Genomic DNA, 1,151,649 nt, shown 5'->3' on the forward strand with positions numbered 1-1,151,649 from the left:
ATAAACCCGAGTCACTTGCCTGCTAAGATCCTTCAAAACAAACAAACATCTGTGTCCGAAGCATTTCTAAAGACTATTGTCTACCACGGCGGGACAAGGGAAAGTTAGTTTTCTCACGTGCGCTGCAACTTTCCTCCCACTAACCACTTTCTGTCGAGGGCATTTAAGACCCTTCGTTTAACCAATTAAAAACGAAGCCTATTCCCTCACTCTCCTAAATAACATCGGCCCCAACAAATCCGATGGTCCCGTGCGCTAGACACACCCATCCTTAGCTTTCCTCGGACACAGCATCGTCACTCAACTTCACTTCTTCTACATCGTTGGAAAAGTCAACTACTAAGTATACGCTAATGCCCAACGGGGCAGTCTAAGCATAACGCGAGAGTCGGTCTCGGTATTGTCGAGCATACATTTCCTCTCCTAAATCTCATAGTGCTACGTCCACTAATACACTAAATCTAATTATAAGAGCCCTGCTCTAACGCGCATATCTATCTTAGCTTCGTGCGACAAGTTGTTAATTACTTATTTCTCTACGTCAGTGTAATCTAAGTGCTGGAAACATATAATTTATAATTCTGTGAATCACAGGGTTATACAACCTCAATCACCCCTATTATCTCAACGGAAATCAGGGGATCGATCAATTCGTGGTGTCGATTGTTATAATCGTAACGGGGATTTACGACCCCCGTTGACGTCTCTCCTTGCGATTACGTCTCCCCGCGATTGGTCGAAATAACACTTTGGGTTAAATTTAGCTTTCCGAAAATATCATAAATAAAACTGGTTGAAGTCTTGATGCCGATAAAGTTCGATGAAATTCGAATCGTTTAAAATCATTCGACCTTCGTCCAAAGCGTGATTCAGCAAGAATCGTTTCGAACGATTCGAACGAATATCGTAACGGGATTTTAGAGCCGGGACCACAGTTGATTTTTCATCTATCGCTGGAGACACGACTGGTGGCGTTAGTGGTTGGAGAATTTTGGTGTATTCGATGAACCGTGAGCTCGAACCGCGATATTTTTTTATGCCCCGAGTCACGCGATTTTACGCGGGCCTTGCTGGATTTTGAACGAGTTTCGCCTGGAAAACGAAGCTTCGCTGTTGTTTGATCTGCTCGAAATTAGATGGAATATGGAATCCAGCAAAAATGACGCGTTTCGATTGCGATCATCGTCAAGAGATCAAAGGAATAAAAATCGCTGCATCTCTACGCTTTTTCCGCTATATTTTTTGACCAACGAAGTCGATTTGTAAAATTGAAATTCTTTTGCTCGTCGTGTTTACGAATAGGTTTAGTATGAATTTCGAATTTTTAAAATTGTTAGTTTTTCGAAATATTCGTAATAGAGCTTACTGTCTTTCTTCTCCAAAGAACTGGTAAATGAATTAATTTGTATATTTAATCGTTTTTATCCAATACCGACTACAAACAAATTTTTATTTCATCGGAAAGAATATTTCTTCGACGCTATCGAATTAAATATTTAACAAATTACTCGATAATTTCGACGATATCATTACGGATACGAATCATCGTCTCAAACAAAATGTATAACAACTAAAAACGGTACAACTAACGGCAAGATATAAAATACGAGGGTGCGTGGCATTTAAAACCGCGCAGAGGAAGCGCTTTTCAATGGCACTTACTGTTTTAACTTTTACGCTGTCGTTAAACCAATGGCCAAGGCTCTGGACGATCTTAGTACACGTTTAGTTACCGCTTGTTACAGCTCGGAATCTCCTCGTTTACATGGCAGTAGCGGCCAATAATAGAAATGACCTAACTTAAAGCAGCCTTCGCGTCGAGGAAAATAAAATCGTAACATCTGTTTGGGAGTATATAGAAGCGCGAAACTACAGTAACGCGAAAGTGATTTTTGCCGGGATTTGAACGTTATCGAGTCGCGCGACGAGTCTCTCATTTACATTTCAAATTTTAACGATTCCACCGGCCTAACTTGCAAAGCCGTTTTGCATGAACGTCTCGGGGTTCAATAATGGAAGACAAGCTACTTGGTTCGATAGTGGCCGGCGCGAAAATCCTTTCAACGCGTTCCAGACTCTTCTTTCTATTGCTATTGCCACGCTCTCGATACCGACGATCAGCCTCGCGTTCACGGGAATTGCTATTTTCCGCCGTTTCGTTTTATTTAGCTGTCCTTTTCAAATCTCTGTGTGCACTTCCGAGGGCGCACTTATCGTTAGCGATAAGCTGTCGTTGGGACAATGAATGGCAGCAAGGATTTTTGAGAAATATGGTCGTTAGAAATACTCGTTTCTGGAAAGTCGCTTCGATTACGTAAATAATAAGTGGAATGTGGATTTCTATACAATATAATATTTTGATGGATATAAATTAAAAGATAGAAATAATTCTGAATGGGCAATTGAGATATTCCTACAAAGAATTTTTAGTTTAATCAAGAAATATTTATGTTAGAAAGTATGTAGGAGGAGGAATATCTAAATAAGGTTCACAGATCATAGTGATTCATGTACGTATCTTCTGCCAAATCTAACAAAGAGAATATTTCAGAAATCATTGAATACATTCTATCGCGTAAGATGCAATAAATTTCATGTATCGAACTTTCAGAATATATTTATAATTGTTATTTGGAAGGATCAGCAGATTCTAATATCTGCAATCACACGACAAGTGTAATTGTTTTTTAATCGGTTTACGTTTAAACACATGGTACATTAGCTGATTAATAGAAACTCGATGGCTTTTAAACTTGATTCATTGATTCTAACGTGGTATCAAATGTCTGTCCCGGAGATATTTATTCTTTCATTGGTAAGTGAATATTCGTGAATAATTAACGAATCTCACTATTAGTTCTTATTCTTCTTAAAATTCACCTATTAAATAATTTCTATTTCGATGAATACACGACGCTTTTTCAAAAGATTCTGAAATACAGTAGGACATAGGCTATTCTAATTCATCACGGCTCGCGTTTTTCGGACAAACGAATAACTTTGTTTTCACACGAGGAAAGATCATTGTCACGCCACGAAGCTTACTATAGGCCGTATTTCTAACCGTCGCTCGCGGTCCTACAGTCTCGCAGAGAGATCGTCTTATCTGCCAGACGGAAAATATACAATGTATCGACGAGCGCATAGTTGTCACCAAGCAGCGAGTTCTAGAAACGTCGATTTCGGTCCGTTATTTTATACACATAAAGAAGGTGGCATACGTGATCATAGGTGCGAACGGTGGCATGATCCGAGCGTAGTGGGGGTCGTCTCCCAGAGAAGACAACGAAAAGGATCGAAGGACAATTAGTCCCTTCTGAAGAGTCAAACGTTATATGGTACATCAAGAGGTCTGACGATTAAAATTAAAGTCGCTTAGTCTAACGAGTTCATTGAGAGATATCGTAAAGTCGGGTCGAATTTCTGTAACATATTAACTGTATTCATCGCTAAATAATTTGTGGCGTTTTTATTATTACGTTCATTATTGTTAAATATACAAGCTATATTAACCTGTTAATTCAGTGTTAAACTCATTTGTATCACCTCTGTTATTTTAATCGAAAGAGGGGAACGACTATTTCGCGGCGTCGATTAGCAGAATCGTAGCGAGAATTTACGCCTCTCGCTGACGTGTTTTCCTCGCGACCGCGTCCCTCCGCGAACGGTTGCAACAATCATATATTTCGTATCGTTCTATCAAGCTTGTAAAAATTTTAGAAAGTTTATAAGACTTAGAAGTTAATTATAAGGATATCATCCCGACATTTTTCACTAATCGATGTTCCAACAATCGGTGTTGATAGTTGAGGTTCTACTGTATAAACTGCGGAATTTTTCGCATAATTATTCGGAGCCGTGTATAATCTGGTTGCGAGCCATCAGACATTCTTCTTGGCCAGGGTAGCCACGTCTGGCGAGTTCTTTTATCGCCTCCTAAAATATCGTCATCATTGAGCTTAATCGCGTAATAAAACGTTTTTGTTCCCCTGTTTGTCTAGCCGGTAGTCCCCGGAGGGTGAAGTTTGCACAGAGAAAAATAAATAAATCGCTATGGCGCATCGCCAAACCTTACTTTCCGCCATTGCCGTTACATTTCTTCGCCCCTCTGGCTTTCCACGACCTTTAGTTTCGACTGTTCTTTCGAAAATTTACCGGCGAAAGGCCAAGGATGACAGCGAAAACTTTTCCTTTCCTCTTATGCCAACGACTAACGCGTCTTTTATCGACGAGTAAAGTTCGAAACAAAACACACGCAACAGAAGATTCCAGAGGATCGTTCGATGAAATTTCATCTACCGAGAATTCAGCGGCATAGGAAGTCAGCTGCTCTGTAACTGGTCGTTATTTCGATTTCTTGTGCGATTGAACTAATACGATTGCTATGGTCACTTAGTATCGGCTTTGTTGTGTGTACGTATATGTCTGCAGAGAGGAGGTACGGATTTTGTAATGGTTCCGTGACTTCTTGTATCGGATAGCTTCCGAAGTACGTAGTCTTTTAACAATTGATACGTTTTACGATAGATTTTAGAGGAATTGAAATAGATTAATCTATTAGATACAAATTTAAACATTTAAACAAATTTAAAATTTAAACAATAAATTTTCTAAGACCCCCGAGCGAACATGTACTTATCTATATAGGTATGGCTATTACAAATGTGTTGCAATATTATTTCATAATACAGTAGTTTACATATACTTGTTTAATATTTATTTAATTTTTTGCATTCACCGCATGACAAGAACTAGTATAAACGAGTCTCCATTTGCAGTGAAAACTGGACAAAAGTTAAAAAATCAGAGAACAGGCAGCTATGGGAGTTGGAAGAGAGGATCATCGATTAGCCCCTCGATATCGAATCCGATGGGAGGAACATTTCAGGGCGAAAACCGTGAAATTTCGATTGGCGAAACAATAACATATCGGCGGCTCGAAGGATCGCTGACCAATAAATAATGCTTTTGTAATAAATAATCGTATTACGTAGCCACGTGGGGCGGTGGACTGCGTCCACGCAACCAGATCACCGACCTCGTGTACGTACGGTTACGATGGTATCGTGATAATCGACGTTCGATAATATCCTCCAATAAATTTGCCCCGATAACGGCTAGGATTTATATTATTGGAGCACCGTGGACTATAAACGCCGGTTACGACGTGCTACGGGGCCAATTTATTCTCCTCTGACGGGTATCATCTACCTCGTAACACGATAACGAATTTTCTTCGTTTTATCTTAAAGCCTGTACATCAATTTTACAAAACAGAAAATGATTTATTTTTCCATACCTTCGTTTGTATCGTATAAGTGGATATTTATTTTATAATGAAAGAAAGTTAACACTTTGACTGCCACGTTGGTCATATATGACCGGCCACGGTTTCTCCTGTGACGCCACGGTGGTCATTGGTGACCGGAGCGCTTGAACTTTTTACAATCGTAAAAATTCTATGAAAATTTATAGTTCGGGCATTTTGAATATAACCAATAAATAGAAGATACTTTGAAACAAAAAGTGCCCCATTGAACAATTAAACATTTTTATTGGAACATTAATAAAAAAAAAAGAGGACAAATCGTGCATCTAACGGTGCACTGTGTTTGCATCCATATCTTTGAGGGGTAATCTACGAATATTATTGTAAACACACCTTAGAAAATTATCGTAAATGCTGGTTTATGATCATATAATTGAAGTTAGAAGTGCGCACATACCTTACTTTTATATATAGAATGAGCGAGTACTGTTTACTAATATCTTCTACACGTTTCAACAATATATTCTGGACGTTTTGCTTACGACGAAATAACAAATGCGAATGGTTTGTTGAAATAAACGAAGACTTGTTATAATATGTCGCTATCAGCTGTCAGCAAGGCGCCACAGTGGTCACCCGTAACCACCAATAAGATAAACGGTCTATTGGGGAAGAATGTTGTCATCATCAATTTATTATTATTTTGCCGTTATATGCTTTGAATAATATAAATATTCCCGTGAAGTCCCGAGCGTAACATGTGATTTCGGCAGTCAAAGTGTTAACGTGGGAAGGGCTTATATTTGAAAATTTCAGAAATGAAGATGTGATCACAAGAAACGAAAGATTCTGGGCAATTTCATTAGAAAAATTTCCTGAAGACTTCAAATTCTATAATGTTATTACGCGTTACTATACGTGTAGTTTAAAGATTTCAGAAATCGAACTGATCGATGCAATCGTACGTTTCATTCATCGTAAGTCGGAAAGATCAAATCACGTGTCCCACAATTCCCATTAGAATGGACTGCACGCATGGGGTGGAAAGAAAGTGATCCGGTTGTAACGAGGCAGGGATCGAAGACGAAGGTGAAAACGAAGGAACTGGGCCACTCTTCTCTCATCCCGCGTTGTAATTGGAAACCTTCTCGAAGATCATCCTATGTATCAACAGTCCATTGGATAACGGAGCGTTCTCTTCCGCTTATCGGATAATTACGGGGATGAATCGTCTCGTTGCCACGAATCGAACAGAAAAACCCTGGCTCATCCAGGAACAGCCAGCGTTTAGCGATGGGATTAAGTTCAATATATACGTAGAAACCCGAATCAGATCCAATAATCAAACTCCGCTTCATAGGGCTGGAGTAAGTAGACTGCGGAGTTTTATGTACTTCGTGCGAATCAGATATTTCTATGCGAAATTTCAAAATGCAAAAACGCACGGAACATCCGGGAATCAGAGACGAATAATATTTGTTTGATCGCTGCATTAGTCTAATTTAATTAATAACAGACTATATAACTAACGTCATTAATGTTACTTAAGCGCAAACGAGCGCGACGCGAGATGCACAGACAGTTTCAACAATTTTAGAAATCGCTTGACAACGTGTCTATTGAATTTTAAAATCGCTTTTCGACAAATGACGAAAAATATGATTCATCGTATTTCTCATCCGTGGTCTTCGTACAGAGTATAAGAGCTTCGCATCTAATCTCACTGTTCGAATCTACTTGCGAAATACTTGATGCCATCGCTACCGGTGTTCCTGGAGGAAAACGAAGGCACGAAAGAAGAAAGGGGAGTGGGACTGTACCGAGGGAATGAGAAAGAGAAGTCGTTACAAAAAGTCAGGTCGGATCAAGTCGAGGGGCTGCACACTTGTGAAAGGGGATGTAGGCGTTAGATTAGCGTGATCTCCAGTGATAACGTTCTTTTTTCCCTCTCTTTTCTTCTTTCTATCCATCGAACCGTTTTCCACGTTGCAAGGAGCCGTCACGACTCTCTCGTAGAGTCTGCCTATCCTCGCAGGCGAGCAGCATCTTAGCACGTTTCTAGCGTGCAATTACTGACCCCTTAACGAGGAGGGTTGCGGATGCAACTTTTGAAAATCTCCTATTAGAAATAACGGCCCCTCCGGCGTACGTGTCCCGAGCCGCTCGGCAAATTGGAATCTGCGCGATGAGAAGGGTGCACTTACGTTTTTCTGCCCCTTCATTGCAACCCCCTGTCGAGCGGCAGGCCTCCTCGAAGGGAATCGATTTGTGTACCGGCAGTTTCGTTAAGACGCGATTAAGCCAGCCGCTGTGTTTTCGCAACGAATTGTTTCCCCGGAGAGTTTCCCCGTGGGATTTCGCGTTTTTCCATGCTAATTTACCGACGACTGAGCGCAGCTGTACTGACTAACGCGTGAAAATCATTGCAGTTCGTTCTGAGATTAAGAGATCCTTTTTGTGTTTGCTTTTGATCTGAAAGATGAAATGAAACGTCAAGATTTTCTTTTAAGGCATTTTTTCTCAAGTTTTAGAAGTGTTTTAAAGATAATAATAGGCGACAAGTGAAATTTTATCGAGGTAGTTTTACGGTGTTTGAAAGTCGTGGCGTTGGTGTCCTGTTCCAGTACGAAATTATCCTGGAAACTTTCTATTCTATTTTTTAAATATGCAACAAATATCGGAAAATTCCCTCTCATTCTGTATTTAACATATGTATAACATATTACGTCATTTACTAGAAGCTCATTTTCTAACGATTAAAAGCAACAAAACGCGAGTAATGCCATTAAACCGGCCATTGTGAAAGGTTAATGCTAGTCGTAATCACTTTCGGATTGTTACGCATCTCACTTTACCACCGTTTGGATGGCTGTCAATAAAGTTCATTTGTATTTGTCTAATTAACCGCAGCTGCATCGTCTATGACAATGCCGACTGTAATTACGACCGTGTGACTTTGCAACTGCGTCCACCTATGGCGATAGATAGATTTAGGAAATCGCGTATTGTCGCGACGAATACCCAATCGATTGTGTTTCGTCATGAAATCAGCGTTACTCTCGCTTATTTCATCGAAGTTTCATTGAAATACTCGAAGCAACACCTTTTAACCCTTAGAAGCTGTCACCATCTTACTCTAATATCAACTACTCTAATATTAATTATTATACTCTAAATAATATTAGGTTGATGTATTATTAAATAACGTTTCATACAATAAAACATTCATTGTACATAGTTTCTTCAAAATATCTTACATTTCATCAAAATAATTTTCACGTCATTCAATATATTTTTTCAATGACTATTTTTCTTTGATCATTTCAAATTTGTAAGAATTGTCAATTGTAGAAACTAAGAAGCTTCAGAACGGTTCTGTCGTAATTTCTTTGTTCATACATTTCTTTAATTTATTTATGCATTAAAAATTACTTAGATAGAACATGAAATATGCTGAACTTTTTCTAAATGCCACTTCTTTTTCAGAAACGAAAGAATTTGCTGGAAAATAGCGTTGCCCGTTATGAATTCCAACGTTTGTTACGGATGTATAAACGCTGTGATATGTTTATATTAAAAAGGAAAATAAAGAGCTCGAATAAAATAACGAACAGCGGATCTGTTTGTCAGAAGAAAGATATTTGTAATTAGTAAGCAAATCTCGTTACGCGGAAATAATTAAAGGGGATCGATGTAAATATTAAGGAAAGAGAAATTCTTTCAACTCGTTATTTACGTTATTCTCGGATTATATCTCGTTTTATAAAGATATTGAAATTTCTAACGAGTTAAAAAATTACAATTAATTATTAAAATTAAAGATTTTACTAAAATTCTTGACACTGTTCATGTGATATCATACTAATCCATCGTCAGTTCCTTAGAAGAGTAACACAATTATTATAGAAAAAATACATGAATTTTCCAAAAAGTTCGTTTGACATAGAAAATTATGTTTCCTTAATTACGAAGAAATATTATTTCTTTTACATTTAAACTAATAATTTTTAGTTGTCCAGAGTTTTTAATAAAATCTTGTTTATGTATATCGTGTGCTATAAGAAAAAAGATTAAAACAGGTTGTGAATTGTGAAAAACTTAGACTTAACTTAGACGATGCTATTGTACCTTCCCTCAACTCAAATCTCGACCATAAGATCACCAAAAACCGCATTAGATCCTCTCATAAAGCCTTTCATTTGATCGCATCCCATTCGCAGCCCATTTATAGAAAGAAAAATCGCTTTATCACGGCGTTTCGACGATAGTGGCCGACAATTTTCGAAAGTGAGTCTTTGACAATTGTGACGAGACGTGAAAACGGCGTTCAAGGTAAATGAAGAACATAGAAAATGCTGGAAGAAAAGAAGAGAATGGAAGATCTTAGTAATGGTCGTGGACCGAGGGTCAATTTAGACTTCAAAGGGTTCCCCGGTATAAAGGATATATAAAAAGGAGTCTCCGGTCTCGTATATCCAGAAGAGAATTCCATCTCGACGAGTTATTGGTGCCTATGATCTACGAACAAACTCGCTCCATTATTTCTCAATAAATTCTCAACACTTAAAAGACAGAGTTCTCTTGTTCCCAGAGGTCCCTTTCCTCGATCGTTTTGTCCAAGTCCAGCACGAAAGTTTCAAGTGGTTTTAAAGTGTCATCGCACACTCTCGCGCCATCGACTCGACTCGTTTCGTTCACCGTATCGATAAACTATAACGAGACAAATGGATGTGGGAGCGGTGCAAGCCTCCTCCTACACTTTCTCTCGGAGAAGATAGACTATACTCGTTTCTTCGCCCACTTTCTCCCTTATACGCTCGGCTAAATTCTTTTTTCTTCTTCCGACACGGTCGCTTTTGTCTCTACTTCTCCTATCGCGTGTCTTCTCATCGGTCTTTCCCAGAAAGAGAATCAAAGTTGCAACTGTATGTGGCCTCCATTTTCTCTTCATCCCTTATCCCCTGCCGTTTCATCCTTCGGCAACGCGTACTCTACGCGAGAAGTCACCTTGACTCCTCGATAGATATAAATGAATTCCTTATTTTCGAAGATAGCGCCTTTTCCTTCCGAGAATACGTTTCTTCTAGTTTGTAGTTTATCGTTAACGTGGTTTATGAGAATTACGTATCTCGCTATCACGAGGTCTATGGCCTGATTATTGGTTTCAATCTCGCTATGATTCTTCATTCTTTATATTTCGATCTTCCTAGGATTTTAACAAAACGAATATAATTTTTAATATTCGAAGAAAATTTTTAAAAAATTATTATAAAATCTATCATTCGGATTATATATAAATATATTATTGTTTCTTAGAATTGATGGTTTCTAATGTTTCGGAATCGTATTTTCTGATATATTGCATCAACAAAAGGAATATTAAACTACTACGTGAAAGATAAAAAATAGAATTACGTATATAATTTTGAAACTAATGTAGAGTTTACGGATCGGTTGGCGGAACGAGGAGATCGAATATGCGATATATGCAGGTGATCAAAAGGAGTACGGATCAAGATCAAGTCCACCATCAGTCTCGGTGTATTTGATGTCCGAGAGATGGCGGCGCCAGTACCTCGACGAAGAAAGCAATCCAATTTTGTACTTTAGTAAAAGTAGAGAGATCTTCGTATAAAAGCTCCTTTTATGTGAAATCTGATACGTTTCAAGCAACAAGCATCTACTCATAAGATATTTTATGTTTCAATCCAAATCAAATTATGCGTTATATTAAGCATCTTTCTCTTTAAGTTGATTTCGCAATTGAATTAAAATTACTGGATATTGCAATTGTTTATTCCATGATATAATAAAATTGCACTTAGCTTTATTGAAAATAAACTACATAATTAGCTTTAATTCAACGGAAGCTAATGATATGCATCTAAATTTCTACATGAAAGAAGAGACTTATCGCAGGTCGTGTAACATCTGTCGAAGCGGGACTCGAATTTGACTAAAACTCCAACGACTTCGCAAGTTCACAAGTGCACATAGATCTGCTCATATCGGACTACCGGACAGCATGTTCTTTTTCCTGATCCAAACGCATCTCGTGTCCAATCTCATCCCGTACGATCCCTTGAGATGCGAACTGTATCTCCGGACATCCACGCGCGGCCGACTTTATCTGAATTCGGGCATGCAGGCTTCGATATAACGCAACGTTACGTTCCACGCTCTATCGACTGTCATTGCAGGTTCGACTTTTCGTGTTTCTATCTCATTAAATAACCAATAAACGCAAGGCGTACATTTTTGAATTCGAAATACTAATTAAATACGTCCATTACAAACTTTACATTTAACTATTTTAAATTATTAGATTATTTAAACTACTGTTAATTTAATGGTGAGTTAAATACAATTCTATGTATAAAGTGTTTCGTTACCGTGTTACTACTCACTTGCTAAATCCTTACTTCATAAATCTATTAGAAACAAATTATCTTCGACGTTTTCTAAGAAAGAAAAACTCAATTATTTTTGTACATAATAGAATTCATACGAATTAAACACCTAGTAAATATTTTATTTCGATACTGAGATAGTCACATCTCACGATACTAAATCATCCACTGGGTGCAAACAAATTATAATTTTCCCTTGAATTTTGTATCCTATTATTATAAACTTCGTAATTTAACGTTACAACATATTATAGAACGTATGAAATTTCATATTCCGCTTTATATAAACAATTAAAATTCAAATTAGAAGTTCCATTGGTGCCCCAGGTTTCCCGGCAATGTTCACGGCCCTGAAACAATGGGCCTATATATCGTGCGGCACATGCGTGCGAAATCGTATTAATTTATCGCGGGGCAATTACAAGGAGCCATATATTAGGTGAAGTAAAAAGTTCTGAGCGCTTTTTCGCTTTATTTCGACGATGAAATTAACATAGTCAAGATTATTCGATTTAGATTAAATATGCGCCGTTTTGTTCGATTACTTTTGTCCATTTTGAAGGCAATTTCATAATTCCGCGGTTGAAGAAGTCCTCGTCCCTATTGGTAAAAAACTTGACCAGCTCATTTTCACAAGCCTCTCTTGAGGCCAGTTTTGTACCATCAAGAAAATTTTGCAAAAACTTAAAAAGGTGATAATCGCTTGGTGCCAGGTCTGGACTGTACGGCGGATGCGATAGAACCTCCCAGCCAAGCTCTCGGAGCTTCTGACGCGTCGTTAAAGATGTGTGCGGCCTGGCGTTGTCTTGATGGAACACAACACCTTTCCTATTGGCCAATTCTGGCCGCTTCTGGTCGATCGCCTGCTTCAGTCTGGTCAGTTGTTGACAATAGAGGTCCGAATTAAGTGTTTGCCCCGATGGGAGCAGCTCATAATGGATGATTCCCTTCCAATCCCACCAAACACACAATAAAACCTTCTTGGCCGTTAATCCACGCTTGGCGATCGTTTGGGCCGGCCCACCGCGATTGGACCACGATCTTTTTCGGCTGTTGTTCTCGTATGTGACCCATTTTTCATCGCCAGTCACCATCCGCTTCAAAAATGGGTCGATTTCGTTACGTCTCAACAAAGAATCGCAGGCATCAATTCGGTCCAAAAGGTTCTTTTGCGTCAATTCATGTGGCACCCATACGTCGAGCTTCTTCTTGAGACCAGCCTTATGCAAATGGTTCCAAACGGTTTTCTGGCTAATCTTCAGTTCCTGGGCAATGGAATAAGTGCTCACATGCCGGTCCGACTCGACGATTTCCATGATTTTATCCACATTTTCGACGATTGGCCTACCAGAGCGTGCCTCATCTTCGACGTCCATATTACCAGAACGGAATCGTTGGAACCACCGCTTTGCTGTTGCATTCGATACTGTACTGGGTCCATAAACAGCACAAATTTTTTTGGCCGCCTGCTCCGCCTTTTCACCTTGGTCGTAGTGGTACTGAAGAATGTATCGAATTTTCTCTTTTTTTATCTCCATTTTCGAACGCTGTAACACACAACTGGCTTCACCGAACACAAAACTGACAAAGAACCTTTTTGATGCGTAATATCACCTTGAAATCGGTGTATACTATGACTCGATGCGATGTGCACATCGTGAGATATGGCTCACTAAAGACATCTAGCGAAAAACGCTCAGAACTTTTTACTTAACCTATTAGGCAGCCAGCCTAGGAGCGTAGCCCTGGCAGACCTACGAGAGCCACGGAACCAGAGGAGAGGAACGTAACTATCCGACAGGGAGCGGTGGAAATTGGGGGGAGAAAGAGAAGGCAACGTGGGAGAGACGAGACGTAGACGCCAGGCGGAAGAAAGGGAAGGCGAGACCTGGGGACCAGAAAGAGACTCCGAGTTCATTTCGATTCGCGGGGTGCCTGCAGCGATAACGCATCTGTCGCCTTCTACCCCAACCTCTATTCCTACCATTGCCCCTAGAATACTGGATCCCTGATTTCTGTAACTGAAATGTACTGGTACCGTCTTTACTGTTCCACTTTGACTGAAAATTTTAAATTGGAGATTTTGTCTTCTCTTTGGCGTTCTTGCTTTTTTTCTTTTTTTTCAATTTATTAAGTATACAGCTTGCTCACGGATTAACATGTTCGAGATCGACGTAGTACGACAAGACTGCTTCTAATGGCTAAGTTATTTTTGCGATTGTAATTTCTTGTTCGATAAATCGGGACGATCGGTTACATACGAGACATATGTACGAGTCAATGCGAAATATTTAGCTTAAGAACAACTGGACACCGAAACATTTAGTCGGATCGAAGTAGTTTCAGAAATATGAAAAAGAACATACTTAGACTTAGGTATGAGAATATTTGATTAAAAATGTCATATGCTACAAGTCAAACAAGTGTCTATATGTCAAATAAGATAACATTATTCATTCGGATTTTAAGCATTTTACGCGTTCATTCGAATGGTATTATTTGAGATAAGGTAAGGAGTCAAGTCATGAATTCTGGACAGAAAAATATTTCTATCCTTAAAATGAACTTGAACTTTATATCTGCGTATTCCAACAACCAAGATTCTTCTTCATCGCTCTTCTTCTCCATTTTCTTCTTTTTCTCTTCTACTCACATCGATATCGAAAAGGAAGAGGAGAGAAACACCTGGCGGGCAGCCGCGAGCGGAATCCAGCGGCAGGCTGTTCGTTACGAGAACAATGAGAAAAGGCGTAATTTATGGTCGACCCGACGAGATTCGGTGACCTGGGGATGGGCTCGAGCAAACGTGAATTTAAATAGACTTTCTCGATTCGCGTGCAATTAACGGACTGAGAGTTCGACGGCGGGAATCGCGGATGCGAGGAAAGTGTCTGTAGAGTTTTATGGATTGGACCGTCGTGTAGTTTCGGGAGCCAAATGGTCTGCCCAGAGTGCATAATGGATCTAACGGATTATTTGTAAAGGTTACTAAATTTTCAGGTTAAAAGGTTCCAATGTGGAATCTTGAAAGCGGAGGATATACGCTCTCGTTCGTAAGCATTAGGGAACCTTTTTGTTTCGTACAAGACGTGATAACATATATATTTTACCTATATATATAGAGACAAAATGATTAATTCATCGCGATTTTACGTTCGTGCAAGGTGTTCGGAATTTTGAATGGTCGTCCGCTTATGGCACGGACAAGCCCATTCCCTTCTTTAGGAAATTCCGAATTGCATGTCCTCTCCGAGCTGTAAACCTAACGACTTCGAGGTCAGGTAAAAAACGCCTGGAAGAGACTAGCCGGAAGGGCACGATGGACAGACGAAACCCAACGGCTGGTAGGGAGAATCAGCAACGTAGAAGGACAGTTCATCATCAGACATTGTACCATACGGTTGAAAAACTTCACTCCCAACAAGATCTTACCACCGCCGTGCATCACATCGCACGTTACGTTTATATAACAACTTCAACACAGTGCTGGATTACTCTAACACTCGATATATCAAACCTCCTCCACCTTGAGCGTTAATTCATTGGAGGTACGCGATATCGACCGATCGGTTTGACTTGACCGGTTGCTGTTTAGTCGATAATTCGCAACACAAGGTAACCGGGGAAAAATTTGTCAAAATTATTTGTAAGAGTGATGAAAGTTTTATTTGCAAAGGATGATAGAACAGAATCACACATAAATTTTACACGAACAAATTTATATTGTACAAGCCAATATTTGGAAAAATTAGCTTCAATAACATAAAAAATTAAAATTCTGTACTTCTGTTAAATAAACTGATTAGATTATGGAGGTTTTATTTCAGCTTAACGAGGTATAAAATCATAAAACTTGATTGACAATGGTACGTTCTGGCCGCATGAACGCCTATGCTTTTTACCAATTTCATCATACGAGAGAGAATTCATTATTTAACGAAGAGATCGATGTTAATGTTTATGTAGGATGTAAATTTGCGTATGAATCCGATAATAGATACCGCATCCATAAGTTACATTCACATAGGCGTGTGTCACATATGGTAGCTACAACTAAACTATTATTTTTAATTTATGTTCTCAATTTACCGACTAACGAAGCTCAACGCCGGGGCACCGGAATAATTAATGCTAAACCGGCTGCTCTCGTAAAATTATCTGGCCGATAATTTTTGTTGAAACTCGCCATTAAAGCGTGTGTACGCAGATAATCACCCCTGTTTACGCACACGTGTCCCTCTCATTTTCTTTATCAAGCTTAATGATGTTAATTTCCGCGCAGCTTGGCCCAACATTTTTCTTTTCGCTAACCTGCCATGCGTTGCTCACTACCTTCCCGTATCGAATATGCCTTTTTCCTTTTCTATCACCGTTAAATGAAATATGGGATATATATGTGTAGTTTTATGTACTCAATCTCAACAATCTCTTGTTCCCTTTCGTCAACAATACGATTCACTCGATAGGATCCTGGTGGCGTACAATTTTATTCTCTATCTGTTTATCTCCGTTTCCGTGGAGATTCCGTAGGATGTTCCTGGAGCCGGTGGTATTCCAATTTCCAGGGACGATGTATCTTCCCAGTTGGCTGGTTGCACTCACGGGCAAGAACGTCGGCTTGCCAACTGGAAGTTCATTAACGAACTAAATTACCGTATCCGTTACTTTTATCGTGCCACCGCGAACGTATAGTACAGCCTCCAACCCGGGAAATCGTTTCTGACGATATTTGGCTCTGTACACGGTTTGCCGGGTTAACTGCTGCAAACAGAATTTCCGAATATCCCCCTCCCCCCATTCAACTGAAGCACAGAGGAGCACGACTCTGCAACAATAATTTTCTACTCTGCATAAGATGTTGCTCGCTCTATGCACATCCTATCATTCTAATTCATCAGTTTTAGAATATATAATAAGCCAAATGAATCGTTAAAACGTTTCAGATTTTTTCAATAGTATAAAATATCACGTGTTACTTATTTTATTTCCAGGCAATTTACCAGAATTGAAAGCTCAGGAGCGAAGCGTCCGCGTCAACGAAACATCAGCAAAAGTTTCCAATCTTTACGATCTCCCAATAATCTCGACAAATATCCCAAAACGATACCGTGATAGAGTATCCCGAAATTAACGACACGTGAACGTTCGAAAATATTCGCATAGCTGCCTGGCAGTCGGAAATGGTATTAAGATTCATTTATGTGCTCGGCTAATGAGATTAACAGCGAGGGGCAGGGCGTTAAAAAGTCGCAGATTAATGTGTTAATGAACCGGGTATCGTGTGTTTGCGCGGCTATTCTATTATCTCGTTGGAATTTCGCCGCTTTTAACGTTTTATCAATGACGATGACGCCACGTGCGTGGTCGCGCGCGCGCGCGCTCGCGTTTACGTTGTCCGCGCATATGTTCGCCGTTGGTCGGCCAATAAATAGCGATAATGCCGCGGCATTATAGCAATAAACGGAAAATATAAATACAAATTTAGCGAGAGGCCGAAAGTGAGCCGATATTGCGAGCAAGTAGTGGTGGATGGCCAATGAAGAGGGGATGGGGGTTGAACAGGAAACCGGCTTATTATAAATTGATCTAATCTATATGCATTAAAAGCGTGTTTCGATACGCACACCTAGCCACGCGGCTGCAACCGATATCGCATTTTGATAATGCGCCGGGATATTCAAATTAGGCGAGTTTATCAGATTTAGCGGAGTGTCGCCACGGGATCGAACCGATATACCCGCAGAGATTCCACAGCGTTTGCTATCTTATCCTGCGAGACTTTTCCGCGATTCCCCGAACAATTCTAATTACCAACGTTTACATGTTCGCCTGAAAGGCTCGAAGCGGTCAGTTATCGGTTTTAGTGTTGGGGCTATTGGCAGTTTCTGGTGTTTTATCGGAGATTGTTTCATTACAAAGAGCAGTAGTGGAAAATGATGGAAAATATTTATAAAACGTCATTCTATCGGATCCAAGGATATGCGATAGCGCAGCTATTTATTGCAAATTATTGTAAGTTGTAAAAAGAAGTAGTTGAAATGGAGAGTGTAGGAAGCGAAAAATTGGATATAGTTAACTTCGTAACAAATGTATGAAATGTAAAACTTCAAACGCTATTTTGTAAATCGCGGAGAAGAAAAAACTGATATTTGCGATTTTGATAGATTTGGTTTGCTGGATTCTACTGTTAACTTTCTCATTATATGCAAATATTGCCCATAGCAAAATACAATAAATAACAACAAATGTTACACCGTAAGTTTGAAAATATGGAAAATAAGTTTGTCTGTGATTTAAGGATTTTCGTCAGAATGTTACAAAATACATTTCACTACCTCGAATTCCAAACAATGGTGTAGTCAGACGCACATTAAGAGAAAGCCCGAAGGTAATTGACGAACTGCGTGTAATGTTCTACGGAAACGGGGGATGTCTGTGTAAATGACTCACAAATTGCTATCTGAAATGCAAATAAATTCATTCGTTTCTGCGTGTGGTTACAGGGGAACAATAAAGAGGCTGCAATAAAGTTGGAAGGGAAAGTGAACGAAAAGGGCGGAGGGGAAAGAAAGTAACGATATTTGCAATAAAAATGTAAATATACGATAGAAATAAAACCATCAACTAAATGTAACTCCTTACGACATTTAGATTATTTAAATTGCGCGTCATTTTGATAATTTGAAGTTTCATTCTTATCAAACTATAATAAATATTTCACGATGATAAGTGTAACAGACAAAAATAAATTAATTTATTCTTCCAATTACGTAAACAATCATTTCTGCCAAGCATTGCAACAAAATATTTAAAACACTTTTGTATATTTATGCTACCGCTCGGAAGTTTTAAGACGATTATTATATTTGCTTTAAAACTAGAAAAGGTTAAGTACCTAATTATTCAAATTCACGAAGGAATTTAGCTCGATATTTTATATTTCAAAAAGCCACCCAATGTTTAATGTGCTAACGTATTAAAATTTATATTATGAGATATATATAATACATTCAACTTTTAAAGTGTAATCGCGGGCCTCTCGTGTCTGATATATTTTTCACTGGATAATGTGTATACATATGTCATATATACAAAAAAAAAAAAACTAAATTTGCATAGATATCGGCAGTCAAAAGTAATCATGTAATTTAATTGAAACAGTAATCATCGATGTATTTAAAGGTATGTTGACTTTTTCGGAGACTGTAACTACAAGAAGGCGCGATTTTATGGGGACTTGCGGCGTGGCGCGCGCGTGCGCCACCCCTATATAGCGTTGGCGAGTAGAAAACAAGGGATAGCGCCGACAACCGACCGGCACAGAGGATTATCCGACAAGTCGTGGCCGGATAGGGCCATAAATTATGACGGGAATTTGTTCGTTCGCTCTATAATTCCCTAAGAGTGGAGTGCATGAAAAAAAGAGAGGGAGAACGATCAGCCTCCAAGTAATCGGACGATCAGTCTCCTCACGAAAATTTTAGTTGTTTCTCCTCTAATACCGACTCGCATTACGGTCATTGAATCCTGTTGTAACAACATAAAGACGTTATTAAAATGTTTAAAATGAGAGTAGCAGTTAAACCTATAATTTATAATATAATTTTGTGCTAAAATAATTAGTTCTAATTTGTACATATTGTAGTGTATATATCGTGGCATGCATTTAACAGATTGTCATTCAATTTTTCATCGTAGGCAAATAATAACGAAGATTGAAAGGATAGACGATACCGATTTGTTGGAATTTACAGAGGATTAAAATCTTCACTTGGACAGTGATACGGTTTCTCTTTGAGACTTTAAATCGATCGGTCTACCCCAAAGCCAACCTCGCAGATTGGAGGCTCACCGCGTAGACATTGTGCGGAGACGAATGAATCACCGGGGATTATCGCATTCAAAATTCGTTTACGCCACCTTTTCTCGGACGCGAGACGCCTCGTAGGTAATTTTATAAAGGGATTCAATTGGCTTTACATCCGACCGGTGAAATATGAGTCTGTGCCGCGTGAAATAAGACCCGATTGGATTGAAAGAGTATCTTACCACCACTAGCTGTCTACTTATATGTATGTATACACCACCGTCTCTTCCAACTTCCTGCCCTTGCTGTTAATATTGTATCGAAATCTCAGCTGTGTAATCTATGGGATGCCTCTTTGCAGTTATTACTGTGTTACGAACAAATTTCACTACATATCTCTTATTCGCTGCAACAATTACAGAACTGGAATTTAGTTCATCCAATATTCAACGAACTGAATAAATTTTCGGTAGAATTTGTTTAGATTGGTGACGGATTTAGTTGATTAAATTTGATAAACACAGTCCTTATTAATGTCCTATAGCGTTACAAACAAGTCTCGCTATATGTGCTGTTCAGAAGCCACATTGATCAACCTCATCGATTCAAAAGTACAGAAGAGCGATGTTACTAGAAATGATCCTTTTACGATAAATGAACTTATGGAGGTAAGAAAATTACCCTTTAAGAATTCCATTGAATGTGTATTTATATTATAAAATTACGGAATTTTTACAAAAAGTGATGTTGGTCGGTTTGACTTTCGTAATATACTGATCTTTATCGAGATACGGTAAATGAATCGAAAAATCATAGCTGGTCCATACAGAAAGCATATTGAAATAGTCATTCCTATTTAATTACAGCTGAATTCCCGATGGGTTGGTCAGATAGGGTTCGAAAAGAAAGGTACATCAAGAGGAACCATGTCGAAAGCGAATCGATACCTCGACGGGATTTTAATAGCTACAAAGGATGTACGAAGGCTCCCTTGGGAATCGGGACCCGCGTTCGACACAGAACGATATGTTTACCTCGGTAAAAAAGGTGCTTGTCATTCGTATTTCATTGAACGTTACAAAGTCGACGCCGGTTGTTTCATCGCGGACAGTCGTCGATGATTTACCTTTGTTATTAATTTTTAATTAACGAGTCTGTCACCGGCGATAGAAAGGGTACACGCACGATACGACGAGAAACACGTGGAACAAAACGACGCAGCGTACTTCTCAATGGAGTCGAGAAGAAAGGGGTTAGATTAGGTTGGGGCTCGACACAATGATTTCATGCACTGTCGTATTTGTGCAACGTGTTAATTATCGGACTGCTTTCGTGGAAGCGTTTCAAGTCGAATTTTTACCTCGCGGAGAAATTCTATGTTGCTTCTGGAGATGTCATATTTTATAAAAACCAAAATATCATAGAAACATTAACGTCTTCATATGTAAATATTAAATACAATATATGAATACACGTTACGATAAACGATTATTGAACTTGATTAATTAATTTATTATCACTGACTGTGACGATATTAAATGAAATATAAGATCAAATAAAATGTAAAAGGTATGAAATACATATGGTTAAACATATTCAACGATTGAACTATCGTTCTCTTGTTATACGACTCATAATGTGAAATTTATAAATGAAATCGACAAACGTAATAACGTAGAATTACGAAATAAAAAATGAATAGAATAACGGAACACGTTCCATTTTACATAAAATTATGTTAGTATAGGATTCGATGCGTCGTGTAACGATGTAAAACAAGGTAAACGGAATCAAGTGAATTCCATATCACCGATGGTGGTATTAATAATCAACCGTGATCGGCATCGAAATTTGCATAGAATTTAACGGCAACCATGTACGAAAAGAAAATGGCGACTATCCGTGTATAGAAGGAAACGAGGTAGTAACGAATAATCTCGATGCACACGGTCTCATACATATTTATTCGCGACTTGTGTACACGATGAAAGCACCAGCGATCCATATGCATGTGACGACCGAACCGCATATTCGAGGTGCAGGATAGCCTTGTAAAGGGCCTCGTTCACGGTCTAAAAGCGCAATCAGTTCCTTCTTCATCGATTAACTCTTGCATTATACGTAAGACGCAATTTGACCACTTCGAAATCAGTTCCAAATTATCAACGAAGATAATTCTCCGCGAATGTTTAATTCTTACACTATTTTATAACAGATTTCATTATGTATTGCTCTTTCTGTAAGTGCTGTAATGTTTATGAATGGGAATGTATGCAATATTCGGTATACTTTAACGACTTATTAAAACGCACTATTAAAAACATCAGGAAATATGAGTGTGTAATAATTACAGTTTACTGATAGTTAAAAATGTATTTGTTTTTCTGTTCTGAAAGTGTTAATTTGGAGTTTCTAAACGGATGAAGAATATACATCATTACACAGCCATGACAGTGGGAAAAAGTTTGGAAAATCAGATTCAACGGTTTCAAAGCATTGACAGATTAGCAGCGATCGAGGTGCATAATGTGTTCGTTAAAGCTTTCATTTACTATCGGCGAAACGTTTCGTTTCCGTAACTATTCGCCACACGTTCCGGACTGGCGGCAGTTTAAAACTCGAAACGGCACTTTAATCGGGCGTTCTTCTCGCGCAGACAGTTTCCTGCCGGTGCGCCATTCACCAGGCCAGAAAATCGTCGGATCGTTCTACGAACTTCACTCTTTTTCGTTCCCAGCGCCTTACGAATTCGTGGATAAGTCGCTGATATATCGACGATCGAACCGCAGATGGAAAACGTCTTACGAGTAATTTATTCCCGGCTAAGGAAACAGCCGGAAGGGAGAAAGCTCGCCAAATCCCGCCATTGTTTCGCTTTCCATTGATTTTTTAACCAACGGCTGTGTTATTTGAGCGTGAAATGATGATGGAAGTTCTGCAGGAACAGATGTTTAAACTCGTAAATGAAGAAATTTTATGTGAATTGTGAATGTGTGACAAGTGTGACGATTAAAAAGATTTCACGCATGAAATTGAATACAAAACAAAACTTGTCATACTGTTCGAAATACATAGAAAATATTGTTTTCTTTTTATTCCTATTACACATAACAAATACATTTTTTTGTAAGAAATTAATAAAAACATTTGAAAAATGAATAAAATCAAAACGTCTGCCACCAATACTATGAATTATCTCTGCAATGGACTAGAACTCGTAAAGTATTATATTCCTTGTATTATAAAATAAATGATAAATAAATAATGTGCTATAAGATGAAGGTTCTATTAAGATTAAAGAATTAATGCCTCGTAACGATTGCAAAATAAAATTTTACGTAACGATAGAATGACCTGATATTCCCTCTGGTTGGAATTAATTAAATTTCGTGAATGGTGTTAAGGAAACGCATACGCGGAGGAAATTATGTAATCTTAGGTGTCGAGGTAATTTCGTTCCTTCCATTGGTATTGGAAATCCAGTGATTTCAAAGGAAACAGGTACGTTCTGGCGTTGTCGGATCGAGCTTTCATCGGTGTTGATGTTTCTCGCTTTTACTTCGCGATTCGGACGATATGTAAATACCTTTTACGCAAATGAAAACTGCATACAGGCACGCGTGGTGGTGTAAGTCGCAGCGAGCAGCGCGCATATATCAAAAATACGAGGGTCATGAAGGACGAAAGGCTAATATGGAAAATTAAAAAGGAGCTTTCCCCGACTGGTTCGCCAAATTACTAGATTTTCCATTTCAGGATATCCATCGCAGAAATTGCCACCATGCAAATGTATAAGTTGGCACGATGCATCGTCTATAATAATTTTATCTACTTTTTAGAATTTTTTATATGATTTTACGTGATAAATATAATTTTGTGCCGTATTATTTAAAAAGAAGTTGTATTTATTAAAACAAAATTCTATTCGCGTTTCTTCAAATATCACAGAGACTATTTCATTAAAATTCATATGTTAGAAATATTTTTGTCGCTAAAAACGAAAGAGAGTTCGATTTGCTTTTATTCAGATGTTTCCGGAATTGTTTCATGAAGAAGCTATTGATTCGAATCAAATTTCAGGATTCACGTATTAGATAAATTTTTGTTATTTCCTAAAGAAAGAAACAAAAAGACAGAAAGAATTCGATCTCTTTCGTTGTAAATGGCTGAGTTTGTACAATATTCTCTAACGAGACACTTTCGTAAGTCAGTGAATCGAAAATAATCATTGCATTACACGTAACGATCTGCGTGCGACGGGTTTCACTCTCACCGTCTGCTCCCCGCTTTCTAGGCCACGAATCCTGGCGTCGTTACAATGTTATATGGAGGTAATGACCTCCAGGTCCGCTATTAACATGAAAATGCTTGTCATACACGGTGATAAATAATGCATCGGCGTCAAAGACCCTGCTACTTTTCTCCCCCTTCATATTTCGTCCCCATCTTTCCATTGCAGGGAACAACCGATAGCTCGTTGCTGCAACGCCTGCATACAATACCCGAAACCCTCCGAACCAGTCACATTTTTAGTCTAATGAAAACCTTTTCGGAATTTGATTCGCACTTTTAGAAAAGAGGCAAGACAATACCTTTCGTTTTACAAAAGAATATACATAGCCTGGCGGAAGTATTCGAACACTTGCAGATACCTTTTATCGATATATTATGTGCGTTATACTCCATTTTGAAATTTCATTTGCATCGTTACGAGACTCGACTCGTTTGAAACAAATCTCAAAATATATCTAAAAATTAAAATATCCACATAGTAGAAGCGTATATCTCGCAGAATTGACAAAAATATTTAAACAATCAATTACCTGTTGAATTAATAAACCCGATGTTCAGCATCACATTTGGCATATATTATACAGTTAAGACACCTATTTATGCTATATACTAATGCTTTACTAAATATAAATATCACATATAAAGCTGAATGTTCTTTTGTCTTTGTGAAACTGTTCTTTTGTCAAAACATGAAAAGGAGTTGAAGATAGCATTTAGCGAATGTTGTATTTTAACGTGTGTTACGAAACGATGGATATTCGTAGAACCTACGAAAGAAGGCTGAAAACCGATCTCGTGAGACGATCCTGTGCCATTTTCCAAGGGAACAATGCCAAAAGAGATGATTGATCCTGCGGCAATACCAACCGGTTTCACGGTGAATTCCTGTCCACGTGACGACGACCATGCACTCTTTGCTGCGTCCCATATGTCAGCCTGGAAGTCCGGGCCTTTGGCCATCAACGAGTACAAAATTCGAAGACCAGCATTTTTCCAAATAGTCCGTTTATTGGTCACTTTTTCCGGATGACGCGTCAAACGCGATCATCCGGCAATTGATCGATTCTCTGCCAGCATAACTGATCCTTTTGGTTCCTGTATATGTATATACGATTCCTGGATTGTTCGTAATTGGTTCCATTTCGAATATAATACACTTTGTATACTTTTACTTCGTATTTAATACATTTCTTACTTTGTTCTTCGTATTTGATATACCCTTGACGATTTTTCTTTATAACGTTCCCTAAAATCATAAGCTGTGATATATATACAAAGTACACATAAATAGAAGCATGATTGATATAGTTAAATGGTTTTGATAAAAAATAATCGAAGGTAACGAATATTGCAATTTATGAGGAAGATCATTAAATACAGAAATATGAAAATAGCCGACACTGGTACTAATTCTTGAAATATCTGTGTGGACGTTGTCAACGTTCAATGGGCCGTATGATCATTGGTAGAATTTGTATAGAGAGAGTATTTTGCGTCCAGTCGGTAGGAATTATTCGTTCGGGTTGGCCATTCGTCTTCGTTGGTTGAAACGAAGTTGCGGAAACTGCAGCACGCAGCTACTATTTTTCAGCGGATAAACAGGTAGAAATTTTGCGTGGACTCGCGAGTACGGTCTGGCCGGAGTTTAAAAATTCATAAGGGAGTTCGCGCGAAGATACGAAACAATGGGGCATCGTATGAATTTTAGAAGAGTGGCGAATTTGAGACACGCTGCTGGAACATTTTATCCAGTAGAAAAGCACAATCCGGTAACCGTGCTTTATCTCCTGGCGCTCGGTAAATTTTAAGGATTATCTTTTGAAATAAATAGTTCGTGGAAGCGAAGATGCACACGCTGTTGACGTAACCGGTCGACATATCGGTCGTGTATAGGGTGACAGAAAAAATCGTTATCCACCATCATTATAATTCCTCTATATATACCTTAAAAATGTTTATTAAGTAGTAATTATTAGAATTATAAATATATACAGTATAGTGTATATATAATTTATATCTATAACTATATTGTATATTGTAATAAATATGAAAATCCTATAATTTGATATTTGAGTCACTCAGAGACCATACTGATCAACTCCGTAAATTGAAAAGCAGGGAATAACGATTACAAATAATGCTTTTTAAAGTTTATCTTAGAATTTGCGGTTATTTATACTAATAAACTGCTGAAAATTACGTATCTTTATGAATTCTATCATGTAAAAGTGGAGTTAATCTGTTTGGCTTCTAAAGGAGCATTTAATTACCACATCCATTCAAATAAGTAGTTTCAGATTTTCTGTTTTATAATTATTAGAAGTATGCAAGTGCTTATATAGTTGTATACATGGATAAAATTACACGCGACTTATTTCGCGTTTTTCATTCGTTGGAGAAAAGAGATCAACATCGCCACGTTCCGGGTGAATCATTTTTCTCTCACCCCATATATATCTCGAAGGGACAAGCGTTCTCCGTGGCTGTGTATTTGCAGGTCCACCGCGTGTGCACGCGCGACAACGCCAGTAAAAATAACACGATAACCTCGCAGATGTCACCTGCCAGAACACTCGCGCGCTCCGACAACTGCATCTGGGCAATGAAAAAAAACACATATAAAAAAAAAATAAAAAATAAAAAATGGCCCACTTATGAAAAAATCCTCGACACGGTTGTCTCTCTGTCTTCCTCCTTCGGGCTTCATTGCGATTTTTAATTAGCGATTATCGAACTCCAGGTGTCACTGACATACCTCGTGACTTCGATCGAAATTCGATTGCATCTCGCTATCGAATATACCGCGCGATGACCTGTACGCATGAGTTATAACTTTAATTATATAATAAATCCTTCAATTTCGAGTGATAACGCGCATTGCACGGGCTTCGTTACGCAACAATCCGCGAAACTGATTGCCTCGATGGCAATTTCCACTTAATTCATGGAAACTGGACATTGTGGTTTCGCGAGAAACTTGCGAATCTCATTAATTCTTTTAGAGAAGTAAAATGTAGTAATTTGGAGCGTTACTATATTATATACGGTCGAACATTGTATTCTTAAGATTGATTAATTAATAACGCAATAAATGTACTATCTCTAATATCAATTATCGACTAGAAATCGAAATTATCAATAATTGCCAAAAAAAATTCCTTTATGCAGTCTAAGGAGTATTTATGCGTGTGGTCCTGAAAGACTCAATTCTTACTAGAACTTTTAATTATACTGTTAAATATCATAGTTGATAAATTCTTATTAAAACTTTTAATTAACTTTGCACGTATAATTATAAATTATATTTACTATGAACAAATTAACGAACCTAAACACTATAATAATAATAACAATAATCCTATGGTGACCTTTGTAAAAAAAAATTTATCATTAGAAAAGTAGCAACCGACGAAACATTAAATAAGAAGAAATCGAAATCTCAGTCAATCCAGCCTCCAACATTCCATTCTAAATGAACACTTTTCGAATCTCAGTGCACGAATCTGAAAATTGCCATCGCCCTAGAAAAAAAAACAAAGAAAAGAAACGAGTCAATAACGAGAGAAAGGATTAAAGAAACAGAAAAAGAAGGACGATGAGAAAAGAGACTTTGCCGCGATTTCCCAAGCGGTGTACGCGCACCTGCTCTGCCAGTCGCTCCATTTCTCGCGAACACACGATGCAGATCGTTCTCAAAGATTCTGCCGCCTTCAAACACGCTACTTACCTTCTCTACCTGCTGGAGAGCTTCGTACGAACACCTGATTGTTTCATGCATATGTCGCGAGCAGTATTCGTGTGGTTGTATTCGCGCGTATGATCGTGACCTGATCGTACCGTGTCTCGGATGACCAGGTGGTCTCCAGATGTCGGTAATTTTGATAAAGAGGATGATGAACGTGAATTATGATCGTCAAAGATGATGAAGGACGAGATTGTAAGAAGTTGCGTGAGGCACGTACCTTGTGACATGCTTTTGACATATTGTTCTGTTTTACGTATAACGTACAGGTCGAAAAATAGTGGCGTCCGGATTTATATGTATCACTGAGATTAAACGATGAAGAATTGTTCGGCTGCTGGAATTATAAATGATGGTAAAAAGTTATAAGATAGAAGAGTATGATAGACGAGATAGACATCTTTTAAAGTAAAGTCACTTGGTAATTAACAATAAAATGACCTTTCATATAATAATCGAGCCACGACTTTGTTTCCGAGCAATTATTAATTAGAAAAAGGAAGAAGTATGAACGATATAACAATATCATTGTAAACTCGCTCACGACGAGAATGTCGTAACTGCGGATTGACAGATGCAAATCCCTTCGCGCACTCGCGACAGCTATTACGTGATTTCACGATGTACGATCGCATTACTATGCAAGATCGAAGATGCGTCTAATCGATAATCACCGGTCACGTTCACCTGATGAAAGCACTGGAGCGCGATCGGTTGAAACGCACGTGACCAATTCACGCAGAGACGTGTGCCGATATAACACTCTAGCGCCGTAAATCAAGACAGTTCCACCGGATCTATTCACGTTGTTTTCTTTAATCTGTCTTCCACCTAACACCATGGGTGTTTAATACATTTATGTACATTTGAGACATTCACCGATCGGGCAATTATAGTACGTGCGTTCTTTCTTTGCAGACATATGAAAAACTTGTACATAACTGTATGCTTAAGAATCTAGGACGTTCTAAAAATTCGGGACATTTTAATTTATGGGACAAATTCTGCAACCAAAATTGTATTTATTAAATACCGCTATTAAGAACATAAAAATACAAGGTTCCATTTTAAAGAATTAACTTAACTTTGACATACCTCTCGTTACTACATTTAAGGAAAGATTATTTCTATCGTTTAATGTCCTACATATCAACCAACTTTTCTAAGAATATTTTTTCCGATAGCTTCAATTCACTGCAATGATAAATGGAATTAAATGAATATAGTATAGACCCAAAAATCTTGTTTTTCTCCTCCAAATATGTATCACTGCGCAAAAGCAGAAACACGACAAAAACAGGAACACGATTGATTCTTCTATTTGAGTATTCTTCTACATCTTTTTTCGATCGTTCCTGTGAATCGTTATTGCTGGTTACACCTGTAAATCAGGCCCTCGAGGCAGTTACCACCCACGGGATTCGTGGGCAGAACACGCGCGGTCAGATCTACAGATTATACGGACGACTGGTATCTTGTTGCTTTCCTTCCCTCTCCTCTCACGTGTTTCACCTACGCCGTACCCTTTGCCTCTGATTCCTCTTGCATATTGTGTTTATGTACACTTTCGTTCAGAAGTGTTGGCAGACTTGCAGAAAATAGACCTAAAAATTATTATAAAACTATTAAAACCTATAAGAATGATTAAATCTTGTTTCAAATCACATTATATTATGATAAATATCGAATACATTAAAAATATAATAGATAATGGTAACGCACATTAATAAAATCTTTAAAGCATATTAATAACGATTATGTATCGTTCCTTACAGGATTATTCTTTTAGTGTTAATAATAATTGATAAATTCGTCGATGATCTAGGTCAATCATCACGTTTCGTAATCAAATGTTCCTATACTTGTGAAAGGAACTGTACATACATGTACAGGACAGACGGTAACATTGGTTATTCTGACCAATCTGAAACAACCTTCCTGCCTAGCTTGCAATAAGCCAGCGTATAGGTAATTTAGAACTGCTTTCTGATTGATACGATTAATTTTCTACCTGAGAGTACCGTTCAGATTGCACACTTATGTTTGAGCAGCGATCGCCATTACTGCTTGATGAAGTTCTGGTTTTCGTAGCAGCATTGCTTGGCGAACTTCTATGTTTCGATAGAAACAAGGTTAAAGAAAACATAAGAACATTTATAATACTTTGTCATTTGTAATCATAAAATTCATACAAATTTATCCACTGAATCAATGAATTGAAAAATTATAAAATTCGAATTTTACTAACATATCAAATCTCTGAGTTGCTTTAATATACGCAAAGATCTACGAACGAATAAAAATTTTCATCGGTAGATGGGGGCATTAATTTTATTAGAAAGATTCGCAGAGTTGCATTAAGTAAGTGGTTAAATACATCGTTCCGCTGGTTATTGCACCGTCTTCCCTTATATCCGGCCTCGGTTCTGGTTATTATCGTGCTATTTTCGCGGCGAGCAATTACAGAGACCACACGAAATCTCTACTTTCTTTCCTGCCTCGCCGCGTTTAGGACAGGCATGCATAAAATTGCAGATTACGCAATAGCCGACGGCGCCATCGCTTACCCACTGCAACAGGGTTTAATGCAGTGACGTTCGTTATACGCGATAAAGCGAGCTTCGGATTCGCTACCTAGAACCCTCTCGGGGATTCGTACACTACACCGTCGTGTCCTTTTGCTCCTGCTGCGAATTTAACCCAGCGGAAAAGAAACTATTATTTATATCATGCGAATTCTACTACCAATTCGCGCTATTTGAACGAAGTACTCGATAACATGAAACGGAATACTCGATAACATAAAACGACAAAATCTACTCTTCATTTTTTCTTTAGTTCTTCTATTGCGTACGCAATATGTTACTTATAATTAGGCTGCAAATGTTTATGCAATTTTAGATTCTTGCGAACGTAACTAAAAGGGAGGAATTTAAATAGAGTTTCATCTACCGAATGTTGTAATAAGTTATGTTATATCTACTTTGGATATTTTTATACTTCATTTAAGTACTTGGAAATATGCACAAGGTAGAGAAAACATACGGAGAAAATCGAACTTTTAAAGTTTAAGTAATTTAGTAAAGTATAGAATGGAATTGTTTATAATAATTTGTAATAAATATATCAGTTACCAAAATTAATAAGCTTTCATACGTAATACTTTCAAAATTGAAGTTGTAAGAAAAGATCTTGATTCGGGAAGCTCGTTTCATACTTTTTATTGCCCCTCTCCCGGAATACCTTTCTCTACCATTTATACGTTATCGAGTCTCGTTAGGTCTCTTAACCAACACCGATACTACGAAGTTTATACGCGAAATGAATGGCGAATCGAACGAAAATACAAGGGACGATAAAGAGTAGTCAAGATCGAAATTCAGTTTAATTCTTCTAGCACAGCGCAGGTTAATTTCAATGATTAATAGCAAGAGAGGTTAAGTCATTACGCGGCTCGCGTGGTCATAAGGCAGAGCAACGAGACGGGGGAGTGAGAGAGTATGGAGAAGGGAGAACACAATACGAAGAAGGAAGAGGCAAAGCAGGATAAGGGCCATGGAGGTACTCTCGATGAGGGATCCTACCGTGGGGCACAAAGAGAAAGAGGAAGACGGGGTAGAGGGCCGTGGCATTGAATGCTGCACCGGCCTTCCTCTACTGGTCCCGCAGTCGAGCAGTTCCCTTTAGTTTATTTTTCCATGCGTAATGAACTCCTCCTCTCCCGACCATTCGTCGTTGCATCGATAGGGCCGACCACCCTGCTACTCGCCACAGACTAAACCCTGTTTCGGAATTCTATGCTATTTCACGTCCGACCGTTTCCCTCCATTTCCCTCCGTTCCTTTTGATACCGCACGACCAGCAAGCTCGCGGATATTTTTGTCTAAGTTCCGCTCAACTTTGTTCCTCGCGTATCGTAACCGGGAATCGGCCATCCGAAATGTTGAAGCGTTCCAATGCTAAACGGTCGACCATCGTTCAGAATACTGGTTTGAAAGTTTGATTTGATATAGTTGATCGTTCGTAATTATAGATATACTGCTTGTAGGTATTTAAAGAAAATAAAGTGAACCTCAAGAGATAGTTAGGAACTTGTCAAGGCTTCTTTTTGTAAATAATAGAAAGTTTAAATTGTAATATAAAATATAATATAAACTACAAGATAGTGTAGAAACCGAATCGAGCTTCAATCGAAGATTATCAATCTATACAAAAATGTCTTATACCTGTGCCTCGATGGACTTGCAAAATATAATTGTATTTTTTTTTTTATTATACAGGATTTGTTTACATAAAAATAGCTTTCTTATAAGATATACGAAGAATTTTGTTGTAGACTATAAGCATCTAAATGGATTTTCAGAATTCATTCGCATTTATTTCTCGTCGATTTGCTATCAATTAATTTTTCAAGATACTGTCCTCCTCCATAGTTGGTATTCTCACAGCCGAAATGAGAAAGGTAACTTACAGATAACACTAGAAATCTCGTGAGGGGAGCTTGATTTTTGGTAGTCCCATAATCAGAGATCCAAGTCCAGTTTGTTCTCAATCGGCTAATGTCATCGATTATTGACGCCGGACGTTATCAACGATTGATCAGGAGCAATTAACACGACATTACAGAGATAGTCTCGAATGGAAAATCCGTTGCATCGCGGCGGTGGTGCCGGTGTAAAACATGATAAACACGCTTCGTATCGACGTTATCGATCGAACATGTCAATTCGACATCGTAGGTATGGCCAGAAACGTAAGTGCGTCCCCTAGGGGCTAGAAATCGGTTATCGCGACAGTTCGAACTTTCCGATCAATCGTATGTAGACCGCTTTTCCCGGTGTCGAGCATGAATGTGGTTGATACGTGCACAATCGATACTCCAGGTACATTGGACCTTTGGTCGGAGATCGTGTTTTCGGGTTCGTCAGAGTGGACAGAGAGAACAGAGTGTGGTAAAGAAGGGACATAGAGAAAGGAAGGGAGAGGAATCGGACAATAATGATGCGTTTCATTGGATCCATTGTGTCCCGAATTCAAGTTCACAGGCACAATTGATGTGTATCTATTGCTGCTACTGTCCAGCGTCGCCATTCAATCGACTTTCAATCTCTGGATGGTGTCGGCTCGCGAGACTGGACCAAAGGAGACCCTCCTGTTTCCAGCATTAGGCGCATTGTAGCTATCGATTGTACTTGGAACCGTCGTATCATTTTCTTCCCCTTTTCCCCTTTTTCTTTTTTCTGCGTTTACAGCACTGAGCATGAAGTCTCGTACAGATTTAGGGTTAATAATATCATCTTTTGATGTAAATATAATCGACAGTGCAATAATCACCTACTTTGCGATTTGATCCCCCACTTAACCGATACAAGATTAAAAATAACGAACACACCTTGAACAGAATTACCCAATCGTTCATTAACTTTCAGATTCGTTCCAACGAAAGGGATACTGTTTTTCTTGTGCTTCTCTCGTCATAATCCGTTTCAGAATCAATTACACGATACTTTCACGAGCATGTAACCAGTTCAATCTCGGATTTAATGGAGATGCAGTGGAAAGTGTGTGAAAGCAACTGTACGCCAATTTCTTACATCGATCGGTATTTTATGGGCCAGGTGCACGTAAAATGTCGTTTGCACGAAATAATAACAGTACTGTTTCACAACCGATTATTCACCGTTATTATTGTAATCGGCGATACGTCGAGATTGAAGGTGGTCATTCAACCGCACAATTATGTTTTACATAATAACCTGTCATCATATAATCAGACGAACTTTCGCACGGAATTATTCCCAACAGCATTCTATGGAGATGTGACGTTTTTAGCCGGTGTAAAAGGGATATCATCCCACTGTGTAGGAGGGAATACTGCTTATTGTGCACGACGTCTCCACCTTTTTCCTGTAGTCATTACAGGAACGGAGAATATTGCTAAAAAAAAAGGAGGCAAGAAATGGGGAAGATTCAAACGTAATAGTGCCCCTCAGACTTAACAATATTGTGTAGTGCGTGTAATGTAATAAAAGCGTTAGAAGGAGATTAGAACGCGATGAATACTTGAAGTTACAAAGACAGACCAATCTTTTCTAAAAATTATGAGAATCGACCTAAATTCTCATCATGTTTAATCGTTATGCTTTCTCGTACAGTAACAATGTACATAACTATGCATTGTACACCGTATACAACAGCACACTGGGTACTGATAACAGTACAGAGCATAAAAATAATCGTATGTATTTTAATTTACGAAGTCAACCAGCATGTACATAGTTCGTATTATAACAAGAGATATGCTAAACTATGGAAGAAATTGACAAATATAGGACCCGATGACATATCTGCAGATAGTACAATGCACAAAAATAAGAATATGACAATAATACATATGACAATCAATAAAATATTAATTTCCAAGGAACAATCGACCCGTTTGTCCAATTAAATTAAAGAACAGAGAATACGACTGGAATTTAATCGTTCGTATTTGTCTTTCGCGTGGAACCACATCAGCCGGTGGTATGAATAACTTAAAGCGTTAATAACAGTCGCGGCGCAGAAAGCACCGTGGCACAATAGAAGGCTAGGTGGAACTTAAACGGAACGAGCGCTGGATTTCTCGATTGCGATTCCATTTGCATACGGTTCTATTCGGCGCGGCGCGGCGCGCGCGACAGAAAAGCGAAGTATTTGCGATTTACGTTTGCTCTCGTTGCAATGGTGGACAAGTGCATATATCCACGGGCACGTGTAACAAGAGGTTGCCTTATCAACCACCGGGTACATGTCCAATCAATTTTCAACGTGACGGCACACGCCGCTTTTGTGGTAATATCTATTATTCGATGTCCCGAGGCTGGCTGAGTCCCACTCTCGCGCATCACACACGTGATCTCCTCGTGACAATAGCTTCGTGAATGCCACGAGATCCCTGGCGTCGCCGACCCCTCCGCTTTTTAGATCGAAAACCACGGATCGCGAGTAATTTCGACGAATACGCAGCCACCGACGAATTTTCGCAGGGGTTACAACTCAGACTCCCATGCATTTTCTTAAAAGCCTCCACCGTACAGAGGTGACCCCTAGGATGTTAAAGAGAAACTAAACTTGGAAATTGAAAATGTTGAAGTTGTGAGAGCTTGAGGTGAAGTGAGTAGCTGTCATAATTTGTAAGCAAAGTGTCTTGACACACAAAATTGAATTAATATTATCAAAAAGATTTGACAAAATGTTTTATCTGTATAACTCGGCAATTTCTAAGTTAGCTCTAAGGGGTCGAACTTTGGAGGTTGGTTTTATCCGTTGAACTTGAATTATCGCAGTTAAAGAAGATAAGTAGCTACTATCTTTTTCTTTACTGTTCTACAAAGTTTCATCAAAATCGGACCCGGGCCGATCGCGGCCCTTCTTTACGAGCAACGGTACGATTTTTCCACCGGCGAATTATCAAACATATGGCCCCTCGTTACAGAATGGCGTCGTTCTTGCGGTATGGATGCTTCGTTTTCCTGTCCCCGTGTCTATGTGAATTCCCCCCGCTCGTCCAGAGAGTACGGATAATCTAATTATCCTGGACGACAAATCTCGTTAGCCGTGCTATGCCCATAGTCGACGACGCGGCACGACAACGAGGACAATGTCGTCCTTGACGATGTAAACGCAACGGCGTAACGCAGTGGCTCGTTGCAGTCCGAATAGAAGAAAAAGGAGAGCGACACCAGAGAGAGAAAGAGAGAGATCGATTCAGATGAGAAGAAGACGACGAATATTCGGAAGTAACAGAGAGGAGGATATCGTTAACGTAATCACGAATTTCTTCGTGAAAATTATTCGTCCGCTTCGCCTCTCTCTCGTTCCTCGGCCCAAGAGGAGCCAGGGTAGAAAAGAAAAACGTTTACGGGGGCTTATGCAAATGCAGGTAATTAATTTCGTGAATCCTATTAGCCCTGCCCAACGGTCGTAGGTGCACGAAGGCGGAAATTCTACTGGTAACCCCCCACTTTCTACCCCTAACACCACCCGCTATCACCCTTATCGCGATACTCGACTTTTCGAGATCCTCGACTTTCGAACGTAGCCCCGTGTCCTCCACCAAGGGTTCATTTCGAAGCGAACAACGATTATACATTTCGGAAGTATTCGCTTAATTGGATCGTTCTCTAAACTCGTACCAGTAACATGGGCCTATCGAACGCGCGATTTCGATGCGTTGGGTCGATTGTTCTACCTGAGGATCGTTTGGTTAAGGGCTTTATTTCCATGTGATGCGATAGCAGTTAGAAAGAGAAAGTTTTATCTATGTGTCTAGATTGGATGGTTGGTGATCGAAGTATTTCTTGCTGGGTAAATTAAGAATAAATAGTTGTGTTCTGCTATCAGATTTTCTGACAAGAGTGTAATTTTAATCTGCATATTGTTGAGATAAAGAATTTTCAAAAGTGAAAGATTATAAGTTCAGCGCAGTTCAGTTATACGTTTCCAAACAAAATCCAACCATTTCAAACATCCACCAAAGACAGATTTCCCTGTAAATCACGATTCACATTTTACAATTTCCCTATTCGCACGTGCAGAGAAACGCAGCATCAAGTTCGTAGCCAGGTAAAAAAAAAGAAATATATATATATATGTATATATATATGTATATATTAATATATATATATACATATATATATATATATATATATATGTATATATATATATACATATATATATACCCACGAAGCTATTCGATTGTATTTCTGTCATTCCGCGGGATCGTTCGCATCATTGTCATAAACGGTTCGACGCTTCTGCTGACCCAATCGGTAGCAGTTAATGTGCCTATCGTGAAAAATTCGTTAATTTCACAGTGACTGCGTCCGACCCGTTGCTCCTCGTTGTGTACAACCCGGTCCCTTCGTTCGTACGTGTTTTCGTGTGTGTACGTTCGCGTACAACTGAATCCGTATCGAGCAAACCAGGACGACACACGACTCTCGCAGCAGCTTTTCGGGTTCCCACCGGAGAGGGTTTCTACCGCCCTTCCGACGTCACGTATTATTGACGGCTTAAATTCATTAGATTCTCTCGCGGAACAATGAGAGAGGGTGAACACCATCAGAATGTAAGTTGGAAAAGGATGGATAGAATGAAGAAGAGACACGTGAAACGCGCGTGGTATTTACGCATCGAGATTGAGATCAATTATGGACAAAAAAAAGAGTTCAAGGAAAATTTAGTGTGTTGTAGCTTTAACAAGTTTTACTTCAGTTCACAAATTTTAGTTTGGGGTATTGACGTAAATGTTTTACTAAACAAACAATTTATTGTAACTTTTTACATTTTCTAGAATATCAATAAATTGTAACATTGGCTACAAAGAAGGGAAGTATCGCCGCCTCTCGAGAAGTCACATATAATGTCTAAAGTCTCTCTTTCTTGAAACCTCATACTACTTGCCGAAACTCTGCAATAACGATAATATGTCGAAAGAAATGCATAGCGATATCGATCGAAATAAAACACCCATAGCATAAACTTCCAATACTCTATATAATGCCGGAGAACATTACGAAGTTTCGATAAATTCCGATGCAGGCAGTATACGTATCCAGGCGAAATTGCTGAGACGTGTTTTGGAAGGAGACCGAAAGTTGTAACGACCACACGAGAGCTCGACTGTCGTTTCCAATCGTGAAACGTAATCCCGGACGTTATGCTTCGATAATACACAGGAAAAGTACGGAGTTACGGGAAATTCGTTGGTCCTCCTTTCATCAATCGATTCATTTACCAATCCCGATTGAAAGACCACGCGGCGAATCGATGACCTATCCTACTTTTAAATCAATTGCTCGCTACGTGGGAACGCGCATCCGATGAAAAGCCAGGCCCTAGCCAATAGACCGGCTCGATGAAATCAAACCTTGAGCTCTGCCAAATTCGTTTCAGAGAGCACCGGAGTGCAGTTTGTTCATCGCGCGAATAGGACGAAGAAGGATGCAATCTGAAGGGATTGAACGATCGCACCGGGAATCAATTAATTCTTTCGATCAACGATTCCGTTGAGTAAAAATATTTTACACCACCAGAGCAATGCATCAATCCAGTGCACAACCTGAAAAATTCTCCCTCATACTGGTTAGTTTATTCTACTTTATAGAATATAATTAAGTGTCTATAATGTATAATATTGTATGCAGAATATAGCATAGAGTATTGCGAATATAGCGAATTTTGCAGTTTGTATAGTATCTTTTATAGTTTCACGAAGACGTTAATGGCAATTTTATTCTTTTTATTTTTTTCTCTATACCAAATATATAGCTTACTCATAAATATTAAGTATATATAATATTATAATACATACTTATACTTATAAAGTATATAAATTGAGCGCATAGCTGCTTCAAAATATTCCTCTGAAATACTTATTAGCAATATGACGATCGATAATGTATATAAGCACAAATAATAAAAATATAAAGATACTAAGAATGATTTTCTTAAAATGTTATGTAACTTCAAATCAACTGTCAAAATCTTCAAAAATCAATATTTATCCAGAATTTATACGTAAAAGTATTATATATTAGAAATTCGTTCATGTGATACAAATCAAGTTACATACAGATGTAATCGAATTAGCATTGCCAAGGAAGAACGAAAGAAGTAAATTCGAGAGTCGAAAATGCGTATCAAAGATTCGATCAAAGTAGAAGGATGGAAATCAAAGCGGTTCTGGTAAAAAGATGCGGGTTGGAGATCGCGTCTTTCATGCGATCCTATGCAAAGAGAAAGCCGACGATAAGGTTTAATCCTGAACGGTGCACGGCGAATGCGGATAAAGGCGTGAAAACAGGTGAGCGTGGAAAAGAGAGGTTATACAGAGAGAGGACAAGACGGCGCTCTATCTATCTTTATTCCCAGTGTCTTGGTATTAATTTCACGATTATTAATTGTGAGGACATTATTAACTCGAGCCTCGACAGACTTTCATAGAAAGGGTAAGGTGAGATATAACCGGAGGATGAGACGGTTTAAAATGCGAAAGGAATGCACGAGAAACGCTTCATGGGACGAGGAAGAGACCGCCAACGCTGGATACGACGAAGGTCACGAATACTGCGTTAATGAAAGGGAAGTTAATCACTCCGACCAGACGATAAAGACTATGTCGTCGCATCCCCACACGTACACGTAGAGTATTGGTGGGGGCAACGCGCGCTTTTTGCTCCACAGTTTAAAGCCCTTTAAAGCACTATATAGCTATGTATTTGAAATTTTTGAATTATATCTTTTAATGGAATAACATTCATCTTTAATTTTTCGCGTTTGTACGTGCTTCGAATTTAATGGAAGTCGATGAAAGTAGTTTTAGCTGTTTTCGTTCAGCTGAGACATATGAATCTATATATATTAGGTTGTCCGAAAAGTTTCGTTTTTTAAGGAAATAATAGACGCACAATGTTTTTTGTTTTATATTAATTTATTAAATTATGCATGAACATAATAATAGAAATAGAACGAAATGGATCATACCTAATTGAATAAAATAATATAAAACAGAAATTGTTGTTCACCAATTATCACCTTATGAAACGAAAGAAACTTTTCGGTCAACCTAATACATTGATTCAAGAAAATATTCCATTTATAGAAATCTTTATGAATATATCATGTGTGTTACACGAAACATGTAAAGTTTCATTAGCATTGTAATGAGACACTACTATCAAAATTATATTGGTACAATTTGAGACCGACTTGAAAATGTATGTTTAGTATAACACATACTATATTCATGGAAAATTTTTATAAATGTTCAAATACTTCTGTGAATCAATGCAGATTCAGCGGGTTAATTCCACAGAAGTGCTCGATTGAACGAAATTTCTCGTAAATATAACAAATCGGGAGATGAAATGGTATCGTCGACGATGTTACCCCTCGAAGACTTTCACAGCATCGAACTAAAGAAATAACTTACGCCGCTCCCCGTTCTTAGTATCGGAAGAAAAATGCGTTTGCACCAGACCCGCGATTGGAGGGTACAAAATGGATGATAGAGATATAATTCTAAGAATGCAGACGGAATCTTAAATCACTCTTTTTATGGTGAATTGAAGAAGGCTCGTCTGTGCGAATTTCATACAATTTCTCGAAAAAGGAAGAAAAGGAGAATAAAGAGTAATTCCTGTGGGAGGTGAAACTTGTTTGCGAAATGAATTAAAGATCCCCGACGAACTTGAATTTATTCTTCCATCGAAATTTACGATTATACATCCTGTGCGTATTCTCTATCGTAATTCGCAGAAAATTGAAAAAAGATTGAAATCTAACTTTCTACATTGTGAAAGAAATTAACATTCGACAAAAGTTTTGTCGTAAAATTTATGATCAAATTTTCATTAGATAATTTAACGTGCATGTTACATGAATTCTCTGCATTTTTGTAAACTAAAGTTTTCCCTAAATGCATAAATATCTCGAATCTAGTAGTAATTAACCTCCTGACATTCTCATGAAAGCTAAACCTTGGCTGCTTCTCTAGAATCTCTTAAAAAGTCCCAGTTTCTATTGAACGGAAAGTCTGTAATACATTTTCTTGTGTAATTTCGCGATATAGATGAACGAGGACGAGCGTATCGTACGATTCCACGCATTCTGAGAATGAGAACTCGCTCATGGCATGAATAATCATACACACGCGGATTGTAGAGTGACAAGCCGCTCGCAATTATACAAAATGTAACCAGCACCGGTACGAGAACTAATTCGGAGATGCGCGAACACATCGTCAAAGGGGAAAATACGTTTCTTTATCGTTGCGCGAATCGCGAGCGGATAAAAAAATCTGCCAGATATTCAGCTTGAAGCTTCGAGCTTCAACGTTTTAACCCAGAATTTTCTTTGATAATGCAGCGGAACCTCTATATCCGCGAGAAATGCATCCCCTGAAATTACCGCCAAAGCGAAATTCGTATGCTGATACGAGGTTAAGCGGAGGAGTGGGGGAAACACGCGCGAAAATCGAGTTACGTATTGTCACATATGTATTTAAATACATGCAAACATTAAATCGTAGACCGTGATAAAATTTCGAATGAAAATCCCTCCGAATGAATCATACGTGTTACAGAAAAGAACATGCCTTCCTTTTTCGCTTTTGATAATTATTTCTTGTTGTAATGATCGATAGATTATAGATGTTTTGGCAAATACATATTTTTATGAATATGATTGGAAGATGAAACCTGAATATTGGTCTGAAATATTGCCCTCGTCGAATAAGATGATTATACAACTTGTAATTTTTAAAATTTGCTTGCTAAGTTTTTTATTTATATTATTAAAAAACTTCATTAACAAACATTGTATTGTTATGAAAATATAGGACTTATTTTATCTACTAAAAATTATGACGATTATTTTACTCTGGACACTTAATGTATGTTCCCACATTGTATGCATTTTCGCACCTTTAAATTTCATACTTGATTTTAAATTCTGTTCTCTTTATGCAAAATATAATGATTCATTAGGGAAATGATTAATAGGACCAAATTTTTTATTAATGTAAGATAACAATTCAAACTACATATACAGGAGTATTTGCAAAAGTTAGAAGAAACTAAATATATTAATATATCAACTAACTGACCATCATGTATTAATTACAACATTTTTATATAAATGATGATAAAAAATGCAATTAGAAATTTGAATACGTGGATATTTTTAGTATAAACTTCAAAATGAAATAATTTTCTAGTAACTTTTCAGGTTAATTTCATTTCACCATTGGTATTATTTATAATATCTTTATATGATCGAATGCATTAATTTACACTATTCAGTTCGAAAATCCATTCAAAAGATTTAATACATGGTTCATTACAGGTCAAGCTTCCCAGTGACTTTTTATGTTAACCTCGCTTTACCAGTGTCATAATAATTTACCAATATCCATGCACATAATTGTTTCACAACACTGAATGTTCCTGCGCACATACATAAAATTCCAATATCTAACCTAAAAAATTTTAATTGTCTACTAAAAACATACATACGTATCCCTCCTACGTCTAATTATGTACTATAAGTACATAAAATTTGCGCAATTTGAGGTTAAGCGTACTCGAAATAGTTTTCAGCTGTCATTTCTTACCTTCTTGTTGCAATGGCTGGTGCATCAGACATAATCAAAAGTCGCGACGAACGAAATTAGGAAGGCGGTAAAGTTTGAGGGAACAGTCTGCGGTGCGTAGAAAGTGGCGTTGCGGTGGTCAACTCTCTCTTCCGTCCCTTGTTTCGCCTTTTCCGCAAACGGAAAGTGCTCGTTGGTCGCGAGTGCAATTAACTGCGGCACAGGCAAGGGCGCGGAGAGAACTCTTGCTTGTAATTCGTAAGGTATTTCGCGCGGTTAGACGAAACTTGATAACTTTAGCGCGTGACACCTGCCGCGCGTAATCAACCTGCCCGAGTTAACTGGGTTTCTCGTACTAACCGTGCCCCCACGGCCCCAAAGCATTCCTTTTGCTACTGCTAGCAGCCGACGCGTATTGTCTCAATCTGGCGTTGTTGTCGAGGCTGCTGAGCGAATTCATGCTTGATCAGCCAATGAGAAAACGTGAACGCTATGTTATGTTGTACCTAAATTTCCTACAGGGGGCAGCAAGTTAATATGCGCCGTGGTTCTCGCGAATAGTTGATCGTTTCTTGTGTAGTTGAAATTTTGCGAGTGAATGGCCGTACGAATGTTGTATAATAATGTGCAACGTAGTCATATTGTGGTGTATATAGAATTGTTATTGGATATAATAAGTAGGATAAACCGTAGGTGAGCGTAGGACTGATATAATTTGAGAGACACGAATGTTGATTTGACATTGAAATCTGAAAAATCTTACAAGAATGTTGAACGTTGTTGAACGTTATATGCGTACGCGCCATGTAAAACGATGAAAATTGAATATCAGAGACAGATTTTCAGTAGTATATATATTTGTAGAGTGGTGAAGTGGCATGGTATTGGAATTCGTATAGATTTTGTCGTAAGATTCGTTTAATTTTGATTGCCTTGGTGAATGAAAGTGATATCTTTGTTTCATCGCAGAAGATGCAATTGGCGGGAAGCACGCATCGTACATTGTACATAGATAAAAATGGCGAGTATGGATCGACGATATCAAGTTTTGAATTAATCGAAATTGAGAGGTTTGATACGAATGGCTTAATTGTGACAGGTTATATGCTAGAACGTTAAAGATAAAATGTTAGATGTTCGTTAGTGAATATGATATTCAACAGTTTTATATGGATTTTCAATTCTTTACGAATGAAAGCAGTTGAATAAACGACATATTTGTTTTATCCGGGAAGATATAATTGGCGGGAAACGATTTATTACGCGTGTATTATACACCACAATGGCGAGTGTATGGAAATAAACAGCAAAGTTGTCTATGCAATAACGGTAAAATGTAATAATACAATGTATTCTGAAATTAGTTTATCCAGGTCACAATTCGTTCAAACTTCTAAAGGAAAATAAGTATTAAAAAGAAGAATATTACACTCAATAGTATACGAATGAAAAAAATTCATTCTTTAAATGTGTGAAATTATTAAAGCATAACATCCAATCGTCATTTTAGATTATTTATAAACATTAAAGGAACTATTCCTAAATATACTTTTTAATTGTGATGGTTGCAAATTATGACTAACTATGCAATATACTCGACGTCATAGAAGAAATTAGAATAATTTTTAAAAAATTTCATTACATATAAATTTTACTATATGTATATAAATTTCATTATACGTAATTTTCCCTACATCTGCAAATAATTATAAACTGATACTTAGCAAATATACTATATACTATATACGATGACACAATAATGAAATTAGACACGCTTCTGAGATTCGAAATTTACGCGGCTGAATCGTCGATGAATGAAGTCTGGTGTAAGTGAATGCGCTCTCTGATTGGAGCGACCGACGACGAATTTTATTTTATTTTATTTTGCTCGAATGTCTTGATTGGATTGCCCACTGCATCCTTCTTTTTTATCGATACTGTGCAAAAGTGAAATGACGTAGACTTCTATATATTAAAGGTATTTCTAACGAAATTTTAAAGTGGATGCAAATAGCCAAACTTGTAGAAAATTCCAGATAATTTACAAATGAAAACTTTGCTAACATCAATTCGCTAATTATTATAATATTTAATAAAAGTAGTATATTAAAAGGTTTTAAGAACAATGATTTTTAATATACATATATATGTGTAAGGCCCATACAACGCTCTAAAAAAGTTTGTCAATTACTTAAGAAAAATATTGCACTAGAAAAATTTAAGAATAGAAATCTCTGATGACGATCTTGACTCGCGCTAAACTTAATAATTATTTTTGAAAAATACCGGATATATATACAATAAAGTTTATATTTTAAAGATACTATACAAGAAAATGTTCGCATTATATAAAGATAAGGCACACATAATATCACCTACAAGACACTCGTCGAAATTAAATGAAATCTTCGACGCGGCAGCAATTACAGCGAGGCCGCCCTTTAACCATGTAACGCATCCGCAGAGAATACAAGCAGAAATGTAACAAGAGCAAGAGCAACAAGTGCTCAAGACGTAATTACCCCTCAACTTCGCTTCAGAGACCGTTAGCCGGCTAACAAATCCGCGTTCTGCAGAAACAGCAAAATAAATCGTCAAACTTCCACCAGGATTCATGTCGAAGGAACTCATTAAATTCCTCTTCCTAATCCTCGTTGGGAGAGGGAGAACGTTCAAAGACACGTCCTCATCCGGAAGTAAATTCAATTTCGACCTTTAAACGAATCGAAACGGTGAATCTTATCCTCTTGCTCCTCCAAACTAAAGAATCCCCTCCACCTGCTCCCGCGGAAAAAGAAATTTTTCATAAAAATATACTAATGAGCTACGTTTCATGATTATATTGACAAAATTTGAAACTACAGTCTGAAAACGTATATAGAAATTATAAGATAGTCACTGCAAAAAATTTAGTATAGTTTATGAATATTCCTTTTAACACGTACACATAATAAGTGTAGTGTCACTAAATATTTAGGCTTATTAATAAAGTAGAAAATTGGCTGTTGAAATAGTTCTGTGATGTCAATAAAATATATGCATAAATATCTTGTAGTTTCTATTTATATTTTCAGATTAATGGATGTGCTTTCGATGGATTTTTTCACCTTCAAATTTCCCACAAATACATACGATTACGACTACGTGTATTCCAAAATTTATTGTTATTAATGGATCACGAATGACTTATATTACCGATCTGCTTATACTCACCTGCTTGTCCCTCCACAGGTTAATATAAACGGAGTTCCACCGTATAACGAGGGTTAGGAGGAAAGAAGATGGGACGAGACAAAAGTTGGGAAAGACGAGAAAAGGAAAAACCGCCTGGCAACCACCCTCCCGTGGTGGATGCACCTCCGCGAGTAGCAGCCTCCCTCCAAAGCATGGAACGTGGCGCATGCTCATCCGGGAATCGAACCCGCGAAGGCACAACGTCACCGGCGAACCAGCCGCAGGGATCGTCAGTGCGTTTGGCGAACAGTTCGCGAACGGACGTGTTCCTCGTGGTCTCTTGGAGAACGATCTAAACCCAAACTATAAACACAGGAGAATCTGACAGAAACACGCGGCGGTTGCGTCCACTGGTGGTACCAACCAGCAGAGGACGCGTCATGCTGAAAACCTTTATGTCGTTTCTTCGTGCTTGATTCGTTTCTTCATGATCGATGATAACGCTGGAGTTTGCGTGTCCTCGTCGTAAAACGCTTCCTCCATAGGTCTTCAAAGGATTAAACCATTCAATTCGTGTCTTTGATCTTGGTAATAGGTGAATGACGTGCTGGTGATCTTCTCGGGGGAGCGTGCACCGAGACACCAAGGTCGTTCACGATCAATGTTCGCCGCCACGTGACGAGATTCGCCGTGCACTCTGCGTTCTGTTAAAATACTTCCGCGAAGAGGAATTCGACTGAAAATTTCGACATTTACATTTTATAATTTATCATTCTCGGGACCTTCGTTCGCCTTATTTCTTATTCGAAACATTGTATGAGAAAAAAGGACACCAGAAGAATTCTACTCGCAAGATATCGATAGCTCTCTTTTCTATATTTCGGAGTATTTCTCTTCTATGAGGAAAGAAGCCGTGAATTTGATGTAAATCCTCTATTTTGTCGCGTGATCATGTGGTGTGGTGAACTTTGTATTGTATAGAAATATATTGTACACTGTACATCGTTGAACTTTTGTTGAGTGGTTGGAGATAGAAACACGTGAGAATAAAGAAAAGGAAGAGAAAAGAAAGAGACATAGGAAGAGGGACACAGTGACGTGCAGTGCGATCTGTGGTAAGAAGACTCTAGGGACTACGAAAGCCCAGCTACGACGTGATATGGCGGGGAAATCATAAACGGAGAGGGTAAACGAGAACGAAGGGTGAAGAAATTGGAAAGAACGCGTGGTTTCGGTGAACGTGGCTCCTGAAGACTGGATTTTCGTCAACGTGGCTGGTGAGTCTCGTTTTATTTATTATTAAACGCTTGTCTTATCGTTCTACGAGGAATGTAGGGTGTCAAAATGATTTTCCAGCGATACATGAATGAATATAAGTCTCGTTGAATGAGAAATGGAAACATCAATCTTTTGTAAGAAGGAAAGAGCAACAAGTGTTGCTGCTGATATCTCACCGCGGAGACAATCTTTGATATAAATTTGTAAACACTGGCGCGCACGCGGTTTCCACGCCGATATCAATAAATTCGCGCATTTTGAACCAATTTTTGATTCTTGCGAAACTTGAAGCAAGGATTGTAGACAACGTTATATTAATTTTATCAGTGATGCTTTGGTTGATTAAAAATTGACACAATGTTCACGGTGGATTAAGATTTCAAAATATTTGGTAATTAATTTTAAATAGCGTCGCTATAAAGGAATCTTTGTTCTATTAAGAATGAAATGATTGTAGGTTTCAGACATGCATAATATTAACTCATTGCACCCTTTATTCATCCTTGAACGATGAAAACTAAATCAATTTTGTCTCACGTAGATATTTCACGTTTATTGCTTACAAATAGTTACATAAAAATGATATTTGAACATTATTTCCTATAGTCTCTTTTCATTATGACAGTTCACATGCACAAAATTGAAAATTTTTCCGTGTTATGATACTATTTTTATGTTTTCGAACGCTTGTTTTCTAGTCAGTAATAAAGGAAGAAGTAAATATTGGTAACTGTTAACATAAAGTTACAGCAAGGAAATCGGAAATTAAGAGGTAAATAGCTCCGTGGTACTTTATCGAAGGCAATTTCGTTCAATTATTAAGTTATCTCCTAAAGGTTCTTTTCCTGAACTAAGCAGCATAGAAGAGAGAGCGAGAAAGATTATTCGACTGAAAAAGTTTTAATAGCTTTTGAAATATTTTCTAAATGCTTTTTCTTTCACATCTGTTTTATAAGTTTCCTTTTATCGACACATTCCCTTGGTGCTGTTCGACTCGAACGTCTTTTGATCGTGAGATCGAGAATACTCGGTATCGATAGCCGATAGAAAAAATTAATATCTACACTTTTTAAACTCACTGTTGAAAAAAATTCTAGAGAAAGATTTTGAAAGAAAATGAAAGTATCTCTCTTCTTAAAGAACAGAAGTATTACGTACGTGTCAAGTATATTCTATACATATAAAGATATTATTAGAGTAGTTACAGAGTACATATTAGGATATTTACATCTCGCTTCATCGATTCATCATATTTGTAAAAGATTGAAAGAAAAAATTTTTTAAACGATATAGTCATCTTTTCCGTATCATTAAATGTAGCGATATAAGACTAGATTATACTCTCAATCATCATATTGTTGCGTTCGTTGTTGAATGAAAAATCTCCTTTACCATACCATACCAATTACCATAAAATTTCATATTTGACTTCAAAAGTACACTAATTATTTTCTAATTATAGTCAATCCAAATTCAAGGATATCATATTTTCAGCAACTCGTAACAATCAACCAAACGCGTGAACGACACACGATAACTATAACCTTCTAACCTTATCTTTTCACGTAACTTCATTAATTTAAAATATAATCAAAATTAAACGATCGGCCAAGTCCAGGGGTTAAGTTAGGTCGTCGAGGGGTGGATCAATGTGGCTGTATCACGCGAGTACCGTTCCGTATATCGTGGCTTATCGTCGGCTGGAATGAAGTCGAAAGAATTCAGAGTCTCCTCTGAAATGGCCCAGAAAATATTTGCGTGGGATTCCAGTCGCAACATCTTTCGTTTCCCTTCCGTTGGCGACGCGTGGCGTCGTTTTTGCGACACGACACTTGCCACAATGGCATGTCGTCCCGTTAGACATTACAAGTCCTATTACGCGGGAATTTTCGACGATAACGAAGTCCTGCTCCTTCCTTTTTCCCTCGACGTAGTTAATCGACCGAAGGATTGTTAGCTTTAGGTTATTGTGTTCAAATCGTATACTTAACGTTCTACAATATAACGTCTGTAGCCTTTTAATTTATGAAACAAATTCTGTAATCAAAATTGTATTTATCGGGTGTCTTCATGATGTGTATAAAATAAAATTCAAAGGCTCAAACATAATATTGAAACTATTACGATAAAACAAAGTATCTCGTGTTCCCAAGTTTGGCCCATAGGCTTGGTAAAATACTACACGATATCCCTTTTTATCTAAATTGACAAGTTTAATATTGAAAATCATCTAGTACATTATAGCACCTTAATATTTAAAAACGGGAGTATGTGTATGTTTGGAAGTAACAAGTATCGATATGTTCGAAAGATATCGAAAGAAGGGTTTGTCAGGAACATGATATTACTAGTCGGAAATTATTTTTTGCTCGTGGTGACTGTTACATTAGCGAGGAAGAATAAAAACGAGTAATATAGTCCGAAACGTTGGATGACAGCCGGTAAACCCCCATTCCGCCACGGCTTATACTCCATTGGACAAATTGCCGCCAATCATAAATAATTGACAGACAATCACGAGGGATTTAGATTTTCCAGCTCGGCTTGTCCATAAATTTGATACCGGTTTTCGTGACAATTCCGCCATTCTAATTTACAATGCGTTCCTCACATTTACGTCATATTTTTCATACTATCATCTGTCAGACCGAAAAGCAACTAATAACGTTCGTTTCATAATTTAATGAAGCATATCTGCTATGTTCATCTTATTATTGAAAATTCGAAGGATTGGAAGCTTGTAATTTGACAGATTATTAGTTGGTAATGTTAATAATTCATGAAATCTATGAATTATATATTTGATGAGAATTTTAATGCGATGGCTAATAGACTGTGGATGCTTACGCACCTATAGAAAATCAAAAAATGCAAAAGTGTTGGAATTTTTTTGGTTAAAAATTGATAAATTGCTGTTTCATAACTCTGTAAATTGTTCAAAATTCTTACGACGAACGTTGTATTATATAATTGTAAAAAATTTAATTTGTAAAAAATATTCCTTTTGATTTTTTGGGGATCACTGAGATATGGGATATAAGATCCTATTCTAGATGAGACTTTAAAATTGTTCATAACATATATTTTTTTTTAATTTTTCGTGCATCATTGCGTTTATTACAAATAGAAAAATTGTGTTGCCTTGAAAAATTTAAGTACACCTATCTTAAGCTTAATTACAAATTCCTGCTCTGCAACGAAAATATAAATACTGTAAAATTTGTCAAATTCTTATCTCTAATTCTTCGAAGATTGGGAAAGAGTATTTGCACCTTTCTATGTGCGAAGACTTGAAAACCAGAGTAAATTAATTATTCCTTTGTTCATGCAAATACGAATACCATCGTGTAGGAAACAAATGACAAATTTATTCGTAAAATTCAAAGGCTTCCCTTTTTTGAGAAAAAATCACTGAGGGATTGGCTCGCGTGTGTCTCGAGAATTTGTAGGGATCGCGCGTGGTTCGAGGAACAGCCGTCACGGACACACGTATACATCAAGATCGCGAATGCCTCGGAGTAGCATGCCTTCTGTAATCAGATAACGAGCCTCGCAAACGAAATCCCGCGATGATATTTTTGCCTTTATACGTTTAACAAAATGCCATTCGCGTACATTCAAACGGCACGTATCTTCATGTAAAGTAAGCGCTCAGATTGCGATCAATGAAATACCATTGTTTCTAATTTAAATTTATTTCTCTACCGTTGATTGTCTTCTCGTGTTTTGTCAATTACTATATACCATAGTTAACGTATACGATACGATTGGCACACATAGCGTCCACTCAGTAATTTAACTAATTCTTTTCTGTTTTAGCTTTTATGTGTTTCGATGGAATTATTTTACCACCACAATATACAGCATAAAAAGTCACAAAACATTGGATTGACCTTTGTTTTCGTATTTAACATGGTTTCGTAAATATTCACAGCAATATGAAAACTCGCAATTGTTTCAAGAGGTGGTTTCACTTCTGTAAATCGTTTGTTAGCTAAAATAAAAAATGTCGAATTGCCGGATTTCCGTCAGGGTTTTTTGCAAAGGCTGTTTATTCGAATATCATTAAAAAAGGAAACTACAAAAAATTAAACAACTCTGTACCGCCAATAGTGTCTTTTGAGTTATATCATTTCTTAAATGAGTGTGTGAAATGCATGATCTCTGCAACTTTGAATCTTTAAGTACCCCATACATGCATAAAAATCCGTAGTCTACTTGTAAAAACACATAGAACGTAACTAACACAACTAACGTCGCGAATGATATTCCTAATGACATATACCTAATTTGTCACAAAACCCAGTAACTTGTCTGAAACCTCCCTTAAACTCTAATACACATACATGGATCGAGTTCGAATCGTGCAAAGAACGACGGAAATGGCAATTCCCTTGGTACACAGAGCACATAGGAACTTCCGCCGAGCAGACAAGATACATTTCCGCGTATAATTGCGCGAGATAAGATATAAGGATTTCTGTTTCGAGATCGAGCGCTCGTTCAGGTTGGATGGAAAGTCGGATCCAGGGGTCGTGGAGGCAGGAGAACCGCGACATTCAGAAAGGGGTACGACGACCAAGTTTCCGGGGGGTTTTCGGTTGGAACTCGTTCGTAACCGGAGTCCGATCCGGGCCGTAATTACAATTCGAACAAAGTTATGCTGGCCTGGATCAGGCGGGGATGTGTCAAGTATTTAATCAGGGCCGAGTCGAGTCTACGAGAGACAATAGATGGCGACCAACCAACCCTCCTTCTCCTCAGCCTACCTAACCCCTTCTATGGCTCTATCTTTCTCTTACCATCGTTTGCCTCCTTCATCTATCCCCTCCTGCTCTGCCAACGCTATGACTAGGGGTGCAATTATGTCGACCTCATTTCAGGACAGCTTCACTCCTCCCTTTGAATTGTACCGTAACTCCTCGTATCTCCCTCTGCCCCTTTTCATCCACATTTCTTTCCCAGGAGATCAACCTTTGAGTTATTCCTCGATTACTGGTAGCTGTACGTTAGTGTAAATTATATTTTTTTAAATAACTTAGTTTCCTAATCCTTCGTTTCTTGTAGCGTTGGAAATTTGGTTTATTTCTAGATTGCGGATTTTGGCGTACCTATTTATAAGGAATTTAAAGGTATAAAGATGAACAAAATGCGTGAATTTCTAAGAATCGACATTTTACATACTACTATCTGTTTCACAGTTTTCTTTCTTTGCTTTTAGATTCCGCAAGATTTTCTTTGCCTTGGATTATGCTTGTTTTATTTCTCTTTATGTAGCTCCTTTTGGTGTTACGTTTACCTCGTTGATTTCTTCATGAGTCTTGTTTAGAGCAAAGCGTCTTGGTTGAGATTCTTCTTATATGCTCGAATAAATTATGCTGTTTTTCTTTCGCTTCTTGTTACATCGCAGTAGCATTGTAATCGTGTTAGCACAGAGAGTAATCGCACGGAAAGAAGGTTGTTGCTGTTTTGACAAGATATCATAAAGTTGCTTTTTCTTCAGTAGCATTTTTCATATTCAAAGTTGGGTTGACAGTTTCACGGAAATGTAATTGGCCGTGCGTCATAAAATATTAATTGGGTCAACGCGTTCACTTCTAAATTATGCAATAAAATTATAAATCGCGAAATTGTGGAATTGTGGAAAAATATTTTTCAAGTAATCTGTATCAAATGTATATGTAAAGTTTTACGATATACGAGGAAATTGTACGAAAATACAATTATATTCATTATAAAAATTATTTTTTAGCACGTAGCATTGCAGATATGGAAAATTGGATTCATAGTGAATAAATATAATTGGTATTTTAGGAAATTTTAAACGAACTAAGTTCTAGATAATTATGAGGATGCACCGTATGCGTTAATAATCAAGGGAATGTATTTCTATAATATAATTAGTAAATATACTAATATACTAGTTTACTAATCTACTAATGTACTAATGTAATATTCTTATGTTGCTCGGTCCTTTGAGCCTATAATGTAAACTCAGTAGGATTAAGGAGGATTTGCTTAATTGTGTAAAAATATGCGTTTGAGCGTGCTATTGTGAGAAAAAGATAAGAGGCTGGTGATAAGGCTAATTAAAAGAAAGAAAATAAAAAGAAAAGAAATTTAAGCTACGTTGTTCTGTCATTGTATGTAGCATTTTTGTAATTTGGTAATTATTTCAGGTCTATACTATCAAATATAAAAAATGAAAATTTCTGTGATTATATGAAAATTACAAAGCCGGTTTTGAAACATAACACTACAAATTATTTTCAAGTAAAGGATCTGCAAACTTGCTTCACCTTGAAAAATAATTTCAGTCAGGCAACAAATTTTGTTTAGCGTAGCAACAAAGTTCTTGATAATAGTTAGGCAAGCAACTCGTGTCATGATTAATTCAGACATTTATGTTCTTTCTCGCCATTTTGAATTAAATAGCTGGAAACGGAATGTGTTTTTGTTTGTTGCCCGGAGGATTGCTAGTACCACATAAAGATAACAAACGCTGCTACGTCTTTTTCCTTCATGAATTGCAAATTCTCGTCCTCATGCTTCTTCCGCTTTCTTCATCAGCTTTACCATGTGTGTATCTTTGAAACTTTAAATCCGCTTTGCCCGGTTGTGCCACGAGGTACATAAATTCAAACGCTTTTTGATACAGCATCTACCAATGTTCACACGTTTATATACGATGGTATTTGGTTGGTAATTTCATGAGAAGAAAAAGGAGATTATTAGAAGGCATTAATATTGGAACAGCTATTTAATAAACAACGGTTTATCGGTAATCGATTATTCCCAACAGCAAATCGGTTGTAATCAGCAGATACTGTATAAAAAAACGAATAGATTTTATTTTTAGATGTAAATATTTAAATAAAGCTTTATTAATATTTTCACGTGAATATCGTCTAAAAATGTAATAATTACACTACTGATGTTTCACAGCAATTAATTTGTGGAATTTTGCAAAACTTATTCTTAATACATTTCATATATTAAAACCTAAACTTCTATTTTATTAATAAATAAATAATGGTAATATTTTCGTTATGAAAGTATCTAATATATCTATTCCAGGGCGTAACAATCAAAACAGGGCGAATATTTGCGGAAACTAAAAAGGACTACTACATAAGGCACACTAAACTTTTATATTACCACTAAAAAGAAAATCGTGCATATTATTTATCAGAAAGTTGCTTAACTAACCTATTCCACTATATTATATGATTTTTTTCCATAAATCGAGGTCTGTAACAATATCCAAGTAAATACACGATCAGTTCTTGGAATTTCGTGGAAACAACGGTGGGCCAGTTAAGCCATTGGGTTTATTACCGAATGAATTTTCCGGCCACGGCCGCGTCGCCGGATTATGCAATTTAAAACGAGTTAATTGAAGTGCAATAAGTCGTTAAAACTCTTGAGCAAATTAATTAATATAAAAGCCGGTTAGAATAGCGCAGAGCTAAAGCGCACAGCTCTCCCAGTCCTGTTGCCTCCAACCCCTTGGTTCCCTTGCCCTAACCAACCCCCTCTGCAACCCTTTCTCTCTCTCTCTCTCCTCTCTTGCTCTCCTCGTTGGAGAGAGCAACGGCAGCGGTAGCGACGATGGCGCAAGCAACGGCGGGGTCAGAGAGGTAGAGACCAGGGAGGAAAAGTACGGTTAATGAAATAATGTACGCCCGAGGTAGTCCTCGAGCACGCAGCGCGCAGCGCGGGATTTAACTTTTCCACGAAAATACTTGCGCAAGCTAAAGAGGCGACACCCCATCCCTTGGCTAGCAGCTACCGGCTACCCTCTTGCTGCTTTGAGTTGCAATCGCGGCGAGGGTGGTACTCGGTGACTCGATCGTTGAGAAATCAAAGGAAACACGAGACGTAACCTGTTTAATTAAGAACTTCGTACGATAGAGTTGGTATGTAGCCACGTTAATGATTTAGCCCCGGTGCTACCGCTTTTCGCCGATGCCATTTGGCAATCGTTTCCTTTCGTTTGTTCGGATGTTGTACTGTACTGTTTGCTAGTAGATGATTTTATTTTGGTAACAGAAAAATTATTAGTGCCGGCATTGGATTATTTACATAAGACACCAAATTATCCAAATTCGCATTAAAATTATATGAATTTATTAAGTAAATTTGCATGGAATAAAGAAACCGGAGAGAAGATGAAAGCAATATGAATCCCGGCGGATGTTGCGTAATTTGTTATTTAATATTGTATTGTACATTCCTGATGGTGAATAGAAGGAACATACGAGATCGGGATTCCCGACCTTGGATTTCGCGCGACGGAGCCAACATCGTGAAGCACGGGGGAATATTAAATCCAATCTGACACGAAATTCAATATCGTATTATTCGAAAGAAATCGAAAATATAGCTCTTGATGCAGCGTATTACGTTCCGTGCACCGTATTACGTCCCTTTACATCTCTACCTATGGGCGCACAGTGGTCTTTACAATCGCACGAAAATATTCATAACTCGATTTTCAATTTGCGCGTTGGAATACCAGACGCGATATATCCCCGGTTTATCATGCTGTTTCTCCCCCGGGAAACTTTTATTTCATCGCACTACCAGATAATTAAATATATAAAAAAACGGTGCTGTTGACAAGCGAAATAATAAATCGCGTTAAATACACCGAAATTGAGAATACAGCGTCCAGTTGGAAAACATCGTTTATTAAATCAATCCTGGCCCCGATGTAATCAGAAAAAGTATGAAAGCTCCATCTGAAAATTTGACAAAAGCAGTTCTAAAAAGGGGACAAATTGCGACTAGGCTCGGGCCAAACGAAATAATTAGGACGCGAAAGACAACTGGAACGACGACGAATAATTTGCAAATTACTTTTTTCGTCTTCACAGCCTCTGTTTAAGATAATTAGCATTCATAAAGCGATGAGACAGCGTTACACCTGTCGCAAACTGGTTCCGGCAGCGAGATACAGCCGCGTCTTGCCACAGTCTCAATTAGCTCGGCTTCACAGTTCGTTAGGCCTTTTAAAACCGGTTTCCAGAACTGAATGTTCTCAGTGAGGACACGCGCATAACTGAACACGACTGATGAAAGGGTGAAACGATAAAGCATTCGAAGAAGGGACGCTTCTTGAGCCAATATCGATTTAGATTGCGTAACATCCACGTAGTTGAATAATTCGGTGATGTTTGACATGGTTTGACATGTTTGGTTCTTTAAATTAGCAAGCTCATTTTTCTTAGACGGTTTATCACTCTAAACATAATATTCTTACATTTGGAACTTTTTGTTCAAAAGTTTCCGAAACTTTTTTCTTTGACAAACAGGTTCAAGTATCGAAACTAAAGAATTTGTTATTGTACTTTTCAATTTTGCAGTAAATCTCACAAAATATTTATACCTGAAATGTCAAATATACAAGGGTTCAAAACATTTTTCCCCCATAAACACATCAAAATATCAAACTCAAAAAATTTTCTATCTAACAAAACATTTCTGCTCATAAATTATTTTATTGTATTCGCTGTATACCTCAATAAACAAAACAATGAACGTTTCAGAGCAATCGACAGTGGTTGTAAATCGGGTTCTCGCTGGAGCAAAGATCCGGCCCGGGTAATCTTCCCTTATCAGAATGGATCGTATAATGCCTCGTAACGAGGATGCAATGTCAGCTGAAATCCCTGCCACGTAGGGCGGCTCTGCGGAGGATTGTTGGATTCGCAGGAATGACGAAACGCATCCTCCGTATGTAACCGTGTACAGGTGCACACGTACACTCCCGTTCATAACTATTACGATACTTTTTGGTTTAGGATAAGTTTATAAAACACGGTAATTCGTTTAAATCATCAAGCAAACGATTAACCGATCGCGATTTTGCACCTGTACAAGATAAAAACTTGTAGAATCTATTTGTAAGAGTAGCAAGAGGAATGGGCGATGGTTATGAATTCAGAATCATACGTATCGTACATAAAATTCTCTAACTTTGTTGGAAAAGTTTTGTAACTTGCAACAGCTCGTTTAAAATCTCGATGGAAATTGAAAATTACGCTAAAAAATTGGATGACACAAGTGCCAGGATTGGTTAAAGAAACATTCGCGAGATACAGTTAAAATAAGTAAAGATACAGTAAAAATAAGAAGAAATTATACGCAAAGATAGGATTTTTATTCTGACGTTGAACATACGAATTCATCTTAAGATTTTATGATCTTTGTCTGCCTCTGTAATAGTTTGCGTAAGTTTCAAATCAAATGATAATTGTTAAAGGCTTTAGCAAGTTCCTAATTCTCAGATTAACTTTCTCCAAGTGTTCTAACACTTATGAACCTGAGTGTACATACTCGATTCTGGCTACTAGCAAGAAGCACATGATCCAGAGGCTAGTAGAGCAACAAAGAGGGTGAGTTTGGAGAGGGTAGGAGCGTAAACGGACGAGCATGCGAGGCAAAGGCAACCAAGCGGGGAATCGGCGGGAGCTAGAGCTGAATTAGCATGGCTATCTGGGTAATATATTGGACTGTATCGTTGGACACGACCAGCCAGAGCCACGTGATATACTGACACCCCGGCTTTTATTGGCAGTACGTAGTCCACCCTCTCCCTTTTCGGAATAGCCTCACCTCTGCCCGGCCCTTGACGCCCGGCTTATCCACTTTCCCTGTTAATCCGGCAACCGTAGTCCGGACCACCGACGCTAAAAAATGTATTCCCTTTCCATTACTTTTGCCATGCTTCCGGAGAGTCCTCCGCAACGACAGCGCCTAGCATTGGATCCCATGTCTAGCTATTTTCGAGGTTCGGCTGCAAGTGGAAAATAAATTTTGTCGTCAAACTGGAGAACTAGAGGTGGTTGTTCCTTGCGGTTTATTAGCATGTTGAAGCTGATTGATTGGCCGTGCTGTGGATCTTCGTCGAGGGAATAAATAAATGTGGTTTAAATTGGGTCCCCTAAAGTAGTGCGTTGATGGTGATTGCGTGAATCTTTATGATTGCTTCGCGAGGAAATATGTGAATGAACTACTTTCACTCTCGTCCATAACTCACGAAACACTTGTAAATTTTAAATACATATAGACGAACGATTACACGAAACGATTAAATGATCCTGGTTATTTTATGTAAAATCGTCGAATGAAGAGATTCTTAAATAGAGCCATTCAAATATTCGTAATACATTTCTATGTCATGATTGTCAATGAATATTTTAATCTGCTTTAAATCCTTATCAATCTATAGTATATAAAGAAAAGCAAATAGCTGAATAATCGACTGGAGAATTCATGGGAAGGTGTATTAAATAAACTGTTCACCTTTCTCACTGTGTGATTGATAGATACCAATAAAGCATACTCTGGTTTTGTCAAACTTGACATAGTGCGGCTGCGGTACTTTGTCTGTTCTGAAAAATGTTGTATGTTACAGATTTCGGACTCGTGAATCTGGTAAATTCAATGGAATTTCGAAAAAATGAAATTCTCTGGAGTATTCGAATAAATTGGAATAGTTTTTTTTTCCAAATTGAACGTGTAATTCTATTTTCTATTTTATTTGGTACTTACACCACGTTTATGGTTGTGAAAATAATTTGGTATAATATAAGAATATAAGCGTGGAAATAAGTCAGTGAAATGGCGTGAAAAGTTAACCAAGCACACGCATTGGCGTGATCGCGAAGCTCGTGACTTGGCTATCGATCGTCGACGGTAATTAACGCGCGGTACACCCGAGAAAAATCGAAAACGATCAAGCGTCGGTACACGCAGCTAACTAATTACCCGCCGTGGATCGTGATTGCACCGCTTTGTCAGTCTCTCTGACTAGCCCTCGTCTAACCTACATGGATTTGCATTCTGATATTTGTTTCGCGAAAACGTCGCTCTATTTTTAACCGATATCTCCCACGATCACGCGCATCAACGGTCTAATAGTTTACCGTGACACATTTGCTATCTGTCTATCTGATGCTTGTCGCGCGTTTATTTGTCATCGGTGAAATTAGCACTTGTCCCTTGTTTCATCATTAATTGGGCAACTCGCATTCTCTGTGACCACAAGGTATTGCTTCCTATATTGAATTTCGTTATCTTCTTTTTTATTGATTATTTATAATTGCATAAATTACTATAATAGTAATAAATAATAAGTGAATAGTATAATCAGAATTTAAACGAGTTTTATAATTTTTATATGTTCGATTAGAATTCCTTAAGTTATCTTTTACGATTTTATTGATTTTGAAATTTTCATTCTTCGGTATTTCAGTGACGGATAAAAATTTCTTAATGTTGAATGCGATATAACGAAAGGGATAAATATGAATAATTTTTGTAGTTTTCCAGTGAGAGTTGTTATTAAAAATTACTATAGAAAGACATTTAAAATGTGAGATTTCTTCTGTTTGATAATAACTGTTAGTTATTTCATTTTACATCGAATAATAATCCGCAATTCATGACATGATTCATACTATTCGAAAAGGACATAAACCAATTCCAAATAATTATATTATAATTTCAATAACGAATGATCTATGGCGCATGAAACGTGAAAAGACTAGGTAATCGACAGGTTAATTGAATAAATCGTTCCTCTTCATTCCCTTTCTTTCAGTTTTATGAATTCAATATTTTCTATTTTTACTGACGCGACGCTTCGAATATTATGTTACTAACAAAGAGCTTCGTGCGTTACTTTCCAACAAAAGGTTATTTATTTCGCACAATGGATGACGCGTTTTTAACAATTTGACACTTTTTGTATCACCGGTTTACTTTGCAATATTTTAGTTATTGATGATATAGAGGAAATATTGCATGTAAAATTTTACGCCATAGAAGTGAAAAATTATTTTTTGAAGTAATTATCGCTGCATTCTTTTTTTTAATGGAGTTTAATAACGCTAATGGACATTTAGTTTGACTACTTTAGGTGCCAATATCACCGATTGCTACTGTCCATCCTAACTCATTTTAAGGTTCAGTTTTTAATTGATCAATTCAGTCTTATGAATAGCAATTATTTTTATGTCAATTTCAATTTTTCGATTGAAACTTGTTCGAAGGAAAATTCTTTTTGAAACGTAAGATAGGATCAAGTGAAACAGAGGATGATGACACAATCTGGAACTTCAAGGTCGCCGATCGTCGCCAAACGTCGCCCCGTTCTGAAAGAAATCCGGAAAGCTTGGAGTGGCTCGTAAAGTTTTAACGTTTGTGGGCCGTACAAGCGTTCGAGTAAAATAATACGATCGGTGCGTTTCTGAAAAGTGGTTTTCCGAGGTTGGATCGCTCGCTTCGCGTGAATTCGTTCGGATTTTAACGAACAACGAAGGAACTTTGAATCGTAAAACTCGATCGAGAAAGCGAGAAAGAACGGGTCCGCGGCGTTGGCGGCGAGGCCGAGACGTTTCGGGGTCGTTTTAAAGCGAAGTAAATCTCGGGGATAAATCGGTCGCGTCGAAGACCAGATCGCAATAACGTAAAAGTTGTGTGACACTGAAGGCGGAGGCAAGAGACGCGCACCTGTGCCGAATAGCCCACCGGTATATATGTAACGCCTTATTTCGCTCGACTGGAATGTGTCGCACGAGTCTCCATTCTCTTCATCGATTTATTTTAGTCGAGGCCTAACCGTGCTTGTAGACGAAATTTGGATGTTAACTTTCTTGTAACGGTTCTACGAACGAGTTACACTTTGTTTGAAACTTTATCAATATGATTATGGTAGCCGTGTCTTGTTCTAGTACTAATGAAATTTCACTACTGTGTACATGTAGCACTATGGTATGAATAGTCGTCACCGATTTTTATATTTGAAATTTGTTATCTCTTTAAGAAACAAAAATAATTCGTAATGTTTTAAGATTTATAAGAAAAAATATGGTGTTATATTTATAGTTAAATTCAGTGATAAAAAAGTAGAATAATAATAATAAACAATCAAAGAAATATATACTTCTCATTTAGAAATATACGAATGGATTCCACGGTGCTTTACAGTAATTTTTACAACCATCACAATAATTTAAAAGCAATAAAATTGTAATGCATTCTGTGAAAAATCTGTTTTACTATACTTCCCTATCATAATACAATAAATTGGAAATAAAACGTCCTATATTGATTTCCATTGAAATTTAAATGACTTTAACCAGTACATTGAAATTTCCATTGCTTGTAGGTATTTTGCTATTGAAAATTTTACAAAAGGTAGCATGCATTCAAAGCTACTAAATGAGTTTTATTTGAATTTAGTAAATAAAAGCAGCCGTCCAAACACTGAATATTCTAGAGAAGAATATGATTGAATATCGATTTTATTGAAATACGTCAACGCATTATCAATACACTATCTTCTTCTTAATTAGCAATTAAAGAATCGTTGAGACGACTATCCATTATACTATCTTCTTCAATCCATAATTACAGCTTTTATTTAAATTTTGAATATTATTTTTCGAAGAAATCAAGTAATCGCTCACTTACACACGCCGTTTAAGTTTACGAATCAAATCTAATTTCCATTATCAATAGTCGTATTATAAAATTCCTTACATGCCTAAGACCATTAGAAAGATTTCTAGAAAGGAATAATATTTATGCATGCACGCTGTTTTCATTATGGATGCTTTCTTTTAGGTAATAATTTCTAATCTACCACTGTTTCGTTCGATTATTTAACAAATTTCGTTGAAATTCCTAAAAAATCCTACATAGTAACGCTACATACTTACATTCTTGAATAATTGCATTGCATAGCAAATGTATTAACTGAAAGAATTAAATCACACGGACGCGAACCTAAACTTTACAAAGAAGCTATATTTCTCGATAAGAGTATAATCGCAAAGAATCTTCGTATAATCCTTATTCCTCGGACAATATATCGCCCATCTTCCTATATCGCTCACAAACCTCTCAATAGAATTATGACAAAATTGAAGAAAGAAGAAAGGAAACAGAAATCGGTTATCCAGCCACGTGTACCAAGTAAAACGTTGAATGAAGAGATTGTGCGTGCACATGGTAAAAAGAAAAATATTAAAAAAAGAAAACAAAAAGAAACGAAAGAAGGGAGAGCCGATAGAGTCAGGTGGAAAGATTCAGTCTGTTCAGTGACTAGCAGCGGGTTTTACACGCGACCTGTTTACACGACAATACCTTTGACACACTCGACTCTTGTGGTATCACGACTTCAAGCGACATTTCTATCTAGCGTGCGTTCTCCTTCAAATTGTACGTCTTCTGCACCGTGCGCTATTGTATTCTTTAGCAGCGTACCTTGTAAGAGGGTGTTTTCAAACAGAGAGTCCACCGGTGAGGTAACGTTGAATCGTTCGTCGAGAACGTCTCTCGATTTTCAAGCTCCACGGAAGCACGGGGAATTGTTCTCGGGATGTGTACGAATCGACGCTCTGACGACTTGTTACTACTCTTTCGACCAAGTTTATTGTCGTCCCGACAATGCCACGCCTTTATGTTTGCATGAATCTCTCGTGGTCACGTGAGCCATAATCTGAAAATACGTTTTTCTGTAGGAAATTGAATTTTTAAATTATTTAGACCTTTGATGGCGTAATGAAGCACGATGAAGAATTTAAAATGAGGAATTTAAAAGGTATTAGGTTGGTGCGTATGAAACTTCTTTTTTTCCAATTATATCTAATAATTTATATACTTTGAGATTCCTTACAATATTTTAAAATACTTAATGATTTCTTATAAATCGTCTTATAATATCCTAACATTTTTATGTGATATTTCTTACGAATTGTACAAGTTTTTAAGCAATATACGATTTTATTTTATTTTATGAAAGATGGAATAAAAATGAATATTTTTAGCTGTATAGCTTCACGGGTTTACGTTTGTACAGGGAATAAAGTTCTTATGCGCATCTTGTTTACATGTAGAATATGTTTGATTCCGTACCAACAGGAGGTTAATAAACATTCGTACCCGTTTCCCGTTGCATTGTACGCTTTCTACATGCTACACCATTGTATTCTTTAGCATCGTGCTTGAAAACGGCATCGAATGTAAGTATCCGTGCTATCGCGTTGGTGTTAACCAGTTACATCAGCGTTTCTGTATGAAGATAACATGGTTGCTCTGCAAGTGAATAGCAATTTTATTCTTCGTTTATTGGTTTGTGGCATTATTGAGTTTTTTTTTTACTGTAAGAAAGTACAATACTACTAATACCTCTTTCTCATTGATATTTTATTAAAAAAAATATTCATCATAAACTTAATGAACGATATATAGAGGTAGAAAAATTATATATCATCACGAGATCTCAGGAAATAGAGAGATAAGAAAATAAGCATTACACCAAACATGTTATCTGAGCCGTGGGTCCTGTTATGAACTAACAATACAACATGGATCATTCCACAGTTATTTCACGGTCTTCGAAATGGTCGCAAATCACCACAGGCAAATAAGAATACGTTGTAAAGAATTCTGCATCGTGGGACATCCATATAACTATAACAATGGCTAAAAGCCAGTCTCAAGAACCATAGCCATAATGTCATAGTCGTATTAGTCGAAATCCCAGGATTCAGGGTGACTTGATCTGGTTTGATCATCTAAATGAAAAATTTACGTTTCATTCCATTAAACATAAATTGACCGCACCTTGGCTTCGATCTTAGGATATTATCGATTTGAATGTAACTGAAGACGAAATCTAATCGAATCATCGTATTATAAATTCAACTCGTTATCAAATAAACTACCATATCGTTACTTAAATATTTATATCGTAGATTTTTTACTCACTCTGTAAGCATGACAGATCTGTAATATATCCACGGTTAAACGAAATCTGTGAGCGTTCATCTGGGAGATCGATATCGAACAGTTTCGCTCGACTAAAACGATACACAAGCAAACGAGAAAGAGGAAGTGAGAGAGAGAGAGAGAGAGAGAGAGAGAGAGAGAGAGAGGGAGAAAGAGGAAGGGGGAAAGGGTTGGTCTGTGACATCGGAGCCAGCTTGTCGAGTTTGTTCCCGATGTTTGCCGAATGCAGTCAAAGTGCATGTGAATTACCGCACTAACCTGGTCTCAACCTCTACGCTGTCAGCGTGCTACGTAATTAAAACATTCTTGTCACTGAGCGAAACGTCACTGCAAACAGATACCGATCATTTCGATTTGAATTCATTTGGTGGCCAAATAAATTAGCATCAGGCGGCGTCGCATCAACGACTCAACAGGAGACGAAAGTATACGCAAAACGAACAACTGTTGAACGTTATATTCCCTATAAACATGCCATTCAAACATCACAATTGGAGGGATAGAAGGCATGAAAGAGGTGGTAATAAAATTCCACGTTTCTATTTGAAGATATCGAAGCTATAAAAATCTTAGTAATAAGATATTGCACAGTAGAATAAAGATAAAATGCTATTAGTATTTTCCAATAAAATATAGTAGAATTATAATAATACGAAAATATCTTTCGCACAAAAGAATAAGAATTCCAAAATTATTCCAATGAAATTCAGTATTATAATGGAGCAAATTAACATTTTTCACCGAAATAATGTATGAATATATAACGCATCTGGCAAAGAAATAAACTTTTAAAATAATTTCATTAAAATTCAGAACTGTAACAAAATATTTCACGGCAGAGTAAATTAAAATTACTCAATAAATAATTGGAAATACAGAATCTCTCAAAAGATAAGAATGTCCATTGAAATGCAGCATTGTAATAAAATCCCATGGTTCTACTTGAAAATATCGAAGGTATAAAAATCTTACGCGAATACAGTACGTAGGAGAGGATAAAAACAACCCTCGTTAATCCTTGGAACAGCCACAGCCGGACTATTCGCAACACATAAAACGCCCTCGAGACAGACTTGTCGCGCCAGGCTTTAAATGCGGTTCAACATTCCATAAAACATGGCACTCGTCATGGCTAGAGCACGCTCCTGAACCACCATGCACAGTCTGAGTACTCGACTGTCAGAGTCATGGGATTATTTATGCGGAACCTCTTTGCCCGATGGTCGTTTTCTCACTATTTATTGGCCCTGCGAAATGCGGCCTCTACGTTCGCGGACCAAATCCAGAATCGATTTCGACTGGGTCGAGCAGCTCCTTAACTTACAGTATCGTTACGAACAGGGAAACGACCCCAGAATACCAAACACATATTTCCTAAAGACAAATGACCTTCCTCTTATCGATCAAGAAGATTTCAATCTCTAGGAATGCTTTAAACCTTCCATTTCGAGAACCCTATGAATGATAATGGCGTTCTTCCGCTATTACGCATAGTATGTAGGTTAAACGAAATTGCTATCGGGACGAGCATTAACGACTACTAAAATAAAATATGTCACAGATAAGTATTCCAATGAAATGATATTAGTTGAGGGTTACTATGGAATCGAGTTTCGATTCTAACTGTTCAATATCATGGCTTTCTATATAGCCAATTATTATAATAAAAATTTAGTTAATACTAATATCTGAATCGGTATATATTTTTACCATCTGTTGATCAGGTTTAATCCAATTTTTCATAAGTTACAAGCAGGTGTTCATTCATTTTAAAATTTGTAATCCTCCATTGAGTAAATTAGGAATAGCAATATCATACTGGCTAAAGCATTTTGAAACAGTGTAGTAGGAGAAAAAGTTAGCCCATTTGAAAAATACAATTCATTATAGTGGCCATTGTATCGTGTTATCCGGCATTGTTTCACTTGGTCAATATTGGGCATCCACCAATAGGGTACAAGTATTCCATTGGTAATTTAATTAATGTCGGTGGCAGAAGATTCGTGCCGAATGAAAGACAGATCCACGAAACTCTTTTGCCCTGGGAGTTCGGTCTTTTCTATTTCCTCCTCAAAGGTCAAGCCGCTTCTATTCTTCGCGAGGTTTTCTCATCCACTATCGGCTCGTCCTTCTTATCTACGAAAGTCCGAAAGGCTTTTCGCTTCTTTGATTCGGGAAACAAAAGACCGTAGATTGAAATTCGCTTGTTGTATCTTGGCTACCCTTCTATCGGATTCAACGTTATACTCCGATAAACCCGGCGTACTCGATTCGTGATTTGGATGTTGCCTTTTACTCTTCGATTTTTCTGTAGTGGTTTCGGGTCCCTTGCAAGGATGTGATCGAAAATGCCGCACGTGATCCTACAGGAGCCACTATGAATTCTAATCTCGTATTTAAGATGGAAACCAATACGAAAGGTTTCGTAGATAATGATTCGACTTTTTTTATTATAGCGAAATGTAAAATTGTGAAATTTTTCTTTATATCGAAGCTTATTGACTAACGAATTTTTAAATCAATTTAATACAGGATCAAGAAGTCATGTTTAATGTGAAATGAATACAGAAGCCGGTGTATAGGATTCGTAAATGATGATACGATCTCTTTCATCGTATCATAATTTTGTTTAATATTAAATTTCTCTATTTATCGGATTTTTTAAATTTATTTAATGATAAATCAAAAATTAATGTTTAGCGTGAAATCCACTATTGAAGATCGCGTATAGAATTCGGAATAAATAGAAACAGAAATTAAATTCTTATTTACCAAAGTTTTATTCTATAGTATTTTGTCCTATGTTTAAAATAATAGTATCAAATAACTGACAATGTGTCAATTTTATTAGAAATCGATTGTCAATTAAGAAGATTACATGATGGAAAGAAGGTTATTGTGTAATTTTGTTGAAAAATTTCTCTTCTTCTAAAGTATGGAGAAAATGTTACAATAAACGTTACAATAGCGTTGATTGATGTGTCGGTCAAGACTTCAATTAACAGAAAAGTTTGGTTAGTCGAGAAACCACAAATTCGAATTGTAGTTAATTATATTCCGCTAATAAATTTCGACATTTGCGGGGCTTTGCAAAGTTAACTTCCAAGCGACTTTCCAAATTCTACCAACTAATATCGTACAATAGCAACGTATTAAATTTATGATATAGATTCTAACGTAATCTATATATGTATATGTAACATCTATTATTGTTAAATATTTAATCAATCATTTGAATATTCCGTCTTTTTATTACTTTCAAAAACACAGTTTCGTGCTTTTGTAATTTTGTAACGTGATGTAAATTTTTTAATTTTTATTTAAAAATACGACAATGTTAGACCAGAAGATATCAATGTTTCAATTGACATCGAAATCGTTACGATAGCCACAAAACTCAAGACACGGTGGTTTCAAAATATCAAAAACGTTTGTGACGGCGCTCGAAAATTTCATCGATGCAAAGATTGAGAGACAAGCGACGCGAAAGAAAGAGAACAATGGCCATATTGGAGAGTTGAATAAATAACGCCGATTCCGGATACTCGAGAAAATTCGGAACGGATAGCAAGGTTTGTCTATGCTAATTTATCGTACCATCACTCTCCTCTTGAACTCTGTATACGAATGTTCTTTATTCCTCTTTGCCTTCTTCGTCACTGACTCTCTTACCTTATTAGAATATTTTATGTTCGAAATGATGAAGGATAGGTTCGATTTAACCCTTTTGGATTAGCTTAAGGAAAGAAACTTTCGTCGGTTCTTGAATTTTTATCATTATAGAATGCCTTTGCAGTCAAGCAATCAGTCGGATAAACTTTCTAAAATTTTTCTAAAAGTCTCTTCCTTCGCGCGAACTTTCGTCTCGAATCTTAGAATGTTATTATTACGACTTTTTCTTCGATGAGTTATGGGACTAGGTAATCTTGAGTCGAATTAGTGAAAATTACGTTTTAGGAAAGTTGAACTGTTTCTTCTCCACGACGATGAACAAATTTATATAATTATAAAACATATATAACAGCAACTTAATTACTCGATAAATTTCTATATATAATACGCCATTATACAAAAATAGAACATGTATTCAATAACTTCAAAGACTTATAATAGGTATACAAATTTGGAACAGCTCACTATCGAATATTTTTTCAAAATAATTTTTACTAGGGTCAAAGATATTTATAGACTATAACAATAGCTGTATAGATCGATTCGAAATATCGTAAAACATCGATTTATCGGCAAACCAATCGGTCGGTAAAATTCTACGTCAAAGTTTCTACAATCAATCAGATCATCAGCGCTTCGCAGTAACAATCTCGCGCAATTCGTTGGCATTTCATTCACATTTCGTCAACATGGTGTCATAAAAGATGTTCGCACGGACCGTTTACAGAAGACAGTGGACAAGGGGCGATTCGAACGAATGGCTGCTATAAAGAATGTCATCGCGTATTCGAAGACATCGGGATTTTTCTTGTGTCCACAGGCTCGGACTCGGAAAATCGAGCTACCGGGATAAAACGTTGTTGCAAGCTATGCAGAGCTGCACAGCTTTGCTCTTCAGCCTTGGTTTCGATGTAAAGAGATCCCATACATTCGGAGACGTATTTCACTGTTGAGAAGATTTCACGTGTTGCCCGAAGCTTCTGATATGCGTTTACTTTTTGCATTAGCTGAGTTGAAGGAAATCCGGTATTTGCAAAAATATTAGATTTATGTCTGGAAAGAACGATGCATGCTATTATTCGATGAACATGGTTTGATGGCTCGTTAGCCAAACAGGAGAAAGAAAATTTCCGTGCATACGCGTATGAACGTATATAGTGGTTCACGATAGTATTTGTACAGTTACCATGCGAAACTTTTGTAAATATAATATGTATGTTAAAGGCAACTTTTTGAAATTTCATTAACAGTGTAAATTTACATGGAAGTTACAAAATATGTATTGTAAACATGCACTTAGTAAAACTGTTAAATGAACATGAACTGTGAATTTGAACAAACAATCAGTCCTAAAGATGTTCTTACTAAATATCGTAGCTTATTAACATATTCAATAATTGTCTGCTTGAATGGTGATCTTTGTAAAATGTATGCTTACGATAAATATCTTGTAGCTTATTAATATTTTTAGTTGAAAACTTCTGGATTTGAAATACACACTTCTTCATGAGAATCTCATGAGAGATAAAAAAATTAGACATAAAGTTTTCTTTGCAACAAGGACCGAGTATTAGAAGCTGACACGCTCCGTGGAAAGGGATTACATCAAATTTGAATAAACTAGCTGTTGCTCAGAGAGCGTGAAACTGGCGTGCATAGCCACAGCTCGAGTATGTTTGTTGCTCGTTTGCGGTGGCCTACGTTTTATGAAATACTGCTCGGCGAAAGTTCGCTGTTGGACCACCGAGTCGCTGACACCTGCAATCTGCGTTCTCAGCTGCATTCGAGATGCACGTCGGGTTGTCTTACGCTGCTAGGTGTATTTCACGATTACACCCGCCTGTTTGTTACGCTACGCAACCCACGCAAACCGAAAAACATTCTCTTTTGTTCTTCTTTCCGTTTGGGGTTTAGAGTATGTTATACGATGTTCCTTTGTGGTTTAGCATTTTAGCGATGAAGTTTGTCCAGTATCGTTCTGACAATATTAATACGTACTATGATTCTTTAGGATATTGAAATTTCTTTAAACAAGCTTAGTTTTATATCATTTAATATATGGGGTACAATGCGAATAAATGCCTAATTAAATGTTTCTCTAAATTGCGACGATCAGGTATGAAATTGTCTAACCTAATAGAATCTACTATTCGAGAAACGGATTAACTTCTTCATCCGTACGGTTTCTCCTTTGTATGTATATCTTGTTCGATCTATTTTTAAGAACAAATCGAATTGCACGAGCTTTTTTATGTCAGAGTTCCTGTACTGAAATAATATTCCTAATTTAATCGTAGTATCTCTGTATCAGGCTAATGAACTGTAGGAATTTGATATATCACTATTTTAAAATTACTAAGCAAATTCAAATAAAGATTCGAGTTACCTCGTCATTCAAATTTCTGAAAACATAATTCCTTTATTTAGGAATTCTCAATGAAATCGTGTCTTATTAATTAATTGTCGTGAAAGTTAATTATCGTTATAATGTTAATACTCGTTTCCTTTTAATATACTATAAATTAAGAAGTATAATATTGCTAATGCAAAGTTACATTCTATGATATAATACTATTACTTTATAGGTGCGTAATATCGTTCAGTTCCATCTGACCGATGAAACGAATCAAATTCTACGATATCAGCTTACTCATATCCGAAACATTAGAATTGCAGATAAATCACGGCGCGACCGAGCAGAAAATTATTTATGCTCCTGGTCTGTCTAGGGATTTGGAACTTTTAATAGTTCAGTGACGTTTGTTTTCCAACGGGGGCCGTGTATGACGCAACGCATATTGGGATTCTCGGTCGGAGCATCTTGCCACCTTATTTCCAGGAAAGTTTCACAATCGAACTTTCTTGAGTTGTTTATGACGTCGGTAGGTGCCTATGTGACTGTCCAACGTTGAGTTACGGTGCCTAACTTCAATATTTAAGAATGTCAGTTTCTTCAAGTGTACGCGACTATCTAGAATCTTTCAAAGTCTCTCAAATGTCTCGCTAAGTTTTGCATAAGATGAAAATCATGGTCAAAGGAAAATCAAATCGATTACTTAGATAGATGAAAAATGTGATTTTTCAGTATACAAAGTCACTGTCTTGTTTTTTTTTTTTTTTTTTTGGAGAAACTTTGTTTTTCGGTTATATAGAGAGTTAAACTATTTATTATGCGAATCAGTCACCACTGTGTATTTAAAAATAAAAACTTTAGAAAAGTAGTAATCATCTATCTTACAAAGTCAATTTGGTATCAGTGAATTGCTTGAACATGTTAAATTTAACAAATATTTGGTTTTACGATTTATACTTTCGAGTGAAAACTATGAAGAGAATTGTCCTTTTTACTTTCATAATTATTCACTCACGACGATTCCGGGTGGCAACTACGGAAGTGTAATGAGCATCGCTCGAGTATCCTCGGTCTCGTCCGCCATTTTCACAACATATTTCTCTCTTTCTCGTAGCCTCTTCTTCATCCATTCTTGTCCCAGGCGGCTTTTACTCGCAAGTCACAGCAGATTATTAATAGCTTGCTCTCGTGTGAATTATCGTGCACTCTGCGAGATATGATCGAGAGCACGCGCGACATTCACCAACTTCGCGCGTTCAAACGCCATCTAACATTCGAAAATTTTCCTCCACGATACTCCTTACATTCTGCAACGTATGTTTCTCATGATTTTCACGTCCACTGTGAAGAATTTATATTTTTTATTTCGATAAAAAAGGAAATTTCGCTCGTATCTTATAATTTACAAATTTCTCTTTACAAGAATACTCACGTTAAACGGTTGTGTTCTTAATGCGCGTTGTTATTTTTTAGTATAGTACGTTAATTTATATTCGCATTTCGTAAAAAAAAAAGGGAAACAAATATGCAAGATAATTTATATTAGCTATCGAAAATCATAACGAATACTCTGCTTTATATTATACCATACGCATTCTGTTTATTTTTGCACCTTTAAGTGCCGTATAAATGCATAAGAATACACTGTCCAACGATTAGCATATTCGTCTGTTGACCTGTGAAATGCTTCGAATCGTTACGCGAAGCACACGGTTTCTTCTTTCCCCGTCGAATCATCGATTCATCGAACAATAGCGATTGTTAAACGAAGGAAATCACGAAGGAGTTGTCGCGGCGTCCCTTTGACTTCGAATCGAATTCTCGAAATTCCGACGCCGACCTGCACAAAACGCCGGAAAAGAAAGGGACTGAATTATTTATCGGTGAATTTGACTCCGATATTTTCAGCGGCGCGGGACAGATTATTCCGTAAGCCAGGCGCACATGCGAGTAGAGACGCTGCATGATTTATAGCAGGTTCGTTGTTTCATGGATGGGTGAATGTGCTACCACTAGGATCATTCGCTGCCCCTTTGCTTCTCACGCACCATATTTACGAGAACTGACCAAGCGAAAACAATATGTATACTGGAGGACAGTCATAACTTTCCGGTAACAATTACTCACTTATAGATTCAATCTCTTCTTTAGTTTTCTTTTCTTTCGTTTTCATTATTATTAATGGCTGGACATTGTGATTTCTTTAACTGTTTCATTATGAACATAATTTGATCCTTTCTTATCAGAATGTACAGTATAATAAACAACTGAGTGATATTTTAATTTAGATAAAGAATAAGTTTCTGTATTTAGGAAACTTAATTAACATAATACGAGTGTATTTGGGACTAACAACCCAAAGTTTGTATAGTGTAGTAATAAGTATAATATAATATTTCTTATAAATACAATGCTTCCGAAATATCGCGGAAATTAAAGTAAAGCATCAATGAAATATATCTAGAAATATGAGTTATTCACTAAACCTAGCACATATGAAACATCATCCAATACGAAACCCGCAGACTAACAATATTCTATTCATTCCGTTACGAAACAATTTATCGGTAAGCGAAAGAATTTATGAACCAACGAGAATCGTCTGTTAAGTTGCATTAACGTATATCTACATCCATTCTATACTATAGTAACTACGAGGAGACACGAATTTGCGTAATCACTGGCTCTCGTTCTCGAAAGCTCCGGACGAAATAGGAAGCCCCTGAAAATCCTGCGGAGGATGAAGTTTCTGGTCCATCGAGTGCGACATTCTGTGGCGGTGGTCATTTAAACGGCGCACAGTAGCGCTCCCATCCCGCGGATATTCGTTCATTGTCAAAGCCCCGCAATCTCTCGTCCGCAGCCAGATATTTCGGCTGCTATGAATGGATTTTTCGAGGTCTTCGCCGGGCCCTTTTAACGAGCAGCAAAATGGAGAGTTCGGAACGCGCTGCGTGCAACTGATAAATCGTACGTAATACACGCGACAGGTTGCTACCAGCGACGAGTAATTTTCGCGAAAATGATACTACTCGTCGAAAACCTAGCAGAAATTCCTGGCTAATTTATACCAGAGACGTTATCTACTCGTTGCGTTTCAATCTGGAACGTGTACGATCGAGGGATCTGTTATGGAATGTTTCTCGATCGATGAATTTCAGAGAATACGTGGCTTCCTCTGTGACTAAAAAATCTGAGCAAAGTAGCGTATGTCCGTAGGGATCTATGGCCGTTCCATGAATTCAATGTATCCGGAAAAAGTTGTTGATAAAATATGTATTTGAATAGAATTAGAATAGAATTTTATAGAAATATTTAATTTCACTGAATTCACTGATACTAAAATCTGCAGAAATTTGTAGGAAATGAAGAAAAGATTCGATATCTCTATACGTGTAAAACTACATAGATATCGTCAGAATCATAGACATTTCCTCCAAATTTATAATCTGTACATCTCGTTTCTGTTTGATTTTCAATGTACATAATCAACAGAATATCGAATAAAATAAACCGACACAGCTCGATATTTACAGAGTACTCGAAAATAATACTTCACGCTGGGAATCGTTTTAAATCGATAGAATGTTTCGTTTAATTACTAATTCGAAAAAAATGAACGCTTATCGCGTTAAATTTTGTGTAATTTGTTGTCGAATAGCTTGTACACTGTACACCTTTCCGAATAAAGCTTGATTCATATTACGCAGCAAAGTGTCTCGTATTGTTTGTGCTTAATCAACCTTTAATCAACATCGGAAGTTAGTGAATTGTATCATTAGTTAACGTCTGAATATTCGATAACGAGCAATTTGATAGACAATTGCGATGCCCTTTTACGCTGTCAAATTAATGAGAACGCGTATTTGTGCACGATTTACAAGGAAATATCGTACCATGAATTTGTGAACATTGATTCCACGCTATTATTATTATATTAATTCGGGTCGATGTTAATTTTCTACAAACAAAGTAAAATATCACTTTATTAATTCTTTATCTTTTTCGTTAATATTAAATGATAACAATTTATATCGCTAATTTATGTGCTACGTTGAAATTCTAAATTCTATTTTCGTCGTCTATGTTCATTATGGAGGCATTTAATAAATATAATTTTAATTATAGACCGGGAATTTTAATAGAGTCTTAGACAGATTCTCTATACTTAGAGAGATACTAAAATTCTAACAATTTACTTAAATTCAGCTCACCTGTTATTATATATTTCTGCTCTAAAGAATATATTTCGTAATATTTGAAATATTCTGCAACCCACTATTTTCCACTTATTTCGGATAAATTTCATCGTAAGTATACATTATAGAATATCCCATTTTAATTTTATGATGCGTTTATTTTGAAAATCGGGGATTGTTCGGTGCGGATGAAAATTGCTTCACTCATATTTTATATCATTCAATTTGAACGAAGAAAACCGAAAGAAGCAGTTGATTTTTGTATTTTGTAAACGCCTATAAAACAAATTCATTTATAGAGAGAGCGTAAAATCCCATTCGCTGAATGTACGTACATTGTACATATGTATATGCAGTTTTTTTAGCAATCAATATATCCATTACGCGCGAAATAAAACGTTACGATCAAATTTACGACTTTATCTTGCTATTATGAGATATTATACCGAACGTTATAGAGTGATTAGATGATTTACTGGAATTTCACGTGTAATAGAAACATAATTTTATAATAAACATCATTTTTTATGTGATCATTTCTAGAGTTAACGAACCTATACTGCACTATCTAGCAGTATAATCTAAAAATTCCTATTTTCGCGATTTGAATAGAATTGGTCGCAGGCTTGGAACAAATATCACCGATCAAAGCTTGGATTTCTGGAACGATTCCATTAGTTAGACAGACGATGGGTATTAATTCAAGTCAATGATCTACAACGCGGACAGAAAGCAAAGTACGAAATCACGTTCGACGAACTTGAATTTGCATTCGATTTGGAAGGAGGCGAGCGATGAACGACGGATTACCATTGAAAAACGACATCCGTCGTAGTTATTAGACATTCCCGGATAGGAATACGCGCGCGTTCCAACCTTTTTTCTTGTTTTATTTCACTTTTTCCTTTTGGTCTCGATCGACGTGGAGAGTCTGGACACGTCGACGCGAGCGTCGATCACCAGAGAAATTTTGGGTAAATTTAATTTTCTTTTTCGCTTCGGCCCCTAGTCTAAATCGAGTCACTCGTTTCTGTCGATGATTCGTCGATATTTCTACAATGGAATATTCCCCACGGAATAATTGACTTTATGGGATTATCCCGGCTACGTCCTCCGATACGTGTGCGCGTATATAGGAGGCACACGATGAACAAAATAAATGCTCGCAGCCGCCACGAATTATTTCGTCGGCTGAATCTCGCATCTCTCCGTTACAAAAAAAAAAAAAAAAAATCGTTTATATTCCTTCCCGTGAAAACCGAAATGCTCCCTATGGTACCCGAAGGAACGCCGATTAAATTGTCAATATTAACACTGAAAATTCCTGTCAGTTTGGATCCACGGGTAGGAAAAATGGAAAGCGCTTAGAAAGGATTTGTTTCGTGTGTCTGTGTTATTTCGAGAAACGTTAACCTCTACGCGTAGAGAATGTAATAATTAAACCGGGGATTTTTATGCGAATATAATTAGGATACCAAAATTTTTAACGGAATTGAAAATATGTTTTAGCTATCAAGAATTCTAACAAGTTACTATACGCCATGGTGTTATCATTTTATTCAATAAATTGTATAATGTGTGTTGTCAATCAACCGAATCTCGACTTGAAACACACGATTACGACAGATCTGGTAAAATACCATATCTCAATTGAATCGCGAGACACGTAGTGGATGTAATTATTCGCAGAACGTGGAAGGAACATAGTTACGGCTCATTTTTGTGCAGACGTAGACTCGTGTGCGTGGTGGCACGTTAATCGAGATAAATCTCGATATTTATAGTCGACAATCGGCCGGATACATCGGCCATTGTACTTCTATAAATGCACCGACGTATCTGCAGCTGCAGCCCAGGGATCGGAGGGATATAACATTTGAGCTTATTATACACGATCGCGGTATGGCGAACGATCGGTCGTACCTCCATTTTTGTTTCCGCGTTTACGTGCCGTGAGTCGATACGGAAGGACCGTGCACGCGATTCGTGATTTATGGTGTCGTACTGATACAAAAATTTCCACCACTGTCATATTCGAGCGGAACAAAAATTTGTCGAAATTATCCGAGAATACGCTCGCGATTCACTGTTGCTCCATGGGAATTTCAATCGTACACATTGGTATTAAACACGATTTTATCAACTGGTATAAATTGATACTTTACACCGAACCATTGCTGGCTCGTTCTGCTGAAACTCGAATGTTTCTGATCAGTTTATAATTTTGAAGAAAGTTATTTTCGTTATATTATTACCTTGCTGCGTATCAAATGTCGTTTCATACAATAAAACTTAAATTCCACGAAATATCGTATATTTAATCAAAGTAATTTCTGTATCTTTCCATATTTTTACAGTAACTACTTTGTTTTGTTATCAAATCTGAAACGTTTCTATCTCAATATTATCACGAGCATACTTGAAAGCGCATTTAGAAAGGTCGGAAAATTTTTCATCTGGATGTTTCGCTTTACTATCCGAAAAAAAAACCGCGGAATAAAAACTGGGCGCGAGAAGCTAGAGAAACGGCTGAGAAAGAAGCACATACCTCGTAAGAAAAGTAATTGCCAGCAACAGATCATAGGGTCGGCTTCATGATGGCGTGCTGGCGGCATTTGACCAGAGCGAACGTAATAAAGTTTCGTTTCGCCACCACGGCCGAGAGAGATCTAATATAAAATGAAAATAAATCAAAGCTTCTCTCGTCAGGCTGGCCATTAACTTCTGTTTCTTTGTATCACTATCGTTTTCCTCCAGCAAAATTATTAGTCGCAGCAAAATAATTTACTTTATAGAAGTGTAACGATGCTACGAAGAGGAAGGAGCTCGCTGTTGCTCGTTATCGATTGCTCGGGAACAAGTAGAAAATTACGAGTTGGTGAAACTTGGTAACACGATTCATTTTAATTCGACCTGCATTCCTCTTCGACGAAGACAATTAAATTGTTCTGTAAATCGAGAGAATATTAAGTAGACGAATTAGAAAGAGTGAGTGCAAAAGTTTCATCGGTTTTACCTTTTTATTATTTTACTTATCTTCTCTCTATCTACGTATTGTTCATTTAATTTTTTTCTATTTACTTCACAATTGATTAATACCTGATTAATACTTAATGCTGCACAGAACTTAAAGTCATCCGTGACACGTTTGACTTGTTTCTCGATTGTAAATGCTGATAATTTAATTGTGTTTCGTATTCAAGCGATATACAAACCTCTAAAATATCGTTTCTTATTTGAAGGAAGAAGGATGAAGTTGGAATTCATTGAAAGAATCGTCGTGTACCATGCACTGGTGATAGCAATTAATTCCGGGCGCGTGTAAAATGTCGAGCGTTTCCGGCCACACTGCGCAGGGTCGACTAGGTGTCGCGATGAATTTTTAAGGTGTACGTATTTTCTGGCATGCTGGAAACGGACTCGTTGATGTCCATCGTGCCAGAAATTAAATTACCTTTCAGGTAGGCCACTGGCGTGACTTACCTTTTCTCTTGCACCTCTTTTTCCATGTTCACGGGTGCAATGTTAATATGCACTTTGACTGACGTCTCGCTTTCCCCCTGTTGACGAAGGAAAAGGAATGAATGTCGGAATAATTGTAAGAGGCACGGAATGGAGAGAGAAAAACACATTTAAAATGTATAAATAAGAATCAAAAACGTCGGAACGAGCGACTGCGACTGAATGTTGCGCGTCAGATGCTTACTTCTTTAATTCTTTAGTACACAACAAACTCAGCCGACTTTACCCTACTGTGCTCTTGTTTTTCTCTAACTTAACCAACCGTGTCTTCTAAATCTACCATTAAAACACAGGAGAATGTGTGTAAGCTATGCCATTGAAACGAAACTCCACGCGTACAATAAACCTTTGTCTCCAGCGCTGTACACATTCAATAGTGACCAACGTTTATGTGCTGAATATTCATTACATTAACGATCCGATGCGTTTCTGCTTGAAATAAAATCGAAATAAGAGACAAGATTGATCGTAAATGTAACGGGTATATGGGTATAGACGGATGAAAGAATTTTTACGAGCAAACATATCTAACAAATAATACATAGAATCTATAATAGTATCCGATCGATAGTATTTCATCGAAACAATATTTCTTTCGAATCACAGATAGCTTTCCTATCGCTGAATCGAACATAGATCTCGAAGAAAGTTACTTTAAAGAAAGCATGGGAGAAAGCAGATCATCTCGCTTTATCGGTTGTATACGTGTCCACCACCATAGGCTTGAAGTCGATATCACGCGATATATCGTATTGTTCTGGGTTATATATCACTCCGATACAATTCCATTGCTCTTCCCTTCTCCAGCTTAAGAAAAATCCACGACGTTTCTTTTGAAATTCCTTTGCCCTACAACGCTTCATATATAATCTTTGGTGTTGAGAATTCCATAAGAAATGTTTTTTCCGAAAAAAGGTGTTATAAATTCGATAAATTCAAAACTTCTATTTTTTATTAGTTGGTGATATACTTTATAAGTACTAGTAATAATATTTAAAAGATCAAATAAATTTATATTTAAATTCGAAGTTCTAAAACAAAAAGAATTTTCATAAACATTTGTGGTAATATTCGTGCGATATTTAAAATTATTTGTCACGGACAACTCAATTTCTCACTGTTTTACCCGCTTATGGTATTTTTATATTCCCGAGGAAATTTATGTTTAACATTTATTTCGTCTCTTAATTTATTTCCAGTATTCACCTGCGCAAGAGAATATTAACGCGAAGGAAAAGTACGCTGTTAGTGGAAATTAAGTAATAAATTTAACGAGCTAAGTTCATATAATATTTGCAAATAGAACGCCAGCTAAATTTCTTTCCTTTAAATGAAAATGCCAGAGATTATGCGTTCAGAGTTCAGATTTAAAATTTACTAGTTATTCGAGGAACACGCAGGGGCACTCTTAATTTACGCAAGTTTATTTTTTCGGAAATAATTTTTTTGTTCTTACAGTAGAAACGAGGATACACATATTTATATATGAAATTGTGATAGTGTTATATTTGTATGTACATATTTAAATTTGTATAATATAACATAGATATACATATTTTAATCAAGTTATCTTTATTTCTGTTGCAGGTATGTAAGATCAAAAAGTTATAGCGTGTCATTAATTATTGTTGAGTAGCGAATGGTAAGTCAAAATAAATTAATTAGTTATTGCAGCTTATTGCGGACACCAATTTAAAGTTTACGCGTTTCTTTACAACTTTCCCATCGGATAATTCCCCTCCCGGACAGATAATAATGATTCTCATACTCCTTAAAAAGTATTAAAAAAATATTATAAGAAACAGTAGAAGAAAGAAAAGACAAGAAACAAATAGGATATTTAAGATTGAAAACGTGAATGATCTAGCTGTCGATGCACCATAACCATAACCCGTTCCATCTTTTTCTCCCTACGTTCCGGTAGTCGCAGGCGAGCGACGAGACTTGTAATCAAAAAGTCATTATCCACCGTTATCTTGGAGCCCTCCAACTTTCCGAGTCCTGGACGAAGACCACAATTCCTCGCCGGTTCCCGGCATTGGGGCGACGCGAAACCAGAGACAATGACACTACTTCATATTAATTTCCCTCCCTGATGCTCTGGCCCCTTATTCTTTTTGCCGACAGGCATCCTCACTCGACTCGTTTCCTCTCATCCACCCCACTGTTGGCTCAGGAAACCGCATTGTTACCGCCTGCTTTCATCTTCCGTTTGCCTGACCAATTTTACAGCATCCTACCGTGTGTATCCGCGTTCTACATGGGAAACTAGAAGAAAGACAACCACAATAGCTCTGGATTTGCTATTATTGTTTGTCGAATTTGCCGTGCTTTGCAAAATTTCTTCTTGGACAGGGCGTTTCGCGGGTATCGTTGAGAGTTGATGATCTTAAAATTTGAGCGTCTTTGTCAGCTTTGAGTGGTGTAATATTCTTCAAGCAAGGTTCCCGGGAGTTTGGAGCCGTGTACTCCGCTTGAATGACACAAAAGTGTGTGTGACGTGTTTACTGAACGCGTTGGTTGGTTTATTAAAGAGATAAAATTGTAATAGTCAGTGTATATTAAAATCACTGTAAATACAAGTACAGAGATAGTATATACCGGTCGTAATCATCACTTGCTCAACGCTACTGTTCAACTATACCCTCGTTATTCGACTAACTGACTCGCTATAATGACTATCCTAGAAACTACGTTCGTCCATTTGTATCGACAGGTGTTATCATAAAAAGTTCCAATGTAACTGCGGTTGACGATTACAAATAACGGCGATAATATTTTATCGGGAGTTTGTTTACCTTTGAACCTAGCAAACCAAAACAACGTTGGTATTCCAAAGCACAATAATATGAGTCTCTCCCGATTCAAACTGTCCGCTGACTCGTATGCCGCTATATGTGTAATACAAATATATACACTCCTCGCCAAAATAGCCAGATGTGCTATCTTTAATTTCTCAATGACGCGTGTAGAGTTTTTCGTCTGTAACGTATATGCGGTTCGTTGAAAATAATTAAAAATATTATGAGGTTTAGCGTGTAACAAAAAAAAATTGTTTTATTTTAAGAACGAAATGATAGCACATGTACAATAAGAAAATAATAATCAACATAAATTGTAACTAACAATAATTACTTATCAAACGTATATATTTATTTTATAATGGGTACATTCCCCTTTATTTTCTATTACTTCTATTGTACGATTTGGTATCGATTTATATAGTTTCTGGATATAATTTTGACTTAACGTATCCCATTCGCATACTATATATATATATATATATAGTATATATATATTTACGCAATATATATATACTATATATATTGATATATATATATATATATATATATATATATATATACTATACATACTACTACTACTACATACTACATACTACTACATACTACATACATACTATATATATATATATATATATATATATATATATATATATATATATATATAGTATGCGAATGGGATACGTTAATATATACTATATATATATATATATATATATATATAGTATATATATATATATATAGTATATATTATACATATATATATATATAGTATATATATATATATATATATGTATAAACAAATGTATATGTACAAATGCCACATGGGAGATTTATAACGTGATGCTAATTTGTCTTGTTTATTAAAGTAACATTCTTTGATTGGTTCTAATTGATCGAAATATAACAAGTCGAATCTATCCATCTATATCTTTCATTTATTTAACTGCATTAACTTTTTCATTGAAAGAAGCTGCTGTTTTTGATGAATTTCATGAATGGTTAGTAACTGACCACGAAATAGTGAAGAACAATTACATGTTACTGGAAGCCCTTGGCCCGGTAGGTTCAGACAGGCTTGGATCGGTAATAAAAGAGAGGGACGACATCGCACCTCGCCAGGACACTGTTTGACGATACATTATTTAAATCAGCGCCACGCTTGTTTGCCGTCTCTGTGTGCAACATGTAAATACAGTAGCCGCCGCCGGTGTTCGACAGGGGAGACGAAAACACAAGCGGCGTGTGCACGCAGCCTCTATCACGACGACGATGATGGCGGACGCGGTTGGTGGCTGCTGTGCCATCCCGCAAACTCGATTCTGCCCGCTTTCTATCGGGCGCGTAACGTTCCGAAAATTCGTGAATGCCGACGTTGCTCGATGATCGAGTGCCCGACGCCATTGTGTGATTGGTGTTGCGATAAAAAATGTTGTCCGCGTTTGACGTGTTATTTATTCGCGGACCCTACATTTCACGCTCTCTGGTTCCACGTTTTACGCCTCTGTAGCGCGAATCCGAATTAGCCACCTCACGTCGGAAGCATTTACATAATTACGAGAAATGTAACGCGCGATATTACAATCGAGATTTTGAAGCGATCTAGTGAAAGCAAATAATTTAGGGTGCAGTTTTAAATTTAGTTTTTGAATATCTCAATTAATTTTTTGTTACTTCGATGGTTAACGTGTTGTCTGTTGGTTCGAAGTTGCGTAGCCTTCGTTGCGATTGAAATTTCGTTCCTTGATACTTGATAATCTTCCCGACGCTATTTGAGAACAATGTGTTAATATTATGCTAACATATATGGCATACTATAAGATATAACATAACGTAAAACGATATATCAATATTCTGAAACAGGAATATCGTGTAAAGCAATAAAATTCACATAGAACTGGTCACGTAGAGCGATAGAAAGACGTGTTACCGATCTTCGATACGAGAGCTCGAATGTTTAACGACTTCTCCTAACTTGCCTGGATATCTCGCTAATGGAGCCGATGTCTCGGCAAGCAATATCGAGCGAGCTTGTTCCGTCTTTGTCGTTCGCCACAGTGCATTTCGTGTTTCTTCCCGGAATCATCGGTATTCCTCGGTTTTTCCTACCGTTCTCCTCCCTTCGGCGGTTCGAGTGAGCCATTCCGCGAAACCGTTTTGCATAAACACGCGGCACCGCACAAGTGTCATGGATTTCCGATGCGGAAGATGACGCAAAGGTTTCAGGGGATTTCCTTTCTGCTAACATTAAGATAGAATCACGACAGGGACCAACATACATAATCACGTTCACGTACACGTAGTTTTATATTCCATGTACAATATTCCTACGTAGTTGTACTTTCGCGTAAATACGCGTTACCACGCGTTAACTCCTGTATCGATGCATTTATTTTTATTACATTGAAATATCGTTTCTTTGAGTTTCGAATTTGATGCGCCGACATCTGAATTAACGTAAACGAATTGTTCAAATCTTCGATCTTCGATGTTTAGAATCACATCCTATGAATACGGATCAAGTTTTCATTCTATATCAACTTATTGTATCTTATTTTATCATTTAGTTAAATCAAATGGATATAAACAACTGCACATAATACCAATACGATACTTCACCATTACGAAGAAGCGCGTTGTAACGTTAATTTAAGGGAGTTAATATAAAGAATTTAATTTAAAAAGATTGTGTAAAGAGTAAGGAAATAAATATAACCGAGCTAATATACAGATGTCGCCATGGAGAAATCAATGTAGAAAAATTAATGTGATGAAAAAGAGAGAGAAGATTTCTAAAAATTTTCAAAAATCAGGGTACAAAGCAACGTAGATTCCATTGAGTGTGTTCCCATCGAATCGGTGTCACTCATTGCGAACGTTCGACCGTGGCGCCGGAAACTCGCTCGTTATTCGCGCGCCGATACTCTTCGTGAAAGGTAAACACACCGCGAAGTTATTCTCGCGCTGGTGGATTCGCGAAATTTTAATCTTGAAAACGATGCCTTTCAACGGCGACGAGCGAGGGTTAGCGAGAAGTCGACACGGATTTCAAAACGGCATTCATTTGCTAGCGGATATGATCATATTAATGACATAAAGAGAGAGATATTCGTTGGAGAGAAATTTGATCAAGTTTTGAATCTTTTTCTCCCTTCTGTTTTTCTGTATACGCTTTATTCGAGAGATATTAATTGGCGATATAGAGACACTATAAAATCAAATATTTAAAAATAATGCAAGGACATGCAGGAATTCGTAGAAATAGACGATTGTACCGTAAAATGTGCACGAAAAATTATTCCCGAGAATAACAATTTTTTTTACATTTTGTTTGAAAAATACAATTGGGGTACGAAATGGCTGGAAGAACGTGAAAGAGTTAAATAATTAATTTAGATTTATAATTGATAATTTTATTAAAATTATATAAATTATATAAAAATGATGTATAATTAGGTGAAATGAAAAATATTAATAATTTTATTAATAAAGTTGTTCTATGAGAAAAGTGAATTTAACTTATATTTCGTTGCAGTAATCTTACGGATTGATATTTATTTATATCCGCATGTAATTCAATTCAAAGAAATTCCCCTTTCTATCGAAGAATGTAGATTGCTCCAAAAATAACGTGAATCAGAATATGTATTTGGAAAAGAAAAAATTGCAATGGAGGTAGTCTAACGATGCATTGGAAAGAAGTCGAGCATTCATGCAAAAAGCAGACAGCTGTAAAGGTGAAAATACACTTTTACGTTGTAAACTTCTGGCTGGAGCCAGATACCAAATGGACTGAAAAATTTAAAATGCCAATCAGCGGTGCGTTTCAAATATATATACGTATATATTTTCGATCGATCGTTGTCGTAAAATGCAATGGCCTGGTAATAACTGCGCCCAACCTAGCTAAAGGTAAAACTATTCGAAACCAGAACACATGTGTATCTATACCCGTTTCACTTTTACCCTTTCTTCTCTGCTTCACCTCCTGACTCATCTCCGATTATATCCATTCGATTCATTAAACTTTATCGTTCGTAAAATGTTGATAACGTTAATAACATTCTATTCAAAACAATTGTCGTGCTTCTCGATTGTTTCTTTATTAGTGGGTCCTTTGTTTTAAGTATTAGATCGATACGTATAAAATATTGTTTCTTTGAAGTGTAAAATAATCGTTGAGACAGTATATTATATAATATGGAAATTACTTCGATTAAGTTTACGATATTTTGTAGAAATTATGCACGATTAAAGTCTCAATGCAAAATATGTAAGATAACGGAGTCGACGCAGCATGTGCGTCAGTAGAGATGGACGTGTTAATCAGACATACCCAATAAGATTATTATTTAGTAGTTTCATTGGTTTGGCTGTTAATTTTTATGGACTTAACCTACTTAGCACTTACGAAAGTTTCGAAATAAATACAATTTCACAGCAATTATTCTTCATTGTTAATGATACGCAATACAGACAAAAGCGTACGAAATTACAATCTAAACGGATAAGAAAACCACTTGCAGCTGAAGATCGATGAATTTACTCGCACCATCGTCACAAATCTTGCTTTCTTTATTTTGATTTCAGTCAGAGTCGTAGATAGTGGTGGACAATACCGCCATTCACGTCGTGAGAGAACTAAAGAAGTAACAGAAGAAAAGTGAATCGAAACCTTGGCATAGCTTGAGAGACAAGGAGGCGAGACAAGAAATCTGCATGAAGCTTGGCAATAAATTAGTAACAGGCTGCCGTTTCGTATCGGTATTTATATCGAATCCGGCCATTTACTCTGTACACAGAACGATAACATTGTCGTTTGTTCGCCGTGGAATAACGTTAGCTCTTTGACAATGCCTACTTTAACATATCTGACCCGTGTATCTGTTGAATGTTCGGCTTCTTAACTGACCAAGTTTCCGCAAATTAATGAACGATAGCTTTGAACACGCCGCCTTATACTGGTTTCTTTCGAGTTCCGCCTTTATCTTAGGCCGAAGTTTCTTCGATTAAATTATTCATGGAGACCTTCCACCTTGACCCTTTGACTTTCCATCGACACACACTCAACAAACGTCCGGTCAGCAGTTTCCTCTATAAGGACGAACAATGAATTTTATTAACCACGGTTCGTATCGTTGGTGACTCCTTTGATTTTAATGCGTGAATCATCTTTAATGGTAATTTGTAGATTGCGGATGCTTATGCAAATTTATTCTTTTATGGACACAATGAAAGAAGTGAAATCCAAGTAGGTGCGTGTTTCACTCGCCAATCATTATAACGAGTACTGTATACAGAATTTGAATATTTTATATATTGATTTATATATATATATATATATATAACATAATTATAATATATGTATAGTTATAATATATATAATTATAATATAAATATATATAAATACATAATATATATAATATATATAATATAACATAATATATATAAATACAGTATGTGGATGGAGAATAATGAATAAAAACTAAAATAAAAGACTTTATATATTTTTATATATTATTTGAATTCTGTGAATGTTTACACCTCTAAATTTTTCATAAATGCAGAAACATCTACAGTCTTACAGCGATTTCCTTATTGAAATTTCTGGGAAATTGATTACAGAGTTATTATTATATGTACGATTATATGTACGACTACAGCTAAGACCTTTAATTGTCGATTTTCCTGTGGAAAAAAATCGTAAAAGGAATTTTCAAATCGTTGAAAAAGCAATACAAAGAGATTCAAGTTTAAGTTACAAAAACGGTGAACATCGTTTTACTAAATCCTAAGAAGAAACCTTCAAAGCGTTAAGGACATGAACTACCATCTTCTTTAGACGATTCGGAAAATGGGTATGTGCTTTTTAGGTTTCAATCTTGATCCAGGGTAAATACACGTGTGATAGGTAGAGATGTAAGCAGCCGGTGGTGACTGTGTGAGAAGCAGCTCGTCACGTCGTTGACACTACGAGTATATCTGTCAGCGTCGACAAGCGATGTTTGTACGGAGCTTTCTTTTCGAAACGTGACTGGCTTATAATCGAAAGCCACGCCGCCTTAAAGTACTCTTCGCTACAACTGCGTGACCGGATGTTCCGACAAGGGTGAAAACGATCGAGTTTATTATTCCAACGACCGACCCCGCTATCGACTTCTCTTTCTCTCTCTTTCTTCGTACTCTCGACAGAGGCAGTAGAGCGCAAAAACACTTGAGAACATGTGTCCTTATCCCTGAAGGGGTTACCACTGCAGTTTCTACTTCGAAATCGTATCCTTCTCGTGTAACTCGCCCCGCGAATAATATCGTGTTTCACTGGATTTCGTGGAACAGCGTTTCGTTTTACGTTTTTCGAACCCGTCACCGTGTTCAATCGCGTACAACGTTCTACGTGGTTTTAAATCGTTTGCGATAAAACAGAATTTTTACTTCTCCTTTGCTATCTTCCCTACTTAAAATAGCATTGCGAACGAATAGGCAATTGTAGGTCAGCAAGTGTTCCGTTACTATAGCTTCCTCTAAAAAATATTAGGACAGTCATTAAATCTGTTTCAAAATTTGAAGAAAATTATGTATAACATATCTAAGTAAATATTGGAGGTCGGTAATTCCAGCAATAAAATTTACGCTAATCGGTCTACGCCAAGTATGCCAATTTTATTGAAAAAATATAAAACGTTGCAGAACATTTGAGCAAGAGTGTATAATCTAATAATTAAAAAGAAGAAATTATATTTAGGACTCGGAAGATCGTGATTAGAAATGAATTGCTTTAATACATCATGATAGGTATCACAAACAGCGATAAGTATTATAGATCTGGGTCTCGTACTTATTCGAACTTGCACGTTCGCCATAATCGTCTATATCATAATGAAAAATGTATCTTGCTAGCACATCGTACGTGAATCAAACTCGGTCACATTTAATCATTTTATAATTATTTACGATTATCCTGTTTCTCCCGGGATACGTTAATAAATGTTAATGAGGGCGGACATAAATTTCCCTAATTCCCAGTGGGAAGTTTAAATGAAAAAGAAAGTAGCGTGTAATTAAACACGGTGATCGACACTCGAACTTGTGTAAATGAAGATTCTTTTAATTAAGGCCACGCCTCTACAAATTTCCCAACCTTGTCAACCGTTGTCGGACTTGTTTCCATGATGTTTGGTAACTCTCGGTCCTGACGCTATTAGAAAACTCCGATCAGATCCTTAGGAACGGTTTGCTTAAATTAAATTTCAACTACATCTCTTTTTTAAATTAAATTTCACTAAAAAATTGCGTCTTTTCTTTTGCTATAATGTTAACAGCAATCGTGAAGCATGAGTATACGATAGACTCGAGTATGGGTCAGAGAACCTTAGGAAAAGGATGTAAAACTCCTTATAAAACTGAAATTTCCTTTTTGAGGCAATTAGACCTTGAAACCATGAAACTCTGAGACCTTAAGACCTTGAAATCTTGAGAGCTTTAAAGGGACCTTGAAAAAGAGAAAATTTGCATTTCCTCAACAGAAAGTAGAAACACAGGACGAACGCGATTAATTTTTCTCGCGTCCTTAAACGATGTTTTCGGCGAACTTAACAAACCTTGTTAATTAAAGGTAATAAATCGCGTTAGCGCGAACGTGCATTGCTCGTAAATCGATATATCAGTCACATAGATGTTGACGGATCATTCGATCGGCCATCGTGGAAGCAGCTGCGAAGAAAAGGGTGCCCCGTGCTGTGATACCATCGTAGGGTGGATCGAGAAGCGCAATGTTTTCGTGCGAGGGTAGCTGTTTTGTTATTTATGGTTGCATTACCGAAAGCGGTGTAAGGACAGTAAATGCGTGAGAGATGCCGCGTGCAGGACTAAAGTATGTATAAAGTGGAGAAGCACATTTTTACGATGCCACGCTGAGTTTAATCCGCTCCCACGATCGATTTCATCCCCCCGCCCCTTTCTTCCTCTACTTCCCACGGGTGCGTTTCTTCGCGTCTCTTTCACGCGTTATATAGCGCGTGTTACCTGCCACGAAACTTGCCTGCTGCTGTTTCAGACATTGTTCGACCGAGAATTTATCTTTACGACGAAAGAACTCGTTCGCGCAACAAGACTTTACGGTGAGCCTTTAAAATTTATACGAATGAGCTCCAAATAAAGCAACCGGTTCGCTACGTGAAGAAAACTTCAACGCAAGGATTGCTCGATTTGTTGTTAGCGTAGGAATAAAATATGCTACGGAGCATTGCGTTTATATTACAGGATAACCAAGCTCTTGGGTATAATAATTCATTTTATTTAAAGATTTTATATCTCCTTTACACGTTATTCCATTTTTGTTACAAATAAATTACAATAGAACCTTGATTAGTGCAACTTCTGAGATAATCGAATAACCTTATCTTCGTATGAGAGAAAATCATGATATTTGATGAAAGTTATATATTAAAGAAGAAAAACTTTCCTTAAGTGACTTCAATGGTGGTACATATTATGGATGGACGTGGTTTATTTGTTTGATTTTTGTAAAAATCAATTGTTATTGTTTACGGACTTTCTGGTAATTTGAGTTTAAAGATGTCGCGAATATTTTGGGTTGGTTCGAGTATTGCTTTATTCGTCTCGCTTCTTCCATCATTGAGGCCATTAGAACGCGCCAGTTGGGTGGCCGATTTCGAGCGTCCATCGTCATCTTCATCGTTTTCGTCGGCATTTCTGCGTCGCGCAGTTTCGTCGTCCGAAAATAGTCGACATTTCTGTACCGACGCGACGTGCGTTACTACAGTTGGAAATCCTCTGAGATGCTGGCATTTCCGTTTCAAGCGCGCAGGGTGGTCCGTCACGTCGAAATTATCGGTATTGACAAATCCATGCTCGTCGCCCTGATTCACGAGCAACGATACACCAACTCCAATCTGTATTCCACTCTCGCGCGATTCACCAAACGATATCTCAGAATTATACCGTGTAAAATTGTGTACGTTTCGCGGCGTGAAAAGATTTCTTATTGCGGAAAGATTCTTCCACGAATTCTTTGTGTCCGTTAAATCTTTTTTTAGATAATACATATGTTTGTAAGAGAGAATTCTACAAGAGTATTCTACGACCTGTGATTTAGCTATTGTCAATTGACAACGAAATTAATATTATTACTAATATTGGTAATGAAAGTAGCAATTGATCAAAAATTAATAAACAGAGTTTAGTCAGTATTTTTTGCATAATTATTAAAAATTTTTTTATAATTTGTAATTATTTTGCATAATTTGTAAAATGTACTTGTGAAACTTTATTTGTTTTACTGATCGAACATGATGCTTAACGCAACAGTATGTAAAAGTTGACAACAAATGTGACTTATCATTTGTAGTTTTCAAATGGGAGAATATTCCAATTAAAATAAGCTTGAACAGATTGTTTACACTACTTAAATGGCACTATTATTTAAGTATAATTAATATTAATCCATTTGTGAATATCCTGTTGTGGTTTGTGTTGGCATTTAAACGTAATGTGATATTAAGGTGTAACCATGTTTCTCGCATGTTACTGTATTTGAATAACTAATTAGTTAATTTTATAACACACGGAGAAAATTCTATTCTACGAAATGTGGACTGTTTTAATGATAAAATGAACGTAGCTTTCCTTAGTAGAATGAGAAAAATTAGTAAGAAAACTAACTTCCAGAAAAGTTATTCCTATGTATGTATGTATATATTCTGCAATTATTCATTAATCAAGAATGATATCGATATTACTTACACGTGTTTTTATTTCCATGCAAATTTTCTACCCTTACACTTATTCGATCTCGATCTGAGATCGGTTTTCATGTCTGAAAAATGCGTGCGTGTGCGTGCGTGTGTGTGTGTGAGAGAGAGAGAGAGAGAGAGAGAGAAAATTTGAGCCTCTAATTCAAAGCCAATAATTCGATTGATTTCAAAGCACACGAGGTAAATAAAGTGGATACTTTTAATCTTTCGTAGCAATTTCAATGCGGCTTTTTAAAATAAACCGAAATGCGATGTACACGCTCATCCGCTTTCCGTGGGATTTTTTTCGATATTTATGGTTCAATGGCCGCGGGTTCCATTTCAAATACTAACTTTTCGGGAACAATGTATACAGAACGGTTAATTCGTTTCCATTAATCCTCTTATATTCCCTGAACCGTGCCGCTGCGTGTACTTTATCAAAATTTCATTTGTTTTATCAAGGATAAATCTTATTGCAGTTTGCTTTATCGGGAATTGTTTTTTGACTCTTCCATATTTCCGTAATATTTGTCCTTTACGAGTATGTTCATTGCTTCGCTCTTTAAAATAAATACGCGGAATCTAATTAATATGCAACTGTTTCAATTATCGAGCTACGTAATAAGTACAGTGGCTCGTGAAAGGATTTCGATACTTACAGTGGTTATACAAAATATTGCCACATACTCTTATTTCCCGATGAAGCGTTCCTTTTTTTCATTCTTTTTCATTCTCATAATATCCAATTTTTACAATCGCACGAAGATACTACTAAATGATACGAAATTTAGTATATTTAGTTCTAATTAATTAATATGTAAATATTACGATAAATAGAATGGTCTGCCGGTACTTGGCGCTGCCAATGTATTCTGTGTTATATTTTGAACAGAAATTACAGACGGACAAAGTTTATTTTTGTTATAAGATCTTCGATAATCGCATCTTACATGGAAGTAGATGTCTTATTACTTCTAAATAGGTGTATTTATTATTCACTTGTGAATATTTCAGCTTGGTTCGACAACATCTTTGAAATAGTCTTTGCTGTCTTTTAAAGCTCGTGCATGACTGATCTTTCGAGCGGCTGAAATATTTCGCGGACACGAAAGAAACGAGGCGAAATTGGACTCAATAAATTTCCAGCTGAGATACATCGGTGATGAATCACCGGTTATCGCTATGCGACTTCAAACGAAATTAAATGTCGTGACTCTTCTCGTGCGCGTTAAAAAATTTGTCACGACAACAATGTGATGAGGAACGTGCCGAGAGGCGGCGACTTTGTAACGCATACGTGCGTTTCTCGATCGATCGATTGGTGAACCTTAAAGATCGAATCGTTGAGGGAAGACACCACGAAGTTTCTGTGTTTTGTAAATTAAATTATGGAACAATAGTTTCTTAATCTTCGTTCGGATTATATAGTCAAGTTGTCTGAATTCACGAAATTCAGATTCAGTTTAAAATCTCTCTGCCAGGATCTGGAAATACGGAATTATTTAGTTAATATGAAATATTCTCTCGAGTTTTTACGCTTATCCTCATTAGCCGAGCCATTTAGCTTTAAAAGATGTGATATTTTTATATATATTAATGGGAATTTTGATTTAACGTTTAGCTGTTTTCAGGTTTCAAACGAAGTTGTTCGCTCAACTATTTCTTGCTTTGAAAGGAAGCCTATTATCGAAAACATTTCTATGTACAAAATCTATTTTATGTTTCGAGTTTTTCACTTCACAATAATTTTAACTTCGATAATTATGAATTAATTCCAATGGAGTTTATTTCGAAATACGATAAATTACTTAATTAAAAAAATTTCTTTTGAAAAAAGTATTATCTGCATGCAGTGAACCATTTTAACTTAATTTTCTAATTATATTACATCTTGTTTACTCGATATAACAAAACTTCCAGATTCATCCTGTTTCACTTCTCGGAAGCTATCCTCTTTTCCCTTCGCTTGTTGAAATACCATATCTTTACATGTACAAGCAGGAGAATATTATTTCCACTATTCTTATATAGAACATTGAAAAAGAAGGTTAGCGAGGATACGGCAGAAGGCAGTATGCAATAAAACGTCGGAAATACACGTTCAGTTGTATCTGTTACTACAAACACTTGGGATCATTTATTCATCATGTACGCGAGTGCATTCGAGTTGCGATACGGAGCATTTTGAACGTACTAAGGGAAATGGCGCGGTCTTAAACTTTCCTTCGCTTGAAACGCTCTACTTCTTCAATTTTGATGACAAAGAAGAAGCTTCTACTAAAATCTTGTTTATTAAGTTTGGTAAAACATCGAGAAGCATAGGAAAGTATACAAAATCGTGTACTTAAGATTCTAGGTTTCATGATTTTTTAATTTACGACACAAATTGTACAATGAAAATACTTTTGAGAATCGTCGAGAAACAAGAAACCTAATGATTCACTGCAGTGTGCGTGTTTTTTGACACGCCTGTATTAACAAATATTTCGATATAGTGAAAATTAGTTGCTTGTCTAATGGCCTTCGATTTCTTTACTTAGTTTTGCAAATAAGCACGGGACACACGGTTTCTTATGGGTTTAAATACCATTCTTTTTTAAATAAACAACGTACAAAATTCTTATCTTCGAAATTTTAATTTAATACAGAGTTGTGATGATGTCACGAATCTGGTATTTCGCGAGGATACCGTGCGCAGTACGCATCTCTAATAATTGGGGTTTGCACAGCTTGCAAACGCTTAAATGCGCACTGAAGTGGTTTGGCGCGGAACATAGCGATACGCAGTCTACATTACAAATTGGATATTATACAATTACTTAGTCATTAAATTAGGCGCCACTGAATCTGTAACAGCTACACCGATGCGAATGATAGCGAGCTGCTATACCAGCCCCTTGGAGCAGTCGAGCTTTGTGGAAGGCCTTCAACAAGTCTCTATTGTAATCAATACGACCAAAAACGATTCATTATCGCGCTATCTAATTCTATAATATCACTGATGTAAGCCGCCTAGAATCAAAGAGATCCAACACTTACTCTGCGTAGGTATTACCATTCCCATTAAAAATAAATCGAACGTTCTCTATTCGATTATTGAAAAATTAATTAGTTTAGAAATATTTCGTACATAAAGCACGACCTACTTTTTAAAAATCAAAGTAATTACACGTATTGCTCATCAGGAATAAAAACACCAATAGCTTCGGACGGCGCTCCTAACTTTACAAACGCAATAGATACGCTTGGCTTGTATTATTTTGCAACTGCTCCCAGGTAACAATTTCGCGAGTAATCCACGTTCAGAGTCGATGTTTCTGTCAGTGAAGATAACCTTTATTTTTCCGTGATACGGTAGAATGGCGAGAATCCATCGCGAAGTAGCGCCACGTCCACTAATCACCCGTCATAAATCCCAAACACCACGAGTGCAGTATGAGGAAATCCATGAAAGCTCTGTAGAGCTAAAGCTTCGTGTAATGTGTGACAACGTGACCAACAGGATCAATGGTAAAATTAATTACTGTTAATTAACCGAGCGAAATACTCGAGCTCTTCGACGAACACCTAGAACGGACCGAATGAAAATTAAAACGTCTCTCCGGATGTGTGTTGACAGTTTTGTGATTGGATCGAAAAATGCAGTGAGAATTAAGCCCTTCATGGTTCTAGATTATATCGTTGAAAAGCAGAATATGGATATATTATAATACATAACGAAAAATAGTGGCGATTCAATTTTATCCGTAATTAGTCGCCATATATTTATGACAATTCAACCTTACGCATTTGTTCAACCAAATATAAAAATAAAGAAACTCGTGGTATGGAATGATTTTCTATAAATATTCTCATAGGGCTTTCCTTATAACGTTTACGACATTTACTCCGTTCATTTCCATCTTTCGTTAAAAACAAAGGAAAAAGAATGGGAAGAGGAGGGATAAGCGCGGGGGTGGGAAAAACACGAAATGCGGGATTAAAGGAAGAAAAATGTACGACTCTCTGCGTGGATTTTATACTCCACGCGAACTACGTATCTTCTTAGAGCGGGATCGTAAAACTGCGTGCATATAGCGGCAAGTTATTTTTACATTTAAATGCATTATTTTCTGTTGGCAGTTTTTTGGAGGTAAGTAAGCGAGAACGAAGTTGAATGCACTCGTATTGATAAGTATGTCTGGATTCTGATGGATATGACTATCCAGTAAATTCTCCTAAAAATGTTTGTTTAAAAATGTTGAGCAAAGTATTTGGACAGTTTTCGGTTTCATATAAAATGTGACAACTCGTGTAAATTATCAGTAAAATTATTAATCAATCAAGCCTTCTCATTCTTTTGTAAGATTATCACTCAAAACTTTGTAAGAACTATCTATAAAATTCACAATTTTATTAAAACTTCTATATGGAATTACTTGCATGTTATTTTTATGACAATTCTAGAATTTTATTAATTTTAAAAAGTAACAAGTGATCAAAATAACACGAAGTATCGTTACGTTCAGTACATAGTTTTAGTATCGTATTGTACACATCATGTTTGCTATAGAAGTTGCAAGCCTGAAGTTACTGTAGAGCATATATCGTCGGTTGCATGTAAAAATAGCCGCGCATGATCACGATGGCGAAACAAAATTTCGTTGTGGGATAATGATCCTTGTATACAGCGACTCGAGTTTCGCATCGGCACGAACGGTAACGTGTTAAATGAGATAAATTATGCAAAGATAAATAGTCGGCAGACTTTCGCTCATTAGCGTAAGCTTTTCGTACTTGGAGGAAACAACGCAACAATATTTCCGCAGGCAAAAGTGCGTTGTACTGTGTGCAGTGAAAATCGTGTTGTAAAATAAGAAGAATATTAGGTACAAAACAGAACGGTTGCAGAGGTGCAAGTCCGTCAGTTTTTAAGGGGATGAATGTGAAAATATAGCTTTAATGACCATACGTATAATAAATTATAATATAACGTATCATTCGATGTCCGACAAATTGTTCTCATTTCTCATTATGCCATATTAAGATCTTTCTGTTTCAACATAAAGACAAATTAGAATCAGAAGATCATCAATGTATTTAGTGGCCATGTCTTTCTCTTGTGATCTTCGTATTTAGTTCATCGTACTATCATTTAGATTTCGTTATAATATAATACGATTTAGAAATGTTATATGTTCTATATCATTCGGTATCTTCGTCCGATTTTTCTACTTTCTATTTCTGTCAGTGACTGCTGCTCGATATCCCTCAACGTGAGTGGAATAGATTGAAAGAGAACAGTCCGATTTGTGCATTCTCCGTGTTACCGATTCACGCTTGACAAATGTCCCTCTAACTGTGTTATCTGCGCGGGACACGCCGAACAACCTGTTCTTTGCATTTCGCATAAGAGTGATTTACGTAGTGCGAACGCTATCTCGGGAAAGTTATGACCAAGGAAAAGAAGTTGCTCTGGATTATTTTCTATCCGCTCTTCAAACGTAGTAATCTGCGTTATTTATTTTCTTATAGTAATTTATAATTATTATTTTAATATAATTACTCTAATTATTTGATACTATAATTACTACAATATTAGTTTATTTCGATGACCCGTTTCGAATTATATAAACCGAGCGCTTTTCTCATAAGAAACATTATGGACAAATCTCTTTCAATTTTCTAATTTCCAATTTTACGTCCGAAAACGCTTCAACAGCGAAGCATAGTAACAATAACCACATTGAAACTAACCCTTCTTCCACGTCACTTTAGAGCACTTATATCAAGTCGCATCATTGGAACTTCTCCGTGTCCTCTCCATATTATTTCAATAGAAGAAAAATAACTGCAAAAGATCAAACGATAAAGCGCCTGATGTTTTTTCCAGTAGGAAAAAGGGTCGCAAAAACCTACTAAAAAAAAAAAGATCAGCAGAAGTTTTTTTGAATGTTTTCTCTATTCGGTCACGACGTTCATGAAACGCGGAGGTTCCCTGTGAAATAATGAAAATATTGACATTCGTGGCAGCCACGATGCATTATCTTGGCGTTTCCTAACTCGTAACGTCGCTCCCAATGTTTCGAGGAGTTGCGCGGCTTTTAGCGCCCAGTTTTTCGGCCGCATCCTAAGCAAACAGACTTTCCCAAGATGTCACCCTCCCTCCGACCAATTTCTCTTTTTTTTTTTTTTTGCCCACTCCTTTCTTTGGGAAAGGGCACGAACCTTTCTCAGGCCACGCAAACGTGTAACAACACGCGAAGGGCTGGCACGTTTTTCAGCGTGACGGCCCATCGACAAATATTCTTATAACTCTTCACGCTACTAGGACGTGTGCAAACAACCCACGGGCAGTGAAAGAAGTCAAAATGATGGAAGGATTGGTGACTGAACGCGATAAGTGCGTGCCTTGGAGGAAAATTCTTTAATATTGGGCTAACAAATAATTAACTTGTTACGACCTTGTGAAATACTAATTTCTATTAATACTAAATTCTAAATTCTAATGAAGAACAGACACTTATTTCTCGGTTATTATATAAGATGGCGTATGATCGATGAATCATGCTTGATACGGTTGTTATCTTTAAGTGGCTGTACAATTCGTTTCGTAGAACCGTTAACTGAAGAAACAGACGACGAATGATCTCTTCGGTGGAGGTCTTTCGTCCTCTTGTCCCTCAGACATCCTCTTCCGGTCCCTTGTCATTTATTACTTGCCAGATGACTTTCTTAGTTATACACCGGCAAAATTTTATGGGCCACTTAAGTATTACGATCTTATAATTTTTCCAGATACGGAGAACCAGCAGGTTAAATGTTCAAGTTATCAATTGCTTTCGAAGGCGAGTCACCATTTGATAATTTAATCTGTTGTTTTCGTAATTAGTAACTTGGCTACGTTGATATATTTCTATTAAATAAAGTCTTTATAGACAAGAATTTATCTTATATGTTAAAAGTAAAAATTTATTATTTCAAGCTTGCTTCGCCAGTTTCATTTTAAAAACATAATGGTGTCTCCGCAAACTCTGCCAGGCGTTGCCAAATCATTCACACAAATCGATCTCTACGAAAAAGCATGGACTAACTCGTAGCAAATCGAAAGGATCACGAAAGTGAATAATAATTTGCCTGAAAGCGTGTCTAAGCGTCAGCCAAACGAAAGAAACATATTTATTATATAAACGGGATAAAATAGCGGCAACGTTTCTCACTAATAGCCTGGTAAAAAAGATAAATTGCTGTGGTATAAATAACAGTGAGGGCTCCCTCGTCAGCTTGGCGCGGCTGAAAGACATTCGTCTGTTTCGACAGGTGCGTGCCGGACGCTTCCGCGGTTTCCAAACGAACAGACACGTTCCGCCATTTTAAACGTTTTCCGTGTAACATCCGTTATATACGCGGTGCCCAATCTTCTCACGCGTGCACAAGCGGAGATCCTTTCAATTCGGACGAAAAAATTGTTGCACGACTTTTTAATGAAAGACATCGATTACGGGAGAGAAATAAATACGAAGCGTTCGTCAAAAATCTGGCGATTCGGAAATTGTTAGGGAATATTCCAAATAACATATTCTCTGATACTAAGATATAGCTATCCCATATACAGATTTTTTCATCGAATGACGAAAATTCTGAACTGTATTAAATTTAAAAAATAGGAAAATTTCATAAATGTATGGCGGTATGGTCGTTTCTAAATGAAAAATTATATCGTGCCGTATCATGATTGTAAATTATATCGCAGAGTGCAACTGATTTAAACAAAATGCTACGTATGTAAGTAAAAGAAAAAAAGTTGTATGTCGGAATGTAAATTCGTAGAACGTACATCCTCTTGTTTAATTAAAAAAGGGAAGTTCGCTATTTTGCGCGATGAACCTGACGGAGCTTCTAATGCAAAATAGTTTAAATGTGTTTTTAAATGAACACGATTCTTTTTCAGTGTGGTAATATAATGTTGCATTCCTTACTTGGCATTTTTTAATCCAGAATTCGTTATTCCCGCCGAATGAAATAAAATTTAACATAACATCCCGGTTTTTAACAATTTCAATTCGCCTCGAAATTCAAAATTCGAAGTTTCACATTCGATTCGGAGTTTCATCAAAATAGAATTGGTAATTTCACAGAATATTGAAATATTTCACAGATTCAGTATCAAATATCCTTAAAATTCAACACGATTTTTAATACAATCAAATTCTCTATTTTATCTTTTGTATAATATAATTTTATGGCAAAAATCTTCTCAAAATATTATAGACGAAATTATTGCATAATCACACGCATATATGCATAATATAGCAGCAATAGTAGATTACACAGGTAGATTGCTCCTGTGCGATCGACTGCGCAACGCACACGTACTTTGTAGATAATGTACAAGGTGGATGGAACACGTATGATACAGCGTACATGGACTCGCAGCCAAACTAGGCTTTATATCAAATGCATAACAACGCTATTACTGCACTCAATTGGTATAAGCCGCAGATTGCGGATAATCTGTCCGCTGTCGTCACTCTCTATGGCTCTTACCAGAAACACTTACATTTTGACGTTATTATAACGTTAATGTATCAATAACCACGAATGTTAATTGATATTATCGATCGACTACTATCCAGAAACAGTGCAGGCCAATATTAACTTGTCAACAAGAGAGACATCTTCATTTTATAAAGTAATAGAATTAATTTGTTTGGAAAGAGCGTAAAGGGTTCAAGATTAATGTGATCAGGAATATTAATTAATTTTATCGGCTATCCAATTAGTCGCGGACAATGTTAAAGGATTTACCGATAAGAGGATATAATTTCATTTGCTTATTGCTCATGTATATGTATTTTCGAAACGATTGTGTAATTAATATTTATTAGCCGAAGGAAAAGTAATATAGAAAGGTAAATAACTTTTAGTCTATTCTACGAAGTTAATAATTATTTCATGATCGATAACCGATACAAATTTTGGACGTAGAAAATTTCTCGTTACATAGATATTGAAGTTACGATTCCATATATGAAATAAGGAATTGCACGCAATCAACAGAATAAGTGTTTCTCGTCTGGTTTGCTAACGCAAGAGAAACGTAACTGTAAGTTTCGATATTTATTATACTCCGGTAACAAGATGGAGCTAGAGTTAGATACACAGGAAACCTGAGAAACACTATTAGGGTAACGAACCATCAAGGATTCTATCTGCTTCTGTCCGCGCTGCACGTAAACAGATCCATATGGCAACACAAATAGTCGCTTACGTGATAGGCGTCCTATCAACTCAGGTTAGTTTTATAGTTTACCTGTATGCTCGTTTGCTCACGCATGAAAAGCATCGTTGCTTCTTCCTGAAATTATTTCTTTACGAGTGTCTTGTTATAGAAAATTTACGGATAAATTGTCGTGGGTGGACAGAATATTTCTACAGAATTTATTCAGGATAATAGAATGCACTGTAGTATGCTTGCAGTCTTTTATGGATCATTTCCGAGGTATATTATATTGTTTGATCGTTATTCAAGATGTTACAGAAAATGGTACTTATGGTACTCGACGAAAGGATCAAATTTCATTAATTAAAGGAAAAATTCATATTAAAAAAATATATAATAATTCTGAATTTTGCAGTAATCAAACGTTTCCACGTTCTAAAAGGATCTATTTACCATCTCATCGAGTTGTCGGAACTTTCACAGGAGAAGAAGCGATCAGAAAGTTTCACAGCTACTTGACAAGTATTGCTGATGATAGGTACGAACGCCGCAGACGTGGCTGAATAAAGGGAGGAAAAGAATGAAAGGAACAAAAAGGGAGGATAAAGCGTGAGCCGGGTGAGAGACCGTGATGTTAATTAATATCAGAGAGAGAGAGAGAGAGAGAGAGAGAGAGAGAAAGAGCAGAGGCCGAGTTTCTGACCAAAAACTTTTCACATTTTCCCGCCATCGTGAATCGCCCAACGAGCCTAAAGTTCACGAAACTCTTTCCTCGTTAAACTCTTAGCTGCATCCCGGGTATCGTCGAATTAACACGGTTTCGTGATTACATCAGAGTTCGTCGCATTATTATTAACTCTATAGAATACGAACAAACGAAGCCAACACCATGGCAAAAGATCGATTAACATATTGATGAATAGAGAATTCTACGATAGAACTAAGTTCAAACGATCTTCTGCAAGTATCTCTGATTGCTTAATTAAGTTAACAAAGCGTTAGTTATTTCGTCTCCGATGTTTAATAAGGTCTTTCTGATATAGAATTCTTTGTCTAATATGAATAATATTTTAAATAGAATTGTTATTTTTATTTTCCTACTCAGAACGAATTATTTTCTCTTAAGAGTTACACATAAGCCACACTTAAGAAATCACTTAAGAGTTTGTTAGTGAAAATTCCGAATATATTGGTAGAACAAAGGAATAGAAAAAAGTATCCAATACGTAAACAAATTCCCAATAGATCTCGTTCATCGAACTATTCTGTCATTCGAAAACTTCAAAAGAAAGGAATTACACGAGTTGAGACTTCCAAATCGAACCGAGCTCAGAGCTGCAAAAACTTCATCTCGCCAGATCTTCAAACTGGCTTTGTTCGATATTAATTAACATCGTAGGTACAGCAGCCCTTGTTGCAAAGGCAAAGTTCGACTTCCATCGTATTATCGATCCTCGTCGGAAAATTGGAGCAGAGGGCAGAGAGAATGTCTTTCGACGTCTTGGAGCAAACCTGGCGTAGCTAGAATCCGGGTCCATCCGTTTGTTCGATTACCGAAACTTCGGCTAGGATAGTCTGGGAAACGGCGGGATAATTAAAGCATCCTGCCGATAATTGTTATCGACGTGACGCGAAACTTTCAGGAATGCAGTTGTCAATTGGAAATCCAGCGACCCTATCGTTCGATGGGAGGAGGCGATTCTCAACATGCAGAAAGTCCAGCAGCGTTCCTGATCTTCGTTGTTTACGTCCACGGGGACACAGGGCGTAAGCTTTGAAGAAAGTACCCGATGAGAACTTTTAATTGAACGTTTTGAATCTTTCAACGGTACAGAAGCCCAAGTTTCTTTGGTTCGATTCGAATCGCCCCTGAGACTAATCCGTCCCTTTCTGTCCACCAATACACCCGTAAGGTCTATTTATCCACTTTAATTGCTTCGATTGTCTCGACATATCCTTTGGTCCTTGGATCTTCGATGACAGAGACGATGGATAGTTCCAATGTCTCGCTGGATTTGGCTATTGTTCGCTGTTGTTATTATGGAGACGTGGGGAATGTCACGCCGAGGAAAAGTTTCCACGTGTATACACTATCTGAACTCTCATCGATCCGGTAACAATAATATTATGTTAATTTTACTGAAGTATACAGATCGATAGCAAATTAATAATAATAACGAAATTAACTCATTAATGAAATGATAATATTGGTTTGAAATTTTCGCGATCACAACATCAGAAAATATATCGTTTTGTCATTCGTCATTGATAAAAGAAATTTGTCTTAAAGTCTAAAGTCGAAATAGACCTTTCTATTATCGATAATTGGCAAAAGAAATTCTTTTTAACATCTACAGGAAATTTATTCAGAAATCGTTTGTTCTTGTGTGCGTGAATCTAAAATCACTCTAACATTTGTAAATCTTATACAAACAATGCATCAGCAAAGATAATTGATTTTTAGGACAAACTGATTCGAACTTTTTAGCGATTACTGAATTCCCGATAAATCCTTGCCAGTTTTAAATTTACACAACCTCGCAGTTTAAACGCACGATATCGGATGACACTGGCCAATTATCTCATTAAATAATAATCAGTGATGGTTGATATAAATCTCCATAGACAAATAACAAATATTTACGTTAGTTCAATATTCACAGCGCTTCGATGTTAAAACATGAGTGACGAGCGACTTTCTAAAATCCAACGCGACGTATTTTCAATCCCCGACACGTAGGAGGCGCGATTCTTAGCCGCGTGATTGATGAGCCTAGTTTTTGTTTGAGAAGCCTAAGATCCACGTACGAGCGTGGACATTTTTAGTTCCTCGTCGGTATTTTCAAACGTCATGACAAATAGTCGGTTGTCGGCGCGTCGAATAAATTTCTGCTCGAAACGTCGTAATGAAGAAGGAACCACGCGTTTCCAACGAACAGATAATTATATTTCACGCGATACAAATTCAGCGTCTGCCCTTGTTTCTGAAATTTTGAAATTTACAACTTCTTTTATAGAGAAGAAATTATTTATCCAGGAGAGAATTAGCAAAGCGCTGTTTGTAAATCATCTCCATTCATCTTCATGCATAAAGTTTTCATCAAAGGAGAGAAAGAAGAAAAGGTTCTACGTGTAAAATTACGATGGGGATTGGCCATAAATAAGAAACCGAACGTTTCATATAATTCACTGGATTTCCATACGATGATAAAACGGATGCTTGGGCCAGTGAACCGATGATTTATAAGATCTCCACTCTTCTCCAACGTTTAAGAGACGTTTTTGTCTACCTACGATTCTCTGCAAACCGCCGAGAATGTTTGTTTGCGAAAACCAAACATTACTCTGCTCTCCTTAAATTAATTACAATTTCCTACCTATCATTCAGATCAAACTGGAGTATAGGTATTAACAATAAAATTCTGAATATTTCTGTCAAATAATTCTTCTCATTTATGCATTCTGTATTTTTATAGAGAACTTACGAGCGTAAAAATTTACAGAATTTACCTAATACAGAAAAATATTCAAATTAAAATACTTCTTACCATAATTAGACAGTGAAATAAATTTGTATTTGCAAATTGTTTTTTGTATAGACATTGTATAGACACAATCGAATTTGTATAGACACACGAGTCTAATGAAATCAATTAATGAGAAAATTTCTGCGAAATATTTCTCTGTCATGAACATCTTTCGTAAGAGAGACTAGGCGACGTTCGAGGTCAGATAGCGCGTTGTAAAAGTCTCAGAATTTATTTGTCGGATCAGAGAATTCACAGTTAATCCTGGAGATTAAATAAGACGCGATGAACCGCGTCTTTCGTTGCGTTAAAGAGCGACCGGATTTGCCTTCGTCAAGTTTCTAGTACTTTCGATGTGCGAGGCAAACTTGGTAAGCCTTAGGAGTTATGCGTTCCCAGGGAAACTTGGAGCCTACGAGGCAATGGAAACAACCGCGTTAGCCGTACCATCTACACGGGACGACTTGAATAATAGACATTGTTGTACGAATTAGGAAGGGAAAGGGCGCTAGCCACGAAACGTTGCGGAGACCTCACACTCGGACCATCGACTTTAATTAACGGTGTCTGAACAGTCAGTCAGCTCGAGGTATTATTAACTCGTCCCTTGTCGACGTCGACGTCCCTCCTCTGGAAAACGACCAGAGAATTCGACGATCTCGTCGATCGTGAGACCTCGTCCCTTTTCAAACTTCTTCGCGTCCTTTCGCAGACTGGCGGAGGAATCGAGAGAAAGAAAGAAACATGGATGGACGTTAATATCTTGTCAGTTCATGGATCGAGGATTTATTGATGATCGGATACATTATTAGATGGGAATCTCGGGTTTCAGTTTTTGCCCTTTTCTGGCTGATTCCTTTTATTTCTTTTGGCTGGCGCGTCATGGTTTTTAAACCGTGGATACATTGACTTTGTCTATAGCGTTGTTTAGAGAGTTTGTAAAACATATTTAATATAAATGAATATATCAAATCTTTTTGTTTATATTCGTTTTATCTTTCGATTACAATTTGGTCAATTTTGTTATTTGTATTATGTATTAAATTACGTTATTAAAACAATGAATACTGCTTCTATCGTATCATTAGGTGCAACTGTATTTACCTTAAATCTAAAGTATTCAAGTAACACGAGTAATGAAAATAGGAAAAGACAATAGCAGACAATAGCATCGGATGAATTCCATTTTTTTCATCGACGAGATTAAGATTTTAATTGTGCAGTACAGTAATTACGGGGTAAATTTCGTCTCGTGGAAATTTTCCTGCTCTTAAGGCCGCGTGTTTTCCACTTCTTCTTGTTCTTCTTCTTCTTCCTGTTCACTTCCGCTTCCACGGGACGTCGTCGGAGCAGAAGTTTCGTGCGGTCAACTCGCGCGATTCGACTGAGTTTTCCTCCGTGCAACAACACCGAGAGAACCGAGCTTCCGCCGATGAAAACAGGTGGAGGAATATCGCTTTCCTTCTCCACGGACAAGGCTGGAATAATATTTGTAGATTGCAAGCTGCGGAAGTTGGTCGTTCGTCGAATGGAACAAAGAGGATGAATTTCAGCTGGAAAATGAACGTCGATGAATCTTAGTCGCTTCAGGTACTGCTACGCGGCAAAATGTGTTAATTAGTTCGGGAAAAGGAAATGGTAAACAAACGCCGCTATGGCTTCTGGCGTAACGCGGAAGTTGTATAGAAACGATAGCAAACGAGTTGTTCTAAATTGCGAAGGAAGAAATATTATCGTTGCGGAATATATAAGGAGTATTTTCGTGCACAGAACATTTTTGTTATCCGATTTTATGAAATAAATCGTGACTTTATTTTAACGACCTTGAAAATGAAAAAACAATTATAGTGCAGTCGCTTGATTATTTATGAACCAGTTTCTGCTACTTTTCGTGAATTGAATAAGCTCACGCCTGTTCTTGCATGTATTTTCTTTAATTAAAAATATCAGAGATTATACAAAGTATAAGGAAACTATCGTCACGTTTGTGATGCCGATGAAGATGCTTTAATTATCCGCGTAATGAGTACGAAACTTCACGAAGGACTTTAAGAATTCGCTGTAACAGTGCCCCTCTCTCGCAACAGGGATTATTCAGGAAAGTCGAGAAATATTCCACAAAGTTCCCTGAACTTGCTGTATAATCCACAAATAATCCGCCTTCGATTAATTCGGAATCTACCGTGCAATTCTAACATAGCCTATAAATTTACCAAGTAAACCAACACACGAGACTATACATAGAACGTCATATTGTAACAATAATCACGAGCCAGTTTTAACGGAACAGATAAAAGGAAAAGAGTCTTCCGATTGTCAAATATTTGACACTACTTCCAAATAGTTTAAGATACGTATATATAACGTTAGTTATATTTCATATAGTTGTGCAAATATAGTGTAGAGTTTTTACTACAATTAGTTCATTTACAATAAATGGATTAAACAGATGTTGGTTAAACAGGAAACGATGATTGTTTAACATGAACTAATCACAATGACGTATTATAATTAAGACAACTAGATAGTTAATTTGCAATTCTCGTCACCACGGATTCAACGCTCTCTCTCAAGCGGACCACATTCCCTCGACAACGCTAGCAACACTATCTCCCTGACTTCTCCATTCACACTCTCTGACTTCTCAACTAACACTCTTTAACTTCTCAACTAACACTGACTGTTAATTCGTTTTTGTCCCTTAGCATCCCTTTGTCTTTTTTCTTAGCCCCACCACGCACGTGTTCCGCAACCGCTCATGGCTAGGGTCACGCAGGCCTTTTCCGCGAAACTACTCGATTAAAGGATAGACGATACATTATTGGGCCTGTCGGCATTTCGGCTTTCTCGCGACATTGTTTATAGTTCGCCCGATATCTCTTAAGCCTTTCATCCACGATGCTACAATAGTTATACAAATATAGTTATACAAATGCACGCTATAGTGTATTGTATTCGCTAGTATATTTACATACACTGTCTACTACCAATCTTATCTATAGTCACTCCTACTTATACAGCAGAATAAATAGAGCATCTCACCTATAAAATACAAGGGAATAAACCACTATGGTGTTTCTACTGCAGCTTGAAGAACACGGTGGTGCAGGATGAAACGGATAGGTAGTAAGAACGTTGCCAATTATCCCGAAGGATCGTAGTGAAAAATCGCATGAGTCTCGAAGATGCTGGGATGAGCGTGGGCCAGCGGCGTAATACGAGCTTAGTTGAAAAGCTGAATCGCACTCTTGGGGCAACGCCTAGCTCGTTGCCTCGCGGAACCCTTCTGACTTACGAGCAGATTAAGAAACTCCCAGCTTCTCGAAAACCAGCCTCCGAACTGCCTCGGGTCACTGCTCGTCCGTGAAACGATATCCCACCGGAATTCACCGTAGATATTATTTTCAGACCTCGCTCTCTCCGCCCGTGTTAATTACAGACAAGCTTTATGTTATTAAACCGCCGTGCGCCGCCCCGATTCAATGCCTCCATGAAATTTTACGATCGACCGAATTTGTCCGTTCTACAACGCGCTTCCGCTGCTTTGCCTCTTAAATACTACGCTTGATCGAGGGTAACGCCACTATCGATGCTTCTAACCTTTTTACTCCTGAATTATATCGTCGTAACGTTTTTACGTACAATTTTTCCTCTAAGTATTTGAAAGTTGATTAGACAACGTGTATTTTATGTGTATGTACCTTTCACATCCCTTAAAAGTTGAAAAGGTAATATATACTCTAACAATTATGAATCTTACAATCTTTAACATTAGAGCTACTTACTGATCTTTAATACGATGGATTAGAATTAAAGCAACATGGCAAAAATAAAAAACTATATAAAAATCATATAGGGAAGATGACAAGTCACATTTCAAGTGTTTGATAGAAGTGTTTTTCAAATGTATTCAAAATTATTGATGCAAATTGTTTCTAAATACGTGAGCACAACTTGTGGTTTACTTATGTTCGCTATAAGTAGAATAGGTCTTCTGGTTCAGTCAACCTGATCCACTCTGCGTCCCGTATGTCTGCGGTCCTCGTAATAAATTCTTATGTTACTGGCACTACAAAGTGCTATTCATGTTAAAATTCACGTAGACATTTGTAGATTGAAACGAATTTTCATGAAAATGAAACTCAAGATGAAAATTTTATTTAATTAAAGGATTTGGAATTATCAGGTATTTTATATTAGCTAGATATTGTTAATCGATAGTAATAGTCGTGTAGACTACTGGAAAATTACACTGGAGAATGACATGTAAAATTCACAAATTACGTAGAATTACCGTGTAGATTGCGCCTTGGAAACACCGCGTTTAATTGATTGTACCTGTTGATATTCTCATCTATTATTTAAGCTACCGTTTCTTAACATCCTATAGAGAATACAAGTCGTGTAGAATATCAATTTTATCTTTCTTTCTGGAGACTAAATTCCTGGTATTATACTTGAACACATCTATTCGAACTCGATTTTCGTAACTTATAATGTTAACAAATAATTTTTGTCGTATAATTTTCGTATTTCACATGGTTTCTATGCTTATTAATAATTATAAAACTACAAATTATTTCCATAAAAATCTATGAAACCTATAAAAAAATGAAATTTGACTTTATATATAATTGTTTCAATATAAAAAACCTAAGTTAGTATATCTATGTGTAATAGCTATGCCAGAACGGGTATAATAATTAGTTCGTTTAATAATGATTTACGATCGATTTGTTTGGAGGAGTCTTATCAGGTAAATGAAGCGCTTCCGGTAGTGGAACAATTATGTGATAAGTAAACGAAAGGGTTGCACGAGTTTCTTAATTTAAAGTGTTATCTGTACACACGAGCGAGATCCTCCGAGTCCGAAGGAAATATAGCTACAGAAGCTAATTTTGGATGTTTCCCTTCGAGGAAGATATTACTTGCCGCTAGTCATACCCGTTTATCTCCTTTATCCGCTTCAATTTTAATCTACCACGAAGCTGCTTCAGTGTTTCTTACTTACAATCTTCCTTCATGTCATCTTAGAATGCAAATATAATTCAGTCCTATGTGCAAAGGGTTGCAACGTAAGAAAAACACTCTTTGTTCTTCTGCAATTGATAGTCGAATCGTAATTATATATGCAATTTAAACGGAAAGCCTGTTTCCATCGAATTATCGATGGTATTTACAATTACACATGCACTTTTCGTCGGATATTAGGAGATGAACAAGGCGCGAAGTTTGAGAGGATGGCTTCGATGTAAATGGAACAGTATGCGTCGTCCGGCGAGCTCCTTTTAACCCTTTGTAAGCTAACGTTCAGGTAACTGCAGAACATTGAACGAGCGAGTCTGTTGTTCTGGCGGTGGTTGCTGGCTTGCTAACTGCTCGGTCGACCACCTCTCTCGCAAATTACCTGCAATTTACCACTAAAGTTGCATCAGAGTCTCGTTGTCCTCCTCTCTAGTCTTGGATATCCATTGCGTCCCCCCTTCTCCTCCATCGAATAATAGCGTCATCCTCTCCACCAACAAAATACTCGAACTTCATATAATTTATCTCTTTTTTTTATATCGTGTTATTCTTCTTTAATTCAGCCCGACTATGTAGCCTTATTCTACTTACAGCAAACAGAGGTAAATTATTAATTTTACTTTTGTATTTAAAAACAATTTAGGCCAATGGTTCAGAAAAATATTGCAGAAATGTCAAATGAATTTACCACGTTGATTTTCAAATTATTTCATAGGAATTTTAATATATTTACATATGCAAGCTTTATGTTGGCAATTAAATTACTCCAGTTATTCAGTAAACGTATATGTAAATATGTAAACGCGACGTTCTCACTGGAAAATAGAAAAATTGCTAAAAGTAGTAATAAACGTTAATTCATAGTCAAATATTACTATATCTACTTAAAGAATAAATAATTCGATATTCTCAAATCAACTGCTTCTCTATGAATCTCAAAAAATTAAATATGCAGCTAATTCGCAAATCAAACGTAACTATACCATCGTAACTATATCCACTTAAAGGGAGAGTAATTTCATATTCTGAAATTAACCACTTTCGCTTTAATTCCAAATGAATAATTGTCCAGTTAATTCATAGTCAAATCGTGTTGCAACAATGGATCTCATCGATAAACGGTATCTTACGTCGCTATTCCTCTAGCAATTTTAATATCGGGCCGGTGGTTTCTTTTCATTCGTTCACGGTTCGAAGTTGGCCGGTGCGCCCCTGTTTTCCTCGGAACGTCCCGATTTCATTATCGAAAGATATGCCTCTTAAAAGTCACGAGACTCGTTCGATGACGCGATGGCGGTTCTTCGTCTTCGTTGGGGTTCTGTGCGCGCACGAGAAGCGCCAAGGAGAAATAAGAGACGACGGTGGAGAAGTCGTCGTTGTGGAAGTGGCGGTATGCAAATGTCCAGTCTCGGCAATCTGCTTAACTTCTCGTCTCGAAATTTCCCGACTTTCCCCTGGAGCTTATGTAAAGTCAGCCGTCTATTAATAATGTATTAAGTAATTACGAATACGGAAAAAGAGATGTCGGGCCTGCAGTTTCAAATACGATTTGCACACTTATAGACGTTCAGGTATAAACGGTGGAACCAGATCGAAACCATTCGACTACTAATTTTTCTGAAACTTATGATCGATTAGCGTTTGAGAACTTTTGCGAAAGTTGTGTTTCCAGGAAGTATATCATATCATACTAATTTCGATTATAAGAATTAATTTGTATTGAGAATTGTGGATCTTAATTGCCGAAATAAAAGTAAAGGAACACTAAGGTTACACTTAGAATTCATTAGAGTTTTAGATTTATTTAATAAACGATTTCCAGGATCTTCGTCGATATACATTTGCACGCGTCTCAGCACTCTCTTTCTCTCACCATCTACCATACCACACTGCCAACGGAACATTACATTCATCTGTTTTTCGAGACGCCGCGCACACACATACTTCCATACACTCATATTCACATACGTGTGTCACTACTACGCGGCCAATCTAGTATAGCACACAAAGTTATACATATGTTAATAATATTGTTAAATGTAGAACTGTCTACCAAATAGAAATATCTTAACGGTTTTAATATCTTGTTATACGCAATGACTTATAAGGTTAGAATATTTCGTCTTCAAGTTAAAGTCAAAAGGAAAGAGCTACGTACATTTGTTGAAAATTGTAGTTATCTGTAATTCAATGTGACAAATTTTGGGAAGGGAAAAGAACATACGATTATTCGAAGACACATTTTGCTACGCATAGAGTAGAACTGAGAGAACCTTTGGAGAAAAAGAAGCACTTTCCACGGACTACGCGAAACTTTCGCGACAAACCGTCTTCGAGGATATCCCAGAGCTACTGTTCTTTACACCTGTTCGCCTGTACCTGAACGGAAATTTTGTAAAACCGCAGGCTTCGCGATTGTGGGAATTGTTGCAAATTATGCGAACAACTTCAGAATCTTGCAAAAATTTCGAATCTTTCTAGTTATCATCCATTTACTTATCCGAATTTTAAAATATTTGATAATATAACATCTGCATACATAATATCTACTTGAAAATCTTTTAAACAGATATTATAGACGCTAGAAAAGGAAAAAGGAAATATCGTAAATGTGAAAAGGAAAGAAAGTTTATACTGTAATATCATGGCATTCCCTCGAATAAAATAGCACAGAGAATTCTTTTCTTTGATATTAAAGGGAAAACGAATCTTGTGCAAAAAAAGTTACCATAATAATTTACTATAATAATAACTAGCTGCAGGATTTTCAATCGATGTTACCTCGTATTTAAAAAGGAAACAAATTTATCGCGTTATTTTTTTGTTGTAAACAATTGTATAGCCTACAATTAAATCATTTCTTTAATAAAATTTGTCGAATAATATAATTTAATTCGAATATCGAAATCAATTTATTAATATCAAAAAATTACTTTACTAATTGAAAAATCTGAGTCATCGAGTTCGGATTATTGTTTCTTTAAGCAATTCCTCGACGAATTCCCAAACAATCAATCAAACATTTATCTGATCGTTATTAGAAAAGAGAAACCTACGAAATCCGTGAAAGCCATTACGTCTGTCAATGAAATTATTTGCACCTGGTCGATAATCGAACTAGACGTCTCAGTCGAGACGCGATTTCGCGGACGAATTGGCATCGGTGAAAGTGTCCGTGGAATCGTGATATTGAAACAGAGACTGGGGGAATAGTTGGCCATTAATTACTGCGAGGAAACGTTCTACTTAGATGACAGAGTGAGAGAAAGAGAGAGGGAGAGAGAGAGAGAGATCTGTCTCGCGACAAAGTTTCCTCCACTTCCGGCCGCGAGAGATCCATGAACGACCGTCCCATATGGGAGTTAGTAAGGCGCGAACTCGTAACGGCATTAATATCGAATCACTCGTTCGTTGGGAAAGTTGGCCGTGCACTTTCCGAACGGAAGAACAGAGAAAGCTCGGCTCCGCCGAGTAAATCCGAGTCGGTAATTCTGGAAGGAGTTTCAAGCTTTGCCGAGGATTTGTTTTGAAGATCGTTTCGTCCAACCTTTCCCTCTCTTCTCTCTTGGTTTCCACCTCTTTATCCAAGAGAAGTCTAACGCTGAATCGACAGCGTTAACGTGTAATACCGATCACCGTAATTCCATTAAATATAACCATTTAGTTATCAAAGATACTATACCAGAGAAATGTTTGCCGTATAAACGCGATGTTATTTATCGGCAGTCTTCGAGAACAACGATATTGTTATTAATTTTATTTTACGCTTGACTTATTCCAGTTTCGATCCGATCGTTCCGTGTTATATTATGTGTAGATAGTACAAGGTACGCTCTACCACAGGGAATCCGTATGTTTAGTAAGATTTCTTTTTATTTGTGATTGGTGTACTGCGAATATTTATGCAAATTCCTATCGTTTGGAACACAACTAAAGCAGAGAAAGAAAGAGAGAGAGAGAGAGAGAAATTAGCTTGGCAAACGGTTACAATCGAAGTAATTACGGTACATCCGTACAGTTAATTTTTCCGCACAGCCAAGCCTCCAATATATTTCAAAGCTTCGCTCGACAGGAAAGTTTAATATCGCCATTCGGAGATTTATCGTCCTACCTAACGAACGTACACACATATACATATCGAATGTAAAGACATGGAAATTAATTAACAAACCATATTTGTTCAATTACGTGGAATTACCCGAGCGATTCGATTAATTTCTTTTCCAGCAACACTATGTACGAACGAATCGTAGTCTGGAACAAATTATAATCAGGATTGCTGTTGCGGTTACATTTAGAAAAATCATATTTAATTTAACTAAAAGGCACACATATTTCAATTCAAATATCAAATTATTCATTTCTGTAGGGATATTATTTAAAAAATGAAATCTAACAGAACGATCGTTTTACTTCTCAAATATTATAACGAGTAGTATATTTTCTACATTTTAGACATATTTGTGTATTACGTGTATTCCAAGCATTTCCCATAAACGCATAAGCGTGCAAATTGTATTTGAAGCCGCTACAAAAAAATCGACGGTATTAAAAGTCAAATTTAATTTAACACTTAACCGGATAAACGTATCGCGTAGCCAGTTACGCTCAACGTGTTTCCGCGAATACGTGCGACTGGATTTTAGCGTTCTAGAGGGTAGCACACTCGGAAGGCACGATCGAGTTATAGCCACACGTGACTGCGGTCCGGTACTTACGCAATTAGCGAAATGGCCTTTGCAAATTGAATCTCGACCACGGGCCACGGATATCGAGGAGAAAGAGAGAGAGGAGAAAAGAAGTTAACGTTCACGATATTACGACTGAAGTCGGTCTAAAAGAAACGACAGAAGAGAGATCGTTGCCGAAGACCGTATTCCCAGTAGTCTTCGGTTCCCAGATACCGGCCAAATTAATGCTTTCCGACTATCCTGTAGTCAAAGAATACGAGAAGTACTTTGGTATATGGACCATTGGATCGCTGACGAACCGCGAAACGTAGTTTCCTTACATAAAGTTAAGGTAATATCACGATGAGAGGGGAATTGTAATTAAGAAAGGAAGATTGTAATGAAGGGATTTTTGTTGGGATATATTAACTCGGTTACGCTCTTTGATAAATGAGAATACAGATAATGTCGAATTATCGAAAATCAAGACTACATCAGCTGCTTATTTATCAAATCGGTTCACTTCACGGAACAGAAGGTAGAGAAAATTAATGAAATTATGTAAGATAAGAAACAATCAAGTGCTTCCTTGTACTATCTAACAAATTGTAAAACGTTTATACAATACAAAAAAAGTAATTAATCATTTTGGTTTGTAGACAGTTCGTGTATTTTTAAAAAGTTTAAGAGGAACGAACAAGAACATGATCAAGTTATCCTTCTTTCGATACGGAAATGTAGCGAATAAGCGTTTATTCATGAAACATTCGCACGTATTCGCGAAGCCGCGCGCAAGTACCGAGACGATATATTCGACTCCCTCGTGACTACGTTCTTCGTATGCTCGGGGCTAGATTGCTCTAGTTAACGACAGGTATTTCAACGCTAACTACGCGGCTGCCTTGGCGTTGTGTTCGAAGTGTTTCCTGGGAGAAATTGTCCGTACGCTGCGTTATATCAACGCGCGGGTCTGATTCCGTACGTACGCGTCGTATAACAGTCATAATGCGATGCATCTTTCGCGGTAATACGAAAATTTCACGAGCCGCGGAATAATTGCCAAGTATACGGAACAATTTCGTTCGAACAGGATTATCGGCACGTCGTTGCTTATTGGTACGCGCGCGCGCGCGCGCTTTTCAAACGTTCGATATCTCGCAGTACAATACCGCGACCGGAAAATAAAATCGAGAGATCCAGCAGGAATATTTTATTAACTTTGTCGCTGAACTTTATTTCCGTTGGAAAATATTTCTCGCCTGGTGTTTGTTATTATTTTAGAAATTACGGGGATGCCTCGATTGTATATGGATTTTATTAGTGATGGTAATTGCGACGTTTCCTTCGAATCAATTACAATGATACCGTGAGTTTTGAGAGTATTAGATACGAATTATACGAACTATTTGATAGATTTACGTATTGCGCATTTATCGATTTACATTGTGAATCTTTGAAGCTCGAAAGGTACTTGTCCAGGTTCAACCATCTATTTATTATTTATTATTATCAAGGTCCAATTCGTTTTATTCGTGCGGTCATTTTCATCTTTACATAGGGTCTTACTTTGTTTAATTTTATTTTAATTTCCATTACATTGATTTCTTCCAACACTAAGTACAAAAATTTGGGACATACATTGAGCTTACAATTTGTATGTTTCATAAGGAATCTTATTATATACACACTTGTTTCATTTTGACTTTCTTCGTTTCATTTATTTCGGGCCAAGGAAAGGTCCAAATTCTGGAACAAAGAGAACTGCAAGACTCTTCGATACAAATGACGTATCGTAAACTTGGGAGAACGACAGATTTCAAATAGAGACCATAGAATTACAAGGCAGCTTCTTAAGTCAGAGGTATGAGCTGCGCTCTCCTGTATTACATTCCTGTATAGCCTGTGCAGCAAGTTTGTTCAGGTCACATGCAAAATTCAAGGAGCTACCCTAAGAATCTCCACCGGCCTTCTCGCGTAACCCTCTCGCTTTGCTCGTAATCCTTCAGGCATATCAAAGAAATCAGAGAAATTAGAATCTACGTAAGACTACAAATTAGTTGCTGCAATCATATAATCGTAACACTTTGGTTTAAAAAAATAAATAAACATATAGATTCAAAATATAAATACAGATGGGTATTTATATTCTATAATTCTAGTGTTAAATAATGCACAGGTTCAATTACCTAGACGTATTTGGTTATCCGAAAAGTTTCTTTCGTTGCATCAGGTGATAATAGATGAACAACAATTTCTGTTTTATATTATTTTATTGAATTAGGTATGATCCATTTCGTTATATTTCTATTATTATGTTCGTGCATAATTCAATAAACTAATATAAAACAAAAAACATTGTGCGTCTATTATTTCCTTATAAAGCGAAAGAAACTTTTCGGACAACCTAATATTTATTCAACATTCCTATTAATATTATTTCGATATTTAATTCGCAATCGTGGTTAAGGATTGTAAAGCGTCATCAATAGAGGCGCGAGCACGGCGAGATGAATAGATCGCGAATTACAGACTAAATAGGATGTCACGGTATAACCCTCTCGTCATTTTCCACCCCTTCTATGTCATCGTTTCTCCCCCTGTCTCTGTAACCGTCTCTTCTTTTCACTTGCTGTTTGCTTCTCCGACCCTTTCTGTTTATAGTTCGTCCGGTACATTCTACTCTCGTCGATATCTCTCCATCTCTCTCTCTCTCTCACACACACACGCACATACACTCTTTCAGTATTTCTCTCTGTCGTTTGTCACCCCTGATTCTCGTCTCTGTTCAACGACAACGTAACAAACGCAAGCACGGCCGCATCCATCATGCGAGCCACTTTGTCACGGCGGGATCAACAGCGCTTAAATTGTATTCGCGATTCGAGAACAGCCCATAAATTCTCATCGCCACGATGCGACGGGCCATCCTCCTTAACACGTTTCTCCTCGCGCGCAGTGATTCGGCTGCTACTCATCCCTCCTGCTCTTCCTTATTTTTCGTCCAGAGAGATTTACGACCGGGTCTTCTAATTCTCCGAGAGTACAACGTGTACTCTCTTTATCGCGCCTAATGATTTCTTCCTTTCGTACAGGAGGATTTATCGTGTAGTTCAGGTTTAGGGAATTCGCAGACTGTTTATAAACGAAAGCGTTTAGGAGATCTACGGTGCTAGTGAGATAGTTAAAGTTGGGTTTCAGGATTTGGGTAATTTTTAAATAACTTCGTAAATGTGTAGTCACAAAAACCTACATATACAGATACCTTAGATATTGTAATAAAAACGTTAGTCCTAAGAATTTTGTTAACACGTTAGAACGTATATTGTTAACATGTAACACAGTTTATCTACTTTTACATTTATTAAGAAAAAAAGGAGTAAACAAAATATAAAATACATGCCCACCCCCAACGTAAACGTCAGTAATATCCTGCTATCTTTTTGGCATTGAACGAATTTTAAGATTCTGTAATTTCCGATATAATTTTATACCAAATTAATAGAACAAATTAATTAATAGATTACTTCTTATCTTTGACTTTCATCTAGCTAATAGGTAGATATCGCGTACGGAGATGTTTGTTAAGCGATATTTCAGTGTACAATGCAAGTTTATTGGAAATAAGAAGAATCGAAGCTGTATTAAGTGATTTAATGAACGGGTCGATTAAGCAGAGCGAACTGTAGCTTTATCGGAAATATCAATTTTCCCTGGAGCTTGGTTAATTTAAAAGACGATGCCTTTTTAAAGGATCGTATCTGTTCATTTGTTCCTTTCGAAGCTTTCCACGTATCCGTTTCGTTTAAATACAGCGACCTGCTGAATTATTGGCCCCTGCCAGCCACTTGACACGGAAGCGTTGAATAGGAAATTGAAAAACGTGTTTCCAGATTTTTTTCGTTTAAAGTTGCGCGCTTCGTATGTCGAGAATAAAAGATCGAACGTACTAATTAGAATTGAGTCGATAACGTTCGATAAATAATTAATAATATAGAATTCTCTACACAGAAAATAACGAGGAATCTATTTTTAATATTTCCTGTGCGAATTCTACGTTTATTCTATTCGAATCAAAGTTCGTCTTTTTATTCATCATTTGTTTCTTTATTTATTAAAGCTTAGAATAAATTTTCCAATTAACGACATGAATTTTTATCATTCTTTATTTGAATGGAATCTGTTACGAGTAATAATTCCATAAAATAATTTGCCGAATAGTTTTTATATTACTTATTCGAATGATGTACTTCATTTCTTTATACGAATAAAATTTGTTATATCACAAGTGATATTTTCACAAAACAATTTTCCATGTTACGCACCATCGTATTAATCTCAACTCTGATTTTCAAGTTTCGTTTACCGTATAAACCATCGTGCTTTAAGAGGAATGCTTTCGATGTTGGAACAGCGTGCATGTTATACAAGGTTCAGAATGATGTCGTGCTAATGCATCAACTTTGTTGTGATTTGTGTACCCTGTCTCTATTCTCAGAACGCAATTAGTTCGAGAGTGGAGTATAATCAGAAACAAAATTCATAATCATCTACTAACTAAAAATTCTACCAACTACTTTTATCTTTCTGATGTTAGAAAATAGATATTATAGGCTCGAATAAAATATGAAAAGCTTATCATCGATATGAACGATTTTTCTTTTCGATTTTACGTGAAACATTTTCGTAGAAATTGCATAATTGGCATAAAAAAGAGAACTGTATTGTATTCACTGTATATCACAAAACAATAGACTCACAACAAGAACAACCTCAGACTCTCTGTACATATAATTATTTTTTAATAGCCCTTGACGAGCAAATGTTGTTTCTGTGGTTATATCGTAACCAATTATCGTAAATCGAATAAACACATTTGAATCCTTCGTTATCATAACAAGCAAACGAGTAAATAAAAAGATAATACCATGGCACGGAATTCATCTAAAATAACGTGAAATGAACAGTCGAGAGAAAAAATTCCAGATAAATATTTACACGAGCTGTGTTTATACCAAAGGTGCAAACAACGGTACAACGATAGCAACATGGTTCCATTGTTTCCGTGCTTTCTCCAAGTAGCGTTTGTAGCGGCCCTTTATCTCAGTTTCAGCATAAACATACCCTTACGATACTAGCTATGACTACTTGCAACAGAATCATTACATATATATATATATATACGGCACATTCAGACTTGAACACAAAATCATGAAAAAGAATAGAGTCACTGGTTATGAGTGCACGAGACAATCCGACAAGGGATAATTGATCATGATAAGTAATAACGTGACTATACATCTATACCATATAGTATTCGATGGACGAGATAGATAAAATTCGCCTCTTGCCAAAAGAAACCTGCTTTATAAACGAATTTCGATGTTTTTCCTAAATTCTCTTTAAACTAAGCTTAGACAAAAGTTCACGGTAGAAACGAATTTTCCAAATGACCTACTAAAGCGACGTATTAAAAAATAAAGTACTTATGCGATTTATGGACTATTGACCATCGGGCAGCAAATATAATCCATGAAACTGTTCTGTGATAAAGGTATAATTCTGTGTTCAAATACTTTGGCGAGCTACCGTACGTTTATCGTGCTACCGTATGTTTATCGTAAACGATTCACGCGAAATTTCATTGAAATTCGACGCATCGCTCGCGAGACAGAGATTGGTAAAAGACAGGAAGGTAGAAACTGCAGTGCATGAATATTCCATGGATAGGCGCTTGCGCAATGCAGGTATCACTTGGTCAGGTGATTACACCATATCGTACGTCACTGCCCTCTGTGCGAATGGTTTGGACGCCGGCAAAAGGGGGTGCAAAGTCGATGCAGGCGTCGGAGTCACGTTTCGAGTACTAAGGGAGATTCCGGAAGTCACCTGGACGTTTCCTATTTACGGCGCTTCCTAGCGAGCTAAATTAACCGAGAACGCCAGCGATTCTTATCCCCCCATGTCCTCGCATTTTGCCTCGTTCTGAAGAAGGATCGGAGGCCCGAGACGAAACGAGGAAAAGGAAGAAGGGGTGGGACACGAGACTGGTGACTGCACTAGCTAGAAAACGACGATCCTCTACTGCTCGAGGTCTACGTGACCAAGCAGATAAGAGGGCGAGGACGTCGTTAGTCTCTAGCCCAGGCGGAAGAACGTCCTCCTGCACGCGAAAACTATAGCTGCGTCGAGATTATCGGGCGTTACTTCGTTTACAAATTTCCTCCCACTGTTGCAGGCACACCGGTGCGCTTTTATCGTATTATTTACCAGCTTTCACGTATCTTTTTCCACGTTCGCCCATTCTCCACCGGTTTATTACCCCATCCACGCTGCGGATCCTGATGTACGAGCTCTTCGCCCTTTAGCGTTCACCGATCCTTTTACCTTGTTTTCTAAGGTCGTTCTTCGTCCTCGATTAATTACCATTGAACATCCTGTGAGAAGGATCTCAGGAGCAATAGTTGGTCTACAGTTGTTTCCAAAAGTTTGGGTAGCCTGTACAAAACTGCAGAGTGTCAAAGTTATTTGTAAAGCTACATTGAAATTCAAGGACGAATTCGTACGTTCTTTTTTTTTTTTTTATAAATGTTTACCGATTCAAAGGTATAGAATCTGGCTATGGCGGTTCCTATTGGAATTTTTATCGACGAACATTTGAATGTGATGAAAAGTAATTGTCGAAGGACCGTCAATTTTTTGTTTAATTAGTTAGGAGGATAAGGAGCGATATACAGATTTAAGTTTCGAACAGATTTTAAGAAGGTAACGTTTATTAAGTAAATAATGTGAGACCTATATTGGTTATGGTGGATGTTTTGGCCTCGAAGAAACTCTGCAAGACGTCGTTTTATAAATAACGCTTCCACGTAGTTGATATCCCCGGGGTCGTTTCAGGCTCGTCGATGAAACGTATATACGCTTGCTTTTTCACTTCTTTGTGTACACTTACGTCTAGTGCGAAATGAAACCAAGGAGATCGATCCAAACAAACTTTCAGAGAGCGGAATAACGGCGGCGCTGACAGAGAGACGCGCGGAAGAATTTAACCTTTTTTACCTACTTCAACTACCGCGATATTATTTCTTCCTACCCGTTTCGCCGCTGGAACTTTCCAAAATTGTTTGCATAATAATACGCAATCGACAAAGTTGAAGGAGTTTATGATGTTTGCCTCACTTTTCGCTGCGAACCATCGCTTTTTTCTGTGTCTCCTCTCCTTCATTTTTTTTTCCTTTTTTTGCAAAAACCAATACAACTTCTAATACCTCTATATTAAAAAAAAGGAAGTTCATTGATATCTAAGACGGAGCAGAAAATAGCACTTTTCTCAATTCTTCCTTGTTTGAGAGAGATTTTTATCGACAGAATTAATCAATAGAATGTCTATTATATTTTTGCCGATATTATTAACTTTTATCGACTTCCGTTGATTAAGAGAACTCGTACTTCTATTCTTCATTTGTATTTGAAATTTTTGCCATTTTCGAACGTTTTTCGAACACGCGCATTAACGTTTCTTTCGCAAAGTCAACGCAAACGTTAACACGACTGGCAAAAACGCGTTTGGTTAAACGTACTTTCTCTTCCCGGGATAATTAAAGCGATAAATCTCGACAATCAAAACTCGGTTAGCGCGGTATCGAAAAGTGCAAGTTGGAACTCAATTGTCTGCTAATTTCCATGACCTAATTTCCGGGGCAGCGGGGAGAAAAGGTTTTATTCGGTACTTAGAGGGAGCTGTTCGCGCGAACTCGATTATTACGACGTCGCAATTCGCATTTGCTTTGTAATATTTGATATGGTGGAACGAATTAAAGGGAATTCGAGATAAAAGATGACACTCTATCTTCGCAGTTGCGGGTGCGCAATTTCGATTCAACGTACGTAATTCGAAATGTTGAAATTCGTTTTCCTAAAATCGTCGTTTTCCGGCTTATGCCACTGTTGCGTTAAATGAACGTCGGAAGAACCGTATAAAGCTGTAGAAGGATACGGCAGAGCTAAGGTTGAGAAACACTGCCCCTACTGATTTAGGTGTTCTCCGGTGCGCTATAGGTGCACGGTAAATTCTACTAATGGAATTTATCGTGACGTTACGAGCCTAGATATAGAAACTCTCGCCTCGGAGTTACCTTTTTATTGGACACCGAGCGCACGCCTACCTACCTGTGGATGCCAATCTTGTCTTAAGGAGAATATTGCACCGGTCTTACGCGTCGACAGAGATATACGAACTTTTGGAAATTAATTCATCTTACACCGATTTCAGATGAACGTCGTTTAAAGTTTTTCGCGTAGTTTTTCCTGCTTTAATTCATATGAATTAATTATATCATATGTATTATGCTAACAATGACAATTTCAAAGTGCAACACATGACGTTTTACCAAAAGAGGGAATCAATACAATTCTTTCGCAATTAACGCGGATACGTCATCATACGTATAATCGAATTTTATTACTCTTCAAATAGGAGAAACTTGTAGAAAGCCGTATATCATGCTTGTCTCCATAACTAAACAGAAAGAACTGGCGGCCATTTATCAGTGAATTTTCACCATATTGAAGTGTTTGTCAATATAAATTTATTACACAACGCGTACATCGCACTGATTTATTAGAATTGTTGTGTTTTCAACATCTTATTTTCATCGATTCTAAGTAGTTTATCATAGCGTTTTGGTAATCGAAACGTTTTAAAATCGTACTCTTCCCTGGTATCGTGAATTTGAAACGTAGAAACGTAATAAAAAAGATCATTTAATGGGAGGATGTGTTATTCGATGTTCAAAGGAAGCTGCATTGAAGTTTCAGATACTATAATCCTGGGAAATAACGGTTTTTGGAATTGCCAGTACCTTAAACCTTTTTTCTATAATGCAGATAGGCTTGGAAACTGTTCCGTTTGCGACATAGTCGGTGTTGCACTCTTTAAATAAGTAAATGCCTAGACGTAGCGAGTGTATCGCCACTCATGTTAAACCGAGTTTCGTCGGAACTCTCTTTTTCCCGTCTGTGATTTAAATATTCAGCCTAGTGAATAATGCACGCCAGAGAGGCTAAAACTCTATGAACGGATTCAGTCGGTTCGCTCGGAGTCGTAGGCGCGGAAGTGCGGAGGAATTATTCAGAATATCATTCCGGCTTGCACGGTTTTGTTCTGCATTGTTTCGTTCAAACAGTGTGTCGCGTACTATCGCTCCTCTCTATGTAATTAACGATATTCCAACGAATCACGCGCTATCGTCATTAGTCGAGTGTCGCTTTACGGATAAAAAACATATTGATCGAATGACGAACGGTTCATTAATACATATGAACTGTTGCTTGAAGTTTGAATTTCAATAGAAGTTTAGTAAAAGCTCAAAACTGATAATTCTTACAAGTCTGGAATAACGAAACAAAGCAGTGTTGAAAAAGTAGTATAACGAATGATGTGGAAATTGCTTTGATTAAATATACAAAATGAAAACCATAAGGAACGCTTTGAAGTTCAGTTTCGTGGAAATGATTGTATACTGCTCACATTTCGTTGTATGTGGGTATATTTTACATTGTATCTAAAGTTCTATTGAGAAGATTTTGCTTTGTGATAAAAGATAGCTTGTTGAGTAAATTGCAAGAATATTGAGAACTTTTGAAAGTTGAGCATCTACCACATTAAAACAGAACGATGGGCTAGTATTTTAAGTAATAAAAAGTTCTCGAGCCGCGAGGATCTCGTAACAGACAACAAAAGATCACTTTATTGTGGTATTTTCCAAATGAAATCGTTTCATGCCCGCATGAAAAATCTCTCGTCAAATGAAACTTATCCAACAAACGATAACAACCTGGATAGATCTGAGTGTCATATTATATGACGCCAGTGAAAAAGTCTCGTGTCAGCAAAACTATAGTTTATTAAAAAAAACAGTTAATAGGAATACTCCATTCGGATAAATGAAAAACCTGAATATAATTATTACTAAAAGATTTATATCATATTTTGCCGAAAGAAAAATCTCGTATCTATGAAAACGTTATGTACGTGTATAAATGAAGTAATTTCTTGAAAACTTGAATTCAGACAGACGGAAGAAAAATTGAAACTTCCAGTTTACTAAGAATTGTTTTATTTAAAAACAAACATACACTGTGAAACATATGTTAATGTCTAATTTTCCATAAAAAATCAGTATAATTGAATATTTGATAACTTTACATAATATGAATCACAAATTTATTTGCAGCGCGATTCAGTTGAAATAATTTATACAATTTTTTAATGATTCATTTCTGCAGAAAAATAATTATAATTTAATAATTTATGTAATTCTGTATAAATGTCGTTCAGCAGTTTATTTATGGCGGGGGATCATTTAAATCAGACAAATGGAATCTTTGATAGCAAGTTATTATCTCGTTTTATGCAAACTTGCTAAAATATCATGCCGATATTTGCACACTTCACAAACAGCGTAGTTATTTTTTGGCAGCGTTATTTTCAAGAGCAGCGTTCCACTCGATTCAGAAAGCTTAAAAGCTTTCAAAAGGCGATTTACTCTCTTGCAAAAGCGGATGTGCAGCATGCAAACGCGCTTGGATAAACATGACGATTGAGTTAACCTTAATTGTGTTTAAGATTGATTTCCCAATGTCAATATACCATGTCAATACACTACATAGCAAATATTGCAATGTACGCTAATAATGAATAATAATTGACTTCTAATATTTTACCAAGAATAAACTTTCATTCAACATTTCATATTTAAAAAAATACTTATATATTTACAATTTTAAACACATACATTTTAGCGCTCTCAAATTAAAAATCTTTAACGCTTTTTTCTTTAAGGAATTACGAACGAATTTATTACACAACCTAACGTCAAAATAAAATTCGTATCAGTCGAAATGTCATCGATAATAGCCGCCCGCCCCCACTCCAAGAGTTAAAAGTGAAACAAAAATCTCCACTTCTACGGAAAATTCGCTGACTTCGTTCGAAAGTTACAGATTTATCGCGCCATTGTCGATGTTCGTTGCACGGAATACACGTTCAAATTGAACCCATCCTTGCCCCTCTCTGTCTCGCAGCAGGTCGTCCGGTTGGAATCGTCACGAACGCGGAGAACGTCGCTACGGACCGAATTGAATCTCCACGAAATCTCGGTAGGCGTCCCATGTTCACGTTGCAACGCTGCTCCAGTTGACGTTTCAGATTTTCAGCCGGGCATTAGCATGCACCGTGAATCGCGTTTCGTCGATGCGTGTCACGTCGACGCCATGGCGTTGCATTCTTGCGGAGGCGTCCTTAAAGGGCGACACGTTATGCCGTTTAGCCAGTCTCTCTGTTGGATATCCGTTAAAGAGAGACCTTTGGATCTCGATCTATTTTGCAAAGCTTGCCGGTTGACAAAGGCCAATCGACGTCGGATCGATAGCCGTTTTCAAAAATGTTGCTAAAAATATTTACGTGTCTTGCAGTTTCGTGACAAATGCTGCAATAAACGTTGCATACGTGGACAGACGACTGGAAGTTGTTTGACGAGAGGAAAAGTGTATCAAATAAAACTTGAATTGCACGCAATTTCTTTAAAATATCGTACGAGTGCAGATTGAAAAGTTTTCGCAATGACAACGACAGTGACAAATAAAGCAATTTCTGGCGACAGTTTCGAAAATTTGTCAATCTGTCCCATCTAATCGAAGCATTTTCCATATCATTTAATATATTTTTTCAATGATCATTTTATCTTATTTCTTCAGATCTGTAAGAGTTAACAGTTTTAGAATTCAAAAGGAACTGGAACGAAATTGGTGTAACTTCTTCATTTATGAATCCCTTTAAAATTATTTACGCATTTGAAAGATTGCTCGGATGGGATAGGAAATGTCTTTAACCTTCCGTAAATGCTGAATTTACATTTTATCAGGAACCATTGTGGAACTTAAAGTCGCAATAACGAAGTTTCATATTTTTGTTCTACATCTACTTAACCTCGAATTGATTTATAATAAATTCCTCTCTCTTTAATCTGTATTAATACGCATTAATAATTCATCGATAACAGCAGATAACAAATTGAACGTGTGGTATTTGACACGCTAAATTCCAACTTCAAAGAAAAGCGTTTCATATAGGCCAACGTAATATCATTTTAATTAACATAAGCGTATACTTTCTTTCCATTTTACCACTCTCAAATTGTCCGTAAATGCGTGAAAGCCCTCGTACCATCGCTGATCGACACGATGATGCCCATTCGAAAAGACAAATGGCTCACTTTTGCACCGCGACAACCACGAAAGAAGGAAAGTGTCGAGTAGCGAGTTCGAGAAAACATTTTGATTTGCTTCTGTGCGCTCGCGCAACCGTACAAGGAAACATAAATAAAAAGTTGCCGGGTGCGAGGATAGGGAGCGCGTGTGCTGATGCACGGAGCCTCGAATGCATCCAGCAGTCGTATTTCTCGGAAGCTCTCCTAGGTACCTAGGTACCTATCCTGCCTTGCCTTCGGTATCACCTAGGAAACCGGGCAGAGTGGCTTGTTCGTGACAGTTGGAAAATAAATATTTGCACGTATTTCAACGATTAGTCCGGTATAAGCGACGCGAGACGACGACGACTACGGAGACATTGCTCTGCACCATGGGGTTCTCCCGTACCCTCGGTTTCTCAGCATCCTCTTTTCACCCATTTTCAGGCAACCTTCGCTCCGTCATCCGTGCCTGACCAGTTATTCCAGCCGATATTGAAAGAGCCAAGGGCATAACTCGCGGCTACACATGTGCTCGTGCAACGTGGCTTTTCTTCTTTTTAAACCATTCCACCTCCTCGCGTAGCTATATCTCTCACACACCGTTGTTACACGACGAAAGCTTTGCTGTCGTTCCACGTTCAATTTGGAGATTTATTGCGCTGATTTAGGGATATGGAGTATTGGCTTTTCCGCCGCTCTCTGTCTCTCCTGGTCGCGCGTAATTTTCGTCGCTCTCCTCGAATGTTTCTTAGTAGACATCTAGTGCCATTGTTCGCTTGTGCGTGGTCTGTGCGTCGAGATTTTACATTATCTAGGTGGTAGGAATAACTTATGGGGTAATACATTTAACGCGTCTGTTATACGCGAGAATTGATTGCGAAATTAATTTTGATTTAATTCTAAGCTATGGAAGAAATGAATGTAATAAATGACTGACACGGAGGCAATATCAAACATGATTCTTGATTCAGTTTGATTCGAATCAAATGTGATTAGTTGCCATTATTGGATTGTGATATTTCTGTGCGATGCCGTATATGTTTGATATGAATTATTGTTAAAATCTTTTTCCGCAATTTCGTGATAATATCCTCCACACGCGCATCAAACACTGTTTCGTTGTCAGGCAATTTTCCAAATTTTCAATTTTGAGAATTCACCGCAACAGACTACTACGTCTCTTCAATCTACATTAATGCTAACCTAATCAACGCTGGCTACATACAAAAGTCGGCGCCGACTATAAAATATTCATCATTTCAAACTACACTCGTTAAGAGGATAAAACATTTACCAAAACGAAGTCACTTTACCAGAATTACGTGGCCGGGAAGGTTCGCAGAGGAAACAGAAAAACAGAAAACGCTGCAGACTAGGAAAAAACACGTAAGAATGTCATCACAGGGGGATAGGCCCGTGTCTGCACCTACACTTCGTTATCAGGTTGATGCACATCCCACCTAACTAAATTCAGACGAAATCGCGAAAATCCCTCTTTGCACCGGCGGCTGCGCCTCACTGAATCGAATTATGAGGGACCGAGGACCAACACCCTCCTCGACCGTGAATTTCACTTCCGTCCATGTAGGGCCACAATAAAACGGACATTTGATGGACTGTGGAATGGCGAGAGGACAGAGAATGAAAAAACGCCTACCTACGTGTACTGGGGGTTTCTCGGAGTTTCAAGTGAATTACCTAAGGGATGGTAAGAAATGAAAAAAGAAGAAGTTATTTGGAATTTCACTGCGTCTTTCGCTAGAATATCTTTAAAAGTGAAAGATTCCGATGATTATCAGTCGAAAAAATTCGACGCTAAGAATTTGAAGAAGTAAAGATAATTTTGAAGTTTTGAAAATGGCTCCATTTTTGAAGGAGACACGTGAATCATGTGATGAACCATTGGAAACTATTTAAATTCCCTCTAATGAAGTTTTATCTCTTGTTATAACGTTACGACCTGGCCAAATTGTGAGAAACACCCTGTATAAACGACTGATATCAGATTTTCTGTGCTAACAGTTAACTCATTGAAGCTGATCTTGTTTCTCTCTATTTGTTTCAGGTAAGTGGAAAATAAGTAGCGAATCCTTTCATCTTCGCCCTGTTTCCATTGTCGATGTAAGTAGAAAAAAGGAAATTACCATTATAATCCTATAGCATAATTTCTATGTAATTATCATCATCGTTTAAATTGTCGTATCCAATATCATCCGTTGCCAATTAGCTTCCAATGTTAAAACACTTTATACGCCCACATAAACGTACATGCACTTAAACAAAACGAAGAAAGAGTAAAAAAATAAACGAAAAAACATGTTAGTGGCCTCGTCACTAGAACCACGCAGACAAAACGCGCGCGAGCACAAAGGTAAAGGGGTGCGGAGGTGAGGAAGAGCGACTATGAAATTACGGGGTAGGTAAATGAAACTGTTGCAGAGTCTCATGCATGCAGCTGCCGCCGGTAGCAGTCTAACCTGACTGAACAGTGCAACACCAGCGCCAGTGAGAGGGCGATACTTTTATTTTTATTTGCCTTTCGCTTTATTTTCGCTTTAATTTCTCCCTTTTCGTCGCGGCACGGCGCTTGCTAATGGGGATGCCGGTGGGCGTGGGGTAGAACAAGGACGCTGCACGGAGCAGATAGGAACTGCAGAAGCAACCGGCCGTGCCTTCCTCTTTCTTCAAGCTAGCCGGCGACTCCTACTAAATCCTCAACGAAACTGCAATTCTTCTTCCGATGCCGATAAAATTAATTATCCTGTCCGCTCCGCTTCTATTCCACTTACCTCCCTTTCGTCGCGAGCAGAGGTGAATTCTCGGTTAGTTTTAGGGTAGAATCGTAAATTCTGAATGTTAGGATTCGAAAATTCTTGATTGGTAACTTGATTGTGTGTAAGGTGAGATGAAAGATGGAGAATTCTCTACGTGAATATTTCTTACATTTTAATTCATTGGAATGCTAATTCTTTCGCTAAACGTTCATGCGTGTTGTGTTTTTTCTCAACGCAAATTATTGTACCATTCTTCAACGGTATTTTTTCAAAGTTTGCAGTCCCCGTATCGTTCGTTTTGATTTCTTTGTTACAAACTCTACACTTTACTTATTGATAGTCCCAAGTTCAGATGTTAATAAAAGGTGACTACATTACCGCATTAATTTACAATAATTTCATAGTACTTTTTCTCGGGGCATATTCTTTTCTAATAAGTACAATAATCTTCTTCTTTATTGAATATTAACTAACCGGTCTTACTTCTACACCAAAGTGAAAAGAATGAACTTATGGGATCGAAAGAAGTTAAGGATGTCATTAGAATTTCACAAAGGAAGATCAAAAAGCAGCGATGTCAAAGAAGATGTCAATTTTCCCTTTTTCTTTCTTCAACATAGAACATTGTACCACGTGTACCTTTTATGTCAGGTGTAACCTAAATAATTATTATATGTGGTCATTGAAAATGTTGTGGCGTCATATTAAACAGGATGCTTGATGTATCTAAATTAAACTGTTGATTGTTAGTTCGATCGGTGAATTTGTACGGGTAAATCGCGTTCGCCTACATATCGATATCTCGACATGACCTATATCCAAAGCAAATATGCAGGAATATTACAGAAGTGGGTGCTGCTAGGAAGCTTTTATGTGCGCCAGCGTAATGCACCGTAATCTACGATCTGCTGTGTTAGCGTTCAAAATGTTCAATCGAAAATGAACCGACTGTGACGTATATTAATTACATTCACTGGTATATGAAGTCGATTATATGAATTATTACTTGGAAATCTATCAAAGATAAAGTTGTTCTTCTTATTCCTAATTAAAAAATACCTCTACTCTCTACATAAAATGTTACAGTGTACAATCTTATTAACGACTGAAGAGATTCGCGTATCTATAATCGTAATTCTTTAGTTTCATGGATGTCGGTAATGACGTCAGTTTTTCTTCTCGCGTCTGTAATATTGCGCGGTTATGCAAATATACAAGAAGATTAATTATTATATATAGTAAAACGTTGGAGATTAAGATTACACATTAATGATATAGTTAGCTTGGACTGTGTCTACGAATTAAAGAAATATTTATTTTAAGCGGAGCTAGATTGTGCCGTATATATTAGAAAAATTTTGAATGAATTAGATTCGTGATTTTCGAGTTCTGTCATTGTCGCATCAAATAAGCGATACTTACATATCCCGAGGCATACTATTGCAACGACGTTTCACGTTTCGAATCGAGATTTCATGTCATGGATATACGATTTAACGCGTAGACCAAGAAGAAATTTCGGGTATCGGTTCGATGCAGCGATGTTTGTTGGCCGGGAACCTACAACGATTTCCACTTACTTCTTTCGGGAACTTCGGGATAGAGATAGGGATGTCTTGTTTTTTCTTGGACCAAGAGTCTACTCCTCGGTGGAGCCGCGTGCCGCTTTCCCTTTGCATTCCACCTTCGTCTTGGCTCGGCCGAGTATCCCCGAATTGCGAGACTAGAAGGTATCGCGGAAACAGCGTCAAGGCGGCGGCGCGTCCGGCCGCTTCCGTCTCGCTCGCGCGCGCTCGCGACCTCGTTTTCTCTCGCGCTTTCTCTATCTCGGGGTGGTATCGCGCCCCCACCGACACCCCCTTTTGCACTCTCCGTCTCGGTAGCCCCGCTCGTGCCGTCAGTTGAGTCCAGAGGACTTCGCGATTCGCACTTCCGACCTTCGTTAAGCTTCCTCTGCCGCCAACGCGATCCATGCTCCATCGTGTTTATTCGTAACTTCGTAGCTTTCCATAATTTTATCCAATTCGTGATTTTATCGTTGATGGTACTTCGACATGATTTGTTGAATTATTAAATGAATAATAGAGCTACGAGAATTTTAATAAGGATCTTTTAAAAGTGGACTCTGTTGACATTGTTGTATCTGATCTATTCGTACAGATGAGTGATGCTTCGATATGGTTTGTTTAATTGTTGAATGAATAATAGCTAAATCGGTGGAGAAAAGCTTTGGTAAAGTTAAGCATTAAAAGTGGATATCGTTGACCTTGTCCTGCATGATTCATCTCGTATAAATGAGTGATGCTTACGGAATGAATATTTACAAGAAGAATTCAGTAATACTAACTTCAGAAAGTGAATCTTATTGACATTATTTCATTTGATGTCCTCGATACAAATGAGTGATTCACATTGAATAAATAGATGAGAGAAGAATTTTGATAAAAGTAACATTTAAAAGTGGATTTTATTTGTTTCTATTTTAATATTAATGATTGTTATAACGAGTATATAAGTATAAGATATATGTACGTGTTGATTTTGGATGAAATTTCGTAGGAGTTGAGGAAAATCTTCAAGGTCGATAACACGATACCAAGTAAACACTACGCATCAAGTGTATCGTCTCGCCGCCATATTGACAGGCGAACACGTGAGTTCTCTCCTGCTTTTCCATCGTCCTTCACTTGGTTTTCCAAGCACTTTGCTCAATGTTATCGGAGCTCTCTATAGCTGGATCCTCGATATACACGATTTCGAAATATTTTTGGATCATCGAATAACGTCAAATCATCAGGAAGATATGCAATAACATAATAGAATCGAAATTTGGAGATTAAATTAAAGAAAAATTCAGTAAAAATTGAACAAGGTTAAATTTAAAAGTTGGACAAATTCAATGGAAATTCAGTGAAATTTTAATTTAAAAGTTAAATACCAAAATTAATGTTTCGTAATATATAAACAAAATTTCCAATTGAGATGAACGAAGAGAAAATAATATTTAAAATAAATATTCCAGAGCTATAAAAATATAAATCAATTCGAAAATAAAATCTACAAAGTTATGAAGAATCAACAAGCAATTATTCTAAGATTTTGAACATCGTGTCACGTGATACGAACCTTGGCCTTGAAAGATTGCTCATTGGTTGACTGCAAGTTTCAAAGGTACAAAAGTTTAGCGAAACTAAGAGAAAGAGGGAGAGAGAGAGAGAGAGCGAGAGAGCGAGAGAGAGAGAGAGAGAGAGAGAGAGAGAGTTCAAAAACCCTATACATAAACTAGCATCTGTATGATTGTACGAGCGTCGTGGATATATTTCGAACTGTGTGTTGATCGTTCGATGGAAAGTGGTTCGTGATAAATGTGTCCTCGCTATCGAACGTAGACGGTGACCTTCGAAAAATCCGCCAAGATTTATGATTCGTCGAGTAAGAAAGTGACGGTGGAAATTTTGTTCCTTGAAAGCTTCCCTGCTCCGACGGAAAAAGCTTCTTTGTTACATTCCACATCTTCTATTTTCTGCATTAATGTGACGAAGTGTCTGCTGACAGTAATTTCCAGGTAAGAAAATTACGCTCCTGGCCGCCATTCTAACTGTAATTCTAGAAAATGAAATTCTGCGTTTTTCAATAATATTTCATATAATGATTTAATTGAAAACAGAAGAATTAGTGCCTGACAGTATTTTGATTCCATTCTTGTCTCTTAAGAAACGTTTAATTCAAAGAATTATCTCGAAACATGTCGATTAGATTCAAACAATTAAAATTTTACATTATAGCTATTTATAGATTGCTGCTAAATAATGTCGTAATTATTTCTGTCATTTTGTTTTCAATATTCATTTCCATTTTTTCCTTCCTTTTTCGTCTAGTACATTTTAAATAATCCGATAATAGTGCTGTATCATATTTAGACCAGTTTGTTCTATATTTGTAACAAATTGCAAAGTCGAAAAACAATAAATATGAAATATTACGAAGTCGATAGTATATGGAAACATTGTACCAACATATTTATAATTTTTATTATAGTAACATAGGTGATTTAAGAGATTAAGAGATTAGTATAGGCAAAATTAAAATATTATTTTAAATGAATTTGTAACTCTCACGGAGTGTATCTTCATAGTTTATAATAATATGTAATATATCCGTTTTAATGTCTATTTTATAATACATGTAATTTGAGAAAGGAGAAAAATAGAAATGGTTTCCCCGTGTGGAAATGTAATATGTGTGAAGCAGATGGTTCCCGCGTGCGCAAGGTGTAACACGTGAGAATAACCCGTTTAATATATCTTTTTTCTTATTCTCTTCCATTTCAATACCTCATTGACTCGACGTGATTCGACATTAATTATTTTAACGTTATTAATATATATCAAAAGATAACAAAAATAGAATTTGGAAGTTTAAATATAGATATTAAAGTAATAGTACCCAAATTAGTGATAAAACAAAATTACTTCAACTAAAGATAGAAACGAAAATGCTCGGTAAAAATTTTCGATATCAAACATGTCAATATATACTGTTAATATATCTCTTCGTGATCACCAAAATGTTATGACACGCTTTTTAAACCCGTCAGAAGTAAGATCGGAACGTTTGAACATACAAGAGACTTAATAATTCAGTGCAGCCTACGTATTTTATAATAAAATTCTATTCACGAACATTTCAATATGGTGATAAGTAACTATCATGTCATATTTTGTAAATAGTTATGGAGATAAGCACGATATACGATTCCGTATAGCTTCCCTTTAATTTTATTCGAATATTAAGTTTCATTTTTCGAAAGGGTTTATTTTTACTTTATTCCTCCGAGAGGAAATTTCTTTTCCCTAGAGGAAAATAATGCATAAGAAAGAGTCTTTATTGGCGTTATCATTGAAATATCGATAACAGAAGTCTTACGGGATTCATCGAATCTCGAGTTTGGCATTCTGCAACTGAAATTAATTGTCAAACTTCGTTTCTACGGTACTCTCCCCGGCATATTTTTTTTTTTTTTTTTTTTTTGGAAATGTACCGCTTTAATTCCGCATGATCATTTTTATTCAAAACAGAATGTTGAACGTATATGATAGTGAACTTTTAGTAGTAACGAATAGAACGAATCGCATTGATAGTTTCCTCTTGAAAATTGATCCGTTAACCATGCAATTCTCCAATATTTTTCGAATAGACAGTAATTTGAGCATAGTTATGGATTGAAACGTGTACGAAACGAATATATCTTTTTCGCAAATTTAATTTCGCACCATAGAGTGATTTACGGCGATACATTGGCGCATTAACCTAAATTGTACAAACATTGAGTACTCCTAAATTTGGTGTAATTTCGAACTGAAGAGCTGTCAGGATTTTAATAGGAATGCAAGATCCAATCGCATATTAGCGATAAAGAAAACTTTAATATATTTATGTTGATATCTTCAATCTTATTAATAGCAGGATTGATGTAATATAATTTAATTTTTTTCTATGAGCAGTATCTATTATACTTGAACACAAGTGAAACAAAAATATCTTGATGGAAATTAACGAATTAAGAGAAAACGTAACTGAAACTTTCATGAAAACAATGTTTTGAAAACAGTCAGTTTTTCCAGATCGTCAATTAAAATGGTAAACGACATCAGCCACAAAAATGTTCTCCTCGATTCTCTTAAAATAAATCGCAATTCGTTGTCTCCTAAAAGCGTATAGAACAATCCGGGGAAAATCGAACCGCAACTATCTATCGGAAACTAACTCACGAAAAATTAGTTGAGCTATGAAACAGTAGTTTATTGAGACGGAGTTGGTATAAACTCGGATCGGGTGTTACCCGAATATGAACGAAAAATCGTGATAGAATCACTATACGAACGACGTTTGTTCCCTTTTTAATTTTCCCAACCGGTGATTCTCTCTCTCTCTCTCTCTCGCTCGCTCGCTCTCTCTTTCCCATGTTCTACGTCCCGTTCTAGCTTTCCTGAAAGCTGCTGCGATCGACCAGTGGCCAATATTGGTGGACTGGGATGTAATAAACCCTCAGGCGTCACACAGATCATCTCTCTTGGCTAGCGTTATTGAGGCAATATTATATGACATAGCGTGTCTCTGCATACGCAACGTGTAAAATAGAAAGCAAACGTGTTATGAGAATCTTAACAGGTTACCTGTCGTTTGTTTCGATTACCAATTGGCAGCTTTAAGATCTGAGCAGTTTCTTAGGGAATGACCTATAAAACAAATTGGGCAGAGTAAATTGCGTCAGAGGTTTCAGTTCGAATCTTTCAATATATCATGAAATTAATAACATTCAATATCGTGGAAGAATAATTTTACGAAATACTAATTGTCGCTCGCGACTTCGTCCGGAGCTAAGTTTCCTCCTTTCTATCATCGATAATCCAAAATGATCGACTTCATTGTCCTTGTAATTAAAATTCGTGCCTCGTAACCAAAACATCAAACAGTCTGAAAAAGTTCTGACTAGGTTGATTTCTGGTGAGTTCACTGTTCAGTCATTCATCAGAGCGATCTCGTAAATTCGATAAGTCGTTGCACAAGCGGCGGCGGTACGTAATTCAGCGAGGAGGCCGGTACCAAAAATCAATCGAGACCGTCGTCTGAGGAGTTTCGAAGCGTACTGCTGCGTTCAGAGCTGCTGGAAGAGGGGGTTGATGGTGGAAGAGAGGAAGAGGGAAAGTCGAGTACTCTGTCGGTACGCCTCGTCCCTTTCCAACTCGCAGGATTCCCGATAAAGCCGTCGAGCATTTGCTTCGAAGCCTGCAGTGTACTCAGCTAGTCCGACTTCCGGAAGTTTCGTCCCTGAAGTTTACCCTTTCGCTCTGAGAACCGAGGAACGTCGGAGGAATCTCCGAGAGGTCAAAGCTGTGCACGCAAGAGTTTGAGAAGCTGAATAGGCCGAGTTGGGAAAAAAACGTAAAATACGGATAATTCGAACTGGACGTTGCTTTATAATCTCGATAATCTAAATTCTATGGTAACCCTAATTAAGGATGACTGTCGAGAAAATAGTTGTGAGGAGCGTGAGTCGTTAGATGGCTATTTTTGGCATTGTTATATTTTACAATATGTAGATTAATTTAATATCAAGCTTCAATCAGAATCGTTGATATGTAATAATTTCGATTACATTTTTCAAGTTTAATTTGATTATGTACGATATACATATAATCGTTATCTGTTCCCGATAGCACAGATTTCCGTGGAGATCTTCGATCTTAATCAATATACTACGCCACGACAATATCATTTACGATAAATTGAAGATTATCCTTAACGGTTCAGTAGTTTGCAGGAAGTTTACGTCGTGCTAATAAACTTCTCAGTGTATCGAACAAACTCATGGCGTTTACTGGGACACTAATCCGACGAGATTTATAGCTCAAAAGGTTGTTAAAAGTTTCTTCGAAGTTATAATGTGCTGAACGAAAGGCCTGTAATTACCCGAGTATGCCATGATTAGGCCTCGATTTCTTCTACTTTTTCCAAATAAAAGGAACATTTCGTTCTATTGTCAATCGTGTACTTCATTCAAATTCGCTTGTCTCACGCAATTCCTGCTAAAATTGACATATATAGTATAATAAATAACAAGTCTTGTCATTATACAAATATATATGTAAAACAAATTGCTTTTAATAAACATCTAATAATTTCCATACACATTTTTAGATTAACTTAAATCTCAATAAGAACAATATAATCATGACGATCGTGTCTCGTTACAATGCTAATGAAATTTTCAGATGTTTTATATGAGATATGGACATAAAAATTGAGTTCAAATATTTACATGAGCCAACGTAGGTATATACATATATAGGGCCAACCTGAATCCATTGTGACGAATTTTCGACAATCGATCGTGAGCCGCCGCGTAACTTGATAATCGGTCGTAAACATCGCCTTAACAACCGGTGGTAATGTCCAATACGTGTATCTGGTAGTTGACTTACGCGTTACAGGCCGTAACACGGTACGCGGCAATAATTCATCAGAATGAAATAGGCGTACGTGTTTAACGCGAGACGTTTATTACGCGGCATTTTTGCTTGACTCGCGTTCGTTTCACCCGGGAACGGATATTCGTCTCTTCAGCGGAAAGTAAATCATCGCAACAATGTTTTATCGAATCGTTCGTGCGTTCCAACGAATCATTTCCAGCATATCTTTTTCACTTTTATCGCTTTCGTTAACTTCCTTCAGTTCCAGTAGTTTCAATGCAAGAATGTTTATTTATTCTTAATTCTTATTCTAATTAATTCTAATTTAAGTTTTATCAGTCTGAGTCAAGTTTCACTTCAAATAGCTTGCTTTCAAGCGAATATCTAATGAAAAATGAAGCAAACTGGTCGTGCATGAATGCCAATGGAAAAGGTACTTCGATCTTTATATCACTCGGTGGCTATGAGAAGATATTTCAATGTGATTTAGTTGAAACGATCTGTTATACGCACATTGTAATTGTAAGAAGATTTGTTGTGGTGCAAGGAGAGAGCATAACATGAAAAAAGGAGAAGAAGAATGACAGATGTAGTTGGTACTGAGTGATTTCGTTCATCATCCTATTGGACGGAGACCTTTGACCCGCAGCGATCACGGAGAGAAATTACAAGCGGTGTAATTACTGGATGATGTATCGCCACGTTTAATAGGCATTCCCTTAGCTGTTTGATGATGTTCGTATCGCTGGACAGTTCTATCTGGCCTCTTCGAAACACGGGCCAATGTACTTGATTACGTCTAATCACATCGTTGTAATACCATCGTTGCCTTACCCTGTTTCGGGTAAGTTACGCATAGTCGACGCAATAACGCATGTGTGCAAGTAGGAGGATGTTTGCATAGCTAAATGAGTAACATAGATTACCTGGAATTTCTATGGAAAGCCGAATAGGCGCTGACAATGAGCGAATAACGGAGATTTACCTACATGTACGAGAAATTATTGTACATAATTTGCAGATTAATATTCGCGAATCTTGTTATTATCTTTTATATATATATTGTAACTGTATCGTTTGACGTATAGTCTCGCTCATAAGTATTATTATACAAATAGTTCATAAAATTTTTTACGCGGTTACCTTGTATCAGCGAAAAATCCTGATCGTTTGCTTGATCTGTTAAATTGCGTTTAATGCAACAAATATGCAACAAACCATTATCTTGGTGTTTATGAATATTTCTATGGAAATAGAACGTTAGTGATTTAACTGATTCGTTCAGCGTCAGTCATATAGAGCATGTACAATTATTATGATCGTTCAATTTCCCACGAACTATTATCCTACTTGGAATGGCCACGGGCTATTGTTACGAATGATACGTCATGATGGGAGAAATCCGTGGTATGATGCCTTGCTGACCATGTGTTATTTCGCGCAAATCAGTTTTGACGTAAACGCACTTTGTCACGTTTATCAACGCTTGAGCGTATGAAGATTTATGCCAAATACCTTCTTGCTTAGTTTTACTCGGCTCTGCTGTCTTTTTTTCTTCATACAGTTTTGCAAAGTATTTAACCATTTCGAAGTATATCGCAGATTCCCTAGTTAGAAAATTCTTATTGTTGTGATATAAGTTTCAAATGTTAATAGCATTCACTCGATTTTAATAATATTCTAAAAATATCTGATAAAGCTAATGACATAAATAATAACAAACAAAAAGATATTGCATAAAAATATCCATTTCGAATTTTTCAATTGCTAAGATTCTATATTTCCAATAATTAGGTTACGTATAATACGAAAGCTGGAGTTCTAATTAGAAATCACATAACGAAAAGTAGCGATCATTTATTCTCGGATATTGATCAGAAATTATATCCTTTATCGGACTCACGTATTGTCCGAATGCAAACGAGCATCGAGACTCGTCATTTTCGAGCAGAAATTTCTGCGGGTCGCTCGATAAGGAACAAAGAGACTGTCAGAATCGTACGTGTCCAATCACCATCACTTCCTGCTGGAATTGATTATTAATTGCCGGCACGTGTGCTGCGTGCATCCATTCGAATCCCAGACGATGCGATGGTGCGAGGACATCGCGCGCGTTTCGGCGGCTGATAAAGTTATGCCTGTCCATCGGCTACTAATTAGCGATTGATTGACTTCCCTCCTCTTTCCTTCCGCTAGGTATCGTCACTAAGACAATTCGAAGAACGATTATTCCCAACCCCTCTCGTTGACAAACGTCTCTATGGGTGATACCAGGCGAATTTTAATAACTGCTTTATTTAAGCGTGAAGTAGTTCCAGAATACTTTATGGAAAATTAAAAATAAATGGTAGAACAAGAAATAACTTTTATGAAATGAAAACGGATATAGCAAAACATAAGTTTAACTCTTAAATCGACACATAAATAGGAAGATATATATACAGTATAGAAACTTAAGGAAATAGAAACTTAAACACATTCTGATAATGTGTCTGTTTATTTAAAGCTACGTAATACTTCTCTGGAAGATGAAATTTCTTTATATCATGAAAAAATCACTTTCTTTATACTTAAAATAGATGAATCAACGAAATATAGTAATTACAAAATATGAAGTTCTTGCGAAGGATATTAATAATATGACAAATAATATTTAACTGAAACATTTGAGTTCCTTTGTTAATATGTTCGATTGAAAATATGGAACATTGCGAATTTGAAATACGCTTGTACATTTTATGTATGGGTATTTCTAGTGTTTCCGAAAGCGTATTAAATCAAATGAATGATATTGTAAATTCATTAAACTTCCGCGAATTTTTCGTTATGGCTTCTTTGGCATATCGTTTAAAATATTCTTTTATCATATTTGAAATAACTTTGATGTCGGGGCAAGTGGCACGTGTTGCCGACAGCGAGCGATGTCTTTGACACATCATCAAAAATATAATTATTTCGTTAATAGCTTTTCGAGAACGTGAAAAATTTATGCGTCTCAATGGACGGGTAACTCATCAATTTGTGCTCGTTTAATGCACACGGAATATAATAATTATTTTTACCTTCATCGTCGAACTCGACTCACTCTTTGAATAGCGTTAAATCTTCCTAATTTTTCCCTTGATAAAACAGTAGCTCTGGAGTAATGAAAGAGTTAAAAAGCTAGAAAATTGTTCAATAAATTCACGAATAAAATCACTTTCTATTAACATATTTCATAAACTTTTTATTAATTTTGTTTTATCATGAAGTAGGAATATACGTATTGAACGTAAATATATTAAAATGAAGATATTTTTGGAATATACACGAGTCGTAAATTTTTGTTCAGTTCTGCTAATTATCTAGAGAATTACATTAGTAAAGTGTACTTTACGTAATCTACTCTATGTAATAAATTACAGAATATTTTCCTGTTAAAGTAGGTAGGTACGTAAAGTGTGTAATTAGTAATTCAAAGTTTATTATCAACCTGCTTTTTATAATGAACTCATTAAGTTAAAATTATTATTATATTAATGCTGTTACATTATGATATACATAAATCACGGTTGATCGATAATTAGACCATAATTAGATTGGCTGCATGTTGATAATCAAAAATGCAAATAATAGACCCTGAAGAAAATTCATCTTGTTTATTTTACATAATATAATGCTATTTATTTAACAAGATACTGTGTTAAAGTATTTTATAATTGGAAGATATCACTAATTAAGAAAAGTACAATCTTTTGTAGTTTCGTTTTGTTCTAGTAAGCTGCATTCAGTTTTCTCTGCTTATATATATGTAATATATTTTATTTCCGATATTAATTTTCTACGTTCAAAATTTCTAATTTGTCATAATTGTCTTCGCTTCATTAATCAAAGGGTTCTAATACAATATTCTCGATACCCATTAATATCATGTTGGAAGTTTGACGTAATTAATTATCGTCATAATTTCGGAAACAATCAACAAGTCGTAATAATTGGTTGGGCGAGCGAGCAATTACTTCGCTCGGAGATTAGAAATCTGCGGTAAGAGATATCGAGCAGCAGTTAATAATTTATGTAGTCATGAAGGGTTGTGCTTCGCATTGCAACATAGGTCACCAGTAAATTATTCGACGGTGCCATGACACGAATACTGTTTAGTAGCCTGGAAATTCAGGTTACAGAAATTTCCTAGCCAAACAATACACTTACTTATCTCATTCAGTCAAAATAAAATATTTTTAATATTAATATGAATGAATATTTATATGAATAAAACTGTGTATGTAATTTTACATATTTCGTTCGAACTACATTAATTAGATTAATTATAATTATTAGATTGCGTATATCTATACATTCAGATTTTTGTGGAAGTGATTGGAAAAATGGATCTAGGTAGAAAATTGTTTTATCTACTAAACACAATGAATACTCTGCTATGGATGCCTTATATAATTTTCCATATTATATGCATTCTATGCACTTTGCATCTTCAAATTTCCCATAATTTTTTATTACATTTAAATTAGTTATTTAAGATTATAGATTACACCATACAATACAGTGAAAAACGATAAAAATAAAATCGATTACATTAGTCGATATCTGTGAGACAAAAGATCGAACACTATAAAAAGAGAAAAAGAAAACAGATAATGATTAACTTCTACCAGTCTGGCAGTAGTAAACTGAAGCCAGTAGTATTGATCAACGTCATAATCGTCATTCGTTGCGTAGACGTCCCTCCTTTATTATATTAAATCTTATTTTATAAGGAAGAAACGCGTCTTCGGGTAAGACGTATGGAAGATAAGACAAGCTGAGATCGTAGCATATTGGCTGGTTAATATAATAAACAATTGCCTTAACGAGGCAACAATGGAGTCGCAATATTGGTTCTGGTTCCTCGCTAACGATGACTGACAGCGGTTTTATGAACGCTCTTACGCACACCCCGAAGCTTTGACTCACCTACAGGAAGTAGTAGATATATATAAATAACCATTGACGCGTATAATATCGGTATTACCACTTCCTGATAATTTAAAAAATTAATTTTTTCAATTATTAGGTCGTCCGAAAAGTTTCTTTCGTTTCATAAAGAAATTTTTCGTTTTATATTAATTAATCGAACTACGTATGATCCATTTTGTTTTATCAAGATAAAGATCACAATGTTCGACAGATTAGGTCTGATGTTTGTATAAAGATGCGTCGTTATAAAAGAGGTGTCTGTAAAAGACACTTTTCGGACAACTTAATATTACAGGTGCTGATACAGTTTCTTTGTCGATTTTTCTTTTGCTCCAGAACTTGTATGTTCTTTATGTGCAAACGTTTCTTTCGGCATTATTTCCTTAAAAAGTATTTCACTTTCATTATTATTTTCCAAATGGCGTTGTACAGTGACAATTTTCTGTTAGCTACACGAGAATAGCTACTATATTTCATTTTCAGGCAGGGCGAAATTGACTAGAAACATAATTCGATGGTTGATTTATGAATTACGTTTCATCCGGCCCTTCGAAAAGAGGACCAATTAATATGTCAGGATAGACATCGATTTCGTGGTGGTCAGGATGAAAGACGACGCGTGTGGGCGACGTGCGTGGCCATTAAACTAAACTGCAGTTGCTTGCTATGGGCCAGCGTGCTTCCGCGACGAAAACAGCGTCGTTTCAAAGTCGCTGTTCGTAGATGGAAGTAGCAACGTAGAATTAACTCTCTCGCGACCAAATGACGCGTTTTATTCACACGGCAAGTGCGATCAGGCCCTAGCGTGCACGTGGGCGTGTACAGAAACGTTTTCTCATTGAACGTTACGCACATAATAATGAAGGTGGGTGAGGCGTCTCGTTTCTGCCGCCGGATGTCACGTGGCTTCATGTGACCGCACGCGGTGCTCCTCTGGCCACCAAGAAATCACCATACCCTTTATCCATTCTGTTTTATTCTTAGAATTATTTTCTGTTCGTTTCGTCGTGACATTTTAATAGAAGAAGAGATTGATATGGAAGTGATGAAGTTAGAAGTCATTAAAGTCTGGATATTTTATTTTCTTTTAACTGCTAGTGTTACGTCTAATAAATGAATGATTCATCGCGCATAATATGTACAGTGTGAAAGAAATAAACCAGTAGAAATTTCCTTATATTGCCCTCGAAATTAGAAAATTTATTGTAGGAAATGAAATCCTCGGATTATAAAACAATGAGTCAAATTATAAAAAGGATATACACGAGAAAAGCTAAAGGTGTAGGAAAATTGACATGGTTTTAATTGCTATACGACAGTACCATCATATTCTAAAAACGCATTACGCAGAGGATGGAGACTTTCATCGAGAAACGAGTTTACACGAGCAAAAGGAAAATGTTAGCGTTAGCATAATGCAAAGCACTCTGCGCGCTATAGTTTAGTCCGGCCCGAATGAGTCGCGAGAGTGGTGCGGTTGCGAAAAATAAATCCGCACTTTTCGTGTCATACAATGTGCAATTTTAAACGTTGCGCGACTGACAGAATAGTTGGAACTTCATCTGTGGAAATGTGTACGTAAACCTGCCCGTCGACCTAGTTTGTAACCGCAATTTGTGAACACATAGCTTTTTTTATTTTTCTTTACAGAAACTTCGTTGCGGAATACGCTTATGTAAAATATATCGAAATTCTACGTTCTATCATCGTATTTATTAAAAATATAAAATTTTCACAAGTACTAGCTTGATGCGTATGATATATTATTTCTTTGGAATTTGAATTTGGTACAATACCCGAATTATCAGTAGCAAAATATGAAAGAATTATTTTATATGAAAAAGATTATGCATTTCGTGAGGGTTTAACAGTTTAAAGAATAAAGCGAAAATGATAGGTACAAAAAATGTAATTATAAATCAAAGAATTAAATGCTAGTCTATTTTTCGTTGGTAAAGTAAAATGCGAAAATTCGTTGTTTTACACACGGTATGTGTTACGTTCAAAATAAGTAGAATAAATGTTCGCCGTAAAAAGAAGAATACGTTGGAATAAAAAAAGTCGCATGCAATGGCACACATTGTTTGTCGAGTAGGTATTTAATTTTCACGGTGCAAATGAGCACGTTCAATCTTCCTCTGGAGTACGATTATTTCTACCAATAAATTTCATTTATTAAGCACCGTCATATTTAAATGTCATATTACGAATTTTTTTAAATTATTGTGATTCAAATATTCTTAGTTAGATTTACACAGGCTAGAAAGGATTTGACACGAAATAGAAAAAATTCAATGAAATCTTCCATGGATCTTTATTTATTTGTTTATTTATTTATATGCGAATAAATTATCTTTTATCCATTTTTCAGGAATGAATAATATTTCAAATCTTTCTTTCATAAGGATACGTTTACGAAATTTTTACTTAAAGATATAAAATAATACATAATTCCGATTTTGTAATTTTCACGGAAGACGATCATTTCTAGGAAACTTAACGTAATTAATTTCTAATTGTAAAAATAGAGAGATAGCTGTATGAATAAAAGTCGTCATAATTTTTAATGATATACATAATTGCATGCAATGTTTACTCTAAATTAATAGCTAGCGTGAAAGAACTGTCAAATTGTAGTTTCTGTTTAAAATACAACATTCTGATATCACGATATTTTATCAAAGATGGATCGTAATGATATATGTGTATAAAGTATTAAACAGAGTAGCGATATTCTTAAAAGAGATGCATAAACGTAGGTAACATAACTCATACTAATGATAAGCAAATGTTATCTCAGGATGATTTTCGAGATGTATTTATTTAGAGCAAGATAAATAATCTTTTCATCGTGGTACTCGACATATCCCAATTTTAGTAGAATATTATAATTCAAAATTCTAATAGAACATTACAATGAACACAAAATCAGTCAATTTTTCTTGCCTTCTTCTCTAATGTGCGTAAGTAAAAAATTACGGTACTTACTCAAGAAATACTAACAAAGACACTAATATACAGTGTTCTTATAGTATTGTGAGTTTTTGAACGAGTTTTAGAGATATTGGCGCCAATATTTGAAAATTGCAAAAATTCAACAAGGAGCGATGGTAACGAGAAAATTTCGGAGGCACAAAATGCAATGATAAAACGTAATTTTATCGCGTCTTTTCCAACGAGGACAAGGTTCCAAACGACAAAATTGTATTCTATATCTCGTGAAAAGAATTTTCCAACAAGTGTAGACGTCAGAGCAAATTCCTCGTTTCGTAGATTCTCAGGAACGACTATGTCAACTACTGCATCTGCGTGTATTCCCATTGCAGTTAATTCCGGGGAATTTTCTGTGCTGCATAAACAGATCTCCGTATAATGGAAATTTCGAATAAGCTGCGCCCCGATAATCGGCATTCTACCATGCCAGCACTTTGTTCCGGCAACTAGCAACACAATTTTTCTATTAAAATTATGGAAAACCAGGCGGTTGAATTAACCAACTGTAATAAATCCTCTTTCCATCTTTTGTCTTTCCGATTTTCCCTGTAGTATATTCAGGGAAGTTGAGCGAAACCGTGTTAATAAATCAAATTGGACAGCGAACAAATTGGACAATCAGATTTTTCGTGGAAATATATAAACCAAATACCAAACCATTCTTATTTTATAATTTTATATGAAGAGTGTTATGATCGAAGAAGAAATATTAGAAAATATAATTTAATTTATTTACTAATTACCTTAAAATCATTATCTCTCATAAAAATCCACAGATCAGATATTAATAATTTCTTTTTCCTTTTTTAATCGCTACTCGATAAGTATTAATCAATCATGCATTTCCTTATCCTAAATTATTTTAAATTATCCAAAATACGTTACAATTCATGAGAAATACAGATTAAACGTCCCCTTCGATAATCATATATTTAAATTATTTTAAATTATCAAATAAGTACGTCACAGTAGGATATAAGAAGAAATTTCCCGGGAGGAAAGCTTCAATCGTTTTCCGTATCGAACATTCTTTCGCGACAAGTCATTAGAAAAGGGAATCTATACTTACGTTCGCGATCGTTTGTCCCTTAGACAGACAGACGAAAACGAGGCACATTCTCTCCATCTTTTTTTCCTCCTTTAATCCTCGGACTTTCTTAGTTTCGTCGTTCTCCCCTCCTACTTTACCCTCCTCGCTTTATTTTATTTGTTCTTGCCGCTCGAAAAGCTGTGTTCATTCTTCGGCTACGAAAGAAGAAGAATTGGAACAATGCTCCGGCGGTTATCGGAAGTTGTTTGTCGACCAATTAGGAAAATGGCTTGCCTTTGCTCCGTTCCATCTCCGAGTAGCACACCGATTAATACGACGGGAGAAAATAAAACGACTCTGTAATATCCTTTTGCACGATTCAGAAACAACGGTTGAAACGGATGAAAATAAATATATTTCACAAAGGCTTGCAGCCAGACGGGAGACTGAATTTTCAAGCATTTTAACGAGGTGCCAACGAATATTTAAATATTTCGATTCAATTGCAAGCGGTTCTCTCTTGTTTCGTCGCTTTCTTTCTCTTCTCTTTTTTTTTATTTGTCGTTTATAAATGTTTCGTCTTTGAGAAACATCTTTTAATCGTAATATTTCTGTATTTGCTTGCATTAATGTTCATCATTGAGAGTTTTTCGAGCTTCATGCGGAGTATCGTTTATTTGAAAAAAAAAGTAGTAAAAAGAACTCAGTTTGCTGGTAATCACTGAATGTAGTATTTCTTTTTTCTCTTGATATCATTAATATTGATCACTGCCAATGAAAGTTAAAAAAATTCACATAGAATAGGCATAAAGAACGAGGTTATTTTATTTTACAACAATTGTAAAAGGAATTGAGCTGCATTATTTAGTTTTGTTTTGAAAGCGGAGGCTTTCGTTTCCATTCATTTCACTCGCATCATTTTTACACGTATTCATTTCTTCTGTGTATCATATATTCGAAAATAAGATTACGAACGGCATGCAAACCTTATTGATAATTACAGAAATGAATTCGTTATCGCTATTTACGTTATTAATTTGTATGTATGAATATAATTCATAATACACGTGCACATTGTTGCCTCATAATTACTGTTTCAGTGAGGTTTTATCGTTCCCTTTGTTTCCGCGTGTCCCACGTTTTGTCTCAGCATATTGTGTGATTCTTTTATTGTACGAATGAAGACTGTTGCATGAATTTTATAATGAATGCAATTGCAGTTAAAATTTCCTAAATTTACATTCGTTAAGCGATCAAAGCTTATTATTACATGCTCGTGATATTTTACACCTAAAAAATGAATGCTTTCCTTATAAGTGTGACATAATGTAATTATGCATAATAAAGCATTTGTATAATTCTTCTTTAGTCTTTCAAATCGTTCCAGATACACCTAATAAATATAAAATTAATAGCGATAAAAGATATAATTCGCGCCTTTTTACGTTTTATAATTTGACCTCACTACCGCGAATGAATAAAATTTCAATCTTTCGTTAATCAAGCGTCCCAGTGTTGAGCGTCGAAGATTTCTCGATTAAATTCATTTACATAGTTCAATCATTGACGCTTCGATAACTTTCGTGGAACGTAATCGTGCACGCGACACGATTACCTTCGAAAGATTAATAATTACAAATGCAGCGATCTTTCAAGACGTATAGCGAATACGGTTATTCGGCTGCAAGTAGGTCGCTTTTAATTCGCTGCTAATTCGAGCTCGACCGACTAAATTTAGTCGGTCGTAAAGTTTTCAGATTATACACGCCGAGAGAAAAACATCAAAGAACGCATTACAGCTCCATTGATTAATTCCGCGCGGTTGAATACAGAGAAAAAGAACTGGCTGGCAGAGATCGTTTGATTTCTTTCTCCTCAAAGACATCGTCCCGCGTAACAGTGTCATTTCTACTCTTGACTAGCGATCGGGAAATGGGAATTCTTGAAACGAATGGCAAAAAATGCAGAAGGACCGATTGCACGTGAAAGAAACGGTATGAACAGAGGAAAAAGGTCAAGGATTACTTTAACCATGCATTTTCCGATGAAATAGAGTATTCTCGATTACAGGGAAAAAAGTTTGGAAAAAGGAATGAGTTGTACTTACTATACAGCTTGTTGAAAGTACGTGTCCATCGCAAAGTGAGATCCTATTTCAATAACGAAGAACACAGTCAGTCAGAAGATTTTACGTACAGCGAGTCACGAAAGAGAATTTGAACATTTGTAAAAACTTTTTATGAAGATAATATTATGTGTGTTAATAGTATTATGTGTAGTAAGATTCGATTATGATCTGAAAATGTACAATATATATTCAGACCTATTAACGGAAAATACTTCCATCACAGTATCGAAGTACGTGTATAAAGAACGAAACGTAAACTGATAGATTTGACTACCAAATCTTCCTTTGTAAGATTACCAGACAGTAATAAAGGAAATCAATATTTGTTCGAAATGAATAAAGAATCGTACGTCCAACATTCGCTACTTTTCATTACGAAAGGTATTCGACTGTTTAGCTTTGCTTTTCGAATTAACAAACCGCTTGAAAACAAAACAGTCACGAACGCTAATTAAAAACCTTCCCATCTTGCCGAGAATAAGTTCATGAAATAAATAAAAAAAGTATCAAAGATATCAAAACCTTTTCCCTCTAAAAATGAAATCCCTTTATGACTTCCTGTGTCAGTCGAATTCGAAGCTTCACCGGTTGAGAAACTTATACAAAAAAAAAAAGAGAAAAAAATGGAAGGGAGAGAAAGAGAAAATGTTCGTTCAGAGTTACGGTACGAATATTTTAGAAAAGTGGGAAAGTATAGCCGGTTGGAAGTGGAAGTAGGTCATCAATGGCCGAGGAAAATTGCCAGCCGTGTTGTTGGAATTTAAGGTAGCTCATAGTCGTTCAAAGGATCGTAGCTTTCTGCGAGCTACCAACCGACTATCGTAAAACCTTGGCGAACAGCGCGAGCACGTTGGAAATTCATGACAAAGGTGCAAGTGAATACGTACGAACGCTTCTTTGCTGGACACGAACGATAAAATACAAGTGGAATACAAAAGTAAGAATGGGTCAGGTTGAGGGCCGATATACACGAGGAGGAATGTGATGATGATAATCGCAGACGATTAATGTCACGCTTGGTTATCGTGTTCCGCTGTTTTAGTCTCTTACGTAGAACTTAATGGGCGTAGCACGTCAATGAGTAAATTACTCCCTCCTTCTAGAAAAGTATGAATAAATACAACAATTTTTTTTATGTTATGCATAGTATAGTTTGCATTGGTGGAGTATTGTATTAACGCTCGACGACATGAGCGCCACGTAAGTAACTGTACCGTATAATATAAAAAATATTCGAACACCTGTGGAAAATTTTATGAATATATTATGTGCGTTATATCTCCACGTTCTGTAATTTCGTTAATACTGGCCATAGATTCGGAGAACTTGGTCATTCTTTATTTAATAGCATTACGAAATTATCCTAATTGTTAAGGATAATATTATTTAACGTATATAATTGTAACTAATCGATGAGCTGGAAGAAGAAAAGACTTTATTTTAATAGTACTCTGTTTAAACTGTTGAGTTCTGTTTCTATTGTTTTATGTTAATTAGGAAAACATCTAATAAATACAGCTTTGGTTACCCGCTTTATCTGATAAATTAAGAAGTAACAGAACTGGAATCTGAAGTATACGGTTTGTTATGGATTTCCCATATGTTTCTTCTTCTTTCTGCGCGTTCTTTCTCACACTGTTATCTAGACGAACGTTCTTCATTAACACACGGTGGACAAATGTGATTCTATCCTAGTCTCTGTGAGTGCGTTACGATGTTCAGGATTTCGGGGTTGGGCATTTACTCCATTTACTGCTCGCGTCGATCTATTTCCTCCCTCTGAAAAATTCATCGAGGCGAGGTATCAGCACGCGGAAAAAGAGGGAACATTAGGTGGAAGATAAACACCGGGCCACGATCCTTTGAACTTGACAAATCGTGGGTAGAAAAGGTCACGGGGAAAAGGGTAAACGAACCCCCTCGCGCTGGTCCTTGAACCTTCCATCGTCGTATCCGTGCATTATTCGAGACGGCCAGCGCCACTGGTAATGGCTCCTTATGATTTAGCGAGAGTGTTTTCTTAGTTTCCGCGAAAGTGGCGCTCGCGTAATCGTTTGTCAAGCGGCCGACGAAATAATAGCCGGGCACCGCCTCCCTCTTGGCGAGGTCCCGTGGCCCAACCGTGAAATCCTGCCGCGATATTTTACCGTCATCGCTATTAAAGGCTATTCCCCAGATGAAGAGTAACGACGCGTCCTTCGCACGGTCGAACCGACGACGTCGCTCGCTCCTTTTTTTCCAAGCCATTTTCTTATCTCGTGCCCTTTAACTGCTCACGAGCAGGAATGGCGATTAATCTGAAATCGAAGGTTTGTTTCGTAGAGTCCAAATATTATTTGTATGTAGTAACCACTGATTTTTATGTAAATTCAAATGTTTTTGTAACCAAAGATTCTGTACTTTATTTTGAATGTTTTAGAGTATTTCTATATTTATATGCTTTCTGTGTATTTTTGCATATTACGTCTATTTTCATACGTTCAATACTCAAGATTTACTTGAAATTGTAGAATATGAACATGAAGCTTGAATCGCTTCGATCAGGTCACGTCAGGCACCGGTCAAAATCGCTTACACGTAAATCCAATGGAAGTATTTACAGTAGGCGGTTTGGTCAAGTCGAATGAAAATCTATTGACTATATGGCGTCGGTTTGCTAGATCGCGGTCGATAGTGGAAAAGGGCCATGGAGGACAAGCGGTTAATTGAGTTCGTACGAAATTCCAGCGAACTATATCATTTCAGTGTACTTGAAAAACGACGTTTTCCCCGAGTGAACGAATAAAAATGAAAGAGACTGCGACGAGATTTGATTGTTTCTGACCGTTTAATATAAATCCTAGATTTTGAGAGACTGTGATCTGAGCGAATCTTTGGCCGCTAGAATGGATCCGGTATAATATCATTTTCATAGATATCTACCTTTGCAAGACTTTTCAACTTTCCAACTATCCTGGTCACAAATTATAAATAAGAGGCATCAAAATCAAAACATTAACCGAAACACCATCGTCGTTTATAATATCTAATTTTTATTGCAAATTCAAAATATCTAAATCCACAAGATTTTTAAGAAGACGTCTTAACGTCTCGCTCTTGACGCCAATTTAAAGAAAAAGGAGAAGATTTCACGTCCAGTTAGCACATTTCGAGGCTTTGCAGGGTAGTTTATGTCAGTTTAACACGATTCACCGATAATGACGGGGTCGTGGCCCCATATCCACTTGGTCAGCTTGATGCTCGCGTCAAGTCACGCAATACAGCGTCACGCGACCGTCTCTCTCTCTCTCTCTTTCTCTCTCTCTCTTTCTCTCTCTCTCTCTCTTTCTCTTTCTATCAATTGTCACGGCATTCTAATGCTTAATTATTGTCTTCCATCGACTGTATACTGTCTCGGTCAGGATGTCGTGCGTAGCAATCGACAAAAATCTTAAACACAATGGTTACGTGCGTGTTTCGACGGTGATCGTTTGAAGAGATATCCGGTGTCTACGTGTAGCTTGTCCATGGCTATCGTTTGGTTTAAACGGAATGGCATCTTGAAGCAACGCTTGACGAAGGAGCTACCACGGAAGCAGCCGTAATCTCGACGATAACCCCGGGAATACGATTGATGTGACGGGACCGCTTTGCCTAACACCGGAACTGTTAATCTGCGTGGATCTCCCGAGTCTTTCGTTGCACGCATCTGTGCGTATGATTCGATGTCTACTTCAACGCTTCTCGATTGAATACAGCAGAGATATTCAATTTAAATCGAGGATTATGAAGAAGTAGGGTTAGATATAGTTGGATTGATAAAAATCGGTGTATTCGATGTAGCTTTTAACAAAAGTATACTTCTTATTCATCGAATGTCGTGTTAATCGAACTTGGACACATATTTTGAAAAATAATACAATTTATTACACTTGTTAAAAAATGTGACTATCTTGTCTTTGGTTTATACATTAAGATTGTATGTCTCCTATACAGCACTTAAATCTAAAATGTAAACTTTATCGCGGGCCATTTAAAAAATCCGCCTGGTTCTTTTCTAACAAATTTTTCATATTTTGGATTCGATACGTTATTCCCTTTTCCAGATACGTTATATTTAACCCTTTCTACACATCGAATAGCGTTAAAATTAGTGAGATCTACAAATTATTAATATAATTCAATACACATGAAATTATCAACACAATAAAAAATAACATTACTAATACAACTTTAAGGCAAGATTTTCGGTAAGTGTTTGCTAATAGAAGCGAATTCACAGTGCCAGGAAAATGGGCGACAAGACTAAATTCGTGATATGTACAAAGAATGCAATTTCCCGGCAATTTATCTGGTTGGCTCTCATTTTCTTTTCAGCAACGAGCAAGCAGTAGGTGAAAGAATTGCAGGCAAACGTCAGTCGCGACCGCTAAAACAGCAGTTGTGGCCGTGCGAATGTAAAACAAAGATCACTTCGCGATAGCGGACACATGCCTTGCACGGAGTGAAGCATAAAAACCTCGTAAAATCGTCCGCCCAGTTACGCTCTTCTGCCAGCTCCTCTATTTGCAACCACGAGGTACTCTTTTCCTCCACACTGTTCTCTATAGATTCTTCAACGAGTTCTTCTTTTCTGCCGCTTGTTTTGCAAATTATTTGCAAACGTATTCGTCTGCAGAAAAGAAGATGTGGAAATATATCTTGCGTAATAACTGTTTCTAGTGCAATGGCTGTTTGTTTCTTCCGTCTTCTTAATCTTTATAAAGTATAGAAGAAAGTTATATTAAATTAAATATGGAAAATTATTTATTGCATAGAATATTTTTGCATTAAGACCTTCGTGGTTGGCCCTTTGCTTAATTCAATAATTCCGCTTTTAGAAAATTCGAATTTCTAAATTCTAAAATTCTAAAATTAGTAGAACTTGTAACTTACAACTCATCATATTCTATCAGAAAATGGATAATAAATATTTCACAAGAGGCAGAAAAGAATATCGCACGTGAATCGAAGATTATAGATAAACCGGGTGGATCTTCTTAAAACGGTTAAGTATGGATTTTACGCTTAGAGGATCCTTTAGCTGGTGGCAAGGCACATCGCCGTGAAAAGACGCGTTACCATCTTGCCCTTTTTTTTCCGATAGAATTTGCGGGGTTTCTTCTTTTGACAGGCCCGGTGATTTCAAAGGAAGCGGTAAGTGGCTCCTCGCATAAAGACCGTACGTGACCCAACCTGGTTTACTCTTCACCGTGCGATCACGGTCAGAATTTTCCTCATCACACGCATCACACGAACCAAACATTATTCTTCACGCCTAACAACGGTGCCCGTGTAAGGCGCGCCTATCTCCCTGGGCTCGTTTCTATGAAAAATTTATGTTACAGATTCCCCATCGAGATCCCTTTTATTCCTTACTTTATTTTACGTGTATCGTCAGATTTGTGAAAGCTTTCTAAATGTGACTTACATTTACGTAGATTAAATACACGTGATAAGGTTTATCTTATTCAAATAAAATTCAAATCACTACATTTTAGGGTAATTATAACTAACTAATTGTTACAAATAAAACTAGCAGCTTTTTTGTGTACAATATCTTTGCAATCGTGTACATGGCATCGCAATGAGACAAAATCTAAAACTTACCTTACATAGTTCGAGTTATATTCATAATACGTGAACATAGTCTCAGAAAGTTTTCATTGCAAACGACTCGTCAAGCTCGAATTATCGAATTTGCTCGGTCATGTTCGACAATGTCCTTTTCGTTCGTAATTCACTATACTGGCATACTTACAGTTTCGAAACGAATGGAAAGCAACGAAAGGCAGGAAAAGTTTGAAGGAAAGGGAAAAAGAAGGAAGTAGCTCCGATCGAGGAAGAGGATCATTTGTTATGCGTGACTGGCGGCCAACTGAACTAAAATTGTGGTAGAAACAAGGGTTGTCTGGATAGTGAAAAGAAGGCGGAGAAAGTATAAACTTGCGAAGAAACTCGGTCCTGTGAGGAATAAAAAGGAAAAACTTCAACTTATCGCGCCTCTGGCGAAATCGCAGAACTTGTATCTACGAACGAACGCGACAAAACGTTACTCCGCTCGAATAATATTTTATTCTCTCCCTTTCTCACACTCTACAACCAGTTACTGGAAAATGCAGCTTGAATACGTAACTTCGTTTTGATTAGAATATCGAATATGTTCGTACGTAGAGCGTGACGCAGAGGAATGTACGATTTTATGTTTACAATGGAGAATATTAACGCTTAGGTTTACCAACCTTCAACATGTTACACATATATACCTAATAACAATGAAGACAATATGATAAAAATAACTAAGTACGTGTAACTGTATTTCTATCTCAATGAATAAGAAACACTTTGCAGAATCGTTATATTCTGTTGATTTCCAAAACAATAAACGTTCTGACTCGTATCCGATCGTACGATACCATTGAAAATGGCAGCCATTCGGTGTAACGGTCAACATCATAACTCACGGTTCTTTCAATCCGGAGATTAAAAAAGAGCTTGGAAGGCGCAAGGTCGCCGAAGCGACGATGTTACGAGGATGATATCAACTTATCTGTAACCTAGAGGCAAGGTGGCCCGAGACCTTCTATGGTCTACAAGAAGAGGTGGAGGCTCACCTTCTCATCTCAGTTGAGCCGATACCCGACCTTGATTGAAAAGCAGATGACGTGGAATAAGGAGTTTCCCGGAGGGGGGAGTGGTCCAGAGAAAATGTCTTCTACCCTTGGGGCTCTCCAATTTCTCAGAAACGCGGAATTTATTTCATTCCCCTAGCCATACCGGTGGGTGAGGCAAAGACGAAAGAAGGAAGAAGGATATAGAGAAGGAAGAAGGCCGAAAGACAAGCTTCGATGGTGAAACGTCTCTGGGCTAGAATGTCTGCGTTCGATTTTGCCGTTTCGTTATGATATGAAGCCCATCGATATTGTTAGTGGCTTCTCCCACGGATTTGGAAATAAGAATTTATTCCATTTACTTTGAATTTTTGTCTTGAAAATTGTCATTCGTAGTTTATATATGCAGTCATATGTAGTTAATATTTATTTCTCATTATTTTTGTTAATATCAACTAATATTTTACTTTCTCTTTCCGTAGACATATAATTCTGAACATAAGACGTTAAATTGAAATAGAAAGCAACAATAAAATTCTCCGCTTTTCTAAATCACGAACAACTCTTCCATCATCACGAAATTCTTCTATATAGAAATTCCCTAATACATCCAGAGAACGGCACCATCACTATTGGAAGTATTCCCTAAATAATCATATACCCTCGAAGCATCCAAAGAATCTAGAACGTGTTCACGATTACCATCATCCTATCGCTGCTTGAAAAAACATCCCTTAAAATAAAAAAAACATCGATCACGAACAATCAAAATACTCGGAAGAAACGATACTAGTTGAAATAAAGAAGTAGTAAGAATATATATATATATATACAGAGTGGTTGGTAACTGGTGGTAGAAGCGGAAAGGGGGTGATTCTACGCGAAAAAAGAAGTCGAAAATATAGAATAAAGATTTTTCGTTTGAGGCTATATTTTCGAGAAAATCGACTTTGAATTTTCGCTCGGTACGCGTGCACTTTATCACGTCTCGTTATAACGGATCTCACTGTAGATCGTTGTCTCGATGGAAAAATATAAAAAAGAATAAAAAAAATAAAAAAAATTTTTATTCTATATTTTCGACTTCTTTTTCTCGCATAGAATCGCCCCCTTTCCGCTTGTACCGCCAGTTACCAACCACCCTGTATATTACAACGTATCTGCTATATAAAATTAAAGAATAACTTATGAAATCCAAAAGCAAGCACGCATAAACTACGTCGAACTTGCAAACTATAAAGCGGAATACCCGATCACAGTTATGGTTAGGAGATAAAGAATCAACAGCAGAAAAGTATTCTCCTATCATAATTTTGAAAATATATCAATAATCAAATACATTTCGAACGAATTGTACCAGTCATCCAAATAATAGCATAAATCATTCATCGGTAGATAAAAAGAGGCATCAACGATCAAAGATCCAAAGCTTATCATAGGACCTCGCAGTAAAGTTTAACTTACGAGTACATTCTCCTGTATTAAGGAAGAGGTTTGAAATATTGTTCCAACAGCATGGTGAAACACGAGGGACCGTTGGTCAATCGAGCAACCTTGGAGATTTTCGAGTTGTCCGCGAAGAAGGGGTGGGAGTGTGGCGAGAAACAATTGAAGCTTCATCGTGCTTCAGGGTCTGGACGTTGGATTTCTATAGAAAAGGACGTGGTCCGAGACTGGGAGAACAAAAGCCTCGGTGGACCAACGGACGAAAAGAAGATGCTGGAACCAATATGTAGCTCGCTCTTTCGTCTCTCAGGCTCTTCCTTCTTTAGCCAGGGGCAAAACCTTTGTTACTTGTTAGTGACTTTTATCTGGTCGCCCCCGGTGCTCGATTTATCTCGCTATTCTCTCCCTCTTTCTCTCTTCGAGCTTTCGCTTCCCCTTTTCACGTTCGGCGCGCTATCACCTACCAACAGCCCGCAGCCTCGAACAGCCCGGAACTTCTTATTCCGGATTTTAGACCCGTAGGGGAAACTCTTTCTTATTCCTTTTTTTCTTCTTCTTTTTCTTCTTCTTCTTCTGCTTCTCCTTTCCCCTTCTCCACCTCTACATTCTTTCTTTTTTTTCAGTTTTGTTGAACGTTCCCAGGACCTAGCACCTGCTTCCCTTTATCAGTGACAGCTTAATCTCTCGTACGACTTTCGGTAACACAGACAACCGCGACAGTACGCGTTCGGAAACGACGACTTTCTTCCAGTAAACTGCCCTTCCTTATCTTCCCAAAGACCAAACTTTCTCCAGCCAACGTGGATCTTTGATTCCTCCCGCTAACCTCTAATCTAGTAACAATAATCCGCATCACACAAACCAATCATCATTCCCCGCTAGGGTGGAATGAAATATTCGTATTTTGCAGGGAAACATTTTAGGTCACATGCATCGTTAAATTTGAGGAAACTCTTCAAACGTGATGAACATTTTTCAGTGAATTAAATACGCGATCATGAAGTTTGGTAATAACATTAAGATTCGTTAGATTCGTAAGAAACTTTACAGTGGTGGATAGAAGAAAGTTAGAAATAACGGTATAATTTTATAAGGCGAAGAAACAAAATAAATTGTTTGTAATAGAAAGGCGGATGTATACCTCTAGCTATTTTTGCAAACTAATCAAAATAATTTACGAAGACAAATTTTATGCCAATGAAATTTCAAAACGTTTTGTATAGTATATGTAATATATTAGATTATATTAAAATGTATAGTTTCAGTAGTATAAATAATAGTGTATAGTGTCAGCGAGTATATCTGTACTTTTAAGTCTATGGAAATGATGACAGAAAGCGATGACTTTCTTCCGGCAAACCGGCCTCCTTCATCTCTGCAAACTCAAGTACCCGACGCTTCTTCCTTCGGATGGCGTGAATTCTTGATTCCTCGCGTTAGACGCTGATCTATATGTATAATGCCAATAATCCGCGGGGTTTCTTCGTTAAATCTCGGAATTACTTTATCGAGGAATGTCGGCACAGATAATTCCATAGCAATCGGACGTTTGAAGTTATTGCTGGGAAGAAGCTGAGGTTTCTTTTAATGGTGAGACTGGAAATGGATCGGTGTTCCCCGTGTTTGAACTTGTGGGGTCTCTGGGGTGATAAACATCTGTATTCAATCAAAAGGAGAAAGTTTTAAAGGCGCATGGTTGTCTAGATCGTTTATAATACATGAGAAATGTAAATAAGTTTAGATGTACAATAATTCTCTTTATTATGTATGAATCTTTATAAACGTTCATTGTATATTTTCGTTGTATTCATCTTTATCTTTACGCATGAAACCTTATGAATATATTATATGTATCATAAGGAAGTTTTTGCTAAGAATAGAGCTGTTAAAGGATGTTACTACGATTTCTACACGTAATATCGTAATCATAAAACAAAATCCAATACAAATCTAATTATGTGATTTAGTTTGATATTCGCAAGAAATTCGTATCTTTTATCAGAGGTAACTTTAAATCAGTTTTAAGTTGGGAATGGCGACAACGTGAATGTTATTTCTTACACCTGGAAGACACGTTCATTTCCCTATCGCGCTGATCGATCAGCAATCGACGCGTTTCCAATCTCGCGAAAACGCGACGGATTTCGCGATATAGCATAGCCAGGCTTGTCGAACTCGGGGAAAACGCTTTCGTATCGCCGGAAGGAACGTTTCGCTCGTCCTTTCCACGATGCCAGAGAGAAATGACAGATGTCTACGACGCACCTGTGTCGGCTGTCGCCTCTACCGCGTTTCCTGCTCGTCGCATCTGTGTCCTTAACGGGAACCGATTGTACCTCGTGCATTCCTACACTTTTCCATTCTTAATAAAAGAAAGATACGAAAAGGTACGAAAAATGTTTCATATGTTCTAACGTTTAACGTTAGAATGTTGGTATCTTGGAATTATTAACAAGGGGAGTCCTTATATTAAATTTCGCTCGATTTTATTTGTGATTATTGTTGTTTTATACAGTAAAATTTGAATAGCATGTAGTTTCTTCAAAATATCGTATGTTTAACTAAAGCAATTTCCACATCAGTCGATAGTATTTTTTCAATGACTATTTTGTTTCATTATTCCAGGTTTAAAAGAATTATCAGTTATAAACTATATGTTAAAATGAAGCATCGTAGTTTGAATCCATTAAAATCAACAGGTACAGGAATAGAACTGCCAAATGACAGACATATGAGTGTGTCTAATTAATACATCCATTTTTACTTGAGCATATGGTGCGTCGATTCCATCATTTTATACATTACCTGTATGACAGGATTTTAAAGGAAGTTATTACGAAAGAAAACAGTTAAAAAAGTATTTAGACAAATGGAATAAGGAATGTGGTTAACCTACCTTAAATACTTTATGATTAGACATTATCATATGCCGCGACAATAAAGTTTCATATTTTTATTATAAATCCTTTTAACTTGAATGTATAATTATTTTCATTGGTATCATCGTTGGTATCGTGGTAAGTAAAAATGGAATTACAATATTTGCACAACAGAATTTACAAGCTATACATTTATGAAACTTATATATTTCGATATACATTTTTATTTAGAACAGAAATGAAAATTAAAATTTATTTTAATGAACCACACGAATATTTGATTAACTTTATAACATCACTACAGTTTGTTAAACATATATTTAATATGGAATGAAAATGTATATAAATTTTATTTTTATGGAAAAGCCAACAAATTTATTTATTTATTAAGCTTGTTTCCTTTACGTTGGCAAACAGTCATATTATTGCAAACAACTATTTTATACTACATATTTTATAAAACATGAAACGTATGATGTCAGACTACTGTTATTGCATTAACATACCTCGGTAGTTATAGTTTTCCTAATATCTTGTTTAGTATCATTGTAAGCGTGAGGATTACACAGCTGTTTACATATTTTCGTGCTTCCATCTGCGTATTACGAGTCTGAGATATAAAATTACGAAACTTCCGTGATTCAGTTGCGTTTCATTTCCACTTACACTTTCTGTACACTTAAATGTAACTTCTCATTATTTATGCAAGTTGTTCTACTAGATGGTGATGCCCGATCTTCGTTTTCGTAAAAACTTTTGGAACATCAATCTCCGGTTTGTACGTACTGAATTTTTGTTCTTTAACTCACAAAATTATACTATTTAAATTTATAATATTATACATGTAAATATATACAATATCGTATTTGGTTAGTAATTCTAATTATTTAAATCAATTACGAATTGTATGAATCGTACATATATTATCAAAACTGTATAAAAATTTGCAGAAAAAGAATAATATATGTAATTACATACATGAAATATGAAGATAAATAAGATATTTTTATTAATTAAAAATTTGTAAAAAGTGTATAATGAACGTAATTACATAAAGTATAATGGTAACTGGAAACGTAATTATATACAAATTTGTAAAATGAAGATAATAAACTTTAAAAAGAAATATTATAAATTCAATACCTAACAACTTCAAAAATATAATACTTAGACAATTGTATTATGTTTTTCTGTACGAGAGATTCAACACGCGAGACAAGATTACACACGTCTTTCGCTTCTGTATATTTTCGTTATTAACATTACAATTAAGAAATTAAGGTTTACTATCCTATGCTAATGTTGATTAATATTTCTCTGTTGTTTCAACAGGATACAAATAACAATTTTTTTAATGGAACAGTAAGATTTATCCTTTCATTTTGTCTTAGAATGCCATGTCTTTTAAAGAACATTGGAAATTTGTTTAATCAACGTCAATATAAAAATCGTTTTTGCTACGAAGGAAATTACTAAATGTGAAAACGAATTAAAAAATATTTTCATTGACCTGATAAATACGAAAACCTCGGCTTGGCAAAGGTTTATTCACTGGAATATAATAGAAGACTAATCGGGCTGTCCCTGTTATCAGCACTCGCCATTGATCGATATTCATTCCATTTCTAGAATATCAACCATTTTGAAAGCTTATCATTACTTTGTGTGATGGTCCGCGACTCGATGATTGATAAAACTTAATTGAATGCGCGTTTTTCATTACGTAATTAGCGCGTGAAGTTTCGTCACTTGCGCTTTACAACAAAATTGTTATAATTACTACAATTATTTTTATTTATATACAAGAATAATTACAATAAAAAAGATAGAGAAAAATGTGAATTACGAATCACGTTATATAATTCCCAAAAAAAAGAACACGAAATATTCGAATCGCTTGTGATAGAGTTCACATTTCGACGATTTTCGAGCTTTTTGTTTTGAGCTCGGTTCAACGATATCCGAAGCTAACTTGGCAAAAACGAAATTAACCGACGCGACGTTCGTTATTGTACGTAGTGGTCATTCCTGTTTCGTATTCTCTGCAACACTGATTATAATTAGTACGACGAAGAGAGTTAGCCAAGTGGACTTTGCCGCAATGATGTTCCCGCTTCATTTGTTATCAGACTCATTATCATCGGACCCGCTTTTCCACCCACGTGAAAGGTCATATCGCAGGTGAAAGAGCTCTTTACCATTTTGTACCGTTGATTGCACAGTATGCGTATCTTTTATTCCCGTCTCTATCTTCTCTCGTTCGTTCATTGTATCATAAGCGCGGTTAACTCTTCCTACGACGATTGTTGTTATGGAAAGCACGTGACATCAAAAGTAAACGCTCAACGCTGAAAAAGAGTGCAATGATAAATGGTACTTCGAAGGAAGCTGTTTATTAAGTTTTTTGAGTAGTTTCAATCTTCTTTGGAACATTCACTTCAACCCTTAACGTTATGGATTTTTTCATGAAAATATGAAAGACTGTCGCGGTTCGATAAGTATAACATAATATAATATAGGTAACTAAATAAAGATACAGACATAAAAATGAAATCGAGAACATAGTGTAGCGGCACATAACTCAATGGATGATTTCAATTGGCAGAGGCTCATATTATTGTGCCTTGGAATACCAACGTTGTTCTGGTTTGCTAGGTTCAAAGGTAAACGAACTCCCGACAAAATGTTACCGCCGTTATTTGTAATTGTCAACCGGAGTTACATTTGAACTTTTTATAATAACACCAATGTCGATATAAATAGACGAACGTGCTCTCTAGGACAGTCATTATAGCGAGTCATATATAGTCGAATAGTTAGTCGAATAGGATCGTATAGTTAAATAAAACGACATACACTATCTCTGTACTTATACTTAAAATGATTTTAATATAAGTGACAATTACGAATTCCTCTGTATTAAACAAATCAACACATTTAATAAACCAGCTGAATAGAAATTAGAATGTAGAATAAGATATCATTCATGAAAATTCATTATTCTTATGAAGTAACAACAAATTCAATGACATATCTTAATTCAACTAAATTGAAAAAAAACGTTTACAAATGTTATCGAGCCACAGAAATTCCTCTTTATCCCTTCTAATACGAGATTAAATCGACGAGCAGCGGATGTACGAAAATAAGACAAAGCGGAAGATTGTGGTAACAGGCGATGTGTGAATCCGACTGGAACAATAGTTTGGACTTTGTTGATTAAATGTCAACAGAAGGCAGACGCTTGAGCCGCTTTTCGACCGGTTCACAGGATGAATCCGCGCATTGGTGTGTCCTGCACCTGACGTCGTAAGGGTTGGACGAAACGAGCCGGTGGGAAAGGTGTAGGAAAAAGATGAACAACGAAGGGGGAAGGTCAGACTAATTGGATGTCGGAGGCGCAATCTTGTGGTCTCCATTTGTCATTCGAGAACGCGAGAGGCGACTCATCCTTTTGTATTTCTACTCTCTCCTCCCCATTTCCATTTTTCTCGTCTTACATTCCGTGCACACGCGCGAGTATCTTCTCGTGAATTTGGTAATCGTTGCGATATTGCAAGAATTCAGCAATTCGATTCACGTATCGCTGAAAATGGCACCAACATTTCCGTGATTTTGCATCGTTCGTGCGAGATTGTTATTCGACGTAGAACGGGCTTGCTAGACCAAGTGGAAGTTTAATGGCGAAGATGGGAAGAAATTGAAGTAGCAAATAAAGATTTTTTTATCTGTAAAGTCACTTTCAAATTCTACCTTTAATAGCGAGTGTCTTTATGAATCAAATATGCGTAACGTTTTACGCTAGTTATCTTGTCGTCTAAATACTTAGAATGGAATAGTATTAGAAAGGATTAAGCAAATTTAGTAGAAAAATGTCTGTCGCAATATCTAAGGAAAATATATCGATGTATTTAATACAAATATTTCCTCTGCTAAAATATATACGTTCGGTGTAAACGTAACGGAGAGCGGAAGGGAAAAAGATTTAAGCTAAAATGTTAGAATGAAGTTGTAGAGAAGACTTTATGCGGGAATTGAATTTATCGTTCGATATTGAAATATCTTTGAATGTATTATTGAATCGCTGTTAAGAAGGCGTATACAAATATAACCTGACTGTAGATGCGACGAAGGCTTTTCCAGAGAAAAAGGAGACTATTACCGGCTGTCAGTTTATGAAAGGTTACCAGTTGCTTCGAGTGATATTGTTCCATGCGCTATTGAGCACGAAACATCCATCGCCTTCGGTTCTTCCGCCGATGCAGCGAAAAGAAAACCGGGTACACCCATCCAGAGTGTAGATAAAGCTTCGAGTAAAAGACATTTCTTGACTTCACGGCGTTCAGAGAACGGTTGTAGTTTTCGGTTACTAGAAGAAACATCGGTTGTCTTTTATGTAACGTACCTTCCAAATCGCTGAAAAATTCAATTTCTTCGTTCCTAGTTTTCTTTTAGCTCTCTATCAATGTACATGGTTTATTTCGAATACTCAAATTTATCGTCTGAAGTACTTATAATTATTATAGTTGAAATTTAATATTAAAATATACAATTTTAGAATTTATAATAAATTTTCATACGCTTTAGGATTCGTAAAAAGATCATTTGTATCATATTCCACTGTTTACAATTCTCATTTATCTATTATCGATGTTATAGAAATAAAAAATTTGAGTGTCATATAAATCCTTAAAATATCATGAATTTTCTGAATGGCAAACGCAAAATCATTAATATATATGAGTTTCTACGATATCCAAATCATCTATTAATTTGAAATTAAAATTAAATTAGTTATTAGTTTTGAAAATAGAAAACTCGCTGTTATTCAAATTCTAAATCTATTAAATCATATCACTAGGTATAATTTAATGTTGTTTACAAAGCATAGTTTCGAAAACGTTAAGTACACCAAGTTTAAAGAGTAACAAGCTCACAAACAAGGTAAAATTGTTACTTGCTGGCCAAATCTACCGCTATCGAATGCATAAATCTACGTGCTCGTGTATTCGTACGTAATTAGTGAAAAATTACCTACCAGGAGAGAAAGTAGTACAACGTACAAAGCAATTGTGCAAGTTTTCGACTGGTGAAACGTTTCAGAAAGTATTCTAAGGACGAAGAAGCAGTTAAACGGATAGGCAATTGTCTATTTCGAAAAGAAGACATCACGCGAGCGGAACACTTGTGTTGTTTCAGAAAGAACGCGTCGAATGCAAAGGCATGCTTCGCGGCAATAAATCCATATGTTAATCGCCGCGAGCGTCGTTATCCTAAATCACTGCATAAGTTAACTGGCGTTTAACCTAATAACGCGAAGGCGTTCGTGACACGTAAGGTGATCATAAAAAGCTTATTTAAGGTTGCTCCACTAACTCGCACGATTAACTTGATTACAAAGAAGCCGATTCAGTTGTCGAAAACGTGTTTAATTCTGCAAATAAATAGCTATTTAACAGATACGAGGATTTGAAAGAAAGAAAGTACATTGCTGGACATAATTGAAAATTTTGCACCTTTTTACTCATTAAAAGGGATGTGTGTATTTAGTTTAAGTAATGTCTATGAATTAAAGAAATAATTCATTTGCATTGAATTACGTAACATGCGTGAATTAGAAGAAAAAATTGTAATGTTTGTGTTATATTATTAATATACAGGGTGGTTGGTAACTGGTGGTACAAGCGGAAAGGGGGTGGATTCTACGCAAAAAAAGAAGTCGAAAATATAGAATAAACATTTTTTTTTAATTTTTCCATCGAGACAACGATCTACAGTGAGATCCGTTATAGCGTATCGCACACGCACCGAGCGAAAATTCAAAGTCGATTTTCTCGAAAACAAAGCCTCAAACGAAAAATTTTTATTCTATATTTTCGACTTCTTTTTTCGCGTAGAATCACCCCCTTTCCGCTTGCACCACCAGTTACCAATCACCCTGTATAATAAATGATGTACAACAACAGGCTAAAAATTCTGACAACATTAGATGCTTGCTGTAAAGTTGATTCACCGTAGATGGACGGAAACGTGCAAGCATTTGCCAACAGATAATTTGCAGGAAACTCAGGTGAAACGGTACGGTAAATCTCCGAAGGCAAGGAACCGGGACGCGTGATGCATGCGACGTCCATGTTTGTTACTGTTTCACGTACATGGTGAACAACTCCGTTACTAATTGCTCATTAGGTCGGATCAGAGACATTCCTAGTTGTGAGAACCGTCGTGCATTTCTGCTCGATTAAACGACAGTTCGAATTTCTGTTCTAATTCTGCCTGATTAATCGACCAATCGAAGTTGAGTCTTTATAAATTCGTGCTCATTGGCGATTCTCAATCGATATACGTTACATGTTAAAATAGAATTTCTATCATTAATTTTGTCATATCTGCATTTTCATGAAGTTTAGTTACATTTAAGAAATGTAAGTATTAAATTTCCAAATATAATTATTAAATTGCGAATGTTTAGGCATTTACAAGATAGATACCCGCAATATTCAAAAATATAAAAAATATCCGTAGGTTATAATATTTAAAGAGGAAATGAAATTATTTAAGATTCTATCCTTTGATATGCACCCAAAAAAGTATGCATTTTTGCATAAAAGTTAGCAATCTAGTAATTATATTATTAACATTTATTCACATTTATGTTCTGTTTAATTGCATAAACGTATGCGTTAAGAAATTTGTAAAAAAGAAATGGAAAGTTTGAAATATTCTGTACCGCACAAATTTGAAGAGACGAGTTGACAAACATGGAATAATTGATTTTTACGATTAATCAACGTGACTGACTTTATAATAAATGAATTTTTCTGTCCATCATGTTTTAATTTTTACCATCGAAATTTTGTTTGCCATTGCTTTCCAATTAACACATCAGTTTATACTTATGAATATTTGAATATCAAACCAATATTTAAAACTTATACGAACATTTTTTACGAATAGAATAACATTAAATCAGTGCAAATATGTGAATATCTATATGATGGCGTAAAAAGTTAGATAAATAAGTTACTAAATGAAAATTAAATACATATTTACTGTTAAACAACGAAGAAAAACGATGAATTATTCGCAAAATATTACCTCGAAGTAATAAAATTATCTCGTATTTGTTTGAACGCAACGAAATCGTATAATTTCCAAAATTCTTTGATCTTCACGTAACATAATGTCACATCAACATTTTCATATATCTTCTTATGTACGTACATTTCTCAGAGCTCCTGGAGACGAAAGAAAATACCAAACTTCCTTTCGACAGTGCCACTCGAGTGCCAGGGATATTTCTTCAACTATTTCTCAATCGTCGATGTTTTCTACAGGAGAATTCCTCGCGGCTTTGCAATTCAACAGCGTCGCCAGAAAGCCGCATCTTTCGTCACAATTACTAAATCGCTGGCAGGAAATAATCTCTCTCTTTGTCCACGTGGTGTCTCGAAACGGCCAGATATTAATTCACCGCGATTAATCACCTGAATCTAGAGGAGCAGCTGAGAATGGCGAACCTTCCAAGCAAAGAAACAAACATTAAAATAGCATATATCAGCCTTTTTTGAATCGCGACTCTCTTTTACAATAGCCTTTCTTATGAAAAAGAAACTTTTAACAAGATAAAAGATACATTAGAGGCGAATCGGATATTTTAGAACGTTCTGTTCAGATAAAAATGTTGATTTACGTTATTTTATATTGTAAACGAAACAGAAGTGTACGTAAGTTTCTAAAAATAGAAAATATGCATTGGGAAGTAAATGTCTTAGTTGTACACAGTTATCAAGTTTCAAATATTTATTTATATTTGTTAATAATTCTATGTTAAATTGTACTATTTACTCTCCATTAAGTTATTAAAAGTTTCTATCTTTTTCTAGTTTTTTTTCTTGCTTCGTTGTTGCGTTCGCTGGCAAATTTCATTTCTCCTATATCAGGAAGCATTAGGTCGAGACTTCTTCAAACTCTCCAATTTCAGCGAGATCCCTTTCGAGCATGTTAATTAATTACAAGATACCTCTCAAATACTTCAAACTCTCGTTATAACCGATCTCTTTCGTTTTGGTCCGTGAAAAATTCTTAAAACATGATACGAAGACTCATCGAAAACAAACCTGCGCCTGGATATAGATACGCTATGAATGAAATTAAAAAAAATGTCTTAATAAATAGAATAATTTTCAATAAATAAGCAAAGTTCTAGAATCATTTAGAATAAAAAACTAATTATAGGATTCTTTTATAGCGTTTGAATTTCTGTATAGGTTATAGAACAAAATCTTTTTATAATATTTGCGCTTTTCATTCTTAGAGCTTTAACACTAGAACTACCGATAGTTAACACGAAACTATTTCTACCAAAATCAGTCAAAATGACTGGTCTTTAAAAAATACCTAATAATAGAATATTTTTATATTTATTGATTTATTACTTTCATACAGAAGGAATTGCATGTTGTGTAGTACATTTTTGGTATTATTAATCTGTGGCGTACTCGACAACAAATACCGCCACTTGACACTAACACCCGGACAACGGTAGCGCAGTGGTTAGCGCCATAGGTTACGAACGTTTGGAACCCGGGTTTGAGTCCCGGCGCCCGTGTCTTATTTTTCTTCCATGCATCTAAATTAGAAGAAAAATAGCAGTACCCCAGCAGCGACATCTACAGCCAGTAGCTACAAGTATTTCGGACAATACTTACACCTCAAATCTATCTGCGACTATGATCGACCTAAACGAGAATTGACACATTTATAAAATTGTAGGACCAGTCATTTTGACTGGCGTGGCATTTCTAGTGTTAGCATTTAGCGATCTAGCGATCGATCCGGAATTTTCTTGATAACCGATATCATCATATCGAATGATACGCGGTAAAAGTTTAAAAAACGTGTGGAAAGTTGTACAAAACGAGGAATCTGGTTAATTGGGGTTCGATAAACAGATTGCAGGATGCTTTTACACTTTGACTGGTGTTGGTATAAGTAGCCTTGATACAAAATTATTTTGAATTTGAATATATAAAAAAACGAAATAAAATTCATTATATTATTCTTTTAGTTATCGTTGCGAAAGTCATTACATCATTGTGGACAAAAATATAACATGATATAAATATAATGTGCAAAAGTAATATGTATGATACATTGATTATGAAATAATTTGTATTCCTTCGTTATTCATTATATTGCTTTAAAATATTTACATTCTTTAAACGATTTTTAATCGAGGTATTAATAACGAACAGAAGGTTTTGAATATAATATACAATGAGTTTATGGATGAAAATATTTAACAAGAGGAGAAAGGCTAATTATTCAAGCTCGCGTGTACGGGTGTACTTTTTTTCTTCTGGCGAATTTTATCAAATTTATCCCGGGCGTTGGTAAGGAACCACGTCTGGTTATACCGTAAAACCCAAAAATACTGGCTGACGCGTTCGTACGGGCTCTGCCTACGTTGCAGTTTGCATAATTACCCAATAAAAAAAGAACCTATGATGCTATAAAATAAATAGAGCGATTCTAGCACAACCTCGAAGAAACGCGATCTAACAAATGCAACCCCATAACAGTAATGAATTCTTTAATCCTCTGGTGTTTCAACCTGTCAAATAAATTTTTTAAAAATCCGAGAATGTACTCGGAATTCTTTTAGATTTTCTTGATTTGAAATTCTTTTGAAAGATGGACTGAGTTATACTTAAATTTTTTAATAGGAACATTTCCATCAAAATATTCGCGAAATATTCAAGAATGAAGTAAAAGAAGGTAGTAGGCCTGTAATAAATTTGGAGGGTTATGCTTCCGCATGTAGCGATGATTTTTCGGATTGGCCTGGACGCATAAGCGGCCCGGGTGTAAAACATACTACCCCCGAGGGTAAAGCGTACCCCTCATTATCCGCGTGTTCCGCACTTGAGTTACATCCCGCGCGCACATACCCTTTATGTCAATTTGCATACTAAACTCGTTGAAACAACTAACAAGGATTCTGCTGGGGGTAGCATAAGCTACTAATATGCAAAATATTAAAAAGCCAATTTAGAATAAGTGAAAACGTACCCTACGATCCTGTGAGCAGAACAACTACGATGTCAAATAGAATGATAATTCGGGGAAATTTTATCATACGTTTTATCATACTGTGAAGAATGAAAAAATTAAAAAAAGAAAAAACAATAGATAGATAATTTGTATTTGGTGTTTCCATAGTAATTTTGTATTATAATTAACTCCATCTTCTTATATTTTTGTATTCGATTTTTCTTCTTTTTTTTTTATGAGAAATTTTTATATTTTGCAAGTAGTATACAATTATACAGATTTTTTTGATAGTGGAGTTTTTTATTATAATTGACATGTATATACATGTATCCATTTTTTGGAGATATAAAGTATGACTTCTTTTTATAGAAATTAACTTTGATGAAGATTTTTAACTTGGACCGATACTTATAGAGAGAGAATAACTTTAACATTTCTATTTGAAAATTGAATTTCTGACTTATAATAAGATTTCACCAGAACGAGTCTATAGATTTTCGAAGGGGTGTGCTCCGACAGCTGGCGCCACAGTTGGCAAACTTTCGTACTAAAAATCGTAGAAAAATGAATATATCTCGTATGAAAATTGTTCAAATCTTCGGTAATATCGTTAATTCGATCACTTATCCACCTTATTTTTCTTAAACATATTTCATTGATTTTTAGGTATAAAAGAACGTATACAAGAATTCCCCAGAAATATTGAATTTATTATAACACAAAATTACAGTAATAAATACAATATAATATGCAATATTTGTCGAACTTATATCAACTATGTTGCCAGCCATTTACTTCCAGCCATTTTCGACTAAAAATTTCTCAAGCTTGAAAGAAATATAAACGAATTATCATTAATATGTTTAGTTTCTTTTATCATTTTGTCATGAAATTCCTATCCAAAATGCCACAATAAACAAAGTTACGACTCCACTAATACTCTGTTACACTAATACAACTGTTACACTAACACAAAATAAACGAATTTCGAAAATTTGATTTTCTACTGTGAATGAAGAAATTTCAATAACAAATACACGTTAAGGTGTCATACAAGCATAGGAGAGATAGTTTCCGCAGTAATTCGTTAAATCCAGACCATTAAAAGTAGCATAAAGCTGAAGTGTAATATCGAGTCGAAGGATCGATTGTCGCAGGGTACTGTGAACCTCGTCGATGCAATAACCAACGCGCTCCACGCTGTAGATAATCGTCTCATAATTCACATATCCAGCGTCATTATTATTCATACTTCGAGTGAGACCACGGTATGCGAAGGCAAATTGCCAGCCAACGCTGGCAAATACCACGTTGTACTTCCATACGTAGCTACGTAGGAGTTTAGCTTTTCATTGAGCATTATGTAACGTTCCAGCTATGCGCAGAGTGTGCCACCCGTGAAAAGAGTTAGTTTACTTTAGAAGTTAATAACGTGTTAGACAACCGAACAGGCAAATGTAGTCTCTTGTTAAACCGACTGTACCCTCGAAATGCGTTTCAATATTTAAAACAGTTTTTACAAGTACCAACTTAGGGTATGTCAACTGTCGTTTCATGTAATACAATTTTTATCGCAACTGGAATTACATCTAATTTCAGCGACTATCTTCTTTCTTTATTCCAGATTTTAAAGAATTATCAGTTTCGGAATTTGGGAAGTTTTAGAACGGTGCTGTTACTATTTCTTCGTTCATGAATTTCTTTAAAATAATTCATGTATTAAAAAGTTGTTCAGGTGGAATACGAAACGTTTTTAACTTTTCTTAAATACTAAATTTACGTTTGCAGAAACCTTCGTGATACTTTCTCTAAATTGAAGTTCATCTAAGAAAATGTCTTTATTATAAAACTTCTTACTATTAAATAAACGTGATTTATTACACATTTTTTCTTCTTTAATATGGTTATCTAACGATCAATGATAAAACAAAATTAAAGGAATGGCATTGACACGCCAGAAATACCAAATTTCAAAGAAATGACATTTTATATATGCATCGGCATGATATCAATTTTCGATCGAAGAGAAACAGTGAAAAAAAATCTGCTATTCGTTCCATAATTCCATCGCGATCTTGTAAATGTCGAGCGTCAACATGATCGATAATAATCGAGTGAAGAGGTATTTTATTGTTTCAATTAAATGTGAATTATGCAACGGAATGCGGTGGCGGGCTGGTCGATCATTTTTACCACGCACCCCATACGTTTTCCTAGAGCGGTTGATGGCCAGAAAAAGAACAGAAGGGACTTGAGCGATCACGCGAGCACCGTAAACGGTTATCGCATCACTCAACCGGAAGTTCACCGCTGCTGCCCGGAAAAAATAGCCGGATACGCACGTCCCTGTAATTATGCTTCGTAAAATTCAGGAGTTTTCTCGCGTGCTAGCGCAGCCAGATTGGATCGTTCGTGGGATGAGACCAGACGTAAAATTTAAATCCCTTTTGAGTGGCGGGGAGCCCTTTCACCAGGTTACGAGTAATTTCCTCTTAACTAACTCTGCAATTTCGAGCGTTAACTTATCGATCCAAGATTTACACGCGCACGGATTATACGCTCCTGTCAATTACGATTCGAGTTTTCGATAGTTCCAACAACGATATTTTGTCCTTTTTCCCCACGTGATTTTTTATTATTTTTACCATTGACATATGTTTTCATTTTAGCAGAATCGTGTACTAATATCAATATTTTCTCCCCGTGTATTAATATCAATATATTTCGTTAAAAAAGGTTTTATCCAAAGGTATTCCAATGCAATTAATCCATAAATTTTTAAAGACAAACAGGACTCGTTGCTAATTAAATTACGAGGAAAATACTTCGACTCTCAATTCTCGCAAAGTAAGCTAACAGCGATCTGTTTCATTTGTAAAGAAAATATCTCTAAAATTCACGACGACTGCAGAATAATTTACTTAAAAAATAAATTACTTTCAATAAGAAGATTACGAGAAAAATATTTCCAGTAGCTTTTACGTATAATTCGCATAAACTACCACTAATTTTTGCAAGGCAAACTTTGCTATACTTTACCATCAGTCGCAAGCGCATCGAACCACACACGAATATGATGTCTCTCTGGATATTCAGACTCTCGGGACATCTTTTTCTTCGTGCCTTTCAATCATATCTTCTATATAGTATTTCCTGCTACGTTTCGATCGTGAGTATTTCGATCGATCGTGAACGTTCGCGAAGAACTGAATCTCAAGAAACAGGAATGGTGGATCTGTCCCCGTGTGGCAAATGAAAATATATCAGTGGCAGTCGGCGGTAGCCGAAATCAGGATGCGGTAGCGTTCTCATCAGCATGCGAAAACTTTGTTATTTGTTTGAACACGTTCAATTATGCATGCGCAATATGCTGACGGTTTTCAAGGGTGCAGAGGACGGGAAAAGGGGTGGTCAAGGGAGGCACGAGAGGGAGGTAACCGTGTGCCGTATTACGTCGCAAAAGAGGAAACGGCAATCCTATTGGAAGGGTGCGCTCTCGTTCGGACGTAATTGAAATGATAATAAAGCGCGAATGCGCAACAATGACTGCAACTTTTTGCATCTCGCGTTCCTTTTTTAAGGGTGGCGAATAATGTAGTGACAAAATGAAATTAGGGGAAATTTCTGGTGATTGATAAAAAAAAAAAACTCTTTTGTTTGTTGCTGAAACAGAGAAGATTTGGTCTCATTTATTCAATTAATTGTGGTTTCTTTACAAGTACATCGTATATTCTTTGTTACGAGACAGAAAAAAACGCGAATTAAAGATACGATTTTTGAAAGCCTTAACTGATATGGATCACAGCGTTTATTGCGTCGAATCAACTATCCTTGTTGTGACATGATTTCTGAGGTAGGTAAAAGTGACCAAGATATTGAGAATATCGTTTTAAGTCCTTCTTGTTTAGTTTAATGGAGGTGTTAATAAAATTCGTTCAATTTGTATTTCTTGTTAACATGACAGAAGAGATAATATATTTTAATAAAGAAGTAATATAAGTTTATAAGTAATATAAGAAGTTTCCGGAAATAAAGCTATCTTAAGAATTAAAAATTTGAGGTGATTTCTAGCGTAAAGACTTAATGATGGGAAAACAGATTTTTTAACGTTGAAAGTTTCATATAACAAAGCACGTTTAAGTCCAAAATTAATGCAAGAAATAAATTACGTACGTGCTTGTAAAGAGATAATATATTGCTTGCCGTATATCTGAGACCGCTATCTTCAGCACTACAACGTGGAACATAACAAATGAACAGCTGTACTATCGTTTACCTTACATTTTCTTCGCATCTTTCAACTAGAAATAATCGCTATGTACTTCTCCTATGTAAAACGATCGGTTCAAAACAGAATAAGATTATTAAATTATATTTCTATTTAATAAAACCCTATAGTAATAACATTTTAATCAAAAAGGTTGTAAAAAACAAATTTTGAAATAACAAGATCTTTTAAGGATGTAAACGATTTGCTACAGACTATGATTGCCTGAACTAATTAAATTCAGACAAATAAGAAATTTAATGTATAATTATACATAATTAACAAATTCATTGTAATATTAAATCTAGGACAAATTCCTTGTAGCGTAAATTAATTCTTCAAAGTTTGAACAATTTGCCAATGATAATTCATGTAATAACGTGGCAAATTCAAACTTTTCGCATGCATCAATCAAATACATTGAAACATTGAAGCTTCTCCACAAAATAAAAACAACTCTCGAGAAACCAAGCGTAAATAGACTTTTAACCGCTGCTAACAAGATTCCTATTGCCTCGTATATCTCAATTTCAGTTCTGTTTGCAGCTGCCTTGTTTCCAACACTCTATCAAACGCCATCAAACAGTCTTTACCTCCTCAAGCCACGTCACGTCACGAGATTACTATGCACTGGGCCAGCTTCGCGCATCGTTAGCCGACTGTTCACCCGAAAGCGTGAACTGGGTCATCGCGAAGGAAACGAGGGGACGGTGGATTCGCGAATCGGCCAAGTATTCGGAATTATTTCCTTAGCGAGAGAAAAACGGGCAGAGGTCGGCGGAAGGGAATGAGAAAGGGAACACGGAAGGTCGACTCGGTTCCCGGCATTCCACGGAGTCCAGCAAAGAATTCAATATGCCTCAGTTGACGACGATGAAGCGAAGGTAGGAATCTCGAAACTCGGTCACCCCGTTTCCAATTGACCGGCTCTAACCGCTCGTCTCGATTCCCTGCGGACCGGGATTGCATTATGCGAACTTCCTGCAGATTAGTTGTCGTCAAGTTTAATATTTTACCAGGTGATTCCGCGTCGACCTGGCTGTTCCGCCAACTACCACAACCTGCGAATTGTGTATAGAACAAAGCCATAGTTTCCTCCGAATATTGCATTCCTTAGAAGGAGCGCGCATAGATTCGATAGCGGTCGATATAGACTGAGATTTTACATTGATTAGGATTGTCTTTAAATGAATATTTTGAGTTCATTAAGCAGCAGATCGTTAAATTGCAATCACGTACACGGATATGATCAAATGATTACTATCGATTCGGCATTGGTAGAATCAAGACTATTGGTTCTGTGTAGATTGCAATGGAGAAATCCTTTCAGCTTTGATAGCAAAGGTAGAAAACGCGGATGCGCGGAATTAACGCGCGTACATTTACACCTGAATACCTGAGCTTGGAAATCGTATATAGGATACGCACGTGAATGGAGTGCTCAAGTGCAGACACGTGGCATGTCGAGACCTTAATAGCTCAGTCTCACGACTAAAAGGGATTCGTGGTTGAAAAGCACCGAGGGCGGTACTGGTCAGACTGTTAGCAGCTGCATTTTCAGTTGTTCCACACATTCAATTCACCCTTTGATAGCGCTGACCCAGATTCAGCTCCGAGCAGACACGTCGAAGAGCAATCGATAACCTCTTTCTACGCAATTAACTACTCCTAACACGCTGCCGGCGCTCTTGCCCAGAAAAATTACAAGCAGATGTGCTTCAGGAAATTAGCAGCTCTTATTGTGTTTAGTGGTTAGAGGAAGAATATATTTTTGTGTTTATATCGAGTTTATTGTCGTACAAATAGGGGGTATGATGGTATCTCTCATTCTCGTTACTTCGTTTTGTATTATGTTTGATTGATGGTTGTGTACCGTGCTTTATCGATCACAAGAGATAAACGTGATAAATCCATTTTTCTAGAGTTCTGATTTTAACGCCAGCGAGTAATTCGTTGAATCCAAAGAAAAGCAAAAGATATAAGAAATTAAAAAATAGTTGATAAGTTTTTCGAAATGTTGTAAATGACGATTTTGCTATTGATTCTTTTAAAATATTCAGGAGTTAAAAAAATCAAATTAAACGTGTCTCTTCCATCTTAACAACTACTGTTTTGAATTCAAAACTATCAATATTCCTATGAATAATTATAAAGATTAAAGGATATATTTGATTTCATTCGTTATAAACTTAAAACTCTAGGGACATTTTAGAAGGTAAAGGTGAAGGTTGTATTACGTATGCACAATTAGGAACGCAAGGTCGGCTGTGAATGAACCCATACTTTTCGACACCTTGAACCTCAAGCCAGGCGTTCGTGCCACAACCTTCCCCTAGGAACCTTCGAGAGACACATTCGCAGCCAGACCGCACCGTTATTACCAGCGATAAATCGCCACCTTTAATAAGAGTTCGCATGACGTTCCAGACGGAAGTCAGAGACGCCGGCGTCGCAGCTAACGTCAACCAACGGCCAAAGAGAGGTGCGATATCAACTTGACGCGAGAACAATGCGATATCAACCATCCACGATAGTTTGTTCCTACGATTGTAAGACCAGTTTTAGGAGCATTTTCTGTTGATTTACTTTATCATAGATAAAGGAAAGTACATAAAAAGGTGTTACTTCACTCTTAGAAGTTGACTTAGAAATTTGAATAGATAAATGGAATTAGTATTTCGTTCATAAAATTCTTAATAATATAATAAATTCCTATTACAAACGCTATCATTGAACCTAGTTCTCTTTGAAGTACGATATAAAAGCTTTCTTCCAAAAATGATTTATACACACACATTACGATAACAGCTTGTACGGATTTGTATTCAGTGGAAAAAATAATAAACAGCAATTCTGAATTACAGGAAGGTTTCGTTTGTCTCGTATAGTAAACGCAGCTGCGAATCCTCAACACAGGAAGCGTTATGCTGTGTGGAGCTGCGCTAGATTAACAATTCTTGGCGTTTCAGTGTCGCTTTGGATGCGTTGACGCTACTTCAGGCTAGCTTCAAGGCTCGACTGTAACGAGCTTCAGGATTGATTAACCGTGGCGTCGAGCGACGCGCGAGCAACTCTACTTCTGCCAAGTCTGGGCAAACGAGTCGACGTCTCGATCCCCTGGCGAAGGATCAGCGGAGCCTTAATTACGCTTGATTAATAGCTTCTTCGACGGATTGTCGGCTGACGGAGACGGCTGTTTAACGGAGGTCTACCATAATTTTTCGGTGAGACTGTTCCCTCGGCTAATTTTCGGTACACCGCTTAAAATAAAACGTCACGAAGTGGTTAGTCTACTCGATTGATGGGACAGAATCACAACGATACGTTTTCGTCCTTTAAAGTGTCCCTTTTGATTGATTGCCTGGTTTTTCCCTTTGTTACAGGAAGATTGCCTTTTATCTAACTTTGATTAAATTTTCTATACAATGCGCTGGAATTTTTTGATCGACAGATAAAATCTCGTTGTTATGCTGTTGATATCCGTTAACCTCGAGGTATTCTTAACCGAATTCCATCATTTTGTAGCGCTCATTATTATTTTATAGGAACAATAGAATAATCCTGATACGTCGTGCAAAATAATGTAGTTTCGGTAACTGGATAAATCCAACTAATAGTTGCGAATTTTGTATGTTTCAATCTCGTCAACGATCCACTGTTTATCAATATCGTATTGCATTGGAAAGATGTAAAGATCTCAGGCAGGTATTCGGCAACAAACGATGTTGTGGCAAGTTTAATCGACTGTGAGAGATGTTCTTTAACGTTTTTAGCGACTAAGAAACAGATTCATTCTGTGGATTCATTCTACGCCGTCTAGAAAATAAAACAGCTACTCGAACATCTAAGAAATCGAGCCATTATTATTCATAGACATTCTCTCTGTGTTTCTCTTCGTTAAGTGTTGTTAAAAGCGGATGTATTATTCTCATCTTTTATATTAATTTTACGCTAAAAATATTTTCAAGACCATAATAGTCTTGTTATTTATAAAACCAAATAGTATAGCATTACCTGCGAAGCATTTTCCGCTTATGTCTCGATGAACGAAGCGGTAATTGGCAACAGGCCACAAAGCAACCTGAAACTCGCGAATACAGCGATTCGTTCAATTTCCGCGACTCAAAATCTTCATGAAATTTCCAGGGACGAGACGACCGCACTCTTTTCTCGAGCGGCGGTCTTTGATATCTTGCTGGTACAGGAAACGTTTCAAAGGAGAGGGGAAATGACTTAGCTGTAATCTTCCGTTTTTCAACTGCGAAGCTCGTCGAAACGGCCGGCTATAGCACCGAAATAGATTACAAACGTAATATTTCAGCCGCCATAAATATTCTCCGTTAAAGTTGCCAGAGCTTTTCACTCTCGGTGCTCTTTCGTTGGATCTCTTGGATGTTTCTTTCTAAGCAAAGGGCAAGAGAGCGGAAGGGAGTCTTTCGCGGAGTGCTGGTCGCCAACGCCGCGATCTAATTGGGATAAGACGGATTTTTGTACCAGGTGGTCCTTAATTGGTCGGCCATCATTACGGGTGGTCTCGCGGTTCTAATTACTGTAGTCCACGTTACGCAGACCTTTATACGCTTCTGCACACCAACTCTCGAAAGATTTTCGCGAATATAGAATTATTTATAACGACCGTCACTACTTCGTTGATACTCTACTGCTTGTGTGCCATTGTTTCGAGTTACTTTATTTAAGCGTTTGGTATTTTAATTTTAGATTTTTTAACAATTCGGTGATTTTTGATTTATTATTGAGAGTATTAGAATATAATTTGAATGTTTAGATGCAGCATTTATTTTCTGGAATTATCAAACTATAAATTTACGTTACGTATTAAGAGACTCAGTAATAATAGTTCACAATAAAGGTCACGATTCGCTGTTATGTGTATCATTTTCATGTAGATCATCTTTTTATTATTTGAATAAAGTGGTTTCTATCTGACCTATAAGTTGCAAAGGAAAGAATCCCAGAATGTTATGGTAAAAATATTTGGATACTTCTAAAATACATTAGAGAAAGTTTCTTAAAATATCTTAAAACAATTTGCTTTTATTATATTTGAAGTACCTATTAACCACACACTTTTAATAGAATAAACATTTATTGTTATTATTTATATTTAAAAAACATGTATAAAAATTTGACAATAATCTACATAAAACATAAAAGTTCTAGTTTAATTCGTAATTTATAAATCTTGCAGATCTTTCTATTTACGAATAACAGGCCAAAGTTTAACAATAGTAATAACAGTGAAATATATTTCTGACTCGTCATCACCATTGCTATGGCGCTTGGTTCCATGGTTGAATCTCCGCCGATCCAAAGATCACGAATACAACAAACGCGGACGTTTGAGCAATAATATTAATCCAGAAGACATACCTCCACTTTACCATAGTGTGCTACATTATTAATATAATACGTGAGATCAATAAGAATAAGAAGAGAGAGTTCAAAAAATTCATGATGATTACACAGTGAACTTGAAAGAGAAAATAGTACAAAATTAATTGTTTTATTCGAGAAATAATGCTGCTAAATTAAATTTAACAAAGAAATTAGTCAGTGTGTTAAAAGATAATATTTATGTATAACGTACGTTCGAATGATTCTCGATTATATTTTAAATACTCTTTTCTTTTTCCTTCACTTATTACTAAGCTATGAATGTTTATGCTCCTATCGATGCATTTCTCATCATATTTAAACGTTTCTTTATTTTTTTACGATCAAATAACTTCTTCTATATAGAAAAGTTCTATGTTCATCTTACCCCAGTTTCCATAAGCGCGCCAACCAAAGCAGGCAGAATAAACGCAGAAATTGTCCCTGGAGTATTTGTAATGCCCATTAAGATTCCAGCATAGTTTGGTGCCAAATCATTGTGATTGGTGAGATGTCCAACAAAAATTACACCGCAGAATACTATGCTCAGTATTAATAATATTGTGGACCCTACGCGGTTGCAGCCGAGATAAGCGATTATAATAAGACATAAACTCGGTGGGATACAGCCTGTAACGTTAACGAAAACCCATAGGTTGACATATAGTATATATAACTTGACTTATTTATCATATTTAAAGTAAAAATGAAATCATTCGTGTTATTATGAATACTTTTCACCAAATTTGTAGATGAAAAGAATTTATAAGATTGAGATATATTATATCGAATATAAATTATATAGCGAAACTTACTTATAAATACTGCAACTTTTCGAGCACCTGTCTGTCTCCAATAATTCTTTTGTCTGCCCCAGTCCAGTAATTTACCAAGCAATGGGTTCACTATTGCATTTATCAGATATGGAGAGCAGCTCAGGGAAGCATTCTACGCAAATAAATAAATACGTTGACGACTGAATGATTCAAAACTGAACACATAATTTACTTTATCATTTATGTAACATCATTATATATTATTTCATAATTATTTATATCGCTTTTGTATTATGATTCGAAATTCGATGACGAATATAAAGTTTTACTCGTCGCTGTAAATTCTTGGCTCAAAAAATATGGAACCAAAAGTTCAAATGAATTTTATAAAACGAATTAGTAACTTAAAAGCTATTATACAAATTAAAGGAATGATAATGTAGCAATTATTCTGCTAACAATGAAAATAATATTTTAGCTGAGATATTTTAAATAATAATAAATAATAATAAATATATGTGTCTTATAGTACCTCCTGGCTATTTTAAGTAACTCTACCATTGGGTTATTCGAATCACTTCCTCGTTTTTGATATTTTTTACTTTCTGGATCTAAAGTATACACGATATTTTCTCATTCTTCTGTTATTGTATTAAGACTAATGGAGTATCAGGAAATATAATAAGTTTGATCATTCCATGTAAAAGTTCAAAATTGAGTTTCAAGTTTAGCTGACAAATAATCCTATCTTATTATACAGGGTGTCGCTACTTTTTTCCGCATAACTTTTCTAGCAGATCCTACTAGTGAAAATGAGAAAAATATTTCATATAGACATACATAAAAATGCTATGTCAAAGAAGTATAACAGAAATTCGAAATCATAATTGGTTATTTATTTGCATTAGCTCTATTTCAAAGTGCCGTCTGTTCTTATAAATACAGGCTTGATATTTTGTCAAAAATTGAATTTATTACATTGCGAATTTCACGTCAATTTCCTTTCATGTTGTTAAACGCATCATAAGTTCCTTGCGCTAATTCCTCGCATGTATCAACGACTTCAAGTTTGATCCAAACGTGGCTTGTGTAACCAGATCAGATAAATATTGCCAATCTGTTCTTATGCTATATCGAACGAAAATCAATATTTCGTTGTTACTTTGATTTTTTATTATAATTTTCTAACAAAGCATTTTTGATCCCACGTTGTTTTTCTTTTCTTCTTACTTTTACTCGTAGAATCTGCTGGCAAAGTTATACGGAGAAAAGAGGGACACCCTGTATATTATTATCAACTTACCGATTTTATATCGAACCTGAGTATCTTGTTCATATACAGAGGCAGTTGTGTGAGTAAAAAATACCAACAGAAGTTCCCAAAAGTATTCGTATAAATCAGTGCCCAAAAGGGTACCGACGTGAAGATGGCTTTCCACGGAACGTCCATGTGTGCAGATTCAAGGCTTCTGTGCCCATAAGAGGTCACAATGAGTTGCCTTTCCTTTTCAGAAATGTACTTTTGCGTTTCTGGATTGTCAGCGAAAAACCAATAGAACAGGGCACACCAGATCAGTGGCAGTGTACCGTGAATGTAGAAAACTGCCTCCCATCCGAACCAGTCGAGTATCAGACCAGAACTCAAGATGGAGATCACGGTACCAAGCGATGTTCCAGCGTAGATGATGGCGAACCACGTGCTTTTTTCTTCGTAAACAACCCATTTACCAACGAGGACGTTCACCACAGGTAGATGCGCTGCGCTCACTAGGCCGGTCAAGAATCTCACAATATAAAGGATCAGTAGCACGTTGGCTGCTACTGGCACCAACAACGTCAAAAAAGCGTTCCCTAACACGCATATCAGCAGCACGTTCTTCGTATTGAAGCTGAAATATGAACGATTAAAAATTTGAAAGTTTTGAGAATTCGAGAATTTATAAATTCGAAAGTTTGACAATGCATGAGTCTGAAGAACAGGTCATGAGGAATAGAAATCTAAAGTGATCTAAATCACTGTACTGATTATGACAGTAGCGGTACATACATATATAATACGTATAGACGTAGATTATGTTGAGGAGATACTTAGATATCGAATATCTTGATAGGAAGACATTTATCACATAAAATTTAAAAACACTGCTTTGATGTTACACCATTTGATAAAAGATAATTCTAGTTTCATGAACGATCATTACTATTATTATTACTGCTAGCTACAATATCTCCCTTATCTCATTAAATAATCTCAGTCGACAGATTTTTGATAAGGGGACATAAACTTATTTTCATACACAAAAGATATTCCATAGGAGACTTATATTTCTGAATTAAAAAATGTTTAATTTTAAGTTTCACTTACCGATCCGCGAAATATCCACAAGGAAACATACCCGTGAGGTAACCAGCGAAATAAATGCTAACGACCAAGCCCTGCTCAGTTGTCGTCCAGTCAAAAGGACCATCTATATCGACTCCCGCAACGTCTTCGTCGCCAAAATCACATTCATAAGTTACATCGCCTGGACTATTTGAATGCTTTTTAGATTTCACCATGCCAACGATAGCTGTCGCGATGTTGACCTTCAATCCATAGATGATCATGTTCGCAATGCAAAGCATTATAGCGAACAAAAACCTCACGATATCCGCTATCATAGTAAAATACAAAATTCATAAATATTTCTCGTCAAAATTCCTGAGAGATGTATGATAAAGATTCATGTCAAGTTAATTTTTGTGCGTTCGTCATTTCCAAGGAAATATTTATTTTTTGCTATGATATTTAAATTAAAATATTCTGCGCTACGAAGCATGTGCTACACGCCACTTAAAATAAAATTACAATATTACAATAGAATATATATATTTTTAAGTAACAAAATATTTCTGTTTTAAGTAACATTCCAACGCACTGTTCATAACATTTTTCTTTCTTCCTTCAAAATCATTTGGTTAAAGCGCACAGGGATAAAGACGCGACAGTTGCTTTAGCAACAACGAACGTGTTAAACAGAAAGTAAATGTACACTAACTATTATTCAAAAGTATTTATTTGGGCATTTTCTTATTCTTGATGCAATGATTCTTGGCAAAATTTACAATAGCAAAATTGATACTTATAAACGTTATGAATGTTTTGTTGTTTCACAAATCTTTCTTCATTCTATAAGCGTTTAGTTTCTAAGCTACGGATAAGATAAGAAATATAAACCTAAAACCATTGAGACTAAAAAATTCTGACTAATATAATGTGACTAGTTGTGATTAATAGGAAATTCGCATGTTAAAATAAGATCATGAAATAGTTAAAATAAAAATGATAGCTCACGCATGTTTGTGTCTCTGCTTCAAGCTTGGAGATTTCAAACTTTTCACTCTTTTTGCTTCGTTACGTTGACGATCATCACAGCTCGATTCTACGTACGTCTTCGTGCAGTGTCTCTTGTCAGTTCTTGTCTCTTTTCGCATCGATCCGATCGCGAAAGTCGTTCTTTCTCTGCATTCGACGGCTCGACGACGACTATCGAATTATCGTTAACGACGCAGTCGATCGAAGTATACTAGATTTCTCGTTCTCCGGATATCTTCTTCGACACGACGCGTCGAGACGAGATTACGCGTGACACCGTGTGGTTCTGAACCGCGTGTGTCGCTTGTTTCCGAAATCGATGTGGATTTCGAGTGTCGATTCCGTTATCGCACAATTACCACTCACTTTTCCTCTTAATTGCATTACATCATTCGTTGGTAATGCGCTTTTTCTCGGAGATGTATGTATAGCAATGGAACTTTAGAAGTCACAGTGGAAGTTTCATCGAAGAGAAGTAGAAAGTTTTATGGATAAATGATAATGTAGTCGTATACTTCTGACATTGTGAAGGAAAAGATTTTTTCACGTATGTATACAAGAAAAATCATCTCGTTTATCAGAAAAGGAATACATCATAGATTATTTTTAAAAATTGCCCAAGTTTTATATTAGTAAGCAAATTAAATGCACGATTTTTCCAAACGCATATAATAAAATACTTTGAAATTGCCAATTGATGGCAATAAATGTGTGACGAGATGGTAGAAACATAATATTAAGAAATTGTTTCTTTTTTATTTCATTTTTTTGCTCGAGGAGGAAGTTATAACGCATCTAAAAAAATTTAATTAGAACGACTTTGATTAGACTAATAAACGTATATCTTTTCTAAATTTGACGAATTACGAATAAAGCTGTTACTTCCCAAAATAGTATCCATTTCTCTTCATATTTAATCATAAAATACAGAAAATAATTCTATGAATTACAGTTATTAACACGACTAATCTGACATCATAAATCTGATTGCTTTCAGGAAGTTAAACGTGTCTGCAATTGAAATTCCCACGACACGTGCATGTTTATTCGATACTTATGACGAATTATCCGCTGATAGGAATCGCTAATGTCACTAGATTCATAGAGAATGCGGTGGAAATGTAACGTATATAGTAGAAACATTCAACAGGTTGATGTCGCACAATAAAAACTTTTAAGCGGTCGATACTTCTTTAAACATCGCAACCGACGTTAAATAAGAACGATGTTGCCACCAGCTAAAACAAGGTCAAAGCAATGAAATCCTCCGAACACATAATTTACCCACTAAGCAAAGATTTCACTCTTAACAAATGATATATATTGTACAATTTATAGATTATTGGTGTCCTTGAGTTTTATTATGTCCGCTTTCAAGATCGTAAATTTCATTCTTTTCGACGAAGAATGATTGTTTTTAGTCCTCTTTCGTGTAAACTAGGAAACATTGTGGGTCCCTGGATAGAAAATATTATTTTGTATTTTAATTGTTTCTCCTTGATACATAAAATATTGTTCTTTGCGAAAATCGGTGAAATTCTTTCAACGTTTTCTACTTCTTTCTCCTTTTAATTGTAGAGAAAACATTGATAATGCATTGACAATAGAGAAATAAAGAAACTCCCTGCTTTTTCTTATCAACTCACTAATATCATTAATTACTAAATTATTGCGTACATCTTTCCTAGTATGGTCTATGTGTTTCTAAATATATTAATATTTAACTTTTTCACTTCTTGTGTAAAAAAAAATTAATTTATTTGTGGTAAAAGACCAGTAGTTCGTGTCATTAAAATACACCTTGATATCTGCGAAACTTTATCACCTACTTTATCTATACGATATTTGCTAACTTCGTTTTATATCAGCTGAATTTCGGCTACCAGTCTGTTACATAATGGCAGCGAGTAGTATTTACTATCTAACGAGCCTCCTATGACTGTCTTCCTGAACAAAAGGCCATTGACACAAAGTACTGACAAATTAGTGCATAGCCTAGTAATACATAACCAATCTATTGAGATAATGCGCGAACATGCATTTTTGTACAACGTCACGGTTGTCAACGCTCTTACGTAACTTATTGACAAAGTTAAATTTGTATTACGTTTCATTTGTAATAAAAAAATCGGAAATTTTTACGCATAGTTTTAGACATTCCATTAAGGAAATAGAAATTAGGTGTTTGTTTTATCTATTAATTCGTTAAACGAATCATTCTTTAATTATTTTTAGAATTATGAAATTGGATATTAATAAAATCGAATCAATTTCAGATATGTTAATTTTTATTTTTCCAATTATAAATATAATATAATTTATTTTTAATACAAATCAGAAGACAGAATTAAAAAGTAGAGACTCCATAAATAGAGAAGTTATTATTTCAAAGCATTTTGAAATTATAATAAGTATGCGCACTCTATTTCGAATATTCTATATATTCTTCCATGTTATACAAGTATTGTATACGTCAATTCCGCGTGAATGCGCACAAATTTGTACTTTTGTGATAAATATTGGATTTTGCTTTTATTATTCCTTATATAAAATTCTTCATCATTTATATCTGAATGATACTTAATTAAATTCAAATCGTATTTGCTCGAATTATTGTAACGTGTCGTGAAAATATTGATCTTAATTTGATGCTAAAAACTGTTTCTCGATAGATTTACATAAAACATAGAGCATAAAATATTAAATATTTTTAATCCGAATTAATGCTAACCTCGATTTACAAATATTACTAAATCAATTATCTAATCAGCGGTAAATTGTTAATGTCGCTGTTCTGATACGGAAAGTTCAAATGGAACTCATTGGATTTTATATTTATCATGTTGCATTTGCACGCTATTTAATTATTTTATTCGGGAGAATAGAATTAGATTTGGAACATTTCATGGTTCGCATTCTACTATCACATAGCGATCATCTACAGTCAATCACAATAATGTACATATACTTATAGAATTATTATCTGCTTTATAAAAAAAAACTAAAACAATGTTTTATCATAAAACACATTTATGAACATAAAACAAAAAATTCGGAAAATTTTATTCCAAAAGAATTGCTGGAACCAATCTCATTGTTGTGCGGTTCCTAACGCATTTATCGGAAATTTGAAGACGCAAAGGTTCACAAAATATAGACAGAATGTAAAAATATGTAAAATATCCAAAGTATAATACTCGCAATAATATTTATCAGGTACAACAAGTATCTACTTAGATGTGTAAGCATTTCTCTTACTTTTTTAATTACGTCCATAAAAATACGAATTTGCAGAAATATCCTCAGCTTAATTACAATATCTCAAACGTATGATAGTCTATATATATCTTATCAATTACGTATCTCGTTCAAACATAGACGAAACTTCCTGCTGCGCCCTTCTACACACAAATCATTCTTCCCCGGCATCGATCCCAGGAAATTTTACCTGTTCCATTCATGCGTGCCGCTCGTCTACCGCTCGGCTTGACACATGTTTGACAAACGTGCACCTGTAACGACCAACAACAGGCCGATCGATACACCGGAGACTTCCTTTAAACGTCGGCTCCTTTCACGTCGCGATGCAAACGACAGCCGTAACGAAATGTTTCGTAGGAACGGGAACAGGAAGGATAGGGGTGATTACGACGACAGCTTACCGAGACGGATGGCGCACCCGAGGTCGCATAATATACATATGCTTCCGTTCATCAGTATTAGCAGACTTAGAGAAAGTGCGTTTAACCTCAGAAATGTTTAGAAACTTATTAAACCTTTTAACAATTATTATCAGATTTGAAACTTACGCAACGCAGAATTAGGATCATAGAATCGAGAAGAATTGAATAAAATTCACGTATTCAACGTTATAATCGTATGTTATATATGAGTAAAAAGTGTGCTAACATATGAACGATAGCGTAGTCACAAACTTACGTAAACCATTCCTAAGATTAAGAAAATTTAACAAACGTCTCTTGTACCTAGAAACAGTTTGACTTTGTATCGCCTTGCGTTACTTTCGCGGTAGGTGGTCCGAGAGTGTCGGCAAAGAACGTCAAGAGAGCATCACGCTTGTTAGCAGAACGAACTTCCAGCAGCTAATTGGTATTCCTCCGGCGGGAAGTGTCAGCCTTTGACTGATTCTATTTCGAGTAGGTTGCGGTCTTTTCAAGCTGCTCGGTGTGTTTACATTCTGGAGGGAATCGTAAGACAGCAAAGTGGCTGACCAACGTTGACCGAACACAATGCAGCATCTCGAGGGCCTTGAATCTTCTCAGACCGGTTCCATCCGAGGATTTTCAAGCGCTTCTCCTTCTAATCGGTCACCAGGCATCGTTGTCCTGACGCCTCTGAGAGTTCTTCGTGCCCGTGAGCTGTCGAGAAACGGGTTGCCTCTTCTTATAAAACGCACCATCTTCGTTCTTTCTTTCTTTCTTTCTTTATTTCTTTCTTTCGTCTGCTATACTGGCTAGTCTTCATTCTTCTCTCTGCCGCAGAAGCGTGATGGCACATTCATTTTTAACGTGTCGAGGCTTCGCATTTTCTCGAGTGGATTTCACGTTTCTCCGGCATATTCTGCGTACGGATATACGCGACCGTTCACCTCGTCTCCAATGCAACGCGTACGTGTCACTCGTGGGGACAAACACAAAGAGATACTATCTCTGGCTATCGAATTAAGAAAAGAAGAGAATCCACTTTTAAGAATGGAAATATATAGTATATATAAGTAGTGCGTTAGATGCGTCTTTGTTTGTGCAAATTATTAATCATTTGATAGGTGTATTGTGAAATGTCATTTCTTTGAAACTTAAATTTCCTCTATAACGGCTCCGATATCGAAATTATCACCAGCAAATTATTAAGATCTTCAAGAATTACTTTACACTAAAAGAAGGATTCGTAAACTGTAATAAAACTATAAAAAGATTTCGTATACACAACATTAAAATAAATCGTCAATTAATGTCGCCTTTGAATATTGACTATTCGAATTCTAAAATTGACGACTCTTATAAATCTGAAATACATTGATCAATAACAAAGAGTACATTGGTCGATGTAAAAATTGCTTCGATTAAATGTATAATATTTTAAATAAACTACCAGAAGTTAAAGTTTCATAGTATAGAACGTATGATATATACACGAACCTAATACTCGGATACTATCAATTCCACTGACAATCTGATAGATACACTTGATCCAAGCAATAAACCAATCCATTGGAAGAAGTTCGAGAAAGACAGAAAAGACGCCACACGTTCAGTCTATTACAGGAGCATCGGTGACTGTTTGTCATTCTAACACCGTTGATCCGCACCTTTCATCGGTTCCTGAAGGAATTTCCTCGAGTGGCTCGCATGAGCATGTGGATGACGCCGGTGGAATAGTATATGCTCTCGATGACACGGAAGGTGAATTTGGACACCGAGATCACGGTGCAAGAATGAAAAATGAAGGTACGAAGCGGAATCGCAGGGAAGTTGACGCATTGCGGCGGGGAAATATGGGTCGTTCCCGATTATGTTGGATATGTATGGTGCTACAGTGGCTCACGAAAGTATTTCAAAACTTTTATCTACATATATTACGTACGCCGTATAAAATACTTTGTAATTTCGTTTGCACTGCAACGAGATGTGATTGTCATGATTATGTATTAGGTCGTCCGAAAAGTTTCTTTCGTTTTATAAAGAAATAATGGATGCACAAGATTTTCCGTTTTATATTATCTCATCGAATTACGTATGATCCATTTTGTTCTATCAAGGTAAAGATCACAACGTTCGACAGATTCGGTTTCACGTTTGTATAAAGATGCATCGTTGTAAAAGACGTGTCTGTAAAAGAAAAGCACTTTTCGGACAACCTAATATATTGGACAAATTTGAAACAAAAGGCAAATATTGCATGAAAATTATTTGTTAACATAAAGTACTATGAAAAGAGAAAATCGAATGAACTCGTTGGAGGTGTATAACAATGTAAAATGACTGTGTTATTGACATTTTTCACAAACAATATTAAGAATAATCGACAGAATAATTTAACCTGTCGAATCAATTTCATCAATTTTACGTAGCAATCTTAAATAGACGTACACTTGTATGCATATATACGCGGGGCAGTGAAGACGATGGTGTTATTGGACGGGCATAAAACGGGTTTATTTGTTCACCTAGTTTACACAGCTCTCAAAGTCAGCGGCAACTTCCGCTCGACCGACTATCGTTGAACGAAATGCTAACGATGATGGATGGCCAGCTATCCTTTTCTTCCTCTGAGTAAACCGGAGCTAAAAGAAAATAATAGAAACCCACGTTTCAAACATGCTCATCATAAGATGGCCTGATATTTTAAAACCATTTCACAACATTTCATTTTTTTGGCTTGTAATTAACCTTAAAGGATGCTCGTTTGCATATTCAAATTAGCTATAGAGAAGAAAGTCAAACACCAAGTGGAAACATTCGTGGCTCTAATACGGTGATCCGGTTTCTTAGGGTGAGCTTAATTCATGCATGGGAATGTTCCTTTTTTTTTTAAGGAATTCTTTTCTAACCCTTCGTTCGTTCGATTGAGTCTATGAATTTTTGAACAGTGTTTTGCATGAGAAACGCTACAAGCGATGGAAATTGAATGGAACGGTAATTAGATATATTATATACAGGTGATATAGTAAAATTGAATAACTATATAAAATTCTGAAGCCTGTATATATACTCGAAATTGCATAGATTCTATTCTACCAATTATTATATCAATTAGTTACCCACCTAAAATAATTCTAAATAAGATAACATTATAAATAATTCCAAATATGACTAATAAAATTTTGTGCTAAAAAAACATAGATTATGCCATTGTACCGATTACCATTATATCGATTAACTTAAATCTAATTTAAAAGAATTCTAAATAAGATAAAACTACGAGTAATTCCAACTAAACTAAAGCTACAAATAATTCCAAGCAATCTAAAAGTAAAAGGAAACTCCAAATAAAGAAATAAATGAAGGCACGCGAAGGATTTTAATCGAGCAACTGTTAGCTAAAGATAGGCTGGAAATAGACGCGACACCTTTTATCGCATTACGAGCGACGAGCCGTCAGCTGGACAGCCGTATCGCCATTCTACTTACCTACACCCACTGTCAAGATTCTCCAGGTGAGACGAGCAACCTTCTCGCCTTTCGGATCAAACTGAAACGTCTTACGGGATCTTGGACACGAACGATATGATCCTCTTAATATGTCCCACGGCTTACGAGTATTATGATATTCCCTGCTCTGTTCCTAATTCTTATCGCTGGGAAGAAGAGGCTACCCTCTTGCTTTAAGCCGGACGACGAAGCCCCGACCAACGTCGGCTTACATACATATTGATGCTCCCTGAACGTAGACACTCGCATATTTATACGATAACGAGAACTGTGCTGGTTTTTAGACGATCTGTTCGATTCAAACGTGTATATATCTTAATAAGATCGATTTACAAGCGTATTATTAAGTGTATTATTTCTTTTACCGCGTCTCTTTCTATCGAGAGAACGATCTTGTTAGAAGATTTTTTGCGACTCAATAATTCAATAACAGATTAATTCATATTATTTCGAACGTGAGAGCTAATAATAATTTTAATTGATTACTAATAATTTAATTATTAATCACTTTATTGAGCCAAAGTACTGCATTTTATAGAAAAATTCCTTAAAGATCTCAAGGTGAGAAGTGGAAAGGTGAAGGGAGAAATACGCGTAGGGTGTTCAAGGGATCGAATTACCAGCATCGTATTGTCCCGTCAAGCACAACTACTCTTCTTTCCTTCAATGATACTTCGAAACTGATTTAAGGTCAAGTTTACAGACACTTGACCCGATCAACCCTTCCTGTTTCAACACTTCATAAGGCAAAATTTACACAGCACGGTTATATTGTAGAAATAGAATAAAATTATAGAATAAACTAATTGCATTATGATATATTTAAAGGCTCTGAAATAGAAATGAAAATCTAATGAAAAGATGAAATTTTCTATCTGTTATGAGACAGAATTAATCTAAATTGATCAAATAAAACAACGAAATTGAATTTAATCTTAATTTTCAATTTAATTTTCATTTTCATTGAACTAAGCTGAAGAATATATTAAGGTTTACAAGGCGATCTAATAATTACCCTCAAGATTTTTCAGACACTTTCGATAGACGGATAAAAGATGTTTCGAACAAAAGTTAATCAGCTTTCTATCTAAGGAAAACATAAAAGCAAAAAGTATTATGCATCTTTCTTCGTCTTTCACACCATAAGTTCTACAACATTAAAGCTAAAATATCTCTTAAACTAATCATCTTCCCACTCAAGTATCTTAATACCGCTTGTAGAAAATTAAAAAATATATTACACAAAAAAATGTATTATTCCATTTAAAGAGACAAAGGTGACCTTGACTTTTCATCGAAGTAAAGCTTTCTTTTTTTTTTAATTCATTGGACTGCAATTTGAACTCGATCGAAAGCTGATTAACTTTTGTTCGACTATCGGAAGTACTTGAAAAACCGTGGGATCTGATTTTTAAACCACCCTATATAGAACTGAAAAATGGTATTTTTCCCTTGTGCTCGTCCAATTACGCCACCCATTTGTTTCAAACTTCACATATTCTACCTACGTTCTGTCGATCTAGCTTTCAGATTGAACATTTATCGACAACTTTCCATATCAACCAGAAATCTCCTTTTCTTTCTTAAATTCAATCTTTCTGGAGTGTAATACGGGAAATTCGAACAGCTGTCAAATACAATATCGTAAAGTACAGGTCTTGCATTTTGTTGTTTATAACGTAATTACGCATGAAGATTGATTACATATCAGAGCATAGCTTTACCGTATTGTTGGTAATTACTTCATTTTCACGCTTAGTTATTTATTATTAACTGTAATTAAGTTTTACTTGCAATGATTTACATTTATAATATTTTAATACTACGTATATTACTAGATATTACATATGTTTTTTTCTCAAATTTCCATTCTGTGCATAGCATTTGCTTTTGAACAAACCTCGGATACGAATATCCATAGTCACGTCGTTAGTTCTGCAATTAAGAAACCCGAGTAGGAACACGCGAATTCCGCGAATGAGTATCGCGCATTCAAGAATGTCCAGGTCCTCGGCAAAGGCAAGAAAGAGAAACTTCGCTCTAACGAATCCGCGTGATTCTTTTCGCGTCAGCTTTATGATCTCTTCTGCGCCAGTTCTCTTTCTTATGTCTCATCAACGAAACGCTTCGGAATTCATGGCTGCATCGTCATCACCGTCAGTCGCGATAATGAGGACATCTTGCGCCGCTAATAAGACGAGTGTCACATCTCTGGTTCTTGTACATCGCCTTCCAGCCTAGAGTTCTCGCGAGCACAGGAATATCATAATGCGGTCGCTTTGCGAATTTGCTTAGTCAGAACAGCGTTGAACGAGAACCTTCGTACGATTTTGGGAAAACGAAACGCGTTGGATTACAATACGTATAGTAATAACTAAGGCAACGCGAAATCCGCGTTTCACCGTGATGACAACCATCAGACAGCTTCGAGTGCTTTCGCGGAAATCGGGATCGTGACACGTATTATACACTTTCGTTCGTAAGTATTAGGATATTTAGAGAAAGTGATGTTAACTTTCGAAACTTAAAGCTTTTTGTATAACTGACAGAAAATTTAAATTCACTATAACATCAGTTTCACATATTTTCTTTTTTATACTTTACATTCAATTCTATTTCCAGAAATAGTTTTTTGTTTAATCATAATTTTTTAACTCTCTTGCCCGTAACAAGTAGTTAATTACCTAAAAGACAAATGTATGTGTTTGCCGTAAAAATTGCTCTGAAGAATCATCCAAATGAGAACCTGTTCTTATTATCAATAATTAATAGAAGATAATTCTTTATCACAAATTTATTTCATTTTTCAGTTAACGAAAAACGTTATATCTAAATAAAAATTCAATTCTGAAGATATAAACTTGCTAAACATGTAAAGAATGATAAAGAAGAAATAAACACGGAAGAATTGCCAGTCTTACAAATGGCGAAGAACGATGATTGTATGACAAATGTAATTCCCGTCACGAACTTCAACGGGGCATGTTACATTAGATTGATGCTGACAACGAAATCATGCACGAAAGCACGACTGCCTGGAAATAATGCATCGCATTTGAAAGCCAGAACAATAGTGACAGTTACAATCATTGATCCTCTCCATTTGCTTTGCTTTAATGTCAGCCTGTTTCATTACCATACATCAATAAATTTCTTCTCATTGTTCAAACGAATTAATTACGAAATAATTAGTATCGATTGTAATAATATCTGATTTATTAATTTTCATACGTTCTTCGTTTTTCTCTATCTTTTTATTTTTATTTATATGTAGTTGGATCAAGATTTCAAAGACTTTTCAAAATTCAATAATATCAAAGAGATGCAAACTTACTCGGACACTTAAACATCACGAGCTGAATATTCAACCCACTTCGTTCTGAAGCTATTCGTGAAAGCAGAAATGAATACGCGTCCTTTGAACCTATCTCTCAAGATCAAAATACTGCAAAGAATCAATTTAAAAAGCGAGTCCCCGTCTATTCGAATATACAAGGAACAAATATAACTGCTCAACGAGTGGAAATTATTTGCAAAAAATGCAATATACGAAAAGCAAACAAAACGGTCGGGAAAAGAAAAATAATTCTTCCAGAAGATATAAACAATCAAATATTTATGTGTCGTTTCTTTAAGGTTTGAAGTTGGCGCATCAATAACCATTCATTTAATTTTGTACCATCGTTACTTAATAACCATATTAAAGAAGAAGAAATTCGCTACAAGTCACGTATATTCAATGCTGAGAAGATTTACATTGAAAATATGAAACTTCATTATCGCGCAACGTTAATGCATAACCAGATTCTTTAGAAAAAGTATCAGGTCGTCCAAAAAGTTTCTTTCGTTTTATAAGGAAATAATGGATGCACAAGATCTTCCGTTTTATATTATTTTATCGAATTACGTATGATCCATTTTGTTCTATCAAAATAAAGATAACAACGCTCGACAGATTAGGTTTCATGTTTGTATAAAGATGCATCGTTGTAAAAGACGTGTCTGTAAAAGAAAAACACTTTTCGGACAACCTAATATATTTCCCATTCCTCCAAGACGAATTTTTCATTCTCATGATTTTATGCGTTTGATTCCCACGTTGATATTAATTTAATCGTGACTGACTATTCAAACGGAAACATTTTCACAACGAGAAACTGAAGGTTGCCCGCGTGATGTTGAACCGCGTATCTGATGGCCGGCGTAACGAAATCAAAGACTCACGCGATACTCGCGCTTATATTCTTCAATCCAGGTCGTGAATCGCAGCGAGATAAGGAGCAGGAAGGGTATAGGTGGCGGCGAAGAGGGGGGGAAGGGCGATCGTTATCGGGCAAAGAGACAGAGAACCCTTTGACTTCGGAATGTTATCGCGGGAAACAAAGTTCCTCTGGAAAGCATAGTTCATTCGGTAAGGAAAGGGCAGAGCTGTGTTTCCCTGCGGGACGCCCAACAGTTCTGATTGAAGAGATACGAGGATATTAAAAGCGACATTTTCTTCGTCCTCGCGATAACTTCGATTTGCAGCCGGCTAGACGTGCACGTAGAAATCGTTGATCGGCTGATAAGACACGGGAATATTCGATATCGTGCAACTTTTAAGTTAGATCGCAACAATTACACCATTTTACGAAACAAACGTATTTACCTAATAGTCGTCCAATAAGCTCATCCACAACTATCGTTTACATTAAGTCGGTGTATATCAAAGTTTTAATTGTACCTAGATTCTTCAAAATATCGTACATCTAATTAAAGTAATATTCAACATCTTTTAATATACTTTTTCAACCACTCCTTTGTTACATTGTTCCAGATTTGAAAGAATCATCGATATCTAAAATAATAACATTGCCAAATGCCAGGCATACTTCTACTGACGCACATGGTGCGTCGATTTAGTTTCATATACAATTTAATTTCATATTCTTATTCTTACTTCTCTCAACACTGAATACATATGATTTATAATAAATCTCTTCTTCTCTAATGTGGTTAATAATTAACGATGCGGCAAAGTTAAATGGGTGGTATCGATACACTAAATTGTTAAAAAATTTCAAAGAAATGTCACTTTAAAATGAACTTTGTATATTTTTCGTGCACCGGTGAAAAGATTTCACAAGGTTGTTGTAAGTTTGTTGCGCATGAAGATTAATAATGGCATGGTGTGTAATGATTTGAAAGCCGAAATATCCGTTAGGACGATGAAATTAGAGGAAGCGAAAGTCCGTTAATGGATTATCGCGATCGAGTCAGTCATTGCCGAACTAGACAGGCGTACCGATGTGCTATCCTTCTAATGTTTCATATGCTGGTGAGTCCGAGGTTAAACACATGAGAAAGCTGTATTGAAGCACTGATTAACTGCAGCAATATCTAGAATTATTAGTATAATCTCTTAATTCATAATAATTTATTTGATACAAAACAAACGAGCAATCAAAAACATCTTGTAATTGATGCATATAATTTACATATGCTTCATTTGTATAATTGTATATTTTATCAGTAAAACATAAGATTCTTATTGACAAATTTTCTAATATATTCTAATTTTTTTTAATTGACAATTTTTTTAAATTTTCTGTCGTAGTAAAACTTTTCTAAGATATTCGTCATAATATCCTCTTTCTGTATCTTATGATACCTTATATAATACCTTAAATTACACGAATATTTTTTCAAGATTATGGCAATCTAAAACAACATACCTTCCGTAACATTTTCAAATTAATAATTACGTATTCTTTCGCTGCTAGAATCGAACTCGCTAAATTACACGACGAAAGAACCTGTATCACAGTTCAATTATTAAACCGCATTAGTGCTTACAGATCGATTTCTTGTATGACGTAAGAGCTGGAAGTTGATTCTTAAATCGATTTTCCTGTTCTCGAGCAGTTCCTTCCCTAGCTATGCATAAATGAAAGGATAAGGCGGAGGCACGATCGGAACGAATTAAAAAATAATAAGAACAGTCCTCGATTTTATCGCTTGTTGCCGGCACACAAACGTCGTAGAAACGATTCATAAGGAGGAATAACTGTTCGTCAGCGAAATAAATATCTGGCTTTAACGAACCGGCTCTTGGATACTATCGATCCATGGCGGTATCTCCTTCCCGCGTCATTAATCCTAAATAAGGTTTATAAAATAAAGTGGAACGAGCCCGTGGAGATCGATAACCTAAGGGAATAGTAAAGGTTATTCCGGGCTCACCTGAGATTCACCGATATGGTCAGAAGCAATACTTTCCTGCCATTGCACGTTCCTCATTCTTCCTGACGTTAGATTGCTTCCTTTTTTCTTTTTTTAACTGAATCTCGCTATAATTTATACCAACTGTTGATTATCCGGCTACCGTAATTCCTACGCTTCTCAAATTAAGCGTATAACTTTTATCGATGAGATTCCACCAAGTAATTCCTTTCCAAACGCCTCGGATCGTGATCGATGGCATCGTAATCGCAGAATCGCGCGAAACGATCGATGAATCGTTCCTTTTTCAATTATTAATTCCAATGAATTCAATTCCGCGAATTTATTGAATACATTATTGAATTATAATTTTTATTTCCTGTTTAATCAATGCGATTGTATGGATTCTTTTGTCAAATTAATTAGACTGTAGCGTATGGATGAAATGTCGTTTGTTTGAAGTTGCAATTTGACGTGGCAATACCTGAATTATTATTAGCGAATAATTAAAATCTTCACAAGAATTATTTCACATTGAAGTAAATATTAAGATTAATACGTAGGATATCTTAATATTTAGAAATGAACGTTTTTATGAAATCTGCGAATGAAGTAGTTTTTAAACGGATAAAAAAACCAAACTCTTAAAATTAAGAGATTAACTACGAAGTTTAAAAGGATAATTTGCGAATTGGTTATTTTCAGCAGCTTTTAAAAGAATTCATTTATTTAAAAAATATGGTGAAATATTATTTATGCTTTTGACAGTTCCATTCTCGAAATTTATTTATTGAATTCATTGTTTACAACAATAACATTTATCGTACGCGAGAGCAGCGCATTTTGAACGAAACAAGGAAATAGGTACATGAAAATGGAAATCCTTACAAAAAGAAATATACGAATAAAGAAATATTGCCACGTACGAGAATCGTGAATAAAAATGTAAAAATAAATGAATTTCTTCGCAACGTGGCGCGAGAGAGATTCAAGCAAGTTAAATTATATTACACGTAATATAATTATTAAAATTTATTCCATATGAGCAGTTGAAATTACGCGTTTTTTGTACTTGACGTCGGTTACGTAAAAAATGTTCACAATTTCTCATTTTATCGGAACGACGAAAAATTAAGAGCTAGTTATACCTATGTGCTTAGTCCGCTTTTACAAAGAATTTAAATTACTGCTATTATTAGAATATCAATTATCTCAATATGTGAAAAATTTGTTAATGATTCAAAGAACGTAGAAATACAATTTTTCAACAGAAGGTCAAAAGTTTTGTCGCGATGAAGTAAAAGATTAGCTTAATCCACTTAGATTAAATCCACTGCTTAATCCGCTAGAATAAAATGCATAAAACATACTCCGACATCGTCAACTGAATATAATTTCTCAATAAATAAATAAGAATTTAATTACAATAATTTGCATAAATAAATTTGATTTTTCTTTTTCGTGCTTCTCAAGAAATCCGAATGAACTCGTTACACAACCTAAAAATTCAGTTTATTCCATGGTTATACATCATTTCTAATGATGGTAGAATGCAAAGACGCATGTAATCGAGGGAGTGCAAGAGAAATACTACAGCCGTTGTTCGTGAAAGCCGGTGCTGAGTATTTCACGGTTGTACATGCTCATATTTTATTCGATACATTTCACAATATCCTAGTGTTTTCAGCAATTTCCCGTTTCAGCAACTAGGGCGGAAGAAAAAACAATCCGTTCCAGGTAGCAACGTGAAATTACCAACCATTCGATTCATTTCACGCTAGGCTAAATCACTAACGTATACAACCTTTTATATAGTTATCGTTTTTATGGATCGCGTTCACCGGCAGAATATCAGTGATGGCATCAACATTAATATATTCGCTTATGTTCGCAAGTAAAATTGTGATCGATTAATCAGTTGCTTGATGACTTAAACGAATTATCATATTTTGTATGGAATCGAAAAATGGACTAATACTTATGAACAAAAACGTATCTATCCAGATTGTTTCGAAATTTTACAAATACGATCACGACATTACAGCGGAAACGAAGCAAAAATTTTCATATAATACACATAATACGTTCATAAGAATTTTCTATGGTAAGTGCTCGAATAAATGTAGTTTAATCAGATAATGTTCAAATTAATACTGAATATTCAAAGGTGATTAGTTATTAAAATAAGGAGCATTAAAAATTTTGATGAATTTTTATGAATTTACGGGATATGATATCAACAAGATCCAAAATGATGAAAATTCAGTTCTTCTTGTACGACTTTTTCCGTGCGTGTCATTATTTTTTAGCAGCATCCGCGGTTCGTGAAATACAGCCGCATGACAGAAAATCTATGATTTGATTTGACGTGACAGCAAGATAATGGATTCGAATGTCGATCATCTTCCAATACTACGGTGAAGAGTGATCGCGAAGACAACAGGTGCTCTTAATTCTTTGTCCGACACGTTGAAAAGATTATTAAATTATATCAGCGTGAAATCTGATTTAATTTTAAAATGTAATTTGGTTTTGATTGGAAATCAATGGTAATCCATTGAAAGTTTATGGAAATGATATCTCGAGGACTATTTTTATTCATTATTAAAATTAAAGTTCATGACGGTATAATTATAATATCCAGATTGTAGATTTGTTTGAATTTATAAAAAATTTAAATGTGCAGAAATAAATAACATTTACCAATTAATTGGTTAAATTTAAAGTTTGTCGAAGGTAAATGTCTCGTTAGAATATTTATGGAGTGGAAGAGATTTCTATTCAGGTTTCATTACTTCAGGTCTATCCATAAAAATACGAATTTCCATAGAAATTCTCAATCCATTAATATCTGTGTATCAACAAGTTTACGATAGTCAACTTAGTTAGAAATTCAACCATTTTTCATCGTTTGCTTCGAAGAATTCATCACTTTATCACATCGTCAAAGGCTTCAAACGATCAAACCTTGACGACCAATCGTGACATCCCGATACAATACGTGTAACGTAGAAAAATGGAGCATCGTGTACTATCCCATCTACATTCAGACAAAAGACTGAAACCCCCAAGTCCCATAACCATTACTTTAACAGTGGTACCATCAGCCTGATCAGTATTTTATTCGGTGCAAGCGTTCGAACACCGCCGAGGAACCACAAAACGCATCCTCGATTGGTGTATAGATCTGATTGGCGAGATCTAACGAGAAGAAACCCGCAGCTCGGATAAGATTCATAGAGGTGATCTAGCACGAGGGAGAAAAGACGTAGGAGATGGCAGACGTCCTCCTTTTTTTTTCTTCTTCCTCGTCTCCTTCCTCTGGACGTGAGTAATGAGCGGCGTGAGAGGCAGGCGTGGCTCCATCAGACGATCCTCAGACCACGAAAATCTTATCGGCCCGAATACGCCTGATTCTAGATTGAAGAGCACGGTTTCGTCGATGTGGGAGTGGGAATTACCGATCAAGGACCGATTTCAACACGACGCGGAATCACGTAATCAAAGATAGTCGTCGAAAGTTCGAGGAAATTCGCTTTTTACGGTTTATTGATTTGTTTTTGTCGTTGCTCGTCGTTGAAATCAGTGATCTCGCGTTGCATGAATATACGCAGATATCTGTTGCAATTGATGGAATTAAAGTTGTTAGCGTGATCGGAAAAACCAGTTATAATTTTTTATTCGATCTCCGCAAATGACACAGGATACACTCTGTATTAATAATCTCATCAAACTGAAAATTAAAAAGGTACGAGAAAATACAAATTTGCATAAATATCCGCAAACTACTGTGTGTATATCCCAAAACTGCAACGTCTAAAGCAATACGTCAACTGTTCCAACGAAGCAAACCTCGCCTGACCTCAAACTCCAAAACGTTCCTTTCTATTCTCCATTCCCAAATCCCACTAATAACACAGACCGATCCATACACGGCCTATTTCCATGAAGGCTACTCGGTAGCGTGATTTAGTATACCAATCCTCCGTTTCTTGCCGAAGCTATAGCGCAAAGGATCGGCTGCGGTTGTCTAGATCCCTCGGGCTAGCTTCTCATTACCCCTTGCCGATGCTTCTCGTAGGATGGGTCCCGCGATGGCAATGGTTGGATGGTGGCGGTCGTAATCGTGGCTCGCGTCTCAACAAAGGAATCGTTATTAAATGGCGCGCTCGCTGGGAGACGGTTCGCGTGGACAGTTCCCGTGAGGAAAGATGGATACGTTCAATCCAATCCACAACGCCCGCCTCGCCACAGGCCTGAGGGTAATTTTTATAGAAGCCGCGATTCACTGTACCACCGTTACTCTGCCACCCCCTTTTCTCTCTTCTCTTCTGTCGTCTTTCGAGCGAGTAATTTCTTGTCTAGGATCCCCGTTTCTTCTGTATCAAGTACGGAAGAAGAGGAAGAAGAGAATAAGGAGATTCTCTTCTTCTTCTTCATCTCCTTCTTCCTCTTTCTGTTCCTTTGCTTCTTCTTTTTCGTTGTGTAGGTTGTACTTCACCTTCCATCTTAGTGGCGGTTACCGGCGCCAAGATTCCAGATAAGACCGGGAGAAAAATGCGACCGAGTATCTCTTCCCTTCTACGTACTTACCTAGACGTAAACGATTTCGTGGATTAAAGATGACGCGCCGGGGAATTCCGGCCACGCCAACGAAATTCGAGACGAGGCTTGTGTGTGGAATTGCTGCGTGTGCCCAGAAGAGCTTCTTGATCGCTAGCATTAATTACGTCCCGCCAGGTTTCGATATACGCTGCCGTTCGTAAGTATTAGGACACTTTAAGAAAGAGAGATTAATCTCAGAAATTGCCAGAAACTTATTAAAGTTTCTTTTTTCGTATGACAGAAATTTTAGATTCGTATCATCATACATCGTCGTATACAAAGTGAACCAAACTTTAATTGTAAATTAAAACATATAAGTTCCTCGTACCTATCTTAGATTTCTTACACCTAACTTTTTCTAAAAGAATCTAAAAAAATCTTTGTTCCTATTTAACAAATTTTGATGTCGAATCCTGAGTCTGAAGTATTTTCGTTTTAGCGTCGATCTTAACACAGAAACCTCCAATTAACAAACAAATGTATAATTAGTTGATGATGCATTATGAACGAAAGTGTCAAAGATTGAATCGCTCAGGAGCCACGATCAATTTTGTATCGTGTTTATATTCGAAGCGTCTCGCGATTTCGAAACTAGTTAGTCGTTCCACTGTGTTAAGATTAAGAAATAGGCAAAGAAAAGTAAAAATATCGATCGGTGTTTTACAGAACCTTCTATTCTGTGTTAAAGAGTACAGAAAGAGAAAAATATGCATGACTAAAGTTTGAAAAAAAGCTTAACCGATGGTATCATAGAGTTCTTATTTCGAGTCTCCAGGGCGGAAAGAAAGGAAGGAAGAAAAGGTTTCTCTGTTCACGATCCGCCATCAATTTCAGGCAGTTTGAACCGTGTTAAATTGCCGTTGGGCTTGATAAAAGGAAAGGCGAGGGCCTAGTTAGTTCCCATTACACGCTAATACCTGTGTAAATCGGTCCTTAAACAAGATCGGCTCCACAAAGGCAGCAGCTGTCGCGTCAGGTTCTTAGCTCAAGGGTTTGCGTTCCTTCCGTAGACGGTAGATGCAATTCTGTATTCGATTATAGTCCTCTCTGTGAATTCTTATTTTCTTGAACTCGATGCACTTCGATTATCCAATCTAATTGAAGAACGGAGAACTGCGTATAATCGATTCGTTTAGATTTAGATGATCGAACGACAGGTATTTAAATGGAAGATCGATTGCTTATTACCGGGCGGTGAATATTTATGCGAATTCATATATCACAGGCTGACGAACGATTTTTTAATTATTTCTATATACAGGATTCAATTACGAGTAATTAAAAATGGAAAATATTTATGTATATGTTATCGAAAATTTTTTAAAGTGCTATTTGTTACCAATGTTCTTTAGGACATTTTGTTAGAATATTAATACTAATGTCTTAAATAAAATTATATGTTGAATATTAGTACTAATTTTAACTTCTTTTTTTTTTGTTTCAGGTACGTACGTTGTTAACACTCTTTCCTATCTAGAAAAACACGGTGAGTGTTTCAATCTTTCGTTGCATCTAATCAAAAGCATTGTACACCATTAAGAATTTCAATTTTATCAAACTTTCATTGTCATTGAAATCAAATGTTTAATTTATCAAATTTCTAGAAGCTAAGGAAATTTATTTTCTAGCGAAAACTATGTTCTTAATGTAAAAAAATGAGAATCTTGGGAAATATTTCGTTCTAAAGACACTCGCTTCATCGCTATTCGCATCACCTTTTAACACAACAACGCAACTCGCTGTAGCAACAGCACACAGGTAACTGTGTACGTGATACTTAGCACAATATTTGCTTCCATCATGTCATGAAATATAAAGCAAGCACAGCAAACAACTTTGCATAAAGTGTAGTGAAAGTTAAAGATTAAGGGGAGAAAGATAAAAGGAGATCGACTACAGCACAAATCTCTAAAAAAACAGAGACTGAAGATGTTCTTTAACGAAACAAATGAAGTATATACTAAATCTAAATATTATAACGAGTCATTGATTTCAATATCTTGTATATGTTCCAATATCATGCACGACCTACTTGTCAGGAACTTGGAAAACAATAAATTCCTCCACTTTCAAACGACTAGTAACAATAAGCTTACACTCAAACCTAGAAAAGATGTGTCTTAATCCACTTTTGCTATCTATGCTTTAACTAAAATAAAAAGAAAAAAGAAGGAACTATCTTCGACATAGAATCTTATTTCATTTGCGCGATTAAACGTTCTCGTGCGCACGAGTGAATTCACCGTTCGAACGAGTGAAGTTTGTCGAACCTTAGCTGTCTCTCGCCTGCACGAATCCTAACACTTACCGGTACTAATGAGTCTTCTCTCGAAGAGTGGTACGTAAGAGCGACTTCGTAATGATCGTTTATCTAAGTACTCGGACGTAAGTTTCTGCAAATTGACGTGGAGCAGAGAGAAAAGAAGGGAAGGGAAGAGAGAAGATAGAAGGAAAAAGAAGAAACGGGCGAACGAACGAACGAAAGAATGCAATAATAGAAAAGGCGTGTACGTCTTTCAAATGTCAAAGCAGCCCGAGCCAGCACGAGTTCGCAATTATACTCGGATTCTCGTTAAGACGGAGGATAGATGTTTTATGTTAAAGCTAGCCAGCAGCGCCCTCTCATTAAGAGTTCTTAAAAACACCTAACCTGGATTCTTGTTCCAGCCATGATTATCGGCTCCTTTGAATTCAAACCCAGAATTATCGGGAAGATTCGGAAGCTTGCGTTTCTCTTTTTCTTCGCCTCCTTCGGTTCCTTCCTCGTTTCCTTTCCCCTCATTTTTTCTTCTCTCTTTTTTTAATGGCCGGTTCTTAACCAGGCAAGAGCAACGCGCAGTTTAGATCGATTTTATTATAGGAAACGAAGTTTCAACTGCTTGTTTGGGTTCGACAGCGCAGAATTTTACGGTGATTACCGTGTGCTGGAAAAATACAGTGGGAAAGGAAACAAGCCCCGCAATTACATCTTAATGAGAACGAACGGTCACAAATCTCCGGTTAACGAGTGTTCTGGCGAGAAATCTCGATTGCGGAGGACGAGATCGACAGGTGAATTCGTTACAAGGGTTACTTCCAAGATCATTCGATAACAAATTGTAGTTTTGCGAAGAGGAAACAGTAAACCCTGAACAATATAGCTCGTGACATTATGAAAAAATTCCAGGCTTGGGTTAACCCTTTCACGACATATTTCTTCGCCTCTTTAAACAAAATTTGTCTATTCAATCATTAATAGTAGAAATACATTCTTTTGAAGTTCCGTACAAGCGTAATTCACTACAATTAGGATAAGTTTCACTGAAAAGTAGATACACGCCCAACGTTTAATTAGTTGCTAATTTAAACCAACTACTTTCTAAAATATTCATGAAAATACTCAAACTTGAAGTAAGTTAGTTTACTAAAATATTTCTGAAAAATCGATTAATCGTTGGATCATTCTACGACTACTTCGTGTTGCAAGATAGATATCGTTTATTTCTATCAATTAACATTCGAACACGTGGCACAGCTGCAATGCGATACCACTATTAAAAACGTACCCCATCACCGGAAGTGCGTTGTTTCGCCTGAACGAGAGATGGCGAACGATATAAGTACACGATGATGCCGAAGGAAACCGGATTAAAACAGCATCAAACGTGGAATGGATATATAATTACGTTAGTCTCGTGCTATCGGTTGAAAATAATAGGTTAGACGCGCTCTCGCGCATGGCGAGCGATAATTAGGTTGTATCAGGTTCGTAAGCCGCGTTCTAAGCGGATGCGCAAACGTAGCTTCCTTCAAACACGTTACGCTCTAATGGCACCCTATTATCTTTCGTTATAGCTGCAAAGTGTTACAAACTTTTCAACCTTATTTTTGTCCCTTTACCACGTGTCCCGTTTGCTTTCTAACGGGAACGTGAGTTAGAAGCGTTGATTAAAAGTCGATTGTATGACGAGAAGTAGTAAATGAGAATGTCCTAACAATCTTTTTTACATTATCAGCTTGATACGTATGAAACGTCGTGGCTCTGGAGTTTGAATTTGGCACGTCGATACCGCTCGTTGAATTTTGTCATTTTGTTAATTATCAACCAACTAAAGTGGAAGAAATTTAATATAAATCGCGTATATTCGATGTCAGGAAAAGTTTTACTTATAACTGTCGAGAGGATAGGTAGATTTTTAAATAGAACTCGAAGGAATACACCACAAAAATCATAAATATGTTACACTACCTCTTCCTGAGTGACTGCATTCCACATGATGTTTATTCGAGGAAATTTCGAAGGACTGAACTTCGTCAACTGCAAAGGCTCTCTAAATTTCCATTAGTAGAAAATATCGTGTATCTTTCATAATTAGGCTCTTGGCCAGAGTAGTTTGGCGTAGTTAGTAGAACGTCGGTGGGCTTCCAACCCTATTTCAAAGCGAAAGAGATCGCGGAGAATTTTAATGTTGGAACGGAACAGGGAATACGGCACACGTTGGTTGATGCGAAGGTAGAAGCGTTGCGGATAGCCCGGTTGTGTTCTCATTTACCTGAAATTTCACGTAGACACCGTGGCAAGCTTGTATACGAGGCTTTGAGGGTAGTTAAGAAATATCCACGTTTCGAGAGGGATAAGATTGTTCGCTACGTCGGGAATTTTCGACAAACTTTCTTTTACGCAAGTTTTGCCACTTCCGCTATTTTATATTTCCGCCGATCCTGTAAGCTAACTTCTCGGAAACTGTACTTAAAACGTGATTTTGCAAGCCGTTGTATTTTTCCACCGGTGTAATCAAAAGTACGCAGTCTTGTAAACTAGGTTACGCTTTATCCTTTGGTACAACGAGTTTTCTGTCGTTATTGGTTCGTTGGAAATCAAGCTTAAGCGACTTCTGTACTCGCGAATTCATACTCGCACTTTTATTTCAGCGACTCGTCTACTCGTTTCTCTTTTTTCTAAATTGTAAATTTTTTAGTTATGTCATTAGTTATGAGAAGAGCGAAGGACGAAATTACGATCAATTTAATAAAACAAAGAAGGAGAGGATGGTAAAAGAAATAGCATATTTTTACATCGGCGTTTGGAGTAAAATGGCGCGTTGCACGAGACGAAATTATTTAAAGCAGACTGCCCTTTGAAACGATTCCCTGACGGGAAGCCGCGATGGGAAGCAAAAAGGGAGCATCTCCCTTAGTTCAGCGAAGTGAGAGTCGTAAGAAAAGAAACTCCTACCCCGTCGCTATAGGCAATTTGACTTTTCTGCCCTTTGAGTCGATGATCCTGGGTTGTAAAGAAAGAATCAGTTCCGAGTAAACCACTCCACTAGAAGGGCCGCCTCTGAATAAGGTAATGTTCCAAAAGAAATTTTTTCCCTCCTTTCCCCCTCGCGTAAAACCTTTAATCGGTTAAAAAATGCTTACCCATCCACGTCCCCTTCCATGAATATTTTCTTTTTTATTACAGCTATCGCAGTGGCCTCGAATCAATTCGATTGGAAATAGGGGAAAGTGTTTTACGATGGTTTTTTATAGATATTTTAAAAGTTTCGTTCGTGAAAAAATCATTCCCTTTTTTTCGTGAAAGATAGAGCATAAAGTAGTCAGGTGGATAGCTTTTTATTTAAATATTTAATATAAACCAGAATTTTCAAAGGAGAATGTTTTGTTCTTTGACGCTTCAAACTTAAAAGCGTTACTATTTCTTGAATTTTTGACATCTCTTTTAAATTCTGGTGGTTCCTTTTTTGGCTCATTTTTGTTATCGTTCAATAGAGGCTTTACGTAATGGTACATAATTCACGTAATTTCGTTTAAGAAAATTTTGAACGTTCTCTGAACATCGATAAACATGTGTGCAAAAATACTGATCCACAAAATTCAGAGAGAATAATTTTTTTTTAATAACTATTTCATATTCCGATAGATCAAGTAGATTTACAATAATTCGGAGCTTGTCGTATAAGTCGATGTAACACAAAGAGTGATACAATAATAGAGATAAGCGCAACAATCGCTCAAATATGAGGCGCGCATTATTTTTCCAATTAACGTGGTCGAAAAGTTTTAATTAAAATTTAACTGGCAACAGTTAGAGGGAAGGACATGTGTAGTCTTGCATCCCTCGGGTAAACCGCGGACATTGCCAACGAAAACGTACGAATTAAGCAAATAAAATCCTCTGTTTCGTGACAGTACAGTTTTCGAGCATTTATCGCCGTGCTACTCAAATTAAATATCAACTAAATCTACCTGCTACGAATTTGATTATCAGATAATGGAGAATGCGAGCGAATGAGATTCATAATGCGTTTTGTTTTCCATTAAGATGAATGGATTTTCGTTAAAAGCGATATGGCAAGTGTTTGATAATAAGGACTACAACAGTTGATAAATATATTTTTTACACCATCGCTACCTTCAAGTAAAATGAAGAAATAATGTACAAATGATGATTAAATTTATCGATATACAGAATATTAGATCTTAATATATATTAGGTTGTCCGAAAACCTTTCGGTTGTCTTTCTTTTACAGACACGTCTTTTACAACGACGCATCTTTATACAAACATGAAACCTAATCTGTCGAGCGTTGTTATCTTTATTTTGATAGAACAAAATGGATCATACGTAATTCGATAAGATAATATAAAATAGAAAATATTGTGCATTCATTATTTTCTGATAAAACGAAAGAAACTTTTCGGACGCCCTAATAAAATGTTCTACATAAAGAAAAAGAAGGAATTGTTCGTTTTGACCTGGCTAGTAATTCTAGAACTCAGAAAGGAATAAAGAACAAAGCAATTTAAAAATATCTGATTAATGTAATTAAGCTTTTATCGCGTAAAACATTTTATACGTATCAACAATTTTATCGTATTAATCGGTACAAGGTATGATACGATGTCTTTCATTTTAAATTAGTTATTAAAAAGAAGCGTTTCTCCTTAGCGTCATATCCTATCTAGAAAGATAAACGAACTCATCCAGAACTAGTTTCCGAGGCAAGGTGAAATTGGCATTCTCACCGACGTCTGAATGCCAAGATTCGACGTTAGATTTTGGACACAGGATATTAGCAGAGCGGTGGACGCTCTGGGAAACGTGCAGGAATTCAGCTTGGAAACATTCTCCTCTGGCTGTATTATCTGTTTCCCCGCTCGAATTCCCCCCTTGCAATCTTGTTGGCTGGAGATAAGACTAATTACCATTGTATCCATGGAGAATGGTTCATATACCATCATCTTAGAAATCTAACCCTTAATAATATCGCTGTCAGTCAACAAGCTACCTACAACGAATCGGTTAATCGCGTTTAACCAATAACACTACGGAATCCCATGCTTACCAAGCGTAATTGTAAATGTTTTGATATCGTAGCATGCTCTGGAATCAGTCACTTCAAACATGCTGGAATATTATACCTTGAAATAGGATTTGTTGGTTGAATGATTTTAGTCGTGAAATATTTGGTTATTGAAAAAGTTAGTAGAGCAATTAAAATTTAATTAATATGTTCACAGTGATAAATATATTATGATTTGTGTATAGATTGTTCTTTTCAGGTAGCTTTATGAACATTTTTTCGAAAATCTCGTTTCCGATAATGATTTTCTCTCTAATCTTTCTCATTAAAATACATAAAACGTGCTAGGAACTTATGGAAGAAAATTTTCAGGATTTGATAATCTTTGATTAAAAGTTAGATAATTTTTATACTATATATAACTTAAGAAGAAAATAAATGAAAGTTTTATTAAGATTGGCGCACATTTATACTAGTAATAAAATATTTTATGTGCTCGTGCCTATGACAGACAATTGAACAAGAAATTCATAGAATGAAGTTTGAAAGTTTACTAAAAACTATTAAAGCTAGTTTTACTACTAAAGTTGTGACGGATCGATTAACTAGAAAGATAATTAAAGTTTAACGACCAGCAATTTATTTTATAGGGTTTTAGTTCACGAGGTATATAATATTGTATTTATCTTCTGGTGTCATTTCTATTTATTTTCTTAACGATATCTTAAGCTTTAAATTATATTTTCTCTGTAATTTTTAATTACGCAAACACAATGCGATCGTTTCATCCATAATACAACTACAAAACTTAATTGCTTAGTGTTGTATTTATTATAACATTAACATACTAATTAATTAGATGAAAATATTATATTAAATTTCGTATCATTCGACCATGCTATCGTACAAGTATACAAATTTGATACTGTGAGAATAAAACGCGAAACCTGATGAAAACCTCTTCATTGAAAAATGAGGCTATGTGTAAATACCTTTTCTAACCACTGTATATCGAACACCGATACAAAAAACCGATAAAACACATTCCTACGCGCATACAATTTTCTCCATATTACAAAGTCGTGAATTCAGTACCGAAGCAGGTGAAACTTACCGCGGACGTTATGAAAATTTACGGATATTAAATGCCCGTGGACGGGCATGGGCATTAGAAGTTTTTGCCTCGTGCGAAACTTTGCCCTTCTTATCTGGCTTTATGGTCGAGTGCCGTTTCAGAAAGTGGGCTAACGTGAGTATCTTGAAGCAGACGCATCGATCTCTCGGGACACTCATAAAGACGCAAACACATCGGCCCGAGGAGAACGCGGAAAGAAACAAGAGCCAGGAACTAGAATACAATTCCGGAAATTGTAGTGGACAGTGTCTACATACATGGGAGAAGTAGTTCATCCCTCAGGGGGATAACTCGGTCCGACACTGTGCCAGTGACACATCGCTGATAACTTTTACACAGACGATCGACAACGGAAGCTGACGGAAACGAACGATTCTACCTTTCAGTGTAAAGCATTATGCGGAATTTTAAATCTTAGAATGGTCTAATTATATGCTGTAATCGAATCTTTGCTTTTCTTGTTTTGAAAAACGTAAGGAGAATTTAATAAATCGTGGATGTGGTTTGAAACATTTTACGGCTAGATAGTTTTCTGAAATTTCTGCTCCAATTATTTTGGTATTGATAAACTCTTTGCTTATTGATAAACGTTTCGCATCTCTTATTTGATGTGGAGTGTAACATGAGATCCCTTTGGATTAAATATTCAAAACTGAAGTTCCGTTTGTGTGGGCAAATAGATCAGGTTTGGTTTCGTTGTTTGTGGGTACATTTCGTCAGTTTCGATAGCAAGGGTCGTCGAGATAATTTATTTATGCAGCAAGTCCGAGGTCGAGACTCTTGTCTTCCATGCAACCTGCTGGGCCAACCAGTGACAAAGAGAGCTGGTGTCGGTAAAGTTGCTAACTTTATGCTCCGCTTGTTTAGATTAGGCAGGAAAGCGGTTCCCCGGTTCTCAGCATTGTTGGTAATTTGGCACCGACTTTGTTACGAACCAGCCGGTGCCTTAGCTGTAATCACGAAGCTGGACGAGTTTCCCCGAGTCTGAATCACAAGAACCTTCGAGCTGCTCGTATAGGTATTAGTCGAACCCTTGGTTCGAATCTGCAAGACTGAATATCAACGCCAACTGACTATGCTCGCTCAGCAGTTGACCTGGTTTCTACGTTTATCGCATGGAAACGCGCAAATGTTCCAGTGTTGGCGTAAGATTAATCGTTAATTATAGCTAGTGCTTGATATTTCATTGAATGGCGATCAGAGAATGCTCGCCTTATGATAATCATTTTTACGTGTTTCTAAAATCTACAGTACGCGTGATTATCGTTGCGTCGAGCTTTCAGTTTGAGATATAAACTTGCAATACGTTTAATTCATTTAGTAGTGGCGTTCAAAAATGCGAAATTAACTCGTACTAGGAACTATAAATAGTTTATCGTAATGTTACGAATACTTCGATTTCAAATGTAAATTATCGTTTTCGATATAGTGAATCATGCAAGTAGTCTGATTTGGCCATATTCATCGTTATAAATAGTTAACTGACTTTTCTCATCTTATTACTGAATACTCTCTTGTTATAAAATAATACTGAATTACTCGCCACTCGCAAATACCATTAACCCATCCATTCTTTTTACAAGCTTCAGCAAATACTGCTTTCTTCTTTCTGCCGGTAAATTCCAGGCGCGATCGCAAGTATAAAGTACCGGTTTCAAATGAACCCTGCGGAGCGTGAAAAAGTTAATCGACCCCTTTTTTCTTTTCGTGTCCCGTTACCTCCACCATTCTCTTGATTTCTCCTTATTAAGGAAGTCAGCTATGAAGCGACCCTGCGGAATGCGAAGAAGAATTCCGAAATTGGCATTACATTGGAACATCCACGGCGGATTGGCAAGTGGAGAAAGTAAGTTCGCGAGGCGGGATGGAGCGTGGAAATCGACGGGTGCGACAGTTGGCAACTGTTCTGCGGTTATTGGAACCGTATAAACAGTCCACTCGTTCGCTGGAACTCGTGACGTCACGACGATCGGAAAGTTATCGGAGAGTACATAGCGAGGAAGTGAAGCGAATGGTTGGCTAAACGGCTGCTAGATACTTCGTGAGGGTACGACCCTGTATTTCCTCTTTTTATTTTTTCCCTTTATGCTTCGTAAGTTCTTACTCGTTACAACGTGCTTCCACGCACCTGGCGATCGTGGAATTAAGAACGCACGATTATTTATAACGACTCGACCCTCGCGACTGAATTTCTATTAAGTTCCACCGCTGCGCTTTCTCCGGACAGTTTCTTGGGAAAATTATAAAGGACGAGTGTATTTAAGTGCATTTTTAATCGGCGGTTTTCGCGTGCGGATTTTTATTAACATCTTGAACCGTGTTGTTGCCTGAGGGTTATCTCGATGCTAACTCCGGAAGAAAAAACTAGTCGACTCCGTTTCTTATTAATTCGATCCATTTTCCTGACTAGTGTTATTTTTTGAGAAGAATAAGATAATTTAAAAATGAAATTGTGAATTGCAATTGTAAGATAATATTTTGAACTCCGTCGCTTTCTTGCACTACTTTCGAATATGGATACTTTTCTAGTGACTCATATGATATGTAAATTTCGCTATATATTGAATATCACGATATGCCAATAATTACGATGTTCTATTTTAGATGTATTATATTTCATACATGAACATTTTACAGAAATTTCATTTTACGTTGACTTTGGTGCGAATTAACGTTTTTCAAACATTTTTAGAATGATAGAAGAAAATTAAAATTAACTATCCTTCACACTATGACTAGGTGAAACGATCACGAAGCTTCGTGAGACACACGATGACGTTACACAAGAAAGTTAGCAGCTTAGCGTTAACACTTGACAAATTATGCTCTTCCTTCTCTTTCACCGGTGATGACGATCTCCATATTCAGAAGCAACAACAACCACGTTCCTCTTTCTCATACACTCATATTTAACACGCCCTAACAACTGACACAACCAAGTATACACACACACACACACAAATATATATGTACATTCTACTTCATAAGTATCTATATTAGGAAACTTTCTGCTTATATAACTACGAATAACTATGAATGATACAAAGGAGTAATCAATTCTGTATTATTGCAAGGTAATCGTGTACAAACTTATAAAAACTATTTGCAAGAATTATAACAGGAACATGATGAGTGCGAATTAAGTATCATACACACGATCGCCTAGGCTCGTTGGAAAAGTTTCGAACGAATTAAATACAAGGATCCAGAGATGTTTATTTAGAAGTCTGGAACGACGATAGAAAATAGAATTACACGAGTGGCAGGGTCGTTAAAGCTTTCAACAAGTTCCTAACAATTTCTGAGATTAAGTTCAGATACTGTAAATGTTCTAATATTTGTGAACGGGAGTGTACACCGTTGTTGTCGGACTCGGCGAGTCGTCTAGTTTGGCTGTAATTAATAAGAATAAAAGTAGACACAGCGTCGAGGTGGATCGAATGAGTTTGATTAATCGTCTAGTATAGCATTGATGGATGGTCGTGCTTGAAATCTCGAAGCTTTATTTTGACCTCGATTAATGCACAATCTCCATAATCCTTTCGTTGTGTAAATTAGTCTAAATCCAAGGGAACATCGTTAGCAAGCCTCCGACGCGAGTTAATGTAGATAAATTGAAAAGCTGATAACACGAGCTTATACTAGATCGTGCCAGTTTTTAAGGCTAACGAAATGCTACTTTTTCTTCCTTTTTTCCCCCGTTTCTTTCCAGGTTGATATGAATAGAAATTTATTATGCAATTCTTAAGGAAATAAGGAAGTTATCTTAAGATTCTTATAATCGGTTAATCGTGCCGTTCATTGTAATCGTTATTGACTATTCATGTTTTAGAAATTACAATTTTTGTTACGATAATAGTGCCAACAATTATTCATTTAAAATTACTTCTTATAATGAAGTAAAAAATATTGAATCGGAGGGAAAATATTTGAAAAATTGAGCTCATTAAATGTATCAGCAATACTAGCGTATTCACAATTCTCTGTAGCGACAGAAATGATCTCGACAGGCTTGAATTACGACGTGGCGCGACTCTCACGATTTGTCGAAGGATAAGGGCGAATGTAAAAAATCTTACAGGATACAGGATCATGATTTCAACGTTAATCGAGCATTTCACTGGTCGCGAACCACCCAAGTAGTATGACGGAATGGGCAACACATGTTTGCAGTCGCGAGCAGCAGACTGTTTCGCACGTCGCGATTAATCTTACATGCGTTCTGCGAATTTCGTCTCGGAACACACGCGCAACCAGAAGACCCAAGAGTTGTTGAAACGTGTGGAAACTGACAGCCATCGGTGGAACAGAATCGCCAAGAAAGATCATCATCGTGATAAAAGGCAGCCTCAGTTTCCCTAAGTACGATGCAAAAGGAATATTTTTCTCGTCTGAGATTCGCATCTTTGTGTCACGATTTTTGCATCATAACTCTCCATTTTGTACATAAAATGACGCTGGGGATGATTGAAATACATATAGCCCGCTATATTTTTGTGAAATGATAGCTTTCATTAGTTTACTTTCAAATTCTACCCCATAAATATTATTAAATAATGCAATTTGCGCTAGAAACGAAAAATAAATTACTGAAATCACGAAAAATTCTTGAAAGCGAGAAAAATAATTTTGCAATGACTTGTAGCGTCTCAAAGAATTTATCGATCAAAATCAAATTTTAATAACTTAAATACCACGTTTCTTTTTCGCTATTAAAATACGCGAATATCATAACAAAATGTTTATATTTCGCTGTTCCTCGTATTTTGTTGTCCCTTATATTTCGTTTCGTCCTACGCGTTCAATGATTCTGCAGATTTGCTTCATTTACATGGCTTTCCTTAAGTTTTACACGTTCATGAATTCTTTATCGTTGCCGGTTTCCGAAGCAGAGAATTAACCACGCATAGAAGAATTTATGCTCTGCCTCTGTACAATCTGAAATACCACTAACACGTACATTAGCATGTTGTTAAGTGCATGGCACGTACGTGTAGATACCACAAAAGATGAGGTTAAAATATTGCTCGCGCTGATAGTGCCGCATGTTCGCTATGCAATTAACGTTAACGCTACGATTTAACGCGAATATAACAATCTATTTCGCTGTTCATGCGCGTCAAACTTTCCAACGCGACAACACTAAAGTTCTAACGAATTGCGTGTATTAGTGAGGCACGTATTTCGACGATATTTACGACGATGGAGATTTCTTTCTGCACTTTTAGAATTTTTAAGCTCGACTGCGTGTGGCTGTTGAGAAAATATGTAAATTAGGTTGTTCCACTATAGAGAAAAATGTGTGAGTTAGGTTGTTCTCGGGGTAAGTGTATAAGACAAGACATTTATAACATATGAAACATAATATATAGAGTTGATACAGTTATTACTAAAAACATTATCAAGCCTAATGCAGTTCTATTTTGTTCCTCGAACTTTCCATGCGCGTTGCACGTTTCATTATAATTCCTATTGAGAATAGTATTTCAAGGAAAATATAATATTTAATTTATTAAATATAATATTTAGTTGTCATAAAAATAAAACAGGATTAGTTGTACAATTCGGATACACTAATAAACTATTTGATAAAGTATAACATATGATAAAAATGGGGTAGTACATATACTAAACTCGGGGTTGAAAAATGGTATGGCAGTATCACTACTTCCGTGATCATAACAAACGCTCTGTTTGATAGCGGTAGTGCACGGTACAAGTACATATTGTCAAATCAGAAAATTTAGAACACCACCAAACTTTCTCTAATATTTCTACCTATATTTTGATTAACCTTCGAATCATCATAACTGAAACTATTAATGCGATATAAAAATTTCTGTTAATTCTTGTGTATTTATTTTATCATAGAAATTGAAAGATTCACTAATAAATTAATAAAGCGATTACATTTAAAGTCTATTTATAATTTCAAATAACACGATAAACCAAAATAAAAAATTCCAATAAATCTTCTAAATCGACGGTACTGTTCGGGGCGAAAGAGGAGTAAACTCGAACGAATCGTAAAGGTATCATACGAATTTCATGGTGGAATTTATCGCGGCGGACGATTGCACATAACAGTGCTGAACGACGTTCCACCATGAAAATCCAGGATCGTCATGATTTCACGTCGGGTCATCGTAGGTAGCGCAAGGAGAAGGACAATTCTTGTGCATTTTTCACGGCCAGTTCGCAGAAGAAAGCTCGCGAAAACGTTCTGGCAGCGTGTGCGGTGTGAGATGCATTATTCGTAGATTGCAAGGGAAGAGAGAGGGCTTTTCGAGTACGTCCGTCGCTGTTTCAATAAACTCATGGGAATCGACAACGCGTACGATAGGTTGTGTGTCGCCAAAACCGGCTGGTGGTGCTGGCAGCGGCTCTGAAATATTAAACGATCCACCGCCGACTGCAGTACACGCGCGTTCTCGCTCACGCCCACGTGTGCACCTATCTCCCGTGCATAGTACACCCATGTTCATAAGTATTACGACACTTGCGAAGACTTAAGTTAGCTATTAGAAAATTATTAAAACGAGAATTACTTGGTTGTATGAAATGTATCATAATTTCTTTCAAGTTTGAAGTTGGCGTGTTAATACTTGGATCGTGGTGTTTGCAAAATATTAATATCTCCAACAATTATTTTATACTAAAATGTCATTTCGATATTCAATATTACAATAAATTCTCTAACCGTGTATAATGAAACTTGTGACTAAACTTGTTACTTAATAAAATTTAGGTAAATTTCACTTCGATAGTTACTAGAAAATTATTAATGTTTAGAATTATCTCAATGAAAAAAATCTTATTTTCATACATTTATTTATCATAAGAAGATAGTATAAATAATGTAAGTTCCAAGGAGAATGTCTTTGTGCGAGAAAATTCTTGCAAATAGATTCAACAAATATTTTCTTAGATACATCTATCCAGTTACAATCTTACATAAGTGCAACATTCCGATAGATTAATCGTTTCATTGATAATTTACATTAATTATCACGTTCCGAATGAGATCAGTAAGTGCTTGAATACTTGTGAAGGGGAATGTACACGGATGCTGGGTGCTGCACCGATCTACTGTTTTACCGGACCAGCATATACCAGCATATTAGCCAAGCTCTGATGTCCCTACGTGTATAATTAGGAAGATGTTCATAGGTTCAACGTACATACGATAAATATTATAATTAGCCGGATCAGTGTAGACCCTAAACATTTGCATGACGATTCTTGCTGTGCTCTTCGACGAGACCGCTTTGGGGAACCAGTAGTCGTTCATTATGGAACATGGAACGAGATAACATATTACAATAATTTTTATGTTACCTCGTTCTATGAATCCTATTCCTCTTATATCGTTTCATACACTTATTCTACTTCCTTTAATTATTCAATATAAACATACCAAAAATCATATTTTGTTCATACTTGACAGTCGAAATTAGCCAATAACCAATCGTCACAGTGTCAATCCTTATCTCTCCAATGCTGTCGCTTGAAATAGAACATTGGTTTGCGATCGGCAATATTGCTGGCGATTTCAATAATAAGGTTTAAAAACATTATACTTCACCTAAAGAATCACGTTCACTTTCAGTACAAAGCCATTCACACATACATAGCATGTACAAACATCAACCGTCCAGCCAGCTATTGGAATCTATCGGAAGACTAACGCGTCTCGAAACGCGTTTCAGATGAACAGTTTGCTCCCGGCGAAGCATCGAACGATTGGTCGATCGAGCATTGTTAATTCCTCAATTATCCCAGCAGCTAAATCGAATCCCCATTTATTAATTAACGCCGCGGTAGACGCATCAGGCGGCCTGGTCCCGCGTAACGACACGTATTTTCCGACGAAATTGGGCTGACGTGCCGTATGGAGTGCGTATTGGGAATCGGGAGTCACTCGATTCCGACCACTGGCTGGACGATTGCTCCGTAATGCCTGGACTATGTGTAATACGATGGCCCTGCCATTGTCATGGGACTGGATCCGCGTTGCATGGGATCCCAGTGTCGCGCCATGCTGTCTATTATGCCAGGCAGTGGCATCGAACTGGGGGAACCACCGCGTAAACGAGTTACATCGTTACCAAACGGGCTAATTGTAATATTTACTGAACTCTGCAGGTTACAGGGGACACTCCGCTGATATAGTGGCACCATGTAATCCGATTGGCTGCCGGAGACTGCGAAACATTTCATAATTAGTCACAGCCTGGAAAAATTTGGACGCTGTGTGATGGATTTTCGGGGGAATTCACACGGGACGATTATGCAAGCTGTAATGGACTATTCGTGTTCTTTGAGAATGTCGTTAAATTGGTTTTCATGTAGGAAGAAAGTAATGCAGTGGCTCGCGAAAACTTCAGCATACATCTATATAAAACATTTTCAAACTTTCATTAACAGTGCAACGAGACACGGCTAACGCGATTATTGTATTTTGTCAGGTTTGAAGTCAATCTGAGAATATATATTATATAAAAGTTACTAAATACTTATTGTAAATATATACTTAGTGAAAAATTAGTATGCAGTATGTATAACGTCAATGTTTATTAATATAATGAATAATTGACTATTTAAGTACTTCTGTGATCTCTGTCAGATATGATACATCTTATTATAATAATACATATACAATTTCATCTTTTATAGTCATTCATCTAACACTTTCAAATATTTTAAGCAATTTAGAAGGCGATGCTGTGCGAGGTTAGAAAACGCAATCACTGTAAACCTTCGGGAACAAGCTCTCGAGTAGAATCAATTTTCACGTAAATTATACTTGAAACGAGTTGCATTGTAACTCGGTGCAGAACGATCGTGAAGTTTCTGAATCGATATAACATCGTCGCGTCTTGATTTATGTCGCGTACAAAAGATAGCTGTGTACCGTGTACCATGCTACACGGAATCGCATGTATTCAACTCCGGCAAACATAGATTTACCGTTTATCTTGACCGTCTAATGGTCGAAGAATAAGTCCATTCCCCTCGTTTCATGTCGATGCATTGACTACATATTAATAGGAGTGATGGGATCGAGTTCAATATGGTCTTCTACACATATTCAATCTTTGCTACATTTATTTTCGAATGAAATCTCAAAGCGTTCGGTATAACCCACATATTCCATTCGTAAACAATTCCATTGATAAATGTTCAAATATTTTCAGAAATAACTGTAAGCTTCGTAGAAAGATTCTACAGAGAATTCTAATCCAGTGGATCAATATTCGAGCCAACTTGCGACGAGCTTGAGGCCATCGCTAGTTAATGGCGTTCAGGTTTCTCTTTCGCGATACACGGCCGACACGGTATAATGGAGTGATCTCGAACAGAACAAGCGAAAACAAAGAGAATCGCGAGTGTGAGTAAGCTCGCAAGGACTGGCACGCGCTGCTGTGTTAAATACCGCAGAGCATACGGTCCAGGCTGCGCTCTACACGCACCGTAAATGGCTGCAAGAAAGACTCAAACGGCCGGCGATTCGTGTACTGATGGAAATTGGACCGTTGAAAGCCCGTGTCTTAAGTGTTAAGTAAAGCGCAGCGCATTTGAAATTGCTTTGCCAGCCGCGATATTGCGCGAGGTTCTACACGAACATCGTATTTGTGTCTGTGCGAACGTTGGTTAAAGTCGAGTAAGAAAAGAGCCTCGTCGAAAGCATAATCAACGATATATACTAAATGTGATACAAGATATTGTGCTCTGTTTAATGGAATTGTTCTCTGATACACGTGCAACATGGTTCACTTGTCTGGATATTTATTTCGTAGAGTTGTGCACTTTTATTTTGAAAAACTTTACTTTGAAACGTAGTATAGTGAAACATAGTATTTTCTATAAACGTAAAAACCATGTTTTTTAGAGTATTTAATACGCACAGCCAAGTAGACTACTAAGAGAAACTTTATTTAAAAAAAATATAATCCTTGTACTATGTGTATAGAAAGATCTGACATACAAATTTACTATATTTCAAAACTCTAGAAAATAAATATATACGATATGTACCGAGTTAAATATATATGTAATACAATATAGAGAGCAGAAAGAACGTTCTCTTCAGCCAGTGTCGATCTACAAAGGAATTCAAGGGAATGGCAATTTCAGCGAGCCATATTTATTGCTACGTAGCAGGTACACGTTTCGAGAGCAATATGGCACACGTGGTTGGATGGTGTGTCACCGTCATTTATTACAGTTTTAACGACCAATGCGTTTCGCGTGGCCGGGTCATCACTTTTCCGTTTGAGAAGCTCGCAAAAGAGGTAAACGGCCGGTTGTCAGCGTGGTCGCGCGCGTGCACAATGACACACACACATACACACACAAAATTAAATGTCTCGTTAACCTGCGGCAACCACCGCCACGAGACTTTGTCTCGCGTCGAATAATGTCATTCGAATCTGGTCTTGCGTGGCTCGTTGCATGAAACGCTTCAAAGATGCTCAAATAAAAAACCGTAACGCGAGCTTTTGCTCAGAGCCAGAGAGCCGCGCTCGTATACGCTCCGGTCTACGTGTTGCATGCAAATTATACGCGGACAGGATCCCGCCGCGGTAACAAGATCTCATTTCGAGTCTCGAAACTGATTCGTTCATGCCGAGTTAAATTTCTTCGCGCGGACGTGGCGTTTTTAGATATTGTAATTTGTTTTGTGCAACAGAGAATTGTTCGACTAGATCTTTGATCATTCTGATGCATAATATTTTTGTTATGTATCAGTCAGATGGAATAAGGCTTTAATTAGGATATTTGTGGTAGAAATACCACTTTGCTTTTTTATTGAGTTGCACATCAAATGTTACTTTATCGTATTTTATCATACCTTTAATCGCATTTATATCGTATATTTAATTAGAAGTATTCTCCATGCCATTCGATATGCTTTTTCAACGGCCATTTTCTTTCGGTGTTGCAGATTTGTTACGCGCGTTTCAATAAAGTGGCGTAAAAAGACATTTGAAATAAAGACGTTTTATACGAAAAGAAATGCAACTCCAGCAAATAATCATTTCCTTATATTTATACTGGCAATACATTTTAAGGAAACCAAGAAACGTTGTATTTTTTAATATCTTTCTAGAAACACTTTGTACGTCACTTTTGTGCTCTAGGTGTCATTTCTTGTTGTCGAAATACCGTTTACGTTGCGTATTCTACGAAGACTGCGGTATAAAATAAAACGTAGGAGGAACGGTCTAATGCCTTATTTTCTTGCTGTTATATCGTATTGATATTTCACCTTTATACCTGTAACTTTATGCTCCTGTGTAGTGTACGTTTCACGAGCGCTGTTTTCTATCATCCGTTTTACGTTTCGACCCGATAGCCGTTGGCCATATATTAAGATCCTGTTAGTATAGCTTCTGCGTGCTCGTGTATACCTCTATCTAACAAAAATGGAGCTACTAGGTGGAGATATAGCAAAAAACTGACCTTAGATTATGCAAGATCCCCTAAGATTCTTGAAAATATTGTTAGACGCGAGTTGAAAATTTCTATCATTTTTTAAAAATAATATTGTACATTTATAATTTTAACAGAAAAAGACTTCTCTAGACGTTTCAAGATTTCTCTAAACGTCGTAATTAAAAAGCAGTCAAAGTTACTTATTAGCGACGTAAAATGCAAATTACAGAGGGGTATGGAACGCTATAAGAGACAAGCAATGTTACATTTCCCCCTTCCTTCCACTTACTTACGTTATCGAGCCGAGTCTCTTCCTTGTTACATTTCCTTACTATTCCTTCCTTTGCCTTCAGATATTGCGGTTGCTAAATGGATTCATCAGCATTACCACGTCAGTCTGAATGTGGCTCAACCGTAGAGGTGGTTCACCCTTTTGCTCCTTCCGTCAGACTTCTCTCATCTTTGTCAATATACTTCACCCAGTTTGTGGCACGCGTAGTACACAAGATATGGGAATTCATTGGCCCGCTTTAAATGATTACATCTGATTCTTAACATCGATCCAAAATACATCAATACAAAATTAGCAATGACAAAAATTTGATTAAATTAAAATGAAAAGGGAAATAGGTGTACTTCCGCTGCTATTTTTGAAGTTAGGATTTTCATTACGCTTTTTATATTATTTCGTCTACCTTTATAGTTCATAATATAACTATAACCCGCTTAGAATGTAAAAAGAAACAGTATTATCAATTTTATATAGTACAATATACATTAACTATTAAGTAAAGTACTTAAACAGTAAAAATTGTTTAAGAGATAAAGTCCATGCGAGTGTCGTTAATTTCGAAGCTGCGAAGCTCGAAGAAGCAGCTGGATACATAGTAGTCAGTAGAACTAGAAACACCGCAATCTGAGAGCTCGAAGAAACAAAGCTTCTGTAGTACGCAAATCGGAAATCTGCAATTCACACAAGTTCGGAATACATTGAAGAGATAGGGAACTATTGAAGAGTCAAACTGGTGACACAGAGTATATGCAGGGACTAAAGATTCAAAGGCTGACAATCACCAGGCACTGTAGACTCGGAACAATGCTTTAACAATCCAGAAATTCAGTATATCAGACGTAATACATTCCAGAAGGCCAGATACGCGACAATCAGCATATTTGGGTTACGTTCCATGGAACTCCGTTTGTACTAAACGTGTACGAGTGATTACAGGTATAATAGGAATGTCGCGTAAATACAGCATAATATTTGTTTATTTGCAGATACCAAACATATAATTTTTTAGAAAGCTGAGCACGATGTTTATATTCCTTTTGTGTTACAAATTAATTTAGTAGGCATTGACGATTTATCGGCATTATGTATGTACCAGAATGTAAACCAGTTTGATTCTTGATTAAACCATTTAAATCTTTTCTAGCTGCAAAATTTAAAAATCAATGAATGCATAAACTATATGTTAAACCTACAGACATGTAGAATTATCAAGAACGTCAAGATATTGAAACAAGGCAAGGCATTGAAAATCATCCAGAAACATTCCAGTAAAACTGCACTAATCTTCATTTGCTTAATACCAGTATGGTGGATATTGGAAGTTTATAAGAAAATAAGACATTTATTTACTTGAAATCTTCACGAAATCTCGAATTTGTAAATCGTCTGATTTAGAGTTTTTATGGTGTAAGCACTTAATCGTAGAGTGTATATCGAATGACGACAATAACATAGATTATCAGTTTTATTAACACGGAAAACACATTAGCATTGAATTTATGGTACAATAATTTATGATCTAATATTATACTTATATAGCACGTGTCGGGTGTCCTAATCCCAAAATCCGATTCAGTTCAAGTCCCTTGGTTCCAGAGTAATCCACTTTGGATCTCTAGTGAGACTCGTGTCCATAGTCTGCGAACATCCTCGTGTTGATCTCATTCGAATTTTTTTAAATATCTTTCACCCGAAATTATAATTGTTCATTTTCCGTGTTCTTAGTGTTCTTAGTATCGTACTATTCGAGTATATTTTGGAATCTGCAATGTTGCCAATATATATTTTGGTTTTTTCTTCCAATCTTTTCGTGAGAAACACTATATGACAAGTTTGAAACGTGAGTAACGAGTATACATATTTAGTTACTGAAACTCTACGTATTTCTCCTGTTCAATCATCAAAAAATGTACTAGCTCGATTGGAAAGTTCGATCCTTGCATATTTGCCACTTTATTTCGGAATTCTCGTAAATTGCGTGTAATTGGAATTTAACTACTAAAATACAAGCTGTAAAATCTACACTAAAATAAATTTCATCGACCACTTAGCAATAAATTTCCTTTCTTAAAAAAAAAAAAGAAATAAATGAGGAGCAAAAAAAAAAAAATAAAATTGATTTAACTTCGAAAATACTAACAGTAAGATTCCAGAAAAAATAAAAGCTCCTAATAAGGAATCGCTTTATCGGCACAAGCACAAGTTCTACGAATTCTACTTTGGATAAATTTTTGTCAGCGCTTTATACCATAGACGAACGACTTTGGTAGCGCGTGCTACTGCCAAGGTTGCGCGCCCCAACCCCCTTACACTGCAGTATCCGGGTTTCTCATGGTATCCCGGTATGGCAGGGGATTTAGTTGTATTTTATTCAACCACTTTATTCCGGGAGTTGTCACACCTTTACATTTCCATTGGCTGCAGTCAGCATCTGGCGCGTCGCTGTCTATTTTTGTACGTACACTCCCACTCATAAATAGCAGAACACCTTTTGATTTCACGTAAGATATGATAATTCGTTCAAATTATCAAGGAAATGATTATAAGCAGTCATGATTTTATATTCGTGCAAGGTAACCACGCAAGAAATTGTAAAAGCTCAAGAGGAACATGATAAATATAAGTTAAAGAACATTACGCATGATTTCCTAATCTCATTGGAAAAGTTTTGTTTTGATTAAATGCAAACCTCAGAAACGTTTATTTAAAATCTTAGTTGAAACTTAGAGTTACGATAGAAAAATTGAATAACAGAGTATCGAGATTGGTTAAAACAATGATCATGAGACATAGTGAATATAAACGAGGACGAATTTAACGTTATTGTATGCAAAAATAAGATTTTTATTGTAACGTTCGATATACGTAAATGTTTATTCATCTAAAGATCCTATAATCTTCATGTCTTTGCATAAGTTTCAAAGCAGATAATAATTGTTAAGGGCTTTAATAAATTGTTAACCACATCTGAAGTCAACCTTGTTTCCTGTAAGTGTCTTAATACTTACGAACAAGAGTGTATACTGTGTACACAACACTGAACGAGTATAGCTACCTCATCAGCAACTCTTCGCCACTTTTCCTGTTCGTTTCTTCTTCGCACATTCTGGTCGCCCACGGTGAACGACACACGGCTTTCCCTTCGATATATCGCCTTACCATTTTATTGTTTCGTCGTGTTCTCTTTTCACCACCACCGGTTCCGTATACTTTATCATCTCGTTATTGCCCTTCAGCCGTACCACTTCATTCCTGTAGCCGGTTTTTCAAACGGGAAACTAGTTTTCACGGATTTTATTGTGCGTTGCCGTTATCGTTGAAATACGCATACGAGAACACATTTATCGAAACACAAAGCTAAAGCGCAATATCGATCGTTCGCAAAAACTAATTTGCAAAGTGCAATCATATGTAACGAGTATCCCGTGTAATTCCCTTTTAAAAAATTCCCAAATATTCTCTTTCAATATATTTTTTAATCTCTTCGAAAATATAAAACGAACATTTACATTTCCGTCATTTCTACTAAAAATATTTTGAAAAGGATATATATATATCGTTTTGTCATACATACACCTATAATTAACAAAAGTACACAAAAATAATATTAATATGCTGCAGTATTATGCAAACTCAAATTTTGTTAAGCTCAATTGAAGAAATAGAACGAAATTGTTATAATTTCTTCATTCTAAGACATTTCGAATTCTAAAATTGATCATTCTTTCAACTCTAGAATAGCGAAAGAAAATAGTAGGGATAGTTGGGAAATTGTAGCGAATGACGTGCAAAGTACTTCGATTAAATACATATCTACATATATTTTGTAAAGACTGTACTTGTAATTTAATTTTTTCTACATAAAATAATTAACTTAATAGTAGGCAAAACGATTTTCTACCCGTGTCTCATTTTTCAATTATTTTCATAACAATTCAAATTTGCATAAATATCCTCAGTGTGTTCACGAAATTTCAAGCTCTATCCTTGCAAACATGTTCCACAAATTCGTCAGACTACTCTGTCTACCCTTTCCTCAGGATCGTTCGTTTTAAGCCCCAAAAAAGTGGGCGTAACTTAGTCGGAACAACGGTAACATTCGTTCACATTCCAGGAAATGTTGCAGCGTTTCCATTCCTCTTCCGCGGGCATACATACCTACCGTAGGGTACCTTGGATGACCGGATGCATTATCTCCCTGTTCGGACAACGTGTAAGTGTAATTAACACGCCGCCGCTCATAACGAGGACGATGTACGCAGTCACACTAACGAGAGCAAATTAGCTCGTTTGTGCCAGTTTAGCTTCGTCTCCTTGCTTCACCGTGCCGCCATCTCTGTGCTCTCTGGTCCCCTCTGCCGCTATTTGCGGTCAAGAATGCAAATTTGGTCGTTTCGTGCTCTCCTGTCTACACTATGGTGAACATGAATTTCTGTCGGGGGCTCTGGCTGACGAATTCAGTGGACTAGCGGCGGTTTGTGCCACGTAGTTTCAAAATTCATGGTCAACATGTTACCGGTTTGCCCCCACTTTGATAACACTCCGCCCGGGACAACATTGACATTATCTGTTGATCTAAATGATGAGACCTCGAGAGCTACGTTTTCTTATCGGTAATCGTTCGATGCCATCGTGATTGAAATATCACTGGTGGATGTACAGGTTTGACGGTACGTCGGGACGATAACCAAGCTAGAAGAATACTGATAGCAGACTTTACGATCGAAAGCTCAAATTTCACGTAGTTTTACTCTGGCGAAGAGCATGTAATGGTTAATTGCAAGGGATTTATGTATGAGGACGTCTCAAAGCTTGATGAAGTCAGATAAGACACACTCGAGGAATCTGATGTATGTAATTATCCGAACAGATTGCTTGATTGCATAAATTTTTAATAACTATTATTATAATTTACTAAGTAATGATATCAGCGAATTGATAAATTACAGGATGCCAATTATCCCAAAGTACGGTACTCAAATGACTTGTAATTTGAAGTGTTATATGAAATTTATATTTTTCTCGACATAACTAGTTGTAAGGAAGTGAAATAAAAAAGATTATCTTCTTAATATCTCAATGAATATCTTTTAGATATTTTGTATGTTTTTTACACATCTAAATTATATACAAATTGTAAATTTTATATTCGAAGTCAGGAGAAAGCTGAGAGGAAAATTAGAATTTGTAATATAGGTTTGACGTTTTTTTGTCCACTTTCTCTCATGTATCGATAGAAACGCTAGAAGAAATATTGTTCGCGAGAAGGAAATCGTTTGACTTGGATAGAATATACTTATCACCGCTTCAAAGCAGCTGCAATAGTTCAATTCCATGCAAATCTCTGGGGGTATCCCCGGCGCGCCAGCCCCGATATCGTTGAAACGTCTGTTATCGGGACGGGTCTATTTTACGATCAACTCGAACCGCTTCCTTGACTAGCCAAGTGAAGAAAATCGTGATATATTTAACGCTCGCGTCCCCAACACGCATTTAGGTTCATACAAAATAAAAATTTTCTATAAGTATCGAAATATTAAATATCATTGGTAGGTTCATTTGATACCATTTGTAAAAAATAATCGTTAATAGACTGCGGCTGTTTGTACGTTTGTGATAGTTCTTCTGCTTTTTGTAGTGATTTAGTTTCTGAAGAATCAAACACTGATTGTATTTTGCGTGCATTTTGCTGTTAAATATATTTCTGAAAGTAAAGAATATTTCTACAGTTTATTCATAAATGTAAGAAACATAAACTTTGTTAGGTGTTTTCAGCAAAAGATTTCTAATAATTAATAATAATGAACAATAATGAATGAATTATAAACTATAATGTTGTTATGTATATAGTATTCGATATACCAGAAACGTAACTATTTCCTTCCTTATATTTTTGTTGTTTAAAAACTTTGATAACAAACTTTTATTACATCGCGAATGCATTCAAAGTTTCGCAGGCCGAAACGGCGTTACAGAAACAATGTACTATCACACTTTCTTACTTCTCCTTCATTATTATCATTCTTTTTTCTCCTTTCTTGTTACCATTCTCACGCCACTCCATATAACAAAATTTTTAATACCGCATCGTAACTTCCCTACCAACTTATTTCGTTTCCTTTTCTTCTTCTTCCCTTTTTTCTTTTTTCAAAATCTCAGTGACAATGGCATCGACGACGGTTTTCTTTAGAATGAGCACAAGTATAAGCGACTACTTGGAATATTCATGAAATGCATACAGTTCGCTTTAATTTAAGTTTTTCCTTAAAGAATCTAACTGTGTGGTGTTTTAACTTTTTCTTTTAAAACTTATACCGTGTAAGTCGAAAGAAGAATTAAATGTACGATATTTCGAAGAAACTACGCAGTTAAAAAAGCTTTCTCTCTTTGAAAAAATGAATAATAATTCGAATAATTACAAGGCTTTTGTTATGATACGACGATAGAAGGTTCAAATTCCCGGTGGCCTTACTTTGCAACGTTTCAAAACGCGCTGGTTATTTTATGATAATAAATTTCTTCCTCTCTCCCCCCCCCCCTCTCTCTCTCTCTCTCTTTCTCTTCTCTTCTCGCGAACAAAACAGACGTTGAATTTTAATAATTCGCGTAAAAGTAAATGTTATACTTGAAATTAAAGTGTTACGAGGAATTCGTTTAATAATTCAGTTCGATGTGGTTAGCCTGCGTGTAAAATATGTTTGCCTGTGAAAAAAAGTGGAATAACAAATTTTCTATGCTGAATAATGGCTTAATAATTCTATTCTGGGGTGTTAAAAATTTCAATGCAAAAATCATGTTATAAAATAAATTCTTAACCGTTTGTATTTAAGTAGGTTAAACATTAATTCATTTTTAACTTTCAAAGAAGCATTTCTAATACGTTTGTTTGAAAAAAATTCGCGTGTCTTACTGCTGAATTAATCTGATATTTTATTTTGGGTTCTACTGAATAACTTGAAATGTTATAGAAAAGTGTGATCACTAACATACCTTAAATAGTTTTCATTCTCACGTCTTGTTTCCTGGAAACATTTTCCATAGGAAATATGTCAGAAAGGACATCGTGCTCGAAGTGACGAAACAAGATACCTCTGTACTAGGACTAAAGGTTGCTGGTTAAGTTTCCACGCAGGTTAACCACAGCGTCACGTTATAATTCTTGGCGGACAGACAGGCGAGCAAAGTGGCATGTGCCAACGTAGCTACCGAGAACCAGACGAAACGCATATACGCGAGATCATCCTACAAATCGATCAAGACATTAAAGCTCTTTATCCTTTCTCGCCTCACGTAGCTTTTACGACAACGTGATTTCACGTTTTTTGATTTACACTCCGGAAAACAAATTTATCTTCCAAATATTTGATGAGATTACTGATACGTTAGATGATACTTTAGATGAGAAGCTTTTAGTTTAAACATATTAGTAGTTTATAATGATGACATTTTGTCAAATATACATACATCTACGAAAACCATGAGCAACTTCAAATTTAATTTTATCAGAAATCTCATAATATTAGATGCATATTTAGTGGAGACTCGCAGGTTACAAAATTCCATAGATCTATCTATTTGTAGAAAGCATATATCTTTGTTATTAATTTTAGAATTCTTGCTCGCTAATCTGCATAAGCTCTACATATTATTGTACAAATTTGCTATTTCCACTCATTCAACAATTCAAAACATTGAAACTCGTTTCTCTAAAATCCTGATCTTTGAGTAATGTCATTGGTGCAACAAATAAAAAATTGAAAATTCTTTGGCGGTTTTATAGATATGAGACGCAGTGTATCGCGTACTAACAGTTAATTAACCGCACACACATGTGGCAGTAGTTTCACATCATCGGTTGTCACAGTATTAACACAATACTCTTCTAATGCAAAACTATACTATGCACGGCACAAGAGCAAAAGCACGAAAAAGTTCGTTCGATTGAACGAATAGTCTACTCGTGCGTATAACTACTCGATCCCAACTTCTGTTCGGCATAAATAATTCCGTCTCCGTTGGCTGCAACGGCGTTAGCCCGTTATGTGCAGTATACATTAACCAGACAATTGCCGATGCGTCAACTTTGCCCGATAATCGATCGAGGACATTTCATTATTCACAAAGTTACGCAAACTCGTTCGGTCCTGACCCAGAAAGTGCTCGTTACATCGGGAGAAGGAGGATGGTTCGCGTCTATGACTTTCATTCAATGAAAACGTTTCTGCGAGGCATCGCGTCCACTCGCTTTCTCCGCGAATAAAATGAGAAAAAGAATTGGCAAACGAGACGGTTTGTAGCCGAAGGCATAGCGGCATCTAGAAAGCAGCTTCTTCCAAGTGCGATAACGAGATCAATTAGTGTGTCTATGAATGTATAATATGAATCTTCTGCTTCTAAAAACCGTTGCGAAATTACTCTTGACGAACAGTTGCTTCGAAAAAAGATTTCCTATAAACGTGTACGTTTAAGCCATTAAAAAACAAATTATGTTTTACTTGTCATCTTCTTAATCAATTTACGTCATCGAATTCGAAATATTTTGTCTGATTATTAGTTCCTCCTCCATCTGGATTCTGCAATATTATTTTGGAGAAGTTGAGGAACTTTAAAATACACACTATGGTAAACCATTCTCTCAAATTATAGACATTTTTCTGTTTATAATAATATTTTATTCTTTTTATTTGTAACAAATTATGGAAATTCAATCATGTATCTGTTACTCTAATACATTTTTTCTAACTTGATGAAACTTAATAATTTATCTTATTTATGGTTTTCAATAATATCATCCTATGTAATAGCATCTGGTATATAAGTTTCTGAATTTTTTCATTTTATTTTATTTGGATTATTACAACGATGCATGAATAAACCGTAGGTATTAATAAAGCAAGTAGCTAAGCTCTGTTTAGGTAGGAAGTTACGTGAATGGGATAATTGACTTTGCATTTGTTGAAGCATAACGTTGCTAGGTGTTAAAATTAAATGGTATAGTTTAGAATATTGTTTGTAGAAATGAAGACAGAGTTACGGTGGGCGATAGTCCGTTATAATGTTGAGTGATATTTGATAAATGCAAGCGAGATAGCCACCGTCAATTGTTATAGGATTTCCAATTGCATTCGCTATTTGTTTAAGCAAGGCAAAATTATAAATTGTTTATTTATTCAGTATTTAATTTTCAATTTTTCATTAATTCAACTTGTTTTTCGATCCAGTTATATGGGCATTGCATTCTTGTGTAGTTTTACATTGATTATTTCCATTAATACGACACCAATTACATTGATTATTTTCATTAATAATACTTTGTTTTATGAGTCCAACATTTATTTTCAAATTCATATTTTCGCTGGACTTTGTATATGCACAATTTTCACTTTAATAAGTTATTAACTAACTGAACGACCTATTTTTTTCATAGGCCACAACGAATTCGCTTCTGAAAGGGTTAATTTACACTATCGTATAAAATATATAAAACACATATATACATACACATATATGCAATTTTCACGTAAAATAGCTAGAATTTATAATTCAAAGATTATAAAACGATTTTATCCTCTCTCAAATGCATAATAATTATAAATTATATACTGAATGAGACTCAATCTGAAAGTAAACAAAAAAAAATGAATAATAAATACCAATTTGTATAAAACCGAAAGAAAAGATGAAATATTTATTACGAATAGATTCCAAAACTTTCGACCAGCATTTTCATCGATTATCCCAACCTCTTTGAATTTATATAGCTTCTCAGACCCTAAACTTCTAGAAATCAGTAACAATTATCGTACTCGAATTTAGACACAGAAATCCATACACTTGTTTGTCACCAGTTTCACATTTATCCTGTTCGCTCTTTTTGTTTCAACTAAGCGAAACACGCGAGGCACCAAACAAAAACAAAATAACTACCCCATGCATCTCTCATCAGATAACATTGCGTTTCTCGTGACACACGACAATCGCAATTTTTCGGAAAGCTTCAGGACTGTTTCACGGACCACTGACCCAAGACAATTCTCCGCGTGGTCGAGAAATTTAATCGCGAGACGTTCTCCGTACGATTAAACGTCACGGACGCACGCGACAGACCAAAGGGACAGGAAGAGCGTAATAGAGCGAGACACAGAGGGTGCAAGAGTATATCGAAAGGCGAGGAGACAGAAGGACGAAGGGTAGATCAACGGGTCCCCAGATTTCCCCAGCGATTGTCTCACAAAGTCTCGCGGAGTCTCGTCAGGCCATTCATCGGCGACGTGCCGAGACTTAAAGTCTCGAAGGCTCGCCTCATCTCCGTTCAACCGTTTCTCGACCTCAAAGAAACCAACGGATAGAAACGACCAGGCTTATTCAGTTTTATACCGTGATCCTCTCTCTCTCTCTCTCTCTCTCTCTTTCTCTCTGTGTGTGCGTGTTACACATAGAGAATCGGTCTCTTCTTCGCCCTCCATGGACGTTGGTTCTCTCTACCTTGTTACTCGTTCCCCTGTTCGTCGACGATAGGGTTGCCAACTGGCCGATAACGCTGATTGAAAAAAGGCTCCCACGCAAAATCGAATTTCCAAGTTGGAGCTCCCCTGGTAACGGGACACGCCGCGGCTGTCACGAGTACCGATTGGTTCTGATCGCTACGCAATTCGGCCTTCAGCTATTGATCCTTGCCGGCCATGCCTCCAACGTTTGTCCACAGAGGTGGACGCGCGACTTACGTTGTTTGCTGATGCACTATGCCATAGGTCTAGCTTGATCATCGTTGTAGGGTGGTGCGTGACTGCGTTTGAGATTTGTTTGCACAGCTTCATAGATTCTGGAATTATTGTGCAGTGCTTTGAGTGATGATGATTCATGGGTTGTGTCATAGAAAAAATTTTATTATTTTCATTCATAAGCAAGGAAATTTGATTCCAAGCAAATGACTACTTGAGAGAAGTAGAAGAGGAGCTCATAAGAAAAGCTGTTTATAAAACACATCAAAGACATAAAGAATCTTCATACTTTAAAAAGAATTCATGGTTTATGATAATGTGTATTCGAGTATTTGTGACTATTCAAATTTCTCCAATCTTCATAAAACTATAGAATGTAAATGAAATTCAAGAATATAAATTAATTAAAGAAAAGCTAGAAACTAAGAATTTCAAAATTTGCATCGATGTATCGTTAGCCTTTAGTAAGTTAGTTAATAGAGGAAATAAGCTTTCCTAATCCTGCAAATACCAAAACGTTCTCCAAGCCTAAACTGAAAACTAAATTTTACTGCAACGAATTTCCCGTGAAATTTCCATTTTATTCAGTTCCAAGCACCAACATCTAATATCGTTCGACAATGTCGTCGGAGACGAAAGGCAGCCGACTGCAGCTGGAATTCTTCATCCTTTGATTGTTGAACCTTTAGCCGGGGTGGCGCACGTCGGCCCGCTTTGTATTAACGCAGCAAAATTTGCTGCGGACCTGACCATTCGCCCGTCGCTCCCAACGTATTAATTAGAAGCTCGCCCTTAAAGCACCTGCACGGTCTAGCCTTAAAGTACCGCACCGCGGTCTGGCGAATTCACTGCTCGGATTTCACGTAGCCAGACTGGAGTTTAGTACACCGTGGGGGTAATTATTCAAGCGGCATCTCCCGTGGCAAGGGAGAGAGAGTCACGCGAAAGTGGGGGTGCCAGAAGTGGGAACCCATTACAGGGAAGAAGAGAACCAGAGAGAAAGAGAGAAAGACAGAAGGAAAGAGAGAGAGAGAGACAGACAGAGAGTTTCTCAGAGCGTCATCCATCACTCCGTAACGTACGCATGTACGAAGCGAGTGGCCTGAAATAATTGAGCAAGCGCGCAGAAATCGCCTCCGCCAAGCTCAGTAACAAGGATTTTCAGGATATTTGTGCAGCCGCCCCGTAAATAATAAATGACGTCGTTGAGATGCAACTTTTCGCCGATTCGTTTTCCAGCAACTTGTATGCTCGCGGGATTCAAGCCTAGATGCTTACGTTTGGCGGTTTCTGAGGGAAAATCGCACCGTGAAATTTGGTATTCTTGAATGAGAGAGATTGGAGAGAGGAACTGGATTTTGGGGTTGACAGTTTGAAACGTTTGAGAAACGCAACTTGGCGATGATTAATTTCCTACTTGGAAGTGAGGATTTTTTGTGATATATTCATTGGGAGGTATCTCTCTTTCACATGATATTTAAACATAATAGGTTAGGTGTTAATGGTTGTTTGGCGAAACTATTTTTGGTAACGCGAGTCGAGGAATAATTTCTGAGTAGAAGGAAGTAATCTACCGAACCCTTCCAATTTAACAAGGTAACTTGATATTACCCGATCTCGACCTAACCTATACTGAACCTAGCCTGAACGAGATTGCGAAAGTTTTCATGGAAAGTAACGTCTATGCATAAATCGTTTGGCCGTGACTTTGCACGGTTTCCTATGTGCTCCTTTCTTTGTTACGGAACGAGTGAAATGAAAACATACGAGTAAGATATGCGAAGAATAAAATCCCTCTTTAATGATGTTTTACCTTTACAGAAAAATAATTTCAAAAATTCCCTCAAATACTTTTTCAGTTCCAATAAATTATTTCATTTTATTTTCTATAAAAATTTATAAATTTGGGAAACGATATATATATGTATATATATACATATATGAATTTATAACTGAGGAGCTTTTTGAAAAAAAACAATTTTTTTACATTTACAACAATAACAATTTTAAATTTCACTAAAAATTTATTTAAATATTTAATAGCCCTAGCTTCGTTTTTCAGAATTATCACCAATTAGTATAATTATAAAATCGTTGGTGAAAATACTTGAAAATATTACTAGAAAACAATTTCAGTTGACGAGAACGTACATAAAACGATTGTTCCTCTAAATCAACACATAATATCTGTGGACGGAAAACTCATTTAATCTGAGATGAGTTTATGTCCCATCAAGGTGATCTAAAACCTTTTCCACAGTACTCTACTTCCGCCAAGGGCTATAATATATTAAATATACCGCGACCTTTCAGCAACGAAGCACAGCACTCTGTCACCGCGCTCCGCAACGATCGTCGATATATTTCGCGCATATTATTCTCGTTGCGGATACTTTTTCCTCCTGCATTGAATCGTTGATCCTTCCAACTTCCAAAAATATCCCAGTTTAACTTTCGATGAAAAGGTAAAGTGAAATAGACTGAAAAAGGGAATTATATTTTACGTTTCTCAGCTAGATTTCACCCTCCCTTTTTCGCTAATTCACTCATTCCCTGCCATTGTCTCTTTTCTCCTTTCACATTGTGTCTCTTTTATGCACTCTCTAATTCTATCTCATTCTTTACCCCTTTCTCCACCAAGCAACCCTTTCTTCCGTCTCTCTGTTGCACCAAGTCATTCACTGCACCTCATTTACCTTTCCTTTCTTGCATTATATGGGGTGTTCCAGGATTTATTTCGAGACGAATCTTTCTTTTAATGAACGTCATATTAAAATACCAAATTTGTATAATAAAATGTCGAACTTGTACTGAAACGTTATAATATTCTCATTAGAGATGGATAAATTCACATTTACCATTAAACCTACTCGCTATTAGCACAAAATACGGCACTCTTCTGAAACTTTAGTAAAACTCACGCTCATGTTTGTAACGCAACTAACAACTGGAAAACTACAAATTTTAGGTTGTGTCGTTACTGCAATAAACGAATAAAAAAGCAATGAGTAAAAAGCAAAGACGAAGTTACGATCGATTTAGATACATAAAAAGAGGATTAAGAAAGCGGATGACGTATTTTTAGGTCTGCGCTTCGAATAATTATAATAATTTTAATATTTTTCCAGTAGAACATAAGAAGGACAAATTTTGTCTGTTAAAACATGGGACACCCTGTATATTTCAGTCGACCGTTGGCAATACGAATACTTCCCTTTATCCAGGCGCCGGGTGCACACCTTGGTCCCGTCGAAACGCCGATTTCCAGGAGCACGGAGACGCGACTGCTCGTCAGGCGGAATACTAATTCGGGATCGCAGATTTACAGGTTCTTAATTTCGTAGGCAGCTTTATAAATTGGAACGGCGTGGCGCGTTGCCGTGCTGAACGTAATGCAACGACTTCCCCTCGTCGCTTCTTTGTTCAGCCAGGCCTGTTCCTTCCCTCGTTTCACATCTTGTCCCGCATAGTCAAGAATACTAATGACACGGCAGTAGACTAATAAAAATTGTAGCGACGATCGTGAGCGAGGCACAGCCGGCCCGCGTCAACTATTTGTCTTTTTCCTTCGCTTGCAATTTCATATCTCTAGTTCCTACCGATGTAATTGAAATCTTTCTGCCTTTTGTTTCTTTGCAATTTCTTGGTTTCTTTAGGTTCTAATATGTTCTTATTTGAAATTCTTTCTCATTGGCTAAATGTTTTATTGCTTGATAAAAGGATTGTCTTAAGCTCTCTTCTTTCTCTACATTGGTTGTTTGCATAATTCGTTTTATCTTCTTTTCAATCGTCTACGTCTCTTGATTTGCTTTTCATCCCTTTCGAATAAATAACGCGCGGTAAACGTGTTTCCTACTAAATCTCAATATTTTCAGGGCTTCGTTTCCTTTCTTAATATTTCATTTCCTGGTAATTCTTTTCACCTTTGTTTAAGATGCTCATTATTTTTTCCGTATCTTACTGACAATCTTCATTAAACTCTGGTATTTTCGGAATCCTCTTCTCATGACTTCTATAATTCTTCCCTTATGTCAATTCGTTCTTCGCTGTTCGCTATTGGACGGATGAGATTAGGGGGTCAGCGAAGCGATGAATGAACACGACGATGAAATTGATTAGATTTCATTCGTCGTTTAATCAAACGGCGCTTTTAAGTGCCATTAAATCCACGATGGAAATTACCACGCCGCGAGCTCATGGTTTAACCTTGTTACAAGTCCCTCGTTACGATCCGTGATGCGACCCTTCTTATGCATGATGGTATATTTGTCGATGGTTTGCGACCGTTTTCTCGTAGATTTCCGATTGAATGTCTTATACGAGGTTATTTGCTTTCTGCTGAAAATAAAAGGTCAAGCGAATTGTCAATATTGATTTCTTAATTATCGGGAAACTGAAAATTCCTTTATGCAAAGTATACTTGAGGAAATATCAATCGAGCAGCTTCCAAAAAAGAAGAAAAGAATTGTAGATCTATCATATATCAAATATGTAGCATGGTTTAAATTAATTTTTTTCTAGATACAGAAATAACAAATGACGAACGCAGTTCTTAAGATTCACTATGATTATCAATATATTTAATAATTAATATAATTATCAAATACTTATCAATTTAAAAGAATAATTATCAATATAATTATCAAACGTAATTGATATTAAAAAATTAAAAACTCGGGACCATTTTGTGGGTCCTTTCTCCAGAAAATTTCTCTATCAAATTCGATTGAAGTTTTCTATCACTGCGAATATAATTGTGTTGATAATTACCGTTTAACATTATTATTATTACACGTTGCAAACAATATTTCATTAAATATCCTAGGAGCTAATGAAAGTAATCTCGGCAATTAGGTTGGGAATCTCAATCAACAATAATCTGCGCCATCAGCGAAAAGCTCAACCATCAAGCTTTTAATTCTTCTGAAAAGAATGCTCCAAAGACAATTCTTATAAAAATATATAAACTGCTTAAAATCCTGATTTCGTGGCATTAAATTTTAATTTGATGGACAGAGAGAGAGATGATAATTCGCACACATTATTCCCAGTATAGATAATATCAATTAGAAAGGACGATAATTGAACGTTAGCTTAACGAACTGCAAATATTACAGTGCGTCAAATAAGGATTTACCGTCCATTTTGCTTTTACTACAAACGCTATACATTGGCAACGTGCAACGCGATTCCCTAATTAATCGTAATTATTAATCGCACGCTGTTGGCATTACAAACTACGCCATTTATTGACTTCAATGTCGAATCGATTGATCCAATAATGTACCCCTGTCGGATACGTGTCCTGCCGATAGTTAATTGAACGATAATTCCAATTTGATCAAATGACTGGACATTAATTTCACCGGTTTGCTACATTTCGTTTGTTAAGAACATGTACAGCGATTCATAGTTAACGTTGCTTGTCTGCAACGAATGTACATAAGTACATATTTGGTTGTTTGGAGAATTCATATCGAAATATAAGAAGCAGTCAAAGGCAACATTCTATTGGATTATATAATGTAATACAACTTTGTGATTTTTTCTTTGAAAAATTTCCCATCTTTTCACGATCTTGTCTAATTCAGAAGCTTATGTTGATTGCTAAAAACGCTACGAAATTTCTGAACACTCCGATATTAATCGGTTTCGACGAAGGGGACTGTTCCGTGACTTAAATTTAATTTTGATTTCTTTTTCTTAACTTTTAGAAGCTTTATCGATGAAGTAGGTTTCTAAAGCTTTTTGTCTTCGCTTTATTTCCCATCTTATATCGGGACTTTCTGCTTGTAAATAACATTGATAAGAGTGGATAGAAATAGAACAGAAAATATAACTCTAATTGAAGTTGTGTTTTATTAAAATAGTTTTATAGTAGTTAAAATATTTTTAGAAAAAGTTTGCCTAGGTTTCGTTTTCTTCATTATGTTCCTAAAAATATGAATTGTCATAAATATTCGCAGTCTAATTATTGATTATGAAAATGTAAAAATTTATACAAAATTGTAATAGTAACTTATTAGTTATAATGAAATAATAAATATTCTAACCCTATTCAAAGTATACGTCTACTGCAGTAGAAGAACATATGCAGTATGTAATATGAAACAAATTTATACTCCAACCTTGATATCTGACGTATTCAAGCAAATGCTATAAGCGATTCATAATCAGCCGTATCCTATTACCTCGTACCGGTGCGTATAGTTTGCCACTGTCAACTCCCATTAAACCCAACAATTCAATAATCTTGAAATCACCACGAAGACCTCTGTATTAACTCTAAATATATTTGTTCAACAACAACTTTATTCCATTATTCCAAATTTGGAAGAAATAATTGTCAATTTTGGAATTCCGGAAGTTTTAAAATGGTGCTGTCACAATTTCTTCACTTATAAATCTGTTTAAAATAATTCAGAAAAATTGCATTAAAAATAACTGAGGATACAGTTTTAACCAACCTCGTATGTGCCACAAAATTTCTTTTTTGGATTCTAGAAATTTCCAAAAAAAAAATATATATATATATAGACCTCACATATATAAAATTTAACATCTTTCGTACAATTTCTGTGGCGCTCAATAAAGGGAACCTTATGGTGCAAGTTAAAATCATATTATATTGTATAGAATTATATATTTTTATTTTATATTATATTTATATTTATATTACAATTCTATAATATATATATTATATATATAATTCCACATAATGCTATAATTCTAATCTGCACCACAATGTTTCCTTTGTCGAGTATCACAGAAATTGTAGGAAAGGGTGTTAAAGTTTATACTATCTGCCACATAATTGTACTATTCGTAGCAGCAGACGTGAGCGAGAATAAAGACGTTATACCTCGAAATGATTGAATATGCGTCGCAGTGAATTAGTGGCGGCGTTGAATTAAATATAAGACGCTTGAGGGGTCGGATCTTGGACGGTAGTCGCTATTAATGTCACCAACCCTAACCATGGGTCATGGATATCGCGTGGCTGGGGTGCATTCTTAATCAGTTGCGCCTTTCGGTACAGCTGTACGCCCCTAACGCGATGAGATAATAAAACTGCATCCGCGGCAAGCCCCAATAATTTCCGAAAATCTATCTCGACTGAGTTAAGTTCGACCCTAAGTCCATCACGACGGTACAAATGTAATCTGCCGGAATAATTCTTTCTTATTCAGAGGCAAATGCGAGTAAGTAGATACGTGTTCGAATTGAATTATTATAGTGCGGAAATTGTGAAGAATGAATGCACGTTATCGAAAGTCAGCTGATTTAAATAGTTTAATATGTATCAGGCTATGAATGCTTCCGTAAAAACTCATGCATACGATTCATGCTGGTAATGAGGATACGGTGCACTGATTATCGAATGCCTGAAATTGATAATTTATTCATATTCTCTGTAGAAGGTTATGTTGTAAATGGATTATGGATTTTTCTGAGTTTATGGATAATTTAAAGATGAAACATACATGGAATGCATATAATATACAAAAATATATATATAGTGTCTAAAGTATAGTACCTATTTGCGATAATATTCGCTTGATAGTAGCATTTAATTGCATTCATTAAAATATGAATTTGTATTGAATTCTCACATACGAAGCAAAGAATCAAAGAAACTATAAGCATCGAATTCGAAAATTAAACGGAGGTCTTCGCGACAAGTGCGATTCATTAATAGCCAAATAAACTCATTTGAAATTACAATCGGATGTATTGTTGGTATGTAATAGAAGTGATGCTGTTGAAACCTTGCTGCAATCCGAATTTCTGAAGATTGTATAAGTAGAATTATATTTAGTATGGAAATAGATTCAGACAAAGCCATTTTGCTATTGTAGTGCATAGAAGTGTAAACCATTGGGATAAGAGATTTGATTTTCAACAAGATATGTTTCTGGATAGTTTCTACAATTCATTTCGTGTTTCTAACGCAGAATTGCATAAATTTCTGTATATAATTATATTCCCATGTATAATTTCAACAATATGTACAATTTAATTATGTGATCTTCATATCAAATAATTCAATTTAATTATTATTGTATTTATATTATCAATACACTTCACCTTGTATTCCATACGATCGAATTATTTATAAATAAAGTATATTTTCGTTTCAAAATTGAAGCCTCATCGTGTTAAATATTTATTAGACTCGAATGGATATGTTATACAATACACTATATGATACATAACAAACCCACAAAAAATACTTCATATAATACAAAATAACACAAAATAGATATAAATCTATATAATAGCATAAAACATATATAAAATTACATTTGAACGGATAATTTTTACAATTAAACAATGTCGCATATATTTCGGGATTACGAGAATTGGATATCCGATTTCATTTTTTTCCTCTTTCTCTTTCTCTATCCCACTGTTCGTAAGGCCATTTTAATTTACGATGGAATACTATTATTTCGCTGGTATTCCACGGATCCTCGGAGCCGCTTCTTGAGAATTTTTCATCCGTTCGACTCTCGAACGGCCGGGGCTCTCTCCGTTTCCTCAATATCTCTTTCCATTAGGATCGCTAATCGTTTTATCATCTCAAGATTAATGGGATCAACGGGGCGCTTTTAATTTCTGTCGTCAAGAACCCACCGCTTACGTCAGCTCCTTCGTCGGCCGAGGGAAATGAAATTCTCGTTTCATATTCCAGATTAGAGATCCTTTTTCTTCCGAATGCGCGGAAGAACGCTTATCTCGCTAAACGAAATATATATTGGAATATACGCGAGACGTACCTTTCTGAATGCTAGATAACTCCTATTTCTATGATTATAATGTAATGGAGATATCATTTCCAGAACATTGATTAATTGAACGTTTCCGTTTAGTGGAACATTAATCTGATGAATAGAAAGATGTATCGTGTCCTTCTTTTCAAATGTGATTAATTAAGTTGAAATTAGAGTTAACTAACTGAATTTTTTAGTAATTTTAGGACAATTCGTTCCTTTCTTAATTATTAAGGCTACTGAGCTAAATACGATATGTAATTGCTTTTTTAAAAGAAAGTATTCGAATGGAAGATGAATTATTTTGGAGAAATGGATGAAGTTTAGATATAAAAGAGACAGAACTCGACTAGTTTGGGATACATCGCGTATTATATAGAGACAGGCAAAGAAGTAAATCTCAATTCTCTCGTTATTCTGTTAAAATACACAAACCCTATCTATCACGCCTTTTTTCCTCACAATCAATCTCCTAATCAAGAAACAACTCTCAACAGATTAATTAATTCCTCATTCCAGCCGCGAGATCGGCTATGAATCTCCTTCAACGCCACTCTCTGACTCATCGCGACACGCTCGACATAAAATGTAACTATGGTACACCCTGGTGAATCGCACGCAATGCGTATACATATTCGCGGTGCTCGCAAAGGGTTTCCAGAGTCGCACGCACATTATTGCGTATTTATGACGTTCACTCTTCGTACAATCTCGTGGTTACTCAGGTTAATTACACATTACGATATTGCTGCAACATTGACATAACTAAAAAAATCACGATTTTAGAAAGAATGACTAAAAATTTTGATTCGTTACAATTTTACAAGAATATCGTATTAAGATGAAAAATTGGTATGATAAGATGAAAATCTTGTACAAAAATGTTATAATATTCTCATCTAGTTCGATGAATTCGCCTTTGAAGCCTAAGTCTATTCTAAATTCTTTTGATGACAATTTTACTTCGAGACTTGTTTAATATTACGTCGTCATTGTTAAAGAAATTTCAACAGGAGCAACGTTTATTCTTCCATCTACAAAATCGTAATTTGAAACGATACATTATTAACGATAGAAAAAGGAAAAGGAGTTAGAATTACCACTATAGCAATATCACGATAGCATAAGATATGACATTATTTTTGAAACATTAATGAACTTCATGCTTCTATTCTAATTGCAACGATTAAGATACGTCGTCGTTAAAGTAAATCAATAGGAGCAACTGTAAGAATGGAATGGGAACATAAGTGTTTGATAAACGACAAATTTTGCAACAAAAAATATAAATTGTTATATACGTTATTAAAAATTATTTGTTGAGCCCAGATAAATGAAATATACTGTATCTTAGTGTGAAACTAGCTTTGTCTAATAACGTGATCGTGCCGACAATGACACACAACTGCACATGGCTATGGGCGCCAATGGCTAATAAAACGACAGAAGACGAAACATAAAAGGAATTGCCAAAATGAAATTATAAATTACAAGCAGAGGACTGTCTAAAATACGATCGCGTCACGACATCAAATTTTACGAGGCATCCGTGGTTGGGGTTGAAGAGTTTCGGATAGGGAGGCTAGAACCTTTAAACCTTCTCCCCCGTTTCTTTCGCTCATGAGAAAGTCTCCGCCTGTGCTCTCGTCTTTTCGCGCATTCTCCTCTTTTTGCCGTAGGATACGACGCGTTTTCGGACTTGGACGAAAAGTTCCTGTGAAACTTTCGACACTCTTTGCGTTTCTACGGAAGACACGCGGCCCGTGAAAGGAAACGTACGTCCCTTTGACGAACGATCGGCGATGGCCGTGTAATTTTCGAAAAAGTTTCGTGCCGGGAGTTCGACGAAAGTTTTCGGGGGCTTCCGATGAAATGGCGCGATGTAATTGGAAAGTTAATTAGTTCTTTCAGGATACGGGTTCGGCGCTAAGTGTTCGATCGTGGTGATTTTGAATCTGACACGTTGCGATTATGTATAGATTTTTACACTTTTAGATTTTCTTCTGAATTTCTATACCCTATATTCTATATATTTTAATTTCTATATCTCTAGATGTTCCTCAACAATTTTTTTATTTATTATCAAATACTTCACAAAATTATTCTTAAATTATTATTAAATATTTTTACGCCAAGATTTATGCAAATGTTCTTGCGAGTAAAAAAAGGATAGGACAAAATAATGTACATGCTGTTCTAAACAAATACGGTGGAACCTATCACGTAGCCTGAAGGTTCAGTAACATTATCTAGACGATAGTTTTATGTCGAAAAACTTCATAATAGGAACTTTGCTCTCGAGACACCCTTAAACTCACGGATATCGCTAGATTCTATAGAGAACGCGTTAGACCGCCTAATATTCGTCTGTAAATTTTCTGGGCAATTCAGCGACACCTATGCGCCATTCGGATGCGCATATCGATATATCGCTTAATTTTAACGACGCTGCGAGGGTATATAATGTAAACTCAATACCTTGGAGCATGCATGTTGGTAAGCGCCATACGATCCGATCCTGGATACTGGCATCAAATCCCCGACATGGCCATTATACGCTCATTTCAGGTTAATACTTGGCCGATGTCGGTGCATTGACCTAACGACCGACACCGTCGGACATTAAAGTTGAGCACCGCTGAGCTCCATCGCGCGGGCCGCATTGTCTGCCCTTATTTGCGGAGTTGCCGAGCAAATTATCCTGAGGATTTTGCCGGGGATATTGACAATGTCGAGCATCCGTGGAAAGCGAGAAGAAATGTTTGCGAACCGCGAGATAATGTTCCACGATTCCAACCATTTTACCAGCCAGTACTCGCGAAAATTGTTCGAATTTTCCTCGTGTTTCGCCGTCAATCGGCGACTAATATGGCATTGTCTCGAATATCGTTGGTTACAGGTTCCAAGCAAAAATAAAATGTCTGCAAAAAGTATTTTCATATTGTTGTATTTATTATAGCGTATATTTAACGTAGAACATGATTAAAAAACGATTCATCGGAGAATAAAGATACATGCAAACATCATTTCTAACCACCGTATATAAAGGATTATACTGGTTAGAAAAAGATGATGGGACGCTCAGAATGAATTAGGTTAAATCGTATGAAATCGATCTCTACTATTTTGTTAGTAAGGTTACACCGTGCAAGGATTAAATTCACTTTTTCCTGTGCAAGGATTGCCTTTTGGCAAGAATATTAATTTCATTATAAAACTATAATACTATTAATACCTCGAACTGTTATACGCGTAAACTGCAAAGTATTATAAAATGTAAATTCGAGACTCGGAGGGTATTAGGAAAAGAGGATTAAAATTTTTACCATTATTTCACGGAAGAATACTTAACATCGTGAACCAGTTTTATTAAAGTATGTTTAAGGTCATAAAATACATATATATGTATATATATATTTGACGAAGTCAAAAGTTGAAGTAAACGTAACTTAGCGCGAACCAATTCGAGGAAAGGCTATAATTATGAAATATGTATATTTCTGGGAAAGAATTAAGATTATAACAATATTTAAAGATTAAAATCCAAGAGTTCCAACCAAGTCGCATAGCAAACGCGATTACAGAAACCGTTGAACTACACGTGACGAATAGACGAAGAGGGCTGACTACTCGCGGAGATAGGTGGTCAATCGGGACACGTGGGAAAAGGAAAACGATAATCTAACGAGGACACGCGACAATTGGATCACAGGTTGCCTTTTCAGCTTTCGCCTTTTTTTCGTCCTTGTTGGCGTCCATAAAGGGGCGATTCAAGGAGCAACTCGCATCGTCGAAAGGGTTCAAAAAGCAAGATTCCCGGCCGATTCTTCTTTTCTCTTTTCAATTTTCTTTAGAACGCTTACGCACGTACGAACCTACACACACGCGCGTTGCCTCTGCCTGGATCTAAGATAGTCTTGATTCTTAAAATTCCCGATGCAAGTCTCTGCCGCGGGCGATATTGGAAAACCTATCGATGCCTTCTCATCTACTCGTTGGCATTCAATAGAAACCGGACGGAATATTCGGACGCAATTTCTTTATGATAATTCAATTTTTCCCTCGATCCCGTCGTGGCCATCCTGGCTTTCGCGATTCCAAGAGCTGGCCAACGCGCAGCCTACATACCTGACGTACCGACCTTCTCCAACCTTTTATCCTGCAAATGGCCGGACCTTATTCGTCCATATTGCCGCGAACAGCCTCCTGACTAAAGAATCCTACTGGCTCTTTCGTGAATTCATTTTGAATACCCTAGCCAGCTCGAGAACCAGCGGCCTTCTCCCCCATGCTGCATGAAAATTGATCGATTCGTGCCTCAGGGCGTAAGAAAATTTATTGTATAACGTAGCCCGCTCTTCGATGTCGAACTACCTAGCTTTAGGTAAAGGTTGGATCGGTCGTGGAACGGTTGAACGAGATCGTTGGTGACCTATGGAACTGCAAACGTCAGATTGGTGAAGTTCTCACGAGGATCAATTGTATTCGAGTTTGTAAAATGATAATCGAGGTTAGTTCAAGTCATTTCCTTTTGTTAATATATTCCTAACCCATTGATGGTGGTAAATAGTCGATAGCCCGTGTGCTATCGACTATTAATATATATTAAATATATATACTTAAAAATTTTAAACAATAACGACATATGTTGATTGTTATCTATTTTTGATCTTGACGTTGAATTAATTGCACCTGTCAGTTACAAGTGGCCATTGATTACTTACATACATTTCATTTTTTGTGAATGGTGAAATTGTCTTGTTATAAACTGATATACTTGCTAAATCTCGAAAATCGACTTTCTTAAAACACCTACTTATCTGAACAATTTTCTTGCTTGTATTTTGTCAGTGTCATGATTTCATCCAAGATATTCCGTGTATACTTAATCCATTTCGTATCAATTTATCTGGCATATATCGTATCACATCCGTAAGTGTTCTTCCCTATCTTCATTTTTCCGCTTGCCGAAGTTTCCCATTATACCCTGCTGCCTTGGAAGGGCAGACGTTATCCGATTATTTCGTTCAACATTTACCGCCGCGACACAAATGCATTCTTCGGTTACCGCCCGCTCCGATTGTATTCTCTTAAGTGGTATTTGCTAAGATAACTTCGTCCACTTTCTCCTAATTCTCCTCCAATAGTTACTTTCCTTTGGCGAACAATTCTGATGAAGATGGACGTCGTACAAATGCTTATCAATCAAACATTCCATTAAATGAATGTAATTACTGATTACGTATACCATAAAATAAATAAATTAAATAAATTAATTAAATATATATATTTGACGCGCTTAAAAAGTATTCAATATATTTTAACACTAGAACTACCACACCAGTCAAATTGATTGGTTTTACAATTTTATTTTCAAATTCCTATTTCATGTTATATCTTTTTTCCGCAATGATGTAATGACTTTTGCAACGATAACTAAAAGAGTAATATAATAAATTTTATTTTGTTTTTTATATATTCAAATTCGAAATAATTTTGTATCAAGGCTACTACTTATACCAATACCAATCAAAATGACTGGTACTTGTCAAAGTGTAAAAGGGTCCTGCAATCTGTTTATCGAACCCCAATTAACCAGTTTCCTCGTTTTGTACAACTTCCCACACGTTTTTTAAACTTTTACTGCTTATCATTCAATATGATGATATCAGTTATCAGGAAAATTCTGGATGGATCGCTAGATCGCTAGATGCTAACACTAAAAATACCACAGCAGTCAAAATGACTGGTTCGACAATTTTATAAATGTGTCAATCTTGGTTTAGAGATCATGGTCCCAGATGGATTAATAATACCAAAAATATACTATATAACATGGAATTGCTTCTGTAAGAAAGTAATAAATCAATAAATATAAAAATATTCTATTATTACGTATTTTTTAAAGACCAGTCATTTTGACTGGTTTTGGTAAAAATAGCTTTGTGCTAATTATCGATAGTTCTAGTGTTAAAGAAACGCGCTATTGATGTTTCATTGTATTTACTCGTATTAAATGACATTTGATACGCATCAATCTGATAATAGGTAATACAAATACTTTATTTAATTTTTGGCAATAATTCAACTTAACATCGTTTTATCGACGGATAACGATATATATCGATAACACAGTTTAGCTTTATTTGGCTTTAGCAGTATCTTTAATACCTTACAGCGTTATCGATCAGCTGTTACTCGAGTTACGTTCCCTACTCGTCTTCTCTTCGTCCATCTTGCTCTCCTTTGGCCGTCAATGCCGATTGGAAAATCGAAGTACCCACGAGGGTGGTTACGCAGACCCGTTAAACCCCCTTAGTGGTGGCAATATACGAGAAGGACTTATTGGCTAACTAAGCCAATATCACCGCAAACGATGTGTCCATCTGGCAAGCTAATTAGCAACTTATGAAACGAATCGCGACGTATTAGCCCACTTTATTTGTTTCACGCTCCTGCAAGTGTTCGTGTACTGTGACGATAAAGTGCTTACCGGTTTTTATTGGTTACTGGTTTTTCAATGATTTTAGCTTGTTTGGTTATTCGTGAGAATGTAGGGTCAAAATTATTACACCTACGGATGTGTATCAATGAGCCTAACTTTCAGTTAGAATACTTAAAGATGCCGTGAAAAGTACAAGACTTAAAAAATCAAGATTCGCTGAATTAAAATAGTCGGAGAATGAAATAGAGGACTAATGTTAAGAGAAAATACTTCAATAATCGAAAATATTTTAATTTTTAGAAATTGAAGTGAAACTCAGAAAGAACGTTTTTTTTATTTGCAAAAAAAAAACACATACACAGAATCTAAATTTAGAAGCACAGAATCTTTTCGTACAAACAAACAATTATGCCTAATCGAGATCGCCGAATAATGAATTTTAAAATATCAAGGTAGCTATAATCATTTAATCTTCAAAAATTCACAATAATTAATACGAAAATGGAATTGTTACAGGTGTTAGCGTGTATCTGTGCGATCGCGACTCCGGCCAGGAGTAACCATCGAGGTACATGAAAGAAGGACATGAACTACTCTCAAGGTAAGCTGTGTCCGATCTCAATTCCAGAATCGCAATTCAACCAGTATACAATTTCCATTCAATCTTGCGGAACGCGACGTTGGTACATATGTATATAGACACGTACACAAATGTACGGAAACTATAGACGGTGTATATGTATGTGTGCGTGCGGAAAATTCGCCGAAGGTTTGTCGCCGTCCGATCTCGAGCTTCGCTCGAAGCCAACACGAGCGGTCTGAAACAGTTCGGAAATTCACTCAACTAATCAAATACCGCTAAAACCGCTAAACAAGTTAGGTTAGCAATCTACGTGCTCCGAATGGCAACTCCGAACTGCTCTGCGGCTGCGAAGCGCGAAAACGCTCGCGACTGCTTCCGCAATCCGCACGCCAGCTCCGACCTACCCTCCTCCACCTACGGAATCCCTTAACGAGGGGAAACGACTCGACGCAGACGTGTCCGATTCCTTCTGGCCGCAGATACAATTCACTATCAGCTCAAAGAAATTATTTCTTCTTCGACTTCCTCCAGTCTGCGTTTCTCTTAATCGACGTTTGTTGGAAAGACCGAGGTTTTTGTTTTATTGGGTTTGTTGTCGGGTGTTTAATCCTTTTGATAGTAGCCCTCATAACGTGGTATATATAAAAAATTCCACAGCTTTCTCTATGAATACGCACGTTATTTGGTATACGAAGTTATTTGGTATATTCAGAGATTTGTAATTTATAGAAAACATAGTACAAGAAAGTTTCCATACACGAATCTAAATAGGAAGACTTTCTTCTGCTTGAAAAAATTTGAAAAAATTCTACAAACAATGCTTTACATTACACGCGAAGCGTTTAATATTCACCGCTGTTACTAATATACAGTTGCAGAAGAATATTTCTAGCGTTATTCGCGCGATGATCATTCGAATGGTCTCTTTATGGTTGCTGAAGAATTTAATTTCGCTCGAAAAGCCATTATGTAAAAGACCCATCGCGTCCCTCGACCGCTATGTGCACGAGTAAAAAGTCACTCGAAAGCTTCTATGTAAACCGAACGAGTTTTTAATTGTAAAAGCATCACGTACTGCTCTGCCACGCTCGAACATCGGGGTCACTTCGTTCCGAGGGTTGAAAAGACACGTGCGGTTAGCCCGTCAAGATGTTTCCTCCTGACCCCCTTCTCTTCCCTTAATTGTTCTCATATTTGATGGTCGAGACGTTATCTTGCGTACGTGTCCTTTCTTAATTTGCATACATATACTTCTGTTTATAAGTATTGGGACATGTACGGAAAATGAAATTAACATACGATTCTTAATTCATTCCGCTTTGTCGTTTTCACGACTATAAAAAACATGAAATGTTTTTGGCAATTCGTATTACGAGACTAATAATAATAAGATGCTATAAATAGACGATAAATATTACTTTTATTTAGATAGAAACGTGACTACGTATTACCTACTTATCTTCGTCACATTGTTTAACTCTAATTCAGTATGCACAACATATTTAGATACGCATTATCATTTTTCGTAGTTAATTTCTAGTGTTAATTTTATCTGTTAATAACACAAAGTCTCTATAAAATCTCATTGTGACGGTATATAACAGTACGTGTTATTATAGTCTCTCAAAGAATTGGCATTTCATTCGATAGAAAAGAAGAGAGAGAAGATTCTAGTGTCGATATTGCATGATCAATAATACATCCCGATTTGGAATATTGAATTGAGCCACGTGCTATCACGACCCTTCGAGAGTAACCCCGCGATCGAAACTTCCTTTAGGAGGGTATAAAAAGGAAATTCAGAAAAACCGGCTGCACGCCAGCGTACCGAATAGAAGGCAAATAATGAATTTAGTCTCTTTTAAAGAGGTTATTGACGGAATCCATTGCTGTTCCTAAACGCATGGCCGACCGAGCGAGAGAGCCAGAATTTCCCCCGGTGCTTCACCCCCTCCCCTATAACGTAATTACGAAACTCGTCCTCGACCGTGCCAAAGGGGTTGTTTCTTTGTAAATTTTTTCCCCCCGGCCAGCCTCTGTGAAACCGATGTTTACTCGGATGACCACTTTCGCCACAAATCTCGATCGCAAAGTTCACGCCGACGATCGAAGCTAAAGGTTAACTCTCCTCTCCGCTTTTCCGTTATTTTTGGCAACGACGAAATTCAACCAATGTGTTTTGATGATATATTAAGTTATTGTGTTCTTTATTATAGTATCTTTATTGGTTTCGGTTGCATTTGAAATGTACGTATTTATTATCTCGTACAACTATTGTTGAAAACTACAAATCAATAACATAATATCGCATTAAAAATATCTGTACAACCATTATGTATGGAGAAAAGATCGGTGATTTAAATTATTTTTTATATATTCTATATCCTCAAAATGACATTGAGTAATTCATTATCGAAAAATTTTTTGTAAATGGAGTTGATCAATTTGCCTTCTAAGTAACTTAATTGTGCCTTTACTTCCTCCTTTGTTCAATAATTCGTATGAAATTCTATTACAAATATTATATATAACACTATAAGTGTTGCAGAATATTATATCATCATAAACAGTAAGCACGTCACGATGTTTTATGATATTATAATATTGATGCGAGATAAGTTGTGTAACAGAATATATTCTATTATTCATTTAGAGAATAGTGTTATAAGCTAGGGATAAATATTTGATATCTATCAAGTAGCTTAAAGGTAATTTAATTGTATCCACATGCCAAAACACGGGCATGTATCTCAACTAAATTTAAGTATCTAAAAACTAATTTCTCCTTCAAAGGCCAAACTCCGTGGCATATTGAAATCCAATATCCTCTGTTGTTCGAATTTCTTATTTCGTGGTTGATGTACTTTCAATTACTTTAATCCTTCCAAATATTCCAAATTCCTATTTTATTTTATTCTAATTGTGTTTAAACGAATGAATGATCCTTTGTGACTTTAAAGCAACGTTTAGCGGCGATAGAATAAAACCAAAGTAAGAGAGATAGGTCGATCCAAGCATCCTTGACAACCATCTGACTTATGTATTGTAAATACCATGTAATCCGATGACCTCTCGGCGACGGTCCCTTCATTACCGGCGCGGTTGCCATTGTTCCGTTGCTATAATTGAATTCCCAAGGCAGCCGCTGGCAACCAATCCTCATCCTCTCAGCATCAGCGATCCGAGAGCACCGCCGATTCCACGTCGAAACTCTACGAGATCCTGATTTACCCCATTCAGCCGGGAATAATGCGATATCCCGACCCCAAAAGCCACGTCGAACCTCACTTCGAAAGCGAAGTCATCTTAGCAAGGGTTAGTCTGATCTCGTGCAGAGTCGATTCTAAATGTCCGTTCGCTCGTGTCACCCGGTCGCTTTTCCGGCCGACAGCCGGACGTGATTTCCATCTTGAAAACGAACCGCGAGTCCGCGCCTGTTTTATACATACGACTGTCTGTATCTGATAAGCTGAAATCGAGGCTTCGTTCTAGATTCTCTGTGATTAAAATGCAGAATCAGTGTAGCTGAGAGATATAGAGGATGGCTGGTAGGATAGCACTTCGTTTAGAATGCTGGTGAACGATGCGATCTTTCTTTGGTGTTGGAGCGTCTTTGTTCTGCGAAAGGAGAAAGTTGGGGTTTAGGAATGAACGTGAAGTTAGGATCGGTTGGCTGGTTTTCGGATGTAGTTATTTGTGGTGGAAGATAAAAACGAATGATAGGTTTCAATATTAATTTTTTAATTTATTCTTTTTCGATATATAGCGTGTAAATATGCTAATTAATTGTAATTCATGTGGATGCTTCTTTTCGTCGATTTAACACCTTTGTAATATTAATCGTAAATAATAGAATGAAGCTTCGAATAGCAAGTAATAGCTTTTAATACCTTCGGTTACAGTCTTCGAATAGAAACGAAGGTATTTAAATTATATTTTAGGAAGAAATAAAGTTTCCCTCTTGTTAAATGCATTCCTCTGCTCTAGATACTGTCTATTGCATACTACAAACCTACAATTTAAATAGTCAGTGTATCGACGTACCATGTATGCAATATAGTTCGAAGTGATCTAGTTTCTCTTGAATCTAGTATATCCTAACTCACATTTTATTCATCGCATCACTTACATACGATTTCATTCCTTCAAGATTTAACGATGTACACTAACCTGAATATTTCTCCTACTGCAGCTCTCTTGAAATATAAATGCTTCTAAAGAATTTTCTACACCAACCTCAACCAAATCAATGCAACAAGCTGTCAAATAGATTTCCAAAATTGGCTAATCGGAATTCAAACTATAATTTAATAACGATATCGTCAGTTAAAACCTCAAAGAATACAAACATATCACCCTGCCAACTTAACCAGCTACCAGATAAATTCTCAAATTGCATAATCACAGTTCAAATCGTTCCAATCCTGAAAAATCTCTTCATCGTTGCACTTTCCACGAGAAATGGAAAAAGGCTTGCGTCGAAAAGGATAGAAACGAGACAGAAAAATACAACAACGTGCAATCATTGACGCGATCATAGATACAACGGGTATATGGAAAGCGGGGATCGACAATCGTTCGAAACGATCGACGTGTCGTTGCGGCTACTAATCAACGCGCAGATACCGCATATTAGCGAGAACAACGTTACGGGGGTTTCGTCGAATTCGCGTCAGTCTGTCGGCGGCAGATTTTTGGTGCGGATGCGTTATGGGTCAGTCCGGTGCTGGACAGTTACGTCGACGTGAACAATCGATGTTAGCCATCAGTTGCAGTTTGCGCGAGGCAGCTATACCCGGGACAATTGTTATTGACAAATCGTAATGCCGGTCATCAGTCATGGTGGAGACAGGACGCCTGTAGCGGCGCGGCCCGCGCATTTATACGCCTCCTGCGTGCACCCACATGTGGGCGCATCCACGCACAAAGACCCTTCGTACCATCTCTATCCTCGATCACTCCATCACTCGTCACTAACCTAGATTTGCATTTGATTGCTCAAGATATTAGTCATTTCATCTAAGACGCGAGTAATTTTGGGACTAAGTACTGAATGAAAGTTAATGAAAGTAGTTCGTTGCAGTTCATCCAACAATAATTCTAGCTTCGAGTGTGGATATCTAAATTATAAAGAAAACTACTTCTCCGTCACATAGAAAAAAAGGAAGCAAGAATAATTGCTCTTCATTCACGTCACCGCCATATTTTCCCATAAAAAGAAGAAAAAAGCAACTAAAACGATCTTTCACAGCTGGCACGCAAAATAAGAATACGAATATAAAAATCGTACAACGAGAGTTGAGCTCGAAAAAGATGGAAAAAGCAAATATTGATTGCAAATAAGAAGGCAATGCAGTCGTGTATTAGCTGGAACATTCATGTTATCGCTGATAACAACATTCACGAAGCAAGTTAGCTCCGTTCCATAAAAATGCAGACACGCGGATTATAACGCGGATGCCTTTCAACGACCAACTATTATACATTTCTCCAACAATACACGTAACATCGCAACATTCATTAGCGATCGTTATTCCCATTCATGCCCCTGAATCATCGAAGGGAAGGCAAAATCCCTCAACAACGAGCAGAAGAAGGAACACTATTTCCCATTTAAGATTAAACGCACGACGGTCGGTTATTCCTTCCAATTACACCTGATTTAGGCAGCGTTACGCTTAACTAAGCCCGCAAAAAGCGGGATTCGTGCGCGTCGTGAATGGACTTGCCTCACGAAGAAGCATCGGTATCTGTAGTAGGTTAACGTTCACCAGAAGCTGGCCCCGCCAAGAACCGGAGGCGTGCTCGAGGGCCTCTATTGAATTAACTCCATTCACCAAATTGCTCTCGCATTATGCTGGATCACGCCTGAGCTAAGTTCCACCCTCGGGCCGTGTGGTCTCTCTGTCACAAACGGAGGACAAAGTCTTCGTACGATTGAAATTCGTGGCCCGTTAGCGAGTCTACATGGATCGGGATATGCGAACGATCCCCTCTTCTCCTCTTGCTCCTCCTTTTTCACCCCCCCTCCTCTTTGTAATTCATCAAAGACCTACAGCTAGTCCAGAATTTCTTCGCCTGCTCCAATTTCCCTTCGTCGACGAAAATTTTACTCGCAGATAAGAACGAGTTCTTTCGACTAACGCTGAAAGGATTACGCTGTTACCCGAACCTTGTTCAAATTTAAATTCAACTCTATCTTTTCTCTTTGGAAGCCTCACTTTCTTTTTCTTTAGACCGTAATACGGTATAACGATTGTTTGATGATTCTGTTAATTCATTAGCGGTGATTTTAGGTTGATTGCCTGGCCTTTTGGTTGGCTCGGTTTTCTGGGAATAATAATGTGTAAGAAAGGATCTTCCGTTCTCTTAATGAAAAAGGATTTTTGAGGCACGTTTGATTATAAGATAAATTTGTTTTAGTTCCTGGAGGTCGAGCGTGGATTTATCTGCTCGAAAAAATGGGTAACCTTCGAATAAAGATAAAAAGTGAGAATTAAGTGTTTTTCGTTGTGATTCCTTGAATTAGGAAATACTGATAATAGAGAAAATTAATATCGTATAAAATATCAAGGCAAACGTTATTTCTTTATAGAATTAATTTCCTCTGATTTAAAAGCAAATATGAAACTGAATAAAGTACGAAAAAAAGAAATAATAAAATAAAATTTAATAAACTAAAGCTGAAATTTTTGAACGAGGATGTACCTAAATACGACGATGAAGAAAATCTGGGAATTTAGTCTTAAGCCGTCTTTTATATTTTCCTTTCATACCTCGTACGTTCTTATATTTGCCACACGTTGTTCCCCACATATAACATCCTGACCAGGAAAAGAGAAATACGGAACGGACAAGGATAGAAATCTTGAATTGTAGAAGAATAAAGGGGGAAGAAGAGAGAAGGAGAGAAGAAAAGCAAGAGGACATTCGCCAATTTCTCCCAAGGCTACCGCGTGCTACTGCAGCTGTGAGTAAACGAACGATAAATTTGCCCTGAAAAATAAAAATAAAAGGAAAGATCGAGCAGAACCGGAGAAACATCTCGCGCGATGCACAATACGAGTCTTCTCTCTTCCTTGCTTTTCCTCCGTTTCTTTTTCTATTTCCCCATTTCCTTCACGTGGAACTGTTCACCAATCGAGAATCGTGTCGGCGATCAAATTCAATTTCCGTTATCGATTCACTTTCGCGCTTCTTTATGGTATAAACAATCCAATAATGAAACGATAGAAAATCGTGTAATCGGTGTTCGAGAAACGGACATTAATTAATTTTATATTATAACGTTTTATTTCTGTTCAACATTTGACGAGTAAAATTTTCTAGGTGTTAACTTTTCTTTCCAAATTTTACTACTATAGAATCAGAGTTTAATTTGTTGAGAATTCATTATAAATTGTTCTTTATACGAGTAATACGAGAATTATGTAGTCAGTTTCATTTCCATGTAGCATACACGGAATATAGGTTATAAACACGCTCATTCAAGTTATGCCGTACATTCTACAACTTCGAGGTATTCTTCTCCTTCAAACTCTACTTCGAAAACCCTGCTGTGTATTTCCATATTGTTCCATAAAGTTAAATTTACACCTCCGCACTTTCTCCATTAAAGTTAAAAAATATACAAACACATTGTTTCCAAAACGCGTGTACATCTCTGAAAGAACGGAAACTGGGGCTCCTCAATATTGAATTACCTTTTCCTAAGATATGTGCATGTATCGTTTCTCATGCTATTAAAGATCATGCTAAAAATGTAGTATTTCATGTTAATTCCATACCACATGTAATATTCTTGCTTTTTTATACATTTAGCTATAATTTTACCAAAGTGTGTTATCCATGTAATAAAACATATTTATTATTATTATTATTATCTCTGATATAATAATCTAAACAATTTGTTCGCGTCACTCTTTCAAAAGGATACACGTACAATATTTCATATTAAAATTCGTCCGGAAAATGTCGTCATCGTCGACGTGATAATACAAAATTCGAAACAATCAGGTTTCGTGTCAATGCACAAGCGATCTACTGAAATTCGCGATTCGTATCTCGCTCGTCCGCGCTGACCCTCTTTCCGGAATACATTATATCGTAACGTCAGTCCTAATTATCGATTGCACACACATACACACCGTGTACAACTGCATCGTCCCACATTTCACAAGTGGTTTTCGCCCTGCAGAATTTCTTCTCCATTCCTGTTTCTTTCTTAGCCCCTTTAGCAAAGGCAGCGCGACAAGGTAAGCTTGATCTCGCGGGGTCTGCTATTTACTCATGGCACTTTGATTAAAAAAGAAGGCGTGAAATTTCTTGGTAACGAGCAACGAGGGCCCGAGGATTTTTTAATTAAAAACCGAGGCAACGGTTGCGAAAACATTCAACATCGACGTTCGCAATCGCGGGCGACGATCTTTCACAACGAAATCCAGGTCGAAAACACCGACAACGTTGTATTATTTCGAACGAAATTACAAGGCGAAACAGAAAGAACGTCGAGGAAACGACGGAAATCTCGTTAAGGCGCGCGACATTATCTTGTATTTGCTTGGCGCATATGAAATGTCAAATGTTTATTTGAAGTTTGAATTTGGCGCGCCAATACCACAATCGTCATTAGTAAATCAATAAAACGTACAAGAATTATTAAATATTTTAGTATACAATTTTTATACCAAAGAGAAATCGTACAGGCGACGTTATAATACACTCGTTAATCGATATAATTAATTGATAAATTATATGTATGGATATCAAATTAGAATCGTGGAATTCACAATCGCTCTTTTATATGCATAAAAACATTGAAAATTACAATTATTTTACAGATATACAAGTTTCAATGCTACCATTCTGTGTGGTACTTATCTCGTTCCAATTCAATCTACAGTTAAAAGCATAACAAAGTTTCTTCACGGAATAGCACAAGGAAACAGCTCTTAAAAGTAATCAATGTAAAGTGTGAATCTCCATGATGTTAATAGAAAGAAAGACGCTTCTTTTGTTTCCCTCACCGAGGTAATTCTCTCCATCGAAAACAGTTCTTCATAAAAGGAGCACGTTGAACAAGGAAATGTCGTTGTGAGGTTATTTCAAGGTAGTTTGACGAGAATTTAGTGTTATTACAGTCATTGGGGGCGTCCAGAAACGTATTTCAGGTACAGCCCTTAATTTAGCACGAGAAACCTAGCTAACAATCTTTTCAGAATTTAGATTTCTATCTTCAGATCGGTGTCCCGTGATATTCTATGTGACGTTTTTAAAACCATCTCTAGTCAGGGCACGTACTTCTAAATGAAGATTTATAGTGTGTGCTTCAGTAAACACGCTTTCAACAACGAATTTAACGCACTGAAATAGCAAAAAAGGTTTAATCTATTGGTAGAAATCACTAACGATAAAACTAATCACTGATTTCAAGTTTTTTTTATCCAAATTCCTTTCAAATTTTCATATTTGTAGATCTACTTATTAGTAATTTATTAAACTTTGGTATTTGTAGATTTAAGCTTGTTATATTTATAAATCCATTTTTATCAATCTTCATCCTTTACAAATGAATGTTTTTCACATTTTGCTATTTATAAATCAATTTCTTTCAAACTTTCATATCTACAAATCCATGTTGCCCATAATTCATGTACCGATAAATCCATCCAATTAATTTCAGAAATTTCAAAATAAGTTCTTTCATCGACTCACGATTATCACAGTATACCATTCATAAAAACACGAGGAATTATCCAATTCGCAGAAGAGCGAAATAACGAGTTCGGTGGATTTCTATTAAGTCATTGCAGCGGCTCGAAACGCGGCCGCCTTATCAGTTCGGTAATGCACCGCGGCGAGGGGTGTTTTTTTGTATAACCAGCCACCCTTCTTGCAAGTTATGCGCCGTTAAGGTGGTCGCAGTTTAGGTACGTAATGAAATTTAAATGGCAGCCAAGTCTAACGGCGACAGCAATTGCAGCAACGCTGGCTGACAGGTCACGTTACGAGACTTCTTATCGAACGAGTGTCGTGCACACTTGCTCCTAGCCCGTAGCTGACTATACAATCCATCCTTTCTACCTACTCATCGTCACGTGCGTTTTCAACGTTCCTCGAATTCATGCACACAGGTTTCGTTCAATTCACCGCGCGGGAGGGAAAAGCTTCACGCGTTTAATCACGCTTTACGGATGGTTCGATATAATCTTTGTTTTTTCATCAATTTGCTTTTTCGTGAGATATATATTTGCTAGCAATTATTTTATGTTATTTATAGTTGGTGATATACGCATATATAATATTAAAATATATATATTTATTTATTTACTTATTTATTTATTTGTACCTGTCACTACACTAATTTATATTTATTTATATAATATTTAATTTGAATTTTTATAATAGAACGTCATAATCTTAAAAAATTGAAAATCACACGAGATAAATACGATTCTTTTGGCAATTTTCTGATTTTCATGTTACTCTCTATCTAATAGAGTATATCTTAATATAAGAGGGAAGTAATCTGTTTTAAATTCAAAGAGATGAAGATATTAAGTCAGGAGATGTTCCAGTTAACAAGTTAAATAAATTCCTTTAGTATTACAAGCCAGATAGATAAAAAAGATACAGAAAAAAACCTAGGAGATAAAACATTTCGAACGAACTAAAAGAAAGATCCTATTTTATAACAAAAAATCACTCGATAATACGTTCAATCTGTAATGTTATTCTTTCGCTAACGATGGACCGGTTTTGCTGGAAATAGAAGTAATGGTGACTGGAAGACGGGCCATCCCGGATGGAAAAATCGATTTCTATAATTGAATTGCGAGCGACCGAAAAAAATGGGAGGTGAAACGAGCTTCATCGTCGCCGAGTATCCCGGCATAAAAATTTCAACTAGTTCTCTCTAGTCCCTCTGCAATTTTTTGCATGGAAAACAAGTCGTGCGCCCTTTCCTCGTTTCTGGGTGCTCTTTTTATTATTTTTCTATCTTTTTTCTTTTTATTTTATTCGCTCATTACCCTCCCGTTGGTTTACGCCTTAATTTCTCTTTGCCGTCCACCCCTCTTTCGCAGTGCCCGACCTTTCTGGCCGCTTGACCATTATTTACACCTACCCCTCGTTCATTCTCCCCCTCCTCCCACCGCCGCCCCTCCCCCTCCCGCCTTGTTCAAGCTCGATTGTATCCCAAGCGTAAATAAATGACCCCGTGATTTTTAATTGGACTCGGCCCGGGCTCTCGAGTTTTCAGAATAAACGAGCTGTCCGACGAATAAGATCGCGACAGAAGTTGAAGAGGGGGTTGCGCGTCGATTCACCGCTCAACTTTTCCCTACGAACAGCTTCCACCCTTAAAAAACGTTGCTACAATCACATTATGTAAGTTAACGGGAATCCATATCCGAGTTGGATGGATATCACCATTTTATGTTTTGATAGAGATACTTGAAGTGTTTTATGATTAAAACACAATACGCTACAAGTATCTGCATGCGTTTACAAATATTCTTATGTAGCGACAAGTTTGATAATGAAACGAATAAATCTTTTAAGCATCAAGTTCGATAATAAGACAGGTAAGTTTCACAAATGAAAAGTTAGCCGATTGTCCAATTTGACATAGGATTAACAAATCGTAAAAGAGAAGTCAACATCTTTAACCCTCCACGATATAAATCGTCATTTGTATCACTTATTTCTGCAATACCCGATATACTTGGTAATTTGATCAATCGCAAAATGGCCTGAAAACACGTATGTTTTCTAAAAACTCTGAACATCGCCTCCATGAAAGAAATACGAAATAAGAAATAACGTAGCAAGCTAAAAACAGAATACACGTCCAAACGATCACGCGAAACCTAGCCACGAACTAATAAATTTTTCAAAATTCTCAATTCCGGCTGAATCGCCCCGTAAATCCGGCGCCACAAAAATTCGCCGTAACACCAAATCGCCTGTCGGTTTCAGAACGTGAGTTGCTTGCATCGTGGTGCGAAACGATGGGGTTTGCGCTCGGTTATTCGTGGGAGGCGAGCAGGATCGGGTCAGCGAAGAATGTTAAACGTAAATCTGGCGCGGTGGTAGCGTTAGAAGCGAAGAAGTCTGATCCAGTTCGAATTCTGACCCAGTTTTTAGACGATACAACAAGAAATTGTTATCAGGTCGCGATATATACACTGGTTCTTTCGAATTAATACATACGTGTGTAAATTCGTTTATGAGTATTGGCGATGTAAGTTTGATAAATTATTAGGACGAGTATTGGTGCGCCAGATTCGAGCTTCAAAGAAACGTGTTTTTCGGATGTATTAACCTAATACTATCTAGAACCTTAAAAAATTTATTAAAATCTGTTTCTGTTACGAATCACAGATTTATTACGTTGGATACACAACAACAAGTTTATTAATGATTACGAATGTAAGAGTATATCGCCACGAGACAAGAAGTTCTGGCATTTACGATGCAAACGAAATCGGGTTCTCGCCATATTCCCCTCTCTCCGCGTCTCTTTCTCAGTCCTCCGGTTTCTCCACTTTGGAATACGTTAATTACTCAAAGGAATTTGCCTGGCCGGCCCTCCTTAAGCGTTATCAAGTTTCATGGATTTAGTAGCTACGCGTCACGGAATCGTCGCTGTGAAACGCTGATGGAAAAAAGGAACGTTAGCGCCCACGCGAGAGTAATTAAAACTTTAAGAGATTTCCGACCGGGCCCGCCGGGCAGATCAGTCTTATTATAAATCAGGAAAAGTGAAGAGCGCCGTAATCCGGAAAGATCTCGTTGCTTCTGAAACATTAACGTTGCCTGCTCCACGAGTAACAATGATGATTACAGGATTCCTTGTGTCTTTCTATCATGTAACGTTGGTGACGTGATTATATGCTTTCCAGGTATAGGGGAGACTTCAAAAGGGATTGCTTCATTGTCAATTTTTCTTTTCTTTTATTATAATTTCTCTCACTTGGTAGGAGGTTTTTGAGAATTGTAATTGTACTTCCAATTCTTAAACAGTCTTCAACTTTTGATTTCGCCCAAATTAATTTGCATTTCCTATGATTTTCACTACTTATATACTGTATCTTTATGCCAGGCACAAATCAAAATTTACAATTAAACTCTTCGATGCAAGATCAAATTCAACGTAATACCAAACGCATACACGTACCAGCATCTGGTAAACCGCTTGGTTTTCATTCGCATTCACCAACAATAAGGCGATTCAATTTCACGCCTACGTAACGCGCTCTGTTCTTACAGAATAGTCGACGTGGTATTGTTCGTCTTTTTGGTCGATCGATGGATCCGTGACAGAGAAGAAAAGAGAGATGCGCTTCCTACTGACCCAAATCCGCACGGGCCGCTGACGGCACACGAATAGAGAGAGATAGAAAGAGAGAGAGAGAGAGAGAAAGAGAGAGAGAAAAATAGAGAAAGGAACGTGTACGTAGGTACACTTTGTAATCTGCATATCGATTTCCCGAAGAAATGCGTTATTCATGGGGGACGGAGTCGTACATCGCAGAAGCAGAAGCTGATACGCGTGATCGCGATACTCTAAACCCATTTCGAGACTCAACGACGACACACTCTGACGCAGGGGGAAGAAAATGCGAGCAGACAACTGCTTCAGACGGACAGGTAAGCGAAACTGAAGAATCTTTCCGTGGAGTGGACGAGAAAGCGTGGAGAGACGTACGAAAGGTTTATGACATCAGCGATGTCTCGCCATGGTACTGATTTTGAACGATATTGCAATTACAGTGATTAAATGTATGATATTTTGAAGGAGCTACGTGCAATTAACATTTCATTGTATAAAACGACCAACCTGATATAACACGTAATATAATCTAATTAAGAACCAATGATATGTATGTACCATAAACCATAAACGTACAATATATAATTCTACAAGAGGATGAAACTCGTTAATTTTACAAAAGATTAATTTGGTAAAATCGCTCGAGCACAGTGAATAGATCACTGATGATAACGATTCGTCGATTTCACACTTTTCAACGGTAGTGTGTCAACGATCTTTGGATATTGATCAAGAGATCCGAATGTCGATGAGACCGCGGGATTTTCAGCGCGTTGCGATCGTAATTAAATGGCTACGATCGGCAACTAAACGCAACCCGGTTTGTAATAAAGCGAGAGAATGCGGAGGTGCACTCGTTCATGGTGACAATAGCCGAACGACCCGGGCACGAATCAATTAACTGAAGTTGACGCAGCGAAACCGAAGTGTCATTATCAGTGCAGGCTAATGCGTAATGCTTTTGGAGATTGATTTCGAACGGTTCGTTTCGAAAATCACGGAGCAAATAACAAACGAGAAACCGATCGACGAGTGCGATTTGTCTTTTTCAATCTGAAACAGAAAACCGTGTTTCTTCCACTCTTCTTTTGTTCCTGTTACAGTCACTTGATTGATTTGGTTTTTCTATGGCGTTCGACAAAGAAACGATACAAATGATAATAATAAAAACAATACTTAATAACGAAGGCTATATATAAATAATTGTGGTAAAAATAATGAGTCGTTGTCTCCTGTTAAAATTGTCAATTTACGTTATTAAGAGTAATAAAACATTCTTCTATATAATAGAAGAAGTTAGATACACTATGACACGTATTAATAAGTTTAATAATATTTTTATCTGAACTTGAATATTGCTCATTAAAGCCAGCTTTGTATGAATTATTATAAAAAAGTCATAATCATGTTTTCGTCTCAATGAAAGTAAACATTAATATCACGAAAAACGCTCGTATACTTTGATAGTTTCTGTAACAAAATTTTAAAAAATTACTCTTAATAAAATCCGTCATTTTGACTAATTTGATAGATTTGGTATTGACCCGTTATACAGTATCTGTTATCAAATCAATTTCAGTTTATATCTACCTAATTCTCAGAAGTCTTCCTTTAATACGTCTTAAGCATTATACTTTGTATTCGCTTTATTAAATTCGAGCGGCGAATCAAATGATGCTCCGGACCAATAAACAGAGTGTACAATAGTTGCAACCATTCATAAATTATCCGCATGAAAGGATAACGCTGTACCTCGCGTACGAACGGGCGAAACATCAAAGATGGAGGATCCTCTTTATCCGTGCGAGCTTGGTGTTCTTTCGCGAAAATAAAAAAGTCTCGAAACGTCTTGAGTGATTGTTGCACGAACGGGTTATGCGTTCTGAATGCGCTTTATTATAAGCATCATTTGTTATCTCTTTAAAAACGACAATGCTATGGGTTTAGCACGCGGCACAAGCGGATGAAAGCAGGCACGAGGAGCGATTTATCAGCTCGCACGATGACAGGATCAGTCATCTCCTTCTCGTTCGTCTTCTTCTCCGTCTCTGCTGTTGCACCTTGAATCTTTCTCCAGATATTCATCTCGAAAATAACATATTCCACGCTGTTTAACCGCATTAATGGAATTCGTGTTGTCACTGTCCTACCTGAACGACTCTCTTCTCCGTGTTAGAAATTAATTTATTCTAAAATGTTTTAACCTCTTGCCAAAATGAATTATTTTGTAATCTATACATATGGACAAAGAATTGTCTTCTTACAGGTCTGAAAATTTAGAATCAGAGTTAGCTCGTGATAGAAACCTTCCGTATACTTTACTTATTTTTGTATACTTAGGACACTTAAACTTTAAAAAGACCGACGTTTCATATGCACCAACCTGATATTCCTTTCTCTATATATAAACACGAACTTGAATAAAAATCCGCAATCCAATCACCACGAACCTAAAACTACGTGTAAATACAGTGCCAAAATACTTGGAAGATCGAAAAGACGAAGAGAAGCAGCGAAATGAACCTCGTACGCCCCAAATCTCAGAGTACAGGTAGCTTTGTTTCCCATTCGAAGAAAATGGGACATGGTGACAAAGTCGCATCAGTGTTGGATGAGCTAAAGAGGAAAGTACCAGGCGAGTTCGCATCACGGACAGGCAGCTGCAAGGGTAATCTGTCAATTTATCCGTCAACGGAACTCTCACTGGGTTAGCGAGGGTTTCAGAGATCGCGGATATATTCTTCTTTTCCCAAAGCTCCCTGTGCATTGCGTCGTGAGGTCACGTATACCTTCTGATCCTGTTCCACGACTATCGTCAGGGATCTCTATACGTTGGGACGACGACGACGACTACGACGACGATGACGACGACAACCCTCAGGAACAAGCGGGAATTTTGAGTTCTGACGTGAGAAGAGCTCGTTATCGGGTAGTTCGATGAGATTCGCTCGATCATCTCGCTTTTCTGTCGCTCAAAGAGCCTTGAAATTGAAAAGGATCCTTTTCTCCGTGTCACAGAAGCTGCCCCTTTAGTCCGACACGGAAAAATCAAGAGGTCTCCAGCCGTTTCGAAAGCAGTTTACATTAGAAGTGAATATACACATACGCTACAAAAACTAAAGAAACAGAAAATTTCTAGAAATTTTATTACTCTGTTTCAAAAATTCTATATTCTGACCGAAAATTGATAAATTCTTTTACTTGTAAATAATTTATATTCCAACCTAAAAGCTCCAAGTTCTTATGGGTAAACACTTATATCGCGGCTCGTGGAAACTATAGAATTATTAAAGATTAAAAAATATTCATACTAAGGCGATGAAACTACATCTCGTAGAGAAAATTGTTGCGAAGCGCGGATGAATGTACGAATTTACCTATACGCGAAAGTGGAAACGCCACTTCGTCATTGCTTTACGGTAACGGTTATGCTTCTTGAAAGTTTACTAGTTTGCTAGCATCCTCTGCTGTCTCTTTCGGTTCTGAACGTCCATGCAATCGTCGTATCTTTCTCCCTTTCGGCCTCTCTCTCTCTCTCTCTTTGCATCCCACACGTTACACCACTTTCGACCCCCTTCGAAGCGCTACATCTACTCCGCTAAGAGCTAAGTTGTACATATAACACCACGACGTTATAAAAAGTAGAAAAAGTATAGAAAAAGGGAAAAGAAATGTATGAGTGTGCAGGCTGTCGCGTAACTTGTACAACCGACAAGGGGTTGATTCTGTTAAGAAAGAATTCAATGTATATTATGGGAAAATATTGTTTACCCTATATAAAAATCATTCTATATAAGAGAAACTAATACAAAATATAGACAAACGCTTTATTCTACATAAAAATAATCCTATAACCTATTTACAATAATTAAGAATAATCAAGATAATATAGAAAATGACAAGGTTTGCCTTATAATACCTAAGTTTTATTCACAATTAGAAACAGAAGTTCCATTTCGTAGTTACGTACAGAAATAATTTTCACTTCAATTCATAGTATTTACCATTTAAGAAAAAATGAACTGGTTTAACAGAGATTTGAATTTCGAACTAAACCAACGTATCGATTTATTTCTACAACAACAAGAACATTTCTATGCAACAATAAAAATCATTCGTAAAATTAACGAGCGTGACAACAAAGTTCAAACGGTATTTTACATATCGCACATTTGTGTTGGCTTGATGATTGGCACGATTAGCGAATCGTTTTCTGATTCTATCTCTTTCGTAAAACGAAAAGCAGATGTCACATCGGGCCGAGTTTCTGGGCAAAATTTCCGAATTAACCGGACATTAAACGGGTGGGGGAGGGAGGAAGAGCGAGGTCTTTCGTTTGACGAAATCCGTAAACGCGTTAGTAACTTTCGGCGAATTACACGGTCCAGGAGAAAGTTCCTGGTTAACTCGCCTCCCTGTATCACCCCTTGGGAAAGTTAGTCGTACCACACGTAAGTCCCACCATGTCACGTAATCGTACAGTGATCATGTTAATCGGGCAACCGATAAACCAGCGTGAACTTGGCTTACCACGTTGAGGTTTAATCATCTGTCTTGGCTAACGATCAACTCCTAAACATCCTTTGCTGCTTTATCTTTTCCTTATCAAAAATACGAAGTAAATCAAACGTCTTGACAGTTGGTCTGTGAGTAACTGGACGATTCTATTTATGAGACACGAATATATCAGACACGAATTACGATTTCATATTTCGTTTGGTACAAGTTCCACTGATTCATAAGTTGACTACATGGATTATTTAGAAAGTATTTCCCTTGCTACGTAGTCTTTTCTCTAGAAATTATCAAATATTTAGACTCGCTGCATATTAAAAAAAGGATTCTAACGTTTAATTTCCTTTGGTACCAATATCTTTCCACAAGTCGTTTCCAAGCCACGAAATAGGGAATATTCTTCCCCGATTGCGCAGAATATTTAAATAGGCTCTCCGACGTTCGTTCTGATTTCAAAGTGGCAGCTTCTCAGTCTGTCTTTTTCGTGAATGAAAAATTTTATTTCAAACAGGAGCAGGATTCCGTGGCTGGTTGGTGAGATGGGAAAGAAGGAAATCTCACGGGACGTCAGCCAGGATTTTCCGGCTGTCCCTTCGTTTCGAAAGACCCCTTCGACCCGTCACTTAATAATCTTTATCCTCTAATTCCGTAGGATACGTAAAGTCGAGCGGTTAAGTCCGCTGGATTAGACCATGACCGACGAACAGAAAGACGAGGGTTCAACGGTTCCCATCATCCGTGCCTCAATCGTTAAGAAGAAGGAAAGAGTAAAAGGAAAGTGTTAGATAAGCGGAAATTAGGTTGGTGCATATGAAATGTCGTTTCTTTGAAGTTTGAATTTCGCGTGTCAGTGCCTGAATTATCATTAGCAAATTATTAATAACTCTTGAAGAATTATTTTACGCTAAAAATAATATTATTCGGTATTATTATAAACTTGTGAACTATGTACGATTAAGTTAAATTATTTAAATTTAATTAAATCTACCAATGCATCATTTATTTTAAAGAGGTTTATGGATCTTAATACGTAATTATCTTAGAGATTTATAACGTATGGACTTTTATTTGTAATTGGTTTGCAATATATTATGTATCAAAGAATTGTTGTTCTTGCATTATTTTTTTCTCTTGTTTAATGTTAAATGATTATATATAGACTTCAGTAACATAAGAAGAAGAAAGGAATAAAAAGAAAATAAGAGAGAAAAACGTTACTTAAGCAGGTAGAAATATGAATATTCATAGAAACTTCCCGAGCGAAAATAGTTCAATTTCGAAGACTTCTTTTCGATATTGAGCTTCTAACGGCGATACATTCTCCAATATTGACACGAACGATTGCACCATATTACAATCGACGTGCTCCAATTTCTTTCTCTCTTTCTTCTTTTGCTATTGCAATGATCCGCCACTGTATTATCCTCCGTGTTCTATATTCCACCGGATTTTTCTACGTATCTATTATATTGAACCTACACATACGAAATTACGATTCGAAGAACGTTTAATATGAATTTGAAGGTTTCGTTCGTTGTTATAGTTTTGCCTTTAAACCTAATCTTACGAAAGTTTTCCTACTACAAACGCCTCTAAACAATTATATTTTTAATACTAGAACTATCAACCTCTTATACGTGCATAATCTAAATATAAATTACAATTATATAATTACAATGAAATAATAAGTGTATAATCGTAAATATGTCGACTTCAATAAAAATTAATTCTTCCAAATATCTTACGAAAACTAAATTATTAACTGATATTAAAAGAAAAACGAATTTCACAGATTTACTGACGTTTCGAGTTTCATAAGAGCGTGTTGCAAGATCAACATGCCGAATAATTCGAGGTGCAAATCTGTTTAATACGCAGTTGTGGATCTCTTCCTTAGTCCTCTTCCTGTTGGCGCCACGTTTCCGTCGAATGTTCTTGCTTTTCAACGTGGTGCCCTTGTAAGATAGCTTTAGGCAAGGCACGCAATATCCGCGTAACGTGTCCTCTGCCCTATCGAAATCGGCACGGCTAATAATTACCACCCTCGAAAATTCTGTTGCTCGGGTGGCACCCTTCGCGCCATTTCACGCATCGCTAAGTTGACGCAACGATCTCGAAGGTGGGCCAGTGTACCAGGCTTGGTTGAGTGCCTTCACTCGCACCCGTTCAGATATCTTGCCTTCGGGGCTAAAATCTTGCGGGGGACGACTGCAATTCAGTGAAATTGAGGGGATGAAATCAGCTTTCGCGTCGCTCAGTCGTTACATTTTTCCCGTCATCCATTCCTCGATGGATACACGCTCGATCGGCGGCAATATTATTCGGGAAAATTAAGTGGAAAATACAACCGGTAATCGTGTGCCTTTTTTTCTTAGACGACACATTTTTGGACCTTTCTCGATGAATCTTGATATCTTCTGCTCGTTGCGATGAATAGGGATGTTGCGTTACGAAGATGATGATTAAACTATGAATTTTTATATTTTATGCTGAGTATAAAATATGACATGGATTTTAAAATTTATATCTTGACAATGTGATCCAATTCTGGACGTTTTCCAATTCTGACGTTCGATCGATTTTCTTCAAATGATTCAGGAGTACCAATATCGCACAATATCCGCGGGACTTGCTTGCCAAAAAGTACTGTATAATTCGCCATTTTTCTTTGTAAAGTATATTTAATCGAGAATATCGAGGAATTTTGCGAGCGAGTTTCCTATTGTCGACGTTCAGAGCCTGGAAAAATCGCGTGCTCGTATCAAATGTTGCGCAAATTTACATAACATACTTTCCAGCCGCGTAGCTGTAATGCTCATCAAGTTGTTTACAGACTGAAAAATTCATCACGGCCGACAACCGTTTGCACAGCACTGAACCCTGCATCGTCGTGCACGTAATCACGGAAATTATTTAAAATGCCTCGCTATCGTGTACTTCGATTTTCAACGGACTTCTTATAACGTACGAACCATAATCAAATACGAAAATGTAAATGATCGGCAACAATTGAAAGAAAACTACTTACGAAGATACGAATGATACACGCTTCTGTACAGATTTCCCTTACATATATGATTAGTAGTTAATTTTTCTGTCAGTTGTTCTAAAAATATCTTGAGTTTAAAATGACCCAACCATAGGATCGCGGAAGTTAATCTCAACAAAATGCCATGTTTGGCCATGGCGTGTATGCTAAGGTAATTCGAGTGTATATGAAGCAGCCCAGAGACGTTCGAACTGCCGAGTACCCTTGAATTAAACTACACAGGGAACCTAATACAGATACGAGCCGAGCCACGACGATGTGTTGAGCTATAAAAGATCGTTTCAGCGCCCCGCAGATTGGCTATTAAAACCTTCCATACGAAGTGCCTCAAGAGCGCGCGTTCACTCCTACGAAATCCCCTAACTTCACTGCCGACGAGAAGGGTTGTTTCCAATTTTCCTGAATTACGCCCGCCACGACGATGCGTATAGTTGATAAAATTCGTTTTCAATCCCTCTCCGTGCTCGAATGGATGGCTTAATATCGTTGTTACTCTCTCGCGCGCGTTAAATAGCGTCGTTTATGCTTGGAAAGTTCTCCGCTAAAATTTCGATACGAGATACACTTTGCTTCGCGTGTGATCGAGCCGGTGTGATTCGGCTGTGTTTAACGCGTGTAATCGTGTTCTTTAAGTCGTTTTCGAAAGTAGTTCGAGTTTATTCGTTTGTACCAAGTTTTTTAAATTTGACAAAAATATGACGTACCAATGTTGAAATTAGGACAGAAAAATTCGAGAGTTGTAACACGGTTGAAGTAACGAATTTAATCGCTTTATTTAGCGATGAAATGAAGTCAGTTAGGTGGATGAAAAGTGATTTACATTAGAGATATGACACGCTTTCGTAACATTAATTTTTAAAAAAGTCATTCGAAGGCAGAATAGATAACGTGCAGTTAAGAACTGACCTCGTGAGATATCGCTGCGTGAATAATAGCGATATATTGTCTATCGTTTCTGTTTGCATCGTGATTCTTATCTATTGTTCCATGGAAGAATGTAGAAATGGAGGTGAAATAATGATTGGCTATCACTTTCTTCGTTAAAAGCAGCGTGCCGAGGTAATGAATTATTTTCAAGCGTATCCTAAATTTACTGAAACCAGTTGATCTTCACGTTGAAAGGGTAAAAGTAGCTTTACAATTTCTGCTATTGCTTGAACTAAAGGATCATTATTGGTCAAATTACTTTAATACATTTTTCAATTCTTTCAAGATTAAATCACAAAACCTTCGCAATGTTCTTCTTTCTCGTGAGAAACTTTTTGTTAAATTCAAGACGAAAAGTAACTGTCACTTGAGAAATATCTTATCCCTAACATTAGCGTTAAGAAAGTGTTCTAATAAAATTAGAAATAATCCTAATAAAAAGCAAGTATCGAATAAAATTGGATATTGATCCGAATGAAATATTTAGAATATTTATTCCGAACTGTAATTACGGAAACCTGGATATCTGAATCCTCTAGGTTAATTCAGTTCTCGTGGACGTTTCCTTCAGTAATTCAAAACAATCGGGCCAATTTCACGGTCGATTTCTTCGATGACCCTTGCATAGTTAATCGATAGCCATCTTCTTGGGACATCTAATTGCGTTTTTGTATAGGCCCGGAGGATACGAGACGGAAAGAATAGAGTCTAGGGTATCTTGATGTTGGACATCCGATGAGAGAGGCAGCATGATAAGGTGGAGGCTCCTCATGAATACAATAATAGCACCGTGCCCTTCGAGCAACGAACCCCAACGTCGTGGCTTTTAATGAGGAATATTGTCAATGTAGACTACGTTTACCAAGAATCTGTATTCCCCGTGCTTCTTTATTAATTTCTCGAGGTAATGGAAAGCGAGCTGCCCGTTTCGATAGAACGGTTCATCATCGATTTATTGATCCACCAATGCCGTTTTATTAACAAGAAGAAATTATATTACAAACAATTTCTTTATTAGAACGAAAAATGGCAAAATTTGTACGAATTTTTGAGATTGGGACAAAATAAAACACATCAAAAAAATGGATGCCTTTTGTGGAATATTATATTAAGATAAAACAACGTCAACAAAGGTTATTAACTTTTGTATCTATACTTTTCTTTGGTTTGACCGAGAGAAGACAAGAATCATGTGAAATTTTCAAAGTTAATGCAGAATAAAACAGGTGGAGATATTTGAAGAATCTTGTACTAAATTCGTACTTTGTCCATTCAATTAAGAAATACAGTTGATTGATAAATATGTTATATATTGTTATTCGTACACATTGTATTAGAGCCTATGGAGTATAAAGGTTTACCATATCTATTTTTTCGCGAATTCTAGCGAAAAAGCCAACGGAACGTGGCTGTGAATCGTTCCCAACGGGTCGTGAATGAATGTTATATGAGGTATGAATTCTCCTGCCGTCTTTCCATTTCTCGAGGATCATTCGTCGCGTAGCGTTTCTTCGACGAGAGGAAAAAATGGGACGAGGGATGACAATGGATAATCGAGCCTACCATTTCTTCGCGTGTTTGTTTCGGTCACATCGAGGGGAACGCGATCGAAAAAATCTGCATACATCGCTCCCAGGACGCTCGTACACCCCCGCCCCCTCCGCCATTCGCTAACACTCACTCGTCTACCAGAAAGTGATCGTTGGGTTCAACGTTTGGGCGACGAGGGCTCACTTCGATGTCAGAGAGAAGCGTTAAAGGTAGTCAACGAAGTTTCATCTTGGTAGTCAAGAGTCCCTTGCTTGCGTTCCTATACCACAGGCTACGGAGTCATAATGAACAATTAATATGCAAACAGCGATTACTCGATTCCAAGTTAGGCGGTTGCTTTTAATAGGCTGCTCTCAGAAAGCTAGGTCAAAATCGAAGCTTGCCTTCATGCGTGCCTATCTCCTCTTCATTGTGTTTATCCGAATCGAAATTTTCTGTCTAACATTCCTTACTTCCCAGCCACTCTTTTGCGCGCTGTCTCGTGCCGTAGCGGGTGAAATTTTATGGCGTGATAAAGCAACAACGCTAATTAAAAAATTTCCCCTCTCTATAAATTTCTTATCTTACACTCGATTTGCTTTCTGGTGACGTAAATTGGATTATTACGGCCACGGTAAGAAGGACGAGTCTAGTTTTCAGACGGCCTGGCGCTCGAATAATGCTTTCATTAATAATTTGAGACAACAAACGACGGAGGAAGGGAAAGAGAGAAATGGAATCCGTAAGCCGGAGATATTAAGCGCGTATAATGAAATAGAGGCGGCATCGTCACTACCAGATAGTACTTGCAACTACTTTCCTGTAATTTTCATTTTACCATTTCTATTTTATAAAAGGAAGAAAGGCAGAAATTTTATTGCATGTTTCTGAAATAAGATAGCCAGTGTGACAGTTTGTCATTCTTTCGTAACTCGAAAATTTCTGCTATACATGGAATTATCTTGAAATTTTATATTGATATAAATAGGAATTTTAGTTATTGTTAAATTCAATAACATCAGATTATATATTTCTTTCTTTAATAGATCATTTAATTTTCACTGTGAATAATTTTCCATTAAAAATATTAAGATTATTCCGCGGATCAAAAAAATGAAAAGATCAAATGGATTACGCAGATCTAATTTAAATAATTTAAAATAGAAAAAATCTTACTTTATCCTTATCCTGTTACTTTCTTTTTGTTCCAGGTATGAGCAAAGTAATCGTTATTGCCCCCAATAAATACTGTAAGCAGTAAGACAAGTATGTATTATTATAACATGCATTACTGTTAGTTCAAAATGGACTTGATATAATAACTACACAAATCATCTATTATAATATACATTTAATACAGATATTCTCTATCTTATTCAATCTATCATCGATTTATTCCTCGAATTCAATATTATAAATCACAATTGTATTTCATAAAACATACCCACAAAATTAATTAGCATAGATAACGAAATCCCGATAAAACCTCAGCCTCTTTCTCTCATTTTTCTCATTATTCTACCGGTACACGCCCTCTCTTCCTTAAAATTTACAAACACCATCATTTTCGACATATCAACACGTGCACATTTTTACCTAGGAAAATAAAAATCGCGCCGGTACGAATAACTCGAGCGTAGAATAAGAACGAGCTCGGAAACCTCGAGTTCAGGGGTGGTGGTTACACAGCATACGCGGAGAACATTTTGACCCCGGAAGAAGATCGGGGACGCGTGAAGCCCGAGGCTCGATCCGCAAAAAGTTTCCGCTTTACGAGGCCGCGCGTCTTGATTCGCGCCTCGAGACGCGATACTGAAAATGTGCGACTGCATCGAATCGCCTGCAACTCTGCTTTTCCTCTGAATTTGGTAGCGGTGCATCGATGCACAGGTTCACGATGTGAAACTGGAAATATATGCGCGTCGGAGCACAGTAATATCAGATCTATTTTACGAGCGCGAGAACGCCAAGGCCTCGATGATTCACCGTAACTTTTAGCCCCCATAACGGGTGCCATTGCGCGTTCCCGGCGAATTTTTATTCGCACCAATGCTCAAGGTACAAGGTTCCTCTTCTATCTTCTATCTGCCCATCTTGTTGTTTTTCTGTCTTTGTTTCGTTCATCGTTTGCTCCGCTGCTTGTCTTTGATCCCCGCTGGTGCTGCAGTTTACGAGGTGCCCGTTGAAATAAATAAGCATTCGCGAGGAAGATTCGTTTTTCTGTCGTTGATGTGGGTTTCAAGTCAAGAGAAGAATGTTCGAGATATGAATAATTTGCACTAAGTCGTATTTTCATATCTCTTTTTGAACAAACTTAACTTGAAATTGATCCCACTTAATTTTTATTTAATCCCAACAGCTTAAAAATTTATTTCAGAATTCCAGCAACTCCGCTAAATTTTCGAAAATGATAATAGATGTAAAGTCGAAACTAGGATGCCTTTGAGAAATTCGAATTATTCCGACAGGTATAAGTAATTCGAGAAATTAACGCGCGAACATTATTTTATGTAAGTAGTAAACTCTGATTTCTCCTTGACACTGGTTTCGCTTAGGCACGCGGAAACTGGGTTGCGGATTATTAAGATGCGAGCTGTCGCGACGGTTAGGAGGTTTTTTACCTCGATTTTTCACTTTTTCTCACTCCACAGATACGTACGCTCTGGTGTGATGAAAAAAATTTTGCGGGGATACTGGACGATGTAGCACCCCAGCAGCAGAATATAAATTACGCAATTTGTATAAAGAACGGAAACTACTCCTGCTCCGCTCGGAACTGCCAGTCCTGTACAGGATGTCCCAAAACACATGGCGAACTGTTCAGACACACGATATTTTTTAAAATCGATAAAACGCGAGATTCGTTTCGCACGTTGGTTCGTAAATGATTCGTTTTGAAACAAAAAAAAACAAGTTGTGTAATCAATCGGTATTCAAACACCTATACAACAACATTTAAAAAAATTATGACGAAAGTATAAGGTATAAACTATTAAATAAAGATTAAAATCTTTTTCAATATAAACTACATGGAAAATCTATAAAATTCCATAATCGAACTCGACGTCTTATGCTCATTTACGCGTCTGCTTTCAACATCAACATTTCTGAAAACGAAGCTTCGAGAAAAAAAGAACCCTTCTAAAATATTGTTTCTTCAAAAAAATTAAAAAACGTCATTTAGTTTGTAGTTGAATATCACAAACCTGTACGGACACAAAGAGGCGTGCTGCGTAAATGCTTTTATGCTCAACAACGTCTGCATGATCAATTCGAAGTTCGGATCGCGAAAAGCATAAAAGGAATTGAAGAGAGGAACAAACAGAGAGAAAAAGGAAAGTGGCGATCGGTTTTACAGAGAAATACGTGTATATCCATAAAGCGTGAACGTTTCGAACGACAAGGGAAGATCCATTGAGAACGAATAGAATCGACGAGTTTCTTTAGTCATTTACAATTCAATTACTCTTGTAACATCGATCAGGGAGCAGATGCGAACGATTTTCACGACTTTCCGCGATTATGAAATATTTAACCTTAAGATATTATGCGGAATAACAAAGCGTCTGCTTTATTTACGTCTGTACAGTCTACAATATCGAGATAACGCGATTCGAATAAAACTGAGAATGAGAGTAAGTCTGAGAATGAGCGATGAGCGCTGGTAAAATTTGACATTCGTTCAAAATTCGCAATATATTGACCCATTACTACGATGTTTCGTATAAATAAATGTCGACTTCTGACGATTAATATATTTTGTATGCTTCGTGATGTAATATTTCTTTATTTATATGTTGTTAGTTGACGAAGCATTAGGTTCAGAAATAGCTTTCTGAATCCAAATTTTTATTATAATTACATTATTTCTTACTAGATAAATATTGTATTGTTGCGAAGATTGAAAGGTTCAATTTTCAATTTTCTTTTTCTTTTCTAATTTGGAACGTTCTTTTAAATCGATCAATGAACAGTAATTTGTATTTTTCGTTTTTGCTGGAATTTATGGAAGAGCAATAACGACACTCGATTGCGTGCAGCATAAAAGAAAAAAAAAATAAAGAGAAACAAAATATATTAATAGAAAAAAGAGTAAATGAAAATATTGTCAGCGCTATAATGAAACGGATGAAAAATTGCCTGTCAATTTATCTGGCGGCACAATGGAAGTAATTAGTGGCGGAATACAATGGTATTAAATTAAATGGTAACAGCGGCCGTTCAATGGGACGCCTGTAATTTGTTCAACGCTGTAGCGTATTCAAATGACAGCCGGTGAATTTGTATTCGTTAAACAATTTCCTCGAATTCTCGGAACACGACTGTACACGAAAGAAACGTAAGGGTTAACGTTTTAATCAAACAGCGCTCTTCAATATTCTCGTTAGATAATCCACACTGCGCGTTATTAAAACAACTATCTACTAACTTCATTTTACCCCAAAACTGTCGACGTCGTAGTTCTAAAGTTACGTAACGTCAGTTCTTGCGGATAAACAGCCACTTACACTGAGTTACGACCCTAAAATCTCTGCTTGCTCAAAATTACATGAAACTCACGAAAGGATTTGAATATTTCCCGCTTTTATGTATACAGGGCTACAAAAAATATTTTCATAGTATTCTTAGTTCAATTGCTTATAATCAAAACTTCCAAACGAAGCTTGACCATTCCCTAATAGTTTGTTGGCTTTTACCTCGTTTTCTTCTATTTTAATACTTATAAAGAACAGGTGTAAAGTTTAATACGAGCCAGTAGTCTGTAAGGGTTTATCCCGGCATCGAGTTAAACGCAGTCATTTTACTAGCCGTCGTTCTAGTTTCGTTGTGTCAAGTATTAACCCCTGTACGTTAACCTGGTCGACTAATTTGCATACACCCCGTCTATTACGTCCTAGGCTTTCTCTCTTACTCAGTCTCTCTCCCTTTCTCTGAACGACTTCTATGCGGGATCCTGTGCGCAGGGTTTCCAGAGTTCCACTTGCATAATGGACTGAACCATTTGGTATCCTTTGTACGCCCATCGTTCGACTAATTGATTAATATGACATTCCACCGTGCTCGATGCACTTGAACACTGGCTGAAACCACGCGGAAGGGTGTTATATGAAAACAAATCGACTCGGAAATGTGAGCGCCAATTTCAGCGATGCTGACGTGGAGAATAACGTTCATAAAGTATTTCGATGCTTATCATAGAAAAAAATATAGGTACTTAACATTATAGATATTTGTTGTATGGTATACGCATTAAAAGGTTAAAATCTATTTTCTATACGCTAAAAATCGTCTTAAAGGTTGTTACCTATCTACCATTATTGGGTTCTTAAATTTTCTTCTTATAAAAGAATAGCTGCTGCTTCAACCGTTTCCTCGCGTGTCAGAAGATTCTCGTTTCCCTTGGTCACTCAAAAACATCGTGCTACGATCTCGCAGCAGGTAATTAGCAGATGTTGGATTCTTTTTAATCGAACCATCGTTACGGTCGTATTCAACAGGGATTAGAAATTCGCGTTTGGCAATCGCGCCGTCTGTAAAACGGTACGTCGTTACCGATCAATCGATAAAAGAGGATCCGGATTTACGAAACAATGAAAAAACAACATCATCAATCACCTTTCTTCGTTTCACCACTGTTGCTGGTGAAAAATGACCTACCCGCAATTATGACGCCGTAGCCCAACCAGGCAAACAAAGAGATACAGATTCGATTAAACGAAACAACCGAGCCAGCGTTCGATTTGCGAAACTGCAAATCGAGACAGCAAGGGATTAAGCAAAAATTAATAGGACGTAGTTTTTTAAATTTAAATTTTTGCAATATGAAAAAATAATATTACCATAACATTTGTATCAATTGACAATGTAATACAAGAAATAGAACGGTAACGAAATTGCAGAAACATTTTATTATGACAACAGGGGATTCGTCTCGGTATTCGTAGCCGTAAACACGGTGCAATCAGTTCAAAGCGAAAACGGACAAAATGGAAGCATTCAATTTTCGCAAAGCACCCTCTGCAAAGCCCGTATCCTCTTACGGTAACAATGGAAGATCATTCGATGCCTCTGAGAGTGGAGTGACAATGATATTGTAATAGAATGACGCGAATCAATCCGAACTCGCGATTTACGTTTCGCCCCCTGCGTCCCGGTTACTCGATGAAATAGGATTTTCAGCGCGAACGAGACCCGGAAACAGGAGCAATAAAAATATTTGCCATTTCAATCGGCGAGCTATCGTTTTTCATCGATACGAATTGCAACTGCGATGCGATTCCCAACCAACTCCTGCGGTTCCAAAAGTCAGACGCGTTTCGTTGTTATTTATGAACATCTTTTTTTTTTGTTTGCTTTTTTTAAACATCCCCGTGACGATTTATTTGTAAGACTTTGCCAGAAAATTCTTGCTGCACGTATCGTTCGTCGTTTTGTTTGATTTATTATACGTGCATTTTCGATGTATATAGTGGTTCACGAAAGTATTCCAACACTAATAGAAACTTTTCATGAATATACAGTGGAGTGTCGGTTGTCCAAAGTTCCGTATTATCCGAGGTACTTTGAACTTTACCATAACTTCATTTTCCTTGAAATTTGAACACGAAGAATACGAAAGTGTAAATAGCCGGGTACCATGAAAATAGAAACTTTCAACTGATTCGATCATTAATTAAACCTAAATATGTACACTATCACATCATCAAAATTTTTCTATGATTTTATTATACGATTTATGAACACTGCTGGTCTTTTCCGTATTTTCCGAGTTTTCGGTTATCCGAGTTATGTTCGGTCCACATCACCTCGGATAATCGAGATTCTACTGTACTACGCACGTTGTACGAAACATTTTGAAATTTCATTAGTACTGTAATGACTATGGATAGAGTTTGAAACGAAGCTAAAAATGTTTCTTTGAAGTTTGAATTTGGCTCGCCAATACGCGTTCTAACAAAATGTTACTCCGTATTTTAAATTGTAACATATGAAGTGTCCATTTGAAACTACAGATTCTTTAATTAGATTCTATTACGTTAAAAGGGCATCGTAATTCGATTGTCGTGATTGTATTGGCAAAATCTGAAATAAATTTGGAAATTTGTGTACATTGCCGATTATAAATGCTGGGACACTTTTTGCTTTCAATAGACAAACATCAAACGAGCGATTAACTGGTTGTGAGGCATAAATTTGTGGATATAAATTTAACTTCATTATACTCACAGACAAGATTTTCATTGCAACGTTGAATATATGAATTCTTTATTCATCTTAAGACTCTGTGATCTCTCGTCTATCTTTACATAAGTGTCGAAGCAGATAGTAATTTGTTAAAAACATTAATAAATTTTTAATTATTTCCGAGGTTAACCTCAATTTCTGCAAGTATTAGATTATCCGAAATGTTTCTTTCGTTTTATAAGGAAATAATAGAGGCACAATGTTTTTTGTTTTATATTAGTTTATTGAATTATGCACGAACATAATAGAATGTAAAAGAATAGAAATAGAATGAAATGGATCATACCTAATTCAATAAAATAATATCAAACAGAAATTGTTGTTCATCTATCATCACTTTATGAAACGAAAGAAACTTTTTGGATAACTTAATACCTTATTACTTATACGTTATATTATAATTTTCATTGATTTAATAATAGTATTCAATATGAACAAACTTGCATCTGAAGATCAATACACTTTCACAGTGGCGCAATTCGTCAACGCCTAATTCAATTTGATGACCCACGCTTCCTGGCCGAGCCACTTTGAATAAGGGAAGCTTGCTTCGAGTTGAATAGCAGTCTAGTCGGTCCATGGATTGATCAGAAACTCATCTGTGATATGACTTCGACGAACTTCTGGCATGAAGCTTTTTCACATGCACACGGTGCATTGATATCGACATGAATTCGCGAAATGTAACGCAGCTAACGATCTAACGTTTATATATTCTGATAGATCGATATCCTGAGTGACGAGTTTCCTATTGAAGGCCATTTGAATAAGGAGTACATATTCGTTTTTCTTTTTCATTCGATTCTACTTGACCCATGGATGGTTGTCGCTTAATCATTCGATCGTCCAGGTCGATGCATAGGACGAACCTACCTTTCTTCCGTTTGCCCCTTTGAAAACACCCATTGAAAACTCACATTTGTGCATGTATATATGTGATTGTGTGTAGATGTGCGTGAGAGAGGTACGAGTGTGTAATAGCTGCGCAATCGACTCCCTCGTCAATAAACGAACTCGCCTCTATTTACTTGTTACTTCATCATTGGAATCCGTACTTCTCTCCCCGTGTTCGCAATCTACCGAGCCACTGATTTACACGGCTGCGCGAAAAATCCAGCAGGGAAATAAATCTCGTTCGGTAGCCGGCCGACTCTCAATGACATCCTTTTATGGCATTAACGCTGCCTACCATGATCGATAACGTGATGAGCGCGATGACGCGACGGCTATGCGATTCTACGATGTAACCTATGGCTAACGAGTGTCTTTTTTGTAAATTCGATTTTGTAGCAAGCATGTAAGTACTGGTTCATTTCATATGCACGTCAATTATATAAAATATAATTTCATATATATAAAAGACATTAAGAAATATACATACGTATATAAATACATACACATTCGTTTTTCAAAGGAATGTAAACGCACTTATTAAAAACCCTAATATTCTAAATTTCTCTGTAAAAAAAAATACACGTTTAACTTTCATACATTAATCTCTACAAAATATCCCAAAGCACATACCGTAAACCCACTCCAGTAACTGGTAGAATTTTCCTTTCGACTACGAAGCGACGCTTTTCCTCTCCGAGCCCATCCACTCGTGAAAACAAAGCTCCGCTAAACGATACTTTTACCACATCTCATTACTCCAATGAATAACGTTTCTAACAATCGAGCGAGTGCGTGGCGAATAATAACGTCTCTCATAATCTACGGTCGCAATTTGTCGGGCAACATCCACTATGACAACCTGTCGTTCGCGATCGTATTCGTCGAACGTACACGGAATTCACGGTGCGCGCGCGCAAATAAAATCGCAATAGCCTCGCACAGCTCGCGGAATATCGCAACTTTTTGCACTCTTCATCCCCCCCCGTTCCCTGATATCACTGTATACGGGCAGCTGCGGTGGCGTCTCCGCTCGTTTCGCTGTGTTCGAATGAATGGTAAACGCCGGGCCTCGACACAACACACCGAGTACACCGACAAGAGTTACAACTAGCTCGAAACAATTCCAACGACTTTTGATGGTGTTGGATATTAAATTTCGTTTGCGTCTCCCAGTTTTATTGGATTACGGGTAACCAGCCGGGACACAGTACGGCACTCGAGCGTGCGCTACCCCCCTCTAAGTACCCTGTGCAGGCAGCACGTCTGCATCGGCACGTAACGCTCGAGTGCCGGCTGCCGCTGGTATGGGTGGTTGCTCTGGACCCAGTGGAAAGGGGCTGTTTGTACGAAAATTAAATTCATAACGATAAAATCCTTTGCGGGATCCGAGCACGCCCGCGACTGCCATCGACATTCAACCGGGGACGCAATCAACCAAACTCGCGAGAAGCCTCCCTGTTTGTGCCAAGCGACTGCCAAAGTCAAGCACTGACTGAGTAGCCATTAAATGCGCCATTGAATTCCTACCCCTTGCCTTCGAATGCGCATGTAAAACAACCGAGTGGATGGAAAAAGCGAATGAGGCTGAAAAACCACAGCGTCTGAGTTTCGTGGTTCGAGCTGATACGAGTCTCTTTATCTTGTTCTGGGTAATTTTCGAAGAATTTTCGATGCATTACGTTGCATTGATGGCGCTTTGAGAGATGATCGTATGTTAACTTTTGTTATTCTGGATTTTACGGGATAAAGCTTATTTGAATACTGTATTTGTGGTTTAAAAGTAAAAATTCTAATGTAATGTTTTTGGAAATGAATATCAGGATCATCGTGGTATAATTTTTATTTGTTCCGAAATGTAAATATGGATGTAACGCTAAGAGATGAGTGCTGCGGAAATGAAGAGAATTGTATATTGCCCAGAGTAATTAGAATATCAACCCGAAGGCAATATTTTGGAAATATTAAATTCTAACCTTAAATTGAAATAAATATTGTATATTTAGTATAGTAAAAAGTGCAACTACACTTCATACAGCATTATCATTCAATCAAATTATTTGTAGAAAACTTTATGGTAATAATTAATTTATGTTTCAGAGAATTACATACATGATTTTTCTTATTGACTTGAAAGGCAACATAATTTTTAATTCTGTAATCATAGAAATTTCTAATTAATTCTAATAATATAGTATCTACATATCTATAGTATTTACAGAATACATGGAAATCTGGATGAAAATTAAAGTTTCGTGAAATGGATTTTGTGAAAGTGTAACACATATTTTCGCATAACGAACTAAATCCGACCTACGTACTTACCCTTTGGTAATCTGCTAGTCCACCAGTTTATCCTCTGCGGTGTAGACGCATTCGTACTTATCGTTATTATTAGGTTAAGTAAAAAGTTCTGAGCGTTTTTCGCTAGATGTCTTTAGTGAGCCATATCTCACGATGTGCACATCGCATCGAGTCATAGTATACACCGATTTCAAGGTGATATTACGCATCAAAAAGGTTCTTTGTCAGTTTTGTGTTCGGTGAAGCCAGTTGTGTGTTACAGCGTTCGAAAATGGAGATAAAAAAAGAGAAAATTCGATACATTCTTCAGTACCACTACGACCAAGGTGAAAAGGCGGAGCAGGCGGCCAAAAAAATTTGTGCTGTTTATGGACCCAGTACAGTATCGAATGCAACAGCAAAGCGGTGGTTCCAACGATTCCGTTCTGGTAATATGGACGTCGAAGATGAGGCACGCTCTGGTAGGCCAATCGTCGAAAATGTGGATAAAATCATGGAAATCGTCGAGTCGGACCGGCATGTGAGCACTTATTCCATTGCCCAGGAACTGAAGATTAGCCAGAAAACCGTTTGGAACCATTTGCATAAGGCTGGTCTCAAGAAGAAGCTCGACGTATGGGTGCCACATGAATTGACGCAAAAGAACCTTTTGGACCGAATTGATGCCTGCGATTCTTTGTTGAGACGTAACGAAATCGACCCATTTTTGAAGCGGATGGTGACTGGCGATGAAAAATGGGTCACATACGAGAACAACAGCCGAAAAAGATCGTGGTCCAATCGCGGTGGGCCGGCCCAAACGATCGCCAAGCGTGGATTAACGGCCAAGAAGGTTTTATTGTGTGTTTGGTGGGATTGGAAGGGAATCATCCATTATGAGCTGCTCCCATCGGGGCAAACACTTAATTCGGACCTCTATTGTCAACAACTGACCAGACTGAAGCAGGCGATCGACCAGAAGCGGCCAGAATTGGCCAATAGGAAAGGTGTTGTGTTCCATCAAGACAACGCCAGGCCGCACACATCTTTAACGACGCGTCAGAAGCTCCGAGAGCTTGGCTGGGAGGTTCTATCGCATCCGCCGTACAGTCCAGACCTGGCACCAAGCGATTATCACCTTTTTAAGTTTTTGCAAAATTTTCTTGATGGTACAAAACTGGCCTCAAGAGAGGCTTGTGAAAATGAGCTGGTCAAGTTTTTTACCAATAGGGACGAGGACTTCTTCAACCGCGGAATTATGAAATTGCCTTCAAAATGGACAAAAGTAATCGAACAAAACGGCGCATATTTAATCTAAATCGAATAATCTTGACTATGTTAATTTCATCGTCGAAATAAAGCGAAAAAGCGCTCAGAACTTTTTACTTCACCTAATAATTAGTTGAACGTGTCCTGTAAGTCGGGACAAGGGTCGTATTACTGTCTCAACAAATCCGATTTTCCCAGTTCAATTCTGAGTATGAACAGCAGCGACTGTTTATCCAGTTTCTATATCGTCGATAATAACAACCCTGTAGTAGATGCATATACACAATTGGGGGATGGTAAAATTGTCGTTGCTATTTTCACCGTAAGTTACAAATATTGCCATAATATCGTAGTTATGCTTTGCAACTAGCGTAATTCCTAATAATCGAATTGTCCTCCAATCAAACTTTATGTACATGTATACACATTTATAAATGTACATGCATAGTACATGTAAAATGCTTCGGATAGTATTTTGGAATGTTATTATAGAAATAATCGTTTTCAAAATAATCTATTATGCTATAATATTTATGTCCTAATATAGGAATTCTAAGTACGTCTCAATATCTTTTAATATAGTAATAAAATTGTAAATAAAATAAATTTTAGATAAGAGATGTCGTTATACATATACGTAACGTGTAAAATACTTATAGGTTTCGATCGGGGCAGCTGCCAACATAATTAAAGAGAAAAATACAGCGCTTCCGGAAGGAATACGTTTCACTAGAAAAACGATCGATTTGAGAATAGGGAAACGAAACATCTGGCTTCTTGACAACGCGGTGTTTCTATAGTCACCCTTGTCTGATCTTCGCGTTGTATGTTCAAGTGTTTAATCTCACTCTGTAGGAGAGCACGCGAAGCTCCTGCAGTCGCCTAAAAAGATATACAGTCCTCTACCTGGAAAAATAATAATAACACGTGTGTTTCCTTTATGACCGCAATATACGACTTCTTAATTTTCTTATATTTTCTAGCAAAGAAACTTATATAAGGGAAAATTGAAGACTCCTAACTTTTCAGCATTTGTCGTTATTAATTATAAAATATGTTTAAAAAGTAGAAAGCATAATACTATGAAAATATTCCAAATATGGCGGACATTAAATGGTGTTTAGTCCTTACACGTAAATTTAATTAAATAAAAATAAAATCGTCCAATTGTATTAGATGAAACAATTAGGGAATGAAAGGATCATTGGTCTTGCGTCATTGGTGCCAGTTAAAAGAAGTACAAAAATTTAATGAAACCCTAATTAAAGGGAAAATTACATTAATTTAAAGAACATCATAAAAATCTTATTAAAAATTTTTTGTAGCTATTCCTACGATTCTTCCAAAGTGTAAATACTTCATTGCACCAAAGGACAATTCTCAAGGCAATATGGCTATCGTCAGTGCGGCCGATTAACGTATTTGAACGCGTCCACGCAGAAAAGTTTCGGTTTGCCGGCAATAACAATAGATCTGTTTAATGAGCCCCTAAATAAGGGAAAGTAATTTCATGTATTTATGCTTGAATTACCGTAGCTACATCTAGGAGGGTACGTCCGGAGGCAATTAACGTTGACTTCGTAAAACCGGTACTTCCACCAAGCACCAAGGAACATCCCTACCTAGGAACGCATCCGCAATACACGTGCCGATGTACGTGTACGCATTACACCGACCTTTAGGAATGGCACAACCCTTCGCTGTCCTGCTGAAACGAACTAATTGCCACCAGCTCAAAATAAATACGACCACGCACGGGAAGCAGGATCACGGTTTCGGATGTAGCCAGGGTTAATTCGGTAACCGCAGCGTCGCTTCGACTACATAATTGCCTTGGCACCCAACTTTTGGGTCAATGGAAGGCGCTCCAGTTGATGAGCTCCCACGCCTTAATTGTTAAGAAACGTTTCCTGAACAGTTGAGAGGTCGTATGGACAATTTTAGGGTTTTTAGAGGGTCGTGTCATACGTCCTTTCGGTTAGATTTGTGGCTTTGCAATGTGGGAGGTTGTATACACATATATAATAACTCTCGTTCAAAAATCACGGAACATTTGTTAATTTTAAATATATTAATTATAGATGTTAACAATAAAATCCGTAATAAAATCTTCAAAGAATGTAGTTCTAAGGATGTTTCTAACGGGGAAACATTACAAACGACCACCATCGTGACAAAAATATCTAAAGACTCGTTTCTATGTAATACCGTATAGCGTGGAAACATTTGTCAAAAATATGATCAGTTGTTGTTAAGACATTTTGCACAGTATATAGACAACTTCACAGCTGACAGAACATTTTCATCAGCCATGTCTGAAGATAAACAAGATTCGCTTCTTCGCATTCGCTTCGTTAACTTCCAGCTCGCGTGTTTCCTTCGTAATACCGTGACACAGGGTCTCGATAATTCGGCAGAAATCCGTATCGTTGAAGTGACTCAGGAGGCGAGTGAAGCCCATAGGACCCATGAAATCCAGGATCTCGAAAGTCTGTCGGATTAAGCGCAGCCGGCTGTTCGCAGCACAGGCTTGCTTCGCCATTGCACGATGAAAGGATTAATCGTTGGAACGGGAGACGTGTTAGCCATTCAATGCATTCCTCGAGACACTCTGTGTAACCGTTGTACCGTTTAACAGGCGTTCTCGACTTGGAAAATCACCAGTCAATGTCGAAGTTTCCGCTGTGTAGTCCGTAGATCAGTAATCTTCGATATTAGAGGAGCGAGTAGGTAGAATTAAAGACATTGAGATAGAGCAACTGATGACAAATGGATCTCTAGATAAATTCGCATTCTTACGGATACACCTAAAGAATTTCAACTTGAAAGTTTGTCGAAAAAATGTTTTATTTTCTGAATGTAATAATATGTACTTTGCTTTTCATATTTTGTATGATTTTACATTTCTGGCAACTATCACTTTAAAGTCAGACTGGCTGGCGGTGGTGACCATCATTAACCAAGCGATCAGCCACATGTTTCATTTTTATTTATGAGACGCGTGTAGACCACGAAGGGATATGGCTCGTTCCCAGCCGCATGACCAGGAACAACAAGCGTAAAAAAAAGGGCATCGACGATGCTGCAGCCTATCCAGCTACGGCAGAATTTATAGCCGGCACAGCGATGATCGTAACAGACCCGGCCATTACGACACTACGAAACAGCTTTTAATTACTACCGGTTGATACATTACACAACACCGCGTATCGTTGCCCGCGGCCCGATAGTTATTAGCCACTCGTCGATCTCACACGTTATTACGTCGGCCAGCTATAGTTGGCGAAGAAAAATTTTTGGCTCAAAAGCAATTCGCCTCACGTTATGTCACTTTTGCGGTCTACTTGTTTTTTTGATACATATTTTGTGTGAAGGGTTTTTAATAGATTCTGTAGTTTAATATTATATTATTGAAAATTGTAAATTTTCTTAAATTATATTGAAATATCTGGTTAGAATGTTCAGGTGACTTTAGAAATTTTGGAAATTTATTTTATTTTTCACATATATATGAAGTTCCATTGAAAATAAATTTTACACGTATCTCTTTGATCAAATATCTGTTGCTTCCTCATATTCAATAAATGATCTAAACATTCAATATTACAAACTTCTCATCCAGCACGCTTCACTACGCTTTATTAAATCCACCATACATCTATAAACGCAAACAAAGTTCACACAAGTACACAGAAAGCTTGAAAAAAATTAATCAGAATGATAATAACGACGTTCGCGTAAAATCGAAAGGATACAAAAGGTGGACGACCCATTTCCATAGTCGGTGGTCGGAGAGGGTATAATTTATTGCGTTAACCGGTATTGTGCGCGAGGGAACGCATTGAGAGCCGTGGACGATTCGTTTGGAACGCGGTGGGGTACGCAAATAATTGGCGGGCTCGCGAGGGTACTCCCTTACATTCAACATCGCATTACGTAATAACCAGTCCGGTTAAAGAGGGGAGGAGCAGGGTAATTTGCAGAGAGGCAACCTACGTGCAACTAGGTAGAAGCCTTTTCGGGAGTTGATAGGGGTCGTGCACGCCCCTTCTGCCAGCCGGCAGAAGATTTAAAACTGGCGCGACTCGCTAATGACCATTAACTGCTTGTCCTCCGCTCCACCTACCGGCTGGCACACGTTTGTCGTGTCGTTCTCGGTGCGTGCCGCGCTGTCACGCTCGCCTTTCCCTTCGTCCCACATACAGAAACGACCACTGCTAACCCCCGCGAGATTTATGCACCGGATGTGACTCGGCTCCCGTACTTTATGGCTTTCGAACTGCGCCTCGCGCATGACTGCTCTGGTAGTAACGCTTTGTTTTCTTAATTTTCGAGACGGAGTAGTATCCTGCCTTTCTTAGTTAATATCTGCCGTCATCTATCTACGCGTTTTTTGTAATAGATTGAAATATTTAAAGCTTTATATGTTTTTGTACTTTTACAGTTATATCTAAGCTGCCGATGTTTATGTACGTTCATATTTTCGTGGAGTAGAGATTTGTTTCATTCCGTATGTATTATAATGAATGCTTTACTACTTTCTATTTCCTTTTCATATAGCGCGCGACTCATCGCGCTCGATTCGGCACACTTCGGCAATCATCGCCGATGATCGTGAGGTAGCGCATTGCGCGTTTGAATTCGGGAAGATGTGACAAGTTGAAAATGGCTGACGTGTGGTGCTACCGTGAATTTGATATCGTTAATCGAAATGAACGGATATGGGAGAATTTGCGTGAATGATTCGTGTGAAAGGATAGTGAAGTGAGGGAATGTTTAGGCTACAGTATTGGTTGTGATTGTAGATCGATTAAGTCGAATAATGCGAGTGCAGATTGGAATGCATGATGTCGCATGTTTTTGTTATGTGTAGAAATGATGTGTGTTTTGCCTCTGAAATGTATAGCAGCTGTAATTGCCAACTGTGATTGAAATCTTGAGAAATATGATTAAGATACAAGAGAATGGATTTGAAACAAATTCCTGGAAATTATTCTGAATAAATTATCCTGCACGAGGTACATTATACATGTTAACACTATGCTCTTCTGTTTATGCGTCAATCTGTTTATAAGAAGATTAGACAGCTATTTCCTAAATACATATTTACAAAAAATAGAATAAAATTAACGAAAATAGAAAAATGTAATAGATTTTATCGAGCTTTTTTTCGTGCGCACATATGTGTTTGTAATTGAGGTTAGGAAAAATGGTCGTAAAACATTTCTACTACGTTAGTGATATGGATATTAATAATAGAGGCATTCTTAACACGTTTGGGTCTGAATAGAACTGGTTATTTAATATTTTATGGAAAATGCAAGCCTGAAATTTGCTGTGGATATTGCGCGGGATATTGTTTATTCGTCCTTGTTTGATTTTACAAAGAAAGGGTTAAAAAATGTTGAACTTCTGTTGGATATGATTTATGAAACACGAATGACGTTCTAGATTTCCTCCATATTGTGTTTCTGCTTGTAGATTCTATCTAACAGCATCTCGTGAACATGAACGCATTTTGAAACAATTCATGGTAATGGATAAACGTGTTAAAATATTATATTACGAACTTTAGTTAGTTTTTCATAAAGTTACGGGGTACAATTTTATTTTGGTGATTTTAAATACTGGTCTCTGTTATAGTTATTAATTATTTATCAGAGAATTTATTATCATTTCATTAATTTTTAGTTACGTTTTGGTAAGTTTGGTCATTTTATATATATATTAAATATTACCCTTCGGTAATTTTAGATATAAATGTTACGATATTTAATTGAAATTTGTACTATATTTATTAATTATCCATTCTCTCGAACAATCGAAAGATAAATTATCCTTAATAATTGTATCGGTACACAAAGGTTTGTGTATCTTGGGTATCTCGAAGCTTGTGAATTGCGACAGACATTCTAGAGGGACATCCCCAGTAGCCACAGACGTTTTAGCTACTCATAATCATCGTTACTCATGAATACAACAGTTATTCGCAGGTACGGAATCAGTTAGAGTCACTTGGAGTTAGTTTGGGGCTTGTAACTTTCGAGTAACTTTGAGACTATGGTACTTTTGAGACTGTATAACGTCAACTTCGTACTTCGCGGACTTATAGTAAACTTTGCAGCAAGTTTGCGCGTTTGTAAACCTCGTAACTAAAAATACATAATAAATTCATGTAATACCTCGCACGGATACTCGTTCCATAATTTTGAATTATTTCAATACATTTCTCAGCTTTTCACGGAAAGTATGAAATTTTTTTCGCTTATAGAGGCACAGAGATGTCCCTCCTTACAGGATCTTAGGGTAATATGAAATATAGGAGTAAAATTTTCGCATACTATTGTTGACTTCTAATAATGAATAATAATTGCTATCTATTGTGGCATTTAAGTTATTAAAATCTGAATATGACTAGCAAATTTTTCGAGGCGCTATAAGTCACTAAAAATTATTTTTATCGTTGTCATAAATTTTTCATAGTTTCAATTTACTTTTCGTATTCAGCAAATCATGTTTTTCTTACGAGATAATAACATTTGTGAATAAGAAGTTGGAGATAAATTAATGAAAGCTCTTATTTCACAGGAATTCTTTGCGGCATTTGAAAAATTCATTCTACGAAAACTAATTTTTGTATTCACGTGAAAAAAATATATACGCAATAAGTACACGGTAATAATAGCCAGGAAGAAAGCGCAATTTCAGTAAATCGCATATCTTCATAACCTTCTATAATTGTCGAAAGATATTTCTCGTCGATATACGAGTTTCTACGGTAACATGCAACGAAGCGGACAAAAATACCTCGACATTTAACTGCATTAACATCGTTCTCTCTCGAAAATATCATCTCGTGGAAGTCACTATTTTATTCGACCTTTGAGACCCAAATTTTGTTACATACATTTATGCTTTTTATTGCGAAATAGTCAGATATGTTGCAATTACACTAAGTATGTATTAAAGGAAAATTGCATTACGAGAAAATGTCAAAATGACAATCGTAAACTCTTTTCTGTGATATTAAATGATTATAGGATATAAGCATACATCGTAAGCTTAAATTTATAGTACAAAATGAAATTCAGGAGATTTTATGGCTCAAAATAAATAATAGAGAATAATAAAATTAAAATACTGTTCCCCTTCGAACTCCTCAAAATGGCTTTCACCATAATTTAATATAATAATTATTCTTTTCCATATCAGTTTCTTTATCGTGCATAAATATAAAGCCCTAGTCAATTAATCATTTCCAGGATAATTTGAATCAACCATCAATCTCATATAAACCCAAAACTGTTATTAAACAGTTATTATATTAAAAAAACGGGAACATAACTATTAGACCATAGCGTTCTCGTGAACGACTAGGCTCGACAGTAAGGTAACAGGAAAGAAAAGTGTTGAAAGACGACGATTACGTCTACTAGGACGATGATGACGACAGGGACAAGAGGTAACAGGACGTCGACAATAACGCAGTTCACGGATTGGCCGGAAGCTGAGGAGCTAACTCCAGCTTAAGGCTGCTACGGACTCTCTCGGGGACGGTAAGATCGTCTTCGAAGAACGAAGAAACTTGCTGGGAACGACGGAATAAAGAGAGAGAAGTGATAGAACGGCGACAGGGCAAGGGGGATGAGACGAGTGGTGGCGAGACCTTCGTAATATCACAGGCAATTTCCTGAAGGAATTTGATCGGTTCCTATATCGTCGGGAATATTTTTCCCCGTCATTTATTTTTCGAAACGTCTCGCGAAGCTGCTACGATCTTATCGTACCTATCTACGCGAATATGTACGCCGCTATGCTGGGAGCGTGAGCGTGAGTAGATTTATAGAGCGACAAGGTTCCTTCTCTTCTTGGGACGAGTCTGCTCGCTCTTCACCTGATACCACGATTATCGACAGGATTTCTAAGCTATCGGGTAATAGTAGGATTCTTTAATATTTATGTGATTTTAGGATCCTTACTTTCACTATAATGAAACTTTATTGCACGTGATAAAAGTATATGTTGAGCGTGAGTCTTTAAGAATGCTATGTATGTGATTCCTCGAACTAAAGTTTCTTAATAGATTAGAATAATGTGACAAAAATTATATATTTTTTAGTATCTTAAAATATTTTTAGTAGCTTTTCTCATTTTGCTCTTTTTTTTCGTCCCATGATGGATCTATCTGTTTGAGATGTTTAAATTGCTTTCGCACCTGAAAGATTTTCCATCTTAATTCGAATGTCTCTAGATGTATTGTAATTTATCGCCTAATTCTCGATGCGAATCCAATTTGTCCCATGATGATGATTCACGTTGACAGAGCAGTGTGTGATTATGCATCATGCTTCTAGTTGCTGGTGCTGCAGTCTGATTTATTAACGATTCCTAATTTGTAGTTTCTAACTCTCCAACTCTGAATCTATCGAGATACCGGGATTCTATATGAATCGTGTACAATAAATTTCAATCTTGATCGATTCATACAATATACGATTTATTGATAAATGTTAAGAATTTCAATTCCCCAGTTGAAATTTTAATCATAGGGTTTAATTCTCATCTTTTAATATAATCATAATATCACATTTAATATAATTAGAATCTTCAGATGTTATTAAATAAGTTGTAATATGGTTGAGATTAGAATTCTATGCTTGATGTTTTCACTCGTCTACCCAAAGGCAATTCATAGTCGCGGATAAAGGATTTTACATACCACTGGTTGGAATGCACGTTTGATACGACATTCCTGATTTTACGGTTCTTTCCTTTCGCATGCGCCAGAACGTGTGTAACCTGTGATTCGAAATATAAGAAACTCTTCCGGAGGTATGTCCCTGAGATATATCCCCTCGAGAATTGTAAAGGTAAACGGAGTAAACCGCATCCATCGGTAATTTCTCTCATCTGTACCAAATATACAGTCATATTATTTAGTAATTCGATTCCTAGCTAATACCAGAATCATCGAAGATTAACGTATGTCTGATAAATAATGTGATATAATAAATTTTTCTTTTTAATTATAATTGTTAACGATTCGATGAAGCAATTAGCTTAGCATCGTAATTATCTAAGTAAACGTGGTTCTTGGCTATTGGCGTATCTTCAATAAACGTTTAATTATTGTAGCTAGAGATCATTATAGCTGCACGCGTATGAAACATAAATACTGAACAACATTAGCTCAGTAATTATTATTGCCGTTACGTCGAGTTTAGAATAAACAGCAATCTCTAATTAAATAGTTTCTGCTACACTCGAGACGTAATGTACTGGTGAAAATTTGATATCCCTTGTTCCACGTAACGTTGGGAAGCGCCCAAGGAAATTAGATATACGAAATAATTTTGATATTTGAGTGTATTCCAATTACATTACTAGAATATTCTAATTTTATAGCCATTTTATATGCGTATTTTATAATTTAACAATTTCTGCATGAAATCATTCATGACTATGAAAGACAATAAACACCTTCTCATATATTATTGGATATTACTATACGTAAAAATTCTTTTTCTGCTATGAAAGCGTTCAGGTAGATTACATTCGTTAGTTTCTTCATATACCTGAAATAATAATTTTTCATCCATTTTTATGAGATTTGACCCTTCTCCATCTAAATTGTCTCTCTCAAATGATGTAAAATAGGATTTCTTATATAGCTATTTTTTAAGTCCCGTATAATGCTTGAAAATGAAAATAAATATATTTAAAAATAATTAAAATGAAAAATATAAAAAACTAAATAACTCCAATTGATGTTGTTGGACCAATTGTGTTATAATAACGTGTTGCAGTAAAACGTATTTAGTAGTTACAAATTATATATTATATGTATCATAGTAGTTAGAAATTACTTATACTTGAAAATACTTCATCGTTTTGCTATTGAAAGAATATACAGGGTGGTTGGTAACTGGCGGTACAAGCGGAAAGGGGATGATTCTACGCGAAAAAAGAAGTCGAAAATATAGAATAAAAATTTTTCGTTTGAGGCTTTGTTTTCGAGAAAATCGACTTTGAATTTTCGTTCGGTACGCGTGCACTTTATCACGTCTCGTTATAACGGATCTCACTGTAGATTTTAAAAAAAATTAAAAAAAAAAATTTTTTTTTATTTTTATTCTATATTTTCGACTTCTTTTTTCGCGTAGAATCACCCCCTTTCCGCTTGTACCACCAGTTACCAACCACCCAGTATATAGATGTTGCAATTTTTGTATTTCATGTAGAATACACAGTCGTTCGTTAAATCAGACGAGGCGGTAGCATCAGCGACAGTATTCTCAACAGCCACTAGGCAGCCTCGATGAATTCTCCTCTTGGCAACCAAACTCCTTATCCCCGTTGCTTCCCCAGCTAGGTCCACGTATCAATGTTTGTGGCGACACTAACTAGGAGAGCATATTTGCCGTGCAGATCCTGGTTATATGCAGTCCAAGTTGGCTAGACGGAGAGGCACTTGCTGCGGCCGCCACTCCATCTCTGCTTCAACGGAACTATGTCATGCTTGCCAAACTGTTTGAGTAGTCGTCGAGGGTATATCGAAGGAATCCCAATCCTTGTTATAACTACTTATACCAGCTGAATTTGCTTGTAACTTTAAGCCTTGATCCGCAGTTTAATTACAGCCCACGTTGCTGTAGTAGCTTTGAAAAAATCCCTGTGAATCGCTAGTTTCATTTGACTGATCTGATAGCCGTTCTACATAAGATCTGACTTAAAATTCTTAGTTTTCCGTAAATTAGCAAAATTGAATAACATGTACGATGGAACAAATGTTGAATCAATGTAGATCATCCTGTATAATTCTTTATACTAAGATTTGTTTATGAGAATATTCTAATTGCTCCATACAAATTTTATTTTGAATTTCTTTAAAATAAATTACGAAGACAACACCTATCTAGAGCAAGCTCAACGTATCTCTCTAGACAGCAATCACATAAAACAGAATCTGCGTTCCTTTATCCTCCATTAACAGTTGCGTGCAGCGACGAAGGTGGTGAACGTAAAGTAACTTCCGACACCGTTGCTAAACGTGTGATTCGGATCGTTAGCCTATGAATTGCTGTGTACCGGAATACTCCACTACCTGCTACAAAATTAACGCTTATTACCTCACAGGAAAGTTCTTATGTCTTTTAAGATTTCCTCTGAAATTTGCCCACTTTATTTGTTCCAGATAAACAAGAAATTACCGAGGGGTTAAAAATATTACTTCCCCTCATATTTTTAATAAAATTAAATTTTGAATGGTCTTCAATTATTTTTCCCTTGTTGATTTTATATCTACTTTTAAAGAATCGTTACTTGTATTAATTGTATTAAAGCTGGAACTATTTCATAACAATCTAGAAAAATCGTCTTAATATGGATTATAATTAAAAAATTAATTGCCAGATTTTATTTTATTTTTTTATAAGTGTCTTAATACTTATGAACGATGGTTGTAAATGGAGTCGAGGAGGAAAAAAATAAGGCGCTCGAGAAGCTTTTGGAAATATACATAATCTGGCTTTCCCCTCACTTTTCGTATTTCGCTACGTAAATAGTGGCACGTGCAAACCACCGTGCAACCCCTTTTGGCTCGTTGCTACCGAACCCTGAGGCCTTTCGGATCCGGTGCTGTTTACCGGCACAATATTTACCCGCGACTTATAACCATCGACTGTTAAGCCGGGTGTAAAGCGGTTACACGATGCGCCGAATATATATTCATATTTATTTACATACGACAATCTATACGTGGTCGCGTGTACACGCGTGCACGTGTATTTTGTTTTATTTGATTTCGCTTAATTGCAGCCATCTTGCTGGGTATAAGGATTCATACTGAATGCCGAACTTAAGCACAGTGTGCCATAGTGTGTTGTTATAGCGGATCTCTCTAAAGACTTTTCGTTGTTTCAACTAATGTGTTCTTTGATCCTGTTTAGAGTAGAATTCCATTTATCTGAATAACAATGTAAATAATATATAATATGCATACAATGTGTAATACGTGTAAATTCATACAATGTATATAATATTTAGAATTCTATTTATCTGAACCAAAGCAATTTATGTAATTTAGAAAATGACTATATAGACAAACTTCTGTATATAAATTTACTGATTGAATATCGCCAATCAATTAAGCCACGATTCAAACTTCAAAATGATATATTTTCACAATTAATTCTGAAATATAATACATAGTTCAAACTAAATGGAAATATCCAAAGTATGAATTGTTTCATATGTTAGAATTAATGACAAACTTCCAAGTAAATCACTTTCCAAGAATCATTTTCATTCCTCAAGAAACAAAGGAGAGTCTCCGATAACAATTTGAGACTGCATTAAAACAATTATGGTCGTGTCTCGGCAAATGATCGTCTTCCTCTCCTTTCCGGCGGTCATTCACTTATCAACAACTTGTGATACATTCTCGCGTCGCTTGTTGAGACGAGAATATACGCTTTGAGACGCTGCGTCGCGCCGTGCCAGAATTTACTAGGTCACAGTTTACCATACTCTATTTTCCTCCTTGTAATTATACATTTCGTCGGGACGGTCTGAAAAAAAAAGAAGAATTTGTTTTACGATTATACCACGTAAAACCCTGGCAGCAGCACAAAGAGAATGTAGTTTACAGATGGTGACGAGTTATATACTATTATTTATAAGTGTTCGGACAATTTCAATTTGAAGATAAAGAGATAGTCAAGTTTAAATATAATTGTACAAGGTTTGTCGACTATGAACGATTGTTTATTACTGTATATTATCTTTTAGGGATCACTTTAATCCCACCGTAATAATTTTATCAAAGTCATCAAAGTACACAATTTATTCGTAATTCTTCAATGAAAATAGTCTGTCGATACTTTTGAACGATATGCATGTAGTATTTATATTTGTAGTGGTTGGATTACGATTGAATGAAAGACTAACCAAAGAAAGAGAGAATCCTTTTCCTTACTCTTCTTCCATCTTGCTTTCGCCCTTTTCTGTATCCTCGTTCGCAGCATGTCGCGTCATTGACATGCGAACCTCCGCCGTAGGCTGAATGGCGAATTAGATCTGGCTCGCGTTTCAAACACGGCTACATATGCAAATTTTTACTTTGCTCCGCGGAACCACCCCTCGTCAGTTCGGTTCGTCAGAGGAAATTTCCGGCTCCTGTCCTACCTTAATTCATCCGCTACCGACAGAAAGTGCGGGATCACTTCAAGTGCTGGCTTTTATACCGTGGGACATGGATTAATTCTGCGGTGATTCAATTTTATTTGCATTAGTTTACTACCAGTCGTATCTTCGTACTTGTATGGTTGTGATATCAAATTAAATTTCTCTTTGATAATCCAGCAAGAGACTGTAGTTTAGAAGTGTAGGTATGTTTTATATCATAACATTGTTATTACTAGCGTTGGAAGGAATTCATTCCTGTGCTGTGCTTACATAAACTTTTATATATTGTTTAATTCTTCCCAGACTAATGGAATACCGAGCCACTATTTATAGAAGATTCTGAATTATTATAATTTTTCGTGCAAACGATGGAAATTCTAAAAGATAAAATAATACTATTACAAATCCATTTTCATATTTCGGTATTACCGTGAAATAACAATTCTTGAAGCAACGAATAACTTCTTATACATTTTGCTGTTGTTATTCGTATATAATTGAAGTTGAAAGGAATCGTTAAATATTGTATATGACTATGATATGCCAATCAATTCTGACTTCACAGGCTCTATTTTCCCCGTTGTTTATCTTGCATTAATATCCTGCTCACCGAAATGTTTCACGCAAATATTTCCACTAACAAAAGTCACGTGAAATAATTACTGAGTATGTACGTGCGTGCGAATTAATGATTGTATAATGATCCACTCACCTTCATGGCCCCTACCTGATGTTTGCGGATGAGCAATTTATGGATATTATCCTCTTTCATTTAAACGATACGTACAATAATTAAATATCCCATCGGTATCATTGTATACTATCATGATGCGATATTTGTGTAATTATTGTCGTTATCACGTCCACGCATCAAACGAATCATCAATTTGTATAATGCGTTTCCTAGTGGCCCATACCGATCTCACCGAAATATATTAATAGGTACATATTTCCATGGTTCACCGAAACTTTTACACGAAAACTATTTGGTAAATTTGGTGAAATTATAATTTCAGTCTTTTCATGAACGAAATTGTATCGCACTGAATAAACAAGTAAGAAAGCAAAGATATATAAATATTGATTATTTTATAAGTAATCTTGTTTTTCGTTTCACTCAGCCGTGAAATTTTCAAGTTTACTCAAAAATCAATACGCTCGAAGATAAAATTTCGCTGGTTACTGATATTTTCTAAGTGATAATTTCTTTAATTTCGATTATTTTAAAATTAGAATTAAGGATCAGAACCACTGCTAAAATAAAAGAGCAGAGTTTGGAGTCTTTAAATTTTCATTTTCAATTTTCATTTATGAATAAAATTATTTCTTTCGGAATCTTAGCAAGCTTTAAGCTTTATTAGGAGCTAATAGTTAATGTTCAGCGTCGTACTGACCAGTCACCACGACTAACAAGACGTTCTTATATGTCTGTTACCTATCTATCCGGCTCGATAAATAACCTTAAGCTTCTGTGTAGAGGCCACCAACGTCGTGTGCCGAGATTAGGATTCTAATTACGATTAACGTGGACATCAGGACGCGTTGACAGGTCCGTCCAGGCGTGCATGCCCTTCCGTGACATCTGTCGATTTGGGGTGCACGCGACACGAGAAGAAAGAAGGGTGGAAACAAGGAAGGTGAACAGGAAGAGTAAGGGGTGAGAAAGGCTGGGTAAATGAAAAGCAGTAAGCTGAGCAGAACCGTATTTGGGGGTTGACTGTGTTTGAGTAAGGCACGTGACCAGGACCTCGCGTGGTCCATGCCAGCTGCGAAAAGGCTCCTCTTCCTTTCGACGTCCCGATTTCACCCTGTTTACCCCCGCAATCATATCGGCAAATACGGCGCACAATTAAAGGCAATATAACGCGACCGCTCTTGACATGTGCATCGGCACGAAAAATACAGCGACTGGGGGAGAGACGATATTGTTCCCAACGCATACACACACCCGTGCCACGTATTAATTGAATTGTAATATTCGGGGACAAGGCGTATTAACGCGCGGCCGCGAGATGAGCGCTCGTCGGTGACGTGACAGTAACAGTCAGCTCGAAAGTTCGGGCTTTTATTAAATTTTACGCCAAAGGGGAACGTGATTACTACCCACGTTAAGACACCATGCGATTAAAGGGATACAGGCGCATTGTAATTTTGAGGAATTACGTGGAGAATAGAATGATGATGTAAATTAAGACGCGCGTCTTTGTCGGCTATCTTTTAAGCGACGCATTTCTGTTGCGAAATAAGGTGGAAAATGTTAAAATTTTAGATAGCTAAGACGTGAAAAGTATTTATAGGGTATCACTCTATAATGAGAATTGCAAATGAACAATTATTTACGTTATTAAAATAACCGGTCGATATTTATAATTTACGTAAAAAATAATTGACATCAGCTTTATCTAACAATCCTATTTGTTCAAGGATATATGTTTGCAATTATACTGTGTCTTATTTGTAAAGTATTATGTATTAATTGAACTCCAAATTGAAGATACGAATACATTATTTCGTAATATTATTTCGTAATAATTAGTTCTAAGGTGATCGATTTGTCGGCGAGGTACGAAATAATATTTGTATCTTCCAAGCAAGGAAATTTCGCGATAACGTGTCACGGATGAATTGCAGTTTTAGTGAAATTATAGTTACTGCGAAGGAGAGAAACGCTTTAAAAGGAAAAGCAAACAGCGCGCAACTAGGATCATTATCGTAACCACAACCGTTTCTGAAACAGCTTGAGAAAACAACAAACCCTACCGTCGGAGGAATAACCGTGTAGAATGTAGAAAAATGGCGGTTCGCCGTGGAACAGGCACAACGAGTAGAACAAAGTGGCCAGGATACGTTTCGCGCGAAATGGAACGAAAATTTCGCATTTCGTTGGAAAACCAGCAACATCGAATCGGAATTAAAGTCATTCGTCAAAATCACTGGCCTCGGCTGTAAAATATTTACTAAAAACCGTCAACTTAGTTCGCGACAAGTTTGACGTCGAAAATGGAGCGAAAATTCGCATCAGTTTTCACTGATGGAAAAAGTTTGATTTAATTAATCGTGACCATTCGAACGTGAAATATTATGAAAAAATAGAATTATATATTAGTATTTACTTTTTATAATGTTTACAAGTTAGATGACTTAAAAAGCTCTTGGTATACGAGTATATGTGCAATTCGAGGCAGGAATGTCATACATTCATACGTCAATGTGTTCAAACAGTTTCACGCTTATTTCTATACTCACTATCGTTGGAGTTGACTGAATCTCGGCTACTTTAATTCCAAAATAATGCAACTAATAGCAACTATATATAATAAACATGTAGCTACTGACAAATTTTTTGACACAACAAATGGAACTCCGAGTAACCGAAGATTCTCGAATCAATTCTTCCGCGTTCGGTAGATTTTCTCATTTCCGGTGCTACTTCGCTCCTCCGTAGATCCTTGTACAGCAATATAAAACAAGATTAAAAAAAATAAAGGGCAACGCCTATGGAGTCTTCTGGCCGTGGAAAGGATGTCTAAAACCTTGGAGAGGGGGAGAAAGAATAGGGGTGGCTGAAGCAGTGAACCGAAGTTAAGAAGAGACCGGTAAAAGGGAGAGACGGTACGATGTGTAATCTGCAATCCAATCTTAAGTTAAATGAGAGAAAAAGAGGGAACAGCAGCCGAGAGACGAAGAAGAGTGGGGATCGCGCGAGATAGTCAAAGATAAAGGCGAAGACCGCGCGATTACGACGAAGAAAGAGACAGCACAGGGACATAGAGAGAGAGAGAGAGAGAGAGTGTGTGTTCTGGTAGAGAGTCCTTGGCATCCATACTCTCTACTGCCGGAATCCCTTCAGGATCTCTCCAAGATCTCTTCTCAGCACTGTCTGCAGAAGTGTGTCGGGTGGGAAAGAGGATGAGGAAGGGGCAGAAGAGACGGCACAATGCGCACGAGGCTCGCGAGACATTGTCAGCCCCTTCTTGCTTCCCTTTTGTGCCCCCACCTCTTTGTTCGAAGCCACCGAAATCCTGGAGACTCCTCTCTCTCTCTCTCTCTCTCTCTTTGTTTCTGGCTTCTCGAGCGTGTGAAAATTCCAGCACGCAAGCTGCATTTAGGCCACCCGCCGGATCGGAGAGGATGCTCAGGAAACGTCGTATACCGCGCGAATTATCCCAGACTAATGACACTTCCGATGGTGTTAATTGCACCGGTTACCAGATCCGCCGTCAATTTGGCAAGATTCGTTGGTTTTATTAAGAAATGTTGGGAGATTGATTGGTGATTTTGAAAACCTTAGATCTTCTTGTATTTTATCATTTTCTTACTTTTATCCTATCGCAAACGACGAAGTGATTTTTAACTGCGGATAATATTATATTTTCTTCGTAAATAAGACTGTTCTTTTTATTAAAATGTAAGTGCACTTATAAAAGGTCGTTTATTTAATAACTAATTGTAATGGAAATTGTGGAGGTATCTACAATTGAAACTAGAATATTTCAATGCAAATCTAATTCATAAAAATTACAATTTGGTATTTTCATATGGAATAATAAATTTCATTTCTTCTTTACTTGCCGAAAGCAATTAATAAACGTAATATACGTAAGGGACACGAACTCGGATGTGGAAACGCATCACTGTAACAGATTAACGGCCGACCAATTTGCAGCTCGCATTCATCCACTAACGCGAAGGTAACATCCTGATAGAATTAGCAAAGTTTCTAGGAGTGTCGAGCTAGGGTACATCGAGAACGCATCAAGGAGGATACATGACGAGGATACACACGTGCAGGGCTAATCCCTCGATAAGTCGTTCGACTGTGCGTCCTAGTTAGTCGCTTAATATGAAAGAGAAGGGTGACGCAAATTCTACAGAAACAGCGATTCGTCGGCTGTTTCCTCTGCTTGCCGATGCTAACGTCTTCTAATTTTCCTATATAATCGTACCGATGAATCAATTCGACGATGCAAATCCGACATCCAGTTACAGACACGTGGATACACTAATCCTCAAAAGCATCTATAGATTCTTACTTGTGTTCGATGAGATGTACTTCAATTTGACTATTTACTTCAACTTATATTACTTTAATTACAGAGTACAAAAATCAAAACTACAATGATTTTATTACTTGTAATCACAGTAGCTATAGTGCTCGAATACTTACGAACAATAGCGAAAAAGGAAAATAGGTGACGATGAAAAGATGTTTTATCGATGGGCAACGATTCGCTTGATACAACCAACCGTTCGAGTTCGTTAATGTAATACTTCGAATTACAAATGACAGAAAATTGGTTGTAATCGGGGCCATAGGAAATCTCACTAATGACACTATAAAATTACTTATGGCGCATTGGTCCCCGTGACGGGTACTAATTTCAACGGCGGGATAATGAGGCGCAATGGCCACGCGTAAATAATGCTTTAAACACGGGTAATCGGCACGTGCGCCGCGTCATTGTTCCTGTTGTAACCAGAGAAACTTTCATTCCGTTGTAATTGCCGGCAACGTGAAATTTTATATGTTTGGTACTCGTTTGGGCACCACCGATTAAAATTTTATATACGCACCTCTAATTGGTCGAATTTATTGCTGATAAAAATACGCAAATTTATTTGAAACGGAAATTTCAATATTTTCAATACCGTTACAATTCTATCGTATCTATTAAATGTTAGGAAAATTTATCGCAAATATTATCTTTTATATTGGGAGAACACAAAGACATTTTAGGTTCGGGTTTAGATAAAGACTTTCAGATGTTGTATTCAACGTTCCAAATTAATTCGATAGATAACAACTTTAAAAACATGAAAATGAAAATTTGTATCTATTAGCCGTGGTACTTACTTTCGAACTTACAATTACAGAATTGTGACCGACGCAATTCTAGAACCCCATGACCCGTCCAAGTAGGAGAACCAACAAGATCCGTAGAACCTCTGGAACCACTAAAACCCTGACAGGGTTAAGGGGTTATAACCCTCTCTGTCGACCGCTAGAACCTCTTGGAACCAACAAGACTCCAATAACTCGGCAAATCACCGAAACCTTCGACATCCGTTGGGATCTCCATAGATTTTCGTCTACTCGACATCTAACATTCTCGAAATTCCAACTATCATTGCGGTTCTCAGATTGGTGGAATTTTAAAATTTCTAATCCCCGCGTGCCAATGTCTTTTGGTCTATTAAATCTTAGAACTTGTCTTACTTCGAAACTGACGGAATTCTTGTGTTGTATGAAATCCGTGCAATCTAAATTTCAATAGCGTTGTGAATTTCAAGAATTTCGAGGTGACGTACTGTCGTATTTTACAACTATGCGATTTCTGTTATCAAATTCTTTTAATTAGTAGAAATCCTCCAGTACGATTAATTCATATTTATTTATATTGTTCTCTAGGCATTGAAAAATACAAATCAAACCTTTTAAGTTTGTGAAACGTAGAAGAATCGTTATTAACAGACACGACTTCTATCTTTAGGTGTATGCTAAAGTTATCGCTTAAAACACCCAAAGTTCGTTTGTTCGTTAAAACGAATGATTGATATACAAAAATTTTGAAACCACAACAAAATCAATTTTCCCAAATCTGACTGCTGTACATCAAGCAAAAGACATCCAACGCTGAAACGTATCGGCATCTCACCGTTTCAGGTACGATTCACAAAGCCAGATTTCTTAGCAATCGCCTTTTCCACGGAGATGGAGAATAGATACTTCCGTGGCCGGAAGTATCGCAAGTGAGAAAACGAAGGGTAGGAGAAGGGGGAAAAGAAGGAGTCGGGTGAAAAAAGCAGGATAAACTCGCCTCTCGGAAGTTAGGAACGAGTTGGCGTTAGGGAAGAGGGCAATGAGCATCTGGGGAAATCTTGCGAAATAAGAGGAGGCAGGGTCAGAGAGAAAACGAGAGCTAGACGGAAAGAGAGAAGGTAAGAACCTGGCTCGTGTAGCTTCCAGGTCCGGTTACACCGCAAACCCGATAGCCCACTGCTCCTGTTGAGTAGCTTGCTTCGCGCCATGTCTAAAGATATCCTAGAAAGTCCCAAAACTTTTCACTACACCCTTCAATCCAGCAACTCGCGTAAAATTTCCATCCTCGTCTCGGTTTCTTTCGAACGCTTTTCCAAGCGAGAAAAATTACACCGTCTTGATGAAACGTTGTTACCTGGAATCCATTGTCTAAAAAGGCAAAAGTAGCTTGCGTTTTTTAACGAAGTTTAGTCTGAATTCTATCTTTAGTGTCGATTTCCAGAACTGAATGTTGCTAACTGTACTTTGATTAGTTTGATCAAATGTACGATATTTTGAAGAAACTATATGCAATTAATGATTTATTGTATAAAAAAACATTTGATACGTGTCTAATGCAATAATTAATTTAAGGAGCTATTAAAAAAGTTTCGAAGCGAGGGATTGAAAAATATGGAAATTCTCTACTCGCAATTATACTTCTATAAATCATTACAATAATTCTCAAAGAGCCTAGAACTTGAGAATATGGAGAAATTTAATCAACACGCACGCGTCGTAAAACCGGCCGAGTTACGAATCTCTTTGGAGTTTTATCCGAGCAATTATCCGTATCCTTGCTCGATGCCAGTAAACGCGACTAGGAAACGTGTACTACGGGGGTTTTACGTGAATCGAGTAGGTTTTTTCCCCTATCCTGTTGAAACTTGCTCCCTGGGGCTGATCGGCATAGAGAGAATCGAGTAGAGGGAGTGGCAACGAAATATCGACACTGTGAAATTCAATGGGTTGATTTATGACCGCCATAAGTCATCAGTGACGTCACGCACCACCCTGCACACAGGTTAGTCGACACGAGCAACCCCGTGGAACGCGCGAGCCACCCTTTACGATCGACGTTCCGCTCGCACGTTTCCCATCTCTGCGTGAACGTTGTTCGACGATCCAACCATCGGCTGATTTTCCTTCTCCTTTTTTCTACAATCGATGGCACGGTAGTAGTCGTTTGAATTTGTTCTGTCCTTTTTTATGGAATGGCGTGGATGAGGGGACAAGGGTAGATAATAAATGGAGGAAATTAATTGCTCGCGCGCGATACATCGCTGCTTCGTTTGATCAGTCACGCTTCATGACGCACTTTACAGGCTAGATTGAAGCTCGTTTCCCTGCGTGCTGCGGGAATTAACTAACGCCATGCATGGCATATTAAATAGATTCGAAGGATCTTCTTCACATTCTCTTTTTCCTCGCTTTATCTTTTTCAACACAAATAATTGAAACGGCACAACATACACACCATAATCAACGAATGTATCGAGAAATAATAATTCCATTTATTTTTCTATGTGATTCTAATTATCTAATCTCTCAAGAACAGCTCACTTTATTTCAATATCGGTATATTCATAACCTTCTTTATCTCGCTGTATTTCCCCAATAAATCATCGTTAATTAATTCGAACTCCCGATGTTGCTGAAAGCTTCCCAAGAATCGAACAATACCATCACTCGTTAATACATCAGTCATCCCAGAAACTCTTTCCCCGTTACCTAATTTACTGTCCGTAGAATACGGACGAGCCTTTTGTTCCTCGGGGGAAAGATACAGTTCGGCGAGATCGACAGCGCGCCTCGTAAATTTCGTTGATAGGATCGTCGGCTTGTTTGAAACAGCGAGCCGAATTTCGAAATTTCATCCAAGCTCGCGTATTGAGCCGCGTCATGCAAAAACCACTAAAGGTAATGAAAAAGAAAGGCGCGTATAAGGAAGACAATTACATAGTCTTTGTTTTCCTTATATTATTAGATCGGTGCATATCAACAAATGTCGTTTTGTACAATAAAACTTTAAGTTTGTACGAAATATCCTATACTTAATGAAAGTAATTTCTATGTCATTCAATGTAGTTACAAACGAAAGAGAACTTGGTTCTAGAGAGTAGTTAGTACAAAAGACAAGAAAGGGGTCGATCTTACGAAATTCTTGAGCTATTCTTACTACTTATCGGATAACGAAGTGACGGCAATAATTTATACAATTAGCCAGGCACGTCGCAGTTCGCGACAACTCTGGTACGGCGTATATTTAAATTATCAAAGACCGGCATTCTCCCCTCGCTATGTACGCTACATGGCCAGGCGAATACACTTTGTTGTCGTGAAGCAGGCACGAACCAGCATAAATATGCGGTCTATGTACGATAGATGCGTGTGTACCTATTCGTGCTTCCATGCCACGCGAAACCGCGCTAAAGTATTCAAATTTCCCTCTAGACACGAATCTCTGATACAAATATCATTATCATCCATGATAATTAATAGATAGAATATGAGTATAATAGAAAATTACGAACTTTGGAAACAATTTATTGCACGGTTGGATCAATTGGTATTATATATTGTATAGGAATTTCCATAATATAAAAATGTACGCGCAAACAAAAATTATAAATTTTGGGAATTTATTACTTAGAATTGCTCGCGGGATATGAAGATACAATAGAGCTATTCTTTTCCATTCCATTGAAATGTATTGAAAGATCAGACCTGTCAAGTGTAAGTAAACCGAAATCGCCTCATACGAGATTAAACCAGCAGACACGCGGCGAGGCAAGTACGATGGTGTGCAGAGTACTTAAAAGCTCTCGATACCTAAGTGTGCTCGTACCATACCACTGGCCATATTTATGAGTACAATTATACGCGTCGATCTTCGTGCGCGCGTGCACGCACTCGGGTTTTATGTAGGAGAATGCTTGGCGGCACGGTGCGACGCGGTGATTTCACCGCACGGAAAGGTAGTTGCCGAAGCTAATTCCGGAGGCACGCGAGCAACCGGCGGGCTTCGAATCGATGCTCGGTTGATTGTCTTGATTTATACTTAACGTGCATGAAGAAGCTAATTATTGCCTCGAGCTCTGCACCGAGCTTACTTGTACTAGTCTGCATTCTTTCCTCTATAGAACTGGCCTCGTTTATTCTCGTCGTGAACCAGCAAATCCGTGTCATGGCTTGCCTGATATCACTAGTTGTTGATTTCCACTTGATTCATTTCAATGCATTTTATCAATAATTAACTAGTTCTACCATATGGTTGATAATTAATGGCAAGAAAAAATGTAATGGAAAACTTATTAACTTTATTTGGCATAAAGCTAGCAAATATTATAAATATCTATTGTATAATAAAACATTATACGTGTAGATTGCGAATTTCAAAGACAATAAACTAGCGTTAAATGATTAGTCGGGACGATTATTTAGCCGACCGGACATTGGCGTCTCCGGGATCAAATGAATTGCCGAGACGGACTAATAAAGACACATACCACGGCTCACGGTCCCTTAGATACAGAAACTCTCTTCCCCGCCATAAAGATTAGCAATGGCCCATATAATTCGGCGAGGTTCGTCTGAGCAGCGGGTCGTCTTCGAAGAAACCTTAATTGGAAGACGAGGAATTAAGATAGTTCGCGAGGCTGATAGCTTCATAGAATAAAGGGCCATTTGTTTCTTAATTCACGTCGTGTGACTCATCTTTCCGAATTCTAGGATCGATACACCAGTTTCCCATAAGCGAAATGCTATCGAGAAGTTTTCTGGAGTAATGGCCGTAAGACGAAATAGTATATGTATGGATAAAGTATCTTTTTTCTTTCTTAACTACGTTTGAATCGATAATTAAATGGCGCTTAACCCCGCCACGTAGTATTGCAAGATATGTAAATCGCAGCACAGTATGATATCTCATCCAATTATCTTCTCGGAAGGTCGAAGAAATTTTATATTCAAATTAACTTTTCCTTGTGGAGAGAACTTTCTTTCGTTTTCAACAAACTACGTCAATCAGTCGGTATCCGACGGAAATCTCCATTACTTTCTGTTCGCTGGGCTCTGTGTGAAATTGTTGCAGATACGTAGTTAATTACGTTGGTCCATTATTAAGAGAATTTGTATCGTAGATGTTAGGTTCGAATGATGTATCGAAGTTGAGTGCGCTTCAATCGGGTTTGTAGCCTTTATAAAGTGCGCGGCTTTTATTCGCGGGATTAAGAATATGATGAATCAAACTATATTATCAGATATTTATCAGTAATTGCTACGGTTGTAATTTGAATTAATTATCGGTAATTAGAAGCAAATTAGAATTAATAATATAAAGCAATTTCGTTACGGTTGTTGGCGATCAAAGAGACGGTTCAAAAGCATACCTACAGGAAAGAGAGAAAATTGTTGCCAGTTCCGAGTTATTGCAATTATAAATTCTTGCGTTATCGATTCGACGTGGTTCTAATTGAAAATGTAAAATCACGTGGCTTGTGTTTGTTTTACGTGCTGCGGCGATTCCTGGCAGCAATAAAGGCGCCGATATTTCCCAAAGAATCATTCTTAATGCTTGGTAACTTGTTTTACCATTACAAACGTTTGCTGAAGTAATATGAAAGTTGAAAAACTTTCTGGGAAAGAAAATCATATTAATTTACGATAAATATCTTATGGTAGACAGATTTATAGAATTTGTAGAAATCTACATTTTACAAATATAAATGTAAGAAATATAAATGTCTTTAAGAATTAAGATTATCAATACACAAACGTAACTAATATTAGGAAACTGTAAAACTAAAACATTCTTCGCAATTTATTTGATTCGCAATTTTATCTTCTGTGCATTTTCTCAAGAATCTGCTCAATAATAAAGAGACGAAAATCCTACAATATTTTACTTTTGATCAAAAATAAACGTTTAATAAAGTAACACTTAAATTCTTAATAAACTGTAATTAACGTTCTCATGTTACACCAAAGGAGTAATAACGCTATTAGACGAATGGCCACTCGTGTTCCATAATAAATTACTGTATAGCTTTGAGTATTTTTTATTCACGAGTATTAATAGAAACAACTCGCATCAGCTGGAATAAAGCGTAATATACACTTTAATATGTCATTCTAATGAACAATTGTTGCTATTAAACCAGGGAAATTTTCATGTATCCACCACGGTAACTACTAATTACATACATAATAGGTTTTGCCTGACCTACTTTTACTCTACGACGCATTGTACCGTCTATTGTGCAGGAAATTGCGGAAAGTTACATAGAACCACCGAAAAGGCAGTAGGCGAGGCAACGTAGATTTCTGTTCAAGTGGACAGAAACTAATTTGAAACAAATCTTAACTAGCGGAAGCTCGTTTAAAACAAATCTTTATCAGATATCATCAGGCTCCTTTTGTGTGTAGAATAAACACTGATCGTGTTTGATCGCTATCTTGGCTCTATTAATTGTAATTTTCGCCTAATAGGAATTTTCTCTAATAGGATGGAACGAAACAATAAAAATTACGTGATTATCTTCTAATAGTGAGAGAAACTTGCTTCTACTCTGCCAGATTCAGCATTGGATTTTAGATGCATCGGTTGAATATGTTGAATTTTGTCAAACGAATTTTCGAGGTGTCGCAAGGGTTTCCTTGGAAAAGAAAAAATAGTTTTTCAGTGTCTTGAGGCACTGCAACAAAATTATTCAAATTCGGATCTTAACTGCTTAAATACCACCGTAGAAGGCGACTTTCGTTCACTATTAAAAGTCGCGAATATTTGAACTAGCTTACTTGGAACATGCAAACGATCATTGTCAAACAACCATACACCGTTTACACGCGTGCATGTACTTGTATGGGTACACAGATCAAGGTATAAGTGGCATAACCGAGCACTCTGCAACTCGCTGAATGTACTAACCACTCGAGTCGAATTCCCTTCTCTCCCTCTGACTTTTTCCTCCCGTACCATGTACTCGCTTTTATCTACCCCTCTATTTTGTGCACTACGCAAAGATTTACTCAACAATACATTCTACCAGGTTGTACCGCTTTTACCCTATTCGCGCACGTGACAGCTATCGAGGATCGTTTCGAGATGACTCACCTGATACCATATCCTTCCCTCTACCGTAATGATACACCTGTCACCAGAGTTCATTATTGAAGTTTATGTTTAAGAGATTTCGTGTATTTTATTATATTCTATTATATAAACTTTTATATCTTTTTTTAAATACGAATTTTATACTTTCTTTATGTTATATATCATGTAAGTTTTGTAATTCTGAATTTAGATGTGATTAAGTTTTGAAGTCGTTTGAAGTCTTATGGCACTCGAATTTTTATTTCCAAGTAAAAATACTTTCGAAGCTCTAGGAGCACGTTTAGTATAAGATTGAGACGAGATATTTAAGCGTATTAATAGCGAATCTTACGTAAGAAAATTCTAAACTTGAAAAATTCAGATATTTGAGAATTCGAAAGTTTGAAAGTGTAGCCAAGGGATAAGCTGGAAATCGTGCGTCGAGCAAAAAATAAACGAGAGAGAGATTCGTCGCGACGTCTTCCTCAGTCGCCGCGGGAGAAATCCGTTTTCACTTTTCGTCCTGAATCCCAATGCCGACTGCTTGAGAAACGAACGAACAAAACGTTTGGGCCACCGCACTGGTGGCCATTGCACCGCAGTCAGCCTGCGACTCGGTATGCAAATGCGCCCTTCTCCCCTTCTATTCTGATCCCTCTCGAAACCGACGTTCTTTCTCTCTTTCTACAAGATTCTCTCGCTACAGCAAGCTCCAAAGCCTCACGATACCAGTACGAGAATATCTGCATCGTCGACTGCTTCGATTCTTTATTCCTCTGTTTTCTTTCGGCTGCCGACAAAGAGACCGAAGCTCGCGCATGTAGTTGTATCGAATAATATACGATGTGTAACGTTTGGAATGGTTTGAGATGCTTAGAAGATTGGAAGATCAACGTTTTTTTGAGAATTGGATTAGCTAATGTTAATGTTCTAGCGCGAGAGCTTGAGAAATACGAAATAGAAGTTGCGGAACGTTGGTGAAATTTGCAAGCAATTGGAAGTTTGCAAGGGATTAAAGAGACTCGAGAATTTTTGAAGTAGATCAGTGCTTAGAACATTTTGGGAATTTTTGAGAACGTTCTAAGAAAATTGGGAAATTTAGGGATTTTAAGTAGCGGAAGGTTCAAGGATTCGGAGGTTTGTTCGAAAGTTTGTTCCTATTAAAATACGGTCCTATTAAAAATCAATATTTTTTGGTTATTTCTGTTGAAAAGTATCCAACTAGACACGGAACTTAGAATTTCGTTTGATTATATAATATGTACATATCTGCCACCAAGTATAAGGCATTAAGCATCAAATGTCAGATAGACTATGAATCTTCCGAGATTTGTTTATATTATTCATATAAATGAAATATATATATAGCCCAATAGTATAATTAGATTAAATCGTTTATAGGAGATCTCACAATAGAGAATATCAAAGGAGAACCATGAAACATGGTAAATGAGATTTAGAGATCGCCACATGTAAAATTTGTAAAGCATATTATATCGCTATCACGCGCACCGTTAATGCGAAATTCGCTGCACTCTTGAACTCGCGTAAGTCGATTATACGAAATCTATTACTATCGCAGCGACAAATTAATTAAATTTCCAGTTTCGATAATCAAGATTAAATTCAAATAAATATACCTATCCGGGCTGAACATTCGATAAATTAAAAGGGTATTATAATCGATTTGTAATGACCTACGCGAGTATCGCAAGCATTAAGCCTGATTAACACTTTGCCTACCGCTAAACTTTCTACGCACTATCGACCGACGCGATGTCTCATTCGGTCGCCGATACATCGTTAGTACTGATAAAAAAAACGAACGATTCAATAGGCTTCCGATCGATAAACGTTGACGTCGAAAAGCCTATTAACAAATTTCCGGTAGGTAAAGTGTTGAAAAGCATTTTCCAAAATTCATCTGTACTATGCATGATAATAACCTCTTCAAATTTTCATATCAGGTACGAACATTCATAAATTTTCTGTAACTCGTCGTTGAAAAGGAAGTTCTTCCTTATCCGTTTTTGATTGTTCTTGTAGTTTGACATGAGCTTCAGAACTGAGTATTTTGTTGGTATTATTTAACCACAGCATACATTAATTAGCGAAGGCTGAGGAGTTAGTGAATTTTAACTAAATAAATCACCGAAAAAAAGGACGATAAGGAATTTAAAAATTCAACAAGCATTCGTATCTTATCGTTTCAGGATCTACTATCAATAGACTACTATATTATATAATGTCCAATGCATTCGTAACGATTCAACTATGCATTTTTCTGCACTTGTGAAAGATTTGAAATATACATAAAGTAATATACAAAAATATATCAAGTACAGTATATATCCGTTATCGTTTTTAGACGAAACACACCTTTGCTTAGATTCTACTTCTTTAATCACGTTCATGAAAATACAAAAACTTCCATAAGAATCCGCCGTATAGTAAGGATTTTTTAATTAATAAACACAATCCGTATCATGGTAGCATGCGAGGCGGAGCAATTTTTACACTTGTATACCGTAAACTGGTGATGCAGTGTCGGAGAGAGGACCGCCGACTGGAACCTGTAAGATTTATGACCTCGTAATCATCTGCTGATCCACGAGCTGGCCTCATCCCAGCGTCCACCTCCGACCACCCATATTTTCTATCTGGAGTATCCAATGTTCATTGTTCGTTGCGGACCTGTAGCACGAGCAACGGGGACCAAGCGACGAAACACGGTAGAAAGATGAAGCGAGACCACCACAGGGTGAAAAGGGTTCTCCGTTGGAGAGGCATGAAGAAGGGGCTGCCACCGCCTGTGTTTAATTCGTTTCACACCTTCTGGCCTGGTAAATCGAGAGACGAATGGCTCCACCGCTGAAATTTGCTCGCGCCACTGCTGCATCGCGTTTAATACGTCGAATCTTCCTTTTTTCCACCCTCTTTTCACCTCTAGGTTATATTTGTTCTAGGTTAGACGCTTCGTTTTTTCGTGCTATGGCACGAAGATCGGAATGAAACTGTGAATTAATAAATAGTCTTTGGTCTGTTTCGAAATACAGGGTGTACCGGAACATGTGGTACCTACATCGGGAACTGATTGTACACCACAAAATAATGAAAAACGTTCTTAAAATCATATGTTCCATCTGTTTTCGTTTGTGAGATGTAACGAATGTTGCGTTTTGACTTAGTGTTATCTAATTATCTTTACAGAAGACACTCAAAATGACCACCTTACATCTCAAGTCGACCCGTAGATATCTTGTCATGGATTGTTCCTAGTGTAAACCGAATTTGTCGAAATCCTTGCCCTCCTTCTAAATCTTAGTATTTCGACTATTTTCAATAGGTGTTGCTCTGTTTACAAAATTCGTTATATCTCATAAGCGAAGACGGATAGAGCACTTGTTTATACGAACTTTTTTCATCGTTTTTAGGTGTGCAATCAATTCCCGAAGTAAATTTCACGTGTTTCGTTAAGTTCTATTATATAAAAGAATGGATTTCTGTTTGCAAAGCTTATATCTAAGGAAAAATATTTTTCGATAGAAGATTAGAATATCGGTAGCAACGAGCGTTAGTTTCTTTAGGATTAGTCTCAGTTGAAACGATGCTTCGAATCGCGATGTTCTTCCGGCGAAAGTCTCTACGCCGGCGAATAAAAAGATCCCCTGTCGTTTGAATTTCCGGGTATCCGAGGCGTGTCGTTTTAGGGAACTCCTCCCCTGTTATATATCGAGATTCGTAACGAGTAATATAATCGGTATCGCGACGCGCGATCGCGCCACCGATGCGTGATACAGTCGAACCGTTTACGTCGGACGGGCAGGGATATTCGATTTGCCCGTTGCCCGTGAGTAAGGACATTAAAGGATTAGGGTGAAAATCCCCGAAATTATTAGGCGATATCCAAGTGGAAAATGGAGCGCGCTGCTCGGAAACGCTGACTGGCCAGCGGCCGGTGTGCACGGTATACGGTTTGTCCATCTGTCCCGAGGGACAGCTCGGTATACGATGTCTATGCTAAAAGGTTGACCGATGCGATTGCTCGACGGTAGCACGGGGGAAATGGCTCGAATTGGTCGGTAGGTGGGCGACGAAAGAGGATGAAGAGCGGTATTGTGCGTGTAATCACGCTAACCACCCGGAGAATGGATAACTCCCAACTAGACTCGACCGTTGCACACATGCGTGTACGCACGCTCGTCGTCCTTTCATGTCGTTTTTCAAAGAATTTAAAAATTCACACCGATCCGCTGTGCTTAAAGGACGCACTCTGGCGTCGTTGCGCTACCTATCATACGTTCGTAAATATTCTTACGTTTCTAATTATCCAAATGCAGGTGCGTATGTTAGAACTTACATTTGTGATAGAATTTGAAAATTGTCAATCAACCAACTTTAAGGAAAATCGATGTTGAACTCTCATGTTTTGCATATTTACCGTAAGCAGATTTCACAATAAATTTCAAGAACGTAGTATACGTAAAATTTCGCTATTCTTTCAATTTTGAAGTTATTCAGCGGTGTTTCGAGTGTTTCATATATGAAAATGTACGAATAATAACTGACGATTCTTTCCTTTTCAATGTCTCAGTGATGTCCATAAAATACCATAAAAATCGAACAATTCGATAATGGAATCACATGTTCTTCTATTGATCTCATAGATTTTTGAATCCTTTGTCACGCCACTTTTCTGTTAATTTTAAAGCCTCTCAAATATACGTGTATCTACAACTCTGTGTACTTTTGACATCTGAAAAATTGGCAGGTTGAAAGATTGAACCCCTCTCGAAACGAGAAGCACTTTCTTGGTCATTCGATGAATCTTTCATCCGACTGTCGTAACATCGGTGATCGTGAATTCTCGATCGGTTACTCGAGTGCTGGTAACCTATCTCTCCTCGCGAGCACATCGAATCACGAGGTGAAGTCTCGAAGGGATTTACTACGGAGTATTACATAAGCCAGTCCATTTAACGTTATTACTTGCTGCAAAAAATGAGCCCGGAGAACCTCGTTACTTCGACTCGCGTTTGTCTTTCGTACACGACCCGAACTGATTTCAACGAATTGCCGCGGCTTCACGACGTGACGAAAAATACCTCTCGATTTTATACGGAACGAATGCTGAGACGAAAAACCCTCAAATGCGAATTGGTGGAATCTCAGCCCTGGCGAATATTCTTTTAATTAGATACGAAAAATTAATATACAAACATTATATGATAATTATTTTCTATTTTTCATCTAAGACTGCATATTATAAGAATTTTATTTTCTTTTGATTTTACTGATTTTTTAAATATAAAACAGCTACTCATTTATGATAGCATTATGACGCGATTTCTGTTAGTGATATCTTTTAAAGATTAAATAAAACCTCTGTTGGATTCTTGTTTGGAATTAATGAGTTAACAAACCCTTGAGTGATCAAAATTTCAAGTTCCAATTATACGTACATATATGAAAAGTTCCAAACTAAAAACTGTAGAATATTAAAAAAATTATATCGATTGTAAAATTAGATGTGGTATTAGAAAATCATTTTTGGCGTATTTTTTCTGCAGTAAAAACAGATTTGCGGGCCATGAGAGATAAAGTCAACGATTGAGTCGGTAATTTTATCGCGGCGTGGTTAATGCGGGGCCTCTTTTTTACCATTTTTTTTTTTATCGTTGAGCCTTTCGATTAACAAAACGATCCACGGCTGCACACTCTAACCCCGTTCACTGCGAACCAAACGATAAACATAAAGTCTAATTGAACGCGGCTCGAAACGGGTCGTTCTCCTTTAAATCTCGAAATCGCACCCAACTGCGAGTTCAGCTTGCCTCTTTTTTTATAGACCAAGAGCCGATGGCTATCGGATTTTACGGTAAAACAAATGCATCGGCCCGGTAATCCCGAAACTGTCCTTCTGCCGGCTCAATTTATTTTATAGTTTTGTTTTTTTTATCTTCGATTTTGCTGCCTCCCTCGATTTCCTCTCTTTCTTCCGTATAATCGTGCGTTTCAGTCCGCTAAAATTTAACCATTCGCCTGTGCACCACCGATATTTCTATATTTGTTTTGTTGTTATTTATTATATTATTTCTCCCTTTGATTTATCTCATAATTTTGTTTTTTCCTCTTTAAATTATCATGATCACCTGTTATTCCTCATCTTCTTATCTAGCGTATCATTCCTTATCTCGATTTATATTGTAGTTTTCTTTCTTTGATAGATGATGTTTTATACTCTTGATACATCTTGAGAAGTAACTCGAATTGTAATAATAGTAAAACCTTGATTAAGTGAATTAACCATGATACACACGGTGTTCGAATAGTCGAGTAATTTTGCTTTTATAAAAAAAAAAAATTTATATTAAAGAAAATTATTTATTTTGAACTTTATAATAATTAGTATCAAATACAAATTTTTGGATAAAAATGTAGCAATCTTTTTCAGTTTTTATTTTCGCTGTACTTGACACAAATATAAAAATGTATTATTTGTAAACGTGTTATTATTTTTTTATGAAATAAGGGAGAACGGGGAATACTATTAAGCATACACACAGCAGTCAGTCAAATGTTTGATATATGGCTCTGTCTTATACCAATCTTTTTTATACTGCTCTTTGGTTTCAATCCAATTAAGTTATCTGCAAGCGATTCGCAATTCTTTGCTGAAGCAGAGATATGCGAGTGAAAATTTTGCATGTCCCCTTATTATTTTTTGAAATGAATAAGAAACCGTAAATATTACTTTATCTTATTATTTTTCTTCCAATTTTTACACTATATCTAAAAGATAGCTTTACTCTATAGGCTCAAAGAAAGTTTTGCCATTTTAATGAAAAAATTTTATTATATTTAAAATTTTATATTTAGTTAGCTAATACCGATCAAAAGGAACTGAGGCTTCTCGATCAGCACAGTCGACCAGGAACGATTTTTCAGATTATCTGACAGTTTCTTTCCGTTTTTAGATGGCGAGAAAGTGGATTAGAAAATCAAATAGAGAAAATTGGGACGATTTGAATTTTTGTCTTTAATATCAAATTTATACAGGGTTATACAGGATATGTACAATAAATATATCACGCTGTATATTATTTTGTTTTCTCGATTTACGTGATATGGAAGAAAAATTAATCGATATTACCCCATAGGTGAGGGAATTCCAATCAATGCTCACTTTTCGTTCTTTTCAATATTTTTTTCCAAATGACTAACTTTATGTATCTCATATTTTATCATGACACAAACAGTACACTGATTTACGTATCTGGTACAGAATTGTTAGTAAATCTGGCAATCCGAACTCTTTTTAGTCCAAACTTTCCTTAAGTGTTTGGTATTCATTCATTTTCCTTTAACAAGTATTAAAAAGAATCATACTACATCTACGTTATAGTGGATGGTATTCAGAGACGGTGACATTTAATATCAGCCATCTGCTTGAGGTTCAAGCATAGCGTATCCTTTAATCGTCGAACAAATCCTCAATGACGAACGTATGGAAGCATTATAATGGGGTAACGTATACATATACAAAAGCATGAACGTCGCATGGAGCGCATCAGCCATGTTCTCTATGGTATTTTACGCTGAATCTATTCGAATGCGCCGCGTGCTTGAAAGTTTAAACGAGAAGGAAGTTAGGAAGACTTGTTATCACGGTCGTTTAATCATTGCGGATTATGTAATGGGTAGAATGTGCAGTTAATTAGCGTGGAAAGGTATGAACTTTCAGTCTTTCACTTCTCTCCTGGCATTTTCAACTTTTTCTCTCTCTTTCTCTTTCCCCTTTGTCCAATAATTTCTTGTCATTATATTTCATGCATGAACATCGAACCTAATTAATGTTAATTAGATAAATTTGTTTAGATACGTGTTTGTTTACAGTTCATTTTTATCTGTATTTATAGAATGTTCATTGGATATATAATTTAACGAAATTTAAATAATTCTTAATAAAGAATAAATATAGCTTATGGATAACAATATCGAATATGTGTATATTCTTTCTAGTGTTAAATAATTCCTGGTGGTTTCAACAATTTGCTAATAATAATTCAGGTATTAGCGCCAAAGTCAGACTTTAAAAAATCGAGGTTCAACGTGTACCTTACTTAATGCGAACAAACGATATGTAACTTTTAACATTATACGACGAAATAAAATAATGTAGAGTTTTTAAACAGACATTTCATATGATACAAGTTAACATATTTAATACTATTTTATCAGACGGCGATAGAACCGGACAAAGTGTTTAACAAAGCTATGTACACCTTCTGTACTTCTCTCACGGTTTGCGAATTCTCCCCTGCGTTTCGCACCAGTCGTGTGTGGAATTCCCCTACGGATAGCTGTCCGATGCGAGCCGTTTTGCGCCGTTGGCGAAAACATAAATTCCCACCAAAAGTGAATTCACCGGGCGTTACCCATATCGAACCATGAGGCAAATGTGCGCTGAACCAACGCACCTATATGCCTAGTTTTGAGCTTATACCTGTATTGTTGTGGTACGTGTCGACGTTCGTGATTAGGTTCGTCGTCTATTTATAAAAAACTTCTTCCTTTGGGTGATTGCCAGAGATGGGATAGGTGAAAGTGTAAAAGTAGAATTATATTCGCCTTCACTTGCTAGAAGACAAACAGTTCGTGTAATAATAGTTCTTCAATTTTCTCCAATTACAGTTATTATTCTTCGTTTTTGTAATAAACGTCCATGTTCAGATAAGTGGATTCATTGTACGAGACATATGTAATACACATATGTAGTACACATATGTATATGTGTAAATGAATTTCAAAAAATGTAATCACACGGTAGAGTAAATTGAATAAAAGGTAGCCAATCTTTCTGCGATATAGTATGTATATCTTAGCTTTCAGAATAAAACGAAATAACTATTTTGATGTTACCTTGTAATTTAGAATCAATTCTCTGGATTTTTTTTCGAAGTAATGTGCAACCTGATTTTTTATAAAATACAGCATTGTGCCATTTTTCTTTTTGTCAGTCTGCAACCTTATGAAGGAATTGCGTAGCTATGCTAACGTTTGATGATCGTTGGAATATACATAGTTGTGATGCTGTAGAAAGCTTCGTGTACGTGTGAGGCAGCAGGCAAAGTTGCGTTTTATCCAGCAGTTGCTGGTAGATTCATTAAAAAATTTAGCAAGGCTTCTTAGCAGACCCGTACCTTGGGTACAAGAAGGTTGAAGTTAGGAGATTATTTTTTGGGAAACTGAAGGATTAATATGGAAACTTATGTACAAGACCTGCCGTATGGTGTTATGAGGGATTTTCTTGTTTTTTCTTCTTTCTTTGGCATGGAGAAAAGTTGCTTCGCGTTTTTTCTATCATGTGTGATATAGGACTAGAATTTTGCAATTTTTTAATATTACAGTGATTGTGAAATGTCGGGAGAAATACAATTCTGTTTTGAAATAATAAAACTTTCATGTGTATTCATTAAATAGTGGATTAAAGTTTATTGAAGAAGTTATAGAATACAAAAACAAATGTATAACATTTTTCTGTTACTCCAAGCAACAAAATATAAAACAAAACATCGAATAACAAAATATAGCAATTTATAGAGTATGAAATTTCCAATTGATCCTGATACCTTTTATTTTATTACTCGCAAATCGAACGATATTTGCTTAAAACAACGGAACCGTTTTCCATTTGATATGAGAATCAATTTAAAGCGTGTGGGCAAATACGTGAAAATACAGCTAACTATTTGTTACAGATTTTCTTTCCTACATTAAAATGTAATAATTTACATATTTTATCTGTTTATAGACTATACAATAAACGGTAAAAAGTTCACCACAACATATTCTACATTATGAAAGAACTGAAAGGTACGAATGACCTAACTGATGATTCGAGCTTGATAAAAATTTTTCTCTAAATTCCAGAAAGGATCTTCCGTAACATTCATATCCTTGAACATACAATATTTAAATTCGACCAAATCGTTTCCAAGTTTCGAACACCTGCAGTTACAATATCGACTCCATGTTATGAAGGAATTTCGAAGACCGAGAAAGGAAATGGTGGCGGGAAAAGTGTACGCAACGAGCGGTTAGATTCGAATGATCATGAAAGGAAAAGAAGAGGCGGGAACGCGACGAAATGCTAACGCGGACTTTAGCTCAATGAATATTTCAGCAAGTCAAAACCTTGAAGCCGGTTTCCAATATTCCAGCATCCATTTTCGTTCTTTATCCGTGACGGAATTTTCGCAGCCGACGAGTCCGTTTCCTCAACAGGAAGTTGGAGAGGAATAGAGATGTCCGCCGCGGCGTGACAAGCCACGCTCCAAAGATACGAGACGAAACCGATAGCAAAGAGAGAGAGAGAGCGAGAGAGAGAGACAGAGAAAGAGAGAGGGAGAGAGAGACAGAGAGAGAAACCTTTTGAGAAACGATTTCATTTTATTCTGGCCCTTTTCTACCATCGTGTTCTTCTTCTTCTGTGCCGGGATTTCCGCTGATGTTCGCTGACTGAGGCGTTACGAACTCGGATATTAATATATAATTGCGTTGTCCGAAATGGATACGATTATTAACGTATTATTATCGTGATGTCATAAAATATTTCGTTAAACTGTGTGTTAATGTCTATATTTCGGACAATTGGGTGGAATTTTGTCTGCAATCTTACTACGATTCTCGAATTTGTATATTTAGATTTTGGTCTCATTTTGTCAATTCAAATGAATTTGTAATGTTTCAAGAAAATGTTCGATCTCGTGGCATCTGTCTGGTGTATTTGGAATATTTGTCATAATTAATGCCGAAAGATAATTGGAGTTGGACAGTTGGAAAAGTTGAACAGAGATTTATAATAATTTGTCTCGAAATATCGGCAAAGAATCTGCCTTATCGTGTTGAACTATTGGTGAACTTATGAGCACGATATTCCACGATTTTCTTTCTTGGTTGAATATGTAGATATAGTTTCGGAAGTTCGTTGAATTGGATAGAATTCTTGTCTTCTTAAGTACGTAAGGTTGGAAGAAGGGTAGAGGAAGAATGTTAAAGTGTCATTAGCGATGATTGATAGGCGGAGATGTCAAAGATACTTCGACAACGTTTATCTTTTATTAAATGATCCACTCGATTTCTAGTGCAATAAGATTGAAGTTATGTCATAATCAGTGACTTTCTAAGATGTATTTAAAGAATCCAAAAATTACGTATTTACGTATTTAAAATAACAAATGTTTTATGACTGATACGGTTGAATAATGTTTAATGTGGTTAATCATAAACAATATTTTATTATCGGCATGGTATTAAGAATTATTAATTATTATGTAATTATATTATATTACTATGTTATTATATCATATATATTAACATGCGCATTAATATCATAAATATTAACAATATAAACTGTATTAATAACAAAATGTAACAATAATACATTAAATTGTTTCATGTTGTGTCACAATAGACGAATATTAAAGTTTGATTAATTTTAATTCATTACATTACACATTACCTGGCCACTAAAATTTAGTAGAAAAATGCAACATAAAAACATCAACTTTATTTCATTTAATCCCAAATAATTAGTACGCGTATATGAACAATTAAATTGGACAAACGACTAAATATGACAATATTACTATTTCTACTACGTTCATGATAACGCTCTTTTTTTTCTGTATTTGAAATACAATCGATCAATGTTCGAATCGAGGAAAGTGGACAGTAGAAATCTTTTTCTCGGTGTCTTTGTTTCCGACGAAAAGGAGAAATTCGTAGAAACGTAGATTACGGTCAGTACCACGAATCCTGACAAAAACTGGGTCCGTCATCAGGAGCCAGTAATAAGATAAGGTTTTGTGCCCATTCGTTTGTTAGGGGCGATAGGGATGAACGACGGAAGTCAGACTCGAGATTGCCCAGAATAGAATGGTAAAGCGTAACAGGAATGAGCGATATCGACCAACGTAAAAACTCTAGCGATATGCTCTGATTCTAAAAATATAGATATGTATATATAGTGCATATATGCGTAGCGAGTTTTCTATTTCAGATTTTTCACTTAGTAGGAAGATAAGGAACAATTTATCGAGAAGATAAAGGAATTCCTAGTATTTGATGACCTGAAATTGAAATAATTAACTACGTGACGAGATTGAGATTAAATCGAGACTCAAACCTCATTCCCAGCCTTCTATTTAACTGATCTCATCACTGAACTGATTAACAAACAATTTTCCATTTCCATGATTTCATTCTCATCATCCCTCTAACATCTTCATAAGCCAGTAATCAAAGATCGGACGCATTACAGTGCTGATACAACGATTTTGGCCCAAGGCAAGCGTACTTCGCAATGAAGTTTCCTATTGTACGCTTTTATTCACTTATCACGCGTCGCACGCTTCCGGCCCCCGGTTAATCTACATACACGCGCATGCTTTTACATTATTTTATTTATTTCAAGAATTAGTTCGCCTAAATCGCTAACTCTTTTCAATTTCAAATGAATATTCCTTAATGAAGATTAGGAGAAAGATAGTACGCATAAGTACAATTTTATTGATTTTCCTATTTACACCTTATTTCATGGTTCATAATTAAAAGAATAAACTTCAATGTAACATAGTTGAAAAGAGAAGCACTTTATTCGCATACATTATAACTTTTTTAACAACTGTTCTGAACTATTCATAGAATATTCTGACAAAATTTGGCTAATTAATCTGTGGGACAACCTGTATACTATTTGTATATGAATTAGTATAATTAACAGTATAATTACATTATTAGTATCCTTTGTCGGTATAATCCATAAGATGGGAGTCTTTCGACCCTTCTGTTGTCTTATCTCGTCACGCCTGCACCTTCTGCGATGCAAATCTTCCCTGGAATCGTGCAACGAGGGCTGGCACCCTCGCAGCGCGAGGATTTTAAATTGATGGGACCACCTATGGAAGCTATCTCGCTTCCACGATCACTGTATTGCTTGATGGATGTTCCTCGCGACGAATGCGACCTTCTTCACCATAGCAAACACGCTCGACATAGAAATCCAGAGAATTTATTGATTCATGGAAGATGCGTGTGAGACCAGCCTGTTAACGATCGTTCAATGTCATCAGAAATCGAAAGATCGATATGATATGATTTTTTCGTGTCCCCTAAAAGCAAAGCTATTCCTAAAATAATAAAAAATTCAGGGCAAAATTAAGGAAATTTTTCTTCGAAGAAAGAATACGAAAATAATTGGTTGCCTATCCCATTCAATTTAGAAAAGGGAATGGATTCAAAGTAAAACCCGTCGTAACACTTCGCGTGATTTATTGGGTATGCATACGAAGAGTAAACAGGAAAAGATATATATTAATGTTACGCTCTTTGTCATACATTGCATATTTTAAAAATATTTTTCATTGCAATCGAAAGGGAAATCGGTTGGTCAAAATCTTCGGCTTTAATTACAGAGACGTAATAAAAATTTCAATAAAAGGTCTGCACAATACAACACATTATTACTTTTTTCCTTGTCTTCGTTTCATTTTTTCTTTCTCTTTTTGTCTCTTTTTCTTTTTCGAACTCGTTACCTCTGCAAAGTGCTCTTTAATGGGAACCGCGCCTTAAAAGTGATCAAAGGACACGCTACGTTTCTGAAATACGTAACGAAAAACGTCGAGCGACTTTTTAGCGAAAGCAAAGCAACGTATCGTTTCCATCTGACGAGTACAAGCTCGGCGAGCAAAGGCCACCGTTAATTAACATAAATTGTTTGCTTTTTCCCCGTTTTCACTGTTCCTTCTCCATCTTTACCTTTTCCTCCACCTCCTTTCACGTCGCATTTCTACCTTTGATTACATATCAACGTTCCAACCGCGAATTATTCGTATGATGTGTCAATCTCCTTGGAACTCGCCTTATTACTTATCCACAGAAAATTCTACACAGAAGAAATAAAAAATAGGGATATTAGTTAAGTTTAATGGTAGAATCTGCTTTGTTTCCCTAGGTTTGCTAGGGAATTTAATTCGTCTTTTGATGTAGAAACGTAGAAAATATGATGGTCGACAAACTGAAAGTTTCAATTTGAAAAATATAAATCGTCAATTTGGAAAATTGTTGTGACACTTATAAATACTATTTATTTATTCTATAACATTTCATTAGTTACTCTATAACCTAATAAAACAGAGAAATTATAATAGCTTCATTCTAAAGCTTCCTGAATTCTAACATTAATAATTCTCGCGATAGATCTTACAAAATTGGAATAATGAAATAAAATAATAGTTCAAAAAATATATCGACCGATACGAAAATTACTTTGATCGAATATGCGATATTCTAGACGAACTACGTACCTGCAATTCAAGTTCTGTTGCATAACACAACATTTTATATGCATCCACTTAATAATTACATATTTTTAATTTAATAAATGAAGTTTCATGTATATAACAGGTGAGCAGTCGTATTTTAATAGCAATGCATGTGTTAAAGTGTTAAAGGAAGGTAATAGCGTTTGTTAGGTGAGACATGGCTAGCCTGGTCTCTAGTTTTCCTTGAAGCTGGCTTTTCCTCGATTGTGGTAGCGCAATGGTGGTCTTTCATGGTGTGGATCGAGCGAGGCACGGAAACTCAGAGGCCCGGATACCGAGCGTTATTAGTTCCGCGTTCGGTCTGTGCTGTAACGTGAACCTAGTCAAGCTCTTCTTCCTTTATAACCACCGTTCGCGTCATTTGCCTCCGCTCGTTTCCGTAATTAATGCTTTCCTACTGTGTATCGATTCTATGTCACTGATAGTAACTTGGCTCTCTTATCATTCAGAAATTTCATCAGAATTAACGTAGTATATTATAAGCAATAAGAATTTGTATTATTCCCTATGGAACTTTATTAGAAAATTTCGAATTACACGAATAAGAATGTACAAAATGTTCAGCTGTTTCATAGCCAAGAAACTAATTTAAAGACACTCTAGGTAAGAATCTACTATTTGGGTGTACTTGTATTTGATCAGTAAGAATTGGAAGACCTTGATAGGACGCAGGAGCCTGTCTGATATTATCGGGTAGGTTGGAGACGCGAAAGTCAAAGGTTATCACCCTTTGTGATCCGAGATAAGTTGGAAGACAGGGTGATCAGGGTCTCTGGACTGTAGGGTCGTGTGGTGTCTGGGCGTGTACAAGGAATTCCACGAATACGCCAATGCAGATCGCTTTCCTTAAATCTGCAAACTGTTTGGCCTCGGTTTCAAAAGTATGGAATTTAATGACAATGGAAAATTGAACTATTTTCTAAACGAAATGAGAACACATAAACACACAATGGTTCGATGCGTGTACGCGTGAAAATAATTCTCTATTTCGGAATAGAATGAAACCTCGGTACGATAATTGCATAAACAGGGAATCGGCGGAAGCAGTCGTTAAAATTTAGCAACGCGTACAACGATAGGAGAGGCGTCGCGCGATTGTACACGCGCCCGCGTTTCACGATATCATTCACGGACAATTATGCGAAGCTGATAAAACGTTGCCGCCAAACTCAACCACGATTTTGTTATATTTATGTAATCCTCTTAAAAGCTATAAATCAGCGTGTTCTCGCGCTCTCGTGTAGAGCCGGTAGGAAGGAGAAAGAGAAATTTTGGTCCCCGAGGGATCGATATATAACCGACAACGCAACTGTGAAATTGAGCCGCTCACGTATCATTTTAGAAAACGAGAAATTATTAAAACCGAATCCGGCCAGTAATTCGTTCGCAGATTAAAATTTATTTCAGCCAAGACGCATATTTGCTAAGCAGTTTCCATATCATATCGCGGATTTTGATCGATTATGAGGTGTAAAAGTTTGATAAATAACATAAAAATATTTAGGTACTGAAATATAAAAGAAAGGAAGGAGTCAAAACTTACACTTGTTACATCATCCAATAGAAAATACAGAATAGATAAAGTGTTACTGGAAAAAATGTCTTGTATCAGGGATAGTATTGTTCAATTTTTTAATTATAGAAGGAAATTGTTATTTTTCCTTCTAACTAACTTGCGATTTCAGAAAACTGATGTATATGTAGCAAATAATTTTTCGTTCTTGTAAAATATCTGTATCGTATAATGTCTAATATCTAATACATAATTTAAATTATTGACAAAGCAATGTGTAATCTACGTATTTCAATAACATTGTGTATGCATATTAACGAGCTAATGGATGTTTAGCTTCGGAATGATTCGCACAACGCGTTAATAATTGAAATTACAGAAGCATTGAAACATTATTGTGAACAGTAAGAGAATTTTATTAAAATCGTACTGTCTCCTGAAACCCACTAAAACGCACATTTGCTGTAAATGGATATTTAAGAGCTTCGATGGCATTTATAATGAACTTATTACTGAACAAACTTTGCATCAGCAACAATAATATCGTTTCTTTTCTATTCCGCATACAATAATGTACCATATAAAAGAGTAATATAATCAAATGAAAGAATATTGCAATTTATGATTTTTTAGTAACTAGATAGAATATTCTTCCATTATAAACAAATTGTAGTTTGAAGCAAGTATTACATGTTTCGATCTAGAATCTTATCTGCTGTAGTTCTTTTTGCTGCGGTAAATAAAAGTCATCATTTTCAAGTTATTAATAAATATCATTACACATAAAATCTTGAAAAATGGAAGAGATCTTGTCATGATACAAAAATAGATTCTATTCTTTATGAATATTATAAAATATGAATTTTTTAATTCAAATATATTAATCATGTGATATGTACGACTGGACACAATAAATGGAAAAACTGCACACAAATAATAATATTACAACAACAAAAAACTATTCAACTTTCCTGATATAAAATTCCTCGAAACAATTTAAACTACAATATAACACAATTATTCCTGTGCCTGGAAAGAGGTCGCGAAAACTCGTAATCGTGACTGCGAAAAATTGAAACTTCATCGTTGTCACGAGAAGTTGTCAGGTGAATGCAATTTTACAATTTTTAGTTTCTGGAAAATTTCCTAAATTTGACGGCATAATAGATGGAATTGTGTTCTAGTTTGCGAGCGTCGTTTTAGAAAATGAGAGAAGCCAGAGACCGGATAGAAAACAGGTTTTCGGCGAGAATAGAAGATAAGTAACTTCCTCTCATTCGCATAGAAAACTGGGCCCGTTTCCTATTTTTACGCGGAATTTTTTTTCCATTCGTTTCCTCCCACAGATGAAGGGAAAAATTGCAGGCGAATGACGCCGAGGAAGATCCTCTCGACCCAAATTTTCTGCATTTCCCAGCCGGAACTGTGGTACTTCCGCCGTCAGGCGCAATATTTTCGCAGATTATCCGCGAGTACATGTATCTATCCGTCCATGTCCACTAATATCTCACCATATTTGCTCATTCTAATCGATTCTTCCATTTCAGTTGAGTAAATTATTCTCAAAGTAAAAGAGAAAGAAAAATAATTTGTTTATTCTTAAAGTCAACTTTTGACATTTTTGGAAGTAATGCTGTGTGACATTATTTTTAGCTATCTGACTTCTAAAATGTCATTTTCTTTATTAAACTTTATGAAACTTGCTACTGCTACGTAAAATTATATTAATAATATTCATTCCTACTAATAATTATTGATAATGATCGCATGATAAATATCATAATGAAATAAATTTAATACGCTCAGTGAAATGTTTCATGATACCAAACAAGAATCCAAGCGAGGAAACAAACGATAATCGATGTATCCGCGTTGTAACTACCGTAACCTCTCCCTTTCAAGCTCCGTCGTCTATAAAGAAAGATTAATTCAAATTAAAATCCAATTTAAGCGGTGTCTCTTATTCCTGCCCCCCCCCCCGCCGCCCTCAACGAGCCACTCGTTATGCTTTAGGAGGCAGCGACGCTCGTTAAGTTCTCGTCGAACTCGAGAACCAACCAGCCTCTGTTTCCCATTCTTTCTTTTCGTTATCTCGCCCCTTTGCCGCTTCTGAAATTTCAGAAATTAATGTTCGACATCGCCCTTCGCTGTTCAGATTTGAAAAAAGAGGGGAGAAACAAGGGGAAGAAACGTGTCCACTTATCGCGAAGGTTCTACATCCTTGTGCAACCATTACCACCAATTGATTCTATCAGAGTATAGAATCAAGCTACCCTCATTGCACGAGGCACATATCTTCAGTGAAACTTTCTCAATCGAAGACTACGATTGTTTCACGTAAAATTTTTCATGAGAACAAGGTTTATATCGTTTTGTTGCGAAGTAGGAAGCGTAGAAATTCTATAGAGCGCGGAAAAAAGTTTCCTCTTTTGTCAGCTGTCTGGAGATAATGAACAAGGTCGACCATAAATGGAAAAGTAAATGGGCGGTACTCAATTTTTGGTGATCGATGGGAATTTTTCCAGAGGTTATGCGAGGAAGCGAAGGGGAAAATATATTTTATCAGTGTAATAATTTGTTTCGGAAGTACATAAATATTTAAGAACGTTACAATACAGTTTCCGAGTTATATGAAATATATTAATAGAGACAAGAACGTTTTATTAATCAACGAAAGTCGTATTACAATTCTTCTAAAAATTCCTCAGCACCAATGCATCTGTGAAAAAATTCTATAATTACATTTGTCAAGCTTATCCAACCAAACCAATCTCATTATCTCCCCAAACCTTCCATCCCCTAAATCGACACTTCCAAATAAATATCTGCTTTCTAGATTCAACGTCTGTATTCATCCCCTAACCGATCGCCAGCCCCAAGTCACCTCATCATCAACCACTAAACTTTTCCTTTGGAAAATGAAGTTTTTCGTCTGGTCTCGTTCGTTTCTCGCAATAACGACGGAAATGACGGAAAGCACGCGTTAGGCTGGAGCCCCTTCGCGGCAAAGTTGCAGAGGATACAGACATTAAGGGCTAGGGTGAGGTTATTCCACGAAGATCGTCGGAGATGGCCGAGAACTGAACGTTGCGCGCGGCGCCCCTTCACGATCAATACGGGCAACCCTTGTTGTAATACCGCGTTGCCCGGCGCGTGCAACGTTGGCTACAACTTTTTCACAGATTTTTCGTTAGGAATCTCAGAACCGATCCGCGGAATCTCGCGGAATTTCACGGCGAGCCTGACGTGCCTCGGAATCAGTCCAGTTGACTGCCGAACTTCCGATCCTCTCCGCAACAATGGAAGCACGCGATACCCAGACGTTTTCATCCCTTCTTCCGCGTTTTGTGTCACTGGGTTAGAAGATTGTAATCGTGTTTCTTCCGGCCGAATTGGGTTAAAGTTGAAATTCACTGCCGTTTTTGCAATTGTTGATTGTTCGTTCTTAACTCTTGATGTACATTCGCGATTATAAGTATTAAAACACTTTTTGGTTTCGTATAAGACACGATGATTCGTTTAAATTACTGAACGAACGATTAACGGATCGTGATTTTGTATTCGTGCAGGATAACCAGGCAAAAATGTGAAATAATTATTTGGAAGAGTCAAAAGAGGAATGTGTGATGAATATGAATTAACAATCGTACGTGTTGTCTAGGATAATTGTTGGTAGCAAGACATTCTTTAATTAAATTTCTATTAATTGTTTCTTCTATTCTTTCGATGAGCCATTTTCTTTAAGATTTTTTTATAGTATATCGTACATATTATAAATTACGTAATAAATTCCAGAGCAAAGAACAAATAGCGTACAAATTTCTAAATACTGACTCCGTGGACTTCTATCGTTTACAGAGGGAATATTCATGGCTTCCGTGGGAATCTCTTGTAAGCTCGGAGAAGATCTTCGAAAGAATAGAAAAATATTAGCTTAGAGGCTCGATGGGGTCGGGGATTCCTTAGGCAGTGTATTCAAGGCATACCGTGCTCTATTTCACGATCGTCTTATATATCTTCGGGCTCAATTATTAAAAAATTCCCTCCTTTCCTTCTATAGTTCAATATCATGGAAATTACTTGTCTTGCTATCCAAAGCTTCGAATCTCAATATCAAAGACATGATTTCTTTATTGAAACGTGACAAAGAAGTTCGGCATCCTGTGCTACCGGCCAATTAAATTCAGCATAGATTTCATTAAGCTTTAAATAAATAGCTCTCCTACTGAATGCATGAATAGCGGGCTAGAAGATCCCCAGGAGCTTGTACAGATTTTTCGACGCGAACAATTTCGTTACAATTTTTGCGGTTTTTATCGCGCGATTTCTGGTGACAAAGGCAGACATGTTTTATTCAGTTACTTCGATTACACTTCTTTTTTACATCGATTGCGGCTAAAACGACATCATATTTTAATATCGAGACTTTGGTAGCTTACAATTATCTTTTGAACCAAGGTATGCATATTTAGCCTTTGGAAAACCGCTTTCCCACGCTTACCTTTTTGTAGCTTTAAGCTCTTTGCGATCGAATGTTTATCGTCACTTTAATATTTTACAAATCCGATAATATTTCACATTAATGGACAGTTAGCAATTTTTCTTACAAATATTTCCTTCGCCTAGGTTTACTTCAAATTGATTAAAAGTAGGACACATACAGTGCAGAAAGAAACAACTAACAGATTGTTTCCATTTTCGATTATGTAACATTAAAATTCTTCTGATTATTCATAAGTTAAACTTAGACATTAAAATCAGAAAATCAACAAAAATGAACTTATCATATTCTTATCCTGTAATCTTCATACAATACATTAACATTGTGTTAAATAATTTGTGTACTTTAAAATTCGTAATTTACATCAAATACCAAAGTGTCATTGAAATTAGGAAATTAGAAATTCTTAAGCTTCTTTTTAGATATGTGTTATTTGCATTAAAGTGTCTTAATAGCGAAAACAAAAAACATCTGATACCAGTCATTTTCGCTGGTTTGATAGCTCTCAACAGCACTCGTATCTTCACCATTATCCCCGCCGATCATCGATGTAATTGTCTCGATAAGGGAATATTCAAGAAAACGAAGATTCTCGTAGTAAAAGGGAGAGGTGGAAAACGAAAATACAAAGAAAGGCAAGAAGAAGAAGAAGAAGAGAAAGTAGATAGAGAAGAAAAGTGAGCGTGAGCGAGAGGGTGGAGGTGGCAATTTCCAGTTATAACGGCTAATCCGTATTTCATCGCCTAAACGGCGCTCGTTCGTCTTCGTTCCTCTGCGGTTCAGATAGCTGGGATGGAAGTCGGAGTCGAGTCGCAGTAAAATATAATTGGGTTTCGGGGATTATTCCGCGGCCGACGTAGATCTCCGTGCGACTACCTCCACGAGGTGTTCCTTTTGCCCTCTAGAATCCTCACCAAGCTCATCGTCCCCGACCAATTGCAGCCACGGCATCCTCGCGCACCCATCTGCGAATTTATTAATCTATACTGTCTAGACTTCTTAAACCTACCACCTTTTGCGATTGATCCATTAACATTTTCTGCTTCCTAATCTCCAATTTTTTTGGTCATTTTTACGAGGAAGTATCTTGAATGGTATGCACAATATTTTTCAGAGAAACACAGTGCAATTATTTTGATTATAATTATTTATATATCATATTTTTAAATCGGTAGTGTTAATCGTGTCGACTTATAAATATTTTGTAAATGGAACCAATTTAACCGAATGTTGCTATTGATGGAAGATATACCGGTTTTTAAGAAATTATGTATTATTTATATGTATAGATAGATAGATATTAATTATGATGTTTAAGAAATTGACTCGGTTTGAACTAATATTTAACATACAATGAATATGAATCGAAAAGCCTCTCGAAGTCCTTAATCGTTGCTATCAACAAGAAACTATTAACAAGATATAGTGATTAAAATTGAATTTGTAACTTGATATACGACGAAACTTTATTTACGAGGTAAAGAAATAACTGATCATCGTATGACACGAGAGCCTTACGCAAAAACTGTGAACCAAGCGCTTTATTAATTATACTGTGCATAAGACGATTATATCGTCATTAACATGTAAGAGCTTTGAGATTTGTACGCGTACTTTACAGCACAAATTTTATTCCTGATTTTTAGACTTCTCTTTCAATTAGTTACTTTCTCTACTCATCTCTTTTTTTTTGAAATCTTCTGTTCTCTATTATATTGGAGATTAGGTACGTTTCCGTTTCACTTCATAATTACAATTATATCACAATATTTATGATATCCTCATCGATATTAGCAAAGAATTATTAATAAAATAAATAGCGAGATCGAAGAGAAACGGAGGAACTAAAACCAAACACGAGTATGTGAATGGGGAGGGTAGAGAGGAAATACGTGAAGAGAGCGAACGAAGAAAAATTAAAAAAATGGACGAGAAGAGCACACGGTAACTAACCATTCAATAAATTGGCTTCATTCATGGGAGAACTTTTCTACCGCAATGTAGCGGACTTCATCATGAATCGTCGTTATCGAATGTGCTACGAATATGTTCGTTGAATCTCTTTCGCTGCTACCAGCAATTGCCCGATGGTAATTAATCTCTATACGAGACAAAACCGATGGTCGATCGGTATTTCTTCTCTCTCTCTTCCCCTTTTTTCTTCTTTTTTTTGAATTCGAACTCTCCGCTTGATTCTACGCGTTTCATTCTCTCCTGTTCTATTTTTTTTTTTTTCATGTTTCGATTATCTTCCGCTGCTATCTCGATTTAATTTCAATTCCTTTTGCTCCGATTACAAAGCAAACTCAATTTTTCATATTCAATCTATCGAGGGAGAAGAGATGGGGCTGAAAAAAGTGAAAGAGAAAGAAAAGTCCGTTGTATCAATAGAACCAAATCAATGAAGAGGTTCAAAGTACCTGCTAACGTCACCGCGTATGTTAAAAAGTAAAAGTTCTACGTTTACACCTTCGTGAAATATATAGATACTTACGCGCACGATTCCATAAGTCACATATGCAAAGGTCGAACGTGACTAAATCGGAAAACAAGATGTTTTCTTGAGATAAAATCAGAAGGATAGAGAAACGTACGTAGCTCGTATCATATCAGAAAACAAGAATAAAAATATGAAAACAAAGAATGTCCTAATACTTATGAACGTGAGTGTATATTCTCATTTTCATCCATCTGGAAGACGAATATATATGTAGGTACTTACGCGGTCGCTTTTCTCTTTTCTCGTCAGCGATTCCCCAAGTTTCCGCTCGACCGTGGAGAGAGAATCGAAACCAGCGAGCGAAGCCATTTCTTTTATCTGCTTATCTTTATCCACGGCTGCTTAAAACCGTCTAGCTTCCCTTCCGGCAGCGCGCGGCCGCCTTTTTCCCTCTTTCATTCTCTTAAGTCCTTGGTCCCTTTGCCTTACCGCCGCGTTCTTCTACATTCTACACTCTACACCTTTAGCCATGTTCCCGCGTCGACTTCGTTGCGTTCCCCCCTCCCCATGGCTAGTTTCCATTCTCATTAGTCGAGCTTCGTGCACAATGCAGTCGGCAACATTCCATCCGAGTGTCGTCTCTCTCCCGGTTTTCTCCTTCTCTTTCTCCGGTTCCGTTCTTTAGGTTAGAAACTATTCCTTTCGGCGTGTTGCTCTTTCTACTTCATAGGAGTTCTCGCGGGATTCTTCTAGCACGTCGTTGCAGACTCCTTCGCCGATACCACTTCACGTGTCCTCTTAACGCTCCGCTCCTACGTTTCGTTACTTTTCAGCGACATGTGATGAGACACCCCGCTCTATAGAGTGTTTTTGTGTCCGCTCCGTTTCGTCGTATGCTGGGTGATTTCGATGATTATTGATTATTTTACATTGAAATTGCTGCATTGACTAAATTTTGAAATTAAATTAATTAATTTAAATTCATTTAAAGTGTTGGATTAACCAAAAGGGACCAATTTTCGCGATTTTACATATATAAGAATTTTATTGATTTTAGAATTATGCATTCTACGGGATTCCTCGTGACTTTTTGTCAAAGGGTTTTGTTAAAACTTTTATTAAAAATATGATATATTTTTGTCAATGCAGATAAAGACTTACTTTTCGTAATTTCATCACGTACTTTTTCATAAAATGTAGGTATATTTTATGTCTTTAAATCCTGTGAATTTTTATATATTTTCTTCGTATGCCATTTGTTTTGATTTACTAGAATATTTTTTATGCAGCGGTCTCCTAGGTGTAGATTGGAATATTTTGGTTTGACCGTATCGCATCGAGTTTATCAGGTTATATGGCTTTATTCTCAGCCTTGGTAATCAGTTTTTCTTGATGTATGAGGACAAGTTTAGATCCCTTATGTAACTAATTAACGCGTGTCGCCTAGACTATGTTGTAGAGAATGTATACACGTATATACTTTCAGCAAATATTTGCTCAAATTTTCAAGGCACATGTACTCGTCTTTTGTGAAGAAAAGGTTAATATACTCTGCTCGTTGATGACATTATTTAATCTGTTCGCAATGTAATTCATGGTTTTAAATAATTATTAACTTACATATTTAGAATTTTAAATCACATCAATTTGTTACTCTTAATTCCTAATCAATGTTTTTCTTTGGATGTAATTTTGCAAAATGGAAATCATCCTCCTTCCATAATTACAATATCTATACATGGATCTATAAAATATCCATTTATCCGAAATAAACCAAATATGATTTACGGACAACAATATACTTTCTTCTCGTAGAAACACCTACTTGTTATGGTTCGAAAGAGAAACACTGAAAGTTGGATAGGGTAAATACCGACAGAGAGAAAGAGAGAGAGAGAGAGAGAACTGTATAGAATGTAGAATATAGAGAAAGAAGGAAGCGGTATCGAATTGGCTGCAGGAAAACCACCCGTGTGGGTGCTGCTTCAACTGATATCAAGAGACACGCGCCGGATTTCCTGTGCGTCTTATCCGAAGGCGATTAAACGGCCAGATAACGCCTGGCGACTCCTCGTTTCGCGACTGTTTCGTGCAACTGCTTTCGAGGGAGAAGTTAAGTAGCAAATGCCTCTCCTCTTCGTCTTCTTTTATTCTTCTGAGAGACGGAAGAGAGAAATTGCCGAGAAAGTACGTGTCTGATTACAGAGACAATGAGGAGGAATTTGGTTGAAATAGTTATTCAATTAAATAAAATTACGTGTTTAATAATACTTAACGAAATCTGCTTTATTTCTAGCAAATTGTAATATTCCAATATGAAAGAAAATGTATATTAAATATAGATTTTATATTTGCATAATTTTACAGATACATAGAGTAAATGTTTAATATGCAATATTTGCTAATTTTGGACGTATTAAAATGTGAAACGCATGATTTTTAATAAAGGTCCTCGGCAAAAATACACGTCGCCAGCGCATACGCTTGTATCCTCTCAGGGTTTTCATATTCGTTAGCTCTATATGAACAGTGCTCGACACGTTTCAGACTTAAAAACATTTACTTTAACAGGAGAAAATCCAACGAAGCGAGTTTCAAGGGGATCAACATTCTATGTCCATAATCGACTATTTTCCTTCCATTGAATCCCGCTTCAACGCGGTTTCCAACTTTTCCTTCCGTGAATTGCTGCGAAATCCTTTGAAACCTGTTCCAAAGACATCAACGTTCCGCATTCAGGATCAATTATTTCCCTGACTTTTCAATCTTCTACAGGCTAAAGGAACATGTTGCAAAGCGTTTTCACTTTGTTGTGTATTTCAAAAGTCCTTTTAAAAATGAATCAACATAGAATAACTTTGACCTAAAAGAACCTTGATGAATTTTAACATACATATTATGATCTAAATGGGTGTAATAGCTATAGAGTAGTAAGATTAATATTATTATTATATACGTTTCTTGAATTGTTGTGAAAGAATAATTTTTCAATGGCTGGTAATATTATTGTCTTCCAACACATTTTAATTAAATTTCTTTATTCTTTACTTTCTTAACATTCTATGTGCATTTTCTTATCATTCTGAAACCCTGCCAACTTTTCAATATATACTAATAAATTTTTCACACGTTTTGTTTGAACTTCTTTATATACTTATATTAGTAGGTATACTTTTTACAACAAAAAATCGTTTATTCCTCAATTTTGTTCAATTTTATCTTTTTGTTAAAAATGCACAGAGGCAAATGCCAGTAAACTATCAGCGGATTTATAAAAGGCACATAAAACACGATATGTTGGTAACGATTGCAATAATAAAGACTTTAAAGCGGAAAAGCGCAAGTACTATACGTACATGCGTGTACGTATGCTGATTTATGTACATACTATATAACCTGAGTTGCCCCTTGAAACTCATGTACACAGCTCCGTATCGCTTATCATTAACAAACTCCCTCTCTGCGTGAATAGCACTCACTACCCCCGAGACTTCTCCATCATATTCTAGACTTTTGATTATTTTTTAAGTACTGTTTGATAATACTATACCCTTCTATATTAGTTACAACTCACTGTAGCTCCTCTAACTATAACTTTTTATAAAGTTATAACTAATATGTTATAACTTTGGAACTTACTTCCATTGAATATCGATGGAGCAGAGTGACTTTTATGCCTGATAACTTTCTAGATCAAACTCTGAAAATATCTGATTTGATAAACTGTTTCGTTTTACGCGATTGTTTTGAATAAGAATTATAGTTTAATTCTTGCTCTATAATTATTATATTTAGCTGTATTCGAAAGATTTAATGTGAGTCCCTGTATTCGTGAATTTACGTCAGTGGCACCACAAAGTCCGCGAATCTCGCTGAAAAAGCAAGCTTTTGCATTTTCCCAGGGAACTTCACGGGTTACGCGATGCAGGCGGCGCGGCAAGTTCCTCCCCTTTTCCATTTCTGCTTCTCTCTTTTCTTTTACAAACAGCATCGGCAAAGTTTCGCGAGTTGCGCGCCAACTGTTCGAAAGTTAAACGAACGACTCCAATTATGCAGCCCACCGTTGCAACCAGCCACCCTCGGACGCGGCTGTTTATTTTACAAATTTATTATTGGCACTACGTTACGAGGAATTGCCAAACTTACTCGCTCTCCTGCTTACCGAATTCGTTTCCTTCGTTTACGTACGTATCCTTTCTTTTCATTATCAACCTCCTTCATCGTGGTTTGTTCAGACTTGGATCTGTTTGTCTGGTGTCTTATTTTCAAATGAGTTGTTTGGTTCGTGGTTAGTATCAATTTGAAGTATATTTTAATTTGATGGATTGGATCCTCTAAATAGAAAATGATTTTGGACCTGGTATTTTGAGACTGTTACTGTTGTAATGTTTCAGAGAAAAGTTACAAATTTAGAGTTATAAGGACGAATCATTTCTACTGTTCAAAGCAGACAAATTTTCGATATCTTCTGTTCGATAGAAAAAGATTCATCATCGAATGAGATTCAATACGTGCATGAAATACTATCCCGATAAATACAAAATATTTCATTGCTACGCAGACTCTGGTTTCATTTCAATGAAATCGTCAAATTCAGTTAATTGGAAACTGAATACTTTGCAGAACGCAAATATTGCACCTTATAGATACAAACTGACGTCAAAGAAGAACCAAAGGTAGAAATGGTGAGTGCAGTCGATCGAATGGTGGACGAACGTCGGTCAATTTTCTGCACGCCAAGCTGCAATGTAACAAGTCGTAAAAAATTGGCACGTAAAAAAAGGAGCAGCTTGTCAGAGCAGCTAATGAGGAGCTACCGGTCGCGCTTCCCTGTGTCTCGGCCACGAATAATTAGGCGGCTGCCGCGGCTACTCCCATAATCCTTAGACACGCGCCGTAAAAAGAATTATTAAAGCTCTGTGCTCTCTTGGCCGACGTCACGGAAGGATCAACTTGTTTTAGCGGAAAACGCGGGAACGAAGCTTGTCTGACGGTGGCAACCACCTGTGCGAGACCTGTGGAGACAAATTTGTCCCGCTGTCGGATAAATTGCTCGTACATATCGAACAAAAAATCCCTCGGCCCCTCGATGACAAACAGTGCGTGCACTACCACATTTTTTCCACCGCCTATTACGCGAAACATTGGGAAATATTCCGCTACGTGTCTGATTGCTGCCAATTTTTGATGGAGAGAGCATAGTTTGATCGAGATCAGTGGAATAGTCGTGAGTGATTAGGTCACTGGTGGACTTCTATCTTAACTCTATGTACACACATAGTGCAGGATTAATATTCAGTTTTCAAACAGCAAATGACTTATTTCCATAAGTTCTAAGGCAAATTTAAAAACTAGTGTTTTTCGCGTTATCTTTATTTTCCAATTTATGGAGTTGATTAATATGGCTTCTGAACGATTCAGTTACTGGCTGATTTCTATACGTACATTTTAATGCTTCAGGAAAATGTTTAATATAAAATTGGATCGAAATATATTTCATTCATACTGGAGTTACTTTTTAACGTTAGAAAGAAATAATCGAAAGAACTTAGCAAGTTTAATACGTTCGCTCTTTAGACTATGTGTATGGGACTGACTTAAATATGAAACTCGAACTAAAACTAACGAAATTATGAATTTCATTAAAATAAAATTGTATATATATCGTGGATTTTGATGGAACCTATACTTGACGGACAGAATAGATCTCTGTTTACGTTCATAAAAACGTAAAGTTACACAAATATCTGCGGTCTAATCGCTATCTTGTGTCAGCTGTAAAAGCAAAACCATTCGCAATCACTAACAAAATAAAAATTCAAAAATTCTCCATTATAAATACTCATATAGCAATCGATGAAAGCATTTAATCGACGAATTATATCAAAATTGCACCAAAGTCTCCTCCATCCATGTTTCGATAATTGTTCGACTCTATCAACGCAACGAGGCGATCGATATCGTGTGGAGTATTCCGGAAAGAGTTGACGAAACATTCGTCGATAAAACTCTGCATTCCGCGTATTCTACGTGGCAATCGCGTTACAATATCCGGAGCATGGACTGGCGTTCTATCGCGGGACCATTAACTCATCGAGCGGCTAATGCGTATTCCTTTTGGCGAGGAGCAATTATCGAACGACGACAATCATACGAATGAAACGTTCGGGGTTGGCAGCACGCGGAGGCATAATTCGCAACGAAAAGCCGGGTACAACGGTGGAAAGCGGCTTTATACGCGCTCATATACGCGAGGCGCGTGCCTATAGGCCGGATTGTTCCGTGTCGGGATAGCGGCACGGTGGGTTGAAGTTCCAATAGCTGTCGAATTATTGGCGAACGATTAAAGCAATGTAAAGTCTGCTCCGGTTCGTCCCGCGACGAATAATTTAAGCGTGCGATTGCTGGCGGGCAAATAATGCCCGTACGATAAACAACGGGCCCGCCGACGCAAGTTAATCGCTCTATTGTCCGATTGCGTCGACGTGCGTGAACGAGTTCTATCGGTACTCTCCCACCCGACCGACGACCACCGTATATGTCTAAAGCCGAACACACAGAACCGAATTCTCGTCCATTTAAGTATATACCACCATCCTGATACGTTTAAAAATAAGTAAAGTTGACCAATTCTTTTCCCATAATGCTCATCTTCTACATCTGTGACGTAACTTTGGAATTTATCAGTTATCAGTATAAAAAGCACGGTTACTGTTTGTATCTAACAAAAATACAGAAATTTCTAGTGAAATTATAGTATGATTATTTAGTAATATTAATAGAGAGAATTAAATAATAATTTATTAATAAACAGTTGTTACATGAATAGGGTATTAGTTTGGCGGATGATAATTTATATCAATTTATATTAATTTAAATTTATATCAATTTATATCGTAAAATTGATCGATTAGTTGTTGAGAGCATTAACAGGCAAAAGTTATATGCAAACAAAGTCATTTATTTAACGCTGTAACGTAGATTTTACAACTGGTTTCGATGGTAACAATTCGTAACCGCGTAATAATAAACGAATTAAACGGTAGGTTACACGACGAGAACTTCAATTATCGATGCAGCGTAGCTTGTGTAATTCCACTCAGAGACTTGGTTGTCGACACGAAAATCCCGAATAACACACAGGAAAATCAGCAAAAAGGGGTAACGATGTCGTCGATAAAACGTACTTATTCCGATTATTTCGAGCTGCAGCTCGTTATCGCTGAAATTTCATTTAACGAATGACTAATTAGTCTGTCATGTGGTTAACGTTCGTGTCTTGCAACGACAGCATTATGTTATAAAAATTGATTTATTGGATAATCAAAGTAAGACGAATCATATGTGTGTATTATAATTTTATAACGAACTTGGTAATTTGGGTCTCGATTAATATTGATATTGCTGATATTCTATATCTACCATTTTAAAACTGAAGAAATTTAAAGTTTCACCTGTATCTTTATGCTATTTTTATTTTGTTCGTTCTATTTGAAATACATGTTTCGTTCTTGGTTTGCCTGTATGATAACTTTAGTTATCAGTATTAAGGATTCATTTGGTCTACTTATTAACGCATTGTAGCGTATTAAAAATGAACCAGAGCAAGCCATCTATTTCAAACTTTCAACTTTCTATCTTTCAATAAAGCAAATAACTAAAACATACCTACGCTTGACATATTTCTGGTCCTTCTGCTTTCAACCGTGTTATTATTATTAGTACGCTGTGCTTTGTTTCCTCGTTACGTGAATATTCCTGTTTACTTCTCTCGTAGAAGCGATCTGAAATTTTTACGAAACGCCACGACAGAGCGCAACGTGCTAATAAAAACGCGATTGGAACCCGAAGAACCACAAATATGTCACCCAATTTTACAAGTTCAAAATTTAAAACACTTGCACTTCTAGCTCGCGAATCTTTTGTATCTTCCTTTTACCCTTCCTTGACTCATCGAACTCATTGACTTTAGACCCAGTAATTCCATAAGGGTGTCCGGACTCCAAAAACAGGGGCTGCGTACATAGTTATGAGGTTGTACGCGGACATCGCAATCAAGAGGGTGAGAGAAAAGCAAAAAGTCAATCAATCGGGTCGGAGCATTGTTTGTACGAGGCTTAACGTTAATTCCTATTTGTAGATCTGATTGGATGGACGACCGCGCGCATCGGATTTCCTTTTCATAATCCGTTATACGGGGTCGAAACCGAAACGAGGAGGTGTGGGACGATCGTTATCATGCTTGAGAGAACGAGACGACTCTTGGCCCCGGCCACCGATGATAGATTGCTTGTCTCTCGTCGGGGCTTCGATCGTTGATGGATAATTTCGCGAAAACGCGCCGCGCGTTCCCGTTGATTAATATGCTTACTCAATCACCGGTCGAGTAGCCCGCGATAAGGGTATTGGAAAATCTTACGCGATGAAATTCACCGGACTGCGCGCTAATTCTCCGCACGTTTATTTTTCCAACTGCATCCGGATCGGTATGGGCTTGTGCGAAGTGTTATTAATGATTGTTTGCCCTCCATTTTCTGTTTTTTGGGAAGTTCGAGGCGTAATTATTTGTTGAGGTGAAGTATGTGGCTTGCTGGAGTTGGGATTTGTTGTGGAATTTCAAGTAAAATTTGGAAAAATATTTCTTGTTAAAAGTATTTTATTAATTAGTGAATTTCATTACATATATATATATATGGACTACAGAACTTTGTAACTGTACCATTTAGTACAAAACAATTTTCAAAGGAAATTCCTGAAATACTTTTTGTAGCAATGTGTTTGGAAAGATAACTCGTTGAATATATTGAATATTTAAACATACACTTGAATTTATAGATTCGTTACAATCGGTCATTTCAAATGGGCGGACATTGAAAATGGAATTACATAGACAAAATATTATTGTTAGATCGTAGCAAAAATTGTATAAGGTTTTATTTAGTTCTTCTCTTTACAATTATCAAAGAAATGTAGGATGATTTTGGCAAAATTAGCGTGGATTTTTATTAGACAAGCAAACGTACTAAAATGCTTAGAACCCCGCTGAAATTTTATTACAAAATAGATTCTCAAGGAGCCAAAAAGAAGCTGCAATCCGCAAATAAACAACCTAAAATCTTCGATCGAAAGATACAAAAAATTTGCCAGAGTTATGGTCAGATATATCTACTCCACGGAAACTTTCAAACTTCCTCCTGTACTAGAAAACAAAATCAATGAGTTGGCTTGGCAGAGAACGGTCGATCATAATCATTTATGGCCACGTCGTAAACACGTACTCGTGTCCTGAAAACGTTGAAGAGGGTCCGCGCGAATAAATCGACAATTTCTCCAGGCAGATTAGGTCTCGGAACCGTTACTTCATCCTTATTGTTGGAAAGGGTCGCGAAGACGAGCTAAAAGGTTGCAACGAGAGCGCCATTGGCCCAGGACGTGTGCCATCCTACCGATAATACTTTCACCTAGCGCGTAAACCCTCCTGGTTCGGGAGAAAGTGGCGGAAACTACCAGCAACCCTGGTGAAGCTCGAATATATATCTATTCCTGGGGAGCCGTTAGCTAGAGTATGACTCCCAGGGGATAGCAACTCTCAGACTCATCCTGGCAAGTAACGACCGCGTACCCTCTCTTATTCCGCTCGATCTGGGCCGCTTCCTTCATCCTCGTTACCTTAGTCGACCTTCTTCCCGATCTTTAACATCTCACCTTGCACCATTTAGCCCACCTTTCGTCGAACATGTTTGTCTTCCTCCTCTTTCTCGTTACCGAACCAGGATTCGACCAACTGCACGCGTTTATCAGGATTTATCGCACTGGATTACCTTCGCGTTTCAGACAGTTAAGTAAGATTGACTGAACTGCCTGGAACGTTTTTCATCTTGGATAGGAATTGTAGTCTGGCTTGGTTTTGGTGAGGAAGGATGCTTGTTTGATGAGCAATCTTGGGGAGATTTGGAAATAATTGGAGAGGGATTTGTGGGTTAGGTGGAGCTTCAATTTTACTGGCTTGTGGACTCTTTGGGGTTAGTTTCAGGGTACTACGATTTTGTAATGATCATTATAGAAGCGTGGTAAATTTTAAGGACGCTATTTTTGCAAGATGTTACGTCGAATATATTTATTTTAATATGTATCTATTATACACTAAGGTAGCGAGAAATAAAGTAAAATTGGGAAAACATAATCTCTGCGTTAAAATTATATTTTAGTTATATTTTAAATATTCGACTGAGATTTTCTCCTCGTAACGATTAAGGAAACGTAAACATTTGTGTAACAAAGCCGGACGTGGAATATCACGTTGAACTTTTCGATGTGGGAGGAACGTAAGCGGATAGAACATCGTTGGAGCGGCAAAAAGTCGGAGCAAAATGATACGGGACAGGGCAGGACGCAACAAGAACGCAATACTAATTTGTCCAACATCGCGAACAATGTTGGTTAATATGTATGATGTACGAGTGTCGTGTTACGTGTGGTCAATGTCGCGTATCATCTTTATCCGGCATAACGAACACGACTTTCTTGTCCTCCGACTCCGAAACAATGGTCTTGAGGTTGTAAAGGGTGGACTCGACTTGTTAACGAACTTCTCTCTCTCTCTCTCTCTCTCTCTCTCTTTCTCTCTCTTGTCCTGGTTCCTCTATATATGCGTCTGATTACGAAACCAGATACAAAAACGGAATGAAATTACACATCTCCTGAAAAACTCCAGCATCAGTTAGTACACGTAAATTTGGATAACGATGACACTTGAAAGGTTCAAACTAATGACTTTCAAGGTCTTCTCTTTTAAATATGTTGAGATTGACTGATAGAAGAACGAGTGGATGAAATTGTAATAGAAAAATATATTGAAATAAATAATGATATAAGTATAATGTATAAGTTTATGCTGATCCAGATCCTAACTCTCATAGTGTTACAATACAATAGAATCGATAGAGAGCACGTTCATATATTTATAGCAAAAGGACATTACCAAAAAAGTTAACCTTATAGTTCTAGCTAAAAGCCACAAGGAACATAAATAGAAATTTATTTATTAGTTTCTTTGTACCTAGACCTTATAACCGAAAACATAATTTATATTCAAGAGCACAATAATATGGATCTCTCCTTATTTAGAATATTTTTGTTTCACTAAATTCTATTTTCTGCGTAACAGCGGTCTCCAAGTCACGGATATACGTAAATAAAGATGTAGAATTTTTCTTGAAGTAATTACTTCAACAAAATAAAAAGTGTATTGTCTATGATATACAGTGAATTTTTATTTAGTCTCAGATATCTATAATTAGAGTTTTGTGCGTTATGAAATCTCCTCATCCTTTTTAAATTACTAGTTTACAGTACGTTGTTATAGTCAAAATACGAATTTATTAATTCTCATCTTTACGCTAGAACAGAATTATATCGAAAAGACTTTCAACTGATGGAACCTGTATTTAAAACAGTAATTTTTACTAAACAGAGTAGATACAATAATTTTTTTTCAAGCGGAAATAACATTGATATTTTAACAAATCTATTGTTACTACTTAGTGACACAAATGAACATATTAATATTAAATAAATGACTTATATTAATAAACTAATATCAAATATATCCAACGATATGAAATCGAAGCAGAATAAACTCGGGCTAATAATTACATATCGGACTATCAAGACAGATCAAATTGGAATTCATTTATAAAATCGTGACTAATGGTTTGTCGACTGTGAGGTAAGTACAAACGTCAGACAGACGCGGTGAAGAAACGCGAGGATTCTTTGAAGTTTATAAAAAAAGGAAGGATGGAGATTGAAGAAAAGCGAAAGAGGGAGGAAGTCAGTAAACATTAATCGAATCCTTTAATCAAATTCGCTTTCATCTTTCGATAGGCGGTCTAAAATAGAGAGAGGTTGCTTATCGATTCAAACGGCTACCCTTAAAACGGCACTGGAGTCAATTCGCAGACTCCTGGACTTGAAGAAAGAAGAGCGTGGAATGAAAGGATGAAAGGTAGAGTAATGGGGGAGGATCCGGCAGGTGGAATGGAAAAGTTTGCAAATTTCGTGTATGAAACGCCTCTTTATACAGTCACGAAAGAAATTTTCAATAGGAAACAACTTTTCTAGCAATATTAAATAATTTCTTCGTAACTTATATTTTAAATAGAACAAGATCAAACTAACATAATTATGTAATCCACAAACATTCAGTGCCAGAAATTTCTATCGAACAAAAATAGGAAAATAATATTCTAAAACTGCAAATAGAATTAATTTTGCCCTAAAATCACTGGAACACCCCAGTGCTATTTTCAACATACTGTAAGCCCATTGATTAAGCAATGGGCCAACAAACTAATTGAAGCCACATCCACAATAACCTCGTGCAAAATAAGCCCAATGACAGAGGCGGGCAGCATCAATCAGAGACGATGTGCGTATGTCGATCGGCAATCATCAAAGTAGCTACTCTTGAAACGGTCCCCGTTACCAACGCAATAAGTTAACGCGTATGGGTATCCATCGATGCAATTACTATTAACGTGTCCTGTGTACGTATGTATATCGATATAACGACATCGTAACTTTGATCGTCCCTCTAGGCTTTCACCGTCCAATTCGCCAGTTCAACATGGCATAGCCTTCGCGTATGCCGTCATTTTGTACCTTAAGCCGCGTTCTCACTATACCAACAACAACGAATTTGCTAGAACTGACTCGTAACTTTCATAGAGAGAATATTTCTTTCGTCGCAGGACGAGGTGTTCTGTCGTTAATGCGACGTTGTGCAATAGATATAATGGATTTTAAAATATTTTCTATAACACATATAATGAATTCGTAGAAAGGTTCTATAAGTTTTCGCCATTTAATTTGCTACTACGACGTCGTGTGTTACAGCCTACGCCATATTGCAGCGTTATGGCAATTGGTGGTGCGAGCTATGGGTTCTCGCAAAACGTAACGCGATATTAAACGCGACGAAGGGAACGCGAGGAATATGGTAATGTTAGGGGAGCAACGAAACTACGACAGAACTGGACATGGGGTAAAATTCAGCGGAACAAAGGAAACGTCCAGCGTTATTCCGTTCAATTTCACCGCCCGGAAGTTATCCGCGCGCGTCGACAATAACGCTTTCGCCTCCTATTCTCCGCGTTTTCGAATTTCTCCGTGTGGTAAAAGCCCGTGATATCAGCCGAGATTTCACGGAACCGACAAAATTCGAGGCTCGCGGACGCCCTCTTTGACATTCAAATCGGACACACCAAGCATTAAATTGCCACGCTCGCGGGTACCTGCGATGATTTTCTCCGGAAGAATCGTTTAAGGAAATTTGGAGAAAAGTTTTCATTGTGAAAAATGGATCGCTAGGTAGGTAGTTTAGAAAATTACAAACAGTATCTTCATACAGACGCAGTTATAGGCATCCTCTTCGAAAACGCTGTAACGGTCCTGGAAAACGAATATTCAAGTTAATATTTCATGTTTCTGATTTATTACAATCCAATACTATACTATTACAATCTAATTTAATATTGTACTTACATAAATGCATTTACAAGATAGATAGTGATAATATCGAGATGAAAGTGAATTGGAATATTGCAGGCTAAATAGCTTATGTAAATTCATTTTTTATATAAATTTATATAAAAAATAAATATACATTTATTATGTAAATTCAATATATAGATGTTATATAGATGTTACTGTTTGTTATCAAGTATTATCAAATTCCTAAAACAAGCTTTTTCGATCCTTTGGACAAATGAAATATAGCAGTTTGATGGAATATAATATACCGTGTTGATACAGAATCTCGTATCGTTTTACGTAACATTTATAGCCCTAAAAAACTCACAAACAAAAAAAAAACTGGTTTAAAGTTTGCCAACAATTTTGTACGATATTGTCAAGGACATAAAATTTAAATTCTTGGTGTACAGCATGGCGATTAAATACTTGTGGCTCTGAACAGGCATGCTACAACATACCGAACCTAACGCAATAGTTAACGTGTTAATATCGAGCTACGCATCGTTCGAGCATTCCTAAAATTCTCTGTGAAAGATACAACCGCGTTACAAACGAGCTCTGTCTCTTTCTGCATCCGCAGTTTCCATCGCTTTCCGATTGAACGGGTGGATCGTATCGAGAAAAATTCAGCTACCCGCGAATGACTTCATTCGTTTCGTATACGCGACGCGTGATCCTTTACCGCTCGAATTTCAATACCTTTTTCTCCGAGAACATCATCGAGCAACCGGCTTACGATTCGTGCGATACATCAGCAGCGTTGCCCCACTTTTGAAATATGATTCGTTTAAATCGATTTAATTAAAACAATTTCCCTCTTTTCCACGTTTCTTCACAACATGTTGCAGAATTATAACTCAATGAAGCCGGAGTTCGTATGAAGTAAAACGACCAATTTTAAGACGATAGAGCGTATATGCAGATTTCGGGAACCTAGCAATTTGCTTTCGTATTTACTTTAATTGAGTGTTTACCGCGGAATTAGCCAGTAGGTTATTTGAAGACTGTCGCAGATGTTTATGCAAATTTCAATTTTTATGTAAATCATTGAAACGATAGAACAGAAATAAAAAATGTTTTTATCCTTTAGCTATTCTAAATGTATAGTACCTTATTGGGCAAGCAAAGCAATTTAGGCCGACGCAGCTTTTGGCCCATTCGATGAAACGAGCAAGTCCATGAGGAAGGGTTGGGAAATTAGTGTAGGAGGAGGAGGACGTAACTCAGACTGTGCCTAGGCTATCTACATGGTAGATCTGGCATCTAACACTAAGAGCAACGCCCACTCACACTTCTGCTCGTGTCTGCGGTGAGGCTGTTGCGGCTCCTCTCGAACGGATCCACATAAAAGCCGGTGGTTCGTTGTTGGGGGGAACATTGAACAGGTACATCCTCTTTCAGAAATATTTAGACACCTATGAAACTTAAACTATATTATTAAGAATTTCCTCGTATCGAAAAGGAAGGGATTTGGGAAAAGTTCAACAAATTTTCTATCACACTCAAGTAATTTTTTAATGCGTCAATTATTTTCAAAAGATTTACTTCATTATTCTGAACAAAGAAAATGATAACAACTACGGTTTTAAGATTTTTCTAACGTTGATAAGCTTTGAGAATCTGCAATAATGAAACAAAATAGTCGTTGGAAAAGTATATGGAAATGACGTATATGGAAATTACTTCGATTAATAACGCGATATTTTCAAGAAACTAAGTGCTACTGTTTAAAATGATATTTGGTATGCATCGACCCTAATATACATAGCAGGTGTCCTAGTACTTCTGAACGAGAGTGTAGGTCACACACACCCGCCACACTATATACACATGAACGCGCGACGAGGGTGGATCGCGCACAATTACCCATTGTCTGATACAGAAATTTATGTGTGGATAGCCTGGGCCCACGTAACTAACGGATGGTCAGCTCCGGCGGAGATCCACTAAATCCAAAGGCTTGCAGCAGCATGCGCCTTAGACCGTGCAGATAAGCGACGGATAGGATATAGGAGGGACGTGCTTTGTGATCCGGAACCCGCAACAGTCAGAGAGGGAGAGAGTGGTTAGCTGGCCCATGCGTACACTTGACAGAAGCCTCTGCACTCTCTGACTTGTTTTGTATGTAAAAGAGTAAAGGAGCCGCACCGTAACCGCGTAAATAAAGAGGAGGAGTCGATGGACCTGCATTCTTCTTTCACGAATTTCGACATCGTATTGAAGATGCGTGTTCTTTTCTCCCTTTTTAGGGTTCATGGTCGTGTTATCTGCATTGTGGTATTTAAAAAAAAATGTCTACTCAAACTCTTCCATTTGCTTCTAATGAAAAGAACATACAATTTCTAAAGAGGAGGACCAGCCGTTGCATTGTGGTAGCGGTGAATGTGCTAACTAAAAGGTTGGTTCGTGGAGCAGGCATGCAAATGAAGCTTAAGAAACATTCGAAAAGTTATTTTGTTCTAATAACGAACATCGTGAGGTACAATGTTCGAACATATTTGAGTAAGAGTTTCTCTAACAGTATAGGCTTATTCAACGAATTTTGACATTTGTTTATTAAGAGTTTTATCCTTTGACAGAATATATGCATTAAAATGTCAGTGGATGTTGCACAGCATGTAATCCCATCGAAAATTCGAGACGCTCTGTTCGAATCCGCGGAAAAGTAATTCCGATGTTGAGCGGCGCTCATTTAATTAAGGAGAAGACCGATCGTAATGAATTTCACATCTTGATGCGATCAAGGAATTTCTGGTCTCGTTGAGCAGCACCACGGTGGAAATTGCGGCGCTTCTATCGTCAAATTTCTAAAGTCGAGGAAACTTCATGCTCGCGTTCACCTGCACGTTTATGCACGCGCGTACCCGATATACAGCAAGAAAGAGAAGGAGAGAGAGAGAGAGAGAGAGCTGATTTTATGTGTCCCGGTTTAACATGGAAGGGATCGTTATCCCGCGAATGCAGTGGAGACTTAGCGACGAATTAGCCTGTGTATCTACCACTAAAACGTCGTTCGACGATCCACCCGCCTTTATTCCCGCCTCGTTAACCGCTTCGATGCTTTTCCTAGCGAATTTCTGGCTTCATAATTTTCCATTGAACGCGAAAATCGCCTGAATGCGTTTTTGTCAGGGTATGTATAAAATAGCATGGTGATAATCTAATGGATGATAGTAAAGATGTAATTCATAGAAACGCATCGATGAGAAAGAAAAATGGTCCTTTGATGAAAGCTTCGCGGATTTACTATAAAAACTATTGACACGTATTCTTATATCACTGAAGTGATTTTTTATCACGTTCTCTGTTTCATTTTTGTAGTATCAAATTATAATGTTCTTGAAAGAGAAGATATAGTAGATTGAAATTTAATTATAATAAATTATGTTTATATCTTTTTAAAGTTTCTTGAAGTTTTTAGGTAAAAGTTATTTTAATTTACAATAATAACAAAAAGTCCTTTCAATTGTTCACGCTTTATCACTGGTATAATATCATTTATTGGAATTCCATTTGGTTCCGCATCCATCGAGGAAAGATATATCAAGTTTGTCACAAAAATTCGTCTACTCAGCGTAACTATCCGTTCCACTCGCGTTTCAATCATTGGCAAACCAAAACGAACACGTGACCCAAATTTCTCTCGTCTCCAATTTAATCCCGTCACACGTCGTTTTTCCTGTCGCGATTGCCGTGCAATGGACTTTGAAAAACATCGTTTTCGCAAATTTCGCCTCCATTACCATGGAAAATACCAACAGCGACTAGAACCATTCATTACATTACAGACGTTACATTTAAATAAGTAAGAAGTTGGATTAAATTACACATAATTAACGGATTTATTGCGATATTATTTTTGTAACATGTTTCTTAATATAATTAAAATAATTTTTGCACGTTTCAATGATAATTCAAGTATTGGCGCGCCAAATTCAAACCTCTGAAGCCAAATATTATTAGGTTGTCCGAAAAGTTTCTTTCATTCTATAAGGAAATAATAGACGCACAATGTTTTTTGTTTTATGTTAGTTTACTGAAGTATACACGAACCTAATAATAGAAATATAACGAAATGGATCATACCTAATTCAATAAAATAATATAAAACAGAAATTGCTGTTCATTTATTATTACCTTATGAAACGAAAGAAACTTTTCGGACAACCTAATACAATGTTGCGACTTCCTTTTCTTTTCTTTTTTTGCGCCGAATTTAAATTCAAAAGGAGAAGGAGAAACTCGTACAGTAACGGTTGGTAATTTTTCTAAAGCAAATGGACACTGCGGCTGCGTTTCATTTGTACGTGGCAAAGAGGAAAAACTGTTATGATCGTAGTGTAACGCTGTCCAAACAAGCATTGCCAGCAGGTGCACTGAACGCGGGTATAGGAACATAGAGAGGCGGACGTGCGGCGTCCCTTATTTACTCATGTGCCAGGCTAAGCACTTAGTATTGTGATATTGCCGGGGTAAATAAAAAGTATCAGGCAGCAGGGGCGGTGAACAGTTCAAAGGACCAAGTTTAAACACGTATGGTCAGGGTTACCGCAAAACGCATCGTGACATTCTCAGAGAGAAACAGGGAATACTAATACGTCAAATTCTTCTGTCTGTTTCTCTTCTTTCTTATCCTTTTAGCGTGTTTCCTTATTTTACACTGTTATGGAATTCGACTATCATGATTATATTGGTAAAGCTTAAAATGAAGCTAAAATTATACATATTATATAGAAATTACAAGATATTTAACACAGGTATATATTTTGTAGATATATTACGATAATCTTTAGACAGTTGATTATCCATTATATTAATAAACCTGGACATTCATGATGATCATTCATCCTGTAGACTAATTTTTCTTCTTATAATTAATATACACACTTTTTCATTGCTTTCAAATTTGGTCAATGATAATCATAATCGTGACTCAGTCTCCTTACAGTACTAATGAAATTTCAAAATGTTTTATGTAACACGTACATATTAAATGGATACCACACCATGACAAATGTTCATATACATCATTTTGTTTCAAGTCTCCATATAAGTGGTGGATTTTTCGGGCCTCGTTCGGTGCCACCATCAATCCACCAGAAAACGTGTGTGTATGTGTATGTGTGTGTGTGTGTGTGTGTGAATGGTCGAATGAATTATTCATGCCATGTCCCAATTCCATTTCGTACGCATGTTAATAAATACCCTTACAACAGGCAAATATGCAAGACGCGGACCAAGTCGAATCATACTTTGTTTCTGACTCACCGCACATTTTTAACACATTCCCGTGGCCCGTGCATCGCCCATAGCCACAAAACAGACGTCATCCGATGTTTCTTTGAACGATATGTATCATCTTTATACTTTACTTCTATCAGATCGTTGGAAATGAAACGATCGAATTTTTAATTCACTTCACTTCTAAAATTAGTGTATATACTTTCTTACTTCATGTCTAATAGACTGTTGCAAGTGAGATGGCCAAATTTTTAATTTGTATTGCTTCTAAGATTATTGCGTTATAAAGTACTTCACTCGTATTAAGTGGTTTCAAATAAAATGATCGAATCCCAAATAAAATTTGCGTTGAAACGTTTACAGCTTTCTCTCAATGGAATTACTGAGGCAATTGTATTGACGCCCACGCGTTAAGTGGTTAACACTCCGATTCCACGAACGCAAGTACGAAACAATTGCGATTTGCGAATTATCACAATTAAAATCTCTTTCGTTTAAAACTATTTAAGATCAACAACGTCGACCGACAATTTCTAGCATAACAGAATACATTCTATGCATATCAGCAGCGAGTCACAGCGATGCGGTGTTAGTAAATTTATACGTCAATACTATATAATTTCTGGGTCCATATTTCAAACTGGGTTAATAATGCAGCCGAATTATCACTCACCACTGTTTGATTAATTACGCAGCGATAGAGGATAGATCAGAAAATCAGCTCTCTGTTTCGAAATTGAAAGGCCGAGATAAAAATATCTGAACCGACGTGTGATTTAATAATTCGTCCGATAAAATCAGCCGAGTCTACTACAGCTGCATAAATCACGTACAATCGGAATTTTCAATTATGCATCTTCATATATGTACTATTCTAATTGTATGGAATAGTTAAAGAATTATGTGTAGATAGTGGTGGAATGATCGATAGGAAGGATCAGAGAGCTACTGAGAACCCTCGACATCCGGTCTAGTCGAAGCCTCAAATGTATTTACGTGACTTATCTGTATTACGATTCGGACACGTGTGAATCATCGCCAAGATTATTCAGATTTATCGAATGAAGCGTTGACGTAGGAATTTACATAAATTTCGACATACTTAGCTACGTACACTATTGCTCATGACTATACAATAGTCATATGTATTCGATAGTCGATGGATAGATTGCTTGAACAACCCAAATTCAAAGCACGTACTATTTCTAAGGAACAATGTGAAAACACACATTCCTGTGACACGGATAGACATAGTTATTAATCTAGTCGATTAATTTATTCATCCATCTTCATGGATTCAAGCTAAAAGTATTGCACATTTCAGAAGTGACAAGCTTTACAGGAAAAATGAGAAATTGTTTGGAAGCTTATGAAAGATCATTCTCGCTGGCAAATTGAAGAAGAATGTGTACATAAAGAGGTCAATTATTGTTTCTAAATACGTGTACGCGTAGCTTGAAAAAATATTTCTTACTTCTTAAAAAGCATACTATTGTTTTTCATGTATATATCATAGTTTGAAGAGCTATCCTGTATCAAAATTAAGAATGTGCTAATTCTAGAACGTTTTGGTCCAAGCTAATCAACATTAGTTTGATTGACACGATAAACACTATTAGTACATTATATGTACATAACCATTATCAATATCAGCAATATTATCAACATCATTACCAGTACCAAATTTGGTAATGTGTGCTTCTCGATATAATGGCTATTATTAAAAACCCTATGTCACCCTATTGTCACTAATAAAAAGTTCTACAGATCAACCGTTTGACTAAGACAGATATTAAAAAGAATTAGAGAACTATGTAATCAATAAAATGAAGTTTATTATTGGATACTAATAGGCATCGGCAGCAACAGGAAACCTGAAATTTGTGTACATTATCGGTGGAATAAGTTTCCTAATTACGTCTACCGCTCGACCAAATTGTAATTGTAGTTTCAAAATTTATTGACCACATCCAATTCGATAAAGTATACAGTTTAGAAGAGTCGCTTCATTATGGAAAAGCCCATTTCATTCTACAAAATTTCACTTTCTATTAAAATAACACAGTTCTTCTTGATCAAGATTGGGACGTTATAGTGCGATTGGAACATACGTATCCAGTAATATTTTACTCGTGATAAAAGTATTTACAATTTTTATGAGATGTTAGCTATCTATCGGAAATAAATATGCGCTTTGAGTGATTGCCTTGCATATAAAAACGTTTTTCAATCATAACTTTAAAAATATAACAAATATATAAAGATTCACATTTTTCAAAAGATTTTGATTGAATTACATCAGATATCGAATCCTTATACACGGTAGTCTACATTACAGAGATATGTGGCGTGACGTTGGTGTTAATATTAATCGAGCGGTGCTCGATAGATCGCATCAATTATGAGAAACGCGGCGAAAGTAACGCCGTGAATGCGCGTAAATTCGTTTCGACTCTTGCATCATACGTACAACAGTGCGTGTGATAAATAACGTAGCGGGTAATTAACGGAGGATGGAACAAACGTTTATCTATCTGCGCAGACGCCTTTATCACGCTGCCGCCGCATAACGCGCTCACGCACGCCACCGCGTTGCGTACCACCGCATAAAAGCAACATTATGCGTCCCACAAATTGCGTTACCGATAACGTACGACTTTATGTTTCCCGCGACCTTTCCGCTAGCTCAAACTCCAACTACATTTTACCTTATACGCATTCTAGTCTCTCCAGTTCGTTTCAAAACGAAAAATCCTTCGATCCCTCGTTTTGCTTAACGCCAATGCATTTTTTGAGTCATATACGACGTGTAATCGTGTCTTTCGTGCATTTCCTAATTAGATTGCGGACATTTACATAATTTTGTAGTTTGATAAAGACAGCCAAAGAATTTCACTCTACATATATGGTTTTATTTTATACTACTACAAATCTTACAATATTTATCATAATCTTAATCTTATCATATTTCTTATGATCTCTTAATCTTAAATCTTACCATATTTAAAATATCTATAGATATATGATTAATTGTATGCATTCTGTAGATATCTACACTCTTAAATTTCCGAAAAATGTACGCGAACATCAGCAATCTAGTCGTCGCCATTAACAAAATCTCAAAATACACCTAACTTTACTCAAAGCGCGTTCGTTCCTTTAAAAAATCAATTATTCATTCTATACATGTTCTAATACATATTTTACATCATAAAATCACTTAAAAATCCAAAATCGATTTGAATGGATCACTGAAGCGTGACCTCCGACTAAATACACGCGAAGCGGAAATGGCTCAGCAAGCGCGGGTGGTTCAAACCGTGTGAGTTTGAAGAGGGCGTGCTTGTTTTTTAATCCGAGTCTCGGGATCGACCACATAGCGGAGAAGCTTATGAAAGCCGTGGCCAGGTTAAAACAAGCGAGTGGAGAGCGCTGTGTCTCTCTCTCTCTCTCTCTCTCGCGCGTATCCACGGGCCATCGATCACGCGTACACGAACACGGGGAGCACGACGATCGAGCAGAAATTTACGACGTAACGCGAAAATCGTTTCGCAGTTTGTCAGCCAGCCGAGCCTTCCGGCAGTTCATGGGTTCACGTGCTCCGTCGGCATAAAATATGAACTTGCCGTATGTAAAGAGTCATCGCGAGAGAGAACCAAATGTTCACAGCGTTTCGTCGCTCTTTACATGTATACACTAACCTTCAAAAGCATTCTCACGTTTTCTCTTCTTTTTCTGTTGATAATGCGTCACTTTAATTAATATCGTAAAAGATACAAACTCGTGAAATTGCAGTAACTTTCTCTTTTGTCTGCATCGTAGTTATGTATGATAGAATATGATTCTTATTGAAGCATGAGATAAATTTGTAATTATATAAAGTTACAATTCGTAATACGTTATATAATGTGTAAATCCTTATTTTTATCTCCAATTATTCTTATTAAAAAAAAATATATGTATTAGGTTGTCTGGAAAATGGCTTTCTTCTATAGACACATCTTTTACAACGATGCATCTTTATACAAACATGAAACCTAATTTGTTGAACGTTGTGATCTTTAGTTTGATAGAACAAAATGGATCATACGTAATTCGATAAAATAATATAAAACGAAAAATGTTGTGCATCCATTATTTCCTTATAAAACGAAACGGACGACCTAATATATATATATATATGTATATAGCAATGAGTACACATCAAATCTGTAGCAACGCTGATACTCCCTTCGGTTCTTGACTTTGGCGAAGTTATGCACAAAACGTTTGCACGCAGGGTTAATTAGCGTACGTAGATAACGAGCCGCTGAAAGATCGATCACCCGACTGTGGAACTACCGAGTACGCAGTTCATGTAACTTTTTCTTCGAGTAACTTTTGTCAGCGACCACTTACCGATTTGAATAAAGCTGCGAGTAAATATGCATAAAGTTACGTAACATGCTCGCCATAGGAAGTTCGCTTCAGTACACGTTCATGTGTAATAGGTCAGATCGTGTATTAGCATACTTTTACGATAAATAGAAACATCGATCTTCCTCAACCACCGCTTCAATCCATACTGTCTGCACACCGCTGAAATTTTTATCCGACTCGCGTCGAACATCGATATCTCGTTATTATTAGACTACTGAAAGAATCGTTTTCCAACTACCTTCTTCGACTATACTTTCAAAGTTACGAGAATTCCTCTTAAAAATATCATAAAAGAGATACGAAAGAATTAGTTTTATATCAATTGCTAGATTTTTATGTAAATTTGTATTTTTATAAGCGCAATTACAAAAGTAGGACTTAATTAAAGATTTGCTTTATCTTAAAAAGTAAAACGAGCGTTCTACTTTTTTTTTATATATATCTTTGCATATTACCGTAACGCACACGAAGATCTGTATTATAATTTTCACCGAACAAATAACAAATTTATCGTAGGAATATTTATACTATAAAATACTATAAAATTTAATACGAAAGTAAGTCAATTTCCTACGTACAATATTTTCTAATATCTGTAATATTTTCATAAAAGGTTTCGTATATGCCAACATGCAGAATTCGTAGTTGAAGAATGTCCGTTCCAGTAGCTACGAGAAGGTATTTTCTAGAAGTAACAGGGGAGAAAAGAAATCGAATACATCCGTTCATCGAGAACAGTAGATAGTTAGAAACGTACTTGCCTGACCGTTGACTTTAGATCGATATTCGAAGCACGCCTTACATAGCCGACGCTCATCCAGATGAGTGCCATACGATGCCATCGCAAGAAACCTATAATTTACTCTAAACACCCGTCAGCGGATGGACATCAAACGTTATTCCATATATGGCAACCTGTCGAAGATACGGATGACGTTTGTGTTTTTCTTGAATCATAGTGAATTCTTTCCCCAAGCGACATCGTCCCTCTTTCGACTATTTTAATTTGTTAAACGAGTCATCCTTTAACGTTGGGTAGGATTTAATGCAACGTAACTAACAACAAGTAAGATTCTAGAAACTTATAAAAGTGCCCGTAACACTTGAAATATTCTATGAATGTCATCGAAAACTTTTCTAGATAAATGTGTGGACGTGAAATCGCGTGGCGTCTAAGAACGTGACTCACCAGTTACCATTTTGGATTTAGCATGTTCTCACGTATTTATGACGAATTAAACGATCTTTCGTGGAAGAATAGTAAATGTGATTGTTATGCACCGAGCGAGATTTTGAAATCATATGTAAGTAGGTACTTACGTAGGTATGCGCTTGGAGATCAGGGATTTGTTATCTTTCACAGAACCGCTTTGTAATGTTTGAAACGTTGAGTGAAAACAAGACTGATTTGAAATAATACTATGTGAAATGTTGCATCGTCTAATAGATGGCAATTAAATTGCCCTAATAATTTGTAAATAGACTGGCAGATATTTATGCAAATTTACATTCCTGCGAGTACAATTAAAGAAATAAAAGCTAAGAATTATAACGAATATTCTACTTTCAATATTTTATATATCTTTGCATATTACGTGCATTCTGTGCGTGTTTGCAATTTTAAATTCCCCATAAATGCATAAATTCCGCAGTGTACTCATAATATCCGCTATAGCCGTTGCAAGAAGGAGGCAAAAAAAGGACAAAGCATCGTAAAATTCGAAATTACGCTGTTCGTCTTTAATGTGACTTCGGTGGCGCCGAATTTTGCGCGATACTCGAGACGATCTCGCGAGAACGTGACGATGAAGTAGATAAACAAACTAGGTCGAAGCAATTGTGTGAATCACAGGGAATAGACACCCCGATGAAACGTCCTCTTGTAAAATCGAATCGTAAAAAGGCTGCGGAGGTACATGAATTAACGAGATTCCCGGCGCAGATGCGTTGTCTGTGATTTTTATGCCCGACGAATGCCAGATGTGATCGTAAAACAGTTCTCGGATATTTCAGAGAGTCACGGCTGGGACTTTGAATTTCCTGCTCAAGTGTCTGTCGAATGAGATAGAAATTACTAGCTTAGAAATTCTGATGATTATACTTGTTTTAAGTGAACTTCTTTTTTATTTATACTCCTACGTACAACATAAATATCCTTTTCTATCTTTATGTCCATACGTAATGGAAGAAAAGATCGCAATAATGATGAAACATTATCAATATACGCTGCATCTGTCTCGATTAGGATATGAAAAAATGTCGAACTTAAGACTTATGGCGAATCGACACAAACCTCTACAGCTTATTTACAGTTGTTTATACATTTGTAGGAAATTTAAAGCTACAAAAACGTCTATAATGATCTATAGGAAATTTTTATCTGCAAAAATGCACAAAATACGCACGATTTATAAAAAAATATAAAATATATGAGAAATGCGAAACAAATTTCTGTTTGAATTCCATCCCTTCGGTGATATTCGCCAAAGCTAAATTTGCATAAACAATCGCAGTTTAATCAGGAATTTCTCGCTCCCACCAATAATTTTCCTCTATCCATCCTCTTCCTTATCGCCCATCCTTTTTCTAACCAGCTCGATCGGCCCTTTTGAACGTTCCGGAACCGGTTCCAGAAATCCAAAGCTCGAGACGCGATGTCTCAAAGCAACGTGCATGAATGCAGTTAGGCGCCCTTCGAAGACGCGTAAGTCGCTAGGGATAATTGGCTGGTGGCCTGCGGCAAGTGCCATCGATTTGCACCACCTGCTCTCCCGCATTGCTGCGACCTACCATACATCCGAGTATTTATTCTCGATCTTGTTAAATGGTTCACGAGGCTGGTTTCCGTGAGAAAAATTGAAAACGACCAGCGATGGCGAACGAATAAGAGAGAAGAGACCGATAGAATGAAACGAACTGGTACAGAGAAACACCAGACATCGTGTTTTCTTTCGATCCGGTGATTTCTGAAGTTTGCTCCGCGGATTATTTGTTTAAGGTCTGCGACGCGTGAAAATTCAGTGGATATGATTTTATTTTGAGAATGAATATTGGGATTTGTTAAGGATTAGGAACGTTGTGAGATTTAATAACAGCAATAAACAGCAGTGGCAAAATAATTAATTTCTGTATTTAAAATTTGAGATGTTGAACTTCGGTTTAACACTTCATCTATGTCATTTCGTTTAGAGATATTAAAATGATCCATATAAATATAATCGTCATAATTGATAGCGTGGAAACAATACACTGTTGCGAAGACCATAAACTTGAAAATTTCAAGAAAGTTAAAAATATGTTGAATTTTGGATTATTTACGTAATACGAATAAAGAGTAACAATTTTCCATGTCGTCAGATTAATAACTTTCTTAATTTCTCATTGGAGAACTTGTAACATAGTTGGACATTTTTTATAATGTTCCTGAATGTTTCACAAGTTAAACAATTTACCCATGAGGTGTCACTATCGCGTTTTACAAGCTTGACCTCTCGCCGAGCTATTTGACTTTAAAACATAGTCATCTGACTAACCTGATACTGCCCTTTGAAATAGCTCCGCGTCAAGTATTCGTTGTATTTTTTCCTTTTCGCTAGGGGCTGCTACCGTGAAGACCGATTCTCACGGTTCCCTGGCTCTTATCTTCCCAAGCTTTTGTTTATCATCGAAGCGCGCGTAATCAGCTAATAGTTTTCATCAATATGCGAAAGAATAACGTTGTTAAAAGGATTTGTTCGTTCAAAAGCAAAATTTAACATTTTACGCATTGTATACATATTGAATACATTAAGACTTTTACATTCTGAGTCATCTAAAAAAAACGTCAATTGTTATAACACGATTTCTTTTTAACGAAATTTCAGGAATTTTGTTGTTAAAAGTTCTACATATTACGTTCGTTGACATTTTATTGGAAATATCGTGATGCGACCGTAATTGAAAGTCTATTTTCTACGCGAACGAATCAAATATTTTGTAAAAAAAATTTGTTCTTCCGAAATATAACCTGACTTAAATATAACGAAACCTAGATTTCCTATATAACTTATTAATACGATCGTTTGCCTCGCGTTAATAAAATATATCGATTATCGAAGCTGTTGCGCAACTTTGTCGGTTAAAAATATTTCAATATATTTCTACATGCGCGCGATTTTTCAATGTTACGAAAGTACGACAGTTTCGGGCCAACGAATGAATTGCAGCCGGCGAAAAAATTTTTCTCCAATAACAGAAACTTTCCCCTTTCCCTGATGTACGACCTAACTTCGCATTTTCACCGTGCACGCATATCTATATGCATTAAGCTTATTTATCTCTTCTATTTTTTCTCTTTTTTTCAATGTATTATACACCGTGGTAGAAAAAAATTCATATTACAAGTTCGAAGAATAAGAAAAATCTCCCTGTTAGCTTTTTCAGTCATAAAATACAAGTATCTCGAAGTTGTATGAAGTTAACTTCGGGGTACGCGGATTTCGTTTAAATTCTATGTAAGTCAAGAAGTTCGCGTGTATTCATAAAGTTCTAGCGTAAATGTCGTTCTAAGAATACTCTTAATGTGTGACTTTATATGTAATAGTTGTGGCCTGTAATAGTCACGTGCACGCGTTTTATTGCCATCATGCAACCTAGCATCGTGACATCGTGTTAAAGCCATCCGACACGCGTTTATAGATTGTTTATTAAACCGTTTCTGGCTCGGAGATTCATTATCATTATATTAGAATAATGTCACCGATACTTACAATTCTTTATCAAATTTGAAAAAAAAAATATTCTCACATTCAAGTGTATAGTCTACGCACGTATATGATGAACGACGATTGCTAAACAGCTGTGCAATAAATATGCATAACCGACTGTCTCTCTCGATTGCTATAAATCAATAATGGAGAGTATTAATCATTTAAATTCGACAATTGTATTCCCTTTTGGGTCCAAGAGCGTCTAATCATCGCGATCACAAGGGAGAATAGGTTCACAATTCGGTGAAGATCGAAGCACGGGCACGCGCAACCGTTTCATTCGGTGAAATGCTATCATCGGAGCTAAGTCGATTAAGCCAAAGGCGATTCAAATGTTCTCTAGTCATGCCCGAGTGTTTCCGCGAGTATTCTAAAATGCCTTTATCCAATTTCCCGATGAAGGAAAACGTCTATTGTTCTATCCACGACGCGATCTTTTGAGATAGAATCTGAGATAACGCGTGCACGAGAGTGGACGTAGAACTCGTTTACCTCGTAACCCCGTCAAGTCGCAGCTATTCGCACGAGACACGGGAAAATCGATAGCCAACGCTTCGTGCTGTGTCGCTTCGTTGTACGCTACACTGTTTCATGGGTCTACACCCTCGCTGCCAGACAAATACGGCATTAGATAATCAGGTGATACCGATATATCGTTATCGACTGCCACTATTATTTCATAGTGTCGTGAGAAACGGTGTGCAGGCACGTACAATGTGCGTCATTCGCCACGGTCGGCCATTCCCATTTTACCAAGTGATTTCAGGCGTCGCGTCGCCACCACTTGCTAATAATCCCTATACTAATTCCGGTACAAATAATTCCCGCTGGAATTGCAGAAGTTTATGGTAACGTCGAAGATAAGCGACAAGTATCGAGTCGATGCGTCATTGAAGTTTTCAGAAATTTTCGGAATATGTTATTGCCGATCATTATGCACTTATAGGTTTATAGCGGCACACGAGCTAGAGGACAATTCAAATCGTTTTGTTATTTTGCCTCGGAGTATCAATATCGTGAGGAAACACGTAATGTAATAATAAATAAACTCCGGGCAAAACAATGTCGCCGCTACATGCAACCGTCAAACGTAGACGAATTCGGCTCTCCCCCGGCCAATATAAATAAACAGACGCCAGCGTAAGGAAGTCAGTATCCACGAGTATCTATGAGTATCTGTGGTGGCACTCGACCACGGAACTTTCCAACGGCTTCGCAACACAAAGCGCTATACACCTTCAAAGCGTAAGGTCGACACGCCTAACGTACCATCGATATCCCTACGGTTCTTTCGCCGAATATTCGGAAGAATGCATACGCGGCAACCGTTGCGGACATCTAATAAACGCGTGCATAGTGGGGATGTCGAGAGGCAACAAAGAAAATAATCCGTTTGGTTTCGAACCAAAGATTCATTCTGCCCCGAGCTGCGAAGTGTGAATGGTTGGCGTCTTAGCGAAGCAAACACTATTAGAAATACGTGATTATAACTCTTGATAGTTAATCGTTAATCGTTAATTGTTGTTGATAGTTAATCGCTAATTGTTGTTAATCGTTAATCGTTAATCGTTAATTGTTGGCCGTAAATCCTTGACTGTTGACTGTGAATAGTTTAATAAACTTTTCTGTTGAACATCAAGAGTATTTCTTGGGGGCACCTTCACCAACATACCACCTCATATCTATCGAGTGTCTATCAATTATAAACAAGTTATCAGCGAACAATTATACACTGTTTTAGCGAACTTGTTAGTACGAGCGTCTCAGCGAATATTGTCTGTATATTAATTTATTTAATTATTTTAAATACATTTGACAGTTTACAACAGCGAGTTATTTCGTTATTCTAACTACCAATCCTCTACAATCCTCTGCAGGCATCAGGAATGTCGTATCTCTGATGTTTGAATTTGGCGTGCCAATACCAGCTATTTAATTTCATAGCGTCGTTGATCATTAATCGCATTAAAGAAAGAATGTGTTACGTATCGCGTATGTAAGAATATTTCAAGACGAATAGAATAAGTGAATAAGGTTCGCATTAGTTAGTCTGGTGAGTTGACCAACCGGGAATTTGAGTAACCGGGAATTTGAGTAACCAGGAATTTGAGTAACCGGGAATTTGAGTAACCGGGAATTTGACGGTTCCAAGTTACAGGAATTTAACTTGGTCAGTCTGAACGAAGATTGTAACGTAATGTAAATCATCTTCAGAAGCGGTGGTGATCGGAATTGACTTGTCCAGGAGCGTCGCACGGCGCTGCAATCGATAACAATCATTTCCGCGTTACGTTAACGAAATACTATTGTCCGTGACGCGTTAATGGAATTATAGATTCTCGCGTACGCGGCGCGTTGTTGCGGTATCATGGGAACGATGATGGAATTATGTGGGTTAACACAATCCACGTTCGAGGTTAGGAAGAAATTTACAAGCCTTCACGCACGTGCGCGCATAAGCGCTGGATATATGATCGCAGGAGTCTCTATGGTGGCCACAATATTCCCCCATGGTAATTCGATAATGTATTATGGATACGTGAAATTCGACGAGAATCTCCACTGGTCGCGTAACAGGAAAATACAAAGTGTTTGGCCGGCGAGTATCCACATGGAAGAGATCGTTTCACGCCTCTTCTATGCTCACCTTCCCACGCTCTGTTCCTTTGTTCACTTTGATTCTCTTCGCCCGATTCGAATTAAACGAATTCATTCTCGTACCGACCAGCCAATACATTTCTGGTTGTCGTTCGATTCAACTTGCAAAAGTTTGCTCGCTCAAACGGACCGAGACTTCTTCGATTTTGGGAAACGAGCTGAAACTATGTTTAGCTATATGGTGGTTAAGGAATGAAACGTGGTTGGGATATGTACATTATAGCAAAAGTTTGATAGGATGGGAGGAATTTATATAGTTTAGCTACTTGGTAGTTTCATTGCTGTTAACGCATTTGGTGCACCACGATAATTAGTTAATAATAAGTAATGATACCGATCAACCTAGTAACAAAGAACCTAGAAAGACAGAAAGAAAATGGGTAGTTTGTTATAAGAAATATTATTATTTGTACAACTTGTTAGCTGTAAAATTAATAACTTTGTTAAAATAATTAGCGAGATTGAATAATAACCGTGAAAATAAAAGAGTCATTAACGTAAAACTGCATCCTTACGAACATAATACTACGTTATCTTCTAGTTCATAAAAGTTAAAAGCTTGCTCTTCCACCCTTGAATACGCCAAAGTTGATAGACATCAAAATAATATTATCCTATTATCCCATCCTATCTTATGAGATAAGATTGAAATACAGACTAAACGACATTAGCGATAGCTGGAACAAACTGTATTACAGGATTTCTTTATATAATCTGTATAAAAGCGAGTAGATGGTCCAAAAATCACGTTCCATTTACAATCTTTTCTCAGACAATTTACATTATTTGCTTCTGCTTATTTAACGTCAGTATTGTGAAAGCTAGTTCTCTTTACTTAAGTTCTACGGTTCCATAAAAGATAAAGAAATTGAAATATTTATATCTTTTTGAAATTTGCAACTTCCATATATATTTTCAAATTAGTTTTGAACTTTGCCAATATAATTACGAAGTCGGGTCTCATAACAGCGTTGATGAAACTTCGAAATGTTTCGTATCGCACGTAATGTGTTCCTGTAACGTGTCTACAAGTGTTCGAATACTTTCGCGAGCTTTCATAAGATACATAAGAGGAAGGAAAAAGAAATACAAAAAAAAGGAAGAGAATAGCCGCGAACCATTGATTCGATCAGCGGCGAGTTAACTCGGTTGACGGAGCAATAGATTGCATCCATTAACGTTGTGCGCGTCTAAACCTCGTTACAAAGGATGCCATTTCATGATTGTACCTCCTTTTAATAATGCCGCGTTGAAGTAGTGGTGAGGAGAGTCTCTTTCACGAGAAAGGTTGGCGGTAAAAAATTATTTGAAAACTCGCCGAGAGGTTGGGGGAATCGCAAACTCGATGCATTACACGCAGACCATAATTAAATGTCGTGCAACTCATCACTGATGGACACACCTAATTTCATTCGCTGCCATAACTTCATTAATAATTTACATCCCTTTCAGCTTGCTTCGCTATCCTTTCCACGCCGTGGTAATTGTAGTTCAAAAGATTTTTCAGCATCGTCCGATAACGAAACTCGGCCAGCCGTGACTTCTTAATCTGAAAGAAAAGAAAAATTCAATCACCTTGACGGATTCTTCTTCTTCTTCTCAGCACCGACAGATCTGTAGTTTTCTCTTGTACGTATCTTTAGTGACAGAATTATGGACTCGCGTAAATTCGAATATAAATTCTGCATAGAGACACGTGAAATTTTTGAAATACTTTAATAAATTTTCAAGGATATACGAATTAGAACGTCCAATAGTACTGAAAACATAATTAAGTTTCTTCATTGACGACGCAGTAACGTTCAATGAAGCCGCTGACACTTGGCTGTGGTAACGGGAGATATCTCACATTAAACATTAGAAGAGAACATCACACCGGCGGTGTCCACTTACCAAAGACATAGAAACGCTACATTAAGGCCCGGAGGGTTTCCCCGAAAAGGTAGCAAAACAATTCTAACGTCACACACACTTGGACAAACACCGAGGAACATGAGACTTCCGGCTCCTCTCAGCCAAGGGGAGACGGCCAAACGGAAAAATATTCTTTCTGAAGATTCTTCCATCATATGACGTCACCGTCTTCTCTTGCCTGAAGCTACAGTAGCTCACGAAAGTATTATCATAGAAAGTTTAACATTTTGAGATTTCAGTACCACTCTAATGAAATACGACTGTCATAATTATATTCATAAAGTTCGAATCAAAACTAAAAATATACAGGGTGGTTGGTAATTGGTGGTACAAGCGAAAAGGGGGTGACTCTACGCGAAAAAAGAAGTCGAAAATATAGAATAAAAATTCTTTTTTTAATTTTTTTTTTTAATTTTTCCACCGAGACAGCGATCTACAATGAGATCCGTTATAACGAGACGTGATAAAGTGCAGGCGTACCGAGCGAAAATTCAAAGTCGATTTTCTCGAAAACAAAGCCTCAAACGAAAAATTTTTATTCTATATTTTCGACTTCTTTTTTCGCGCAGAATCACCCCCTTTCCGCCTGTATCACCAGTTACCAACCATCCCGTATATATTTGGAAAACCAATAATCGAATCATCATTAGAAGTTATTTAAGTCTTCAACAATTATTTTACACTACAAAGAATATTCCTTTTTAAAATTATCTTAATGAGATTAGGGAACCAGAATAATTATCATTAAATTATTATAACCCTAGTCTTAGCCGCTAAAAGGTTTCCACAAGTGTTCGAATACTTTTGCAAGCAATTGTACGTTCGTAGACGAACTCTCCGCGAGATTTCTCGAACGTTTTTGTCGCGAAAACTTGGTTAGAGAGCTTGGTTAAATCTCGAAAGAGAGAAGACTAATTGATCCCATGGGTGGCCACGAGTTGTCATCGTATCTCAAAACGGAACAGATGTTGTTAGGTGACGAGGGAACAGGAAAACCAGTTTTTGGGTCGTCGTAAAGGAAAAGAGAAAAGAAAGTGAGGAAAGTGACGGCGATGTCTTGTCACGGGCAAGCGTTTGGGATAAATCGCGCGAAAACTATGATCGATGCCTTTAACCTTTGACTCTGCTCCTCCACGAGCCACTGCATCAACCAACCGTGTTATCGAGATATCGATATCCACGCTTTTCTTTCGCTATCTTTAGCTTTCCTCCATCGATCCAACTTTGCCTGGGGGAACTTAGTGATGGGATCAAGTTCAATATGTACACCGCCGTTCTTATGTAGACTACGGATGTTTGTGCAATTTGACATTTTTACAATCATAACTAAAGTAAGGGAACCTAACTAGAATATTGTTGTTAATAGCTTAATGATACAAAGTGATTAAAAGATCGCATTGGCCAAAATTTAAGTAGCACTAAAGTAAACAAAAATTAAAATTGTTGTAGAAATTGTACAAAACAATTTCAAAATATGTACTACACGTATATTGTCGTGGAAATGTAAAGGGAATCACATCAAATGAAATTCATCAATTACAAATAAACAGCTTTGTAAAGAATTTACGTTGTATAAAAATTGTTCGTATTCTTTCTCACAATATAAAATTTCGTAGATTTTAACTGTGTCAACAGAATCGAATTGTTGCATAAATGAAACAATTGTACGCCTCACTGTGTTTGTTAATAAATAAGCTCGTAATAAAAGAGAATCATATTAATCTGTAATGTAATAAATCTCTAGTCTCTGCGTCGTGAATAGAATATCGTTTTAATCCACACTCTCATGGTTTCTTTCATTCACAAAATTATGATATAAATATCATGAATACCGCGTATTAATCGAATACCAAAATAGTGTAATAAAATTCCAGACAAGAATTCAATAACCCAGCAGGGAGAACGCTTTAATCGCTCCATTTTTGTTGTGAAACTCTCCTACACAGCTGGATATTAATTGCCTAATAAAAGCAACGTTCCATAAAAAAATTTTATTAAATAAATAGCTAATAGGATACGTACGGTGGAAAATAATTTTTCTATAATAAATCTTTCCTAAGTTCAGAAAACATATACTTAGACTAAGAAATGAAAAATAATACGTCCATTAAAAAGTTAAGTATAATCCTAGGATTGATCAAAACTGCAATAACAACGGATTACTAATAACGCAATTAACATATAAAACATCTATATCGTAATAAGATTATCTTGTAAACTAAACAGATAAAAACACACAAAATTATCGTAATATCCAAAACGAAAGGATCCATCAAGAGTTTGAGTGACTTAATCGTTCAGCAAATGACAAGCCCAGATCCCGAAAACGAGGGGTTAACACCCTCTTTTTCGTGGCAGCTACAATGTCAACGTTAATACAAACGCACATAGTCGACTCGACATGGATGTTTACGTAGAACATTTTTAACGATTGTTCCAGGGAAGGGACGGCTCTACCCGGCCTACAGTTTGAGCGGCAGCGAGGGTGAGGAAAATTCGCCAAGCCTGCGAGGTCGTGCTCCCGCCTACCCTCAAAATAATCACCAGACCACGCAATCACACCTGAATCACTACAACGCCAGTCAGCATAAACAACGTGCCTATCAACAGCAACAGCAGCATCCCCTGTATCATATGCCCAGCACTGGTGCTGGACTTAGCGACACACCAACTTCCGGTAACGCGTCCGACGAAACCCTCACCGACAGTGACTTGATCACTGTTGCCCGTGACTCTGCTCTGCTCGTTCATAACGGTGAGTAACATTATTTGTTCCTCAATTCCTTCAAATAAAACAAATAAATTAGCGTTAGTTTATTAAAGAAGGACATAAGCGTTACTTAACGAAAACAGAAACGGGGATGGAAATTATAATATGAAATAATTAGACCTTTGATACTATTTGTTATCGCTTTGTTTAATATATTTGTAGGGATTTTACGGAAATCAGTCACTTTGATTACTTTGATTGACTGATACTTCTAGCGTTAAGAATCTCAAGCCTACAACGCACATTCTTAGTATAGTCGAAACATTTCATAATCTCAAGTAACCTGAACACGCGTGAAGCTTATCAGAAACGTATCTTTTCATAACGTTCCCACGCAATAACTCTATTTCTCATCCGATGGTACATCTATTGCATACATCACCTTATTTGATCCTCGTCTTTCACCGTGTAACAACATCCTTAAACGAAGTTGTCGTGTGAGTTTCGCGCTAAATGATCCGATTGACTCGTCTCGTGTCTTCCACGTGATAAATACCTTTCACGAGCAACTGTCCAGCAAAGACTTCGAATCCAGAGAGTTTCCAGGTGTTATACGAGACGAAGCTGGCGCAGGTTGGAGTAGACGTGGCTGTACCACGCTCGGTATACCTTCGAAGCGATACGTCATCCGTGACAAGCCGGTGTGCCGATAACCTCCGTCTCCGACAAACCCCCGTGTGTGGCCTCACACCTCATCGCGGCAACGACCATCCATCATGTTTGAGTAATGTAGGGACACGATTTCACGTTATTGCAAATGACCGACTCCGTCTACGTAGCAACGTACCTCTACTTCAGACCGATTACCATCCAAGAAACTGACCCTTTATTAGAGGCCATTATCGATCGCGCCCTGTGGCCCTGATTTTCAGCTGCGAGGTCAACGCGATCCACGTTCAAGGTGCATTATAATGTATTGGGTTGTTCGAAGAGTTTCTAACGAAATTTAAGGAAAGTTAATTTTAATAACTTAATTTTGTAGAAGTAGAATGTTATTAGTGGACTGCGAATGTTTATGAGATTTCAGTGAAATTTAAGTGAAGGCTAAATAGAAATTTGTTTCACTCGTTAATCATCATTGCAACCGCTTCACTGGCCATACTCTATATATTCATTTTTTATTTCTTCGTGGAAGTGAAGGACGAGTGATCGAAGACGTTATATCGTTGTTAATCCTAGCAGTTCGATACACATGACGCTACACTTGGTGTAACCACGAAGCGCACCCTATCGCGCATGACACGTTGCTTTCCACTGTCATGCTAATCCCTCGCAGGCGTAATTGCCGATTTATGCGCGGGAACATTGGTCTCGGAGCATAATGCGTACACAATGTGTCCCGGGGGTTTGGGATTACTTATCCCATGAAGAAGGAAATCGCACTGGTTTGATGGATGATGGAACCTTACGATCCCAATGTCTCGTCACTTTCTCATGAAACGTGGACGTACTTACTTAGTATAGAGTAGTCATGCTAGTGGAACGAAATTCGCCAGAAGCTCTTTATTTCCCTGGTTTCTGCACGAGGCTAGAGACAGAGTCATTGTGATTCAGCTGAAATCTTAATGGAGTATCGAGAACCGCGGAGGAACGTCTATTATGAACTCGCCTGTTTCCCATTACGGTCAATAAAAGGGGAGATTCAAAGCACATTTTTTTGCACCGCAGAGTGAGGCTAGAAGAAGACGAGGAAAGGGGGGAAAGAGAGAGAGAGAGAGAGAGAGGAAGGTTTACTAGGTACGCTGACGTGATTTTAGTCCGCGATCCATTCTCCGCAACGCGACGCGGGGAACACTTCCATTTAGATGCTCATCTCGCGGAAAAGATTTCACGAGGATATATTACCGTGACGTTATGTCTCCTTTCGTTCGAGGAAACCGGAACGAGATGCTATCTTTGAAATAAACGATCACGGTTAAATGCTTTGCTTGCAATACGAACCATTAACGCGCATCCACGCTAATATCCTGCCTCTAGTACGAGATGCAAGCAGCGACGGGATGTCTTCCTCTAATTAATTTAAGACAGACACTGGTTACAATATGCTCGCGTCGATCTGAATTCCAGTAATTTCTTAAAATACTCTGCAATCGTCAAGTACAGTCCAAATAAAATATTTTGACGTTCGAATAATCGTGTAACTCCCGTCAAATAATTTCTAGTTAGAAAATCGTATTAATACAATATTCAGAAATATTGGTAAATTTAATGAAATATTCGAAAACAATATCAAATTTAATAGAATATTTCGATTAGTAAGTAATGATTCTCAAATTACATTTTTCTATGCCCTGTGAATAAAAAATCATTGAGTCTATCAAAGAACAATATAAAGGAAGCTCGAGAAATTAAAAATTGATTAGCAAGCAAGTTTGTAAGATGTTCAATAAACGATAAAAGAGTGAAATTTTAATGGAATATAGGCGGAGTGAGGATTTCAATTTATCGTTGAACCAGCTGTTTTGTATCTATCTATAAATCTACACGCTTAGAGAATCTACGACATGTTTACTTACCAATGTTAATACGGACTACAGTGGCAGCGTTATCCGTGGCAAGTATTGCTACTAGCTGGGACCTCGTAGATTACTGCTTGTTCCGTTATTGTAAGGTATGTAATTACTACACCCACTATCATCAGCATGTGTATAATTACTACATGCACTATCATCAATGGATATCTAATTTCTACACGTACCCTTGCCAGTGGGTGTGAAATTACTAGATGTACGATCCAACCTGCCCCTCTCAACTAATACGTGTACTGTGGATTGTACAGTTGCGAAATGTACTTCTTAAAATGAAAGTTAACGACGCATCAGAAATCTTTCGACGTTCAAACGATCACCTGATTCCCGTCAAATGGTTTTGACTTTATGTATCAGCATAGTTCGCCAAGGATTGAATTTTGTAACGTTATTAGCATAAAGTAAAGATGAAACACTTGTTTCAGCGGTATTACTTCTTATTATATAATGAATACGACGCACCATGTGCGTCAATACCAGGCAAAGTGTTAAATAATACTTTAGTTTTTTAAAAGCTTCTTAAAACTTTTTACACATTTCTTATTTCCAAGGGTGTCGGAAGGTTTTAAATGCTTTATGTGCAACTTGTTGCTCGTTTGGAATAATCTCTTACCTACTATAAGACAAAAATTTAAGAAAGGAAATTTAAATACGGATTTGGAAATAATACGACTAATGACATTTATGTGAATAATTTAAAACAGAGAAATCCCCAAACTATTTGATAAAGCAAATATAATATTCGCGTGTTACTAAAAATTAGAGGTATTATCACAGATAGTAAAATCATACGATTCAGCGATGAGCAATTATTTCAATTCTGCGTGTAACTTTTGTAAATGTATAGTCTTTAATCGAGAATAACACACCATGTGATTGGCAGAAACTGTGAAACCCTTCGACACTCTGTTTCCTTGAATACCGATAGGTTGGTTTTTTACAGAGTTGCGCCAAGTTTTGACACAAACTATTCACTAATAGTCTGCGATATCTGAACGACTGGTATGTAACGTATAATGGCGGCGGAGAAAAGAGAAGTTCGCGGTGCAGTATACTCGTGGAATTCAAGGCAGCTGAAGGGGATGGTGGTTGAAATGTGGAATGTGTAGATGGGAATAGAACGGTACCAGTTTGTCCGTTCTTTTTCCGGACAAAAAAAAAAGAGTTTGTGAAATGAATGATAGGTGTCTCCAACTGCTTCTATATACAAATTTTTATTTTCACCATTAAGTCTAATAATTTTCACTGACAAGTTTATTTCCTTTATTCGTAAGTTTTTTATTTTATCCAAGATAATTATTTTAAACATATTCTTCCCCTTCGAGTATAATTACTTGCAAGTTTTTCTCTTTAGAAGAAGAGACGAGTGTCTCTTTCTTTACTTCGATATATTACTTAAAATATGAAAAGAGTATATTTGAGAGAAATCGTAGGAAAAAAGCTATAATATTTCCAACGTCAGTATTAAAAACTGTTATTACCGAAAAACGTTCGTCTTCCTATTATTTCAAATATGATGGCGGCTACAGCGTACATAAATTTCGACTCTCTCGATGGTCGACTCGACTCTTGACCCACGTAGCAACCTCTCGCACAGTAAAATCAATGGAGAAAATTCTAATTGCTCCCTTTCGCGGAGGGCTGCTGCCACTCGAGCAAGAGACAAGATAATCGTTTGCTCGAACGCGAGAACGCGACGAGGGGCTATAGATCAGAAGAAGCTTCCGGAATTAATGTTCAAAGAGAAGAAAGCAATATACCAGAGGGGCGGAGAGAGATTAATTATCTACGAGACGATAATTCGTAAAGAGGAACGCAGGCAAGGTGTGCCGGGGTTCGTGATAAAGCGCGGTTTTCCTTCGTGTTGGAACGGAGTCGAAGGTCGGAAACGACGTGGATTAGAGCCGCGCGACCGGAATTTCGCGGGGAAATCCATTCCTACGCCGGAACCATGACCGACCCCGAGCCCAGCTTTCAACCAGGACGAATGAATACCCGAAGAGAACACGAGGGAGGGGGATTACTTCCGTCTCATTAGCGTGGGCCACGATTCCACGCGGCGAGATCGAGGAATTCGTCACGCCTGCCGACCATACACACCCACGAAAATCCTAATTCATTTCACGACGAAAACCTCCAGTCTGATGATTAACCAGCCGATGATGACGGAAGCCGAATTTATCCGACGCTCCACGTCGCCAAATTACCCGGGCTGAGTCACTTCGGTTTTTGGTTCGCGCCATGTTGCATAATTTATAACTCTAATATGTCATATTGTAGCAGTGTTTATGAATAATGCAAGAAGTGAATCCCGAGAGGGAAAGATTTCTTGTTTTGTGATTCGGGATCATTAGTACATGTACATTGCCGTTTAAAAGTATACACATCTTGACCAATTTATGATAACAATACGCGAATATATATATGTATGTAATAACGTAAATCCTTAGTGTAAATCAGACGATCGACTCTAGAAAATCGAGTTTATTGTGGGAATAATTAAATTAAATACAATAACAGTTAATAACAAATCTACTGCAAATTTTACCTGTAAAATCGAGAATCGATTTTCTAGGTTCTAAATTACCATTTTTCTCTCGTGATCTATTCTATTCAATAAACGACTGCCGATAAAACAAAACAAAAGTAAAAATGTCGGTTTGAATTCTATGAAATTTACATATATATACGAATCAGTGAGAAAGTAAAGATCAGAACCAATACTTACTCTCTTCTTCTGGAATGAACGTATTATATCATATGAAATATTTATTTAAAATCATATCACGTTAAATACGTATCGTTCGGTTAGAAGTTTTAGGTTTTCTTATCATTCACGTCGAATTGCATGAAATGTAATACTCGTAAAAATAGCTGCCGTCTGGGTTGACCGTCATGAATCACGAACACTATCAAACTTGTACACGTAATTCGTTTCACGATTTCTGAAGGCGTACACTTTGTCAGCCTCCGGTAAATCAAAGAGTCACACACGTTCCGATCGAAAGGTTTCTCTTAAATTGAAAACGTCCGAGCCAGAAGTAAGATAAAATAAACAGGACGAATTCTGGGATCAGTACAGCCATACCACTTTTAGGATTTATTAAAGTATCGAATTACTTTAATATTTCTTGCAGACTAACTCTATTTTTGATGATACGTATATTCCAGCTATTCCTTTGAATTTGCCTCAATTAAAGTAGAAATATAGTTTAAATTAAACATTTTTGCAAATAAATTATTATTTATTATAATTTCTTACAAAATCTGTATTTAATCACTGTAAATGCAAACCTAACTATATTGTATAATAATCAATATTAGGGGATTGTAGAGGAATTTATTCTGGAAAAGGAATCATATCAAATGACTCGAATTTTCCCTCTATATCACATAGAATAACACATATATTAAACATATTTAATTGAATATTCAAAATTTCATCAGAGAACGATATTTGATATTTTACGTATACACCAATTTGTTATATCTTTTTCAAGCCAAATAATCTATTAATGACATGAATTACTTTCAATCGCATAATTGGTATCAGTTACTTATAAATTAATTGCACATTGAACATATTGGAAACTCTAAACCTCTGATTAGGATCTTAACAATGAGTGCATCATTAAATGATTACATTTATAATTACCAAGTTACGAAATTCGAATCCAATTCGAATCATATGATATTCAGTGGAAATTATATAATACATGTTTCCCACTCAACATTGTTTTCATAAAACTTGTTCTACTTTATTGTTTACGAGATGATAAATTATTAGAAAAAACCTGTTATTTTTCAAATATAGAAATACATACACTTAGAATTTCTATGCAAATTATAAACTTGGTTCGGTACAAAAATGTACAGATGCATAAATATGCAAAAATATATAAAATATCGAAAAAATATACGAAATATCGATCAAGTATATTTACTACGATTTTTAATAGATAAAACTCTACTTAAATTCTATTCTTTCAGCTGTCATAAAAATTCCCAATCTTGAGGAGAAAATGAAATTATCAATCGTTTAATAATTATCTTATCAAGTGGCAATATGACTTTATAAAATTAATAATTGATATTATTCGAATAGCCAATGGCTAAACTCCATGTGAATGGACAATACTCTTAGCGTGATAACCAAGTAATTTTGGATTAGAAGCATAAGGATATTACTGATAGGGTCTTCTGTATACCCTTATATATCCGATACCGGTTGTTAACGATATCCGAAGATCCTTTGTCGATGGCATTATGAGTACAGTTCGTTACACCTAAGGAGTCCGTGATTTATGTTTCAGAAGGCAAAAAACCTTTGTTGTCCGTGTAGCATGTTAAAAGAGCGAACCAGGGATATCGAATTTCGTCTTCGCCATTCAAAATTAACGAGCAGCTACCCTTTGGGAATCTTTGTAACAATCGGTACTGTTTCAACGAGTTACACAGGTATGCGCCCTTGTTAACAATCCGTTTGATCCTATTACAGACAGTTTCACACTGTGTTGAGCAATTTCTGCGACTCAAAAAAACCATTTCGCGTCCATCAATGTTTGTTACCGCAGAAAAAATCTTTTCATTGAAATAATTCCAAAATGTAACATCGCTTACTGACACTTTTTATTTTGGGTAAGGTTTGTGTCATGAATGATAAATAATACCAACCAAAGTATTATGTCAAAGTATTAAGTAGGTATTTATTACGATAAATGTACTGTTTGATATAGTGTGGCTTGAGATTATACAGAGTGTGGTTGAATAGGATATACATAAAAGTAAAATAATATTAAGAAACATTCCTAAAAAATTTTTCATTTCCGACTTAGTTTTCGAGAAAATCATGTTTGAAAATTTATCTATTTATATATTATTAATCAAGTATACTCAAACATAGTTAATTCTGGACTGGATAAGACTAAATAATCGTGGAATCAAATTTTCTGTTTCACGCGTGATTGTCAAGCAAACAGAGTTTAAACTTGTTTAGTCGATAATCACTCTAGTACATGCCTATGATAAATTTTCAAATTTATTTTTCTTGCAAACAAAATGTCTTGTGAAAAAAATTTATCCTGCATATTCGATTTACATTCACACACAGAGTGACCTAATGTCAATTATTTAATTACATGTTATTCGGCCGGACCCTGTATATTGGTGTTGAAGATACGCACAATTATACCAATTAATGAATCAAAATCCGAATTTATAGATTTTAAAGTTTATTCAAAAGACAAATATATTTATATATGGAATCAATCTTAATGCTAAAATCAAGAAAATAATTTTCATCGGCCTTTCAACCAAATATTTCACTGTGCGTTGCGATAAAAGTGCAGTTTCACCGCATTTTTGTGTAATGCGTATTAGATAATTACGTTTTCTTATTTCCAAATGCTTCTTTAAAATTAAGAAAATAATTTTGACCAGCTTTTTGGCTCAAATACTCCACTGCTTGAGTCGAGGAGACAATACAATATGACGAACAATAAAAGGACAATAAGAGGGGCATGAACCGTTCCGTATGAGCGGATCTCTTAGGTCCCAGACCGATATCGGACGATTCAGTTGCGTGCAGCAATGGAAGTTTCGATTCACTGTGGAATTCTGACGAGAAGGTAGTGAGTTGCGTGTAGGCGTTTCGTAGCACGATCGTCTCGAGAGAAGAACTTCCGTGGCGTCCCTTGACGAAGCCCCGAAGACGAACGCCACGGTGTATCCTGTCGATCGTTTGGGGGAAGTACGAGCGAGCGAGAGGGAGTTTCATTTAAGTTAGAAATTGCTTCTTCCGCAGCGATGATGGGCCGCAAATTGGGCGCGAAACTGAACGCGAGACGAGAAGAATGTAAGAGAGGGAGAGAGAGAGAGAGAGAGAACAGGAGACGTTAAGCAACGAAAGGAGACGTCAAATAATATATTGATTTTTGTTCACAAGTCGAAGATTACTCGGGTTTGAACAGCTGTCTTGGAAAACACGGATTGGAATTATCTTTGCTTCCAGATTTCCGAGAGTAATTCTTCGTGAAGAAGTAGATTTCGACAGATTGTGTATTGTTCAATTTTTAGTTTGAAATATTAGAAAGATTCTAATATAAAATGTTACGTAGCTAGAGTAAGGTAGGATTATTTGAGTCAGTTAAATTTCAAGATCTGGAATTTTATGCGAAATTTAAAGGTACAAAAATGCATAGAACATGAAGAAATATGTAAAATATTCAGAGTACAACACTCGTCATAATTTTTAATAGGTGAAATATATATATCTTGACTCTACTCCTTCACTTGTATTCATAAAAATATAAATCTCCATAAAAATCCACAGTCTAATAATGATGAAAGAACGAGGAAATATCTGAGGAAAGCTGTATTAAATAAGTAACAATAGATATAAATGGTATACATCCGTAATTATTATATTGCTATTATTACATTAACAGAAAAAACCATTTAAAGTGGATCTTTTGCAGAAAATTTCAAACAAAATATAAGTGGATTTCCATATACTTTTTGACGCCTTCAAGGTTGGAACGTGATCTTATTCACAACGTGGCACACAAAAGTGCTGGAAAAAAAGTTAATGAACTTAAGTATACATAGAAACCCAGCTTACAAAGCTTTCTAAATTATTCCTCTGTCTCTGTTACTTTTTCCTCGACTTTTATTCCCCTTTTTGTAGAACCGTCTACTTACATAGTTTAACTTACGAAGATTAAAAGATAAAAGTATTGTTTCGTAGGCTTAGCGATCCGTATTTTCACATAAATGTCACTTTAACTAAGCCATCATACAAAACTTACGGTAAATTTAACGTCAACATGGTGGCAAGAATGAAATCGTATACAGGATGTTCCAGTAACCGTGGCACAATTAACAGATGGAAAATTTTTTCTGAAAGAATAAATCGAAAATGTAGAATAAAATTTGTTCATACGGCACTACGTATTCGATAAAATCGAATTTAAAGATTTGTTTGACGTACATGTAATTAGCTAATTATCGACGGGCTATGAAAAAATATTCAACAGTGGGTTGTTCTACATGCGGAAACTAGTCGAAAATGTGGATTAACATTTTCACGTTTATGGCCTCGTTTTCAAGGAAATGCAGTCTGAAACGTATACATAATACATTTTCAAACTTCATTTTCTCGAGAACGAAACGTCACATGAAGAAACATTACTCTTCATTTTTTATTTATTTTCTTTTTTTGCCTTGCTGCTTGTTCCGTGGTTACTGAAACATCCCATAGACATGGTGATTTTAAATAAGTTTTTACATATCTCTTTAGTTTGGCACTTGTTCGATAAATTGTCCACATTCCACATTCAATAAACCAAATCGTATCAGGGTAATAGGATTAACCCGATATACGGATTAGCCTACTTTCTCTCTTAGACATATAAGCTAAGAGCAGCTTCAAACCGCTTACAAACTACTTGTTATATTCCTGTCAAGATCATGACACAAACTTAGATTATCCTGGAACTACACGCAACTCGTTACGCTTTCGGTGATACTATCGCCCGCATTCAATGTACCCCGATACTCTCGCGTTTTCGGCGATCTCCGTCGTTAATTAAGCCATGTATTTCATACCACGTTGATAGGTCGCGGTTAAATCTCATCGCATGATACTAAAAAGTAGTAAAAAGAAGAGGAAGTTATAGACAAAGTTGAAGTTTAAATGATCATTTCTTTTAATTTGACTCAGAGCAATGTGATTTAAATTTGTTACAAATTTTGTTTTTGTGTCTTCTACTGCAACTTATTTGAACATAATACTTAAATTACATTCAATTAAATTTATGATATCAAATATGATATAGTACTTAATAAATAACAAAAGGTGCATTAATGTTTTGAGCTCATCTGATTGATCTGTTGCTTCAGTAGTAAGATAAAATTAAAAAAAAAGAAGACCAACAAATAGTTGAAAGTAGACAAACTTAAAACTCTATCTCTATTCGAACATTTTTGTTTCTATTTAGTACTAGTTTGCGAAGCAATTCGAAGTAAACTGCTTTCTCTCAACATGAAAACGAAGTTCACTAATCTAAAACAAAGATCATCCAAAAAATTCGATTACTGCACACTGCTTTTTATCGACGTAATTTGAATGTTCGTGAAGAGGTCATTTTGCAGTGGCTGATTTAATATTCGATTACACAAGGGTTACGAGAGTTTGAAGCTTCGTCTTGCCCTTTCCCATCTGAACGATCAAACTACCTTACCCGAGATATTTGGGATGGCCACGAAAAGCGATTCTCCCCAGCCGACGTCGTATTGTGTTATGCGTTCACCATAGAGAATTCTTCTTTGGGTGTACGATCGGCAATAATCAGCTATCAGTCCGTAGAACTAGCAGCCAACTATTCTCGTTACACCTGATAATCCGTTTTCAAAGGTTTCGATACCGTATCGAACTGTATCGTTACTGTGCAACAAGATGTAATAGCAATTATGGTGTTTTGGAGATTAGGTCGTCCTTTGGAGTTACCAAATGTCTTTCATTCTTTTTTATGGTTTGCAAATTGGGTTATTAAGTGCTGGTGAACGTATTTCTTAAAAATAACAAAAATTATATTACGAAGAGTTTATACAAATACTATGATATATCGTATATAAATATTATACAAAGAAAAATCTGCAATATATTATAATATGCAAATATTATGTAGGATAATTGTTGAGGTTGACTAATAGAGAAACGAGTAGATGAATTTGCAATAGAAAAATATATTGAAATAAGTATAGGTATAAGTATAAGTACAGATATAGCGTATACTGATCCAGATCCTCACTCTTACATTGTCTCAATACAATAGGAAGAAGGTATGATAGAGAGCACGTTCATATATTTATAGCAAAGAATATTAATAAAAAGTTAACCTTGGTATGTAGCTCTAGCTGAAAGTTACAAGAAACAGCAATAGAAATCCACTTATAGCTCTTTTGTTTCTAGATCTTGTAACCCAAAACAAAATTTATATTCAAATTTATATTCAAAACAATAATTTGGACATCTCTTTATTTAAAATTTTTTCACTAAATTCTATTCTCTTCGTAACAGCGGTTTCCAGGGCACGGATATACAAAAGAAAAGGTATAAGTTTTTCTTGAAGTAATTAATTCAATAATCTATCTTTCTTTAGAAGGCTTATATCTTTGCCACGGAGATAAGTGACTAATTCGTACAAGTTCGATATCTCATTGAACCGATTGGGCGTATAAACGCGATGTTCATTCAAAATTATAACGATCTAAGAGATTGAAATTCATTTTTCCTAAAATCATGATTTTTGGATTACGTTATTGTTACAGCGAAGAAACGGGCACACGATACTAAAAAGACAATACATGAATTGACATATTACAATTTCTACTCTACAATTGCATTATATGATAATAAAATAACTTAAACTTCCGTGGAACATCGTTGTGAGATTCGTACACTGTGCAAACCGACTCTTGCTTAATCAGAAAAAGGGATGTAGTAGTGGAAAATAGAAAGACAGGAAGGAAACAGAGAGAAGACAGATTTGCGAGTCTATCGAAAATTCTCGTTGGCGAATCCGGCTGTGTGGAGCCCTTGAGACAACGCGGCCAAGATTACTCTGTCTTCGAGTAAGCGCAGAGTCGACGAAGGGTTACCCGTATTTAATTAAACTGTTACTTCGCATTGATTGCCAAACTTGGGGCCCGGGGCCGCTGCAGGGAAGATTATCGAAGTTCTGCGCGCTCCCACTTCGGCCATATCGAGAGGCTGCTAAGCAATCTTGCGAACTTCCAGTCGTGTGATAGCGCTAGCCTTCTTTGGTAACCTCGTTTTATTACCACCAACTAATATATCTATTCATATCGTCACGTCGTTCCGATAAAAAATATTCGAATAAAAGAAAATGAAATTGAAAAAGCTCTATGAGAGTGTGTATACCCTTGTTCAGAGGTATTAGGCTACTTGTCTCGTATCGTATGATAGAAGGTGATCACTGATCTAGATTGCTAGAGAAACAATTAATTAACCGATTGAAATTTTGTACTTGTATTTAGAGTAATTTTTCAAAATATAATAGGAAAAGGTATGAATATTTTGCGAGAATTTTAGGGTAAAATGATAAATCAATAGTTGTAATGTTCACAGTTGTATAATTTTTTGGTCTAACCATTGTTAAATACAAATGACACGCGAATAGGTTGTCAATGTTACGATAAAATATCGAAATGTACGAGTCACGGTCGAGTAAGCAGTATCTTCTTCGTAACATTCCTCGGTTCTTCTTCCTTTTCTTCCTAACACGCGCGATACGCTCAGCTGCTAGTGTCACGAGCAACTTCTTTACTCTTGGGAGTTTCCGTACGGCTGATTTCGATTTTCGATGAAACTTCACTGCTCCCGACTTCTTCTATTCGTACACTATTGCTCTCTCACCAATACTGGGGAATCTTCTTTGCTTGTTTACGAATTACCAGGCTCATTTCCATCCGTTTGTCCTTCGAAACTTGATTTCCACGTTGAGAGGACGAACTTTTACTGTTTATGCATATCCGGATGAAAGTGGATGCGTGATGATGCAGTCTGAGTGACCTATATCTTTGATGCATTTTATCTTTTGGAAATGAGATCTTAATAATTTGAAAGATACTTCGGAAGATATTAATTATTATAAAATTAATATCGTTGGTACCGGTGTGTTCGATCTTTTAAACTAAATAATTCATATTTACTTAGTACTGATTGGTAATAAATGGTATTCGGTACTTTGTATTAAAATCAATTGTAAAAAAGGTATTTTAATATTCTAAATTTGTCTTATCTCCTATCTTTATTTTAGATATTTCGTATATTTTTACGTATTACGTGTGTCCTACGTAAATACAAAATAAATGGCTATAGAAAGACTTGAATCATACTTTAAGAAGATATATTTTCTGTCTTACCTCAATCTGTACTCGGTAAATATTGATATTGTCCTATTAATAAAGATTCGTCTTAACACCTTGTATAATTAGTAAAATTTTCAAAATATGAAATGATCTCCACTTAAATCCATTAATATATCATAACAGTTTAATTTCATGCTATTTGTTTAGACGATATTAAAATTGTAACAATAACATTGAATGTATTAGCCAGCCAACAACACTATTTTAAATATCTACGTATCGCTTACAATTAATAAGAAATATAATCGGAGCAATTAACTAGTTTTAACCAGCGATTCGATTGCCCTCGATCGTACATTCGTAATGTTCGAACAGAAAATAGAACGACCCGAATCTCTTTTAATATCGTACTAAGTGGGGAATGATGTTCTTCCCTTCTCCGCCAATAATCGAGAGGAGCTCTATTCTGAGGCTTTCGCTACGTTATCACACTCAAGTTCAACCTATGCATTATTCAGAGAAAGAGTAGGCAGCCCGGTTCTGCCAGGGGATGGAAAGAAAAGAGGATACGAGGTAAGAGAGAGCCTATTAGCATCGAACCAAATTACTTTTTCACGATAACGTCATTCGTACAATTTGCTGTTATGGACGGCCGTAGATTTTTCAAGTTTCCTCTATTACCGAATTTATGTATTTGTGCCAGTTAAGTGATTCGATCTTGAACTTTGATAGAATAGTCAAATTTATTATATTTATGTGATGATGTACGTACTATTATTCACAGATCATACGATGCTTGCGATATATCACATCCGATAATTCTTAAATTATTTGGTGGAGAAATTAACCTATATCTTTGCTACGTCGCGTGAAACGGCCTTGACGGTCAGACAATGAAGGACGTCGCACGGACCGTTTCACGCGACGTAACACAGATTTTATTTTTAAGTATACCCACCACCATTCATACATCATCCCTTTGAAACTGTTTTACGATTCTCTTCGATAAGAGTCGACTTACCTATATATATCGGTACCGATAGAGGAAAATAAAAATAATCGATTGTAGAAGACAATCAGTCAATGTTGCTTGAAAATACGGTCAGGTATTTCTTCTTGTCCGCTGGAAGTACAGTAAACAGCCCGGTCTTCCTATGACCTGGTCTCCGCAACTTCGATACCCGACTCATGCGACGATGCTTGAATGTACAATCGAAGTCACGAGTTCGAGAAATTTAATCGTTGATCGGCCGTCGCATTGCGGGAAAACTGGCAGAGCAGAAAAATTTCGTGTCTAAATCCAGATATCGTATACTTGGAGAAAAATCTTGATCCGATGGTCGGTTTTATTCTACTTTAGAATCTTTAAAACGAACAGTTTCAATCGTTTAAGGTAGGATTCAATTTCTGTTCTACTTGATTCGTTTCTACTTTAATCTTTAACAGAACACTCGTTCTCTGTGTAAATTACAACGATAATTGAAGATTCCGAATTTCTTTTTTAATTTTGCTGTTAAAGTTAGTAAAAAAAGAAATCCTTTTAAATGTATAAAATTCCTAGATCCTTGAATATCGAAACTTAAGTTAATAGAAATGTATTAACGTAGACACAAATTATGAACAGCCTTTGAAAATAACCTGTTGTGTACGAATTTCAATTCAACAACACTCGATGCAACAATTTTGGGAAAAATTCATATAATTCGAACGAATGCTCAAAATACCAGTGACGTTCGTAAAAATGGAAGCGAAGATAGCCGATGGAATGGAATCGATAGATACAGAAAGAAAATCAACGAAGAGGGATACATGCGTGTCGGAATGTAATTTGTTGTCTGCAAAAGACAATCGAAGAATTGGTCCTGACGGAAGGACATCGGTTCAAGCGAGGATCTACCGAGATACTCATGGAGCTAGTGAGCCACGGATCTTTTCCTGGCTAGGTCGGGGAAACAATTTCAATCGTTCGAAACGTAGCTTTGATGTTTCCCAAGGATACCTACGCATTCTTCTGCTTCTCTCCTGGACCTTGGCAATTCGTTCGAGAAAGAGAAAGCGGAACTGACTTCCATCCCTGAAACGATCGTCTGCTGCTCTAACTCCTCCTTTTCTTCCGCTTCTCTGTCTTCTTTCCGGCAAAGGACACACATGCCACGGCATTACCTTCGAATTTCTTTGGCCCTTTGTTTGCCTCTTAAAATCACGGAATTTTCGAGTTCTATGAGCGGAAAGCACCGAGACACAAACTTTAATTTTATTGTGTTAAAGTTGGAACAAATATAAAGGAGTATCTTGAAAGGAGGTTCTGCAGTAAGGTTTTGGTGACCATGCAAATATTTAGCTCCTTTTTCTCACCCGACAAACACAAGACATTTCTGCGAGCGACTCAAGTTGAGAAAACAAGAAGAGAGTGTTTTATCGAGGAATAAGCTGTGTCGTTTCTGGGAAACCTTCAGAGGATACCGAGTCTTGTGATTGTTAATAGCGAGATGATCTTTGTTGCGGTGTTCAGTTTTTTTTCCACTTTAATTTTCGTTGATATTAATTATTTAATTAGGAGGCAGGATAGAGATTTTCAAATAGAAACAAAATGATGCATTTAATATAGCAGCAATTATTATAAAATATAAAGAAATAAACATTTAATTAAATCTATAACAGAATTGCGGTGTACAGAATGTTACGATGTTATAATTTCATTCGCGCGGTTCGCCTTCGTAACGTAAAATATTAAACAAATTAAAATTTCTCCAAATTTTCCAACAAACTACCGAGTAAATGTCCCAATGTTATATGTAATACAAACATCCCAAAACATGTTCCAAAACAGTGTATACTTTCTGAATTCGAATGGAAATTCTTATTTCTTGTGAATCCCGACCAGTGGTCGTTACGCTTTATCGAGGTGAAAAGGATAATAGTGTCGATGCCAAGATTCATATGGTGGAGGGATAATAACGGGGTCGCGAACGTTTCAATACTTCAACGACGCTCTTTATGCGTCTGCGAAGTTCTTAAACGCTCATGCAAAGCGCGTAAAAGCCTGAAGGGAAGCCAAAGGTCGGAGTCGCGAAGTACTAAATTCACAATGCAATAGCATTATCGGTCGGTATTCTTTGCACGTTCACGATCCCCGGCACACCAATCGGAAAAGCGTTGCTCTCGCAAAGCCGTGAGAAGTCGCGAATACGAGGAAATAACAAAAGAATAGGTCGGTGGAACGGAACGAAAGTTGTCGGTGAAGCCAGCGCTTACCTGAGAACGCGGTGAGATCGGATACCTCGTGTCGAGTATCACCGAACACCGTGATGTTGCGATGTTCTTTTCTTCGAGAGCTCTCCGCACTTGATCGACCACAGTGTGAACAGATAATTGAGGGAAATTTCGTTCTTTACAGAAGATCGTGTAAGAATTAACTTTTCGGAACACCGTGTCACTTAAAAGTTGCTCATCTGTGTACATTTATTCGTCTCTTAGATATTAATCTGTGCATCCATTGCTTACTTGTTTTATTACGAACGAGCAGTTTATTTTACTGACGATTAGTTGCTATTTCTTCTACTGAAATGAAAAATTAGATTTTTATCACAGAGAAACGAATTTAAATACAGTGAGCAAAAAATAATATTAAATAACTTGATACCAAAAAAAAAGGAGAGAAAAATAAAGGTACATTTTAATGAATTAATCTTAATGCATAATAAATTATTGAAAAATTATTTCTATAATGTTGGCGATAATGATAAAATTATCCAAACTTCTCAATTTCCTTTCGGCGGATCTCGTCAGAAGCTTCAATTTACATGTCATCCGAAAATACGGCTTTGAGGTGTAAAAACTGAAAAGAACGTTGTAGACATAATTCTTAAGACACTGGCCAGAGGGTAGACCGATAGTAATAGGGGAAGAAAAGCGTCGAGGGGCGAAAAAGGAGCGTGAAGAAGGTAAGAAAACAAATTTCGTTATTACCTACGATGGCCGCAGGGTACGATGAGCCGGAAGTTGAAACAGAATAAGGGAGACTTCAGAGATACAAGTAGATGGTGCAAGCATCCGAATCCCAAGCAGTTGCTATATAATTTTTTAACACAAAAATTAATTTTGACAACACCATTTTCTACATGCCTCAGAAATAAAATAATAAATTAAAGATTCGACGAAAATTATATCAAATCTAGGTTGCATTGAAAAATTTCTTCAAAATCTGAATTTAATTTAGATTCTTTAATCTAGTTATTAAAATAGTTAATTGAAAATACAATACATTGGTAAAATTGCGGATAAATAATGTAGTATAAGTCATTTTTGTTTGATATATACTATTTTTACGAATATACAATTCGTTTCAATGATAATTTCCATCTCATAAATGAAATATTTCTTATAATTTATGCATATAATTCGAAACGCCCGTAGTATTGGATCATCGAAAAATATGGATCTTCTGAAATGAAACTGTAGCTGTGTCATTTACCTCTTTAAGATGACCCATTGCCATAAAAATTCACTAATTTATTGTTCTGCGTACAGAATAATTTAAAGATTTCATCCGACTAGGAAATAATTGGAAATGTCATCAAGTTCGAGTTAAAGCACAGATTGATGAACTTCTCTATATATTGCTGCATATGATAGTAACATGAAATAAAATATAACTATATTATCAATCGTAAGACAATTACAAATATACCCTTAACATTCAAATGATAGAAGCGATATACTTGACTTTATTGAAAAGAGACTTGTATTATCGTGGCTGAAGTAAAATAAAATAGATCGAAGAGTAGGAGATTTCGATCCATATATCGTACTTTGAAGACGCCCCAGGGTGTTCCATTTGGTTACTTTAATTTCGGGCCTTCGATAGCAATATTTCATTGTGGACGAAGGAACAACGATTTCGGCCTTAGGTTATTAGTAACTGACTATCGCGTTTCTCTCGTTTTGTCCATCCCCTTCGTAACTATTTCCTCGTCGTTCCTTCGATGTTCGACGCCCACACACATTCTACTGCCACCCTCGAAGATCTACATCGATTGCCATTCGATAGTCTTGGGAAATCAAACAGAAAAATATGAATCTTTTGATAACAAATACGCGCTTCTTTGTTAAGTTGAGTGAGTATACGAAAAATTCTAAAACGATATTTAAAATTGTAAAATTGTTGAGCGCAAGTATTTCTTAAGAATAAAAAGTATAATGAATAGTTGATAACAATTTATTTCTTCGAAAACTTTTCATTTGTCTTGTGACAATTCCATGACTTTTCAAATAATATTTCTCTTGATGATTATCGAATAAGTCGTTGTGTGAGTTAATATGTAGTAAATTGTACGCTTATTAGTACTATATTTTATTTTAATTTTATAAAATGAAAAAGCCATTGTTCTATCAAATAACTTAAGATTATTCTTGATCTCGAACAAGGTCAGTCTTTCTCCGATCACGTCGTCCAACTTTTGTCTAAGGAACTATAATAAATTAGAGTGCATGGGTGGCCTCGCAACATAGAGCATCGTCCCACTCCTTCGCAGGTTCTTGTTCACTCGACCTTTACACTCTATTCACAATCCTACGAGCTGACCAATAGGAAAACAATTTTATTGCAACAGGAAGAGCTTTGTTTCGTGGAACGTCAAGGAAGTCAGGTCTCAGCCACAGCATGACCGACTTATTTGCCTTCTCTGAAAAATTAATAAACACTGGAGATCAGTACTCACCATACAAATTGTAGAATATCGCCGGAAGTCGAGATCAAACTGTGTCTTTATTGTTCTTCGGTGTATCTGTAGATTTTATGATTTGACGCTTGGATTATGTAGAAACAATACCGCGAAGCTACTGTTTATTTCTAACATAATAAATATTTTTTGTAGGCGAGCAAGTATGTCAACCTTCGAATCTTTGTGTCGTATCCTCACTTTTGTTTCGATAAATAAAGAAACTTCGAACGTTCTGAAAAAATATTCAAAACGAAATTGTACGTCAATAAAGGTCGTTTCACATTTCCCTTAAAGTTAACAATTCTTTTGACAGAAAAGTATAGTTGAAAATATGACGTCCTTGAAAATCCAACACTAGTTACATATAAAATGCAATTTAAAAAGGAATCTTCTAACGCGACATAATTTAAATTTCGTTTGCACCGCATTTCATTTGCATAGCAATAAAATTTACGTTTCTAGATGAAAACTTAAATATTTTTCGCGATATTAGCAGACGGTGTGCTCACATTTCCACAAGAATTTCTTTCCCCTTCAGCAGAACGTGGGTTACGAACGATCATAAATAATTTGTTATTCGCTGAAATCTCGGGGTGGAAGAAAATGGCGATTGGCCGAAATACGACTCTGAAACTCTCTCGCCTTTTCCGTGGTTTGAAGTTCCTAACAAGACGTCGCAGTAGGCTGGTAGGAGTTACGCTTATTAATCGACGATTTATAATTGCCGGCAGCCATTCGTATGGCGGCCAGAGGCATGTTGCGTGCGCCCAGTAAGGTGCTGCCGTTAATGGGGCGCTGCGCCGATGTTTGATTAGTCCACCGCAAAATCTACGACTCTCCTACCATCTTTTTTCCCCTTTCCACCGACAACGTTTTGCATTCATTCTGTCTCTCATTAACGCAATCGCCGGAATTGCTGCTCGCGGGTGTGCATAATACAGAGAATGATAAACGCAGTGTTCACGTCATTGGTGTCTGGCGTGTTTTCTTGCCAGGTACAAGGGGAGAATTTGTACGAGATTAATATCTCTATCTTGTTACCTTAAGGTGCCTGCGAATCAGTAGAAATAGGGATAAATTTAAATTCACGAGTGTAAAGAGAAAAACATCTTTTTTTACATCTTTCCCTTTTTGTTCACTCTGTAAGTTTTATATTAGAAAGATTATAAGAAAGAATATATCTATATATTAGTAAATCTTGGGTAGCATCTTCCCAAATATTTCTTCTTTCAATTGTAAAAATTCATACAGCTATTCTCTATTTCGAATAAAAAATTTATTTTCCATTCCTGGAAGCACGGTATTTCCCCGTTCTTAATCCAACAAGGAAATTTTTAGAGAAAGCTACAGATGCTGTTTTCGAAGGAGAATTAAGAGTAGCAAGGAACACAGTGATTTTTAAAAGACGTCATGTATGACGAACGTAGAGGAGAGTGTGGGGAGATTAGAATCGCATGAGTGAAAGTGACAAAGGTGAAACTGGAGGTTCTATGACTCTCTTTGAGGCTTTCCTCTGCGTATTCTTCACCCTCTTCTCTCTTAACCCATTTGTACATTCTCTCTTTCTCTGCTTTGAATCCACTTTGTCACCACGTTGCTCTTCTTTGTTTCGAATCCCAGCACCTTCCTTCTTTCTCTAGACTTGCAACAATCGCTTTCTCGCTTGTTGCGGATATAAACGAGGCGTTGACTATAAAATAATGAAAATTTATGGTCCCTCATACCATGATTCCACCAGACGACGAATAGAACGCAAGGGGTACGCAATTTGTAGAGCTTTCAGGGAGCTTTGCTCTCGGCTTCTGATGAAAATGGTGGAGCAACAGTGACAATTACCAGGAGCCTTGTCGCGTTTCACCCTCGTCTCTAACCTCTTTCTCTTATGCTTTCTTTCTCAGTCTTGGTACCCTCGTTACAAGTGTTCTCGTTTTATCGTCGTAACTTGATAGGCGCGTTATTTTCCGTCGCTGCGCTGTTAAATCGATGTACCCCCAAAAACGAAGCTATTCCGCCCTTTCCAGCAACGGCTATTAATTATATCTGAAATAGAACGTAATAGGCGCATGATAAATAAAACTAATTGCATAACTAAGTACTTTGGTTGCCAAAAGATCTTAGAAAATCTTAGAAACAGATCTTAGGTGAAATGAAACAGAATTAGTAACGAATCTAATAGTGTTAACACTTTGACTGCCACGGTGGTCATTGGTGACCGGAGCGCTTGAACTTCTTACAATTGTAAAAATTGAGTGAAAATTGACAGTTAGAGCATTTTGAATACAACCGATAAATAGAAGATACTTTGAAACAAAAAGTACCCCATTGGACAATTAAACATTTTTATTAGAATACCAATAAAAAAAAATGAGAACAAATCTTGCATCTAACGGTGCACTGTGTTTGCATCCATATCTCTGAGGGATAATCTACGAATACTATTATAAACACACCTTAGAAAATAATCGTAAATGCTGGTTTATAATCATATAATTGAAGTTAGAAGTGTGCACATACCTTACTATTATATATAGAATGAGCAAATACTATTTACTAATATCTTCTACACGTTTCAACAATATATTCTGGACGTTTTGCTTGCGGCGAAATAACGAATGCGAATGGTTTGTTGAAATAAACTAAGCCTTGTTATAATATGTCGCTATCAACTGTTACCAAGGCACCACGATGGTCACCCGTGAACACCAATAAGATAAACGGTCCATTGGGGAAGAATGTTGTCTTACATCATCAATTTATTATTATTTTGCCATTATATGCTTTGAATAATAAAAATACTTCCGTGGCGTCCTGAGCGAAACATGTTATTTCAGCGTGGTAGTCAAAGTGTTAAAAATTACGGTAATAGTCGTATCGTGATAATTTACAATTTACGAGAAGGATATCAGTATCGATGTACAAAGTTAATGATAGCATTTTTTATTTGGCATTATGTTCTACAAAATCAGGTCTGACACAGATATATATTATTCTGTCGATAAGTTAATTAACTAGGATTGACACGTCGATTAAAGCTTCGTTCAGTTTGTACGTTAGGTCGTAAAATGAATTTAGTTTTCCTATCGCTTACGCAAAAAGGCTTTAACAAGTTCCTATCCATTTCTGGGGTTAACCTCACACTCTGTAAATGTCCTAATACTTCTGAAAGGGAATGTATGTATATTAAACGCATTCATCTTGGAAACTCGAAGAGCGTCGAAAGCAAGTCCCCTTTCTCGCAAAGTCCTTGGATCGAAAAGTTTGAAAACTCGGGTCACAGAGGGCCAGGAAAGGGAGTTCGGTGTCGATTTCCTCGGGGATTCGAAGACATCGTTGCCGAACAAAAGAAACGTATTTACAACCGCGCCGGGATGCGACGCGGAATCTCGGTAGCGTCGTTAACGTTTCTCGCGGAAATATTACCATGTCAATTCTGCGCGATATTACGTTACACCGGCGAGTATCGCTTTCCTCGGGGAGTAACCCGCGAGTTGAATGCGAACGTAGGTAAACGACGCGATTGATACGCATCTTCCCGAAGTAAGGAAATCCTATGGGGACCCATTACAGGCTAGTTCATTCCCGTCTAACGCGTTATGTCGCTAACCTCGAGATTGTACAGTTGTGGTGGCGTAGGCGGTAAAATTACGAGCTAGAGATTTTTTAAGCGAACGCAGCAACGACTGATCCTTCGAACGATCAGAGGATCTTGGGTCGGCAAAGTTTATTGGATCCTCAAGTGTTTAGCATTTCACCTATTGTTAGAAAGAGTATCACAGTATGAAAGGTGAAGAATAAGAAAGTGCAGTTAATTGCGTGTGAATTAGTATCATTGTTTAACATATCCAAGATATTGGATAATGCCAGTTACGTAGTTACTGTTACAGTCAAAAGGAATAGATTGACAATTTTAAAAAAGACAAAGATCACATACTTGTATAGAATATATTTATATTACAATTTAAATATTAATATTGACATTTGTAATCTTTGCATTCGCGATTGATATACATTTTTGAATATTCAACTTAATTGTGCATATATTCAAATATCTGCATCATTCGATTAGTATGATTTGAAAGATTACGTGTAATATTGTTGTTGGAATAAGCTATGAATAATATTCAGGATAAAGCTTGCGCGTGGAAGCGTAGTAGTAGATTCAGATTTTTAAAACGATTCGTAATTTTCCATATTCAAGAAACTTCAAAAACATTAACAAATTTTAATATGAAACAATCGTGAGAAAATAGATTAATTTAAAAGAAGGAATGAAATAAATGAAATAATCACCTAAACACATTACAATACTATAATATACTAAATCAATATATTAAAATTGTAAAATTCTTCTTCTTTTGGAACTATATCAAAAAATTGAAAGAGAACAAAGAAAAAAGTACATTGCCTGCTTCTTTATTTCTGGGTGCGACTACAGAATCGAAACGTAAACTGTATTCCATGAAATTACAGATACAACGTAGTTATCTCGCGATAGTTCGATGCTCTATATACGTGTTCGCGATTTCGAATTCTTTATTCCACGCAATTACCTTTTTACACGCAGATATCCGATGTTCAGCAGCTACTTTGCATTCAAATCCACGTATATACCATATTGGAGGTATTCACGTGCGAAGAAACCGCTTATTCCTTATTCCAGCAGCGAGTATAAACTATTCACCGGCGCCACTCCAGGAATATAGAAACTACTTATTGGATCTGCGAGTGTAGACCAAGTTTCTTGCGCTCCAAGAATTAAACCCCTAGCTGTATTACCTCTGAAAAGCGTGCTTTCCTAACCGAGTAATTCGATTAATTTTGACACACGAGGTCTTGCCTAATTTGTGCCATAAATCTCAACTAACTTCGCTGCCTGAAACACTTCTTTCATTGTCAGAATAATAAGAATTAATTTTTACAAAGATTTTATAGCGCTGATAATATTAATATTGTTCTTAATAACACAGTAATTTGAACGATATTAATATTAATATTATTATACTACTATAGAAAAATATACTTTCCAGTCCTCGGATTTCGTAAAATTTTAAATATATTTGAAAATATTAGATTGTCCGAAAAGTGCCTTTCTTTTACAGACACGTCTTTTACAACGATGCATCTTTATACAAACATGACAACTAATCTGTCGAACGTTTTGATCTTTATTTTGATAGAACAAAATGGATCATACGATTTATTTTACTATTCGATAAAATAATATAAAACGGAAAATGTTGTGCATCCATTATTTCCTTATAAAACGAAAAAATCTTTTCGGACGATCTAGTAGATACGTATCAAATGATTGATTAAAAATGTAATAATAATGGATATAAAAAAAAAACATGGTTGAAGACGTAACTTCAGACTGTAACCAGGTCTCTAATCCTTGAAGTCGAAACTTCCTAATCCCCTTCTATTACCCTAGGTTCTGTATTAATCGTAGGATGCCCTGAACCTTTAGAAACGGATTATTACCTGTAACGAGAATAGTTTACTGATAGTTCACCCTTCCGATAGCTGCTTATTGACTAACTAGACGGTCAAAGGAGACTTCTGGAGTATACCATACGGAGGCGTACCTAACTATTCAAAGCTACCCTCAAATATCCAGAATCGAGAAATTTACTTGCCCACAAAGTATCTTTTATTCATCTAAAATGACAACATTCGTTTAAATTCTCATTCTTTTCAGTCAGGTCTTCACATTTTTCGTAAATATGAATGCTTCGTTTGTCGTCATTTTTTAAATTTACCAACATTTTTAAAGTTTCGAAGCTTACAAAGATCTTGTCTCTTCCATCTCTTTCCTCCATCTCCATGTTATTTTTTCAAGACGCAGGTCATAGACGATGCGTATCGAGGCAACGCAAGGTTGTGGGTGTAATAACACATGATGGGTGAGATTACAAGCTGACTAATGTTGCACGATACCTAGGGAAAGAGTGCAACTCCGTTAAACTGCGCCTAGCTGCCGCCGACACGCTTTAATTTGCACACGCCGCATCAGGGATCACAGCGATAATTGCATGATCGTTGTCACATGGCCAGGATATTAAAATGGTTGGCATTAATTAAAGGCAAGCGAATTACCGATTTCCCGCCGTCTACCCCATCATCGCGTCTTTCGATATTTCACAGTAAAATTCCAGTGATCATCGTCTGCCGAATAATTTTTTTTTCTTTGGTTTTTTTAGAGTTCTCGTTTCTAAATCACAGTAAAATAGCGAAATTGTTACGATATTGCTACAAATTTGCAAAATTACTATGATATTGTCGGAATATTGCAAATCTGCGAAGTTATAACGATATTTTTAAACGTCGGAATGACGAGAATTTAAAATGTCCATAGAGACGAAAAGGAACGCGTGTCACGTATTTTATTTGATAGTTTGGTAGATATCATTGGATGCTTCAGCTTGATTAATAGGCTCGTGACAATTGAAATTTATTACCGTTCGATTCGAAATTTATTACTTGCAGTTCAGCATGCAACTATTTTTAGTACTTAAAAAGAGATATTTTTTCTCTTCGATTAAGATATATCGCGAAATATTCCAATATTCAGGAAAAGATAGAAAAAATATTTATTTTCATTTGCGAGTATTTTACAATAATTTTACTAGCTTTTGCAAGTTTTATATAGAGCAAACGCCAATAAAAATTATATACTCTTTATAATTTATGCACATCAATATGGCTATCTACATTATCATAAATTTTCGATCGACGAACATTTATGTACTTTTTGATGTTCATAAAACTCGTAAAGAGGTTAGAAGTTTCAAATTGGGACTAGTATTTTTAACAACTGAACTTCTTTCGTCTTTGTGCTTCATAAACTTCTTAACGCAATATTATGGCTTTAAGTTTGAGCAAAAGTTGTAGAACCATGACACTTTAGGTTACAACATCGAGTAACTGCAAGTAAAAGTAACAATATTTTTCTGTGAATAAAGATATAGCAAAATTAGGTCAAGTAAATTCTAAAGTTAATTATTTTAGACTCTAACTAATTGCTTGGCTAATTTTAACGAGCGTCAAAGTCACGATAATAATTTTCTAATCGAGTTGTCATACGTTTAAGATAAAGTGTGTTTTTAGAATTATAGTAAGAGTCTTTTCGAGTGACAAATGGATGATGACTCAAAGAAACTGTAATGATAAGATTTTTCATCTTGATCGTTATAGAATATACCGAATGCAGTTTGAAAATATAGACTTGGATATTTCGGTATATAAATAAGGAAAGCGTATTACCATACTCGTACCACGATTAAATGCAAGAGCTTCCAGTTAATGGCATTCGTAACTTCCCAGAATAAATACAGCCACCGGGAATCGAGTCCCTTACCGAGGTCGAAATAAATGAATCCTCGTTAAGTCAAACCGGATGGATCTTCGTTTGCGTCATTCTAAGACTCACGATTCAAACGAACCTTCGCATTTCGATGTTGCTACGAGAACTTCTCCGGAGGAAATCAATCGTCCTGATAATTTTCGTCTTCTATCTTTTTTCTTTTCTTTTCTTTTTGATATAAACATCAATTTTGATAATTTATTCGTTTTATCGTAAGTCTGAGAATTCTTTACTACAATCGTTTGATGTTTACTCGAATAAAATTCACTAGTAAATAAATAGAAATTCATTCGTGATGAAAAATTGCTTGGTAATAAAATTAAGACAAAGAAATTTAGGAAAATTTAAATAGAAATTGAAATTTACATTGCGTTTATACAAATGTTTATACAAATTCATATTTTTACGAATATCATTTAAACTATCGAACCCATACAGAAATTTGTTTCGCCTATTAAATACTATAGCTTATATTATGTCGTCCGAAAAAATTCTTTCGTTTTATAAGGAAATAATGGATGCACAACATTTTCCGTTTTATCGAATTACGTATGATCCATTTTATTCTATCAAGATAAAGATCGCAACGTTTGATAGATTAGGTTTCATATTTGTATAAAGATGCATCGTTGTAAAAGACGTACGTTGTAAAAACGTAATACATATACATCTACATATACGTATATTATATTTCGAATACTTTATATATTCTTGCATATTACGTACGATCTGTAAATCTTCCCACTCTTTCCACAATTTACCAAAACTGCACAAAAATCTATTCGTAACTTTGAGACAATGATTTTCTCAAAATGGTAGGTATAATTTCTTCAATTTTTGCTGCACCTAATTACACGTCGCGTATTAGGGACGCATAATGTAATTATTCATCAAACAGAGAACGTTACCATCGAGATACACGCATAGAGCAGGCAATGTAGGGGTTGCTGGAACAGTCGTATTAAATTTGCTACTTTCACGTGCAACGTAACGTTATTAATCTTGGGCATCGTCGGGCTGGAAAGCGGGCGCGCGTTAATAAGTCGGGATTTCAGCGTTTCGAAATGCACCGGCTGATCTGACACGCGATATTATCCGCGCTCCCCTTTCTGCACAGTTTAAATAGCGGTGCCCAGCTGAGTCACGGTCAAAGTCAGATACGCGCATGATAGCCAGAGGGGGAGAAACACACAAACGACGACAGAGGCATCCGGTTCCGGCGCTGTCGCCAGTCTTTCGATCTACGAGGAAAAGTCTTCGTTAATTAGCCTCGTGTTTCCGTTTTGCGTAGATGTACAAGTGTGACGATGGCGTTCTATGCTACTATGAATGACAATGTCCTTCTCAGCTTCCGTTCTTTTCGCAAATAATCATGGGTATTATTAGCTATAGAATATTTATTAGGTTGTATAGGTATTATTATCATTAGGATGGAACGAAGTACGGAAGAAAAACGCTAACGTGATTTCTAATAGCGAACGAAATTTCTCCTCTACAATGGTATTTGAGCTGTTAAAATTTGAATTTAATTAATAAATTGATTGAGGTGCCGTGAATTGCTGAAGAATTATTTCCATCATTCGTAGGAATTTCTGTTTTCGGGTTCGAGCAATTCTCAAAATATTATAAAAATATTCAAATGCTATATTGGCAACATATAGTTGTCGAATAAAATATATCTGGAAGGAAGAAATGCTATAAAATCGATGACAGATCAATTTCCGGAAATTTCTACGTTTCTTAACTATTAGAAACGTTTATCCGGAACAGCAGCGAATATTAGAGTCCATTAGAACTGGTGAGAGCTACTCGTCATTATTTGACTACGGCCACGTAATAATACTTGCATTGTTACGTGTATACCAGGAAATTGGAGGTTTCGAAGTTCGGGAAGCCTCTTACGAATATTACTGGTGAAACGATGACTGGGCGATCGACGCACGATATTGAGGCACTGCTTCCATTTTCCAGCTGCCTTCTCCGCCACGCTTAACACCGGTTCTGTCACTTGTTTCGTTGTTTAGCTCGCGCAACGTATTGCTTTGTCACCAGTCTGACGATAGGAAACGCGATTGCACGTGTGGGTACACGCGCAGGAAAAGTGGCACGCGCCAGAAGGGTGTCGCTTAACGATCACTGTCACCACCAGCTCGGCCTGTGTAATGATCCTTCGATAAATTGGTCAACAGCCTCTCTGCTGCCTTTGCTTCTGCACGTGTTCCTGGTAACGACTGTCCGTTTGTCAAACCTGCGTCGATATGTTTTTTTGAAAGAGAGCTATAAACTGTCTTATATTCTGCCAGGAGCAATGGAAAGTAACTAATTTTAGAGTCTATCGTATACGAATGAGGTTGATATTAAACGTGTTGCTTTGTTTAATAAAGAGACGAGGGATAAAATTGTAATAGTCAATGTATATTAAAATCACTGTAAGTACAAGTACAGAGATAGTGTATGCCAGTTGTAATCGTTGCTCGCTCAATGCTACTGTTCAACTCTACGCTCGCTATTCGACTGTACGACTCGCTATAATGACTCGCTATAATGACTCGTTATAATGACTGTCCTAGAGAGTACGTTCGTCTATTTATATCGACCAGTGTTATTGTAAAAAGTTCAAGTGTAACTCCAGTTGGCGATTTCAAATAACGGCGATAATATTTTGTCCGAGGTTCATTTACCTTTGAACCTAACAAACCAAAACGTTGGTATTCCAAGGCATAATAATATGAGTCTCTCCCGATTCAAATCTTCCGTTGACTCATGTACCGCTACACGAACAATTTTACAAACTAATTCTAAGATACCATTATTTTAATACAATGTTTAATTATTTGAATTAATTAATTAGTGAAATTATTTAATCAGAAAACTGAGTATTAATAAATATGAAACTCCTTAGTAGCTTATTTTGTTATAAAATTACGTATCTGACAAACCTAAGTTTTAACGCAAAAGTTCTAATACTAAAGCTTCAAACTTACGCATTTGTTGGATAATCTACAGTACAGAATTTTCATTGCCTACTAATCGAACAGACACAGACAGACATTTGCCCGACACAATACTATTCATTTTTGTTCTTTCTCTCAAACCTTTTTATCAAAATGCACAAATTTGAAAACATAGAAGTACGCGATGCACTGTCGTATGCATCAATGGCATTGAAATAGTCAAGAAATTGCACTGGAAATCGAGAAACTTGCAATCCCAGCCAAATGTCATGATGCCATTCATAGAATTTCACGGAATTCTTCTTTAATCGAAGAACAGCATCGATCGAGATCTGGGATCGAGTCCCACCCATCCCTTGAGGAATTAATTCAATCGATGAAAAATGCAGGACATGGCAGGAAGACCGTAGACGTCTAGACCAGGAGCGCGTTGGGACGGCTGCCAAAAAACACGAGCATAGAACCGCGACGCCGTTGAAAAGATCTTTATCCATCGGTGTACGGTTGTATCCGCTTATGTATTTTCGCGTATACATCGGCTTTTCGAAGAGGATTGGCAAGCTTCTCCTTACGGACGATTCGGTTCGCTACATAATGCGGCGAATCGCTTGCTAGCGTATGGTCATCGCCTGTTGTGAATTCAACAAACGAACCATGGAAAACGCAACGCCGTGCTGATGCTTTCATGTAACACACCGCGGGCCGACAGTGAATCTGTGAACGCTAACAAAATTCTTCTTTATTGAAACACGGGACTCGGTATTGGTGTTTTGTGAAAGAATCGCGCTAAAGAGAGGATTACATATTTGGTTTGGAATAGTCTAAACTTTTGATCGCGGGATACACATTTCTTTGAAAAATATTTTCGCGCTTATTAGCCGGCAGCCACTAAACTTACAAAATCGATAAAGCTGCCATAAAACCTACAAAGTCTACAATTAGCTACGATGAAACCTGTGAAAATAAAAGTACCAAATTATGAGAATAACCGAAACAAGTGAAACTTCCCAAAAAATCATTAACTGTACCAGCTCTAATGAAGTCCAAAACGAATTCTGGCGATCGGTTAGAACATCAGCTGGTATTTCGCTAACTGCTAAATAAAGTGCTGAAGTTTCAACTCGGTTTGCGGGTTCGCTCAGCCCCGGGGCGTATGTGGGTTAATCGACGTCGATGAAATTCCGGAACGAAATTACGAGTACCAACGATCGTTTCGCCATCGATGAAGTCCAGAACGGCGTTTATGTGCCTCGCCAAGGACAGAATTATCGCGAGCCGACTAGTCCATGGGGATTTGGCATCCTGAGCAGCTGCATCCACGTCGACGACTTTGCAACTGCCTAGAAGCCGCGTTCACTAAAGATCGAATGCTTCGATAAAATTCTCTGCGCAAAGATTTTTTTCTCCTCCTTCTTCGATGACGAATCGCTTGCGTAGATCGAGGCTAGCGCTTCTCAACGAGAAGACTTTGTGACATTCGCTTAAAGCTTTGTTTTCAGAAGATTTGTTATGAAGGTGTCGTTGCAGTATGGTAATCTGCAAAAAATTTAGTATTCAAATTTGAATACTAATATTAGATTCAAACTTAATAATTTAAATTACTAATACTAAATGGTAATACTAATCTGCCATGTTTAACATATAATTCTGAACAATAAAAAAGAAAAAGAAAAGATATAACCAGTTTACTTTAGAGACACACTATTTATATTTGTAATATCCGATACACTAAATTATTCACAGGACATTGAATTTAATATCAATATTAAATACCAATAGTAATTTATACTAATTTGACACTGATATTAAATGCTAGTACTACTGTTAAGTATTCATAGTAGTATTAAATTTCGTATTTTAGCAATAAATTATTGGTACAAGTTCTATATAGACATTATAGAAAATAGAATACATAGTGGTTTTTTAATTAAAGCGATCCGATAACATTGATTAATTACTCGGAAAAATCTTGTACCAAATAAATACACTCGTCTCTCAAGAATTCCCATACAGCATAATATGTTCGAAAAACTCGGTAACAGGGTCAGAGAGGCCAGCAACTAATTCACGTCAATCACGTCCTTTCATCACTTTTACCATCGAGATCACTCCCAACACCGTCGGCACACACAGATTTTTATAAAATCCTATTTCCCTACCCCTTTATCTCTATGAAGCCCGGCTGGTATTGTTCAAAAACGCCAGAACATGACGTAGCTGCTTGAGCCAGGAAAATCGCATTTTTTCGTGATGCAACGCACGCCAATCAAGATCGCCGAATTTCCACGGTAATTACGAGATAGACCATGCTCTTCTTCATTCTCTCTCTCTCTCTCTCTCTCTATCTTTATTTCCTCGTGCACTCTTTCCTCTTACGGCTGGCTAGCTGGCGCGCTGTTCATGACACAATTCGTTCGTTAACCGCGTGAAATAATAATTATTATCCCCGTCGGTAGCCCCGAGCGATCGCACGGGCCATTCAAGCGGACGAGCGTAGGGAGAATGATATTTTATGCAGTGGAACAATCGCTCTGAAAATTGATAAATCGCTCGTTTCTCGTTTGTCGTGGGCGGCGATCCGATCGGCGGACGAATCGTCAGATAGGGCATTGATCGAGGAACGCGTCGAAATATTTCCGAATAAATCGAAAACTAATGAGTCCAGCGTCCCAACGCCCAGCGATAATCATAATTCTACGTTATTACGTTTCTCCAGCAATTCACCTATGATGTTTCAAGAGTAATCGTTACACGCCTAGGTATATTAGTATACTTACAGAAAATGAAGTCAATCTGAAAAATGGTTGGCAATTTAAAAGATGTTTCGAATAAGTAATAGAAAATCTAAATTCATCCTATAACATAAATGTACAAACTGAAGGCAGCTTGGATTAAAATTACCAATCTATGCGATTTGCTTTTAACTTGTTGCAAATTCTATGGGGATTTTTGTTTCCACTTGAGATATTTTTATTTCAAAGAGTAAACCCGAAATGCTTTCATTTTAACAAGCACCTTAACACGCGAATGTTGTTTCACTAATAGACGAATGTATTATCGATTTCTAATGCACTACGAATGAAAGTATCGAGAATCGAATCACTCTGTGTTTATACTCGCCAATGTCCTTTATTGAATTAAATTTATTGAATTTTTCACATATTTGTTCGATGATACGTATAAAATGGGGAACACATTAACGACGAAACCTGATCACGCCGTTAAAAGCTGGCAAATAAACATTGATTATGTTCTATAGAGCAAACATAAAATCAGATGCCGATACTGAATGTTGATGATTATGTTCGCCAATTGAGCTGGAGTAAATAGCACCATTTCGTTTTGATCTACTGAATGGTAGTCACTTAATGAAGGTCTCGATTTGATCGCACTGTTCAATCATTCAATGACTGTTTTATTAGCATATCTACCTTCATTGATAAATACGTTCTGTACTCCGCAATTAGTGTTATAGATGTTTTAAGAAATAAACACGTCTATGATGTAATAATTCATTAATTCATACTAACACGGTGATTTACAAAATATCAAGATAAATCCATTAAGATCTTAAACAAATATCTACAGATTTAAATATATATAAATATATCAAGTATATGTATATATATTTCTTTTTTCATCAATTTCTATTAATTTATCTGTACTGTTGCTTTCATAATTATGTGTAAATAGATTTCAATTTTCAAGAGCTTGTAACATTTGATAATAATTAAACGTGTCACAAGGATAACCGTATTTTATAGTATAAGAAACTTGATATTCTCCTAAATATTCGAAATTCGTTATAAACTTTTTAGATCAACTTGAAACATTTTCATTTCGTTACCTTGAAAGAAGACGCATATACTAAATTTATCGTAAAATTATTTTAAAATATATTTTAAGAGTAACATATTTCCCTACTAAAATAATTAACATCTCTATAAGGATTTTAAAAATAATATTTTCTGGTAACATATCATACATTATATTACATTCGAATAAAAATCACATATCAACTTTTGATCTGCATCAAACTCCCAAAGGCTCCATCCCATCATAAAAAAAGCACGCGCCAGAGCTCGGAACAGAACGTAATTCCAGATATGAAGTACATTGACCCAGGACCACGTGCCTTTCGATGTTATTCAGATAAACTCCGATACTTAACGATCACCGCTGAGCTCCTATGATTTGGTGCATCGATCAATCAAGATTAAGGTCCCTAATGAAAAAGCTCTAAGACGTCGCAAAGTCAAAGATTTGAGATCCAAGAAGAAGTCCTCCCCTGGGGAGTAGCAGGTAAACGGTTGTCAAGCAAGCAAAGAGAGGGAGAGAGAGAGAAAATGGGATCCAGAATCGGAATCTTTGAGCGTGTGTGGCCCGTTGATCCCCCGTTGGGCACCCTATGGTTCCATGTGAAACAAGAATGACAACAAACCTAGAAACAAGCACCGCGCTTGTCCCCTGGGGCTTGTTACGAAAGCTGAAAATATGTGTTTCGGCTTTAATAGCGACCGAAGGTCGCGACCTCTGCCTCCGCTTCTCTCTTCGTTTCGCTGCAGCGAGCGTTAATACGAGCGATAAGTCGAGTGCAAGAGGCGGAGAAAAGGACTGGTCGGACACGTGCCTCAGGGCGAACATGATTTACATACCCGCACCAGAGGTGCACCTGGCCTGCCAGATTTTTACCGTGCATCCAGAAACTTTAAATCCTCCGCTCTCTTCTCTTATTCACCAGAGATATTAGTATATCTGTATTAATGTGATTCGTATCCTCTCTTCAACTGAGCAATAAAATCCTGTTCTGAAGTATTTGCATTCATTGATGTCTCTGTCTTTTGGAAATGTATCTAAGAATATATTTCTTCATTATCTCAGATTAATATTCAGATTTCAGATTTATAGATTGCAGTCAATTATTTATCGATCACGTTTATTATTATAAGGTTTCCGTCTGCTTAAAATCGTTCGAGAAAATGAAGGAAGACGTTCAGAAAAATGACTGACATTTTTTCGTGTTCCATTAGGAACATAGGAAAGCTTAGTGAAATATTAAAAGCAAATGCATGTACAGGAGACACAGTTCATCTTAGAACGACGTGGTTAATGCATGCGGAGCTGTAGGTAATCTTGAGCGACGTTTTTTATTTCGTAGACGTATATGTATATTTAATTCGTTCTCCTACGGTATAATTGCTCTTCCAGATAATGCGTCTTCGGATAATCGACATCTCCATTAATCGACGCCCGAATAATCGACACTTTTCTGGATTCCGCGAGGTTTCTCTGTTTTTATTTTCTCATGAGAAGGCTGACGAGGCGAAAGGCGAGGCTCGAAAAAACTTTCAAGAAAAGAGATCCATTAGCCGTTGTACAAAAACCTGGACTCTATACCAAAAGGAAAAATCGGAATGAAGTATTCTAGAGAAGGATTAATCGTTATTTTCCAAAGTTCGTCTTTCTCCCTTAATATACAGTTTAAGTTGCCCTGAAGGATTAAGGATACGTCGAATCGAATCGAAACAAAACACTATTTTCAGATAAAGCCCATTCTTGGAATATTTACGATATTTATAATCAATAACTTCGTTGTCCTTATCTCATTGGCATTTTCAAACACGTACAAAATAATTTATTTGGCAAAAGTTAGCGTTACTAGTCATTAATAAGTATAATTCATTTACATAGTATATTTCTCCCATCGTTTGTAATTCTTGTAATTATGTAATTCTTAATTATATTATTTCTTTTCAAATGATTAAATCAGTTCAGTAGCAAGAAACGCTAAAAAACTGTATAACAATATAATGTGAGTAATCGGAATTCAATACAATAATGAAGAAGAATAAAAAGGTACCAAAAGTGCAAAAAAGTTGCAAAATACTCTCGATATATATATACTTGTTTCAGTTAAAAGAACCTACAAGTGAAGGGGAATCATTCATCTAATTTACTATAGCTTACATCAATCGGAACAAACATATCCTTACAAACTGGACGTATTCCTTTCGACTTGTACGTCATCCAGAATAGCGAACATAATATCTTCTAATGATGTGATGAATGCAAAAGCACCGTAAAATCTCGGGCCGCGAAGGCGAGCTCGGTGATTTATACCCAATTACTGACGAATTCATCCTTGAAGCAGGGAAAAGAACGTGAATCCCAGGGAAAAGCCGTAGGATTAACGACCAATCAGTTTCGTTCTTGTGGCCAACCTACCGTGAACGGATACGAAGAGAGTTTATTCGACTCTTCTTGGATATATCAGAGACGATGCAATATTAAATCGCACCGGTGTGTCCCTGTAAACTCGTTTAATTGGACGCCACTTTATCGAATCTTCAAGAATATAATCTCGTTACATGGAATTATGAATAAGTGTACTTTTGGTTTTTAACGAAACCTTTCGGTTTATCGTATCGGTTAAATCGTAGAAAATCTTTTCGAAATATTTTGATGCTACTGAAAAAGGCTAATCTATATCTTTATTTAGATCTTCTTCTTCTTTTAAACATTTCTTAATTTCTGGCTAGTTGTATTTAATATAATTTCTGAAAATTTTCTTTTTAATTCTTCAAATCTTCTTCATCTGCTCTTTGTCTGATTACAAACATTTCTACTTTCTGTATTGATATAATTTCATAAAAGTATATTTATTATTACACGTTATTAGATTTTGTAGTTTCCTTCAAACTTCCCAGTTGACAACAACGTGTCGATATGCAGTGTATCATTTTATCAACAAGCTCGATATAAAATTGTAGAGATTCTGCTGTATACGATGATTATTCCCAAAGTCGAAAATCATTTCTAGCTGGGAACACGCGACTATTTTATCTTGCGAAGGAAACAGAGGGAAGAACAGAGCAGTATGATGGCATAAAGAGCGCAAAAATTGAAAAGTAAAGGGAGGAACCACACTCGATGGCATCTTGGAATTCTAACATCGAAGGGACGTTATTTCGGTATGCTTGACTTCCTTAGAAGACTCAACTCAAAGTGTCTTCCTGCGTTTCAGCGTGGTTCCCCATCGGGGATCGTCCTGCCGACAAGGTTGCAGACGATACACTGTACACCAAAGATCAACTCGCCATACGCTAATGCCGATCCACGTCAAAATGTCACTCTACTTTATCTCTTGTTCTCTCTGATGTCTGCTTCTTTCAGAAATAATTATTTTTCTCTGAGATTATTCTCCAAAAGAAGGGAATAAGAAAGTTGCGAGAGATCATGGTAAATTGATACATAAGAACTTTATTAAAACAAACGCAACCTAAATACAGGTTATGAATAATGGCGACCGCTGAAGGCTACATTTCAACCATCTCGTCACTGGGTCAAGTATACCCATTCTTTCATATTTCATGAAAGCCAGTTAGGTGAAAGCCACCTTTGTCTTCATTCTGTTAAATAGATTCAACAAAATCACCCCGTTAAACCAGAAACTACGGACTAAAATAATGAAAATAAAAATTCAGCATATAAAATTCAGTAAAAAATCGTAACGTTCGTAGATCTGTCCTGATAACCGATACGATGTTCTGAGTTAAATTTAAATCTTTTAAAAATTCTCAGTTTTAAAGGTCACTTTACTTAATATAAAAGTGACTGAAATATTAAAAAGTTCCAAGATGAACAAAACCCTGTATATAATGACACGTTAATATTACGAAATACATACAAAATTCTTTCGTTTAGAATTTTATCGTCGCGTCAAGCAATCGAGAAATGTAAGAATGTTTCAGCGAGGTGAATCTAACGACTGAGTCTATTCGACGATAGGAACAAGAAGGCTAGGAGAACGCTAGGAGGAATTCGCATGCACTATGCATGTAAGATGTTTCTCTTTGAACAACCCTATAGCTGTGTCTCTTCCCTCCAATTTTCTGCGAAGACCGGGGAGTAAAAAAGACGAAAGAGAGAGAGAGAGAGAGGAAATGGTGTGCTATTCACCGCGGCCACTCTGAAAAATTTAGCTCCGCATAACGAGTGTAAGCTGAGTAGATGAGGTCATACTTGACAGTTTTTTCGTTCGCGACAGGAAAGTACATACTATCGTCTACCCCGTTTCCAAGGAATCGTCTATTCACTTGGACTTTCAGTTTATGGTCGTCGATACTTATTTTTTTACAGAAGATTCAAGCAATCATTACGAAAAGATCGTTTCAAGGTAGACGAAACCTCGATTATGAAATTAACAGGACGGTAATTGTTCCCTTTCAAAGACAAAGCTACTTGTCGCAGTAGTGCAAACAATTATTTAATAATATTATCTAATAAAAATAATTAATATTCCAATAAAAAAGTAATTATTTAATAATATTAATAATATCATCGTGTTTATGTAAATTATTGAATAATAATATCGTGTACGTAAATAGTACGTTAGTATCTTACAAAAATGATAATTAAAAAAAAAGAGAAGAATTTATAATGCTTTTACTTTGATCCGATAGACTTCGTTCTGATGCAATTGTTCGCACAGGAAAGAAAGAAACTAAAGTACTATTGATTCCAGAGTAAATGAAACACTCTGTGTATAATTGTTTTTAAAAAACAAAAGGATTGTGTTTCTATTTGAAAAAGAAGTGCTCTCGATGTATTTTAAACGAACTCACGATGTTTTTTGTTTGCCGAGTAAGTATAATAAAATTTCCACACGTTACGCTCTGTATCATCAAAAATATCGGGGTTTTAGGTGCGAAATTTAATCAAAACCGGCTTTCACGCTCCAGTTTTGAAACTGATACTCGCGAAGAAAACATGTTCGCTACTAATTGGGTGGAACCACTGTTTCTAATTAGAATTTTCGATTTTAAAAACATTCCTCCGTGATATTCTATTAATCTGTATTTGTAAGCATATATAATCTATATTTCGTAATCGTACATTCTATAAATGTTTACAGCTTGAAATTTTCAATAAATTCATACATATTTATAGTCTAATAATTTCTATTCTCTAAAATAAATAAAATCAATAATCGAGTATAGCGTCACCAATATGAATTTGAAAAATACATTTCCACGAAAATCAACAAGGAACTCTACACCATCATTAAACCTTACCTATAAGAACCAAACAGAAGCGCGTTGTTGTAAACCGAATATTCGAAGACGCGTTGGTGATGCAATTCGCTTTTACCACGAGACCTTAAAAGTCGTCGTACAGTTTTCCCTAATCCTATCGACGATATATGGCTCCTGTTCTCGTATTTTTGTGAGACGACCATGTTTCGGTCGACTATTAAGAAAACGTTGAGCAGAAAATGGGATGCTCGCGAAACTGCATCGTATAATAATTTCCGAGGGACTTGCGAAGGTGGCGAAGTGCACGTGTATACTTCGCGGTAGTAACCTCGAAAGTAACCCCTTTAAAAGTAACTGTCGCAACACCTGGTCCAGGCCAGAACCATCAGTCGATCCTCTTCGCAATTTCTTCCCTCGACCAAGGGTGAAAACATCGGATCAACGAAGTTCTTTATAGACCATTATAATTATTGTAAACTGCAGACTTTTATACAAATTTATATTTTCATGGACAAAACTAACAAAATAGAATTTAAATAAAGATTTATTTTATCTATTAAAAATTATAATAAGTAATGATATTTTTTGCATTCTATCTGGTTTTCCAGCTTGGAATTTTACATAAAAATATTGAAAATCCTGAAATTTTCGAAGCAATTTACTTACTGATATTACCTATCGTGTATGCGTCCTGTGACTTATGGATGAAAATGTACCTACATATTTTTCTATTTTTTTTTTTTTTTAACGACAGAATAATAAAGCAGTAAGTATCAATAGGGTGTACAGTGATAGTTGTTTTGATTGCCAAGTCAGCTACGACCAGGAGGGTGCTACGTTACGAGCGCGTTACGACCGATTTTACGAAGGTTCAGTCTTTTGCGTTTGGTTATTGAACGGATGTAGGATCGGATAATAATAAAATGTAATATGGTGATGTGGCGATTGTAAATGTGACTCGCTCATACAGAGGTGATTCAGCACTTTGAATATTTCAAGCAAACACATTTTCATCGCGATTTTAAGTAGCGTCGTATTCAAGATACTCCCTTTCGCTTGGAATTTTTAACTTTCGCACTAAACAATTTTCGAACTTTATAACAAACAAAAATACTTTCAACTCTTACGCTGAGTAATCTTTGGATTTTAACGTAAATAAAAATACCAATTTCGATCAGACTATGGAATCAGTGCTCGTTAGAGGTTGATCTCTCGAAATCTGGTCCTCATCAAAAGATGGTGTTTGAGAGAGCAGGATCGACACGCAAGAAACACTTTTACCCGCGCTGCAACGGCCAGCCGCTTGAAGACTTCATTACCCTGAGCGGGCGCGATTAATTTTCATGGTCGCTCCACTTAAGCGATCGTAAACGAGACTGACGAGTGTACACGGGACAAAAAGGACGTCGAAAAAATCCTACGCGTTTCTAGAGAGGTGGCGGCGAGACGTGGTAAAAAGAGCAACCCGAGGAAGAGTTAGAAAGGTGAGGCGGAAAGGAGAGAGAGAAAAAAAAAGGAAGAGAAGCCGAGGCACAGGTATAATGCAGGCGACTCGCCTCAGTTCGCTCGTGCTCTGCTCGTTTATCGTTTTATATTAGTCTCGTGTAAACGATATTCACCGTTTGATTCCTCGTGCCACACGCTTTCCGCCTCGAGCGTGTGTTTCAACGTGTTTACCACTCGTAACATTTGAGTTCTTTATCTTTTTGGGATTTTTACTGATCTTTTCCCTTGATTTGAATTTAGAAATTATTTTTTTACTGATTTTTCTTTTTTTATTAGTTAATTTAGAAATGCTAAAATTTTTCTCCAATCCTTTCTTTTTTTTTTTTTTTTAATGTCGCCATAGGTAAAAAGTCGGAAGATTGAAATAATATGATACACAATAATGTAATATATAGATATACAATAGTAAAATGTTATCTTAAACACAGGGAATATTTAGATAGAAGATCTGTCGATAATCGTATAGATACATATTTTAGTGTATAGAGAGCGATTAAGAACGGAATTATATAGCAAATTGACAATTTCATTTGTCGCATTCCGCGTAATGCAAGTTTAATTCAGAATTGTCCGATTACACAAACCGCACTTGAAACAAGACGCAACATGATTACGAGTTATGCATGCCACGAATAGCTACATTCTAGCAGTCTAGGTAACAAAGGACCATTAACTGGGCGAACTTCCGCGTAGATTAAACCTACGGTTAAATATAAATAAGCTGTAAACCTTGCTTATGGTATTTAATCTCGACATTCACATTTCCATTCCATTCCCAATCTTCCTCTAAATATTTGTCCAAATGTTACAGTTCCTTCTTATTTGCATACCTTTCGTTATTATAAATTTATACTATATTCTAAATTTTATTACACTTCGTGATTAATAGTTTCAATTCCATGCAATATATCGGTAATTAAATATTACGCAGAAACTCGTACGATATCATTTTCTAGAACGAATTCTTTTTAAAGACTTTTATATAGAAAATTGAATTCTTTGTAAAGAATGTTGTAACGCATATAAATAAAAGAGTCTTATAATATCCTTAAAACTATGTATTTGCATAGAAACTAACTGTTGGAGAAAGCAAAAATTATGGTGAACTTTTGAAACGGTATATCGCAAAGAGAGAATGAGAATTCGATGTGGTTCGAGGCTAATGAGAGGACCACGCACTACTTCGGTCCATGAAATACGAAACTTTTTCACTCGTAATCCGATTATTCGTAGTGGGTGGACGCGATCTAACCTTCACGAGGCGCAGTGTCGTATTTCGTTTGACGAATGCGACCCGTAAATTTCGTTGATGCGGCATTAAAAGTCGATATATCGTTACGACTCCCGTGATAACTCCTCGTAAAGGGATAACGATAAATGTCACCAAATGCCATGGCTTTTCGTGGCTTTTATGCTCACGTTTCCTCATTCATCTATATAGTTCCCCTTATTAAATGATTTATTCACTTCGACATTCTCCTTTTCTTCTTCTTCTTCAAACGAAAAACAGTCTCTAGACTGTCGTCTCGCGTGTTCACGATGTTTTATAATGGTGAACTTATAATTACGTTTCTATTAGGTTGTCCGGAAAGTTTCTTTCGTTTTATAAGGAAATAATAGACGCACAATGTCTTTTGCTTTATATTAGTTTATCGAATTATGCACGAACGTAATAATAGAAATAGAACGAAATGAATCATACCTAATTCAATAAAATAATATAAAACAGAAATTGTTGTTCATCTATTATCTTCCTTATGAAACGAAAGAAACTTTTCGGACAACCTAATACAATTCTTATTAAACCTGTTTACCAAAACGTTTCTTAACTAAAAAACATTTACAGTTAGAACATCAGAAATTAGTAAAAATAAACATATCTCTTTCATTCACAGAGGTAGAAATTTGTATAAACTCAGCGTCTCTATTAAGGTATGAGTTTAATTCAAGATAAAATTACTGCATACCAACACCATCGATTGCTTCGATTTCAAAATAACTTTTCCGGCGGTCACACTAAGTTTTTAGGAGACCCTTAATAATGCAATTGGAGTAAACGCGCGTGGTTCGAGGGCAACGTAAGATGTCACGTAATCCTGGGTGCAGTTCCCTCTGGTTCGTGGTTTTATGAACGCGAACGCTCGTATAACAAGGTTGGATTACCAAATGACCAGCCTTGAATCAGTGTCTACCGGCTGAAATGCATGACAGGTTGGCGTGTAGGGTATTTAACGGGGCCACGAAAATTCCATTTCCCGCTGCTGCATTTCCGCTTAAGACGTAATAAACGTGCCAGAAATTGTGGCGCGAACGTTGGAGTCGTTACATGTCCGGCCACTTCAGCGTCCCCGTTTATTTCTTAATATTCGGTTTTATAGGCAAGTAATAGAGTTGTTCACGATATAGTTTTCTCTCTTTTTTTTTTTTTAGATAAGTATAAGTAACATATTTCGTTGGAACGGTTACATCTGTATAATATATATCTATATAATCGTACAAACGTATAATCATTATAGTATAATTAGACGTTATATTTTAAGTTTTCAAGAATTTTGTTTCATTGAATTTTGAAAGTTTCGCATCTTTTCCCTATTCGATAAATTCTTCGATAAAAATATTTAGCGAATGTCATTCATCATCAGATCCATAGGATCATTATCACGTGTTTATAGAATATCTTTCTACGATTCTAATTTTAATTAACAAGTTCCTATTAATTATTTCGCTACGATACACTATCACAACAATATATTATCTTAATATTTCATTCCAAGGAATTCTCAAAACTTCATGTCTTTTTCTATAAACGTGTCCAACACAAACTATTCTGAATCTCTATTTAATTAAAAAATTAATTCTAGAATTCTAACTGTAGCCGTGAAATTTCCGCTATTCTCTCGATATCAAGGAAAAACGAAATTGGTACGCGATAGGAGTTTCAGGGAGGCAAGACATAATAACTCCCGGGCAAATTCTCCAAAAGTCAGATTACGACGTCAGCTCACGCGCGGCTTAAGTTTGAATCGTTAACCTAAACGTGGGATAGCCTCGTAGAATAACGTGTGCACTTGACAGCTCGTTGAAGCGTCTGACCCTGCTAGAACGTCGACAGAACGCCAAGTCAGCACCTTGACTTGATGGACATTAACGCGAAATACGCGTATTTCTTCCTAGCCTAGACACAATTATCCACGATTCGGAACCTTCCTGTCGTTTTCCTGTTCGACCAATTCTATACGATCTTCTCATCCTCATCTTATTACTCTTTGACACAACATCAGACAAACCATATCGTCTTTACTTCTCTTTCAATCCTCCACTACGTTCTTCGAATCATTTTCGACTTGATAGTAAAACATTGGTAAATTGTTGTAGTAATAAAAAATGTATCAAAGGATTGTTTCATACGCAATTATCATTCCCAAGTAACAGATTCTTAAAAGGCAGCACGTCGAAGAACGATATCGAGAAGATCCATATATGGCCGTGCACAGGTGCTCCACATGTATAATCCACTAGTTAAAGCACAGCTACAATTATGGTTTCAAGGCTGTTCTCGGAAAGAGTTACAGATTTATTTAGAGATTTCACGAGCAGCTGTATCCAGCGCTGCGGCAGCTGATACGAGAACGATCGTAGTGTATTCGATGCCCACGGCGAACTGATATATTACATGTAGTGGTTCGCGAATGTATTTGAACGTTTACTATTATTTGTATTTGAACGCTAATTCTTAAAAGCGTGAAATAACGAAAGAAAATAGTGAAAAAGAATTGAGAAAAATGTATCGAATGATATGGAAATTTTGTTTTGTTATACTAAAACTAGAGTGTAAATCGAGTTTCACTGCGTAAAAATAACAGATTCGATGTGCACAATTTTTACATAAGTCCTCAGACAGTCAATACATATAGCTTCAGATAGTAGGAAAGATTTCTACAAGTATTCGAATATTTTCGCGAACCACTGTATATCGACGTAGCACCTGAACGGATACGAGTCGTCCTTGTTCCGACAAATTCTTCGGGAAACGAAACACTTGCCGCGATAAAGTTGCGTTCCCACAGGTACAACAAAAGAGGTTTATGAACGTATTCGGCGAACAACTGGCGCGCAGCGACGAGAAAAGGAAGCTGTTAGCGAGCATTCTCGTAGAATAAGCGCTCACGTAGGTACACTATGACAATGATGGAAAAGAATTCAGAAAATATTACTCTACCGTGTATGGAGCTTGTGGTACTGCATATTGTTCCATGGCTATTTCGTCAGCGAGTAAGTTTGAGTGCTTGACTGCTAAGACATTCTCACTTTTTACGATTACATTGGTTTTTAGAAGAAAGGAATAAGTCGTGATATTTGTTGTATCGAAATTTACTTTTTATGAATACCTAGGAGCATCGGTATATATAGAAGTATTCACACAAGCAGACTTTTTCTTTTGTTCAAAAGCTTATACTGCCATTAATGTGTAAGGCGTTCTTGCGTGCTGGATTTTAGGATCAAGTTAATTACGTTCAATTAGAAGGAAAATTTAATATTTCTGAATGAATTCTTATAGAATATCATCAATGATATTACTTTGTCTAATGGAAGATAATTAATTCTTCTACAATTAAAGTAATATCATTGATGATATTCTATAAGAATTCATTCAAAAATATTATTCGTTAAAAAATATCTAATTTTTGATTGTCTAATAGAAGATAATTAATTTTTCTACAATTAAACAAAAATTGAATATTTTTTAACGAATTGCCATTCGCATAGACATAAATACACAATTTAATGTATATGAAGTATTACATACGTAATAAACAAGAGTCATTCGCGCGATAACCTTCAATACCAAATACCCATAAAACGCAAATGCTCGAATAATTAGAACATGATATGATGAAAATTATTCCCTAGAGTAATATCAAGAATATTAACGCAGCAATACCGCGTGGCAACAGATGAGTCTGTAATTTGTCTGTTGGCAAAACTAAACAATAGAGGTAATTAAATGTCGGCGAAGGCGTCGAGTCGCGTCTGAATGAAATAAGAGAAAAGTCGATGGCGGAGGAGCTTGAGTTTCCTGTGTTGCTACCTTGGAGGAATGAACTGTCGTTCGAATTCCGCCAATTACTAATTGACAAGTTTACTTCTTGTCATTAAGGAGGAGAAAGCGCAGGCAGATACGAAAGTTTCGTATCGAGCCGCAATTACGATTGATAACTTGCCAAACGATTTTCCACCCTCGTTTTCTCCGCATCCTCCCATCTTATCGTTCTTCCTAGAACCACTTCTCCTATTCCGCTCTGCAAACAACTTTTCCCGTTACACTTCAGCGTTCGGAAAGTTGGCCCGATATTCGACCACCAGGAAACGTCTAGGGTTTCTGGAAAAAATTTTAAGGACACGCGCAATGTTTACGATGGAGGAATAGTGCAATACGAGATAGCTGCAACCTTGATCGACAGATTGAATCACTGTTGCAGCTAGCGATATTATATGTATTCTGCATAGTCGACCGACTACTTCTGTCTGGTAAGATTGTTTGTTCCACTCACATAGAATGATATTATGATTCAAAGCAACACTCAGAAAAATGGTATAAATAATACGAAGAACGTATAAAGAAGAATCGTAAAATATATTTTTAATTAAACAGAAAGATCGAATATGCAGTATGAAAAGCACACGAAATATTATTCGTCGATGTAAAATATTGATGTTTGAAAATTATGTATATAAATACAAGTAATATAATGAAAATGATGCATAATTAACTGTTGCGTTGCTACTTCAATTTATCAAATTTATCTTTCAGTTTATATATTTCGAACTATATATGTAATTTGAAATAACTCACCTCTTTTGCTACGTTTTACAATTGAATTTTACGATACAGATTCGTTTTCCAATCCTACGTTCAACTCTGACCTAACACATGCATGTAAACTAAAATAAACTTTCATAAAGATTTTAAATGTTTAATAAATAAAATAAAGCATACACTCTAATAACGGCAATACACATATATTTATATAATTGTTTATACGTGATAAATAAATAGCACGCGTCCGAGGATAAGTTTCTGGCTGGTAGGATCAATTTGGCGAAAGGTGTAGGAGCATCAACACGATCGGCGGCAAAATTGCATCTACCAGTTCCTATGGAATTTCTAACAGGGGTTTTCCCCCCATAACACAGTGAAAACTCGCGTTGGCGTCATTATATCCGCGCGCCAGGTTCGCGAGTGCGTTTACGCTACAACTATACGAGAGTTTATGTGCTTTGCGTTATCTTGCTGCTCGCTTCTATCCCTATCTGGCTCGTCTGTGTGAGGCTACTTATCTACTCTGATGTATTGCTCCGGAAACTCGGCACACGAACGCGTTCGCCTGGCCCTCCTTTACCCCTTTTCCACCCTCTCTTTCTCTTCTCCTTTACCCACCACCGTTCGTTGCGCCTCGTTTTCTAACGGTTACGAGAGCTCTACGCCAATGGTATGGAGAAATTCGCGAAACTTCACTTTCGAAAGTTGTGCATCCGCAGCACTTTGCGGTTCATCGGCCGCCTCAAGTGAAGATAATTTGCACCGAATTCGACCGAATTCCGCGAGCCAAAATTGCCTTAGTTGCCACCGCGAGACGATCTACCTGGAACAGAGTAGAAAAAAGTATAGTTTTCGAGAAGCTACGGATCTAATACTAATCTAATACTGGGTGGTAGACAGAGAATTCGTATAAATATAAATTTAAGCCGACAGATCATTGTGCAATTACTAAAATGTGTGAAATTAAAATGTAAAATTGCGGTCTGAAGCAAATTATCTGAAACGAAATACAACGACTTTCAATATTTTTCAATGCCAGGTAATTGTATGAATACTTCTCGTAATTAGATTTTCAAGAGAATAACTAAAGAAGTGGAAGCTGAACAAAGATTTGTTTTACTTGGTGTTTATTATAACGAGTACTTCTTCCATGGATATTTCATCTCGTTGATATATACACGTAACTGGAAAATCCTGAAATATCGTAAAATTTCCAAGGAATATCTATTGCATATCAATCACTGAAACTAGCTTAAACTAAAATTCGAACGAACAATTTTCTATTGCATTCAAAAGAATTGGCTACAATTAATGTACATAATTAAACTTGATTCATCGAATTTCTGCTTTTTTCTATCTTATAAATAGTTAATTGACTGTAACGATCGGCGAAGCTCTCGTATATATATATGTCGAATCATCGAAACTGCGCGATGGTTTCTCGAATGATCTTCGAATATTCTTTCCTGCCTCGTTACTGACAGAAGGAAATTCGGTCTTTCGCTGTATGCTATTGACACAACTGTCGATAAATATCGATGCGGCTGACAAGCGTAATATGTACTGGGAAGAGAGCGTGATTTACTGTGACACTCATATAGATATAAAGTTCTCGTACTTGGAAGGAGATCCATGCATGCGTGTTTGCCTTCTGCAGCGGATTCAAAGGTAAACTAACAGAACTCGCTTTATACAGTAGATTGCTTTTGGCTTTCTGCGCAATACTTTATTCTGGCATCTCGATCAATGTTTCTTTCATGAACGTCTCTGTGTCACCACTTGTAACTTTAATTTAAGTTACTTTGTAACTTTAATTTAAGTTAAGCCCAAAGATACACCGTGTGTATTGTAAAAGATGGTCAACATTCAAATGACAAAATCTCTAGTAGATCCGAGATATTTTATTTTCCACATTCTATAGACTTTACCTATATCTGCATAAATTTCAAAATAGATAACAGTTATTAAGAGCTTTAACACTAGAACTACCAATAGTTAACACGAAGCTATTTTTACCAAGACCAGTCAAAATGACTGACAAAAATACGTAGTAATAGAATATTTTTATATTTATTGATTTATTACTTTCTTACAGAAGCAATTCCATGTTATATAGTATATTTTTGGTATTATTAATCCATCTGGGACCATGATCTCTAAACCAAGATTGACACATTTATAAAATTGTCGAACCAGTCATTTTGACTGCTGTGGTATTTTTAGTGTTAGCATCTAGCGATCTAGCGATCCATCCAGAATTTTCCTAATAACTGATATCATCACATCGAATGATACGTAGTAAAAATTGTAAAAACGTGTGGGAAGTTGTACAAAACGAGGAAACTAGTTAATTGAGGTTCGATAAACTGATTGCAGGACCCTTTTACCCTTTGACAAGTACCAGTCATTTTGACTGGTATTGGTATAAGTAGCCTTGATACAGGATTATTTCGAATTTGAGTACATAAAAAACAAAATAAAATTTATTCTATTATTCTTTTAGTTATCGTTGCGAAAGACATTATATCATTGCGGAAGAAAGCTATAACATGAAGTAGGAATTTGAAAATAAAATTGTAAAGCCAATCAATTTGACTGGTGTGGTAGTTTTAGTGTTAATAACTTCCTTACCATGTCTGAGTTTAACCTCACGTTCTCACAATGTCCTAATAATTATGAATACGAGTGTGCGATATAAGTAATTTCCCCACTAATATTTCCCTACCAAAGTATTACAAAATAAGTATTACAAAATCGCTATCGATTTTGGTTAACATTTCCCCAGGTTGCACTATGCTCGAGGTAACAGCTCCCCGTTGAGCTTCCTTAGATAAAGTTTTTCGTTAGCATATTGGAAAGTCGCAGATAAGCGACGCTTTTCCTCCTTCGGACAAGGTGAATTCGCTTAAACTAGCCCCCGGTATTCTATGCACAAAAGGCAAAGCGGCGATATCCTGAAAACGCAACCCCCATCGTCCGTCCCTTTCTCTCTCTCGTTCTTCTCGGCGTCATCATTTATTCCAGGCGCCTATTTACACGCAAGCCTTCAAAGTCGCTTTCACGAGATAACCTCGGCTCGTTCGAGCAGGATAACGTCAAAGTGCTCTCCGAAAGGAAGAGAGAAGGTTACGGTCAGAGACGACCGATTGAAATAGCCACCGTCAGCAGAGCAGGCTACTATTTTTGAGGATGAGCGATCAAAACGATCGGATGCGGCACCATTGCGAAAGTAAATGCCAACCGATAGATACCTGTGTCTCTCCGGGGAACGAAACTTTCGTTTCCCAGGCATTTACCGCGGAAATCCTTCAAAGGGTAATGCACCGCAGCTCCCAAGTCCCATTCAATATCACCGAGATGAATAAACCGCAAAAAATCTCTGTGTGTACAAATTTTCCACTGCACGTAAGTGATATCTCGATATTCATATTTCGTGAATGCTTCATGATGGACGACGTTTTATCATGCAGAAATTGAGCAACTAATACAGTCCGGAACAAAAATGCAAGAATATCTAAATATCTACATAGCCTATGCATATCGTATTATACGTAGAAAACATACTGATAATCGATTTCATGGAACATGGTTTACAAAAGTCAGGGGAAGGATTGTAAAAAGAAGCTAAAACAAATGCCACAAGATCGTCGCGCTCGCACATTTGTGCACCTTAAATTCCTTATTAATCGCTAGTGAGATCATTGAGAGATTTCCGTCTAAATTGAATAAAGCGTGGAAATTCAGAATTTCAACATAAAAGCATATAGGTGGATCGAACCGCTCGATACTCTGTAGAAGAAAATTTGCGAAAATTCAAGCTCTCCGAAGTACAAAATATTTTCATTAAAAATTTCGTACGATACCGTCAGTGAGATACTCGTTAAACATCTGATTCGTTGAAATTTCCGCTCACGCACATGTTCAGCGGCACTCGTCCGACGATTACGTTGGCTCTCGACATCACCGCTTGCCAGCAAGCAAAACATTCTAGGATACGGGTACGACGAGTTAAACCATCGTCAGAGTAGAGGAGTGGCTGGAACATTAAATGCACTCTTGGCGTTTCATCGTTGCAACGAGCGTTCGTGAATCGAGTGTACAAACAAAACAGGATAGAATGACCAATTTTGCGGGAAACGATACTGCCTGCTCGAGTTCTTTCAATCCTCGATGAGACGTTCGATGCTCGAAGAGTATGGAGAGTACGAAACGTGGAGAACCATTTTAATAGAGGAACGATCAAAGACTGGCACGGTCGTTGGTAATGAAAAGGCGAATGTCAGGTTTTATGAGGAGGGGTGAGAGAGAATCCCTGAATTTCTTAGCGAACTAAGAGGGTATAGAGGAGAAGACCACTCCATATTTCGTACGACGTAGATTTCACTGCGTCTGAAGAAGGGAGAAAATGTCGTGGCGCGACGTCACGTTTAGTCGAGCACGTCAAAATGAGCATCTGCAAGTAGAGTTTTCGAATTTACGAGCTACCTCGGCGAACAGGACTAAATAAAAAGTTTCCCCTCTCTCCGTAATCGATTTATACGCTCACCAACGAGTTTATAGGCACACATAATGCCGTGGAATGAACGAATTGATGGAAGACAGCGGAATTTTAGCTGTCGAGTTTCAAATTGATTTAAATAAATGTGTTATATTTAAAATAAATCACAAATAGTCATGATTCAAATAACGTTACTTTATTGATCTCACACATTTGCTACGGTTCGTCGTTAAAGGTAGTTGATATTAGAACTGCAATTTGTATAACAAATTAATTGTGCAATTACGTAATAATATTTATATAGTCGCACGTGCATTCGATATGAATTATAATATTTCATACATCGAATTTGAGAATAATATATTTCTCTCATTTTTATTCCTCGTACGTTTATCAAAATTTATCGGGAAATAAATGGAGCGACCTAAATATTTCGAGTACTTTACAATTTTCGTGAAAAGTTATAAATCATAGAATGATGCTGAGAATATCGGATAAAACAACATAGCTACAAATCAAAGAAAGCGTGTACAGCTTTTAACTAAAGCTTGGAATAAAAGTAAAACATTCGCCAACCGCTTTCTTATATTAACAAATATTCCTGCGTATTTCTCTTTTCTTCGATACTTTATCATCAAACAGTTTTTTCGCATTTTATATTGATATGTGAGACAATAAGAAAAAAATACAATAGTCCGTGTCTGATAATTTTGTCACGTGTATACTTAACAATCAAAAAGAGGATTACCAGAGGAAAACATTTTTGTATAGAACAGCTAAAGATAAAATAGATGATAAGTCCATAATGCTTTATAAGAAACGAATAATATTATTCGTACGTTCTTTATATACAATTACACATAGTATGCAATATAATGTATTAATACATATGAATTATGTATAAAACATTATATGTTATTTTATTTTTTGTATGTATGTTATTTTTTATCTTGAGTTTTATTTCGTGAATCAGACAATACGTATCGAAATACGTTATCAAAAGTCATTTTCCCGGCACAATTCCTGAACGAACACAAACACCTGCAGAGTGTTAGAGACCCCATAGAAATGTAGCAGCATAGAAACGCACGCGCTTTTGCAGTCCGCTTTCTGTCAGATAGTTGATTGGCGAAACCATTGTTCTCTGAGCCGCAGACCTCGTTATTTGACGGAAATCGTTAATTACTCGCATAATTAGACCTGCGAATCTCATTTACATCTACGTTCTGTACAGGTGCAAAATTTATTATGAAATTTCTTTGTCTTATTTCACTCGACTGGAAATATTATGAAATAACCCTCTTTCTATTCTCGTCGCGTTTCTAATAAAAGATCGTAGTATGATTCGCATACAGGATTAAAAGAAAGGAAAAATAATTTTCAAAATTGTCAAACTTTTGATTACCTTGGAATATATAAATTTGTTCAATTTAAATATACCTGATCGAAATTATGTCACGAAATTATCATTATGATCACCCAAGTTTATCTTCTTTAATTGAATTTAGATGAGAAATTTAATTCAATTATGCGTAACACAATTGACGAGTTTATTGTAATATCGGATATACGAATTATTACTACTATACTAATTCTTGAAACTTTCAATAATTTGCCAATGTCGATTCAGATATTTGTCACGTCAAACTCAATTTTTGAAGAAACGAAATCTCATATACACCAACTTGATAGAAGGCAACAAAATCACTGAACCTTCTTTATTCGTCTAACTTACAATATATCTACTGATATATTCTTGCTCCAGCAAAATGCGACGTTCGATAATTTTCGATGAGATGTGATTTGCAAAAAAAAAAAAAAGAAAAAATAGCAGCTTCCAGCATTCAAAGGGGCAGATAACGTGGCAGCATCGCAAATTACGGTTGTAGAGGATGCGAAGTAGCGCGTGGCACGCAAACGTTGCCAAAGGATAGTATCGTATTTATGCAAGAAGAAGGATGAACGCGACCAAATCAGAGTGGCGGCAGATCAAAGGGAAACGGAAGATGGGAACGAGGTGCTGAAGCGTCGGTGCTTGGTAATCCATCATGCGCTGTCTATACCAGTTCCGTAGCACTCGCTCCGGGCTAAACCAATCCATGCGTTTCATTCCGGTGACTTCCTTCGAACCCGTCATTTTTCTCGCTGCATCGTCACTGCATCATCGCTTTCTGATACGAAAGCTCTACTTACGTATGTGACGCCACCCCTAAACGCAGTCATCATTCCTCTTTCATCTTGTTGACAGACACATGTGGATTACTCGTATGTAAACCAAAGCAAGTCCTGTCAGAGGTGAAGAAAAATTTTGAAAACTGGAACGAATGATGGATGAAAAATCTCTGTAATTGGTGACTGATGTTTTGCAAATGATTGTGAGTTGTTTTGTAGGTGACGCGCTTGCCTTTAATCATTCTCTGTATCATTGTGATTTATCCAGGATCTTATAGTTCGTGTGTGTTTATGTCATGATATCGAAGGTTGCTATGTGAAAAGCTTCGTTCTATTATTACTACATTGCAGATTTCTATGCAGAGTCATATTTTTGAGAATACGTCTTAAAATACATCGTATTTACATGAAATCTAATATAGCCGAATACATTATTTTGCACTTTCGAATTTCCTATAAATACATATGTAAAATTTGCAGTCTGATTATTATGTTTATTACGAAAACACGCAAACTTTTAACGTAATGCGTGGTACGAGATACGTAAATACACTACGGTTTATTCAACAGCAGAAATGATATCGTCAAAAACTAGATACGATTTTGTAAAAGAACATTGTAAGTTATTGAAATACGAAGCACAATACTACGCGTTTCACCAAATACAGACGCATTAGGGATGGCGGAATCGTAAATTGTCTTTTCGATGTTTGATATCGCACTCGATATTGCTTTACGGCGATAAAGATTCGAAATGGGGGTGGAAACGCGGAAGAAAGATAGGAATAAACGGCACGATAACTTCCTCGCGTACATTCGCCACGGTACTCGACTACGATTCGACGTTCTGACCCAAAGTTCGGCGACGAGAGTTAACGGGCTCCTCGAGGAGCCATTCCGATGATTGATCGTTTCTACAGGGATAGAAACTCGGTTCCACTCGCACAAAGCATTCGACACGACGAACAGTCCTCTGGTATTCTTCTAGCGTGATTACTTATCGTTTCATCCGTGCAAAATTTTTTTAGTGGCGAATTTGACGAAATCGCAAATAGTCAAATACCGAAGGAAATTAGAAAATATATTCGTAGCATGTATAAGGAACATAAGCAAATTATACAAGGAGAATCGTTAAAAATTCATCCCTTTACCGCAAATTATTATACAACTCTGTAGATTTTAATTAATTTTCAACGAAAGGATATTTAATCTAAAATTCCGATATTCTACATCCCTTCGCTTAAACAGCCAATAAATAGCGCGAAACTTCTTCGTTCCAATTACGACTGATAATGACAAACGAAGATTTCTTCGACAGGGTATCTGATGACGTTAAATAATTATCATTTACAACAAACTTTCCACATACGAAAATATCAAATAATCTTTGATAAAACTGGATATTCCATCTTTTCTCACTCAAACATCTAGCAACCACTTCAAGCTTCTCCAATTAAATTACGACCCATAATAAGCGCGTATTCCTTTGATAGAGAGTCTGATCGTTTGATTTTGACGATACCGGTGATAAAATAAATCGCAATGCTGTTGGTAAGCAGACGCGATGATCCCCGCCGCGCTTTCTCGCGCTGTGCCGCGAATTCCGTAATTAAATCGGAATCCACGAGGCGAGAGGCAAAGTAAATGAGCAACGCGGAGAGACTGGTTGCAACGCTGTCGCTACCTGCAACGTTGCTCTCTCATCGGCATTGGCAGTGAACGCGTAGAAACTCGAAAAGGAGAACGACCGAGGGGTTACAGTGAAAGATCGACGAAGAGGGTGAATCGCGGAGGGTGTTTGCATCGCCTGTGTGTCTCGTGTGAATGCTATCCGCGTCAAGGGCTCAATTAACGAGCGATAACGAACGCCCGAGAGTAAACACGATGACGGAACAGACGGAGGAATCCGTGAGCAAACGTCGACGAATGTCTTATTCGTTTGATACCGGAATTCGGCAAACTGACTCCGTGTTTAGCGAAATGTCACGCTTTGATTTCTCTGTGAAAAACGAGGAGAAAGCTGTGCGAGGTTTCTTGGATGTCTCTTTGGTCATGTGACTATGAATTAGGAGCTTGTTTTCTACGATTAAATAGAATTACAATAATTACAAAAAAACATTTGTACGCCATTATATCTATTACTGCATTTACATATTAATTAATTAGGTTCGACTATGTTAAATTTTATATCACTTAAATTTAATACTTTCCGAAGATAAAATGTAGAATATGAATGGAATAAGCGTTTTAAACCATTTTCTCATTTGTTTAATAATTTCATAATAAATATTGTAGTATCTTCATAATTTATATATTTCTTTATCTTTCTACTTTGATGAACGTATTACTTCAATAGCTGTGTATCAATTTTTCAGAATAGTTTTGTGTTTATAGGATGTTCGCGAAACGAAATCCCTTAAATATAATGAGAAAATCATAATAGCCGATAAAATATTCTAACGATCGAGTCAGAATCAAAAACGGAGCAAATAACCCACGCTTTAGTTGATATTGTATCATAAAACAAGGAGAGGAATAAATAATCCCAGATTTCACTTTATACGGATATAAAGTTTGAAAATATAATCCTATAAAAGCGCTTCTCTGATAACGAGAAAACGTATACTGATTCGTTTTTAATGTTTATAACGACATAAGGGACGCACAACAGAGGAACATTATTTCATAATGATGATAAACATCCGTTCGATGGTTGTTAACACTGTTTTAATAAAACCTTGGCTTTTGTCGACCTGTCATTATCATAAATCATCGATGTCATTAATATATAGTATTATATAATATTATAATTATATATATAAAATATATATATGTATATATATAAATAAATATATATAAAATATATATATATATATAATAAAATATATATTCATAGTTATGAGGTGGTATTGGATGTAAGTGCCCAAGGACTACTCTCGATGTTCAACAACAAAGGTTTATTTAACAATTAACAGTCAGTAATCAACAGTCAATAATCAACAATCAACAATCAGCGATCAACAATCAACAATCACGCTTCTCCAATGTGTTTGCTTCGCTGTAACGCTAGACCCTTCGCACTTCGCTGTTCGTAACGGAATGAATCTTTTGCTCAAAACCAAACGGATTCTTTCCTTTGTTGCCCCTCGATATCCCCACTATGTACGCGTTTGTTACATGTCTACGACCGTTGCCGCGTATGCATTCTTCCGAATATTCGGCGAAAGAACCATAGGGATATCGATGGTAGATTAGGCATATCGGCCTTACGCTTTGATGGTATAGCGCTTTGTGTCGCAAAGCTGTCGGAAACTTCCGTCGTCAAGTGCCGCCACTGTTATCTGTAGAAAGTAGAAAACGGTATTTTGGTTTTCTAGAGAAATTGTTTCAACAGAGTTATCTTTTCTAATCGATTTGTAAAATCGTCAGTAAAAATTATCATTCAAATTGTCGAAATTCGCAAATTCGAATATTGTGTCTTCAAGTGTTCAAATTGTCAGATTTCCAAGCATTCGAATCTTCATACTTTCAAACTCTCCACACTTTCAAACTAAATTTCTTTCGTAATCACTGACATATTATAAATATTAATTATAGAATTAGATATTTGTAAGACAGACATAGAAATCGAAAATCATTTTACGCGCAATCACATATGAACTCACGTTCGTTCAAAATCCATAAACCTGGGTTTAAGGGCGCGATTCACGAAAACTACCCCTTTGATGTAATTACTATGAGCGAGCAAGTAGTTGACCTTGCGTGATAATTCCACGCTATGAAAGCTGGGCTTAGGTCCTTAAAGAGGTTTAATCGTAAGCTGATTAAACGTAAACAGGACCTTCGGTCCTTCTAAATCGATCAGCATGTTCAAGATTCAAGAGGGACGCTCTGTTGTTGCACGCGTTGCGTAAGGTACATATTGTAAACACTCGAATTTTCTCCAATATATTACCTATCACTAATATATGTACGTAGAACTAGCATAATTTGCACATGATAATTTTCACTACTCAGCCACTTGACTTTTTCGAGTTTATATGAAAATACCTAATACGATACGTTAAAAAGTTCTATTGTCTCAATTATCAATCCTATCTAATCTTTCACGCTCTTTTAATTAATTTCACTTGCAATATTTTATATATCCGATCGATATGTCGTTTATAGTCATTCTCAGTATTCCCAACCTCTAATAAAAAGCTCTCAATTTTATTTCTATGTCTTAGCTTTCAAACATGAAAGAAAATAATTCTCCTCGCTGCATTGGAGACATCAATCAAGAGCAACGATTTCGATGCATATTTAAGGCTGATGTCTCTTATCATAGCCTTTCGATTTCGTGTCGTACAGAAAGGAAAAATATTTCATCGTGGCTTCGTAATTTAGTTTCCCCCGGCCTTGATGCTCGCGCGAGAAGGAAAAAAACCAAACTAAAGAACAAAACACCTAACGCAAAGAAATCTAAAACGAACGAAAGAAGAAGAAGAACGAACGGACTGAAAGAAAGAAAGAAAGGAAGAAAGCGAGAGAGAGAGAAAGGGAGAGAGAAAATAAAAAGGATCCTTTTCTTGGAAGACGTTGGCAGCCGCGTTTCGCGGTTCTCCAGTACAGAAAATATTAAGCCGCGTTCCTTTTTCCCTTGACTTTGAGACGCGAGAGCCGGCGCACTTACCATTCGCAGCCTATAATAAATTGTGCATGGCGGAACATTTTAACAGCCTCGTTTCTTCCTGTGTTTAAAGCACTGCAAGAAGAAAAAAAAATTCCAGGGAACGGAATAGACGCTCTTTCTTTCTCTCTCTCTCTCTCTCTTTCTCGCTCTTTCTTTCTCTCACTCTGTTGATGTGACAGAGATAGAAAACGGTCAGAAAGTGAGGGTTGAGAAGGATGGTGGAGGAAACGAGGGTGAAATGTCTGGTCGGGGCCGCCAACCCCCTTAACTGAAAGTGTAGACGGTACTTGGGAGCATGGAAAAGAGAAACTTCACGTAGAAAACGCCGAAAAGGCAACGTACGCGCCGATTTCCTTCCGCGTAGCGAAAGCTTTAGACCGGTTTTCCCATCCCTTGGCTTAAACCCCCGGAAGCCTGAACCAGCCAACCAGTCAGTCTGCCCATAAATGCACGCGTTTTCATCTTCGCGCAAAGCATTTAGGTATGCGTACGCGAAGCGCCCTGCAAACTCATTAGGAGCTGAAATAAATACGATGCAGTCGTTGCACCCGGCTGGCTAGCACGCTGCACTTGCTTATAGAGAGTCTGCCTTCATGCTAGAGACCCGAAAGTTTCTCTCCTCGAGCTCGTATATCTGTCTATATACAGTATATGCGCATAGATATATTCACAGGGTGGTGTAAAAAATAAGGGATGGATAGGTCTAGCGACTCGTCAGTACTTCGTCTTCCACTTACAATTTCACGTTTTGTCGATCGATGATACCAAAATTTATTAGTAGAAGAATAAATTTTTATTTACGGGTTTCAGACGATAAATTTCATCCCTAATGAAGTTGAGTACTATATGAGAATTTGGTTAATCGTGGAAAATAATCGATCAATGTTAAAGGTAGTGATTCAATCTGAGAGAATGAACCGAATATGTTCATTAACATTTTTTATACGCAGCTTCGTTGTCGGGAAAATTGAGGCTGAACACTTGTCAAGTAGATCGAACTTTCCTAATTTTCGATTGGATAGAAGTGGAATATCGGTAGAGAATTAGTCTGCGTGCAATTATTAATCGAAAACGTAAAATAGGATTCTTTTGTGTAAGTTTCTATATTTGGGGGAAAATAGAAGTTGAAAGTTTATCAAATATACTTTAACTCGTTAGTTAATTTGCAATTGGATAGGGGTGAATAACAGACAGATTAATTTACATGTGAAAAAGAAATCGAAAATGTAGAAATCACCCTGTATATACATGGGCGAATCGCAAGGAGAGGGGAGATGAATGACGAAAAAAATAAAACAGAAAACAGAAGGAAGGAGGAGGCAGAGCAGTAGGAATCCCGATTTTCCAACGTCAGATGGTTTTTTCCGGTTTTCGTCCTCCTCTTCGAGCGTGCCTTTTTCTCAGCCAGCCCTACACTCTCCACGCTTTAAACCGTTCGAGCAATCTACCGCTTTCTGTTTTCCTCCGCGACACTATTTTCCTTCCCTTCGATTCTTTCTTTCAACCTTTTTCTCTCGTTTCGACGCGTTTCCTGCAAGCGCGGCTTGTTTCTGATATCATCGGTGGACTTGGCGAAACTTTTCAATGGAAAAATGTAACGAGCAGAGTCTCCGTATGATGTAGAATCGAAAAAACGGGGAAATTTCCCTGGGTTTTACCGCGGTTTCCCCATTTTTTCCCTCATTGCATTCTCGTTTCCTTCGAACGCCTAACACGATCATACTTTGCTCTTTTCTCGATTGTCACGACTGTTTATTGACTCAGGCGAAACTATTCCATTAAGAGAAACGGTCTCTGTTCTTATAATCAGGCAGGCGTCACATAAATTGTAATTTGTAGTCAAGTAATTAACACTTTTACGTCCGGTGGTATCAACGTGTTGTCAAGCGCAAACAAATGTTAGTGTCATTGACAACACGTTGGTGTAAAACACCGGCTACTGGCTAGACTTACCAGTAAATTTATACAGCCAAGTACTAATATTTTGATAAATGAAAATATCGCTCACTCGTTGCGACAATTGCATAACTCAAAATGTACAGTTTTTGAGTTATTGATATAGTAGAAAGAGTTGTTAATATCATTAATACGTGTTTTCTCAAAAATGACAAAAATTATATAATTATACTAGGAGTTAAGGAAGTTTGCACAAGTATCACGATACATTACATATAAACATTGTAGAACGTAGTGGATTTACCTACTTTTAGCTAGAATACTTATACTTTTGTCGCTAATCTCAAAATTCTATTCCTTATACAAATTCCACATCTCATTAAATCAATTCGACACGAACCGCGAAACGACCGCCGAACGAACTCAGAACGATTCTCATATCTGATTTTGCTGTAACTGAATGATATTTTTACAATATTTCGTAATAGGCGATGTTGAAATATAAAATTAATTTTAATCCATGAGAGACGCGTGTACATGATCCGTTGCACAGGGCTGTAGCTGTACGGATTAGCCTCCTCGTCCGGTGACCTGCTTCAGCACCACCCCTGTTAAGCCAACCTATTCTGTGATCCGCTTTCGCCATTTCAATTTCGTTGTCCCCTCGTGTCGCTCCTCTTCCACGTCTTCCGCATCCTGAGAACATCTACAGCTGCGCCTACAGCACTGGAAAGAGCGAGTAAGAGTGATAGAGGAGAATAGAAGAAGAGAGATAGAGAAGGCAGACTCTCTGTCGAACCTGCGAAATAACACGGTACTTCCACCTTCAGACTTTGCAACCTTTCTACCGGTGGCTTCGAGGACGGGACCAGAAGAAAGGGGAAAACCCAGACTTCGTCTTCGAAATAACCGAAATAACCTTTCTCCTGTGAGGATAATCGTGGAACGATAGACTTGGCACGAAATTCGCGAGGCCGGGAATTAAGTTGCTTCTTGTACGGCTTTGCGAATGGGATTTCGACAAATCGAAATCACCTTCGAGTAGCCAGGCCTTCGAACTGTCTCCGTGACTTTGTCGTCTGCCAAAATTGCGGCCAGGCGCTTTGTCGTCGGCTAAATCTAGCCGCACCGTGAAATTATACTGTCACGTTCACGCGATCCAATATTTTTATTTTTTTAATAAAGGAAAAATGAATTTGGAAAGTCACCTGTGCCAGTCCTTTGTGTTTGTCTATCATTGTTTTGCTTCTACTACATAAAATCGATTATTTTGTATTAAAACTTCGTTATATTGAAATATATCAGAGTAGATAAATTGGTAACTATAGCAAAATGACGCATGGCAGTTTTTAAATTTGATCTATTAAGTGTGAACTATTGTGGACCAGTCACGATAAAATGCTCGACGCAACTTGAATCTCAAAGAGCCAATTTCTGTCGTAACTTTGGGAAATTTTGATAGGAAAACTGATACAAAAATATCGCTCTATTAGTTCACGTTTTCATGACGCGCGTGTATCTACCTTTTATTTATCTAGATATCAAATTCTTCTCATGTACTAATAAAATATTTTCCATTTCGAATCCTATTTTTTCTCTTCGCTTTGTTTACATTCGAAAGTGACCATTCGCCATTGTAAATTCCAACGTGAAAGTACCAACAGTTAAAATAACAAGAGACGTAATCTCTGACTGGGAAACAAACCAATGTTTCAGCGGAATCAATTCTTCGACAAGACACGATCAGTCGTCACTGCACCTGCACGTACGTCAACAGTCGCGTTGCAACTGGAATTCACTTCTCGACTAAGAGTCCCGTAAGACTATAAAAGAGCCCGTAAAAATGTGGTACTTAAAGATAGCAGCTGGCTCGAGTATGCAGCGAAGATGATCACGAAAGCTATTTGGAATATACATAAGAAACAATTGTGAAGCAATACCTCTAGCGCCGATAACTTGAGCTATCTGATCTTCTTGCGTCGATAAGTCTTCCGACGACGGTCAAATTTACGTTCTCAAAGCTAGAATAATCCCCGTAGATTAGCATCTGATAATTCAGTTACAGCGTACTGAAACGGAACTTGTAGCCATAAAGATTCCTACGAATGGTCCTGGAACTTGCTTTCTTGGTTTTTAGGTACCAAATCAAACGCACTAAAAAATGGTAAAACATTATTGTTCCGTGTAATTTTCCATAGAAATACGTAAGAAAATTAGACATTCAGAAATAATTCGTTATTCTAGAATCAAGAAATTCAGGAACGATTTACTACATTTTTCATTATTACATTCGAAAATCTTTATATCGAGATTCGTATTTTGATAGTTGCATATAGTTATATGATCTAGTTATTAGAAAAATACGAATTCGCACAAATATTCGCAGTCTAGACATACGTAACTAATCTAACTTTCATTAATTTACAGTCCAATAAACTCTACATTAACAACCAAATATTCCAACTTGCATCGTTAAAAATTGTAAAGAAAATGTTTCTATATACATACGACCGTATTTCTTCGACCAAGCACGGGATATAAACGAGCGGAGTATCCAACGATGATCATCTTCGACTACACATAAACACGAAACACAGGTCGTTTCATCTCTGTCCGCGTTCTCGAAATCAGATTAAAGGTGGACCATCCGACGCCCACAGTCCGAACGATCCATTCCTCAAGTTGGAAGAACGCGTTTCGTCTCGTATTCGTGTACGAGACATCTTGATAGGATCACCAATTATTCTCGTGGCTGGAAGTGCGGAGTACGAGCCTGTCAATTATCTACCTGGGCAGTGAATCCATGAGAAACGATCGTTCGAGAAGAATCGTTACACACCATTGATAAACACCATTTATTCACAAACTGGTTAAACGAAAAGAAAAAGTATATGGAGTATGATTTATGATGGGCACGTGCGCTCGTGTAACCGAGTAATCCCTGTACCTGCCTTCAATTTATAAGTATTAGCACACTATTTGGTTTTCTATGTGATGTGATAATTTGTTTAAGTCACTAAGCAAGCGATTAATCGATCACGGTCCTATTACTGTAACTCTACTAAAGGAAAATAAATTTACTATGAATAATGTTTGTTCAATAATAAGGAAATGCATAATAATGCTAAGAATGAAACTTGTATATCTTTGTATTTTGCATGTTATGTATATTAGAATAACAATAGTCTATAGCACTAACGTTTATCTAATAATTAAAATAATCGTGTGATTTTCCCAAGTGACATTTTTGAAATAAATACCGTGAAGATCTCTGGAAAAATGGAATTAAAGTTTTATCGCATAAAACGGCATTTGTTATACATCTAACTTCACGAAAGGACAGGTGGATCTGATGAGCTGTGCACTAACTATCACTCTCTCTAAATTGCCAGGAATAAAACGGAAAAGAGTTACGTGAAAATTTTGCAGAAGATCGTGTCGTGTGACGGATTATATTTTTTAAACAAACGTTCCACCCTTTCGGGCTTGGTCGCTGCTCGTTTCCGATGCGAACTACTATCTTTCTTTTTTTCTTTGCAATTATGCGAATGGTACGTCGCAATGTACACACACACACAAACACACACACTCATACACACACACGCACACATCGTGCACGCGCGCGCATACGTACACATACACATAACACGATGTGTTTCGAGCGGATATATGAATCCTCCGTACTTTGCTTCGTACCTCGCTTCAACCCTCATGCATGTGTACATAAACTCGGCGCGGCTCGGGCTCAGCCGTGTATATTTTAGCGTCTGTGAATAATCAGCAATCAGCAGTAGCTGCGGCAATGGCGGCGGTAACAAATTGCACGTGTACACACACAAACTAGGCATGCAAATTCGAGAAGCGAGCGGAGACTTTGCCCGAATCCCAGCCTACGAGGATGTCCCTTTCGGGCTAACGAGTCATGAAACCGCCGCAGAGAATCGACGTATTGCTCTTCAGGGACCAGTCGAGAAATTCACCGATGAATGAGTTTACCTTCGCTACAATGCTATTTCCAAAGACGATCCAGTTTTACATTTGTCTTGTAAACCTCTATATATATTACAATTTTCACATTCCAAACCTTACATCTACGTAAAGAGTACATTTCAATTATCTCTTAATATCCAGAACGAACTCGAATAACAATTTTCGCAATAGTCAGTGTCGCTATGATTGTGTCAATAGAGTGTGAACGATTACTAATTAGAGAAAGAAATTTGCTTTCATACAAATCGTTAGTAAAAAAAAGTGGAAGACGAATAGTAAGGGTATATTACGTGACGTCGTTGCAAGTTCTCGTAGAAATCGGAGTAAACGGAGTAAAACGACACGCGGCAACGACCGACAAGGGGTTTCGTTCCGCGTTTTCAGTGAGAAATTACGATCGTTACCGATAATTAACGCGAAACGTAGTCTACGGGCTACGAGCATTGCATAACCTCGTATAACATAAACGAGATACCGCCGTGGCAATTATCGCTGCTTACGACTATTAATAACAGGATTTTCTTGGCAGCAACGCTCCAGGAAGATCCTTTCCTCCTCCTCCTTCCGGTTTCACAGAAGGGTGGCATCGACGGTTCTTGCCATCGGTGGTTAGAAAGTAGCTCTCCAAGCCACGATCCATTGTACGTTCCAGCCCAATTTGCCATGATTATTTTACACTCGGTGAAATTCATTTCGTCGGGTGGGTTTGCCCTTCGGTGGTCTTCCCTTCTCTTGGAACTGCATAATGGATGAGTCGAGTATGAATCGACCATCGAGACATAAATACTTCGTTGACACCCTTCTTCGTTCGTTAGGATTCACAATCCTTTTACTTCGATCGAGAAGTAAATAGTTAAACGAATGTTTCCGAGTTCCTTTTAAAAAATACTTTCTGTTCTGTGCGCTATAAGTTGTTTTGTTAGAGAGACAGTGCAGTTAGAGGTCAGAGTCGAGCTACTTAAGATATAGATCTTAGTGGGTTATGTTCGTTGTATCTTCATGTTGTAAAAGCTGAGAATATCGAGAAGCTTTACGAACAGTCATGTTACGTCTTAATAAAAATTAGCATTAAAACAATTAATGCATCCGACGAACGATATTTACAGAATTCTTCTTGCATTTGGAAAATATATTTGATTATATAAATATTTTCTTTATGTCAAACCACCGTCTTAACTTGAAAGGATGTCTGATAGAAAAGAAATTGGATTGGTCAATCGTAATAGCTAAGTTTCCGCTGTTCATCCTTTCTCTCCCGATCTTTTAGACACATTTTAAATCACCATTCCATCTCCAAACCATGGAAAAAGCGTATAATTCGTTTAAGCGTGGCGATCGAAGATCACAGGGCAGAAAAAGGTCGTAAAAATGGTGGAAAATTTGGAGGAAATTTCTAGGACAAGAACCGATGTAGATACATGCAGATACAACGTCGATAGGAGTTGCTTGTCAAGCTTCCCTTAAGCCGGCTGCAAGAGACAAACTCTCCAACGAAGATAAGCTCTTGCTCATAGTAATTGAACCGCAGTTGCTCTAATCTCGACTGGACGTGTTTCCAGCGAGAGTCGCAAGTGCAAAGTAACGAGAGTAGTTAAGGCAATATCGCGTATTCTGTGGAATCGTCGAATTACGGAGTACTCGGAAATACATTTTAACTAATTGAACGTCGGCGAACTTCTGCCAGCGAAACGGTGAAATCTGACGCGAGTATCGGATTCCTCTTCGTTTAAAAATCAATGATAGTCATCAAATGGTGGAAATATTTCGAGTATGTATGTATGTCGTTTAATACAAGAGAAAATGAAAGAGGAGGGCTATAATTGATGGTCTTTTTTTTTAGTGGAAAATGGAGGAGAAAGAAACAAAGGTCTGAGAATAACAATGACCACGAATTGAAAATAATTGTTTGTTGTAATTGTAATGTATAAATATGTTAAGTATTATATGGTAGATAAGATTTGCATAATGAAATATATAATATAGCAAGATAGAATGAACAATTACACGCAATAATCTATTTTATGTAATTCTAGCTTTAAAGGATAGAAAATTTTCACGTAAAATTTTATTTTGTAGAATTTCGCAAAAAACAAAAAAGAAAAAAACAACGAACAATGTCAGCAATCACTGTTATTACGCAAATATTAGAAATACAGGGAGTGTCTTAAGACGAAGGGTTGATGGAACGTCGCGCGACCAATCTGCGATATTGTCTATATTTTTCTGTCGTCTTATTCCCCTCCTGAGAGAGTAGAGAATAAAAAAAAAGTGTAAAACGGAGGGATGCAGAGTCATACTGCGACAAAATTGCCCTTCAGACTGAGCTTCATAACTGTGCGACAAGTTCGAACTAGCGAACAACGAAAATGAGAGTGCCTGACGTCTCGTACATCGCCATAATCCAGATGAAACCTGTAGGAATAAGAAATGAGAATATCTAGACAAAGAAATCACAACTACCATTTCGAGTCTATAGCACAAATATAAATTCGACTCTCCTTGCCTCTCTTTTTTTTTTTCTTTTTTTTTTGACGATGAATGTGTTTTCTTCGCCAATATTCTCACGTTTAATTCAGTTGAAAACAAGATATTTCTCATTTAACTCTCCTGCAGGTTGTTTAATCTTTTTCAACAAAATAATATTTTTGTATCGTAAATTTCTTAAGTTCGGATATTATTATTATTAAATTTAGAATAAAATGTGGATAATATTATACAATTAAAGTCGTATAAATCTAAAAGTTATTGTGTATTAAATTTCTACTCCTTGATATCGTTGTTTTCGTGTTATTCCTTTGCTTAAGATTTTTCGAAATATTACATATCGAAATTTTGTCTTAATTAAATTAATATTGAAATATTAAATCCTTGATTTGTTGAAACGAGATTTAAATATAAAAATTCGAGGACTTCAGCGTGGTTAAGGCATATTAGAGAGTGAAATTTCTCAACACATTTGAGTAAGAGAAATCGAAAGTAGAAATTACAATCTTAATCAACTTCAGTTAATAGACATCTGTTTCCGAAAGATTAATTTAACTAGCATATAGATCCTCTTCATATGTATTAAATTATAATGTGAAATTAAATATGTTTCGTCTGTTCCAGGTGAGTACTTATACGAAATCATCTCGTGGATGAAGTATGCGACTTCAGTGAGTGTTTTAAGAACGTACATATTTTAATTGGATTTACTTTATTTAGTTTGTAATTTAAAATAATAGAACAGTGGATAAACATTGTTTGAAAATGTAGAAGTGTATGTAGAAAGTGGAATATTACTATAGCCAGAACGCTAGTTACTATGAAGTATTTTCAGGAATTAGGAGATTTTCTAATATTAGCTCGCCACCAATCTCTTTACAGATGAGTAATTTGATTGCTATATCAGAAACTGTGATTTTGCTAATAGTGTCGTCATGTAGTATAAATAACGTGTATTACATATTGATATCCGCATTAAATTTAATCTCAGAGAACGTAGTTAATTTTTAATATTCACATGAAAGATTGAACGTGTGCCAGAAATGTGTACAGCGAAGATACAGTATTAATAACAAGGAAGATTAATAACATTAAGAATGATACTAATGAGATACTACAGTTTATCTGCTGAAAGCTGAAATGAGAGAAATATAATGACAAAGATATTTTGATTTTTATTAAATTAACATCTTATTCAATTTTAATAAACTTCTTCTAAGATATTTCAATACTTGTTTCAAAACATACTTTCTCATTCAACAATCATGCTATTCCTAACTCCCAATTCTACTCAATCGAATGAAATCAAAAAGTCAAATAGAGAGACCAAAATCGAAGAGACACGCGAATAACATCGAACAACAAAATCGAATACACAACGAATCGAAAGTGAACAGACACGTAAAAGGTATGGACGTTTTTCATCGACTTAACGAAGTCGTAAAATATAGTAGCTACAGCGTGTTCTCTAGTCCAAAGCTGAAGCACGAGAGAAAGAGAGAGTAGGGCGAACGTGTGTAGGAAATTGCCGAGCAAACAGAGACAAGAATGCACACGTGGTACAACGAACGTGTGTAGGAATCGTGGTTCATACGTGCGAATACACGCGTAGGTAGTGAGAATACGGAGAGCGGGTCAGAGGCAACCCGATGCATTATTCAACTCGGTCAACCCTAACTCACGCAAGACGCATCCTCATCCACCCTCGACCACATTTAGAATGAACCACGTTAACTACCAATCCGCGTGTACAAGTAAGCCTCAGGATGATAGTAAGCCACTCTCCGATCGCGTAGTACTCCGCTAGAGTTTAACGATACAAACAACTGCTTATCAAGAAGTTTCAGATTAGTCTACTTAGTGTCTTCAACTTAGTTTAACTCCACAGCCTTGATTTTTCAGCCTGAAAATTTCCGTGAGCGTGTGTTTGAAGGTTTGAATGATGCAATTTTATCTTGGTTTCTTTTATATGAAAATATTTGTTTTCTTGTTGAAAATTCGAAGTGTTCGTTCTTGTGGTTTGGTGGATTATTTACTAATATGTTATAAATTTAGTATTATATAAAAGATCTGTCTATTCAATTTCATCATTTGGTTACAATCATGCTTTTAATGTTCGAATAATTTTCATTTCACACCCAGCCACCCTGTAACCAATTTTGCCTTTTTTCTCCGCTAGAATAAACGAATAACGTGTACCTACATCGTAAAAATGTCGAAAATAAGGTCAGCCGGAATAAACATTTGTACAAACTTTTTTTGATCATTTCTATGCAGTGAGTTCACCCCTGAAGTAATACATTTTATGAAATGCTCTGTGTGCTCGCGATCTTAATTTTCCTCATAGCACAAGCTTGCTGCGTTCGCTTTAAAACCACCTTCACGAGATAGAAAGATACCGTGTTCCGCTGAACACAAGCGAACTTAACGTGTCACCTACAAGAAAGCTTCCTATATAAATTATCATAAATGTCCGCTTGTATTACGCGTTATTCGACTTTTTTCTTTTTCAAACTTTCAAGCAATGAAGAAGTAGAATTTAGTAATTGCTATAAAAATTATTTCCAGAGTGACTTGACTTGTTAAGATCAAGATCAAATTAGCTTCTTTCCGAAGATTAAATTCAACTAAAAATCACGTTTTTCTCTTTTACTCTCAAAGAACTTTATTCTTTCTACATTCACAACATAAATCAACATTTTATAATAATTCAACCATTTGATTAAAATATACTCTAGATCTGTAGGCTTCCTTCTTTTTAAAAAGTTTACTGTCTATAAGAAGTAAAAGATCGTCGCTGTTGTTTATCGTTCACACGGTCGAGCGCACGATAGTAAGGGTCGAGAAAAATCGGAAGGAACTGGAAATGTTGGAGACAAGGAGGAGCAGAGTCGCTTTTGGGGGAGTTTGAAAAGTCCTTTGCGAGTCGCGGTCTGATTCGAGAGTGGTCAGGCGAATCGAAATGGGTATTTGGTATTCTGACGAAGTAACTCCGGCCTCTTTCCTCTTTTCCGCTCATCGCACATGCACGCCAACTATCTTCCGATCGTTCAAGAGTTCCCCGTGTCTTTCGTCTCCGAAGCGAATAAATATTTGCGACAACGACCAGACCACGAAACTCTTCATACAGCAAAGGCCGAAATAGAATGACTCTGCCTACTCGACTGCGCTTTCGTTTGCTTCTGAAAAATAGAAAATGCTCGACTCGTTAATATTAAACTCTATACACACTGTATAACGAAATGTATTGCAAAAATGAGAATTGTGTACTTTAATGTCTTACTAGCCCTATTATCGAGTATAAAAATTGCATACGTGCTACTTATTTACGTTATTAAAAAAAAGTTAAATAAAATAAATTATTGTTTTGTCGGGGTATGTAAAATAATTCGACGTAATTCAAAATCCATTCCAAAATAAATAAAAAAAGGGAGAGTACAACAAGGAATAAAGAAAATTGATTGAATTTCAGCTTACCTCGATTCACAGCGCCTTATCATTCAATTTATACGTCGTAGAACTCGAATTCCTCAGTGACCAAGCTACAATTCCTCCCCGAGCACCAACAATCGATAATCGAGCCAAAGAATCGGAAGACTCGTCCCAGCGACTACATTGGGTAGTTTCCAGTTTTTAATTAGCGTTTCTTTACGTAATTCGAAAAGCAATTTCTTAGCAAGTTAACAAACAGGACGATGTCTAGCTCAAGTCTTTGGCGGAGACTTCGATTTGAAGCAACTCGCGGTAAACATTCGAGATGCTCCAACTTTCCACACGGTCCCCTTCGCGACTTAAGACGAGAAAGGAGTCGTTTTCATCCTTAGCCTTCTCCATTCTTCTTTCCTTATCTGTCTTTTCCTTCGTGAACTATCACAAGTTCGCGAGGGCTATCGATTTGATCGCATGGCGAATTCGTATCAAACGAACCGATTGCAGAAAACTTGTCGAGAGCCCGACGAAATCCTTCCTTACCTCTCTCTCTCTCTGTCTGTCTGTCTGTCTTTCTAGTGAACCACCCTCCAATTCTTGCAGCCCTCTCCGCAACCGTGTTCTCTTTTTCTGTATGCTACATCCCTCCTCCGTTTCTTTCCCGATTGTCCTGGTTTTATTCCAGGCCATTGCCCTCATCGTCCTTCCTAGCGAGACGCTACAGGGAATATAGTAAAAGCTACGAGGTATGAATCAAAAGACCTCAAAGGATTGAAAACACTCTTACGAAGATGCTGTTCAGTTTCGATCACCGGTTAGCCGAATCCGGAACGCCGAGAAATTGCTGTATTCTTCACGTCCCGTGGTAAATGGCCGCGGTTTGTCGATCGAACAGACACACTTTCTGTACACCCTGTCGCAATGGTAGTTTTGAAGTCTTTTTCTATCCTGCGAATCCTGTATTTGATGTTGTAACAGTTGTAGATTGTAGCAGTTTGGAAGATTTATTATATATCTGCCAATTGCTGTTAATATATCGAGTAGCTTTTCCAAAAAACTATTCGTTGTTTCAGTAATGAGACTTGTCGCGAAACGAAATCTTTAGAATTAATCAGGAACAACACTACTTTTAAACTTAGCATTTCTATGATATATAATCCTTCTTTAATCTCCTATCAAGTATAACGCAGAATATATCTACTGTAAAAGAGGTTATGAAATTTCCAAACGACTTAATGCTTCAAAGATAAGTTTAACTCTTTCGATGAATAATCGTAGGTTTAAAAAAGAAATTCGAACATCGCGCCTCTTGGCACTTTGTTTTTGCGAGATATCGGGCACGGACAAAGAAGTGCAAATTTCAGAACTTAGACGTCATTAAGCGAAGAGTGGCAGTCCCTCGAAAAGTTTTATCAGTTTATTCAGGGTAATCTCCTGACATTAAATTAATGAACGTCGTGGCTCTTGTTTTGTCACGTGGTTTTCTAAGAGCAAACAACTTCGGAGGCAAGGAAGCGGGCTCCATTTTACCCTAAGGATGAACATTTCCTGTGCCAACGCGTAATTTTGGAAGCAACAAGAAATGAGCTCCTTTATTTTACCCTTTAATTTACCTATAAATCTCGCAATACTACAAAACTTTACGAGGGTTCAACTGAATAATTGAATTATATAGGTAGTCAGTTGCTTTTAAATTGCCACTGTACCGTACATTGTTACGAGATAAATTAGACCTGCCGCCGACTTCTCTGTATAGTTCCTGCTTCTCCCTCCTTTCAAATTAGCAACCTTCATTCCACGCTTACGATTATGGGCATAAAATGTCACTTTCATTTGTCACCAGCTTAAAATCTAGGTTTATGGAACATGTACCATTCTATCGGATATAAAGTTTTTCATGATCTTATAATTCGTTAACGTTTTCAAAGGGTGTGTTAATTGAAAATTATTTGATTTTAAAACAGACACGGCACTTACTTTTTACTGTCCCTTTGATCTGTAGTTTCGCTGTTTTATATTGTAACTTGGTCCAATTCTTGGAAATTCTGCGTCTGCTTAATATTCGAGGACTAAGTTCTGATACCTGCAGCTATTTCACGTTTATTACTTTCTGACGGTAGATTACATTCGTACGTTATTATTATATCAGACTATATAAAAAATTCAAATACAAAAATCGTTATCGCTAGACTGCAGGTGTTTAAGTGTTTTAAAATATTCTTATAATATTATTCTATTGTTTTAGTAGAGACACGATTGAATCTTTTATGAATATTGAAACTTTGGTAATCGTCAGTTTTCTATATAGAAGATATTTTGGAAAACTTTCGATAGAGATAATTTGAAATAAAGAAAGGAAAGAAATTTTTCTCTCTTTGCAATGTAACGCTGATGATCCGGTCGTACTGGAAACGAGGTCATCGTTCTTCTTCTCGTCGATCGGATCATGGAGCACTAGTGAAATACAGCGAACACTAGATTGCCGTACAACGAGATCGTATACAAAATTCACGTAATCCTGTCGACTTTTAAGATAGCCTTTAAATCATTTATCTTCGTATCGTGCTTGATCGAACGATAAATATTTATTAATCATACTCGAAGAAACGTATCTACTTACGTACGATACCTTGCTGTGTACAAAAATTGCTGCTATATATTTCCGCTTGTCATATTAAAAATTGAAAGATCTTAGCATGCGTATTTTTATCTCAAAAAATTTAGTAGAATCATTTCATAATTATAGAAAAGCAGAACAATTTTTCACTAAATCGTCTCCTAAACTAGGATCGAACTTATTAGATATTACGTAGAACTCACGTATTACCCATTTGCATGCAGTTTTCTGACTGAAAACACAATAATATGCAAATGCGGTTCATTATATCGAAAAGAAACAAAGGACGCATCGACACAACTTTCCAACTGAAACTTTAGAGAATAGTTAGCGAGCTCGCATAAATTCGCACCTGAAATATTTTCTGGAAAAGGAGGAAGGAAGGTCTGGTGGCTCGATGGCTTTTGCACGTCCTTCAGAACCTCGGCCCGTGTTGCCGATAACATCCTAACATCCTTCAAATCCAACGAGGTGTACACACACGAAACACGCCTGAAAGCGGAACTCATCGACGTTGGTCGACACACACCGATGCACATCTCAAGCCCCGGTACCCATCCATCTTATACACGCGTCTCTGAAGAAGTTTTATTCTGTACGTTTCCAACCCTCTGGCCTATCTTCCTTTGCGCGCGATAACGTCAGCCTCCGCAACTGATTGTGAGAGAAGGATGTCGCCCCCTATACGGAATTTCCTTCTACGTTTCGTTCAGGATCATCCGAGACAACTTAAATCTTCGACATATTCCTCGTGAGTTCACATCGATGCCCTTTTATTACGTCGTACATCTTGTTATATCGTTTATTTTTTTCTTTTAAACCCTTTCCTCGATAGCGATAATTATTATGATATTTATGCATACGCCTAATCGTTCTAAGAACACTTCTTACAAACAAATGAAATATTTAGGTTATCATAATATCTTCATCTAAGTCAGTAAGGTGAGCTCTGCGTAATGTACTATTTCTTCTTTTTATATATTAAAATAACTATTTCTCCATTTATAGTTTTCAAAGCTTTGAAAAAGACGTCTCTTCTTCCCATTGAATAATTCAATTTTCTTTTTAACTCAAATAGAGAAGATAAGGGAATTTGGACGAGTTTCCCTCTGGGAATGATCGATGCAGAATGAATGTGCATGTATGGAAATGCTGGCTAGGAGTCGTCACTATTCTAGGAACGCTTTCATATTTACATATTCGTAGATTGCTTCAGTTAAGTCTGTGCACGATACAAAAGGACGATAGGATAATGGCTCTTACTGATGCATATGTAAATCAAAATCGAATTACCTCGCTGGATCTTCCCGAAGCATCTTTCGAAAAGATGACTTGTAGAGGAGTAAATAGGACAGAATCTGACGTTTAAATATTTATTAACTGTGACTATCTTTCACAGACTTCTTTATTTAAATACGCCACAAAGGCACTCGGCAATTTTGAAATACTTCTATCATGCGGGTTATTGAAAATTTAAATTTGAACGAAAGGAGAGAAAATCTGGCAAGAGAACATTCTATTTCCTAATATATTTATCGACAAAACATAAAAAAATAAAATAGAATAGAGTATAAAACTGGCTGAAAAATGAATGACACTACGCTTCGCTACGTTGAGAAAAGGATCACTTTTCTTCAATTTTCAGTGATTTCGCCTCATCTCGCTCGCTTTCCCTTTCATACGGAACAATCGTATAAATATCGGCACACCACCGATTCTTCGAAAGATCATCCTCCTTTCTTCGCCAGAAGTCGACATTGAAGAGCAAGTAGGATGAAAACAGAGCGTAGACAAGATTCTCAAAGCCTGCCTTCCTTGCTCTTTCTCTCTGGTAAACGAACTATTCCAGAGCCCCGCCTCTATTCCTTCCATTCTTTCCTTGACTGCATTTGTTCCTTATTAGATATTCCGTTTTATTGAACGAAGCCTAGAAGCCTTCCTTCCTGACGCCCTTTCTTGCATCCTTTTGCTTTGCTTCAGCTACATACGAGGATATATTCTTCTTCTGTCTTCTTCTTTGCTCTCTCCAAACCCTCTTTGGTTCCTTACTTTCCCTTCGATGCGAAACGCGCGGCTCCTCGTCCACGACATCATTTTATTCCGCGTCTCGAATTTCAAACGTTATTATTCACCCTTCCGCGAGCCCCTCCTGCGAATCTTAGATCTTTCTCGTAGAGCATTTCCGGTTAGGTGCGCACCCGGAAGCCATTCTTTCCTTCTTCTTCTCTTCTCTTCGATTCGATTCTTAGAAATGTTTCGCTCGGGCTATAGTCGTCGATTCCATTTCTTGTTCACGCGCGGGGGCGTCCCCGACAGGGAAATTTCTTTGTACATTCAATCGGGGATCAGAAGTGTATTTTGATGAGGAGACAAAGCCCGGGTTTTATCGTCACTCCGTGAGTTGAAGCGTGAGCGATCATGGATATAGTAACGTAATGCGATCTCTCCCGTCGTATCACTCGTATACTCGCATCGTAGTCTACATAGAAATTAATCTGTGTGAATATTATGTAGAACCTGTTTTATTTTACAAGTTAAATTACATTGTGTCTCTTATTTATGTCTACATTCGATTCTATAACGTAGAATGTGCATTTTTTATGCAGAGGCATGGTTAAGTAGCCTGTTAGAAATATTATTTTTAACATAAGAATATAAATTTTTAATTCGTAACGAAGAACTTAAGATAGAAATTAGTAGCTAAAGAAATGTAGTTTTACACTCACTATTCTATTATCGGATAATAAGGAAAAAAGGTAGAAAAGTATTTTTATTATTTTCGCGTGATCTATATTAACAGTACAGAAAAGTGAGTCACTTGCAAGGCAAATATTTGATATTTTTCCATATTAGATCAATCGAAAATTAAAAGCTTTCCCTTCGACGAAATAACGAAATTTTATCATTTTATCGATAGGAGGAGACTACGCGCAATACAACGTCAATCACAAAGGTGTAGAAATTAAAGCGTAATATCGTAACATTGGAAAGTATAGAGCGTCGTCACTTTTTGCTCGCGGAGAAGAAGGAAGGAAAACAAACGAGTTCTTCCTGTAATTCGAAACGATAGAACACTTTTAAAACGAAGTTACCGGCAACAATCTCCGATAAAATGTTTCTAAAGCTCTCTCGTTACTTAAGCTGTATAACGATATTGAGTGTCACTGGCATGTTCTATGCCCGTTCTCACGTAATAAAACAATTTCATTCACGTTCGAATGAAATACCGTGAACGGCCAAGAGACCGATGGTGGATCGATATCCGAATGATATTTTATACGTGAAAGCTTCCGAAGGTAGCGATAATAGTTGTTTCTAAACGTGTCAATGTTTTCGAATAATTTATTTGCGACTAAATAACGCACACATCACGATGAAATACATGTATCGGCGCTGACGATCAACAAACGAAACATTATTTATAACTTCTATTTATCTCCAACACAAAAGCATCTTCGCATTAAGACTATTTCGGCGATGTTAATTTGTATCTTTTAAAATCTTTCTTCCCACTAGCGAGTAACTCGTATAATTGCCATTTCGTTAAGACAATATGGTCAGTTTAAAGGTAACTAAAAGAAGTCAGAAAGTGAACAATCAATAGTCAACCTCTAAAACCTTCCAACTCATTAAACCCAAATGCTCAAATAATAAAACAAGAATTCGAAACTTGAATAATCAATATCAGTCAACCCTCCCAGATTCCTCAATCTCTTTTCCTCCCTTCAGCTTCGAGAATAACGAACGCAGCAATATCTGATCATCCTAAATTGGTCGTACCCTTTTCACGGTGCTCTTGATCCAGGCAATCGTCCTGAAGCCATCATCCAGGAATGACCCCAAGGAAGTCGTCCCTGTGTATCCTGTACGTTTTGTTCCTCTGTCCATTCCTTCAATTTCTTTTCTCGCTCGTCTCTGTTCACCTTCGATACGTATTCCTTCCTGGATTCCTTCTCCACTCACATCAGTCGTCAATCTTTCCTCCTGCATCTATCGTCTTTTCTTTTTCATTTTCTCTTACATTCTACGAGGCTCTGTCGCTTTTTCTTCACGTTTTCCCCCCTGGACCTTCGATTCCCGCGTTTCTCACCTGAACAGCCGATTATGTCAGTCGGAGTTAAAGCCACGTTTGTTTATCTGATCCCACGTTATAACTACAGACAGACAGGCTACCGGTGGCTGCTCCGGGCGCTACCTCTTGCGTATTCGAGCGAGACGAGCAGAGATAGAAGATAAGAAGAAACGAAAGAGAAAGAATGAGAACAGCGTGCTCCGTAATGTCGCTCGAGGCGAGGACGCCTCTCCTTCGGAAAACAGTTTAGTTACGATGAATGGAGCGAATGAATCACGCGAACCAATTAAGGATTACAGTAGAAGATAGAGAGAAAGCAAGAATCGAGGCTGCTTCTTCACGCCTGCTTAACCTTCGCTGGCTCCCACTTAATTGCAACTGCTAAATATACTTTCCTCCGATCGAACGTTCCGTAAATTTTCCTCGAACGCGTCCAACGAACGTTGAATCGCGAGTTAAGTCGACTTTCGTAATGCCCCGAGCAGTCAATTGAGTGTGTCGTGGCCATTGTGGGTCTGCGTGCAATAGCAGAGGACGATAGCTTCTATTTAGTCCTGCTTCGTGTTCACGGTATATAGTTAGGTTTATCTTTGCTAATTACAAAATGTAATTGTAGAACGTGAGTGTGGATAATATCTATTATCTATTATCTATTGGTAAAATCGATTGGTAGATGCAGATTTTGCTATTAAATGGAAAGAGAACTGTTCTAAACGCAGTATAATTATTCCTTTCGTTCGTTATTTATACCATACAATTACTTACTTATTTTTCCATAATTTGATATTTCGTAGTATTCCAATTTTCCTTCTCAAATTGTTGCAAATCTGTCATCTTGGTATCGTATTCAATCATCAAAATTGTGAGTCTATGCTGCATAGACTTACGATAAATTTAAACAAGGTGGGTGTTGCAGCAGTTCCGTTTATACGTCCAGAATCAATTTAGTTTATCTGTTAATCTGGCAGTTTATCTTCAACACGAAGCATTCGTCTATGTTTTTCCTCTGTTTTATCTCTAACGAGATCCACATGCCATGCATTATGACTTTAATACAGTGAAGCACCAAGCGTTTAAGCTTATTCGATAGCTATGTGATTTCAACAACATTTGTTTTCCGTTACAAGAATTTCGGCGAACAGGATGAATTTTATTCAAGATTTTTCAACGAAGAATGATATTCCGATCACGTTGTACTTTCATTTAAGAACGAATTACATACATATATAATCACATCACCGACTCTATGCTATCCTCCTCTAATAATCTGATCTAGGTAATCAAATTTAATTTTATACTCCACTTCTTTCGTAGCTGAAATAAGAACGGACCTAATCTACTGCTGTTGGTAGTGCTCGCGTTACGTCCTCGAGCGGGCGTCCTGGAGAAGAGGGTATTTGACGCGAGAAGCCGACACCTCTTCTTCCCCGGTCTTTTCCTACGGTGGCACTGGTGGCTCGCGCTCTCTTCTCTGGGGCGCGGAGTGCCGATTTAGGGGATGAAACACGGAAGTAGGTTCGCGTGTACGCTCACATAGGTACACACGCGTTCCTGTGTGTACGTAGATGGACAGGATAGGGCAACGAAGGGAGAAAGGGGTAACAATGCCAACGAGGACTACGAGCAGGACGAAAACGTCGACGACGACGACGACGACGACGATGTCAGCGACGGTCGTTGACGACGGCGCAATGTCGCCACGGTGTCGCACGCATGCGCCACGTAGAAGTAACAGCCGCGGACTCGGGTCGAACCGGGAAGCCAGTCAGTGTATTGCCAGCTCCTGAACCGCGAACGCTGAACTCGCACATTCCTATATAATCGCGAATCTAGCCCCTTACTGGCCACCGCACACAGTGTTCCGGTTTCCTCGCGACAGACTCGAACCATCGACTACGCCTCGAACTAACCCAAATCTCTCGACCCTCTGACAATATCATTCTTCTTTTACGATTCTCGTTGTGATTTCGTTCAATGTAGGAGAATCGAGATCAGTGGAGAAGAATAGTGCAGGACATTGGCGTGTACATGTGTTGTGTGCCTTCCAGCGGCAGGATACACCGGCTGTCTTTGGATATATGTAGCTACCTTCCCGTGGCACGGATTCCTGCGACTGCATTGCACAATCGGCCTGTAAATCGACAATCGTGTTTCGTATCGATAAATCGGTGCTTACTATGATGATGATCATTATTATGGTGATTTGAGAGTGTGTGCAGTGCTCGTGTGCAATGACACAGAGGGCAACCGCCGGTGTACTTATAGGATCTTAAATGTACCAATTAGGTGAGTGACGCATTCTAGCGGATCTTTCACTTTTTGAATCTCCTACGGAGACATGACTTCGTAGATTAAGTATTGTATGTTAGGCATGTATATACCAGTTATTACGAATATTTAACCTACTAATTGCGTGACTGTTTTTTGAGCATTTCTGAATTTACAAAGTTCCTATAGAAACATAGTTTCGTAGATTAACTATGCTGTGTTAGTACGTAGATATATTGAGTTGTTAGGATTTTGTTGGTAGTGTGTTTGTTACTTATGGTCAATCGCGCGCTCTTTCGGTGTTTCTTGCCTCCCCACCACGCCCAGAGTTTAAGCTCGTTCGTTGTCCCGAAAGTTCGAACTCGGCAAGTTGACAAGCGCTCGGTTTTTTTAATGCGAGACGTGATTGCTTTATCTCGCGTTCCAACTGCCGATTGATGGACAATTGGTGGGTGAAAATGGAGCGCTAAACTCGCGATTTCATTCAAAGGACATGCAATTACCTTTCATATACATAGGAACAGGAGAGAACGGAAGAGCACGTTTAACAGTAGCATTATTCATTAAGGTGTATGGTATTATGGTTGAAACTATAATGAGAGAAACGACAAACGTATGACTATACTTATTAATATTCAGATGTGAAACAACAGTTATATATATAATACACAATTTGTTAATTTCAATTTTGCAGTGAAGGTAGATACAGTAAAATCATCACATGATTTGGAACGAGTGAATTGTGTATTAAAAATACATTCAATTATATGAAAGATATCTTAATATCGTATAATTTTTTTCTCATGGTGTGAAATAGATATACATGCATTAGATGAATTAATTTTATAGGCATATGAAAATATAATGTGAATTTTCGTCCGTCAATTTTTTTTTAGGTTTCGTTGAATAGTCGATGATAGTTCGATTCTGTGAATATCCGAGTGTTCAAATTCTTCGAGAAATATGCATTTGTACTTTCTTAAATGTCTGATTGTCATTTCTAATTATACTCCTAATTATTGAAATTTCTAATTGTTGTAATTTTATATAATTAGTGGATGATTGCGTCATTTGTGTCATTTTGTGATACATTTCTTGAAAATATTCTCATTCTTAAAGAAAACATAACATAAGAATTACAAATTTATATTTCTCATAAATTTGAGCAAAATATCTGAAAAGTAAATATGAAAATAATAAATTATAAAATATGTGGTGACTTTTACGTTAAATTTTTTTAAATATTCGCATTAAATATACTTATTCTGAGCTGTTATCGGATATATTTGCACATATCAGGACGAAAACAAAAATTGATTCTTGTTCGTTCACGGACACGCTGTAAAGTAAATTTGTTTAGAAGCAAGTTCGCTGACGCTGGACATTCTTGACATTCGCGTTAGAAGAAACGTCGACCTGCTGAATGTTTAGTGAACAAGTTCGTAGAAGCTTCTTAGCGTGGTATTTTGCTCCGCGTGAAAGCTCATACGACGATGTGAAAATATTGAAAAGTCGGTAGTAAAGTTTGATTAGAATATTCTCAATAAAATAACGAAAACATTTTTCTTTATCTTCGTCACACTCTTCGAATTATTTTCGATTCCATCAATCAATGGGGTTTTCCTTTCAATTAAGTTTGATAAATTTTCATCCTAAAGTGTTAAGAATCTGTTCGTTTGTTGAGTGATTGAAATAAATAAGAATCAGATGTTGCTAAATCCAGAGAATAAAGTGAATGTCGTAATATTTTATCTAATATTGTTTTCACTACGTGAAACTAATATGACCATGGTCATGTTGAAACAGAATTCAATTTATAATTGATCATCATCGTATTTCAACTCAATACCCATGAATGCAGTGTTGTTGCTATTATTACGATATTGGAAACGCAAGCGTGTTTCATTCTTTTTCAACATGACTAACATTGAATAAATATCAAAAATTGGCATGTTATCAATGTGTGATGGTAATATTGAGGAAAGAACGTTGAAACATGAATTTCGTAAATGGGCAAACAATGCTACTACTTTTCCAATCGCGTTGTGCTGGAATTAATTAAAGAGTTATATTAATTGAGTATATGGCTTGCAAATGTACACATCAATGCAGATATGAAAACAATGTGTCACTATATAAAAATCATGTGTGTCTTCTGTTTTTAACGCGCTTTGTATCATTTTGATCCAATGTGTGTATTTTTCTCTAATCAAAATAATTTTTGGTTGGAGGAACACGTGAAAAAAGTTGTGCTTTTTTTAGAAATTAATTCATCACTGAAAAAGATTGAATTAATTAATAAATTTTAATTTTGAAAGAACGATGCGTTACAGGCGGGCGACCTATCGGTGGCATTTAAATGGAAACAAACGCGACGCGCGTTTTCGCTCTTCAAAACGACAGCACGTTCGGTTCGGCGTGCGGGTAGCGTGTCACACGTGCCGTTGGCAGCTACGAAAATAGTTGCGCGAAAAATAATGACCCGCGTTCAGCCACGCGAGCGCTGCGAAGTAGAAACGCGAAATTGAGCAGGATATGGTAATAGCGGCGAGGGCGTGTTAGCCTCCGGCCACACCATTAGGCTTCTTGTCACGTAGAAAAACTATACGCGACGCTAGAATTACTAATAAAATTCTATTGTTCCAAACTTTCGATCTTTGTAACCAGCAATCGTTTTTACTACACGTTCAATTTAGTCATAGACTTTTTTGTATATTTGTTCGTACTGTGAATGGCAAATGACCCTTTACTAACACTTTCGTTATTATTGATGTGTATCGCTTTAATTGCCTAACAATCAGTTTTTATCTTCGTTAAGTATATCTTTCGATCAAATTGTCCAATAAGGGAAACCTGTATGAAACCGTATACTTACAGTTCTGAGTCCATAATCTTTTAATTTATGAAACAAGCGGTGCAATTAAGATTGTATTTACTAAATACCTCCATAATGAAAGATCAAGACACTTAAAAACACAAGAAACTTGATTCACTGCAGTACGTGTGTTTTGTAATAAGCTTCCAGTGAAAAACGCTTGAATGTGGTAAAACGTAATTGCCAAGGGGCCGCCGGTTTTTTTTTTTATTTTAATTAATTATGGAGATAAGTATGATAGACGGTTTTGTACAGCTTTCTCCTAGTTGTGGACGAGAGTGTACATGTGGGAGTTGTAAAACGATTTCGTAATGAAACTTGTTAGAAGGTGAACGTTGACCGGGAGCGATACGGCGCGAATAAAGCCAGCGGGTGTTAGAATCGAAGAATGCATAAATATGTAGGCACACGCGGACTACATTTGCATGTCGATGCTATCGACGATGGCTGGGTCGACGACCGGCCAGTTAAGTATTTTTAATAGGCGGTCAGACCAAAGGAGAGCTTCGTTCTCGTATTCACTGATCCGTTCTATCAAGAGCAATTGATTGCCATGCTACCGAGAAGCTAATCGCAGTCATTTGTCGTTGTTCTCAACTTGTCCCGCCGTCAAATAGCATTCAATCGTCTTAAGACTATCGGATACGTCCAGTCTTCGTGAATCATCTGCAAGCATCCAAGCCTGTCTTCGAATCTCTGACCACTTTCTTCGCTAGATAAAGAACCGAGGTAGAAGTACGATTTTCGACCTTTCACCTCCAACGCTTCCTCCTCATTCTTTCCAAATGCCTGTTTGTAAATGCGCACGTCAATATCGAACAATATACATACATATCATTTCTTGTTAGGATGTCGTTTAAGGAATTATTAGTTACAACTATAGATAAGCCTAATAAGTGAAGAAACATCAATAGTAAATATAATGATGTAAATAACGTTCTATGAGCTGTTTTCTATGTATCGAGTGTCTTATTGGTAGTAAAAAGATTATTTAATTATTTTAAACAATAAATTAATTTATATTCACTGAATAAAGTAGACTTTCCAGCTGATTTGTTTGAAGCAGAAAGTTTAGAACCTGAATAAATAATTTCTCATAAATAACTTACGTTTAGATTTTCAAAGATATCTTCAATCGTACAATTAACACATTTAAAGTCCTAAGTAATAATTATTAACGGAGAGTGTAATATTTGATTTTGAGTTAACTGACCATCGACTATCCTATAATTTCGGAACAAATGCTTTCGCGCCCGCACGATTAACGCCGTATTCGAACGTACAAACAACAGGCATGATGTTAATTGATGCCAGGTCAATTACGTAGTTCGCAGACGTGTCATTAACTTATAGTCCCCTGTTGAATTGCATGTTTGGAGAATATTCTATTACGGATGAAATGACTTAACCTTGTCGCTTACACAATTAGCTGAGAGATTTTAATTTCTGATTTAACACGTTTTTCATCGAGGGGCTTGTAAAGCCTTCTGTTTCTTCTCATTGCGTGACTATTTACTTGAAAAATATAGACGTATTTTATTAGCTTTTTTGTAGTTTGAAACGCATATGAATGATCTGATGAAAGAATCGAATCTGATCGCATTTTCTATTAGAATACTATCTTCTCTTTCTTCTATAAATATCAATCAGTGTTTAATAAACCAGTCGTTCTAAAATGTAGTTAAAAAAGTTCTGTCTTTAATAGATTAGTATTTTAGAAATTAATTCATCATAATCAGAATATTCAGTTTTTTCTTCTCCATTTATCTTTATACGAGAATTAGACATAAACACGACAAAGAGTCACAAAAAACTCTCGACCTCAAAATATGCCAACATGAGTTTATGGTGTTACGCAAAAAGCATTGAAATTCCCGTAGCCAGTTAAATTATCGAGGCGCGTCGACAAAGATATTTCGTTGCTTAGTAAATATTCATTTCGAGAGCATCGATCGTGAATGTAATCGGGCAGCTTAGCGTTTGCTCCAGGTTCGAAACAGTGACCGACATTTTCTCTGTCCAAACTGCACAGAAGTTTCTAATAGTAAAAAAAGCTCACTTCTACTCTTTCAGATTAGAGGTTTAATGTAACAGTGCTATACTTCGTTCTCCTCTACAACCTTATACTCTAACTAATCACGACGAAAATATCTCGTTTTTCTTCCTTTAAACATCTTTTGTACTCAGAATTCATCGATGCAAAGCAATTTCTCAAGAAAGTGGGATACTTTACATCGGGGTTGTACAAAAATAAAAGGGTTAGAGGAAAGGTATCGATAGAGTCTCTCTGTCGAAGTGCACTGTTTCAAAGAAAAGAGAAGAGAGTAGGTGAAACGTAAAGTCGGAGGGTGAGCGTCAGACCGAGGGAAACGACGGTTGTAGGCTTGAGGACGACAGATGAAGGTGAGAAGAGGGACGTACGCAGCGGACAGTCGCGTTTAAAAATGCAATCAGGATAATAGCGTGCCTTGAAGAAGGAATTCCTCTTTATTTCTCTGTTTCCCCTCCTTAGTTGGACTCTATGTCTCCTTTCGAGGCCCTCCCTCTTCATCTCGCCGACTTACTTTGCTTCCGGCGCGTGTTTACTCACGAACAAAGTCCACGTTCCTCAGCTTTAATTTGTTAAAAGCACGAAAGACAGTAGCTGTGGAAATTGGAAGGGTGAGAGAAATCACGCGTGCAAATTTGAGAATTTTTATGGTGGTTACGAGAAATGTATATAGAAGCGTGGAAACATCGTATAATAGGATAAAAAAGCTTCAATGAACGTTGAATAACACTGAGAAGTATTTTCGATACGATTGAGGACTTAATCATTCTTTATAACGATAACTCTCCGTTGGCTCAAGTTTGAAAAGAATTTCACACAATTGTCACGAAATAAAGCTTGAACGAGTGGTACAGTTTTTACTAATCCTGAAACATTACTTTCTTGGCAAGTCGAACTTTCCATAGGAAGTTTTCTCAACAGGAAATAAACTTCTGTTATTTTCAAGTGGCATAAACTCTAACCGTGAACGTTTGCCCAAGGGAAACTATGTAACGATTACGCTGTGGGAGAAGTTGAAGAAATACCGAGCCTTAGATTACGATAATTTATGTTGAAACTATTCTTTAACATAATTCTCGTTAGGCAGAAAAAAAGTAACAGGAGAAGTGCAGCGATTGCAGTAAATATTAATGTTTTATTCCATCCATTGTAGTGCTTTCAACACAATACAGATTTAAAAAAAAGTTATACGTTAGAAATTAGAAAAAAATTAGATAAGAACCGTAAAAGAGGAATTTTTATCGAAAAGTTTTTGTATTTTGAATAGTATGATTAATAATCAATAGGACATTTATATAAATTCATATTTTTATAAAGATAAATAAGAAGTTAATGTTTATGTTAGATCGGTATATATCAAATGTCGTTTTATACAATAAATCTTCAGTTGCACGTTTTTTCAAAATATCGTATATTTATTCAAAAAAGTAACAGTTAATTTCCTTCTTCATATAGAGATTATAAAGCGCGAATCTTATGATTCGGCACACCGGCGGTCACCGCTTATGATTAACCGTAATCGTTACGATCACCGTAAGGGAGCGCATCGCGCGGTTTGAATTCGCGAAGACATGACAGCCGAACATGGCGGATACGATATTGCTATCGTCTACGTATTTAGTATTCTGATTCACAATGAATGTAGTTGAGAGAATTTGCGTGATTGATTTGTGTGAAGTGATAATGGAATACGTGAACGTGTATTTTAAGATATTAACGTTGTGAGTACAGGTTAGTTGAGTCGGAAAATGTAAATATAGATTGGAATCTGCGTGTTTTGGTTATGTTTAGAAATGTATTTAGGGTGTGAAATTTTTAAGAACTGTGATTGAAAGCTCTGATTGCAGTCTTGAGAGGTGTGATTGAGATGCGGGAGAATGGATTCGAGATCAATTCCCGAAAATAATTCTGAATAAACGAAGAAAATATTCTACACGAGGTACATTCAACATACAATATATAGTCACATTATATACATATATATTTAGGAAAAATCGAGCAAAACAGAATCTCACAATGCTTATAACACACGATTATCGAATATGTATACATTCTTTTTAGTGTAAAATAATTCTTGACGGTTTAGTAATTTGTTAATGATAACTCGAGTATTATGGCGCACCAACTTCAAAGAAACGACATTTCATACATTTGCATTAACCTACATACACATAATTAGCGACGTTACTGTAGTACTGAATACATGAATTCTTTTTACTATAAGATAGTAAATAATTCGTGAAGATTGTAATAATTTGATTATTCGTTTTTACGTTTAAATAATTAAGAAATTTAATTGAATTACATGTACATAATTGACGAATCTATTGTAACACTAAATTCTTTTTAATATGAAAGAATCCTCGAAAGTTTGAATAATTTGTTAAATAATAATTCAATTGTGTGTGGCGTATCAAATTCAAGCTTCAGGTAAACTACATTTTCTTCCTCAAAATCCGGTAAGCAGATCTTATTCTATACTCTCATTGATCGATATGGAGCGCGTCTTAAATTAGTCTGTAATATTGTAGGGGGTGATAAAGTTGATAGACATTATCGCGAACAGGGAGGTCGGATGTCATAGAGCCTATATGGCTGGGAGCAAAAGCCTTCCTATATTATTGTGTGTATCGTATACACACGTACACATATGCATACGCGTGTCACATGCACATGTACAATGTACACATATGCAAGGCGTATGCTGTCATACCGATATGCACACGTTCGCGCGCATGCTTTGGTGCATCGACGAATCCGCGCCGCGACGCGACGTTTACGCAGCAGCCCGCTCGACGTCGTGCGAGCTCACTGCTTTTGATTACATACATGTACGTGTGGGTGTATAGACGTAAGTGTACCATACACTGTACACTGTATAAGATGTGTATCAGTGGCTCTTCCACAACGCATCGTTTTTATTTTTATGGAATTATCCCGAGGAGTCCGCTAAAATACTGCTTATATCATTGTCTTTCTATAATCATATACAGTATAGAGTATTCATTTTAGTTGAAGCCCTTTTCTTTTCATTGGTGTGTATGATATGTGTATGATGTGTGTATGATGGTCTATGGAATTTTGAAAATTTAATGGTTCGATGGGTTGAATGAAATAATGGCAAATAATGATTAGTAGACTGCGGATTTTTATGCAAATTAATGTTTCCATAAACATAACTAAGGCAATGAAACCTACGTAGAAATTTGTTCCACCCGCTAAATATTATAATGAGTATTATTATATTTTGAATATTTTATATATCCTTGCGTTTCATATGTATTATGCACATTTTTGTACAATTAGATTTTTCATAAATGTATAAAACTGCCGCAGGCTAATAATTAAAAAAATGAAAGCTAAGCGTAGCAAATTAACACAAGTCAGTGGGTAGCAAATTAACACAAGTGGTGTCAGCATCACATTTTACGTATTTTCAAGTGGTGGGATGCAAGACATTAAATGTTTATGTGACTTTACAAAATGTAATAATAAATAATAATTATATACTAATACGTAATACCAACACGATGTAAGGTGAAAATTCACTAGGACATCAATTTTTCATTATTGTATAATCAAGAACTTTTCTAAAATTTAACTAAATTTCAAAATATAAAGTTTAGATTTCGACTTTGCTTTAAATCTGACAAATATTCCAAAGCCAGTAGAAGCTTTTTGATTCGTCCGTAGTATTTTTATTCGAATTATCTGTCTCTCATAGTCAGTCCGTCAAAGGAGTACAGCAAGTACATTAATTTCGGGACGACACCCCGAACGCAAACTTACACACATGTGCCTGTACACTCTGTCTGAATATGTACATATATATGTGTGTATGGTCTAGCGTATAGGTGGTCCGGGATGGTGACCACGACACGGTATATAGCTACGGCTAAACCCTGCTAAAGCTCGTAATGTATAGCCTAGCGCAACCCGTGCTACGCCCTCTGGCCAAACCCCACGATCCCTCTCTCTTCTCTTCTCTTCCTTCTTGTCTCTTTTACTCTCTTTTCCACGTACATAGTCTGTTTTTCTATTACTTTCAGTTCCTCGCCCGGAGTTTCGATGGCAACTAGAAACCACCCAGGACGATATTGAACTATCGCGTTGGATTTAACCAATCGTTCATTAATTACGTCGAATCGTTTCGATTTAGGTAGTTTAGCGTGGCATTATTGGTAGTTTAACCTAGTATTAACGCGTGAGAGTATGAATGTTATTTGAATGGAATGCAGAGAAGATGAGACTGGATGTTCCGCTGACGTGTTTGTGACTGTTGGAATTGCGGTAAAGGGTAACGTATGGATTAGGAGGGTTTGAAATAAAGACAGAAAGGAGAAAGGGTTTAAAAATGAAAATTGAACGAAGTATTATTGGTATTGGAATAGATATAGCTTTACGATCGTTATTAGTGCCTAACAAAATTGCTTTAGCTAAGTAGAATTTTAAGTATTAAGAAAGCATAATTTTAGATATTAAGTAGGTAAAATTTGTAATGTATTTAAATATTAGATACGTCGAATTTTTAGTATTATAGGATTTTTGATATAGGATTATTAAGTAGGTAGAATTTAGACATAGATAGGTCAATTTTTAAGTATTATGATTAAAATTTGTTAGTTTTGTGAATTTTTCAATAAATAAAACCATAAATGGCCTAATAATGGTTCTGATTAGCAGTTGATATCGAATAGGATGCAAGAAGATTATAGGTAATATGATAAATGAAAGATTAACGCTGCACCGGATGAAATATCATAACTGAACCAGGTTGAAAGTGCGGCTTACGATATCGTGATTCAGGCAGAGTAATGTACCGCTGATTAAATTATCAAAAGCGTTGAGGTTATTGGGGTGAAGGGTGGATAAGTCGTAGCCGCTGCGGATTCCGCTTTACCGATCGAGGGGGAACGGCCTTAGTTCAATTAAAAATTTATGAAGGGTTCCCCAGCTTCTGTAGTTTCATTATGTACCGATATTAATATTTCAAGGTTTATCTCAGAAGCATCGTGACATTCTCTTTCTCTTCATACCTTTCGTATATTTTTTTCTTCGTGACGCTTGCACTCCCATTCAGAAATATTCAGACACTAATATTTTGCTTCTGTATAAGATCGATAGATCAGGTAAATTTTCCAATGGTCTTTCGTATGAGACAATAATTCTTAAGCGGATAATTCTCTAACCAACCAAACATCATGAAATTAAAAGTAATTAAGAACAATTTAATTGGAACAAAACATTAAAAATTAAGAGATGCATAAACAAAGAAATTATTGTATATATCCGAAAGATTAAAAATTTGAGCGACGACTTCAATTATCTTGCTTGGTTTATGGGTTGTAATTTCTCCATGATTTTCCAAATTTAGTTAGGTTTTTGTAAGCATTCCAAAACTAATAGACGAAAATGTGTAAGGTATCTTCTAACATCTCAGAATTTTGTCCACGCCCAGGGTGGGCAGAAAAGAGACGACCATGGGGCATCCTCCTAAGGGAAGGTCCGAAAGTTCCCACTTTTCTAGGTGGGGTAATTCCACCTCCTCGATCCTCGGTGATTCAGTGCGTTCACGGGAACGGTCAGATAACGAGTGAGTCTTTAAAGCCTTCGTTCTGGCATCACAAATCACGTTAGGATTAAGGGCGGCGGCACCGTCGGAGGTGGCAACGCCGACTCCAATTACGCTCACCGACCCATAGTCGTTTCCTTCTCCTTCGTCCTGTTTTCTTAAACCTGAATTTATTGTTTATTCCCCGGCGCTTTCGTTCGGCCCCGGTGTTTCTCATGGGAGACACGGTTAATAAATCTTCGTCGTGTTCCGCGTCGAGTAGGAAAACAAGGTTCTTGTCTTGGTTCCCCGTGGCCTTTTCCTACGCGTCACTTCCGGTGAGATCTTCCTCCGTTTGGAATCAAGTCGTTGCGTTCCCCTGAAAACACTACATCTCAAATTAAAGAAAACACGGACTGCTAGGGACTACGATATTTTCAAAGCTGGATAGAGCCAATTAATGTAACGCGCTGGAAACTAATTACATGGGCTCCAGAGTGTCCTTGTTGTTGTGTCTTGTCTTGAATTCTTTTTTTTGTGATTGAGTCAATGGGGGATAAAGCGTTTAGTAAAATGTGAGCGGGTAAGTGGATTATAAGATGAATAGTTTCCTTAATCTTGCTGTTTGAGTAATGCGTATGGCGATTGTTCATTCATTCTAAATTTCTATATCTCGATATTCTATGTCCTTAAAATTCTATTATAAAAACATACAATTATGATAATTTAGAAATATAGAATACATCACGGTATTTATATATGGTACATACATATATAATCTTCATATCGAAACAATAATAAATTTGAAATTTAAGTATTTTTTAATTAAAATATTCTAAACCAATAACAACGAACAAAAACAATGATTTGTTTCGAAGTATCCGACTATATATGTGTATATATATATATACTTGATATAAACGTGATATATACGTATATAAACGTGATACTTGTTGTATATATATATTGTGTATCACGTTTCCCCAACGATTCAAGGAAAATCAACTCGGCATGAGTACTTTCGCGTTCTTTTTTCTTTTATATCGTCTGTCGTTTTTCTCGTCAACCAGTATGTACCAGACAGGCTTGCACTTCGTCGATGGCCCACGGGTAAACCGTACCAGATATTGTTTTAGGGCTGCAATCTGAGCATCAGCGGGGGATAAATCTACAGGGACGTTTTGTTTCAGCTTCTTCCACTATCTTTCTCCTTTTTTTTTTTTTTTTTTTTTAATACAATAACTCGGCGATGTTTTTTCTCCCTCTCTCATCTGGCTCTAGTATTTCTTTGTTTCCGATCCTCTCGTTTTTAACGGCATCATTTTATGGCGATACTAAATTTCGCTAGGTGCGTGAGACGAAACGATATCTAGCGGTTTCGAACAGAGTACAGTTTAAGAGTTCAATTTTCTATCGTAATTGCAAAATGCCTTTTGAGATTGCAAGGAAAACATTTGTGAGGTTTGCATCTATTTCGTACAAAACTTTCCGAAGTTAAGTTAGGGAACTGCGTGTACGACACGTATGATTCTTAATTCAAGTTCATCGTGTTCACTCTTTCAAACATTTTTTCCAAATTTCGCATGGTTACCTTGCATGCACGAAAAATCGTAATCGGTCAATCGCTTGTTTGATAATTTCAACGAATTAGCGCACCTTGTATGAAACCAAAAATTGTTCAAATGCTTATAAATAGGAGTATACGTGTACCGACGCTAGTGGCGGACTCATCACCAATCCCCCGCGTAGAGTAAATCGAGGGAAATCGGCGATCTCGTTTCCCCGTTCCCTCTTTCACCCCTATCTACTTTCTTTTTTTCCCATTTTGTTTCATTTTACCAGCGATCGAGCCGCGAGGAAGGGTAGCGCGAACGCGAACGGACGAGAGGTATTAAAACCGGTCTAATTGACACCGATAGGGAAATTTCGCTGTCCCAGTTACAATTGCCTCGACGTCCCATGTAATTGGCGTGGTCGTTTGAAAAAAAAAAACAGACAAAAAAAAATACCAACAACGAAGTTCCTGCAATCGGTCCGCGGCTACTTGATTTCTTTCATATTTTGTAATGATTTCAATTGATTGTGTCTCGAACACGTGTAGATTGGTTTGCGAAATGTTAGTTTCGATTCGCAATTATCGTACTAGTTTCAGTGCTTGATTTCGCGACATGAAATAAAAATTGTGTCATCGATTTAACCGCGCGCATGGAGACATTACAGTGCTTGTCGATTTGCGAATAAATAACTTTGTTACTTTGGAAAACGTGATGCCTCTATATAAACGCGTTACGTTACTGATGTCACTGTTATGCAAGGACTAAATTAATGTTTCGTAACAAAATAGAATTTAATGTTTCATGTAAGTGTAGAGATATACAAATACCCATTTTTCGTTTTCATAGGAATCCTTTAGGTTTTCAATTAACATTATGGAAAGTAATTATCTTTTTATCTTGAGAGATTTCCTATCTTTCTGATATCAGATACAAAAAATACAAACTTTCAACTTTTGATGAAAAATAAATTTCTTCTTTATCAGTCCAAATCTCTTTCACAACATTTATAATAAATTATTGGGTACTTGTAGGATATTTACACTTTTTATAAAGATTTACTCATACATATTTTGAAAAATCTGAAATATTCGTTTGTCTATTTTGTTATCAATTATTCTTCGTTCTCAAATAATATAATGTCCTAATTGAATTACTAAAATGAAAGAAAGAAGAAGGGGGGACGGTAAGAAACTAATCGGAAATAAAGTCGTGTTTAATACCTGGCAGTTGGTAAAGTGAAGAGCTCGCTAATCTTACTTTCGCCAGGAGTTAATTAGACAACGAGAAAAACGTGTTACGCAAGGTGTATTGGCAAGCAGCGAAAATTTGTTGCGGATTTGCATATTCACGGGGTGCGCACGTACTTACCCCAACGCGAAAACATTTACCTTCGGTCGTCTTTATTATTCCTGGCCGTTACGAAGCCTTCGAATCCGAAACTTTGCTCTTTCCAGACGAATAAGTTCCTGCCTTCTCCTGAAACTCTCATTATCGTGCAAATGGAAGTAAAACATTCGAGAAGTGCCGGTTCTTGTTTTTTCCCTCTTTTTATTACCGGTCAATAAATTCCTTCGAATTTCCTATTCTGTGTAACATCGTGAACGTGCTTGCCAGATTTGCAATATGTTATTTTGTTGAAAAAATATTAACAAACATTAATCAATGAAAAATTAATTTTACTTTTTACTGTTATTTTTACCATTTTTGCTATTGTTAATATCATTTTTATTATTTTTGTTACTTTTGTTATGATTTATAACTTATTATTATAATGTATTCAGAAGCTGCTTAGAAGGGTTGCTTTTCTTGGGATTTCGCTTTGACTGGCGAATGTCAACGATGATCGGGGACGATTTTATTCTTTCAATCCACCTTCCGAACTACCAGCCAAGTTCTCATTATTACAAAACTACTAATGATCCGTTTCAGACCATTCAATTTCTCTTTCTCTCTCTGCCGTCCATCACTCAGCCTCCTTTTGCGCCTTTTCCTCCAGTTATCTCTGTTACACTTAGGATAGTAAACCAAATTGAGTCGTTTTCTAACTTGTAATTGCGAGCACGAAATTAAGCTACTCGTTTGAAAGATTGTACCGATCTGTGATATGAAATACGTACAATCACTTCAATTACAATATATGAAAATATCAAGATCTATTACCATTCGTAAAAATAAATTTCTAACAGACGATTTAATTATAATTACCAAAATACCTAACCAATTCTTTAAGAAGATACAAATCCACTATTTATCTACCAATTTATCAACCTAGAAAGATCCACAATTTTATTCACAACAATCAAAAATTAAAAATCATTGTCTCCATTCCAACAACAGGTTAACAACTCTGGCCTTTTTCCTAAAAAAAGATAAAAGAAATCTTACTGAAATTCATCAAATTATTTGGAATGCGGCGTTCTAACATAAAGTTTCCCAGCTTTGTAACGTTTCCTGAAAACTGTAGAAACGACCAAGAGAGAGAAATGGAAAATCGTCTGCATGGACGAAGAGAGTGATATAGAGTGAGAGAGAAGCATTTGGGGGATGAGATATATAGGCATCGGCTAGCATCGGCGCGATACATAAATAACGATATCGGTGTTTTCACAAGCACACGCTCCGAAGCGTGTACAAGGGAGGTTACTCTAGCGTGGCGGCGGGCTGCGGTATATAACTCACCCCGTCGAGAGTCGTGTACGCTGAATAGAGTCACCGGGATCGATACCTATTGGCCTGTACGTAGATACAGCTCGCGGGACAGGAATTTTTCCGCTCCTTCCAATTTTAATCCTCGTCGTGCCACCGACATACACCAGACCCGTCCCGCCCGCGGAAATCGTTCCCGCTACGGTCATTCGTTTCCCTGTTTAAAATGATAGGATTGCTTCCTCATGTTTACTCGGTCGACGCCACGCGAGCCAACATTCAAGTTAACTGGACGTCCAGACTGTGTGTCTGCGGTCTCTCCTCGAGATGTTGTAGACAGTGAGTGAAAGATCGATCAATTAGAAGCCAAATATGTTTGGTTCTTGATCACAATTGGTGTCTCGTAGACAGATGATGGTGTGTTCCTTTGTTTGATTGTGTTTTATTAAAATGAATATAATAATAGACGAAATATTTTATTGAAGATGTCCGTATTGCTCCTCATTCTGGTATTTACAAGTTTCAAGTTTGAAACTAAAATGGTGGAAATTTAAAACACATTCTGAGTCAATGAAGCCTTTTTATTTTATATCTGCGAATGGAATCAGGAAGAGTTATTTTGTTCGACTACAACAGCGAATGTTACTGTATTTCCTTTGAACATACATTATGTGTTATATAACTATTCATACATAACAAAGTATTAAAAATTTCAATTTCACTGGTGGGTTTTTTATATGTACAAATAAAAATGTCCACTATTCAATAATTTCATCTTGTCAATATTCTTTCTGAGCTAAGCTCGATTGTACAAGATCAGTCAATTTTGTTGCTTATCACACTCTACGTTTACATACATTGTGAAAAGTATAGAAACACAGCGGCACCAACTTATTGGGCGACTTAAATCTATATAAATATATATGTATAACATTACACTTATGATACAATTTACGAGAAAACAATGATAATTATACAAACAAAGATGCACCAACTACTTCGGATTTATTCGGAATTATAAGAAATTAACGTTTTAAATGAATTTAAAAAGAATGAATAGAAGTAACAGAGAGTACATTCAACAATGTTGAAACGAAGTAACGATTCTCCAATCCATTTGAGCTTTCTTATCGTTTAAAACCTGGCCGCGATCAGAAGAATCGATCGAGGCAGTAGTCATGACGCCGTACACGAGATCGCGAAGCTACAAGCTCAAACCATTGCGCACCGAACCTAATTCCGCGCGGGATTTGCTAATCCAGGGTTGCAGAGTCGGTCATTATTTGGTGTCGCGTGATCCCGGGGGTAAAGCAGCACACGGGGCGTACACCGGACCACAGAACGCGCTGTATTTATCCCCCGATATATCACCCAAACCCCTAAACACCCTGGAAAAGCCCATCTGACCGAAACTGGTCGCGTATAAAGCGTCACGGTAGAAACCTACAGTAAAGTATTTAGCAGTGACGCGGAAATTCGAACGCGAACCCATTGTGAAAATGTCCTCTGTTTCCGTAAATCGAGCGCTATTTCCACGATCGTCCGATAAATAAGCATCCCAATAGCACAAATCGTACAATTTTTACGTTTAGAAAGCTACGAAATATTCTATAATATATGATCTATCTGTTTCACGCCAATAATACAGAAATATTAAATTTTTATATCTACGAAGTTATGAAATATTTTATAATAAATAGTTTATCCGTTTCGTTTCAACAATGCAGAGAGATATTAAATTTCTACTTCAAGAGATTAAATAGAAGAGATTCTTTTTAACCATTTGACGAAAAATGCAGAATTTACAATTGTTAGATACAAAGCTTTTGTAGGAAATAAATATTGATAATCGTATTATGTGCGTGTGCTACATTGTGAAATAGTTGTATGGTTTGATAAAAAAGAACAGATTACCGTAACAGTCGCTGAAACAGATTGAAGGAAAATTCAAATGGACTTTATTTAAACCAGATTTTCCAACATTCAACAATATTTTACCTAATGGTTTAAATATAATGGTAAAATATATGTCTATATAATAATTATGATCAAAATGGAACATAAAATGGATATATATATATATTTTTTACTCATTTTCATTATCAAGATTCATTTTCATGAATTTGATAGTTTAAGCATTCTAGCTTCTCGCACTTCCTCAAAATGACCCCATGCAGACGGTTAATGCTTCACGCTTGACACGATGACGCATTCCTTAATTATTAACGCAGTTCGACAGATGCGCGAACGACCAGTAGGGAACACGCGCGATTTGTTCCACATCTCGATGTATCGTTCAGCCACCGATACTTCTCGAAAATGTAACGCGCAACTCTAAGGGGAGAGTGATGCGAAATGCAATCGATCTCATCAGGATTGTACTACTTTCATGAATAATGCAGCATCTATATGTAGCGGCTCTTAGTTCTACTTGCAACAACTCCATTCGCAAGTGGAAAGCTGCGGATGTTCCTCGATAATCTGGTGGGCCAATCTAATCGGTAGCCTTCTGCACCAAATTTGATCTGTCTTGTCAGAAACTCCGTGAATAATCAATCAAGCGTCGCTTTAAATCCCCAACTTGTCCCACGTTATATGATTACATTCAGGATTTGTGCATCTGATGCATGATATTAATTAACACTTTCGCTGTTGAGGCGAACGGTGCGCCTTTACAGCGTGGTCCGTAATTCACAGTTCAAACGGGGTCAGGGAGATCGTATGGCTCGAAATAAGACGAAAATCAAGACTAACACAATTGCGTTGAAGGCTTCTGTTTCTTTTTTTTAGAAAATCAAGTTCGAGCATTTGTGAGATGCTTAATTTGGATGAATAGAGGCGATCTTTCCGCGCTATTAGACAATAGTCACATAATTTTGCTTTTTTAGTCTCGCTGTAATGTGTATTCAGAGGGGTTTGCCGTTGCGCCGGGAACATGGAAAATTAATAAAGTAAAAGCAGAAATGGTTGCCAAGGTAAGGAGTAAACCATGCCGCAACTAGATTCGAGCTTCGTGTGTAGAAGCTTCGTGTAATCTGGCCGAGTTATATTTGCATTTTTAGATAGCCGGATAACGTACGTAGAGCATGGCGCGGCATAATGCGCGGTTACCAGCGACACACGTTCGACGCCATTAAAATTTCCATGAAATTTGTGCGGTTCAGCGTTGGTTAAGTGAAATTCGATTCATTAATCATACACGACAACGTTCAATTAGAAGTCGGTGTACAGATATAGCTCTTTCAATATTTCAACCGAGTAAAGATTCTCTCGATTCCGGGGCTTAACGCCGATAGAAGGAAGCCGTGGCTCGATCAGAAAATGCTCGTGTTTAATCCACGCGCCGTATATGAATATGGAATGGAGGAATCGACGCGCGAGACGTGCGTCTTTTATCGAATTTCGCGCGCGCGTCTGTTCGCGTTACATTGCTAGTTTTCGAAACATTTTCTTCATCAATTCGCAAGAAATTTTCATTTTTGATATAATCAAACACTACAAGTGAGTCGCTTTAATTAATATCGTAACTATTACGACATTTACTTGCTATATTTATTGGAAAATTCGAATAAATTTTATTCCATTTAGTACTTTATATTATAATACGAATAGAATATCAGATTTATGAGAAAATAATTAGGAAATAAGAGATAGAGAAGCATTCAGTTCGTATATAACCGGGTGAGTAATAAGTACAACGAATATGAACGAAGAAGAAATTAAAACATTTATTACGTAATAGGCAAGATTTTGATTAAAATGTTAAATATATGAGTCATTTTCGATCTGAAGTCGCAAATGAAATTTAACGATATATACACGAGGTCAGGGTGATTAAGTAATGAAGCAGCATCATCGAGAGGGGCTGATGAATTTTTCAAGCGTTCTCGCAGCGGCAGGCTGCTCTACCCGGAAATAAAAATGCCATAAGTCGAAGTGAATCGATAAGACGACGAAAGAACGCCATTGGAGAGAAAGACAGAGCCCTGAGAGCAATGGAGGTGTAGGAGTCAAAGCGGCGAGGGAACAGAGGGCTATAACAAGAGAGAAAGAGCAAAAGCACACACAGTCGATGCAAGAAGCGCTTGCTACTAAAGAAATGAATTCGAAAAGGGGTTATCCACGCTCAACCAGTATCTATACCCGTAGCCTATCGATCTGAGCATTATTGCTGCAGGAAGTAGCGACCTCAAATTCAACCATCTGTGCCGAGAGAACACGATCATTCATATTTCATCGCGAGGTGGTTGCACCGTAGTTACCGGCACCGCTGCAACCCTGATACGTCTATGCACGCTTCCCTCTCGTAGAACACGACGAGTTTCTTCCTCGGTACACTTTTTATCATTAGCCAGACCCCACAGGCTGTCGTCAAGCGTTTACTCGGTCACAGCTGCGAGCATTCGCGTGCACGCACCCGTTTAGTTCCTTTCTTCCTACAGAGTCCTCGAAAATAGGTCGACCATTTCTGCGATTCTTCGTTTCACTGTTATGTCGCTATTCATAGTGATTCACAGAATCTTGTGTCGTGTAAATCTATAGAAATCTCATTAGATACTGATGCTTTTCTGGCTATTTTCTTTCTAAGTTTGTTTTTTAAATTCTCTTATCATACTTAAATGGATTAAATATACCAAACAGGCGTGAAAATTATAATTATCAATTTAATGACGAGGAGGTCATGCAAAGCGCGTGCATGTTTTACTGGCTCCTTGTATTCAAAGCAACTACTGCCCTAACCGTTACGGAAATTTGATCAACTTTCTGAAACAAGCCATCACTACGAGAGCCAGAATCACCGGTCCGCTAAGTGGACCAACAGAAACGAGGGGACAAGCCCGTAAATTTGATTAGTCTGCGAATGCGGTAGCGTCTGCACTTAGCAGCGCGTATCGAATATTCAGAATTGCAGAACGCGGCAGGAAACGAAAAACCTTTGGATTCTCCCGTGAGAAATCACAAAAACCAAACGAGAAGTCGGGGTCAATTAGACTCGTTCCATCGATTTCTTAGCCGTGACTTGCGTTAAGAGTTTCACTGAATCCCCTTCGATATTTCATTATTATCGAGGAAACCAGCCCCTGGAGGAGTTTCTGTTTATTTCATTTTATACAGGAAATTTCTGCTTCTCAATTTACACAGGCTCACGAAAGTATTTGAAACATGCAACTACCTATGAATATATTAAGTACGTTGTACTTCTACATTTTCAAATTTCACTAGCACTCTTACGAGATCGACTATCGTGGTTGCATTAGTAAAGTTTGAAACGAATCTGAAAATATATAGTATATAAATCGCAATATATTGGAAATAATTCAAAGGATACATTAAATTTTTAGATAAAAGGGTAGAAGTTCGATAAATGATTTATTTGCAATAATGGAAAAGCAAGTATCTTTGACATTTCTTTAAAGAAATATAAACGAACTTGTGAACGGTATTCTAGGATTCATTAACCCTTCGGTCTACTAACGCGGGTGAATCCTGGCAAACTAGACTAACGGTTTGTAGCAGATCAGCCTAACGGTAAACGGACCAGGGTAAAATGAGAGAAAGATATAACTATCGGACATTAAAGACACCGGAAAGGATAGGATACACGAAGAAGCAAAGGAAGGACTATGTAAAATAGAAAATGGAAGATAGAAGGAGAGTTTGGGAGGACCAGGGTAGGACAGAAACGCTAGAAAGGGAAAAAGAGGGTGGTCGACGTTACCATGGCGACCCTGTGAACCAAATGGACCCACACGCTGTCGAGGTATGCCTGGCTCGAGTGTGGAACGGTGAAGGAGGGAAAGAGGAAAGCGAGAGGACGCTGTCATCTCTACTACTACCATCAGCCTCGTTTCACCATTTTCTCGTAGCCGCCTTCACCCGCACAGCCTCTCTTCTCCTCGACGAAGGCGCGCAGCCAACGGAATTATGCTAAATCCTCGACGAGGAAAATTCGCGACACGACGTCGCGACGTGTACCTACCTCTACGTGCTGTATCGCCATCTCGAGAGAAATCTCGGAGAGCAAACCCCCTGTCTACCGTCCCCGACGACAGTTCGATCTAGATCGATCCGCAGGGAAACGTTTTCATTTCGTGTAGGCTGTGCACCAACTTGATACCGATCATCCAATCGAAATCCAGTCCCTTTTCGTAACGTTACGAAAGTTCATAGCGAAATTCAAGGAACATTTAACATTCTATTAGATAATATAAGCATTGTTCCTTTCAATGATCCTTTTTCCAGGAATTTTTTATTCTTTTCATCGGACGAGTTCCTTCAAGTAGATTCTATTTGAATTCCTTCGAATTCTTGAAATACTCCATTTCTCGTAATTAAGAGAATTTTATAAAACTTAAGACAAATGCGACAGTTCAATTCCTTTTGTCTGCTATTCTTTGATATACGAGAGATTCGTTAGCAACTTGAGAAAATAAGATTTCATTTATGAGATGCAGAATATTAATTATGTAACTGGATAATATCAATTTGACAGCTGTATAAAAAATCAAGGTCACCAGTTTTGTTTCTGAGCAGCTTGTTTCATAGAAATTTATAGCAGAAACGCTACGATACTTGTACCCAATAGAGAAATGACCTTGTTTACCAACTATTCCGTTTTGATTTGAAGAATGACGCGCTTAAAGGAGCGCTTTCCACGGGGCTTTACTTAAATCGACCAATGCAAATACACGGCGAACCTTTCGATACATATATATCCAGCAGTTATGTCACCCATGGGTGCCCTCTTTGCTTAAGCCTAAGCGTCGACTCACGTTCTTGCCCACGACACAGTATTAAAGATAACAAATCTTGAAATATGTCGCTGCCTCGAGATGGGGCTTGCGATAATACAAGGGGAATATCGTAAGCTTTCTACATTATTCGCGCGCGTATATACGTTCACGCGTGTGTCCATAGAGTATAATATATCATCTTCATCCGTCGTTCGCGCATACACGTGCACGTGTCCAAAGCATACGTAAACGTGTGCTGTGATTTCAAAGATTTTTTTGTCAGTTTTCACGCATACTTTACACCCTTTATAGGTATTAATACGAATATTTTTTGGTTCCATATAAGATACGATACTTGGTTTAAATCATCGAGTAAATGATCTTTTCTATTATTATTAAGCATCTGAAATTTTACGCGAAGTTCATTTCAGTCGTACAAGTATTCATAATATTTTTGTAAACAAAAAGCACGTAATTAGCACATAATATCATTTTAAATTGCAATCCACAAATTTGAAATACTTTAGAAAAAGTTTATTTATTCCTTGTCTACATAGGAAAATATGTATTGTATTCTACTTTGGATATTTTATATATCTGTATCAGGTCATCCAAAAAGATTCTTTCGTTTTATAAGGAAATAATGGATACACAACATTTTTCGTTTTATAGCGGTCGACCAATCCACCTCAGTTTTATATTATTTTATCAAATAGTAAAATAAATCGTATGATTCATTTTGTTCTATCAAAATAAAGATCACAACGTTCGACAGATTAAGTTTCATGTTTGTATAAAGATGCATCGTTGTAAAAGACGTATCTGTAAAAGAAAGACACTTTTCGGACAACGTAATATATATTATATACATTCTCTATACTTTTGTATCTTTAAATTTCGCATAAATATTTCTATAAAAATCTAATCGTTACGAAACTATGAACATCATAGGAAATCGAACAATGTGGAATGGACATCTAATTTAATCTGTAGATAACTGCTGAATGAAAAATGCAGGAAATGTATTTGAAGTCTTCTAAATCGAAAAATTCATTTGCGATAGATCTCTGTCTCGATTCACAGGGTAAAGGTCACTATATAGTAAAATAGAAGTCAGCAGCATGAAGAATCACGAAAGGAGAAAGATAAGAAAGACGTACGATGTCTGTGACGAGATATGCGTTTGTAAAACAGTTTTCCTCGACGCGACGGGTTGCTCAGTACATAGCTTCTCCGAGTAAACCAATCAGGTTGAATAACAATCCGTGCAAACACATCGAGCGTGTTTTCCGCGACGGGAGAAGCTTCCCTCGTTTCAGTTTGCGTTCGAATTTCTGCGATCCATGCCGGAATCTATTACTGTTTTCGCACTCCGTGAAATCGCGCATACTCTCCTGCTGATCCTACCTTACCAATTATCTTGATCGCATTATCGCGGGAATGCGGTTGAAAGTGAGGTGAAGTTATGGGAAAGCCGTACAAATCCGTGTACTTGAGACTCTAGATCGATAACTTTTTAATTGCAGAAATAAATTCTGCAATTGAAATTATATTTATCAAGTGACTTCGTAGTAAGCCTAGAATAACAAAAATCTAATTCGCAAGTTTAAAAATAGTATTCAAATTTACAATAAAAGAAACTCTCTTCTCCTTAAATTACCTAATTATTCATGTGTTTTGTAATAAATTTCCATTCAGAAACGCTTCGACATGGTGCAAAATAGTTGCCAAATAAAAACTGTAATGTATTACAAAAAGCTTAGAAGACGTGTGATTCATTTTTCTTTCTTTTCTATTTGGTAGAATTTTTACAATCAATTTTCATTGAGAATTGTAAGTAAATTATTTTGGCGTGGTACTGTAACTTGGAACGTGTGATTCATCTCGAGAAAAACGTGAACGGTTCGCTTTGAACAGATTAGAGCGTATAAAATAATCAATCGAGCGTGTATTTTTTTTACCCTCGATCTTTTTTTTCTGAAAAAGGCAAAAAGAAAAAAGAGAAAAAAGAACAAGAACTCGTAAATTATCTAAATGGAATATAACGTTACAGCTATAAACGATATCGTTGAACGAGGAGAAGCTGGATTAGAGTCTGCTTTATATACGGACACCATGCTCTTTACTAGCCTAGTCTTTTTTAGACGTTCGAGCCACTCGACCAGATTGTTTTAATGGGACTTCTAAGTGCTCCTACGGACCTTATCTGCATACAACCCCGCGGCCGGCCCACCCACGAAATTCCTTCCACGAACCGACTCAAAGAAAGTGTTATATCCCCTGTAAAGTCGACTCTCGTTTCTCAAAAATTGTCGGAAGAAAAAAGGGTACGGATCAGGAGACCCGGCCACACCCTTCGTCTATCAAGAAGGTTTTTATTCCGCTGTTAGGGAAAGGAAGGAATGCGACCTACCCTAACAAATTGGTGAAATAGACCATGTATGTATATAGCGTTCCGTTGCATATAACGGTGTTGGTCTAGAGACTGGGTAATAAAAATTGTTTACAATTGTGACAGTAAAGGGGTTGGCGCAAAAGATATATTTTCACTTCATTAAAAATACATTTCTCCTTCTCATTTTTCTATTATTACATATTATACAATGACATTCTCTTTTTAGATAAATGTATCATTCATTTGTCGACATTGCTTCTCTGTAAATCCTATTATTTTTACTTTTAATTGAAAAGTAAAAATGATTTATAATTGATCCAATGTATTATAAAGGCATCAAGTTAATTTCTACGCCTAATATTATTTCGTTCTGTTTGTCCTTTTTTCCCGATAATCGATACTCGGATAATCCGCGTTTTCATTAATCGACGCATCACTCTCGCGATGATTCCCCATGACTCTCGGCCCGCAAACACTCTCCAACTCCCCGCTTATTTTCAAAACAAGCCTGGATTAGCCGTTTCATCGGGTAAAACACAATCGACAAATCTGGAAGCGAATCACGGGGGAAGCAACGTGATGTCAGCTGGCCGCGTCAACGAGATGCGATGACGGCTGTCCACCCTCTTTTTGTCACGCTAATACGCATACCTGACAGGCCACAATACCTCACTTATTTCGTTACCAGTCACGTGTGCTCTGTCACACTCGATCTGAATGTTACCGATAATAGTATGCGAAGGAGAAAGCACATAACGTGAGAATGTGCTCTATCTCGTTACTACATGTTTACAAAAATACATATGTATGTACTTGCGAAAAAAACGTAAATAATAAACCTAAAAAATGATTAGGATCTCATTCACGTCTAAATTCATTCTATAACATATGTAACTAGAAAAAGTATTTCGCCACGATTGTATTTATTATATTTATTACACTAATAAATGAAGTCCGAGTATATTATATTTCATATCAATTATTAATATTTTAATATGAGTGTAAAAATTTGATATCATCTGCAATGTAGAACTTTATTAAAAAACAGTTCATTACAAAATAAGGGTATTCGAAAATACGTTTCATAATCGCTATATATGTACAATACAAGGAACGCTAGGTGGGCACATTTATGTTAGTATCTGTTAATTTTACGTATTTTTTAATGAACATTTCATAATGTGTACAACGGAACTCCCCGTGCAACTTGATATTATATCACGTAAAATTTTAACGATATCGTTCTAGGTTGAAATAAATCACAAATTCACATAGTTTGTATTTAGAGTTTTAGATTGTATTTAGTATTTTAGAGTTTTGGTATTTGGAACTTTCGTTTCGCGGCATTTCGGAATATTCGATTGAAAAGTTGTATTGGTTGAAACGCGGCACTCGAATTTCAAACTGGATACAGTTTTCAGTACAATCACAATCGCATCGAATGATTGTTGCTTTCCCAGCGCCAGTTAAAAAGTCAATTGCATCAAACGAGTACGCTATGCATTTTAACGGGAAGTTAGCTTTGATCGGAACCAACTTCGAGAATGACCCTTAACTTATTCGTAATCTGTATCGAACTCTTTGTTTAACGTCATCTACATTCCAGTTTAAATTGTGCTTTCTCTTTATACGTACAAATTTCTTACTAACTTGGTGAAAAGGATACTCTTTTTCGTTCTGCAGGAATTCTTGACAACAAATCTACCAAAGATAGTTGCAAAATTCTCTTTGGGTAATACTTTTTTTAGCACTAAAGAAATATTTTTGTGCAACCTACAAGTCTACATACAACAAAAAACACATACTTACCCATAATAGTATTGATCCATCTGTTTATACAGTACATTTTTAAATGACAAGAAACGAAGCACTTTAGAAACAATTTGTCAAAAATTCGCTATTTATTATTCAAGTTCACAAATTTCATTAAATTTGAATAAGACATTTTATTTGATATTTAAGACGAATTTATTACAACATTCAATATACAAATTCTATTTAGTATAAAATAGTTCTTGGTGATTTTAATAATTTGTTAATGATAATTTAGATATTTAGCACACCAAATCCAAACTTGAAAGAAACAACAATTGAATGATAAGAAACATTTTGTTTAAAAATACAAACAACTATCTCAATTAATTGATACAATAGCACAGTATATCGAAGGAATGTGATCCAGTGAAATCGATACGGACCAGATTATCGATAAAAAAAAAGATGGATGCAACGGGTGAAAATAGATTTCTTCGTGTCTACAAGAGATACACGCGAGCCGATGGAACCGAGCCGAATACCGTTCGTTGGATTTGCGCACGAGTGGATAATGGAAAACGCATTTTCGATGTATTGTCACCGATCTCTTCTTTTTTCATCGGTATCTTCGACACTATTGATTCTTGCTCCCGCTGGTTCGGCCAGGTAGGCATGCACAGGATGTCCCCGATGTTTAATGCACGCTCGTTCACATCGTTCGTCCTGGATTAAACGGCCTGACACAGCTATTTTTACAACGGGACACGAAACCGTACGTGTCGATGAATATCCAGCCAACGATGTTAATTCATGAATTAACCTTAATTGGGCTGAATCGATCACCTCGATACAATCAGAGAACAATTATATCTTCAGACTGCTATTCTTTGCTGATTATCATTCTGCTTTCTTCGCATTGTATATTGTTAGTGTATTTTTAGTATTATAAGTATTCAAACCTTTTGAAAAACTTTGGTCGACTTCTACAATAGTAAATTTATATGATATTAAGGTAATATGGAATTAGTAATTAAAAGTAACAGTTGTTACCCTTTTAGGAAATCACCAGACTATAAATTTGAATTAGCTATTGTAAAACGTAGCAACAAGATATTTTACTATTTATTATATGTACATATGTACTGTCACATACATTTGCTTTTTAAATATCACTGGTTAATATCAGAGGTCCATCTATCAATTTAAAAGACCCTTTAAAATTAGAAAATGAAAGAACGTGAAGAATCTGACATGGAAAATATTTGATTATTTTTGTATAATTAATCTGTCCATTACTTAATATGAGAAATTAGTTTTTTATTTTAATGGTCTAATTTACAGTTTACTAATAAAATATATATTTCTTAAATTACTTATTTAATTTATTACGTTATATAATCAAATATTCCAATCGCGTATAATATTAATTATCAATTCGGAAGATGACAAGAAAAATCCAATATGAACAATACAGAAATTAAAAAAAAAAGCATGGAGAAACGTGACGCAACTAATTGGCGTACAGCCATTTGAAATCTAAAGAACAGTCGCGTCGCGTCGTCCTATAAAATTGTTATCCGTGACAGTCACAGCGTCGAGTGATATACGATCGAACTGGAAATACTAGAGTTGTAGGTAATTCTATACAAGAGAAATTAATATTTCCCCGCGAGTCACACAATAACTGCGTGTTGCTCGTTACCGGCCGGAAAATTTAGAAACTTGCCTTTATATAGTGGAGCATGACCGTAGGGTGAACAATAGCGATTCGATAATGACTTACTTTTTCCGACCGAGTACAATCGCTAATTAAAGTAGCGAAACATATATACACGTATGTATGCATTCGGTTAACGAATTCAATTTATAAGTTTTAGAGTGCATGATTAAGCTTCAAATGAATGTCGAATTTAATGGAGCTCGGTTAAAAAAGCGGCCCCAGTTTGAGAAATTTGGCCGATTTTTGGCACGTGAAAATAAAATTCCTTTTTTCTTGGTACAAAATATCTGGTATATAATATAAAAAAGACTAGTTATAAATTTAACAAACGCATATTCCTAAATCTAAATATTTTCCAAAATTCAATTCTGAATCGCTTAAACGTAAGCATAAAAAAAGACATGTTTAACTGTACTGTGTTCATTTTAAATCATTACAAATCCTTGTTGATTGGTAAAATTGGAGCAAGATTGAAATGTGAGAATTCGAGGATCATAATAGAACAAAATTTCTTACGTATTAGATCACTACCTTCAATTACGAAATCAAAACAATCAACGGATTCCCGCCACTTAACTCGACCATTCAAGCCACGCTAACCGCTCGCAGTACAAACTTATCTCGACGAGAGCCGTGAGGGAGGTAAAAGACAACGTTGCGGTTAACGAGCGATCATTTACCAGGGTCACGCAGCCACTAGGCTTTGAGAAACGGAAAAAGACGAAGAAATTCGCGCGCTCGGGTTCGTTGGACAGATACGAGTGTCTTCGCGACTTCCCTCTTTTCCTCTTCAGTCTCTTCTCTCTACTGAAAAACGAGTGTTTATCAGGCCACATTTAGCGTAATCTCACCTCCTGAGGCACTCGCGTAATTAGGACCGCCTCCACCGGCGCGCTACACCCGCTACTCCACAAGCGTACACTCCCATTTATAAATATTTTCGTTTTCCTGATATAATTCCTTTAAATCGTCAACCAAACGATAAACCAATTATGATTTTGCATTCGTGCAAAGAAAGGCAAAAATTTATAAAAGCTTTTTCTATAGAAGTCGCAAGAACAACGTTTTCTTCTGTCTACTTTCTCGTATCCTGGTTGGACAAGTTTTGTATGAATTAGATGTGAAACGTTTACTGAAAATCTCATTGAAATTTAGATTTACGTTAAAAATTCTGTTGAGGTTGACTGATAGAGGAACGAGTGGATGCATTTGTAATAGAAAAATATATTGAAATAAATATAGCTATAAGTATAGTGTATGCTGATCCAAATCCTCATTCTTACAGTGTTACAATACAATAGAAGAAGGTGATAGAGAGCACGTTCATATATTTATAGCAAATGACATTATCAAAAAGTTATCCTTGGTGTGTAGTTCCAGCTGAAGGCTACAACAAACAGCAATAGCTACTTATAGCTCTTTTGTTTCTAGACCTTGTGATCCAAAAACAAAATTTATATTCAGAGGCACAATAATATGGACTTCCCCTTATTTTGAATTTTTTTCACTAAATTCTATTCTCTTCGTAACAGCGGTGTCCAGGTCACAGATATACAAAAGAAAAGGTGTAGAGTTTTTCTTGAAGTAATTATTTCAACAAATTCAAATAACACGAATGTCAGGATTGATGAAAGATCAAGAGACGTAGTTGATATAAAGGAAGGGGAATTTAAAATTATTACACGCGAAGGTAATATTTGCATTGTAAAGTTGAATAAATTAATTCTTTATTCGTCTTAAGGTTCTACGGTCTTTATCTGTCTTTGCATAAGTTTTAAATCAGATAATAATCGTTAAAGACTATAATAAGTCTCCCTAACCATTTCTAAGGTTAATCTTACTTTCTGTAAGTACCTAAGTCTTAATACTTATGAACAGGAGTGTACGTTTACGCGTTCTCTTTCCCTATCTTGCTTCGACTCTCACTAATTTCCAAATTCCTGCCCTTTATATTTCCACGTCCTTAGCACTGTATCCTCCATCTTTGTCTCGCAAAGGAAAAGCTCGCCTTGTTTCTCTTTTGCACGCGTTACTCCTGCCTGACTCTCTAATTTAGATTGGAGGTAAAAGTGGGGTGGCTCGTGAAGGGTGAGACTTTCTCTTAGAGAATTTCTCGGCTGTTCTTGGTGCTTCATCTTCCGTGGCCCGTTTCCCCAGCCTTCCTTTTATTTGTTTCTCGCCCTCTTTCTCAGCCTTCGTCCTTATCGCGCCTCCTTCACCGCCGCGAATAGATTACCCTTGACGCTTCATTTATTTGTCCGCGATAACCAGTAACCTATCTACAGGTGTAACGTTCGTTGATTGTCTCGTTTAATGGCTGTGCTACCTAGGATGTTTGCATAATTCACAATCAGCTCATAATAGAGAAATGTTAAACGACTGGCCATTTGTTCTAGGTACCGGAGAAATTATCACGAGACATTTAGCGCGGAATTATACAGTTTTAAGAAATCTAGGTAAGAATTGAATGGACTGATTAGCACCAACCCTTTTATTATGCCACTCTCTAAGTTAAATGTAAGAGCGAGATAGGTTTTAGCGACGTGTAGGACATTTTCGTATGCAGGTATTCAAGTTTTCTAAAAAATCATTTACATCATTATCCATCGGCTCACTTACATCTTCTAAGATATGGACCGTACGGAACAAAATTGTGTTATTGCATACAATACTATTGTTATAATACGTTATTACAATTAAGCATTTTGTCAGCCACCATTGTATTTATCATGACACCATAAACACTAGAAAAGACAGAGAATTTATTAAAATACCGGTAGATATACCAAATTCCGCAATATCCAGTAGCAAATAATTCGTCAAAAACCATCGAACAAACCGCAAGATCGCGGCGAAACCATGAACTCCAATCAAATGTCCATCCATCAAAGAAATATTTGAAATCGGCTAATCGAACCGCGGATAACGACAGGACGGTTCGTTTCTAATTGCAAAATAATAACCGCTATCGATAACGCATTATACAGAGAGCGCATTGAACGCGGTGCACGCTTTTATGTGTAGCTTGAAACGCGAGCAGATAATGCGTTCGTCTAACACGCGTCAGATCAGTCGGCGAACATTAACTGTTCCGGGGCCCGATTCGCGATAAGAACTTAGAAGCGCACGTGGCCACGGCGTCTGTCGTTTCAGGGTGGAACACGTGGCCCGTGTCGTCGAAACGAGGGAAATAGAAAAGACCAGAGCCAACATAGAATAGATGATAGTCGCTGTTATCGCGACATCGGCAATGCTGCAGGGCTACGCAGGATTATCGAGGGTCTGTGCTTCATTCGATTTACTCTAACGCAGTGCTCGGATCATCCGAACTATCATTTTCGATTTATCTTGAGAACCGTATGCATCAGCCCGCGTAAAAAAATTGAACCGAGGGAACGAATCGAACCAAAGTTCGTTTCAAATGTTATATCGCATGAATTTTCAAAGTAGAATACGGGACTCGGTGAGTCGCAAACTGGTTTTGGGTGGGTCGCATTAAATATGAGAGTTCATAAAAGTTGATATATGTACAGTATTGTTCGATACTCTTAATGAAAGACCATAAGAAAAATATACGATAAACAATTTTAAAATTCAATAATTCGGTCCTATGTTAAAATTGTTCTTCCATTTAGCTGTGGGATTAAATATATATTTTTGCATCGGAAATTATTTCTAGAAAGATACAAAATCATAATTCGGCTTGAAATACCATATGTTACGATAGAATACATCTTTAAAACAAAATAATCGCAGTATACCGATCGGAAACCCTTTATTTTAGAAAATTACGAAGACGATGTATCGCCATGAAACAATCTGTTTAGCTTGAGACCCGTAAATTAATGTCTCGCCCACGCTCATATGCCCATTGTGTACGAGTCCCTAAATCACACGTGAAAGCCCTCCGAAGAAGTTTGTCGGTAGAAGCAAACCGCATAGCGCGTTTCCAAGAAAGGTTACAGCAAATGTGCGATAAAAAGAATACAATATAACGAGCAAAAAGGAAATTCTGTATAAGGAATCGAAATAAGAAAGAACTCAATTTAGAAATGATTAATTATCTAAATAACTAACTAATCAAATAATTAACTAATTGACTAAATAAGAAAGAAAAGGATTTGCAACGTTCTAAGAAAAATTTCAGTATTCGTTTATACTGAGAAATTCTATATCAACGACTCTTTCATACCTGAAAAGTAAAGAAATTTGTTAAGATTAAAATAAACATTATTATACTTGAAATGATTAAAAAAACGCAATAGGGTTAATAATTGCTGAAACATAATTGTTCTTAAAATTTTCAAAAAATTCACTTCTAGAAGTGTTAACCAACTTTCGTTCCTCACATTTTTCGAGAACTTGTCTCCATTTGTTACCATCTCCTCTTCCGACAAACCACAAAGACACTCGTCCTCAGAAACCGTGACGGGGCGATTCGTTGGTGTTCCTGTTACATCGAAAACCGACCCTCCACCACGTTTCGTAGCCTTAAACATGATAGATACGTTTTGTCTCAGGGAAATCCTCAGCAGACAGACGCCTAGACGCGACTGGTTTTACGAGTTCCGAGATGGATTTAAATAAGAAGCTTCGTTCGGTCTTGTTTGACGAGTGGAATCGTAGCTGGCAGCCGGCTGGCCTGAATAATTACCGAAAAATGCGTTAATTGTCCCGGAGGCCCCCGTATCTGCTACGCACGATCTACGAGAGGCCATTTTTAATGGGCATTCCTGCAGAATGTTGTTCTTCAAATGAGACGGCTCTAACAAGCCTCTTTGGGGCCGAGAGTGAATCCGTTCAATGTTCTACTCGAGCGTGTATGTGTGTGTAATGTGAATTTATAGCGCTGTAATGGAACGCTCTGACATTGGTTTCCGCGAAAAGTGCGCAGTTAGTTTCGTTTTAATCCTTCCGTTTAATTTTATTTTACTTCATTTTATTGTTAACGGAGTAGTTGCTATTGGCGCACATGGTGCGTTAAATTAGTGATTGTTTATAACGTAATTAATGTAATTACATTTCTATTTTTGCGTATTCGGACAAAGTGGTTTAGAAATTAAGAGAGGAAGATGAGTTGATATAACTGTGCTCAAAAGTCTTAAAACAATTGTCATATTAACTCGAAAATTGCAGAACATTAAGCGAACTAATTAAGTTAAAACCAATAGTATTATATAGCTCAAAAAAATCATTTAATTTCTACTAAATATCGAATGTTTCCAATGCGAAAAAGGCAACTTTCCAATGACCTCTTTGAGGAAGTAGGGAAAATGTCAATTCGAATCTAAAAATACGAGCTCGTAATTCAACATACAGTGCCGGACGAAAGTATTCGTACACCTTTGAGAGTAGAATAGCTTTTTAAAATTGGATCAAACGACTTGAACTTTTTTGAGAGATTGGGGGACTAATTGACTACATGACGTGTAAAAAGTTTTGGAGGAATGTAATCGATCGGAATCGCGAAGAAGAAAAGTAAGGGTCACTTTTTACATTTTTAACTGGATTTGTAATGAAAATTTAAACAACGCATTTGCAAAAGCAAGCAACAGGCGTTGAAAGATGGACAAAAATGTAAATTTATTACAGTTATAGGCTAAAAATCGTAGAAAACTGCGATTTTCGTCAATTTTAGGCGTTTGTAACACAATTACATAGCTGACGTAACTGTTCAATATATGTTGTTTAAATTTTCATTACAGACCCAGATGAAAAAGTTGCAGAAGCAATTTTTCTTTTTTTCTTTGCATTCCCCATCAGTTACATTTTTTTCAAAATTCTTCTGCACTTCATCTATTCAACTAATCCTCTTAACCTCTCACAAAAAATTCGAGTTGTTTGGTACAATTTGAAAAAAGTTATTCTGTTCTCAAAGGTATACGAATACCTTTGTTCGGTAACGTATGTAGTTATTACTTATACATTTCTGTTGGAACAGTTTGTATCGTATGACAGCTCTACCTGTCATGAATTAAACGATTCCTCGCATTAAACTGTTTTCATGACTGGTTACTTATAATGCTACAGCATCGAAGAATGCGAATCACATGTGAACCGAGTTGCAGTACAAGGAACACGTGCAGAGCATAATGTGTCGTTATGTCGGCACTCCTCGTCCGGTTCTCTCAGGATGTAAAAGCATAAACGGGGCTTGGTAGCTGTGCCACGCGGAGTCCACGAACGATTGGCTACAAGTTTACGACCGCGGGTCGTCGTGTTGTCGTTAACCGTGCCGCTGTTATTAGACAATATGTCCTGATGCAACGCAGTATTGCCGACATATGCAGCTACACATACTAAGAGTAATGAAACGTATCAAATTTAATGTTTCATTTGTTTCCTGCCAATACAAACGCATTCGTGTACTTGCAAATTTAGGAGTTTTCTTACAAATGTACATTTCTATGACAAGATACTAGATATAAATGATAGACGTTTGAAGATTTGATATTTAAAACTTTTGTAAAATTGTTGATGTAAAAATGGCTAAAGGATAGTATCAATACTGTATAAATTTTCTTCTACAAAATGAATTCAAACCAAATCTTCTCGTATGATGGAAGCTTCTATTAGATAAGAAGAACAATAAACCAAACTTTGAATTAAAATTCAATAGATATAAATAAGTTTAAAGATTTGATATTTAAAACTTTTGTAAAACTGTTAATGTAAAAATGGCTAAAGAATAGGATCAATACTGTATAAATCTTTTTCTACAAAATGAATTCAAACGAAATCTTCTCGCATGATGGAAGCTTCTATTAGATACGAAGAACAATAAACTAAACTTTGAATTAAAATTCAATCGAAATATCAAATACTCGACGGTACTACAATAAATTATCATTTGAAATAACGTACACGACTTCAAGCAGAGCGACTGCCGGATAGTAACGTCATTACACTTGGAATTAACGTCAAAGTTAACAGGCCGCGAGCCCATGAACAATAAACGTACCGAGCTAAAAGCAACTCCAGCTGCATTCTCCTCCTCGATGCGTTTCGAGTTCGATACGGAGAACGATCTGAGGGAGCTTCAGGCATGGCTTCTCCTAATTGACTCCAATTGTTCCATTAAAAATGAAGGCATATTCGAGCGGTGGCCCTCTGCTGCGAATATTTCATCAGCAGAGTTTTGGTTTCATGCGAACATGATTTTTATTGGTTAATCCATTCGTGCTAAACTAAAATATGACTGGTTATATAATAGAATCGAGTGAAATACTGTTAATCCTTAATGAAAAAGTGTCTTCAATAATAAACCGATGTCCTTAAATGAAAAATAAGAGAAACTTCAACCGCGTTCTAACTAGTGTCACCTCCTATAAATACAGAGCCGCGTGTTTCTCAGGGACATCCCCAGCTTCCATTTTCTTATTTCTCCCGCCAAAAATACTATATTGCTCAAAATTTGCACTGCAACCAAGGCGACGAAGGATGTACGAACGATGATGAATCTCTCGTAGCTTCGAATCTTTTCAACCTCAGTTCCAAGACGTGCATCTGTCTCTTTCTCTCTTTCCGTTTGCGACCACCCACGTATTTCTAGACGCGACGGGAAGCCTGCATTCTCGTGGAAACACATGGTAATTCCAGACCAGGATAAAAAGAAGAAGGAAAGACGAAGTGGAGAAATGGAACGAGCGAGAGACGACGCTTCACGCGATTGAAGTTCATATCATGATTCCACTCTCGCGTGGTTATCGCGGTCGGACAATGCGGAAGGTGGTAGCTTGAGGCGTGCTTGCACGGACGGTGGAACAATTAAGACTAATTGCAATGTCGTACTACGATCAGACATTTTAATAACGCAGCCAGGGAATATTAAATCCGCGTACGGTCCGGCTTTGGTTCTGATTCGTTCGGTCACCATCGAGAGAAAATTGCGTCGAAGCGAACCCGAGAACGAGCGATTTCCTTTGTCCCCGCGTGCTCTCTTAATTTTTAAATAGTCGAGAAATTACGCGTTCGTGTCGAGCCACGGTTCTCTTGAGAAGACCTCGCAAAAATAATTTCAAACTTGTCTTAAGCGTTTAAAGTGTTGGCTTCTATTGACGCACACCGTACGTCCATGTGATTTATTCAAGTAATACTACTTTGGACGATTTCTATAAAATTCATTACGCGGTTATAAAAGTAGTAGCCTGTATGTGAGGATAATTATTAATTTCTTATCAATCCTTCATCGATCAAATGTTTAATTCGTCTGCCCTTGTTTCATATACCAATATAAGTTTGACTTATAATACAATAAACCGTATTATAACTGTTAAATTTTCTCTGCCATTCATCAACTTTCTAACCAAACTCGTACTTGCATCCCCAAGAACATAGTAATCCGCGAAGACTTACTATCTTACTATCACTTACTATCTTACTATCAACATATATCACTCTTACAACTGCTTTTAAAACATAAAAACCTGGATTTCGAGCTTTTCAACGTAAAGCTTGCTAACCTAAAAGTACGACGTATTCCACGTACTACGCAAGCTTCCTAACCTAGAACGTCAATCATCAACATCAGCGTTCTCTTACTGAATACCAATATCAATTGGCAAATTTTAAAATATAAAAACCTGGATCTCAAGCTTTTCAACGTAAAGCTTGCTAACCTAAAAGTACGACGTATCCCACGTACTACACAAGCTTCCTAACCTAGAACGTCAATCATCAACATCAGCGTTCTCTTACTGAATACCAATATCAATCGGCAAATTTTAAAACATAAAAACCTGGATCTCAAGCTTTTCAACGTAAAGCTTGCTAACCTAAAAGTACGACGTATTCCACGTACTACACAAGTTTCCTAACCTAGAACGTCAATCATCAACATCAGCGTTCTCTTACTGAATACCAATATCAATTGGCAAATTTTAAAACATAAAAACCTGGATCTCAAGCTTTTCAACGTAAAGCTTGCTAACCTAAAAGTACGACGTATTCCACGTACTACACAAGTTTCCTAACCTAGAACGTCAATCATCAACATCAGCGTTCTCTTACTGAATACCAATATCAATCGGCAAATTTTCGTCGGTGTCGATTTCAAAGAAATGTATCGTGGCTGCAAAAGGAGTATAACTGACAGCAGGTTGTAATATCAAAAAACGTAAGATTTTCAACGGCGAGTTTTCTCTGGACGTTGGGATCCATGGCGTTTGCCCGGGAGAAGGAGTCCAGCCGGATGGAATATTGGAAACTTTATTCCCGGCTGTCAGGAGGAAGATAGAGGGACGGGAGGGTGAATAAGAGAGGGAAAGAGAGAAGAGGGCCGGATGGCAGCGGCTGTAAACCATGCATCCCGTTTTCCCATTCAATAAGGGGGATGCGCAATGATTTAGGCGAGCCGGCCAGCCGAAAAAGGTGCAATAAATAGGAAAAGCTTACGTGCTCGGAATTCGCTTGTACCTTCGACGAGCACGTCGATTTCGAAGGGACGAATCACCGAGAAAGATTCTCGAGAGCGAATCGTGCACTGGGTGAACAGGGGAGGAAAACGAAAGAGGAGGAAGAGGGTCGAGTTCGGATTCCTAGTGATGGAATCAAGTTCGATATGTACACTTCCGTTCGTAGGTATTGTATTAGGGCACTTTTTGGTTTCGAATAAGACACGATACGTAATACGTATTACACGGCACACGAATTTCATATATTTTCTGTGAGTGTCATAATATATTGAAATATAGCATTAGCGTAATATTTCATTCGTGTGAAATATTATATTCTCTGTCAATGTTGTCTAAATATTCGTGTAGGAAATTTTTTGATCGGTGTTTTGATCGGAATTTATGTTATTTTAATCATTCTGAAAAATTTAATAACGCGAGTCACCGATGGCCACCGCAACAGTTAACATATTGAATCATAAAACAATAATTAACTGATCACAATTTTGCTTTTTATACGTAACGTCGTATTCGAATAATTCACTGCTAAGCAAATACATATACGTTTTATAATTCTTACATATGTACATATCCAATTGGTTGAAATTCATTTTAGTATTAATGAAATTTTAATTTTATAATATACATAACACATAATGTACATTCGTGAAAATTTTCTAAATGTTGAGATATCTCATGAGTCGCTATAAAGAATTTGAATTCTTGAGTCCATCACTACCTTTTATGGAATAGATTTTCTTTGGAGATGGGGGTGGGGTTGAAACGAAGGGTGGCCATTTTCGATTGGACCAAGTCGTCTGAAAATACGGCACCAGAATGGGGCGGCATAATTCCGGCTTGATAAAGCACGGATGATCGCCGAAAAAGATCCCCTTTCTCTTTTACGCTTATGTTTCACGTACATACGTACGTATAAAGGGAAAAAGGAGCAGGCTGTTATCGCGGCATTATCTGGCCTGGAAATCGACACTGGCTTATTGGCGACGCGATTTGAATGCATCACGGCACGCGGCTGTGCTTTTGCGTGCTGCGTCCATGTTGATTGAAAAGCATACATGGACCGCATGACGAACCGAGGAACTCGTTAGGATTACTGGCTCGATTCATCGAAAGAAAAACTGTGAATGCTACAGAGAATACTTCGATACTTTCCTGTTTTATGCTGATAGGAGATTTGGGGAGGTTTTGAACTAGAGCAAAATGGATTATCATCTGGAAATCTTTAAGAATTTACACTGGAACTATTATGAAATTCACCAAAATGTTTGGAATTTCTAAGAAGATTAATATACACTTTTATTCAGATCGGATTTTTATTATAAAATATACTTTTTCATTTTCATCGAGTCAATTGTAAACGTATTTATTTATGCGAAGTACATTTGAGAATGGAATAGTCTTTGTTCGTTGAATAAAACAAGTACCGAGTCTTCTTTTTCCATCTCACCAATTCTTTCTACACGAAAGATTCGATTCGACGTATCGATTCGATCTGATCGCAGTATCGGATCGTACGATCTCCAACAAATAGAAGAGCGAAATTAAATAAATCAAATAGGGGCTGAGCCGCCCCTTCTGCCTTTTATCTTTCGTCTATCTACGATCGTTCTAGGGTCTGTCCCTCTGCTTCAGGAATCCTTCGTTTACAATCCTAACCCCGACGAATCCCTTAAGCGAGATTTTCAAGACTCTTTGCCCGTAACTCGTAGAAATGGCCCCGCTAGGAAAAACTTAGCCCTGAGCGACCCTACGCTTCGTGCCACGTATAAAGTACTCGTGCACAGTCGAAGGTGGAGGTTGTAATACTTATCTGAAAGTCGACTACTCGGGGGATCAAATTCTAGAGATTTCTTCGATCATGTGTTACTTCCGTCTCTCGCAATTTTTATTACATTTAATAAATGATTATATGGAAAATTGTATAAAGGATTTGTAATATTTGAAAATGGATTATAGGAGGAACGTTTTATAGAAAACTTGAAGTTGCCCAAGTTTAGATGAATTTAAATTTAAGGTCGATAAATATAATCGGAGAGCTCGCACGTACAACTGTTTCCCTTCTGTAAATATTCACGTCATTGTAGACGTAACTTGAATATAAACGTATGTATGCGCATATAAATACTCTAATCATAATTCGAGCAGCTTCACTTCGCTGTTTCGCTATTAGCGCCAGCCATGAAATCGCTTACGTGAGTCTATTAATAAAATACAACTAATGGTTGAACGCTACAAAGCAATGCCAAGTCCATCTCATTGCAATAACGTGTGTATTAATTCTTCTTAATTATATTCTTTCGTTTAACTCCCGAGATTATGTCATTTTGTATTATTAGATTATAAATATTTATGGAAAATATTATATTATATTATATTATAATATAAATATTATATAGGAAAATTTGAAAGTATAAAATTATACAGAATGCACGGAATATGTAAAAGTATGTGCTATCCAAAGTAGAATGTACTATATATAAAAGTATAACGTGTTTGAGGAAAATAAGGAAAGATCGTGAGATTTCTGTTTTTAATTTTGTACAAAATATTTTCTGAGAATACTGAAAATCCTCTTTTTTTAGTTCAAGCGAAAGAGACCTTGAGATGTAAAAATCTCTGAGATTAAATATGTGTCACCCAGAAGCCATATTGATCAACTCCAAAATGATGATTACAAACATAATTTTTCAAAATTGATTTTGGAACTTGTTACAAATAAATTGCTGTAAATAAGTTCCTCGTTTCCTTAGACTTACAGTACTAAATTATGTATCCATGAATCCTATTGTGTAAAATTGGGATTAATCAGATTGGCTTCCCGAAAGGCTGGCATAATACACAAAGGCACGCAAACTCCCATCGATCATTTCACCGTTTTGCTATTCCCGGATCGCATCGGGACGAAAAATTGGCCAATCTACAATCGAAACGCGGCACGATAGTTCGTCTGGCCCTCTCTTCGGGTTCCCTTTCAACGCAAATTTCGAGGGACGAGTCGAGCGTGCATCGTACACGCGTCACGTAGCTGCAATTCGTACAGACCGATCATGTCGTGTAACTTTCTCTGTACTCGTGCACACGTATCGAAATTACGTATCGAATCCACATACACACACACATACACAAAGGCATACATAGTATGTAGAGAATACGCGTTACATACGTCCTCGCCAGAGAGAGTGAGTATTCCCAAGGTGGCTATAGAGCCACTCGAATACATTTTGCCTTAGTCTCTGAATGTACACTGGAACGATAGCCAGCTGATAGGAGGAACGAGCGATGACCGGTTGCTTTGACAAACCCTTGACCATCCCTTCTCTTCGTTTTCTCTTTTGATTCGCCCCTGAAAGTCTACCATGCAACCCTCTCCGCGTTCCTCCCTATTTCCTTTTTAGCTTGGCGTGCACACCAGTGATCTGGCTCTTTCAGATCGCGGACCCGGGTAATTCCCGTAACGAGAACGAATTAAAAGGCGAATTAATCGAATCTCTCGCGTTCGCGCCGCGTCCTCCGACAATCAGCGATGGACACACGAAACGAATTCATTTAGAGGGATTCGATTTTACGCGTAAGCTGTCCTCTACTGGATTTTCATTAAAATCCAACGTCCATCTTTCGAAAAGGGCATTTTACAGTACACTTATAGAAGTTCTCTGAAATGAAACCTAAGTCGACGGCTACGTGTATGCATTTTTAGGTTATGTTGTAATATGTGTTTCAAGAATGCAAAATTTCGGTTGCATCCTTAAAATACGCTTTAATTTGATAAGTTTTGGAAATATCAATCGATCACGTGAGTTACTAACAACGCTATATTTCTACTCTAGCGCAGAATGCACACGTAAAACAGAGCATTGGACAGTGAAAGAAGAGTAAAACCACAGTGATGAGACGTCTACTGGACGCATAAAGATTCGAAATTATTTTCGCTTCTTTCACGTGGCCGCTCGTTTACGTTAGCAGCCAGACAAAATAAGCGTCTTTGTCTAGACGCTGCTTTTGTCGCGTCTCATTTTTGTATAATTAAATCTTCCCTGTGGTTGCACGAGAAAAGGGACAAATTTCGAGATAAGGTCGCCTAGCCCAGAGGCATGTATCATTTTTTATTTTTCTTGTGTCGCGTAACCATCCTGTCGCAGCCCTTACTGTTCCTACGAAGATTATGCTACGCCAGCTGACCGCCCTCAATATGCTCCTGACATATCGTTTTGATAAATCGTAACAATTACTCAACAGAGAGGTCGTACGTACGCATATGTCGAGGGTTGCTTTCGAAACGCATCCTGCACCCTCGGTATGCTGGCAACGTTTTTTGTTAGTCGTGTTCGATATTTCGAAGGATTATGCGGACCCGCCTAATTGTAAGCTGGTACCACTGGGGAACCTCGTTCGATGAAATCGTGGTAATTCTAAATTCGACGGTTGGAGTATACTCACTTGAAAAAGCAGATTCAATATTTTATATGGAAAATAAAATCTGTTTTAGATCGTATTTGTTATGCGTGCACATTTCTTTACATTCGATCACAACTCTGTTTAGTGTTCTTATTATTCGTACAGTGAAAAATTGTCCAAAGATACAATCAGAAGAAACAACTAAATGTCCCAATCTCCGCGAGACCACCAATCCCATTCCCAAATCCAACTCTCTTCCGATAATCCTATTCACGATAACCATGTTAAAGCCTAATCTCCGAAATTGCGATTCGGAAACTGGGATCCGACTTTTTATTCCATGGTTATCAAAATTCTGTGACCGTTGAACAAAAAAGACGGTTCCATTTGCTTCATCCGTACTACTATGGCAAAAGACTCGAAACCAGGTTGCCAGCCATAGTCCACGAAGCTAGTTATCCCGGTAATATTTTCTTTCAATTTCGTCTAGAGGGGTAGGCGAAGGGAGAGAAGCGAAATATACGAAATGAAAGGGCGACGAAGGGTGTTTCGGGTGTTGACGTGCACAGGGACCACCGAGAGGTTTCACTGCGCAGCGCTGGTATCAGCGATGCCAGTCGGCAAATTATAGATGAGTATCAACCGCACGTGATCCGAGCAGATAATGCGGCAAATGAATAGGCTAGCTCGACAATGAGGGACCACCGTGACTCTTTCATACGGCCGATCCGGGCCGTAACTCCTCTCCCCTTAATCAGTTTTCGATCCCCTAATGATTTTGGGCGCGGTTACGGCCCCTACAGCTTTCCACCGAAACCGATAGCCGATGCGCCACGTTAAAAGGTTTACATAGTCATCGGAGCGACGCGCGTAATTCGCGATACCCTGATGCACATTTCCAGCAAGATTGATGGTCCATCTATCACCGGGCTGGGTTGAACGTTTCTTTTGATGCCTGGTTGACGTCTATGTCGTGGACGTTTGATAACGTGCCGTTGTTTAGATTCGCGAAATGCAAAAGATTTGTCAGATGGGTTGAATGAACTCTTTTATTTGGGCAATTTCCATTTTCGTTTACGTTTCTTTTCTGAGTTCGAGTTGCCGATGTAATTTATACAATTTATGACAGGAGAATATTAACTGTTTCTTCAATTATTTTGGCTATTCTACAATCCTAACAGCGATGTATCAATCTTAATTCTTAGGATGCAGGATTGATCATGATTAGATTACGGATGGTTAAAAGGAAATTTGAGAATGTAAAAATGTGAATGTAAAATATTTTATCATATTTAAAAGAGACGTTAATGAGTGAACAGTTTTTAACCTACTGATTCGATATGGTTTTATCAGACAATATGTATTTTATAATTTTACGTAGCATCGCGAATAAAAATATTTAACGTTCACGATATATTCTTGTTATCGTCACACCAGTCGTTTTTACTTTCCCTTCTCACCTTCTTTGTCAGAATTCGCTCTAAACTTTCTAAATCCCCTTTGTTCCTTGTACGCTGTGAAACGCCGTTTTTTCAACGAATTGACCGCCCTTAAGAACATTTACCACCATACACATGTACATTCCACACCTTGGCCTCCGTTTCTCTACCACCTTTAGTTCGCGCATACTTTTTTAGAATCTTAATTTTTTTCTCCACCCTGTCGCGTTTCGTTTGTAAAAAATGGAAGAATTGTATCTCTAACACGTTAACTGAAATTAATATTCTTAACGCGATATTTCTATATTTGTTACTCATTTTTCTACATTTTCCTATTACTGATTATTTTCACCTATAAATAGAGCAGTTTTCGTATAATTTCGACATCTGTGAAGATTTATTAAGATTAGTCGAGAGATTAAGATTAGTTTCTTACTAAATTAAGAAAAGTTTTTCTAAAATCTCGCTCATCCAACGTGCGTGAAATTGATTCAACAAAAATCTCCAGTATCATTGGAAATAGTAATCTTTCCATCGTTAATAACATTTGCTAAAAAGCATATCACCACGCTATATTAACAATTCACGACTAAGACAGACAATTAACTCACAAATGATTAAACCCTACAAGAAGCTGGAAGCAACGTACATGTTGCCTAATAGACAGGAACGACAGGATTTAACAAGATCAGACGTAAAGAGAAGTCGCATTAAGCAGAATACGAACTAACGAATCAATGGCGCTCTCCTTAAATCTGGATTCAAAAGGGACTTCGAGGGGGTGGAAATATCGCGACAAAAGGGTGTCGTAAAACAATATCGCCGCGTGGATTGCAGTTATTACGAGGTAGAACGCGAGCTAGAATCATCCGACCAGTTAAAGATTAAAATCTAATTAATCAAGTCGACGGGCCGTGGAACGGGGGAACGAAGCAAGAGAATGGAGAAATACTCAATTAAGCTCCGGGCCTTTTCGCCTCTCCTGGGGACTCCCAGAGAGATTTATCTTGGATAACCAGTCGCGGCGGTTGCGTATTTAAATCAAAGTGGTATTGAAGATAAAAAGGAAGGGAAGAGAAGATGTTGAATTCGGGACAAGGTACTCTCTGTCTTTTTCCAACGAGATTCAGAATTAACATATACATGTAGCTATGTACATAGTCCTTACACGTTCGAGAAAATATCTTATCCCACCATAAAGCATTCGAACGCTTGTAGACACCTTTTATGGTTATTTTTATTGTTATAAGTATCATATGTACTATTTTGAAATTTCATTGCCACTGTTACGAGACTCGATTATCGTGGTTATATTGGTAAAGCGTAAAACAAATCTGAAAGTGTATATAGAAGCTATAAGGAGATGTGAAAAAAGTACTTAGACAAACAATTAGTAAATTACCCATTACATGAATAAACCTCGATATTCTGTGTGATTTAACATTTATTATATGCTTAGCATTACTATTCATGCTACATACTAATTTTTTACTAAATATATCTTTGCGATAGATCTTACAGCTTTTTATGTACATTCTCAAGTTGGTTTAAAATTTGATCAATAAAATCACGACTGTCGTGTTTCATTACAATGCCGATGAAATTTCAAAATGTTTTACATAACATGTACAATGTGGACATAAATGTCTCACGTGATAATTACAAGCTAGTGTTTATAACACGGAAACAACTGAAAGCTTCGTCTCTGAAGACGAATACCGACTGATCGAAGGTAGTTAACCCTGTTAACCGTACCACGGATCGATTTCTCTTCTCTTCGTGGATATTTCTTGAGATCGGATTACCGGTGTCGAGAATGCCGGGGTTAAGATGTTGAGTGTACCCTTGAAGTACAAATGGTACTAGCGCCTCCACTTTTCCTTTTATTCCGGAGAGCCTGTTTACCACGATCGAATGTTTACGGAGACGATACATGTAGAGTGAGAATTCTGCGCGATTATTTTTGTGAATATTTCATTTATCGTGGATTTTCATTCAAATCAGTATTTTCATGGCCATAGTTACAAGAAATGGAACTTAAATAGAAATTTGTCTCATCAGCACAATAATTTACCAATTAATAATATTAATAAATTGACAAGCTACAAGTTACATGTTGTAAATTTTCCCCTTTAAAATTTGATATCTATTAAAGATAAATTATAATGACTATATACATATAAATCATATAAATTTGTATAGGTTATATTTGCATCAATGGTTGGATCATAGGTTCCATTGATTATGTTGATAACGTTGCGTTATAGGGTGTTTGTTTTGTGTAATTCTCTCCTTGATCATACCTATTAAATAATTGAAACTTAGTAAATCGTAACCATACAGGTGATTTATAGTACGTATATTTTGTTGCTTATGGGATTCGTGTGTAACAATATAAAGTCCAGAGAGACGTAAAATAAATTCAATCTGTTTTCCTATTACGTATGATCAAATTTACGATTTCACAGTTGATTAAATTTACATTTACATTAACATATCAATTATCTAATATAATCTAACATAGTAATTATTCCGTTTATGGACAATAACAAATTTACATTCCTATTTATATATAAACTATTTACACATTTGACATTACGAGTGTTATATAGTTGCATAAAGTCATTTTATCGATTTTCGTGTACCATTGTAATTGAATTAACAATTTTCATCTTCAAAAAAATGAGAAGGCATCTCTATATTAAATTTAAGTTAAATTTAAGACATTGAAATAAATTTGAAAAAAGTAGAATTAGTTTTAGAAAATCAATTTGTTGTTGACTCTAAAATTAACGTAATACAGTAGATAAAGCAACAAATATTATCAAACAATTTACATTGAAATTTTTATTTTTCCTACATTTTGCAAGAAGGAAGATTTATATTAACTCACAGTGACTGGACGGTCGTTAGAGATTTCATAAATTATTTCAGACACAGCGCGCGTAAATTAAATAAAACAACGGTGTGGAAATTGCGAGAAAGAAGTCTGCGTGAAAAAATTCGTGGACAAAGGCTTGCTGCGAGATTCAATGTTTCTTCACCCTTCGATAGTTTTTCTAAGTTAAGAGGAGGCAGAAACGTGCTGAACAACGGCGACGATGCGTTGATTAAAATGCATTCGTTGGATTTTTCGCGTCGACGCTTCTTTTTTTCGCGTTCCGACCACCGCCATGCGTGTTACCGGTTGTGCCCGTAATTAACGTTAATTTTTTAATTAGAATACCACCTCGAAACAACGATAACGTCGGCGTGCCACGTTCAAGAACGTCGTGACAGTCGAACGATGCAAAAATAGGAACAATGATGACGCGAGAATGTTAGAGGAAAATAAAATAATGACAAAGGCCTGTGGAGAAGTTAATGGTTGAAAGAATGAAAAGATTCGTTGAAGTGTGATTCTAACAATGTGTTATTGAAACTTTGGACCTTTTATTGAAATAATTGAAACATTTATTGAAACTTATTTTTCTGTACTTGTTTGGTTGTTTGTTGTTTATTACTTGTTTATTCGCAGTGTAGCTTTCTTAAAACACATTCAGCTTTTGTTAAGAAAAGTTTTAGTAAAACCATTATGAGTGTGAATAAACTTATAGTTTATTTCTGTAAAAGATTTTTATATATTAGGTTGTCCCAAAAGTTTCTTTCGTTTCATAAGTGAAATAATAGATATACAACATTTTTTATTTTATATTATTTTATGGATTTATGTATGATCCATTTTGTAGTAATAGAATAAAATGGATCAAACATAATTCAATAAAATAACATAAAACGAAAAATGTTGTGCATCTACTACTTCCTTATAAAAGGAACGTCTGGGACAACCTAATATTTAACAAAGAAATTTGTAATAAAATAAAGATATTCGTAATAAAAAAAAGAAGGCTGGCAAAGAAGGGATTATAGCATTTTATGAGAAAAATCTATTTGATATTAATAGTTAATATGGATCAAAGGAACAATAATATTACCCAGCTCGTTCGATTTTTTCATTTTTATCAAACCAATTGCATTACTACAATCCTTTCGCACACGAGGATGAACGATGATTTCACAGCGGACATTTTCTCCTTTTAATTCGCGCTTGACACGGCCGTTTGCTGTCCCAGGCAACAGGATATGCCTTTCAATTATTCCATCCATGCCACGCGTAACGTAATTCGAACTGTGCTCGCACTTTTTCGTATATACCTCCATACTATACATCTATATACCTCCTTCTATTTCCCTGGGCTCGTTCCTCTCTCTCTTTCTTCCTTTTTTCCCTGTTTTGAACGCGTGAAAACTGCAAAGTGTACCGCTGCGGGAAACAACAGAGAGAAAGAGAGAGAGAGAGAGAGAGCGTGAGGGAGAAAAATGGAATTTTCAACGACGCTTCGCTACCGGTCAAATGGGCTTTCGATCGACTCAAATGACCGGCGCTTTAATTGCGTTCCTTTTCCTTTTTCCCTATCTTTCTCACTCTTGCCTTCGTGGAATCTCGTTTTTTCTCAGTGGTGACCTGACCGTGTAATTTGCAGCGTCCAACGCGGAGTTTATTCGTCCTAAGTGATGTAATCGGCGAATTTAATGCGTGCCCCGGAAAAATCCGGGACGTTATTGTTTTATCTGCAATAACGGACGCAGTGAGGGCGATTTGGCACCTCCGTGAAAGGATTCACGCCTCAATACCCAGAATTTTTGTTCCTTAAAAGCAATATGGATTATAGAATATTTACAGAAACTATGAGTGAACTGTATTTAAACTTTTGCAAGAATTTTCTGTGTCAGCTATTTCATATTTTTGAACTATGTTAGGCGAATGACTAACTAACCAAATGTTCATTTTTTTCTGTTACAGGTAAGTGTGATCGATCATAAATCGAATAAACAGTATACTCATCATCAAGAATCATCGAGTCACCAATGGTAAGTTATTTGATATGAGCCATCAGGGTTTATCGGTCGATTAATAAGCAGCCGTTCGACAGTTTGCGAGAGAAGCCGTCACTCCCCTAATAAATATAGATCGAGGCACGCGCAAGTTTGAGGAATTAATTAGTGAAAATTCAACAGTGGAATCAAGGGAAAAGGCGGGTTGGGCTGTAAAGATTGGGCTGCATGGGCTAAGGGCGCGAGCGATGGAAAGCGGTAGACTTTGGTACTCGAGACTTTGCCCTTCCAAACCCTCGTAGCAACGAGCTTCTCCCTTGGGAGCTGCTTCTCCTTCTACTACTCATTCAACCTCGCTCTTCTCCATTTTCCACAGCCTCTCTCGTCAATGTTGGTATGGGAATCCGTAGAAAATCGTATACTTAAGGCTTTAGCTCTAACACTTTTCATTTTATGAAACAAATTGTGTTTTCAAAATTGTCTTTATTAAGTGCTTTCATAGTGAACACAAATAGAATTCGAAAGTTTAAACACAATGTTCGAGTTAATGATAAAACTTTCAACGATAAAATTTTTTACCCTCTTTTTCTTTTTTTGGCTCTTTCGACCGATACTCGATATTAACGCGTCCAACGTCAAGCCGTTATCGTTATAATAAAGAAGTAGAAAAAGAGTAACAAGGGAGAAGAGGCCGTAGACTGGGGTTGGGTGAAACGAAAATGGTACAAGATTATCTACGACCACCAACGAGACTCTGTATGACTAGCCTGCCGTGCCAGATCATTTCGGAAACGACTTGTAGAAAGTGTATAATATTTTCCCAACTCGGCGTAAATTGGCACCCCCTTGGATATAGGGGTAATATTTTATGGTTATACGTTGCGACAGACCAAAGTTTGGGGAATTTGGCACAGAAATGTTGCGTAGCTCGTCGCCTCTCGTTGAGACTTCGTGTGGGGCGATTAAACGGCGATTGAGAAGAATTGAGGTGGAATAAGGGGATGAATAGTTTTGGAATTGTGGAAATGGAACTTTAATAAGTTTTAGAATCTTAGAATTTTTGAGAAATTTCATTAAAAATTCTGGTAGTAGATCGCGAACTTTTATCTATTTTTAAATAAAACTAATAATGCAACTATTTATGGTTAAATTAATTTTTATTTGGAATTCTAAAATTGCAGAAGATTTCACTACTTTTTCCAGAAATGTAATCAAACAAGAAAAATGTCACGTGTATCTTTATGCTCGTTTCAAAAGCTCCATCCAACCAAAAACATGCAGCCGCTTTTCACCGCATCCACACGATAGAGACGACAGAGCCGTCGTCGTGTTCCGCGCAGTCCTTCGCGTTTTCATTTTTTCCCTCCGATTGTCTTCTTAGACGAATTACATCCCCGTTCCCTGAGCTCTTCGTTCTCCGTCTGAATAAATGACGAGGTTCCACGCAGAACATACTCGCGCACGCTCGTTGTTTGGTGATTTTTTTACGACTCGCCGGCGAAATAGCGGCACGAAGGAGGGTTCGAGCACACCGGGACTCGTCACCCCCCGGGGGCCTAGCCCTCTACCTCCGGTTTCGTTTTCACACTCCACTCGATTATCCCGCGCGAAAATGAATGAATATTCGTCTTCCACGCCTAAGGCGCTATTCATATACTCCCTGTTTTAAAAACTTAATGTCGAACCTTATCAGAACAAGAAAAAGATTTAAGTAAACCTGAGTTTAAATATCATTAACTTCGAAGTTTTAAGGATGTGATCGCAGTGAAAGCATACTCTGACGAATTGTCATTCCCAAGACTAAAATATCTGAAGACTAGATACAGTGCTAATGAAAATTCAAAACGTTTCGTACAAGACACATAATACGTTCATGAAAGGTTTCTACAATTGTTCGAATATTTTCGTGAGCAACTATATATTCGTTGTATGTAATAAACATAGAGACAGGATGAATTTATATTACAATTCAATATTTCACAAATGATAACGTATGAAACGTATATATAATGAAAACATCTTATAACGTTTTAATTTATAGATCTACTAATATTTGGACTCACATCTGTTACGATCCTTTCGTTTGATTTGACAAGTACCTCGTGCTCCTCGAGTTCGAAACAGCCCGTATGCTTCCAATTTTTATCTCTCTTTTTCTTCGTAGGTTCGCAAAATTCCACGCGATAATGTTTGTATTAGGCTCGGCAGAGACAATCATTAATTGTATTTCTCCCGCAGACGGTCTAATTAAGGCCACGGATGAATGAGCGTCCAGACTCGTCGCAGTGCGCCCAGCCGAGTGTTTGATTATTCATCTACGCCTTTCTTCCTCGCTTTTTTAGTTTTCATCCTCTTTTCTTCGTCGTAGCAGAGGCGGTGAAAAGAGGGTAGAACCAGCGAAGGCCTACGGTTATGCAATCCCTGGGGCTAGTCCTTTCTCGCTGCTCACTCTCCTTTCACTCTTCACCACTCGACCACCTCCGCGAAGGGAAAGCCATTCTAATGCCCCATTCCGACTTTTTCCAACGACCCGGAACATCTAGCTTACGCTTTTCCCTCCAAAAAAAGAAATGAAACCTACCCTCTTGCAACCCTACTCGTATTATCTTTCGTTTTCTAGATGTATTGGATTGTCCGAAAAAAATTCTACCAACTGTGACTATCTATGCATATTTGATAAATGAAATATTCTTGTCTGATTCTTGAGAATCTTACTAAGGTTTATAGCAAAGAGAAGTGTACGTCTACATTTACAATTGACCAAATCGAAAGGTTGTATAAACGAATACGATGTTTCGACAATCAGCACCGTTACTTCGATAGAAAATTTATTTTTCTTCGGCACAGTAAGTAATCGCGATTTTCATTTACGATACAAAAGATCGTAATAATATTTAACGTCCAAACCAGAATCGCAATTCGAAACAGCAAAATCCATTGGAAGCAGTTATTATCTCTTATTCATCACACGATCCATCATCCCACAAAAATTGACTTTGCAATACAGTTACAGATTGCCTGGCTAGTATCTTCGTTTAGAGCTGATAACTATCTGAAGTTCCGTTTCTAAACATCTCTAGCTCAACTCGGAACACAGTTTCTGCTCGACAAACAGAGCTCGCTATTCAGCTTCCATCGAATCTTACAAAACGGTCGAAAGAAAGGAAAGAAAAAGAAGAAACGAGGTTGAAGCGAGGCTAGACAGGGGCAGGCTATAATCATAACGATGGAAAGAAAACGTGCGCGCGGAGGAGGTAGGCGGCGAAATAATATCGTGGAATAAAGCCCCGAGACGAATGAGCGGAATTTATTATCGCGTCAGCGGATAGTTGTTACGTTGCGAGGAAAACGAGCAAAACGAGGGGGAAAGCCGCGCGAGGGGGCGAAATGGAGAGAGCAGCGGTGGTCGTACGAAAAGAGAGAGGGTGCCTCTTTCTTGCCGACTCATGAATAACGCTTTAACGTCATTTTTTACGTCTCCCGCTGCGGCGAGCAGTTTCCAGAGAAACAACCGCGGAATCTAAGTGGCTCGAATGTGCGTATTCCGAAATTCACTGTTGCCTCCAAGGCGATATCTAGGGGCTCGTCGCACCCTAACACGCAAATTTCCAGAGCTAGATGCATTTACCATTATCCACCCCGAAATCAAACCGAGAATACTTCTATTATCGGATCAGACGCGAGCTCCAGCACTGCAAAAAGCTCAGGCAAAGTAATTGACATTATCTACGCTGGAGGGGATAAAAGTAACGCGATTGTGTCATGCGTGATTGTATATGCATTAAAGATGCACGCAGAGTGAAATCCGATGAAGAACTCGATGAGCTTTTTGGGAGATGAGAAAGTACACGAAACACGTTTATTTCGATGGACTTCTTGGAATGCTTGTGGCTGGTTTTTGTTTGAAGACAGTGGAAGCGTGTTTGAAGTGATATTCTAAATTGAAAATGATGGATGTGTTTCAAAGAGAATAAGAATTATATTTCTAGGTTTAATTAAATATATGTATATTATATTCAAATTGTGAAATTTCTAAGGTAATACAGTGAAGAATATATATGTAACACGAGAGCTAATTAAAAAGTTGTAGGAAGCTTTATTACATAAAACGAGCGAATAGGTTCGACGATAATTCTTAGATAACATTTTTTAAAAGCTTTATGTGACAGGCAAGTATCGATAGAAAAGGACGATTCAAGTTTCCCATAGTACATACAATATAAGTTTAAAATATCGAAGTATGGGATTTAATAGAAGTTTCAAAATAATTAGTAGCATCTGGTTAGATGGAACATTATGTTCTAGATTAAATTTTTCATTAAACGTCGTACTAGTTCGTAGTAGTTAATCAGAAAAATAAATTGATACTTCCTGATTAAGAAAATAATCTACGAAACTTTCCAACATGTTTCACTGTAACCTATAATTGAATTTTGCTCTAGATTTCGCCGATTTAATCTTCCAATGTCTTTAGTTTATAACCTCGTAATAGCTATCCTCAATATAGATTCTATAATTATCCAACCAACATTCAATCATGCAAAATTAATTCGTCATTGCATGAAACATCATGAGATCTAAGCTCATTGGTCGGTTCGATAAATTTGTATACTACAACGATAACGGTCGCTAATTGCTTTCCAATAATGAAAAAAAGCGGAAGCAGGAGCAAGGTAAAAACGTGACAGAAGGGTGGCTGCACAGGGAGCAAAAATGAGAGGAACAACAATCGAAAAGGGGATGAATAAATCGCGTGCAACTTTGCGATCGATTCGATTAATGAGGCGTGAAATGGTCGAAAAGGAAAACGCGGAGAAACGAGCGATAAAACAGGCAACTAACTTCACGCGATCCACTAATAAATGATTTCTCTTCGGCAAGTCGCTTCAAAGTTCGAATCAAATCTGATGCTCAATAAAAATTTTCGGCATTTACCAGTTTTCTTTTTAATAAAATTGCGGAGCGTGAGCGAATTTTATATATGATAATAAATGTTATTAATTACTGAAATGTTGTATATACACATTAATAACTTATCATTTATGTATATATACCATAATAGCTTATCATTTATGTTACTATATGCGTTATACGAAACATTTAAAAATTTCATCAGTAACTGCAATGGGTATTCATCTCATTTTAAAGAAATTCATATAATACATATAGTTCATAAATTCAAAAAATTGTACATGTAAGCGTTCAAGTACTTTCATGAGTCACTGTTCGAAGCTACTTCGATGTACTTGAGCTGATCGCTAAATCTGGATGCCTTAAGCGCAAACAGTTTCTGGATTCGAGGCTTCTTCTCGAAGGAGATTCCCGCGTACACGCGTCCTCGTGTAAATCCTCGTTCATCCCATAAAATACAGGAAGACGCACCCCTCTGCTAGTCGTCGAAATTGCCGGAGGAACGAGGAGCAATGATAGAAGGGATTCGCGTTCCTTCCTCTTCTTTCTATCTCGTTCTTCCCCTTTCTCGATTCCTTAACCTCACCCTCTGTTACTCGTAGATTCTCGATTATCCGAGACGACTCGGTGCTTCGAATCGCTCGTAATCGGACAAGAACTCGAACAAAGAAAACCAGAGACAGCGTAATGGCACGCGTAGACCGGTGCGGTAGCCGTGAGCGAGACGGAGTGACTGATCAAAAGAAAGCAGATTCATCGGCGCTGATGCGCATTAATGAACAGGAGGTCTTGTAATGGCGACGATGACGATTGTCCTACGAGATCGACGCCAGACGATGGAGTTGGGTTAGACAATGGGAATAGACTCCTAGATTTTTGACATTCCACGACGAGGTTTCCCCTTCCTCTCATTGTACGATGTAAGTAATATATGTGTAGGAATGTTTGAGAGAATTGGATGTAGCGTGAGTGTGTTGGTGATTTTCATAGAAACTTGAGAATGAAAGTAGATTTTTAACTGAGATGTCTAACTTTAAAATTCTAGATATGGTATTTTTCAAAATAATTGACATTTTTAGTCGGATACTATTAAGTCTTCGTATTACCATTTATTACTCATTCATTACACCATTTCTGCGAATAGAAGAATATAGCGGTAAATATTATTAAAGATTGCGAATCAGGTACAATCGTTCTTCTGAAAAGATGACAGGCATATCTGAGTTAATAATACGATAAACTTAAGTTTTGATTAAGAATTTATGTCTATCTAGTATCTTAGAACAGTCAATACATCAACTAATACATCAGAATGATAACTTGAAACGCGAACACATTAAGAGTATGGTAGGATGTAGAATCCGTGACGTTGGTTTCTCGAAGGCGGGCGAGTAGCGGTCTGATTTAAATTTATTTACATTTGTCCCTTTTCTACAGGACGCTTCCTGCGCGCCGCTATGAACCCGACGGCGCTATTGATTTCGTCCTCACTCACGAACCACCTACACACCCCTTTTGCAGCGACTCTGCTCGCAGAGTACATCCCCCAGCCACCCAAGAGCACCGCGCCACCCTTTGCCCGCGGAAATTCGCTGTTACGAAATTCATCGATTCGTCCTTTCTGCTAGTTATCGGGACTTGACAGCGATGTCGGCCCATTCTCAACACCGTAAGTCGTCGGTTCGTCGATTCGGCTATATGAATTATCGGGGAAAAGAGAATAACACGAATCGATCCTTCTTTTCCTATTTACGAAGATCGGCTACACTCACGTTCAAAAGTCACAGAACATTTCTTTCGTATAAGACGCGTTAATTCGTTTAAACCGTTGTCGTAAAAACGATTAGCACGATTTCGCATTCATGCGAGGCGACCATGTAAAAATTAGTAAAAAGTAATTTGCGAGAATCGCAAGAGAAACATGAGAGATGAATACGAATAAGAATCACACGTGTTGCACATATGGTCCCCTAACCTCGTTAGAATATTTTCGTTTGTTAGAATCGTATTTTTGAAATTCTGCTGGTTCCTGAGAAGTTTGATGATCGAAACAACTGACGATTGGCTTGGTTTCGTTTAGACTTGATTGTTGTGTATGCCTAGAAAGATTTTTGCAGAATAGATAGTTTCTTATTGGCACTTGCTTGCTAGTTGAAAACTTTTGATAGTCACTTGTTGTTCTCGTGTGCGAGAAGTTCTTGTTGGCTGTTGGGATTTGGGGCTGTTGCTGCTACGTTACGTTGATTTGAAAATGGTCTTTGGAAATGTTCCTATAGAGATATTTAAATTTCAGTTTATCATTTATATATATATATATATATATATATATATATATATATAGTTGATTTAGTAAATAATATACGTCTTCCTTTCTTGTGAGACTTCGATATAAATAATATTAACGTGGGAGAAATAAGAAATCAGAAATTATCTTTTCAAGCTACCTGTTAGCAACAAATATAGACAGTTTAAGACATTTAAAAGGATGGAAAATATACGTGGAAGATAATAGCTGAACGATCCAAAATTCCTGGATTTTCTGATCCGATAAGAAATTAATCATTGCAGCCTACAAAAGGGACCATCGCCCACGCCCAGCACAAAGAAAGGGAGAAATTTACATGCAAATAAAGTCAAGGTCTGTTGAAATTGAAAGAATGCTCCCTGTAATGCTATGGATATCGTTAAACACGCGAAATAATCGCGGGCGAAGGAGGTTTATCCGAAAATCAGTCGATCTTTCGCAGTTTGCTTGCGAGAACAAAGGATTCGTCGGGTCACGCTTTAGAAATTTTCAGGGGCGAGAGTCTCCATTGAGATGGAAATATCCAGGCGGTGGTGCTATTCAAAATTTAGTATCGGAACTCTTCCGAAATTACATTTTATAGAGGCAATTCGTTCCGCGCCGCACCGGGATTGGCTTGCATTAATAATGCCTTTATGGGGCGCACCGGGTGACCCCGAAGTCAGCAGTCTGCCTCGATTTTTCACGATAACCTGGAACCAAAGCTCTTTCAGTGAAGGCACGAACGAAAGAACGATGCTTTCTATTTCTGCGTCTTAAATTTTCGATACTGATCCCTTGTATATATGACACAGTGCTCGGTTTTTCTAATAGAAGAAAGTCGACTAGCAGGTGGATGTGTGTTATATTAGATATTTAATAAATAAAGTTAAATGGAATAATGTAGATCAAGCAGGTATAAAGGAATAATCGTTGTGATTTTTACTCATCATTTGTTTTTTATTGTCGATAGTAATTCACAAAATCTGATGAACAATTTGATTAGGCAAGATACAATGGTTAAACACAATGATAAGTATGAAATAAAAATTTCTTGAAACCTAGCAAATATATATCTTTTTCTTCTCATTTTTATAATGATTAATATTTAATTTTATCTGGTTAATAATTGCACGCTTCAGTAAAAAATTTGAGAAGACGGATTATGTATGAAACGTATATTACGTATAAATGTTTCTTGAGGGACGAATGCATTGGCAAGAAACAATTTGATTAAACGAGAACTATGGGTTTCGGGTTTCAAATTGAAAATTAATACCTACCAACCAGAAATCGAAACTTTGCTGTAATACTAAAATGAACAGCAACTAGCAATAAGCAATAATTAATGGTAATTTCGTGAGCGACCGCAATTGCTGCCGCCACAAGTGGAATTGTTGCATAGGGGCCACAACTTTGTCCATGTCATCCTAAATGGAATCAAATTTAGTTATACTAAAATGTTGTACAGGTCTAATTGCCGACACTTTTACCGATCATATTATGTACGTATTAATTTTGAAGAATTATTATAAGAAACAGATATAGAAGAAATTGTATTTGAGATATAGATTGTTTTATGGATAACGAGATACAGATTGTTCTCTACAGGTAGAATGATGATTATTTTAATTTCCGATTTAACGAACTTTCAATCATTTATGTGCTAATTATCGAAAATCAATTATACACAGATTCTTATTAAACATTCATTTTTATATTACTCACGTATTATAACTTTATTTCCCTATCTTAGTTAACTATCTACTATTTCATTACTTTCTTACTTAATTATCTAATTTCCTTTTGTTCGAGTGTTTTGCAAAAGTCCTTACATAATAAATAATTTTCTTTAAATCTTATCAAATATTCATATAATATCCAAGGTATAAGGAGAATAAATCGATTGTTAAAAAGCCTTAGGTGCTTTCCGAATAACTCAATAAAAGGCAAAGAGATAAAAGTTTACTCGTAAGGCGTAATTGCAACAAAAAGGAAGAGTTAAAATAACGAGTTTGAAATCCGATTAAACTCTCAAAACGACTATCAATTCCTCTCTCTGCTAAGGTTTCGAGCACAGTTCTCTGAAACTCGAGAAAATTGTAACCGCGTGACGCGATCATACGCCAACGGAAAACCCATAAATTAAACCTTCACCCCGGAGGGAAGAGGGAATATTTTCCCAGAGACAACGGATAATTTCTCGAACATCTCGACTGGTTGACCGCTCGCAAACTTTCTCCCATCGAGCGCGAAAGTTAAAGCGGCTTTTTAACTTCGACGCATGTTACTCACTGGGAAAATGGATTTGCAAAATCCGGATAGATAAAAATCGATGCTTCGAATTTGTCGTCTCACTTTGTATCTGTAATAGCGTTTGCTATGTAAATTCTATAATAAATACAGCGCTGTGCAAATGTATTTTGTAGCCACTGCATATATATATATTTATTTACCAGATAAACATTCTGATACAAAAAGATATAACGAAAATTAACGAAGCGGGAAATATACATAAGAAGAGAAAAAGAAGAACCAGATAGGCGTAATAAAATAAATGGGACAAATAATTAAAATATACGTTAAAATATGCGGAGCGTCTTAAACATTCTAGGGATTCGTCAAATATGTCACTATCCTGATAAATGAAGTTAGTATGCATAGACATTCGAGTTAAGATACACTTACAATAAAATACAACAAACATACTTCCACTTAGACCATCGTCTCATATTTTTGTCTGCAATAAAAAATTTAATTCTCTAATTTTCTCAGCTCTTTACATACCTATCGTAGCTCATGTGTCCGCAATTAAATTAAGGTACTTTTCGTTGCTTTCTCATGGAACGAATCTTTTTGCTAAACGCATTCGGCGCAAGTAAAGTTTAATGCAGGAAAATCGCGATGCGGTGACACACGTAACGTCGTAAGTCCGTGTCATGCCTCAGGGACGCATTACAGTCGGTTAAATGTGTGTGAAGGTATATACGAGCGAGTTTTTTTATGGCTACCTTGCCGATTTTTATGATATCACCAAAGAGGCTGTTTGGTTTAAGTTGCAATACCAAGCCTTCTTGGCCTCTGTGTCGACCAATACCGTATTGAAGCAATTGAAGAGTATCTATATGGAGAAAGAATTACTGGTTCATTTTTATTGATTTTCTTGCCTTTTATGTCATTTAGTTGCTCACAGACAAGTGTTGATCGAAAGTCTAAATAAGTAGACATAAAGAAAAATGCCACTTATTTATAGTTACAGACTAAGATATTTGAAAAGGAAATAACTTCTTATTTAGGTCGAAACATATAAACATTTTATATTGCATTCAAGATATTACTTCTTTCTTTGGATTTCAGAACTTTGCATTTTCTGTTGTAAACTAGGACGGTAATAAGCATGTAAAGTGGGATTAGGGGAACGTATGAGGTAACCAAAAAAATCCTGTTACCTTCTTTATAAAAGAAAATAAAGATCTAAGGAATGAGGGGTTCATCAAAATAAAAGTGACTATTTTGGTAATGAAAATTATATTTTTTTGTATTGCTATATCATTCTTCTCTGTCGCAAAGGAAACGGTATAACTTTTTTGATTATTTGATAATACCGTGCACCAATTCACAATTTATCTGTAACTTATAAAATTACTAAATTATAAAATTACTAATACCGACAAACGTATCCGAATATTCTACTTCGATACACGCTTTCTTCTTCCTCTTCTATCAAACGGAAACCACGCTCCGCGGGGCGCATCAACCAGGATTTAATTGATCGTAGCGCGCCCCGTCACCCGCCGCGACCCCGACATTCCTAAACGAACGTTTGATCGATCCAACAATCCGAAAACGAGTCGTAACATGTACCTACCGATGGCACGTCGCTTTAATCCCTCCCTTTGCAAGAAAAAAAGAAACACAGAAGAGGGTAGACGTCAGGAGTAATGAAAAATGTATCGACTAATCGCGAGATCGGCCCGCGATACGTACACTCCCGTTCATAAATATTAGCACACTTCTTGGTTTTATATAAAATGCGATAATTCGTTCAAGTCACCGCTCAAATGATTACTACCGACAGTGATTTTTCATTGCAAGGAAACCAAGCAAAAGATTGCAAAATCTACTTGTAATAGTGGCAAGAGGAACTTGGATATTAACTAAGATTCGTATGTATTGTATAAACGATTCTCTAACTTTAATGGAAAATGTATGTGCGAATTAAATGCAAAACTCAAGTGTTGAATTAAATTCTCAGCTGGAATTTGGAATTACGATAGAAAATTAAATCACGCGACTGCCTGTAACGGATATAGAAGAAGAGAAATTTAACGTTATCATACGCAAAGATGAAATTTTTATCGTAACGTTGAATATGTGCAAGTAATTATTAAGACTTTAATAAATTCTTAAGCATGTCTGAGGTTAACCTCGCTACCTAGAAGTGTTTCAGTACTTGTAGACAAGAATGTACCAACGAAATCTCGTTGATCGCGTTTATTTTCCTACTTCTAACCCACATTTCATTCTCTACACTTACACCGATCGATCGTTTTACCGTGGAAGGTGCAGCAAGTGCATTCCGTGCTCGATGAAGAATGCGAGACGGAATCGCATTTGAAGTGCAAACGCTCGCAAGATAACGGAATCGCCGTTGGCGACCACAGTTACGCTGCTTTCCATCGATTCGATCAATTCGACGCGACTAAACTCGAATAGAACTGGATCCAGGTAAACTCGATTCGGCTTACGTACTTCGAATTAGAGACAAACTCGCCGGTTAGCATCGTCGATCTCTGTCACCTGTCGATCCAAGATGGTCTCTCTCTCTCTCCCTCTTTCTATGTAACTTTCGATTTGAAACGTTAGAGTTTTGACTCTATAGCGAAACAATGCGTGCAAAATTTCGAAGATTTAAAAAAAAACTTTTCCAACGCTTCGAACGCAATTGGATGCTTCGAAACATTCGTACTGTTTTTATTATGAATTTTTATCTAACGATGACACGTTCGAACAAATACTAGTTCTATTTGGTTACTAAAGAGAACAATAAACTTAAATACCCATATGTGCCGATTGTCATCGATTATTTGCCAGTTTTCTATTAAACCTTTTTTTATGAAATTTCTATCCAGCTCTGTCAATTCTCAGGAAAATTGCGTTACTTGTGTGACTTAGCACAATATAATCGTCAAATTCGATAACTTGTGATTAAGATCTCTCTTTAAATCTGTATCTGTAAACAATATACGATGACGGCCGACCAGTACTTTTCTTTTTGCCATAATCTTCAACATTTTATAAGAAACTGTGTATTACTTCACCACTTCTTATTACTTTCGATATTTTTCCTACTTATAACTGTTACTGCTTTAGTTCAAGAATTTGCTTTTTTTCAGACTCGTTTAATTTTTTTCCGCGTCCCATACTTACAAATTTATATAACATTGTAATATAATCTTTACTCGTTGATAGATCATAAATTTCTGAACAATTTCTAAACATATTAACAGACTGCACTATCATTTCGTTCTCAAAATAAAACAATTTTTTTTGTTACACACTAAATCTCATAAGATTTTTAATTATTTTCAACGAACCGCGTATTCTGAGCTCATAATGTTTTGATATTATACGTTACAGACGAAAAACTTTACACGCGTCATTGAGAAATTAAAGATATCCCACCTGGGCTATCTCTTTGACGAGGAGTGTATCTTTCCTCGATGACATTTGGTTATTTCATCGAAGATTCAAATGGTTAATCGACTGGCGGCTCGCGTTTTGGCTGGCGTTTTCGAAAACGACACGTGAACTCCCACCTGGGACACAATTAGTCACAATCTACCTTAGTTATGACTTATTCGCCGCAGCTGGCTTGGCGCACAAATTACTTAACTTGGTCAGTTTACTCGGAACTTGTTACGTGGCGCGTAACTTTGGGCCCTGACTTTACACCCGTCGTAGATTCTCATTAGCCGGCTTTTCGTCGTTGTCGTCAATGTCGTCATCTTGGTACGAGCCAGAAAGAGCCCTTAGGGTCCGTCGCGATCTCGCTACCATGATATTAGTTCGCAGTTGTGTAACTGTTGTACCCTGAAATACGATGCATCTCGTTTCGCGAGGACCGCCAAACCCTGTCAATCGTGGAAATTCGATCGATCTGCCTGAATGTTATCTTCACGATAATGGATCTAATTAATTACATCCGTATAAATGCGGCATACAATTTCACGACTTTACGGAAATCGATTCTCGAATAATTAAACGTATCAGGGAAACTGGTATTTACAGGCGATTGGACCCAGCTTTATTTTCACTCGATGCTCAGTTTGTTTGAACTGGTTTTCCCAGCTTTTTGTCGTAAACTGATGGAGCGATATTTATTTTACACAGATAAAAATGATCTATTTGTCAATGATGGATCGTGGGTGAAATAAATGAATTTCATTTGAGTCTAAGAAAAGATCCAAATTGGATCTAAGAATTGAACCGGCGAGGTATTCGAAATTAAAATAAGAATGTTTGAAATTTTGATCTTATCAAGGGCTGTGAATCTTAATTCCTTGAAAAATTGTCGAATTACATTGCGTTAGCCCATTTTATAAATAACGAAATTTTTCTATTTTTTCTTTTTTTTTCGATTAAAATAACGACAAAATTTTTATTCTCCATTTATTCAGATATATACGCGAATCGATAATATTCACAATTTTATGGCACATTGTATCGTTATTTTGTTTTTCGACTAAAAATGATCAATGTCCAGCAGGCCATGTCGCATTTCGACAGGCATCACTATGAGAAACAATTAACCGGTTTAAAAAATACCGAGGCACTAGAAATACCGATTCGATCGGGCAACGTTTTAACAAGTGAGACTGGAAAATGACAAATTTTCATGCGAATGGAAGCCCAGTGAATTTAATGAGAGCACTGCCGGCACGCAAGGATCTGTAGGACGTTATTAAATGCGTGCGCGGAAATATGTAAAATAACGTCGGTATAACGGGATGTAGAACGTTGAAAAACGGCGCAAGCATGTTTTTAATATTTACTCGGTGGTTGTGTATGCGCCATCGAGCGAAAAATCGTCGATTTTCGATGAAAACGACTAAACATTGTCGCGGATACACCGTATTCGCGTTTTGCATCTCCATATACAAGGTGTCAGTTGAAAGAAAGGTTTCGTCAGTTGATTTAAATACTATTAGACTGGTGTATATGAAAATGACGTTTCTTTGAACTGCAAATTTGGCGCACCCACATAATCCATCCAATTTTCCTCTGTCATATTGAAGGAGAGGAAATTTACTGTAAATCACATATATTCGATGTTATTATTTTTTTACAATAAAAATATAAAACTTCATTACCGTGATGTCAATGGCTAATGAGAACATTCGTTTGATTTTCCTATGCGAATTAAAATTTATAAAAGGTTAAATACGTTTCTCATCAACCACTATTATATAAACTATCGTCATATAAACTACGTACAATTAAAGTTTTATTACTTACACGCACCTTTACTTAATAGTACGTTTCTAGGCCTCACTACATTTTTCTATATAAGTCGTTTTCATCGTTTTGATGTTTAAAATCGATTTATTTTGTGACGCCTTGTGTAGTCCATGTTGCAGCAAACCGAGTTCCTTCGTGGAAATTTCCAGTTTCTCTTGAGAGGCAAATTGCGAGCGTCCTGTGAAAAGCTTTAAATTAAATTTCAATCTTGTTAGTATTACGTTAACCACCGAACAATCCCGAGCGTGGCTTTCATTGCGAGTCGCGGAGGAAAGTCGTGCTCGGTCTGTGCAAATCCACTTTGGCCGACGAGAGAAACGAAGAAAGGAAGACAAACGGTTTTACGAAAAACCACGATCGACTCGCTTTTCAAATCACCCCTTATAAGTTTCCATTATTTCCTCTGGCCACAATTGTGCCCGGTCCACTGGACGTTCGATCTTTTGTGCTAACCTTTTCTTCTCCGTGACCTGGCACCCAAGACAAATAACCTCCCGATCGCCTGTGGGCTTTCGTCAGTTTTTAAACTAGGGAAAATAGTGTCAAACACCGTGATTAAACAGACTATTCGTTATTGAGGAATGTATAGAAGAGAAAGAAGCTTGGCAAAAGTTTCACAATATCGTCTGGCACAATAATTTACCAATTAATAGAATTAGAGAATCGAGAAGTTTGAAATTATAGGTTACAGACCTCTCTCCTACGATTTTAAAATTATAATTTATAAAATTTACCTCTATAAAATGTCTTACTTTATTAGCAAACATGTCACTGTTACACAATTACGTGACAAGTTTCATTAGTAACAAAATTCATTTTATTGAAAATTCAACCACAGTGATCTAGTTAATCCATATTTGTTTAAAATTTAAACAGTGCAATAATAATTGGATCTTTATGTATAAGCTTACGCCGAACGAATATAATGTGTAATTTTAACATCATGATAACTAGAATAAATAGAATAAAAATAATATGCATAAAATATATGAAATATCCAAAATGCTTAAATGAAATTTTCAATTATTTTTTACAAACATGAATTCGTATGAACATCCTTAGTCTAATAATAATTCAACAATAAATAAGGAACTTTTTTTTTTGAACCCGAGGAAGAAGCAGTAGTAAAGGTTGCCTGGTTAACAGGGATATCCCTTTCTCCGGGAAATAAACTGATGATTTAAGGCGTCTGAAAAAGGGATCTTTATTTCGCGCGGCGCACTTATTTCTGTAACGGGTCCGGGCTAAGGGCTGATTAATGGGTGTTAGTTTTATTCGTTCGTACCCAAGCTTTCTAGTTGGCTGCTGCTTCGAGGCTGGCCTTTATCCCCGAGGTCGAAAACCAGCTACCCCCTAGAATCTCGCGTCGCTCGACCACTGGACCATGAAATGATATAATGAAAAAGACGCTGTTGCCCTCACTCCCCCCTCGTCCTCTTTATTATTATGTTTCTCATCCTTTCTCTTCCGTTTTCACGGAGAATTTCTCCAACCAGAGGAATTCTTTCCTGCTTTCCATTACTCTACCACCATTTTTGCTGCTGTTGCCGACAGGTTGTGTAGATTGTCCCTGTATAGTGAACGATACGCGAACAATTTTATTCTCGAGACGTATTAATGCCGCTGAGAATCGTTATCTACGAAATAGAGATCATCGAATGAAGAGTATGAATTTAGCGAAATGCGAGCTTTAAACGTGCGCATTGAGGGCTTTCGACGAGTAACACAGGTTACTGGTATTCAAATTTAGTCTATACCTATACAAATCAGAGAAAATCGGGAAACTAATTCTTATAAAATATAATAAAACTGTCATCCCCTTATAATTTCTTTACAATATTCTATATTTGATCAACGTAATTTCCGTATTTGCTTCGTCATCGAAAAGTCTTCGAACGGAGCTGTTATAATTTGTTTATTTATAAAACTCTTTAAACCAACTGGTTCAATTAATCGGAGATTTTTATTACGACTTTACACACATGAGTTCTTTACAATCTAAGCTACCAAATGGCTTGCCAAGCTTTCCCTTGTTCTTCTGTAAAAGTCCTGATACCTTTGAATAAACGAGGGTGCAAATATACGAGTAGTCTAGTTACACCGCATCTATTTGACTACACGCGAATTATGCTTGTAAGAGTTACCCAGGTCTCGACGCCCATGTCATCAAACTCATGACAACTACTTAGGACCACTCGGAAATTGAGGGATCTCGATCCCATGGGACTCACATAGGGCTAACCTTGGAAATTCGTCTATTCTGACCGTGAACTCGTGGGATTCCCAGAGGGTCAGCTTGGGATCGAAGGATTCTAACCTCTCTGACTCCCTAGTGGCGAAATTCACGTGGAATTCAAGCCCCAGTCTCGAACAGACGGGCCTTGGCATCCATAATTTTCAGTTGCTGGATCATTCTGGGTTTACTTTTCGTAAAACTTTTGTTGATCCTTGATACTAGGTTAAAGTACAAATATTCTTCGTATACTTTCATTGAAGTTTCTTTCAAACTCCATTTTTTTCTCAGTTTCTCAATTTCATTGCGCGAGTATACAATTAACGTTCGATTTATTTCCACGAGTGTGTTCGTGGTAAAGAAGATTATACGCGTGATAATAGCTTTCAATGTAAAAATATTTGCAATAAAATTTTGGCTATCAACGAATTTAATTTAGCTATCAATCTCTTTTCTTACGATTTCCGCTCAACAATTTGTAAACTGAATACACCGGTAAGTCACAGCGTAAATTAAACTTCAAATTAAGCTTCCTCAAACCGTTCTCGCCTCACAAGAGAAACAGTTAATCCAGAAATCTCCAAAGATCGAAACTTTACTATGAAGAAGAGAAAATCAAAGAGGAACTTAAAAATTCAAGAACGCTCGTGGTCAACTGGAGAGGAACGTTTCTGGTAACGAAAGTTCGCTGTAAACGTTGGGATCGAACAAAAGGCGAGTCGAACAGCGCTTAGCGGTTGCATTTTCAGCGATTTGTAAATCGCGATGGCGTGTTACGGCGCAGGTTGGCAGTAAAAAGGTGGAGGGAAACTTATGGAAGTAGCATCGTTAATTTAAAAAGCAAGGATCTCTTACTGGAAGAAGCTTAGCGTGCGCTCTTTCTCTCCTTTGGACGTGGAGAGTGGGCATGAAACGAATGGACGAAGCTGGTATTCGTTACAGTCCAAGAAAAGGAAAACGAGCGAGCTGCTTGAAAAGTCTGACCCCAGTTTCTCTGTGCCGCACGCTTTTGACCCAGTATTATGCCAGTGGCACAAGTGGCCTAGCTCGACGTGCTCAAAAAGCGTATGTAGATAACGAGGAAACGTAATAGCCACTTTGTCCACGGCGTTTCCATGATGTATCAACAGCCGTCTGCCCCGCGCGTTCTCATTCTACTGTCTGTGAATTTTATTACGTATACTGCGTGACCACGTTCACGCACACTATAATTGACAAGAAAGAGTGTGGAACACTAGTCACCAGTTTAGTTAAAACTTTATGTACTCAGAGGTTTCCTTAATTCGTTAACGAATGGCGAGATGATGAAAATTGTAGTGGTACGTAAGTCAGGATTTAGAGTATTTAAATATAATTACGCACTTCAACGCTTAAAAGTGTCATCTTTTCAGTTTCATAATAGAACAAGTTTTATGATTATATATTAACTAATTATATACTGCAATATATTTTCGTCAGTTGAAAGGAATATAACAAGTCTTTTATAATAACGAGTGATGAATATTATTTTATACAAACTATTACAGACATTGATAAATGATAATTTTATCATACCTCACGTGCATGTATTTCAGGCTTGATAAATTGATCGTTTGTTAATTCCATCTTGGCAATATGCCCTACGTTCGTTTAGTTGAAACGATTCGCTCTAAATGCGTCAAATAAACGGACATTGCGTCAAATACGGAGATTTGTTCATAAATGAGAGACGTGTTCGTGGTACAGGTGTGATACATTGTATATCACTAGATGTCATAGTTAGTCGTGTAATTTGTACGTACGAAATCAGTCCGAAAACGTATATAGGAGCCGTAAGATATTTGCAAATTTTCTACATTGCAAACATATACTTTCTAAAGTATGAAAAGATAGTATACAGCATGTAGACTTAAATATACAGTTAACGCTAAAGATAGTCTCGCTAAATATTGTTGCTCATTGATATAGTTTGATACCGTACTTATACCATATGCTTCCAATAAATATTTTGTAACTTTTATATACATCTTCAGGTCCGTTTAAAATTTTACCAATACAATCACGATAGCCATTTCTCGTTAAAGTGTTAATGACATTTCAAAATGTTTTGTATAATATACACGTAAAGCGTTTCTAAGTGTTCAAATACTTTCGCTAGCCAGTGTACATATTTGAATTTACAAGTTTATAGATTCGTCTGAGAATTTCGATGGTGTTTGTGGAAGAGCCAGGGGCAGGCGATTGCTTTATTTTGATACACGGTTCACTTTATCTGGCTACGTGTCGTTGGACGCGAATATTAAGCTGCACGATCCGTGTGCCAGGTTAGTGCATAAACAAAACGGGCATCGTTAGCATCGATCCATCGGGTTGTGCGCTTCGTGTTATCGCGTCGCGTTTCGAAATCGCTTCTGGTCAATGATCAGTGAATTCCGATTGATGTCGGCTATGTTGGTTTTGTTTTCGATTACGTTATTGCACGGGGACCGCGTTTTTGATAGGGACGCTGGTATTGTCCGTGAACGAATTCCAAAGTTACAATGACCAAACGAGCTTAACGGAAACGCGTGGGTGGAGGATTATATTGTCCACGTTTTTATTCTGCCTCGTTACGATCCTTTTTTCCTATTTATGAAAATTAACAACTATACTCTCGTTCGCAGGTCATAGAACACTGTCCGTTTTTGATAAATCTTCGTTATTTCATCACACACCTCCATATTGGGACACTTTTTGCTTTCACATAGGATGTGATAGTCAGATTTTCTTCGGAAATATAAAAGAAAGAGAATTTCTCTTATTAATAATTAACACAAAAAAATCTCCCTCGCATTAACAATAAAGAATAAATTATCACGATGGACGTTAAAACACAAGGAACGGAGAAAAACGTATTCCAGTTGTTTTAATAACAGAATCGATCAAATTTCTCTTCTTCGAATTCCCAATTCGCGAAAGACTTTTTCCATCAACTTCCACTTCGTACATTTCGAAATTGTCGAAACCAAACTGGATTGTTATTTCATCGAACACTAGCATCGCGAAACGTAGTCCTTTCTCTTTCTCTCTCTTTCTGTCTCTGTCTCTGTCTCTCTATCTCTTGCTCTTTCTAAGCATCCGCGACTGAGACTCCATTAAGACGGAAAGTTGTGGAATCGGGAGCAATTCGGGCGATCGGCGCCGATGGTTAATTAAATCAGAATCAACATCGAATTAAATTGAAGCCTGGTGCCGCAGAATCATCTCTTATTCTACGCGGTGGCGCGCGGATCGTCTGAAAACTTTCGATAAGAAGAGAAGAAAGAGAACAAGGAGGCCGGAATAGCAAAGGGTGGGCACACAGGTAGTGAAAAGAGAGAAAACTGGAAAGGAAAGGCGACTAGAGTAGATCGAATAAGAGTACCCCGAAGTATCTGGTCGAATTCAGGTTCATTCCTTCCTTCCTTCCTTCCTTCCTTCCTCGAAGCTTCCTTCCTTCCTTTCATTCCAAGTTTCCAATGTATAATTCCGAACTTTCCGCCGACAATGGCAGTTCGCCGCAGTTCCGCAACACAATTGATCGCACCGTCGCGATCCGCCTTACCCGGCTGACACCCTCCGTTTGCCACGAGCTTGAAGAATCGAAAAGAAGAGCAAGGTACTTCGAGTCCCATGTAAGTACTCAGATACGCGTGTGCCAGGCCTAATTTAAGACATCTGCAGACAGAACATCTGTTTCTTAGATCGTGTTAATCCTGTTGCCATACGCAATTGTTATCTTTCGATCTTGTTTTAGCAAACAACAAGATTTGCATCTAATGCTGCGATGCTGTAGAAATTATGTACAGTAACAATTGAAAACATGAGATATTTTCTAACGTTAAAAAAATACAATTAGGTGGAGAATGAGCGCAGAAACATTGCGAAGTTATGATACTGATAGACACCTCCACTGTTGTTGAAATTTTAACTTTTATCCTCAAAAACGACGTGTTTCTTTGATCCTAATTGTCGTTATGTTTAACTTTGTGGACGATCTATTTAAACAATGATTGGTGAAATATTAAAATTATCGATAGTCTAACATTAATGGAATAACGAATATTCCAATTATATAGTAAATATTGTGATATATAGCGTAAATGTTGCATCATAGTCATGAACTTTTATTCATATAAATTTTCTAATGGAACAAACAGAGAGAAAAAATTTGTTCCAATGTATTTAAGTGAAACCGTTCGATGACCTACATAGAGAGCCAATTTGGACTAATGCGTGTTTCTAGCTTCAAATATAAATCAAAGTGGCGAAGACTAGTATCCAGGTTTAAAAAAAGGAAAATAAGATATTGTGTGTACGCAGGTGTACGCAGCATTCGTTAGAGTCGTGGAAAGCGTATGTATGTATCTATATGCGCTCACGTATCGAGATGGAACCATGTAGAACATACGGCATATGAGGATACGTTTTGGTAACGAGAAGTATCGGCGTGCAAACTGACGAGTTGATTCGCAACGTTTGAAAACTCGAGAATTTACATTGTATCGGGAATAAACAAGTTGATTGAAAATTGAGCAAAGCTTCTCTTGATAGTTTTGCCTCAAGTGAATCAATTTTACTGGGTAGCTTTTATCGAAAAAATGTCGACGTAAAACACAAATTTGGCGGCAAGTTTTAGTGAAATCTATCTATTTCAAACCGTTCCTTTGTTTCAAAGGAAACCTTTGTGATACTTCAAAAGTTCGTTTGCCAAAAATTAGCTTTTACATGTTTAATCTGCAGAGTAGAAGTAAAGATTTCTTAATTGTTGGCAGATAGACGAATAATTTTTTTCTTTTTTTCGTCACGCTCTAATACACAATTCATATCAAGATAAGTCATCTTCATGACGGTCCCTCGAAAATTTCTTTGCTATCGGAAACATCGTAACAGAGGGACACGCAGCTCGTGCAGAAAATATGGAAATGGTGGTTCGACGTGTGCAACGTTCACCAGGGGGAGACAAACCTCGCGGAGGGTTGGTTTCGTTGGTGCAGCGAAGGATTCGTGCGCGCGATAACGGAAAAAACTGTCATAAATCACGGAGGCTCGGGAGAATCAGAAGCGACGGATAAAGGAATAGAAGGAAGAGGAGAGAACGCGAAAAAGGGGATGGTACATAGGGGTGTGAGAACGCAAGAAAGGGAGAAAGAAAAGCGAATGGGGAAGGCTCGAAAAGTCGGAACGAAGGAAATATATCACTGAGGCTATCTCGACGTCTCTCGAAGCGTGGCATAACTAGTGTAGCGAGATGGTATCGTTACCTCTCTGACCGGTTGGATCGGGGCGTTGGATGAGTATATTAGACGGCCAGACCCTCTTAGAATTCGCTTTGCAGCGTAGCTGATGAATGTGGCGTAGACACGCGCCGTACGCGAATATTCATTCCACCCGGTGTGTAATGCGCTACACTCGTGTTCATAAGTTACAGGACACTTGCTAATCTTACATTAACTTTGGTAAAATAGATCTGTAATAAAATTTTCGAAACAGTCAGATAATCGTTAAATGATGGATATGTGGTATTTTCTCATCTAGTTAATTTCAAATTGATTTTTTCAATTCCACGTATGTATACGTTTAACTTGTCAGGTGCGAATAGTCGAAACATAATATCTGTCTTTCTATTGTATAAACTACATTTAATTTAAATTTCTCGGTTTTAAATTTGAATTTCTAAAATATTTTGAAACGAAAATATTTAGAAATTTGCAAGCGTCGAGTGACTTCTGAAGGATAGTGTACCTTGACCCTTGTTTCGTTTCGGTTCGTGTTGTCGTGGGGACTATGCTAAATCTTGCTGTTTTCACGTCACGTACGCGAAAGGGGGAGATAATAGCTATTCAAGGTTGTTTAAATAGCGACTGATTAATTTCGACCGGGCTGACTTTCTCGTTTCGTTTCGGACGACGCGACGTTGATACGAACGATAATGGGGCGTGACATGGTTGAGCGCGGTCGTGTTGTTTTGAGAAATGGGAACCGGTAGATCGGGGGAATTCGAAGCCGTTTTGAAATCAAGTAAACACCGGATCGGAATGTATGGTTTTATTTGAACACGTATAATGATGTTCAAATGATCGTTGGAGGATGTAAATGTATTTCGATTAGGGGATTATGTTCTTTGAATTATTGCTTTAGATTTAGAACACAGGGTATTTATTTTTTTCCTATCGAATTTTTTTATTCGAGATCTTGCGCAATGCAAATATTTTTGTATTACAATTAGTATAAAAATTATTAACAATACCATCACAAACTACATTGTTCGAAAAATATACATATCTGTTCCAATAAACCGTAAATACACGAGTAACATCTATTAGAACTACTTGAAGTTTAAACCATTACCGTTGCAAAATTATTGAAAATCCTGAAATCCAGGTACAATCGCTAGGAAGAGTAAACGTTTCCTTGCAAAATGCTTTTTATTTTATTTCGATCCAACTCTCCGCTACTGAGATGTCATCGTTGGATCAGAACCGAATTCTTCGATAATTCTCTAGCGCTGTTTCGCTCGCATGTTCAGACTTCTCACTCGCACCGCGTCACTGACCAACCACAATCTCGTTAGTAGTACGCTGGTCAGTGACAGACAGCGTCTGGGTTTTTTTACCATTAGTATTACTAAGCGTACGCGTTTCCTGGAAAAATGTAGGTCAAACCGTTGCATGTTATAGACTTAGATTGGTACGTCTATTATACTTTGCAGTATCTTCAGAACCAATTGAGCTATCGATTTAAATCAAAACGTATTGCGAAGGATACATCTTTGACTATCTTTTACGTAGAGAATATTTAAAAATTTCGTCACTGTTCTATATCTATTATTTATAGAATATTGTATTTACTATATTTTTCGTGATTTGCTGTTCTCTCTTCTTTTTTTTTTTTTTACGTTTTTATTTCTTTAGATATCCTCGTCTCCCGAAATACCGAAAAAAGGCGCGCAAACTTAAAAGTCGTGTATTAAGTTAAAAGTTAGCTTAAGAGTTCAACTTGAAAGTTAAAGGAAAGAGGTGGAAATTAAAAATTCGATTACACAGTTATTGGCAACGTTTGTATGATATAATCGTTCACATAAAATAAACAAATACGTTCACGTAGAACGATCATAAATTTTGCACAACTAATCAGCACCACGTACTCAGGGGATATGAAGAGAAAAGAAAGAAAAAGCACGTAATTGCTTCTCTTTCGCGTTCTAGAGAGATTAAACGACGGCCATAATGCATGGTACCGGGGAATCTGCTTCGTTGAGATTTAGATAAATTTGAGAAATTGGCTGCAGTTATTCAGATTTTACGACAGATTATAACTCTGGCTAGGGTAATTAAGTGGCGGTTCTGGTCTGCTCGACGAACGTGCTGGCCCCGGCCTTTTTGGCGGACCACCATGGAATTTCAAGTGGAATTGGGGGATTATTTAATTCGCGTCTTTTGGGGTAGAGTTTCCTGCCCCTACGTACGTTCGTCGTTTTAAGCGTTTTCCATAATGCCTGCGTGCGTTTACCCCGGCCAATTACCATTTTAATTAGAGAACAGTACTCTAGTTCGACGTTTGTACGACAATTCCATTATGCCCTTTTAATCAATCCGAAATTTCTTGTCCAGAGACGGATCGATGTTTCTCCTAACATAGAAATCCTCCCATTGCACTATATTGCTATCTTGTTCCTAGAAATTCAAAAAAAGTTTCGCAACAACTCGATGTTTTTCATTTTTCATTTCCAAGCGTTCAAATGAAACTCGAACGGACACGGAACAAAGGAAAACGAGTTTCTCAGGGAGGAATTAACGAAAGAAACGACGCGTATATTATTTGATAGTACGCTCACTTTTTCTTGAATTGCGGTACGAACTTTCCTGTCATCCAAATATCTCCTTATTACAGTACGTTTATTTTTAATGGATAAAACGCGATATCTGGATAGATGATGGCGCAGTATCTAAGGAACGCCGCAGCTTCCGTTTCCCGAACGCCCCCGATTTCCGGCAACTCTGGTTTATCAGACGTCGAACGGAGCGTACATACACGGGTTAGTTTAATATCGATGTCTCGCGTTGCAGGGCCGTAAATTTCTGGCTGTAAAGGGGTGCACAGCAATAAATAGAGAGGCGAGGGGTGGCTTGCACTTATCGTTCGTAGGGCTAACCGCAAAATAACGGGTTGCGAACTGCGAACAGTTAATGCGAGGGCGTGTGTGCGTTTGCAAGGCATCACGAATCGCGATATACACGCTTTGCTTGCTTTTTAGCCACCTCCGCCGATTTCTTTGCTTCTTTCGACGTAATGTAAACGTATCGGACGCGCCTAACAACCTGCAATTTTTTTTACGGCCCACGATCAAACATTTCCGATAAGGTTAGCCCTTACGAGCTGCCTCTATTATATAGCGTTGAACACTTCGTGCTGAGTGCGTAAAAGCAATTTCAGTTGGAGCTGGAGAGATGAAGGCAGATTGTTGATTATCTTAGCCAGGTTAACCGTTCAAGTGTGTAATGAAGTGGTGAAATCGAAATGGAAGATTTATGGAATAAGTACTTCTTTCTAAGAGAGATTTCTAAGTTTCTGGGTCATTCTGTACGACTGAACTATAGTAACGCTAATGTATCCAATAAGGAATTTTATGAATTACATTATCTTATGGCGTAAATATAATCAAATTATAGATTAATATAATGTAATTGTAAGTAGTAACCGTGAAATTATAACAGCGAAGTCTGTAACTTGGAATTTATTACTTGCCAATACATCAATTTTATTGGCAAGTAAGTAAAGATTAAAGTCGTGTCGTCCTTGTGAGTCCTTGATCCCACGTCCGAGGTGAAGAAAGTTTGAGAATTTGGTAATCGTAATTACAGTCTGACTTCTAACTTCTGACAAAGTGGTAAGTATTATACGTGTTTAGAAAGGTGTTTAGGAAGGTGTTTCGTTAATACGAATAAGAAGATGTTGATCAGAACCATATTTTAAAAGAAAGAAAATCGTGAAAAAGACTGCGATAAAAATGAATAATACAATAAAGAAAAAATGGACAACTGCAATAAGAATGTGCTATTGCTATTCATACGTGCGTTTCAATTAAAAATCCTTTATTAGTGGATGTTTGTTTAGGCTTTAATTGTCATTGACTCGAAGTAAGTCTCGTTAACGACAATAATTAGATTGAAACGGTAGTTTCACTCAGAAGGCACGATTGTTTCCTAGTAATAAACGGAGTAGCAGTTCTCGTAGAACGAGCTCATTGACATAAAACTTCCTCCCGTTTAATGAAACGTAAAGCTGTCTGTTAAAACGATAAATTAATTGCTTGAAATGTTTATCATTTCTGCTATTATCTTACTAAACGATTATATCACTTCCTGTTTTATACTATCTTTCAGCCATTGCGTACCAGTACGATACTTCTTACAATAATACATTAAATAACTAAACGTTTATTTCTGTCGAATTATTAAAACGTCTTCTCGTTACAATTTCTAGAGGCACGAAAATCATACGTCGAAAATCAAATTCAACGACTTGCTCCATCCTCATCTGCCCCATCGATCGATCGAAATGAAAAGGGAAGAAGAAAGGTCGCGGGCTAAATTTTTTCGATAGGTGTGCTCGCACGAAGCCCGAGAGCGCAGAAAAAGGACCTTTAGCCGTTTGTTTACTCGGTCGTCTAGGCCGGCCACAATAAAGGAATCGGCGAAAATGTAGAATTCGTCCTGACAGTCGGAGCTGGTAGTGGTTTCTTGTAAGGAGCGACGAAAAACATGGCAACGAAATTCGCCGGGCGAGGCAAAGCTGAAGAACGAGGAAAGGAAGCAAAGAGGACGAGGGAAAAAACGAATACAGCAAAGAAAAGAAACAGAGAGAAAGAGAGAGGATGCGCGCAAGAGTCGGTGAACTGGGATGGGTGAATGGGCTTCTTGGAAAATGAGAAGAGACTTTATCCAGCATGGATAGATACCGAGTGAGAAAGTAACCCCCTGCAGCCAGTGCGAAAGCTCCACGGAACGGAATACTCGAAAGCACTTTGGCCTTAGCCTGACATCCACCGCCGACTTTAATCGTATCCATTGCCCTGAGACATTCACGTTCATTCCCCTTTTCTTTCTTTTATCTCGCGTTATTAACTCTTTACGTACCAAACCGAAGTTCGTCAAGGTATATGTTATTTTGATGGCGTTTGATAAGTATTGCAATTGTAAAAAATTAATCAACAGTAATGACACTTTTTGAAATTTCCCTACTGTCGTAACGTCAGAGATACGAGATATTTAGTACAAGTATATACTTCACAGAGATCATTAGTATAAGTCCCGATAATAAGATGGACCATATGTAACACTTGTTTGCCTTTAAAATGGCTATTTATTATGTAACAATAACAACATAATATTAGATATATTTTGATGGTGGAGTAAATTTCACATCAAAGAATGGATATTGGTAAGAATGGAGGCAGCTTTAAGGATAAATGTGAATTTATCAGATTAAAGAAGAATATTATAATTCTTTTCTTATACTAATTTGTCATTTTAATACGATGTTCTCATAAAAGTATAACAATTCAAAACGTACAGACTCGTTTTTCCAAAAATCGTGGTTTTTTAGTTATATGAATGTTGCAGAAAATGAATCCGGCACAACGAAGAACGTTTTAATAAGAAACGTTTGCGTTTACAGTATAATAACTGGATAATAATACGCGACAGAGTAGATGGCAGTAGATTACAGCTATGATTAAAGATAAAACTGTTTGCGACGAGGTTTCTCGGATACTGGTAACTCTCTTTGCATCTACAACGGGAGGCAGCCTCGAGAACGAGAGAAATATCTACTTTTCGAGAGGTCGGTGTGTTTTGGTCGCGCTCTTGCAAGATAATTGAATCCGATAGGTTAGGTCTGTAACGACTGCTTAGATTTGAATTTCAGCAGAATTATCGTGGAATTTGAGTGCAAGGTAATGGCACATGAAACTTTAAATGTGGATACTTGAATATTACATTACGTTTTTGTAGCCATTAGCCAAAATTTTCTGAGCCTCTAGAAAGCAGTCGAACCACCGAATCGAGCACCGCATTTCCACTGAAATCCAACAGAGTCTATATTTTCAATAAACGCAGGTTACTCTGAATGCGAAGTCGTTAATATTAACGAGGGGAACCCGATTAAACCGGTTATTATAATTATTCATTTACGGGATCAATAATAATTTCATGAATGAATGCTAGTTTAATTATGACGGACAAATGCGTCGATACGGTTTAAGGTAATAAATGTAAAATTTGTAATTGTCACTTGACGGTTCAACGCAACATCTCAACCTAGACATGACTACCAATTTGGCCACGGTCAGTCCTCATTCATGAATAAAGCAAGATAGCGGTATTTGAATCAAGTTAACGCTAGAACTACCACATCAATTGAATTGACTGGTTTTACAAATTTGTTTTCAAATTCCTACTTCGATGTAACGAGTTTCGCAACGATAACTGAGAGAATAATATAATGAATTTTATTTTGTTTTTTATGTATTCAAACTCAAAATAATTTTGTATCAAGGCTACTTACACCAATACCAGTCAAAATGACTGGTACTTGTCAAAGTGTAAAAGGATCCTGCAATCTGTTTATCGAACCCCAATTAATCAGTTTTCTCGTTTTGTACAACTTCGCACACGTTTTTAAAATTTTCACTGCGTATCATTCGATATGGTGATATCAGTTATCAGGAAAATTCCAGATCGATCGTTAAATCGCTAGATGCTAACACTAGAAATATCAGTCACCAGTCAAAACGACTGGTTCTACAATTTTATAAATGTGTCGACCTTCGTTTAGGGATCATGGTCCCAGACGGATAATAATACCAAAAATGTATTACATAACAGGGAATTGCTTCTGTAAAAAAGCAATAAATCAATAAATACAAAAATATTCTATTATTAGGTATTTTTTAAAGACCAATCATTTTGACTGGTTTCGATAGAAATAGCTTCGTGTTAACTATCGGCAGTTCTAGTGTTAAGCAATATGTGAAATATATTCTAAGAATATGAGAAGTGATATAGTATTTTATAAAAACAAATCAGAAGATTTGAGATATCTCGTGCTATAGACTTACAAGTATAAGATTACAATATTATATTACATATACATATGGTATTAAAATTGAAAGCTCACAGTCAGTTGAAAAGTCGAGATGTTAACAGTCGCAGAAATATGTGCTTTGAATATTTAACGAGATTCATGATTAACTTTGAGTACGGGAAGAGAATCTAATATATGGCAAGTCTAATGTGTGATCTAGGGAAATGATACGAAGTTACATTTATCTGCAAGTTTCTAAGTAACGATGTAGAGATATAATACATGGTAGTTGAGATGAACACTGAGAATTTCAGTATTTATTATCCTTTTCATGGACGATATTCTTGATGTTAAATATAATCTCCTCGAGATATAGATAATATTTCTCATGTAAATATCGGAAGTTTCGAATTGCTCGATCATTTTGTATAAAGAATTTGTATATTTTTTGTATAATTTATATAACCTTTTCAAACATCTTCAAACCACGAATAACAATGAAATAAAAAACATAAAATGTCGATTTCATTAAATTATTGATTATCTAAATGGAAAAATGACTGCCCATAATTGATATACTTTTTTTTGCGTTTATAGAATCAGATAAACGTGATATCTGTAATATTAGTGTATTTAACGATTGTTGACGGGCCATAATACGAGCTTTTGTATTATATCCGAGATTTAACGGGGCAATCTAATGACCGTGTACGTTCGTCCCTTATCGAGTAATGAAAAAATAATTAGTAGCCTTTTGGGGACGTGCTGTCACGAGGGATCGTTATCTCTCACGATATAAAGTTCATTGTTTGATTATTGAGATTTGCGTGTCACCAAAATGAAAGGGTGCTACACAGTTGAAATCCTCGAGGGCCAGTGTTCAATAAAAAACAAAAGCTTGCATGCACATGTTACATTATCGTATTAAGCAGTCAATATCTCTTCTCTGTTCGATATCTCGTTCATTCTGAAATGTGATGTTACTATTCTTGCATTTATTACTTAATTTTATCACAATTGGTAGACGAAATTTAATAACGTAAATTATACTAAATCTAGCGCAACGAAATTTTCGAGTATCCGCATAACCAAATATAGAAATGAATATTGTTGGACGAAATCCATAAAGTAGAATTTAGTAGAATATCATCGCGATGCAAATTTTGGTTCCTTTCCCGATAGAATCCTCGAAACGGGCATCGAAGAAACGTACACGCTCTTATAAAAGCACAAGAAGAAACGTAAAAAGCACGTCGTTCCAATTCCTTCGAGTTTTCTCAATGACATCGCATTACAAGATTAAATCGTCGCACTTTAACAGACATTTTCAATCTCCTTGATAAGAATGTGCCTGGTATGTTTGCACTCTCTTTCATGCGTTCCTTTTCTACTCGAAAACTGGAGCATCGAACTCCCTTGCCGAACATTTTTACAAAGTAGACGCGGCAACATTTGGCCGGAAACATTGCGCAAACAGATGCTACACGTTCTAGAAGGAAGATACATGTGTAGTTCATAGTTCATACGATACTGAATTATGTACATGGCTGTACGTGTGTTGGTTTTTTAATATTATCGAGAAGAATTGAGATTTGAATAACAAGAACAAAGATTTGAATAACATCATCGGTTAAACGTATGCAAGTACGCTACAATATTTTACAAAAATAAAATGATATAGTTTCATACATATTTCAATCTATTGCGACCCTCCAGGAAAAATATATGAACTGTACGTGGTGGTCAACGTGTTAATCATTTACTTGACGATTTAAACGAATTATTGCGCCTGATATGAAACCGAAAAGCATGTCAGTCTATGAACAAGCGTTGTAACCTGTAAAGGTGTTAAAACCTCTTTCATCAAACTCTGTGCGACAGTTCAATAACTAATTGATTAGCGTTTTCGTGATTTCGAGACGACGAAGGGATTCGAGAGTTTGGCGGTAATTAATCGTTGCCAGGGAGAAAGAGATAAGAAGAAAGAAGAGAAGCGGTGGGTGAAGTGGAAGACGGAGGAATCATTGCCATTCGGGGCGTGTATGCAAATGAGCAGTAGATGCCGCGATGCTTCCCTACGCTGGAAAACGGTTGGTTGCGTGCACGCTCGCGGTGTTCGCTCAGATAGTTGCCGCGATTCGGCGAATTTGCATTTTTAGCGAATTTACAATTTGATTAGGCCCCGAGTTGGAGTCGTCGGATCCGCTTCGCGGCTACGGACGACCACGCCAGCCGCGTCGTTATCTTACAGACGCTTTCTGGCCACGCCTGGCTTCGTAGAAGACAGATTTTGGATAATACAGTCACCGGCCACTTTTAATCAGGCCCTCGTTTCTCTTCTTCTCCTTCTGCTGGACGATAAGCTCGTGTTACTCGCGACTCTTCTTTTAAACCAGCTACTTAGCCGCGTACCATTTGAAAATAAATTTGACGCAAGTACGGGTAGAAAAGGAAATTTGCTTGAAAGATGATTAACCGCTTGTTTCGTTGCTTGTCGTTTATGGTAAACTATTTATAAAAAGGAATACTTACTATCTTTTTGTAAAATCCACAGATATATAATAATAGAAATTGTTTATTTAAGACTTTAAAAATATTGAATTAAAATTAAATGCTTAATTCATGAAAGTTTCGAATATTGAAGATAATGAAAACCTTAAGTAAATTCCTTTTTTCTTGCCTATTAACTTTCTAGCTTAATGACAATTCTTATGAAGGATAAACTGGTCCTGGATTTTTGTATTTATAATTTCCTGATTAAACTGTATTCTTCGCCTCTGATCGGTTGGTGTAACATAAACGTTCGTTCTACTTATCTTCTGATAAAATTCATTCAAGCAGTGTATTTTAGACATTGGTATTCTATAAAATCAATTTTCACTCCGACCATTTTAGTAATCGTATGTAAAAAGAAATTTAACGTAACCGGTGAAATACAGTAATATTTAATAATATCGTGATAGGATTTAATTAAAGTATCGTAAAGTATCGCATGTTTGTTATCCAACGACAAACTCTTCTATATTCTTATCTCTGCTCTGTGCTATCAATCACGGTACTGCCTTTGTACAAAATCACGAAACCTGCGGAATGGTGCTATTAACCCATCGTATAATCACCAGAAAAATCATGGAACGAGGTGTTTAATGCCATTAACAGCCAGCAATAAATCTACACTGACAATTATCTGCTAATGAATTAAACACATTAGGTACCGCAGTTACGAAGTTTAATGTCATAAAATTAAACATTGATAGATCAGATACACGGGGCCTGTTATTTCCATTCATAGAACGAGCGAAAGCTTTTTATCGTTTTTGATATTTAATTGAAAAAGACAATTTATAAACCTGGCTTTTCCGCGTCTAATTGTATTCAAAACTGCTGGTTTCCGTGCAATTCAGTCATAAATATTGTAGTTTGAATCGACGATGAAACGAGATAGGATCGAAATAAATTCGAGAGAGAGTTGGCAAAGGTCAATATGGGGTCAGGAACGTTTAAAGCTCAAATCAAACAAAAATAAATCCACAAACATTTCTCTAAAACAAAAGAAAGATAAGAATAGCTTGAAACTGTTTGCTTTTAAATTATTTCAATAATAATACCTGAGTATTTGCAATTTTTAATTACTTTAACAGTTTTTCTTAATTTCTTTATGCGTTGTTAAGAATGATTTTTGATACTGAAGATAATTTTCTATTCGAGGGAGCATACTTAATAAATAAATATATAATTAGTGCATTTTAATAAATTGACAAATTCTAAAATTATATTACAGAATATTATATATTATTATAATTTATTGTCTTTATTCTTTCTTGCAATATAAAAATAATATTTTTATGTTTAAAATTCTAATCCCAAGTATACCATATACGTGGAATAAATTTGTGTCTATCTAATATTTTTAATTTCGTATAAAAATAATTCTTCATTTGTTTAAGATCAAAGCTTTTATATAATGTGCGTGTATGCTTATAAAAATAATATTGTGAAATTCTATTCGTATGAAATTTAGAACCTGAACTTTATACTAATGTTCTAGCACAATCGTTGAGCGAAAACGTTTCTGGCCGATGTGATTTCCCATGCGGTCGCGAAAAGATTAGTGGCATCTGTGGTACAGTGAACGAAATGTGGTCATATCACTCGCGATTGTCAATAAAAGTGCGGTTTATGGTCAAAGCTATCGATTGCCACTGCTCCGATTCAAGACTGATGGAATGAATAAATATCTTCCTATTATGCCAAAGGGGGTCACTGTACAATGATCGCAAAGTAATGACAATTGGCGCTCAAAGTTTATTTTTTAAATATATGTATAGTATCCGTAAATTGTTTACTTTTGTTAGGATATTTTAGAATTGAAATATTATAGAATTATACTTTCAATAATAATAAGTAAAAAGAAATTAAGTGATAATAATTACTAAATAAAATAACCTGTTTCGTATCTTACGATTTCGTTCCTTAATATTAATTCTGCGATTTTACTTTTCATGATTATACAATGCATATAACCAAGGAAATTTTAATATTGGAATGTAATATAATTGATAAAAGGCGTGTTTGCATTATTAAGCGATCTCAATGGATCTAAATCATTTGAATTGATCATAATTCATAATGCTGTCATTAATAAAGAGAAACATAGTGGTTTCTATTGAAACCTTTGAACTGACTTTCGCGTTCGATCAAGAAGTTCGATGTATCGAACGCATGTCCTGCCATATGGTGGAAACACCACGAAACACCAAGAAGGAAAATCGAAACGCGGACCCTTGGAGCTCGTCCAGTTGATCCTTTATTTATTTCCCTGGCTCGCTGTAATATTCATCGACCAGAAATTGATTTGAAATTAGACCTCCTCTTAGACCTCTCTTGTACTTCCTAGACATTCTCGAGGGTAGACGTCCCTTCGAAGGGAGAACCATTCTATGGTGACTACCGCCATCGCTCTTCCAGTAATTTCGGGCAATTCTTGTGCAGATTTCTCCCGGTACGAGAGATTAAATTGCCCATTCTTAGTGGTAACCATAGATTTACGATTGGGAAAAAATTACTTTATTTTGTCCTAATATATCGTGGCGTACAATGTGCTTCAATCTTAGGTAGTTTCTGTTAGAAGAAAGTGGAAAAATGATGAAATAATTAATTATTATGATCAACAAATGATTATTAAAATTAATATGAACGTTGAGATATGTATAATTTTCTATGCTGGACTGGGTTAAATGCGTAGTAGAGATACTTGTATGTGAATATCAGTGTGTGGAAGTATGTGTGTGTGCGCAACGTCTCGAAAACAAAGGAATGTAAACTGTTCAGTCGGTTAACAGTCAGGTTTAGAAGAAAGTGCTGAGACGCGTGCAAGTGTGTATCGATGAATATATAAGAAATCGTCCATGAAATAAATATATTACTATTTTAATATTAATCTTCAGTATAAATTTAGTGTTCCTATAACATTATTTCGGCTTTAAAGATTCACAATTCTCAACAATGAAATTGATTTTTATATGAGGATATAAATCTATGTTCTTTGAGTTCAATTATATTATTGGAAAATATAATCATAATTCGTGTTGTATGATGCTGGATATTATTGGGTTGGCAATTAAGTGATTGCGGATTTTGTCAATACCACTTAATGACAAAACTCGCAATCACTTAGTTGCCAACCCAATAGTACTTACGAAATTTCGAAATGTTTCATACAAAACACATAATATATTCATAAAGATAATTTACAATACTTTCATGAGCCTGTATATATTGTTCGAAAACTAACACTCGTTGAGCCAGGATTGTCAATACATTTAGCCAAGCCTACCCTTCAAAACGCGGCTGATTCAGAGTGCATTCCTTGCTATTCCATCATCAAAGTTCATTGACAGACCGTTCCAGCGTATTAGCTTTTGCTCCATTAGCGGCGGCAGTCTGCGAGACCTGATAATTCAGCAGCGAATCTCCACAACGAAGCAAAAGGGGTGGCCAGCGATGGAAGGGCTGCTTCGGACGCGCGTAGGGACGCGGTCAGCGCACCCTCGTCGCCAGAAACAAGGGTCAGAACCGAGATTTTTCCCGATAGGTCGAGGCGTTTTGTCAAGCGGCTAAAGTGGTCCGCTGGCTCTGGTTTAGCCGGCCATCGTCGTCGAACCGACCGAAAACGAGAGAGGAAAAGGGAAGCAAGGATAAAAGGGGTGGGTGGCGTTGGTCGATGGTTGGAAGGAAGGGGCTGATTCTCGACGGCAGGTTCGCGTGTAGGGACGACATGGCATGTCAGGTTACTCCTTTCAGATCGGTCGATGGTAGCGCGCCGTTAGCTTTGACAGCGTGGCTGGCGTGATTCCGAAAGCTTTAGAGACCGCACCGGATATGAAACTAACTTCGTTCGTACGAAGCGAGCTTCGAGAACGCCATGGTAGGATGGATAAAACTCGAATGAGACATTGGGAGGGAAAAAGGGATCGTGACTATTTTAATATGTACACTCCCGTTCATAAGTACTAGGATACTTTTTGTTTTTATAACAGAGTAAGGATTATTTGGAGAATCGATGATTCGAACGAAGCTAAGCAATAAATATTAATAACGTTGATTATGCAGGTTAATGTTGATCAAGCTACCGTAACGACTAAGCCAATGTTATTTGTATCTTACTAAACGTTGTGGATTTATCGTCCACTTAAAAAAGTTTTATCGAAATCTCGAAATTACATTTGCTGGAAAAGAACGTTGTATTTCATTTGGCAGAAATTTCTTCACGCTTATTCTGATGATGTTACAATTTTATGGCCATTGATGCACATGCAGTAGTAAAAAACGTTGTTTACGAGTCTCGCGTTTCGAGCGGACGAGATTGTTCGATTTTCCTGGCTTCCGCGCGGTTTCAAACTGTAATTTCGTCGAACGTACTTAAATGAAATTTCAACCGGGTGATAGTCGATTGTTTTCGCGTTCATAACATTGCCTGGAGGGGGTGAGAAGAGGAATATACATGCGGCGTTATATCACGCGTGAGCGAAACGCAATGCGACCGCAGGGGATGGCTTTTATCCCTCGAAACGGGCCGAAAAATCGAGGGGTTGATTAATTAATATAATTTCGATTCGCCGCTTGTAAACACGTTAGTCACGAGTTTCGCGTCTTCAATTAACACTTTTCTGCGTGTATCGTGAGTCTCGCGCACTTCGTCTCCGTTAACATCGTAGCGATGGCCTCGAGAACATCGCAAGTAGCATAAACGTAAGAATAAGCCTACATCGTGTGAATGATTCTGTTCGTAAAGGAAATCATCCCCTGTACACTTTTGCTATTATTGAAGTACGCTTTGCGTCTCATCAATTATCTTACTTATAGTTTAAATCAATTCGTACTAAAACAATTACATTTTGAATTTAAAAAGGAAAATAAATCAATAAACGATGTATCAAAATACAACGAATTAAAATTCGATAACTGTGAGGATACGAATACTTTTGTGTAAATCTTATTCAAAACATGTTACTGTTGAGAAAAGGTAGAGAAGTAACCATTTAAGTGCATAAACCAGCAACGCTGCAAATCCACCTCCATCGATATCTATATGAACGTTCCCAGAAATACGAAAAGATCGTAGTAGATTTAATTGGACACCACTTGGATGAATATCAGCGGGGCATCGATAAGTACCACTTTCAACTTTCTTCTCTTCGGTTCGCGTTCCCGACATGCTTTACCTCTTTCGAGCAAAGCCACAAAGTTTCTTATGCTATTCCCCGAGTCTCATCCACCCTCTTCTTCGTCCATTCCCTCCTCAACCAATCGTGTCGTTGCTCACCAGCACGGATGTCGGCTAACGAGCGACGTTAGACAGGATGCAATTAGCAAAAGTCCTCTTTTCAGGCCAGGTATACGTCTTTTCCTTTTGCTCGAGGAACAAGTGACGAGCTGGAGGAAAAAGTCCCAGGACACCCCCAATTGAAAGTCACTTCGCCGCGCACCTAATTTATTTCTTTCTTTCTCGTTCTTGTTCGGATGTAAATTCGTCCTTGGCCAACGGTGACGCCCCTTTTTATTTTATTTTTTTTATGAAGGAGACAGAGAGACGAAGCGAAGAAGAGTTGTCAGTGGCCCAACCCTCTCAGGATTTGGTGTTCTCACCCTCTTCTTCAACGTCCCATGGTTCACATCAGTATTCCTCTCATTTGTCTCGCACTGATTGTCCAGGAAGCGTAATAGCGCAATCTCTAGGGCCGAGTGCCGTGAAACCCTTCGCCAAGTCACGTATCATCCCTGAATCGGCAACCTACGTACCCACCGGGATAATCAATTTCTTTCGTCGGAGAAAAAATCCGCCAGCAATTAAGTGCTGATACATGGAAAATGGAAATTATACGAGTGCTTTTAGGGGATGATAGAAATTTTCTAATCGACGAAGTGAACAGTACCATGCAGATTTAAGGGTGAAATGTATGCTTTGTTTAGTTTATGAGGATTATTTTATGTACAAACAGTTGGGAAATTTGTGATGCAGATATTTAGGAAAATCGATATTTTATTAATACCAACTTGAATTTTTTATTATTCTACCAATATTATCGCGATAATCAAACGACAGTGCTGATCGAATTTCAAAAATATTTTGCACAACGCGTACAATATATTTATAAAACGTTTCTATAACTGTCCAAATACTTTGGCGAGCAACTGTAAGCGTGACGAAAATGCCAGTGACTTCGTCAGAGGCTTTGAAATGTCAGTGAAATTTTTTCTACATCTCTATCTATCCCTAAAACCTATGTACAATATGCACGTAGATACTCCTAGGCTTCGAATTACTCAGAATCCGCGATCCGTGATGACGTTTACGAATCAGATCACGGGTGACCGAAACGAAACTCATCGTTGCTCACGCTCCGGTTCACAAGCTTGGGTACCTACACGTGTTGGACGTGTCGTCGGTTGGGACCGGTTCGCGCGCGTATTCGTCAAGCGTGTTCTCCACGCACGTCCACCGACACGCGTGATCCTGGGAGACGGGAGACGCGTGCGTACCATTCGCGGAGCGTATCGTTGGTTGGCTGACGGTTAACAGAGCAAGGGGGTCACGGACGACTAGATCGCGTTAAGGGTCACGCTCGGTTGCATCTAACTTGCACTCGCACGCCGCCGGTCAATGCACGTTGACCGGGCAATTTCTGATCCCGGGGCACGTCGTGTGCGAACGAAGAGAATGGCGAATTGAACGGAGGAGATGCATCGAACGATCGTGATACCAAGCTTCGAGGAAGACGCAATAGAGAATGGAGAAGGGAGATTGGCGCGTGGGAGCAGAAACAGATTCCTCGGGCATAACCGGTTCGCACACACGTTCTGTAGTTTCCGTAGTGAGTTTATCGTGCCGCGGGCTAGCCGACGTCAACTCGCCGCACTGGGGTTAAGTAACCGACGGAATCGCAGAGAAATATTCATCGACCCACGTCCCGGCCTGTCTTCCCGTCGCTCCGCCATCGATTTTTAATAGTCTTAATGATGGGGAGCCGGATAAGCGGATGGACGGATAGGTTATGTTGCATGGACCAAGATTACGGATAGATGGGATTCCAGCTATCTTTGAACTGCAGAGTCCTTCCTTAGTTACAGCAGTGTTTCCCAACCATTTTTGGATCGTTCACCGCCGCAACGCCTCAAAGATTTTAATGGCATTCCTAAAAGCGGTGATCTTCTTTGAAAAATTCAAATACAACCAAGTTTTGGTAAATTACGGTATAAATAGATACTTGGAGCGAAAAAGAAAGGAAAGTAGGTAAAACTGTTTTTAATTTGACTGCTTTCAATGAATATAAATGTTTAAAATATGAAAGATATCATGTTTACACGACATATCATGTTTAATGTTTGTCGTTGTATCATGTCATCGTGTTTAACATATCATATTTATAGAACGCATAATTATGGCAAAATACAAACCTGATACAATTGTATATTATATTGAATAGCGCAATTTTTGGGTAATCAAAATCCTAACAGCATATAAAAACGTTATATAAAAGAAAAGCTAGCGTAAAAAACGATCGTGATTTCCTCAACTGTAATCGTAATTTTTTAAATTGTATAATAATGGTAATGGGAATAATTACATTATACATTACATACACAAAGCCATAAACCATTCAACCATTTTCTCTGTAACAATCTAACGTTTGAAACCTAATAATACTTTCTGCTTGAAAAGAATTACAAAACGCAATTTTTTATTGAAATGATTCCGCTTCAATGCCGTCGGAATTTTCTATATACGAATAAAAGTTGAGCAAATCCAAATAAAGCCCGCGGTGTGTTATTTCTAAAATCGAACGGGAATTCTATTTTAAATTACCGTTCGGTTAACCTAAATTCGAGCGCAAGTCAGCCGAACTACTTCGTAACTTCATTTTCAAGCGCATTTCACTCATATAGCGAAATCTACAACGGAACAAACGATTTCAATTACTATTTTAGTCGCGAGCTATATTCAACGCACGTTTTCATGATGAAAGCACAATTTCATTACAACAAAACCATGTCGTTCTAACGAAACATGCGCTCCGAATATATCTTAAGTCTGCGTTACAGAAGTGAGAATGAAACGTACACTTGTGTTTCAAAAGGGTTTGAAAGATATCGTGGATGTTTGGATGAGCTTGTAGACGATCGATAAATGGTTTTGGAAACCAAGAATTGCAAGTTATTTCGTTGGATGTCCTTTGGATTGAACGGTACCTGAGTAGCGCGTGCATCGATGCCGCGTAAGCAGTATTGATCGAGCAGGTGCATTACGGTGGTGGCCCCGCAGAAGATGGCGGAGAATACGGGGTTGCAGAGATCTTGCCAGCACTGGCTAGCCAACACCGAATATAAAGTAAATTTAACATTTGGGGAAGATAAAGATAAAGACTATTCCATGTAAACAATTTTATAACGCATGGATTATTCTCGAAAGTTTTATGAACGAGGAAATTATTAGTTATATAAATCACTTTAAGATTGTTTGAATTTTAATATTGATAATGCTTTCTGATTTGAAATGAGATGAAATAGTTGAAAAGGTATATCGAATGGTATGAAAATTGTTGTTATTAAACGTTGAAAAAATCACGTGCATTTAAAGTTTTCATGCATAAAACGACATTTGATATGGACCGATCTAATCTAACGTAAGATACGAAGGGGAAATGAAAGGGTTAAATTTGGGTAATTTGGTTCCATCGCGCAGTGACGAGCAATTTCTTCCCGTATCGGGTCCTTTTAATCACGTAATGCGTTCCATCTAACTGCTGATAATTAGCTGCCAATAACAAGCGAAACCTCGACAGGTTGGCGCGCCATCGAAATCAGAAACATAGGCTGCTTATTAAATTGCACACGGAACCCATTATCTCGATGAACGTCGATCGAACGGCGAACCAAGGGGCCCTGCCAGAGCATTCTACTTCCATTCGCAAGTAGCGTATCTCGATATCTGTTGGTTGCTGTTCCGTTTCGCGCTTAAGGGCATACTCACTTTCGGAACTATGCCTATTAATATCTTTGCCATGGGATTCTGCTGACCGCACCAGGTCAGAGGGAACGAACTAACGAAGGCACGAGGGGTTGGCGACCAACCGTGAACCATCGATAGTTCAACCAGACTCGCTGGAACCTCCATGTTGGCCTGTAGACGACTATCCAAGAGAGGATTGATCGCTAGCTAAGAGAACTATAGCGTACATAAGAACGAAGGTATATAGAATTTTAATTGAAAAAGAAGTTGCTTGTTTGCGTTAGGATATAAAGATGTCCATATAGGAATGACAGAAAAATAAAACTAATAACCTTCGATTGATATAATTGGATCGTATGTTTTTAGCGACAGGTCTCCCTTTGATTCTATACTGTTCCATTGACGTTATATGGAAAATAGACAAAGTAAAATCGATGAAATCTATTCGAAGAAATTCGGTCATCGCGATGATTAAGCGCGCGCTCGTACAAATATACAGGCGCGCAGCGCGATATCCACCAAGCGACCTCGCATTTTCCGATTGAGCCGCCGATGCCGCACCTGCTGCACTATCCGTTTTAATTTCAAGTCATTTAATCAATGCGTCCAGGCAGCATTGAATCAAAACGTCCGGCCGGTCCGTTACTATGGGCTAAACATTCTCTCTCTCTCTACACCCTTTACGCACGTGCGTTCGTGAATGCGTCGCGTACGTGTGAGTTTGCCATCTCTCTCGCGCAATGAATTAATCAACCAGAGTGATGAGGGACGCGTTCCTACATACCGATGGCAGAGGATCGCACGCGATTCCTAGTCGATCCACACGCCGATTCGCTTCAACGAAACCTGCGACACATCATGTACAGCATCGATGTGCTGAGTCTCATGATGAATTCGGAGATGCTGTTAAAGATTATTGGTTACGTGGTGATACAGTACACAGTAAGTAACAGAGAGCTGGCAAATTAAAGCATTCGATAGTTGTGTGATTTGTTGATGTACCGAGTATATGGAACATTTGAAGTTTTCGTGTGTTTCAGGTGAATTTTTTTTAGATTCTGGTTCTAAATTAAAGGACAAAGCAGTTTTGTGATTTATTGATATATTGAGCTATATGCGATATTTTAGGTTCCTGTTTGTTTCCGATGGGCTGTATTGAGATTTTAATGGTGATTGAACGCGATGTTGGCGGTGTCGAACTTTCGATTTGATCTACAACGTAATTGGTGTAGTATATGGATGAATCGTTGGATGGAGAGGATTTACGTCGTACGTTGAGATGATGTGGAGTATTCCAATTTCGGATTGATTGGTTTTGTCAGTCGATGAAGGAAATGTGAAGAAGTGCTTATAAGGTTTCTCTATGCGATTTTGTAAAACGAAATTGAATAATATTTTAAGGTTATTTCTTGGATAATTATTCACCAGTTAGAGAGCCCGTTTTAATATTTTAATTCATTAATATTTTTAATTTATTAATGTCACGATTTTTAATACGTTATTGTACACTAATGCATATGAGCGATGGACAGTTAGATTTTGATGTAAAATATTTGTACAACTCGTAGTAATAGTTTCATAATGTATGCTATCTGGAATCTGGGACGCATTTCGTGGAAAAAGTGAGCGCATATGCTTGATGTTGCTTGAAAAGAAAGCTCAATATTCTCGCAAGAGCCGTTGTCTTGAAAAAAACATACAAAAAGGGAAAAATGTAGAACTGTGGTTGGCTGACAAAAAGTGCGTTTTGCCATGTCGACGTTTCGAAAAGGATGAATTGTATAGACAGATATGTATGCATGCTGATGGAACAAATTTTCGTACATATTAGATATTTCTATATATGTTTACTTCTCTACTTACTTTATTTCTGACAAAATTATATTTCAATAAATTGTATTTCAAATTAATTTTAAACTTCCTCACACACTGCCCGACTGTGCATGTTTATGCAAATTCATATTTTCTACCGACATTAATAAAACAGTAAAATTTGAATGAAAGTATGCCTCAACACACAGTATGTTGTAAGATGTAGTGCCTCTTTTTAAATATGAAGTTCAGTTTAAGGTTTAAATTTGAAATACTAACTCAATTTAGTTCATATATTATTAAATTTATTTATTTTTAAACCATTATTCTAGATACTATGTCAATTTAAATGAAATTCTCTTCATATTGCAATCAACGTGGAACAACGTATTCCCGAATTCGTTCTCTCGAATGATGGATAAAAAAAAAAGCATTGGATGAGAGACAAATCGAACGTGGACATTCCTATTGTACGTAGAAATGATCGATCCGTACCATCCCCGTTGCCTTTCAAGGCGCACTCTCGACTCACAGCCGAAGTCTTTTCTTTTCTCAACGGCGACGTTCAGACTATTCGGGTCGATACCTTAGCTCGCGCCTGTCTTCCGCCAGGAAAGATCCTATCTGCCAGAAACGCGACGACCTACTTTTGCTGTCGAGTCATGCGATATCAGCTCTCTCCACAAAGTGATTTGTACGGTCAGAAAGTACTTCTGTTATGGTCAAATCGGACCTCACTATCGTACACTCCCTTTCAACCTACCACTTAAATGGTTCGAGTAGTATCCGTTCTTTGATTTAATCCACATTTTTTACCATAAGTGTATATACATGCTGCAAATGCGTTAAATCATCAAGTATTAATTATTATATTAAATTTAGTTGTAACAGGAAAAATTAATTGAACTTGAAGCAATTGGGATTTTGTTGTGAGGTATCCTAGGAACTTGTAGATAATTTTTGGAATTTTTAGATTAGATTAGGAAGAAATAAGAAATGAATATTACTTTAAATAGAAAGCAATACGATCGATTTTCTCAGTGGACGATCGAACGGTATTGTATTTGCAACAGAAGGCAAATATTTTGTCGAATATTAGCGCAAACAAACGGAGAGGCAGTCTACGCAGAAAGGCAATAGCTGGTTAACTGTAAAATAAACCGGTTGTATTACAGTGTGTGGACGAGGCAGTACGACATAATGCCGTTAATTCCGAATCGAAGGGGGAAACTTTCCGTTAAATCAAACGAGACATTCATGACTGTGGCGAGCGTCTGATCAATGCGACAGCGTTTACACCACTTCCGAGGAAATCGAGTTAAAGAGCGAAGTGTCCACACTCGAATCTGTCCGGACGGTATATACATTGATAGTAATCCCAGCACCCGCTCGCCACCCGAGCTACGTAAACTTGTTAATAACGGGAGAACCTCGAAACTATTGATTTCCAGTGACACCCTAAACTTATACAATTCCCCGTATACTTACTTTGGTTTGCATATTCATGCAGAGATCGACCGAAACTAAGAGTTGTGGAAGTTAATGCACCTATCGAAATTAGCTACGAAGGATGATTAATGGGGTGAAACGAAATGTAGGGACAAAATTTTGCTATACTATTCATGATTTCTAATAATGAAATAATGTTGCATTCTATTAGGAACTGAAGTTAATACATTTTTTAAGATATCTCAAGCCACTGAAAAATTGTTTTTATCGCTTTCAGGAATTGTTGGTGATTTTAGTAATTTGCTTTCTTCTTTATGTTTTTCTTACTATATAATAATATTTGTGAGATAAGAATTTGGAAGTAAATTAGTGAAAGCTATGCTCTCGCAAGAATTCCTTATTTGGATTCTATTAAATTATTTTGGATCATTGTATTTTTACACAAAAATTATAGAAAGAAAAAGATTCACCTAATAGAAAGTTACAGCTTAAATGGTTTGATGGTTAATTGATAATTAGAATAAAAAGCTAAGAATCATTCGACTCTTGCTATTAAACGATAATAAATTTGAAAATTCTTCAATGTTATCAAAAACGAATGCCATTTATCCTTTACTTTCTTTTATGGATGTTTCGTCTATAAAACAAAACAATCGGAATTTTAGGAAGTCTTTACCAAAAAGCAGTATAAATATTAAAGGGTGTAAAGCCGTTTGATTCGTTGGGGCGTCGTTCGGTGCATTTTGATTGGGCAGGTCGCGCTCAGCGTGTGACCAAGCAGCTAACTCGGAAACACGCCGAGTGGGAAAAGCCCACCCGTCACGTTTTCCATGCTGACGAATCGTTTGAGTCTGGTGTACATTGAATATAAACCGGGCGCAAGAATTATTTGTTCTACGCGGAAAGCTTTATTAGCAAAGGAAGAGCAGGAAGGTTTCGCGTCTTGCTTTTGTATTTCGATGAACACGGTTAATTCAACACCGTGCCGCGCTTCTATTTTGCCTGCTCTACCTGTCTACGAAAATACACGAACAGACAGGTAAAGATAGATGAAGAAACAAAGAAAAAGAAAGATAGAGACGAGAATGGTCAGAGAAGGAAAGTTCAGAGGTAATGCTGATTACTGGCGACTACGTCAGACAGAAAGATACAAAGAGAATAAAAAAAATACATATATATACATAGAGAGAGAAAGAGAGAGGATGGGAGAGAAGAGAAAGACTGAATGGAGAGAAGCTAATAAACGAAAAAGGTGTTCTCTCTGGTACGAACCTCTTTGTTGGTGTTTTAATAGCGACAGATATCGATATCTCCTTTTTACTTCCGCTAGTCGCTGTTTTGTTTGCGGATCTATTATCTGTATTTGCCTCTGTCAAAGTAATAAAGAGATTTAATTAATATGCCGTATAATTGCACGTGACTACGGGGATAAATATGATATACGTCGGATATGAACGATGTCAATTTCTTGTTCTATTTTATGCTACCGAACTTTTATTTTAAAGTAAGTATTCTGTCAGGGAAATTTGTAGGAATTCTCTTTCCTAGGTGTTCAGTAATTTGTAGATTATCGTTTTAATCAATTTTATTACGTACTTCGCTCCTATTAAACTCGTAATTTTTTGAATCATTGCGTCTTAGTTTCTAAATTTCTTTCAGTTTCGCATCACGTGTGTAAAATATCTTCTTAAAGGATATTCAAAATGTTTATCTTGTCTTCCCTAACTCTCCTTTGTGTTTTTCTTATAAATACTTATTGCCACTGCATATATCAGTTTTAAGTATTTTACTCGCATCCTTTACAATCTTCATAAACATCAAAATAAGATTGAAATATCAAATTTATTTTGAGCTAACGCGTGACATTCAAGTCTTCTTGCACTTTCCACGTAAAAGTTGAGATCCGAATCTTTCACTAAAAAGTAAACAGGCTGTGCGCATTCAAAGATACATCAGAGTAAAATCATCGTATTACCCACTTCCAAGTTACCATCCTATCACAATCCGCATTTCAATTCACTAATCACAACCAATCGGCGATAGCTTGACATTTCAACACCTCCAGAATCCTGGAGAATCGTCAATCTAACATGGCTTTGAGGACAATCGTCGTCTCCTCGACCCAGAGTCGAGACATGGAGGATTGACGTTTGAGAATTTAGCAAAGTGAAGGGACTGTCTTGGAAACAAGAGCAAAATGGCGGAGTATTAGCCGGCTATCGATCACGAGGATCGATTTTACACGTGGGATAATTGGATCGTGGCTACTTTGTTGTACAGGGGTGTAGTTCGGTGTAGCTGGTCGGTTTAATAACCTCGTGCCCGAGATTCGTCGGCTGTCAAGCTCGATTCGACGAGAGACGAGCTCGAGCAGAGGCGTGTGTAAGCTGCAAGCGCTTCCGGGTGTTTCCTGCATCGACGATCGCCTTTGGGGACACAGTGGGGTGTTCAAAGGGTGGACGCGTAAATCGAACGTGCATGTTTTAAAAGGCTGGCCAGCCGAGCCGCAAAATTTTCAACGCCGGAAAAAAGAGAGCCATGTAAATTTCCACCCAGGCCATTTACATCGTTATGGGTCGGCCAAGTTTTCGGGTTTATCAGGTTTCCCGGATGTGAGGCGCGCCGCTATGAGCGATGTCTCGTCCAATGTCTCGTCGTTCGCTGCGCGTGTTTGTGTTAATCGCGTTTTCTGTAGAGGAAAGCGTGGAATTTTTAGGAATATCTTAAAATAATGTCATGGACTGTTTCAAAGTTCCAAATTTATTGCAAAATTGTTCATTTTATGAAAGGCTCTGTTCCATGATGTTATATATCAATCGTATTTTCTAACGGGATATCGATAAAAAGATGAATTTACATTGAAATAATATGAAATAATATCGTTTGACATATTTAACGTATACAAGCGTACTTAGATTTTACAAATACATAATTTATAGTGAACTTCATGCATAGAAAATATTGCTTCTATATTTTAGCTACTATGTAGGTATGTACGTAATTCCCCACTTTCTCGACACAGCTCTATCACATTAATTCTGGATAAAGATAGCATAGTTGTGACGCCTCACGCTATTCTACAGTTTCGCTGGAAACAGCTGCTTTCATCTTCGTGCATACCCCTAACATGACGTACGTTATGTATATACTTCATACTCCACAGATATAACGTAGCATCATGTACCCTATTACCTGTCGCGGATATATCGTGAATCTTATAAGGTATTGAAACAGGATACCGATAAGCAGAATATTTTTGTGTTGGCAAAAATTGTCGATACCTCTCGAATATCTGTGCCTTCCATTAACCGAAGGAAATTCATACAGCATAGAAATATATTTTTCGAATATAGATACGAGTCAGGATATTATAAAATTCAAATGTAAAATATGGAAGTCAACGTGTTAGCATTTAACAAATATTGTCGTGTTTGAAATTTATTCACGTATTGATAGAAACCACAGAATCCTAAAGATGAATGAAGTGTATTCAGCATTGTAAAGCCTTGAGCATTAGTTTGATCGAACTTGATCCCATTGCTGCTGTCCTCTGTTAGATGGATTCATATCTTGGAAATCGCGGTCCTCGAGTACAATTAATCTGTAGTGTTAGTCAAAATTTCGGGTCAAAATTTCGGGTCAAAATTTCGTATAAAGTTAGGAAAAATGCGTGTGTGTTGTTTACGGTTCGATAAGTTTGCGCTTTTATATATCGCGTGCACGGCAAATATCTCTTTGTCAGGCGTAGAACAATTTTTTTCGCCTGTGATGTTTCTAAAATTACACTTTTCAAAATACACCCATATCTTTGACCAAAGCAACGATTTCATCCGTTCGACCGTACCTGTTCGTAAAAACACACAATGTAAAAACATTTCCGGCCACGGATTCCGAACTGATCGGTTCTCCGCTTAGCAACAACAACTGAAGAAAAAAAAAAAAAAAAAAGAAGAGCGATCTATTCAAAATTTCGATAGACCAGTTTTTTCGTATTTTGTATTCCGTGCGAATTCACCAACAAAAAGACGCGAGATTGGAACATGGTCGTACTGCTATACAATAATAATGAATTTCAAGAGAAATCTGCTTGAATAAAGAATAGAGTAGTTCCGAAAAAGCTGTACAATGTAATGGCGTAGCTTTAAGATAAGAGAGGACGAATATTGTTTGCTTGTGAACCATCTGTTTGTATGAGAATGTTTAGGCGTGCAAACAAGAAAATCTTGTATAATGTGTATGTGGTCTAGTTGGGTTGCTTATCGAAAAGTGGAATATAAATATTTGACTAATTTATGTTAATCTAGAACCAAACAGTGAAGAAATACGTAAAATTTGTGTAAGCGCAAAATTGTTAAGAATTTAAATTGTTCCTATACGTAACACAATCTACTGTGTATACAAACTATAAATAAAAAGGATTTTGCGATTAAAAAGACAATTATCCGTTATAACGTGTAAATGTTTAAATTTCTTCGACCCTCACAACAATTTCTGAGGTTAACCTTATTCTCCGTAAGTGTCGTAATACCTGTAACTCCCTTAGAACGAAAAAGAAAAGAAAGTTGCAAGGTGTTGGCGATAATGCGAGAATTCTCTCGACAGAGCACGCTGAGCGAAATAGAAGTCGGAAGGCAAAGTTGCAGAGCGTGTGCCGCGCAGCGTGTTAAGCTGTGGTAATATTTCGTTTGAGGTTGGCCTGTGCAGCCGCGCATAACCGACTAAAGTCCTCCGTGTTGCTTTTTCTCACCGGAAATTAAAACTCTTTTTGTCAAACCGTACAGAAACTGTGGACACATGTAGAAAGGAAGAAAGAGAGTGGACCTTCCTTCTGCGTACCCCTATGTTTTAGCGGGGCGTACTTCATTTCCTCGATTGAATAACCTGTAATTCGCGTCTTCTTTGCAGTGGAATCCAAAAGCCTAACTTTCCGAAGAATATTTAGCCAAGCAATATTCTTCGTTCTGAGAGACGATATTATTGCCGTTTCGTTTCTTCGGTTATGAGGAATGATCGCCTTTTATCCTCCTAGTAATTTGTTCCAACTATGTTTTCTCGAAGAACTCTTTGTGACGAGGATTTGTAGTTTCTACCGAAACGAATATTACTTCCGTTATGGTCTCGAACAATCGCTTTTGAGGTTCTGATTAGAAAATACTCGTATATCAATGTTTGTAACTAGAATTTGTAATGTTATGAAGAATGAATATGTTTCGAATAAACGTAAAACTCGTTTCAGCTTCATATTAGTTTGGTTAATATTTAATGTTATATAACATTTGATAATATTATTCGGTACTACTAGTCGATAATTTATTAAATACAGTTACCGAAATGTATCGAGTTTTCATTTTATCAAAGCTTCCTATTAGGCTTGCTATTTTAGGTTAATTTGAAACACAAATTCCTTGAGTATCTATAACAAGCGTAGTACACTGCAATTAAAAGGATAGTTAAAATTTTACTATCTTCTGTGACAATTATTAATAATTAATATTGAGCGTATAATAGTATACGATATTTAAGGATAAGGTCAACATAAATTTTATCATTCGATTTCGTGTCAAAATGCCTCGACTTCCCTACCTGATTTAAGGTTCAGAATAATTGTTCCCAGAACAATAGTTCTCTGGGATAGATTTTATCTTGGTTGTTTTTGAAAACGGCTCTTTTTATTATACTACGCGGTTTGAATCCGCGAATCGACAAACTCGACGAGGCAATTGATTCGTACTGACACCGTGACGCGGTCAATCTCGCGTTTTCATTACTCTCCATGAAAATAAAGTTTCGCTTCAACTAGTTTACTATTTTTCCTTCCTCTTCTTTTCTTTCATTTGTCACATTTTTCGTTTCCATGTGTATCGTGCATAACGATAAGCTCTCGAGTATATCGCAAGTAGATTCGGGTAGATTTCAACCCTTTATATGATGACTCGGAAAATTTTTCATGAAAGATCTATTATACTTTATGTAATAAATTATCAAGATTGTAGAGGACTCCGGCTAGAGTATATTTTTGTATGAAGAAACGCGCGAACCAAAGGAAACTATAGTCTACAATTCGCGTTAAATATCCCGCAGCAGTCTCGCGCAATTTCCCGAGAAAGGTAGCTCGCACGTAGCCGATTTTATAAACTGCGAAGCATCCATTCCCCACGAAGCTACGAGTCACGAACACGAGAGTCTTCCTCCATCGTACAGAGAGTTTCGACCGGGACGACTTGCCCGGGTACGGGGCTAAATTTCGAGCTCGTTTCTCGCGGCTTAAATTGTCCGGAACCACTTACGGCACGTTCGCGAACCGCACGTCGAAGAGTATCGACGCGAGGAACACACAACCAGAATTCCTTGTAACCGTGTCTATATAGTACAGTCGCTGGCCTTCGAATTAGTTCTACATATAGAAATTTTACTTTTTTACCTACAATGTCATGTACACTCCCATTCACAAGCATTGAGACATTTTTTTATTTTATGTATAATTCATTTAAATTATTACCAGATCACGACTTTCCATTCAAAGTACGTACAGTGAAGTAAAAGTGCAAAAAGTATTCCAGCATTCGTACATATTATGTATACTAATTGATTAAGTTCAAATGTAAGTCCATCAAGTTTCGTATCATTTGGTAGTAGCGTCGTATGATTACAGAAAATTAGTAACAAGAAAATGAAACGTGGAAGCAGCTAAAGAAACGTTTCATTGGAATAAAGTAACTGTGGATACAAATATTGTTTGTAATTGTCCGGATATATTTTAACTACATGTGGTGTTATGTATCGCTTGCAACTACAATACCCACGATTTTCTCCATTGGCAGCGAGTTGAAAACGTTACACGGGCAAGACGAAGAGATATTGGCGCAAAAGTTGTGCTATCAAAGAAAGACAAAGAGAGAGAAAGAGTGGTATGCTGCTGACTCTGCTGGCGTGGCTCGTCTTCAGACGTCGTCGCCGAGAGAAGCTGGAAATTCGCCTGAATCCAGCTTTCTCTTGGTACAGGCGACTCTTGTCTCTCTCTCTCTTGCTCTCTTCGCGTCTGCCCTTTTCCCGTTTCCATGTCAGTCCTCCATCCCACGGGATCGACGTAATCCTCTTCCATCATTTCGCAACGATGATATGAAAAGAGTACTTATGTGGGTTCAATTATGGGGCTCCATACCAATAAAAACTCTCTCTCTCCTCCTTCAATCCTCTATCTTCTCTCTCTTCCTTTCATTTTCTGTCTTTTCTCTCGCATTGCACTCTGGCTTTTCAGCTCTATCCTATGCGTAACACGCTCTCTGTCTATGCAGTCGCTTCTTTCCTCCTTTAGTTATCTAACTTTAATCTTAATTCAACGGTTTTTGTACGGTATCCAGTTGTAATGTCCCGGGAAATGGAATAGTCAATGTATGGAGGTTAGACTTATTAACGTGTTTCAAGGTGTTTCAGATGATGATTTAAACGAATTGTCGCATCTTACACGAAACTAAAAAGTGTCTGGACATTTCTGAACGGTGATGTATACGTTCAGTGTATTCCTCCGATCAGCAACTAAGAAATCTTTTCCATAGTCGTTCTTTAATCCATTAATTATTAATCACATTAAGCGAGCGTTATTAGCTGGCGAGCCAATTTGCGTGCGCTGACGATGATTGCGGTCGGAGCTAATAAAGGATAATAAATAATATTATCTTATTACCGACTAAGTAATTGATGTATTGCAATTAGCGTTCGCGTTACACGTTCGTACAATTTTTCCCTGTTTCCAGCCCGGTTTCATAACGACCAGTTACAATTCAAATTAGAAGAGTATTTCTCGAATTATCGATCCGTCGTGCAAACGTGCGCATATGTGTGCCTGCGTGTACGCGTATGTGTACGTAGTTCTCTAATTAATTCGACTACGGAAAATGGAAAGAAAGTAAAAAAGGAAACGCGAAGAGGGTTAAAATAGATTTCGCCCTAATTAAACATAAACCTTCGACTCGCCGTTCTAACGGACTTTTGCTCGTTGTGGAGTGAATTTACAATGAATCGGAAATGGATGGGGCAGTATAGGCGCGTTTTTGTCCTGCTTCCATTTACCGTCATGTGAACGATAAATAATGACACCCGTGATAATAAGCTTCCCTCTATTGGCTACAGATAATGCGCGCGTATGCATAGGAACCCACAGATTATTGATTTTAATTGCATGTCGAATTTAAAGGATGTAGTATCAACGAAAGCTGCACAGAAAATTTCGGTGAGGGTATCTGAATATTTTAGAGTAGAGAGAGAGATAAACATTTAAAAAATATAGTATACTTGTGCCAAATGTCTAAATGCGTAAAAAAAAATGCCAAATAAATTTGTTAAACGTAAAATGTAATTTACCACTACTAAATTGAATTACCACTACTATCCTTTAATCTTCGATAATGTATATCGTACAAAAAAGAAACGTTTCATCAAAATGATGCGAATTCCTTAAAACTTAATCGTAATTTCCTTTACATTCATATCGTATTCATTGAATGCATTACGACGGAGGGATCCAATTAATTTCTGGAGGATTCTCATTCGGTCAAGAGCCGAAAGAGCTGTTCATCGCTTAACTCCGAACTATTTTTTTATATACGATTTCCGTTTTCGTTCGTTAACAACATTTATCGGATAATTATCTCTCTGTGATAGCAGGTAATTATACGACGGAAACTAGATCACGCGTGAGAGTGTGCTGGTTGACCGGAAAGATTGACCGGAAACGTTGCTTTCCGTCTGAGATTCGCTCCGCTGCTTTTTTGATACCCTCCCGTCCACGGAAATGGAAGTAACTTCATTTCATATATAAGTGATACAAGTATTTTCAATCTCTGCGTTATCGCTCGAACGACAACTGTGTGTAGTAGACCTGTTTTATTTCTTGTGTCTTCTACCAACCGTAATTCCATTCGATAAGTTTCTATTTTGCAAGTGCTTATTGTTTGTTCTATATTCTATACATGTGCCTGTCGGAAGTCAAATCGATCAGTTTTGCGAATTTCACAATTTTATTACATGGGTACAAGACAAGAACCATTTTTACCTACCAATATATCCATTCTTCGCGACTTTTATCGCTAGGCTGCGGATTTATATGCATTTATGGGGAACGTAAAGGTGCAGAAATGCGTACAATCAATCTCGAAAGGAAATAAATCATAATATGAAGAGTACGGTATTATTCGATCGATGGATGCATGACTGAGAATAATGAAATATTAAAATGGATCGAGGTGTCATAGCATAGATCACAGAACACACATTATACATCGCAGCTCTCTATTAATAGCTGTATGGCATACGCGTCTGCCACGGTTCGTCGTATGTCATCATTTTATTTTTCCAGTTACCCGCGTCCACGGTCCCTTTCATCTTCAGCTTGGCGAGGAACGATGTATCCCTTCTTGTAGTCTCATCGTACGGTTTCTTTTCGAGCTCGAGGACGTCGTAAATTGTGGGCCGGAGTCACGACGCAACGCGCACCTTTGCCTGCTATTCACAGATAGAAGAAACCGCAATGTTCCGCGGCGCTGCCTTACGGCAGCTGTCGTACTCGTTGTGCCCGAATAATCGCCGGTAATTTCTCCCGTGCGCCCGGTATATCGGCGCCATTTTCGTTTCTTTATTGCACAGCCAACATGGTGAAGACGACCCCGGTCTGCGTTTCGGTTCTGTAATTAGTTCTGTACGGATGAAACGGGCGCTACGATACATCGAAGCTTCGTTAGGCGTTTGGTTACCATGATTCATAGTCATGCGCTCCTTTTAGGATCTTCAGAGAGTCTACATAGTCATCTTAGTCTTCAGACAGTCATCTCAGGCTGGAACGAAACATAGGAGTAAAGGATTGTTTAGTCGTGACTCGTAACAGTGGAGAAAAGCTGTCTTCTATAACGGTAATTACAATTGTTAAAATTCGAATTTTATGAATCTTTGTCGTAAGACATTGGAAAATTGTTGTTTTTGTTAATTTACTTTTTGTCCTCGGTAATTTATGCATCCAACGATATACGTAGATAAAAATTTGAAAGTGAATTACTTATATTACTAATTCTATTGTTAATAGGAGCTATCATTTAAAGCTAAAAATTGAAGAATTTAAATTGAGGTCTGTTTCACTTATTAAAAATTTAAATCATCATAAAATGGATACTCTATTTTCGATGTCCTATACATTTTTACATATCGCACTTTTGCATTTTTAAGCTTTCTACAAATGCATAAAAAATACGCCATTTGCTTTTCGTTATCAGGCAATAAATACGAAATAATACTTAAAAAAAAGCAGTTTTATTGAAAAATAGAAGATATTGAACCCTAAATCCGAAAATATTAAAAACAAGAGAATTCGATATGTCGATTATCATTGGTTTGGAACGAGTACCCTTCGAAATGTAAATTAGCTCGTTTAATTACGCGGTCCTTTAATCACTTGGAGTGGTGCGTATATAAATTACACGTCCATCAACGGAAGACTGGTCGAGTACGCGTTATTCGACAGTCGAAGGTAAAGATTTTCTGTTTTAACGCTTCTTAACTAGACGATGACGATGTTCATGTCACTTTCTGGACAGTCGTTTCGCCGACAGGTCCACGAATAATCTCTCTCCGGGCACCGAGTGCTATCAACGCCAACGAATGCCACCCCTGATAAGCAGGAAACGGTCGTCGGTGCATTCATTTGCACGTTAATTAAAAATAAATTTTACTCGTCACCGTGGACGAGTGCATGATCAACCACATAGCTCCACGATCATTCTATGTGTAATTTGTATTTACCTCCTACCTATTATTCTCGTATTTTTGTGCAACTGGTATGTGTAATTTTGGATTCTAAATTTATAAGTTATTTTGGAATAAGTGACTCGAGAAAATATTTCAAGCTACCAACTTTATATCTGCATATGCGGATATTGCTGTACTCTGTTACGCAAATAGTCAGTGTATTTGTATTCCAGGAAGATAATATTGTAAGCAGTCCTTCTGGTTATAAACTGTATTCTTTTTTTAAAGAAATACGAAGAAAAGCCTCTGACGTTATCACGAAGAATTATAAACAGATTTGATAGTAGGTGGAAATATAACGGAGTCACACAGGAATAAACGATTGTTATTTTAAAATATGAGGTGAAGGTTACAGGTGACAAAAGTAATAAATCACTTACTGTGTTATTTATAGAAAATTAAATGCATACCAAAATTTCCAAACGCCTTTTTCTTTAAATTATCAAACGAATATTTCATTTGTGAAAGCTTGAATCATCAGTTTTAAAGATGCTGTAATATTTATGAAATATCTAGAGCATTTGTGTCTCCCATTCCTCTAAATATCGTATTTTTTTTTTTTTTTTTTTTTGCAAGTGATTAATAGCAGAGAATTTTGTAAAAAAGGAAATGTCAGTAAAGTAACATTAATACAGTTGACAAATGTATATATGATATGCACGGTTTTATGGTTTTAGGTCACGAAGAATAAAATGAAAAATAACTTTTTCGATATAAAAAAAAGTGACATTGTACATTGCACTATGGATGATTAAACGCTTATCTTCATTCTTCTTCTACGTATATTGAGGTTTAATCTAATAATAATTATATCGTCATGCTTCCCGCTTAGATCATGTGTGTTTATACAACTACATATATTATAATCTTTGTTCGCATAAATTCGAACAAGACATCGAATATTGTTCATACATGTTGTGAATCATTGCATTCTAGATTAATAATTACTAATATTCCAATATAAAATATATTCGTAATATAAATTTTATGTTGAAAATTTACATTCATATGACTTTTAAAAATCATTTAATTAAAGAGAAACGCGAGAAATTAATAAATTATTAAGGTTTCGTTTTTATCAAAGTAACGTTAAGCTTCGTACATCGAGAGAAAGCAATGGATCTTGATTGAAACATTAAATTCCATTCACTAATTATGCGTAACCGAATTGTTTAAGGATTTGAAGAAATTCATCTAAAATCTCCGTGAAGAAAATCTGTATGAATAGAATATTCAGTAGAATCGAAAGAACGTTCAATTCTTCTGGAACTTTGCTACGAATTTTCGGAACAACTTAATATTATACAGAGAAAGATAGGTTGTTCGTCAGCGTGAAGCTTTTTCTACGAGGTAAATCAATTCTCCCGACGTAACGCTTTTTCAACGACAGTTTTTTATTTTTTTATTTTTTTTATTCCGACGATCCGACTCTGGCCGATCGTTAACTGGCACGTGCGTTATATTGGAAAAAATATCGTTGCAAAAGCCAGCCTGCGCGATTCGGTTAATCCTGAATGGCTACGTAGGATGGGAGCGTCGCGATCCGTTTCGCAACAGTTGAATTTAGGAAAACTGGTGACAAGGTAACATTATTTTCACTGATATTTTCTAGTTTACTCTTAACCTCTGTGGAAATTGAGATACAGTAAGCCTCTAATGGGATTTTGAACGTTTCAATAGAAAATTTGTATTTAATTTAAGTTTATAAATTACATTAGATTGTGTTCTCATGATTTTCATCCGCATTTCTTTAACATATAGATTGTTTAGAAAACCTTAGTGTACTAAATCTAGATTTCATCAAAAATGATAATGCAACTTTAACCTGCTATGTGAATAGTTTAATTGATTCTGTACTATCTTGTTAAATTTGATTATGTTCGGTGATCTTAGTTTTAAGAAAACATCACGAAATTCATAGTAAAAACGTTGCGATCTTCCTGAATACGTCAATATAATACGAAAGTGTCTATATTACATTAATTAACAGCAGAGTTACGGAGATACGCGTATCAGCGGCCGTAACGCATTAAATCGAGCATTTCCGGTTGATTAATCGACGATTGATGACCTCTGCACAGGCTGGATGCGTAATAAACTGAGCCGGTGCCATTGACACGTAGAACCAAGTCTCGATATATGTATAGATCGTAAAACAACTCTCAGACGCTTGTATCGCAAAGTTATCGCGATCAATATATGATCGTATAAGCAGTTTGTTTAATTAAACAATATATACATAGTGGCCTATGAAAGTATCTATTTTACCGTAGAAAACTTTTATATCCATATTGTATGTGTTTTATGAAACGTTTTGAAATTTCATTAACACCGTAATGAAGCAGTGCTGTCATTTTTTACCTCGACCTTAAGGACTCTTTTCACCTTTTAAATGTACACTCTTACCGATAAAAGAAATACGTGTCTGATATTTTTGGATGCACTACAAAATTTCATGAAAATCAGCATGTTGCATTTGGCTAATATGCCTTGTTAGTAGGTAGAAAACAATGTTTACATTATGCATAAGTATGTATAAATTTCTGCATAAACACGTGCATTCTAATTATAGTTATACATACTTAGAATTTCCGGACTTCTTCGTTTCGAGATGTTCGCGTTGCGTTCTTATCATGGACTCTTTCGTGTCTTTATGTTTCGTTCGTGAAACAATGAATCACTTAGTTTGATGAAAGAGGTTGTGTATTGTCTTGCAGAGGTCGTGGAAGCCTTTATTGATTTCATTGTTACATTATCTTCCTTTGTGCTGATTAAATGTACCTACAGTATGTAAGAAATTGTGATTTAATGAGTGCAAGTTGAATGTACTCGTTTATATGCTAATTGAAACGTGAGCTTTGTTTTGTCCTAATGATATAACAAATAAAGTAGGTTAAGATAAGTAGCTTGTTTGGATCGCTGTTCTTAGTATAATGTGTATTAGTAATATTTTATAAATTCAGCGTAGAAACTACAGAAATACATTGATCATTTTTAAGTAAATTTACGATCTTGCATTTTGGAAACCTACAGCAATGATATATATTTATCAGACCTAGTCAAGTCTGTAATAAAATCATTTCACGCACTGAGGAACCTTTTTCTAAGGGGCTTTAATTAGGCAAGCTTCGCTCGTTCTTCCCAAAGCAGATTTTCATTAGTAAATCGAGTTCAAAACGAAGGCAACGAAATTAATGTACAGACCATAGAAGAAATACTACAGGAAATTAAGAACTTGCGTTAAAAAATAACTCCATCAGTAAAATTATCAATTTAAGGTGTTTTACAAGAATTGAAATAAGACAAAAGACCAAGAAAATGCACACCATCATATTTCCATAAATTTTTATTAAAAAAATCATTATGAACCTAAGCTCGGTTAAGAATTCCTGTCTATACATTTATAGTATAGAACTCTTTCTTATTAAGTATTCAATTAAGAATACAAAAAATAATTAAATATCTACACATATATCTTTTTCCCCATTAACAAAGACTGTTTTTATCTCTGCATAAAAGAGATCTCTCATTTCACGATATCGAACGTGTTTAACCAAATTGCTATTTCATTAATTTCCCACTTCATACTCAAACTTCGATATTCAATTAACACTTTTCTCTATTCAACAAAAATTACCACATATACAAAACATGTAATTACTCTCCACCTTAATCACAAGCACGTATCTTCTTAAGACTTCGTACCTGTAACGTGCAATTAATTCCATCCTCTTCCATCATTTATCAAATATCTACTTTTATTGTACAACCAACACGATTAATCATTCGATCGCTATATATCAGTAACGTTGTTCGCGAAGGCAAAACGCTGACGTTCTACGTTTTTCATACGTTCGATCGTCATCGATGGAAGCGACGTGGCTATTAGAACGTCTTCGTCAGGCGTGCGGAAAGGACGTGAGCAGGATCAGAGACGGCGAGAGGATTTTCCGCGAGGCACCGTCAGGATCGTCTATATATTTTCGAGCAATTAGTGTCACGATCTTTTTCTAGCGCGCGCTTAACTTTGACACGCTCTGTCACTCCGAGCCCTGGTACCCTTCAATCCCAGTTGTCTGCTATTCGGATGCGAGTAATTACGCGTCACTCATGGCTCTTACGTTCGACGAGCGTGCCGGCGAAGTTTCCTCGCTTCGAACACCAGCCACGGCGAAACTTCTGTCGCGACGAGCGTGCACGGCTGTTCGCCTTCGTGTTTCCGCCCACTTTCCACCCCCTTTCCGCTATTTTCACCCGTGATCGCGTTCCCCCGCCACCTCCAAATGAAATATCGGAAAGATTCGTGCGCGATGAATTGTTTATGCGAAGTAGAGACTGCCAGATCCATTTGATTAATCCTTGAACGAAACATACTGCGAGTAGTGTAGAAATTGACCTGCTGCGTTTTTAGTTTTTAGACTTCATAGTCTATGGGCATAGTCTTTAGAAATCTTTTTATTCGTCTGAGTTTTTTCAGATATTAAGAATAAAGTGGTACAATTTGAGGTAGCGCTAGATTTTCAACTTTTTCCATCTTGTGACAAACGTAAATTAGTTACCAAAATCCTACGCCATAACCGAAAAATATATTTGCTTTGTTTTATTCGTAACTTTCGACCATCCGAAGAATTAATTTAACTAACGACTAACTTTGTTTGGTGCACACGATATTCACGTTCACGGCAACGGGTTGGCGTAGGTCGTAACCTTTCCGGTGTCGAGGTAAGCAGACCGTGTAGCAGACGGCTGCAGCTGCACATCGGCCGTCTCCAGTGGCCGGCGATTTCCGTTTTGTCAATTAATTCGCTGCGAAACAGGCTGCGCGCTTTTCTACCAGCCACCCCAGTGAAATTGCATGGTCGACGAATCATTTCACGGACGACTCGCGGAAGGGACAAATTTCGTTATTAACTCGACGGTCACTGCCTTCTCACTGGAATGTTGGATGAGTTTAATTCTTCGCTTGGGGGATAGAGCTCGGATATTGTTTTCTTTTTGGAAACTTCGGGGGTGGATATAGAGGGTAAGATGCAAGAAGGAATTATTGGATCGTCTGATGGAGTGGGTGTACTTGGTGAGTTTACCGAAGGGTAGTTTTAGCAAGTGTGTTTGTGTTTGTGCGTTGGGTTGGTTGGCTAAAGGAAATTGTCTTGATCCGAACGGAAGAAGTCCAGAATTTCATATAGATATGTTATTATGTATTTCATACAAATTTCGTTATTATATTTTTCTCAAATTAAAGATATTGGTATAAATTTCCAATATTTTATACGTACATTCCCGTTTGTAAGCAAAGGACACTTCTTAAATATAAATTCAAAATCGTATGCATTAGATAAAAACCTCGTAGATGTTTTTTTAGAACGTCAACTGAAATTTGGAATTAGGACACAATATTAAATTGCAATGAAACGGGGAGAAATTTAACATTATCATACAATCGAATGTAACATAGTATGTATTAGGTTGTCCGAAAAGTTTCTTTCGTTTTATAATGAAATAATAGACGTATAATGTTTTTTGCTTTATATTAGTTTATTGAATTATGCACGTACATAATAATAGAAATAGAACGAAATGGATCATACCTAATTCAATAAAATAATATAAAACAGAAATTGTTGTTCATCTATTATCACCCTATGAAAGGAAAGGAACTTTTCGGGCAACCTAATACTATAAAACCAGCAGTTCAATCAAATTTCTTGATATTAAATTTAGCTTGATATAAAATAGAAAAATATCTAAACCAAAGGAAATAGAAACAAAGAAACCATGAATCGCACCTATATAAACCGGAGGGACTCATATATTCCATTTGAAATTTACTCTCCGTGTCTCGTTCTTGCGCCCTTAACTTCACCCTCCGAAAAATTCATAGTTTGCCGGGCCAGCTGACGCGGATCTATAAACATCAGACACTCGGCATCTCTATCTCTGCCGTTTAATATATTGAAAAACTTTAATTGCCGACAGAATGCACTTGAACGAATGCACGGTTCCCAAACGAGTAGTTGTTTCTCCTTGCAGCACACGGATGAGTAAGCGGCTTTTCGCCGTGGCTCGCCTCCCCCCCGAAAACTTTGTTCTCGTTTACCTTTATGCAACCGCGAGCTCGGCAGTGATTTATTAACTTGTATAATCCTACAACTGCTGGTGCTTATTAGACTCTGGGACGCAGGCAGTGGTGTTTCGTAGACTGTGTCTGGCTACGCTTCGATCGAAAGCGTTTCCCTGGCCGCGTGTGTGCCGTTTATTTTCGTTTTAAACAGTCGATGCGGTTCGCTGGTCGATCGGGCTACGCTGAATTTTAACGTAGGGAAACTTGTATGCGCGGGTATTTTAGATTTTGCGAGACATTCTTTTAGTTTTGCTCCTGAATTTTGTTGCCTCTTCTTTATTGTTAAGTTTTTGTTGCTGTGCCTTTTTCTATGCGTTCATCAGTTAGAATTTTTTTAATTCAAGCGAAATTTACTTTGTTAATTTCTTAACGTCCAAGAAGGTTTTTATTCAATTGTAAAAAGTTAATAATTGAAAAAAAGAAGGTAAACTGAGTTTCTGTATATGACAGAAAATTTTTTGTTTTGATTCGATGCGAACAGGCAGTAAAGGGCAGTTAATAACAGAAACTTTCTTTCGTTTGTCGAATATTAGTTTATCCAAGTTTTTGAATGTAAATTGTAAACGACCTAAACAAACATTTCCACAAATGAAAATTGTTTAATAAATCATAAAACGTTCTAAAATAATACATATTAGTAATAAAAGTCAAGAAATTTAATAACATTTTCTCTGTCACGAGAAGCTTCATACGTGCAAGTGGAATACGTCCGTTATTGTTCAGACTGTATTCTCAGGCGATTTCGTAAGACCTGCTTGATTCGTTAATGAAACATAGAACACGAGTTATCTGCATTAAGTTTAAGCTCGTGTGGAAAATTAAAGGTCTTTAAGACAGTAGTTACTCTGTTGTTCGTAACTTATTTATCGAACGTTTGAGAAAAGAAAAGGAACTGTTATGAAATATCAATTATCTATTTTACGTTCTACGAAAAGTATATGTGCAAGAAAAAAACAAGAATAATACGCTTCCTCTGAACAGTTATAGACATTTCATCAATTGATCAAAGTACTTACATTAACAAAATTTCTAAAAAGTGCAGTCGATTAGTTTGACGTCTGAATGGCTGATACGTTAAAGACAGGAGTTAATAAACTAAATATTGGATATTATGGATCGTAATATTATGGATCGTTTATCAAAAATTCATTCAAACCTGTCGCAACCAACGAGCGAGTGATCACGCGCGCGCAATGTGATTGGAGCTCGCAGCTCGTTAGGCGGAAGCTGGGGCAAGCGTACCGCTTAACAGGGCAAAGCTTACGCTTCTCAAGACTCGCCAGAAAGCCACAGACCGACGCTTATTAAACCGCCCCTAATTATATTTCAATATACGCTCGCGAGCGCGGAATATCAAGAAAGGAGATTGGCCGAGTCGAGAAAGGATGGCGAAGGTAGCTCGAGAAGGGCTGCAAACGGTGGTATGGCAAGAAGCTTGGAGGGCGAAGGGTACTGGAAACTGCGAAGGGATGCTAGGAAGCTTGGCATCCATCGTGCAATCCCTCTCGACCGCGCTGGTTACCCTCGTTACCCTCGTCGATCCCTCAGTCTCATCACCTGCTCTGCTCTAATTAATAGCTTCGTCATAGATTACTGAGGGATATTAAAATAGCGTTCGATCTCCAGCGTTACAGGGACTATGCAGAGCCTTTTGAGTGTCAAACCCTTCCAATGCGCAGGAAATAAGGATTCGTGGAATTTGTTTTTATAGATTGAAGGATCTTCCTGTGTTAGTTTGCGTTCAAGTAATTAATTATATAAATTTCTGAATATCATATTCTATTTATTATAAAAGGAATTTCTCTATGATATTAAATGGCGAACAAATTGAAAATAAGGAAAAATTATTCAAATAATGCTGTGATATATCCATGTCTGATAAATGTGTGTTGCTTTCTGTTACAGGTGAGTTAACTTGAAAAACTGAAATAGCTATAACGATCACGAACTTGTAAGTACCTACATTTATGCGTACCATAAAATTCTTTTTTCGGATCTATCACGTGATAATTTTTGTAGCCAAAACACCAACTATTTTCGTCTTTTTACAACTTTCAGTAATCCGAATACCATAGAAATAATATTTATTCTAACAACTATATAACATTTTCATTCACCTTCATTAAAACACGTAATAATAATATTAATAGTATTACGAGTAATACCAATAGGAATTTAACACGCAAGATAAAATCTCAAAATATTGTTTGTTGAATATAAATATTATTAACGTTGAATTGCAATGGCATAATCAAAAAGTGGCGACTGCCGTTATGCTGCAACGTTTCAGATTTTTTGATCTATACTCATAACACCTAGGAACAAAGTCTACTCTCCCCCTATAATCCGTGGAAAACCTTCACTCTCTCGTCATCTGTTTCGCACCTACCCCTTTCACCTTTACTGGCCTCGAAATATCGATTGCCTTAGGCGCCGATTTCTCTCTCTCTCTCTCTCTCCCCCCCCCCCTCCCCCACTCTCTGTTTCTCTGTGCAATGCACTCTGACACAAGTTCACCGACAGTAATGGCTGTGATTACAGACGAATGATTCCATTAAGGGTTACGAGACTTACAAGCACAGTGTTTGACCTCCTAGTCGACGATTAAACGTGAAAATCCAACTCTTATCCGAATTCTTACCAATCCTTTTTTGTCGATAGATACAGTGCTAAAAAGATTTTTAATTGTAAAATGTTTAATAGTTTATTTTAAAAATTCGGAACTTTGTTAGGATTCTTTTTAAGAATTTAGGATTTATTTGGAATTTCATGTGAAATTCGTATAGTATAAATTTTTAAATTTGGGTTATAAATTATAACTGTTGTGATAGCTGATACTATTATCAATACATCTTTCTTATCTGTTATCTTTCAAAACAAAATTTATCATGACTTCGAGCTTAAGCGAATTTGGATATTTTGTATAATTTAAAAACACGCAAAGCATTTTTGCAGCGGATATTACGAGCGTTTGAAAATGGACTGTTCGGAACATGATTCTCGATCGCAAAAAGGGAATCTTCCAGCGACGCATAGCTTTGCGCGATAAACAACAGCGTCATGTTGCCGTTTTGAAAATCTGGTACAAGTGCGAGCAATCGTGCAAACCAGCAAAAGAGCGCCTCGTGAAGTGTGCAGCACGATCCATCACTCGTTAAACGCAGCTGCGCTCGCCGATTTCCATTGTCTGTGCACCTGCTGTTGCATGTTTGCCCGAATTCCCCGCCATCGTACGCTCTCGACCTTCCGAAAAACGCCGCATAACATTTCCTAATTCGTGGAATTGCCCGTTCGCATTTTCGTTTTCGAAAATTTAGATCGCTATAGTAAAATATTGAAAAATATATCTACATGCAAAATTATGGAAATTCCTATTGTTTATGTTACTATTTTGAAAGTAAAATTTTTTGCAAATGAAATACGACAAATAGATAAATTGCTTTGTTCAAGAAAGATATAGAAATAAAGATACGAGATACCTTAAAGTTTCAAAAAAGAGGAAGAAATGAGAAATTAAAAGAAAAATTGTAAGAAACAATTCTAAAAATGGTACGTATCATTTCTCTCAAGCGAATTATATGTTACTATAATTCCATTAACGAACGAACAATTGTTCTTTGCAAAATATGTAATTCTACTTTCAATATCTTCGATAGAGGGATAATAGTAATTCACGCGTCACGTGATGACGAGAATACACCGTTCCATTCCATTTTAACGCATCATTTCGCTATCTGTTTATCTGGCTATTTAGCCTGTCTCTCGTGAGTTCACCACAGCCGCTTGTATCGATTCGCATAGCCTCATCGAAACGTAATGACTGTAACGAACATTCCGTGTCAAGTGGCTCACCGGTTATCGCTGATAAGTAATCACACTTTACCGCACACCCTCCATCAGCGTGGAAATAAAATACAACAACGAACTGACAGGGCGGAGGAGCGTGGTGAACGATTACGCAATATCGTTTCATCTCGAATCGGCGATCGCGATCCACCGATATTATTTACGTAAACAGATCGTGTACATTGTGAATATACGCATGGATTTACGTAATGCTCCGATCTTAACCATTTACATAGACAAACTCATTTGCGTCTAAACCTAATTCTTTGTCGGTTTTAAAAAATTGGAAAAAATTCCAAGATGTAAGAAAATTTTTTTCTATTTTACTGGATAATTATTTAATAGATCTAATTTTTCAAACTTTTTTTTTAAGTAAATATAAAAATCCGAAAAAATTAAATTATAATTTGATTGTTTGACTTTGAAACATTCTGTATAAGTATTTAATACTAAACGATAAGATTACGAGTTAAATCCTAAAATGTAATTTAATTCTATAGAATTCCATAGGTCATATACGTTAATATTTTGACACGTTGTTAATTAGTACAGCATTAGTTATCGACCAGTCGATTCTTACAATCGAACTGTATTTCCTCCAGCAAGTAACTGTATACGTGAACATCGGAAATTGCTAAGTAGCGAGTGTTGGAACTCTCGGTAAATGCGAGCAAACTGTCGCGTTGCATTTGTACTATTCGCGATGATATCGAGTGAAACCGTTTTAACCGATTGATTCGGTCACTCCTGTCTTTGTGACCTCGGAATAATATAAGCATTGTCTTGCTTTCAATTCATATACCATCATCCAAGTTCCTACAGGATGACAGTTCCGCCAAGTTTGCGAAGAAAATAAAGCACGAATGTTAGCCTATTGTAATTAAGTTTCATTTAAAACTTTTTTTAATCTGAAATATCCACAATTTCATGACATTTTATGAATTTTAATTTTAAATAAAAAATGGCTGTTTTCGTTTATGTTTGAAAAATAGCTTAGACAATGCGTGGATTGTGCTGGGATACAAAAATAAAATGAAATCAATTTTTTAACTTCAATTCAGTAAATTTCAAGTTCCTTTAGAATTTACATATGTAGAGTTCGAACGAGGTTAACTTTCGACTTAATTATACTGAAAAGATTGTACGAACGTAAAACCAGAAAATTATATTATCATTTTTATAATTCTCTCTCATTTCTTTCCAATTTTCTTCCTATGTATTATGGTATTGAATTGCAGAATGACAATATCTGTTTAATAAAAATCCAATTCGCAGCAGGCGTCATTTACAGCAGTTACCCATTCATTCACAGAGATTTGTAGGACCATGACAGGTGCGAACATTCTTTCCTGAAAATATCTCTCTAGTGTTATAAGGTATTTAATGTTCCGTATAATTGATCGTTCTTTAAACGGAAAAATTTGGATGGAACTAAGGCCGGAACTGGGTCAAACTATTTAATCATGAGTCAAACAAGACTATAAATATATCAAATGCAAAAAGCAAATTCTTCGAAAATTGTTAAATTTAGTCACTTAACTCGGCGGAGCGTGGAAAACAGGCCACCCTTCGTTCAGTAATATTTCCTTAAACGAGTCTGCAATTAATTTTCGTGTCACCGCATATTTTATCGTTCGGTTTTTCATCGAACGTTGCTTTCATGGATCCTTGCGAACACAAGTATTTTCCCCCGCAGTGAAAAACGCCGGTGTATTAAACTCTTTGTTGTCTGAGCTACGATGACGTGGGAAAGCCCCAGGATGATTAATTATCTGCTTAATAAAAGAGTTTCAACGGAATATCTGAAATATATTAAACCATTAAACTTCGCAAATATTTCCCGTGGCTACCGTAGTCCCTCAAAAATTTCTGATCGTATCACTTCGTCGTATGGTAATGTTCTTTTACAAGCGAAATTTATGATTAATCTTACATTACATTAATATAAAAAAAAATGGGAAGCCATGTATTTTAAAAACTATAAGGTGTAAAGGATTCACAGATATATTCGAAACACGTACACCATCAACACCATCAGATTCGTAAGTAAATATTTATATTCTATAATCGTGTCATTTTGTCGTACGATGATGTTCTTCTAGAAGCGAAATTCGCCATCGATCGTCTTAGATACAGTGTTAAAAAATCTGTAATATTACGAAAGCTAAATGTTTCTATTCGTATGCATATCGTTACATAGCAATTCCAGCAATTCAAAGGCGCAGGTGGATAATTTATTTCGCAACGTTAATCGCGAAATCTTTTATCGACCAGCATTTTATTCTTCGCGAGCATCAACACTTTCGCCGTGAAAAACGTCCGTGTTGGCTGTACATTGAATTTTTTTCCGGTTCGATGCCGCGAAAAACTGGACCCGATGATTAATTATTCTTTTAATGAAAGAATTAGGCCGGTCGAAAAGAAAAACACGGCGGAGCAACACAACGTGGCATTGTCTCGCGCTCGTTTTCCACGACACGACGTCGAGGTATTTGCACCTTCGCTTCGGCATGAATGACGAGGGTGGCCCGAATGATTAATGAGCGAACCGAGTTTTGATTGTGGTGCCTCGGAGGGTGGCCCGTCATGCAATTAGAAGATGAATCATTTGTAGCTTGAAATCGCGGTAATCCAGCGGCGAGGACTTACGAGAGTGAAATCGAGATTGCGAAAGAGTTATGAATTATTATTAGACCAATTTCGACTGTGTTTAATGTCGATGCCTAACGATTCCAGGTTATAGTTTTTCACGCAGTATCGTGTAATTTATTTTCGTTCGTTTCGATTAAAGAATTGATGAGTTTTAAAACGATGACTTTATTTGTGTTCTGTATATGTATAATACTTATTAATCTTTGGTATGTTCGTTTCTAAGATTTTTCTTACAATCACCGTGAAGCAATTTATTATCCAATTTATCAATATATTTGTCGAAAGATTTTTCTTTTTGAAAAATATAAATACCGTGCTGCAGTTCCCATCGCGTGAAAGAAATCTTATTATTCTGTTACTTTCTCGTAATTCGCAAAAAGTACGAGCAATAATCGCGTTAAACCGTACAAATTCGAGCGACGTTTCTCACCGGGGCTTAAGCGCGATAATCACGCCACCGAAAAGCAATGAGGTCGCGAAAAGAGTAATTTCCACTGGAATTTTCAACCGTAACGTGATTAATATTTTTGGTCGTCTCAGTCTCTCGCGTCTAGCAAAATAATTTTCGGCCTTTATGATACCAACTCCCTACGTATAATAATCCTCGTCTGCTACGAAACTCGACGTTTGTTGTCAGTGATTTTATATATTTGAAAGGTTTCAGTTACAGAACATTCGCGAAATATCTGTTTGTGCATCGATCATTGCTAATTATCACACATAAGACGATTAAGAGAGTATTGCCGTTTGCTAATTAAGAGATGACTTTTGATTACTGCAGTTGCCTATATTACAGGATTAATTAAACTTTCGTGGCAGAATCAACATAAATAAATTTCAAATGTGAAATACTTCGATTTTTTAATTCTTTATATTTTAGAGAAATTACAAATTTAATGCGAGGTCATTGAATATAATTAATCTTAACCATTTCAGGATCAAATTTCGTCCTAGTTATGGACAAAATTTCTTTCCCATCAATTATATATTAATAACAGAAATTTCTGGAAACCTTGACTTACACCGCTATGGTTGTCAGTCCGTGTTTGATTTGTCTGGCAACTTTCCTTTTCTGCAGAGTTTCTCGACAGTTCTTTAAAAAACTGGAAAACGTTTGACGCGCTTTTGCGCGGAAATAAACTCTTATGCGATGAAATACCGTTATTTTGTTAATTCGCCGTAATTGCAAAATTTAAGTTGAATGCATACTGTGATGAGATTCGCGAATGTTTCAACAACGTCGCGCGTGATTTAATTAAACGCTTACGTTCCCCGCAATCACGGATGCAGGGAGTAAATTGAAATTTCCGTGGAATATTTTGAAAAATTTATTGTGCAATTAAAACGTGATACAGGTTTCTGTTTATTTTAATCTTACATCCCGCATCGAGGAATTTAAGTACTCGTGATGCGACTTTTCATTTTGTCGAAAAATTCGTAAATAGAACTGTAAAATGCACTTTACTAAAACTGCGATAAAAACAAAATATAATAGCTGTTTGTAAAACATTCAAAACTAGTAAAGCAGATTCGTGTAATTTTTGTTAAATTTCATGCGGAACTTTTTAAAGGTCCTTAATAAGTAGAATATTTAATTAAAATTATTTTTCGTTTCGTAAATATATTTTTACCTGAAATGCGTTACAGTTTCACGAATATTTTCATACTACGGAATAATAATATTAATTTAAAAGTAACTATATTTAGTATTATTTGTGTTCCAACGTTAATTTATCGATCAACTTTTTTAATATACAAACGTTTACAAAATATTTATCTACGATACTAATTATTTAATAGACATTTAATTCAAAAATCACTCCCACTATAAAAATCTCATTCAACCCCTATTGCTTGCAACATCATCGACCTCTCGTTACCCGGTGGCACGCGATCAACGAATTCAGGTTGACTTTGAAACGTTTGGGCAAGCGAGAGGCCATAAATTAACGGTGGCACAACGTGCAGCATCCGATTACACGGGGATCGATCTTCATCAGAACCCTTCAGCTTATCCCGAAACCAAAACAGCGCCTGCTTCATCAATTATGCTTCGACTCGATAAAAATATCTTGGGATTCAATGCTGTGTAAGAGTCAACCAATCTTCTGGAGTGGCGTTTTCTCTTTCTTCTTTTTTCTCTCTAACGTGAGTACAGTTGCTCGCGAAAGTATTTGAAGAATTATGATAACTTTTAACATGTATAATGTATATTATATAAAAGAGTTTGAAGCTCTTATTAATATTTCTATTGGTTATCTATTATTGATTTGTATTGGTAAAATTTGAGACAAGCCTAAAAATGTATGTAGAAATTACAAGGCGTTTATCGCAAACATCCATTAACAAAAGAAATTCAAAAATTTCTAAAAACGTAATTCAAGCGACGTTAACAAGGAAATCACCGTTTATTAGAAATTTGTGTCTCGACTAGTAAAGATCCAAAGAACAAGAAACTCCAATAAACATCTTTTTATTTCATTGTTCCATATTATGTATCAGATATCTTTACTCTCTCCATGCACTCGATCCAAACTTGCAATAACTGGGTATAACTTCTAAATAATCAACAAACTGCTCTGCAATTATAGAATCTTCTCTACAAAAGCATATTCCATCGTATTAAAAACAGTTTCAATAAACTTCTTCCTCGCACCATTGTCTCACACAGACCAGAAGTCACCCTAACTCTCACAGTCTATCAAACACTCGATCTAAACGCACTTCTTCGACAGACGGATCGGAATCGCGAATCGAGATCCCTAATCTGAAAAGAATCCCGCGGTGGAATAACGTAACGAGCGGAATGAATGGTTGGTAAGCCGTGGAGCAGACAACGGTCGATCTTCGAGCTCTTCTGCGAAGTGTCTTTCGAGACGAGCACGGGACCAGGATAGGCACGATGTCAAGACAATGATGCCGCTTGATCCAGGCTCCTCTCTAGGGACCAACGATGGCGTACTCTCGCGCATCCGAAAGACCTCGAGTGAGCTTTCATTGCCTGCTGTGATCTCGAGATAAACAATCGACGCCATTGTAAGGGCGGATCGTGGCTGCATAGAGCGCTGACACGCGTTCTCGCGTGTGTGCACTCGCGTCTTGGCTTTTTCCCTCCTTTCTGCTTCTCGATGTTCCTAACACGAACGAAAGAAAGCACACGCGATACGGAGAGCACAGTGCCAGGCTTGTCCAGGTCCAGCTGGTTTCGTGGAGCGATTCAACGCTCTGATGATCCTTGTACAGTGACTCACGAAAGTATTTCTACGTTTATTGTGAGGAAAGTTTGCTGAATGTACAGGGTGTTAAATAATTAAAATAAGGGCTGCATCTTTGGCTTTTTGTTAAAAGAAACTTTGAACTCGCTTTAATCACGTTGCAATGTCCGATAAAAGCACAGATTGATCGAATCGAAATATTCATGGATAGTAATGTAACGAAAAAATACTATGAATTGTTAGACAAAAAATATTGTATGATCAATGCCCATGTTAAATTTGAAACCAATTTGAAAACGGATATAGAAGTTACAAATCATTTACTGCAAACATACGAAAATCATATATATCTATATAAACAACATAAAAAACTGTATCGTTTTACAGTTATAAAGTATAGAATCGCGATTCACCATGGGATACCTAGTGCGCCCCTATCGACGACCCCAATTACTCCGTTGCTGGTTGTCGGGATAAAGGACCGAAAGCCAGAAGAAAAAGCAAACAAAGGAAAACATGGTTCTTTGAGCGAGTCGAAGTATTACCGATAAAACGCGGTGGGAACAAACGTAACACCGTGGAAATCTCCCTTTTGTTACGTGTTCACCCTGGCCTATCGCTGGATAAATATCGATTGGCAGCGTTACACACACGTCGCGTTTCTTGCTGTCGAGCCCGATTTCGCCGCGATCATGACGAGTGTGCTCATCGAGCTTGCCTTTTTTTCCCTCTCCTTTTTTACTCTCTGTATGCCACTTCTGTTCCGAGACTTTTTTATCGAAGAGAACCAGAGCTAGAATGAACGTCGCCGATAGCTTGGCTGTCGCGAATCTCCAACAAGAATCGAACCTGTCCCTGGGATAGAAAACGTTTCGAAGGAAGGATTTTAGAGAGGATGACGGGTAAACATGTAATCCGTCGTAATACTATGCTACAGTTGCCGCGTCTTATTTGCTTCGTGTAATCGCCACAGCGGGATTTACATCGAGATCGTATTACTTGTAGAGCAACAGAATACGTGGTGAGCAAGTGTACGGTTAATTTCGCTTACGGCTTATTATTTTGACACTGCTCAGGGCTTTTGCCTTTCTAAGTTAATTACTCGATGGAGTTTTGTAACCGTAGAAGGCAAAGCGAAAGGAAGCTTTGTGTCGAGACTCTGTGTTGGTACGTTTAATTAATATTGATTGCAAACGAAGAAATTATGGAAAAGGTTTTCGAATCCGCGGTTCTTTCAAATTTCATACACGTATTATCTCGATGAGAAAATCGGTCTAAAGAATAAGTCAATAATTATAAATATCCACAAGCGTACTCCAGAAGCTTTTAAATTCCCAAACAAATTTCCATCCACTCAAACTCTAGCCTAGTACTTATTCCTCAAAATGGTTTCAATAGATCATTTCGTTATCCTCTTCACTGGAATTCTTACCTAACCCTTGTCTCAAATTTCATAAAAACAGTCCGAAGTGTCATTAACCACCCACATTGTAGCCTTTTAAAACCGAGCCTAAATATCGAATGCTCTTTTCAAACAAAAATTCAGAACCGTAGCCAAGAGCTGCAAAGTAAACAGTAGCACAAGTATTCACAATCTCACCCCTTCATAACCAACACGAAACTCGACCATAATCTAATCTCTCACCACTCCATCATCTATTTTTGCCATCTACCTATCAAACCAACCAAACATTACTCCCCTCGCTCATTCCACGCTTTCCATGTCTCGCGGGAGCCTTTCAGAAGAGCCGATGTTTTTCTCGTTTAAAAAACAGGATTTCGCATTGAAAGCGCGCAAAGCGAGGATTGCGATCCTCGTCGCCATTTCAAGGGACGTAGGGGGATGAAAGGGTGGTTTAGATGGGTGGACAGACGACTGGGGGTAAAACGGACGGGGGTGCACAAGAACGAAAACATTGCACTCTCTCAGCCAACAAGCCGGGCTTCGTTGTAATTAGTTTCTGTAGAGCAAGAGTTCAGCTAGCTCAGCATAGAGAGGAAAACACAGAGGCTGCTGTCCGGCCGCGTATACGGCCAACATTCTGCCACGAGAACACGCGCCTCTATGCACATACATACATTGAAAAGCCACGTATAAACATAGACAAACTCGCATTGGGTAAAACAGATATATAAGCACACATTGGACAAAACACATACGAGTATACGGGTATACACCTACACTTCCAAGTTGCCAAGCTACGTACATTCCCGTTCATAAGTATCGAGACATTTTTTCGTTCCATATAAAATGCGATAACTCGTTCGGTTTATGAAGCAAATTAACCGATTATGATTTCGTATACGCGCAAGATAATCGCGCAAAAATTTCTAGAAACTATTTGCGAGAGCCGTAAAAAGGATGAATATGAATTACGTGTCGTACACGTTGATATTCTCATCTTACTGGAAAAGTTTTCTACGAATTAGACGCCAAACTCAGAGAATTGAAATTTGGAGACACAGTGGATAGAAACGGCCGGAGAATTTTAACGTCCTATTGCCTTCATTTATCTTTACAAATGTTTCGAGCTACATAGTACTCGTTAAAGGGTTTAGTAATTTTCCAACCGTTCTGGTGCCAGCCTCACATCCTCCAAGTATCCTGATACTTATGAACCTGAGTGTATAAACACACACACGCGCGCCGTTGCATAAAACACACACATATAGAAGGTAGAACACGAACAGAGCTACGTATACAAGCGTACATTGGATAAAACACACACGCACGGGCACATATATACCAACGTTAGCAGAGGTACGTGTCGTCTGGCTGGCGCTATTGCGGCCACGCTGATGGCGGAGGAGCAAATAGGACGCAATAAACATGGCACTACATCATCCGCGAGCAACCCTTTATCCGTGGAGGATCGGCCGCGGGGCCAGCATTCGAACTCCCTGCGGATAGTTGGTTACGTCGCACGGGAATTACCGTCAGGTATGTATTCTGTCTGCCTCTTGCGTTCCCGCCGCATGCCGGCGAGCACCAGCGGTGTAGGGAATAGGCAGCTTCATAAAAATGAGCGGGACAGAGAGCGGGGGATTGATTAGTTGCTCGGATGCTCGTTAGCACGGCAGAGAACGGAAGTTATGAGTTTTGCGACCGCTGGAAAAGCGTGTATTGGAATTTGAAGTGGCGGGGACGTGAGAGGTTGAGGTTGAAGAAATTGATGTATTACAGCGCAATGGACGAGGTTGTAAGAAGTTTGAAGATTCGAATTTTTCGCGTTAGCTTTTTGCGAATTTCAGTATGGTATTTAAGGACGAAAGATTTTATTTGCGCTGTGTAGAGTAACATATATATTGGAAATCTGAGTGAGATAACGATGTCGTAAAAGATTGAGTTTGAAGATGTGTTATGACGTGTTGAATGAGGCTGTAATAATTTTTGAATGCAATAAAATTGGAATTTTTCAAATTAGTTTCTCTTAGTAACATTTCGACCACGAGAAGGGAATATTTTATTTAAAAGAAGCGAAGTTTTTTTACCGTGTGAGGAAAATTGTATTTTATTAAATTATAAATGGTACATAAAATAAATAAGCATTATACAATATAAATGTTTTTATTACTAATCGTTCTCTTATCCACACTTGGAAACGCACATGAAAGATGTGCAATATTGATAAACGCGATTAGAATAAAACACGAGGTAGTGTAATCACCATTTAGCAATCTAACCACGTCAGATTGTGTAAAAAAGAAAAAAGAAACATGACCCTGTTATTTTATTTAGTTCAACTTTAATATTAACAAGGCCTTGTTCTTTAAATATACTTCTCCGATTTAATCTTTCTAAATATACTTCCACTAAATCGTGTTAAATGTAAATTTAAAAATTCTCTATATTAAAGCTTTACATTCACGAGTTATTACTATCTACACCTGCGCACAAAAAACTTATTATCTTCGATTTTTAATGAAACTTAGATATTTAATAGATTATGAATTCTATTAGGTATATTTAGACATTTAAATTCTAAAAAATTGACATTATACGTAATATCGATCGTAGTATCTCTAATATTGTTTTACAACATGTTTTCATTTATTTAATTCATTTATTTAGTTTGCGAATAACCTTGATTTTTCTATATGTTCTCTCAATATTCTGCAATAATTCGTGTCTCATTCCAACATACGTAAATTGTAAGCAACATTTCACGAAACGTCCAGTTAAATTCGTGTTATTGATAAAAATCGTAGAACGAAGGCAGTCGTTAGCTGCGTGTCTCTGTACTACAGGATACCATTTTCATCGTATCGGCGTGCAGTAAACGAGCAGTCGATTTCTCCTTTTGTTACACTTTCTCGGGCCATTGTGCCCTGACCGTGCAACAGAAATTCACCCACATCCCCGTTATTGGAAACGTAATTAGCGATTGTTTGGCCCCGTCAATAACGAATGATTTCGGAGCAAAGAAAGAATGATAAAATCATTAGCAGACTCGAATCGACGACGAATTATGTTTTATTTCGATATATGTTAACCGTAAATTGATCATGTTTCCATAATTACCATGTTTAATTTGAAGTTAATAGAGATACTGCTTATTAAAATCATTTAATTGATCGTTCAATTCCTGTTGAAATTGTATCAGTTCAAATTTCACAATATGTAGTAATACACTTTAAATTAAGATTTCATACTTATAAATTATTATTACGTAAGTACACGTTCGCTGAAATGTTTTAAGACAGCTATTACTAGATTACGAGTGTTTATACAAATTTATATTTGCACGAATTTAATCAAAGAAATTGAAATCTAAGAATAAATTTCTTCTACCCATTTTTGCATATTACAGATATTTTACGTGTTCTGGTAGTTTCAAATTTCTTTAAGCGTATAAACGTCCGTAGTCCATTAGAATATTTGCTTGGGAATTGAAAAACAAACTCTGACTAAATCAAGCCATAATGATTCAGTTGACTTGATAAGTGACTTGAGCATTAATACATTGATACTTTGATTCAAACTTGCATGTAATTTATCATACACATACTTCTGAAAAATTTTTTCCCCTCGCTTTTATCATTTTACATCCACAAATAGCTTACATCAGCCGCATCGTAATTTATAACACAATTTAACCTACACCTTGGCTGTCAGAGCTTAAACTTCTTCTAATGTCATCAATATTCCATCGATAGGATCTAATTGATAATTGTCAGCGGCACGTCGGGCGCAGACCGCGTCGCCTCGTTTGCATGATACATTTTCGCATAAAAATTAGAAGATAGAAAGCAGAGGAAGAGATGGTGAAAATCGCTGGAACTGTGGACGGGATAAATAAAGAAAAAACATGGAAAAGAAAAGAGAGGTGGATCGGAGTAGAGAAGACAGATAACGAAAAAAATGAGAGAATGGGTGGAGGGTTGAAAAACGAGGAGGTTCGATGATTGATGGATACTGGTCGATTGAAAACCGCGCCGGCTGTCTGCCCGCACGACTGAATTTCATGTTTAAATTCGCCTGCCGGAAAGTTTGCGTTTTAGGCTTCGTTTGGTGACATCGTTTTTCGTATTTTCCAACCCTGATTACACCTTGATAGGTCAACACGAAAAATGATACTTCGAATAGATCGTTTTTCTTAAAATGCACCCGTTCAAGAAACTTGATGAACTTAAAAAATTGCTTGCGAAAAATCGCTAAGCGATGGATTGATTTCTTTTATTCGTGGAATATTTTATTTGATAAAGAGAGGTCATGTTAGCGTTAAGTAGTCTTGTTCCTTTTTATTTGATTGTTGATAGTCGCATCAATCAATGTAATGACATATCAGTATTTTTAATATGATATTTATTTCTCTGTATTTTTTGCGATACATGTTATAAACGAACGGGTCATAAATATCCATTTTTTATTTCCTTTCGCTTTATGCGTACGCACCAAGAAACACAATCTCGAAACGAACAACGATAATAATAATTTTCGAGAAAACAGGACAAATTCTCCGCAGGCAAACAGAACGATAGATATCGATGTACATAATCCTTTCATTGCAGCTTAAATTTTAATTACCTATTTTCGATCCGTGTTGTATTTTCTGTTGTTACGTTTATTAATGTCGAAACAAACGGCCAATGAAAACGACGATTTTCGTGGGCGTTTTATTTTTGGCAGAAAATTCGGTGCATCGACGGTAACGAGTTGATTCGGTATGAGAAAACAAGGTATGATCTAACAAAGGGTTCTCGTTCATAGGTTCGTTTGCATATTATACCGGTGATAAATAATCCGGTCTCGCTCCACGTTGCGGCCATTCACGTTTATATTGAAACGAAACTTTTATATAGTTACGCCAGAGCTGCACAACTTCGTAACACGTTCCCTGGCAATGCTTCTATTGACAATTATTGACGTTACCATTTTCATATCGGCTGCATTATAAATTTCCGCCCCGTTGCTTATTATTTACCAACTAAGAATAAAAATTCTCTGTATTAACTTTCGTGATGCTTTTTGCGATTTTATTAATAATTCTCATCCTGTTTTATTTCCGTCTCACGCCTTGATGGACAATTATTAGACAGGAAGCATGTAAAATGTATTAATTATATTTTCTCCTTCTTTTTAACCGCTTTTTTTTAGATATTACATAATTATTTTCTTTTGTTATGGTACACAAATAAACTAATATCCAACAATTTTCATTCGAACAGTTGATATTCTGATTGGCACGTTAGATCAATACGTTGCGTATTTCACCAAAAACATCATTTTCAATAAGTTCGCAATTGCTTCACGAGATTTGCTTTTAATATATAACGTACAGAACGCGTCTAAATAATTTACTATAATAACTGTTCGTTTCTTTGAAAGACACGCACGATAATTAATTAATTTGGTCGCGCTGGTCTTAAATACAAAGCCATTTGGTGAGAAACTCAATCGAACATTTCGACCAACTATTCAACAGCTTTTTGTTTGAATATACATAATAATAAAGTAAATCATGTTGTGATATAAATACAGGCCACAGGTGATACACACAGGTCATATTTCTCGTCTTTTATAAAACAATTTTAATACAAAATATGATATAAGACAAAATATGATAAATTACAAAATATAATAAAAAACTCAGTATCTATCAATTTTACATCAAAGAGGTCTTATTATTTGGTTTTAACATTAAATATGTGTTTTCTTACCCTTTTGAACATTTAACAAATATTAATAACACTAATTGTGCAGACTAATATTAATCGAGTTTAATCGAATTTGTTAAATTAACGTGACGATTAAGCTAATATTATTCGTTTCTTTCGTACAAAACTATTCGATCTTCTCGTTTTTGATATTTTTCTTACCCTTGTGTTATCATATTAGACTTATGGTGTCTTATAATATACGATAAATCTCATTGTTCTATGCAAAGATTAAATTAAAGATGTTGAAACTTGGGTGACTCGAATAAATCTTATTATTTTATATTAAAATACTTCTTTTGAGCTATCGAATGATACAAATGTGAGAGAATCAACAAAAATAGACTTATCATGCCTTTGTCGCGTGATCTTTAATTAATATCGATTTTATCAAAGTTATTTCGACGAATTAAGCGTAGAAGAAAATTAAACGCGGGTTACATTCAGAATTTCATGCGTTGGAAAGTCAAAACACGCGATAGTCGTGGCAGAAAATTCTTCGAGTAGACCAACTTATCTTCGATTCGCTTGTTTCTTTTTCACTTTTCCGTCTCCCTCGACATCTGCGGGGATCGGATTATACCGGTGTGCTGATTGTTTTTCATTCCGTCTTTCCTGGACGAGAAAGAGAGAACGATCCAAGGAATAATATCGTCAGGAAACTCTAAGGGTGAATAATTCATAAAACGCCGGACCTGTCGACGTTATTTATTAAACGAACGACCCTGAAAAGAAGAAATGACGAGTATGAAACGTGAGACACACGTATGATTGTGTTCGTCGAATTATCTCTTTTCCCATTGAAATTTATAAGATGATCAATTTAGATTAAAGAAGAAAAATTCTATCATCGAATGAGTAGAAGATATTTATAGAAGACTTTAAGAAAATTATGTTAAATTTATAAATTGTGTTGCACAGGACAGAACAGTGTATTACGCTTTATTCAGAATCGTTTCTCGGAATAACTTGCGACGTCAGAAACACTTCTTTTATAATTAGAAGCGAATCTGACAACTTATCCATTTAAATCTCTATGTAAAAATTTATTTAAATTATTTACGACTAAAAAAGAATACGAGATCAAGAATTCTGCTGCTTTTTTCATTTTTGATTTCGCTATGAGTGTTTCAACAAAATAAACTTGACTTCATGCATACAGGTATAATACGACTATATGTATCTATCCATTCGTCGATATGGTTTACGAGAGGTCACGTTCACAGATATCATCCTGTCGTCAGTTTCAAAGGCTACACCGCTGTTGGAAATCAAAAATCACGATCGACGGCTATCGCTGCCAAATTATGGAAAGTATCGAACAATCGGTGAAAGCTTTCGTCAATCGGGCTAATAAACGATATTGTTTTTAGCGAGGGAAATCGCCTCTCGGATCATCGCATTATTTTTCCCTCAATATTTTTTTTTTCTTTTTAATACGCACATTTTCCTAATATTTTTTCAGCCATCCATTCGATCTTGTATTTTCAAATATGAAATAACATTTGTATTTGATTTATAAGGATCAAATGTCTGATCTCTTATCTTATTAAAAAATACATATTAGATATATCTTCTTAATATTATCGTAATGTATCTTAGCAATTAATAAACTGTGGATTTTTATACATTTTTAAAAAATTGTAGAAACGTACAGGACATCAAATTTCTATGTATGTACAGAGTCAAGTAAATTTTAGTTCAGGTTCCATTTCTTTAGTCGTATTCGTAAAAATACCATCCATAGGATTAAAAGTTCTACAATTCTCCAGCTCTGAAATTCTAAAATTCTAACTTTAGAATTATTTCGTTCTATTCATAAAAATCCCACAGTCTGGTAATTTGAAAAAAGGAAAACTGGCATCCATGATATTAATAATTAATACTTTTAATATTAAAAAACTACCAAAATTAAAACTAAAAGAACCATAATGTATTAAAAGTAAAATGACCTTCCTACGTATGAAAAAGCGGAACGATACAACTTGGATTTTTCGGTGCAGCGACGATCGTGCGTGCACCTGTTCCACTTTTTAATTAAACTGCACACTCGGCCCAATGAATTCGCTAATCACGTCATTGCCGATGACTGGCCGGCCAGGGCGAACGCGCGATTTGTTCTGTAAAATTTCAATAAAACGGCTTAATCGATTAATCTGCCAGTCGAAATATAGGGAGAATACCATGGGGAAGAATGAACGGATACACGTTTGTATTTGTACGCAAATTGGATAGACGTACCTGGTCTCAACGTAGTTTTCATCGATTTCCAAAAAACCAGATAATATATCACGATACCAAAAATATCAAACACATCTAAGCCCGATTTTTTCTATCAGGCTTTGTACTTTCAAAAAATCTAGGACTGTTGTACTTATCAATATCCTTGAAGCAATTTACGATCGTTTATCAAGTAAAATATTCGAAACTTTCAGCAATAAAAATAAAAATTCGAGACGAAATAACTCGAGGGTAAAATTTCATTTGAATCTTCAACGAAGAAATTTATCTATGAAGAGATAAAAATATATGACGGTAGGAAAGATAATAATACAATATATACATTACATAAAATAGTAAAATAGTATTTAATCTTATTATTAAAATAGTAAGATAACGTTTAGTAAGATTTATGTATTATTACATAAAGTAATGTACTAATCCGATGAGTAGAAATTTCAAGCTTTTATTTATTGTTTTATTTATTTCCTGCGTGAATAAATGAAACAGATAAGAAATAGTAACAAAGGAAAGATCCATGGTAGAATGTGGCTTGTTTTTAAACTATTTTCCCAGTTAATAACAGGAGGTTCTCTTGCTAACGATCCTATAAATGCGATGGAACGGCCGCAGGGCAGCTCGAGATTTCAGGACGCGGCGTATACAGTACGTACTACGAACATATTATGCACAAAACGCGAGCTACATTGAGACTTCTGTACGAGCACCGCGGGTATTGTTATCGCTACACCAGCTGCCAAGCCGCGGGTTTACCTTTCCTGCTAGCAGTCGTATATGCGACCCAGAAATACACCTATCCGCGCACTTGAAGCGAAATTCATGTGTACTAGCTGCTTCCTTAATACGCCCAGTATCGAGCTGGAATTTCTCACGAAATATTATTAGAATATCTATAAATCGTAGCCTGTGTAATGAAAATTTGTAAAATATTTTCTGTTTCATGGAAATTGGTGTATTCATTAAATCAGACACTGCACCCACCCGTTTTGACAATTATAACTCAGCCACGCGACATTAATCTTGATAAATAGCAATAAATGAATATAATATGTTGAATAATTTAGTAACGCAAGAAAATAAATAATTCTCTTACGTAAAATAATTATTACATTTACATTATTACATTACATTATTACATTTGCTTTAATACGTAAAAGCAAATCTTTCGAATCTTAATTTTCCGATACAAAAGTATCATATTTCCCGAAACAAGATTTCCATCAGATAACATAGCAAACCTCGAAACCATGCTAGTAAACCATCTTTAACCCGATACATTTATCCAACTCCTTTAAAAACACAAGCAGCTTTAACTAGGTCACAAGGAGTCCATAATTCAGAAACAATATGATACCCTAAACGGCTATTTGCAGGAGCATCCTGCGTTATTTCTGCAAGTTAAATCCGTCCGTACTACGTTCGCCGCAAGTTTGGAAACACCCTGTACAACAAAAGATATGTATATATACGAGTACGTACACGAAGGTCGAACGCAGAGTCTGGTCGAGCCATATTCGCATAACCCGCGGCCAAAACTCTTGCACAAACGACCGAGGTGGCCCAGTGCCACTAATTACGAACAGTGTGCCATGGACACATCCCTTCTCTCGCGAAAATACTACTTTTTCTCTTTGTATGCGTTGACGGCGCTCGTTTCGTCCTTTTTCTCGTCTCACACATCGTGTTTCACTCGTTTCAGTTTCTTATTCTTCTCCACGTAGTATCGTGCGGAAAATCATGTATGATCAATTGATCTCTTCTTACCATGTAACATTCCCAAGTTGGTAACAATTCATTCGTGAAAACGTTTTATAAAGCAACGATATTGGGATTATGTTTACTGAGGCGCTTTTGCTTGTTCGAGCAAATTTTTCTGGTTCAGGATTACACGAAGAAATTTCGCTTTTCTATCTGCGATATGTCATGTTCACTACGTACTGCGTCAGATAAATGGCAAATTGTCCTTGTCCAAATTGTTACTGGTATCGTTTATAAGTATCAGGACACTTCTGAACAAGAAAGTACAGATATTTTATAATTTTGCATATTTCCTATGAATTAATAGAAAAGTTTGATTATAAAACACAACTGTAATTTCGGTAGTATTACGAGGATAAAGTTTCTTCGTAACTTAGAGAATTGTCCTAGCTTTCGGTGTGTACATCAGATGAGCACCCTGGGGACCCTTTGGGGCTGTACCGCAGGGAACACGTGTGTCTCGAATCTTGAAGAGCCAATCAGCCTTAGAAAAGTTGCCACGCTGTCTATTCTTGTCTCTTAATTACGACTACCGGGGGTGAAAGTCTGAAGAAAGTTGGTACGATTGTTTCTTTCTCGCGAATACATGAAACTTTGTTTATCAGTTTTATCCTTTTGAAACATTATTTTATGTATGGAAGCTAAACTACGATTATTTGCTATAATGTTGGGTAATACAGGATACATTGTCACGTATTATAAGACAATGCAGTTAAATTATTTCTGATACGATACAATGTGATAAAGTTAGATTTAGGTCAAATTTTTGAGAATTCAGTTTTACTTTGTTTCGCGTTATTATGGATTTTTACATGTGTTATTATAATTGCAAATTGAATATTTTTTTTATTAATATCAGATAATTTTATCGTAATAAGTCTTTGGTGTATGGTTCTGTAAGAATTATTTAAAAGAAAATACATTCTCTTTATTCTAATTCTCCCAAACCAGCAAAAAGCGCTGGCCAAAAGCTTTAGGACGATTCTCTGCATGTGCGATCGAAACGTAAGGGGCAGAATGAGAAATGGCGGTTATAAGGGGGACAGTATCCCCTCGATGCAAGGAAACTCCCTAACAAAGCGTTCGAACAGATAATTCCCCGTCTGCTGCAACGTCATTAAGTTCTTCTTATTGCGCGAGTTACACCCTATACGCATTCGTCGTAACGTAACGGGGGTTGGTAACCCTCCTATGTTATTTGTAACTCATCGATCAACGATGGGAAAGAACAGGAAAAAAGAATGCTGGGTATCTACACCTCCGCGAACACGGATTTCCTTCGTAATCGAGTTTGTTCTCGATTATTGGCGGTCGCACCTACCGGAAATGTGGCGTTTCCGTTTCAACCCCTGTTTTCGAAACCATCGTTACGTTATATACTTATGGGAGTGGGTGAAACGAAAATACAGCGTTTGTTTGTCGACGGTGCGAGTCGCGTTGATAGGATTCTACGTTTCGAAGAAATAAAAGAATTTTTGTTACAGATATGAGGAAATATTCGCTGTTTCGTTCATTTGTATCTACAGTGACTAAACAAATTTGATACTATGAAACTGAAACACAGAATATGATAAAAAAATATGTGATTGGAAAAAAGGTGAATGTATCAGTCCTTTTTCTAACTACTGTATTTACAGTTGGTTACAAAAATCTAGACACATTAGAGTCGATTTCAAATATCACAAAGAAGATGAAAGTAAATTGCAGAAATCTTTTCACGTCAAATTTTATATTAATTGAATTTAATAGTATATGTATATACATATAATATGTAATATGCGTATACATAATATTTATATATATGTGTATATATATATACATCGATAAATATATATTTTTATATCTTATACGTCTTTCGAAATTAATACTTAGACATTAATTGCGGGAATTAATAAAATTGAGATAATTTTGTAATTTCCAATGTAAGAAAATTCGGTAAGTGCATACAGACTTTTTTGACTGAATGTTTCTCATTGAAGTCTGTAATAAGTTTGTCGCAAATTGTTTCGAGGTTATTTTTGCTCTTCCATCTTAGATTGTGTACACTTTTAGGATGATTTTAATAGGTAGATGGAGATTTAAGAGGGAATATAAAGATAGCTGTAATTCAGAAGTAGTATCTATATACGCGTTTATATAAACTCTCTTTATTGCTGGTACGTATTGAGGCTACCCCTGAAGCCTGTCCCAGCAATAAAAAACGCTATAATAAAACCTGCAATCTTTTATACGTGAGATCATGGATTGTAAATCTAAAGGTCCGACGAAACGGTTTGTTGCCTGAGTATTTGATCATAAGGATGCCTTAAATTGAAGTTATTACTATAACTATAGTAATACATATGTATACTATCAAACAGTAATTCTCAAAGAGAAGATTCGTCACTCGGAAAGATTCACGCTAACTTGCATTTTTCCCGCAGAAAGTGCAATTTCATCGCGATTCGAGCGTGTCCAATCCCCCACAATGTCCAAAAATTGCAAACATATGTGAGAAGAGGATAGAGATACACGCGACACGGTGTATCGTTCGTGTTAATGTCGTCACAGGGAAATTCGTCGAAACGCTTACGCCGTCGCGGTTGCCGATCGATTTGTCACGCTGTCAGACTGCAATCCCATAAAACATTCGATAATGATATTCATATGTCGCGCGGTGCGCCGATGAATACCAACACAGGAGGAGAAATCGTCGAATCGAGTCAGTGGTCCCGCGGGTGAAGTCAGCTAAACGTCCCTTCGTCCCTACAGGACGATCGTCACCAAGGGACATGGCACCCTCTCCTTCCTTTTGACCACGAGCTAATGAAATATCACGTATGCGAAATTGACAGCAACGAAATAGACTGACGATAATTCAACCCTCGCGCTAACGTTGCTTGTTCTTCCCTCGGGAAACCGCAAAAGATCAACTTGCCCTTCCGCTCTTTTTCCGGGTTTTTCCGCGACGATTTACAGGAGATATTGCCAGCTATGTAGAAATCGATAGGTTGCTTCGTGTTTCTTCAAGTGTACAGTATTGTGTAGGATTTTTGAACTATTTATCGTAGTAGAGTTCGTTTATTATTTCCATTTAGTGTTTTATGTAGAGGAACAAATTTTTGGGTATTTTATTTATTGTGCTATTGGATCACGGTTTTCGAAAGAATATATCAATAAGTAAAAACCTGAATTAATAATTACAAAATATGTATAGAGAACGTAAGTAAATTATTTGAAACGCCACAAATGAAGTGACGAAAGGAGTTTATTGGAAAATTATCTGACAAGATCGTCGAATGAACTTTTGCTGTTAAAAAACCAAAAAAAAGCTTACTAAGTACGTTAATTATTTCAAATTAATAAATGTTCATCGAGTAAGTTAAAAACACGTCTTAAAAAGTGAAGATTTGAATTTAAAGAACGACAGGTTTGAAATAAAAACAAGTGGCTTTATATTCATTTATAAAAACAAAACATTCTTTGTAAAATGGTTAAATCAGTAATGGTTCGCACTATTTAATATTGCTATACGTTTGTCTTTTTCGTGTTTTACCTTCCTTGTGCCCTGTTTCTCCTATTTGTCAGTATCTATGTGTGTTCCTCTCTGTTCGTGGTTCATGTCCAATCGGCAGTTTTAATTTCAACGAGCACTTCTGCATCGGTTTGTATTCTCGTTGAATTGGATAAAGTAATGCATCGCAATTTGAAAAGCGTATAAGCAGACAGAGTTAAATCGCCGGACGCATTGAATTTTTCGTTTAAATATCGGCATATTTTCGATCTTCGTCAAATATTTGAACTGGTAAAAATCTTTGCGTTGCATACGCCGTGCCGGAACTGATATACGGTACGTATAACGTGCGTATATTGAAACTATATCGCGAACCAACGCGATACAGGTTCGGGTTTAATAATTGAACGCGTAATTACAAAATTAAAATCTATTTGTAACGATGTTTTGTACGGTAACGACTGCCGGATATTAATTTAGCAATACGATGTAGCTGGACAGACTCGTTTACTTGTGTAAAAGTTCCGATATCTTCGTGAAATTTCATAAAAAGACGAGTATTCAATAGCAAAAGGAAGAAACAGAAATTGAAAGTTTAATTAATTTAATTTCTGTTATTCTTCTTTTCAACATTAATTCGGAAACTTCAGGAATTTGAAACACGAGTCACGACTTTTTCTAAATCACAACTTTCTTCATTTCTAACTACAGAAGCTGACACGTTACGTCCAAATAAAGAAACTTCACAATCCATAAGAAATCTACTCTTCGTTAAAAATCGTTTAACTTCAAACCCTTCAAAAAGTAGTCAGGAGATCGTAATGGCCGCAGAAATCGTCTCCGAGATCGTATAAACGTTGGGATAGTCCTGCAACCATTCTGGTGTACTACACCTTGATCAAACTATCCAACGTTCCGTTACCTTTTACGCTCGGTCAGCGTTCATAAAAATGAAAGTTGTTGCACATAACAATAATTTTCCGTACATCGGTTTTAAGAAGGTAGAAAAATCTTTAGACGCAACTTCGTAGCTCGATCAAGCGTACGAGAGGAACATTTCCGGCATGAAATGGCACTCGTAAAAATATAGCAAACTTCTCATAAAACATAATCGTCGATTAGCCTGGGGAGGCGAAACGATGACTCTCGACTGGTCCAGCTTGCTACCGTTTCATCCAAGCATCTCCTAAATAGGTGAAACCCGATAGAAACTTTCCTAGACTTAATAGAAAGATTCGACAAAGTTTGATGAAGATTTGATCGTAAAATAAATGACACAAGCTTTTAAGATAAAGAACGAATGATATGATGTATTTAAGGATTGATATAGACATTACATTTGAAGATCAGAGTAGATCTTTGCTATTTTTGTGGTATTTTATAATTAAGAAGGAATATTTTAATATATATAAAATAAATAAAAATGAAAAGAAGCTGTTAAGTTTAAAGATATAGTTGATGAAGTTTTGTGGAAACCAGAACTTTATATGCTAATAACTAAAAAAATGCAAACTTTGAGTTATGCCATTGTTGTGGAATATTCCACTTTATGGAATGAAATATTTTTATCATATATTTAATTTCTACTGTCTAGAGACAAATTTTCATTAGAATATGAGGACACGATTTGATTGAGACATCGTTTGATCCACATATGACAAATTAACTGTAAATGTTACATATGTACCATATGATCATCCTTGATTTAATCCTGTTCTGAATAGATAATAGGAGAACAAAACATAACCGTGCGTGATAATTAGCGAATTTCGGAGTACGCTGGTCGGATTGATTCCTCTGTTATTTTACTGGGAACAAAACGTAACTCATGATATAACAGGACGTCATTGTTCTTCATTGCAAATGAATCAAACAAAGAATGGAGTGGATAGGAATAATGGAATTTCTATAAGCGTTATTGTAAAACAATGGTCGCTAAAAATGAAAAATATCAAATATCTAATTGTCTTCACTGTTATTTATTTCACCAGATATCATTTCAAAAATTCCGAGCTACACTGGAAAATTAAAGAATCATATTTTTCAGAAAATTTCAGTGTGTGATTATTTTTTCAAATATTACTTTAAAAAATTAAACTTTTAAATATGCAAACTGTTCGGAATAATTCTTATTTCTAGGAAAATTAAAGAAAGAAAGGAATGGTGTAGCAAGAAACAGTATCTACATATCAAATATAACAATATACATATATATATATTTAATAACAATGAATTAGAGCAGCATAAACGTAACTGGAGATTATAACTTGGAAGGTCTATTTTCTCCGTACACAGAGCACTTCGTGGTTCAATTCTCAATTTCTCAGTTACATAATTCACGTTTTCTCTTAAAACTAACAGAAGCTAAAGGATAACTTGGTTGAAACTTTTCCCCTTAAACCTGTGTTTCGCTATGTGTGGATAGAAAACAAGATAAATTTTCTGCTACTATAGCGCGATGATATTTACAGAATGTACGAGTAGACGAGTTATAGTAGACTTTTTTGATATTCTGCATTTAGCTAAAACTTAGGAATAAAGTTATTATTTTATCAAGCCATATTGTTTTATAGATCAAATCAAACATTTATCGCTTCAACCTTTTTGCTTTTTAAATATTCCAAGTTTTAAATTTTCCTACTTCATCGATTCTTGTGGTGAAATGTAGGTCGTATTATTAAAAAGAAGTAGAATATTCTAAAAACGTTCAAGTAATCTTTTCTGCTTTATCTCCGAAGCATATAGGTACACCAGCGTGCAATAAATGTGAGAAAATTCGGTCTCTTGATAAATTTGTCGGCTTCTCGATCTCACTTATATTTAGAGAAGTATATTCACGTCACAGGTGAACTAGGTAGAGAGAGATCGGCAATACTGTTCGCTTTGTACGAAGTTAGCATAAGCAACCTACTTTTGTCGTTCGAAGATGCATTCGACCGACGAAAATCTCGTCTTGCACGCACTCTTCTTCGTCGAATAGTTGTTCGAGGGTCGATTGTTCCCAATTTCGTTTCGAGAGACATTTAATGCGCTTTGTCAACGCGATTTATCGATCGTTTCACGAAAAATCCTATTTCCATGGCTAACAAAAATCTGCTGTGTCGCGTTATTGAACCATTTTTCGACGTGAGCCGTTTTCGGCACAGGTCGATGAATCGCTGCGAGACCCAGACACACTTTCCATTGTCGTTAACGGCGTTATTAGGGAATTAGGAAGCAGACGACGACGGATTAAGCCACGTGACGGCGTACTGTTGCGTGTTTCAATGGCGAAACGGGAGGAGCCTCGATGTGAATGGACCTTTAGACCCTTAAGCTCGGTCTTCCGCCTTTCCTCGACCGCCTTCCGGTTTAGCGACCCCTCAGCTTTCTTTCTTTCAATTTTCACCCTCCTCTCTTTTTCTGTCAACGTCCTGCGTGACGCTACGTCGAATCTCTCTCGGAGAGATGTCGTAATTAGCCAACAAAAGTCGAGTATAGCAAGATATGTATTATAGCGCTATCGTAATTTTGTAATTATAGCAAAAGGGTAATTAACCTTACAGTCGAGTAGTGTCAAAAGATCGCGATCACATCAACGAAACGATATAATGACCAGATTCGGCTAAAAAAAAAAAGAAAACAAAACGATGTCCTAGTTGGAAATTCGGTGACTTTCATTTGGGGGGAACAAACGGGCTGGGGGTGTAAATCGAAAATGTTAAAATTGTCTGACGTAATTAACCGCAGCGAAACGAAGTTGGCCGTGCTCTCGGTATCGGCTCTGGAAAATACATTTGTCCGCCGGGGTAGAATTTGATGAGATTTTATATTGTCCCGCATTTTATCATCAGTTTCGCGCATTCGCGACGCATTAATTTCGTTAGCGTGCGTTAACATAAATACAAATGGAAAGTAGCATCGGAATTGGATCTGAGGACTGTATCCGGTGATTTTTCGGAGGTAGCTTGCCAGTTGATAAATTCGAGTACAAAAAATAGGAAGAAAGAAAAGAATATAATAAAGCTCTGTTAATATGAATGCCTGAAATAAAATTCTTCTGCATACTTTTATTATTCACAATCTTCCTTACTATTTCAAAATGTGTATTTCATGTCAAAGTTACCTAAATTTTGCGATATAAGTTATTCATCATTATGTCTTCCATAAAGCATTCCATTGGATCACGTTAATATATCGCGTCAATTGTCCGAGCTCATAGCATGATACTATAACTTCGTTACAAAATAAATAAACAATGAATTCGTTAAGCATTGCACGATTATTGTACTCGAAAATTAAATCGTAAATTTCTAAGGCTGAAACATTGTTAGGAATTTTTGAGCAGATATTTGAAAGGTAACAGAAAGAATGAAATGAACTCTGTGCTATTATATGAACCTGTTTGGTCCTCGACAGGCTAATATGAAGGAAATTCTACTATTACATAGAAGGAGGAGCAGCGATTATAACAGTGAGCAGACATAAAAAAAAAAGACAAAGACGTGAAGGAGTGGGCACAGTGTTGAAGTCGTTGAAATTTTCGTCAGTCTCGAAAATGAGCCGCGTTATTTAATTGCGGCCGTAATTATGGCACGCGTGCTTAACGATAGTAATAACAGGAAACATTTTTCACGATTAAAAGGAAACGTTTCGTGAGTACTCCATTACGCTCGTGCATATTTCAAATATGAAATTCAGTTGCACGCGTGGAAAATCGCATCACTTCTCCCCGCCTCGTTAACATTACTTGGCCAATGTTTATATTAAACGTGGCTGCTGCTGTTGAAGAACAGTTCGCAGATCGAACAAAAAACCTGGAAGACGAAAAACTTTCGAATCGCGCTCTTTTTCCATTAGCGAAACGAATTTTACAATATTAACGACTCTTGGCATATCGTAGGAAGCATAAAATTACTAGCTACTCTCCCGCAACTAGTAACTATGTATTGAAGAAGCTAAATGAAAAAAAATGTTGCATTCGCCCGGGATGCTACCAAAATGTTCCACAGTGGAACAAACTTTGCACTTTCGTTCGTGCAAAAACGAGAATGCATGACGGTCGTTGGAGCTCTTCATTTCGAGCATAAACAAAGAGTTTGGCTTCTATGCGCCGGATGTACGCTATGTTTTACAGACCAAGCATATGGCCCAATTGTCTGCTCGTTTTCATGCCGAGGATACCAAGAAACATCGCTTTCCAAGCAATATGTCGGAAACTATAGCGATCTAAAATAGAAATCCACGTTTCGAACAGTATACGCTATACATTGTGCGATTCCATATATATCATAATTTCGTATTTTCATTAACGTGAGAAACTAAAGGAACGGAACCTGCATAAAGATTTATTTCCCCCATTGAATATTATAACAGATATTTTCCTCGAATATTTTTTACACTTTTCCATATTATGCGTATTTCTTACATTTCTGCATCTTCAAATTCATAAAAATCCGTCTAATTATCGCGTTGTATATTATATCAGCAGGTATCCTAATACTCGCGAACAAGGCTATAAACACAACGAATACGACAACTCGAGTACGTTGTAACCTCTGAACGTATGTAGCTAGGCAGGCTATCGGCATTCTCCCGTCGACCCTTTCTACTCGTGTCCCGTCGAATATGACAGGAGTCGTGGTTCTCCCTTTGGAGACAGTGCACGCGTACGTGAATAGGTTTGGTGCAGCTCGCACACCCACGCAGCTTCGTACACGCAGCTGGGCTTGCTAATGACCAGACGCATCCAGGAATCAAATTCAGATGACGGGGGTACGCTCGTCTACGCGCAATTTCAATTGTAACATGTTCGAGGGCCGAGCGTTGCCTCGACCACACGAATACACGATACCGATGTTCGCGTAGCCTCGCCCATTCATGCTGCCAATTATTATCGAAAGAGCGACGTAACCGTGCGCTCCACGGGGAAATTGGCTTCCTTTATGCGTTGGCTCGCGAAAGTATTGTAGCACTTATAGAAACCTTTTACGTATAAATTCTATGTGTTATACGAAATATTTTGAAATTTTATTGACACTATAATGAAAAGTACACTGCGAATTTTTACGCATTTAGGAAAAATTCGAAGATACAAATTTTTACACATTTTTCTTGTAACATTAAATGTACCTATATGAATTCGTTATTCATTAGAATATTCTATTGTCTTTGCTTGTCTTTTTATAAATTTCAAACCAGATAATAATTGTCGAAGACTTTAATAAGTTCCTAACCATTTCTGAGGTTAACCTCATCTTCTGTAAGTGTTTTGTTACTTATGAAACGACCATGTATATAACTGCTGTACATTTCGCTACTTAGGGGTAGTTTTTATCGAACCGTTTCTGGTTCGCCACTTAATTCTTGCAAAGAAGAAACGATCAGTTACTTGTAGAATTCGATCTTCCTTTCACTCGCGCCCTTTTTTTTATCCTGTTTCGAGAGTTGAGCGTATATTGTTTCGCGGCGAATCGATTCGACGATGCTGAATAAAGCGAGACAAGTTTAACAGAGGTAATATTTGGTTCGATATCGGACTGTCAATGTATTCCACGATAATTTTCGAGTTGACGAGCCAGTAATGAGATACTTCTCTCGGTTACCTGTAATTGGAAGCGCAGTTAACGTTGAACGTTGGCGAGAACTTCTTGAGATGCTCTCGATCCTGGATTTTACCGAGTATTCGGACTTGGAGGGATATTTTATTCTTCGCCAATCTCGGGATCATCTTCCAGATATTCTGCTTTTTTAGGATACAAAGATTCAAAACTAGAGTTGTACGTCGTAAATTGTGTCATTTTGTTTCTGTATACACTTTGTTAGTGACCGTTTCTTTCTTTACATTTGTTTTGCAATCGATATAATCTCGTCTTTTAACAACTTTTGTCGATTTTAAATGATTTTTAATCGTTTTCGATTTATTATTAACGAAACAATTCCTTTTTATTTTATATCAATAAACTATTGTATTTCCGATAGTTGTAATTTAAATCATTTCGTAAATTAGAAATTTAATAGGCATTTAAATTTTCTATATTTTCTTATTAAATTTTCTTATTATTTTTATTATTAAATATTATCATTTTATCAACTAAAAAATACAGCACAATCAATAAGAATACAGAAATTGGTATAAAGAATATCAAAAGTGCAAGGATCGAAAATATTAAATACCTTATTTCCATTAACAAAACCGTTTTTCAATGTACGATACACGAAACTTGATTGTAAAACAATAGTGTTAACGAAACCACTTACGTTCGTTTAATACATCGACGTAATAAAGCGTTGTGTAACACGCGAGTTATTTGAACAAGGAAACGTAGGGAAAAGGGTAACTCCTATCAAGCAACGACAGTAAAGAGATCGTCGGGGTTGGTTTCGAATGTACCTCTGGAATTGCTTATCACGTACGATACGGAACGATAGTGTGTTAGCTTTATGATACGTTTCGTGACCACAGCATTACATAGCTGTACATATACCTCAATTTCCAAGCGGCACGAGAAGTCGGCGAGGGCTCACGAAAGAACTGGAAGGAAAGCTTATCCTTGGGTCATCGACTAGGTCACCCACTTGTGAGTAACTATCGTTGCCTACGAGCCACGATCAAATGGGAAAATGATGTTCCGTGAATAACAAACTTACCACTTTCGCGGTATCGAAATAATAAGGATTAAGATAACCACGAATTTATTTTGCATCGTTATCGCTCGATAATCCCGATATGGCAACGATCTTTTCTTCATCTACAATCGACGAAAAAAATTCATTCGTTTCACTTAATACTTCCTTTTCTCCTTTATTGATAAATCTTGCGATGAACAAGGATTTTCACTTCTTGTGCATTGTACATTGTGTGCATGTAGATTTTTTTAGCGTATTCATCGTAGGGGAGGGGAGCCTTATTTTGACATGTGCAAAATTTTGAAAAAAAGTTCCATCGCTGCAAAAAAAAAAAAAAAAATGATGCCAGGATGGACATTAAACGGGAATCAATTGAATTTCAATAAATCTCGAATCTACGAAATCTCGGATAGGATCGAAGAAGCTCGCGGATCTCTGGTGAATGGGAAATGGAAGTTACAGGATGTCTGGAAATGAACGATTTCGAAATCAATTTTCTCGATACAAGCGTGGTGACGGGCGGCCGCGTGCGAGGGATGAAACTGACACTTTCGTGTCGCGCGGAGGAGGGTCGGTTCCGACCCGTTCCCAGTCCCCGCCATGAATAATGGAGGATGTTTGTCAAAATTTCTGAAATATACAACGGCCGCTTATTGGTTACGTCACGGGGATATAATATTTATACACGTTGCTCGCGCAAACTTTTCACAATAGATAGGAATTACGAGCGTTCGTTCGTCTGACGAACTTTCTTCTGCAAACAGCTTTTTGTCTTCGCCGCGTTCCTGTCGATTTAGCTCAGAAAATTCGATTATTCGTTCGAGAATATCCGACAGTTTCGAATATTTTCCATACAAATACGTAAAGTATAACACTTGAGTAAGTGTAACACGTACATAAACGAAGACATGAAATTTAAATCGAGAACACAAGAATTAATCTTTGCTGATATAAATGAAGTAAATAAATTTAGCTTCAGCTTTAAAGCAAGATAAATGAAAATGAAGTCTATACTCTACATTATATCCACATTCTACATTAATTTCTATATTACATCCTTCCAATTCCCTCGTCCGACCAAGCGAAAACTCGATACATCAAAATAAACTGGTCGGAAGCGTCTCCGGTACCCCGTGGTTTCCGGTTGTTCACCCTCGTTCGAAAAGAAATTCTAAACAAGTAGCCGGATCGATAAAGTCCAGCTGCCAGACTATCCTGCCTTTGTGGACATTAATTCGGTTCATATCAAAGGACCCAGCTATGCGAAACCCTTTCTATTTTCCGCGAGTCGATAACTGCGGGTAAATGCGAATTCGAGCCAAGTGAGAATATAATATTTTCATACATGTTCGACCACCCTTATTATACGAATTTAATGCTTCAATGCGATGTCTTTAAAATCATAACGCTTTAAAATGTTACCTCATATTTCTCTTTTTCATATTTCTCTATTTTATTAATCATATTTATAAAAACACTTACTCCCTTTCATTTGCTACCATGTGTGTTCTGCGTCTCACTCTGTTCAAGATGTAGGATATAGCATTTGAGTTACAACAAAAATATATTATTATACGATTTCGCCAAAAAAAAAAAACAAATTGTACGTTAAAGATATTTATTTTGCCAGGATCAGAAATCGATATTACTCTCTCAACTCAATATATTATAATATAAGAGCTTCTCTAGCAAGAAAGGGTAGCAAGAGCAGGAAGCGATTTGAAACACTGGCAAGAATAATAAGATAGCCAAGGGTAATCGGTAAGATGCCGCGAATGGGGATGAAAGTGGCGGGAAGAAGGGTTTGCGAGGATGGTCCGTTTGAAAGGAATCGCGGGAAGTATTTCGTTCCTGCCGACAGCCAGGAATTTCGGGCTCTTTGTGATTGGCAATAGACCGAGGAAATTGGTTTGAAATTCGCGGGGCTATGGAATGTATTGGCAATCAGATTTTCCATCCTTCTCAGCCCCCTCTCCCTACACTCACACACACATACAGAAATCCTTTTCTTCCTTGTACGTGTTAAGGTCAGTCTTTCTTTATTTCTCTCTCTTTCTTCTTTGGTTTTTCTCGCAGTTATTCTCAGAATGCGGAGCGTAATCGAGACGGCGGCTATATTTTCTAGAATTTCTTTCCGCGGGAATTCCGCGAACCGAATCGAATACGCGGATCGAAAGGCGAACAGAAAACGACCCCCGTGGCTAACTGAGCGACTCCGCGTAACACGCCTGTACTGCCAGTAGCCCATTATCCCTGGCGAGTTTTATGGCCAGCTGTACGGAAAATACGCTCCCAGTCGCCGTAAAGAAAAGCAATATCGACCGATCTCCGATCCTAAGAAGAGGAAATCCAGCAAGGTGAGGGCGTTAGCGGCTATTGTTTCAGAATTGTTCTGGAATTTTAAAGAGTTGGATAGTAGAGTATGTGGTATAAAAGTGTTATAGAATTCATAATTCATGTCAGAACACTCGTTGTCTCGACGAGGAATTAATCGATCAGAATTTTATGTTCGTGTAAGATTACGAGAAAGAGATACATAGTATGAATTTGACTTTTTTGATATTCTGCATTTAGCTAAAACTTAAGAATAAAATTTAATAATACTTTTCCATACAGTTCTATCTGTTACATTAAATCAAACATTTTTATTATTTTATCAAGCCGTATTGTTTTATAGATCAAATCAAACATTGACCGCTTCAACCTTTTTGCTTTTTAAATATTCCAAATTTTAAATTTTCCTACTTTATCGATTCTTGTAGTGAAATGTAAATGGTATTATTAAAAAGAAGTAGAATATTCTAAAAACGTTCAAGCAATCTTTTCTGCTTTATCTTCGAAGCATATAGGTACGCCAGCGTGCAATAAGTGTGAGAAAATTCGATCTCTTGATAAATTTAATAAATTTAAATAGTTAAAACTATTTGTTAGAGTTGAGATGTAGAAATATATAATAATTACGTGTTGGCCTCGACAGTTGTCTTACCTAAATCTTAGAAAAAATGTCAGGCGAAGCTCCAAAAAGTCTGGTCAAAGTCTGTGTATTGTTAAATCGTTGAGAACGTGCATAGAATCAATTGAACAGAAATGCACAAATTTTGATGAGGATATATAAGTGATATGATAATATAATATATAATATAATGGACCTTCTTCTCTTCAAAATTTCCCATAAATGCATGAACATTTGCAGTCTGCTCGTAACATCATTTCGAGTCAACTCACAATAACCATGCGTGACCTAAAACTATCTATCGGTAAAACAGTTTCTCATAAAATTATGACTGTTCGAAGCATATTCACTTGACTATATTACAAGAGAAACAAGAAGATTATTTCTGGCCATCGATTTCACGAAAAGCACGCTGGGTAAAATCAGTTAGAAGGATTTACGATTGGCGAGGCGGTTTCGAACGTGTTGCACGGCGAAATATTGGCACTTCCACTCGTATGCTGATAAGAACTGCATCTCACGACCTTTCGTTGCGGTTGTATCGCACGATGCCCAGTTAAAGCAGCCCAGGAATAAAGATGAAACGAAGGATAGAGAAATTTATTGCCATGCTTGTGTTTCAGCGGAGAGGTATGATAGGTTCGTAAGTCTCGATGCTTGTAAACAGCTTCAGACGCAAGTATAAAGATGCTTTCGCAAGGCAACTTGATACTCGTTCAATAATTTCGATGCAAATCTATAATCCTATGGCCTACGCCGTTTATCCATGGCGAGGATGTTTTTCAGTAACGTTTAGTAATACTTTGTTAGAGCAACGTAGTTTCGATAAATTTTCGTACTTAGCTGAACGTGTTTGAGAAAATTACTTTTTCATTCATTTTCGCAAGCTTTAAGAAAATAGGGAATTATAATCTCATAACTAGAGGAACTTCGATAGTTATTTAATGAAACCGGAATTACTCGAACATGCTGTATGAAACCGAATTTATATGTTAAAATGATTTCACGATCGCATGATTTCAATGTTTCGTATATTTTAATTGCGACGAAATTATTTCACACGAAATATAAATTTGACAAAATGCCACATTGTTTAAGCGATGTGACGCTAGGGCGAGTCTGTTTTAATTGACGATCATGGCATATTGAAAAATACGGCATTTATTAGTTTATGGAGACCAATACACGTTTTCGCTGTAACAAATATAATCGTACATGGAAATGGAATTTTTACAGAATATTCCCGATTTTGCCAATAACAACGTCAATATCTGCTCGCGTATTACGTCAGAAAATTCTATACGCGAAATATAAATAAATCCGAAACGTAAATACGTGTCCTATGTTGCGCATAATGCGTTTAACATTCATCTCGAATCCATAATATTTCAATCATCGTGAAATTTCAAATAAACCATTGGAAAATTTGACTGACGGAATTAAGTTCCGTTTATACATCGAACGGAAGAACACGTTTACACTGCATCTTCTTGCACTTCCGAAAAATATTTCCAATAATTATAGGAATATTATATGTTCATGATAACGATCCGCCTAGTTTGTTAACTTTAGTCCCGTTCAAAAATTTGAATCGAACGAAAAATTCGGAGAATCTGGATAATAAAAAAAAGTATAGAAAGTGTTCAGATTGTGTACAGAAAAAAATTAAGATTGATGTAAAAGCAAGATCGATAAATTGAAGCTCAGGGGACAGCAAATGATCCTGCCTTACAATATGACAGAAGAAAAATTTCCCAAAATTTCCAGTGTTCTCTAAATCTCGACAGTCAGAGCTCTTCCACAGAATGTGTAATCCTTCATCTGGTTTTATGACTTCCGGCGTGGTTTTTTTCGCGCATCCCCGCTGATACGTTGACGTCCGGCGAAATTAAGAAGGTCGTTCGTCTTTCGTCCAGTCAGTAAAGAGGAGGCCAACTTGGTTCCCTGTGGTGTTTTTGTATCGTTTACGGAAATACGAAAACAAGCAGGCCCGAAAGAAAGAACCCGCGATCGCGATGACGACTATTTTTCACTGAATCAATGCCGATCCCGAAGAAGAGCACGAAGCTCGAAAAAAGAGAGCCGAGTGTCTCTTAAAATCCGTCGAATCCCAGGATGCAATGATTAATTCATTACTTTCAACTCGAAATAGGATGACAAACTGCGGGGATATGTCTCTCCGTTCTCCTTTTTGTTCTTACTCTTCTCTTACAGGGATTGCTTTCGATCTCTGAAAAGTTTATGATTTTTTTTATTAAAATAGCGAGTACAACTGTTCAAAGAGTACTGTTAGTAATGTAGTAAGTATAGAGATAAATTCGGTACTCTTTTTTGATAAATTTGTCACTCATTTATCTGATTTGTTTTTCAATCAATTCCAATTCGTTTACCTTTGATTGGAAAGCGAAAATAACGTCATTTTATTTATTAATGTTCCTCAAGGTTATCTTTATATTATATTTTAAAATTCCATAAGAAAATAGTTAATATATTTAATTAGTTCAGTGTACTGTAAAGGAACCAAATTATTTGCCTATTTCTTCGTTGTATACTTTTCTACACTTTTCACGAATAAAGTATTTCGAAATTTGAAAAGAAAATATCGAAAGAACAACGTGAAGAGCAAGTGGAAAGAACAGCAAAGTTAATATTATACTACTCATGAACGAAGATATCCATCAAATTATTTCAAGTAATATACGCGAAAGGTCTAGAAGAAAAGATGGTTAGAAATTAGGAAAAACGCGAAACGATCATTTTTCAAGGTTCGACATTGAATCATTAGAACGTCCGCAGGATTTTACGCGCTGCATTTATAAATGGCGGTGCAAGGATCATAGTCCGATCGAATATCCATTGGATTCATCGTCGAACCTCGATTACTGTAATTAATTCGCTGGCAGGTTATTCTTTGACGCTGCGTCATCGCGATCCAGCTTGTGATTAATTAAATTTAATTAAGCTCGCTCGATTTCTTGTAACTCGAGACCCGCGCGTACACCTTCTATCGTACATCATGCAATAATTAATGCGATCGGTTTAACTCTGACAACCCGTGATACAAAAGGAATAAAATTTTATATACGTCGCTTGCAATTTGAATGAACCGAAAGAAGAAAGAATCACTCTATTCTCAAAAGTCACTATTCAGGTGGATTAAATGTATAAATATTCCTGAAGATCATAGTTCTCAGAGTATTGAATTCAGTAGAGGCTCCTCATCCGAATAGCCTAAGCTTTATTATCCGAACATAATAGCTCCTAGTAACGGATGCTTTTGCTCGTTTCAAATATGTACATATTTTATTAGCATTTATATATTTGCAATGTATTCTTTCCTTTATTCGACCGAGTGAATTCTGATTATAGGAATTTAGTATGGCGTTAATAGCGTTCTAACTGTCGAAACAAAATACGGCATAATTAAAAAGAATTGAAAAGTAGTGTAATTGCAACAGAATTAGTAAAAATATATGACGTTGGAGAGGACACGATCGCACACATTAAAAAACAAAAACGTGATATTGAAAATAATTGGAAACAGGTAGATCCTTAGATGTTGGCAACGGTAAAAAAAATCTTGAATGTGCTGAAATAATGAAAGGGTTTCATTTCGTTCAAGACGATAATAAGGCGATTTTATAGAAATGCACGCAGCAAACGAGAGTGGTAATGGGGAAGTACCTTCTCGTGTCGAAGTATTCATGGTATTCGAAAATGAGTTGCGATGGTTCGAAGTACAAAAAGAATGTAACTGTATGCAATTACTTACGCTGAAAAAATTATGTGACTTGACAGCTGTCAATTAATTTTAATTCGTATTTGAATATTCAACAGTTTTGTTTCCCTATTAATTCGTATAAGGGAGATTCCAATATGTTCTTAAATTGTGTATAATACTTTTATAGATTTGCAGTCCGCCATATAAAAGTAAGATATTGCAAAAACTATATTTTAGTAATTTTTGAAGAAACTAGTTGCTAAGATCGTTAACGAAAATTAATTACACGTGAAAGTAGCTGGACATTATAACATTAATAAAGATAATTTAAAAAAGGAAGTAGCACTCTAAAAGCTTCTCGTGTTTTACAAATCGAATTGTTCTGTAAATTGTCTCGTTGAATCGAAATGTTCTGTGCCATCTCATATACAACGTTGCGGAATTCTTGTATGCACTTAATTTATTTTATGGAGGCTGATATTTAGTGTACCCAATAGATTGTCCAATTTCTCGAATCAATGTGCCTTGCGTAACGTTTAATTTTACTGGAAATTTTCCATGCGAATTAAGCGAAAGTAATAAATAAAATAATGTGATAATCTGTTGAAAGCCATGAACTGAACAAATAAATAAAAGCACTTAACAAATGAATAGATCTTGAAAGCAATTAACAAATTATATCGTAAAAAGAATAAAATGTGGGAAAATAATAAAAAAAAAAAACACGAAATAAAATATGGAGAAACTTTTAAATTCTTAATTTCTTCGATACGAAACATAAATAGAGGACGTCATGCGAAAATGTATCGAAAATATATTCAAAAAATATTTATATAAAATAAAACAGAGTATCGTTTTATAATATTTATACGAAGTGTATTTATTGTATATTTACTTGCTAAATATATACTCTAAAATATACGTAAATATTATAAAGCTATGTGTTCTCTGTAACGTAGAATTATTTTTATTTGTTAACGAAAGAGTTCAATCACGTAGAGTCTATCAATCAAAATCGATCTGGTTCACAAATCGGTGCACACAAAGAAAAAGATCGAAAAGAAGAAATCACGTTACGTGAGAAAAGAGGAAAAAACCAGCTGTCTCTATAATAGTCGTTCACGAAGCGCGCGTGACAAATCGAGGCGCGAAGAATCGCCGACTTCCGGCGCTGTTGACAACTAGTCAACGGTGTCTCTTGGCGCATGCGGGTAATTCCAAGTTTTCGTAACGATACGTACTAGCCGAATTAAGATTTATTAAGAAATTACACAGTAACCAAATGAAGAAAATTTATTGAAGTTTATTAAACGACAGTTGCATAGATCTTTTGATGTTACTTTAGTTTCCTTTTTTATATATTTATTGTTTTAAGAAACGATTTTAAGAAGAATCTAATAACGGATCAATGTTTGATAAGGAAATGGTCAAGTGATATTTTGTCCAATCAGAATAGTTGTTAAATTATTGTGCAAAAATTTGTTTACAAAAAATCGGTTCTCTTCGCAAGATCATCCACATTTTTCTTTTCCTTTTATATAAATACAAGTTCTGAAGCAGTATTGAACGATCAATGCTCGTTCTGCGTTTTTACGTTTTCGTTCAGTCGCGTGAATGTCTCGTGGGACTCGAGCTCTCCTCGTAACTCGGCGTTGGAATTTTGAGTTTCATGAACAGAGAACGAGAGAGAAGAGAAAGCGAGAAAGAGGAAGAGAAAGAGAGAGAGAGAGAGCGAAATAAAGCCCTTTAACTCATCACGAACTCGATTCCACAGAACGACAGACGGAACTTCGACTTGGAACGGATAATTGGACGAAATTGAACACCGTTTGACCGCTTTCTCCGGAATCAATCCGACAGACTGATGGACGTTCTTCGAGCGAGACCAGGCTTTTCGAAAAATATTGAAAAATCGACGCGTATTAAAGGACAAATGGAAATCGTTATTCTGACGATGTTGAGAGATTGAAACGGGATTGTTCTTGTTATCGATTGTTCTTTGTGGAAAGTTTTAGATTTCGTATGTTGGTAAATTGATGAGTGATTGCCTGTAGTGTCGTATATTGAAGTTACAGGATGAATCATTGCGAATAAAATAGCGAATGGTTCGAACGTTCTAATATAATAATTGGAATTCAAACGTATTTGCTAAATTTGTATTATTTAGAAGACAAAGATCGTCCTGTTTTCGTTATGAATTTTTCAATTTACAAATCTGTCCATTTCCCATCTCTCTTTTCTCAAATTACGTCAAAGTTCTTCGACGCGAAACGTCGCGTCAATTAGTCCATTTATTAAACAAGTAGCGCTAAATCTTGCCCTCCTTCAACGCGGAAAGAAAAATATCTGCGCTGGCGAAGAAGCTCGCCCTCGTCTCGTCCTTCTTCATTTGTAGCTTTTCACTGAACAAGGGGCCTTATAAATCTAATACTTCGTTCGGTGCGAGCCGGTGTTGCGATATTTTCCCCGTAACCAAACGTGCAGACGGGTGGCTAACACCATGCAACACAGGGGAAGGAGGCAAGCAGACTGCACGAAACAAGGAGAAAATCACGACGCGAAGAAGAGAATGGGGGGTGAAACCGGAGGAAGGCGGAGAAAGAGACGCGTCAAAAGAGAGACGCTTAATTTCCTGTCGCGCGCGCTTTATTTCATTAAAAAGTCGTCAATAATATTACGTTAATTACATGGCCGTGTATGCGTGTGTACAACAGCAGTTATACACGCTAGCTAGGAAACACGAAGCTAGAGGAAGCTTCGTTCGAACGTTCGTCACTGGTTTCTGGCTGATTCAATGCCATGTTGTTTCCTTGCTTCTTCCTGCCATCTTTAATTTCATTTCTTTCTTTTTATGATACAGAGTATTTCGATTGTATGTTTCCTTTAGTTTTTCGTTTGTAGCTTGATTGATTTAAGTACAAACTGTGGAGATTTTTAATATCTCAAAAGTATACATAGCAAATTCATTGTGAAATTTTACGACGATAAATAATATTAGATCTAAAATGATTCGAAGAAGCCAACAGAATTAATTTTTACTGTCTGAGTCTTTAACAGTTTTTTATTATGTCATTGCGGCTTAAAATCGAAAAATTCGATGGAATGATTTTTTTTATTTAATTTCATTGATTCGAAAACATTAGTGCAATTTCCGTTGATCGTTAAAATGAGAAAAACAAACTATTTTATCCCCTTACGACTTGTACTCTGACGTTAAACTCGCCATCAACGTTTCGGGAGATGATGGTGCACGCGACGCCGTTATCTCGTCGCTGTAATATCGCCGAAAGCGTCGCGTCTGCGATGCATTTTAAACGGTCGCAGCTTGAGGGCAAGGAGAACGCGTGAAACACGTGGAAGAACGTCGGAGGGCGAAAGTAAAAGCGACGTTCCGCGATGTAATCGGAGAAAATATAGCCGCTCCCGTGAATTACGCGCGGCGCCTCGCACTCTATAACAATTTAGACCGAATAACGGCGTTTTTATTAAAATACTCGACAACGCGACTACGCTACCGTTCAAAAGTATCCGGTCGCTTACCTATTTTTTTATAAGACGTTACTTTACCTTGCGGAAAGTTCACAGATTGTACAGAGAAACTGGGAAAAACTTTCGATTCGTGAATCATGTTTCATCATCGAAACGAATAATATTACTAAATAGACTGTGGATAAATATTTATGAAGATTAAAATTTTTGTCGTCACAACTAAAAGATTGGAATCTCAGCAGAGAGTTTTTTCACTTTCAAATATTTAAAAATTAAAGGGGGAAAGTAAAGAGGATTAAACAGATAAACGTGTACATTACTAATTAACAGTCATACGTATTAGCACCCTACAGCCATTCTTAACGACCATAATCAGTACAATTTTGTAACTGACAGTATAGGAAAAAAAGAGATGCCTGCAAGAATACTTAAGAATTCGATTTCAAGTTGCGAATCATCGCATTGTAATAAGTGACCCGTAACGATCATCCTTTCTTCATGATCGATCACGATCGTCGATGAATATCGCAGGATAGGATAATTAATATCAAAGTTATGAGTTTCGACATGCTCCTCGAGCGTTATCCTATAACATCCAAGATTGAAGATCGACTATCCTCGATACTCCGTGCACTTCACTCTTAACGCTCCAGTTAATTAATTCCGATTTAAAACATCGATTACAAGCAAAGTACTCGGTGTTTGTTCGATTCGAAACAATTCGCGTTAAATCGGAGAAAATTTTTTCCCTTGGAAAAGCTTATTAACCGTTACGTGTCACGAGAGCTGGTATAGTTTTTTGTTGCTTCAGCGAGATTTCGTGTTAAACACGCTCCTGCTTAATGCTCTAACTGTGTTATAAACAAGGAACGTTTCTACTAAAAGAGAAAATAATTTGTCATTCTGAAATAATTTCATTTGGACTGAAATATCGCCGCATGAAACATTCTGAGAGATTTTATGATACATTTTGATACATTTTTGATATATGACGACGTACCATGGAGTTTCTAGCAAGATCTTTTAATAAAATCGTTTATAGAAATTCTCTTTTCAAACAATTTCTCTGTTCCATTCTCGTATTACATTAAATTCCGAATTTTTAGATTTTAGGCGAAAGAAAAATATTGTAGGGATGTTGTACCAATAGGAAACATCTTTCTTCGGTGTTTCCTGTTTTTTTTGCGTACGAAAGAAGTCTCATTTCCACCTCTCAGGAGAGTTTCAGTAAACCCAGTTTTATATTGCAAATTTGAAATTTTAACCCAGCAGAGTTTGCAAATTTTTTCACAACTTTATGAATTTTTTAAACTTCCTGTAATCCTTTTGCAGATACACTTTTACATCTGTAAAAACCGATGTGAAAACAGAAGAAGAATATATTTCAGTTTTCTATCCCTCTAACTCGAAACTTCAAACTTTCAAGGAAGAAAATAGACAAAGTAAAAGAAACCTGGTATCATCGATATAGCGAATGAGATGAAATGAAAATATAAATGAAATTTTCTTAACGTCGTACCATCCATTGAGTCACCATTTTGTATGAAATTCGTTTCTGCTGTAAGGGCTTCGGGTAATCCGTAATAGGAGCATCCACCGTACGTTAATCTACTTTGGTTCAGCAGTAATCCTTCGAGACTTAATTGAAAAGCTCGATCAGAAAATTTGCTTTAATAATAGATTCTATTTTTCGTTTAGAAATATCCTATCCGTATTTAATCACGCTTGATCATGATTCATTCACCTAACTGTATAAAATCCAATTACTCTTTAAAAATGAATACCATAGTTCAAGCTAATTTTGCGAAATAAGCACGATTGTTCGCTTCGGTTCAGTTTTCATTCGCCTAATACTTTTAATTATTTCTCTCGAACTGTCAGGCACTGATCTAGAGACGATCGTGCCCTATAATGAAAACAGAAATGCGCGGCAACTGCAGATATATCTGCTCTCTAATTAAGGTTAATAATTATGTTCAGAGAAAGCCTGCCCCAGATCAGCTCCAGGGGGCTAAACCGTTCTCTCTCACTCTGGCTCGACCCAAAGCCTGATTGATGCAACTGTAATGGCCTGGCAATTATACAATGAATTACCAGTTCGTTGATAATATCTGTATTAAGCTCGAAAAAGACGGACGCTAGTGGAATATATAATAGCATTATTTAAATAAGGGACGATAGAACGATGAATAACTTGTATTGTAAAATTTAAACAACTTTTAAACAAGGAAAAATGTGAATAATGAAAGTAAAAGCATTGCTCCGTTGTTCACATCTTAAGCATTCGTGTAATTGGAGCTTATTAATGTTTGGATAATAGAAATTCAGTTGTAATCTCAACAATCAGCTACTGACGGCAAGTAAAATTTCATTCTTATAAATGAAATGCAGTTCAGATATTCTAAATAAAATCTCATCCGTACAAATGAATTTCAAATAAATAGAATCCTATCATACTCGTAGCGCATTTTCCAACACTTTGAACTTACGAAGTAAGTCAGGCAGATGTTCACCGAGAAGAAAGCGGATAAAACTGGGGGGCTACGTATAACCTGAACAGCAAGCAGCACGAACGTTAAAAAAAAGAGAAAGAAAAGAGAAGACGAGACAATGTACGAAATCTCGCAATAAGATGCAACCGGAGATAAGCTAGGACCCCCAAAGAGACTTCTCATGGAAGGTCGAGTTATTATTACGAATGACAGAGTTTCCGTGGTGCCAGGTGCCTCTGACAGATCAAAGAGATCAACCATCGTGATCTCCGAAAACGGGTACGTATTATTTTTCTACAGTGGAAAGGAGGAAAAGGAAAGACACCTTCTGTGATATTTCGCGTCTGTTCTCCCTCTTTATCTATATTTTGCTCGATGTCTGCTCGAGGTCGATCGAAGAACACGAAAAGCTGTTGGCTATGCTGTGCTCTGCCTGTCCACACGTGTATCCTCTCTTTTGTACCACGAAAATTGGGACATCGTGTTCTGGTCAGGCACGATGCAACCAATCGATAGCTAGCGACCTGTGTACATGGCCATTCTCACCTTTCTGCGGGCCGTTCTCCTTTTTTAACGAGCCAGAAGAACCACTTTGTCCTCGAGGATGTTCCAGTCAACGATCCAGCTCGGAGAATTTAAAGTGCTGCCTTCGTGAACGTGCTTTTCAGTCTCGGATTTATATGATTAGCATCGGTTTAGTTTTGAATGAAAATGTTTGAACCGTGCGAGAGTGTTTATTTAATTGCTATCTCTGCTTGTTTTGAGGTTCGTGTAACGTTTTACTAGTTACGATGTATCACGACGATAGAAACGTATTTTACTATTACCTGTCTGTGAAATGATACGACACGCACAACCAATCTTAACAAAATTGATCTTAGATCGAAGACTGGCAAATAAAAGCAATGATAGGTTAGATGAATTGAAATCGAAACTATCACCATCGAGCTGCAAACAAGGCGTCAATTTATGGTTCAACTCACAAAATTGACAAATTTGCTGTATCTCGTCCCATTGAAGTTCGTCCACAGAATTTTCTGACAGTTTTGATTGTTAAAAACGGGAAGTAGTACTTGAATTTTATGGCCAAGAATGTTATAGCTTTTTCTACTGTTTGAGCCTCCAGATAGCGTATTTTTACGATTCTAGATTTCGACGCGGCTTTGCTAGACTTTACGACTTTAAAACAAACAATCTACGATGTGTGCGCTATATTTCCCCCTCTCTTCCCCTGCTGACGCCTGAGAATTTTGGGATTTATGTCTCCTGTCAACGATAACGAAATCGTTCCAACCTATATGTATTATATACATCTTGAGCTCCGAAAATATTGCGTTTAGTTGACAAGAAGTTATTGATCATTAATAAATATTGCATAATGAGAATGCTTCGTGAAAACAACTTTAATAACTTCCGATAAGAAAATCTCCTCTAAGAAATACATCATATCGATAACTTAAATTTATCTTTCTGGTTTGAAGTTTAGAAGTCTTTAGATAGTCTGAAATAAACTCCAGAAAAACTATCCCAAGCACTCGTATCTTTTCTTTTTCTAACATTCAATATCTTTTTCCTCTCTTGTTTTCATCAACTACTTAACTCACATTTATATAAATTGTAATACACAAAGCTATCAACTATGCAATATATATATATAATTCCAAGCCCATGAACGGTTTAAAGAGGATACGAGTTGCAACCTCCAAAAATGAATTCGATCTATGCCAGAGTTTACAAACGATATTTAAGCTTCTTCGCCTTTCTTTTACAAAATGTCACGTTACAGTACACTAAGAGAACTATAAATTAATCAGTAACAGCACAAGCTCCCAATAATTCATTGCAACCCTCTCAAACCAGAACCTGAATCCTGATACATCGAAGGACCACCAAGGAACTTTGGACATGACGTAACAATTTAGACTGCCCCGAGTGTCGTGTTTCGAATAACAGTCACGTGTACAAAAGAATCGCATCGGAAACTCAAGAGCAAGAGGGGAAAGACAAATTATAGGAAAAGCACGTTCGCAAGGGCGAGAGAGAAGTTAGATCTGTTAGTTTAGGGCTTGGCTCGGAAGAAACACGACACCGAGCGTTCAACAACGTTCTCGAGCCATTAGCTATTTACGGAAACACCGCTGCAAATGGGGCGTTCGACAATTTTCGTTTTCGTCCCGTCGACGGAGAACTGGATGAAAGAACTATAGAGCTTTTTTTTCAGCTCTCCCGAACATCCGAAAGAGCAGAATATCAAACCATGGGTGAAAGGGTTGCGACGAAAGGTTGCTTCTTTTATTTCGGGACTCGCGTGGAAAATCGTACGTAACGATTGCCGTTGAGAACCAAGAGGATGGCCTCACCCTCTTTTTTCAACGTATCGACCTCCTTCCTTTCCTTTTCGCCTTCTTTTTCTTCTATTCTTCCACCGTTTTAACGCTCCATCGCATTGGAGTCGAGACAGTTGTACCGCGCGACGAAAAGAGCCGTGCAGCTTCCCGACTATTTTTCTTACGGCCATCGTCGCGGTAATTAGCACCGCGTACGCGTTTCTTCGAAGGGAATAAGCTTGACGAGAGTTGGAAGCGGGATAAAGCAATTAGTCGTGGTGTTTTGGAAAGAGCTCGGTGTAAATCTGTCCGATGTTTTACATTTGGTGTAGTTTCTACCTTTACAATTGGTAAGAAAACGTTGCTGAATAATAACATAATTTTTAATTCACGACATTGGTCAGAATTATATAGCAAAACTATATACATATACTATAGTTATCAACTTACGCTGTTGATCGAAAGTAGTATAATTTATACCGCAACTTACACTACTGAAATCACTTTCTCGATTGTTCAATAAACGACATCCCTATAGCGATGTATCGATCAGAAACCTGCGCAATGATATTTTCGCAAGTGATACAACGTAGTTACGTATTAGAAGGGACAGCGGTCGTTCGATCCTCTCTTTTTGTCGCCTGGGTTTGCTCATAAATTTTTCAGGAAGCAGAGTGGTCCGATCGCGTGCGCTAATCTCGCAAGCAGATGCCACGCGATGCTTCGCAAAACCGATTACGGAGACTCTGACAAGAGAGAGTGGATCGGTCGTGTGTCGCGCCGGTAAAGAGACCTATGGAGGATGAAAGTGGTACTTTTATATCCATCAAACTGCCTATAAACCTGGCTACGGATAAAGCGACGTCCTTTCTAACACGGCTGGCCGCTCTTTTTCATCGAAAAGGACACTCGGATACCGTGACTAAACGGATTCCTCTCTTTTTCCCGGAGATCGTCGGTTTCATTGTTGAAACGTATGCACGCAACGCGATTACCGACCATAACTGACGTGACCTAAATACGTGAAGATATTTTCGGGATCGTATATATAAGAGACATTCTTTGTTCTTCGCACGGTTGCATGGTATGTAACTATATCGGTGGTGCCTCGTTAGGTTAAAAAGGTGTACACTCTCGTTCAAAAACATTGCCTTTGGTTTTATACAGCTAAGATGCGATAAATCAAATTATCAAACAAACGATCTACCGATTACGATAAATGGAATTACGATAGAAAGTTAAATAACACGAGTACCAGAATCGGTTAAAGCAACGATCGTGAGACGTGGTGGATACGAATTGAGGAGGAGGAATTTTACTTTATTAGAGAAAAACGAAAGAATAATCACCGTTGAATCTCAACGAGACTACCAAAAATTTCGCCAAAGATTGATCATTTATGTCGTAACGTGTATTCATCTTGTTTTCTCCGTTCATACAATGAATATAGGAACAGGGCGAATGTAGTACATATGTTACAACTACACGTTACAAGCCGATACCTCAAAATTTCGATTTAAAATTGAAAGCATTTCATAAACGTTCTATAAACAATCGCCGTGAAGTAGCCAATCAACGAATAGTTAGAAAATCAATAAAAAAGCAGGATAGTTTGTCAATACGAGAAATCAAGGAACGTATTTAATCTTATTGTCAGTTAACAAACAGAAGGATTGTTCGCGTGCGTAAGTACGTAGCTTGTCAATAAGCCTCGTTTAAACGGTTACGTGCCTTCGTACGGCTTGTCGTCGAATTAACGTCGATTAGTACGTCCATTAGGCAGACGTTGAACCGTCGTCATCATCGGTCAGCCAGCGTCAATGCAATTGCGAGGTCAAGCTAGGATTTGTATCGAGAGCTTACCTATAATTTGCTTTCGTCACTATGCGGGGGGTCGTTTCCGATTCCGACCCCGACAGGAGATTTAAACACGAGCTACTCAAATATTGAACTGCGTCCTGTTTCTTATCGTTGGAGGGGGTTGTGTATACTTCATGCGCCCCCAGGAAGCGGCTCGATACTCGGGGTGGGGTAAGAAAGAAGGTAAATAGAACTGCGATACTTTCGCTAACCCGATGCTTCTTTTTGTGAAAGAAATTGCTACTTTGTTACTGTATTGTGCTATCGCAAACCTTTTACGATATTTTATTAGTAGTACTCCCGACGCTAATTTGTCGAAGAAATACAATAGTACCAAACTTGAGAGAAAAGATTCAATAATATTCTATTAAGTTGGTTATAAGATTATCTACATTTTATCGAACAAAAATGATGAAATCTATCCAATGAAGTTAAGTTATTTCGTTCCTCTATAAATTCTGCATAAAGTTCCTCTATCAATATCTTCTATCAAAAAGTTCAGGTATATTTCTTACATGTTCGAAATAATTTTTATATCGTCTTTTGTAATCCATAAGGTAGTGAAAGATGGACGAACTTATTACTTAGTCCAATATAATTTTAATTAAATATTCTATAGCATTCTATAATTTATGTTAAATATACCAATTCTAATCACTGACAAACATCATTCCAAACACATCAAACATCATTTCAACACACCTACCCTAACAACCTTGCCATCTAACTTCAAACCAAAGCACTCTCGCCCAATATCTCTTAACACGAGCATCGTTTCTTCACTGTCAAAATATCTGGCGAAGACAGTGATCCTCGTAGCTTTAAAACTCTGCTTATAGCATCGGGGAGGATTAATGGAAATGCACGTCCGACCGGAGGAGACGATAGACGTATGAGAAAGAGCCGGGGGCTCGGTTCAGGATTGATAAAGGCAGCTTTTAACCCTTAACTGGTATTCCGGCCTGGTAACGATGATATATGACGTGGCAGGATCACGCCTGACCTTGATAGCTGCCGGAACGAGGATAAACGGGACTATAGCTTTCGTTTCATCGGCATTCTCACGCGTTAAATATCGATCGTTTGATATATACGACGTCGCTTCGAACGCGCGTTCTTGTCCGCAACATCGTCCGATGGTTTGTCAGATCGCTATCACCACTGAAAGACAAGCCGGTCATTCTGTTCGACGCTCGATGCACACGATGCTCCACGCGACGATGAAGTAATTGTCGATCCTCCAGGAACAGGTAGATTATATACGCGTGCACGCGTATTCAACAGGTGTCGTGCTAAGAACCACCTCATTTCCTTTACTTTTAGTTTTCTCCTCCCTCTTTTTTGTTGTGCATAGTTGCATCAAACGCTTGCATGGGCTATTAGCGATGCAAAGAAATAAAATGTTGTGATTATACAGGGTGATTCTCCCGCTAGAGGCCTCACTGTACCTGAGCACACGCGAATATTGAAAATAATTCGAAGCTTCTAGAAAGAGAAGTTTCAGCCTGTATCGACCTTTCTATAAATACATAGTATCATAATCGAAGCTAAAAAATTTTAGTGACATGAAGAAGAAATGTCACTTATAGGAATTTAATTTTATCATATATCGTTATTTAGTTTTTAATAAAACAATTTGATGATTCAATATTGTGTATACGGCCACTCAGAGTAAATACTTTACGTAATTTGGCAGTTATAATATTACCTTTATTTAGTATTGTAGTATCGTGGACGAGGAACCTGGGGGGTATCGGATGAATTGTAAACAAGCGGTTGCGGAACATGTGCGTGGTGGAGCTAAAACAGAAGAGATGAGGCTAAGACAAAAGACAAGGGGTTGCTAAAGGACATAAACAAATTAACAACAGTGTTAGTCGAGAAGTCAGAGAGTGTAAGTCGGGAAGTTAGGGAGTGCGAATTGCGTTGTCGAGAGAGCGTTGGATCCATGGTAACGAGAATTGAAAATTAACTATCTAGTTGTCTTAATTATAATACGTTATTGCGATTAGTTCACGTTAAACAACTATCGTTTCCTGTTTAATCAACATTTGTTTAATCCATTTGTTGTAAATAAACTAATTGTAATATGAGATCCTACAGTATTATATTTAATCGTAAACTTAATATCTGCAATTACACGAAAAACGTAGTACGTCACCGAAAAGGCATGTGTTTTAAAAGAGAGTGGCAAAACTGATGCGAAACCCAAGGGCAATTTCTGTGGAATGGCAGTTCTTCTATCCTCGCAATTTCCCGTGAACTAACGATCCCTTTTCGGCCTGTAATTATCGGTCCGTGGCATGAGTCATTGCGGTTCGGATTAGACTGTTACGCGAATCGATTAGCGATCTCGAGGCGAGCCACGATCATGATAATTCGTCGAGGTACCCGTCATTCTACCTGCTAGTAATGACCTTCGCCGGAGGGTCGAGTCATTCGTGGGAGGGTCGATCCTTCTCTTGAAGACGTATCCGATCCACGACCATGAGAAAATAATACCGGCGAAACTTCTCTAAATACTTTTTAACGAACAATCGCAACCTTGTTCCTGAATAATGCGGCTCGTGATTCACTTAGAAAATACAAACCCCCCGGGTATATGATTCTCTGCATCACCTTTATTACTGTTATGGAAATGATTCTTTATCGAAATGTTTGAAATTTCATGGGAAAGAAATATCTTCGTTTCAAGAGGCATTTCAATTTTTATTTCAAAAGAGATTTGTCATTTTCATTTCTTTTTTTACACTTTTCGTTATGTGACTTGTTTACGGAATGTGAAAGAGATTGATAGAAAGATTTAAAGATAGGACGAGAATCGAGTCAAGACTAGGATGATAGGAAAGATTAGAATTTAGATTACAATTTCTTACATATTTCTATATTTCAAAAACAAGTGTTGTTTACTGGATATTTTGAATGGTAATGTAAATGGAATATTTCGCGTGTAAATTTGAATTTCATTTAAACAGCATAATTCAACCATTTTAAGCTTCCTGATAAATAAGCTAATATCCAAACCCGTAAAAATTAGAATAAAAATTACCAATTTCTCTCATCAACTTCTCAGCATCTTTCAACCGAAATCGAAGAGGAAGCAAATCGTTGAACGAGACGAAAACCGTGGACGTTCGCCGGAAAGCCAATTAACCGAGGAAGTAATTTTGATTTACGTTGTGCTGGCCCGGTAGAACCGCGGGCGGTATCCTTTATTCCCAGAGCTAACACTGCCACGGGAACCACTTTAAGGGGGATAAGTTATGTACGTGCTCGCGGTCACCTGCTACATCGGCCCTCGAGATGCTTTCGAAGCTCGTTGCGCGAGAGCAGGTGCATTGTGTGCGCTCGTCGTCGTTCGAACTTGAGGATCGCTTACGCCCGGCAACCCGCGTGCAACGAAATGTTCAAGCCGAGGCCGAAAACCGGCCGAAAGACAAAGGAGCCACGGGGGCTAGCGTAGTTGAAGCGTGCACGCTCTTCATTCCGCCTCTGACCTCGAGACTCCAGTTAACACAAGAGATGCCTCGGAATAATCGCACTCTGACTTTTTGCACGTCGAGTGTTTTCTCTTACACGTTAAGTGGAGGTTCAGGTGTGTTCAGGTGAAGTGATTTTGTTAGGGAAAAATCGAGATAGGGGTTGCTTGGTTTCTCGAGCTTTGACTGACAATGTTTATGTAATTTTATATTTCTATATAACTAAAGAAATTCATCTGGTGAAGATTTCAGAATATTAGGAATGTTGTGTTATAATTGGAATTTTTATGTAAATTCATACTGTTGTGATCGATGGAATCTCCCAGAAAGTCAGTTAAGAGATAGATACATATTTCAAAATGCAAATAAGAAACCAATTGAGGAACGAAACATTTCGACGACTAATACTATTCATCTACAAATTCGTTATACATAATACATATTATACACAATATACATGTTATTACAAGTATTATAATACTTTTAGAGACATTTAAATTCGCTTGAAAGATTCATTTTTCGATCCATATTTTCTTAAAGCGCCGCTAGTACCTTCCTCGAATATTTAACGCGCGGCTTGCACCGTTTTCATTCCGTCGCGGTAGAGAAGGAACCTCTTACCGCAAAATGAAAAAGCCACCCTCTTTTTCACGCGGCAAACCCGCGGGAGAACGCGCGTTCGTCTGAATTTTTTTGTCGCGCCATTGTGGTTATTCGCAAAGTGCAACACGGCAACACGCGCAAGAGGGTTCACATCCTGAATGTAGGATGGGGGAGAACCAGACACGAATTAACATCGCCAGGGGTTGCGTTTTAATCTGAGGTGTGTAGAATTCGCTCGCATGAGTGACAAACTCTTTCCACCGGACACCATACGGATTTAGATTGTCTTAGTACATATTATTACTATTATTATTACGATTGCTATCAAGGCACACAGTCATATTGTCATTTTGTAAATTAGTGCCTTTTCTTATTTATTTTTGTTACGACTCTCTTTAATTTGCAAGTTTTTTCTTTATGTGCACGTATTATGAGTCTCTCTCAGCAGCCAAACTGGTTAACTCCACCTTTACATGATACAATAGAATTTATAAATAAATGCAGGCAATTAGTAGATTATGGATTTTTATGCAAATTTAAAAATTCGTTTTACGTATTAAAAGTTATAATGCATAATGACTTTTTTATGTTTATGTATATTATATGCATTCTGTGCGTTTTTGCGTCTGTAAATTTTTCATAGATGCATAAAGATCCGTAGTCTAATAATTAATATCCATGTGAAAGAACAAAAAATTTGTTTATCACTAGGAGATACTATAAATAATCACAAGATTCAGCGTCATTGGGTTGAGAACGACTAGAACCTCTGTCACTCTACGTCATAGCATTCACCAACCCTAAAGATTGATGGTGACAGCGCAGGGGTAGGTCCAGTCATCGATTTGGGGGAGGAAAGTTTAAAGTTTCTCTGCCAAACACGTATTGCCTCTTAAATACACTTAAGCTTAACAGTCATTTTTTGCGTGGGTAGTGGAGATTTAACATTTTTACTGGATACACGTTGATGACGAAGAAAGTTGGTAAAGCTATATAGGTGGTCTCGAAGCTTTCAGTGATCTTAGTCTTGATCTAAAATACTTAGCCGAAGAAAGAGGTCTGAGATGACTGATTTAAGATGTAAAGAAAGCATTTCTAAATATTTTTCATTATTGACAAAGTCTATTCATGAATGAGGTTAAGAAAAATGGTAATAAAAATTGTATGTTCATTTGGAATCTTTACGAACCGATAAAATTTAGTTCTTTTTTTATTAGAATTAAATTTAACAAGATTCAACCATTAATTGCCAAGTTTGATCAAACTTTATTTATTGATAATTATCCACATTTCTGCGAATATTCGTCATGTTAAATCAAACAAAAGTTGTTCTAGGAAATTTCACAAAATGTAGCAACTGATATCGCAATTTTTCATTCGCACAAATAATTTTTTAGTTAACTAGAATTTCAATAATATTTTAATAATAATGGACACTAATGAATTCTAGCGAAAAGTAAGCAGTAGTTTCGAGGAACGTTTTGAAAATGTTTTATGACAAAGTTAGAGAGAAATTGAATGAGTTGGTAATTATATCATTCGTATTGTATTTTAATTTCTATGTTTCATCTTTAATTAACGAATGGTTTCTCTTTTGTTTCAGGTACGTACACACGATTTTAACATACGATGCACACTGATGCGCTCCACTAATACAGACACGGACGAGACGTCGTGTAAGTAAATTTGAAGGATTCTATACGTTCACAGGCCTCCTCTTTTTTCTTATTTTCTTTAAATCTTTTCCCTGATTCTGTACATTTTCCTTGTATTGATGTATTTTTTTTATTTGTTACTTGATAAAAATTTGGTATTGGGATTTAAAAAAGTATGGAAATATGAAAGTTATCGGTTGAAATATTAAAGAAATTTAGTATGAGCCATTAACGTTGAACGAAGAATATTATCAAAAGTTTTCTTCGCTTCATTTAGCATTTTACACTCGAATGGTGGGTAAATCTAGATCTTTACTTTCGTAATATATTATAGATCGGGCGTAAATATTGCGGATATTAGAGCGGAAATGATACATTTTTCAAATACTGCAGTTTCTCTAAAGACATCGAACGTCGAATTTAAAAATTTGTGAGATAATCTATACACCATATGTATTATGTCTTCAGCATTAAATCTTTAACTTTCAACAATCTGTATAGATACGACGATCGAAAAATTAATATTAGAAGCTTGTATAAATACTGTAACTTAATTAATTAGAAAGAGAATTTCTATTTTTTTACATTGCAACATTGAAAATCATACATTACCTATATTTAAAGCAGTCCAAAATTTGGACGTCAACAACTTAGTATTAGAATAATAATATCTAACTAATATACATATAATAAATAATAATATTTATAGAAATATATAAATACAATAAAACAATAAGAAGTAAAACGTGTACTAAAAAAACAAATGAATGACATAATGAAACGATTACACATTATTTCATCATTGACTACTCATAGAATAAATGAATACAAGAAGACAAAAGCACATACACTTTAAATCTAAAACTCTAATTTCAGCCCTTTGATATATGAAAAGCGACAAGAATAGAAATAACTTCGAAAATCACATAATCTCAAGCTATATTTTATATAACATCAGTACCAGATTTCTCTTTCTAAGAACCATCCTCATACGATCATCTGGTTACCTTGTTTATTTATGAGTCGTTGAAACATCAACCAATGATTTTCCAAGGTTCGCGCAAACGAGTTTCATCTCCCACGACATGTGGTTGAGCCGGTCGCTTTAATGTTGAAATGATTTTACGGTTTTAACTTAGCCCTTGCCGTATCCCTGCTTCGATTTCTTTTTAAGTTTCTCGGGAACGTCAGAATTCACGACCTAATGTCTTTTTAATTGACAAGAATGATTATTCGATGTACTATCCCGCTTGCAAGCTGATTTCCTTCTTCGAAACAATTTGTAATCGTTCGTGGGATTGTCAGTTTTTTGAAATTCAATAGAAATTCAATACCATTAAACCAAATATATTTGCTGTGTTTCCCACAAAACTACAAAACATTCTAAAAGGATCCGAAAATATCAATCAAGGTAAATTGCTTTTTGTTATTCCCCCTTTTTATATTTCTCTTTAAGAAAATCAAGAATATTCATTCAATAAAAATTATTCAATAAAAAAAAGAGGAGGACAATTTTATTAGCAATAATCTGACAAGCCAATTGTCATTCATTTTCTTGACATACACAAAAAAAAAAAAGAATAAAATAAATAACCTATAAATACTACAGGCTTCTTATCATAATAAAAGTATAAAAGAATATCTTTCAAGACTACAGATTTAACTTTTTCTTCTCGAAAAAAAGAACATATTGAATGAAGAAACGTAGTTAGATGCAAAGAATTCCGAGAGGTTACTAGATCCACGTGGCTAAGAAAGCAGGGCTTTTCTCGCAATATTATTCTACGTTATGTTTGAAAGGCGAATAAAGTCCACTTTCGAGGACATCGAGCAAGGAATACAATCGAGCTAGCACTTCCGCAACAAACCATTGTAGGCTAAAAGGGCGAGCCTCTTTAAATCTGGCCTGCTTTATAGAGAATTTTACCTGCTTTCAATCGACCATTTCACATGAACGTTTCGCTATGTTAAATCGAGTACTGAAGCTGTTTGTGCAGCCGTCCCACGTTTATCCGAACGAGAAATCACCTGGAGAGTCCAAAGACGTGTCCTTACTCAGTGTTTATCGAAGCAATTTTCTGCTAACTGAGCCAAAATAGCCCCATTACGAATGTCCAAACCACTTTTCTGGTATACTTAACCCTCACTTTGTTTATCTTTAACTCCTATAGTTATAATTATCCTGATTAAACTATATTAGTAGAAGTAGCTATTTGAATAATTTTGGGAAAATTGGAGATTTTTGTTCGATGAGCTTAAGTAGCCGTTGTTTGTATTGTTGTTTTTGAAGATTAATGGGGGGAAAGCTTATGGAAATGTATAATTTATTATTATTTAATGATTTATTCATTTAAAGTCGCGCTTAAATGCAGAATGTTTTATTTATATTTCCGGACAATATGAAAATAAGTTACTGAAATCGTGAAAAATTTCTGAAATAAAAATAATTTTTGTGTCAGCTCAACAAATTCAGATTTGCACAGCTTAAATGCGATCGTCGCGCGACAATGCAATTTTCCTTCGCTATTAGAAATCGTGAGTAGCGTAACAAAATTTTTCTCCTACATTTCGTTTCCATCCTATTCTACAAACTTAATTTATCGAACATTCTTATATCGTCTATCCAACACCACATCTTACAATCGAACGTAAATGTGGCTTTTAATATAATCGGGACATAGCAGCTATCGTTAATAGTGGAAAGTAAAAAGTAGAATAGTAAGAAATTCGTAAGTCGTCAATGAGCAATTGAGTAGAATAGTGACGTTGTATCGTATCGTGTTACAATGCGTTATGTTTTCACATCATCTTCATATTATTATTATTATTATTATTATTATTATTATTATTATTATTATTTATACGCAAATGTATACATATATCTGTCTAACACAGGCAAATATAGCGTCAATCGAGTTGCATAACTTAAAAAGCAGACAACAACTGCTGTGGAAATGCTCCGTTATTCGAAGATAAACGACACGCGATTCACTTTGACTAGTGTGTTCGCTTTACACGAGCGAATGAAGGCGATAATCAGATTTCTGTTGGCGTAATCGTTTCGCCCGGCGTCGAAGCTTTCCAGCGAACTATCGCGGCTCTCTTCGTTAAGGTGGAATGAAAGCTAACGCTATTTTCCAACAACTAACAGGGTGGTCTCGTCACAGACCAATCAACCGCTGCTCGCTTCCGAATAGCCCCTTGAGGTACCTAAAATTACGAGGTCCGAGACTGGGCTTGGCCTATCGGTCTCCTAACGACTCAATTTCCCATCCACTGTCTCCTATACACTCATCTACTAGTCGTCCTCATTCTTCGTTGTTTGTTTTTCCAATTTTCCGCAGAGCCGGTAAACAGATAGAAAAAGATAGATGGAAAGTGAAAAGAAGGAAGTCGTTGCTGACAAAGGTATTTCTTTTGGATTTGGGTTCCCAACTTGTACGTTGATTCTTAATATTGCAACTTTTATTTATAGTTTGGCTCATCGCTTTACAATCGACTTAAGATCATACAATGTTGATATGAATTGAGAATGATACGTTTAGAATAATTTTAATTTAAAATAATACGCACACGATCAGAATAATATTAATTTCGAATGACATACCAATTATAATAATGACAAACGAGATAACGTATATCTTGTGGATCGCGAGTGTGTTAATGATGTAACACTGATTTTGAATAAATGAAAGAGAAAAGATTTAATATACAGAGAAGTCACGTATTGTTTGATCTCAAAGTCTTGAAAAAAGATTGAGGAACACTGTCCAAAACCAACGGTGTGACACTCGGAGGCTAAAAGGGACTAATTGTGTCTACGGAGAAATTAGGATTGCCGCCGAGGCGTACTTCAAACATCCTTTCCGAAAAGGAAGAGTCCCTTTTTCAGCTCGGACGCTAAAAGATATCCCTTCCGATAGGTAGAAAAAAAATACTGACCCAGCAGGAGACACGACGCGGCGTCTGGCGTCCAGGAGGGCTAAACCTCTATTGTCCTGTATTCAGGCGCCCCGTCAGGACTGTTTAGGCTTTAAATGCAAATTCTGAACGAGGACAATACCTGCCACGATTGCCAGGAACCGTTCGCTTTGGGTGGCAAACGCAATGTGTACAACAGACACTAAGTATATACATAGGGAATGTTGCGAAATGAAATCTTAGGTAGTCTGGACCCGTAAAGAAGAAACGATGCCGATCTTTAGGTTAAAGAGACCGGCGTGTGCACCACGTGTCACTGGTCACCGATAAACAGCAAACACATCCAGCTCCATAGTAGAGAAAGCAATTGAACAAAAATACAAAAATTCTGCATTTGCATTAACACGTTGAAATACGATGACTTTTATTAACATTGAAACCACTATTATCGAATTGAATTAATTGTTCTTTGATATTGGATTGTTCGAAAAACTCGTAGCAAATTTAAGAACGATTGAAAGGTATTGTATTTTTCTAGAATATTAGAATTTTAATCAATGCATCACTTCTTTTATGATAACATCGTTATTTAATTTATAACATTTTACACTCAACAACATTTTATAACACTATTATAAACAAATATAAAGTGTCTAAAAATTAGTAAGAGTCACTATGTACACGATATATTGCGAAATGAAATCTTCTCTTGGAAGGAAATCTGTACTCGTCAGGAAGAAATGGTGGCAGTCTGTGTACCACGTGCAGTTCACCGGTGACCGGGAAAAAGAAGGCCGCTACGTGACGAAGAACAATCGTAGACAGATCCTGGAACAGATGGATCGACGATACCGCGACCTGAATCCGACCAGATGAAATCTGGTAACACTCGGCACGTTCTGGTGTAGAATAAGAGAAAACCTATGCAGTGTGCAGCTTTTTAAAGCTTGAACAGTTTCGTCACTTCTGCTAGATAACGAATTGTGCGGGCTAAGAAAGCTGCAGGACACGTACCGGAAAAATGTTCGGTTGGAAGGATTTATTATATTTCATTTTGTAATAGTGAAGATTTGTACAAAGCTTGATTTTCAAAGTCATGGGATCTTGGGTTTAATCAGACGAGGTTGTATAAATCGATTTCATTACGCGGTGATGAATTTTTAGAATCAGTGTCTGTGAATGATGATTCGTTAAATATTTCCCATGTTTGGTTGTATTTGAAGAAAATCGTATTTTCTAAATCTCAGTTACTTTTTAATCTTGAGATAAGGTTTTTAAACACGTTCTTTGTTTACGTAGGATAATCTATTCAGAAAGCTAGAAAGTACATTTGTTGTTATGGTCACTAGCCAGGAACCTGTCCTTTTAAATAACACTCGAACCACTAACGATAACATAGGATTCCTCGAAGTTAACCCTTTTAGAACACTAATTGCTTCTAATGCACGTTAACTTTGTGATTAGATAATATAGCAAGTCCCCAGAAAATTTTCAGATAGCTCTTTCCAAGTATCTATCCTAAAAATAATAAAGCTATACTATTTGAAGAAAATACACGTTTTGTCTTAAGAGCACAGAACATCATTTCTATTCTCGTATTTCGCGGCAAAGAATATTTTCTGAACTAGGCTGGACATCTTCACACTTTCCTCAGTCACAGCTGGAATTGTTTGCGTTAAGAAGTGTCGTGTTCCCTCGTGGTCCATCTGGATGTCGGGTCAGAGATCACGCTTCGGGTTCGCAGGATGTACAACTCGCACGTGACGTGATATTTTGTTTCCTTTAGATCTTCGCGTTTCTAATATACCGCTTTCTTATAGCCAGTTTAAAATAGAGCTGGACTACGCAATGCCGCTATCGGTACGATATTTGGATAATTCAACTAACTACTTACTTATATAGGGTGGTCCGTCATGTTTATCGAGTGTTAAAATTGTTTATCATATTTTTATCTCGTGATCTTCATATTTATCGATCAGTGGTATTGCAATAAACAAGTTAGTGATATTGTACAAAATATGCCATATGCGAAATTTTCCAAAATATCCTACGAAATTGTTTTGAAATAATTTGTGCTGTTCAATAATATAGAACGCATTATTCTGTCAACAGCGTTTTCGAAATAAAAGAAACAAAGAACGGAAATATAGGTATAAAATATATTGAAATAACAATCACGATTTGAATTAATTCACTCGTTTTATCGTAACGTTAAACAATAAACCACGTACCGGGATAATAAAACATAAGAAATTATGTATAAAAATATCATAAATGAATCATTTTCAATCATTGGGGAAAAATAGTCACGTTATACAAAATATACATACAATACATCTCTTCTTTTTATCATTCTTTTAATTCTATAATAGTTTCATGTTTTGTATTAAATGTATTATATTTTACTGAACGATAAATCATTAATAATCGTAGCGAAGCTTTATTCAAGAGTTAACAATCGGATTGTAGAAATCAAAGAGCCTTTTTGCAGAGTGGGAAATCCAAGGAAGGAGTTCTACTTTGAGTACGGGGTGCTAGTGATCGATGGCAGTATCGATTGGTATCAGGGGGCAATATCATACCCCAGGGATGTAATACAGCCGCACTTGGAGAAATTGCTAATCCCCCACGAACCCCGTTCCTTCGATACCCTATCATGGTATTGCGTTTGTTGTTCGCTATATTTTGCTACACGCTGGAAATTTTCTTTACCCTAAACGATCATTTTCCTATATTTCCATGGCACTACTCGTTTATGGACTCTGATAAGACTTACAGTATCGAATTAAATGAAAATTAAGTAGCGCTTTTACTCGTCAATTTTTATAAATTAAGAGACATCAGTTATTGATTTATTGTTATGTTGAAGCTATTATTTAAAAAATTGCGGTATTATTAACGCGTTAAACTAACTACGTTTACGTGGTAAATTTTTTACAGTCTTTAATATAAATACCACTCGGATTTCAAATAGATTAACAACTTTCTGAAAATTTACCGAATGTCTAGCTGGGCAAATTGAAGTACAAATTAAATAATAATAATAAAAAGGAACTTTCTGAATATTCCTTAAGTTTGGAACATATGGCTAGCGTTTAAGTCTTCAGAAGCCAGATATTTATCTCGATGAAATTGTTATATAATATAATAGGCACGTACCTGGTGAACTCAAGATGTTTATTAAAAGACTGCAAGTTCGTGCATATAATCCAAAGGATCTGTAACGATGCATTTCGCACTTATCAGTTGTAAACAGAGTTAATTTATAAAATTTGCTTGTGAAAATTCGTTTTATTATCGCGAAAGTTAATTTTATTATCAAACTTGTTAGTCGCTAAATGATCTATAAAAACTCACACGAAACTCATTAGTACCAAAAATGCCACACCTGTTCGAAACCATCTAAACTCTCTTGCCGAATGTTGTCTCCGTGGAGATCGGGGAATCTTTATCGGAATCCGCCCTATTCCCTTAGCACATTCGGATATCACTGTGGCTGACGTACGTGTGCGTTAATGCTCGGTGTTTTGCGTGGCTTGATAGGGGTGAGTGTCGGAAGAGGAGGGATTTAAGGACCCCTCTCTAGTATTCGCGCGCGTGCAATCGTCTGAGTATGCGTAGCACCGGTGAAATCTTCGTCACGCGTACGGCATAGCATAGGTGCGGGCCCCACGTCTCTGTTTTGGTCCGTGGAATCACGCAAACACCCACTGCGAATACCGAACGAATGCCTGGCATCGGCCGATGCGCTCCAGAAGGGTGGTAATCCGATCCGGTTTCCGGCAACTCGGGGCTTGCACCCCGTAAATTTCGTATTCCATCCGCCCGCGCTGTGTCTATCATTCGACTCCCTATTATCGCGTTTTTCACCCCTTTCTCTTTATCTTCTACTTCCTCCTTCCTATACCTCAAGCCTTTACAGCCACGAATTCAACCATCTTAGCTCTTTACAACCTAGATTTTGCTCATTTCTATCCTCAAATTTCAAAAATATGTGAAGAATATATATAGTATATTGTCAAGAAAGTTCAGTTTCGCAATAGGAAAAGTAATTGGAAAACGAAAGAAACTACACATCCTGCTAATACTATTATGAATTAACACGTTGAATTAAATATCGTATTATATAGTCACTAAAATGTGCTAAATGATCGATTTGTTTGTTACAAGTGTCACAGAAAATTAATGAGATGTACAGATGTCTGTAGAAACTAAAGAATCAGAACGAATGGAATATGATTTTTGTTATATTTTTAGAAAAAGTCGACGACTTTGAATACTTGGAAAGTACAAAAATAGAAGTAAAAAGTAATTAAAGAAACATATAAATAGATAGAAGACCGTGTACGTTGTGCAATAGTGATCGTCGTAATACCCGTATTAAGAAGACAGTCTAAATTTGAAACCGCGGATCTGCCGGACATTTGGCCGAAGGTGGACTTAGCCCCTTTATCGAGCGAGAACATACGAATCGAGGGTTGTTGTGTAAATGGAGCGAGGAAAAAAAGGGAAGGTAATGCGTGAGATGTAATGGGAGGAAAGGAAGAGGGATGAAAAGTGTTTGGAAGGAATGTGTACTTTCGGGTATTTGATTGAGATTTGTGATATTGGGGTCGTTGAATTAAAGATACAGCGAAGGAATTGAGGATATGAAATTATTTGTGGGATGTGGAAGGCATCTCTGGAAGTAAAACTAATGTTTATACATATAAATACACATATATTACAGCCTACAATTTGAAAAGAAAGGAAAAATGATGATACAAACACTTTTTCTTAAATCTACTTCAGAATTAACATCATTTATGTCATATTCTTGCAATAAACGAACTTATGGCGGCAAATCCTTTGTTTCTTAAGAATTAATAGTTATTTTTTATACGTTAATCGTGTATTTGTATAATGAAATTAGAAAAGGAAAAAGAAAAAAATAAAATTAATCAGTTTTATTCCTGAAAGGCTCATACGTAAATCATTGGTCATCGACACGTTTCTTACGAATTCCTGGAACTGAAGAAGCCGCCAAGTTCGTTACGTTCCACAACTTAAGAGCTTAAAAGATATTATTATCAAGGTATTCGTTCGATGATACCTTTTCGAGCCTATCAAGATTCGTCAAAACTAGTCGAAGAGCATTTTAAATGCAAAGAAGATGGGATGGATAGGATGACTGTCGAAGTAGGAATTTCGAAGTGTGTCTAATTGGTTGAAAACTTGTCACGCGGCATCGATCTCGATGCTCAGCTGGAGCTTGGTATGATTAATGGATCCAAAGGAAAAAAGAAGGAACATGCACCTCTAATGCGTTTCGCCGATGATCTAGCTTCACTCTATGACACGTAACTGCCCTTTCCAGATGAGAAAAAATTCAATATGCCCGAAACACACGCATCTATCGTTAAAGGGCCCTTTGTGTTGACAAAGCTTCTCTTTCAGCCTCGACATTAATTATAAATTACGACGTGTTTGGGGAAACATGAATTTTGAATACCAAATAAGGACTATAATTTACAAGTTAATACGGCTAATTATAACGACGACAGTAGAATAGATCGTTAGTAGCCGTATTTGTAGTTTAAACAGAATATCCTGGCACAAAAGTTCGGAAATTACGGTTGTCGTATCGAAGGAAGATTCTTTTGTAACTTCTCGTTTCATTTAACGTATATAGGTTTAACCTAACTATCTTCTCGAATTTGTAACTTTCTATTTCTTTGCTTCAGAATTCCTCGAAATTCGAAAATATCGAGAGAAACATCACGTCGAGCTGTAAAATTAATCGACACGTTATAACGATCCAAAAGAGTTAGTCATCGATTAAAGTTCAATACCGATCTATGTTAATAAATTATCAGCTATGAATGAATCATCGACACAGTCCAGAATTATTATAATTGCTCAATAATTTCAGGTAACCGCTCACCTAAGAAAAACACGAGAGAAAACAAAGATAAAAGGATTGTTTTAGAGTAACTAGAGTTACAGGAAAAAATTTGCACGACTTCCTCTTCCTATTCTTATTCCCAATAAACCATTTTTATTTAAATTTTCGGTTCAACATAAGGATTCCAAGTTCTCTTATTAAAACAACAAATTTCCATCTCTTGTAAATTTCAAATAACCATTTAATTCGCTTAAGAATTCTCCGTCTAAGAAAAACACGGAAGCGAAGAAAAATAAGAGTAAATTGCGAAGAAGGAAAAGAAGATAGCGTTTCGTTTACGCAAAGTCGGTCACCGGAAGCACTGTGTCGCGTTTCTCTCCTCTTGATGGCGAGAGGGACTACGAATTCAGCACGCATCGGTGCCTCGCAATGGACATCTCGTTCACGGAGCGGAGAAACGACACGACACGGTGTAACTCGTCACCGGTGGCATCGTACAAAGCTGACAGGGACGAAGAATGCCTAGAAGGGGAGAACACTTTTAACCGTGCGCGTTTGAATAAGTGTCCCCCTAATTCCTTGGAGCACCGCGACGACGCCCGAAAGTCAACGACATGACAAACACGTTTGCGTGATGCTTGCGTAGAAGTAGCATCCGGTCCGACCGTAACAGATGTCCTTACGAACCGAAAGTCCGATTAGTCCCGCTGAACACGCCGATTAACCGCGTAAGAACCATCGTTCCCGCTCGTTATGCAGGAGGTCTCGAAGATCTATTGCTCGAGAAAATTCCGGTGGCCACCCTCCATCGCTATGTCCATGAAAGATGTTGTTTAAACGTGGTGTGATTGCATATGACATTTTGGTATTAAATAAGATTGACTTATAGGAGATTACGCGTTAAAAAAAAAAGAGACAAGATGGTGGAAGATTTTCTTGTATACAAATGGTATAAAAACGGCCTATTTTTTAATTTCACTGAGTTAGAGGTGTACTCGTACGTCTTATAAATATAATTCCTTTTACACTTTCCTGATTCGAGTTATAGAAATATTTTTATAGAACTTCACTTTTTTCATAAATACATACAACGATATATCTATTTACAAAATGCAGATCAATTATTGTTCAGAATACTGAAAACATGGGATACTTGCTAATTCATATTTACTGTACATTATTATATATATTCGTCAGTAAATTAGCATATTTGAGACTGAAAACGTTTGTGAGATATCCATTTCGAACCACCTCTTAATCAAAATACTCGCAGATAATAATTTCATATCTCGTATAATAAAATATAACGCGAAACATCATTCCCACAAACACCACCAAAACCGTTACCTACGCTCTTGTAGAACGCGTTTGATGTCTCGAAGGGTCAAAATGAAATACACTCCACACGCGTAAAGACGAACGTCGTCGACCGTTTTCTCCGGTTATTGCCCATTCTCAACGATTGCACGTTACAGTACACGATCATTATTATTATCGGGGCAAACGATTCCCTTTTATTGGCACTTTAGAGGGCCGATACCATGGTCGTAGATCGAAAGAAAAACGCTTTTCATTTCGTCATCGCGAACTTCGTGAGGAAAAGTGCTTACTCTGGTATAGGTACCGGTTGAATAAGGCGTACAAGCGGTTTTTCTCATTTTGTCTGTCGAGAGAGAACGCGTCTCTCTTGGTGCCACTATCCTAAACGTATTACGATCGAAAAGTAGCCTTTTTCGTGGACAGGAAAGAAAGAGAAGAAAGAGGACGGGCTAGTCAATAAGAGACCATGCGTGCTGATACGAGCATATTTCGTCGTCGAGAGGGTAAAGTCTGTGGTGAAATAAGGATCCAATAACTGGCGAGTGGACGATGCCAACGTAGGTTGGTAACGCTGGTGTGCGTTCGGTTAACTATCTACGATGGAGAAAAAAGAAGCTGAATGGAACTGATCGGAATAACAGTGAAGGGATATTAATCCCTAAATGCATGATTTTTTCAGATATAATAAAATATTATTTCATAATTGAAGAGTTTAATTGATATTTAATTTTAATTACAATATTTAAATTGTATTCATTGGAAGAAAAAAGAAAAGATATAGGCTTCATATTTAAAAGTGTGAATATTTATTCACAGAATTTAATAAAGAAATCCAATAATAGAACGTTAATGTGCTTTCTTCATTGTTATTGATCTTCGATCTTAACAAACCAAATTATTAAAAATCTGTAATACACCAATATAGAAAATTTACGATATAATACAAAATTTCCGTAGCTATAAGAAAAACGTATGTAATTCAGAAAAGAAGATAATTTATGAATGTACATTTATATAATAGAAGACATATGATATAGATATATATGATAGTATTTCTAATCATTTCTACGCATGATAAATCTTTCAAATCGATTTTTTAAACTACCCAGTATGTACTTTTTATATCAGAGAGGGAATTTAAAGCGGTCCCAGGGAAATGCATCAGCGATTACAAAATAAATCCTGGAGAAGATCGGAACGGGCGGACATCGTAAACACAGTTCCACCGGAACGCTTCGCGAAAATGTTTAATCCAGCGGTGTCCTCAAAAGTTGGATAATTTGTTGGACGAAAGCTGGGGGTATATCTGTCTGGAAACGCTTTTACCGGGGACATGGTTTTCCACTAATAAAAAAGCCTTCTAATTATCGGCCAGCCTGTCCGCTTTAGTTATTTTAATCCATTTATACTGCAGAGAAGAGTTGAAAAGCGAGCGCGACAGAGAGAATCGGCTGGCTCGGCGAAAAATGAATAAAGAGAAGAAAGAGAAACGGCGGAGAAAATCAGAGGAAAGTCGTGACGTTTTGGCAAATTTCTATGTTTCTTAAACGTCGAATTTTAAGGAAAAATTAATTGTCTATAGTGTCGTTATCTTATATTTTCTTTCTTAAAATTAACAAAGAAATATTTAATAAATTATGAACATATGAAGATTGCAATTACTTGAAAAACAAAACAATTGAAAAATGTAATAATTAAAAAATGTAAATATGATACTTTAAACCTTCTTTTATCAGGGAGAAATAATGATTACATACAAGTGATGGTTTATTGAAAGTGGTGGGAAGTCGAGCGATTTCACGCAGCACTTTCTTCGACATTTTCTTGCTCCAGTGATTTCGACCTTTGGTCACATGCCTCTGGATAATCCGGCTAGACTATCGAGACCTCTTCGAAACTTGAGGAAGAACGATCGCAAGGACCTTCAACCTGATAAGACGGACCGTCCCGTTCTTTTGGTGTTCTCTCGAACGTGACATTTTCTTCGATTGTAAAAAGATGTTTCTTCGTCTCGTGTGTCCCTCTAACAAGCTCAGGTCTCGTCACGCAATCAGACGCCACTTTCGACAAACCTTTTTCTTCTCAGAATCGCTTCGATAATTCCACAATTTTGTAACATAGTGCCTTATAATTGATTTCTGCATCACGAATTGTTACAGATCTATTATTTTAATAATTGGCAATATATTTACAATACAATTTTCAATCACACTGAAATTCTACGACTTTTTCTAAATTTGCAAACTATTGTCTGTATAGATTAATTACTTTGTAACGATACTTTCGCGTTTTCCAGAGCATAAGAAATATTCTAACGATAAAAGACACGATCGAGTCGAAAATAATATAAGAAACATAGTAGAACTGATATAGTACACTGGGTTATTTAACAATTTTTTAAACGACATTTATCTAATTGAATATGCACTTTCTATATTCTGTTGGAACACGCCACTATATCCGAACAGATTCGATTCTTTCTTGTCGGTTATTGAATCTCCGAACGATTTCTATGGAAAATCGCGAGAGAGACAGAAAATACGAGATTAGATGAGCAAAAGTGGCGTTGAAGCGTTCTTAAAACGCTCGTTCAATCCGTAGTTGCCGTGCAAAATCGACCTTATTTATCGTCGATATCTTCGTGGATGTCTAAAAAGGTTTCACAGCTGACTACCCAAAGGAACAATGGTTAATAGTGTCTTCCGTAGTTGTCTCTGTTTAAGGCTATCGGCTCGTGCTGCAGGAAATTGTCTTTTGGTATTTCCTTCGCGGCACACTTTGACAGCAGTGATGGTAATACGAAAATTGATGAAGCTTAAAGGCCTTCTACGGACCGAACGGTTGCTCCAATATTCTGTGGGTAATTGTCTTTCAGGAATTTGTACGAGATCTGTCTTGCTATTCACAAATACGTTAATCAATAATTAAGATAGATATTACCTGCGAGTTGTAGAACTTCTTTGTTTTTGAACCTTTTTTTCCAATTATACCAATCATTAATGGATTAATATAGATAGTACAGATAACAGAATTATCTGTAACAATAATTTTTGGATAATAAAAATTAACAGCAGTTTCATTATTGATCTCAAATTTTTTGGCTAAAGTTATATAATCGCAATAAATAATCAAGAATATTTGTTAAGATGACACATTCGCTTCTCAAACAGCTATTACGAATACCCATTCTTCCTCTAATTTCATTACATCTTCCCCTCCTCATATCAACCCTACAACCGTTTCCTTTTCCTGTTCTAAAAGAGTTCGACAGGTGGTTCCTCGCGAGAACCATTCTAAATCAGCTACAATGTATCTAGCCCTTAAATTAAACGCGGAACAACCCCTAAACACGAGACCTCTTTCGCAGGAAGGGAAGGTGCCGCCTCCCTAGGATGTCCCTGCAGTGTTACCCTATACATACATACGTACATACACAGAAAAGAAGAAAAAAAGAAAAGAACAGAACAGTGCAGAAAGAGGTAACACGAAACCCGTAGAGTGCAAAGCACGGCCGCGGCGCTGACAAATGCCTGGTAATAAGCCCGATTGTTCAGCGCCGGGCCAATTTGAGTGGCAGCCTAGCAATTTCGAGCACGGGAAGCTCCCACCGGAAAAGGTGATCCCGTTCGGTCCTTTTCCCTTCAACAGAGCTAGCCGACAACGTGCAACGTCACAATGCAAGCGCAAACACGAGCCCCCTCCAAAAAGGGTTGCGTGCCCCGTTTTTTTCGACATTCGACTCGCTCCCCGTGCGCCGTATGTTACTTCGTGTATTTTAAGTTAGGTAACCGTTGTCCAGGTCAGGAAGCGAGACCAAAATGTAGTATTTTATAGACGAGTGTAATTGTATTTGGATTTATTAGCGTCTGAGCGTCGTTATCTTGGATTCTTTTGGTTGCTTTTGGATAATCAAATTTGTCGTTACAGTGGTTAGTTACGTAGGTTCATGCGAGTAGGAATATTGTTTATTTGCGGCAACATGAGTAAAAGAGTCACGATCTTAGAGAAAACGAGTTTCAACGATTAGAATGACAAATTGTTGTAAATGGATGTGGAACTTACACAAGTCGAATCTTAAAACTAGTGACCACGGATAAATCTATGGAATTTTGTTAACTATTCAGCACGTATCTGGATATTAAACTCATAAGCCGAGAGACACGTTCCACGTGTCCTCGGTCACAGAACTGTGCTCTTGCACGGAAGCACCAAAAAGAAAACGAAACAAGTTTCCATTGATTGTTCACCTCAAATGGCCCGTAAACTAGCCGATGGAACAATGCCAAACTATCCTGCTGCCGATCTCTCAGCGAAGTGCACAATTGTTCTTGCTACGATTTCCAAGAGCACGTTGGCCAGATATTCGCCAGGACGTCGATCGAGCGTTATTCGAAAGAGAAAGAGAGAGGGAGAGAGAGAGAGAGATGGAACGATGGCGACGAGTGTAGTATAACATTAATGTGCTCGTTGACATTGTGTTTCCCCTTACGTGTACACAAGGGTGGTGAAGAAGAGACGAAGAAAGAGAGTGATTTGGAAGAGAAGGTTGAATAAAGAGGAAATTTTCGAAAGGGAAGTTGCGTACAGGTCCAGCATCGACCAGCCGATTCAAGAGGGGAAAATCCCTTCTCTTCGCCCATGGATGATGAATGTCGGGTCCTTTCAAGTCCCTCTGACGGCTCTCCCTTCCTTCCTCCCCCGTTTGCGCCGCTGTTCTTTGCTGATTATCTAATACGACCCCAGCTAGAGCCGAGGGGATCACAATTTGACTGATCGTCGCCGATACAAAGATTCCGATTGGGGAGACTCGCATGGACAAACCAGAACAGTAACTTTCGTGTTCGACGCGTGTTCATCAAGTTTGACTTTTTCATGGGATAATGCAAACTCTTTATTAGCAGGTTGGCGTGTATTTATACGAAAAGAGGAGAAATTGCAATCTGTGAGAAAACAGTTTCTCAAAGAGATATTTTCTTTGACGTAATCGAACAGTATATGTAAACTTAACCCCGTTGCAACGTTTATCATAGCAGTTTAGCTATATGCAGATAAACATGTACAGTGGCTACAAAAAATGTTTGCGCAGATGTGTTTTAAAATTAATATTCAAGAAAAATATTGGTAGAATGACGATAGAGCGATCTATCGCGAATTATGTATTATTTGACTTATTACAGTACGCAATATCGATAATCGTTAGAAGCATCTCTATTTCAGAAGGGGAGACCGGCATCCGAGCGATCTATTTGAATAGGACACGGGTGAAATTGTAGGGGCCGATGGGTATACACAAATTGCAGACCATTAAGAGTAGTTGCCTGCCTATTTCCATAAAAAATGATCTTAAACATTGAAATTTCGAAATCGTTCCGATCAATCTCCTTTTTGTGTGAAGGGTTATGATTATCGATGAAATGATGAAGGTAGCCGCTACATTAGCATGCCCATAGTACTTTAGAACACTTCTTATACAAGTGGACACGATTTATGGTCGACCATCGATTGTTAAATTTCTACATGTCATTTGTAAATGCAAATAGGTAGATACATTAAAACGTACTTTGCTTCTAGTTAGAGAGATTAAAGTATAAATTAAATTATTTATCACTAAATTATTAAATTTATACGTATTATTTGTTAATAATCTATGAAAGTCAAAAGTCCATCTCGAAGATCAATACGTGTATTATATTTTCTATTCATAAAACATTTTAAAGGATAAAACTTAAAGATTTTGTAACTCAATTTAAACTTTATATTGCATTACCTACATCTCCCCACCTCTTCAATGTTTATGTTTCTTTATCTCTTGCAGGTACATCTGTTCACTTTTTCAAGGTTTATGTTTTATATTACGTTACATACAACTTAAAATTTACATACAAAACTTACTTTAAACACCATTAAAACCGCTCTTTACGCAAGCACAAACTAAATGAACAGGCTGTCTCATCTCTTAACGTCATTTGTAAGAAAGAAATACCTGAAAGTACCAAACTTAATTATATCTTACCTTTAAAACGTTTCTACGTTTCATAACACCGAATATTTCAATTTCGTTCCTCCTTAATTATTATTATGTACAGACATATACGCATATAGACATTAAGTCTTAATCGTTTGCACGAGAATATTGATTAATAAACTCGAGTAAATTTCGCGCTTATCAGTCAAGTTATTCCTAAGAGGTTAAGTTACTTAGAAAATTTGAACCTCGTAAGTCACTCTCAAAGTTTTGCTTGGGTGATATTTATGCGAGTACGTAAGATGTTCGATTAAAGTTGAGGAAGAGTTACATTTCCATTAAAATTGCCCCCGTGTACGCACGGTGAATGCGTTTCCAGCTGAATGGAGAGGCTTTCCATTACGAAAACTTCGTTTTCCCATCCCTAGCCGCTCTGTGTTTTCACGTAACCGCTAAATGACTTATTATTCAACGGCGCAATTAAATTATAAATTTCCATATCCATTACGTAGGGACTCGGTCGGATTATCCTAGTCACGCCCATACATAAATGCAAGCGTTTATGATAAATGATACGAAACGAGGGGCAGAGGTTCGTTTTCGAGACGTGACAGAGGCTACTTTGAATTTCGACCGTCTCAGGACTAAAACCAGGGGATGGAATCGAAATGATGATTTGCATACAAAGAATTCGTTTTCGCGCTACTGAAAAATGAGCCTTTCGCGGCATACGTATGGAATATCGCTGGAAGATTTTGTGTTTATTTCGGTTTAAACTGATTTTAAGTTAGCTGAAGAAATTATGTAATAACGTAGATTTAAAAAATCGTCGTAGTAACGACGGGATTACATATTTTGCTATAAACGGTAAAGTCTATTAATAAATATTGCATAGTTCTGAAGCATTGTAAGAGTAGGAAATATCAGAACTGTATGTAATTACGAAAATAACCGCAACATCAAATTTTATAACCCGAATATTTACATTGAATAACACGAGCTACTCAACAAAGTAATACAGTGCAGAAAATAACAAACAAGATATTGAATTTTTAAGGTAATACAATGAAGGTTCATTTCTTTGTTTGTGAGATATAAAACCAAGAAAGCTATTAATATAAATAGACGAGTAGGTTGGTAATATAATAATGTATATAAGTATAGACGACACGTATAATATTGACTGATTGGTATGTCAGCCACAAATTCGAAATTCTATAATTTGTATATTTAGCATGTGACGAATTTGTTTATCTGCACGTGTGTAAACGATATTTGCAATTTCAATCCGATACCCTACTGTTTATAGTGGTACTACCCTGGAATTCAAAAGTGAAATATCTGTGACACATATAATAAATTAATGCAAACAACCAACAATACAGGACAATTCTAAACTGAATCGTTAAACCTTGTATAGAAACATTAGTTACAATATTTAACATTGTTAAATATTCATTTATTTAGAATAATATGTTTTATATATTATTACAAAACATTTTTCTTTAATTTTTACCTCCAAGACGAGCCCAATTTCATTCTGTAACAAAAATTCCTACCATACGCTATCACCAATTTAAACGCACCAAAACCTTCCAATTTCCTGCCCCATTAAAATCCTCGAAGTATTCCATCATTTTTCACCTAACATTGATGAATACCTTACAAATGGCGGCAAAGAATTTCAGTGCCAAGTATGGTTTTTCTAAATTCGACGTCTGTTGACCAACCGTACGGTTCTTCCTTTTTTCTGTAAGCACGTGGTGAGCCAGTCATGATTTAGAAAAGCTTGTAGCACGATCGCAAACAGAGGTCCGGCCGTTTCTGGCCTATTTCATGCGCGAACACGCACAGAAATGTAAAACGTGCAGGAAACTCGAATAGGGAGGACCACAGCATATCATTCGTTTCCTTGGAAGTTCGCACGTGAGTCACGTGCCTTTTCTGGTATTATATCATGCGCCGGCAATGTCGACGAATACAGGCTTTTTCCCTGAGCGAAAAACGAGTGAAAAAAGAAAGGGAAGAACCTTGGTTCAACCGGACTCCTTTTTCACGACAGTAATCTTTGTAACTTCTCGCTAAACGACATTTATGCGCCGTTCGCGACGCCGCGTTCCTCCGCTTTTATAATGCACTGCACTCGCGAAAGCATTTCTGGCGGAAGAGCTACGCGAAACGGGACACGCGAGTTTTACGCGACACCCTTCTGAGCTATTGTTATGGCTATTAATGTAGAATTTCAAGAAAATTAAAAGTCTAAGGTGTTTAGGAAATGTGAGGTATATAGTGTTGGTGGTGGATTTTTGTTGCGTTGAATTTTAGAAAAATTTGTTACTTGTTACACGCGTTAATCTTAATCAATCTCAAATCCTCCAAAAATGCAGAAATATCGTTCAACGGTAATCTGTACACAAGACAGAGTGTTAAATTCTAGAAAAATTTGTCCAAAAACACCCACAAAAATATTAGAAGCTTTCCTTCAACTTCGTAATTTGCCCCACCAACTGTGATACGACTGTAATACAAACCATTGGATGCTCAACATTTTTCAACGAGTATTATACCCATCCTCAAATACGAAATAATACGATCGCCCATGAAACCCAGCAGACTCCAAAGGATACCATAACCTAAAAAAAAAGAAAAGGAAAGAAATAGGATCGAGCGATTCGAAGCGTATCGACGCCGATAGAAACGATGAGAGAAGAAAAGAAAAGCAGAAGATACAGAGATGTAAACGTGGGTGAGGGTATTAGCATAATTCAGGCGGAGCAGCGTTTGAGATTTCTTGGTCTCGTAAGCTGGACGTCAGATAGCCTATGAAGAAGCCGGCAACAGCAGAGGGATCTCCCGTCGAGGACGAGTTTCTCGCGCGGAGATTAGCATCGGCTAACGTAAACGCCAGAAAATAAGGCAAGACCCCTCCCGCGCATTGTCGGCCGCCGAAAATTTATTCCAATCCTTTGTTCTCGGACGCCCGTTAGTTATCATTAGTACGCGGCGCGCCCCAAGCACTTGTCAGCCTCGAGGAACGTACCTGAGGAGCGAGCAAGGCGGAACGAACCACCAGTCGTAAAGAAACGTACGATTTTCTGCCTGCAAGTATTTATTAGCGCGCCGCTGCTTCGCGTGAGTGCACGCGAAATTTTGCGTTTGATTGTTTGTCGGTTGGATAGTATTTAAGAATGTTTACGATGCACGTTTGATGAATTGAAAACGAAATTAGGATACTTTTTCTAACAGAGAGTTTGTAGTTTTAATTTATTCCAATAAGCCGTATTGATTATTAGATATCGATTTTCTGTCTCGAGGTAAATGTAAAACTATAAGTAGTGTAAATCGTGGAGGATTCTAAAATTATAACTTTAAACCCCATACCTGACCCAACGTGGGTGCATAATACATAAATTATAAAACTACGATGTACCTATAATATGTATATGCGATACGTTTCAAAAATTTTGGAGTTCGTTATAACTTCAAGTTCTGAGTATACATGTATAGCATGTCCTGTATTTAAATTATGGACTGGCAGGGTAATGCATTTTCAAGTTTCGGCTATATAAGAAGTTTACAAGTATGTATACGTTGCACTGAATATATGTATTATTAGGGTTGTAGGTCGTAGTTTTATTGAGGTTTTACGACTACGAGGTTAAATTTTTAAGAAAAGATAAAGTCGTTTCGAACAGCTTTGAAGTTTTAGCGCTTGCGGTGATTTTTGAAAAAGTGGCAAACTACCCTTAATACCCTGGGATTGTGTACACTCGCGGACCCTATAGTTTGAGAATAGTCCTGTTTAAACAGTTCAACCATCCAGTGATGACGTTCCCTTTATGAGATGACTGTGACGATTATCGACTATGTAAACAATAATAAATTAGATAAGACATGAAGTATATATAAAATATATTATGCTTTAAGCATCTTTTGTGACGTTTCTTAAAAAATGTCAAATCTGACAATCTACCCGTTTGTTATTAATGACAAAATATAACAAATGTTTCTTAAAGTATTGCATCAACAGCATTGTTAATCGTATTTTTCTTAAAGATACAGATAGAGGAAGTTAGCAGGTAAAACAATCCTGTAGAACGTATAGTTTTGACATTCCTGAAAAGATACTAAAATACGATAACTAGTTAATCAAAAATCTTGATATTTCAAAGCTGTTGATGATTGACAGTGTGTGTTGTAATAGCATATTGTTATATTCCTGGATATTAGTTTTCGAAAGAAAAAGAACAAGATCTGCAGAATTGGAACTGTCGACAGGTCGAAAGTACTAGTCTCGCCAGTTTTTAGTTACCAGTCATTTAATCTCTCGTACCTGGTGGTCCATGAAGAATTCCGTAGCTCGATTCGCTCCTTTGGTGGCCAGAGCGCATCCCTCTTTCGTTTGCTATCTTTTATTTAATCTAAGAAACTTGTAAATAGTAAGTTATTTTTACCTCCAGGTCAAGATTTTAATACAGGTACTTCTTATTTAGTCTACGTTGATATCATTATATCCTTTGTTTTACATTTCGTTTATATTTTAAACCATTTTAGGAATAGATTATCAAAAATATATTCCAGATATGATTACGCACAGTTCTCAATAGCATTGAAGCTATAAAATATAGAATTCGATTATTCATAAGTTTCTGCACACGTTTCGTCCCAATTTTCCCGTTTGTATCTACCAACGAAATACACATATAATACATACACAAACGTACACACGCAATCGCGACTAATTTACCGAAACGAAATTATCCCTACAAACAATAATGGAGCGTATTATTATTAAAAGCAACGAATGCACAGTTTTACTTAGTCAATATTAGCAGTATCGCATCGTTTAAAATGAATATCAACAGCGAGAACGGAATAATAACCTCGTATTAATAAAATGATCACAGAAATTGATCATTATTTATCCACCAAGTACTACCGTGCCTAATGCAAATAAAATAACACGTGGTATATGGTGTCGTCCATTTTCAAGCGTGCAGTTGACAGATCATACGGTAAACCTGATCCAAAATCATCAATGAATTCGAAGTAAATCAACAAATAAATCTTTCCAATAATTTGCATGAGTGTACTAAGTACTATAACGTATACTTTCTTCACTTTGAATATTATATATATCTTCATATTATATGCATTTTTCAAATTTTTCCAAGATTCCATAAATACATAAACTTCCACTGTCTATTAATTATGCACGATTGGTTTGATAGTAATACAATTTCAATTTTCGGACATTTTGGTTAAGATATCTTTTTAATAATCTATTAGGTGGTCCGGAAAGTTTCTTTCGTTTCATAAAGTGATAATAGATGAACAATTTCTGTTTTATATTATTTTATTGAATTAGGTGTGATCCATTTCGTTCTATTTCTATTATTATGTTCGTGCATAATTCAATAAACTAATATAAAACAAAAAACATTGTGCGTCTATTATTTCCATATAAAACGAAAGAAACATTTCGGACAACCTAATACTTCAATCTCATTGCATTTGAGTTATCTCTGTCGCAGGTGCGTCGGTAGTATTGTTCTATTTTAAATAGTTGCGCTGATGCATTGTATCAATGACACCAAATCTCTTAATAACCCTAACAGCACAAATGCAGTGGAACACGATTGTTCCAAAGGAATTCCAACTTTCCTGATACAGTTCCTCTTCTCGCGACACTGGAGATCTTATCTCAGCCCCGTATCTCACATTGTTTTCCCTGGAGTCGCAATGCTAGTCGCCCCTTATTTCAAGCTGTACGACTGGCCAGTTCCGGCCTATCATTTTGCTTGCACGAGCTTTATGGCCTCGCCACGGGAGCGGAGGCGCTTGTATCCCCAAGAGGTAGGAAATCACAGTAAGGTTTCTCTCAAGAACCTCTATCTTTTTCGGCAAATGCTAGAAGGGACAAGGAATTCACAGAAAGCACAAGACGGCCTCGATCGTTCGCGAATTCGCCTTGTTTCTATTCTCATTCGAGGAGTAAGTGTAAATTTATAATTGGGTGCCATCGACACATTAAAATAATCAAATAACTCGTAATTCGTAAAATTGCCTCGGAATTTTCGTTTACATTATTATCGATTGCTTGACGTTGCATAACAGAATTTATAACATTCAGTTGAACGTTACGTTTTATACTAATACAAAACACCACGTAACTAATAAAAATGAACACCTCCTAGGTACAATGATTTTACCTGGCCGTAATATAGATCACCGAAATGTTACACTATGCGACGATGCGAGAATTCTAGCGACACTTTTAGCGTACGCCACGATACGATGAACATCGATTCGCTGTAGCTATTACGAATTAATGTAACCGACCCATGCGAAAGGACTCACGAGTGATTTGCTGGTAGTTAGGTTTTAATGAGACACGTTACTATTTCGTGGATATTGGACCGGTGATTTCGCTAGATTATAAAATATCCACTTGGTTAAATTGCACTCTGTTGATCGTGGTTCTCGCGTTTACAGTCAATCACGAATGTCTGTATAAACCTTCGAAAGGTTAGACGTTTTAAATTTAAAACGCGTTACATTTACATCTACATGAAGTCACTTTAACTTTAGGTATTTTATAAATTGTTATTTGAAACGGAATAATTGTTATATACGATTAACTATTTATTTTATTGCCTTTCTTACATACTCTACGTATCTACTTTATTTCTGTTACTTTTATTCCTCAGACTCTCTCTTCCTCTTTCTATTAACTCGCCTTGTTTATTGTATCAAAGGGTTGTACCGTTGGATTAATAATTTAAATTGCGTTAAATCCACAAATTGAAAGTATAACTTTCCACGATTTTCTGCTAGATAAGGGAAAACAGAGAAACAGCGGAAAGGGATCGTGGGTCTTCCAAAAATAGCTTCTTCCTTAAAAAAGAAAGACGGTGTAAAAATCCGAGTACAAAAAGCAATTCCAGAAGAGGAAGAATTCTCACGTAGGATTACGCGAAAGAGTAGGGGTGAAAAAAGGATGCGAGCTAGGGAATTCCGAATTCGATTTTCGCGGCGATACAGCGGCTTGAATGAAGTCTGGTGGCCAGAGAGACGAGTGACGAGGAGGAACGGCTAGGCAAGAACGAGTTTCTCATCCCAGATTGGGAAACGGCTGGGATTACATAAAAAAAGGAGTAAGTCAGATTGCACATCGGCCAGATGGCAGGCGTTCACCCTCGTAAACCTAACCCCCTCTCTTTCACCGTAACACGTTCCATATGTGTTTGCCTCTACCTGGCGCGATGCATCTATTTCTTTGTACGCATCGTAACGAAACAGGATGGTAAGTAGTGTAGCATGGCGGTATTTTGAAACGATTCTTTGCTCCAAAATTCTTGTTTATCACAATATAGTGGTAAATTATTGAGGAAAGGAACGTAGTTAATATCAGGAAAATATCTTTTGTTTATATCTTTCAGGTATTTCTGATTTTATACATTGGATCCTAGATAATGTTTAATTGTTCTGTAATGGATATCAGAATTCACCTTTACTGCACATATTATAGTCACCAAATACCGAATTTGACGATAAGATCGGACTTGTACTCAGGTACACGTGCTGGCCCATCTAAAAGAATGAAAATCATGGTGGTTGAAGATATAGGATACGACAGAAGAAGGAACACGTTACCATGTACGGCTTAGGTTTCGAAAAGAGTGGATCCCACCCCTTTCATTCTACTCGGTCAATGTTGTCCTTCAAGAGAATTTTCCATCCTCGTTTCCCTTCCTCCGTTGGTTCTCTTCTTTCTCCTACGATGGTATAGAAGACGAAAGTTCCATTGAGCGAATCCGAGCAGCTCGAGCTTCTTCGCGTTTCACAACGTATTAAGGGTTCGACCGAGATTTTCGTGTATTATCGAACGAAACTATCGTTGCACGCTTTTCCATTCACAGCAAGAATGGGCTTAAACTGGAGATTCGATTGTTTCATTTTATTTCATATCGCTAGAGGAGAATCAAGAAAAATTTCTTTTTGGTGAACTTTATTTTCAGTGATTTTGATTTTTCTATTCGAGTGGATTAGTTTACTGGGGGACGATGCAAGCAGTCTAATTCTATATTTTAATATTCTATCAACAAAGATAATTGTTCGTGATAATTAACGATTAAAAAAGGGGGAAGAATACAAAGGATTAAAACGTTTTTTTCGTCAGTAAGAGGGGATTCAATCTGTGTTCGATTTGTAATTTTCTACTAGTCATCGCCATCCATCCTAGAGAAAAATAGTAGCACGGGTAATTCGGACAGGTTCACCGTGACTTTGCAAGTATCATCCCGGAGGCTGAAGGATCCAGCGGACAGAATAATCCTTTAAACGCATCTTCGGCAACCAGATGTTCGATCGAACGGCCACACTTCGCACAAACCAATAACATAATCGATTACCCGTATTGCTCTTGACAAAAGAAGCGGTTCCAGCTTCGCGGGCACGTGTTTCGTTACATCGCTGTAAAAGCTTCATGGTGCATTGAAATTCAAATCAAACGATGACAGAAACTATATTACGAATTTCAATACCGTTCCTACATAATTCCATTGTTATTTAATTGTGAAAATGAATAAACGCCAAATAAACGCTTCTTTCAGCTTAAAATTAAATCCAAAAGCAGCTGCCTCGGTAATCGACACAGCTTAACCATAATTTATTCCAAGAAACCTTCGCGTAAACCATCCAAACTTGCACGATTAATCTTCCGACTTGTCCCATAATTTGCACAGCTGTTTACTCACGGTGCAACTATGCGTAACATTTTTTCTCCTCTATATACAAGCTTCACTTAGGGTCGTAAGTTGTTCACACAAGACTAAGGAAACTCAACCTAGCTGGCCATCTTCTTACGCGGGCAACACCGCGTTTAACCAGACTAACAGTTATGAAGCATGACGAGGACGTGCCCCGGAAGTTTCCTCCCGAAGATTCTTGCCGCGTTCCAGTTGTGCGTCAGTGTACCACGCGACAAATGTATGAAGTTGGAACGGGGCAAAACCCTATGGAACGTTACACAGCCCCGATAGAAACTACATGTATATGTATATATATATATATACGTATATATACGTTTTCTTGAACTCGATAAAAGATTCGGCCATCGCGATTCCATTTATCTTTCCGGTAACTTCTTCTTCTTCTACTTCTGCTTCTTCTTCTTCTTCTTCTTCTTCTTCTTCTGCGAATAACGTGGCTAGAGCAATCTTAGTTTCCTTGTTCTGATTCGAAGCTTCTATCGGATGACTTTATTCCCTTGGTTGATAGAAATAGTGGAAGCAAAGGGAAAATTTTAGATTAATTTTAGATTAAGTTATTATAATTGTCATTTCCAATTTCATAAACATCGAATAAAGATAAATTTAAAGAAAACTTTATTTTAAGATAAATTTCATAGCGTTTTTGATAATCAATATATTTTAATAATCAATTTCTTGTTCTTCCTATCAAATTGTGAAAAAATTGGAAAGCTTTTCCGAAAGGAAATTATATTATTAATCAACAATTTTGATTTTCACGAAGTATGTTGAATCAAAGAGTTGTGGGCGAGATTTCATCCAAAGATAAACTAACATGCGCATCCACGATAAAATGCTCTTGTTATTAGTCAACAATTCCGACTTCCGTGAATTGTACTTCATCCACGACTAAATTATAGTATTTTGCGAGTAATACCAGTGACTATAATGAGTCATTAAAAATGGCACACACGAAGTTCGTCAGTAGTACAACCCAAACGTAAAGAAATCTTCAGAAAAACATAAATACGCGTCCTCTACGGACTGCAGCAGCCATCACCATTACACGCAACTAAAATCTCGAGAAACCTCGGCAATGGCCACGTGCATCAGCGTAAATCGACTTTTTATCGCGACCACGCCTCGAAGCCGGTATGCAAGCCACCAGCAGATCACTCGTTACAACGTGAAACATAAAAAAAACGAAGGAGAAAAACGTCCAGGGAAAATAGTAGTAATCCTCGGTATCTACGCGAGTTTATGTCTCTATAGGAAGCACGGACGACCCTCCAGCTAGGCGCTTAATCTCTTTAATCCACTATCGGCTGTAAAATAGTGAGTTAAGCCAATAAAACTGTGAAGCACGGTTGAACCGTGCGGGAGGTCCGGCTAAGTCGTGTGTGATGACGCTGAAGAGCAGGCTCGAACGTTGGAAAAAGGGTTGTTGGTTCGAACTCGTATAACCCTCGGGCCCGTACCATCTGCATACGAGAATGATTGGTTCGTAAATTACGCAGCTCTAGGCAACGACTCTTCCTCGTTGCCCGACACGATTCTCAATTGCGTTGTTTCGCCGGTCAAAGGGCCACAGAGGATTTCTTCCTTTTTTCCTTTCAAAGCCTTCGAAAATTTCCTCACACGTCGCGCCACGATGTAGCCGCCGGCTTGGATAAACACGCGTTCCGTGAGCGTAATGTGCGAGTCCGCGCGAGAAGAACGCGCGTAATAACGGACCCTTCTGAAACCTCTCTTAAAGCGCCGCTCCACCGGTCCCGCCGGAACCTGATGCATTAAGAAAGATCCCAACGATGGGCTGAATTCACGATGTTCACGAGGAAATCGAGGCTACATCGTGCGGTTTTTCATCCATGCCGCCATCCATAAGCTATTTTTTGCGTAAGATTTAAGATTAATAATTTAGGGGGTGCAATGTTATCCGAGATTCTGTGTCTATAACCTTCGGCGGTTTACAATCGCGATTATACTTGACGCATTACGTTTGGATGTATGAACACATTCGCTGTTATTCGCGCACATGGTGCGTCGACGCAATTTTATAAATACTTGACTAATTCTACCTATTCTATTCTATTCTATTCTATTCTATCCTATTTGACTATCGACAAATATATTGTTTAACTTGAAAAAATGCACGTGTTAGATAAATTGACAACAAGTAATCCAAATAAAATATGGTATTCGAAGAAAACAAAATTTCTTTACAGAAAATTTAACTCAGGCGGAAGAGATCTCGTCATCAAGATCAGTCCATAGAATTCTGTTTTGGAATCGCGTTTTATTTTTCCCGGACCGAGTTATCAATTTAACCTTCATTCAGGTCGATTCGTCTCTCGCTATGAAGCAAATGCACGAAAAAGAAGGAAGAATATCCAATTCTCGCGTGTTCTAATCGTAGAGAATGATCATCCTGTTCCATGAATATGACTCTCTTCTCGAAAAGGTCGGCCTTGTCACGATAGCAGAACCGTGACCGAGGAAAACAGCAGGAAAGGAGAATTGGGTCGTGCGAACGAAAATCGGCCAGCAGTACTGTTTCCCTGGAAAATTGAAAATTTTCCCGCAATCTCTCGCTGCGGTAGATACGAATTTATTCTGTCTCTACCTTTTTTTTTATTTTATCCCCGGTTTTTTTTGTTCGTTAAATATCGACAGCGAAAGATTTCACGAATTCGGTAAACAAGCGAAGTTGATTTGTTTTAATCCGCATCTCAAACATGTCCTTGTATATTCTGTATATTTCACTTGCGTCAGAACGACACTGGGAAAATAGCCAAAGATGGAAACTGGCAATTTCCGGACCTGGTTAAAGTAATTTAGGCTAATAATCGATTTTTAAGAAGACAACTATTTTAAAGAGATTTGTGAATAAAGAAATTGTAACAACCACATTGTAAAGATTTTTAGAATTCTGAAATTGATAATACTAATAAATCTAGCATAATGGAACAAAATAGTCGTTGAAAAACTACACGCAATTCGAATTAAAAATATACAGCAATCTAATAATTAATTAGTTCTCTAAGATTTTTGTCGATCGTTCTATTTGATATTACGATTCGTTCGAAGGAAATCATCTGAATGTAATAGCAGTTCATTCATGAATCATGATGATTGAATAAAAACGAAAGAAATTTCTGAATCAAGGAATGAAATACAGTTCCGCCCAAGACAATCAGCTTCTGTAGAGCCCCATCATTTCTGTCGAACCTCATAAATTATACGAGCAATTCGCCTTTTCTTACGACATCCGGTTTCTTATCGTTCTGACCCATTTACAAATATAATTACGCGAATCGACTTTATCTATTTATACGTTCCTATGTATATTAGTCTGTTCGCTGGCCGATCTTTAGAGACTATCGACCAAATCAACACGAATCAATTATAAATGCAAGGAAAGCATCGTTCGTAAACGGACAGGTGATCGAGAAACGAGAATATCCTCCTGTCAGGTGCTTTAAGAAACAAGCAGAGTAGTTTTAGAACACTTACCCGCTGCTACTTAAAATAACGACAATTATTCAGGTATTAAATCAATTCTACCTAGAATAAGTTAAGATGAAAACGGATATTCTATGTAAGATTTTCATTTGTTGTATATTTGAAAAATTTTATTCCACGTTAACGCAAATTTAGTACAATATTTGCACATTTTCATTTTTACACGTTAAAATTTGTATCATGTAAAGGCGCGAATTTAGTTTCAAAAATATTCGTGTTATAGAAATGAATTTTGAGCTTAATTAGAAGAAAGCTTCGTCAGACATCGCATAGGAATATTTTTTATGCAACTGTTGAATGAGCAACGTTTTAAAAAATATGTTATTATTATTAAATCTAGCATATCTTATTTATTTCCGTAATTATTAAGAACTAGAGTTTTGATAATAGTATTGTCCATTCCTGTTGAGAAAGACGCGTAATTAGACATTTATGTACCGTATTTATGTTCATCGCACGATTTTAATTCTATATAAAATATATACTCATAATATCCTTTCCTTGATAATCTGCGCAGATTTTACACTATTTGATATTTAATGCGTAAATTGATAGAGGAAGGAAGAGAAAAAGGGGGAACTATCGTTCCGCGTTGTCAATACTTGGTCCGTTTACGTACGAACATTCGCGTTGCCCAGAGGCCCATTCAAGTCTCGTTACGCTAACCATTCACTCGTTAACTCTCTCCCTCTCTCTCTCTCTCTCTCTTCCACTCGGCCATTAATTCGCGATACATTACGAGGGCATTAAGTCGAGTGTGAATTCCCTGAATGGTTGCTGTTGCCTCAAGTAACTATAATTCGTGATCTTTTTACTTTGAAATCAGCATGTCCAAAGACACATAAAAAGAAGAGAAACGCTATCGGAAAGACAAGTTACTCGATAAGAGAAGCTTGTCCCGGCAAATAAGAAGGGCACGGTGTCACGAGAATAGGCAAATGACTACGATAACTCTCGAAACGAGATTATCGTCGGTCCGTTTGTCGTGGATAACCTTATCCATGTGGTCATTCGTCGAAAACACTGTTTACGATTTTTCGTCCTCGCTGGTTCGAGGAAACGAATCTTTTCGACTGATTAGACGTTGAACTGTAATAGGGAGTCACTGGAATTGAATTTAAAAAAAAAAGGTACGCTTTTATCATGAAAACTTTTTGATTTATCGCAAGGTGGATTACACACTCTGCTTTTTTGTAAAGTAAATAATATTAGTTAAAATAGATGCGTGATTTATGTTGAAAAACAGAATTCTGGTTTGAATTCAGATTTAACATTCAATTTTCTTCCATAAACATACGACAGAATCTCTGACCTTTTGTGTTCCTATTTTGAAGGAACTTTAACGTAAAATTGGGAGTCATCAATATTAATTATATTGTTGTATTGCTGTAAATTATACGAATTATAAGCACATTATTATCTTAAATTGTTATTTTTTGTTTGACAAATGGAATAATGGATTTCGTAAACATAATAATATTTACTCGATGTTTGTGAAATCTACGTACAAAACATGATTTTGTGATATATTATTATTTATATATCTTATTATATACTATATGATGGAAATTTGTTATTTTCGATAACATTTAAAAGAGAAATCGGCGAAAATTTGTAAATTTTCAATTTTAATGACAATATATTTTCCCACCAAACGCGCAGGATTTTCATGCTTTGATTGTCGTATTGTTGAACACCGAAAAGAAAAATAACGCAACAAGAACAATATGGTAAATCGTGAAGCTTTATTTGTTTTTAAATTATAAACGATAAACAAACAAAAGCCATGTATTGTTAGGAGCAAGAGACAACACACAATAATATCATGGGAAGTGACGGTGATTGACATCGCTTGAGAGAATAGAAAAGTAAAGATAAAAGACCGTACAATATTTTTCTAATTGAAAAGGCTATAAAAAATTATACCTTTATTTTTAATTCTGTTCGCTTAAAAATTACTATATTTTTTCATGGCTGCCGCGGCGTTATAATCGCAGCTGTCGTTAAATCGATAATCTGTCGATAGAAAATGTACAAGTACTAACATTTCTCTGTCTGTTATTAAATTATTCTATTATTCTATTATTGAATCAATTCGATTTTATAATTCGAACACACAAATTGCAAATCTGATATAATTTTCTAGAACAAAGCGTCACGAGTTCCATAATTATCTCACCTATTCTTATCACTCCATACGAAACACAAAGCTTCACACGGTACTAAGCGAATTAAACACTCGCGACAAGTCAATTTATCGTAGCCGCTGCGGGGGCGTTCTTAAATCGACCAGACACGACCCATCTTCACTCTGACCGACAGAAATTTATTCTTATAAAAACAATCGTCTCGGTCCCTTCCGGATCCTTCTGCTTAAATCTTCCTCCAAAGTAGTTCACCGACTCTTTATTTTCAAAACTTTCAGATACTGTGAAACATCTCTTCTTTTGCAACAATCTTTACTTTTATCTTTACTTCATCCACGTTACGCTTTAATAACCGTATCCACTAGTATTATTATTTCGAATATATGTAGATATGCAAGATCAAATTTAACAATTTAAGTCTATCCACAGTGTAAACATTTGAACATGTTGACTGCAGATGACACGAAATTGTTTTCAAATGACGTCGGAAAGAGATTGACGAGTTATAAAAAAAAAAATTCACGATTGAAAACCACGCGACTTTGTGCCAGCAGTTAACAAGCATTAATTACATAGTGCCACGTTTATATAAGCGTATAACAACATCGAAACATAGAAAGGAAGAAACAGGAAAGGAATTCAAGGAAGAAAAATAAACGGGAATAAAAACAATAAAAAGGATGCGAAACGAGGTGAGATAAAGAAGCAAGAAAACGCACGGTGTCGTCGGAAGAAAGGGAAAGAGCGAAAGCGTCTTCCGATGGAATCCACTGCAGCATCAGTGAAGTAGTGGTTGCTGTGATCGTCGAGGACCGGCTGTTGTGCTTCCCCCTCCACCTTTCCCTACCCTTTACTGTACACCGTACAGTCTACACGAACCACCCCCCACCCCGCAAGATCTCCCTGCCGCTCGTTTACTCCTCCCCACTCCTTTCCTCGGCTCCATCCGCCACAGTGTCGGGAGTCATCGGCTGGCCCTGTCTCCTCAGTCTGTCAGTGACCGCGCAAGCGTGCGCATCGTCTTCTATTTAAGCGTCGTGTGCAAACCTTGCGGAGGGAATCTTCATCCCTTACGCTCGAAAGATTGATATACTCAAAGCAACAACATGCGACTAACCGTAATATATCTCATTGTAAATACTTACAAAATAGTTAAATTGATCCTTTAGTAGAGATAAATACCGTTCAACGTTGCTGGTCAATGTTAGGAATTTAGTGAATTTTGAAAATTTAACAGACGGTGATATAGATTTGTGATAGGAGAAAGATATTTCTGTCATAATATAAAGTGAAGTTTGCAAGGTTTTTGAAGTGAAGAAAAGGAAAATAGAAATTTGGGTGCCGGAGGACGTGTCAGGGTTATCGATCAGTTAAAGTTTCGGCACTGCGAACTTTCAACCCTTATTGGAAACGTGAAAGGTACAACGATTGGTCATCGAATCGCTGAATCAAAGAGATTCGCTGATACGTTGCCAATGAAAGAAGAAACGTGATTAAGAGTGTTATCTTGTTGTTGGTGTCTTGGAGTAGTGTTGTATGGTGAAACATTCGGTTGGAAGAAAAAGAAGTTCCTTAAAACAGTGGCTGTGACAATTTACGTGAAAGTTCGAAAGATTCGCGCAAGTTCTCGAAATATTCGTTCTGACGAAAAGAAACTTAGAGAAATATTCGAAGAATTTTGAGAGCATTCGAAGCACGTGTGGCGATCCATTTGACTTTTGAAAAATTAAGAGAGAGAAGAAAGATCCGAATAAAAAAAAGAAAAGCAACAAGAGACGAGAAAGGTGGAATTTTTTGAGCCCATGCTGGAAGCAAGGTATAACAGGTGCACGAGGGCAATTCCGCTTGCAACTTTCCACGAGCTCGTCGTATTTCACGTGAACACGCGACGACCAAGTTTAATTTAGGATTCGTGGCAGAGTTTCGTGTGTACTTACTTTGTCGTACGTCGACGTTATCCATCGACGTCTCACCAATGCGATCCCTTTGAAGTCCATACCGGAAGGATCATTTGTGCGAAGGTCATCGAACCTCAAAATTCTCTCCTTTGCTTTTCAAACCTCCTACGCGTTCTCTCTCTCTATATATATCCTGTGTTTTTAATGCAAAAATTGATCGCTGGATACAACTGACAACGCTAAAAAAAATTGAAACATTCTTCTGTATTGAAAATCAGGAAGGAACAGAAGATCAAGTTCGACGTGTTGAAAAGTGCAGTTTTTTTTTCTTAATGAAGAAAAAGGATCGTGTTCCAAGGAAATTCATCTGTATTAAAAATTAAGCGACACAGTGAATGATGGTATTGTGTTACAAGCAGAGTATGTTCTATTGTCGATGATGAAAAGAAACTGCGATAGCGTAGCAGCCATCGACTACCGACGGCGCTCAAAATATTTATCTACGTTGAAAATTCGCGAGGGAAAAATTCTATATTAAAAATTTGTAAGTGAAAAATTTGTCTACGTTAGAAATTGCATACTAAAAATTCACGGATAAGAAAAATTCGACTATGCTAAAAATTCGCGAGTAAAAATTTTCTGCTCAGGAATCATATATATATATATATGTATGTATATATATAGTAAAAATTTGTGGCCTAATATTTCGTCTACGTTAAAAATTCGCCACGGACACATTCCTCTACCTAAAAGTCTGTATAGGGGAAGTTAAAAAGAAAAAAAGAAAACTCATTAAGTGTATGCAGCGGATAATGTTCACTCGTCGATGACGGAGAAATTTGAAAGTTCATCTCAATGTGCGATCCCACGGCGTTGTTGGACCTAGTGCCCAGCGAGGGATTACTCAAGCGGCCGTCCATGGACTATAACGAGTACACGTATTGCTACGGTGGTGGTCGAGGTGGGTGGTATTCTTCCCTTGGCTTCTTCTTGTCGGGTCTTGCGTAGTTTTTCTTCAGTCAGAAACCAGTCCGTGCGGTCGAACGAACGTGCAGGATTTTCCCTCGATCTCTTCTCGCCGATTTCTTCAGAACGTTCCAAAGGTTAACGCAGCTTTCGAGCTTCCTTTTAGCCGTGTTCGATCTCTCATGGTACAAGGGAACGATTTTTATGGTGAACGCGTACCACGAAGCTGCGGTAAAAATTGAACGTGACACGATGCGCGTCATTTCGATCGAAAGCCCCTAGGCATTGTCCAAGAATCGTTGTCGTCGCGAATCTTGTTTTTCTGCCCACTAACACGATGTTCTTTCTTCGTGGTTTATTGTTCGAACGAGCGATATTTAATGGAATTCTCGTAAAGGAAGGCAAAGGAAAGAGAGAAGTATGCAATCTGATAGTTTCTGAGAATACGTTTTGTAAGAAACGAATATTAGTTTCGCTTAATTAATGTTGTTTAGTGCTAAAGTCAAACGGAAAGACGATTTTTATATGGAATTCCTGGGTAACATATCGAATATGTTTGCTTCTGCCTTGTAAAAAGTAGAAAAACCACGTGTATATAAAAGAAAATAGTAAAGAGAGTTTCGTTTGAAGAAATGATATCTTGAAATCCATGATTGAAGGATGATAGCGAAAGATTCTAAAACGTTCATTTCCACAATAGACGCGATACGTGGGCTAGCCAATTTCGAAATCTCGCGAAATTCCCGGGGTGCGGCATTTCCCACTTGGGCGCATGAAAAATTTCCACGCGTCACGATTTGGAAACGTCAACGTGACAAATACGTTCGGCGTGATAATGCAGTTGCGTGACACCGCCTTGCCACTCTCTAGCTGGAGGGATGTTTTCTTCATCCTGTTCCTTTTTCCGAGCGCGCGCCACCGCGGCACAATCAATTTCAGTCAAAAATGCCCGCTTTATTCTCACGTAGGCGCGGCATATTTTCTCATGCACGCGCAAAACATCACAATAGAACAGCAAAAAAAGAAGGAAAAAGAACTCGTATCATACACACGCGATATGAACAAAAGGAAAGGCGAAAGATATCTCATGGATCGGTGAAATGGTAAAAAATACTCAATGGCAGGGAATTAATCGAATAATTGACTGATGGAAGAAAAAGACTGATAGAATCAAGTTCAATATGGTTATTTGGATATCATAGTGATGTATAAATCAAGACTTTTAGAGAGAGAGAGAGAGAGAATATCATTTTTAAAATAAGAAGCATTTTAAAAGTTGTAATAATTTATCGATATTTATAAAGGATTATCTGATTCAATACAATTTAAATAATTAAGAAATCTAATTTGTAATATTGGACACACACACATACATTTACACATGTGTATTCTTTTTAATATAAAATAATTCTTAAAGGTTTTAATAATTTGCTAATAATAATTCATGTATTAAGTTTTCATCAAATTAATTATTAACCAAATAGGAACTTACTAAACGCATCATTAGCCATTAATGTGTTAATAAAATTTCTCCCACATATCTAAGGACAACACTCGCAGAATTCGCCCTATTTCCAACTCAAATAAAGCGAAAAGTGTGGACGGCGCTTCTTTAATGGCGGGAACGTTTAATTCCTCCGCGTGAATATGAAAATTCCTGGACCGCAGAATCGCCAACTGGTTCGAGCGTATATTCGCTTGATAAATCATGGAGCCGTCAACTGTCGCGGCGCGAAAATCGCGTAAAATATTCAATGTGGCCGGAATTATGGCCATGGAAACGGGAAACTTTTAAAGAACGCGTCGTCGCAATTAAGAAAAGAGGAAAACCGCGGAAACTCAGGTGCGAGCGAAAAGGAGAGGCTTCATTGCATTTTCCTTGGGGCAGCTCAGGGCACTTATCACCGCGGCTCATGCAAATCGCTATACGCTAAATTTATCCCCGTGTAAATTCATGCGCCGAGGCTCTAGACCGCGTGTATCGATTACCACCACGAAATCTCGGCTTATCCAGCGATCCGCCTGCTGTTCGCGTGATAAAAGCCTCCTCACCCTCCACGTTTCCCTCTCTTTCTTTCTTTCATCCTCTATTTCGAGCGCCGATCGATTTCCCCGAAGCAACACTTTCACCGGTTTAAAAACAAGAAAGAGGACTTCCGTTTAATCGTCCTGGCAGAAAAAGTATACCTAACACCGTGTTTCGGATAATCGAGAATAAATTGAAGGGATTGAGGTCTTACATGGAAATTTCTGCAAAGAAATAAGCGTTTTGATATCAAGTCCATTCTCAAATGTGCGTTTACCCAAGTTTAGATTTTTATGTATATCATTGAGGAAATAGAATATGAATAGAAATTTATTTTACCCTTTAAATATTACAAACTTTAAATATTTCATATACATATCTTTACCAATTAAACGAAATCTATATATATATTTCTGAGCTTATTTTTTATTATATTTCTGATCTCTATAATAAAGTATAATTGCCGTCATGCTGTTGCCAACCCCTTCAGATAGCAAATAGTGATAGCTTACGTGATTTCATGGATAAGTCAAGTTTAGCCAGGCTACGAGTGCGCTTTTATTTGAATTAATTTATCGCAGCGCTCTATATTTTCAACGTTAAATGCAATAATGACTGTCTCTGGCGTCTTTTGTACAGTTTGATTAATCACTTCTTGTTTCCTGCCTGAAATTATGTGACTATGCATTTTGTGCCTGCGAAACTATAAAATACCCTCGCTGAACTTTCTCATTTCACCTGACGTACAAAACTATTACGTACAGTCTGTGTTGTACACTCCTAGCAATAAGTCACCAGATACTTGCCATACATTTCTAAACAGGGTGTTTATTAAGACAGAGAAACCTTAAAGAAATAGTGTTATTTATATTTTTTCTTAGCACTCTCCTTCCTTTGTAACTAGATGTATTTTGCAATGAAAATGAACTTTTATAGCAACTCGGTTAATCGGTACTTTGCGTGCAAAAATCCATTTAATCTTTTCTATAGACTATTACGAACAACGAATTTCTCTATTTCTATTCTCTTTCGCTCTAAAATATTTAACTGTTCCTTCGTTTTATTCCTCTCTGTATTATACACGTCCAAAGTCCATTAACATATTGCATTATACTCTCTACAGTTCATCTGAACAAACAGAAAGGTAAGAAAACGAGTTTCCGCGACGGTGTTCGTGTCTCCGTGAGAAGAACATCGTGGCAGAGATCGTCGTCGTGTTTATCAGGTTGACATTTCGAAATGTCGCGCGGTTTATCAGGTGTTCCCCGGTGGAAGCTTAAGGTTGAGTCGCACGCACGCGTGATCGCCACCATGGGAACGGTCGCGCGCGTGCATCGAATCAACGACGTCATTTTTACATAATAAGGCATCGCGTGGTCGAGTTCGGGGCTGTAATCATCGTTGCTGCTACTGCTGCTGCTGCTGCTGCTCTGTCTATTGACACTTTGACGTGGATATTTCAAGTGCAGCTGCAACGATCGCTGCCAATTGAGAACGAATCAACGTTTCGTTAGGGTGCATCGAATTCGAGCTGGGGTTCCAATGAGTTTTTAAAGGCATATTAATATATTATTTGAAAAATCAATTTTACATGAAAGTAGATCACGAACAGATTCATTTATAAAATATACGCAATAACGAACGTTGTTTGATCATTTGTATGAGTTTCGTTTGTAAGGGAATTTAGTAGACGAATTAGGTCTTGATTTTTGTTCTATTTCATAGGAAATAGATTCGAGTTTGAAGAAGTTTGTTTGAGGAGGTTGTTACCGATGGAATCTTTTAATTATGCTTATCGCCGTATCGGTAGACTTTCATGCAAACGAAATATTAAAAGGCAGAACTTAAACAGGCTGCGTGGTTACCTCGCATCGTAATTATTTCAATTATGTGTAATCAAAAGTATATCAATTTTAGAGGTTCAGTTATTTATTTGCACAAAATTACTCGTCAGGTTAAACGCGTAGTTACAATGCTGGTACCTGTATTTAGGTATACGAATATCCATTTAAAATTGATTAACGCTTAATTGATTTTCAACTTGTGCAGAATTTCAATATTTTGCTCAAAATTCATCAGAAGTAACATCACCAACAATTTTTGTGCCATTTATGTTCATCGAATAGATTTACTTCCCAAGATTCCAATTATTTTCGTAATTCCTGGGGCCAGTCTCTATTTGTCTGAGGACACCTCGTATATTCGGTTCATTGGCGCGCGAATTAAGAGGGAAGCGGAGATTAATAATTTTCGTTGGGGCAAATCTCTGTTACGCAAGATGAAAAATCTGCCGTATAACTTTCGATTGTACCAAAATACAGTAATTCGAACTCGAAATTAATTCCAATCCATTACTTGTATATTTACATATACAGTAACCTTTAATAATTCTCGATATCAGATAAAAATAAGAAACATAAAAAAAATAATAATAAAACAAGACCAAAAACTACCATTTCTCGTCAATCACAAATAATCATCAAGTATTATATATTCTTTATAAATCTGAGACCTTTCTCCAAATCTGACATTATAAATTTTACAGGATTTTCAGATTTTTTAGCAAAATTAAACAGCGTAGAAACGACATGACGTTACTCGGGCCAGGTTTAAACATCTCTCACACTCTCCTCTGATTTCCAACCACGTAACACGTCGCGATCAACTTATTCACTGAAACTATTTCAAGTTTCGAAGCGATCAGGCAAAACCCAGTGCACCAGCCGCTACTACGCTCCTGAATGCACCGTAACGATCCCACATAGAAACGACAGGGCGACCAGTTTGTACTCCTTCCGCTTTTCTGTCGGATTTCGCCGTCGACGAATTGATTCGGGAACTTTCGTCGGAAATGAGCTCTCGTAAAAACAAACTATGTGTATCGTGGACACGCTCCTCGTATGTCTGCTTCGTTCTACAGATTCCTGGTAATTTTTGTTCGATTTCCTGCGATACGGAGATTGCTGGAGAATATCCAGAACCTCGTTGAAAAGCATAGTTTATAGGAATAACTCGTGAGACTATTCTGAGATCGTAAAAAGAAGAGTAGCGAGTTGAAGGTACAGAAATTTGTAAATCGATGAAGTGCTCCTGAAGCAGTCTGACAAGTGTAGGTCTGGCCTTCTTCTTGTTTCTTTTTTCTCAGGTTTCTCAGTTTAGTTCTTGGAAAAATATGTGGCTCGGTAAATAAGTTTCTGGAAGATGGATAACTCGAACAGTGTTTTTGAGGATAGTGGAAGTTTTGGAAAACTTTCTTTGGATTGCAGATATATTTTTCTAATAAGACATACAACGAAAATGTGGGAAAAAGTGTTTACAAATAAAGAGCACGAAAATTACAATGTTTATGTAATGTACACCTGACATCAGGAATCTTAAGATAATTGTATCTAACATTCATAATCTAAGAGTAATATTTTATTGAATAATGGGAAATTTTGAGTTATGTCACTGTTGCACTGGACGAGGTAAAATACGAGGTAATTGCCTCGTGGAACTTTCATCGTAATCCTCGACAGCGTGGCGCTTCAAGAAGCTGCTTCAGCCCAGGATAGCAATTAAATTCCAAGTCTAGAGACTCGATAGACGCTGAGCAACCGATAACCACGCGCGTGCCTCTAATGAGGAATCTTTGGTCCGTGTTGCATCTACCAGCCGCAGCATCGTTTATCGTTTCTTATATATGTACGTTCTTCAAGTCCATGTACACTCTCGGCCATAATTTTAAGATATTTTTTGGTTTCATATAAGACGTGGTAATTCGTTTAAATTCATCAGGCAAGTGATTAACAGTTCATAATTTTGCATACGTTGAAGGTAAGCACGCAATCTGTAAAAACTATTTATAACATTGTCAAGAAGAAAGGTGACGAATATGAATTAAAAATTGTATGTGTCACGAATGTTGTGTTATGAATTAGATGCAAAACTCAGAAAATTATAATTTGGAATTACGATAAAATATTCAATAGCACAAGTGTCGAGATTTGTTAGAACAACGACCGAGAGACGTTACACGCAAGGATGTGATTTTTTTTATCAATTTTAAGATTTTATATCTAATTTTGATCTGTTCCTGCACAAGTTTCGAATCAGATAATAGTTGTAATAGGTTTTAATAGGTTACCAATCATTTTTAAAGTTAACATCGCTTTCTGCTAGTATCCTAATACTTATGAACAAGAGTGTATCTCACTTCGCCTATCTTTCTCCCTTTGTCTGACTTTCGTTCGCTTGTTATTACTAGACGTTAATCTCGCCGGCACGGCATGCCGCGTAATTCAAGAAGCTTGCCCTCGTTACAGTAGCATTTTAGCCTCCCTGCTCGATAATAGAAACGTTCGCCGAGGGTTGTTAGCTACGTGACGCCATGTCAATTCTGGAACTGATGTCTTACACGCGGAGGGATGAGTCGGCACGTGTAACCTCTCAGATTCGTGTCGCTGGGTCGCCTGATTTGGGAATTGTGAACGAATTTGGAAATCTAATTATGATGTAATATTGTTACACATTCAAGAGAGGAATCTAATTGCGATAAAGTATTTTCATACATTTATTCGTATCTTATCGTGTTTGAGATTACTTAATATATAGAATATAGGAATAGTATGTAGAAATTACAAGATATTTATTGTAAACGTATATGATCGCACTGAATATCAACGTCTATAAATTAATGGATAATCGACTGTTTAAATACCTTTGCGATCTGTGCGTAATATACTTTTGTGCTTGCAATTTCTATGCATACACATATTTTCAAATCTGTTTCAAACACGATAGTATTAATGAAATTTCAAAATGTGGAAGTGTAACAAACATGCATAATGTCACGGAATATACTAATTCATAAAAGATTCGAATACTTCCATGAAACTGTGTATAATGTAGAACACCGTTTATACGAACTCCACATATCTCAACGAAATTTTAGTTAATGCCCGATTAACTGAACTTTTGTTGGTTGAATTCATTTATCTGAACCTGAGCTTCTATTATACGAACGAAAAATACCAGGTAGTGGGGATAATTAGTGAGTTGCTATTCTACGAACTCCAATTATATAAACTGTTTGTCTCCCGATAAGTTCGGATAAATAGAGGTTCTGCTATACCCAAAAATTATTATTTCAAATAAATTTCACCCGGGTCTGTGCCAGAGTTAGCAAAATGTGATTGCTCGAGCAAAAGTCGTCGAGAAGAAGGAATCTCGGAGTAGCATAAGGACGAATTCAAAGCTCTCAACCCTAAGATCGTCTTCTATGACCTCGTCGGGCCTCCTTCCAATATCCACGATCTGCCAAACGCAGAATCTCTCTCTCCTGCGCTTTTTCCACCCTCAACCCCTCGACGACCCCGCTTCTGCTTCATGTCCCTCCTTTATTTCCCTCCTTTCGTTTCCCTTTTCCTTATTTTACCAGCGTCTACCGAGGCAGCTCCGGCTAAACGACTACTGCATCGATTTTAACCTTGGCTTTGCGGATATATTTTGGCCCCGTTCTTTTGTGTCGGGGCAAGAATGCCAGGCCACCGTGTCTTCATGAAGAAATAGCTTCTCTTTTGCCGCCAGTCTAGACAATGGACCGACAGAGCGACACGGAACAGGAAGTTAGCCAGACTTTACCAACTAACCCCCTGTAATAGTCTCTGAGCGGATGGAAAATGGATATGAAGTGGGCGATTATTATTTGGGTGTTTCGTTTCACAGAGTTTGGCAAAGTGTTTGTTTGTTCACTCATATTTAGGCGTTTTACATTTCAAGGCCACTTTGGTGTTCTTTTTATAAATCTTTCAGTAATTCATTAACTTTTCCTTCTTGTGTGATTATTGTTAGACTGCGGTTTTTTATGTAAATTTATATTTTCATGGATACAGTTGAAAGAGTAGGAGTTAAGCAAAACTTCGGATATTTTATTGTATAACGTTAACGATGGAAAATTTCATTTTACACATATCAGAAGAATTAATTTTTTAATCTAAAATACTCTTTTATTATTTTTACCGAATACCATCTCCAACATCTCGATATTTCTCTAACCATTCACATTACGAATTCCTGTGAAATAATAGCTTTTATTCACATTAAGAGGGATTATTACGCCTATATAGATACTGATAATTTGGAAAGTTGAGAGAGAGAAAGAGAAAGAGAGAAGTCCCTAAATCATGGCTTTCTTCACGTACGTGAACTAACGAGGCGATCTCCACGAATCGGAAATGCTTTAATTAATAGTTGGTCCGCGCTTTCAGATTCTATATCACCGGATTACGAACCAAGGTGGGTCGATCACGGTACCTAGATATTATAAGACGATAACATACGAGGCGAAAGCAACCTCGGACCAACGAGAGATCGAGCCTATCGACGATCTCTATCGACTCTTAATGGTACCGATTAACGAGTGCCGATGTCAAAAGCACACTCACCTCGTTAACGCCCACGCATTTCCGTTAATTAATTCCGCACAGATCGTGTATCCTCGTAAATACACCCAGAGCCCAGTGTCGTTTCACGTTCAGATGGTGAATTTATGAATGCGGAAAATGGGAATCGTTGGTCTACTTCCAACCAGATGAAACGGTGAATGAGTTTTCGAACCAGGATATACAGAGTAGACTACAGCGAAATACAGGAGCAAAATTCTGTTGCGATATTCATGACTTGTAATGGTGAGGGAAAGTTGCCTGTTATAGTAGTAATTTAAGCTGTTAAAATCTGAATTCGATCAATAAATTTGCTGAGGTGCGACAAACTAAAGAATTATTTTTATCGCTTTTAGCAGTTTCTCATGATTTCTGTAATTCACGTTTTATTTTCCTGTTTTATATTTTTCTTACTATATAACAATATTTGTCACAGACTCGTAACACGGATTTATAAGGATCGAAAGTAATGTCAATAACGATCATTATGTCACTAGAATTATTATTCGCACGATATGATTGCTAACATAATTTCATACATCCGAATTAAAAACATCAGCAAACAAATCAAAAAGGATTATCTAAATTCATTTGAATTGCTGAATATTTCACATGCATTTCGGAACGATTAGCTGTGTTTTATGATACAGTCGATCAAGCAGGGACACCATTTCTGAGATTGGACAAGTCGATCGCGCCTATACGATCTGTACTCTGCGATTAATTTTCGCACTAAGGTTATCCAATCACAGGTTACCACCGCACGGTCAAATAAATCAACGGTATCGATCGTCATTGACACCGTTGCGGAATCGAACGCGTTATGTATATCTGTGTCGAAATCAAGGAACGCTTGACTTCGCTTTTCGTCGAGTGGAACGTGATTAGCTAGATCGAAGATGAATGCCTTGGTATTAGTACACGTGGCAGGTGTATCCGATTATAATGCTCTATGTATAGGATCGGACGAATGCTCGACGAATTGCCATATCACACTGATTCTATACATATAGCGAATGAGTGTAGCGATTCGAACGTCGATTAAATACTATCGTATCGGAGCAGCTGAAGAATATGGAAGGTATACAATAGATTGTTGGCTGTTGTTGACACAAACAGGAGAAAATTGAGTCGGTGAGGTTCAAGTGCAGAGACAAATTTCCAAACACCTTTTTAGAAGTATTTGAAGCGTCAAGATTTATCGTATCTTGAGATTAATCACACTTTCTGTAGATGTCCTAATACTTATGAATGGGAACGTATGGCATTGTACGAAAAGTAATCGAATGGTCGCAGCGTCAACAATTTGAACCGTGACGTAGTGCGTCGTTAGTGTCCCGAGTATTGTTGTGGGCTCAGGATGTTCACGTTACGAGGGCGGGGAACAGATAAATTGCTCGTTGAAACAAAACGATCTTGTCGACTCTGTCAGGGTTGCTGCGTGGGTGGGAGGCTGGAATCATGGATTGGCGCTTTTCAGCGCGTCAGATCGCTCCTCAAAAGGACACGAATACCACTGTAACCATTTCGTTCGAACATCCGCGAATCGTGTTCCTATTTTTTACGATCACTTGCGATTCACTACGAAACTACTCGTTCGCAATTCCGAGATTCTTTAACCTGTTTTTCAATGGGTACAATAATCCACGCTCCGATGGATTTTTATATTTTCGTTGAAGAGAATACAACATTTTTATAGAACGTTTAAGCAGCAATCTAATTATACTTTTTATAATTGATCAGTATCTCGATAAAATACATGGTTCTTCAAATGCAAAGTATTTTACTTCGCAACGAGCAGAAATACTTAGAAAAATACTAATTATGAAAAGTTATTCAAATATTGTTATATATATAATTCTATGGATTTTATTAAGTTTTCAGTTTATCCAATCAAGATGTATTTTTAAAGCATCAAATATACACATCTTTCGATTTAAAAGAAGAGTCTTCTAAGTCTTCCTCATAAAATCACATACATCCACAAATTTCTTAAATTCAGAATATATAAATTTCTTTTTACGGCCTTTAAATGGAAACCACGACGTTCAATGATCCAATATCCTCGAAAAAGCGTATAACATAATTCCACGAGAAATAGAAACTAAATATTTCTAATTCGCCCAACCATAAGTGTCATCCTTTCAAGGTCGCGAAAGCAAACCACTCGTTGTCCCATAATCTTTAAAAATCTTTGAATTATTTCTAGATTTAAGCATTAGATTCAGCTAGAATCAAGCATACGATAATCACTCATTATTTACATTATAGTACTACGCCAGAATAATTTACTTATAATTCTCAATGAGAATTGATTGTAAAATTCTTACAAATAAAAAAAAACCTTTGGATTATGATAATTTGCTGTAAATCGGTCAGCACGATCGACTCTCAGCTGTCGTGAATACGATCTGTTCAGCGATAATGATCGATCGCGTGGGTGACGGAACGAGTCTGCCTGGTTTTCGGTTAGAAAATGCAAAAAGTCAACCGTTGACTGAATTTTACACGGGAAGAAGATGCGTGTTAACGTTTCTCGCACACGAACGACCGTCGAACCGCACGACTCTCTTGAAATGGTGATGTTTCAGTTTCTCACGTCATTGTAACATCGCAGGTCGTGAAAAAAGAGTACACACGTGCATTAATTATTCCGACGCTCGTTTGTGACGTAGGGAATTATGTTCTGGGAGTTGCGAGTATTCTCCTGGATCCTGTCGATGCTTTTTGCTCTGTGATTTTAGACGTGGAACAGCCTTTTTTTATTTACGGTTAGAAGGAAGCTTTTGTCATATCTGGGAGATAATAAAGATAATGGATCCGTAATAAGCCTAATTTTGAAAATAATTTGCTGTAGGTATAGTAATTTCCTGGTATTTTTATCCATAAAAGATTTTGGTATCTCTATGTTCAAATATAGTAGATAATTTATTAAGAAACCTAGTTTTTTAAATAATTCAGTGCAAGTATAATAATAATATTCTTGTGTTTCTTGCATAGAAAATTATATTCGTTTCCATGGGAGGAATTTCTCTTGGATGAGATTTTAACGAATTAAGATTTAAGATTAGAATTTTCGATTAAACTCTTTAATTATTAAATTAATTTAAATTAAAGATTAAGATTTTCGAGACAATTATTTGTTAGAATTATATAGTGTAACCATTAATAAATCTTTCGAAATGGAGACTTTATACTTGTGTAAAATGATACAATACTTTTTATAGTATAATATAATATAATATCGTAGAACGTGAAAATCCTGTTGTAGAAAAAAACTAAAAATATTGGATCGATGTGCAACTAATTTTCGTATATTTCGTTTTTCTCTTTTTTTTAAAATCCTTTCGCTACGAAGGACGCGCATTCACGTCACGATAAAACAGACGCTTGTTTATGAAGGGCGCGCATATGCTGTACACTCTAAACAGCAAGTAAACACGCGCTGTTACACGCCGGAAAGTCAGCGGAAAAACGCGGAACCAAGCTGGCTTCTCGTGTAAATCGCAAAATATAAATGCAGTTGTAAAACGTACAAATTTTACCTCACCGGAACAATGGAATTATCATACTTCCATGAGCAAAACGCGAACAAGCAAATTGAAGAAGAAAAAAATTAAGAATTATTTCCCATTTGATATTATTTATTTAATCTTTTTATATTTCTTCTTGTTGATTCACTGTTTAAATAGTTCATTGTTAATAGTTGAATATTTCTGTGATTTCCAATTTTCATATATTCGAATTTATTTCAAACTTTATCAATATGATCATGCTAATCGAGTCTCATAACGGGGATAAAAAAATTTAAAAATATTTGTATAATACTCGTAATATGCGAGTGTTCGAATACTTTTAATAAGCTTGTGTATGTATGATATAGTTGTATTAGCGTACAAAACTTTAACCGGCGCAGTTTAAAGAAATCGTAAGTTGACTGAAAAAGAATTCGAAATGAAATGTTGCGTTAACGCAACGTTATCTCCTAATATCTTAAGCACATTTCCACGCATAAAACAGCCATAAACGGAGAATTCTTTGGTGAAAATCATCTCGACTCGAGATTCTGGGAACGCGGTGCTCGCAAACGAATCGTCTGCGGTTCACAATGCCTTGAAAGAGAGTTGGAGAGGAGCCGATAAACGATTGGCCGCTCGTAATAACTCCTTTAACGAGCCGATAATGCCTCAAGATGAAAAAAATGAATGTTCGTTTGCCGTGCTGGAATATAAGCAACGAACGAGAAGGAAAAGGAAAGCGGGTGCAAAACGAGTAGCACGTTTCTGCAGTCTGGTAATCGAATGATATATCCTACCATTCATGCTAGGAAAGCGTTCGTAGAGAACAGAAGCGCAAGAGTCCACGGGGAAATGGGCCAGAGCTTAATTCCTTTCCCATTGGAATTTATGTGCTGCGCGGAAACAACGCGTTCGAGACAGACGAAAGGTGTAGTAGAGCGTGTTTCAAAAAGTTGTGTCTTTCTCATCAACTAATTGACTTTATTTAATTCTATGATTATAACCCAGACAACATTTTTGTCCATAGACTTCTTTCATTATCTCCATCTTTAGTATCATATTTTACTTATAATCATATTTATGATCCACTAAGAAAAAGCAGTTTTCACGATTATTTATAACTTGAAAAATATGCATTTCTCTCGTCTGTTCCGATTACTAAACTTAAATTTGGCTCACTGTTATCTAACACCTTATGAAAAGACACGAAAAGGCGGTGGTCGTTGAAGATCAGATGCGTTGAAGCACGCGCGTTCGAGTGGACGTTCAGTGGAGCAGCTTGATACGACATCGAGCCTGTTCTTTCTCTTTTTCCACCATCTTTTTTCCTCTACAAGCAAGATCTAAGCCATGGACCGTGGAAAAGTGATGGTTTGCTGGTGTTCCCGCGAGGAATTTTTCTTTGGAAAATGGAAAGGGATCGAAATCAAAGGAGCGCCGGTCCGTGTGAATTCAAGTGCGCGTCTTGGGGGATCTTGAAGGTCTGTGTACGCGTCCGCTCGGTTTCAACGCGGTGAAAGAAAGAAAGCGTGGAGGAAAAAACGTGCCCTGCAGCACGCTCGACTTCCGCTCATCGCCGATTAACGATCCTCGATTAGAATTTACTGACTCGTGAAATGGAACGTTATTACTTTTATACCTCCTTCTTCTCGCACGTTTTGCGCTATCTACGCGCTGTCTTTGTCTTCTGGCCGTTGTTTGATATAAGTAGCGATAAAGTTGAAATAACTGTGTGAATTATTCAATCTTTGTTGAACTTATGAATATGACTCTGTCTTGAAGCAATTATCAAGAGAAAGTATGTTCTTAAAATTCAAAAATACAATATTAAAGTCAAACTATACTAGAGACTTCTTAAAGTTCTAACATGTAACAATCCTAATCAAAATATAAATAACATTCTTTTCCGAAAAAGCAAGAACACTGTAACATTTCTGGCTATCGATCTCTCGTGACTATCGGGAAGCGAATCGCATAAAATAGATAATTCAACATCGATTTCCCTCGATTTTTCGCATGAAACAGTGATTCGAACCTTCGTTTCTTCTTCTTTTATCTTACACTCGTGTGCGCCGCATCGATAAAGCTAATTTTATTTTCCGCGGTGTTTCCTCGCCGCAAAATTCGATGGTTGTTACGCGAAGAAAGAAAAGTAGAAAGATTCGAACTCCCTTTTTTTTTCCCTCTATCCGTTCCTTCCACCCTCCAGACTTTCTTTTCCCCGGCAGTTTCGCAGCCTCTCTTCATTCCCGTGGCGCGTAAATTCTAATGGGAAACGAATTAAGCCCTTTTTCCTCCCCTAACCAGGGAACGAGTCACTCTCGAGATCCGTCTCTCGAACCCGTCGAGTTTCCATTTTGTTCGCTGAAAAAACGACCGCCCTTGCCGCCATTCTACACAGTTTAAGGAACGAGAAAGACGAGAATGGAAGAATTGGCGATGAAGAGAGAGAATGAGACGACGCAATCATGTTCACGTGTGCACCCGTTGATGTATACATAAAACGTATGCGGAAACCACACATAAACCACTTATCAATACGTCAATCATAAACAGCGCATTGAAGTTATACATACTGTTGCTTTTACACAAGTTTTCAAACGGACAACTAAAATTTATTATTTGTTATTAATTTCTCACTAATTTGTACATTTCGCTAATGTTCATATACCGTTGCTAAAAACCAGTTAGTGTTCCAATTCTTACAAGCAAAATTCTTTTTCGCAAAATACACTTTGTATCTTCTATGAAGATATCTTTTCCCTTGCCTTCGGAGATAAAAAAATCGAATCAAGTTTTTGTGTTTTTCAAAAACCTTTGCCTGATTTATTCATTTTTCCAATGTGGAGTGTCTCATAAATTGTTTTATAGACCATTGCAATAATGATATTTCAATTACCTTTCGAAATTTCCAATTCTGTGGGAATTAATCTCAAACAACGCACAACCGAAAGACATCCTCTGGATCGAGCCAAGAACTGAAAAATCCAACGTGTTTTCCATAGAAACGCGCGTAAACTCCGAGTGACCGAGGCGCAAAGTCCTCTCGACTTCTTTTTCCGATTCGACTTGCCGGCGTTAGAGGAGAAAAATCTTTAAAAATGAAAGGGCGTACTGCCGTCCGTTGCATGGCCATAGAGAAAGAGGGGCAGAAGTGTCGAAAGAGAGAGAGAGAGAGAGAATGCAGGGCTGTGATGGACGAAAGGATTTTAATTGGAAGCCAGAGGAGGGCAACGATGGTGGTAGCGTTGCCTGGCCAAAGCTCGAGATAGGGTGAGGTGAATCGTGAGGGGAGGGTGCTGGAGGAAGGTTAGAGAGATGGAAGGGATAGTAGAGGCCGCTATGGTGGTTCTTTACCCTCGTTCTTCGCTCCCTTTATCCTCGACTACGTACATTTTCGCGCGCGCGTTCACCGCCTTGAACACGCTGTAATATACGTGTCTCTGTCTCTATATATATTCGTGTTCATGAGTATTGGGACACTTAGGAAGAGTTAAGTAGGCTTCAAATGTTATTAGGAAATTATTGTAACCTTTAAGAATTATTATCTCATTTGAAACTTGAATAATATTAGGATCTTATTAAAGACTTTAAGAATGATTATCTTATACGAAATCTTAATATGAAGAATCCACGTATTCAATATTGTAATAATAATTATACTAGTAAAATATATAGTATAAAATAATGAGAAATAATACTTATCATTTTCTTGTGGAATCAAGAGTTAGAGTAAATCGGTCAAAGAAGATGGTATTAGACAGCTTAAATAAACGATTGTGATTGAAATATACGAGGATTATGTGAGAATACACGGGTGGCCGATAATTTATGGGCCGGCTGACACCACGACATTTAGTTGTATAATAATATCGCGAACACGGTTGATCGGTTAGTATTCCAAAGTTCTCGTGAAAATTTGCCGGCAGCGCAACGCGCGCTGGCTACTATATCAATTTGCCGTAATTGAATTGCGTTTCGATGAAATATACCAGAGCCGACTAAAGTGGCGCTATCGAGAGCCGCTCGTTCGATTGAAACGGTCACAAAAGGAGAATCATTTTTTACCATCGAAATCGGCCCAACCTACTATGGCCACCAAAACCGAGCTTTGTCGTGCTGAATTATCTAAACATCGAATACCATATGAATCATGATCTAAAGGATTTTTTTGCGCCGAATGGGATGTAAATTTTTACTATAAAATACATAAATTAAATTCCTTAAAAGACAACAGACAATGCACAGAAATATATAGCATATTGTTTTGTAAAATATATAGACGTTTCAATGTATGTATAAAGTATTGTAGCTCTTGCATCCATAAATTAAATCTTGTTATAATAAAAAAACAGCTTACAATGCAGACAGGTACACAATATATTTTCCATAAGATATATATTGTAGTATATGTATAAAATGTCGTAGTTCTCAAGATCATAAATTAAATTTTTCATATTAAAAACCAGCAGACGATGCAAATAGGTCTACAATGTATATCTATATCTTTTAATAAAATATATGGGTATTCTGCTATATAAAATCTTGAATGAGCAAAGATCTATGGCTAAATTAAAAACAATTTTTATATGTTACGGGTACGTACGTTAAGTGGTTAAATAAATTATCGTCTCATCGCTTTGAACACCGTATCGAACCACCATGACTAACAACTATAAATAGGACTTTGTAATTTCTATTATCTTCCATAACTATCTACGACTATTTTATTCTTCTAGTAAAAAGAGAATATATTATTTTAAATTATGTATTATATGTTAAAGCTATTTTTTTCATATTTCGAGTCACGTCGAAGGAAGGGTATATATTTGAAAATGAACCTTCGAATAACGTGAATAACCTGGCCTGTAAATTTTCGAAGCAACCGATCAAAGTCGATCAAAGTTTCCAACTTCGACACCGAAACTTTCCAGAAAGAGAGAAGGGAAGGTGGTGGTGTCTGTAAAAAGACAAGATCGACGTGTCCCGACTGAAAACGTACATCCGGAAGGGCTTCTGACGCAGGATGTGAATTATATCCTGCCTCGTGCCGAGATAATTATATTCTGGTGGATCCAGACAGGCATGAACGCAGACCCTCTATGAAAATATTATCGAAAGAATATTTCTGGTCCTTTTATCAGCCAATACGACGCATGTCAGGCCACTTTTAAAGTGTGTTCGATTTCTAGTATCTAGGATCTGTTTCATTTATCACGAGATTATCTTAATTAACAAATACACATCCACTCTTTTATCTTTCATTATCCACAAAAAAAGAGACAAAGAGCTAAAAAGCCACGGAAAATGCTCTCAATTACATATCATATCACAATTTATAATTGTCACCTTTCATTTTTTGAATAACCTTGCTCTAAAAAAAAAAAAAAAATAAGGACAAAAAACAAATCGTAGTATATAATACGCAATTGCGAGTTGCATTCGGTATGCTGTTGGTCCATGATCTCGATCCTATTACACGAATTCGTTTCGGGATCGCGATTCCCATGGTACACGGGAACCCAGACTTACGCGTACACACATTTTTTCCCCCATGGCGTACTCGTTTTAGTATTAATTCGTTCCGGTTCGAAAGCTAATCCAGACACGAGGCTAACCCTTGTCCATTTTCCTCCGTTCCACTCCCCAAAATACATCGATTTCGGTCTGGTGATACGTGACCAGGGATCCCAATCGTTTGCTCACTTCTCCCCATCGTACCAACGGTAAACGTTACGCTACCATCTTCCTCCATGTCGCGTTTTACTTCTGAACGATTTAACACTGGCCACGATTTCCTACAAAAATTAATTCCACGCTCTGTAGAGTTTATTCGGAAATTTTATCACGAACGCCCACTCTCGTGATTTTTTTTTTAACCAATAGGGTATACATCGACGAAGGTTTACAATTCCTCTCCCTCTGTTGTACTTTTCGATTTTTGTCGAAGGGTAAATTGGAGCGAAACGTCCACGATTACAGGCAATTTCTCGGTCGATGTTGGTAAAGCAGTACGTGTTTCGGGAAAGATTAATTCGATCCTGTAAGCGAGCATATTTTTCAGAGTTTGTCCAGATTAAGATTCGAGCAAATCCTGACATTCTTTTGCAGTTGGAGAATTTATGATAACGAGCATTAAGAATTAACGAGCGAAGTCAACCAGCAAGTCGATCAAGCTCATTAATAACGAAACATAAAACAAAAGCCAGAGACATTTGTTATTTGGTCAGACAAATTCGAACATTTAGAAAGCCATAGGAACATCTCCACTTTCCCAAGCCGCAATTACCATAAATCAAACCAGCAATCCCAAGCGTCTCGCCTAACTTACAACACGCATAAACCTATTTCTACACGCGACAGCTAATCGTAAGTGCTAACAAGAAAGCAACAGAGAAATCACGACGCTCTTTTTTTCGTTTGCTCTTGATTCCGATCGAAGACGCATGCCACGCGGAACGAACGTAAGCGAAAAAGGAAGAAAAGATTCTTCAGGTATATCTTTGGCGGAGGCTCCCTTCTCTAATAAATTCCATTAGACATGGGCTCTTGCTCGCCCCATATTATGTTACGCGTTTCGACGTGCATTTTCAATGGGCGCACATCCATTACGCGGCCCGGTGCGACAACAACCGTCCTTGCCCCGCTCATTCAACAAAATCCTTTTTTCTCGGGACCACTGGGTCCTCTTTTCCTTTCTAACGTTTTCATCGTCGCGTTTACGGGACCCATGGCGCTGAATCTTTGAAGAAAGAGGACCTAGTAGGTTCAAGCAACCGAGTACAATTCGATTCACCAATAGGACTCAGCTTCTCCCGCAACATGTTTGTCCTGTATTTGTAGTAGCGATGAACTCAAGTAGGTTCAACGATGGATCAACTACGCTCCAAGCTTCTATGTAGTAATTCACAGAAACATTCGGACGTTTACAATAGAAACTTTGTACGAATTATTACGCGTATTATACGAAACTTTCCCAAGTTTCACTAGCGTTGTAATGGTACGCGACTGCCGTGATTATATCGAGAAAATTTAAAATTCATTTAAAAATGTATATAAATACAAGATACTTGTTTCAAACACACATTTAGCAAAAAATTAGTACAAGTATAGTCTGGAAACAAATTGCCTATGTCGCACCATGACCTATAAATTATGGAAATTAAGAAGTTAAGAAATAAAGAAGAAATATATACACTTCTACATTCTTCAAAGTAAACTCTTGAAACTTTTGAGACTTACTTGCTGAGTCTTTGTAAGGCTGAGCCCATGGCACTGAATCTGGGAAAAGAGAGGACTTGGTAGGTTCAAGTAACCGAGCATAATTCGATTCACCAATAGGACCCAGATTCTTCGGCAACGTGCTCGATCTGTATAGCACGAGACTCATCCTGGATTACGGGATAGTGAGGTAGCCTTGGTCGACCTGGCGCTGATTCTTTATGTAGTTGCTGTCCTCGTCGTTGCTCTTTTCGTCCTTTTGACGCGACCCGATCGGCAGAGAAGAAAGGATCGACCGTGTAACGACCGACACAATGACTACTCCCGCCGATCTATTAGGAAGAATAACGACGTGCTGCGAAGAGTCTTCTGCTTCGATGGCTTCTTGCTATTCTTCTTTGCCTCCTGATGCCTGGACGCAAAGTTACTTATGCTGTTATGTCAATGGTGGCTTGTAGATTTTGGAAGTGGATCGAGAGGTATTGTGATGATTCTGTTGAGTTGACGAATACGGTGTGATTAATGCTACTGGTGTTCCCTTTGTTGTGGGATAGGTTGAAGCTGTTCGAATCTTTCCTAATGATATTAAAAATAATAGTTACCTGCGTCTTTTAAGAATTTTCAGAAGCCCGGAAATTGTCAAATTTCTTCTATTTCTATTATTCTTTGATAAAACTTCAATACTGTTCGGATTAGAAAATTAACTCGTAGTACATGACATTATATGTGAGAAAAGATTGTCATTACTAACATTTATATTATACGGAAATTTCTCACGACGATATATATATATATATATATATATATATATATTTCAAGTGCATTTTACACTTGGAACTTTCATAGGAAATAGATCATTTATTATTAGAAATTATTAATAAAATAGTATTTGAAACTATAAAAATATACTACATATAAATACTATATAACTACGTAAATATACTACAGAAGCACAAGAAAACTACACGGAAGATATTTAACAGTTCCGATTTTGACGATTCTATTTCAATTTCTTGATTTATATCGTACGCATTAAGGACGAAATACCGAGTACGAAGGTTGAAACTGTTTTAATTCCATCTTTATACATTTTATCGGAATATTAATACACCAACGATACTATTAAAGTTTACTGGGTTAAGATATACAACAATTAATATGACACTAAACGTTACTAATATGACAGTAATTGACACAAAATGATACTTGACAGATCTTAAAATTTACTCGTGCATACTGTATTTGTATCTAAATATATTTTGTACAAAATATAATATTCGCCATTCGGAAGAAAAAGAAAGAAATTGTTGGCCATTGTACCGTAACAAATAAACATATAGAGAATATAATTAAACAATTCTATGTAAGTTCATAAAATTCATTCGTAAACGCGGCAGATAATTCGAGACGAAGCAAGTTTATTTATCGACGCAAAGAGGTTTCCGCAGTGAAACGGAAGAGAACGAAAAAAATTGTAGTTGTATAGAGGTTTTCGAGTTATTCAAGCTTCTATTGTACGTGATATTAGATTACTTGTGGAAGAGACCATTGGTTCTCATTCTTTCATTTTCCTCGACGTTAGCTTGATGTCATTGCAATTTACATGTCCGAGGCTTCTTTGGTGAACCGATGCATGCTGCTGGTAACACAAAATGGCGGGTCGCCCCTCGGGGGAAAATGTCGAAACTGAGAAAGTTCGCTCGTAAAAGGGTCGAGTGCTCTTAGTTGAAGGCGATGGGGCGAAGGGGTGAGGTAGTGCAAACAGAGCACGAATCGAAATTCCCTCACAAATCGTTGGGGATAAAGAAAAAGTGAGAGACGAGCGATTAGTTGCAGATTGGGAAAGTCTTTGTCATTTTACAGAGTGAAGGTCTTTTTCCACTCCATTTTTAGCATAAGATAAGGTAACTACGATTCGACGAACTAGCACTTATTGCTGTCAATATTCTGCAGTTAATTGTACGATAGACTTAAATCATTTCAACATTCATTCTCCTTATTCGCCGGTTTCGATGGTGTCTTCAATAGAAACTGTTTCAACCTGAAGAAGCGAACCTTGTTTGCCAAATGTCGGAACATGGTGTAAACTAGGTACAACGTATTAAAAGCATGATCGAAACTCGAAGAAGCACGCGTGTCACCTAATCATCGCAAAAGTTTAAAATCCGACATTCTCTCGTCTTTTTCATATCTTTTTTCTTGTGCTTCTTCTTTGGTACCTTCTTGCTCATACCCTTCGAGAAGAGCACCCAGTTCTTTATTCGTTCAGGTTTCTCTCTGCTTCCTGTTGCGTACCAGTCGATCAAATGTCAGAAGGACGTTCTTTACAGGCGTAAAAAAGGGCTCGAAAGGATCCAGTTCATTGGCTAATAGAGAACGTAAAAAGAACGCAGCTCGAGTTTCTTCGACGGTCACCCTATCCGGGGAGCTCTGGTCTGTTAGGCGTTTTAGATTGTGCTCGATACAATGAAAGAGAAAGAGAGAGGGAGGAAGGGTGAGAGAGAGAGAGAGGGGGAGAGAAGGGGGTGCTTCGAATCTGACCGGGCTTATAATCGACTTAAAGAACCCAGAGACTGCTCCACTTTCCGAGTATCGACTTCGAGGAAATCTAAAAATGAGTTGCGACCCTCTCTATTCGGCTTGCTCGAGAAACTAAATTTATGGAACCGTTGCTCTCGGTACGGGATAACATTCTACATAATGGAATTTCGATTCTTTTTTCCCGAAACTCTTTGAGATGAATGTAGATTTAACGTAGCCTTGCATTCGAAACGCGTCTTTCCAGTCATTTCTGACGCAATTGTGTGAATAAGTTAATATAATAATATGATATTATAACAAGCTGAACTGCGGATCTTTGTAGAAATTCATGTTTTCATGAAACGATTAAGGTAATTTGTTTTCTTTTTAAGTATTATAAGCACTTTCTTTCGGATACTTTATACATTTTTATACGAATCTTTAAATCTCTAGACGATTACTGATTTCATATTGAGCTACTTTTTTGTAGTTTCATCAAATTCAAAACTTCCTGTGCTCCTTCACCTATGTAAAATCAGACTTACCAATAATTTTCAAAGCCTGTAGCAGGATCGATTTTACACCAAACATTTCGTTCGAACAAGCCACGAATCTGGTATATTGCTTCCTGAAGACCATCGATTGACGCGCGAAAAACGGATTGTTATAGAAATTCTAACAAAGACTTCCGATACATCGGCGACAAAAAAGAAAGGAACGACAACACATCTTCCGTTATTGGTGTGTGCTTTTTGGAAAAGTGAAGAGGAAAAGAGAAAAAAGAGAGAGAGAAGGGGTGACATTGTTATACCTGGCACAGAGCACTATGACAAAGCTGTGAAACTGCCTTCGAAAAATTTTCATTTCGCATCGTTGCGCAGAGGAGAGAGAGTTTTGCAATTCTGGGTCACTCCCCCTAGTCGTTGTAATCCCTGTAGCGGCGGCGAAAGCCTGGCTGTGTGAAACGTGCCTAATCGCGAGATCGGCTCAACCCTTTCGCCTCGATGAAAACCGCCTGGCCACCTGCCCAGGATTACGCTTAGACATTGTTCGAGTACCTGGAAGAAGACCCGGCCCAGTAATCTAAACCACAACGTTATTTTTAAGCGGAATCGAATTGTCCTTTGAACGTGTTTTAATAGCAGTTGTAATAGCGGTTGCGTGGTATATATTGTTTGGAAAATTCAACAAAAAATTTTTGATATACGGTATAGATACTATTATTTAATAAAACGCTAATTTTATTGGAATACAAAAGAGATTTAGGCATGCGGTAAAATTATTTAAAACCAAAATAAGAAAGAATCCGAAGGTTAGGCAATAAAACACAAAGCTAACATAAAAACAAATCTAAAGCTTCAAAGATAAAAAAGATCTTCTAAAATTTCTGAAATATTTCAGTTATCGAGATATTCACGGGCATAATTAACAAGTATCCCTTCTCGTTTGTTATAGGGTGTTTGTTGGACAATTCGGCGCCGCGGGGCCCGCCCGATGTGCCACCCCGTAACCCTACAATGAGCCGCGTCAACGGAAGATTGCCAGGAAGTCACGCAGCCAGCGATCACGAGCGTGATCCCGACCTTCAGCCGTCCTGCCTCGTACGCACCTCATCAGGCGGCTTCTACAGTATACCAAGTGAGTATTAAGGGTTGCTCAAGGCATTGATTTACGTTCTCAAAGCGAAAAAGAGGCCACGACAAAGACGTGGCAAAGGGGTTTCACTTCCTCGAAACACAAAGTTGTTTACGTATCTCCGCTTGATCAGCTCGATAACTGTTTGAGCTTGTTAAGAAACTGCTGGATGAAATAAGTCAGGGCCGTTCTTTCGATGGCGACACGAAAATTATAGTAGATCTGTTGCTAATGTTTCGTACTTGACAAGTTTTGATACACTAAATATTCTATCAGAATTCTTTGTGTCTTTGGTAAATATAAACTATGATTTAAATCGACATTGAATATCGTTTGGGTAAAATTTTATGTATAAAACGTTTTATAAATATTACTCGAATATATGCTTTTGTTTAAACTATTTGATCGAGAGTTTCGAAGATTTCCTAAAAATGTTCAAACGTCTTTTTGTGGATTCGAAGTGGTGGATTCTTGGTAATGTTTGCATCGGATCTCTAAATAATCGATCTGTAGATAAACAGAGGCGAACTTTACACCGATCGACATTTTTCCAGGATCTCGAGAGTTTCCCCAGGATGATATCGGTTAAAAGTGTTTGAGAAACAAATATCTAGAGAGTAAGATTGACTGCCTAAGAGACAGTAGATAAGGATTCTGTTTGAGATACGTAGCTTTCGACTTTGCGCCAAGTAAACTCTTATAGCTTTTGCGTTTTTCTGTTTAAACATAGATAGATTCTAACACTGCATCATACATAGCCATAAAGGTATACCTTCTTCAAACGTTATAAAGTTACTTAAGGATTTTTCAATCTTCTCTATTTAACGAGAATTTCATTTTCTATTTAACAAAAGGACGAAACTTCCGAGGACGATTTCCGAGGATACAAAAACTAGCCCTAAACTGACACGAAGACTGACCCCAAATTCATATTTTCGTCTAATTCGCGTATATAGAAATCCAACGATCAAAAATTTATTTTTTATCAGATTTTTGATCGTTGGATTTTTATAGACGACACACCATATGTTATCAACAGCAGTAAATGCGTTTGAAATTGAGAACTGGTTCAAACTTTGAGATGATCTTAGAAGAGTAGCGGTGATTCGAAAGATTCTTTAAAAGTTTAAGAAAACATCGGTGATTTAAAATTGATTATATAGACTTCAGTCGGTTATCACAGTGACTTGTGAAGTTTACTGAACGAAAGTAAAAGGGAAAAGATTCTTGGAAGAAAAGTGTTTGGAGGAGGTGTGTCCACCGATAACACGGACAATGTTTCATCGAGGGCCGTAATAAGAAGGCTTAGCCAAGGAGAGGGGGAAGTGACTGACGTTTCTGACGAGGGTAGTACACGCTGTAATCAGTGGTAACCAATGATGGGCGGGGGTGCGATAATTTTCAAGACGAAGTTTCCTTCTAGCCGCTATCTTATCGGCCAACCAGGACCCCGAGTAGTGTCTTAAAAATTTATCGCTTTTGTTAAAAATTTATTTTCGTTATTTGTCGAAATATCCAAATGAAAGGCTCTTCGTTTATTTTGGAAGAACAAATAGGACTTGTTCCCTAGAAACTTTAAAACAAGTCGTTCTACCTATATAGAATACTTCGAAAAAATTTTAAGAAGTTGATCTGTATAGAATATTCTGAAAAGATGCTGCGAAAAGTGTTGAAAGCTGTAGGAAATCGCTACTCAAATATCTGTCACGTTAATTTTGAATATACTTAACAGAATTAGTAACAGATTCGATATAACCACTGGAAAATGATTCCGAATTTTTAGTTCACAATATGTACATATAATCAGTCATAAAATCTTCAAAGCTACTAAATCCTTTTCTCTAAAAAAAGAAGAGATCCTTCCTCAGTTCTTGGCTTCAATCAGTAGCCCCAAAATTTTCCACATTTTCGCAATAATTTTCCATCTGTGTCGGAGCTGATGACCGAAAAACTACCCTAAGAGGCGCTTAAAACGATTTTCTCTCAGAACCAGCAGCTAGGTAATCGAAATTTACCAGAGACGCACAGCCATGAAATGACGTGCCTCAATGTCCCAACAGTTGAGTGCATTCGACAGAGGAAAAGCATACCGTGAACAGGCTTTTCGAGACGCTTTAACAGCAATCTACACCAACTACAGGGAAAACATAAACGAAAACCGAGCTTTATGATGTTTTGAACAACACAATAAGACGCGTTCCTTCTTTGTTTGGTTACTAACTAAGGACTCTAAATTTTCTACGGTTCAGACGACCCAGGCGCCAAAAATGATTCTCCAGCGAACCTCGGAACACTTGAAAGCTTTACGGCGTTTCAAAAACGTGCGATGCGGCTCGAACGGTGATTTATGATCTCTCGACTTATTGACCCTCGGTTATGACACTGGCTGACGCTTATGACCTTCCACAGAATACTTTAGGCTCCACCTAAGGTCGATCCTTGGTCTTTCACTTTTTTCCTCTCTGGTCTGGTCATCGACACAGCCACCAATCTTTTCTAGGCTTTTGTCCCTTTCGCCGCTGTCGATAATGCACTTCTCGGCTTCGTCGAATCCGTCATCCGAGTGTTTGCGAAATTCTATGGTCATTCATCTTTCCTAACGGTTAGGCGAATCATGGTTGTGGACATTGAGATTGTATCGCTGTTGGAAGAAATACGTGTATTTTCATGTTACTTGCTATTTTTATACCACAGATACAATTTTTTGTAGGTACTTTATTCTTTAATGCTTTAACCAATACGACTTCTTCCTTTATTTTTACAACTCTATTTACATGATATTGTAATGAAAAAAAGTCTCTCTTACATCTCCTATAAATAACATAATCTCATAAAATTATCTTGAAAAGTAATCAAACAACAAAATCCTTGCCTCACGAATGCTTTTTTATAGAAACGTGTAAAAGTACCGCATTGAAGTACTCTTGGAAACCCTTCGTTTTATTCTTACGTTAGAATTCGTTGCTCCACCCTTCACTCGTTACATATACCTGGTGAGCAGGAAATCGAAGCGTGGGAAGACGAAGGTCCGCAAAAGTAGACCCCAAGCCGCTAATTGCAGGTGTTGCCGGTCGTTCGGCCCCAAAATTCGATGATTATGGCATTTAGGCAGATATCCGTGATTATGGGGATTCTGGACTGCCTCTTTGCCCATTCGTTTTGCTTCTTTATACGTAATTATCCGCCGCACGAGACGACGCCTAATGCCAGGAACCGTAGAAAAAGGGATATGTCTACGATTAGCGTGTCAGAATTGCCTTAATCACTCACCAGACCAACGTGATTTACTTTCACGCATTGGAAATACCTGTCAATGTATAACATGGTGACTATGTTTTATTGACTAAGGTTTTTATTGGTTATTGAGGTTACATCTAGAAAATATCTCTATGTAGATTCTTTTAAGGATAAAATTTTAATTTATATGTGATTTTAATCTGATGGATTATTTAACAAAGTTGTATTTTAATTATAATTATACAATTTATATTATGAGGAACTAAGGCAAAGGGTTTTAAAAAACTGTAGTGCTCTTGCAAAGTTTTCGAATATTGGTTAATTAATTTTTCTCAAGTTCCAGTAAATTTTTTAGTAACGTTAAGTAAGCAAGTGCATTAGCATATATTGACAAAGTAATGCTTGTAGCTACAGAATTTACTTAATTTCAGTAACATCAAGCTAGTAAGAGTTAAAAGAAAAGGATAACAAATTTAAACACGAGTGCGTTCACTCGCCAAGTAACATTACAGAATGTTAAATTTATTCAAAAGTGGCTTATGGGGAGTATTTTTATTTCATAACAATAACCAAAAATATCCAATAATACATGACAGTCTAAATAGAAATATTTCATCCAATTAAATGCAAATTCTATAATTAAAAAAAGATAACCCATAGGTAACATAAATCGAATATTTATTTTTTATTCATCACAGTTAAATGGACACTCGGAATAACCAAAACCTCTATTCTTTCAAACCATTAAATCAAGTTGGGTAAAGCTTTATTTTACTAGTACATTTACAATATTAATTGGTCATTTATGTTCTACAAAAATTAAACAAGCAGTTTACTAATATCAGAAATTCTACAATAAATAAATAAACAAACCATCGTGTATTTAAAGATTTTATTAAAGATTAATAAATCGTTTATTAAAGATTAATTGGTGGAAATTTGGAAGAAACCTAATCCAAAGTTAATATGTACCAATATTTACTAATCATTCACCTAAATAGAGCTTCAAATCCTAAATCCTCTCATAATAGGTCACAACCTCACAGGTAGACCATTTCAACATGAAATCAAAGCCTTTGCAATGGTACTTGATGAATGGCCACCACTGACAGGTTAATTGTAGCCTTTTTACCTGTTCGACATATTTATTATACACATTTCTAATTACTCGAGGTACACTTAATTAGAGTGGACACCGCGTATGGGCGGAGCTGACGGAAAAAATGAATTAAACAAACCTTCGCGTCTTCTTTCTTTCTTTTTTACTCGTTATACGACCAGGTAAAGCAGGATTATTCATTATTATTTAAATATCAATCTGCATTAAAGACTAATGGTGCCCCATGATGTACTACAAGTTTGATTATCCGGTGCAAAGTTCAAGATTAAATTTTAAGATATTTTGAAGCTTAGGTGACTCGAATAACCCTATCCTGAAATATGGCGGATAGAGGTTCGCGCATTTTGCGATGCCAGACGCGGCGACCTTTTCTTTACACCGTGTTCCACCGATACAACCCGAAGACGAAGGAAAAAGAGGAAGAAGTGAGACGGTGAACGAGGCCCCGTGTTGAATCGATAAGTACATGATTCATCGTGGTTTCGGTTTGAATTTCAAGCGGCCAGACCACAAGGTGCATAAGGAAAACTGAACACCTTGGAAACACCACAAGATCGTCCCCGTGTAAACGATGGTGGTTTTTCTAGCAGGCCACTCATCGATCCCTCGGACTTTCCTTCGAACCGGATAATTGAAAACGGCGTTGTATAATGAATACTGATATAGACGGAATCATTGTCCTTAAGTATTTTCATTTTCTTCTCACGTTTCATCGTATGCATCGGGTGAATGCGATTGTTTAAAGTGGAGTTGGACGATCATAATTTATACGTTGGTGAAACAAAGTTGTGTACTCATATGTTGCATACTTACATACTCAGTTGTTCACTTAATAATATTGAGCCATCAACGTATTAATGTGAACGATAAATAATAACTATTTAACTAAACTGGTTAATTAGTATAATACGCTATTATTATTCCTTTTTAGTAGATTATTCTTCTATATTGAACTCACTTAGCGAAAGCATCTTACTGAAAATGTGCAAATTAGAAAAATTAAGTCTGTTATATCTCTCTTTACATTTCTTTTATACAAATATGAAACAAATTATAAATTACTTTCAAAATAAAAATAAATAATATAAGAAGAACTATATAATAAAACATTTACATTAAAAAAATTATTTATATAATGGAATACGCTTTCCTTTTTTATATAAAAACTTCGAAATAAGTAATTACTATTTATAGTAATATCGCTTCCAACTTTCTAACTAAACTCGATCTACGTCTGTCAACTACGATATCTTCGAACAAAGCGTTAAACAATTGATAGAACACGATGCAGTGCACATTGTCGGAATTTAATGGAATTAGATCGGTGACTTTTGGATTGCTGCCTCGATTGCCCGACATGTACACCAATGAATTATTTCGTACAGAAAGTACAACAGAGGACAACAGCATGATACTGTATAGAAAGAATCGCGAAGATATTACACGAACGAAGAAAAACTGAGAGAGAGTAGAAGAGAGAGAGAGAGTAGAAGAGAGAGAGAGAGTAGAAGAGAGAGAGAGAAAGAGAGTAGGAGAGAGACTGAATAAAAGTTGGGTTAGGTAAAAACTAGGGCAACATTTCCCACGAGAAATTTCGTCGATCTGCAACGTAACAAATTGTCTCTATCGTTCTGTTCTCTCTTTTCACAGAGATACCGAAGAATGAGTACAACAACAAGAATCAGTCCACGGGGAATAGTCCAATAAAAGTCGAGCTACAGAACAACATGGACAGGTAAGCCTATCTCATTCTCTACCATACGATTCTATTCTATATAAATAGGCTTCTGTATTTTTCGTTTTTGCTCCTGTAGAAAGATGTGATGCCTGAACAGCAGACAGCCCAATTTTTAAATTTTGCTCGCCCCCTAATAATTAAATGTCTGAATTTATTGGAAACTTCTGTATCAGATCCTATCATACTAATTTCATTTGGATCTACAATTACATTAAAATATCACGATTTATTAAATAACAAGTGTATATTTAGAATCAAATATATCATGACAATCGATGTTCCGACGAAATAATTTGCTTGAAATAGACAATTTATTATTCGAAAATTTACAAGCTTTTTTTAAGTCTTGCACGACTTTCGAACCTTCATTGTTCGAAAGTTAAAAGGAAGAAGAATAAAAAACGAAAAAGGGAGGCAATAGGTCGTGGAAATTTCGAAAAACGAACGGTGCTAGATCGGAACGAATGAACCGTGGCGAACAATCGCTTCTTCGTGTTCTCTTCTTGAACAACGGAGAACGTACTCAAGGGAGATCTCGTGAATCATCTATTCAGATGGTGTCGTACAATGAGTCAATGTTTGAAGCTGAAGTGTCATCCCATCGGAGAATGGTTTTTGTGCACGTGACACCATGTTACCGTGAAAAATCGTGCGCTTTGGGACCACGAAGCTTTATAGATCCTCGAGTTTTACTAAAACATACTTGAAATTTACTAAACCGTCGTAAACTAGACGTTATAGGGATTCTGGTTTCGTGGAAATGTTCTTATTGTATTACATTGTGCAATTGTTGTGATAATATATTGGAAGAGGACAAATATTCGTCGAATTTTTATTTATTGGCAAAGCTTAATCTTACGATACGAACATAATACGATATTTTTTCTTTAGGAAATATTTTAATTTATCCTGGAAGACGATAATAAATTTTTTAAGATAGTTTATGGCTTTGGTAGAGGTACAAAATGTGATACGTGCAATTATCAGTAAAGTCATGAATGAATATCCATCGATCGTATTAATGAAACATCACCTTGTATAAAAAAAGGTATCAAGTCACGAAGTAAGCTCTTCATAGAAATTCAGTAGAAAGGAAACAACGTTTTTTAAATTTCTTTGCTTTTCAAATGTTAAAGCATGAACAACCTCAAACGAAAATACACGAAAAAGAAAGAAACATATATACTTCGCACAAAGGATTTCTGAACTCCAGATTTAAAACAGAAAAAATCCAAACTTCCGTTCAAAGTTTCTAAATTTTTCTCGACTCATGCAACCCAGACTTAATTCGTACTCTAAATATTTAGACGCAAGAATCAACTTGATCGGTCATTTAAAAAGAAAAAGAGGAGAAGAGAAGAAAAAATATAAAGAAAGAGAGAATTCGCGCGATTTTCGATTGCACACAGGGTTGTAAAGTGAAAGAAGGGGAAAGATCTGCGCGAATAAGACGACGAGGACGATGCGTCTGGCTTTCGTTTTCCATTATCGCGTGATGCAACGAAAGCAAACAGGCAGCCTCTCGCTGCTCGGAAACCCGGCCCGTCCCGTTTAAATATTTTTGTTAGACGTTTCTGAGTTACTTGGAAACGCGCGCTTCCACGTTCAGCATAAACATACTCCAGGAGCCCTGGGTTGATGCTTTTGCGCGAGAGCACGTGACGAGTACAAATATATTTGCCGCGTATCAAACGACGTGAACCGGCGTTCCGCTTCCTTTGAAATCAACGTTCGGAGACAGCGTCGAATCATACGGGCCGTGCTACCACTTTACGACTCCGCTCCGGATATACGTATCTTACATCTTCTTTTAATCATTAAAACTCAAGACAAATTCTGCAATTTTGTAGGAGAGTCGGTATCGTGACTTTTTTTTTCATTAAAACAAGAAGAAATTCTTTAATTTTGGAAGAAAGTTAGCAATATGATGGTGTAACTTAAATGAATTATGTAATTTTTAAATTGACTAAAGTTTGGTAACTTGACTAAGGAGAGACACGAAGATCCGATAAAGAATATGAAAAGAGCTCAAAGCTGTTTCAAGAATATAACGAGTCTATTCTTGATGAATTGATTTCTCAAGTTTGATGTCACTAAATTTAAAAATCTCCTAAATACATATCGAAGAATTGGATCGAAAATGACTCGATGAATACGTATATTATTTAAATAAATCGTCGCTTTTTGTCTCTTCAAATGAAAGACAGTTCCATGACCTATTGTTTTCCTGCTATTACAATATTCGAAATCTGTCTAACATAGTAAAATTTCCTGATGAGAGTAAATAATCTTTGATGTATAAAGCGGAAGTAAAATGAGATCAATTTGTTGATTTCAGGGTACCTTTACCGTATGGCCACGCGCCCTCAATGATCCCAATGAGGAGACAAAGCATTCGCTGCCATTTTGTCAAAGGGGTCGACTGGTGCAGCTGGAAATTAATTGCAATGATACTGCTTATGGTCTCGCTGTGTATAACGGCGGCACTATGCTACGTAATAGGTAAGTCGTCGTCTAATTTATATTTAATCTTTGTACATCTAGATTAAATAAATAAATGTTTATACCATCGTTCAATGAAATAATAATTCGTTAATAAGTAATAATTAATTGATTTTACTTGTTAGTTTTCATTGTTAAATACACGGTAATTTCATAAATAAATAAATCTTCTGAATCATTAACGATTTAATTTACTATCAAATTTGTTTTTACATGAATCGAAGATTAGTGGAAATATTTATAGCGACTAAATATCAGAAAACCAAATAAATATAGAATAATTTCATAAATAAATAAATTAATTAATCTTCTAAATCACCGATGATTTGAATCGATATCAACTTAGCTTTTAGATTCTTAGATCTTTTGTGCTAAAGGTTGAACGAACTAGATAGAAATATTTATAGCGAATAAATTTTTAAGAAATTAAATGAAGTACCTCTATATTCTGTAATATTTAAGTGAAATAGTATTGGTTTACGAGTCACCAAATATTATGGGCAATATCGGATTGTTCTACATATTCGCTGTGTTTTATCAGTGAGATTCATAACATGAATCCTGCTTTAAATAAATGATGACGAAGTCTACATAAGATCACCGAAATTATCTATATTATTGTTCTATAAATACATTTACATTAAAACTAAAGCTTTACTCATTTACATCACGATACAAATACAATTACAAATTTGCATCACGATATACCTATGTCGATAGTTACGAGTACCTCGTACGATCTATTTTCTGACTGCAAAAAGAAGTATTTTAAGACTTTATTCAAAATTTCTATTCTCTTCATCTCGTCACATTGAAAAATATCAAAGATCTTAACAAAACCACCGTTAAAATTTCAGTTTCCAGCATAGTGAACCGGTCGTACCAAAGCACGAAAGCCTGCGCAGTTCTGGTTGGCGAGAACTCGGATACAAAACCCCTGTCCTCGGACGGGAACAAGACCTCTTCTTCAGCAACCGCATCCTCGTCGCAGTCGAGCGGACGAACACGGCAACAAGCATCCTCAGGAGGTAGTATTAACCCATCGGCTAGCATGTTAGAGCACGCGTACACCCGTAAACGTAGGGACACGTTTAACCAGCATGCGTTGCACCAAACTGTCGCATCCCGCGAACGTGAACAGCTCTCGTCGACCGTGACAAACGAACCAACGTCACAGTTCAACGAGGATCGTCCTGGTATGGTTAATGTGCATGAAACGGAGCATGCGGACGATCAAAAATCTTCTTCGTCGTTGCCTTTGTCATCAACGAGTCCATTGGGATCGTTGCTTCGTGCGAATGTCTCTGACTCTTCGATTATTACTAATAATTACACCACTGCCGCTACATCCTCCTCTGTTCACCCTGCTGCTAGTGACTCTTTCGTTTCACTTAACGACCAACCTCCAGAGAGTCAAATCAACAACGATTTCACGCAGTCTGAGTCGGATAATTTAGATTCGATTGTTGTCACTACAGAATCGATCATTGAGAATCGGGCTACAACAGATTCGATCACCGAATTTAGCGAGTTTGGTGAGTCGAGTGGAGACAATGGTAACGCTCAGACTAGTGAAACTTTCGTCCCTAGGGCGTCCAGTTTTGGAACGTTCTCGGTAGACATAGAATCGAACGAGTTTAACGTCGAATCGATCACCGTGAAACATTCGTTCAACGAGGGTAGTACTGGTAGTAGTGTTGTAGAAGTTGCACAGAAAGATTTAGGATTAAATGTAGAGAATAGTAGACAGTTACTAGAAAACGATAGAGAACGTAATAAAGAACCGTTTGAAAAGAATAAACACACAAATAATACGTCTTTGTCCGCGGATTTCAAATATGACGAATCCAGTGTGAATCTTACTAAAGTAGAATTACACAAAAATGGTACAGAAGGCGATAGAAAATTATTAGAAAATAATAAATACATAAATGACACTACTTCGCCCACGCATGTCAAAACTGACGAGATTATCGCGAATCTCACTGACATGAAATCGATAGAGAACGATAGAAAGTTACTAGAAAACCATATATCTACAAATAACACGACTTTCTTTGCGGATGTCACTGAGTATGATATGAATGTCACCGATTCGTTAACCGTAAGTACAACAAGTTCAACAAAGAATGATTTCGAAGCAAATATTGTGCCAGCGCTGGTAGTAGAGCACGTAGATGTCGTTAGTTCGTTAAGCACCCCGAAGGACGAGAAAGACGGTAAGAATCTGGAAACTGAAAGTACTGCTCGGAACGGACCACAGGATCGCAGGAACGCGAGTTCTTCCGATGATTTTTCGGATGTTGTGAAGGAAACACGAGAACTCTCCCGAGAAGATTCTTCGTCCGAGTCTGAAACTTTGCCCAGTCATGTGAACAGTCCTGAGAAATCCGAAGAATTCCAGAGAGACTATCCTGTTTATAATTACGGGCAAGACGAGGTGGAAATTGTCAAATTAAATCATGAAATAGCTGAAGATCATACCGCAACGAAGGACAAGAAGCTGGACCGTTTTTTGGAGAATGAACTGAAGACCAACAATGTTCCTCAGAAATCAAATTTGGTGCACCAAACTGGTGATCTGAGGGTTATCACTAGAGAAGAGAGTAACGAGGAGTTCTTGAGAGAGTTTGAGAAAATGTTTCACGAAAAATCTGCAGAGGTTGACGCTATAAACGAAGATTCATATAAAAAAGTGCACGGTAATTTTAATAACATGCAATCTACAACTAAATCTAAGTCCGATTCACTACCACCGCGGAGAATGTATCACGAAAAATCTTCAGAAACCGGTTCTATACACGACGATTCGCTGAAAAAGACACACGATGCTTCTAACAATATTCAAGCTCCGATCAAACCTAACTCTGAATCGTCACTACCATTGACACAGCAAGTGAAAATCATCGAAGTACCAGTCGATGGTCTTCATCGATCTTCATCAGGTTCACCAAGTTCATCGAGCTCTTCATCCTCATCCTCATCATCGCATCGGGTGCTTGTGAACATCACTATAGCTTCTGGAGACTCGGCTTCCTCGAAACCGCTTTACGTGCTGTCTGTCTCTGTCCCAACCAATGGTGACGATGTCAATGACAAACAAGCCACTAAAGTAAACGTGGACGAGGTTAAAGTTCACGAGACACCTGTGGAAAGTGCTTCGAGCATGGCAAAGAACTCTGTCGCGAATTCTGAAGACAATCGATTGCCTCCGCCGCCTCAGCCACCATCTTCTCCACCGCCACCAATTTGGGCTGGTGGCGAGTGCGAGTGCTCATGTCCATGTATGGGCTCATCCTCTGACGAGTGGGATCCATTTTCAGCCATAGATGATACCCTGAACTTCGAGGATCAACCACATAATTTGAATCTTTCGATGGATGAAATAGATGAGCGTCAAGAGTCTGCAGTGTTTGATGGGGTCACACTGAAACAGATGGACTCTAAGGACGGAAAGGAAACTTCTGTAAGTTTGGAGAAGGAGCCTGTAAAAGAAGGAACGAGTACGAGCTATGAGAATGATTATGAATCGACGACTGAGGAGAGTACTGGGACTGTTGACTGGACTACTACTCCGAGTTATGAGGATGAGTCGAGCAGTGTAGGCTTATCGTGTTCTGGGACAACTCCATTACCCCCAGAACCCACTATACTGATCCTGGAAGGTGAGGCCCCGTTTATGGTTGTTTTCAAACGTTTGCCTCTTAATTCTTATCTTTTTATTATATCTTTGTTTAGTAGTTTGATTTATGAATTTTGCTGTAATATATTATGCTTATTTTATTCTTTTTAATTAGGCTCTTTCTAAGCTGCCTTTATCCTGCCGATGCAAGCTTTTCTTTGAGGTTTGGATAGTGTGATATACACGTAGATTCTTGATGTAGTCGTTTCTATTAGATCGTGGATGTTTATCTATATAGATTTGTGTTTTGGGGAATAAAATTAAAGAAATGGAACTGAAGGAGAAATTTGTACTTGGGATATTTCATATGAAGATCTCATGGCAGAAAAACAAGTCATATCTCTTGTTTTTTTTATAGGAAATATGGCTCATATTACATCATATACCGTATCACATATAGTTCCATGTTACTATTCCTTCTTTTGATTCCGGAATTAAGAATTATGTATTTTTGTATATTATGTAAATTTTTATATTGTGAACTTTTGTAGCTTGAAATTTCCCATAAATGGATAAATATCCATGGTCTACTTATCACGCTCGAAGTTCGTTTGCCTGTAGAACGTTCGGTGTGTTTAGATGTTCACTAGTGGTTAGAGAAGTTTGTGTAATATTGTAATATGGTGTTGGTACATCACGGCGTTTACGCAGCTATGTAACCGAGCTATTTTCTAATCAGCTCTTGCACGAGATTCTTGAAATAAGGAGAAAGAAAAACGATGTTGATAATAGTGTTACGCCAGAAGAACGTGATGAGAATTCGTTCAAGGAACCTAAGAACCAATTTTATTTTTAGTATCTTTTTCTTTTCTATCTGTCTTTCTTCCTTTTTGTTTAAATATTGAAACGGAAGTTGAGTGGTTCTTCCGAAGATCGAAGACAATCGAACGAAAAAGATTAAAATTTATGAATTGCAAATTAACATTTAATCCTTAGATCATTTAAGAATCAATTTTGCTTTTAGAATCTTCTTGCTGTTTCTTTATTGTATAATAATATTGAAATCCAGGTTAATTGGTTCTTATAAAGATGATTAAAAGAATGACAGCGGTGAGAATTTGTGAATCGTAAATAGAAGTTTTATAGTTAGAAGTTAGTCGAAGCGAAATGAAATCACGAAATTCGCTGATGCGCAAGCCTAGCTAAGTATAAAGCCACGCAATTTTTATAAACCTTTTATGCTTTATAATTAAACAACGACAATCTGTTTTCTTACGGAGAATATCTTTCTTTTCTACATTAGAAAGAATAATTCACCTAGTAACCAATCTTCGTTGCTTAGCGATTGATATTTTCTTTGCCTTTATTTTTAAAAGCTCTGAAAAGGAATAAATACTTCACTTATCAATGCTCCAGTTTCTAAAATTGTCATAGTCAATATACTCCTAAAGAGACGATTTATTCGATCAAAATATCAAAAAATAGTAAAAAACGAGTCATCCGAAAGAAAACTGATTTCATACAAAAGCGAAAGGATGGTAGTGACGTTTCATCTCGCGTTCTCCAGGTGCAAGAACTTTCCCCGCCAGGTCCTTTCCACCTGACGGAACGACTTTCGCCCAAGTGGGTCTCGGACAGAAGCTCAGCAAAGAGATTCCACCATACAGCTACTGGAACATGCAATTCTACCAGTCGGAAGCCGCGTACGTGCGATTCGACTATAATATTCCTCGTGGAGCCAGTATCGGCGTCTACGCAAGAAGAAACGCTCTTCCTACGCACACGCAGTACGATCTTCTGGAAGTACTGAGTGGTTTCAAGGCCAGAACCACACGGGCGTCCCATGTTAGTGTTATTGTATGTGCCACTGCCCCATTTTTCTTTTTTTTTTTCTAGAATAGAATCATAGAAAGGGTCATTGACACGTTACGTGCCGTGAATTTTAAGTTCGGACGATTCGTATTGAGTGAGATGTGGTAGTTTTGTGGTTTGAAATACTTGAAAAAGTAGTGATTTATTTTTTATATTCTTGAAGAATGTTCGGTGATATAAAAATGAAGCAAATTTTAGTTTCTTCATTTCAAATTTATAATAGAATGCTTGTATTTAGTCGGTGCATTTGAAGACAACTACCGCACTTAACGTGTTGAATTTAATAAGATCAAATTATCGCTTCATTCTAACGAAATCTTTAAAAACAGTTAATTTCTATTATTTTTTTTTCTCTTAATTATAACAGGAGAGAAGATCAAATATTCTGGGTTCTCAGAGATTTTTTTTTTATTTTTTTCCCTCGGAAGCACTTCTTGGGAAGTGTTTCATCTGTAGTAAAAGAATAGCTAGAAAAATCGATAAGAAATTACTAAAGTTTCCTGGTTTCTCGTCTAGCCATCGATCAAGAAGGAAGTGACGCACTATATGGAGCCTGGTCATTGGTTCCTTTCATTGTACAACGACGATGGTGATCCTCAGGAAGTGTCGTTTATAGCTATGATCGCGGAGGACATGACGCACAATTGTCCGAATGGCTGTAGTGGAAAGGGTGAATGTCTGCTGGGTCACTGCCAATGTAATCCTGGTTTCGGTGGCGAAGATTGCAGCGAGAGCGTTTGTCCTGTTCTCTGTAGTCAACGTGGTAAGTGAACATTTATTTAATATTAGTTTCAAAAAGCAAAATAAATAATATCAAGGAGAAACATTTTAGAAAGATCTATAACTTGAGAATATTCCGAATTTAAACCTTGAAATCAGAGTTCCTACTTATTAGGTTGTCCGGAAAGTATCTTTCTTTTACGTCTTTTACAACGATGCATCTTTATAAAAACATGAAACTTAATCTGTCAAACATTGTGATCTTTATCTTGATAGAACAAAATGGATCATACGTAATTCGATAAAATAATATAAAACAGAAAACGTTGTGCGTCTATTATTTCCTCATAAAACGAAAGAAACTTTTCGGACGACCTAATGCTTATGAACGTACTTACATCTAACTATCGTATATCTAACATTCTCTATTCAAAATTTCTAGCGAAACATGTGTCAATCGTTGCAATGTCTCATGGTTATGATACAATTCTATCTAACCAGAACCTCGAGGTTCAATAAATTCCTGGCTTCGCCTTCGATTAAGCTTCACCGTACAATCTAACATTGCAAGAAAACAATTTCTTATGTTTCCGTTTTAACATCGTTTTATTCCTCTGGGCTACAGGCGAGTACATAAACGGAGAGTGCCAATGCAACCCTGGCTGGAAGGGCAAGGAATGTTCCCTGCGACACGACGAATGCGAAGTGCCTGATTGTAACGGACACGGCCATTGCACCAATGGAAAGTGCAATTGCGTACGTGGCTACAAAGGAAAGTATTGCGAGGAAGTGGACTGCCCTCATCCGACTTGCTCTGGCCATGGTTTCTGCGCGGAGGGCACCTGCATCTGTAAGAAGGGGTGGAAAGGAGCAGATTGTAGCCAGATGGACAAAGAAGCGTTACAGTGTTTGCCCGATTGCAGCGGACATGGAAATTTCGATCTTGAGACGCAGACTTGTCTATGTGAGCCTATGTGGTCTGGAGACGACTGCTCGAAAGGTAAGAGATATTATATTAACAGTAATCATGTATTGTATATATTAGATTGCAGTAGTATCTTCTTTACATAGACAAGTTAATGGTCAGATTTATATATACGAATACATAGCTGAGCTATATATTCTGTCAAAATGTCCTGTTAATTCATAATATAGATTATAAATAAATATTCCTCTATTGAAATATTCGAAGTTCTCCGTGTTCTTATATAGGATTCGATATTAAGATCGTACATGAATAATGCTGAAACTTGAATAATATCACTGGTGATCGTGTTTAAATTAGTAATATGCATTTCAAATTCATTGGTCTTATCGGGAAATGAATTTCTAATTTGATCTAAATGACGATCGATAAACAGCAATGGTAGTGGTTGGTATGTAATCTGATGTAGATTATATTAATGTAGATTGTCTTAATGACGTTTTAAATTATTAATTCTAGCTCTTCAAAAGAATGTCTTTCTAAATTGTGTCGTAACTTGAAATGTTCTTCATATAATATGTATGAAAGTTCGCTTCAATTAATCGATTCTTATGATTCCAGGTGTGACATCGATGAAATTCTCTATTTTATATCCATTTCGTTCGTTCTTCCGGTTTTTTTACTCCTTTGCTAATTGTGATCATTGATCCAATTGCCCATTAGTGTTAACTAATTCCACCTTTTACAAAATCATAAAAGGTTTTCTCCCAGCTTCTGTGTTGCTTAGTGCCTACGCTAACTAGTGTTTCTCAAAGATATTCGCAAAATTTTGAAAAATTATATTAACTGTGGTTTCTGTTACTCGAACTAATGATTCGTAATTGTTACAAAAATAGATGTAGTGACAACCAGACTGCGGACTTTTATGCACTTATGCGAAATTTAAAGATGCAAAAATATATAAAATATTCAAAATAGAGTAACAAATTTTTGATAAATAACAAATAGGAAATTTCGAAGAGCTAGAGAGTCCAAAGTAGAGAATTTTCAACAGTTAAAACAGATCTCTGTTTAAGTTCCATCTCTTCGCTCTGCAAAAATACAAATCTGCATACAATCCGCAGTTATCTAAGGACAACTCCTACAAATCCCTCTATTTATATAATAACAATATATTCCATAATTTTCAGAATTATGCGATTTGGATTGCGGTCCCCACGGGCATTGCGTTGACAATGCTTGCGACTGTTTGCCTGGATGGTCCGGCGAATTGTGCAATCTAAAGCAATGCGATCCTCGATGCAACGAACATGGCCAATGTAAAAACGGGACCTGTTTGTGCGTGACTGGTTGGAATGGAAAACACTGCACCATGGAAGGTTGCCCGAATTCCTGCTCTGGACACGGACAGTGTAGAGTCGGCAACGATGGTCAATGGGAATGCAGGTGTTACGATGGCTGGGATGGCAAGGACTGCAACGTGCTTCTTGAACAGAACTGCAATGACGGAAGAGACAATGACAAAGGTACAAAACGAGGAGTAAATTATTATTTATAATTCGACAAATTAGATTATAAATGTTGTTATTTAGATCATTAGATATATATGTGAAGAAAATTAAATTGAAATTCTAGTTCAACACTACAATAATTAAACACTATCGCATATTTAAAAATATATAATATATTAAATATATATAAAAAATTATTATTGGAATGATATGATAAAAATGCAGTGGATGTGATCCTCTAATTACTTTAAGTAGGGTGCTTTATTTTATCCATAAATGGTTCTAGAGATAGAAATATGTTTGAGTATGTTTGAAAGTATTCTATTGACACACCAAATCAAGAAACGTGTAATTGTTTCTTAGGAACTTGTTACTGTATTTTGAACAGTAAATAGTAAAGTTAGTATTAGAACAGTGAAATTAACGAAGTTGTAAGATCTATGGACAAGGTTCTACCTTCGTGTTTTCGCGTTTCATTTTCATATTACTTCGAGCTCTAAATCATGGGTGTGGCTTATGCCAGCCATTTAGAGCCATTAGTCTCCGATATAAAGAACCCATCACTATGCTCTATAACAAAAGAACGAACACAAGACGTTATACAAACGCATCTAATTTAACAAATGCGATGTGATATGTAGACTGTCGATTTATATGCGTTTCTAGGAAATTCTAAAGTGATAATATGCAGAAAATGTGGATAATATGCAAAAATATGAAAAAGTACTTGTTACAATTTTAATGAATGAAACAAATGTTTATGCACATAGGTATATTTCCTTAGGTGTCGTAGATTATATCTTAATAGAAACATGAAATTGCATCAAAATTTGCTGTCTAGTGACACGACTATACGTCGAATGCGCCTAGCACCGATCATCTTTTCTAATTGCACGATAACGTACATACTTTCCAGACGGTCTCATCGATTGCGCGGATCCGGAATGTTGCTCGAATCATATATGTCGTAGCAGCCAACTTTGCGTGTCAGCACCGAAGCCGATCGATATACTTCTGCGAAAGCAGCCGCCGGCCATCACCGCTTCCTTCTTCGAGAGGATGAAATTTTTAATCGACGAAGGCAGTCTTCAAAATTACGCGCGTCAAGAAACCTTCAACGAGAGGTGAGTTTGTTCAGCACGATCACGTATTACGATTCTCCTTCGTCCAACGCGTCTCGTTACTTTAGAGAATCATTCTAACTGCAATAATAGGAATAATAACAGAATTATTATATAATAACACACACGCGTTATATTATTATTGTATATACTCGTGAGAAACGAATATATTCGTCGTACATTATAATACTTGAACGTGTCCGTCCCGTTGGTCCGTCCCAACTTTGATGTTACGTGCAATTCCTTTCTTTTTTTCTTACGTGTGTTCGATTAGACACTTGGAACAAATACAGTGAAACTCGGTAGCCACGACATATTATATATATATGATACGTAATGTCTTTTACTAATGACGTATACGTCTGAGAAGAACGCGCGTGTCTTGCGAGACGGCTAGAGTTTATCGAGGATTTAAGGAGATTCAGATGACTGACTACTGCTACTGACGCACATGCTGTGTCGTTTCGATTATCTGACAATAATACGAAGACTACAGGGAAAGAATGTAACAAGTCACATTTCCTACTTTTTACACAGAAACTTTACGATTCAGCGCATTGTGAATAAATCCTATTACCAAAATTGTCTATATATTTGGTTGTGAAGTTAAACAAGAGTTTTCTCATCCTCTTACAGATTTTCAAAATAATGCTCGTTATTGTATTACAATGTTGAAGAGATTAAAATATTGCTTGTCCGTTACCTTCTTCAAGCCATTAGTTATTTCTAAAAGACTTGCATCTCTGGATCTGACAGGTTGTTTTCATTTTCAATTACGTCATATAAAAATTCTTCCGTTTGATCATAAAGCGAAGTTAAAAGCAGGAAATCAATAAAAATATACTTATCATATTTTTCCCCTGTGACCTTCGTATCATTCTTCGTGTTTTATATGTTTATTCTGTATGTTTTAATAAAATATTCAGAAAACAAATGTGTTAAAAAGATATTAATTATTATTTAAAAGAAAAATATTTCTAACAAGAGAAGTATCTAACGTTCAATGTAAGGCAATGAATGTGTTAATTATAAAAAGTAACCTTTAGCTGTCTCGATCTATGACAAGACACATGCATCCTCTTCTACCTATCTTTATCTATCTATATATATATTTTTTCGTTATACAAAAACACGAAGACGTATACATAGATATGATATATTCTCTGCGTTGTTGTGACCCGTGTGAAATCACATCCCAAAAGTTTTATACATATGTTTGTACGTACGTGTGCGCGAGCGTGTGCCCTGCACTGAACCCCCAGTTCTCTTCACTCTACACTCTCATTCTATACTTTCTTCTTCGACTATATTCGCTACTCTCTTAATCATTCAATATGAAATCGATCGATGATACAACGAACGATCGACGGTCTTCTCCATATACACTGTTCTTTCTTTCTTTCTTTCTATTTCTATTTCACGTGTCCGTCCGAGTGGAGCTTGCGTGAATGTGTGACACCATCTACGAGCCTCGAGCTTTATGCCTATGATCATTTATTAAAAGAGTAATTAAAAATCTATAGTAGTTCATGAAAGTATTTCAATATTTACCATGGAAATCTTTTTATGTGTGTATTGTGTGTGTTATGTAAAACATTTTGATAGTTTAACACAGACAGAATTGACGGACATTTATTATATAGTGTTTATATAGCATATATAGTAAAATTATAATTGTTACCTAATGCCTAAAAATATTACATAAAATTAAGACAAAGAAATTAGTGAATGTTCTTTATGTTTCGGATAACACACATAACGTATTCATAAAAGGTATCTACAAGTGTTCGAATACTTTTGTGAATCATTATATTTAGAACCGTGTTTTCCCAACCGCATTTCTGGAACTGATTCCTAAAGACTTCTGCCTAACTTTCTTTCGAAGATATTTTGAAACATTTCGAGACATTTGGAAAACTCTTCTCACGTGGTCTCTCTATATACAAGATCTCTATTTCATCCCCTATTACCCTAACTTACCCTTACTAAGATCCTCGAATTTTTATTTTATTGAACAAAAAACTTTCAATGTTTGAAGATATTTGACATAAAATTGAAACGCAAAGCCACCTTCTTTCTATCCTGGATTAACCCCGCTGCGTTCCTCTTATTCCTATACTACTATCCTTTTAATTCTTATATTTTAATTTTTATTTTCATCTCAAGAAACGAAATTGCTTTAATAAAAGAAATTTATCGAATAATAAAATTTATTTTTTTGGTGTATACTTAAACTTTAGAAACATAGATTTGGGTTAAAAATAATCTAAAAAAACTCAGTAGGATTAATCAAATTATTTCTCTACTCATATATTTCCTTCCTTCTCTCTATTTTCTATTCTCTTCTCCATCTTCTATTTCTTCTTCTTCTCTATCTCTCCGTCTAGTTTCGCCTTTAATCACATCATTTTAACTCGGCTCTGTTTTATCCGTGCTGCCCGGTCAGTATGTTCTGGAATCACTTCAACACAAGGTAAGAAAGCTACTATGACCAAGGAACAAAAAAGATACAAAAGAAAAGAAAGTAAATCAAAAGAAAAATGATATGAAAGTACCGGTTGCGAGTTCGTTTTGTAGAGTATAAGCGGTTGAATAGCTGCTGATGCTGTTTGACGACGTTTTGCATTATTATCATGTGTAACACATAATATAACAATTCCTGCATCCGAAAAACGAGGTTGATACGCGCGCGTTCAATTCAGTTTCGAGGACGAGTCTATTCACGACTTGTCGACATTTGCAAAGGTCATGAAAATTGTCGACAAAACTGAAAAAGAATCTTCCTCGAACATTGTGACGCTGCGTACGACTGAATTAAAAAAAAAAATAAAGAGATATATGAAAGCTCACAACCACCAAACCCCATTCGTCTCCTTCTCATCAATGTTCGAATCTCTTTCTCGTTGCATGGTTTGGTTACCTTATTATTCCTACGTTGTCTTTCGTGCCTTTTAAGTTGAGCTTCTGACTTTGTGTTATTCGTGTATATGTGTATGTATATATATGTATTCATAGCATTTCGACCGATGCTTCTTCAGTGCCAACGAGGCATCCATAAGGAGTGATATGTCTCATATCAATGGTTTGCTCAGGTTTGACGCGAAAGAATGAAAGTTTTATCTGGGAGTTTTATCTTGAGATCTTTCGTGAGAATTTTTAACGTACGAGAGGAAAAAGAGCAGCACTGATCACTCGATAAAAAGTTTGTAAATTCTCAAGCACAGGTTAAATCCAAATGATGAATATTCACAAGAAATTAATTAATACTCTTCGACCAAATAAATTATTCACCTCTTTAGCACTGAAAAGCAGCGTTGACGAGACTGAGGTCGCGTTGACTGAATTTTCGACTTTATATTTCTAAGACATGTACAATGTACACGCACGAAGTACCAATATATTTAAACGAAGAAGTACTGCCACCTAAAACAACTAAGAACTTCGATCTTTGTAGATTTCATGAATTCTTGATTAGTACTAATAATTTTTTCCTTCATAAATATTAACTTATGAACATTTTGCAAATGACAGTACATTTTCGTTAGAAAAGTTCTAAATTAATAAACACTGCAAGACAAAGTACGAACTTCCAAAAGTAATACTGTGGTAGATTGAAATTAGATTAGAGATAACAGTTGCTTTGTTGTTAGCGTGCCACGGAGCACAGTGGAAAAAAGTAATCACCTTAGTTTGACACGATCGAGCAGAGACAGCTATTGGATCGTTAACATTGTTGTTTCCTGACAGTCGATCGGCTGTTGTCCGTGGCCGCGTTGTCACGCATCTTGGCACCGGTCTGATGGGAGTGCGAGTCAGTACCAGCACACCCCTGGAAGGCTTCACCTTGACGAGAGACGACGGCTGGTTCGATCTCCTGGTGAACGGCGGTGGCGCGGTCACTTTACAATTTGGAAGATCGCCATTCAAACCGCAGAGCCACATTGTTTTTGTACCATGGAACGAGGTAATGCTACATTAAATATGTGATTGATAATTGCAAATTGTCACTGTATAAGTCGAATAAAGATTATCGAGAAGAATATGATAAGCAGGTAGATTGCGGATTTTTAAGCATTTGTGGGAAATTCAAAATCAGAAAATATGAAAGTTTTTATTTTTGATGTAATTTAAATGTTCAAATATTAATATAGAACGTATAAATATTAACAAAAGAATATTTATAGTAAATAGTATAAAGTACAACATATGAAATGTAGTGTCATGTTTAAACTAACTTGAGCACAAAATGTCCTATGTTTACACAATAATCGATAAACAAACACATTTTTAATACATGAAATCTTATCTGTTCTAAAGGTGGTAATAATCGATAAGATAGTCATGAGCACCGCAGAAGAAAAGCAAACAAGCCACATTCCATACGCTTGTGCAGCGCACGATTACGACCTGATGAAACCGGTGGTCCTGGCAACGTGGAAGCACGGTTTCCAGGGAGCGTGCCCTGACAAAAGTGCTATTCTGGCCGAGTCCCAAGTTATACAAGAAAGCCTGCAAATACCTGGCACGGGTCTCAATCTCGTTTACCATAGCTCCAGAGCAGCCGGCTATCTCTCCACCATACAGCTGCAGTTGACCCCAGAAGTCATACCTCCAACCCTTAATCTAATTCATCTGAGAATCACAATCGAAGGAATTCTGTTCGAGAAAACCTTCGAAGCAGATCCAGTGATAAAATTCACTTATGCTTGGAATCGACTGAACGTGTATAGACAACGCGTTTATGGTGTCACCACTGCTATGGTGAAAGTTGGATACGAGTATAATGATTGCAAAGATATTATTTGGGATGTTCAAACGACGAAACTGAGTGGCCATGACATGTCTATTTCTGAAGTTGGAGGCTGGAATTTGGATATCCATCATAGATACAATTTCCACGAGGGGATTCTTCAGAAAGGAGATGGCTCGAATATTTATTTGAAACAAAAGCCTAGAGTGATTTTGACCACTATGGGCGATGGACATCAAAGGTCTCTGGATTGCTATGACTGCGATAGACAAGCAGAAGCTTCTAACCAGAGGCTTCTTGCACCCGTTGCTCTTGCAACTGCTTCTGATGGATCTATCTTTGTTGGGGACTTCAATCTTGTCAGAAAGATTCTTGTCGATGGCACTGTTAGAACTGTTGTTCGGCTCAAGTAAGTTTTCTACTGAATTTTGATGTATCTTTTCGTGAAATTTCAAGTTACGACGTGTGCCCTCACTCATGAATCTTGCCTTGAAATTGGAAAGAACTAGATAATTGTCAAGAAATACGAAGAGATATCGTTTAATTTCGCATTATTCTATTCGCATCTTATCACTCTTATTAATTGAAATACAAGTAAACTACTTTTGATAAAACAAAATATGTCTTAAAATAGTTTTATAATCGAATTGAAAACAGTGTACAACAATATCTATAAGATTAAAATAATCAGAACTTTTTACGCAATCTCATCGCTTTTGTGTTCTTTTTTACAGTGCAACAAGGGTATCCTACCGTTATCACATAGCCCTCAGCCCTCTAGACGGCTCCCTCTACATTTCTGACCCAGAATCACACCAAATCATTCGTGTGCGCGACACCAACGATTACTCTGAGCCCGATCACAACTGGGAAACAGTCGTCGGCTCTGGAGAACGTTGTCTTCCTGGCGACGAAGCTCATTGTGGCGACGGTGCTCTAGCCAGAGACGCTAAACTTGCCTATCCCAAAGGAGTAGCAGTCTCTGCAGACAACGTGCTCTATTTCGCCGATGGAACTAACATCAGAATGGTCGACAGAGACGGTATAATCACCACAGTAATTGGAAATCACATGCACAAGTCACACTGGAAGCCAATTCCTTGTGAGGGTACTTTAAACGTGGAAGAAGTTCATCTTCGTTGGCCTACAGAATTAGCAATCAATCCTCTGGACAACTCGTTACACATGATAGATGATCATATGGTGCTTCAATTGGCTCCTGATGGTCGTGTCAAGGTCGTTGCTGGACGTCCTCTTCACTGTGCTTCTCCATCTTCATCGTTTGACACTGAACTAGCTACACATGCTACCTTGGTGATGCCTCAGAGCATTGCATTTGGCCCTTCAGGAAATCTATATATAGCAGAAAGTGATTCTCAAAGGATTAATCGTGTGAGAGTGATTGGTACAGATGGTAAAATTTCACCATATGCTGGAGCGGAGTCCAAGTGTAATTGTTTGGAACGTGGTTGTGATTGTTTCGACGCTGACCATTATCTTGCTTCCACTTCGAAGTTTAATACGATATCTGCAGTTGCCGTTTCTCCTGATGGAGTGGTTCATATTGGTGATCAAGCGAATTACAGAATTCGATCCGTGATGGCCAGCATTCCTGATGCTAGTGGCGCTAGAGAGTATGAGATTTATTCTCCAGACACTCAAGAAATCTATGTATTCAATAGATTTGGTCAACATGTTGCTACCAAGAACATTCTCACTGGAGAGATTGTTTATCAGTTTACTTACAATGTAAATACTAGCAATGGAAAGCTGAGCACTGTCACAGATGCAGCTGGGAATAAAGTATTCTTGTTAAGAGACTACAGTAGCCAGGTGAACTCCATTGAGAACACTAAGGGACAGAAGTGCAGGCTGAGGATGTCTAGAATGAAGATGTTGCACGAATTGAGCACTCCAGACAATTATAATGTAACCTTCGATTACCATGGACCCACTGGTTTATTGAAAACCAAATTAGACAGCACAGGAAGGAGTTATGTGTACAATTATGATGAATTTGGCAGGCTCACCTCTGCAGTCACTCCAACAGGCAAAGTGATCAGTCTGACTTTTGATCTAAGTTTGAAAGGAGCAGTTGTGAAGGTTGGACAGAATAATAGAAAACCAATCTCAATGCTCATCAAAGGATCGTCTGTGGTTACGAAGGTTGGAGAGGCTGAGCAGAGAACAACAGTTCTTTCTGATGGTTCAGTGGGTCAGGTCACACCATGGGCTCATACTGTCAGTACAGATACCTTACCATACTCAGTATTGGCGGAAATAGAACCATTGTTAGGTGAAAGCTATCCAGTTCCTGCTAAGCAGAGAACAGAGATCGCTGGGGATTTAGCAAACAGATTCGAATGGCGATACTTTCTCAGAAAGTTTCAAGGGAATAAATATAGAAGCGAATCGAAGACTGTGGCACAAGTTGGTAGAAAGCTTCGCATCAACGGGGACATTTTATTGTCTCTTGAATATGATAGAGAAACTAACAGCGTGGCAGTGTTCATGGATGATGATGCGGAGCTTTTAAATGTCACCTATGACAGAACAGCAAGACCAGTTAAATGGGGACCCAGAAATGGAATCTTCTCCGGTGTAGAGCTTGAATATGATCGTTTTAGTAGATTGACAAGCTGGACCTGGGGAGATATCAGTGAAACCTATGGCTTTGATAGAGCTGGAAGATTGTACGAAATTAAATATAGTGATGGAACATCCATGGTGTATGCATTTAAGGACATGTTCAGTAGTCTTCCACTGAAAGTAACTACACCAAGAGGAAGTGATTATTTGTTGCAATATGATGAAGCTGGAGCACTGCAGTCGTTAACCACTCCTAGAGGACATATTCATGCGTTCTCACTACAGACTTCTCTTGGGTTCTATAAATATCAGTACTACTCGCCGATGAACAGACATCCGTACGAGATTTTGTATAATGACGATGGACAGATCTTGGCGAAAGTGTACCCGCATCAGAGTGGCAAGGTTGCTTACGTTTATGATCATACTGGGAAGCTGGAAACTACTCTTGCTGGTAAGTGATACCCATTATGATCATAATTACTTATAGTCTTAAATACCAATACACAAAAAAATAACGATTATAAATATTGTTTATTGCAATTCATCGATGTTAGTTAACTATTCAGTGTAAAAGAAGAAAATTTCTTTCAATGATTTTTTTTCAACAACACGTACTTTTAATAGATTTAATGTTTAGTGGAATCATATATACTATATCACTAATACTTTTAATCTGTAAGAACGTACTACACTATATGCACCCACAAAACTCATCATCTATCTTCGTTAATGTTCCCTAAATTTATTAAATCTCAAATATCCCCATACAGGACTGTCTTCGATCCACTACACGTATCAAGAAACCACGAGCCTCGTCCATAGCATCGACATTAACGAACCCAATTTCGAGATGCGTATAGAGTACAAATATCACGCAGGAATCGTTAAAGATGAAAAGATCAAATTCGGTAGCAAAAGTGGCTTGGACAACGCACGCTATCGTTACCAATACGATGGCAATGCCAGGATATCCGGTATCGAAGTTGACATCAACGGCAAACAACTTCCACAATTACGTCTGAAATACAACCAAAACCTGGGAATATTGGAAGGCGTAGGAGATCTCAGAATATATAGAAATCTCTTTAACAGATCTGTAATGCAAGATAGTAGCAAACAATTCTTCACCGTCACTGATTATGATGAGCATGGTCGAGTTAAAACAGTTTTGATGAACATTAGATCATTGGATGTATTTAGAATGGAACTCGAATATGATAACCGAAATCGTATAAAGATGAGAAAATTGTCTATTGGAAAAGATGCCATGGAGAAGAAAGAATGGACAAAGATGGAGAAGATAACTTATAATGCTGACGGACATGTTTTAGAAGTTGCTGATACTGAGAATAATTGGCAATATGCTTATGATGAAAATGGTAATGTGATTGGAGTTACAGAACATAATGAGAAGATCGCATTAGGTTATGATAGTGGAGATCGGGTTGTTCAATACGGTGACGTCGAGTTTAACTCTTACGATGGACGAGGATTTGTTGTTATTCGAGGAGAGCACAAGTACAGGTTCGTATAAAATTATATTATATATCATTTTTTAACATGTTCTATATTCAAGAAGAAATTTAAGATAAAGCTGGGTTGAAACATTTCATTACTTAAAAACATTTTTGTGCAGGTTATTAACCATTGTTATTTTTAAAAGTGATGACTTCCATGTTATAGACAAATATTTGAATAATAATTTTTTTCTGCCATTTATTTTATGTCGAGATAAAAAATTTGCTTTAGTAGCAAAAATATGGCACACAAGGATCACTATTATGGAAATTTGAATGTCTATTTATTTAGAACTAAATTATTCTTGACCTTTAATGATTATAAAATAATCTGCTGAAATTATAAAGCTAGAAAATTCTATATTTACGCGAATCATTCGTGTACAATTAATCGTTTGTAGTGTACTTTAGCGGAAAGCTAGTTTTTTTATATCAAGACAAATTCAACCATGTGCAATAAAGGCTTCCAAAGTCAAAAAGAATGGGGTCAACGAAAATAGCTCTCTTTTATAACGTAATTCCTATTATATTTAGAGTCAATATTTTTATTTTTTTTAATTAAAACCACAACTACTCCTATACTTGACTATTATATATAGAATTGACTATATAAGCGAAGTATACATTTTATCATACTGACGTGACCAGTGTTATTACTATTTTTTAAATAATTTAACTAATTCTTACCTGACTTCAACTTTGTTTTACACAGATACAATTCACGCGGTCAACTGATCCACGCTTCCGAGCACAAGAAGTTCCAGATCTGGTACTTCTACGACGACCGTGGCCGACTGGTCGCCTGGAACGACGACCGCGAGAACATCACGCAGTTCTTCTATGCGAATCCAAAGACGCCGGATTTGATCACGCACATCCATTTCCCGAAGTCCTCGAAAACCTTCCGATTCCTCTACGACTCCCGCAATTTCCTCATGACAGTGGAGACATCAGAGCAAAGATTCTACGTTGCAACAGATCAAAATGGCTCTCCTCTAGCTCTCTTTGATACCAATGGAAATCTGATAAAGGAGATGAGACGTACACCATTTGGAAAAATCATCAAGGACACCAATCCAGACTTTTACTTGCCCATAGACTTCCACGGTGGTCTCCTGGATCCAAACACTAAATTAGTTTACCTAAACAAGCGCTTGTACGATCCGACTGTTGGCCAGTGGATGACACCAGCGTGGGAGCAAATGGCCAACGAACTCACCACTCCAACCGACATTTTCATCTATCGTTTCCGCAATAATGATCCAATTAATTTCAAACAGAATGTGGAATACATGACTGATCTGGCTAGTTGGCTGAAACTATATGGCTACGATATTTCTGCAATGCTTGGTTCCGAATACATGAAACAAATGGTGTACCAACCTAGCGCAACCATCACATCACCTCAATTGACCCCAGACTTTGGTGTCATGTCTGGTTTACAGTGCATTGTGAATCGCGTACACGAAAAGTTCTCAGATCTAGGTTTCGTCCCTAAACCATTACTCAAGCTGGAACCGAAGACGAGGAATCTTCTTCCCAGAGTGGCTCATCGTCGCGCCGTCTTTGGAGAAGGTATCCTAGTTTCCCGTGTCGGTGGAAGATCACTTGTCAGTGTAGTAGACGGTGTGAACAGCGTAGTCCAGGACGTAGTGACATCCGTGTTCAACAACTCATATTTCTTACCTCTACACTTCAGTGTCCACGATCAAGACGTGTTCTATTTTGTGAAAGACAATGCACTGAAAATTCGTGATGACATGGAGGAACTTCGTCGTCTAGGTGGCATGTTCAACGTCTCAACCCATGAAACTACCGAACACGGTGCAGGTACCTGGAAAGAACTAAGATTACACAATCCAGACGCTGCTGTGGTGATCAAGTATGGAGCTGATCCTGAACAAGAGAGGCACAGAATATTAAAACACGCTCATAAACGAGCAGTGGAAAGAGCTTGGGAGATAGAGAAGCAATTGGTTATGGCTGGTTTCCAAGGAAGAGGCGACTGGTCTAAAGAAGAGAAAGATGAACTAATTAGCCGAGGCACGGTTAGTGGCTACGAAGGTGTGGACATTCATAGTGTGCATAGATATCCACAATTAGCTGACGATCCTGGTAATGTAGCGTTCACGAGAGATACCAAAAGGAAACGAAGAAAGAGTGGAAACAGGCGTAACAGAATCCACAGGCATGACTCGTGATTCGAGGATGTGACGCGGGATCGTAACGCTATTTGGGACTTGATTCACGCGCCCACGTGAATCGCGCCGCCGGACAAAAAACGAAAGAATACTGAAGAGAGACAAGACTAACGTTCGTTCCATCGAGCCGATTATTATAAGGCTCGTCGTATACGTGCCGTCTATCCTCTAATCCTCCCCGATCGTTCTCTCTGTTCTCTTCTCACCGCACTCGTGGATCAAAATAGCGGACAAGGAAGCGAAGAAACGCGTCCTCTCGATCAGTGGCGCTGCTGTCTTTATTTCGTGTGTAGCAAACCCCGCTCGGTGTGCCATAATAGCGTCGCTTGTGATTCAATCGTGTTCGTAATCGTTTCTTTTGTCGACAGCGCGATCGAAGATGTCCGTTCGAGTAAGTTTATTAACATACGTACACGCCAGAGGTGGAAATATCGTAATGTGGTGTTAAGATTCAGCTAGTCACTGAAAGAAAAGGAAAGAAGGGAAGCTTGTTACGTGGTGATTAGTTTGTAATCAAACGGGATGATACTTACTCTCGCGAGTATAAGTATAATTACGTGTTATAAGACTTTGAAGTTATGTGCATGAACTTAAGGTGCCGTCCGTGAAACGAAATTCAAGAAAAGACGAAGCCGAAGAAAATAGAGGACGAGTGCGTGAAAGAGATAGGAGAGAAGTACTTTCATGCTCGTTCAGAGTGATCGATCGATCTGGAGCTTGGTGTATCGATGCAACAGGGTCTAATGAGACGTGCACGTCGGGGGCGTTTTCGTTCTCGTAGAAGGAATTATATTTATGCAAGACGACGATACTTTTTTCGCGACCTATAGATCAACATGCGAAGGAACGAAAGGGAAATGCAAAAGAAAAAATGAAAAAAAAGGAAAGAAAATAGATACGTCGACACAATAAATATACAGCAGATATTTTTAACATGACGCAAATGATGTGCTAGTGCGAGGCGTGCGATTGTACATATAGCTACTCGATTAATCGTAATGTGTAGATAATATATATATAATATATATATATATACATAAAGAAACCGGTAAACTTAAGTGGAAACTGTCGATAATGCTTTTATATATGTATACATGTACACACACGTACACGTGTAATAAGCGTTCGTGTGTGTACCAAACACGCGACACACATACGAAATATATACATACAATATATACGAACAACACGCGAGACACCTACACCCATTATATGTAGGAGATGATACGTGAATTGATCGAGAAATGCGTTTTTCGAGAAGAGAAAAAGGAAAATGAATCGAGATTGGATTAACATAGACTCAGGTCTACGCGTATGTACTCTCGTTTGCCTGTTGAGAAAGAATATCCACCTGGAAAAATCGAAAGAGAAAAAGAGATAAAAGATGCTGCGTTTAATCTGTTCGAAAATTGAAACGGCCGATTACATTATATGTATGTGGAAAACGAGAGTGGAAAAATAACGAAAAAACGTGTAAATAGATATGATAGGTATAAAGAAAAGTTTGCGTGTCGTACTAAAAGCTATACTAATCCGGCGTGGAATTCGTTACGTTGTATTTTATGCCTCGTGTCAGTACTTCGCGTGACGTGATGTAACGGGACGAGCAATAGACGAGCAAAGATGACGTGACGAGATACGTCAAGGTAATAATGTCCAGGTGGAATAATAATAATAGTAATAAAATAATAATATAATAACGATAATAATATAACGATAACGGTATAATAATAATAACGTAATAATGATAGTAATAACGGTATGATAATACTAATACTAATAATAGTAATAACTAATAAAGAAGGAAATAATATTAATACGATATAATATACTATTGTACGGAAATACCCCGCCTATCTTTCTACTAAAAATGAAAAATTATTTTTTGAATTGTGTCGTCAAAGATGTCCTATGTAACCGTGTGTCTGTGGGATCGTCCCGTGGAAATCAACCCTTGCGCCCCATCGAGATATATCGAAGAATCTCTTTGAAAAAAAAAATGCAACACCTCCTCTCTATTTAATAAGGGTATAAACTGAATTCATCGGTGTTTATCGGTATTGGGTAAATTAAAGAAAAGAAAAAAAGTAAAAAAAGAAAACGAGTAGTAGAAGTCAAGTTCTGTGGTTTCTGAAACGAGGTGAAATCTAAAAGGGGGGAGAGCAAGAGAGAGATGGTGAAGAAAGGAAGAAACTGACATAGAAAGTAAAGAACGTCAAAGGAACGAGAGAAATAAAACGATAACGCGATATAATACGTACATGTAAAAGTAAACGTAAAAAATAGAGGAATAGCGAGCCAACGTGCGAGCCACGTCGCTCAACCACGTTGTGTTCCAGGTAGTTGTACCGTGGACTTAAAGCAAAATAAAAAAAACATACATAATCATAATTAACAAAGTAAACGTACACTAGACGAGTTAAACGAGGGATTTTAGTAAACGGTGTTAAGACTTGTGTGCTAGTGAACCTTTAAACAATAAATGAAAAAAAAATTGATAAAAAGCCGCTGTACATATCCGTTGTGTATAGCCAGTGTGTCGCAAAACCCACGCAAGTATAGTAGATTCGCGTCCACGTTGTAAGAACGGTGCATTTTTCTACGAAGTAACGGAAAGTGATGGTCAAACGACGCGCGTGTCCTTATTTTTTCTTTTTTTTTAAACTCTTTTTATTCTTTCTTTTTTTCTGAGTTAACGATCAATCGTCACGTTCAAAATTCGAACGACTCCAATGATGGCTCACTTTCGTCCGTTTCGTTTCGTTTCTCGACAGTTCCATTTCCGATTCGTTCATCGAATTGCCTCCATTTTAGCGCAACTGGATGGATCGTTATCGCGACTTTTCTTTTTATAGCAGATGAGACGAGGCCCGGGGTGACACGAGGCATATCAGTCTGTGATCCACCATTTTTCGATATTCCCCCATACACGAACTTTATATCGTAACTTAATACGGATTTTACATTCGTTCCTACCTTTCGAAGTTTTTTAGCGTTGGGCCATAATCAGCCTCGGGCTCGACTCTTGCCACATATTTATAATTAGGTTGGTGCATATGAAATATTGTTCTGAAGTTTGAATTTACCGCTGCAATATCATCCATTCAATTATGTCCTATCGTTAATTGTCAACCACGTTAATACGTCGAGTACTGATGACCACATGTTGGCGTTACGGCGAGGTTGCTTTCGAAGACACGTGACGCCACGTTAACGTCGCGTGAAAATATTTTTCGGTTCAATTACAATGGGAAGCCATGCATCTTCGACCCAGCACTCGTCGACTGTTAAAAAAGAAGAAATTTATTATAAATCACGTGCGTTCGATATTAAGAAATTTTAGAATAAAAACACGAAACTTAAACAAATTTAGAGAAAGTGTCAGATTTCTGGGAATTTTGCATTTGGATAATGTCGAAGACATTTCTTCTCCCACCTAAGCAATCTTTTAATGCGTAAATTATTTTACTCCGTTCCGTTATGACTGTTCGAATTCTAAAACTGATAATTCTTACGAATTTAGAATGATCAGACAATATAAACATTGAAAAAATATATTGAATGATATAGAAATTATTTTGATGAAATGCGCGATTAAAGTTTTCGATGTGCACCTACCTAATAAATCGGTTCCATTTTAGTAAAATTTCTACCTGATTTTTTATTTCTTTGCCATTTTCGACTCTCTCGAGAATATTATAGAACATTTAAAAGGGCGATGCTTGTCTGATTTGTCCGTTAACTCGCCGTTACCTGCCATCCGCAATGTAATAGTGTTCTAGATACTCAGCATGTAAGACACATGTGGTATGTGTGAGCTCTAAGATGACAAAGGAGCCGATAGATACCACGCCAGGGAAAAAAGAAACACTTTTCTATGTGTACTCGTCTATACGCGAAACGATACTTAGGGAGAAAAGATGAAGAAAAAAACAACGGGAATATGAAGGTCCTGTGTACTCGAGTTAACTTTACGCTTAGCGCATGGTCACCTTCGAGCGATACAGCACCGTGAGAATTCTGCTTTTGAAATGCAAATACATAGCATGACATAAAAAGATACCGATATCAACAACTGTATAGGTTGTCCACTAATATATGTGAAATATTTTAGGAATTAATTCAATATCTAAAAGCAGAGGTACCTTACCATTTGAGATATAATTACTTTTGCAATATTTTCTGATATTTCCCAAATTTGTTGAAACTCAATTTCACATTGGAATATCTCGATATTTCCAATAGGTGTTCCATACGAAATGGATTAACATACGTACGAAATTCGCTATATATTATAAACAAAAATTTATATGAACTTTTCTCGCTACTTTTAGATACTGAATCAACTCTACAAATATTGAACACCTTTTATTAAACACGTCTAAAATGAAAGATACTCGAAGTTTAAAATCAGCTTTCCGATTTAATTAAATCAATCACATTTATTATTCGTAATCTATACATGTGTATGGAACAATAGAGCTCGCAGGATTCTTGCGGAGGCTCGATCCCGTGGTAAGTTGCGGAATTAATTATTGTTATGCTCGACACGAATCTTCGCCGTCGACGGGAGACCGTCCGCTGTGTTTGGAGGGCGAACCGCGATCGGCACGCGACTAAAAGAAAGCAATACTTCGTAACTATCGTGTATATCTTTAAAAGAAGAAAAAAGGATATCTAATGCGTCTGACGAAAGAAAGAGAGAGAGAGAGAGAGAGAGAGAGAGGGAGAGAAAGAGAGAGAGAGGGAGAGAGGGAGAGTAAAAGAGCGTGCAAGAATGTGTGTCAGGTAAAAAAATGAGGAAAACGTTCACATGAACAAAGAATGAATGAGCAAAGAGTGAGCCAGAGCTATTATAGTAAATTAATATATAACATATGAGTTGTGTTAAACTATAGCCGAAGAAGAAAATCGCGCGCGTTTTTTACTTTTCTTTCTTTACGTTCGAAGACGAACGAATTCTCGAAGAACCTCGCTGTGTAAGAGGAAAAACATTTGTTCGTGATCGGTGTCTCGTTGTGTTTTTCCTGTTTTTCCAAGCGACACGTAAGAAACACGATCGATTTTTACGTGTCGCTGTGTCTTTTTGTACATATGCACATACTGAACTGCACGTCGTCGTCGATCGAAACTGCTCGATAACATATTTCTATTTTCATCTTTATTTTTGTTAATCTTCGTTTTGATTTCGTTGACATTGTCGATTACTGTGTGTGTGTTCCGTACGTACGACATATGTAGTATATGGTAATCGAAGTGGCGACGCTTTTTTCTATTGCTCATGAAAACAGAAGGATCGAGCGAATCGGACATACGCGACATCGATGTCGACGATTTATTTTATTTAGGGTATCCGCAAAGTATCGATATAACGATAGTTTCATACAGAATGAGCCACGCCATCATCCACGCGACAAAAGAAACAAAAAGACAAAAAAAGAAAACCAGTCACCTCGATAATTGCGCCCTTTATACTTTCGTATAGAGTACGGTTGATCTAAAAGCGATGTGAGAACAAAAAAGAGAAAAAGAAAAATTCGAACAATGATTCCTTCCTCATGATTCGTAATCGGCGAGCGCGGAACATGGATTGAGAAATAATTAGGAGGAAGGTTCCATGGGACGCTATTTTGCAGTTCGTCCGTTTTTCTCTCTGTAACTTTTTCGTTTTGTCCTTTCGTCTACGATTGTACATATATTAATTATTGCGATCATTATGTAAATATTCTTCGACAACACAAATGAAGAAGATGAATGAAAGAAAGAAAAAAAAAGAAAACACACACAACACACGCGCAGTCTGTCCGCGCGAGGTTTATTTTAAAGACTACATCATTATATAATGATTACCATGTAATGATATTTAATTGATAAGGTAACATATATTCTATACTCTTACACGCTAAGTACTCAATAAATATATCTATAAAATTTCCCCGTGTTTGTGATTGTCTGCCCTTTAACCCATCCCGAAGGTTCCCATCGTATTCGTGGCGTCTGAATCCAATCAAAAAATTCTTTCTCACACCTCTGTCGTCCATTTTGTTTTCTAGAAAAATTCGGCTCTGTTTTTATACGTACATACATATGTAAATGTTCTCTTCGCACCTCTTGTCTCTCACCTATCGTACAATTTCTTCCCCATGACAATAGCGAGAGGTTTTTAGATTTAAGTGTATAAATAAATATTTCTATATACATCATACATTATAAATGAAGAGTACAGAGGAAGGACATGATAAGTTACATTTTCCATTTTTCATAGGAAAGCAGTTTTTAACTTTCATATATACGTTGTCAATCAATCCAATGTTACCAAAATTATCTTTCTATTTCATTTTTATATCCTCTACGTAATTTTCAATATATCCTCTGTTATAATGTTAAAACATCGAGGATATTAAAATATTCCTTGGTAATAATTTTTTAGTAAACTTTGACAAAATATTAGCTGCATTTTAAAAACCATCATCTTTGATCCAAAAATGTAATATGAAAATATTACCTTTTAGTCATAAAACGACATCAAAATAAGAAAGTCAACAAAAATGTATTTTATCAGGTTTTTCTCCTGTGATCTTCAAATGTATCATCCGGTGCTCTCGCTACAAGTCCGAAAATAGTACCTACGAATGCGTGATGTGATAAAAAGTTGTTTTTTGCTAAACGAGTAATGATGAGAGATTGATTAAAGACTTTTAGTAACATCATTGACAGAGTTCTCATTATTTATTTCTCTCTCTTTCGTACAAGCCCGTAAATTCGATTCTAAATGCGTATCCAACGAAATTCTTATCCTCCACTTTTACATCTCGTGTAACCTTTGCAACAATGAAGCCAAATTATAATAATACATAAGAAAAATACAGAAATTTTTTTCATTTACTCGATTTCTTGTGAGAAAATTAGAATACGTACGATGCATCCCGATGAGGAATTACAGTATTTTAACGTATATCGATCCCTAGTTTCGTCGTATTCACATTTCCGTCGTCTGTATCTCCCGGCAGTCTGGAAAAATTCGAAAACAAAAACAGGAGAAGAATTAAGAAAACCTTTTTAGCCAGATAACTGTTCTGTTCGATTAATCGCATGAAAGTAATTATAAATCGAGGAGAAATTGCAGATGGAATGGTAAAAGATCTAACGCTTTAATGGTTGAAAAAGTAAATTCTAATTGTTAACAGTTCCTACCGAGATCGACTGTTTTATAATCTTTATTGATGAGAAATAAATTTTACATGAATTTCGTATGCTTTTTGTACATCATTTATTACGGAACAACGTTTCTTTATGTTTCGAATCTTACAATTTGTATAATTTTCTCCAAAATATTTACAATAATCGCGCAATTATCTTATTTGTTTTATAAAAAGAAATCACGAAAAAAAGAAATGTGTACTTTTTAGACGGTGTGAAAATCGGATCGCCATCGAATCGAATCGTTAAGTTTCATTTTTTACAATATACGTATAATGTGTACAGTTTTTACTTTACAATGATACAATATTTTGTACAGTTTATATAAAATTTTGTATCATTCTGTGATGATGATACGCACCAACTTCTCGTAAAATTAAAATTTCTGTTGTAGTTGAGCAACCTGATTTATCATGGTAACAAGTTTGACAACCATAAAAAATTTTTGTTCCAAAGATTTATAAAAATTTCTATTTATAAGTATATAGTATGCACAAGTCGTAGTTATGAATCTATTAAAATTAAAAAATGATTTATTCCATTTACTCTATTTCACTACCTTTTCTTTTCTTTTATGCATGAAACAACCGACAACCAAATCACTTTATCAGTGGAAATAATAATTTAAAGGATAAAAAATGCACATATGTGAAATAATACTTATAGAAATATCATAAATAATTTAATTCTATTGCTAGCCACGATTTTCTTTTTGCTTTAAAAAATATTACATTGGATATTTTCTAATAACCTACTTCTCTGAATCCAGAATATATTAAGTAAAATTTCCTCTCTTTGGCATAACAAAGTTTATTTGAATATAATTACCAAAGCAATTTTCTTATGAAATATCTTAATATTTTCTAGTATACGAAACAACTTTATAAGCTTAAAATTTACAAAATAATGTTGTTACTGTTAAAAGATTTCATTAATATGCAGAATATAATTAGTGTATATCTTTAGAAAGGATTATTTGAATTAGGTGTATGTACCGCATGAAACATAATTTGATTATGTAAAATGATAACTTAGATTGACTACCTTGAATGAGGAAGTGGAATGATAAATGAAATTATAAGGTAAATTCCTATCATTCTCACATCAATTCAGAATATTTCTACACGTATTATACAATCAAATATTTCAAGATTATCCGAATTGAACTTCTTCCAAGGTAAAGGATCCGCACGCCATATCCAATTTTTCATACTGTATATTTCAATTCTAAAGTACAAAATGAGAGTAGGATTTTCTCTATTGTCAACATCTCTTTCTTATTATAGAAAATATTAGATTATTTGTTACGTTTCCGCTATATTAAAGTTAATTCGGATAACCATGGTTCATATGCATTTCACACTGCATAATTAAATTAAGATACATTATTTAGTAATTACCACACATTTGTTAAATGAGAATTTGAAAATGTTCATATACATTGCAAAAAAAGGATGTTCTATGGAAGAACTATTATTTAGTGCTACATAAATGGTGTGTAAATTTGTCAGTATAGAAGAGATAGCATTTTATAATGTTATATCATCTACAGTGGCAAACATCCTAACCATATAATATAAGTTATTTATAACGCTGCAACCTCAATGCAATATTGGTATCGAAATTGGATTAAAATTTTAATCTCAAGTTGGACTGGATTTATATCTTTCTAATAGAATTCGTTGTTACAAATAGCAAATATAATAGCAACTATTTGTAGAAAAATACAAACAGATACTTGTTTACAAGAATAAATCATTAGTTTTACAGAAACTTAATGGTTTTCAAAGTGCAATTTAATTATCCTATTACAATACTACTTACTCGAGGCCTAGGCCCCAATTGATACCTTGAGCGAGAAACAAAATTAATGGTTGCCACGCAACTAACCACCTGACCCAGTCTAGTAGTTGACCATACAAAACATGAGGTCGTTCCCATCTTTGCATATTATTAAGGCACATACATATATATGTATATATATGTATTCACGAAAATAAATTATAAAATATTAATTACATCAAAAGGATACGGATTGTAAAACATTTTCTTGAGATCAACTTTTTCTTTACAATATGGACATGTTTGTTTTTTTCCTACAATGCACCATCCTCTGATACAAAATTCGTGAAACACGTGTTCACAACTAAGTTTATATGTGTTTTCAATAACACCAGGTTCATTTTCTGACACTAAAAGTCTATTTCCACATACTGCACACACACCAGGTTCTAAAGTTCTTGTTGGCATATGGCCTGGTACATAATACTGCAAATTATTTAATATATTCCACCTTTTTATTTGACACATAGTCCACATCTGTATCCGATTACTGTGTACGTACCCCGATATGTGAAGCCATTTTATCTGCACATATTTCTGCAACATCTCTTCCTAATACTCCAAAATAAAGACCATAAAATAACAAAAGTAAACCACAATCTAGCCATATTTGTGGCTTAACCTCAAATACAAGATGTAAACCAAAAAATGTGGCTAACATTAAAACATAACTTATTATGCCCAATGTATAACTTAATTTATAAATAAAAAGAAACCATTTATACACCAATCTATAAAAAAAAGTTGAATGAATTACTAAGTTCACAGTAATACATAAATTATAATTAAAAAAACATACATACCTTGGTGTTGTACCTGCTATAGGTTTTTGAACAGCCTTCCTTACTATTAATCCTGTTATACAAGATGTTACTAACCAGATAAATATAAATCTCCACCAATGACTTTTTAAACTTAATCCAAATGGAATTATCCACATAGCAATTAAAGTAACAAACTGAAAAAATATATAAATGTATCAAACTAAAACTTATGTGATTTTAGGACATACAAACTTTCATTTACCTGATATGACTTATAGTGTAGTTTCCTCCATTCAACTAATATAATCTGTGCTACTAACAAAGTTAAAAATAAAATAAGCACCATTTCTAAATGCATTTCATCATGCCCTTTATGTTGTTCGTGCATTTTTACATGTTGCACCCTGAAACGTCAAGTTAAATTTATACATTCATAATATAGTTCCTTGAATATACAATATCAGTTAGATTATATAATAATGAGTATTGATATTTACATCCATTTCTCTTCTACTGTCATCTCATCTTCACTCTGTAAAATATACATATATTTAATTAGAAAATAGTATACATATAAAAAGCAAATGAAATACAATTCATTGTTTCTCAATAAAAATTATAAAAATCGAATAATAATGAAACTGAATATACAAATAATTGCAAAGACAGCATGATGTTCATTGATGCATAATAATTTATACCTTTTTTAACATAAATATTGTCCTTGGAGGTTATATTTGCGTAAGCATGACTTACGTGTTCATTCTTATTTTACATAATATCAATATACTTGTATTTAGGATGATACTGTACCTTATTTGGGATTACGTGTGAATGCATAGTTAAGGTTATATTATGCTATCACTTATAAAATAGATTTTAATTAACTGAAATAATACAGCAATAGCAAAGACTCTTTGGAGACATTGTAAAGTACTGTTCACAATGATGTAATTCTGACATGTTGATAAGCAGTAATGACGAACTTCATTTGATTTATATACATAAATAAAAATAGGTAAGAAAACAATAATTTGTTTCTTATAATATATTATCACTATATTGTCGAATGAAATATCTAAAATGTAAATAATTTATTTGGACAATTAATCATATTAAATATTATTTCAGGCATATTTTCGATTTTTCGCGCTGAAATCCTTTCTCCAACCATATTGATGACGATACAATTATTGAACCTGCTATTGGAAACATATTATTCAAGTTGTGAAAAACATAATTCATAAATGCGGTAAGATAGCAAAGACAAAGATTATAAAAATATCAATTTAAGAAGAGTAAATAATCTCCAGCAATTACTTTGTTAAAATTTCTGCAAAAGAGTAGTAAATATCAGTAATATCTATGTTACTCTAAATATATTCTTAATTATATGTGATGATTAGCTTTCTTTGTAAAATTTTAAGTAAATTTAAAAAAGAATATGATTTTGTATTTAATTCTTTTGCAGAATATATTTTTAAAGAATAGAAACTGTTGTAACGTTGATTTCAGTTTTCAAAACGCTTATGTAGCACTTTTATTTTGAGTAGTTGCTATATATACATTACTATTCCTATTCTAAATTATGTTTTTTTGTTTTATATCCGCTCTACAATTTTATAATAACTGAAATCTTATGTATTTTTATTATTCATCTCTTATGGTACAGCTGCTTGTTGATAACGAATTACAATATGCTTACATTTTCAATTAGAAAGAAATCCTATCTTTTACAGATTCACATAGTATTTTATAGGGAACGCAAATTTATATTAACATACTTTCTATTATTGTATATTTTTCCACAAACTAAAATTCGCTTATAACATACAATAATATCGGCAATTATAATATGCTTATACTTCAAACTTCGAAATTATATTTTACAAAGAATTATATGTTTTACACAGTATTAAATAGGACAATCAGATTTGTGTCAATACTTTTGCTCATCATTGTATACTCCTGTGTAAAATACAAATTCACATAAAATTTGCTTACAATATACAATAATATCAACAATCAATATATTTTACCATTTTACATAAATTTATTACGTGTCATAAGAAATATTAAGTTTAAACTGCACGCGCAATTCTCATTCGTCATACACTTTTGTCCAAATGTGAATCGGTTCAGAGGCTCACCAATTAGCGACGTTCGTGTGAGTTCGTAAGTATTCGAGTGATCACGGATTTAAACCACGCCCATCGCTGCTGGCCAGAGAGGGAAGCTGGTAATTCACTCTGCGAAGGAGCAATATGAGCGTTTGTTTCTTGAGAATACGCGCGACGTGACGAAATTCCACAGTCGTAAAATCGCGTGTCGGAAGTGTCATCGGATCGCGCGTCGTTCGCGGATTCAGTGAGTGATACAGTGTCGTGATTGGTTTCGTTCCGTCCACGGGTATACGGTTTTTGGTTAGTTTTCCAAGGCCCGAAAGGATATCGCCGCTCGTCGGTTCATTTGCCTCGAGGAATTGCCTTCGGTGAGTGAGAACACGGCACGTATTTAGAATGTGCGCGTGTTTCGTTAAGGTTTTTTCTGTCTGTCAAATTGTCGCACATATTGCCGACAGATTGTGCGTGCATTGTCGTCAATGAACTCACATGTCGCTTCTTATACATGATTAAGGTTACGTATATGTGTGTATGTGTCCATGCAATTCTGTATAATTTGATCAAAAATTTGCAAAATAAGCTACCAAATTGCCCATCCCTTCCTGAACAATCCTCTTCCGGGATAAAACATCAAACGCTGAAATAAAATGCATTCTTTTTTCTATGTAATTTTATATGTATATACATACCATGCGGTTTATCTATGTGTGGTAGAATTTTTGTAGTTCACTTGCTTTAACAGGTAGTTTCTTCTATGTACGTTGGAGAAGTGTTGTCAGTACGTAATACTTTGGTAAACAAGCGGAGATGAATTAGGTCGATAATTTTACCTTCGGTTTCCACCTGAGTGCTAGATCAAATATCGAATCATAAATCTCATTTATCTATTGCTACGTATTTAGAATTTTTCACTAGCAAATGTATACAGTATACAACCTATACGCCTTATCATTCGTCATTCTAATGTTCAATATTGACTTCAATCGGTCTCCTAACCTGACACGTAGTGATTTAATCAACGTTAGGTTAGGTTATAAATATAATTCTAGAACAATAACTATTTGAAAAAAATATTTAGTAATAATTCTGAAAATTTCTGGAAATTTATGTTTCTGGAAATCTTCGTGACACTTTTGTCAAATTTAAATTCACATAAGAAAGTCACATGAATATTTTGATTATGTTGCGTTAATCAAGTTTCGCATTTTTATTACAAATTTTTTCAACGTTCAGTACACATGTTTTTGTTATAAATCTTTTCTTCCTTAATGTGGTTTATAATTAACGACAAGACAAAATTGAATGGGTGGTATTGGCGCGCTAAATTCGAACTTCAAAGAAACGACATTTCATACGCACAAACCTAACACAATACATAATTCTTACCCTGTTACATAAAAATATTCAATAATTCTGATAATTGGCAAATAGAAGAAATCTATTTGAACGTTGTGTGAATTGTTGAATTCACGTTGCGTGAAATTTAATATAGTTCGTTTCGAAGAAATAGTATTGAATGTAAGTTACGTAGTGTCTATTTTACGCTGAATCAGTCAAAGAACTCGAAAGGAGCAAAATCCTCGTAGCTGCGCTGTTTGAATGTTGTATAAATTGGCGGCTATCCAAGTTTCCGTACTCTCACCACGTTCTCGGTCTCGGGGTCCACGCTATCACATTCCTTGCTAGTATATGTACGTGCTGTCTTTCCGCATGATTTTGTGCAAACTACTTTTATCGACTGATACATAATGTAATCATACTGCAGTGTTATTTGTAAATACATACGAATGGCCTTAGGTTAGGTTAAGCATTGAGCAGCTTTTCTGAAACGATTTATATTTAAGAATGGAATTACAAATTTTACTTAATTATGATAATAATATAGACGGATATAGAATGTGAATCAAGTAAATAACATTTGCCTCAGTTTTAAAATACAATCGTTGATGTGATCGCAATGTTACATCATTTCTTCAATGATCGCATTAGTCGGCCTAACAGAGACCGTTTTTCATAATAGCATGATACCTTACAAGACGCATTCATTTTTAAAGTTCAACGCGTTATCTTTACAGTTGAGTATACATGATTACTTCGCACGTAATATACAAATAAATTCAATAGTCATGAATAAATTTTGAATTCTGTCTTAATACGATTTAAAATCAGCAATAATAAATAGATCATAAAATCTCTAAATGGATGACAATTTTTATTTTAAATATAAAATTATTTACTCTTCTTGAATGAAAATACATTTAATATTGCAAGGTTAGAGTATCTAGAGATTAGAAATTTGAAAGCAATGTTTATCGCGAACATGAAAGTGAATATCACGTGAGAGAAGCAGTCACTGTGGTTTATTCGCGATAGTAATAGTAATCCTGGAAATAAGTCAGAGACGCGTAGATGTATCGTTGTAAATCACGGCACTACTTACTATCAAAAGATAGGACGCATTAATTATTCACGGAACTACGTTCGATACTATGTTAAATAACTACGTATTTTAAAAATATTGAAGTCGTAGAAATGTGATTTTATCTAAATTATAATTATTTTTCAACTAATTTTGTTAATTTCATATATGCAATTCTTATTTAAAAAAAATAGTACTGTTTTTCAAGATATACGTATTATTCAAAATTATTAAGAATTTAGAATAACAAATAAATGTTTGGAAATGTTTGGAGTCGATGTATGTGTCCCGAACTTTTTCCATCTCATTTACCTGTTCCTCGCGTAACTTAGAAAGCCCACCTGTTGAAATCGACCTTCTCTCCGTAGCTAACTATAAAACCCATAAAAAGTGAAAATCTAACGTGTAGAGCTTATTGGATTCTTGCATGCTTCTTTAAACAGAAATCAAACAATATCAAAAACGTGCAACGTGAAAGTCTCATACGAACTTCTAAAGTATTTCACGCGCTTCATAAGCTTTCTTTTACTTTCTTTACATATTTAGAATTCTCTCTCATCATATACGAAATTATACTTGCAAAAACTTACAATTCTGAATATAAAATTTAATAAAAAGAACTGCAGATAACGAGATCTAACGATTTAATGAGAAGTTACAAGAAAAGTAAAATAATTTTGAATGTAGAAGCTCATAAAAAAATTTAGATAAAATATTCAAGGAAAAATTACAAGCTGAAAATCTTTAAACGATGACTCAGACAGAAAGTTATTTACAAGATAACAATTTTATCAGTTTGCGTCGCATGAAAGCGAAAAAAATACTTCAACTACTAAAACGATTAAACTCACGTACATATAAATTCATGATTTCTCTGATCTTATCATATTTGTGCATATATGTATATACATATACATATATATATATAGATTATTATAAAACATTTCTATATACAAAATATTATTCATATGACGATTTCAATAAAATTTATCAATAATATTTCAATAATATTCATTGCTACTGGCGCACATATTGCTTCGACTCTAATAATTTTAACTTCATATTTGATAAAAATCAATATTAAGTAGAAACAGAAACTTCTGAACGAAAGTGTAACAATTCCGTTTTTCATTAATAAATTTTCCATTAATTGATATTTCCATAATCCATTGTTTCTTTATTCAGTAGACTGATAATTGTGATTTTACTGTACTCCGAAATCTAAAAAAAGACAAAGGAACAATGAGAACAGCTTTAAACCGAATTTGATTCTTCGTTCGCGTAACACAAATTTCGGAACACCTTGTACACGATCGGATCACGTAATTCGCATTAACCGTACGAAAGGACGTTACGTGAGTAATGTTGAGCACGACCGCGAATAGAACGTCCGATGGCATGCGAAGTCTTTAATGTTAGCGTCACCCCTAATTCCACTAGAATTCCATCTTTTACCATCGATCGCGCCGCCATCATTTGCCCAAGGGAAAAGTTACAAACAGCACAGCAATTACGCACTATATAACAAAATCTTTTCTTTTCTTCTTCTTTTTCTCATAGAGTGCACAGTTCTCTTTCGTAAGCGGGGAAAGATCGTTGTCGATGTTGGAAAGTGAAAAGCGGACCCACTGTTACGATCAAATTTTAACTCGCCAGGGACTCGATCGCACGCTGTCCCGCATACAATCATGTGGGACATGTGATCATCTCGTGATGAGATTATTAAGCGCTGCTATTGAGGAAATTGTTGTAGAGAAAGATAAATAAATAAATGCGGAAGATAGTTCTTACTAATAGAGAATTTCTAAGAAACTTAATATTTACGATTACAGCAATCTTTAAAGATTTAGTAGTTTAGGAAAGGAATATTGAATAGAATTTAAAGCTGTGACAAATGTATTCGTGGCACTAGTATATTGCACAAACTCGTACAATGAAGTAATAATTCGAAGAATGCGGAACATTTATGCGATTAGCACCTATGAAGTCATTAAATGCCAACCACCGGTCGCTATTATTATTGGCTACTTTCTATTCAAAACTCCACGTTATTCGAATCATTCAGCTTCCAGAGTTCTCTGTTCATCGAGAGAAACGAAATTACTCTCGTTCTCGATCGACCGCCAGTTATTTATTTTTATCTGTGACCATATGAAAAGTGTTTGTCACTGTGCAATAAAACGGCGCAGATTTATTGCACACAGTATTTCCTTCCCCATATATGGCGCATTCATGTGTGTGTCCTACGACGAAGAAAACAGGATTTTTCCTTTTTTGTTTCCACAAGAAAGATTTTTGCGGTGTACTAATTTCAAGAGAAGAAATGAAGATTTCTTTTTATTGTTGATTTATGATACTAATTTAACTCGAAATTAAAACTCTTTGTTTCTTTTTGATACATTAAATTTGATACATTCGCGACAAAATACGCAAATTAATTAACAAGCAGTAAATTTGAAATTGCTAATATCACATTGACTTCAGATGGAGTGAAATGAAACGAAAATTCTTTCTTTTCAATCAAATGTATGGAACACACATGCACTATTTGAATTCTACTGATAAAACTTAGAATTTACTGGACCATTTGCTAGCTAGAGCCTAAACTTCAGTTTCTATAGTCCGTGCAGTTACTTAGCTTGCAATACTCGCTGGCCTGCAGTTACAGTTTTCATCAATGCAAAAGTTTTCCACTGCTTTCAGTCGCAACTGCTTTTCCTAGTTTCTCATTTTAAGGGTCACTGATTCCTTCAATGTCCAAATATATACGTGCACATGTGTTTGCACATGTTTGTCGAACATTACATGTGCATTCAAAATTGTGGCTTTTCATATGTACATAAATTTCGGTAGGACTTTAAACATTCTATCAGAATACGTAAGAAAGAATCCATAATAAGAATTCATGTGGAATTCATTTTCATAAGCAAATTTGACACTTCGATTGGAACGTCTGTTAAAATCGATCGAGTGTGATTAATGGCATTGGATATAGGAAATACAATGTTCACGGAGAGAAAAGTCAAGAACTAGGTCCGTCTTTCTAAACCTGTAATTTTCATTACTAATTTATCAAATAAATTATTCAAGATCACTTATTTTTCATTGATTTTCACAGTTATACTTTCTATATAACATCCGATTTATTTAAAACGGATCGATTTCCTTCGAAAATTATTACTTCAATTTTTCAAATTTATAAGATTGTTTTTCCCGTTTATTGTACTTTTGTTATAAAATATTATGTCTCTCTCTTTCATTCTGAATTCTTTTCATATAGCTTTCGTTTTGATTTCTTTCATTTAAATTTTATACTTGATGCTTCAGTAATTGCAGTGTTAAACATTTCCTAACAAACAATATTGATTTAATTGTATAAATATTACCTGTCATATGCATCGAATCTATTTATCCGTATTATTGATGGTCATTATTATTACCACAAATAACATACCAGTACAGTAAATCATGAATTGCGTGATGATTAAGTCACGAAGGACGAAAGTAGTCGAATGATGTTTTACCTGCATAACATAACATGGTAGGAATACAAGAAACAGAAGTGATCTTGGACTTTCGTGCGACACCGTAAAGTGGTTCCAGTCAGATCGATGCAACGAAACCATAAATCTGTGGAAACGATGACACGTCTTTCTAAAGACGGTACGTGCATACCGAGGAACGAAAGTAGGTTATCCGAATGAAAACGGTGTATAGCCGTGGCTGTTCGATTTTCTCTTGCAGTTCTTCCTGTGCTAATCCATTGCACTCTCTCGAAAACGAGCGGCGTATCGAAACCGCCATCGATGTGTAAAATTGTAGCTCTTCCGTATGAGCTCCTAGTTATTCGAACCAGTAATTGGAGGATCATTTTCATAGGTTCTGAGAAAGCGTGATATCCTCTTGCTTATTTATTGTCTTAATAAAGGCTTGACTTTTTTCGCGTGACTCCTCTTTTACGTACTATGTCACGAATGATCGATGTTGAAGTATCTGTTACACGTGGCTGAATTATCAAATAATTTACATAAAAGACACCAACCTCTGCTGCAAAAACTAACCGTTTCAATGTATAAAAGGAAGTCATAGAATCTTGACGATTTCATTATTGACGATCTAGTAAAAAAATGCGTAATAATTAAGAGAGAAATTTTTTAAAAGTTTCATTTTAACATATTAATAACATATTAATAATTTAATAATTTAAAAAGATGTAATTTAACAAAATTGTAATTGTTGATAATGTATCGATAATATAATAATTACTTTACAAATAATACAAAATATTTTTTAATAATCTACCTGCGAATATTAGAGATACGAAATGTACTAAATGAAAAATTCATCACAGCTCATCCGTGATGCACACATGGTATAGAATGTGTTAATAACATATCGCAAGAATAAGAGCATCGTAAAATTGTGCCAAGAGAATCGATCGAAACGCAACCGTTTATTTACGGGCTTGCTTTCTGCATAGAAATTGTGATGCACGAAACAAGCCTCGAGTAGAAAGGCAAACGAACGCCAGCCTATATTAGAAGTCACGCGTGAACACCCGTCAATCAAATGCAGTATTAATCTTTTTGCTTAGTAATTAATTATTTTCACGTTGATACGTGAATGAAATTAACGGATCATTTATAAGAATTATCTCGATCTGAGAATTTTGCAAAATATTGAAAACTTTATAACACGGTAATTTAGACTGAATTCATTTTATTATAATTTTAGAATTGTTTCTTTCTGCTTTTACCATTTGGAGCTGCTGATTGGAGCTTCATTGACAATTTCCCTTAAAATTGGACAATGAGTCCAGAAATACGATAAACTCTTCCATCTTCCTTTCTATATAATTTCTACAATCTCATTTATAGTTAATCACTTCATCGCTTCAACATTTCATTCACTTGTCCTCTAGTATCTAATTAATCTTCTAGTATCGATCTAGTATCGAATTAATTGGTCTACTCCGTATATATCACGAGCGAAATGTCAATTTAGTAGTTACATCGATATGTAACACACTAATTACACAGATATATAATTACGTTGCACTCTAGATCAAGATATATTTTATGTATTCGTTTGTGGTTAATTAAACGAATGATTTAATTGATACAAGAGCAGGGACCTTAATAGGATTTAAGCAGTCGAAAATCGTCGATGTCGTAATAGCCACTTCTCGAAGATACTTAGCCAGAGTTCGCCAGAAAATGTTCTGCCTCATCAGCGATATCGCGTGCATGATTTAATATTGATGAGGAAGTGGATGCTGTACCTTCGTATTTCGCTTCCACATTTTCATTTTCATTCGCCATTGTTTCCTCCAATTCGATTCTTCTGATCTTTGTTGTTCGTATCGTATTTATATTACGACTAATTTTACCTATACGAATTGCACAGTTGCATATTGCAATAAAACATAAAAATATACGAAATGTTTTATTTAACTTAGATTCGTTAATATCGTACGAAGATATTGTTTCTGCTTCTCTTCTTACGTTGTATAGGATAATTTTTACTTTAATTTTAGTTTCTTTTTCGTTGCTCTAGTGTCAATGTCGATACAAAATGAAGATATACGAATAATTTAACATTTAGTTTCAATGTTTAATTCAAGAAACAAATAATGTTTTCACTCAAATATCACTTATATCAATTTTCTCGTTTTTCTTGTTCATCGCTATTAATTGCTGTAATAGTAATAATATCCCGTATTATGATATCCCGTATACAAATGATGATAGCGAATAATCGATGCCACGATTATTTTGAAGAAACTTTCAAACTTGATATTTCAAACTTTCTCAGTTGTCGAATTCAAAGGCCAACGTATCATACGTAATTTGACAGACAAGGAATTATTTATTCACCTTTGCCTATTCATCGTAGATAATGAGAATTCTGTCACTTATCCTTGAATCAAATACTCGTTAATGTATTTTAGGTCTAATTAAAGACAAAACCTTGGATTGCATAGATAAAACTTTAAGGTAATATTACGCACAGAAATGGGAAAGAAACAAAAAATTAAGTAACACGTTATGGAAACATGAATATTTATTTGTTACTTTTATGAAATTCTTCATCTTTGAATTCCACTCACGAACTTAATGAAATTTTATGCGACTTTTGAGGACAAGCGTAAACAGTAAAACATGAAATCCAAGGAAAGGAAGAAACTACTTAGAAGATACACGCATCAGTGATTTCCTTCTGGGAATCACATTTGTTAATGTATCATAAATATCTCGATTATTTCCATTATACCATACCTAGATGATAAAGGAGAAATTAGTGGAATTTAATAAAGTTATATATATCGATAATTGCGCTCGAAGCTTTAAGTTTCCTCAGCAAAATGTAGCAAATTAATAGAACATTGTAGAAACCAGTGGCTGGAAACAGAATTCCATATAAAATTCTACTTATTAAGTGGCGAGCATGTTTCTTGAGAAAATATGTTAGGGAGAAAAATTTCTTGAAAAATAATATTAATATAATTTAGTGCATAATATATTATATTAACGTTAATACATATGCTCTTGAATACATGTATTATAGAATTAGAATAAGACGAGAATTGACTACAATATTTCAATAAAATATATTACACCTGACACGATATAGCGTCACGCGATTGTATATACATCAGCTGATTTAAGATCGTCGAGTCATAAATATTTCATGTGCTAATTTCTTAAACATGATCTTCCAGAGAAAAGGTCAGAGTATAACAAATTTAACACGAGTACCATTTTTCTTTAATTCAATATTCTCACGTAATTTTCTACCAAAATACTTACTTATTACACGAAATATGTTAACAGTCCATTTTAAATGTATTATTCCTCCGAGTGTTAAGTTCTTCTGAATCTTGAATGAAAGTAGATCATTAAACGATGAATGTATAACTCGTAATTTATCAACTCACTCATATTGTTAGTTACTATTTATTAATAGAATAGATCGTTGAACAAAAGACTTTGATTTTATGTCTGACAAAATATTACTTATTCTACTTATTCGTTCGTTCTTTATTTCTGGGCGCACTTGCACTATAATTTACTAACTAATAATATTAGCGATTAACGAAGTGATAACAAATTTGTAGCTGTACATATTTATCCCAAAATCTTTCATTCATATCCTGCTATCCAACTTGCACAAAAAATCACATCAATCTTGTTACATATACATAATTATCAAATAATAAGCTGCAATTAAATTACTGCAATTACTGCAAAGTAAAACGGTAAAAAGAGAATCATACACTTACCATCAGTATTATACATTCAATTTCTCTTTCCATATTAATTAATCGGCACATTTTTAACAATCAGGCAATCCTGTTTCTGAGGATTAACGAGGATAATAATTAATACACAGGTTGAAAATCACGCGTCTCTTTTGTTTTTAGCGTCTTTGCCCATTCCATCCTATGAGATATGCTCTCATTTATTCCAGTGTTTCGTGCTTCGTTGCACTCGATGGATTATTATGCAGCCACTTTTACGATCCGTACAAATTCCATTACGTTCGCTACCGATGTCCATAAATTCATTGTTATTACGGGTCGAGGGTTCAAAAACAATTCAACATTCATGTAAGAACAATGCATAAATATATACAGCGACGAATAAAAATATTTTGATCATAGAAAACCAGCTTTCTTTTTCTAAAATTTTCTATAAGTGTATAAAAAAATGTACAATTGTTAATTGCTTTACTTAATTCTTTCAAATTATTTTTACGTATATTTCTTATTTAAAATTGATATTTAATCTTTTATGACAAGTCGTGGTTATAGCGTGGATTTTATTGTGTAAAATAGTTATGCAAAACATTTATTCGGAATGACATTTACGAAAAACTAAAATTTCCAATACTTTTTGTTTCTTTCATAATTAGTATATCGGTTCTGGGATCATTATTTTTTGGTGCTACATTAGTTCCGAATTTGTGTTTATATTTCTATTCATCGCTGTACTAAATACAAATATACTTCTAAAAAAATGTACTCGTGATTAAATAACAAACAATACAAAAAATTCGTACGCGTAAGTCTATCAAAAGAAGTCGAAATGGTATAAAGACTAGCCATGCTAACGTAAAAGTTAACGACGCGTATATCCGCGAAAATCGAATATGGAAGACGATACAGCCGCGGTATTAAGCGTTAAATATAATTAATATCTTCTGTCTGATGAACGTTCAAAACCGCTAAAGAAGAAACGCTGATCCATTGCCAAGATTATGCAATTTATTCCGACTGTAACTCTATCGATCGAGGTATCAATAACCATGCTTCAGCCCAGTGGCTGCAAATGTTTATCGTAAGACAGAACAGTGTGAACGAATTTTCCATCACGTTCAATACGGTATCACTTATTAACAATAAGGAAATGAATATAAACGAACTCGCGTTCATAAGTATTAGAAAATGTTTTGAGTTCATATAAAATGCGATAATTCGTTTAAATCATCAAGCAAACTATAGTAAAAACTATCTGTGAGAATTGAAGAAGAACACGATGAATATAAATTAAGAATTATACATATTGCATACACGATCCTCTAATCTCGTTTGAAAAGTTTTGTACGAATTAGATGCAAAACTCAGAAATGTTTTCCAACTTTACTTAAGATCTCAAGTGAAATTTAGAATGACATTGAGAATCACATGTATCATAGAAAATTGAATAACAGCAGTGTCAAAATTGGTTAAAACGACGATCGTGACACATAGTGGAAATAGGAGTTTAACGTTACTGTACATAAAGATGAGATTTTTATTGTCACGTTGAATACACGAATTCTTTATCTTCTTTCATTTATCTTTGCGTAAATTTCAAATCTAATAATAATTGTTAAAGATTTTGATAAACTTCTAACCATTTCTGACATTAACCCCATCCTGTGTAAGTATCCTAATGCTTAGGAACGATAGCGTACGTACAATTTACCATTGGCGGCAGTGGCCGGAAGAACCACTATGAAAACATCATAAGAAACTCAAGAAACAGCAGATGAGGCGAGAGATCTAACAGCGATCATGCAGTATGCACGTTGTGGAAACATTTCGCCACGGAGGAACTTTTCTGACTTAACGGGTTCTCTCTTTTCACCTTCGACCTTACGAACGCCTTCGGCAGCTTCTATCTTTCTAGTCTTGTAGTCTTGTGCTGGCTGCCGGTGAACTTGTCCCAAATTCCGTTGAGTACGCCAGCCACGATCCTTGATCTTTTGTGAGCCGTAATTAACTCTCTGTCGATCCATTTCCGCGCACGATCTTCCGTAGAAAAGATCTATCACAGTGCTCAGAAGTGAGTCGTTACACGGTTCGACAAACTTGAGACTCGTAACGGAAGAGGAAAATTGCTTCAAGTTGGATTTAGATGAGTATTTAACGTTTTGTTTGATGTGGTTGGTAATCGATGGAAAAAGATTTTAACGAGTTTATGTAAGCGTTTAGGAGGGATTTATCAAGCTTTAGATTTCAATTTCTTGAAAGTTGCGTTGTCAAAGAATGATAAGAATTCTTCTATGTATATCTCCTAAAATTGTTTAATTCTTGTTGATGGCAGGATACTTTCCAAGGTAATTTTTAGAAAGACTGGTAGCTTATTATAGTTTCTCCGAGATTATGTGAATTCGCTATAAATGAAACTACATATCCTATTTTTTAAATTATGGTTAATCTACGTTTCCTTTTAATTTTTATAGAAAGAGAGAAATTCTGTTTGTATTGTTAATAAATTGTAAAATAAACCAGCCTTTAACGTAGAAAATCATATTTCATTGTTAATAACGCAAACTCATTCAGTTTGTTGAGAACGACACATCTTCCTCACAATGAGACAAGTTTTCGTATGTAGGAAGATGAATTCGAGTCATTATACATACATATATATATACATAGAACCGCCCGAGTACCGTTTCCACAGTATTGTAAATTGTAAATGAGTCTCGCGACTTGCTTCGCGTTAATGCCGAAGCTCGAACGCGATTCAAGGCTAAGTTACTTAAAGTTTTAAAAATATTTTCAATGATAAGGCTACTTATACTTATTACAGACATGAACTAATCATACTCAAATAGATTATTATCCGCTAACTTCGTTATCTGTTTTACGAAACGAACGTTGTTTTACAAAGTTCTGAAGAAACATTCATTTGAAGAAATAAAATATTTGCGGAAAGTATAAGTATATACATGGTGTAAAGTATTCGTAAAACTGTTAGCCTCGGACTTTCCTCCAACGTGCGATGTTTTTCGATTAGATTCCATCGTCTCGAGCCCATCCGGCCAAGGAAATCACTTTTCTTAGCTTTAAAAGAAAATACAGAATGATTGCTTCATCTTGGATTCGTTAATATCTTTTTTTAGCTTAAAAGAAGAAATGTTCTTGCAGAGAATTATGCACTTACATATATGGCTTCGCAAAAATTTTATCATAAAATTTTTACGTTATCAATTTATTGGAAATTTGTTCGAAAAAAGAGTATATTTGGATAAATGTAAGAAATGCTTTCTTGTGGATATTTTTTATTTGTCGTGGATGTTGTATTATTTACCTTATTAATGAAACTGTAAATATAGTATAAAGTAGATAATGAAATAATGGAATAAAATGCTACATTAAAAGTACTTTAATGAAGAATGTAGATTTATGTAAGCAATGTTATAACGAAATTCCACGGTAGCTATGAAAAGTCTTTAAACGAGAAGAAACGATAACTTTTTTCGCTTGGAACTGGCGCCGTTCTAACAATTTGTGCGACCTACATTGCAACTGTTACGTAAGGGTATAGGTATGTATTATTATCAGTTCACGCAAAGAATGGTTCCTCATAGAGTACGCGCTATAATACCCTTATCAATCGATACAGTGGCTTAAAAGTATTCACTACTGAAACCTCTAATTTGATAAATGGGACCTTATAATTTGATAAATGGGATTCCGCGGTGTAGTTGGATGTACAAAGAATTGAATTAGCTAAACAGCTATTGAAGTTTAATTTCTTGTTTCTATTATTACTCTGTCAATAATAATGTAATTATAATAATTAAACATTTTTCATAATTTAAAACTCTTCATAGAAATTAAAAATTCTTCAATTTAAACGAAAAAAAACGTTATCATTTAGATATTACTATCTGTATTAAAAATCTTATAGATAAAGAAATCTAAGATTTTTAACACACAAGTTATATAACTAGTTCATACAGCTAAATTTGTATTATTCATCCCATTTACAAAATTATAAAATTATTAGATTTATTAATAAATAATAATAAAACTCCATATAGCACTTTTCGTATAGGTATTGTTGGTCTTTTGTAAAAGGTTGAATGTAGAAGGTAAAATTTTTCCGCGACACGGAAACGGATCGATCGACGGGGGGAGAACGAGCGTCAAAGCCAAAGGAACAATGTAGGAATGCGATCAAATGCGCACCCTTATCAAGAGGTTCTCCTCATTTCGCGACGTCGTATTTCGAAAGGTGACCTTAGGGAAAAATCGATGCCAACCACCGTATCTACACTTTTGTAGGACACGAAGCTACCGACCGATTCGATTCTCTATGAAGAACGATTCTCTTTCCATTATTGTACTCTCTATTCTTACTTATGCATTTGTTGCGAAGAAAGAATGGTATCTTTAGGTTTTGAGACGTACACAGATTCGCGAAAGCATTCAAACATTCGTAGACATATTTTTAGGAATATGTTACCTCTATTATTCAATAGATATCTAATAAAAGTGTTTTGAAACAACAGTATTTTTATATAGAGTTAAAATATTCAGATATTTATATATAAAAAGGAAATTTAGTTATTGATGTAGAAAATTTATTTAGAGTTGCTTAATTACTAAGTATCGAGCTAAAAATGTAATTAATGTGTAAATTATTTTATCATTTATTTGAAACGCATAATGCGGAAATAGCGTTTTATTATATTATATATGACATAAATTTTACATAGAAGAATTCTATTTTTCGCTTGCAAAGAGGTGAATACCTTTGAAAATGTCTATCTTGTCATTAGATCTCCGTAAGAATTTTTATAAAATTTAGAAGAGAATTCATCGATAATCATTGATAATACTTCAGATATTTGCTATGTTAATCTTCTAAACTTGTTGTATACTCTGTGATTTGAAATCCTATGTGGCAAAGTATTATAACTTCCCTAAAATTGCAAAAGTATAACTTTATACATTACGTCATTATTGATTTTGAAGAATTTTTGTTTGATTTCATTACTAAAAAAAGATATATCTTTCGTGAGATATAGATAAACAATAATAGATTATTTCTTTATCTAAAATTCTTTTTCAAATATGGAACTCATGATTTCCTATCAGTTTGGGTAATAAAAATTACAATGACTGAAAGTGGAATACTGAAACCTGTCGATCATCGAAAACATGAATTATATAAAAAATGTCCATCAAATTTAAGTTATTTACACATGTATATATGACAACTTTGCTAAAAGAAATTATAGAACACTATATAGAGAAATTAAGAAGAAATTATTCATAAAGTTGTTTAAGTCAGTAGAATAATTTATCAAATAACTTCAAATAACTGCAACGAATTACATAGAACGAACGATAATGAATAAGAATGCAATAATCGCATCGATCAAATTAATTCGTCGTTATCAAAACCTATTCGACTATCAAAAGTAAACAAACTGATTGGATTCGATCTATTCTTACTGAAATTAAAGTTCTCACCGTGATACAAAGACCTGAGTCATTGGATGACTCTACCAACGTGGAGAGAAGATATTGACGTACGAGGCGTGCATAATAATGAGCAATCAAAAGATAGTAGAGGCTGTCAGATAGATAGATTCACATGTATAGTGCATAGTTGGCTCTCTCGAAAGTGAACTCGTCACGGCGACCTCCTTTAAATCGTAGACAGAACTTTCGTCCGAATAATTTCTCCGCGTATACACTGAAAACTTTTCACGTGTTATTCTCACTCGCGTTCACTCTCACGATTGACGCGTTGAATCGATGATGACGATGGTGGCTTGTGCTTTTTCGATTTTATATTCACACTTAACATTCGCACTTACATTGCTGTTCATAAATATTAGAACACCTTTTCCTTTCGTATAAGATAATTCGTTTACAGCCTGAACTATCAAGCAGAAGGTTAACTGATCAAAACTATTTGATTGATCAAAACTATTTGTAGAAGTAATTCCATGATTTTCAAAATTCGATATAGACATTCAATATAGATTATAGCAGATAATATAAATTATTTGTGTATATGTATAAGTAAGAAATATGTTATAAATCTTAAACTTTAATTTATCATATTATATTAGTATAAATCATTTTCATGGACATTTTGGTGTTCTTTCATTTGTTCGATTTAAAATACTAAGTAAAAGTTTACAGAAATCTCTGTTTTCAACCAAATACAAGGTACGTTCTTTTTTAACAGATGAAATTAATTATCTCGAAAGTGAATTTAAAGCAAAGGTTGCATACCTACTCTACGAATGACCATGACTTTCGACCTGAAAATCAGCAGGAGTGCGTTCACCCTGATTCGATTCATTGACGCCTTTCTAAGCGGTCTGACATTCCAGCCGCGTACAACTCGATTCGCTCGAATCTAGATTGCGTTTCCATCGTGTTGTGCGTATCTCTCTCTGCTTTCATCTGAAAAATTTGCGCTACATTAGTGTGAGAATGTCACGTCGATCTACTATTAAACAGATTATTACTAAAAAGGTAATTTAGTAATTGACTTCCAGTAATCCGGTAACTTCTTAAGCTATTTTAAAGTAAACATTTTTTATTATTTGCTTCTTATTTTTAATTACAGTTATATACATGTTATCGTAGTATAGTCTAACGTTTCAAATGGAATAATAATTCTTAAAGGTTTGAATTTTTTAGTGATTTATTCGAGTTTTCGTAAATGTTTCGAATGTTTCTTTTTTATTTATTTATTATTATCCATACCTCTTTCGACTTTGGATGATTTCCGATTATCCGTTGCATTAAACTTGAGTTAGGTCGTAAGTGTTTTGATACTTATGAATAGGATTGCATGTTAGTTGAAGACGCGTAGTTAAAGCGCATTAAAGCCTTTCATGGCTCCTGTTGGGATGTTGATATATCGGAGGGGATAGATAGATTCCTTGATAATTCTATGACGACATGGAATAGAGACAGCCTTAGAGATACAACTATGTTATCTCGGCTGAATTATTACGCATTAAAGGAACGCGATATGACCAGATAATGTATAGATCGATTAAAGTTCTTCAATATCGAGTACACGAGGTTCTCCAATCCATAAGATTCTTAATTAACCAAGAAGTACTCCAACAACTGATTTATTGGAAACTGGACATGATGTCAAAATAGATTATGGGACGATTTAATTGTTCATTGGTTAGATACTAGTTAATTACGATGATTTTGAATATCATCGAGTTTAATTGAAACATAAATAAGTAGCTCGAGATTCTTATATCGAATATGTATTTTAAGTGAAAAAAATTGATAAAAGAAATATATTTTGTTAATGTATTTTAGGATTGGTAGGAAGAGCTGAAAGAATTTTATATGTTAATTACAAATCGGAAGAAATTTGCTAATTAGGCAGACTCACGAATAGCGAACGAAAATCAATAACACGCGATATCACATGCACAGTTGCATTGACAGTGCCTTCTAAGTACAATGTGTCCTCGATACGTTTCTATTATCCACAAGGTCTCGTGTTCCCAATTAGACTTGAATAAAGAACAGCGTAAAAACGCACGACTGACAAGGCAATTGACAAATCAGGATACACTTTGACATTACATATTAAAATAGAAATTACTTGCGTGTTCCTGTCATAAATTTAAAATCTTCTTTAAAATTTTTTTTAACCAAAAAGAATTCTAATACTTACGAACGAGAATGTATATGACTTATTCTGGCTAGAAATGTGAAATTTCTGCTGGTGGTTCTGATCCGATGGCCAGCGACTGTTTTAAGTATTTTATTAAATAATAACACAATGCATCGAACAAAATTACAGTACTTTATAAAGGAACAATTGCAGGAGAAAGATTTCGTAATCCTTCCCTCTAGAATTTGAAATTCAAGTCTCTTTGATCATCAATCATTATACTAAATCATAGTGGTTCGTTGCTCAAAAGGCTTGTATCATTTTCAGTGAATGTGAAATGCTGTTTGCTAAGATTATCGTTAGGATACTGTGGTAATCCAGATGTAAATTTTGTAAGCACGAAGGCGAAATCGATTATGTAACATGTACAGTATGGGGAATTATGGTGTGTATATCAGCTGATGGTCGACCCAAATTTTCGAATTCCAATCTCGGTATTCCGAACGGATGATTTGGTTCTGCTGCTCTGAATATTCCCTGGAATACTTGAGATGTACTGTAAACAATTTTTCGCTCGAATAAACTCCATGAAATGAGTAGTTTATCGTCCAGTAAAACGATGCTCTTGTCGAGTTATTTATAAAAATTATTTATAAAAATATGTTTATTATTATTAATATATAAATATAGAACTTTTAATATATATATGCAGTTTCTTTTATGAGTAAATTTACAACAAGTTCTATGTACCGTTTTCATCAATGAGAATGTTATAATAATTTTTATAATTAACTCTTTTAAGGCTCAAATCTTATTGAGCTGTAGAGAAGGTTTTATTAATTACAATAGAAATACATGATGTTTTTATAAAGAAGACGATACATTAAAATTAGCTCTACTTTCAATTAAAAAAAATATACTTGTCATGTAATTAGATAATAACTTGTTATAATGCAATGAGTGAGAGGATTGAATCTTTTCCGACTATAATTGTATTAAGAAAGGTATATTTTAATATTGACGAATGAACTTTTTAACAATAGAACGGTGATTAAATACATTTCGCATTATAAGCTAAATATATTAAATAATATAATTCTCGCTTTATTTCTTATGAGGAAAATGTAGAACTAACAGTGGAAAAGGTAGAAAATAAACGTGTTTTATACATAATTCACAGGATGATACGAAAGACTATTTCATCGCAATGACGTCAAAAGTTATTCCGGGATAAGCGTAAAAGAATATTTCAAGTAACCAGACGAACTGACAATAGTACCTTCTGTAAAAGGTCTAGGAGACCCGTAAGGGCTATAAAATCACCCAACTAACTGTGAGTTACCATCAACGACCCGTCTAAAACGTTTATGAACGTAATTAAGACGCCAGACGATGCTCGCGTCACGCCCGGCAATTTAATCTAGTTATTTTTATCTTTCTCTTCTTTAATCACCTTTCTTTCGTTCTGTTAAATATGTCTCTGGAAAATAACCAACTGTTCCACCGTATCTTACGTGATCGAACATATTTCCAACTCGCAACAAACAATTTTAATTATTCCGATTACTTTTGTGCACTGTGTAGTTATAATTCTAAAATTCCATAACAAAGTTCGAAGACTTTGAAATTCTAAGATCCTAAAATTTCAAAGCTGAAAATTTATACAATTCTAAGATTTCAAGATTTAAAATTCCCGAATCCCAAAATTGTAAAATTCTAACAATTTTCAAATATATTTGGTATGTGTATGATTTTTTAAATAACACGCGAGGAATATGAGATAAAAGATCGAAAGATAGAATTTAGTCATGTAGGGTATTTTAATAAAAACAAGAAATTGAACTTTTCACTTTAGAAATATAGAAATTTACAGCAGGAGTATAAAATATAGAAAAGAAGATACGCAGAATATTTTCAGTAAAAATAGAAATAGGGAAAGGTCAAACGATCTTTGCAAATGGCACAGTACCACGCAAACGTCGATAAAATCTCAATCCTGCACCGCGTATGATGGATGATAGATAGAAACAAGACCAGTCGTGTATTGAAACAAAAGATCAATTTCCCTTTTCATGGAATTTTGATCCAATCAGGTACATGTAGACTTCATGTACTGTACAATATACTGTATTTCATATAGCGTATACATCAAATATTTAACATTATCAAATATTAACATATTTCCATATTACAATTAAATTACAATATTCAGTAGTTTGATATCTTCGTACATACGTTACAACATTCTCTAAATACATCTTTAAAAAAGTAAGAATTACCAAACGATCGATTATACGAAACAGAGTATGTATTACGTGTTGGTCAGGGTCGGTCTGACGATCCAGATGTCTCGAGGTTCCGATGCACTTATTCAGGTCTCTAAACTCTTCCCAACGAGCTGGGAAGACCCCCCGGTCTCTAGAACCGGTCCCGAGTCGTCCTACCTGTACCGATTTACCGATATCAACCTGTGCGTAAATACATAATGTATCGTATGGGCATGTGGCCGAACTCGACCTGTCTCTAACCTCTTCGGCACGCTTTGGGAACTCTCGTGGGAATGAACTAACTGACCGACTGAATCCAGTCATTCGAGTATGGACTTTCTTGGAATGTATGACGAGATTCCTTTGTTCAAACCCCTCTTTTTTCCTTTTCTTCGTTTCTACCTTGTACTATTCCTTTTTTCTTTTTTTGTTTCTTTTCCTTTTCTTGTTCGGCCTTGTAGTAGACATCGCAGATGTTTACTGCATGAGTGTTGATTAATTTCTGAAACGTCGTTACGTAGAGGACACACGTGTTCTCTTTTTGTAAATAATTTTCTTTGATACCTTGGAATACTAGATTCAAATGCTTTACCAAAATCTTAAGACACTTTTAATTGAAGCTTTATTTAATAACGTAGATTGTCTAACAAAAATCTAACGAACCTTAAATCATTTGGTATTTTACTATATAAGGATGTACGATGCGAATGAATCGACAGATTTTTCAATAAAACAATTAGAAACTAAAAGCAGTGAAAATTATTGAATTTGATAGAAATTGTGTTTCGTGTATAGATTTCATAAACATAAATTCGGTTGAAGAAAACTAGAGCGAAAAATTAAACTTTCTGGAATTTTTAAGCGTCCATACAATACCTTAGGTTGTTGTAAATTATTTCTTTTTGGAAATTGTGTCTGAAATCTTGCCAACATTGTAGTTGGCTTGGTGGACAATTTAAGGACGCGATGGTGAGACGTGCTTTCTATTTACCCTTTATTCAAACGTGTGCTCTCATTCTGACGCTACACGTATAATACTCGCTGGCAAAACTTCAAAAGTATCTTCCAAAACGATACGCCTTGCATCCGGAAGCCTAAAACGGCATTAACTGCGGACGTTATCTCTTCTCGAAGAACAACAAGAGAATTAATATGTGATGAAAATTTATGACTCTGTCGATAAATCATAAAATCAGCAAGCAACAATCCTTAAGCAAATTAAATCAGATCATGCAGCAATTGATTGAAACAGTTAACCCACTTGCTGCTATTGACGCACACGATGGGTATTATTAATTGAATTGAACATCTTTTTCAGACTGTTTGACCTTTGCCTATTTCCATCTTTACTGAAAATTAAAATTAAACATTTTTAATTTAGAAATTCCAATATTTCACGTGTTCTTTTTAATTCTTGAAATGTTTGTATTTGTTTTAATTGTATATATTTTTTATTTTGATAGAAACAAATCTATATTATCCTTAAATCGTTATCTTTCGACTACGTAGTAAAAGGAATAATAACAACAATCGTACCTTTATAAAACTTAGAAAATAATGTGCTTTTACTTCAGAAAAGTATCGTTAAGTATAGTCAAGTATATGGTATCGAACGCGTAACTGTATTTAATCAAATATATTATTCAAAGTATGATCTTATCGACGGATATAATATTCTTCAGAAACATTATTATGCAAACACATAGGCCAACCATAGTGATTCATATATTTTATCGCGTGCGACGTATAACACGTAATTTCCATTGACAGTGCTCGTTAATTTTTCCAAGAGAATCTTTTCAATAGAATAATCCATTCATTCGATTCCGTTCACGAATCAATTTTTGTGTTTTACGAATGCTTTGTCTCTTATTCAATCTTTTTATCAGACGTAACCTTTTATTCGGTTATTTTTTTAAATAAATTTATCCTACCTAATCCAGTCCTATCAACATTGCAAGAGAATATTTAAATTAAAATTCAACTGGCTCTGCTTCCTATCTGATCTCCCATTTTCTCTTTATTAACTAAGTATGTATATGACATCTTTTCTTATTAATTAGGAAAATTTTTATCTAAATATGTTTATCAAATACTTTCGCCTTATGTGAGAATCTTTTCTAATGTAAGAATTGTGACTTGAAGACATATGTACGCATTCATAGGGAGAAGTTTTTATTTCGCCGCATTCATTTTCTAGATAGATACGAATGTTAGATTCGTTGTACGTTTCCCATGAAACGACTTGGAGCAACTTCCTGTTGAAAAGAGAGAAGCAGATGTGGCCTTCATAAAGCCCTTTTATTGTGTTCCTCAATCCTATTTAACATAAGAATCGCCTCGAATACTCTATAATGAATACTCTGTGATGGATTTGCTCAATCTGAAAATTATTATACGTTTTATTACAACATATGTTTTGTCGCCAGAAAGATAGAAATAGGAAAATTCTGATACTCCATTTATTTAAAAAAAAAGGTAGAATTATTGCTGAATTTTTTTGAATTTTTCCTGAATATCTACAGATTTTCATTTAATGTTATACAACTGATTACTATAAAATATTATAGAACTATAAAAAATCTTATAAAAATTCATTCATTGCTAATTTTATGGATTATAGTAATTACTAGATAGTAATTTTGTTATTAGAGTATCTTAACGACGAAAGAATGCAATCTCTACGAGAGGTATCGCTTTCACCTGCACGTATAATCTCTGTCACTTCCGGAATTGTGTGCATTCTTGTCGTAAGTGGTGCGTTTACGTGCAGAATTAAATTTCAGTTATCATTCTTAGCTTCAAGAACGATGCTATCTAACGTTATTAAACTAGATCATGAATAACGGTGCGAACACGTTGCAATAAGGTGATCGTGTCCCTACAACGTTGCATCTTATGCAACTCGTTTGGATTTCAAAATACTCTTCCTAACGGTTTCATAGCGATTGTCCTTAATATTATATATCGTGTCGCATTAAACATATACTTTAATTTTTAAAGAATTATACTTTAATTGTTTTCTTGTAATACTAAAAATTAGACTTATCATTAAGTGATAAATATTTTGATATTATATTTTTCTTTTTTTACGAATTAATTAAATTTAGAGAAATGTGATCGTCATAAACTGTAAATGTAACGAATGCATGAAAAGGGAGAATAGATTTATTTTGTTTATAAAGTAAAGATAGAATTGCTTTTTAGCTTGTACGTTGCCAAGTATTTCCTCGTGTCACGAACGTAGCTAAACTACTGTTTTATTGAATCGTCAACGCCTACTTGCTTAAAGCTGTCGATATTGCGTACGTCAGAAGTCGTGTTAATAAAGGACTTTTATTTTAAGAGAACACGAAATAACTAATGGAAATTATTGAGCGAACAACTCCTTATTCCCTTCATTTTACAAATGTTACACTATCAATATTGCCAATACTGTCGTTCATTTACTTTCGCTACGTTGTTTTCAAATATTCCTTTATTCACCGATCAATGTATATTTTGAGAATTATTGAATATATAGTTATATTTAAATCTTCTTTGTTTGAATTTCTATGTTTTTACTTCTATTTTAACAAACAAAAGGACTTTAAGAAAATGTGTTAAGAATGAAAAGTCACATGATTGGATTTAAAATCGTCCAAAGAACACAGTAAGGTTAAAAAATCTCTTATTCTCTCGTGTAAAAGCGTATCCCTTAAAAACTAAACTTACACTTCCATACACGCAAAATCTATTTTAATTTCAGAGTTCTAAACCCACAGTAACGTGAGTTTATGCACTGGGCGAGATGTAATATTCATCTAAAAACGTTTCCCTCGGCACTCGCGCGGCCCTTCCACAGTCAGAAAAATCATCTTCTTTTTTCTCGTCACCCCATCATTAAATCCAGCGTTTTCGTGTCACTGTAAGGGAAAAAAGAAAAAGCCCTCGACTGACTATCTTTGAACATCTCTATGTATAATACGCGACAAAACCGACGCTACGCGACGCGATAGTATTTATAGAGATTGGAACAATGTACGTCCACGTTATTAATAGCATCGAGTTTCTTCCTTTATCCTGTTAATTGTTCGCAAAGAAAAAAAAAATAATTTAAGGTTATTTTGCGTCGTTTTCAATGCATGTAATTGCGAATCATCCCGTTCAAGTACTTTTGACGGGAAATATAGGATACAAAATTAATCAGAACTAAAATTACATATATTTTGATCGTCAAAAGAGGAGAATATTTTATGGGAGACTAATGGAGTGTAATTTTAAAATAAAATTCTGAATTAAAATGAATCGACAATCTTAAGACCAATCGATTGGATCAGGATTCCCTAAACTTTTATGACACGAAACCCCCTTTTGAGAACGATAAAGTTTAACGATTCACTCGAATATTGCACGAAATGTAGGTAATTGTGAAGATTTGATTGATCAGCAATTTAAAATTGATTTGATATTACGAGCGGAGAAGCACTAGACAGAGATAGTAATTCGTCTTTGAATTGTTTATCCGACGATTCTCTATGAGTAAAACTCTTCTAATGAACATGTAAACTACCTTCACATTTTAATATTTAACGCAACCCATCAAAAATCATCTTCGCCAGTAGCTCACGAATCTATTGGTTAGATCAACTGGTATGTTCGTTTAATTCTTTAATCTACAAGCTCGCTGTATTCAACTCAGCAAAGAATACTCGAGGAAGAAAAGAAAGAATAAGAGAAAACTAGGAATGGACGTAACGCCGCGTGCAATATTAACATCGACGTTTATACAGCGCACTGAGACGATGAGCGCGCGAGCGCGTAATTTACACTCGTCATTCAGACGGAGTACATCCTCATTAAACCGATCAGACTGAGTTTGCATGCATTACCTATATGAAGATCGCGGGACGGTTCAGAAGGAGACCGCGCTCGAAACTGGCGAGTGCTCAATCAGGAAGCCACATGGTCAACTTCCGCGAAACACCGAACGCCGAAAAATAAATTATACATACGATGGAATTACCCGTCGTATTTGGAGCGGGAAACATCCCGTTGCCCCGTTCTTTTTCTGCAGCTTTGCTGCGGAACAGTTAGATCATAGTTTCTGTTCCATTTGGCGGAACCGAAGTATCATTGTTCAGGATATGCCATTGTAATAGTAGAAACATATACAGATTTATGAAAATATTCGAACACTTCTACCTAGATACCACTAGTGACTGTATATTTTGTGTCTTATATGAAATAACTTGGAATTTCATAATATAGCACTATAACGACGTCTATCATGATTGTATTGGTCAAGTTTAAAACGAATCCAAAAATATATATAGGAATCACAAGATATATAGTATAGGTGTATATATATATATGCATTTTTAGATTGGTTTCATGTTAAAATGGTTCCTTCTAAAAACACATTATATTTGTATTTATCTTTAGAATTTTCTTAATCTTAATAGTAATTTTACACGGATGTATATTATTGTATCTTGTATCTAGAGCTGTTGCACAAACGATTGTCACACTCGTACCTTCACCCTGTGAACGTGTAGTAAAGCTACAAAGTGTCTCATAACAACCGTTTCTTTTATGAGATTTACTTAGAGTCGGGGAGGAGTTGTTCTTGTCGTAGAGAAAACGAAGCCTGGTGTGTAGTTCCGTGGTTCGGTTTTTCTTTTTAGAGAGTATTTCAGAATTACAGGCTTCTCTACTTGTGTCGGGGATGTATTTGACATCCAACTACATACCTCTTAGAATGCTGAAATTTGTAAGTTTCATTTTGATATTTATAGTAAGAATGAGGAATTACTAGGTTATTACATAAAACTTTATACAAACACTTCGACTATTATCCACTATTACGATACGACATAATACATGTTATGTACTCTCAGGCACAAACGAGTTAATAAATCAGTGCAACATATAATTTAAATAAATTAATTCTTATGTCTTTTCAAAGATGAAGCGCATACAATCTTGCAAGTTGATCAAATTTTATAGCGCGTAAACGTGTCTTCGTGCAATAAAAATCTACGAACCCAAGTTCCTTTCGCGAATGATGATCATTACTGAAGCTTCACACGATGTCGTAAAATGTCCAACACACAGAGTTCGGGCTCTTCTTCTTCTTCTTCGTCTGTGAGAGTTCGTTAACCGTGGACATAGTACGAATCCGTGTATGTAAAGTGCAGAGGTACATAAGCGGTTCTCCTACCATGTGCAATATAATCATCGTCAGATTTATAACAGGATTGAACACAAATAGGGCCTCTCGAACCATCAAGCTACGACAGTCGAGGAAGCCAACCCCCTTTGTACGCTCTATTGGTAACTTAATCAATAAAGACAAGAAACGTAGTACGCTTTTTCCTTATACGACGACCCCACTTACAAATTAAAAAGGTGTCAATTGCTAGATTACTAAATGACAAAAATAAAAAGCGACGGAATAACAAATTCTCTTCTTCCTTTTTGAGGGGAATTTTCCTATTAGATTTACCGAATTTTCGATACTGCTATACGTTATAATTAAAAAAGAAAAAATGGTTTGTTATAGATACTTATAAAGTTACTCGTAAATTAACTAAGTGCCAATTACTGGAGGCAAAAATTATATATCAATAGATCCTTAAATTTGTGTATCGGATTTACTAAAATTATTGATCTAATTATAATTATAATTTATTATAATTATATTAATATATATTATAATAGAAATATTATAAGAAAAGTGTACTATTACTAACATTTCAAAACATTTGCACTAATCTTACATTAGAAAACAAGAAAAGTTTCTATACAAACGTATATAATACAAATGTACAAATCAGTACGTGTATAAAATACGAAAATTTCATAATAATATTAGGTGAAGTAAAAAGTTCTGAGCGCTTTTTCGCTTTATTTCGACGATGAAATTAACATAGTCAAGATTATTCGATTTAGATTAAATATGCGCCGTTTTGTTCGATTACTTTTGTCCATTTTGAAGGCAATTTCATAATTCCGCGGTTGAAGAAGTCCTCGTCCCTATTGGTAAAAAACTTGACCAGCTCATTTTCACAAGCCTCTCTTGAGGCCAGTTTTGTACCATCAAGAAAATTTTGCAAAAACTTAAAAAGGTGATAATCGCTTGGTGCCAGGTCTGGACTGTACGGCGGATGCGATAGAACCTCCCAGCCAAGCTCTCGGAGCTTCTGACGCGTCGTTAAAGATGTGTGCGGCCTGGCGTTGTCTTGATGGAACACAACACCTTTCCTATTGGCCAATTCTGGCCGCTTCTGGTCGATCGCCTGCTTCAGTCTGGTCAGTTGTTGACAATAGAGGTCCGAATTAAGTGTTTGCCCCGATGGGAGCAGCTCATAATGGATGATTCCCTTCCAATCCCACCAAACACACAATAAAACCTTCTTGGCCGTTAATCCACGCTTGGCGATCGTTTGGGCCGGCCCACCGCGATTGGACCACGATCTTTTTCGGCTGTTGTTCTCGTATGTGACCCATTTTTCATCGCCAGTCACCATCCGCTTCAAAAATGGGTCGATTTCGTTACGTCTCAACAAAGAATCGCAGGCATCAATTCGGTCCAAAAGGTTCTTTTGCGTCAATTCATGTGGCACCCATACGTCGAGCTTCTTCTTGAGACCAGCCTTATGCAAATGGTTCCAAACGGTTTTCTGGCTAATCTTCAGTTCCTGGGCAATGGAATAAGTGCTCACATGCCGGTCCGACTCGACGATTTCCATGATTTTATCCACATTTTCGACGATTGGCCTACCAGAGCGTGCCTCATCTTCGACGTCCATATTACCAGAACGGAATCGTTGGAACCACCGCTTTGCTGTTGCATTCGATACTGTACTGGGTCCATAAACAGCACAAATTTTTTTGGCCGCCTGCTCCGCCTTTTCACCTTGGTCGTAGTGGTACTGAAGAATGTATCGAATTTTCTCTTTTTTTATCTCCATTTTCGAACGCTGTAACACACAACTGGCTTCACCGAACACAAAACTGACAAAGAACCTTTTTGATGCGTAATATCACCTTGAAATCGGTGTATACTATGACTCGATGCGATGTGCACATCGTGAGATATGGCTCACTAAAGACATCTAGCGAAAAACGCTCAGAACTTTTTACTTAACCTAATATTTTCCTCCAAAATAGAGAAAACCTCTATCAACATCATGCTACGGAATAGGAAAGAGTGTATTATTTCTACTGAACAAAACCGGGGAAACCATTTATCTCAATTTCAACAACACGAGCTATTTCGCTGACGAAGATAATTCCCGAATTCGAAGAAAGCGTGCGCCTTTAGCTTACATAACAGTTAGCGAAATGCAACCGAAGCTTAATCAAACTGGACTAACACGCACGTGCTATGGATGCTATAATGCCGGCAATGTTGGTCAGGTTATCCGAAGCCAACTAAATTCGTTACCATAAGCAGTTAGAAAGCTTGTTTCACTCAAAGGTTATTTTCCGTTTTTTTTTAATTCACTTTTACATTCAAATTTACTCCGTCTTTTCTATCGTAATAAATCGCTGTGCTGATAATAATTTAAGCATCATAATATGATCACACGTGTTGTTCTACGACTCATTATTTTTCTGCCATTTGCAAACATGTAACAAAAAATGTTTTAAGCCGTCGAGGTGTCGAGTGTGCTACAAATGACGACAAAAAATGTCCGAAAACACTTTGTTTTCATAGCGAAATCAGGCTCACCTTAGGCAACATAAATAGGACCATACGTTGTATTTTTTCGTGAAATTGGATCTTGCGACAAATTCCAAAAGCATATTACACGATATTTTTACCAACTCGATATTACGTTTAATACTAGGTAGGTAATGGAAATAATATTTCATTCGTTGATACATTTTAGAATATTACATACGTGTCAGAAAGAGAGAATTACTGGCAGCGTGTAGTGTTATACGCCCAGACACTCTAATAACAGCAAGTCATTCAAACCTCTGCAAAAGAGCAAAATGTTGTATTATGGAAGGCGATATGCAATTTGAACAATTTGCAAGTGTACTGACATTATAAACCTGGTATCGAGTTTATATCATAAAATAAAATATCATGTAGTATGCTTTTTAATTTGCCATTAAGTTTCCTACACTTTCATAAAGAAAAACAACATATGGTCCTATTTATGTTACCCAAGCTGACCTTGGTTTCGTTCTGAAAACAAAGTATTTTCGGGATTCTTTTTATCGTCATTTGCAGTACACTCGACGCTATTAAAGTACTGTTCAAAACACTTTTTATTACATGGCGGCAAATGACAGAAAAATAGTGAATCGCGTTATAGTGAACACTTGTGTATGTACATAGATTATTACAAAAAGTTATTCGTTTCGTAATAATGATATCAACCGTGAAACATCTATAAATATATAAGTTTAAGAAAATTATATTTCCTCAGTATATGTTTAATGAATCTATCAGATAAATTTTCAAGAATATTTTACTGTTTCATATTTCCCATTAATAATCGATGATAGTAGTTGATTTGTGTGACTAGATGGTATTAGGTGGAAAGGAGGAAATAAAACTTTTATTAATATAATACAAATTTTAAACAGTCGAAGTACAAAAATTTATTACATAATTCAATTATTTCCTATATACATATTTTTCATATAAACTATTCTTATAATAAAGATTTATATTTTCCAATGATTTTTGACTACATGGCTGTTAAAGTTTGTTTTTATGCCTTACAACATAAAGCTTCGTGATCAAACGATAGCCAGTATGAATAACAAATATCAGGTCTACATGATTCAACAAAAGTTACGTTTATTTAAACAGTTAATTCAGCTTGCTTTACGTCATATTGTAAAGTACGATATATACTGCTATTAACAGTAATCATGGATCGAAGTTCACTATTCTCTTTTAATTATCTCCTTATGCAAATATGGTAATGTTCTTTTTAATTTGATAGCCTGTATGTTCACTGATCCGTAAAATTAATTGTCAAATTAAGGCATTAAAACACTGTTATTAGTTATTCTAAATATGATACGTATCTATCTTTATCATTTTCAAAAGATCATAAATTCAATTTATATCATTCATAATTGCTTGGAAAAAATTAACCATCCTTGACCGATTTGCGATATAGAGGACGCATATAACGCCGTGGGGCTAATTAGCGGTGTAAGCAAATAAATTTTTACGATGAAGGAGTGGTAGTTACGCAGGCTCTCTTCTGTTCTTAATCGATTAGCGGTTAAAGCGTGCGCCAGACCTTCGGCCATAGCAATGTTGGTTTCGCGTATAACACTGGGGACTCATCGATTCGTCATTTTATTGCTTTGGATCAATTGCGCAGATTGAAGAATCGTGTGTCATTTGAAATTCAACATTCGATTTAATTCAATGAGTTTTACGTTGTTAATTTTTATAGGAAATTGTTTTCTTCCAACTTAATCTTGTTGCAACATTTGGATTCCGTTTTTTACCTCATCATAATTCTTTTTGGTTAAGAAATTTTGCAACTATTTGTAGAAGAACGTACTTTATCCTTTTACTAAAAATATTTGCTTCTCCTAAAATTAAAGATTTTGTTTCCTTTTTTTTTTGTATATATATTTGGAACTTAATTTCTTGAAAGCAATTGTCAATAAAAATTGGAATGTATTACATTGAATAGATGAATCTTGATGTAGTGATTATATTTTAGAAGTCTGAAAAATCTTAACTTCAATAAGAATTGTTGATAAAGATATTTGAATAAAAGACAGTAAATATTGCAGCATGTAAAAAAGAGTTACTCAACCGCATTAACACTTCCATTAGCATCGTAATTATCACTCGTAGTGATAAATAGGTCGAACAGTAGTTTTCAAGTTTCAAACACGTATGATTAACGACATATTTTCAACTTTACTTTTATTGTGAATAACATACAGTATATGAACATAAATCCACCATTATCGGAAACATGTTTTGATATAAAAAGTTAAAAAATGGAGAAATAGGAAGTATCTTGAAATCTTCCGAATGTCATCGCCTAAAAAAAGAATTTCTTTCGATCTACCTTATCTTCCCCGGAAAAAAGCACAAAACTTTTATCTCTCCCCGTTTTTTCTCCGCAAGTACGAATATCAATCTACGACAGCCTGATAAGGCCACTCACTTTGCTCCATAAATTTTTAAACACCTCGCGTGTGACTCAGTAAGTCCACAATCATTCTTCCGCAAACGCACAGACTTATACAGGTATTCAACTTTTAACGCTTCTTATATGTTTAAGATTCATGCTGTATACTAATTTTTTACTAGCTATACATTTGTAGACTATCTTTTGTCATTTTCATAATTTGCATATACATGTCCAAATTTGTTTCAATCTAGCTGACATTCAGATGTTTTCAAAATGTTACAAACTTGTATCTTCCGTATAACCCGCTCTCGAGACATATGAACTTACAAATTGAAGCGAGCAATACAAGGAATTAGCTGAATTGACTGCTCGGAACTGACCGAGTGTTTTAGAAACGTTGGAAAACTGCGTATTAAGATTATGATTATGAGAAATTTTCCTTTTGTGTCTCTGCGGTGTACACCGTGCGACGTTAATGCTGGCGACATGTCGAATTTCAACGTTCATATCTCGATAACAGATGGTGCGAAAGACACGAATTGGAAACGTGTTTTGGAAACGTCTCAATGTCAGCTAGCAAGAGCACGTAATAAAAAGACAGTTTCCCGTTAAAAAATTGTAATATGCTTCACTGTACATTTCAAAGTTTGACATGGGTACAGTATATGTCCCCGTTGATTTCATGCAACCTTTGTCTGAAACATTTTTTCGTATCATTCGTATTTTTCCATGTGTTTGAGCGTTCACGGTTAAACATGGCTGTATATATATATTTATACTGTATACCTATTTATCTATCTATATATATACATACGATATATAATTGTATATTAAATGCACGCAAGATATAATGTTATAATTCTGTGTTATACATACAACGTTAAATCTATGGTAAATGTCCAAATATTAGGTTGTCCGAAAAGTTTCTTTCGTTTTATAAGAAAATAATAGATGCACAACATTTTTTGTTTTATATTATTTTATAGAATTATGTGTAATCCATTTTGTTCTATTGAAACAAATGTAACAGGAATATAAAACAAAAAATGTTACGCATCCATTATTTTCTTATAAAACGAAAAAAAAAACTTTTCCTACTTACCTAATATTTACCAGTATATGTGATTATCTGCAACCTAATATTTTTAGTAAGTCGCTATATATATTTCACGAAACTAATCTCAAAGTCATTAACGTAAAATCTTTTAAAAACATATGAATTTGCTGGTAGCTAGATGTGATTAAATCATAGAATACAGTATGAGGTGTTAGCTATTATTATCGTTTCGACTAATTGCATGTCCTTTCTGGCGAACATATAACACAACATCGCATCGTGTGCGTATTGCTTTTTCCACTCTCGTTGAGCCTCGGAGGTAGTCGAGTTCTGGAGAGAGGAACGTCGTCAGTTCAGTCAGTCGAGTCAGTTTACTTTGAACCGTCGCGTCGTACAGTGTGGATTTCCTTCGCGTTCTCTCAGTCGACGCGTTATTTATAAACTTCGCCGTCGATTCATCAGGCTTTCTCAAACCGACCGAAAGTATGCGGTGATTTCAGTGGCGCATTTCAGTGGCGCGTTTCAATGATATCGAACCGGTGCCGTAATTCCGTTCTGTTGGTATAAATTAAGAAAATTGTTCCGTTTCACGAGGATCGTTGCTCAACCATGCCATCCAGGCAAGGTAAAAATCCTCTCTGTTGTATACTTACTGCCGTCTTCTTGCGTATGAATGTATGTACATACTTTGCTGCGCGTGCGACGGACTATCGTGACGAATGGAAACGTGCAAGATTTAATTAGCGTGTCGTTTATGGGCATATAGGGTGTTTAGCATAGAATTAATTATTTTAACAGTGTTTTTATACTTGATAAAGTGAATATTTGAAAGTTGTATACTTACTATCGTCTTCTTGATGAATGGAAACGTACAAGATTTAATTGAAAAATTCTTTGCGGGTATAAACATATATAGGGTGATCTAAAAATCAGTCCTCCTGATTTTTCAGATAGTTCTGATCTACGGACAAATGAATGTTTTGAACAAAATTTAATCAACTTTCAGTATACTTACAGTATAAAGAACTCTTTAATATTGCAACTTTATAGTTGATTGAAAGTTGATTAACTTTTGTTCCAAACATTCTTTTGTCTATCGATTGGAAGTATTTAAAAAATCGGGGGGGGGGGGGAGGACTAATTTTTAGACCATCCTGTGTATATAGGGGAGTCCAAATATAGAATTAGTTAGTTTGAGGATGTATTTATACTTGATGAATTGAGTGTTTAAAAGTCGTATATTTACTATCATTTTTTTATACACTGTTGCACATGCGACTTTTGATTTGTGGATCTACAAGACACAGCCGAATAACACGAGAAAGCCGACACGACGTGATTTGTTATGGAAAAATAAGAAAATAACAAAGAATAAAAATTTCTCATTTTTGGTTTAGTTTTCGAGAAAATCGAGTTTGAAAACTTGAACATACTTGAACATAGCTAATTACTATGATATGGATACGAGTAAACAATCAATAGGATGTTATTGTAGAAGCGAAAGTAAGTAAAACATATGAAATGCACTTTTTCGTTTGACGCTTTATTTTCAAGAAAATAGAGCCCGAACATGTTTATATTCGACTTATTTTCACACGTAGAATGACCTCCTGTCGATTATTTAATCCTCTGTAATCCGGAATTAGCCATGTTCATGTATACTTCATAAATTTTCAAAATCGATTTTCTCATAAACTAACCCGAGAATGAAAAAAGTTTTATTCTATATTTTTTTTTTTTATTTTCCTACAAGGAATCATGTTCTGCACGCTTTTACATGTTATTCGGCCACATCCTCTATAAGGTGTCCCCACATAGAATTAACTACAGCGATGTACATTTTATATTATGATAAATTTATCGAACGATTCACACGACAGAACAAACACGAACGTAGAAATGCGGAGCATGGCTGTAAAGTGTGCGCACACGGAATGTTCCAAGTATTTACGTATAGGGGAGTGAATCAAGGATACGCTTCGATAACTGGATGCATTGTTATGTGCGCAACATCCTCGCTTATATAGGGTGTTCCAGTAATCCCAGTATAATAGGTAAGGGGATGATACTTAGTTAAGAAAAAATATGTCAAAAATATAGAATAAAATTTGTTCATAAGACGCTTCATTTTCGAGAAAATGGAATTTGAAAATTAATGAAGTACGTGCTTCAGCCCTAGCGATATTTCTTTACATTTGTATTCGTTTGTAAGTGAATTAATATGGAATACGCATACCATGCGTTGCTGAAGGATAATGACGCGTATCAATTCTTCGAAAGCTTGATTCTAAATTCCGGTATAGTGTGCGGATTACGTTCACGCGAGCGAAAATAAAATAGAAAAAGGGGAAATTACACTGTAAGGATGAGGTAGACGCGTCCAGAGACTGCATTTCCTTTGCGAAGGATACAGTTAATTTCGAATGTAGCCTAGTAGAGGAGCATGGCTAGCGGTTTACCATAATTCAACGAGAAAGAAAAACACAGACTCGGATATGCTCCCGGCTTATTTAAAATGCTACCTCCGTTATGGTTGTCGGTCGGTTAGCTTCGTTTTAGAAAGATATTAATTATAGTGCTAATTATTGTAACCGCGTGCAATGCTTATTCGTTATTGTATTTAATCGTGGAAATACGATATTCCATTGGATAATGAAAAAATTGCGAGTCCTCTGTGTTTAAGAAAGCACAAAATAAAATTCAAATGTTTATCATTTACAATAAAATCATATATCATACTATTATCTGTACTAATTATAATAGATCACACTAATTATTAAATTAATTATCATGGAATATTTCTAATATGTACTAGCTTATGTGAAATAATTATAAAAAGAAGTTATCGTCAATCAATCATAAAACAAATATTCCATTGTATCATCATGCATCATACACATTAAAAGGTACTGTAAAAGTAGTGCAAAAAACACAAGACAGCTTAGTATTCATAGATTTTAACAATTCTTTACAAATTAATATCTTAAGAACAAAATTAATCTAAAACTAAAGCGAAAAAGTTAAAGATGTAATTCAAGAATAAAAGTCATTAGATTTCATAAATTCTATAATTAAGTTTAACTCAAAATCGTCCTTATTTGAATAATTCCCATTAATGAAAAGAGAAACGTAGTGTGTAGAAGGTGAAGAGTGGTAAACAGCCAATTATCCAAGTTTTTGAAATACCTCAAAGTTGCTCGAGTGACAAACACACTGCGTATAAGTTGGTAATTTGAGGAAGTTGTAAAGGGACGAGAAGCTTGGCACGATGAATGCTGCAACACGTTAACCTCCCTGTTTCGTTATTTTCGTATGTTATTACGTGTGCAGACGCGTATTACGGATGCGCTTCGTTACACAGTCGCGCACGCTTGCTCTTCGAATATTCTCCCTTATGCATCTCTTCTTCCTTCCCTTCTCGTCTTTCTTTTTTTCTTTTTCCTTTTTATTGCGAACGCAAGCATCCTTTTCGCTTTATATTAAAGACGGTTTTGATTTAATCAAGATTTGAAGAGTATGAGAGATCGTTAGTTCAAGTAGTACCGAATAATTGTCTAATCAATGGTGCATGAAATTCATTTGATTAAATTTTCTATAATTTAGCAGTAGAACTATCAAAGCGATCGGAGTGAGCAATTTGTAATTTTTCATAGGTATTTTATAGATTTAGAACATCAGTGTTTAATTTCCTCTAGAGACGTTAGAGATATAGATTATCAGTTTCTAGCATTTCATAGAGATTTTATAGGTTATCAATCTCTATTTTTCCATAGAAACGAGATCGAATGTTTCTTTCTGAAACTGTTTGTGAATGATATCGTCCAAGTTCGATTCAGGTCGACATCAGCGTTAATCAAGCTCTCACGATGCCCTAATACTGATTATTAACCTTGGCTTTTCTCGACTACGAGCTAATTCGATCATCGCTCATGGAATAATCGCTCCCCCTGTACTAGGGATCTGACCCTGTGTATAGGCAGGGTGATGTTAATTACCAATATCTACAGTGACTTTAACAAGCAAAACATAAAAACATAGCCTCCAAACGATTCGACAAATGAATAGAACAGTACCCGTGGTTTCAAAAGAATTTTCAAATTTTTCTGCATTATCGCAATTTCGGTTGCAAGCGAAGTTGTAAACGTTTCGTGGCTGACTGATTCACGTAAATTTCGTCGGAGCACCGGTTAAAATGAGATCTCAGCGACGAGGCAACTTGACTGCCTAGAGATGAAACATGGCACTGAAATTTGTCGGAATCTTTACGCCCCGAATATTTCAAGTCTTTTCCTGTGTCACTCCACTCGCTATTCTCATCCATTTTCCAAGCTTTTGTTGGAATTTCAGTTACCCGAAATTTACTTACTACTCGCGATGAAAAGAATTCGGAAAACAAGAAGTGGCTTGACAGAAAATTGGTATAATAAGACATCGAGCTTTATGAAAAATACTATAATATTCTCATTTAACTCGATAAATTCATAGTTACTACTGCGATTATGGGTTATGATACTCTTCATACAAAATTCACTCATTTTGTTGTCAAACAAATTTCAACAAGAGCCATGCACGTTATTTTATCGATAAAGTCATAAGTTTGAAATAATACATTATTAATGATAAAGGAAAAGGAAGAAGCAATAATCATCTTTACAACAATATTCTTTTTAAAACTTCAATGAACTTTAGACTTCAATTGTAGTGATGCAATTGAGATACGTCACTTCTGATGTAAACCAACGAGAGCAAACATAACGTTGCTACAACGGTACAAGTGTCTTCGTGTTAGAATTTTAATTAGCCGGAAACTTATTTAATACTTACGATGAAAGGAATTTGGAAAACAGGAAATGGCTTGGAAGTAGAAGGAGAAAAAGAGAGAGGGATAATTGTAATAATCATGGCTTCTCTATTCAACCTCCTGGCCAGCAACTCGTGATTTGTCATACTACGGTGCTTCTAGTAATTAAAGGATCGACTAATTAGATGATCTTATCCTTAGTAGTACTGTATCTTGTTCAAGCTTTTGAGGTCTTTCCAAAGATTACTCGAAAGTAATTCTACGATTGTTTTAGTTGTGTTCAGTTGAACTTCTATAATATGGTTTGCATCAGATAAAGAATTAAATAAAATTTGCTGTAATTACTCTCATTGCAAGTTGCATGAATAAAGCTGAAAAGAATAGACAACGATTGTAAACGAAGACAGAAATTGGCATAGCTACACAAAGTTGCATACATCCTTCAATTCAAGAGGCTGTGTTCCCGAACAAAAGAGCTTTTTGTCAAGACTTGTTTTACCATCGATCCGGACTCAAATCCTTTCTTTTCGTTCAGAACCCTCGTTCGCGATCTATACACATAAACCCTGCCCTGTACTATTTTTATTCGACGATTTCTCTCTCACATCTTTTTACAGTGCATTACTTCCTGTTCCTCTCTTCTTGTTCATAGAACGATAAATCAATGAAAAGAAATTTCGCAAGTCATTTAATCATAGATAGTAAATGGTAATAAATATGGAAAACACGAATTGCGTTGGTTTCATGTGAATTTTTTATTCACGCTACGCGGAACACTGATGAATTGTGATTACAATCTTATATTTCTAATGCATATTTTATAATATTTGCGATGTAATGAATATAATTATTTTTTCGAAAGGAACGATAACGATATAATGTATAAAATGTGTTACACGATAAGACGACTACCTTTTTTATTTATTCCCTTACATCCGATTGATCGAAGAAATTTACACCTATAAGTCTTTTGTATCTTATACGCATTTGCATATTTTAGACTTACACAGCGTGTAATTGTAAGTATCAAATTCCATTGAATATGAAATAAAATCTAATTATGTATCAGTTAATGAAATCATGATTACTGTATCTCTATGGGTTAATATTAGGAAATTCAGTTATTTCTAATGTAATTAAAAAATTATTTGCTTAAAAAATGACGACATGTCCCATATGAAAATTTGCTAATCTCCAAGATAATACTATGTATTTACATTCTCTTAATTACGATAGCTAATACAAAGCTAGCACCTATATCTATGATACAAATTTATTGATTTATCGCTCCATAGGCAAATTCAGTAAATTTTATATTATACCGTAAGATTATTAAACATTCGATATCTTTATAGGTATATAAAGTTTTAGTGTATTAAGTATAGGATTCTGCGGTCACGACAGAGCAAAGAGTCAATTTGATCAAGATTCCTTGTTTACTTTTTTCTTCTATATAATTCTGTTGCTCGACAAATATTTGTACGATTTTGAAACGTAGTGACGTAACCTACCACAACACAACTCTGAACAATGTATGACGTCATGACCTAAAGGGTTTCTTGTCCAAGGCCAATGGGAGAAGCTTGGCCTAATTGCAACGTTGTATCTTAAATTCTGAAAAGAATACTTCTAACAAAGATTCTGACTTTCGTCCTTGCAATTCTAGGTAGACTCAAGAGAAAAAAAATCATTTTTATATATATCAGGTTGCCCGAAAGTTTCTTTCGTTTTATTAGGAAATAATAGTATAATAATTTAATGATCTAATTTATAAACGAAAAATGTAGAATTAATCTTTCTTAGAATTTTTCTGGTATTAGTTTTTTTTTTTGATATTAAAATTAATTTGTTTGTGATTATTAATCTTCGAGGAGAGAAAATTATAATGGCTGAAAATCTGGGATATACATTCTTCTTCGGACGTTTAAAAATCTGGCAATTTATCTAAAAGCTTTCGCATTCAGCCTCTAAAGTAACTCAAAAATGTAAACAAAACTGGAAAATAGCGGAGCATTATATCGCAACGTTTCCTACACACATATAATTGAAAAACGAGATATTCAAAATTAAGTTTTGCTGTGAATATAATTGGAAAAATATCTTTTTAAATTAAATTTCAATTATGAATTTATAACTTGTCTAAAATTATCGAACGATAATTTCTGCGTTATGCAACGTCTAATACGATAAATTGACGTTAATTTGCTGATTTATCGAAATTCAATATTGGTCTTAACCTACATCTATATTTAGGGAATTACTCTGTGCTCTAGAGTATAAGATAAAATATTAGCTAAATTATTAAATCACTAAGTTACTAAATTATTAAATTTCGGATTAATGGTACAAAATTTTTTCACTCAGAATAATTTATTAAAGATTATTGTAATATACATAAGTACATTGTAATATATAAATATATAATTACTAATTATTAAATTACTAAGTTAGTAAATCGTTAAATGTTAGCTCAATGTCGACGATGAATTATAATAATCTTCTCCATTCCAAAGAGTTTCCTCGATCACAATTAAATTCTTTATAAAACTTTCGATGTACAATAGACACTTTCAATCTCTTTACTTTCAATTTCTTTATCAAAGCAAGGAACAAAACGCATTAGCCCATTTATTTCGATCGTGCCGTAAAATTGAGTGTATTATACGGATACCGCACATAAATTCAAGGACGTAATGAAAACCGTAACCAGGTCGATCTCCAGTAACCTCGTGTCGACGACAAATTACTATTCGCAATCTTTCATTGCCAAACGCTGCGATTTCAATAATTAGCAAATTGAAACTTATTAAGCCTCTATCATAGTTATCAATCTTCGTTTATTATCATTCATTCCATTTAATAATTCATTATTTATATAGCGCCAGAAATACGTAGGTAAGCGTTGATTAAAATAAGGATAGCTGATACTGAAAGCAAATACGTACCATAAAATCTACAAATTTTATTTTCTATTTACTTTATGTTTCTTATAATATCCACATCTTTCAAAAATCAAAAAAATATTCCTCCAGTTTTATTTCATTCTTTTTCCTTTAAAAAGTAAATATTTCTTCCATTAGAAATTGTTGTTTATTTACCGAAATGTTTCTTTCTTTCGATATAAATTGTCTCATTTCCCTGATACGACTAAAAACTAGGCGATCGATAAGATGATGAACCGAAGGGAAAAATTTTTCGGTGTCTGCCGAGTATGTTGACCCGCGCTGGTTCGTTGAAAGCCATCAGACTACCCAGAAGATGATTCCATGAATGACACACTCACACGTTCACACCGTTTGCGAATCTATTTCACTTGGTAAGGGTATTGAAAACATGAATTGCTCGACGTGTTGCTACAGAAAGAAGCTCATTTTCCTACACAATCATGTTGCCAGGCCTCTTTGAGACGCTCCAGAGAACTACTTCGAGGAACCAGTTAAGAAGTTCCAGGCGAGAGGTCAACTCGCACCCTATTTCCTCTAAAGTACACTATCGTTCATAAGTATTACATCAGGACATCTGTTGGTTTCATAATATACACGTGGTAACTGAAAAAATCAATCGGCCAGAATTTTTTACTTTTGAACAATTGGCGAAAATTTGTGTTTAGGTCTTAGACTAAGTTTAGAACGTTTACATTCATTAAAATGTGCTTATACACGTAGACACAAGTGTTTATTGATTTTGTTATTGGATTAAAATGAAACATGTTCCTGCATAGTAAGTTGGGAAAATTGATCGTAACATAGTATCGTGTGGTTACGTAACACAAGTGTTTCGTAAACTATCGACAACCTGTCGATAGCTGTCAGTCACGTAGAAGTGAGCATCATTTTGTAATAGAAAATATTATCTTACTTGCTGAAGCTTTCCACATAAATTGGACATTTCAATAAGAACGAACTATATGTATATGTGAAACGAAATCAAAACATTTCTTTTGATTATAAATTAAGCCTTTGCATCAAATCAATATTAATAAATGATAAATAACTGTGATATTTTACGCGTTTACTCGAAATTTAAAGATACAGAGGCACAAAAAAGAGAATGTATGTACTACACGAAAATATATAAAATATATAAAACGAATCTTTCTACTTAAATTGTATTTCTATAGTTATGTCCATAAAAATATAAATTTCCATAAAAATCCGCAGTCTGATAATAAAAATCTTTATTGTTGACGAATCAATCACCTATTGTCGAATCAACTACAAAACACCCATGGCTTTTCTTTAGCACGTTGGCATCACGTACAAAAATTGACAAGTTTCAAGAAACAAAATTTCAGTCCTAACGAAGAACCACACCTCTGTTCAGCAGACAGCATGTTAACAAACTGCTACGTATTCTTCCATCAGAATATTTCTAGAATCATGAAACAGTTCATATTTTTATACAATGTCATCGTTCTTGCTCCTATAAATGAAGATATAATTACAATTGGAGAATTGGGTCAGAAAGATATTTCTTCTCGGGCCGAAAAGATGAGGACGAAGCGCATAGTTGGTTCCAAAAGGAATTCGATACACGTAAAGTTCTTACTTCTTCCTCGGCAATTCGTGTACGAGGTTGCTTTTAAGGCCATCCATTTCCTCGGTTGTTGTATTCCCAGCATTGTTCTTGCTGCATCGCGACACAAATTCCCGCCAAACAGATTTCTGATCTCTTGCGAGCTATTGCTCGTGCCTTAATGAACAATCTGTTTAAAAGTAGTTTGCCTCTGTCCTTTCTCTTGACAACAGTTTCAAGCTGTTAAGGACCAAGCAACAGTTCATCATAATGTTACGCGTACTTCAATTTCTTTAAATTTCATAAAATTGTAGAATTTCGATGGAAGAAACGGTGATGACAAAAGTATTAAGCAAATCTTTCGAATTCTCCTTCAAAGCTACAACGTTAAAGCGCGGAATTCGATAATGTAAAATGATTGAAAAAGATTTGCAAGCGAAATGTTGTGTAAACAGCGTTGGCTTATAATGGATTAAGATGAAATGTAATGTTTTAAATGATAATATAAAAAGCATGATTATCTGCTTAGATAGAGAAAGAAATCTCGTGCATTCCGATTGATTGCACTTACCTTAATCGAAAAATCATGATAAGAAAAATTAGGTAATGTGCCTCTTTTGTTGCTTTTACGGAAATGTACCCTAATGTACTGTACATGACTTGTTTAAGAAAAACACTTGAATAATGTATATTGAAAAATGTTCTACGATGTGTATATAATCCGAAGGTTGCCTTATCGTTAACCGACGTTTATCTGCAGGTTTTAAATGGATTTTCCTTGGAAATTTATTTCGTATGTGTAGATATCGACACAAAATAAAGACTTTACTTGTTAATTTATAAATATATGTTACCCTGAATAATAATAGATAGTAGATTCATGAATGTGGATAATAGGGATTATTTAAAGAACTATCCGTTTTTAAATCAGTCTTTAAATATCTTAAAGAATTATCTTATATTTTTGCTTAACGTTTCACACCACAGTTTTCTACAGGTTACGGAAAGTAAATATTCCTTCCTATAGTGTAATTATGTACTTTACAAAGAGAAAGGTGAATACACGTAAAACTCCTTTTATCATACTCGTGCCATAGACACTACATAAAAATAACATTCTTGTGTAACCACATCAACATTGACTACGTTATTTTTATATGAAACTATGAACTTTGTTTGTCTCGTTGCTATCGAGACCGATTATCACAATCGAGGTTGTCGACGCTACTCTCTATATGTTTCATTTGTTAAATAAACTATTTAGTTAAACAACTAATGATACTGCGTGTACATATTGATTTTGATATTGAGAATTTTATTCTCGGTTATTTTGTTTTATTATGTCAGATTAAAATAAGAATTATCAATTTCGGAATTTCGAAAGTTTTAGAATAAAACTGTTACAATTTTATTTCATCGTTTATAAATCGCCTTAAAATAATTCACGTTAGTCACATTTATTCGTACCTTTCAATGTTATCGACATTCTTTATCGTGATCGTAACACACAAAACACAGACATTCCAACACGTTTCTGTCGAGTATGATGTCACTAATATGGAAGATGATCGAAAAAAAAAATAGCCCGATCAAAGATGAACTTTTCTCCGCTTTTTACCAATCAACGATGAATCATGTATATTTTAAATAGCAATAAAGGAGATCGTAGTTACTTATCCTTCCATCTCGGTAAAATATCGTAGCTTTTTATATTGAGATGTCGGGTTAAAAATTTAAAAAATTCGGAGACAAATGATGTACCAGTGAGAGAAGATCAAGCAAATGCAATCATGTTTTTACTCTTGGGCGCAAGCTGATAATCGTGACATAATGAAACAAAACGAACGTGATGATTCATCTGGAATTGTTTTTCATCGACTGTTTTTTTTCCTTCTTTTCTTTCTTCATAGTCGATTATGTAAAGACGATGATTAATCGTTGACGTCCCAGCGTCACGAGACATCGATCTATCAACGAATTGCATTTCGTGTATTTTTAGTCTTTCCAGTTAAGTTTACAAGCGGAGTTTACTTTCTCTACTTTTACATTTATTTTCCTTATTAACGTTTAATTGGTCTTACGCAATGGAAATTAATGCAGTTGGGGCTTATTCAACTACTTTATTTAGTTATATTGGGAACAAAGTAATTAAAGATCGGAATTTTCCAGACAAGTAGACTTTAAGAGGAAATGACAAAAGTCGGAATATTTTGTCTTCATGGTTCATGTGAAATGTACATATATTATTTATTTCTAAATTAATATCATTAATATTGTATAAGTGTAAAAAATTAACAGCTTGAAATCGCTAAGAAATGCGCAATATCACAAAATCATTAATTATTCATAAAAGCCAATAAATTGAATTGTTCAAAATCTTTCCAGAAAAGTCTACATTCCTTCAATAACTCGTTTAACCAAATTTTTCCACAATTTTAACTACATCTCTGTCAATCAACCGTCAACAAGCTCATTCCTAATCTGTCATTCATCTGAAATGAAAAAGAAACACTGAACAGAAGTCGACAAGCAAACAAAGAAAAACACGAGATCGAGGAAGCCAGTAAAAAGAAGCGAAAGGACGAAAAATGTTAAAGAAGAAGCATAAACCGCGGAATGCTGCCAGGCAAGAGGATCGAAAGGCCTTTAAGCTCCACGCGGAGGAGGAGAAGGTCGGATCAAGGCTTCGTGGAGTTCGATTTTCGGCGTCTCGAGCGAAAAACAGATGAACCAAATGGTTTCCTGTTTCGTCTCTCACGCGAGAATTCTATGTGTATGTGAGCGCGTGCAGTTCAGAGCGTGACGAGTAGCGATGGGCTTAAGTACGTCGCAAATAGATTCAAGCATCGATCATCTGGTCTTAAATCCTGTAAACCATGGCTTCGCAACATTTATAGGCTGAGACAGACCCACTTTCGTCAAATTTTTTTCCCGGTCCACGCGAAGATTGCACGGAATGTAATTGCAGTCGAGAATTAATCGATAAGCAATTCAAAATTACTTTAACATAGACCTGCGGAAAACTAAACAGAAACAGTAATTCTCACGCGATCTTTAACTTACAATCGTTCATCCGACGATTCTCGATGAGTAAGAGTAAAACTCTTTCAATGAACATGTAATTACTCCCATATTTTAGTATTTAACGCGATTCGTACTTTGGGAATCCACGCTTTATACTAATTTATAGAGCTATTCGCGAAAGTATCTTCACGTTTACCATAAAAGATTTTTATGCTTTTGTTGGTAATTTCACTAGCATTGATAATAAGGCAAGATACATCGTGATCATATTGATAAAATTTGAAACGAATCTCAAAATGTATATGAAATTTGTGTCCGTTCTTTTGACACATTCTGATATTGACGCATATGGTGCGTCGCGTCGGTTTAATTATTATTATTATTTGTGTCATTGAACTCGTGATATCGAACTTGATCCCATCACTAGTGTGGCAGTGCACCTTCCATGGAGAATGCTCTTTCGCAGGAGAGCGTGCTGATGGAATGAGTGTGGCCATTCCGTACCGTGGAATGTTGCTCTACCGGCTCGATAAGCTGCATGGTATCAGAGATCTCGTAGGCGCCATGACTCGTGTTGATTACTCGATTTCAGCGTTATTGCTACTGGACGAGTTATTTGTGATCCTAGAGCCCTTCAGCTGTGAAATAGATGGCACAACGCTAAATAGGTGTACGTAAAGTGGATATATACGACGATGGTTAAATACAAAGACAGTGTGAGATTTCCGTGTTGGAAGAAAGTTGTTTAGTTTCTGTTCGTTTTCTAGTTCTCGAGAGGATAAATGGAGAATTTATGATCTACTGAAGTGAAGATTTCAGAGAAATGATGTATGGTGGGTTGAAAATTTAAGAATGTGTTAGTTGTGATTGTATATATGTAGTTTTGTTCAGATGTTTATATATATCTAATGATATATTACTGTTAAGTTAGTTCAGCTTGAGAGAGTTTCTATTTCACTTAAAAAATGTGCAACTTTCCGGTCGGTAGAATTTTTATTTATTAATGTATTATATCTGACTAAAACTTAGTTATTTTATCACGATTTCTGGAATTTCTATTTTACTTTAGAATCGGAAAATAGTATTTTTAATTTAGCTTTCAGTTATTCGATTCCTGTTTGAATAGGAATTTCTAAATTTTTTTAAATCGTTTTATTAATTAGAATAAATGGTATCCAGTTGAAGGTTTCTAATTTATTTTAATATAATTTTTGAAATTTCTTTGTTATTTTAAAAACAGCTTTTCTCTATTTATGTCGGTCAGATTTTCTAATTAAAGGAAGTAGATAATATTTTCGAACAAATTGTTTTATACTCAGAATAATCTTACTTCAAGATTAATAAATTAATCTATTCACAGCTCGGCTCATTCAGTTATCCTAACTTATGTTACGAATTATTACAATCGAGTTGATAACGCTATGAATTATTGAATAAGGTTGAAGTTATAAATATTACAATGAACTTGAATCATGAGATTTCGATCCACCAGAATTCGACTTTTTCAGCATCTGGATTATCCCAGCTCCTACCGTTCAAGGTTCTCGTTATGTAATCTACAATTGTGCAATATATTGGCGTTTATAAATAGAAAATGTAATGGACGAAATAACTTTTCTTTCCAGTATAAATACCCAAAAAGTTAAAATAATAAAACATCTGTAAAATATATAAATCTATAAAGATATAAAAATTTGTTTGTTACTAACACCTGGTCTATTCTTGATCGTCAAATTGTATCAGTAATTTTATTCTATCAATTAATATTTTTCACTATTGCCATAATTGAACAAAATTCGAAAGAAATTTACAATTTATTGTTATACAATTTCTTATTATTATTGTTATACTACAATTTCTTTATCCAATATTCAAACAATTAAAGTGTACTGTTAAAATGGAATAAATTGGTACATGGAATAATTTTCGCTAATTACCTAAATAAATGGTTCTTTAATTGCTTCAAAATTATTCTTATCGCACGATTATACGTTTCACCTGGTGATCCAATCGTGAATCGTAACAACTTAAATGAGAAGAACGAAAGATCTAAATGTATTTCATGCAGATTGTTATAATTGTTATGTATGTATAGTGCTCGCGTAACATAGTAATGTAGTAATTCTGCTCGACTCCGGTATTGATGCAATGTGTCCCCATTAACAACCGCTTTGTTTCAATGAAAGTGCTGAGCTTGCAATCCAAACATCTTGATTGCGTCGCGTTCACAAAACGTTGCACTCTCAAATTTATAATTCCATGAAATTGATATTCGACACGTAATTCTTATGAGAATACTCTAAGATAATTTATTATCGCCTGGAGAAGATCAAATTTTTTATTCCAGTAAACACTCTCACGCGCGACGATTATTACACAGAAAAGATTACATGAATTAAAATACACCAATATGTATTTCTATATTCTAAATTAGTATTTAAATATAACTAAATGTACAAAGTAAAATAAAATCTTCTAGAATTTAATGGTCGAATAAGAGGAAAAAAAAAACTAATATCAAGGTAACAGGAACACGTGAATTATTTTTTTGTACCATTGAAAGTTTCGAATTAAACACGCTCCTTGAATCGTGTTTTTATAGAAAGTATTTCTGATTAATGACAAGTGCGCTAAAGACTTTATTGCTTTGTGCGTCAAAAACTGTTTTCTACGTATTAGCAGTTAAGTGGACTAAGAAAAAGACAATTAAGGAGACGTCGATGATTACGTTATTACATTCGCGGTAAAACAGCTGGTATGTTAATAAATTATTTTTATAGAACGATTTATAAAATAATCGATCTCGGTCAAGGGAGAGTATCGTATAGATGAATTGAATTATTTCATTCTATCAATCAACAGATTTTTGATTCGTTAGTAAAGTCAACATTTGGCAAACCAAGTATTTCTATGAAAGGAAATTATGTCAGATTTATTTATGAAATATCATTATTCATTTAATTATTAAATGAAATTACTCAATTCGATTCGATTACAAGAGAACATAAATTCGTATCTATGATTTTCATGGATTAAAGAAACAATGATACACGGCTGCAATAAAATGTACTTACAATGTACAACTGCTACAGGACAGTTCAATTATGGAAACCATAAAGTTTTGTCAGTACAACCACAATTGTGTACGGTGCGAAATCAAATTTGCATGTGTGCCAGATTTAGGAGATGCAACGAGTCCAACAAGCTATTCCAACTAATTGTCACTGTTATCCTACTGTTGACCTAATCAGACTCCATCTCCCTCCATATACGTATACAAGTAGACACAATTCCAATGAAATACAATGGAAGAGCTCAAAAGAACAAATAACAATGTTTGTCGCTTTCTAGGAAATCTTCTAGTATGTTTAATTTCTGTTCAGTACATTTCAATTTCTTGTGACGAAATACGCATCATATTACACTATTTCTATAAATGTATCAATAATTATTACATCATAAAGGAATTATATTTGAATCACGAAATTATAGAACCTTAGAATTATAGAACCTGTTTTTGTAGAATTATTTCATTTTCATTTGACTATATAAGCCAGAACATAAATCATGTTTCATCATACCAATTCCATGAAAAAGTCAAAAGTTTGACAAGGATCGTGCTTATTATGAACCTCTCGATCGTAACCAACTTTATACACATTACTAAGTTACCTTTGCATTCTTAACGAATATTGCAGTTTAACGATCTCCAGTTACCACGCAACATCGTGCGTTATATCGTGAAAGTTAATCGAACGATGGCTCCAATATGATTCAAAGAGAAGAGAATTTCGAAACAGACTGCTATTTGTCGTATATGTAATCTTCACTCTGCTATAGTCCCGTAATCGAAAGAATCGTGGACAAAGATTTGTAACGATCGTTCTTAATTGGATATCAAATCAGGACAGTCGATGTGCATATAATCTAGTTAGCTATTTGGCTTATGTTATTTACGGTGATAATCCACGGATAGAAGTTTACAATCGTTCGTGTATCAGCTGTTAGTGCTACAAGAGAATGATGATATAGAGACAGTATATAAAAATGATTGGTCAGAATAAAGCATTGTAATTAAAATCGCTTAAATATTATATTTAAATATTAAAACGAGTATTTATGTCTTGCTTATATTTTGCATACTTCTATATATTCCGTATATATTTGCATATTACAATTTTTCATAAATACATAAACATCCGCAGTCTAATAATTACTCAATTCATATTTCACGCGATAAACTAAATACTATAATAAATATGATAAATAACAAATCACAATACATGTCATGAATTATTAATTTATATTTCATTATAATTTCTGTCCATACAAATGAATATCCATGATAATATTTTCATTTAATTCTTGATTACAGGTGAAAGGAATTTCTCGACTTAGGCTAAGATGTCACATCACAGCGACGACAACATGCTGATAGCAACCTCGGACTCTTTCTGGGAGCCAGGTAACTATAAACGAACGACCAAGAGGATCGAGGATGGCCATAAGCTCTGCGACAGTTTAATAGCTCTAGTCCAAGAAAGAGCAGAGATTGAGAAAAGTTACGCGAAAGCGTTGAAAAATTGGTCGAAAAATTGGAACGACAAGATCGAAAAAGGACCGGAATATGGAACCACCGAGGCTGCTTGGAAAGGAGTTCTCGTTGAATCGGAGAGGCTGTGCGATCTCCACCTCAGGGTCAAAGAGAATCTCTGTAACGACATCATTCACCAAGTGAAAACGTGGCAGAAAGAGACCTATCACAAAGTACGTGCTCTTTTCTTGTGAATAATCTCTGACATATCGAGATGAAAGTCTATGTTTCCTTTTCTCTTCCCTTTCTTTTCTTTTTTCGTTTGCTTTTTCTTTGTGTTAAATGTTTGATTAGTGGATCGGTATTTTGGAACAATGTTGAATAAATCAACATTTAACCTTAAACTTTCACATTTCTTTCTCCGTTTTATCTTTATTTTACTATCTTTACAAATAATTCTTTCCCCACGTAGGTTTTCATAATAATTAATAAATTGCACACTTGGATGTGGTTCGAAATTGCAGTCAATGATGACGTTGAAAGAGCGAAAGGAGATGGAGGACGCGTTCAAAAAGGCGCAGAAACCATGGGCGAAGCTTTTGCAGAAGGTTGAAAAAGCAAAGTCCGAGTACCACAACAGCTGCAAAACCGAACGAACCGCGGCGAACATGGAAAGGAACGCATCGGCGGACAGTTCGCTTTCCCCTGACCAGGTAAAACGATAGTCGTCCTCTCTATGTCGATTACAGTAATGAACAGTTACATCATTCTCACTCGTACGTTATCGACGACTAGCGCAATCGTTACGTTACATATTTGAATCACAGCGATTGTCATCGTGTTCGCTTTCAAAAGGTACTTTTCGACCACTCATTGTAATGTATTGAAGAAAACAGAGTACTTTGAACGCTTCGTTCAAGTTAGAACGATTAAAATTATGACACTTGAACAAATGGTTGAGAGAATTGTTTACTATTCAGAATCATGTTCGACGGAAACTTGTAATTAAATGAATAATCATAATCAACGTACAGTGTTTTCATCTTTAAATTTGTGACAATTATTTGAATATCCGTAGAAGTAAGTCATTGCATAAGTTATTGGAAAAATCTCCAGTCTTGTATGACTTGGAATTAAGTAAGAAGAAAGTTTTTTTATTATCTACATATTTGATTAAAAGTTTACATTAAACAATCTATTAGACGATCTGCATTTTAAAAACGAGGAAAAGTTTTCTTAATTAAAATTCTTTTACGCTGTGTTTCGTTTTCCTGGATATCCTGGATTGTTGTTAGATAACAAAACGAGATGAAATCGAAGTTGAACTAATGGAAATTTCACACTATTTAAATCGAACGATTCTAAAAATTAGGACGTAATTATCTTACATCTAATCTAATATTTAAAATATGTATAATTTCTATTAACGCTTCCACTAATGTTGGAGATATATATTTATATATATGTATATATTTCGGAGATGAAAGGACATCGAAGCCTCCCCTTTGGAACTTCGGGATAATCCCCTAACACCGTAATCTAGATTCTATCATAGGCGTAATTAAACAATTGTCGTCTTTCGATCCGATTGTATTTGTTTGAGATTTGTGATAGTGAGCTTGGGCTCGAGGTGACAGCCAGTCGCCGAACGTAGCCGCGGTCACGGGATGAACGCTTTGTCTAACAAAGGTACGGAGAATTCTATAACTCTACTTAAAAAAAATATTTGTAGCGGCACGCGACAGTAAACATTCCAACGGTTTCTGCCCCGTGGTTCGCGGATCCTATTCTTCGGATATGATGGTTACCAGATGCCGACGCGTCTCCACAGTACGTGATCAGCTAGCCCGAGAGCCGTTATCTAAGATCTAGTTACCTAAAGTCCTTCAAACAGACAAACAGTCTTTGTCCCAACTACGGGAAGATAGGAGAGACCTATTTTTCAACGAACGGCGTCTCCCACCAACAACTTTCCCTCGAGGGCGGGTAGCATCTTTTTCTAACCACCGATATGGAGATTGACCAATTAGCAGCAACGTCGGTTTCCCTTACTTTCCGAACGTAGGATATCCCCGACGAATCCGATGATCTCGTGTCCTTAGACACACCCATCATAGTTTTCCTCTGAAGTATCACCGGGACGGAAAGTCATTCTCTCGTGAGGTCGTATTAGCGAGATACTTAGTGTCTGTACGCTCGATCGATATTCCACGTTTTAACAAAGAGTCCGACTTAGATATTGTGAGCATGTTCATCCATCATCCCGTTGACCGCGGATTCGTTATTGAACCTAAGATCATTGTCATTAGTTTCTCGAGTATCTGATTACCACGGTTACTTGTCCAATTCTATAATAATCGTATTTGCACTAGTCAATGTCTTCTCTATTGCATAACGACATCGCGTAGTCCGAACGAAGATTCATTTCACGCCCCTAACTCTAATTCTAATGTAAATCCGACATATATAAATTACTCTGAGAGAGAGGAAGATAGAAACGAATTTTACAAGCGATATCTTTTGACATAAAACGATTCTCCAACCACTTTAAGTAGCATATTATATTTTTTTAAAAATAAAATAGAAGATACATCCGTTGTTCTATATAGAAGGTATTACGTATAATTCTACGAAAATCAAATTTTTCTCTCTTCGAAGCGACGGTACTCTTGACAAAACATAACGCATACGTACGTACTGATACACAGTGTGTACTTACATGTGCGTAATACTAACATTTAGTATGTATCTCGATTACGCAATCGCGGCTGAATATAAAAGTAGATACTGTTGTTCTTTAGCAAGTATTATTTTCAGATGGCCCGAGGCTCTGAAAACGTATGTGAAACAAAAAAAAAACATCTCGTGTTTTAATTTTTATCGAAAATCTGCATGTCGTGTTGTCTTGTGTCCTTGAGAATTATCGATATTTGTACTCTCTGTCTTTTCGCTTCCAAATTTTTCGTGAGTGTCCGAATGATCCTTTTTTTCTTGCACGTTTCAGTCGTGGACTGTAAACTTCGTTAAATCTTTCAGCTGCATTATTAGATATTGATTGTGAAATTTAATGTTCAACCATTTTTACGTACAATACAGTTACACGAAATATTTACAATATAATTTTTTTGAATATTAAATATTAAGTAAAATAAATATTTAATATTTTATGAACAAGAGTAGATCGTAGAATTTTGTTAGTGCACAAAATTATTTTCCCTTATTTTGGGTTGCATCACTTTCTGTTATTTTTAAGAAGATTTCGAAACCTGTTTTGAAATGATATTTTTATAGAAATAAAATATCTGGAAAAAACGTTACTCTACGTCTCGAGTGTTATGAATTTGATAAATCGCCAAACGAGAGGCGATCTTCTGAAAAAACGACGTTTTTAGATGACAGTTTGTGGATGTGATGCATGGGGCCACAGAATGCGAAAATCCTTTAGGAAATCTAAAATAGGAGACGTTCAGCTTGTATGTATAATAATAATGCATGCAGCATGTATGTTTAATTAACATTCTCTCATTTTTCATTACAGAAAGCTCTGCTGGTAAGCAAAATCTGTTTCACGCTTTCTTCCGAGTAATAATTTTATCACGTAAACATCGAGCTTTTCAATGGTTATTGTTCTAAGATTCAAAATTCAATTTTTTAAATAATTCAAGATGAAAGTTCGAAAAAAATAGATTTTTTCTATATTATCTAGAATATTCTAAATTTGGAAAACTGAATTTTTAGATTTTTATACAACTTGACAAATTTGAAATCTATATTCAATAAATAATTTATTGCTTATCATTTAAAGAGTAAAGTTTATACCAAAATTCTAGATGACATTCTCATATGTTTGTATTTCAATTAGTAAAAGATGTAAAGAATAGACGGAAAGTAACGAAAGAATTAAAACACTATTAAGCAAAGTTTTAAATAGAAACTTTGCAATTTATCTTTTAGCGAAATCAAATATTATACATATAGAACAGAATTATAAATCCATGAATTCTTTCATATATAATTCTGCAATTTACTTCGATAATTACTCGATGATTGCTCGTTATCTCTGTTTAGAAGTGAATTATAGCGGCCTAATACGTTTCAACATAGAATTTGCTCTCTCTATCCCCTTTGTGCATAAATTTTTAAATCTTGTGAACCACTATGCTCTAATTGCTTGGCCAGTTACCTACCTTCTTCAATTGTAGATTTGTAATTTCCAAGAAACTATAAGTCAATCTATTAAATTATTCCATTCTCAAAATCAAATTATTAATTCTATATATATATATATATATATATATATATATATATATATATAATGTGAAACTTTAAAGTTTTTACATATTATATATTAAATGTTCATTTTTTAAATTTCTTTTTATTTATTATACGCTTCTTCTTCTTACTCTTACATCTATACATGTAAATGTTACACAACAAGAAGTTATGCTTACACGACTTACTCTTACATATCGTATTGTAATGAACTGTAAAGAATGTTTCTGAGGAGTACCATGAGGTAAGAAAACTAAAAAATACCGCTAATCATTATTATGCATGAGTCCAGATAGCATTCTGACTAACAATAATGTAAGCTTTTCAAGCTTCGTAGTAGTTGCGTTACTAGAAAAAAGAACAAGTTCAAAGATATTCTGTACAGTTCCTTACAGTATCTACAACTCCCATTTTACATTCTTTCACGCCAGATATATCTATTCTCTTTTTTTCTCAAATTTCGAAATATTCTTATAAATATTTCACTTATAAATTTTATTTCTCTTCATTCATAACTACATTCAGAAGAAACTACTCCATACAGTATTTCTACACAAACCTTACAAAATACAAAATACACGATACAATAAATAACTAAAAACTTCTCAATCTGTTTTATTACAATACTTATAATACTTACTGTGTTACGACTTTATTGCACTAGTAAATCCTGTAGGTATTTGTTACGTAACTGCTAAACCTACATAGAAATCACGCTTACCTTTTCAAAGGTATTTTTTTGCCATCTCGATAGTGCGCTAGATAAGCTTGAGGGTAAAGAATTGGAATTATTATGATAAATAACAGAATATTATTCAGAACACGTTTCGACACTTATAACAATAATAATGCAATATTAATTAATCGCTTCGATATAAAATTAAGAACATTTTCTCTTCGTTATTTTTCTTTAGATTACCAACGTGTTGGGTTTGTACCAAGATCTTTACCTTCAATGTAGACGGTGAAATTATTAAATTAAAAATTGTGTATTTATCGTATGTCTTCTTCTATCTAATTAACAGGTGAAGAAAATGCAGGATAGGGTGCAGAAAACGAAGGAAGAGGTACAAAAAGCGAAAGAAAAATATGAAGCTGCGTTGCAAGAAATTAATCAGTATAACCCAAAATACATGGAAGATATGACACAAGTGTTCGAAAAGTGTCAAGAAATGGAGGCGCAGCGGCTTCAATTCTTCAAGGATGTTCTCTTCGGCATTCACAAATGTCTCAATATATCTCAGGATCCAATGTAAATTACTTTTTGTTACTTTTGTTTACACTCTTCGATGAAAATTATTATTTTCGAGAGTGTGTTGTACAATGACTCGCAAAAGTATTTGAAGCATTTGAATTGAATAATTTATTTCAAGTATTTACATTACGAATACCTTTAAAGGTATTAAATCATGTGTTTTATAAATCTTCAAAATTTACTAAATTATAAAGTGAGTTTATTTCTTTAGAAAGAAATTTAAAACAAAAGATTTGATTTCATTTGGTTTACAGACTTCCACAAATATACGAAGAATTCTATCATACAGTTAACAACGCGGACCATGAAAAAGATCTGAAATGGTGGTCGAACAATCACGGTGTAAATATGGCGATGAATTGGCCACAGTTCGAGGTAAGTCGACAAAATACAAATATACGCATTACAATAATTCTTTCTCATCGCATGTAAACTCTTGCTGATGGTTGAAGATCTGATGTTAGAAAATATAGCCGTAGCGTGTATTGAATATCGTTCTTGTTCTTTCCTTTTTATAACTGCATTAATATCGTCCATTAGTTATATTCTGTATGTCTGGATATTCTGTAGTATTTCATTCGAATTAATATAAATATCGCCAATCTGTTTCTATACTCTACCGATGGAGAAACAAACCTGTCGTTATTTCGTGTGTCTGTTATAACTTCTAAAGACAGCAATTATTATGAGCTTCTTATTTTTATTCGTTAAATACCGCTCATAGGCATCTTTTTATTGGAAAAAGATTGAGGCACTCTGTGTAGCATAGTATCGAATTTCTCTCAAAGCTTCCAATCAAAGAAAGAAAGAAATACAAAAATGAAATATATCCCCTGAGATTGAAATATTTTCTGGAATGCATGCATGTGATTGTTCTTTTTTTTTGGGCGTTGCTATTACGCAGGACTACACAGAGGAGTTCCGTGACATCACCAAGGGCTCAAAATCGAAGGAGGCTCTTCCGGCTGGCTCCATCACGCTCATCAATCAACGCCCGGTCGGCGAGGATGTGCATGTAAAGTTTTGTTACGTTTTACACTTATCCATTTGCTTATTCTTCGTTCACATGCTACTCAATGAGCGAAGATTCACACAAATACATATACGTATACGCACATAGAAAAAAGAAAATGAACTTTTTTTACTGATCAAGAACCACGAAATAGTGTCGTAACAGGCAAACACGACGAGGTCACCGAGGATGGGTTTCCTTTTTCAGCTTCTGGCTCGCCTAACTTAACTGAATTAACCGTAACCCGCTATGCGCTTGTTTTTGCACGTGATCGCAGATCTATATCGCGAATACACGCCGAGCATGTTTCCACTGTTCGATTCTGGAGCGAATTTGCAATAAGATTAATACGTTAACCGAGGAAGATGTCATTTGAATTTACTTGAAGTTACACGTTTCTTCCTTGTCTCCTCTGTAAAAAGAATTTTATTAAACCATGTCGACGCTTTCTAAGAAGTGTAATGAAAATATCCAGATGATCGTAAAGATCTAGCGGTGTAATGTCAGCAAGGTCGTTTCAAATCTCTTTATCTATTTATAATGCATGCCGATGACGCGAATCGAACGTGCATCCATTATGCAGGCGATCGTAAATGAGTAAGACCAGCAAACTGATACCGCGTGTCAAAATACAAAAGAAATTCCAATATTGTAAATGTTTATTCATTTGTAAGAAATTTAAAGGTGTACAAATACACAAAATATATAAAATATCCGAACTATAGTATAAACAAATATATAAAAATACACAAGATTCATATGTATAGGATTTTTTTTAATGTTTAGGCTTGTAATTTGGATCTCCAAAAATTCGTAATAAAATGGAGAAAACATTAGAAAAACATACAATTATGAAATTGGACATTCATATTTAAATTTACATAACTGCATAATGATCTCTTGTGATACTACATAATTTCTGCTAATTGATTTAGTTATTTTGATTCGTCCATTGAAGAATACCTGTATTAAACACATTTATGAATGTCAGACCTGTATAGTAAATTCGCTCTATATTTACTCGCACGTTTAACAAACACGATCATTAGTATACGTATTTATTTATTATTATTATATAGAGAGACGAAGCGTTAAAATAAACATGCTTGCAACCAGAAATCATGCGCACAGTTAATTCGCACGAAAAAATTGTCACAGCCGTAAGTGTGAATTACGTTCATCCATTGTAACAACGAATACGTATATTGCCACATTCGTTACCGCATGATGTATGACAACGATCTTTGTAGGTAATAGGTACCTGTGCGACGCAATTTAACTTCATTCCATTCCAACACGTTCGTTTTCGTTTCATCTTAAATTATACCACTTCTTTTTTTTTTATTATGATACAACTTTTTATAACATGATAATAAATTTTTATCATATGTGAAGCTTATACTCTTAAGCTTAAAAATAACAAATTAAAAATACTGCAAACAGGTATTATAATTGTATATATGTGCTTATCATATTAAATAATTAATAGATACACATAGCCTGACGAAAGTATTCAAACACCGTTTATGAATATATTATATGTATTGTACGAGACATCGTGAAATTTTATTGGCTCTCATTGATAAAGTTTAAAATGAATCTCGAAAGTATATGTAAAAATTAAAAGACATTTCGTACAATTATATGCATGTACAATGCGCAAATATATATTTCGCAGAGATCATGAAAGTATCATAGTAAACAAAGTAGTATGCTGATAAACGTCACAATGTCACAATTTGTCATAATTTGTCACAAATAATCGAACCGATGACCTACCATAATGTGTCAGTAAGATGTGTCAAAAGAACAGACACAAATTCTATATGCATTTTTAAATTCATTTCAAAATTAATACGATCGTGGTAATCGTCTCTTATTACTGTATTAATGAAAGTTCAAAATGGTTTACATAACAAACACAATCCGAACATAAAAATTTTCTATGGTAAATGTTCAAATACTTTCGTGAGTCGGTACAGAGATGAAAAATTTCTAGATATACTATAATTGGTTGCACGCATGATTTAGATAACATTATAAATATTTAATATACATATTTAAACTATAAAATTATATATATATATATATATACACAAATGTAACTTTAAATTTTATAGTGTGATGTATATACAATGATGTAATAAATATAATGATCTTTCATTAACGTAGGAGTACCCACCAGTTAATAACAAATCAAAATCGAAGCCCAGTTCCCGGGTAATATCAACAGATGGAGGCCATGGGGATAGCAAAACCGACACGATGAATTCCAGCAAACACTCTTCAGAGAAAAACAATCATGATGGTAATGCTGTAAACAGGACCTCCACGATGACGTGAGCATTCAAAATAATTTCATAATAAGAATTAATAATAATAATATGGTTAATTCGATTTCTCTGTTTTAAATACAAAAAACTTCGTCTTCTATTCGTTAAATTGAAGATCTTCAAAACTATGTGTGTATTTCTAAACTTTTACTATTCTCTAATAATAATAATAATTCACTATTAGAAAAATCTTATTAAATCCTAGAATTTACATTTTTATACTGCTTTATATTTCACAAATAGCCACTATTAAAAATTTGTTATTAAATGATGGAATTTTAATTACACAGATTTAATTATAGGATTTTTTAATTTATATTGTTTTATATGTTAGTACACCTGTATAAGTATATAGACATAAACAAAGCTAGTGTATCAATATGAATAAAAATTGGAAATTTTTCTCTCCACAGTAATGGTACAAACGTTAAGCAAGAATCAAATCCATTTGAGGAAGAAGAATGGGATGAAGACAGTGGCGAACCATTGGTAGATAATGGAGAACCAGGTGTTCTTGTACGCGCGTTATATGATTACGAAGGAGCCGAAGCTGATGAACTTAGTTTTAAGCAAGGTATTATATAAACTATATATACAACATATACGTATTATGAAATCACAGTACATATTTAAGCATTTTATTATATAGAACCGACCTAGCTCTTAGCTGGTCCAATTAAATGGACCACCCTATATGCATGTATATACAATACGATTTAAATAATTTTTAAATTTTCATTTAAAATTTAGGCGATGTATTCGATAAATTAGAAGACGAAGACGAGCAAGGATGGTGTAAAGGACGAAAAGACGGTAGAGTGGGTCTCTATCCAGCAAACTACGTAGAACTTGTGTCTCCGTAAAACTACCACATAATGCCAAATTACATGAACATTGTTAGTTACTTAACACGTAACGCATACGAAAGCAAAGGAAAGGAACGAAATTTTTATTTTGTTGTTTATTTCTTTACGAAATAGCGAGTTCGTTGAAAAAATAATAAGAAAATTTGTAAATGTCGTTAAATAATAATTACATGAGACTCTATATTAGGGATCGTTCATTTTGTGTGATATATAATGAGCGTTGAAAAAGACGAGAAAGATTATAAAATCTTACGGCTCGATGTTACAATTGAAATTCAAAGAAAACTGTTATAAGAGTGAAAAGGGAAAAAATGCATACATCTACTTCATTCTATTTCTCAGATCGATGTAGGGTCGATACGATAGAATTTAAAAAACGAAACTTTTACTCCTAATGGGTAATTGGTTTCCATAGATAGTTAGGGTTCTCTATATCCATCTATATAAATTAGCGCTAAACGATAAGATGGATACACATACACCACGAGTATATTATAAGTTTAGATTTTTGAGATACTGTACAATTTCAAAACATTTTTCGACTCATTATTAGCATTGTTGCTATGAAATATTTTGGCTAGCGCGACGAAAAGTATATTTAATTTATTGTTATTCAAATGATACTATTAAAACCTATTCTTTTCGAATGGTATCGTTGTATATAATAGCTTTAAGAATATAAACGGTATGTAAAGTTACAATTGTTTAGCGAAGTTGAGATTTTATGATGAGAAAGTGAAAAAAGAAAACACTTGAATACGTACGTAAGACGTACCAGGCAAATAAAATTTGGGACCCAGAATTGTCCAATCTTTTTCTTTATTGTTTTTCCTTTTTTTTTAATAATTACAATATTCTAATGTTGAGAAAAAAAAATGAAGGGACGAGAATTATTTATATATAAAAAATAAAATAAATTAAAAATTATAATATTATGAGAATATTCACGTTATAAAAGATTATAATGAGAAGTTTTCGTCATTGGTTAATGTGCTTTTTTGTACATAATTTCTTATATTGAAGCAATGTTGATCATTTATGAGAATAAAGTCATAATATCTTTTTTAATTGAACGAAAAATTTTATATAAAACGAAATATATAATACTGAAGGTATTTCATATAATCATTATCCATTTTCTGATAGATGTAACACAATTGAAGAAGTATGGAAATGAAAGCGCAAAATTTTGATTGTTAGATATGTGCTTTCGTAACAAATTACCTGCTATTAAGTTAATCGATGTACCTTCACGAATATATGCTTTCAGGAAATATTTGTAGTATAGAAACACGTGTTTAAGTTAATATTGAGAACAATGGTGCGGAGTGATTATGAAATTGAACGAACTGTAGATTTATATGGTTTGAGAAAAAAAGCATTTATAATTTTCTATATGACGAGACAAATTTGAGAGTTAGTATTAACGAAGTCATTTGTTATTTAAATATTCTTTTATTTTATAATGCGCGCAGGAGAATCAACTTCAAGTCAAGTCAAGTTTTCATGGTATATAGTGATAAATGCTAGTTATTCGTCACGAGTAAATAACGTGTTACTATACACAATATTTATGTAAATATAGTAGAGTATAATAACATTTACAATTCAGCCAGCGACTGATTTTTGTAATTGTTTACATCATTAGTCCTCCAAATTATTTTCTGTAAAGAGTGTTCGCGATTCCATGATGTTGTTAAATAGATTATAGTTTGTGTATAAAATTTATTATGTATAACTTAATAAATAGCATATATACGAAATATTACATAATACATGATGCAGCATCTATTTTCACTTACAAATATCATAACGATGCGTCGATACATTTTCATAAACGCCAATTAAGTTTACAAACAACTGTGGTATGATAAATTCGTGTGTTAACTGCGAAACTGAATTTAATAATCATGGTTTTGGCCAAAACTATTAAAAATGTATATCAGTTGAGTGAAAATTGTTTCAAGAAAAAAATTATTGTATAACATTATGGTGTGTAAAAACATATATTTGGATAGTCATTAAACTTCATACATATTAAATTTCATTGAACGAAACAGATTACAATTTTTACACAAGTTCATTTAATCGCTCCTGGTTCTAATCTATGATAAGTATTATGGATTAGCTTTGATATTATAATTCGTTATATGTTAAAAAACAAATTATATGCGATATATATAACATACGTGTAATATATATCGATATTATATATATATGTATATCGACACTAACATATGAAATATCGTCTATTCATTGTGTAGTATATGTACATATAAGTCAAGGAATATTTTATAGCTTGTGAATAATATTATACACTAAATTATCATAATCAAAATCCCTACGTTTAATTTATAAATAACCATATTGTTTACATTTAATTTCGATGATTCTAAATTATATGAACATCTGCAGATCCATTAATGCAGAAAAAGTTAAACATTACTTACAGATGAAGTGGAACAGAATTCAATAAGTATCAAAATGGATGCAACATAAATATGCACTTAGAAACCTATCCTTAAGTTCCAATATATTTGTATACTATTATACATGTTTATATATACTATATCAGTGAACAAAATTTTGTTGATTACAGTATAAATTAAAAATTCAAGAGTCATTGCATACATTATATGTAGTAAGTAATTAATGTAGAAACATCGGAATTCTCAGTCTATGTGAAGAATAATTAAAGTAATTGGAGTAATTAAATTAATGAGTTGCAACATGTTTCTGTAAGTCTTCAAGACTGAAAAATGGTTTATCACATAATTGACAAACATGCGTAGTTTCATTATGTATATCTAAATGTTCCGATAAATCCTCTTCTGTTTCAAAAAGTTCATCACAAATCATACACTGAAATTCATAAGTTTTTATTCCTTGTTTCTCCCATTCTGCTATTGCAGCTTCTTCTTCATGAGCTTGCATATGCATTTCTAGTAACATCTCTGAATTAAACACTTCTGTACATTGCAGACATTGATAGATTTCATCCTTTGACTTATCATTTTCACTGCCAATACTAATAAGATTGGGATTATCATCCTCTTCATCAAACAAATGTTTTTCAACGTGTGCTTCCAATGCATCCTCAGATTCTAATGAGTCCCCACAGATTGCACATTGATACTGCTCTTTGCCAGGACTTTGATCACCCTCGCTCATATCATCACAATGCTTTTGTAAATGATCTTTTAATATTTCCTCATCTGTAAAAATTTTGTCACATACGAAACAAGTATACGTTTCCTTTAGTTTCTCTGCTCCTGACACAGTATCTCCTCTTCCTTTGGTTGCTCCTATTTTCTCAATACTTATTCCTGTCCTAGAATTCTCTAACTTCATAATTCGATTATTCTCTACTTTCAAAAGTTTATCTGACTTTGAGTATACTGTGCCTTTAGAATTCTGTGATGTGTTTGTATTTGTTAACTTTTGAGATTCTCCTTTTGTTATGTTTTCTATATTAAATTCAGACTGATCATGACTTTCTAAATGGCGTACCAACAGTTTCTCAGTTCGAAATGTAGAATTGCATACATAACATTTGTGAATGTATTGTTTTGTAGATTTACATACATGAGCTTTTACGAATCTAGCTTCTACTATTTCATGACATCTTTTACATCGCATCATTTTGTGCTTATTATGTCGCAATATAGTGGTTTCTGTTTTATGCATACGAACATGTGTAATAGCATCACTACGATTAGCAAATGATTGATCACATACACCACATATATGTTTTTCACTATGTGATGAAGTAATTTTAAAAATATTTTCTTGAATTTCTATTTGATGTTCATTTTTAGTATTATTAGAATCCGCAACTTTCGATTCATCTATCTGTTTTACGACACTATTTTGTTCTTTATTTTCTTGTGACTTTTGTACATTATTATCAGTTTTAAATGTTTCAGAAGTTTCATCTGATAAATATGAGTCAGAATCCAAAGCAGAAGTATTATAATCATTATATCTTATTGGTAGTACACTTTGTCTTTTATGAGAAACCATACTAAATGGTCCACCAAGATTGCTCTTAACTGTACGCTTAATTAAAACATGCATATTATTAATATTGTAGAGTTTACTTTCTTTTGTAATGTTCAAACGTTTTAATATGACTTTTGGTTGGTACTTTTTAGAATTCATTGCCTCCTTTACAAACATTGGAGAGACTGTCCCAAATTGTTGAGAATATGAATTAAGATCAGTGCCACAACTTCTTATCATAGACGATTCGAAATTTTTCTTTATAGTCTTTTCTATTATAGTTTTCAACTGTTGATCTAGAGTTTGATACGAAGTTTTATAGTCATTTCCTATCTTATCTCTTCTTATACTATCATTACTCATTCCAAATAATCTGTATTTCATTTCTTTCTCTACAAAACTTGCTAATTCAACTTGTATGCGTTTTAATGCTTCTATCTCTGTTCCCTCTACTTCTATATTCAAACATCTTTCGACACATTTTTTATTATTAACATCTATTGGAATTGGATTTATCCTACGAAGTTGCACAGCATCGATAATATCGGTATTTTTCTCTTGAGAATTTTGTTCAATACTACCATCTTTAGATTCCTTTGACAAAGTATTTAAATTTGCTTTATTTAAATAATGAGGCCCAGCGAGCATTAATGTAGATGTAACAATATACGTAGCATCTTCAATTTCTAATTCTGATTTTACTGAATATGGTGTAAATGTATCTTCGGTTATTTCCGTTTCATTTTTCTTCTGCGATTTCTTTTTAACAACTTTTTCTGGCTGTGAATTAGGAAGAATTTCTTTCTCTTCGAAAAATGTATCTTTCTTTGCTTCATTTTGTTTAATACTTTCTTTGGCAGATATATTTTTTCCTCCAGTTAAAGAACCATCAGAATTTATGTCTTTAAGAGATCTTGTCTTATGTGTATCCGTATCACTGTCTAAACTCACAAAATCATTTCTATCATGTTCATATTTATCTGCCAAAGTGTTTTGCAAGTTCTCTAACACTTTGACCAATCTTCTTTGCTTTTCAAGTTCTTTATCCATATTTGTTTTTGCTCTTGCTTTCTGTACTGGTGATAGCTGTGTATCGTCTGAAGCCATAGAATCTGTATCTGAAACAGTTTCTCCTGTTGCTGCAAGGAGTGCCTTTTTTCTTGCAACCCATCTTTTGGTCGATGCTTTCCTTCGTTCAGTTATATTACGCCTCCCAATTAATGGCTTGACCTTCATTGGAACTAAGGTTGGTTTTAATTGAATATTACCTTTATTTTCTTGCTCTTCGTCATTTTTACATTTATCATCATTGGAAGCATCATGAGCTTTTTGCGAAGAGTCTTTCGAAGATGTAACGTCATCTTCAGATATATACATATCCTTTAGCATCGTTTGATTTGTTATGTTTCCTGTATTCGTAAACTGTAAAGGTATTAATGGTGGCACATCCAATTTTGTTCTTTTCTGGAATAAATTTTCTTATGAAATTGTATGTGATTAATTAAAAGAAATGTGTTATTACAATTAGTACTACCTTATCAAAAGTATCAGAGAGACTGTCTTCTCCACTTTGATGCAAGTTATTGCATGATTTTATGGTCTTTAAATTAAAGTTATAACAAAATTATAAAGCTGTGAAACATTATTTTAATAGACATATGTAAGAGAATATTATTTTATATAGGATATCATAATTTAAATGTAAAACTTTGTCAGCATATTTTACAAGTCTTTATACATAACACTTTCTTTGTATTTAAATTCATGGAATATACTGACAAAGTTGAACCACCAAATCTTGAAACATTCTATAAATAAATATTATAATGATGTAAATCAAAATTTTGAGAATTTGTATTTTGGCACGTATTTTGTACCTGTAGTTTCCTAACTAATTAAGTTACAGTTTTATTTTTACCATAATACAAAGAAATATAATCAGTTTTTTATAATAATACATGCAGAACATTACCTTATGGACATTAATAGTGAAATTAACCTTATGCTTTATACCATTATATTCTTAAATATGTCTAAATATATATAATTAAAAGTTTAATGTTTACACTAAATAATCTTACATCATTATCAGAAGATTCTATGAGTTCCAACTGACTTAACAACATTTGATTTGATCGTATAAACTGTTCCTTAAACTCATTCCACATTTCCAATTTGTAGAGGCATATATGACAAATAATACCTGGCATTCCATGTTCTTCCTTAATCTAAAAAGAAAAGAAGATCCATTATAAGACACAAACAAGTATAGAATTAATTACAAAAATTAAAAAGATGGTGTAAACATACATTGATAGAAGTACATTTACTCAGATCATTTAGTTTTGATTGTAGAACTTCATCGAATAAATTTTTCATACATCCATGGTCAATGAGGCAAATACGACATCTTTCTTTTATAGTTGATAATTTACGTTTTCTCGACATTTTGCTCGACTTTTCCAAAATACAAAATATGATTATGCGTATCTGTATTGATACGGAACACTGTGAACATGTTACGAGTGAACTACGGCGGTTGTAATATCGATAGATCGAAATATATATCGAAATAAAACTATTCATGATATGTTCATGACTCACGAATCGTTGCGAAAAATCCCGCGAAAATTCATGTCTAGTTATTTTAGTGTACGTAGTTTAAATATATTTAATTAATGTATATAAACATGTTAAAAACAGGATCGCGCTACACGACGAAGCAGATACAAACTCTAACAAATCGATTGGAGCACCTTACTTGTGAAACATTTTTTGGTCGCTAAGTGCCTTTCCCTTAACACGGAAGTTGTCAGACCTGTTATGTATTTACAGTATATATGTATAAATGTATACTTATAGAGCTTATACGATCGTGGTCGCAACTACCTTTTCATGCACCCTTGGTGTGCCATCTTCTGGTAAAGGTGGATCGTTACTTGAATTGATGCAAGGTGTACGATTTTTCGAGAAAGTTTTTTTGAAGATTTTTCTGTTTTAGGATAAAAAAGTATTGTAGAGGCATTCATATTTTAATTGTAATTGATCTAATGTTACAATAACAAATGTTAACAAATTAAAACATACGAGATTAACGTTATTCCCAACAAACTTTTAAATACATTAAATTCTCAAGATTTCATTCATATTATCTGAGATGCAGAACATACATAATGATAAACATACATTATTATTGAGCGGTTAAAATTTGTAATTTAATTAAATTAAATAAACTGTACATTAAATCTTAAATCTAGATTCTTGAGTATTAAGTTCATTCTTCAATATTAAATGAACTTTCATTTTTCATAATTCTTCGTAATAGCATTAAAAGTGATCATTTAAAGTAATACTCGATGTCATCGTGTTTTTAAAATCATTTTCGTCAACAAGTATAATATGTTTAATACGCATGGTCAGGATTTACATCGTTTACTACAGAAGTAGCTTCGTAAGCTAATCGTGCTGCCTCTCTTTGATTTGCAATTGCTGCATGCTCCTCGGCTATCTTCTGGTAGAGTTGAATATGTCTGTCCTTCGCTCTCCCCACACTCGCCGAATCCTGTAAGATGTTATACACGATCATCAGGTGAAAGCTACCGTACCGAATCTTCTCTAGCAATAAAATTAAGCCTCAATCGAGTATATTTGTTCACGACTGATAAAAGAAACTTGGATAGAATTATTATTGGACTGCGGGTATCTATGTAAAAATTCATATTTTTATAAATATAATTAAGAACCGTAATCTAGGTAAAAAATTGTCTTACACTGTACTTTGGATCTTTCGATATATCCATCATCAACGCATCATGCTTTTTCATTAATGATATATTTACAATTCAATTTATCAATAATTTCAAATCTTAATTTGATTCTTTTACATCTCAATGGTTTGAAAAAACGACACATTTAATAAGGAATAATAAATAGTAAATGCGTAGTATCCAGACCAGGTAATAATCCTTCAGCTAACTAATAATTAAACAATCATAGAATTTAATTATTACTGTTTGTTAAAAGACACAATTAAATGTTTATTACCCGTGGTAGATTGACTGGGACGCCATGAGCATTTGACTCGGCAATTTTCTGGTATAATCGAAAATGTTTTTCCTTCGCGAGTCTCACAGCTTCAGAATCGATAGGTTGGGCGATAGTATCTTCATAATTTATTAAAGATGCGTGAAATCCACTTTCATCAGCAGCATATTGAACCGTTCGTATTTTATGCTTGGGATGGATGAAGGAATAAGAGCCTAAAATATAAACAATTAAAATTTATTTATATAATAAAGACAGTTTATAAATTGAATATATATTATTTGTCGATATTTGTCCTAAATACAAACAAGATTACAAATACGAATAAAATTATTTTTATGTAAAACAATAAACACAAGACAGAAGTTAAATAAATATGTAAATATCTTATATATCTTCATATATTATATGCATTCTGTGTATTTTTATGTCTTTAAATTCCGCATAAATGCATGAAAATCCATAGTCTAATTATAACCTGTAATAATGATTTCATAAGAAGCATTGAATTACCTTGAACATGTCCAGCGCCATCTCCACTCTCTTGATGAACACGATCAATGTTTCCAGGATATCGTCCCGCCTGGTATTGAAAACTGTAAGGTCTAGGAGGCGGTGGTGGAGTAGTTGTAGTCGTCGTAGAATATTCTGACAAAAGATGCGATACGTCCCCCAGGCAGGGGCTAATCAGAACGATTGCGATCTGATTCGAAAGTATAGTAATCTAATTAGCTATGTACACCGACCAGTTAATCGAATGTAATACAAGTTGACGTCACTTTTGTACAATTACAATTGAGTAACAATTATGAATTTAGTTTATTACATGAATGTTTTAAATTATCAATAGATTTACCAATTTAGTTAAAGAGAATATGAAGAATATATATGTATATATATATATATATGTATATATATTCATTAGTAATTCTTTCTATTTTAAGTTCATAGACAATATTTATAGAGATATAAAAATTAGAAAATAAAAAACTAATCAATAATTGTAATTATGTGAAATAATAAGAAACGAATAAATCAATAATCATATGTCCAGATGATGAAAGATGAAACCTGCGTACGAAGTACATAAATACCAAACTGATTACGGAATCAGGAATAATAACTTCAACAAACAAATAAACACGCGATGTAACAGTATTTATTATTTCTATTCTTAAATTTTAGTTATTTTTTTAAATTTCACGTATCAAATGTTTTACTGAATGAAACGAAACTTATTTAAAATACGTTGAAATTAATTGATGCTTTAGTTAATAAAAATTGAGATATAATGGCGCGATTAAAATATTACGAAGAATTATATAACGATATTGATATGGATTAAACGATGATGATATTAAATATGGTGAAATTGATGTACATACCATTAGATTTCTCATCTTGGCTGCTATGAGTCGACACTTTCGTATAGACGAATCGACATAAACTGAGATACTCTGCCAGTGAAAGTAATATAAGAAACTAACGAAAAGGTGGAGGCAATACGTGTTAAGCCTGTTTTAATATTGGCGCTTCTTCGAACATAGTAAACATTCCTTTTCGTAGTAAAATAATTAATGCGGGTATTATAACGTGTTGTAATACGTTAAACATCTCTAGATCGAATCTGTTATCAATTTTTGCTTTAATTTTCAATGAAAATTATGTAAAAAAAGAGATTTTATTGAAATTACCAAATAATTATATCTGAATAAAATTCTAGTATATTAAATAAATTTTCTATAAAAAGCTAATAAAAATAAAATTCAATGAAATAAATTCTATATCTGGAAAATCTATGCAATAAAAATACCTATGTATAATTTCATAAGAAAATAATGAAGTCGGGAAATCATTAAGAAACTAATATTATATGAGATAAAATTAATTATAATTTTTATATATTTATTATAAAATAAATATTTTAGAATAAATTTACAATACGTAGGATAGAAATAGAAAAAAAGAAGGAAAAACATTTATGCTCATTTATTCATAAATTATCTCAATGGATGGACTTTAACGAATTTGTTTAAATCTGTATAGACAATTGAGCATTTAATCAATATCGAGTTTCTTGAAAGTGCCTTCAACACCAAACAGATCGGTCGCTGTTTTCCCTTTACCTGCTCTCAATGATTCATTAACACGCCTTGTTTGTTCTTCTTCCAAAAACCAGTCACGATTATCCTCGAGCATTTTGACAGACTTTTCGTGGAGTTGCATTAATGGACCAGCCTTTCCACCTGCCTCGTTTGGTAATATATCTACTGGTAAAAATTTCGCTACTGTATCCAAAGTTGTATGTGTATGAAGCTGTAACAAATTAATATAATCAATTAATAGTACCGTAAAATCAGTTATTAATAATATCTTCAGTGGGTTTCGAGGTTTAAAATTTTTAAGTTTGAAATAAATCTGAAGTGCAAGTTGTACCAATACTATTCTATTACCATGTCTAATAATTCCTTCTTCATGAACGGTTTCATCATATTCAGTATCACATCCATCACGCTCGTAATATTCATAAAATGGAACCCTTTCAAGCGAACTGGCAATGCCTCTTGCAAATAAAAAAGATACTTCTTCAAACCCATCGGATTCAATCGAGCAGCGTGACCGAATACAACGTTCTTCATATCGAATAAAATGATGTGCCCCTGAGTTGTGCCTTCTTTGTAAAGCCACAAATCAAGCACCATGCTCAGAAATTTCATTGCATCGTTATAGACATAATTCGAAGGATCCGTATCGATTAGTCTTCCGTAAAGAACAGCGTAACCTTCTGGCGTTTTCGTCTCTAAAACTTGAATAGATCTAAAAATCCAATAATTATTAAATTACTAAAAACTCCAAAATCACTATTATATAATTAATAAGATTAATTGAGATTTATATTTTTCGACGCTTAGCTTAAATATCGGGTTATTCAGAAGGTTTGTAGCGAAATTTGAAAAGAGATAATCTATTACTGTAAATATTAATTAGAATTAGAATTACAAGCAAGGATTAGAATTTTATTGATTAATACACGCAGATTTAATATATTTATAATTTTACGAGTTTTTCTTTGAACATCTTTTCGCTTTTTCACAATTTCGCCAAATATACAATAGAGATTTATGTAGATTATTAGAAATATAATGAATTCTCTAAACAACCTGATAAATAATATAATACGTTAATACTCATTTTTCTTTTTTTTTTTTTGTGAATGATAACATGTATTAGCAAAGAACAGATAATGGGTTCTGTGCGTGCAATTAGTAATTAAGTGTAGTATTATACGTAATATAAGATAATTAAACGTGAGAAGATTAATACGTGAGCTTTTAATTAAGAACAATGACTGTGAAGATGAAGCATGTATGGTATTTGTTAGGCGCCTTTAGTTACTACATTCAATTTCAGTTGTAATTATTATTTATAATGGAATAATAATACACTATATATGTATATGGCTTAGAGAAATCGAATTCTTTAACGCTAGAGCTATCAGTAACTAAAGTATACCCACATTGTCTGAAAAGATTTCCTTAATTCCTTCGTCCCTAAAGGATCTCTATTGGAAAAGAATTCGGGTACGTGGCTCCTCACAGTGTAATATGCATCAATAGTCGTTTTTGTGGGTTCCATCCGATAGTAATTACTATGTAGAAATAACACCAATTCGGAATCTGTTATTTTTGGTAGATGAGGCTGTTTCTTGTACCAGTCTCTTAACATCTGCATGTCTTCCTCTTTCAGGTCTTGATTATTCTTTAACTCATCTTCGTATTTCATTCCTTGGGATGCCATATTTGAGTTCCTTCAAAAATTAGACAAATCTCCTTTATATCATAAGACTCACAAGGAAACTTTAAAACACAGTCTTTAAATTTTGATCAAATACGTAAACTTAATTTTTATTTAGCTTTTTACTTATTAATTAATTTGTGGCTTCCGGTTTTGTTTTATCTTTGAAAATTTGCAGTTTTGTTGGATGAGAAGAATGTTTTTCCTATTTAAGATACAGATTTTACTAGAATCTTGTAATTTTCATGTATACATGAAATATATGTAATTTTAAATATCAACAGAAACTATTAACGATATAATTTAGTTATCAACTTCGATACAAGAATAATTTTATAAAATGTACAGTAAAATTTATAAAATATTCTTACATATAATAATGAACTCAGACGTAAATTATTAATTTTACAATGATACAATATAGAAGCAATAAAATATTCACGATATGAATGATTAATTTTGAGACATCGCTTTTTCCAGAAATTTTGTAAAAATACATCAAAATCGATGTGGAAAAATTCCTATCTAATTTTCTTGAATAAATTGATAATACTAATATTTTATATTTATGGCCTTAAAAATTTTTAACGAAAGTCGTAATTTTGTTTATTGAATAATTAAAATGAAATATTTGAAAGAAATGGAACACTACAGTACCAAGGAAAGCTTATTTCCTGAAGATCACTTCAACGCGATACTACGGTGGCGGTTTGAATAGTACTAACTTCTTTAGAGATCCGAGTACAATCGAGTGATGGAATGAGTTAATATCGGATAATCACACATAGCGTGACAGTCGAGGTCGTCAGACTTCCAAGTGCCAAATTATATATCTTAACATGACATGAAAAATCCTATGAAAGATTCTATGAAAATTGATATGTTTTTATATAACCACTTATGATGCATAATAAAGTCAACGAGATGTGTAAACATATAATGAAACGTTTATATAAATAACTTTTACATATGGTATTTTAAAAAGATGTAAACAATTAAATTTAAGGATGTTGAGTTAGTTACAAATACTGCGATATATCAAGCAATTAATATTAAGAAATATCAGATAATTATTATTAAGAATATTAGGGAATATTAGGTAATCTATTATTTGTTTAATGCTTTAATAATGACTAATTACTAGAAATTATTTTCTAAATTCTGGAATGTATGAGATTAATTCAAGTACTAAACTATTAGGAAAAGTTTTTTTCTTATCATTCTGATCAAGCAAAAATGTATAGACGTAATGTACTGGATAGAAATAAAATGTATCATGACGTTGAATAATATGTCCCACAATATTGCAAACAGGAACTTGTCATTAAAGAAAATTGTTAGGTTACGGATACCGAAGTCGGACTTTAAAATGATGCACACGTAGACAAAGTGTCAGTTTTACATTAGATTACACTGCAAGGTATCAGTAATAAAAGTGAATCGTTTAGCCAAAAAGATTGGCAAACTAGTCAATTATTATCTGTATTTGTGTTTATTTTGTAATAGGTAATTTATTAGATTAATAATTGCATTGTTTAAATTTTTACATTAGGCAGGCGTATGAGTTTCATCATGATTATTTATCAAAAAAAAATATGTGTATAACGAGCACCAATTTTCTAAAATATATTCTTACAACCTTGTACAACTTAAATATTCTATCATTTTCTTGAAATTATTTATGAAATTATACATGGAAGAGTTTCATAAAGAATTGAAAGGAGATGATTTCGAAAATTCCTTTGTGATAAATTACCAAGAATATATCTTGTTACCCAAAAATGTATGAAGCTGTAAATATTAACAGGTAGCAATTAGTACGTAACGGTATAGTTAATCGTAGAACTAAAGAATTCTACTGGTTCTAATTACTAGCATACGAACAGAAAAATTAAACAAAGAAGACAACGATTTATTGAGTAAAATGAAGACAACTCGTGTACAGTAATAAAACTTTATTACTCTTTATAAGATACGCGTAACAAATAGGTTTCTCAGAATTTAAATACCAAAAATTGTTCACAAAGTCGCATACAGAGAGGAGATTGTTCATTAAATAAAAAATATGAGATAAATACTGTCTTAATCTATGTCGAGCTTCTTGAATGTGCCCTCGACACCAAACAGATCATTGGCGATGTTACTTTTTCCAATACGCAACGACTCATCCACCTTGCCATATTTCATTTCTTCGAGGAACCATTCTCGTTTACTGTCGATTTCATTTATCCGCGCTTCCTGCATGTCAGCTAGCGATCCAGCTTTTCCACCGATTTCATTCGGTAAGAGATCGAGAGAGATGTATTCTTCCAGTGTTTTTAACGACGAATGCAGGTGTATCTAAAAAAAAAAAAAGAAAAAATATGGAAACTGGTGAAATGTAAAATAATATTTAACTTTAAAAAATATATCGAAGAATTTCTATACAAATATTTTTATTTGGTAATCGTGCTTTGTGTTCTCACTTGAATTTTATTTTTACTATGTTCAAATACTTCCGTGAGTCGCTGGTACAGATTATTCATTTCAATAAAAATTATTGATAATATTACGAAATATTTTAGATAAGAAGAAAAATAATTTCTGAAGGATTAACATGGTAATTGCAATATCGTTTCACGTACGGAATAAATAATGCACCTACTTCGTAACACTTTTAGCATCGAGAAATGCATCACCGTTGTTGCTCTACAGAGCGGAAAATTATCATTTTATGCGAAGTCTAACATAGATAAGTAATTATTTCTTATGTAAGCCGTCGTCGAAAAAGACATATATGATACATAAATTACAAATGATACACCGATGTTCTCGTAATACGTGAGCGAAATATTATGAAACTAATGTAATGTAATCGATGCATACAATACCAGGAAATTCGCGTTAACTAGTGTATAATTAATTATTCAATAAACACAAAATGAAAATTGTAATTCAACAGATGTTACTAAAATACCAATAAATCTTAAGTCAAAATATCTGGTTTTAACATTCAACGTATTATTCATATTCCTTTTATCATTTTTCACGAATAAAATATATTTCGAAATTTGAAAAGGAGTGTACATCTGTTGGTATACAAACATGAAAAAGAGACGAATAGAACAGCAGATTCGGATAAAACTGCAGATACTTTTAATCTTTTTATATTGTTATACAAATAATTAATGATGGAACTAAAACTCTGAATCTCGTTATAAAATTCCTTACCATGTTCCAAAGTTCCTTTTTCATAAACGGTTTTGCCATATTCAGGATGACATCCATCACTGAAGGAGTATTAATAAAATGTATGCCCTTTATACGAACAGGTATGGCTTCCTGAACGTACATCACTAGCTTTTTCATCCCCATAGGATTTATCCGCCCTACGTGGCCGAGAGTCACGTTAGATGTATCTGCGATAAAAATATAGCCATCGCAAGTGCCATTTTTCAAACCAATCAAATCGCATCCCATGAAGATATTCTTGTTACTATCTTCGAAAGAATAGTGCGATGGATTAGTATCCATTAACCTTCCGAAGAGTATCTTGTAACCATGTTTTGAGAGTCCGGGCAATTCAGAACTGAAACTACAGTACAGGAAGAGAGATTAATTACAAATTATCTACTAATCAAGAAACCAGTAACATTAATAGGTTTAATTACTACCGGAGAAAATTTCAAATTAAACAACTAAGTAATAGAAATTATCAAACAATCGATTAAAACTTACACAACATTAAAAGCTTGCCGCAATTCTTTGGATCCCAAAGGGTCTCTGTTATCAAAAAACTCAGGAACATGAGATCTAATAGTAAAAAAATTCTCTATAGTATTCTTAGCTGCCTCCATGCTATAATAATTACTATGAAGAAACAAAATGAGATGCAAATTGGAAGGTTTAGGTAAATGTTGCTGTTTATCACACCACTCTCTCAACATTTCGATATCCGACATCTTTAGTTCCGAATTCTTCTTCAATTCTTCTTCCAAGGAAAAAGGATAAGGCAAAGGGATCATCTTTTTATTGACCATTTTCGTTTCGTAATTTAAACCAGTCGCACTGTGAACAAACGAGTCAAACAACAAGTTCTTCTGAAGGTGCACAAGAATTTTTGTCGCGTCGCGACGATCTTTATCGTCAAATCCTTGAATGTTTGAAGAGTTCTTGATCACTGAATCACGATAATTTCATCGATAAACATCGACGCAGGAAAGTCTAACGCGGAAAACGTGTACGCGAATAAATTAATCGTAAGCAAAAACTGTATCACTGATCGGTCTGGAGTCTTAACGAAGACTGAAAGAAACACTGGGCGCGTTGATTTTTAATTCAGACCGTAAATTGATTGAGTAACGTGTGGAGAAGGTAGCATTAGGCCAACGCACGGCAAATGTGTGTGTTTACGATTCAGGAATATTGTAATTGTTGTATCGTTAGAGTATACGGTGGAAAAAGATGATAATTACGATAGACGAAAACACATATTAGACCATTCTCTATCATTTCATCTGTGAATTATGCGTAAACACTGTTCATAGATGGGTATTAGGACACTGAGAAAAATGAGATAAAAGTTTTAAATCATTAGCGATTTGTTATAAGTAGTATGTGAATTTTCATGTAAGATAGTTTTATAAAGAATTAGAACAAAGAGAAAGGAATAAGGGTAAAGTGAAGATAATATTTGTATCGATGATTATGAAAATGGAGTAATTCGTGTACTCTTCATTTCGAGATATTTGTATTTTTGCGTTCGAATCGGTTAAAAAATATTTTACCATTATAGTACGAAATTTTCTATTAAACTGTTTGCTCGTATAGCATAAAATTTGCTCTTATTGCCCGTGGTTGTACAATTTTACAAGAATCTCATATGGGAATATATGTATTTTAAATAATAACCAATTTCATTAGTTTAATCTACAACTATGTTGTGAAAATTCTTCTATGTTATAGTAAAATCAAACAATATAATACAGAATAATTGACTGATCCTTTGGTAATCTATCTCAATTATTTGTATAATTCCTTTGCTAATCTAAATTAATTATTTATATAAATGTATAATTATATAAATTGCTGTATTCTATATGACGTTGCGATATTTGTAAACGGGAGCGTACTTGCATATGAAATCATAAATAGTAGACTGCATAAACCGATTCAAGTTGAAAGCACCACGCCTAAATTCGCCGGTAGAAGCGTCATGCTGCTACACATAATGTTAATTAATTTTCATAGAGGAGCATCAACGGAGGAATTATGAAAGCATCCGCTGGAATAAAAAAGGCATTCACCGGAGCCGCAAAGGAATCGCGACGCTTTCTAATTTAATCATTTTCTGATCTAGTTCCTCGTTGTTCCGCTTTGAACACGGATGTCTTGAGTTTGCAATTATCTGCAAAAAAAATTCTCAAGAATATAAGATATTTATAATGATTGTAGACAAAGTTCATTATCAGAAGGGAATTAACAAAATGTACTACGTAAATATTTAGTAAGTATTTATTTTTAAAGAAAGTGGTCGTACAGGGCGGTACGTAAGTCCTGTTTTCCGTTTAAAAGTTGTATAACATTTTTATTTGTTAATAAATTGCGTTTATTTATTTATTTATTTTTTGCAATAAAATACACAAAGTAGAAATATTTTTAATTCAGAAACAGAAAATAATGTGGCGTAAATGATCCCCGTTTTCTGCATCGCAAGCGTGGGCTCTTTCCACTACGTTCTGCATAACAGCTGTTAATGTTTCGGGTCTCAGGGCTTGAATTTCTTCCTGGATATTGTTCTTTGTCTGTTATATTGTTTCAGGTTTATCAACACACATTCCTACAGATATTTCTACAGAAAAAAGTCGGATGCTGTTAAATCGGGCGACCGGTAAAGCCAATTGAATTTGGAAGCTCGCGAAATTAAGCGACATAATTATTCAAAAATTCAATTACTTTTACTCCTTTTTCCGTTATGAATTTGTCAATCATAAAGTTGTACAAAAGAAATCAAAAACCTAGGAAGAAGATTTTAAAATATGTGATAGAGAAATCGTTATAAAATTTTTAAATGGGAAAGTACCTGTATAAATTGAAGTGCGCAAAAATAGAAAGTTTTACACTTATGAACTTATGCATGCAGTACGTAGAACTTATATTTATATACGTAATTGCTCATTATTGTGAAATAGTGATTTACATCGTTAGATAACAGCATGCAATAGAAATACACGGCAATAACGAAACCTCCTTCAATTTCCTTCAGCTTGAACGACACTTTAAGACATGTAGTGCAAATTAAAGGTACGACAACCCTAAAGCAATTACATTGTATTAAATAGTAAGTTTCGTTAACTACTTCTACGAATAACTTAATAACTACTTTCTTAATATATTGCAATCAGAAGGAGGAAATTATAAAAAATTTATATGTAATAAAAATGTAAGACGAGCAGGTTTTTAATTAAATATTTATACGTATGATATATCTATTTAATTGATCAATTAAATATTTAAATAAAATTCTACTTTGAATTATATAAGAAAACAAAAATAATGTTAATTTAAATTCCATTCGAATAAAAACTAAATAAGATGATCAACGACATATATTTTTAAATTAAATATACTTAATATAATATAAACTTAATAATATTTATCTAAAACATTTATTTTTTTACTTATGAAAATCTTCATTTATTATATTATCAAAAATATAGAGTCTCCAAGTATGTATCTTAATACAATATCAAAGAAATTATATAAATCTCATATTGAAGTGAAATAAAATATAGTAAATCGATTTTATTTTTTAGATCCAACAAAATTTCTCGCAACAGAACACGTGCCTTTTAGTTCTTCGATTTACCGTGAAAGACGATGGCACAGTTGTCGCTGCAGTGTATTTGATCACACAGATTATAACACACTTACATATACACAATATATCTCGTTTCCTTGTAGTAACGTACACATGGCCGTAGTGTGATGCAAAAATGGATTGCGTGTTTAACCTACCATGTACTTTACCTGTACTGTAGGTTATTTGTAATAAAACATATACGAGGTTGTCAATATACATATGTACCAATGTGCATTGCAAGGAAGTTTATTTTATTTCTTAGCAATTAAAAGATAATATTCCATGTAATTTTATCATTAAATATGATGACTTCACGGTTGTATACATTTTTACACTTAAAACCCTGCAATGTCGTTGAAATCAGAAATTTCATTTTTCAAAACGTTTCTAAAAGTTCCAAACTTTTTTATTGCTCTTCAACTGAGGCAATTAAAGATAAAGTAACAGATATTAATGATAAAAAAGCTTACTTATCAGAGAATATTAAGCCTGATAATATAGGTTACACCGAGAAATTAACAAATAATGCATTTATAAAAAGAAATGAAGATATCGAAAACAATAGTAGTGTGACAAAAGTACATAATGAACTACAGCAGTTACGTGGTACTGAATCTTTAGCAGGAAATATCTACAAAGTAAATGATACCTTGGAAGATATAGATGAAGAACTACCAGGACCATTTGATCATTGCAATGAAGATCTGTCTGACATTGGACCTAAGATGACAGCAACTTATAATTTTGCAAAATTTGCAAACGACTCACATACGATTCAACAGTTAGTTAAATTAGGAGTTGAATTATATAAATTAGAAGCAAACAAAGAAGTACTAGAAATGTTTCTGAAACTCGACTTTGAAAGAGATATGAAACCATACATACAATTTTTATCTGATTGTGGTGTAAAGTCAGAAAATCTTGGATTCTTCATCACCAGATACCCTAAAGTTTTTAAAGAAAACTTGGATGATCTTCATACAAGAATAAGGTATTTGAGAGCTCGTAACTTTAACATACAAATGATACAAAGAATAGTAAACATACATCCTCCGTGGTTGGCTTTCAAGACACAAGAGATAGATAGCAGATTAGGTTATTTTCAAAATAATTTTCAACTGAATGCTTCTCAAACAAGAAATTTGGCAGTAAAATCTCCAAAGCTTATAACATATGATATGAAACGCATAAGAAAGAGTACCCTTGCTGTAAAAGAGGAAATGGGTTTTAATGTGCCAGAAATACATCTTATTTTGCTTAAGGCACCACGTGTCTTGATTCGAGGTAATTAAAATAATTAATGCTAATAATGTGTTAATAGGAATACATTTACTCTATCTGTTTAGATGTGAAAATGTTTTATTTTAATTACAGCCAGAACTGAAGTGGTGAAAACTTTTGATTACCTTCATAATTATATGGAATTGTCACATACTATTATAAGCCAAGAAGCGCAGGCTTTATTGTGTAGAAAAAGCAGGCTTGAAAGAAGACATAGATTTTTAGTAGAATTAAAAAGAAACCAATATGATCCTACAAAACCATTATATGTGTCACTATTAAAGTTAGTCAAAGGTAGTGATGATGAGTTTTGTGAAAAAGTTGCAAAAGCATCTATTCAAACTTACAATGATTTTCTAAAGACTTTTTAATGTATAAAATAAACATAATTATATTATAATAAATATTTATATTTTTTCAGCCTTCTTGTTGTAATATAACCTTTATTGTATACATTTTACTTAAATATTACGTTTTCTTATATATTTCCATAGTCCTTTATGTACAGTTATATATATATGTTAATCAAGTTTAGGCAATATAAAAAATTGGTAAATTTTATATTGTTACATCAGTATTTTCTTCTTTTTTATGTTTTTAATAATACGCTCGATAAAAGATTGTTACTTAACTGACGTGTAAAATCAAATCACCCGTCGTACAAAATATTTTCAAATATTCTATAATACTCTTCAAACTTATAAGCTAATCTAAATTTTAATTGTATTTGCCCAATTCTATCTTTTTCTGTATTGCTCTGACAGAGTGATATAATAGCGAATCTATTAGTCCAGCAACTGTAAATACGCCACCGATAATTGCACATGTATTCGTCGCGAAATGACCAAACGATTTCGCTTTTTCTGTATATTTTACCATTAATGGACTTAACTCATAATTAAAGAATATACCAGGCATTCCAGATTCGCCGCTAAACAAAGACACTTGTCTGCCGTATTGAGTTACAGAAAATTGATTTGTAAAAAATGTGGAACCATCAGCGCGCACGTAAGTCGTCGGTACAATTTTGATGTAATGATAAAACATCATCGCACCTAAAACAAAAACAACAAAATATCTAAGTAGAGTTTTAACTGCAATGACACAAATTAATACAAATGTGTGTTGAATGAAGTCTAATAGTTTAATATCTCAAAATTGAAAGTACAAGAACTTTCTGTAAAACGTTCCCATAATCGAAATATTTACGTATTAATCGAATAGTCCGCCATTATCATTGACGTCATAGAGAACGGAAATAGAAGAAGCAGCCATCTTGCATTATAAACGAAAAAACTGACATGGCATCTTCCTTACATTGCTCGTGCGAATTGTGCTAAGGATTTACCAGTTGTAAAAGACAAAAAATCGTAATAAAACGAAAACTAATTAGAAGTTCCAAAGTTGTACGCTTAAATCGTGAGTGATGTTAACTATAACGAACGTCAATACATTTTTTTGCGTATAAACTAAATATATAAATATGACTTATTCGGATCATGGCAAGAATAATTAGCTCACAATGTGTTAAAGAAATTTTATAAATTTTATGTTAAATGATTGACTAAAAATTAGTTTTACATACTAAATTCATTAAAATGAGAAATTATAATTAATGTTTATCATGAAATATTTATCTCTTTAAAAAAAAGAAAGTTATATGTTTTTATAAATTTATATTCATAGAATAAAATGCCGGCCGTACCAGGCATGTATCAACAAGCTCCTTCATGCTGGGATAGGATGAAGCTTGGTTTTATGATCGGATTTTGTGTTGGTATGGCATCTGGTGTTTTGTTTGGCGGGTATTCTGTTGTTAGGTGCGTATTTATTTATGGTGACTAAATTCTGGACAGTTTGAAATAAGAAGCTAATGGTGTGTGTTTATTACTAGATATGGACTAAGAGGAAGGGAATTGATAAACAACGTTGGAAAAGCGATGATTCAAGGTGGTGGGACATTTGGAACATTCATGGCCATAGGAAGCGGAATAAGATGCTAGTATTTGAAGACTGATATGTTGGAGATTTAGGATACAAAAAAGTGTAGTATCAAGATATTCTGTTAATTTCTTAATAAAAAGTTTCTATGGTACAAGGCCATACCTTCCATTGCAGTTACATTAGTATTATCCATAGGATTCGTCTTTCCTGGGATGTTTAGCCCAAAACTCAAATGGCGAATCCTGTGGCTCATATTAAATTGCGTTGATGTGTATGGTTTGACATCATGCACTATAAGCAAAATAAAAATCATAATATTATTACTAATACTTTAATTTATGCAAAAAATAACATTTTTTTCACTTACCATGTACATGGTTTACAGAGAAGCTGTCACCTGGTGCAATGTGAAAACTCCCACCCACTCTATTTACTTCCATATAACCATAGATTTGACACCCTTGAATAAAGGCAGTTTTCATTTTCTCTACTGATTTGTCATTTTTACATTGCTTTATCATTCCTAGAGCAGGAAGTGCCCAATTTTTAAGTCTATAGGCTTCTCTTACATCTTCACAAGTATTACAACATCTACAAAGTTAATTGATATTGTATGATGGATATTTCATAAAATACATACATAAATTTTTGTAATACTATACTTGATAATATCACCAGCAGCTCCATAACAGTCTCCACATGCTTTTTCAGTAGTGCTTTCTACTGTCTATGGAAAAAATTATGTTTTAGTATAAGTTTTAAAACTTATATTGTAAAAACAGATCTATAAGAGTCATACAATTCAGTTACCTTTGTTGTTGTTTTACTACGTGCTTTTGTGTCAGTAATGTCTACAATAAAATAAAGAAAAAGGTATTAAATTTATATTATTTAACTTAAATATTTTAAAACTCTTATGATATTATTTTGTACCTGTCCTTTGTGGATCTTCTATAGGTTTCCCATTTAAGTCTAAGCGTCTTTTAAATATATTATGCTCTATTTGTAAATGCTGTTCACCTATTGTGTCCATTGCATCTATTGATAAAACTACAATGCACTTAATTTAATATACATGTCAGTATTACTCATAATGTATTTATATTCATAAAATAATCTATACCTACCATCACAAGATATTGCAGGTACAATTATATCTAAATTAATTCTTAATTTTGAATCCCTTGAAGTATCTACAAACAATTCTTCACTTAAGGTTGGAGTAAGATAATAATTCACTTCGGATAGAAATAGAATACCCATGATAATGGTACTAATAATTGTCACTGAAACATGGAAAGGTACATAAATAGTAAACATAGATTATAAACTTTATTTATGATAACTGATAACAGATATGTAAACAATAGTTATGAGATAGTGGAAACCTTAACAAATACATGTAAAAATTGAAATACAGTTTCAACAAAGTGTAAGAAATGACGGTATTCGGTTTTAGAAACAAGAGAATGATAGAAATTTCTACTTCCGTTAAGTATTATCAACGTTTGAGGTTAAGTATGTTTATCACGTCATAATATCTTGAAATAATGTTTCAGATTGTAGAATAGAATAATTTTAAAATTTTTCGGCATTATGATGACACCAGAAAATGAACTAAATTGTTTAATAGTTAAAAGTATGCTGGTAGCAGAATAAAACCGATAAGTTGCACACGTTTAAGAGTTGACAAGTAAAACATTTTACCAACAGCACCACTGAAGGTTCGTACGAGAATATCCGCCTCTTCGCGCACTTTTGGGTGCACGTCTAATTGCCGTAATATTTGCATGTTCAGTTAATAATAAGATAAACTACTCAACACGGTTTGAACCGTATCTGAAATACACTCGGCGCGCTAACTTTTCCCGGAATGCGTATGTCACAATGCGACAGCTTGGAAACGTGGCAAACGATAGTACATGATTGGTTGTCGTCGGTGCATCGTGGGTGCATCAAGTGCATTCGATAACCAATCATATTTCAGATATATTCATTATGTTCATTTAAAGTTGTTCATTCTTACAGAGTTCATTCTTCAGTTTATATAAAAAATTTGATGTTATTCAATTCCAGTTATTTATTTTTTTCGTTACCATATAGAACAATTATACATATTTTTAAATTAATGTTGGAAATTGATTTCAAAATGTAATTAACTCATTGTCGCTCGTATTTATGGTTATAGATCAGAGGTACATATTTGTTAAATAGTTGATTGTATTTGTAATAAAATATAATTTCAGCTCTAATTTTTACTTCAGTTATTCAGATTGAAATATGAAATTCATTCATTATGAAACATAAAACAACCTGTTTATAATAATTTCTAAATTAAGTCTTTCATTTTGTAATTTTCAGAGTAGAAGATGGACAAGAGATACATGACCCTATGAGTATGTTCTGAGTGAGGGTAACAAGAAGAAATTGTGAGAAATAAGGATAATGAAAATGATAGAAAGGTATTAGTAATTCAAATTCGTAACAAACGCTCGATAAACTTTATTTTTCCGTATATCACATGGCACGATCGGGAGCTTCCGATCAAACGCATATATAGCGATCTGCAACGGTCGTAATTTCCATGTGCATGCGTGTCAGAGCATTAGAAAAAATGTGTTATTAGACGTGGCTTTCGCAAAACTCTCGAGTATAAGAGAATATATCGTCTCGACATAGTAGGTCTTCGCTGCAAGCCCGGTAAGGCTGTGCTATTAAGGCACTCTATGCCAGGAATATGTTCAAAGTGCACGAGCGGTATAAACAGGATTCATGAAATATATAATGTATATATAATAGATATCTCTATAAAAGAAACGAAAGTACATTGTATGACAAATGGTAAATAAACATACATACATATGCAGACTCGTAGTTCAAGGGAAATTAAAACTAGGCGTATCCTAAAAATAATTGGACGGCGGTCTATAACGTATACCTACTTTAATCGCGATCCGTTTCTGTTTAGTTGTTCTGGGTGATAAAGGGGAATGTATGCGAGAATTCTTTTTGTAACGTTACTTTAGTTAGCGTGAAAAGACAATTTAGAGACTCACAGAGGATATCATCAGATATTGGATCATTAAGATATTAAAAATATTAAAATAATTAAAACTGTTTAACTACTATCATTGAAATCAAAATTCATATGCTTCTTTTCTAATTTTCTTATTATTTTCTTATATCTTTTAACGGTACTTTTGTAGATTTCTAACGAATATATGTTATTAACGAGCGAAATTTAGGAGGCGAACGGATCGTTTCATAAACCTAAAACAAAGTAACGTAAATGCTACACGACTATACTTGCTGGAAACGTAGCATCGTAAAGCGAGATACTATCTCTTCTTGGCCTTCATAGCCCCGAGTATTTTTCTAATCATAAGTAAAAGAAGAATGCGCGTGTTCGAAATTTGTTGCTTTCGTTTCGGAGACTCCCCGCTCGATGGAAGAAACTCACGTCTCGTTTCTTCTTTACCCGATTCGAGTGCGTCATTTCGCTTAAAAGTATTTATACATTTGATGGAGACAATATACACAACACACTAGAACTCTGTATACACATATTACAACCATAAAATTGTTCCATTGCACGACGATACGATGCTATAAATATACTAACGATGCACTCGACATCAAGTTTGCCAAGCATGGGTATATTAAAGACGCCATCGCGTGTTCCACAGAAAATAATGCAATAATTTGTTATTTTGCACGATACTGTAGACCGGAATTGGATCATCTGTTCTGAAACTACTTGTTCCCTCAGGTAGCCTGAATGGTGTTTAATAAATCCAGTTCACCGGAACCCATTGGTGTTCGGTGGCTAAGGCGTCTAACGCGGCGATCACCTGTCTAAATGTATTGTCGAAGTCCTCGTTCACGATCACCAGGTCGATATATTTCTCGTAGGCACGCTGTAAGGCCGCGGATTCTTCCAACGTTGCTTTCAGATCGTCCTCCTAGTTAGTGAAAAACAAACTATAATTTAGCTGCACGTTGTAAAGTTTGAGAAAGATTAAGTTTTGATTGCATTTAGTTCAAGTGTGTTTGTTGATGGTGATTCTTTCCAATCGGAAAATTGAATGTTAGAAAGATTGTAGCTTTTATACTTTGCCTTGAATATATTTATTCTTTGTTTTGCATTAAGTCGCTACATAAGTCCTATCCAGCAGAGTGGATCTTCTATAAATTCCATTTATAAATTAATAAATAAATTAAAAGAAGGATATATTTTATTACATTTGTTATGTATTGTAATGTCTGAAAAAAATGAGAATTTTGATACTGGATTTGTCATTATGGGAACATTCTGAATGTCTGATTACTATGTGATTAATGAACATATTTTTTCCTATTTTCTGTGAGTTTCAGAAGCACAGTTTGTATTGATTTAGGTAGTAATGTTATATCTACCACAACATTGGTAACTTATTTATATGATCGAAGAGGCGGACAAACTCTATGCAGCGACCTAATGTCATTAATAAACTACATTTTAAAATTAATGCATTGTCAATAAACTGCATTTAGATATTATATAAATTACAATTTTTCTTTGAATGTTACGTGATTCTGTATAGTGGTACATTTCAAACAATAATACTACACATCTACAAGCAATCACATTACGATAAAAGGAAAGAAAAATACAATGAATATGCATGCAAATACAAACCTCGTACAAGGAAGCAAGAGATTCCAACGTCCTGGCTCTTCTCGAGCTGTACCTGATGGAACTCTGGCGGTCAAACTAGCAAAGCCAACATCAAATACATACGAAAGATTAAATAAAGAACGCTACGTCAATCGAGAGAAGGAAGTTATACAACGGGTAATATGTGAAAATATTCAATATCAATCTAAATGGAGTATAAAGAGTAGTTGGTATTTGGAATTTTATGGAAGAAGAATTTCGTGGAAGAGAAACCAATCATTGAGTCATTGTAATCGAACAAAAGTGCATGCAATACATTTATAATAGGCAAATTACACGCATTTACACGACGACGGTAGACTGGCAGGCAGAGATTCGGAAGGTTGCATCGTAAAATATTTGATGGCTATGTTTATTTGAAACGCGGCCTGTGCCGTCGATATATGTTTCTTCTTTATACAAATTTCGCGCATCGAATCGTTCCATTTCAAATGGATTTCTTATTTCTCGTACGCGAAATTCGAACATGTTTTCAAAAAATAATAAATACTTAAATCATTCTGTAAATTTTTAAATATATTGTATCCGTGGAAATGTATTTACTTGATAAAAAAGTCATTTTAACGAGTAGTTGTAAAACTCGATTAACAAAACTTGAGTAACATTAACCAGTAGTTTCAATAATTAAAAATGATACCAATAATCAAAGCAATTTTAAACATTCAGTAGAAACTTCAATTCATAGAACACTTTCATTCTTGGCGTTATTATTGGCCGTAATGGAGATAGAAAAATGTAATTTTCATATAGAGAAAAATAGAAAGGGCAATGATATATAATAGCAGCGTAATTACCGTCAAGTTCCGACTGCTCGTTCCAGTCGACCTCGCCAAATCATATAACCATTTCAATTGTTCCATTCCTGGCGCCGCTATGAAGATGACATAGGGCATAAATTCCGTGCTGTTGTGAAGTATTTTCAGAGCAGCTGGACTACAGTCCAGAACACACATTTTGCCAGCTCTGATTAACTCCCTCACGGAATCCAACTTTGTACCATACAAATGCCCACCGTGTTCTCCATACTCAAGGTATCGATGCTCTCTAATATCTGTTTCCATGCAGTCGCGGTCGGTAAACCAATAACTCTTGCCATCTTCCTCGAGTACTCTGGGTGGTCGTGAGGTATCTATAAACATATGACTTCTATGAATCACAATATTATAATCCTAATTTGTAACTGTTAACAGTAGAAGAGAATGGTATTTTCCCATCAATTTTGTTTGTTATTCTCGTCAAGATCTCACGACACACAAAAATTATGACACTTACACGGAACAATGGTGCCGAACTTCTCAGGGTCGCTATTTATCAGCCTATTCTTCAGCGTCCTGCGACCAACTCCTCTTGGACCTACTAAGGCCAAGGTCTTACGTCTAAATGGCGGCATCCTGGCCACTTCTTCGTACAATAACAGTTCCGCACTGTCAAATTCACCGTTGGACTTCGATTGATACATCTTCCTCTTCTTCTTTTTAGAGATCTTAGTCCCACAGATGCTAATTTTGTGTACAAAATCCGCTTCCGGTGGCACGAATGCTTTTCTTCGTTCTTCCAGTTCCAGCGACGGAATTAGACCAGGCGGACCTAGACCCTCGCCCTCAACTCGCCGAGCTTGCCACCAATTTGGGTCTGCTTGGTCTACAATTTGTAGTACGTCACCTTTCTGGAATGGAAGTCCAATCTCTACGCACGGTAACAGAGTGTCTTCCGATGGATCGTAGTCGAACAGCGCTCTCATGTAACACTATAATGTGAAAACAAATTCGAGATTTCAGAAGAGAAACGTGGTAGGAGGACTGCGGATTTTTATGTATTTATGGGAAATTTGAAGATGCAAAAATGCATAGAATGCGTTATAATGTACAAAAACGCATAAAATAATGAAAGTATAGTGCTCGTTAAAATATTTAGTAGGTGAAACAAATGCCTGCCCAGATTTTACTTTCTCGGTTCTTTTTATAAAAATATAAATTTGTTTAAATATTCTCAATTTAACGATGAGTTCTATCTTTTCTTTTCTTTAATAGGAGAACAGTTTTAAAATTCAATACACTGACTAATTCTTTAATTATAAATTTTCTCATTTGATTTGAGGATTAAATATATGTTTTCGCTGTCGATCTATTCTTGAATATTTGCAACATATTTATTATTATAACATAAATTATTTTGTTAGCTTTTACTAAATTCCTTCGATTTAACATATAATTTGAAAAATTAACATATCTGTACGTAGATGATTGTTTTTTCTAGTAATAATAGTATGTAGTTCTTTAGAATTTCATCCATTCATACTTTTTATCCACCTATGTTTTATTCTTGTCTTCAAAACATAAGGTTTTTAAGCTCCGATGTTTTCCTTCACATAATTCTTATCTGTTTCCATTCCTAAAACCTTTCACGTTTTTGAAAAAATTGATATTACAGGATATATAAACAATGTGCGAGCTATTCACAAGTGTTCTTCGAGGGATTGAGTTTCCCATTCTCGATCCACATTATCATTTATTTACACACGAAATACAGAGCTACCGCTAGATATAAAGAGTTATTACAATTTGTGTTTCCAGTAATGATTTTTATATTTAGAACACAATTTTGACAGCATATTCTGTTCAGTCTTTTGGACAAATTCTATCAGTGAAATAGTAAAATTTTATAGTCTAAATCCAATCGCGTTAAAGAAACCTCTTGTCGGAAGGTGGAAATTGTAACCACGTGTCTCATATAGACGCCATTAAATTGAATCGTAAAGATCCTAAGAGGTCGATTAAACATATTTTCGTACCTCTATACTTTCATGCTTTTAATAGAAGCAATCTTCTTTTCAAGAAGGTGGCCTTTCAAGAATTTTATTTTTACTTTCCTTTTAAATTCCCACCTTATTCGTGGTGTAAATTCAATTTAGATTTATACCATACGAATTAAGATAAAGGAATTTAAAATTAGCCAACTTTAACCAAATCAAAAGTTAAATTATCTTCACTTACCGTAGATTTTACGGGTCGATTGCCATCAGAAGCGATTCCAGGTGCAAGTTTCAGCGACAAATTCTCTTTCGCCTCGTGAATGGCTTCCTGAAGCTCCTCAGGGTTGTGAACTTCCTTCCCGTTCACTTCGAGGATTACCTCGCCGGTTCTCAGGAGTCCCTGGCGGGCAGCAGTGCTTCCGCCTAAGATCCTGGCGATGATCAAATTTCCGGATTCGTCGACCTGCACCGTCAGACCCTGTACAAAAACGTACCAGTGAAAATAAACTTGTCTGTTCCCGTTGAATGCAACCAGGTTTGCTATTTAGTACATTTAGAGAACAATCGACGATTCTCTATGTCCGTTCCATTTTTGTTGTTACATTCTTGCGATGTTGCTTATTTGAGAAGACCTACTGTTTCCATTTTAGCGTAAAAGTGTAAACGAACATTGATGGAAGGCCATCATGCAAGATCATGGCTTTGTGCACTTGTTTGTCGAGAATACCTTTTGCTGACAATGAGAGAAAATAGCGAATGTTGAAATAGACTGTGGTTTAGCATACAGAGAATTCACCGGGTCTCAAGGATGTTTTGGCTGGTTTTTAGCACGTGGAATCGACTTCACGATAATGTAAAGATCGTATCGCTAATGTGTCATTTGTCTCTTTGCGAAAGAGAAGCCTTAGCTTCCAAGAACTTTATTATAAACGTGTATCGGTGCTGCTGCAATTTTATTAAAAAAATTTTTTGGATGCAGAAGGTTAAGAGCAGCATAAGGAAGAATAATGTATTATGTTTCTGTTAAAATGTTTTCTTCGCTTGGTATAAAGCTTGGAACAACGTGCCAGATTCATCGAAGAGGCCACGTGGCCTCGAATCAGCATCGCGCGGATAATAAACGTTTCCGAATTATTTATGAACTGCGAGTGGCATTTCCGTCTTTTCTTCGTTCGAGCGTGTTAAATCCGATTCAGAATGGGAATTCTCTCACGTGACGGAATGGTAAACCTCTAAAACTAGAGCCACGAACGAGAAAGTCGGCGCGAACGATTATATTTCTTTGTTGATTGCTCGACGTGCCTTCTCGTCAGCCGCTTTCTTCACCAACGAAACAAACCGTCAAACACAGAAGCTAAACATCCTTTAACACCCTGAACTCTTGAAATCTTTACAAAGATCTCCAAATATTCAAAGATATATTTCTGAGACTTTGAGCTATAAAAATTATTTGATTATTTGGAACAGCGTCAAACGTTCATATCTATCTGTTCATATCTTCCGTTAATTGTATTTCAATTAATCTTTTTTGTTAATTGTAAAGCCACAAACATTACACAGAGTGATCCAGTCGATATAGTACGACCAACAAAGATTTCATGTGAAAATTTTAAAATTTATTTTCGTCAGTCCTTTCCGATTGCATAATGATCACTGGGACACTGTGTTCTTTCATTAATTCTAGAATTCAAGAATTCTATCATGAAAGAATTTTTACCAGAGGTTCGTTAGGTTGCCTCCTAAGTCCAACCATCCTGACAGCTTCCGTCCTCTCGTTGGTAGGCATCGTCAGTTGTGATGGTTCCGGCTTCGATGGCGCTTCCTTTCGTTCGACGACCGCGTCGTGCGTCTCTAGAAGGGCTTTTAGATGAGAGCCTCTTAATAATCGTACGAGTTCGCGCGCGTTCTCGTCCCTGGAGGAGCGGAGCGCGTGACACACCTCGTCAACGATGTCACAAATGGACGAGCATACCGGTTCCACGTGAAGTGGAGGATCCTCCAGACGCTCCTGGACCTGCAACAGTCACGCCACGATGTCTGTCAGGTTTCCATGGGAACTGGTTTTTGTTCAAGTCGTCCTCGTTCGTCCTACTAACTCGACCGGCAACTTTTAGGATCTCTCGGTCAAGATTAGATTCCTTTCTTTAGATATTTTTCTTTGGGATGTTTTAGATTACCTGGTAAATTTAGTTATTAAGTTTAGTTATTTGATCGAGCAATTATTTTCGAAGATTTGAAAATTATGCTTTTATAGATATAGTGATAGCATAGAAATTTGATTATCGATGATTGAACTATGTTAAAATAAAATTACTGCAATGATACGAAGCTAACGTATTGTTGCGCAGAGGTTTACAGAATGAATCGATCATCATCGACGAAATAATAAGTCCCTGGAGCCCATCGAGGGCATCGAGCGCTCCTCGAACTCCTTTCTGGGCTACGTGGTAGCGTATGGCCAAAGCCACAAACAGTGAACGGCTTAGTCGTCGTCAGTTGTGAAAGTCGAAACGGGTTTCCGCATCAAATTCACCGTACGAGGAACCTTGGTTACTCTTGGTCCCCTCGTACAAGCCGAGAGAAACGAAGGTTTTTACTCTACACTTGAATCAACAATGTTACGCGTGATATCAAAGGTGTTTCAATGTTTTCTATATATTTATCGAACAAATTCTTTTCGTAAATGTGAAAATTTCATAGAAGACAGTAACGTATTAGATTCAATTTATTTTTTGATTGATTAAAATCGCAAGCATTTTTTGCTGATTTATCACCTAAGAGCGTGAAATTATCATTGCGCAACGATGACCCTGTGTCAACGAGGTTTGATTGGATTAGCGTCGAACCACGTAAGGCTAGTGTACTCCACATTGAACCAGCCAATGCAGCGTTACAACAATGAAAGAGTAATTACGAAAGTAGGTCATTCACAGTGTTTCAGAGCCACCTTCGAGAATACTTGATACCTGAACGCTACAACGGAAAATGCCGAGCAACGAACAATCATGTACCTCTTAGAATAATTTCTTTAAAAAACAGATAGAGAGAAAAAATTATATTCCAACTAATGGAATCAAAAGAGATATATCATGCAAATTCTCAACTATAATAAAGGGAAAGTGGAATTGTGTTTAAAAATATTACGAAAAATTCAGATGTCAGTCAAAATTAGCCAAATTAATTCTTTGAGACAAATAGCTATTTTTCGACAACCACTTAATATTAGTACAAAAAATTTATTGTTATCTTTAATATGAATGCTAAATAAATGCGAAGTGGTATTTCGAGAGAAATTATCAAAACGATCGAGCATATTTGGATTAATCGAACAAGATCAGATGAAAAATTCTCCTCTCGTGTGAAAGACTAACGCGAATCGTTCGTCTATGGAAATTGTTTCACGAAGCCGTCGAAGTCGATGTTCCTCACCGCCAGTATGATTCATCGTCGAATCATTCGCGTCGATACATGTGCATCGCAGATGCACGATGTCGATTCAACGATTTTGTTCGATTATACGAATTGCGACATGGCATAAGTTTCCGTATGTAAGATATCGTACATTTTGGAAAAGGAGCATCGAAAGGAAGTAATGAATCTTCGATTTAGGCCTCTCTGCCCACGCGACTTGTATGTACACGCAACAATAAATCAACTCACGACGCGAGAGACATCAAAGAACACGGTCGAAGTTGTATTTTGGTTGAAACCTAAGAAAACAGTGTGTGATTTATCGAGAACCGTGTGTGCACGTTAAAATGCGAGGGATTGCTTTCATTAACGCGTGCTAGAAAGTTCGATTCCCTTACGAATTACTAATTCGCACACAAACGTTAACTTCGTATTTGGATAAGCGACTCCAACACTATTTTCGAGAATTCAAAGACTGTTTTTAGAAAATCAACCTTGCTACGTTTTGAAAAAATTATTATTTATCAGATCAGTTGTATCTTTTCCACATGAAAAGATATGTCAAGTAATAAAATTAACTTTTTCATTTTCTTGAAGTCTTTTTCGACTGAATTGTATTCTCGCAACCTTTATAACAGACTTATATTTGCTCATAAGCTCGTGAAAATTAAAAATGAAACGTAGTTATTTTTATATAATTTGGAGAGACAATCGAAGGAAAAGAAGTAACTAACAATTAGTGAGTAGCAAATAAAATTAAAATGCCACGTTACGTGGAACGAAGAATCGTGGTATTTCTCCATATGTCGCAAGATTGTCATTGTCGTGGGCACGAATTATACCGTATTTATAATGAAAACGACGGTAGAACAGCTGGTGTTCAACGAACGTTGCAGCCTATAATGAATTCTTCTGTTCTTCCGTGACGTCCCTGAAAAACCTCTCATGAAACAAACACAGGATTATTGCGCTTCAAGAACAAACAGCAACTCGCTCATTACACATATCAATAACTAATTTATGTGTGACAATTCCGTGTCCTTCTTACTTCCTTTATGTTATCTCTCGTTTTGAAATTTTTCAAAGGAAAATCAAATAAATCACACATTTGTAGAGTAGATGTCGCAATTCTAAACGATACTGCAGTTCGAATGACTTGAAAGAAAAATGTTAATCGACGTTCACTTACTGCTACAAAAACAAAACAAAGAATGGAGTGACTCTTCTTCAGAAAGCAATTTGAAATTCTACCTTATCTATTTCCAAGAAATTACACAACAAGTGGAATATCTTTCTTTAAGAGAATTAGAAGACTTCTCCAAATTTTGTTTTTTCGCTCACTTCAAGAAATTGTGCGGCCTTTCCTTAACAGAATCGTCGAACGATTCCACCAAGTTCCGTTTCTCCAAAAGATGAAGCAAAGCACAACGAATGGTTCAAAATATGGATGGACAACAGTACCTCTCTCCTCCTCTTCTTTTAGAAATTACACAGGAAGTAGAATAATACCTTCCCCAAAACAGAATTATCAATCCACTAAAAACTCCACCGTTATCTTTAAATTGCCTTTGTTCAAAAACTGACACGAATAATATTAACAATTGATAAACGAAACACGTCTAATGTATGAAAATACAGATCATAGTACTCTCTCAAGATCGAGCTACTCTCTACCTCAAAATCCACGGGCCACAGACGCCAAGAGGGGCCAACGGTCAACGAATCGCGCTTTCTCCTGATCTCACGTGTCGTCGTAGCAGCAACAGTCTTCCACTCATCCACCTTTTTCATCTATCCACATTTCTACCCCAAGCTCACCACCGTCCCACCAAAATGACGAAACGAGCCTCCTCAAAGATTTCTTCGCAGGAATCCTAACTTACACTGGAAGCCTGGAGAAACGCCGAGGCAGAGGTCGCCTGTCTCCGTCAGGTAGGACGCAGTACTCTGGAGAACGAGCTGGCCGCCGTCCTGGAACTGTAGTTCGCCGTATCGATCGGCCAGTGCCGTGAGGGTGCACTCACGCGGCGACAACCGACGGGGTAAACGGCCACGGGAGAACCTGGCGAGGGGTTTCCACAAGGGATAAACGCGACTTGGACAACACGCACACCGTGTGTGTTACTTAGGTAAGCGGCGTCAGAAAACTGCCGCGCCTACTGACGTTTCTTTCGCCCCCACCTTCGTCAGGCGGCCAGCCTGAAACAGGTGGGGGCCCTTCTTCGGATGGTATGCAACACTCCGCTACGTTCGATGCAGGGCCGTCTACGTGCGTGCATTAGACCCCATTCTACTAGATTTTCCATAAATGGATGATTCGAGATTTTGAAAATCGATGGTAGTTTTCCATTTAGAAGCTTATTTGGGTAATTGTGATTTTGGCAGCCGTTCAGAAGCAGCTACATTCGTCAACTGGGGGAAAAGAGGAAAGCGATGTTGGAAATATTGCTTTTTATTTATCTTGGAATTTACTGTTATTTATAGGTTCTGCTTGTGCCGCATAAATTAGTCTGTGAAAGTGAGCCACTTGTTTGTTGAGAATTGAAAATCGATTACGTGGGTAGCAAAATTGAGAAGTCCACAAAACGTAGTTTTAGATATATCTCGTACAGGTCTTAGAATCTTCTTACTCTTTTTTTTATTACTGAATATATGTAAAATGGGTTTGATCTAAAATTGTTACAACATGATTAAGGATTACAGCGAAACGAGGTCAATTAACAATACCAATTGTCGTGCAAAAGTTCGTGGGGAAATTAGAATTTTGATAGGTAGTAGGCATGTATACTGTTATTTTGATATTTTAGGTAGTAGGTATTTATTGGTAGTCTTATAATAAAATTTCAATGCAATGACATGGGGTTAATTACCAATTGTCACCTTTTATAATATATCAAACGAATGAATAAACGAAGTCCATTTATTGATTGAATTAACTCTATCAGATCTAAAGTTAAAGAGTACTCTTTCAAATTCGACGAGCTTACGATTGACAGTAATCTCACTAATTACGCGTATAGAGTTAAAAATCGAGGATTTTAGGATTAAACTAAGTAGGTCATGTTGCACTAGCTGGTTACACGATAATATTATTATCTAGCTAGTATCATTGTCGGAACTTCCAACGTTTCTTTCGACACGGGAAAGCGGCGATGTTTAAACGGAGTGCCAACGTGTAAACGAGAACGTGCCTCGTTGCGAGGAATGTTAAATATCCTAGCTACTCTATCTAGAAGAGGTAGAGGGGTATTCCTCTTACTACTCGAGCATTCCAATTGCGTACATTATTCCTGCGTGAAAGTACACATACACACAAACTCCTAACTTTCGTTTCATTCTTGTCCTTGGACATATTTTCATAGCTACGAAATGTCCGAGTCTGCTTTTGTCAATGATAGGAATTTATGACGTATGTACGTATCGTTGATTTGAAGAATTATGCAATTCGATTGCAGTCGGGTCGATGAATATAATGTCGTGGCAAAAAAGAAACGCTGGCAGTCATCGACACCGATCGGTTTGTCGATCTTGCGACACAGGTAGACCCTTCTCGAGATACTCAATAATCCGTTATTCGATACAACGGGATCGTATGACTCTAATGTTAAAGACAACTATTGCTACGGCAACATTAGCGAGTCTCGGTGTATTGAATAATTAAGAAAGTTTCACTTTTGAAGTAATTCTTCTTTCCGGTATCTTTATTAAATATTCTTTTAATCTTAAAATCTTTAAAGCTTTTTAACTAATCTTTAATCTTTGATTATTGGAAGGGCAAAATCTAGCTCCGAAAGTTTACATAAGAAACATATGCCTTATATCGTTTCATAACAAAATTAATGTCAAATAATTGTAATATATTTTATAATCGATTCATTAAATTCATCATTTTGCGTTACGAATGCTTTTTTCGAAAAGTTTCTAACTTTTCTTTCATTGTATATACATGTCGGAGTCAGGTTGGCACTTTGGGGCCTTCTATGAACCTTTACTTACTTTACCGTCGCAGATGTGGTTAGTGTTTATCAGTGCGAATGTGGGCACTACAAGAGGCTATGAGTAACGGCAATAGGATGTCCGAGATGATGGTGACAACGAATCCAGGTTCGATAACGAATCCACGGTCCACGGGATGACCAGTATCAGCGTGACTTACTCGGCAATTCGCTCAACGACTAACTAACTAAAAACTCCCTGAATCCAGATGAACCTACCCTTATATACTCCTGTCCCCGCTTCTCGGGTCGATCCTTGTTTTTAAGGAGAGTCATAAAATCATTCCGTACCTCTGTCAGGTACGCGGCCCTCCCGTGACCGTGGCTACGTCTGGTGACCCGTTATGTCACCTTAAACCCTAACCCATCGTCGTAACGCCAGGTTGGAACATTAAAAGTTGTTTTCCTTATTTTTATGGCTTAAACATTAAAATCTTGACTATGGTGATGGGAGGTTTTCCCAGCATTCCCGACGGAAATACATATACATGTCACAATCATTGTTCCAAAAATATACCAACAAAATTGTATTCCAGATTTCCATCCTCTCAAATTGTACTAAAACGACATCAAACTAAAACCGCATGGCGCCTAACTTTGCCAGTTACGTTCCTGTCACTTACACGTGCGTCAATGTCGCATACGCGTGTTCTCCGCTCGTCCCTTCGCGCGATTACAAAGCCGGTTGAAATTACATCGTAATCCGTGTGTGTACACGAGCGCACGCGACGTGACACTGCCTCGCGATTTCTGCGAGAGCGGTCATAAGCGATGACTCGGTCGCTGAAGTCCGAGCCTGGGCCAATTGGCCAGGACCTCCGAGGTCGCGGTCAATTACGCCGGATATCAGAGAAGCCGCGGCAACGATTTGTCAATTAACATACTCGGATTATTCACGAAGCATGGTTCGCCAGTGGTTTCCGGCGCCGCTGGCGCGCGACCGCTTGATTCACGGTTTGTCTCGCTCGCTTCTTCCCTTCGCAGGAAACGCCTTTGTTCCCAAGGAGGACCCTCGCGGTTTCCGCTTTTCGGTGGACTGTCCACGGGATGGCTTTGTAAGGTGCACGTTCGAGACCGGGATGAATGAGACGGAGGAAAAAGAACGGAAGTGGAGTTTGTCATTAGTAATACAAAGGTTAGAGTAGTTGGTACAGGGGTGGAAGATTAATGAGACCTTCTTCTATCCGTAAACTGTGATGTTACTTTTCAGTTAGGATTCTTTTCTGCTAGAATTTATAGGTTTATCTGCGTAAAAGCTATAAAATTTAGAAATGTTAGACAAGAGAGATGAGATGGAAAGAAAGATCGAAAGTTCTGTTTGTTATTAGTGGAATATCGTAATATACGAAGTGTCCGATTTTATTATATAGATTCCTGAATCTTTCTTTTTTTTTCACTCAAATTGGTGACTTTGATTTCTTTATAATACCATTTTATAGTGAATATCAGAGTAATCTTGTATCTCGAGTTTTATCAAATTCATAAAGATTGACAAGATTTACTCAGTTTCTGTTTTGCACCTACTCCTCGAGCACGACGTAACTCTATTAATGGAAATTTTCCTATTACTCAGGCGACTTCTCGGCCTAATTAAACCTAACCACGTTCAGCTGAGTCATTAAGACATTCCCAAGATAAACTAGCAATATTAGAATATACGAAAATAAAAATACCTGGAGGAGAGATACCACGAGAAAATCAAACTTCTCACACCTCTCTTAGATCCTTTCTTCCAACAGTTCCACATTAGCCACCAAATTTACCAAGGTTGTTTGGTGACCGGTTTTCACGGTTTTCGACGAAACCAGTAACGCCATATCGCATCTGTCAACGTTTGCTATTGTTGTCTTGAACCGAGCCGGAAACGAACACCGGCTTCTTAACGACTTTTCGACACCAGACCAGACTTCTACCTGCTGATCCCGAAGAACAGGATGGAATGTGGGCCCAGCAGGTGCGGTAAGTTGTATACATATATACGTGTGGATGGGCACTAACGTTTCGCAGGAAAGCCACGGATGCGTGCAGTTGATCGGGAACAAGATAATTCGAACGGTTTTGGGTCACGAGCCAGCAACCAACTTTGAGACTTTACAGATACGCTAAACTTCAAAGATCTTTTACGCCATCATTTTGGAATATTTTTAGAGACCTAAAGTCAAAGTTCTTCTTTTTTATAATTCTAAGAATTTCAAGAAAATGTTCGACTTGTTGGACCACTTCCAATAAAAAGATGCTCGAGTCTTCCAACTGCACTTCTTCCTCTGTATAGAACACTGAATTATTGAACGTTTCTTAACTCTCCGTAGATACAGTGAATCATTGACAAAGTAACTAAAATTCCATCAAATTTTTTATTGAATTGTTTTATTGAAAACAGATTTGATTCAACAAATAGTTGTATAACTTAGTAGAGACCTAAGATATCTACGGAATGTGAAAAAATATATTTTACGGAACATTAAATGTCGTTAATGCATTATACAAATGATGAGAAATATACGCAGACGTATCATAGTTGTTACGTAATGGATCAGAGAAGAGGTGACGTACGTAGTCACGTCACACTGCTGAATTTACACCAATCGGCGGATAGTAATATTTTCACTTGAAGAGCCCAAGTTGTTCCATGGTTCGACGGGAAATGTATGTCACGACCAAAATAATGCGGCTGTTTCACGCAGCCATAGTGCAAGCGGTGTGTAAAAAGAAGCCGCGTACAAGACTTGTTTCGAAAATTTCATTGCTCGGACCGAGTGTTCCGACGTTTTCGAGTTCCAGCGTCGCGCATTCCTGCGCTACAGGATCTTTGAGGTTAGCGTCTCTTAAATTTCGTAGGAATTGCTCGGTTAGTGGAAATGTTGGCTCATCTTTGCACGAGAAGAATTGAAAAATCGTATAAGAATTAAAAACACTATTTATGTTTTAAAAATCTAGTTTTAATTATTGAGGAATGTAGCAATTGAAATTAATGTATTGTAATCAAAGAGACTGAGAATGATTAGAACAAATAGTTTGTTGCGAATTTTTATAGACATTAACTGTGTTATATGTATTTCTAGAATGATTCATTCTGTGCAAATTTTTGTAACGATTTACTACAGATCGTAATTCCCAAAAACGTACTGGTCGTGTTGAATATCGAAATACGAGGTGACAAAACTATATTCGATGTTACCAGATCATTTTCTAACCAATATCACGTGCACAACCTAGTCCGAATATTTTCAATCGTAGCGACACTAGTTTCGATGGCTAAAAACGTGCGAATTAAGTCTTAGAAGATTTATGTGTCTTCGTGTGGTATATCGAGTTCATAGTCGATTTATTGCTTTGAATTCAGGTAGCCGTTGTTAGATGAGATTGTTTGAGAATGTCTGGCGTAACATTCATAAATTATAGCGAAAGGTTTTCAGCGTCTGAATTTCTTGTTTTACAAAACAGAAAGTGGCCATTACAAGTTGAATGAATGGATTGAATGTCAACGATGGGAAATAAAAATTTGTATAATAGCGCTGAGTGTTGGATGTGAGAACGAATAGTATTTTGAAGAATAGAATACAGTCGTGGAAAGTGTTTTGTTCACTGACAGGAAGCTTTCGTAATATAAGAATACTATACATCGCAATGGAACAGAAAGCTGAAATCAAAAGTTGAGAGAAATAGGCAAGTGAAAAGGCGTTCATTTATTACAGTTTTGATGGTGAAGCTGTAATGAAACTATGGAAACGAAAACGAGCGGCGACACGGTCAACGAAGCGTATTTATGTACCGTGAAAATGACATAGATGACGTTTTTACTAAACAGTAAAAAAGCACGTAAAAATATTAACCTCTTCAGGAACGAATTTATTTAAAGTTAGAAAACGATCATTATTTCTCATTTTTCTGAGAAAAGGAGTGTACGCTATTGAATACATACGCGGCAAGTGGGTTTTCAGGTTAACTATTTGTAAAACGATTTTCTCCGTCAAGGGAATATTTATGATTTAAATTAAAGAAAAAGTATATACAAGACATATACAAAACATATATACTTCCGTTCACAAGAGATATATTGGATCACAAACTTATACGAATATAGATTTCCAACCGATTAATTGTTCTCTTAATAATTTAGATTAATTATTATATTTTGTATGAAACTAAATGTTCCGATACTTCTTTATTCATAATTTCCAAGAGATGAAAAAAATAACACTTTTATTAAAAAGATTAAGGGAAACACTAAAAGCCTAAATAAATGAAAAATCGAGAAGAAAAGCTTTGAGAAGGCGTAGAAATGAATAAACGTACCCAAAGGTTAAGTATTCAGCTTTACAGAATTCCAAATGTTAAACAAGTTAAACAAAGCTCGGTAATCGATCAATAAAAGACAGGATAGTAACAGACTAAACAAGCCAGCCAGCCCACGAGTAAGTATATCTTTCCTATTTTTACGAACGAGCTAAGAAACCGATCCCAAACGAGTATCGAGCGTGGAAGGAACGAGTTCAACGACATTCGAAGATTTTTACCGACCTCGGCAAGGGGACTCGCGGCTGGCTGCGTTACGTTTTCCATTTCACGGCGTTGCATTCGTACGGGGATTTCACGGCGGACGAGGCACTCTCTCGTAAATGACGGTCTCTTTCTCGTAAAATCGAGCGTAGTAAACACGTGGCACGTGCATGTGTCTCGAAACCATCTGCCCTCAGCGCGCATGATCCAACGACGCACGCTATTGTTTATTTCGCCGGTGCCAAAAATAATACACACACGCTCGAATAATGGTTGCAATTAACCCGATTCGATATATGCTGAAAAAATTCTATACTCAAGCAAGTGGCAATTGACAATCTAACAAATAAGCTATCGATTACGAGGCTGTAATAGTTGCGCTCATCATTTACTACGAATGAGAAAACACAATCTTCATCCTGTTGTAACAAAACTAAACTTCTTCGTTCTATTCTAGTGAACTGCAAATTAGCCGGTAGTGCGAATAAACAATGATTGATAACAGGAAACAATTATAACAAACTGTCAGTTCAGTTCACAGTTGTAAAAGAGAAGATATCGCGGTCATGCTTCCCTATAATATTAGATATTTCGAAACAACATCTTTAATTTTAATTATTTTCAATGGAATATTGCTTGAAAATTGTATCCTTTCGACGTAGGAAATGTCCACTTGCATCACATCCAAGCAAACTAACCTCATATTTTTATTTATTAACGAGATTTAAACCAACTTGTTTAGAATTTACTTTCTAATATACGTTATTGTAATAACACAAAATAAATGGAGAAGATTTCTAAATTCTTGAATTCTTCGTATTACGAAAGTTTATCATCGTAACTGGATACAAAATGGGAGGACAATGATGTAATACAGGAGACAGAAAAGATCACTAGCATGAAGACACGCGTTTACTCACCTTCACTAGAGACGTGACCACAGGGCTATCCAGGAGGCCTTTGAGGAACAGCAGATCCGTGTCGTCAGCCACCTTGCCCAGCTCCTCCAGGTTGTCGCGTACGTGCATGAAGGCGGCTGGAACAGTGACCAGACACTTTTCCATAACACCGTGCTACGTGGACGTGCGCGAAGGGCAACGACACTACCGGCACGAGCGTCGAGGGTGCAAAAGAGCGACGCGAGGGGATGCCGGGTGTGGCCATTCCATGGATCAATATTGGGGCAGCCACAGGTGGCTGGAGCTAAAGCATGAGACACTTCGGTGGAAAAATCGAAAAGCGGGAAGTCGAGTAAGTGTTGATGCGAAAGGAAGTATTATTCACGGTAAACCATTCAGAGGTAAAATTTTTAAATGGTTACCTTTAGACCGCGAATATTTATGCATTTATGGAAAGTTGAAGTATACAAAAATGTGCAAAATGCATATAATATGCTAAAATGTTTTAAGTACTATAGTACTGTAGTATATAGTACCTCTATAGTGGTTATAATATTTATATAATATTGAGTTATATTATTTTTATAAAAATGTGAATTTGAATTAGTATAACCGAAATTATTTCCCGTTTATACATATCAGGTACATTTTCCCCTAAAACGCTACGTATTATTTGAACAAACATTGTAATTTTGCGAATATTTCATTCCACGGTATAATAGTATTAATTTAGAAATAAACAGCACATACATATTTTACATGAGTTATGAAAACAAAATGTTCTGATTCATATGCTCACTAGCGCGTGTATATTATTTCGTATATGCAGTTCACATGCCAGTAGAATAAAAATAAATAATAGAAAGAAAATAAATAATAAATTTAACAACTTGGGAAAATATGTTTTTGCAAGATTCATAATTTAATCAAGATCAAAATAGTAATGAAATAATGTTGGGTATTAGTTTTCAGAATATAAACTTAAGGGTTATGTATTTTATATTAAAAATTTAAGTTTTTGTCAAGATTTTAGCAAGTACTTCCTTTATGAATGTGAATGAATACCAGACTTTTCATTACATACGACTTATTTGTGATAGAGTTACTGCTGAACTTATTTTTCCAGATTTCAGAATCTAATTAATCAAAGACTGATAATTAACCGAATCTCAATTTCAAGTATGATGTTCGTCAATCTAGTTTGTACAATCTAGACTCAAACATATTATGTTCGGATTCGAAAGAAATTTGAAGCAAGCTTAAGGACCAAAGAATCATCTTACTGCTAACAATGGTTTCCAGCTGGTGCCAATTAACATTGAATCCATTCACAAGTGCCAGGACTAATTAGAGTCATAATCATACTTCGACCTACCTTTTCACTCTCGTTCGACCTTACTTCGTCGAACAATTTTCAACACGAAACGACGTTTAGCGTAATTATGAATGAGATAAAGCCTTTTTACTATTTCAAACAAAGAATACAAAAAGATCGTTCTCTTGTTTAATTGTCAATATTAATAGCGAAAAACGAGTTTAAATCAAACATTACAAATCGTTCGTAAAGTATTTGAATGTGGCGTCTCCTCCTGAAAAACGCCTTGGAATCTCAATCTTTTATAGATGATATATTAAAGTTTTGATTTGTTTTAATAAAAGCAACGACACAAGATGTTTTACTAAAAATATCTCTTATTTTCGCAAACATATTCTCTTACAAAGTTAAGTCACAAAATTTTCTAAAATTATCTCATTTGCAATTATCTTACATCCCTTAGAACACATTTATCATAAAGGGCAGTTTGTCGAACCAGTTGTATCTTTATAATTTATGACGTTTAATTATCGAAGACCAGACGAGGCGTTCTCCAGGTTCGAGTGGTTCTGATAAATAGTGATTGGCCACTTGAATGTACGATGATAAGCGATGTCGACGACGGGAGGTTTGCATGATAAATGCGTGTAGTTACACGAAGCTATCGAACCACGAGTGCATAGAGCCATACTATGACGATCGCGTATCGTCTTTCCGGAACGCCTCGACCTATTTCTCGCCTGGTTTACAGCCGAAGGAAAAAGTTCTTAAACCAGTCTGTCCGTGTGTATACAGGCGAAACGAAACGCTGGTTTGACGATGCGTTATACAAGCAACTGCAAATCTTTAACTTTAATACGAGACGATATAAAGAAAATTATATCTTCTATTTGAAGAAAAATATGATCGTGCCAAATTTAGTGTAATTTTTTACCATATTTTTTTATTTGAGATTGTCTAACGTCAATATTGGATCAGAAAATATTCCGCTCGCTTGTTCTGACCGAGTTTGTGCATGAAACAGAAATGCAGAAGAATTAAGAAGAGTATTTAAATACACTTAGAATTGCGTCAATTTTTTCGAACCTTCTCTATTTTAGATTATTGAACTCCTTGGTAATTTTAATTAATTTTAATTAAAAGGAAGAAACGACGAAATTGCAAAAGGGCATTCAAATTTGTTAAAAACCAAAGCGAAGCACATAAACGTGGAGGAATAATATTTAGATACGAGAAGTTTGTTCGCGGAATTCTGATGGAGAACGAGAAGAAAATATTTCTTCTGAACGTTATGTTAGACAAATTTTCAATGGCATTTTTTCAATGTAGAATCAAACAAATCTAAACTAACATCGCAGCTTTACCATTTTCTATTTGATAGAGTTTGGTGCCATTCACAGCATCGATGCTGGCTAACAGCCGGCGATCTTCTATCTTCTCCTTTCTTCCGAAGAAAACCATTTTGACGTTTCTTCTTACACGACGATGTAAACTCTTATATAAGAAATCTTTAATACATCAACAAATCATATTTTCACTTTCTTCTCCGTTTCACATTTTACATTCTCATCGTCACATCTAACGTCACGTCTCATTGACGTCACTAAACGCCAGACACCATAAGTAAGTACGATTATTCTCACATTCTTGCACTATCAAACGAAACAAGAAATCTCTTCTTTAGGAGTCTGTATCTACTGAATCCTATCACAACGTTGAGCGTGGGACAGTTTCAATTACCATAACTCAATTATCACCGAACTATCCATCTCACTATCAACAATCGCTGTTCTTTGTAACACGCATTCTCACGCGATCGTTGATCTTTCGGGAAGCCACGTTCCTTTCGGTAGCCAAGCCAGTGTTTGTCAAGGCAGAGCAAACAAGAGAATTTTCTTCGAAGACGTAGGAAGCGTGCACACTGGTCCGTTCCGCGGCAACACGTCACGGTGAATGGAAACTCCGTGTTACACCTGCTTGGGGCCCCAGGCCCCTGCCACGAGACTAAAAGCGACACCCCGTGGAAGTGATGGAACACAACGAAGTTAGAAGAACGTTCGCGCCGCGCCGCACTGCTCCCTTCGGGCTCAGGAAATTCGTGACGCTCTTTAAGGGCATCCTGACTACATCACAGAAAGTGCTCTTTCTTTTGCGACGGAAACATCTTTAACGGCTGATGCTTTAAAGTGCTTTTTTTCAAATCAAATAGTACAAGCATATGGAGCTGGTAGTTTTTAAATAGTTATTTGTGGCATTCGTCGTGGCTGATTGATTCTCGAGGAATTCTCTTTTTTCTTTTTCTTTTAAAATGACGGATGTCGGTAATAGATTGAAACTGTTGAAACGTGGGATTGCGTTGCAAGGTGCAAGGAGGTAAACAGGTTATTCATTCGGACCGAAGATTGTTGAATGTAGGATAGTCCATGGTTTGATTAAAAGTTTCGTTCAAGTTTTAGTTGCTTTCTATTATGATTGAGAAGAATTGGCCTCTCTTTTAGTAAGATCTCGTTAGTGTTAGTTGTTCGCTGTCGTAATTGAGGAAAATAGTTCTTGCTTATGACGTGACCTTTTAAAAGTTTTGTGAAAGGCTTGAATGATCTTTGTTTCATTGTGTCCCATTTCATTTGTCAAAGTTATTTCACATATTCACACATACACAACTCTGAAGATTTCGCACAATAACGAACCTCACAACTTGATTTTCTTTTAAGATTTTGACGATTAATACCATCAGAATGGTTCAGCTGGTTACGTTACGAAGTTTTTAAACTACCAAAGCAAATTTCAAATCTAATTGAATTTCACATATCCATAGGTTTCCACTCAAGAAGAATCACACTTTATTATTTACATGATCTAGTCGTTTGAACTACATACTCCGTGAGAAAAGACGCTGGGGCGCTTTAAAAACAGAACGTGAATTGTATAGTCTACGAAGATTGTCGCGATGCGTGTTGTCGTCGCCGAAGAACGATTGAAACTGACGTTTCCAAAATTTCGTCGGGGAAGGAGCGCATCAAAAGGAGAGGAAAGCTATTCTTATTTTTGTAGACAAATCAAAGCGAGGGAATACGAGAAAGAGAGGAGCGTACGATGAAAAGGAAAATACCACCGGGTAACTGCCCGCGAGAATCCGAGCACGTTGACGAAGGATCCAGAAACGAACCAGCTGGTCTCCGGAGGAAGGAAATCATTCTTCATGGACGTAATGAAAAAAATCGACCATCACTTGGCTCGTGTCTCATTTTGGATAACTTTTTTGTACAATTTGTCGCGATTATTCACCCTTTTCTCCTTTTTACGTTATTTTTTGTTCGATGTATCTTAAACAAAGAGTTGACTTCGAAATAACTTTACGATGAATGGAGGAATTTTGTTGTAACCGAAAAACACGTTTTTGGTCTTTTGGATTTTTGAAATATTTGAAAATTTTTAAATTTATTAGTAATTTTTCTTCTACTACATTTTGATGGAACGTTAGTCTCTTGTTTATGTTATTTTCGGTTAATTATTTTAAAGTATTAGTTGATCTTTGTTGAAAAATTATCTTATGATCAGGGGAATTGAAATTCCATGATTTTCTTAGGTTCTTTAGATAGATATTTATAAAAGTTTTAGATTATATTTTTCCATTGGATTTTTATCAAGGTGAAATACTAGGGTTATTTAGAATATTTTACGCGAGATACTTCTGAGTCGATTAACTGTTTTATCGTGAACAGATGTTCAACGTAACCCACCGATCGTGCAAATCGTGATTTTATTGACGTTTATTTTGTCCCACACTAGAGAAATACACAGGCTCCGGACCAGGGATGTGAAACTGCTTTCAATCAGGATGGCCGTAAGGTGTAGACGGAAACCATTTGCTCCATCGAAATTATAAAACGGAAGCAACTATGAATTCGATACTAGAAGGCATCGCCTGGAATCCATGAAGATTTTTAATAAACTTTTTATGAAGCAACTCAAACTTAAAATTGTACATACGATAAAAGTTAAATATAAAATTCTTGGAAAGTACATGAAAAAGATCGCTTTTACGATAGAAGTAATAGTATAACAGAAAAACAATTCAACGAAAGTAAGGAGCTTTCCTGGAAAGCTTAAGAAAAGGAGGAGGAATGAGTCTGAACACACAAAATTTTTAGAGATTCTTAAATCTGTGAAAATAAAGATCGAATAAAATTTGAATTCTGAAAATTATCCTGGCTGAAGATTGTAAATTTAGACAAATTTGGATTTCGTGATGATGTTACTATATTATACGTAATCATTGAAATTAGTATTCATTCAAGGTCCTAAGGTGTATAGCTGGCTTTGTTATGGGTTTTATCGATCGTCCGAGTTTTCTTCTCGAGAGCACGCGTTAATATCGACCGTCTCTTTGTTGTAATTTTTCCATGACGTCGTGAATTTCTTTTCGGCGTTTCAAAGATGTGAAATATTCGTGAAATTGAAATTTTGGAAAAATATTGGTATCAAATCGAGATATCTGATTTAACTTGTCAGTCGTGAAAGAAAGCTAATAAAGATAAATTAATACTCATTAAGTCGAATTCGAGCTATTCAAAAAGTAGTAATACATATCTGAAATGATCCCATTAACAGGTTATTCTTCAGAAATGAGGTAGGTAAAGAATTTAATGTAAAAGTATTTGCAAATTTGTTCCAAAACCTGATGACCACGTCAATGTGATACTAAATCCCTGTGAGACGTGTCTGAACCGCAATGTGAAAAACTGGAACGTAAGTCAGCATCGATGGTGCTTCCACTGAAATCACGTTAAATTCAACAGGATCACAGACATTTTGTGTCAGAAAAGGAAGAATCTTCGAAGAATGGTAAACGAAAGTTATAGAGAAGGAAAAGTTCGTGGAAGTCGGATGAAACGGTTCAATCAATATCCTCCATCCGTACAAATCAAGATCCAGAGAACTGTCAAGAATTCAAAGTGACGAGTGGAATCTATCGAAAGTTTTGGGGAGATCTGATAAGACGAGACTTTAGAAATTCTACGAAAGTCGAGCAGCAAAGTACAAGATCTTTAGATCTTTAAAAGGTTTGCGGCTATTTCGTTAACTAGATATTTAAATTCAGATTCTATTTAACGCAAGATTAGAATTACAAAGATTAGATTACAAATTTCTTAAGATAAGTTTACATTTTTTAATTCAAGTTCAGATATAAATCACTAGTGCAAATTCAAATTTTCTTTCTTTTACATTCAAATTTGAATTTTCAATTTGAAATTTTCAATTTTCTAGACCTCGATATAAATGGCGGGAGAACTAATCGAAACCCACTTCGATAACAGAGGTGAGTAAATCAAATGGTTCGCGTAGTCAATAAAACGTTACTCGACTCAGTTCAATCTCTCCAATCTCGGACAGTTCAATCTACAATCCGTTCTGTACTCGAATAATTTCAAACTTACCGGAAGTGGATTTCAAGTGCGGTAGTTCCTTCTTAGGAATGATCGAGGGTAGTTTCGAACACCCACAAATGTCCTCGATATCCATCATCGACTTGCTATTCTTCATCCTGGTGGACGATAGTGGAATGTGGTTTCAGGTGACGCCAATCGGCATCACGATCAGCATGGATCCCAGCCCCGAGTATTCCACTGACAGGATCGAACTTCCGTTTGCCCAAATTCCCGATTCACCGGCGACCTTGTCATTCTCCCTGTCACTCTTCCTCTCGAATGTTCCACGTGTTGTCCACGTCCCCCCGTCAATTGATCTACGTTTGACGCGAAGTCAAAATGGCAGTCGAAGATCTCGTGATCTATTCATAGATCACCGGTAATGGTCCGTGATCGTGGTAGAGAACGTCGAAGAGAACGAACGAACGAGGAAGACCGCAACGGGACCTATAAGCCCGCGCTCTGTTCGTGTCCGGTACTTATAGCATGTTGCGCGGGGGGTGGGTTTTTGCACCCTCTCTCTCGCTCCGCTTACACGATTTTGCGACTCGTGGCAACGAGTGCCGCGTGCGTTCGGATCGATCGATAGTAAACGCGCCCACGGAAGGGTAGAAATATTCTGGATTACGGCGTCATACAACTTACAACAACAACATACAAAACAAACGCCTTGACGATCGTCTTTTCGAATCAAAAGATAGATATTTTTTTAAATAGCGGGGAAATTATGTTTGCATCTTCAATTATTGGAGATATGTGGTTTGGAGCTTTTATTAGGACGTTTCTCGGTGAACTTATAGTTTCTGATTGAATTTGAAATTTTAGATCGAACTTCGTACATCTAAACTATTTTATAGTACGACGAACAAATTGTGATTACGTGCGAACCGTTGACAAGCCACGTTGAATAGCTTCGTATAAATTATAAAATTGAGAAATTACAGATGTTTAAGCATCTTTTTTTCATTCGGATCAACTGGATAGATTTATTGCGTTAAGAAATTGTTTTCCTTCTTTTTATTGACGATTGTATATTATAGTAATATTCAACACTAATTGCAATACCTTGTAACCGTTCTGAATGTGAATCTACCAGTGATATGTCATAACGATATTTATATATCGCATATATCGCAGGTTCCGAATGACGAAGAAAATAACTAAAGAGCTATGTGAAGAAAGAAAGATAATGTATAGCGACCTAATAAGCTCGTTTTATTCTTTCATTTTTATTCTTTTATTTATTCCCGATTTTTTAATTTCATTGTTGTAACTGATATTTGATGCTACAAGTTGATATCAGATTGTTCAGTGCGTTTTATTATATTTCATGTAGATTGTGAAAGTTGAACCGCGTCCAATTTCGTATCGATCAATGAAATTGTTTTACCCGATCGCGACAAAGATATGACCATTTTGTGGTATTCGAACTTGATTTATTATTTTAAGTTTAATTGTATCTTAGATAAGAAACTCATTGTCATGAAAATATATCGACTTATGAACAAATATTCTCTATAGAAGAAAGCTTATGAGATGAATATCGTTTATTATATTTCGAATATATTGGAACATTAACTAAATACAGGATATAGATATCGCATTATGTGAGCACGGACCAAATACAGAATAGATCTGTTATTATATAGGGACTTTGTGTTTCACGTTCTGTAATACCGACCTTGAGAAAAGGAGTGTTTCTTACGCCCTCTGTGATTTGCTACAGCGAATATAGGAATTACATCATATTCTAGTAAATTCTATACTAGAGACATCTAGCGAGATTAGTCAAGAATTAAAACGCTTCGAGATTACAGTTGCATATTTACAGGCGTTTGAGTATCTAGTTTTATTGGATAGCGTTATCACATTCTTCGTTATCAACGAGGGGTGACGCTACTGACTTGATAAATGAGATCTGATTATATACATATACATTAGATGTTATTGCCGTATCTGTTATTTGCTATTTTGAATATTACAACATTGTTGACACTTTACACGCAAGAATAAACTTCTCCGTGCTGAATCAGATTTATCATAAATTTAAGAAATCTTCAAACCTCTGTGAACTGTTAATTTTTGGTTTCTGGTACTTTTATACTTTCCCGTAGTATAATCAATGAAACTTTATTTTTGCTAAAAATTATCGTTTATACATTGTTTACTGTTTAGTTTTATTATAATCCTGCTTGATGACAGTGTAACTATAGTATATTTAAATTATAAATTTGTAAGTTACGTCTTATAAAAGAATCGAATATGAATTTTGTTTTACAGATTCATACAGGGTTTTACAGGAAAATATGTATAGTCTGTACCAATACTTCAGTTTATCCTTGTCTATCTATAAGTTCGTTAATTGATTGTTTCTACTCGAAAGCGTACAGTTTAGTTGATTCGTGTTTGAAATATCTCTCAGTTGAATCTTATCACGACCCCGCTCGAAATACCGGAACAATGGGCATTCAGCAAAGATTGGCTGATTAGGTTCGTCGAGGTCGACGATATAAGCGGCTTGTTTCCGGCTCTCTTCCGAGTCTCGTCACGCTCCCTGTCAAACGAAAGATGCGTCTGTACTCCGCGGACCTACCTAGCAGTTCGCGCCTCGACTTTGCTCTACAAACATTGCTTCACGTGGCATTGACCCAACACAAGTTATCATTCGCGTTACCCACACGTTCTTGGGACCACCAATGTTCGGATGAACCTTATCTCCATTCGCGTAAATAGATACGTACGCTTATTATTATCTGTTTCGTAAATACTATCATTAATTGACGCGAAGTATGCGGAAGCTTTCGCTATAAATTTCATCGATTTTACTGTATGAATATTTACATGTATTATTCCAATCTACTTCTAGAATGTAAATCTTACAACAACAAATGACTATGATACTCGTTTAGATCAATAACGATTCACAAAAGCAATTTACAAAGCCACGATAGAATAGTCAACGCTTAACTTTTAACTGGTAATTCCATAGATTAGCGCCTTTTGTTAGACAGGTCACGAAGCTAGTAGCGATTACGCGTGGCGCGTTACTGGTTCGCAGAATAATTTCAGCAGCGTGCAATTTTATCGGTCGAGTATCTTTTCCTGGCCCGATTCGCCGGTTGTTTGCGCGTCATCGAATCAATGAGCGTCCTTGTCGTGACGCGTTGCAACTTGCAATACCGAGCGACGATCTCCGCAGCGACGATGAGTTGTCGTTCGATAACCGCGATTTACAGCGGCAGAATTTCGTAAAGCTTTACGAAGTTATTGACAGCGTTGGCCCGTGAATCAGGATTATTAGTGACAACCGACGACGGGGAAAGAATGTGAAGTGTCTGCGCTCACGTCGCCAGATTCCAGCCGACGTTAATCCGTTCGATTTCCCCTCGTTTCATTCTTTTTTGACATTAACTGAATGGAATTGCATTCTACATGTTATTTATTTATTTTTTTCGTTTTGATATATCGCCCAAATTTGATTTTTTGTGTTACATAGTTGCGATCATTTTTTTTATAGAACCTATGATTCCAAAGGAGGATTATCTTACTGTTTTGTCTGTAATCGAATATTACGGTATTGTTTTGATCAATTTTATATTTGTGGTAATATAATAAATAGGTAAATGGAAGCTATGATGTTATCAATGGTATAATTAAATTCAGAGGGTTAAGAAGAGATTAAATTCGAATTAAAATTTAAATTAAGCGTTACTTAACCTTTTAAAGTAATGTTGGCTTATATAGTAATGAACGAAAGTATTGATACAGAACTAATTTCCTACAAAACTGAATAAAAAAGGTACTGAACTCAAAGCTTTTGAGTTTAAAGCGTATTCGTTATCGTTGAGCAACTGATGTGGTCAGATTGACTTCTAAAAGTCGATACGGAATAATAATGATTGTGTTTGAAATTGTCAAACTTCGCAGTGCTATTTTCTAACTTATGAGCTCTGCATCTTTCGATTTGTTCATTTTCGTATATCAAGAAGATTTTTAGCAAATTGATAAAAAATATACTAAAGGTGACGTAAGTAGTGTTATGTGAATACATAGTAGTCGTACAGCAGATGTAGAATAACTAGAAAAAAACATTGTTACTACACCTTTGAAGAAGTCATTTAAATTTATAATATATATAATTAGAATTCATGATACTACAAAAAGGTAGTAAGTGCTGCTTTTAATTATTAATTCATTATTATTTTATATACTTTGGTCGAGTTCAAATACTATGAGTATAAATCTGTCAAAGTTTCCACATACAGCCAAAGTTTGGACAGCAGAGCAACGTATACATTATTTTCCTTGGAAAAATATATTTTCGTTATCTTTCCAGCTTTAGCAAATCCGTTACGGAAGACGTTAAAACCCCAGTCATAATACAACGCTATATGCACGACTGTATACAAATCTTTCGATACATCTACCTCTTCGCTAATTCAACATCATTAGACAAAATCTTCCATATGCAAGATGACCAATTCTTTCTTAATCCATCATCGTATTTTCCTTACTCATCAAACACCATATACGAACTCGATCGAATACTCACAGTTCGCGATATACAGATAAAGAGAAGATGTCCTTATCAGTCGATCGTAGCGATAACCGGAGAATTAACGAAACTAGAAAGGAGGAAAAAGACTGAGGCCAAGATCGAGTACTATGAGGGAATGCCCCGTGTTGATCGTCGGAGGTGGGAGTGATCGCGGCCTCCGGCACATCGGAAAACTACGTGATGGATCAGTCTGTGTTCGACGCACCCGTGACATTCATCGAGCCGTGTCGATCTCTCGATCGTCACTAGAAGGAATCACACGATAGGGAAATCGACATCGACGGACCCTGCTACGTGTTCGCTATGTCGTGGAATCGGGTAGGTTATCGGAGAGCAAGCTTTTTCTTCAATCTCTTCCGCTACTCACGTGATTATATAGTTTGTAGAAGTAATTAAGATCGACCTGTTGTTCTTATCGTCTAATCGATTGAAGTGGAGGTCACTATCACTTATCAATGAAATTCGCTGACTTTTTTCTTTTCTCCATTTTTATTTGTTTTTTGAATGTGTCGAGTCTCGTGACACGTTAAATTATCAGTCTCATTATGTAATTTTGCTCTTTTTATGTGATATGGATGTCATGTGAATACCGATAAGTCGTTGTATAGGAATAGGTGACAGAGTATTCATTTTTATCGAGGCAGTAATTGTAACAATATGTGATACGTTGATTTTTAATACATCAGCTGCTATCGAAATATTACCAGCGATTACATTTAAGCGAGTTTGTTTAAAAATTTAGAAATTACATGGATAAGAGATAGAAGTAAGGGATTATTACATGTTTAGAAAACAATTTTTTTTTGGATTAACTGTATCACCTGTACTATTTTTCTCGTTTACACGGTAATCTATATTTAGGTAGACTCTTCGTGTAACCGGTTTTACGACGATCGCGCGCGTTCTAATAACAAAAAAGAAAGAAACGGTCGTGTTAAAAGCAAGACACCCTGAAGATAATTGCCGATCCCGTAATCGACCGACATTTTCGAATTCCGTTTTCTTCCAGAGAATCGTATCGATTCGACAACTTCTCTTTCCAGTTGTTTTCGTCGCATGGATGAAGAAGTTTCGCGTGCCTCGATTTATCGTCGACGATGCGTCGCTTTTGGAAGAAATCTCGCGGAAAAAGAGGTTGGAAACGCGAACATACAACGTGATCGTGAAAAAGAAAAAAGACGGGTTGATAAATCAAAACAGCTACTTTTATTCCAAGATTATATTTGTTGCTTGATCGGAAGATTAATAATCTTGAGAGAATTATTAACAATTTTTACACATCGTGTTTGCAATGCATTCGACGAGCCGAGGTGAACAAATAAAAGTTAACCTGCAACGTGTACGTTTGACGTTAATTGGTTAAATTAGAGATTAACCGTATTAGCCAATATTTTTAATGAATAGGTGTTCCATATTTCATAAATAGGGATTGTAACGATAAATCGGGTAACTTTAATGAAATTTCGCCGAGCTGGAACTTTCAAAGATTTTCTTCGTTAAATCAAGGCACTCATTGCTTATGAAATAAGTAAATATATCGGCGATGAATGAGAAAATGCAATTTTATAATTTCAAACCAGCTTTGGTCTGTCAGTTGGTCTTCATTAAGCGAGGGGAACTTCGAACATTTTCGTCCAGGTTTCGTACATGCAAAGAATATTTAATTTTTCGCTGTATTTTTCTTTTTTTTTTACTGTTCTTACTTGAAGGAAAAAGAAACGCTTGCTTTTATCGCAGACTTTTGACTTTCGATAGCCATAGTACAAGTTCTAAAATTTTCAATGTCTTTACGGTTTGAAGTTTATTTTTATTAGGCTGTATCTTAAATCGTGAGAATGTTATAACCGAGTAATTCGAGTAAGTGTTTTTAGGCTCGAGTTTTTTGAAAAACAATTCCATCCAACTTCGATACTGTGTATCAACAATATTACTTAGATACCGATAGATAACAGAGATATCAACGATGTTATTGCTGGACAGTTAATGTATAATTTTATTTGTGTGCGGATTAAATAATATCATATTTATATTTGAGCGAATTAAAATCGATCTACTTTAATTTTAATTTTGAAAATATAGAAATTTGTGGTTAAAAGATGATCGAATTAACGAGTTAGATGAGAAATTTAATTTTTAATTTTGCAGAAATGTTAAGGATAAAAATTAGTAGTTTCTTCCTGAAAATGACTTTGAAGTGGGGTCTTTTCTCCTTCGCTTTAAATTTAGAAATTTAAGAATACCTGGTATACCTAGTATGTGTTCTTAAACCTGATCCTCTTCGAACGAGAATTCCACTAACCTTATATCATTCACGAGATACTTGTGCTGACCAACGGACTTTCTCAACGTGATCTATTCCATCCTGATGTCTCCTAAAAGATTCACAACCAAACGGAAAAGTCCTATTACTCCTTTCCTGGTTCAACTTTTCTTTATCGTGCAACATCGTTCGTTGATCCTTCTTTTCTTATCTATCATCTCATTGTTATATTTTCAGTTCGCGAATTGTCCTCCTTTCTTAACTCCAACTCAATGTAGACCAGTTTCTATTATAATTCAGGAGCGTGATCGATAAAGGAGATTGTCTTTAGCTTTAATCCCTCGTGACAATCCCTTTGTAACTCGACGACGTATAATAAGTAATATAATTATATTACAAAAGACAAAAGATAGATACTTTAAAATATTAGTAAGAAATAAAACGTTAATAAGTATTTCAAAAGTGACGTATAACACACATAATATGTTTATAAAAGGTTTCTATAAATGTCTCGTTTGAAAACTTCAGATCAAAAATTAATTAGCGAGGCATCGATGGATGATATCTAATCGATATAAAAATAATACTTTGATGATATTTTGTGACACGTCTCAAAATGTATTTCTTGAACTCGTATCGTTCTTCAGACTTCATCGACCCGATTCTATCTTAATTAATTCTGGAACTAATGGAATAATCATTTTAATTGCCGTAATACGCGACTAAATCTAAATTCTCAAAATATTTACTTGCGCTACTATGATTTTCATTTCGCCATATAGCGAGATATCTTGTCTATAGATGTGAAGGGCTTAAGAAAACGATGATCACAGCCATCTTGCCCGTCGGAGGGTTAACAAATCTGGTCAGGAGTCGTCCAGCAATTTCGCGACAGCAATTTCGCGGATTTTACTAAGCTCGCGAAATCGTCGACGCGAAACCTTTATGCGATGCACGTGTTGCTGTCTCCGGGGTCGAACGCCTTCAACATGTTCTATAAATCCGTCTTTCCTTCTTCGCCTCGCCGTATCCTGACGAGGTGTCGCGGACAGAGCAGCACGGAGAGAGGAATGGAATTCCAGATGCGAGGATTCTTTTTCTTCGACCTCCTTTTTTCTCTGTCTTTTTATGGTCTCTTTCAACGGGAACGAAATCTTTTCCAGATACTGCCACAGCTGATACTGGTGCTGCACGGATTCCTGGTCGTCCTTGTTGCTGGAAAATCCAGTAAGTCTTCCGCTTCTTTGTCCTCAAGAGATAATCGCGCTTCCGTTGAGCCGCTTAGGGACCGGACGTCTCGGGATACAGCCGGGTGCCTCGAGATCGACGGGAATCGGGCTAATGCTCTTCACCGATTTGCGTTATTTGCTTGGAGATAAGTTTAATTGTAGCCCTATTCCGTATACTTTCTGCCTGTTACGATTTAGATGCTACGGTGACGCCAGAAATCGTTGATCTAAACGTATGACGATGGTTATCTTGTTTTTTAACAATTGTTTCATACTGTTGCCAAATGCAAGACACTTTTGAAAACGAAAAGTATAATTGCGTTGAAATAATCGGTATAATATAAAAAGAAGTATAATATACTTGTTATAATATTGAGTGGATGAAATAAACTGTTCTAAACTGTTCCGTTTTTTTTTGAAATCGTACTCTTAGAAATCGGAATTTGAAGAAATAAAGATGGACAATTTGTTTATGAGGGATAATGTATATAGCAGTATACCGCGAAGTAGAATGGAAAAATGCAGAAATAACGTGATTATACCGATTGCTAATTCTAATTTCAATACGGAATAAATCAAGCACTATTGCTTCATCGTTTGGCAATTTTCCATGAAATTTCCCTAATGACTTGCGCCACTCGAACCATTAAAATTCTCTCGAAGAGTATGCAGATTATGGACACCTAAACCTAAACAACTCTGACATGCATGTGGATCACGGATATTCTGAGTCACAGCTTTGACCCACATGTGGCTCGATGAATAATAAATTCGCAATTAATCAATCTACCTATATCAAGAAACTCGTACAGTTCCGAAATTTTAGCATTACTCGACATTTTTCCAGCCTCGTTCTATCAATTCGCGATTGATCTCCTCCTTGTCTTTTCTTCCTCTTCCTTTACTTTCCTCCTTTGGTTCTGTTCGTAAGAAAATACTAAGTGTTCCCGTCTTTCCGATATAGTTCCACAAGTGATCGACAAGGACGTGGGCAGATACGAAGCCTCGGAGGGCAATGATCATCATGCTGTTAGGGTTCCGTTCAAGCTGGAAGAGACTTATGATCAAAGCTTTCGGGCGAACAGCTTCAATGCTACTTGGGAAACAGACACGGAAATCATTTATTCCGATAATTACATCGGTAACATTCACGTATTCGACGTGACTAAGGGAACCACTTGGGTCCTTTTGGATTCTTCCGTAATGGTATGATTTATTTGATCTATTTTCACCTATACACGTATATGCTATATGGTGTATTTTTACCTATATACAAACACACACACATATATATATGTATATAAGTATACATATGTATATGTAGCATATATATGCTTTGGGATCAGGAGAAATTTATCAGTTTCGTATTGGAACAGAAATACATAGAAGTTCCTTTGCCTTTTTGCAAATTAGAAATAGTCCACGATCAAAAGCAAGATGTAATTTTCGTCTTGAACTTTTTATAAATATTTTAAATTTAAATGATTGTGATAATTGTGAGAGGATAGAGAACAATGTATATGTTGGCTGTAATCAAAAATATAAAATACACTTAGGTACATATTAGGTTGTCCGAAAAGTTTCTTTCGTTTTATGGGGAAATAATAGACGCACAGCGTTTTTTGTTTTATATTATTTTGTCGAATTACGTACGATCCATTTTGTTCTGTTGAGATAAACACCGCGACATTTTACAGACTTGGTTTCTCGTTTGTATGAAGGTGCATTGTTGTAAAAGACACGTTTGCGAAAGAGAAACATTTTCCGGACAACCTAATGTTAAGATGGATGTAACGAATTACGATTGATGTTACAATTGAAAGAATGAAATCATGTCATATTAGTCGTTATTTATTATCGGAACGAAATACTCAAAAATCAAATTTATTCAAATTTTTAAAAGATTCTTTATTTTAGTAAATGCTATTTATTTTTTGAATATCAAGAAATTAAATGTCCAATAAAACAATATAAAAGAATATAGAAAATTTGGAAGAGAATCTTGAAGATGATATCTGATATTTTCGAATTTCTACAATATTTCATTCAGTACTTTAATTATTTAAGCAATTTGGAAATTCTATTGGATGTGGGCAGCGGGCTTTCGAGAAATTACGTTTCAATTTCAAGAACAAATTGCTTGAATGTCGGGCTCTCCCTTTTGCTCGATCGGGGACACGTACAAATAACACGGTTACGTTTAATTAATCGTACGAAAATTCTCAGCGTTTACCAGCTTCTTAACCGGTGAATTACATTGTCCACTTTTGGCCATGAATCAACATCGAACGTTGTTGATTTAAGAAACACGATGTCTAACATTTTCTCTTCAATTTTCCCTGGTCTCGAAGCGTTTGCGTCTTTTTTAGCGATATTCCAGCTAAACGTTTACTGATCATTCCGAACTAAAATCATTCCAAATTATACATTATAAATAAGATTTTTCAAACGTTTTCCTATCAATCCTGCTACGGTTTTCGCATTTTTGCGTCCCAGTCTTGTTCTCGTTTCAACAAATACGATTTCTAATGTTTATCCGAAATTTGCAAGTTTTTAACTTTTCAAGTTTTGTTACATACAAACCTATAAACTTTCAAATTCTGAAATATTCGAATATTGAAATATGGTTCAGAGAGCATAGAACGAAATACAAAATATCATTCGTGAAATACAAAACGTGAAAATGTTTCCCATTTCACCCCCTCAAGGAAGATCGAAGCATGACGTAGCATTTCGACGTTCGATGAATTAATACCACGATAATGTATCGATCGTTCCGAACAATCTAAGATTTATCGTGTCGTAACGTATCCGATAACTTGACACGAAATCAATAGTATCGATACTCCAAATCACTCAAGCATTTGTCCAACCATACTGCCCCGATACCTTGATATTGCTCCCAATTTCGAATACTTGCTGTACTCCAGGGATCAATTTCCGCTTACCACTATGCCGATAAAATGGTAGACGCTACTCGATCCTTCTTGTCAAATGTATCACGACTGTTCTTCGCTAATTTTGACAGGTGTTTTGATTAAAAATCTGCTCGACAACGTGGGAGACGAATCGTAAATTTTCATATTTCCACGTCTTGAAATCGTTAAATTTAGAAATTGAAAGATTTTCAAGTTTTTAAATTTCCGAATTTCCAAATATTCGTCAAAATTGTCAAACGCACAAATATTCAGATTTTTCGATTTTCAAACATTGATATTTTCAAATTATGGAAATGATTGTTCTTCGTTATCTTGACTTCTGTTTCGATTGGATGTTTGTTTGATGTTTTATTAATGAATATTAATGTGGTTTCAGGTCGATTACGAGAAGCCTTCCATAAGCTTTTCCTTCGACAATTCTTTCATTGCGATTGGTCATGACTATGCAAACGTGAGTATATAATTTTTGCATGCTACAAGTTCCGATCGGTCGTATCGTAAACGTTTTACTAGCGCGACGGTTAAAATTCCATCTCTGTTCTTTGAGTATAAAAAGATATATAAGTTATCGATCTCCAGGGTTTCCGGTATTCACTGTATCAAAGGTGCGACGTATACGACACTAAAACCAGGTAAACTATCTACTTTACATTACCGACAATTTTAACGGCACCGTGATAAATCAAATTACAAAACAATGCAACATGCCAGTAGCGATAATGATAAAGTTAATGTTCGTTCAGTTAGTTTCAGTTATATATTTCGAATTTGTCAGTATTCGTGTAAAAATAAAATATTACAAATATCAATAACAATTTATCAGACTTCTAACTGTAGTATTCTTAATTGCAGATTAATAAAAAAAAATTCAAGACTTTCTTGTTACATTATTATCAAAAAGTTAATCCTTATTAATTTGTATACGTTTCCCTTTTTATATTTCCTTGCTTTTATTCACGTAGAACGTACACGAGAATTGCGAATGGCGATCGCATACCTCTGTTCAAGTGGTCGCCCACGAGGAACGCTTTGATTTATGTTCACGAGAACGATATCTATTACCAAGTGTTCTCCGAGGGGGGCAGTCATATTCGAAGAATAACGAACACGGGTGTGCTCGACACCGTTTATAACGGAGTACCTGATTGGGTTTACGAAGGTAATCGAAAAGAATGGTCGAACAGATAATGTGAATCCCTCATTTATTATCTTGCTAACATAAAAGTGTTCAATGACAACTTTAACACGTTAATGTTAGAAAAATTCTAATTGTAAAATTCTAATTCTCCATTAGGATGAAATTATTAGTTTGATTAATCGATAGAATAATCGAAATAATTCATGTGTTAACGTTTACAGAGGAAGTATTAGCTTCTGCTTCGGCTCTCTGGCTTTCTCCCGATGGACGACACCTTGCTTTTGCTACTTTCAATGATACGAACGTGAAAGATATCGAAATACCAAAGTATGGATCTCCAGGAAACATGAAAGATCAATACCCGAAGGAGATAAAAATCAAATATCCAAAGGTAGTTATTTTTGTTGTTAACAATTTCCGGAACGTATAGAATCGAAAATGGGAATTTAATAAGGAAGAATCAATCGAATCGGATAATCGGCCTTTTGCTTTAGTCAGTCTGCTCGGATACAAGTAACACAGTTTTGCAGTCGTTAAAAGACGAGATTAGGAAGCTCAAGCTATCCTTACGGCGTCGTTGCGGGGTTTAAAAGGGGATGAAAAGGGTTATCTTGCGGTCGTCGTAGCGTTTAACCGTTAGTTTTTTCTTGTAACAGACCTATTCTCTCGTAGTTGTATTACAATGGCGAAAAACTGCTTCGATTCGATGTTGGACCACTTGTGAAAGCAATCTTTATTTTATACGCGGAGAAATTTCAATGTGAAACACATGTATCATTTACTTGTGTTCTCTTTCGTAAAATTCTATTCATCTTCTTTAGTGTAATTTTTTGTAGGGAAGTATTACGCATATAATACTTAATTAAGAACGATAAATCTCAATTATTACAAAATTCTAATTATCCAATTTAAAAATCTAATTAAAAATTTAATATTTAACAGCTCGTGGTTCTTTCTTTGTTAATGTCGTTTAGATATAAACATATAATTTTTCAAATTTTAGGCAGGCAGTCCAAATCCAGTTGTATCAATGAGCGTCGTTGATTTGGATAATTGGTCCTCTGAATTACTCAATCTTGAGCCTCCTACTGATATTGTTGGCACGTGAGTATCTCACAAGGATTAAGGTTCCGTTCTTACAATTGTTCGGTTACTTACACGTTCGTTTAACATTAATATATACTACACGAATTTAACTTCAGAATAGCGATCGACCAACACATTATTTTTTTGCTTGATGGTCAATGGGTTACCTAATTGTGATCATGAAAACACGAGCTTTCAATAAAAATCCCTAGCTTATGAATAAGATATTTAAGATAAAAATTTAGGAATTTTTCCAAACGCGTTTTTCTTTCACAGAGACTGCGTCCTCTACACCGTGAACTGGAGGACCAATCACCAAGTTACTGTCACCTGGACGAACCGCGTGCAGAACAAAGCTCAGATAGTTCTCTACGACTTAAGGGGTAACAACAGTAATATTTACTACGAGGAGGAAAACGAGGGCTGGCTTCGCATTCTACCTCTCGTCTTTCACGATGAATATGTTATCATTGTGAAGCTTCAGGATTCTGGAACGCCGGCTGGACGGTTCCAACATGCGACTAGGTTCGAGTACAAGGATGGGAAGCTGGTTGGCGAAAAAGATTTGACACCAGGAGCTAAGGAAGTTATTTCCATCCTAGCGGTGGATCACGCCAGGAAGAGACTTTATTATTTGGGCAATGAGCTCGATGAACCTTCGCATAGAAATGTGTACTCGGTGCAGTTGGATGGCAATGGGGCACCTGTTTGTTTGTCCTGTAACGTCTTTTCTCCTGAGGGCAAGTATTTGAAACTTGGGAATGGGTTTCGAATACATATACCGTTGTTCAGGAAAAGTTGCCCAATATTGATGAATAAACGTATTATCCATATATGTTATGCGATTTATTTTGAAAAATATCGATTGCTTTACAGGAAATCGCTGCACTTATGCCTACGCGTACTTCTCTACCGATAGCTCGAACTATGCCCTGTCTTGTTCTGGTCCGGATCCATTATTCATCACGATTATGAACGCCAATCATAAACGTATTTATAATTGGGAGGAAAATCGATCATTGAGACAAAAACTGGCAACCCGCACGCAGCCTATCTTTAGAAATTTCTATGTCACTGTTAATGGATACAAGAATAAAGTTAAACTTTCTCTGCCGCCTGATTTTGACGAGAAGAAATCGTACCCTTTATTAATCAACGTGTAAGTTTATATATCTATATATACGTAAATATCGAAACAATGTGTCTCTATTATTAATCATTGAAAAGAAAATTTAAAAAACATTCAATCCTGAAGGAATTAACTCAAACTATGTGTTCCATGATATCAATTAGGAGCGTTAAAACAGCGACTTAAAAAAGAATAAAAACTATAATTCTTGTCTTTATGAACATAAAAGCGTTCCGAATACATTTCTCTCGAATCGATAATAACAAGCAAGAGATAATAATCCAAGCACACAAATGAAGGGACGTATATGCTTCCGAGAGGTTGGAATCCATTCGTAATCTATCTCGAGTCACGTTCGGAATGCGGTGGCTGTTCGATTTTCCGATTATCGTTGCACCGTTGCGAGCAAAAATCCGCGAGACCAAGTGGTTCCTTAATCCTGAAACTCGTTTTCCACCGTTCGAGATTATTAAGTATGATTGATCTGCACGTGAGAGGGAAAGAGAGAGATTCTTGATCTCTATTTCCAATCGCAGTATAGTTCTTGCGTTAGTACGACGTTTCATCAATTTATCTTCCCCGAATTTTTTATTTTTCTTTTCACTTTTACAGTTACGCCGGTCCAAACACTGTTAGAGTCACCAATGAGGCATCGTTTGGTTTCGAATCGTACATGGTGACCAACAGGAGCGTAATTTATGGTCGCATCGATGGTCGTGGGTCAGCTTATAAGGGTAGCAAGATGTTGTTCGAAATTTATCGACGACTTGGCACCGTGGAAATCGAGGATCAAATTGCTGTTACTAGGTAGATTCAGGTTTTACAATTTTTAGATTTCCCTTATTTGTTTGAGAAAAGCAAATGTTCAGATTCTTTTGAGAATACGACAGAACCTCTCATATCTGATATGGTAGGAAGGCACGTTTGAAAAAGAAGAAACGTCTGCATATTATAACAATAACTCTTTTGGCATTACATTTTATTTATTTAGGTAGAGATTAAAAAAAATCGTCGGTCTGTTTTAATATTTTACTTTAACTCTTTAATTACAAATTTTTTTACATAAATAACTTTGTAGAATTATATCCTTTGTATGGTATTCTGGCAAAAGTCCAAGTAAAATGAGCAATTTAGCATTTCAGGAATTCCATTTTATGTAATTTTTGAAATGAAAGTTGCTAAAAAATTAATTTTGATAGGAACAGTAGAAAATTCCTAATAGTAGGAATTTCAGCATGCGTATGATTTTTAGGGTACTGCAAGAGACGTATTCGTGGATCGATTCAAACAGAACCGCGATATGGGGTTGGAGTTATGGCGGCTTCTCTACTGCCATGGTGCTGGCTACTGACAAGGCCTCGGTGTTCAAATGCGGTATATCAGTCGCACCTGTGACCTCCTGGATTTATTACGGTAATGCCATTACCGTATTGGCACATTAATAAGTATCTAACACCATCTCCACTTGGGTTCCGGGAAATAACAATAATTAATTACTAAATATCTAGACAATTGCAAAATATAGGGATATACCGATACGATTATTTTTTCTTACAACAAAGCAACTTTAATTCACTCCATCTTCACGGTTAATTGCGAAGAAATTCAAAAAATTAGAAACTTCGTTTCTATAAAATTTTACAATTTTTGCAGATCTACATTTTATAGATACGATTATTCTTAAAATAGAGTATCTTCCATTTTTTCTTCGAAGGATAAGTTTCCAATGGTTTATACAAATCAGAAAATCCATTTCTACTTAAACCTTAATCTACCTTAATCTAAATTGTATAGAGAAAAAAGAACGCGATGATTTACAATATATATATATTATAATGTACCAACGCAATAATTCTCTACTATAACAAATTGCTCCTAACTCATAGTCTGACGTCACAAAACCAAACATTATCTTCCATCGCAGATTCCTTGTACACGGAACGGTTCATGGGGTTGCCTACTCCCGCGGATAATCTATACGGTTACAACCACACGGATGTGGCCAGAAGGGTAGAAGGAATTCGTGGCAAAAAATACATGCTGATACACGGTACCGGCGACGACAATGTGCATTACCAACAATCTATGGCTCTGAACAAAGCTCTGGTGGATAAGGACATCATGTTCGAGCAGCAGAGCTACACGGACGAAGCGCACGCTCTATCTGGCGTTTTCCCTCACCTTTACCACACGATGGACCGATTTTGGGCAAATTGTCTGGGATACTCGCATACTCACTGACCCAAATCCAAAATTCTAAATCACACGTACAGAGTATAGCTAGTCCAGCTACCTGTTTGACTTTCATCAACGATACATCGTGTCTGCTGTTGTTTTAATAGCGTGGATCGAATTTTGTGAATATTCTTTGAGCGATTTGCGAGTTTTGTTGTTCGTTAACACATTCGCTGTTACTGGCGTATATACCATGTCGATGTGATTATTTACGTAATACTATTTACACAACTTTTACTTCTTGACAAAATGGCTTCGAAAGTTGAAAAAAGCAGTGCAGAGAGCGTTGGAATAGTTGTTATCCCTTAAAGAAAAGGAAGTTAAGTGAAAAGGATGTGCAGTTCCAAAGATGGCAGCGAATGTGTTAAGTTACAGTGACCTCGTGAATTCTTTCCTGAGGAATGATCGACGAAGATCCAGATCGCGAAAATTTGTTCCAGTTCAAAGGGTAACAGACAAGTGTCATTCTTCAATGTAATTTGAAAACAAATTACATTGAATTTGTGGCTGGAGAAAATGAAAATTTTCGTTATCTTCGAAGACTATACAAGTGTTAGGATTATTCTTTAACACAATTCCGAAGGAAAAGAAGAAACTCTGGCAAGAAAATGAGAATTTTCAACGTGTTCGAAGAGTGCCATACTAATGTCAGGTTTATTCTTTAATATAATTCGAAAGGGAAATTTGGTTGAAGAAGAGAGGCGTGGATGAAAAGAGGCGTTGGGATCGGTTTCAGAGATTCGTAGACGTGTTCACACGCGTGTTCTCCCTTGGCACAGACGCGATGCAAATACTTCAAAGGCAACGACGTCGTGAGTGAATCGATACTTAAGGATGCTCGATACGTTTCCGTAATAGTCAAGCAAGTGGAAAATGGATCGCGAGGAAGATGGAATGAGTGAATTTCTCGTTTTGATCTTTTTTCTTTTGTTTCCTATCGTAAGATCTTATTCGTACACCGAAATTCGACTGTGGCTTCGAAGGGAGCAGTTGCGTCCGATTTATCATTGGATAATCATCCTCTGAGAGAAAGTTATATAAAATTGTTAAAACGATTGTTAATAAACCACGGGAACAATATTTTTGTTTTAATCAACAATTAATTAGAACAGCTTAGCAGTCCAATTTCTATCATTATACGTTATATTTGCGTATTTAATGGTTTTATTTTTCAGTTGAACGAATACGCGACAATACATAAACGACTTGTTCCACGGATAATAATCCATTTACGTTTCACATATCGAGAAGAGAAGTTATTAATGTCAACGTGAAAGCGAAATTTGAAAAATTCCGATTGACACTTAAAGAGCAGATATCAACGACTACTGATTTTCATTTCCTATACTTTCAACGCGTGTTTTTTTGGATAAATCGAATTAATAAGTTCGAAAACGTAGAAAGGAAATTCGGTACCGGACAAAAGATAATCAGAAATTTAATTTAATAATATCTTAATCTATCTTCTTCTTTTTTCACACCCATGAGATTCAATTTCATATACTATTAAAATACCAACGTTCAAAAGAAATTCTAGAAAAAAGGAATGTAGCATGAAATATAGGGAGAACCGTTTAATATCGAATAGAATTTCTAACAGATAAAACCTCCTGTATCGTAATCGTATTCGTGATTACAGCGAATGATTTCATCGACGATGTATCGCTGATTTTTATCCATGATGGAAGCAGTAACCAGAAAATATCAGATTAAATCTAGCCGGTTGTGATTACTCCAGGGACGAGTTAAGCTCGCATGAGAAATCAGAAAGAATCATAAATGTCGACAATGCAGTCACAAAAGAGTGCGCAACATCAAACGTGTTGGCCGTATATCAAACGAGGGAGAGTAACAAAAATAGAGAGATAAATGATCCTTCTCTACTTTGCTTAGCGGATCGATCGCATTTCATAGCACGTCACTCGTCGAATTAATCGACGATTTGTACGAGCAGCTCCGTGGGATTCGCTGTTTGTACGTACAACCTTCGCCGGATTCATATAGATTTTAAATACTTAAAAAAGGAGATTTATATTTAAAAAATGTTAATTTACTATTTTATTCATATAGATTAATTTTATTATTACATAGACATTTCATTACTACATAGAACGGTCAAAATATTCAGTCTGGTAAATCATAAATCGATTAGTATAATTTTCAATATAAATGAAGTCGGTTATTTGCAACGACTTAATGTGTCCATTGATTTTTATTGCTTGTTTCCTCCTCTGTTTTCTTTTCATTTTTAACCATTACCATTCTCTTTTTCCATTTTTTCCTTAAAACTCGCGCCTTTTCATTTTTCCATAATCCGCGGTATCCTCTGTTCTTCATTTCTTTAATGGCTTGTTTCGTTCCTTTTAGATTCCTACTGTTTCATATACCATGACTCCTTTGTCGCTTTCTTTGCCTCTGTATTTTCTTTTTCCGCTAGTTTATTCATTCGTATTCCGTATAAATTCTTTTACCCGTCGAGTATACATTCTCTTCGATTTTTATTTTTATACACATGTATAGCGGAGCACGAGAAAAAATGTAGAATATTCTATTTATCTGCTTAAAACGCAAGAATCGTAGAACATAAATATTCAAAGAAGAACTAAAATGTTTCTGTTATGATTAACAACGATTTTTTAATTCACTACTGTTCTGTTATTTTCATCTCACAAGTCTTCGAACCTTTCTAAGTACTTTTTTCTTTTTACTTGAAGTTGTTCGTTTTAATTCGACCATTCCGCAACTTTCTTCCTCCCTGTTTCATCAATCCACTTTTTCTTCGAATTCTCTTATTCTTGCCAGTGATTCTCTATTTCTCTTCTTTATAACCGAACTTTCCCATTCCCTAATTTCCTTCGTTTTACTCGACGTTTCCTGTATTCTTCCTCTCTTCGTTCAAACTTGGCCCTTTAGCCTTTCATTCTCAATTTCTTCCATCCCCTTCAGCATCCACACAACTTCCTCTCTCAGCTGGACCGTGAAACAGATTCAGAAGGACGGAAACGAAGTTTGTCATCCTTCCGCGCGGTCGATGCCTACAGCCGATGCCAACTCGATCGGCCGGTTCCGGTCAAAGAGACTTTTGTGTAATTTAATCAGCCGGCCCAGTATCCTCCGCAGCGTCGCGACGTTGGAAACGCTGCTCGTTGAACATCCACCCCCATCATCGAACCTGCTGACCTGGAATCGTGCGATTCGCCAGCCAACGGGAAGAAAAATTCGACGAACGAGGAATGCGTGGTGCACTTTGCTCTACCTCAAATTCCTACACGTTTCTCGTTTTCTACATGGTCTCGTTGAATATAAAAGTGGCAATGGATATGATATCTCATTCCACGGCGACATGAGATGGGTCCGAGTTTTGAGGACATGTTATTACTTGAGTTTTTGGAACATGTTATTTTAGACATTATGGTATAATGAAATACGTTGATAAACTTTAGCGTTTTAATCTCATTTACGATGCCAATACTTTAGCACGAATATTCTCTAATTGTCAACTCAATATACAATAAACAATATACAATAAACAACTCAACAATAAAAAATTTTTACCACTATACTTTTCGATTATTCTATTTGAAATTATTCCACGCAAGTTTGATCTAAGAATTTAAACTATTCTGCACAAGTTTAGGATAAGTCTATGATTTTGAATTATTCCACGCAAGTTTGATCGAAGATATGGAAAATAAAATTAGATTTGCAAATTAAACGGGTCTGTCCAGCATTTACAAACGAATGGCTTCGGAATTGGTGTTTGTTTCCAGCTTAAGATGTCTTTATCGTATAGTAACATCGTCCACCCACGCGATGGTATCCATTTCCTTAGGGTGAACTGGGCTAAGGCCTTAGCTTATCGCCGCGTATGCACATCCTGACGGCTTAAGCGCTGCTTTAATAACTAAGGAACATCGCGAAGGACGAGTTGGCACGCAAACCTAACCATTTTCCGTTTGATTTACAACGAGAAATTGTTCCTCCGGCGAATTGAGGCCGCCTGAAAAATTGTTTGTCGACCGTCCAATGGCTATGGTCGATTTGGAACGTGCACTAATGTTTCCAGCGATTCAGAGACACTTGGACATTTGTATAGATGTCAAGGCAGGCGTTAATAGGAAATAAATTGTCTCTCGATGATCGTAAATCTGTCTACCTCAACATTTAACAGCATATAGATTATTCCGACATTTTGTAAATATCAGAATTCGAGCCAGCTAAACCGATGGCTCGTTGTTTGATCTTTCTGCGTTCTTTTCATCGTTTCAATCTTGTGCCTCATGATTTTATAGTTTGACATATGCCTGCTCTATTTTATCAAGGAATCCAACATGATCTCACCTTCTTCGATGATTCGCAAAAATTTATCAAAGAACAATAACTGGTTAATTTTTATATTTACGCATCTTGTATTGTAAGTACCCTCCCGCCAAATTCTCTATTTAAATATTTCTTTTTCATTTTATTAAAGAACTGTGGCGGACGGAGTGACGTCTTGTTGGTCAAATTAATAGCGAGACGAGTTAATTCAATTAACTATATTTACAGATATTGTAAAATGTAGAATACAAAATTAATCGCAAGCGTTGCTCACTTGAGGATATTCATTATGAGATTGCGCGATACTGTGGTACTGATACTAATTGTTATAGTGATTCGCTAGACTGATTCGTTGTACTTATTCGCTTGACTGACTGACTGATTGACTGACTGACTGACTCGATACTGATATTGATTCGCGCGACTGACTGTATCTGGAGGACATGGTCGTCTATTTATACTGGTCGAGGGGGGTACCGAAAGGTTTGAACCTGTCGCCGGTTGTAGATTGCACGTAGCAGCGAAATTGCTTTGTCCAGAGTGTGTTTATTACATTATGTGCGTCGTACAATGTTAATTCTCTGTGGCAAAACAACTACGTGAGGTTTCTTCGAATCGAAACGTCCTAAGACGCATATGCCGCTACAGAACCCAATAGAATTTTACTTTCCTTAATAATCCGCAAACATCTATCACAGAACAAAAATCAATCAATATTTATATCCGCATCGACAATATTACTTACCAACTTTCTAATTTAAAGATTCATTCGACACATATCTGTTCCATCTTATCAAAGAACGACATCACGAAGAAGCATTAAAGATCGCGGTCACGCGGATAGATAAATTCGTTTACGAGCTTGCTATTTTTTCAGCCACCGTGCCACGCATTAAACAATCCCGCCGCATGCAAATCTACACGATCGGGTAACAGCCATCGATTTGTCATCGGTTTGACAGCTAAGAGGCAGATAAATGCACAGATAAAGAGAGAGAGGGAGAGAAAGATGGAGAGAGAAAGGTGAAAAGGAAGGATGCTGAAGAGATAGTATCCGGTGGGGGTGTCTTTCTCTCGGCCTCATCTCGCGGAACACGAAGATCGGTGTTCGCGTCACCGATAGCGTTTACGCCGCGATGAAAAGCGTCGCTGACACAGAGAACCATTGTTACAGGCCTCGGTAGAGGGTTGACAATAGATTGCACCCCGTCTACCTCTACGTTACTACCCGGCTACCAGCAGGAACACTTTCAACGCGGGAAATAGACTCAGTCCCTTTTGTCTAGCTTTTCCAGCCTCCGTTAACTCGCGCCTTTATATTCTTGCTCCCTTGTTCGCATCTCTTTCTTTCGCTTTCTTCCATTCTAAATCTTTTCATTTTGCTTGTTTTTTTAAATCCTGGCCAACGTGCACCGCGTTTACGATCGCGTCTTAACGTGGCTTAATGTGCAGTTCTTAGATTGGGTTGTTCATAAAGTTGTGGGTATTTAGGGAGTTTCCTGTAATTTTTTCCTTGTAATTTACAGATTACAGCTTTATGCATTTTAGTAGTTCTAGGGTAGATTTATAGCTAGAACGAAGCTTCGATTCTCGAAATAATAATTGTTTCACTGGTCTTCGGTAAGCTTTGGGAATTTGAGAAGATTTTTAAAGTTTTTACAATTCTTGATACAAAACTGCGTTCCTTTCATTTTTTAAATAATTTTCAATCAGGTTTAGAGCTAATGAAACGAGGTTCTGATTTTCGACTGTTTCGTATCTATCCTCGAAATAATAATTGTCTAAATTGTTGATTGATATTAGTGGAACTTTAGGAACATAAAAAGTTTTCCTTAATTTTTGTTACCAATAAAGGACACATGATACAAAGTTTCGTTCTCTCTATAATAAGCAGTTCTAGTTAAATATCTTAGATGGTGATACGAAGCTTTGAACCTTGGTTGCTTCGTACCCATGTATTGTCAAGATAATGATTGTCCAGATTCTTGACTGGTAATATAGAACAATATGTAGAAAGGGTTTCCTAAGATACGCGGTTTGTAAGCGTAGTTTCGAGTTCAAATAGCCTTTCGAGTGTTTCAACAGATTCACGGACGATTCTTGGCTATTCACGTGGGACCAGATACTGTTGGAGCTTTCCTACACGATGGAAGAAGAGGCATCGGAGAAGTTCTCTGAATGTCTTTGGAAGCTTTCAACTGCTTTCAAATATTCATCGGAGTCTACTAATGTTCGTCGATCCCTATCAAGCAGTACAGAACAGGTTAGTCAAACGATTGAATGTTTCATGAACATTGTGCTGTTGTCTATAACGCTCCAGTTATGAATTCGTAACTTCTTAAAATTCTTCTATCAGATTCTTAAGTGCACAAAGTTAACTTAGTAAACTCTGTGATGAGCTACAACTCTCGTTCCTGAATTTTTGCATATTTCTATGATAATCTAAGAACTGGTGATAGAAACGGGGTTTTTTTTTCTTTTAAAGAAAACAAAAGAATGGTCTAGCATCTTTAATTTCTATGTTACGTCTATGTATATCTGTAATTATGTCGCAAAAAATGATCTCTAGTTGAATCACAAAATTGTCGACTTCACGACAAAAGTTGTTTTTGATTAAATTAGAGAAGCTACTGTTTCTACATAATTTTCTAGATATTCTCAACAGTTTTAATCACTTGCAGCTCACACCTAATTTAGGAAAGTAAGAAGTAACGATCCATCGAAAGTTCCTAGTCTATTTACTTCTAACGAGGCAGCTTCAACGTAGGTCGCGTGACAGACCGGAAATCCATCTTCCATCCAGGGAGAACGACGGCGAACTCGAAGCTAGGTGCCAAGGAGAACTCAGCCTGATCACGTGACGGGCATTATCGCGGTTGGCGTGACGCGAACTCATCAATTACACCAGGTTCCTCTATCCTGGAATAGAGACAGCCATCCTTGAACTATAAACCGTGGCACGACTTCCGATGCAACCCTTTTCGAGAGCTGGTGATTCCTCTCTGACAAGCTGTGCCAAACCTTCCGCTGTTATTGGCACTCTAAAGTTCCTAAAACACGATGGTGTCGTTTGTGATGTTTTTTCGCACAGTCGCGCCCCTTTTGTTTACGTTCGCTTCTTTGTTTTCTATCAGCGTTTTTTCGCGAAAAAAATGTTCGAAAATATGGAAGGCAATGGTTGTTGGAACAGAAGCTGAATTTTTCAAAATTGCCAATTTTCTATTGAAAATTTCTATGATCTATATTTTTTGATTTATATTTTTTAAATACCATATATATGTATATGTATATGTTTATGATTTTATTTGGATCTTTCAATATTATTGGCATGCAGGATCTATCAGAGATTAATGGGCAAACTTTGTCAACGTATAACATTTTTGCTTGTATATGCTCTATTAACGGAGTATGGTTATTAAATTCTAAACCCATCTAGGCAACGGGGAACGAAATTTTTAAAGGAAAAAGTAAACAAAAAAATAATGTAGTAAATGATAGAAGAGTTTCGTAAACGAACGGGAGAAAAGGAAAGTTTTTCAGCGCGAGTTCCACCTTTCAAAGGGAAAGTTTCGAGAAGTTGGGGAAAAGAGGGCGGAAAAAGTATGATGTCTCTTTGAATTGGCGTTAATTATCGACCAGGCGAAAATAAATTAACACTGTGGTGGCTTCGTTGCAGGGTTCGTAATAACACCGCTACTACTCGAAGTAATTACCGTGAACCAACCATAATTCCTGGCCATCCGGTTACATTAGAACGGCGAATCACGATGCAACAACTTTCTAGCCGATAGACAAGAAGGAAATAGAAAAAAACTCAAGTTTTCAACGTCTACTGTTGCGTCGACTTGTTTCAGTATTTTTAATTTTTACTGAATTAATTACACAGCGAGTTGTGAGGATACTTAATACTTGATAAACTGCAAATTAAATGCGTCGATGAAGATGAGAATCTACTTTCTCTGTGAATTTAACTTTTATAAATGATTTTCATTTAGTTTACCTTCCTGTCTGCCTGTGGGTAAAATTTTGTAAGAGAAATTTTACTCACTTCAGTTAGAAAGTTATATTTTCCAATGAAAAACATTTCGTTTTAATTTATATATTTTCTTTTCATCCAGTTGAAGTCAAAAAATAATCGTCTCATCCCTTAGAAACCAATTTCTTATTTTACGATACTTTTAGTAATCGTTTAGAAAGACTTTAGCTACATTTGTACATATATTTTGATATCATATCTCACTGTTGACTGATAATTATTGGAGTATAAATATAAATAGGTATATCTATGTGAAGTTTCTACATGTACGTAATGATGATATTACGAATTCATTCATAAGACATACATAGCGTATCATTAGATTCGGATGAATCAAGCAACGAAAAAAAAATCTGAACGAGAATGAGGTTAATTATTATTGGAAAAACGAAATCGGGTAACAATAGGTAATTATAACGGATTTCGTCGATTTGGTTCGGATAAGATGAAGGAAAAGGAAATTATGCGACGAGAGTATCGAGTGGACGTGGAAGCGGCCGCTAAATCGTGTACCTGAATTTTTTTTTAATCTCCTGAGTGGCTCCGCCCAGAGTTAGCTTTCAATCTCGTTGAACTTTCGGAGCCACGAAACTTTCTTCCGCTCTTTCGCTACAGAGTTCCGGGCTTCTTTCATTGCTTTCCGAGCAAGTATCGATTCATGATTAGGTTAGAAATGTTTAACACCCATCAATCTTTAAAACGTTACTCGTAATGTAATATTGTCGAACAACTAAGGTAATTATGTTCATATGTGTCTATGTGTAATCAAAGTCATACGAGAGAAAATTTACGCTAAATTTTCTCAACTTATTTCATTCAACATTTCTGCATTCTTTAAGTTTTTTATATTTCAATATAAAAATCTGGTTTTATCGAAGGAAACACCTTTATCGTTTTAAAAAACTTGTGCACAAATTTGCATCTTTGCTATTATTATCCCCACTAAGCCCTTAATTTAATCATTGCAACCGAATTAACTTTGTCTTAATCGTCAAGCCGTTCCAGTCTCACGAACCCAGCTCTAAATTCTCGCGTGTTAAAGGATTAGATTCAATTCCGTCAACAACAGAGATCCTTACACAAAACAATAAAATCGAGGTATCAGTTCCTTGAAACGGTCCACGATTATCCTTGGATTACCGAGAAATCTCTTCCACGTATCATCACCGAGGATGTTCGTCTAGGGTCTTGTTATTTCGATCAGAAACGATCGCTATCCCGTAGCTGGCGGTCATTAAACGGCATCGTTCGACCAGCTTTCATGATCTATCCGCCGTCGACATCCACTTCGACTTCCGTTGACGTGGAAATCCCGCCATCGTTGTTCTTCCGTGACGAACGAGCGTCACCGGAACAGAAACTGAATAAATGTCAGTCGTCTCGTTAGACAGCGAGCAAGCTGGATCAGCACGAGGAATAGTTTACTTTCTGAATAGTGACTTCGTTTAACCTGTACTGTCTTTTCGATGAATTTCATTCGAATACCTATGCTAGTACATCTTTAAATGAGATACGAATGATACGAAAAAGATCACAGGGTCCTTGGAAGATACATTATGATGGATTTTGTTTCACGGGAGGGTAAGATAGAGAGGATGCATGATTGATAGTTTGATTACTAAGGAGATAGGAATTTTTAGAGAGATATGCAAGATTAATAAAGCAGTAATGTAGAAAAACCATGAATCGATGGATTCTTACAGCATGAGAGTTTTAGGTTACGTACCTTTGAACTGTTATAGACCGATAAATCTTTATTGCGATATCATACGGATAATTTCTTTCTTTCTGTTCGCTTGGTTGACGTAATAGAACTGTTTTCTAGTAGCTATTCTTTAGTTATTTCGTGTGTTTTTAAATTTTCCATCGCAAAATTCTTGCTTGAAGTGTCAATTAAAATTTTACTTCATCACTTGAGCGCAAACACAAGCCACGTTTAAGCTGAATTCTCGTGGAATAATCCTGTTAAGGTGTACTTCTCGTGATTTAATCCTCTTTCAAGTCGGTAGTCGGTGTTACTACCTTGCGATGCACGCTGTAAAATATCGGCGAGGCGCCCTCTCGATTCCTAAATTTCATCTTTCCTTGAGCTGGACTTCGGTGGTTCGAAAGTCTCGGGAAAAAGTTTCCACCAGCGATACCTCATCGTTGGTTCGCTACGTTTCGCAGCCGAATTTGTCTGGTCGAAGATCGATCTGGCCACAGAACGAGAGTTTTTCCAAGAATACGCCGCGATTCTGGCCAGAATGGAAACATTTTATCTCAAGAACCCACCTTCGATTTATTCCCTCGTCAATTCTCAAGGAAATTCGTGTATCTTTTCGAATAACACATTTTGAATAAAAAAATATATCGTTCCATTTAAAAACATTAGTTTGATATTGAAATTTTTTCCATTATCCTATTTGTAGAAGGATGACTTATACCAGCTATATGTTTTTCTTCGTACCAAAGGATTTATGCAGTAATATATTTTTAATATATATGTCGGAGATGAAAGAACACCGGAGCCTTTGGAATTTTGGCTAATCCCGCAATATTGTAATCTAGATTTTATCATAGCTGTAATTAAGCAATTGTTGTCATTCAATCTGATTGTAATTGTTCGGGATTTGTGATAGCGAGATTGGGCTCGAGATGACAAATGGTCGCCGAACGTAGTCACGGTCACGGAATGGACGTTTTGCCTGACGGAGGTGTGGAGCGGTTGTATGGTTCTCCCTAGAAATGAGATTGTGGCGGCATACGGCCTCAAGAACGGGCCTAGCCACATGGGATTGTACCTCGGAGGTGTCAATATAATGGGACACACGTTGTATTAATAATCAAACTCCAGGCAGAAACTGCTTAGCAACGGCGATTGGAACTTTCTCGATGCTTCGACGAGTATATAACAAACAAATGGAATCGTACAGCGAGGAAAATTTCCATCAATTTATTATTCGTGCGATCGCCTTGGAGAGTGACACATCCAGCAGTTTATACCGAGCGTCTCAACAATCGTATTTTGTGCCTAAAATTATTCTACGCATAGTAAAGAGTTATCCCGTTGACCGTGGATTCGTTTGAACCCAAGAACATTGTTAATAGCGTTCATTAAACTCATTATTCGTTAATCTTATTATTCGTTAATCTTATTATTCGTTAAACTTATTATTCGTCAAACTTCTTATTCGTTAAACTCAATATTCATTATACTTTGTAAAAGTTTTGTATATACGTGTAAATATAATCTTTGCTTCGTAATCGATGGCTAAATTCTAATGTTAACCTGACATATACATATCCTGATCTTTATGTGATATTCCTGTGTTGCCAGTTAAAGTACACTCTGTGTATTATAAAACGTTGCGTTTTGCTTCACGATTACTATACAATGTTTATATTACAATTTATTTGAAGGATACATTTTTTATACCTTTATATATTTTTATATCTATTTCTATTATTTTCTAATCTGTGGTACTGATCAATAAAGCATCAGTGCGTTTCATATAGATTTTTTAACCTCTGTTTTTATTTTTCTCAAACATGCCAAGTAAATGTGATTGAAAAAATTATAAATTTAAAACATTTACACGTGTCAGAGTTGACCTAGTTTTCGTCATCCAAAGGTTAATTAAATAGAATTCCAGTTTTGTGAAAAAATTGCAAACCAAGATAACTCCAAATCACACGATAAAAAATTTAACAAAATTCAGCGCTTGGAGAAGCTTCCATATGCAGATAGCTAAGCAACATTTTACACGGTGACAAAGGATAGACGTCGAAATTCATTGGTGCGCGCTCGAAAGTGAGTGAAACAAGTAATGGTGGAAATTCCATACGGATTTTGCAAACACTGGTCGAAAAATTGGTCGAGATACGGACGGTAAAAGTTTTTGTCACCGCGGTGACGTTGAACGAACAGCGAAAAAAGGACAGCGTGACACCGGTCGATAGATTAATTGAAAAATTGTCGGCAACGACGGCCGATTGTAAAATATATATTTTACAACGTGCCTTGACAGGTCGCGATCTGCTGATGTTCCCGTTCCATTGTTCACGTTAATTTCCCGTCAACCTCTATTTTTTCTCCATTAAATCCCACAGATACGAGCTGATCGAAATTGCGTTTCCCGCGTTTGTTTTCTTCGCTTCATATCCCTTCGCTTCCACGAGCTAGAAATCCTTGAAATACTTTTATAAAAGGATTTTGATAGATATGAAAAATATCGATGCGATGTAGAAGGTAGAGGAAAAGTAAACTATAAATTTATAAAGAGACCGAAGAATTTTCAAAAAAGAATTCGGTAAACAAGGAAAATATCGACGATATACGAAGGTGCAAGGAGAAACTATAAATTTGCAAAGGAGATGAAGAATTTTTAAGAAAACTTTTATAAAAGAATTTTCGTAAATATGAAAGATATCGTCGATGTAGAAGATGCAAGAGGAGAGTGTACATTCATAGAGAAAGTACAAGGAGACATGAAAACTTTTCTAAGTTCTTTATTATAGAGAAGAATGTTGTAATTGTTGCTAGGTATAATATTCTTTATTTTATATTGTTTCTTTCATCTTCTTCCTGAATTTTATGATGCTTCCCTTTTTAGTATAGACCCTATGAAGTTTTCTAGCAACGCAAAAAAGAGGCTGAAGAGACATTCGAGACATCCTGAGTCATCGTATGTTTTTGTTCTACACGAGAAGCGGTTAAGAAAAGAAAATCATCTTCTTTATTTTGAAATTTTCATCCGTTTTCCTTCCCAACAGTTTCCTCCGTTTGTTCTCGTGAAATATTTGCAATTTCATTGTTCCTTTTAGTCGATACAATTCTCGAAGAACGACATACAGCCGACGACTATATCACTGTTGAAACTTCGTTAGTTCTTCACCGATGAAAAATAGAAGGTGTGGTAGTAGGAGGTTTTATTTCACACGGTGCAATGGAGGAATCTGAAGATATAATATAGTTTCAGGAAAAAAGAAAAGAAGAGCTTTTTTACCCTTAGATATTCAGAAGTATCCTTAAACGTATACGATATCTATGTTCTCCTTTTAGATCAGAGATTTTCAAACTATTTGATCTCGTGAAATATGTACCACACCAAATTACATACCAAATATTAGATCACTCGTATTACTGTTTTATATCTTATATTGACTAGAAGATTTGATAGAAAGTTGATGGTAAATACGTGTATCTGGAGTTTCGAAATAGTTAATTCACCCCATTTAATTTAATTTAATTTAATCTAATTTTACTGGTACTTCGACTTTCAATTGCATCACTGTCTCGCACTAAACTAAAAATCTCTCTTTTCCGTGGGATACCAGAATAAAATCATTTCATCGCAAAATTCCCTGTCATAAAGAACGGAATTTCAGGATGCGCGTTCGTTTCCCAATGGCGATGCATCGCACGGTGCGTTTCAAATACCTTCCCATTGAAATCTAATCCCGAAGGCTGGATCGCCACCACGGGAACCCGACGCCTCGTCCGTCGTGCTGCCGTTCGATTTCTGTTAGAAAAAAAGCGTCGTCGCGTGGTACGGTTGACTCGTCGAACATCCGAATTCTGCGATCGAAATGGAACACCATTGTCGTGGTAGTCGCGTGCAGATTAAAGGTAACCGTATATTCCGACGCGGTTGAATATGGAGCGTGAGAAATGCAAGGGGAAATGCCAGGAAATGAAAATCTGTAAAACGTTAAACACACAAACTAAAATCTAAAAAATAATACACAAAGAACTTGAGATATATAAAGCAAGTAAACGGTTTTTCTTGAAGTAAAATGTAAACTTAAATGTGATAAAATAATAACACTGATAAAATTAGAGTTTGGAGGTGATATTTTTATGATAAGACAGATACATTTATGATGCTTTGAAGTACAAAAATCCTACTGGTTTTTAGTTCTATATCATAGGGGACAAAAAAGAAGATAACACTTTCCATGATACAGTTGATGAAATTTACGAGTAATACACACACGTTTTTTTCTTTAAGATTTGTGAGGTGTTGGTTAAAAGTTGGACATTTCGTACAATAAATATATTGGAAATTTTGCGATGCAAAACTCAATTACAACTGAGGAACGAAACACCCGACCACCATTCCTCCACTTCTCACGCTACAAAATCCGTGTACACCAAAGTGCCGTTATTTCTACCACATCGTACGAGCCCCTTCATCGTCCTATACAACTCAAATAGTTTCTGATCACGATCGAGCAACACTATCAATCGGACAAAACTGTCGGATAGTAAATCTTTCGCGGCACGAATTCGAGCACCGTGTCTACGATGGGTCACGACACACGTATACACTGCATCTTACGGAGGTGCTCGTTAAGTCGAGCCTTTATTTTCACTCTCCGTTGATCACGCAAAATGGAAAGTCGCGGTCTAACCTTGTTCACCGTCATCGATTTTCGACTACCACGGGGCCAGGAGACGTTGCATGCGCATCCTTGACTCCTGTAACCTTTCCATTTCTGGGGTCAAGGACGCCAGGTGCGAGATTAATCGTCCAGGAAGTTCGCGGTCTTTCGCTATGTACGAAGGCCTCGCGCTATCGCAGCAGTTGTAGATCGCTGGTTCAGATCTTTGAGAAAGGTCTACCCACGTCACAAAGTTAATTGTATACGGACTTTGCTTCGAGAAAGAGCAATGGCGTAAGTATACAGCGTGAGTTTAAGTGTGTGATACATGGAGACTATGAAAGGTATTGGCACATACTATTATTGTTCAAGGCAGTGTTTTTCATTTTTTAATCAAGTTCTACGTTTCATTTCCATAGTATCTTTGTAGTCATATATGAAAAAAACGATTATTAAGTTATTAAATGACACTTTAATGTATTTGGTTCTAATTGATTGGTACGTAAATTATATAATAAATATTTATTAGGTTGTCCGGAAAGTGTCTTTCTTTCGCGAACGTGTTTTTTACAACAGTGCACCTTCATACAAATGTGAAACCAAGTCTGTGAAATGTCGTGGTGTTTATCTCAACAGAACAAAATGGATCGTACATAATTCGACAAAATAATATAAAACAAAAAACGTTGCGCGTCTATTATTTCCCCATAAAGCGAAAGAAACTTTTCGGGCAACCTAATACAATAGCGTGACAATACTATTCGTAGCCACTGTAAGCGACGTTAGGGATTCGATGACTTGAAATAAAACGGAAATAAGGAATAATAAAATTATATTGTTTCGGAGAAGATCGAGTTGAATTTGAGAAAACTTGTCGAGTGCACGCATACCGAGTACGTTTTTCACTGAACTTGTTCAAATTGTATTAAAATTTTTACACTGCTAACTTCATAGCAAGGTTGTAAGTTGATGTTGCTCTTTAATTTATCGTGCATTTTTAAAATTAAGACGCGGAAATTATAGGAAAAAGAAGTTGGGATGATCTGTATCCTTTAAAGTTTGGAAATAAAGCGAAGTCCGAGGCCAGATCTCAGATGCTAATTGTGCTACTTGGCTGTGGTTCCAAGAGTCACTCTAGAAACAAACAGAGCAACAATGGTGTGAGCGACTATTGAATTCTACAGGTGCAAAATGTAATACATTGGTGGCGACAGGGCTTCCTATTGCTCGTTATAAACTAGCTGCGCATAGTAACAGACAGTCTTATTTGCGTTACTTCCGATATCATTTATCACAAGATAATTATTCGGCCGAGTGAACAATTATATCTAACATTCTTAATCGCTCAATAGTCAGAATTTGTTTCATCGAGATACCATTCCATGCATGTAATGTATCAAAGGAAAGTGTGCGATTCAAACAGTAACGTAGGTAACGATTGAATTGCAGAAACTGGGCGCGTTACGCTTCGCTAATAATTAGCATCGGGATCAAGTTCATATAGTGGCCAGTGGAAATATTTAAACGCTTATCGCAGAGAACTTTTATGTAGTATATACTGTGTATGTCGTACAAAACACTTTGAAGTTTCATCGGTACTATAATGAGACACGACTGTTATGATAACGTTGGTAAAATCTGATCAGTTTCTGATTCTGTTTGGATGTACATTTAAAGTACTCATAGAGAGTTCGTATTTGTCGCGTTCACATTCAATTCTACTCGAAAATTTTGCTGCACTTTCTTAAAACACTTACAAAACACTCAAATCTGATCGGTCAATATTCGAACCCACTTACGATGTGCTTGTGTACATCGCTAATAATAATGACATTTCTAGTTCTGTAATTGCCCCTTGACGCAACGTTAGGCGTCTTTGAATCGAGGAATCACCGCGAAATTCCTCGTACGCTTTTGTTTGCTGAAAAATAGTTCCACATAAGGAAGTCATTCTTTTCTTTCGGGAGGAAAACAAGCTCTGAAGAGAAAAATTCAAAGAGAATCGACGACCAAGAGTTCGAATTCCCTATAAATTGGGCAAAGTTCGGGGGTTGAAGTTCGATTTACGTGACCATGGCGCATCGAATCGAACATCACGTTACCGTAGAATTCGTATTTTTGTCCATCGACTATCTTTATTATCATCTGTAATGCGATTGTCAGGAATTTCGCGGATCGTGGTGAAATCTTTATCGCATCGACGGCTTGCAGCCCAGTGGCGGAATATTATTAGCATAACAATGCGACCATGCCGCAAATCAGAACCTTATCCTCGATCATATCGCTACGTCGAAGGTCGTGGCTCCTAGAGGCTCCACTTTTTCTTCCTTCCATATTTTCACTTACCAATCGATCCAAGGGATAAGAAAATCGATCTCGTTTTAAAAGAAAAATTGCATCTGTCATGTGAGCAAACATTTCACTAGAATTCTCAAACGTTTTATGCATATCGTGAAATACTTAGAGAAAATAATAAGAGATTGTATTATGTCTAGGATACTGCTCTTCTATTAAACCCTTACTCGTTTTTATTTAGCAATAGCTTAGATATTAAATATTACAAATATTTAAGGGTTGGAAGAAGTTGACTAGCAGAAAAAAAAGAGCAGACTGTTCGACGTCATTCAGTTTGAAACAGCAAACAGGAACGTGATGGACTTAAATATTTCGTGGTTTCACGAGACACATTGAGAGATCCCGTGGATTGTGTTTATTTCATCGTTGAGGCTGCCAGCAGGATGGGCTACACGGGTTTGCGGCAGGGTTAGAGGGGGATGAAAGAGTGCCAGGATCGTCACGAGCTTGAATTTTGTGGTGAAACGCTGTAGAACAGCAAGAATTTTCGATGACGTGGAACTCGGTGCCAACGCTATAGCTGAAAGAGGAGGGAAACAGAGAAGGATGGAAAGGATAGAGAGGAAAACAAGCAAAAAGGGTGCTACAGGGTTGTGAATGCAAGACATGGGAAAAGAAAATCTCGGTGAAAACCGGGCGAAGATGCAGCTGAGAAGGGAGAAGCTGAGAAAATTGCGATAAAGGATGACGAGGACGAAATGGACGAGTTTGGTAAGAGGATTAATGGAGGTAGGGAAACGAATGGAAAATTCTACACGCATGGGAACGAAAACAGGAATCTAAAAAAAACGTAAAATGATTAAAATCGGGATAGAATAAAGGTGACAAGTAAATAAAGGATGGAGGTAAAACGTAAAGTCACGAAAGATGAACGCATTCAACGAGTGAAATAAGTGGAATCGACGTAAGGAACTGGACAATACTATAGTTTAGTAGCAAATACTTCACAGCGACTAATACGTTCGTGGTAAAACGGGAAACAAGAAGGAAAGTGAACGAAATGAAAGATTGGTGGTAGAAAATAGGAAGAACAGGTAAAGGGTACTTAATGGAGGAAATAAAAACGACGTGTAATAAATGCTACACGTCACAATTCGAAGCGTCCCTAAAACGAATAGCCCACGTTTATGTATATGAAGTAATATATATAATATAGGTATGTATTCCCAGATAAAAATAGCGCAAAGCTGAAGATAAAGAAACATGTAAAACATTGTGGTAAGAAAAATCACCAAGAGGATGCTTCGAATGAATCCACAGAAAACGAGAAAGTAGAAATTAGGATACAAAACCAGAAACTCTCCGAAAGGAATAGGGAATGGGTAGCGTTCGAAACGAAGATGCGGCGAGGAACAGGATAAAAAGGTTAGCGGAAAAAACCAAGAAAATGCAAACAAACCTCTCGAAGCCCGGTTGATGTATGTTAGAAAAGAAGAGGACCGGGCATTGAAGAAAGAAGCAGAGGATTCAAGAAAAGGTTACGGGAGGGGCGCGCGTTCGAAAACACGGACACCTATCCCGATCAAGAAAGAAGCATCGAGAAAGCGAGAGGGATGCAACGGCTAGTAAAACAGAGATAGAAACTGCGTCTAGGGAGGAAGGAGGATAGCGGAAGAGGGGTGAGGGTGAGGAGCGCGTGTCAGGGGTGGCGGAGATCCGAAAAGAGAGAGCGGGAGGTGGCGGAGAGGTGTGTGCAACAGAAGAGAGGTAGACGCGTAGGGGGCGGTTAGAGAGAGAAATTGAACTTGGAAGAGGGAGAAGGAGAGGCAAAGAGAGAGAAAGAGAGAGAGAGAAGTAGAGGCGGGGAACGAGAGTCGAGGAAAGAGAGAGAGAGAGAGAGAGAGTTAGTCGAGCAACGAGAGGGGAGGGAGTAGCAGGAGAGCGAGGCTGCGGCGTAGCCTCAGTGCCGGCGCAGTGGCCGGGCCATCGTGTCCTGTGCCTAGTTTTCTGTGCTCTCTTTTCTCTGATCCTGTTCGACAGCCGACCACGATTCCCTAGAGAGATCGTCCTTTTTACCAACCCTGGACCTGGTGTGTGTCACGCTCCCTGTCTTCACAGTAGCCAACGTCATCTCGATCAACGACTTTTTTTCTTTCTTGCTCGTTGGATGATCCTTCGGCTCTGTTGCGTTTCTCGCCTCCTCTCTTATCGACGCGTATCGTACCAGTCCAAGTGTGACGCGTACACCGAGAAGACGTAACCGGAATGAGAATCGTGTCGTCGTCGTTGTCGTGACGCGTATTCTTGACACTCTCGAGTTCTAAGGTCCTGCCGTTGAAGGATCTTTGTTCTACTACGGTGTATACGGAAGCATACTTTGGTATTTTCTTGTGTTCGACGTATTTCGACTTCCACTCTGTGCGAACAACGTCCGCGGTTGCCAAACGAATCAGCACAAACAGAGGAAGAAGGACACCCTGCCGGGCAGCAGTCGGGAGGATCACAGGGCGAAGAGGTGGGAGCCATGCCGCCCGGGCGAGCTTCCCTCGAGGTAGCCAGGATCGTCCGGCATCCCTGTCCTTCCACAGTACTGCGTTCTGATCGCCTCTTTTGAGGTAAGGGATCCTTTTCATTGCTCGCGTTCCGTCGATGGATTTTTGGGTCTCTCGCGATGGTGTTACGCGACGCGCGGCTTGACGCAGGGACGTTCGCTTCTGAAGATGCTGAACGATGCATGGGATTAGATACCTGAGAGTCTTCGTCTATGAATAGGATCCTAGGTAGAACACCTTTCTGTGTTTCGTGATGAAGTGTGCAAAATTTTGGGACTCCATAAGTGTATATTTGAGATTTAGTTCTTTATCTTCGATCGAGGATAAACATAGAAATGTTTGTCTCAAAAATGCGAAACATCTTCTTTCGTACGAAGATGTTTTCAGCTTTGTTTATCGCAACACTAAATGTTTACGAGAATCTGTTAAAACCATCTCTTGCTCTACGACTATGTTAAACTTCAATAATGTCACATATCAACATTCGTTGGAAAAGCGATAGAAATCGAAGAGCTGTTTTCAATTGAACGTACGTTATGTCGTGAGATCGTCATCCATTCCGCGAGAGTGGTCAAAGCTTGCGCCACTGTTGACATTTGCGACGCGCGATGAGGCTTCCGGCGAACGTTGGCCAGCCTGGTCGATTCACAATAGCGAACGGCAGGGCACATGTTCCAGCAAGGAGAAAGAAACGAACGGTGAGCTTCAATGAAGTCGCGCTGAATGCGTCACACGAACAAACATCGTCTGTCTCTGTGTTGTGTTTCTGTCGTTACATTTCGAATCTGCTCACCCATAAAAAGTCCCCTTGGAAAACATTTTAGATAAAGGTCCGTAAAAAGAGGGGAAATCAATATTGATATTTATAGTATTGATTGTCAAATAGCAAAATTGGTAGAAAGTTCGCTATACATATAACCTGGAAGGTGATTCGAAGTTTTTCATCGATAATATAGGTATATATCTATATATAAAAAAATACTTCTAGTGTCAAATTCAAAATTCGTAAAATTTTTAAAGTTAACATCAAACCCAAGTATAAACGTAAAATGTTATTTTCAAAACTCGTAACTATAAAACTCGATACAAGACGAATGTATGAAACTGTGAAGTTTTCATCCAGAATTTTATCGATTTTGCCATATTAATTTCCCTGGACGTAGCGCGTCGAACTCGTAATATCGTTCCTGACGGTTCAGCCAGCCATGGGTCATTTAAAATTCATTTTTTCGCGCCAGAAAGAATTCTCACGTGTCAACGAATCCACGATCTAAATCGCACGGTTCTCTGAAATTTTACGGTTGCCTCGGTCGTTATCTTGCGACGGAAGCACAAGACGAATCCGCACGTTGCATTTACGAGCACTCGAGGTTGCCAAAATTTGCGTATACCAGGGTGGAACGATGGTCTACTACAAGATGCAAGAGTAGCGCAGCATCGCTATTGGAAATTCAAGCGTGACTTATTGTCGTACGCGTTCGCAGACTCGCTCGCCAAGAATGTCGAACATCCCTATACGACGACATCCACGGAAGAATTCTGCTGGCTTGCGGTTCTCTACATCGAACAGGCTTTCGGCATGTTTCAGAATTTATTAGACCGTAGCTTTTTAATGTATCCGACGAAATTTTGGGTCAACTGTTCTTATTCCTGTCTTTATCGTGTTTCTCAAAAACTGTTCTCTTCGATAGATCTTCTTTGCTCTTTCGTAGAGTTTCGCTGAGACTTTGGTATTTAAAATATTCTACAAAGATGCAATTTCAAGGAGAAGGAAAGAGAAGGAAATTTAACCCTTTCACTACTCAGACCGTAAGTGAACCAGCAGTGAACGAGTTAAGTAATATTATTTGCGGAATGTTATAAGTAACTGTTGTAATGCAGAATAAATTCAAAATTCTCTTGTATAATAGCAGAAAGATTGGTAACAAAATGAATGATTTTCTAGAGATAAAAATTGTAGATCGCAGTATAATTATTCTCACAAAATTGTAAAATTTAAAAATGAGGTTTATGATATATAGCTTGTGACTTGTCAGTATCGGATGATTTGTGATTTATAAAATTTGCTCACGGTCAATTTCATTTATTTTATTATTGCGAAATTTATTCCAATTGTCGGTACTGACAATTAGTAAAATTTCGTTAGTAATTGAATTAGTATTCAATCGTGCAAGAGGGCTCAGAGAGACCAATTATCCGGTACTGTTACTATTTGAATTATCAATAATAAACAATACAGAACATAATATTTTACAACGAGCTCTATAAATCTTTCTCATAATTGTAGAAATCTGCGGTTTGATACTTTACGATATGAATAAAGTTATCGACCGCGAATCTGCTAATATTATCCATACAGGTCCACATGATCTATAATCTCCTATTTCGAATTCTAAACAGATAGCTTGAAACGCTAGACTGCATCATGAAAATCAGATCGTCGATGGTGTAAATATAAAATAAATTCATAAATGTCATCGACGTCCCACATTTTATCTCCAGCGTGACCACGAATCCATCGCACTTTAAACACGCGAAACCAGCTACTTCCGCGCCTTCGACATTTTATTCTTCAACTACGGTCGTTACAGAGCGGAACCTTTTCCTTTCGACTCGACAAAGCAACAGATTTCAGCCAGGTTCCGCGACGCTGAATCGTGGCCCAAAGAGACGCGATGACGCTGCTTCCGGTTTCGCTTTTGTCAGCGCAAAAACGCATTTAAAGGGAACCCAGTGCCGCAGATAACGTTGCCATTCCGACGAAGAGACGACGTCCCTCGGGACAACGTTGCAACTTGCATTCGCTTAACAACAGTACAGTGCGAACGCAAAAACGAATAAAAACGGCTCACTTTATACACGCTGCGTTCTGTGTGTTCTCCATTTTTTCGAAACAGAAAAGTTGCGGCGTTTCCGTTCCGCTACAGAGAAGGTCCAACCTTCCCTCCTCTTTCTGTTTCGATTGTGAGTTCCAAGCTTTCAGATTATACAGTTCGCGGCCATTTACCTGGCGACGATCGATCCAAGGGAAAAGTTCGTGTTCCGGAAAGTCGAGCAGGTTTTGGCGTCGCGATTGTTCTGAGTTCGATTTATCCACCATTGACACAGAATTGTGGTTTGGGTTAAAAAATTGTTCGGAAGCGATTTGTACGTGCGCAACGCTCGAGCTTTGCTGCTGCAATATTGAAACGCAATGAGATAATTTCGAGTGGAAAATGAGTTGAGTGGAAAAGTGGTATAAATGGATTCTTCGCTACGAAAAATATAGAAAATTTGTATTTATCTAGAGGACTTTCTAAATGGATTTCTAAGCCTTCATAGCTATGTGTAATATTATATTTTAATATCTGGAAGCGAGAAATAGAGTTTAACTTTACCCACAATTTTCTTCATTTAAGGACCTTATCGATTTTTCTTTGCACTTCTGCTCCATATTTGAAGATGATCTTCTTAGATTAATTTTAAGAATTTTGGTGATGATAATGTTCCATACTAAATTGATAGAGAGTTTGATTTTAATTATATTTTATATTTATACAATATTAAATATTCTTGAGGCGGAGGACTTGTTTAATTGACTTTAATTAAGCACAGTTGAAAGAAAAAAAGCTCCTGAAACGAAACATTCATAATAAAAATGATCCCAGTTTTCACTTGCAGAATGTATCGCTCTTTAACAAGTTGAAAAAGTTCCCAGGTCTTCAAAAACTGATTCAAAGAATTTCTATAAAAACAGTCAATGAAAACAAAATGAAGCTATCATTAGTCTCTAAACATAATACACTGCAATTTTGTTCTTGATCAGCGTAAATCATTTCAATTCATTGGCCAACGCAAAATTAATTCCCAACTAATCTGCAAACATTTCGAAAGTGTGCTTCGAGCCGTGCCCAACTCGATTCGAGAGAATCCAGCGTCAAAACAGCTAGTAACACGGTTAATATCGTTGCAGCGTCTCAATTTGCGTTGCTCGAAGCTTCGTGACTGACTGGAAATTTCAGTATCCGCGTTATTCGATCGTTATTAGCTGCGTTATCAGTCATTTACACCGGTCGTAACACGTAGTTCGCCAGTTTGCACGCTCGTTCATGCAACGTTCGTACAAATTACAAATTAACGTACAACTTTAAAGCACAAAAGAAGATGAAGCCACTATACATCTTTGATCGAACGACGAAGAGGGTGTTGATAGTTGTTCACTTCTTTTTGTTTCGATAAATAGCAATTGAAAAACTTCATAGTATGTTCGGCTTGCTAGATTATATTCATCTAGAAACTAACACTTTAACGTATCTTCTATCTTGAGTTTTGGAAACAATAAATTCTGGCTTTCCGTAGTATCTTTCCAAAAATCCATTAAAGTTAAGAAAATTCTTAAGACTTTGAACTACAATGACCCAAAGTCCTCGGTAAATGCCGAGATAATCACATTAACTTTTTTCGCTCTACAAGCACCAAATTGTCCTCTATCGACTGGAAGACAGATCAGTTCCGTTGGAGAATTCTGCCGTATCCTTCACAAGAGGCTAATCAAATTAGTCTCGAGCCTGCAGCGATAACACGATTATCGGACGTCTTCACGTTGGTTCAATCTGACGTGCGATCATTTTACGATCCTGTGCTCTTCTGTCGTAGAATTTAGAGCAGGTATGAATTATCAAAAAATCGTCAACAGAGAATTTCGCCGTTTTAAAGTTTCCTCTTAGAAATACTGTTTCTTATAAATTTACTTTGGTAAAATATTCTGCAGCAACTATTTTCAAATGGTTTTATATCTTCGAGTCTTTCAGGTTATTTCCTTTTTCAACATTTTTTTCTTAAGATATATGTTTTTAGCCACTATGTGATGAAGTAGCTAGGAAATGAACAAAAGAGAAATTCTGACATTTTTTTCACGTGGTCCTTAATTACAGCATTTACCATGTTCTCCTAATAAAATATAATTAACCGCTTAGCTCGTTTCATCGTTGCTAAAGAAAGTAATTGAAACTGAATCTCGAGCGATCACGAGAACGTGATTAACACGATTAACGCTATAGAGTAGTTTATCGGCACGGGGCGATAGCGTGTCCAGTTGTTTTCAGGTCGTTAATGGAATTCGAATGGAATTTAAAGACAGTGGAACGAAGTGGAAGTCTAATTAAATTTTCGTCCTAGGAATCGTTGGAAAATTTTTGAAATCAACTCTGCTTGTATCGCGAGACGAAGTCAAAAGACGCGACGAAACATCGAATTTGATGGGACGCAAATTTCACATGTGTCTCACGGGATCGCGCGATTAACGTTTCGCAAGGAATAACGTTTGTCACACGTTGTCGAAAACGATGCGTCACCCAGAATTATCGATGTGTATAACTTCGTTCACCAAGCTGAGCGAACTCTCGCGAATTAGGACACGGGGATCAACCAACGATAAATCGAGCCATGGATTATTTCAACTTAACTTTTCGCTGCACCGTTATATTAACGAACCATTCAAAGGATTTATGTTCCCTTTGACTCGATGATAATTCTGGGATATAAATCCGTAAATGAAATGAATTATAAGTAAATTCTGCCCAAATTTTCGATCTCGTTGGATGACAATTTTATCGTACTTTTTTAAGATAAATAAATATGAAATGTCATAAGGTACCTGGGACTTTCTGAAAGTGAGGTAAAACAATGAAATGAAATGGCGAAAAAATTCCTGTTTCAGTACAATCACGCTTTTTATTTGAAATTTCAATTATCGGCGGATCGTTCATTTTGAAGCGTTTCTACAGAATCTCTCAAACATCTTATCACCTATTCATCCTAATTCTAACGCAATCCTAATTGTGACGCACATAGGCGGATGGAAAATCGTTACAGCGTATACGTAATCAATATACCTGCACGGTTAATCGAATCATCAGCTCGTTTAGTTTAAAGAGGCGATTAGTGGAATTAGAAGACAACTTTGTTATCCGGTAGCTTCGATGATTTTTAGCGCGTCATAACGGAACTGCAACTTCATAATCCTACGATTATGAGATCTTCTGTAAACGAGTTATATGTAACGCCCTAAAAGTGTCGTAAGATAATGCTCTTCGAAGTAATACGGAAGAGGATCAAACGGCTCACGAGGGAAAATTCTGTAAAAAGTTTCATAGGTGAAGTTTCGTAAAGAAATATTAAAAAATGAGGAAGTAGCGAAAAATCATTTAGCGGCGTAGCAACTTCACTCACACAATTTCGTACTTTGCATAAGATATCATGTTTAAAGAATCGTTATCCTTGTTTCCTATCATTCTCTTCACGAAAAATTCGCCTACCACGTACAACATTCCGTATTCCTCGTAAGAGTGGGATTCTCATTACACGAAACTGAACGAATATGGAAGATTTATGAATAATTGTACCGATGATAGAGAAATTAAAAATTTTCATAGCAGTACAGAGTCTTAACACGTCGAATTTTTAATCATCATCCAACGCAATAATTTCTCGAAAAAGCATCTCCTCATCGAAATTCGTACATGGACCTCTGAAAAATATCAAGAGCTTTGGCCGATTAACAAAAGTGCCCCACAATTAAGCTACGTATAGCGCGGATGTTCGTTCGTTGGGAAAAAAATTTTTTTTACCTCTCTGTTCCCCCGTTTATTCCCTTCTTTCTTTTTCGATTTTCTGTTACGAGAAAAAAATTCCAACGAAATCACAGAACAAAAATTTCATTAACAGCACGAGGTGCTTACCCAACTAGCTCTCGAACGATTCGCGCACTCGCGAGTAATTTCGTTTCAATTCGACACGCCTCTCTCCCCCTTCTGGTCGCCCCGAGGGGGCAGAAATGGGAGAACTTCGTTCCGGCCGGTGAATTAAGAGATCAACGAGAAGCCGGAAATGTCCGTGAATCACGCGACGAACGCACGGGCCCGTCGTTAATCGTCCAGGCACGAATTTTCGATTTTGCATTTTCACTGCCGCAAATGGTTAATGCCAGTCGAATAATAGAGGCCAGAGACCGGGACGGTCGCTTTTGCAGCCGTTATATGGCTAAACAGCCCACGCTATGGCGGAAAATTGCCGATGTTCATTGAAATAGCTTTTGTATCAACGTGAAAACGAGCTTGATGTTCCACGATTCTCAGCGATTTTTTCCCCCTGTACTCATCGTTGTTGTTACTCAGCGAAGCACAGTGTTACCAGATTTCTGGATACGTCAAATTTATATTTTATTTGTGATCGATAGACTGCGGATTTTTACGTAATTCCATATTTTTGTTTAAAGAGACTTAAAAGAATGGAACCTACATAGTAATTTGTTTCGTCTACTAAGAATTATGACGAATACTCCAGGTTGGATATTTTATGTATTCTTATATATTATATGCATTCTTTGCATGTCTGCTACTTTAAATTTGTCATAATTGCATAAAGAGACGCACTTCAACGATCAATGATTAGTTGCTTTTGAAGCGTTGCGAAGGGAAAGTCTGGTTGTAAATTATATTAATGGAATTTTCAAATTTCATGTTTTTGAATAATAATGGAATATTACATACACGATTAGTAGTGTAATACTTTTTAATAAGTAATACGTAATACGCTATTTAATTAATAATCGATAATCAAACATATCATTACCGTGAATTACGAACTTTAAACTTCAATCGTTAAAAATTGCTTACGCCTATATCCCCGAATTAACTTGTTAATCAGAGCCGAACGAAAAGAATTCCCACGAGATGCGTCTAGTCCGAACTCATCACCGTGTTCACCGATTAATTTAGCAAATCCTGACACTCCAATGACGTCGTTTGAAAAGCCAAACCGCGTAACGCGTCCGACCAACGACACGCGCGAAACCGCGAATCGCATGGCTAATTATTTCAGCCTCGTCCGATGTACGTCGTGCATGTGCTACGTGTTGGAAGTTGACCGCCGCGGTTTGAAATAATGCGATTCAGCGGGGGCGAGACGAGCCAGTTACAATGGCACCGGTAAGATCTCATCGCAGGGAGAAAAGCAAGTGGGCGAAGTTTGTTATCGCGACGGGACAGGAATTTCACGAAGGGGGTGGGGTTGAAAGGGAGCGAAATGGTGCGAGGACAGGAGGCCCTTTGCTCGTTCCCCGGTAACCTTCTTTCGTTTGCAGAACCTCGTCGACGAATCTTGCCGGCACGACTGTTATCTTATTATCAGCGGCATTGTTCCAGAAGTTGAACGGAAACGCGTCGTTCCGCCGCTGGAATCGACGTGGTCCCTTTGTCACAATTTGAACACATTTTGAACGCGATGTATCAACGGAAAAACACAAAATAGAGAGCGAAAAAACGAGGGACCGTTTTGATAAACGAGGAAAACAGGTGTTACTGGTTGTTTTGCACATTTTTTGCATATGATTTTTCCAGTCACGTGGCTTTGTCAACTGCGTCGCTTTAAGCTTGGAAGTGCTTCAACGCTTCCTTGCATTCGCTGAGTAAACGAAAAAATTATGGTTATTTGCTTTATTTTTATTATATATACATGTATTTATTTAACAAATATCTATATTTTATAATTGCATAACGTTTTTACGCGAGATAGATTTTCAAACAACTATCTGGATGAATATTTGGAAGAGTCGTTATAGACAAAAAATCAACCCAGATTTCTTCGAATCCAATTGTAGGCTCATTAAAATTAATACATTTTTTCCTAAAATGAAATGAATTTCTTAGGTAAATCGAGAAAGCTGCTAGTTTGTCTGAGGTCTTGACCTGATCTTCATATTTCATGTCTGATTTCTTCCAAAATGTTATCTCTAAAAAATTAGATTCAATTTCTCTGGTTATATGTATAAAATAGAAAGAGGAGAGAGAGAGAGAGAGAGACAGAGAGAAAGATAGATAGATGGATAGATAGATAGAAAGAGAGAGAGAGAGAGAGAGAGAAATCTAGTGCAGAGACAATGTTAATGATCAGACTACGAATGTCTATGTAAATTCACTCTTTTCTCTTATTTTCATGCTATTTTCTGTGGATCGTCATTTCCTTGATAAGCGTATAACTGAAAGCAGGGAGCGGAAATACCAGATAGAGAAACATGGAGTGGTATTCTTCTCCTTTTCAATTTGTCGGTTTTGGGATTACAGAGAATTGGATGTCGATAATGCGGCATTACCGAACGCGAGCGCGTGTGTTGATTTCGTTAATTTCACGGACAGCAAGGCGACTGGACGTTTTATCGTTTGGAGAGTGATTATAGAAAGTGGAGCAGACTGCACTTTGTTGCTTTGGAGAGAATGAATATAATCGTTAGAAAAATTCTTCGTGTCTTTTTAAATAATATCTTTCTGTATAATTCTTTCGAAGAGGTTGTATGCCGTTTGTATAAAGACGAGAATAAAACGAATTGGTATATTGTATATTTCTATACGGGTTTTGTGTCAGTAGAAGATGGGGTGCTCTGTTTCTCTTTTTCAACTTTGAATTTTTCAAAATTTTAGATAATTTTAAATTCATATGTTTTTTAAAATTGTTAGATCTTCGATGGAACATGTAGTGATTCTAAACTTTAGGTTAATAATTTTATACAATATTGTTGAAATCCGAGACTTGACGGATCTCTTTTTCTAATTTTTTATGAATCAAATGTTTAGAACTTTGAGCTTTCATAGCTTCTGGTTTGTTTTTATTATATGATAGGTCATCGTGAAAGTTTTCAGGATTTTTCCTGTATCTAGCTTTAACGTTACGAACTAACGTTCGGATTGTGTTGATTTTTAATATGATTATACGGATATGTTTATGCGTTATATTTTTGTTTAATAATCCATGAGGGGAGTTGACAAATATCAAATTATCAAGGAAACATGGAACAGTCCGATCTAATTTTATAATTTATAGCGAAAACACCTGATCGATTTACATTTTATCGAACGCACTATTTGTTATTGTCGCCGTTAACGTCAATATTAGTCACGTGGAATTTTCATCAGTGAAATTGACGTGACGATATATGCATCCCGATAATTTATTCCGCGTTGATTTCGGACATGATAATCATTAAAATTAAGCCTGTATCGCGCTACGATTATATTGTTTTATTTTAAACGTATTTCTAATAAAAGGAGAAGATGGCTTATGTATCTCACGTCCGTTCTTCAAATATATCTTGTAGAGCAATATGTCTAAGAAATGATAACCGGAGACCAATTTTCTTTACGTCCGCTCCTGTTTCGTGCTCGGTTAAACGTGGTCTCTATTGTAACTAGATCATGGATTTATAGAGAATTGAAATGTGCAAAACGAATAGAATACGTATAATACGAAAAAATATAAAATATTTAAAATATGGCATTTCATATAATACTTTTGTTACATCTTTATTATATTAATATTATATTACGTTAACACTAGAACTACCAATAGTTAACACGAAACTATTTCTACCAAAACCAGTCAAAATGATTGGTCTTTAAAAAATATTATTCCATGTTATTGAATGAATTCCATGTTATGTAGTACATTTTTGGTATTATTAATCCACCTAGGACCATGATCCCTAAACGAAAGTTGACACATTTATAAAATTGTAGAATCAGTCGTTTTGACTGGTGTGGTATTTCTAGTGTTAGTATCTAGCCATCTAGCGATCAATCCGGAATTTTCCTGATAATTAATATCATAATATCGTAAAAACATGTGCGAAGTTGTACAAAACGAGGAAACTGGTTAATTGGGGTTCGATAAACAGATTGCAGGGCCCTTTTACAGTTTGACAAGTACCAGTCATTTTGACTGGTATAAAGTAGCCCTGATACAAAATTATTTTGAGTTTGAATACATAAAAAACAAAATAAAATTCATTATATTATTCTTTTAGTGATCGTTGCGAAACTCGTTACATCATTGCAGAAAAAAATATAACACGAAGTAGGAATTTGAGAAAATTTGTTAAACCAGTCAATTCGACTGATGTGGTAGTTCTAGTGTTAATAATATATAAAATACAAAGAGAGTGGGTTAATTTCTTCGAAACCTTGCTTGGAATTCGAAAATTCCCAATTCGTCTTATCCGTATTTTGCATCATAGCACTGATTCCATCACAATTGCTTTAAACATCACAACCACGAATACAAATTTGTCTCGCCATCAACACCTAATAAAATCAAATCAGAATTAATTAAATCCGTAATACCACTCATGTGTCAATTAATTTGAAGTACGTAGAAATTTTGATCAAAGTTGAGAGTAATGGCCAATGGCGGGTAGAAGAGGATCGATTGCCGAACTAACACAATACAACAGGCACGTAAAGCACTCGCGTAACATAACCGCTTTCCATGCTCTTAGGATGTATTTCACGCACGGGATCAGGCCGAAACAAGGGAAAGAGCATTGGAATTTCGGATGGACGAGAGAGGCTACGAACAGAGTGGGGAAGCGGAGGAAAAGTTCGAGTTGGACCAGTAGTAGGATCGATAGTTCTGTCATAAGCCGGCACGAGCAACAAAACCGCACGCGTCAGCCTTAGCCGGTTGCGGTTCATGATAACGATTCAATTTTTCCTAGACAGGGAAATCTTATCCGTCCTATTATTCGCGGGATCCCTCCCACATCTACCTTCCATCCGGTTACTTTCACGACTGCTTCAGGATCGTTCCGAAAAATTTGATAACTTCTGACGATCCAATTTCACTGGGTGTGGCCCGGACCACGCGACAATCGCGCGAACTATTTTCGAGATTTCACTTGTTATTTTCTCGAATGATTCAGTTTCATTTGTTACTTAACACTACGATAACCGATTAGCTTCGAGCATAGTAGCCTTTACGATGCGAATTAACAATCGTTACATTCGCAGCGAGCGTCTGTAAAATAACACACGAAATAATAATATTCTTATCCATATCATAATCTTTAAAAATTGGGTCATTTGAATATAAAGAGAAAAGCAGAGTTTCGTTCATATATTTTACAAAAAATCATTAAATTTCTTAAAATAAAATTTCTATAAAAGGTCACAGATTGGTTACTTTGATCACCGTCGTGGTTTCAATATTCTCCCGTATCTTAGAAAAGTCCGAATATACTCGGTGGTTTGTTTCATTCATTTGTCGCGAAGGAACTAAAAGAGAATTCCAAGAAGTAGTACCCACAAAGGCGAGGTAGACGAGAAATATTCGTGGAAAGAGGAACGCGAAATACTTCAACTCCGGGGAAAATTAAACAAAGCTCGATCTTAGCTAAAATATATAACGCGTCAAGTCTTAGCCTCGTAAGAATATTTCTGCCGCGAAAATGATTGCCGCAGAGGACATTGTCTACTGCTGAAGCTTTATTATACGTGTAACAGGAAAAGGAGGAACGTCGATTATTTGATCTTCTTCTTACTAAATAAGAAACGAAAGGAGCAATGCTCATAATTCGTAATCATCGTAGAAAATATTCCCGGCTTCGTTCCCGCGATTTTATCGACGTTTTCCCCTTTCCAGCTCTGTCATTTCTTCCACTTGGCTTTCTTGCACGTGGATTTTTCTTTTCATCTTTAATAACTTGGACGTTCGCGAAGACTTTTCCATGAAGTAGATTCGACGTTCGCAGATATGCAATGGAAAATTGCTCCTGGGTAAAGTGAATTAATTAGAACGAATTAATGAGAACGGAATTGAGTTTCTTTGAGAATCGGGTTTCTGTATCTTCTCTCCAGGAACGTATTAGCAATGTTTCCTTGTTTGAATAGTTCTTACCCTGTAACTGCTCTTGATTGGTTAACAAGAGTGAGATTCTTTTTGTATGGCGTCAAGTATTAGTTAAATGAAAAAATAATTTCCGTTTTTGAACGTTCTAAGATAGACTGTTTCAAATGGCTCACACATCACTGTTTACAATAAAATCATTTTACTAGTGAGATGTTCTGTGTTGATAAGATACATAGCACACGTTTCGATTGAGAAATCAGTATAAAGATTAAACACAGTTTCAATAGTTATACAGGGTGGTTGGTAACTGGTGGTACAAGCGGAAAGGGAGTGATTCTACGCGAAAAAAGAAGTCGAAAATATAGAATAAAAATTTTTCGTTCGAGGCTTTGTTTTCGAGAAAATCGACTTTGAATTTTCGCTCGGTACGCGTGCGGTACGTTATAACGGATCTCACTGTAGATCGTTGTCTCGATGGAAAAATTAAAAAAAAAAATTAAAAAAAAATTTTTATTCTATATTTTCGACTTCTCTTTTCGCGTAGAATCACCCCCTTTCCGCTTGTACCACCAGTTACCAACCACCCTGTATATGTATATGTATGTATATATATCTAGCATAACAATTAATGTCAAATTGTAACATACGAAATAATAGAATTTCATTGTATCTTAATTTTCTAAACGTTGCTGTCCGTAAGGAGAATATTTTTCTCCAAGTTTCTTTCTGCCTATTATTCATTAATATTCCTAGAGTCCTATTTATAGTCAATTGTTATTCTATTAGTATTCAGAATTGGAAAACAATTCTGGTGAAAATTCTGCCTAGAGTGTGCTTCTGTCGTCGAAAAACGTCTCAATGGAATGTTCACGCTTCAGTCATTTCAACGCCGGGAATGCCATTAATTCATTACGCGACGACGCGGTTGAAATGCGGCTGAAAAGGTCCTGACATTAGCAGGATTCGTTTGCCGATGCCACCGTGTATGATGTGCGGATATTCAACCACAGATAGAATTTTGACGAATCGCGCGACATGTTTACCATACCGATTCTAAATGCCAGTCGTCCGTTCGCGTTTGCTATTGTGCCGTGGAAACAAAAATAAAAAAACACTAGAGAAATCTTCTTTCGTGACGAGAGGAGTTAGACGAGAGAATTGCAATGGGTATTTAAACGGTAGAATTGCAATGGGCATTTAAACGGCAGAAGAGCTTACGTATTGAAAACAAAGCTGTGGTTGGAATAAAATGTTTTAGTGCTTTACAAGTTGATTGCTTCGTTTCAGCTTTCAGCATCCTGTTGACTTTTTAGATAGTTTGTTTGTGTTATTCATTCTACTATTGTGCTCTGTCAATGCTTCTTCTTCTGTTTAATTTTGAAAAGACACGTTATTTTATGAGATTTCCTAGGAAGATTAAAAATAACTCTTTCGCTGATCTCATAATTTGTTTTCTAAGAAAACATTTGTTGAAATATTATCGCTTTCTGCTTTCAAAAATTAACCACAAAATAAATACAAATCTTCTTCTACAACAAACAACCACCCCCATTAATTCTCCGATTAGAAACCGAAATTACATCGGTACCATCCTTCCTATTTACTTCCTTACCAAATAAATCCAATACGACAAAACTGTCCCAACCATATTTTTCGTAATTTCCAGAAGAAACGATGCCCAAACTTGTTCGTTCTCACGGTAAATAAAACTGTTCCGGTGCTCGATAAAGAAGCGAGGTGGTATTAATTCCATGCCGATTAAAAGACACCGAACTGGTTGGAAGAGCAGGACACGCATGACCGACCAATTTTAATAACCAGCGCTTGCCGTTTGAGGTGTTCCATGGAATATATCCTGGGGCACCGATAAAAATCGTCCACAGCGACCAGCTAGCTCGAAAACCAGAGTGTTGGAAAGAGGAATAAGTGGAGAGGGTGAAGGACAGCGAGCGTCGCTCGAGACCGAGTTTATTGGACGACGCGTGGCGACTCGTTCGCCGGTCGAAAGATTAAATTGGAATTCGATTATCAAACTGGCGTCGTTTGGCTTCCGCCTCGATTCAGTTCCGGTCCCCGGTTATCGGTCGTCACTCATCGATTTCATTGCTCGCGATCGGCTGGCGATGCGACGCTTCGCGACGCCAACTTCGGCTTTCAAAGGGACTTTGTCCTTTTTCCCTCTTTTTATTCTGTGTTTGGGTTTGTTTCCCATGTTATATAGGTGTTCACGAATTAATGGTGAAATGTGTGAAGCAAAATAGTATGAGAGATCGAAGTTGGATGTTGTGAACATCAGGTTTGAAGAGGCAGAGTTCGTGGAATACCTGATTAAGTTAATTGGCTAAGGTCTGTGTCTAATCTCGATCGAGCAATCCAATCAGGTAATTGTTCCTTTCCACAATTTCAAGTCAACTTCAGATTAGAGTTCTAAGCTCCTATAGTCTCTTTATAAAAACTCTAATTCATCGATCTTTTGTATTTCTTAACTCTGACTTGTCAATTTCAGGGAAACGAATATGAATCTAATAATGTAATAATAGAGATCTTAATACTCGATTTTAATTAGTGATAAAATTAGGAACACCGTATGGAAATTGTCACAAATGGGATTGAATTTGCCCCGTTTCACTCGCAGTCTTTCTGATTCACGTCACCATACGACCTGATACGTGCTTGAAATGGAAAATCAGAAAAATTCGCACGTAAAAGTATTATCTTTTGGTCCAATTTGTAGCTCGTTGTGCCCAGCACAAAGAAATATCGTGATACTTCCACTCGTATCTCAAAGGTATACATTACGTTTTAGTCTACAAATGATCGCTAGTATTCATGTCCGTTTTTCAATAGAAATTTTAGTTGTACTATATCGAGTATCAGTATAATATATGCTTTTTCTAATTACCTTTGATATATAAGGCCTTGAACTTTTACTGATATATTATTCACAGTTTTTACTGAGATTATTAGACACTTGATTATTTAATGATGTATGAGTATCAGAGAACTGAATATATTTTAAGGAATAATAATATAGGAAAATAGCTGTTACTATAATTTCTGTTGTGCAGTTCTGTGTTAATCGTTTGACAAATTAAATTGTTTCTTTTCTGGTTAACATCTTTGAATTGAGAGTTATCAAGGATTTCTTTAATGACTCTTTTTTTGGTACAAGAATTTAATAGAACCATTTTTTTAATTGCATCATTCGTGCAATATTCTGTTTCCCTCTTTTATTTCTAGTTTTTAACAGTCTGACATGTAATTTTAATTTTCTACTTGTTTCACAACATATTCTCCTTTTAGTTTTTTATTAATTTAAAACTTGTAGTTTCGGTTGTATCAAATTTATTTTTATTTCAATTGCATCTAGTTTTAATACCATTTTTCAGACGAGAATTTTTTCTGAAAATTATTTTAAAATACGTAATAAAACTCGATAGATATATAGATTAATTTCTTTCCTTTTTTGTAATGAAAAAACGTTTCCTAAATGTAGGCGAGAAAATACGAATATTTACCTACGTATTTTCACGCAGTTTGTTTCACGCAGAAATGTGTAGAAACGTAATTAAGATGTAATATATTAATTTGATATCAAATTTCACGAACTTCGATTTTTTAATATCGATATTTGCCGTAGATAAATATGTCCAATAAAAAAGTCACGAATTGCGATGCGAAAATACATCGAATGGATGTTTAAATCCATGATTCCCGTTGGGAATATCGCAATTTTTCTCCTACAAACATCGCGTTCGCAGTACGTACAAAGAGGGAGGGAGAAAAACTCACTCGTCATACAGCGTCCAATAATGGACATGTTTTGCCAATTCGAGGTCGATACTGGCGAAACGCTCTTACGCTCGATTACGTCGCCATTACTTTCGCCAAATTCCATGCACAACAGCTCAAAGAATTCCGTGCGTTTATCTCTATTGCCAACGCATTACGTTTTACTTCGCCAGCAATTGTGTTTCACTGTCTTTTTCGCGTAAAATTAGTTTAAACTTTGCAAATTGCTATTCTTTTCCATCGATTCCTTTTTTATTGTGAATATACATTTTTGTGAAAATTTTAGTGAAAAGCAACAATGGACCCTTTTACCGTTGGATTTTTATGAATTTTTATGCTTCACTAGTTTCAAACGTTTCAAGAATTTTATTGAGTATTTTCATTCGCTGAATGTAAATTTTGATAAAGAGAGAGAGAAAGAGAGAGAGAAAAAGAGGAAGAGAAAGATTTTGACGAAAAGATTTCAACAGAAAGTAACGATAAACCCTCTTATATTCTACTCTTCTCATAAAAGAATTATTAACGAAGCCGGTTACTTGAAACTAATTTCGATTGTCTAAAAACTCTCTTTCGTACCGATCAATCGAAACACAGATATCCTATAAGTTTCGAGCGAGAAGTTCGATCGAATGCTAATATCAAACTGAAATCGAATTCTCGACGCAATCAAGATAATGAGTTCAACTAAAATCTCCTAATTACTTTAGATGTGGAAGAAATTGAAGTGGGAGAAATGATTCTTTGGCCAATTCGTTTTAACTCTATCTAAAATTCATTTTAAATCAACATTCAGTCGATCTGCCACGATAAAAAAGTAAATGGTAGGTATCAATACAAATTGTTCCGAATTTTCCATTTTCCTCTTCTATTTCTCTTTTTTCGATCTTATATAGATACTTCAATAGATATCTTCTTTTTGAGCAAAACATGACTGCATTTGTATTGATACGTAGTAATGGATGAGAAATTGTTTTTGTTCAAACAGATTTACCATGCAAAATAATGGGTCTGTTGCGTATGTGACGATGATGGAACTCGGTTACACATGTTATCTCCATTGAAGGTTCTTTGAGTTATTTTCTATTGAAATCCTCTTTGATGAAACGAGATCACACGGCTAGCATAATGGCGTCAAGCAGTCGTGATAACAAACGAATTCACGGTTCGGCTACAGATTTTAATGGCCCATTATTAACAACCGAAGTTGTCTCGAAACGTGTGCATGGACAAAGTGAATCGTGTGAATTGAGCAGGTAAATCGAGCGATAAAGATCTACGGATTAAATAAATTGCTATCCAAATCTTCGTACTCTAATTATCACACGATGTGTATCAAACGTAGATGTAGGAAACAAAAAAAAGGGATGATTTAAAAGGACAAATAAATCGTTGAGGCCCTGGTGATCGATGAAAATCATTTTGCATCGTATTTTCAATGCAACGGGGCGTTGGAAACAATTTCCCCGGAGAAACGCGGGCAATTTGCGAGGCAATCGTCTGGCTATATCGATTCCGAGGTTGATTGTAGAGAAGCGTGGCTCACTTCAGCCGCTGTCAAGATGTTGTTCGAAGCTTAGTCAACAGTCGGCAGGGCGAACCACTTGGCTAGTTTTCCCGAACGTCTCTGAAGTGTTACGAGGTTCACCCTCGAGTGGAATAGGTCGGCGCGCGGTCGGACACTGCTCAACGCCAGCATAAACAGAGCTTGTTAAACCGAAAGTGGCTGCCATCTACGAGAGAGATATTTTTATTCTGCTCTTGTGTTTTCTGGCCTTCCTTTGACACGTACCAATTACATAGAAACTTGGAAAAGATTCTTCTATTTCTGTCAGAAGACGCACGATATGGACAAACATTGTGGTTTGTATTGAAGCGAAAAGATATTTTATTATTTCATTGAATTTTTTCTGACCAAGAACATGCTATACTGCTGTGCAATATCAGCGTTCGATGTGATGACAGAAATTAGACAGTTCTCATCATTTTATTATCAAAAGGGCAAGTATAATAATAGCTTAAATAAAAGATCACGTTTGTTGAGAAGATACATGATAACATTTAAGGAGAGAATTATTATCGGTAAAATAATTGCATGCATCTATAACTGGCAGATGCGAGGCAACGAACGTTGTTGCGGTTAAGACAGGCTCGACTTCGTCTCTGTGTCGGCTGGTGTGTGGCCACAAGTTGGCCAAGTGAACCACAAATCCCATTACGCGTCTATGTTCTCCTTGGCTGGACCGGTATTTTCGTCTTTGTTTCGTTATTTGCGATTCATTTCGACTAACCTCTTCACAGCATCTTTCCGTTACCTCCGTTCTTATCAATTTTCTTATTATTACATCTTTTACTTGTCAAAGACATTATATATTTAATCTATTTCTAATAATCTAGTCGCCCTGTAATTAACGTTTCGTTAACAACGTTTGGATCAGGAATCCTATAATTATACTGTATTCTCTCGAAAGACGATCAATCATTAAAAAATCTTTAATTCCATCGTCTATATTTATCTAGTAATCTTTTATCCTGAAAAAACGCTTGAAAATAATATAAATATTTAATAATACTAAAATAATATAAAATAAAATAATACTTCCAAATAGACATCCTCCTAACGATTCAGATCTCTCATTTTCTATTATTCAATTTAAGTCGTACGATAAAGTTATAATACAAGCGTTGGTTGAAACATAATAGAGGCGGTAAAAGACTGGTTTCACAGCTCGTTTCTTTTGCACAAGGCTACTCAGCCTGCCCATTTTCGTTCCTTAACTTCCGTTTGGCGCCCAACTAAAGATAAGGCACGTAGTCATTAGTTTCGAGGCAACACGTGCCTCGGGGTGTCGACACATCGGAAAGATGGCCAGCCTTCGTCGTCACCGTACTCCCTACCCTTATACCAACTCGAATTCCACCGAACACTAATTGTAAGCCTGTAATTTACTTACACTCTAGCTAAAGCTTACGTCGTTGCCGTGGTAACGCTCCGAATTCAATTGAGAATTACCGTCTTCCGCCTTCCCGTGACATCCTTCAGCCACCACTCTATTCATTCTTATTGGCGGCAACGTTTAATCTCATCGTTGGAACCGGTCTAATTTCCTTGATGGCGTTTTGTAGTCGTAACACGTAATGGACCGTGCGGATCCAGAAGTTGGACATTTGTAACCCGAAATGAGAATCGATATTATAATTTTAGAATTCCAAGTATTAGGAATTTGCATTGAGAAGGAGCAAATTTCAATATAGGATTGATAATAACTCGACTGTGGAACTCCGGAATTTCAAAATAGCGATGACTATATACATTCAAAAATAGAATGTTGTGAATAAGAATTTGGAATCTACTGATCTCAAACGTGAAAATTAACATAACAGTACTTTTTGATATTCTTAGGATTTTAAATATTTACATCGAGAAAGAAGAAGATTTTATTTGTGATTTTGAAAAATCCATGATGATCATAGAAATTCGAATGACGGAGTAGACAACAATTAGATTTTTGAATTCCAGAATGGTTGTATGCATGTAAAACATCGGGTGTTTGGAACTCTTTAATAAAACCTTCAATTAATTATGTATTAAATGTGGCTTTCATTTTCACCAGAGTAATGCTACTACACTCATCCCTTTACATTCTCATACTCGTATCCGTTTGAGAAGCTGCAGCACACTTGAACGGATTCACAGGTCGCGATTGCTGTTTGAATTTCCCTCGAAAATAAATGACCTACTCTATCTATTATACTCCACGTTATTCGATCCTATTTCCGTCACTTAGATGGCCCCCTATCATCAAACAAACGATCGTTCGTAAGCTCTACTCGTATATACTGTAGCTACACGCGAGTAGTCAATTAGCGATGACAAATATACACGGCTCGGTCAAGGAACACGAATGCACAGCGATTCTTAGTCGCGAACGTCTATCGTATGCCTCGATATAATTGAGTTTGCACCGATTAGATAGCACTGGGTTGAAGGAAGACAGCCGACGAAGACGGTCTGATATTCCATTCGATTGATTCCTCCGATCAATCATCGTTTCGTCCACGACTTATCTTCTTCTTCCACTGTCTAACTCGTCGAATTACACCCCCGCTTGTGATTTATCGTTCTCGTCGATCCCGCTTTGCTTCATCTATTCTCTAACTTTAACCCATTTCCATCGTCCGACTTTCATGGAATTACTTCCCATCCTGTTCGCTTATTTCTTTTGAATTTGTCGAGAAAAAGATGCAAAGATTCTGATCGTTCGCTAACGACGTGACAAGTAGTAGGTTTAGAGTTATGACTCGTATATAGGTCAGTGTAGTTCCAACTCATTGTTAAATGTTCGCTGGTTTATCTTTGGATCAGACAAACTCACAATAGGGGGTCACATATTTTTTTTTATTTAAAAGGTAGTTTATGTTTAAATTTGTAAATGCAATAATTCAACGTTATTTTTATCTTTACCTTGTCCTTATTAGATGATACTTGTTAAATGAAATTAAATGATAGTTTTGTTGGGATACGATATTTTTGTAATATCAAATAGGGCTCATAGTCAGATTTAGAGTTGAGTTTTACAGAAACTTCGATTACGAAGTTTCCGCCGTATTGGCGTTTCGCGTTCAACGCCCTATAAGTGTTCTGTCGTTTCGATGGCCTTCCGCAAAAGCGTCACGATCGCTTTCGATAACTTTTCACGTGTCCAATTGATACGTGAGTACCTAGAGAAGCAACGCGATACGGAAACGTTCTCGTATTCGACGTTTCTCGCGAAACTTGCAAGCGGTCTTTGTCGTCCAGGAACCACTTTCGCGTGTCGAGTAAGTTGACGTGCACGAAGTAAACAGGAGGAAGAAAGTGATTGCCTGTCCGAATCGATCTCTGCTGGAATAGTCCAGGATACTAGAATAGCAAACTCGAGCACTGGTATAACTCGGGGAAAACGTTTGTTGCGTTTTGTACATATGGTCACGTATTTGATTATTCTATGTTTGGTATCGTGTAGTTGTGAATGATCTGTGTGGACTTGTACTTGGAATCGTGAGAGCGGATTTGTAAATATTGAATGAGAAGAATGAAACTGAGTCGAAAGTTTCCTACGTTTCCTCCGCAGGGCCATGTCTGTTTAACAACAGTCTTATTCTACTTGTTCGTCCAGGGACAATTCTAACTTCTTCTACGATTTCTTTCAGCATATATTGTTTTCCTGTATATCAATATGCGATCTCGTTCTACTTATCATTACTTATCGTACTTGTTATACTTATTATGTATCGTGTCCAATCTTTGATCATTTGAATAAACGAAAAATTCTTTTACCGTTTGATTATGTAGACTCCCGTACTACTGCATTCTATATTTCTAATTTAACTATTTAAATATTGGATGAGAAGAAGAAAATTGTGTCAAAAGTCTCTCAGGAGGTCGTGTCTGTTTAGCTATAGTGTTATTTTACTTGCTCGTTGCGGGGCAATCCCAGTTATACGACTTGTGCTAGCGCACGTTCTTTCCTTGTCTGACCAGATACGATCTTGTTCTACTTATCAGATCGTACTTTTGTCGCTCGAATAACGAAAAATTGTTCCACTGTCTGGTTATATAGACGGTTATACTACATACTTCGTTCTATATCTTTCGTTTAACTTTTCTAAGTGATCCATCGTACTTTCACTATTGGAAACTTTCCACATACATTTTTCAGTTGGAAAATGAAATACAAATATACTACGCAAACATTATCAGTCCGATCTTCTCATAATTTTTCTTCCTCGTATTCGTCTTTCTATTGTACGTCAATTCGTTCATTCGTCAACCTATCACGTTGCGATAACTCTAAGAAATGTTCTGCATCGGTTTATTTTATCGTCAGCGTATTTTCGTCTAAATGTGCAGAAATTTCTTGTTTGAAATAGAAGGATTTGTAAATTTAACTATTTACTTTATCATTCTACTGATTTTTTTATTGCAATATAAACTTGACGTCAAAGGACAAATTTACCCTTTATCTTTCACACTTGTGACATATACGGGTATTTATCGTCCTTTGAGCGTTTTCCCAATCATTTTACATTGTACGAATTCACATTACAAAGTAATACATCAAATAGGGGTCCATTGTATCTCAATTAACTTCAATTATCATATAATATTTCATCTTCTGCTTTTCTGTATCTATTTTGATAAAACTATTTCATGTATTACTAAAAATACAATGTATGAAATAAAAAATTGCGCGTTTCTGAAGAAACTAAAATATCTAAAGAAGAAAATGAAAAATTAAGAAGTTACACTGAGGAAATATAGAACAATCGTGAATAAAGCACATACACGTTCGCTATAATCGAAACTCCAGATCGAACGTACACGAAATTCACAACTTAAAACTCGTTGGTTTCTCGTCGGAAGGGGTTCAATCTAAATATCCAGAATGCAAGTTCCTCGTCAAATTCAATTATTTGCATCGCGTCGATGTATTCTAGCTGTCTGCATGGTGCAATGCAAATACGCGAGTCGGAGGCAGAGCTCGAAGGTAAACCGAATGACGTCTTCGACTTGGATTAGCGCACGTGTGCGCTCTTACGAGATTGCTTTGAGTGTACTCGAAGAACCCCCGCGATTTTTTTCGTCGAGAGAAAAAGACACGGCTGCTTGCCTGAGAGTTCTCGATTTACGTGGTAGCGATGTTGTCCCTTGAAGAGTTGGTTGGCTGATTAGGAAGCAAACCCTCGATTATTGGGTCCCTTTGATACAGCTTTTCGGATTAGACGAAATAGGTTCGTGGAAAGTACCGTTTGCGGCAACGAAGAAATTGGTGGGAGATTGATTTCACATTCCAAAGATTTTGATTTCGAAGAATCTATTGAGGTTAACCGGAAAGATTGGTCTTTTCAGGAATTTCTTTCGTTGTCTAAAGGATGTATAATTTTCAGTAAAATTTCATAAACGTTACTTCTATATTTTGGGCTGTGCAATAAGAACCTTAATTTTTAATATATTTCTACCATTAAGCTGTGTTATGTGTTACACTTGTCAGATCTCACCTGGAGTACGCTACGCTTAAGAAATACGACACTGTTATAGAAAGAGCGCAACATAAATTCCTGCGATTCACTACGTTCAAACTTGGCGTGATACTTTTGTTTATGATTCTTTGTATTTTTATTTATAATTATTAATATTATATATATTATTATCTTTTTATGATTATATGAGCTTGTTTTATGGCATTTTTAATATTCTTTCGCTTGATAATCGCAGGAGGATATGCGACATGATTTTTCTCAAAAAAATCTTAAGCGGTCATATAGATTGTTCTGCTTTATTTAGTATCATTAGTATCCATTTATCTCGTAGGGATACAAGGTGTAATAATATTTTTCATGTTAATACTATACGCTCAAAGTATGGATATTTTGATCCGTTACATCGTATTCTCAATTGTGTTAATGGTCTTGGTAACTGCTTTGACTTTTTCCCCCGGAAATACATCGTCACTAAAACTTGGCTGAATGGAAGGCGGCTTGACATTTTTCTTTCTGTACTTTTCTCTTGTTTCTGTGTTTATATAATCCTATTTTCCTTTTTTATGTATGTGTAATTGAGCTATTGTCTGTATATAAAGTAACGATAAAGAGTAATAATAATAGTAAAGCTCAAAATTTTTCTTTCATTCGTAGAGAACATTCTTAGAAAAAAATTGATAAATTTTTATATATTTTTGTAGCCGTATATACATATGTGGACATTTTTATCGGGTTCTATTAACAGTAAATACGAATGTTGCATATGAATATCTGAATCACCTTGATTTGTATGTTGAGTTTGAATGTTATATAATAAAAATTCAGTATATATACTATAAAAATTGGAAAGGATCAAAAATTCCATTTACATCTCATCATCACCTGCATTTCTGTATCGAAAATTATAGAAATGCGAAAATGCGCCGCGATCATTTCTGTAAATAATAATTTTCCCAAGCATGAAACCATTCTCGATAAACTGTACAGGTATCTCGTGTGAAATGTAAAAGTGCCATGTAATGAAATTGTGAATTACACCGAAAAATGAGAGATAATTTCGGTTGGTTGCAGCTGCGGCAAAATAAAATTCATACGTGTGTCGGCTGTTTTTTACACTGGTGCGCGTTAAGTCCGTACAATCACGGCCCTGTGGAAATAAGGAAATAAAGAAGGGACACTGGCAGTCGTCGCGAGCGTAGACCGGCTGAAAAAGTTACAGTTCTTTCACAGAGGCGTTAATTCCGTGAGTTTGCAGCACTATTTTCAAATGCAACGTGCGCGAGAAGCTCGCGAAGTCTTTCTCTGTGTGAAGAAATTTTTTAAGAGGTCTCGTCCTCCTTCTCGTTACAAAGACGCAACTTTTCTTTCATCAGAAGACGCCCGATGTACAGGAAGTCGATTCATATGCATCGAAACGGCTCTGAGATTTCGATGGGATGAGCCTTTCTGTTCGACGTTAGCTGGAAGTGTTAATTACAGAGGACAAGTTAACTTCGGCCCTTCTCATTTAAATGAGAGTTCAACCGGTGGATTTTTCACCGCCAAGAATTCACGTGCTTTCTCTTCGGTGGAATTCCTGTTCGTAATTCGAGGAGTTTCAAGAAACTAATCGCGACCAATGAGAATTAGTTAATTAGTTAATTAGGAAGGTTAAAAGGAAACATGAGAATTTAATCTCTCGTGCGAACGAAACTAACGCCGACTGGTTAGTTATACAATTATACACAATAATAGATCTTCATGAACCCGTAAAACAAGCAGAAGTAAAAATTTATAAAACTCCTCTAAAGTAATTAACACGATATAAACATCAGTCATTCGCAATCTTTCACAACAGTTTCCTTCCTTCTTGGGCTTTTCTTGCATTTTTCCAATTTTGCATACCGCTTTCACAAACCTTTCTTTCTCCCACATTAAATTTTCTTTTCTTATCTAATCATACACTGCAGTTTTTTATTCTTCCTCTCTATATACATACTATGTACCTAGCATTTATTTACATACATTTTTTGTCTGCAGAGTACAACAAATTCTTTTGAAGACTGAAGTTTTTACAAGGCTTAACACGAGTCAAGTAGCGAGTTAAAGGGCGAGATTTTCCCAAAATTAAACAGGCGTATAACACTTTTGTACGACGCGTGTAAAATTCCGGGAATTATCCAAGAGATTCTAGTCTCGGTGTTCCCACCCTCTCATCCCGTGGAAACATTTGAGAGGAAGAAATTACAGTCTACGCATTCCACCGAGGTACACGTTGATTTTAGACCTCGCTGACTCTGAACACATATTCACCTTCATAAATTTTAAGACATCCTACGATTCCCTTTCGAATTCTATAATACTTGTAGTTATTCTATCATTGAGAAAAACTTTCTTCGATATTAACCGTAACTTTCACCACCAAAAAGTTTTTATTGGGAATAATTAATGCTATTATATGTCGGTATTTAATCGCATGATGTATATGATTTCATAAGTCAGACTTTAAACTGTTCAATTCAACATCAATTTTTTCAATGAATCAGAGATTTGTAATGAATATATCTATATATCAATATATTATATTTGAATATATTTGTTCTAAATTCTAATCAATTAATTACTTGTCTAACAATATGGATTCATTAGGATGTTATGTATATAAAAATTAAAAATTACGAATTATACTGCTAAAAACGTAAACGAGTATCATTTCCATGTGAACATTTTCCGAAACGACGGATTCAAAGTTTTGTTCTCGGGAAATACAACAATAACTATAATTATTCGAAGATATTCGTGAGTTGAAGCGAATGCGTGGAATGGTCGGCCGAAGCCATAATTACAGAGGAAGAAAACTTATTTTAACGGATTGCTCTATTAAAGACAGCCGGACGAGTCTGAGTTTAGGTCCGACAATTTCGTTCCTCTCTCGCGAGTCAACACTCGACACCACAAGGTGATATAAACTGTGTCCAGGTCGGTCGATGTGGAAACTTCGCGAGCGGAAACACGCCTCAAGCGTTGACCACCCCCGTACTAACAGGAAGGGACGATTACGGCAACGGTTGGCCATTAACTTCCCTCATCCCGTGATGAACGACTAGGTCGCTGCATCTGACTAAGAACCTCGCGGAATTTGCAGTCACGCTCGAACCTCGCCATTATAACTGTCCCTTCTGTCGAAATTTTCCTCTCTGTCCGAGAAATTTCAGGCTTTACTACTTGCCATTTCGAGCTCACCGTGTTTATGAGATGTAAGAGGACTTGAAGGGCGAATTTTGAACACGGAAGTGAAAATACGAAATATTTGTTCGGTCGTCACATAGTAATTGTTTTCTTAGAGGAAGCTCTTCAGATGTAGTTGTGTGGCGATTTGTAAGATCATTCTGTAGAAATAGTAGGACAGTCAGACGGTTATCAAATGCGTATGAACACTTTATCTGCCAACATAAGGATTAATAAACTAAATGCGAACGTATAAAACGATTACTAGTTGATGGAAATTTTTTTTTCTCAATAACAATTCGAATTACTCGGATCATTGGCGTGGTTCTATCGTTTCATTCCGCGAGATTTACCTTTGAAGACTCGCAACGCCCAGGAATTGTAGCATTCCGGAACGCGGGATAATTCCCGTGAACCGAGTTCCGTCGTAACGTGCTTCCGGCAGAACGTTTGCCACGCGGAACATTTACCTCGGCCAGCGAATTCATAAATCGTGCCGCGTGGTTTTTATGTGACAAACATTTAAACATTTCATTTGAAACTATCTCCCAATTGAAGCTACCATATTCATGGATCAGAATTCCCCAATTTTATTCTTCGATCGAAAGGACTTGGATAGGAGGAAACGTTGATATATAGTTGATATTTGAAGATGAGAAATGTAGAATCTCGTGACGTAGAAGACACAAATGCACAATTTGAAGGATCTATCGAAGATTTAACACTCTGAGATATTATTTTATTCACTTTAGAAGAAGAATTTTGGTCATTTGGACCAACTGCCACTTCGTGAGAATAATCTCTTGTGGAATTCAAAATTTCTTCAATCTGCCCAACGTAATGCTATATTAACCTACTATAATACTAGGATTAAACTGCTAACATTGAAGTAATAGCAAGAAAAGAAAAAAGAGTATATCGGAGTACCTATTATGATAAAGTGAATATTAGCGTAAGTGGTAGAGTTGAAAATTAATGAAACCTTTATTATCTAATATTCCAACACACATTACCACATTACACAAAAATAGAAAAATGAAAAAGAAAAGTATCAAGTACAAATCCATGACGAATCTGTTATTTTTAGAAACCAGATATCCAGACTTTGATCTCGAATAACTGATCGTGGATACTTGTTAAGCCTCGAAACAGAGGGACGCAATTACTGTACACTGGCTTACGCTTGAGCATTTTCGTTTCCCGGTAATAAGCTGTCAAAGTTCCTTGTTCCGGGGGGAACAGGGAACAAATACCTTGGTGCGAATAAATGGAAAGCCGTGTGATGTGCACCCAGACGTCTGAACTACGTTTATCCAGTTAAACTTAATCCCGCAGAGCAAGTGGAAGCGGTTCTTCATGTATTTAGGATATGACGCTATCTTGCATAGCATAGTGGCTGTATTACCCACATGGGTGACAGACTAGGGACAGTGTTACAGGTCTGCAGACCGTAATATTCATTACGTTTATTATTATAAAAGTATAATAATACTTGCTGCGAGACAATGGTACAACGTATGGTTAATCAGCTAGAATACGCGATTAGACAAGTAGAATAGGACCATTCATGGTCAGGCGAGTAAAAGATGACACAGAGCGATTATCAAGGAGAGCGAGACAATTGTCCACGAGACCAGTAGAAGAGGATAATATCTCATCGAACAAGTGATACGAAATATGTACTTTGTCTGGTCTAGTAGAGCGAGACAGTCTATGATGAAACACAAATATTGTACATTAGATAAAGTTTATATGCTTGTGTGAGTTGATACAAGTTGAAAATGTTTGATGAACGTGATAATGTTGGTGACTGTTGAAGTATACACGTAGTATACAATATTCGATGCGGAGTGTATGATTGTTCTCGTAATTAAGCAAGTAGAATAGTGGTTCGATGGTTGCATAAACATCAAAACGTAAAATACATTATACGGGTATTGTAAAGACCAAAATTAAAAAATAAACAAATTTACTGCTGAGAATTGAAAATGAGACTTTTTTGAAAATTTTCGTTGATCCATCTGTTATGTTATTAAAATTGATAATTCAATGAATTCGCAGAATTCGATAATAGCGTTAGGTTAACCGCAACGGAAAGTGCCCGACGCATTATAGAATCCGATAAGCGCCAAGTATCTTTGGCGCTACAATCGATCGTTTATTAACGAGGTGCAAGTGGTCTCGCGCGAGGGCCGCTGAATCACGAGCACATAACATTCAATATTACCCAACATATTTAGAGAGCGGATGTGGCAGCCCATGAAGCTTGCGCAAACCTTTAGCAAACAATTCTCGACTGGCCGACAGGCCTCATCTCCGGTCTCGCGTCGACATTAAATCCTAGCGCGGATTGAAATTCTTGAGCGCACGAATTAACTTGTATTGTCAGAAAATCGTCATTAATTGTCACACAGATCCATTGAGATCATCTTTTACGTAATCCTTTAATATATGAAATAAAAGCTATCGAATTTAATTGAACTCCAGTTGAGCGTTAATTAATACTTTAAAACAATGTTATTGACAGTATTAATTAATACTTTAATTTGAAATATTGATCAATACTTTCAATAGTGACATTGTTTAAGACAAATCTTATAAATATTATGATCCCCTGACCATTTAATTCTATATTCTATAAAGTTAAAACTTGTTGATACTCACCTCTTTCAGCCTTAAAAAGCAACGTCAATTCATTAACACGTGAACAAAACCAAACATCGTTGAGTCATGTCGCGTTGAAGATGCAACAGCGAAACGAATCGAGTTATCCCCACCGCTTATTCTCCGCTATTAATGACGCAAAGGCAGGACGTGGTGGACAGTGGGAGCTCGCGTGCAGTTAAAGTGGCGCGCATAAAAGACGGGGGGTGGCTGGGCATCTGCGGGCGTTAGCTCGCGTTCGTGTGCGTTAATGCAGGAACGTTGCCGCATTTCCAGAGATGCTTTTGCTCCACCCCCAGGGCTAATGCGGCAACGGACACTAGCCAAGACGAGACGTGTCAACCTACAGGAATTTAGTATACCAATCTTGCTTCAGTGTTCTTCCGCCTTCCACTTTTCTGCTTCGCGTCTCTATTTTACTCATATTTTCGCGTGACATTTTACTCATATATGCTCCGCTTAGAACTCGTTCTTTAAAATGCTAATACGAAGTAGATTGGGGATTGAGAATTATTACTATGGGCGAAAGAAATGAAAAAATCGTATGTTAGAAAAGGTCTTCGTTACACCGCTTTATATCTACCAGTCTTGAAGGATAAGTGTACGATGAAATTCCCTAATCGAATATCTATCCATCATGTTCCCTGGTCTATCTTCGTTTCGATAACATAATAGCATCTTCTTTGGAGTCAAGATCGATGAAGATCGACCGATGATTTTATCTCGCTTCTGTGGTACTTGCTGATCTATCGACTTACACAAGCGCCACTTGTACGAAAAACGAGAGATAAATATAAAATACTCGTCCCTTTGGGCGGAATCGGTGCATCGGGTTATTCATCAAGCGAATCGTCGCTTGGTAACTCGGAGGCAATTCGAGATAACCGGCGAAAAGAGAGCGGAGTCGAGGCGAAGCGAACGGGGGCCGGAGGAAAATGAGTGGGCTCGTGACGAGAATTGAAAAGCATACAGGATGAATGGTCAGGAAACTGGCGCCGTCAAAGGGAACACGTCGCTCGTAATTACGAGTAATGCTTGAAACCGGAAGGGAACACGGGACCAATTTCAGATTGCTTCGATCGGTCCGTACCCTGCTGACGATAATGCCTTTTTTCACTGCGATTCCATTCTCGTGTCCTCCGGCGGAAATGCTTTGCACAGCTCGATCGAAACGGCGATCCACTCGATCCGAAACGGTAACGTCGTTTCCCATCGGACGACGTTTTACTGCATGGACTCGAATGAATCGTAGGAATTGTTAATTTTTTTTAAATCACCCTGTAATTTTAGAAAATTGTATATTCCGGGCAATCGATCGGAGTCGTTTCGAATAATCAATTGAAAATCGAGGATTTATGAAATAAAGTCTTGTTCAGATTGTAGAAGTTAGGGAAATTTGAGCGATTTAATTCTCCGCAGGCAAATCTCCTCCGAATTGTTCTTTTAACTTTATTTAAAAAATGATTGTATAATGTTGTGGTAGCTTTACTAAATGTTTTAGAATTTGTAAAACAATAAAGAAGATAAAGAAGAACACCAATCAAATTGACTGATTTCACAATTTTATTTTAAAATTCCTATTTCATGCTAAATATTTTTCCCACAATGATGTAATGACATCTGCAACGATAGCAAAAAGAATAATATAATGAATTTTATTTTGTTTTTTATGTATTCAAACTGAAAATAATTTTGTATCGAGGCTATTTATATCAATATCATTCAAAATGATTGGTACTTGTCGAAGTGTAAAAGGGTTTTGCAATCTGTTTATCGAACCCCATTTAACCAGTTTCCTCATTTCGTACAACTTGTCACATGTTTTTAAAATTTTTACTGCGTATCATTCAATTTGACGATATCAGTTATCAGGAAAATTCCGGATCGATCGCTAGATCGTTAGATGCTAACACTAGAAATACCACACCAGTCAAAACGACTGGTTTTACAATTTTATAAATGTGTTGATCCTCATTTAGGGATCATGGTCCCAGATGGATTAATAATACCAAATATGTACCACATAACATGGAATTCCTTCCGTAAGAAAGTAATAAATCAATAAATATAAAAATATTCTATTATTACGTATTTTTTAAAGACCAGTTATTTTGACTGGTTTTGGTAGAAATACCTTCGTGTTAACTAGTTCTAGTGTTAATCAATGGAGCGCTAAAATCAAGCAATCTGACTTCAAGTCTGTAAAAGAACACATGTCTAAAACGAAATATATTTTATGAAATGACACACCTGTGAATCTACATTACAGAATACTTTAAGCCATCTATTTGATCTTGCGTTTATTCTAGAAAAGGAGAAGAAACAATGCATACAAAGTAACATTTTACAACGCAGTTTTAATTGAAGGATTATCGTGCGTCTGGCAATGAATGACGTAGAGGGGTGAGAGTGGCGCGCACCCTACTTGTAAACGGTTAAGAAGCTCGTAACACGTGAAGCCAGCCTCCCTATCTTGACTTCGCAGCTCGACCTCCAGGAAACCTCTCAAGGACGTCCTTGCAGGAAAGTCAGGGACAAATTGATGAGAGGCTGACGTCTTGGCACGTACATGGCGAAGGACAGAAATCCCTCCGGGGACGTACACAGTTTCCGGTACAGTGTGTTTCTCCGGTAAATCCCTTGAAATTTTGATGCCCTGGAAATGAATTCGAGGAAAGCTCGGGAAAAATGTCCGTGTCGTTTGACGCGAGAAGACGAAGATAGTATCGAATAAATAACGCTCGAGACAAAGGTGCCAGCCTTTGAAATAGTATAGCAAATGTTCACAGTGGGATCGTGTGTTGTAAAGGAGTGAAGAGTTGTGATTTAAAAAGAAAGTAAGAAATGGGAAAGCGTTCGAGGAAGAAGATACGCGTTTGTCACGTGTTTTCATTCAAAAAATCCTTTCATGATCTTACGATTTCGTTTGATGCACATAAAATTGAGATTACTAGAAAAATGTCGAACATAGAATTAATTTAATAACTTTTAAAGAATTGAAAAAATTGAAAAAATAACGTATTTAATTTTTGTTTCAAAAGGTTCTTTCGGCCTACATCAACGTTAAAAGGTATAATAAAAGATTCCTCTCGTAGAACGTGTAAAAGGATATCACGAAAAGAGAAGCAACAAAAGTATCGAAATAAGGTGAAATTCATTTCGAGTGACGGTACAAATCCCCGAAATCCATGCTCTGGCATCGGATTGCCAGGGAGAAAGTTACGGAAGCTCGCGGAAAAGAGGAGAGAAGGGGCATTTGTCTATATATATTTTTAAAATCCCGCGGAATCGAGAAATATAGCCAAGCAATGTTTGTACGTGTGTACATACGTTAAAAGGAAAACGATCGCTGAAAATTCATGAGCAACTCGCGATGACTTTCCAATGAGCAAAGAAGGAGAAAATAAGAGTAAAAGCAGAAGAAAAGAAAACCCGAAAAGAACATTTTCTTCGACGTGATATGGGTCTGTAATTTTATCTGGTATTTTTTCTTCGTATAACATCGCATAGGAAAAGGATTATATGAACCGTATACTTATACAATTACGCGTCTATTTCTGACAATGGTTGACGCGTCGAATTTCGTCGAAAGAGAAAAGAATTAGTGATGGGATCAAGTTTATCGTGTATTTTTACTTCTTTATCTTAGTTACAGCTTGTCAGCTAATGGGAAGGAGGTTAACAAACTTCTTAAATGACAAAACTACTTCATAATACTACTTACGTAACTGGCTTTGATTTATCGATAATTGTAAAACTAAAACGTATTTTCTTAAAAAATAAGCAAGTATCCGGATATTTATAAGCACGATCATACGCTCGGGACATCACTAATTTAGGGCATCACTAATGAAAAGCAAAGAAAATCATCTCCTGAATCATCTGAAATCCATTTCTTTCGCTACGGGCTTTGCTTTCAGTTTTACGAGGATAGTGGAACTAGTAGCTATGAGAGAAATCATTTGACCCTCCGCGCGAGCAGTCGTAAAAGGTTTCTCCACGCTCGCGTAGTCCGCTTCAGATTTTTCGTCGGCTTCCCACGCTTATCACGAACGTCCGCGGATTTAACGGTGTCGTTGGGGCAGTAATTCTCAAACGACTATTTAAAAGAACGATATTGCCAATATCGTGTACTCCCATAAAACGAACTAGGCTTTGGGGAAGTGTTTACGAGCCGATATTATTAACATTATCAGCGACGCTACTTGGGTTTCGTGAACTGTAAATTGCGGCTCTGACGTATACGGTGAAGCGCGATTCGCCGAGTTGTCGATAGTCGTTCGGTCGGAAAGTAACGTTAAGCGGAGTTTCATACTTTCTCTTGGTTAGAATCGGAATCGGAACGGACAAAAATTGTCTGAGATTTAAGCAGATGAAGTTACTCGAGTAAAACAGAAATCTTGAAATTCCGATTGTTAACCATCTTTTCTGTATCCTGAAATCAATGTTACTTTCTCTTCTTCACGCAATATCCTTTCTACGCGATTTTATTTGTCCGATTACTTCTCCAATACTCATTGGCATGTAACAATTAAACGAATTCTCGTAAATTTCGTACATGGTACGAATAATTTCGAATGGGATAATACATACTCTTAGGCAATTAACAGTAATAAGCTTCACCTTATACATTTTTATTCAGAATCTTTCCTATTGAAAGTTAGGCGAGATGTATTCGACTTCAGAAAAGCCAGACGGAAATCTCGATATGTAGATTAGTCGAACGCGGGGAACGAAAACCCGCTCCAATCGGAGTGCAGACTTCGGTTTCTGCGTCCTTCAACCAACCAGCGTGGAATATTCAATTGCTCGTCCCCTCTTGGTAGAACCGACCATGTTCCCTTTCCAACCTACTCTGCACTCGCCCTCTTCCCTGGGTTAAAAGCCACTTTTTCTTCCCATGAAATGTGTACTTCATCTCGAATGCCGAGTGGCCTGCCAGCCCTCACCTGTCCCGGCTTCTCGAGTTCGGACGAAATTTAAAATCAGCTTCGTCATCGTTTAAATCCCCGGTGAACTATTGTCTCTGCTAATTTACAGATTAATACGTTACACAGCTTATTAATCCTTTGTCTCGTAATATCGAGCCACGTTTGTGAATTATAGTTTTGATTTGATAAAGACACATACTGTTTTTGATACGCATTGTTCCTTGATGTAAGAAAGCAGAGAAATATCTTTGGGAAGTAGAGGACGGCCGAAACGAGACTGAAATATGGACAACTTAAACAACTTCTTTTTATTAATTCTTTTTATTAGGTTGTCCGAAAAGTTTCTTTCGTTTTATAAGGAAATAATAGACGCACAATGTTTTTTGTTTTATATTAGTTTATTGAATTTTGCACGATCTATTATCATCATATGAAACGAAAGAAACTTTTCAGACAACCTAATAGATTCTTTTTTCGTACGTTGTAGAGAATTTTTTGGAGATTTGCGACGACTACTTTTCATGTTCAGTAAGGAGTAAAGATCACTGATTTTCTTATTCCACTGGGCGGTCTATTATTCTGACTCAATGGAGATACCGTCAGCATTTTGTATCTAAAAAAATTCGCAATTCGTTTGTGCCAGCCTGATTCCCCGATTTGACGGCTCTCGATTTCTTCCTCTGGGGATATTTGAAGGAGCGGGTGTATATGAATAAACCACAAACCATTCAGAGGCTCAAAGACAATATTCGCGTCGAAATTGGAAATTTACAGCCCGAAACCTTGTGTGTAGTAACGGAAAATATTCTTGAAAGGGCCCGTCTTTGTCAACGTAAAATTGGGAGGTGGGATATTTGCCGGCTGTTATATTTTATAGGTAAACAAAAAAATTTCCATGAACTATATTTTCTTGAAAAAAAGAGAAAGAAAAGGAAAGAAATGAAAAAGTTTTAGAAGTTATTTAAATTTTACACCCTTCACTTTTATTTGGGTCACCCTGTTTTAATAAAAAAGAAATTCGTAAGGCGTAACACTAAGATTTGGCTATTTAAAAAATTCTGGGTACCCTGTTTCATCGGAAATATTCGTACGTGAAAAGAAAAAAGAAAAGAGTTACACGCGCGAATGTTTATGATAGTATTTTCATTTCTAACAACCTAAAATTCGTGGATGCAGTTCACGGAGCAGTTCTTTTGCGTAGAATCCGCATCGTTTAGAGAGCTGCTAAAAAAATGCAAACGGCGAAAGTTTGGAAGTTCGAAAGGGTTCTCGGTAGAATTAGAAGCGGCCTCCTTCGAAGTTCATTTTTTCGACTTTTCTTCGTGTAGATTCATAATGTTGATTTACAGAAAGTTGGCGTTTTCAGAGACGAATTTTTATTATGGCATGCTACCCGCTTTACATATATTCCGCATTCAGGTGCGAGCTTTCTCATCCCGCATTCCTTTCTGCCCTTCATTCGCAACTTCGAACAATTCATTTTCCGCCATTACGGTGTTCGTGACCACAATTCTTCTTGTTACCAGCACGCGGCCTCGTTCGCAACGGTTCACGCTAATTTTCGAATATCTTCCCCTCTTATACCTTGCTACACCACTTATTTTCCCTTCTACTAGTAATTTCTCTTCTCACGGAACGATTTAATGTGATTTACGCGCGGTTCTCTTAACGTGAAATATTTCTATCCTGTGAAGATATAGAAGAAACGTCCGAACGTTCGATGTATCACGTCGAATCGGGCCTATCTCTCCCGAAAAGGTTTTCCCAGAGTGGACGCGATAGTTTTACGACGCTACGTGATTCCGCAAAATACAAAAAGCCTGATTCACGCGTCACGAAAACCAATGAAGTCTCTAAAAACGAGTGATCAGTTTATTGGCGAACAGTTCTGTTCTGCAATGGCAAAAGCCAGTCGGTGCATCGAAAATGTGCAACATGGAATATCAAAATACAGGTTACAGAATACCTAAAGTTAATTCAATTTCACGGAATATACAAAAAATAATTTACTATACTACGCTACTTACGCTATACTTACGCTATACTTACGCTACTTTAATCTGACTAAAATTCCTATTGTTTCACGCTTGATGTTACGTGTACGTAACACTGTACATTGACAAATTATCGATTAATTCAATTAACTAGGTTTAAGAAGATAATTGTTTGAAATCATTCTTACAACTTCTGCCACGCTATTGTCATTGAATTGGTAGGTAAAACAATGTCTATTTCTTTAATAGATTTGATTTTAACGATACATTCGAACAAATCTGTTAAACAAGAAACACCCTTTCTCTTAATCAAAAACACGACTGATACAGTAGACCGGGTGAATACATATTTCCGTAGCTATTTACATTTTAATATCAATATTCATGACCCTCTATGTTTCCCGATTATATTTTCAAAGCAGGGAATGCCCGCAACGCGATGAATATTTAAACGAAAATTTCGTTCGTTACCGAGTCACCGCTTTTTCCAATTTTTTCGCAACTTGTTACGCTCTCGAAACTACACAACAACGTTCCTGGAAGCGTATACACGGCTTAAGCGAAACTCGTTCGCGACTTATCTCCTCGTTCGAACGTTTTGCGAAACAATCGACGTAAACCGAATGGAGAATTGTAGATTTCCTTTTTCCTATCTCGACGAACAGCAAATTCAGCAGATTTCAGCAGATCTCGTCTAATAAAGAAAGAAAGAAGATGAAAGAAAAAGAGTACAGAAGAGGACAAAAATGGGATAAAGAGAAAAAGAGAGGAAGGAAAAATGCAAGAAAGAGACGTTTAACATAGTTTGTTCGAATGGTGGCCGAAACGATAAAGGATTTCGCTCGTGCTACGATATTACTCGCTTAATGACCACGCGGATTACTAGCCATATTGCAAAACGACTTCTCGCCTTCTATCGTTCAACGTATTCCAAACCCTGTGACCTGCCACACTCCTCGTGGATTACACTACCGAACGAACCGTTGTTACTGTCGTGAAACGCTAGCTGGGCTTCTGGAATTAGCGTACTGCTGGTATAAGATGCAAACGATGAATTATAGCGGAACTGGAGACGCGTCCTGTTCAACGGATGCTGGCTGATGCACAGCTCGTAAAACCGTGACTCGGTTGTTTCGTGCTTGGTGGAGAATATTGGACGATGAATTTATGGTCGCGCTTAGGTTTATCGTTAAAATAAGCTTCGCCTGCAGGTGCTTTATTTGATAATTATAAAATAAAGGACTGATCTCGCTGTTTTTGTTATCCTCGATATATATTGTCAAGAGCAACGTTTTGAGTAACTTTACACGCGTATAACCGTACATTGGGCTATGAATGTTGATGCATTTATGGGAAAAATAAACAAGAACGAATATAAATGCGATAACGTACGAAATATCCTGAGAGAAACATGTTAGAATCTTCAGAAAGTAGAAAGACATCAATCTTCATCAAACTTTGTTTTATTAAAGTTTTTAAAACATTAATTTGTACAAACATTCACGATCTACTAATAATGCCGTTGAAACCAGAATTATAGATTTTTGGTTGGTTACTATAGTCATTTGAAGTTTGGAAGTAGACTTTTATTATCCTATTTAAATAAGACTATTGAGGTTTCGTAAGCAATTATCTCGATACTAATAAAGCCGTAATGAATTAGCTATCATAAACGAAGAAGCTCAACTGAAAATGTTTCGTAATTGTGTCTTAAAGTCTTAAAGCTGGCTCGTGGATGAGCTATTCTACTGCTAATTCAGCTTGGCGTTCACTTTATGATGGTTTATCGAATTTCTTTTCGAAGAAACTTTCAACAGAGGCTCTTAATCCAAAGATTTCAAAAGTAAAAGACAACGGATGTATTTCATTCACTACTTTTCTACAATAAAATAATAGTTGCTTCTCTAACTTCCGAGAAAGAAGAGCAGTTCGCTTAGAAATCTACCATTGCCAAAAATTTCATACGAATGTTTCTATGTATGCGTGTACAGATGCAATGCGGTTGAAACAGTTTGTTTTGTTTGAAGATACCCCTAAATTTTTTACTAGTCCAACATAGCGAAACATATGAAACATTTGCTCAAACTATAAATTCTGGCATCGTGCCTGGTATTCGTATCTCATCTCCATCTATTCTATCATAGAATAAAATAATCCATAATTTTTTTTGAGATCGTGTTACTGTCGGATGTTAGAAATGTTCCTGCTCCTGTTCGTTCATCAGTAAATTACTGATGTTCCGGTACAATTTTAGTTTGAATTATACCTCTCCAAAGAGTATTACTAAAAGAAGATAAAATATCCTGTTCAAATAATTCAATTTGAAAAAGCGTGAATTAATCTGCGAAAAGATACATATGTTTACTAATTCTGCGATAAATCATACTTTTGCACAGAGTATATTATTAACAAAGAATTAAATATTCTTTCCGAATAATTCGATATGAAAAAGTATTAATTAGATACGAAAAAAAATTTATTAAAATATTTGTGAGGTGACATAGAGGTTTATACACAATTAATAGAGCTGACAAATTGTAACGCAGTCATAAAAAGCCAATAAAAGATTCAAGAGTCGAGCCATCGAGGATCAATTGGCTGGCGTCACAGAGTGGGTGTTGATGGTTCCAACGCGAGAAATATGTAAAATCGTATTTTATTACGCTTTCTAGCGGCGTTCTCTTTGGCTACTCTGTTGGTACTTGTCTGGTAAGTCGTTTAATGTCTGTCGTATAACGCAAGGCTACAAAGCAAAAATATGCACAGTATTCGCATCTCTGGCCGCCTCTGTAACGAGTAGAGTTAAACAATCCCTCGGCTCAAGTAACGATAAAACGGAGTGATATAAAATGCGAATGGCAACCAACGTCGGTCAGTTCACTGTCATCCAGTCGACCGTTAAAGAAACTAATTTATGTTTTACTGTGTTAGGTTTATCTCTGATGGATTTTAATTTTCCATCATACATTTGATAATTTTCATACAACGAAGAAAAGAATTTAGAAACCTTTATCAATAGACGAAAAATGTTTCTCAGTAATTTTTTTCTTTTCGAGAAATGAGTAGCGTTAAATTTTGTATAACATGTCTTATAAAATGCATCGAACATTATGGACTACATTTTAACTAGAAATTTTTAATTCCAATGAACATTCAGGATGTCCTAATATTATAAATATTATTTCATATCTTGAATTTTATTTCTTCATCACCTATACTCCTTTTTCTTTAAATTTACTAAAATTCCTGTTAATTATTGAAATATCTTCCGAATATCGTTCAATAAATTTCAACACAATGACAAATCTTTCGCCAAGATGTGTGAGTGGCATTACTTATTATAATCCTACTCATATCTCAGACCGTACTCATATTCTCAGAATTTATCTATACTCATCCGTACGTTCAATCTACCATCATCGACGGTTATAAAAAAAGGAAATCGAGGTATACAGAAGGACCATCCTGATATCCGCCACGCGAGTACTCGGCAACAATCGGTTTTCGTCGAGTGGCCATCGAGTAATTGCAGACTGAATGAACCTCTGGGCAGAAGTTTCGCCGTCGATAGGCGTTCAGAGGAGAAACGAGGGACAATTTTACGAGGTCCCGTCCGAAAGATCGAAGCTCGACGACCGGTCGAGATCAGTATTACGCCCACGGAAAGGTCCACTCGGTATTTGAAGAGATCTGTGATACGCGTGAGGGTTCTAGAGATAAAGGGGGCCGAAAACCATGCTACGGGACGTTTATATGCCAGATATGAATCTCATAACTACACCGAAATTACCGTTCCTTTATCTGTGCACGACTAAATCCGAAGTTCCATGCTATTGCGTGAACTGCCCTTTTATACGCAATTTAAAATTGTTTTGAAGTTTTAGTATTCCGCGATGAAGATTTATTTTCAAATAATCATTTTAAAAAGCATCGTTGCGTAAGACACGAAACAATGAGTATAACGATCAAAGTGATGTGGAAAGCCTCTGATTATTTAGAATAATCTGTAGTGAACAATCTATATATTTTTGCGCATTTAAATCCTTTATAGTTTCATAAGCGTTTACGACCGAGTTATCTATTATAATATCGCGTATATCATTAAGTTTTTCAAAATATCTCGTTCGCAAAATATTGAATATTTCTTGAAACGAGGAAGGAAATTAATTTCACCTTAAAAGCTGCTGTTTTGCGAACAGTAATGTAAGGAAGTGAGGCATAATCAACGCAAATCGACGGTCCTTCCGTCAATTCTCCGGAGGACCGTGCAGAGACGCTGGAATCACAGGGGCGGCCCTGAAGGGAGACGAATCTGACTTGCAAAGTCGCAGATTTGGGGATGGTGTTGTGTCAGGAGAGTCAACGCGATTGGCTGGTCCCTTGGAACGCTCCTATTTACTCGAACGACCCCGGCTGGCCCATTTATTTTCAGGTTTGAACGTTCTATTTATCTTCGAATTCGAATGGCCGATTTAGTCATCGAGTCCGATTAAATATTTGAAATGATGGCGGTGGGGGATTACTGTGTTTGTACGTTTAATCGTTTTTACAGGAATATATGTAAATTTGTATAATTGATTAAAAATTTGATTATCCAATAACTTGTTATGACGCTTATATATTTTTTATAACGTGTTTTATGAACACAGGAAATTATGCGTAAACACTCAAAATATCTGGTGTTATACGATCAAATTTTATGTAGAAAAGACGTTGAGAGAAGAAAATCAACCAATGATTAGCATTTTAATTTCTACACATGTGGTTCAACTAACTTTATCTTGATACAATTTATTAGACAAGACTAACAAAGGCATTAACAAATATAATATTCGCCATACGAGTTTCATTGTAATTATTCGCAGAATATTTCGGTACACGTTAGGGTTTGGTTGCTCTAGTGTTAAATCGTCATTTTATTTCCACGTTTGCAATTGTAACGACTTTAAAACACTCGCAGCGCCAAATTTGATCGTGCGATTAATTCTGTGGACGCTGGTTCGATTTTTCATTAGCAGGTAGAGGTGACACAGACAACCAGAACTTTGGTCCAATATCCGTGTAACTGGCTGGTAGCGGAAGTCCTGGCGTGGACCATTAATATGCTAATTATTATCTTGTTAAGGGTGGGAAAGTCGTGGCCATGGACCAGTGTTATCTAATTAATATCTACGAATTCAGTAGAGGAACTGGTGAATCGATGTTGGATGCTAATGCAAAAGTTAATTATCGTTCCACCTTTCTAGCCGCTCGTTTAAATAATTTATAACGCGATGTTAAGGGCTTCTTTCTAAGATGAAGCTGACCTTTGGCCGTAAAGCAAACGTATTTTAATGGTTCAGGTCAGAGAACGAACTCAAAGTAGAATTTTAGTACTTGATTTTTGTTTAGAGAGGTTCGAAAGTTGCGCGAGTGTTAATTATTCTCTGGTGTTCTTTACTCGTTAAAATCACTACCCTTGTTAAGACCACTAAACGAACTTAAAGAATGTGTACAACTTTGAATGTTGTAACGCAGGCTGAAAAATTGCTGGTTAAGATTTTTGATAAGTGTACTCGAATTTATTACTCGAATTTAAAGTCGAAGTGCAATTTCTTTCCTTCTATGAATTTTATGTACTCAAAATCTATGTCTTAAATCGCAATACTAATCTTTGCTAATCGTGATGATAAAAAAGAAGTTTAAATATATTTTCCGTATGAAATCCAAATACAGAGCGCATATATATATATATATATATATATAGATTACGATACACTGTATCGACTCTACACAAATTGTAACAGACAATTAGTATCTAAATTGTATTACACAATTCCGAGTCGATTAGGCTTCACTGCATCGTTTGTCAACCGAAAACGCAACACGAACCAAACTTAATTGATAGTTACCGGATAAACGAGCTTTCTTATCTATTTCGTCCTCGGATGAGAAGCTATTGAAAGCCTTTAGGTACACGGTGAAACTCGAAACCCTTGTCTCTCGACGTAGATCCTGATTGACGTGTCGCGTCAATAGAAACAAGCTAAATCAGCGAAACCTATTATTTGGAATTCCATTGTAATCCTTCAAATAACATTTACAAAACAGGGTGGTTTCTCAAGGATTCTAATTAATTGGTTTAATTAATTAATGACATGTCAAAGTACACTCAATATTAAGCGAGAAAGATTTAACAACAATTCTTCCGTATATTTCTCAAATGTAGACATTTTTTAATGGTAGAGAAATACCGTGGCTTTGAAAACAACACAAATGACGTGGCAGAGTTAAATTTATATTTCCCTATTCTTCTTCGTTTCTATTTAAAGAGTCATTGATGTTAACTGGTCAACCACCGCAGTTCACTTTCGTTCAATGAAAAAGTCCTGAATGGTGAGCACGCACCATTCAATCACAACAACCAGGTGGTTGAAAGATCGATGCGCTTCTGCCCTGACTATGCGACACACCGCGAGATCGTCTTCCAGGTGAGGGTTTCGGTTCCCATGGAAACCGGACTTGTCCCGGTTCTCCCCTAGGTCAGGGCCATCTGGTTCCTACGTCAACTCCCGCTCCCTTCATTGGCTTCCTGTCTCGTGGATATCGCATAACAGGTGTGTGTTTACCTTCCTTTCCAATCCAATGTTTCGATTCTTCTTTCTATCCAAAGAAATTTCAAGATCTCAACAAATTTTACATCAGGCGAATCCATACAAAGTTATCGAGAACGTTCTTCACAAAAGTGTTTTTCCACTCTTCTGTGACGTTATCGCGAAAGCAATGTAGATCAAATTTTAGCTGAAATATCAAGATACAAATTACGTACAACTGCTATCTACTGTATGTTTAATTAACCGTCTGCATAAGAAAGCATTTCAGTGTTCTTTTAAATCAACTTGATATTTAAAAACCGAAGATATTAAACAAAATTTTGTAATTATCTGTTTGCTATGATTATGAAGCATTAATTTTTATGATTTGTACATTAATTTACTAATGTAAATTTACATTCTATAATTTCACAATGGTTTAAAGTGTACTTTCTGAAACAATTTGAAAGAAATTATGATCAGAAATTTATCCATTCACTTCTACCATAGACATATAATTGTATAATAACTATAATATAATATAAAATAGATGAGTCGAGTTACGAGTATGGATTTGAGAAATCTCTAAATCTGTTTCCATAAATTTACGATGGCTTGTTTAGTTTCGTTACACGTTTGCCATAAAGAAGGGTGGTTGGAAGAAAGATGGGAATAAGCGAATATACGACCATCGCGACAACGGAGAGCATCTATTTCGGAAGTGTCACGTGCCACGAGTGCCACAGACCAGAGCGCGAACCTGGGATCATTCGAGTGTTCGGTATTCGCGTTGGAATTTCGCAATCGAGAACGAGGAAATGTCGTGGGAACTTTCAGTGTGTTTTGAATAGGACACGAGAAGCGTCTAATTCTCGAATAGTAATTTCCTTTCTCGATCGTGAAATTTATTAGGTATCTACCTACTAATAAATTCAAGTAAACGAAATTTCTCAAATTTCCCAAATTACTTTTCATAAAAATGCGTAGTTTGGTGATCACTAGATCGCGGATGTTTATGCATGTTTGGGAAATCTAAGATTCCAAAAATTTACAGAATGTATAAAATATACACAAATATAAGTATCTACTTAAAACAGAATATTTATTACGATATTTAGTAGAGGAAACAGATTTTTATTTAGATTCCATTTGCTTAATAGTATTGATAAAAATACAAAATTGCAGGAATATCCAGAGTTTAGGTGAGCATCTGTAAACCAACGATACTATAATAAACTGTTTAATAAACTGTGTTTCGAGAAAATAGGTTTACGATTCTCGTCGAGATCCATCCTTCATTAGCTGCATCTTCAACTTCGAGTAATCTCGTTAGAATTTTCATCAGGCAGGAAGAAATATGAGAGTTAGCGAATGAACCAGACGGTTTCGTCGTTTTATCGTTGCGTCTGAAGTCTCTTGCCAAATGTCGCGGCTTGGACCGCGAAAATTCTGCGACGACCATAACCGGAGCATCGTAGTTCGTTGAACCAACCTCTTCTCTCCTTTCCGTTCGTTATTTAGTGGCGGGAAAAAGGAAGTATTACTTGCGGTTAGCGAACGATCGTACTATAAAGTAACTTTCTCAGACTTGTATTACCTACGGCACCGGCTATTTGTCGACCCGCATTTTACAAACTTCTACCGTGCTTCGCTAACCTGCAATTTTTTGCGGTTTCTCGAACCACGTCCACGAAGTTTCGCCGTGCAGTCAACGAGCCAATTGAAAACAATTGGCTGCCGGCTTAGAGATAATTAAGCGATGGGGATGGATTCTGTTCAAAATTCAAAGAATAATTTAATATTTTTCATTTACCATGGATAAACTTGTCAAGGAATCGTTTCACAAGATGGATTTCACTCACACAGAAATTCTATATTTTTAATTTATTATAGATATTTTATTAACGTTTAAAGGAGTTGTTTTGGAACAAGGAAGTATTAGTTTAACGCAAATTTTTGCTAAAATAAATAATTTCAAATGACGCACACGTTACTATTTACGATGCAATAATTTTGCCATAGTTCTATGTTTATAAAATACTTGGCTAAACTTTTGAGTCAACCCAGATCGAACAATATTAATAGTTAAATACGCAGCTCGACGAAGTTTATTTTCAGATATGCAAAATGGAATACAAATGTAACATTAGTTCTTATAAATCAAGCATCGTATGAAAAGATGTTATCCTATATTTTCCATGCATCTTTTCACATGGAATCGCCCGCTTTGTCGATTTACCATGATTACCAAAACTCTTTATACAATTAATATGTATTTCAGGTTTAAAACGTAAACGATTGCGAAATTAAGAATTTTCCGTGAGATAGTACGTCACTTTATCTGTACCTGTATAATAGTCTCTATAATACGCAGCCATCAGGGCTTAAGTACAGCGACAAATCTTCAATATACTTTCAACTATATATTTACTATTTCACTCTCGCTCCAGCCTCGAAATAACCCGCTACAAAGGGACGAACGAATTAAGAGCTGCGATTAATAGACGACAAGAAGCATCATCGCAATTTCTCCTATTCTTCCCCTCTCTTCTTCCTTCACTCTTTCTTTCTCTCACTCTCTTGAGCCACTAATTCCTGCCAGTCTCTTTCAGACTTCCCACTAAAAAGGGAAATCAAAAGCGAACCGGTCGCGGTTTGTTCGACGAAACAGAGACGGATAGAGGGTAGGAGAGAGATAAAAGTGACGAACAGAGGGGAAGAGACATAGAATGAGACAGTGGACGAGTGTTTATTCAGTCACGAGCATGGAAGCGTTCGCTTCGCTTCGTGGACCGGTGTGGAAACAAACTCGAACGGATATTTCCGGATTCGAAAATCGTTCTCCTCGAAAAACCCGAGCTTTAATCTCCGCGTGCGCTGACCAGACACGCGAAATTGACTTTCTTGTTTGTTGCGTTCTTTGACCTTTACTCTCATCCTTGCTCGCTATTCTCCTCTCTTCACATTCGTCAACTTCGACCCTTCGAAATCGTTTCTTCGACAAAGTAGTACATTCAATCTTTCTATCCCTGTTTTCTCCGTTCGCAAGTGATACTTAATTCTCGCGAGTGAAAATCGCGACGGTGAAAAATGTAGCCAAGAAGTGAACGAATCCATTTGGAAATAGAAACGTTCGAACCGAAACGGAGAACCGAATTATCGATCGTTACTCGTTGCTGGATGATCAAAGTTGCTGCTGATTGGCGAGACCTCGGTGAGATTTATTGCTTCCGCCATTAAAGCTTGAATTTTACCGAATCAGCTTCTGGTTCCGGTTCGAAGGCGAACGAGGACTTTTATCAATTTGAAAGAAAGCGTGATCGATTTTTGAATGCTTCATTTACCGGGTCCATCTGGGGGCATTGTATTTTAATTCCTGAACTTTCCAGTCGGTTCATTCATTATCGAAGATCGTCCGAGGCATACGATATTTCTCGTCGAAATTGAATCCAGCCTCCCCTTTTTGGCTCGCCGTTCAATAATCGATTCGGTATCGCGAACACGCTCTAATGGAATGACGCAAAAATCTGCATGGATATCCGTTCGAGCGTTTATAACGCTCGGGTATGATTGTCGAATTCGAATTCGTAGCGAAGGAAAAAACGGTATTAATACGACTGATGGATCGACCGCTGAACATACTGTTTTACTCTATGCCCCTTGAAGGACAAACAAATCATAAAAATATGGATAAAATGTGAATAAAATGTGGTTTCTTAAAAAATGATGATCAATTTTATATTATTATATGTATGTATATTGTATGTATAGCGCGAGAAAGAAAGGAGCATATGAAAAATACTTGTCGTGTATATTAATTTACACTTGTTATACTTTAATAAACCTGTAATAATTTTATTATATTCTAATGATAATTTTATTAATTCGTTAACTACACAATATTTTTCTGATTCAGCCGTGCACGATTTTAGAATTCTCCGCCCTAGATTTTTTAATTGTGGCTTATAATAAAAATACAGTTACATTAATATTCGGACGCTATACTATCTTTGTAACTATTGCTATGTATAAGAGGGAACGATTTAGATATTATATCGTTTATTTCGCAAACAGACAAAGCAATTATTGTAAATTGAAAGTATATGAATAATTCCATTCTAACAATAACATTTAATTGTTAATGTTCGGACACTATGGTATGTTCTGTAATGTAGCAGTTCTTAGAAACTATTCGAACTGTAAAATTGATTTGTTTTATATACAAACTGCTAGAATGTAGTTCTATCTTAGTACAAAGTTATATTTCGAAATACTAATGTCTGAAATCTAACATGTCACGAGGAGGACAGAATACCAGTTTTGGTAAAAAACAACTTGTTATTTATCATAGAAAAAGAGGTAAAAATTGTCGGGACAATTGCAAGATTATTAATGACGAGGAAGAGCACAGTTGCAGATATTATTAAAAGATATAGAGAAGAAGATCGTATCGAATTTAAGAAGCAAAAAAGGAAATGAAAAGGAGAAAAGAAGAATACGGAGAGTTAAAGAAAATCCGCATTATAGCAATTGACCTCAGATATTTGTCATGAAACTAGGAAAAAAGTCAGTGCTGAAGCAGTACGCAGAATAATGAGACGCAATGCGTTTAATGGCCGACTAACAAGAAGAAAACTGCACATAAACAAAATAAACAGGAAAAACAGATTGGCTTTCGTTAAAGAGTTCTTTAAAAAGCCTGAAAATTGGCGGAATGATGTTACATTCGCCGAGAATAAATATTGCATTTTTGGTTCGGATAGAAAAAGTATAGCATGGCATAGAGCAAATAAAGCTTTAAAACCCAAAAATTTAGAACCTACTTTAAAACACGGAGGAGGTTCTGTGATTGTATAGGGATGTGTTTCGAGCGTTAGAGTGGATGAACTGGTGTTTATCGAAGATATATTAGATAAGAATAGATACTTATACTTTGTAAAAAACAATCTGCTAAAAAGTACAAACAATATAGGAATACAAAGTACTTCCAAATTTTATTAGGACAACGATCCAAAATACAAGACGAGAATAATACATATATATTTGTTATACAATTGTCCTAATGTTTTACACTCACCTCCGCAATCTTTGGACTTGAATCTCATAGAGAATCTATGAGATCAATTAGACCAAGAATCAGAAAAACACTAATAAATTCAAAAATTGAATTGTAAACGAGGATAAAAAAAGAATGGGCAATTATTTCTTCAGACTATTAAAAAAAAAAATTATTTTTATTATGCTGAAAATGTTACACGAGGTCATTAAACAAAACGGACATGCGGCAAAATATTAATATCGCAATTTTCCGTGAATTTTATATATAGAATATTTACATTTCATAAATTGTCGGAACATTAACGTGGCGTGAAAATGTGACAACTTTTTATTTAAAATGTATTATACAATTAAATGTTATTACTAAAATGGAATTATTTATATATTTTCAATTTACAATAAATGGTGTATCTGTTTGTAAAATAAACGATATAATATCTAAATCATTCCCTCTTACACACACCAATAATTATAAAGACAGTATAGCGTCCGAATATTAATACGAATAACTGATTTTATTGATACATCTTTTAATAAGTAATTTAAACATATAATTTTCTGATCTCATTCCAGAGGTAGTGAATGATGCTTCTGATTATTTATTAATTCATCATAAATATGTATATTTCGTTCAAATTCAGCAACTGTTGCTATAAATCGACCGAATTACTTGAATATTTAATAATAAATGACGCTGTATTTAAAAAAGCATTCGATGCTTTCCGATCGACATTATAAATTGTTAAATTTGCATTCATCATCGAAATTTTTCTTCCAGTATCTCTTTTTACAATTGTAAATTATTCTTCCTGCGATTATTCACATTCAGCATTCGATCGTGTAAAAGCAGAAGTTGCAAGATGGAGGAGTTCATTCTTGTAGATCTTTTGCAAAGAAGTTGAACTCGATGCAACCATCCGATCTACCGGTTCGAGCGCGAGAAAGCACCTAGAACCGGCGGAATTCGAGGAAGTCGATCACGCGGCGACACGTTCGACAAGTTTCGTTGGAAGTTCTGGGATGCAGGTTCGTGATTGAGTCTCGAGCTCGACTAAATGCGACGAATTTCAATGCACCTCGATTCACCGTTGTAACGGGTTATTTACCCTGGAACCGAGGACTGAATAAGAGAAACAAAATAAGAATATATGCGTGGAGATTTGTTTCGAACGAGATTTGTTTTACGATTACGGTAGAGCGCCATTTATTTCAACTGTAGCTGCTGGAATGAAATTTTACACAGTTAACTAAACTTTTATCGATTAAATCCTCTAATCTAAATTCACATAATTTGAATGAAAAATGCGGAAACAAACCCGTGAGGTATAACAATATTTATTGCATTAATATACTTAATTATACTTTTGTATTTCGTTATAAAAATGATCATTTTATGGAACACTGCCAATATGATAAAAAAAAAAATCATTGTTGAAATTCTTCACTGGCAATCAGAATTCTTCTGGGCTTGGCCTTTGATTTTTTCTTATTGTATTCGTATATTTAACCGCTGTGACGTGAAAGTACTGTAATTGTAAGAATTTCACAGACACATTCAAGCGATAAGAATCTTTACTTCCTTTCGTTTATTATCATTTTCTCCATCTATCTTCTCTTCTATATAATTTAAATCTTTTCTATGTCGTAATCGGTTGTCCCTTATTTTCCACTTTGTCTTTCCAGCTGAGGTTAGGCAACAGCACTTTCAAAACGTTCTGAGGACTTTTAGAATAGAACATGGGACAAAAATATTGATAGTTACTCGCTGCCAAGAATGTCACGGCTAAGCGACGAGATGTTCGAGCGTGTCGTTGAGCCGAGCAAATTTTTCACCGATTCTTTTCTCAATGGAGCTGGAAGGGATTCACATCGCGAGAGCGCGACACACGTGCCTCTATGTATAGCGCGATTCGCACGCCATTCGACTTTGACAGAGATAAATCGGCCGCGTATATTTAGCGGAATGCTCGATTTCTCGACGAGGAAAGCGGATGGGTCTCCCGTGGGTTCGCTGATGAATACCAGATAGAAACCACCTCTTGTGTTTCTTTTATCTTCGACATATAGTCGATGTTTTATTTTTCGGTTCGCTTGGAACCTCTTTTTGGTCTTCATTTTCTTTCTACGAGGATGGAAAAAGCACGAAATTCGAATTCTTGATAGCTGAATGAACATCGGCATCGTCCACGAGCAATTAACCTTCTTCAGGATACCATAGCGATTCACATAAAATGTTGCTGTATTTAAATATTCGATTCTATTAAACTTTATAATATAATATAATATAACACAATAAGCAAACTTCATAATTTACTAAAGTGTCCAAGTGTTGCAATGAATTCACAGTTACGATTTCTCGGAATGCAGAATAAGCGGAACATTTTTTCGGGAAATAATTGGTCCAACTGGGTCGTAAATCGAATCCACTGAATCACCTAATACACCATATAAAACGTCGTCTCTCGAAGAGTAGCGGCTATAATAGCCTTTATCATGCCACCACCTGCTGGCCAAAGATAGAACGCGACACGACGATTTGCATAAATACCTATGGAGCGCTCTTTCTTCTCGGTTAAAACTCACCAATTACTCGAGCGTTTCGCTATGGCCCCAGCTGGCCACTGTCGATTCCGTGCACCGTGACCATTAATCGAGCTTTGCGAGGAAAATCAGCGAACGCCAGCCAACTTCCTGTATTCCTCGATTTTAACGAATACACAGGACCCGTGGAGAATTTTGCAAAGTCGAGAAATGGTCGAATCGTGTAACTATTCAGTTGTAGGGGTTCATTTCGCCACGGTTAGAAACTCGCTCGAGAATCTCTTGACTTAATGACGAATAGAAATCTTGCAGCCACTCGAATCAGACTTCCAAATGTTTGCTGCTTAAAACCGAGTCCCACTATTCATGGAAATAGGGTTGAAGGATTTTTCCTGAAACCTTTTGACCCAGGGATCATTCTTCTTCGAGGCTAGCTTCCAAAAGCGTCATGATTCTCGCGATTCTGTTCAATGCTCCTCAGTGAATGAAGGAGATGATTACGAGGAACTTTCGAGTGGCTAGATTAATGGTTCCTCCAGGAGATATCGTCGTACTTCGGAGTAAAGTAAGATCCCGGATGCGATATTTTTCGCTCTTGTCTTCGTGGATAACGCTGCCAGCGTAAAAATATAATGGAACACGATAGGATAATTAAAGATGGAAAAGATACAGAACGTGCGTAATATGGTGAAATATATACCTGGAAGTTTATCATTTATGATAAATTAATAGTTTATCGATGCGTCAGTCGATTAGATCATAAATATACAAACATTTACCACAAACTAACTATCATGGTGCTCGACATTCTCGTTATACCAGAGTGTAATAATGGGCAATTGATAACTATAATTTTAATCTACCGTGAAATCCAAATCAAAATTGATCAAGTTTATCGAACCGAAATATCTAACAATACAAATTTATATAAATATCCTTGCTCTGTTCATCTCAAATTCAGCAGCGAAGTAATTGCACACGTTTAACGATCTACATTACAGTTTTAACGAGCAGTTCTAAGAAAATTCCTGAGTATACAACAGTAAGTAACAACAAGCCGTGGAATAATCGTGAAAAGTGACGAGTTCCTTTTTTAACGAGTGAATCCCGGCCGACCATCGACTACCTTAGAAAAGAATCCCGCGTTTTCTCGATAACAGGAAGCGGAGACAAAGGCGCCGGGAAAATAAAGAGAACGTTGAATCGAGGATTCGGAGAACGTGCTCCGAGGAGGTTGTCCTTGCAGTTAAAGCAAGCGAACAAAAGGGACAACATTTTTTCCGTGCATTTGTAACTTGAAATTCGTTAATTGTGCGTGGTGGGCGAATAAAACGGGAAGTGAATGGATAGAAAAAAACCGTTGGTCTCGACTCTTCGTCTGCGGTTTCTGGAAAAAAGAAGTACAAAGACTCCTGTCTGAACGTAATGAAATCTCGTTCCGCAGTTCGCTAGCTCGGTTGCTGAAAACTAGTCGGGTTGTTTAGGCGAATAGAACTTAGTGAATCTGACCGGTTGACCGAGGCGAAGTTGGATTTTTGGAGAAGTTGGAGTGGACAGAGAGCATAGCTTTCTGGTATGATGAAACTTTTCTTTCGGAGAATTTGGAAAGCTGGAGGCGACGTGAAAACGCGCGATGAAGTGAAAAACGAAGTTTGACGCAACGGAATTCGGTCACTGTTGTTTCTGTTTGGCCAAATGGTAATTGCCAAAGAGTATCAGCTCTTGTACAAAGAGCCGTCGAATACAGCAAGCTCAAAATGTAAATTCAGGATGCTAGAGGAATATCTGTATTTTGCTGGTGTCTTTTGGGAAAATTAGATGAACAAAGGTATTTACGATTATGGGGATTAAATTGGTAACAGAAACTGAAAAGCAAGGAAAAATTGAAAAAGAAAGGAATCCAGGTTGGCTGGTCACGAATTTTTCCTGGCAAACTTTCCGTCAGCAGGGATCGTGACAATGTTGCAAACCTCTTTCTACAAGTTGGAGATTGCAGAAAAGATTGAAATTTTGTTTCTTTGAAAGCAGATTCCTAGCCCCGAGGCGATATTTCTATTCGCCTGAGTTTAAACTCACTAGGGACAGTAAGAAACCAAAAACTAGGAAATATTGGATTGTTTGGAAACTTTGTAATGAAATTTAAAGGAAATTTGATGGTACTGTATTATTGTAAGATTAACGTGTCATTGTTCGTTTTTCTGAAAAACTTGTTTCTCTCAGAGGCGAATTTCTTGAAGTAGCTTCTGCAAGTTTCGCGAGACCTGGAATCAACCGCAGTTCGTGGACTGTCTTTCTGAAATCTCGGAATAGATGTCCGACCGTGTATGATATTATTAGATGGCACGTGATGGCGAATGTGATCTCGGTTATTAATATCGGATCGTAGAATCCGTTTAATCGCTACCGACGAAGGTAAACAACGCTCGAAACGCATCCGCATGCATAATTAATGCAAGTACCATCGATTGGATAGGATAGAATTATGCATGAGCTACTTTACCTTTTGAGCCATTATGCAACGGTGTTCGAAAGAAGCAAGCGTTTTCTTTGTTTTTTCCCTTGTATATCGAAGAGAACTGGTGAATTCGTTAAAACGACTCCTGCGTCGTTGCTGGTTTATTATTCGAAACGAAGGTAGATGCTCGCTTCATGGTAAAAAGCGCATCGGATGGAAAATGGTAACACGGTTTATTACGGTATACAATATCGCGAATGAATCTACATCGCGTTATTGTATGCGAGATAATTTGATTTTGATCACGGAAGTTGATTCTTCCCTGGGAAATTTTGATACTGTTCAAATACGGACTGTCTACACGGTGCAGAGTCGATGGGACGATGGTAAACGGGTCTGATTCGAAATCGAAGTAATCCGGCAGAAAGTATTCGTAGACTGGTGATATAGATAGATTTTGTTGAGTATTAATGTCGAATATACAACCACTATCGATTGTCCAAACTAGTTAGTTACAGGATAACTGGCTAATCAAATTTTTCAAATAAATGAAACAAAAAAATTATGCTCTTGTTTCATACAACAATATACTATCGAAATTTATCTGTATTAAGTGTACGATAAATAACGATGATAAATATTTAGAAAATAGTTTCCTTTTATAACGAAGCAGAGACCATCTGAGTTTTTAAATGGTATATATTGACAGTAGAGAGTTTGAAATTTCTTTTAAATTTGTTAAATTTGTTCGAATTTCGTACAGTAAATATTAATCTACTTACTCTCTACATTCCAAACCAAGCGAATGTAAAAAGCTTTATCCACTTTCTACACAACTGGAAGAATTTTCTAAAAATTTGCGCGTTTTCCTAGTCACAAAGCTTTAAGATTTAATTTCGCCATTTCAACAGCGCGATTTTCATCTCCACTCGTCCACAACGAGCATTCTTACCTCGTGAAGCGAGAAAGGAACGACAATGCCACGCGAGGATAATTCCTTTTTCCTTTTTTCTCCTGTGGTCAACGACGAAGTTCCACGTTGTGTTATTAAACCGGATCAAACGTTGCGAGCTTTGTCGATTCAAAAGCTTCTCGGTACCGTCTCGATAACGAAACATGTATGTAAATCTCCGTGACTTCCTTGTTGCGCTAGCGCCCGTCGTGATTGGAAAACTCGACGGTGCATGCCGTCTGGTATAATGAAGTGCCATATCACTGGCAGGAAACGAATGGGCGCAAACAGATCGATGCATCGCGTCCTACGCGTCCATCGGCATCCGTGGGTGCCACGTACGATTTATTTTTCAGTCCCACCAGAACATCCTTGAGAAATTAATATGGGATAGTCTGGAACGACGTGATTTCCTTTCGCGTTGAAATTACTCCGTCTTTCAGGTGGATTACCCCGAACTATGTTAGATATGGAATGAAAAATCATTCATCTCTTTCGGAGTACAAAGGGATTGGTAGATTGTTGTTTGCGTTTGAGCTTGGACTAATATTACTTGTTCTTATTCTTAGAATTCTGGGAATGCACTGCTATTGTGGTGCTGCATTCTCCATTCATTTTTCTTTTGGTTATATGTTTTTGAATTGAAACGTAAATTTGTCATGTATTCATGTGTAAATACGTATAATATGTATAAAAATATATAACATTATTATATTTTTATACATATTATGAATTATAATGTTGTTATATGCACAACAATAGGCCAGTTGACGGGCGATCGATCCTTGGAAAATCTCGAGACAGGTATGCATCATGCGGATGACAAAGGGGCCTGTGCGCAAGATGAATCCACAGATCGTATCTGGCGCGCGAGTCGAGCACGGTCGAGCACGTGATTAATTGCTCGATTCTCTCGAAACGCTGACTAAAGGGCTGCGCGCCAATAGTAGACACGTCAGCCAATCGCATCTGGCCTACGGTATTAATAACAGGACGCGTGAAAAGATGCCTCCGAGGAGGCTGTCTTCCGGCTTTCCAGCAGCCTGTGATCTGTCAAACGGAACCGTGTCAGCGATATTTTCCATGATCGATGTGAATAGGAAGTTGGCACCGATTCCCATTAAGCTTCGTGAGAAATAACTGTTCAATCGGCAACCAGCATCGAGAATTAAGGACGTACTTTCATTTGGGAAGAGGGATGGCGAAAATAACGAATTTACCTAATAACCTTTTATGTTAAAAGTCATCTAAAGTGATGCCTCCAAATGAAAATTTTCTCTCTACATGTACAAGGATTTGTGCCGTAGATGAATAGTTGAAAGTGGAATTTAATTGAAATTCGGCCATTTACACTCTGTACGTTAATTGTGATCGAACAACGATAATAGGAGCTGCAATTGTACTATCGGTCATTTAATGTGGAAGATTTGACGTGGATGTTCGTGATTGGTAATATTTCGAGTGCTAAGTAGTTTAATACTGGGATAGATGAATCCATTCGATGTTTCAAATGTTGATTGTTTCAAAATCCTCGATTACATATACTGAAATGCTGAGTTATTGGTCGACTATCGTTAATTAATTTCAAACACGAGCATTCCAATAATTCAATACCTTTGGTTTGAAATTAATTTGTCATTTGTGTAAAACAAGTAGCAATTAATTAAAAGTTTATAGTAATCTTCTACCATGTAGTTTCTGTAGTTGCCGTTGAATTATTAAATGGTAAATGTGCAAAGTATAAAAGTGGATTCATGAAAATCCTATCGAATAAATCGAGTTGGATAGGCTGTTCTAATCGATCCTAACGCCAGGCTTATTCCGCACGAGATAATAGCGTGGCGATGAAGGGAAGCGGGTAGTAAGGGCTACCCTCGTCGATGTAATTCGTTGATGGTCCACCTCGCTTAAAATCCTACGGGAATTTCAGATAGATGCGGTTGAGTAAATGGCCGGGCGTATAACGAGGTCTGGTCAGTACAGACAGATTCTACTTCCGCCTAACACAGTCGCTGCTCTCGAATATTTCTACAGTAGCTACCGTTTTATCCAAATGATTGTTCCTTTCCTTTGGATTGGTTAATAATAGCGAGCAATCTAATTTTCTAAACTTTCAAATTTTTAAATATTCCATTTTTCAAACACGCAAATCTTCGAATTTTCAAACATTTAAATCTTCGATATTAGATTATTATTACACATTATAATATTGACATTTTTAAACTTTCAAATTTTCTTATTTATAAATTTACAAGTCTTCAATTCCTAAAACGCGAAGGTCCGAATTCGAACAAAAAGTTTTAAAGCTTCAAATGATCTAATTTCCAATTCTCCGATCCTTGCACTCTTATATATCAAGAGTTTCTATCACGGTGTTCTCGGATCTACCGAGAAATTTTCCCTACGTCGCATAACCATAAGCAAAGGGAATATTGTAAAACGAACTGTTACAGATTCAAAGAACTCTAATTTGGAATAAAGTATTTATTACTGCAGACGTCAATAGATAAATTATGCAACGTTCAATTTAGCTGGTCGTGCGAAATCCGCGAAACAGGTACTCGGTTATCGTGTTAACTTATTTCGCGACCTATTTCGGATTTCTGAACGACGACGCGGAAGCCGCTGACAAGCGGAAGCGGAGAAAGGGGCGGTTGCTCGCGCTCGACTTCGACCATAATAGAGAAACTTTCAGTGCCGGCGAGAGAGTAACGTTCCGTTAATTTTTTTCTCTCTGTCCTTATTCCTCCTCTGCTCGCCGAATTTCAACGGCGGTAACCGGTGCCAAGTCGCTGGTTGCAGAACAAACGGCCCGCAGCGATGTCGGTGAAATAAAAAAGGATTTTCCAGTTGGCAACGAATACCGTGGTCGCCAGCATGGCGCGGGGGAAAGAAACAAATACTTTCCTAGATAAAAAGCTGACGGAATGAAAGCAACTGAAAATCTCTATTATCACGAGTAGACCGACGTGACTATGAAAGAGATCTACCCTTGCGTTCCTTTCAACGACTCGTTCATTCGAGTAGGATGAACAGAAATTTTCATGAGAATTTCACGCGTGAATACTTTAGAATTAGGGATTTGTAGGTATCCTAGTTCAAGATGATCCATCTTTGCGGGAGAACTCGTTTAATTTTTGATGGTGAATTACTGGTACGAAGGATTATTCGTCGCTAATTCTTAATTGTACCTTAATTTTAGTCGTTTTCTACTACTTCATTCTTGGTCTGTTTAAGTTTCGTGCAACAGAGATAAATTGTCATTTGTCAATTCATTAATATCGTCGGTTAACACACTATTATAGATTATTCCAGATTATAATTTTCACAGAAGAAAATTCCCTCCTATAATATAATTTCCCAAATAGATTTACTATTAGTTTCTCATATAAATTACAACGCGTATTTAAATCGCAACAATGTGATTCTTTTCGTGTACCTAACGAGCTTGCATATATCAGAAACTCTGGTGAAAAATTCCTCGATCTCCGCATCAAGCGACAACTATACTCGATTCATCGCTGCTGTTACATGCGCCACGCGGTTATTCCACGGTTCTTTTCATCTCGCGAGCAAAAGAACTTTCCTAGAACCCCTAAGTCAGGAAGAAAAGGGGGAAAAGAAAAAGAGAAAGAAGAGGGGTGAGCTTAATTAAAGTTTCCGCAGTTGACTGAAATTTACGCGAGGGCAACCGTCGAATTCTTCTAGCGAGAGGATCGAAAATTCAGGAAGGAACGCGTTTCCGCGAATCATCGAGGACGTTCTCTGGCAAATTCCACTGGGCGGACACTGAATAATGGAAAACCGCTGGAATCGCGTATCTAGCACGGTTTTTTCGACGATGCAACTCCGCGTGTATCGCCGTTCTTTTTCAGTTCTCTTCGTGTAGCCGGTAAAAACAGAGCGACGTGATTCCACGTGAAAGCATGTGTTCCACTCGACTACCATCCCCTTGCCCCGACACAGTCCCCTTTGTTCTCTGTCTTTCTCTATCCACCACCTATTCACGGGACATACTCGATTCGTGGTGGCATAAGCGCCTGCTCGAGCGCCATACTCCTCTCGACAACAATTTCTCTTTTTAGCGCTTTTGATGAGCGTGCATGCGACTACTGGACAATACCTACGTCGATTTTACGCGATGGACGCGCCAGGAAACGAACAGAAAGCAGCGTATTTCTTGAAATCGGGTTTAATAAATTGATTTCTAATGATTATTAGCAACAACGGATTACCTGATTCTGAATTTCCCGAGATATAACAACTTCTGTGGAAAATATAAGTTAAAACTGTTCCTTGAAACTTGTACTTTTTCGTACGGTTACTTTGTAAAACATTAAAGACAGGTAATATACTAAATGAAGTTGCAAAAAAAGGAAAAAAATCATTCGAACCTCTTTCCTCACGGTTAATTTTCCCTTTTTGCCGCTCTTCTGTGCACGACTAAATTAAAACCTACAGAGTAACTTGAAATAAACCGGGATTGCAGACCGAGTCTGTTGGCTCTTAAAATTCCCGATTAAAATTTTCGTGAGGTATCGCGTTCAGAATTCTCTCACGCAAATTTATGCATTACACCGCCGGTTTAGATATTCCGTCGCTCTATTGCAATTCTTCTGGTCGTGCACGAAGATCGTTTCAGAGTCATTCTCCGAGTTATTAAATGCGTAAAAGATCGCAAAGAAGAAAAATATTCAGATTTTAAATTCGATCGTATTTTCGTTTTAAACGATTCGTTCAGGATGGTTCCACATATCTTTTCATTGACGTTAGGTTCCTACATTTGACAATAATTGAAAAATGTAGTTGGAACAGAGTAAATATTTTAAGAAAGTCTATTTCTAAATGCGAGATAATGTCAACGAGTAATTACCTAAAAGATTTTGTTATGAATTTTTAAGAAATTGATCTAACAGCTGACAATTTATTATATGTAATATATTACATACGATACCTATATATTATAGTGATATATGTTTTATTCATTTCATAATTATGTTTAGAATATTTGTTTAATTATCATATTCATCCAATTTATTGTTTTGTATATTTACGTTCTTAATTTGTTTACCTGTTTGTTTGTTCGTTCATATTTTCACATTGAATTAATGAACACATAATTTAGTTTCGTATTAAATCATGACAGGTGTCCATTGAAGAGTTTTCGTCTCAAATTCGACACACAGAGATAAATTAGGGAAAAGATAAGGGAAAGCAAAGTCAAAAGATATTATGTGTTAAATAATGGAACGCAGGAAAATGTACGATTGAATGCTGATGCATTTAATTTGTACCTGCCATAATTTCCGCTTGGCGCACCTTACGTTTTGATCTTCGGTTAAAATTCGATGCACGAACTCGTAGTTACGCGCAGCAGCTAATTAAATCCGGAAATATGCGAGATAAAGGAAGCTTGACTCGTGTTCCTTCCTAATTGTCCTACTTTTCGCAATTAACGATCTGTGCTCGTTCACTTCTAGACTTCACGTGCGTAATTACACGAGGCTAATCATAAAACCATGGAAAATATCATATGTGGTATTATCATTCACTTCATTTTATATAATTTCACTTTCTGCTGTGACATTGATTTTAAGTTCGAATAATAATTAATAGTTTTAAATTAACTAATTAACTAAGACAATTGACTATAATTTTCTCTTTCTTCTTATAAGCAAGCAAGATTCTAGTTGTAGAAAGTTAAATCTGAACTTACGATTATTATATATAAAGTTGCACCTAATTAAATATTACCGAAGGTCTTAACGTTATGTATTATTTTATAGTAAAATTATGACAATATTTATAACGTGTACAATATCTCATGATTCTGCAATAGGAAAAATGTCTTTCACTCAACTGTTCAACGAAATTTATGTGAGAAGGCAATACGTTTGGCAGAAAGTCATGGATCGTTTTCCCCGCTGTTCTTGGAAACCTCGATTATTAAAGCTTCCTACAAACCACTGACCTGGAAAATCTGTTTTTCCTCCCGCTGAAGACCCAGGCCACAGCTTTGCTTTATTGCGTGTCCTGCTTCCAAGTCCTACGAGCGTGTGACCAAGTGCAAACTTGTTTTCCTGTTTCATCCCCACGGGAGCCTAACGAGTTTCTAAAGCTTAATTCGTAAGATTTTACCTGGCTTATCTTCGGATTATTGTACTAGTTCATTTTCCTATTTGGCTTATCCTTAAACTTTATTGTTCTCTTAAAAATTAAAATTTACTAAGAGAGAAGTTACGTATATTTTGTTTAATAATTACAAATTATGTCAACTTTAACAAAATTAATTAAAACAAAATTAAACCTTCCTACAGTTTTTATGTGAAACTTTTATCACTGTATTTCTCACATACATCCCTATTCCTGATGAAACTTTAGAGCTGCAACCTCGTCAGGGTTAGCCTATAAAACTTAATAACATGGAACACAGATAAGTAATACGATTACATTTATAGGATCGCGATTTCTTCAGAGTCAACCTATAAAGCTTAATAGTGCACAATGTGCATACTAAGGCAATGTCGAAGGAAAGTATTTCTTCCAAATGATAAAATTCTTCGTTTCTTTTCTCCAAGAAAATATCTCTTATCTCTGATAATACATTTTTTCCTTATGCGTCATTTAAAGTTGGTAATACATCGGTCCTGAAGAATCGTGTTCGAGCATCGGTTCCAGACACGTCCTCCTATCCGAGACATCGATCCTCGTACAGCGTAAGTAACTCGATATATCGAGTGGCTGCCTCTTCTTTTTCCCCATTCAACGGGACAAGTTGGAATATCGTAACGTCGAGACGATATTCGACGATACGGGAAAGTCTCATGGAACAGGGCTACGATATAAGCGACATACTGCGAGCGAACGAAACGAAATTCTGGATGGAGGATTACATGCTTCCGCCGCGACACGCTGCTTCCGTCGTTCATCCTTCATCTTCTTTCGATTTTCTTCTCTTCCTACTCCACTTTCTCTCTCTGTCTCTTTCTCTCACTGTTATGTTACACTGCTTAACGTCGAGGGACTCAGAGTTTTTCTTTTTTTTTTTTTTTTTATTTCATAAAAATAAAACTCAGAAGTTGTACCATTAAATTGTTTTAAAGCTGAATAGGCCAACTTAAGAATACATCGTTACGAAATAGTAAATGCTATTGGAAACGATTTTTGGAACACAGTCGTGCGGACTTCGCAATTTTGAGAATCTTATTATTATTTGGTAACAGCAATGTCGTAGGTATTTTATAGTTTGGAAATTCTCGTTATGGAAGTCTGCTAATCGAGGCGTCGTCAAAATCGAGTTTTCCTGTTCAGGAATTTCCAATATCAAAGCCTGCAGTTTCCGAGTCCTGAATGTCTAATTTTACGAATCGGTACGAATGGCCAAACTATTGTCTCAAACTTTCCAGAATCGCATTCAGTTTAGCGTCCCTTATCCGTCTCATGTTTCATCGTCTTTTACAACCTAGAAATTCTCTTTTCCATCTCAGATACCATAAACGCAGGAGAATCGAAGGAAGAGGGAGCAGGTTGAAAAACAAGCCGACTGAAGCTAAACGTTTCCAGGCGGCGCAATAATTATCGTCGTTTTGTTCGCGCTAGCGCACACACGTAACTACTCGCGCACAAAAAAGGTAGGAAATTAGACGAGAAAGAAGAAAGAAAAAGTAGGGTCGAGGTTGTAAGTGGCGTCTCATGAAAAAATCCTTCGACGGAAGTCAATTGTCCCGCGCCACGCTCGGAAAAAACAAGATATGCAAAAAAGTGTGGGAGTGGGAATGAGTGTGAACGCAAAAGTGGAGCACGTGTGCACAGCAGAAGTTCCGCTCGCTGAATGCTGGAGTGCGCGACGACACGAAGTGGTCCTCCCGTTGGTCCCACTCTTTTGCATTTCACAAGCCGCAGAAATAAAAAAAAAGAAAGAAAAAAGTAAACCAAAGGGGAAAAGAGGAACAGTATAAAATAGAGGACGAAGGAAGGATGGAATTGTGATATTTGTAAGGCACGAGATCCTTTGTTTTAACTGCGTTTGACGTGTATACTCGTCTGCATTTATTTTCGTACTCCACGACCTAACCCCATGAGAAATTTCTACGATTAAATTCCGCAGTTAATTAGTTAAAGAACGACGTACGTTGATTAAGAGCAATTTGAGGGCTGTTTAAATTGTGAGATTTATGAGGTGTAGAATCCTTGAAGAAATTTGCGTTTTGAAGAACGATAAATGCTGTTTAGAGGAAATTATGGATTCTTGATCTTCTGTGGTAGATAATATTCTCTGAAATGGGAAAGCTTCTTTGGCCTTGCGGTGGCTGTTTGAGAATAATTTCGAAGATACGATACTGCCGGATAGAGAGTTTGAACATCTGCGATGGTAGTTTGGATGTGCAGGATGGTGCAGGGCGGTGAAGACGTTGTGTTATTGACACGACGAACTCGGAACTAAAGTGCTGGATAGTGTAGAGATTTTTCTAAGAACTTCGTGAAGTTTACTTATACTTAATACTTATAAACGGAGACGTACGTGTCACGAAAATCCAACCAGCTTCGCAACAGAGAACGAAATCTAACAACCTGACACCGACAGTTCCAAAAGAACGACGATAACGCGGCTAATAAGGCAGAAGGGCAACGAGGAGAAAAATTAACGACGTTGTAAGAAACTTTGCTCGTTTGTTGGGAACGTTGTTCCTTCCGCCATCTAGCCGGTGTATCGAACATTCGTAGAGATAGACGAAGAAAGAACTGCTTGGCAGTGAGCCATTTCAGCCGCGGAAATCGAAACGATACCGTGGCACGGTGCATTCGTGCTGTTTTCGCGCGTGAGCGAAAGCAAACATCGCGAACACACTGGGACCGAGTCTCCGGAGGAATTCGCGTTCTCGATGGAAGATAGGTCAGCCGTGGGAAGAAATTGACGAAATATTGCGTGCATCGGTGGCTCTTCGCGCGAACCCTCTTCGACAAAGAGAAAGGGGTCGAAGTTTTCAAGCGAACGAATATTCCCAAGGCTGGACTAGTTTTCGGCATGGAAAGCAAAGCATTTAACTTTGAAAGCGGATACATCGGAGATCAAAGAGCTTGTTGCTGTTCATAAAGCGTATCTGTGGCTTTCGATTTTTGATGTTTATGCACATGTAATATCGTGGGTGGCTTCTTTTTGGCTGAAACGATTTTTTATGAATTTGAAAAGTTTCGAAATAACTGTAAGATGATTCATATTTTTATTTTAAATGGAAAATATTCGAGGAAACGAAGTATTTTTGAATACCGAAAGAAAACCTTCCTCGCGTTCTTATTTCCTAAATGGTGTTGCTGGCGTTGCAAATTCAGGTGAATTGGCTGGCAGCAAGATGGCCGGCGGAAATGAAGTTTTATGTCCCGATAAAACACAATGGCCCCTAAAATATGAAGAAACCGCTCGTCTAATAGAGATATATACATCGATGGAAAAATAAGGGTAATGCTACCAGCGAACGCAAAACAGATAGCGATAAGATTGTTTAGCTGGCGGCGTTGGTTGTTGGCGAGCTCCGTTAAAATAGCCACCTGAAGCACGATCGCAATTTTACTCTAGCCTTACGTAGCTACATTTTGCTCTGTCCTGCTCGATAATTGAATTCCCCTGTATTTGTTTTATTAAACGTTAGAACGTGCTATAGCATACGGTGAGATGGTGAAAAAAATTAAAAAAAGAAAAAGAGACAAAGGCGAGAACAAAAGGAGGGAGTAAAAAAATTACAAAAGCCGAAGTGCAGTCGCCAAATATATCGAAACCATAAAAAAATTGGTCTATATGGAACAACTATCGTTCCATACATTTTTGTCCCAAATAGAATTAAAACAGGAAAGAAAAAACAGGGGAAGAAAGAGGAAAAAGAAATTTGTAGACAGCACTTTTTGGGTAGAATTACTGCCGCTCTCGCACGTGTATCGTTTTTCCCAGTATCACTCTCTCGTCGATAAAATACAATTTCGCGATGGCTCAACGATTTCTGTAAAAACAGGTTTATTTTATTGATCGATTCCATTGCAGATGCTCTGTTTACCGTAACCATCTTTTCATCGTATTTTTTCCGGAAATTACTGCCAGGGGTTATTTGTGGAAATCATACATCTCGTGAAACACTCGTTTCGAACAATGATATCGGTAATAATTCACTAGTCATACTATGCTGAATTTATCATATGAGAATCTCACGAGAAAAATATGATACGTTCATTTTTGTCAATTTTCTGGCTTTTATGTCATTTGGACGTAAAGATAGGTATTTTGATAAGAAATGGCGGAAGATTGAACGAACAGCTGATTCGAAATTACTGCTTCAACAATTTTTGCGATAAAACTCCATGAAAAGTTGTAAAAAAAAGATATTACAGCGCAGAGTATAGACATCTAGTCGAAAACTTCACTGTTAAACGAGCGTGTGATAAAGTGGGGGTTGATTCGCGAATGGAGGAAGCATCGATAATCTCGTCGTGTATTATATCGGATGCGCTCACGCTTCCCGTAGCCGGTGGCGATGGTAATTGTCGTCGTGACGGTAATTAATTTAGTCCAGTGGAAACCGAATGATACGGAGAATGAGCAAAAATTGTATCGTTCCGAAAAATATTTCACGGTTCGTCGTCGACTGTTCTTCCGGAACGCTGAACTGTGGTTCGTTAATGGCGTTCAGCCGAATCATGCATACTCTTTTTTCGAGATTGACTTCAAAACTCGTCTAACGCGATCATGATAGTACTCAGAAACTTCCAAAATATCGTATTAACAAATGTTCGAATACTTTTGTGAACCACTGAAATTTCCAATGCTTATATATGACATCTTATATAGGATAATTTGAATATAATAAGCATGTGGTAATAATATTATTTCATAGACATGATTGAAAACCAGTGTCCCCCATCAAACCCTTTATAATAGATAACTTCTAATAGTAAAATTCTTGCGTCAAAGAGCGCTGCTGTTTCATCCCTTAACCGTCACTTTCCCAATCAATGGTTCCACCGCAGCACGAATAAAATTTCACCCTTCTCTCTCGGGCCATATTCATGAAACAAACTCGAACGAGGCGACGTACAATGGAAGGCCAACGAACTATCCGAAAACTGTTCCGAATTCGTCGAATTGACGTCTCCATGGCACGTTAGAACTTCTCGTTTCCGATTATAAATTAATCTCACGAGAGCATTCGGACAAATTGTGCATCAAAGGCAGACATCAATCGTCTTCGACGGAAATAGAAAGTCGTTCGTGTTCGCTCGGTACGCGTTTCACGTTCTGCGGAAGTTACAAGCATCAAGGATATTTCCTTGAAATATCCTCGAATTTAAATCCAAGTATCCCAGATGCGGATGATCATCCGAGCCTGGTGTGACTTTGCATATAACGCAATACTATACATACATCGTGAAAGTGTTAAAGAACAATTAAAAGAGGTAAACATTATATGCAATAGAGTGAAATTAACTTGCATTGTGCTTGAATACGTTAGTGATAAACGAAGAAGAACAAAATTAGAAAGACGAAGTTTCATTGGATTTCCAAAATATAAATAAATTATTTAGGACACTTGTATATTATGGTTTATTAATATGTTGAAATCTTCTTGAATAGTGATTTTTATATCTGACAAACGAAAAAGGATATGACTAGAAAAATGGAATTTTACCAAGTTTCTGGAATATAGATATATTCCTTATATAACGTCTTTATATCATGCTCTAAAAATATCGAGGTCCTTCTCAATTTTTGTAACCAGAATTTATCGAATAAGTAATCGTTTCAACCCATTCAACTACGTCACGGTGTTGAAATCGAGACGAGAGAAGGATGAAATTTCCGGGAAATTCGAAGTGAATTGAAACGAATCGCAACAGGGGAGACGAAACACCCAGGAACACCAATGAAAGCTTCAATTTTCTCAAGTGTTCGCCGTAGAAACTGTAAAGACAATGAGAATACACCTTCCTGTTCTAAACGAACAGAAATACAATCGGGAGTGTTTCTACTGTCAGTAACTGAGATCACAATAAATATAATCTAATGTTAGCGACGCTTACAGAATAAATTTATCTTTGTTTCTCAAAAGCCTGGGGATCCTTTTTACGCGTTGTAACTGGCTTTGTTGCGTCCTGAAATTCCTTGTCTTCCGCGTTTAGCACGACCAGTATTTGAATACCTCACTTTATCCTTTCTGTTCCAACAATTTCTTACTTCGAACTATAGAAATATTTTCGAAAAATTCTTTACTCCCAAGCTGGAATCAGTCATTGAATTTTTACGAGAGAACGTACATCGCTTGGGAATCCGCGGAATTCGGTTGTGCTTCGTCGCTCGAAACAAGCTCTCTTTCGAATCGTTGCATTTTCGTTTGCCTTTTTTAGATCTAGATCGGTGTTCCACATTCCCGAATTAAATTTCGCCCAGTTAAGCAGATATAATTAAGGAAACACGAGGAAACGAGCTGATATGCGTTATTCTTCGTCGACGATTTATCTTGGAACTGGAAGGATCTTGAAAAGGAAGAAACGAGTTAGCATATGAACTAGAAACCTTTCATGCTTCTACTCTGCAATTATTTGAATTGTTAATTTAGAATTTTGTTATGTATTTAGTGTGTTTGTGATATGTTTTTCATTGATATTTTTAATCATTCATTGATGTTTATTCATATTAAACATAAATAAACGTATTATACATAAATATATAAATTGTATAGGATAATTATTCACTGGAATTCTAGTAAATAGCTCGCTTTTAAAGTATAATCTTTATGGATGCATGTCAAAAGTAATTGTTTATTATGTGTCAACTTTTTATCAAATCCACGAAATGTACGTAATTAGAGAAATTATTAACGAGTGGAGCAGACGAATAAGAAAGGAGCAAGCTGAAAAAAGAAATATTTCACGTAATAATAATTCTGGTTCCCCTCAATCTCATTAATTTGTACCACGTCGTGTGAAACGGTACACGTTGCAGATTTCTATCCTCTTTCGAATGGATCGGTCTCGCCAGAGATTAATCACGTTGGCTACATGCCGGCTGCTTATTTCTACGACTGGTACAAACGCGGCTGCTTTCTTTTTCAGCGTTCTATAGGCGCAGTCGAGGCCCGTGGCGTGGATAATAATTTCGTTGCTGCTCACGATGCTCATAAATTAAAGGAACGTCGGCCGACAACGCCTGTCCCGAAGGGAATATTTCCTCGTCGACCCTTGCAGGTCTAGGACGCATTTATTTCATGCCTGAAAAACATCTCTCTGCTTTCTGTACTCTGCCATTGTACGAAAAAAAGGGACATTGAGGAAACGACGTAACAGAGTTGTTTAGAGCTTCCTGATCTTTTTGCTGTTGCATCGTTTCGCTAGATAATGGTACGGTACTTTAAAACGTGTAAATTTTTATATACATTAGTCGAGGTTAATTTTGAAATTGTAATTAAGACAGATCGATTATAGCCTCGAACACCAGAGTTGATATGCAAATAGTGTGCAGTTTATCTTAATAGATACGTCGCGCTTGTCTTTTATCACGAAACGCTGCGTGATCAAATTTGCAAATAGCTGATAATGAAATTTTGCCTACTTTATCTTTATGTATCGTCGTTACTTTTATCAGTGCATTTTTGTTTGGAAATAATTGCGAACCGATTTCCATCCATAGGCACCGCCAAGTATAAATATGGTAAATTCACATATTAATTCAGATATGCCTAACAAAACAGATAATTGGAAAATTTAGTAATACAAGATTATTCGAGTGACCTAATCGTGTCGTCTGGTTACGAACATCGTCCTGTGAAGAGAGAAAGAAGGTATTTTACATGTGAGAAACTGATTTAAGGTATTCTGTGGAACTAATCCGATTAATAAGGCGGCAGACAGCCAGTGTACGAACAACAGGTAGCTCTGCGAATTAATAAACCGATTAGATCGTGCGAGCACACGGTCGACCTGGACTCGCAAGAAATTAATTCGTTGCAGACTTGAAAACGCGAATGGAACATGTTGCTCTAGATATATCTCGGATTTTCGGGAAATATTTATGGGGAAACGAAGGAACGGAGCGAAAGTAAATAGAAACTCGAGATAGTACTAGCATGTGGGTATTCTGAATTTAATTTCATGTCGAATAAAGCTTTGTAAATATTAAGAGTGAAATTTAGAAAGGAAGGACCCCTAATTTGTGCAAATTCACAAATAAAGTTGGAAATATGGAAATATGCAAATAAATCAAAATCTGGCGTCAGAATTTTTCGACTTATCTAGTGTTCTATGAGGAATCGCTCGCTTTCAGTTTGTTTGTTGTTCGTTAATCGGCAACGGCAAACTAGAGGAAGGGAAGCTGAGAGCGACCGCGTAATTCATAATTAAAACCGGCGTGGCGAACGACATCGTTGAAGCAGACTTACGAAGCTAATGAAAATAGGAGCTTTATGGATTAATTAAGCGCCACGACACCAGATCCCAGCATTTGCGTTTCCCTTCGTAGACACAATTTGATTCCGTCTCGTGTCTTTTCCAGCTGTGCTGCAGCCTGTCACATTTCTCACGAAAGACGAATTCGGAAGATTTCACGCGTAATTCGGGAAATCGAAGCCCTTTGTCTTCGTACACGCCGACCTGGATTTACTTTCGCCAACGATCGTAATATATTTTCCATCAATCGTCCACGAGGAAAAAGATACTTGGCAAAAAAAGAGAAACTTTCATCCAAGTTTTCCCCAAATGTTCGATATTAACGACACTTTACGTGTTGAAAAGTTTTCCTGCGGATCCTGAAACTTTCCGATGGTGTGAGTTGCTGTTGGTTTATGACTCACCACTTGATGGACTCTCTTGACGACTCGGAATTATCCAAGATGATATATTATCGTTTTATTCGAATTCTTAGTTTAAGGACCGCAGTGTCTGAAGCACAATAATTAGTTATTTCATGGTTATTACGGTGAAAAATTACTAAGTTCGAGCCATTAAGAAGCATCATCGAGAGCTCTGAACGCATTCAGAGGGCACACTGGATTCTCCATCACTGTTCGAAATCGACCACTGTCGAGCGTATAAAACATGGATTCCATCACAAACACAAATTCGTTCAACTTGCTTTTTCGCTCGACGCGCTTCGAGAATTACAAACTCATACTTTATACCGGGACGAGAAAACTCTCCGCTCGATTTTCTATTTCTCTCTCTCTCTCTCTCTCTCTCTGTCTTACACTCTACGAGCTATCGACCGCGTGACAGAAACTTTTCCAATTATTCTCTTCGGCACGTCGATACAACCAGCGGTAGCAATGGCTGCAACGAATATTTCTAGGCATCGCCGACCATGTGATTAAAACGGACGATCGCGCGTGATCGTTGAAACGCGCTCGTTTCCGGAAACCGAGCAGTTAATGCCCCTGGAAAACCGTTGCGCCGCAAACAATGGCGTAGTACCAACGACCAGATCGATCTGATTCGTAAAAGTACGATTGCTGACGCGGCTCGGATCGTCAATCCCATTAGATTGGTCAGGTACCAGAAGCTAGAAAAAGCAACCGGCTTCGAGCTGATTCCTGATGAATCGTTAGATGTTTAAGCTGATGAAGTTCTCGTGAATTCGCTTCTATGATGTTAATGGATTAGACTAGGTTCTGTACTTGGTCTATGAGAATATGTAGGTTTATTATAAAGAACGTTTTCTGCTTTCCCGGTCTTAAAAATAGCTTATAAGCTGACAAAGTTTTGTAAAAAACATACAATTAGAAAGATAAACAACATTTTAATATCATAGCAAGCGTTATACATTATGACAAGCATTTGAAGTCTCGGTTGAAACATTTTTCTCTTCCCCTTTCCTCTATGCTTTTTTTCTTCTTTTTCTACATTATAGTACCATATTCACTAACAATAACATGATCTATTCCTGACTGAAACTCGGTGCAGACAAGCGGTATTTTTCTCGACTACTTTCGACGTTGCCACGCAGTGGACTGAAACAGAGAACATGTAAAATAACGCTCATCGTGAAATGTGTGACAATCGTTCATGTATATATAATGTATACAAATGTACCCAACCGCACACATGGCAATTTTTATCCGCAACCAGTACACCCGCTTGTGTTATTTCCTTTGTCTGCAATGAAACAGCTCGAAAAATTCTGTGATGTGTAACTTTCGATCACCATACACGCTTCTTTTTATGACTGTATTAAATCTATTGAAAATAACCAATCGGATCCGCATTCGTTCCATATGCCGCCTTCTAAACAACCAACAGTACTTATCTTCGCGCGAATGAGGTCTAACTGCCTCAACATAGCTCTTACACAAAAGTAGGACGATTCAACGCTCAGATCAGTCCTGTAGTTACAGATCGCATTATCTATTTCACAGACGTGGCAAATTACGAATTCTACAGTAGCTGGCTGCAGTCCACGTACACGTGCATCTATCATCGTCGTTTCTCACAACGGTGTCTTCTATCCGCCAGGACAAATGACTTTGTTTGCGCCGTGGAACAACTCTGATGGAACATTGATTAGCGGGACTCGGAAGACAGGCTAACTTTGTTCCCAGCGTGGACAGGTATTTATGGTCGAAGCTCGCTCGGCCATCGGGCCAATGGAATTCCGATTTGGTGAATACGGCCCGTGCGCTCGTGGATGAGCGAAGTTTTCGCAATTTCACTTCACGGCGAAACTTCCTACGTTTCTGGATGGTCGTTAAAAGTGCTGCGACGGTCTGCAGAGATGGCTGGTTTCGTTGTTCGTTTTAATTAAAAAGATGCTTCGACGGGGAAACGAGGGTGGGAATTGGTAGTTGCAATCCTCGAGTCCGGTAATGGGTCGTGTTAAAAGCAGAGCAACGCGAGTAAATTTGTCGAGTTATCAATAAACTTTTGTGTAAAATTTTTGATATTTTATAGAAATACGTTTGAATGCATAGTGGTATATATAGTAAACAGTAAAATATATTATTAACTGAATAAAAAATAATGTACGTGATCATTCTTTTTCTTGTCTCGATTTATAAAATTGATCGGCATCATTCGATAAATCAAGTAGACGATCTAAGCCAAAAATTTTTATACGTAACACTTGTTGAATCCGTCGACAGGACATGGATTTCGTAATACTACGTAACATTATACATGACACATCAATGTCGTTTATTCTCGTTTGTCGTTGATATTATTAATATCCTTAAGAAAGGGATATTAATTCATCTGATTTTAGTAAGTCAATATACATTGAGTTGTTTGAAGTGGGATAACGAGTTAAAATAGTCGTTTCGTTGAAAGTAACTGTTTGAATGTTTTTGTCATTTGAACGTTGTTTCTTCGAGAACGAATAAACAGCGTGTAAGCAACGGAATGACGGTCGTGAAAACTTTCGTGCCAACTGAAACGACATCATTTTAGATCTATACAGGGTAGTACACGTTTCTAGAGGCTGAGTTACTGGAAACTATAATCGGCTTTTGTGTGCTGATAAAGTAGTTCTAACCTCCGGGAAACGACGCGATGAATCACCTCGAAATTACAAGGATCCCTTGAATGTTCGTTGAATGTGTAATGATGTATACTATACCAGCAGAATTATGATTAAATTCCATTGTAATTAATTAAAGTCTGAGGTGCTTTTAATCTTAATTGAACGACAGGTCTAAGACATTTTATGTAATTAATCGTATCTTGTAAATTAGAACTAGGACTACCGCCCTGTACTGTGTATCCAAATATATTGTACAAAGACTATTAGACTTGAAGTAACATTACAAAACCGAATGCATATACAGAATTATGCTTTAATGAAAGTCAACATTAATTTTGTCAGATGCACAAACTTATAGCGATGCAAAATAATAGATGGTAAACCCGTAATCATGTAGAATAGTCATATAAAAAAATATTTACAATTATCGAGTTTCACGAGAAATATTGTCATCCGTTCTACAGACATGCTTCTATAAATAGTGGAACGAGTCGCAGATGCAAGTGCCTTAATATCCGCAGCACTAACCTCGCTTCCTGCTTTCGATAGAACTTCCCGATATCACGAAACTAACACACGCGCGTCGCAAGAAATATTGAGAAATATACGTCACAATCAATGTTAAATATCGATTAGAAGATCCCAATTGCATTCGGAATCTGTACAAATGCCCAGTATAATTTTTTGGCAATTTTGGAGTTAAATTCTTTCTAACATTGATGTTCTGATCAAGAAATACTTTGATAAAACAAAGAAGAATGTTTAACCTTTTGTAGTCCAATTAGTAGTCCACTAATAAAAGATTTGTGATAAAAGTTATCAAAAAAAAACTCTGTAGCTATCGTGTTATGATTCGTAGTAAATCACTCATCGTAAACGCATTGAATGTACGCGCACGACTGGATAAAGGCAGGACCCAGGCCAGCAATGGAGACTGGAAGTCACGAAATAGCAGTAACGCGTATTCCTGACCCATGAGTCGGTTGGGTCGAATATATCTGCCGAAACGTGCCAGAGGCGGAATTATCGTGAAATATACAGAGCGAACTCCAGCGAACGTGCATGCGATATTCTTCGCGCCGACCATAAATCATACTCGTCGAAAACGCGAATCGTTTCCGAGGAGGATTGGGAGGATTTCTGGTAATGCAATTACGGAATCGTATAATGGCTGCAGTGCACGACGAAACTTCGGTTAAGTTCGTTAGTTTCAGGGAAAATTAACGATACGTTTCGGCAGATAAACGATCGAATTCGATGGAAATTCGTGTCTGTTTATCGCGACGCGACGATGACCGAAAATTGGACGGTGGAGAACGGGAAAATGGACCGATATTAATGATTATAAACGTGTTTACTACGTTGACGCGTTTTACATTTGCACGTGCCGCTGTGATATTGAAGGACCTCGTGAACGCGAGTCCCTCGCTGTTGACGTTTTCGCGGTACGTCGTTTTTCACGTAAATGGCATTATGCGAAAACAAAGGTTCATTCGTTTCTCTTTTTGCTGGCTGATATTGATTGCGTTATTATAGTGTAGTTCGTTTTAAAGGTGAAAAATTCGTTGAAAGGTGTACTGTACATGGACTACTATGAAACTGAATAAGTGTCCAAACGTTACTGACAGAATAATAATAAAAAATATTTAGAGTATTAATAAAATAAATGTAGATTACTGAAAGTTAGTAAAGGAAACCCATATAGAACTGTGTTACGAGTTAATGTTATAGGTCTATACAATGTTTCAGTTTAAAAATGAAATAACTGTGTTCAGAGACTAGACTCGAAGATTGTCTGGCCAAAACCAGGCTCATTCCACTTCGCCCGCCGAATCCGCTTCGAATTTCACATCGCTTTCCACCTTTGTTATCTTCAATTTCTGGTAGGAGACCGGTAGCTTTTATCCGGTCCCGATGTCTCGTGAAACGACAAGATAGGAAACGGTTGATCTTCGCCTGAAATTGGCAGTTAAAGACGAAGAAAGAAAGGCCCCTCAAAGACGCGTCGCAAGAAAACTTTAACGAACCAATTTGGCGCCAAGTGGTTGGCGAGCGAAAGGAAATGGACAGGACTCCGTGCGAAAGAAGCAGCCGTTGACGACATTTCGCGGGATCTATTCAACGGAGCTGTGTAAAAATTCGATTAGCGTAAGAACTTTGCCTTTTTTACCATGTCCCGTGTAAATGTTTTTGCCAGAGACGCTTAACGAATGCCAGATCGTAAAAACGTCGCACCGCCGCAACGAAGTTCTCGGTTTAGCGATTTCCATCTTGGATGTCAAAGAAAAAGCGCGAGTACAATGGTAGAAAACATATTCAAACATCAAATAATTAAAAAGGAGCTTTTTATTGCGCACAATACAAATCCCTCTTAAATTTCGTTATCGCGAGACAAATGCGTGAATCGTTATTCAGCTTGGAGACACTAGTCTCGTTATTTTAATCTTGCAGGTTCTCGAGTTTTTATGCCTCGATTTTTGTTCTTATTTAAAGAAACAAGAAGATTTGGAACTTTTTATCTCATTCGCTACGAAAGACGTACTTACATATACATCCTCAAATATCGAATACATAATTATTTGCTAAAAGAATACGTACATGTCTTCTATAATACAGAATGATTTTTATTTTCATTTATGTAGCGACTTACTAATGTATTTGGACATTTACTAAAAAATTTCTATGAATAGATTCTTTAATTATACTTAAATATCATCTCAATAACGATTCTGTTATATTTCCCCTAAACTTAAGAAATTTTCCAACAATAAAAAGATACAGTTATGTCAAAAATCCTATTTTTAATCTGAAACTAATCCATAGCGTAATATTAATACTCCTTTTGTTTCCTTTTGATTGAATCCTTTTGACTGAAACAGCATCATGAATGTTTCATGGAGAAACAAAATCTCTGAAGATAAATCCATCGAGCAAATTCGTCGGCAACTTTCGAACAACTTGAAACACGCACGTGCGTGAAACGCATCTGCCATCAATCTCCATTGCGATTTCGGTTTTGTCGTTTAGACAGGGCTGACAACTGTGGAGGATTAATCCAGTTAGCCTGGCCACCGTGGACTGTGACTGATGAATGAAATCCGGGGTGGCCGACCTTATTTTGCGTCAACCATTGCCCCAGTCCCTCCACGGCGCCTGCATCCCCTTCGCTGCTTTGCCCACCCTCTCTTTCTCTCCCTCTGGTTTCCAGCAACCCTCCTACCACCATTCGAGCGAAGCTTCGAGCCCACACAGTCTGCCGCACTACTGACGTAACACATCCCCTTCTGACGTCACGACCTGGGAGCAACGTGGTAACCCTTTCACCAGGACAACGTCCTCTTTCCGTTTTTCCTCTCGTTGCTTGCACGCTGCTCTTGTGATTCTGCCTTTCCTCATCCGTTGTTATCAATCGTTGTATGCGGTTAATCTTGGAACTGTTTATGGAATCTGCCCTAATTACCACATTAGTTTCTGACAGCATTGTAGCGTATTGTTCTTACCCGCGAATATGTTCGTACGGGAATTAACCCTTTCACGCTGCAATGTACGCAACACTGTATTCTCCTAAGTTATTAACCGACTGAACCAGTGGTTCTGAAACAATGCTGCGTGTACCATTGGTGATATATTAAAGTGGTTGGGTGACACGTGGATAACTTGTGTAATATATTAGATTGTAACATACACTGTCGCTAATAAGTATTCGGATAATTTAGCTATACATGACGGTACACGAATGTTGGTAATTAATTACAAAATCAATTTGGATTTGAATCTAACGTAGATTCGTGTAAAATTTTGATGTAGAATTCAATTTCGTCTAACGAACTTAACTCCGCGAAATTTTAAAATTTCCACGTTTTCGACGTTTAAAAGCTGGTGAACTAGAAAAATTTCGCCGTATCCTTACGAATCTACAAACCTCGCATGTGCTCGTCAAAAATACCGACGTCCATCGTTCCGTTTCTATTCTACAATTTCGACAATTGCCAATTAAAACTCACCGAATCAATCAAACGTGTCTAGCAACAAAAAAATAGAACTGAAAAAAGAACCGGCTCTGCTTCCTCCTAAAAAAGAAACAATTCTGCTTGTCACGCCACTTGCTCGTTTGCAGCAACTACAAGCGACGTGTCCAGAATATCAATTCTGAAATTCGGACGATTCGTTTTGGATGAAAAGTCGTTTCGAGTGAAAATTCGGTGCAACTCGGGAAGCAATGTTTAAAGCAGAGTTGCGACAATAGAGCGCAGAACTTTAATTAAGGTTAATCCGTCTTGGAGGGGGCGTGACTCGTTCGCCACGGACGTTGAAAAGTTCAAAGTGCCTCGGTGCCAATCTCGACCGCCTCCTATCGGCTTCCTGACGAATGAAAAGAAGCCGGTGATGTAATTAAATGATTCCTTCGGGCAATAGCTTTTGGCCAGCCGACGGCTCCCTCATTATCTAACTTGCCCGCAAACGCTCCTTTCCCCATCCCCTTTTGTCAGCTTGGACTGAGCGCGATGGATGCAATTCAATCCCAGGCGAAGAAAGCGAGAAGATCTTGAAAACGATTTAATAGACGTACCCTCGACACGGCGTCAGCTGGATAGACGATAATATCGTTAAAAGTTGGACGAGGCTGCCCTCTGGCTTGATCCTCGACTTTGTCGGTCGACTTGATGTGTTCGACGAATCTTGTCCGAGTTCTTGGGTAATTCATTTTGCAATCATCGAATAATTTCTCGAAGCGCGAAGATGAGAAAAATATAAGATTTTATAGTAGTGATCCATTTTAAAATGGAAATATAAATTGTGGAGCAGTGGAATAATTCCATATAACGATGGAATAATAAAAAATAATTATATTAAAAATATTGATTTCAAAAGTGTACTTCTGATATTAGATACACCGTTTTTTCACAAGATGTTATAAATTTGTCATCTGTTGTTAAAATATCTTCTACTTATATTTGTTATACTTTACTCTCGGAGTCTTTAAATATAAACAGAAATTCATAAGTAAGTTTCAACGCTAAGATAATAAGAGGCAAGACGATTTAAAGAAAATTGTCAATGAAGGTAATGGGATATTGAATCCATAGAAACGTGTTCAATAGAAAGTAGAATGCAGAATGGTATCATGTCGAAACAGTAATTTTGCGATTCCGTAATAAAACATTGGTGTATTGAAATCCACGGATTCAGATACATACATAGTACTTTTATGACATTGTGTTACATCGAACCGACCGGGAAGCAGAAATGATGCATGCGGTCGCACATGTACTTTCATCCAATTTCTCGTTATGAGACAGCAATGCGCGGAACGATAGAAAAGCGCCAACCAGATTATAATAAGGTTTCCGGTAACCAGCGCTTGCATAATGAATGCCCTTCGTTTATCGTGGCCATGATAAACAATAAACGTGACAACGTTATGAAACGGTGTCCTCTTAAGTTGCATAGTTCAGACAATTTCAAATGTTGATCACGTGGACCATTTTTTATATGAGTTGGTTCATTCACTCTCGTTATAACAACGAAAGGAAATACATATTTGATAAGGCAGAGCTTGAATAGAGAAGTTATCAAACATAACTGTGGTTAATAATATTAGGATGATAATAACAAGTTGATTATACCATAATTCTTGCTGTATTCGATGAAATATACAGGCGAACTATAACTCAGCCTTAATTTTCCAAACTATGAACTCTCGCTGCCCTTTCCTTTCTTAATCTATTACTCTTATATTATTATATTATATATGTCGGAGATGAAAGGACACCGGAACCTCCCCTTTGGAACTTTCGGGAAATTGTAATTAAAGTCTATAGTTGTAATTAAACAATTTGCCGTCATTCTACCCAATTGTATTTGTTTGAGATTTGTGACAATGAGCTTGAGCTCAAGGCGACAATCAGTCGCCGAACATAGCCGCGGTCAACGGGACGAACGTTCCGTCTAACAAAGGTATGGAGTAATAATATAGTCCTCATTAAAAGAAATATCTGTAGAGGTACTCGACAGTGAACATTCCAACGGTTCCTTCGGGCAAAATGATTACCAGATATCGATGCACCTACACAGCACAAGTTCAGCTAGCCTGAGGACCCGCTATAAACCTTAGGATTTTGTTAATTAAGGTTCTTCAAACGGACAAGCATTCCTTGTCCCAACTATGGGAAGATCGGAGAAATTTGTTTTTCTCACGAACAACGCTTCCGCTAGCAACTTTCCCTCAAGGGCGGCTAACATCCTTCTCTAAACACCGACATGGAAATTGACCAATTAACAGCAGCATCAATTTCCCTCACTTTCTGAACGAAGGCTATCCCCGACGAATCCGATGATCTCGTATCCTTAGGCACACCCCATCATAGTTTTCCTCTGGAGCATCATCGCAACGGAAAGTCATTCTCTCTCGTGAGATCGTATTAGCGAGTGACTTGTCGTGTTTACGCTCGGTGGATATTCCACGTTTTAACAAAGAGTTAGTTTAGTAATACTTTCACTGTAGCCAAGCAAGTCGATTACGATTTGGGCTTTGGAAAAACGCGCATTCTGCTACGCCGTTGACCGCGGATTCGTTGTTGGACCTAGGATCATTGTCATTAGCTTCTCAAGTGTCTGACTACCGCGGTTACTTGTCAAATTCTGTAGTAGTCGTATTTGCACTAGTCAATGTTTTCTCCATGGCATATCAACAGTGTGTAGTCCAAATGAGGATTCGTTTCACGGCCCTGAGCCTAATCATAATGAGAACTCGACATATATTACTCTTATATTATGGTTAATAACCATTTAAACTTGCATATCGATGTCTTCTCATCTTTTATTTCTTTAGTTAGTTTAATCGAAGTAACTATTCTTACTTAGAAGAGATTCGGATATTTCACTATCGTTACACGCATCGTAATTAATACAGTGCGAAGACATCCGCTTATATCAAGGAAAGACACGAGCACATGATAAACGATGGAAATGGCGTGATACAAAAACGTAAAATGCGCCATTCTCTATGGTGACAAAAATGACGCTTGGTCTATAGCAGCGTGAATAAAAGTTTCAGGTTAATGGCCGGCAGGCAACGGCAGTTAAATCGCTGTTCCGCGACGCAGTTTTATAAATGCAATCACGAGAATTTAAATGGTGGAGGCGTGCTGCGAGTGAAGCGTAAGAGTGGAAGGACGATGAATCCGAGGCGGAAAGGAAGTATCGTGCGTTTCTCGTGCCGTTCGTATTTCCTGCTCTTTGCATTCCTTTTACGTCCCATAAATTCCCGCCAGCTGAATCGCTAGTTCGTTATCACGATCTATGTTTCACAGTCGCTTCCGGAACGCGTTCAGGCGGTCTACCGAATGAACGCCTGATATTACGGAGAATGTTAATCTCCGCGGTTGATCTAGCGATCATCCGGTTTCGAATTTCGTAAATTTTGTACATAACATGCTGACTGTAAGAAACCTACTCGCGGAGGATCAATATAAATACAGCCATTCTATTATAATTATTTCAATATATAAATATAATTATATGAATGTTTTACTATTAGAAGAACCTTCTTTTAAAAATATTAGCATAGAAAAACAAGGGAAACGAGGCAAATTATTGGGAAATCATTATCCCTCATCCGTCCTTTGTCTTTGCTTGTTACCGAATTGATACATGCTCGTATCTATGGAGCTAAATGAATATTTTATAGGACTTGGATTACCATGAATTTGAAGATTGAAACTTTCCCTTTATAATGGTCTGGTTTTATTTTGATTCAAAACATGCGATCTCTACGATACTTTGGAAAGCGCAGGTTTTTCTTAGTCAAATGTCATTCAGATCGAATTCTCTAATTTGGTGATCGAGGGTATAGAGTTCTCCAATTTGGAGGTCATTTCTCGAGTTCGTATCGAGTTCTCTAAATTAATGGCCGTTTAGGTGGAATGCTGTAATTTGGATGTCAAAGGATATCAAGTTCTACAGTTCGAAGGTTATCTATGTCGAATTGTGCAATTTAGGAGTCGAAATTCAAATGTCAAGCACGTCGAAGTTTAGAACTTAGAAAACGTTGAATTTCTACCGAAATAAAAATAACGAATTTTATCATTTAAGGATAAAGAATATCCTGCAACCTCCAAAAGAAGTACATTTTTCGACTGAAAATAAATACTACAGCGCAGCAGATACCAACATTTATCTTTAAAACTCTAAAATCACTAAAGACTGATAGAGTAAAACTGTTATTACATCAATTTAGAGCTCTCACGAGTGAAACATCTTCGAGACCAAAGTTCAACGCTTCGGGGAGCATCTAATCCTACTCGATGTCGATACGAGTAACAACTATCGAGTCCCTTGAAACATACTTCTTTGGTGTCAAGGTATCGGGCCTAGTTCCACGTCTCCTGAGTCCCATAAGTTCAGGCTCATCTGTAGCTAGCCGTATATCCAGACGATTTTCCAGAACGTGAAGAGTTTCCTCAAAATCTCTACCTACTAAGGTACTCGGCGAATGTTCGTCCGCGAAGGATGCATTTAAGTTTTCAAGGACTCGCGCGATGTTCCGATCACGATGTTGTGTTAGGTTAGTTGCGAGATGTGCTTCGTCTGAACTGTAAAGGATCTCGAAAATTCACCGGAGCTTCCTGAAGGGTCGACGAGTAGATAAGGACGTCTAAACGTGGAAGATTTGGAAATGATGGAACATTAAACTCTCGTGAGTGCATTATGATGACGGAGATATGATAAAGATGTAAAAGAGATGTGTACTATCTCGTTCATGAATATCTGGATACTTAAATGGAGTTATAGCGCAATAAAATCGTGATTATCAGAGCATGGATTATCAAGAACATTAATTATTGAAATTATTGTTTAACAAAGAATTTAAGAGTATTTTCCTTTAGGTGTATAAAGAAGATTAGAAAATAAGAATAGAAACTGAAAGAAATTAATTCAGTTTTACTAAAGCTTCTGTTCCTGTTTAATATTGATATTGATAAAACAGTTCACAATACTCGTATACGTGGAGATACAGAAGTGTTAATCGTTTCGTAATTCGTTTCTTAAGTTTAGCGTACGATGCAGCAGCTCGCATGCATTTAGAATTTATTGTACATACCGGCGCAGGCTTAATCGCGATTTGAAATTTAAATTGAAAATAAACTAATGGCTGGCTGTGTGCGTTCTCGTCCGGAAATTTTGACTTTAATTAAATTATTCATAGGGGATGGCGGACAGGCCGAGCGGTGTAATCCTTTATTCAGGTTTAATTCCCTGGAGAATTCGTAATTATCCTTTGTCCCTATCCCTCGTCAATGATTCAAAGTGTCCATTCATGCTTTCCACGAACTTGTAGGACATATATTGACGTTGCTTGACATCATGGAGCTAGAAGAGTTATGAAATGTGCTATAATTGACAATTTAAGATTTTAAATATTTAACATTTTAAGGAAAAAGAATCGAAACTTTATATTAAATGCAAATTTAAACGCTGTAAGTGGTAAAATCATTTAGTTTAACTTTTAAGGCTAGTGACCTAATACTTATGAATGGACGTGTATATCATTTATTAACCTAAATACGTTCTCAATTCTAAAAATCAAGGATTTATTATCATTTTCAAATTGATTAAATTCGATGACGTAATGGAACTTGATAATTAGCGAAAATTATCGCCAAATTAAAATTATGAAACGACGCTATAAATAATTTACGTGATCATCGGCGGGAATAAAAATCAGATAAGACTAACGAAGTGGCAGACAAGAATGTCGATGAAGCGTCTCATGCAAATTACCATGACATTTCATGAGAATCGTCCTTAACCTTTATCCTCGCTGACCGAAGCTCTAATAGAAAAATCGATATTAATCGACCTGAAAACGATTCACACTATTCACTCGATCATGGAATCGAAAGGACGAGGCCGTGTTTCGATAAAGTTTCAATTCGTTATTTATCTTCGTGTTTAACTTAACCGATTGCCGTGGCTCAATTCGATTTTCAGTTCTAGTTTCTTGTTATTCTTCTATCCACTTCTGCCTTGCCCTTCGTGAATTCTTTCAGAAACTGTTCTTCAATCTTTCTTCGATTACCCTCTAACTGGATGAAACTTTATCGGGCCGTGTGTCTTGTTTAAGGAGCGGCAAAACGCAGAACAGTAGCCTTGTTATCGTTTCTGGTACTTATATAGTCTTGTTTGATACCCCGTAGTTGAGAGGAAAGGAAAAGAAGAAGAAGAAAGCGGAAATAAATGATGAAATGGGAGAGAATAAAGTTGGCCTCATCTTGGCTTTGAAATCAAATAGCGAATACTGATAGAGTTTACAAGAGTAATCTTACAAAATGAGACTAAGAATGAAGAAAAAGGAGATTATGTATCTTTGATGAAAGAACTTTTCCTTATTCCATGACTAGTTAACGAAGAAAAATTCCCCATTTTAAGTGATACTATCCATCGTAATACTTCTACGGTAAAGCTTCATTTACTCGAACTTGTCGGGGAACAAAACAGTTTATATAATTGGAATTCATATAATACGAGCTGAGAAATCCTTCGCGTTATCCATTATATTTTATTCACCTAATAGAGGCTTGCGTTCAGTTAAATCGTTAAATAAAGTTTCGTTTCAATAAATAGAGTTCAGATAAATTGAGTTCCACTGTAATTTATTAACTATAACTTAATATAATTTTAACGTGACTCGACAAACAATTTATAATGCTTCGGTGCTCAAATTGAACCAATTTCGTTCACCTTGTTCCAGGTGAGGAACTGTGGATTGCTGGTGTAAGACCTCGGCCCCAGGAGTGGCCCGGGGGTTACCCTGGGGACCTTGGGCAAGTGTTTGTGCAAGGACGAAGCTGTTAAGAACGACGAAGGACACGGGAGGCGGAGGAGGAGGCCGCTATGAACGCCAGCGTCAACATCGAGAGGAACTCCTGGCGGCTGCCTCCCGACGAGACCGTCCAGGTCGCCGATCCCCGTTCAAAGTCAGCCCAGGTAAAAGAGGTAAATCGCTCCAGCAGTCCATCGTGCGTTTCCCCCCTCAGATATACGTTGTCGATTCGAGATCGTTCGAGATTCGTCGTAACGCAGCGAAAATTCGTCAGGTTTTCAACGCATGATTCTGTCTAGTGTCTCTTCACTTCTCTGACAATCACTGATCGTAGTTGTGGGAACTTCTATATGGGATCTGGCACCATAGACTAGTGCACAGGATGTAAAATACGTTGGTGTATAGTTTAAGGGATATTTTGGGTGAAATAAAAATGAGACGATCTTTGTAGATTTTGTGGGAATTTGTAAATAAATCTTTGTCAAGTACAGACAAACAAAACGTTCACGATTTATTGTTGTTGTTGTTATTGTATTTATTATTATGTCAATAGTTTCGATACATTAATCTTCCTGAGATCTTCGAATTTTTTATATCCTAGTTTTCAAGCGAGAAAAAGATTTTTAATCCTTAATCTTAGATTCTATCTTTAATCATACAATTTTATTTTTAGAAAGCTTGTTAAATCGCAACACGCAAGGCTTGAAAGTATCATGTATTGTCAATCGTCTCATTTTTGTTAGAACAAGTCCCTTAAACGTGTGTACAATGGAATTTTACATATATCTCGAATGTTTTGTCTTTCTTCCTCGTAATACCGTTAGCGATATCGCAGTTATAATGGTTGACTGGTAGCAATGGTACCTAGCCGAAAATATTTTATAGTAGCAGTCACGACTAACTTAATTGAAACGCATGCTAGTACGAGGATTTTGCATTTGAGGTGGAATGAGATCGATGGTTGTGAGTTAGAATACTGAGTAAGATAGAATTTTAGCTGTGTAGCGTGTGCCATACTGTTACGAACATTATACAGAGTACGCCTGTTATATACATATAAAGGTACACGTTAACATAATTTCAAGATAACATGACACAGTTCAGACAGTTTCCGCACAGAAAATTCATTGGCGCAACATCGCATCTGGTAGTCGTTAACATGACTGTTAAATTAACTTGTTGATCATTAACGAAACGGGAATAGCCGGCGAAATGCGTTGTCCCCTCGTTCGAATTGGACACCATTCTTAAATTAAAAATGAGTAGCTAGTGCAAATTAAAAATGACCGATTGCTGAGAATTTAGTCAATTAAACGATTTCAACATCTAAGAATTTGAAAATTGGAAATGCTACAAGCAGGCGTGAATTTGAACGTTTGGAAATTTCAACTTAAAACTTGGATGTTGAAAAGCTTAAAAGTTCAAACAGTTAAAGATCATAAAAAATTGTTGCTGTCTATTAAAATCCATTCTCTCGGCGAAAACCATTTACTCGAGATATTGTCGTGTTCAAAGCAGAAATTGCACGCATCCTTTTTTACGTTTCATTAACTGCGCTTTGTTTCGAGTACCTGCCTCCGGTTTACGAATGCTTCCCCATCCGAAATAAGGACTGGTATACCGTTTCCACACTGGCGGAGTGGTCTTCTTAAGCAGCGATCTTTGAATTAACGAAACAATTAATGGAAAGGAGCGTGAATGAACGAGTTCGTAAAGTCGTCGTTTTTCACAGTAGCAACTAGTGAATTTTCCACAAAGACGAGCTCCAAGTGCTACTGGGAATTAAGAATTTAAGCAAAAGAGTTATAAACTTTTCGTCCACAAGAACACTGATCGTATTTCTTATGTTCACTTCAGTTTACGTCTCTCTTACACCTCTATAAACGATCATATGCTTTCAACAATAAACGGAAGATTGCTATCTTCTCCAATATCAACAACGAATGATTTCTGCTTGACAAAAATTCTAGTAGTAATTGATGCGTGACTTGTACATCTCTATAAATCTGACTACTTGAGATGATCCTGATGATTAACAAGAAAATGTTTTAAACAGAATTTCACTGACATAAAAAAGACTTTCAAAAACATCATATAAAAACATCATATAGTTTCATATAGAAACAGCAGTAGTTTTGTATTTTTATATCTTTCTGATCATATTCCAACGAAATGCTAATCAGATTGAACAGCATTCGACTCGAGCCATTTATCATCGATTAATCAAACTCGCAAATACGAAAAGCGTCGAACGTCTTCGATTGGCGTGGATTCGATAAAAAGTTCCGGCAGATTTAGAAGGCGACGTTGGAGGTCGACGAAAGAGAGAGAGAGAGGCACGTGACTAATTACGTAGCACGAGACGAATCGGAGAGAAGAAGAGGATAGTCGAGAAACGGGTATTCATTATGCAAAGCTGGCTACTAGCTTCGCTCCCTTTGTTTCCTCAGCTCTCGTCAACGGCCACGCGGGAATTGACTGTTGGGAGGACTCGCGACTAACCGTCCTATCGTGTCAACTAAACGCCATGTTGCCAACCGAGGACACCTTTGAGGAGCCCTTGAGAAAGTTAATTATGCAAAGAATGCGAGAGAACAGCGTGGAGCGTTCGCCGAGAAACGACCCCAGCCGCGCCATCTCGAGATGGAAAACTAGCGCGTTTGAAGGAAATCTAGCCGACTGCGAGCTGCAGATAACTGGCGACCGATTTCCCCTCGCATAATTCACCGGTAACCGAGTATCCTCGGGGCTCTCTCTGCGTTTATCATTCGCATTCTTCAGAAACTCTCGAGTTTTCGTCGGCTGATTGCTTCTTCGGTCCGATTGAAATTTCGCTGGATGATGAGGGCTGTTCTCGGGGAAAACGAAGGTAAATATAACTGGAGGAAATTGAGAAATAATTATCGACCAGCGAAAGACCAAAGATATCGAAGTTTCGAGAGTTTCCTGGCGAGGTAGGAGCGCGGCGCTATGGTATGCGTGTACAGTATTGAGCAAAAGTTCCGGGATGCTTGATATATTTAGAATAGGAAAGAACAAACGTTGGAATTGTTACGTTGTAGAAAATTCGTTCACACTTTCTTTAACCCTCGAATGCGTGATTTCTCCAAATATAACAAGAGATTTTAGTATTGCCAATTTAAAAATGCATTCAAGTATTTTGTATCTTTATTTGGTAAAAATTTTTGTGCCAAATAGCGAAAAGATACGTGGAAGATATATAGACACATATATTAAAATCGTAAATTAATTATTATAATAATTATAATATACTTCTCTGTTGATTAATCAAGCTTGAAGATACGATAACGTAATATATGATAGCGTAATTTGTAAAATATTTTGACTTCGTATCGTTTTAAATATGCTATATGTTATATGACGAATGCTAAATTTATTTTAGCAAAAATTACATTCAAATAAGCATACAGTGACTTATGGATGGTAATACATATGCGCCATTCCACAGCGGTCTTTCACTTCTCGAGTCTGACTCGCGCGAGCCTATACTACTCGAACGATGGCTGGCTTGTGTGCTATACACTCGTGCCGCGGCTAAGTGGCAATCGACGTTTATTAACCGATCAGCGGGTTGGTTACACGGGTACAGTCGATCGATTGAAAAACGCTGATTGCCGGTTACTAGATACACGCGTAATACACGAAGTCGAGGGCTTTCACCAACTTGCGGATCGTCGATTAACGAACAATTAATTCAGTCATCTGCGAAATTGCCCAGAGAATAGCCGGAGATTCGAAAACACGATATTACCAGGTGTATCGACAAATTGTTTATCTTTCAAGCCTTTTTTTATCTTTCTAAGTTTTATTGTTGTCTTTTTACGGCGAGTGGTGGCTAGGTACAGAGAGAATGTTATTGAGCTAGCTTCAAAGAGACATTCCTGGCGTACCACTTACGAACCGTCGATAAACGAACTATTAATTCGGTCACTAGCAGAACAGCTAGGTCAAAGACTCGAAAATACGATAACAGTATTTATAAATTTACGTAGCTTTATTACATACAGTTTTATCGTTTTTATTGCTTGCATTTCACGGTGAATGACAAGTAATGGAGTCAATGCTAAATTTGCTTAAAATATGAGGGCAGAGATTCGACAGTACAATAACAATAAAAGTATCTATAAATTAACGTAGTTTATAGCTTCACTGTGCTTTATCCATAGCGAGTAACGTCTATGGACCGAGAGAATGTCATCGTGCGTGCTTCAAAGAGGCATTCTTGGCGTAACCTTAAAAGGAGAAGTTTGGAAATAGTTTACGCGATGTCGTAGAAAATCCCACAGATCCTATGGACCTGTATATAACTCTCTCTCTCTTTCTCCCTCTCTCTCTCTCTCTCTCTTTCTCCGATACCACTATTTATAAATCGAACTCTGGTAAATATTACGTGTGCGCGTATGTACGTACAGTTATAATTCCCTAGGAACGGCGAGGCGCGGAGAAAGCGGCACTGGAATTCCGGATCGATAGAACTGAAGCCTTCAGCGGGAAAATCTAAATTTATACCGACTGTTGGAATACAACTGCGTGTTTGGATAACATTTACATACCGCGCGACGTTGTCGCGCGACGGGAGCAACGGGCTCGAGCGAATTTTCAGACGCATGCAGATTTATTCATGAAAGACCACGTTGCAGGACTGTGTCGTCAACTATCCCTATAACTGGCAGGAACTCAGCGGTCAAATAATTTTCATCGCCTTCCGGTATCCGGAATTGTTTTATATAACACGTTATATATATATATATATATACATCTACTTGAGTTGGAGAAATTTGCGTGGGAAATATATGAGATTATCGCAGCCATCCTATTATCGCCGTTGCTTGTTAAGCGAGTTAACGTTCGACGCTGTGAAATAGCAATTTCATGGTTCTCGTTTCTTGTGTATATTACGAACAAGTACATTAGGCAGAAACGATATAATGTGGGTGTAAAATCCGTTAGGTACTAAAGCTTATGCGTTTTGAGAGATGAAGCGTGTAATACGAGATATTTTTGGGGCGTAATAAACTCGGTAATTATTCATACAAGTAATTATTCAGATTACCGATTATTTTCCAAGTTTCTCTATTTGATTCCAATTGATTTTTGATTTAGGTCACATTTCAATAAGAAGAGCAGTCGACTCTTTTCAAAGTCACCAATTGTCTTGTCCATCTAACCTTTTTAATAAATTCTGAATATTAAATGAATGTTTATTAGTGCACGCTAGTGAACATTTCTCGATATCATTTCCATTCTACCATCAAATATTCCATCATATTCCGGTCCAATAGACCACAATCGTCGAGGTTGCACTTTCGAGTTCAGAAATTCTCATTATCTGGAAACAGACGTGGTCGTGAAATGAAATGACGCGGCTCCTCGGAGGAAGTTTGGTGCGATGATCGGCAGGGAAAAGTGAGACCCGATGGCAAAGGTCGCCGTTTCGCGAGATTGCATCGTGCTCGTTAATGAATCGTCGCGATAACGTCGCTGCCGATCGTTAAACGCGTCGTTGTTGGGCGCGAATCGCCAGCATCGCACCGAAAAGGACTCGAAAAGCTTCCAGCTGTCAACTACGACCAATTATGAGAGCGAGCGTGTTTCTCGACGGTTCAGCTCCTCTCTCAAAAGGATTTTCCTGTCGACTCTTCTGTGCAGTTCGGTGCATGGCTAAATTGCACCCTCGGTGGACTCCTTCCAGGCATTATATCGATATACCTCGATATTTCTTCCACCTGAAGCTGTCTTTGCTTTTAAACACGTGGAAGGGGTGGCGACGTCTGACTCTAGTCGATTCGTTTTCCTCGCGAATTTTTTGTTGAACAAAAGTACTTTTCTGACAATATCTTATTCTTTTAAAGAAAATATGATAGGCGAAGGAACAACACGTTGAAACTTGTACACATTGACGTAAAAATATCAGGTGACTTTTCATAATCAGTAAAAAATTCTTAAAATCGTTTGATTACTATGTTATTTAAGCTCGTAGGGCATAAAGAGATCATATGTTCAACATTGCAATTATAATCTCATCAATTATGTATATGCTGGCTACAAAAAGTATTTTCACGTGATTGTGCCTACTAATTAATTAAGCCCAAGTATCTCAAATTACATATTACTATTATACATAATTACTATACATATAATTATTTAGCATAATTGTTGATTCATTATTTTTCTAATAATGAAAACATCCAAATACCTTTAACACTACCAAACAAAAATTAATGTATATACTTCCAACTAAAAAATATCGATTTACTTGATAATTTCTTTACAAATTTTCCTAAATACGGGCCACCACTTTAATCCCCTTCTTAAAAGAATTTCGCATCCAGGCGAAAAACCTTTTCACGCGACAAGCTTCGAAATATGCTCGCCTTCACACAGGTCACCGCTAGGCTACAAAATGACACGGGCCAACTACCTGTTTCACGGTTGTAAGAGCTATCCACGAAACTGGGAACTCGTAGTTTGAGAGGATGGGGCACCGCGGAACTAGCGAATAACACGATGGTGGCTGTGGAGGGCGAGAAAGCGAGCATGCATAGAGAAACGCGGAATCAACTTGAAATCGCCATTCAGTATGCGGGTGAGGTCGAGGCCTCTTTGAAACAGTATGCGTGCGGCTCACTATGCCCATTACACAGCCTCGGGGAACTGAGCATACTGAAAGCAACAATTGCTCCGCTTGACCCTTTAATCGTCCGTGTTGCGTGTTATCTAAAGAACTCTCTGATAAGAAGTCTCCGTGGGAACTACTTTGAGAAGCCTCGTAGAATAATTAACCTGTGCCTGACAAATGCCAGATTGTTGTAAGAAACATCCATGTGATTTTGACGAATGATGACATTTTAGATGAATAAATTATAAAATTGTTCAGCAAATTCATAGCGAAAGTTTATTAGCGAATCAAATTGGAATTAAATCTTTTGTCATGTATCTTTTTAATAACGAATTCTTTCAAATAACTTTCACAAATACTTGGAATATTTCAGTTTTTGTCCATATCCTTCGAATAAGCTTCAGATCTTTGTTAGAGAATTGTCGACAACGGAAAATGAAAAAGAAAACACTTTTTTCATGACGACTGTTCATTTGGTACAGACGGGAGCAACAGTGCTGCCCTCTGTTTGGTCGATATCGCCTCTTCGCGTTTCTTCGCGACATCATCCTCGCGATAATCTGGACGTATTAATCAGCTGGTGAAAATCGGGCCACGAAACGGTGGCTGAAGATGGATCAAATTAGAAATCCTTCTAAGTTTAAATTATTCGATAGTTATATCGGACGGCGACGAAATGGACTGATAGTACGTTCCGTGTCGCGCCAATTTTGTGTGATTTGTCGTCCAGGGTATATGAATCATAGGTTATGTTTGCTATACGAATTGGATAAATTATGCTTCATAATGGCTATAATATCTCAAAAATTACTATTCTATGGAAAAATACCTGATGTATAAAATAATTCGATGTACTTTGTAACTACATATAATATGTACAGTGGCTCGCATTAATATTAATATTATTTAGTCATATCACTTGTTATACAAAAAACCATATCCATTAAATAAATCAAATTTATATTTCTATTAACTACAACTGTCGCGCTACATTAAAAAACAATTAATTCGATAGCGCTATTATGAACAAATATCTAGAGTGATAATTTCTCGAAAACCGTGGTGTTCGAATATTGATGCAAATCAATAGATTTTATAATTTCCTTTTATTTCATCTTTCTGAAATAGAAAATCCAGCACGGATCAGTTGTGATCCACGTGATACGGAACGTGCTTGAAGCCAGATAAATATTCGACGAACCATTTTATTTTCTCGTGTCTGATCGATACTCTGATACAAGAACACAGTAATGAAACGATAAAATTAAAAGAAGGAGGCAAATCTTCTCCACCTGGATTTTAAGTGAAACAGAGACGACAGATGAAACGACACGTCCGTTCGATTATCGACCCCTTTCGGCGAGTGCTCTCCTGACCCCTGAAGGGTCAGCCGCGCGAGAGGAGAATCGGCATATGTTACCCCTTTGAGCTTTCTGGCTCGGGCGAAAAGAGACGGGCGACCGGAGAAGGGTCTCTCTTCAAGCGGCGAAAAGGCACGCCAGTTAGACATTGTCTTTCGGCCTGAACGGTGCTGATCTAAGTCGCGAGAGTCCCACGATGAAAGCTTGCGCACGGCTACATGGAACGCTGGTGAGCTAATCTCACGTATTTTTCACGGATTCGTTTCGCTTGAACCTTCTCGATCCTCCGAGCACGTAGCTTAAATTTCCAGAGTTAGAGATTTTCTCAACTAAATTGTAGAAATCAGTGGGCTCTTAGCTGTATCCGGTCCATAAATTCATTTTCCTTCTATATACACTAGACATATACAACATTTGTAACGAAAGTATTTGCATATTCATAGAAATTTATATACTAAGAGAGACACGAAACCTAATCCAATCCAAAGAATTTAGGCCTTCCAGTAATAAATTACAAATTCATGAAGTATTGCGAGAAACTAACGGCGTATGGTTGATGTTGGAAAATTTAACAAAAAGACAGCCTTGGTAAAACGTAACTGGTTATAGGTATTGGATTTCAAAATTGTTCTTATATGAAAAACGAAAAAATATTCAAAGACTTATTATTCCTTTTTGTGGTCTTCGTACAAAGATAATTTATTCTGAATATAATACATAAATTTGCGATATTATAATATCAAAGTATAATTAAGGTGATTGGGTTTTGGTATACCCGGTGAACTCCAATTTTAAAGCTATAATACCAATATCGAATCAGCCTATATTTTACTGCTCGTTCGTCCAAAATCCCGCTGATTAAGCGAAACCGTGACGTAACCATCTGGGACATCAATATTGCTGGCGGTTTCATCGACCGGGTATCCACTCGTGTATCGATCGGATCTGCCAACGATCCCTGCGATTCATCAGCAAGCTCAAAGAGGCGCGTTACTGTCAACGATTTCCACTACACGAGCTACCGCGTGTGTATATAATTTATAACACGTTAAGAGAGGTACGGCGAGGGACAAAGAGAACACTGAGGTGTGGAGGGCAATGAGCCAGAAAGTCTGGCAGAAAGATTCTTCTCAGTCGATGCTGGTTGCTCGGTGACGAAGGATTATACTCGTTCGATACTCGCGAATATAATACTAATCAGCGACGATATCCTAGTCGTGTAAGAATGAAGCATTACGTGCACGAAATCGTCAGTATCGGTGAAACGTTGCGTTGATCCGTGCTATTTCTGGAAGCTAGTGCTGAACTAGAGGAACAACGATGGCCAATACGCCGCTCAATCTGTCGGAAGATAAGCAAGCAACTTCGTCTTAAATCACTTTTACGCTTTTCATGTTTGAATTTTCACGATTTTCGTTATATATGTTTATTTTTAGTAGTTATAATTATCTCACAATGCGCAGTACCTTATTCTCGTTTCATCACACTTTATTTTATCCTACGACATTCGCCATGTTTTTATTCAGCCTTCTAACATTGCAGTAATCCACGAAAGTATACCAATACTTATAGAAACCTTTCGTCGCTATATTGTACGTGTTATAAGAAACATTAAAAAATTTCATTTGCGCTGTAATGAAACGTCTGTTTACCAGACTGATATTGCTATATCAGAAAAAAATTTTTACGCTGAATATTTAAATACGTTCGTGAACCACCGTATCCACTTACCTATCACAATTTTCACGTTTTACTCGAAAAATAGTTTCACTAAAGGACTTTTAACGTGAACTCAAAGTTTCATAAGATTTTGAATGGAAGTGTCTATTCTGAATTTGATTTCGTTGTACGAGAATTGGGAATGCTGACAATACATAGACCGTCCAAGATTCTCTGCTATTGCTCAATTGTCGGATTTACGAGTGTTTTGGCAGTAACTGCACCCTTATCTCGTTAACACCGCCCACGCTCGTACGATATTACTGTACAATGTTCGTCACACTAATGCGTCCCGACGGCTCGACTTTCAGCTACGAATTATTCGTTATCGAAGATAATTTGCTTACTTTGTCTCGTGATGGATCATCAATGTCTGGTACAAGTTTGGTGGTGATTTAGAGAATTCCATTTTCTGGAACAAAATTTCAGCTATTATCTTATTAAATGATTAACTCACTAATGAATTTCATGTGAAGGTCGTAGGTGAACGAAATCTAAGTTAGATTTCTCATTTTTCATAGAAGAGCGGTTTTAAAATTCAATAAGCTCTACAGTAAAAGATGTGAAAAACCGGGTAGCCTCAGATAGTTGGGCAATACTTTCGATTAGTTTCGTAAGCAACATCTTTACAGTCTGGCTAATAACTTTTTAATTGAAATGCTTGGGTTTAACGGTCGTAAAAATATAGGAGCATTCAAATAAAGTCGTCGCTAAGCGAGCAGCCTGCTCGTCAACGCTACGTACAAATTTAACTACAGAAATCTATAAATGTTGGCCCGTGAAGCTTACTTTATTACCGAATCAGTATGGGTCAGTATTTTCTCAAGTGTTCCACGAGCATTCTTGAATGTACTATAACAGCATTCTGAATCTTCGAAGTTCTTGTCCGAGGATAACGAGCGTTGTTCAATTAGTAGCAACAACTTTTCCACTACAATGGCCAGCCCTTCGCGAAACCGAATCGGCCAGACAGAAGAAACTCCCGACGATTTCTTCTTAATATCAAGCTGTCTTCGATTAATTACCAGTCAAGAAATGCTTAGAACACGAAACATATTTCCCGTGAATTCGAAGCGGGACGTGGCTCGTGAAAGTACTTGAAGCTTTTTCTGAATATATTGGATACGTTGTATAAAGCATTTTGAAATATCATGAAATGAGACACGGCTATCATGATTATATTAAATGATAAAACTTAAAATGCCAGTTTTCTTCACAGCGTATTTATTTAAAAAAATAAACTATGTCGTGAAATAATATTCTGTGACGAGTCTGATAAAATATCAATCTTTCTACTTATAGCGTTGTAATTAAATAACGCATTGCTAAAAATAAACAAGTGTCTATATACTTTTGAGTGGTTACGAATGTTCGAATCGATAAAGAATTTCGTAACATTTTATAGGAGATTATGTACGCCCATAATCTTTTGGAATCTTTTGAAATCTTTTGGAATCCGACAAAGCTGTGGTTGGGTACTCCGTGACCTGATATTCTCGCGATCATATCGGTCTAGCCAATAAAACGTAAGGTTTATCTTCGCGAAATTTTCCGCCCATCCTTTCATTTAGCCGTCAATGAAATCCAACAGAAAGAAAGATTGGCCTGACTTATCTCCTCGCCACCTTCCTCCTATTTTGTCGTTCTTGCACAACTTAGTTTCTAGTAGAGACGTTTCGTTTGCAACGAACTGACAATGAACGTTCAATTACATTTTTACAATTGTTACAATTGTTTTTACAATTGTTGTATGTTAGATCCTTGAACGAGTGCTCTGCTAATTATAAAATGGAACGTATGTGCTAATTATGTCAAGTAAAGAAAAATTAGAAATTTAATGAATATCCTACATAAAACAAATATTTCAGTCGAGTGAATATTTCAAAAATAATGCAACGGTACAAGATTTGCTTACGCTAAAATATACAATATAAGCTTCAAAGAAGATTGCACAACAGAACCTCAAACCACCATACAACGTACCTTTACCTCCATACCCAACGAACCTTTCTCTATCCCTGGTGCAAACAACCGATCACCACGACCTCTTGACACAGAGACGAACATTATAACCCTACGACGGAGGCAAAATCCATTGCATTTCCTTCGCTACATATACTTCGGTGGAGCCAGGATCTCCCATTTATCTTTATCGAGGGAAAGGGTATCCAAGTATTCTCTTCGCTAAAAATAGAGAAAGAAAAATAGTAAACCACCAACAAGGGAATCGATAGTGCTACTATTCACCAAAAAGAGCCGGTTTGATTGGCGCAATAATTAGTTCGATTAGGTACTTTAGTCCTGAATTCAATCAAGCGTCACAGAATCCTTGATACCTTTGTCTTCATATGTCTGGCCTCATCCATCAAAACACTTCTATCGTTTTGATCGTATAAATCGATATGAAATGCAATGATGGATTTAAATTGTCAAAAGAAATTAATCGACCAGAATTATGTGCTCCTGATAACGACTTAAAATACATAGCACAAATATTAAGAAGTTAAAATAACGAATTAAGATTTATATATCGCTAAATCGAAAGTAGCAATGACAAATTTCATAATTATATTTTGTTTGTTACATATGCAAGATTATATTACCACCAATCATACAATGAAGAAATATTAAAATAGAAATTTTATCAATAAAATTATATATACTAATTATTATTTTTCTATATTCATTTATATTCATATCATTTAATTTAATATAAATTTTAATTTAATCCTTAAATTTACAATTTAAAATTTTCACTTAAACTATATTAAATTTAATATTAAAAATAATAATATTAAAAGAATTTTTAATCTCCATAAATAAATTTACAATTTATGTTTTTCTCAGATATAATACTTTAAGATTTTAAGTTAATTAAAACTATTAATCTTCAAAATTAATTATATATGTCGGAGATGAAAGGACACCGGAGCCTTCCCTCTGGAACTTCGGGAAAATCCGTAAAATTGTAATTGAAGTTTACAGTCGTAATTAAACAATTTGCCGTCATTCTGCCCAATTGTAGTTGTTTGCGATTTGTGATAATAAACTTGGACTCAAGGCGACCATCAGTCGCCGAACGTAGCCGCGGTCAACGGGGCGGGCGCTTCGCCTAACAAAGGTGTGGAGTTATAGGATGACCCTCATTAAAAGAAATACCAATAGAGGTACTCGACAGTAAAACATTCCAACGGTTCCTTCGGACAATGAATACCTGATGTTGAGGCACGTACACAGCACAAGTCCAGTTAGCCCGAGGACCCGCTATAAAATCTGTATTTTTCCGCCAATTAAGATTTTCCAAACGGACAGACAGTCTTTGTCCCAAATTGACCAATTGACAGCGGCGTCAATTTCCCTTACTTTCGGAACGAGGGCTATACTCGACGAATCCGATGATCTCGTGTCCTTAGACACACCCCATCATAGTTTTCCTCTGTGGCATCATTGGGACGAAAATTCTTTCTTTCTTGAGATCCCACCGACGAAGGGAGCAGCGCCTGACGATCAGTGAGTTTGAGTTAGAACAAGTATATCTTTCATCCCGTTGACCGTGGATTCGTCATCGAACCTAAGACCAACGTCACTAACATCGCAAGTGCCCAACCACCGCTGTTGATTGTCGAATCGGTAGTGTCCATACTCGTAGCATCAGGCCGTATCTTCGTTATCACACAACGATGGCCAACTCCAAGGGAGGTCTATCAAACGCCCACAACCCTGTTCCTGACTCTTCTCCGACATATATTTAAATCTCATAAATCTTAATAAAAAAATGATTAATATCTACTAATCATAAAAATTTTGTTTGTTATATATGCAAGATTATATTACCAACAATCGTGCAATGAAGATGAATTACAATAAACATAACACAAATATATCAGCTCAATAGGATCGGAAATGATTAATTCTTCGTTTGACCAATCTTTCTCAGAGAATATCGAAAGAGCTCGAAGTTGGTTCGACTCGGAAAAGTTTCGTCGCCTGAAGGAGATTGAAAATGCGCGCATTATTTCCATTGGGAACGCGGTACCGTTGTAAACATGTAAATATCGCGGTTGCAAAGCTCGTGAGTAACGACGACTCACTACAAGTGTTCGCTTCTACTCATTTCTCGCCGCGCGACATTAGCGTCTGACATTATTCACCGGAGAGACGAAAGCTGGCGCAGGTGAACGCAAGTTTTCCAACGGTGAATTTTACAAAATTCCCAGCTTTGCTGATGGACGACAGAGCATTCAACTCAGTGGGTATTTTCGATGAATAGAAATTGAATTTTGGGTGGCCACATTTTGAGGAAACCAGATAGAAAATAAAAAATTTGGAATAAGTTAGAAAGATTTAGATTACATACTGAGTTGAATAGTGTTTGTTTTTAGTTTTCTAGGGCAAAATTTCCTAGGATAGATCTGATGGAAGCATAGTGATGTACCACGTGATGACGTAAAGGCGAGTCGAAGAATGATATTCGTTACGAAATCGTACACACATTTCGCGGTTTCCCAGAATCCCGAAGGTCGACGTTGAACAGTTCTCGAGACTCAAAAAAAAAAAAGATGCGAATAGATTGTCGAAAATCTATAGTAGATCAAAATTAGTATCTTTCGGTTAATAGTAACGGCGATAGCTTAAGTTTTAGCTTATTTGGCTTTAGTTTTTTGACTCATTCAGAAGCAATATTGATCATAAATTAATCCATAGATTGACAAGTAGAGAAACGTAACAATTTTACAAGTTTACAATTTTACCCACGAAATTCGATTTAGCTTTCATTATGTATACAATATTTACGAAAAGTTTCGCATTCACGAAACCATTTTTTGAAGCATTCGAAGAATGAATCAATAATCCACGGCTCATAAAACAGCTAGAAACGGTGAAAATCACAGTGATGCATTTCGTTGTTTCCTCGTTTGCTAAAGATAACAAACCGAACGGGAGACTAGGCATTCATTATCGAAGAAACCATGACGAGCACTGTAATTGCAGAGCAATTATTCGGCAACAGAACAGAACAATTCTTCACCAACGAGGCTCGAGGCTATGCTTCGAAACGTTCGACCGCGACTATTATCTCTATGGTCGATTAATTCCAATCCGGCGATACGTCAATCGACGCGAGAGTTGTGTTCACTTTCCGTCGTTGCATTCGCAAAACAACGCAATAGCATAATCCAGACGCAACCCTCTGTGGCAGACATTTCTTCGCGAAGGTTCCAATTTCCAGCCGTCCCCGCATAGTAAAGGGTCGCATTGCTGCTGGAATATAAAAGCAGAAGTCGCTCCAGGGAGTCGGCATTTCATATAGAAAACGTTAAATCCCTTGGAAGACCGTGCGCCATTTCTCGACGTGTATCGAGAATCGATGCACGACGAGAAGAAAAACGTGATACGTGAATACGTGCACGTAGCCAGGAATTAACAGTTTAAGGGGGTATGCTCGGGTTTAATTATTATTTTTTACACTCACGTCTGGTCTTTTTGCTGAGAAACTGTTAGACATTTCAGCATTAGCCTTTTTATACGTGTTTATCTATAAATATTTACCATTATTTTTGAATAATGATAATCAAAATTAAGTAAATTATACGTAATTGCGTATGAATTTGTTTTATTGACTAACGTAATTCCAAACAGTCAAAGATCGTGTGTTGTCGTTCATCTCCTACGAGAAATATTTTTGAACCAAGTGATTGAGAATTTGAAGAGGTATCACGATCGAGGATGAAAAAAATTTGACTCGATTGTGTAAGATTGATTTTCAAGGAAAGGAGATTCACTTGAATTCCTCGAGGACCATGTATATACTAGACGAAGCCAGCACGTTTCAGCGTCCCCGAATCTTCAAGAGTGGACAGCGTTCAAACGAGAATGCTATCTGAATAACAGAACTGATAAAGTATGAATTATTCTTAAATCAGTTCTATCTTTTATCTATGAAGACGGGATAACGTGCTTATCCTTATTCTTGAAGAAGGATAATGCCCTATTCGGATTCAAATTTATTCGCGAAGGAAGGTTTATGGTTTCTCATTCCAGTCTGTTTATACCCACTCTTTCCATGAATGCTTTTTTCTTATCTTTCAAGTATCATTTTCAACATCTTTTATTATAAAAGCACGAAATCAACGATTCTTTCTGAATTATAATTCGCAGTACTTAATAACTCAGCACTACTATAGATCTTTATTTTGTATGTTTTACATATTTTTGAAAAAACTTTTATTTTTATCATTTTTTTTATATCGTAGGATTTAAAAGTACAATTCTTGGACTTCGAGGCATTATAAATGTAGAAGACCTCCCAAAATTTATATTTCTATATTGAAGATAAAATAGAATACCCTGTAGTTCAATCTATTGAGAGGAATTCTCCGAACCCTATGTTGCCACTTTATCCCGAATGCAGTAGATTTTGTACTGTTTTCCGTAAAATAGGAAATAAAATACACAGAATAGCTGCGACAGGCGACTGAATTAAATTTCAGAGAAGGCACAACCTAAAACTAGATTCCAAATATAAGACACAGCAAGCTTCGAATGCAAATGATTAAATTAACAGACTCAATAATTTTTTGTATTGATAGCAAACCGCGATCAAGTGAAAAGTAATCAAATGAACTTGGCAACGATAATCGCATTTGTAAAAAAAAAAAAAATACATCAGCAATCTTGTTGTTTCTAAAATCTAAATGCCACTTATATATATATATATATATTTCTAAAAATTGTGCATCAATATTGCCATCGATATCCATTGGAAAAATCGCGATCAAACATGGAATTATCACATTATCGGTGGCACTTCACAAGCGGATCGTTCGACATAGCTATGTCGCTGAAAATACATTTATTATCTCTCGAAGCATAAGGATCTGTAGAAGATGCGAGAAGAAACTCTGTGAGAAGAGTGGCATAGCAACTCTGGCGGATATTTTCTTACCGCGAACGTACTACCGTGGTACAGGGAATATTATATTTTGCTCGCGCGCGCCCTACGCGCGTCTTTCGTATTCGCCGCGCCCCGTATCATACTAATACCATCGTGGCAGTGTTGTAACACTGCTATTTTACTATTCTGAAAAGCGTCGTCGTGCGGGACGTGTTTACCGGCAAGTTCTGAACACGTTTCCGCGCATGGTGTCGCTTGCTCGCGCGAATATTCTTCCCTAAAATGCATCCACGACGAAGCATTCTAATATTTTCTTTACTGGATCCTTGAGATTTGACATTATATCGCTCGGTTATTCATTTCGATAAACAGTTGATAGTGTATAATAATTTTATTTTAATACATAATTTGTACATTAAATAACACACGAAGTGACAAAGAAAGATACATCGATTGTCGCTAAGTTTACTCTGTACGAAGATAGCAGTGGATTTTTCCAGCATGAATGGAAATTTTGTTAGAAACTAATAACGTGCAAGTACCGCAGTTACCCTGATATAACGAGATCATAAATTCAAGCATCGGATAACGGCATTGATTGATGCAATGACATATGACTGTGCATGCAATATTTTATCTTTTTGAACGCTAGCTGAGCTTGAGCTAAAGCATACTTCATAAGATTCGAACTAAAATTAGATTGACATCAATTCATTTGTCAAGATGCTGCAATGGTATAAACGCCAGTGTCGTACCAAATTATTAATGAATGTAGTTTATTTCTTAATATTACGTCAATCATATTTTTAATCTGGCACGCTTTATCGTAATGAAACTTGGAGCTTGAAAAATCTCCAGAAATCCGCTTTTTAACACTGGTAGAAATTCTGAGAATTCTGAGCGAAATTCTGAGAAAAATTCTACGGCGAAAAGAAAGCAAAAATAATATAAGGACACTAAAAAGAAGATTAAGTCTAGCAATAAAAAATTACGCGAGGGTGTAAAAATAATAGAATTTTAGCAATAAAAAGAGATAACGGTAAAGGAACACTACCTATCTATAAATACAAATACGAAGAAAGTGTTCCGACAATAATAGACGCAAATCAGAAACACAAAAAAAGACATTTTAGAGCAACGAAATTTCAGCACTAAAGAAGCAAGCAGTATAAGGAATCAAAACAAGGAGTTGCAGTAATAAAAGAAGCACGAGGGCACTAAGCAAATATTTGAGCAATAAAAGGAAAGCAGTGCACAAGGGCATCTAAAAATGGAATGCCAACAATAATAATGATATTATAGGAGCGCACAGGAATAGGAAGTTCCAACAAAACAAGAATAGGGGAAATTCCAACAAAAAAGCACAATATAAGGAAGTTAAAGGAAATATCGATACTAGGACAAATGATACTACGTGTGTAACAAACATACGATAATACCACGATACAAGGAAAGGTGAATTTTCTTGAGGTGAATTTTCTTGAAGTGAATTTCCATAAAATGATGACACTTCAATTCTTCGATAGAAACTACATAACTTTCGCATGTTTAATCTGCAAAAGTAGAAGCAAGATGTGTTCTTATTACCATTTTTCTTACTCTACCCTAATGCGCATATGTGTGTATATTGAATATTTTTTATGTATGCACACATGTATGAGTATGTATTTGAATACTTTTCATGTTGCAAAATTTACGAGTATCCATAATGCTTGAAACGCAGTAGCAAATGGACACTCGTGGCATTGCTCTTTCACTAAAAAGTGGAGCATTGGCGAGGAACCGATGCTCATATTCAATCTTCCTCGTCATAACTGCGAACAGAGCTGGTTCTTGAATTACATATACCGAAATCGCGAATAAAATTCGTTCTTAGTTCGATAGTATCGAAACCTGAATTCTCGTAACCATCTAGAGGTGCTATTATATCCTCGAACATCCCCTTTTCGCACTCTTGTTGAATAATCGAACAAATTTCAAATCGTAAACACGGATACTCTAATAAATTCCGAATATATGAGAGCAACGTAGAAAATCACCTAGAGAATGACCTAGAAGATGACACTTGCACGCCAAATGTTCGCCATGTGTTGCCCGAAACACACTGAATATCAATGTCGACGATTTCGTCGCGATACTTTCGCATAGATGATCGATAGCGTGGAAGAGATAGGGAGAGAATAATTCGAGGAACAATGGAGAATCCGGAGGAAAACATCGAGACGAGCACATCGACAAACAAACGTTCGGGTCGGTCACGTTTCATCATGATGCGCCCTCGATACGAAATGTGCAGTATCGAAAACATTATATCCTGCTCCAACGCACGTGCACGGCTACATGCTTGGAATTCAAAGGCGACGAATCGATCAGCTTCCCCGCGGATGCTAAAGCGACATTAAAGAACCGTAAGCTGTAGGGTAGAGGGAGTGGAGGAGGAATCGAAATGAGAAACAGGAGGATCAGTAGTAGAAAAGATAGGTAGCAAATAGAGAAGAAACTATAGAAGGTAAAAAAGGATGCAAAGGACAGAACTCGAGGATCAATTGCTACACTGGAAAACACGTATGCTACCGCACATAAATATCTGGACACTTTAGCTGGTTTCTAGCAACTGTAAATGAATATTAGTAAAAGTATTAATATAGTATCAAATTAATGAGAAACTAATGACTAAAAATAATACTTAGTCTTCTTGTAGAATTAACAAATAATACATTTTTGTTATTCAATTAAAAACTGAACGATAATGTACTATAATTCAATACGCGATTTATCGATGTACATTTCTGATGGTTTTCATGAAAATCTAGTGTTAACGATTTCTTGAAGAAAAAGGAATAAAAACTAAATGGAGAAAAATTTGAGTTGAGACTTAAAGGAAGATAAACTGGAGAAACGTACGAGGAGTTGAAATGAGAAACAGAAGGAACAGTGGACAAAACAACGTGAAGTAAATAGAGAAGAAACTGTGGTAGGAATTAAAAAGAAGATGACGGAGATCGATGATCAACCACTGTGATAAACAAGTCGTTCGAAACCGATTATCGTGTTCCAATGCTAATATCGATGTTTCGTCAATGAGAATGGAACTATCTTAATTTATCAAGCGATAAAAGAGATAGAGACTACATTTTTATTATATTTTAAATATGCTATAAATTTTCAGCTGCGAGTTTAACGAGAGAAAAAGGAGAAAAAATCTCTTTTCCAACCGTTGTTCTTCCTATAATCGTATAACTAAAACGTACGTTGTACAAACAGGCACGAAGGACCGTTTAAAAGCTGTTACAAATTTAATGATCGGGCTCCGAACCAGAGAGAGCTTCGAGCTGCGACTGGTTCAGCTCCTTTAATTTGATCGTTCTGAGGGAATTTATCAGATTCAGATGTGACATTGTATCTGTCTAAAAGAATTGCAATTTTATTTCTTTCCGAAATTAAAGGTTTCAATGAATGATATGAGCCGAATCGATGAATTTATGATGAGATAATTTACTATTTATACGCCACTGTATATCTAAGAGAGGTAGATCATCTCGCCCTATTAACAGGTTAATACGTCATTACTATACAAGTCGATGTGCTTCTCGCAATCAAGTAAAGGGAGACAAATAACACGGTGATCGTTCACGATAGAAGCTGTTGGATAAACAGCGGTCGGATTAGGGACGTTTACGTGGCGAATCGATAACCCCCGGCGGAGGCCGGATTTTGCAAACACGCGTGTGCGTAGCGCAGGTCGCGTGGTCATTCAAACAGGTCCCGAAAATCCAGTCGCGCCGCTATGTATTACACGGTAGGAACGTGTTATCTGGCTTAGCCCTGCGAACAGAGGCAGCCACCTACATTGCGAGCATAACCCAAATACAATATGCATGTCACGAACCATAACGCGTATCCTGCACGAAATCCTTCGATATTCTTTATACGAGTACCACCGTCGCGATTGTACCAAAGAAAGTAAGCTCGATCGTCCTTGATCCTTATGGTATCGTTTTACTTTCTAAGTAATAGAAGGAAGGATATTTAAACATTTATGGACAGCTGTATTGTTCACGTTTTATGAAAAGATGTATATCTTGAACTTCATAAACCGGTCCCGGACAAGTTCGAAATCTTACCAACGACTCTAATAATAATATATTTAGTAATTCTTGAGAACATTGGGATTTCTTCTTTGAGACTCTAAAGATTTTTTCAATTGAAATACTCTCGAAACAAATATTGTCTTGAGAAGAGCAACAGTCATTAGGTAACGTAATCTGTTATTTCCAATCTCAGGATCTGTTCTTCCTCAACGCCATTTTAGGTATACACTGTCTTCCATTAGATTTGACTTGACTCGAATTTAAACGAACTCGCTTCAATTAAACACTGTTGAAGTGGTCGCCACTTCTAAGAAAACTCTACGTCTGGTCTGTTTAGTTTTCTCAAGCACTGAAGCCATCGACAGCGTGTAGACAAAAGACTGCGACGAAGTCAGACCATAAACAGTAGACAGACGACGTTGGTTTTCAGTTATTGGGTAACACAGCTAGCGTGCGGATCTGGACCAGCTCAAATTGTATTCTTACTTATAATTACACTTCTATTTAAATATACTTTCTGCCTTACAATTTATCCACGAGTTTTCTCTGTTTACACATCGAATAACCTCAACAAACACGAACTTCAGTTCAAGTAACTCAACTAAACTGAACGAAACGCGAAACACCAATATTAAAATTGTCACCAAAGACTGTTCCCCTAATTGTCGAGAATTCTATGCACGAGCCCAGACTCACTCGCACTAGATCTCAATCACACGAACCCAACAGGGCCACTGTCTTGTAACCAGCGAAGAAAAGTCACCGCAGGAATCTCTGGCTTCGAACAAACCTGAGAATGCCCAACTGAAACCAGATCCAATCAACTAACAAACCAATTACCAGCATGAGCCGTGTTGACTGTCGATCGTGAACGTTTGTTCTTCCCCGAAGGTTTCGCGGGTTGCATGCAAGCTTGTGCATTTGGTAGATTCCTCATTTGGTGGATCGATCGATCGCTGACGACAAAGATCTTTGGTCTGTTCACAGGATCTAACGTACGCGGAGGGCGGCCACAATTGGCGGAGCATAATCTTCTCGCTGTTGGTCATCGGCTTCGTTATCGCCGGGATCGTCACGGCCATTTACCTTCTCGGGTAAGTATTTCAATGATTTCTTTCGTTTCTCTTTTCTACTCGTTATTGGTCCACGGTCCTCTCGATAGTTTCCGCTAGCCGAGGATGCAATTACACAGTCGGAAATGCCTTACCCGGTGTAGATTCGCAAAATTAAGCGGAGCTGCTCCCTCGTATCGGGCGAAATCTCTTGATCCCTTTATATTAACGAGCCACGACCCGTAGTCGTTCCGGAAACCCGATTTATCCACGTGGAAATTCTACGGAGGAATTTTATGCAGCTTTTTGTAAACGATATTATTTTTCCACGTTTTTTACCGTTGGGACTACCAGGCTCAATATGAGTTAAAATTAACTACTTGTAGGTTTATATCGAACTTTTATAGGTTTACAACGTTGCACTTGAATGATTTATAAGTATCGGAATACTTATAGAGAAACAGAATAAACTCGACACATCATTAGGAAATTACTAAAATTTTCATTAATTCGTTTAGGATTTTTGACTGTGAAGAACTCGTATGTTCAATATCGTAATAAAGATCTCATCAATTTAAAGTATTTAGAATCACTATTTTATAATGTTGATAAATAATTTTCCATGTGTATAGAAGAAGCTATTATTTTGTTGTTATTACGGAGAAATTTCAGCTGAATCTTATGATTTATTTCGTAACAAGGTTTTGTGTTCTCTTCTGTAAGAAGGAACTAATCAAGATCGAGTTACATCCCGAAACAGGATCAGATACAGAGTTCGCTCAAAAAGCTCGCGAGTTGACTTTCACTCTTTACCTTCGAGTTCACTTTTTGCGAGAAATTCTCTCGGATAACCAGCCTCGTCCCGCCAGAAAATCTCCATTTTATCGCTCTTAAAGCCAACTCGGAATGAGAGCATCCCTTCGCTTTCTATAATATTACCCTCTCTATACTTTTTCGCAACCCTTAAACGTCGTAAACACGGAAGTTTAGCCTTAAAAGCTTTGTGATTTAAATCATTAACGAACGTGATGAAAAAATCGATAACTCTAAAGCCGGAGAATAGATGGAAACATGCATCTTTTAAAATATTAAACATCTTTTCCGATATTAAGGGAATTATTGACAAGCATCGAATATTCAACTATGTTCTAGGCAAACTATTATCAAATTATATATGAACTTAAGCTCGTTGCAATTTAAATATTAACTAACTTTATGAAAAGATTAATAATTCTAAAATTAATCGAAAATATTTGCAATCTAACTCGATACTAATTGCAAGGTAATTGGTAAACTGAATTAGGTGTTTAACGAACTGATATTCCGGAAGAGCTATTATCAAATTAGACATGAACTTTCAGGTACGTCGACGAGCTGTTGTACTGGAGCGGCAGACGGCTCACGTTAGACGAGTGCCTTCGTGATGATCTAACGCCGCATAGGTTAACACCGACTTGGGTTGCCCACGACAAGTTTGTCTATCAGGCTGACGACGGTTCCCTCACTCTCCTGGACACCAGCAACAATTCCGTGTCCCTTCTGGTCTCTAATCACACGCTCGTACGTATCACGCAAAGCGTGTTAACGAAAGTTTCTTTCTCAAAAGAAGAAGACCTCGAACGCAATTTTATCGTTCTTAATTTCCGCTCTACTTTAAACCATACAATCTCTTCGACTTCATTTATATCATTTGGCAGGAATCATTTTTGTTATAAGCTCTTCAATATTCGTTTCACGAAGTAGGAGAAAGCAGAGGATTGTTCGGTGTGAATCTGCATAGTTTAACGCAAGAGTCGCATTGTATTTTAATATTTCTATGCATCTTTATGAAGCCTGGCTGTGCTTGTTGTACAATCGGAGAACGTTGATAGAAATTTGAGCAGAACGAACACGGGGCCGTGAAACACACGAGTGGAAACCGTCCTTCAACGGTTGGTCCTCGATTCGAGTAAAATCGGTGCAGAAGCAGCCGCGACAATTAAAATTTGCTCTAGCTCAATTAATCTATGTAGACCGAACGTCCAAGTGCAATGACCTCGTTCAGCGAACGTCGGGCAAGAATTTCAACAGGGGACGCTCCTTGGTTAACTTCAATTAAGTCTAATGCAATCTCGCGGTTCAAAATTGCAGAATATTTTTCAAGTCCTTCGAGTTTGAAATCCGCGCTGCGAGGAGGTATCAGCGTTCTTACTTCTTGAACAATCTCCCAAAGAGGATTATAAATTTCAGCGCATGAACGAAATTAATTAAACACGTGGAAACCAACCTGGCGGAATGCAGCCTGAGGTTAATAGCAATTAAATGTAAAGACCTCCTCCGAGAGGAAAAACTTCGACCGCGGAACGATCTCATCTGAGTTCTCGTCTAAACGCTGAATGAACAATGCAAATTAACAACTTAGGTGATGTGAAACGAAAAATTTCTGCTCAAACGTAGAACAGAATTTAATGACGCTAAGGTATGTTGTCGAGTTAAGTAATTCTTTCAATTAACTTTGTTCTTATCGTCTGAACGTTGATCTTCGGAACACACTGCGATGACCACACAATATTAATTTTATAATTTCGTATTCTCAGTTCTTGGAAATGCCTCTTCAACGGTTTTAACATTTAAACATATGACTAAATTATTTTCATTTGTGACATTTTTGAAATATATATATATATTTTTTAATTTGTATTTGTATGTAATATATATATACGTATTTCAAAATAATGGAAATCTGTTGGATATGCTATATTCCATATATGTAATTATTAAAATTTGTCTGTATGATGTACATAGAACGAGAAAAGGGGTAGCAATAAACGGTCTTAACCGTCGAATATCAAACGTCCATCGTCTTATCTATCGGACAGAGTTTAGCCCGCGGCGCGTCATAAAACACAGAGAGTAGCCCGTATATACGGCGAAATTTGAGGCATTCGCCGGTTTATTCGGGGGAAAAGGGAGTCGCTCTCTTCCTCGCTCATTTCAGTGGTATTGCATTTTCACTCGACGAAACGATCCTGCATACCCGTGGGGTGAGCGAGAGATGATCGAGAACTAAAACGAAGGCAGAAGAAGAAGAATAATAATGAGCTAAGTAAAAAGAGGAAGGAAGTGAAGAAATTGTGGAATATTCGTTGTAAGAACAATCATGTTCTTGATGGTTATGATCTAATAGATGGGACTTGACAGACACAGACAGGATTTAACAGCTAAACTTTAATTAATCTCAAATGATTCATTAAAAAATGTCCGACAGATATAGGTCACTTGAGTCAGTGAGTATTGGTCTTTTTGCATTTCATATTTTCATTAGAATTTTTTAATACTATTTTATTCGCACAATATACTGACAAAGTTTGGTTATTATACCTCGGAAATTTCGTATAAGAGCGGAGAAGGAGATTTGAGAAGCGAGAATGTCAATTTACTAGCCGTTAACGAAGGAACCTTCTCATCTGACGACGAGGAATATGAAATACGATTGAGGGTAATAATGTTTTCTAGTGGTTGAGTTGTAAGATCGCCGTTAATGAACGCGAGCGGTGACGATCGCTATCATTGCTTTTGCTGATTCCAAAGAACCCAAACGTCAGAGGATTAAATGCTCGACTATAGACGAGGCTCTTCTTGCTTGCTGATGGAGAACTCTTGCTGTTCATGTTAATGAAATTGGATAGAAGATTGTACTTGATAAATATATGATCGTTTGATTGCATTAGGTAGTTTTGCTCACGTAAAGGTACTCGTGTAATCTCTCCGGAATAAATGCTTCTTAAACCAGCGAATGTGTAGCTATAGAAGATGGTAATACTTCGAAATGATTTTGCTTGGCTGAGGAGAAACAAGTCCAACGTTCTTGTTCCTTTATTTTTATAGCCAGTCAGTGAACGAATACATTACATTTATTTGGTGGCCAGAAAAACACACTTCAATCGCCACATAACTCGTGCCTTTCATGTTCTGGTCAGAAATAGATATCGAACTCTGGTCTAGTGCATAATCCAATTGCACAGCAATTCACGAGCGCACAATGGAAGCCGTTATCTATTAAACGATGCAATAAGATTCATAACGTTACTGATAGCGGACTATTATAATTAAAAAGCGTGATGAGGATGTGAGGAATAATTTTATGCGGGAAACATCGCGTAAATACAGCGTCGTACTGCTTTTGATTAAAAACGGCCATTGCACGTGGATCTATGTTTCGAGGGATTGTTCTTGAAAGTTCGAGAATCGTTTGGTTTTACGAGGACAGTTAATGGTCGTAAAATTCGCGCTAACACAGAAAATGGAAAATGCATAAGCCCGTAAATCTTGGCCGGCTTTATTTCCAGAGACAGCTGAACGTTCAAGGCTACCAGTGCAGCGGCGATCTGCGTTTTGTGTTGTTCAAACACAATGTCAAGCCGGTGAGTAATGTAAAATACGAGGAACAACTTCGCAGGCATTTAGAGAGCCCACTGTTGTTGCATTAAACCAAATTATTTGAAATATAACTTACTACTAATTACTGTTTAACTACCCTAGAATAGTGTTTTCAAATGTAAAAAAGAATTGAAAAATTATGTTCATAATCCAATTCGTAAATTTATATCGATATATAAATGAATTATAATTCATAATTTATAAAATCACGATAACGTAAAAACCTCGGAAATCTTTAAATTCTCCGAAAGTACTAAATAACCAAACGATTCCACTATTGCAGGTGTACAGAAATACCTTCACCGCATACTATACAGTCTACGACGTCACGAACGAGTAAGTAAACTGTCCATCAATAAAACCTTTCTATTCCATCAAAGCTATATTTACTCGTACATCCTCACGCACTGTTTGCTGTTTTCAGCCATCACACGCCTCTTCGTCTACACATGTCGGGGAGAATGCAGCAAACGCGATTACAACACGCAACTTGGTTGGGTAACACGTCTGGCCTCCTGATGATCTCTGAGAATGATATTTACGTGAGGATAGCACCCTCCGCGGCGGAAGACGTGCGGATAACCGATACAGGTGTCCCTGGAGTAATTTATAATGGCGTGCCAGACTGGTTGTATCAGGAGGAAGTGATGCCGCGGCCAGAAGCAACCTGGCCTAGTCCCGATGGCACGCACCTTCTCTTTGCTAGCTTCAATGACACCAAGGTCACTGCCCTGGAATTCCCTTGGTTCAGTAGCCAACCGGGTCAGGATGGGCCCAGTTCCAGTCCCTTGTCCACGCCTAGGAGAGGCTCATTCCCACCATCGAGGTCAATTAGATATCCTACTCCCGGCTCGTTCAATCCAGAGGTCGATCTGTGGCTCATGGAATTGAGCAACCTGACCAACTCCTACAATGGAAATGGAACAGCGAACTCGACGACCCTCTTCAGGATAAGGCTGAAGCCGCCACCTGCTTTGGACGGGCAGTAAGTAGTTGAAGGAAAGCTTTCAAGGATAATTTCGTATATGTAAACAAGTCTGAAATAATTAACACACTCTCTGCTACTAACATTTCTAAAAATTCATTGGAAAAGACACCAGAAATCGTTAAAGATATTTTTAATTTAACTAATAATATTGGGTCATTCAGGAAATTCGTGGCGTTCTTGACACTCGATTTATTCTATTACATTCTGTATATTATATGTTTGGCGAGGATTATGTTTGAGGAGAATTATGTTTTATCTAGTTTTACAAAATACTATGATACTAGATTGACAGATCTGATTGGATAACAAATGCACCAAATTTTACATAAGTCAATGGAAGGAGCGTTATTTTTAAACAAGATAGAACTACCTTCATATAATTGAAAAATCGGTACTTGCTTAAAATTTGTCTCGTCCTATTCATAAGTCTTCCTTATCCTATTTCGAACTAAATAAATGAATAAAATAAATAAATAAATAATAAAATAAATGAATGAAATAAATGAATCGGTGAAGAAAGAGTTTATTTTTTTTTACAGAGAATATTATCTGATATCTGCGGGTTGGGTGGGCGACGACTCCAGCCAAGTAGCGGTCGTCTGGATGAGCAGATCGCAGAATCTCTCGTTGGTATCCGCTTGTCGAGCACCAATGTGGGAATGTGAGGAGACTCACTCCGAGAGAGCGCCAGAAGGACAATGGTTAGACGCACAACCTCATCCCCTATTCGCCCCTGATGGTGACAGCTTCTTGCTCCTAGCTGCTGTTCAGGAAGGCGATAAAGAGCACTTCACCCACATCAAGCACGTAACCTTAACACAACAAAGGATAGCGGTCCTATCTCACGGTCGTTACGAGGTGAGGTAAATTAATAAATTAATTATAATATATCGTATTGAGAATCAGCGTTGTACATATTTTTCTGGATATTTAAGGTAAGTGAAATCTTAGCGTGGGACACGAAAGCCCATTTGGTGTACTATTTGGGCACTAGGGAAAGAAGGCCAGGTCAGAGACATCTTTATGTCGTTCGTGATCCTACTGCTGATGATCCTCGACGTCTGGAACCGCTCTGCGTCACGTGTGATCTCGGCGAAGTTCTATGGAGCAGTAGGTGGGTTCTTACGTATTTAGAACGTAAATAGTTTGTGTTATAGTTGACTTTACTTTACTGGAGTCCTCGAAATTTTATGTCTAAATCACGATCACGTTTTAATGAACAAAAGGATATTTCATATTTTAATAGAATTTCTAGCAAAAAAATTAAAGGAAAAATGTCACGTATCTATGTACTACATTTTTCGTGTTCTAAGTTAAATCCAGACTGGAAGAATCAAATGTCAAAGCCTAACTGTAGGGTGCACCTAATTTGCTTTAAATACAAAATGATGTAGAACTAGGCCAACGGTATCTCGCTATGCAAATACAACCTACTTTAAAAGAACGTAGAACTATATCGGTGGAAACGAGCTTTAAAATTACGCACAACTACGTTAACTCCTACGAATTTATTAGCTATTAAAATTTCGATCGCGTCAATTCTCTAATAAGATATTCAATAAATGGGCTTTATAGGTTCTACTACACCAACTGCACGCATTTTGGTGCGTCCGTAAGTCCACCAAACGGAGACGAAACTCAGGGTTACTACGTTCTCTACTGCGAAGGTCCAGGCCTTCCACTAGCTGGTGTCCACTTGATGACCTCTCACAAAATGATTCGCGTGTTATATGACACGCGAATCCAACGGGGAGATAAACTTTCTCAGCTGGCGTTACCAACTCGAAGAAGCTTCGAGGTAAATGCTTCGCACAAATGAAAAGATCTACTGAAATTGATCTACTGAAAGATCTATTTCACACATTTCTACTAATAACTAAACTGATTCTTCAGGTACCCCTACCTCAAGGCTGGAAGGCACAAGTGCAGCTATTATTACCGCCTTCGTGGCGAGAGGAGCTCAGAGACGCGGCATTTCCTGTCTTGGTTGAAGTGAACGGTCGTCCAGGAAGCGAAGCAGTGACTGATCGATTCAAGATCGACTGGGGGACCTACATGTCTAGCCACAATGATGTAGTTTATGTCAGGTTGGATGTTCGTGGCGCTAGAGGTCAAGGAAAACGAGATCTGTTCAGGCGAATCGGTGGCGTCGAGGTTCAAGATCAGTTGACCGTACTGAGGCACTTGCTAAAGACTCTGAAGTACCTAGACGTCACGAGGGTGGGAGTGTGGGGTTGGGGATACGGCGGCTACGTGACTGCCATGGTGTTGGGTAGCCAGGAGAACGTGTTCAAGTGTGGCGTTGCTGTGAATCCTATTGCGGATTGGCTCTATTACAGTGAGTTACTGCATTTTGTATAAATCTAGAATATTCCCTAGAACAAACTGAAGGGAATACGAGTTTTCTCTACCATTTTTTATTGTATAAAGTTTACTAGATTAGAGCTCTGTATTTCCTAGAACAAATTGAAGGGAATACGAGTTTTCTCTACCAGTTTTTATTGTATAAAGTTTACTAGATTAGAGCTCTGTATTCCCTAGAACAAATTGAAGGGAATACGAGTTTTCTCTAACATTTTTTATTGTATAAAGTTTACTAGATTAGAGCTCTGTTCTTTTCGAATAGATTCCGCGTTTACGGAGCGAATCCTTGGTGCCCCAGCAGAGAACTATAAAGGTTACGTAGAGGCTGACCTGACCCAGCGTGCAAGGTTGGTGCCCAGTCATAGCCTCTACCTTCTTCACGGTCTAGCCGACCTCACAGCGCCTTATACGCACGGTGTCGCCTTCGCTAAGGCTCTGTCCGAAGCGGGTATCATCTTCAGGTACCAGGTATGTGATTTATTCAAAGCTTTTCTTTGATTACAATTGATTGATTTAACAAAATCTTCACAGATATCTTACTTATTTAAAACATTCGAATCTCATACGGTGTATTTGAATTATATCTTAAACAACGCTTTTTTAAATTTAACAGAGTTACGCGGACGAAGACCACGCCTTATCAGGTGTGTTGGAACACGCTTATCGTTCCATGGAGGACTTCCTCGCAGAGTGCCTCGCCCTGGACGCGTCCTAGTGCCTCAAGCCGAACGCTCCCTCGTTGTCTCTAGCTCGCCTACTTCTGATACATCCCAGATTGATCTGGATGCTCGTCAAGAAGGCTGCCGTCGTTCAGGACTAGACTAGCTTCGAGTAAATAGATATATCGGACGTCACGGAATACACTGGTCCTGATCGTTAGGTATCAGACCAACGAAAACGCGAACGAAACAAAAATAGCAAAGAATCGTATAGAAGAAAAAATAACGAAACGACTAAAATTAATGCTAGTCTGTATCGAAGTCAAGGATGCTTGTGACGCAGAGAATGATTACGCGTAGAAGACAAGCGATGATGAGAGGGATGAGGTAAACTTAGTGTTTGTATAAGTAATACCATTAAATAACGTTATGTATCAGTCGCCTGCATCAGCCTGCGGATTCCTCTTTGCTACGAACAACTTTCACTTTGCTCTTTGGACGCGCACCCCGAATAAATTTCTAGTTTAGAATCTACCCCAGCCATCCAGAGAACTATGACACAGTTCACTGGCGCTTGGGCACTTTCAGATTCTGCAAGCTCGAGATTCACGCGTTTTCTCATCTTAAGATCTATCTCTTACGATCCACGAAAGAAATTACACAAAAATTCAAGAGAATCGGCAAATGGTGTCGTGCTTCTCGCAGGCTTGCAAGCTCTTTCCATTTTTTATACAGCGAAACTTTCGAGATCGAATGACGATCGATGACACACGGAGGATACTCAGCGAACGACGATCGAGCGTATCGAGCTTAGCGCGAGCTTGCAAGCTCGCGTTTCATGTTTTTTATATCGATCTTCCACCATACACACTCGTCACCGCTCGAGACATTCATGCCGTTTATATATATCGTTCCGCTTTCGAGCTTATCAAAGAAGCTTGCAAGCTCCCCCCCCCTCGCCTTTTTCATCGAGGAACAGTTATTCTCGAAGATGTAGACTTCTTCCTATACGAACGAGTCATATCTCTAGGTTCAATAAATCATGACGTATTACGTAGAGCTTGCAGGCTCGCGTTTCACGACCGTTTTCTTCTTAGTCTACGTCCCAAATATATCGGTGCCATCCTGATTTTTTGGAAAGCTGGTTACGCCTGTGCGATGACGCTTGTCTAGGGGTACCGACTCATTTCATCGTTTTGAAAACGAACGCCTAGTGCTAAGTTTTGTGTTGTACAGCTTTGCGCCTAGTCTATGTACCATAATGTTACTTGCGCGTAAAAGCAAGGAAAAGAAGACAACAGAAAGGGAAGAGAAAAAATGTATTTCCCTAGCCCTTTATCGACCTGATCCCTTTTTGCCAAACTTCACATTCGATCCTTGAATATTTGTATATATCCGTATGCACGTCTCTCGATGAATCCCTTGATGCAGGACACGTTCCCCTCGACGAGGTTCGCGAGTGTTCCCGTTTATCGTTGATCGTTTGTTGTACTATATCGCTAAGTTGTACTATAAACACACAGTTTCCAGATTAACTAACTATCGTTAAGTAAGTTAAGCGACGCGAGGCTTTAGGATAACGTTACAGGTTCACCATATACTTTAGCTCGTTCGAGAGGACGAACCTCGTCAAGGGTAACGAACCTTTATCGTATTCCTTTTCTCGATCAACGTCGATCATGTGCAGTGTCCTGACAAAGTCAAAATTGAATGCGCCTTCGGATCTTCGTGGCTTAAGGACACTCTCGATCGACGTGTTAATGATCGATGTTCGTTCAGACGCGGTTGATGTTGGAGGATAATCGTTCGAGATCGATCGAACTCCCGAGATCTGTTTTCAGAACACTTTCGTTAGTCCTTTCGCTACCAAAAAAACCCGCTCCGGTGATTCGTTTGTTCGAAGATCCGTTACTTAACGAATATAATTAGTACCTCTATGTGTCTTTTGAAATTTGTACCGTGCCATCGATTCAAGCTTTTTCCGAATTATTCCTCATCCGGATGATAAACGTAGCGAAAGGGTTGAGAGACTTGGATATTTTTCGCTCGCGAGTCCGATCGAGACGAGACTCCTTTCACAGTTGATTAAGAGGATAAGAGAAAACTAAGTGAACACAAAATATGTCGCGCTCGAACGAAGAGAGTCGCACGTCGCCATAAAACGCTGCCTGCCCAGCAGCCCTTAAATGCCGACAATCAAGGCTAGTGCAACTAATCAAACGATAATAAATAGAAACGGAGAGGATGAAGAAATTACCTAATAATAATTAATGAATTCTTAGATGAGTGATCGATGTGGTTCGTCCGCGTCAGGCTGCGTGGCTGAGAGCCTCGACGAGATACAAAGAAAGAAATTAGGAAACCACAGGAAGAGAAAGACTTGTTAGAAATATGTCCAACGTATGAAAAGAATTCTCGTCGAGGAGATCCACATTTGCGCGTGGACGGATAAGTAGACGTGGCAAATCGATTAGATTGAAATTACGTGCTTGATGTCGATCGTAGAGAGTACAAAAGGTGTAACAGCGCCTGGCTAAGGAATTGCCTCACCAATTATTCACCTGAACGTCTACCCTCGAATCCACGAACGTTTCTTCCACGGCCCGAAAAAATATATTCGAATCAACGTAGCCTCAATATTTTTTCCAGGAAGGATACTAAATAAAACATAACGGCGCCATTTGACGCGGAGATCATCCTGCATTCGTGAGAACGAGAAGAAACGTCGCAATTCCTTAGAAAATGTTTCGCTGGATCCTTTCTAACCGGATTGCGCGACAAGGACAGACGCATTATTGTTAGATCATGTTGTAAAAGATTCATTTTTCTTTTTCTGTTTTTTGTTCGTTTTCGTGAGCAACTTTTCTCGCGTATGAATTCGAGAGAAAGGGTTAGTAAAACTCGAGAAACACGAAGGGAGAAGCGTGAACGCGAATATAAAAGAGAGATAGAATGTGAGGTAGTGAGAATGAATGAGAGTGTGAGCGTGCAATCGCAATCAATTATTAACTTATAATTAAATGGCAAAAAAAAGTGCGGCGAACTTTAACTGTAGGCATATAGATAATCGGTCTCACGAACTCGGCAGGCACGCAAGCAGTAAAAAAAAAGAAAAGAAAGAAACAATGGCAAATAACAATTATAAACAGCGATAAGAAGAAAGGAGAACAAGAGGGAATTGCAAGCATGCGAATTACGTGAAATTAAATCGCAAGAAAATTAAATAAATAAATAAATGAAACCTTGGTAGCAGCGCATAAGGGTATCTATAAGCTTTTGGTAACGTATTATCGCCGCTAGGCTAAAGAGAATTAATTAAAAATAAAAAAAAAGGAAATATATATATATTATACAATAAAGAGAAAAAAAAAGTAAAATGCGACACACAAAGAAAGAGAAGACACATACGCAGGACATGCAGATTGCAATTGACGCGGAAACTCGAGTTTAATATATCGGGCCCGTGCGAACACTCGGACGAATTTATGCGAAAAATGTCGACGAATGTATTCGCCTGTCCGACCACGCGAAATCGCTCGTCGACGTGCAACTATTTCGAGATGACGATAGAAAATTATACAAGAATAAAGAGAAGAAGAAGAAGAAAAAGAAGAAGAAGAAAGAAGAAGAGAAAGAAATAAAAAAAATGAAAAAGAAATCGCGAGCGTTTGTATCATCCGTAATGGGAGAACAAAAATTTACTGATAATAATAATAAGGAGACTATTTGAAATTAATTTGGATAATCTGTGATACTCAGATTGATGATTATTATTCGGATTAGACGGTATTTCACGCGTTTTTAACGTCATCGGATAACACTCGAACATCGAGGTATTAATAGATAAGGTATCGATAAACGAAATTGTTCGAGTAACGCATGCTCCGAACTAAGTCCAAGCTTCTCCACGAGAATCGATGTACACTTAATAAGTAGTAAACGATATTCAAAGCCTTCAGGGTTCTTGAACGACAAGGTATTGTTATCGAATTGTTATCTATCTAAATATATTAGAATTTCTAGCTGTTGAAAGTACGATTTCTTACTTATACTCTTTAATGTTTCATTGTGAGACTGTTCGTTAAACTACTCTAACACGTCGATATTTAAATATTCGATGTCAGGGTTAAAATACAATTTTCACTACTATATTCGACGATCGAATTTGATTCAAAATTTATTCACACTTTTTCTAATAATTCGATCTCACATCAAAGGAAATAATCAATCGTATCGATGTTCATATCGTCGAGAGCTTGGACTTGATTTCCGGAAGTGGCCTACTCGTCACGACGTTTTATGTATATCAGACTCCTCGATGTGAATCGCATCAGGCGAGCCAACTCGAAACGACGTCTGAATGATCAAAGATTCGGTTTAATCGATCAACATACTCGGAAGCGTTGAGTCGAATATTGGCCAGCGACTCGTTGAATTCAATCGTGCTTCGCGAGTGTGGCCAACGCGCTCGGACAATTGTTTTTTATAATAATAATAATTCGCTCGGATCATCAAGCGAGCGACTATGCGAGAGTGCCGTGAATTATCGTTATCGAGAGACAGGGAGGCGTTCTCGATAGTTTCTCGTGGGAAACGAGGGCACGCGGATTGTTTCCACTCGGTTTTTTACGATATTCGCACGGACCTGGAGACCGAACATCCACGAAATCGGCCACGCCAAACAATCGATCGTTTTCAATCGGTTTCAACGAAGTATCCCATAAGTGAAACGCAAACTATTGTGATAGCACGTTGGATGATCGAAAATGTCGTGTCCTTGATTTCATTTTCTAATATTCAATTATACATCTATATTAGGATATTACATGTGTTATCTGTTATTTTTCGAAGCTATTTTTTCTGGCAATTTCTAAATTCCTCGCTCGATGAGTTGTTAAAATATTCACACAAAATATTTGATTATTGCTTTGGGAATTTCGAATAGATCAAAGTTTTTAGTTTCATAGCATTTCGTAATGGTCAAAATAAACGAATATTTTCCCTTACTACATACGTTTATTTTCCAGATTTTTAATATGACCACATATTACAAACAGAGTTGTATATTCATACGTTTTATTTTTCTAGTAATCAAATATGTTTCATAATGTGATTCAACGTGTTAAAGATTAATTTTCAATATCTGCAAAGAATATTTCCTACCTTAAAGAATAAAGTTTCGTTTGTAACCACTGTTGTAAAATCAATTTTCAAGTGTAATCCTGTAATCGTTTAAAGACGCCGATTTCGCGGATATCGTTATAATTCCACGTAACACCCACGAGATAATCATGTTACTAAGACTCTGCGTTTTTTAATATCAGCGAGACTCGGCCCTGACCACGGGCGATCAAAAGTGTTTTCAATAAACTGTTACATTACCTGAAATCTTGTTGTTTTCTTTCGTTCCATCGAATCTGAAACATACACAACTTCCGATTATCGTATATCATAAATAACGACTATTCGCTTTTGTTTTTTAATTAACATCATAGTTCTGGAAGGAATGTATACCAAAATAATACCGAAAAGATTTTAGGATAATATTTTCAGGGTATTTTATACAGACGAAGCTTTTCGAGAATTAAAATTATGTCTCTACGACGACCCCGCAAGAAGACTACACGTAAATGGCTGAGTGTTCAAGGAAATAAAAAACGGGAGCTTCATCCATCGTTTGGTAATCATAGGTAAATTATTTGATTGAATTATCAGAAAAAAGAATATCTTACTAAATGTTACCGATGGTTATCGATTATTAAAATGAAAGACTTTCGAGACGAATATTTCATAATTTTGTTATATTAAGGTTATGCGATCATTTTTATGCGACGAGATCGAAGAGTCAACGAAATACAATCACAGTACCAGACTCGAATGAATCATTGGTTATTTCGAAACAATCATCGGATAGCAGTATTATTTATTTGGGAACGTTTCGAAACGTTCCCGAATTAATAAATTTAGAAGACAGCAATGACGATTATCGGGAGCAAGTAGCAAAACCGGACGAAATCCAATCTCCAAGCTTCGTGGTAACATTATATTTCTCATGGCTTTATATAGCAGACGATATGTTAAGTATAAATTGATGAATAGAAAAACAAATCTTGTTACAGACACAGTGCAACAAAATTGAAAATCCAACAGACTAATCGTCCATTTAAGAGGTATTTTTGTTTTCAAGTATTATTAATGGTACGATTTCTCTTCCATAAAATTAAGATATAAAATATTCGGCTGATCGAAAAGTTCAATGTTTTAAAATTTCGATTGTACGATTTACACGGGAGGACAAATGGCAAAGAGAAAAATACCGCAGAAATTTCTTTTCGTAATTACAATGTGAATTCGATGAAACTCAATAATGTAAATTGACTAAACAGAAACGACGATTGAAGCGTTGCATTATCATTTTCATCCTGAGTAGGTTAACAGAAATTTCAGTAAAAGCAATTAATTTTTTCTTTTCAAAGAACAAAAATTACAAAACTTCTCGATCAACCTAATCGATCTACAATCTGCACGTACATTTTTAATTATGAGTCATCCTGTATCATTCAGCAATGTTAAATATAATCGTTGCCTTTGATCTTGCAAGGTAAATAGGTGGCTGCTAGAAATCTTCCCGAGGAGGAATACACATTCTCTATCTCCGCTTTACCAGTTCGCATAATTTCAAGTTCTTTCCTAAACGCGTCGGTCATATAAGGCCTGCCTTCGAGAGCCATCAGTCTCGAGAAATCGAATTCCGTGAGGGGAACGGTATTCACTCCCAGAGCGAGCAATTCCGATGGATGTATTCCTAGCCAGCGTACCTTCGAACAGGCCAAGCATTTCCTCTCTCTGGATAACGCAGCCGAGCCAAAACTAATTCAGAAAAACGTGAAAGAAATTTTATCGTGCGATCTCTGTGCATTTTCAATCTTCTTCAACTTCTATTGGAAATATTTTCTCTTTTTCCGCGGTTGTGTAAGAAATTTGATAAACGTTTAGTAAATGACCTTATATACATTTTTCATTATTTTCTTTCTTGAGTATTTGTTAGTAAAAAAAAATATCAGTTTATTTTAAAATAAAAATTTCTCAATTTGATCGTCTTTCTCAATTTTGTTTCCCTCCTTTTATTTAGAAGTTTCTTTGAACTTTACAGTTTTAAAACTTTACAATTTTGAAATTTTACAATTTTCATCATATCATCTGATCATTGATTTACCGATAAACACACATGATGTCCACACCGAAAGGGTCTGCATCCACGATTATATAAACCGGAAGTTCCAATTTCTCGGACAGCAGTTTAACCAGCATTCTTGTAGTCACGTCCGGATACCCTTTTCCCGTGACTAGAATGCAGCTCAACGAAGAGATACAATCATCCTTTAACAATTTTTGAAAGACAGCATCTTTCTCGACAATCAACACCATTTTGGCCCTGGTGCGAACGGAAATTACCTCTGATATATTGTGCGGAATAAGGACACCTCCGGGCACCGTGCAATCGATAATACGATTGTCAGTTAGAGTGAACGTCAATTCACCAGCTACTAATCCCTTTGATGTTGGCAACAAATCTAGATAATTAATATTTCGTACAAAATACAATAATATAATAATAATGTAATATACAATAATCACGCAAAAATTAATTTCTGATAGATTTCTAGTAATTTCTGCTTTATTATCGATTGCTACTCGCAAACAAATTATTTTTGAACTTTCACAGATTTTTAATAATTTTTCTATTCTTATTGTTCAAAGATTGACGTAATTAAATAGAATAAGAAATATAATAATTATTAAATCCCTTGAAATTGGATTAAATTCATTAAACACTTACTGAGCTCCCATGGCGAGCAGTTTAGTAAATTAGCCACATGATTCACAGCCTGATCCAGATACCCCTGTTCTGGAACTAAATTCAACGTTTTATCGTTTTTCAGGTCGTAATAAAGAGATCGTCTTGTAATGGTCGAGTTTATAATTAGCAAACGATGCGCAGCAGCCATCACGGTCATCGTTAAAGCAAACTTGTCTTTGCCTCTTTTAGTAGCAAAGTTGATCACCGTTCTTATTTCATTTCTTTCGATTTCTTCGGAATTCTGATCAGGTTCTTCGTGAAATTCCGACTCGAGATCATTGTCTTCGGCAGTATGCGTGTCTACCGTAGCATAATTCCGTGCTGATGAGTATGAAATTTGTGGTAATCGACCCGAACATATCTGTTGGATTATAGATGAAGTAATGTTCTCGATACGGGCTACTAATTGCTTCCTAAATATCGTAAAAATGACTTTGTATTTTCTCGTTTTAGGCTTTTCTAAATTTCAAATTGATTAATAAAAAATATTGAAAATATCGATCCAACCACATTCGACATTCACCTCGATTCTGCATTATCTACCACGGGTATATCGATTTTCTTTTCCTCCGCGTCTTGTGGTTGACTGTCGGTAATTCTGAATCCCATTTTCACGTTTTTATTTATTTTTGACATTTTCCCTACAATAAATAATTTAATATATAGAAAATGTTATATTTCAGTTACACATAATTTTATCCTTACGAAGAATTTCATTGATTATTTTTAATCGATCGAGTTGTTCAAGATAGGCACGTATAAAGAAATATTTAAATATCTCGACAAAATAGACACATCTTATATACCTTTCACAGATGATACTTAATATTATTTTACAGAATATTTTATAAATTTATCGTTTACGCTTCTGAGCAATATTAAAGCGTTCCGTTTAATCAATTTTCTCGTCCATAGATGGCACGAGGAAGGATTGCATTACACTCGGTGGTTCTATCCCCCTACGCTTCTTTATCAACGTTATTAAAATACAACTTACCCTGATCCAAAATTCTAAGCAATTTTCCAAACTTTCGAAACCCGTACGATCTTTCTTCGCGCTATATACATACGCATAAGTAAATATACGTTTTATAAAAATATATGAAAATATACATTCTCAAAGTACAAATACCACATTAATTCGATGTATTCGCTAAAAGTACAAAATTAATATTCCACCAAATTTATTATACAATTCATTCGTTAACGCAATCTTGTTACTTCAAAAATTGATTAGCTTTCTGATAAACCACTCATAATACAAACTGACGAATTGAATCGATCGCTTTGGAGTCTTAATTCTAGTTCTAGTTTGTTAATATTAGAATATCCTTGATTTTTTCCTGTTCGCTACGGACAACTCGATATTATAAAGTAAATCTTAAACGTTGCATTTTGGACGCGTGCCAAAAAAATTGCCAGCTTTTTTCCGGAAACATGCGCAAAAAAGGAAGCGGAAGGGAACGAGAGAAAAGTCAAGAGGCGGCGCCAATTCGGAGTCGACTTTTCCAACAACTGAGACGAGTTTCGACACGAGCTTAGAAGGCAACGGGGTCAGATAAAAATCTACCACCTATCCGAACGTAACATTCTCACAGCAATAAACATATTAAATTGTTGCAGGACGGAAAAAGTATTGATCCGAGGTACGTAGTCGAGATTGTCCAACGATCGACAACGATTTTCCTGGTTGGGAACGACGGTCGTATCGAGTAGCGAATCTCAAGAGAGCCGGACACCCCGCTGTGCATTTGTGAGCGGCGACCATTGAACGTCGCGCTACCGAGTGCACTAAAGACACTTCAGGACCTCATTCGACAGTAGAAAACAGTGACCGTGCCTGAAAAACGCTCAATTGTAACGAAATTCGGCGACCAGTCTCAGCACTGAGTCGCGTTTGATCGATTTTGATAAAGAAATATTTGAACCGAAAAGATGAAAACACAAGTTATACTATTGATTTTTAAAAGTAGGATGAATAGTTAAAATCTGTGGTTTCCGAAGCAATCAATCGTAGGCAAAGTGTGGATCTTTCAGGATCAGATTTGGAAATTTCCATGCGTTTTCATATGTTTCTAAATATAAATAAACAAGGAGATGATTTTGGATAGAGATTTGTTAATCACATGCAATTCCTTCAGGATATCATATACGAAGATTACAGGAAAGAGACAAGATAAGTACATTTTTATTGATTTTTTTATTTCAATACTACTTCGTGATCAAACAACAAAATTTTACTATGACGTAATAGAAAAATATGTTCACTTATAGAGGGCTAATTATATCGAATTTTGGGCATTGCTTCGTATATTTACATGCGTAAGAGATTCTTCAAAAGAAAGTTAGCTAAGTACGAAACACGTTAGATCACACTTCCTGTATAAGTATCCGCAGATGGACCGTAAATTTCCTTCAATAGAGGTTAGCCAAAGCAAAGACACCCGAAGGGACAATGAATACTAACGAGCGGCCACAGGCATTTGCGACGCGTGCCAAAACAGCTTAGGGTCACTGAAACTGCCCCATCTCAATGATCTCTCCCGTTCTCTTCCCTACGAATATCAAATTTATCCGACATTCGCATAATATCGCAAAAAAATACCATACATTACCCTAACAAGTAGCTGTATATTGCTATATTAATTATATTATATGCTGTATAATGCTGCATACTTAATTATATGCTGTACATTGCTGTTCCCTATTATTACTTTTACTTACAATTGACAGTATCCAGATTCCCCGCAGCACTTACTTATCGAAATTGAACGACTGAAGGAGAAATATTTTTCAATTCTTGATCATTACAAGCCTCGAGCCTCCGATTAGCTACAATTTATCGAGTAAATCTTGTTCGAACGAATTTCGTTGTGTCAAATGGACGAAGCCGTGTCTCCTGCGAGCGTTCATCTCGATGATTGCATACATTGCGGTCGCTCGAGGCTGTCGAATCGCTTTCCATTCTTCACCGATGTAGCGTGCTCATTCGCGCAAACGGGTAGAAGTAGTAGATACTTCGTCTTGAAGACCCGCGCCAAGCCTCTTTACCGTGCATAAAGGGATTATTCACGACAAAATAATACATGAACGCCGCTCGGTTTCGCATTAAAGACACTTCAAGGCTGTTCTTCTATACCAAAGGGGGATAGTGTTACATTGTGCAACGAGTGTGTTCGAGAAACACCCCTGAGAATGCGCTCTCCAGCCCTCAAATGGCCCGTATATGGCCGCGTCCTCCTCAAAATATCGGTTGGAGCCACTGAACATCATGAAAATATGCCTAATCTTTTGCGCTCACGTGTGTCAATCTCGTGGAACCTTCGAAAAATCGAAAATAATCCCCCAGCGAGAATCATGCTTTCTTCCTAGGATTTGCTCTTACATGGAAAAATACGAATCCGTGAATCTTTTACATGTCATATGTAGGCATTTGGAATTTTCTGTCGGTGAATTCGTAGAACTCGATCCGAATTTAGACTATTTCCGATAGAGAAGGTGCGAATCTGTAACACGAACCGGAGGTTATTTTTCCTAAACCGAATATCTTTCGACTGAATAATCGCGTGTAAGCCCTGAGACCGAGGTAATCCCTTCGTGTTTAGGCCGATTTCACTGACCAGAATCGAAAACTTGTTCCCGTATTGAAACGTCAAATGCTCGCATGATCGAGTGACAAGAATGGCACGGTACCTGTTCGATTTGTTCGACAACAGTGATTTGTCAAATCCATTATATTATATATTCGCATGCGAGTGTACACAGACGACGTATAACGTGACAGAGAGAACAAAATTTTTTTTTTTAGATTTCGACAAAAAGAAGATGGAAAGAATGCGACGAGTTGTGGACAAACACATTTCAAGGAACAGCTCGAGATATATTGCCTGTCATAAATTTCACGCTGACTGAACGGATACTTTATATTAAATGGGATAAATGAATTATTACGATGTATGTAAGATGAAATAAAAAAATATATGAGTACAGCTAGTTAGTTACAAGGTATGATGAAAAATAATATTTTAGCGGTGGACTCGAATAAGAATTATTATAAGATTAATTTATCATCGACCGAACAAATCAATTATATTATAATCTTTTATATCGGACAACTTGATTAAGGATCATTGTGTACACAAGATTAGTCAAGATAGCGTATCGTCGGTACATCAAACGAATTGTCCGAATGCGTTTGTAAAAATAAAACTATAGTTTCTTACAAGATATCATGAAGGAAACTTTTATCGAAGATCTCGAGCGAAATTTATCGTAGTTTCAAAACCAATCCATCGGTGATTCCCTGAGAGTTTTCCCCGGTTTTCGGTAGAGGGGTGGAAACCGCAGAGAACAATAAAGCCAGAGGAATATTTCAACGATTCCGGGTGTTGAAAAACTCGGTCAAACAACACGGAATATCGATAAATCGGCAATCCATCTTTTGTAAGAAGCTGTAACAGTCGGCGACACGGAGAGAGTTCTGTTCAGATCGAATCTACGTCACCTCGCTTAGGAGCAGCTCCTCGTGCTGTTAAAGTGGAACAGATAGCATCGAATTTGTCCAAACAGTGGGGGTTGCAGTCAAAGACGCAGGGGTTGCTTAACGTACGAACAAGAAGTAAAAGAACGCGGATAAGCAGTTCCTAGGAAGAAAAGGTACGTTCCATAGGGTTTTATTGTCCAGAATGTTGTTCGTTGACGCGAGGAAATTGATCATGAGTTTGTAACAGAACGAATTTCATTGATGGAAGCCATCTGAGCTAATAATAATTTATGATCTTCAACTTGTATGACCGATGGGAAAAAATTTACGTACATTACAGGCTATAAATACAATAGAACCTTCGCTATATGAATTAACTGACGGATATAACCGTTTAAATAAGAAAATTGTAGACATAATAATACAACAGGCGAATTTCAACAAATTATAGAATTGAGGATAAATTAATGAAATTGCAAGAGGAAATTGTAAGAGAAAGGCTCCTATTGAACGAAACTAGACTTTTCGACTCTTTCTATCTACGAATATCCTAATTTTTTCGACACACACCCCAGATGGGTTGTTGAACAAAAATTCCAAGTGTACTTGCAGCGGATACTCGAGCGCAGTTTTGGGGAGTCGAGCAAAGTTATTGTAGCGGTCTGTATATTCGCATACTGGGAGGAAGGTGTGTTAAAGAGCACTTGACATCATTCGTAAGCTTGGGAAAGTCGATCGTTCTAAACGGTGAAATTCTCACCATAAACTTCCACTCTTTAAAATATCGAATAATGTGTTGCTCGATAAAAATCAGCCAAGGCAACGTGCAGCGTATGATTCGTTGTTCCAACAAAAAAAAATTCCGCAAATAGACAGGTAACGCGTAAGCACATATACACGGTTCTTTGCCGAAGGTTCATGCATCGTTCAATGAAAGCGCAATAAAGGAAGCCCGGTTTGGGCATTTGCACCCGATAAACCTGGATGCGTTATACGAATAATTCACGGCAATTTGATTCATCTTTCGAGCATAATCACTTAACGACCAGTTTGCGGCTCCCTTTAAGTCCAAGAATCCTTAATAACAGACCAGCGCGCCTCTCTCCTTCTCTCTTAACACGGTCCGGGATTAAGACCTCCAGCTAGCAGAAAACGAGCAGCTCTCGTTGCACGTCAAATATTTTCTCAAGGATCTCCGTGCAAAGCGGAAAAACGAGAGAAAGGAAACGCGGCGAACAGGATGAAAGAAAATATCGAAAGATCGGATGACACGAAACAGAGAAAGGGAAAATGAGCGGGGCAGGATGAGGAGGGAAAAGAGGAGAAAAAGCGGACAAGCAGGCTGAGTTCGTCGACACGAGTGCTTCAGGCAGATTCGGTAGCTATTATAATAAAGTCCGTAGAAACTGTCGCCTCGATAGTAACGCGGTCGCCACCTTCGAACGCATCCTGATTCAAAGAGGATCGATCGTCTGATTAAAGTCATGGAGGGAAGGAACGCTGGCCGCGGGCGTGCCCGGTTTCTTAAGTGTAGGTCAGTTATACCAGACCGACTGGTCCGATCGGCTGCCAATTAAATGGAAACTGGCAACCTGTTATTTCCCGACACGCTTCTGATCTGTACGAAGAGAAGGTCGACGTCGTTTTCGCCTGCTCGCTTCGTACACCGCTTTTTATACCCGACCATCGCATCGAGCTTAAACTTCGATAGAGATCTCAACGAGCACGCGGTATCTTTGACATGGCGCGTCGGATTCCGCGTCTTTGCCACGCGCAGACGCTTGCTGATCCAACATTACCCACGAATCACCTCGACTTTTCGCCATCTGACCACCTAGTGTTCACACGTTTTCAACGCTTTCATCGCGCAGTAAAGCAAAGAATTTATTACTATATTATTTTGTTCGTATTTTTATATTTACTTACACTTACGTTTAAATGTCTCCGAGCAACTTCAATTTGTATTAAAAATAGACACGTATTTTGATAAAATTTTTATATGTTGTTATATAACTATTGAGAGTTGCTCGCGATGAAATATTCAAGTATTGAATTATTGAGAAATAGATAACTACTACAAAACAACTGTTTTTATAAGCTATCATAATTAATTTTCTGGTTTCTTGTTCGAATAAGAATCTATCGAATTGATGAAATACATACGGATAAGTCTTCGAACGAATCGACCGACAGTTTAATAGCATGATCAATTTCTTGCGGATCTTTGTTCATGGTGACAAGTACCATAAATCTGCGAATCGGTTCTGACTGAAGACGGTCGACAAATTAAAGGTATACGCAAAAAAGGAATTCACTTGAAAATTTTATGATCAGTAACAAAAACAGTAGAATCGAAGTCCTTGGATGCGGTCGTCCGTTTATGTTGCAATGCTTTTTTAAATTGCTCGATTCGTCGGCGACGATCACCGAGATAAAGTGGCGCGCTTATAAAATATCTTCGTGAATTATTTACAACGACATTGCCACGTGACACTGAATTGTGCGAATCTGATCTTAGTCCGGATGTTCAAGCTGGCAAAAAAAAATTTCTAACCTTTTTATAACTTCTTCGCCGACATTCGAACGTTTTATATTTCATAGTTCTTAAATAAACTTTTGTTGACTAATTTTCTCCAGATTTTACGTCGTGGTATTTGCATGATAGTTCCTTATTTCTATTTTATCAAGGATTTAATTGCAACGAGGGAATCGTCGATAGAAGCTAGTAAAATTTGAATTCCTCGTACAACCCGAAAATTATGCGATTCTCATAAAACACGATTTCGATGAATTACTAGTCTTCGTAAATCACGGAAATGTAAATTTTTCAAGGTATTGCATAAGATTTTCAACAAATTAAATCGCGGATGAGAAGAAAAAATCAAATGAAGACAAATGGAGAAAATTCGAGGTCGTTCGCTGTCCTTGGGCTAGGTGTATTGTCCAGTTGGTAACGGGAGAGCCGGACTCGAAAAATTTGTTCGACGCGTGTCGCGTGACAGCGGTTTGCAGCTGCTAGATTTTTTCCGCGAATTTTTCGCGATTCCGAGGCCCGAGGCGAGCAGATGCGTCCTCGACGCGAGATGCACCATTCCTCTCGCGTACTCTTTCTTCGTATTCCCTCTGTACTCCGTATTCTGCTCAGTCGAATTAAATCGCTGCCTTCCGATCGACAGATTGCGACCCCTCAGCCACGATATTTCATCGGGGCGACCTTTCACCCCGTGGGCCAGTTTGCGCGCGATTATCCTGGCACCATAATTTTTACACCTTCGCACTCGTTTCGTCCTCCTCGGTTCTGGCAAATTCGTCGACTCGCAGTAATATATACGCGGCAAATAATCGTTCGAGGTCTTGGTTGCCAATAATTATTAACATTACGAGACATTTATTTGGGAATTTTTATAGCAATTTTTATTCCACATTTGGAGATAACGAAGGATAGAAATTACACGCTTTCGCTGCTCCAGGTAATTTTACACAAAGTTTGGCGAACGCTGGAATTATTTGTATCTTGGAAGGATTAACTTCAAAATTATAAAAATAATTAAAATAATCAATCCGTAATTTTTCATACGAATTTTATAGATTATCAAAAGTGTATTTTTAAGTGTTTGAATGATTTTCTGTAAAGTATATGGATAATAGCTTCCACAGAAATTTTATACAATCATAATGTACTTTGGAGGATTTGATTATTTTTTTTACAAGCTTGCCCTTTCCCTTACATTGTATATCTCTTGTTTTGATTTCTTTGGTACAGATGTAATACTTTACTCATCGATATTTCTAGACCTTCTTAATAAATGATATAAAAAAATGGAAGATTTCAGAGGATCAAAGTGCTAGTAAAATGTTTGCTCGTTTAGAAGCACGTAAAGGGAGAAACAGAGATTAGGCTCTACTTAGCGACAGATAGTTTGGGGTTGCAATAATTAAGTGTCGAAGAGAACCCTTGATCGTTAAGGACGGTCTTTATCGTGACTTAAGAGGGGATTAACCGTGAAGAATGAAAAGCTATTGGCTGACCCTGAGGATCATCAGTTGTTCGATAAGAGGTGAACGGTCGCTGATAAACTTGCAAGACTTTCGGTTGCCCTTCGCGACATTACTATAATGAAACCTCAGAATCTTCGCGTGTTACAAATGCATTAAATAAGAAAGAAACCATCCAAGGACGTACACATGGTCACTTAATCATCAGATTCTACAATATGATTGCTCAATTCACAGCCTCGATGCAAGTATACTTATACGGTTCCACTATGAAACAAGTCAATTTGTAGCAGATGGACATGAACGTTTGCAGCTTACCTTGTTTGCTACATTTTGTCTACAGAAACGCAGAATGTTCCCAACAATTCTCTACTATATCTTTTTGTAGTGTTACATTCTATATATTATACCTTCTGCTTCAACAATAAATTTAACTATACACATTAATTACGAATATTAAATATCGTTACTTTTAGTGCCTCATTTATATAATGGAATAAAATTATTCAATCTCGGGCAAACAATATAAACGGTCACCAAGCATCCCTCGACTGTTCTACAACCAGAACCTACGCTGAAAAGAAATCGAATCGCATCCGTAGGACAGCAACTCAATATAAATCAGTTCAACGAGTGTCTGTCAAATCGTGGAGGCGTGATCCTTTCTGTTTGTTGGTTTTTCAAGAGCATTCTACGGGACTTATTGTTCGTAAACATATGTTCCTGTGGGCGTGCAGGAAGAGTGGTTTCCTCGCGGAAGACAGAGAGAGAGAAAGTCGACAACGACGAAGGAAAATGGATGGACGAACAGCAGACAGTTTGGCATCACCTGGACGAGGAGCACGCGCCTTTCGCGCGCCTGCAACTCATGCAGAGAAGGACACGCGTGAATATCGATGCGCAACGACTGCATTGTATAATACACCGTCGATTGGTGATCGTTGCAATAATGCGATCGTGTAACGTCGCCACGTAACCATGGTACAATGGTCTATACCCTATGCCCTATGGTTTCGCTACTTGCCATACGAGAAATCCTTTCGCAAGCAATGAAAATCCTTTTAGGGGAATCCGTTTGAATACCGAAGTCAGGGGCTAGATTTGCGGACAAAAGCTATTTTTCGAGAGTTGCGGCATTTCCGATCGCAATTAAGAATCAAGGGAACGATCTGCGGTTTGAGGGATCCGACCCGGTGACTGGGGCTTAGGTTTGGGTTTGGTCGTTGGTATTTTGATGAATTTTGGAATATGTGTTTGGTAGATTTACGTATATCCCTGTTCACAACATGTAGGATGTTTATTATATTAAATTCACAGAAAATGCAATAAGCTTGAGAAATGTACAAAATGAAATTAACGACCAGAAGCAATAAAACTTCTCGTAACAAGGTTTAATTTAAACTTCAATTACAACTTCAATTCACTGGGTGGGATATTATTAAATGCAAATTATGCACAATATTTCAATATTAAGACATTTGACATGCTGTACAAAGCAATGAATAACTGACGTTAACTTGGATGGTCGCTAAAGGAATCACAAACCAAAGGTTAATAATATCAAAAACAAAGATGCGGTCATTATAAAACACTAGTTGTTGATATGAATTTAACTTGACGATTCTAAATTCACTGCCATTTGTAATAGAAATGAATACAGTAAATAGTATTCGAAAAATACTTGTAGGAAGAAACCGTCGACTGTCGATCGAGCGAGACGCGACAGTGCAGTTTCTGTGTGGTGGAAACCAAACTACGTTAATCCGATTTGAGCCACATTTATGCTCATTATCCGGTTCCTCAAGGAGTAAACGTAATGAAATATAACTCGCGTCTATCTGGGAGAAATGTCCTTTCCAGCGGCAAAAAAGATATTCAAATCGGTTGAATAGTTTCTGAGATTACCTCTGATACACACATATACCTCTGTACATTATAATAATAGTATAGATTATGTTGCAGCACATGGTGTTTTACCTTTGTCGTCGAAAAATAGGAAGGCGGGGATTTTCTGGAAATCGGAAACCGCGTTCCGTTGCACAGTTAGAACCATCAACAAATTACGACAGAAAATAATCACGAGTTTCTTTTTTCCACTTATAACACAAGTTTCTCCTACTCTATCGTTTTCGACAAGTGTTTGACGAGCACGCGGCTCATGTCTCGCTGAGATATTCAATTGTGGATACTCGTGACCCCATAAAAAGTCCAGGTGAAACAGCGCACAGATATTAAACTGACATTTAATTTTGCAGGGAACAATTAGACTTATGCTTGGTTTTTAAAAAACAAGTACTTCATTTTCCTCTTCTATTTTTCCTCGTTTCGTACGGTTCTTAATTATGAAAGTTATGTCCCAGGTATTGAATCATTCTGATCCGTTATAGTTAGGTATATATTTGATCCGGTAGTTATTATCTTTAACATTCATTTACATTTGACAACATTTCTTTAGAATGTTGCATTTTCATGTATTATAACAGAATACAGAAAAGAGGAGGCGGATTGTAATGGAATCCCGCGTAAGATGTGCAAAGAAACACGAACGACGAAAGAGAAGCAAAAGGATAGCATTAAATATGCGCCGGTTAGCCTTCGGAAAGTGCACAGGGTTTTTATGACATCCTTGACTATTTTTATCATACGAAACATAGCTCAGTATGCGTACGAGATCGTACATGAGGTTAATTAACCCTCAATAAAATTTTAATCCAAGGTGTTGCCAATCCGAGCGGTTGCGGATGGCATTCGATCACCTCATAATATATATTCGCCTGTAAAACTGACATCCAGCCAATTATCATCAATCGCGAAGGCGTAGAAATTACGTCGAGTGAACGAAGATCTCAGAGTAACCTCATTAACGGTTGTGCTTGAACTTTACGCATTCTCAGTCAAGGAAATTCTATTGTGGTAGATCTCGAATGTTGAATTCGTTCATTGCGATTGAAAAATCAAAATAGTAAATGATATGCAGTTACTCATAAAGGTATTCGCACATTTGTAGCCACCCTTTATAATTATGTTATGTATGTTGTACAGAATACTTTAAAATTTCATTAGCACTGTAACGCTAATGATCGAATGTAAGTAATGTCTTATTGCTTCTCGTTTGAAGACTGTAAAGTGCAAAGAACGCGTAAAAGATAAATAGATATGTCACGGCGAGAAGTTGCCGTCCTCGAGAATTTACGAGGGAGTTCGAAGAGAAAAGAGCGCAGAGTAATAATTACGTTAGTCGGAGGCACATTAATGAGGAATATGATCGACAGGATCGTGACAGGACGTGGCACCGTATACGTCATTATTGCACAAACAACTGTAATAATAAACGCGTTCAAGAGCGCAACGAGTTAGTTTATGCGACTTGCTTCATTGTTTATTCGTACGTTAATGAAGTTTAAGATCTTATTACCAAATTCGTTTATTAGTGCAGGCTATTCGTAATAAAAATGACAATTTGAAGAATACTTAATTATATTCATAGTTAATGTCGCTTCTATTCGAACATTTTAGCATCGAAATATTCAAATTCGTGCAAATTCGAACTGAAACTCATTCCAAAGCTACAAATTTCCAATCTGCGTCACTCTATCTCGTTCTACGAGGAAACTGGGCCAAACGAACAGTAGCACTTGTCGCGAAAGTCGTCCCGAAAACGCACCTTGCAACGAGCCTCCTCGAACAGCAGCCACCAGCAGGGACTGGTCTAGGTTCAAAGAAAGAAAAGAAATGGAGAAAAAAGATCAAGGTGTGAGAAAACAGAATTAGAACGGATGAAAAGAAGACGGGGAAGAAGGAAAAGACCTGGCCCGAACGGTGGGCCATCCGAACCACGTAAATAAAACGTTTTGTAGCCGGTTTCGTGAGTGCGGTCGTGCTGGCCCACCTACCGAAGAAAAAGGGCTACCTGCCTTCCTTCAGCTCCCCACACCAGACCCCACCACGAAACTTTGAGATCTTCATTCAAGCTGGATTCCTTCCTGGGACTCGTTCCTCACATCGGAGACCATTGACTTTTATCCACGCAAAGAAGAGACAGGAGGGGTAGCTCTCTCGATAAAGAAGCCAGAGACTTGTGTCGATATAGGGTACGACCGGACAATGAAGATGACGTTCGTGGCAGAGGTTCAACTCTTCGTACAGATGTAATCGCCTGGGAATCCGCGAGCTAGCGATCATTGAATCATTCTTCTGTGACTCTTTATGTCGGATAGGGTGGACGGAGCCGCGACCGATGAACGACGAGGGCGCACAATAAAAAGGTCTACCACCTCCGCGTGCGTGCCAGCACCCATATTAGCGATCCATCATATGACTCCGTAAAATAGGAGGACTCTAACAAGTTCGTCGGGTCCGATCTCACATTAATCTGCCTCGGATCACGCTGGATCAGATAAGACAAGTGCATCGTATCTCGCGGACACGAATAGGGTCCAAAGTATCCAGATAACTCGTCTGTTACAGGTTATTTATGATTGATCGTTCAGTGTTAATTGCTTTGCATAATCAACACGGACATCGGTAGTACTGCCTTACCAGGCTCGGCCAGAGTTGCGCATAAGTTTTCTGTCTTTCTCTGATCGCATAAGCTTTTGCAGCTGCGATATTTTTCTAGTCACGTTAGTGTCCCCTGTCTGAGTGTTTGCGCGGTTTCAGGTACAGCGCGCACGCGTACGCTCGAGCAGACTGCGTGGATTTTTTCACTGTCGCAGAATTCACCTGGCGCTAATAATTGCGTTTGAAAACCGCAAAATAATCAAGTGGCTCGCGTCAAGGTGCGTTTCTCCTTGCTGTTTATTAATCGTTCTAGCTACGTTATAATCAAATTTTATAGAAAAATCCGGAAAATATGATCGAGAAGAAACAGGTGGAACAAGCAGTTCTATCTCACGCGATCCAGAAAATTATACGAGACAGGACACTTTAATGATTAATGGATTTTTGCGAATCATTCTCGAACATGATATTTGAGAAATTTGCAACTGTCCCATAATTTATGAACAAGAGTATGATTAAATGGTCGCGATGCATCTGTGTTCGCTTCTCCCCGCCCCCAAAAAAAGAAAAGTTGGAAGAAAAATGTAAGTAAAACAGATACGACGATTGTAATTTTATTGAATCAGCTACTGCGAGAGAACGTAGGATCCAAAAACGGATTACGTGTATACGTGTATTCGTGTGTGAGAGAAAAATATTTCCCGAGACTCGCAAACTGTCCGAATAGGCGGACAAATTATTATCCAGAGTCACAACAGAGCGTGCCCTTTTCTTCTCGCAGCTCCACCTTCCTTTTCTTTGTCGCACCATGAGAATTTCCACCTTGCATGTTTGATTTATCGCAATCTCAACGTGTTAGTCTCTCCCGATGTCTCCACGGGACTCCCACGTGGGTCGCACTATCCTCTTTCTCCTCTTTGTCGCACCAATAGACATATTCGAGGTCCATACAGCTCTTCGTCGTCTACCTTTCCCCTTCGAATATCCTGTCTGACCTCAGTCGAATTTCTTGGTGGTCGTGCGTACAAAACAGATCTATCTGAGATCGATTATTCAGAAGACTCTAGACTCTCGAGGAGACGGTTAGATCTTTTTCACTAGATTGCTTATGACGAGAAAATCCCCTTAAATATAGCCATTTCTAAGCGAGCTTCGTGTCCGAGGCAGCTCTATTAGCAGCTTCCAAAAGAGTCGTTATTGAATCCTTATAGAAATGATCGAGACGAAGGTACGTATGATCAACGACCTGGAGAATTTGATGAATTGAGAAATGATAGGTATTTTAGATGACTTTTTATGAGACTTTGCACCTCTGCCGTATAGCGATTGAACCTTAGCAATTTTAATGATGGCTATGTGGTAAACATTTACGGACGACATGCGCTTGTGATTGATCGAACATGTCCAACAGGTAAAGAATATAAGTAGATACAAGTAATACAAATAAAATGTTAAACGAGTAACATAACGAATATTTCTTATGAATAAGATCAGAATGCTACAATGAGAATCATACTTGAGCTTAAATCAATTAACTCTTTCCCTGACAAATAGGGATGTAGAATTAAATAGTTCGTTCGAGCGTTTTCCGCTATATAAATCATATATCGAAACTTCATGATGTAAGTGAAGTACTAACCGGTCGACTGGTAGAAACGTATGAAAGAAGCAGGCACGAAGAATACTACTTTCGTAGAGAGGCAGATGTTGAAGAACTGGTAATACGTCTACAGATCGAACCGATGATTACGTATTATTTATATTTTAAGGGGTTGCGATTGGACGCTGCCAAAGAAGCCGTGGTGTCCACCCCCTGCAGATATACCTGATCAGATAGAGGAACAGACCACCTTTTGCCTTCAACCGTGTGGAACACCATGACGAATATACATTACAATGCTCGTTTCATCTATATTGTCAGACAGCCATCGATTTTCGTCCTTTCGCCCTTTTACGACCATTAAACCCTTTTTCTCACTTTTAAGCGGTTGAATCATTTGTCAATGTTTGCTTTGGACATTTCATTGTAATAACTTTTGTCTCGCAATTATTACCAATTATTATCTAAAAATGCAAAAAAATTCTTTTTTATGTCACGTTTACATGCCAAGGTTTCAAAACCGAAGCACAACATTCGCTAAAATTACATTTTAGAAAATGAAAATTCAGAAAAGTGTTCTTTACGGGGAAGACATGGACGCCGTTTTCATAGCGAGGTAAAGCAGCTCGCGAGGAACGGTCGCCATCGAGAGAGAGAATAAGAGGGGGTTGCGGCACGCGACCGCCACGAACGCATGCGTCGGGACGCACGCACAGGGCCTCCCGATAAATGTGCGAAAGGAGCCGCGACGCGGGTAGGGAATGGGGCGAAACGTGCTGGTCGAGACGGAACAGCCAAAGAGAGGAAAAGGAGCAGCAAGAACGCCGGATCGAGAGGAACGAGTCTCCGCGACCTTGGGATCCCTAACCCACATCTAATTCGCGAGAGGCTGTTTCCTGTGAGCACGTGTGCGGCTCGCGAGTATCGTCACTTTTCCCTAGCCTTCGTAGCGATGGCCTCTGGAATAGCGCTATTAATTGGGATATACTGTAGCTCACAAAATTATTAGAACAATTATCATAGAGAAGTTTTATGTACACTGTGCGTGTATTTTTTATGTACATTGTATATATTGTGCGTGTTACGTAAAACATTTCGAAATTTCATTAGTACCGTAATTAGACACGATTGTCACGATAATATAGGTGAAATTTGAAACGAATTTGAAAGTTACCTATATATAGAAATTACAAGATATATATTTACTTTGGTAAAAAAATTAGTATACAGCATAAATTGTGATGTTACATATATGCACATATGTATAGGAGTTAAAGATGGTCTTACTGAATATCGTGGATAAGTCCAATGACTGCAAGCAACAACAGCATTCGCTTGCCTCACATCAAATTACAGTAAATCACACTGAACTTGCGGCAAGACAAGTTTCATCGTAATGTAGAATATAGATCGAGTATTCTGTGGACAGCGTAATTGGTTTCTGCCGGAGGATCGACGTACTTACATACGTGATCGCATACTCTTCGTGATTCTCACGGACAAGTCTCATTACAGATGCGTGACGCTCGATTACCAAGTTTCCAGCCGTTTCAGTGGCTTGTCGACCCGATGAAATGGATGGAATACCAATACCAATGTTTTTAAAGGAACAATCTGTCGTATTCTTCGGTTTACACGTCCATTATTTCTCGTGAAAATTGTTAAATAACATCAGTGTAGTTGCTGTTGTTACTTTCTTTCAGACGTTATTGTCGAAAACCTTAGGCTTTCATGATCTCAGTTTGTAGAGTAGTTATAATCTTAAACGCTTCCAGGCGTAAACATTTACGTTCTGACAGCAGTAGCTAGCAATTAATTTTACAGTTAATTCCTTCGTGGGATGTTCTCGCTAGTATTCGCGGAAAGTTACTTGTCTTATTTTTTTTTTTTTTTTTATCTATTTCCATTCAATTTATGAACATTTTTATAAAAAATAATTCTTAGAAACATTTACACAAAAGTTCTTGCGAACACAATGTTGTAGGTATATAATAAGTATAATAAGTACTTATACAAAATATGTTTATAGGTTTCGAAAATTGTTCATGGATCTATTAGGAGCCATTTTTACGAGGAAATCGTAGAGAAGTCGTAAAATGCACCTAAGACGCTATAGGTCTGAAAGATGCAAATTTTCGATAGAATCTAAGTTACCAAACTATGGAAATCAACGTGTAATTTTTAAATTACTACATATGTTTCTTCAATATACTGGATTGTGATCTTGCACGAAGCTATCCTTCGCCTCCTATCGGAGCATGGCAATGGCGGGGTCTTTACAGCGCGGTTCACCGCGAACTAGAATCGCGTTTCAGCTGTCAGAATCGTGGTGAGCCGGCGAGAGGACAGATTCTACACGATATCCCTGGCCTTTCTGTTCGTTCGTTTCAATTTTACGATCCCGATATTTTTATCGGTTCGCGAGGCTGCCAATGACAAGGTGGGCAGGTGGCAGGCCCCGTGTGGTAGTCTATTTGCGTTGTCTGCCGAGACCGTTTGTAAGTCCACGCTTACGTGACCGTCTCTGCGCGCCTATATAAAGCACTCGTGTGGCCGTTTGTGTATTTGAAACACGTCGGTAGGGTAGCGATGCGGGCTCATTACTGGCACGAGCCAAAGCGCGCGACCGTTCGCCAACCTATCGCCACCGTGACCGTTCACGGAATCGTTTCGTATGCCGTTCGATCAGCTATGTATAGTAGGTGGAAATGATACGACAAGACCGTAAAATAATGCGCTAAGTAGGTTTACCGATAGTCTACATTTTGTACGCATTTCGTACGCAAGTGGCAACATGCGTCAGTTTATTGAAATCAATTTCTATCACTATTGATTGATCAACAATGAGTCATAAAACTGGAACTTCCAGAATGTAGTGTGCCTCTGCAATCGTTGTACAACCAAGAAAGGAATCATTTCTTGACTAGTAGTTACGCTACGATTGCACAGTATAAGTTAGACACGAGTTATGACCATTCCTCTTCACAAAGAAATGCAAAGGAAAAATCGATCCTGAGTTGACATCGTACGGTCCTGAACGAGACTCTAGGTCCTCGTGACGATTTAATTGTTGCGATCTTTGCAAATTTGTTCCCAAGTAAGTACGACCCTGCCGTCAAGTAGTAGAAAAGCTTCCACAGCTAAAAGTTGGATGTTGAAATCGCCGGAAACCGGATAGATCGTGGTATAAAAATTATTTCTCGAACAAGTTATCAGGGCCATTTTTAAAATATTACCATTTGTCTGCAGCTCGATATAAGCTAATGTAACCAACATGCACGACAAAAGCGTATACAGACACAGTGAACTTGTCGAAAAGGATAGAAGAAAATTTTCCATTTTTGCATAGATACGGCAGATGCACGTCGTGTACTTGTCTGTGTACTCGCACCTGCCTTACGCCGTAACTCCATATACACACGCTTAAATATTGCGCATCGAAAGAACGTTCGACGCTCGAATGTGCACGATATTATACTGATTCTTTGACTGTTAAATTTCCTTCAAGGATATCTACATTGATAGCGAATTCGTCGATTGCTATTAGTGTTTCTATCACGCCAGGTGTGTAGTAAATCGAACGATTTAAATAATCGATTTTACGTTGCGCCATCAACGCGACCTTATTCTTCTTGTACCTCAATCAGGCATACATGATGCGACGCGCCGCGATGTCTAATTTCAAGCTGGAAATTAACTCGTAACGGTGGTCAATAAAGTTTGATGATATGCCTTGCATCCTGCTGCGCAAGGGACCATGGTATTTGCATGTTGGTTCTGGTTAAACTTGTATTTAAGGATCTTACAAACGCGCTATTAATGCTACAGAAACTGCTTGTGTCATTTACAGTGGTTAAAAAAATATATTTGCACATCACTGCTTACTCTAGCATTTACATATTAATTGATCATATAACGCTTTAGCTTTTGAATTTTATTTTTATGCTCGTTCGAAGGCATTTCATAAATTTATTTCATTAATTAAAGAGTCATTGGTATAGAACTTTTTTCCCCATATGTGTTTGTTTATTCTCATAATATCGAAGAGCTAAAACAAGAAGTTCATCGTGTACCATCGGTGGTCCACACGGCAGGGGATGCGTTAAAGGATCACGGAGGACGACCTGGAAACAGGAGGGTTTGGGACTAGTCGTTCGTAGAATCGCGTGCAGGCGAAACGAAGCATGCAGGCTCGTCCCTTTTAGCGCGTATTTAGCGCTGGTATTCAGTTTCGCACAATAAAGCGCTTTGTGGGGTATCCGCTTACCCGGGGGCACGTCGTGCGCGTGCCAAAATGAAAAAACCGCAAAACGGCGCCCCGGCATACCTTTTGTACGGCCTTGGCCACCGTCCCGACGCGTTCGCGTTTTATCGTTCCGCCTCTGTTCTACGTACGCACCTCTCTCTTATCATCGCGAATTTATATTCCAACGAGATTGCTCACGAGGACACAATAAGGAAAACGCTTCGCGAGGTATTTTCTCCACATCCACTCTCCTTTCGTCCTCTTTGTCGCAGTAGCCATTTCATAAATCAATCCGGACCAACGGTGCGACACGTTCAGAGAAACACGGAGTCGCCATTCATACTCTTCGTTCATTGAATTTTTGTACTCGTTGAATTTTCTAATAATTTGTGAATGAATTCCTTCGATAACCAAAATCGATAGAATAATAATTATATCTTTTTTAAGAGAAGAAATTATTTCCAATATAACATATGAAAATAGAAGTATATTCTCCTTGCTCTCTTATTTTTGTACTTTTAACATTTCATTAGTGTTATTATGTGAATCGAATCTGTATTTGTGGAAATAAAAGGGTGAAGAGTCCTAAGACATATAAAGTGAACAAAATTATTGAAGTGAGTAGATAATAGATGCATGTACAATAGACAAGTTGCTTTTTTAATACCCTGAACTGGTCTGGTGTTTCGAGAAAATGCCTTGTCAGAGGGGCATTTAAATGAATATTTCAACTCCATAGCAGCGGGCAGCTGTCCTACTCGGGAAAAGTTATTTAAGGGGGTATTCTCGTGTCAAACGTGTCTTTTTAGAACTTTGTTATCATCTATTTTACCTCAGTATTTTACATGTGCATTTATCCACGTCTCCGTTACATTTACAAATTTTGTTAAACGACAAGTAAAAATCGTATCGAATAGAATACTTCTTAATTCTATGGAAGGTAAGAAATGACGAATAAAAGATTAGAAATTTCGCATCAAGACGCTTAATAAGGTTTCTCTGTAAAACATTAGTCTATAAAACATCTCAAGATACTTGAATCTCATCCTAAATTCATAAGTAATTTACGAGTAATATTGTTGAAACAATTAAACAAGTCAATGGCCCACATTCAGAAATTGAACTTTCGAGTCACGTTCATCATCCCCCAATTTGTGCACCATGAAACGAACGTAACACGAATGACACGGACCTCGTGACTTTCACAGTTAATTTCTACTATTCCCTAAATAAAATTCAATTAATCGATCCACCACCTCGGATGCGAACAGCACGGAGGTATATCGAATCATTTCAATAACATCAGGTTAATTCCATCACAGATGGCTGAGTCTGGACCAAGAATGATTCTGCAGAAGCAGAACGAATCGCATTTCGAAACATATTGCGACGGCATGCAGGTATAGCACGAGCCAAGTGCCACCCTCTAATGAAGCAGGGGGTGAATATATCGAAACAGAAGCGCTTATTACATTTACGAATGTAAATGATGCTTCGATGACGTGGTAAATGCTTCGGACAGAGGTAATCATCGTATGAAGTCATTAGTCAACGAAGTAGTCGCGTGCTGCAATTGTTCAGTTCATTGAAAACATTTTCAAATATCGCTGTATGGTTAATCGTTTAGAAAAACTAAAAATTAACGCGAAAGTAATGCAATATTATTACCATTCGGTAAAATAAAAATTTTCTATTTGTATTTGTTAATTCATAACCAGAAAATTTTGCAATAGCGGAGTGTTACTGTTACAATTACCTGGAATTATGTTTTTTAAATATTACATGGTATTCTTTTTTATAGCTTAATGGAACATAAGGAACCAAAATCTACGTCATTTCATCGTCTAATTACGATAATTTTAACTTGGAAGTAAGCTTACGCCGAGTAATTTCTTACAAATTAAAGAGCAATAAATTCGAAATCTTTTATTTTGAGAAGTTTGGTATAATTCTAATGCCAATTTGACGAACCTATATTTTGAATTTTTTACAGTAGGACTAATAAATTTTATGCTATGATCAGTAGTTAAATGTTATCAAAGAGAAACCAAGCTTTCGTGATAATAGAGAAACTGTTTTACAATTGTATACAGTTAGGAACTGTTCGAAAGTTGTATTCTGTCGCAAATTACATCAGATTCTCCGCAAAAATCGTACGCACACGTGTTTCCTCGATAACGATAATTTATGGATAAATATTTTCCGGGACCATGAGCACGCTTATCCGACCAATAAAAGCGGTGATGTTGCTCATTACCAGGAATGACGATTGTCGAACGCGCTCACGCGTTTCTACTTTGGACGAGCAGGTGAAGCAGCAGATAGATAATGGGTGAAACAAATACAGGATGATTATAACATACGGGCTGATTATCTCTTCTTCGGACTTTCCACATCGGCTTTTACCGCTCGCGTTTCCTGTGACTTGCACGACCTATCGACGCCACTCCACCGTCGAATTCTGCCATTGAACAATAATGGCGGAGCGGCGTGATACGTGATTGCAATTTTAGCCTGACGTTTAACCCATTAAACCGCTGTGTCTCTACTCGAGGACACGCGAATGAAGGTTTTTGTCATTTCAAAGACAAAATATTCTAAAAACCGTACTTTTGGGTGGATTGACACTTTGCCTATGTAACAATAATGATGAAGAATGTAGAACGAACGACTTGGAAAATATTGCGTTATGTGGAAAATTCGTAGCAAAATTGAGATGTAACTAAAGGTAGATGGATCTTTATTGTTAATAAAAATAAATTTGATAAACTGTTTCAAAAGCGTCTAAACGGAGGAAGAGTCGAGACCGGTCGCAAGACCGAACAAAATGATTCATCGAGTGGAATTCATAGCCGCTTTCCGTGGTGATTTTTCGAGAACGGAAGAGAAGTAAGGTACGCCGTGAAAGCTATGAATCGCGTATTTGCCTATGAAAAGGATCGAAGACACTGAGGTGCCACACACAGCGACGGTAACCCAAAACCCCCAACCCCGGACTCGCAGCATCGCGACAGACATGTCTTGGCACAAAGGATCTCTCGAAGAGAGGAGGCCCTTTTCAGGCCGCGGCCTGAGATCATCTTTCTATTGATGCACTGTTCCGTGCCGCGTGTAAAATTGCGACGATAATGAAGTGCGTCTCGCGAAAATCTCTGCCGTAATTCCGATCGCGCATTATTTCTAAGCGCGGGCCATGTTACCTCGAATAGAGATAACCCTTAACATTGGCGATGCATTGATAAATAGTCATTATAATGATCATTAAATCATATGTATTGGCTCATTAGGCTCGCATAGCAGTCGCAATTCTTCTTCGCCTTATGTTATTAATATTCTGATACCCTATAGTTTCCATTTTGTTCTTGTACCTTGTATCTATTAATATAGTTTTAAGCGCATGAAATTTGCTTACACGAAGCAGCATCTTCATATTACACAAAATTATTTGGCGCACCTTGTACAGAATACTAATGGATTAAGACATTGTAACATGAAAATTTAGAGTAAATGCCTCCCCAGACATTTGCAGCAAGTTCTAAAACTAAGGTGACGTACGAATGTGTTTACAAATCTTCAGGGAGATGGATGCTAGTGAAGACCGGTTAGCGCACATCGAACCGTGACCAACGACGTGAAAAACAGGGATATTGTCGAAAATGGTTGGATGAATCAGGAATTTCCATACGTAATTGCAGCGATTATAGCGTTGCGCAACTGGTGTCGTCGCAGCCTGGGCCGATGGTGGTTCTACCCTTAACGCGGCGCGATCAGAAAACTACCGGCTACACATGCTAAAACTTTTTTCCTACACCGATCAAGCGATCAGGGTGTCGAGCGTTTAAAACAGCATAAATTAGAGAGGTATTTTGCGACAGATGCGGGGGTGGCACGTGTCAGGGCAATATGGTCGTCAAATTTCGCCCTCGTGTCAGATCTGATCGCGAAACTCTGTCGAACTATGTCTTTATCGGTGCAATGCAACTCTGTCAACATAATTCTAACATTTTTTAAACATATTTTTCACTTGAGTGTTCGATAGTAAATATGAGTTTATTGTTTATTTATTAGTAACACGGTACTGAAGTAGTAAAAGCGCACTAGATAAAACAAAATAGTACAAAATGCAATAGGTATATACGATATGTAATAAATGTCTTTAGTCTCCGAAGCACTAAAGATACCAGTGTTTCACTTGGTTATAACATTAAGCAGATATATCTCTTTTGTACTTGAACAAAAAAAACATCACTGGTAGAATTCTTTACATTGAAGATAATTTATTATAATTTTAAAAAGCATGCTTATATTTCTTTGAAGTCCAAACGTTGCAAATTCTATTTATTCATATCATTTACTGATTATTGTCAATATTTTTTAAATAGATCACAATATTAACATTTAACTTGATTTTGTGCTAAATTACATCTTTAATAACAATTGCATCATGAAACCAAACCTCGAGATAACCCGTGGCTTCTTCTTCGTAGCAATCCCGACCACTTGGTCGAGCGTCATCCGCGAGACGCATTAGCGACGGCAGCGTAATTGAATTCCCGAAAACGAGGCGCGGGAAGCGATTCCCGTGGCGGTGGCGTGAAAACGTTTCACGCGAGGTAAAAAAAGGCTGCAATTATACAGTCATTACTTCCACAAATTACGTCGCGAGGCGAACCTATCGCACGGAATCTACCCTTCCTGGTACTCCCCGCCACCCTCGGCGCCCATTGATCGTCAGTGCAATTATTTCAGGACTTAGGAGAGGGAGGTGAGCGAGGGAGAGGACTGAGAGAACGTGGTCCCCGTTCCTGTTAACCTATGATTCACCTCTTAATGCGGCTCGTCTTGCTCGATTATTACGGCCACGAATTAAATGAATATGTACACGAAACTCCGGCTAACTCGATTTATACTCGTTTACGACGCTGTTTCGAGTATTTTTGTCTACCGACGACTCGCAGACGATCTACAGACGTGTAACGTTTATAAGTAAATAGGTAACTCGACGCAGACACGAACGTATCCTATCGATGATTCACGAGAACCTTTTTTTTTACAAAATGATTTAACCTTTTAATCCTATTGAAATTGATAGAAGGAAACGATCCAAGGTAATTTAAGAAAAGACGTTGGGTTACTGTAATTGTTTCTGTCACCATTGAGATCAATTAAGACTTGATTCCATTGAAGATGAAATTACCGACAAAAATCTCCGTACATCTTATAGAAAGACGATTTTTGTTTCAGTGAAACATATGCGAAGCAAGAATAAAACATTTTTAGTTTTCATAGCATAAAATATTTTGTCGGGATTGGCCATATATCCCATTTCGAAAATTACGATTTTTATTCAACGGGCGATGATCCCAAATTTTTTTCCTTCTTTTTTTACGTAGTATAAATACAGAGGAAGAAGAAACTTTGAAAAATCCATAATAGTAGAACATTGTAATCCTGAAGAGGTATACGTTCGGAAGTTACAAATTGCGTTCATCAAAAAGAGAATGCTTCGCTAGAATAGCTTAATTAAGACCGGCTGCATCGTCGCCGAGAGAAAGAGAGGCGAGCGTTCTTCGAAATTTTTGAGTGCACTCGAGACGACACGGTTAGAAAAGGGCAAGACAAAGGCTTGGTGCCAAGCATTCACCAACATTGTTTGCGGTACTCGTGCAATCCTGAAGACCGGGCAGGAAGTGGTCTTCGCGTGGCGTGAAATAATGGCTAAGACGAAGGAGAAGATTTCGATAGACGGTACCTTAAAATGGTACACGAAAGAGCGCCCGGTCATAGTGGTTAGGCAAATTAGCAAGCAGAGAACATAAATTCTTCACGGTGGTCGAGGACCGTGCCGCTTCACAGGGGGTAGATTCATCGACATATGGCGGCCGAAATTCCAAAGCTGTTGTTCTCCTTTTTTTTGCGCTGGTGCAAACCGTATTTGCGTAAATATTTATCAAACGTGTGTGTGTAGTAACGAATAAAATATGAGGGGCTAAGAACCGTAATAGCGTGAGTCAGTTCATTACTAGTTTTCAAAAGATAAAAACACTGCGAATTTTTATAAAAACTCTTTCTTTTATTAATATAGAATTAAAGAGATGGAACCCAATTAGAGATTTACAACGCTCGTAAACAATGATGTAACATACAAACACATCTAACGAACAAAAAAGTGAAATTCCAAAGGTAGAGTAACGTAATTGATATTCAAAAAACTAGGACTAGAACTTCCAACACGATTTACTGGATTTGCTATTCTGTTTTATGAGTTCTTTGTCCAGAAAACTTCTCAGTGATATCACAGTGAATAAGTAGTAACGAATTCACGTATAGAGGGAAGACCAAGTGAAATCAAACGTTCATAAAGCATAAAACCAACGACACAATCGACATAACATCGAGTGAGCCAGGAAGAATTCCGATTCCCGCGCGTCGGCGCTTCTAACAAGAGTAATAAACGAATTAAAGGAGGGTGTCCGCCACGCCACTTTACGGGCCTTGCTCCTGCTATACGGTAGTCCTTTTTAACTGGTTCAATTAAATGCCGTCCATCGCTAGGTGGGGATCTTAGGTGGATTCATGGGCGCGTATCAAATGCCACGGGAATGTTCACGAGTGTGTAGAGAAATGCTCGCTTTGTCCTGCAAGCCGCAAGATAAACATCTTGAGGCTTCCTGCGTTGCTCTCTCCCTCGAGCAACTAGCGACTTCGTGCAATTTCTGGCTGCAATCATGTCGGTGATCCAAATGCATGCAAGCTCGTACACCAACATCAAGCCTGGACACGCTTTGTGGCTTTACGTCGGACCACCGAAGACAATGGAAGGAACAACGATTCTACCTAGTCGACGAAGGCGTGTTGATGACACTCGCCAGATAAGCGGACAACCCCTCGATTATTTTGTCCTGAATGAATCCTTGATGATATGTTCGAGAGAGAAAGTTGCTTGAAATTCTGGATGAATTCATTTTAAAAAGATATTTGAGAAATTAAAATGACAAATGGTACATATTACAATTAAGTATAATACCTGCTCATTAACTATCGTCAATGTTAAAATTAAATACACGATTCAGCAAAATATTAACCAGTTTTAAATACAATTGCTAAGGCCAATGACGAGAGTGTTTATTTGTGAAAACTTTCTCTACATTATTCATATTCATTTGTTTACCATATCAGCTTCTCATTTACAGATGAGAACTTAAATTTCGCTGAAATTAGGGTCGTTTTACAAAATAGTAAGCTTGTTCAGAATTAAATTTTAAATATTAGGGCTTATTGACGAAGTGTATAGATGAAGATACTCGGTGAAATTCGTGTATATTAGTAAGGTATCTTTTTCCTAGAATCGATAAGTAGGTGTTAGGTCAAGAAATTCCCTAGCAGAAGCAGTCACAAACAGAGCTTAACTGCTGGTGAATCTTCCCACACCAATCAAAGAGCACCCCTCGAACGCTTCCTCTTTCGCCGTTTCTCCTCTCACCCCCTCGTAATTCTCTCGGGAGTTATCTACCCCTGATGTGTGCCGGTCGCCTCTGCCTGTGTATATACGCTTCTAAAAGCCCCTTAATTCCGTTCATTTGTACCACTGGCATCCGTATCGAAGAGCAGAGGGTTTGAACTGTCGTCGTTGTACCAGTCGATGTGTTTCCTCGTGTACGTACAAACCAATCGATCACTATACTCCTTCCACATTCTTATACTTCCATTTGAATGTTGTTGACAACGTTTCATTCGAGACATCTCATTCTTCCGTATCATACTTCATTTTTAAACTAAGGTCTCCTTTCAAGGCTTCTAAGGAAACAATGATACGAAGTTTCAACGTTCGTTATTGGTAAGCTATTGCTTAGGATATCTTATTTTTTGAAAATGAAAGTCTTTTTCGTCAGAGTGCAATTGAAATGTTTACTTTCGGAGCTTTCAAAGGAACAGTGCTACAAAATTTCAACTTTTCGTTGATGATAAGCCAAACGTTGAAAAATTTTGTTTGGAAGTGCAGAAAAAGAGGAAAAGATATTTCCTTTTGAAGCAGCTGGTTTCAACTGGTTTGATGCTGCAAGATTTCAACTTCTCGAAATATTGGAAGTTGGCGAATGGCATTGTCGTTTCTCAATCGACATCAGAAAAAAGAAACTTCTGTATAGCTGGAGGCTGGTTCAACGTCCGAAAGATTAAAATTTCAATAAGGCAGGCTTTCAACGCAGGAACGCGCTGACTGTTAACAGTCTGTTAAAGCAGTAACGATTCGATTCGCGAGATACTCGAGAATCGTATTCACACGAGCGCACTCAAAGTCCGAGTAACGCGAACACGGGATGTTTATGGGGCCGTATTCGGACTGGTAGCGTATTGCTGCGCTCAGCATGGGGCATGTACGAGGAGCACCCGTACCCCCATGCTGTCAGTGAAGTGCCCCCTCGTCCAACGAATCGCTTATGTATATCCATGGGAAAAATATTGGTTTATTTGGACGCTACAAGACGCATTCGGCTAGAATATTAGACGTTTTGCGGTAAGTCAACTCTACGATCCTAATTACGTAGAAAATTTCAGAAGAAACGCCAATTACGGTTATTTCGCACCGAATTATATTCTTTGTACTTGTCTTTGTACTTAAAAATTGTTTAATTTCGAGGGAAATCAGAAAGAATTATTATTTACCCATTTAAATTTTGAGCTAATGATTTGCTTAATATAGTGAAAATCCCTTTGGCAGTTGAAACGAAATCGAAATAGAAAAGCAAAGAATTCGAGGTTCACAGTGGAAATTATTATCAATTATTTTGTGATAATATCCTACGGGTAATGATAATAGTTACGGAAAAACAGGGATGAGTGATACTATGAGTGATACTTGGACGTAAATATGCGAAAGTCACGAGTACCGTTTTCCGAGGGAATGTGCCATGGTGGACACGTGACCACCACGTTCGACACGTGGTTTCAAACGCCAGGTGGTCCTCCTAGCGTCACGCATCGCGTCGTTAAACGGCGATACCGTGATAAGAGGACACGTGGGGCTTAATGCACCCCGCGAAGAGTCGTTTTTCCGCAACCGTCTTATCACGCTCATCTATAGACCCTTCTGACCTGCTTGAACTTTTTTGACAAATGGAAAGTGTGCCATGGAAAATATGGAAGCCGGTCCATTTCTCTTCTGACTGAAGTGAAACCGCATGATGCAACTGATTTTTAGAAAATTCGATAAACTTTTTAATTTATTATTGACAGGTTCAATAAGTTGATAATTTTTGTAAATAGCTCTTAGAATATTGCAAGTGGCTACATACTGTATATAGCCATACTGCAGCAAGAGTATACATGTTGTATTGAAAATATATCTATTTTCCCAAACACAGCTTTATAAACAACCCTAAGATCGACACAAATTTATCAAACGATCCAAGGATAAGTAGACCCTTCGGTTAAGTATATTCTTACATATACAACTCCACGAGATTTTTATTGAGAAATGTATTGAAAAGAATTGCATAATTCAGCGTGAAGCCGGACATTCAAGCGGAATCGTGGGAGGCACGAAAGAGTCAATCGCACACGGAAATGAATACCTTAATTGTATACTCGATGTGGGCGATCTGACTTGCCAGTAAGCCGTGACATGACCGATCAGTTTACTTCTCTTCCTCTCTTCAAGAGCATTATTTCCCGGTGTCGAGATTTTCGCTATCTTCCTATCTTTTCCGACGAGTTCACACGAGTCATGGCTACGTAACAAGAAGGGGGATGACGTTACATAATGGAGGATGATTGCCGTTTGACAAGCATTCATTTTCTCCTTAATTCTCTTCCACAAACGATAGGGTTTGCTCGTTTCCTCATTTCTTCGTATTAACGATCAACATTGAGCTTTGCATTATAAAGGAATTTCCTTTTGAATAAATTATTCATAAAGTACGCTCTAATACAGATGTTGCCTTCTTACTCTAACATATTTTCATTAGTCCTATCTTGTATTAAAAAAAATTATTTATTATCTTTTTACAAAATCCAAAATGAAAAATATGATTTTTGGTATCTCAAGAACTTAATAACGAATCTCTTAACGAACTTTTCTGATATTTTACATACAGTCTATACTCCCGACAATTGATCAGAAGAATGCATCAAGAAGAATTTATCCAGGTTCCTTTTAAATCATTCAGGATCACTCGGACGAGCAATAGAGAATCAGGATCAAATCCCAATGTCTGAGTCCCATTATGAACTTATTAGGATGTCTAGGTAACCACCCCATATGTTGTTCCAGAACCCGTACAGGCTCCCATATAGAATTACCAGAGAGCATCGTCTCCCTCTTCACTGTCGAATTCTCAGTCTGTCAGTGCGTCGGATAATCATTTTACTTTAATAGACTCTGATCGGTCATTGAACAGCAGAGGCGCTCTGTTTGCTTGTAGGGGCGCGTGCCAAGCAACAATCGAAAGGAAGCTCCCTCGACAGTAGTTTCCCGTGACTTCGCGAAAATCCTCGGACCATTCGCCGCGTTTTTCATCCTCGATGATGTACGAGTCGCCTCTCTAAACATTCGATCCTCGGTGACTATGGTTTCATACAAAGTGACCGCTTTCGCGCGATAGAGAATTCGAGATGGCTGACGCGTGGGTGAAACGCGTCGCTTCCGGATCGATCTTGACCGATGTCAAGAGGATTTCAAGCGTTTCGCAGAATCTTTGTGATGCCTTTTGTGGAATACAGACACGCGTGCGGATAGCAGAAAGAAGAATCGCTGATCCATCATAGGAAAGCTTGTTATGGGCTATTGTCGTCAATCCGGAAGCTGTGCTCCATTTTTTCCGACGTTCCTGTATCTTCCTCTTTTTTTGCGGAGAATATTTAAATTCCATGGAAAATCTTATTAAATTAGAAATTGTTATTAAATCAGAATAACCAAACTGTTCCTTTGTATTTGTTGAGTTTATTAGATGTATAAACAGAAAAACGCGTGAATAAATTGTAAGGTAGAAAATATAATTTAATACAGAAGTTTAAGTACAAGTAGGAATATAATTTGAGCTGGTACAGTTCCGCACGCTAGCAGTGTTACCCTATAACTGAAACCCTCGAAGCCAACGTCTACTGTTTATAGTCTGCGTTCGTCTCAGTCTTTTGTCTATACGCTGTCGATGGCTTCAGTGCTTGAGAAAACTAAAAAGAACAGATGTAGAGTTTTCTTAGAATTGGTGACCACTTCAACAACTATTTGATACTAATTAAATTCTGCGATATTTTACATTTTTTAATCACGGTAAAAAGTGTGTGCGAACTCAACGATTTCAGAAATTTTCAAAGATGTTAAGAATTTGTACGAATTTCCTGATTGATTGTCAGTAAATTGGCAATTTTAAAACGTAACGCGTAAAGCGATTTTAAAGTTTATTATACTTGAAAAAATCATGCACCTAGTGATTAGTAAAAAATAATTTGGCCATCTAAAGAGAATTTGCTATTTACGACAATGTCGTAGTTAGACAAATAAAATTTCTGCATATGGTCCTAATTCGACGATCAGGAGCTATTGTTATGAATTTTTCGTCAAATTGTCGTTAAAGAGACTTCAATTTCATAAGTGAGCTTAACAAACTTTTTCTATTTTTCAGGAGTGGAATCTTATAATGTGAATTAAGAAGTCATTTCCGCAGCCATTCTCAACGGTCATAAGCGCATCAGGAGGATCCCTCGTGCCGAAAGGATTACAGGGTTGATTATTGACACAAGGGGTAAGTCTGGTCTTAGGCTGGGCCCCTTTCCACGTCTGGTGACACCCTATATGTTTGAACACATTTGTTGATAACCCCTTCACGATACCTGGCGTATTGAGTTACAGGGATTTATGGAGTACAAATAAAAGATGCGACGAAACATTTAGGGCGCGACATTGATTCCCATACCACAAGATCTCATTGAAAACCTTTATTCGCTTTAATTCGAGGAAAATTTCGGGGAATCATCATTTCACATTAAGATAAAGCGCTATCTCTAAACGCTAGCATTTCTAAACGATAGTCGATGACTAATTAAAATTCGTATTTGCATGTGTTTAGATTGATCCAATCTCCAGCGTCCGAGGGTCAACGTACGTTGAAGATAAACGAATCCATTAGAGCAGAGGGACTAGGGTCAGTTTTTAAAAATTGCAAAATTTATATCGTGCACGCGTGCCAACCATCGAAGTCAGAGGATCTTCACGACGGGATGTCGAGCGGTCTAAATGGCCAGCAAATTTAATTTATGCAGACGCCAGCGGATCATATCCTAAACGGCTACTCGCCCCTACTCGCTGCCGGTCAAAAAAATGGTCGCGTGTGTTCGAACAAAACAACGGAAGCAACGAAACTTTAATGAGAGAGAATAAATGAACGAATGTTCTTTTGTCCTGCGATGACGATATTTCTGGCCGATGGCCCTCGATGATAAAGTTTCAAAAAAAAATATAAGTGACGTATATAGATAAAGGGTTAATTAATTACATGATCCTTCGGTAAATTCTATGGATATGTTATTACCGAAATTGTACTTCCGCCGTAAATTTCTTCCGATAAATTCAATTTTTAATTGCCGAGTTGATAGAAAAGCTATCAAACTCTTTCTCGAGCCCAAAGAGTTAAGGAATCTCTAAAGTCTCTTGAAACAGTCTTAACAAGAATACAACGCCCTACGTAAACCGTTAAATTGAGACAAATTCATGCTAACCCAAACTATACCGTGTATAGAAAACGATTAAATGGAAACCTCAAAAACTGTTATTTCCAAGAATTCAACAGGAGAATACAAATTCTTTCTACATGGTCGAATCCCCGACGATCAGACACTTCCTCCATAGAAACTAATAAGCCAACAAGAAATCGTTCGATCACGTTGTCCCTAAGGTGACATCCAGAAACGTCCCGATCTACAGGCAGGACAAACGAGCCGAAAACGGGGATAAAAGGCGCAACATATAAAAAGTATGGTGGATAGATGAAAAAGAGAAAAAAAAGGATTCAACTGGAAATGTCGATCTCGGACCGTGATAAGTCATAAATGGACGTATAGGTGCAACAACTTGTACACGCCTATCTGGTGAATTCGCAGCTGAGAGCATACGGGTGCCCTAATGGGACGCCACGAAATTCATCGAAAAAATTTATAATAGTGACACACGGAGGAGAGAAGCGAAGTCAGGTAAGGAGAGTATAAATGCTCCCGTATCGTGGAAAGATTCCACACGGCGATAGAAAGAACATATTTTTCCCCTCTCTCTTTTTGTCCATCTACTGCGGCCAAGCCAATTTAAATCAATTTAGCTGCCACCCCCCGCTTAAACGAGCTTCAATTGGCGCACAATGAAAGTTTCGGGGGTCCTTCGAGGAGGGAGGCACCCAAAGAAAGACGTGAACCACTTAAATCTTCGTGGATGGAGCAAGGATGTTTGGTCTTAAGGGACGCTCGAATCGAAAGCTAGGATATAATCAGGAGTTTAATGCACTCTGAATTGTCCCTATAATGTTTTATCAATTTATCGCATGTATGATTAATCTTATATTATAATATTCTGGTGAAATACTGCGTGATCTAATCATATTGCTTTATCTATTTCTAGAGGCAAGTATTCACTGGAGAATATGTTCGCATACATGTATTTCAAAATCTTAAAAGATACTGTACGAGATGAATGGATTTCAGAAGTTCATGGATTTATAGGGAATTTAAAGATTATACGTAATGTGCAAAAATATATAAAATATTGAAAACATAGTAAGTGAACGAAACGTATTTTCGTTCAGATTCTGCTTGTTATATATGCTTTATGTAAGTTATTATAAAATTTCTTTCGCGATTTCGCTTTTCTTTGCATCTCAGATTCAAATCAGTGTCACACGCATATTCTAAAAATACATGTCATACGTAATGAACGTGTTAAGATTTATGATAGGTGAAACATAAAGAATACAAATATTCTCGAGTTAGGGGTGTGATGGGGATGAGAAGGAAAAATTGAAGCATTTAATTCGACAGACGTAGTAGATGGGTGGAAACCCCACGAAAATGATTCGACACGTGATCAGGCAGACGATATTAATCGACTACCATCGATTGTTCCCCCGTTTTCCTACCTCGTTACAAAGTTGCCTGGACGCTCTTGATGGGATGAGAGAGTCGTGTTGCTGTCGATAACAGATAAGATGCCGACTGGCAGTTTAATGAATGTGAGAGAATCGGAAAGAGCAACGCAGGTACAAACCGTGTGAACCGAAGAAAATTATCCAATTTTATTACGTGGCGATCGTAATTACGCGATTAAACCAAACTATCGATACTGAAAATATCTTTAATAACATAAATGAAGATCCTCATTCAACGATTTATGTGAGAATCGCCGATGTATTCTTTTTATATTACGTTCTGAGGCGTCTTACACGATCGAAGTAACTTATTATTAGTGAAATTTGACAAGTTAAGCGTTATCACCTTACTTGGATATAATAGTTTCTCTATTTATGTCTATATTTAACTCTGTTTAGTTTAGAAATTCTTGGTTAACCGATAATCCTGGATTGATTGATTATACGGTATAAATAAATGATATCATTTTTGTCTAACTTCCTACTTGATTCTTTTTTCACCTCCAACCTCGAAACGATAGGCTGTTGCACTCCACGTAGAAAATCCCATCGTCATAAGCTGCCTAGAAGCATATGTCACAACACCCCAGGGATATATCTCGAAGGGTGGTTTTTTTCTGCGAGCGAACCCTTCATTTAGAGGGCGTGTTTTCTGGGGTAAATTCGGTTAAACGCGAAGCACAATGGCTTCCGCTCGCAAGAAAACAACCTGATCGATATGATCGTCAAAGGATTGACAAATGATTAACAAATTAATATTAAATAAAAATATCTAATTTCAAAGATGCGATGTTACTTTTAAAATAAATAAAGATTGATAAAAGAATTTTTAAGAATTAGCATACAAAGCATTCGACAAAGATTCCAACAGAATACAATACTCAAATGCCATGCAGTTTTTTTTTGAAGGTTGCGGTTAATGATCGTATTTCGGGAAACATCGGTGGATCATTCGAGATGTTACGATACGGAAACAAAGCGAATCTTTTGTACGTGTTTTCGTCCCTCGATAATCTGTAAGGATGACGCGACTCGCGCTGAGTGAATTACAAAGTTCACATCAGATCGAATCTCCGTTCCAGAAGGCAGAACCGCTTTGAAAAACCGGAAGCAGCCGGCACGAGCCTAGAGATGCGAGTGGGTTACCAATGTTCCAACACGCTCTTGCCTCATCTGCCTTCTATCCAGGTAAGGGTTTTCCCGATACGAAAGCTGTGTTACTGTAGATAGATATCGTATTTGCTGTTTTCATCCCGCGAAATTAAAGATCAGTTTATTCGTTTGTTGGAATTCGCTGCAAATTCGTTGAAATGAATGCATATTATGGTAAAACTTCATTTATCTAAACTCAGTCTTTCTCAAAGACAAATAGCTCATACAGTCAATTGCGAAAGTCTTCGTACAGCTTTCATTCGTTTTATTTATTTATTCGTTATATTCGTCTATTGACATGTCCGCATAAATTGAATTCGTATAATAAGAATTCACTGAAATACAATTCAAGAAAGTATAATTCTTTAGTCGCGTAATAGTAATTCACGTTCGAATAATTGAATTTGGTCATTGGACGATTCGCTTAATCAGACGCTAACTAAAATTTCTAATAAACGCTCTAAAAGCGTCTTGCCATATTCACGAACACAGAAAGTTAACTGCGGCATGAATGAACAGCTAAGAGCAGTTCCATCGTATTCGAGGCTATGCACGTGGGTGACAGGTGATGGAATATTTAAGCATGATGAGCCACCACAAGCATGCTACTGTTAAAGCCACGCGACGTGCATTCTATGCAAATGTCCCTGGCAGATGCACAGATAATACAGAAAATTTCTACTCGAATGGTACAATTCCGCGTCTTGTGAACGTGGCTAGCGAAACAAATGAATTACTTCATACGTATACGTTGAAACGTAGCCTCAAAACGATCGTTCTCGCAGATTAATCCCGTACGCGGTGTTTTATCAAGTACGGATATCAGGAACAGGGTGCAAAAAATATAATCGCGAGGTAAACGGGGAATCTGGTCATAAAAATCGCGACAAAACTCGCTCATCGGGAAGTCATAAAAATACGGAACACCTCGGCCGAGACAATAGGGAACGATGAAGGGAGAAAGATTCAGAAAAAATGGGAAAAAATCGGGGCGAGAATGGGGGTAGGCGTAATTTTTTCGCAATATTTCCACAATAATTGTCGCTTAAAGCGCGGTATCGAAGTTCGCCAGTTTGGAAACGGAATGGCGACCAGCAAAGAGATAGTGTCACAGACAGAAACGTACTTCCAACAGTGCCCTGCTACCTGTGTGCAAGTACCGAGCCTGTACCGACACGGGAACAAGTACAATAGGCCAGTGTCGAGGACAATAGCCGTGGCCAACAATCAAATCAGAGCGCTATCAGCCGACCACCCACCCCATTCGCGTTTATCCTTTGATCCGCTCGCTTGCTCGCTTACTCGCTCGCTCGTGTCCCAGCAAACACTCCTGATTGCACACCCTCTGTGTTTAAACAGACCCGAACTCTGTCTTCACTACCCCACCCCAACTATTCATCCTTTTCTGCTGCACTCTGTCTTTCTTCAGCTGACTGTTTCTCTTTCAGTTTCTCCCTTTTTGCGATTCCTCCTTTTATCTTCCTTGATACGAATTCTTTTCCGCTGGTTCATAAGCAACTGGCATTTCTCAACTACGATAATCCTGAGGAAATCGTTGTTTTGTGAATCGCGATGTATACTACGTTTTATCGAATTTCTTCGAGACACGTTCAGAAATATAATATCTGCGTTAGTAGCATTACATACTTGGAATTAGAATCAGAAGTAAGGTAACAGAATCAACACAATGTATAGGTCAGCTAATGTGTTAAACGTAATCGGTTATGAGATGTTACTTTTCATGTTTTTCCTTTCACAGCAGTCTATCTACAGTTGTATGTTTTTATGTTCGATCTGTTCTGTTCGACCCTTTGACACCATCGACCCCTCTCTATGGCGGTATTTAAAGTTCTTCTGAAGAAGGGAAGGGGTGAGAGAGCCATCAGCCGGTACAACGAAGTCTCTACCCTTTGACCGACTGTTTCTTTGCCTTCTTTTGGAACTTTATTTCTCAGAAGCGTATTGATTCGACCGAGGAAGTTACCGTAGATGGAAACGTCTCCATGTCTAATTAAAGACCGTGTTAGGTACACCTGTGAACACGTGGTAGGAAGTGGTGTTATCGCGTACACACGTGCCGACGACTCCGAATCGCACGTGCAGTTACGCTGCGGATACGCGTCGTTACGCAGAGGTGACAAGAATGTTCTTTGAATTAAAGAACGAACACTTTTGTAGATACTATCAGAATTAACGGACTAATAGTCGGTACTGAAACCAGTTACAATAATGTCTGCAATTGCGAAGATTATGAATCATGTGTTCATATTATTTTCCTCTACGAAAAGAATCCTATGTCAAGTTAAAAATATAATACAAAAAGAATTACGAGCCATATACTTCTTTATATTTTACAAAGAAATTCTAATACCGAGCCATAAATATCAACAAGTCCGTACATTGAAATTACTTCATTCCTTTAACGATCCACTGACAATTTCATCAGTTTACCAAAAGTTACAAATATAGAATCAATAATATAAAAAAGCCACAATTTTCTTTTCAAATGAGTTGCATACTTAATTGCAAGGGATTATTAAGCGATCCAACAGCGTCCTTCTGTACTTAAGGGGGAATCGCGGCAACTCTTCAATTCCGAGGACACGCTCACCTCGGCAGATATGTTTGCGTCGTGGGTTCAGGTTCGATCGAAGCGTAACGGGCCGTTGTCTTGGATGCGGGTACCTGGGGTTGGAGGCAAAGGGATGGAGAAGGTAGGAAGTAGGAGGATTCTACGAGGGACACCCCCTTAAAGCGTCGCGGAACCAGCTGATTGCGAGCTCGTTGCGACCTATGATCCCGTGCAATCACATTCTAAGCCCAGTGTCTCATCTTCTCTAGCTTGATAATTCTAGTTGTCGTATTTTACTCACAGACACATTGTCTACATTCGTTTGCAATTGGACTCCGTTTACCTGAACATATTCAGGGATTCATACTTATATAATATATATATGTTACACTTACGTAATAGATAAGTTCACCAATGCTTCTCGTTATCTATTATTTCTCGTTGACATAACAGAACTCTACGTTCAAACAAGTGGATTCAATCAACGGGAATTTGTTTAATGAAATAGCAACTAAAATTTCGTTGCAGTAAATAATATCTGGATAAACGAAATGACACTGTAACAATAATATTTGGATAAATGACAGAATAGACTACAGAATACAGGACAGAACAGTATGTAAAACAGTATATAACAGTATGTAAAAATGGGCTATCTGTAGACTGTCCCTATCGAAGATTAAAATATCAAGTATTTTCAAATTTATTTCACTATCATTATATCATTATCAAATACTTTTCTTCTCCACACTTTCGCTAGCCACACGGAAGTTGAACCGATCAATTCCATTCTTTGAAAATTCCTTAATATTAATACTAAAAAATATCAAATAATTATCCCCAATAAATTAGATCAGTTTGCTTCCTCTACGATTCGCGTGTCAGGCGACGAAAGCTGAGAAAAATCCCTTAAATGGAGCGGAAAATCGCAAGGGACCTCGTCTCAAGCTGCGCTCTGCAATTCGTTCTGATAAAATCCCGATGAAGCGGTTGACGACAAACGCGCTGGCAACCTCAAATAAAACGGCTATCGAACGATCTGTGGCCGCTTGTTCCATCGGAGTCGGATACCGGAAAAGCTTCACAGTCCGCGTCGCGTCGAAACCATCGAGTAAAACATCAATAGCCCGAAATCGAGGGGGCCCCAATTCCGGAGCACGAGCAATAAAGCCTGTGTTACGGGCGAGAGAGTGGTGGTTGCACGGTGATCGATCCTTCGGCAGGTCGAGAGGGGTTGCTGTCTACAATTAGGCACCCTGTGGCACACGGTTAAGCCAACAGAGCCGATTGGTCGAGAATGGCCACTCCTCTAGGCGTTTCCTGATGCCGACCAGGACTAACCACGACGTGCACACCATCCACCAGCGGCAACGTGCTGACTCCAGCTAGTACGCACCCGAGTAGAGGCGCCTCAGTTCACGTAGCGACACCGTGTCGCACGCATCGACACGTACAATCTCACGCGTACCAATAAAAAATCGCCTACACCTTCTCCAAACTCGTGTATAATCATTCGACTATTATTTATATATGATCTCTCCCGTTGGAAAAATTTGCGGCTAAGGTTGCAATTGTTGGAGTATCAGTGAATCTGTTCCGATGCTCTCTGTGCATTTATCTGAATTTAGACGATGACGAAGGGACGAAGTTAGTTTCGGGTGATAGGTTGATGAGAAACCTTGGTTAGGAAAAGTGAAGTGTCCTAGACAGACGAAGATCGGGGACTGTTGTGAATATAGAAGTTCTGCCACCGGTGCGACGTCATCTAGGAAGCAGCTACGACTATGGTGGTACTGTAAGTATTTCAAGTGCTTTCTTATTCTTTTACTGTAAAGGGTAGATAGTACTAGGTAAATAAAGGGACAAGTTATTGGCTTTTGACGCCAGGCTTTCGATAGTAATGATAGAGAAAAATAGGGATGATAGAGGATCCGTGTTATCAATATTGTATTGCGAAGGATCTATCATTTTCATCGCTCAACAACAGTCTGATATTCGATGTTCCTGAAGCATAGGAGGTCTCTAAAACTTTTTCCTGTTGCAAATTGAAAGAATCTAGCGCCTAGCTGAAATTTAGGAAGGACTAACGAAAGTCAGGCTAAACTTGTAGTGATAATTCAAAAGCTCTGAGCAGGTGGCGACCATTTCAGCATCGATTTCTCTTCCTGGACGAGCAGCGAGATTTCCCTAGTATCTAATCAGTGGGCGTTCTGCGGGTTTCTCATTGGTGTGTGGGCGTTATCACGAGTTCCGATTGGCCGATGGGTATTCTAGAGTTCTCTGGCGCACATACATGCGCACTTCGTAACGCCGTAAACCGAGTCCTGAAATCGTGCAAACCTAATAACGGTTGCCATTTGCCAATATTACAATGAGCGCTATTTTGCAGTTTCATAAATATACCAGTTTAAATTTGCAACTTTCAATTTTCCACCATTTTACGAACTTATCTTTCCGATGTTTCTATCGCTTAAAATACGCAACATACACTCCAATATTTTGTACTACATTTAATATCCAACAGATACGTTAAGCTAAGCACATTCTTCATCCAAAATTATTTAAGTAAGACGATTACGCGATCAAATATAAAATTATTCGATCTTTGAAAGGGATGATCGAATCTTCGAACGTGTATCTTCTATTTGTGAAAGCCCGATTACAGATGCAGCTGTGGCTCGCTATTGATCACGGCCCAACACCTCGAAGACAGATTAAACGAATGTCCGCGAGTAAAACGATCTGCCTTTATCTCGAATCTGAAGAACGTCCTCTCCCTGTCCGCCGCGGTGAAGAACTCTTTGAACCCACTCCCTGTCTCCACTCTCTTCTCTCATCCACGCTCAGCCAGCATCCTTTTATACGGTGGCAACCGAATGGAAGCTGACAGTTTACCAGGTATTAATTATGCTCGTCTGTCGAGGATAACACTCTCTCTCGGGACCCCTTTTCACTTAACTCGAATTTTAAATCTAAATCACTTTTTGACTATTTTCCTCTCGGTAGCCTCGATAAGAGACTTAATTTCGATGATAAAACTTAGAAAGTAGCTTTAAAAATTCAACTTTAAGATCTTTTTAAAACAAACATTTTCAAAACAAAGAGCGTAAACATAACGCAGTATGAGCGAGAAACGTGAGTCACTAACTCAACAAGAATTACACGCACGTAGGTCGAACCTTTCGATTTTATTATATCGGAAGTATTATAGAAAGGCAAACTACGCTGTCATAATGACGGATACAAATTGTTCAGTGATTCGTGACAACTGCATCATCGTGATTTATTTTTTGCTCCATTTTTCTTTTTCTTTTTTCGCTTTTATTTCTTTCACGGACAACCGCGAAGCGTCTGTCACGACGACGGGGCGCGAGAAATCGGGAAGAATGAAATAGCGGCCAGGGGGGGGACGAAGAAAAGGAAGGTGGCTCGATAAAACTCGATGAACCTCAATGAAACGCGATAGAACCAAACAAAACCGGTCCAGCTGGATTTTTGTAAGTCAGGTTTTTTGCCGATTCCCCCGTGCTCTCTTCCAGAGTAAATCGAGAGGAAGAAGATACGAAATAAAAGGAGGAAAAGGTAGAGACGAAACGACGCGAGGGAATTCGAGCGTTTAGATACTCCAAAAGAGGAACGCGTGGGGGACTGGCATTGTGCTCCTGAAAAACTATTCCATGCCAATTATCCGACGCGTGATTAATCTCCCTTTATTTATCAATCAGTTTGCCGCCGCTTCAAATTCGGTATTCTTTTGAGAATCTTATAAAGCCTTCGTATCACGCTTTAACCGCGCTACGATGAGTCAATTAGGATAAATGAAAAGTCCAGAAGAAAAGTAATAGCGTAATCAGAAACGAGATGCTACATATTTTGAAAAATTTATACTCCGCTTGAGCTTCGTAAGAAAACATTTTTTCAGATAGATACAGTTAGTAGAACATCTTGAGAGATTGTTTCTATCGAAACAAATTAAAGTTCCAATATATAGGTATCATCCTTAAAAGATTGGAATTACAAATGTGTTTTTCAAAGAGAACACTGGAGGTGTACCATTATTTATCTCGTTATTGGCAAAAATACACTTGTGCCACTTCTCTATTGAGATCCTCAATTTCATCTACATTTTAACTTCATTCGCTGATTCTCTATTTACTCGAACTGAAACGTAGGCAAATTCTGACATAGAAGATGTAAAGAAAGGAAATTTATGAGCATACGAATTTCAAGCGTGCGGTGCAGGAGTTAAACTTTTCCCGTTAGTAACGGAATACGCGCGTAGTATGTACTTCTCTACTATGTAATAATCTGAGTAAATATTCTACGCTCTACCTACGCGATGTCTTCGCAAATGTAACTGCGCGAACTGAAGGAAAGATCGAAGCTTCTTAGGTCGTTGCCTATCGTGTCGTCTATTTTCGAACTTACAAGCAATCAGAGTTCAAAGTCCTCATAAGCTATACACATAGCGCAACGATTCATTTAAATGAATATATCTATAACATATCTAATACACATTTGATATCTTCAAATAAGTGCATACCTAACGTCAGTAAACTTTTTAAAGAAATTCGCACTCTATAATCTATCCACTTTTCTCGTAAACTACCCTACGCGTCTCGTAAACCTAAAACCACAATGAAGAAAGAAACTTCACAGTTCGCTACACGGGTTTGCGGCAAGGCCGGAATCGAAGTCGGCGAAGAAGCCGCGAGAGAATTAACTCGTTTAGACGTAATCTCGGGGGACGATCCCCAGCGAGGCGCGAGACTAGTCTCGCGGTCCATCGAGGGGAAGAGAAATCTCGGCTTTCGTCGCGGTGAGACTCGCGTGATATTTTAGTGGACTCGCGGTATCAGTCTTAATATCTGAAATTCTGAAGGCGCCCATACCGACCGGAACGAGGATATAGTCTCTTCTCTTTCTCTTCTTTCTTTTTTTTTTCTTTTATTTTCTCGTCTTCTGTGGAAGAAAGAAAGAAAGGGTGAGGAGAGAAGGACCCGCGGCGGCCGCGAGTGTATGCGTCGCTGACACCAGCTCGAGGCCTCTTCGAACCGCGGGACAATCTCCTCGCAGCATCGTCCGCCGATGTATCATCTTACGCCGGTGCTAAAGGCGATGACTTTATCACCGATCCGGGCAATCATTCACCTAGGCCGGCTCACTCTTCGTTTCTCCCTCGAGCGTTCTCCTTCTCCTCTGCCTCTTGTCTCGTGTCCCTTCTCGCTTTTCTCACAGGACACGAGGCGCGTCCACGTAACGTACTGGCGAACGCTTTGCGTGCCGGGCCTGCCTTCCTCGACTTCTCTTTGCCCAAGCTTGGATAACGGATCGGCCGGTCAGGCGAAATGCTCGCGTGAAATTATCGCCTCGAATTCGCGCCCGTTCGAATCCGACGGTGCAACGAGGTAGCCGTTTGCTCCGCGAATTAAACTCTCCACTGCCGTACAGATTTTTCGTTGTTGCCTTCGATCTTTCTTGTTTTGGCGAGGAGAATCTCGCGATCGGTCGCGGTTTTACGCTTCGATGTTGTGGTCTGTCCTGGTGCCTCCGTGACCACTGCGGGGTGGTTTTTGTCGAGACAAAGCAGCATTATTTGGCGAACATATCGAGGATAGAGAGACTTTGTTGCTAGCGATGGAGTGGAATTATTATATCTGTGGTGGATCTTCGATTCGAGAGATGGAAGACGATATTGGTTCTTTTACGCCAATAGTGCGGACGTGCGAGTCGGTACATTGCAGAAATTGAACGTAAAGCAAGTACATGATTGTAGAAGTATCGTGTCAAGATTCTAGTACAGCCACTATACAGCGGATCTTTATGAATTATTGAGGAATTTAAACGTGTAAAAATATCCAGAATGTATATAATATGCAAAACACATACAAATTACGTTATAGGTAACATAATGCCCGAACAATTAGAGAATCGCTTTCGTGCTGCCTTTTTAAATCTCAGTTTTTATTTTTCTACAGCTTTCTAATGGTAAGGTCAAGGATTGAAAATACTAAGAAATTGTCGACAAGATGATTTTACAGCAGAATGATTACTAAAATCGATCAGAGAAAATGTGCATCCTAACGGCGAGTTTGCTGCAGTCTAAAATTGAAATTTGATCGAGATCCATCGTAGAGCTTTCACGATGCTTTGAAGCGTGGACCCACGTGAGGCGCGAGCAAACTTCGTCGAGAGTAGGTGTTCGAAGATCGTAAACGTCCGCGTACGAACTCGACTCGATAAAACCCACGGAAACTGAGTGCACGCAGCTAACGCGTAACCTGTACGCTGTACAAATATCGTAGGAGGCGTGCGAGGACCTTCTCAAGTGGCCCCTTGAACTCGATCATACGAGATCGAGAGTCGAGGAATATAGATTTTCATTACTCCATATATCTTCGAGAACTCTGTAATTCAACGAGCTTTCCAGATTCCAATTGATAACTATAAGATTTACAACTACAAACCGCGACATATATGTAGTATGCATATAATGTCCATGTGAACGATTTAGATTTTCCACATTTATCGTAGCAGGAAGTACATCATTTGGTTGCAACATATAATTTCTATGAAAGGATAAAGATTGTTCGTTGGATATTTTCCAGTATTCTTCAACCAAAGAGCTGAAATCGAGCGTGAAAATTTGGTATACGTATTGCCTCCATCGACTTATAAGCTTTCACAAGCTTGTAAATTTAATGAATTTTCTTAACTTTTGCTGAACTGGCGCTTAGTCAATGTGAGAGACACGTTGAAGTCACATCTCAATAAAGCGAGGCGCACCGGCTTGTTCACAGTTCCGTTTGTAACTTTAGATAGCAGGTTATCCTGGTAGAACGTAGGCGAGCAAAGCGTCTTCTATGGTTGTCTTCATGGTCAATGACACCTGACCGCCGATATTTATAACATTGTTGTACGAGCAACGCCTATTTCGCGTCAAACCGAAACCTTCTGCTTTCCCTTGAAACGCACGATAATTTACGCTCGTGCATCCCCGAACCAACCTGTGCGGATATACCGCGCGATAAACCGATCGGGTCCAATAAGCGTTACCTGCGACATTCTTCGTCTTTGAAAAGGCACAAGTACGAAGACGAAGGGACACGAACGAATGCTGAAAAGAAATTCCTGAATTCCCTTGTAAATTGAATAAAAATCATCCAAAACACGTGTAAAGTGTTTAGTTGGCATCGTTCAATCGTAGAAAAGCAAATCTGCTCAAATTACGTGATTTCTGATTTTATAAATATTTTGAATATTACATGTAATACAAGTTTCGAGACACTCTGGGAATGTTAGAAATCGCTCGAGCGTAGAGAAACGCTTGAAGTATCCTTCGTAAAGAATTGATACTTTATATAACTAACTTGAAGCCAGAAAAGAGAACACGAGGAACATAAGCTTATCGCGTGACCTATCGTGACAAGTGACGGCTTGCAGATCGTTTTCGTGCAGCTTAATGTCGACGCAGATCATAACCGTGCACTTTAATGTCAACGAGAGAAAGGCAGAAGCTGTTGTTGCGTGACGTGACACCAGCTAATACTTATGCGAGAATTTATGCAGAAACGTTGATCGCTTTCTTCGCTAGTTAGGTTTCTACGCTAACGATTACGGAGAACGTTCCGATAGCTCTTTAATTTCGTAACAGTACGTCATATCGCGAATCTAGAGAAACAATCATTATTCGCTGGGAAAAGTATAAAAAATGTGAAACACTATCGATTTACAAAAGATCCTCAACCTGTCTCCTATTCGACGTAATTCACTTCTCAATTCCATTCACGATCAATCGTGATTATTCGACGCAACTAATGGCTGAACGTCTTAGCCCTCAGCGATTTATCACAATTTATACAATTTTCAAATATATGAACAAAGTATGTAAAAAAGGCGGACACGATCGTGAACGTCTGTTTAACCGAGATTCACTGATCATAAAGATGAGAGGGTTGAAGAAAATGGCTAGTTAAAGGAACGAAGAATTCGTACGTATGCGCAATGCGACGAGGATCGATCTTTTTCTTCGCGATCGAGAATCGCTCGCGACGAATATAAGGATTCCGGAAAGCCAGTGAACGTGCTCCTTGTCAGGCCACCCACGGGCTCCCATAAGTATGGCGCGAGCTACGGCCAGCTACGTGCCATAAATCGGGATTTTATCTCGAAGCTGCCGGTCTCTTGCTACGCCGGCGATTGCGTAATCCTAAATTGGAACTCGAGTTCGATGCAACGAAATTCGGGTTCCAAAGGACCTCAAGGTCGACCTCGTTTCTACGAAGGGAGATCATTTTCTCGTGCTCGAGACATCGATTCTTTCAATAGTACTATGCCAGTATCATAACTACGATAATCTATACTAATCTATGCGATATGGAATTGCATTTGTTGTGTAGGAGTCGCGTTGGGTCGCCGACGATGTCAGCGACTGTTGCCGGCAACCAGCAACAGCAACATCCTCATCAGGAGTGGGACATCAACGACTCGAATGTACCAAAGGTAACTATTTTGTATCTTTAATCATCAAAACTCATTATTCTGTTAAGGATATTTAAAAGTTTTACCGCGCGCAATACATTATTCATTCGGGTAATTCCCGTGCAGTGTCTCGGGAATGTCCAAAGGCTTGGGAATTTCGATGATCATATCTCTCAATTTCCCCAATTTCGTAAAAACTAAACGTTAGATGATATATCTGGTATACAATACGATATGGCATACAGTAGGATTCAGTCTTCCAGAGAATCGATGCAAAACAAATGAATAATTAAAACTATAAATATAAATTATAAATGTTTTTTGTTTTATATTAGTTCATTGAATTATGCACGAACGTAATAATAGAAATATAACGAAATGGATCATACCTAATTCAACAAAATAATATAAAACAGAAATTGTTGTTCTATTATCACCTTATGAAACGAAAGAAATTTTTTGGACAACCTAATATCTTTAGCCTGTTGAAATAATATTTCGATATGTTTCGAATTAATTGCAGGTAGTAGAATACGATCCCTGGTGCGAATGGGCTGATGGTCACGTAAGAAGGGTCTATGGACCTGAATGTGAAGAAGCGAGAAGACACGCGTCTGGATGGGCGATGAGAAATACGAACAATCACAACGTGAGCATCTTGAAAAAATCCTGCCTTGGTGTTTTGATCTGTTCGCAAGAATGCATACTACCTGGCGGCGGAAGGGTTCACCTTCGACCGGCGATTTGTGACAAGGTAAGGAAACCGAAATTATTGGAAAGCAATCTTTGGAAGAGAAATATCCTTCTCCTAATGATTCACGATATATATTTCTTCCTCTTTCATTAATCGCTTAACCTGCCTAATTACTAAACCGTTAAGGAATAACTTAGAAATATTTAATATTCAGTATCAAATTCAAAATAATTTATACTCGTTCGATACTCTAGGATAAACGATTACATCGTGAAAATCATTGAGAAGATGTATTACGAAACCCTTAAAAGACCAAAACACCCGGTCAACAGATTTAATATAATTTACATTAAAGAAACAAAGTACTTAATATCATCAAGCTTAGGTTAGTTTATACTCATATGTCGGAGATGGAAAGACAGCGGGTTTCCCGTCCGGAATGTTGGGAAACCCCCCAATACACTAATCCAGACTTTTACTATAGCCGCCCTTAAGTAATAAAAATAAGAAATAGTCTTAATGTTCCAATCTGACTTTATGACGATGGGTTTGGGCTCGAAGTGACATAGTAGGTCACCGGACGTAGCCACGGTCACGGGAGGGACATGTACCTGACAGAGGTATGAAATGATTATATGGCTCTCCTTAAAAACAAAGATTAACCCGAGAAGCGGGGACAGGAGTATATAAGGGCAGCCTCTTTTGTATGAGGAGAGTCAGAGTTAGAGTGTTAGAGTCGTTGGACGAATTGCCGATCGAATGATCCGAATCGAGTAGTACGTTGATACTTGTCCTCCCGTGGATCGTGGATTCGTTATCGAACCTGAATTCGTTGTCACCATCATCTCGACCATCCTATTACCATTACTCATAGCCTCTTGTAGTGTCCACATTCGTACTGATAAATATTGGCTACATTCGCGACGGTAAAGTAAGTAAAGGTTCATCGAACGCCCCAAAATGCCAACTTGCCTCCGACACATACAATATTTGAGAATAAATGACTAAAATAGCGAAGATCAGTGAGAAGATTTACATATTACAAAATCCTTAAGTAACCAAGATATTTAATATCATCGACCAATTTTAAACTATTTTAGATTCATTTGATATTAAAGGGTGAATGCTTTACAATACGCGAAAATAAAAATAAATTTTTAGGCGAGAAAAAAGCAACAAGGAAAGCCATGCCCGAACAGACAATGCACGGGTCGGTTGGAGATACTTTCGTGCCGTGGCCATTGCGGTTATCCAGTGACGCATTTCTGGCGGCATACCGAGCACGCGATATTTTTTCAAGCCAAAGGACAACACGATCATCCGCGACCGGAAGCGAAATCTACGTCCGAAGCGAGGCGAAGCGTGGGTGCTGGCAGAAGGGTGCGCGGTTTGGCGGTTCTTCTGGCGAACGAGGCTGCTTTAGGGTCTAAAGTATATTTACGAATAATTTATTTACCAATTCGCAAATACCATTTTATTATGAATATATTTTATTTATCAAAATTCCTCGATATTTCAAATACCGAGCCTAATCGTGACACTTAAATGAAATATTAAGTGGTATAAATAAATAGTAGAATCATTATATGCTTGAAGAAGTATAATGCTCCAATTCATGGAAACGATACTTGTCATTCCAAAAAACTTGAATTGTAAATTTGATTCGGGTCAGAGAAAACCTTTCTTTCGAATGCACATCGACCATTGCGCAAATTTTATCGGAACAATTCACGTTGTGCAATGTACGACATAATAATAGAAAATATTCTGTGAGAATTTCTAGTAATCGAAACTTAGAAGACTTCTTGATGTTTCTAACGGATATGTAGGAAATATATAAAAGCGGTATAATGTTTCTTAAGAGTATCTCTAATTCACGTCTTAACTTTTCCCAGTCGTAATTTCTCTAATTTCCGGGACCGTTGGTCTTTCAATTACAATACCGGGTAATACCCAGACTTTGACCGGAAAGAGTTAATATTTCACACTATTCCGATCTCTATCGTATTCAAATCGACGCCATTTTTATCAACGAACGACAATCTGTACGTTAGTATACACATATACATACATATATATATCATTGCACTAATGCAATACATTAAAATCGATGTTTTCTGCGATTCGTCACTGAATTTCATATTTTCACATAAATAAGAAGTACTTCTCTCAAATATCGTGACCATAATAAACTCTACTCGGAACATAGATACCAATACCGGAATATAGATACCAATATATATCGATAAAAATACGTTCGGAATATTCGAACGCTCAAACGAATGAATGGTTAGTTATATATAACAGACTTACCGAGACAGGTAGCTGGGACAAATAACAGATTAGAATAATGTAAAGATAGGCTGATCCTCTCCTTCTTTCGACTTCTTTGATGCGAGTAACGTATAAATTCTTGTGTTTTTTCAGTTAATGTCACTGCGGGGTACGAAAAGACCAAACTCGGAAGCGATCGAACCGCCAAGAACAACACAACCACCACCACTGATACCGGATAAAGGTTAACAACCGTATTATTTCAAAATACTGTTATCACACTCGTTCCGCGTTACGTTAGACACTTCGTTAATGGATTTGCGTAACTGTTTCGAGGAGATCCGATCAAAAAATTCACCTTCGAAACCAATTTCGTGAAGCAGCGTGGAACGTTTGCTGCAATCGCTTTCGCGCCAATAGTAGCTTCTTTTCCCGCTAGGCGACGCCACGTCCCATAATATTGCGCTCGTAAATTTAAATTGCAAACTCGGAGACTATTCTTTAAACATCAGGATACGTTTGTTATTTTTATAACAAGAGAAACATTTCGGATACTTTTCATTTATAAGCAGATACAATTATAATATCAATATTATTGTTCGAGGAGAGAAAGATCCATAACACGAGCATTCTCTAAATATGCTAATTATATATTTATGAAATCAGAATTAGTTTTCCACTGTTCTGCTTTTTCTCAGTGAGTACAATGTATCTCTTTCTAGAAAAACATTGTTTCTCGATACGATTTCAAATATCACTACTTAACAAATAAGGATAAAAAAGTTTTGTATAATTTTATAGTTATAAGTTGCAGCGTACATTTACCATAGACCTACAAACCCTTTTTTTATTTTTAATATCTACATTTTTATTCCTGCGAAACGATAATATTCTCTTCTCTTTCAGGATATTCCTGTTCCTGTCCTCCATTTGAATGTATGTGTGGTCTACAGACCAACGCCTCGGCTTATCAACATTCTCATCATCATCAGACAACTATGTATCCTCAACAAACAGCCTCGAACGACACCCCCTACTGGCTCCAAGACACCGTGCCAGCCCAAGAGAACGCTCTCGGGTACAATCTTTCCAATCAGATACCCCAAGAAGCCACCTACCCCGACTTTCCTCCGTTTACCGGAGAACTGCTCCAACCAGAAGAGATCTTCCAGCTGGATCAGCCCCTAAGACCAGAATTCAACATGAATTCTCAAGAAGTAGCCAGATCACCACCCACTTTACTAGATCTTGGAAGTGGTACCATTAAATACGAGGTGAAACAGCATCAGGATCAAGCTTATTGGAATCAGTTTCTCAGCGAAGATTCCAGTAGTAGTCATTTGAGCATGCCTCAAGACGACAGACTTCAATTTCCTGGTTTTGAGACAGATAAAGACTCCAATGGTTTCTGCGTCAAGAGACCCGTAAACCATTTCATCTCCAACAAGGAAATGAGTCAGAATCATCACCTGAGCAATCCATTAAACTTTCAAGATTACCAACGACAGCATAATCACAAGAATTTCGTGGATGGAACGGTGAAGAACGATCAAGAGAGCAATTATTGGACTCAAAACCACCAGGATGACCGTCTCACCTTTCCTGGATTCGATCCTCAGAAAGAAGAGGATTTGTTACCCTCTAGAAGAAACCTGAACTGTTTTCCCAAAGAAAATTGTCAACCAGGACTAATGGACAGGGGGAATTATAACATTTACCCAAAAAAGGAAAATGGAATGGTTGATCCTGTTCGTCCTAGTCGCAGCCCCATGGAGAATAAACATTACTCTTACGATGGTTATAATCATATGTTCGAGCAATCAGATGCGAAGAATCAATTAACCAGTCGACCAAATCAAAACGCGAATCGAATGGTCCTCGATGAAAGACTGCAGAACAATTACGGTCGTGAGACGAATCCAGATTCGACTGAAAGATTATTTCCGGATTCAAATGGTATGGAGGCAGCTATGCCAACGCAAAACAGTCCAGAACCTTTCTTTTATCCCAGTAATGATCGTTGCCATTACACTTGCGAGGTACTTGACACGCGGCTACCTCAAATGACCATGAATCCCACAGTTACACAATCGAGTATAAATAACTATGGTGATGTTAGTGAATTGGATTTACCTCCATTCGTCGATTACACGCTCGTAGGAATGCTGTGCTCCACGGAAGAAGACACGTCGAACTTACTACCTGGCTGCCCCCAGAACTCACAGAGCTACGTTCCCCATCATTAGATCCTCCCGACCACCATCTTCATTTGTATTATAAATACGAAGTATATGATAGTTACAGCTTGAACACGAGAGTGTCGTGCAGTTTTGTTTTCCATCCCTCGTCGAGTTCTTCATCCTGTCGTATTATAAAGTTGATTTTGCGATTCTGAGAGATCAGACTCGACACAAACATTGTAACTCTAACGAGACAAAGATCTTCTTACGTTGAACTAGAATTTCGAATTGTTATTTAACTGAAGGAAATAAAGAAATTTTTGTTAACAGGAGACTCTTGGTTTAGAAAACGACACACCTTGCCGTCCCCTTTTCGATTCATCTTTCCACGTAAAGTTGTCCCATTCCCGATTCTTCCGTGTTTGTTGGGACACCATGTATAATTACTAACTCTACTGTCGTTTTAAATGATTTTGAAAGGTTGTAGGGTTCAAAGCACTCGAGTCGAAGTAGCTTGGAAAAAAATCACGTGATTTATTCGTAATTTATTTTATTCGTAACAGTTACTCTCACGATCACAATTGTATGTATATTATGTAATATTATCATATACCTATTTTGCGTTACACTTTCTCGATTACATGCGCGATATTCGTTTTTCTTTTTGCTATCCACTTTTTTTTTCATCCCTTTTGAAACAAATGCTGATACCATCTGCTCGATGTTCGAATCGTCTAATCTGTTTATTTCCTATTTCGCGTTGCTTTTCCACAAGCGGCGAGCACAAGGGAGACGAGAAACGAAACGGGTGCGAATCCGGTCACGTGCATCGTCGAACGATCAACGAAATCGATCGCCTATTCTATCTTTCGTCTATCTCCCATTTCTTGTTCGTTTCACTCTCGCCGAACTTAACTATCGAAGAAAAGAGTGTTGCAGCGATTAATCTAAACGGAACGCTTACGTTCATGTTTGTAAAGCGTACTACCGTGGCTCAGCATTGACGAAGATTTGAGAAGAAAACGCAGATAACAAACAAGAAGGCTCGTTTGATCGTTCGATCGCGAAATTCACGCTCGCGGATCTCGTTGATTGGTTCATCTGATATAGTGGTTCGGTGATCGCGCGAATTATGCCACAACTCAGATCTAAGTGATTAAACGCTACGGATGATGTGCTATTATCTCCCGGAAAAATCGCTAAATCTCGCAAGAAAGTATATTGAATTGTCAAGATGTAATTTACTTTTACAAAGAGCGTCGAATAATGGTTTACGTATCGTTCTCGCGCAAATGAAACATTTCTTTGTATATTCTAAAAAAAAAGAAAAGAAAAAAAGACAGAAGAAAGGACGATGCCGTCGAAAGAAGCAAAACCTACAACAAATCACGTCACACGACATAGTCTAAAGCTCGTCTTTCTCCGTCGTCTCTACGTGTTTCATAATTTTAGTTTTTATTTTTTTGTCCTTTCTCTTTTTTCGTATTTTTTTCATCTTTTTTTCTCGTAATCATTCCTTTTTGTACGTGAATTACGATTATCTCTCACACAGAGTGTAAAAACGTTTCTAAGCGTATAAATTTTGGTCAGTAAAAAAAAGAATATTCTATAATATCGAATTACATTTTTTCCTATACACATCACACGTAAAACAAACTCTATCGATACTACGTTTACATAATTTTTCTTATTAATTCTTTTTTTGTCGTTCTTTTTTTACTTTTTTCTCTCGCTCACACAGACACGCTCACTCATTCTTCTTTTTTAGGCGTCTAGGTAAAAAAAGGGAGAGGGGGGGGGGGAGGTTGTCGTCAAACAACGTTCGTTTCGCACGTCAGAGAATCGCTAGAAAAATAAAAACGCGACTCTATCCTTCATGAGTAATCCTTTCTCTCTCCTCTCCAAATATCTGTCGACATTTTTTTCTGCTTCCAATCTACCCTCTCTCCATCCCAGTTCGACCTCTTTCTCATCGATTTAATTTTAAATCTCGCATCATTACAAAATTCTTCTGAGATGTGGCTCCAACAAGTTCTTCGCACCCATCGTGGAACGCGGTTTTGCACGCACGGGGTTCTTTAGAAAATACTTTCACGCGTTCGTTTCATCTCTTCTCGCGTCTGGATCCTCGTGCGTCCGCTCGCGAGAGACCAGATCCAGTTCCTCAGGTTTTCTCCACCGATCTCGTCAAAATGGACAATAAAAAAAGAAAGCAAAGGCTCTCTCAAACACGAAAAACGTGAAAATTCTTGCTCTGTTCTCTACTGTGTTCGTTCGTATAATATACATTCGTAATTTTTCGATTTTTCCGCTATCGTAGAAAAACCATTTGACGAACAACACAAGTAGAACGTTGCAGGCACGTCGATTTGGTATTCGTGTAAGTGTACGTCACCCTGGTTGAACGAGCATATTGGAAAACCCGATTTATACACGAAGTTTCGATCGTGATTAGTTTTCTTGAGTTGACGAGATCTTTGAAAACCACGCGTCGAAACAACAGTTAGTGATCTCTTTAACTACTAAAAGCTGTCGTTTACGAGGTAATTACGTTTTCGAATCGTTGAGAAGCATCTGAAATTGTTCCTTGTCGTTCAATGAAAACGAAAACGAAAACTAACCGTGTCATTCGTATTTAGAATGTTCGGTTTTGATTTTTATTCGCATCTAATCGCGCAGACCAACTCTCAACGCACAAGCTGCCCGATCACCACGTAGAATCGAGCGTTTCCAAAGCAAGGAAGGAAAAGAAACACCGCTTGCCGCAATTCCAAAGTAAATCAGGGTAAAGGTTCATCCGAGCAGAAAGGGATTTACGTTGTTTGATAATGTAATCCCGCAAAGAGTCTCCTATCACGATTGCTTCATAATCTTTTAGCGTGCTTTAAGATGTATGTACTAAACGACTCGAGACAAAATTCTATTCTTTTGTCTCTCAGTGATATAGAAGAAAACTTCGCGATCGTCGAATCGATAAGAAAATTAAAAATAGAAGCTGAACGATTGCAAAGTTTTCTATAATCGTCAGAGACGCCTTAATTAATTAAGAATTTTATAAAAAATGCAATTCTTTGTTACTTCCTTAAGTATATAAATCGGAGCATTCTTCGTTTCACATCTTTTTTGGTCAATAAACCAAACATCGACATCTTAAAATTAACCTTCGAGATCTGTATAAGCGCTTCATAAATACGAGTCAATCTCTAAATTCTTAATCCTCTTCCACTGTAAGTCGAGTCGCTTAATAATCCAAAATGTAGAAGCAAATCGTGAATACAATCGTCGCGTTATTCTACGATAAAAACTAACTCAAAGCATCATGTCGTGGAGCATAAGCTGGCGCGTCGCGTGACCGTCCCACAACGTTACAGCTAAATGCTCGTCTAACACTGCTCGAGCTTTCAAAGTGCAACATGCAAGCAAACGTTACGTTTAAAGTCGATCGATTATGTGTGCTCTTTACGAGACAGTGCTTTCTCGTCGTCTTACCGTGAGTTTACCTTCGCGGAGGTGTAACGGAAACAGGGACTGTGCGGAGAGCGTGCTCTACGTGTGCTCTTTGACTTCTCTTCGAGGCTCTTCGATCGAGAAGAGAACTGGACGAATAGAAACCGTGGACATGTAAACTTTCGTGCTGCACGAGGAAAAAGAATTTCATGGTTTTTACGAATATTTTTACAAGTCTCGAATATCGTTCACTTCACAACGTATCAACTCCAATAATCTACCGTTCGCTAAAATTATTGGATCTAATTAGATAAAATTATTGAATTATTCTATCGAAGCGTTTCTCTACTACGACCTAAGCATTTACACAGAACGTCCGTTTAATCTATACATCTAGTGATCTACATTTTGATTCGAAGATTCGAAGAAATCTTGGTAACAAATTAGGAACACATGTCCCAGAATATAAGAACGACATGGAGACTTAATATCGTTTCTAGGCACAGAGTGCTAGTTATGAGAACTAGAAACCCGAGATCGCGTCAGAAATTCAAATTTTCTCGTGCACGATGTGTCTGCTCGCGAATTGATACGACAATGGAATGTCGATCGCCATGGAAGCAGGACGATCGCGCGGTTTCCGCAGAGAAAGTGTACCTACGAATAACAAAGGGAATGGAAAGAACCGGCGAGGCCAGGTTCCGTGTTGAATTCGTGCTAAATCTGTGCATGCGTGCGCGCGCGCATGTGTATGCGAATTCCTCTTTCCGTATTTCTTTTATTCTTCTCTTTTCTTTTTTGTTTTGCGTTTTCCTTGATTTTCGATCGACGAGAAGAAAGAGGAATCGTTCGAAACGAGCTACATCAGCTACACGTCAGAAGCGGGGTGCGTGGTTCTCTCGACAAGCTCGAGCTACACAACTTAACGAACGAATTTTTGTTCTACCTCGTCTTCGTTTATCTTACTTATCAGCATCGTGTGTGTCGGCGGGCCACCTCGTACGCCGGTGGCTTCGCTCGAACACGAAAAAATTAAGGCCGACGAGCGAACAAGCACGTCGCTGAATTCCGCCTGACGAATCAGGTACGCTGTGTGCATGTGTGCCTACGTATACGGTTTCTCAGTTCGTGATTTCGGCAGAGGAAAAATATACAGAAAAAGAGAGGAAGAGAGAAATGAAAATAAAAATAGATACGGAGAAACAAAAGAGAGGCGTAAAAAAGTGTACTTACATGGACCGTCTCTTTTTGTTTTTTGGAAGTGGACGACGTCGTTCGAACTTATAGTTACCGTCCGCCCCGAGGGATTTTAAGATATCATTATCAACTATAGGTAGAAGTGTAAACGTCGAGCTTAACGATCACAGCTATTGTACGATACTATGAGTGTCTAGAAATTGTCGCGGAGGAAAAAACGATAGTATTAATATTAATAATAATAATCAATAATGATAATAATAGTAGAAGTTAGATAAACGATACACAATAGATAATTAAAGGATCCTACGAGCAATTTATCATAAGGAAGCTAAATGTCGGTTTCTCTCGTAGTACGCCCTTTTTCTCTCGATCGTAATTCGATTGAACCTCGAACTTTTGCACATTGAACAATAGAAAAAAATATATATATACTATATATGTTTCGTGTATGTATATATGTAACGTGTATGTACGTGTTTATGCGATTCACGTATGCATATATATGCACACATATATACATATATATATATGTATATATATGTGCGTTTAGATATATATATTTATATAATCTATAAAATTCATCCTACGAAGAGTTTTGCCTCGCACCGGTTTTATCCACGGAGCTAGAAAAAATCTAATCTTCTTTCATCGGTAAACTTCCGTCGTTACCTTCAAAGTAAAGATACATATATATCTGTGAGTATCATGTGGTTTCCACTCCTATGCTTCACACAGCGAATTTTCTGCCGCTGGTGGGAACATTTAAACTGGTGATTCGAAGAAAGATAAATCGACCACGAGGCACCTAAAACGAAATTCATTTCAGAAAGAAACGCTGTGGTCGACGAGAGGAGAGAGCCTCGCCTACAGCGTCTGCTCCGCCTCTCTCTATAATATACTTTGTTCTAAATTAAACAGACTTTCTAATATGTTAAACGGTTATTTCACTTTACAAAATCTTAGACTTCAGCTTAGGACCTACGCGCGCGCGCGTGTGTGTATGTGTATGTGTGTATTTTATGTGAGTGCGTTATACTTCTCATACACGAATATTGCACGCTTCGATACACGATAAACTGTGTACACGCGTTTATGTATATTATATATTATATATCATATATATAATATATAGTAGTTTGCATATACAAAGCATTCGTAATTTTTCGTTATATCCCCTTCTCTTGCCTCTATCTTAATTATATTTTTTTTTCTTTGTTTTCGCTTGTTTCTTTGCAAAACTTATTCTACTACGACTTTTTTTGTTCACCGCCTCGTCATTTTGCTGTCACTCAGTGCAAAGATAAGAATAGTAGTAGTAGCAGTAGTAGTAGTAGTAGTAATAGTAGTAGTAATAGTAATAGTAGTAAGTAGCAGTAATAGTAATAGTAGTAGTGATAGTAATAATAGTTTAAATTGTTTGAATCGCAGAACGAAGAAATTTCGCTTCTACATCCAAAATTAAGAAGAAAACAATACAAGAAATTCTCTCTTTTGCACTTGCGCACATGTAACTTTTAACAGTTACACTTATCGAATTACAAGTAAAAGATCGTTTCATAGCGTTTAGTTATTCGTAATAATAATTATATATCTGCGTTTACTCGTGATTTTCTCTTACGTTCTCTCTCTCACACATACATACACTCCCTCTCACTTCATTCTCACGCCAGGTCTCATGTGAAAAAAAGAAACGAGAGAGGAATACAATCATTACGTTTCACAGCTAACCACAGCATTCGGCAATTTGTTTCACTCGTTTAAAAATTATTTGTATCACAATGAAACGCCAGCGCATCCTTTTGTCTCTGATCCCTATTTGTAAGTGATACCCAATTCTAAGTATCCATACCCCTCTTTCGATCATCCAAACCTTTCTCCCAGCTAGTGAACTTTCAAGGATGAGTGTCGTAAAGTTCTGGCAGGTTTTGGCCTTGATCCGAGGATTTCCGGATGGTTGCGAACGTGTATACTAAGGATCCGCGTGTCGGATGAACTGCACGTGCAAGGCCACAAGTGTTCATCCCCGCGACACGGATCCGCGGTCACAGGGCTTATCAAATTGGTGAAGAATCGATGGATTCCTCTCAACTCGTCGCTCGATTACTCTTCTTGAACGCTCGCTAACATAGCTGCACTATCACCCACAGGCTTCACAGCTCTTACTCGATAGAACTTGGTGCCACGTGGAACGCGATACCGGTTATCGATCTGAAACATTGACAACATTAATCCTGGGTACACATCATCAATTATAACATATCTTATATTTAAACAACAAACGAGAAAAATAATCTTACCTTTATAGCATGACAGTACTCCTTGGAGGCAACTTCGACGATGCTCTGAGTATTTTTCAACGACTCGTCAGGATTCCAGACCAAATCCAAGGCAGCGGTGGATTTTGGGTCGAGGAAATGAAGCGTCGTCGATTCCTGGTAAAACGTATACGTTCTGTGCGTCTCATCCCAGAACACCAATACGTTATCCCCTGGATCGCAGCTGGTCACGGTGATATGGCCCAGTTCTGCCAGCTTCGCGGCGGTTGTGTCTATTTTCTTTTTAATGTGCGTGAAGCACGTGATGCAGCCACACGAACGTTGTGGTTTCGGACTGGTCGTTGCGTCCTGAGACGAGCTTGAATCGGAAACGACCGCCACAGAATCGTTCATGTCTTTCTCGCGACTTCCTGACGAAGGCAACGTATCTGGGGCAGTGAAGCTTCTAGATCGTTCCTTCACCAATTCGATCTCCAGCCGAACTTTATCTGCTTCCAAGGTCTCGACTTTCGTCTCGGCCGTCTCTTTGCTCTCACGAAGTGTCTGCAGCTCTGCGTTCATTCTCTTGTTCTCGTTTTCGAGGATCTCGAGCCTTCTGGATAGACAACCTAGATCGTCGCTCGCTTCCAACCGTACCTTTTTCGATTCAGATACTTCCACCTCGTCTTTCTCCGTTTCCAAGCTCTTGGTTTCCTCCTCTAGACTACTCTGGCTCATTTCCAGTTGTTCTTCGCTATGTTCTTTATGTAAGCCAGCCTCGATGAGAACGTTCTTGAAGCTCTCCGAATCTTTCAAACGCCTAATCGTGCTCTTGTAACGTTTGCACTCCTCCGTTAATGCAATTTCTCGTCTCCTATACATCTCCATTGTTCTATCTTTCTCCTCTATCGCTTGCGTGGCCAATCGTAGATCGTGAACCAGCTTCACCATCCTCTCATCCTCAATACTTCGTATCGTCGCAGAATTCTCTGGCTTCATGTCTTTCGTCGATTGAGCTAACGCGTGACTAGTGAGCTCGATGAAATCTGGTCTCTGAAAAGAAAGTAACAAAATATTGTAGATTTTTGGGAATTTATGGAAAAATTTGAAATTGAATTTAAAAGTGCGAAAATGCACACAATGCGTATAAGCAAAAATATTATAGAAATATTTTTCCATAAAAATATGTATTTGCATAAACGTTCACAATTTATTTAGAATCGACTACACATACCTCGATCTTCTCGAGGCTGCTATCACTCGGACTGCTTTCCATGGTTGATGCAGTCATTAGCTTGAAACGGCTTCTGATGGATTGTAGTTCGTTCTTATATTCCATTTGCAGCTTTTCGGTTGTTTCTTTCACCATCCTTTGCTGTTCGTTGCGCGCGTGTTTCAAACTTTCCTCCAGCTCTTGAATTCGTTTCTGGCTTTGCGCTACCGAATTCGTCAAGGACGCTATTTCTATAAACCTTTCATCGTTCGCCTTCTTAACGGCCGCCTCTTTGTCGGCGCGAGCCTGCTCCAAGGTTTCTTCGAGCTGTTGATGCAGATGCGTTTGCAGATTTCTCATTTCCGTTTGTTCGTTCTCCAGTTTCTGACGCATGGTGGATATTAGATGCTCGTGTTCAGCCAACTCGGTTTCTTTTTCCACGAGATTTCGTTTTAACGTGCATATCTCTTCCTCCCGATTCTGCATTAGCTTCTTCACGTCTGCCATCTCGAGCTCGTGATCTACGGTGAGCTCTTGCTCGCGTTCTCGAAGACGACGATCACACTCGCGCGAATACAACGATAAAGTCTCGCGAACCTGTTCGGTCATCTTCGAGAAACCAGCTTGCTCCTCGTTAGTTCGATCCCTCAGAACAGCCAGCTCCTGGCGGACAGTCCTCAATGCCTCGTACACCACCGCCTTCATCGTCTTCAAGATCGAACTAAGCCTTTCCACTTCCTCGCGCGTGTTGCCAAGATTCTCCTGAAATGTCGACCGTCAGACACATATCGATAAGTATCGGTGAAGGATCGTTTCCTTCCGTGCTAAACTCGACTAAAGACGTCGAAAACAACTATTCATGACCAAATCGTAAAATCGCAGGCGTGATAATAGAATTAATGTTGTTAGCAGAGGAAAAAACAGAAGGAAAAAAGTAGTTTGATAAATAAGAAATCCCAAAGGTGTCGAGTATGTAACGATGATGAGAGCGACAGTAGCATGGGTATAGTCGGTCCGGTCGAAACGATCTCGAACGAAGTCGTCGGGGTGTATTCTGAAAAGCGAACTCATGACTTGAGTAACATCTCAAGGAACGTACTTCGAGGGTCATAGGATCGGGAGAATCGAGTGCGACGGCAGCTAATCCTGTAAAAAAATTAAAACACACGCACTCACACGATAACGACACGCGGCTGGCTAATAAGTACGGAAAAAGTAACACGAACACGCAAGCACTTAGAAAAGAGCAGATAGTACGACTTGTCAGAAAATGACGACAAGCAAAAAACACATACCTACACGATTTTGAAAATTACTTTGCATTATAGTCAGCGCTAATAGCTTACTGGACAGCGAATATAAAGACAATGACAACGAAAGTACCTAGAAATCACAGAAAGGGAAAAGTAAGTGGATATAAAAATTTAGATAAGCGACCAACGTCGAATAGAGGGTTCTCAAATGTACGAAAAGAGGTGTTACAGATACGAGGAGATGGCGTAGAAAATGATACACATAGACACAGAGAACCAATAAAACAAGAAACACACGAACCAGAATAGAGATACTAAATGTCGTGTATGTATATAAGCAAACAAGTATACCATATATTCATAAACTGTGGAAAAGGAAAAGGACTTGGAACGGAAAAGATACGTATTAGCGGTAATGGAACGTTTACGGCTACGACTACAAGGTCCGTTAGCGAGCTGTAAGTCGTCCAGTACCTGGAGAAGGGAAACGATAGCCTGATGCTGGCCGTCGATGGGATGCTCGCTGAGACTGCTCGGCAGAGATTCGTCCATGTAAAATTCAGTACCCATGAAGTCAGTAGCGCATACTCCAATGGAGGGGCTGCTACCACCACTACCGGATAGCTGCTGGCATTGCTGCTGCTGACCGTCGCACATCACGGACCGTGACAAGGAAGAAGGAGGATTTGGACTGAGGGAGTTCGGCTCCTCGGCCATCGTCGTCGATGGCGTTTCGTGATATTTAGGAAGACCGTTCGCAGTAGCGCAATGAAGCAGACAGCTGCTCGATTCGCCGTTCTCGGCACACTCGGTTAACGGACTCAGCTGAGCTGGACGCTCGCTGACGGACAGACTGGGAAAATGGAAGGATCCAGGCTCGCTCGAGGAAGATGACCGGTTCGTCAGGTCCGCGACTTTCGAATTAAGCGGGGATACGTTAGTTGAGGTCGAGGAAGCGGGGGACACGCTTCGCGAGGCACCAACCTCCAATTGCTTCTGACGCATTTGTTTCGCGCCATCGTACGACTCCGGCTTAGAGTCCGTGGCACCCTGGCCGATCTTCTCGAACTCCTCCGTGTCCGTCTCCGATTCGAAACCACCCCTAAAATCGTATAAATACACAGTTACTCTATGATGTTTTAAAAATTCTCTACTTTTGATAGGAATTATGGTTACCTGTCGAACAACATCGGAGCTCTCGTTCGTTCCTGTTCCTTGGTAGCTACATCGACGCGCATGGAGGTGCTATCTTTTTCTTTGTTGCCATCGGTGCTTGCCTCGGTGAGACTCTTCGACAGGAAGAACTGCGTGATACTGTTCAGATCTGGCGACGAGATAGTGAGCGCCAGTTCGGGTAGCTGCGATCTAAGAGATTCCATATCCTCTGCTGTCAACTGCAACGCGTACAATCGTGTTAGAACTGTTTGCCTTTGCTCAATATTAAACACGAGCAATAGATATCCTAAATAAATACCTTGGGCAGTCCGTTATCAAAAACAGACGGAGCTTGCGTGGCGAAAGGTGGCGGCGTATCCTCAAGGCCAGGGAATAGGGTATTCAAGAAGTGACCATCGAATTTGCTTTGGAATTCTCTTCTACGAGCCAGTTCCTCGCTATGAACAGTCAACAACTGGCACGCCAGGTTACTAGCCCAAACAAGGAAAGCTTGCGAGAAGGTTCGTCTTCGAACTACTTCGGCCACAGCGTTCATGTACATATGTGGCGCTAGATGGATTTGCTGAAGCACCTCGAGATGCCTTCTCAAACGTTTCAGGCTTTCGTGGTACATTACCAGCTTGCCATCCACCTCCATCATCTTATTCTCCACGTACATGATCCACTTGAGCCGATGATAGATGTTCACCGACAGTTCTTCCTTCGCTTTAGTGCACCTACGCCTAATGTCGCGCAATTTGTTGTGATTTTGCAGCATCACAAGCAGTTGGCGCCTGTGCGAAGTGCAGAGATCAGGAAGTACACTGGCATCCCCCAAGTTGTTCGCTCGGCTCTGATTTTGAAGAAAACCTTGAGCAAGTTCTCCCTGCTCGTGGACCAGTTTCTTGGTTTGCGCCATCAGTTGTTCCAACGCAAACAGTCTTTCGCCAAGACCCTTGATCTCCTTCATATCCTGCTTGTTCGCGTTGTCAATGGCCGCGTTCACTTCAGTCTTCAACGCCTCCATCACTCTCTCGTCGAACTGTTCCAAACCCCTCGAACACTGTTCCGCCACCTGCTCCAGACTACTTTGATTGTCTTTCGCCGAGATCCATCTAAGCAAGCTGAGAACCTCCTCTCTGCCATCTGAGTCCTTCTCCGATTGATTTGGCTGATCGTCCGGACTCAACAGACCTTCGGCCTGAGCTCTTAACGCTGGTAGGATCGGAATCTGCGCCAGTGTGCCCAGGTCAGCGTTGAAGCTGCAAGAAAAAGATTTAAGTTTGCGAAGATAAATTTATGAAGTTTAGAGAATGGACACGTTCAATGACAGCAAATGATAACTAGAATTATCGATATAAGGTATTAAAAAATGTTATGCCGCGAAATTCACTTTCCTTCCTGTCTGTAACAACGCGATGTTACGAACCTAAAATCATGTATCAGTCACTGCTTTTCTTAGCCTTATTCGCCTTCTTTTACACGCAAGTTAAGTCTCTTTAAAGACTGAACGACTTTTGAATATGTAATAAATATAATAATGGCCCCTTGGTCGTTTAAAGACAGTTACAACGTGTAACGAAATAAAAGAGGTCTTTAAACTTGTCAAAAATTTATGTTTTTAGCCACTTTTGTGGCAATTTCTCCAAACTCATGATCAAAATATACGATACTAACGTTCTGATTTCGTACGAGTCCAATAATCAGATTGTTATATTTGTCTTATAACTCGGTACAACATGGTATATACGTGATTTGCAACAAGTCTCTCCATCTTTAATATGATTTGATAGTTAACGATGGAACAACTTTAATGGCTAGTAATGACCTATTAAATTCGAAGTTTGATATGTACCCATTTAATACATAGTATGCAGACGGCAAATACGAATGACCGATTTAACAATTACTTAATTGCTAGTGTTTATAGTATTGCTAGGACTGTTACGTTTCGTTGATCACGTTGACTGTTATTTTACTACCAGTATCCCAATTATGTTCGTTTCCTTGAAACTCACGTCTTCCTTAATGTCACGCGACACTACACGCTCTCCACACACGATTCCTTGGAACGTAACAATGTATCGAGCGTGTGATTAACGTCATTATAAAAAAAAAAAAAAACTAACCAACTATCACATTTGCGATTTGAATGTGAACCACAAATATACACGTATGTGTGTATATATATATATATATATATATATATATACATATTTTACGGGAAGCGAAGCGAACCCGGGACCTCGACAACTTATGTCACGACGTGATTACAGTCACGACGTGATTATGCAAATTGGATGATATCGTTAACTCTAATTGAACGTTGCGCTTGATCTTAATTATTTATTGTCCCCAAAACTTAAATGCTATGCACATGAAACTTCAACTTATCCATCTTTTAATAGAAAAATACTTAAATATGTATCACTTCCAAATCTTGTTGTAAATTAAATTCTAAACTTGCTTACACCACCGTATAACCAGACATCTGCTTACTTCTTACAAGATGTAATTTAATTACACAATTACAGATAAAAGAAACTGCAATAATTTTATTCTCATATTATATAGAAATATATATATATATATATATATATAATTTATATACATATACAGGGTGGTTGGTAACTGGTGGTGCAAGCGGAAAGGGGGTGATTCTACGCGAAAAAAAAAGTCGAAAATATAGAATAACAATTTTTCGTTTGAGGCGTTCTTTTCGAGAAAATCGACTTTGAATTTTCGCTCGGTACGCGTGTACTTTATCACATCTCGTTATAACGGATCTCACTGTAGATTTTTAAAAAAATTTTAAAAAAATTTTTATTCTACATTTTCGACTTCCTTTTTCGCGTAGAATCACCCCCTTTTCGCTTGTACCACCAGTTACCAACCACCCTGTATATTTCTATACAATATGAGAATAAAATTATTGCAGTTCCTTTTATCCGTAATTATATATATAGAAGTCTACAAAGTATAAAAAGCATTTATGGCCGGTAATATTCATATAACCTAAACTCTCATAAAAAGAAGACTAAAAAGAAAACACCCCACTGACCACACTGAAGAAATAAAATAGACAAACTCGAAGATGGCATCCCGCTGGGGGTAGCCATCCACATGTTAATTAGCAATAAAGTTAGAAAAATTTCCGAGTGTCCAGCTGGACAAACTGTGAAATGCAAATTAAATAAAAAAAATATATATATATATATGCATATATGGATAGGAATGTTTGTTTTCTGTATTACTCACTTTTGAAGTAGTTCCATGTGTTGTTGCCTCTCCGACAGATAGACGGCGAAACTCTGTTGTAAAACATCGGCCCGTGACTCGAACATTTGCGTGATGTCCTCGAGATTCGCGACCACGGCAGCCCAGCCCTGTTGCTGAAGGTGTTGATCGTGGACCAGCCTCTCGCAGATCCTGGTTTGCTCCCGCGCCAATCCACAGCATTGCTGAGCCAATTGGGCACGGGCAATGAGGGTCTGATAAGTGGCCGGCATCGTCAACGACGCATCGATTTGGTTCTGAAGATCGACATCTGCAATGCAAAGGGCGATCGATCGTATCAAGCTCTTAATCGCGGAATATTTGTCCAAATGAACTGTCCCGCTTTTATTGATCGAAATACCAATCGTGGAACTCTAACCAGTTAAACGGGAAAGGCGAGTTAATCCTTTCGAGAAGACTTTTTTCTTTTATCAATGGGAGAAGTAACTATTACAGAAACAATCGGTAAATTAAGAAACGAATTGTAATAATTAATAAAAACACACATATATATTTTGCATGAAGCATATTCTAGTCGTGCTTCTATATTTATGGATGAAGCCAGAATTCTGAATATCACTGCACCAATCTATGCTGCTACTTGATGCTTTTGTTTAGAACTTAGCTATATATATCGTGAAGGCTATTATACCTCCAATGGCAAGGGATTGAACGAGCGACCAACCGACACAGTGTCCGCAAGTCGCTTGTATAATTGATCGAGCTTCACCGATGTAATGTTGGCACTTTGGCACGCGACGAAAGCTCAAGGTCGCGTAACGGCTCGGATCATCTCAATACCTTGCGTCATACCCTGGATTTGTAGTGATAATTTGCACCTAATCGTCCAGGTTTCGTTCAAACCGATGGTTCGAAACAATTCTGCTAAGGATTTACATTTTTCTACTTCTACTTTGATTTGATGATAGATACGATAGAGATTATGATATCGATTCAATGCTTAACTAATTAACGAACAAATTATCTCTTCCATGTTATCGTGTTATCAATGCATAATCATTGGTTTCAGCCTTATCTGATTTGAAAATCGTTTAAAATTCAGGTGCAAGATATTTTTACGAAAAGTACAATTCTTTTTACACCGATTTGTTTTTCATGAAAATTATCGTAAAGAAACGCGAAGCTTCGAACACTCGGAGCGGCTGCCTGGGTTTCGTCATTCCCGATTCGAGGAAGAGATAACAAAGTCACTCGAGAGTGCAGTAAGTTGTAAATTATGCCCTCTCCCTTGCTGTGTCACGGGGCTAGCGGTCCTCAACGGTGTCGCGACTGCGTGTCGAATAATCTTCGTAGGATCATCATCACGGACGAATGAAACGAACTATCCACACGCGTATTCTGCGATCCCGAGCAAACGTGGGGTTTCGAATAAATCGGGACGCGTTTATATAAATAACAGATTATATCCCTTTGTATTTTGCTTACATTACGACATCCAATCGAGGTCCAACCGATATTAAAGGAATGAAATTCTCTTCTAAACCTACCCAACCGTTTTCTAACTTAAAAATTCTTCTAGATGTGTAACAAAATCGCGACTTATCTATTTTTACATCACAAAAAAATATCATGTTCTAGCAAACTACGTTTCCTAGCGATGATACGAGACGATGAGTGTCTTCTTACGAGTCTTGTTCAACGTTACGTGGTCAGTTTCGAGACGAGTGTCCAATGTGGCAGTTGGAAGTTGATGGAAGGGAACTGCTTACATACTGCGATACGTTCTGACAGCAAGGAAAATCGCTGCTGGCCGGAGTTAATTTTATTTAAAGTTTAGAGGCTGCTTCCACCGATTACCTCGCGTATAAACAGCACGTTAGGCTCTCTCATGAATGCTTGGTAAGATTACGTCAAGCACACTTTGAAACTCGAGGAATTTTGTCACGATGATCGTACACTTTATTACTAGCAATGTGTGTTCATAGGTTTGAGCGAGAGAGTAGAAACTGATTGATGAACGTTGCCTAATATCATTCAACGTGCTATTTTTCCTCGGCAAATATTGACCGTAACGTAGATGGTAGTCATCGAGGAAGAAATCTATCAAGACCTTTCAATCGATGAAATAACCATCCTACAAACTTCATTCTTCCGTAAGTTTTATCTGTATAAATCGATTCGTTCTTCCGTACAACAAATAATATTTCTCGTAAATGAAAGTTTCGTCAGTTGAACAAATTACGAAAATTTGAAAATTAAAAGTCGATACACGAGTCGATACAAGTCGATACAAAATAATTTCCATAGGTTCGAGTATACCTTTGTCTTCTGTTAGCTTTTCCGATGAATAGAAAAATAAGACCCGATACGATTAGGTGAATCTGTGGTTCTTAGAATTTCAAATAATTGTTAGCCGATTGACCGAAATTCACGCGGCAAAAAGAGCTGCCGCATTGAAAAAGAAAGGAAAGTCCAGTAAAGATGAACCAGAAGAGTAAATCGAAGCTAAACATGTATATGTTGCACAACTGTTGGATATCGGATCGATATTATAGCGCGCTGCTGCATGGGACGCTGTCCTTTCTCTCGCTGCCCCTTGTTCCGGTGTTTCATTTTAGAAAAAAGAAAGGACGATCAGAGGGAAAATTCGTTAAAGGGTAAAAATGTCAGAAGGTGGAAATCGAACGATGAATTCATGAGGTCATAAAAATCGAAGAGCGAGGACAAAAGAACCGTAGAACGTGACTTTTCTCTTTCTCACTCTTAATTTCAATCATTAATTCAGTTATGACCGATTTCCATTCGCAACAATAGACTGCGTTGTAGACGAAGAAGAATACGAAATAAATCAGAGATCGAGACCGAGTGACCCCGACGATTTGCAAATCCAAAATCGATTTGATCGTCGTCATCCGCGAATTGAACGCAGAATGCCGTTTAAGGGGAAAATAACTGCGATGATTTGCGATGCGTGATCTCACCTGGAACTGCGACGCAGAACATGGACAATCGGTAATTAGCATCTGCAATAAAACTTCCATCACGAATGCTTATGGTCAACTTGCGTTTTGATTCGTGTTTCGAATAGCTCGATCATTGTTTAGAGTTTAAAGTGTGGATAGAAGAAAGTTTAACGCATACGTTGTTACTGACGCGCACGTTACGTCGCTTTAATTAACCTGAAACGTATAATTAGTTGCTAGAGCTTTTCTGATAACTAGCCTGCGAATTTCTAGGCATTTATGAGAATTGTAAAAATGGAAAAATGCACAGAACGCGCATAATGCGCAAAGATAAACAAAATATCCAAAAAGGAATTATTGAATAGATAAGTTTTTACCTATTTAATAGATTAATTCGCCACTAAATAGGTGAAAGTAATTTCTACTTAGAGGTTCTACTTCTTGTATAGTGAAATTCTAGGAAGAACATAGTTATGCACCTATATACAATAAAAGCTCCATCGTCTATCGAACCACTCAGGTTACACAACGACGAGGTAGAGGCAAAGCGGGCAAAAATGTTGAAGATTCGCTCGCGTTTCGTCTACCGCATATAACGACGGTAACCTCATTTTAATCGTGTAATTGCGTAAGCTTCCGGCGCAGGTTGAACCTGGCAAACAGGGGCCAAGAATTTCACGGCACGACACTGAATTCCCAGAATATCTTAACTTGGACTAATGCTCTCCTTTTCTAATTATACATACTACGCACCGCAAACACACGCCTACGCGTTCGAGAATGTACCCCTCGTTGCCAGAACAATCGCAGTACGTACGTACATTAATCTAAAAGGGGAAAAAAACGCATTTTCTTCAATTTCCGTATTCAACCAAAATTATAACAAATTACTTAAATCGGCATCGATCAGACTCGACAGTTAATCCCCGTCTTCTGTATTTCTACCAATCACGCTATCAACCAACTATCCGGATAATTGGATATTGGGTTATTCGTCGGAAGCGGTTAAGCAAGCCGCCACGATGAATGTCGTGCAATCTATCGTAACTTATTAAAGGGTTAATAGGTCGCGGGCCACGCTTCGCGGAGCGCCGTGCCAGACATTTGCGAACGCTGTTTCATTCGGATCAGTACTCGTACGGTTGATAGTCCAGCGACCTGCATTAAAGCCGCTGCCAAGCATCCCGATGGGACTGCGTGGACGCATGAATGAAGAACCATAGCGGCTCGATGGGCCGCGATCTTATCTGCGGTGAAAACTCGGTCAGCCGTAGGCTATCTGGGGAAAAAGGGGGAAAGAAATCGCTGGTTTAGCGGTCGATCTATTGGTCGATCGCCAGAAACCGATTGCTGAACGAAAACGCGTTCCTCGTTGGTAAATATCACTCGATTTCTCTCTTCTTTGTTCGAATTTGATTCTTTTCTCCCCTTTTTTTTTTCTTTCTTTCTTTTCTTTCCATTTTCCCCTTTACATCGTTCGCGTTAGTCTGTCGATGGCTGCATAAACGTGGGACGTGACTATCAAGACTCCTCTTTTTCTCTTTTTATCTGGACACGATTCACTTTGTACGAACACCAGATAACATCTTCGCGTCGCGAATTAAGAATTCACGGAAAAGTCTGATTACTGATTTTTAAAAGAGAAAGGAGAGCCAGGTTTAAGGTCTGTGTTTTTACGTCGTTTAACGCTGCAGCGAATCGCATCGATTTACTTTCATTGCCATGAAAGTCACGCGACTTTCGGTGGAAATATGAAGTAACAACGAACGTACATATGCATCGGCGCATTCAGGAGTGAAAAGAGTCGATTTGAGATTGTAAGCCGGGAATTAACGAATAGGCAACGTAGGTTTGTTTCGTTCCTCTCGTTTTTCTTTTAATATAACGGCCAGACTCGGATACGCAGATCGTTAAAGCGGTACAAATTAACCATTTTCTCTGGTTACCAGTGAAACTCCGTACTTTTACCACAAATGCGAAACATGTGTTTTCTCAATTAGAACGAATTTCTTGCAGACATGGCTCATAATCGTTGAAATCCCGCCGTTTTGCTTCAAACAAACTGCAAAACATTCCCACGCCAGCACAAATCTGATTTTTTGCTATGTAAGACGATGTTACATTACCATTTTTCTAACAGTAGTAGAAAAGAAAGGATAAAACAGTTTGGTATTAGCAAACTTGTATACTGTAATTAGTTTCTTTCATTAATTACGGAGTATGATTTTCTATCTACTGCTCTAGTAATTATATCAAAGTGGGAGAAACGTTTTGATGGAGAAACAGTTGGAAATAGCAATTTCGAACAGGCAACGAATCAAGTTTCCACGCAATCCTCAAAAGTGCACAACCCACTGCGGTTCTCGCCACCTGACACGCACTCCTTCGACGTATCCTATAGCTTTCTCTCGCTATGTATCAAGCCTCTGCTATCGGCGACGAAGCGCAAAACCAATAAAATACAAGATTTCGATATGAAGTAACCTGCGTGCGCTCGGATATATTTGCACGTTCGTTCATAAATATTAAGTCACATGCTGGTCTCGTGCAAAATCTGATAATTAATCTAGATTTTTTTTTGTTATTTGGAAGAGTTTTACAATCAATCCTCATTGAGAATTATAAGAAAATTATTCTGACGTGGTACTATAATTTGAATAATAAGTGTTTATCGTATGTTTGAGTCTAGTTGAATCTAATGTTAAAATCTAATTAATCTAGATTTGTAAAGGAATAGAAAATTGGTTAGAGTTTTGTATTCTTACAAGATCAAGATTCAAAATATTTCAGAGAAAAGAGTCAATTATATTTTTCCATATAATTATACAGTTGTACTATTATTAATTTTTCTATTATTTTATTAAATTACGTATAATGATGTTCTATTGGAACAAAATGGATCATACATAATTCAATAAAATAAAACAAAAAATGTTGTGCACATATTATTTCCTTATATAATGATGACAACGATAATGTTCTATTGGAACAAAATGGATCATACATAATTCAATAAAATCATATAAAACAAAAAATGTTGTGCACTTATTATTTCCTTGTATGATGATGACAATGATGTTCTATTGGAAATGTAGCGGCACTCGATAGCAAATCTGTTTTTTTTATTTGGAAGTAGTTTACAATCGATTCTCATTGAGAACTATAAGTAAATTACTCTGGCGTGGTACTATAACGTGAATAATAAATGATTATCGTATGTTTGGTTCTAGCTGAATCTAATGTTTAAATCTAGAGAGTAATGTCTTTTTAGTCTGCGGATCTGATCCGTCGTGTCAAGTAATTGAGTAACTGGCGATTGTTGATTCTTATTGGAACAGTTAGACGAAGAAGAACATACGCTCGGCATCGAAATATCCGAGCAATATGATAAGTTAGCGAATATACGATCATCTCTTGCGACAAACATCGATCTCGAGATCGGCAAATTGCGAAACAGGTATTGGTTGCGAGCCGACACCGATTAAACTTCCTGAAATTCATTTGCCTACTTTCGACGGCACCATCGAGAATTTTTTTTTTATTTAGTTTTTTACATTCACAATTTGTCCGATTTGGACATTTGGTAGAATTTCATCGAGAATTGGCATTCATTTTACGACGCCTTCTCGTCTACTATAGTAAGTCGTAACGAACGACTTACACCCGTGTAAAAATTTAATTATCTCCGATCAGCCGTGACTGGGAAGGCCGCGAGAAGTATCCAGTCGTTAGACGGTGCAGAGGCCAATTATTCTATCGCTATTGACATTCTGAAGGAGAAATTCGATTGCCACCGTAAGATCTGTATGCGCCACTGGGCATTGATCTACAACTATCGTCAGATAACGACGGAAACACCCGAAACCGTAGAAGACTTTCTCGAAACGGTCAAGATGAATCTCCGGGCGCCAGAAAAATTAGGCGAACCTGTCACATCAAATGTCGTCCACCATTCGCGACTGGCAATGCACCTTACCCAACAAAAAAATGCCCTCTTATACACATCTGATAGACTTTCTTACAACACGGGCGAACGGCGATCAAATCAATTCCACATCAAAGCAGACAAGGGGACGTTCTACCAACGTCCCCGTCGACAACAACACGCGCTACAAGAACTTCGTGATCTATTACAATCGGACGACCACAAGAAAAAAGTAAACGCATTCCTATCCGATAAGCAAATCGAATGGCGTTTCATCAATAAACCTTTAGAAAACGATTATTCCCAATGCGAGAATTGATTGTAAATTTTAATAAATAAAAAAAAAACGATTGGGTAAAGAGATGTTTGTTCGGTCTGAAGGACCTTAGCTACAAAATTCCTGAAATTTATGATAGGTGCTAGAGTATTGACGCAATAAGGATGTGCGGACATCTGGTTGCCAGCCTGCCCGCAGTGTGTGGCCTGGTCTAGGTAGAGTGTCGCCAGACGTGACACTTATGTTATATTTATTACTGAAATTGGATATTTCTTCTTTAACTGTAGGTATCTTAAGGTCGCAATGTATTGTTTCGTTGGTAACATACCAAAGTGCATCTGTTAAAGATCTTAGAGTAACAGCAAATCTTCCAACGGTTTCTGTCTCATGGCTTGCTACACCCTATAAGACCCTATCCTTCGGACAAGATGATTTCCAGATGTCGAAACATTTTCATAGTATACTATCAATTATCCTAAGGACCCCCAGTAAGTTTTTTTTTTATTTAATTAAATTTTACAATTTGTCCAGTAGGACATTTGGTAAAATATTATAGCTTAGTGGTATAATAGTATAATATGTGGGCGGCTACCCCCATATTGCCCCCCAATGCACCCAAACTGGCTGGCAGCGGAAACGGTCCACACATCAAGCATAAAAAGAAGATTAAAAAGGAAACACCTAACAGATCTCACAAAGGACATAACCTAACAAACACGATGATGATACCCCGCTGGGGGTAGCCACCCACATGCTATATTAGTATACCGCTATAATATTTTACCAAATGTCCTACTGGACAAATTGTAAAATTTGAATAAATAAATAAAAAAAAAAGAATTTTAGCTTGCATTGCCTCTATTTTGGTTATATGGTTCATTGCTGCTGTTCCCCATAGTGGTATTCCGTACGTCCAGATTGGTTTTATAATCATCCCCGCAGTAAGTCTTAGGATTTCTCTAGCTAAGGTCCTTCGAACGAACAAATAGTTTTTGTCTTAGTATTCCCCAAATGTATTATCTACTACGAAAGATACGGGATATCTAGTTTTTCTCATGTACAATGCTTCCCGCTAGCAATTTTTTCTCGAGGGCGGTTAGCACCTTTCCTCAACCACCAAACTAGAGATTAATCAACTAACAGCAACGCCCATTTCCCTTACTTTCCTAACGAAAGTTTTCCTCGACGAATTCGATGATCTCGTATCCTTAGACGTACCCCGTCATAGCTTTCCTCCGCAGCATCATTTTTTTTTATTTGAAAGAATTTTACCATCTATTCTCATTGAGAATTATAAGTAAATTATTCTGGTGTGGTACTTTAACTTGAATAATATGTGTTTATCGTATGTTTGATTCTAGGCGCAGCATCATCGTGACGGAAGGTCAGTTGGCTAGAGTTCCTTGACGCATCTTGAGCAATCATCATCCGAACTCAATAAAATAATATAAAACAAAAAATTTTGTGCACCTATTATTTCCTTATATGATGACGACAATGATGATGTTCTATTGGAACAAAATGGATCATACATAATTCATTAAAATAATATAAAACAAAAAAAAAGGTCGTGTATCCATTATTCCCTTATAAAACGAAAGAAACCTTTGGGACAACCCAATACAATTGTGTTGTTCTATTCTTTATCCAATTTATCTTGTCTCTTTAAAAATATCCTAACGTCTATGAACGAAAGTGGAGGTGAAATTCCTGACGAAAGATAAGGGTCGGAACGAAGACGACGTGAAAAGATCAGCCACGCGGAATGAAGGGATCGGATAAGGAGAACGTAGATGTGTATATACGCGAGTGACAAGCTTCATAAATCTATCTCCGCCCTTTGGGAGTCTCCATTCTCCTCCACATCGTTCTGGCATTATGCAAGACAAATGCAGTGATTGCAGCGCGCAAGATCTGAAAAGGAAAGCCTCGCGTTACTAGAATAAACCCTCAAGGCTGGGATCTGGTCCAAGTATCTGATATATCGCGCCTATACATCACGCACTGTGTATACAATGTATCCACGGACCGCTGTCAATAAATGATCATCATAATTTACGATGCAGCTCCTGGTTCACGCGCACGAAAATCCCTCCAGCGCTCTCCACCGTCTATTTTTTCACAAATTTCAAATTAGGTAGGTGTCAAACGAACAAAGATTTGTGTTCGTGGCATAATTCGCGTGGTTACGAATTGAAAAACCGAGAAATATTGTACATTAATCTTCGCCGTAACTTATTATCTGCAAGAAATTTGTAAACGTTACAATAAATCTGTATCGTATTATGCTACACGTAGCGTATACGTATATTATGTAGCTATGTGCACATATGGCACATTATCTCGAGCGTTACAAAATAAGTGCAAAGAAAAGCGTATCGACAGCGATAAATTCGCGTGCAGTTAATTGGTCCGATAAAAGCTTGCCCCTGGTCAAATCTTAACCCGATCGAAGATAACCCTAAGCGCCCCTTGTTCTTCTCCAACTTCCGCTCAATGTTCTATTTCTCTGATCGTTGTTTTTCTTTTCTATTTTTCTTCTTTGTTTGCTCTCGTTAATTTACTTGATAGATAAATCTCGAAGAAATGAAAAAGCATATCTTCCTTCGCGATATATTTCTTTTATTGCAATGTTGCAGGGAATTATAAATAGACTGCCAACATTTACGTAAGTTCATATTTTTGTAAATATATTTTTAAAAAATTGAACCTAGGTAGAAAATTATTTTGCCTATTAGCTAAGTATCGTAACGAGTACTGTACTTGGAATATTTCATATATTTTCGGATATTAACTCGGTATGATTTCTAACTGGAAAATCTTCGTTTTTATTTTGAGCTAAAAAGCATGTGTTCCTGCGTAGCGAAAAGGTGACGTGTTTAATTTATTTTCATTTATTTGAACCTGTAGTAGTAACTAATGCGTGGGTATTCAATATCCATGAACTTGATCCAGTCGTATCATTCAAGATCAGATACGTGTCTGATCAATGTAAGTATGAGCATGCAAGATGTTCGGGAGTAAAAATACGAAATTGTAGAAACAAACACACTGGACATTCTATAGACGTTTCAGTTTTTAAGTTTGCGATCACACCGTTTCGCGAAAGCGCCATGTGCTGTCAGCTTTACGGTGGAAAACGAAAAGAGAACGACAGCGCGATAATCGTCACAGGACAGATTACTCCTTCGTAACAATGAGCATCGTTGTGTGAGGAAAAGCGAGGAGAAATGGTATCGGGGTCTAAATAAAACCCAGCCGATTGGTTATCGACAGCTAAATAAAGAATATCGGCCCGGCTCGATGCCGAGTGCCAACGTGGAGGCTTTTGTTACGTGTTCCTCATTGGCTTCCCTCGCTCTTTCACACCTACCCGATCGACACCCTCTGATTTCCTTTCGTTTTCGACTCGACTTGTTCATTCAACGAACTCGCTTTCGTCGATGCGTTTACTCCGCCGCCGATTTGTCTCTTCGGTGTTCATTGATACTCGTTCGTCAAAGACGAAAACGAAGACGAAGACACGAGATTTCAATTTCCTGAAAGGTATAGAGTAAAGTAACCAGTCTCTTGCTATTGAATTAGGTGCATTCAAATTTTTTTTTCTTATTATCTAATTTGTACTTTACAATGTATCCAGTTGGGCATTCGGTAAATTTTTCTAGCTTAATTGTTAAATAACACGTGGATGGCTATCCTCAGCGGGATACCATCTTTGAGTTTCACTATTTTATTTCTTTAGTGAAGTCAGGTCAGTGGGGTTTTCTTTTTAGTCTTTTTTCTATAAGAGTTTTGCTCGCTTTAGCAGCCAGCTGGTTTGAATGTGTTGCCATTCTTTCTTGTATTTTTTGCATACCTGCCGATTTCTTTTTTGACCATTGGTATTTTTAAGTCTCTGCGTATATCCTCGTTTCTTACATACCATGGGGCGTTGACTATTGTCCTCAATTGTAGCAACTCTAGGTTATTTATGGGGCTCATTGCTGCTGTCCCCCATAGTGGTATTGCGTACGCCCAACTTGGTTTTCTGATTCTTTTGTAGATTTTTAGTTTATTTTCTATGCTGAGTTTGGAGTTAGTTATTGGCCAGTATATCTGTCTTCTTTTTATCCGTACTTTGACTATAATTTATTTAGTATGTTGTTTCCATGTAAATTGTGTGTCTAAGTGGAGGAGTTCTAGATATTTAACTTGCTTTGTTTGTGTTATGTGCGTGACATTCAATTGGATATTTGCTAGTTTCTGTGTTCTTATTGTAAATGTAATATGGTTGCATTTACAGGGGTTTGCTTTTATTTATCTTGTAGCCATTTTTCTATAACATTCAAATTTACGCGCGTTCTTTTATTTTTTTCTTTGCAAAATTAAATAGCGTTGTAGCGAATTCTTCATATACGCGATCATTTATAAGTATTAGCGCATCTACTGTTCTCGTACAGAATACGGTAATTACCTTAGATTATTAAAGAGATAATTAATCATATAATATGCTATATTATAATAGATATATATGTCGGGTTTACATGAGAATTAGGGTTAGGGGCGTGAAACGAATCTTCGTTTGGGTTACACGTTGTCGTTATGCAATAGAGAAGACATTGACTAGTGCAAATACGATTATTATAGAACCGGACAAGTAACCGTGGTAGTTAGGTACTCGAGAAACTAATGACAATGATCCTAGGTTCAATAACGAATCCGTGGTCGACGGGATGATAGATGAACGTACTCACAAAATCTAAGTCGGACGCGTAATATTCACTGGTCGTAGAGGGTTACTCTTTTCATCGATGAGATCGCGAGCGAGAATGACTTTCCCGTGCCGATGATGCCACAGAGGAAAACTATATTGGGGTGTGTCTAAGGACACGAGATCATCGGATTCGTCGAGAAAAGCCTTCGTTCAGAAAGTAAGGGAAATTGGCGTTGCTGCCAATTGGTCAATCTCCATATCGGTGGTTAGAAAAAGATGCTAGCCGCCCTCGAGGGAAAGTTGCTAGTGGGAGACGCCGCTCGTTGAAAAATAGGTCTCCCCTATTTTCCCGTAGTTGAGACAAAGACTGTTTATCTGTTTGAAGGACTTTAGTTGACTAAATCTTAAGATTTATAACGGGCCGTGGAGCTAGCTGAACATGTACTGCGGAGACGCATCGACATCTGGCAATCATCTTACTCGAAGAATAGGGTCTGCGTGTGGCGAGCTACGGGACAGAGACCGTTGGAATGTTTACTGTCGAGTGTTACAACTATTTCCTTTTTAAGGAGAGCTATAAAATTATTCCATGCCTTTGTTAGACAAAGCGTTCATCCCGTGACCGCGGCTACGTTCAGCGACTGACTGTCGCCTCGAGCCCAAGCTCACTATCACAACTCTCGAACAATTACAATTGGATTGAATAACTACAATTGTTCAATTACAGCTATAGTAGACTCTAGGTTACAATGTTGCGGGATTATCCAAAATTCCAAAGGCTCCGGTGTTCTTTCATCTCCGACATATATATAAATAATAGAATTGTGCATTTGTATAACGATCCTAAATACATGGTGAGAAATTATAAAAACTATGAGCAAGAATTTTAGAGGAAAATAATAATTATATATTGGAGCGTATAAAATTCTCTACGCTACTAAATAATGATATATAAAAAACGACAAAATGGGTATCCAATATAAATATGAAAAACCATAAATTTTTGTTTATTTAGAAGAATTTCAGAATGAATTCTCATTGAGAATTATAAGTAAATTATTCTGGCGTGGTACTATATCATGTATAATAGGTGATTATCGTATGTTTGGTTCTAGCTGAATTTAATGTTTAAATCTAGAGAGTAATGTCTTTTTAGTCTGCGGATCTGATCCGTCGTGTCAACTAATTGGGTAACTAATGGGTTTTAGTGGTTGTTAACTCTTATATTATATCTGTTTCTGAACTTAAATATTTTTCTTCTTTAACTGTAGGTATCTTAAGGTCGCAATGTATTGTTTCGTTGATAATATACCAAGGTGCATCTATTAAGGATCTCAAAGTTTTTGATTGGAATCGTTGAAGAACTTTTATGTTGGAATTACTCGCTGTTCCCTATAATTGGATCCCATAGGTCCAAACAGGTTTTAATATGGCTTTATATAGCATTATTTTACTCTGCACGCTTATGTTGAAACGTCTGCCAATGAGCCAGTAGAATTTTTTAAATTTTGATCCATAAATGACATTTTTTTTTATTTATTTATTAAAATTACAATCAATTCTCGCGAAATATGAAAATTGATTAAAATGCTGGTCGAAAAATATGAGAAACGAAAACCAGTACTGTTTGAAGTTAAAGGAAACTACCGATCGAAGACTGAGGGTCTAAGAGGCCTATATTTATCCTTCATTGGACGAAGAGAAAAAATACTGTTAATGTGAGTGAGGAGCGTAATTTCGGTACGTTTGATGAAACGAACGGTCACATCGGTAGAAATCCCTCTTTTCCTTGGAGAAAACGAATGGTAGGTAAGGTTTCTTTCTGGGAAAACTAATCCGGAACATGTTCGTTAAACCAACGTTGGAGAAAAAGGGATGTTCAGGTATTCTTGACCCACCAGAAACTTGTCCCTTTCGTGAAAGGAGTCAAAGAAGGCAGGTATAGAAAAGAAGACCAGAAAGTGAAAGTTATGGATCTTAGGAAACGTGGAAAATGTCCAGAAATTAACTAAGAAATATGAAGATGCAGGTCAATAGTACGAGACAAAGTCCCTCAGTCATCCATAAAATAATAAGTCCAAAGTCATCCATAAAAAAGCTAACAAAAAAGCAATTAAAAAGCGACCTTTATTGTTGACTTGAAGACTTTGGGATTCATTTACATTTTTCAAGGATTTCAATCACGCAATAGAGAAAGAACGATTGAAATGAAAACTACAGGGTTTGAAAATTAGATTAGTAGTTATTTTTTATTGGCATTCTTGAATAAACTGGCGTTAATCAAAAGATTCAACAAAACAAATAATAAAAGTAGTAAAAAACTGATTTCAAGTTTTAGTTATCTACCAAATATCCAACTGGACAAATTGTAAGGTACAAATTAAATAATAATAAAAAAAAAAGTTTTAGTTGATTTCAAACTTTACCAAGATTTCCGCCATCCGATCGGAAAACGACAGACACAAAGGAGAAGCGACCTAAAAGTCGGGTAGCAGATGTTTTCCATTTTCTAAATGACCCGAGTCACTCTCGATCTCCCAGATCCAGTGAAACGCTCCCTAGCTCGAAATTAATATTCTTTCTTCGCAGCAGCGCGGACACACCTTTTCTCTTTCTCTTTTTCTCGCGGAGCATGCTTTTTTGCCGAGCATATCAGTGCCGTGAAAGTTCGCGTTTAAAGTGGATCGCGGACTTGAGATTCAGAGGTCGTGGAAAATGGCCGGCGGCCGTTCTGAACGCTGAACATCTCCCGCGGGTGTGAACGTCATCGGCGATTCGTTTTCGACCTCGTTTGCCAATGGGAAAAGGAATCGTGCCATCAAGAAATAGTAAAACGAGAACAAAACGATATGTCCATTGGCAGAAACCACATCGACAGAAAAGTTTTATATGTATTGGATTATATAGTGAACCACTCATTATCACTTCGAATCTTTTGCCAGCCTTTGAACGTCCTTTGCTGGCTCCTGCAACTCAAAATTCTGTCGAAGCGCCAGGTTGCTTTTTCATCAAGCATTTTCGACCAAGTTTTTTGACCAACGAATAGGAAGATTTAGGTTAATGTCCGAGTTTTTACGTTATGCTTGCTATTCAGTAGCGACATTTGAATATACAAACAGGGAAACTAAAGATAAGTAATCTTGCTACGTTCTTTGAAAATCATCTTTGGCCCAGTCATGTTCTTGTAATGTAAAGAAATCTGTTACGTGCGACATTGCGAACAACATGTTATGTTCTTCATATTCTGCAGATAAACGACAGTCGCGCTTTTCCTCGTCTTCTCTAATCTCGATTCTCATTCAATCGCGCGATGAGGTTAAGCAATAAACGGTAACAGCGCCGCACATTCCCACGTACATACACACTGCACTTTCCTTTCTGTTTTCCCAAGCAACGTCCTACTAGTTGTTACATAAAAGGACTTAACAGGCTGATGGATTGAATACAGCCGTCTATCGATATCCATTTGGATCTGGTCGAGATGTTGTGAAAGAAGTACGTTTTCAACGAAATACTCAATGTTTTCCATTTCAATTTTCACGCGTTGCAGCTCCCGACGAAGATCCAGAAAAAAATACCGAAGATTAGTCGAATCGCTGACATTTCATATTGCAATTGCGATTCAATGATTTCAGAGATTCTTAAATTTTCTTCTTAAATTTTGGAAAAGTGTCGAAAGTTGAGCAAAGTTTGGAAATAATATTCCTATGAAACCTGTTTACTACTAGATTGCAGATATTTATGCAAATTCATATGTTTATAAATATGGTAAAAAATGGAATCTAGATTTCAGATGGTTTTATCTACTAAACATTATAATAGCAGCCAGTACTACACTTTGCATATTTTATGCGGGATGCTCCAAGCTTTTCTTGCCGTATACTTTTCCATATTATGCACATTCTGCGTATTATCTGTATCTTCAAGTTTTCCATAAATGCATAACAATCGACAGACCGTTTGTTATAGGATTATTATAGGAGAAAAGTATAGAACGTTAAGTGTAACGTTCAAATCGACAAAATTTAAGAAATTTTTTAGAATGAAAGTTTCAAGACTTAGACGTTAACTGTAATGATATAGTTTTCTAGAATACCTGTAGGATGGATTCTAGAAATTGGTCGCAACTTGGGAATACAGAACGTTTCCTCGCACATTATCTACACTTAACGCTGCCTGGAACGCAAATAATTATTCAGAATTGTTCGAAGATGCTTTAGAAACGCTATTTAAGCGCGTTACTGCTCGTACGTAGCTCTAATATTATGTATTCGTTGATTAGACCCGTTCGCTTATTTTATTCGCGTATATATTTTTGCATTGCATAATACAACTAACAATGTTATATAGCAACTCATGTGTCAGAGTTTATTTATGTGCTGTTCAAGTTCATTCTGGTACATCCAGATGCTGCGTAACATTGTTTCTTAAAATGCAATCATACAATCCGTGACGAATATCCTGCTGTCAAAACGTGTTTATATTTAATCTCTTAAGAGATAATAATATAAACGTATAGCATATATTATTTTAAATAAACTTGGACACGTATATAAATCCTTTATGAATGTATTGTTTGTTACGCAAAAAATGTTGTACTTTTTTCAGAAAAATAAAAACTAATAATCTTTGTCTGCAATTAATAAATTATGATGAGCTGATAAGGGGATTTATCCAAACCAAAAGTCCTATTAGTATGGGTATAATAAACCGTCAATTACGCTAACACCAAACTACACTACACTAATTTCGTGCCTGTCTAGTCAACGAAATAAAGAAGCATCTATGTCTGCAGGTGACACGGAACTCTTTGGCGTTCACAAACGCTGAAACAAAACTGCAGACATGATTCGACCTCGTTCACACGACAAGCATAATGCACGAAATAATTGCGCGGTGGGAGTGATACACGGAAAATCGCCGCCTCGCGTCGCGTTTCGAGCTGAGTAAAAAAGCCAGCTCCGTGGAGAACAATATCGCCGGCGTGTGCTCGCACTTACATCACCTTCGCCAAGGCAATTACCATCCTGTACGTGCTGCTGTACATGTATGCGTTCATGGCTAAATACGGTATCGTTACTGCGTTTGTTGTAACGTGTCATTCATGATCTGGAACGTTGCTTCCGCGAAATATTGCTTATTACCATTATTACAGTAGACATTGTAACGGAATTCGAATAAAATGTGCATATATATAGTAATAATTTCAACTTGAATTAACATCGTTGTTAATTTATCTACAAAAAGGTAGTTTCATAAATATGTATTTACTGAGGAAAATTTATGGGCGACACTGCTTTCTTTGCTTATGAATGAAAATACTGTTAGCTCGTAGCTCGCAGCTTGTAACTTCCTGCTGACGCTGAAACTAGAGCATCCTGTCACTTCGTCACAATACTCGGCTGTTACTAAATTATTGTATTGATTACACTCTTGACGTTTGTCCTCTATACCATTTTCCATATTACCAGAGCGATTTTTTCCTCCCGAGAAAAATTGCTTTTTCCATAGAAAATATCTCTTCGACGTTGCAACCAACGAAATACGTAGGTCGATTCGTCTCGTTTCGAACGACCAACGAAATGGTTCTTTCGAAGAAAAAAACATTTCTTTCGCCCGTCGATCAAACGAAACAAACGTTTCGTATGTCGCAACTAAATACATACGATGTAATCGTAGCAATTTCCATCGTGTAAAATCGTTTAATGAGCGTGGTTCGCCTTTGATTTCGATTAATGTAATTCGCATCAATTACGAGCCATTACCACGTCAACTTTCTAATCGGCACATGTAATTCGTTTCATCCTTTCTACGAGTTCTTGATCGTTCAAAGACAGGAGAAATAATATGTGAACCACTGTGTTTGCGAGTTCGGACCAATTTTCTTTATTGACGCGTATATTCAAGATGGTGGTGGAGAAAAAAAACGCGTGCAAAAAAGAAAATGAATATGATTTAGCTAGAAGGCAAGTACCTACGTTTATTAAAGCGTTGCACATCGACCACTTTTGTACATGTGTATGCATGTGTATATATATACGGAGGAAAGATCATGAAACGAGCCTCAACGATGCTAAGAAAATCGCATGACCGCGTTGCCATGTTCTGTTGCAACAGTCAGAAAATAAAAGCCGCCGGGGGAACGGAAGAATATGGACACGTGTACGTGCCGTTCCCACACATCGAAACCGCGCAAATAACACGATGAATAACGAAGCATATTGCTTATTCATTGCGGTAATGCGGAATTTTCACCGCGCTAGCAATTTCTTTTCATCATCAAAACGGTGCACTGTAGTATTTAACCTAAAAAGCTGGCCAAAAATGAAATAGAAGTTCATTTAAAAATAAAAAGTACTCTAATTTTAACTGGCTTCTTTAACCAAGTTACTCCACTGTACGTTCTACGTATTTCGAATGTGAAATATTTTTCTTCCTCTTTCGTATATATCCGTTTGACGTCTCGTCGCAACATTTAACGACGTCTTTTGCCAAGCGACATGATTTTAACATGGATGGATGCGGAAACAGCTACTTCCACGATAAAATCGCTCTTCGAAAGTGGAAATTCGAAGAAAATTGCTTCGCGAGTAGCAGGGCTTTTTTCGAGATTGAAAGCTGCAAAGTTTCGAACTTGGATTGAAACTACCTACTTTTGGAATTGTCGATAGAAAGTCGTCGAGGAAAAATCGTGTTTGAAAACGTGTTAACTGTTGAATAAAAATGCTGTAACGTTGTATACAGCATTGTTTATCCATTATCTAACAGTCTCGGACGACGCGGTTAAGTATTAGTAGCGTGCGAATCGGAGAAAAATAGTAGAAGTCATTCAGGTCCAAGGATATCCAACGTATCTGTAGATGAACAAGAAAATCGAGTAAAAAATCACGAAGATCATAAAGCAATAAATCGAATGAGCTCACCGAGAAAGTGGTCTCAGTGGATTTCCTAAATACGAAATAAATACTTATAGCATGATACGAAATTACGTAAATGATACGTAAAATCTATATTTATCGAAAAATCTTCGTCATGAACTTTCAGACCGTTGTAAATACACGCAACAATGTATATCGTTAATTTTTGTCATTTATCTTAAAAAAATTTGTGAAGTTGAAATATATATAAATATATTTACGAAACAACGAGACAAAAAATTATATAGTCCTTTTTATATTAAAAAACAACAACAAAATTTATCATATTGGAACGCTTTCTTAAGTTTTAGAATGTCATTTACCTCAAGTTTTCTTAGGCGGAAAAGTTCATCACTTAATACCATTTTCCATTAAGTTGTTCGATTATAAATGCGTCTCAATTTCTATTATATCAGCTGATCTGGTTGTACCGGACTATAACGTAATTGATGTAGTTATTATTTCCGCGAATTATACGGAGCAAGGAAATCTCAGCACGACAATTCGTATTTAACGACGCGAACGTCTCTCATTCTAATGATGTCGTTAGATATTAAAAACCATTAATATCTCTGGAATTCGTTAGAAGATTCAGCAGCGCGGTACTCCTTGACACAGTCTGGCTATGTCTTAAATTATTAATCGCGAGCTACAACGTCGAAAGAGGAGCGCGAGACAGATCGAAATGTACCGGGTGGCCTGTTTAGACTGAGCAATGAAAACGTCATGACTCACTACCAGGAATAGAACGAATAAGGAATTAGACGTGGATTTATGAGACTCAACGTAGAGCGATCGATAGATGTCAAGGTCACTTTGAGGTTATTGTATTTCTCTTTCTTGCTTTCTCCCTCATTCTCTTTCTTCCTCTGTCTTTCTCTCTCTTTCTCTCTCTCTCTCTCTCTCTCTCTCTCTCTCTCTAAATACTACTTAGTTTAGTTAATGTCTTATCATTATAGAACCAGCTAAGAGATTTTTATATGTCTAGTTTATTTTTCTAAAAAAAACAATGTTTGTCGGTATAATTTTAGACACAACGCACTTCGTTCCTTATCATATTAATTACGACATATAAAAATTGACGTTTTTTAGCTGGTTCTACGACGATAAGACGTTAACCAAACAAATAGTATTCAGATAATATTCACTGGAAGAAAGAAAAACGATAAAAAATAGTTTATTCTCGTTTCGTTTCAGCTAAGATATACATCTGATTAGATAGAAATAACGCGAATTCAGAAAAATAAATTACTGTCTGATACAAAGTTGAAGAATACACGGTGGTATACTGCATAAATAAAATGGAGCAGATGAAGTAAATCTCCAAGTCAAATTCCTTTAGCCTTATTTATAAAAATCAGAGTCTGCATAAATATCCGCGGTCCACCGATGACAAAGTTCTATAATGAAAAAAAAGAATATTTTTAGCGTTTCCTCCATCGATATTTTTCCCTCGCGTACCTCCACTATTGCTAATTCAATATACACCTCCGGGAACATATCCGTTCATTGATTGACCAGATATACCCATCGCACCATTTACGTCATTTCTGCTCAACGAAGTTCGCGTCACGCAGAACGCACGTTATACCATCTAGGAAACTTATAATCCGGTGAAAGGGCACGAGAGATAAGGTGAAATCGCGGACTTTCCTACTGTCTTTTGATTTTTCCAGGCCAAACGGAGTAATAGCGTACGTGCACGTGTAACCTGCAAAAGTGTCCGTGCGACACGTGCACTACCGGATAGTGAACGGTTACGCGGCCGACTCACGCGCGGTGCCAGCTTGTCTGCTTTAAATTAAAGTCGCGTCATTCGTCGTCACACGTCGAACCACACGTATACGTATTCCGGCCGCGCGTGCAAACGTGGTAAACATCGATGGGAGAAAGAGGATAGCTGATGGAAAATGGCCGCGACGAAATCTACGCGTACGTGATTATCGATCGGCTGCTAATCGCCTGGGAAAGTGATTTTGGGGTGAAAGTTAAGTATCTGAAAATGTTTCTCAAATATTTTGATATTTCTCATATTTTCAGCATCTCTGCTATTTTTAATATGTGTTTCTGATAGTTTTCGAGTAAAATTTATAGCATCTCTGACGTTTTTTCGGATAAAGCTTCGTCGTATCTTTTTACTTTGACTTTGAATCGTGAAAAAAATTCATTTCCAAACAAAATTTTAATACATCTATATATTTTTGCCATTTTTTGAATAAATTCTTCATCTCATCCCGGATATCATAAAAATTTCCTAATTTGGCTTCTAAATGACAAGAATAAAGATTAATTTTTAAATAAAACTTCGTGTAGTCAATTAAGGAATTCTGCATACTATACGAATGGAATATCAGGTAGAAACAGCGTGGGTCAATTGTGAACAGAGCCATATCAGAAAATTGCCGCGCTTCGCGTTGCTACAATAACGTGAACAGATTTACAGAATGGAACGACCTCGACGAGTTCAAGGGTTGAAAGTCTCAAAGGTCTACGAAGAATCGTGCTAACACGGTGAAAATAATGCTCGAACGTATGCCTGCGAATTGTAAATTGCACCGAATATTTTGCGAAGTAATATTCCTGGTAACTATTACATTTTATTGCAACAAGCCATTATTTCAAGTAATCGTTCTAATTATTCGCTCGACTTTCGTCATTCTTGACGTATCGTCAAAATACACAATTTACATAATTATTTTGATAATTATGATAATGATTTGCGTAAAAAATTGAATTTATCAGTTAATTTATCACGAATATTTAAAATTGCTGGAAATAGTAAAACTTGAAACTTTTGTCGACAAAAAAAAGGAGGAAATTACCGTCTACTAACAGAAATTACGACCAAACAATGTTGACTGTTATGTTTGTTTTCAACTTGCTTTTCGTAAAAAAATTTTATTATAAATGCTCTGTTGCTATTTTTATCTAGGATATATCACTAATTCCGAAAATGCTGCAGGTTTTCATTATAGAGTTCAAAACAAACACAATTCCAAGCTAACAATCAGCAGTTTATGTACTTATAAACGATACGCAAACTTTTACTCAAAAAATTCGTCAACTTTTAATTACGAAAAAGGATGTATGTAACATTCTGTGAAATATTAAGTTACATAACGAGCAAATACATACTAGCCAATAAAAAGTAAAACTTTAAATATCTTCAAACAGAGAACATAATCATTTAGACCACTTTCATAATCACCGTTATAGCCACCTATATTTATGGTAGCGAGTATAAATTCACCTCGATCGTTAATCGGATTTGACGTGATAGAAAATCACGTGAAACGATCCTAAAACGATATTCCGTATTGCATGGGATACTTCATAGCCGAAAATAGCGTACGTAGCGAACCGCGTGCTAAAAGGAAACATGGTTTGCTTACAGCTGGTTTGCGTACGAAGAATCTATGAAGCACGATAAGTAGACTGTGCAAATAGTCACGGCAGCGTGGACGTAATATGTAATTGCAATTGACTTTGCTTCAGCCCAAGGACTGTAAAACAAAAACTAACACACAAGCCTGAACACGGAAACGATTTTTTGTTACGTGAATGTAACACAACAGTTGCAACAGAAAAAAAACAACGAACAAAAGAATCTAATGAATCGATGTTCTTTTTCAAACGAATTCTCCTTGTGCTAAATTTGCAAATGAGATTTTTTCGCTTTCTAATGGACAAATTTTTCGACTTCAAAACGACATACCCTTTGTACGTGCATCGATAACCAATCGTTTCTCCAAGGAAGCTCTAACTACATGGCTGAGTGATGATTTTATGTTTATTTTATTCCAACAATCGAAGAGAGAAGACGTTCGTTATTCATATACAGGGGTTGAACCTTCTTCACATATGATGTATAAAAGATGTTTCCAAACATCTGTGTATGAACAACAGACATCTTCTCGCTTCGATTGTTAAAATAAAGTAAACAGAAAGCCACCATTTATTAGGACATGTAGTCGTAGTTTCCTTGGAAGAACGATTAGTTACCATATACATATATGATATATAAAAACTGTTTTCATAATTTTGTCCAATTCCTATACATACACCGTTACATGTTAAATAAATATAAGGAAGATTGTACTACAAAAATATTTATCAACAATATTTTGTAAAAGGCATTAATTAGTTGAATCACAGAATTAAATTAACGATGTATAGATATATGGGAGATAAATAAAGATAATAGAAACTACTATCGTATTTTTATTACGTAAATCTACAGAACTTCTATACCTTTAAATAATACTTTATCTATATGCTTCCTTCGTATTACAACTTTCATATAAAATCAAAAGAATATTTAAGTACACACTTATCGCTGTCATATATGTAGATATATGTATCTCGGTTCATTTGCCACTGGGACCAATTCCGAGTAATACATGATTTCATTTAACACAGGAAAACATTTCTACGAACACATTCGTATGTAAGTAAGGACCTACTTCGAATCGTAATACATTCTCTCTTTCTCCCTTCTCATCGTACTTACGCAAGCTTCAACGAAAAGAACATAAATTCCGACGATAAAACACCGGAGTCGTTGAACGAAGAGATTTATTAAAACACCACACGAACAATCTTTTTTTATCCAAGCTTTTACGAGCAGATATCAGCTTCCTATCGTGAAGCTCGTTCCGCGAAACACGCAGATACGAAAGAAATAATACTTCGAATAATATCTGTTTCGTGCAAATGTCCACGTACCACTGTTTACGAACATGTATCGACAGATTACCATATTTACACGAAGGCAAGACCCATCCGTACCCGTAGATAGCTGTGCGTATACACGAACATCAGATCCATCGAAACTTCGAGATGCATTTAAGGAAAACGACCGAATCGATCAGACGACCAACGGAGGATATACACTGCCGACCATAAATCCAATCTTTGTCAATTAAGATCACCTACTTACAAAAATTTCACTTTTCTATTAGGTTGATACATGCGAAATATCATGTCTTCAAGGTTTTAATTTGGTGGCTCAATATTACCCACTCAATTTTATCGCATCGTTAACCAACCATATTAAATTGTATTGCGTCCGTGCTTAATTTGTTCGTAGATTATACTCGACAACGTGGAACATTGCCGCACAACGACGCATTGTTGTTGGTGAAAATAGAATGAAATTAAAATAAAATTGTATCGACATTTTCATTCGGTTCGCACAATCGTTCACGGTCAAGGGGAAAATAGCTGAATAGTAGCACCGATATGCAAATCAAATCGGATTAAGGCGTCATTGTCGGTGCTCTCGAGGAATTTCGCGATTGCCACGCGATCGAAGAGACGGGAAAGGAATCATGGGATAATGGATTCGCATCAGTTTGAATAATGCGATCCGCGTGGACCAAACTGGGGAGGAAGAATGCACGAGTTCGTTTAGAAAAGCGAACGGTATCGAGGAAATATCGCGTGTACTTGACCGGAGTAACTGGAATACCGCAATTTCTATGGCCTTACCTTACAATGTTACCTACTCTTTGTTTCAAACGAATTGCGGACACAAAGGTAACTTCAAAGGTGAAGTTTAGGAATTAAAGTGCCATTAGAAGTAGTCCTTCAAAGTAAATCAAATAACTTGACATCTTTTTTCGTCGAGTGAAGAAGTGTACGATCGTGTTTATCGATTATTTCTTCGACTTCAACGCTATGTATACTGAATAATAGTAATTCTTTGTGTGTTGCGGACGGTATAAGTTATTTGGAGAGATTGTAAAAGTACATCTTCGCTAATGTTTGAGAATAGTTAATAGCGTGTTTGTTATCTGTTTGTATACTGTCCGTGCACGTATTCGCGAAACATACGCTATATGATTCATTCAAAAGCCAAATTGACCAATTTCACATTTGAAGACTACACAAGAAGAAAGAATGTAATATACGACTTTAAATAAGTCTACAAGGCTAAAACACAATCAATGATCCCCCCTCCTCACTCCGAGATTTCTAATTTACGAAACTATCATATCTTTGCTTATATACCACATCATAAAAATAGAAATACTGAAATGACGCAAAAATCTTACTTCCAACGATATCTACACTTTCGTTTTATTCCACTCCAAAAACCCTTCACATCAAATATTGTTCGTCTGAAACCTATCTGACTTCTCCAAAATTTTTTCTTCTTAATCATCTCTACCTGGCCGAAGGACTCCGAAAATGTTAAGTCCCACATAGTATTTACTCAGAATGTTCAGGTCAATGACTCAGTCACGGACCTGTCCGAACAAGTATTGTTGGTATAAATTAATTCAAGGCCAGCCAGAAGAAAAAGACCAGGGGGCCGTAAATAAGGAGCGAAAACGGCCTGACTGGCTGGCTGGCTGGTTATATTCTCCCGAGCGTTATCGAGATCGAGCTAAAAACAGAGGTCAAAGGTGGCCGGTCGTCATTTCAGCCGAGACGAAATCCAATTTCGCACGCACCTCGAGGCGAACGAGAATCAGCTGACGGACACCGGTCGAGCCAATTGAATTCAATGGTTGGGAAAAGATATCGGCGATGGTGGACACAAAATCTGTCGACTGGTTGCCAGAGGAAAATCCTTGTAATGCTTTCTGCTCTACAGGAAAACGAACCTTTTTCCTTTGATTCGTCCGCTTCATGAAAAATAGCCGGCGGACGAATCGAATAGAGCCTTCGGCATCGACGTTTATTTGTATATTCCATGATGGATCTTCAGGTTGAAAATTCATGGTATAAATTATGGCATTGTAGAAATTTCCGTCGCTTTTTGCAAAAGAATCGGTGTTTGATAGTTGGATAATTTTTATAAATATCGAATAATGATAGTCGTTAGGAATGTGCGTTAAATCGTATTCTGAAGAAATTATATATGGTTGGATTTCTACTTGAAAGAACATTTCCTATACAACCTAACACCCATGTATATTTTATAAGATGTATACTTGTTGAATCATCGTCGAATCTTTAAATAAAGAGGATTTGTTCCTATTTGTATAGTCGACGTTGAGAGGAGGTCTATGACTCTTTCCACGATCCTCAAACAGTTACTACCATTAAAATTTGTATTTACATAGGAATCTCTGGGGCGCGGAGCGACTGTTGGAAACTTAGATATCGAATTTGAGCATCTGTTAAAATAGTAACAGGGACGATAATGCAGGATTAAAATATGTAAACTGGTGACTTTAATCTCGAATATGATATTTCGTATTTGCATTGAGATTTGGTTAGGTTTATTAAAAGACCGACTGTCAAATATAGATACGAATAAAGGATCTCCTAAATATGCTAATTCCTCGTTTTTCGATTATTAAAAATTCAGTCGAAAAACAGTCTTCGATTTATATTACCATATACCATATGTTATACAACGTTCGCAGAAATAAGATTTCTACTGTTAAATTCCATATTCTGTCTCAATTCGCACATCCTCGCGACTCGATTCAATCATCGCAGCTGTTCCATGTGCCGCCTACGGTCTACGGAACCGTGTTTCCGCGAACGCAATCGTAATTTTTGCCAGTCCAGTAGCAAAGATTCGAATGCCTTCTAGTATTGATACAGCGTGAGACAAGTCGTTCGTCTATTTAAACACATGTAGATTATACATACGCGTTGTGTGTTATACAGACACATAACGTAGCTGTTTCTTCTCTTAGACTTCGTTCAAGACGAGTTTCCTGCGTGATCTAACGCACGATGTCGATTGTCGACTGACAACGTGTATCTTTATAAATCGTAAATTTGCTTCCCGATAGAAAATGCGACTTATCGTGTCCTCCCCCTTCACTTGCGTGTGCGACGCATTTAAGCGCACTAGTTGCGTGACATGTTACGTTATTTTCTGATTACAAGAGAAATAATCACTGAAAATAATTCTGAGTAATCGAGTGGAACAAATTCATTATACATGTATGTATATATATATATATATATATATATATATATATATATATATATATATTCGATGTAATTAACTTTTTATTCGTTCGTCATTCTTCATACTATTAAGTTTTAATTGGCAGAATGATTGCTAAACTCGCGTCATACATAGCTGAACCAAGTATTCCACCTGTTCGTTTGTTCCGAGTATAGATTGATCTTCATGGGTTATGTAATGCACGTGCCGCGGCCTCTCCATTGAGAGTCAAACGTGAAACATTAAAATGCACTTGTTTCAACAATTCTAGGAAGCTTTTCCGGCTAATAAGACTCAATTGCTACATAATAATGATCGCGAAAAACATTAATACACTATTATATTATTACACTGTCACACTGTCGACTATAAATATTTCAATTTCCAGAGCAATCTGATCTGAGGATATATATTTTTATTATATTTCAGTTAGTTTTGGTATGGTTGCTTAAAAGACAAGATCGTTAAAGTTAATAGAGAGCATTATTTGAGAATTCTACAAGTACCTTTTATATATTTGTAATAATGTGAAAATGTCCAAATACTTGTTAACAATAGTGAATAAAGACACGCAGGTAAAAATCGCGAGTAACAAAATGAGAAATTCGGCCCCGACTATTCGTTATCAGCTCTGTTACTCTCTCGTAACTGTTATGTCATTGCCGCTGATATTGTTATCATTCTGTTTATAATAAGCCGAGAACAATTAAAAATTCAAGGAAAAAGCACGTGTATCTTTCCGCGATTTATCACGTTCATCCGACATAGTATTATTTTATAAATAATCGCTCCTTCGAATTCATCATGCAACGAAGCGGATACCAACGTTGCACAGCACCACCGAAATCGTTCGCGTGACTCTAGTGCATTTCATTTGACTCTCGTGTTTATCCTCTGTATGCTTATCGTTCTCCAACATTCTGCAATTGCCATACTTTCTCGCGAACTTCACGTGAAAAACTCGCTCAAGTTTATAAGATACGTTAAATGTATTATAATACATATGTTGAATTATTTAAAATATGAAAAATATCGAATGAAAGATTGTGTTCGAGGACAACTACGGCTAGCTTTCGAAATATCGGCTTTAGGTTCGGAACAGTGACGTTGGAACGAAGAAAAGAAATATGGCACGCGGTCATGTCTGGTTATAGCGAACAACGAAAAACCCACGAGTTCGGGGATATCACAGGCGAGTCGACTTTTTCCCCTGCTGACTCATCGACCATATTGCGATTGACCTCTTAATGGCACCGTTCCTAGGCCATCGAAACGGCGAATGCGTATTAAAGTTTTTTCCCTGAGCCGAATGAAAGGTAAATTTGTTCCGCGTTAATGAACACAACCGCGAATAAAAACAAGGTAACAAAGAGAGAAAATTAAATTTTTATCTCGTACTATCTGCTTCTAAGATATGAAAGCGAGGATGTTTTTGACAGTTTGAAAAAGTAATGCAATGCTGACTCTTTTTCTCCTATACTTACTTTTAATGCCATTGTTAAAACTTCTAGAACAAATGCATACCAACTTTTATCTATTCTCGAGTATGACACATTAAGAATGGATTCTTATTGTGATTCAATGGATCGATTTTGTCTAGGAATCGACTATCACCGTTTCGAGAAAGACATTTAAAAAACCATTAGCGAGCTAACTCTGCTCTTCGTTGATACTTTTAATTCCCACCCTTTTTGAAAAATTCGTGCAGCTGTTAACGGATAGCCACCACCGCAACTAACGAACAGTTCTATGCATTAAACCGTCCCAATTTTATCTTATCTTTATCTCAAATCTTGCGAGTGATTGTAGATTGAGAATATAGATTATACAAAAAGAAATCGATTCTTTTAAAATTCTAAACTAAATAATCCTTTCAAATTAATTTAACTTCATCTTCGAGCTAGCAACGTTGAAATTTAATTAATTGGCCAACTGGTACTGCAATTTTGTAACCATCGGGGTTTAGACTTCAAACTAATAGCATTGGTACATGCAATTGAAAAAACTACCGACACATTTCGATATTTGCTTCATGTCATATTAATCAACGTAATCATTATTCACATACTGTACATATATGTAACCAGCTCTACACAAAAGATACTATACCGAGCCGACCCACTTCCTTCGACTAAAAATCGACACTTTACTATCAACTTGTAAGCATCCTAATCATTAGCTATTGCAAAATTTCCTATTGCAACCGACAAAATACATATTACGTAACGACGTAATACTCGATCGCGTTTGTTCAATGGGATGTTAAAAACTGGTCCTCTATCCGCTTACTTTCACTTCAACTCGACAATGATAAGATGCAATGCAGTAAAATATTAAATAAGGAAGAAATTCATCAAATCTTAACTTACACCGTTATGATTTTCAATCCGCCGCTTATGCGTCAGTGATATGTATTGACATTTGCGGTTACAGAGTAGAGAGACGAAATACGATTACAAGAAATCATTTAAACATTTACGTTGCAACAAAAAGTGAGTAAATACCAAAAAACCTAATTACCGGGAAACGTTCTTAATTTACAACCGGTATAACACGGATTTATATAACACAAAACCGCGCGTTATATACAATATGTAAAACGAGGGTCTACCGAACACGAAAGCAGAATCTCAGTTTGCCATTTGCTCGCTTTCTCTACTCTAACTGTTGCTCTTTCGGCCGTGTTTCTGTCAGTAGCCTCCAGCTTCACGACGATTAACTAATTTTCCTCAGAAAACGATGCTCGAACACCGACCCAGTTTCGGTTTCGATTCGTCAACACGAAGACACCAATTCCGTGCTCGGTGCACGTTTGCAATGAGAGCCAACGGCAGATCGTTATCCGTTGTATAAAAGAATCAGGTCAAAGTTGCTCACGAGGCTCATTGACACGGGTCAAAGTCTTGTTGCGTCTACAAACGAGCCATATATATTCGTTGTAAGCTAGCCAAGGCTCCCTTCTTCAGGAACAGGAAGCAAAAGGGAAGACTCGATGAGAAAAACGGGACATTACGGGATTAGCTGTAGCCTCTTTCTGGCGATCCGCTAAATTGCCGCTGGAAAAAGGGGTCTGTCTCCTCGCGGTTCATGACGCTTTACGGCCCTGTTAACGCAGCCACGGATACGATAAAACGATCTCCAAGACTAGGCAAGAAAGGCTATAAGCTTGTTCATGGCTGCTGTTTAATCGTCCATCGTTGGTATAAATATTCGTACAGACGTAGATTAATTTCATCGCGTCGATAAGCGATTCTCCCAGTTTTCTTTGAGATGCTTCAAGAAGTTACTTGGAAATTGGCTATTTAGAGATTAATGGAAGAATAAATCTTAAGGCAGTTCTGACTGAAGTTGCTGGAGGTTTATAATCGCAGGAATGTTTTTTGCACTGTATTGAGATTTTAGAAGTTTGCTATGAAATACTCGTCGAGTTTTTTGTAGAAAATAACGTAAATCCCGTACGACGAGTAAAGTTATAGTTGTAGCTCCGATATAATTTAATCTATTCTAGCTCGTGGCGCTATATTATAATAAAATAAATTACAGCTATACTAAAGATATAATATACACGAATAAACGAATTGAAATAATTCCAAAATAATTAAATTTAATCAAGTATGTGCTATTTATTCTCCTTTTAAGTGTGCACAGATGCTAAACGTTAAAAATCCATTAAGTCAAACACATTTTTCGCCTCTAGTGAATGTGTTTTTTTTTATATACGTTATTTTACATATCAACTTATCAATTAATTATATTCTCATTAAATAACGACCTGAAGCATTCAAGAACTACTGAATGAATGTCAAAGCATTCGTTGGAGGAAAGGAAAAAATCGACGAGTTGAATGACGCTGAGAGGCGCATAACCGATGCGTTTCGTTGCGAAAATCGAAAGTGCGACCGATAAGAGTGAACTTGATCGTTACTTCATCAGCGACTAGTGGAAACGGTCAATGCGAGGTGCATCGGAAACGGGTACGAGTGGTTTGCGGTCGCATTACCGGTACGCGCCTCGAGGAACGTGAATTACCGCATGAAACCCGAGGCTAGCTGTATAAGACGGACAAATAGGAAAGAAGCTCCGCTGGGAAAGAATCGATTTCACAGCGCCTGAAAGAGGCGGAGATGTTAATGGACGAAATATAACCTTCCTAACCAGCTATTCTTTAACTTACGCCTACACAATATCATTTTCTTCATTCAATATTCTTTATCTTCAATTATTGGCTAATCTTAAAATGTCCAAAAGTTTGCTCATATCAAATTATCTCCTCTTTCAATGAACTACGGTCATTGTTTCATTAAGCAGAAAAATTCTTACTTTGTAATCACGATTATGAAGACTTACGAATATTTGAGAATCAAAAATTTGTGATTAACACAATTCGAGTTTCGCATACAGTGACTACCATCCCTACATTTTTGTTTAATATATTTCGTGTCATAAATTATTGTGTATATTGGACTTGTATAATGTGGTTTATTACGTTTGTGGAAACTTAAAGATTTCTTGTTTTTTTTAAAGACGTAGTTCGTCGATTCTTCGATGCACATCGTTGTTATTCCCCTGAATCGAGCGCGTCGATATTCTCACTAGTCGGCCGTCTAGACGCGCGACGTTCTTGGAATCGGACCACCGTTGTTTTTCTCCAGCTGGATCTCGCGTCTGGACGTCTCTGTTCCGCGTTTTCAACGCGTCGCATCGCGTTGACGCGCGTTTCAACGTCCGTTCGTTCACCAGCTAAGCGATGTGTAAGCGCTAACCGTGCAATCTCCGTACCGTTACGTCGTTAAACTCGTATCGTGCATTCGCTTCATTATTACGCCTCTGGATCGTATGTTTCGTCAATCACGAGGTCAGACTATGATTCTATTATATCTGAGTTCCCATCAAACGGATATAGCACAAAATACATTTTCTCAAAACCGACGTTCGAACGTCACGCAATCCTCTATCTGCTTTTACTACAACTCTTGGAATTGTACCACTCTCTGATAGAGTCTTTCTCCGCTAACTTTTCATGGAAAGACTTTCAGTGGTCAACCTTTCAGCGATTTGAGTATCGACTATAAAGTGTATCCTATCGGAACAGTGTTGTTCCAAAGATATCTTAAGATCGTCGAAAGTTTGCTAAGAAAGTTATTTTCTCTTTCAACTAATCTCATTGTGTTTTTTTAACCCATTAAGAATCAACATCGTATCGACCGCAACATTTTATTTTCAAATTTTTGAGTCCTCGTTTCACTTATTTCAATCGTTATTCGTTATTATAACGATATGATAAAGTTTCACACCATCGGATCCCGGTTAAACATTACCGTTCATCAGATGAGGTAGCCCTGATCAACATCCACGTTTCAATCACGCTCCGCTGCATTCGGTAAACGCTCACCATCAACGGACCGTAGTCATATCGTGGTCGTGATTAGAACGCGACTACAAGTCGAATGCATTGCTGCGATATATCAAAATACGTCCATAAGGTACAACTGTACTTACATGTAAGTACAGTTGATAGAGAAGATATAGTGAGACCAAGAATCGAAGCACTTAAGTGATACCGAGTGATCTAGCGACATCTAATTGAAAGATCATATGCGACCTGGATCTTAGATCGCACGAAGATATTTGAACGCGCAACGAAGGTGATGAAAAATAGTCAAACGAGTTACTGACGTTCTCCATTGTGTTTCTATACGGTACTGCAAGGCTGGCTCGTACAAAGAATCGAGGTTGCCTGGGTGTCGCGCGAGTATCGCTATCTTCACGCTGATATCATCTGACTCATTTTTTCTCTCTGTACTCGCGAACGCTCGCCGATAAGGATCATTTATTAGCCGCGTCCTTCCGGCACGATTCTCGTTTAACGAAGCCAGCCCACTCTCTTTTTTGCCACGTTTTCTTCGTGAGACATTTCTTTTCGGTCACGCGAGTAATATTAACTTTCAGCTACGTATCAAATACTCTTAGAAGTTGAATTTTTCTCAAATTAAACGCGACAATAGTTTGTTGAAAAGTCTCTGATCATTTTGTGATGGTAATAAAATTATGAAGGTAAAGGCAAGAAAAATCTTTATCTTACAACTAGTTTGTAAAGTAAGTTTTTATCAAACGGACGGACAATGTTAGACAGGAAATGAAAAAAGCTGAGCGGATAGCGGTGAGTTAAGAAAATTCACAGGTGAAGAAGCTCGTCACTCACCGGAACCGTAGTCTATGCTTGGCGTGGGTGGATGGTGGCTCTCAATAGCGGCCTTGCTGAACAAATAGATCGGATTCGTGTCGGTTCCGGCCGAGTAGGAACACACACGCGCGTTTGGTTCCAGGCTTTCGCCTCCACTCATCAGGAGCACCTGGTGCGCAGAGACCACGCCGCATTCTCTCTCGATCGCTTCCTTCAGCTGGGAGACACTGCGCAAAAAAAAGCAGAAAAGTCAAATAATTATGGTGATTGTAGGCCTAGGAATTATAGCCTCTTTCGGGAAAGTGCAAAATAAGAACAAATAGAATTGCTGAATTCATAGCAAAATGAGATTCAGCAATTCTAGCAGAGCAAATTTTAAAATTTTAAATGGCAGAAATTTCTTATTTTAAAAATGCTAAAATTAAATAATTTGACGATCTCAATTAAAAAATTTTGAAATATCTAAGTTTTGAATATTTTCATTTTTCCAAGTTTGAAATATACAATTTTTGAAATCTTAAAAGCTTGTGAAATTTCAATCTTTGGAAAATTGAAGTCTCAACCCTCTGGAAATTTTTAAAGTTTTAAAACATTTAATTTTCCTGACAGTTCAAATTTTAAAAAGTCAATATTCGGAAGAACCTAAAAATTCTTAATAAAAATCATCGAACTCCGGAAATATCGAAAGCTCAGAGGTTCGATAGCACAGAAATCCAAACGTTTTAATATTTAAACGATGCGTTTATACCGATATGATCAAGCATAATTCTGAGAATGCTTAAACATTTAACATCTAAAAGGTGATCTCGGTACACGATAAGTTTTATGATAAACCGGAGCAGTTGTATAGCTTCAGTGTCGTCGATGCCGTGATTAAGGTCAAGATTATCTTGTACCCGTATCAGGGAGGCGAGGTACTCTTAGGAGAGCTAACAAAAGTCAGTGTAATTGGGGAAACTTGGAAGACTTCTGCGTAGCCGAACTGATATCTAGCACGAGATCACGCCTTCGGTCTAGGAAACGTTGGAAGACACTATTAGCCTCCTGTCGGCTCTTGCACGACCTGGTTCTCGCAAGGCGTTCACACAGCGTGGTAGTAATTGCCGGATGATGCGTTTCTGTAATTCACGTGGAAAGCGACTAGAGTAAGGAGCTTGATTGAAGAAGAAAAAGAAACCAGCTCTTATGGACAGTTAATCGAGCCCCTACTTTCGATCTCAAAGATAACCACTCTCTTTGCTATCAGTTTTTATTCGAACGCAAACAACGACGAATAAACGATTAATTTGCGATGCTCAAGACGAAAGGCTCGTGCGTAATCCGATTGGCCTAAAGAGGATAAAAGTGCAAGCTACGACCGTGGCAATTATGTCAAGGCAATATTCATCGAGACAACCGATAAAATATCCAGTAGATTTTCAAACATAGAAAAAAAGGAACCAAGAACGAAATTAAAGCCACTCTATCATTATTCACGTGTGGTCATTAATTGTAAATAGCGGAGGATGAGTTCGAAGATAAAAATTTCACGAGTCCCTCGATTTAAATTCTGTATCATTTAAATATTACATGAGACCAGCTTTTATAATTAATATGACGCGATGCGCCTCACGTCGTCCCCGCCTTGGACAAAGAGTTCTCCTTATCCGTTATTTAACCTTGCCAAGGGTGTTAATGACGACTCGCCTGTGCTCACGACCACCGTTCCAATTCCTTTTACGCGCAATTTATGGCCACCGCGTGTTGTTCAAGACGAGTCAGTCGCTTGAGAATCTTTCAAGAATAGTCTGATAAAATACGCGCCGTCTACCACGACAACGTGCCTCTGTCGCGACAACGATGCAATTTCAAACCAGATAAAACGGACCTTGAACCGTGCAAATAACACAAACACGCGGGCATTACAAAGGTTACGTCGAATTTCGTAATCGTCGAATTATCGAATGCTACGTATTCCACAACCTGTCACGATCCGAAGATTCTGGATTGAATAAATGCAGCAAAGATGTAAAAATGCTTGTAAAAAATAATGTACTTATAATGTTTTGTAGAAAATTTATAAAAATTCAGCCTTGTCCATAACGCCTCAGTTCACCCACCGGGGATGAAATTAACTATAAATAAAGTTGATCGCGACACGAAAATTGAACGATAAACGTCTGGGCGACCGCGAATGAAACTAATTAAAAAGACTCGATTATCCGTCGACGAGACACGGCTGATAAATTTGTTTGCACATTGCTGGCAATCGCGGTGGCCCTAGACGCGCGATATTTATCATGGTTCCGGTGGACGGATTTTTGCCGAACCGTTTAACGATCCATCGTCTAAACCGGGAATAAATCGCAATTACGTCGCACCGTATTTACTCTTTGGGGCTTTAGCGGTACACTTTGTAATTACGCGCGGGCGAGAATAAAAGTTACGGAGCAAAGGCGCCACGCTGAATCGACACACAACGTTAATTGCCTCGACAAATGGGGTCGTTGACCGCCGCAACCACGTTATCTTATACACAAATATTAGAGGTACTTATTTGCGAGGCGGGCACCTTTTCGCGCGTTGACTCGTTAAAGCTATTCCTTTCTGTGTAACGCTAGAAGAGAGCTAGGCTGACAATGAGTTGGTCGTACGAAAGTATGTTACATATACATACATAGAATGCTATAGATGTTTCAACTTCTATTGTAAAGCGATTCGAAGGTATTTTAATTCCAATCGTTTCGAACGTGATTCGACGATTTTCGTATTTACATTCTATTTACTATCCTTACTAGCGTACTAGGTACAACAAATAATATTTAAAAAAAAAGGAATTCATTCGATTCTTGCGTATTTAGCTGTCAGATGTATCGCTATGTTACTATCTACTTTCAGAAGTAACTGTATATTCAGAAACGATTAAAATGTTTCATAACGCATCACTACACGTGCGGCACATATATGTATCTAGACGTATATTTGTGTGTGTCGATATGTGCGTGCACTAATTGCGAAGGGAGATCTGAAAAAGTGGTTCGAGAGCTTCGGGGAACGCACAAGTTGCGGAAGTGGGCGAGAAAGGGTTGATGGGACCGCGTATAAGCGCTGACAGAGGGTCACGATTCTGCCTGACTCACGATGTACTAAATTCCACGATATGTATTTACTATTTACTCCGTTTGAAAACCAAATAATTACAAGCAAAACATACAGACGTCTAAATGAATTCAACGATTTGCTCGATTTCTAAAGTCGATCGCTAGCGTTAAGCAATAGGTAAATAAAGGATCGCGTGCAAACTTGGAAGAGATCGGATTGAATAGTCATCTTAAGACCTGAATTCGTCGGACTTTCTTTTCACCATGGTTAGATAAAATGCGCTTAGCTTACTCATCCGAGGGTACGTGAAGCGTAACGCGGTTTAATCGGAATAATGGATGTTGTATAGGCCGTGTGTAGCATTGGAAAACTGCATGTTCCTCATCGGTGATAGGCCTGAGCGCACGCTTACCAGTTTTATTTTCCTAATTCACGTTAACCTCGTTCTGCTACCAACTTTTCCTCGATGTTCGTGCTGTTAACACTGTTTCCGTTCTAGGGAACAAACCTCGCGTTAAATCAAGTCGAAACGAAAGTTCTGCTCATTTGCCTGTTAATGTTCAGCGAGACGGATTTGTGTAAAGGAAAAGCAAGCGATCAACGATTGTAACCTCCCTATTTACGCTTCATCTCTTTCCACTCTCACATTTCGAGCTACCTCTCTGTTTATATTGTTCTCTGGTTCGTATTTTTAACTCTTTGAAACTGGATTTTTCTTCATATATACAAAGAAGCAGATGTTATTGGTTGCTGTTTTTCATTTGGATAAAAAGAGTAAGGAGTAGTAACTGAAATGTAATTTCAAAATTTAGAGAATTTATAAAATAGTTCTTGTAACATATACACCACAAACATGTAGGTTATATAACTTCCGAATCACATGATAGTATAGAGTGTTAACTGATACTCAGATCTAGCAGATTTCTACAAAAGCAAATACAGCGACTAATTAAGCGAACAAGGAACAATTAAATACTTAGATAATATATTAGATTACATTTCATACGCATTCCGTTCGTAACAATGTACTTGAATCGGTATCGCTGTTGATAAAATTACGAGTAACGTTACTCGAACAGGTCAGAACGGCCTATGATAGTATCCTACTTCTTTATCGAAAAAGGTGAGGTTCGACTCGAAACGCTTTACGGCCTAACCCAACTGTATAACGTTCGTCGATAATCCTTTGCATCGTTTGGCAAATGTTTACGAGACGTTCTCGGGGAAACTCGTAATAAAATACAGATACGACATTACTACGGAACATTGCAATTCACGTTGAAACACGCATTACATTCACCGTTCTCCCGATCGAACGGCCAATCGAATCAATGGGATTAACCCCCTTTGCACTTTGTGACTGCCATATTTCAACTAGCTCTAACTTCCTGTAACCCTTATTCTCCATATTAAATCAATAAAAAAACAAATAATTTCGATATAACAAAAAAAAAAAAAAAGAAAGGAGATAATAGGTTTATAATTTGCTCTCGATCTTGTTACAGCCTTCGAATTTGTATATTTCAATTCTTTCTCGTGTCAAAATAAAAGACCAATTTGCTTCTCAAACAAAATATTAAATAGCAGTGAAAAGCAAACTTTATTCTCGACACAGTGATTTATAACTGTCGAAAATTCATAAAAGAAGCTCTCGTAACTGCTCACTAGAGATTCAGAAAAGCTGGTAGACGACACGAAGCGCAAACAACGACTGGCAAATGTTCCAAACGAAGTTTCGCAAGAGTCACAGTCGTAGCGTGGACCGCAAAAGTAGACCGAGCCTCGAGAAGCGTTTGAAGCTGATTCGTTCCAAGGGATGCACCAAGCGTTCGCATTAAAGACTTGGCCGAGTTTACCCGTGGGTCAGACTCGTGTGTGACACGAGCCAATGGTCGCCCACGCTCGACACGCCGATTTCATTACTATTTTCGTAGCCACCTGCACTTGTCCGCGCATCGCAGATCTCACGTTCCTGCTCGCTCAAGTCAAAGAAAAGCCTTTCGAGCACGGCCTCTATGTGCCCACGTTTGTCCGCGATAGACAAACGGTTTTGCAATTTGTTCACCTTCGAGGGATCCTTGACACTTCTCCATAGCGTGGCGTGGCGTGTTCGCGATACTCGCGCTTGCTACGAGTTGCTAAACGACAAACGACGAGCAATCGCGTGGACGACCATCGATAAACAAAAGGCTTGTGTTGAAACCTTTTGTTGCTGACTCTTCACGTTATTTGCTTTTTTCTTTTTATTCGATTTTTTTTTTCACGCGTAGACATTATTTAGATAAATGTCGCAATATATTAATGAAGCAAAGATATCGATCTAGAACTGATTTCGAAAAGAAGAATAGATACGTCAAATAAATAATAATATTTATTATAAATTGATACGAAAGTCTGATTGATTCATTCAGATAAAATAAAATCATAATAAACCTTCTAGAATAATGAATTTAATCTATAAAAAGATGTGAGTCTATCTCCTGAGTGCATAGATCTATTATCGGAAATGCTAAACATCTTGAAATATAGTATTAACATATTGATTATTCAGCTATTCTTGTTTTATGACGTAACAACCACTTTAAATCCATTATTATTGCGTTAATATCTCGCATTTTTGTCATAAAATCTTAAAATAAGATCTGCAGTAATGTAATAAAATATTCTGACAAAGTTTAACTGGAAATGTCCTTGAACATTATATAATTTGCGTGTAGCGACTTTCGATAGGCAACTAAAGTTGAAATGGAAATTAAACTTTGTTAAAAATACGATACGACGTTTGTGATGGAAGGAAATATATAAAAGGAAAGAGGCTTCAAGTGAAGAAGACGAAGAGGCGAAAACGGAACGCTTCAACGCGTCAATGTGTATTTATTTGATATAGGAGGTAGTCGAGGAAGCAGATCCGTTTAGAAGGCAGCCGTTTATTGCAAAAACCGACTCATGTGAACCGGCCACGAAAGGATGTGGATATACAGAAGACTTTTGCGCGCGAAGAAATGAGTTTCCGCAGCATTCAAGTCAAGCCGGACTAGGCTCAATCCGATAACCATCGCCGAGAGTTTAACGAGAGAGTTTAAACTGAGAATAATATCGAACGTTCCTTTATGATACCATAAGTGATATGAATAGACACCATTCGAGAAGTGAAAGGGAAATTGAGAAACGTGAATTTGATTATTTATGGATACAAAGAAAAAAGAACAGGGAAGGCTAGAACCTTTTTTATTCGAAAAATTCAATCAGATAAAACCTTCGAAACTCACAGATTTTTATCTTCCCCTTGAGATTCGATTGTATAAACATGAAAACGTGTTTCAGATCATGGTGATTTCCTTTCGTGAAAAATAACGACGATATCTTGACCGAGTCTTTAATTTAAATAAGCGTAACGCACAGTGTAGCCGCGTTGCTTGGCCTATATTCGACGAAACTTGAAAAATAAACTCGTTGATGATTTATCGGAGCAAGTTTTAATGGTTCATCATTTTTGTTCGGCAAGAACAACCGGCTGGCAAGAACTGCTGCTATTCTTTTATATGAAAAACGAATCTACCGAGTAATTATTCGGTTTGCGTTCGATTAAGTGAAGAAAATACGAGTGGATGAAGCACTATGAAGTACAATAGAGAAATAAATGATGGAACGGTGGAATGTTTATCTCAATCTATCTTACGAAATAAATGTGATATTAAAAGATAATAGATGACTAAAATTTAAGAATCAAAGAGATAGTTACACACAAAACTGTAATAGCAAAATCAAGCATAAGCACAAAGGACATGTCTTTTTAATGGACCTCTTATTGTTGAATTAATTTGTAATGTGCTATTTCTTCATAATAACGTTGACATTGAAGAAATTACAATTAACAATCTTATTTCCAATTCCTATTTAACAAAATTACTAGTTAATCCCATAGATAAATGGCTGACGATATATTTCTAATAGTTATTTACATGTAGCAAAGAAAATATACATCGTGATTCTTGATACATTACGGGCTAAAAATCTTTAAAATTGAATTTCTAGAGATCAATGACCGTATTCCTCAAATAGAACCTCTTATACTCTACCGCGTTCCAGTGTCACGCGCCACAAGCATGAATAACACATACATATAAATTGATCGATAAATTAGCACGTTTATCTAAGTACTACAGAGCATAGTAAATCGCATACCCAAATCGATTAAAACTCCTCCAAATTAAATTTCTTTTACAAATTCATCGACGAACTAGCACATATAACCATGTACGTAACCAAGTACTCTAAGTACGCGTGACGTGACTAGTAAACAAATAAGGTAGGAATCTATCGGATCCACGAAAGGCGCATGACGCAAGATTCTAACCTATTGCAAAAGTAAATAGCAACAGGGACTAAACAAACGGAAACATTAAGGGACAAATGAATACTTACGTCTGCAACGCCAACTTGATGTCGAAGGTGATAGTAGTGCCGGTGTCCACATGGAATATGTAGAGCATTTTCGGGCCGGTCAAGCTTCTTCCAGTCGGACGATAAGAGGGAAACGGCCACTAGCCCGCCTGAAAAACTCCACTGGCATTCGGTGGTGCTTGGCGTCCGATAATCGCGACGCCCGACCGACAGAAGATATGTCACCTCAGGCTGACTCCTGCAGTCAGCTTGATCGGGGCCGTACCCCTCGTTTCACAGCGCTCGCGAGTACGGCCCCCTCGGGTTTATGCCGCATCGATCACCAATCCGTTCGTCATCGTCGATTCACGCAAACTCGGAGTAGGGTTCGACCAGCTCACCGTATTTCCTTCTCGATTATTTCGCGCGTATATTGTTTCTTTGTTATTATTCTCCGTCGTGATCGGTAGGTATCGGTATCGAAGTTAAGTTGCGTTGAATGGCGCGCAAACCGACGAAAATACGAGCAACACCGAAAAAGCTCGAGAAACTCGACGATATATACCTTGCTATAGGTGTATGACGCGTATGTATGTATAAATATAACGTGTGTGTATATACGTAGATTGGTTCGAAGGAAAGCAGCGATGCTGTATACCTAGGTCCGACTGCTTTCGAGTACACTCCTTCGCGAGATTCGTTGAAATACTTGGAATATAACAAAAGCAAGAGTAAAGAGAAATATATTACGAGATCATCGGTAACTAAGAAAAAAGTCCCGCACAGCCTTCAGAAGGGAAGCTATTGTTACAGTCTGTAAAATGGTCCAGCTGCAGCAAGTAAACGACAGGCGGACCGAATTAGGTACTATTCAGTTTGCAACCCACGATCGTTATTTACAGAACGGTTCTGAATGAATTTCGTTCCGACCGGGGTTCGGTGACGAGAACAAACGAAAACGTAGAGTTCCTTGGAAACCGGGAGCTTAACCAACACACGTAAAAAAGTCTTAAATATTTGACCACTTTTCAACCGTAGGATAATCACATAATAACAATTCTTGATCTTATCGTTCGTCCGCCTGTCATCGATGAAAACTATGTCTCGTATAGGTTGTGTAGGTACTGTTGCTCCTCGAAGTATCGGTCGATCGCGTCCTCCGGTTTTTGTGATGTAACGAAGCACTGTTAGTACGAGCCGACGATCCCTTTAAACACAAGTTCACGACCCGTACGATAATTTCGTGTACGTAGACGAAAAACAAGTTAAAAATCGGTGAAAAAGAATCACCGTTGCAGCGATGGAGGACTAATCGACGCGATTAACGAGTAGCCCCGGATCAGCTGCTCGTCAAAACAAAGCACTCGCGCGTACACGAAGGGCCAGCGATTCTTACTTTGATTTGCTGTAATGCTGTCCAAGCTCAAGACTCGGCACAATACGAGCAAACGCGTATTCTATGGTTGTACGTGGATGAAAAGACTCGAAGCGAGATCAAGCAGGACGCTAGGACCTCGTCTTATATCGTGATAGGCCCGTGTACACGCCGAGAGTGACGTACCGACCACACAAACAATGCTGCGCCACTCGCACGGGAACGTATGCGCAGAGATCAGAGCACGAAACAAAGAAACTCCACTTTCGCCACGGATTTTCTCGTTTATGCTTTTATTCCCCGTATTCTCTGTTCAGGTACTGATTACTGACACTTGTGTACTTCACGTCGCTGTCGAATTTTCACCGCGAATGCGCCGAACGCTTGCCCGAGAACGACCAGTTTTATGAAGCTCTTGCACCGTGCCAGAGAGAGAGATGGTAGGGGGGCAACTAGCTTGGCGCAGTCCCGTTCGACATTTTGCTCTGACGCATCGCGTCGCCAGCTGTTTACTGCCGAGTCCAGGTCTGGTCGAGCACGGAGGACAGAACGTCTGATTGCTGTGTGCTCAGCTTACGCAGATATTCCACTCGCCACTCAGCTGTTTGTCCGCGATTAACGCGCCATCTTCGCTTTGCCAAGATGGCGTGATTGACGCGTGCGGTAGTTTGAACGATCTGATATTGAAACTTTAAAAATTACAAATTGAACGTTTCCTTCTAATCGTTCTGTATCTTCAATAATATTATTGAGGCGCGTGCGAGTACTTCCTGATAAATTCAATAAAGTACTCTGCGTGTGTTTGTGTGTATCGTGCGTGAATGTTGATACCTTGTTCTTGAGTGACCATATCGTTTGAATCGCGTCATGCGCAGCGATTCATCATCGACGAGATGGAAACCGCTGTTATTCTTTCTTGGTTGATGTATACAGCACTTGAAGCAAGCTAGTTTTTCAGGAGGCAGGCACGTGAGTGACGAACAACTTTCTTTCAATATAATTTAGGAAATGAGAAAACAAACTTGGACTTCATACCACAAAAAGCTACAGATATATGTATCATAAACATCAGCTAATATAGATATTAAAGTGATAGAAATTTGTTTCTCTGAACATCAACAATTTTTTAAATGACCGAATATACTTGTATGGTATTAATTCCGTGGAAACGTAAGTCATAAAAGTATATTTGTGTATATAGTGGTTTTAAAAGAAGTTGCAAAAGTAATAGCGCTGTCATCGACCGAGAGCATGAACGCGCATGCGCAGAGCTATAAATGGCCCACCGCCATTATCGCTTCCGTGTGGAGACTCTTTATGCTAAATCGACTGTGAAAGGGGAAAACGATGCAAATTTCGTACTGACAGAGCGTGGGGTTGCAACTGCACGTGCCGTATTTGTTTATATGCCATAACATTATCGCAGCCAGGGAACTGTTAGAAATTCAGGCTAAAGTTTCATTGCTTTGTAAACGCTTCATGAATATGTGCCTTAATTTTCGAAAAAAGTAATGAACTCTCACAGAAATAATGTAGTTGACCAAATATAACTATTGCCATTTGTAAAGCTATAAAAATTATTGCGCAGTTTACAGATAGCTGCGCATTTCCGCTTAATGCGTTATTAGTTTATGAAATGAATATTAAATATGCTCTAGGCATTAGTGTTATTATATATGCATGATTCACAATGTCGCAGAATAATATAATAAATAATCACGTAATTGCATCACCGAGTGGAAACTCAAACTCGGGTCGATTCTCCGCGAAAAAGTAATAATATTTACATCGACGGAGAATCGTTCACCTTTCGCTCGAGGCCATGAGAGCCATAAATGCGAATCGTTCCCGCCTATATTGTAAGCATTGTCTCACGCGTAATTCCAAATCGATACACGACGAAATCGCAACACAGTTAGGATAGCAACATGCTACGCGGCTTCTCGGTGAATTTTAATTCAGTCGCGGTTCATCCGACAACGGCACGGTGTCAACGAATGGCCAGGAACTTAACTACGTCGTGACTTCTGCATTACCTCACTCGAGACCGATGTAGTAGAAAGAATCTTGGTATGTATGCGGCTATATAGGTGCGTCGACACGTGGCATACGATAAAGTCATAGACACACGCTGAGCGTTCAGTATCGCGAATTAAAGGACTTATGAAGGAGAGAAGGAAACAGATACGATGATAAAAATGTAGCTTCGAGGGGGACGAAATATCGTTGTGCACACGATGTCGTTGTATCGTTGTGATAAATGAGTTTTAGCTTAGCATTTTCACACTACTATCGCCCATGAACACGTGCCGTAGTATTGTCTTACGCGTTTTCCATGTGTTTTACGCAAGGGAGGAAATTTCATTTTCACGCGCGTGTATTATTATTGAATACAATCGTTATTCTATGGCAACCGGTGATAATGATTTCCTCGATTAGTCATATGCCGCGCATTTCGCGCAACGCATGCCCTGATGCAATAAAAGATCTATTGCATTTACTAGAAATACGTCGGTCTCTTTTATTTATTCGGCTAATCTACGTATGTTGTTATTTCAATAAATGTCATCATATTTACGAAAGATACATTGATAAACAAACTCGTAGATTAGGAGATATGTGTAAATGATTAATATACACATAATTAATACCCTTTCATGTGCACATGCGGGATGATATCATCTCCCCTTTTGAAAGAAACCAATTGCTTTACGTAGATCGAAGTTTACTTGAAAGCAACAGAAATATGATAAGTACTTTCACTTGTCTAAATATTGATAAAGGAACTATCGATATCTAGAGAGATTAGATGAAGAAATTGCTACTCCCCAGGGACGTACCGTTTTAACCAATTCATAACCGGTAGTTCTACACGGTTAGGGATCATTAACGATCATTTTCCCCTCGTGAAAACGCGAACCTTGACGTTGTCTCGTGGTAAGTAGCCAGTCGATGCCTGATTTCTCGATTTTGCCATTGCGAAATGTTGCGCGAGTATAATGTAATCGCTGTTCGTTGGAAAGTCGAAGGCGAAACGCAATAGAACGCGCACGACTCCCTTCTCCAACTCCTTTTCTTTTCTTTTCTTTTTTTGTCATATTTCGCTTAACTTGGACGGCGTCGATCAATTATCTTTCCAACGTCGCATTAATATACAGCTACTTGCGTAAATCAAGTTTTTGTTTCACTCGTTTCCATATGTATATCAGCTGAAATGTAACAAACCGTCAATAATCATACAAATGCTTCATAGCAATGGTTGTAATTTGGTAGGTGCGTTGATAACACGTTAGAGAGAAGGTGAAACGTAAACGTTACTTCAATGATAACAAGCTATAATTTCTTCCGTTCAAAAACGGAAAAAGAACACCGGCAAGAATAAATTTCTCAATTGTACAGGTTTACAGATCTACTTTCCCCAATACACGCTCCGGCTTTTCAGTGATTACGTTCTTAGTTATCAATTACTGGCATTGCAAATGCAAGGTTCTACCATGCTTCAAATTATATATGATACGAGGAAGCAAAGTTAGGCATGTAATTTCAGTTTTTAAAAAATTATGGAAACTTTGGCTATCTTCTCAACACTTTTGTAGTTCGATCTTGCTACGTTTTTTGGGCTATTTTCTACACAATTATGTTTTACTATTTCTTAAAAGTTTCTCAAATTTAAGGTAAATACGAAAGAATCGTTGTTGATATACAAGATTCCTCGCTTCAATCCTATGCTAAAGTTCCTCTCTAAATATTCAAAGTTTTAAAAGTTAAAAGTGTAAAAGTTGATGTTTATAATTTTAATTACGACTCGTGCAGCACTTTTTAAATTTAATAAAAATCCCATAATATTATTCTCCTCGCTTCGAAAAATATCAAATAACATTCAAAAAATCTCTATTCCATCGCAAAAAGTAAACAAACGAACGGAACCTCGCATGGACGAATAAACATCCGGTCCAGTAATCTGATCAACCTATATTCCATTCCCTAGAAACCTAGAAGAGAGATGTAGTATTTCATGTACATGATCGTGCAACAGTTTCCCGTCATAACGAATAATAATGCAATTACTGAAAGACGAGGGATAGGAGGAGGGTGGGCCGGGGAGAGGGGATGAAAGGTGGGAAAGAAACTATTTTATAAACACGAAAAAGAAGCCGTAACACGTGAATCATTCGAAGGCGTCGAACGGACGAGCGGATCGACGGGAGAAAGGATCGAGAGTATTACTTGCGATGACCGATGGAACGATGGAGAAGTAGAAGTAGAAGTAGAAGTAGAAGGGGAAAGATGATTTTCTACATCAGCTAAAGAGAAGAGGAACGAGGCGCGCGACGAACTCGCAGATCTTTATACGTGTGCGCGACACACGCGCGGTTTTCACGTCTCTCTCGTACGAAGGTCTCTTGTTAGACTCCGTAGCACGCGAATCGCTGGAGAGCCATGCGGGAGGTGCGTGGCCAGAGCGAGGTCAGCTCACGCACGTGCACGTCGTGCGTACTTCGTATTATATGTTACATGCTACGGACGTCCCGTTCCACTAGCAAAGGCGTAACCGGCGAAGAGGGCGCAGCCCCAACCTCGTTATTAGGCTGTTGCATAATGAATATCGAATATTTTTTATCGTTCACATCTTTGTTCAACCCTTGGCAGCAGTCAACGGACTAGGAAACGTTGCACTTTCTAGATTATCTCAGAGTATTTTTTAAACAAAAGCCATACTAATCAATGGAAATGATAAGATGTAGTACAAGCGGTACGGTTTTTAAAAATATCGGTTTTAAATTATGTTTTTTTTTAATTTACCATGGTATTTATGATTGTTCACATTATGCGATAGATGAACGTATGAAAGTAATATTTGTTTTCTTCAAAAGTTCAATATACAACCACTTGAGTAATAGAGTTGAGAAAATAGAAAGTTGATCAATTCGTCTTTCGAGAGATTCGTAGGTGTAATATTTTATATGTATGATGTTCGAGGCAACGTGTCGAGGACGAAAACATTGTAGAAAAGATACGACCAGGAAGTCTATAGAACGACATAAAATGAAGTCAGCGAATCAATTGAATTGCTGAATCAGGATCCTCGTTCGAATCATTAGTTCGTTACGAGATTGGTCTCGTCAATCGAGTCGCCCTAATCGAAATTTTCTCTCTTGACCTAAAATTCGAATATGATTTCTGTTTTTACGATCTTTACGTTCTACGCGTTATTTTTTATTACGTTCATTAGCATTCGTAACCTAGAATCATGGAAAAATTGAGATCACGCGAACGTTATTAAAGTTACCCAATATTTCTGATAGTTATAACAAATTGAATAGAATCGTACGCGAATTTTTGCTCTGGTTAGACCAATTAATTTGCACATTATCAATAGAGAAGAATTGTGTGAATATGTTAGTTTGTCAGGTTTGACAAATGTCTGTAATCAAAGACCAGCATGCGGTAGGTTCACGTTATCGCTCGTAGATGATTATATAAGTTCAGATTACGCGAACGAGAAATTAATATTCGCAGTTATAAGACGTATACTTTGCTAAAGAGAAGCTACGATCGAAGGATACGGTAGACGAAACAAAAATATTTAATTCAACGTTTGTCTTTAGATCCCTGATGCAACGTGACGAATGTATCATTTCGAAATTTAAATATAAATTTTTACCAACTTCGTTGATATTCTCGAGAAAGTAGAATTTGTTAAAGTAAATGATACGAATTAGCGTTTCAAGGATCTGAGGAACGTTTCCCGGATATTCATGCTGATTTCTACGCCGCTGAGTGACGGTAAGAATCGACGTTCTATTCCTCTGCTCTGGGTTATCGGCCGTTTCTTTTATCGTTTTTCGCTTCAGTGTCGACGACACGCGGACATTTCCACGGTAGCAAACATAACGAGGAAAGCGAAGATAAGAGATAAGAAGCGTGTCAAAACCGATACTGTCACGAAAAAAGAAGAAACCGGCTGGTAACTTGTTATACGTATGCTCGTGCATTTGTAACGAGTAACTTCTTTCCTATCGATCGATGTAGCGAACAGCAGAAAAGGATCCAGTAGTAAACGAAAAAAATTAAATACATATATAAAATTAAATATATATATAAATAAAATTAAATATATATATATATATATATATATATATATATATATATATATAATAAAAAGAAAGGTATACTTATACCAGTACAAGAAGGTAAAAAAAATATATTCGTTAAGAAAACGAAGCATAAGGTAGATCGTGATTCTGATAAGAATGAAAATATTTACTTTCTCGAATATCCCGCCACTGTAACCGATAAAATAAAGCGACGATTAAGACGCTGATAACGAACGTGCCGCATTCGTACTCTCGTATAATAATGCGCAATAGACTTTATCTAATCCCGTCATGAGCTACAGAGAACAACGATATACATATAGCATTCTATATTTGGGCATTCAAAATATTTTAGGCAACTCGCGCGCATGTGCATGCGACACCGCGTGCTTGATACTTCGAGGAACACGGAACCGAGGAACCTTCGTAACAAGAAAGAACATTACGAAGGAAAGCTTATCGATGGTGGACAATCGGTCGATACGTCACAGCACGTCAATGACGAATTAACCACTTGTCCGTTGAACGCGGGATTATTCATCGTTTAAAATTAGTACTTTTTTCCTCGATCGGCCGTGATTGTCTTATCGAGCGTGTAATTCAACGTGAATCGGTCATCGAGATAAGGTAAGGATGATCAGCCTCATTACACACGTGCTCCTATGTGAGTGCACAGACAAATCGATGCAATCCATACATTGCTGATCTGTCACGTTTTCAAGCGGAATAATATTTGTTATTTCTGTGTACGAGACCGAGAGACCTTCGAGACGAAACACAAAAATATTTCGAATGCATTTTCGAAGGTTAATCATTTGTTCATTATCTAGAAAGCGCCTGAATTGTCGAAACCTGTGTGATCGTCGCTATGAAACAATGAGGTTCCGCCAGTATCATATTCGGTCACGTTTTATCCTAACACTTGCATGCCCGTAAGCTAGAATGACATCGATAGCGGACGATACATCATGGTGTGAGGTCAGGCGAAACACGTGACTAGACTGACGTGATGCACGCAAAAGGTTGCACGAGAGATCGCTCATTACTGTTATCTTTTTATCTCGACGAGATGCTAGATACGATAAACGAGGCAAAAACTTCATACGGAAGCGGCTCGTTTGCGTTCTCTCAGTATCTCGCGATCGTAATCTTTGAGTTTTTGAAGTAAATCGAGCAGAGAATGCATTCTGACAGAGTATGGAGAAAAGAAAAAGAACAATAACCACGTATATCTCGAGAGAACCATAAATCGACTCGGGGAACGTTAGGCTGTTTGAACTTTACCGAAACGTGTTTCTGTAGTCCCGACACACATTCGAGTACCTATCTAACGTGCGACGTGTTCGAAGTATTCAAAGGTTTTTTCAATGTGTGCCGCGTTTTAATTGCGACTTAATTATTCACGAGTCTCGCGTTACTTTGTAGCCGGAAAGCGACCACAAATGCAAGGCTAGGAAGAGGGGGGTTATGTGATTACAAGCGAGGCAGGGAACCGTGAAACATGTTTCTTATTCGCGGTTTCGATGCCGCGTTGTAATTAATGCTCTATCGAGTTTTGTCATTGAACGTATAGTATACGAAAATATTAGTCTGTTGGTACGTTATGATACAAGTTTATTGAATCACTGCTTTCTCGCAAATGGACAATGACAGTGGGCCCTTGAGTTGCTTTTTTCATTTTTTTTTTCTCCTTTTGAATCGCGTATGTGGTAAGGTACCAAAATTCCTTTCACGCCCGTGGCTCGTTTTCACATTTTCAATGTAGCCATTGACAGAATGGTAATCATGATGACAATAATAGTAATAATAATTCATGACAATAATTAATAATAGCGACAATAATAATAATGATAGTAATAATAATAATATACAATAATAACGAGATATGCTAACTGTCGATATATCAAGAGATAACAAGTAAAATATACATATGGTCGTTTCTTCGTAGATTTCTTCTCGATATAGCAATCAAATGACGAAAACAATTTTCATATTTTCCCGCGTTTCGTCTCGAACGATATACATCTAATTCTTACGAAATTTTGCCTTTGATTTGCGATATGGTTGCTGTGATGCAAATGATTAATGATTAACGCGCATAGGTTAGGTTCGGCTCCTACAAATATCCATCTCTTTCTCTGACAAATTTTCTCGATCATTTTCCGCTTGCGCTCTCTTTTTCTTTTACATATTCTCTTTCATACTCGTACATACACTCTCTCTTTCTCTCTCACTCTCTCACTCTCTCACTCTCTCACTCTCAGATTCGTTTATCAAATTTTAGAGCTGCTCTCTGCGGTACTAATTAATCGAGTCATATATATGTATATAGTCGCAATATATATATATATATATACAATACATGTTTCGTGACAGCGAACAGGCCGTCGCAGCACAATAGTTTAAATTACTTATACGAACGATCTTCGTAACAAAAAACATCTTCGATCTGTTCATAATTCATAAAAATTGTATTATTTCGTTTCTAAGATGCCCGTCGATCTAGTTTCCTTTCATCGTTTCGACTTATCACCTCATTTCGAATCGATGTCTCAGATTTTTGACCCATGATTCATTCTTTAAACTAACATAATTTTCAAAAAGATTTTCTCCATCGATTTGGTCGAGAGGAGAAACAAGATGGCACGGGCATCGTGTACCTTTCGATTCGCACAAAATTCATCACGCGCATGAGCGTTTTTTCTATTTTCATCCTAACATTTGCCGTCGATTTAAGTATTCGAGATGGTACGTAAAAGTGCTAGCGTGTAGGTACAAAGAGGAAAATATATATGTATATTAATTAGCGTAGGATGAAAATAGCGAGTCTTTTCTTTTTTGGAAAAATAGCTTCGAAACGGTTTGTTAGTCGCCCATCTAGCTTCGAACGTACAACGCGTCGAAGGGGCGCGAGCCAAGAGGATTTTAGACGATTAACTGTGACGATCGCAATCTATAATGCTCTTCTCTTTTATTTACAAATTCATCTAGATATACAAGCTATGCCTGAGGCTAGAAAAAATGCGATCACTCGAGCGCAGGGAGATTGATTCTCGATCGCGACATGAACTCGAGATTTTTAACTCGATCTCCGTGCCACCGCGTGAAAAAAGTCGACGTACGTTTACATCGCACAAAGACAATTTTTTCATCGTATCATTTATTCATTTATTTTGCTCTATTAAAGAGGATTCCAGAGGGAAACGGCTCAAAAATGTATACAAGTAATTTTCCTTGTAAAAACTCCGTTAATCTATCGAACGTTGCGAATCACCAAAACGACGTCACATTCGTTTTATCGATGAATTTATGCATATATCAATTGCATTATATTCATTGCAAAGTTGTGCACGCTCTTAAATATTCATCGGAGAAATACAAATGATGCCCAGGTTAACTTTTGAACCGTACGCACCTAGAAAAAAATTGATTATCGAAACGTTTCTCGATCATAAATAACTTCTATCTGATTCTCAACCGACTGGTGATAACAAGAGTAACGTTTATTTATTTTTCTAAATAGATCTTTTTATCCATCTAACACATCACATTACCGAATTACTTCTTTTTCCTTTTTTTTTTTTTTGTCATGTAAATACAATTATACCGCATCCAAGGATAACCAACATATCATCGTGACTTCTATTGCCATGATTCGAAGTTCATATTTTTATTCCTTTCCTTGTACAATTTTCGATCGAGACAAGAGATTCCGACCGCATATCAACGATCATGTATAGACGACACGTGACTCGATTCTAACGCGTATATAAAAATCGGACAAAAGTGTTTTATATACAATTTCCACGTGAAAGGCAAGACTACACGTAAAGACTCCGCAAACGAAGTGATCTCCCGTAGGATTTTGCACGATTACAATTATATCGATATCCACATAACACCCATATAATTACATGGACACATCGATAACACATGAATACATCGTAACGTTAACCGTACAACAACGTACAACTCCGTTCGTCTATCAAATTCGTAGAAATTGTAACAATTGTATAGAAATTCTAACTCCTTCATTGCTTTTTAGTCCTCTCGCGCTCTTTTCCCTACTACCGCAAATCTACATTGTGAAACTTCCAAAGTGTCCCCACGATCGATTGGCATAACGTTTGGAAAAATATGTTCGATCGTCTGCGGGTTTCTCTTTTTCGAGAATCTCTACAGGACAAAATTGTTTCACGCTACTCTAGCTGCTCTATAGCTTCTTTGTATAAAAGTCGTTCCGGTGTCCGCGCTCGAGTCGATCGTCGAGAAAGAACAGGAAAAGTGTAGAGAGATTCGTGTGTGCGCATCGTGTTTAGAGCGTGGTCGCTCGCACCATCGGGACACGACCAGCTCGTACAAATATTAATATTATTATTATTAAAATATTCGGTGTAAAAATATGTATGATACAGGCGCCAGGGTACCTCGGCGACTTTGATACCCTGTCTAAGAAACAACGAGCGGCTCTTCTCTCTTTCATCATCCGTCGATAATCCTAGTTTCCCATGAATCCTCGCCGGAAATCCTTCCGCAAAATTGAATCGAGTCGAGAGTGATTCTGACACTACCCCAAATGCTATAGTTTCGACAGCGATTCGTCAATTTCTCTCTTCAGTCTCCTCGCAAGAACGCGTTGAGATACTTGAAAAAATTCTCATCTTGCAAGTTCCTTCTTCTTGTTACTGTTCCACGCGAATCCTCGAGGTCCAACGTTCCCTTTGTCCGATCTTACCACCGTGGGACCGAGTTGGATCGCTCGAAAGCCGTTTTCAGCGGTTTTTTTCGTGATTTTGTCTCGAGAGCACTGGGTCGCGCCCTCTTCTTTATCGTTTTAATCCTGGTAATCGGTGACGACTCGGGGCGTCGTGACACGCCCGGGTCTCAGGTCACGTCCACCACGAGCCCGTGAACCCAATCATCGGCTGGCTGCTACGTCAGCAGCTTGAAGAACATCAGGGCTAAGGATATGTTGATGAACAGCACCAGCATCACCAGCTGTTGCCGGGAGAACCAGTCCTGCAAATTTTCGTTCGAATAAAAAACCAGTTTCGTTTACGGATCTCTGAATTATTTATTAGTGATTTGTCCTTTTACGGAACTACCGCTAATAGGATTCCTAATATAAATTAGGGAATAGAATTAATGAAGCTTTATATGTTCATTCGACAGAGATAATAGGAACCACTAGTAAGTAAAAATTGATGTCAAATAAGTTACAGGACATGTAGCACAATTCTAGTCTTTCGCAAGAAAACCTTCAGAAAAGAACTGACAGAAAATTCGTAATACTCAGTAACGTTGTGTTCGAATGTAAATGATGCAAAAAGTGAATCCGAAATTTACGACTGAAACATGCAAATGTATGTAAGGAAGAGTAGTTTCGTTTCGTATGCTGTTAGAATATATTATAAGCTGCGTGACGCTCGTGATTAACAGATACAAATAAACATTTTATGAGCGAAAAGAGACTAATTTATCAAAGCAGATTGCTTTCATTATAACCGATCAAAGTATATTCATTTCAATTTATTTGGTATAAAATAGATCTTGTCGAGAAATGAATTTATTATAAAAAGATTAATATATAAGATTAAAAGGTGATTGATTGATCGTTCGTCGCACGTATGAAACTTCATGAGACAATTACAATTCAAAGGATGTTCTAGAGAGAGCGGATATTCAAAATGATTTGATTAAACATTCATATTTGCGCATCAATACTCGTGCGACCTACTCTTGGAAATACCCGATAAGAAGCGAACGTTTTTGCGTCGTCAATTCGAGCGTGAGGTTGTCTCCCCTCTTTAATTTTTTCCAAGGTCGTGTCACCCGATTGTATTATGAGTACATAATTCTACATTCTACGCGGTTCTATGCATCGTCTACGCAATCTTGTAATCGCGAGTTATCGGGAGTGTCATTTATTTCGTCGTATTTAAATATTTTAATAAGTTTGCTTTCGTTGAAGAAAACGAGAAATGTTACTTATCACGTTCCCCACTTGCGATCTTCACTTTTATCTATAACAAAAGTTTGGTTGCTGATCCTATCGATTCATTCATGAAATTTTAAAAAGCCGCGAAGGTGTAGATAAATTTGGCGCACATGGAGAAGGCAGCACGACAATGGTTTCATTAAAGCTTTGACGTTCATATTAAACTTATTATAATGCTAACCACTTAAGACGATATTATCAAACGATGCTCCGACGTAATGCGTTTACATATGTAATTGGTTTCCCATGTAATTATATATTACAATGCAAACTACGCGTAAGATTAGTATTGAATTGTATTTTTATGCCTCGCATGGAGAAAAAAGTGTTGGCGTTTTATATGTTTACTAGAAACTTGAATTTTTAATTTAAAATTTATAGCCTTGATTTGAATTTAAAATTGAAAATTAAAAATTAAAAATTAAAAATTAAAATTAAGTTTTAAAAATAACAAAATTGAAAATTACAAATAAGAATTAAAAATTCAAATTTGCATTTGAATTTGGTAACAATTGAATTGTCGGAAAGAACAATAGGGATACTCACTTTAACCTGAGGACTGACCAAGTATAGCAAGGGATTGGCCCTGAGTCTTTCACTCTCGTCGATCTGCCTGCGGATCTCCTCTCTCCTCATGCTGCTCAGGACACTGACTTCCTCCCTGGATAGCGGTGCCGTTGCTGTCAACTGAATAGGTTGAGCCACATCCGGCAGTGATTTCTTTCGTTGAAGGGATACTGCCGCCGCCGCCGCGGGCATCGCCTGCACGAAAAAAGGAAACGAGAAACAAAGAGAGAGAGGTGGCTCTTGAACACGATCGATCATGTAAAGATGTAAACTTTCATTTCTATGGATGTACGTATAGCGTAAACGCGCATCATACTGATAAAAGGGCTTTTAAATAAACTGCCTTAAAGATTTGTCTGATCAGGAATTCGGCAATTAAAATCTCTGTGAAAATTCAACTAGTGTTCACGATTAGGTTTGTCGATACTTCGCGAGAATTACATGGGAAATTATATTTTTGTTGTTAGAGATATCATAAATCTGTGATCGACAATCGCAAATAATCGCAATTAATGATACTCGAAGTTCTTATCTAATGTTGAAAAACGACGAAGGAATAATTTATTCTCGCGTCTGAACTGATAATAATGGTTAAGGTTAAGGTTCGTTGGTTATAACGGTTGTAAGGTCGTAGCGACCCGTTTCAGGAATGGCTTCAATTTGTTTGGCGCGTCGTCGAGCATCGGGGACGTTTACGTGTTCATTAGTTACACATTTTGAAGAAGCAGAGGATACAGGACGGCAAAGGGAGAAAGACAAAGAATTCTTGGACCAGTTCCAAAACGTGCAATGTCGCTCGTAATCGTACGTAATAACGGTGTAAAGGCCAGGAATTCTAATCCCAGTGAACGTGATGCGTTGACCTTCGGCACCGAATTTTATCTCATTTACATAAGAAAAAGAAAAAGAAAAGGAAGGCTGATAACAAAATAGTCTATTTAGTGAAAATTATCTATTTAACTATGCTTCATAGCCTTACTTTTTTATCAATATGTTACATAAACATTTGCCTTCAAGTAATTACTGCTCTGATATTCATATCAATTTAACGCAACCCACCATAAAGAAGTGAAAAAACTCAGTTACTATCTAAATTAAAAATTCAAATCTATTTTTTTCTCAAGTTGAATTTGGAATTTAAATTAATACCCAAACGTTGTTTTATAACGGTCATAATGTTACGTGAGTCCAAGTTTTCCGCGTTTTAGCAAGCGTAAAATTAGACCGGCGCCCCTGCTTCCTTCGGCGATAATTTTCTTCGATATCATTAATTAGCCTCAATCAGAATAATTCGTCTTATTTCGTTGTCGTATCTGTCGCTACGGTTCATCGAGATCCTGTTCCGAGGGTTTAAAACTGTCTCTCGAGCGTACTATAAATTGCAACGATAGTGTCGCGTGATATCTGAGAAGAAAAGCCCGGCTTTCATTCTCGATGCACTCTCGGTCGCGACTCGTCTTTGCTATCTTTCATCCCCCGGTCTCACTATTCGCGATATCAAGCCCGGCTTATCGAACGATTTGCACCGTAACAATCTCTATGGACAATCATTTCTTATCTATTAACACAATTCTTGCTGAATTTAAAATGTTTGATATCTCTCAAACATGAAAAAGCGTATTAATCGTAAATTCTGCATCGAATTCAAATTTAAATGCAAATCATTGTAATTAAGATTATCAATGTGTAAAGCTATTTATTCATAAGTATTTTTTCTAATATCGTACTACCTTGAAAGAGTATTATTCCTTTTTATATATCGATAGTTTTACGTATTAACGATTGAACAGCACACATTTTCATTGAAAAAGATGACATTTTTTGATCGTTGTTATGATGATTTTTGTTAATGTTTTAATTTTAATGTCACTTAGCTGCAATTAGTAAATATCTGAAGAACCAAGGATGTAAGCTTTCTAAGAATAGATAATTGAGCGAAATTTTGTAAATAACCAAAGATATATGTAATGTTATGACGGTCTATAGAATTAGTTTTTAAATCGTTTATTAGGTTTTCCGCTTTTGGTTTTCAATCGTAATTACAACGATTTGAATTGAAGCTGGCCGTCGATGAATTCAATTGAAAGAGGTCAAGTTCAACTTCGATTTCGTCCTCCTAAGATAACACTAGCTTATGAGAGGGGTTCATCGTCACTGAAGACAGATTGACAGAATTTGGGACGTTTTTTTTTGCCTCTGTTCATACCTCCACTGGAGGCGCGACGATCCATGACTCGGAGGCCCTCCTGGCCATCAGAGCGGGGCTGCATAATAGCGCCTCTTCCTCCTCGTCGGGTTCCGACCACAACATCTTTGCCTCGAACTTCCTTTCTTTCCAAAGTCTCTAAAGTTCACGGTCGAGAGCCGACAGCTCGAACTCGTCCGAAGCACCGGTCAATACCGTTGTTCTACCTTCTACCGGCTCTATCTGAACATATCGATTCAGTTTCTCACAACAAGGGATCTCGAACAAGCTTCTTTTACAGCGATCTGCCCGGACCCCGTAGCGCTTTTCTCTTTCCAGATGTTCTTGATAAGCGCTTCTTTTAGTTCACAACGATGAAAATGGAAAATTCGGACCTGCAGCCTCCTGGTGAGGAAGCCAGGCCGCAGACTGAACGGCCCTGGCTTGTTCGACCGAAATAGAGAGACGCCCCACTATTTTCACGTCGAAATAGCATCGACGAACAGCACGTCGCGACGCTCACGGCTGTGAATCGACAACGGATGCCAGAGCCTTGTCGATCCGCTGCTCGTTGATTTATGACACCCTGTCGTCGAACAGTCCTCCCCGTTAACTTTATTTTGGAGTCACACTCGGTATTGTCGCTTTTTCGCATCGTGCATCGTATCGAGCGATAGTTATTGATCGGTATTTTTAGTCGAGCTCCGTTCTGGGCCGGATGTTGATCTATCCAACGATGAAGCCAGAGGGCCGCTTCTTCGCTCCTGACCACGCAAGGAACTGTTTGCTTTTGTTTCAACATTGAACTTGGATTCTTACAATTTACGGAATCTATCATTTATTTTTGTCGAATCGATTTTTATTTGCTCTGAAAAAACTTGTGGGTGGAATTGCGGAGGTTATGTTCACCTAGATATACTGATTACTCTCGCAGAAAAATAATCGTAGTTTCGTTTCGTTATTTCTGATAGTACATCCACGTTTAATTTCTTTCTTTTCAGACCCTGAACGATTGCGTATTCATTTTTGTAGAAAACGAGGAAACGGTAATAGGAAAGTTTTTCAATTTAGATTTTAAATAGAGAGAAACTGATATTAATTTGAAATTAAATTTTCACTAAATTTTTTGAAATTTTGGAGGAAATGTAGCTTTGAGCAATAAATACGGCGTTTAAAAAATATATCATTGGTCAGGTCAGGAATAAACGCTTATCATGAAACAGGAAAAATGAGAAAAAAGAAGAGGTATAACGCAGGGACGAAGAAAATTGCGTAGGGTTGTTCACGGGCGAAACACGACCGGAAATATTGTTACGCAAATAAAGTCGAACTCGCAATTCGCTGTCTGATTCATGTAGCTGGCATGCGAATAAATTCGTCGAAGGCGAAATTTTCGAGAATTCTACGCCCCGTCTTCTCACGCCAAGATGGGGCTCGGCCCACTTTATTTGCTTTCTTGTTTCCTTATTGCGTCTCGTTGTAGTCGTTTATATCATTTTATGAAACATCCAAAGATCTATATTGACTATTTGTCAAGCAAACAGAATAACAGCAATGCTGTTTAGTACACATTATTTGTCAACAACAGTTTACATAAATTAATATATTACTCTTTTTTTCTTGGAATAGTCATCATGTTTTTCCTTCCAAACAGGATGTTATTTTTTTATTTCGTTCAGAAAAATATATGATATTTTCTGAATTCAATAACATCATTACACATTCATATTGACCAAGTTATCGCGTTAGACCACTTGTTTTTCAGTCAATTTATTATGGAATTTTAATCCTGGTGGCCATGGTGCAACAATAATTAGCTTTGTTAATTGAGGCGATAACGCGCATTGCAAATGCATTTCATTGCCGTGGTCTCCTGACCAATGACGTATCAGCGTACAAGGTAATCATTGTAGCAACTCTATATTTTTCTTATTTTAAAATAGTTTCTTCTTATGACAAGCATAGTATGCAGAATTTTTTTCTTCTCCGCTTTTTTCTAGCGTGCGAAAATGCAACGTTTTACGAGCAATGAATATCCGGTGGCTCGTATTCATGTTCTGATAAACAGTACGTAGATACTCTATGTAATTAACAAACAATTAATCTATCGGGATCATTGACTCAACGATTCGATAACATAGACGCAATTCAATTGAGAGGAAACTGATCGTAAAAGTGCAAACACCTAGTTTTCTAGAGGCTTTGCGGCCACGAGTTTCTGCATTGCAAATTTCTCGTTCGCGTCGTGTAATTCAGGTCGAAACACATGTTGACCTTATAAATATTTCAGGAAGCTCGTTTTACAGTTATACAGTTTACGATTTAATCCTACATTAATCGCGTTCGATGGCAAATTTAATCGATCTTTCGAGTTAATTAAGAAAATCTTTATTTCCAGTTTTGCAAACCAGTTTCGTCTTATAGAATGGTGACTCATATAGAACAGAATACAGCCTACACGGCAGATATAACGAGGCTCTGAAGATAACTTTCAAAAGTGCCTACTGCTCCTCCGAACATAGTTACGAAAATATCATCCGTTGTTTTCACGCCAATATATATTGTCTCGACGAGTGCGGACATCTTGTTGCATGTATTCGATGTACGCGTTTCTTGGCACGACTCTAAAGTCCAATTAAACCAGCATATTTCGTTATACAAAATACACGAGATTTTTCTTTTGCCGAATTCTTGAACAATTTGTATTAGCGGCATCGTGAAGCAAGATATTTCAAGGCTTTGTCATTTCGATTTAATTTCAAGGTTACTGTTTACCACGATGACGAAACGATATCGAATTTTTCCGCTCATTCTACTCGTAAATATAACGAAATTGGTATAAAGAAATCAGGATTTTCTGCAAAATAATAAGAAACGACGATGTGCATCCGAGTTCATCGGGATATCTGTAATTCACGCAAGCAAGAGGTCAAGGAACGTTCGAGGTTTTTCAAAATTTTAAATACTAGATATCCTCCTAATCGACATGTTTTAATCTGTCGGCCAATAACAGCTTTTACATCATATACATAAATACATTCAATACATCGAACCAACATTTGTAATATCGTTGTGTAATTAGCAAGGTTTCATCCCAATATATCTCTATATCGGTAAACTCGTTCCTCGAAATGTAACCTGGAAGTACATCGTTGCGTGTGTGCATTGGCTATTCTCGCTTATCGATCTGCTTTCCTCTAAGGACTCTCCTACTACGTTGTTCTCCTCTAATACAACACTATGAATTGTCTTTATATTAAAATACGTGAAATCCCGGTTATATGCCACGGTCAGTGTCTTTAGAAATCGTATCTACCGTTTTACAGAGTAAATCACAAACGCAATTTGAACATCTTAGAATTCTTCGTGCAAATATATCAAAAAATATTTTTTAAATACTTCATATTGTTTCTTTTTGTTAAGAAATATTTACACAAATCAATTATTTTTTAAAGAAGAATATTATTATTTATTAAAGAAATAGATAACTCTTAAATAGTTCGACGTGTAACACGTCATAACACTTTGTTACGCGTACGAGAGCTTACTATGTACGAGATAATGATCAAATTTCAACGTTTGTGCTGTACCCAATAGGATTATGTTGCATCTCAGATTCTCGTGAAAAGACACTTTCGAATAACTTGGCACTTGAACAACCCCGACGTTAGCTTCACGATACACCCACGATGGTGCTCGATATTTCGCATAAAAAATAGTGTTTGAAAGGTCAAGGAACTTGGGGAGGTTCAATTCCAACCGAGCTTCGTCGTCTAGATTATTCTCGTTTTGCGCTAAGGTTCCAGGTTTCATTCGATTGTATCTCAGGTCATAATCTTTTCCTCCTTCCCCCTTTTCTCTTTTACGTTGGTTTATTTAGTTTTCGTTTCTTTAGGCACGACCATTGTTGAGGTACAATTGCAACCACGTTGAATGGAGAAATTCTCGTAAAAAAGTTTCGTTCGAAATAAGCCTTTAACGAGTTTCCATCTTTTTCCATGTAAAAAACTTGCCATTGATCTCGTTCGCGTATAGAAAGGGTTAGAAATTTTCGTAGAAATTCTTAATTACTTCGAGTGTGTACAACCTTGAGCAACGTGACGCATTTAAAATTCAATGTTTGTTATCGGTGGTTATATTTTATCGAAATAAGTAAGCTTTAAACGTCATCAAAAAGTATTGTTTTATTCTTTCGTTCGTCGTAGGCTAGCGTCGTACTTTTAAGGAATTCAACGTGGCGCACAAAAAGCGTTTCGTAATTGTACTGTGAAAAACCGTGAATAAAATAGAGAATCCTGATATATTTATTACGCGTGTGTTTGTGTTCGTGTGCGTGTATACATATACGCGTTAATGTTTTTAGGGTCGTACCTAATGCACAAAATTATACTTCCTTGCGTCGTTCTAATTCGACGAGAGGAATAGTATGTGTATTCAGAGGTACGTCGAGAATTAAATTTACGTATTCATAATGCACATTTGGTACCGACATTTGTGCCTGTTGAATAACAAAGATCAACCCGTTCGAGATATTTTAGAATAGTAACTTAAAAAGTAACTTAAAAGGAACAAATACATGGTCAATGTAAATATTAATCCTTTTAAAATTTAACAGGAGAAAGACTTTGGTATCAAATATAGTAAGTGATATAAATTTCATTCATTAAGTAATTATCGATATTGGTTAATAGTTGTTTATATTTAGTTAATTATCAATATTTATTTCCCAGGAAAAGTTGAAGTTACGTTTTTGTTTAATACCAAAACTGCAAGAAATCTTCACGATAAAGAAATAATTCTTTTCTAAACCGTTCATTCTGAATTCTTTGTTATTTTATAATATTATACTGTCAAAGAGTTAAATCTTCAAAATATCTATCTTTCTCAGAATCTCCCATTATATCACCAAACTTGATTTTTTTTAGACACAAGTTCCATTTTACATCTTAAAGAGGAAATTTAAGAACAGTTATTACACAATTTCCACTAAAATATCTCTCCTTTCGTCCGTCGGTAATCCTACGATCTCGAAAGGGTTATCGTCGTCTTCCATTCGTACAGTATTTATTACCTAAATAATTATCTCACACTACATATTTTCTCTTACTTATATCTACGAAATATATATGTATATATAACATGTGTGTATATGTGTATGTATATATATATATGTGTGTATATATATCCCATCTTGTAGAACTAGTACAATATATCATAAACTTTACAGAGTGACGCTACGTCATAGAAGCATGCGTTAGAAAAATAATGTTTCTGATCAAAAAATAGGAGAAAACAAGCGGCGTGGAGGTGGAGGGTAAAAAAAGATTTTTTTCTGGTAATCGTCGCCAAGTAAACGTGAAACGTGGAACAAGGGGGACTGTAACTTCCGTCGGTAAGGGTCGGGGAATGCATTCGAGACAGTACAATTAACATCCGACAATGACGGATGAGAGACAGATCGTAGAATTCGAGGTAGAAAGTACATAGGGTCTTGTTGAGACAGAGAGGAATCGAGAAAGCGGTACGAAGCTTGTTAAAAGGAAAAGAAACGCACGGTCAAGTAGAATGAAAGAATTGTAAAAAAACCGGTCCCCGCCTCCACACCGCGCGAGCCTTACCTTTCGAATTCCTTGAATTGCTTAATTAATGGACGTAACATCATACACGTTACTTTGCTTATTTAATGGACGTAACACCATGTTGAATGAGTTGAAATCATTTGCGTGCGTGTGTAAGTGCATGCTCGGTTTTCGATCGTTCGACATTCAATCGCGATCAATCGATCATTCAGTGGAAAAGTATTCGATGTTTGGATTTAATGAGAAAAAAAAAGGAAAGACGATTGAAATAGATTGAAAGAAAAAAAAGGAAGAGAATTAATTAAACGGTTGTGTTTTGAATTATCGGTCGAGTAGTTTGGCTTTCGTTCGATCACTCGAACGAAAGTGTGTGGAATTAAAACGAGTCTTTTTTCTGTTTTCCTTTTTGGAAACGTTAACGACGTAAATATCTTTGCATCCGGGTCTGTACTTCTGTACCATTGTTCGATATTGCGTTTTTCTTTTCTCTTTTTTTTTCCGCTAGAATTTTCACGTCGGAACGAACAGTCTACTAAGCACCTCGATTTTCGACAAATTTTCATCATCTTGTTGCTCTCCCCTACAAGCTATGTAGTCGAACGAATCGCAATATCGACAAATCGAGCACAGGTCGTCTGCATCGCCTGACAGAACTCTCGCAAATATTCGTTCATCCATTCTACTACATCTATTGTGCTTCTCATAGAAAAATAACTTCTGTCTCTGACAAGAAGGCGGAAAGAACGTTGTCCGCTTCGTTCAATGCCCAAATTCGATTTAACCCTTTCAGCCTCGATAATACTATTTTACACCGAATCCATGAAGAAACCTTTTTATCTGTGCGTTCAGCTTTTGAGCTTCTTTTCATCTCTCAGAAATCTTACATCCTTTAACCGAAACCATAAAAAAACGAAAGAAAAGAAATTGTTATGTACCAGAGGTTGAAAGGGTTAAGTGGCTGTCAATCACGAATGCGAATTACCTACATAATAGCTAGTAACAATCTACGACCAGGTACGAGTTCTTTGCTAATTCACACCTTGAGAATTTCAAGATTTGCCAGTGTTAGGGTAAGGCTATGAAGAGCGACCATATAGCACGGTGATGACTTATGCGCGAAAGAAGTCATACAAATAGAATTTTTGTACAGCAAACATCTTTCAATTTGCACCAAGGTCTTTTATGACAAAGAAATACGTTCAACCCATGGCGTAGTCATCAGTGACTCACGACAACTTTGTTTTCATGATAGATTGTTTACTTCGAGTTATTCGGTAGAACAAACCGACGGTGGGTTATTTTTATGTTTTGTAATTTCTTACATCAACGTTTTTCTGTGCCGACCTTTTTTATGTTTCATAACGATCCTCGTTGCATAAGGATACTTCCCGATTATATGTTATCCCCTAACAGTATTTTATCGTTCAAAGGAGAACATCCAGAATCGTTCTTGCTATAACCTTACCCTAATGCCCCTGTCTGGCACACACGCGATCGTTGAGACTAAATGGTCGGTCTGAAAATATTTTCTTTTTCGACGCATACCAAACAACGGTTCCGGTCTCTGTTCCCGTTAACACGTCGCTCAGGATGCCCGTGTAAACTGTAAGATACCCGTTCGCTAAACCATGTACAATACCACGTGCACCAAACGAGTCGAGTCCGTTCAAACATCCAACGAATGTGTTTGATCGATCAAAACGTTGACGATACGACTGAGCGAAAGCCTTAGAGTTTAGAGAAGCGGCTAGGCCATTCTTCTCTAGACCACGTTAACAAAATTCAACGATTATTCGTCCAACAACGAGCAATCGCGTGAAACACGCATTTTGGAACGTATGATACTTTGGAATGTACTTGGGTATTAATAATTATTGGTCGATGGAGGTTGGAATGTATTTAAACGTTGTTGCACTGTTGAAGCTCGAGAAATTGTTGGTTGCGCGCGGTTCTTGTCGTGAATAGATCCTAGATTCTTAAGCAAAGATTCTGCAAAGTTCTTTGCCCTTGATATTAGCTTCGTTTTTCCGCGAAGAAGCATGTATTTTAGTCACACTAGCTGTTGTTATGTGGCCATAAGTTAGAACACAACGTGTTATACGCCCTACGGGTAACATTACATTCTATAACGAACACTAAACACAGTATCACACTGAACAACATACAGGCTACGAATTAATTCGTGGACCGTGTAAGGGTAATCGTAAAAACGATCCATCGGTATATCTTGATCTTAACCCTTAAATTAATTCTTCGTTACATAATCATTTGTCGCAGGCTACACTTTCTCTCCGATAGAATCGGAGGAGGCAGACCCACCCCCCTTTCCTGCCCTCGAGCAGCCCCTTCTCGCTTGTTCTCGTCAGGAATCCAGGATCTAGTCACGAACGCCGCCCCTCTTTAAACTGGTCTCGACTCATTCGTTATAAAACGCGACGCGACTCGCGTTTGGTTCTATCGCAGTGTGTGTGTGTGTACATATTTTATTTATAATACTTATACTCATAGGGTTGCGCGGCCCTTCGACGTTGCGGCGAAGGCGGGGACCGTCCGGCCTGCGTCCTGGGATGGCATGCACAGAACACAGCACAAAATGCCACACAGTTACACAGACAAACAAATCGACAGAGAAGAAAAGGTACAGATAAAGAGACCCGTCACCTGGGCGAGGATGGACAAATCCATGGGTGTGTTATTCGGGGTTAAGGTCGTGATTAATAATCGTGAATTAATGTACTCTGACTCGAGGGAGGAGATAATCTTTAGGTGAATTATACAAAGGTGAATTATACAAAGGCGAATTAAAAAGCGTTAAGGTCGAAGAGTAAAAGCTATCGATGAACGTTAATGCTTGACGTTCGTATAAAAATGGCGACCGTTGCTTCGAACCATTTTCTCCAACTATATGTATAGAAATCGTTGTTCGGTTCGTGGTAGAGAAAGTTGATTAACGAGACGAACGAGTAGTTTGATCGTGGAGAGAAGTAAAAAAATTCGGAGTGCTTACTTCAATTACGTTCGCTAACTAATGGCTATATGTAAACTATAGAGCGGGAATTAAGATGCGAGAAAAGAAAGAAGGATACGATCATTACGGTCGCTAGAGATTGAGCAGAGAAAGATCGTACGATGCGTCTAATGAGCAGGCAGAGTGAATATATTATAATGGTATATATAAAATTGAAAAGTAAGAATCGAAAGTGCAATGGCGTTATAGAAGAGAAGTAATAAACTTTAATAAATCGGAGAACTCGATATGAAATCGTGCTACGAGGCTAGCGAAATTCTACTCTGGTTCCTTTTACTTGTTCTCGTTCTAGAGGCTCATCTAAACGATTACGTCGTCCCGAAGGTATTTCCTTTCATGAGAAAACTCTCTCTCTCTTTCTCTCTCGTTGCGAGATAGTTAGCTATAAATTCTTAATGTTCTCGCGGGAAGCGTGAATGAACGAGTAACAGCGAACGATTGTTATCTTGTTTAACATCCGGTGGTATTTTTGAACGACACTCTTGGAAAAGCGTCTCGTTGCATTTCGTCGAAAAATCGTTGCGGTCGAGCGTACTTTTAAAACGAAACCGATTTTAATACGTTGAAACTATTTCCCGAACTTTTTACAAATTTTCCTTTTTTTCCGCGTCGCGGCTTTCCCGAAAGGAACTTCCTCGAACGTTTGTCGAAGAAATATAATCCCCGGAGAATCTCGGTGGATAGACTCGTGACAAAGGCCTAAATAATGCACTAGAGGGAAAGCCTATGAAAAAAGGAGTAGCGAATCTATATGGATCTTCCTTGATTTAACATTCATGATACTCGGAAGGATGCGGACAACACGTGAAACGTATTCCGGATCATTGAATTATATATAACGAGACACTACATCCGAGAAGATATGTAAAAGGAATACTTCATATATCTTAATTTGAACAACCACAAACGAAGAAGATAACGTAATTCATATATTTAGATTAAAAATTATACAATAAAACGTTAGAATTTAATGTAAATTTACTTCGAAGAAATACAAAATTTTTTGTTTATCACGTATTCCAAATTTCAATTCGAATAACAGATTAAACAGGATATGTTACACAGAAATAAAGAAACAAAGGTATAAATTAGCGTGTGAAGTTCAGATCCAAAAAGCTCGCAGCTCCTTTTCGAGGTCTCGTGACGCAAGTGCAAGGACATCGATGTCGCGTGACAAGTAAAGAGACATAAGAATATGCGAATGTAATATCTATGTGGTGGATGGTAAGTACGAAAGAAAGAAGACTCACCTTCGACATGCCACCTCCGCCACCGCCTCCGCCACCGGATGCGGTCGAACCGCGTCCGGGAGCGACGTAGAGGCTTTCTGTACGTTTAGGCTGTCCTGGACTCGGCAGAATATCTTGTCCAAGGTTACGATTCTTCAGGAGGGCGCCCTCGAATTGACCGGAAGTCGAGGCAGCGTACGTCGGCGTTGCGGCACCGCTTCCCACTACGGATCCGTTTAATGGTGTGCCCGACCGAATCGCGCTCGGTGCTCTCATAGATCTAAATTTGCAGATCGAAGCGTTAAAATTTATTCATTAATACTTTTGTTATTACTAATCCACTTTTGATTGTAAATGAGTAATTTACAATTTAATCCATAATTACAATGGTAGATTAAAATTTGTTACATTTTTTAATTAATATCGTAAAAATTGAAATATCGAATAAGTAGATAAGCGACATGAAAGATTGACGAATGAAAATGGGATTTAATATTTTGGGAATGTTAGTTTCTATTATTATTGATCAGTGTTTAATTGTAAACGTAATGGATAACAAATTGTTAAATTGTTTACTTCATTTTACTTCATTTGGCGTAAAATGAAGATAATAAATATATATATAAATAAATGAGGAGAATAAGTTTTGGGAATAAAAAACTAAAAAACAGACAAATTGCAAGGCACCTGTCGAGCATATCTAGGGATGGATTCGTGACGGATTTATCGACGGACGGCTGTCTCGATCCAGTCAATCGGGAATGCGCTCTAGCGTATCGATCTACGGAACTATCACGACTGGGCGGCCTCTTATAATGATCTAGCCTGTAAAATGATAGATCAGAACCGATATAATTAAGAAAATATCCTTTGAAATAAGAAGAATATAAAACAGATCCTTAACGCTAGAATTATCAATAATGTGTACTATCTAATTATTATTGAAATGGCATGATTACAGTAAATAGTTATATACAGGGTGTTCCAACAATCGTACTATCCGTGTATTAAAAAAATGTTAACTCCGTGAATGTGACGAGTTTAATACTTCTAGCGTTAATCGAATTTGTTGTATTAATTTACTCGCGTAAACAATGAGCTCAGAGACCTGTCGTTCAGCGTTTGCCCAATGGTATTGGGTCGATCCTGGGGAGATAAAACCCTGCTGTTTCTTCGTATACTCGTAGAACTCGGTGGTCGTTTTGCGTCGCCATCAGGTTCGTATTGTTGTGGAATTTGGGTTTGTGATTGAGGTGGTAATTGCTGCTGTTGCGATTCCCCATATATTTGCTGGGAGTTGTATTGATTCATTTGACTTAGCCCATATTGATTCGGTAACGTCTAAAAAGAAATTGAACAGGATTGATATATATGCACAAAATTATATAACCTACACAGTTTAATCGAAAAGAAGATCTAGTAATCTACTTAATGTGTTATTACCTGCTGACTAGGATAACCTTGCATATTCTGATACCCGTGTGGTCCAACTTGCTGCTGTTGTTGGTACAAATACTGATCGCCCTGAGGTGGATTCATAGGTTGATATTGAGGCTGATTATAGGGACTACCTTGAACAGGGTACTGATTCTGCGGAGCGTATTGCCCTCCCTGGAACTGACTCATTGGCTGATACTGATTCGGTATACTGTTAGGATACTGTTGAATAGGATTCTGAGCCATCGACTGAGGGTACTGCGTTTGATAAAGATTTTGACCGCTCAAGGTAGTCTGGTTCAATTGATTCAGAGGTAGCTGGTTCACCAGTTGAGCTGGGGTCACCTGATTCGCTAGCTCGCTCTGTGATAGCTGATTCTGCGGTAACTGATTTTGCGGTAGCTGATTTTGTGGCAATTGATTGCTCAACAGTTGATTTTGCGACAATTGGCTCTGCGGCTTCATGCTGGCTCTTCTGATCGACTGCATCACGTTACTTGCCGTGGTTGTCGCTGACGTAGTTGTTCCCGACGTTGTTTCCGAGGTCTGGTTCTTCATAGGCGTAGAGCTAGGTTGATCCACGCTGCCCCCCTTGTGAAGAATACTCTTCGCTGGAATACTGTCCTGAGGTGGTGGCACGTACTTCGGTATCTCCCTGTTACGTAATCTCTCGAGTCCAGGTTGTCGGAAGTCCGGCGCAAATTGCTTCGCCGTCTGCTGAGCCAGTTCCGAATCTTCTCTCGCTTGCTCGGCAGCTGCATCCGCCAACTCGGCTCTTCCTCGCGCAGTGGCTGTTCTCGAGATCGCTATATCCGCCTTCTGAAGAGCGATCTTGCTCGCCCTTTGAGCCGCATTCACCGCAGCCTCTATCCTCTCACGGAACTTGGCCGATCTGATAAGGAACAGATGCTTCTTCTTCTGGCTGGTGATCAACACGTTGTTCTTGTACTTGCCCTCTTCCTTGGTGCCATCGCGGAACGTTGTCACACCGTATCCGTACTTTCGATTATTGAACCATTCACCCTCGTATCGCAAGCCATCGCTACGCTCCGATATACCGAAGCCTGTCCTCTTGTCGTTCTTCCACTCGCCGAGGTACGTCTCGGTTACCGAGGCGTCCATTTGTTCGTCCTGAAAATGAAATATTGTTCTTATACAAGGAAAATTATATTAGAAAACTATTCAGCCGTTTCAACCTCTTTCGTACTACTATTCGCCAAAATATCACAACGAATCTCACCTCGATGACGAAGGACGCATTGCTGTCCGTATGAACAGATGCCGAAGCCTGACTCTGCGAGCTTTCTGTCGACATCCACGATGCTGAGCTAGCATTACTCCTAATACTGCCTCCAGTACCATGTTTCTCTAGATCACCTGTACTTCTTTGCTTTCGAATCTTCAGTCCCTGAAATTGCAATTATCTTTTAAATCAACCTGTCTCAAATCTCACTATCTTTCTCGAATTTTGATAGGATTAAAATTACGCCTTACCGAAAGAATGCCCTTCTTCAAGGATTTCTCCGTGAGACTCTTTCTCCTTGCTGGTGGATTGTCGCTTCTAGCTTTTAACACGAAACCACCCCTACTGTCACCAACACGACGATCCCTTTTGTCGGTCGGTTCTGGTGTTGGTGCCACTGCTCCGCCATCGTCCGCGCTCCTCAGAGACGTTAAGGAAGCCCTGACGTGCTTTGACGGTTTGTAATGACTCGCCAAACCAAACGGAGCACTCGCTCTCACGCCATAGCCGTGCCGCATGCCGTGGTACCACTGACCTTGATACGTGCCTATGAAAAGTTAGCCTATCGTTAATCACTTGGTTTTCTTAATCGCTGTCTATTGAAAATTCCATTTATATCGCGTTCTCTTATCGATTACATTATACAATAAATCATTCGATTAAGTTTGCGATATTATCAATGTTTAGATTTTTTTCATTTTTTTACCTTTCGTTTTTTATTTAATTTGTAACCACACATGGCGGAGTAAATAATAAAATTGCTTACGCTAGATTAACTACTATTTGATTTGACTTATAAACGAATTACTCGTATTCGTAAGCTTCTGTATCTTACGTTTAGTTGATAAAAGGTCTCAGTAGACTATCATAAGGGTTTCACTTACATTTTAAATATTAACGCGAGCGTAAAACCATAGGAAGAACTCAAATCTTTTCTCGCAAGCAAATTTTTCTGTTTACCATCCTTTGATAAATATACATATGCTTACATTTACAAATTCGTTTAAAGCGTATCCCATTTCCTTTTCCTGGAATATACCAAGTCCAATCAACTACCGACAGCCGCTTTTGCCGCGGAATTTACATATTCCCACCGTAAAGACGAAACTTTGTGGTTCACCGGTTCATGTTAGAAACAGGGTCCTGGAAATCACGTTCCAGGAACGATGCTACATACGGGCGGATGTGACGAATTCCCGGGAACGCTTGCACTTGGTAATAAGGTGCATTGTTTTTGCCAAAACGTGACCGCGTTTCAAAATGTCTCGCATGAGTCACGTAGTGGCGCGCGACTGGCGAGAACAAACGTGTTACGTGTGCGACTCAGGGATGGAATTATTCCGGATAACGTGTGGGTGCATTCCTCATTCGAAGAAAATCTAAATTCCACGCCGATGAGATACCGCAGACCGCCTGCAGACCGCTGATCTAGCACCGGCTGAATGATCATCGCACGAAGGCTATCATTAACGACCACGCGATCTTTCGTGGAAGAATTTTCAATCTTTGTCGAGTTTCCCTATTCGACGCCTCTTATACGCTTTCTTTCTCTTCTTGACGAAAGAATTTGTATATTGTAGTATTATAAGCGTTACGCGGATATTTATGTGGCCATAAGAAATTTCAATTCATTGATGAGGAAATAAATTTTCATAAAAGCCACAGACCCGTTATAACTCAAGATTTGAAAAAATTGTTCTCAGCATATATCTGTGTAACATGTATACATACATATATAAGGAAATTTTTAAGCATTCCGTGTTTCAGAAAGTTTCAAGTTGACTATGCATAGAGTCGGGAAAGTATGATCGTGAAGTTTAATGAACAGGTATATAGGTTAAACTAGAGAGAGTCAGGTAATGATATCGCGGATCTATGATATTGGAAATGTTTGAAAATAATTCAATGCATCTATGGCGCGAAACCTTTCGGTGTAATAACGTTTGAGAAACTTTTTCACGAATTTACATTACGGTCTATTTTATCTTTCGTGACCACTGTGTTAGCACGCGAATTCCGCGCGATTCACTGGAAAAGTATTTCGCTAGGAAAAGAAACAAAGAACGACGACAATGAACACTTTTCAGTAGGCCGCAATGATCAACAAAGTAGCAGCGAGCTACTCGAAAGCGTTTCCATTCTGCACCGTTCCTCGCACAGTCCTGCATTATTCGACCAACAATAATCATCAAAGTCTTCCGTCCGTATTCGTCGGGCATTAACAAAGTACCACGATTGCAACGAGAACGATGCATGTCGTTTGTCGTTCCACGATGCACGTTAGTGATGCTTCTCTCCCTTTATTCCAGTCGTGATTACAAAGCAACCTCCCGCGGATTCGATTCGTACAGTCAACAACAATGCGTTTCTCCGATAGTACGTACGTGTTTTTAGATTCTCAGTTATTGGACATCAACTTTTGGAAACTATTTTTTCAAGCACAGACATCCTCAATTAAATTTCCTGTCTTTTGAGTTTGTTTCGATCGAATTGTCTTTGTAGATCGTATGGTTACAGGATTCAATATTTTTGGTCTGCGAGAAAAATTCTTTTTTATCGATTATTAATAGCGGAAATATTTTTCGGGTGTCTTTACAAAGAACAATAGTCGAAAACATTAGAAGGTTTTTTCAATGATCAAATTAAGGATTGAGATTGAAACATAGAAATTCATGGACGAAGGGGTTAATGGAGAATAAACCAGGGATAGACAGAAACTTTGTCGAGCCTCGTTAGAACTAGCTTAATGATTATCATTCAATCGTATTTCTTACCGTTAGTTCTCAAGTTTACGGAGAGTATGAAAGAATCATTATTTATATGCGTCATTTTTTATCGTAATTTTATCTCAATAATTCCTTGGCGTTCTTTGACTTATTTCTCTCTCTTTCACTTTATTTTTTCATCAAATCGTATTTCTTTTTGGACGTTTAAGAATTTTTCAAGTTTAAGAAATGTAGCCTGGATTTTTGTTTCAATGGCATTCTAATAATCTTCTTAAAACACTAAAAGTAAGAGATTTTAGATTAGGACAAAAGCGAAATTGACGCAAAAAAACTGGCTTGTATGTATGAATCTACTGAGAGGTTCTACCGTAGAATCTGATCATTAAGACACTAGATGTCACTACTCTCATAGGAAAGTTTCTCCTGTACTTATCTCGTTTTAGGAAAAAAAAATCCGCATTTGCTTACATGGAGATCTTGGGTTAATTCCAACACGAAAAAATTTAATTTCTTATAAATTCTTTGTAAATTAATTTACCTAGAGGAAACATTTTGTTCTAATATAGGGCAACGCTCTAATTGCAGCAATCAACCAGAATAGTCCTAAATACAAGAAAATAATAATCAACGTTAATAATTAAACACCTCGGCTCAGTTTCAGTAGTAAGGCCGCAAATTCGTTGATCGTGCGGTGTAATCATCGTCCGTGACGATCCTCACGATCGCCAGGAGGCTGAAGACTATTAAAAAATTAACGACGCAATTTATCGCGCGATCTATCTATTTACTAAGGTCATTACGAGGAGAGGAGCTGGTCGTCCGCTGATCGATTGCAGAGCGGCAGCCAGCCTCGTTTCAGAAAAGTACCAGGGTCAGGAGAGAGGACTCGGAAAATGGAGTCTGCGGACGGCATTATTGCAGCCGACTGTACATATGGAAACGACTCTCCCTTCCCAAGCGGAATATTATTTCGCCAGCGTTTAAGCAAGTGGGTCATGCCGTGCTTCTCGACACGGTTCGGCTGCCGATGCGAGCCCGGTCCACGAAATTGCACCACCGTAAATCGCGGCTAACCGTGCCTCCTTCTTTTCTCCTTTAATTAATTTCGCCCACGATTCGACCACTTGCCGTTTCGTTCTGTTCCGTCAGTGAACGAACGAAAAATCCCACCTCTCTACGGTTCAAATTCTTCTCGTGCCTCTTCGGGCCTTGTTTTTTTTTTTTTTGTTTCTTTCTTCGTTCCATGAAACAGCGAATTTTTCAGTAAGCATCTTGAAAAATAATTAGGAGCGGAAGAATTCCTTCAAATAATCAAAGACGCGTGAATATTTGGCTATAAGTTTGATGAAAACGTGACACGGCTAGGTAAAGTATATTTTTGAGAAATCGATTTAAAATGGACAGTTCGATGAAGTTTATGGATATGGAGATTATGATTTCTATGAATTATACGATTAAGGAAATGTTATCTGTATAAAGGTTTGCATGTATTTAAACATTCGTATTTGTATTTCTATTTGTGAGGATAGACAGTCCGAAATAGGAACCTATTAATAGATGTTGTGAACGTTTATACAAATTTATATTTCTATTAATATCCTTGAAATGCACAAAGATGCTCAATCTGCTTATTAACAATTTGATTATTTAGCGATGGGGAAATTTTTGACGTTTTAAAATTTGGGCAATAATTCTTAGAGTTTCTAATAAATTATTGTTTATGTACATATATATTTCTTACTATTAAAAGAAGGTTGGAACAATTTTGGCTTATGCGATTCTTTTTGTTAAATATTACTAGGAATAATAATATTCCCATTTTAGAAAGTAGTTTATTTTTAGAAGTAATTTTTGCGGATACCTCAAAATTGCCGATTTTCTTGGTGTGTACCAGTCTTTTCGTAAATCGTTTTGTTGATACGTAAGATGACTTAGAGTTCTAGAAATTTAGAGTGCTTTCCTATCGTAACGAAGAATAGCAAAAATATATCCTGTACAATACAAATGTATAGATAAGGTTATCTATAACTGATTACTTCGTTTACACGTTCGTAATTATTTTCTATACGGTAAAAATATTTGAAGTTCCACATGTACATATAATGAGTTTCAAGCGTTTCTTTAACTTTCATATCTAATTCGTTTAACTTTTTTTCAATAAGGCCAAGGAATTGTGAAAGCGAACATATGACTGTTAGTCCATTATTGTGCCTTTTATAGTATCAATCTCTGTAGCATTATCAGTTACAATGGATTTTCGAAAAGTTCTAAATCATTATCTTATATAAACACAAGATTCTGACTAATTATTGATCATTCCCTTGAACCAATTTCTTATCTTATATAAAATCAAAGAAGCGTTCTAATATTTGTATATAAGAATTTTAAACTAGTAGGAGCATATCTACGACAATTTGTCGTAAATCAATCTCGAAACTGCATGGAACAATTCATGTAATCTTATCGGAATACCGTCGCAACTACGCTATTCGAATTGTAACTTCACAGACTTTCAGAGACCGTTAAGCAACCCTAATCAAATTTCATTTATACTTCTCTGGTAAACGTACTTCGTCTCCAGCTAGTTACCCTTTGTCCCAGTTGGAAATCCAAAGAAGGTTTACTCTATCCCGAGGAACATCGTGACCATTCGTCATTTCGAATTCTAACACAATTATGGAAATTAGCTTGCCTTCTTCCGTTATATTCCTATCCTAAGCACAGGTCCTGCGAAATCCCAACGGGACCGAGATTAAAATCGCTCGTAGCAACGAGAGACGTTTCGTGGACCGTTTCAGCTATTCGGGTCAACTCTTGTTCGTCTGTTGGAAACGCCTCGGGACAAAAAGTCCCGTCAACGCTCTTCTGTCGACGATTTTTACGCGAATATTGCAATATTCACAATGCAGAAGAATTCGTCGTGGAAAAGTGATATTTTTACGGTTGAACGAGTGGAAAAACTATTATTTATCGTAGTAGTACGGTAGAGATCACAAATTTCTTTTAATTGAATTTGATTGAGTTAGTGGATCACCTACGATTCGCGAAAATGTTTGAACATACAAAACTTTTATGTACATACTTCGTGCGCTGTATAAAACATTTATTTCACTGACGCTGTTAGGAGACACGACTTTCATGACTTACATGGTGAGAAGCTTTGACCGTTAAACTGAAATATTATACAAATATACAAGTAAGTAGTAAAAATACGAAATTGTAAAGAAAAGGACAAAGTACTAATTGTTGAAGATTCTATTTAATTGGTTGGTCATTTCTAAACGACGACCTATATTAATTATTGTCGAGGTTCTAATTTCACAATGTTTCATCTACTAGCCGTCTGTATCTTTCGCAGGTGAGACAGAAAGAGAAAGAAAGATTGTTCGTTCGTTCTCTCCGTTACGGAAACTTTTACTGGTTATTGAATTTCCGTCGAGTCTGCTTTTCCCTTGCCTCTCTTCGTAACACGCTTGCTCCACTTCGTGGAACTCGAGCAGCGTCGAATTTCGTGCTTTTCCGTTATTCCACTTTGTCGTTTCGACTCGAGCTTCTCTCGTTTAAGGCATTATCCGTGTCGTTTTCTTCGATTAGGCTAAGTTTGTTTCGTTCTCGCGTGGTCTTCAAGGATAAGGTCGTCTCTTCGTCCGTAGTTCGACCTTAGTACAAGGTTTACGAATAAATATAATGTAAAAATTATAATGTAAAAAACAAGCTTTATATATATTCTTCATAAAAGAGTCATTCAAATTCTCAAAAGTATGGCATTGTAAATCTATAAAATTTCTATCAAAAATCACGAATTCAGAAGCTTTATGAAAAAAAGGGTCTCTAGGATGTACAGGTATATAAATACTTGAATTATTATGAAATTTTTCTTTATTTTATTAATATAAGAAGATCGAAATTCCTTAAGAACCATTATAATTATTAATTCAAACGTAGCTAACATTACAAAACTAGAACTAAAGCTTTCCACGCAATTTATTCAATTTACCATTCTATCTTATGTGTCCGTTGCCCAAGAAGATGGTCAATTGGTCATTTGGATTATCCCGGTAGTCCTAATGCGAAGAAACTTCGACGTTTATGTTTTACAAAATTTGTTCGCGATAAATACAACTTCATACACGCGATTACAGAACTTCTGATTTTATCCTTTTGGCGGTGGAATGTTATTTCTGTTACGCAAACATTACCCCATATTTCGCGATATCTATGGAAGGCAAACTGCCTGCGATCTAATTGGCGCTGAAAAGCACGTGACCGCGTAGGCGCTGTAAGGTTAAAACACACGTCGGTGTTCGCCGGTTGATTGTCCCTAAAAACGTTTACTACGGGGTCGTTCTTCTATTTATCAAACGACTTCCAACAGTTCCAACTACGAGCGTGTTCTCTATTTACTCGGTTTCCTCATGCGAGCAGGAGAGTTCCAACCTGTTCCGTATAGATTACGAGGGTGAAGACCCTTTCTGGCTTATATCCGTCGTGCATGAAGTATCGCGGCCATCGAGCCACGCAAACTTTCATTCGACACAGGCATGATAGGGAACGGCCGGGTATCTCGCGCTAAAATAATCATCGGTGAATTTCGCCGCTGAAAAATTGATCGCCAGTGGTCTGCCATTTTTCCATTCTCGAACCTCGCTCTCTTTATTTTCAACTTTAAAATTATTAAAAATTGATGACAGTTCGCCTAACAGACGAACATTATATTCGATCATGTATTGATAGCGATTTACACGATCGTGATGGATATTACGATAAAAACGAGATTCTTCGAAGAGATTTCTTTGTCTACGGGTAAACAAAAGTCGGTGTACGATCCTGTTTCGCTACATGGCACTGCCTGGCCCGCCTGAAATAGCGCGGCCACCATCTAAGATGGTGGTTGGTTGCACGTGCAATGAAAATCGCGTTTGTGCTAGTAAGAATTGGCCATGCGAGTGTATTTCGGTCCGCAGCCTCCACCAGATCGTCACTAACCACCCCACAAGCCTGTCGTTCTCATCTGTTTGTTTCTTTCGAATGATACCTGAACGCACAACGCTATAGCGCACCTAGCCCCGATTGTCAGGTCGGATTTTGTACCTGACCTCGCTTCTTCATACGTTCTCGCGGTCGTGTTTCAAGCTTTCATGGAATTCTAAAGAGTCTTGACTTTCGTATCTTCGATTACTCTTTTAGTTTTACTTGCTCTCAGAAATATCAAATTGTACAATTACTTTGACGTGATGTAATTGAATGATATTTTCTATAAATAAGGTGGAAATAGCTCGTTATTAATTGTTTCTTATATCTCAATTATTTGATATTTTCGTAACGTTTATGGTTGATTCATTTTTCCTCAAATCGCTGCCATTTCTATATAATCGTTAAAATTTTTCAAAAATTCTACGCTACATTTCGCACGATGGATTAGTGGAAATAGTCCCATATGTTCTGCTTGCTCGATCGGCGCTAAATCATTCGACTCGCGTACGGCCGTATTTATTCGAAACTATTCACCGTTGGCGGTTCGTGGCCGTTAGACGATCGAGAAGCGGCCAAATAAAAGCAAAATTAGACCATCGAATCTCGGTTATTTCCATCTACCGACGTTATCGCGGTGAATCGTGTATCGGAAGGAAGGTCAGTCTATTTGAAACCTATTAATTAAGTACGACGACAGAGCGCGTGTGTAGTCGTGTGAGCTATTATGCGAGGGAGGCGGAGGCGTAAAGCGGCGGAGGAAAAAAAAAATAGAAGATTGTCCGCATAAAAAGGAGCCGCGTCTAAAACTGTAACGGACATACTCTCCTCGGGTGGACGATTACTTTCGCACGGGCACGCAACAAACCGTGACGCAAGGCGTTCGAAAAACGGAAATGACGGCAGTTTACAAAGTAGGTGACGCCTGTTTTATCAACGACAGGCAATCCGCCGTTATGATGTTAAACGGGAGAGGCTTTGCACGCCGTGCGAGCATCGGAGGGTTGTGTCACGCTCACTAGAGAAAAACTACACAGAACAAAGGAAGAAAAAGCGGATACGAGCTTTCGTTATCCACGCGTGAATCGTTCCCTTCTTTGTGAACCGGGACGAGGCAGCCGAACTGTCCTCGATGAATGGCTCGACTTCGTCGCGCAAACGAGCTCCTCCTGCGACGATGGCTAATTGCATCGTGAGTCGGCTAAGTCCTCCGGGGGTTGTAACTGACGGGCGGATCCGTTGTTCTTCTGTCATCGTTTCCTCTTCGATGGATCTCGAGGGTCGTTTGGCGAGCATTGAGCTTTGCCTAACGAGGGACTATTTCTAGGTATACATCGTTGTTAGAAAGTATCGGTATACTCATTTTTTACAGGATATAGTTTAATTACAATATTACACGAGTCCACTTTTGATTGCTAAAACTATCAATCCCTAATGTATTACGGTAAATCTACTCCATATTGATGGCAATTTACTTAATGGATAATTTAAATGTATACTGTGTTCATTCCATCGGTACGTTACAATGGAAAATAGAATGATTTGTAAAAACTAGGATTTATCTAGACAAATTGAACGATCACTGTCGCATCGAATGTTACAAAATCCTGCTGAAAACTCGAATATCGCGGAACGAAACTCGAATTTCAAGGGTCAAATTCGTTATGCGAACGCGATTAACGAGCGCGGCACGGAACAATCGATTCGCAACAAGTGTTTACACCGATCGGTCGTTCGCCATTTGTCGCTGCAACATTAACGCTTCCGCGAGTATAATCGACTCTGACCAACAAACGAGCCGTTCCTATTTAAAATGCTAGAGATTTCTCTTGTCAAATATAGAACCATTTTCATATATACTTCCTAAACACCGTGCAGGGACTCCTCGTAATTTCTTCGCGCTGTTCCTCGACAGCGCTCGAACACGGGACGTTCATCACATTCTACGAATATTCGACCTGCCTTAAAGTTTTCTTGGGAGTACGTTTGAAGTCGCGACAGAAGGTCAAAGCTTGGTGGAAGTCGCGCGCGATATATTGACGGGGCGTGGTAGGTTCAAGAACTCTATTAGCAACGTGAGCGTTCGTGAATTGATAGCGAGTCAACCCGGTCCTCTTCTTCTTATACGACAGAGATCGAGCATCCTGAGTTTACGCATAATCTTCACACATGCACACACACGTTGTTCTAGTCCAGTTATACAAACGCGTACAATCATGGACAGCTGTGTGCGGTAGCATTGGTATTTATAAATAAATGCGTCGGCCACGTGCCACGAGAGAAATGGAATGGCGTTTGGAGAGTGCCTTAACTCGATCAAGAAGCTTAAAACGGTCAGGTCTGGGGGTAGAAATGACCGCTGGTGGGGAGATCAAGGTGGAAGGAATATGCCAAACGCACGATCTAGCTGCTTCGCACCGAGTCGGCTAATCGTATTTTGTTTGATTTTCTTTGAAACAGCCGGAATTTTGATGGATCTCCCAGAGTTCGAAGTCTTAAACTTCGTCAGCGTTTCTTTGACCGCGAAGAGCGGACGATCGGAAACGAGAATGGTGTAAAGGAAGATATAAAAGACAAGGGAAGCTTCTGTTTAGAATTCTGTTGGCAAGCGTTGAACGACGTTTGCTGGTTATTGCTTGAGAGAATTGTTATTTCGAGCTCTCGTTTCTTCGTGAGATAGGGAATTTTGTAATAAGAGGTTACCACGGAAGCTCGGTTCGCTGGCAAACATGAGAGAGACTTGTATATAACGTTAAACTATACCGTACGTCATATGCGTAGAGGAGAGTCTATAAAATCAGCCACGCGTACATGGCCATGTCTTCTGTCACTGTAAACGTTCTATAAACGTTAGAAAATAAAACGAACGAAAATATCTCTGGTTGGCTACCATTAAGGCTTCTTCGAAACGATAAGATTTTTAAATACTTTGCGCCCGACGGCCGATCGACAGCCATGAAATACATTGTTTCTAATTTTAGCGATGGCTCCGGCGCGCGTTCATTGACGAAAGTTTGTGTTGAAAATAAAAATGAACGCTGGCTGGCAGCTTCCGATGGTTTCTCGCCGTTTCTAATCACGATTTGCAACCGGTACGGGATTCTTTAATGGGGGAATCGAGGTAAACCGTTATTAGAACATATCGATATTATTATTAGACCGTTATACACGTCCCGATAATCTAAGGAACGCGTAAATATTTATGTAATCCTCGTGACGTAAATTTATAACATTGTTGTACGAGTACCGCGGTATCACTCGTGTTGCCAAATGACGTGCGCGTTGCGATCAGAATAACGTAGCTGGTAACTAATGCTCAACGAGGAATCCGACAGAGCCGTAGTGGATTTTTCTTTCTCGTTTAAAATCTGCCTTGCTACACGAATAAAAAAGTGTATTATTAACGCTCGCAAAAAATAAACGATATATTAATTTACGACACGGTGTCCTGATCTTCTCAGAGCTATTTATTATCCATTCTACTTTTTCTAGCCTTAATCACCGTGCTACTTTACAAATTATTGCGAATGCGAATATAAATACTGTTGCAGTGCTGTTAATGAATCTTTTACGAGCCGCGAATCATGCGCTGAAATGTCGCAACATGTGAAACGTATATTTTTTTTAATATAATTGTATTTGCTATACAATTCGGAATGAACACTATCGAATTGTTTTAAGCCCAATGACATTAATAATAAGAAGGAAAGGAAAGAATCTACAAAAAGGAATGGTAATTAGAAATATTTTCAAAACGACGAGAAATGATGAAATAAATTTCACTCGGGCGACCGGGTGTCCCATAGTGTCGTTTCATCTTTCGTGAATTCCTCGCGTCGACCGTTAATTAAGGATGGTAATTAAACACCAGCAGGCCACTGATACATTCTGGCGACGATAAATCTCCACGACGCAGTTCCTCGTGTTTCAAGGCGTCCTGATGACGCTTATCGGCCCCACAGTGGGTACGTTTATTCCGCACGACAAGCATTTTTCACGTCGACTTTTGGATCCGCCCAATTGACATAGCTATGCTAATTTGAGACTAAATACGCCACGAACGAAGTCGGTCGTAAAGGGAACGCAAATACGATGTGCGAACACTATCGTAAATGATTTTATGTTTGCTATATATGTTTTTGCCAACATAATCATGATAATTATGTTTCGTTACGGTACTAATGAAATTTCTCTCAAAATGTTTTCTATAATACACATAATACACCTATGAAAGTATTTAAATACTTTTTGTGAGTCAGTCTATATCGCTCGAGGTTCGATATGAAAATAGAAAACACTCGATAAATATTCCACGGCGGGCGCTGTTACTCGTCCAGACATCGAATAAATTAAACCTAAAAGTATCTTACTCTCGTTCGATATATATCTAGTTGTTGCTCCTCGTACTTTCCTCTTTCCTGTTCTGTTTATATCCAACAACACGAAACCGGTTTCAGAACGATCCTTCAGATCATATTTATTCGTAAAGATTTCGCTCAGCGCCAGTGGAACAAGACGTCAATGATCAGACACGATTGAACGCGTAGCTTAAAGGTATCGAAAGCCTGGAAGTTAATTGTCCGAAAGAAGCATCCAGATCAATCTTTATTTTACCAAATAATTAATAAATTATCGTAATTGTTACTGCAATTATTATATATAATTTAATGAATTATGAATAATTTAATAAATTTAATTTTTAATGAATTAACAAGTTATAGATTTCTTTAATCTATATAATATAATCTTACAATTTTCCGTCAAATAAGCTGAAAAAATTCCGCCTGAAAAATGTTACTAACAATATTATTTTGATCGTATAACAGCTCTGAAAATACCAAAAGATACTTTCGATCGAGGGGCGATAAGTAAGCGGAAAAAGAATCCCAGGTCGAACGACCCGAAATAATTTCTCGATAGGTAGATCGATTAGAACCAGACGCCGGGCTTAACTCGTTAGACGCAGAAATTCGCATTCATCACGCGAACATCACGGAAACCGAACTCTCTTACAGGAGAGACACTCGTTTCTTCGTATCTTTGACTTTCCCTCTTTCGTAACGTCGGGCAAGCATCCATTATTTAAACGAACGACGTTCTTGTTCGAGGGTGTGCAGCAGCAGTCGTTCAATATTTATGAACTACGGGAAACGAGGGAATGCTTACGAGATATTCGGCCAGGCTGTGATCATGATCCTCGCGTAATGAATCGTGTCCCTGAAGTACACGAACTTTAATTAATCGAACCTTTTCCCCCCTTATTCTTAACTAAAAGATTGTGTTTCGCGTTGTTTCGTGTGTTGGAAATCTTACTATACAGGGTGTGCAAATAATCAAGATACAATCAAGACGAGGATGGTTCTAGAAAATGAAATTTAAAAAATATATGGAAAATAAAGAATAAAATATTCTTACATGAGGCTTTATTTTCGAAAAGGTCGAATGTTAAGAATATTCTTTGAATATACCTGTACTTAACTACGTCGTAGACGAATACAGATTTTGATACAGGCCACACCCTGTTTACAAGTAACGTTAATATCATACCTAATATTGATTTCTTATCAGTTTCTGTGCTATCTAAGTACACATCAGCGGTAGATATTAATTTTATGCCTCTTTAGATAAAATTTCCGTTTATTTACTGATTTTGCTTACATTTCAATTTGTGAAACGAGTTCCTGGTAAGACAGAATTTCACGATTACCGAAATATCCTGTATACTGGACTTATTTCCTTTTTAATATTTAACATCGTAACTCTGCTCTCAGATAAATTTCCAAATAGATTATTATCAATCTGGAGAAGTTAGAATTCCGTCCCGCACAAAGATTGTGTTTTCCTTATCCTAATCCTTGCCCGTTAGGTATTATGAGCGTAATGAAAGGGAGGAAAGTTTTAAGCGCCATCGTAAAATTCCTTTGTTCTGGGCTCGTTTCAGGGATACAAGCTCGATATTTTAACATCGGTGCATGCCGGTTAACCAAGTTATATTACCGCTCAAAGATAGAAACTCGGATGTTTATCGAATCATCGATATGTATCGTTTCGCATTCCCGGTTCTGGCCGCGGAAACGTCTTGTGTTTCTCCATGCCCGACTAAGATCCTATTCTACTTCCTTCGTTTCTGCTCAACTTGTTACTTTACCGAGGAAACTCCGATGGATCTCGTTCGACCAAAGAAAGAATCACGAGCGAAAAAACTCTATTTCGTTTCCTTTAATCTTGAAAAGACAAGACGTCTCTTGTTCGCGGTGAATCGTCTGTTTCTGAAAATAAGAAACAACAAGCGCACACGAATGGCCGGGGTAGTTCATTCAAAATCGCTTTTCCAGCAGCGTAAAATCACGCCGTGCTCGCATCACCGTGTTTTCTTTACTGAAAGACTTGTAGGATCGTTCCTCTCGCCATTCTCCACTCCTAACTTCGCTGATTACGGGATAATCTCTGTGAGAGCTCTCATGGTTTCAACGAGAGGCGATAAGAATCGTATACAAAAAAAGCAGGAAAGGTATCTCGGTAATCAGTGCGTGAAAAAATGCTCTTCTACAGTGCGCTAAGAAAAGACAAAAAGACAAAAGATTTCAAGACAATTCTAGATATCCATTATCATTCTATACGGCTATCGATGTATTTCTAGCGTAAAATTATTAGATTGGTGGATATTAAATGTCATTTATTTCTTCATAAATTTTCTCCATTGCTTTGATATTCAAATTCACACCACATGAATATCGCTTATCTTTTTTAACACTCTGTATATGTTTGATTTTTCTGCTTTTTCTTTTTTTCGTTTCCATTACATATGCTTTTTTCTCCTTTTCGCTTATGAAATCCTACTGGCTATATCGTAATCGCTTATAAACGTTGCTCTTTCATTAATTTCCACCGTTATCATGGAGGTGGGAGAGAGAGAGAGAGAGAGAGAGAGACAAAACAAATCACTGGCGTTTTATCTCGGCGAGAAATCGCCTTTTAACGCGAACCGCGCTTCTTCCGTTCATACGGTTTCCACGACTGCTGGTCCCACGTGTAAAGGGACAACAGAACCTCCTCGAATTAATTCCCTGTGCAAATTGTTATGTAAATTAGACACCCTTTAGACTTCTCCGTCTATTGAATTTTTATTCAGTGATCTTTCTTTAGTTTCGTTTTCCTTTTCTTCCATTAGAGAAGAAGAAAGAAATATTGTTGGGATCCGGTCGAGAAACGTGAAAGACCTCGTTCATTTGCTTGATCTTTTTTCTCATCACGTTCTCTTTTAACATCGTAATATCGTGCAATTATTCAATACTCGAGAAAATGATCGATAGCATTGATCAACAATCAAAAGGTTCAAACAGGAGGGTGAATCAACGCGGTCTGCATGGATTGCTTTAAAGGTGGAGCGCTATGGTAAGTATAATTATGATATTTGCACGATCTTGTCCTTCTCCACGCGGTTTGCACACACATGCGCTTCCACATTTCACACTCTATGCACGCGCCTTTACACAGCTGGTGCCTGGATACACTTCGACGTGGAATTATTTTCTTCATTCTACTTATTTTGCTTCGTGGCTTTGTAATCAATGACCTTGAAAGCGTGCATTTCAAGAAATACTAATATTTAGACTGAGGATTTTTACGCATTTCCGACAAATTTGAAGGTATGCGCAGAATATTAAAAAGTATATGAAACATTCAGAGTATAGTATTTTCGTTATAATATTAAATACATAGATGAAACAAAACTCTATCCATATTCCTCCTTTTTTACTTGTTTTCATATAATTATGAATTTCTATCAACGACAAACATCCACAGTAATTCGTATTAATCATTATTTTAATAATTCTTTATTTATTTATAATAAAATTATCTCCTACTTCGTCGGAATATTTGCGATCGTCTGTAAATTTGCTATATCTCGTTTAATCGGATGAAGCTACGTATAAACTGTGAAAAGGTTTGATCCGGTGCATTGTGGAAGAAAGATCCAAAAGTAGAAACAACTGCTTCTATTGTTATCGGCCGTATCAGCACGCAGAATAGAAACTTTCTGCGTATCTTCCTCTGGTAATTCAGCACCTTTCCCGAGGCCAAACTTGGCTGAGATTTTCGTGTTACACGCGCACGTGTATTTGGAATATACCGTGACGTATTTTCTCGGTGTTTGCGCGTGTTTTTGTGTTACATTGCACAGCTGCATCGCAGATTTCCATCGATCTTTTAATGATCTTTTAAGTCAGCAATCCTCGGGCGTGTAATCAATCATTCGAACGGTTCGCGGATCTAAACGTTCGAATGGTTACGAAAAGAGATGGATAGAGAAAGAGACACAGTTATTCAACCGTTAATTTGGTTTTGCGCACGAACGAGGACCAAAGCGCAGGAAAATAGCGAGCTTGTAACAGGTATGAACCTATGGAATGGTTGGCCGGTTAATTGTCTTCGGTTCGGTCGAGTAAAATTTATTCTAAATTTTCCTTGTCCAATTTTAACCTGTCTTTCTTCAATTTTCTATATTTTTCAAGCGGTTCAATCGTCAGAAACTGTAGATATGTCAATCAGCTGAATCGTCTAAAAAATTCTAGATAGAATCATTCATATTCAAATTAGATATAAATCTCGAAGATCCGCTAAAAATTGTTCCGCTGTTCTCGATTTGAAAATAACATTTCAATGCACCGAAACTGTAATGAATTTTCCTATACGCAAGAATAATCGTTGACTCAGTTGATTGTCAAAAACTATGGGCCAACCATACTGGAATTACCTAAAAATTCTAAAATTAAAGAATTATTCACACCAGATTCCTCTATTTAAAAGGGAAACTGTGTACCACTGTAACGAAGGGAAGTCGTCACAAAGCCCCACCTACGCATCCATGATTCCTAATTGCCAAAAGCGGCACGCCGATCGTCAATTTCGAGAATTTCGCCTACAAACCATCGTATTCGCGACGCGACTCGAATAAGAAGCGGCCTGGCACAGTCACGTCATCTCGGACGTGCGTGCAGTACACGCGAAAATAGCACGATCATTCGGCCGGAATTGGTCGCACGATGAGTTTTCTCGGCTCGTTGATTCCGTGAGACGTCACGAGACATTGGTGCACGTGCTAATTAAACGTGTTTCGATGGAATTTAAAATGTTCACCGGGCATTTCGTATTCCGTGCAACGATCCAGCAGTTCAGTTTCCTTGGTTTACGAGCTACGTTAGCTTCAATGGCGTCGTAAACGAGACAACAGGCACAAAGTGAACAACGTCCTTTTAAATCTTCCAGCTACGTTTACGTTCGTCTCGTATGTTCTTATCGTAACGACAATCGGTAATGATCTCTAGATTATTGGTTCTACCTGTATTATCCTTGGCTCATTCTCTGTTACTATGAATTTTTCTGTCTCCCTGTTGCTCTTATTTCAACAAACGAAAAGACTTGCAATGTTTTAAAAAAATTTTTGTGGATTGTGAAACTGGTCTTCTTTTAGCACGGTGTATCCTCTTTGTAAAACCATAAAAAAATATGTATTGATTTCATTATTGTTAATTAATGAAAAGTAATTTTTCCACAGACTAAAAAATATTCGGCGCCATAAGGTATAAAAGAAGAAAGATTAAAACAGTTTCTACTGATCTTTACAATGTTAGGAACATTAGCTTCTTGCTTTAAAATCTTACGGTTACAAAAGCATTTTTCCCAACATTTAGACATGTTCGCCAGTCATGCTGGAAAGATAAGTCATCAAAACTGATGGTCTTAAACTTGTTGCTAGTAACTTTGCTCCAGAAGCTGTTCCACGAAAGTCCCTTTAATCACTCGAAATACCGCGTGGCGTGTAACTGTAATGAAAATAAACAGGACAAGAAAAAAGAAAATCCAAAATGTTCGAACGGCGCGTACAACATCGTTTAGCGTTTCTTTGACGAGCCCGGAAAACGCAGAAACGTTTTTTTTTTTAGATCAGGCTGCTTGCGTAATATAATTTTCAAAAACGTGTCACCTTTTGCACGCCTCTTGTCGTGCATGGCTAAGAATCTTTCTTTCTTGAATGTATGAAAAGCAGAAGGTGATCTACGAGAAGAGGATCGTCCAGACGTTGAAACGCAATCACGTTTCTCGCGTGAATTTCATAAAAATTAGGACATTGGTTGCTCGGATAATTCTTAGTTCATTAAACAGACTCCTTTTTTGCCTAATTTTGACAGGAATACAGTGACAATTTACAACATTTATAGAACATTCTAGTGTGTGTATTATTTATAAATATTATTCATAGAAAATTTGTATGAATGTATTATGTGTGTGTTTATATGTTTATACGAAACCTTTTGAATTTTCATTCATACTATAATGATACACGACTATCATGAATACAGCGATAGAATTTGAAACCAATTTGAAATAATAATAATAACATAAAATAATAATAGTTACAAGCCGTTTATTGCAAACGTACACTTAGCAAAAAGTAAAGATACATTATGAGTAAGTTAAAGGCTTAAATATGTATAGGTATTCCTTACTGAGATTGCATTTACACAACTTACACGCGTTATTTCACTGTTCGGCGGCTAATGGGTTAAGTAATGATTTTACAGGGCGAGCATACATCATCGTCGGCGTTTCTTCCTTGACAGGAGGGCGCCGTGAGATCAGAAAACGCGGGCAGCTGGCTCGTTTGGCTCTAAATAAAGCGCTCAAGTGCGGCAGGCGAAATGAAACGCAATAAAACTTATCCGCACCACTGGCGCGTTCCTTTCTCTCTCTCCAACTTCTGTCTCAGCTCCCTCGCCTCTTTTCTAAATCCTCATATTTTCTCGTTTCCCTTCTTTTCTCATTTTCACCCTTTCACGACTCTCGCCGTGCCTTCTTCCCTTCTTCTCTACTTTTCCCTCGCGCTCCGATATTTCATCTCTTCCTTCCAAGTTGCTTCTTTCCATCGTTCCTTCCTTCTAGTTCTTGTTTTTCTTTCGAACTCGGTCTTATTGTTCTTCCCTTGCCGCGATTGTTTCCATTCTTCCGTTCTTCCGCTCACGTTCGAGGTGAAATTAATATACAGGGTGATTAAAAAGTGGAGCAACCGACTATTCTTTTTTACGATTTTCTTTACTGATAGTTACAGAAAAGTCGCGCAAGTATCGCCGATTATTCTTGTCGCTGACTTTAAACGATCAGAAAGATGTCAGATCTGGGGAATTCTTAATATTTCAAGATATTTTGAAAATTGAAAAATGTTAAACAGAGCATTTTAACTAAAAAGGGCAACTAATTTAGCTCAATTGTGTAATAAGGTTCAACAGTAAGCAAAAGATATGTTTTATGGTTGAAGGTTTTTGTTATCTAAGGACTTTTGTAAATTGTATGTCATATATTTCGTTATGTGTTTGTTAAAGAATACGGTTCTTCCTTCGAGATTGTAATTATATCTGGTAAAAGTTTATCCAAGATTTCGCGATCGTTTCCCCATGTAATTTCGTAGTTTGTTATCTACGGGTATCATTATTTTCAGGAGTAATCCTGAACAGTATGTCGATGCTTTGTATCACTATCGATCGATTCCGGAATATTAAGCCAACAATGTAATACTCTCTAAGTAGCACAACAATTTCCTTCCAACATTCGGTTATCCGTTTTAGCAACGTTTCATCAAATCCTATCGAACAATATTATTATGAAATTCTCGTTAGAACTGAAATTAATATTTTGTCACTGAGCGAGCAATATTCACAAATAAAAGGAAAAACATGATATGGTCTGTTAAATGTTCATTCGTAATTAACTTGGTCTTGATTTTCAAACAATACGTAAAAACTATGCGTTTACCAAAGTTCTCAATTGAATTAATATTATTAGTAAAACCTTTCTTTTTTTGAAACGAAGTTTTCTCGATATCTCGGTGCCTTCAATGAAAAAATTCCATAAAATATTTTCGAATATTTCGTACCACGCCTTATATAATATTTTCTATGTCTCTTTTCTTTTTCTTGATATAGACGAATATTTTGTTCTCCACCACCGTGCAAATAGTTTCTATAGATGGATAGGGATTGATCGAAGGACGGGACGAAAAAACAGATGTGCCGATCGACGATATATTGGAACAGAAGATTCGATCAATCGCAATTTACTCGTTTATTTCCCGCTAGCGATCCTTCTCTTGCGACGAGGGCCGAAGGTCAGACAGTGGTACAAGAGGGTGATGGATTTTGTTGATCGAATAAAATAAAAATAACGAAGCTATCTCCGTGGAGCGATTAAAAGGAAGAAAATGATCATCGAAGGGAAGATTGTTTTCGTCGTTTCCAAGTCTGTAGATTCTAAAACGATGAAATCATTGGCACGGGGAGTTGCTTGGTGGTATCGATTTGTCCAAATCCTTTCTATAGCAGCTTTTATTCGTTCCGAACACGAGGTCGACCAAAATAATACTTAACATGGTTCTATTCTATTTCGATTGAAGTGTGGATATATTATGCGTGGTTCCTATCGATTATTTAGAACAAGTATTAAATACTTTTCTACGAAGTGTTATTTTATCGAGTAAAAGTTTAATATTAAAAACAGGTTTATATAAAAAGTATAATATTGCCGATATTACCTTATAGAATACCAAATTGACAAAAATATTTCATACGTGTCTATTTAATGTCTTCAAAGTGTATAAAAATAAATTAGAGTGTCGAATTCAACGTTTTTCAAGGATAAATTTTCATCGATGTTGGGTGAATATGATTCACCGTGACTTATAATTAGACTACGGATGTTTATGTATTTATCGGAAATTTTTGGCCGCAAGAATGTACAGAAAGTACATGATACACAAAAATACACAAAATATCGATTTACAGGGTGAAACTTTTTTTTTTATCGAAGTTACTCATAAAGCTATAAACTTGTATAAACATCTAGAGTCTATTTGTCATTTCATTTTTTAAATTTTGTACTTTGTTTAGTTACTTAATCATTTCCTTTGAACCTCTATTTTCTATTAACACAGCGAACCTAACCCGAAACTTTGTAACAACACTTCCTTATACGATACGTTATACGACCAAACGACGACTTGACATTTTATCGATACAAGGTAAAAAACGCACTATCGGTTCTCCTAGCGAGCCATATATTATACTCGAGAGGTGAACGTCCAAATTTCACGTTTCACTAACATAGGTTACATAAAATCGATGACACGCTATCCCTCTGACACTTTTTCCTTCCCATTCGCTAGCTCATATCCACATCGTCGACGACGCTTGTCTTTCCTACAGCCATAGATCGCCTGGATTTATTTCTTTTTCTTTTCTAGAGTCACGGCAATGTTTCCCGTACGTGTGCGTACGCGAATCGGGGTCGATCCGTGGACTCGCTCGAAATGCTACAACGGCCAGGGAAAATAGTTGGAGTGTGAGTCACACGATTTTATCGCGGCCAATCTAAAAGTTGCTTTACGAGCCGTTGTGGACCACCGACCGTCACTTTGCATTTCCATGGATCGCAGAAATGCTACACGATGGATATTAAATAAACCCGTCGGAAACGCGGAAAGGAACTCTGATTTTTATTTCAACTGTGACTTCGCACCGTTTTCACGTTGCTTTCGTGTCTTTTCTCAGACATCATGCCATGCTGTTTGCTGTTTTCTCACCCTGGTTTAGGAATAAGGTTAAAATTGCCTCGGGGACACCGGAGAAATTTCGATTGACAAGTCGAGCGAATGGAAATCCCGATTTCCCCTCGAGGGATCAGAGTCGCATTGAAATTACGATTCTTTTGTGAAAAGATACTCGTATCACGAGATTAATCGACGCAATGACGTATGAAAGAAAGCATAGAGATGGAATATAAGGCTTAATCTGTTTGAAGTCGGTGACGCATTACTGATAAAAACAGCCAATAACACAGGTTTCTAAAAGAAATTTTTATTATCAGCTAGTATTAAAGACATATTTTAAAAAAGCTATCTGGGGAAATACGTTACTGAAACGAAGTAACAGACGATATTACGTAAAGATTAAAGCAAAGTTTTATGCATATGATGCATATAGTGTGCCATCACAGATTAATTTAGGAATCAATGACACATGTATTCTTTCATTCCTCGGGCAGGACAGAAATCATCTAAAATCTAAAACATGTATTTTTCATCTCCAAAACCTTGTTACTTATTTCATTTCCCTACATAAACGGAACAAATTCGACTTCGAATGAATAGTTTGGATTAATTGTAGGTCTGGTGTTTGTTGAATTAGTGGAGGTTTATGTCCGATTTCGTTAGCACGTGACTTTAAAACATCGACTAACCGCACGACGCCCACGAAAGGAAATACCTTCAAAGGTTAGAATTATAGGATTCCTGATATATAGCTGGTAACGCGACACGCACTGTCATCGCACGCAACTCGTCGACACGCGACGTTAATTAATGTGAACGTTTACTTATTTATTTCTATCCCATGAAATTACTGTCTTTCATCAAGCATGCACAACTTCATTAAGAACTTAAATCGTTATAATAATCTTAATATCGTTGTGATTTATTTCGCATTATCATCTTTTGATAAAAGAGTGACGTAATTAAGGAAAATTCCTTATTAATTAAGAAACACGTAAGATTCTTGTGTAGTGTGAGTTACATATATATAATAAATGCTATAATATTTTATTATATAATTATAACATTGCTATCCTAATACACAGTTCAATTTTTTGATATATAGAAACAACTTCTGTAAATATTTCAAAACTGACAATTTTTTAGATAAATCGCTCATCTAGCAACAGGACGGTATAAAATATCCATAGGAAATTTGTCTTCAATCTCAAAGATTTTCTTCGCGAATTTAGATTAATAAATGAAATATCAAATTATTTGATACGAAATCGAACGAATATCTATGTTTATTGATTATTAAAGCAATGGAAAAGCTAGTCATAAAGATGGTCGTGTTGGCTATACTGCCAAATTGGCAGTGTTCCAAATTTCGTGCGAAAAAGAGACTACGTCTCTAGCAGACAGATTAGTAATTAAAGTACTTATTAATAACTACAGGATTAAACGCAAAAAATTCGAATGGCGGTTCTCATCGGTTAAGTGGGATCAAAGTTCGTCGAGGAATCGACAGCTTCGAGTCGATTAATCCGCGTCGAGATCAATCCCGGACACGTGGCTTGTCACTTGGAGTTGACACAGATTTCCACGAGTTGCTTCGACACCCAGGATACGCCGTATCCTTTGATCTGTTTCTGACAGCTTTATTTCGTTCCTATTACGCGTCAACCTTCCCTACCGCGTTCTCCAATGGTTCGTATTATTTTGCATTTCGCCTGAACTTCTTTCAAGCGGCAGGAGATTCTGTTCGTATCGAGTCAGACAACGAATAATTCGCTGCCTCCTCCATGCTCGAAAAATGTACAACTTTGTACAGAAATTGTAATTAATTTTCTAGACTTTTATTTTTTTCAAATTATAATTTTCAAACTTTGCACTTGCGATGTAATGCTACTCTATTCGTTCTTCATTCCATTATTAATAATCCCATTAAAATAATGAGTCCCCCTTACATTAATTATTTATCTCTCAAATATTTATCAAGCCTTCGTTAAATTGTTTTTAAAATAGCATGCTTCGCGGCATAAAGTACCACAGAAAAATTACAATAAGAAATGATCTATATAAACAACGCATCCCATTCAGCCTTTTTTAATATACCACACTCGATATCTCCGCCCACGTACGATGCACAAAATGCACGTAAAAGGAGCGAGAAACCAGCGTTCTTTCAATATAAAAGCACGATTAAAGTAGAACTCACCGCTGTCCGCGTAGGTCTCTGAACCGTATCCATCCTGAAGTCCACTCGCCCACGTGCCCTCGTACCTCGCCGTGGACGTGGTCGATTGTCTGACACCGTATCGACCCTTGAATCCTTGAGACCATTCGCCGCGATAAATCCACCGTCCACGGGTTTCCATGCCCAGACCGTGGCGTTTCCCATTCTGCCACTGGCCTTCGTAAACCGATCCACTGAAATTCAATATTGTTGACGAGTGATAATACGATATAAGATGTTCTCAGAAAATCAGTCGCTTGCGTTTCGCCCCTTAGCCTCGATGCACCACAGTAATCAAAGACACTTTCCGGACTTGTTGCTCTTCGTGATTCAAACTGTTTTGCTAATTGGATTTGTCTCGTGTTTCTTACTGCTTTGTATTGAAAGGGAAGTTTCTTTCGGAGAGATAAGGCTCGTCGAAGGGTGAACAAGATCTCTTTAATACAATTTTGTGTCATGGAGATTGCTATTTAGAGAATTTGGAATATATAAAAATTGTTAATTTTATTGACACTAAAATTATGAGAATTACTAAAAGATTCCTAATATTTTATGGAAATTTTATAGATTCAGAACAAATGATTTCTGAAAATTTAAAAATTACTAACTCTTTTTTTTAATTATACACATTTACTAATATATATGCTTTTTTAACGATTTAAATATATGGATAAAACTTTTTTTGTTTACATCGTATATTTTTCCGATAGTTTTCATCTGGATTATCTTGACGCATGTTCTATCCTTCGTGTTAAATGATTGATCCGAAGTCACCTATTTGAAATATATGAATGTATGAACTGTTGTGTTTTTTATAGATTATAGACTGTTGGTTTGCGTATCTTTTATAAATCTGATCAATAAAAATAACAGGAATTATATGGAACAAATCAGATTTTGCTAGTCAGCTTCCAGCATACAATCGATACGAAAGGAACTCGTTATCGAAATGCTCTTTGGTCTTTTCAGCAGCTTTTATCGCGTTCAAATTCGAATACTCGTACGCTTTTCCACACAACAAATACTCGGTGCTCAAAGACGAATATGTTTCGCACGAGTGGATCCTCCTCGACTTCTGAAGGGAAAAAGAAACAGATGCTTCGATCTGAAGGAGCGATTTTCCTTTTTGTGTTTCATTCGAAGTTGCAATGAAGAATCTTTCTCTTCCTCGATATTGCGCCATGCGAAGAAAGACCAAATTCTTTGTTGGTTTTGTCGCTAACACATATACAGTTCTGTATATATAAAAAATACGTTGCAACAAATGTACTTTGTTCTTTTCACGGAAAAGATATACGTTTTTCATAAATATTTATTTGACACAGATAGCTTTTCATATAAAAAGAATCACGATTACTCGTTGTTAAAAATCAGTTTCTGTTATCTTTGGTTCTTTATCCTTGATACTACGGTTGTTTATGTAAATTCTTATTTTTATAAATAAAATTAGTCGAAGAAAACCTAAACTAAAATTTATTTTATTTTATTATTTTATTATTCTAGTATATTTGTTAGGTAACTTGTATATGTTTGTAACTTATATATCTTCACGTTTAGGTTTATTAACCGTTCTTTTCTTTTTTCTATAATGTGGATTTTGGCGATATTGCTTGCTAGAGATTATTCGGAAATTACGGTTCGACATTCGCGACAATATTCACGCACCAGTGTCGCTTGCACACAGCTCCAGAGCTCATTTTAATTAACAGCGGACGAAGATTGAAAATCGTGTTGATATCGAATATCGAAGACGGCCGCTTAGGAGAAACGAAAAATGGACAAGTCGTTGATATTCGCCATATGAATGAAGTTGCAACATTTTCCTGCGAATAATTTGAATTTTTTATTTTCAAACAACTGGAACTAAAACCTCTGACGTCATTTACTTGACCCATCATTTTATCTTATTGGATCCTTTTTCAGAAATCTTGTTGAATATAGAAATATCGCAACATAAACTTAGTACAGTCATCCACCTTATCAACGAAACAATATTTCTTCTTAATTTCAAGAGTTATCCGATGACTCACAAGCATGCTATCTATTTCCACCAAAAATATAAACGAATAAAGTTTTCCACTTTATTATGACCAATGACAGAGATAATTGCCGAAAAATGGTTCCACGTCATTTGTGGTCTCGAGTTCGTCATCAACGAAAGGCAGCATCGTAATTTATCGGGCATCCCTAGGAAAACGTGACTTGACGAAGACCTTGCTCCAATTTAGACGGAAACGAAACGACGGAATCTCTCGGCCCAGATACGTGGTCGCGAGAAACATAAGTTCCCCATCTTTGTCCCTTCTCCTTTTTTCCTCTTTCTATTTTCTTTCCACGGTATTTCCACCCTTTCAACGTCGCCAGCGACGCACTCTGATCGAGAGGAACCAACACCGAAACGTGGCGAGAGTATTAAAAGAAGAAACGACCACAGTCACGCTGAAAGATCTTTAATACCCTCTAATTGCTCATTACAATTATAGAATGACCTTGTTTGAACTGTTAAACACATGCACGATAGCCATCCGATAAGGTTTAGTCAGTGTAATTAACGATTAAAGTGGAACGATCATTTTCTATTTTAATTATTCTATGACCCTCATTATTGCGAATTGGATCTTGGAATTGATACTCTATGTATACATCTGTCACGATATTAATTTATGTAATTCGAAATTTTGAAGCGACCCTTCTTTCGTTTTTCTCTTTTTCTGTTTTATATTATTTCAATGATCATGCAAGATAATTTGGTAGTTTAAAATAAACGAAAAGACGAAGACAAAATCGATCAAGGGACGAAAACGTGTTGTTATATCTCAATTAGAAACTTGTTCGACGTGCGTGACTTTGATTCGCGATACGATCAAACCCAGACCTTTCGAATGACATTTTTCTGTTACGTGAGGTCACGGAATCCACAACGTGTTCTCGTAATTGTAACATGACTGGTTAACGTGGTTGGTTAATCGATACGCATAAAACGCACGAAAACGTCGTGCTTATCTACCACCGTTTAAGGAGGTCGCTAATTCTTCGATGGGTACTCCAACTTCGCTAATATCGAAGCCAAAATTCGAAGAATTATGGTATAAGTTATCACTGTCAAAAGTGTAGATAGAAATTTCTCATTATTAGTAAACTGCGAATATATAACTAAAGTAAATGGAACCGACCTAATTTAAAACCGCTAGCAGGAAACCTTCGTTTCTCTCGAGGCAAAAGAAAATTTGCAATATGATCTGTAACATGGAATTTGAATACACAGAGACGAACAGACAGTTTTGGTATCTGGATGTTTAGGATGGTTCAGATGTCCCAATAACTGACATTCGATAATATTGGTATATTCTTGGACAATCCGAAGTTTCGATGCATCAACGTGACCTATTATCCGAATAGTCGAACCGTGGCTACCGAATGCTTCAAGGATCTACGAATTATTTATGGTTTTTGACAGGGTGACGAATTCAGGATTGTTCCAAGTCCCGCGAAACACTCTAAATATAGTAATTTCAAATTCGCGATGATTCTTTTCGTTTCGGCCTAATCCCGAGTGTTCCCATTGATGAACACCGTCGTACTAAAAATACATAAAAATGTGGGTCAATTCCCCTATACGTTGAAACGTGCGTGTGTCAGCCGATGTTAATAACACTTATATTTACGAGCTCTCGTTGCACTGGACTATTTAAAGCTGCGTGACAAAATTTCTTCCGGAACGATCGACGGCTCAAATATAGTCGCGCAACTTACAACGTTACGCGGTCCCGTGGAAAAGAATCACCGAGAGAAATGTTTCCACAATTTTTATCACAGAAGCTTATTACACCGTCTTTTTTTTTTATTTATTTACGAATGAGGCAAAAAAGAAAAATGCCTTTGATATAAGAACGAGCGAAATGTATCTAGTGATTATATTTCATTTCATCAAATTTTTGCCTTGTCAAAAGTCAGATCTTCTCTAGAAGAATATTAGACTGTGAAAGTGATACATATGGTAGCATTGTTTGTTATTTGAGCAAACTATAGGTAAAGTTAACCGCTTTACTGACCGCAAAGATAATTATTTTTTATTTTTCTTCTCTAGGCGAAACTAGACAGAGATTTATTTTATCTTCGAAATATCAGAACGAATATATTATAGTTTTGCATATCATACGCGGCTTATATATTTTGGCATTTTTATTACCATAAATGTAATCTTCATATTGCTATACGTCGTTGCAAAAATCCTTTCGATAAATACAAACGTTATATATTATTATATTCTATATACATTGATCTCATTTGAAGAAGAAATGCACTTGTACCATTGAACACAATCGAAAAATCTCTCAAGAGGCGATTGAACAGGAATACCATTGAAAAACGAAAGAAAATAAGCTTCTATGATGAACCGAGGATTATTTCCCCCCTGTCAGAGCCGTTGGCTGAAAGTCCTGGAAATTTGGCGAAACGATTGTTTGCCGCGTCCGTGAACTAGGTCCTAACCGCTCGGATCCCACTGACCCGGACTCGTTGTCCTTGCACTCGATGACCTACTTTCAGGATCGGGAGATTCCCGCCCTGCCCCAGGTATATACCGAGATACGTGTCAAGGTCTCCCGTTTATCTCGAATTCACGCCGTTAGAGACGGTTCCCAAAGATAGAGTAAAATCAGCTAAATGCCGTACGGCCAGGCTAAATGTACGAATTTATCATCTCTCTATTCGATGACGTCTGCTAGTCGAAATCGGTTCACGCTTTCTTTCCACAAAAATGCATTGATAGTGCGACTGATAAATGGAAACATCGTTATTGTGACATTTATGGTTACTATTATGTGATTACTGTATTGTGAATACGTCATAACGTTCAGAGTTGCTTTTCCACATAACAACGAGACCAAATCCTCATCACTCAAATATCAACTTTGGTCATCTCAACTATAACGTTTCAATGTGCTCGTTAAAGAGCTCTACGTTTCCTCTTTGAGCGAAAACCTTCATCCGTTTCGTGGTCGTTTATCTGGATCTGTGTCGTCTTTAGGATTCAGAAGATGAGGTTTACGGGTTCTTTCTGCTTCTAGCGATGTATGTAACCCGTGAAAGCTCTGCTTTTGCTTTTGATAGAAAAGCTTCCACTACCTAATCCTATATTACGGGCTGTCTATATTTAAGAAAACGATAGTTATATCATTCACGTACGACGAAATGGTAGATGAGTTGGATGAAATTTGATCGAATATAATCGATCGTTTCAAGTTTGGACCGTGTTTGTTCTATCGAGAGTAATTATTTTAGTCCTCTTGCGAGTCGAGGAGATTTAGCTTTCGAGACAAGAGAACCGAGTTTGAAAGCATTCGACCGCGATCGAGATATCGATGCTGTGCCGGTGTATCCCCGAAATACTCGGGCATGCACGCTCCAGCAAGAACTAACGAGCCTGAACCAGTTTCATTTACACGGATGCCTGTTTCAAGTGTTTATTATTCACCGAGAATCTTCAAAATAGAAAGACGAGTGACAGCAAGCAAATCTAATGTCTGTTTTTGTAGTTAATGGAAAGGCAATTAGAACATGAGGTAAAGATTGTTCTAGATAAATTGAAGATGAATAACGTTTTTATTAATTAAATTCATGATGCCTTTGATTTGACATCGTTCCGCTAATTGAAGACGGTTTACGATCTGGATAGTAACAATGTACACGGAGATTGGCTTAACCGAGAAGATCAATTTTAATCCGTAACGAACAGAGAGGGCATTTGTGGTTTTAAATCGTTGAAGGCCAGAATTTCAAGAGTTGCGATGTCTTTGTAGTATCTTAAACGAAGTTTCGAAAAGATCCGTTTTATCGGAATTTTAATTTAATCCACATTATTAATGTTTAACTATAAACCACTAAGAAACGATTTTCATATATAAGTTGCATTTAATGATCGTCCTTACGTTTATTTTATAACGACGCATTTTGATAAAAAAAAGAAAAAGAAAAAGAACAGAAAGAGCCCGTATATCAACATCCTAACGGAATAACTCAGGATTCTCGAAAAAAAATAAGAAACCCGATCAAAATTCGCCGGAGAGAGTCGAGAAAAGCGGCGCTAGTAAGCGAGGCAAGGGGTGAATAGAGCAAATTGAAAGCATGCCAAAAATTAATAAGAATCCGAAGGTCTGGTCTCACCTAGGCCAGGTGTAGACACCGGAGACCTCGAAACCAAAATGCCAGCTACCAGAGTATGCACCTTGGCCCTTGGGTCCCGTACATACGCCGTGTCCATGAGCTTTTCCATCTTCCCAACCGCCGCAGTAGGTGCCGCCATCGTCGAAATCGAATCTGCCACCGTTAACCTGGGCACGATTAGACGCCGCCGTGGCGGTACCTGTCGCTCCAGGTTGGGCAGTGCTTATGCCACCTGTTTGAGGCAATTCAGCACCACCTGCCACCCCGTTCGGCGCTGGCTGTTGCTGCATCTCTTAACACCACTTTCTAGTCTTCCACCACCTCCTCCTCCTCCACCACCAATTTGTTTCCCCACCACCCACGTCGTAATCTTTGCCTTTTTCTTTTTCTTCCTCGTCGTGATTGTGGTCGTAGTCGTAATCGTTGTGGTTGTCGTGCTCCTTATCGTCGTCTTCGTCTTCGTCGTCTTCGTTAGTGTCGTCGCGCTGACCCGTTACCAAAAATCGCACGCGCCTCGTCTCCCTGCTGAACGTTGCTCCGTCATCCTTCCTTCCTTCCACCTCCACGGTTCTTCTCGTTTTACGCGTACCACCAACGGACCTCTGCAAGATCACACGAACAACCCTTTGTTGATCACTCCAAATCGTCGACGAGAAACACTGATCGCGTCAACTATTTTACTTAGCCACGTGAAAACTCGCGTACGCGATTATGTCCGATGTGTTCGCACGGGAGCGCGGGGTCGTCTTAAAGAACGATTCGAAGAATCGACGAGACTCGAGCGCTACTATGCCCTAACGACGAGATTAGGGTAAATTTCTCTGAACCAGCATGGTCACGCGTTATCGATCAATGATCGACCGGTTGGTTATTTGGATGTCAAGGATACGGTTTTTCTCTTCTTTGTGTACGATCTATAAATACGAAATTCAGCCCGAAGCGAGGCTAGACGAGAACGCTCTAGGATTCGACACGGGTTAATTTTAGTTGCCGTTGGTCGGACAGCAACGGACCTGAAAGGAACATCATCGCCGCAAAACCTCGAGTCTCGGCAATACGAACTACGATCACAGTTCACAAAGACGATCTCGTGACTCCCCTGCGAAACGGCTTCGACCGGCTTCCCGTGGCCTTGAAACACTTGAGGACACAAGGAGAATCGATACACCCGTACGATTTCCTTCGTAGCACCGTGCGTCGTTTTACACGTTCGATACTTTCGTCGATTTCTTATTCCTTGCACTTCCTTCTTCTCCTCATCCCTACGTTTCTCACCACTATCGATCGACAGGGTTCTGGCGATTCCGCTAATCGATCGCCGATTATCCTTCGAGCCTAACACGCGCTCGACTCGCACGCACACGCAGCCATTCGCACGCACTCGTCACCGTAAGCAGCCAGTTTAAACGCGGCTCAGATTCCCTATCGAGTCAGCAGCTGATTTCGCGCCACGCGCCACGAATCCGCGACAATCGATAAAAGGAAAGGGAGAGAGAGCGCGTTTTCTCTTCTGCTAATTCGCCCCAAAATCGACGATTCCGATCAACGTTCCATCTAGATCCGATCACCTGTGGTCAGTCGGCACTGCGCGAACGGCACAATCGACGATACACTTTCGAGTTTTCCCGAATATCAACGTAGTAGTATCCGTCTCCAGGCATTCGATGGGCAGTCTTAATACCAGGAGAGGATGCAGCAGGTTTTTCGTCGAACTTGTCGAAACTCGACGGCTGAACAGCAGCCGCGGTTTCGCCGTCCGTCTGACGCCGTTACGCAACGCTTCTATAAGCATCCGTGATCCGCTCGGAATGTGACCCTCTCTCACTCGCTCTCCCTCTGCTACACAGTCTATCTCTGTTCCACTCTTTCTCTCGTTGCTCTCCTCCCCTCTGCCTCTATCTCTCTTGTTCCACCTCAGCTTTAGCTCGCTCCTATCCTATGTTCTGTGTTCGTATGTCGCTCGGTCAGTTGTTAAAACGAAGGCGCGAAAGCTCGTCCGATTAGAGGAACAGTTGGAGCTTGGTTCCTCTCTAGATTAGTTGCTGGTCGCGTTAGTCTACGTGCAAGTAGTAGATGAAGAGAAGAAGAAGAAGAACAGCGGCATTCTGTACCGCCTGGTCTCCCTGGTCCTCCTACGTGCGAACACGATGGCCAGTGAATCAGCCCGCGCCGCCTCTTCCTACATGCGGCCTCTTGTCGGTCTTAAAATATTCACTAGACTTCACGACGAGCAGAGTTTCGCGAGGAGCAGTGCCGTTCGGCCAGGGAATATAGAGCGATTCCTCGTTGGGCTCGACGGCCGATTCACCTCTATCCTTTCGTTTCGTGGATCCACCGAACGAAACTACGCACGCGGTACACTATAGCAGAAAACGATAGAACGCAGAAGAACGAGCGATTAGCCGGTTGAAGCACACACTCGCACCTTCTTCTCTCTCTATCTCTTCTCTATTTCTCTTTCTCTTTTTTTACGACGTACAGGACAAGCTTCTAGGGATCGAGATGATCATCGGTAACGTCACCGTTGCCTTCGTGTCCGATCGCGATTTACTTCGTGTTGTTAAGTCTTGGTAGGAGCGATAGTCGTTGGTGTGATGGTAATCGCGATGGTACGCGTCAGCATGATCAACGGGGGCCCGGAAACCCGGTGTCGTCGCGACGTCGACGTTTAACCGTTCGCGACCGCTGGCTAGACACGATTCACCGCACCCGCCCAACGTCCGTCCGCTCTAGCAACACGCTAGAGCGGTGCTCGTGCTCGAGCTCTAGCCTCGAGCTTCTCGGCTAGCTGGCTAGGAGCTTCTATTTTTACCATGGGGTGGCGAATTGTTCCCCACACCGGCGGCGGCCCACGAGGCGGCAGCTCGAGCGGACCAGAGGTTCGCCAATGCGACCGGGTTCAAACCATTTATAAATAGTAGGAGTTTCTCGCGCCGCTCGCGGAAAATCGGCGACGATTTGCCGAAATACAGATTCGGGTCTGACTCGATGCTTTCGAGGACGTACAGTACTGATTCCTGGATTAACCTGTTAACCGGGTCATCCCTTAACCCTTTCACGGTCCAATACTTATTTAGCCTCCGAGGAAAATTATGTTTTAGCGATTATTGATAATAAAAACAAATTTTGTCGAATGATCTAAGAGATGTCAAATAAGGACATTCTATTGATCGAGAACGTACTAAAGTACAGATAACGTTACGTACACGTAATATATATCGAGAGTGAAAGGGTTAACCCTGGTTCGTGAATACCAAAGAATAGCTATAGAATATGTTAATTGAATTCGCAAGAGGAATTTACGATAGGTTTGGTTCAAGAAGAATTTATATCTTTGATGTCTGGGTGGTTTAATTCGTCGATGAGTGCGAGGCAGTCGAGCTGTTCGTATTTCCGATTAACCAGCCGCCTTGTCGAACACGTGTACCGGAGCGTGTAGATAAAAATTAATGATATTTAGAAATAGCATCGGCGAACGCGATTGATACGGTATGGGCTCTGAATCCCAGCGAGATTCACGTGTACGAAACGAACACGCTATATTGCTAATTAACGTTTGTTGATGTATCGTGTATACTTGTATACGTAGGAGCTTGCACGAGTGATTCGAAAGAAAATTTCTGAGAGCCGGTAAATAGAGGCTGTAAACGGCGGTAAAGTATCATGGCATGAGTGTTCATTCAGATTTGTATGATTACTAATTCATGGGAGAATTTACGTGTTTGATATATTTAGATGATCCAACTTTGAATGAACGCGTAACGAGAAATATCAACAATTATATCTAGCACACGTGTTTCCTATTCGTAGAACATCCTTGCATAGAATGAAATTCGAGGAAATTTACGAGAAACTTGGAATGTTTCGTTCACTCGCCTTCTCAATGAAATCCGGAGAATATAACTTAACGAAAAACTTAGAAAACTCAGTGATAGATTTTTTCATTCTACCAAAAGTAGAAACATTAACGATCACATTCGGCGCGCAATCATGTTCCCTCTTAAATGGAATATTTTTCTTCAGAATGAATTCAAAGAAATTTACAAGCAACTACGAAAACACTCAACAATCTGCCTTTCGATTTGATAACAGAAGAATCTTGACAACAAGTAAACGTAATAACTTGCACGTCGTTGAGTTGAAGTCGTAGTAAAAGTTACGAAATGGGGGGTGCTTTGCTTGCTACGGGAACATGCAATGAGATCTAAACGACTGGGTGAACAAAGATTTCGATCGATCGATGAAACAGCATGGACGCGTCTATAGCCGGTGCATAGGACTGCATTTTTGATGCTGCACTCATCAATGTCGGTCAGTCGCTTTCCTCCCCCTTACAGAAACTAGGCTTCCTTGAATTTATTAGAATACATTCCCCCGTGTCAACGATCCTACGAGACTCCGACTGTAACGTTGTCTATTTTTTTTATCTTCTTCTTTGTGCGTCGAAGAATGAACGAAGAGAGCTGATCGAAAGCTACGGAGTCTATGTAGAACGCGGACCGTCCAATCCTCGCTCGTGTCCTCCCGCTTTTTTATATAACAGAAATCAATTAATCGATCCCCCTTCGGTGTGCCTATTGTTGCACGCAACAACGAGAAATAATTACGCGTTCCCCGATGATGCTCTCACGCTCGCCGGCGCGGTCACGAGAAAAAGAAAAGAGAGGCCACAAAGCGCCGGTATACCCTCATTATTAAAATAACTCCTCCTAGAGGATCGTTTTTCCCTCGAAATGCTCGTTCGAGTGCCAACTTCGAGACGATCGACCGCCTTCTTCGCCCAAAAATCCATCGATTTCCACCCAGTTAATTCTTCCATTTCGGTTCGATGCGAACGCCTCGATCGGCGTTTAGTCGGCGAAAAATATTACAGGCCAAATCTAAGCGAACGTGCGACGCCCTCGTTCCACGCATGCCTCTTGCACCTGCGGACGCGTCCGACCGCACCGTGGCTGCGAATCGCATCATCGTCGTCGTGCGTATCCGTGATCTTTGTCTCGTGTCACCCACTGATGATTATACCGATGTTCTATGTATGTATATAGTGTCATGGCTATCACGCGGTCGTTACGCGGGAACAGAAGCACCTGAGGAATCGTCGGTAACGTCCACGAGGCTTGAGGATTCCTTAGAATCTTGCGAACTTACGTTACGCGCTCTGATATTGTAAGTTTTGTTGCAGTAATAAATAATAGACGAGTAATAAATGTCCGTGGAAAGGAATAATCTGCAGGTAATCGCGCGCATCCAGAATGTTTTCCAGTAAAAACAAGAAATCATGGAAAAGAGAAGCACGCTAAAATTAATCACCGAACATTCTATAATACGCTTAATGGACGATGGATAACGAGAAATCGATAAACTCGATCTATATCGAGGTAAGAGCAGATATAAATATTTCGGAGTTGAGATTATCACGCAGCAGAATTGGTAGTCCTCGAAATATCGCGTCACCGGTGACCAAGTCGAGGAAGATCCTTACGTCTAGTGGTATCCTGCGAATGGACGAGTCGGGATCGATCCGTGAAAGAAGAAAACCGACGCACTCGCGACCCAAAAATACTTGGGAAAAATCATATTCGAAGCGCAGCTGCAAGCATCACTAAAGAAAACACACGGAAATAGAGCGGACACGGCTAGAGCACACGGCTCGCGCGCGCCAGAGTGAGGCGCTCGTGTCACCGTAACCCATCGGGAGAAGAAAGAAGCTAAACTAGAGTCCTTTCAACGTATTCTTCTCACCAACTATCCTCATATTTTCTCGCCATAATTCACGTTGCACACGCTCCACCCAGAACACACCACCAATTTTAAAGCTCTCTCGGGTTCGCACTTCCGATCGATCGATCCGCGCGAGCGGCACGTGCAGTTTTCCGCGGACGATTCCGGCCGAGTCGTCTATCGCGCACTACGCACTGCTCCGTGGAAAAACACGTTGTGCGTTTTTCCGCACACGTGCGCCCCGGCCCGCACACGGCACTTGTCAAGCGCACTTTCGCAGCTGCGCCACACCGCATTCACGCATGCAACCCTCTGCAGCAGCACAGGCACACGCATTCAACCAGACGCACGTTTCATCGATACTATATCGCGGTATACTTGTGCACGATACTCATAGTTTAACCGTTAATACGATGCGATCGAAATAGAGAAGATCGGAAACGACGATATACCGTGCCGTGATGTGGCGTCTCGACGCTCCGGCATCGATGGGCCACCGTGGACGCGTCGATCGTTGCTTCCTCTGTTACTCTCCACCGTTGCGCACCGGTCTCTGGCTCTACTCGACCCTGGTCCTTCTTCCTTTTCGATCGTTCACTGCCTATCCTCGTCGTGGTCGTTGTACGATGATCGTGTCACGCTGGTCGTCGCTGTAAAGTTGTCTTCTCTTGTTCTCAACTCTTCTACACTTCCTGTCACTTCCGGTTCTCGCGTGTCGTTCCGCAATAAAACAGGTATACTATGCCCCGCGAGATTCGTTTTATTGCGGAGGCTCCGGCTCGGTTTTCCACCTCTGCGTCGTCGACGTACACGCACCGTGGATACGGGAACGTGCGTCAGGGTGGTGGCATGATTGCGACTATCCACCTCAACGTACATCGCCGTCGGCGCTGCCCTCGACGCCGTGCGACGCCGGCGTCGTGGCGCCTCGAGTCGGCCGCTCGAGTAGCACACATGCGCTGCTCGATACCGATGGCCGCGATTCGTCGTTCGCGCCGTCTGTCTTGAGCGGGATATCCTACGGTGAGCGAGTTTGTCCGATGAATTTTCATTATATCAATCGAATCTGGTTTTTGATTATTTTTACTAGATAAAGCTGCCACTTAGCGTTTCTGTGGTTTGATTAATTGGCCTGTGATATCAACGAATGAATTGTTTTTAAAAGATGTGAAAGATTTCGTTCGGTTATTTGGATAGAACGAGGTTTCGTCTCGTTGCGCTTAAATTTTAAATTAAAATAGTTCCACAAGTTTATATATAGTTAAATATGAGTTTCAAGCAATCTGACAGTCTTCCAATCTAAATTTCTAATCTAAACTCCATGCCATTTGTTTCGGCTTATCTTTTGAAATAGCACAATGTGGAGAGCGTCGTTCTATTTAAGCTCAAATATCATTCCCGAAATTGAGAAAATATTGTTGCCCGAATGGTCGTGGCAAACTTTTGCAATCGAACTTTCAACGAAGTTTCATGCGACAGAGCTTCGGAGTTACGGAGAGCAAATTATTTCGAAACGTTTTAAATTAGAAAGAAACGCGAACAGAACCTTCGAACATTGCAGGTTTCCACAAGCTACGGAGAGGGATGTTACGATAATTCGAACGTGATCGAACTAAATTTCAGGCTCGAGCGAATTCACTTCTATCAGGTCCCGTACTCGAAAGTACATATAAACAAGAAGATGGGATAAGGAGGGATGGCAGAACACATTTATGTGCATGTCGAGCTAACTATGTAGTACATATTTCGAATGTAGGATACAATATGTGACCACTGGATGGAAAATCGAGGTGTGGCAGCGTTTACTGGAAAATCGAAGGCAATTACTTCTGTAATACGCTTCGTAAAATTCAATAGATTCGACTATCGACAAGAGAAATGGTTCATCCGTCACATTGTCGTATCTTCCGTATAACAATACATCAGATAAATTTACGAATATATCTTTTTCGTGATCGAGCAATTTAAATATTAGATAAATTCTTGGAATCTTGATCACGTGAGCTCGTTGACCGTAGCTTATTGTTTCATTTTACGATAAAATTACATTCGTTATGAAAAGTACGAAACACTTTTATTTCTTAAATTATAAGTTTGAATTTATCAATGACATAGGATTTTTTATCCTTAAGTAAATATCTATGAATACTACGATTCTGTTTTCTTATTTATAGTGTACAGGATTCTTCCAAAACAATATCGTTTATTAATCGTTGTTAAACAAATTTTGCCGTCTGCTGGCAAGATGTCAGCACAGGGCGACTGGTAACATCGTCTGTATCGACGGACAGTTAAATATCGACATTAAATCCAAGCTCGAATAGATATCCACCGTTGTTGTGTTCGTATGCACTGCATCTCATCTGTGATTGGCGATCATGTTCTTTGCAATATCGAATTTTACCATCGAAAGTTACCCTCAGTTAAATGTGCACATGAGATACATAATAAATATTATCATACTATAAATTTTGTTACACGAACTGAAATACCGACTGTATTCCTCTCTTACTCTGTCCTTACTTATTATCATGTTTCTTCTCATTTCTCATCCTTTTTACGCCCTCTCACTGCTTGTTTTTCTAAGATGCATAGATGACATTGTAAACTATATTAATACACTATAGAAATATATTTAATATTTTAAACATTGGTTGATCCTTATTGTCGAAAAACGCTTTCAGTATTGCGTTTGTTGCGATAGTTAAGTAATTCGATCGTTGTCCAATTAATATACATATTTAGTAGTAGAATCGGTGTAAATTTTTATTTCGAATATTATATCTTACGGAAACAGTTAAAAATTTGGAGTTTATCTCGTCGTTGTTACGTATGCTAATTTACAACAGAAAATATCGTTCGAGATAACTAAAATCTACGACATTGATTATGTTTGACATTATCATAAATCGTAATATCGCTATCGATTTGTTTCATTACGAAGTGAATCGTGAATTCTTCTTATAAAAGGTATAACCTTTTACATATTTATCGCTATTATTTTTTATTTATCACAGTGCTATGTTCTTATAATAATCATCCTAATGAAACATGAGAATTAAAATCTTATCCTCTTATGAGCGAATAAAAATCAGATTATAGATAATTAACGGAGCTGAGAAGCTAATTACATATGTATTTATAATATAGTTAATTAGTTGTTAATAAGCATAAGAATAAAACGTTACATTCCTAAATCAGCTATCATTCATCGACATATCTACGCTTCAAAAAGCTGTATCGTAATTTATGGTGTTTCTATTTCTACCATCGCATAACCGCTAACTTGTCAGATTACACGCTATCATTGACGTAGCTAAATGTGAACCAGATTTATCTCACGAGCAAGAAGTCAGTAGCAATATATGTACATTTTAGTGACAAATCTTTGTATTCGATAAAAACGTATAAAAAAATATAATACATTTCTTGAGGATTACATAATTTCACGTGTTTCTCTAAGAAATGTGAGAAATCTCGCTGATAAAGATACTTTGATGTACTTTCTCCTGCAAAGTTGAATGCAACGGTTGACACTAACAGAAAGTAAGAACTCAAGAATAAATTCACGTTTGTATACTCAAAAGTCGATTCCCAATACAGGTGAAAAATTTGAAATTATTTTCCCAATTGTATCCATATCGAGATTTGTTTTAATTTTATTACTAATTAAAATTCCTATCGAATAATATTACAATTATCGATAGTAGTTTCCTGTATTTCGATTAATTTCAAACGAAATAATTTCATAAGAAGAAAAGAAAAACCTAAACCGATTATTTTTTTAAAATAACAAAGTAAGCGCTATCGAGCACTTTATCTTCTTTCGATAAATTTCTAACGAAATAATTTTCTAAAGTAGCAGAGCTCGAGGCAGATATTTCTTTGAAACGCTACATTTATCAATAGTCATCTCTTTTCTTTTCGTAAATCTTTCCTGAAGGAATTTCCTAATATTACTGAATTTTAAGGTGACTTTTTTTAAAATTCTTAATTTCTACGGAACTTTTGACCAATAATCCATGTTTTAAAATATTCGTAAAAATACGAAAATGGATCAGAAATTAACTTAATTAGATCAGATGGTTTGATTAAATAGTTAAATTCATAATTTATCACGAACATTGAATCGCTACGCCATTGGATAGCCAAGGCAAAGTCTAGTCAGGGAACAACTAACTTGTATGCATCGGATTTCAACCGGTAATAGAATTATTTTCCCTTGCCCCCGATTGATTTCTAGGCAGTGTCCAGTACTACGTGCAGTGTCTCATAGGTGAGAACTCGTGTAAATAGTTAAAGGGAATGGAGAAAAATCGGGAGCATGAACGAAAGTAATCACTATTGTTGATTTTTCGATCAATCGTAAATTTAATAAAAATCGATTTTCGACGATAAATCTGATAACAGTTAGATAGTAAATCTAAGTGTATCGTTTATTTTGTAGTCATAGCCATAAAAAAAGTCTCGCTAGTTTTACGACTAAATTTAAAAAATGATATTCTTCACTGCATGTGCGATATGAAATATCAAATGGAAATTACATCAAGTGAGAAAGTATCGAACGTTGAATTTATTATTTTTTAAGTGACAAGATTTATCTTCGTTTTAAAACAATTAAGCAAATTCACGAGATTATCGAGAAATGTTCTATCAGACACATTGAGTCTTCCATTTACTTCTTTCATTTTCTTCATCATAACTTTATTTTATTGATCGTAGAGAATCTCTTCTTCTTTAGGGGATTGAATTTTTTCAAATTGCATCGAATTCGTATAATTTCAAGTTATTAATTATTTCAAATTAAATACTTCAATAGCGGAAAAATATTTGTGGATCACTTGCGAGATTTCGTTGAATTCATGAAGAAACAAACTCGATAACCTCTAACCCTGCCGAAATTTATTAATGTTCATGAGTCATATACAATTAGTATCTAGTCTACCTCTGGATTCTGCCAAAGGAACACGTACGATTAATCGCGTGTAAGATTAAACGCGGTGCATTTTCTTCAGAACCGAGCCGCGTTTCAACAAAAATCTGTATTTCTTCTTATTCAAACTCTAATTTATTCGAATAAGAAATAGATGGTGATTAGAAGCAAATTAATTGAGCAAACCGGAATTTATTCTTTAAATTCTTTGTCGTCATCGCTATTTCAATTTCAATTCGAGTGTAATTAATCTGCATCCTTACGAGAGGCCTAATCGCGTCTTACTTGCCACCGCATAAACTTTCTTGTTATTGTTATTTCACAAAACTTCGCATCTGAAATACGTGAAATCTCTTCAGCTATCTAACGCTCATTTCTATTGCGATGTTGCGTCAGCCAATGATCGTGAGTTATCATTAAGTTCTCTCGAACATAACGAAGTGGTGCGAGCCATCGATCGTGTTTCTTTTTAGACGTAGCAACGCAGCGACCAAAAGCATGGATCTCCTCGGTCTAACCTTCCAGTCTCTGGATTTCAGGGACAATAAATCTCAAGAAGGCGATTTCCTTGACTTGGAAAACCAAGAATGCGAGGAGTCTTCCGAACAATCCAACAAGAAACCATGGAAAAAATCTAAGGAAGACTTGGCGTCGTGTATCAAGACCGAAAACCAACATCCAAACCAACAACTGAGGATGATTAGCTTGGACGAAGTTGCGTGGCATGACACTGCTAACAATTGTTGGATCGTGATACACGATTTTGTTTACGACTGCACAGAGTTGTTGAAGAACCATCCTGGTGGATCAGACGTGATTCTTGAATACGCTGGCAGAGACGCGACTTTGCCGTTCATTGGCACTGGACACTCTTCTATGGCGAGGCAGAGCTTAGAGAGATACCTCATTGGTGAACTTCCGCTCGAAGAAAGAATCTTTCGTGTATCCAACGGTGTCAAAGTCGCTGGACTTTAATGTATAATTACGTTTGATATTCTATTTGTTAGATGATTTTTGTTCAAAGACACGTTATAAGTATATATAGTGTTTTGTGTGTGTGTGTGTGTGTGTGTGTGAAGATCTCGAAATTGTGAAATTTGACCCAACATTAATCTTATACAGTATGAAGGTTTTGGAATTGCAAACCGCGATAATTACGCGATTAGACGTAAAGATCAAAGACCAAGGCTAATTTCAGTTTTCCCGATACTCTTAGTCTTACGACGAATTTTTCCGTGCGCTGCCGTCCTTTTATGCATTACGCCATTAAATATCTGTATTAAGTGTATCAAGTTCCTACGTTCTCTTTTTACAGTAATAGAATAAAGAAATTTTATGAAGTCGTTCCTTAAATCGACGAAAGAAACGTATCTTTAATGTTAATGTTTTATCATCTTTTGATACTTAAACTGCGAATATAAGCACAAGCACAAGCACATCGCTATATTTGTGAAATAGATTTATTACGAAATCAATATCGCGTCGCATAATTGTAGTGGATGATGAAATGTTTAAATGTTATAAATTCTACGAATTTCTATTCTTTCTGTTTATAACGTAGGATTTAAAAATACATTTATTATAGTTCAAAACACTCTAAATGTAGAATGACTTTCAACTTGTTATTTCAGGCATTGAACTGGATTCAGTCGAATTTAGTATAAGATAAAAATATTACCTACGTTCGATCGAAAGGAAATTCAAATATAAACTGTAAAATATAACTTATAAATAGAATATAAATTATAAAATATTGAATAAGCTATATGATATAACGTATGAAAATATAAATATTCTTTGCCTAGCAATAAATCAACAATCTCATTACTATTCTATGTTGAAAGCAATATTACGAATCACTCATTAATACCCGAAAACCATGCACACGAGATTCTAATTCATGCACTGTTTCACACGTTTGTTCTCGTTTGAAGCGGAATTCAAATAACGATGACGAATTAACTATCAGCGTGTATTATAATTTCACCGCGGCATCGCGCACCGGTTCACCGCGTTGCTAATACAGGACTATCGTGCCAAGTACAATTAATCGATGCAATAAGCAGCGAGTCACGTGAAAACGCGCAATTCATGCTTAATTATCCCCGGTGACGATCTTTATTTGTAATGTCGATATGCAAAGACGATAACGAGGCTTTAATTGTTTCTTCTCATCGAGCTGTTGCATCGGTTCGCATCATTTGACACGCGATCTCTCGTTCGTTTGATCGGCAACCGGCATATTAACGACGTAGAATAATCCGATGTCGTGTCGGAAAGTAACATTAAATGTATTAATAAAGCTCGCGTAACATCGGTCTCGGAGCGGTTAACAGAGAAAAAACGCGTGTCTACAGCTCGTCCGAACTGAAACAGAAAATTCTACACGCATAATTAGTAGACGGTGGATATTTATCAATTGGAAATATGTCGACGTATACAGATACATACAAAATATACAGATAACATACTAATGAAATTTCGACACATTTCGTATATTCATAATAGGTATCTTGGAATCTACTGTCGAATAATTTCGTGAGCCTGTGTATATGTATCTCATGCAATATTTTTATTTTTTCAAAAATTATATATGCTTCTATTAATATACGTATAGACTACATAGACTGTAAAGCTTAGCTTTCATCGGGCACGATGTATTTCTCGAGTTAAAAGCAAAGGAAGCGCGTGCAAGGTCGATAAATCAGCTTTTCGGAGCATCGTCCCAATTGAGTCGGCGTATACTCACGGGAACCGTCTGGGTTATTGCAAGAGGTGTTTCATTCTTTAATTAGACACCGTGAAATTAGATACGTTCGGTGTGTCTGCGGTTGCGGGTTAAGGTATTTAAGTCACGCCTTCCTGATCATCTTACATCGTTCCATCTAGCACTCGTTTTTTCGTGCCCATTTCGCGACTGTACCTTTTGGTTTCTCCTATATGTACAAGTGAAAAGCGCGTTACGCTTACCACGACGATATCGTTCAACGTCGTGCTGCAAACGTACATCTCAGTATTAGGAATTTACACTTGTGCGAACAACGAGAAATTTCAAAAATCATTGGGATTTTCTTAAAAACTCGGGAGCTATTATATTTCGTTTGAATTCTTTGGGATATAAAGAGGAATAAAAGGGGAATAAATGGTACGCTTTACATCGGTACATTATATTTCTTGGTCCTCTAAACATTCATAATATACACAACATACAATATGACATAGCGGTTCAGCTTTGTTTAGTTTCTCGTTCGAACGCGGTACCGATAGAACGTTGTAATTAAGTTTCTCGTTACTTGCGAACGTTGCTTTTCCCTCCGCCACTATTTCCTCCTCCAAGTATCTATCGTGTGCCATTGTGCACAAGGGCAGGAGATAGATCAACATTCACGGAAATTAGTAGGAGATATACACAATGATGAGAAAAATATTTCTATATCGGAGTAATGCGTCTACTAAATACCATCGTAGATTCTGTTCTCTTTTTTTTTTCTTTTCGTCTTTTTCTTATTTAGTTTACAACGCTACGTCTCTTATCTCGTACTTTGTATGGAAACACTTGACCATTTTTCACTTTCGCTCATATTCTCGTTGAACGATTTCTCTCGTTTCGTCTTCGCTTACGGTTTCGGATTAAATTAGAAAATTTCGTTCAGTCAAATTCAAATTCAGAGAAACGATACGTTACGCTCACCAATCGCCTGGTTGCTTGCATTGTGCATGCTTTACTCACAGGACAATGTTCGGACGATAAGATTTCCGCGCTATTTTAGGAGAATCGTAAACAATGCAACCGAGGAAAAAGGAAACTTTTCATTTCGCAACTCGTTTCACGCAAGATTCACGTTCAAGACTAATAAACAAGATAATTAAAGATAAACGATTACTTAATAAGCGTAAGGTGTTTATAAACGCCGACAAGCGAAGAGTTTCACAATTCAAACACCGAAAAATATTCAATTTCGTACGCTCGACGAAACGATTCCATACATACGATGCAGTGCGAGCTTTCTCGTTTAAACGACGGTTGAAACACGCAAATTGACACGAATTAATCTCGTGCGGGAGAACCTATGCATTTTAGAAGTTTCGCGCTCTTTGGCAGTCCTGGGTTCCATTTCCCCTGCGGTTAATTACGCTGGAAGTCAAGATGCTCCGAGAAATAAATCCCCTTCGACGCATCATTGTTACACCTTCTTTTACATTTATTATCTCTTTATCGCGTGAACGATAAACTGTGTGCGCTTAGACGTACATGTATCATCTGAAGAGACGATTTTCCTGTCGCTGTCGTTATTATAAACGCGAAGAATAATTTTAGTCCTGTTACGATCTTTCAATTTTTACTTTATAATCTCACGTTTCAATTGTAAAGATCTTAAGAGACAAATGTATATATATATATATATCATCAAACAAAGTAGTTGTACCAGATTAATTTTTATAAAATTCGGTTATAATTTTTATAATAGAAATAATGCAAGTGATTCAATCAATTAATCTGAAGGATTATTATATATAATATATGTAATAATAATAAATAATAATAATATATATAAATAATAATAGCTAAGAACGTAATAATATTATAATTATTATGTATATATTATATATAATATTATTATATAACTATTTATGGGAAGAATAAAGGAGGCTTTTAAAGATGAAGAAACACGATTCACTCGAGAGTGATGGAAAGAACGTAGCAGGATTAATTATATATTAATTATATACCACTGAATGCAATTCTTCTCGTTCACCTCGTAACGAGTGCTTCGTCAGTTCCGCGTTTCTGTTTAGTCTTGGAAGTCAAGACTCTTGCACAGTTTGTGCTCTCAAGCCTCGTGGAAGCAACTCGAAAGGAGATTAAACTGTTTTCATGGTCGAAGAATGCTCGACAGCGCATAGGAGAATCACACGCTTGAAACTCGACGAGGTTAATGTTAGCTAACGTTAGATCGTTTGAACAGGAGAAGCACCACGAAGTACTAAATCTACGCGACTGCATTATTTTTTTTTCTCCGCTTTTTCATTCTTTGTAACGCTAAACACCGTCTCGAGTTCGTTCGAACACGAATTCGTTCGTTTTTCTAGTAAACCGAACATCATTCGTCGACTCTATGCATTGAACTCTATGCGTTGAACGTTTATTTCTATGTCCGTCAATACGGCGGAGAATTGACGACACGCTGATTTCGTTATCCTTTCGCCGTATTAATTTTACAGCGAAATTATTTGCGATTTTCGGGATTTCATATTAAGGAAATGAGTTATTAATCCCTCGAGTGCCGATGACGTTTCATTTGCGTATGCTGCGTTGCTCGAGATTACAGCGATCGATCGGGTAAACACTGTGGATCACTGAGAGATTCGTGGATTATTCGTAGCGGTATCCACATCGATCCGTGCGAAAAGTCAGAGTTCACCGTGCGCCCGTAACGTGTTGTAACACCGACTATACGTATCGTGAATTATTTATCAACTGAAATATTGATTTTTTAACGAGATGATATAACGATTGACGAAGAAGCTGTTGAATATTGTTTGGAAGCAATTCGTCGTTCGAGTAGAAAAAGGATTGACAGGTATTCGTAGCAAATGGTGATTGACAGATATTACTTTAATTCCTTATCGCATAATTCTTTCTTTTCGTTTTGTTTATCAACGATAAAATTGTTTAGTAATAAAAACAACTATTGAAAATGATACATTAAGTGATGTATTTCATTACAACAAGACAGAAATGATCTGTCACAAAAAGAAACGTGATCGGAGACATTCCCGAACTCGAATCATCGTTTACGACGCTAAATTTCAAGCACCTTTTAATCATTCCCATTTTTTCAACGTAAAATACGGATTCCGAATCGTCGAATCGCTTCGTTACTCGAGTGTACGTTAGATGCTCACGAGAGTATGGCAATAATACACTAACGAGTCACGTTTTACGTGTTCTTAGCGACTATCGTACATCCACCTCGTCCCACTAGACCTACTTACGATCCGCGGAATGCCATCGTTAAATTCTTAATAACATCTGCTTTATAATCCTCTCGTAACATTTTTGCATCTTCTTTTTCCACGAATGCATAAAAATCCACAGTCGATTATAATAACATTAGTCCAATTGTGCAAGAAGATACTGATAGTTACCTATATATACAGTAAACTTCCAAATGAAAATATGGCGAGTCATTATTCCAAAGAGACGACGTAAAAAAACAACTTTTCTAAATCTAAAAAGAGCGTCCCAATGGATGCACGACCTTCGTCAAATATTTACAATTATTTTTAGATTACCAAGGCGGAACGCTTCGTTAAGGATAACAGAATGCACGCATTCTGCGGCAATGGGAACTCCTAAACTCTATAAATCAACAGACAAGACCATTCGCTCTTCTAAATTACATCGAATATGTCGGAACGTTGTTCTAAATACGATAAACGTGCCGACGTGAAACAACGTTAATATAATACGTTGCAACATAGGCACGTCTCTTCTATCGTTTTTTTTCTTTTTTCCTTTTACAACACACCGACTTTAATTTATACGCTACTTTCTGCTTTGTATGTCGTTAGGACAGCCTAGGTTCGTAGGTTCGAACGCCTAGAGCGCCGTAGTTTACTTAATTACTGAGTCTTCCTATGGTCTAATGTGGTACGTCGAGTGGCTCGATAACTTTACACGATTAATTATTGTAATTATCCACGGGAATTGCGATTACCGCTAACGAAGACAATTAGTCGCGCCCAGAGCAGTACGACGATTTTTCATTTCTCGTCGAATTAAGTTACCTCTTTTCTTTGCTGATATAGAGATCGAAGGTAAGGGGGGGCTGGAAGCGATTCGCATAGAAAAAATCCATGTCTCGAGTATTTAACTGAATCGTTTAATCGATACTGTGATATTATGTATTTTCAATACATTTGATCGATGGATCTTACGAGCGCAGAGGAACGCCATTTATCTGGATATTGTTGATAGCTATCCGGAAAAGTTAGAATATGTGAGATTATGTATAAGCGTGTGTATGGGAACAGTCTAGATTTGTGATAGGTCAAGATAGTTCAACAGGAAATTCAAGAAGCATCGAATACGTCGAAGTACGTGTCAAGATATGATTGTATATAGAGCCCCTTTTTCGAATAACAAGCAATGAACGTGCAATGACAGAGTTATTAGTGCGCGTAACATATGTATTAATTACGAATAAATTTTCATTTGGTAATACAATGTCTGGATAATTGATGTTCTGCGGCGTCGTTCCGTGAACATTCGTTAAAATTTCGTCAACGCATACTTCTGAACCTTACAGTGTATTTGCTGTGACGAAACACTTGAGTATTGTTACAGAATCATGTGAAACGAAATGTTTCCGATAAATTCGTATCGTTCACGTACTTAGCTTACATTGCTTGGGATTGCGTACCCGAACGAAATTCAAGGACACTATGTTTGATAATAATATATTAACTCTTTATGTTTTACGATTAGATATGCGAATATATACAACATGACAGTAAAGATCGACACGTTTTTCTATTTCCTATAGAAATTTTTAATGTCCTTTGGTTTCTTTCGCACACCTATAGTGCCTTTAAATCGATACTATAACTGTAACGAACTAGGATAATTCGCAGATATTGAACGTTTCATTCAGGAAAAGAACGAAAACTTTGAATGAAAATCTACCAGATTGTGTAATAAGTGGACTGTGGATGTTTATACATTTGCTGAAAATTGAAATATATAAAAATATGCAGAATATAATTTGATATAGTTTGTATATATAAAAATATATGAAATATCTACGGTCAAGTATTTGTTATAATATTCAGAGAGTTAAAGAAACTTGTAATGAAATTTCTTGATATTTTCATAGACATTGATAGTTTTCAGAAATATTTCTAACTATATTGCATATGTGAGCGATAATGAATGGACATACGATAAAGCCGAGAAGCAACAGGGATATATTGCTTAGTTTGTATAATTTAATGATATAAAGTCAGAACGAAAATCAGGGCTGTCTTTAGTAAACAAACTATTTATAACTGAAATCACCACAGCTTCGTTAATTCTCGCAATACATGAAATATGTGTTAAGTTTCAATATACGGAGATTTTGTTAAACGGGTAATGGCTAAAATTAAAAAATAAAATATCTTCGACAATTTTTTAAAGATATACGACAGTTCAAACTTATTACACAACCTAATATAATACTCGTCGCATTTTCGATCGTTGGAAACAAACCACGTGGTTGTTTTCACGATAATTTTGACGAATGGAAAGAAGGACATTTACCAAGAAACATGAAAAATGAACTTAATGTGGCGACAGTCAATGTATTTGTAGTGAACACAGTGTTTGCTTGGATAATTTGTTTATCGATAAAACAGGATCGACAGTGAACACGAATTTGAATTTCATTTCGAAACGACCATCGAGGGCCTGTTAAATTCTTTTTCGAGGTTTCATTCATTGAATCAACCGACGATTGAATCAACTTCCTCGCAATCGAGGCTCGAATCCATTGAATGCAAACTTTGTAAAATATGCTGCTTTCGTTGGTCTTCAATGTAAAATGGGTAAAATTATCGAGACTATAAATAATATAATTCCTACACTGAATCCAGCATTAATCTTTTCGTTCATCAAAAAATCCATAGCATCCATATACAGCGACGTCTAAATGCCTAATGCAAAATTATAAGCCCATTTACATAAACGATTGGATGCAACCGTGCATTACCCTATTAGCTCATCGATGATGTGGTGTCACGTTACACTCGTAATACAAACATTAGATAATCCAACAGCAGAATGACTAGTACCGTTCAAATTACGTGCAACGTTTGTATAAATCTAGGTGTACGTACTCGTAATCGCGATAGGAATCAGAACATGCACGCGTAAAAGCCATAGAAAAAATAGAACTCTCTAGCGAGATCACCGTATTAAAACAAAGAACAAACGATCTATAACGCCTGTAAAATTAGATCTACGCGAACATTGTGCTTCCTCGATTCATTCCGAAGTCGTTGCATCTCCCTTCGTTTAATTTCTAATTAAAAATCTACGCTTTCGTTTCTAGTAACGAGTTCTACGTATTTATGAAAATTATAGAAAAATGGAAGTCAGTATGACCAAGGTTCTCTTACATGATAATCTAACAATTAATATTATTAATAAATTAATAAGTTACAAATTGTAGGTAGGTTTTCCTTTACAATTTAAAGTTTTACGTTTCGAACGAGTTCTAAATTGTAAAATTTATTAGCGGAACTTCGCTCGTTTAATTCAATTAAAGTTTTTATCTTTATAAGAGAGAATTTATACGATATATTCACGCTAAACGTATGAAGCTTGTATCAAAGAAATAAAAATGAAAGCTACTTGGAAGAATACATATTTATAATGCAAAGAGGAAAACGAGCTTTTATATTTTACAAAAAGACATTAATATCCCAAATGGGATAAATCCTTAAAATTTGAAAAATTATAAACTGATCATTCTCATTACTTTCGTAGCTCCAGCGTTAATAATATGGCATTATTAATTATATTGTTCAAATTAGATATTAATTTAGTACTTGGAATTTGCAATTTGTGACATGTAAAATTTCACTAATAATACTAGTTCGATTGTGTAAGAGTACCCAGGTTTTAATTGCTATAAGAAGACACGGAACGAAAGGTATTCTTCCTTTTCTCCCGTTTCGTTAGGCGCGCATAAGGCCTGGACTAGCCAGAAAGGACAAAGGCAATGGCGAAATATTTCGTTTTCGGTTCACAGAACGATCGATCGATTACCGAAGATGAGACGTCAAGTACTGCGAGTAAGAGCTTCATTCTAAATTATTCGTCGATTGCTTGCTCGTAGCTGAATTATCTACAAACGTTCCGTCGCACTTGTGATCCGTGAATAGCGAATGCAATTGTCATTCGTACGTACTGTGAGCTCTGGAATTTTCGATTCGTACCATCCTTTGGAATAGAATCAAGTAACACGATGTATATATCGATTTGGTCGTTTCATAAGTTCTGCTCCCCGTTTATTATCAATTGTCAATGCAGTATTCTTTTCTACTTATCAAATTATATATTTTGTTAGATAATTATTTTCGATTTTTCTAATTAGTTTAACACGCGCGTTGCTACTGCCGTATATATTGCATCGATTCAAATATTTAGCAATAGTAACAGAAAGACCACATCAAGTAGTCGAATTAAAAAAAGAAAAATAGCAACTGAGAATATAATCTACGAGACAAAAGAATATAACAGATGGTTTTTTAAGTTCCAGAGGGGAAATATTTATCAAAAGTTTCTACATACTATTTTTATCAAATAGGTGTGGTAGCTTAGGTACAGAAAAATTAAAAGTTTTCGGATCACAAAATACGATGAAAGAC

General features: G+C 37.0%; 19 protein-coding genes and 1 long non-coding RNA gene across 52 annotated transcripts; 8 read left to right on the forward strand and 12 right to left on the reverse strand.

The window, feature by feature from the left end:
• The first annotated feature begins 45,128 nt into the window (after nucleotides 1-45,128).
• On the forward strand, nucleotides 45,129-697,703 carry LOC117206289 (teneurin-m). 10 transcript variants are annotated; one of them, XM_033445490.1, is made up of 19 exons: nucleotides 45,132-46,109; nucleotides 245,138-245,222; nucleotides 364,125-364,439; nucleotides 662,589-662,771; nucleotides 668,776-668,860; nucleotides 671,202-671,365; nucleotides 672,223-672,393; nucleotides 674,689-675,030; nucleotides 676,555-676,844; nucleotides 677,376-677,622; nucleotides 678,205-678,579; nucleotides 679,695-680,030; nucleotides 680,932-681,139; nucleotides 683,583-683,609; nucleotides 684,884-685,100; nucleotides 685,454-686,295; nucleotides 686,621-688,929; nucleotides 689,249-690,002; nucleotides 690,708-697,703. In XM_033445490.1, the coding sequence occupies exons 2-19, from the start codon at nucleotides 245,207-245,209 to the stop codon at nucleotides 692,194-692,196; spliced, it is 8,370 nt and encodes a 2,789-aa protein (XP_033301381.1). In that variant the 5' UTR covers nucleotides 45,132-46,109; nucleotides 245,138-245,206; the 3' UTR covers nucleotides 692,197-697,703. The 10 variants fall into 10 exon arrangements, with proteins under 10 accessions (XP_033301376.1, XP_033301381.1, XP_033301382.1 ...); XM_033445491.1 differs by having other exon boundaries at nucleotides 676,555-676,832; XM_033445485.1 differs by having other exon boundaries at nucleotides 45,129-46,109; nucleotides 672,223-675,030.
• LOC117206290 (sialin-like) lies at nucleotides 176,153-180,866 on the reverse strand. 2 transcript variants are annotated; one of them, XM_033445497.1, is made up of 6 exons: nucleotides 180,527-180,866; nucleotides 179,558-179,846; nucleotides 178,496-179,081; nucleotides 177,232-177,364; nucleotides 176,805-177,046; nucleotides 176,154-176,433 (listed from the first exon to the last, which is right to left on the reverse strand). In XM_033445497.1, the coding sequence occupies exons 1-6, from the start codon at nucleotides 180,528-180,530 to the stop codon at nucleotides 176,314-176,316; spliced, it is 1,374 nt and encodes a 457-aa protein (XP_033301388.1). In that variant the 5' UTR covers nucleotides 180,531-180,866; the 3' UTR covers nucleotides 176,154-176,313. The 2 variants fall into 2 exon arrangements, with proteins under 2 accessions (XP_033301387.1, XP_033301388.1); XM_033445496.1 differs by lacking the exon at nucleotides 180,527-180,866 and having other exon boundaries at nucleotides 176,153-176,433; nucleotides 179,558-179,853.
• Nucleotides 679,865-683,276, reverse strand: LOC117206292. Of its 4 annotated transcripts, none has more exons than XR_004487377.1 (4): nucleotides 682,363-683,275; nucleotides 680,925-681,217; nucleotides 680,472-680,585; nucleotides 679,865-680,001 (listed from the first exon to the last, which is right to left on the reverse strand). It is a non-coding gene; the product is annotated as an uncharacterized LOC117206292 (long non-coding RNA). The 4 variants fall into 4 exon arrangements; XR_004487378.1 differs by lacking the exon at nucleotides 679,865-680,001 and adding an exon at nucleotides 680,203-680,388 and having other exon boundaries at nucleotides 682,363-683,276; XR_004487376.1 differs by lacking the exon at nucleotides 680,472-680,585 and having other exon boundaries at nucleotides 679,866-680,001; nucleotides 682,363-683,265.
• Nucleotides 694,095-702,951, reverse strand: LOC117206291 (RING finger protein 121). 4 transcript variants are annotated; one of them, XM_033445500.1, is made up of 9 exons: nucleotides 702,816-702,951; nucleotides 702,500-702,534; nucleotides 702,265-702,406; nucleotides 702,042-702,196; nucleotides 701,741-701,969; nucleotides 701,429-701,664; nucleotides 701,221-701,337; nucleotides 699,115-699,207; nucleotides 694,095-695,480 (listed from the first exon to the last, which is right to left on the reverse strand). In XM_033445500.1, exons 1-8 carry the CDS (start codon nucleotides 702,840-702,842, stop codon nucleotides 699,144-699,146), a joined length of 1,005 nt encoding a protein of 334 aa, XP_033301391.1. In that variant the 5' UTR covers nucleotides 702,843-702,951; the 3' UTR covers nucleotides 694,095-695,480; nucleotides 699,115-699,143. The 4 variants fall into 4 exon arrangements, with proteins under 4 accessions (XP_033301391.1, XP_033301390.1, XP_033301389.1 ...); XM_033445499.1 differs by lacking the exon at nucleotides 694,095-695,480 and adding an exon at nucleotides 696,652-696,812; XM_033445498.1 differs by lacking the exon at nucleotides 694,095-695,480 and adding an exon at nucleotides 698,319-699,017 and having other exon boundaries at nucleotides 702,816-702,950.
• Nucleotides 702,952-704,228: 1,277 nt separating this feature from the next.
• LOC117206223 (protein kinase C and casein kinase substrate in neurons protein 1) lies at nucleotides 704,229-763,049 on the forward strand. Of its 5 annotated transcripts, none has more exons than XM_033445360.1 (10): nucleotides 704,229-704,493; nucleotides 752,592-752,983; nucleotides 753,275-753,463; nucleotides 755,568-755,588; nucleotides 758,048-758,274; nucleotides 758,532-758,652; nucleotides 759,182-759,292; nucleotides 761,462-761,628; nucleotides 762,036-762,196; nucleotides 762,373-763,049. In XM_033445360.1, exons 2-10 carry the CDS (start codon nucleotides 752,621-752,623, stop codon nucleotides 762,483-762,485), a joined length of 1,473 nt encoding a protein of 490 aa, XP_033301251.1. In that variant the 5' UTR covers nucleotides 704,229-704,493; nucleotides 752,592-752,620; the 3' UTR covers nucleotides 762,486-763,049. The 5 variants fall into 5 exon arrangements, with proteins under 5 accessions (XP_033301251.1, XP_033301253.1, XP_033301255.1 ...); XM_033445362.1 differs by lacking the exon at nucleotides 755,568-755,588 and adding an exon at nucleotides 756,289-756,300; XM_033445361.1 differs by lacking the exon at nucleotides 704,229-704,493 and adding an exon at nucleotides 736,223-736,501.
• A 515-nt stretch (nucleotides 763,050-763,564) lies between these two features.
• Nucleotides 763,565-769,024, reverse strand: LOC117206222. The gene is made up of 4 exons (XM_033445359.1): nucleotides 768,801-769,024; nucleotides 768,572-768,718; nucleotides 768,025-768,090; nucleotides 763,565-767,954 (listed from the first exon to the last, which is right to left on the reverse strand). The coding sequence occupies exons 1-4, from the start codon at nucleotides 768,936-768,938 to the stop codon at nucleotides 765,204-765,206; spliced, it is 3,102 nt and encodes a 1,033-aa protein (XP_033301250.1). The 5' UTR covers nucleotides 768,939-769,024; the 3' UTR covers nucleotides 763,565-765,203.
• A 653-nt stretch (nucleotides 769,025-769,677) lies between these two features.
• Nucleotides 769,678-772,077, reverse strand: LOC117206225. Its single transcript, XM_033445365.1, has 4 exons — nucleotides 771,920-772,077; nucleotides 771,048-771,237; nucleotides 770,535-770,749; nucleotides 769,678-770,052 (listed from the first exon to the last, which is right to left on the reverse strand). Exons 1-4 carry the CDS (start codon nucleotides 771,932-771,934, stop codon nucleotides 769,894-769,896), a joined length of 579 nt encoding a protein of 192 aa, XP_033301256.1. The 5' UTR covers nucleotides 771,935-772,077; the 3' UTR covers nucleotides 769,678-769,893.
• Nucleotides 772,078-772,507: 430 nt separating this feature from the next.
• Nucleotides 772,508-778,592, reverse strand: LOC117206254. The gene is made up of 7 exons (XM_033445422.1): nucleotides 778,047-778,592; nucleotides 777,540-777,903; nucleotides 776,415-776,669; nucleotides 776,086-776,120; nucleotides 774,052-774,342; nucleotides 772,988-773,351; nucleotides 772,508-772,850 (listed from the first exon to the last, which is right to left on the reverse strand). Exons 1-7 carry the CDS (start codon nucleotides 778,346-778,348, stop codon nucleotides 772,593-772,595), a joined length of 1,869 nt encoding a protein of 622 aa, XP_033301313.1. The 5' UTR covers nucleotides 778,349-778,592; the 3' UTR covers nucleotides 772,508-772,592.
• A 2,880-nt stretch (nucleotides 778,593-781,472) lies between these two features.
• Nucleotides 781,473-782,871, forward strand: LOC117206227 (transcription termination factor 3, mitochondrial). The gene is made up of 2 exons (XM_033445371.1): nucleotides 781,473-782,454; nucleotides 782,545-782,871. The coding sequence occupies exons 1-2, from the start codon at nucleotides 781,473-781,475 to the stop codon at nucleotides 782,820-782,822; spliced, it is 1,260 nt and encodes a 419-aa protein (XP_033301262.1). The 3' UTR covers nucleotides 782,823-782,871.
• Nucleotides 782,872-783,021: 150 nt separating this feature from the next.
• On the reverse strand, nucleotides 783,022-786,427 carry LOC117206230 (endoplasmic reticulum-Golgi intermediate compartment protein 3). Of its 2 annotated transcripts, none has more exons than XM_033445378.1 (8): nucleotides 786,073-786,427; nucleotides 785,523-785,681; nucleotides 785,329-785,445; nucleotides 785,206-785,246; nucleotides 785,058-785,122; nucleotides 784,763-784,986; nucleotides 784,558-784,686; nucleotides 783,022-783,506 (listed from the first exon to the last, which is right to left on the reverse strand). In XM_033445378.1, exons 1-8 carry the CDS (start codon nucleotides 786,185-786,187, stop codon nucleotides 783,169-783,171), a joined length of 1,188 nt encoding a protein of 395 aa, XP_033301269.1. In that variant the 5' UTR covers nucleotides 786,188-786,427; the 3' UTR covers nucleotides 783,022-783,168. The 2 variants fall into 2 exon arrangements, with proteins under 2 accessions (XP_033301269.1, XP_033301270.1); XM_033445379.1 differs by having other exon boundaries at nucleotides 783,026-783,506; nucleotides 786,103-786,420.
• On the forward strand, nucleotides 783,718-784,544 carry LOC117206231 (reactive oxygen species modulator 1). Its single transcript, XM_033445380.1, has 3 exons — nucleotides 783,718-783,870; nucleotides 784,138-784,271; nucleotides 784,346-784,544. Exons 2-3 carry the CDS (start codon nucleotides 784,144-784,146, stop codon nucleotides 784,452-784,454), a joined length of 237 nt encoding a protein of 78 aa, XP_033301271.1. The 5' UTR covers nucleotides 783,718-783,870; nucleotides 784,138-784,143; the 3' UTR covers nucleotides 784,455-784,544.
• Nucleotides 786,428-786,877: 450 nt separating the features above from the next.
• Nucleotides 786,878-811,854, reverse strand: LOC117206228 (MAGUK p55 subfamily member 6). 6 transcript variants are annotated; one of them, XM_033445372.1, is made up of 8 exons: nucleotides 811,423-811,853; nucleotides 804,691-804,806; nucleotides 793,582-793,878; nucleotides 792,106-792,342; nucleotides 790,385-790,859; nucleotides 789,907-790,241; nucleotides 789,074-789,148; nucleotides 786,878-788,357 (listed from the first exon to the last, which is right to left on the reverse strand). In XM_033445372.1, exons 1-8 carry the CDS (start codon nucleotides 811,526-811,528, stop codon nucleotides 788,181-788,183), a joined length of 1,818 nt encoding a protein of 605 aa, XP_033301263.1. In that variant the 5' UTR covers nucleotides 811,529-811,853; the 3' UTR covers nucleotides 786,878-788,180. The 6 variants fall into 6 exon arrangements, with proteins under 6 accessions (XP_033301263.1, XP_033301264.1, XP_033301265.1 ...); XM_033445373.1 differs by lacking the exon at nucleotides 811,423-811,853 and adding an exon at nucleotides 807,349-807,465; XM_033445374.1 differs by lacking the exon at nucleotides 789,074-789,148 and having other exon boundaries at nucleotides 811,423-811,854.
• Nucleotides 811,855-816,012: 4,158 nt separating this feature from the next.
• Nucleotides 816,013-829,067, forward strand: LOC117206262 (venom dipeptidyl peptidase 4). Of its 2 annotated transcripts, XM_033445431.1 has the most exons (13): nucleotides 816,013-816,289; nucleotides 819,395-819,458; nucleotides 820,425-820,666; nucleotides 822,776-822,850; nucleotides 822,979-823,031; nucleotides 823,362-823,558; nucleotides 823,759-823,928; nucleotides 824,541-824,641; nucleotides 824,900-825,363; nucleotides 825,500-825,782; nucleotides 826,365-826,559; nucleotides 827,005-827,165; nucleotides 827,677-829,067. In XM_033445431.1, the coding sequence occupies exons 1-13, from the start codon at nucleotides 816,275-816,277 to the stop codon at nucleotides 827,991-827,993; spliced, it is 2,337 nt and encodes a 778-aa protein (XP_033301322.1). In that variant the 5' UTR covers nucleotides 816,013-816,274; the 3' UTR covers nucleotides 827,994-829,067. The 2 variants fall into 2 exon arrangements, with proteins under 2 accessions (XP_033301322.1, XP_033301323.1); XM_033445432.1 differs by lacking the exon at nucleotides 819,395-819,458 and having other exon boundaries at nucleotides 816,015-816,289.
• A 17,892-nt stretch (nucleotides 829,068-846,959) lies between these two features.
• On the forward strand, nucleotides 846,960-965,282 carry LOC117206226 (dipeptidyl aminopeptidase-like protein 6). Of its 4 annotated transcripts, none has more exons than XM_033445368.1 (13): nucleotides 846,960-847,619; nucleotides 929,635-929,870; nucleotides 951,400-951,506; nucleotides 952,826-953,024; nucleotides 955,793-955,867; nucleotides 956,167-956,219; nucleotides 956,308-956,868; nucleotides 957,411-957,734; nucleotides 957,812-957,985; nucleotides 958,447-958,669; nucleotides 958,765-959,209; nucleotides 959,498-959,703; nucleotides 959,849-959,950. In XM_033445368.1, the coding sequence occupies exons 2-13, from the start codon at nucleotides 929,778-929,780 to the stop codon at nucleotides 959,948-959,950; spliced, it is 2,562 nt and encodes an 853-aa protein (XP_033301259.1). In that variant the 5' UTR covers nucleotides 846,960-847,619; nucleotides 929,635-929,777. The 4 variants fall into 4 exon arrangements, with proteins under 4 accessions (XP_033301259.1, XP_033301257.1, XP_033301261.1 ...); XM_033445366.1 differs by having other exon boundaries at nucleotides 846,961-847,619; nucleotides 929,635-929,879; nucleotides 959,849-965,282; XM_033445370.1 differs by lacking the exons at nucleotides 846,960-847,619; nucleotides 929,635-929,870 and adding an exon at nucleotides 937,442-937,936.
• Nucleotides 965,283-966,098: 816 nt separating this feature from the next.
• LOC117206255 (meiotic recombination protein W68) lies at nucleotides 966,099-968,391 on the reverse strand. The gene is made up of 4 exons (XM_033445423.1): nucleotides 968,279-968,391; nucleotides 967,735-968,168; nucleotides 967,111-967,468; nucleotides 966,099-966,764 (listed from the first exon to the last, which is right to left on the reverse strand). Exons 1-4 carry the CDS (start codon nucleotides 968,389-968,391, stop codon nucleotides 966,464-966,466), a joined length of 1,206 nt encoding a protein of 401 aa, XP_033301314.1. The 3' UTR covers nucleotides 966,099-966,463.
• A 44,415-nt stretch (nucleotides 968,392-1,012,806) lies between these two features.
• On the forward strand, nucleotides 1,012,807-1,018,384 carry LOC117206256. The gene is made up of 5 exons (XM_033445424.1): nucleotides 1,012,807-1,012,932; nucleotides 1,013,435-1,013,665; nucleotides 1,014,767-1,015,036; nucleotides 1,016,033-1,016,123; nucleotides 1,016,786-1,018,384. Exons 1-5 carry the CDS (start codon nucleotides 1,012,807-1,012,809, stop codon nucleotides 1,018,123-1,018,125), a joined length of 2,058 nt encoding a protein of 685 aa, XP_033301315.1. The 3' UTR covers nucleotides 1,018,126-1,018,384.
• A 185-nt stretch (nucleotides 1,018,385-1,018,569) lies between these two features.
• LOC117206232 (RB1-inducible coiled-coil protein 1) lies at nucleotides 1,018,570-1,074,040 on the reverse strand. 2 transcript variants are annotated; one of them, XM_033445382.1, is made up of 9 exons: nucleotides 1,072,203-1,074,040; nucleotides 1,064,715-1,064,923; nucleotides 1,031,841-1,032,129; nucleotides 1,028,902-1,029,844; nucleotides 1,028,604-1,028,821; nucleotides 1,027,902-1,028,529; nucleotides 1,026,196-1,026,936; nucleotides 1,025,004-1,026,014; nucleotides 1,018,570-1,024,914 (listed from the first exon to the last, which is right to left on the reverse strand). In XM_033445382.1, exons 1-9 carry the CDS (start codon nucleotides 1,072,268-1,072,270, stop codon nucleotides 1,024,807-1,024,809), a joined length of 4,215 nt encoding a protein of 1,404 aa, XP_033301273.1. In that variant the 5' UTR covers nucleotides 1,072,271-1,074,040; the 3' UTR covers nucleotides 1,018,570-1,024,806. The 2 variants fall into 2 exon arrangements, with proteins under 2 accessions (XP_033301273.1, XP_033301274.1); XM_033445383.1 differs by having other exon boundaries at nucleotides 1,028,412-1,028,529; nucleotides 1,072,203-1,074,036.
• Nucleotides 1,074,041-1,074,350: 310 nt separating this feature from the next.
• On the forward strand, nucleotides 1,074,351-1,142,877 carry LOC117206234 (cytochrome b5-like). 2 transcript variants are annotated; one of them, XM_033445385.1, is made up of 3 exons: nucleotides 1,080,178-1,080,260; nucleotides 1,096,471-1,096,600; nucleotides 1,141,707-1,142,877. In XM_033445385.1, exons 2-3 carry the CDS (start codon nucleotides 1,096,530-1,096,532, stop codon nucleotides 1,142,206-1,142,208), a joined length of 573 nt encoding a protein of 190 aa, XP_033301276.1. In that variant the 5' UTR covers nucleotides 1,080,178-1,080,260; nucleotides 1,096,471-1,096,529; the 3' UTR covers nucleotides 1,142,209-1,142,877. The 2 variants fall into 2 exon arrangements, with proteins under 2 accessions (XP_033301277.1, XP_033301276.1); XM_033445386.1 differs by lacking the exons at nucleotides 1,080,178-1,080,260; nucleotides 1,096,471-1,096,600 and adding an exon at nucleotides 1,074,351-1,074,500.
• On the reverse strand, nucleotides 1,081,231-1,089,302 carry LOC117206235. The gene is made up of 3 exons (XM_033445387.1): nucleotides 1,088,405-1,089,302; nucleotides 1,086,178-1,086,393; nucleotides 1,081,231-1,084,652 (listed from the first exon to the last, which is right to left on the reverse strand). The coding sequence occupies exons 1-3, from the start codon at nucleotides 1,088,507-1,088,509 to the stop codon at nucleotides 1,084,566-1,084,568; spliced, it is 408 nt and encodes a 135-aa protein (XP_033301278.1). The 5' UTR covers nucleotides 1,088,510-1,089,302; the 3' UTR covers nucleotides 1,081,231-1,084,565.
• On the reverse strand, nucleotides 1,091,356-1,137,184 carry LOC117206233 (junctophilin-1-like). The gene is given in 9 exon segments (XM_033445384.1): nucleotides 1,091,356-1,096,524; nucleotides 1,098,241-1,098,499; nucleotides 1,098,907-1,099,044; nucleotides 1,099,328-1,100,787; nucleotides 1,100,897-1,101,064; nucleotides 1,101,151-1,101,446; nucleotides 1,124,397-1,124,608; nucleotides 1,130,580-1,131,181; nucleotides 1,136,753-1,137,184. Coding segments are annotated over 8 exon segments (2,883 nt in total). The 5' UTR covers nucleotides 1,130,870-1,131,181; nucleotides 1,136,753-1,137,184; the 3' UTR covers nucleotides 1,091,356-1,096,464.
• Nucleotides 1,142,878-1,151,649: the final 8,772 nt, after the last annotated feature.

The sequence above is a fragment of the Bombus bifarius genome, unplaced genomic scaffold (assembly GCF_011952205.1).
Source record: "Bombus bifarius isolate JDL3187 unplaced genomic scaffold, Bbif_JDL3187 scf7180000008000, whole genome shotgun sequence".
In the NCBI taxonomy this organism is placed as follows: domain Eukaryota; kingdom Metazoa; phylum Arthropoda; class Insecta; order Hymenoptera; family Apidae; genus Bombus; species Bombus bifarius.

Coding starts and splice junctions, on each gene's coding strand:
- LOC117206291 (XM_033445500.1), bottom strand. CDS start 702,842: ATGCATTCACACGTAATCCCAAATAAG. Junction 701,665..701,740: donor AAATGGCTTCACATATCGGG/GTACGTACACAG, acceptor AATAATTTGCAG/TATTATGTACCAGGCCATAT. Junction 699,208..701,220: donor AATTGGGGCCTAGGCCTCGA/GTAAGTAGTATT, acceptor GAATTTTTCCAG/ACTGCCGGGAGATACAGACG.
- LOC117206262 (XM_033445431.1), top strand. Junction 819,459..820,424: donor CCTTGTTGCTGGAAAATCCA/GTAAGTCTTCCG, acceptor TTTCCGATATAG/TTCCACAAGTGATCGACAAG. Junction 823,559..823,758: donor ACCTGATTGGGTTTACGAAG/GTAATCGAAAAG, acceptor TAACGTTTACAG/AGGAAGTATTAGCTTCTGCT.
- LOC117206228 (XM_033445372.1), bottom strand. CDS start 811,528: ATGAAGAATAGCAAGTCGATGATGGATATCGAGGACATTTGTGGGTGT. Junction 793,879..804,690: donor TGGTCACGTCTCTAGTGAAG/GTGAGTAAACGC, acceptor TGACTGTTGCAG/GTCCAGGAGCGTCTGGAGGA. Junction 790,860..792,105: donor ATCGACCCGTAAAATCTACG/GTAAGTGAAGAT, acceptor TTCACATTATAG/TGTTACATGAGAGCGCTGTT.
- LOC117206225 (XM_033445365.1), bottom strand. Junction 770,750..771,047: donor TGGCGCTGGACATGTTCAAG/GTAATTCAATGC, acceptor TTTATATTTTAG/GCTCTTATTCCTTCATCCAT. Junction 770,053..770,534: donor TCCCAGTCAATCTACCACGG/GTAATAAACATT, acceptor AACATCTTACAG/GATTCGGCGAGTGTGGGGAG.
- LOC117206256 (XM_033445424.1), top strand. CDS start 1,012,807: ATGGAATTGCATTTGTTGTGTAGGAGTCGCGTTGGGTCGCCGACGATG. Junction 1,012,933..1,013,434: donor ACGACTCGAATGTACCAAAG/GTAACTATTTTG, acceptor AATTAATTGCAG/GTAGTAGAATACGATCCCTG. Junction 1,013,666..1,014,766: donor GACCGGCGATTTGTGACAAG/GTAAGGAAACCG, acceptor ATAAATTTTTAG/GCGAGAAAAAAGCAACAAGG.
- LOC117206226 (XM_033445366.1), top strand. CDS start 929,778: ATGAACGCCAGCGTCAACATCGAGAGGAACTCCTGGCGGCTGCCTCCC. Junction 953,025..955,792: donor TGGTCTCTAATCACACGCTC/GTACGTATCACG, acceptor CTTTATTTCCAG/AGACAGCTGAACGTTCAAGG. Junction 958,670..958,764: donor CAACTCGAAGAAGCTTCGAG/GTAAATGCTTCG, acceptor CTGATTCTTCAG/GTACCCCTACCTCAAGGCTG.
- LOC117206234 (XM_033445385.1), top strand. CDS start 1,096,530: ATGGCATGCACAGAACACAGCACAAAATGCCACACAGTTACACAGACA. Junction 1,096,601..1,141,706: donor AAATCGACAGAGAAGAAAAG/GTACAGATAAAG, acceptor GTTTCTTTTTAG/ACGTAGCAACGCAGCGACCA.
- LOC117206231 (XM_033445380.1), top strand. CDS start 784,144: ATGCCGGCCGTACCAGGCATGTATCAACAAGCTCCTTCATGCTGGGAT. Junction 784,272..784,345: donor GGCGGGTATTCTGTTGTTAG/GTGCGTATTTAT, acceptor GTTTATTACTAG/ATATGGACTAAGAGGAAGGG.
- LOC117206235 (XM_033445387.1), bottom strand. CDS start 1,088,509: ATGTTGTGGTCGGAACCCGACGAGGAGGAAGAGGCGCTATTATGCAGC. Junction 1,086,394..1,088,404: donor TCGTCGCGCCTCCAGTGGAG/GTATGAACAGAG, acceptor TTTTTCGTGCAG/GCGATGCCCGCGGCGGCGGC. Junction 1,084,653..1,086,177: donor TGGTCAGTCCTCAGGTTAAA/GTGAGTATCCCT, acceptor GAAAATTTGCAG/GACTGGTTCTCCCGGCAACA.
- LOC117206223 (XM_033445360.1), top strand. CDS start 752,621: ATGTCACATCACAGCGACGACAACATGCTGATAGCAACCTCGGACTCT. Junction 753,464..755,567: donor GTTCGCTTTCCCCTGACCAG/GTAAAACGATAG, acceptor TATTATTTTCAG/ATGGCCCGAGGCTCTGAAAA. Junction 761,629..762,035: donor AACAGGACCTCCACGATGAC/GTGAGCATTCAA, acceptor TTCTCTCCACAG/TAATGGTACAAACGTTAAGC.
- LOC117206230 (XM_033445378.1), bottom strand. CDS start 786,187: ATGCAAATATTACGGCAATTAGACGTGCACCCAAAAGTGCGCGAAGAG. Junction 785,247..785,328: donor AGAAGATCCACAAAGGACAG/GTACAAAATAAT, acceptor ATTTTATTGTAG/ACATTACTGACACAAAAGCA. Junction 784,987..785,057: donor GCTGCTGGTGATATTATCAA/GTATAGTATTAC, acceptor TTAACTTTGTAG/ATGTTGTAATACTTGTGAAG.
- LOC117206254 (XM_033445422.1), bottom strand. CDS start 778,348: ATGGTCAATAAAAAGATGATCCCTTTGCCTTATCCTTTTTCCTTGGAA. Junction 776,670..777,539: donor AAAAGGAACTTTGGAACATG/GTAAGGAATTTT, acceptor TTTTTTTTTTAG/ATACACCTGCATTCGTCGTT. Junction 776,121..776,414: donor TCAAGAAGCTCGACATAGAT/TAAGACAGTATT, acceptor TAATATTTACAG/CTTCATACATTTTTGGGTAA.
- LOC117206290 (XM_033445496.1), bottom strand. CDS start 179,853: ATGATAGCGGATATCGTGAGGTTTTTGTTCGCTATAATGCTTTGCATT. Junction 177,365..178,495: donor TCAGGTTCGATATAAAATCG/GTAAGTTGATAA, acceptor TTATTTGCGTAG/AATGCTTCCCTGAGCTGCTC. Junction 177,047..177,231: donor AAAAGTTGCAGTATTTATAA/GTAAGTTTCGCT, acceptor TTAACGTTACAG/GCTGTATCCCACCGAGTTTA.
- LOC117206255 (XM_033445423.1), bottom strand. CDS start 968,391: ATGTCAAAAATAAATAAAAACGTGAAAATGGGATTCAGAATTACCGAC. Junction 967,469..967,734: donor CTGCTCGCCATGGGAGCTCA/GTAAGTGTTTAA, acceptor TTAATTATCTAG/ATTTGTTGCCAACATCAAAG. Junction 966,765..967,110: donor GACATCATGTGTGTTTATCG/GTAAATCAATGA, acceptor TTTCTGAATTAG/TTTTGGCTCGGCTGCGTTAT.
- LOC117206232 (XM_033445382.1), bottom strand. CDS start 1,072,270: ATGCTCTACATATTCCATGTGGACACCGGCACTACTATCACCTTCGAC. Junction 1,029,845..1,031,840: donor CACATGGAACTACTTCAAAA/GTGAGTAATACA, acceptor TTTTTCTTGCAG/CTTCAACGCTGACCTGGGCA. Junction 1,026,937..1,027,901: donor CTATCGTTTCCCTTCTCCAG/GTACTGGACGAC, acceptor TCGACATTTCAG/GAGAATCTTGGCAACACGCG.
- LOC117206227 (XM_033445371.1), top strand. CDS start 781,473: ATGATGACTTCACGGTTGTATACATTTTTACACTTAAAACCCTGCAAT. Junction 782,455..782,544: donor ACCACGTGTCTTGATTCGAG/GTAATTAAAATA, acceptor TTTTAATTACAG/CCAGAACTGAAGTGGTGAAA.
- LOC117206222 (XM_033445359.1), bottom strand. CDS start 768,938: ATGTCGAGAAAACGTAAATTATCAACTATAAAAGAAAGATGTCGTATT. Junction 768,719..768,800: donor GTAAATGTACTTCTATCAAT/GTATGTTTACAC, acceptor TTTTCTTTTTAG/ATTAAGGAAGAACATGGAAT. Junction 767,955..768,024: donor TCTCTGATACTTTTGATAAG/GTAGTACTAATT, acceptor AATTTATTCCAG/AAAAGAACAAAATTGGATGT.
- LOC117206289 (XM_033445485.1), top strand. Junction 688,930..689,248: donor GCTGGAAACTACTCTTGCTG/GTAAGTGATACC, acceptor ATCCCCATACAG/GACTGTCTTCGATCCACTAC. Junction 690,003..690,707: donor CGAGGAGAGCACAAGTACAG/GTTCGTATAAAA, acceptor TGTTTTACACAG/ATACAATTCACGCGGTCAAC.